This window comes from Anolis sagrei, chromosome 2, assembly GCF_037176765.1.
Source record: "Anolis sagrei isolate rAnoSag1 chromosome 2, rAnoSag1.mat, whole genome shotgun sequence".
Taxonomy (NCBI): Eukaryota; Metazoa; Chordata; class Lepidosauria; order Squamata; family Dactyloidae; genus Anolis; species Anolis sagrei.
Genome location: NC_090022.1, coordinates 270,161,044 through 271,167,675, shown reverse-complemented (window position 1 = coordinate 271,167,675; position 1,006,632 = coordinate 270,161,044). Strand labels below are relative to the sequence as shown.

At 39.9% G+C, this 1,006,632-nt stretch overlaps 3 protein-coding genes and 1 pseudogene across 12 annotated transcripts; 1 reads left to right on the top strand and 3 right to left on the bottom strand.

The window, feature by feature from the left end:
* Positions 1–33,075: 33,075 nt before the first annotated feature.
* Positions 33,076–839,242, bottom strand: PDE4D (phosphodiesterase 4D). 8 transcript variants are annotated; one of them, XM_060761516.2, is made up of 17 exons: positions 838,997–839,242; positions 729,583–729,692; positions 639,608–639,843; positions 177,129–177,320; positions 169,329–169,365; positions 167,146–167,219; positions 164,378–164,427; positions 91,912–92,024; positions 51,135–51,228; positions 45,583–45,755; positions 45,171–45,269; positions 44,914–45,078; positions 43,418–43,517; positions 40,881–41,035; positions 40,272–40,394; positions 39,451–39,633; positions 33,076–38,725 (listed from the first exon to the last, which is right to left on the bottom strand). In XM_060761516.2, the coding sequence occupies exons 2-17, from the start codon at positions 729,619–729,621 to the stop codon at positions 38,303–38,305; spliced, it is 2,256 nt and encodes a 751-aa protein (XP_060617499.2). In that variant the 5' UTR covers positions 729,622–729,692; positions 838,997–839,242; the 3' UTR covers positions 33,076–38,302. The 8 variants fall into 8 exon arrangements, with proteins under 8 accessions (XP_060617499.2, XP_060617498.2, XP_060617501.2 ...); XM_060761515.2 differs by lacking the exons at positions 639,608–639,843; positions 729,583–729,692; positions 838,997–839,242 and adding an exon at positions 574,205–574,653; XM_060761518.2 differs by lacking the exons at positions 639,608–639,843; positions 729,583–729,692; positions 838,997–839,242 and adding an exon at positions 484,084–484,553.
* LOC132765370 (N-acetylgalactosamine-6-sulfatase pseudogene) lies at positions 820,730–821,580 on the top strand (annotated as a pseudogene).
* Positions 839,243–868,600: 29,358 nt separating the features above from the next.
* Positions 868,601–900,703, bottom strand: DEPDC1B (DEP domain containing 1B). 2 transcript variants are annotated; one of them, XM_060761525.2, is made up of 11 exons: positions 900,589–900,703; positions 896,998–897,263; positions 887,640–887,775; positions 886,027–886,154; positions 883,973–884,103; positions 882,529–882,576; positions 880,301–880,441; positions 878,732–878,898; positions 877,252–877,428; positions 875,922–876,110; positions 868,601–872,231 (listed from the first exon to the last, which is right to left on the bottom strand). In XM_060761525.2, exons 1-11 carry the CDS (start codon positions 900,661–900,663, stop codon positions 872,070–872,072), a joined length of 1,620 nt encoding a protein of 539 aa, XP_060617508.2. In that variant the 5' UTR covers positions 900,664–900,703; the 3' UTR covers positions 868,601–872,069. The 2 variants fall into 2 exon arrangements, with proteins under 2 accessions (XP_060617508.2, XP_060617507.2); XM_060761524.2 differs by having other exon boundaries at positions 875,922–876,107.
* Positions 900,704–905,424: 4,721 nt separating this feature from the next.
* Positions 905,425–974,299, bottom strand: ELOVL7 (ELOVL fatty acid elongase 7). 2 transcript variants are annotated; one of them, XM_060761527.2, is made up of 8 exons: positions 974,195–974,299; positions 926,813–926,909; positions 924,386–924,576; positions 920,403–920,483; positions 919,548–919,604; positions 917,657–917,762; positions 907,835–907,971; positions 905,425–906,183 (listed from the first exon to the last, which is right to left on the bottom strand). In XM_060761527.2, the coding sequence occupies exons 2-8, from the start codon at positions 926,874–926,876 to the stop codon at positions 905,962–905,964; spliced, it is 858 nt and encodes a 285-aa protein (XP_060617510.1). In that variant the 5' UTR covers positions 926,877–926,909; positions 974,195–974,299; the 3' UTR covers positions 905,425–905,961. The 2 variants fall into 2 exon arrangements, with proteins under 2 accessions (XP_060617510.1, XP_060617511.1); XM_060761528.2 differs by lacking the exon at positions 974,195–974,299 and adding an exon at positions 970,974–971,415.
* Positions 974,300–1,006,632: the final 32,333 nt, after the last annotated feature.

Sequence of the window (1,006,632 nt, the reverse complement as noted above, 5' to 3'; positions counted from 1 at the left end):
GATTTTGGGACCAGGCTTTCGGGCAATAAACATAAAGCAGCACTTTGACTGGAAATGGATTGGCAAGATGATATGTATGAGGATATGGTTTTACGGTTCTATCAGTGGGTTTGTGGACTGAGTATTGTTTTAATGACTGTTATGATAATTTGGTTATAATTGCCATTGTTTTAACTCTGTATGTATTTATAGTTTTATACTGTGTTATTGATTGTGGCATCAAATTGCTGCCTTTGTTAGCCACTCTGAGTCCTCCTCCGCCCCCCCCCCCCCAAGCTGGGCGTTGAGAAGGGCAGGGTAAAAATGTTGTAAATAAATAAATAATAAATAATTGAGCTGTGCAGTTAGTTAATTTCATTTTTTAAAGAATGCAAATGGGAGGAAAGAAACAACTTTGGGATTTTTAGCCAGTGTTCTTCTCTGTTTATCTATTGGAAGTGGCAATACCAAGAGAGTGGGAACAGGCAGCAGCAGAGAGAACAAACACACAAAACATGCCCCCAATTCAGATCACTGACCCCAAGGTCACTGCAGAAGCAGCTTCACATTACTGTGTGGCTGAAATATCTTTGGAAGACTGGTTACACAGACATTGATTAACTCTAAAACAGAATTTGCCCATTTTCAGAACTACTGATTCAACATGACTTGAAGATGGGTTTGCAGTATATTTACAATGGCATCATGCAGAAGTATTTCTTTTTTTCATTTGTAGCTAAAGAGTCCCCAACATGGTTTAAAAGCCTCGTGTGATAATGACCTGAGACTACCAAATTCACAAATCTACCAGTAGCCATGGTGGCTGCATAAAAATTGTACTAAAAAGATAATTTTACAGCTCTGTCTTACATTTTAGTCCCATCATCTGCAACCAGACATACTGGAGCAGTGGTTCTCATCCTGTGTGTCCCCGGGTGTTTTGGCCTACGGCTCCCAGAAATCCCAGCCAGTTACCAGCTATTAGGATTTCTGGGAGTTGATGGCCAAAACATCTGGGGACCCACGGGTTGGATACCATTGTACAAGAGTTTGGTCCATCTATATGTGATGCATACATTCTTCCTAAGCTAATTCCTCAGTGAAGAACACTGCAAAAGACCCCAGACTCACATAGTCAAAGCACAAGGACTTTGGTCTCACCCCCTCCTCTGCTGATCATGCCACCCAGTGCAGTTCCCACCTCCTGCATCTCTCAGCGACATCACTGCCTGCTTAAAATATTTGGGGATGTATTTTCTATGTTTTGTTTTTAATGGACAATTTAGGCCTATTAGCTTTTAGGCCTACAGCAGTGAATCTCAGTCTTTGGTCATCTAAGTGTTTTGGGTTTTAGTTCCCAGAATTCATTACAATTGCCCAAGCTGACTAGGGCTTTTTGGGAATTGAAGCTCCAAACACCTGGAGGATCAATGGTTTGAAAAAACAGTCCTAGAGGAAATGAAAAGTGCTAGAGTTGGAATTGACTTCTAAACGAAGGGAGCACTTGCCATAAAAATAGTCATAATAACCTTCTGGTAATGCATCCTCATCATGACTAGTACAAGATTTCATGCTTTCCATGACAACCATGGTCCTGTCTCAATATTTGCCCCTGTACCTGTAGCTGGCCACACTCTTGATTTTATTTTTCTAATCGGTATGGTAGTGATCTTGCGGTTGAGGCATTTGGAAGAACCCCAGTGTTAGGAATAGATGGCTACTTGATAGAGTTTAAATTTACTTGATAGAGTTTAGGTTTGCTGGGACTCCTAAACTCTGCAAGGGTGATAGACCCATTAAAATAATCTGCCCTAGAGACTAATAGATGCAGAAGTGTTCCTGATTGCTCTGGGGGATTTTCCAGCTGTGAGAGTTGGTGATTCTGTTGCTACCTGGTTGATCTTTGGAATAGGAAAATGATCCTGGGTAACTGACACAGTTCCTCCTGAGTGTACTTTACCCTAGTTTGTGTGTTCTCATTAATAATTTTGCCATCTTGACCACACACCAATGTTGCTTAGCTACATGTGTCCCAGTTTTTATCTGAGAAATATTTGGAAGCTATGATACTTAGAAACATATTTAGAAACAGCATCTATCATAGAAACAATTTTAGCCACACAGTCATAAACACAGTCATAAATCTAGCAAAATGGCTATATGAGTAGTTGTCACCTATATGTAGGGTGAGTATTACACAACTTTGCCTCCACCAACCCAAAGAAGACAAAATGCATCATTGAAAGTATTAAAAATGACATGGAATTGAATATATATATATATATATATATATATATATATATATTCAATGTTGTCAGGTACACATAGAAATAATTACAGTGTGAGTATCCCCACACAGGACCAGAAGTATTTTGGATTTGGAATATAGATATGTAATGTATTCACAATTACATACTTAATGACATATCTTGGAGATGGGATGCAAATTTTTAATACAAACTCATTTATATTTCACATATAACCTTATTGTCCAAAGGGAATTGTATACAATATTTTTTAATAATAATGAAACAAAGCTTGTGTACATTGAATCATCAGAAAACAAAGGTATCATTATTCCAACCTACCCATGTTGACAATTTCAGATTTTGGAGTATGATCGACATTTCTGTAGGGGATACATTTCCAAACATACTATGGAAACGGGAAACTGTGGGAATAGTAAAGCTTATTCAATGATTTCAGGCAGAAGTTACCACAGAGTCACCTTGTATGACCTAGAAAATTCACAAATAGGTATCCTCTCTAAGAATTTCCTAGGTCCTCCTATAAGACTTTTTGACAGCTTGTGGTGGAAGCATGGCATGCAATCAAAGAACTTAAAGAATTTAAAGAAGAAACATATTTTGTTGGATGTGGGTAGGTGAAACCACAAATACTGGTCTGAGGGGTACAGGGGTTGTACTGTATTTCATATTTTGGATTTCTGGATAGGGATGCTCAATCTGTACTACGGTATAAACATAAGGCATCATATTTTAGTGAGGAGGGCCAAAAGATATAGCTGATGTCTCTCACACAGCTTTGATATCTGCAAATTGTTCAAATTTGTGAGAGATTAAAGCAAGGGTAAGGTTGTGTTTCTACTTCTCAAAAAATCCAAAGCCTCAAAAGCCTGACACTTCTGCCACCAAAGGGGAAAGCGGGCTAGTCACATGTCCAACACCCTCAAGGAGTCCTTATCAGAAAAAGAGAAGTGGGAAGGAACACAACTCTACCTGTACGAGACCTCTGTCAAAAGTAGACATCACAGATGCGTCTGCACTCCACCTCACCAATGGTATTATGTGGCAGGCATTCTGCAAACCGCCACAAAGGTTGAGAGTGGAGTGACTGCCTGTTTCTAGCTCAGAGAAAATGGAAAATTTTCTCAGGTGTAGGGAGAGATACGAGTATTTCCCCACCCTTCCTGACTACTTTGTTAAAAAATCAGAAAGTGTGCTGTCAGTCAGAGAAGCATCTGGAATATCCACTTTCTGCAGGGATCTTGTATAAGCTGAGAAGACTTCCCCTTCCTTGGAGGCTTTTAACCAGAGGTTGGATGACCATCTGTCAGGGGTACTTTGAATGCGATTTTCCTGCTCTTGGCAGGGGATTGGACTGGATGGCCCATAAAGTCTCTTCCAACTCTATGATTCTGTGATTCTTTTCTTCCTCCTGATAGGGCTCCTTGAGAAAAACACCCACTGGGTGCTGGACATGTACCTAGCCCTCTTTCCCCTCTATCTCCCATTCACTACATAAATGCAGATACAGGTATTCCCAAATACAAAAAAAATGCACAAATATGAAAACATCTGGTCCAAAGCATTTTAGATAGGGGAGAGTCAACCTGCAATACATTAAACAGTGTGTGTCAACTCATGCCATCTGTCTTAAGACATTTTAATGCCTGAGAAAGAGCAGCAAGTATCTGTCTCCTATTCATGTCCAGATGAGAACTTTCAGAAATCTCGATCAACCTCTGGACACAACAGACAGTACACAAAGTCAGCCAAGTTATTTTGGAAGAAAGTCTCCAAAGTAGTTCTCCTTAACCCTAAACATAATAATAAATTAGTAGCTAAGAATGTGCAACTTTTTTTGTTTACCAAAAAGAATTGCTGCCTGAAACCGCTGCTTCATAGCAGAGCCAGGCCCTCAAATAAACAAAAGAAAACTGTGTTCCCCCCCCCCTCCTTTTTAGTATTTAACTGATTTAGTATTCAACCAAGCTGCTCATGATTTAAAATAGATTTCAGTTGGTTGTCAGGAAATTGTCCTGCAACTAGTCAAGTATGGTAAAATCAAAAGAGAAGGCCACGTGGAGCACGTGCCACTTCAGAGGCACTTGTCACCAATCCCACCAAGGGAACACATGTTTTGGCAGCCTGTTGTCTCAGTGGCGGCGTGGGGGGGGGGGGCACTATTCTTAATAATGATTTTTGGGAACTTTCTCTCTAACCCTTCTTCTCTCTCTCTCTCTGTCTCTGCCCAAACATGCTCGATCTCGTTGTTTTTAAGAGTGTGAATCACTCCAATCTTCTATGCCCTCCGTTTCCTCTCACTTGTTAATTCACACTTTCTCTTTTGTGTATAACAGGCTAGCAAGAACCTCAATTTTAAACAGGCACTTATGATTCACCTGGTGCTCAGGAAAGCATTCCAAATACACTTCCCTCTGCACATTAAAAAGAACCCTGACTCCACAAAATGCCTCTGAATCATTTTCCCCCCCAAATTGTCCTCAGATACAAAGAAACTGCTCTGAGTTCTTAGAACTAAAACTGTGACTTTGACTCAATCAACCCTGTTTTTGAGATTCTTCTAAATTTTGTTCAAACTGCACCATTTCAAATTTTGGACTATTTCAAAATTCCAGATAAAGAATGCTCAACATCTATCCATTTTAAGAGCAAAAATGAAAATCACTTATTTCAAAATGTGCAGTCTTATTTTGAAACAACTTTTTCCCATCCAACCCTTTCGGTTTGTCTAAATCCTAACTCTTGAAAGGTGTCTTCAAGGACTTGCTATCTCCCATCATAAAGTTCTTTATATATAAACTAAATGTAAACAGGTCTGTGGTTCACAGAGAGGACTGATTTCTGTGTAAAGTATACTTTCCAACTGTTCCAATTCCACAGGGGCAGCCCCAATTAATCCTGCCATTTTACATTTTCAACTGCATTCAAAATGCCCAAATATTTCTCTCCTCCTACCATTTCACTCTCTTTGCCCTCAGCTTAGGTCAATGGCTTCAAACTGAGTTCAATTTGCAAAGCTAGTTTGCATTCGATTATCACAGCAGGAAAGGAGAAGAGGAAGTAACAGAATCTTGCTCTTCCCTGTAGGCTCAGACAAAAGCACACTGCTGCATCCTCTCCTAGCCTGGGTACTTTTAATAACTTTTGTTATCCTGACAGCATTCTAATGCTGTTTAGTAGGCCTGGGTAACAATGCAAAAATTTGTTTCTAAAATCGATTTGTAATTGGGGTGTTTTTTTGTTTTGATATTTAAAATAATTACAAAATTTTCCAAAAAAAAGTTCGGTATTTACGAAATTTCGTAAATATTTACAAAACATTTTGTAAAGATGGCGCCCTTTTTTTCCAATATTTTTTAAATATTTCTTAAATTTAATTATTAATTTAGTAGAATAGGGAGGAGAAATTATTATTGAGGGAAGGCAGGCACTCACTCTGGCGGGCCCTCTCGCTCGCCGCTCGCTCGCCGCTCGCCCTCTCGCTCGCCCTCTCGCCCTCTCGCTAGGATGGGTTCCTTCCAGGAGGGGCTCTTTTTCCCAGGCTGCCAAACTACAACTCCCAGGATGCTACAGCATTGAGCCAATGTGGTGCCAAACCTCATCCAGGCTGCAGTGTAGATGGCTGCAGGATGGAGGGGTTTCCTGCCTCGAATTGAGAGAGAGAGAGAGGGAGAAAGAGAAGAGGAGGCAAGTGAGCCTTCTTTGGAAGAGAGCTCAGAACCCCCCTGCGAAAGGTGAGAGAGAGAGAAAGAAGAGAAAAGGAAAGAAAGAGAAGGAGACCTCCCTCTCGCCCTCCCTCTCGCCCTCTCGCTCGCCCTCTCACTCGCCCTCTCACTCGCCCTCTCGCTCGCCGCTCGCCCTCTCGCTCGCCGCTCACCCTCTCGCTCGCCGCTCGCCCTCTCACTCGCCCTCTCGCTCGCCGCTCGCCCGCCCTCTCGCTCGCTTGCTCAGCCGGCGCCGAGAGAGGAGAGCTCCCAGCAAGCCAGGCGGCCATCTTACGTATTTCCGAAATGGACGGAATTACAAAATTTTTTGGCGCCTGCCGTTTCGATATTTAAAAACACTTCCAGGTTTAAAAATAAGTTTTGTAATCGTTTTGTAATTCAAAAATTAACGAATTTTTTAACGAATTACGAATTAACGAAACGAATTGCCCAGCCCTACTGTTTAGCCATGTGTGTCCTGGTTTTTATCTATGAAATGTTGGAAGATACAATAAAGTAGAAAACATGTAAATGTGGACGAAGGAGAATGAAGGTATAAATCTTTACAAACAAAAAAAAAGGCTCCAAATTTTACAGTTTGCAGTTAGCAAGTGAAATAATAAAACAAAACAGACCAAGTCCTAATATGGCAACAAATCAAAATTAGACAGTTGTATCCAAAGTGGTTACTAAACTGTAACAGGTTAGGGATCATTAACAGATTATTTCCTGGCTTTGGGGGGGGGGGGGGGGGAGAGACTAGTAATCTTTTTACAAGTGTCCCAACAGCAGTACAGCATGGCACAGCACCAAATAATTAAGAGTGCTCCAAGCAAAAACAGGACCAATGCAATACAATTACAGTATAGCAGTGTTGTGTGATAAGCTCCTATGGGTCTTCTCAGTGCAAAGCCAAAATATCACAAAGAAGTGGTTGTCATCTGATGCAGAATTATTGCTTCTGAGAACCGCAAACTCCAAACTACCCCCAGTGAGTTATAGTCCAAAACAAAACTTTTCCAAACTCTCATTTAATTCCACAGTATACAAGATGTTGACCTATATCGCTGAAGTAAACGAATGTTTATCTCAATTTCTCCAGTGGTGCGCAGCACATGTTTTGACTACAGATTCCACAATCCCTGACAGTGAGCCAAGTTAGCTGAAGCAGAAGGGAGACACAGAGTTCATTATCTGGAAGCTAGCTGAACTTCCTCCACTCCAGTAGAAAAATGCCTGGCTACCAGTTTGCCTCTCCTTCCAACAATCTGTTTCCTTGCCTGCACCTTGCCTTTTGATGTATGAAGTACATTGGGTCTTGTGTGTGTGTCCATATGGGCAATGCATTGGATGAACCTGGAGGCACCCATCACCCAGCTGGCTCTATCAATCAGACTTAGCTCCAGCTGTGATTAGTGCACCACTTAAGCTTGCTTAATATGTTTCAGGCATCAGTTGATGATGCAGCTGGGAGAAGCAATAGGGTTTCCCATTCACAGTGACATACAAACACTAGAAAATCAGGAACAAAATCTCAGAGTTATTTTGACAGGGCTATTGGAGAAAGTGTGATGAATACACAGCTTGGGGAAGTGACCTATTGAGACTACGACCCCACAAATTCCCCAGACATTGACCATGTCAGCTGAGGGATTTCAGAAGGAGGACTCCAGAAAAGGTAACTTTCCCAGTCTCAGGGGGCAATAATGTAGTCCTCGAATTCACCTCAGGGCAACCTTTTCAAACACAGTGCCATTCAGACAGTGGTGACCAATGGTCTCTATGTTGATAGCATATTGAATATCTTCAGGGGTTTAGCCTGATTGTTAAAGGGGTTATCCAAAGCCAAACCTATTTGAGAGCTTGTTTCAACATCTTAGTTAGCTTCTTTAAAGCTCATACTAACACCTGAAGCAGTTTCTGTAGCATATTGATATGGAAGATACCATTAGTTCCAGAATTATTTGGATTTCAACTAATATCATCCCCTATCCTTGGTGATATCAGCTGAGACTCCTCCCTCCTTATGCTTCCTCATACTCTATGAATACTCCTACTCCAACCTTGAGGTTCTCTTCCCTGTTCATTTCCTTCTAGTCTTTATCATTCTTTAAATAGTATTTTGTGTTTTAGCCTTTTAATATACTCCTGTATATCTAGGTTTAGCCTAGATTCTAATGATTTTAATGTATGATACTTTTATGAGACTGTACCCGACTGTCCTTATGTTGGTCTATGTAATAAAGATGTGCTTGTTCAACTGAGACTCACAGGAGTTATAGCGGAGGAAGTTTGTCCCAAGAAGTTCCATTTCCCACATGAGAGACCCTTATTTGAGATCTCTCAGCTCTGGAAAATGTTCTTTGTAGCAAGAGGAGCCTTTCACAGCCAAAGGGTAAACCAAAGGGTATTGGACTCATCGCTGAGTCCAATACCCTTTGTTGCAGTGATGGCCAGGGGGACTTTTGCACAATTAAAACTTGTGCACCAGCTGCGCCCATACCTTGGGAAGTCAGACTTGGCCACAGGGTCCATGCTCTCGTTACATCCAGGATAGACTACTGCAATACACTCTACTTGAGGTTGTCTTTGAAGATGGCTTGGAAGCTTCAAATAGTCCAACGAGAGGCAGCCAAGTTAATAACTGGGACGGCATACAGGGAGCACACAACTCCCATGTTACGTCAGCTCCACTGGCTGCCTGTTTGCTACCAGGCACAATTCAAAGTGCTGGCTTTGGCCTATAAAGCCCTAAGCCACCCTGACCCAGTTTACATGTTTGAACGCATCTCCCTGTACAAACCACTGCAGAAACTAAGATCTTCTGGGGAGGCCCTGCTCTCGGTCCCGCCACCATCACAGGCACATTTGGCAGGGATGAGAGACAGGGCCTTCTCAGTGATTGGCACCTGGTTATGTAACTCCCTTCCTGGCAATATTAGATCAGCCCCCTCCCCCGTGCCCTTCAGAAGGATGGTGAAGACCTGGCTGTGGGACCAAGCCTTTGGGGCAGTGCAATGAGGCAAAATGGTGTCCTGAGATGGTTTTTCAGCAACTTTTAATGTCAATATAAGTGATTTTAATATTTGTATATATTTATGGCTTTGTGTCCTGGCACTGAATGCTTGCCATATATATGTTGTGCTCTGCCTTGAGTCCCCTGCGGGGTGAGAAGGGCGGAATATAAATGTTTTAAATAAATAAATAAAATATTGGATTTTATTGACTGATGTTTTATCATGGTTTCAACTTTTTATGTATTCCTGATCAAAGGATTTTATGACTGGTCTTGTTAGCCATTTTGGGTCCATGTTGCGGAGAAAGGCAAGGTAGAAATATCCTAAATACATAATCAATAAACCTGCTTCAGGTGTTGTTAGTACTTTCAGAAAAAGGCAGACAAAGGCATGTGTCAGTCACCATTGCAAGGGGAGACAATTGGGCATTGCCCCGGTGACGCAGTGGGTTAAACCGCTGAGCTGCTAAACTTGTTCACTGAAAGGTCGCAGGTTCGAATCTGGATAGTGGTGTGAGCTTCTGCTGTCAGCCCTGGCTTCGGTCAACCTAGCAGTTAAAAACATGCAAATGTGAGTAGATCAATAGGTACCATTCCAGTGGGAAGATAACGGCGCTCCTTGCAGTCATGCCAGCCCCATGACCTTGGATTGTGTCTATGGACAATGCTGGCTCTTCAGCTTAGAAATGGAGATGAGCACCAACCCCCAGAGTCGGACATGACTGGACTTAATGTCAGGGGAAAACCTTTACTTTTTACCCTCAAGTAACAAAATGTTGTTGGTCAGATCGGGACTTTGTCTGTGAGGCCAAAGAATCAAATACATGACTTTAGATCAGGATGAATAAAGAGTGGGCCACACACTGCAAACAACTCTCATGGCTCCAATATGTGACCCCGCAGCTCTCCCAGCTCCAACACACATGGCTGGAAATGAAACGGAAGGGAAATGATATGAGGCATACTGAGACAGGTCTCTAGGGGGACAGGTGGTGGTGTAATGGCTGTTGTGCCCCTTTATGTTGTTTCCAACTTATGGCAACCCTAAGGCAATCTTATCATGGAGTATTTTCCCCAAAAATGTGTTCAAAGGGGGTTTGCAATGATCTGCTTTCCAGGTTCAGAGAGTATAACTTCCCCAAAGTCACCCAATGGGTTACCATCACTGAGCACAGATTCAAATCCTGCTCTTCCAGAATTCTAGCCCATTCCAGCCAGTACAGTGCATTGGGTGGCCACATTGGGAGATGCAGGGGTGGAAAAAGACCCACTTCTTCCACCATTGCTTACCTCTACTCTAACTCTATGGAATTTCCTAGTGCAAGTGGTTCAGCTTTGTTTGAGATCATTTTGAAGTCCATGAAAATTCTTTATCTTTTCATCTCTTAGGAAGACACTTACTTAACTAGTGGCTTTAGCATGTTGCACCTTGTTACGCATGCTGGACTAGCAAAAACATTTGCATCATATTCTCATACCCCACAGAGATACATCCCTATTCCCACTAGGCCCTTACCTCCTGAGCCTTCTCCCTCTCACACCAAAAAAAGGCTTACTGCAAGCCACAACAAGAAAAGGTTTTGTAACATCTTTAAGACATACATTTTATTTGGTCTAAGCCCATGACATTGCAAAGTGGCTGCAGTCCATAAAACCTGGTGCCAAATGCAGTTAATTAGTCTTTACGTTGCAACATCACTGACTGTAGTTTTTTTGTTGCAAAGGGCTATTTTTGGAAAGCATATTAAAGCAAACTAATTCCCAGCAGTCCTAGGGCCCTTCCAGACAGGGCGTATATCCCAGGATCTGATCCCAGATTTTCTGCTTTAAACTGGATTATATGAGTCCACACTGCCAAATAATCTGGGATAAACAGAAAACCTGGGATCAGATCCTGGGATGTAGGGCCTGTTTGGAAAGGCCCCTGATGGCTGTGCAGTAGCAATCAAAATACAGACCACATTTTATAATGGATATGATAGTGTCTGGCTTCAAGTTTCTTTAAAAAATTGTAATAGTAAAATTATACTTGTAGTTGAACTGAAACAGCGTAGCATGAAGCAAAGGAAACAGGCATCATCGACGCAAGGCATGCAGGTCCTGTACAGTGTAAGGCTATGCTACATACATTAACTAAACAAGTGTTTGTTTCAAAGAAAGTCATATCATTGTCCATGGTGATTTACTCCTTAATCAGTGGGCATAGCATTATGGTCTTTAGCTCCTCTCTTACCTTAAATCCCAGTCATTCGACTGATAGCTCTCAAATAACCCAATTTTTACCTTTGAGCAAGCTATTTCCTGGATACATCTATAATTAGTAATTTTATTTGTGTACATAATGTTCTGAATTTTGTTCAGGCAGTTATTAGTGTTAGGTATTGGGAGGGACTGATTTCCAGATTCTTGGCAAAATTGGTAGTTATTAACATAATTCCAACATAATTTGTAGCAGATCTATTTTTTATGACTGTGTTACTGGCTCAGTGGCAACTGAAACACTGTGTGGTGTTAGACTTGAAGCTACCCCTTTCTTCTCCCTTTCTATGCAAGAATATTCCTGAAACAAGACCGTCACAATTGCCAATCTTCCATCAGCAAGCAAAGGCATTTTTTACTCCAATAGATTTTTTTGAAAATGTTGCCAAATTATTAATGTAGCTATGATGATATAACTCTGTCCCAAAACCTATTTTTGCAAACTGGCAGTGAGAGTCAGAGTGGTGGAGTTGTGTGAGTATTTCAGTTGTAGTTGTGTGGACTACACTTCTGGAGTCCAGAATTTAATTCCTGCCTGGCCATGGGAACCCATTGTATGACTTTGGACAATTTATATATGCTCAGCTCCAGAAAATTCCATGAGAGATTTGCTTTGAGAGTCACCACAAGTTATAAAAAATTTCAAGGCACCACCACCAGCACAATTATGTGTCTTGATGAATGCATGTATAAGGGTACAAGAGATCAATACAGGCAGTCCCAAGTTACAAACAATATAGGTTCTATAGATTTGTTTTTAAGTAGAATTTGTATGAATGTTGGAACAGGTACACTTTTAGTGTAACTCCAACCATATATCTTGCTTGTTGTTGTTTAGTCATTCAGTTTCTTCCGACGCTTTGTGACCTCATGGACCAGCCCACACCAGAGTTCCAGGTCAGCCATCACCAACTCCAGCTCTTTCAAGGTCAAGCCAGTCACTTCAAGGATACCATCCATTCATCTTGCCCTTGGTCGGCCCCTTTTCCTTTTTCCTTCAGTTTTCCCCAGCATCATTAGCTTCTCCAAGCTTTTCTGTCTTCTCATGATGTGGCCAAAGTACTTCATCTTTGCCAACTATATCTTTACCATATTATTATGTGTGGGTGTGTGCATGGTTGGAGTGGCACTAAAAATGTACCTGTTCCAACTTTAATACAAATTAAACTTAAAAACAAATCTACAGACCCTATCTTGTTGGGGACTGCCTGTTCTGATCTTCAGTCCCCTTACACATGTTTTCATCAAGACACATGATTGTTTATTTATTTTATTTTATTTAAAACATTTATATTCTGCCCTTCTCACCCTGAAGGGAACTCAGGGCAGAGCATAGCATATATACAGCAAACATTCAATGCCGGGACAAGAATTCATATACGCTTACATAAACATTAAAAACATTTATCTCAATATTAAAATACACCATTTTAAACCATCTTGTGGTGGTGGTGATGTGCCTTCAATTCTTTTACAACTTGTGGTGACTCCCAAAGCAAATCTCTCATGGAATTTTCTAGGGCTGAGCATGTATAAATTGTCCCAGGTCACCCAAACTCCTCTCTCTCTCTCTCTCTCTCTTTAAAGTTTTGGATAGCATAGGGAAGGGTTAACACCACTGCGGTGTTTGTTTGGCTGTCTGTGTCCTTGTTCAAAAGATTTCACCTCACTTTCTGTCCCTTTGATAATAGGATTTTGAATATTTTGCCTGCTGTGGAAACAAGAATTGGTGAATAATCTTCAGCGGAGACACCTTTTCCCATGATAACTCTTTCAGGGGTAAATTTCCTTTCTAATGGGTAGATTTATCTCACTTCTTGTTGCCTTACCCCTATTCTTACCCCTAGTCATTTGCAAGTTGGATGTTTGTAACTTGGGGATTTCCTATATGCAACTGCAGGGTGGTGTACAATAACTGGAACGGCCTTCTTGTGCCAGCATTGAATGAAAAACACTTCATTCAAGGCCCTGCCAGGCTGCAAAGAAGGGGTTTGGGTGTGACATTCAGTCATTTGCAATTAAAAATATGAGTCCCTAGCAGTCACAGCATTGTAGGTCCACCGTCATCAATCTCATCAATCCCGAACAGGATGCTAACAAAAATGTGTTCCAAGAAAGAGCTTTCCATAGGATGCTGTACTGCTTTTATTTGTGCTAGCTAATATACTGTATCAGCTACTAAATTAAGTATACCTAATTCTATGACTACTGAACACAGATGAGTAAATCTAAGTAATTGTTTTGTATTCATGATCCTTAGCTAATCATAATTCTGGCACTATGATCATAGTTGTAATCCCTGTCCCAACCTATTTCACTGCCATCAGCTGCATGGGGAGAAGAAGGGCCATGATTGAAGCCTGTGTGAATAAAGTTTCCATTAGGTTTAAGGAGCTCTTCACCTGGCCCTTTTGGGCCGTGCTGTTGCGCCGGCTAACTCAGGTGAAAGGGAAGGTACATGGGGTGGCTTGTGGCACCCCGCGCACTCTCCCTCCTCCCCTCATCGTATGGTGGGGACGGGAGAGAGTGCTTTGCTACCCTGTCCCTCCTCCATCTGATGACAGAAAGGATGGCAATGCACATTGTCTCGCCGCCATTTCTGCCATCACATGGCAAAAAGGGGAGGAAAGTGCAGATAGTCCTATCGGAGCTACCCCAAATACATTTTACATTTTCCATAGTCGTGGAGGTACTTCCCCCCAACTTTGGGAGGCAAGTGGGCAGTGCTTACTGTGCATTGTGTGATGGTGCACGACTGGCCTTATCCTTGCCACAAAGCAAAGCAGCAAAAAAGGGGCAAACATGCCCCATGTGTTAAGTCAGGCCAGGAGAGCCTGTTAAGCTGTTAACTAAGGTGATACAGAACAATGGCTACTTCTCCCCCGTCAGTCTATTCTTTTCTTAATGACTTGGTAGGATAGTGATAGAATTGACTGGGTGTTATATGGCTGAGTATAGTGTAAATCCACATGCAAAACTGTTACATAATTTGGTGTCCAAAGATCTTAAAACTTGGCAATAGGAAAAGTCCTCAAAAACCCAACCAGCACCCTCCAAGTAATACCTAACAAAACATATTTTAAAAATGAATTCATTTAAAAAAAAAACACTGCAGATGGAATAACAAACTACTAGAATCAGGATTGGGGGCTACATAACTATAGTGCTGCTTCTGAGGGCGCATCCAGACAGCACCCAAAATGTGCACCTTTCCACATTTTCACACGGGGCATCCAAACAACTCCCCACATAAAAACGAATTCCTTTGGGACAAAGCAGGAAAACCCTGCTTTGTCCAAAATTAATTAACCCCATTAGATCTAGGTCTTCCTGAAAAGCCCAATTCTAATGGGATATGGGCCCTGTATGGACAGTCCTGATATCCACCCATCTTGCACCTTCTTGAATCCTGGAGCCCAGAGATGCGAGATGGTCCCCTCACCCTTCCCAAAACCCACCAGAAAAGCCTTAAAAAGAGAGATTAACTTACCCAGCCACCATTAGGCCTCGCAGCACACTTCCTGAAATGTACAAATTATGTGCGAGGCAGCAAGGAGGGGGGGCCAAATTCCTCCTGCCTCCTCCAACCTCTTAGCACGTAATTGGTACATCCAGGAAATGTGATTATACATTAACTACTATGGTTCCTATAGAATACTGGGATTTGCAGTTCAAGGATTTGTATTTAAAATTCTTGCCCAGAGAAATCTAGTGTCTCACAAAATTACAAACCCAGGACTCTACAGGATTTATCAATGGTAGTGAAAATTGAATTATGCTGTTATACTTGTGTGGTATGTAAAGACCCTTAAACTGTGGTCCCTAGCCCTGTGTTTCAGTGCATTCTGGGAAACGTTCAATCCACCTTGAGCATTGTCAGATTCTGAAGTTGTTGCTGTTCTTTTAAACTGTTTTTGCTGTCATCCAAGAAAAAGGAAGGAGGGAATTGTTTTTCATTAATTTTTCTTTTCCAAAAACTTTAATCCCCCTCCAAGAATTCCACCATAAGCATGGGTAGGTTATTCCGCTCTTGAAGCCTTCTTTGCCTGCCTTTGTCATCAAAGACAACACAAAAAGATTGCACCATTTCCCTTCAAACAGCCCCACCATTAATTATTAATGAGTCTCAAAATGTGCTTTAGCTTGAAGACAACACAAACGATGGAAGAATGAGTCACCAACATTATTGTGCAGCCATTCCGACAAGCTGTTAGTGCTTTCGAATTGATTGTCTATATTTACAATGACCTGCAATTTAAACCCAGTTGCTGGTGCATGGATTTCTTTTACCTCTTTAAAGTAAGTGCACGAGGCAGTGTCCTGAATTTTGGACGGTTCAAAGTCAAACATAATGATTTGCACATGGGTCACCTAGCAGGAGTTTGAAGAACAATCTTCATGACCTCACATGCACAGGTCACAAAACACATAGGTATTATTCTTATATGGTGGATTGCTCTAGCTGCTTCCATTAGTTCATATATTATTTTCTTACCTTTGTCGATTCACATTTTATGTCATTTCAGACAATCAGTTTGACTGAGGCAATGTCTTACCCCAAATATAATGTACTAATAATATACTAAATATAATGTATAATATAATTGCAAACTCAGGATGAAGTCTTGAAGAGTTACATCTTTCAAAGTGGACTTGCTTATGTGGGAATTAGAATTGGGTAGTTCTGTAATGTCTGGATCCAGTAGAGGCTCCTTAAAAGGCACTCTGGTCTCCATTTCTCTATGTTCCATTTCTCCATGTTGACTCACAGAGTCCCACTGGAAGTTGCCTTGCATCATGTCATGGATTTTGTGGGACTCCGTTTCGGCAGCACAAAGAAATGGGGAGAAGAGGCAGAGAAGACTCCGTCTGATGAGGCCATCAGACTCTAGTTGTGTTGGTGTGGCAGAGGAATTTTCTTCCTGCCTTACACAATGCCCCAAACTTCCTGACAATGCACTGTCCTCCTGCATGTTACAACTATCACCCCATTGCTGATGTCCCCTTTTTGGGAAAGATATTTGAGCATATGGTGGCTAGACAACTTTATATGTTCTTGGAAGAAACAGATTTTGGCCAAAATACAACATTTGACTGACAACCTACTCTGGGTGAAATACAGAGTTGATACTTCTGGACTTTGAGTGCTTTTTAATTCCTCTGATCATGGGATCTTACTAAACTGGTGCTATTGGATGGTGTAGAAAGTTCAGTTTTCTCATAGTTCCACTCATATCTCTAGGGTTGGGGATTCCCCAATGAGGCTATTGTAATACACTATCCATGAAGCTGCCTCAAAGATTATTTTGAAAATGCAGTTAATCCAGGAATCTGCCGAAGACACCTTTGTACCCCAACTTTGGGGGCAATATGTTACGGGAGAACATGGGGGAGAACCTTTTCAGCTGCGGTACCCTGGTTGTGGAATGTTACCTTTAAAGGCCTGGATGGTGCCAAAGGTGATGTATTTCTGTTCCTAACTAAAACATAGCTTTTTATTAAAACCTTTGGGAACTAATGCATTTCAAGCCTACATGTATATGTGCCTTCATGTCAACTGTCAACTTATGTTGACCCCATTAATTTCATAGGGTTTTCTTATGCCAAGAATACTAAGAGGAGGTTTTGCCAGTTCCGTCTTCTGAAATACGTCCTACAGCATCTGGTATTTGTTGGCAGTCTCCCATCCAAGTACTAACTAGGCCAGCTTCCAAAGGACCTGGTGCCTTTAGGGGATGTGATTTTAACTCATTGTAGTTTTTAAAGTAGCTTTAGTTGTTGCTATGTTCAATATGTTTTTTACCTTGTCCAAATTGTTTATCATTTTAATCTAAAAAGGTTTGTAACTGTTTATATTTAAAACACTATATCTGACATTTTGTGATAAAAGGAAGGATAGAAATACAACAATTTTTGCCATACTCTAATCAAATGTTTCCTTTTCCGTTTGTGAAATGTTGAAAGGTATGCCTTCACTCTTGTTTGTCAAAAAGTCCTGGCACTTTGCTTTTGTGAATCCTGGTTCCTCTTCCGTTCTGATTCCCAGAGATGAAATTACATTTGCTTTCCCAGGCAATTTACTTAAACAGGAACCTTTCAGAAAGTAGCGGAATTTTCCAATTAATATACATTGGATGAAGCTAGTTATCTAATTTGTAATACAAACATCTCTATTTTTTTCATCCACTGACAACACATGAAGTGCTTTGGAGAAATGCATTTAATATGAGCCAGCAGTGGTTCATCTGGAGGGAAGGATGGTCAGAAATTCTATGAGCAGCAGCCATTCTTCAAGGAAATTTGTTCAGTGGTCCTGCCTTAAGCTCAAAACTGGCAGAAATCCCAGGAACAAAAGCAGAGAAGTCAGTTGAGATGAAGTCTTAGGATTGAAGGAAACTGAAGACAAGATACCCCCCAAAAAGCCAGAAAAGTAATAGAACTTGTCCCAACCAAATAAGAGCAACTGCTATCACCATGTTTCAAAGCTAGGTTCAGAAAACAGATTTTTGTGGATGGAGATGTTGGTAATGTAGAAATGATGGTATACCTCCTGCATTTATATTAGCAACATAGTCAAGCAAATTTCTATAGGTCTGATGTAAAAAAAATGAAAGCAACATATCCTTGAAGTGTTGTCAAAGGCTTTCATGTCCAGAATCACTAGGTTGCTGTGAGTTTTCCAGGCTGTATGGCTATGTTCCAGAAGTATTCTCTCCTGACATTTCGCCCACATCTATAACAGGCATCCTCAGAGGTTGAGAGGTCTGTTGGACACTATGCAAGTGAGGTTTACATATCTGTGGAATGTCCAGGGTGGGAGAAAGAACTCTTGTCTGGTTGAGGATGCAGACAAGAGTTCTTTCTCCCACCCTGGACATTCTACAGATATGTAAACCTCACTTGCCAACATACCTCACAACCTCTGAGGATGCCTGCCATAGATGTAGGCAAAACATCAGGGGAGAATGCTTCTGGAACATGGCCATACAGCCCGGGAAACTCAAAACAACCTAAATCTTTTAGGTTTCACTTGGTTGTATTTGAGGTTCCTCTCTATTATATTTGTTGTTACTATGTGTCTTCAAGTCTTTTCCAGCTCATGGCAACGGTAAGGTGACCCTATTGAGGGGTTTTCTTGGCAAGATTTGTTTGGAATGGATTTCCCCTTGCCTGCCTCTCAGGTGCAGAGAGTGTGATTTGCATAAGGTTACCAAGCTGGTCTCCATGGCTGATTGGGAATTCAAACCTTGCTTTCCTGAACCATACTTCAGTGCTCAAACAACTACAACATGCTGGCTGTATTATATTTTTTCATGGGAATTGGAAATTTTTGGCATGATTTTTTCTATACATATCTTTTCAAGGAAGTGATGCAACAATAGAGCCCTTGGAAAAGTTGCTTTTTTGAACCTCAGCTCCCAAAATCTCTCAGCAGAAATCCTCTAGAACTTGAAATCCATCTTTGCTGTGGTAGTTTTTTAAATCAGGAGATCTTGGTATAGATCGTCCAGGTCATGCGTAGTTTTGTTGAGGGCTGAGGTGCAAAATTAAGTCATTGTTCCTCTCAAAATAAAAATTCTACCCCTTCTCCTGAAATTTCCAGCCTTTCTCCAAATGTCTGACATTGTGGTTATAACCAAAAAGCATTGGAAGAGCAGGGAAAGTTTAGGCATGCAGAGAAAAGGAACAGGCAAAGACACAAAGCAAACATGAACACAACAAATAAACAGGTTCTTGCTCACTGAATGGGGGCATTTATTTTCCCTTTCCCATAATTACACCCCCACCTTAACCTTACAATTATTTATTTATCATATCAGAAGCAAACCGAGGGTACAGCATTATTTTACAATATTACATCTGGCCTAGCCATAGGTTTTTAAACGCCATTGTGTTACTGTTAATGTTTGCTGTTTATTTTTTGTTTATGAGTTTTATCTTATTGTTATGTATTACTGTTGTTATTGTTTTTACTGATGTACTGTGGGCTCGGCCTCATGTAAGCCGCACCGAGTCCCTTGTGAGATGGTAGCGGGGTATAAATAAAGTATTATTATTATTATTATTATTATTATTATTATTATTACTGTTGTAATGTATTTTTAAAATGCAAAGTTTTTTTAAAAACTCGGCATTATATTAAATGTCCTTTGACCAGTAGCTGGCCACTTGGAGTGCCTCTGGTGTCACTGCAAGAAGATCCTCAATTGTGCACGTGGCAAGGCTCAGGCTGCATCGTAATAAGTGGTCTGTGGTTTGCTCTTCTCCACATTTGCATGTTGTGGACTCCACTTTGTAGCCTCATTTCTTAAGGTTGACTCTTCATCTCATGGCGCCAGAGTGCAGTCTGTTCAGTGTCTTCCAAGTTGCCCAGTCTTCTGTGTGTCCAGGAGGGAGTCTCACTGAAACACATCCAGGCATCCCCTGGACAACGCCTTTGTAGACAGCAGATTCTCTCACACCAGAAGCAACTTGCAGCATGGAAACAAGCAAACCTTACAATTATTCACTGGATTGGACATGGGCTTCAAATGCAGAGTTCTCCCTTGTGTTTCCACTGTATCTCTGTGTATGTTTTATGGAGATAGGCAGAAGTCCTATTTGATAGGGACATTCCCATTTCCACCCCACACCTATAAGAATGTTCATTTCTGTTTCACCCACAACATGCACATACATACACATATATATTGCTGATAAAAACCAAGCTATAGCATGTGTCAGTGTTCCGTTATTCCATACAGAGAGGCCTATGCCCTTTTAACATGCAAAGGGCAGGTTGCTTATTATAAGAAGCCTGTACAATTTGTCCCATAGCTTCCTAATGTCTCCTACCAATGATTGTCATGCCCAAAATTTCTGATGTTATAATAGTCCTCCCCCAGCATCTACCCAGCCAGCAAAAAAACCCCAGAAATTATGCCAGACCTTCTGCAGGGATAACAAGAACACCATTCTAAAGATCTTGTTAGGTTTGCAATGGCTACGCACAGTTCTGGGTGTCAGCCAACCCATTAGAGCAGCCAGAAAGAGAAGATAGTAACTTTTCGCTTTGCCAGCGGGGGCAATTACTCCATGGAAATGACTGCTGGTAGCATCACTTCATTACTATTATTAGCTCTTGCAGTTCCATGTTTATGTATGAATTAGAAAGCAGTCAAAAAAGCCCCAGCCCTTTGATTATCAGGATGTTTGAAACTAGAGGTTAGCAGTGATTCACTTCTTCCTGTGCAGCATCCATTAGATTAACCTCGCCCCAAGGTTTGGCTTCTTATATATATATATATATATATCTCCCTCTCCCCCTCGTTCCATGTAACTTCAGCAAAGATTTCTAACTGAACCCCAGGTTTTGTCTTTCATTTCAATCTGGTCATTCAGGCTGATTATTCTCTTGAGATATCTCTGAAATCGCCATTTTACTCCCATGTTGTGTGCACACATTTACTTCCCATTGGCTCAGAGATGATGATCATACAATCTTCCAGATGCTTTTGGATTGCAAGTCGCAGCAAGTGCACACATGCTGGGAAGGGATGCTGGGAGTTCAACAGAGAGCAGCACCATTCCCATCCCCGATTCACCTGCTCAGCCTGATCTCACCAATGTTTCTTTGCTGATGCTGCCTCACTGATGAGAAAGTCTGTGAAAACATCATACAGCTACAGAAAATGAAATGGCACCTGTGTATATGCAAATTAAGATGTACCAAATCAGTGCATCTTATTCACATTTGCATCTTATTTGCATGATGGTTTCCCTGGAGCTTTGCCACCTAGAACAGATTTCTGAGACCTAAATTTCCAGAAGTTATTATCAACTTAATAGGTAAAGGAATGAAGTCTGCTGAAGGGGCTCTTCTCTGTGAGAAAATAATCATTCTTTTTAATCTGTGTGGAGGTTGGTACTCCCATCTTCCCTTTGCACTCATCAACCTTCATGGACTTACTGTAGAGCTGCCCTACCACCATTCCTAGCCATTCCTTGCCCAGTGAGAGTACTAGCAGATCTGATAAGCATTTATCTGTGCCCTTGTAGCCAGACTTGAAATGATTATATCATCCACTGATACCTCCAGAGGATCCCAACATGCCTCAATGGATAATATAAGCATTTCACATATAGGCTTCTCTGATCCCCAATTGATCTCCATAGGCATGGGTTGATGTAGAGTGGGTGGGCTGCAGTGACTCTATAGTAGGTCAAAGTAGGTCAGAGAGAGTAGTGGAGGATCTGATAATCACTTGGCTCTGTTCCTGTAGTCCAGTGGTTCTCAACCTGTGGGTCCCCAGAAGTTTTGGCCTTAAACTCCCAGAAATCCTAACAGCTGGTAAACTGGCTGGGATTTCTTGGAGTTGTGGGCCAATACACCTGGGAACCCACAGGTTGAGAACCACTGCTGTAGTCAGACATGAAATGATTTCATTATCCACTGATGTTTTCAGAGGACTCCAGCAGAGCTCAACATATGCTCCAGTTGTTTCATGCCTGGCTACAAGACCATAGCCAGATGCTTCTCTGAACCCCAACTAACTTCCCAAGACATGGAATGATGCTGGGTGGGTGAGCTGCAGTGACTCTACAGTAGGTCCAAGAGTTAGTTGTAGCACAGTTTTTCAGGCAGAATTACTACACTATACTGAACCTTGCAGGCTTGAGGCCACTGCATGAGAGGACAAGGGGAATGGCTTTCTCCTTTATTGCACCTCAGTTGCTGAATACCGTTCCCATGGAGGTCCAATTGGTACCCTGGTTTCTTTGCAGTAGCAATCCAAGATTCAGCTTTTTATAAAAGCTTTTGGGCTGATTTTATTTTCCATGTACTTGTGCATGGCATTTGATTATCACCGACACTTAAGCTATTTTAATGTTGTTCTCATGTTTATTCCTCTTCAATCTATTTTATTGAGTGACACCTGTTTTAAATTGGGGTTGGGTTTTTTTTCTCTGTATGCTTCCTTGAAACTCCACAATAAGGGGTTAGAGAGAAATATTTTAAGGAATTGGTTCAATAAGTAGTAGTCCTGATCATTTTCCCTGGCCAACATGTGGATTCACATATACATATGGATGATGATGATGATGATGATTATGATGATGATGAGATGACTCATAGTTTAGCAAATTTGCAGGGCAAATAATGGAATTGTGTTTTGGTGGTGGAGCAACAAATAATATTCTTTTCCCAAGGATAGAATGCATAGAGTTGGGCCTAGATTTAGAAATGTGCAAATAGACAGGTTAAAACAGAAAGAGGGAGAGTTTTTCCCAAATCAGATAGAGTCACCACTTATGAGACAGATGAAATGGAAGACAGATCTTCTATCCATTCCATAAGCTTGAGTTTTAGTGACCCATAAAATCAATGCAATTTGCCTGAGTGTTGATTAATCATTCCACAATTTATTCAGTGAATCTATGCTAGTATCTATGCTTGATAGCATCCAAGCCTAGTTGGACACCACTTTAAGTGGTATGAGTCAATGGTATGGGATCATGGAAGTTTGGTGAGGCAACAGCACAATTTGGAAGAGAAGCCTACAACTCTCATGATTCTATTGCATTGAGCCATGGCAGTTAACATGATGTCAAATTACATTCATTCTACAGCTTAGAGGCACTCTTAGTTTTCTGCTTCCCGACAGAAAATAATACGGTTGTAATTAATGAAATAACTAGCATGATAATCAAAATTAACTGTCTGAGATGACTGACCATTCTCTGTAATGACAGGGCTAACCTTGAAGAAGCTTGAGGTGGGGTGGCTTGGGGAGTGTTCTAACAGACTGGAATCTCAGAGTGACGCCAAACCTGAGACAATCTCCAACTTCCTGGAAACTTAAACAGAATAGAAAGGAATCAGAAATTGATGACTGCCAGAAGAATACAACAAAATCCAGACTCCATACCCAGTGCTACTTTTGTTACTTCAATCAAAAAAGTCCCAAAAATATCACACTAGCTTTTAAAACCAGACTGGGGTCTTTATCATATAGAAATCATGGGGCCAGCATGGGGGGAAGCAATGTGGCGACACTTCCCCACTTGTGATGGGAAATGTTGTTGCTGGCAAGGCGGAGAGGGACACAGGGCTGAGGTACCTCATCAATGTGATGAGGTCCTAAATAACATTTCTTGGCTAGACTCTTTAAGCTCACTGTAAACGAGAGCCAGATACATTAGGTGAAGGAGGCCTGTTTTATTGTTGATGGGATCCAAGGTGGAGAATGTTTCCACCCCAGCTCTTTCAAGGTCAAGACAATCACTTCAAGGATAACATCCATCCATCTTACCCTTGGTTGGGCCCTCTTCCTTTCTCCTTCCATGTTCCCCAGCATCACTATCTTCTCCAAACTAGCTGGTCTTATAATTATGTGGCCAAAGTATTTCATCTTTGCCTCTACTATCATTCCCTCCAGTGAGCAGTCGGGCATTTTTTCCTGGAGTATGGATTGGTTGGATCTTCTTGCAGTCCAAGGCACTCTCAGAGTTTTCTCCACCACAGTTCAAAACATCTCTCTTTCTTCACTCAGCCTTCCTTATGGTCTAGCTCTAGCTCTTGCAGCTATAGGTTAATATGGGTTATTAATGTTTCTTCCAGCCTTTGATTCATCAAGCCCTGCATGTCTCATGATGTGTTCTGTATACAAGTTGAATAGGTTGGGTGAGAGTATACAATCCTGCCATACTCCTTTCCCAGTCTTGAACCAGTCTGTTGTTCCGTGGCCTGTTCATGCTGCTGCTACTTGGTTGTTACACAGATTCTTCAGGAAAAAAGACAAGGTGACTTGGTATCCCCATATTATCAAGAACTTGCCACAATTTATTATGATCCACACAGTCAAAGGCTTTAGAATAGTCAGTAAAACAGAAATAGATGTTTTATATTAAAATAAATAAATATTGAAATAGTTGGAGCAGTTACAGATCTCTAGAGTTATGGATCTGTAACTACCATAAAAAGCATGGCCCAACTTACCGGCCCAGGGATGTTGTGGCGCAGGGCGTCCCCCGCCTCCATTCTCGCCTCAGGGGGGTTTCTCCTTCCCAGGAGCCCCCTTGGCTGGTGGGAAAGTTTCCCGCCGGCCAGCCAGGCAACCAATGGCCATCTGGCCACGCCCCCGCCACTGACGAGGTCAGCGCTGGCCTCTCCCTCCTCTCGGGCAGCCTATTTAGCTCTGGAGCAGGCATCGTGCCTGCATCACTGACCCATCTCACCCACCCTGCATGTTGTTTGGGTTGTGGTTTACAATTAGCTTATTTTGTTAGTTCGTCACGGTTAACATGTTCTTACTTATTTGTTTTGTGCTTCTCATTGCAACTCCATGGTGGCATTTGGCATGGGCCCTGGATCAGGCTTGGTATCCCCCCCTAGTGGTAGGGGGGAATGGCTGGTGGTCCCAGGGGTGCCAAGTTTTACGTTGGCCCGGTATTGTGTCAGTGGCATCCTAGCGTGTTTGCGGTATCGGACAGCAGTGGGCTGCCCGATACTGATTGTTACCCCAAAAAACACCTTGTGAGCGTTTTTCTTGGATGGGCTGCGGGAGGTGTATCGCCCTTGCACATGCAAAGAAATTCAATAAATATATGAGAAGAAAAGTGATAATGTGAGCATTTTATTGAGCTCACATATAACATTGGTGCTGTTATTTTGCTAATAAACTTATTTCAAATTCTGACAGTCTGCTAACTGAGAGACCTCTGTGAGCCCTGGTAATCAACTCCCCTGCCCAGATCTTGTAAACATTTACATTGAATCAATCTACCTATGTGGTAAAGCAACTACAGGTTGCTTTAGAGTCTCTGCCAGTGGTCTCTTACAAGACGTATTTGTATTTCTAATATGTCCTATCTCTAATGGAGATTAAGAAGTGTGTGTGGGGAGGGAGGTGTATGCCCTCCATCATTCTCTTGTGCTATCTCCCCCATTCAGAGAGTGTTCATTGAATTATGCTACCCATGTAGGTCAGCCCTTTCAAGGACGAGAAAAGGAAGCAGCAGCATATTTCCTCCTATTCATAAAATGACTTGCCCTCCATTTCCCATTAAGGAAAGAGAATGTGCCCTTCGGCTGGGTTTGAGACTGTCTTGACATTTACTCAGGAGTTCGAAAATGGATAGATTCCTTATAGCCCTTCCCCACAATTGCTTGCATGGATGAGTCCTTATAAAAAGCAATCCGCACCTTCCTAATATGCCTCGATCTACGTCAATTTGCTTCAATGGAGAGGCAGCATTTGGAGAGAAGGCAGAAAACAGAATCCTTGGATTCATTCATTTTGCACATCAGATTGTTCTACTTTCATAAAAGAAGTTTCATTCATACATGGCAAAGGCACGTGAATGAAGTGCATTTCTGCCAACTCTCATTTAAGCCAGGAACAAAAACGGCTAAGGATGACGCTGATACAAAGTGACACAGAGTTAGCAATGCCACGCATCTCAATTTGACAATAAAACATGTGCTGGTTGCTTGCTTTTATGTTGAATGACTTCTAAGTCCCTTGAGTGTGTATGTGGAGTAAACAGGAGAAGGTTGCAGAAGGAAAGTAAGCACGTGCCTGTCAAGGTGCCCCCTCTTCTCTAACCTGGCAACAGCCTTTGCTTTTCTTTTCCCTCCCTCTTCCTGCTAACACGTGTGGAAATAATAGGGCAATGCAATGTGTTTGAGCTTGAGCTTAAAATAGATCCGTTCAGAAAAAATAAAGCCTCTTGGCTAGAGAATCCTTTGGTATTTCTGAATAAAACATTTTGCTGCTTTCAACTCACAACCTAAAGAAGGGAAAAAATTAACCCTTCCATGGCACATGCCAAAGCAAATTATCAAAGCATGAAAGCGAGCCCAAGTGAAGCCATTCATATATTCCATACCAGGTGCAAAAGGATAATGTCTGTTGTTTTACCACAGAAATGTTACTCTTTTAAACTCCATCTGCAGGAATTCAGCAGCAAGTATAGCCACTAGTCTTTTCCTTTGGGGCCTTAGCCCCGCTAAAGGGGAGGGGGCACCATTGATAGAACTTGAAACAGTATTTTTGATGACAACACTGTGGCCAGTGATCATGCTGGCTGTGGGATTCCAGGAGTTGTAACCTTTCCAAATAGATGTAGATTGGAGGAGGGCAAATCTTCAAGAAGGGAAAAAGGATGACCCAAACAATTACTGTCTGGTCAGCTTCATGTTGATACCAGGCAAGATTCTGAAAAAGATCATTAAGGAAGTGGTCTGCAAACACTTAGGAATGAATGCAGTCATTGCTAATAGTCAACATGAATTTGTCAAACACAAGTCATGCCAGGGTCATCTGACCTCCCCCCCCCCCCCCAATAGTTACAAGCTGTGTAGATGCAGGAAATGCCATGGATGTAGCATATCTGTATTTCAATAAGGCCTTCAACAAGGTCCCCCATGACCTTCTGGCAAACAAACTAGTCAAATGTGGGCTAGGCAAAACTACGGTTAGGTGGGTCTGTAATTGGTTAATTGAACGAACCTAGAAGGCGATCACCAATGCCTCCTTTTCATCCTGGAATGAAGTGACAAAGGATTCCATCCTGGGCCCAGTTCTCTTCAACATCATCATCATCATCATCATCATCATCATCATTATTGCGATTGAGTTGCACACTGGGTAGATACAGGGAATGCCATGGATGTAGTGTTCTGGATTTCAGTAAGGCCTTTGAGAAGGTTGCCCATGACCTTCTGGCAAACAAACTAGTCAAATGTGGGCTAGGCAAAACTACGGTTAGGTGGATCTGTAATTGGTTAAATTAACGAACCCAGGGGGTGCTCACCAATGCTTCCTCTTCATCCTGGAAGGGATTAGTGGAGTGCCATAAGCAGGGTTCTGTCCTGGGCCTGGGCCTGGTCAACATCTTTATTAATGACTGAGATGAAGGGTGAGAAGGCATGATCATCAAGTTTCCAGACAACACTAAGTTGGGAGGAATAGCCAATAGCCCAGAAGATAGGAGCAGAATTCAAAACAATCTGAGCAGATTAGAGAGATGGGTCAAAACTAACACAATGAAGTTCAACAAGGAGAAATGCAAGATACTCAACTTAGGCAGAAAAAATGAAATTCAAAGATACAGAATGTGGGACACATGGCTCGAGAGCAGTGCGTGTGAAAAAGATCTTGGAGTCCTCATGGACAACAATATCATGCGGCAGCCAAAAAAGCCAATGGGATTTTGGCCTGCATAAATAGGAGTCTAGTGCCTAGATCCAGGGAAGTCATGATACCCCTCTATTCCGCCTTGGTCAGATCACACCTGGAATCACACTGTGTCCAATTCTGGGCACCACAATTGAAGGGAGATGTTGACAAGCTGGAATGTGTTCAGAGGAAGGCAACTAAAATGATCAAGGGTCTGGAAAACAAGCCCTATGAGGAGCTGCTTAAAGAGCTGGGCATGTTTAGCCTGCAAAAGAGAAAGCTGAGATGAGACATGATGGCCATGTATAAACATGTGACGGGGAGTCATGGGGAAGAGGGAGCAGGCTTGTTTTCTGCTGCCCTGGAGACTAGGGTGCGAAACAATGGGCTCAAACTACAAGAAAGGAGATTCCACCTGAACACTAGGAAGAACTTCCGAACTGTGAGAGCTGTTCAGCAGTGGAAGTCTCTGCCCCGGGGTATGTTGGAGCCTCCTTCTTTGGAGGCTTTTAAGCAGAGGCTGGATGGCCATCTGTCGGGGGTGCTTTGAACGCAATTTTCCTGCATCTTGATAGGGGGTTGGACTAGATGGCCCACAAGGTCTCTTCCAACTCTGTGATTCTATGCAGTAGAGCAGCATTTCAGCTTTAGTTTTAATCTTACTTATACATACATGTGTATCTTCTTTAATATATATATATATTCCATTTTTCTATGTTTTTTCTTGACTTTGGTTGGAAATTGCTGTGCTTGTTAAAATCAATCAATAGTTAAACAGCCATTAGACTTGTACAACAACAGCTCAGCAGCCTATGAGTCCAAGATAGAATCTTCTGAGGCAAGTAAGGACTGCATGAATAATACAAGATGCAAGAACCTTATCTTGGGAAATCCTTCAAATAGGTTTAATGTTCCTTTGCTTCAACCAATTTTTCTGTCACCAGGAATACCTGTGGAATGAGTATAAACATGATATTTTAAATTATATTCCTGTGAAATGAATTTAACTAGGGGATGATGTTGCTGGATCCCGTGAGCTTTTACTTTTGCAAAAAGATTTGTTCTCCAAGTTTAGAAGGATAGATATTCATCATTTATTATTCAATGGTCAGAATATTTTGCAGCTTCAGCTATGGATGAATGTATATTTTATAGATATCAACTTCATGAAAATATATTTTTAGAAATACGGTCAGCTTATCTCACTGTGTATGTCTATTTCTTATTCATATCCTGTGTACTTCCCCTCAATCCCTCTTCTTTCTCTCATTCTTTTCTGTTTTTTTTCCCCTTATAATCCTAATTTAGAAACTCAGTAAAAACAGATATTTCAAGGAGTGAAGGGGAACATGCCAAAAGATAGTATCATAGGACAGAAGATCATGATGATCTATTGAAAACTTGAGAGATGGCGCAGGATAACAGGAAAGCTAACTATGGCCTCATGAAACAAGAATTTAACAAGATCCAAACAATGAATGTTGGCCTAAATTTTAATTTTACTCCAAACTAAAGCAGAGCTGTTGAATCATTGTTAACAATGAATGAAAATCAATTGGTTTTAATTATGGATCTGATCTAAATGGGATCTACCAAAAAAGTTCAGGTCATTGTTTTCAGGCATTCAAGTTGGAATTCATTGATAAAGAATCTGTGGATATGGAGGGCTAACTGCATTCTGCTTCTTTTATCCAATAGAAGCTGTCACAATAAAGTGAACATCACTTCTTAGGACAGAAACTGCTTCTACTCAGTCTTTGTACTCTAAGTGCTGACTATGTGGACAACAAGTTAAACATGAGCCAATGATGTCATGCAGCAGCTAAAACAGCCAATGGGATTTTGGCCTGCATAAATAGCAGTGTAGTGTCTAGATCCAGGGAAGTCATGCTACCCCTCTATTCTGCCTTGGTCAGACCACAACTGGAATAGTTTGTCCAATTCTGGGCACCTCAATTGAAGGGAGATGTAACCGAGCTGGAATGTGTCCAGAGGAGGGCAACTAAAATGGAGAACAAGCCCTATGAGGGGCTGCTTAAAGAGCTGGGCATGTTTAACCTGCAAAAGAGAAGGCTGAGAGGAGACATGAGGACCATGTATAAATATGTGAGGGGAAGTCACAGGGAGGAGGGAGCAAACTTGTTTTCTGCTGCCCTGGGAACTAGGATGCGGAACAATGGCTTCAAACTTCAAGAAAGGTGATTCCACCTGAACGTTAGGAAGAATTTCCTGACTATGAGAGCTGTTCAGCAGTGGAACTCTCTACCCTGGAGTTTGGTGGTGCTTTGTATGCAATTTTCCTGCTTCTTGACAGGGGGTTGGACTGGGTGGCCCGCGAGGTCTCTTTTAACTCTATGATTCTATGTGGTCACAGATCCCTCAGTGCATTGTACTTCTATTTGTAGAGATACACTGATGCTTGAGTGAACCTGCAAATGTATGAGCCCAATGTCCTTTCCTCCTTCCAATCCTTTCCACTGGATTCAATGACAGGTATCTTTTCAAATTTCCACACACATATGACACACCTTTCCCTCAGTCAGGGCCAGCCCAACTATTGTGCAGGCTGTAGATGTCACTCTTATACTATACTAGCTGTGCCCTGCCACGCGTTGCTGTGGCCTTTAGTAGGAGTTTTGAAGTCTCTGCCTGGCCTCTCTTCCTTCCTTCCCTCGCTCTCTTTCCCTCTCTCTCTCTCACACACTCCTTCCTTTCCCCTCTTTCTCTCTTTCCCCCTTTCTCTCTCTCACACTCCGTCCTTTCCCCTCTGTCTCTCTCTCTCTCCCTCTTTCTCTCTCTCTCACTCCTTCCTTTCCCCTTTTTCTCTCTCTTTCCCTCTTTCTCTCTCTCTCACTCCTTCCTTTCCCCTCTTTCTCTCTCTCTTTCCCTCTTTCTCTCTCACACTCCTTCCTTTCCCCTCTTTCTCTCTCTCTTTTCCTCTTTCTCTCTCTCACACTCCTTCCTTTCCCCTCTTTCTCTCTCTCTTTCCCTCTTTCTCTCTCTCACACTCCTTCCTTTCCCCTCTTTCTCTCTCTCTTTCCCTCTTTCTCTCTCTCTCACACTCCTTCCTTTCCCCTCTTTCTCTCTCTCTTTCCCTCTTTCTCTCTCTCTCACACTCCTTCCTTTCCCCTCTTTCCCTCTCTCTTTCTGTCTATGGCATCCCTCCTTCCTCCCCCTTCTTTATGCTTGTGTGTAAACTTGAGTATTTTGGCCATAGTTGGCCGTAGGGGTTCAGTGTGGCATGTTTGCCCTAATTCTGTCATTGGTGGGGTTCACGATGCTCTTTGAGTGTTGGTGAACTGTGAATTCCAGTGACTACAACTCCCAAATGTCAAGGTCTATTTTCCCCAAACTTCATCTGTGTTCATATTTGGGCGTATTGAATGCTTATGCTAAGTTTGGTCCGGATCCATCATTGTTTGAGTCCACAGTGCTGTCTGGATGTAGGTGAACTACAACTCCCAAACTCAAGGTCAATGCCCTCCAATCTTTTCCAGTGCTTTCTGTTGGTCATGGGAGTTCTGTGTGCCAAGTTTGGTTCATTTCCATCATTGGTGGAGTCCAGAATGCTCTTTGATTGTAGGTGAACTGTAAATCCCAGGAACTACATCTCGCAAATGACAAAATCATAATTGTTTGAGTGATGGTCACTCCTTCTGTTGTGAGACGTTGTGTTGTGTTGTGGAGCCTCCCCTTCCTCTCCCCCCCCCCCGCCTTTCCCTTCCCTTCCCTTCCCAGCACTCGCCTCTTTTGCTGTTCTTCCGTCGTCCCTCCCTCTGGCCGGAGTTGTCCAAAAAGGCAAGAAGGAAGCGGGCGGCAGGGGCGCGGCTTAGGCAACAGAGGCTTTGTGCGGGGCCTAGCTTTGCACGAAGCCTCTCTCGCCTAGAGGGGAGGGGAGGAAGAAGGAGGGGGAGGAGGTGAGATTGGGGAAGAAGAAGGAGGAGGTAAGAAGGAGAAGGGAGGGGTGGTGAGTTAGCGGCGTGTGTGTTTGTGTGGAAGGCAGGGGGGTTTGTTACCGGCGTTTGGTTGTGTTGCGGAGAAGGGAGGGGGTGTGCGTTAGCGGCGTGTGTGTTTGTGTGTTGCAGGGAAGGGAGGGGTGGTGAGTTAGCAGCATGTGTGATTGTGTGGAAGGCAGGGGGGTTTGTTACCGGCGTTTGGTTGTGTTGCGGGGAAGGGATGGTGTGTGTGTTAGCGGCGTGTGTGTTTGTGTGTTGCAGGGAAGGCAGGGGGGTTTGTTACCGCCGTTTGGTTGTGTTGCGGGGAAGGGAGGGGGTGTGTGTTAGGGGCGTGTGTGTTTGTGTGTTGCAGGGAAGGGAGGGGTGGTGAGTTAGCGGCGTGTGTGTTTGTGTAGAAGGCAGGGGGATTTGTTACCGGCGTTTGGTTGGGTTGCGGGGAAGGGAGGAGGTGTGCGTTAGCGGCGTGTGTGTTTGTGAGTTGCGGGGAAGGGAGGTGTGGTGAGTTAGCGGGGGGAGGGGTTGTTACCGGCGTTTGGTTGTGTTGCGGGGAAGGGAGGGGGCGTGTTTTACCAGAGCTGCGTTGGAGGAGGGAAGGAGTGTTTCAGGGCCGGAAGGGGTGGGAGGAAGTTGCGATGCGTGTGTGTGTGTTTGTGGCGGCGACGTGTTCGTGCTGGGCGAGGGAGGGAGGGAAGTGCCGTTCGGCCGTTCGGCCATGTGTGCGCGCGCGCTGGGGACTTTGCGGCAGTGCGCATGCTCAGTTGTTTTGCCACTTTGTGAGTGTGTTGTTGTGTTGTTTGTAATTGTGAGTGGATTAGTTTGTACCGAGTGGGTTGTCCTAGGGCCATGGCAATTTTGGTGCAGTTTCGTTGGGGGGGTTTAGAGTTTACCTGTCCGGTTGAACCAACCTAACAGATTTATATATATAGATATTGTACTACAGTAGAAGCATATGGCTTGCCATTTTTGTTGCATTAAAATTATGCATGTTGTATTAAAATGTATGCATAGGGAAGTTTACTGTTTGTGGAACAGATGATAACTCGGAGCATTTCAGAGGGAGGAAGCTTTGTTGCTTCTTTTCAGTCCTGCAAAAAGATGGAAAAAGTTGCTTTTCAAAACCAGAACTCCCAGCAGCCATGATGGAAGGGAATTCTGGTGGTCCAAAATCTGAACTTTCCCCAAGCCATGATTTTGAAGCTGTGAATGGATAGAATGGTTGGGAGTTTAGTTCTAATTTATACGGTTCAGTAATAATCCTTCTTGGGATTCTCTATGCAGCTAATTATAATGATGTGTAGATACTTTGGTCTGTGCTATCAAAATCAAATTGCTCTTGTGAATATTTGACTGGTTGGATCACATTCTAGGTTTTATGAATTTTTTTCCTTAGTTCTTCTACAGGTGGAAGTGCAACTTTTAGTATAGTGTTTGATTAATGAGTACTTTATGTAATCAGCCTCTGTATCCTTTTCAAATTTCAATCTACTTTGGTGGCCATTCATGGCAGAAATGGAGATAGTTTGCCCTTCCTTGTTTTTCTTCTTCTAAATTTGTCTGAGCTTTCTGCCTTATACCATGAGGTATGAAGGTGCTTGTTATTTGAAGCTATATTTTTTTTTTGGTTTCAGATGAATTCACAGTGACATCGGTTTTAGACACAATTGTAAAATCCAACTTCTACTTCCAATTAATATACCCTAAAAATAAATCTTATGACTGACAGATGCTTAGTAGTGTATGATAAATTTATTTGCAAAAAAGATGGTCAAGTACAGTATCTAGGCAGAATCAACCCATGCTTTTTATTTCCATTGCATATAAAAATTTCATATGAAGGTATTTGACATACAGTACTATCCCATAGGCTGTAAGAGAGGCTAAGAAACCATTGAATTATTTGCAATGTTCACACAAGTAGCCACTCTAAAGACATACCCAAAGGAAACAAAACCAAACTGAAAACAACAAAAATATTGTTCAGTAATTCAGTTGTTATAGTGTCCCTTTTATACTGTTTAAAACAAAAGCAATCGTATTCCTTTGGGCCAGGGCTGCTAAAATCTACAGTTTGTGTCAAGAAGGAGGCTCTGTTTTTTCCTTGAAAAAGAATCTCTCCTTTCACTGAACAGTCACATGCTACAAGGGCTGGGCATAAGTGGAATGGCAATGAGGTATCCAGACTTTGAAATTATAGTCAGGAACAGCAGCAAGACATGTGTCCAGAACACTGCGAATTTCCGCCCAAAAAGGGGAGGGGGTGACTAAGAAAGACTGGTAGTGCTTACAAGATCTGAAGGGTTACAATCACTCTACATTTATGATACACATATCTACAGATACAGTTATACAGAAGCATGCTTTGGCTTCTTGAAATGCTTAAAATTAGTGTTGGAGGGAAAACAGGTTGTGTTTTATTACACAATATAAACTGTGGCCTGATCGAGAGACCTGCTATAGTAGCAACAATGGACACCATCAGTCCCTCCTGCCCTGCAACTTGCTCCTTGAAATAAACAAGAAACTTGCCTGTTTCATTAAGGTTGGAAAGTGGGAGTTGAAATTGAGTAGTGGCCATCATTAGTAGTTGTGTTTTTATTTGGGTTTGATTTTAAGAAAGCAAAATATAGAGCGATCCCTGAAGAGGCAATGAAGAAAAGCAAACAGGGCAGCGTGTATACACAAGTATGTTAGAATTAGGGCTTTTAGTGGGATCATAAATAGAAGCCCAATGAATAGGGAGCTAATAATTTGGAGTCAAGACCTGAAGTCTCTTAAAAACACAAAAAGGTGGTGGAGATATGCCCAGCCCATGTTCCACAACGACCTTTCTTTCTAATGCAGCAAAACAGAAGAAAATATTGTTTAAAGTTAAGGCACAGCCCTGGGACCAAAGACCTGCAGCTTTTAATTTAATATATCTATGTATTTTATAATTTTTCTCAACTCTTCCATAAACAAGCTCTAAGGTGATATAGGATATATTACAGGAGGAGGGGGGAAAATGTACAAGGGGAATATGTATACACAATATTAATTCTCTCACCAAGAGTTTCCAAATATAGCAACACCACCCTAGCTAGGACGATGTTATAATAAGAACTTATAATTTACAAGTAACATTACAGTATATACATTACAATAAATACATGGTTGTAAACAGAGACAAACAAGACTTATTACAAGTAAGGTCATTTGGTGAGAAAAATATGCATGGCACGAATAAAAAAATAAATAAATGCATTTTAAAAGAATTGTCAAAGTGTCCTTTAAAATTCATTCCATTCTCAAGTTGTTGTTTTTTTTTAAAAAAAAAACATTTTGAATGTGATTTGTTCTCCCTATAATGTCTGATAGCAATTTGGGAGGGTGGGGGACTGACATAAAACCAGAAATTAAAAGGAAACAGACACAGAATTACTGCGAACAGTAACTTGCAAGCTAAAGTGTGGATGAAAATTCAGGCTCCTCTCTTTCTCTCCCTTACTCCCTGCTCCTCTTCTCTATACTGTAACCAATTCACTGCATTTTTCTTATGGCAAAACACACATACAAAATATGTGAAATCACTTTACAACAGTAATATTTTTTTAAAAGCAGTGTGCAGTGCTAAAGCACACTTTGGCAATAAGGAAAAAAAAGAAAGAGAAGATTGTACAGTGCATTCGATCCCTGGCTCTAAAAATGATATTTTCTACCATGTGATTGTCCATATGTATGGGTGCATTTTACACAATATGGTTGTATTTTCCTCACATCTACTACTTCATAAGTGTGCACCTCAACCAGATCCAGCTATTAGAAAATACCTCCTTAAAATGAAGCATCAGGGAAATCCCATTAAAATGCAAAATTATTCACCTGACTGCAACAACATGTGAGATCTCTTATAATAGATCCTTCCCTACAAATACCTCTTGCTGGCTGAAGCTAGGAGCACCCCACGTCATACAATTAACTTTTGGCACCCATAAAATACCCTTCTAGGTCCATACTGATTTTTGGAATTGATATTGCTTTTTGTCATTTAAGATTCCAGGCACTCTTGGGGACTGAACAAATGTTGAAGCAGGGAGGGGGAGGACAGGAACATGGTCAAACAGTTTCATTCAATTCCCCAGTTAGTATTTTGTTTTGTTTTTCAACAAAAGCCAGTAAAAATTAAGAAGAAAATTGGACATATTAAAATATATATATTCACTCTTCCAATTTCCAATCTAGCCGGAGCTTCCAATGGGATTCAGGCCAAAGGGTTGGCTACAGAATAAAAGGGTCAGGTTGCAGCGCCTTTAAAATCAAAAGGTCAACTTAATTTCCTTGACTGATATACTTAAAACTTGAATAATGTTGTCTGGATCCTAATCAATTTATTGACCTAATCACACTAGAGAATGAAACCACTTTAAATCTTGTTTCTGCCTCCTGCAGAATTCTGGGGTTTGTAGTTTAGGGAAGAGCCTTTAACAGCCTCACTAAATTATAAACCCCAGAATTCTGCAGGAGGCAGAAACAAGATTTAAAGTGGACTCATTCTCTTCATTGCCTTCAATGTGGCCTCATCACTCAGCTAAGTGACTAAGACTCAGAATATGTGCAACAAGGGCATTACATATGTAGAAACACTACTGTATGCACATAGACAACAAGTAAATATCAAAGTATGTAAAATTATTTTTTGGAATAATTAGAATCTGTAGCTAGCATGATCCTGGAGGGAATCTGGGAGTTGTACCACTCCAAAATTAACTTTTTTTCTTGACTTATCAATTTGGAAAATACCCCAAATTGATAAGTCAAGAGATGCATGGTGTACAGTCATGGATCTGTCAAAACTGCAACCATGGCATAGATCAGATGAGGTTATTTTTTTGCATCTGATGACTGCCATTGTGGACAGGTTTCCCATGCATTTTATTAGCTGCATGCTAAGGCCATTAAGACAATCCATGCTAAACCATTCTTAATTCATTAAAATCATTAGCTTTTATGGCATACAGACTGCAGCCTATGCTTTGTTGTACAAATGCGTTATCTTCAACATTTCTCTTCCAACTCTGTAATTCTACCTCAGTTTTACAAGGCAATCTATTTTGCACCCTTCATTGTTCAATAGTCAATATAACTTCATAACAGGGCAGCATATAATTTGGGGTGGGAAAACACCCTAAAAATCCAATCACCAAACAGTCAAATGGCTGCCAGATGTTTAAAATTTTCTCTAAAATAATCTTGCTGTAATAAAGATCAAAAGCAATTCCGATAAACCTAATTTAGCTAAACTGGTCTCCTGCTCAAATCTTACAAAAAAGGACACCTACTAAGGAGTCAGCCCCTCTGAAGGGAGTGGCACTTAACTGTGTGTAAAGAGGAGAAAGAGTGTTGTGAGGATGACAAAATGGAACTGGGATATTGGGAGAAATGGCCCAGACTATTTTTAACAAAACACAACAAAAAATTCCATTGCACATCATTTGAAGATACTCATCTTAATTCCTGTTCAAGTGTAGCTTGTTATCTGTTATCTGTTATCACAACAGTCTGTATGGCCTCATGCTAACTTTTTTTACACTGTCAGTCATTGGGGCAGATCATGTACAACCCAAAACAGCCTTATGGAAATTATTATATTTGCACTTATAGAGAGTGAGTCATGGTCATAGTGGCCTGCAAATTACAGCTGTAGTAAAAGTATCCCACCAACTTTTAAGAGTGACTCTATCATTTTGTCATCTTTCTTCCACCCTCTAGAACTCATTCAGTCTACTGCAGAGAACATGGTGCTCACTTTTCAAGGCTCCAGCAATCCACAAGTGGGTTTCGATCATGTTTGAAACAACTGCTACTCTAGTGGTCCACTATATTTTAGAAAAGAGGGGAATTTCAGTTTGAGCACAGTAAAGCCTAAATCAATAAAGGCTAGGTCTGAAGGACGAAGTCATCTAGAAGGACAATGATATATTGCTGCTCTTAGAAAAGTTTAGGGTGGGGTGGGGAGCCAAAAATGAATGTTGATAAAGTTGTTTCTGAAACACACAAGGATCAGGAGGGATGGACTTGAAAACAACAATTTAGTTTGAACTGGTCTACAAAAACAATAATTTCTGAATGAACTGCTATAAAATCTAAGTGCAAACAAATATAAAATTCAATTTATCCAGTGTAGCATATATTTGTACTAAGAACTTGCAAGTTACTCTTTGGGTGGGGAGGGGGAGAAGACAAACCAGTGGCAGATGAATTTCTGAGGGTGCTGCATTCTTTTAAATATAATACCTCAATACATTTAATAATAAAAGTAAACTCTACAAAAAGATTTCCATTTTACATATTATACAAAATGCAGATGTCAGTGCAACCCACTGAGCTACACTTTTTTCAGTCGTGTGTCAGGAAGACTTGAAATTTAGAAAATTATGCGATTTCCACAGCTTTATCTTCCTACTGGTAACAGATTCATGTTGTGTCCCATTCTCTGAGTGCATTTTCCCCCCACTAGAAATCTTGATTCACTTGCTGGCCATTTTCTGTAGATTCTGATGATGTATGCTACAAATTGCCTCTCTCATGAAAATTAAAATCCAATACAAAATACACACACACACACACACACACACGCACACACACTAGCTTTGGACCAGTTTTTACTCCTTTTGAAAAACATCTTGGAGTAGACACACACTCTGATCGTATCTGCCAAGTTGAACTCTTATTAAACTGTTCTTTGCAGGTGTTTTCCTTTGCTCTCTGATGCCATGGAGATGAACAATTCTGGCTACAATATTCCTGAGTGCCAAACTGAATAATCAAGTCAGTTTTTGATCAACAAACATCTCTGGCAGATGACAGTGAGGCGTGACCATGGTTGTGCCGTGTGACATGCACTTGGGAAACCATTTTTCAATTTTTAAAAAGAGAGAAAGTGAGAGAAAAGATCAAAGGGAGTCACAGAGCCATCATACTGTTACGTATCAGGAGAATGTTCTTCTTGCACACAATGTTCTGTTTGGCTCTGCTCCTCCTCTTCCTCCTCCTCCACTTCCCCTCCCACTTGTTCATCAAGTGGAATTTCAGTGGATTCTGAGTCTTGGGTGCAAAGAGTTTTGGAGTCACTGCAGCTGGTATCTTCTTCCACTTGACTTCCACTATCCTTTTCTGTGTCTGATTCACCATCTTCCTCCAGTGTTAGTTCAAACTGGAATTTGTCTGTTTGGCCCTGTCTACCCTCCTCTTGGTCATCTGGAGCAGGAGAAGGACTCTGGGGGATTGTGCTCTGATACCATTCACGATTGTCCTCCAATGTGTCCAAGATGTCCTGGGCATCTGGGTGTACAAGGTCTGCCCATGTCTCCCAGAGAGGATGAACAATGTAGTCTATAAAGCCCACCTGTGACAATAAAAATTAGAGGAGGTGTTATTGCAAATGATGCATGAATTCATTTTGCAAATGTATCTATTACCAAACAGATGTGTTCTGAAATCTTTCCTTGGGTAAACAATACCTAGTTTCACCCCACCACCATCATGAATGTATTCCTCCACTCCATAAGATGACAAAAGGAAAAATTAACTATCAGTCCCATTTAGAGGAGATCGACTGAACAAATGAAGAAAGCATTAATTTACTAAGTTCTCACTGATGGATCTACTTTAGATGGAATCAGCAACTAAAATGAACAAGAGGTCAAGCGGAACTGCAGAGAGTGAACTCTGCTCACAACACCTGAGGAGTGATACTGGCATTTGCCCTCAATGAATTCTACCAAAGAGTCTAACAAAAAAATACTTGAAACCTCAGATGTCTCTAAGATTCAGTGCATTATTAAGGAAAATTCCTCCCATCTTCCCTACATCACAAGCAGTCACAGAGGAAAGGTGGGAATTCCCCTTATGTTTGCCAACCAGAATAAAATATATTTGCTAGTATTGAGTTGGCGACTATATCAATGGATCTTACATCATTGTAAAGAAAGCTATTGATTTGCCTTCCGAAATATAATTTCATTTATTTATATTGCAATGGTTCAGAACTCGAGTTTGTATCTTCCTTTCATTTTCATGCAACAGACTTATTAACTAATCTATCAGACCACTCTGCATTAAATAGATTACCTGTGATTTTTCTACTGATGCGTTGTGCTTATCACACATGGGACTTATCTCCATGCCCCTCTCTCTTTCTCGATCTCCCTGTCGGAAGAACTCTTCCATTATTCTATCTGTCCACTGGCGATACAGCTGGAGTGGCTTCGTTGGATTGCTTAGATCTGCACAGTGTACCATATTTTGTAGAACCTAACACAGACAAGAGGGAGCAAAATCTACTTTGAGAACTTGTTGTCTTCTTCTGTTGGAAACAAATGGCTTTTTCCATTTACACATTTGGCGGGCGTGAAAACAGAATCACAAATATACATGGAGTGTAAGGTTTATTCTGAACAGTAAAGTGATGGTGTGCTATGTGTTTTTCACACTGACATTAATAGCCTCCTAGTTATCTCACATCTGTAGCTTCTGCCTCTCCTAAAAGGCCAAAAATGTTGTAAGTGCAAGACAAATCTGCTTGAAAGAAATGTGAGAGTTCATCAGAAAACATCACCTGGATGTTCTCAAGTATCGGAAAGTAATCCAATGACTGACAATATGCAATGCTAAATGCAAAACACAGCTAACAGGCAAAAATGATACTTAGGAGATATGATTACTGCCAGTAGAAATGGCTACCAATTCAGACCTCAAAACATACAGGTCTATTGAAATCTGCATGAATGAATAGACAGAATCAGTGGCCCAAAACTAACTGCTGACCCCAAACAGGGTAAACTCACTGGATTAAATCAATATTAATGTAAATTACATTGATTCAATGAATCTACTCCAGTTGGAAATTTCAATTGAATCCAGGCTTATGCTTACAGCAAAGAGCATCTTACCTGAATCCTGTCTGAATAATTATCAAGAAGTAGAACTCCAGAGCTAGTCACTTTTTTGGTTTCAACCATCGTTTTCAAATCGGCTAATAGATTCATATGCTTAGACATATCTGTTGCTAGCACCTTGAAGAAGGAGAGAAAGGGACAGATTGTTAAAACTATCTACAGCCTGAATTTAGTATGAATTGATATGGATTTTCACCTAACATAACAAAGAACATTGTCCTAGCAAAGAGACTCTGTAGAGACCTCAACTACATAAATGATATGAATCAAAAGGGACAAGATCTAGGAATAACCACTCTGTTGAGGACATATGCTCATGATGGCAGACATGGCTCATGGAGCAACACATTTTTTAAAAGAGAAGGTGAAACGCATAACAAGTTCATGTGGTATGAAATTACTCTGAGCTACTAGATAGATAAGCTGCTAAGAATCTATCCAATTAATTAAAAAGGAAGAGATGAACTGCTTTTTTGTTACGTGTTGCTTGGGGTTTAAAATGCTATGCAATCAATCATGAAAATATTTATCTGTAACTGATCTTTGCAGAGTTAAGCTGCACACAATGTGGAAATAGAAGAATAAACTCAAATAGCAACTCACAATGTCGATAACCATCTTTCTCAATGATTGCCTCTGCTTTTTTGTCAAATTCTGGAAAATGTCACAGTTCTCCTCCTGCAATAACTTGAAGCCCACAGCTAAATGATGGTTTTCCAGGACCGATGAATCATTGTACATCAAGGCAAGTTCAGAGTCTGCAGGACAGTTGAAGGGAACAGTGTTAAGAAATTCTGCACTCCCTTCCCGCTTCACATCTTTAAGGCCTCTAAAACATTCAATTTACAAACTGAAATAGTTGGAATAACACAGTGCATCTCTTCAGCAGCCTTGGGCACATGTCCCTTTCTGTGGTATGACAGCTGGCATGTGTCAAATGGGAAGAACACAGAACAAAACAAGGCTTTGACATATCCAGAAACATTTTGCTGCACTATTCTCCAGAAGAAAAGGGTTTTGCAGTATTGGAAGAGCAAGACGACGACATCAGATCAGCTAATGAAACTTGATCACCAGCTAATCTTGCAACAAAAATTTCCCTTCCATATTTCCGATGATTAGTGAATCTGCAAACCACCTTCCTTCCATCAGAAAACATGCTGGTGCACGTATACCATGTCAAAAGGAGCAGAGGTCTTCCTCTCTCCATTTATGGCAATTACATGTTTGTAAAGTTTTGGAGCCAAGTGCATAAATGGCCAACTTGTTTCTTTATTGTAGTTTCAGGGAAATACACTGTGATTAGTTCCTTGTAAATCTTATGTTAGACATCTTTTCACTGGAGTTTCTCACTTTCACAGTTATATGAGTATTTTTATGTAGACCTTCCAGGCAACATTTAGACACAGCCTGAGCCTTTGGACAAAAGCCTACTCTTGTACCATGTTGTGCGTGCGTCCCTTTCCTTATGTCGCCTGTCCCCAAAGGTAATTCCTAGTTTACCACTGCTTACTGCTGCCAAGAACTGCAAGAGCAAAGGTATTTACTATCCAAATGCAAATCTCCACAAAGAAGAGTATGTGTTTATCTCAAGTCTGTACACAGCCAAGAAATCAAGTAGAGCTCATGTACGGCATCTTGGAACAGCCACAGAAAAAAACACAAAACAGTTGCCTTGCGTTTACTTAGGCTTCCTTAATGAGGCACTTGGAGAAAAACATACAGCTGGAGTTCATTCCCACAAACTGGTCTACATGCTCTGGGATGAAATGCTATTTGTCGTTTGCTGACCTTAATTTCTATTTATTATACTTTCCACATCCCAAAGCTAGTTGTGCATCTGTCTGGTCCACTGACTGTCCTTTTATTTAATTTTTTTAAGTTCAGCCATAAAATCCCTGCGGCTCATCAGGACTGCAGAAGCTCTACTCCTTCAATTTATTCTGCTGCAGTCTCACTCTCCTGTACCAAACACGTGAGCCAGCAAATCCTCTCTTGCTTCCCCCCCCCTCCAAAGGCACAGCTTCATAGAAGAGAAACAAGACGTTCTTTGTCAATGAAACCCCTTTTATTTAATAATCATATCTGACAGATTTAATCATCAAAACAATACAAAAATATCTTCTTAGAAAAGCAACCTCCCACATGGAAGGACTAAAATATAACATCCTTAAGTTGTAGTCTTTTGTATTTTTCAATGTTATTTTAAAAGAAGGAATAAGAGGGTTTTAAAAAAAACTATTAATCCTTATATACACAGAAATAGATTGGAATATGGCATAGCATTCAGGCTGAAGCCATTTCATTTTTAAGAGTCAGATTTGGAAGTGTTATTTTATATAAGGATATTTTGTGAGTTTTGACATCTTATCACTGGCTCAATGGGATGCTACGATTCTCTAGGTTGGTATGTTTATGTGACTGTTAAGGGTGTGTTTAGGCAGTGGCCAGTGCAAACTGCAGAATGGAAGCTTCACATGGTCCAAATGCTCCACCACTTGGGAAAAGAATTCCTGCATATAGAAAACTACCATGTTAAGGTGAAAGTGACACTAACACTCTTCTCTTGGTCATACGAGCTTTATATGTGCATGGATATCTTTCTTTTTAAATAGAAAAGCCTTCAGCCATGTAAGCTGTATGAGGGTGCATTTACCCTGCAGTTTGATACTACTTTTACTGCCATGTTCCAATGCTATAACATTCTGGGATTTGCGGTTTGGTGAGACTCCTTGGCAAAGAGTCTCACCAAACTTTGGCATTGAACCATGGCAACTAAAGTGGTGTCAAACTGTCTTAATTCTACAGTTTAGTAGATGCACTCTTTGTTATGATTTTCATTTTAATTGTCTGCTCACAGCCTGCACCACAGACCACATTATTTAGCAATGTAAAACAAACCAACAAACCTACAGTAAATAATGATTTAAACTGAAGTGAGGGTGAGCAGAAAACCCTTCAGCTGCCTTATCCAAAGTGTGAGCTGACACCTATCCTCAACGGCAACAGAAAGCAGGAAGAAGATGACTAAAACTAAATAGATGTAGAGGGAACTGAAGAAATTACTCTATTGTTTTCTGCAGACAGAACTCCAAGTACACAGTGGGCTCTCAGTGTTGCTAGAAATAAACCACACTTACTTGTGTTGATAAGGAATTGGTTTGAAACCCCAGGGTGATCAACATCATGTATTGCACTGGCAAAAATAGCAGCCAGAATCTCCAGGTCTGTGAAAACCGCCTGAGTGAAAGAGGAGGGAAACATTGGAATGAATGACAGGCTGAAAGAGATTACAAGAAGAACACTTTTTAATGAAAGGGAAGTGCATCAACTCCCTTGTTGAAGTACTTAATACAGACATACCTATATTTACCTCTCCCTCTTAAAGCGATGATTAAAGCCCAAGATTACAAAAGATTCGGTTCGATATCTTTATTCAGACCAAGCAAAATGCCATTAAAGTGAACTTTCTTCTTTGGAACACAGATGTTTGCACACTTTCTGGCATTTCATAAAAATAATGTATAACTATAGTTTCTGTTTCTTCTCAAGAATCAAAACAGTTACCTTTGGGAGAATCTTTATGGTATTGACTTACCATATATTTTGAATTTTTTAATAACTTTTATTCCTCAAATCAAGCTCAATTACAGGGAATGAACTTTAGGAAGCTTAGTTAAAAGCCAGGAATAAAACTATTCTATAAAATGAAAGTATTCCTTTATCTACAAATTCAAAATCTGAACTTCACACAGAAGCCAAAACTTTACCATCAACTTTAGAAATATATGCTCTTATTAGTAACCAAATGTTGTCACATAATTCTATAAGGAAACCTGGCCATGAATAGTCTCACATCCATTTTCAGAGCTTAAGTAAAGTGCTTACTAACAAGACTAAAATACAATTCAATCTGTCATTTACTTATTTTAGGCAGACATTTATTTCTGCCTTTTAAAGTGCAGATAAGACAGTTTAAGTTTTATACAGTTTAAACTGGACTTCTCGTATTCAGCTACAGTATTGCTGGGTTGCTGTGAGTTTTCCATGCTGTATGGCCATGTTCCAGAAGCATTCTTTTCTGACATTTCGCCCACATCTATGGCAGGCATTCTCAGAGGTTGCCTGCCATAGATGTGGGCGAATCATCAGGAGATAATGTTTCTGGAACATGGCCATACAGCCCGGAAAACTCACAGCAACCCATTGATTTCGGACATGAAAGCCTTCAACAATACAGTATTTCTATTTTTTTAAAAAAATACTGTATCACTGCAAATTATCTAGAGTGACTCTAATGCTCACTTTGCTATTGTTGATACACAAATTCTATTCAAAATAAAATGTAGCTTTGTTACTTTTTGAGTTTTTCTAATTGGTATAAACATGACTACTAAGGAAACTAATCAAATAAAAATCAAGTTAAGAAGTGGAAAATGGGCACTTTCTTTTTTCTATACTGGAGTAAAAATGAAAAAGAGAAACACAACAATGACTGTACATTAGTAGCTTGTGCATCATAGACATAAATATACCTTTTACACCTCATATCTAAAATATGAACACCAATTGTATGGTTGTGTGCTTTATGCTACAAGTTTGCATTTCTGTTTTCCCTGCCATACTGTGGACTTACCTCCAAAGCTGGGGTTGACAGCAGCACATGTGTAGACTGTACAACATCTGCAGCATGTATGTTGTTATGATATGCCACATCCGCATGATAATGGTCTTCCAGTGTCATCAAATAAGTTATTAACATGTCTGGTTGAATTTTAAATGTTTTCAATAACTCCCGTTCCTGAAATTAAAGAGGGGGAGGGAAAGCATCCTTAAAATTCAATCAAGAGTACAGAAAAGCAAAAATGAAAAGCTGCCTCTTATTAAACCTACCTGGAAAATGGTGTACATGATGACTGTCAAAGGTCGATTCCCAGAAAATTCAGCAATTTTAAACACCTGGAGGCCCCATTTATTGACATCTTCTAGTTCCTGATATGAAATCAAACAGAAAGAGAATTAATCACTGTATTTTCCAAGAAGTATTATGCAGAACAACAACACTGCATGGTGGCTATCTAAACTCATTCATATTAATCTCCTCAGAAATTAATTTTGAGACTTTACATGGGAAGAAAATCTCTTCCTTCAAAAGATAACTATTAAGAGTAGTTACTCATTTTACTCCACAAATGCAGTTTCAGCAACTACTATACTAGAAAGCTATTAATATGATCTAACACCATTTCATGACATTCTGCTAAGTTATAGATAAAAAGCTGGCCGACAGAGGCGTGGCTCCTACCTTGGCTAGAATATCTTCTTGGTCAGTTTTGACTCCAAATTTGGGGATGCTGGAATTGGTTAAGCTGGAGCTGTGCATCAATTTCTTTACCCCACTGATCTGAGACATGGGCCGTTTCTTCTTTTCTTTCTCTTTCTGTGTTGGGGATGGAATTTCCACTTCATGCTGTTTGTCTTTAAAAAAAAGGAATGAAAATCTATAATATTTTGTACATTAGACATATCCTGGGGAGAAAATCAGTATCAAATAAAGCACAGCCTTTCCCAAAACATCCCTCAAATTAATCTGCAACTTAAAAGAAGGAACAGGATGACCAAAAGTCACTGGCTAGATAAAAATCTAGCTTCAAACTTACACCCAACCACCCATTTTCCATGGCTTTAAACAAATAACTCACTTTGAATTTATATTTACATTTATATACTTATAGTGATTTCCACATCGTTTTTATCAAAACAAAACATTATGAACATTATGAATGAAAGAGTTAAGAAGCCACTAACTGTTAAACCTGTGCATGGATTTGAACCCAGAGACTCCCAATCCCCAAATCCAATCTATCATTGTCTTCCCTTCCCCTGATCTGCTATCACTGTCTCTGCACTAACGCTGTATCTGAAACGAGGTGGTGAGAATATTTGAAACCATTAAAGATTGTGTTTCAGGCATTCATTCTAAACATTTGGCTCTTATGCTGAAAGGAATAGAATAGAAAAAGGCTATATGACTTTTCTTTTCCCAGAAATGGATTTTGCTTTAGAAGATGGACAGCGAACTAGCATTTGTGTTGTTGCAGTGTGACAGAATTAGGATAGTTGCTGAATAAATTTAATTTGATGTCTTTAATAGAAATAAGAAACAAGACTTGGTCACATGCAGAAAAACATGCATTTTACTACCACAAAAATGAAAAGAAATTTCACATGATATGCAGCAATGGCTCAGATTTATATATGAGTCACAATTTTACTATATATTACTTTCTCAAACAAATTTGAGAACCACTCCTGTCTCAAACAATTCTAAACAGGAAAAATGCAGTGAATGAATAATTTAATTTCCCCTCTTTTCAGGTAAAAGATAGGGACAGAGTATGACAAATTATCAATATCCAAAAGTGTTTCAATGAGCCTTTCAATATGCAGCATGTGAGAATGGATTGTTCTCCTAAAAAATGTGAACAACAGCTGACATAATTATTTTATGGAGAGTACAGTTTGAAGAAAGACAAATGTGTTTACATGCTTTTAAAAACATATTTTACAAGCAAGAATTCCTAACTCATTCTCCATTTCTTGCACAACAGAATGGTTTATAACCAGACAGCTGCATAGTATTTTAATCTAGAAATGGGAGTCTGAGAAGAAAGGGTGGCACTGATCACAAGGTGTGCAGGAAAAACACTCAGAGGCTACAATGTACACTTTTACAGAATTCTACTGATAAGTCTGCATGGAAAACTTATCAGTATAGCCAGAATCCAAGTATATTCTATAGCTGCAGAGGCAAAAGGGAAAGAATTCAAAAGATGCCATGCTGGCATTCAGAAAGAAACTGATCATATGCCAAATTAAGACAGATTGACAGTCATAGGTGATTGGAATGGAAAAACTGGAAACAAAAGCAGAACTAGGAGAATTTGGCTTACCATCAAGAAACAGAGCAAGAGAGAGGCTTATCAAATGTATTGAGGCCAACATGCAAAGATATATTTTAGCATTTTTGAGCCTGAGAGAAAGAAGTTGGTTGTATGAGGCTAAATAAGTCTACTTCATCAAATGCATTGACAAAAGCTTATGCCACTAACTTCTTTACAGTCTCAAAGGTGCTGCAAGATTTCTTTGCATACTGATCCAAACTAAATTGGCTATGTCTTTGAATTCTACCACTACGAGGCCAACATTTTTCAGGCAACTGAACTGCCAATTGTATATGTGGGACATTAAAAGACTGACAATACAGAAGTCAGATAGGCCAGTAATTCTCAAACACTGATTTTTCAGCTCACAAAAGCCCAGCCAGTTTGGTCAAAGGTCAGAGACAGTAGGAACCAAAGTCAAAAAGGTTCTGGGGGCTCAAGGTTTAAGAATCAGTGAAATAGAATACATAACTTGAAGGAGAAGATAGAGAAGCTCCATATTCTACAACAATAATTCAAGCAGCAGATTATGGTATAGATCATAACTTACTAACATCAAAAATCAAGAGTAAAGTGGAGGAAGAACATTAAAACAATCACAGTGCAAAAAAATTCATCTAAACAACATTTTTTTCCACAGTGTGTAAAATATATTTCCTCTAATATATTCAGGTTTGTCTTTACAGATACTGGCATGCATTCTCTCGAGCCTTTTAAAAGATACACAGTCAACATGGGTAAGTCATTACTCATGTAATGGTTCTCTTAATTCACCTTCTGCAACCCAGAGAAATCAGGATGCAGATCAAGAAGACTTAAGAAGAGTACGGGTACACTTATTTGTACACTGTAATGGAAGAAAAGGAAGGTAAAGAGGGTGAGGGGGTGGCTCTTCTTCCCTCCTCGCTACAGTGTTCCCCCGCTACATAAAAATTTTATATGTATATTTTAAAACCCACGAACCAGTGAATCTGCGGTAAGTGAACCGCGAAGTAGTGAGGGAACCCTGTTTATTGATTTTAAGGGGCATGCTGTAATATTTCAGCTATAACTTTATTCAATTTTTTTCTCCCAAAACAGACTAGTACATACTGGCAACAGCAAAGAATCTAGATCAGATCACTGCAAAAAAGTGAAAATGTCACCAACTTTTTGCCAAAGGCATTCAAACCCTCCTATTCCTTTCTTGCTTCTCTCTGATCACCAATTAAGGAATACTGGGAGGATGGGGAAAGCACTTGAACTGAAGAAAACCAACAGAAGCTGAAGCATAATGACTCATATGTGTCCCTTGATGTTTATGGCTTCAGTCATATGCACAAAGTTTAGAACCATCAAAAGGGAGGATTCTTAAGTAGAGCTGTCAGATGAACTGAAGCGAAAGGAAGAGTCTGTCTGGAAGATTTTAGATAGGACATGGAATTCCAAGGGATTTCCTAAGGTTTTGTTCAAAACAAGCAGCTAACATGCTCAGTGCTGTGTGCATTTCTCAACTCTGCAAGTTTTCTGCCCTTGCTTTTCCATGCACGACATTATTTCTTTGAAAAGGACTACATTGTCATTTGGTCCTATTACATTCCACTTTCAAGCAGACTGTGTGGAAAGCTGGGAAATGAAAGAAAGATGATTAAGAATTCTTTTGTTTAGGTTGTGAAGATCAGCAATTGCAACATAATGCTGTGCAAGAGATTATTAAGGTGAAAGAAAAGCAAATTTTCAGAAGGCTCCAAAAGTCAACATTCAAGATGTTGGGGAAGAGGTGGGTTGTGGTTCTGTTCTTTGCATGACTGCACCACTGCAGAAGGAATGAAAGGAGTTCTTTGTTTAGCACCTGCCATCAAACCACTACCACTACACCTGCTTTCAGAAAACTCACATGTCAGACAATATCTAGCTTTTAGTATGGTGGCAGTGCCTATAGAATAGGTCAAATTATGGGTTAACAGTGAATACATTCCCTTAGGGCTTGTTTTTCCCCCTCTATGAACAAGGGAGAGATATAAACTCTCATTTTCTTTAGTGAGTTGGAGCGAAGCAATTCTTTTAAATGGGTCACCTCTGCAAGCAATCTTATCTGGGCCTTTCCTCCTTCCCCATAAAATTTCTGAAACTAGGCTGGACCTCCCTTGCCAGGATTCATGAAGATGTGAATCAAATAGAAAATGAAAAGATTTTTTTTTAATCTGAGAGGCACCTAGATGAAGTAGTAAAAGAAAAACTATAGCATGAACAAGACATATACTCGAGCCATCAAGGGTTATATTAACACAAGAGGATAGGAAAAGTACTAGCCCCATTCCTTCTGACTCTTAACTAACATGGAAAACAACAAACCAGAGAGTCTCCTGTATCTATATGCAAGTCAGAACCTTGGAAAGCCAGGCTTAGAAACTGCACAGAGGGCCATCACGTGTAGAATACACTATTGGCTTTGGTGTAGTAGTACTTTATATTAACAACAAAGAGGAGGGGGGCAGGTCTAGTGGACTCTCATATTCATCTATTTTAAAACCCAATGTGTGTAATGTTTGAATGTGGCTTGACACAATACTAAGATTCTCTTCAATCTACTCTTACATTCTCAGTAGCCCCTGACAGAATTCAAACTCACCAACTGTGTCCCAGGTAGCACAGCAATGCGTAAGATCAAGACAAAGGGGGGCAAGTAATGGCTCTAGAGCAGTTTGCTTTCTGTATCAACACTTTGGTCAACACTACCAAGAGACAAGTACTTCAATGTGTCTTTACATGGTACAATGATGCCATTGAAGTGGGTTATGCTGCCAGCTAGAAGGACAGCAATAAATCCACTAGGAGGTGCTGAATCAGCTCTCTGTAAGATCCTGGATCAAATTCACTTTCCTTTGGAGGGAGGTAGTATAAGCATTAATTTGTACTCTCACAATATTATAACACAATTGGATGCTCATGCACCATTTAACAGGTAAGGTATGCCTAATTAGCAGCAATGGTACAAATTATCTGCAGGATCAAGCAAGGAATTGTATTTCTCTTTAGGTTATCCCCATTACTCCAAATTATAAGTATCCTGAAATGTATGTGTTTATATGAGGTTCTTGGTGCAATACTTCAGTCTAGTGCAAATGGATGAGTTGGCAGCTATGTTATGTACGAGTGTTCAAAAACAACTCTATCACTGTGTTTATACAGCCAGGATTTTGCCAGATGTGGCAGCATTTCCCATTTAGTAAACACAAGCAAGCATTTTACAACTTTAGAAACTGTTGTAGAATTATCAACAAATAAGCATAACATTATCTGCCTAAAGATTTTGGTAAATTAAATACTACACATGTTAATAAGGAGCAAACTACATAAGGTTCAGTGGGACTTGAATCAACACCTCATTCTAGTATGTAAATTGGGTTATTGCAACATTAGAAATGTCACTTGCACTTAAATGCTGAAAATAGAGGGACTGATCAGTATGGTATTAGGATCCTTACAGGATAAGATAAGCTCTAAAAATGAGCATTAGCAACAAAACCTCAAACAATCCAACTCTTTCAGAGACCACAATAATTGGCATGCCCTGGATTTTTTTCTTTTGTTTTTAGAGATCTGCTATATTTTAAGGCTATATTATATTAAATTCAAGAACAGATCTGGGCCTCCACCTCAGATAAAACAAACTCTTCCATAACCAGGCCGATCTGTTTATGGCAGCATCACACAAAATGCATGCACATGCTCATACAACATTCACTGAAAACACGTATTATATTTTGTTTAACTAATAATGATGTATATGTAGATGCAGGGAATATATTACAAACCAAATTATATGGAAAGAGATGTATTGCTCTAACCTTTCCATATAGATCTAATGGACAGAGATGAAAAACATAGGAAAAAGCATAAAGAATACTTGTTTTCACTATCATATGCTTACCTAAAAATGTGTTGGATATATATTCAGAGACCTGATTGCCCGATCGGCTCATTTCAGATAAGTGGGTTAGCTCTCGATTGAGCATTCTTTTGAACTGTAAAGAGAAGAAAAACATTATGTCAATAGCTGTGAAATGCACACCTTTATCTAAGAGTAGTTTTTAAAATAGCCATAACTCTTCAGCTTAATGGTATGATGATGAGTAAAACAGGATTTTCAAGGAAAATATCAAAAGAGTCGCACAATTTTATATAAATGCATCAGAACACATCATAGGCATGACTATAAATCACTTTCGCTGTTCTCATCAAATTAACTGAATCACTGAGATGTTTGTTATACTGAATATACCCCACATCCTACCTTTGTTCTACAAAGGGAACAACAATTTTTTTGAGTTCGCAGAATTTCCAACCATGTTTCTTATTTTCATATAATCATACAAGTCATCACCTAAATTGGAAAAGTTCAACCCACCTGAACAATTCCAAGCATCTTGTAGGAAGGCATACATAAAAGGTCGACAGTTCTCATGTACTCACTAACAGTACCATCTATGTATCTAAATTCAGCCACAACATTTAGAAAAGATACTTTAAAAACAATCCAGCTGCCATGGGGGCCCGAGCACTCGTGGATGTGGCCTTTTCACAAAATAATGAATGTGTACAGACCAGCCAATACCATATGTTTGAATTGGATAATGAAACTGAAGATGGAATCAGTTATTCCAATTATTAACTGACAGTATACTTTCTTTCAATTGATATTGCTATGATGTTCTGCCTATCTAATATGTACATAATTCTTGATTATAGTACTCTGAACCATATGTAGTTATGTAATTTTGAAGACTTCCAAGACAGTTCCCAAAAGACAGCTGGGAGAGCATGCATGCATCCTGCAGGTTAAACTCTACCCATCTCTGCCTTGAACTACAGTATGCTGGGAGGGCAAAATAACATTTTAAAACCTAGTTGCATTTCTGGAAGTGCAGTTCTTGTTTGACCAATTATGTGCATTTGCATGTAGATGTGTTTTTACCATTGAGCAACCACATTTCAGTGGTAGCAGGGCCCACAAAAAGACACATGCAAGATTTGTATTTGAAGACCCTCTTTTACACCTGTTTCAAGGCCACGGGATGTTCTTTTTTTGTGCCAGTTATTTTGATCTGAAACTGTGGCACCAATAGTTCTGGTTATCTTATGAAAGGGGAGAAGGCAATAAGGCCAGCAACCCTATTACTGCCTGAAAAACACAAAGGAACCTCAGGTAAAACACTATGATTGACGAAGCATATTTAGAAGAATGTAAGATCAGAAAGGCCCAAGAAAAATGAAAGAAAGCTTGCTATAAAAATGTATATTTTGAATTAGCAAGCAAAAGAAAAAATCAGACTCCATTTTCATGCCACCAAATTCCATCTGGCTCTTAAGGAATGATATCCCATGTGGCAATACACACATACATACACAAGCATGATTTTTTTTTTTTGTAAAAGGCTTAAAAGAGGTCTTGTTTCAATCAGGTTTTAGATGCAAAGTTTGCACTGGACAACAAACCCAGATAACATGAATATCAAAGTGAATTTAAAAGTGATTTAAGCCTTTTCTGGGGAAAGATGAAGAGGTAAAAATTACTTAAAGTGAAGAAAGTTGCATTAAACATGTTGTCTCATCTTACTGCTACCTGCTACATTTGTCTGCCAACCATTTCCCACACACATTGTTACAACAAACCAGTTTATGAGCACCAAAGCATTTGGAAAGCCGTATGGTTTTCATTCCTATCATAGATGTTTGTAACATTTAACTAAATATGCTTCCCCTAACCCTGGAGTAGGTCTTCCAGTATGCCAATGGGTAGGAGTGCCCTTACAACTAGCCCTAGCAAGAAACATGCATGTGCTAATCCTCAGCTGGAAAAGTTTTGAAAGTATGAGAAAAAAAACCAGCATCATACCACATCCAATCTCATCTCATTTTGAAAGCTAAATATGGCCAGGCCAAATTAGGAAAGACCCCAAGTGAATACGTGGATCCCAAAGAACACCAGGATTTGGGGGCAGAAATTGCTTGATGGTCGTCCTAACCACAACTGTTGTATCTCAACTATTATAAAACCAATACTGTGACAACACAGGGACAACACAGATTTTTGCAAAGACCCTCCCCATTTGCTGCAGTACATGTCCTTCTGAGACTGTTACATAATACAAGTTTTAAAACTTGATCAAGCATCACTGCTCTAGTGACCTGAATACCAGGATTCTGGATTGGGAAGCAGAAGATCTCAAATCTTCAAGCTAGTCTTTAGTTGAAAAGAAGGTTGTTTTTAAGCTCTCTTGTTAATGCTAGTCTTTTCAAGAATTACTCTTGGCACTAGGAGACAATTGCTACTGATGTGATTCTGTTCCATATAGTCATGGTAGGGACCAATGTGCTCTCTTTCCAACTCTATGGATTCTAAGGTAGATCTCTATGACATCTCTATGACCTCATGTCTGCCATCTTTCTACCCTGATCTGCTTGTCTCATGGTGGAACTGCCATTCTCTACACAAAGAAAAAGGAGAAGGGATAGATATAATATGATCTGCATGTAAATATACACTTGCTGAACTAAACATACCTCTATTTGCAAGTTCAGGTTTTTTTTTCTTTCTCAATTCTTGTCAATTTCTCACAGTTCCTTCCCAGTATTGCTTTGTTGGAGAGCTAGTGTGGAACAGTGGGAGACCAGGGTCTGAATACCCTAGTATAGAAGCTCACTAGGTGACCTTGGACAAATTATTCTCTTTTAGCTTTAGTAGGAAGCAATGTCTAACCACCACTGGACCTATCTTGTTAAGAAAATCCTATTCTTTAAGGTCTACATATGTTGGAAATAATTTGATTGTACACAGCAACAGCCCTGTTTAATATTGACAAAGTTGTAAAAAGAATGGGGATGGCATAAATGCCATATGCTTGGCTTCACTGAATCATAAGATGCAGGGAAAGGGTGCCATAAATGAACAATAGAAATGGAGAAAGAAGAGAGAAAACAAAACCTAGATAGGATACCCTCATACCAACCCCAGTATTCAAGGAATACTAAACAGCACAATCAACAGAACATTATGTATACTTGAACACAATCCTGTGCATACTTAATCTGAACCCAGTCTCTCTGAGATTTAAAAGTAATATGCAAAGAACAGGATTGTTTGCTTACTAATTTATTAACATCTTGCCTTGATCCCAAATGGGATTTGCGCAGTTAAAAGGAGGATAAATCTGTTTCATGAAGGATAAGACTACGAACGGCCACCAGTCATGACAGTGATATATCACCTTCAGCTTCAGATGCTGCATGCCTCTGAATATCAATAGCTGGGAAAAGTTAGCAAGATGGATGACTTGAGTGCTACTGTGTTCTCCTTTTGCTTTTGAGCTTCATATTGCATCTGGTTGGTCACTGTCAGAACCAAAAGCTGGGTTGCTTTGGGTCCCATACTGGGAAAAAAGTAAGATACTTCAATTAATATAATAAGTAGGATTTTAGTCTGATCCAGCATTGTTCTTTATAATTTTCATCTGCTTCAGCAGTACTTTAAAAATGTGGGATCTCCTTCACAGTGGCATGACTAGAGGTGTGTGGGAAGTGCAGGATGTACTGGGTGACTCCATCAGAGGGTGTGATTCCAAAATTACTATCCTGCCCAGAGAGGACAAACTCCATTGCTCTGATGGAGTCATGCATTGCAGTCCATATTTCCCACACTTCTTACTTGAGGTGGCCAGAGTGGACAATGGGGCCTCTCTTCCTGTTTTCACCATAGCACCTGGCTGACTCATGGTGGAGCTGCTGCTGAGGTGGGGGGAACAGTAGGCTCCCCATAGCAGAGTCTGGGACTATCTGAGTTCTTGGTCATTCCCTGCACTGGGTGAAGCCAACACTAATGACACTACAGTTTTTTCACCTTGTTTACTCCATTAACAACCCGAGGTGTGCAAACTTCCTGATCATCCATAGACCTGTCATTGTGTAGTGTCTTAGCCAGCCACTAGTACATGCATGTAAGAAAGGAATACACTACCAATAAAATTTGCACGAATACTGCAATATATTTTCTTTGGATTTTTTAAAATAAGGGACCTTTAAGTAAAAGATAAGGTTTGAAGTGTTATTTTTAATATTATGTGTTTTAGAAAAAACAGGTGTATCAAAATGTCTAATTCACACCAAGTCAATCAATTTAGAAATGGGAGTTTTCAGCCTTGAAAAATACTGATTTCAGGAGCAGATCTTGCAGGGGAGAATATTTTAAATTTGAATGTAGAAAGAGATTTTATCTCTCCTGATGTAAATATATTGTTTTTTCTGAATGTGATACTAACAATAGGGAAACTGACAGTTGCCACAAAAAGGACCCGCTTTCCTTCACAACAGTCATGAAACTAACATACTAATATGCTTGTATACTACTGAAAACATTTATTTTCATCTCTTTTGTCAAAGCTCTTATTACACATGCTAAAACCTCATTAGTAATATGTATATAAACACAATGATCTACATAAACGATTCTCTCACACAGCATCCTACTTGTTGGCTACCATTCCCAATTATTTCCTATACTTTCTGTGGCCCTCCACCTGGTGTTGACGTTTGTAAAGCCATGCTTTGCCATCCCTTCCATAACAAAGTTGCATAGGTTACACCATAGAAGTGATAATCTTCTGAGGTTTGTGGGAAAGGAAAGTGTTTGCCTGTCACCATCCCACAAACAGATTCTGTTGACTTTGCACCTCTAAGCAGCTCAGAACACCATACATATGCATGCCCCCTTTCAGTGGCCAGCCTAAGATACTGAATTTGCCCAAAGCCTCTACTGGCCTTCAAAGAAGAACATTCCTCTCTACTTGACACCATAATGTCTCTTCCTACCACTTCTTAGAATTAGTTTATGTTGCTAGCCCTCTGTTGATACACAAGATGTGCAGATTGCTGAATGGGGCTTTTCCCATAGGACATCTTTTGGCATGTAAGAACTATACACAGAATCAATGCATGGGAGACTCTTTCTGCATGATGGGTGTACCCTATTGATACAGGGATATTAACAGATGCTTTGAGTCTCATTTAAGAGAGGAACGTACTATGGAAAGTACCATCGACAAAGATGTATTCCTTAAACTAGCCTGGAAGCAAAATTCCTTTAGTAACTGAACCAGAACAAAGCTAGAGTTACTTTGGAGGTGACTAAATCAAACAGCATGTGAAATCAAGCAGGCATATGAGAAAATTGGTTCTTAAAGGAGAGTTGACTGAAATTCTTTAAAACCTATTAAGTCATTGTAGTATCTTCTTTGACAATTAAATGGTTGACAACATAAGTTGCTTATCTCCAATAAATCTGCATCAATTTAAAGCCAATATTAAACAAACAAAATTGTTTATTTTGTCATTGAAGACAATTATATTGAGCAATTTGGATGCAAATGGACCAACATAAGATGATCAAAATAATTATTCTGAATACTTATAGCTTGATTAAGTATTATTTAGGGCAGTGCATGTATATGATGGACCGATTATTTAAATAAACAGATGTATAATTAATAACTGGCCAAGAGTGGGGAGGAGGGAAGTAGAACAGAGTTTGCTCCAGGCTCACTAAGCACTGGATGCTCCAGCATATCATTCAGAATAACCAGAGAGGCACTAATCTGATTTTATTTTACAAAAGCCTTATAAATCAATTTTGATTTCTGCCAAATTTGCCTTAGAAAGCACACTACTACTTGGCTAGATGACCATTAACAGCCACTCATTATTTTTGAAAAGGCATTAAATTAATATTAGCTGTGTGCCACACAGAGGAAAACATTTTTATTTAAAAAACGAATGTATGAACTGAAATCATAAATGCATGCTTCTTTCAGTCAATATCCTTGCATATCATTTCACTAAACTCTCCTTTCTCAAATAACTACAGCATTACAATCAAAGCTTGAACTTCTCCAAAGAGCTACTAACTTTACTATAGGAACATTTAACCACAAAATAGGCAGCGTATCTTCTACCTCATGCTAGTTACACATTAACATTATTTTAATATAACAATACAGCCCTTGGTGCACAAGATAACAAATCAGTGCAAATTACTGGCACAATGTTGACATCTGTCTCTGCAATTATACTTGCTCTTAATTAATAGCTGCATGAATAATAATACACAATTTAAAAGGGGAAAAAACCCACAACATTCCTACCTTGATGTAGCCCCAAGACACTGATAGTAAATAGTTTGCTTCGGGCATTTTTGATTTTTCTGTAGTATTATCAATTTAAAAACAGAATCTTTCAGTCCTTTGGCTCTTACTGAGGTACAGTGAGGAAAAAGGATGCTGGAGTCTTTGTTTGAATTTTGTTTCTTAGTTGTGCTGATCTACAGCGTCCCTGCAATTAGGTACACAAAAGAATGTCTAATTGGTACTCCAGTTGCTGGGGGTCTCCGGATTATGTAAGAGCCATTTGCAAAATTCCAAAATGCTGTAGAATTCAAGGAGTTGGTTCAAAAGACATACTGCAGGAGATGAAAAGAAATCTAAAGAGCGAGCTGATATCTGCATATTTCCAGAACACCACGACTTGATGAATTATGGATGTCAAGATGTTCAGCTGCTGGAAAATACTTGTTCTATCAACAGCCTACCAAATAAGGATCTGCAAGGGGGCTACAACCAGTGCCGAGGAATCCCTCCCATAAACTTCTGATTCGAGCCAATCACATTCCAGCCGAAAATGTATAAAAGCAGAAGAGAAGGCTGTGACATGTGTGTGCTAGTTTCTGATTGGACAGCATGGGAAAATCTCTTGGGAACAGGGTAGTTTTCTTCTTTTGTGCTCACTGCCATTTAATAATAGCTCCCCTGCAGCATTACTTCAATGGAGACGTGATTAATTAGCTTAACTTTTTCTATGTGTCAGTGGCATTTCCTAGCTCGCTGAGAGTAGCTCACTGAATCCATTCAGACAGAAGTTGATATTTTGTTCAGGCTAAATGCTATTGGTTTAGAGCCTTCCTGTGCTTTTACGAATAAAATGTTATCTATCTATCTATCTATCATTCATACATACATATACATACACACACACACACACACACACACACACATATATACATACATTCCAGTATATATATATATTCCATATATATATATATATATATACACACACACACACACACACACACACACACATTCCAGTAAAATAAAAAACCTTACAAAAATCAGCAAATTCTTAAGTGAAACTCTTCAACTACATTTTATGCAGATAGCCTCAGTTCAAATGGTAATAAATGACTAGAATAGGTATACACAGCCTTTGGTCAGCTCAGTAACAGACAGAAAAAACATATAGTATGTCAACAGAAATTAGGAAGGAATGCCTATGTGTATTGGTTGGTATATACTATTTAATATCATGTCTATACATATACACCAGGTACTCATACAAAGAGCACTATGAACAAAGAACCTGTAGTCAATGAAAACGTTCCTGTGGCACTGCAGCTTTCCCTCTTTGCGTCATAATGAACAGAATCAATTTACAAAGGGATTGCCATGTTAGTGTGCTGCAGCAAACATGACAGAGAATCTTGTGGCGCCTTAAAAGACCAGCACCTTTATTGTGCTATATATTTTTGACAGGATTGGATCTCACTTCTTCAAATGCATGACGCATTAACTTCAGCATCATTCATTGATAATGTCAAACAGAGAATTTCTTCATCTAATATGGTCTTCAGAGTCAAAACATCAGAAACAAAATGTCTAAAAGCAAATATTATTTTTTTTCTTATGGTGGTCCACAATATGCAAGACATAAATTTAGGAAAATTGAATTGATTTTGCACCCAAATACTTGGTGCCTGTATCAGACATTTTTTAAACCACTCCAAGGACTTTGGATGTGTCAACAGAGTAACTACCTGACATACAAAGGCAAGCTTGCCCTTTTATTCACTAAACCACATTCTAGAAACTGGGAATGAAAGACTGCATCCCACCTAACGCCAATCCCATATAGTAAGAGTTGAGCCAAGAATGTCTGTTTAAGCTAGGAATGTCCAATTTATACCCTGCACCCATAGAAAGTGCTGGAACTGATTTTTAAAAAGGTTTAAATGTGCAGGTTCATACAGCATAAATATCATCACCTAGTATTCAAAAGAGGATGATGATTCTAAGGGTATCAAAATATCTTGCACAATTGTCTCAAAAGCTTGTATAAACTATAGGTTTAAGTGAGGTGGTTCACATGTAAGACCAAGGCATGGTATGGCATCATATAAGTAAGCATTAGACTCACATACCGTCCCCTCCCTTAATATGCTGATTCAGTTACTTCCTCTTTCATACAAAATGTAATTTCTTGTTATAGCCTAACAAACCACGTTTTGAGCTTGCTCTCCATACCAGGATTGCAAACCAGTTTGAAATAATTTGCTGGCTTGGATAATAGCAAGCACTATATGGTTTGTAGTATTGCTACTGAAAATGGTGGTCACTGGAGCAGTGCTGATCCCCCAGACATTGGTTTCCTATTCCTAGTGAGTTTCCAGGAATGAAATAAACACCTGTAACCATACTGAGCCAAGTGCCTCTTAATAGTCTGAGAAATACTGGTTTATACTAATAGTCTGAGAAATACTGGTTTATACTATGGGGGAGTTTTCAAGAAGTGTTTAACCTTGGTTTCATCTTTTGTTTGAACTAAAATAATCAAAACCATTGCGGGGGGAGGGGGGGTCATTCTACATAATAAAAGTGGTCATCTCTTTTAATCATCATAATTATACTCTTTTTCTCCAACCATCTTTCCACTCAGGAAACAAAATTATTAATTTAACTCCTGCTCCAAACAACATTGCCAACCCAAATAATCTTCTGTTTACTCTAGGTCTCCCTGAACACACTCCATTGATATGAAGCTGTCCTAGAAGACTAGCACTGTATGAAGGATTAAGATAGCAGGAAAAGATAGTTATAGTAAAACAAAAGAGTACTGCAAGTTCTTAAGCACTAACGAAAATAGACAACAGAGTTGGTGTATATACCACAAGCAACCACTTTCAGGCCATTGTAAAAACTGTACTCCATTTCAATTTCTTTCCACATAGTTACTCTTGCCTCAGTTCCTAAAACTATGTAAACTATGTATTGGGTGTCAGATTTGTATACATGCATCAAAACTTTTATGTTTCTATTAAATTCGGTCCAAAAGGACAGAGTGCCATAACACACTGACCAAAGCACTAATGTGGCTAATACATAAATTCAGAGTTTTTCATCCACAACTTAATATTGTATCTCTGAAAAAGATTCAACATTGTCAGCGAGGCAGCAAGCTATTACTCTGAAAATTCTCTTCAGTTTTGGATAGGTGTATGTACAAAAGGAAGATAAAGCACTGAGACTCTATAATTTTAAGAACAGTCAAATTATTTCTGAATGTTAAAAATATTGTATTTACTCAAGTCTAGTGCTCTAACAAATGTAATGCACACCACATTTTTGAAAACTCTGAAACTAAAAAAAAAGGATTTGCTCGTGAATTTAATGTGCCTAATGGTGCAAGCAAGGTAGCATCAGAGAGGCAGGTGGCGGAACAGCCAACATGCAAAGGGAAGCCATGCCCTTCTGTTGACTGCCTGCCTGACCAGCATCTCACCCTCTGGCACCCACTCGCCTCCCTCCATTGACTGCCTTCTCCTCCTCTTGGGCTCAGGTGGAGGCAGCTGCTTCCCCAGCTCCAATCCTGAGGCAATGGGGAAGCAAATTTTGGATATGTAATTTAGTCAAAAAGGTATGCATTAGACTCAAGTAAACATGGTACTGTACTTCTTATAAGTAGTGACTCCAACAGTGAGAAACGCCCATTCCACATGCAAATTCATTTCCCTAATGTTGTGAGATAGAGTTTGAACACATGGGGGTTCCAAGAATAAAACAATGAAGGGACAACTCAATTAGTTCCAAAAATGAGCAGACAAGGGTGGTAGTTCATTCTCTTCAGAGAAGTTTTTCTGTGACTTTGACCTAGATCCTGCACACAAGACTTGAAAATAAGGCAGTGTTTAGTCCTTTAAAAAAATCTCAAGATTTCTTTTACAAGCTCTATTGGTTCTAGTTGAAACAATTCAACTGCTTAAGAGTTAGATTCTGAATCCTTTGAAGGAGAATGGATTTAGTGGAAATTTGTTATGAAAGCACATTCAAAATTGTTTACTTTCATTAGGAGTACAACTTGCATAATATATTGAAATTCACTAATGCTTATTCTCATACCCTTAAGTAGGAAATCTGGTGACCACTTGGTGTTTTGGAACGTAATTCCCACAGTCCCAGCTATTTCCCCAGTGGTTTGGGATTAATGCAGTTGCAGTCCTGAACAACTAGTTGCCCCAAGGAGGTTATTTCTTCTCTAATGAACAATATGAATCAGATGACAGAAATGACAAAACATGATGGGCAAAGGGAAGGTTGATGAAAAGGCACATAAAATCTGGTATTTCATTAAGGACTGAATAAATTAGTTTCATGTAGCAAAGCAAGGGAATCCTGCAAAGGAAAGAGTCCATGTTGTTTACTTCATGCACGTTATGTTTATTTCTTAGATGCAAATATTTTGTTGATTAAATTATCTGAATTATTCACATATGCTACAGTCCTATGCCATACACAGTTGACTAAGAGTGGGATTTAACACTCAGTAGATATGTTTATGATGCCAGTGACAAAAGTATTTTTTGTCAAACTTAAAACACAATAATGACAACAACCCTAAACACACACATTACTAAGAAAAGGACAGCTCTGCAGAAGAAACGTCTTAGTAACATATGAGGGAACTATGTTAGAATACATTTTTGAAAATAGTTAAGTACATGTGTTGAATAATTGGCTGCTTTTAAGTTTCAGTCTCTGGTTTCAAGCTGTGTTCTATGAAATCTTTAATGTTCTTGGGATATTTCAATGACAACAACAACAATAATAGTAGACAAAATGTACTTATCCTAAATTACAACTTGCATCCATGAGCCAACTTTTCCTGTACCAAAGTCAGATCTCAGGACCATGTAACTCAGTTTTTTAAACACATGCTGTTGATCCCTACTTGGTTATGATCTGATGTGGTGGTAATCTCTTTGAAAACTTCTAAACAGTTAAGCCAACTACAGATTTTGCTCACAGAAGAATTTTTTTCCTGGTAAAATATTTTACAAATCAGTGAGATATATAAGGGGGGGGGGGGAGACAGATATCATTGATTTGTGTATGTAGTCAGCATTACCTCATGGTCCACTAGAACTTGAACATGGAGTCATGTTGGAGGACCTACACATTCCTAGAGATGTGTTCTCTCTGGTTTTTGATTCACAGGTTTTCACTTTCATGGGAGGCCTGTGCCCTAATCCTAATTAATGTTTTTCCTAGAAAACATGCTTCTGGAACATTCCTGTTTAAAACAGCTTATCAGTGAACATCATGATATGAAAATGTTTATCTGAAGAAAGAGCAGTTTTAGAGCATTCTGCTCTCATGTGAGCATGCTTACAGAAAGAATGGGACAGAGAAGACAAAACATATATTGACTTGTAGCCATTGAACTAGCAATGCAACACAACCTATCTAAGGTTACTCAAAATTAAGCACCACTAGGTTTAATGAGACTGACTTTTAATATCATCATGTATATAGGATTGAGCCTCAATTGCTCTTGTGGACGAAGATTTCAGAACACTTCCATTTCATTTTGTTTGTACTTACTGCCCTCTAGTGATGCACAATGATAGTTCAAAGTAGTTTTCTAAAAGGTCTTGTTGCACAGTCAACCATTTAACAAGAGTTGTTTTCTGCATTTAAAATGTTATGTTTCATACTTCCCAACAAGCAGGCATGAAACTGCTAGAACCGCTTACAATTAAGGGATAATTCTTCCTGCATGCTGAAAACTAATGGGTACAGTCATGTTTCTCCTCCCACAGAAAGAAAGAACAATTTGCAGAAGCCAAAGACAGAGAAGACTTACTTCACTTCACCATATCCTTTTTCTATTAACACGCTTTTCAGTGGTTTGTTTTATAAACTATGACCAAGAGATAGGTTGTCAATGTCTTATTTTGCTGAACTCTTAGATATTACATCAGTTAGGAAAATAGATCTACCATCATGAAAGGATATTTGATAGCCAGCATAACCATTAATGTCCCTAGCTTACTAACAAGAGCTATGGTCCCCAAGCAACCATTATTAACAAACCCAAAAATCTAAAAGACCTTTTCCAACCACCTCTAGTTCAAATGTAACAGAGAAGCTTGGTTAATTTTGAAGCTGAACTGGAAGTCTTCAATCTGTTATTTATGCGTGCAAAAGAATGAAAACTGGGAAGCCATGGGGTCCGAATGTCTCAGACATTATATCTTAATTTTAGGCTAAGATTTCATGTCTGAGTGAGACTTTGCCTAATGGGCTATCACTATGTATACTTAGGATTAATGTATGACTTTATTTCTTGTGAATGGCAAAAAGATGAAACCTCTGAGAAGGTATGACATAAGTATTGAGTTTGACTTATTGCTTAGTTATCAGAATATTTTCTCTAGGTGAGTACTTAGCCCTCTTTCATTTGTTGAAGTAGATGCTGACATTGACATGTAATGAGGGAAGAGATTTTCTTCTTCTCTTCCAAGGGTAATTTGGAACCCCATTGTAAGTGGAACAAAAAGTAGGCACCTGAAACAAGGGTGTGCTTATATATGGTTTTATAAACTGTCTTTAAACTAATTTTCCAAGTACTTCAACACTGTAGGACTAATCCAGTTTCCATAGCATTGACCCATGGCCATTAAAGTAGTGTCAAGCTGCATTAATTTGACAGTGCAGATGCACCCTGAATGTTTATTACTGAACCAAAGTCCACCTTTCGGTCTGTGTGTGCACACACACTATCAGGAATAAGCAAAGTATGACTGAATTTGATAGACCTTTTGAGTTATTTTTAAATTAGGATTATCAATGAGAATCACAACAAACATGCAAAACTAGACATAAAAAGTTTAAACATTCTTTTAAAAAGCAATGACAAGAAAATATAAAATAGAAGCTATAGAATTAAATGAGAAAACTTAGCGTTTTCACTCAGCCATCCATTTACTATACTATCCTGCAAATTACAAACACATTATAAAGTGATATCACAATATCACCAGAGGGAGGAATAAAAATCCAAACAACACCACAAGAGGGCTACAACTCATCAGGCATTTTTATTTTTATTTTTGGGGCAGGCTTCTACTTCCAGAACATTGTTAGTAAAGCTTTAAAAGGCAAAACATGCAGTTTTTTACAAGGTATTTAACAGATGCCAGGATGATTTGTTATATGGTACTTTTCAGAATTAACAATCATGAAAATAACGTTTCCTGGCTTTCTGCCTGTAACCATTTCTCAGCCCTTCTAATTTAATATCAATAAAGTCAGACTCTAAGAACAATGGTACTTTTTGTGGGTACTACAGAAAAGCTCAGGTCATTTAGGTTCAAAAAAACAGACTCTAAATGTTAAGTGGTAATACTTTTTGTTCAGTTGCTAAAATATCACTAACCATCTGATTCTTAAACTAGCTTAGATCAAACCAAAATGTGGCAGAATACAAATTCTGAAATCAAGAAATGGATTAGTCAGAAACTAATGTATGGATTATTCAATGACATAACCTTGCATGAAATAATGTGACAAGGGCAAATTTGGTTGAGTATGATCTAAGTGATAATTTTCGGATTAAAATAACTCTTCATGCTTTCTTTTTAAAATGATAGACACAATGAGTGTCAAAGAAGATCTTTTATATTGCTCAAAACATGACTTGGAGGCACAGAATATATCCACCATTAGTGTAATTAAGCAGGTCTTGATATGTTTGGAGAGCTTCTTGGAAGATACGCTCCTTTGAGTTCAATGGAAGACTGTTCTGTATAGCCGCCACTTGGGAGGATAGGTGGAGTACAAAATATAATAAATAATGTAAAAACTATTGCTTAAGTCAGTGAGGACTGAATCCTGCAATACTAGAGGTAGGCTATAGGTTTTGCAGCAAGAATGCTTTTCATCATAAGAATGAATGGCAACTATAAATTTGTGAAAGAGAAAATGAATACAGTAGAGTCTTGCTTATCCAACCATTGCTCATCCAACATCCTGTATTATCCAATGAACTCTACTTCCCACCTGGATCCACAGTTGTTTCAATACACTGTGATGTTTCGGTGCCAAATTTGTAAATAGAGTAATTACTACATAATATTACCATGCACTGAACTGCTTTTTGTCAATTTGTTGTAAAACATGATATTTTTGTGCTTAATTTGTAAAATCATAATGTAATTTGATGTTTAATAGGCTTTTCTTTAATCTCTCCTTATTATCCAACATTTTCTCTTATCCAACGTTCTGCTGGCCCATTTATGTTGAATAAGTGAGACTCTACTGTATGTGCACTCAGGAATATTATGGATATAAAGGTTAAAGCTGGGCCTTGCTCCATTCATTTGAAAATCAAATTTGAAAATCAAAAGTGTTTCCATCGACAACTGACTCTACTGTTTGTTTCTTGACCACACACTCTTGCATCCTGCTATTTCTGCAAATAAGCCATCTTTTCTTCTCATCAACTCCATAAATTAGATTTAATTTGGGAAATAGGGACTCTTGCTAAAGTTGCCCAATGGAATTCATTGTGTAGCATTACACTTAGTTTTACCCATTCAAACACAACAATCTAGCCATTGTATAGTACTGAGTAATTTCTAAAATGGTTCTCATATTTGGAAAAGATACATATATTTTACTTTAAAGTTTCATCCACTCTCTTTCAGGGCTGAATTTTGCAAGAGTAACTTTTATCAATGAAGAGATGCGTCACTCCATTCGGAAGAGATACCACTGGACAAAACAAAATTAAGATAGCAATGCAAGCCTATGCAAGCACTTTTATCAAAGGAAGTAAAATGAACTTAAATAAAATGGAAAGATAGGGAAAGGTCACCATGTTAAAAACACAGCAAAAACTAGAAATGTGAGGAGCAGCTTCTTGAAGCCAGGGCATTTAGGGTCAAGAACTGAGAGCTGCTGATGGTGTTAGTCCTGAGGCAATATGTAGAAGCAAGTGAAGAGAAACAGAAGTAGCCTGTGTGGAATGAGTGACGTTAAACCTTGACAGGAGAATGCTAACAGTCTCAAAAGCGATTCCTAAAACATGTAGACAGATTTGAAAAAAGCAGTGTCTATTCTATAGTAAGATCAGGAAAAGATGCAAACAAACACAAAAGAGAAATTCTTGAACAACATTGTAATAGTCTCTCTTGCAAATAAATCAATAAATACAAAAGGTGTATGTTTAAGAACAGGGAACTGGAAAACTCCTTTCTCATTATGGGGACAGTGGCCAAATTATCGCTGCTGTTTAGTTGCCTCGTCCACAGTACTGGCTGCACTCAGATACCAAAAACTGAGTGCAGCCAGTACTTTAAAAAAGCAAAATCTAGACCATTTTAGTGGGAAGTCGCTGATCATTTTTGCTTGAATTATGACCCAGCATCATAGTTTGAAGGCAGCAAGACAGGAACAATGATTTCCCCTTGATAGAAACAAAAATAAGCCAACAATATAAAACCAGCATAATATTGCCATGCCCCACACACTTAGGAGACACCTCTATTTTGTCAAGTGAACACAATGCATTAACATTTGCATTGCTTTCTCCATATTTAAAGTTTCTATAAAAGAACTAAAGAATAGGAACACATCTACTTTGTTAACTGTATTAAAACTTCAATACAGGGACAAAAACCTTCTTCCACTGAAATTTCTGAACGCATTACGGAGTTTTCTTGGAAGGATTTAGTCATAGGTTTGCCCTTGCCTTCCTCTGAAGCTGAGAGTGTGAGTTGCCCAAGGTCACTCAGTGCACTTCTATAGCCAAGCAGAGATTCAAAACCTGGTCTTGAGTAAGCAGTTCACCACTCAATCAACTATTCTGTGCTGGTCACAAAGTGATGACCTTGTTGCAGTCAATCACTGACAAGATAAATTAGCAAAGACATATGAATATTTCATGATCTCAGCACCATAGAAAAACATAGCCCATGTTTCACATTGAAAAAGACTCTTCTTTTAAGGAGGCAATTACAAAACTTTGAGAAGCATCCTCAGTGCAAATTCCAGCAGTCTAAATAGCCCCCGGTGGCACAATGGGTTAAACCCTTGTGCCGGCAGGACTGCTGACCGACAACTCAGCAGTTCAAATCCAGGGAGATTGGGTTGCGCTCCCTTTGTCACCTCCAGCTTCCGATGTGGGGACATGAGAGAAACCTTTCACAAAGTTGGTAAAACATCAAACATCCGGGCATCCCCTGGGCAACGTCCTTGCAGACAGCCTATTCTCTCACCCAGAAGCGACTTGCAGTTTTTCAGGATGCTCCTGACATGAAAAAATAGCAACATTTGCCAGAAGAAAAGCAATTTAAATACAAAATTATTGTGGACTGCTTTTTTAAAAAAAATCATAGGGCATGTTCCCATTTCATGTGTATGTGAAGGCTGGGTAACTGGGTTCTGAACTTGATACCACAGATGAATGTCCATGTCTTGCCAATACTTCTCCCTTCCCTTTCCAATAAACTCCAAACTTGAAATGGAGACAGACATGAAATGGAGCTATTTGATGTTGCTTTCGCCTCCAGCAGAAGCCTCATGACATCATGGACAATACTTTAGTAGAAATGTCATTCATTTCCATGACTTGTGAACAGTTGGACACTTTTCTTGGTGTTACTAACGCTCAGCAATAACAACAGGCTTTCTTGCTTTGTTTTTGAAACCACTGGCCTCAGGATCTTATCTAAAAGGTGGAGACAAGGAATTGTGCTTTCCCAAATAAGGAATATACGAATATCCTTCCAGTTTCTTTGTTTGGGATAGTACAATTCTTTGTCTCAACAAATTAGAAATCCACTAAAAGGAGAGTGAATTTGCAAAAAATATTTATATTTTCATTATGTAAATATTTTGGCAAAATAAATGTGTATTTTTCATGCTTAAACTTTCCAGCTTCCTTGGAATAATTTACCTATTGTATCTAGCATAGTAAACACAATACATATTCTGCCATGAATATGTAGCATACTTCTACAAGTAGTGTGTACTATTACTACTAATCTGGTTGAAAACAGACATGTGATAAATGAGTGATGGAAGATCGGTGATCAATGTTGCAGTACCGGGATACTGTATACCTCCTAATCACCAAGGCAACAATGGTTTTTTTATTTTTTAAAAAAACCAAATGTAACTTTTTTTGTAGCTATCACTACAATCATTAGGTGGGAATGTTAAAAATTGTACTTGAAGACAAAAGATGAGCCTACTCCATTAGACAAAATACTTTGGCACTTGCTTCATATAGTGGGGATCCAAAAGTAACTAGTTTCTTACACCATGGAGATCTTAATACATGGGATTCTTAAGAAGTTTCACATCCATACACCAATGAAACCCAGACCTGTTTAGCTTCCATGAAATTTCAATATCATGCATGAGATTAACAATACTCTTAAATAGCATATCTCCTATTAACATTCTACAGTGAAACTTTGATTCCAGAACCTTCCATGGATACCAAACTCTCAAATCACATTAAATACAATGGCATACCAAAATGATGTTCCTAATATAAAATGGCAAAATAAAGATTTGCTTTTTTAGGTTGGCTTAAAAAAAACCCAAAGATGATGGGATCTGTTCCATGGATGGAGAGTTCTGACTGTATAAGTATGAATTACCATAAACGAAATAAATAATTCAAGTGTACTTAAATCTCAGGAAAGAAAAAAAAATGTAGAATTTATAGCAGGCATGCAATGAAGCTGCAGGATTGCGCTCTCCTCCCCCTAACTTGCCCCTCCAATTTGGGAAAGTATTCCTGCTAAATTCTTTTTGTGTCACTTTTTTTTAGCCACCGCTGCATACAGCAGTGCTAGGTAACGGAGCTAACAAAAAACAAACAAACTCAGTAGGGCCCCAGCATGTACATGCCAGAGCAAAAGCCTATAAATCACCCTGAGTAGATATCAGGATTTCAAAGGCACATTGCAAGCTGGTTCACATAGACTTGTTGATTCAAGCTTCAGTTGCTATTAAAGCATGACTATCATACCCCTTCCTGCAAAGGGTAACTGGATGGTATTACATACTATTCCTGCGCAAGAACAGTGTTGGCATACCCCAAATACTTATTCTATTTTGTATACAGAATATATACTTAATGCAATTTTAAATTTCATTTGTGCAAAATATTTGACCAGTATTAAAAAGTTTTGTAATATTGCTTTGGTCTTGTATTAGAGTCTGGTCTTTTTATGTAACATATTCAATATAAAAAGTGAGTCAAGTACCTCAACCTTTACATAAATAAGAAACAAGGCGCTACCATTTCTTCAGTGACATAAATATTCTAGAAATACAACTATATACATAGAATCATAGAATCAAAGAGCTGGAAGAGACCTCATGGGCCATCCAGTCCAACCCCCTGCCAAGAAGCAAGAATGTTGCATTCAAATCACCCCTGACAGATTGCCATCCAGCCTCTGTTTAAAAGCTTCCAAAGAAGGAGCCTCCACCACACTCTGGGGCAGAGAGTTCCACTGCTGAACTACTGCTGTCTACTTAGAAGTAAATCCTATATAATTCAACAGAGCCTACTTGTAGGTAAGTGTGTACAGCATTGTTGCCAAAGTTTCCAAAGCAAAAAAAGTGTTTCAAATCATAGATGTTGGACTAATACCTTTTTATCTCCTTCACATCAAATAGTCACATTTAATGCATCAAAAATAGCAATGCTATAATAAATGTAACTCTTGTGCATCTTTGTTTGCAAACATGCTCATATTCGACATAACTATTGGGTCCAATATTGGTCTGTACTCAGAAAAAGTCAGGACATCAATTTCTCAAATAAATAAACTAACTATACTGCCCCGGGCCTCTCTTGCTAACAGTTAATGGGACAATAATGTGCATTGCTACTATAAGAATCTATGTTAAACCCAGTAAAAAAGGATGAACAAGGAAGTTGTTGAAACATTACAGCCTTTTCAAGAATTAAGACAAAGGTTTTTTAGTTTTAATTTATTTCAAGTTTGTCTTTCTTCCATCCTGGAATCCATTGGGAACCACAAAATGGCTACATCATGTGATCACAAATGCAAAACTAACATTCAGTGCTGGACTTTTTTCTGACCACATGGACTCCACCGGATGATCATTGCTCTGCAAAAAGGGGTCGTGCTTTTTTGGTCTACACAAAACTACATGCTAAAGTTGTTTGACCAGCATCAAGCACTAAAGAGATAAAAGAAATGCATGGAAGAACATGATTCATCCTAACTTTGGTAATACTGAGTCTAATCCAGAATTCAAAAATAATGCATGCAAAAAGCTCCGAGTGTTCAAAAGCACTAAGATGAAACACTTGTATGATTCCTTCTGTTTATGATGTTCAGGTTGTGAACTTATAGAGCCAGAACGGCACTATCCACTGACGACATGGAAAAAGGAAGAGTTTTGAGGGAATTGTGAGGTTCATGATGTTTCTTTTTGAAAGGAAAAAAGTGGGTGAGACTGTTCCCCAAACAACCTGTGGTCACAGAATACCAGCTGATGAAATATTCATTTGCTGAGAGAGTTGGGATGGAGGAATGGAAAACTAGTGGGGAGGCATAATGGAAAGTCTGGAATGCTGAAAAACAGCAGTGCACACTGGTGAAATGGTTATACATTTTTACTATGTTAATTAGAACTTATAGTACTACTGGTAGTTCTCAGTTCATAAGAGCCTTTTAAAGGAGAATAGGGAGTCCCCACTGGACATCCAGATATTTGGACCTCAGCTTTCAGCAGTTCTACCCACAATGACCACTGGAAAAGATTCTGGAAGCTGTAGATCAACAGCTGTCTCATAAAAGTTCACTTTAGTCAAAGTCTGACTACTCAAAGAGCATAGGAAGAAATGTTATTTTTGGACAACTATATATATATCCTATCTACAGTGCCAATGGCCAAATTGGCTTGGGATTGTAGAAGATGTGGTCCACATCTGTATCCTATACATTAAGAGGAGAGGACTAATGGGTAAGTGGAGAGAACTAAGTAATTCAGAAAAGAAATATAAAAGGACCAAAAAAACATAGTGACATTTCTACACAAATCTCAACTGCATCCAGAAGAAATGGCCGTAAGAGGTTGCAGTTAACCTGTAACCATACAATCTTCCTAGTTTTGTTGTAATAGCTTCATATCTGCAGGTGATAATGGAGAGTCTTATTGTTAGTCTTACTGAATATATTTCAGTGAATGTTAACAAATCTGCTGATGTATTCTATTTCAGCAATGTCATACTAGAATCTTTCTTTCAAGTTTGTTCTTGCCGAAATGTGGTGACTTTCAGGTCAGCAACCGAGTGTCCTGGGGGATTGTAAATGTTCTCACACTCAGTTCTGAACACTGATGTGTTTCGGTGAGGGATCTGTGTGCACTTATACTTCCTCATCACAACTGACCTCTTTGTCCTACACAGAGAAAAGGGCAATGCTGGCAGGTGACATCTCATACCACATCTGAAGATGAGTTGGCAAATGTAAGTTTGCTGCAGCTTTGCCCAATATGGCAAATGTACTGGCCTATGTACTCAGCTAGCACTGATATGATTGTGTTGGCTGGGAATAACAGAAGCTGTAGTACACTTCTGGAGTGCATCATAGTGGTAAGACTGCACCAATACTAAGATGTCAGAAGGGAAATATGGCCAATGCCAATATTTTGCTGTCTTCTATAGGTATCAGTTTATATTCATAAGTGATTTACAGCCCAGCCTGGACCACACTATTTAATTTACAAAGTCTTATAACTCATCCCCTAATTTTTAAAGGTTACTCATTAGCAATACTGTGGACTACCACAAAGAGATATATGCAGGTTAACATGCAGTTTCTAATAAAATGTCCCAGATCCATTCAAGTAACTTTATCATTGGAGTTCGTCCTTCATCGTGATACACGCTGCTGCCTGCTATCAGTGCCCTTCTCCTCTGTGCTTGAGCGGGTGGAAAGGAATGTAGTAAGCTTTGCAAATGAATGGACAGACACAAATCTAGAATTCTGCAATAATACCAGAGTCTCCCAGGATGTTCTGCCACTGACCCCAAAATCTCCATTCTTCAGTACAAACTCAAATATTCTATTCAAATGCTCCAGTCTAAAATCAATGGATTACATTTGATTCTAATCATGTCGTTTCAATGGGGATTACAGATTCCACTTCCACCACAGATATGGAAATTAGCATAGCAAGGTTGAATGACTGTGTTTTCAGCTGTCATCATAATGTTTATCTATTACACATTTGCACAGATGTGTCACAATCTCTAGCATTTCGGGCCTTTAGATGTCCCCATTTGTCTCTCTCCAACTCCACAATCTTCTGTCCCTTCTATATGTAATGTACATGTACACATATATCTTCACAATAAGGATATTGCTTTGTGCATATCGCAAAAAGCTTCACTGTAAATGAATTAATCTGTAGACTGCAAAAAAGCTAAGTCCTAAATGTGCTCAATCTATTCTTGTTCAACTTCAGCAAAAAGACATGAGAATTGCTCATACTAGCAGCTTTAGTAGGAGGCACTCCCTGCTAATCAACAGGACTTATGTTGCTTTTTGCTAAATTACTACCATTTAAAAACAAATCATATTCAGATATCAAAGTTTAGGGATCAAGAGGGAGAATGAGAATAATTTAGGATGTTGGAAAGACAGTTACAAGCACATGCACATATTGTTTTGAACTGAGGAAACTAGCAGAGTAAATAGTGGTGGTAGCAAAAGGAAATAATGTTTTGATTGAACAACCTTCAAGTATATTAAATCAGAAGTAAATCTTAACTCTTATTTAAGTGAGCATAGGACTGCAACCTGATGTGAAAGGAGGCAGCTTGCAAAATCTTCAGTATTTCCTAATTAGAAAATAGAAGACAAAATCGTAAGATCCAGATATATATAGATAGCTACAACCCAACACTTTCAATAATAATAATAAAATAAATCAAGAAGAAACAAATTTTTGCTTGCCTTTTACATCTACACTGTCTCTCCATACTAGAAAATGGATAAAGGTGTGGCATACAATGTGGAACATATCTGCCAAATTGAAATGGAGGATTTACAAAGAAAAACCCACTAAAAAGTCTTCTCCAACAGTTGACTTTTCTTAAAAAATTAACAATCACAATTTAGTTGTCTTTATCTTTATGCAACTTTTGCTCAGTTGTGAAACTACAAATCAGAAGAAAATAAAATGTTGCTGGAGATGTGTCCTAATGCCACGGTGTACATCACTAGATATAACCTCTTGTTTTTTTCCATCTTGTATTAATATATAATATGTATATGTGTTTTAATGTCACCTTTTGGTTTATAGTAATCCCATTAATTTTATATGGTTTTCTTAGGCAAGGAGTATTCAAATGTGGTTTTGCCAGTTCCTTCCTCTGAAATATAGCCTATAGCATTGGATATAAGTTATCGGTTTCCCATCCAAGAACTAACTAGGGCTGTTTCTGCTTATTTTCCAGGACCAGACATATCTGGTGCCTTCAGGATATTTATATAGAAAGGTAAAGCCTCCTCCTGTAGTAGCTGATATCTTCTGGGATATTTGGGTGAAGGGAAATCAGATGTGTCAAATCGCGATGGCTTGTCAGTTCCATGGAGCATAGCTGTATTAGTCTGTTGCAGTGAAAACAAAAAGATCTGTAGCATCTGAAAGGCTAACTCCTTTTATTTGGCATACACTTACGTGGACTACAGCTGCTGCAAAATGTTAAAGGCGTAAAGAGTGGACAAACATTCAAAGCAAACTCATTTTAATGACTAAGAATAGGGCCGTCGTTGGCAAGAACCAAGTCATAATTGAATCCAAACAGTGTGTCATATTAAAATGAGTCAGAGGGGAAAACAAACAAATAAATGAAAAAAATCATATTCTGCTTCGGTTTCCTTCATTAATATTTCTAATGGTTCAAGGTAAAAGCTTAGGATTGAATTTGATACACACAAACACTATTATTAGCAGCGGTAAACTCCATATCTAGAGCACATTTCTTTAGGCTGCATCAAGCGACAAATTCATACTGGACAATTTTATGGACAGTGACACAAAGAATAGAAGTTTTACACATAATAAGGACAAAAGATAGGAGAAATGATATTTATTTATAAAGACTTTAAAATGGATTTGTTGCAACGAGGGGGAAAATCTTATAATAAATAGTCCTGAGGTTTGAAAGTAGCTGTTGTATCCCTTTAAGTCATTTCTGAATTATAGCAACCCTAAGGAAAACTTCTGACAAATTTATTTTGCAAGATTTTGGGGGGAAGAAGTTAGCCATTGCCTTCTTTTGAGGCTGAGAGAATGTAAAACCAGACTAGTTGAATTACTGGTAGCTAACAGCATTTGGTAAAACTCTTAAAAATATTAACAGTGGAAATAAGATTTCAAACAGAAACTGAAATTTAACCACAGAAACGAGTGGGCAATTTTTATTAGTAAAGTATTTTCCTATATTAATTTATACAGCAGGCCAACATCCATTCATCCAGAGTTTCTCCTTCTTGGATTGATGATGCAGTGGGAAGGAAAGCTGAACGTGGCACTGGAGTTCTGTGTTATGTCAACTTCGAAGAGTACTGTCAAGACACTTCAAATGACTTTTTTGACTAAACCTTTTGTATGGACCACAAAATGAAGGTAGGTAAAAAACCTCTACATTCTGTGCAAGATAGGATTTCTTCTGATCTTTCAAAAATGAATGAAGGATTAGGAGCATGCAGTTGTATCTCAGTGTTAATATTGTAAGACAACATTCAACTAATTAAGTAGTTCTGTTGTGAAACAGTCACTATTTACAACACTCAAACTGCTTTTAAAAAATCTGCATGTTGACAATTATTTGCATAGATGTTTGCCTCTGTAAATAGCCATTTTGTTCATCCTCCTTCCATTGCATAAGGATCATACTACAGTATTAGTCAAGTGCAAGTAATATTTAAAATAGTAATTGCCCTGAAAGGCCTGCTCAACCCTTTTCCATATTTTCCTATGCTTTCAGTTCCATGTTCCTCCTAATTTTCTGTCTAATTGCTTTTTGAGACTGTACAACAATACAGCTTAAGAGGTCCAATCTTTGTAACATTATTTCTACTCTTATGTACTCTTATTTTAAACTATATGCCTTGCTGCAGGCCTTTCCACTTTTACAATACAATTCCAGCACTTCTTGCTTGATTCCACTTTAAACGTTGCGGGGGGAGGGTGTCAGATAAAACCACCACCTTTGGGTTGCACCTACACAATACTGAAAAGGAGGTGTCATAATTCCAGAATTTATAAGAGACCATGCCACTAATTCTATGTAAGGAAACTAACACAAATCATATAGCTATTTGGTGCCATTCGCAAACATTGTAGTAACAATGATGCTAAGAAGAATACAGCTAACTCCATTAAATATCCAACAAAGGAAGACACACCCACAAAACCAATCCGTGGATTTGTTCAGCAGGCATCTACTCTCCATCACCTCCATGTGAAGAGAATGCATCTTTGTAGTACAGAAACCGGAGAGCAGCAAAAGAAAAGCACCAATTTCCTCTATAAATCCTCCAAGAGAACTACTAAAAGGGAGAAACAGAATAGCAAGCATTCCACTATCCAGCTTTTATACCTGCCAGTGATTTTCTAGCTATGCTTCAAACAGAAAAAAATCCCCAAATCCTAACCTTTCCATTGAAAAAAAGAGCCCCCATCTCCAGCGGTGACGGCAAATAACAGAGCCTTATAGACGGGAAAGATGCAACTTCCACAAGACTAACTCATTCTGCCCCAGGAGTAGGGTACTCTCATTCGCATATTTATATACAAAGTAGCTTTCTGTGTCTATTGAATGATTCAAGATTTCACAATTTAATGAGAGGGTTTCCTCTCACTTGTGGATGTATGCAAGCAGGCACGAACAGGGATGCTTTATTCAAGTCATATTGCAACAATCAGTTCTCCAAACATTGGGGGGGATCAAAAACCTGCATAACTTGAGACATAATCTAACTCAGTTATAAAAATACTCATATAAATGGGTGTGTGTACGCACTATAGCTTTCCTCTACTTGTAACCACCATATAGTCTGAGTTTTATAACCACACAACTGTTCCTATTACTGATTTCTCTGCAAGATCTGTAAAGAGCTCCAGCTGTGTAGATGGGAAAGCATGTAAACAAGGGGAAAATATTACATAGTTCTTTTTAGCTATCTTTCCTAATATTATTCCATCCTGGAGAGAGTTCTCCATGTGCTCATAATTCTCAGTAGCGGAGACACTTTTCAATGCAGTGATTTCAGCTGGGAAGTGGGGGATAGTGGAAAAAATCAGGATTTGTTCTGGCCAGACCCAGAGATTCCCAGCACATGCATCAGACAGTATCGTTTTACGCAGTGCAATAGCATCTTTCAAAGAACTTCCAATAACCAGCCATTTCAAATTTAACTGCTGTAAATCTAATTCCTCTCTAAGCCATACACATGTATTTGCTAATTTAAATTACAAGAGAGAGAGAGAATGAGAAATAACTGGATTGTTATCAAATATTACATTCAACCTTACCTGGATCCAAAATTCAGGTGCAAAAAACTTTGGCCATACTTCATAATGCAAGGAACTCACAGTCATCTTACTCAAGATTTGTATCCTCTCCGTTTTAATGACTAAGCATCCAAAGAAACAGACTCTTAGTAGTCAGACAAGCGTTTTTTAGAAGTAAGTGCACTATCATTCTCCAAGAAAACTTTGAGGTGCACTTATAAGGGGAAAATCACTTCAAATAAACCACTTTAAATGCCCTAAAAGTTGATATTAAAAATGCTGCTTTTTTTGCAAGCAGTCTCCTACAGACAAGATTCTCTAATGAAATCTCTAGTGTACAGATAGAAGCCGCGTCTGAATCCCTGTCAGGTACTTTCTGGCTCCTTGCAGAGAGCTATACTAGCCTGCATATTCTCCAAAATGGCAACCTCATCTCTCCTTGTTGCTATGGACACGCCATACGTCAGACCTGCACTTTTTTCCCTCAGACCTGTTTGTTTATGACAGGCTTAGGTGCTTCCTATTATGGTGCCTGCATCAGCACAGCATGCTATTCGCCAGTAATGAGAGCCCGTGGCAGCCACTGAGGTGATCAGCATTCAGCAGAGGACAGAGATGCTGAGGAATTTGAGCATGCTCTCTACAACTCTGCATAGAATGGCAATTTCAAGAAAGGGTAAGCAGCATACAAATCACAGAGCAGCCCTGGTTTCCCCGGGTGCAGTTTATTATGACTGATGTGTATATGTGTCCATGGGGGGCTGCATTCTCAATGCAAGCAAGCTGGTAAAAATAAAATCCTGGAAAGGGACTGCTGTAAGCAGCAAAACAAATGGACCTCCTCAAGTTTAACACAATCTGATGCTATCCCAGCTCTTCCAAATCAGCTGTGGAACATCAAGCTGATGACAGCAGCAAGAAGAACCCCCTTATAGTCTCACAACAGCAAGTGACTCTTGTTTCTGAACTTTAGGAAATATATTGCTTTTCCTGTGGCAGCAGCAGAGTCTGTTTTGCTTCTCCCGAGAACTTGATGGGAGGCTCCTTTCAGGGACAAGGGAGACATAATCCAGAAGGAAGACATGACAAGTCTCCAAGAGTTCCTGGCCGCCAACACTCCCAATTCAACTAAGACAACATCCACTTAGTCCAGTCACCTTGCCAAATGACCTCACTTGCTTAGAAGAGACCAGGCGTAGCTCACGCTGATGTATCTGGGACCGCTCACTATAAATTTAGAGATAACACAAATAATGGCCTTTCCAGTTTCCAGACAGCTCCAGCCATGAAATTTTTTAGCAGAAACAGAGGCTATTACATCACTGACCATGCTGACATCCATCGGGATGGAGCCAATGCTTCCAATTATGAAGCAACCACAGAATCAACAGACATCTACACATCTGTCAGCACCCTGATAAAAAGAATGAATAGAAACACTCAAGTCGAAACAAAACTCTTATTTTTCCCCAAAGTGTTTTTTTTAAATTTATTACACAATGTAGCTGAAAGAAGAACTAAGTTAGAGGGCCCAGTGTACACCAGTGGCAAATGCTTGAAAGGTTATGAAACAGGAATGTCTTTGGCCTGCCAGATTTTTTTACTAGTACTTCCCAAATCCCTCATTGTTGGTCATGCTAAGTGGGACTGCTAGGAATTTCAGATCAAAACATTTGAGAGACCAATGCTCTCTTTACTTCTGTTCCAGTGAACATGTTCCCAGTGTTCCTATGGCTATATATGCTTCTTTATAGGTATTTAACAACAATGGTATATTAACCCACATAAATGTTTAAACTAGTCTGTTAGTGGCTCATAAAACATTAGATGGAATGGATTCAAAGTACAGGCAGTCCCCGAGTTAGAAACATCCGACTTGCAAGTGATTCATAGTTAAGAATGGAGGGTAAGACAATAGGAAGTGAGAGAAATCTACCCCTTGGAAGGGAAATTTGCTCCTGGAAGAATTATCATGGGGGAAAGGTGTCTCCATTGAAGCTTTAACACTAATCCTTGTTTCCATAACGAGCCAATTATTTCAAACTCAAATTATCACAAGGACAGAAACTGAGGTGAAATCTTTTGAACACCACAGGGGTGTTAAGCCTTCCCTATGCTATCCAACCATCTCCCCCCCCCCCCTCTCTATCTCTATCTCTATCTCTATCTCTATCTCTATCTCTATCTCTATCTCTATCTCTATCTCTATCTCTTGCTGGGGTTACACTTAAAAATGTACCAGTTCTGACGTACAAACAAATTCAACTTAATAACAAACCTACAAAACCAATCTTGTTCATAACTTGGGGACTGCCTGTACAGGAAAAGAGATTCCACATAAATATTAGGAAAAGCTTCTTGACACTAGGAGTTGCTCAACAGTGGAAAAGGATGACTAAGAGTTTGATGGCATCTCCTTCTCTGGAGGTTTTTTTTTTAAACTGGAGGGTTATCTGTTGTGGGCACCTTGTTTATTTGCATAGCAGAATAGGATTAGTTTGGATAGATCTTGGTGGATTCTTCCAACTCTATGACTATATGATTTTATGAAAATTGTTAGTAGTCATGCTTCTAGATTGCAGCCTGGCTAGAACTAGCCAAAAGTAAAATGGAGGTTAGACAATGATTTGCTCTATTATTTCCTTGGAAGGATGAGGCCAGGAGGTAAAGTTGAGTCACATCCTAGATGCATTCTAACAATCATTTGTACTAACTCCTCATGAATCTGGATCAGAAATGGGGATCTCAGATCTTGACCCCAAAATTGTCTCATAGAAAACTGCACACACATGAGAATTACAGAAACATTACAGAAACATTTCAAATTTCAAAGTTACAATATTGTGAGAAGCCAATCAAGGCAGTCTTTCTTTCTTTCTTTCTTTCTTTCTTTCTTTCTATGCAATTCTTAACATGCATCCACACAACACTAGTATCCTATAAAAAGACATTTGAATTCGTTTGAAAGGAATGTGTAGGGGACTCACACAATTACAGAATTCTTCCATTGCAGCTCATCTTAAGACTGATTCAAATGTTATGGACCAAATGGCATTCAGATTGGTCTTTTTAAAACAAGAGAATAATAGAAGGAGGTCAGTCACCGATTCAAACTTCACCCAACAAATTCTTTGATTTCACATCAGAAAAAATGAAATATGTGTCTGCAAAAGTCGCATAACTAAAAATGTTTTGGTTTAGGTAGGATATGGAGTGGAAACACTGTGATGGTGTGAGGAACATCATGAACTTATTATCAGAATGGTAACAATGGAAAGGGAGATAGGACAAACTGTCTTTCATTGATACAACCATTAAAATGGGAAGAGAAAGCCCTTTAATTTAATACAGGACCAAGCAAAGAATAGATTAGGATGGGATGTACACTGGTAGATCTCTGGGCAATTGGCTGTAGGAGAGCTGGAATGATTTCAGCTTCCCAAAGGTTTGTCAACACCAAAACAAACAAATTCTTCCATTTTAGCAAGTATGTATTCAAAGGCACAGCTTGTTCTATAATTTTATATCTGCTTTCCTAAGACACTGCTCTCATGCTCTAGGCCAGTTGATAACTTTAAACTTCTCATGGAAAACAAAGTAGATCACATAAACCTACTCTGATCAAAGAATTTTCTCTCAGACAACTAGTTAGTTCCTCAATATTTGGGAGATTAAAATTAAATGTAACACTATTCACTTATAAGACCATAGCAGGGGATGAAAGGTGATAAAGAGTAGACGATGATTTAGGTGATGCTGTTCTTTGCACATCCCTGCTCTCAATGGAGAGGTTTTGTTGTTGTTGTTATGTGCTTTCAGGTCATTTTGATTTTATGGCAACTGTAAAGCCATCATGGGGGTTTCTGGGGCTGAGTGTGTGTGATTCACCCAAGGGTTTCAGGTCTGAGTGGGAAATTTAACACTGGTCTCCTGTATCATAGTCCATCACTCAAACCAATACACTATGCTGGCTGGCTCAATGGAGAGGTACTGAAATGATTCCTCTTTCTCTATAATAACACTCTCCAGCAAATATGACAAAGAGATTACAGGGATTGTATGCTCAACAAATTCAGGGGGTGCTAGGAAGTGCCATCATCATAGCTGACTACAGGCATGGGGTTGCATTCTTCTGTTTGTACAATCTCTAGTCTGAGAATTAGGGGGCAACAATCTCACTTAGAGATGGTGCAAGAAAAAAATGGACTCATGTTCCCAGCAAGAAAACTTTCATCTCCAGTGTACATCTGCAACTGCCACACAATACCCATTGATACTGCCATATAAAGCAGCTTGAAATTTAATACTATATGTTCAGTGTGGTCTCACATAATGCAGTTCAATGCAGTTAAACCGCATTATAGAAGTCTACATCAGCCATATAATGCAGTTTAAACTGCATTATGTGGCAGCATAGATAGGGTCAAAGACACTAAAGTTGGGGAAGTGGTATTGTTTTCAGGCACTAGGGGTTAGTTCCACGCATTAAGATTTTCATTCAGGAAATTAACAATCACAAGTACTTTCCATGAATAAAATCACAGAGCATATTGACATCTACCTGCAAATACTGGGCATTCTAAGATTTTCAGAATCACTTAGCATGTATGTGACAGATGCTTCGATACATGCAACATTTCCTCCCTATTTTGTAATTACAAAAGTATTCTCGTGAGTGAAAGCTGGTTAGTGGTTTGTCTTCCAGAAAGGCAGATTTACTTAGAGAGTTTCATGCCAGCAGTTATGGGTACTGGCTTAGCTCAGATATATCAAAGCATTTCCTTTATTTTTACTGTATTTGGGATATTAAAATGAAAAAACAATTTATCAATTCATAAGACCATAGAGGAAAATACAGGGAAAAGATTCAAATTAGACAAATGTATGGATGTGAGACTCTTTTCAGAAGCAGTTTCTGACAAGTTCCCTAAACACAGAAGCAGTGAACAACTATTGCCCAGCCGTAAGTCAGGGAGCTTAGCTCAGATCTATGGAGAACTTTTCCAATGTGAATCAACACCATCAAATTTCCTCTTCCTGCATCAACTCTCTGACGGAGTCCATTCCACTCCCTTGGCAACGCTTTCGCAGAAATGACAGTTCTGCCTTTGTTTGCCAGACTCCTTGTTCACAAGCTTTTTCTCAATAAAGTGTGAAGTACTCCCTTCTCTGCACTTTTACTTCTGCAGAAGCTGTGTGCAAGCAAAATCTAAGAAACAAGTATGGTTTTTGCACAGGAAAAGAAAAAAACATCTGTAGCAAGTTGCTTTTTGCACCCTATCCTTGAATCTGCAAGTCCGTTCTAGAGGGGAGAATGATGCGTACCCATCCCACCCACGCTCATCTCCATGGTTACTCAAGTGGAAGCCTTGTGTGCTCCCGCACTACCTAGAGCAAGTACGGTTCAAACATGAGGCACTCCTTCTCCCTTGTAGAACAAAGACTCAAGATCCTTCTATCTCATGCCAGCGGCACAAAAGGAAGGTGGTGCGTAGGTGGAGAAAAGTATTACTTAATTAATATGTTAAATATAATCTTTTGGGCACACATGAAAAAATATTTAACTACACTTCTTTGCTCAACCCTTTCCTGCAAGCTATGAATAATTTCTAGACCAAAGTACGGCATGGATTCAGGATTGTTGTCATGTGATCCTAAAGACCCATCTTACGCTGATGTTATTTCCGTTGCATTTCCTTTACATTCACAAAACACGGCTCACTTATCTGATAGAGCACAGCAAAAGGACAGCACAAGAAAGGTACAGCTTACTCCAGACCAACCTGAGCAATTCAAGTCAATTAAATTTTTCAGTGACTCAAGTGAATGAGTCAGGTTCTGCAGAAAAGAGCCGAAACTGACACAGGCTGGATGACCAATCTCATTGGGAAAAAATTACCATTCACTACAAAGCTAGAGCCAGATGCTTAACTAAACACTCTTTCCAAATCACTGTCACACTTAAACATCTGTGCCCCTGCAAAAGACAGCCCATTCTTGATATATAGGTTTTAAGATGCAAAAGGGAGAGGGGAATGGATCAAGTTTCTATGAGTAAGTGTATCATATGGATTCTAGTAAAAACTGGACTGAAATTATGCTAGTTCATCTATCAAAATTCATTGCATTTTGGTAAATGGGGAAAAAACACCTCCATATACTAAGGTAGAAAAATAGGTCTTTCTAAACTATAAAGGACCCCAAATCAAAGAAGATTAAACTAGCCATTTCAGCACATCCTGGGCTGAATCCAATCCCTGCTCATGCTCCAAATATTTTTTACTTGCACTTGAATACAATATGGTGACAATATTCAAAGGATATACAGGTACACCTTAACAAACTAATTGTGATCCTGGGCATTAGGTTTTTAACAGGAAATGTTGGTACCAGAAATTGAAATGACATAAAAGAACTCCTACACGACAGGTGGCTGTGGGGGGGGGGGGGGGGGCGTTCAAGTATTTACACCCTAGCACACAAAACTACAATAGAATTTACTGGATTCCCATTGTTGCCCAACTTGAGCTTTTATCACCCTATTTATTGCAGATCAGGCATGGGCAAACTTTGCCCCTCCATGTGTTTTGGACTTCAACTCCCACAATTTCTAGCAGCCTACCAGCTGTCATAAATTGTGAGAGTTGAAGTCCAAAATACCTGGAGGGCCAAAGTTTCCCCTTGCCAGTTGTAGACAATACATATTGATGCAATTTAATATCAACATTCTGTGTTTACAAACCCACTTCACAATTTCCCCAAACCCAACATTGCTACAAAATCTTATAGCTAGGCAAAGAAAAAAGAGTGCTGGAGAGTGTAAAATAAATAAATAAAAAGGATCTTCTTCAACAGAGGTGCCTGCATACCTCTTAGATACACTTTGGATTTAAAATTATTGTGTACTTTCAGAAACACAAGGTTTAGTTACTAGATGTTACACAAGATAATAGGCTGCAGATATTACGGGACCGATTATCAGCTTTCTGGTCTTGAGATAGTCAACAGACCATCCGGCTGCTTTCGAGTTGGCTGTTAAAATGTAACACATTGGTTGATATATAAATCCTTTTAAATGAGATGTGACAGCCTTACTTTTACTGTTTATCTGAAAACTCATTGCTCTACTATACAATTGCAGTGGTAGCCTGCAATGATGAGCACAAATGCATCACAGTGCTGGACTTTACACAGCACTAGTTACAACTGAGATAAATGTGTTGCTTCAAACAACTTCTGCAAGGCAACTATTGAGAACCAATGTGAAGTGACTTGTCTCAGGAACCAGGGCCATCAAATGGTGAGTCTCCACCATGAGGCATTCTTAGCTGCATTTGGTGGCAGCAATCTAAAAATTATCATAAAGAGAAGGGGCAATCTGTACAGTTGGCTCTTAGAAATGGAAAAAATCCTCTACCACCTCCACTTCTGGAACTATGCCATAAACAAATCTTACAACTAAAACAAGAAGGAATTCCCCAGGTACAGTGCTTCTCCCCCAATGCAACTCTCCCCAGATCCTTTGAGTCAGTGCTATAAGCATTATGTGGTCAGCAGAAACTGGTGGTTATGTTTTATTTCACATTTATATTTGCATTTTCTGTCTAGCATTCCCAAATTGCATTACGAGTGTGATGTAAGAATGAGGCAATCAGAGACTTTCAGACAGGGTGTGTGCATGTGCGTATGTGTATAAGGAGGGAGCTCTTGATCCCTTCTGATCTGACCTGAAATCCCTCCATAAAGGAGATTTAGCCACGCCCCATAAAAGTCACATTGTAAGTTGCAAGGCAGCCAGAACACACTTCTCACCATGTGTGCCTGTGTGCAGGGAGAACGTATTTTATGTTCCTATATGCCATCCTTCTCTGGTTTTGGTGTGTGTCTGATTTTTTACCTTCCTTTTTATCCCAGTATTGCTACCATGTTTCAGAGTGTAAAGTTTTGCTTGAGTTTGTTGTGATTAAAAATAACAGCAAAGGGCAGAGAAGTGGAATTCCCTTTTATTTGCTCTTATTAATGATGTCTTCATGCCAGTGAACCTTAACTGCCTAGGTCCCCAGATTTCACCCCATCTTTCCTTGTAATACAGTCTGTGTGTCTTTTCAAGGCAACTGTCAACTTATTGCAATCCTATGAATTTCATAGTGTTTTTTCAAGCAAGAAATACTCAGAGGGGTTTTATCAGTTTCTTCCTCTAAAATATAGCCTATGGCGAGTAGTATTTCTTGGAAGACACTCATCCAAATACTAACCAGGGCTGACCCTGCTTAACATCTGAGATCATACAGGACCTGGGCCTTTAGGGTATTTAAGCGCTCTATAATAAATAACATGCCTAGATTTGCTACTTGGACTTAGTGGTGTGTACCTACTATAGTTACAACTATACAGGCATAAGCTAATAGCCACACAGTGGTTTGAGAAGGCTGTGAACTTTTGTATTAGTAAATAAATGTTTATCTTGAGACAGTTAAGTCTGAGTAAAGCCAAAGTATTCCGACAGATGTGTTCCCCTAACTTGCATGCCCTATGAGAATCCAAATATGGAAAGATGCCTGCAAAAATACTAACATGCAAGATACTAGGTTGCTGTGAGTTTTCTGGGCTGTATGTCCTTGTTCCAGAAGCATTCTCTCCTTACTTTTGTCCACAACTACAGCAGGCATCCTCAGAGGTTGTGAGGTCTGGTGGAAACTAGGCAAGTGAGGTCTATATATCTGCGGCATGTCCAGAGTGGAACAAATAACTCTTATCTGTTTGAGGTAAGTGTGAATGCTGCAAGTGACCACCTTGATTAGCACTGAATAGCCTTGCAGCTTCAAAGCCTGGCTGCATCCCTCCTCTCTTTTAGAAAGAAGCTCAAAACATGGTTTTGGGACCAGACATTTGGACAGTAGGTTTGGCAGTATTCACAATGTTTGAACTTTGACAAGAAAAGACTTTGTACTGAGTCGCTGGTCGCTAAATCAGATCTGGATCTGACTACTTGATGAATAATAATGTTTTAATGTGTTTAAATCTAATGTTTTATTGTTTGAATAATGTTGTAATGTATTTTGTATGTTGTCGGCATCAGATTGCTGCCGTTGTAAGCCGCCTTGAGTTCCCCTTCAGGGGTTGAGAAGGATGGGGTAGAAATGTTGGAAATAAATAAATAAATAAGTGGGATTTCTGGGAGTACAAAACACCTGGAGGGTCAAAGTTTGCCCATGCCTGATTTACACTGACCACTAAGCACCACATTACACTAGAGCAGGCATCTTCAAACTGTGGCCTTCCAGCCTCCAACTCCCAGAAGGCCTAACCATTTTGTTCAATTATCAGGAATTCTGGGAGTTAGAGGCCCAAACAACAGAAGGGCCACAGTTTGGGGATGCCTGGTGTTGAGCATCTATCCCAGGCATGGGCAAATTTGGACTTCAACTCCCACAATTCCTAACTGCATGGAGGGCCAAAGTTTGCCCATGCCTGCTCTAAACTCTTAGGTACACATATGTAGTATTTTAAAACCCTGAAGTCCCTCCCTCAAGTACGTTCTTATTCTAACACTACGTAGAAGTAGACACGGTTGCACATCTTCTGCACACATTTTATTCTGAGATATCTAAAAGTAGTTTGGAAAACTGGAAGTGAATCAGAATTATCCTATATGAGCGGACCAATTGGTCATACCTTACTTCTGTTTTCTGCAAGCTCCTTTTGTTGGTGTTGCTGAGGTAGAAGTAGCTTTAGGAGACAACAACAAAATCCTCACCTACGAAATGCTACTCAATTATGTGTATCTGATTAAATTATACGTATGTTCAGAAGATAAAGTTCTTAGGAGGGCAGTATTCCTTATCAGCATAATGCTAGCTTGCTACACTAGAGCAAACTCCATTTTTTGTGTGGCTGTGTTTTACAAATCAAAGGCATTCATATTATTTTTGAATGTATTTCATTTAAGCACATGATTTATGCACATATATACCCACATATGCACATATTCAACAAACTAAGCTCTGAATGATGTTCTCTCATGAATAGACAATGCTTGCTTTTATTTTGAACGAAAGGGGAAGCAACCTGAAGGCACACATACACACACCTTTGTCCCCTAAAGTTACTTTTCAGAGACTTTAGGGGACAAAGGTGTGTGTATGTGTTACTTTTCAGAGACTTTATAACACTGACTTCCCAATAAGGAAGGGAGGTATGCAAGAAGATTTCTTTTTTTTCTGTGTAGATTTTGAAAAATGCTAAATCTATAAATCAGACTTCTTCAGGACTGGCATCCAAAAACTGGTGCAGTGTGCCCAAGATCAGCCATCAAGGAGATTCAAATATATAAGAACCATATAGGAACAAGTTGTTGAATATGGGGTTTTGTTAGAATTTGGGCTGCAGCCTCAAAACATATTTCTTAATGAGTAAATTCTAACTATTTCTAACATATGATTGCATTGCATCAAGTGACTGACACACTGCTTGTAATCAGCAATAAAGACATTCAAATATCCTCACTCCCATTTTATGGATAACATAGAACCAATTATTGTATGTCTGCAGTGCACATTTTCAGTGCTGATGTAAGAGAGTGCATCATTCTCGCTGACCTTCAGAGTGGCTATGGCAACTCAGCCATTGTACAACTCATAAGGGAAACCTTGGCTGTATGATCCTAATTCTACAGTAAAAGGAGGAACAGAACGCTTAAGAAGAATTCCTTCCCTAGTATCTACTACTGGCTGTTTCTCAACTACTGAACACATGCAAAATTCAATACACCTTTGCAAATGCTTTTGTAGATACAGGAAAAAGTGTAATGAACAATGTACTACTGCTAAATAATTTTGTTCAAGGAAATTAATTGCTAATATTTAAAGTACATTTTAGTTAATTAAAACAGAAGACAGTAAGAAAAGGGAAAAAAACAACATATTACAGTTGGATAGATCCCATAGCCCTGAATTTGCAAGACCTAAGCAGAATGACTTGGAAATCTCATCCATAGGTCTCCTTTACATTCAAGTTGCTTTGATGGCAATTAACAACAACAACAACAACAACGTGCTTTTTAGTTTCCAAAGAAGTATGCATTTGAAAAGAAATAATCTATGAACCAACATCCTCATTTGTAGCACCATACACATATCATATAACATGTGAATTAAGTTCAATAGGTCGATGAAGTAGTTCTCAGTAGAACATTTAAATCAGGCATGGGCAAACTTCTGCCCTCCAGGTGTTGTGGACTTCAACAACAGTCTACCAGCTATTAGGAATTGTAGAAGTTGAAGTCCATAACACCTTGAGGGCAGAAGTTTGCCCATGCCTGATTTAAAAGGAACATGAAATACACATTTTTGATGATTGGAGGGCAGAGAATCAAACAAGCCCTTACTATGAACAAATGAGGCTACTTCTCAGACATTTTAGTTTGGAATTTTCTTTTTCTTTCCCAAGTAATTAAGTTCAGCCATCAATGTCTGGAGGCTTTGTATCCATATTTTAAGTGTTTTCCTAGAAATCTAAAGTGGGGAATGTTACAATTATATAAGTACAAAACATATGTGTTGAGCTGGGACTTGCTGCAACAACATACTGAAAGGACTCTGTGGCAAATCCCGGGTCATACTTTTGAAATGTGTGGAACTGCCTTTTGTGTGCACTTAGCATATAGCTAAGATATTGAAAGCTTCTGCTGTACTTTAGTGAAACCAGATCCACAAGTAAATTGCCCAAGGTCACTAAAAAGAAACAATAAACCCAGACATTGTTGTTCTGTGTCTAGGAGTCAGTCTAACATACAGTTGCCCTAAGGCAGTGTTTCTCAACCTGAGGGTTCCCGGGCATTTTGACCTATAACTCCCAGAAATCCCAGCCAGTTACCAACTGTTGGGATTTCTGGGAGTTGAAAGACAAAACATATGGGAACCCACAGGTTGAGAGAACCACTGCCCTAAGGTGAACCTATCATGGTTTTCGGCTGCAAAGTGTAACTTGTTCAAGGTTAACCAATGGGTTTCTATGACCAAACTGGGATTTGAACCCTGCGTCCTAGTGCAACACTCTTAACTACTACACCAACACAGGCTCTGACACCAGGACTACATAATCTTAAAATAGTATGCTGTTAACAAAAAAAATATGCTATCTCTTCAAAAACTTCTCTCACCTACTGCAAAGGATGTGAAAGAAAGCATTGACTGATTCAGTGTCTCCAGCACCTTGGTCCCTCTGTTATTAGTTACTCTGGTCTCTTTGAAGTGTGTCATATAAATCAACTCAAGTAAACAAAATAAATATGCTCCAGAGGCTTGTAACTAAAATACTGGTCACTTGTCTTACTATTTTCACAGACAACTCTTCAAGTAGAGATGATAAATTGAGAAAGCTGACAGAGAATACTAGAAGCAGCTAACTGAAAAATGGCAATAATAATAATAATAATAATAATAATAATAATAATAATAATAATCCACAAATATATGACAGTGTGCTATTCTAAATTTACTTTATCAGAACTGAGTTTTGCTTGCAGCCTAAAAAGAGGTGTGAGATAGGTCTTGGTCCTTGTACTGTAGTGTGGTAGTAGTAAACTTTATTACGGTTGATGACCAGATCATAAGTGCTGTAGTGTGTAGTGATTATGTTGTATATCATTTTTCTCTGTGTGTTCTTAGAAAGTGATGAAAATGCAAACTAGTTACTCATGAGTAAGTCCATTTAAATCAACAGAATTTATCAAATCAGTGTGCACAGCTTCTCATCTCATCTGCAAGGGCTAGTATCTCCTACTCTGTCTTTTTTCTACTTGTACACTTATATGAAAGGAACACTTTCTACTACACATAAGGTCTTTCTTGCATCTTTCTGTTCTGTTTATCATAGCATACCCACAACTCCTACACTTTAAAGTTATCATAGCATAACCACAACTCCTACTCTTTAAAATCAAAAATGCCTTGAGTAATTTGTTGAATGCAACTGTTGCTCCCAAACACCATCTTTGGTCATCTTCTTTTTAAATGACAGCACTTTGGTGAACAATTTAAGTTTTTTAGGTAGTTATGAAGGTTTGAACCCTGAAGTATATCACTTCCTTTAAACTTCCAACATATCTATGATGACTTGTGGATCTTGGATATTTGAACAATAGCAGGCCCTTGGTATCCACTAACACTTAGTTCCAGAACTCCTGTGGATTCCAAAATCTCTGGGCTGTTGAGTCCCTTAGATAAAATGGCAAAATTAAGGTTTGTTTATGAAGCTTTAAAAAATGTATTCTCAAACTGTTGATGGTTGAATCCATGGCTGCAGCATCCGTGAATACAGAGGGCCAACGGTATTTTTTAAAGTCTTTACCCCTTCCTCATTCATGCTCAACTACAATGTTACAAAAAGGAATTGTAATTTTTAGACTCTCTCTCTCTCCAAAGTTTTAGAATTCTGCGCAGAAGTGAAATCTTTATGGAAATTCATCAGAAGTTGCCTCAAAACAAATATTCCAAAGAGCTCACAAATGCTCACAGGCACAGACATAAAATAAGAATTGTACTTTCAGGCAGATACACTTCATTTTTTAAAGGGAATGGAGTCCCACCATTGAGAGGAACGCCTTAGGATGGTAACCAAAAGAAAGTTTCTCTGGGCCACTTCAATACCTCAACACTACAATGCTTGGATTGCTGTGAGTTTTTCGGGCTGTATGGCCACGTTCCAGAAGCATTCTCTCCTGACATTTTGCCCACATCTATGGCAGGCATCCTCATTGTTTGAAAGGTCTGTTGGAAACTCTACCATGTCAGGCTGCACAAAGAAGCCATTGAAATCCACAAGCATGTGGACATTTTCAACAGAAAGGCGGAAAGCATGAAAATAAACAAAATTTGACTATCACTATTAAAGAACTCTACAATCAGGACAGTAAAAAAAAAAAGAGCAACACTCTCAAAACAGGGGAGTTCTAGACAACAATATATCAGGGTCAGCCTCCCAACAAAAGATTCCCTGAAGCAGCAACCAGCCAGGCTTTAAAGCTGCAAGGCCATTCAATGCTAATCAAAGTGGCCAATTACAACATTCACACTTGCCTCAAGCAAACCAGAGTTCTGCCTCCCACCCTAGACAGTGAGACATATATAAACCTTATTTGTCTAGTTTCCAACAGACTCCACAACCTCTGAGGATGCCTGCCATAGATGTAGGTGAAACATTAGGAGAGAATGCTTCTGGAACATGGCCATAGAGTTTCGAAAACTCACAGCAACCCAGTGATTCTGGCCATGAAAGCCTCCAACAGCACTACAACGCCTGCATGCACATGTCCACCTTCTTTTCTTAAATAGCCACAATCCATCCAACACACATGCATGTTTTAAATGGGTAAACATGATATACAAAAGCTGTAACCTTCCATGCACTTTCCTCAGAAAGTACCTGGTTAAAGGATTGTTGTAAGTTTTTTGGACTGTATGGCCATGTTCCAGAAGCATTCTCTCCTGATGTTGCCTGCCCAAAATGACTTTGGGTGTATTATATTTACCCCATAGAATGAATGCAGTTTGACAACACGTTACCTGCTGTGGCTCAAGACTAACAAAGGTGTAGTTTTACAGGGATTTCGCCTTCTCTGTCAAATAAGACCAAACTCCAGATGCTAGGATTCCACAGCACGGAGCTAAGACAGCTAAAGGAGTGTCAAACCATATTCATGGTACAGTGTAGAGCGGGCATGGACCAACTTGGGTCCGCTATGGGTTTGGGACTTCAACTCCCACCATTCCTAACAGCCTCAGGCCCTTTCCTTTTCCCCCTCAGCCGCTTAAGCGGCTGAGGGGGAAAAGGAAGGGGCCTGAGGCTGTTAGGAATGGTGGGAGTTGAAGTCTCAAACTCCTGGAGGGCCCAAGTTGACCCATGCCTTGGTTTAGAAGCTCAGGAAGGTGGTGTGTGTTTGTGTGCAAAGGGTGTGCTGGGTCCTACCTTGTTGGAGGCCATTTCGCTGACGGAGTGTCGGGTCTGCAGGGTCTCCAGCTGGTCGAGGCACCAGTCCAGCTCCTCCAGGGTCTCGCTGGCCAGCTTTTGGTAGGCCTCCTCTGCGAAGAGATAGGGAAAGGCGTACTCAGTCCGGAGGCGCTTGACGGGGCTGCTACCAGGGTCCATCCTGCCAAAGCCGGCCATGGCGGGAAGGGGATGGTGCTGCCCAGTGCCCACACATGAGGGCTGCTCCTTCATATTGCGAAGCCCCCCAAAGCACTTGTCACTCCGAGGAGACCCCCGGGGCCTCCAGCCTTGTCCTGGAGACAGAGAGAGCCGTCCTTTGGGGCTGCTTCTCCGGACAAGGAGCTGCAGGAGACAGCCACCCCGTCTCCTCCTCTTCTCCTCTCCTCCCTCCTCCTCCAGGACCCAATGAATCAGAGCAGCGAGTGTTGAGGCGGCCGCTGCGTTTCCTGTTTGCTCAACTTCGCCTGGCTTTGCGCCGCGACTCTGAAGGCAACGAGGCGCTGAAGGGAAAGCCCAGCCTTCCCAAAGAGGAGGAGGAGGAGGTTGGAGGGAGAGGCAGATGCACCACCCAGGCCCCGCCTCTCTCCTCCACGCGCTGCTCTTCTTCTTGGCTCCCTTTCTACCGATGAGAGGCAGCCCTCAAGGCTGGGCTCCTTGGCTTCTCCTGCTCTCCCTCATCCCACTCCAAAGTCCTTTTTTGGGGAGCGGGGGAGTACGTGAGGAAGATGAAAATAAATCCCCCGCGTCTTCACACTTTTCTCATAGCCTTCTCTTTACTACTAACTACTAGTTCAGGCATGGGCAAACTTTCTAATATGGGAGGAGCAGGGTGGGCGATTCTCCCCAAGTCCCCTCGGTGCCCATTCCTCCCCTTCCTCTTCTCTTTCGGGAGCAGAAAGTGAAGGAAAGACGTTTGGATCCCAAAAGGGTTGGTCTTGGGACCTCATCTCTCTAGACCAGTGGTTCTCAACCTGTGGGTCTCCAGATGTTTTAGCCTTCAACTCCTAGAAATCCTAACAGCTGGGATTTCTGGGAGTTGTAGGCCAAAACACCTGGGGGACCCACAGGTTGAGAACCACTGCTCTAGACTCTAGAGCAGGGGTCCTCAAACTAAGGCCCGAGGGCTGGATAAGGCCCTCCAAGGTAATTTACCCAGCCTTCACTCAGGGTCAACCTAAGTCTGAAACGACTTGAAAGCACACAGCAACAACATAAAATCATAGAGTTGGAAGAGACATCATGGGCCATCCAGTCCAACCCCCTGCCAAGAAGCAGGAATATTGCCAACCAGCCTCTGTTTAAAAGCTTCCAAAGAAGGAGCCTCTACACACTCCGGGGCAGAGAGTTCCACGGCTGAACGGCACTCACAGTCAGGAAGTTCTTCCTCATGTTCAAGTGGAATCTCCTTTCTTGCAGTTTGAAGCCATTGTGGTGGATACTCCTTTTTTGGAGGCTTTTAAAGATGCTGGATGGCCATCTGTCAGGGGTGCTTTGAATGTGCCTTTCCTGCTTCTTGGCAAGGGGTTGGACTGGGTGGCCCACGGGGTCTCTTCCAATTCTAGGATTCTATCAGATGTTTACACTACAATTTTTAACAATAGCAAAATGACAGCTATGAAGTAGCAAGGAAAATGATTTTATAGACAGGAAAAGTTTGGATCCCAAAAGGGTTGGTCTTGGGACCTCATCTCACAAGACTCTAGAACAGGGGTCCTCAAACTAAGGCCGAAGGGCCGGATACAGTCCTCCAAGGTAATTTACCCGGCCCTCACTCAGGGTTTACCTAAGTCTGAAATGACTTGAAAGCAAACAACAACAGCAGCAGCAGCAACAACAATCCTCCCATCAGTCAAAAGCAGGCCCGCACTTCCCATTGAAATACTAATAAGTTTATATTTGTTAAAATTGTTCTTCATTTTAATTATTGTATTGTTTTTAAGTGTTTTTTGCCCTACAAATAAGGTATGTGCAGTGTGCATAGGAATTCAGTCATGTTTTTTTTTTTCAAATTATAATCCAGCCCTCCAATAGTTTGAGGGACTGTGACCTGTCCCTCTGTTTAAATAGTTTGAGGACCCCTGCCTTCAATCAATCTACAGATATGTTTGCAGGAACACCTCAGAAGCTGGTATTGCACCACCTAACATCCGTTGGGAAGTAGCAACAAATAATGAAGGGACCAAGGCAGTGACATCTCCGGCTTGTTTGGATATCAGCCACCACGTCAACAATTTAAATCAAGAAATAGTTTTCTAAGATCTACAGAGACACTCACTGGAACACCTCAGCAAGCTAGAATTCAAAAGTGGCAGGCTAAAACCAGGAACCTCAACCAATGGCTGATACCAGATAGGAGGCTCCCCCGCCCTCGGGTCGCCAAGAAGACTGGGTGACCTGGAAGGCGCTGAACAGACCTTAATACAGTGGTTCCCAACTTTTGTTTGACCAGGGACCACTCTCCAACATTAGTACCAAAAGGGTTACAAATCGGTTTTTGGTCAACTTTAGATTCGGTTCAGAAAATATCATTGGATAGACTACATCAGCTCTAGTTTCTGATACAGAACATGGTCAACGACAGAGAAGGAGTGGCAGGCAGTGAGAAAGGAGAGGAAATAAAATAAATAAAATAATATAAAATAAATAAAGAGGAAGGAAGCTCATGGGCCAGATGTTCATCCTCATGGCCCACAGATTAGGAAACCACTTCCTTAAGAAATGGGACTACAAAGTGGAGTCCATGACATGCAAGTGCGAAGAAGAGCAAACCACAGACCACCTCCTACAATGCAACCTGAGCCCTGCCACATGCACAATGGAGGACCTTCTCACAGCGACACCAGAGGCACTCCAAGTGGTCAGCTTCTGGCCAAAGGACATTTAACATAATGCCAAGGTGTTTTAAACATTGTTTGTGTTTTAAAATGCATTTTAACTGTATCCTTAACTTGCTTCTGACACAATAAATAAATATCTGCAACTGTAACACAACTAGGCTCTGAGGGAAAACTCCATCACTTTCAGTCCTTTGATGGAGTTTAAGAAAAGGCTTTCATGGAATTACTGGGTTGCTGTGAATCTTCCAAGCTGTATGGCCATGTTCCAGAAGCATTCACTCCTGATGTTTTCCTCACATCTATGGCAGGCATCCCCAGAGGTTGTGAGGTCTGTTAGAAACTAGGCCAGTGAGGTTTATATATCTGTGGAATGTCCAGGGTGGGAGAGAGAACTTTTATCTGCTTGAAGCAAGTGTGAATGTTTCAGTTGGCTACCTTGATTAGCACTGAATAGCCTTGCAGCTTCAAAGCCTGGCTGTTTGCTGCTTGGTGGGAGAAGGAGCTCTTGTCTGTTTGAATGTTGCCATGCCACCTTGATTAGCATTGAATAGCCTTGCAGCTTCAAGGCCTGGCTGATTCCTACCGGGGGGGGGGGTCATTTATTTGGAGGTGTTAGCTGGCCCGGATTGTCTCCTGTTTGGAATCCCCCCCCCTTTTTTAATATTCTTCTTTATTTACTGTCCTGATTTTAGAGTTTTTAAATAGTGGTAGCCAGATTTTGTTCATTTACATGGTTTCTTCCTTTCTGTTGAAATAGTCCACAGTAAATAAAGAGCAACACTCAATGGCCTTGAGTATTTTTCCAAGTAATGTTGCAGTTGGCCACCTTGATTAGCATTGCAAAGCCTGGATGCTTCCTGCCTGGCGGAATCCTTTGTTGGGAGGTGTTAGCTGCCCCTGATTGATTCCTGTCTGGAATTCCCCTGCTTTCTGAGTACTGCTGTTTTTATTCACTCTCCTGATTTTAGGGGTTTTAATACTGGTAGTCAGGTTTTATTCATTTTCATGTTTTTCCCCCTTTCTGTTGAAATTGGCACAGTAAAGAGCAACACTCGGATAGCCCCATCATGCTTGAGCATTTTTCCACTCTAGTCCACTATAAATGCTGGGGCTGCCTCCTGCAGAATTCTGGGACTTGTAATTTAGGGAGGCCAAGGACTTCTCTGGGTGAGCAGTTTAAAGGCCCCTCCCTAAATTACAAACCCCAGAATTCTGCAGGAGGCAGTCACAGCATTTAAATTGGATGAAAGTGGGAAAATGCTTAAGTGTGATGAGGCCCTCAAAAAGCAGGGGAATTCCAGACAAGAATCAATCATGGTGAGCTAACACCTCCCAACAAATGATTCCTGTGAGCCAGTGAGGTTTATATATCTGTGGAATGTCCAGGGTGGGAGAGAGAACTCTTATCTGCTTGAAGCAAGTGTGAATGTTTCAGTTGGCCACCTTGATTAGCACTGAATAGCCTTGCAGCTTCAAAGCCTGGCTGTTTGCTGCTTGGTGGGAGAAGGAGCTCTTGTCTGTTTGAATGTTGCCATTGGCCACCTTGATTAGCATTGAATAGCCTTGCAGCTTCAAGGCCTGGCTGATTCCACCCTGGGCATTCCAGAGATATATAAACCTCACTTGTTTTCTGCTTCCTTGGAGACTAGGATGCGAAACAATGGCTTCAAACTACAAGAAAGGAGATTCCATCTGAACATGAGGAAGAACTTCCTGACGGTGAGAGCGGTTCAGCAGTGGAACTCTCTGCCCCAGAGTGTGGTGGAGGCTCCTTCTTTGGAAGCTTTTAAACAGAGGATGGATGGCCATCTGTCAGGGGTGATTTGAATGCAATATTCCTGCTTCTTGGCAGGGGGTTGGACTGGATAGCCCATGAGGTCTCTTCCAACTCTATGATTCTATGATTCCAATAGACCACTCAACCTATGAGGAATACTGCCATAGATGTAGGCGAAAGGTCAGGAGAGAATGCTTCTGAAACATGGCCATACAGCCCGGGAGGCTCTCAGCAACCCAGAAACCAAGCCTCTGCGCCTCCCCTCTACACCCGTTTCTTCTTCATGCCTCCCCCCTTTCTACTACAGCCTGAAGCGCTGCCCCTTTTGAAATCCCCCCTTTTTTTCTTTCCAACGTGGAGCGTGGTGTTTGTGACTGCGGGGGAAGGAAAGGAAAGCCCGCGGGGAAAGAGACGGGAGAAAGGGAAAACTCGGAGTGGAGTTGGCGCGCCTCCTTCTCACAGGAGCTGCTCCTCTTCCTCCTTCTCTTCAGTGTATATATAGGTCAGGCATGGGCAAAGTTGGGCTCTGCAGGTGTTTTGGACTTCAACTCCCACCATTCCTGGTCTCAGACCCCTTCCTTTTCCCCCTCAGCCGCTTAAGCTTAAGCGGCTGAGGGGGAAAAGGAAAGGGTCTGAGACCAGGAATGGTGGGAGTTGAAGTCCAAAACACCTGCAGAGCCCAACTTTGCCCATGCATGGTATAGGTGAGGCAAACCTCTCTTCTCATTTCTTGAGTTGTTTCGCCTCCACTATTGAAGCCTTTAATACTGTCGAGTGTATACATTTGGGGGAGTGCGAAATAATATAGGGTGTGTACATTGGAAGGGGGCCCCCGTTGAGGCCACTGGGGAGGGGGAGGGCCGTGACGTGGGCAGGTAATCCCCCTCTTTCCCCTCCTCCTTTCTCTTCAGACAGTCAGCGCCTTATATAATCGCCAGGGGAGCTTGCTCGCCCAGCCCCGCGTGATCTTTGCTACCCAGGGCCCCGAGGAGCAACAACAACAACAACAACAACAACAACAACAACAAGATTAAGGCTTCCTCGTCATTCCCTCGAGGGGCCTGAGCCTGGCGCCTGGCATGCAAGGTGGCCTGGATGCTCTGAAGGGAGGGAGCCAAAGGCAAAGGCATTCGTGGTGACGCCTGTCTAGGCTGGAGGGACATTTCCATGGGGGAGACCCTGGAGAAGAAGCTGGACTCCAGTTCCCATCAGTAAAGAAGAGAAGGCTGAGAGGAGACATGATAGCCATGTATAAATATGTGAGAGGAAGTCAAAGGGAGGAGGAAGCAAACTTGTTTTCTGCTTTCCTGGAGACTAGGACAATTTCTTTTTCTCGTGTCAGGAGCGACTTGAGAAACTGCAAGTCGCTTCTGGTGTGAGAGAATTGGCCGTCTGCAAGGACATTGCCCAGGGGACAACCAGATGATTTGATGTTTTTATCATCGTTTGTGGGAGGCTTGAGGAGCTGGAGCTGATAGAGGGAGCTCATCCGCCTCTCCCCGGATTCGAACCTGTGACCTGTTGGTCTTCAGTCCTGCCGGCACAGGGGTTTAACCCACTGCACCACCGGGGGCTCCACTAGGGGTTCCACTAGGACACTGAACAATGGCTTCAAACTACAAGAAAGGAGATTCCACCTGAACATTAGGAAAAACTTCCTGACTGCAAGAGCTGTTCAGCAGTGGAACTCTCTGCCACAGAGTGTGGTAGAGGCTCCTTCTTTGGAAGCTTTTCAACAGAGGCTGGATGGCCATCTGTCGGGGGTGTTTTGAATGCAATTTTCCTGCTTCTTGGCAGGGAGTTGGACTGGATGGCCCATGAGGTCTCTTCCATTTCTATGACACCAAAGTTAATGGTGAGGGTCAATGGGGTTGTGTCTACAAAATCTGGAAGGCTGCTGGTTCTAGACCAGTGTTTCTCAACCTTCCTAATGCTGCGACCCCTTAATACTGTTCCTCATGTTGTGGTGACCCCCAACTATAAAATTATTTTCGTTGCTACTTCATAACTGTCACTTTGCTATTGTTAAAATTGTAATGTAAATATCTGATAGCATCCTAGAGTTGGAAGAGACCTCGCGGGCCATCCAGTCCAACCCCTTGCCAAGAAGCAGAAAAATCACATTCAAAGCACCCCTGACAGATGGCCATCCAGCATCGGTTCAAAAGCCTAAAAAAAAAGGAGTCTCCACCACACTCCAGGGCAGAGTTCCACTGCTGAACAGCTCTCTGATATGCAGAATGTATTTTCATTCATGGACCAAATTTGGCACAAATATCCGATACGCTCAAATTTGAATACTGGTGCAGCTGGGGGGAGGGGGATTGATTTTGTCATTTGGGGGTTGTAGTTGCTGGGATTTATAGTTCACCTACAGTCAAAGAGCAATCTCAACTCCACCAGCGATGGAATTGAACCAAACTTGGCACCCAGAACTGCCATGAGCAATATAAACTACAGGAAGGATTTGGTGGGTATTGGCCTTGAGTTTTTGAGTTGTAGCTCGCCCACATCCAGACAACATTGTAGACTCAAACAATGATGGATCTGGACCAAAATTGGCACAAATACTCAATATGCCCAAATGTGAGCACTGGTCGAATTTGAGGAAAACCGACCTTGACGTTTGGGAGTTGTAGTTGCTGGGATTTATTGTTCAACAACAATCAAAGAGCATTCTGAACCCCACCAACGATAGAATTGGGCCACACTTCCCACACAGATCCCCCATGGCTTGAAGGGACTAGCTGTTGTGAGCCTCTCTCCACCCTCTCCTGCCATATGTAAGCAGCTTTGAGCCCCCCTTGGGGTAGAGAAAGGTGGGGCATAAATAGGGTAAATAAATAAATTATACTCTGTCAAGGGGGCCATGATGGAGCCCTTGGGCAACCAATTCAGTACACAAGAAAGAAAACAAGCTTGGAAATCTTACTCTTTTTTTTTTTAAAGAGCACATTTCCAAGAGACATCTTGGAGATTTGGGGAGCTGTCAGCCAAAGTATCATAAAGGCACCACATCCTGCCTAATCTTTGTAGCTAAGCAAAGCCAGCCCTGGTTAGTACCTTAGATGGCTTACTCCCACCGAATACAGCGGGCCCTTAATGTCCACTGGCATTTGCTTTCAGGACCTCTGCACTGGGGATGTTCAAGTCCCATTATATACACTGGCATAGTAAAATGGTGTCCCTTATATACAATAGCAAATCAAGGTGTGCCTTTTGGAATTAGTTTTTGAATATTTTCAAACTCTGGATTATGGAATCTGTGGATGCAGAATCTAGATATGGCAACCCAATTCCATAAGGTACTATAGGCTATATTTCAGAGGAACGAACCGACAAAACAACCAAGTATTTCCGGCCAGTGAAATTCATAAGGTCACTATAAGTCAGTGGGTGACTTCAAGGTGCAGACACCACCCTAATTTTTCTAATTTCTGCAGATAATGCATTCACAAGACACCATGGGCCCACTGCTGGCCCATGAGAAGACCATGCCCACTGTCTCCAGTCCAAACCCTGCCCTCTTAGGCAGGAAGTCATGTTCATCCACACATCATGTCTGACAGAATACCACTTAAGACGTTTTGAACATTGGAAGAAGCATGCTGAGAGCTTTCCTCTGCATGGAGTGTGATATGTACATATGGATGATTGACCACGGACTGAAAGATGAAATGTACCAAATGATAAACTGGATAGGCTTGACAACCTGTGAGTGCTTTTTCCGTTACAAAGCCCAACGTATTTCAGCCTATTGAGAAAAAGCCTTTCAGGGGCATTCAACAGAAATCTCTGGAACTGTAGACAACACTCTCCAACAGCTTGAATGATTAAGTATTAGAGGCACAAGGGAGCTCACCTATCTTTTATTTCCCACTTATATGCACACTTTTCATACTCTTTACTTTGACAATCTATTATTGCACCAGTAAAAAAGGAGGGAGCAAACAATGCTCTTAGATGGTTTGCTGTGAGTTTTCTGGGCTGAGATGGACAAGATTGCTTTAGGGTGCACTTCAGCCCTGCCCACCCTTTAGTACCTCCTATGCAGGTCTTTCCCAAGTTGCTGCCATACAGATGTTTTGAGTTATAACTCCATCATCGCTGACCATTGGCAAAGCCAGCTGGGACCATTGGATGTATGCCAAGTAAGTGGTCAAAGGCCTCATGGGATTTCAAAGACCAAGATTTAATACATATTATTTGTACTCCAGAAAGAACTATGGGACCTCCATGCTATGTATGCAACCCTGCAATTAGCTCCATTACGGACCTGCAGGGTGTGCCTACGCTGTAGAATTAATGCAGTCTTGTACTACTTTAACTGCCATGGCTCAATGCTATTGAATTATGGGAGTTGTAGGTCTTTAGCCTTCTCTGTTAAAGTATGTTGATACCTCTATGCCCAGAGCGGGAAACAGCTATCTCAACACAAGAAGAATGGCTGATGAAGATGGGTGAATTAGCTGAGATGGACAAACTGACAATGTTGATCAAGGGACATCCTTAACTAATTTTAAGAAAGACTGGGACTTGTTTATAATTTTCTTACAGGACAAATTTTAATTATTGGTTTTCTGATTTAGAAGAGTGGGTATATAGGCAATAAGTGTGAAGCTTGTAGACTTGCTCTCATTGTTACATGTTTTGTATGTGTTTAATAGTTTCATACATGTTTAATAGCTATGAATCATCTTTGAGTTTAAGATGCTTGGGGGAGGCCCTGCTCTTGGTCCCGCCTCCTTCACAGGCATGATTAGCAGAGACAAGAGACAGGGCCTTTTCAGTGGTGCCCCTCAGCTGTGGAATTCCCTCCCCAGGGATATTAGATTAGCCCCCTCCCTCCTGACCTTCCGTAAGGGAGTGAAAACGGGGTTCTGTGATCAAGCCTTTGGAGAACTTGTGCAACAGATAGATATGGAATGATGTGCAATGACTATTGGAACAGCCCAGATTATGCTTGAGGATTATGTGATTCATTGTAAAGATATTATCTTAAATGTTTTTAATTGTTTTAATATATTTTATAATTCTATTTAAATGTTTATTTTAATTGTACATTGTTTTATGGCATCGAATAGTTGCCTATGTGTAAGCCACCTTGAGTCCCCTCCAGGGTGGAGAAAGGTAGAGTCAAAATGTCATAAATCAGGGGTCCCCAAATTAAGGCCCATGGCCTGGATGTGGCCCTCCAAGGTTATTTACCCGCTCCCACTCTAAACTTTAGTCTTAAGATTGCCGTAAACCAGAAAGGATTTGAAGACACACAACAACAACAATCTACGATTACTTAAGGATCTTGCTTTTATAGAACTACATTTTAATATGTGTATTTGTAGTATTTTTTCCAAAGTGTTTTAATTATTTTGTAGCCCACTTCAAGCTACAAGGAGAGGCAGGTAAGAAAAAACATTGTTATTATTATTATTATTATTATTATTATTATTATTATTATTATTATTAATCAGCCAAAAGCAGGCCCACACTTCCCACTGAAATACTGGTACATTTATGTTGGTTACTATTGTTTTTAATTTTAAATATTTGATTGCTCTTTCATTGTTTTTGCACTATGAATAAGATATGTGCAGTGTGCATATGAATTTGTTGATTCCCCCCCCCCTAAATTATAGTCCAGCCCCCCAATAGTTTGAGGGACCTTGATCTGGCTCTTGACTTAAAAATTTGAGGACCCCTGTCATAAATAAATAAATAAATGTACAAGTTTGGTGGTTGCCTTAGATATCGTTTTGTTAGTAATTCTAGTCTAGTTTTATATACCAAAAAAACTATTTTGGGTTGTGGGGTGTTTGTTTTTTTTGTATTGTTCTTGTTTTCTGTCACTATTTTTATGTTTATCTCTCTGTATGTTTGTACTTTTGTATTTCTCTCCTTCTGAATAAAAAATATTGTTAAAAAAGAATGCTGGTGCCTCTCCAAACTACAAATTCCATAATATGGCAGTTAAAAATTGTGTCAATCTGCATTAATTTTCCAGTGTAGATGCACTCTAAGAAGCACGATAGGACGTTTATGGAAGTACTGGCTGCCCAACACTCCTTCTCGTCCATAATTTGTAACTTCGCTGATCAAATCACAGTTAAACCAGATTGTGCTCTATGTTCTTCTTCTTTTCTGATGCCCTTATCATTATTAATTATGTTTAATACAGCAAAAGAGTTTGTCCTCTTTGAATACAGTCCATTCAAAGATAAATGCTTTAAGTCTTTGTTGGACCTCAACAGCTGAGGGAGCATGACGGACTAATGCATAACTCTGGTTGAATCGTGTCTATAATCTCTTTTGGCCTCATCTCAACTCAACTCCTGAAGGGAAGGCTATATTATTCTCACATGTCAGAGAGGGAACTGAGGTCACCCAGTTGCATCTGTAGTGGAGGTATGATGGTTTGGATGCAGCTTTCATCTCTCTCTATTTCACTCTGTCCACCAGAGACCACACTGACTTTCTTTAAAAGCTTATTCCGTATTTGCTTTAGCTAACTTATCATACATCCTGAGAATTACACTGAATATTTACACAGTCAATTTCAATGCAATGCATATAAGTCAGTCTGGCCAAAGATTCATCAAGAAAGGCATTTCCAAATATTGCAGTATGTTTACTTTCAACCAAATCCCCAATGGAAGGTCTGTGAATGACGTGTTCATCACAGAGTTTGCTTTTGGAGACACGGCAGGAGCGGGGGCAGAATCTCTTCCAATTTTTTTTTTTACCTTCGAGACTCAAGATCAACTAGATTTTATTTGCTCCAGAGGCCCTCTGCTTTCCCAAATAGGTCTGGCCTCTGGGAAATGAAGGAGCAAAAGATAGCAGACCTGACTGAGTCTTAGCCAGCTTTCCCAAGGCCTGAGATCTCGATCTTATACTAGGAGTTAAAAAATACAGAGGGATCATAAAAAGTGTGTCTGATACCCTACCAGAGTTTTTCTTCCTTTCTGAACCTGGTGCCCTCCACTTTGGTTGGGGATAATGATCCCTTTCCAGCAATATTCGATCAACCCCCTCCCTCCTGACCTTCGGAAAGAGAGTGAAAATGTGGCTCTGAGATCAAGCCTTCAGAGAAGAACCATAGTGCAATAGATCATCTGGAATTATGTGTAATGACTACTGGATTATGACTGCGGATATCGTCGTTTTATAGTGACTGTAATGTTTTTAAAATGTTTTAATGTATTTCAATTTTGATCTTAATTTTAATGTAAATGCTTATTTTAATTGTATATTGTTGTTAAGGCATTGAATTATTGCCTGTCTGTAAGCCGCCTTGAGTCCCATTCAGGATAAAGGTGGGATATAAATATAGTAAATAAATAAATAATGACCATCATAGTTTGATACATCTGGAGTCTTCCAAGTTGGGTAAAACTTATGCATAATGTATCTTCTCTTCAGCACTGCCTACTTACCACCACCCCTTGATATTTGGCTTTTGCAACAGGGTTCCTATCTATTTGCTGAACAAGCGTTGGCAAACTTTATTTTGGAAATAACCAGTTGCTCGGGAGGAAGAGAAAAGTTTCCATCATTCTCTGCTTCTACAAAGATGTTTCTTATAAGTGACTTTTAAAAACTGTCTGAAATTAAGCTAATTTTAAAATTATGAGAATGAAGACTGAACACACCAAAGTTCACAAGAACTACTTAAATACTTTATTATGACAGAAAAATATGCTAGATAGGTAGGTTGGCCATAGAAACATAGGGCAACATTGTCCTATGTTGCTGTTGTTTTTGTTGTTGTGTTCCTTTAAGTCATTTTCAACTTCTTTATTTATTTAAAATATTTATATTCCACCTTTCTTACCCCGAAGGGGACTCAGGGTGGAGCACAACATACAAACAGAAAACATTCAAAACATACTAGATTATACACATACGAAAACGTTAAAATCACTTATCTTGACGTTAAAATCCTCTGTTTAAAACTGTCTCAAACATCCATATCGAATCTGATTATCGTAATAAGAGTTCCTATGGTTGCCTCATTGCACAGTCCAAAAGGTTTGATCCTATAGCCAAGATTTTATCACCCTTCTAAAGGACAGGTGCCATAGTGGGTTAAACCACTGAGCTGCTGAACCTGCTGACTGAAAGGTTGCAGGTTCGAATCCAGGGAGTGGCGTGAACTCCCGCTGTTATCCCCAGCTTCTGCCAACCTAGCAGTTTGAAAACATGCAAATGTGAGTAGATCAATAGGCGGGAAGGTAACGGTGCTCCATGCAGTCATGCTGGCCACATGACCTTGGAGGTGTCTATGGACAACGCCGGCTCTTTGGCTTAGAAATGGAGATGAGCACCAACCCCCACAGTCCGACATGACTGGACTTAAATGTCAGGGGAAAACCTTTACCTAAAGGACAGGAGGGAGGGGGCTGATCTAATCTCGTTAGGAAGGGAGTTCTATAGCCAAGGGGCAATCACTGAGAAGGCCCTTATGAAGACAAGAAGGCACTGGTTCTCAACCTGAGTCCTCAGGTGATTTGGCCTTCAGCTCCCAGAAATCCTAAGAGCTGATAAACTGGCTGGGATTTTTGGGAGTTGTAGGCCAAAACACCCAGGGACCCACAGTCTGAGAACCACTGCACTAGGGCAACCTCTTTGCAGGGTTTTCTTGGCAATTCTTGTCAGAATCAAATCACTGGTCCACATTGTTGACTCTGATCCCCAATAGATCTACAGTGTTTCAGTCCAGATTCAATTTAAGGTCAATTTGGAGATGTTAAGGACTCAGCTTGGGACCTAATGCATGCAAAGGATATGCTCTACTATTGAGTTATGGTCCGCTTTCCATAGAGAAATAGGATCTCAAACCGAGCCCAGGCCAACAACAGCAGATCCATGAATCAAGAAACTTCCATTTTACTTCCTAACTTTATGACGCCTTTATCTTTAAAAAACAACAACAAAAAACCAGAAATAGGGGGTGCATGCCAGAAGTGCCCTCGTGTCCTTTCAGAGACCTTTGAGATATTTTTAGTGGAGATATGCAGTCTGTAGCCTGCTCTCTATCCACATCATCATAAGTAATCCCATAGACTCAAATCAATCATTTCAGCTACAATGGTTGAAATGTTTGAATGTGGTGTAGGTTTTTATTCTCCTCCACACTCAGTACTACACAAGACTGGGAGTGGGAGTAAAGTCATGGTATGGAAGAGTAGGTGTTGGCACTGGAAAACACCCTTTCTAAAATTGCCTTCATGACATTTAATGCGATCACCAAAAAAATTAGGCCACTTTTAAGGAATGTTCAGCACTGGCTAGCTGCCATAGCATATTAATGCACATTTATGTTGGGTTTATACATGTCTGAACTACACAATCCACACATAACATCCAAGGGAATGCCTCAGTCCACATGAACAATAAATGCTTGTCCATTTACAAAAGGGCTGACAAGTTTTGCAGAAAACACACTCTTATACTTTTTTCATATGGAAAAGCTCAGTGCTTGGACTGAAATGTCTTAATGGAATGCTATGGTGTGAATGGCCAAACTCTCACTGTTTTATTACATCTCTGGTATCTGGCAGCTCCAACAAAATTCCACTATAGAAAAGTACCCTTGGAATATTTTACCAAGTGCAATCAATTGGTCAATCAATGTGTCCTATAGTATTCAAAACTGGAACTTTCCTGTATTTGCATATAAAAAAAATAATCTGTGGTGTTTTTAGAACAAAATATATCACAATGTGGTTGCTATCAATTTCCCCTCAATGTTTTGATGAATTAACAGGTTACACTGTAGAATTCATGCAATCTAATACAATTTTAATTGTCCTGCATCAGTGTATAGAAAGATAGGAGTTGTGGTTTGTTGAGGCACCAGCACTCTTAGACAAAGAAGGCTAAAGGCCTTTTAAATCTACTACTCCACTAATTCCATAACATTGAACTACGACAGTTAAAGTGGTGCAAAACTGCATTTATTCTACAGTGTAAATGCACCCCAGTGTACATAAACTTATAGAATATGATGATGGAGTCCTGGGTTGCTAGAACAGACTAGGGTGGGGCGGGGTGGACATTTCATTTTAAAACATTCCTACAAAATAGCAATAACAGCCCTCTACAAGTAAAATATTGGCACGTGGAAAATGGGCAGAGCTAATGTTGTTCACTTGTAGGAGCTAGACCTTTAACTTGCAAGGAGATTATAACATGGAATAGAATTAAAAACTCAGAAATATCACAATGCACATGGTATCATTCTTCTCTTTCATGTGCAGATCGGATTTCTTTTTTTTAAAGCTTTAGGTTCCTTCCAGACAGGCCCTATATCCCAGGATCTGATCCCAGATTTTCTGTTTATCCCAGATTATCTGGCAATGTGGACTCATATAATCCAGTTTAAATGAGGGCCCTTAGTTGCTCTCTAACTACATGCAAGCACTAAATGACATTACTTCCATGGCATCAAAAATAAAATAAAGATCACTTTGATACAGATATTGGAACACATTGCATTTGGACATATGGCAACACACTCACTCTGACCAACAGTAAAGGGTCTATGGATGCCATCAGACTTTTTTTCCCCCTTTGGTGAAATAAGTCATGTTTACATATAACTACAAAACATTGTTATGGGTGGATCATTTGGTGCAAAAATTTGGTCATTCAAGAGATTAAAAAGTAATTAAAAATCTTTGGTTACAAATGACAACACTCTTTATACTCAAGTAACAAATTCTGAGTAATGATTTAGAAGAGAGAGGTGGGGAGGGGGGTAAAACTAGCTTTTGCACATCCTTAGCTTTTGCAATAAATTATCCAACATCTACACTGATCTGATTCTATACCTATAGACAAAACTAAAAAAGTGATTAACCAGATTAACTTGAGGAGAAATTCCAATGGGGAATTTAGAGCAAATTAAATGGTCATTAGTGCCTATGGCAGGTCAAATGGCAATTACTTTCAAGTCATTGAAACTGGACCTAACTGAGCATGATGCTGCTTATCGTGAGGCATGGTAGTACTTATTCCATCTCCCAGAGAACATGTTCTAGTGCTTTTGGAAGAGAACAGGCTGGCTGAGAAGTGAATCCATCTCTTCGTAATCTCTTCAGGTGTGGGCCATTCTTCATGTGGGGAAGGACAGGCATTGAGGGCAGACAAGCCATTGGGGGAATTAGGAGTCTGCAAAAACCTAGCATAGCTTAAATCTTGTTCTGCAGATGCTCTGGAAGGACAGCTAATTATGCCGTTATAGCCATTAAGTGCTACGTTGATAAAAAAAATGCATGAGGAGCTTGGAACAAATTTTGGGTATATCAATTATTCTGTCTATCTGTCGTCTTTATCCCCATGTTCATTTTCTATTGGCCATAACAGCCTTCTAAAGGAATGTATCATTTTATGAAAATGAAATTGGAAATACATCATTTCACAAAATGCTCAATGCACCCTCTCCCTCAGTCATTTCAAGTAGCAACGTACAGAATGTTCCAAAAATGTAAAAACACTTTAACGGATAACAGTAGTTAATGGTGATTATCTGAAGGCTCAATAAATATATTTATATCAAAGAATAAATGTCATAATTATGATTTATTCCATCTTAAATTGCAATTTTATATAAGGTGTTCAAATTGGCCATGCTGTGCAGTAGTGCATTGCTCGCGTTCTCAAAGCACAGAGTTTGAACCTCCCACAAAAATTCCTTTTGTAATTTTGCAACACTTCTCGATTATTGTAATCCTTAATCCTATTAAGGGTGTGTTCCTTTTTTAAAAGGAAAAAAGAAATTCCAGGAACTACTGCAGTTTAGCTAAAAGGTTCGTGTAATGTACACAGATTTATTAAAAATTGTTCTAACACCTGCAAAAAAAACCCCGACCCTGTCTTTAAACATATCTTTGTTTTGCAGAGAAGGAGGCAGAAATAAAAGAATAATAGAATCATCAAATCACAGAGTTGCAAGAGACCTTGTGGGCCATCCAGTCCAACTCCCTGCCAAAAAGGAGGAAAATTAAATTCAAAAACCCCCCAACAGATGGCCATCCAGCCTCTGTTTAAAAGCTTCCAAAGAGGGAGCCTCCACCAGAGCCTCCAGGGGCAGAGAGTTCCACTGCTGAACAGCTCTCACAGTTCTTCCTAATGTCCCTGTGGAATCTCCTTTCCTGTAGTTTGAAGCCACTGTCACATGACCTAGTCTCCAGCACAACATAAAACAAGCTTGCTCCCTTCTCCCTATGACTTGCCTTCACATATTTATACATGGCCATCATGTCTCCGCTCAGTCTTCTCTTCTGCATGCTAAACATGTCCAGCTCTTTAAGCTGCTCCTCATAGGGCTTGTTCTTCAAACCTTTGATCATTTTAGTTGCCCTCTTCTGCACACATTCCAGCTTGTCAACTTCTCCCTTCAATTGTGGTGCCCAGAGTTGGACACTGAATTAATGCGGGAAACTCACAGTTTCTCAATGCAGCATGTGAGAATGAGACAAGTAAGTATTTAGATTCTTAGGATGGTAAGTCAAAAGCCACTTCCATAGTACTATTAATACTATATTGTGAAGCTATTCCATTTTCTGCTCCTTAACAGATTTTTCCATAGTAAGAAAATGAGATGGAAGAAGCATTGGGAAAATATGAGTATGTTATGAATTAAAGGTGGATTAATCTGCTGCTTCCATAAAATTTAACAAGAGAAACAGGGCGCTAGGAAGATAAAAATCTTAAATGGAACTCTCTAGTGAAGTCCCTAGTACTTGTAGAAGTTTACATTCCCCTCATTATGACAATTTAGGCATCAACCAGACACATATGACAAGTTTTTAAGACATGGGGAGGTGGTACATTAGTTTTTGATGGTAGAGATGTGATCTGTGAATGATTTAAATAGTTTCATTGTGCATTGTGTTATATGTTAAATTGTTCGCCCTATCCTGCCCCAGTTTCTCTGTAAAGAGGAGCAAGATACAAATATAGGACAGCTGCAGCAGCAACATATGAGAACATGGTGCAAATGAGTATTAGGCACGGAGACTATTTTTTATGCAAGAGACCTAGTTCTGAATGTTCTAGCAGGGAAACAACCAAATTTCAGCCTGCTAGGCTGGGTCCTAAAAAGCTGAAAACACACAGGAAAAATCCAGTCAATTTTTTCCAAAGTAAGAGGAAGCTGGAGGGTGTAGAGATAACTGTCAGTGCAGATAGCGCTTAAAGAGTAAAGTGTGGTTTGGGCAGAACTTCGAATAGACAGCTGGATATTAAAATAACAATGAAAGAGTTTCTTTTCTAAGCTATGAAAGAGGTCCCTTTCCTCCCTGCTTGACTTGATTTTGAGTGATCTGTTTATAAACACAGATATATGAGGCTCCTTCTTGCTTTGACATTCACTGCTTCAAGCTCCATCCAGATTTCACTATGTCAAACCAGACCACCAAGTCCTGGCAGTTGCTATTGTCTGTGAATCAGAAGGAAGCTGATTTGGGCATGCAATGATCTGTCAGGTTTCCTTGACATGTCACCTTAAGTTTTGCAAGGCCTCAAGAGAACGTGTTGAAACAGCCCTTCTGTTGTTCAGAAGAAAATGTAATAGCCTCAAGGGCAAAGACAGGAGAAGCTGGAGATGGCTTCCTTGTGTAAGACTTGCCACACTCCCTGGGCTTATTGTTTTATACAGCTGAAGGACATGGTTTTGCAAAGATGTACGTGGGGCAAAGCATGGGTTCCACCAGACTGTACAGAGACAGAAACAGAAATGGCATCGTAAATGGTATCTTTTCTAGTAAACTTAAAATCAGCTAAGAACAAAAGTGACCTGCAAAAAAATTGTAACTGTCTGGAATGCTCCTATTCAGGATTCCAGCCAGGTCACCACAGAGAAAACACCCTGGGTTTTCCTCTCTTTTTTATAACAGACATAATGTTCTTGATGGTTGCGCCTGCTATCTAAAATTTTGGCTTTATTAGAGGCATGGTCTTATTTTGAACAATAGCATTGGGGACAGGGGTAGTGCACACGTTGTAGCTGTTCTTATGTGCCGTTAAATTGACCCCAATCAATGGGAACTCTATTCTTTTCTCTTTTTTGCAAGATTTATTTTTAAACTTTCCTAATGCCGTGACCCCTTAATACAGTTCCTCATGTTGTGGTGACCCCCAACCATAAAATTATTTTTGTTGATATTTCATAACTGTAATTGTGCTACTGTTATGAATTGTAATCCAAATATCTGATATTCAGGATGTATTTTCATTCACTGGACCAAATTGGGCACAAATACCTGATATGCCAAAATTTGAATACTGGTGAGATTGGAGGGGACTGATTATGTCAGTTGTAGTTACTGGGATTTATAATTAATCTACAATCAAAGAGCATTCTGAACTCCACCAACCATGGAATTGAACCAAATTTGGCACATAGAACTCCCATGACCAACAGAAAATACTGGAAGGGTTTGGTGGGCATTGACTTTGAGTTTTGGAGTTGTAGTTCACCCACATCCAGAGAACACTGGACTCAAACAATGATAGAGCTGGACCAATCTTGTCATGAATACTCAATATGCCCAAATGTGAACACTGGTGGAGTCTGGGGAGAATAGACTTTGACATTTGGGAGTTTTGGTTGCTGGACTTTATAGTTCACCTACAATCATAGAGCATTCTGAACCCCACCAATGATAGAATTGAGCCACACTTCCCACACAGAACCCCTATGCCTTGAAGGTCCTGGCTGGCACAAGCCTCCCTCTAGCCTCGCACATTCTCCCTTGCCCACACGTGCACACCACGCTGCCATGCGCCCAGCATGCCTGCTCCCCCCCCCCTTCTTGGAGTCTCAGAAACTGCCCTCCCTTTGGCTGAGAGGCCAACTAATCACAGTGGTGGAGGGCTTTTTGTGGAAGGATTTGCCATCTGTTTCCAAAAAGAAAGAGGACAGGTGGAGAGATCTTCAGCCTTCTCTGCCAAAGAGGTTCCCAAGACTATCAGAAATATATGTTTTGTGATGGGCTTTGACAACTCCTCTGAAACCCTCTTGCAGCCCACCCCCAGGGGTCCTGACCCCCAGGTTCAGAAATGCTGATTTATTTGGAGGAGGCTTATCACTTCTCCATAGTTTTTAATTTGTTTTAATTTGCTTTATGCATTGTATTGTTGTATTGTGTTTTGAGGCCTTGGCCTATGTAAGCCGCATCGGGTCCTTCGGGAGATGCTAGCGGGGTACAAATAAAGTAATAATAATAATAATAACAATAATAATAATAGTTCTTAGTTCTTATTTTCGGGGGGGGGGGCATCACACTGGAGGACCTGGAGATTCCTTGAGAGCTAGTTTCTTCTTTAATAAAACTTTTTTGTGGTTTTTCCACTTCCACAGGGATCCTATGCCTCTAACTCCAGACAATGCGAAGGGCTGACTGTAGATGGTTGTGGTGGGGCTGATGACTGTACAGGTCTACTGGAAAACTCTCTAGGCATGAGGCATTCTTCATGTGGCCACATCTGGAACAGTAGTTGTTCAGGGAGGTGGCCCATTGGATAGGATGCTGTGCTTTCAAAACATATATTAATGTCTCTGCTGAGCCCATTTGTATGTCTCCCATCACCCCATCACCCACTGACTTCTTGTACCACATTTGTCCAAGTAGTGATTTCCAGCAGTCTTGTCATCAGTCCCTCTCATGCCTTCCTGTTTCTGCCTGGTCAGTCCTGAGTCATCATTCTGAGGTTTTTGTTTCATGTCATATATTCCTATGCAATGGTTTGGGGTCATTCTGACATTTTGTGGGTGTAGCTAACCAGACTTAGGACTTCAAAGCGGGGGCTGATTTTAAGAACTGGGGAAATATATATATATTCAGTGGGTACAACATCTTCATGTCACTTGTAGCTTTAAGCACAGTCTTCAGGGCATGGCTAGCAATACAATTTATCTGCAAGACTGGTAGAAGCAATATCATAATAGCATACCTTATTTTTGTACAAATTCTGAGCCACCCAGGTAATGTAGACTAGCAATCATACATGGCGATTCAACATGATGCACAATTCACATCCTGGTCTTATTAAAATTTTTAAAAGATATAATTAAGTAGTTGATAAGCCACAAACCATGGCTGCCAGTCTATAATTGGCTGGGAAGTCACAGGTTGTGTGGACGTGCCAAAACTTTTCCTATTCACTCCTCTATAGTGCAAGGTAAGTTCACTCATTCAAACCGTTTGGATGCAGAGCTTTGAATAAACCTCTGAGGATATCTGCCATAGATGCAGATGAAATGTCAGGAGATAATACTACTGGAACAGGGCCATACAGCCCAAAAAAAACTCACGGCAACCCAAAAATAATGTTATTGGCTTTACTAATCTTGATGGGGTTTTTTTTCACGTTTATTGGGGGGTTTTCTTTTCAGTCTTCATAATCCAATACAACTAAAGAGCTTTAGGTGTTTTTCTACAATTGAAGACTTGTAAATTTTGTTTGGAAATGTTTTCTCATTAAACTGTGCTGTTCATATATCATACATGATCATTTTATGCCAAACCAAGTTATAAATAATGCATTTTATACTCCTAAAGTAACAGAATGATTTTCAATATGTAAAGGATGCCAACATAGCATTCTTTACACATTTCAGGGTTTTCCTCCAACTTTTCATCGGACTTCTGCATCTCTAGTTACTACATACGTTTCAAAGTGAGTGAAGGAGAAAATAAATTAATGTCACACTATGGAAAATAAGAACCTTCTGTCTGTATTGACAAAAGTTTGTTCTGTGAATAGAGAAATGCACATGGTAGGAAGGAAACAGAGAAAACAGATCAGCTGCTATCAAAATGCCTTCCAAACAACATAGTAGTAAGCTATTAAGGTGGGATATCAGCAAGCAGCCTACAAATTTTGTATAGCCTTGATTTTACATGTAAGTCAAGGGGATTTCTGCTTCGTTTGTTTTCTAATAGTGAAGTGGTTACACTTATGGTAAAATGCTGTGAGTCAGTTCCTTATAACCTTTTTTCCAAGCCAATGTGATCATTTGTGTGGTTATGCTGCACGCCATGTTCAAGCATTGACACTTTATGTTCAAGATAAGAAACTCGGGCTTGCTTTAAGGATGCCACACTCTGATTACTCAGATATTTAATCTGGACTGGTGGCTTGCACTGCTTCTGAGTCAACATGTTGGTTTTGCCACACTTCCTTGTCCTGTTACCTCAAGAAAGAAGCCTTGAGGTTAATAAATGTTGAGATGGCACCACAGGTTTCAGTTAACAGCTAGCTAATAAAAAGGTTGAAAAAGGGCCAGCTGGGGAAAGTTTGTTTTACATGACAGGTAAATCTCTGACCCACGTCATACAACAAAACCACAACAGAAATCAACCTGCTCTTCCATGACTCAGGAATAAAACTTAAGAAATCCCCTCTCTGCTTTCCCGAAAACCAAACTTTGGTTCTTTCACAATAAGAAATAGCCTGACTATGTCTTAGAGGGCAGGAAGGAAGCAAAACCATGCTCGGTTCCTTTGTAATTTCTGATAAAGAACTAGAACTTTCCTACAAGCATGTGTCAGCTACTATGTTGTGATTCTCATATGTCATTTTACATCAGGCAAAGCTGCTCAAAGGTCCATGTCGCATAAACAAGTTACTGGATTTTGCAGACTGACCTGGATGAGTTGATGATTTCAACTAAGTATCACATACAAGTTGTGCTTCAGGTTAAAGGTTACTGAAGGATTGTGTTCTCTCTCAACTTCTCTCTCACATTGGGAAGAATATTAAGGCTTCTAATAAAGTTTGTTAGACTGCAGCTTTGCATCTGTATGCATCATGCACGGAAAGATCTTCTGATGGTCTAACCTGAAGGACTTCTTGAACTCTTGGTAGGCTGCTTTTGAAAGTCCCTAACAGAACGGACACTGACCCTCCATTCCTGTCAGTATTTATTTAGTATCTCATTAGGCAATAAAATGAACCCATTATTCAAAAACAACTGGGATAAATTAAAATGGAAATTTGGTAACAAAAAGGGGGGAATTAATGGCTAAAGAGTCAGTACATTCTGTATTTCACAGCTCTCTCTACCCAAAGCACAATTAATACAAAACTGCTTCTTGTTTTTCATTAGCTTCCCATGGTTGGGGAGTGATAAGGTTGTCACATATTTCAGACCATTGACTCAAGAGTAGCTCCAGTAGAATGAATTAGGATAAGGAGCTTTTGACAAACAGATGTCCCAATTGCATTGTAGCTTCCGAGTTATTTCCAAAGTGTAGCCCACTAGTTTATACCTCCACAACAAGTGTATTTCAGTGAGCATTCACTTGAGTTTAGGTAAAACTTAAATATTGTTTTTCATATTATATTTGGATAACTGTGTGTTTTAGATTTTTTTAAAAAAAATTAAATGATGAAGATCATTTCCTGGAATTGAGATAACTTAGAAACCACAGCGAGTGCAGAATGGAACAAGATATCTGGCTGTTGTATCATATACGTAGATTACAAATTAGACTGGTCTTAAATGAGCTGTACTGACTACCAGTTTACTACAGGTATGGATTCAAGTTGCTGCTTGAATATGAAGTGCCTTTAACAGCTTGGGACTTCAGTAATCGAAACAGCACTTTTCCCTATCAATATCTGCAAGACTACTAAAGTCTTCTACTGGAGTCCTGGCTTTTACAAGGAAAAAAAGTTTTACCTCATTGCTGCACAAAACAAAAAATCCAACTAATTAAGAAAAATATTTTGTTAAAAATAACATGTTAACATCCAAACTTTGATATTTATCATTCAGCAATTGACTCATGGTGCTACCCTAGTTGGGGCTTGGTCTTAGGCTTGGATATTTTAAGAGTCAAATGGCTATAAATGAATATTAAGAAGAAAAAGGTCACCAAAAGGTGATTTAAACAACCTTCTTTTTGACAGCAGTTTAATATACTGTTCTGTTTGATCAATTGTTAAATATAAGCTCACACCCACGTTCCTGCTTGAGATCATTCTCCCTCAGAAGCAGCACAGAATTAAACCCAGTATACAATATCCTTTTCCCTCATTTACAGAGGTACTGTGAATTCATGGAAATGTTCCATGCCACCCATGTAAGAAATAATCTGGACAATTTATTTCCTGTATAATGACTGTTTTGGGGACTGCATAAGGTAAATACAATTGTCAAAAGCGCCTGTGTCAAAAGGTCTGTACGTGCATGTGTTAGAGTTAAACTACAATGCCTTCATACATTTTATCTAGGATCTAGGAAGCAGTTCATTTTCTGTATGCCAGGTAGTAAAATAAATAGGAGTTGTCACATTAATTTTTACTTTCACCTTTTTAATAAAAATTGCTCTGTAAAGTTATACCAACTCAGCACATAAAAGTCAAATGTGATTGTATTCCCGAAGGCCAGCATTCCCCATCCTGATGCTTCCCAAAGAGTTTGAACAATTCTATCCTTGCTGAATCGGGGAGAGCGTGGATGAGCTCCCTCTATCAGCTACAGCTCCTCATGTGGGGACATGAGAGAAGGTGGTTTTTCCAGTTCCTTCCTGTGAAATGTAGCCTACATAATCTCATATGCCTTAATAACTCCCTATTTAAACACTAACCAGGCCTGACCCTCCTTAGCTTCCATTGTCAAAGCAAACTTGGCACAGTCAGGTTGTTTGGACTTCTTTACCACCACCAATTCTCTCTTTTTTTCCTTGCTGCAGAAAATCAATTAAGGAGAAATTAATTGTTGATATGGAGAGCCCTCGTACTAATTGAAATAGTTTAGTTTTTTGTTTTTCTCATATTCTTATAGTTTGAAGTGTTTGTGACCCCCCCCCCCTGCAAATCACAATCAGCCCATTTTTGATTGGTCACAGCAGTTACAATTAATAATATAGGAATGCAGTATCAAACGCTAAAGGTAGGGAACTGATGATTCCAACGAGAACATTGACTTGTGGAAATAATTAAAACTTCCCCATTAGCAGAGATAAAACAGCCACATTACTTCACTAAGAAATGTTGGAAATCAGCAAAGTGATTATAACATAATACACTCTCTTAACCTCTTTTGACAGAAAGCAATGGAATCAATCCAATCCAACCTTTATCTTAATAGACTTTGTGCACAACGGCACTGTGCCGTGTTCTCTGAACCACCATGTAGCATAAATAGCATTTGCACCTGAGCAATGGCTACTCATTTGTACTTTTTGTCTCCAGTTGGCACACGGAGAACACAGGGAGGGAGCTGGTCCGAGCCCCAGCTGGACACAGAATTGAGAGGTGTTATTAGGTTAATTTTAGACTTTGAAATCAATAGTTTAGAGGACAAATCTCTTTAGCCTGTATGATTTCTACTCACTTCAAATATCCGGTAAACTAGCCCAACTATGCTTGGGTGTGTGTGGGTGTCTTCCTCCTCACTGGGTTGAATCACATCCCAGATGAAGCCCCAAAAGTAGTGATATAACATCACTGAAGCAGCAAATGAAATATTTTTCTTCACCAGGGTTACACATTTTGGAGATACTTTAATATATTGTTGTAACAGGGGCCACAGCGGCGCAACAGGTTAAAGTGCTGAACTGCAAAACTTGCTGACCAGAAGGTTAACAGTTTGAATTCACAGGACGGGGTGAGTTCCTGCAATTAGCCCCAGTTCCTGTCAACCTAGTAGTTCGAAAACATGCAAATGTGAGGAGGTCAATAGGTATCGCCTTGGCGGGAAGGTAAACAGTGCTCAATGCAGTCATGCCAGCCACATGACCTAGGAGGTGTCTACGGACAACACAGCTCTTTGGCTTGGAAATGGAGATGAGCACCACCCCCAGAGCAGGGGATGAAGGAGAAGCCTTTGCCTTTGTCTGTGTATCTGTATTTCATTGTTTTGAGACATTGAATGTTTGCCTTGTGTCTGTATATACTGGAATCCATCCTGAGTCCCCATGGAGAGACAGGGCAGAATACAAATAAAGTGTATTTGTATTCCCCACATCTGTGGCAGGCATCCTCAGAGGTTGTGGGTCTGTTGGAAACTAGGCAAGTGAGGTTTATTTATCTGTGGAATATCCAGGGTGGGAGAAAAAACTATTGTCTGTTTGACTGTGAATGTTGCAGTTGGCCACTTTGATAAGTGTTGCTGAAACTGGCCACATGCTTGTGGATTTCAATGGCTTCTCTGTGAAGTCTAACATGGTGCTTGTTAGAGTGGTCCAGCATTTCTGTGTTCTGAAATACTATGCTGTGTCCAATGAGGGCAGTTTCAACAGAAGGGAGGAAACCATGAAAATGAGCAAAATCTGGCTACCAGTATCAAAAACTCTTAAAATCAGGACATTAATTAAAGAACAACACTCAAAAATCAGGGGAATTCCAGACAGGAGTCAATCAGGGCCAGCTAACAGCTCTCAAGAAAGGATTCTCCCAGGCAAGAAGCAGCCAGGCTTTGAAGCTGCAAGGTCATTCATGTGAATCAAGGTGGCCAACTGCAATATTCACACTTGCCTCAAAGATACAATAGTTCTTTTCCCCACGCTGGACATTCCACAGATATATAAACCTCACTTGCTTAATTTCCAAAAGACCTCTGAGGATTCCTGCCATCGATGTGGGCAAAACGTCAGAAATAATGCTTCTGGAACATGACCATACAGCCCAGAAAACTGACAGCAACCCAATACTTTAAAGAAAAATTAAAACAATATCATTTTAGCAGAAGTGTTACATTAAATTAAGTTTGTCTTTATTTTTCTTTATTTTCTTTTTATTACTGTATTTCAATGTTAACAGCAAGTCAATAGAGCGTATATGGTATACTATATTAGAATTAGCTAGGCCTATTTTTAATAGTGACTTTCAAGCAACCAGACACTACATTTATCTGGCATTCATCAATCCCCATGAGTGCCTATTAACTGAGAGTCTACTATAATTGGTAATTGTATAGTAGTTCAGAGAATAAAGGTTTTCTTTTTAAACAAAGTTACCTTTTAAAGTGAAGGCACTGGCTCAGCTCCATCCCTAGATGCATACCTAGAATTAAGGGATGAGCGTCCTCATCTGCACTGGGAAACATCTTCCCAATGCCACAGAACCTGAATGAAGATCCCCACATGGATGCATTCTGCACGCTGAGATGAATACAAATTTGCTTTTCCATCAAAGGTATAAATGGGGTGGTGGCTCTCCTATTTGGGCGCTAACTATATCCAAACACATTCTCTCCTGATGTTTCGCCTGCATCTATGGCAAGCAATAGATGCATCTATGCAGGCGAAACGTCAGGAGAGAATGCCTCTAGAACATGGCCATATAGCCCGAAAAAACCTACAACAACCCAGTGATTCCAGCCATGAAAGCCTTCGACAATATATCCAAACATCTGCATAGCTTCAGAAGAGCTCCTGTGCCACCATGGCTTGAATCCATATCATTTCAAATTAGCGCTCTCTTATTTGTTCTAATTGAAGGCAAAACTTTGTTAAAGGATGAGCCTACAAGTAATTTGTTAAAAATAAATTTGTTAACAGTAATTTAGGGGTTTTTTAAAGCAGCAATGCTAAAGTCCTTTATTTCAATCTCTATAATGGTATTAATTGGTGAATTACTAAGGGCTATTTCATGTTATTTTAAGAAGTTGTTTCAGGATAGGTTTTTGTGTGGATTGGGGGAGAGGGTCCTGTTTGAATAATATGAGTAACTATGGTTGAGTTTAAATAATTTGAATTTGCATTTGAACTTAAACGTAACACATTACTAAGGCATTGCTAATTAATCATGCAACAACTATTTTTTATTATTCTCATGCAAATTATTCAAGCCAACAAATTAATTTTTGAATCAACATTTTCATGTAATGACAGTGTATCCAAGCATAGGATAAAAATGATTTTTGTGCAGTTTGGCAAGTGTTGACCACTGAGTTGATTCACAAAGGCAGATGAGAGTTTCAATGAAGAGGAATTTGTTAAATAAATAAATTACACACATCATATTATATACCATCAAACCTCTACAGTAGAATGTGGTTTTATAGACAATATGTTCATGTTTCTTGTTAAATGAGTAACAGGCTATAGCTGCAGATGATGCAAGTGCATTGGGGGGGGGGGGGGCATTTTCCTGGTGTCAAAGGGTGCACCTACACTACACAATAAATCCAGTTTGACATCACTTCAATGGCCTTTGCTTTGCTTAGTGCTATGGAATCATAGTAATTGTAGGTTAACCAAGTCTTTAGCCTTCTCTGCTAAAGAATGCTGGTGTCTCACTCTACTACAAATCCCAGCATCCCATATCTGTGCCATGGCAATCATAGTAGTATCAAACTGCATTAATTCTACAGCATAGTTGCACCCAGAGATCCAAGGAGACTCAGCCTTGGCTGCAATCCTGTTATTGCAAGGAAAACTGTAGGACATCAGAGAGGTATCATAGAAACCCTTCCCCCTTTTTGTAGATAATCCCTGTGCAGTTCGTACATCACTAAAAAAAGGGCTGTTTCAACCTTTCAGAATAAGAAATAATATCTATGTATGAACTGAAACAATCAAGAGAAAGGGGTAGTCTGGACTCTTTGTTGGCCATGTTAAAACCCACAAATCAGTGATTCTCCCCAGCTTTAAAGAGGAAGCGTTATGGGGAGTCACTGATGGCAAAACCCAACATGAACATAATATACTGGCATTATATAAAAGCAGTATGATTCATATTTCATATGTTACCAGCTTCTATCAGAATACTAGTTTTGGACTTGTATCCTATTTGAGATAAAACATTTATTTGTTTATTTATTTTTCACATTTATATCCCATCCTTCTGACCCCAAAGGGGACTCAAGGCAGCTCACAACAAAGGCACAATTCGATGCCTTGAGTACATATAAAAGTAAAACAACATATACTTTAAAATCACATAATTAAAACATATCACTTAAAAAAATTACTGTATATACTCGAGAATAAGCCTAGTTTTTCAGACCCCTTTTTAGTCTGAAAAAGCTCCCCTCGGCCTATACTCGAGTCAATTTTTACTGTTATTATTCCATTTCTGTTATTTTACTACTACTAGTACTACTACTACTACTACTATTATTACATTTATTATCTTATTCTCTTTATTATTATTGGAAGGATATGTAAGCACATTTATATTGAAGAAGGTTAGAATAATGGTTTCATCAGAGTTGGACATTCTTATCTTAATTTAGTTTTATGTAAAGATTCAAAAACATTTTACCTACTGATGCCTCAATTAATGTAACTTTATTGGTATCTATTTTTTATTTTGAAATTTACCAGTAACTGCTGCATTTCCCATTCTCGGCTTATACTAGAGTCAGTTTTTTGTGGTAAAATTAGGTGCCGCAGCTTTTTTTTCGGGTTGGCTTATACTCGAGTATATATGGTATTTAAAATCACACAGTCCGAAAACACATGCCAGGAGCCATTCTAATTGTCATTTGCATTGTTCATTATTGCACTGAGAAATCGTTGTTACACTGGAAATCAATATACAAATGCTTGGTCCTACAATCAAGATTCAATTTTCTTCCTGAAGTTCAGGAGGGAGGTGGCTGATCTAATTTCTCTGGAAAGGGAGATCCATAGCTGAGGGGCCACCACTGAGAAGGCCCTATCTCTCATCCCTAATTTGGGATCGAAATTAGGGCCTCCCTCAATGATCTCAACCTCCGAGACGGTTCATAGGGGGAGACACGTTCAGATGGGTAAGTTGGACCAGAACTGTTTAGGGCTGTATAGGCTAAAGCCAGCACTTTGAATTGTGCTTGGTAGCAGACTTGCAGCTAGTGGAGCTGGTGCAACAGGGGAGTTGTGTACTCTATTGAATATACATTGGGTTGACTGCAATCTTGAACATTCTAAGGGAGCAAATTTTACTAACTGGGATATATTGCTGAGTAGGCATGCATTAGACTGCAGTGCAAGACTGCAGATGTAAGCTTGCTTATCTAGAAGTAATGCCACTTGAAATTAAAGAACTTGCTTTAATGTAAAGAGAGAGAGAGAGAGAGCCTGACTGTCTATCTTCTTAAGCACAGATATGGGCCATCAAATTTATTTGCTAAATGTGAGAGAGATGAATATAAAGCGTGGTGTTGTTTTACAAATAGCAGTTGAGGCGGCCACTTTGGTTCCGTTCAACATCCTCTGTTTTTCTCATTATTTCTGGCAGCTTATTAGCAATGATTCAACTTTGGCAAAATATTGTGTCTGATATCATTTCAAACCATCCCCTATCTAGTGTTCCCATGTGGCTGTAACCCTGGCTACAAACAGAAAAACATTTATTTTATCACCACTTTCCACCTCCCAGCAATATGGAAAACCCACTGTACTGTAGGATATTATGTAATGCGATTAAAAGGCTCATGTTTTTGGACCACGCTTTGCCAAAGGAAAACAACTATCATAAAAAAAGAGTTCCTCGAGAAAAGAAGGATGTAAGAGTTTACATTACGAACCATATCTATCTATACACATAATAAAAGTGAAAAAATGTGTATGTGGCAGAGGTGTCCACTTACACAGACAGCCTCCTACCTTCACAAGTAGGCTATAGTTCCTAGGTCTGAGAAGCCTCCAAAGGCACTCCCTCAACTGACATTGTAGGTTATAGCGAGTGCCATGAACATGTAGACCATAATGTCCTCCCCAAACACTATACTGCCCACCACCTAAGGAATGCTTTCATTCGGGGACAATTTTCAATAACTCAAAGGAAATTCTGAGTAATTTTTTTTTATCATTGAGGGCTACATATTGTCCCAGATAATATTTCATGGATGTGTGTGTATGTAGCCAAGTTCACTACTGTCAAGGGGCAATAATCCTTTTTTTATTTAGTAATATGTTGCATTTTATTCCAGTTGCACTTCAACTAACTCAAGAAACATTACGGCTCTTTGGCTCTTCTTCTTCTCTTAACAAGAGAGGATGCGTAGTCTGTATCTCACATTCAGTTCTATGGATCAAGGGAAGCTAGGAACTGGATTTCACAAATCTCATTAAAACACAAAAAATCACACCACTTTCCAATACTGTCACCTATTTATGATATTACCTTCTCCCCTTGGCCCCTCTTATCTGCTATTTCAGTATTGTGGAATTGTAATAAGTTGGGGGAAAGATGCCAACTTCATTCAATTCAAGGAACGTGGCTCTGGGCGCTTTCTCAGGAAAGAAAGAGCTCAGTAACAGACAACTCTGAGAGCATCATTCCCAGAGATGTGGAAGTGATTAGTTGCTCATCTGTTTGACTGTTCTCCAGCCTCAGAGTGCAGCTGTCCCAAGTTTTTCACAAGGAAACTGTGTGACTGACACCTCCTCCATCATCCAGACACAGACATCCTCATCCGTTAACAATTGTTTCCCCATTGTTCAAGCCAAATTGGACGTCATACGTGATAGTGAGCTGTTGCCACTTTACATCCCCTCTCTCTTTCTTTCTTATAAAGTCTAATGCACTTGCAAAACAACAACTGATGTGACATGATGACACTGTACATCATTTTGCCTTTTTTTCATGTCATTGGCTGGGGAGGGGATGCATAGGGAAAGAACATTAAGTAATCTCTTTCTCTGGTCAAAACAATGGGGGGAAAAGAGTGCAGAGGCTAGAGGTGCATTTATACAGTAGGAATAATGTAGTTTGACACTGCTTTAACTGCCACAGCTCAATGCTAGAATCATGGCAGTTTTATATAACGTCCTTAGCCTTTTCTGCAAAGAGTTCTGGTGCCTCGCCAAACTACAACTCCAGGGATTTCATAGCATTGAGCCATAGCAGTTAAAATGGTGTCAAAGTGCATTAGTTCTATCATATAGATGCACCCATGGACTTCTACTGAGATAAAAAAAATATATTAGGGGCCCTTCCACACAACCATATAACCCAGAATATCAAAGCAGAAAATCCCACAATATCTGCTTTGAACTGGGTTATCTGAGGGCCCTTCCAGACAGGCCCTATATCCCAGGATCTGGTCCCAGATTTTCTGCTTTAAACTGAATTATATGAGGCTGTACTGATGTGAGAGCTGGATCATAAGGAAGGCTGAGCAAAGGAAGATAGACACTTTTAAACTGTGGTCTTGGAGGAAAATTTGGGGAGTGCCTTGGACCGCAAGAAGATCCAACCAGTCCATACGCCAGAAATAAAGCCTGACTGCTCACTGGAGGGAAAGATATTAGAGGCAAAGTACTCTGGCCACATAATGAGAAGACAGGAAAGCTTGGAGAAGACAATGATGCTGGGGAAAATGAAAGGATTATCATGGAGTGGAGTTGTAATATATGTGCAGTTTATTCTTGAAAAAGATGTAGAAGCACAAGCATCAAATATTAAACCTTAAGACATGTGGACATTTCAGATGAATGCTTTACTGCATCTGGAATATCTTCCTACCACACAATATGAAAACAGGGGACCCTTTGTATCTTCTGGAGTTTGGTTCCTGGGCCACCCCCGTGGATACCAAAACCCCATTATTTACAAATGTGCCATTATATACAAAGGTGTAGTAAAATTGAATCCCTGATATAAAATGGCAAAATCATGGTTTTTATTTTTATTTTGGGGGATCCATAGATATATTGGACAGGCTGTAATAATTTCTTAGAAAACATTAAGTTAATCTGTAAGTCATGTCCTTAATTTTTGTGTGTCAGAAGGAATCTCCTTTCTGTTTAGTCTTGACAGCAGCGGCAACAACAACAACAACAAATTATCTGAAATCTGGGAGGACATGTCAATCCAGGACACAGAGATATGTGTAGTGAAAGGAACTCAGGGAAACTTCCCCCTAATCTAAAGAACTGTAAACTCTTAACTATTGGCCTCCTCCTTACATGGAATCCAATCTGTTTCATAAACACACACAAAGCCAACCAACAGGAAACTCAGTGTGCCACTGCAGGCAAGTAAAATGCTTTGAACTATGGGCAATATGCACACCCAAATTACATACTGCGATGTTCACAATATTTGAGCTGTTCCACAATGCAGAAGCCAATTATTCTTGGCAAGAACACCTAGCGTGCTTTCCAGCTTACCATCCCTCACATGTGGAACTGTGCCACATCAAACGAACCAAGTCATAAATTCCATAAATCCCTTGCAGATGAAAGCCAAGGGAAAAGGGGGGATGGAGGCCTTGTGGTGAACAGAGCTTTTAGGATAAACAGGCTGTCATTCATCTGCTCAGAGAGGTGTTATCACTGGGACAGGGAAAAAGAGGTGGCTAAATGGCCAGTCCAGGTTTCGCTGTGGACCATCATCAGGGAAGAAGGATTCAAGATGGAATTTAATAAGCAAAAGACCAGGACTTTCTTGAAGAAATTATGTGACACATAAAAAGAAGACATGGATCTCTTACTTTTTACAGTCTGCCCAGAGTACAGAATATTGTTGTCTGCAGATATTCTAAACAACAACATGTGTATTATGCCCTCAAAAATATCGTAGCTCAAGGGGTAGGCTATGACTTCGTTGGGTTTCTGGGCAGAAGCAACTCAATCTAAGAAGTTATGGAGGAGCAAGGATTTTCCTGATGTTGTGTGTCTTCAAATCCTGTCTGACTTATGGAAACCCTAAGGTGAACCTATCAGGGTTTTCTTGGCAAAATTTGTTCAAAGGAGGTTTGTCGTGACCCTCCTCTGCAACGGAGAGATTGTGATTTACTCATGGCTGCCCAATACATTTTCATGGGTGTGTGGGGATTTGAATGCTGGTTTCTTAATGTCATAATCAAATAGTCAAACCACTAAACCATGCTGGCTCTCCTCATAAACTAGCCCTCCATAAATTTATTTCCCCATGGAACTCTTGATTATTTCTCAGGGAGTTCAGACATAGCAGGATAACATTGGGTAACTTACCGACAGAGGTTCTTAGAAACACATTTTATAATTTTCCTTGCTTCTGAATGTAGCTTAGAGTATTTGCTAGATTGAATAAGCAACACCAATTGAGGAAACTAACTCTCCACTCTTATTCTTCCTAGTCCTATTACTATATTTAAATTACTTTAAAAAATTATTTCCCAACACTGAAAAATGGCCCTTGCATTCAAGATCTGCCAAGCGCTTGAGTTGACTACATTGCCCTACCAACATTCATGTTTCAAATTAAAGAATACGAGAAGAATAGCTTTGGATTAGAAAAGAACGAACCTATTTTATATTCATTGTTAGCCTGTTGACACTGACCAAAACCTCTGGATACATCATGAATGCAGTCTTCATGACGCACAGTGATTTATAATGAGTATCCCGGTTTTTGGGGCTTTGCCCTGCTTTAGGCAAGGTTGGGGGGTATTGAGCACAGAACCTGGGACTTTTTGCAATGCAAAGGGTGTGATTTGCTGCCAAGCTACAGGTATTCATTCTGGCAGCTTCCAACTGTGTGTTTTTGTCCAACTTGTATCTGCTGTCGCTGGTGTCTATTTGATTATTGGCCTTTGCTCTACTTCCTGCAAGTTCTGCTTCTCAATGGAATAAAACACTGCTTGAAGGGCCATCCAGCCTACATTTGGTATCAAGATACATGAGGTGGGAAATATGGGGTTGTTGACTCACAAAAGACTTAGGCCCCTTCCCCACAGCTGAATAAAATCCCACATTTTCTGCTTTGAACTGGAATATGTGGCAATGTGGCCAGTTCAAAGCGGATATTGTGGGATTTTCTGCCTTAATATTCAGGGTTATATGGCTGTATGGAAGGGCTCTTAGATTAGAAGGTCACTTGGTCACAATGTATTCCACTATAGTGGAGCTCTCCTTTTGAAGTCACAGTAACTATTTCTGCACTTATAAATTAGCATATAGATATTATGCAAATCTGTATCCTTTCCTTGTCCTAGTTTCTTGGTGAGTCATTTTCTTGCTGTCTTTTCCCTTTTTTATTAATGTATAATTGGCCACCCGTTTACTTCTTGACCACAGACATTGCTTTAGCAAATGCTCAAGGAACAGGGAAACAGGACATCTGCAAGATACTGTTAGACTGCAGCTCTCATCATCCATAGCTATCCCAGTCATTAGTGAGTGATGGTGGAAATTATAGTTCAGCAACATCTAGGGGCCCACATATTTCCCATTTGTGAATAATAATTCTGCAACCACTGGTTTCAGCTCCAAAGCAGCAAAGGGTATTTATTCTTGGGTTGCAGTGAAGTATTTATTGTTTCCAAGTGAAATACTACTTAGAAGAGGAACACTGGAAGGAAATATTACATTATAACCAACTGCATTTTATGATTCTGCAGGAGAATTTGCAAACCACTTGTAACAAACAGTTTTCCCTGACATTAAGTCCAGTTGTGTCCAAATCTGGGGGATGGTGCTCCATTTCTCCATTTCTAAGCCGAAGACACCTCCAAGGTCTTGTGGCCAGCATGACTGCATGAAGCACCGTTACCTTCCCACCAGAGCAGTACCCATTGATCTACTCACATTTGCATGTTTTGAACTGCTAGGTTGCAGGAGCTGGGGCTATAAGCAGGAGCTCACGCTGCTCCCCAAATTTGAACCTGCAACCTTTTGGTTAGCAAGTTTAGCAGCTCAGCGGTTTAACCCACTGCGCCAAGGGGGCTCCACAAAATACTAATATGAGCCAAAAATTGTTATGATTGTTGTATACTATATGCAACTTCCAGGATTAAAGCCAGCATTCCTCTGCATTGCTCATTTATGCAGACCATCTGCATTGCTCATTTATGCTGCTGAGTTCATGTTCTGTTAGTAGACCTGTCCTATGTAGATATCTGGTTGGCCACTGTAAGTAACAGAACATTGAACTAGAGAAACCTTTAATCTGATCATCATGTCTTTTTTATGTTCGCAGATTCCACTGATAATAATAATGTTAGTATCAGTTACTATCGTCTAATCTAGTACATATTCTTACTAAACCTCCCTTGGGCAAAGTACTCAACGTAGTTTAGTGGAACAAGATGTCTTTTTCATATGGTAAGATCTGTGGCAAGGTGTTGTACCCATACACTTCAACCTATCAAATTCGGCATGAATAATCTCAATTAACCCTGTCACCCCATTTTTTCAGATGCTTTTCAAATATTCTAGTTTTACTCTCCTCCTTTGACTTTCCCTTTTTGTCCCCAGATTATTTCTATTGCTGCAAATTGAGTTGAATGTACAGAAGTAGTTTGTGCTCAATTACCAGAGGGGAGAAGTGAGGAAAGGTGGAATTTTGCCCTTCTCAATTTTGCTCAGGCAAAAGCAAACTGCCACAGCATCTCCTTATCCTGCTTTATTTGTAACTTTTGCCATCTTCACCACATTCTCAAGTTGTTTGACTCTGGGGGTTGGTGTTCATTTCCATCTCAAAAAGCCAGCATTGTCTGTAGACACCTCCAAGGTCATGTGGCCAGCATGTTTTTGAACTGCTAGGTTGGCAGAAGCTGAGACTAAACAGCAGGAGCTCCTCGGATTTGAACCTGTGACCTTTTGGTCAGCAAGTTCAGCAGCTCAGCAGTTTAACCCACTGTGCCACCGGGGGCTCAAATTAAGATCTAAAAGACTGGATAGGATGGGATTGGGCAGGCTAGTATATATCTTCATGTGTACTTTCTGAAATGATTCTAATTAAGGATTACTTTATGACATGGTAAAATGAATTTTATTCATTTTGTATATTAAAAACCTGCATACTGAAAGTGCATCTGCTATCTTCTCCTGAACAGTTTTGCTAGTAGTGATTGGGAAAGGTACATGGATGGGAGGGAAAGTTAATGCTTTGTATTCATGTATTTGCAACCACTTTTAACCTGGAAAACAGCCCACTTCCCAAATGACCCCCATCCCAGCCATATGGGGTCACTGACATCTTTGTGATGACAGCACCCACTACACCCCCCCCCCCCCTCTTTTCAGCCCTATCTGCATGTTAGCAACCACAGGATGAAGACTGGTATGCTTAACAGCATAGATTCAAAATAAATGTAGATGTATAGAGGTGGCCCCACTCATTCATCTGTTCATGTATAGCCTCACTTTATGATTACATCTCTTTGTACATGCCTATCATCAGTATCACAGAATTGATGCAAGTGCTGAAGTGGCACTACTATAGCTATAAATGCTGTTGCCAATCCCTTGAGTCTCTCTTCCTTTAGTATATCACCCAGTATACCCACCTGTCAAAAGAGAGACAAGAACAGTGCTTCTCGCCCTTCCTAATGCCGCAACCCCTTAATGCACTTCCTCATGTTGTGCTGACCCCCAACAATAACATTATGTTTGTTGCTACTTCATAACTGTAATTTTGTTACTGTTATTAATCATAATGTAAATATCTGATATGCAGGATGTATTTTTGATTACTGGATCGAATTTGTCACAGATACCCGGTATGCCCAAATTAGAATACTGGTCGGCTTGGGGGGAATTGATTTTGTCATTTGGGAGTTGAAGTTGCTGGGATTTATAGTTAACCTACAATCAGAAAGCACCCTGAACTCCACCAATGGTGGAATTCAACCAAACTTGGTGCACAGAACTCCCATGACCAACAGAAAATACTGGAAGGGTCTGTTTGACATTGACCTTGAGTTTTGGAGTTGTAGTTCACCTACATCCAGAGAACACTGTGAACTCAAGTAATGATGGAGCTGGACCAAACTTGGCACAGATACTCAATATCCCCAAATGGGAAACTGGTGGAGTTTGGGGAAAACAGACCTTGACATTTGGGACTTGTAGTTGCTGGGATTTATAGTTCACTTACAATCAAAGTGCATTCTGAACCCCATCAACATTAAAATTTGGCCAGTCTTCCCACACAGAACCCCCATGACTAACAGGAAATCCTGTATTTTCCGATGGTCTTTAGCGACCCCTTTGACATCCCCTCGCAACCCCCTCCCCCCCAGGGGCACCAAACCCCAGGTTGAGAAATGCTGGACTAAAGCTTGATGCTCAAATTCTCTTTGGATGAAAACTGTTATTTCGATTAAGCAGAATAGGGAGCAGGCAGTTTGAAAATGCTACTTTGGGACTACAACTCTGAAAATTCCCTAGCTCTCCTGCCGATTTGAACATTCACTGGTTAACAAGTAATGAGAGCAACTCTTCCCATCTTGTATAGGCTATATTGGGGCACATGGATAAATAGTTTCTGCTAGTACAAGACAGTTTATTATGTGATCTATGGAGACTTCATGGACATTGTAGGCCCCATTTATGGAAACTATTGCTGCACCAATATGGCACACAGATGTATTTGGGTCAGGTCAACTCATGAGAGGCGTCTGTGTTATTTCTTCTTGAAAATCAGAACACTGGGCTTCGTGGCAAATATAATATTAATGTACTAAAACGGAGCTGGTTTTATGACTTTTTAAATAAAGGAAGTGCACTTCTTAAAAATGTCAACATGTTTAAATTTTTCAAGTAAATTAATGTGTTTTAACCCTGTCAAAACATCAAACCCACACTTTGAAGCCACTTCAGAATGCTAACAAACCTTATACACAATAGTTTTTGTCATATCCTCCCTAGCGAGAATCCATTACCAATTCCAGGCACATCCTATTTATTATTACTGGAAAACTGGTTTTAATGCAGGAATGTTTTTATTTAATCCACACTGAATACTGTGAAACATCTTTCATTTTGTAGGACCTGAACATGCTAGATTTCACTGAGGTTTACAATGAAAATGCCATCCTCATTTCATGCCAAATTTCAATATTGCATAATATTGTGAAAAACTATCTATCAGTGTACATTATCTCTCTCTATAATTTGCAGCACTTATGGCAATAATGCACTGCAATACAAAGGCAGAACAACAATACTCCCTGGATCCCTTTAAATGCATCAGACTTGCTTCTGAGTAGTCACATGTCATATTGAACTTTGTTGTTGTTGTGTGGATTCAAGTTGTTTTGGATCAATGGCAGTCCTAAGGTAGGATTTTCTTATAACATTTTGTTCAGATGAGTTTGCCATCACTTTCTTCTAAAGGGCTGAGAGGGTGTGACTTGCCCAATGGCACCCAGTGGGTTTCATGGCCAAGTGGGGATTTAAAGCATGGTCTCCAAAATTACAGTTAGTGCTCAAACCACTAAACCACATTGGTTCAGCTGGGCAGCAATTCTAAGCAAACCTAGATGTCTCACTGAAATCACTGATGGAGTTTACCTCTGAGTAGCAGTTTTGTAAAGTTGTCTCTCCACATTTGTGGAGTCGATTATTTGTAGATTTGATAAAAAAACTATTAAAAATATTCTCTCTAGGAATCTCTGTGTCCTCCAGTGTGGCCAACCTCTTCCAGTTTTGCTAGAGAACCTATAGATTTAAACAGAGAACACCTTTCTAGGGTCCCATCTACAATGTCATATAAAATCCAGATTATCTGCATTGAACTGGATTATATGGCAGCATAGACTCATATAATACAGTTCAATGCAGATAATCTGGATTTTATATGGCAGTGTAGATGGGGTCTTGGAAACTCTAAGTCCTCTGATGTGGTTCTATGACAGCTCCCAGGAGAAATTGATGTCTGCTAGAAGACCTAGAAATTCCTAGAGATATTTCTCTTAAATAAAAAAGTAATACATTTATGGGTTTTCACTTTCATGGGGATTCTGTGCCCAGCAAATATGGAGGGCTCACTATACTGTTTTCTGCAATCCCAGGCACATTTACCAATGTGTAAATCTCACTGAACTCAGTGGAGTTTGAAAAGGTAAAGATTTCCCCTTGACATTAAGTCTAGTTATGTCCGACTCTGGGGGGTAGTGCTCATCTCCATTTCTAAAATGAAGAGCTGGTGTTGTCCATAGACACCTCCAAAGTCATGTGGCCGGCATGACTGCATGGAGTGCTGTTACTTTCCCACCAGAGCGGTACCTATTGATCTACCCACATTTGCATCCTTTCAAACTGCTAGGTTAGCAGAAGCTGGGACGAACAGCAAGAACTCACCCCGCTCCCTGGATTCAAACCGCCATCTTTTGGCAAGCAAGTTAAGCAGCTCAGTGGTTTAACCTGCTGCGCCACTGGGGGTTCCTCAGTGGAGTTTACCTCTGAGTAAATATGGACGTTTTCCCCGACAACACATTTTATGGTTTTGTAATTTAATTTTTAGCAACTACAATGCAGACTGAGAGGTTTCAATAACAATTATAATCTCTGCAGAGGTTAGCCCTGCGCCATTACCTAAATGCTACATTGATTCTTTGGCAACTCCGTAAAAAATACAGGCAGCTGCCTTCACTGAACAAGTGCAAACCTGTGCAGGCAAGAGAACATTAGGGAGAGTAAAACGTTTGCCAAAAGTTGCAAGAGGCCAGGTAATAAAAGAACCAACAACTGTCCTATTGTTAGAGCATGTTTATGAGCTTAACTCAAACATGAGTTCGGGTTTTGAGAAATGGCACTGAGCACTCAAAGCATAGCAGACAGGACTCTGGTTAATGCTAACACTGAGGGGATAATACATTCGGCACACGGTCAACAAATGTCAGGAAAAGGGAAACTAGACAGAGGGCTGAAAGGAGAAAGATGCCATTAGGAAGGTATGAGGTCAGAATAAAAAGGCAGAAAGACCCAAACTAAACAGGAAGTGACCCAGACGGATGAGGGACGGTTCCAGATGGTAATGTCTTTGGGAAATCTGGGATGAAAACAATCCGACTGGAGCTTTACGGCTCACTCCTGTCACCTTCCTAGCTTTCCTGACATTTGGGGAGCATATGTTTGCATAAACTTAATTGTATCGTATCGTATATATAAATAAAGCATTGTTGTTGTTGTTGTTAGGTGTGTAGAGAGTTGCAGAGGGACAAAAACAAACACAGTCCTAGATGACATTCCCAATCATGCCATTTTCGCAGAACTATCTTAAGAGACACTGCTATTTTTATGGCTTATGTTGTTATTATTATGTAGAAACTTGTAATATTGTGCCATGTAGGTAGGTTAGACTGAAAGATAATGACTGGCAAAGGGCCGGGAATGATGGAAAGAAGCTTTAATCACCTCAAGCTGCAAGGAGAGGCAGGTAACAAAGTTATTACTATTATTAGTCTAATAATATCAGGCAGGTCAAATGCTGCCAACTCTTGTTGTTAAAAAGTCCTTTTTAAGGCCTTGATTGTATATGTGCAATGATATCTAACAAAAAGTATAATTAAGGACTGCATTATTGTGTCCATGGTCTGACCTGTTTGCATGTGGTTAAGTGGCACCTTATGGCACTACTAGCTTTGAGCATTATCATTTGCTGGTCTGCTGACCTTACATGTAAGCTTCTGGAACAATAGACATTTATACACATTTATAGCAGTTTGCCAGGGCTGTTTCCTCTGGAATCCTGGGATTTGTAGTTTGGTGAGCAGCTTGGGCTTTTCTACCTGAATGCTCTAATGCTATGGCTAGTTATAGAGTGCTGGTAAATACTATGTACCCCACCAAATCAGAAATCCCAACATTGAATTAGATTGAATCAAGACAGCTGAAGTAGTGTTAAACTGCTGTAATTACAAAGTGTGTTGTTACAGCCCATGTTTTCTGCAGAGCAATATAGAACATGTCAGGCAGGCCTGTGTAAAGTGGCCTTGTCTTATGCAAAGGAGATCTTTCATAAGAACTCAGGGAACTGATGGGATTTCAAATCTCATATGAACTTTCCAATTTACAAAAATCTCAGAGGCAGTTTTTTTTTTTTTTTTGTTAATGTGCCAGAAGCAACTTGAGAATATACTGCGAGTCATTTCTGGTGTGAGAGAAATGGCCGTCTGCAAGGACATTGCCCAGGGGACATCTGGATGTGTTACCATCCTGTGTGAGGTTTTTCTCATGTCCCTGCATGGGAAGCTGGGCTGACATAACTGGGGCTTCTCTCATGTCCCCACATGGGAAGCTGGGGCTCACCCCATCTCGTGGATTTGAACCACTCACCTTCGGGTCTTCAGGTCAGAAGTTCAGCTGACACAAGGGTTTAACCCATTGCACCACTTTAGATGCCTCTAGAGGCAGCCTAACCTCCATAAAAGGCAAACTTGACAATAGCAAGGAGGAATAATGACCCAGACCCCAGGATTTGGAATATTTATCGATTTAAAGTATTTCTATATCACATCCCTGCCCACAAGGTCTTTATATAAGGCATATGCATGTGCCCCCTGGGCCCCTTGGTGGCACAGCGGGTTAAACCGCTGAGCTGCTGAACTTGCTGACTGAAAGGTTGGCGGTTCGAATCCGGGGAGTGGGGTGAGCTCCTGATGTTAGCTCCAGCTTCTGCCAACCTAACAGTTTGAAAACTTGCAAGTGTGAGTAGATCAATAGGTACCGCTTCTGGGGAAGGTAACGGCACTCCATGCAATCATGCCGGCCACATGACCTTGGAGGCGTCTACGGACCATGCTGGCTCTTCGGCTTATTTATTTATTTATTTATTTACGACATTTATATGCCGCCCTTCTCACCCCGAAGGGGACTCAGAGCGGCTTACAAGGTATATATACATACAATATATTATTAACATAGTACAATATCAGTTTTAAATATTGCTATATTGCACTATATCAATTATACTGTAATATTAGAAATGGAGATGAACACCCCCCACCTCCACCACACACACACAGTTGGACACAACTAGACTTAATGTCAGGGGCAACCTTTACCTTTCCTATGCATGTGCCACCTATTCATGATGAATTTTGTAGGGTTTTCATAGGGAATGAATAATTGGGCCAGTTTGCTATTACTATCCACCCAAGCACAGCATACAGTACCTGGTATTCTCATCCAAGTATCCAATCTCCAAATTCAGGTATGATCTAGTGCAGGTATGGGCAAGCTTGGGACCTCCGGGTGTTCTGAACTTCAACTCCCACAATTCCTAACAGCCTCAGGCCCCCTTTAGGCTTAAGTGGCTGAGGGTGAAAAGGAAAGGGACTGAGTCTGTTAGGAATTGTGGGAGTTGAAGTCCAAAATATCCGGAGGGACCATGCCTCATCTAGTGTCTTTTGGATGTTTAGGATGTAAGGTGTGATATAAGATTGGGGACATCTTTCATCACCCTGATTCAAAACCCATGCAAAATGGCAAGTGTGAGAGTTGTATCATTCAGATCACATCATTCTGTTTTCTAATGCACTCTGTACATGTTCTCACTGAACTGTAACTAGCTTCATCCACAACCTTATCCACAGTAGCACAGGCTCATTGCCTCCTAGAATCGAGAGCAAGAAGAGAACACAAGGACTATCCAGTCCTACTTGCTGCACTCTTGACAGATGGCCACCCAGCTCTGCTTAAAAACCACCAGAAAAGGAGACACCACCACAACATTTTATTTATTTATTTATTTGTTTGTTTGTTTGTTTGTTTATTTTAATAGCCATAGATGCCATTGTTAGCTATTTTAATATTTAAATTAGACGCTATTTTAACAGCCATAAATATTTTGTGTTGTGCTGGTCAGAATCCTAGTTTCCTAGGGGTGGTGGAAGAAATAATCTTAGCCAAACTATTCCTTCCTTCGGAGACAGGGCTGAGTCAACAGCTTTTCCCTCCAGTTTACATTTTGGGGAGGGAGGGAGGGGGAAAGAGGCTGGATTTTTTCAAATGTGTTTTGCTCTGGGGCTAAAGAAGCTCCTAGCAGCACCAACTCAGGAGGGAGGCTGGACTGGTTTTCCTGTTGTGCATGGAAAGGCACACTATTTCCTGTTGTGCATGCTAGATCACACTAGAGAATGAATCCACTTTAAATCTGCTTTCTGCTTCCTGCAGAATTCTGGGGTTTGTAGTTTAGTGAGGCTGTTCAAGGCTCTTCCCTAAACTACAAACCTCAAAACTCTGAAGGAGGCAGAAACCAGATTTCCTCTCTTTCTCTCACATCAATACTACCTAACCCATAATCCCCTATCTAACCCCATAATCCTGGCCCCAACGATGCAGCTCCTTCCTAGACTGGGCCTGGGGACCCCAAGGGCCCCCACAACCCACTGTGTGTTTCCCCAAGACCCCAGGGAACCACCAGGACCCCTGGGACTCCCATGTGTGCGACTCCCTTCCCAGGTTTTCCTTACTATTGACTTATATTTTCCTTCCCCCATGGGTGATGCGGGGGAGATCAAGGCCCCTAAGGACCCGGATCTGTATGTCTGCTCCTAACCTAACCTGTGGGGACCAGGCCTCCAGAATTGGGTACCCCTGCAACCACAGCCCTTCATGTGAGTTTATGTGAATGATCTTGTTTATGCTTTGTATCACTATATGAAATTATTGGAGAAGTCGCCAACTGAAGTCTTGCGGTGACCTTTGCCCGCCTTTCTTTGTCCTGGGAAGATTTGCCAACATCTTGCCAGACTTCATTTGCATTTGAATGGATCCGACAGCATTGCATACAACTTGAGGCAATGCAAAGGATAACAGGAGCTGGATGGTCCACCTTCCTGTGTCACTGCTTGGACAATATACGAAGTTTGCCATCCCAGCATGAGGTTTTCAGTCAAGGGATAATAATGCCACTGTCTTTGGTACGGCCTTTGCTATTCCCAGCCATTGGACATTTCTGTGGACAATATTTTCTGTTGGAGTCTGCAAGGAAGTCTGGTGGTTAGGCCACTGGGCTTGATCAGGAACAAGGGACAATAAAGGTTTTGGGAGACCCATTAGGGTAATTGTGCCCACATCTCAGGAATACTTATTCCCACCATCAGTCATCATTTCATCCAGGAGCCCCCGGTGGCGCAGTGCATTAACTCCTTGTGCTGGCAGGACTGAAGACAGGTCGCAGGTTCGAATCTGAGTAGAGGCGGATAAGCACCCTCTATCAACTCCAGCTCCTCATGCAGTGACATGAGAGAAGCCTCCCACAAGGATGATAAAAACATCAAATCATCCGGGCGTCCCCTGGGCAACGTCCTTGCAGACGGCCAACTCTCTCACACCAGAAGCGACTTGCAGTTTCTCAAGTCACTCCTGACATGACAAAAAAAATTTCATCCATTGTTCTAAGACCTGTCAGCCCCTCTCCAACCGCTGGACAGGGAAATTTACATCGAAGGCAAGAGGCACTCTCCCATTGGTCAGGGCGTGCCGGACTCCTGCCTCCACAGGGCGACCTCATTGACATCATCCAGGCTTGACCAACCACAGCCAAGCCAGGTCGAGCTGCAGGCAGTGGGAATTTTGAAAAGAGCATAAAAGTGCCTGTTTTACTGTGTTTTGTATCTGTTTATTTTTGGGTGGATTACTGAAAGCTGGCATTACTTTCAGCTGAAATTAAATAAATACCTCGGTGGCTCCCGCTTCTTTCTTTCTTTCTTTCTTTTTTTTTTGGTCATGTCAGGAGCGGCTTGAGAAACTGCAAGTCGCTTTTCGTGTGAGAGAATTGGCCATCTGCAAGGACGTTGTCCCGGGGACGCTCGGATGATTTGATGTTTTTATCATCCTTGTGGGAGGCTTCTCTCATGTCCCCGCATGAAGAGCTGGAGCTGATAGAGGGAGCTCATCCGCCTCTCCCCGGATTCGAACCTGTGACCTGTTGGTCTTCAGTCCTGCCAGCACAGGGGTTTAACCCATTCCACCACTGGGGGCTTCCTGGCTCACCAAGGCTTCTGCTTCATCTTGGAGAGATTTATTCTGGAATATTGTCTTCTTTTTCTCACCAGGCAAAAGCCAGAGATTTGGATCTCACCAACCACTGCCGTTCTAAATTGCTCAGTAACATTACTATGGCTCAATGCTAGGAAACCACGAAAGCTGTGGTTTTACAAAGGTCTTCTCTGCCAAAGGGTTCTGTGCCCCATCAAACTGGAGCCCCCGGTGCCACAATGGGTTAAACCAGGGGTCCTCAAACTAAGGCCCAGGGGCCGGATATGGCCCTCCAAGGTCATTTACCCGGCCCTCGCTCAGGGTCAACCTAAGTCTGAAGTGACTTGAAAGCATACAACAACAACAACAACAACAATCCTATCTGATCAGCCAAAAGCAGTCCCACACTTCCCATTGAAATACTAATGAGTCTATATTTGTTAAAATTGTTCTTCATTTTAATTATTGTATTGTTTTAAAGTGTTTTTTACACTACAAATAAGATATGTGCAGTGTGCATAGGAATTCATTCATGTTTTTTTCAAATTATAATCTGGCCCTCCAACAATTTAAGGGACTGTGACTTGGCCCTCTGTTGAAAAAGTTTGTGGACCCCTGGGTTAAACCCTTGTGCCAGCAGGACTGAAGACTGACAGGTCGTAGGTTTGAATCTGGGGAGTGTGGATGAGCTCCCTCTGTCAGCTCCAGCTCCCCATGTGGGGACATGAGAGACGCCTCCCAAAAAAGGATGGTAAAACATCAAACATCTGGGCGTTCCCTGGGCAATGTCCTTGCAGACGGCCAATTCTCTCACACCAGAAACAACTTGCAGTTTCTCAAGTTGAAGGAGATATGATAGCCATGTATAAATATGTGAGAGGAAGCCCCAGGGAGGAGGGAGCAAGCTTGTTTTCTGCTTCCTTGGAGACTAGGACACAATGGAACAATGGCTTCAAACTACAAGAGAGGAGATTCCATCTGAACACGAGGAAGAACTGACTGTGAGAGCTGTTCAGCAGTGGAACTCTCTGCCCTGGAGTGTGATGGAGGCTCCTTCTTTGGAGGCTTTTAAACAGGGGCTGGATGGCCATCTGTCAGGGGTGCTTTGAATGCAATATTCCTGCTTCTTGGCAGGGGGTTGGACTGGATAGCCCATAAGGTCTCTTCCAACTCTATGATTCTATGAGAGTGTGGATGAGTTCCCTCTATCAGCTCCAGCTCCCTATGTGGGGACATGAGAGACGCCTCCCAAAAAAGGATGGTAAAACATCAAACATCTGGGCATTCCCTGGGCAATGTCCTTGCAGGCGGCCAATTCTCTCACACCAGAAGCAACTTGCAGTTTCTCAAGTTGCTCCTAACATGAAAAAAAAACCCTACAAATCCCAGGATTTGATAGGAGTGAGCCAGTGGCAGTTCACAATGTTTTGCATCTGCTATGCACCCAAAAGTCTGTCCTGATGTTCATCCACACTGCAGTTGGGCCCCACTTCAGAGCTATGAAATCCTGGGAGTTGTAGTTTGACCATTCTATCAAACTACACATCCCAGGATTTGATAGCATTGAGCCAGTGGCAGTTCACAGTGTTTTGCATCTGCTATGCACCCAAAAGTCTGTCCTGATGTTCATCCACACTGCAGTTGGGCCCCACTTCAGTGCTATGAAATCCTGGGAGTTGTAGTTTGACCATTCTATCAAACTACACATCCCAGGATTTGATAGCATTGAGCCAGTGGCAGTTCACAGTGTTTTGCATCTGCTATGCACCCAAAAGTCTGTCCTGATGTTCATCCACACTGCAGTTGGGCCCCACTTCAGTGCTATGAAATCCTAGGAGTTGTAGTTTGACCAATGCTTGGTGCTTCACCATTCTACAGACTCTAGGATGCTCAATGAGGTGTCAAAGCGTGGAGCCCCCCTTTTATAGCCTTCCAGCCCCTATTTGGGTGACTCTGGAGCACTTTAATCTCCCCCTCCCCTCCTCCTCATCGCTGGGGTTTCATTTGCAGGAAATGCAGGCGGCGAAGGCAGCTGGCTGGAGCCGTCTCTTCCCCGCCGGCTCCTCCCTCCCTCCTTTCCCCCGCTCTTTCTTTCTCTTTCTCTGTCTCTGTTTCTCTCTCTCTCTCTCTTTGCTGGCGGGCCTTCCTCGCCTTGCCTTGGCGCGGTCTGCAGGGCCGGGGTGCCGCTCTCCCTGCTGATGCCTCTGCTGACGTCAATGGCATTCTTATCGTGCTTCGCGCGGCAGCAGAAACCAGCCCAGCGAGGCTCGCTCACAACACTCCCGGCGGCTCTCGAGCAAACACGGGCTGGAGTTCTTCTTGCTGCGGACGGGGGCGGAGCGTTCTACAGTGTGTAGATCAGGCATGGGCCAACTTGGGCTCTCCAGGTGTTTTGGACTCCAACTCCCACCATTCCTAACAGCCTCAGGCCCTTTCCTTTCCCCCCTCAGCCGCTTAAGCGGCTGAGGGGGGAAAGGAAAGGGCCTGAGGCTGTTAGGAATGGTGGGAGTTGGAGTCCAAAACACCTGGAGAGCCCAAGTTGGCCCATCCCTGATGTAGATGCACTCTTAAGCCACTGAGGGGGGAAAGGAAGGGGCCTGAGGTTGTTAGGAATGGTGAGAGTTGGAGTCCAAAGCACTGCCTGGTGTAGATGCACCCTTAGTGAATCAAATACATATGCAGGTAGTACCTGGCAAATGTCTGCATAGATCTTTCACTTTAAGATTTAGGCACATGCAGAAACACACCCTAGAAAAGGCTTTGTAGTGGATTTACCCCCAACTTACATAACAGCCCCCACTCCCCTGCCTTCCTAATACCCTCCTGCATCATACTGATCTGTCTTCTGGGTGCAGAGAAAAGAGGGAAAGCTCTTATCCGTCAGTTGAGGTCATTATGTAGATATTGTTTGACTGCAACTCCTAGCATTCCTCACCATTGTCTACCCTGGCTAGAGTTGCTGGGAACTGGAAATCCGCATTCTGCTGAACCCTGGTCTAAGTGATATTCTTTTCTGGTGTCCAGCTATGAAGACCCCATCTACACTGGTCATTTAATGCAGTTCAAAGCTATCTCCAAACTGTGGCGGCCAGACCACATACTCCCACAAAAGCATGTTCAATGCACATTTGTGTTTTGTGTAATCACATTCTGGGCTTCAAAATAGTTTCAGGATTTCCTATGTAATCATTTGCACAGTGGATTGAACCCTTGTGACAGCAGGACTGCTGATCAAAAGGTTGGGTTTGAATCCGGGGAGCGTGGTGAGCTTCTGTCTGCCGGCTCCAGCTTCCCATGCAGGGACATAAGAGAAGCCTCCCACAGAATGGTAAAACATTCGGGCGTCAACTGGGTGACATCTTTCCAGACAACTAATTCTCTTACACCAGAAGCAACTTGCAGTTTTTCAAGTCACTCCTGCCACAGAAAAAAATTATATTCTCTATGTAATTGTCTTTTTTGCACAGTGAAAGTACTTTCTTCAATATGGGTCTGAAACTAAATGGTCAGTGCAGATGGGGTCTAGCAGAGGTTAAGAAGTTGCATCTCTAGCAAATATTGCAGCACACAGCAAAATACCTGTGCCAGTCTGCATCATAGGGCCTTCCAGTTACAGTTAGATTGCTAGTCCCATCAGTTCTAGCTAGCATAGCCAATAGTGAGGGATGCTGGGAATTCAAAAAAACGTCTGGAGAGTCATGATCCCTGCCTCCAACCAATTCCTAATGAAGCAAGAACAGACTTGGTGAATTAATTGTGGAATGCCAAGTCAACACTTAACATAAATCCCACAGTGTGTATCTACACCAGGCGTGGGCAAACTTGGCCCTCCAGGTGTTTTGGAGGCTGTTAGGAATTGTGGGAGTTGAAGTCCAAAACACCTGGAGGGCCCAGTTTGCCCATGCCTGATCTACACTGTAGAATTAATGCAGTTTGACACCATTTGAATTGCCACGGCTCTATGGGATTTGTAGTTTTACAGGGTCTGGAGCCTTCTCTAATAAATAGTACTGATGCCTCACCATGCTACTCCTCCCATGGTTCTACAGCATTGAGCCATTGTAGGTAAAGTGATGTTAAACTGCATTAATTCTACATTGTAGATGCACCCATAGATGAGATGGGTTTAGTGTAGTTGTGAGTAAAAAGGACATGCACAAGTAACATAAAAAGAGGAGGAAGAAGAAAGCGCCTGGCCTAAATTTTCAGGTTTTCTGAATGCTGCAGTGGCACAGTTGATGGTTAAGGTTGGGTGGGAGTTAGAGAACATCTCAAAAGTGGAAGAACAGCCTCAGAAAACGAGTACAGCCACTAGGTCAAGGCCATTGATATACCGAGAGGAAGATATGACGCGGAACTGCAGTGTCTGCAACAGCGCAGACAAAGAGGACAAAGCTGCCATGAGGCTTTGCAACATTAGCTTCCCGTTGTGTAGCTTGGGTTTAGAAAGGGAAATGTGACAAAATGTCAAGGGTTTTTAATTTTTTTATATATATAAAAAACTGATTGAAAAAGCTCATCAGCTCAGGAGATGGCGATTTTTTTTCTTACGCTGAATACACTAGGTGCATTATGCAAACCCTATATATTTTCATCCATGTCAGCTCTGACGCAAGTCCTATTAAGCTGTCCCAGAGGAAGCCCTGCTGATTTTACTACAGTATACCCTCTTGCAAAGAAAGGAAAGAAAGAAAAGGTCAATTGTATATAGAGAAGCAGAGCTGCCAAGAGCAGGTTTGGGTTGCAATAAAAAGAAAGGTAGGCACCCCATCTGTTTGCCAGCGGGAAATCTGCGTGCTGAGCTGCTGGGAGTGATTATGGCTGCACCTACACCAGGCAGGGGCAAGCTTGGGCCCTCCAGGTGTTTTGGACTGCAACTCCCACCATTCCTAGCAGCCTCAGTCCCTTTCCTTTCCCCCCTCAACCGCTTAAGATGGGAATTCCAACCCAACAATTTCTGGAAGAGGATGACTAGATTACACATAGCACAAGTTCTAGCAAGGATCTCGTTTTCTTCCTTCATTTAGACTAAATTTGATTCAATACTCTCACTGTTTTCTCTAACCATATGGATGACTTACAAAATTATTCCCCATGTAACAGATAGCTCACTCTAGAATCAGGAACTGATTGAATGCAGCTGCCTTGTGTTGATCCCATGTGTCATTTCGGAGGCTTTTGCCATGTTGTTCTTTTCTGTAATGAGACTCATCTGAGAAGCAGTTCATGCCTAGCGGTACACACTGAGAGCCAATGTATACAATCAGTTTGCTCTGGCGACAACATGACAAAGATGCTATCTGTTCCATCCAAACACCGTCTTGCGATGTGTGTGGTGGCAGCAGTGGGACAGGGGACTTGGTTGGTTTATGGGGATTTTGAATAGTCTCCTCTGGCAATGTGTCAAAACTCCTGATCAAAATGGCTGAGTGAATTGGCTGCTAGATTCCCAATTAAAGGCGTACTGCTATCAGTGAGAGTGTGTGAAGTTATCATCCCACTAAGGAGTTACATGAAATTCTCAAATTAGGATGGCTGGCTGTGAAAGATGACTAGGCTCCTCTTCTATTAGTTGTGCAGATGTGGACAACTGTGTATGACTGTGTACTTGCAGAAATGACAATTTTCTAACAAAATATGAAATATTTCTGACATTAAACTAGAACCTTGATCTGTTTTGTATCTCACCATTTAGTTTGAAATGTTTTTTAAAGAGAGTTCCCTTGCCTTTCAACAAAAATGAGAAAGAATCACTGTATCTATTTTAACAAATCGATTGATTGGCTAATCAATGTGTATTAGATGGCTCTAATGATATGTCTTAGATGTAACACCTTTGTCAGCCATTTTTAATGTATTTGAGGTGTTTTCACCTCTCTGGAGGCACTGAACAGCTCCACTGGCTTCCAATAAGTTCCTGGTCCCGATACAAAGTGCAGGTTATCATATATATAGCCCTAAAGCCAGCACATAATTTAAGATCATCCGAGGAGGCTCTTTTCTTGCTTCCACCGCCTGCACAAGCTCGGTTGGTGGGGACGAGAGAAAGGTCCTTCTCTGTGGTGTCCCCTCAACTCTGGAACTCCTCCCCAGAGAAATCAGACAAGCTCCCACTCTCTCCATTTTCCACAAGGAATTAAAAACTTGGTTGTTCCATTGTGCCTTTGATTAGGAAGTTCACCTCAGAATTTCCCAACCTATCCAGCTCCAGCACTTTAACATGGTCCTTTTTTGCACTTCTAACACTTTAATAGCCTAAGGACATTTGCCTCCTAGCCCAGTCCTCCGATTGTCGCACTTTCCCTGGCTATACTTAGGATTCATTGGACTTAGTAATTTTGAACCGAACCCAGCACTTTATTTGCTCAGCCGTGATAGCTTTTTAATCATTTTTATAATGTTGTCTAATTTTATGTCTATTGATGTTGCTTGTTTTTTATGCTTATTTTAACCTGTTTTGTTGGGCATGTCCCTTTGTAAGCTGCCCTGGGTCCCTTCGGGGAGATGGAGGAGGGATATAAAAATAAAGTTATTATTTTTATTATTATTGAATGTTTGCCTTTTTACGTGCAAACCACTTTGAGTCCCTCCAGGGAGAGAGGGTGGTCTAGAAATAAATTATTATTATTATTATTATTATTATTTTATTTTATTTTATTTTATTTTATTTTATTTTATTTTTTATTTTACTGACACAAAACACAGTATGACACAGCAAATGATATCTATGCTGGATTTTGTATGTATGCTGGATTTCATATCACAAAATCCTAAGTCAAATATTATTATTATTATTATTATTATTATTATTATTATTATTCATGCTCTGCATCCAAATTAATGGTTTTAATGGGGACAGCCCCCACGTAGATGGCAAATGCATTATTTCCCTTAAAATGTGGTATTCACACCCTGCAGAAGATGAACCGGTGGTTCTTCTGCTCGTTCTCTTGAGCTTTGGTTTTACTGCATCAATGTTCTGTCCTGATGCTACCACTTTCTGTCTGTCTGTCTCCCTATTTTTAGAATGACATTTAGAATCTGCTTACTCAAGCCGGCTTTCAATATTTGAATGATCTACTGTCTGTAATTGGGTATTATGATTTTATGAGATGGTTCATAATACTGTTTGTAATTATTAACATTCTGCATAGTCAGTTTTTCGTGGATTAGTGAACTTCTCGGAATATACTTGAATGAGATCTAGGAAGTATTTTAATAACTTGGGGGATATATCTAAAAGGATGTTTGCAAATCATAGAACGCTTCAGAAGCCCATGTTCTATGTTACCTTGTTAACTTAGAAATATGAGATGGACTAGAAAATGGATGTTCTTTTCCATAATAGGATTTATGGGCTGCATCAAAAGGAGCATAGTGTCTAGATCGAGGGAAGTCATGGTGCCTCTCTGTTCTGCTTTTGTCAAACCTCACATGGAATACTGTGTCCATTTCTATTTATTTATTTACTTCTTTTTTATACCGCGTTTTTCAGCCCTTAGCAGGCGACTCAATGCGGTTTCTAGGCACCACAACTAAAGGGAGATGTCAATAAGCTGGAATACATCCAGAGGAGGGAGACTAAAATGATCAAAGGTCTGAAGACCATGCACTATGAGGAGCAGCTGAAAGAGCAGCATATTTTCACCTACAGAAGAGAAGGTTGAAATGAGACATGATAGCCATGTATAAATATGTGAAAGGATGTCATAAGGAAGAGGGAGCAGCCTTGTTTTCTGCTGCCGTGGAAACTAGAACTCGGAGCAATGGATTCAAATGACTGGATAGGAGATTCCACCTGAACTTCCTGACTGAAAGAACTGTTCAGCAGTGGAACTCTCTGCCATGGAGTGTGGTAGAAGCTTCTTATTTTAAACACATGCTGGATGGCCCTTTGTCAGGTGTATTTTGATTGTGCTTTTCCTGCATGGCAGAACATTGGACTAGATGGCCCATGCTGTCTCTTCTAACCCTATGATGCTATGATTTCCACTCTGCTTTGGTAGGTAATATTCATTCTTTACATTTGTTTTCTAAATCATTGTTCATATCTAATTTACATATGGGTGATGTGTATCCCTCCAGATGTTGTGGGACTGCATTTCCCATCTCTAATAAACACACTTGGAGGGCCACACTTTGCCCATTCCTTGGATCACTACTCAGGAAACTGACCTCTTGAACACAGTGAAGTTCACTTCCATGTTTCAGTGCAAAATATCCTAGAAAGTCCAATGAACATGTTCAGTTGAGGCCAAGAAGTGTATAATACATGAGATGTAATATGGCGCAATGGATTCATTATCGAACTTGAGATCTGGATCCAAATTCCCACTTCACCATAATGTTCTCTGGACAGGCTTGGGCCATGTAACATATCTCAACCTACTGCAAATGGCTGGTGGAAACAGCCATTTGAGCTTTAGGAAATACAGGTAGAATAATGCTGTAACTAAAGCTCACCAATTTTATTGTGTAAACCTACACTCTGAATAAATCCAAATGAACTCAATTGAACTTTCTTATAGCTTAGTTTCTTTTGCATTGTGAAATGCAGCTAGTGGATTTAGAATAGAATATTATTTTCCTTTCACATTTTATCTCCATATCTCTCTCAGATATATATACACATATATAGTTCATGTTGGACAGTTTTGTTCAGGAAAATCATCTGATTTCTTCAGCAATGCTCTGCTATTGCCTAACATCTGTAATTAGCTGGCACTTAATTCTCAAAGTTCACAAAACAGAGAAAAGCAAGATTGCTAAACAAATTATAGCAGGCTGTCAGTGTTTGTCGGAAAACACCACATGTTCACAAAAAGGATACTCCATCTGGAAAATCTTAAACTTGGTTTTGCTGACTCATTACTGCCAGCAGCTCATTAGTTTATGATGCTGGAAGGACAGAGACGCAAAATGTCAAATGTCCACAGCAGGTATGAACAGGGCAAGGAGATGTGACTTGTGGGGCTGTTAGCCACTGCCAGGCTAGCTGGAAGGTTTGGAGAACATACAAAGTGGATGCACGCATAGGTAGACCACTGGGCCATGTGGCTCAGTTACTGTCTATTGGTAGCAATTCTCCATGGTTCAGACAAGAGTCTTTACTAACTCTGCTTTATCTCTGGGATTCTGTGGTTACCTCTCATTCAAGAACTAACCAGTGGTGAATCTATACTGTAGAATTACTACAGTTTGACACCACTAACCGACATGGCTTAATTCTGTAGAATAATGGGAGTTGTAGTTTTACAAGGTCTTTAGCTTTCTCTTTCAAAGAGTGCTGGTGCTTTACCAAACTACATATTCCAGGATTGCATAGAATGGAGCCATGGCAGTTTAAACGATGTCAAACTGCATCAAGATGTACCCTGAGTCATGGCTTCTTCTGAACACGCCCCATCAGATGATATTTGGGACTTTGGGAGACTTTCACACTGCAAAATTATAGTGCTTTAATTCCATGTTAGTTGCCTAGACTGAATCCTGTGGAATACTGGCATTCGTAGTTTGGTGAGGTACCTCAGTTCTTTGGCTGAGAATTCGAATTGCCTCTCTCTAAACCGCAAACCAGGTCCCCTGGTGGCACGGTGGGTTAAACCGCTGAGCTGTTGAATTTGCAGACTAAAAGGTTGGAGGTTCGAATCTGGGGAGTGGAGTGAGCTCCCACTGTTAGGCCCAGGTTCTGCCAACCTAGCAGTTTGAAAACATGCAAATGTAAGTAGATCAATAGGTATCGCCTCGACAGGAAGGTAACAGCACTCCATGCAGTCATGCCAGCCACATGACCTTGGAGGTATCTATGGACAACACCCACTCTTTGGATAGAAATGGAGATGAGCACCACTCCCCAGAGTTGGACACGACTAGACTTAATGTCAGGGGAAACCTTTACCTTTACCTTAAACTACAAATCTCAAAATTCTGTACAGTGTTATTGTGGCAGTTAAAGTGGAATCCTAACATAGTTGTGTAGTATAAAATGGCTCTTTTGGTGTTAACTGACTTCAAGGGGTTATAAGCTGCCTCATGCCTTAAGACACATTCAGAAGAAATACTCACCAAGTAGCAATGATGCTTCGTGTCTCTTTTGAAATAACCAAGAGCCTCCATGTGTAACTTGGCAAGTGAAGTCCTAGAATTTCCTGTAAAATGGCTGTAAATATTCATCACCTCCAATGCTTTCACAACAAGCTGTTTCATTCATTCCTTTCACCTGAATTTTAAAACTTCTTTAGCTGCAGTTTGTCTTGACCTAGGCTATGAGTGACCTTGGGTCCCATGAAAAAGAAAAGTAAGATATGACTAAAATAGAAGTAAAATATAATTAAATAAATTCTGAATATATGGTTCATATACTTTGAAGATAAAGAATTTCAAGATTAAAAAGGTAAAGGTTTTCCCTGACATTAAGTCCAGTTGTGTCCAACTCTGGGGGTTGGTGCTCATCTACATTTGTAAGCTGAAGAGTCGGTGTTGTCCATAGACACCTCCAAGGCCATGTGGCTGGCATGATTGCATGGAGCGCCGTTACTACATTTCAAGTAATTTCAAAGATTACTAAAAGAAATAGAAGACAGGGGAAGGAGAGGAGGAAAAACCCACTGCTATCCACTGCACAAAAAAAGTTATTTTTAAAACCCACTGGCCATACTGATGGCCAAAGGACCCTGAGAGCTACACTTCAAAAAGGGTAACCTATATAAGCTTTGCAAAAACAGGGTGACTGCCTCTTGCTAGTAAATGGAAAGCTGGAGAGATTGTGGCAAAGATTGTGGCAGTGCTCTAGAAAACAGAAATAAAAAGTCCCATTGCAGCATCTGAGCAAACCCCATCTGGAACCTTTTACTCATCAAAGCGAACAGCCCAGAATATTACACACAGTTCCACCATCAAAGGCCCTGCTCAGTAACATGATAGATACAGTTCTGAGTCTGGCCAGTGGCACTGCCCACTCCCTTGTGTCCTCACACGACCTTCTCTGAATCTCCAACAAATACATGAGAGAAAGAAGTCAGGCGGTACGTTCCTCTCTTTCTCAACAAACTAGTCAAGATTTCCCTCATCTGGGTTCAGCCGCCTTTCCCTAAAAGCAGTACTAGGACAGCTTCCCGGCTCCGCCGCTGGACCCTTTCCCGGTTGGATGTCTCTCCCTGTGTGTCAGACCTTTCCACGCCCCATGAATAATGTTTGGTCAGGCTGGGCAACTTGGTTATGTCAAACTGTTTTTGGGAGAATTCCCCCTTCATTTATTTTGGCACATGCCACATTGAGCCTTGTTGCTTCCCAACCTCCAGACATCGTCTCCGCAGTCCTCCTGATGAAAACTAATTTACTCAGTAGCTCCTGCTACAAAGTTAATAGGCTAACGTAAGGGGCTTAGGAGAAGGGGAATTTTAACAAGCTGGTCAAACCCAGTAGTCACTTGTACAGTTTGACCTCAGAGTTATTTCCTGTTTCCCAAATACAGCGAGAGGTTTGCTGCTCACTTGGCAATTTAAAAAAAAGTCCACACAGAGGTATTTCTATAATGGTCATCAGGGCAGACAAATGAAAGCATTTCTTCCAGCCACAGCAAAATATGTGATTACCACTAGCTTAGATGATTATAGTTTTCCTGTCCCAAGATGGAGCATTTGAGTCCCACAAAACGCACTTTGTGGCCCACCCACCATGCCGGCAAAAGGATTCTGGGGGATATATTCCACAAAAAGGAACTTTTCCAAGGTTTGGTGTGAGGAGGAGGATCTGTTTTTTCACAGCTCTCCTGAAAAGGATAATTTGACAAAACCTCTGCTGCCACATTGGGTAGAAGGGTAACTGCATACTCATGCAAACTCAGCTTCCTCCAGCATATTTTCCAGACTATCACTCCCATCAGGCATAGCCAACTATGTTTATGATGGGATCTATTGTCCAGAAAAAAATACATGTCCAAAGTGACTGTAGTACACTGGGGGATTGGTGAGCCAGTGTGTAGATGCAAAATGAATCCTTTTAGATTAAATCCATATATTTAAGAATTAGATTTTTAAAACCAATATCCTTACAAATCTAGTGCACAGCTGGAAGACACGTTGGACAATAGGGTGTACATATGGCAAGGGTTGGGAATGGCAGTATTGCCCACCAAATAAAATTTTCTCTCATTCTCCAAATTGCTATCATTGTGGTTGCTGAAAACGTCACTTGAGCATTTGTAGCTACAGCTGGGGAATCAAAGAACAGGGGCAGGCCAAGTGACCAAGGGATCATGAAGACAGCAAATAAAAGATTTCTAGGCCTGAACAATAGTCAACATTTCAGTCTGTGAAGTGATCAAAATGTGGGGACTGAAGGAAACATTTATGCAGAATCCTTATCTGAGGGCAGTGCCTTCATTTTACCTTCTTTGAAACAATGTCCCTATTGGATTGCAAGTCTCATCAGTCCTAGCCAGGACAACCAATGGGACTAACCCTTCTTCTAAGTCATCTAAGGACTTAGATGAAGGGTTAGAAGGCATGATCATCAAGTATTCAGACAGCACCAAATTGGGAGGGATTGCTAATACCCCAGAGGACAGGAGCAGAATTCAAAATGATCTTAGATTACAGAGATGGTAGTGTGAAAAACTATGTGTGATAAAGATCTTGGAGTCCTTGTGGACAACAAGTTAAATATGAACCAACAATGTCATGCGGCGGCAAAAAAAAGCCAATGGGATTTTGCCCTGCATAAACTGGAGTCTAGTGTCTAGATCTAGGGAAGTCATGCTATTCTGCCTTGGTCACACCTGGAATACTGTGACCAATTCTGGACACCGCAATTGAAGGGAGATGTTGACAAGCTGGAATGTGTCCAGAGAAGGGTGACTAAAATGATCAACGTTCTGGAGAACCAGCCCTATGAAGGATGGCTTAAAGACCTGGACATGTTTAGCCTGAAGAAGAGGAGGCTGAGAGGAGACGTGATAGCCATGTATAAATATGTGAGGAGAAGTCATAGGGAGGGGGGAGCAGGCTTGTTTCCTGCTGTCCGGGAGACCAGGACGTAGAATAATGGCTTCAAAGTATAGGAAAGGACATCCCACCTGAACATGAGGAAGACCTTCCTGTGAGAGCTGTTCAGCAGTGGAAATCTCTGCCCCGGAGTGTGGTGGAGGCTCCTTCTTTGGAAGTTTTTAAACAGAGGCTGGATGGCCATCTTCTGGGGGTGGTTTGAATGCAATGTTCCTGCTTCTTGGCAGGAGGTTGCACTGGATAGCCCATGAGGTCTCTTCCAACTCTATAATTCTATGAAGGGATTTGGGGATGTACAGTCACACAGCATCTGGAAGGCGCACTGCCCATTGAATGGGTTCACAGACATCTTACAAAACAGTTTTCATTTGCAGTTTTTGAAATGATGCCAAGTTGGGACAATAACAGAATACTCAGGCCCTCTAGTAAACCTTCAACTTTTCGATTTTCTATCAATCGCACACAATTTCTCAGGTAGCAGCCATGCTTGCTGCCTCTAAACCATCCTTTGCTCTCTGCTGCCCTCTCGTGCATTTTTAGGTCAATGTCCTCACTGCACGTTGAATAAAACAGACAACCAAGGAGGGCAAAGGAAAAAGAGCACCACAAACCACAGCAAAATAACAATTTTCCTTGCAAAATTAATCTCTACAATAGCATAGTTGTTCTAAAGTTTATACAAATGACACACCTGGAGACAGTAAATGCAAAGACAGACCTCTAAAAGCCACTTCTAGATAAGCCCCCTTCACAAAAAGCTTACAATATGAAGTTGGACTATTAGGAAGAGAACACAGGTAGGGGAAATATGGGAAAGCAAGGGTTCAAAAGTAATATCTGTGAGCCAATGAAGCTGCTATTATTATTTGGCCTGTGTCAAATGCTGACAAAATAGAGCACATGAATGTCCTAGATCCCTCATGGATTGATAAAGTAATAAGAGCTTCATTACTTCTATCTCCCCTCTGAGCAATGACACACATTTTCAAGATAGCCAGCATAACCACAGAAGATCAGAATTATATATTTTATAAAAAGAGAGAAACACCAGTTGACAAATGCAGCAAGGGAGGTTTTCAACATTCAATAGCTGCATTCCATTATTCCAGGCAGAATGGTTTGCAGATGCAAACATGTTGTAAGTCTAGTATCTGTGGTTGTGAAATTCTTACAGAAATAACACCATAGAGATGATTTTGTTAACTGGGTTGCTGTGAGTTTTATGGGCTGTATGGTCATGCTCCAGAAGCACACAAAGTTTGAGGATGCCTGCCATAGATGTGGGTGAAACGTCAGGAGAGAATGTTTCTGGAACATAGTCATACAGCCCGGAAAATTCACAGCAACCCAGCAATTCCAGCCATGAAAGCCTTCAACAACACTTTTGTTAACTGTTTCCAAAATAAAACTGGCTGTGCAATCTTATTCTCTCTCTCTCTCTCTCTCTCTCTCTCTCTCACACACACACACACACACTTTTAATATAGATATCAAATGGCTGTGGAAGAGCACATGGTGAAAGACAGCATATTCAATTTGGAAATGAGGAAAGACGGGCATACAATGAATGATTGTATATTCAATTGCAGCACCAGCTGTGATCAACTTGTGCCTGGATTTTGTCTCTAACCATGAAGATCAATGGATGTCTATGATCCACTGCCTCTAGGAAGCCTATATAACAGCTTCCTTCAACTTGCCACCCTCCAAATGTCTTAGGCAACAACTCCCATCCTCTTTGTCCCACTTGCTTGCTTATCAAGACGCCAGATTAGAGAAAGCCAATGCAAACCATGATGCCCTGAGCTATCTGAGATGGGTGATAACGGAGGACCTTGTTGGGCAATGGTTCTGCATTTACATGACAGGTTGCCAGATTTTTTTCCCCCAGGTGACAGTTAAAATGCAAGATTTCTCATTGTCTCAAGTCATCTTCATAATAGCTGTATACAACTGAAAGCTATCTGGTGTGCAGAGCCATTAATATGATCATCATCTTTGATTTTATTTTTATTGTATCCAAGAGCAATGATTCAGTCTTCGACATAACAAATGAACTTACTTATCACTCAGATGTGAAAGCTTTCTTGGTGTGGATGAGCTTACATTCCCATTATGACATTCTAGGTGTACAGTTAACATCACGATGCTGCAGACCAAGATTAGACCAGGAGACTATCTAGTCCTGCATCCTTTCCCAACTATTGCTAACGAGAAGCCTGTAAAGAAGCCTTTTGTTCCTCTGTTACTAAGCACACTCCCTCTGAAGATCAGATTCGACTTTGCTGTCATGGCTAGTACTCTGGGTTTAGCAAAACTATAACTGGATTAACTTTTGTAAACAGCTTTATAGAATCATAGAATCAAAGAGTTGGAAGAGACCTCATGGGCCATCCAGTACAACCCCCTGCCAAGAAGCAGGAATATTGCATTCAAATCATCCCTAACAGATGGCCATCCAGCCTCTGTTTAAAAGCTTCCAAAGAAGGAACCTCCACCACACTCCGGGGCAGAGAGTTCCACTGCTGAACGGCTCTCACAGTCAGTAAGTTCTTCCTCATGTTCAGATGGAATCTCATTTATAAAAGCAGCAATGCCTGTAAGGCCTTTGCCCCATTTACATTGATAGGCAAAAATCAAGTATGTTCTGCAGGACAGGATCTGTATTCAGTCACCTACACTAAGACAATTGTTTACACAAAGTGGTGCAAAAATACATTCTACTCTGTGCTGCCTGCTTACAAGAACTATTTTCCAAGCTTGAGCAAGGCTAGACTACTGTGGCCTTCTAGATGTTTTTGGACCCATAATCTCTTACTATTTACTCTACTAGCTAGGACAGATGGGAGTTGTAGGCCAAATATCACAGTTGCCTAATCCTAAAATGCATCGCCTGGCCCCTTGATCTGAATAGCTTTCACAAAAATACAATCGACCAATGAGAGCTCAGTTGCATTTGCCTTTGGCCAAACTTAAGTGTTGGTGATGACCATCCTACAACAGGAGTGAATAATCTGTAGGCATCCAAATAATCTGTGAATAACAGATTATGAACAACATGAGTGAATAATCTGTAGGCATCCAAATCTTGATCATAATTGACTCCCATCTATCTCAGCCCAGCTGGTTTCCACCATTAGACAGAGTGAGGTAGTTGCCTCAGGCAGCAGTTGCTGGATAATGCAGAGAGGGTGGCAGCAACAGCCCTTTGGCTGTTCTTTCTGTCAGAGGACAGAGTTGTTTATTCTTCCATATAATCTGACCTGCACATGTAGGTCCTCTGGGAAACATTTCTTTCAGTCAGCCAAAACTAGGCTGACTGTTACCCAGAAGACATTTTCTTCAGCTACTGCCAGAAGATATTTGTCAGCTTGAGATGCTGTGTGAGTTTAAAATCAGTTTAAAAGTGTTTAAATCCACTCTTTTCTGGCAGACCTATCCAGATTACTATTAAATGGTGGGTTTTAAAGCATTTATTGGTGGTTTTTGATATGCATTGGCTTTATATGCTCCTTTAATTAATGCTTCCATGAATGGAATGGGAGTGGAAATATCCTTTTGCTTTTCATCTCAGCAAAAGGTATTGGGATGTACTTGAGCCCCAACCGTCATGGCCAGTGGTTGGGAATCCAAAAACACCAGAATGGCTATATATTCAAATCACCATCTCTAGGGTCTGCTTATGTTAGGAAATCCTTCTTAAAACTCTCTCTGATCAACATTGTGAGATGGTACTGCTGTTGAATAGAAGCTTTCACTATATCAATGATTGATTGGAAAATTCTGAGAGCTGTAGCCCCAATAAGACCATGTTTTGAAGTTCTGGCCATGGGGCCATGCCTTCTCCCATGCTGTGAAATATTCTGCCAACAGAAGAATATCTGGACCATTCCTCTGTGCTTAAAACATGAGGTACCTTATGTTGATTGGTTTGGGCCAGGAGATGTCAATTCTGCTGGGATTTAGATTCATATTTTCCTTTGTTTTCTTAAAATGAAGCTGCATTTTGTTCTTCTGAGGGATTTAAAGATGTTTGTATTGTTATTTCTAGTGTCAATTTTACAAATTTAAAATCCACAAGTAGAATGTGAAATAGCGGAACAATAATTACGCAACTACACAACAGAACTCAGTGTGCAAAGACGATTGAAGCCAAAACTGCCAATTATATTGTTTTAATGTGAAATAACAAATAGCTCAACTAAACATGATCCCAGTTAGGAATATATAAAATTGCAGGTCTAATTGGGACAGTGCAATAAAATTGGGACAGTGCAATAAAGCAGCGATAGGACTCTTTACCAGGCCAATTTAGATTTGAGAAAGATGACCAAGACGGTTTAAAATGGCGTATTTTAATATTGTGATAAATGCTTTTTAATGTTTATGTATGCTTATATGAATTCTTGTCCTGGCACTGAATGTTTGCCGTATATATGCTGTGCTCCACCCTGACTCCCCTTCAGGGTGAGAAGGGCGGAATATAAATGTTTTAAATCTATATAAATAAAAATGTAATTTTCGTTTGTGGGATTAGCATAATTCAAAAACCACTGGACAAATTGACACCAAATTTGGACATAATACAGTTATCAGGCCAACGAGTGACCATCACTCATAGAAACAATGAAAAACACAGCAAAAGAGACTTAAAAAGTAAAAGAAATGCATTGCAAAACATGCACAAAAACACATATATATACACAAACACACACATATACACATATACACAAATATATATATACACACAAAGCACATATACACAGACTGGGCCACAGCTACGCATGGCAGGGGACAGCTAGTAAATAAATAAAAACATCTTTTTAAGCCTTAGTACAGGATGGTATTATTGGACTAATTCTCAATAGCTACAATGATCCCAGATGATGGGAACTGTATTCAAGATCACCTGGTGAGCCACAGGTTATTCTTCCCTGCCTAAAAACATTTACTTCCTTGCAAATAATGGCCAAGATCCATCCAAATCAAAGCACTTCAGAACCCCATTGGTTTGACAGAAGAGCCAAGCTAGTGTTTAAATCTCTCCCATTGAAAATCAATGAGGCTTAAAAGTGCTTAACTTTGGCTGGACTGTGCCCAATGTTTATTATATAGCAAAGGCTTTATTTAATAAGCATGCTCCAGTGCACCTAGAGTATGACTCACTGGAAGGGAAAATACCTTTTTGGCTGGAGAACAAAGGAGAGAAACTGGTAAGATTTTAAAGAAGATACATAGTCAGCAAACGCTCTGCACGGCAGAATAAATAGGGATTGGCCATGCAAACAACATCTTTCTTGGAATCTCAGGTAGAGTTTCTTGTAAATAAGATTTATAATGACACCTCAAAAGATGGCTTGTGTACTTTACTGATTTTCACCTGCATTATACAGATATGGGGACAATAGGCAGACCTGCATGGCTAGTGCACCATTCAAATGGAGATCATACCTTTGGATATACCAAAACATAATGTTTGGCATTTTTGATGGAGCCATTCACAGATTTTAACCAGGATTTCTAAAGGCTTTCCATAGCAGGCTAATCCCATACAAGTATCCCATGGAGTGGTTTTCAACATTACATCACTTCTAGTGTACTAAAATGCAACAGAATCATAGAATCATAGAGTTGGAAGAGACCTCATGAGCCATCCAGTCCAACCTCCTGCCAAGAAGCAGGAAATAGCATTCAAAGCACCCCTGACAGATGGCCATCCAGCCTCTGTTTAAAAGCCTCCAAAGAAGGAGCCTTCACCACATTCTGGGGCAGAGAGTTCCATTGCTGAACAGCTCTCATAGTTAGGAAGCTCTTCCTCATGTCCAGATGGAATCTCCTTTCCCGTAGTTTGAAGCTATTGTTCTGTGTCCTAGTCTCCAGGGAAGCAGAAAACAAGCTTTCTTCCTCCTCCCTATGACTTCCCCTCACATATTTATACATGGCCATGTCTCCTCTCAGGAATACAAGGAGGAACAAGTCTCACCTACCCTACAGTTGCCCACCTCTATTGTTGTGCATTTGAGGCAGTACAGTGTTACACGGCTCTCAAGTAGGAAATTTTAAACACCTTGGTGAACTACAAAGCCCAGGCTTCATTAAGACAAATTGTGACAGTTCTAAAGTTCCACATTGCTATAACTCTTCAATGTAGCTACACTTATCGTTCTCGCCTACACAATAGTATGTGCAGTTGGGGCCACATAGCATCTGTTTCAATTTGTTTAATTTTCTTAACATTAATTTAAGATATCAATTATAGGGCAATATAAAAATGCAATAATTAAAAACACACAATTAACTTGTTCACTAAGTGAAAAATGAACTGCCCTAAATTTAATCATCAATCCTAACTTGAACAGCCCCAGTGAATCTAAGCAATTTTCCTAAGTTGGACTTGGGATACAATTTTATTCTTGAAGGAAGCAACGAGTAATATTAGCAATGTTCTTCCCACTGTGAGATAAGTTTTTGAGAACTGATTTCAAAGACAACTGAAAGTTCAGGACTTATTCTGTGCAAAATTTGCATGTGGGTTTTTGTATGCAGAGGAAAGCCATTTTTGCACAGAAAAAAGTATTTCTGCACAGAAAATGCTGTTTCCAGTGCAGGACATGCTGTAGCTACAGAGTTATTCTGCACACAATTTGTACATTTGTTTCTTCTGCCTAATAATGCTTCTGTACAAAAATGCTGTTTTTTTGCACAAAACCCATGTGCAAATTTTGTGCAGAATAAGTTTTGAACCGTGAAGATTCTCATTAGTTCAAATCTTTCCTCATTGCACTATTCTGACACTCAAAAATATGTTTTGAAACATGTTTTAAAAAAGTATTAATAAGCTTTCCAATCCTAGTAGTGATTTACAAGTTGTACTGGGATTAACTGCTAGGCCATGGTGTTCCCATCACAGATCTCCCAGTATTTTGACTAGTTTATCTCTTGATTTTCCATGAACATCAACACCACCAGACAAAGAAAACTCTGTGAGGAATCGAATATACAATTCTGTTATGAACAAAACAGTCCAACGCCTTGGATAGCTGTGCTGTCTTCAATTATCTACAGAAGAAAGGAGCTGAACTGTCTTTGCCCTCTGGTAGCAAATACCAGCCCCTTCTGGTCCTGGCAAAGGATCATCTTCATTTGTGCCATCTTGGACTGGCTTAAATAAAAATCTCACCTATACAGCTGGCTAACAAATCTGTTTCTCTTTTCTGGAGCCTTGCTCTGCGTGAATGGAGCAATAAACCGGGAACCTCCTAGTAGCAACAGAGACAAACAGACAACATTTCAAATGTCTCTGGAAAGACTGCATAGAAGGAAAGCTGGCGCCAAATTTCTTAATGGATGTTAAAGAAGCAAGGCAGTGTGCAGGGAAACCTCTATCATCTGTTTTGCTTTGGCACCACATCTTCATATAAAGTTGCTTTGCCGCTATTACCAGGATGTCATGTGCCTCGGGCAGAGATTCTGTGCTTGTGCCACAATGTCTGTTGTTATGGCAATGCTCATAATATCAAATACAGCATTAGGCATAGGGATGGGCAAACCAGTGCAGGCAATGTACCAACCTAACTGAACCTCTGATCCATTGCAAGCCATTGAACTGGCTCTGCATTTCTTCAGCCAGCTGGAGCCAAACTATCCAGGCACCAATGAACACCCGTTAATTTGAAGTCTAGGCCTGAAAAAACTAGCAAGATTTTTTAATGGAAAAGATGCCACAAGTCATTGAATTCCACACACTAATTTCAGAAGAAAAGATATTTATCTTTCTTTAATGTTTATACTAGGATGTTTAAATTTTATGTATGTCTTATGTTTAATGGTTTTAATTGATTTTAAGTTAATAGTTCTATGTAGTAATTAGTTATTATTACTTCATTGTGTACTGTATGTTGACATTGCATTTTTGCCATTAGTTTGTTGTAAACCTTGAGTGCTCCAGGGATGAGAAAGGCAGTATATAAATACAGTAAATAAACAAACAAACAAATAAATAAAAGATGTGATCAGAGTTATTTTATCTCTTTCTTTCAATTCGATCTTCAGTCTTTGGTTTCTTAGACGGCAGCCCTATCCATGCTTGTGTGGAAATAAATACTCTAATAAACACAACAGAGCTTCTTCCTATATTGCACTTTTCAGTCTGCAAAATGTTTACTAGGTTTGATGTAACTATTTAAAATAACCTTTATAAAACAGGTCCCTATGGCCACATCTACACTGCCAATATAATGCAGATTGAACTTCATTATATGTTCAGTTTAGACATATATAATCCAGTTTGATGCTGTTAAACTGCATTTTAGAGTCTACACTTACCATACAATGCAGATCAATCTGAATTATAATTGCACTGTAGATAGGGCCTATGTTACTTCTAGACACTAAAGCAAATTTTCCCAACTTCAAGTCTTCTCATTGATAAATCCTATCCACCAATCCCAATTGGCCATGATAGCTATTAACAACTGGTAGTTGTGGTCCAGAATATTTGAAGGAAATTCAGCTGGGGGAGGTTAATTTAAGGTTGACATTTAGTTTAATCGAAGAACAGGTAACCTCAGAAGCTATTGTCTTTTAGCACTTGAACAGTAAAAGGTAAAGGTAAAGGTTTCCCCTTGACACTAAGTCTAGTCATGTCCGACTCTGGGAGGTGGTGCTCATCTCAATTTCTAAACTGAAAAGCTGCCGTTGTCTATAGACACCTTCAAGGTCATGTGGCCAGCATGATTGCAGGAGTGCCGTTACCTTCCCACCAGGGTGATACCTATTAATCTACTCACATTTGCATGTTTTTGAACTGTTAGGTTGGCAAAAGCTTTCAGTCAGCAACTTCAGCAGCTCAGTAGTTTAACCTGCACTGTCACCAGGGGTTTTGAATTGTAGTTACTGTTAAAAGGGAAAATACTGAAAAACAACCATACCATTCCATATATGTGAGTATGTCTGTGTGTATCAGAGACAGGATTGAATATATATTTGCTGATGTTATTACGTGCCTTCAGGTCAATTTCATTTTATGGTAAACTTTTGTGTGTCCATGTGCCTTCAGGTATTTTTATTTATCGTGTCAGGGGCAGACCAGACAGTTGCATTGCATTTTTAACTAACAAACAAACAAAAAACACAAAATTTGCAAGCTTGGTAGTTGATTAAATGTCCTTTGACTAGTAGCTGGCCACTTGGAGTGCCTCTGGTGTTGCTGCAAGAAGGTCCTCCATTGTGGATGTGGCAGGGCTCAGGTTGCATTGCAGCATGTGGTCTGTAGTTTGCTCTTCTCCACACTCGCATGTCGTGGATTCCACTTTGTAGCCCCATTTCTTAAGGTTGGCTCTGCATCTTGTGGTGCCAGAGCGCAGTCTGTTCAGCGCCTTCCAAGTCACCCAGTTTTCTGTGTGCGCAGGGGGGAGTCTCTCATTTGGTATCAGCCATTGGTTGAGGTTCTGGGTTTGAGCCTGCCACTTTTGGACTCTCGCTTGCTGAGGTGTTCCAGCGAGTGTCTCTGTAGATCTTCGAAAACTATTTCTTGGTTTAAGCCATGGACGTGCTGGCTGATATCCAAACAGGGGATGAGCTGGAGATGTCACTGCCTTGGTCCTTTCACTATTGATTGCTACTTCCTGGCAGATGTCAGGTGGTGCAATACCGGCTAAACAGTGTAATTTCTCCAGTGGTGTAGGGTGCAGACACCCTGTGATAATGCGGCATGTTTCATTAAGTGCCACATCTACTGTTTTAATGTGGTGAGATGTGTTCCACACTGGGCATGCATACTCAGCAGCAGAGTAGCATAGCACAAGGGCAGATGTCTTTACTGTGACTGGTTGTGATCCCCAGGTTGGGCCAGTCAGTTTTCGTATGATATTATTTCTAGCGCCCACTTTTTGCTTGATGTTCAGGCAGTGCTTCTTGTAGGTCAGGGCATGGTCCAGAGTGACTCCCAGGTATTTGGGTGTGCTACAATGCTCCAGTGGGATTCCTTCAGGGCACTTGTAGATTTATAGTGACCCCATGAATTTCATAGGATTCTCTTGGGCAAGGGACATTCAGAGCTGGTTTTGCCAGTTTCTTTCTCTGAAACATAGCTTACAGCACCTGGTATTTGTTGAAGGTCTCCCATCCAGTTACTGACCCTACCACAAGGTTTTCTCAACAAGATTTATTCAGAGCAAGTTTGCAATTGCTTTCTTCTAGGGCTAAGAGAGTGCCTTGCTCAAGGTCACCCTGTAGGTTTCCATGTCTGAGCAGGGATTCAAATCCTGATCTCCTAGAGTTCTAGTCTGACACTCAAACCACTATATCATGCTGGCTCTCAAGATATAAATCATACATCAATGCTTTGAATGTACATCAAAAAAAGCTGTTTAGTGAGTGGGTGGTAAAGTCTGCTAATGTTTCTGTTGACACAGAACCGTATGTTGCCTTGGGTACGCCCAGGTTAAGATGATCCAAAGTTGCTTCCAGACACCACAAGCCATTATTCTCCTGATTTTGTGTTAGTAAATATGGAACAGAAGCAGTTTCTATTATGTTTCTATGTTCCTGAAGGCAGCTGTATCACTAGCCTTTCTACCAATGACTTCTATTATAAGTTTTTTTTATAAAGGTTTACTCCTTGTTACACTCCCTTTTCACAGTGCTCTCAGATTTCTGGTAGGTCTGAAATCTGACTGTGCGAGCCAAAACAGACAGTGATGCCCTCCAAAAGGAAAGATGAGGCAAAAGACTACTCAAGACTGGGGAGAATGGAGTATTGCAGCTTTCAAAAACATGCTTGTAGTCGATAATGTTTAGGAGATAGTATTAAAAACAAATAGAAAAGTTTTATTGGTCCTATAACTTGAAGTATAGACTGCTAGGGATCAGAGATGACCCCCCCCCCCCCACCTCGAGAATTATCTTTTAGCCTTGCCTGTATTAACAAGACTTGTTAGCTCATCTGTACCAACTTTTACATCATATCATATAAAACGCTAACTACAGACAGGGCATCTTTAACAGTTACTCATAACCATAAACCCGAGGGATGTTTATGATATCAGCTACCAGACCATTCCCAGTCCTGATCTGCAGAATTTTCAGCAATTAACATTCCTAAAAACTGAGGGCAGATGGAGTTAGCAATTGTATGCTTTACTGTGTTTTACTCAAAGAAAGAAAAATGAACTGTACGGTAAATTGAGGGGACCCAACTTGCTTCATGATTTACAAAGTAGACAATGAGTTATGGCCACTTTTTCTCTGCATGTCCATGGTGGCTGTAGGAGCAGAGAGGATTCACAAGCCTTCCAGATGGCAATGCTTCATTTGATGCTGTGTTGGTGTCTGGGGGTTTAGCTAGACCCGTCGCAAACTAGGCTCCTGTGGGAGCAAACCTTGCCAGCACGTCCCTGACGTCATGAGACTCCGCCTCTCGCCCCGCCCCTTTCTCAGCCTCTTTCTCCGTGCCAGAGTGGTTTTTCCTTTGCTAGGGCAGCATTGCGAGCATACTCTCTCAGTTGGCAGAATTCAACTGAGAGAATACGCTGGCAATGCTGCCCTAGCAAAGGAAAAACCACTCTGGCATGGAGAAAGGGGCGGAGAAAGGGGCGGGGAGAGAGGCGCAGTCTCATGATGTCAGGGACGTGCTGGCAAGGTTTGCTCCCGCAGGAGCCTAGTTTGCGGCGGCTCTTAGACTGTTTAAGTTGTTACCACTCCAGATTTGGCATCCTTCTCATCTTGCACTCAAAACGGGAGTACCTTGAGCACAAGTCCAATTACTGGCTTGCAGTAGTGGGAACGAGTGGACAGCATGGAGAAGGTGGCAAACAGCAGTGTTACCACAGCAAAAAATGGGTGGTTGGCATTTGAGTTACTACCAGGACTTAAAGGGAGTGGGCTAGCATCATAAGGATGGAGTATTGAAGCCTGCAAGCAGGTCATCAAGTTCCCAATTGGCATCCAGAAGCTTAACAGGCCTTGTTCAGGAGGGGAAACTTTGAGACCTTCTGAAGCCTGTAGAGATCTGTTGTGTCAATTCTTCTAAGAAATACCACAAGGGTCATTTTGTTGGACCTACCACCATCCTCATTAGAAGATGACAAATGGCTAGTTTAGTACACTACTGTAACATTTCACAGACTTTGAAAGGAGGCAAGGCTGACCAATTAAACAGGAGTTTCAATGATTGATAATTATTGGGTTGATAAACTGCCATGAAAATGACATGACTGCCAGGGTTGATCATATCATTAGGTAGAGTAAAGTAGCTAGGTCTGAAAGCACATTTTTGTGTCATAAATAAGGTAGTGAACTGTTTGCAATTAATCCATTATTATCAAGTTGGATACAGGCTTTGAGTAAACCTATGCAATTCAATGGAACTGAAGTTAGTGTATATGATTTAAGTATGAATCCATTATCATCATAGGCAATAAATTGTAGACGAGTATGATTGAAGCATGAATCCATTGTAGTTTAATACCAGAGAAGGAAGAGCTGTTTGGGATTATCTGCTATAGATATCAACATTACCTTATTTTTAAGCATCTAGATGTGTAGAAATTGTGGTATTTGCTGGTCTTCAGAACACAAAATATCTTGGGTCAACCCTGTGGATTACCCTAATTTTCATTACTTTATAACATAAAAGTCTAACATGAATGCAGTTTTCAAATGAAGCTTGTATTCAACACTGATTCTTTCTGGGAGAATAATGTAAAGGGGCTGGCTCTGAGGATGCCAGCCATAGATGCAGGTGAAACGTCAGGAGATAATGCTTCTAGAACAGTGGTTCTCAACCTGGGGTCCCCTGATGCTTTTGGCCTTCAACTCCCAGAAATCCTAACAGCTAGTAAACTGGCTGGGATTTCTGGGAGTTGTAGGCCAAAAACAGTTGGGGACCCCAGGTTGAGAAGCACTGTTCTAGAACATGGTCATACAGCCCAGAAAACTCACAGAAACCTAGTGATTCCAGCCATAAAAGCCTACAGTAACACATTCTCAGGTGATACTTTCTTCACAAATGCCCTGATTTGACTGACAATCTCTCATGAAAGACAAAGAAACTGTGACATACATATGGAGATCTCCAACCCATAACAGTCTTTCTACCCAATTGAAGGGGGCAATTAAGCCACTGTGTGCTTTTTGTGGAACATCTTTCTCCACTGAAAAACCACAGCAAAGTCCTGTTATATAGCAGCTCCATAGGACAGGCATACATGGAGTTTTGCATTATTTACCTATTCTATATTTATACCATCTTACTTCTATGATGAAATGAGTCACTAATACTGATTTCCAAATGCATTACAGTTCCTATAGCCACATCACGAAGAAGAGCCCAAATATGTTTACATCGAGTTGTTCAACATCACTAAGCCAGTTCCATCAAGCTCTGGACTTTTATATGGTAAATTGGTCCATTAAACTTCCCCGTGCAAGACCAGGCAACACCCAAACTGTTTTGCATTACAACAGGTATAGTTCACAAGAACACACTGTTGCTCTGAAAATTGTTCTACGTGCCAGCACTGACAACCATGCCGAGAAGAGACAGTGAGGCCTACAGCATGACCCCTGCTAGTCCAAAAATCAAAAGCTTTTGATCTTGGGAGTCTTGGCTCTACTACCATACATAAAGGAATTCTGAGTATTTCTTCTGTTCAGGTACTGATCAGACCCATTTGTCTTCTGATCAGATGCTAAGTGTTAGCAGGGGTATATATGTTTAGAAGTACATTTTAAAAAAATCTCAACTCACAACTTCCCTGCAGTGTTCAACTTAGCAGGATACTGGATAGATGTCCCCCCCCCCCCCGGCCTGTTATCAGAGCTTAGATCAGTTACAATGGCAACTGGCCAGGGAATGGGCTTTAGAGGACCTACTGCTGCTGGCAAGGGGCTGGTGGAACCCCTCTGCCAATCTCAGCAGCCAGACTGAAAATGAGCAAAGTAGATCAGCTGTATAAGAGCTTTACTGCTGGTATGATTTGGATTTGTTGTGAATGCTAAGGGGCATTCTTGAAATGCATCAAGGTGTTCCTTGGCACAGTTTCATTCTAGCATACCGTAGATATCACGGAGGTGGAAATTACAACATTAAATTTGATGGATCCTTTGAAGTGAAATGTAAGTTCAAGATGTGCACATATATTTTACCATGTAATTAATAACATTACACAGACCTTGGTGTATTTTCATTCCAATGATATCTCATCAAAACAGTGTGGCATTATTAAAAAGTCTTACCCGTTATGGTTGCTTTGTTGATGGATGGTTGGTTACACATGGGTGATCGTCTGACAAAACAATAAAAAAAGAGTAAAAAACTTAGATACTGGCAGAAAGGAATTTGCATTTACATAGTTGTTGTGGGAGGGCATGCATCTTTAAGGAGTAAACAAAAAACAACCAAAGGCAAAACTAATGGATTCTAGGTTATTTATTTATTTATTTGGGGTTCTTTTACCCCGCCCTTCTCACCCCGAAGGGGACCCAGGGCGGCTTACACAGTAAAGGCAACAATTAGATGCCAGCATCACAACAATCATCACAACTTACAGTAAAATTTCACAGTTACTAACAGTTTCATGCATTATTCCAGTAAAAATCAATAAAATCAATAAAATCAATACAAACCTAAATTCCTCCCTTACATTGTCAGTGTTTGCTGTCTCATAGATCCGCTTTTAATACCATTTTGTCCATCCTGCTGGTCTTTAATTGCCTGGTTGCCCAAAGGCCTGGTCCCACAACCAAGTTTTCACCCTCCTCCTGAAGGAGAGGAGGGATGGTGATGCTCTGATTTCCCCGGGGAGTGAGTTCCACAGGTGAGGGGCCACCACTGAGAAGGCCCTGCTCCTCGTCCCCACCAGCCTCACTTGTGAGAGTGGTGGGGTCGAGAGAAGGACCTCCCCAGATGATCTCAAGCTCCGAGGTGGGACGTAGCGGGAGATACGTTTGGACAGATACACTGGACCGGAACCGTACAGGGTTTTATAGGTCAAGACCAGCACCTGGTGTATTTGTCAGGAAGTTTGGTAACAGGTTGGATCTGTAGTACACTGTTTTAACAGTTTCTTCACTTTATGCTCCCTCAGTAGCAATCAGGCATGTAGCCGGGGGGGGGGGGGGGGGGGGGGCTCGGGGGGCTTCAGCCCTCCCCCCCCCCAAATTTTCATGGTGGTTCGCAAAAAGGCCTTATTGGTGCATTATTTAAACTGTTATGTTTATTCATATCATGATCTGATCACCATACTCAATATATCCCATATGCATGGGGGTATTGGGGTAATGATACAAAAGGTTTGCTAGGCTAGACCCTCTTTCACTCAGACTCAGCCCCCCCCCCCCCGAAACTCAGCCCCCCGAAACCCCCCTGAAAAAAATTCAGCCCCCCCCCCCCCGAAACGAAATCCTGGCTATGGGCCTGATTTCACCATATGTGGTGATCTTGTAAAAAAAAAAAAGACCCAGAAATATGGGACTCATATATATATGCTAGAAAATATTAAAATTAAAATTTAACCAGAATTCTTTTGGTTGGGGATGCCAGGTGATCAACTAGAAAAGAAAAATGAAAGATTACTCTTATACAGGAATTCCCCTACAAACGTAAGTTAAGAATGGGTCTGTGACAACAGGAAGTGAGAGAAATCTACCCCTAGGAAGAGAAATTCACTCCTGAAAGAGTTATCATGGAGTTAATGTGTATCAACTGAAGCTTTATCACCAATCCATGATTCCACAACAAGCCATTTTTTTCCAAAATTCAATTATCACAGGGGTAGAAAGTGAGGTGAAATCCTCTGAACAGGATCACAGAAAGCAAAACAAACATCACAGGGGTGTTCCTTATGCTTTCCAATGCTAAAATTACATATTTTTGGCTGGAGTTACACTTAAAAATGTACCTGCTCCAACTTATAAATAAATTAAACTTAAAAACAAACCTACAAAATCTTGTTCGTAACTTGGGGACTCCTGTATATTATTACAACAGCAAGAATCATCTATGCCCATAGCTGAAAAGAACCAGAAGACCGGCTAATGAAAATATGTGAATTAGTTGAGATGGACAAATTGACAATATTGATTAAGGAGAAACCTCTGACTAAATTCAAGAAATACTGGGACATATTTATTACTTTTATACAGCAAAAATGGAGACAATCTCCAGTGTTTGAAGATGGTTCGCAATTCTGGATGTTCATGGGGATGGGGTGGGTGTGTTGGCACATATTGGGATGTCTTTTTGAAAAACAAGATGAAAAACAGGAGTGATGGGTAACTTCAAGGGCCATGAATGTGGAGCTCAAAACAGCATGTAATCCTCACAACCTCTGAGGATGCCTGCCACAGATGCAGACAAAATGTCAGGAGAGAGTGCTTCTGGAACATGGCCATACAGCCTGGAAAACTCACAAAAACTCAGTGATTCCAGCCATGAAAGCCTTCAACAATGCATGTAATCCACTGGCTGCACTCCTGAATTAGCGGTACTGTTTCATTTCCACTCTCCTTGACAATTTTAATTACGTCCTGACATTATGTGATTGGACATTTCCCATTCCGCTTGCAAAAACATTATATGATGGAGAAGGGGGGGGGGGGAGAATGACACCAAGCACATAGTATCTGTTGACACAGACATTGCTGCCACAAATATGGAAGAAAGGAGGGGAGGAATGAAACATGTTACTACTACATATTTAATATCACTTGCAATGTTGGCTTAAGTGAAGCAAGGTTACCATGAACTGGATTGTTTCAATGATTGCCAACTTTTATTCCAAACATAATGATGGCTGCCAGCTCATTAAAAGTAACATTTCAGGTCATCTTATAACAGGACCTATGGTTGGACTACATATTCTGGACCACAATCTCCAACAGCAATGCAGTCCTACACATTCAGAGGGCATGAGGTCAGAGATGAGTCATGTACACACGATACCACAGAGATATTAAAAAAATGTTTTGCAGAAGGGGAGAAAATTGAAAAAGGCCACACTTACTTGCTGGGTGCTCGATCCTGAAGATTGGTTAATGCAGCAAAATTATTCCGTACAGTACGTAAGCTGGCCAGCACCTGTAGCAAATAAAGATGAAGATGCTTCATTCCCTGGATCTTCAGGTATGTTGCCTGTTTCCCTCTGTTCCATTTGGACATAAACAGAAACCTTTCAAAACAGACTAGTAAACTTTCCAGGATTATTGTGGTGTCCAAAGCCTTTGACCGTTCTTTGACAATGCAGCTTTTGTAAATGCGGGGAAAGGAGTTTTGCCACTTTCTTTCTTACCAAAGAAAGCATTATTCAAAGAAGAGGGAAATTTCTTACAAAACATTCTTTGTCTTTCTCTGAAATAATTGAGCTTTGAAAAGAACAGGCCCTTGGTGTGCAGTACCCTTTGCATCACAATCATCACAAAAAGAACTTTTCACTTTTGACATCCCATCAACATAAAAGTCATTATCAAATAAATTCATGTGACCCCTGTTCATGGGCGCCAGACAAACATATGTCTGTGTAAACAGTTGTGGGGGCACACCTTAAAGTATTTACAATGGAATGGTTATTACCTTATTCACATGATTGCAGCAGTGACAGAAATGGAAGCATACACCCAAGTAGACTAACAACATGTTCAACTCGAGCAGTTGATGATAACCTAAATGGGGATGTCTAGTGGAACACAGGCCCCCTGCTTTCACAACCCTTAGTTAGGAGCTGAACTTAGAAAAAAAGTGCTAGTGGTTATGCTAGCTGGGAGATGCTGGCTTCAGTCTGAAACAGCAACTTTCTCAAATACTGCTTAGAGGCAGGGCTGTAGCCAAGCTTGGGGGGGGGGGGGGTAGGGTTCCAAACCCCCTCCCGAAATTTTTCAGGTTAAGAAAAAAAACCTGGTTTACTCATGAATTTTGAATACTTAACCAAATCCTCCTGCTAAGTCTATGAGAAGCAAAAATTAAACAAGTCTCTCCAGAATTGCAAGCACTATCTCAAGCAAATTCACAGTCATTACTTGCAGAAATTGCTGATATAGTGGAAGCAACCAAGTTTGCCCACCCACAACTAGTAGGCGAAGACATGGGAGGGATTTGAAGCCCCCCCCCCATGAAGGAGATGAGAAAATTGATTTAATTAAGTCTATATAAAATATAGACTGAACTATACTATTTAAATGATTTTGTGTTATGGAACTACTTTTCATGATTTGCTAAAAAAATTCAAACCCCCCTCCCCATTTTTTTCTGGCTACAGTCCTGCTTAGAGGTATATTGGCACTGGCAACAACACAACTAACCATGTGTCAAAAGTAGTCCATGATACGGCAGCCTGATATTCAATACATAAACACATTGGAAAATTATATATCCTTAGGGCAAGGGTGGAGCAGAAGGGGAGGAATTGTATTTCCTGGATAAATAGGCTGCAAAACCCTCTTCCTTCTATTTGACACTTCAAATGACTGTTTTTCAAAACCAGAAGTGTACTTCTGATCATTTCTCAGTTTTTTGCCCTTTGACAGTTGCTGTTTAGCAAGGCCTAAATACCCTAGATGCACCAGATCCTATATGATTGTGGAAGCTAAGCAGGACCAGCCCTAGTACTTGATTGAGAGTCCACCAATGAATGCCAGGTGTTTGTAAGCTATATTTCAGAGGAAGGAACTGGTAAAACCACATTTGCGTATTCAGGCACCAAATGGTCCTAGAGGCAGAGAATTGCTTCCTGGTCCTCCTGCAGTTTTCTTGCCTTAGGGTGAGACACTTAACGTCACTCTGTCTCCTGCCCATCCTGAAAGGGAGGATCCAGAGATAGGTGTCTGATATCTTTTCCTTCCTCCTAGGTCTCAATGCTTCATTGACTGTACACGATAGAGATGGGAACCTATGCCCTTTCTGTGTTGTTGAATTATAACTCTCTCCAAGATAAATGAGTATAGAAACTGGGGCTGGATGACAGTATCTTAGATAAGGCTGTGCCAGTTCAAAGTGTTCTGATCCATATGAGTAATAGTGGGGGCAGTTCAATTTCACAATAGTATTTCCATGAAATTAATTCATAAATTCAACAATAGTTTTGGGATAAACAAAAAAAGGTGGCTTTTTCAAACACCTGGCTGGGTATCACCTGAAAACATTGTCTACTTCCTTCAATACTTCTATGCAACACAACATCTCATGGGTACCTACCTGAGCAAATGGTGTCACAATCAAGTCATCTCCATGTCTGAAAAATAGAATAGGATGGAAAAGCATTATTAGATGTGGCAGGAGACTCTCTTCTGCAACAAGTGATGCTTTCACAATCCAACCCACTAGCTCAGAAATGAGAACCTTTTGTGAACTCCATTAGTTACTTCATCATCCTGAATTAATTCTAGCTGACCTATCATGATACTAAAGCATAATATAACTATAGTCCAGTCACTTGTTGATTGGCAAACCTCATGACTTCAGCTATGCTTATTTAGGTTGGTACACAGCTGTAATGATCAGAGACTGAGTGAGGCCATTACAGCTCTTGTTGTCTTGGGCTTAAATTCACTGGAATCTCATTGCTTTGGCATTAACCAGGCATGCCCTGAAACTTGGTAGCACCCATAATTACTTTTTTATTGAAGAGGCCTGCTCATTTAGATTTTGAAAGTGATTTGCATTGAGTGTTACTAACGGAATAACAATTTGTGAGGATTGGACAAGCTAGTCACTGCAGATGACAGGGAAGTGTTTCATACACTAATAAAAACCCAGTCAAAGTTTTCAAGTGACTCAGATGTCCGCGTACGTGTTGCTGAGTGTATACTGTTGCTGCAGCAACTGTACCTACATCATACTGTGACGTCAGAGGAAAGGCTTAGAGCGCTAAGTCTTGGCGGGTGAGGAAAAAGAGCAAGGCGATCACCATTGCTACCACCAGATACCTATTCTGTTGTGACCCAAAGTATTTATTACCCTCTTAGGAAAAAAAAACCCCAGAGTCATGTAAAAGTTAACACATGGTTATACACCTTACCTTTTAATATTTTGCATTAAGTCACCAGGGAATTGAATACAGTATGCCCCTTTTATCTATGGGGGATACATTCATAGAACATGGATATTATTAAACCCTGTCGAAATGAAGAATTTCTCATCGAAGAATAATGTAGTAACATTGGAAGACCTAGATCATGCCTAGAGAGGTCATATTTTGTTGGATGTGGATCAATGAAATTGTGGACACCAGTCCCATGGCTGTGGGGGTCTTACAGTATTAAGTAGAACACGGAAGAGCTGGCATAACATAATGTCTTATCCTGGAACAGGACAAGGTACCATATAGCTCTGTCATATTGGATAAAGCTATCTGTCCTCTCTCATCTTCCAAACTTTCACATACAGGCACAGGCATCCTCTTCCAACATTGCCTCACAGGAGATGAGGAAAAAAGGAGCATGCAGGGGCATCCAGCTCTGTTCTTGTTGCCTATACCTATGCACCACATCCCTCCATTTTCAACTGGTGAGACAGTCATGTTAGGAGGCTGGAAGGTAAGAAAGCACATGTACATGTGTCCTTCCTGGCAGAGCTTTATGGTATCTTGTCTTGTTTCGTGACCTGTTCAGAATCAAAGCATCCTGAATCTCACCTGGTAATCTTATCATCTGTGTGTGTGTTTGTGTGTAAAATCACCACGTGGCATAAAAGGTAATGGCTAAACCAACCATTACAATACAGAGAGTTTGACAGTAATGAATAACAAGTGAGAAAGTACCTGGGGTTTGAAGGCACTGATGTTACCAGAATGTAACAACACTGACTTCAAAAGTAATGTTAACAAGTTGGAATGAAATTTTATTGGTTAAACACAGGAGCAGGCAACTTTCAAGTGTTGGATTTAGGTCCCTTAAGGTCCTCCAGAACTTTTGGGAATGCCACCTACATCCACCATACCCCATTTTCCTCCTGCTTCCTTAAGATTAAACATGGCAGTCTCTTATTTATGCACCAATATTTTATACAGTGATATCTTGACTTAAAAGAATTTAATTCATTCTATGACTGAGCTCTTATCGCAAAGCAAAATTTCCCCTTGAAATACTATTAATCCTTTCCACCTCCCAAACCTTCCCATGTTACATGTTTTTAAATGAAAAATGTACTTTATACATAAGTGCTGTATAAATGCACATTATTTAATTTATTTACTATATTTGTATACCGCCTTTCTCAGCCAGTGGCGATTCAATGGAACAATCAAAAAAGAAAAATCAACTTTTATTTATTTATTTATTTATTATTTATTTAGAGCTTTTACAACCCGATCTTCTCAACCTCTGAAGAGGAAAGAAGCAAAAGGGTAGAAGCAAAACTTTATGGCAAGGAAGCACATTTGAAACAACAAAATGTATGTTGACCAGTGTAACAGCAAAGCAAAATCTGCACATGGGAAAAAAAAAAGAAAAATCAACTTTAAAATGGTAAAAGCACAAAGTTGTGGTAAAAAAGCACAAAGCCACAAAATAAAGAGGCAGAAGCATTATTTTTTTTCATACAGTATTCATTCCAGCCTCCCTCCCTTCCTTTCTCTCTCTCTCTCTCTTCATGAAACCAAACATACCAGAAATAAAAACCACACAAAATCAACTAAAAAAATAAAGTTCCTCAAAGTGGACAAGAGCAAAGCAGACTTCAATCTCCCAAAGTGGAAAAACGCATGAGGTATGGAGGCTACTCCCTTGAATCCCTAAAGTCCCATACTTCTTGCACTAGCGCTCCCTCTTGTGCTAGTGCTTTCTCTGGTACTAGCTCTTAAATTAAAATACCACTCTTATCTCAAAGCAAAAATGACCTGAGCTCTTAAATCTCTTTTAAGTTGGGATGTTCTAAATAGAGGTTCCACTATATTTAAAATACAGAACCAATGAGCACCCTATTTCCCCCCTTTTCAAGCAGTATTATAGATCACAGATTAACTTTTCAGAACATTGGACAATGTAATGTCACACATTTATATCTAGATAGCAGCAGGAAGGAAAGTCATGTGGTTCTAAACATAGAAAAGGCTGTTAACCTTCAAGGATATAGCAGAAGAAAAACAATAACAAAGAACCTCCCTGACATGCGCACAAAAATGAGTCCAACAGAACTGGTGTTTTTCCATTAATAGGTTTATAAATGCCTCTGTTTAGAAGACCCAAATATGAAAAGAAATGTGCCAAAACAATGTATGTTAAGATTCTATGATGTGGAAAAGATGAATTTTGCTGTATATCTGCATGATTTTATGGAAGCAACTCTTTTTTGAGTTATGTGAAACTTCCACCTCAGACAGTGGAACAAGACAGGCAGTAATTGTATGAAACGGCTAGGAATATTCCAACAAAAAGTAATCCCACTGGAGACATGTGGGACTGAGATAACAGCCTTTGTTCTTCCATCTTGTGATAAATGGGGGGATTTACACCTTCACTGGGCTTGGTTTTCACTGGTACTACATCATTCCAAGTCTTGCCAAAAAAAGTGCATATGGTGAGTGAGGAGGAGGAGAACAGAAGGGAGGAGACCAAGGAGGCAAAAAGCAGGGGTGAAGCAGAAGACAGAAAACTATGGAACTGTCTTACAATAAGTCATGTTGCCTTATCCCATCTAGCTTGGTCTACTCTGGTTCAGGAGTGGTTTCCCAGTATCTCACAGAGAAGTGTCACTTGAAATGCTAGTGGTTAACACTTCTGCATATGAAACTGTGCTCTGTTGCTAGGTTTTACTTTCAGGTAATGTGAGAATGGGACTAGATAGAGAGATAAGAGTCCCCAATTAGCAGGATCAAAATGATTAGATTACCTTGGAAAATTTAAAGAAACAAAGGAAATTTGAGTAGCCTGGAATAGTTTCATTGTTGCACTGTAAATGAAGATCAGGCTTGTCCATACGAAAAATAATTACCATCTCATTTCTATATAAAATATATGAGTTTGCTCTTGGTGTGTGCCAGTTATTTGTTTTCCCTTCATGGTAAACCTAAAGTGAACCCGCCACAGGTTTTTCTTGGCAAGATTTATTTGAGTGTGGGGGTGATCCTTAGTCTTTCTCTATGGATACTAAGTATTCCAAAATGTGTATCTATTAGCAAATAGGAGGATATGTAAGGTTTCTGGAACTTGATATAATTATCTGTTCTCTTTTATGGTGGTGCATTACATGGCTACCCTATAAACCAGTGGTTCTCAAGCTGTGGGTCCCCAGATGTTTTGGCCTTCAACTCCCAGAAATCCTAACAGCTGGTAAACTGGCTGGGGTCTCTGGGAGTTGTAGGCCAAAACATCTGGGGACCCACAGGTTGAGAACCACTGCGATAAACCTTATAGCAGAAGGTTTATGAGAGCCTTGTTGCAAGATCATAATCTGATCAAAAGCAAATCCATGTATATGATTAGGATCTGATTCACACTCATCGGACAGTGCAGCCTAATAGATGTAGTCAACAGCAATTTATAGACTCACACCTATGAAATAAATAAGTCATAGTGTAATCTAAAATTAGTATCAACAGAATCTCTAAACCACCAGTGGAGAAACGGACAGAAATAAAACAGAAGTTTCTTTTGATACAGGGTCAAGACAGAAAGAAAAAAATCAGTAAGCAAAGAAAAGACACTATAAAACAAAGGTAAAGGTAAAGTTTGGAAGCCAAGGTAGAGGCACAGGTGAGCTTCACACAGCCTTATTGACCGAGGAGTTCAATGCCAACCATGACAGAAACAGAAAATGAAAAGATTTTTGAAAAATTCTGTGCATGATGTGTCAGTTCAAGACATCATTCAGAAAAGAAATTGATTTTCTGAAGGGCTGTGGTGTCTAATCTTGCAATATCTGTGGACAGTCTTGCCACAAGACAGATATGACTATATTTATGTATTTATGTATTTATTTATGTATTTATTTATTTATTTATTTTTCAGTATTGCCCAAACTGTGGCATTCTCTGGGCAGTAGTTATAATAATACTGATGTTATAACTATTAGAACAAGAAACAAATTTAAGTAGACATAAACTATGTAAGAACAGCAGGAGAAGACAGGGTACAATCTGTACAGAGATATAAAAAGCAGTCAAACTTTTAAAAATAAATACAAACAGGCACTTATTAATTTAGTCCAGTTTGCTCCAGGCAAATGACCATGCTCCTTCCAACAGTACTTTAGGCATCCATTCATTTATCCATGGGTTCTTAAAGTAGACCCGTGTAATTAGGATTCCCATTATGTGGGGAATGAACACCTTTTAAAATGTCACAACTAAACATGCTAAAATGAAGCTGGCAAACACATTTCTTCCACAATATATTGCGAGTATGCATGTGTGGAGTCCCTGGTGGTGCAACGGGTGAAACCACTGAGCAGCTAAACTCACTGACCAAAAGGTTGGCGGTTCAAATCTGAGAGTGGGGTGAGCTCCCACTGTTAAGCCCAGGTTCTGCCAACATAGCAGTTCAAAAACATGCAATTGTGAGTAGATCAATAGGTACCATTTCTGCAGGAAGGTTACAGCGCTCCATGCAGTCATGCTGATCACAAGACCTTGGAGGTGTCTATGGAAAATGCCAGGTCTTTGGTTTAGAAATGGAGATGAGCCCCACCCTCCAGAGTCGGACATGACTGGACTTAATGTCAAAGGGAAACCTTTACCTTTACTATGCATGCACACCATTCATTTGAGCACCACTTCAGTTGTGGTTCACACTGCAATATGGGCTATATAACTTGATCTGCATTTTCCCATGGCAAGTATTTAGAGCTGAATTGGCTCCAGACCATTGGTTTCTGATCTCCAAGTTAACTGTTCCAAGTAAGATTATGGCTTGTATCTTGATCTCTCTATGAAGAAGACCATATCTCAGAGGAAAAAGGTTTTCTTTGAGGTCCCTCTGACAATGCTTGCCACACTGAAGGGAAAGTTTTCTTGACGTTAAAGCATTTACTTTATGCCATTTCTACTCATTATAATTTAGCAGGATAATTAACATAATATCTCATTTTAATGAATAATTGTCCATACAGGAACAGAAACCTAGTCACTGGAATGGGAAGGAAATATTTAAAAGAAAACTGCAGATGCCCTTTTCTGCCACCACATTAGCAAAATAAACGAAAGTAAGTTGTAGCTTTGTTGCTGTTTCCCAATTATTTTTATTTCTGCATGTTTTAAATTGCCCTTTTGAAAAAGTGTGCACAATTCAGCATGCTTGGATCTGTAACCTTTTGAATCAAGATAGGATTTTCTCCACTTTTACATTGAGAACACTAGAGGGAGAAGTAGATTTCATGCATGATTGCATAAGCGATAAAGTGCCTAATATTTTTCAAAGACTACATGCAAAAGGTCTGCTAATCAGAGGAAAAATGTAACATCTCTCGATTAAGTAGGATCATTGACTGGAGCAGCCCTACCACTAAGCAGAGAGAGGAAGCAACCACAGACAGTTAGCTCTGGCATGGCATGAAATGGCAACACATTGATATAAATGTATGTATAGGCATTATTCTTACTATATTTTTAGCACTAAGGATGGGGCACCTCCTTGTAGGATTTTTTTTTTTAAAAAAATCATGTTCTAAAATAAGTTGGTTAGCTTTTGAGTACTGTGCATAAGGTGCTCTGTTTCAGGCAGAAGTTTTGGTTTACTTCCTCTTTGCAGCTTAAACCCCAATGGAAACACATATCAAAATCACCCCATAGATTCTATGGGGTATTGGGGACAATTTCTAGGGAAATAAAATTACATAAAGATTTGTTGTTATTTGCTATCAGGCTGTCTGACTTACAACAATATGATGGAGAGATCACCAAAAATCCTAATCATTAACTGGCCTGCTCAGCTCTTGCAAACCCAGGGCTGTGACTTGCTGTGACCAGTAATGAGATCTTCCTTCTTCCCCACTGTCTTCTACTTTACTGAGCATTATTGTCTTTTTGAATGAGTCTTAGTCTTCTTCTGATCACAGTCTCCATTTGTTTTATAAATGACAGAGTAAAAGCATTTGAAAAATGGAGAGTGCAGGCTACTGACTGGAGCTAGCTACAGGGGGTCCACGATGCCCCTATTAAAGCAGCTCCACTGGCTGCTGATAAGTTTCCAGTCCCAATGCAAAGTGCAGGTTATCAACTATAAAGCCCTAAATGGCTCAGGTCCTGCCTATCTTCGTGGCAGCACACCCCCCCCCCCTTTCCATGAACCAGTATAGGTTCTAAGATCTGCCAGGGAGGCTCTCGTTCCCACCATCAAAAGCACGGTTGGTGGGAATGAGGGAGAGGGCCTTCTCAGTGGTCCCCTCTCCAGCTTTGGAACACCCTCCCCAGGAAGAGGCCCCCCACACTGTCCTCCTTTTGTAAGGATTTGAAGACATGGCTTTTCAAACAAGCTTTAGAGAATGCTTACTCTCTAGTTCTTCTGCACAGTAGTCGCACATCCTTGCACTTTATCCTATGCCCTCTTTCCACTGTAGCAGCTTACACTTATTCCATTCCTATTGGTTACAGCTTGACCATGTTTACAGCAGCTTTCCGCCACTAGTTGATGCCCTCAATTTTATGAAGTTTGAGTTGATGTTTTATATGCATATGAGTTTTATTTCATTGTATTTTATATTGTGCTTCATCTTTATGTTTATTCTTAGGCACTTTGTGGCATCTGTAAGCCATCCTGAGTTCTTTTAGGGAGATGGTGGCGGGATATAAGAATAAAGTTATTATTATTATTTATTTTCCTGAGCACCCCTCCCCCCACCACTTACACCCCATAGCCTCTCATATATAAACTGTTCACTAGGATTCAATCAACAAACATTCATGCTGCAATTTACATGTAGGCTACCATTTCAGCACAGTCTCTGTGGGCAACGACTCACTGAAATGTAGTAATAGGATTAAGCTGTAATTCTGAATTTTGGCTGAATTTTGGCTTATTAGTTCCAATCACCAAATGACCAGGGATTGCACAGAATACTTACATATCACTAGCGATGGAGGAGTTCCTAGACATGGACTTTGGAGAGAGGTCATAGTCACTATCAGACCGATAGAGGAAGGACTCTCGGCGTTGACTGTGAACAAAGTTAGCCTGTAGAATAAGCCCTGATCCAGGGCTTGTCATGGGATCCAAGGGACTCCGTCCCGATGAGGTGCCATTGTCTACGTCAAAACTGTAACAGAAGAAGAATGAAAAAAACATCAGTGCTATGGTACAGAACCAACAGTCTCATGAGCAACAAATTTAGGCCATTTCTCACTATCAAAGCACTCCAGTACCATTACAATTGCCATGGCTCTATCCTATGGAACCATGGTTTTGTGATTTATTTACAGTTATGTTCTGTAGAGTCATAGTGCTTCAAGGATCTTATTGGTGAGAGCCACAACAAACTGCCATAAGTTTGTGTTGTGAAAGAGGTAATACTTATCACCCAAACCTCTTTGACTGATTCTGTCTTCTTCCTACTGGGTCAAACCACAACTACTCAGCTAGTTAAGGGCTGGTAGCACTAGTGTTATGGTAGAAAAGCCCAAAATAATTGCAAAGAGACAAAAAAAGAAACCCACCAGAAGCATTATTGCCATCAGATTCCATTATATATCAGTGTTTCTTAGCTGTTTTGGACATTCTTTACAAATCTGATGAAAGGCATGGGCCACCTCCCTAGGAAAATGCATATAAGCACAGATAACAGGAAATAAATCAAAGGGGGGAAATCCAAAGTTTTTTTGTGCCTTGGTCACAGAGTGTTCTGATGCCTATCCATGCTTAGGAGTCCATGGATTACAGGTTAAGATCCCCTGCTTTAAATGAAATTTTTTTTATTAAATTTACAGCAGGACCGATTCATTTATGTGATGGTAAAGTATACCTTTATTTTATTTGTTTTACAAGTATTTATATCTTGTTTTTCCTCCAAATGGAAGAAAAAATGTCACTCTCTCCATTTGTATCCTCATACAATCCTGGAAAGTAGGTTAGCCTGGGAAACAGATCATGACAGAAGCTTTATGGCCCAGTAAGAATATGGTCCAGTGGGGATTAGAACCTGGCATATCTGGGTCCTATTTCAGAACATCAACCCACTGATCCTGGGTTTCTTTTGTTTTTCTTTACATGCTTGCAGGGGTAGTCCAATGTGCCTCCCAGAGATTTTAGACTAGAAACAACTCAAATAACCAGTTTCGAGGAAGATTTCTTTCTTTTCTTTTTTAAAAAATCACTGTCATGCATCTTTCAAAACTGAAACAAGAATTTGGAAAAAAATGAGATTGTGGCAGTAGTGGTAAATTTGCTTTCTTGTGAGGAGATCAATCCGTTCTACTTAATATCCAATCCATGCCGGCTGACACCCACATGGGTATTCCCTTTTCTTGAAAGTTTCTTCTTTGCTTCCTCTTTTGCAGGGTGTTTGCAATTATATGGTTTGCAGCACACAAACCACAGAAATGAATAGTGAATTCAAATAGCTTCCTGTGTGGTGTTCAGCCAATCCCTTTCCATTCCCAGGTTTCCTGGGCAAATAAACACAACATTGCTTTCTGGCACTTTCCCCGTCTTTCCCTGAATTTTGTATCTCTCTGTGACTTTTCAGTACAAATACTCAACACAACATAAACCAAATAATCAAAATCATGCTTATTCCAAAATCGAAACATGCAAGTATTATGCTTTGTTTTCTAAGGAAAGCTGCTTTTGAGCCTGGCTCAAAAGGAAAGATGAAAAAACACAAATTATATTAAACTGGATGTAAATATGTGTATTTATATCTTCGATCCAATGGTAGTCAAACCTTCACATGCATACTGTTGGCCTCTGATCAACTTCAGACCAATACAACTTTTGTCATAGCATTGCAAATACTAAAATACATTATTTTTATATCACTGTGCCAAACCTCAAATTCTTCATTAAAAAAACAGTCTGAAAGTAGAAGAGATGCACAGTTGCATTTCATGGAGCCCATTAATACTATACAATTATTGCACCATAGTTCAATTTCAAGTGACATGGTTTCACTACCATGGAAGCTAATGTGGAATCATAAAATTATCATTGTGTTTGTTCATAGTTATTCGGGAGCCCCGCAAAAATTGTTCCTGGAACATCTGTAATTTGCTATTCATGGTCAGGTCTTTGTATTGCAGTATGCCACTATGGTCACTAGATGGGAGTCTAAAACAACAAGGTAACCAACTTCCAAAATATAAATTACCATTTGTTTGAAATTTTGTTTGAAAAATGTTGATTCATAGGATCTGGCCATAAAAGTGAAAATGTCAAGCTTCCAGGAGGGTAGACAATGAAACCAAAGGGTTGTCAGTTCATAGTAACCATATATTACAGTTTACATTGGTGTTGAACTGATGTCAAACTTGCAGAATCTGTTTTGGTTTTTCTATCCAGTTTTTTTTTTGTAAGTTAAGGCCAAGTACAAAAGGTGATTTAGAAACAGTGGCAGATGAACAGTGAGAATAAGGGAACAGGATGTTGACTTCATCACAATTGTCCCAAGAACTGAGCCCATTGTCTTTTAAATTTTTTAAAATAAAACAATGTTCCTGTTTCCACACACGCCTTCTTGCAAGATGCCTTCTTCATTTCACCTGCCGTATTTGGGGGAAGAAAAGTTGCCGCCATTGTTAAACCATTGAGCATGCAGTTGGGGAATCCTTATCTACACTTTCCCCATAACTGAGGAATCCTTATCTACACTTTCCCTTCCCAAACTCAGGGAAAAATTGTCTCTCTGGAAATTTGCTAGGTTCTCCATATTATTATTTTAATATGCTTTCTTCAGAAGTCACTCTCAAAAATCTAGCAGTTTCCCAGAAGGGATACCTCTTTACTAATTTCCAGACCCTCCAGGGCAACTCTATGATATGACTGGATCTGGTCAGGTAATTTAATGATATTTGATCATATCCATAATTTCAGGTGTGAGAAGTTACCCAGTTCAGGTAACTCGGGTCTGGTAAGTAATGTATTCCTCATTGGATATCTTACTGTACTTCAGATTACCCATAGATTAAACCGCACCAAATAAATCTTATCTACCTTTTCTTTCCATCTCTAGTTTATAATGCTAGCCTTACTCATCAATAAGCAAGGGGGAAAAATACTCAAAGTTTCTGTTATTTACATGGAGTAAAACAGATAGAAAATTGAGAGTAGGTATGATTCAAGGATCAGTTAATTTATCACTGTCCAGTGACTAAGTACAACTGTTTTCAACCAGGCTCTTCCCTCCTGTTCTGGACTGCAACTCACAAATATTAGGAAATATGGCCATGTTCTATAGGCGTTCTCTCCTGACGTTTTGCCTGCATCTATGGCAAGCATCCTCAGAGGTTGTGAGGTCTGTTTAGAGCTGATAACCTTAGCAAGCCTAGCCATAAACTGAAGTAGACAAAAACAACAACACCCTGGACATTCCACAAATATATAAACTCATTTTTTCTACTTCCCAACAGACCTTACAACCTCTGAGGATGCCTGCCATAGATGCAGGCAAAACGTCAGGAGAGAATGCCTCTAGAACATGGCCATATAGCCTGAAAAAACCTACAAAAACCCAGTGATTCCAGCCATGAAAGCCTTCGACAATACAATATTAGGAAAACAGCAGCAAGCTTCCATGTCAAAGTAGCAATGAATCTAGTCCCAGTTAAAATCCAAATATTGAAAGAGTCTATCGGAGGCACTGAGCCTATTTTGAGGATGGCATTCAGCACCCTGGATAGTTCCATTAAAGTCTGAACTAAAACCTGGATAGCACTGACATGAAAATCCCCCAAAACCACTCTACAATAATTGTATTCAAACTAACCAAAAGGACAACATGAATGTGAAGGCTGATTTATACAAAGTTGTTGCTTTCTTTTTTATTAGCAGTTTAAAGAGGGTAGGACAGGAAGAGGCAAAATGACTAGCAGAATATGATCATTGTTTATATAGTAATTCAGTTACAAATTGGGTGTTGTGTGAAGATGCTTTCCTTTAATTCTTTAAAGCTGTTGAATTGAGTCATATCTAATCTATTGAACTCAACAATGTATATAATGAAACAGTCCTGGGTGCATTCTGGTTTTGTAGCTCAGAGTTCTACCTCAAACAACTTTATACACACTTCTCACAAAAACATACAGTGGCAGCAATTGAGCAGTAAAAGATTATGACATACGAACTAACCGATAAGGAGCAAATTTCTGAACTACATATGTCCCACTTGTTCTTTGTATCCTATCAGAATAAGATGTCAAGATGTTTTGAATCATGGCTCAGAATGGTACATGATTACTTAACGTGAAATCACTAGGAACTTACAACACTTTCCTTATGGTTGTTTTCTGACTTTTCTCCTGCAATACTCTGTCACAAGAGGAAATATTCTTGCCTTACTCAATCCTCACTTGTACTCTCTTTAACATTACTTTGCGCAAGCATATGATAGACTGAGCAAAGACAATATTCTACATAGGTCATAAATTACACCATTCCCTCTCTCTCCTAGACAACTCATCACCACTAAATCACAACAAATAAGATGTCCTAGCCCAGATATGCTATATGTCAAAACAATGTGAAGAATAATCAGCAAAGCACGAAGCTTTTAAAGTTTGCTCTTTCAAACTTCATTTACATTTTGAAAATCTTCATGTAAGATGGTTGCCGCTTAGAAAAATAATATCAAATGCATGCAGAGCTTGGTTAGCTTGGCTAACCTTTTAATTGAAGAGTAAATCTATATTACACAGCAATATCAGTGAAGACTCTGTCTCATCTTAGAAGCTAAGCAGAGTCAGCTTTAGTTAGTACTTGGATGAGAAACTGCCAATGACTACTAGATGCTGTAGGTTTTATTTCAAAGGAGGGAACTGGCAAAACCAACCCTTGCCTAAAAAATCTTTATGAAATTCATGCAGTGACTAAAAGTCACAGGAGACTTGAAGCCAGTTCCTGAGATACAAATATCAGACTTACAAATGACTCATAGTTAAGAACGAGGGTGAGACAAAAATGAGAGAAATCTACCTCTAGGAAAGGAAGATCATTCCTGAAAGAGTTATCATGGGAAAAAAGTCTCTCAGCTGAAGCTTTATCACCAATCCTTGTTTCTACAACAAGCCAAACTTTTCAAAATCCAATTATCACAGGCACAGAAAGTGAGATGAAATCTTCTGAACAGGGGCACAGACAGCCTTCTACATGCTATCCAAAGCTTGCATATTTATATGTACATGTAGATGTATATATATACATATCTGCAGTTATTCTTAAAAATGTACCAGTTCTGACTTAAAAACAAAATTAAACTTAAGAACAAATCTACAGAACCTATCTGATTCATAACTTGGGGACAACCTATACACACAGTGCCATATTAAATGCCATGGCTCTATTTTGTAAAACACCGAGACCAGGCTAGGGGGTGCTGGGCCTCCCCTGAAATAATCAGGTAACAATTATCACAAACACCATTTTTTACATTCACTTTAGTAGGGTCTTACATAATTTCCCCTTTCCTTGATTTTATCTTGGAAATGACTAAAAGGGCCATACTCAGTTCCTTTCCTTCCCTTCCTAAACCAGACATACCCAGCTCCCTCGGTACTCTCTTTTCTGTGTCAAACAGCTCCCTAAGTTATTTCTCATTGAACTTGGTCTCCAGACCTTTAATCACCTTGATCTAACTTCTCTGCACACCTTCCAGCACCCTGACCATGCAGCCTGACCAAAGCAGATTAGGTGGCACTATTACTTTTCTTAATCTGGATACCATACATTCATTGATGCAACCTAGAATAGCATAGACTTTTTTGGCTTCTACATCACACTGTTGATTCAGTTTGTGGTTTAGTATAATTCCCAGATCCTTTACACATTTACTGCTTTCAACTATGTGTCACAGATTTTATATTTGTTTGTTTCATTTTCTGTTTATCTCCTCTGGAATATAAACCACCCACACCCCCGACCCAATCTGGCCTAACCTGTAAATTTGATAGGTGTATTTTCTATTTGATTAATCGCATCTCCCCTTAAAGACCAACTCAGAAAGCGGCCATCGGAGGAGGCCCTGCTCTCTGTCCCACCCTCAACTCAAGCACGGCTGGTAGGAACAAGAGAAAGGGCCTTCTTCATTTACAGATCAATTTAATTGTAACATTGCTCAACTATACTTAATCTGCTAGTTTGCAAGAATATCATGGGGGGGGGGGGGTGCTTTATCAATGACCTAAATAAAATCAAACTACACTACGCATATCTACAATACCAAACTTATAACTCAGAAAGGAGATAAGATTAGTTTGGCATGCCTTGTTTTTGGGAAACCCATACTAGCTCTCAGCAATAATAGCATTCCTTTGTAAGTGCACACACAGGCTACCTATTTATTTATCTGTTATAGAGCCTTTTCTAGTATCAAACTAGTATCCTAGTATCAAAGTAGATGTCAAACTGACTGGTCAGTAGTTGATGAGATCCCCCCTTTGTCTTTTCTGACTATGAGGATAACATTTACTCTCTTTAGCACTTATTATTGTGTCACCATTTTCACAGTAATCTCATTAGTAACTGATTTGGTTGTTTGGTTGTATTATTATTATTATTATTATTATTATTATTATTATTATTTCTTCTGATTTTTTACTGCACAAAATTCATAATAACTCATGTGCCAAGCTTGACTTAAAGTCCTGCTACAAGATTTTGGGATTTGTAGTGTGGTTATATATATATATATATATATATATATATATATATATATATATAATTCCCTATACTACTATAGCCCTCAAGCTCTAAATAAGCCATCAGACTATAAATCCCAAGAAAGGGTATCAATATTCTATATCTGTGGAGTGCACTCTTGTTGTTGTTTTTTCAGTTGGTTAGATGGGCTTGTTGTTCATGAGTTAATTTTTGTCTGCTCTCAAATGTTCTTGGAATAGAAAAAAAAGAAAGAAAGGCCAAAAAAAAAAAAGAAGAAGAAGAAGAAGAAAAGGAAAGAATATTTACTCATTCTTTCATAGGGTGCATTTGCTTATATAAAGCTTGCACCATTTACATGATCCTAATGCATGCCCTGCCCCTGGGGTGTACTCAACTTTCCCAGGCTTCCCTGTGAAGGGAAGAGAAGGAGGGGGTTCGTCTTTTTGTGAATTGCATCTTGCACATTAAAACAGTTGGGCCATCTGAGGAAAAACTCAGACAATTTCAGTAAAACCAAGTAAAGGGTTATAAGCTAATTAAGAACTGAAAACTGGCTCAGACTGAACTGTAGACCACCCAGGAAGAAAAAGAGATCATGAACCAGAAAATACTTTGTCAGTTATTTCAAGGGGGGGGGGGGGGGGGGGAGTGATGAATAGCAGAATGGGATGATTGTCTCACAATCTAGCCCTACTCTGAGCAGGAAAGCATAGATCTTTTCAATATCTTTAGTGATATTTTCTCTCCCTATTATATCCAGCTAAGAGTTTCAAGATGAGTGATATGTATCATAATATATATATTTGTACCAGTTTTTTATCATCAGTATTTATTTTTCCATCTTTTCTTTCTTAATAAGGTAGTACTCTAAATTAACAAGAGTAGCATCACTGCATGAGAATATACATTCAGAAAGAAAGATGAAAAAGAGCATACTTTATATATGGTATGTCAGTCATTACCTCTTTTTTTAGAGTCCAGGCAAACATAAACAAAGTTATTTTTCTTAGATTACAATTCCCAGATTCCCCAAAAAACAACAAAAACAAAACACATACAGCTCGATAGCTGTACATGTGAAAAAGATCTTGAAGTCCTTGTGGACAACAAGTTAAACATGAGCCAACAATGTCATGCGGTGGCAAAAGAAGCCAATGGGATTTTGACCTGCATCAATAGGAGTATAGTGTCTAGATCCAGGGAAGTCTTGCTGTCCCTCTATTCTGCCTTGGTCAGACCACACCTGGAATCACACAGTGTCCAATTCTGGGCACTGCAATATAAGGGGGATGTTGACAAGCTACAATGTGTCCAGAGGAGGGCGACTAAAATGATCAAGGGTCTGGAGAACAAGCTCTATGAGGTGCAGCATAAAGAGTTGGGCATGTTTAGCCTGAAGAAGAGAAGGCTGAGAAGAAACATGATGGCCATGTATTAATATGTGAGGGGAAGGAATAGGGAGGAGGGAGCAAGCTTTTTTCAGCTCCCCTGGAGACTATTATTTATTCATTTATTTCCAGCATTCTACCCCGTCCTTTTCAACCCCCGGAGGGGGACTCAGGACAGCTTACCCTTGGCAACAATTTGATGCCATAACATATAAACAGACACAACAATATAACAATTTAAAACAATAGATAAAACATTAATTAAAACAATTAAAAAGCATTATTGTCAGCCATATAACCATTCCAGTCCAATTCCACTAGGACGAGGAACAATGGCTTCAAACTACCGGAAAGGATGTTCCACCTGAACATTAGGAAGAATTTCCTGACTGTGAGAGCTGTTTAGCAATGGAACTCTCTGCCCCAGAGTATGGTACAGGCTTCTTCTTTGGAGGCTTTTAAGCAGAGCCTGCATGGTTACCTGTCAGGGGTGCTTTGAATGCAATTTTCCTGTAATTGGCAGGGGTTTGGACTGGATGGCTCATGAGGTCTTTTCCAATTCTATGATTCTATGTAAAAAAAAAAAACAATCCAACATTCTCCAAATCTCACACATATAAAACATGCCACCCTTCACCCATTCTCTGGTTACACATACATCCCTCCTAGATTAGTAAAATGTTATTCTGTATTCTTGATCACTTCACAAGTGAAATTCAGGAGATGTGGTGCCAAACAACATCAGAGTATGGTCAAGATGGAAAAGTTATTAATGAAGAATAACAATCTGCTAACAACTGAAAATCGCTAGCTGATTCTCTATATGGCCTACCAATTTCCAGAACCTGATAGCTCTTCCTGAAATAGTCTTTCTGTGTTGCCAGAAGACTACAGTGAAGGCTTAGGTACAGCCTTATTCTGGAAACTTAAACCCAGCCAAGATATCGTCTTCATGCAAACCACAGCCTCAAAATTAATAACAGAAAGGTGATGGGTTCATCTTGACAGGCTGCCAGTGATGAAATATCTTGAGACTTTGTACTCATAATATCTAAAAGATTGGGGCAGATAACCTTAATAGAAAGACTTTGAAGTAGTTCTGTCATGGAATCAAATCACTGGGATATGTGTATGTGTGTGCGTGTGTGTGTGTGTGGGGGGGGGGGGGAGGGTTCAGTTCTTGTTCAGGTTTATAACTATTTTTAAAGGTCACTGTTCACATCTGATTCAGATACTAGCTTAGCAAAGTGGTTTCAAACCAGTGCAAATATCCTGAACTTTATTTGAACTGATTTTGACGCAATTTTTGTAGATTAGTATGACAAAACTTTACAATTTCAAAGCAACTTCAGCAAAAGAACTATAGCACTAGCTATATAGCTTTGAAAAGGTTATTCATTATTTTCATATGGCAGTAGGATACATTTAAGACTATTCACATCCCATGAGCTTTCAATCAGACTTCTCCACCAGGAGGACAGAACCTATTTCAGTCATTAACAATATTGGTTCAGTTTTTTTTCTTTGTGTCTGGAACAACTTGAGAAACTGCAAGAATTGGCAGTCTGCAAGGACGTTGCCCAGGAGTGGCCCAAATGTTTTACCATCCTGTGGAAGGCTTCTCTCACATCCTCACATGAGAAGCTGGAGCTGACAGATGGGAGCCCACTCTGCTCCCCAGATTCAAACCACTGACCTTTCAGTCAACAGACCTGCCAGCACAAGGGTTTAACCCATTGTACTAGGAGGGGGCCCTTGTCCCAATTTAGATATAATAATAATAAACCTGACTTTGGGGGGAAATTTGTTTTTTAACTGTCATCATGTCAACTTCAACTTATGATGACCCAAAATCATGCTGGTGTTAACAGCCCTGCTCAGGTCTTGCAGACTCAGGGCGATGGCTTCATTGGTTGAATCTATCCATCTGTAATACAGTTTTTCCTCTTTTTCTACTGCCTTCTATCTTGCCAGGTATTACACAGCCCAACCAAAAGAAAAACTTTTCCTGGTGTGGGTTGTTGTAGGTTTTTTCAGGCTATATGGCCATGGTCTAGAGGCATTCTCTCCTTACATTTCGCCTGCATCTATGGCAAGCATCCTCAGAGGTAGTGAGGTCTGTTGGAACTAGGAAAAAGGGTTTATATATCTGTGGAATGATCAGGGTGGGACAAAGGACTCTTGTCTGCTGGAGCTAGGTGTGAATGTTTCAACTGACCACATGCTCAAATATACATCTTGTAGAACATGGGAAGAAATTGAGCAGGAGTAGTGGTCCATTTCCCCCATCCATTCATCCAACTGTACCAGCATACCAGAAACGACCTAATGTTGCATCCAGTCCCCAATTTGATTAATTTTCTGAGAATTTATTTTTTCCTTTGCATTTTCTTTGTGTGTAGGGAAGAATTGAATGGAAGCAGACTACCACATTTGTGGGTGGTCTGAAGGACTTTGATTTGGTTTGCAAGCAAAAAGTTCCCTAAAATCACCACAAAAGAATTATTTGAGGCTGGTGTGGGTGCTTTTGGGGACATACTTAAGGGTTTCAATAGCAGCCTGTGCCCCATAGCTCACACTTTGTCCATTGCTGTTTTGGAACAATGGCTTTCAGATGGTGGCACAAGATATTTTAAAACTCTGTGAAAATATCTGGCCACTAATTATGCTTCCTTATCCTCTGCAAACTGAAGCCCAGAGGACTTAAGAACCGGGGCCGCTGTTACGCAATGAGTTAAACTGCTGAATTTTCTGACTGGAAAGTTGTCGGTTCAGATCTGCAAGGTGGGGTGAGTTCCCACTGTTAGCCCAAACTCCTGCCAACCTACCAGTTCGAAAACGTGCAAATGTGAGTAGATCAATAGGTGCCACTTTGGCAGGAAGGTGAATGGTACTCCATATAGTCATGCCGTCCACATGACCTAAGTATATATGGACAATGCAGGCTCTTCGGCTTAGAAATTGAGATGATCATCACCCCCCAGAGCCAAAGATGAAAGGGGAAGCCTTTACCTTTATCTGTGTTTCATTGTTTCGAGCCATTGAATGTTTGCTTTGTCTCTGTATATGCTGGAATCCGCCCTGAATCCCTTCGGGGAGATAGGGCGGAATACAAATGAAGTGCTCTAGAAACCCATCAAATGTATTTCCCTCTTTAAACCAGTTCTTCTTTTGTCAGTCAAAAAACTCACATTCAATTTAACCAAGAGTTTCTGAGTTATATAATTGAATTTGAACTAATTTATGGGTAGAGAGGCAGATTAAAAAAAAATCTTCCTCTAAAAATACTGCAGTTCAGGGACACCAAATTCACTGGAATATGGCCATAAAAAACAAAATAGTTCTTCAAATAGTTATTAGAACCACAAGATGTAGCAATAACCATCATCACAGGCAAGTTTTGAAAAGGGCTTGCTCCAAATATTTTCCTTCATGTACAAAAGAACAAGATGGTGCCCCTCAAAACATATGCAGCGGTTGACTGAATTGACCATTGAATCTTACTACTAGTTAAGAAGTAAAGACAAGCTGTGGTACTCTTCAAAGCTGGAATTAGCTATGGAACGTCATACTGCATATGGCATCTGCTACCTGAGTCAAATGTCTAATAGTAGGGCCAGCCCTGGTTTTAAAATAACATTTGATAAAAAAAAATTCACAAACTGATCCTCCATCAACATTAGGTCTAGTTTTGAAATGGAAATTCCATATCTAAAATTAAGTATCACGTCAGGAGGTGCTTCATTTTTTTCAGAGTCTGTTAAAATGTTGGTTACTAGCATTCAACACATCAGTCATCTATAATTTTCTAAAAATATAATTTTAATGACAATTTAAAAAGTGATGGTGTAGCAAAGGCTTTGGCCAGAATTCTGGATGACGAGATATATCTCACATGTGCAAGTGTAATAGATCTCCTGTCTCTATGCTGCACCTTATCTCTGTTGCAATCCTATTCCCAATATGGCCATTTATCACTGTGAAGTGTTGGGGAACAGTGGAGAAACATCCAGGTATTTTCTTATAGCCTGCTGCATAGAAGTGACATCATCCTGGGGGACTTCCAAAGAATCCCTAAGGTATCTTAGAGGGTGGCTATCACTGTATATGAAATTGAAAAGAAAATAGCTGGACACGTCTCTGCCGGTTCTTGTTAACTGGGGCCATATTACCTGGGAGGGAAACATTTGGATTGTTGCACAGTAGGTGCAGAAGTCCATTTCTGAATTCCATTTCTGTAACTCGCTATTTCTGTGCAATGACAGAAATAGCGAGTTACAGTATTATAAGTGGGACCTGTCATATTGTAACTCACTGATAGGATACCAACCATAGTATGAGTTTAAGGATTTTGTGTGTTGATGTGAGGCACAGCTTCCAGTAAGCATGGTAAGTGCTATGATTGAACGGCAACCAGGAAATCACATGGAATATGCATAACTGCTTGGCTGCTTTCATACCCTCCAGCATGTCACAGATGAAACCCAGGATGTGCATGGCCAAGCAATGTCAGAATGTAGTCAAGTTTGCAAAAATGAATAATGAGGACGAACAAACCAAGCTAGGAGAAGCCACAGTATTTAGGCTTTCTCTGAGCAATCCTACTGGGAAGGACAAGATTCGGCTTCCTTCTCTTCTCAATATTGAGTCACCAATAATTTTCTAAAAATATAATTTCAATAACAACAAAAAAGTGATTGTGTAGCATCACCTGCATGCTTTGCTTGCTTAGAGAGGTGCTCAGCTGGCTGTTAGAACTTCATTATCTTTGAGATCTAGCTAAAATTCTTGTATTTTTTTCTTTCACTTTCAGTAAGATGAGATATGATCAAAGGACTCGGGGAATGATCAATGTGCTTCTGGACTTTGCTTTGATGAATTATTGTTTGTTTGTCTGAATCTGTGCAGCTTGAAGTCATAACCAGATTCTTCTAATTGATAAATGAGTCATATTCATGACCGCTTCAGAAGTTCCACATTCACACACAGTTTACTTTGAGATGTTCCTTTGTCTTGAACGAAGAGGACAGTTTGTACTTCACGTTCAAGGATGGAATAATGAATCAGTTTCACTTTTTTCCACACTTCAGTATTTTAAATGCCATGTTATTTTCATGCAAAATTACACAATTTCTGATTTTTGGGAAAAAAATTCTAGAAAACAAACATATTTTCCATTTGCACCAGCTAACCGTATTAGGCAACTGGCAAAACTTGCTTTAAATGACCCTATGAAAAACCCACTGGGTTGCCTTATTTCAACAGGTAACTTGAAGGCACACAGACATCCTTAGTATACAGAGAGTGTTGTTGTATTCATCTACCATGTAGATATGGTATATGCAGGAGGCAATATGAAAGCATTCCCACTTAATGAAAATCCTCCCCCCACTCAGATTTTTTTTTTCAGCTTTCAAATTTCTAGTACTGTAGATAGTGAGCTGCACCTAGACCATTCAGATTTGCTATGTTCGCAATCCTTTGGTAACTTTGCCTGCTCCTTTCCTTTGGAAGCCAATATTGTATTTTTCATATGTTCAACTGAAATTTGAGGTTACCGTAATGCTAGAAATTTGGAGACTGAAGGAAAATTTCATTTGGGGAGGGCAAAAGTCTTATATGGAGGGAAATGTCCTCATACCCCCATAGCTATACTCTGCAGAGCGATGCTAAGGATGAAAAGCCACTCAAAAAGAAGACATAGCAATCCTAATTCAGCACTAGTAAGGGTGATTATAAAGGAGTCTGGAGCAAAACATCATCTATCATCACCACCATTATCATCGTCATCGCCACTACTACTATCACTATGGTTTAATACATTCCAAAAGTAGTCATGCAAACTATTAAAAAAAACTAGTATTATATAACACTTACTAAGATAACACAACATAGATGCATTAAACATCACAATTCCCCTCCCAATACAATTACATATATACGACTTCCCAAGCCAAAAACACAAATGCAAATAGTAATGACTACCTTATTTGTGCATGGTATATATTAGTCTTCCAGCCATTTTCCTTTGCCAAATATTTTAGTATTCAAAACCTCGAAGTATAATATATCCTTTCTTATAACTTGAAAATGGTTACCAGTTCTTCACAAATTTATTTATTGATTTCTCTAAGTACTGCATATTTCCAATGTTTAAAACAATTTGAGTATGCAATCATCTATTTATAAGTATCTCCTCTTTTTTTCAGTTTTGTGCATACAACATTCTGGCCGGAACAGAACTAGCAAGAAGGGAAAGTTAGAAAATGAGAGAATTACCAATCTGCAGTCCATTTTTTGAACTAGTTATTCCTTGTGTTTTCTTTTAGGGTTTCAAGTTCTGGTTAGAGAACAAGGGTGCATGTACACTGCTGTTTCAATGCAGTTTGACACCACTTGAATTGTCATGGATCCATGCTATGGAATCATGAAAACTGTAGTTTGGTGAGGCACCAGCACTCTTTGGTAGAGAAAGCGGAGAACTCTGTAAAACTAAGAGCCATGGCATTTAAAATGATGTCACACTACATGTATTCTATAATATAGGTGCATCCCAAGGAATTTAGAATCAATTTTAATTAATAACAATTGTGGTTCAGGACTGGATTGATTCTCCGATCTCTGCTATGGAAAAGAAATCAAAATGTCAGGTTCTGCAGTTGCTTGGACAAAAGATCCTACTGACAATCCAGAGCTCTCTCCCTCTCGACTGCTTAACCTCATTTCTTGCTGCGTATGTTAAAGCTTGACTTTTAAACTACAATAATGTATTGAATGGACAGATGTTCTTTTGAATGTTCTTTTCATTAGTAAGTGCATGTGGCTTTATCTTGATGAATATGCTTGCTGTAAATTTGTACTGGCGGATGGGACCAAGAACAGCCCAGTCTAAGAATAATTGGAAACATGATTTTAGTGGTTTGAGCATCAGCAGTTAATTACTGCACCGTATTATATTTACCCACTAAACTTGATTTGCTGTGCATGTCAAAAACCTTTAATATAACACAGAGCAGCTTTCAGAAAGCTTAACTACAACCATGCAGTAAAATATTAACTTCTTTCCAGTGATTTGTATAAATCAAATCCAGGGAATAGCCATTTTGTGGCAGTAAAATCAACCAAAAGTAGAGGGCACATTCAAGCAGGGCTGAGAACTGTGTATCCTGTAAGATTTGTTGGACAGCAACTCCAAAGAGCCTTGGGCACCATACATAGGCAGTTCCTATCTCAATGTTAAGTTCCCATTGCTGCTTTAAAATCTAACAGGTTACTATGGCACATATTTTGGGGAACTGAATTGTAGCTCACTTCATCAGATGCATGGGCTATTCCTGCATTTGGCACATCTGTATACATATATTTCAGATGCAATTGGAAAGAAATGGAAAAGATAGGAATGTTAATTATTTTGAAAGTGGCCATTTAAGAAACTATTGGCTATCTATCATGTGGTTTAGCTTACCTACTTTGCCGGGCGACTCCTGAATAACTGTAAAAAAGTTTTTAGGATTGGAAGAAAGAGGGCTTTCTGGGAAACTAGTGCTACGTTGTGTTTATATAAGAAACTGTTGATGGGAAGCAATGTTGTGCGTAACTTTTGCCCTTCTATTCCCTCTGGTACTTCTGATTACAATCTTGTCTATATGAGTTCATGTAGAGATTAAATTCCTACTTGGCTCAGACAAATTTATTTATTTATTTATTTGAAACATTTGTACCCTTTCCTTTCTCCTTTCTCGACCTCCAAAAAGGGTCTCAGGTTTGAGAACAATTGGATGCTAAACCATTGGATGCTAAACCATTGGATGCTAAAACAATAAAACACATAATAAAATACAATCCATACATAAAAATTATATAAATATAAATATAAATTAAAATCAGTTCGCCAAGTTAAAACATCATCCAAATCCATCCAAAATTGCAGTCCAGTAAAATCTCATCATTGCCAGTAAAAACAGACTAATCTGTAAATGCTTCACATTTGTGCTGTTATTTGTCATCAAGTCAATTTCAATTTATGCCAACCCTATGAATGAGAGCTCCTTTAGAACAGTGGTGATCAACTGTTCTGCACAGGTTTTGTGAACACAGAACTATAGCTTCCTTGTTTGAATTAATACGCCCATAATATAGTCTTTTTCAATTACCGAACACAACTATCTTTTCCAATGAGTCACATCTTCCCATAATACGTCCAGTCACAACAGCCTGAATTTAGTCATCTTGTCTTCTAGGAAGAATTCATTACCATACATTGGTTTACATATCCTCAGACATCCTTGTCACCACTAACAACTCTTTGCTAAATGGCTATTCTTAACATCATAAACGTTTGTACCATTTGCATTTCCATTTTCCTTCATCGCTCACCAGTCTAAGCAAAAGCAAAAATATGCGTTAACCAAAGGAATACATCATGCTCCTAATGATATGGGCTACAAAGCAAAGTAGTTAGTCATTAAGGTGTCCCCTATTTTTGTTGCTCCTAAATAGTCCAACCTTAAGGATATGTACTCAGAAAAAAAACTCCTTAAGTGTGATGACCTTTGTTTTGTATTAAGATTGCAGACATAAATAAGGAAACCACAGGCTGAGAAACTTGCAACAGTTTTTGCTAATAATATCACCAGCCAGCTTGGGGTGGGGAGAATAAAAGGCATTTATCAATTACTAAACAAAGGTAACAAATTTAGTAGTCAAAGCTACCATATTTCCTTGGCCTTTAATAAACTGAAGATGATATAAAAGCAGATCTTGGTGAATCTGTGCCTAAAATAATTTATTGCCTAAAATAATGATTCATACTTACTGGATAACCTACGACCTACTAGATACATCTGGGTTAAATGGTCTTGAAGCTATTTCAATGCAGTCCAAGAGTGTCCCTGGAGTCCTCTGGCCATCCTCCCAGAGCCTTATTGGTGACGTCGTATTTCTGACCACATGGCTTGGCACACTGGTGTGACATTAATCAGTAATGTGACATCACCAACAAGCCTCTGAAACAGAGCTGCTTGCTGGCAGAGAAGCCGCAGTATATTCACTGTTTATGTGGACAGTGGATCCAGCCCAATCCAGCCATTCATTCCTTCAAAACTGTGAGATCATCCAGGAGTGTTTTGGAAGCTCTGGACCAAATTCCATGTTCTGCTGACCCACATTAAGAGCTGGATGCAGTAGTTCTACTGCCAATCCCACCATGTGTTGTGTGGATTCCCCATAGCTGCTGATTGGAGCCCACTTTATTTTCTCCATAGAGACATGGCCATAGAGGTAAAATGGTGATTTGATATTCCTTCTTTAAAAGTATGTAGGAAACCACTGCACAGATCTTCTGTAAATGATATTTTAACATAGTCCACATATATTATAAGAGAATGTGGCTCATGGATGAAGCAGAACTTTATGTGGTCAAGTCTCAAAAGTAAATCTTTAAAGAGTACGACCTTGTTACAATGGAATGCTGAGCACAGCTGGAAATAGTTATTTTTGGAACTACAACACCAGGATCTAATTGAGCTTCCATTGGGATATCTTTCATGTTAAATTTATCCATGGACCAGATGTTACCGTTGTTTCCTGAAGAGATCACTTCATTTAGCCAATGAGGGTACATGTGCCATTATTCAGGACAGAGTCAGAGTCAGAGTCAGATCTTAGAAAGTTATATACAATTGGGATGAACTTGTAGAAAGGCAACTTTTTTTGCCTTCTTTTATTGCATTTGCTCCCAGTTGCCTCAGTGGATTTCTTTTGGGTGTGGGAAGGGAGGAAAATCTTGAGTGTTATGTCTCCAGAAATCCTCTCTCTCTAATATGTCATATCTTGGAATAAGTGGATTTGAGTTTGCAACGTTTTACAAAATGTCAGCAAAAGTGACAGAAGAACTGAGATTCTCTAAGGGCCCTTCCAGACAGGTACTATATCTCAGGATTGGATCCCAGGTTTTCTGTTTATCCCAGATTATCTGGCAGTATGGAGTCATACAATCTAGTTTAAAGCAAAAAACATGGGATCAGATCCTAGGATATAGGGCCTGTCTGGAAGGGCCCTCCCTAAGGCAGTTACCCATAGGTGCTTAGGCTTCTAACTTTATTTGTGTGAGGTTATCCTTAAGTATACTATGCTACATGGGCCCTTTTCTATCTCTCCAAACCCTGGCAGAATCCTGTTTTTCAAACTGTGGAAGTATGCTGCATATCACCAATGTCTACTTTATTGTCTCTTACTGATTGCTTAGGAAACCACATTCCCTTCAATTGTCCAATCTGAATAATCTTTGTTGTCCCAATTTTTGGCTGCTCTTATAATGTCCCAGTTTTTCTCCTCCCATTACCTTCCTTTGCCTTCACCTTACTTCATTTGCTTCAAGTTGTGTTCAAAGTGCCGAAGCAGGTCTCACTTTTCAGCAGGAGAAGTGAAGGCCAGGGGATGAATCTTGTCTTTCCCAGTTGGCTGAGGCAAAGCCGGGAAGTTATTGAGCCATGGAAGTTAAAATGGTGTCAAACTGTAGTAATTCTACAGTGCAGATGCACTCCATTACACACCTCAGTATTTGAAGTTTTAAGCCCTCGAAATACACTATAAAGATGGATCCATGCCTGACCTAGAAGATATATATGCTGAAGAGAGAACGTTTTTAGTACTAACTCTCTTATATTTATGGATCTTGTTGAATATCAGAAGCTAAACCTGTAGACTTTTGTCAGTAGGGTTGGATATCTTTTAAAAATATATTCCTCTTTAAAGTAATGATATCTTGATGCGATGTTACTCTTTAGCAAGCAGCTCTCAAAAACGTATGGCTAATTTGCTGTATTATTGTGGATTTATTATTCTAATTTTAAAAGTATACAAATAAGTATACAAACAAATAGTGGACCTGAATATGAACACACAATTGAAAATATTAGAAGTGGAATCTAGATTTAAATTCTTGTACAATATAGTATATACAATCAGATAAACAATGCCACATTTTGTAATTTTTTTTTCACTTGATTTTTTCCCAACAGATTGGCAGGGTCAAAATCATTCTGTTTCTTTCAGAACTTGTAAAGGTTTTTGTTTTTTGGGAGCACCATGCCCTCCAATATTTCACAATTAGGGGATTTGTGTGATAAGGAATATCAGAATGTGCTTAAGATGACAAATGTTATGAATGAGGAAGAATCCACAAGCTAGGTTTCTAAGCTTCCATGATTTCCTAGCCTCTTTTCCCATTTGGTGATGATCAACCAAAAGCTGACAATCAGAATATTGCAAGGTTTTTGTAAACAAAACAAAATAAAACAAACAAATGATGGTGAAAAGACTAATGTAGCAGAATGCTTTTATGTTACATCAATCAAAATGAATCAATATACGTTTGCTCAGTCTTTAGGCAGTTGTAGAAATACAGAGAATTATTAGCATGCTTTGAGACATTTCACTTCTTCTAGTTCATTATGATTCCTTCAGGCAGCATCTCCAAATGAAATGGATTATTCATTTATACTTCATTTACTTGAAACTACATATGTATTGCATGTTGGTAAACAAATTAGTGCAGATTTTTTAAAAAAAAAATAACAATACTGAACATGTAATACCATGATCCAATATGACATTTGTGATTGCTTGAACATGCAAAAAAAAAAAGTTTCTAAAAAACCCAGGACTGAATGTTCCTGTACTGGCTTCTCATTACTTTTGATCATGAACAAGATAAAGAACACTGTGTTTAAAATATAACCAGACTTTCTTCTGATTAAGAATTAATCTTTAAAGAAGAAATAGGAAACAAAAAATTAACCACTTCTTAGGTTAAGATCCAACAGAAAGACCAATCCTGTCACAAAACCTATGTGGAATGACTGAATGACTGACTGAATAAATACAAAAACTGCATTTCACATATAATAAAAGTGAAACAAACCCATAGTCACCCCAGCAGCTTGGTACCAGTACACAGATTTCCTGCTGGTGAACAGATGTCCAAGGTCACCCAGTGTGCTTCCATAGCCAAGGAAGGATTATGAACCCTGATCTCCCAACATCAGAATCCAACAGTCCAACCATTACACCACATGGCTACCTACTACGAATATAGTATTATTTAAAATCTGCTCTAAGCAGATCAATGGCTGAAGAGAGGGTGTATGGGAAACAGCATGAATAGAAGAAGTGTCCACATTAGTAGCTGGCATTCTTGGGAACCAACTGCCATCCAACTGCCATCAGAGAGCCCACAGACTATCTCATTGTGAACCAGAGCAAAGTTTCAGCTATGTTGATTTAGATGCAATCCATCACTGTAAGAGCACACATCCACCCATCCAATGCCACTTTCCCCTCTTTTCTCACTCTCACAACTCCCAATCTGAATACATACATCAAATTTTGAAATAAGGATGTTGCAGGAATCAGACCTTCTCCATTCCACTGATAGGAGAGGCTAATTAGAAAATAGTTTCCTGAAGAATAAATACCTTTAGACTTAACCTGTCTTATAGGGCCTGTTCACAATACATCCTATATTGGGCTACAATTTGGGCCAAGATTGATGTGGGCATCCAGATGACATCCAGGGACCTCTGGCCCCAAATATGGGGTAAAACCAATTAATCGTTTTTTATCCTGCATTAGGAAAAGTCAATGAATGCTTAGGAGTTTTCCTGAAACTGCAGAGCCACCCAGTACTTTGGGATTGGTGTGAACCAGTTCTACTGTTCACATGGGCCAGTGCCACCATCTCATTTTCCCCATGGGAGGAAAAAGAGAGGGCATTTCACTTTGTCATTCTTTGTCACTGCAGCAATGGTCATGGAGCTCCAAAGAGCTCCTGACTATCAATAGACACCTCAGCTGATGTCAGCAAAAGTGTCTGCATGATTTGGAGAAAAGAGAGGGATTGCCTGTCTCCTTTCTACCTACCCTTTCCAAGCTGCCTGGATGGCATTGCTGAAGTCAGCATAAGTGCCTAGGGACAGCCATGAGCCCTCTAGAGCTCTGTGAATAGAGCTCTGAGGTGACAAACAGTGGCAAAAGTAAGGGTGACTATCCAGTGGAACCAACCTCTGCTCTGTTCCAACTGTGGTTCAGGAATGGAGAACTTTAACAGAACCTTGACAGAATCCTGGGCTGATCTGAAGCCAAATGCTTTAGACCAGTCCTAGATTTTGTGGCCTGATAGGCCCTTAATCAAAACTTGAAGTTGCACACATTATATTTAGGAAAATATCTGTCTTGAATATTCTGTCCATGTTATCCTGCAGTGAGAGCCAAATCAATGCAATTGTGGTAATTCAAATATTGAATTTTATCACAGTGAGGCTTCATTGAAAGAAGGGTTAAGTCAATGCAATTTTGTCAGATTGAATTTGCATTGTAAAAGAGTGATGCATTAAAATAACTTCATTTTGTATGTTGTTTCTGAGGCAATTTATTTTAAGACAATCACTTCATTTCAAAGTAAAACAATCTTCTCTTAAATAGTATTCTCTAGAATCTAGATACTGTGGGGCTGAAATAGCCATTATCCCTAACTGGTTGTGGATTTATAGGCATTGTAGTCCAACACATCAGGACAGCAGCAGTTTGAGGAAGTCTGGATTAAAGCACAGCATATGCTTTACAGATGTTTGGATTTGTTTGCTTCGTACCTAGGTCATTCTGGTCTTTGGCTAAAAGAATAAAATGGATTGGCTGAAGGCAGCACTGGGCTAGATGCCATGTTCAAACACACACTTAACTCTGAATTAACTGTGTGGTCCTGGTCAAGTTACAATGTCATAACCTAAGTCCTAGAATCCCTGCTGCCAAAGAAGATAATAATTTGAAATCCCCATCATAAAGCACAGGCAAGGGAAGAACTAGCAAATATTCAAGATAATTTAATCTCAAGTACTAGCAACAAATGGTACCTTTATACAAGTTGCTGTCATTGACTGTAATAACAAGAAAACAGATTTCAGTGCAACAAGAAAGCACGAAAACTCTTTTGGATAAGGACAGGGGTTCACATAGTCTAATTTTAGATTACCGCAACACGCTCTACGTGGGGTTGCCTTTGAAGACTGTTTGGGAGCTCCAGTTGGTTCAGAGAGCAGCAGCCAGGTTGCTCACTGGAGTGGTGCTCAGGGAGCATACAACTCCCCTATTGTCGCAACTCAGGGTAGCTTCGCCTTGCTCAAGACACCACCACACACCAAGGCTGTAGGTTTTGTAGTTTATTGAGAAAAAGCAAAATCAAAACAGAGTAATAAAGATGCAAAAGTTCAATAGGCAAAACAGAGTCTTAAATGCAATGGCAAATTTCTCAAGATCCAAAGGCAAATAACATGAGGCATAAGCCCTTAGCAATGGTCAAACAAGAGTCCATGGTAGACAGGTAAAATCAGGATCAAAATCCAAGTCTCAAAGAAGCCAGGAGCGTTCCACAAAAGCCAAGGTAATTCCACAGAAGTTAACAGGGAAAGAGCAACATTGGACTGACAAGAAATGCCTGTCGACTACATCATTTCCTTGGCATGAAAGCATTGCGTTGACCTTTGGTTTCACGCTTGCTGGCCAGATGTGTACTTCTGCAAATTCTTAATTGTAAATGATCCTGTCTACTCATTGATTCACTATTATCTTCAAGGCTAAACAACTCATTATCTTGGCCCAGCTGGGCCTAACCACTCTGGGAACCGAAAGGAGTCTCCACCTGCACTTGTGGAGTTTCACTATCTCTATCAAAAGGCACATTCCTTTCCCCAGGGAACAGGCTTGCTGTTTCTTCTTCAGAAGCCACACTATCAGCCCCGTCTGGAACATATACAGGAATCTGTAACCCATCAGCCTCCTCGTCATCCTGCAGAAAGTCAGGCTCAGAAGGCCCAGCAGGCCCAGAAGGCCCAAACAATTCAGTCTCAGACTGAGCCACAACACCTATTGTGTCAGCTCCACTGGCTGCCAGTCTGCTATTGAGCACAATTCAAAGTGCTGGAATTAGCCTATAAAGCCCTAAACGGTTCAGGCCCAGGCTACTCATGAACCAGCTCGGAGATTAAAATCATCTAGGGAGGCCCTGTTCTTGGTCCCGTCTGCCTCACAAGTACGGCTGCCAGGGACGAAAGACAGGACCTTCTCAGTGGTGGCCATTTGGTTGTGGAACTCCCTTCCTAGCAACATCTAATCAGCCCCCTTCCTACTAGCCTTCAGGAAGAGAGTCAAAACTTGGATCTGTGAGCAGGCTTTTGAAAATTAGGGCAATGCAGTATGCCGAATATAGAATTATGGGACACTATGTATGTGCCATTGTAAGCTGCCTTGAGTCCCCCTGCCGGGGTAGAGAAAGGTGGGGTATAAATATGGCAAATAAATACATAAATTTTAGAAAACTGTTTTTTCCTGTTGAAATACATGTTTGTTCAGAAGTAGATGAGCCTATCCCCTTTCCTTTTTCTACTACCTTTCTTCTTGGAGATGGGAAATGAGTTGCTGAAAAGTAATACATTACCCCAATTCAAATATTCTTTTTTTTTTAAGTAATCATTTCTACCATGGCACTATGGCACTTCTAGATTATATGCTGAGTATATCATATGGAAGCTTGGATTAGATCCAGAAAAAGGACAAATGAAAATTGGAGAACATCAACTGTGCAAGATATGCAGATAATATTAGTACTATCAGAAAACTGCAAGACGTGGAATGACTACTGAGGAAACTCCAGGAATAAAGTGGAAAAACAAGGTCTGAGCTAAATACCGAGAAAGCAAAAATAACGAGCATAGTTAATTTACATAACTTTAAACTAGGTGATGAATACATTGAAACTGCTGAAGACTTTCTGTACCTTGATTCAGCTATAAATCAAAACAGACACTGGTCAAAACATCAGATGGATTAGGATTTGTAGTGGCAGCTATGAAAGAACTACATAAGATCCTTAAGGGCACTTTGACTTCAACTAGAACTTTTTATTTAAAAAAATAAATGCAGACATAAATATGATGCCTGAGCCTTGTTGATTGTAATATTAGAAATGGGAAGGCATTTCAACAATTAACAGAAGTTGAAATTTGTTTCATGTGTATTCCTGATAACTAGAAAATTCTTAATGAGAAACTGCAATGCAAAATTCAATTTGTAGCTCTCCTTCTCTTTCAGCCCAGTCGTGCTAGGGTTACAGATGGACAGGGAAACTCATTCTACAATACATCATTTCCTTATTACTCATCACTGACATTTGCTAGGAAGAATGTATTTCACCCAGCTGCAAAACTATGGTTACGCACTGACACGTATCTGTATCTGTATCATTATTGTCTAAAAAACAAACACAATCATACAAATGAGCAGTGACACAAACAGCAAAAATTATTTGTGACTCCAGGGAAATCGTAACCTAAAAGTAATGGAAAGAGAATCCTTCTTCTCATGATAGCAAAGTACAGCTTTTATTCACTTAGAAGCTTTGCCAAGTTGTTTGGAAACAAAGATGTCCTTTTATTGAAAGGCTGTACTATTGTACTGGTATCATAACTCAGCTCATCTTTACCATGTAATCCCAAAAAAGAACTGAACAGGTTTTCAAACCCACAGTTTAGACCAGGGGTCCTCAAACTAAGGCCCGGGGGCCGGATACGGCCCTCCAAGGTCATTTACCCGGCCCTTGCTCAGGGTCAACCTAAGCCTGAAATGACTTGACAGCACACAACAACAACAATCCTATATCATCAGCCAAAAGCAGGCCCACACTTCCCACTGAAATACTAATAAGTTTATATTTGTTAAAATTGCTCTTCATTTTAAGTGTTTTTTTTGCATTACAAATAAGGCATGTGCAATGTGCATAGGAATTAATTTTTTTTCAAATTATAATCCGGTCCTCCAACAGTTTGGGGGACTGTGACCTGGCCCTCCGTTTAAAAAGTTTGAGGACCCCTGGTTTAGACACTTAAATTAGGTAGAAATCCAGTCTTTCACATAAACTGCTGTCCACAAGGGTTGTGCCAAAAGCCACAGCCCTGGAAATTTAATAATTATTTTCAAAAAATGTCCTAATTTTGGAAAACGTTCAATTTTCCAATCACCATAGTAAGAAATGATATCTAGGAAAACCCTATTGGCTACTTTTAATTTGGTCTCTTAATATTCTCAAAGAAATGCTGCATTTTTAATCTCTATTTGGAGTTTTCAATGATTTAAAGAGACATATTACTTTTCATTTGAACTTTCTGAATTATTCAGTTAAAAACATTTACCACTTACAATGTCTTCCGTCATAGGTTCCTATGAAAAGACAAAAGGTAACTTAACCAATAACAGTAAATGCTCCTGGTTCATTCTAGCAACTGGCAAGCTGAGCTGAAAGACTCAGGCCACGCATTTAGGTCTAGGGCAACCTTACTTGACCTGGCGTGCTTCAGATCTATTGGACTATGACACTCATCAGGCTGGATGATGATGGGAATTATAGTCCAATATATCTTGAACTCTGGATGTTGGGGAAGACTGCTTTAGGATACCTCCATACTTGTTATGGCATTCTTATTGTTTTTAAAAAGGGCTCTCAAGCTGCTTTTTGTTATTCTCCAATCTAAAGGTCATTTCTTCACCATTTATATCTAAGAGTGGCTAAAGGTCAGTCCTCCAGGTATTCCTGAACTTCAAATCCCATCAGCCTCGGCCACAAAGCTTATGGTCAGGGATGATGGGAGTCCAACAATATCTAAATGTCCATTCGTAAGCTATCAATGGCTTACAATATAAAAACATTAGAGCTTGAAAAAATGCAATGATGTTTGCAAGATTCTAGGGTATGCAATCTATTTCTCCCAAATTTTGGAAATCTTCTAGTTGGAATGGAGTGAGGCAGTTTTCTAAACATGTATCAGCCTGTACTGGAGGAATGCAGAGAGCTATGCATAAACCTGCCTACGTGTACACCCATGGTTCCCAACCTTTGGGCCTCCAGGGGTTTTGGAGTTCAACTCTCAGAAATCTCAGCCAGTTTACTAGCTGTTAGGAACTGCGGGAGCTGACGTCCAAAACACCTGAAGGCCCAAAGGTTGGGAATCACTCGTGTACACACATATACATACATAGCTTTGGGTTCCATATGGAATAAAAGTGGGACTAAAAGATAGATAAATAGATAGATAGATAGATAGATAGATAGACAGACAGACAGACAGACAGAGAGATGGATGGATGGATGGATATTTTCATATCAGAAAAGAGGTGCAATCAAGATAATCTGATACATACACTTAAACTGTATATTAATGACCTCATCACACTAGAAAATGGATCCACTTTAAATCCAGTTTCTGCCTCTTGAAGAATTATGGGGTTTGTAGTTTTGTGACGCACAGTTGAAAGGTACCTCCTTAAACTACAAGCCCTAGAATTCTGCAAGAGGCAGAAACTCAATTTAAAGTGGATCCATACTCTAGTGTGATGAAGTCCATGCACAAGCCACAATATAATTTCAGGTTTTCTAATGGTTGGCGTTCATTACTTAAGGTATTACCGATTTACCATCTGACCCTAATAAGTATCTTGGATAGTGGTTTGTGGAATTCATGCAGCCCTTCAAATGTTGCTGAAGAGCAATTCCCAGAAGTTCTCATTATTGGTTATACTGGGAGTTGCAAAACAAAAATGTCTGAAGAGCTGTGTGAACTCCACTCCTGTTTTACATGATCAGCCTGCAGACAGGGATTGACTATATTTAGGTATTTGAGGAAGAAAAGGAGCAGGATTTGTTTACTTATTTATTTATTTACAGTATTTATATATTGCTTTTCTCACCCCTAGGGGGACTCAAAGCGGTTGAGGATGAGGAGTTAGAATTGATCTTGCAGTAGTCATAAAACAAGAATGTGTCCGGTGTGCACTATAGAGTCTTTGTGGCCCCAGGGGTTTTCTTAAAAAGTAATTTTGCCCCCAAATGACATTTAGGAGGCTATCTGGATGCATTTATCACTTGATAGGTTACGCTGGGCCATTTTACAACCAGGAGAAATGTTTATTAAAAATGAAGAATCGACAGGGGGTCAATTCCTATTCTAAAGAAGGCATCTTCTGAGTTTGAAAGGCCCCAGGTAGTCACAGAAATGATGGAAGAGTGAAAAACATTTGATGTTAAATCTCTTTAATGTCTTTAGTATTATAACTCCCAGAACCGTCCAGTGTCAATGCTGGCTGGGAGGTTTAGGGAGATGAAGTAACTTTCCAAATGTTGTGTAGGACCTAGGCATTGTTATTGGTGACACAAATGCTTGGCCACAGTACATGCATGGTACAGAATAACATCGCTCCATGAAGCCAACAATATACAGCTATGACTGAAGCCACAAATTAACCATTCTGCTGTGCAGAAATTTGCCCAAAGATGGGAAACAGCAATAACTCTGGAGCATGGTCTGCATCAACATTTTGGAAAATTTCCCTCCAGTCCCAAAAGGTTTACACAAACACTTGCAGAAACAATGATGTCAAGAAATGATAAAAAAATACTTTATGACCTCAGACCATCAAAATCATTAGCAATAACAAGGAGACAAAATAATCTTTTATAAAATAAATATCGCCTTGGAAGGCCAATTGTTCAAAAAGTGCCTGGATATAATGACTGAATCTAGATATTAAGTCATAAAACACTAAGATCTTGTTGACAAAATACAACCATCTGGTATATGCAACATCGTAAACTGTAAAAGTCATTACATGGTTTTTCAGAGATTCATTTGTCTTTCCTTAAAAGACATTTTCCTAGGAGCCCCTGCTGTTGATTCTCTCGGCAAATGAGCAAAGGTAATTGAAAGAGAACTAAAATTGTTTTAGGGCTGCAATCCTATAGCCACAGAGAGGGCAACTTGGGATCTACAGGATGCTTCACATCTCCCTTTGTGAGGGTAGAGAAAGATAGAGCTGCAGATGAGGACAGCTGTCCTTGGATGCCCTTCCCATTTACTGTGGATATAACTCTGGTCTTTTCTTGTCTGAAGTGTCAAAACTGTTACAGGAAAAAAGAGTTTCTTGAGGATGGATTGGGGAAAACTGGAATGTCCCGGTGAAATAAAACACGGGACTATTATTTTAATGGTTGTATAAAAAAGGAAATATCAGCAAGAATAGTTTGCCATTGAACCAGTTAACAAACAATACTCACTGAAATTCCCTCTTCTCCATGTTCATTAAAGCAATGTTTTTCAATCTGGGGATTGGGACCCCGGGGGGGGGGGGGGGGGGTGTCGCAAGGGATTGCCAAAGACCATCAGAAAGCATATATTTCTGATGGTGTTAGAAATCACTTTGCCAACAAAAGTTGAAGATCTCTCTGCCTGTCCTTCTCTTCCTTTTTGGAAACAGATGGCGAATCCTCCCACCAAAAGCCCTCCATTGCTGTGATTGGCATGTCTCTCAGCCAAGGGGAGGGCTGTTTCTGAGGCTCCAAGCGGGGAGGGGAGAGCAGGTGTGCCCAGAGCATGGCAATGTGGTGTGCATGTAAGAGCGAGGGAGAGTGTGCAGGCAGGAGGGAGGCTCGCGCCAGCGAGTCCCTTCAAGAGGTCTGGAGAATCAGCCCTATAAGGAGCGGTTTAAAGGGCTGGGCATGTTTAGCCTGAAGAAGAGAAGGCTGAGAGAAGATATGATAGCCATGTATAAATATGTGAGAGGTAGTCATAGGGAGGAGGAAGCAAGCTTGTCTCTGCTGCCCTGGAGACTAGGATGTGGAACAATGGCTTCAAACTACAAGAAAGGAAATTATCTGAACATTAGGAAGAATTTCCTGACTGTGAGAGCCGTTCAGCAGTGGAACTCTCTGCCCCGGAGTGTGGTGGAGGCTCCTTCTTTGGAAACTTTTAAACAGAGGCTGGATGGCCATCTGTCGGGGATGTTTGAATGCAATTTTCCTGCTTCTTGGCAGGTGTTTGGATGGCCCATGAGGTCTCTTCCAACTATGATTCTATGATTCTAAGACACGGGAGTTCTGTCATAGGTGGGGTTCAGAATGCCCTTTGACTGTAGGTGAACTATAAATCCCTGCAACTACAACTCCCCAAATGTCAAGGTCTATTTTCCCCAAGCTCCACCAGTGTTCATATTTGGGCATATTGAGTATTTGTGCCAAGTTTGGCCCAGTGAATGAAAATACATCCTGCATATCACATATTTACATTACAATTCACAACAGTAGCAAAATTAGAGTTATGAAGTAGCAATGAAAATAATGAGGAACTATATTAAAGGGTTGCAGCGTTAGGAAGGTTGATAAATACTGCATTAAAAGGACAGGATCCTTGCCTCGTACAGCTTTTCACACCACTCCTTTATGCCTTCTTCCACCATTTGAAATTTGCTCCAGTCCATCTCATGAGAATAACTGATCATTGATGCTTTCTGTAGCAGGCTTGCAACATTTGCATTTTAACAGCATCACTTAAATTTTTTTTCATTAATAGCATCATTACTGACATCGGTACCCCACCCCTTACTTTATGTTTGGTTCGACTAACTTTTTTAAAAAAAAAATAGTCCAAATTGTGCTACAATGTTACAAAAATACAATGGTACAATGTTCTATAATGTCATGATGATATAACCGGGGGGGGGGGGGGGGGCAGAATAATGGATTAATTGGGTTTTAGACTACAAAAGGCATCTTCCCCTGTCTGAGTACCAGAAGTAGCCTGCAGTTTCTCTGCCAGAGATTTCCTTGAGAATTCTTGAGGGAAAGATAACTGGTCACACCCTTATCATGCCCACTAATTGATCTTTCACAGAAAAAAAGCACTATGGAATACCCACATTTGAACTAGTTAATTAATTCTTATGGGAAAAGCAGTCATTAACAGATTATTTCCAGTTTTGGAAAAAGGCACATTTTGAATGGCCCTGAAAAACAATAATGCCTGGAGAGAAATGTCATTCTATGATAAGGTTGAGGCAACAGACAAACTAATGTATTTCTATGACAGTATAATACCATGATATAACAATGCCCTTAGTCCAACAGGCAATCTAAAGGAGAATAAATGTAGAACTTGGAGCTGGTGCACCATTTCCCTCACATTCTTTGGGACATAGTTGCCTGATAGTGAGTCAACCCCTTGGTCCATCTAGCTCTATCCTGGAAGCTAGATGGCTTGCACCAGTTCTCCGGGGCTTCAGGCAGGATCCTTCCTAAGCCTACCAAGAAATTTCTTGAATTCTATGGTAGTCCCTCATTCAAGTACTAACAGGTGTAGAGTGGAGTGGAGTCTCTATCTCTGGAGATTTTTAAATGAAAGTTGGATTGTCATTTGTCAGGAGTGCTTTGATTGTGTATTCCTGCATGGTATGAGGTTGAACTGGGCAGCCCTTGCGGTTTCTTCCAAATCTATGATTCTATGATTACAACTGCAGAGCCAACTTGAGGTGCATCTACACTGTAGAATTAATACAGTTTGACACCACTTCAACTGCCATGCTCATGAGAGTTGTAGTTTCTTTAGTCCTTAGTCCAAGGTCTTTAGTCTTTAGTCCTTTAGTCCAAGGTCTTTAGTCCTCTCTGACAAAGGGCACAGGTGCCTCACCCGACTATAACTTCTGTGATCCCATAGCATTAAGTCATGCAGTTAAAATTGTATCAAACTGCAACAATTCTATAGTATAGATGCAGCCTGAATAGGGTTTCATTCAACTACTCACCCACTATAGCCAAAGATTATAGCAGGTCTACACAACCTGTGGCCTCCAGGTGTTTTGGAGCTCCCAGAATTACTGCCCATTGGACAAGCTGACAAGAAGCTTCTGGGAGTTGCAGTCCCAAACACCGGGAAGGTAGTACAGGCCTGGATTATTGGCTATGAGATCCAGCCTAGTAGTAAGAAGCACATCCATTAAAAATATTATTCTCCAAGTTTCCATGTCAGTTTAGATATGGAAGCTTCAGTGCCTTCTATGAACAGACCACTGCATTCACTGCTACAATGAGTTGTATGTGTATAGTAAAGGTAAAGATATGTATAAATGTCTTAAATAAATTGAAAAGTGTTAGCTGAAAGAGCATTGCACACCCCAAAAAAAGTTTCATAAAGGTAGCAGGTACCAGATTTATCTCTATTTTTAGAGACGTAGTAAATGAACTGAAATCTGTGCCTTGAGGACAACATGAAAAGGTTTGAGTTGTAAATCCAAAGTTGAGCAAAACCTGATGTACTGGGATGTATTGTTTATTATACATGTGAAGGGGTTTATGCTTAGTTATCTTGGCTGTGTTCCCGAGAAACACAGATAGCTCCAGCAGGCCTTTTTGGCTTCTCAAACACAACATGGCAGGTAACTTTTGAACCAATGGAAAGTTTCACAAGTGAACCATAGATGAAAGAAGACACAACATTTTCAGTGTAGTCAAAGCAGTCCAGTATATTTTGTATGTTTGGGGAGCATGTGGTTATGAGTAGCAAATATTTCTTCAGACGTAACATACCATAATCACTTTATGATAACTCTATTCACCTTGAGATTTAGTACTAAACACTACTGCATGCATGTACAAAAAAAAAAGAATCTACTCCACTGAAGAAGGTCTGGATGGAGTAATATTATGGAAACTACTACTACTGCTACTACTACTATATTGGGGGAAATTAGTAACTAAAATAAGTAAAATAAATACTATTCTTCAGTCCTTTTCAATGATAATTATGTCATTACGTCTGCCGTGTAAGTGTTATGCAGAATTTGAAAATGTTACTTTTTGGAGCACAATTTCCAGAATCCTGCTAACACCCATAGAAAATAGTAACTTTTCCGGGCACTAATATCATATCATCAGTCAGGACAACAAGAGAGATACGTAGCCTTTTCCTGTTAGGGAAATGGAATACGGCATACAAGTTAACAATGTAGATAAGTTCCTGGACATCACTTCTTTTACAGGAAATATAGTTCTAGGTGTAGAAATACCTTATTTCTTCAACTCAGATGCCATCAATTGTGTTGGCAGTACTAAAATTGTATATGTCAGCATATAAATAAAAAAGCTTCTGCAATTCTAAGGTACATCCCATTTTTAGATATGCTAATATTGGAGGAAAAGTGCATCTTAGAACTGAAGAAATACAGTAGCATGAAAATAGAGTTAAGTCCCTAAATCTAAAACTCCCCAAATTTATTTCAATATGTTTTGGGAAACCTTCTTCCCAAAACTAACAACAGAAACAAATGAAATGATACAACCAGGGCAGGTAAATTTTGCTTACAATTTGAACCTTTTAGAAGGTTTCTTCCAAAATCCCATTCTTTCCCAGATCAGGCTTTATTGCATTGTTTACTACAGACATATTGCTAAAGCCCAAAGTGTATTTCTACAGCACTTCAATATCTGTCCAATGCTGATGCTACTAAAAACTTCCAGGTAGAGGATGAACTGGAAAGGAGGGCTGGGCAGTCATAAATGGTCTTAATAAATAGGAGCTCCACTCTCATCATATTGACTGCTGGAACCATCACTGATTGTAGCGAATCTGGCGGTGTCTGTCTTGGGGTGTGGGGAACCTGTCACCCCATGCCCCACATTGCCTGACTTACTGGAAACCCCATCCCATGGGGGGAAGCGTCCACAGTCAGGCTTTGCCCCATTGTTGCCAATGCAAGATGGTAAGCCTCCTGTGTCGCCATGGTGGCGGCATATGAAGGTTCATCTGTAATTTAGCCATGGAACCCCGCCAGAAGTAGCTGTACATCATGAGATGGGAGCCGGTGAGCTCGTGCCAAAACTACAGCTGAACTAGCATATGCTGCTGGAATTAGCTCCGTCTGATAAAATCGTAGGTCTCTATAAATTTGTTGCATAAGTTCTACTACAGAAGAATGTATCCAAAATGACTGGAATAAGAAGTGATTTGGATATGTACATAATGAGGGGTTTTTTGTTTGTTTGTTTGTGGTTTTTTTTGGAGATAGGATCCAGGGCTAAACACAACATTTATTAGGGTTTAATAACCACCTTACACATAGACCAGTGGTTCCCAACCTTTTTATTTTTTACTAGGTACCACTTGACAAGGGACCTCTTTGACCAGAGACCACTCTACATCTTTAGTACCAAAAGTGTTACAAATCAGTTTTTGGTCAACTTTAGATTCAGTCTGGTTATTTGGGGTGCACATTCAGAAAATTGTATTGGATAGACCACATGAGTTCTAGTTTCTGATACAGAACATATGCCATCCAGTAGTCACCATCTGCTCGGCAACAGAAAACCATATTTAATAATCTAGAGCTATGTGGTAGTAGTAATCTTTCATGGGTAATTAGCCTCTCTCTTCCCAACATCCCTGGTATAGTAATGGTGAGGCCGTGAACCATATTTTCATTCTTGCGGACCACTGGTGGTACACAAACCATATGTTGGGAACCGCTGACATAGACTGAAGGTAACTTCATGCAATATTTTAACAGTTTTGTACATGAAAAAAAGTGTGTGAAAACTGATCCAAATGTGTTGCTATTGCAACCAACCATGTGGAGAAGTTCAGATTTTGGTATTGTAGATTTTGGAATTCCAGATAAGGGATTTTCAACCTGTAGTAGAAAACTTATGCAGGTGATCTTCATAATGTTTAAAAGCCTTTTTTCTAATCCATAGGTTCATGATAGGGTTTGTATAAGTTCACCTGCTATAGCTACATTTAACATGGGTTGGCGGGGACGAGAGACAGGGCGTTCTCAGTGGTGGCCACCCGTCTATGGAAGACACTCCCCAGTAAAATCAGGGCAATGCCCTCTCTCTTTTCCTTTAGAAAAAAAGGTCTAATCATGGCTTTGGGACCAAGCATTTGAGCAGCTAACTGAACAGTAACCGCAATGACTCATGGAAATGGATAATAAATAGACCTCAGACTGGAACTTTGGACTCTGAGTTAGATTTGAGATTGGGCTTGGCTATGTTTTAATATTTTAAAGTTCTAACATTTTAATGTATATTTATAATCAATTGTCTGTTTAATGTTAATTTGCTTTGTATTGTGACTGTTATTGTTGACATCTACTGGCCACCCTGATTCCTCCCTCATGGGGCTGAGAACGACAGGATATAAATGTTTGAAATAAATAATAAATAAATTGTGCTCATATAGATCTGTAACAAGTCTGTAAATATACTGGATTATGTCCCCTTCCCTATGTATTAACATTGCTAGGAATATATATTGGGCAAAGGAATATATCATTCCAGAAGAAGATTTCTTCAGATGAATAATTCAGTAATCACATCGACCTAGTCTTAGCATGAAGTACATATTCATGACAGAATAGAAGTTCAGAAACTGCCATCACCAACTTAGGAAATGTCATCCATTAGGATTCACAGTTAATCAGAGAAGGTTCTGAATTGATTTCTTTACATGTGTAGGTTTCCTACGTCATAATTTCAGCACTGAGTGTTCTTTTGTGTTCAGTGCTTTTTACTTCACTGAACATACCTACTATTAAAAGCCTGTCTCTACATGGTGTGTGTAAGACAGAGAGGCAGGATGGAAGTTATCCGGCCACACAAGAGGCAATCCCTTAAGGGCCTTGGTTCCATTTAGCATTTAGAAAGTGCAATTTTCTCTTCCCCTGCACTATGTATCCTTCTTGGGCTTTTTAAAATTTTTACACTACTTCAATCTGACTATTTCAAAAATTAATATACCAGCAAAAGGAAAGTGACTAACACGGTCCTCCTCTTTTGAAAAATGTATGATACAGATTTTCAAGTAGAAGTATTAGAGGCAAGAATGTGGCAAATTCACTTATTAATGTGAGCTATGGCTATTCTTGTCCTTTTGTCATAATGTCATGCACTACACATGTAGCAGAGCAAGATGAGACCAGGAATGAAGAAATCCTTGCTGGTGGAATGGATGATTCAATTATTTTAGACTGTCAGAGGAAATACAACATGGTTGGATGTACTTATGCATTAAACTCTTTTGGCAGGTAGTGTCACACACTGTAAAGCACTAGAAATGGAAGTCTGGGTTGTCATATAGTTAATATTTGGGAAGATCATCTCTGCCTTTTAAATAATTCATTTTTTTCCTAAACTCATTTCTTACCTACCTTATCATACTCTTCAATGGCTTACTATCATGAATAATACAGATGAGGAATTATTACAGGTTGAGTATCCCTTATCTGGAATTCCAAACTTGGAAAGGCACCAAAATTCAAAACTATCCACGTGAGTGACTGAGATAGTGACACCTTTACTTTTTGATGGTTCAATGTACACAAAATCATCTAAAATATTGTCCATAAAATTATCTTCAGGTTATATGCACAAAACCTGGACCTCTCAGCAGCCCTCGATACCATCGATCACGGTATCCTTCTGGGGCACCTCATGGACATGGGGCTTGGGGGCACTGCTCTGCAGTGGCTCCGATCCTTCCTTGAGGGACGGTCCCAGAAGGTGTTATTGGGTGACACCTGTTCGGCCCCACAACCGTTGTTGTGTGGAGTCCCATGGGGTTCAATCCTGTCCCCGATGTTATTTAACATCTACATGAAGCCGCTGGGGGAAGATCATTCAGAGTTTCGGAATGAGATGTTATCTCTACGCAGATGATGTCCAAATCTGTCACTCCTTCCCACCTGTAACCAAGGAGGCTGTCCAGACCTTGAATCGATGCTTGACTGCTGTGTCGGACTGGATGAGAGCTAACCAATTGAAATTGAATCCAGACAAGACAGAGGTCCTATTGGTCAGTCGTAAGGCCGAACAGGGCATAGGGTTACAGCCTGTGTTAGATGGGATTACACTCCCCCTGAAGACACAGGTTCATAGTTTGGGAGTGATCCTGGACTCATCGCTGAGCCTGGAATCCCAGGTCTCGGCGGTGGCCGGGAGAGCTTTTGCACAATTAAAACTTGTGCGCCAGCTGTGCCCGTACCTTGGGAAGTCGAATCTGGCCACGGTAGTCCATAAAATAAATGAATTTTATGTTTACATGTGGGTCCCCTCACCAAGATATCTCATGATGTACATGCCAGTATTTTAAAACAAAACAAAACAAAACATGAAATGCAAACACTTCTGGAAGAAAGCATTTTGGATAAAACATACTCAGCTTGCATTTTAGCAAAAGTTGGGATACTCCTCCAGTGTTCCACCAATGTAAAGCAGCTCGTGGTTTCCCTTGCTGGCTTCCTTTTTTCCCTTAGATAAACAAATCAAACATCTGCAGGAGTCTACCATATACTATGCAGCTACAGACAAGTCTACATAGGGACTACCAAACATAGCACCCAAACATGAATCAAAGAACATGAAAGGCACTTCAATCAGAGATGTCAGCAATAGCAAAGCACTTGGTGAACCAACCTGGACATAGCATATTATTTGAGAACACAGAAATGCTGGACCACTCTAACAACTACCATGCCAGGCTACACAGAGAAGCCATTGAAATCCACAAGCATGTGGACAATTTCAAGAGAAAGGAAGAAACCATGAAAATGGACAAAATCTGGCTCCCGGTATTAAAAAACTCTAAAATCTTAATAGTAAATAAAGAACAACACTCAAAAACAGGAATTCAATACAAGAAACAATCAGGACCAGCGAATCACCTCCCAACAAAGGATTCCTCCAGGCACTAAGAAGCCAGAACTTGAAACTGCTCGGCCATTAAATGCTAATCAAAATGGCCAATTGCAACATTTACACTTACCTCCAACAGACAAGAGTTCTTTCTCCAACCCTGGACATTCCACAGTTATACAGTATAAACCCCATTTTCCTAGTTTCCAACAGACCTCAGAGGATCCCTGCCATAGAGGCAGGTGACATGTCAAGAGAGAATGCTTCGGGAACATGGCCATACAACTCGAAAAACTCACAACAATCCAGTGATTCCGGCCATGAAAGCCGTCAACAATACAAAATGAAACATCATTTCTAGGCCCTGCTTGAAGTCTTACATTATTCAAATTTGTAAAAAAGGTTCTTCATATGATCCTTACAATTACCGTATTGTCCTATCAGCTTGCTTTCTATAGTTGTGAAGGTGTAGCCAGTTCACTATATTTACAATTCTGCGGTCATGAATTCTACCATTGACCACTTGAAAATAAATACACACGCGCGCACACATGCACACACATATATAAACCGAAATCATTTTTTAAAAAAAATGTTTATTTTATATAAGGGGCACCATTTTAATCCACCATTGTATATAATGAGACCTGAGCATCAATTGATTTTGGTATCCATGGAAGTCCTGGACTCAAAATCTAATAGATACCAAGGACTCACTGCATATACCAGCTTTTCAGAACTCATATTTAAAGCATAAATCTGTGATAATGATATTCCATGGGAAGGAAAGATCTGTTTTAAAGCACTCAGCTTCCTTGATTCCTGCTTGCTTTTGGCCCATTTAGCACATAAATATTCTGTGCTAAAAAGAGATGAACATTTTTACAGCTTTTATTGATTTAAAATCTACTTTCGGCTCTATATCTATGGAGTTAGTCAGAACAATATTCTAACAATAGAAGGCTTTTATTTCTGATTCAGTTGTTGTATCATAATGCATTTGCCGTGTTTGTGGATGTAATCTATGACATTTTAGTAACAGGATAAGTCTCCTCTCAAGGTGTTAGAGAATTGTCTTGCTCCAATTTTATTTCATTTATATACATTGCCTGCTCTCTGCTTTGAAGACATTACCATCATACCCATCTGACCCTGGTTTTACCAAGTCCTCACTCTTCATGCCGACTATGCTGTTTTGATTTCTCAGAATCATTTGGGTTTCAATACATTACTGAGTGGTTTTCACATGTAATTTTAGAAACCTTCAAATTATCACTTAATTAAAATATAAACACTACCCCCCCCCCATCCCCATCCCCAACTGAGGTCACATACCTCTAGCCTATATGGAATTACAGAATGATTAACTAGATTCATATAACTACCTTGGTATGTGGTTTCCTGAAAATGTAAGCTAAACAGTACAGGAAAAAAGTATCCCAAGACTGAAGCAAAACAAAACGTAAAAGTACTAACACTCCTTTTTGTGAACCAAGGATAGAAAATTTCTTCTAGCAGAGATCTACGTTTTTAAAGGTAACAATGTTTCTCAGACTTTCAGACATCAATCTGGTTTTGTTATTATGAGACTTTTCCTGAAACAACTCAGTCTCCCTGCACTCTCTCCAAGGTCAAAATTCAAAGGTCCCAGATGCATTTCTGGAATCACTCTTAATATGGCGGCCAGTCTAAATTCCTTTAAATGCTTGGCAGAGATACTTTCTATCCATTTTTGGTTACATTACCTCCTTCCATGCACTCCTAATCTGCTGGTTTCATCAGACTTCTCTGAGCACCTTGAATAAAAGCTGTATGCAAGATTTATTGCCATTTATTCGTTATCTCTAAACTTTGAAAGTTTCAATTTGACTGCCAGATGTTATTGAACTTTGTCTGAATCTACACTGCCATATATCCAGTTCAAAAGTAGACAATCTGAATTCAGAAATTGGATTCTATGGCAGTGTAGATGGGGCCAAAGATAACCAAAAGCTCAAAGGGACCACAGGGACCTCTGAAGCCCTATGTACACTGCCATATAATCCAGTTTCAGAATGCAGATTAACTGCACTGAAGTTGATTATATGGGAGTATATTTATTTACAGTATTCATTTACAGTATTTATATCCCACCCTTCACACTCCAAAGGGGACTCAGGAAGGATCACAGAAAACATATACATTGGAGGTTGTGCTCGATTCTGACAGTGTGTGTATATGTGTGTGTGCTGTCATTCCATCCACCATGCGGAAGAGTCCAGTTCACAGACTTCCTCCTTTATATCGAATAGTCAGCATTTTTCTGGTATTTCTTTATGGTGCCATTAAAATACCTCCCCACATTAAGCGGTACCTATTTATCTACTCATATCTGTTTTCGAACTGCTAGGTGGGCAGTAAGCTGGACTGAAAGTCGGGCGTTCACTCCCAACCTGGGCTTTGAACTGCCAACCTTTTGATTGGCAAGATTTATTGCAGCTGATGGTTAACCTGCTGTGCTAAAGCCTGGTCCTCATATAATCCAATTTAACGTGGTTCAATCTGCATTATATGAGTCTACACTGACTCTTATAATGCAGTTCAAACTGGATTATATGGCAATAAACATGGGGCCTCGGTTTTATCATGCCTCCTGTATAAAGACATGCTGCACCTAGAATGATTAAAATATACAAAGCTTTCTTGTCTAAATTCAGTTTTCTTCCCTTCAGTATGCAAGGTAGTAGATATAACACAACACAAAATAACAATGCTGGCCCAGTAACAACACTGAGGTAGAATCTGTCTTGCCCATTATTTTTTCTACTGCAATTATTATCAACCAGCTAGAAAAGATAATATATCCTATTATACAGTCCTTCCCTGGCCATTCTCTGAATTCTTACGATTATTTTAATGCAGGGTTTTACTAAGTTAGTCACTAAGCAAGTGGCTAAATTTTCTGTACCTGGCTGCAATTACTAGACTACTTAATGATTGCTTAATGTTCTGTTGCATATAATGCCACATACTTTCACTGATTTTGCAATCCTGAGATAGCACTGAAAAATGGGAACCTTCCATCTGGATTTTGTAGAATTACAACCTACTCTCTGTTGTTTGATTTCAGGTCCTTTCAAGTCATCTCCAACTTACGGTGATCTTAAGGCAAAACCTATAATGGAAGCTTTCTTGGCAAGATTTACTCAGAGGAGGTATGAGGATGAGAGAGTATGACTTGCCAAAGTCATTCTGCGGGTCTCTAGGATTGATTGGTCGTTCAAATCCCAGTTTTTCAGTCTTAGAATAACATCCAACCACTACACCAGGGATGGGCAACTGTGGGAGGCTGTGGGTGTGTGTGTGTGTGGGGAGGGGGGGTGAACTTAGCCCACAAGGAAATTTTAGAGAGGAGCACATCCAACAAAGACCCAGTGATCTGCTCCTAAACATCCTCTTAGGAACGTGCTGGCATTCTCACCATGGTCTGGGTCCTTCCTGCACCTTTACAGGCCTTTCCTTTTTAAAAGATTGCAAAAATTTGTTTTGACACCTAGATGTTAAAGGGAGCTACAAACATGCGAGAAATACCACCTACATTTTCGAGTGATCATTTTGGGGTGGCATGGAGCAATATTTTTAATCCCTTGGGACCTTGGTGTGTGTGTGTGTGTGGGGGGGGGGGCTCATGTAGTCTGTGGGCTGCACTTTGCCAATGACTGTATCTATACCATGCTGACTTTTCTATCTACTTTATAATTTCAGCATTTGATTGTATCCTTCTGTTGTCTGTGTAGATCGGGCCAAAAATAGACAAAGAACATAAGACGTTGACCTTTTAAGCCCTCCATGGTTAAGAATAGATGGGAGAATCACCTGTCTCCATAGGTACTGATTCATACATTAACATCTTCAGTGAAAAACACGTCCCTGCCAGCTGAGGTAAGGCAACAAACTACAGAGATTTGGGTGGGGGGGGGGGGGCGGGATTCCAATGCAAAATGCTCTATTCAAGGAGGTTTTCATAGAACTTAGAATCCTTTTTGCTTTCCAGGTTTTTGAGATGCAGTTTTTAATCCTGCTGTTTAATCCTGACTTTATAATTAATTGTCTCAGGGAGTCGAACCAAAGCCCAACTAAAAACAGAATCATTTACCATTCCCATCCCATCATGCCAGTAGTGGAAATATGTAGTTGTAACCAAAAAAAGACTAAGGACCTCTTCACAAGGCCCTTTTGGACTGTGCTGTTGCACCAGCAATTGCTAGCAAAAAGGAGGGTGCTTGGGGCAGCTTATGATGCCCCGTAGGCCCTCGCTCCTTCCTCATCTTTTGGCAACCTTTCCCTCCCCTCATCAGATAGTAAAAAGGGTGGCAACACGTGTTGTCCTGTTGCCAACACAGAGAGATTTATAACATCATCATCAACAACAACAACACTTTATTTATATTTTGCCCTTCTCACTCCAAAGGGGATTCAGGACAGATCACAGTACACATACACAACAAACATTGAATGCCGCTTTGTATAGACAATACACAGACAGACAAAACAGAAGGAGATGGTTTGTTTTGACTCAGTGTCCAGCTGTTTTGGTGCCATGGAAGGCTGGGCTCAAGTCCAGCCACAGGGGGTGCTGTCGCTCCATCCTCTATGACAAAGAGCCATCAAGAGTTCGCCTTTCTTTTGGTTGCCCAGCATTTTCTGATCTTTCTAAAACACCTCCCCTGCTTTTAGTGCTACCTAATTTCTCTAATTACAGCTAAATCTGTTTTCAAATTGCTTATGTAAACAGTGAGCTAGGCTGACAGTCAGCAGCTCACATCGATCAGGGGCTGCAAACTTGCAACCTTTTGGTTGATAGATCTTATAACTGCTGGTGATTTACCAGCTGTGCTAAACCTCCAGCCCATTTGGGGAGGAAAGTGCAGGCAGCTTCATCAGAGCTACCTAAACAACACTTTCCTCCCTGTGGTGGACGATAAAGTGCCTTTCGGCACTTCACCTCCATTTTGAGAGGAAGGTGGGCAGGGCCTGCCATGTGTCATGCAATAAAGTGCCAAAATGGGGTCAAAGACAATTCAACTTCCAAAGCTGCAGGCCATTCAATTTTTGAAAAGCAGATGGAGAGGACCTTCGACTTCACAGCCATTTCATCCCACTTTTGCCCTGCTTGATTCCTCTTTAATTTGTTTAATTCAAGGAAATTGTGCAGTTCTGTAGGTTATTCCTGGCATTGTTATGGATTTCCTTTGTTTTATAAGCATTTCCTTATTGTTAGAAAGACTTCCGATATAGTTTTGGCAAAAGTTTTTGCTTCATATCTTCAGTTACAGTCATAAACATACTACCTACGCCACTCTCTTACAATGAGAAAGAAAAGGGCTGGAGATTGCAAATTTGGTCTTTATTATGTTACTTACATATAATGTTTTGGGATATAAGGATATTAATGTGTACTCGAAACCTGGAAGTTCAGTACATGCCTTCGTTACCTGAAGTCATGTAGTTACCAAGGTATGCAATGGCAGACTTTCATGAAAACTACTCAAATCTCAAAATTGCACAGTTTTTCCAGTTCGAAGTGGGGCATGGCCAATGAGAGGTAATGCATGTGAGGAGTTGCCTATAAGCTTGTGCACTAAGCAGAAAGCACCATTTGCATTTTGAAAGTGCTTTCAGGTGGATTGTGTGATAAGAAAAGGAGCTATCCAGACATGCTCCTGTTTTCTACAGGATGAGTTTGCAATGCCAAAACATGCTTTTAGAACATCTTGCAGTAATCTTCTAACTCTTCCAAGTTCCGGCTCTCCCACTTCCACAGAAGCCTAACATACAGAATTCTAAAATGAGGACCTATCACTTTTCAGGATAAGGACTTAATTATAAAATTATAAAGCCCCAGACAAATACCCAGTGTGGCAGAAAACTCAGTGATCTCAACTGAAATGAATGATGAGGCTGAGAGGATTTTTAAAAGATTTCATTTGTTTCAGCTTATTATTTTTATGCACTCGGAAATGGCCACTTTAAAAGTTAGCCACAAAAGGCCTGCTTTAAAACAGATTTTAATTAAATATTATTGGTTAATGTTTGCTACAAATGTATCATTAGGCATTTAGTTATTTTTATTTCATGCATTTTCGGAATACCCATGGGATATAGCTGAAATACATGACAAATTGGATGCTTCAGCTTGCGCTATCCTGTGAACTGGAAGTATTCCTCAGTTCAAAAAGTGCACTGAACCAATTACAGCATCTCGATTGGCTTTGAATCAGCACCAAACGAGTATAACTTCAGTCATGGTTGCACCTGAACTCTAACCCAAGATAAACAAGTAGAGATGTAACGTTCTAACTAAAGGCTGCAACTCTATCTATCTACATTGGTGCCATCCCCATTTGGCTCTGCTGGCCCATGTGCCACAGCATTTGGCCCACTTTGCCAACACCATGATGCTCCTTGAACACAATCCTCTATTTTACAAAGTTGCTGTGATAGCAACCGTCTTGACTTTTCAATGTTCATCTTTAATTCAGAAGGTCATTGTCTGTAAAATTGCTTCTGCTTCTCACAAATAATTCAGAAAGGAGCAGACACACTGGTGTCGGGCTCAATAAATCTATGAGCACAAGAGAGGCTAGATGTCTATGCAGTCATCACTGAAGTCCTTTTCAAGACTGAACAGGCATTTCCCCTCCCCTTTTGCCCACATGTTGTATATGTATTGAGCCAAGACTAAGAAAAATCATATAATAAAAGAACTTGCAACAAATACTACAGTATCCACTTGGAGGAGGAAATAGCTTTGGCATTATGGCCATATTATGAGGCAACCACTTCAACCAGTGGCCTGTGGGAGCTTGCAAGGGTCAAACTACATTGATGTATATTCTATCTCCTTTTTAAATTAAAAAAAAAACATTGGGAGGAATCTTGACTGTTACAATGGTTTACAGAGATAAACTTGTCTTGTCCTCCTGAATTCCCAAAAGTTGCATCTGATAAAGAATGCTTATTGATTAAAAATATATTGGAATGAGTGACATATTATCTACTCTCACTAATAATGGGGTGGGATTTATTATTATTATTATTATTATTATTATTATTATTACTATTATTATTATTACCATTATTACAATTATTATTATTTTCTACCCAGCCTTTCTCCCCATGGGGACTTAAGTCGTCTCACAATTACAGGGCAAAACGCAATAGATTAAAAAACCACAAATACAAAAATTAAAAACAATTAAGCAACAATTAAATATTGTGTCATGAATAAGTTAAAACATAATTAAATTACAATAAAAATACTTGTACAATTAAAATTTTATATTTAAAATGTAATAACATCCCCAAGTCCTAATTTTTGTACACAGTTTTTGCGCATGTGACAAATTTAACCTAAGATTTAATATGATCTTAACAGAAGCAGTTTCAACATAATCCACTGGAGTGTGTTCTTCCACAAGTTTCATTGAAATCAATGGGAACTACACAAGAACAAAGCATTCCATTTACCTAGTGTAATGTAGTGGTTACAGTGTTGGAACAGTCTTTGTAAGAACCAAATTCAAATCTTCATGGCACCCTTTTTTTTTGTCGTGTCAGGAACGACTTGAGAAACTGCAAGTCGCTTCTGGTGTGAGAGAATTGGCCGCCTGCAAGGACGTTGCCCAGGGGACGCCCGGATGATTTGATGTTTTTATCATCCTTGTGGGAGGCTGACAGAGGGAGCTCATCCACCTCTCCCCGGATTCGAACCTGCGACCTGTCAGTCTTCAGTCCTGCCAGCACAGGGGTTTAACCCACTGCGCCACTGGGGGCTCCATGGTCAACAACAAGCTAGTTTCCTTTCTCAGCTTGATCTACTTCACAGTTCCTTGTGAAGCTACGGTAGAGGGGAGGACCAAGAAAGTCTCCTTGAGTTCCTTGGAAAAAAGGAGGGATGCCAAGCAAAAATAAAAAATAAAAATTCTAGGGCTGGAAAAAAATGTAAAACTTTTTGGATCAGAACCCAATTCATGATTTTGGCTGCAAGTGATAAACATCTGAATAAGTCTACGACTAGAATACTTGAGTACACTTTCAGCTATGGTTCTCAACAGAAATGTTTGTACAAAAATCAGGACATAGCCCCAAATTTTTGGGACATTCTCTGAAGAGATGCTCACTTTTTGTTAACTGTCTCATAGCATTACATAAAGATGGGAGCTATGATATTGCATTGGAGACATGGCACAAGACACCGATACGATAGTTTCCTATCTAACTCACTAAACCCCATATTTTGTCAACTGCACCCTTTCCCCCGAGCCCAGCAAAACACCCAGAGCTGCAAGGACTTGCACCCAAGCACTGATTAAGGAGCGCTTCTTACTTGGCGCTCAGCAGCAGGTCCTGGCAGCCTGGATGCATAGGCCCAAAGCGCCCTGAGCAAAGGTCCTGCACCTGAGGGCCAAGTAAGGAGTGCTCCTTACTCACCACTCGGGTGCAGGTCCTGGGAGGCCCGAGCATGTAGGCCCAAAGTGCACAGGCCTGCTAGGGCCTGTCCCCAAGCACCAAGCAAGGAGTACTCCTTACTCAGTGCTCGGCTGCAGGCCCTGGCAGGCCCAAGCACATAGGCCCAAAGCACCCAGGCCTGCCAGGGCCTGCAACTGAGTGCAGATTAAGCAGCACTGCCTACTCAGCTCTCAGGTGCAGACCCTGCCAGACCCGGGCGTGACAACTGATCGGAAAAGCAGGCTTGGAGCCAGTACCCGCTCCTGCCTGCCTTTTGTGTTTTTGTTCCAGGAAGGGCCTTCCCATTCTGTGCCATCCAAATGGATGGAACAATATGAAAACAGGAATCAAATAAATAATACAGATACTGGGCCCATGACTATTAAAGATAGCTTTCCATGATTAACAAGACAGCGTCTATGAATGAGTTGATGTCTCTGATTAAAATGGAAAGAAAAGCCATATATTTCCATCATACACTACATCTCAAATACCTTTATCTCAGGGTTATGCATAATTTGCAAAGATTTCAAAAAATCTACAAAAGTTATAAAAGAAAAGAAGACCACAAACAACAAGTAGGAAGCATCAGCAAAGATAACAGAAGAAAACTCATTCTTCCCATGACCTTTACTATATCGTTCATCAGTGCGGTGCCCTCTGTAAATGTTGAACTACAATTTCTGCCATTTGCAAATGGCAGAAGTTGTAGTACAACATACCTGGTGGGTGCAGGTTAAGGAAGAGTGTTTTATCAGATACAACTTTGACTGCTTTCCCCTGTCATTTTCCCTGAAATCATCATTGTCAAACTACTTTAACACTATTTGTTCAACTCATTAGCAATTTTACAGCCTATATTACCTTTTATAAACTGTACTTCCTCACAACCCCAACCTTTCACTTTGTGTGTGTGTTGTTGTTCATGCGTTCAGTCGTCTCCGACTCTTCGTGACCTCATGGACCAGCCCACGCCAGAGCTCCCTGTCGGCTGTCACCACCCCCAACTCCTTCAAGGTGTAAGTGTGTGTAAGTGTAATAAAATACTGGACCAGTATTTCTTGAAATGAAAATGAAACTATAAATGGAAATAAATAACAAACGATACACTGTATTACAGTTGACCCTTGGTATCCACTGGGTTTGGTTCCAGGAACCCAAGGAGTATACCCTGTGAATACCCAAATCCATTGTATACAATAACTTAGTAAAACAATGTAGCTTGTATTAAATGGTGAAATTTTCAAGCCATGGGTACTGGAATTCTTGGAAGCAGAATCTGTTGATACAGAGGGCTGACTGTAGAATAAAGTAAGTCAAAAACATTTAGCTTTAAAATTATGGAAAGAGCTGATGAAACTTCCCACTGCAACCCCAAATTTGAAATGACAGCTCCTAATGTCCATAATATCAAATCGGTTTAAGTAATTTCTGTTCTATAACCACAACAAATGCTACAGCTGTCTTTACATGAGACCCAAGCTGTATGAGCAGTAGTCAATTTATATAAAAATAGATTAGTTTGCCTTCTCTACTTCACAGTTTCTCCACACACATCAGGAACTAAGCTAGCAATTCCAGCTTATTGTTAAGTGAAATTAAATAAAAGAACGTGGTATCAGACAATCAGATGCCTTCTTTGGTAAGGAATGTAGTAACATCAGGCCAGCCAGATTTATTCTGCAATCCTATATATTTTTACCTGGAAATAATAATTTACTAGAGTGAAGTTTTTTTCTGAGTGAATCTGCACCAGATTGAGCTGTTCATCCATTCAAATGCCTCTACTAATTGACTCATGTTTTAGCTACTTAATTGGCGTAGCCCGATTTTATCCAGTGGGACTGAGATAGAAAAGGATACTTTAAATTTCAAACACTATTGGTTAGCAATTCTTACTTCCCAATATCTCAAAGTCCAACCTTCTAAATAATTCTGGGCATACAATGATGTCAACAGGAATTGTTTGCTGGACTAAATCTCTTGGCCATGGAGGCCAGGGCTGATGGGAGCTGCAATCCACCAACAAATGGCAATCCAAAGATTCCTCATCAATGTATGATACCAATGGGCGCTACAAACTAATATAACAGTTTATTAGCTTGATCCAGATCACACCTTGGATGTAACACACTACAAAGTAAGATCTTACATGGAATTAACTCATTTTAGTGGTTATCACAACCAATGCAGTCCTCCAACACCTTCCTATAACATTATTTTTGGAAATTCTTCCAAGAATAAGAACACGGAATTTGCTTGTATCTGATGGAGTAAGGTCTACAAAAGTCTGTGCTACCTATTTCTCTCACTTAAAGATGCTACACAGTCCCGTTGTATCATAGTCATTCTATCTTCATTCTAACTGACGTTGACTTCATATTTGATATGTACCATTTATTATTTGGAAAAAAGAGAAACAAAATGGAAGCCACATTGGACCAGACTTCTCCAGAGGGTGGTGGGCTTTGGAGATCTGTAAACTGAGGTGGGATGCCCATCTCTCAGGAGGACTTTGGTTGTGTAAGTATTCCAATCTGGGAAAGGGATGGAGTGCATGGTCCTTATGATCTGAATGGCTACAGGCACAGAGGAAGAAGATTCTCAGCACATGATGTAGACTGTTATATGAATGAATAAATAAATAAATAAATAAACAAATAAAATACTGTGCTGTGGCATTTCAGTCATCAAGTACTTTCTTTTCAGAGGCCCAGTTGGCACCAATACTGATGTTATTATGATGCCAAGCCAAAATACACCTTTGTATTAAAACTTTTGGTTATTTTGTACAATTTGCACATCCTATTTTAAATTGTATTGCTTTTGTATTACCTTAAGTGACAAATGATTGAATGTCTTTTTCATCTTTAAAAATACAGTTTTTCATTCCTGCTGAGATCTTCAGATATAAATATTTTAATTAATGAATACAATAAACAAAATGAGGTCATCTGATGAATCTTCACCATGTAGGCCTAGGGGCTTTTCCAGACAGGCCCTATATCCCAGGATCCGATCCCAGGTTTTCTGCTTTAAACTGGAATATATGAGTACGCAGTGCCAGACAATCTTGGATAAATAGAAAACCTGGGAACAAATCTGGGGATATAGGTTCTGTCTGGAAGGGTCCTAGGATTGTGGTGGGATTGAAAGAAAGCCCCCCTCCCTCTCAAAACCTAGGGCCTTTCCACACAGCCCTATATCCCAGAATATCAAGGCAGAAAATCCTACATTATCTGAGTGTGGACACTAGGCCTGGGTAACAACGGAAAAATTTGTTTCTAAAATCGATTCTTTTTTGGGGTTTTTTGCGTTTCGATATTTAAAAGAATTCCGAAATTTTTCTTTTAAAAAGTTCGATATTTACGAAATTTCGTAAATGTTAAAAAAATTACGAAACATTAACGAAACAAATACGAAACAATAACGAATCGATTCGTTAATGGCGGACGCGACCGCGCAATACGCTAAAAAACCTCCAAATGGGACAGGGGGAACTTTTGAAGCTTCCCTCTCCCTCTGTTGTTGACTGTTGGTGTGATATTATTTTTTTTTCACTAATTAAACAAAAAACAACGATAAAACTTGCCCCAGACATGCGGAAATAATAATGAAACGACCTCAAACCGATAACAAAACGAATACATAACGAATCCGAAGCATTTACGAAACTAATTAAAAAATTTGTTTTGTTTTTAAGTTGCTCCAGAATGGTTCGTTATTGCTTCGTTATAAAAAAAATAACGAATTTTTAACGAATTATGAATTAACGAAACGAAACCGCCCAGCCCTAGTGGACACAGATAACCCAGTTCAAAGCAGATATTGTGGGATTTCCTGCCTTGATATTCTGGGATATAGGGCTGTGTGGAAGGGCCCCTACATAATTCCATCTGAGAGAAAGCGCATTTCAGACAGTCTTTAAATTTCTTTACGGTTTGGGAATTGGCTGCCTTAGGGACCATCTCCTCCTATATATGCCTACAAATTCAAAAGGAATTCCACTTGGTGATGGTCACTGGTTACCAGAGACAAGCCTTCTGTGTTTTGGCATCACATTCACAGAAAGCTCCCCTCAGGAAAAAATTCTTGGCACCTATTTTCATGACTTTTCAGAGCCAGACGAAGATCTCACCTCTACCCCTGACCTTTTAAAAACTTCACTGCATAGTATTTGGCCTGAATTTGCTACTCTGTTTTATTTTGTTATGCCTAACCTTTGCAATTTCAATTTGCTTTTGTTATTTCTATTTGGCTGTCCTGGGAGAGTAAGAGTGGAATGAACAATTCCAAATGAAAAAAGTGAAAAGCTCTGTCACTTATACAATAGGATTGCCGTTGTCACTTAAAGCATTTACCACCTCAACTATGTGCTGCTGATGCACATTGCTAGCACTCTGGCCTTTTTCATCATCTTCCTCCATGAAACACTACCAGCATCTGAGCTGAGGGGCAGTAACAGGAGTGAGGAGGTAGAATAGCACCCTCCATTTCCTTTGGGCCACCTTGAGGGTTGGGTTCCAGAAAGCGACAACATGTGAATAGGCAGTGATGTGAACAGGAAGGAGGAGGTGGAGTCACTCTGGGGCACATTCATACCATACAACTGTCTTAGGCAGTATCCCAATATCCTATGGGATCTTGGACTTGTAGTTTGTAGAATCTCAGGTCTCCATAGGATATTGCCTTGCAGTTAAAGCAGGATCATAGCATTATTGCCATGTAGTGTTAAAGGACTCTTGGTTGGGAGGCCCATTAGGCATTTTCCCCAAGCCCCTTCCATCCCCAGCAAAAGCAAGAACTTCCTCTTTAGAAGGAAAACAAAGCTGGTAGACTTGACATCAAGGAAGAGGTCAGGAAACAAGATAACTCAAAGGCAGATGAAAGAATATGGATAACCTGAATGTATTTAACTCAGCAAAGTCTAATGACATTCATTTAATGATCCTAGAGGACTTAGGCAGGTACATCTCAGAAGAAAAAACAGCCCAACACAGTGATCGGACATTCTACATGATTGTTGGGGTGCATCAAATGTTTGGTCCATCTTAAAGGAAAGGAAAGACAGCAACCTCCAAATTAGTCTATATCTCCACTAAAGATACAACTGCTGTAAAGCTAGGAAGGGCAAAAAAAGTTTAAGAAGGAGGCCAAAAGTTCAAAATGATCTCAAACTAGAAATCTGGCAAATAGTACCGCATGAAATTCAGCAGGGAAAAATGTAAAAATATTTTTTAAGTGCCAGAAACTTTGATGGTCAATAACCACCCCTGTAGTAATAAAATAATAGGCCAGTGATATTTCATTAACAGGGGCATTATTAGCAAGACTGAAAAAAAAGAGAGTTCTACTTCAGACACTTTGGAGATCTTCTAAATCAGCTCAAAATATCAGCAGACCAAGGTCTTGGATCTCAAGTTACTCATGAATCAAGAATATGATCTGCTCTAAAGAAGAGGCCTGCAGATTGAATTTAACCTTTAGTAGCTGAATCCTCCATTGGTGCCTTGCAATTAAGTTTTCTGGGAAGAGGGATGGCTCATTTCAGAAGAACTGGGATGGGATGCTATACTTTGGTTTCAAGTAATTTTCAACTTAAAGTGACCCTAAGGTGATTCTATCATGGGATTTTCTTGGCAAGATTTGTTAAGAGGGGCTTGTCTTTACCCTCCACTGGCCTAAGGTTGCCCAGTGGTTTCCATGGGTGATCAGGAGTTCAAATCAGGTCTCCAACAATATAGTCTAATGCTCAAACCACTACATCACACTGGGTCACAATGCGGAAAATATACTACATATTTTAAGTAAGCAGCCTTCTATAGAACAGAAGCAGGGAATCTGTGTCCTTTAGATATTTTTGGAATCCAGTGTCCACCAATGAATTAAATGACCAAGACATTTGGAGTTATAGTACTTATCTGGAAATCGTAGGCCCCTCATCTTCAAAAGATGTCCTAGTAGAAAACCTTACAATTTTTCACATACAAATCACTTTCAAACAAAGTTCTATCCTTTGTTAAGAAAAGCATATTGCACATGATGTACTGCAGCATAGCATAGTGTCTTATACATAGATGAAAGGTAGGTGTTAGAAATGATCTAATTCTGACATTGGTTATGCTGACTAGATATAATAAGAACTGGAGTATTTGGAAATCACAGTATTGAGGAAGATAGACCTGCTTCATAATTTAGTCAATATTCCTACTGTTACCAACTATACAAAATGAATCAAGAATCACTATCATAATGAGAAGTGTGTAACATGGATATTATTTAGGTATTGTATCTGTGTTAATGCATTAGCTAAATATCCATGTTGCACATTAAGCAGAACTTGACGTCTGCAAAGTATTTTTCATTCCTTATTAAAACAATGGCAATTGCAAGCTGAGTGCTGCAGCTTCATCCATGACCAGGACTTGGAATCATGTTCATATTGATTAAAGCATAGCTTTTTATCCAATTAATAAAATTGCACATTCCAACTAATTGGAAATGGAATCAAGTGATATTATCTACAATTCAATCTTCCACTTTTTACATAGCTGCTTGTTTTCAAGTTCAGCATGCAACCGAAATACAATTTCTAATACAAAACAGAAGATAATATGAGTTTCTCCCAAAGGAAGCCCATAAACAATTGCATGCTGAAAATATGAAGTAATAGCAGAAATTGCAATTTTTTCTCCTTTAGCAAGGAACCAATATCTTACATTTGTAAGATCCAGTTTAGCAGATATATCAATTATAATTTAATTTTATTCTCAATCAACAAGGAATTCTTTAAACACAGTTGCCAAAACAATTAGAGAGCCCCAAATACATTCCACATAGTGCAAAATCCCTCTGGTTTTAATAAAAGTATATCCTTAAAAAAGCTCTTCTGCTCTAATCAATTGGACTTATAAAAGTATTTCAGTCTAGTTGGATCACTTCCATCTTTCTCCATAACTACAAGCATCTCAGAGTTAGGAAATGAACTTTCAAGCTATGTTCACATGGTTCCTGGTGAGAAAGGGATGAAAAGCAAGGATTTTCCTTATTATTGCTCCATCGCCTAATTTTCCAAACTTGCTTTTTATGAATGAGGCACTTCTGGGGCATACACTGATCAGAAAACTGTATGTATAAAATAACAATGTTTACAAGATCCTAATCCAAATATCTTCCAGAAATCTTCATTCTGAATACAGACAATTTTCATGTTTGCAACCTACAATGGCATAAGCTTAGAGTTTACAATATCATGAAACAAAAACCTGGATTTATAAAGTACTGGAAGAGTAAGAATGAAGATGGAGAGAGAGAGATGTTGCTGTGATATCCAAAGAAACGACATCTATTTGGATGTATGTCAAATGGAAAGAGAGGACATATGGACCTGTTTACCACACACATCAGAAGCTCAGGTCCCCCAAGAAGTGTCTTTGTGGCCCATGTGCATGCATATATCACTCCCTGCTACTGTTGAGGGGAAGGAAGGAAGATATGTGGGAAGGATATTTCCCAGCCTGCCAAACTACTGTTTGGTGAGTTATACAGTACACCAAGATAATTCACTAGCTGAAGTACAAGACAAGATGGAATCACTTTCAGTCCACATATATTAGCTAATTGAATTGTGGCATCACTTCCAAATGACAACAGTGATACTTGACTATCACAGGCCAATCTAGGGGTACAAGAACATATATGTCTGTGACCATAACAAATTGCCAACAGACAACTTGCCATTTTTTAAAATACCAGAATATTTTATTTTAGAAAAGTTTGGCAATGTTTTCACTTGCAAAAGAAATGCTTACATTACAGCATGCTCACTTTATAAAGGGTGGCGAGATTGCAACAAAGGAAAACAGGCAATCATTTCCCACAGATCTCAATTATTTTGCAAACTTCTATCTACCAGACAAAATTATTTTTATTAATGTGCCCTACATCACAGTGCACTTATAACTGTCTGTAACACAGCTTCTTGGCTCATCAGTCACTAAACTGTGCAAAAAAGTAAAACTAAGAATTGTGCAATATTGTCTTGTTTGGGAAGAGGATTTAAAAAAAGCTTTAAGAAATAAAATAAATGGGGGAGAGGCACGCTTTTTGTTTTATTTGAAATTGTCAGAAAGCTTAAAGATACAGAACTGGCCTGGCCTGCGTATGTAGCAGAATGAAAGCATCTCATGACGTCAGTTGGGGTTTTGCCTGAATAAGGACTGACGACTGCAGTGTTTGGTCTATGTTTCTGAAAGAGTTGGCCCTTTGTGCTTTTATATTGGAGAGCTGGCAAAAGTTTACTGTGAGATTAGCAACCGTGTCATCAACGCTTCTTCACAACGTCATGTCAGATGCATGAAGCATCTAAACATTTAATGACTTGCTGTAATCTCAGAGTTTGGGAAGGGTTTTTTTTTTAAAAAAAAAAATACAACTCTTAGAATCCCCTAGACAGCATGGCTATTGGAGGATGGGGAGGTGTAGTCCAAAGAATAAAGGCTAACATTTCCAAGTTCTGATCCTAAATCCAATGGTTAGTTTCAGCTAAGTTAGGCACTTTCAATCAATGGAACATATATGTAAGCATTGACTTACCAATTTTAAAATTATTTAGTAGTCGAAACAGTTCAATCTAGGCCCACAGATGGCTGGATGGTCATCTGTCGGGGGTGCTTTGAATGCAATTTTCCTGCATCTTGGCAGGAGGTTGGACTGGATGACCCATGAAGTCTCTTCTAACTCTATGATTCTATGATTCTAAGTGAACATACTGTGTGTGTGTGTGTGTTGCATTCTGCAAATTAGAATTAAAATGGTTTCCTAGGTATATCAGCCTACAATAATTGGTTCAACTTGATCAATTTTGGAACTGTAATCCAGAACAGTAACTTTTCGAAGTCCAGTGTAATTTAATATCAGCCAAAGAAAGTACTGCGTGACTTTGGGCAGGAAAGTTCTCTCAGCCTCAGAAGAAGGCAAAGACAAACTCTTCTCTGAAGAAATCTTGCCAGAAAAACCCTGTGGTAAGTTTGCCTTAGAGTCACTATAAATCACAAACAACTGGAAGGCATACAATGAACAATTGTAATCATAACTGCTGTGGGCCTCTGAATGCTCTTAATTACATTGTTATGGATTTCATTAAGTTATCTTAACATTGCTGAGCCCTTCATGGCTATATCAAATAACTGATGGTCTCACCCTTGTATAAAATCCATATCTACCATAAGGAAACTAGGGAACAAATACTTGGATACAGTGATAAAAACTTTACATGTTATAAAAGGAATTGGAGCAAAATTGCAGCAAAAGAGGAGCAAAGCACAATATTTTAGTATAATGCAATGACAGGTTTTGTTTCCTTCTCTGTGTGATCCATGATGTAAGCAAAAGTGATAGAATGTCAGAACATCTATATGTAAACGAGGATGTGGCCAAAGGGCATAGGTAGCACCAGAGGTGCCTTCCCCAGAGAGATGCCCTGCAAATCCTCACAATTCATGGAAACAACATAAATAGGAAACTTACCAGGAAACTCATTATATGTGTTTTAATCAGAAATAACTTCCATTTTGATAAATGAGTATAGGATTTCACCTCAAAAAGAATAAAGTGATGCTTTCCTAATTATTCTTAACCTCCTGCTGTATTGTTTTCTAAATATAATCGCCCAGGTAAATACATTATTATTTTCCATTGAGGACATTTCTGGGGGAAAGAATAAAGCTAGAAGAGAATGTCTTGGCCAACGCATCTACATGATGGAAGTGGAATTAAAATTGGAGTCTTTCTGAACCACAAGACAGCGTCTTATTGCATTGCCCTATTAAAAAGTAAGTTTGAATATGTTCAATGAAGTTTATCGAGTGACTCCAGGATTGCATACAAATGAGTAAATGCAGGACTGAGGCATAGATGCATACAATTGTGCTGTCAACCTCTATCTTTACTACACTATCATTGATAGTACCAGTAACTCATACTTCATAGGGAGAAATGAAGGACCACATGGTTGGAAAGGAAGAAAACAGACTATATGGTATTTTCCCTTAATTTCTAAAGGGAAAGTATGTAAAAGAAAGGTTAAACTGCTCCATCATTTGTTTATAAGATCTGTCATCACTTGATTTATTAAAGGCAGGGGAAAGGGCAAAACTTTATATCACTTTCTACATGCACATACCCATTAGAAATTTTGCCTCTCCGTTCAAAATAACAAGACAGAAAGTTTTTCGATACAGCAGCAGCAGCAGCTATTCCCATTTTACTTAAGAAAACAAAATAATGATATGTTCCCATGCAAATATTGTACATAGAAGAAAAAACAAATTCCTATTTTCAAGTTATGTTTGCATCTAAATCACTAGGATCAGCAGGTACAATTTATTAAAAGAGGATGAAACTAAAGCACAGATCACAGGCAGAGCTAAGGTAAGAATGGAATGAGGAAACAACAACCACATTACCAAGTTATGTCTGCAGTTCTTAAGGAGCTGGTCGACCGGGACCTTGGCTTCATAATAATACTCATCTTGTAAAGAAAATCCCAAGACTTTTTAGCAGTGAAACTTCAGCTCTCCTCACACCATTTCTGCCGCACATATTCCACTTGCAAAGGAGGCTTGCTTGAAAAAGGCAAGCACTGGGGGAAGCATCTTCCTTAAACCACCAAAGCTCTTTCAGTCCTAAACTCCAGTTCTTTGCCTCTCCCTCCCAGCTTTTACGCTAGCTGGGTTTGGAAGTGACAGTGCTTTTCTCTTCTGCCTTGCATTGCCGGGGGAGGGACTGTATTTTGAATCCATTCTCCATCTAGGTCACATGGGAAACAAGGCAGCTGAAAGAGCCTCTTGATCGTCACCCCCACTCCCCCCCCCCCCCCTTACAATCCTATAATAACAGGTTTAAAGGTTAGAGACACGTTCTACAACTGTCGATAGGCTGTAAAGGGAAAGTATGAAGATGAGCCGTAAGAGTGCCAGGAGGTATCCAGGGAAGCTTCACTTTCAGAGGTATGGGGGTAAACAGAAAAGAGTGGGGCTTTATGACCTCTTGTTTCAAGGCTATATGCCTGCCTGAGAACAAAATTACTCACTTTTGTTTTCATTCTCTACACTGCGGATCACTTGCTCTCATTCTACAGTGTTCACAAAAGGAAACCAGATGCTTAATTGAAAAAAATAAAACCCTCAACTGCAGAGAGTGCTGGGCACCATTTGCTAGAGAGCACCTTAAAATACCATGGCAGGTTTAAAAGAAAAGATTACAATGCATTGTTGTTGTTACCTCTCTCTCACTCTCTCTTTCTCACACACATATTTATCCTACACCTTTGGTATATTTTAGATTATACATTTTCATAGACCCTATTTCCAAACATGTAGATTGTAGTAAAAAAAAAACAAAAAAAACACCCATGGGTGAGCTTGGTGTGCACTGTTAAGTTTATGTACATGTTTTTTTAAAAGAATCCTGACATACAGTAAAATTAATTTTGTTTTGCGGACTTTACGAAGTTACATTTATTTCCACAAAAGTTGCAAAATATGCCTCAGGTTCCACTAATATGCCTGGCCAATTATTCCACATGCAAAATCCATGCATTAAAAAAACCCTAAAAAACTATACTCTGTTTCAAATATTTGGACCAAGGCCAGTATATCAAGTTGGCGAAAGAGCTAAAACAGACATTTTTGTGTGACTATGTTTAGATGATATGGACTGATTTGTGCAGAGAGAGAGATATTTTTAAATGCAGTGCTGTGACTCTGCTTTGGAATGTGCTCTTAGCAGAAAGGCAACTCCACTGTCGGCAAGTGACTACTTGCTACGGAACTGTTCTTTTATGCAATAGCTCAAGAGCAGTAGATTATACATTACAATGTATTGAGTAAGCAGTCAGTTTGGAGAGTGGATTTCCTAAATATGTGGATTTTTTAAAAAACAAAACAAAAACAAGCACACTGAGAGTTTCACCCTTTTCTGGACAGGTGCCTATGGATCTAATTTGGCATTAGCCAAGGTTTACCCATTGTTACTTGACAAGCCCCCAAACATGCCGTGTGGTCTGTACCTTCTGTTCATTGACAGGAATCATCCTGCCTGTCCTCCAGGCTTGTGCCCATCATCTGAATGCAAATTGCTCCAGAGTAGCAGAAAGAATTTTAATGAGGCATCATGCCACACATTCCCTTCATCGGGCTTCCAAGCTTTTATCTTCCTAATATGTTTAGTAGCAGATGCTTAGGGATTTTCAAGGGGATCCTAGCTTGTTAGCTGAAGGGTTTCCAAGAGGGCAAGGCCAAAAACAGCATGTTAAACATAGGGTAGCCAAGTGGTTCTGCCAACAGAATAATCTACAAATTCAACTAGATCTACTGCAGAAGATGCATTATCAGGTCTCCCCATATTTGGGGTGATTTTATTTGAGGGATGACATTCTATATTTCCCCCCAGAAATCATTTATCTTATCAAAACCATCCTTCCAAATTTGCCTTCCTGATCAGAATTGTTACCTCAGCTTCCAGAGGCAAACACATGGGATCTACAAATAGTCTCCATGTTTAATGAACAGTGGCCATGGTGATTGAGAGTTTCTGAGTCATTTAACAAAGTAACTTCTCCAAGTCCTGTGATGGCTGTATGAAACTTCCAGGCAGTGGGTTTCTTTTGGCCTCTCTAAGTGACATCTAGGAGCCCCCGGTAGTGCAGTGGGTTAAAGCACTGAGCTGCTGAGCTTGTTGACCGAAAGGTCACAGGTTTGATTCCGGGGAGCGGCATGAGCTTCCACTGTCAGCCCTAGCTACTGCCAACCTAGCAGTTTGAAAACATGCAAATGTGAGTAGATCAAAAGGTACTGCTCCGGTGGGAAGGTAACAGTGTTCCATGCAGTCATGCCAGCCACATGACCTTGGAGGTGTCTATGGACAATGCCGGCTCTTCGGCTTAGAAATAGAGATGAGCACCACATCCCAGAGTCAGACATGACTGGACTTAATGTCAGGGGACAACCTTTACTGTTATCTTAAGTGGCATCTAGACAATATTTGTGCTAAACAGTATGGATGACTAGATGGGCCTTTGGTATGATCCAGTGGGGTTTTATGTTCTTATATGCAGAACAATCTGATGACTTCATAGTAGACAGAAATAAATCTCTGGTTCAGAGGATAGTTTCTTAATCACTATTCTTGTCTTGCTCGAGACTAGAATGGTAGAGTAACTCTAGTGGATCAGGCCTTTTCATAGCAGAAGATCAGGACCAGTAATATGTCAGTAAGAAGTCCAAACACAGATATGCAGAAACTCAAATATTTAAACATCAGAATCTTCCCTACAAGGCAAAATTTGGCTGGCAGAACAGTGAAGAATGGATTAAATCCCTTCCAGCACTAAAGTGTGATTTTGGAACACATGTGGTATGTTTGTGTTGAAAAATACATTTAAACAAATGGTCCAAAGAATTTATAAACCTCCCTTGTTAATTATGGATAATTAACAGACGTTACTCACCCCTCTCTCTGTTATTTGTACTGATGCCAATGTTGACCTTTTGCAGCATAGCAAAACCTTTTCAAGACCATTTTTCCTCCTCTTGCAGCACTGCAGTATCTTTCATTTTAACTCATGAAAGCTTATTTTAAAACCATTTTAAAACAATTCTGAAGATCACGACAGTTTTTTGGACACCTACTTGCAAAATCTGGTTTGCTTCATAAAAGTTTCCAAGATCCATACCATTTAAAATAAACAGAACAGCAAGCATTAAAAATAGGATTTGCTGCAGCAGAGAGTGGGAAAACACCTTTTTTCCTTGCTGGTGTTATAGTTTTGTGTTGACAGCACTCTGTGATAATCATAGCAAAAACCAGGCCTGTAGCTTTCTTGTCCTTTCCAACAACCATGGAAGGAAAATATTTGCAGTGCGTTGTTTCAGATGGTAACCTTACATAGCCATTCTCAGCACAATAGAACTGTATTTATGTGTTATTGCTTTTTCCTAAAGAGAAAAATTAGGGGAAAAATGACTATCAATTTGAAAAAAAATTAACAAATAATGGCTTGCATCTTGATGATAACCAAGGATGCACAAGGATGAAATCCAATGTACACTTGCATAGAACTGTTTATGGGTGCTGTATAGGCTGATAATCTCCTCCTTGTTCTGCAACTTCCAAAGACTCCCCTGGATTTACCATTATGATAGCCCCATTCCTTATGGGCACTTAGTGGCCCATGTGCTGCTAGAGGATTTGAAGAGGTATTTGGGTAGGTCCTCATTGCCAGATGCTGTACGACTGCATTTTCCATTGGGACCTCTGGAGCAGTGGTGTCAAACATGTGGCTCTCCTAGTGTTTTGGACTTCACCTTCCAGAATTTCTGGCCATTGGACAAACTGGTTAGGACTTCTGTGATTTCCAGCATCTGGAGAGCCATAAGTTTGGCACCTCTGCTCTAAGAGATCCCTCTGAATCTGAGAGGATGATGCCAGTGTCTGTATCTTGCTATGGAGACATAGTCAGGTGGTTCTTCAATCCATTCTATGGTATATATGTTGTACTTTTATACTGTACTACTCCCTGAAATACAGGATATTGACTATTGTGTGAATAGTCTGTAGGCACCTTTGGGGGAGGCATGTTGCTTAAAGAATTCTGTACAATCCAGGCATAAATTGAAGGCCATGGTTGCAAAATTTACTGTATGATTCTGTTCGTATCTCATGTTAGGAGTGAAAAGCACATGGTTCTTTAGATATTGTAAGGCTACAAGCCCCAGCTCTTAACAGTAGTTAACCATACTGGGTACTACATTCCAACAACATTTTGAATACTCTATCATCTCCATTGCTGTCCAATATAAATCAACAAAGAACACAATTCCATACATATCTGTTCAGAGGAGCAAGTCGCTTCTGGTGTGAGAGAATTGACTGTCTGCAAGGACGTTGCCCAGGGAACGCCTGGATGATTTTGATGTTTTTATCATCCTTGTGGGAGGCTTTTCTCATGTCCCCGCATGAGGAGCTGGAGCTGATAGAGGGAACTCATCCACCTCTCCCCGGATTCAAACCTGCGACCTGTCGGTCTTCAGTCCTGCCGGCACAGGGATTTAACCCACTGCGCCACTGGGGGCTCCTTACATGTAGCTGAGAATCCATCGCAATAATACAGTGGGAATTGCTTCTGAGTAGATATGCTGTTAGTTAATTTGTTGGATTAATATTTCAAAACAGTTTGACTAAACATGTCCTCAATTAGGACTCTTTTTAAAAAGAACACAACAAAATTAATGATATAATGGTTGACAACCATGTTCTTCAATGACGGCCTCCTCTTCTTTCTCACACAGGATGGACTGTCTTTCTATTGAAGTACATCTCAACAATGTAAATATCAAAAATAAAACAAAGCCTACTGTTATCCTTCTCTAATCTTTAAATATTTTAAAAATAAACAAAGATACCAGGCACTGAGCATGCATCTTTCCATATACAAGTCATGTGCTTCTCAAATGGACCTTCTTCCCATTGCATGTCTCTGCATAGATACAAGGCCTCCTTTCTTCAACATAGGCCAAGTCCTTCCAACTGACAAAGGTGCTAAAAATTGTAACATGTAATACAGTCAGGGGCGACTCAACCCATTATGCAAAGTAAGCATTTGCAGTATAGTTGATTTTGCCCAGGAGCGCTCTTGGGGTGCTCTTAGGGGAAAATAGACCTTGACATATGAGAGTTGTAGTTACTGGGATGTATAGTTCACCAACAATCAAAGAGCATTTTGAACTCCACCAATGATGGAATTGAACCAAATATGGCACACAAAACTCCCACGATGAACAGAAAATATATATCAGTGATTGGTTGGGGGGGCAGGGGGCACCAAAATACTGTTTGCTTACAGTTGAAAATTACCTAGGGCCGCCTCTGAACACAATATGTCCACTTTACAGACAATTCATATTTATTGTTTCAGTAACTCACACAACAAAATACCTGCTCCCTAAAAGTGTTTGTAGTTTCTCTAGGTTCTTCAGTGCAATTCTGTGGTACATTTCTGGCCCAGGTATAGTCAAAATATTGGTTTCACACATTTTCATGTCACAGGGAGGTGTATGTATCCCCCATGCATATGGGGGTTTGCATTGTCGGTGAAATAGTTGCATTAGATAGACAATGAGGTTGCATTACTACCTACCCTCTATGGTCTCCCACATGTCTGCACAATCTGTTCCTGAGAGCAGAAAAACTGTTTGGAGCAGACTCCAGAAAGGCACAAGGGGGTTTATAGAGGATGTAAAAAAGCATTTTTTTAAAAAAGACTTGTTGCTTGAGTAGAAGACTGCTCATCTTACGTTTTTATTCAATATACCAAGCAGCTGCTTAATTGCAACCAGAGCTTGAATGTGTTGAGACTAGATCCCAACTGTCAATATCCTCTAGCCAACATGTTTAGTGACCACTCCAGGAACTTCTGGAAATCAAGACTCCAAAAATGGAAACTTTGTAGTGTTTCAAGAATCAGATATGCTTTTTCAGATATAACTGCTCAGCAGCTAATAGGTGACACAGAAGATCCAAGAAGTCTGCTTAACTTGGCTGATAAGATGTTCTCTGTCACTCAGAAGTATGGAAAGACTCAAAACATCTAAGGCTACATAAGTAAAGGCTGGGTCACACATGCAGACTGTACCTGGACCTTTGGCTTCCATTGTAGTACCGCACATCTAAATACTCCCTCATGTCTAGTCATTATGCAAAGAAGAAAAAACTTGGAAGATTGTACCTTTGCCCCTTGAATATGTCACTCTTGGCCTTCCTAATCAGAAGGTGCAACAAACACTGAAACCGATTTTCTGTTCTATTATTATTCGGTCAACATGACAGGTTTTTGTTTCAAATACGTTTCTCTAATTAGGAAAGTAATTTGAGCAAAGACTTTAAATTTAATTTTGGTAAGTAATGAATAGCTTTTTAGGTATAAAACACCATTCCCCCAACCTGTTGCCTCCAAGATGGTGATAATATAAACTGTAGTACAAAACATCTGGAAGGGCGCAGATAAGAAAACCCTGCCATAAAGGATCATAGATATCAACAGACATGGGATGCTACCATTTGCTAAAAAGAAATTGTGCCAGTTCTTTCTCAGTGAAACAAATGAAGCCCACATTCATTTGTTCTTGTTGACCTCCAAACCACCCTATTATCATCAACCCTGCAAACTCAGAGCCATGGTTTCCTTGAAATTGACTATGCATGAGAAATGGTTATATGAAGGATTTTCCCTAAAATCATATTGATATGATCTGGTCAGATTCCGAATTATATCCTTTGACAACTTTTATTACATCTCTTCTCACTATTAATGCCACCAATTTCTTCTTAGTTATCAATCTCCTGGGTAAACCTTAGTATCATTATTTGACGTAAATGTCCAATTTCTGTCCATTTTAGCTCACTCCCTCCAAGAATTGTAACATTTGTACATTCCATGTATTGTCTTTCTCTGTCTAGCTGCCTCTAATTCATGTTTCTCATATTCTAAGTTCCTATAATATGTGTTGTGCAGCTTTGGACTTTCATTTGTCTCTGAGCACATCAACATCTGAATGTCCTTTTGGCTTCAGTTCAGTCATGTCATTAGCCACAGTGCTATTCATAGTCATCCTCTGGTGTACACCATTAGCAAATTTAGTGCCATCTGACGTAGGCATGTCATTTTCCAACACTATTACTTATTTCATTGTGGATTGTCTCACAATAGGATTTTAATTGTAAAAGACATTGAAAAGAGTTCACTGTGCCTTTTTCCACACAGTACAAGTGTTAGCTATAGTGTCATTACCACTGTCTCTAAGAGATCCGACATTCATCTCACTATCCACTACTGCTTCTACACATTCATATTATTCCTCATTTGCATTGGAAACACTTCCATTGATTGAGTCATTTCAGGCCATATAAGATTTTAAAAATCTTATATGGCCTGAAAGTCTCACATGGAGTCTCACATAATTTTAGCAAGCATGTAAGCAAGCAAAAGATATAACAAAATTAAAATACAAGATAAAATAAATACCAGATAAAATCATAAACATGGAAGATAACGTTATCTACCTGTTAAAAGCAGCAAAACAGAGGCAAATCAACTAGCTTTCTGATACACTTTGCTAAGGCATAAATGAATCTTTAACCATTGAAACTTAGTAAGACTTCAGAAGGTGAGAAGAATACGTTGCCTTGCAGAATGCCTAATTTCACAGTTACAATCATCTAGTCACATCCTTTTGTAGGTACTGTACACTGTTGTGTCATCTACCTTAAATTTTCTTCACTCTCAGTCAACAATCTGGAACTAGGGAAGAAATAGTAATAATTTTTTCTTGAAAGAAGGAACTGATAATTTTATCAATGTTCTTCTTAGTGCAAGAAAGTCTTCAAAAGCCATGAAGTGTTCAGTTATTGTTCACAGTTAGTATACTATGTGCAGAATTTGCACATGGTTGACTTGCTCAAAAGCAGGATCTTTGCTACAGGAAATAGCATTTTGAATAAACAGAATAATACATATGTTCACAAACACAGTTTTCTGTACAGAAAATACTGTTTCTTCTGCAGAAAATGCTCTTTTCTGGCCAAAACAAACATATATCAATTTTATGCAGAAAAAAAATCTAAATATAGCTTTCTTTCACATAAAGCACTGCTTTCTCTGAAAGACAAATGAACATGCAGAGTAAGTTTTTTACAAACCTAGATTATGTTCTTCCTGAGTACCTGATACTTGAAAAACATACTTTGAATATACTTCCCATCCCGATCCAGAGTCAAAGGAAATTATTCTAGCTCATCACACCAGTTCTGAGATGTGCTTCTCCACCCCCCATCCCCCAATAAATTGGTACATTTTTAATCTTCTTAAAACTTTGTTGACATTGAATATTTTGAAGCATTGCCCATCAATCAGGTCATTCTTAAGATGGCATGTCTTAATAACACATACACACACCACACACACACAGAACTCTGCAGTGCTTCTTCTCAAGCACTGGAGCTGAATTTTACCTTGCTGACTTCCTAATCCATTCATGTAGTCTTCCCTAAAAGGAGGTATTGAAGGTGCTGACCCTATTTTGAGGATGAGGTTAAGCATCTTGAATAGCTCCTCTAAAGTTTTGGGCATGTGCACCACTCCACTGACAATATATAACAGGATACATGTATGTAAGGAACCATTCAGTGGATGAATTTGAGTGTTATCTTTAATCAGAAAGTCACTTTGTCTAACTGGTAAAAATAAACCCACTGAATCAGTAACTCAGGGTGATATCTGAGGGTCTCTTTCTGTGGGATGATAAATAACAGAATGAGACATCAAAGTTCTCTCAGTATCTACACAGAGGCCAGATGAAGTGTCTAGAAGTGCAACTCACAAGTGGATGACAGGGAATGAGCAAGGAAGGGGAGATAATATTTTGAGATATTTTGGTGCTATGATATCTTGCTTTCATATAAACCAAATTATTGCAAAGCAAGAATAATTGCTAACACTGGAAACTGCATTTCATTTCTTTGTTAAACAAATTCAAGTCAGCTGTCAACAAAATGTTCTTCACATGGCTATGAGAGTCCACTTCAGCTGGTTGGACGTCTGATACCAATATCCAGTAGGGGAACACCCATCTATTTTGAAAGCAAATAAATAAATGAATTGAAGTGCTATAGAGTCATCTAGAAAAAGCTGAGGATTCTTGAAGAGGTAAAACAGGCTTAAATGGCTGAGAAAGTAACTTGGACTTTCAAAAATTATATGCATGGAAAAGAAAGAAAAGGAAGAAGAATTGACAAGGATTTCCTCTGGTCTTGTAATAGCTCTCTCCTATCTGTATGTTGATGAAATACAGTTTGGGTTTCAATACTGTATGTCAACAAGATTTCTCCAGGCTCTTCCAGCAACAAGTTTATAAAGTGGTCAGATATTGGGTGACAGTCTGATTGTCACATGAAGAAATCATGCCATCTCACAGGGCTTCCAAAAACTACTTGGCTTGCAATTTCAGTGGCTGATTTGATGGCAGTTTAGTAGAGGATGTCTTGAATAAAAAGAAGTAAAATGGCTGTTACGTGGTTCAGAGACCACATAGTGCTCATTCCTAGCATAAATGGTAAAAGTAAACACATGCAGCAATTGAGTGGAAGGGGGTGTTTTTTCTTATATCTTGTGTATAGAAATTTCATTTCATTGACCTGATTCACTCACTTAAATAAATATTTCAAATGTATAGCACCTGCTGGTAGGCTTGATATGGAAGGTGAATTCTGATGGGCCTGACAGTCAATTTTCTGGGATCCTCTGGTCTTAACAGAAAACTTTAATTTATTTTTATTTATGGCCCACCTTTCCCCTGAAGGTAAAGAGAAGAAAGACAGAAGTTGATGTTAAACAATCTAGACACGGAAACGACTGGGAATATAAATATTACTGAAGTTTTGTTAGACAATATTTTAGTTCAGGAATTTGTCATTATGTGGATGAAAGTGCCCTTGTTACTTTCTGTCACATCTCAGAGGAGACCATGACCTATTTCTACTTTCAAGCTAATGATAATTTGTAGTTATATTCCAGTGTGTCAAACCAAATAGCAAGGTATGGCTTTTTGAACCATCCAGCGAGTTTCAGCTTGCCACAGAGCAGAAGCAGTCATTTCAAGTATTTACTGTAAGTTCATGGTTTGAAGCTCCTTATCTCAGACACTACAAATTATGCTTTTTTGATAAATCTTATAGTGACAGTGTCATAACTAATTGATCCAAGGGCTCTCCAACCGGTTTGGACTGATGGACATATCTGGGGCTTTTTAAATTTGGGATGGTGTCACAAAATGGTTGTCATTGGTTGTGGGGGGGGGGGGGGTCACTTATTCACTCAATGGATGCTATGATGAACATGGGCAGTCAGAAAACATCCATTTCTTAAAAGGCAAAGTGGCAAAGTTAATAATATAGCAACTTGCAAAGTAACAAGGAAGAGGTCAGATCTGAGAAATTATTGGATCATGTTTAGCTATGATCTCCTGATGTAACTTCTACATTCCCAAATCATTGACCATTACTGAAGTTGATGGGAATTTTAGTCCAAAATACTAGAGGGAGGTACCAAGTTTCCAGTTTCTGTTGTAGACAACACTGGGTTGGGTGGAAAAAGTAGCCTAACACAAACAAACTCTTTTCTGCAAACAAAGAGTAGGGTGGCAACCAAAGTCAAATAAATTGACAGATAAAAAAGTATAATCACCAACATTTGGGAGGATCAATCTGCAGTGCAGTCGCAAGCTCTGGAAACATGACTTTCTCACAGCTATATATATTAACTACCATGAAACATAATGACTATTTATCAGGACAGCTGATGCAAATATCTTCAGATAATTTCCTGCTCAAAGAGCAAGTCTTGGTATGCAGTTGAAAATCTTATTTCTTACTTTATCTCCCTAACTTAGCTCACATTTGTCTCATGCTTTGAAAAGAAAACGGCAATTTTTATCAATGGAATGGCCCAAGGGACATCCAAAATGTCCTTAGAATCCAAAGCAAAGGTAAAGGGAAATAGGATTTGCATTGAGTTACAATGCCGGAAGATCAAATGAGTAAATAAAAGTGTATGGCATTGCATTGCCAAGGAAACAGATAATCAATGTCAGGAAAAACAAGGCCTCCGCTATTATTCTGTTCTGTCCTTAAGATTTACTGATTTACAAAGGGGACTATACTCAAAAGTAATAGCCCTGCATTGAGTCCTCACACTCTGTATAATACAGTACAATTTATCCCATTTTGACATCACTGTTACAGTGTGCACTTCTCTATTCCTGCAGGATCAGGATGAGTTAAAGTAGTGGAAGGAAGACACTGGGATTCTTTATACAGGGGTTTCAACCTTCATAGAAGTATTTCATTATCAGGAGCTGAGAAACTACCCTGAGTCCCCAAGGGGAGATGGGGCAGGATATAAATAAGGTCTGATTGAGTGTGATTGGTATGTTTTCATAAGTTCCAAATATGACTTTTCCAGTTGCAAAATATTTATTCAGTCCATTAGTACCACTTAAAATCTACTGGATCTCTTGTCCCACAACTGCCCCCTCTCCAAGGTTGGTGGGAGATGTGTAAGGTGTCTTGCAGACACAACTGCTGTGATGTCATTTCTGAAATATTATCCTTAGCATAGTGCCAGAACTGCAAAAATGTCTGATACCTTTGAGTTCAGTTATGTCACAATGCCAGTGTAATGAGAGGTTAAGGTGGGAGAAGATACTATTTGCTCCTTTTGGGGTATACTATTTTTTCAAATATTTCTGTGTGAGGATGGTGCTGAAATGCTTTGTTTTCTTCCATGCCTCAATTGCATCATAAAGAAAATGTAAGAGGGAAAAGGTAAAGGTAAAAGTTTCCCCTGACATTAAGTCTAGTTGAGTCCGACTCTGGGAGGTGGTGGTCATCTCCACTTCTAAGCCAAAAACTGGTGTTATCCGTAGACATCTTCAAGGTCATGTGCCTGGCATGACTGCGTGGAGCGCCATTACCTTCCAACCGAAGCAGAACCTATTGATCTACTCACATTTGAATGTTTACTAACTGTTAGGTTGGCAGAAGCTGGGGCTAAAAGCAGGAGCTCACCCCGCTCCTTGAATTTGAACTGCCAATCTTTCAGTCAGCAAGTTCAACAACTCAGCGATTTAACCCACTGCACCACTGTGAAAATTTAAGAGGGAAAAAAGAGACGCTATTTCACAATTATAACCCTCCCTAGCACCAGGTCTTGTCTGACCTTGGAAGCCAAGAAGGATCAGCCAGATTAGTATTTGTATAGCAGACTATCAATGAATACCTGGTACTGGAGGCAATGTTTCAGAGGAAGGAACTAACGAAAGCCCCTCTGAATACTTCTTACCTTTAAAATTAATGGGAACACCATAAAGCAACAAATGACTTGAAAGCACATTCACAAAACTTACTGGTGAAAGAGACAGGTGTCTGAGGGCCATTCTACACACATGCCAAGTGGATTGAACCAATCCAGTTTCACTACAGTGTTTCTACACAAATACACCAGGAACCATTTTGAGGCTGGGATAGTAGCCACAATATCAGTTGATTGTGGATTGCAACCAAACCCAGGATTTTTTTTTCTCAATGTGTTTATTGAGATGCATTGATGTTCATTGCTATATCCATTTGGTATCAACACTGGACTTTGGCAGAGCACCGAAAATCAGAACAAAGGCCGGGAAAGTGAGAATCCCCATAGGAGTAATGTCATTTCTTTCCAGGGGAGCTACTGTTTACCTTCTAACCAGCTGAGTTTTGACATTTTAACAGTGCATCCTGAGAAGCGCACTACATTTTTTGGTCTCAGATTCAGGCCCTGCATGGGGCTTTGGTCCACTGCAGCATGTTATCTGTCTTGATCCCAACTCCCTGGTGAGTTTTTTTAAACATGCTGTGTCAGGCACCAGGAGTGTATGTTTTGTGGACACTCCACCCCCAACTGGCTTCAAAATGAGTTATAATGTTTGTTTAGAACTGCCCATAGACTGGAACAAAGTGCAATATAAGCTGAAATCATGCCAGAAGAATGAGACTGTATATTATTGTTGTTCTACACTGCATATTTTATGATGTTTTATACTTATTATCAATGTACAGTGTTCCCTTGCTACTTCGCGGTTCACTTTTTGTAGACTTGCTGTTACACAGGTTTTTGCCTCCTGGCAATGATGGAGTGTGGAAGGGGGTTTCACCTTCCCCCTCAGGAAAGAGGCAGCCAATCATAAAAGAGAGAGAGAGAGAGAGAGGAGTATGTAAATCTCGGCCTTATAGCCCCTTCCTTATAGCTAGCACACAAAAAAATGTGCGGTGCCTTTAAATCTCTCCTCTCTTCTGCCTCACTCTTGGAATGTTTTATATATATATATATATAGAGAGAGAGAGAGAGAGAGAGAGAGCGTCCCTACTTTGCGGATTTTCACTTTTCACGGGTGGTCCTGGAATGTAACACCCATGATAAGTGAGGGAACACTGTATATGGATTGTCGTTTACATGATTTTAATATGTTGTAAGTCGCTTTGGGTCCCGTGAGGTAGAAAAGCGGGATAAAAAGATATCATTATCATCATCATCATCATCACTACTACTACTACTACTATAATTATTGTCTCTCCCTTTTGGGGCTTGTTGTTTTTTAAAGAAATATCTGGATAAGGATTGGAAAAGGCCATCAAAACATTATCTTTCTGTTGTGCCAGAATGACATAATGCTAGCATAAGTTAGTGTAAGTGGTAAGAGAAACTAGAACGCACTTACCCACTATGCATAGAAACACTAAAGAAGGAAAAACATGTGAACAAAGAGGCAGCAAGTGAACTATGTATGCCCTCAAATGAAAAAAAGTGTCAGAAAAGATGGAAGCAAATACTACTTCAATCAGAAAACACACACAAACACCCTTTGTGAAAAATATAATGGAAACTTAGAATGTAGAAGCAGGAGTATTATACCCAAATTCTATTTACAAAATTTTAAAAAATGGGGCACACATCATGAGGGGCAATTTTGAAGGAGGGCTACTTGGAGTGACTGGAATAATATTAGGTGTGTTCTCAACTTTAAAAAAATGTTTGTTTTTTTTTTTTAAAAAAAATCTTTCTGATCACCACTTTTGCCTTTGGATAAATGGCAAAAGGTTGTTAAAAATTGTTTTTAAAATATAATATTTTATTCATTTTTTTTGCTCAAAAGGGGACTCTGGGTGTTGTAATGCTAAAAACAGCTCTCCAAGCTCTGTGCAACTTTAAAGTGAAGGTGTACTGTGCTCTACCAGGGTCTTCTGTCTAATACCTCACTGCCCATGTCACATCCTTGCCCTTTAAAAAGACAGAGGAGGAGTGTGAAGGGCAATGTGCTGTTTTTTCACTCTTCTAGGAGAAAACAAAAACAAAGACTCAGGAAAAAAGAACCAGTGCTGCATGGTGCTCTTGGAGGATGTGCTGTAAAAACACAAATGAAGGAAGCATCACAATTCCACACTCAACATCTCATTTTAGAAACAGAATAAGCTTCAATTTGTTTGTGATGACATCAGGTTTTCCAGACACTCATAGTCTTTTCAGTTGTTTTTGGCACCCCTAACAGTTTCCTTTGTGGTAACTTTCTTTATCTAGCTGTATCTTCTCTCTCTGTCCCACTTTTTTTTTAGGTCAAAGTGAAATAAAATGAAATTCCTAGGCTACAGAATTATGCACGTCAACCACATGCGCAACTGGTAAATCAGCTCAGCCTTTCATCACTTTGCAATGGAAAATTACATTTACATTTCAGCCAAAATTTATCAGAAAACTTTGTATTTTCCTGGAAAAAAAGACTGAGATTTTTTTTATCATTCTTTAAAAAAGAAAGTAATGTTGTAGAAAAACATATATTCTTCATCAATTGTGAAGGTGAGAGGACACATTTCCCCAACACACACACAAACTCATTACTCACAAACACGATGGAGAGTTTTGAAAGGCCATGTCTGAACCCACCTTGTTCCTTTCTCTACTGCAACTTTTCCAGTGATTATGGAATCCAGTAAATTATTACAATTATGACATCCCCCTCCACCCCCACCCCCAAAATCTATCCAGATCCTAAATAGGTCATCCATCAAGATATAAAGAACATCTGAAAATGCATTTGTCATTGGTGTTAAAAGATATTTCAACATACCCAGAAACCCCATTGCAAACATTCTGTTATCCTCTGTGAGCTTTCCTTCTTACACAAGAGCAAAGAGACCAACACCCCCAACTGTTTGCACTTTATTTTGTGCAAAATACAAAATACATTTTTGCAAAAAGGAAAAAAGACACAAAGACATTTTCACATTGAAGTTCAAAACCATAAAAAATTATCATAAAACATGTGCTAAAAGTTAATTTTAGCCAGTGAGGAAATAACTTTTGAATTCTTTTGTCCAAGCATGTAAAATTTATATCCCTTTGGATCAATATCACTTTGCATTTGAAAAAAATCTTCACACAGAGAGTTGAGTAGTCAAGACTGTATTAACTTTTTAATGCTTTCACATTTCTGCTTTTTAATTGGAATGGAAAACAGTTGCTAAGGGACCAAACTGAATTAGAATAGTAATCTTTTAAATAGTGGTCAAAATGCATCTGATGCCCTTTAAGCCCTTTGCCATCCCACCACCATAATAAGATACCAGACAACAGTGTAGATTGAAATATGGACAACTTTTATTTAAAACCTTACCTGAATTAACTTTTTGTCATTTGGAACATTTCCAAATCCCAAAAAAGGCATGAACCTGGTGTGTGTTTTAAGCCGAGGTAGTGGCCCTCACTGACCTACCCCTCAGCTAAGCTGGGTGAAACATCTGGGTCCCCAGATATAGTAAACTTTAACGTCTCCAGGGTGACTGCTCAGAAAACATACAAAAAATTCTGTTCCAAGTCAAAGGGATTTTGGGGAGCCAGAACTCTCCCTGTTTCAAGGCCATTTCTGTTTGCCCTCATCTGGTTACATAAACACAGGAGAGGGTTTCCATTCCTGGTCCACACCACAAAGAGGTGCCTTATGTGTACACCCAATGTAAACTTTTGCCTGCTTTCTGTGGTCTATTTAAAGCCCCCCACTCCCAATTTGCCCTTGTAAACAGTATAAAGTAGGTGAAAAAAAAAACCCAGAACATGGGGGGGGGGAATTGCTGTGCGGTCCCAATAGATGACCAATATATTATAGTGTTAATGGGTGGGAAGGCGGGTCAACGAAAAGCTCAAAGTGAGCTAGGAGGGGCAAGCTGCTCCCTAAGGTAGCCTTGCCCCCTTGGAAATAGTTCCGGTGGACTACTTCTAACAGGGCTAGTCTTGCCTCAATGGGCTTGGCAAAAGGCTTCCCTATGCCAGCTGCGCTTGCTTGGATATCAAATCAATCCCTTTCCAATGCCAGAGAAACCCCTTTCCAATGCCAGAGATACAGCTTAATGGTGTAACATTAGAAAATGTTGACCATTTCCGCTACATTGGCAGCCACCTCTCTACCAAAGTCAACATCGACACCGAAATACAACACCGCCTGAGCTCTGTGAGCGCAGCATTTTTCCGAATGAAGCAGAGAGTGTTTGAGGACCGGGACATCCGTAGGGATACCAAGGTGCTGGTTTATAAAGCTATTGTCCTCCCAACCCTGCTATATGCCTGCGAGACGTGGACTGTCTACAGACGTCACATACAACCCCTGGAACGATTCCATCAGCGCTGCCTCCAAAAAATCCTGCAAATCTCTTGGGAAGACAGGTGGACAAATGTCAGCGTGCTGGAAGAAGCAAAGACCACCAGCATTGAAGTGATGGTCCTCCACCATCAACTCCGCTGGACCAGCCATGTTGTCCGGATGCCCGACCACCGTCTCCCAAAGCAGTTGCTCTACTCCGAACTCAATAATGGAAATCAGAATGTTGGTGGACAGGAAAAGAGATTTAAAGATGGACTCAAAGCCAACCTTAAAATCTCTGGCATAGACACTGAGAACTGGGAAGCCCTGGCACTTGAGCGCTCCAGCTAGAGGTCAGCTGTGACCAGCAGTGCTGCAGAATTTGAAGAGGCACGAATGGAGGGTGAAAGAGAGAAACGTGCCAAGAGGAAGGCACATCAAGCCAACCCCGACCGGTACTGCCTTCCGCCTGGAAACCAATGCCCTCACTGCGGAAGAAGATGCAGGTCAAGAATAGGGCTCCACAGCCACCTACACACTCACAAGAATTCTGATCCTGGAAGACTATCCTACTCGGCCAACGAGGGATCTCCTAAGTAAAGTAAGGATATCAAATTGCCAAGATGGACAGCTCTCCCAGTTTCACTCTCTCCCACATTCGACATCTCAAAAATCTCAAGCTCACATAAAAGAACACATGTGTATTGCTCTCCTATTTGTCTCTGTCTGGAAGAAGTGGGGGAGAAAGCAAAGTTTACAATGCATATATATATATTGTTAATATGTACAACTGTTCCAAACATGGAGCTCTTTTACATGCACAAATCAAGATTTAAACTATTCAGCTGCAATTCTCATCTCTTGCTTTCAATCAAGGGATCTCAACTTCACTGCTCTAGGGATGTGTGCCTGGCTTTAGGGACCTCTGATGAATGAAAACAGTTCTGTGGACTAGAGGTCTCAAAGACAAAAAAATCTGCAGAATATGGACTAAGAAGAAAGTATATGAAAACATCTGTTACCATATAACTTCACTGTTGTCATAGGAACTCATATATGGCTATGAGTAAGAGAAACATGTTTTAATCCCACACTCAAGGCCCTTGAAAAATAAATGCAGATGACTACAGTCATGTCAGCATTTTGTAAACCACTGCTTTGACATATAAACTTCAATAAAAAGAAACCTTCCAAGATGGACTCACACCAAGGAATACAAGTCTAAAGAATTCAATAACATCGCACTGTTATGGTTGGATTCTTCCAGCAAGTCATATAATTGAAGCGGAACGCAGGTTAATCACAACTGAATCTCAATGAGATTTATGGGCAATCCTGTACAAAAATCCTCAGATTTAAATCCCACAAAGATCAGTTTAGCTTACTTCCAGTCAAGCAGGTAAAAACTTGGAGCTTTAGGCACATTTCCAGTGATTGCAAAAGGACTCGAGTGGCATATATATATTTTTCTTAGTTTGTGCTTGAGAGAAGGGATAGCCAAGATGTACAGTACACTAAAACTATTGTTATATTACTGGGTGGATCAGCTATAATATCCGGGTTTGGGCCAGATTTAAGAGCAACAACAAAATGAATCCTCCTTCTTCATATATATCACCTACTCCAAAGGTAATATATATACTTAAAATCCTGAAATGGCATTATACATTCAAAAAATTGAGTATTAACATACTGTCACTCTAAAAACTACAGTCCAGTACAGAACTGGGTGCACTTGTCCATTGTTTAAGCTTTGCATTTAAGCTGAGAGAGCGCCTCTAAAAAGCTCCAAGTAGAAAAACATTATATATCTCACAGAATATCCTCTAACTGGGGAGTCCAGGACTTAAGAGTCCAAAAAGGAATGTTTCCAACTTTAGAAAAAAGTTATATATGTTTGTCAACTTAAAATGCTGTACAATTGTATATGTATTGTAGAACTTTGAAAGTGATTCAATAAAGGCAGGGAAGATGGCATTTTGGAAAGGCAGCTGATGCTTGGTGAGTTCTTCTTTGAACTTTTGTTTTGCCACCCTGCTATTTACAATAGTCGATACAACATGAAATACACAGGGAAAATTTAACCAGCAACCATCTCACAGCCCATGAGAACCATACTTACATAAAAGGTTTACGACAGCTGACTCAGAACAATATGACCTGACATACCCCACTTCTATCTTTCATCATACGAACTTACACTATGGTTTGAATGTGATGTCAATTCTTCCCCTGAGGGTCTGTATTCAAATGCAGAGCTCTTTCTTAGTGGCTGACAGCTCTTTCCGCTTTCCTTAATCAAAACACTGTGATCTTGCATCTACGTATTTTTCTGCTAAGGGAATGCCATAAAGTCTGAATACCAGTTCACTAGTTCGCAGCTAATGATATTGGCTAGGATCCAATTGGCTACTTCAGCTAAATTCCACTGCTTCCAACAGAAATGGTCACCCTCTGGCCTTTTGCTGTTCACCGTGCATCCTGTAAACTTGCTTCGGAGGGCATGAAAACCTTCTGCAACAGGTTTTTAGGATGCTGGGGGCTGCACAGGAGAGCAGTATTCCCATTTTGGGCAAAAGAAAGAAAATAACTCTTTAGTACCCAACCAGATCCTGGCCACAATTGTTATGGCAATTACTTGGATATATTTTTTCCTACATGAGTCAACATACATTTTGGAGTGGGGGTGGGAGGGTTGGATTTGTCAAGTTAATTACATTTCTGGAGCAGAAAAGTATACACTTTCACTCCTTGAGGGTTTGTGTCCTTCAAAAGTTTACAAATTAAAATTGGAGCAAAAATGTAACCAAGCAAAAATGGAGTGTGGTCAAGATGGTGAACATCATACAGACATGCAAATTTGAGGATCAACATTTTAATGTATGCTAATTTACAGGAATATGATGTTCCAAAATGGCCTTGCTTCTCAAATAATAATTCTACTGTCCAAAGACTTTTTTCTTCAGATTTTTAGCATTGTAGTAACCTAAAACAATTGTTCATATATTTGTTGAATTTCTGCTCTACATTTCTTTCAGGATGGGCCTCATGGCAGTCAAACTGTAGAAATACAATTTAGAAATTCACCAAGAAGAGAAAGGCAAATTTCCTATGCAAATGTAAATGTCAGAGTTCTAAGTATGAACAATTCTAATTGTTTCGGCATGCAAGAAATGCACAGAATTAAAAACTTCATGGGGAGGGGAGAATTTGTATTTGATGGAGTAACATTATCATTTTGCTCTCTTGTCACTACACTGAACTGCAGAATCCCCCAGTCCACAAAGCCACTTGCCATATTTTCTAGATCCTATAATCGAAATAGCCAGATTATGAAACTCTGAAAAGACTACATTGGAGACCAGTCATGTATGGTCACCCTGTGTGTTTGGGTGACACTCTTGATTTGAAATATTGGGAAGAATGACCACCACCTCAAAAAAAGTCAAAATCAAAAAATTTCAAAACTATGCTGAAGTGCTGTGCATTTTTACAGATTTTACCAACTAAAATAGCAGATGAAGCTTCAGGACGAAAACACCCTTTAAAGGATTCAGTCCACAGATTGACTGATTCAACAGATTATTCTTTCAATGCATTATCTATAATATCAGATTATTTATATAATCTAAAGATTTAATAGATTATAAATAATTATCAGTCTTGCAATTAAATAAAGAGGAGCCTATGATTTAAACATGCTTGATTATTCATCCATTTATTCTCTGTGGTTTCTCTGACAGTTTACCAAGTAAAATCAAAAAGCCAGTCTTTACAACAATTGCAGGTAACAAGCACCATATGAAATGAGGCAATTCTTCTTTTCTAATGCAGAAGGGAATGTCTCTTGTAATATAATGCCATCTCAGGGTACATGCACACATGAGCTAAATCCAAAGTTACTTAGCAACAATCAGTGTTTGACATATGCAAGTTCAACCAATAGAACAGCTGAAAAACTAATTAAAACCAAAATGATTAATCAGCTAAAGCACTAGGCAAGCATGATAATAACTGGAAGCAGGGATGAGAGACAGGAATGTCCATTCCATCTCTTATGTTCAGACCGAAGCTTGGAAAAGTCAATCATATTCATGCTGGCTGGCGGATTCTGGAAACTACTATCCCAATAATAGCTTTTCCAGATTTTCAATCTAGTAAACAACAAACTCAAATGCAAGATTCTTCACAATGGGAAGTTCAGCACATCCTGGCCATCTGCTCACAAAGGAAACAGCCTCTCTTCTGATCACCCTGGTCAAGAGTAAAGGGTACAAGGCACATATCTCCTTGTTACCCCCTACTCCAAAAATTTCATTTTTGCCAATTTCATACTGCTTAAAATTTCTTTAACCAAATGACAAGCCCATTATTTTCCTATGATAAGGAGACAACAACTTAAATATCCACAGGGAAGGGAAGGCACAGTACTTAAAACTGCCAGGAAGAAAGTCATTGCTTCCCACCACAAATGGCATGTCTGCTATTTATGCCTGGGGAATTGTTCAGATCTTATTTCTGTCCTCTCCACTTTGCAAAAAGAAAAGAAAAGTTATTTACTGAAGTTGAGGAGAGCATTACTAGAGTAAGGGCCCTGAGAACATAACCCTGGCTAGGTTACAAATCCAGACAGAAGTAGCAGTCAACAGCAACCCAAGGTAACGAGTCCTAATCACAATTTCATTTTCGAGACAGACACATCCAACATATTGCAAACCATCTAGAATTTAAAAATATTAGTGGATCTTTCATTTTTCAGGAAAATAATAATAATAATAATAATAATAATAATAATAAAAACTTTATATTTATACCCCGCCTCCATCTCCCTGAATGGACTCGGGTGGCTCACAAAGGGACATGCCCAATAGTACAGGTTAAAACAAGCATTAAAAAAACAGCCAACAGCAAAAAATCAATAAAACATAATCAGACAACATCATAAAAACAACATCATGGCTGTACAACAAATGATGAGTTTGGGCTCATGATTCCTAAGTGCAATGATTCCTACATAGAGCTGATGGAAAGTGCGGCAATCCAAGGGCTGGGCTAGGAGGCTAATGCCCTTAAACCGTTAGTGTTAAAAGTGCTGAAAGGAGCCAAGCTAGAGTGCAGGAGCTTAGATAAGATCAGGAAAAATTCTCCAGTAAGCCGCCTAATAAAAGGCACAACCGAACAACCAAGTTTTTAATTCCTTGCAGAAAACGGACAGAGTGGGGATAGAGTTCCAGAGCCGGAGGGCCACCAAAGAGAAGGCCCTTTCTCTCGTCCCCACTAACCATGCTTGTGATGGTGGTGGGAGTGAGAGAAGAGCCTTAGAGTACGTACTGGTTCGTAGGAGAAGAGACGATCACAAAGATAGGCAGGTCCTGAACCTTTGGAAACTAGTTATGTTGACCATTGCCAGATGTCACTCCCAGCAATTCCATTAGGATAGGTGCTTTTTGAAAGTTTTCAGAATACAACTGAACTCTTTTTGACCCAAAATGCTGCCAAAAGCCCTTTTTCAGTAAGTGCAAGAGCGGGTCTTTTTTAAAAAATGGAAGTGAACAGGAAGTTGAACAGGACTCCTGACAACTCCTTCCTGTAAAAAAAAAAAACAGACCTCCACTGGTCTCAAAACAGTTTATAGACGTGTAGACATATAGCAAACATGGTCTCGTGCATTTTTTATAGGGTGAAAGGTTCAACTGGGGTGTAACTTTCAAGTTCCCCTGGAAAGTCCTCCATTCCAACAGTTGTTCATCCTGGCCTAAAACAAGGGTTCAAAATATGATTCTATGATTCTATGAAATGCACAGATGAAACCTGGTAGGAAATGTCATTTGCACATCATTGCACATCATTTGTCCCATGCTTTTATACTGTACAGAATTGTGTGTGTATATGGGAAGAAAGCATTAACAGGTACAGCAGGTTTGTTTCTATTTGTTGAAGCAGACTTCACTTTCATTGAGTCAGAAGCATAGAATGAAGGATCTCTGCCATTATGGAGGGCAAACGTGATTCTCAAGCAAAGCAGAAGGCAAGCACAGTTCTCAACTTTTGAAATGTAAATAATCCATTACTTAATAGTACATCTGAAGAGGGAGCTACACTTTAATAGCAAGTCATATACTTTGGATGTATAAAGAGCCACTGGGGTATAGTTAATTCCCTGTTCACTCATATTGCTTTGTGGATGAGTTATAGGGCAGCCACTATCTTTCAGTCTAATTAAAGGGGTGGTAATTAGCAGCAGATAAAGATGCACTACTTAAACATCAAGTGCAGCTTAAAAAGAGGAACAATGTATTTATTTGTATTTGTTTGGATATCTCACCTTTCCCTTGACACTGGAGCACAAAGCAATTTGCAACAAGATGGGCCGAAGAGTTACTAATAAAAACAAAAGCTATAATACTAAAATAAATCCAATATTACAATATAATTAAATTAAAACCAATGGCTGATACCAAATGAGAGACTCCCCCCTGGGCACACAGAAAACTGGGCGACTTGGAAGGCGCTGAACAGACTGCGCTCTGGCACCATGAGATGCAGAGCCAATCTTAAGAAATGGGGCTACAAAGTGGAATCCTCGACATGCGAGTGTGGAGAAGAGCAAACCACTGACCACCTGCTGCAATGCAACCTGAGCCTTGCTACATGCACAATGGAGGACCTTCTTGCAGCAACACTGGAAGCACTCCAAGTGGCCAGATATTGGTCAAAGGACATTTAACCAACTACCAAACTCACAAGTTTTGTATTTGTCTGTTTGTTTGCTTTGTTCTGTTAGAAATGTAATATAATGGATTGGTTGCTCTGACACGACAAATAAATAAATAAATTAAAAGCAATGCAAATATTGTTTTCAAATGGTTTTATAAAATAGAGGAAATATTTCTGATGTTTTGGGCACAGAGGTTATTTTTTTTTGTATTTCCTTTTATAATTAACAGATATGAAAAAGCCACCCTATTTCTACATCAGAGAAAATGGGAACACATCTAAGAAGCAATTAAAAAGGAATAGGACATACACTTATCAGGTTTGAATGAGAAGTTGTTTAGTTACAGTTTACTAGCCAGGGGGCTCTCTTTCTCTAGAGATGGAAATATTTGTTTATTTTGATGTTGGATACAAGAAGAAAAGAATTCAAAAACTTTTCTTCCTTTGAGATTTAGAAATGTCAGAAATTGTTTGCACATTTTCAAATGCATTTCAGTATTTTTAGCACATTTTTGTTGTGTAAAAAGAGTGTGTGCTTTTTGGCAAGCCTTTTTTTGCTTGAGTTGGCAGTTTTGATGGGGTGTCTTGATGTGTCAAGACACTCATACTCACTAAGTCTGAATATCATTGTAAGTATTCTTCAGAGCTTTATGTGTTAAGTGTGTATGCATGCATGATTGTGAAATGCATGCTTTGAGCACTTGTTACCTATAGTAAACTGTGTCCAATGGGAAAAGCAGCAGATCTCAATGTGAGCAAGCAGCAGGCAGAACGTGGTTGCAACCAGATGTACTTTTCCCAGATGAGCCTCAATTGCCCGTCTTTCAGCTGTAATTTGAACCTGATCTCTCTGGTGGTTCACACTGTAATATAGGTGTCTGGCAGCCGCATGAACGGATGGATGTGTTTTGAAACTGAACTCCAGTCATAACATGCTCCATTTGGCTAATATGACAGAATAAGTAAATGCACCATCTGTGCCATATTAAATAATGTGCCTAAACATCAACAATTAGTAATATTTTGCCACATTTAGATGAGACAAATGTAGGTAACAAACCCACTGAGCTCAGAAAGCCTTTCCCCACCTCAAAATTGGCTTGAAGATTTTGAGTATATTTCAATGAAAGTAGAGCTTCTACTTGAGTACAGTATAGTCTCGCTTGTCCAACCTTCGCTCATCCAATGTTCTGTATTATCCAGCACAGTCTGCCTCCCTCCCAGATCTACAGCAGTTTTAATACATTGTGATGTTTTGGTGCTAAATTTGTAAATACAGTAATTACTACTTAACATCACTGAACTGCTTTTTCTATTGATTTGTTGTAAAACAGGATGTTTTGGTGCTTAATTTGTAAAATCATAATGTAATTTGATGTTTAATAGGCTTTTTCCTTAATCCTTCCTTAATATCCAACATTTTCGTTTATCCAGTGTTCTGCTGGTCTGTTTATGTTGGATAAGCGAGGCTCTACTGTAATTTCTATGACTGTAATATGTACTGTGACACAGTTATTGGACTTTCATCTGAACTGGAAAATATTTTTTGGAATATAACTTCACTGCAGTGTAGTATTTTGAGCGTTGGACTATGATTTTGGAGACTAAGTTCAAATCCCTGTTCCGCAATGGCAAACCACTGGATTAATTTTGGGAAGTCACATTCTTTCAGCTTCAAAAAAAGGCAATAAAACTCCATGCCATAAGTTAGAAATGACTTGAAGCCATGCAACAAGAACATCAATAACCAGAATTGCTCCACCAGCATGGCATTACATCTAAAATCAGGTTGGATAAAGAGGGGAGAGGAAAGAGATGTCTTAGGACTAGCACCTCTAACTTAGAATTGCAAACAGTGAGTTACTCCGATTCTCTGAACCAATATAGAGATGCTGGAATATGCAAGTACAGTATAGGATTCCAATTTTAAGTATTATTTTTTAAAACATTCACAATTGATAATCAAACATCAGTAGAGCATTGTGACTAACTCTATAGACCAGTTTTACCATACATTTCCTAGAAATTAAGTGGCTGTATTCTAACAGAGTACATGCTGAACTCATGTCAACATGTTTGCCTGGTGTATTGGGTATCACATCTGATGTTTGTTCTATTTCTAGCCCTTGTAGGATTGCTTATACATTATTGAAGTGAAAGCCATAGACAGAACCTTCACATTTAAAGGTGACATCCTTGCAGGAAGAAGGCTGCAGTTCACATTTTTAAAGCAGTTTTGCCCTTACCTGCCAACCTCTAAATATGTTGGGAAAAACCTCCTATTATTCCCAGACAAATTTAGCCATTTGAAGTTGCTGAGATGGTGGAAGCTGTGGTCCAACAGATCTAGGCTGGGTGGGGAAGGACTTGTCCAGAAAAAGGGGGAAAGGCCCTAGATGTATTGAGGCTTTGCAGCTCATTTTGTTTTGATTTTACATATAAATACATGCTTCTTCATCCACATTTTCTCTTGAAAATACCCAAATCACTTCCCTTTTTATACTTTCTCCTCTCCCTTCTACTGATCACCCAGGCAACATTTCAGAAAGTAACTTTCACTAATTTCCACTAAGTACTTTTAAATTATTATTCTGGAGTTATAGTCAAAATATTAAAATCCTTTAGTGATAGTATACTACTTAAACATTGTGATTATTTTATTTTTATTGCTAGCATTACTCTCTCCTTTGCTGATCTCTGTTGAATTTGCTGCCCTAGAAACAGTCACACTGCTTCTTTGTGGAGGGGATATTGTGTTTATTTCTCCTCTTCCAACTAAATCAAAAGTACAAGAACTGGGAATTTAGGGGTTTTCCAGTCTGTTTGATTGAACCCTAAAATATCCGCTAATTAAACCTAATATTGTAAAGTCAGAGATCCAAGGGCAAAATAATTACAATCCCTTCCTGGGGTTCATTTTGCACTAGCCACAAAGATTTAATTGTAAAGAACATCTCTGTAGATCTTAGAAAGCTATTTCTTGGTTTAAGGTATTGGAGTGCTGACCGATAGGATGTGCCGGAGATGTCCATGCCCTGGTCCTTTCATTAGAGGCTGCTACTTCCCGGCAGATATCAGGTTGTGCAATACCAACGAAACAGTATAATTTCTCTGGTGATGTGGGGCATAGACATCCTGTGATAATGTGGCATGTCTCATTAAGAGCCACATCCACAGTTTTAGCATGGTGAGATGTGTTCCCTGCTGGGCATGCACATTCAGCAACAGAGTAGCAAAGCACAAAGGCAGATGTCTTCATTGTATCTGGTTGTGATGCCCAGGTTGTGCCAACATGATATTATTTCTAGCACCCACTAGAAATAATATCTCATGGGGGACAGGAGAGAAGCCTTCTCGCAGCATCGTAACACATCCAGGCCTCTCCTGGGCACTGTCTTTGTAGACGGCTTATTCTCTCACACCAGAAGCTACTTGCATCATCTTTATCCCATAATAAGACAAACAGAAGGGGCTACACATTTGGGGCCATTAACACACTTTCTGTCAGCCTCCCCCTTTCACCTGTGTCACTCTATATCCAATTTGGCCCAACAAGCTCTTTCAGTTGTAACCCAAGTAGTGTGAACAGAGAATGGTAACAACCATTACATTTTCTAGTCTCCTCGTTTGGGAGGATATTTTAAGTCAAATTCATGTTTTCATTGGGTTTCTGAAAGGACAATCTGCACACTACTTTTCAGCTCAATTTTTCATCTTTATCCTCTTGTTTTTATTTATTTTTATTATTCAAGCAGAGCAAGGAAGTTGTTTTCTTATGGTCCTCTTACTGCAGACACTTGTCAATGCTCTGTCTATAGTTGCTCTCTTAAAATGGAACAGTCCTTGCTTTTCACAAAGGCGCAATGTCATTCATCTTTGGGTTCTACACTTACGTTAAAACAGAAGTTTCAAAATTGTCTGTTTATCTTCATTTCTATGCAGATACAAAGAAGAAGAAGAAGAAGAAGAAGAAGAAGAAGAAGAAGAGGAGGAGGAGGAGGAGGAGGAGGAGGAGGAGGAGGAGGAGGAGGAGGAGGAGGAGGAGGAGAGAGGGAAGATCATTTAGATGCCATGTCACTGTGCTGTTTTGGAGAGACAAAGAATATACCCACTGTATTGTCAAAGGCAGTCAGAATCACATAGGGTGTTGTGTGGGTCTGTACAGCTGTGTTCTAGCAACATTTTCTCCTGAAGTTTCATCTGCACATCTGGCTGGCATCTTAAGAGGAATATGTCACTGGTTTACACACTTCCCTGGAATTAATGAGCCCTCTGAAAATGTTCCAATTTTTACTGAATTAAAGAAATGAAGACTGGAAGCATATGAATTTCACCCTGCTTTGGTCTCACTCTTATCTCTTCTGTACATGTGAGGAGTGAAGATGAAGCCTTCCATTAACTGTGCAGGGATAGTGATAGCATTTCCCAAGGCCTGCAGTATAAATAGCCATTGCTGTAGCTCTTGGCTCCTTCAGGTTTTCCAGACTATGGTTAAATAAAATATTTACCTATTCCTGAAGCTCTAGAAAAAATACACCCTTTAGGTAGGTTTCAAGGTAATATTACAATTGCTAATATTTCAAAATGTTTTTCAGAATCAAAAGAATTCCAGTCATTTTTGGTTTTGCTTTTCCTCTTCTTTTTGGCATTTTGGGCAACCTGTGCAGTCTCAGAGAGTCCGAGGAACAGAATCTCTCTGAAACTACAGCAATTGTTCACACCAATATACTTTATCCAAGTGATTTGGAATCCAGGAGTACCAGTATTCCAAATTTAATGAAGAGCCTCCACAGCTATCCATGGAGGTTCTCCATCACAGTGAAGCACATTGATAGAGTGACATAAAAGGGTGGTAATGCTAGTACGTTCAAGCAAAACAAAATGGTATGTCTAAAGATAGGTGAAGGCTCCTTCTTCATTGATTTGCATAGCTATAGATTGCATAGTTACATCTGAAGAGGTTGGTTTAAGATATGTTGCTGCTTTAGAGAAGAAGATGATAATACCTCAGCCATTCCATGTCTTGAAGCAAGCTAGACTAATATTGAGTTTTAGTTCTGTACTAGTAAAAGGACAATGTCCTCCATTAAAGCAGGACTGGAGGGTTGCTGGAGAACATGTATTTCATGCACAGTTTTGTCTTCCAAAACACAGAAATGGCCAGGGAACTCGAGAAGAAAGACACATGTGATGTTCCTACCACCTTCTCCACATATGCCATCTGAAATAGTTCCCTCATATATTTAATGATAGGGCTAGCTCCATGGTTTAGTTCTGGTGATGTGAAGTCTCATTATTTAACTAGAAAAAGAATTTGCCTATGGGTCCACAACAGGGTGAGAAGGGCACGGTATAAATATGGTAAATAAATAAATAAATTATTATAATGCATCAAAAATTGTCAGCAAGGGCAAGAGTATTTTTTTACACTTTTATATTTTTATACAGATTTTAACTGCTTAATGTGTTATTTATGAGGCCTGACAGATTAGATGTTTTAGCCAATGTTGTTTTATTTGTGTATTTTACATCTATTTATTTGTCACTGTACATATCACCGAATGTTTGCCATTTTGTTTTTGGGAGCTGCATTGGGTCCCAAAAACAAAACCCACCCTCTCCCTTGGGGAGAGGGGGTGGGTTTTGTTTTTGTCTTGGGGAGAGAGGGTGGGTTAAAAATAAAGTTTTATCTATTATTATTATTGAATGGAAGCAAGGACAAAAGGACATTTATCGGACCACCCAATTTTGTGTACAGAAATATTCTATTTTGTTCAAAATGTATTTTTTTACAAAACGTTTTTTGACTTGAATTGTATCAGCACAAAGACTTTCATGAAGCTTTTGCATGAGAAATCCTGACATCTGAAAATTCAGCATTAAAATTCAAAAAGTTTTTTTCATAGACAGTATCAAGAGAAAATCCTGAAAATGTTCATTCTTGAGTGTAAGAACAAAATAAGGAAATATATCTTGAGTAGCACTTTCTATGAGAGTAAATCCAACAGTATTTCTATTTAGAAAAGAGTGAATTAAATGGATAGGACTCACTCTTTGAACTAACTTAAGCCCCATTGATTTCTATCGGTTTCCTCTTGGTTATGATTAGTTCATATTCGAATTTCAAAAACTACGTTTTATGCAAACCGTCAAAAGGGATGGAGAAAACAATGCATGAAAGAGAATAAGAGGCATGTCACCAAAGCATAATGTCCAGATCAAGAATCTATATATTGTTTCTTCCAATTGATGATAAATAATGTTTGCCTAAATATAAAGTTCTTGCACTTTGAAAATTTTGATCCTTACATATTTATTACTTTCTACATTTGTAACCCGCCCTTCTCACCCCAAGGGGGTACTCCGGGCGGCCTGTTAAAATTACCAACTCCAGTGAAACTCATTCCTTAACATTCTAATATTGCTGAATTCTTGCATATATTCCCTATACAAATATATATGTTTGGGGAAAAGCCAAGCAACGCCAAGATTAATGTTCGAAGATAGTCATAATTCCTAACACCTTGCAAAGTTTGGTTTTAGGTTCAATATAAGAATCGAAATTTTCACCTCTCACCAACCAATTCCCTAGAAACACACACAAAAACCCTTTTTTCTTTCATCTAACTCACACATTTATTTCCGAGTAACCCAATACCCTGAAGCTGAAAAGGAGAACAGCTCTGAGAGTTTGGAAGCAACTATTGTGATGTGTTCTTTTTTAGAAGATTATGGACACTGACACTGTCACCAGTAATTTCAGTGAGGTGGAAAGAACTGACAACTAACAACTGACGAAGGCAGTATTCTTGAGTTACAGTGAAACAAAAGCACACCAGTCTTCTATCATAGTTTAAGGCAGTGGTTCTTAACCTGTGGGTCCCCAGATGTGTTGGCTTCTATCTCCCAGAGATCCCAACAGCTGGTAAACTGGCTGGGATTTCTGGGAGTGGTAGGTCAAAACACCTGGGGACCTACAGGTTGAGAAACACTGGTTTAAGGATTATTACCAAAAAGAGGGAGAAAGAAACATGTTAAAATGGATATCAAGTTTTATTATAGTTCCCATTTCTACATACCTCTTTCAACCACAAATATGAGTGAGAAATAAAAGTCAACCTATTTGTTGTTAATCAATTTGTTGTTTTGCTAAATACAAAACTATCTTCATTTTTAACTATATTTCCCTTCAAGAATCCTGGGAGTGCTGGCCATATTTACTGAAAGATTTTTGGAGTTGTGCTCCAAGAAGGAAATAATCCACACTCTGAAAATTCAACACTGTCTTATAAAGAATGGGACAGTGGGGGGGGGGGATTACCTCATGTCTTGCTTCACCTGCTGCACCCCTTTCCTCATCCCACGGGGGGTGGGGGGTGGGTAGTGTTACTGCCTAGCTTCCCATTTTTCTCAATGAAGCAGAGGAAGCCTCCCATATACCTAGGAAAGCCTCCTAGCAGGCTGCCAGGACACTTTTAAACATCCCATTTAGATTACTGCAACACTCTCTACATGGGGTTGCCTCTGAAGACTGCCCGGAAGCTTCAATTAGTCCAACGTGCGGCAGCCAGACTACTAACGGGAGCGGGGTACAGGGAGCATACTACTCCTCTGTTGCGCCAGCTCCACTGGCTGCCAGTCAGCTTCCGAGCACAATTCAAAGTGCTGGTCTTAACCTATAAAGCCCTAAACAACTCCGGCCCAATTTACCTGTCTGAACATATCCTCCCCTATGAACCATCAAGATTGCTAAGATCGTCTAAAGGGCCCCTGCTCTCGATCCCACCAGCCTCATAGGCGCAGCTGGTGGGGACAAGAGACAGAGCCTTCTCAGTGGTGGCCTCTCGACTCTGGAACTCCCTTCCACTGGAGATCAGAACTGCCCCTTCTATCTTAACGTTCAGGAAACAGGTGAAAACTTGGCTTTGGGGATTGGCATTCGACGAATGAGCCATGATCCTGTGATATGGGTGGATGATGATAAATAATGATTTTTGATGACGACTGACCACTGTAATTATATGATTGTATTTTGCTATTTTAATGTTTTAGTGTGATTTAGAATATGATGTTTTAATGACTGTCTGTAATATTGATGTTGGAAACCAGCCTGAGTCCCTCAAATGGAGGTGAGAAGACCGGTATACAAAACTGCTAAATAAATAAATAAATAAATAAATTCCTCTATGGAAGCCCATCAGAAGTTGCCTTACATTATCTGATGGCATCCAGTGGGCTCCGTGGCAGTGTGCTAAGATACTTCCTACTCTCCATGTGATGAGATGGTAGGATTGCTCCTCTTTCCTCAATTAATTCTTCATTCAAGAAGAATATGATGGAGGTAAATATTAGTCTTTATGGAATGAGGACTCCCTGTTTTGTTTGCTGTGTGATGGCTTCTACATGACATCTAACTAACATGTTTGAATATACAGGCAGTCCCCAAGTTATGAACAAGATAGGTTATGTAGGTTTGTTCTTAAGTTGAATTTGTATTTAAGTCAGAACAGGTACATTTTTAAGCCAAATGTATAGAGAGATTAACTTTTGATCACATAGAGTTTAACTCTCTAGTGGTGTCAGTTTTGCTGCTTGTGTCCCAATTCAGAATATTTCGCCTTACTTTCTATTCCTGTAATAATTGGATTTTGAAAAATGTGACTTGTTGTGGAAACAAGGATTAGTGATAAAACTTCAGTGGAGACACCTTTTCCTCAGGATATCTCTTCCAAGAGTGATTTCCCTTCCTAGGGGTAGATTGCTCTTGCTTCCTGTTGTCTCACCCCTATTCCTAACTATGAGTCATTTATAAGTCAGATGTTTGTAATTCATGGACTGCCTGTATGTATCAAAGGGGTGGCAGTGGAGGAATTTTGGTAGTCACGAGATTCTTTGTTGTCTCCCTCACTATTCAAATGGATAATTGATGCTGTAACAGCTGAAAGCACCAGCTCTGATCTACCAAAGCCTAATTATGCAGTAATCTGCACACAATATATATTTTATGTGTAGTACATATGTGTAGGAGACAATGCTAGAGCACTTTATCCCTGCTGGATGGGTTGAATATCCATTCTTCTAAACACACCTGAACTGACATAATTTAATAATCTCGAATAATTAACATGACAGTGGAAAGTCTGTCAAGAATTATGAAAATCAGCATCCCAACTTTGCATGACTAGGGGAACATCTACACTGACCATTTGCCATGAAGGGGGTCCAGATCAGCTTCATAGTGGAATAATGTGAAGTAAGGCCAGATCAATGTGGTCTTGACCCATGATAACAAATATCATGGGGTACTGCAAATTCCGGCCTATGGAAACAGTTGGGCCTCTCCGAAGACGGACGTGGCCACAAATGTTTACATGGCAATCCTGGTGGTTTCCTTGCATGACGTGAGTCCTGATGATAGGTCTTTGCCTGCAATGACATGGGGTACTCAGAGAAGGAAATGGTGAGAGGAAGGGGTGATAAAGAACAACCAATTTTATAGGCAAAACGGATGGTGAACTTCTACTGACAGAATTGTGTGATCCTATGGAAATGGGCCCCTTCATCCATGCTTCAGACCCCAATGTATTCCAAGGATCAGCTTGGGGAGAGGGGCTTCGAAATCCTCAGAAGTTGTTTTTGGAGAGATGGTTGAGAGATGATTGGCTGGAGGAACAACATTCCAATGCTACTTGCAGAGCAGTGTCAGATTTTACCCTGTCTATAATTCTGCTAAGAATTCTCTTTCCTAAGGTAATAGTAAGCATTAAAAGAATCAAGAACATTGTACAGGTTGAACACCCATTGTCTAAAACACTTGGGACCAAAGATGTTTTGGATTTTGGATTTTTTCCCCCAGATTTTAGAATATCTGCATTTGCATATATGTATGTAGTGATAGATTTTGGGGGAAAAGACACAAATATAATAAAAAAATAGCTGAGATAGCCTGAAGGTAATTTTATACAATATTTTAAATTACATATTTTTGTGCATGAAACAAAGTGTATATACATTGAGACATTAGAAAGTACACGCATTGCTATCTCAGCTACCCATGTAGACAATTTTGAGTGTTTCAGATTTAGGAATTTGGGACAAGGGGTGCTCAACAAGTACTGTTTCTTACAAACTATGCCAGCTGTCTTCGGTCAAATTAACTCTATCACAAAATTTTGGCATCAATGAATGTTCATGTTCACCAAAAGTATAATACATGATGGATAAATTATGTTTCCAATTCGATATTTTAGTTGCAATTCTCTCCTCACTTTTCTGGAAAGAAATCATTTTGAAGAGAAAAAAATTAGCTTGCTAAGTCATTAATACATTTGCACAGTAAGTTCAATTGGATGAATATATAGTGCGGAGCTGGCTGTTGCCTAGAAAGAAATTGTGCAATCCTATGCTTGCTGACTTCTGAATTTAAAGGGATTTACTTCCAGATAAATGTGTATAGGATTGTGTCCATGTAGTGCAGTTCTAGACATTTTGCTGAGTAGTAAGCCCCACTGAATTAAATGAGAAATGCTCCCTGCTACTTGAATATTCAATAAGTTTTTGTATTTTCTAATACAGATTAATCCTATTCCAAAATTCCAAAATTTGAAATATTCTAAAGTCCCAAATTATCAACATGGATGGTTGAGATAATGATGTTTTTGCTTTCTGGTGGTTAACTGTACATTAACTTTGTTTCACGCACAAAATGATTTAAATTGTTGTATAAAATGACCTCTAGGGTATGTCCTATATGAAACATAAATTATTTTATATTTATCAACCAATGAAGTATGGATACAATCAAATCTTTTTTATGGGGTTCATGATTGGTGTTTCTACTCATACGTAAGCCTCAATGAATTTAATGGAATTTACTACCAAGGTATACGAATACAAGATTCCAATCTTGGCAGTAGTAGCTAAGAATTATGTTTCATATAATGTCTCGTGTTTCATGACATTTAAAACGAACAAAGCCGACTCGGAGGCTACTGCCAGCATGTTTCTCAACAAATATTCATTAATTAAAGAATTTATCTGTTTGTTCTCATTGGAAACATATATATAATATGCATTTGTTTTATTTACTTTGATGTGTAAGGCACAGAGACGTAAAAGAATATTATTGCTTACACATGCTCCCAAGTCACGTAGCTTTCATTAAGACGCTTGGAAGTCAGCATTTGTGACTGTAATATAAGACAAAGGTCAATGCTATTTGCATAGTCAGAGTGGCATCAAATTTAGTTACTACTATACAGCAATTAACATAGAATGCTGCATTTCCAAAACTTCAGCCGCTTGACTAACAACTATTAAAAATGTTAATTTCTGTTTTTAAAAGTCCATCCAACCTTCAGTTTTAAAATGTTAAGTCAAGTGAGATATACTTATGTCAAACTAATCTTCTAAACTTCTTGTTAAGCTGCTTATTCAGAACTGGCTAGCAGTGGAAAGACAACATGCAAAAGTGCATTGTGTAAAGTATTTTCCATTGTAAACACAACCCTCCCCAGCTTTTCTTCTACACAAGGCAGGCCTTTAGACAAAACTATAGATAGTCTGGATTGTCAACATCCACCCAAACCAGGCAGGCACAATTCTGATACCTGTATGACTTCAATAAAAGGAATCTCCTCTTGTTCCTTGGAGACAAACGAGCGGGGACTGACGTTCCCAGGGGGTCCCGGACAAAGGCCATTTACAAGCTGGGAGCAATCCCGGATTGCTTGGCGAGGCACTGCAACAGAGTCAGAGGGGTGCCTCGTAGTAATCATAAAAGCACTTGTAGCTGTCTAATGGAATGTGCTTTCCTCGGGCTGTGCTTTGGCAGCACTGAAGCTGGCTGCCAGCGCAAGGTAGAAAGGATAACCAGGATTTCCTGAGTGTGACGCATGCCCCAAGCAAGAACACTGCCTGCGTTCAGGGGCCTTATCTCATTATTAAAGTGAGAAACTCTCATGGCAAAGCTGTTTATAAATATAGCCCTGATTAAGAGAAAGAGCCAGAGAGAGAGAAACCACAAGGGCTGCATTGCTGAGAAGGGCACAGGAGAAACACGCTGAAATAGTTAACGTCTAACTTATTCTTTGCTACTAACAAATTTTGCTTTCAATAAGGATATATGGATGTACTTTTGGTTGAAATCAAACAAAGCAAGATGAAACATGCAGTTATCCATGGCCTCTTTTTTGTTTCAGGACCAACTTGAGAAACTGCAAGTCACTTCTGATGTAAGAGAATTAACTGTCTGCAAGGACGTTGCCCAGGGAATGACCAGATGTTTTGATGTTTTACCATCCTTGTGGGAGGCTTTTCTCATGTCCCCACATGGAGAGTTGGAGTTCACAGAGGGAGCTCATCCACGCTCTCCCTGGATTTGAACCTCCAACCTGTCAGTTTTTTAGTCCCGCCAGCACAACGGTTTAACCCATTTCACCACTGGGAGTTCCATGGAAAATATTCATTCTCTCACTCTCACTCTCAATATCTCTCCCCCCCCCCCCCCCATATCCTATCTTCCCTCCAAGGAACATATAGGTCTTCCTAGTTTTAATGCACAGCAAATTAGTGAAGAAGCTCATGGTGACACTGGTGACCAATGAAATTCATGGCTGTGGAGATTTGAATCCAGGTCTCTGAAGTCCCTGTTTTTACACTCTTAACAAGGAGCAGATATTGGATAACCTGTTTACCCCTGAGAAAACCCCTATGAGTAGCACATGCTGTGTAGGGCATAAGCTGGTAGGCATAGGATGCTGTCTTCTATTTTTTCCTTGTGCGGGAAACATGCATATATTTCCTCTCAATTTCTCTCTTATCTCTCCCTCCATAATAAATACACACAGAGACACACACAAATACACTCACAAACACATTGCAGGTAATATCTGCTTACCTAACACTCTCTGTCTCCTCCTCCTCCTCTTTCTCTTCCATGCACACATGTATACTCACTCAAAGACACAGCTACAAATACACATTCTGCTCAATATCTATTCCCCCACCCCATCCCTTCCACTCACTAAAACCCTTCTCACCAGGTTGGAAAGAAGAGAAAATCACTGCAGGTTAAGTATCCCTTCTCTGGAATGCCTAAACTCAAAATATGGATATCTGAGATAGTGTCACGTTTGTTTTTTGTTGGTTCAATGTATGCAAACTTCTTTCAAACACATAATTATTAAACTATTGTATATAAAATTAACTTTAGACTATATGTAGAAAGTATTTGAAAAATATATTAATTTTGTATTTAGAATTTGGTGGCATATCCAAGACAAATACAGTTATTCAAAAGTTTGAAAAAAAATTCAAAATTCCAAACCAAGCATTTCAGATAAGGCATATTCAATCTGCATATCATCCTGCCACAATCCACATATTTTCCTAGACTATAAAGAACTGGAATATTCTTTCCACTGCATCCTGCTATCACCTACAGTTTGTCCCTCAAATTGGGCAAGGTGGGATAGAATGACCACAACTCCCTTTAGGGAAACAAAAGGCTCCATTTTAGGGTTGAAAAACAGCAGAGGTGAGAATACTTCTTCATCTTCTTCTTCTTCTTCTTCTTCTTCTTCTTGTCCTCCTCCTCCTCCTCCTCCTCCCTCCCTCTCTCTCTCTCTCGGCCACAATTGTGGCAGTTTATAATATACTTTATACTAAATTAACATAATTATCCTCAACAAAGGCATGGAATCATGAAAGTGCATGTTCACCTCACTGCACACTTTAAATTGTAGGTGTGGTGGAACAGCTTCATGTATTATCCTAATGGTCAACCCACATACAAATGACTCCCAGATGATGACTGAGGGAGATACCTATTAGAATTTATGTCTCTATCCACCTAAGTTTTGTTTCTCCCCTCCAGTTTTGGAGGAGCATTCAATTACGTAAGTAAGCAGATTTTTGTTCCAGTGGGGCGTAATGATTAGTGAGGCATCAGCCACTCTGGGAGAGAGTGTCTCATACAAGTGGATTATTTTCAGACCTTTTGGCAGCTTTTCCATCCAGAAGGCCTTGCGCCTTTCTCTTATTACAGTGAATGACTTTGACAACTCCACTCAGCTTACTGCAAAGCGAGGCACAAGAAGAACTCCTTTTGCAGGTGACTGAGCTCCGGTACACTTTAAAGGCCCAGAGTACATTTTCAGAGGCAAGGTCTGACTAGCTGGAATTAGGCTGGAGGAGGACATATTGCAGCAGTTGTGAATGGAGGCACTGTAAAACTACAAAGACAAATCGATTCTTAAAATATATATTTTTAAAAATCCTTTCAGGAAGCAAAAACATACCCAACTTCTCTGATAAGGTTTGTCTATCTCAGGTATGGGCAAAATGAGTGCGGCCCCTTCCTTCCTTCTCTCTTTCCTTCCTTCCTCCCTCCCTCCCTTCTCTCCCTCTTTCTCCCTTCCTCCTTCTTTCCTTCCCTCTTTCTTTAGAAAGGCATCTCCAGACTCTAAATAAAGGACCCAAAACAATATTTTCTTGGTATACCTGCCTTATACTCGATAGTTAATGTTCTGACAAAAATGAGCTTCCCTTAATTTACTGTTTCCATTGCTTTAAAATTAAAAATTCTACCACTCATCAATTTCCTTTAATTTAATGAGTACATACATCTTCCCATCTCAAAGCTGTGCACCTGTACTTTGCAGGAAGAGAATGCTGCAGGTTAGGATAATAATTGTTGAACATTATTTTATGGTATTTCATTGCAACACAGACTCCAAACAATTGTGTTCCTAATTGCAAAGCAATCTTTTTGTTCTCTAGAGGAACCACTTACCACCAAACATCATAATATAAATTTCACTGATTTACATATTTTCATAAAATGCTACTGAAAAGGAACAAACTGAATATGAATGCTTTTTTGTTCAAACGACAGTGACTATTATAATTTCTAGATCAACTATCACAAGTCCAATCTGGAGCATGTATTTGTTTCCAAAATTAATCTCTCAAACTTCTCTAAACAATAGTAACCTTCATGGCTTTAAACAAAGTTAATTTCATCTTTTTACACAGTGGCAATTGTTTACCCATCGTACTCCAATTTGTACTTAAACCAATTAGCACAACCAGTCTCACTGAGATTAAAGAAAGAAGCTTATTACAATTAGGATTATTATGTAAGAAATCTAAGTGTTGGCTTGAAATAATAAAAATGCTTACCTAGAGCAATATGCACTGAAATCAATGGGAACTCTGAAGTAGTAAATGCTTAAGGTTGGAAACTGGGTTCAGCTATGCTTACTCCTATGGTCCATGGTACTCAGTTGCAGCATTCCAAATATTCATGCCATATAATTGATAAATGTATGGATAAATTGTGTGAGAGAATGAGAGGCACACCTGTCTTTATCGGAAATTCCATAACCAATTGGAATTAACTGCACCATAACCTTATTGAAAAGTTAAAAATGATATCACATCTGTTTGGCAAATGTGAATCTCCATGAACAGAGAAACCACCTTTTGAAAACCACTAGTCAAGAAAAGCATGACCTTGTTAGAAGTCAACTCTTTGAACAAATAATATTCATAAGCATTCATGCAATGGCACACAGATAACTCAGCTGTTAAACTGAGGAACCATGTCTTTAAATTGCCAAGAATAAAGACATGCCACTACAAAAAATATATTGGTTAGCATTGGATGGTTGTTTCTTTGAAGATTAAATTTGCAGTTGCAATTGCTCAAAAAGATACAAACTCCCTTGAAACCTCTTAGTTAAAATATGCACTCAAGAGACAAAGCAAAGAAGTCTTCTTTAAAAATAACATCTCAGATTTCCTAGCAAACTTCTTGTATATATTCAACAAACCCGTCCATAGTCTTTAAGTATAGTTGTACTCAATGAAGTCCATAAGTCATATTTCTCTACTAAAGTCCAAATGGTAATATGCACCCACTTCCACTGAGGTTTAAAAGCATACTCTATAAGAAAAATGTAGTTCTGTGTCTGAAGCCCCACCCACACCAAAGAGGTACAGTCAAACTGGCAAACCAAATTGTACATACAATATAGGTTAACAATTCTACACATTTACAAACAGTAGAGTCTTGGAAGGTTGCTATTTCCAAGATTCTTTATGTTCCTTAACGTTATATTCAATACTCTCACCTTCCACACACAAAAACATTCTTTTAATTTACAATGTTGTACATTTATTGCTGTACAGTAAGAAATCTGTCCCTGCTCCTGTAAAATATGCTTTCAATGATCAAATTTCTGGTAGACACTGAAAATTAGTCACACTTAGAATTTTTAAAGGGCATCTGGAAGTCAATTAAAAAGATCACAAACTCCCAGCTTTTGTTCCTGTTTTTTCCTCTTTTCTTTAGAAGATCCATACACACTTTGTTCATCCCTGAATATTTTCTAATAGCTCCCTGTACAATTTTTATACCATCTCTCCAAATTGGTTTATTTTAGCCCAATATCAACTTGAAAAGAACAGGAACAAAATCAGAGACCTTTCAACCAGTTTGGATGCACTCATATTTGCTGTGTTTGCTTTGCTTTGGTTACTTTGTTGGCCCCTGTTCTTTCAGTGCCTAAACTGTATTTTTTAAAGTTCAGCTTAACTTTCCATCTACTGTAATGCTAGAAATTTAGGAACTGAAATAAAATGCTGTGAAGGGGCAGAAAACCATTTGAGGGCACTGCCCTCATTTTGCCCTCCTGTAGGTGCATCTCTTCCCTTCTTGTCCTTTGTAGTCCTGAACTTTCATAGTAGAATAGCAATGTGTCCCATTGAGCTACAGGGATTGGGGGGGGGGGGGGGTCACTAGAAATCAGACAGAGAGCTTTGCACCATTTGCCCCAGATTCCTGAGTTTAGCAATCCCTTTTACAATAAGATGACACATGTTGCAATGTTACATAGATTCTGTAACAGTCTGCAAAATTATACTGGATTATACAGAAAGATCCAGGGTGGTGGGAAGGGGGGCATTAAATATTAAGATTATGAACTTTCCTTCCAATTGTGCAAGATTCGTTTTTTTCATTTACTAGCTATAAAAAAAATAGCAAAATGTTGCAACTGATCTATGTTGATGAAAGACAAGAAGCTGTGTACAAATGGGAATAACTTTATGCCTTACATATGAAAGAAAACATTTATATTTGCTTTCGGTTAAAAAGCAAAATCTGGAATTAAAAAGAAAAACCTCTGATACCAAAGTTTCTTCTTTATCCCAAGTAATGGACGTCTGCACATCTACTAATAATTCCTGTAATCTCAATATCTTTTTGTTTCCTGTCACTGTTCCTAGTTTTTGTGCCATCTTGCCTGATGAAGAACCCTGGAAAACTTGGAAGTTTTCACATACTTATAGCATTTTAGTTGGTCCTAATAAATATACTGACTAAACGTGTTTATAAAGAACAGAGATGGAGAACAGAGGTGAAGGGTTTCATTTACATTTTGCCATATAGTAAGATCCTTGCCTCATTAAAAAAAACTTGTGTAATTCAACAACATCTATTTCTGTTTTATTGACTATTCTAAAGCCTTTGACTGTGCGGATCATAATAAATTGTGGCAAGTTCTTAGTGATATGGGCATACTAAATCACTTTGCCTCTCTCCTGAGGAATCTGTATAAGGACCAAGTAGCAACAGTAAGAACAGACCATGGAATAACAGACTGGTTCAAAATTGGGAAAGGCGTATGACAGGGTTGTATACTCTCCCCCAACCTATTCAATTTGTATGCAGAACACATCATGTGATGTGTAGGGCTTGACAAATGCAAGGCTGGGGTGAAAATTGCTGGAAGAAACATTAACAACCTTAGATATGCAGATGACACCACTTTGATGGCCGAAAGTGAGGAGGAGCTAAGGAGCCTTCTAATTAAGGTGAAAGAAGAAAGCGCAAAAGCTGGGTTGCAGTTAAACATCAAAAAACAAAGATTATGGCAACAACAATGATTGACAATTGGGAAATTGAGGGAGAAAACGTGGAGGCCGTGACAGACTTTGTATTTCTAGGTGCAAAGATTACTGCAGATGCAGACTTACTTCTTGGGGGGAGAGCAATGACCAATCTCAATAAAATAGTGAAGAGTAGAGACATCACACTGGCAACGAAGATCCGCATAGTTAAAGCAATGTTATTCATTCACCATTGTCACCTACGGATGTGAGAGCTGGATCATAGGGAAGGATGAGCAAAGGAAGACAGATGCTTTTGAACTATGGTGCTGGAGGAAAATTCTGAGAGTGCCTTGGTCATTGAGAAGATCCAACCAGTCCATACCTCAGGAAATAAAGCCTGACTGCTCATTGGAGGGAAGGATAGTAGAGGCCAAGTTGAAGTACTTTGGCCACATCATGAGGAGACAGGAAAGCTTAGAGAAGACAATTATGCTGGGGAAAATGGAAGGAAAAAGGAAGAGGGGCTGACCAAGGGCAAGATGGATGGATTGCATCGTTGAAGTGACAGGCTTGACTCTAAAGTAGCTGGGGGAGGTGACGGCCAACAGGGAGCTCTGGTGTGGGCTGGTCCATGAGGTCACGAAGAGTCGGAAACGACTAAACGAATGAGCAACAACAACAAGAATTCAACTACGTGATCAAATTTAGTCCATCTGACATTTCTAAACTTCTTGGACTCTGGTTATGGGATTATTGCTTCAGAAAACCTCACAGTGCCTATTGTTTAATGTGGGAGAATCAAAATTAAATATGAGGAAAGATGGGAAATGATGCTTTTAAAGCAAACTGAAATATATTTCTCCCAGTCATCTGTTTAGTTGAAACTATACCAGTATTTCTCTTGCGTATGCTTACTTGGCTCTATCCCATTAAAACAACAACAACCAGACATACTCTCATGCAAACAACTTTTAAAACTGAATAATAACTAGAGGAATAACTCTTTCATTGCTGTACTAGAACTGCTGTATATTAATGTGGTTTCTCTCTAGTTCTAAGCACAAGCAATAGTTCCAGTGCCCAATCAGTAGTTTCAAGAATAAGAAAAGCAGGAAAGCTGCTCTTTCTTACTTCCAAAATGAGAAATGACTAAGGTTACTCTTGCCTTTATTTAGATTATTTAAAATAATCAATTTAAGGGCATTCTTATAGGATTTCTTTTGAAATAGATCTTTAAACAGGATTAGACAGCCTCCTGCTGTTGGGTCACAAGTCCAATCTGCCCCAGCCACCATGGCCATTGAGCCAGGGAATATGGGAGCTGCAGGCTAGCTACACTGCTTACCCAGTACCACAGGTCAGTGGTTCCCAAACTTTGGTACTTTGGATATTATGGACTTCGGTTGTCAGTAATCCCACCCATCATAATTTGTTTGAATTCTGGAACTGAGGTTCAAAATACCTGGCAGACCAAATCACTGCCATAGCTACCATGAGTCCTGCTTTTGACATCAAAAGTGAGATATAAATAAAATTCCCAGCACCAAGAACAACAACCCACACCTGTAGAGTCTGAGCCTCTCTCTTTCTCTTTTAAAATATTTAAACCTTCAATATTCATGGCTAATAACACAAATCTATTTAGTTGTTTTCCTCAATGGAAAGACCCAATAAGGAAAGAGCATAGAGTGATGCCTTATATTAATTTAGACCACTATTTTAAGGTACGCATGGGAGGTCTGATGCTATAACTAAGGGCTCTTCTACACAGCTATATAACCCAGAATATCAAGGCAGAAAATCCCACAATATCTGGTTTGAACTGGGTTATCTAAGTCCACACTGCCATATATTCCAGTTCAAAGCAGATAATGTGGGATTTTATTTAGCTGTGTGGAAGGGGCCAAAAATTCAAGCAGTTGCTGAAGCTGCAGCATTTTTGCAAGTTCCCCAAGACTAGCATTTGTCTAGCAAGATAAAATTAACAAAAGTCTTCCCCAACATAAAGAAAGACCAGTGGCTAACTTTTCCCTGCCACGTGCTTTCCATATTCTACACTTAAAGAAATCAGCACCAAGTGCCTGACTAAAATTGACTGTGTGTGACATAAAAGAATTATATTTACAATTCTTTTTGGCATCCGTTTAATTTGAAACTTATATTTGAATCTCCTTAAAACATTACAGAAAAACATTATGGGAAGGCAGCATGTCCTCTTGACTGAATCCACTTTGAAAATGTTATCCCCAAGCATATCAAAGTGCCTGCTAATCATTTGCACATGTTCTTTGGTTTCATCTAAAATTAGGTTTCCTCAGTGGTTTCTGAGATGTCACTTGTCCTTGGAAGATCACCATCGGTTAAACATAAAGAAGAAAAAGAGCATTGTTATGTGAAGTTATTCACACAGCATGAAGAATGACAATTTTTGTCCCGAGATATTTTCTACATCAGGAATGGGCAGAAGGTAGATCAGGGTGTACTAAACACATGGTTATCATTTGCTGAAGATACTATTGTGGTTAAACATTACATGAAGAGTGGAAAAACTGTGCTTTTCCCAAGCATAGTCAAACTACACCTCTCATCTGTCCCAGCCAGTACAATCAATCAACGGAGAGGAATTATGTGAGCTACAGTGCAAAGCCATCAGCAGGACCACACCCCTACAGTCATCAGATGAAAAACTGGAGAGAACTCCTATACCTTTAATAGTAGTGTAGAAAAGGAAATTTCCCCACTTACTTCTCCGCTAACCCTTGCACTCTGGCAATCGGATGTCTCAAAAGACCTTTCCCATATGTTCAATTAGCAGAATGAATCTCAACCTGTGAGTCCCCAGATGTTTTGGCCTTCAACTACCAGAAATCCTAACAGCTGGTAAACTGGCTGGGATCTCTGGGAGCTGTAGGACAAAACACCTGGGGACCAGGCATGAAGCCCCCCAAGCCCCCCTCCTGAAATTCTCATGGTGGTTCGCTATAAGGCCTTACTGGTACATTATTTAAACTGTTATGTTTATTCATATCATGATCTGATCACCATGCTCAATATATCCCATATGCATGGGGGATTGGGGTAATGATACAAAAGGTTTGCTAGGGTAGACCCTCTTTCACTCGGACTCAGCTCCCCCCCCCCCCGAACCAAACTCAGCCCCCCCCCCCAAAAAAAACCCCAAAATCCTGGCTACGGGCCTGCCAGGGACCCACAGGTTGAGAACTACTGAAATGTATCATCAAGTAAAAATTACAGGAAGTCTCAGTGTTTATCCAAATTAGCTCTAAAAACAAAACAATGTGTCCAACAGTGCATATTTTCAATGCACAACATATATTGCATTCAACATTTCAGAAAAATAAATATCTAATAATGAAAGGGCAAAATCATAGTATCCTACCTGTCTGATGCCACAAGTGAAATAAAAATGTTTTCAACTTACCTGCAAAGAAAAAGAAATATGTTATTGTTTTATTTCAAATGGAAATCTTGCTGGAGTAGCTGGCATAAAAAATTTAAATGCGCTGCCATTTAATCATTCTGTACCTTGAAACAAAATGCTATAATTTTGTGGAACTGAAAATGTAAAAACAAACAAACATTGTATTATTTACTTGAGCTCCTAAATACCTGAATGGCAGCAGATCCTGTCTGATTTTAGAAGCCAAGTAGGGTCAGTCCTGGTTAATAGTTTAATGGGAGACTGTCAGTGAATGCCAGGTGCTGTAGACTATATTTCAGAGGAAGGAACTGATAAAATCATTTCTGGGTAGTTCTTGGCTAAGAAAACCCTATGGAATTCATGAAGTCTCCCCAAGCTGACAGGCTCCTTGAAGGTACATGCACATACATTATTTACTTATTTGCTAAGGCTAGTATACACCCCAAAGTTGATGACAATAGTAGACACAATATTATGAAACACTTCTGTATCAAATTTCATAAGACTGTGTTTACTATGTATTTCCCACTGAGTTCAGTAGGGTTGACTTTTATACTTTGGAGTAACAATATCATTGAAATACATAAATACATCTCAATAAATCAAAGGGCTTGAATCAAAATAATGGGTCTCTGTCTCACAATGTGTGTTCATCGGGGGCCATTAGGGGATATAAATAAGAAATCTATTATCCATTCTGAAAGAAAGGAACTTCAAAGGGAGATTTTAGTGTAACCCAACCAAATTAGAACTCAATAATGACTTCAGTCATATCATCTGTGGCTTGAAACAATAGATGTTTGTCCTACAGGAAAAGTGTATACATCTATCTCTCTATGATTCTTCTCTTCTCTCAATGTAGGGGAGCACAGCAGTTTCCAACACAACAAAAATAGTTCCAGTGAAGACACAAGGAATCATACATATTATAATACCATATAAAATTGACCACTTCATTGATATTAAAACACTAATTATTACACATCCCAACACTTTTTAAACTTCCCATCATAACAAGAAGTTAGTTGCCAAAGTTCTACTAGAACTGAAAAGTCTTTTCCTGTGTGTGAAAAGACAACAGGGAGAGAGATTGGCTAGCCTTCTTTGAAATGCAGAACTACTCTTCATCCATAATCTGGTACAGCTATTGAGAAGATCCTCTCTTATATGTCCACCAAATGTAACTTTTATCAGTGGTAGGATTGGGAGAAGAAATTCACCTGCAGATCTAAAAACCTGAGCAAACTTAAATGGTAATATTTCACATATATTACACATATTTCAACTTTGAACTGTTTGTCACAGTTGAATTTTTCAACTGCTACTGAACTTACTGACCAAAAGGTTGGTGGTTTGAATCTGGGAAGCAGGGTGAGCTCCTGCTGTTAGCCCCAGCTTCTGCCAACCTAGCAGTTCGAAAACATGCAAATGTGAGTAGATCAATAGGTACTGCTTTGGCGGGAAGGTAATGGCACTCCATGCAGTCATGCTGACCACATGACCTTGGATGTGTCTACAGCCAATGCTGACTCTTAGGCTTTAGAAATGGAGATGAGCACCACCTCTCAGAGTCGGACACAACGAGACTTAATGTCAAGGGGAAACCTTTACCTTTAATATTGCATGCATCTGATGAAGTAGACTCTCACCCATGAAGGCTTATGCTAGAATAAACTGGATTATCTGTACAATCCCTTTTTCTCATAACATTCTGTTTCCCAACTGTTTACCATCTGGGCATTTGAAAACAGAAAAGCTTTAAGTAAATAGGAAGGCTATTTAGAACTTTTAGGATACAGAACAAGCAGCATGAATTCTGTGCAGAAGACAACATGGCTGCTGTTGTGCATTTGTTGGTAAATTACCCTAGACTACTTGATTTGTGCACATATATAAGAGAATGAAAATGGTTCAGGAACATTAGTAATGATGGTAACTCTATGACTGATTGACTCCTACAAAAGGGGAATACTTGCAAAAGGAACTGAATGGGGGATCAGAGTTAGAGTTTTCTTTTTGATAGGGTCCTGATATAGTCTCTATATTAAGAGTCAATGTAGTGCAGTTGCTAGATTTGAGCAAGAGGAGTGGGGAGTCTTGTATTCAAACTGCCAGGAACCATAAAGCTTTTTCAACAACCTTCAGGAAATCATTCATTCTAAACTTGACCTGTTTCAAAGCCAGGTTTTCATGAAGTTATAAACAGAAGAAAAAACCATGTATTTTTGCCTTGAGGTTGTTAAAAAATTGGTGAGAAGTAAGCATAACAATCTCACAAGGCACTTGCATACAAAAACAATGCTTTCTTCTCTTCTCTAAAAAAATTATTAAAATATTTTAAATTAAAACATTAAGGCATTTATTTGAATACTTTTTGTTGTGTTGTAGGGCTAGTTCACATTTCTCATTCGCTAAATAGAATCTCTGCCATTTTGCACTCATTTGTTCTCTAACTAGAGAGATGTGTAGGTAAACTGTGGGAAGTGTAAATGAATGTGTGTTACCCCTTTTTCCTGTGATGGTGATGGAGAATCAACTGTTGTGTAGTACCGTTCTCCACTAGATGTCCCCGTTTCTTGTGCAATGCTTTATTGGATATAGAAGATGAATGAAGATTAAGCAGCTGAGTAAGCCTAGCATCCAGTTTTCTTAGTCAATGGAGATGAGGAAAATATAGTATGATAATTTCCTTTCAAAATTGATTTTTTAAATAAAAAAATCCCTGTTAAAAATGAATACATTTGTCAGTAAATCCATGTTGAAACTAAGCCAAAATAAATTTTTCATCCATTGTGCTGGTCGAATTCAATAGATCTACCTATTCTTAGCAAGGAATGTTGTGCCTGGGTTGTTGTAGGTTTTTCGGTCTATACGGCCATGTATCTAGAAGCATTCTCTCCTGATGTTTCACCTGCCTCTGTGGTAGGCAGGCTCAGAGGTCTGTTGGAAATTAGGAAAATTGGGTTTATATATCTGTGGAAAATCCAAGGTGGGAGAAATAACTCTTGTTGGAGCTAGATGTGAATGATTCAAATGGCCACATTGATTAGCATTTGATGGCCTGACAGTTTTAGATGTGACTTGTTACTATCTGGGAAAATCCTTTGTTGAGAAGTGATTAGGTGTCCCTGATTCTTTCTTGTCTGGAGTTCCCCTGTGCTTGAATCTTGTTCTTTATTTACTGTTATAATTTTAGAGTTTTTTAAAAATGCCAGTAGCCAGATGTTGTTGTGCTTATCTAATATTTGGCTATTAAGATGAGAAATCCTAAAAAAAAAAAGAGGGTGCAACTATAATTCAAGAACAACATAATTAAACACACATCCAAACCCAAACTTTTTAAATAGTTAAACAGTCTGCACCAGGGTTGTTGGTTGATGATTGCTTTTATATTTTGTTATAATGCTGGTTTTATTCTGTGTTATGCTGTTCTTTATGCATTTTAATGTTTTATATTTTAACTATATTGATCAGGCTCATCCCCATGTAAGCCACCTGAGTCCCTTCGGGGAGATGAAGGTGGAGTACAAAAATAAAGTTATTATGATATTATTATTATTATTATTATTATTATTATTATTATTATTATTGAAAGCATACTGGGTTTTGGTCTTTAATTGAGCTATAAACAATGCTGAATGTAGCCTCAAAACTGGTCTAGAAGATTGGACAGCAACTTTAAAATGTAAAGTGAAACCCAGAGTGGATCCAGAATGGTCACAGGCCTGAACTGAGACTTTTAATTGTGTCAGTTTATCCCACATTCATTTTAAAATAAATTCTTTCCATCCCTGCTAGAAAGATAGTATGAATATGGATAAATTCTTACTGAAAGTGAAAGGAAATGAAATTATACCCCTTTGCTACTTGTCAAAGAAGGCCTGTGCTTAGTGTATTTTGGCACCTTCACTTATGAGGATGCATTAACTTTTAAAATGCAGCAGTGTGGCATTCTAGCCCTCAAGGATTCCCACAGCAGTTTATTGTAAGCTAAAAATCAAAACACCATTCCAAATAAAATGGAGTCATAAAATTGAGTTATACCATAAATCATTCCATGAGAATTCAAACAGGACCAGAAATCAATGCACCCAAGCGATGCTCAGCAGTTCAAATACTGAAAGACAGCTTTTCCCCCAGATGTTGAGAAGGAAATTGGCCAGACAAATATCCCTTCAAAGGGAATTTGACAGTGAGAAAGCCCTCGGACAAGTTCTTACAGGAGAGAGGAAAGGGCTGCAACATATGATCAACCATGACAAGGGTGGGGGGGGGGGGGGGAGAGAGAATCATAAAGTTGGAAGAGACCACAGGAGCCAATTAGCATACCTTCTGCTATACAGGAATAGAAAACGAAAATGAAACTCCCCCAAAGGTGATGCAATATTGGTTTGAATATGTTTAAAAACAAGGAGCCCATCAACCTTGTAGAGATTATCTTCTTCTTGACTCAGAATCACACCTCTGTTACAGGAGTCTGTAAAGATTCAACAGATCTGGCACTAGTGAAGGACAAGACTATTGGCTCCAAAAAAATTTAGTAAATTAGGAACCTTTTTTGCCAGTGGGATTTCCTGGCTCCCCGGCTGTTTCCCCTCCTTTAAGACACACAGATTTTTTTTAAAAAAAAAAAATCAAAAGATATAAAAATAAAATATAGAAGTGTGAGTTTCTCTGGAACTGAAATTATCAGCACATGCCTAATGGCCTTTACATGGTTTTATATAACAGTCACATAACTTACATTTCTGTGTTCCCAGCCCACAAAAATGTTAATGATTAACTCTTGTGAAAGCAGCATGATGGAAAGCCATTGACTGATATAATACATGAGACAGCTTTTGCATATGGAAAGGTTCAAACATCAGCACTCATGTTCATTTATTATTTAGAGAAATGGGGGACCAAGGATAGGAGATATTTTTGGAATATAGTTTCTCAAGGAGCACTTCTTCAAAGCATTTGTGGTAGTCCCCCCACCCATTTGTTTAGGGTTGATAGAAGCTGAAATCCAAGAACATCATAAGAATTAGCTCTTCACTACTCCTGCTTTTGTTGAGATTTTAGGATTTTTAATACAGTATTTAATATATTATCCTAATCTAAAGAGTAGACCCAGTTAAAGGTCATTGTGTCAGTGGGATTTACATAAATGCTGATGAGCTATTCAGTGATAGAAACTGAATTTAGGTTCACCATCCATAACAATTCAAACCCAGGTAGTCTAAGTCAAACTATACACATCATATAGCAATATAGTATTTTTACATAATGTCAATCCCACTCCAAACTCCCAAAATGTACAAGGACTAATAGAAGATTAAAACAGTGGATGCTAAAACAGTGGATGTGACTCTTAATGAGGCATGCCACATTATCACAGGATGTCTACACCCTACACCACTGGAGAAATTATATTGTTTAGCCAGTACTGAACCACCTGACCTCCACTGGGAAGTAGCAGCCAATAACAAAAGGACCAAGGCAGTGGCATCTTCAACCCATCCCCTGTTCAGATACCAAACAGCACGCCAATGCCTTAAATCAAGAAGTAGTTTTCTAAGATCTACAGAGATACTTGTAGAAACCCCCATCTGCAAGCAAGAGTCCAAAAGTGGCAGGCAGAACTTCAGCCCATGGCTAATACTGAATGAGAGACTCTCCAGTGCACAAAGAAGACTGGGCAACTTGAAAGGTGCTGAGAAGACTGCGCTCTGGCACCATGAGGTGCACAGCCAACCTTAAGAAATGGGGTCACAAAGTGGAGTCCACAAAATGCAAGTGCGGAGAAGAGTAAACCACATGCCACCTATTACAATGTAGTCTGAGCCCTGCCATATGCATAATGAAGGACCTTCTTACAGCAACACCAGAGGCATTCCAAGTGGACCACTATTGGTCAAAGAACATTTAGTATAATGCCAAGTTTTTAAACTTTGTGGGTTTTTAAAATACATTACAACTGTACCCTCAGTTTGCTTCTGATACGATAAATAAATTAATAGAAGATTATCCTGAACAAAATCTTTGTAAAGAGCTGCTTAATACTTTGCTTGAAAGAAATCTGTCTGCTCAAAAATCCTTTCCTCTGAAGTTGTTTCATTATTGAAGGCACCCAACTCACGATGGTGAATTCACTCTAGGTTTCATCCTAAAATTTGAAAGGAAGTATCCAAGGTGCTCAACCTGTTTTGGGGAAAAGGTCTGGCACCTTGACTAGCTTTCAAAAATCCAAAGAAAAAGAATCACATAATTATATGTAACATATAGGTGGCAGGCTCAAAACCAAAAGCTTTTAGGCTTTTATTAATTCTAAACAGAAATTACACCGTGCTCTGCTTTGGATAGCTGCCTTATTTGATCTTGTACATTTCAAAGCTGTCTCTTAATGCCCATTTATAAATGCTTGTTAGAGCAATGTCTTAATTAGTTAGTAAATGCTTTGGAGAAGGTTTTTTAAGCAGGGCTATTTGGTTTTAATAAAGAGTGACTGCACAGTAAAATCAGGTTTACATAGGGTTGCCCAGAGCTGCTGGGGTGAGGGTTAGAAAACTATGTTATATTGAGAGAGTACCGTATTTGTCTGGTTCAGAGCTTGGAATAGTGACATTGTGTGGGCTGTGAGATTCACAGCCCAGGAGAATTAGGAAATGTAGTCTGATGGGCTAAAGATGCTCTGAAAAAAATGCCTTTTGGTCTACAATTGTCTCAGGATAGATACATTAAATCTACCCTTCTTTAGGTTCTACAACCAAATTGGACATTTCTTGACTCTTCCCCAAAATATTACTTCTAACCTTGGTTTTTCTAGGTATTTCTTTTGATTTGTTTCATAACTGTAATGCTATTTAAACACTGGAGGCTTTGTATTTAATAATGGCAATGTAATAAGCATACAATTGCAAGGCTTATCCAATGGCCAACATCTGTTGCTCTGTAGCTGGTCCTTAATATTTGCTTTTTGCAAGACATTTGTTGGTTAAGTCTTAAGATCCAATAACCATGGGCTAATGGCTGTTTGTCTAAGCTGCTATTGAGAATTAATGAGATGTTAAGGAAATATACAATCCTATTCTGTGCTTACAATTCATGTATCTTGCAATTTATCACAGCTTTGGCCGGTTTCAGTTTGGGGTGAGGCTGGCTAAAACTGTTAGTATCTCTCTAGTAATTTATTAACATATGCCACAGTTCATACCTGTAGGCTAGGTGAGTTTAGAGTGTTTATTGTTCATATTTTCTACTTTGGCAATTGAATAAAGAACAACTACAACCACAGAACATGTTGACTCACTTAAACAGACTTATTGGAGAAACATATATTTTAAAATAGCTCTTTAAAAGTGAATGTGGTTTGATCTCATATAGGCATCTTGGAACAGACAAAGTAAGCAGTCTTGCTGGATGATAAAGACTAACAGATCTTATGTGGCATACACCTACTTTGATCACAATGAATTATACCAATTGAAACTGCTTTGTCTTTAATGTGCCACTCAACTCATTGTTTTTGTTTGGTATTACCAACTAACTACTATTCCCATGCATCAAATGGTTTCTTATTGTTGTTTTTACCAAACAGGGAGTCCATACTCTCTGTTTTATAAAAACAATAATAAGAAAACATGTGATGCTTGGGAATAGTAGTTAGTAATACCAAAAAACCAAACCAAAACAAAAAAAAAACCCAAGGAGTTGGGAGGCACAGTAGACTTGGTTCAAGCAATCCAGGCATTAAAATGATCTTTTAAATAAATTCCTACCTCAAAGCTACCTATTATTTACCTACCTACCTACCTACCTATCTACTTGTTCACAGATTTTGGTATCCATGGGAAAGCGGGGAACCAAATCCTAGCACATACGCAGTCTCATATATACAAAGGGATATTGTAGCATCTTGGAGACTAATACAATAAAGTTGGCAGCATACATAAGCTTTAGTATCAACTTTGTTCTCTCAATCACTGTCTGAAATACTACAAGATTCCTCTGCATGCTGATATTCCAGACCAACATGGTTATATCTTAGATATATACTTTCAGCTATTTCTGCCTCTTTCAATAAAATTTCCACATAATCCCCTCTTTTAATGGACTATTTTTTTCTAATAATCAAATCAAACACTTTTGAAGTCCTTTTCTCCCCCCCCCCCCCTTTTTTTTTGGTCAAAAATCTATAAGGGGTTTCCGGTTTTTTCAAAATGTCTCCACTGACCAGTCTCTTATCTAATAATAAATTAATTTCTGCTCAATTGATCAATTCATCATGTAGATACATCTGGATTCCAACATATGTTTTTGGGGCGGGGGGGGGGGGTGAATATAGACGTATTTACATCAAACTGAGTGCCTGTCTGTCAACATAATCTAAAATTTCACTGAACTTTTAAGAACCATCTATCTGAATGCCAAAAGGCCAATCCAATAGTAAGAATAACACCTCACTTTGGTTCAAGTTTACAAGGCTACTCAGAAGGAACAAAGGACTGCATGTAGCAATAAAGTAATGTTTCTTTCCTCAACTATGCCATCATCAATCCAAGAAGAGCTCCCAGTCCACATATTAAATTGACAGAAGTGCAATAAAAACTGTAATGGTATTTTCTCTTTATACCAAAAGAAAAGACATCATTTTTCTAAATGTTGGCTAGTGGAGGAAAACTATCATTTAAACACTAGAGTATCATAAGAAATTACAGTTTAGAGAAGTCAACCTTCCAACGGATAGAAATTTATTCATTGATCCTGCAAAAAGGGAGAGAGGTTGTTATAATTTTAAGAGGACTAATTTCTATTTCCAAAGCACCAAATAATGCTTTTACTGGAAGAAATGTGTTTATCTGCTATTGGTAAATCTTTTATTAAAAAAAACCAAACAAACAGGAAACAATCTAGGGCCCTTGCATCAGAAAAAGGGTGAGCTCCATTTTTTCTTGGTCCATTTCCAAACTTTGAATGATGTTTGTTTGCTTTCAGTTCCCATTTGTAAAAAATTTCTATCCCTCAAAACATGTTTTCTTCAACAAAGCTCATCCTAGTGCATACAGGAAGTATGTTGGCCCCCATTTATTATTTCTTTCTATTTTTAGAGGCACTAAAGCACAGCTAATCACTACACCATGGTTTGGTTCTCGGCTGCTACCAACAGGCTATTAGTATTGATTCATTTCCATAGATACCATTTTGACAAGACAACGAGAAGGTTGATGGCATGAAATTATTCTGTATGCAAGGTCTTTCTGCTCCAAGTCTAGTGCTATTAGCCAGTGGTTCCTGATTATAAAAACGGTTTTGAAAAAAGAAGAGATATTACTGTGTTCAAGTCTCAAAGGTTCCAGGTACACTTTGTGCCTCTACATCAGTTACTGTCATTAGTGTGTGGCATCCTTGGTCACATGGCTTCCCACTAGTGACATCTGTCCTGGCTTCACATTTAAACAATGAAATGAAAAGCCAGTTCCAAGTATGAAGCAATACCATGTGAGAAACACAGTTCTCAGAGTCCCTGTGTGTGTTCATTACGCACAAAATTGTAATTAATTTCACCTGACATTACATATTTTATCAGTTTGCTCTTCATGGAAGTATACTATTTTCTGAAATGCACTGGGTGATTTCTGCTAAACAGAAACAATCCCTTTGAGAAGAATATTCCTCTTGTAGTACTGTATTATTACTGTTGTGTGCCGACAAGTCTTTACTGCTTTTGTGATGTTTTATACTGTTTAATGTTTTTAATCTATATCATGTTTTATGTATACTGATTTGTTGGAAACCACCTTTAGTCACCGATTGGCTGAGAAAGGCCGTATACAAATACAGTAAATAAATAAAATAAATAAATGCAAGTCATTTCTGACCTATGGAAGCCCTATGAGTTTCATGGGGTTTTATTGAAAAGATTTGTTCAGAGAGTTTGTCTTTGCCTTCTCCTGAAACTGTGAGATGTCAGCCAGTAGGTTTTCATGGCTGAGTAGATATTCGAGTTGTGTTGTCTGGAATGGTAGTTTAATGTCCAAACCACTGCATCATGCTAGCTTTCAGCTGGCATTGCTTCAGGAGGTATAAATGGCAGACTCAACACCAAGATAAATGTTTATGGTGTCCATTACAGCTGCCAGGCAGATCTGCCAGAGGCCTCATCAAACTTACAGCGGATCCTGACTAATATTGTCCCAGGTATTGTTCTGCTTGATCCACAGTTTCACTGGTTTCAAATTCTTGCCAAAAAGTATAAACCTTCTAAGACAGTGTTTCCCAACCTATGGTCTATGCACCACCAGTGGTCTGCAAGAACTAAAATATGGTCTGTGGCCACACCGTTACTACACTGTTGCAACAAGAGCGACTGTTCTCATGAAACCCTCTGATAGTGTGAGGCAAGGGGATGTTGGGAGTGGAGAGGCTGACTACCCATGAAAAGCTCCACAAGCCTCCTGAGTGCTGCTTCTCCTCCTCCATCCCTCTCAGTGGAGCCATTCCATGTGATGACTGGAAGTGGGGGTGCTTTAGTGTTTACATTTTTAGGCCTCTTCCTGGAGTTATTTGGGGTACTGATTCAGAAAATTGCACTTGATAGACCACATCAGCTCTAGATTATTAATATGATTTTCTGTGGGCGAGCAGATGGCAACTACTGGGTAATATGTTCTGCAGCAGAAACTAGAGCTGTTGTGGTGTATCCAATGCAATTTTCTGAATCAGCGGATCCTGACAATATTAGTCAGGATCCGCTGTAAGTTTGATGAGGCCTCTTGCAGATCTGCCTGGCAGCTGTAATGGACACCATAAACATTTATCTTGGTGTTGAGTCTGCCATTTATACCTCCTGAAGCAATCCCAAATAACCAAACCAAATCTAAAGTTGACCAAAAACTGATTTGTAACCCTTTCGATACTACTGTTGGAGAGTGGTCCCTGCTTAGAATGGTCCCTGGTCAAAAAAAGGTTGGGAACCACTGTTCTAAGACTTGTGAGATAAAATAGAACTTGGCCTCTTTCATGCATGATTCCACTTTACCTACCATGGTTCCATCCTATAGAAGCCTGGGATTTGCAGCATGGAGAGGAGTATTTAGCATTCTTAGCCAGACAGCTTTAGTATCTCATCAAATTTCGTGTCCCAAAATTCCATGGGATGCAGCCATGGCTAGAACCGAAGAGTGCAAATGGGACTGTTATCTTTGAAATGTGTCCATGTTAGAGGTTCTGTACTCATAAGGTGTTTTAAAATGCAAATGGCTAAACTATAGATAACTGTAAAATATACAAAATGTTTTAGTCAAAAGAGAAAATGTCTACAAAAGGCCTAAGATTGGAAGAATACATAAATATTGTAAATAGAAAAGACATACTTCAAGTATGCATGAATTTTCATGAAGAACAAAAATACATCTTGCAAAATGATAGGAATTAAAAGTGGAAACAGGAATACAGGTAAGCTTCAGAGAAATATGATGCTGCAAACGAGTGTTTTTCCAGGTACACAGACCAGTCACATTTTTTTTTTTAAAAATGACATTGTGACATTGCAAGATTAGCAGTGATGGGAAAGAGAGAGAAGGAGGCAAAACATTATATTGAGACTGATGAACACATACACGTTATTAATTGACCTGATATTCATTCTATGAATGGTTTTAAATTGAAACACCACTCATACACTTAGTTTTCAAAATAAAGAAAAAACCTTAAAGTCTAAAATCCTAAAGGAATCAAATCTGGACACATTACAAAAACCAGTAGTCATTTTTCGAATAATACCCTTTGAAAGTTCTGGCATGCACTATTAGTCCTGTGATCTCATCCTTTTTAAGAAACACTATATAAAACAGCAAAACCAAGATTGATACTGAAAACAACACACTCAGGCCCCTTCCACGCAGCTGAATAAAATCCCACATTTTCTGCTTTGTACTGGGATATATGGCAGTGTGGACTCAGATAACCCAGTTCAAAGCAGATATTGTGGAATTTTCTGCCTTGATATTCCAGGTTATATGGCTATATGGAAGGGCCCTCTGTAGAACTATAGGAACTCAGGCCTTTCCCAACCATATTTTTTTTTAAAGGGAAGGACTAGTCTCACCACAAAATTTCCGATACATCTTAAGCATGCCAGACAAGAGACAAAATGCATAATCGGTGAACTTGGTGCTAAGACAGTCAGTAAAACAGAAGCAGGTCTAGAAGCTAGCTAGTGTCTATCATTTCACCTATGTTCTTTGCATAGGACCAGTTCCATCATCTTTGCCATTTCCACATTTCCATGGTCATGTATTCCCCATTTCTGTGTATGACTGAAAGCTAGCTAGACACTGAAGAACACTGATAGGAAGAAAATCAACTTATTTGAAATTTACAGATATCATCGATCATTAAAAAGACAAATGAATGTTATAAAAGTTCACTTTCTCTCAATCTGATCATTCACATGTTTGTTACCAAAAGTGACCTTTTCATAAGCCAGCAGTTAATGGAATCTGAATTGGTCGAGAATACCCACAGAAATGACCCCAATGTCATGGAGGCATGAAATCATTAAAAAGATCAGCTCAGTAGTCAGGATGTTGTCTAATTTAAATGTACAGCTTTTTGTATTTACTTAACCAAAAATATATATGACTAAATAAAATGAATGAAGAAGTGCTTTTTTATTTTACAAAAAATTGGAAATGGACAGAAATAAAAACATACAACAGTCATTAAACCCAATAAGTATATTCTGGAAATACTTGGCTGAAAAGTACTGAACTGCAACTGCAAGTATTCATCATCATTGGCTTTGATGGCCAAGACTGCTGGGAACTGAAGTTCATCAGTATCTAAAAGGCTACAGGATTCTCATCACAGGTCTAAAAGCTAGGGAGGGCTTTTGCATTTATGCCCTCCTCGAGAACCAGAGCTTCAAAAATTACTTTTTTGAGGCTGTAAATACCAGAGCCTACCCTGCCATGTGGCTATTGGCTGGAGGATTCTGGGAATGGCAGTCCAAATGTTAAGTTTGACAAACTGGGGCTGCCTTGGTGCATCTGTCTAGCCAATTTTAAGAATAAAGGGGTCGGTGGGTTGGATGCTTTAATATATATCTTTTATGGAACTGCATTTAATATGTATGTTTGTAGAATTTTTATAGTATCCATGTGTTTTTGACTGTGCTGTGACCTGCCTCAAGCCATGGGAAGAGGTGGGTAAGAAATAAAATTATTATTTTACTGACACAAAAACACAGTATGACACAGCAAACAAGATATATATGCTGGATTTTGTATCACAAAATCACAAGTCAAACATTTCCCCAGTGTTTAGTACTGTGTGGTGTATTTTTGAATGATGTGCGCAGGTGGCCTTTTGCAGTTGATAGATCGTGATTTTGTCAATGTTTATTGCTTCTAAATGCAGGCTGAGGTCTTTTGGCACGGCACCCAGTGTGCCAATTACCACTGGGACCACCTGTAATGGTTTATGCCAGAGCCTTTGCAGTTCAATTTTGAAGTAGTGATAACGACTGAGTTTTTCCTGTTGTTTTTCGTCAATTTGACTGCCACCTGGTATAGCAACATCAATAATGCAATTTTTTTTTCTTTTCTAGAATTGTGATGTCTGGTGTATTGTGTTCCAAACTTTTGTCAGTCTGGATTCGAAAAGTATTATTATTATCAGCTGCTAGATTTTTGGCCTCTTTTTATCTGAAACAGCAAATTCCATCCCCACCTCCAACAAAAAAAATAAATAAAATACAGACTGCAAGCTGCAGGTATCCACATAATGGAACCATGGGAGTTAATGTGAAAGCATAGTGCTATAATTACGTAATGTGAATAGGCCCTAAGAAGTCCACCAAGGAGAATGGCTACCCAATACCTCAAATCTGAGGGAAATGTCATTCACTCATGCAGACTGGATCTCCTTCCCTCCATGTAAAGTACCGTGTATACTTGAATACAAGTCGAGTTTTTCAGCCTTTTTTTGGGGGGGGGGGGGGCTGAAAAAGCCTCCCTCGGCTTATACTCAAGCCAAGCTGGGCAGCAGAGCCTGAAGGCAAGTATCTGAGGCCGGCTGGCCTTTGCCTCCATGGGGAGCAGGCCGGAGGAGGAAGAGAGATGGCGGCAGAAAAGCCTGCAGGCCAGGCTCCAAAGTTGCCACCATGCTATTACTGCTGCCCCACCTCCTCTCCTCAGCCAGCTGGCTAGAAAGAGGAGGTGGAGGACTAGTGGCACCAGTGGCAATGGAGTCCACAAGAGAGGCTCCGGTCCCACCGCCACTTGTCCCCCTCCCTTCGGCCAAGTGGCCAGGGAGGAGGAGAATGCCGAAGATGAGCAGTGGTGACAGCAGAGCCTGCAAGTGAGGCTCCGGTGCCCCCACCACCATGGCTGCTACTGACGATTCTCCCTCTCCCCTCGGCCAGCTGACCAGGAAGGAGGAGGAGGTGAAGAATGAGTAGTGGTGGCAGTTGCGGAGCCAGCAGCAAGGCTCCGGTGCCCCCACCACTGCTGCTACAGCTGCTCCTCCCTCTCCTTTTGGCCAGCTGACCAGGAAGGAGGAGGAGTGGTGGTGGCAGAGCCTGCAAGCATGGCTCCAGTGCTGTTGCCACAGCCACTATTGCCAGTAAAAGGCCCAGAACATGCTGCTCACTGGCACAGCCACTTCCCATGCTTGCCTGTTGCCACAGCTTCAGTGAAGTAAGCACTCCTGTCTCCAGGAAACCCAAAACCCTGCTGTCCATCTTGCAGTCTGTTAATGGCCATTCTGTGAACCTTCTAATTATTATTATTATTATTATTATTGCATCTATTATTTTACTCTATTTATTATTGTTATTTCATTTATTATTTTGCTCTGTTATTATTACATTTATTTATTATTATTGTTATTATTACATTTATGTTTTACCCCATTTATTATTATTAGCATATGTATTATTTTTCTCTATTTATTGTTATTATCATATTTATTATTCTACCCTATTTATTATTAGTAGAATTACATTAATTTACTCTATCATTTATTGTTATTATTACATTTATTATTTTACTCTATTTATTTATTATTAGTAGTATTGCATTTATTATTTTACTGTATCATTGTTGTTATTATTTTACTCTATTTATTTCTATTGGTATTACATTTATTATTACATTTATTATTTTGCCCTTTATTATGATTGGAAGATACATAAGCACACTTACATTGAAGAAGACTAGAATAGTGGTTTAATCAGAGCTGGACAGTCTTATCTTAAATTATGTAAATATTCAAAAACATTTAACCTACTGATACCTCAATTAATGTAATTTTATTGGTATACATTTTTATTTTTATTTTTTGAAATTTGCCAGTAGCTGCTGCATTTCCCACCCTCGGCTTATACCCGAGTCAGTAAGTTTTCCCAGTTTTATTAGTAAAATGAGGTGCTTCGGCTTACATTCGGGTCGACTTATACTTGGGGTAGATTTGTGGGATTGATATTTTTCTTACAATAGTGTCAAAAGCATGACTAAACAACAATTGCGAACATGAAATTGTTACCTAGATTTACTCATCTATAACAGTTTCATATTCACAACCACTAGTGATTATTATGACTCTATTGCCATGTTCATTAAGTTAATCATTAAATTAAGTTAATGATCATTACGTATACTTAACTAAACAGCTGATATAGAATCCTAGTCATTCTCTCTTCCCCAGGAGAGTTCAATTTCATATTAAAGCAATGGCTTTTCTGCATGTAACAAACTCACTGGACATTTTTAAAAAAGAGTTGATTCTGAATTTTGATACCTACCAACAGAATAACAATGGAGTCTTATTTTTAAACTCCTACAAAAGTCCAAGAATAAATAACTCAACCTAGTGTTTAAGAAATCATAGGTTTTCATGCATGGGTGTGTGTTGAGAGAAAACAATAACAACAGAAAGTAAGTAGGCAAATGTGTGAAAAACTATGGGAACACTGAGCTCCTGAAACGTCTATAGCAGGCTGGTGTTTATAAGGTGCTACAGAAGCATTTTAGTGCTGTACTTGGGTAGTTGAACCAAATATCTCACACATACTATAACAGCAATAAAGTTAGAGTATTCCAAACAATGTTGAACCCTGGTGTTTTGAGCTCTGACATGGTGTGCACCTTATATATATTTGATGCAAGACTGCAAATTGTATTTTTACACTTATGGGCAGTTTTATATTTTTTTGGCTCATTTCTAAAATCATTTGATTTGAACCCTCCCCCGTGTCAATTATAGTGTAAGCTGCCAGAGAGCAAAGGCCTCTCCATGTTGCTTATACAATTCTATAAGAAAAGATGATGTATCCTTTGTACATTAATTGTGCAACAGCAATAGCAGCAACAACAACAATAACTTTATTCTTGTACCCTGCCTCCACCTCCCTGAAGGGACGCGGGGTGGCCTATATATGCCACAAAGTACCTAAAACAAAACAAAATAAGCACACAGTACAATAAAATAAAGTAAAACTATAGCATATAAAAGAACAATTTAAAACTCGGAACAACACCCAATGACCTATGGTGACAACTACCATAAGACATGGCCAAACTGCAAACAAGACAAGCTATTGGGATAGTGCAAACTGTAGCTAAGGGCATGGGATGAAAGTGCAGTGCTGAATATTTAATAACAACATTTTTTTTATCAGAATAAGATTTCATTTTTTCCCCAAAATCCTACTGAAAATTACTTTTATTTGAAAAATGGTTTTTCCAGCAACATATGAGAAGCATAAGCCTAAAGCCCTTTGAGGGAAGCTCAACTGACTGGACAGCTCTTTGGATCTGGGCAACTGACCTTCCAATTTAAAACATAACTTTGGTATTGCTTTCCCCTGAAAATGTTGACTTGTGTGAACAAAGGATGAGAACAATGACTGGGCACTATATTTGGCTTTAACCGTTTCTCCAGTTACTGATGCATCCATCCCATTCGAGTCAATAGAATTTACTCATGACTGCTTTGTCTCCCTTCTCATTCATCGTTTTACACACTAATCATCAACAAGCATTCAAAGCAAATTAAGTGTGGCTTCTTCAGACACCTTAAATACAATAATTATTTCTCAATCCTGTGTTTCAAGTCCAAATAAGTGGCAATGGCAACTGTGACTGTTCCCTTCACAAAACACATTCAAAATAATTCAAAACACTAAAGACCAGAAAGCAACACACTGTTTGCAATGGGAAGGGTTACTGAAAATAACAGAAGAGGAAAGAGAAACCAAGTTACCGTCTCCTTTGCTGCTTAATATCAATGGGTTTGTTAATAGCATAGGGTGATCCGTGAATGAAGGCGCTTCGGAATCTAGCCACTTTCTCCAGAGTCAAGTGTTCACAGCTGGATGGCAAACTCATTTTATCCGGGTGCAAGCTGTAAAAAGCTAATAGCAGAAAGGGAACATTCCTAGGAGATCTGGAAACAAAAGAGCTGGCTAAATGGATCCAACTCCAATGGGATTTGCACTGCTCTGCTAACTAGAAAAAGAGGAGAGGGTCCCTGCCTCTTCAGCTGCTGCCTTCACCCTGATGGACTGGCAGCAGCTTAGATCCCTTCAAAGTCAGGCGTACAAGCTGAGAGCAGGGAAACGATACAATGGCAAGCCTTCCAGAGCTCATTTCCACTCCCCCACCTCTCCACTTCCAACAGACGTTGAGCACAGCTTGATCGGCTGTGAATTCAGTCTCTCCAAAAGTCACTCCTGCAATTACAAAGCAACAAGAGGTGGCTGGGATGGACTATTTATACTGCCGATTGCAGATGACGCTCTCTCCAGTGAGAGAGAGATTACTTATTTAAATCCACTGAAACTTTTTTTTTCTTGGAAAACTCTCTTCAGGTGTATTTTGCAAATAGATTAGTCAGTGTATATATGGCCCTTATAGCATAAAGTAAGCCTAAGACATAAAATATGACGATACTTCATATGTCTTTAATGATAAACTATTTTCATTCATCTGAGTCTATATGTTTGTGAAGCCACATAGCTTCATTTTTTTTACTTCTTCTTTTCCGCCTCCTCCTCCTTTTTCCTTGTTAACCACACATCCAAGCAGAAAGCAGAACCAAACAAAAAGCATGGTCAATAGTGAATTCCCACAAGAAGGTTTATACAGTGCAGATACCATGGAAAGATGTTGCACAGAGATCTAACACAATACTTTAGGGTATTCATTCATGCTTAGCATAAATATTCACATCTATATTCTGTATTCTTTTATGACTAAATATGGAATATATTGAAACATCATTGTTTTAAAACTGTGCTTAAGGAGTTAGTGTCAACTGGTGTGCTTTAAATGGGAAAGAGGTCTGAAGTGGAGTGCCAAAGAGTTCTGTACGGACGCCAACATTCTTCAATATTTTCATCAATGATTTACATCAGAGTTTTTCAAACTGTATGTTGGAACACACTAGTGTGTCACCTGTAGTCCCTAGGTGTGTCACATGAAAAGTGCTCCCCCCCCCCCACGGCCCACATGAAGGAAGACTGGTGCTGTTCAAGTCTGATACTGTTATAACTTATAAGTTGCACAACTTGTTCATTGAGTTGGAATAATTGCCACTAAAATTGTCAAGTTTCTAATTAGGAACCTCATCAGATGAGGCTCGGGAAGCATCCAGTGATGGATGAGCATGCTGCCCATTCCACTATGTCACTGGATTTCTGGTGGAGGCCCTGCCCGCAACTGGAGTGGAAGTGTCATATGAAGCTTCGCTCCCAACATGGGAGTCTGCCAGTATTGTACTGGCTCCAATGGAGCCAGCATGGATCCTCACCACTCAGGCAATGCTTCCCACGTGTGATGGGGAAAGCATCACCGCAAGGGAGTGGCGCATGGGGCAGTGGATTCGCGCCATTCCCCTCTGGAGCAGCTATAGAGAAAACTACACAAGAATCAACTATAGCACACAAGTATAAACACAAGTATAAAGTAGAGACATCACACTGGCAACCAAGATCCGCATAGTAAAAGCAATGGTATTCCCCATAGTCACCTATGGATGTGAGAGCTGGACCATAGGGGAAGGCTGAACGAAGGAAGATAGATGTTTTTGAACTGTGGTGTTGGAGGAAAGTTCTGAGAGTGCCTTGGACTGCGAGAAGATCTAACCAGTCCATACTTCAGGAAATAAAGCCCGACTGCTAATTGGAGGGAAGGATATTAGAGACAAAGTTGAAGTACATCGGCCACATAATGAGGAGATGGGAATCATAGAATCATAGAATCATAAAATCATAGAGTTGGAAGAGACTTCATGGGCCATCCAGGCCCAAACCCCTGCCAAGAAGCAGGAATATTGCATTCAAAGCACCCCTGACAGATGGCCAAATAGCCTCTGTTTAAAAACCTCCAAAGAAGGAGCCTCCACCACACTCCGGGGCAGAGAGTTCCACTGCTGAATGGCTCTCACAGTCAGGAAGTTCTTCCTCATGTTCAGATGCAATCTCCTTTCTTGTAGTTTGAAGCCATTGTTCCACGTCCTGGTCTTCAGGGAAGCAGAAAACAAGCTTGCTCCCTCCTCCCTGTGACTTCCTCTCACATATTTATAAATGGCTATCATATCTCCTCTCAGCCTTCTCTTCTTCAGGCTAAACATGCCCAGCTCCTTAAGCCGCTCCTCATAGGGCTTGTTCTCCAGAACTTTGGTCATTTTAGTCCCCATCCTCTGGACACATTCCAGCTTGTCAACATCTCTCTTCTATTGTGGTGCCCAGAATTGGATACAATATTCCAGGTGTGGTCTAACCAAGGCAGACTAGAGGGGTAGCATGACTTCCCTGGACCTAGACACTATGTTCCTATTGATGCAGGCCAAAATCCCATTGGCTTTTTTTGCTGCCACATCACATTGTTGGCTCATGTTTAACTTGTTGTCCACGAGGACTCCAAGATGTTTTTCACACGTACTGCTCTCGAGCCAAGTGTCCCCCATTGTATATCTTTGCATTTTGTTTTTTCTGCCTAAGTGGAGTATCTTCCATTTGTCCCCGTTGAACTTCATTTTGTTAGTTTTGGCCCATCTCTCTAATCTGTCAAGATTGTCTTTAATCCGGCTCCTGTCCTCTGGAGTATTGGCTATCCCTCCCAATTTGGTGTAATCTGCAAACTTGATGATTGTGTCTTCTAGTTTGGAGTTTGGAGAAGTTTGGAGAAGACAATTATGCTGGGGAAAATGGAAGGAAAAGGAAAGAGGGGCCGACCAAGGGCAAGATGGGTGGATGGTATCCTTGATGTGCTGGCTTGACTCTGAAGAAGATGGGGGTGGTGACAGCCAACAGGGAGCTCTGGCGTGGGCTGGTCCATGAGGTCACGAAGAGTCAGAAGCGACTGAACGAATAAACAACAACATAAAGGAAACATTCCAAACTTCATTTATACAGCGAAGATTATATGAAATGTATATATAAGTTATCACACACACACACAACTTATAAGGGGTTGGTTTGACTAGTTTGCCAGAAAAACCGAAGTACCATGTCATGAAAGGATGTATATCTAAAAAGTGTGTCACCAACATGAAAGTTCTGATTTAGATGATGGGATTTAGAGAAACCTTATCGGAATTGCAGATGATACAAAACTTGGAGGGGTAACTAACAATCCCTTCAATACAGATGGTGTTTGGTTTTTCTTGAAGATACAAGAGACGGACTGGAAAACACACAGACAGCAATTTTAGACCTGTGGCTAGTTTTCCATTTCGGCAAGAAGCTTCTGCTTGTAATTGCTAGTCAACTTCAAAAACTTTTAGACTATCCTGTCTGCACATCTGTCTTCATACTTTTTTCTCTTTCAACACAAAGTCTGTTCTGAAGAAAGTATTTGTAGATTTTATTTTGTGGGGAAGGCAATTACAATGACCCATATTAATGAACGTTGTGTGTGTGTGTGTGTGTGTATCAGTGCTTCTTTATTATGTTTAACTCTTGTGTTTGTTCATGCTCAATTCTGATTTTTTTTTAAAAAAATGAACTTTCAAACAAAATTTCCAAATGCATTTTGTAAAAATGCTTGATGCCTTATGGTTCCCCTGTAAGGTTTCTTTTGTTTGTTGTGTTTTCATTCAGTTCCTTCTGACTCTTTGTGACCTCATGGACCAGTCCTTGCCAGAGCTCCTTGTCGGCCGTCACCACCCCCAGCTCCTTCAGAGTCAAGCCAATCACTTCAAGGATGCCATCCATCCATCTTGCCCTTGGTTGGCCTCTCTTCCTTTTTCCTTCCATTTTCCCCAGCATCGTTGTCTTCTCTAAGCTTTCCTTTCTTCTCATGATGTGAACAAAGTACTTTATCTTTGCCTCTAATATCCTTTCCTCCAAAGAGCAGTCGAGCTTTATTTCCTGAAGTATGGACTTGTTGGATCTTGCGATCCAAGGCACTCTCAGAATTTTCCTCCAATACCACAGTTCAAAAGCGTCTTTCTTCCTTTTCTATTTCTTTGTTATTCCATACATGAAGCAGAATGTGTCTCTCATCATTTTTTTAAACAGATAATTTTGGATGACCTTAAAGGATAATGTTCTAACTTTAATAGCTAAGGTAAAGCAGCTATTTAAAAAAATACTGTGCAAAAGGTGGACAGAGTAGGATTCACTACTGTTTAGCCATTTCAATAAGGGATGGCTACCTGGGCAGGATTGTGAACACATGTTCTGACTTGTTTAGCAAAGTACTGTTAAGCCTAGTATGAATAAGATATGGTGCTCTTTGCGATGGAAAATCTGAAGAGGGATTGCAAATTCAGGTCTTCCAGCACACTAGAGAATTACTGAATTTATCCCCAGTGTGTAACAGTGTTTGGGAAATAAGGGGAAAGGCTATGACACTAAGATGAATTTCTGGGCAGCCTGAAACCCTTTTTTCCAGAAATAAAAGCTATTTCTAATGATTTTTTTTTGTTTTGCTCTGTTTTGCAGGATATCTTGCTACAGTAAAATGAGACCTGCTTGGAAGTGAGAGGCTGTAAGTAAGTATCTTATCTATAATATTATTTTCTGGGTAAAATAATGTGGCATTATTCATTTTTAAAAGTAGCATTTCAGTTGTTCATCAGTATGTTTTTCAGTGTGATGTGCAACATTTATTAATTACACCCTACAATTCCTACTGAAATGCTGCTTTTGTGGAGTAATTTGGGGATTTTCTATGGCTAGTGTTGTCTGGGGAGTGGGGTGGGGAGTGACCAGGCAACTTTTCATATAGTATAGAACAAGCAGCACCAGCATGCTTCCTAAAACTCTAAAACAAAATTTAACTTGGAGGGGGATTGTGTAATGACCGAGGGCTGTAAAAAGCTGTCTTTGTGAGATGGTTGCTGTGCATTGGGTAGTGGAAGCAATAACATAACCAATACTTATGATTGCCCTTGCTCTCCAAGAATTTATCTAATTTTATTTTCAAGCTGTCTAATTAGCATCAATCACAAACCTTTATAGAAGTGAATTCATTTGTGCCATTTATATACATTTACATCTTATTTTATTTTTCTCATTTGGGTAAGAGGTTTTTAGAAATAAGCCTTCTTGTCTCTAGTAGCTTAGCTGACTTTCCTTATTAGCCACATTGGCACCCATCTGGATTTTTTCCAAACTTTTCTTAAACTACAGTAACCTCATAGGGGATATGTTCCATGACCTCCTAAAGATGTCTGAAACCACAGCTTATAGTAAACTTTATATTTTGATTATATTTAATCTGGAAGTATGTTATAGAATTGCACTAGAAGAACCAGAAAGACCTGCAGCCAGTTAGTGGGGGATTATTTTTTTTTTGGAGCCTGGGTAATTGAAACTATGGATATTGAATACATGAATAATAGGCTTTTACTGTTTATTCTAGCTGAACTTTAGTTTTGAGTAACCCAAAAGGCATCTGGAGAAATATAACTTTCTTGACTTTGACTTTCAACTTCCACTTTAACAATTTTCTCCTCATCTTCTAAAACAAGCATGAGGTCCCAAAAGTTATTTATTTATTTATTTCCAATATTTCTATCCCACCTTTCTTAGTTTGAAGGCGACTCAAGGCGGCTTACAAATTGGCATCAATTCGATGCCATAGCAGTCCATAGTGTACAATGAAAAACAATAAAACAACATTATAAAATTCATACAAAACCATTAAAATTATATAAAAACCAATGTCTTCCAGTTAACCTCATTTTCCAGTATCTATTACACTGCATTTTCAAAGGTTTGTTTAAAGAGCCAGATTTTTACTTTTTTTTCCAGAAGGTCAGGAGGGAGGGGGCCGATCTAATATCCCTAGGGAGGGAATTCCACCGCCGAGGGGCCACCACCAAGAAGGTCCTGTCTCTCATCCCCGCTGAATATGCCTACGAAGAAGGTGAGATTGAGAGCAGGGCCTCCCCAGATGATCTTAAATTTCTAGATGGTTCATAAGGAGAGACGTTTGGACAGGCAAGCTGGGCTGGAACCATTTAGGGCTTTATAGGCTAAAGCAAGCACTTTGAATTTCCCCCAGATACAGACCAATATTTCCCTCAATTGCAAAAAATAATAATGGAGAGAATGGCAAGTTAAACCCAAAAGTCACCAAGAGGTACCAACAGGTGGTTCTGATATAAAGCAAAGCAACTTGGTTTGTGTGTGTGTGTTGTAAATTTTTTCAGAAAGAGCTTGCCTTTGCTTTCATTTGGCACTGAGAGAATTTGACTTGCTCAAGGTCACCCAGTAAATTTCCATGGCCTAGTGGGTATTCGAACCCTCAAATCTAGAGTTGTAGTCCAATGCTCAAACCACTACACCACACTGGCTCTTTAATCTCAACCACAGTGGACCAACTGAATCTATGAGGACTTCATAAATATTTATGTAAAGTCTGTGGTTTCAACTGATTGTCCTAATTGAACTAACCTCTGGATATAAGCCATGATATTGCTCATAGCATCATATAGCTGAAACATTGGTTGACTGTGGGAGGACATGTGATGCAGTACATTTATTGCACATCTAGGAAGATGGGCCTCGGTTGTATCTTGGTCCCTCATCTACACAGATTCCTCATGTCAATATAGATTTAAACATAGTCATGCAAAGCCAAGCCATGCAAAGCTCATAGTGACTTGGTTAACTGAATGCTCTATTCGTTTTGAACAGCAAAAGCTCTTAGTGGAGTAATATGCACTTGATCCCATAAATTAGCTATTTCCCAACAAATTAGAAGTGTGTTATTCTTTGCAAAGATAGTGCCAACAGGTGTGCCAGTAAAAATTTCTGATCAACTTTTTATTATGTGCTCTGATTAACAAGGGAAGGAATATTTATGTAGAATACTGTGAAAGGAAAGGCATTTATTAAATGATTTGAATTGAATTATAACTAGATGATTAAAGACCTTGCGTTTTACACCTAATATGGATCTGGTGTTCTGATGTTCATCTTCTATCTTTATCTTTAATGAAGAAACTGGTCTAAGGATTACAGCTTGGGTATAGAGAATATAGCCTGGATTCTTTCTTTACTTTTGAACATTCTTTTAAATTAAAGGAAAAAAATGACAACTGCAAATGTGACACAACTAAAAATTTTGGACAATATCATCGCCTTAGGAAAAATGATCATGAACTCAATTTTGACCCAAGGCTGCCACTGTGCATAAGGTTACCCATTAAAATACATGCGTAGCATATTGGTGCAGCTCCATAGCAGAACAATTGTGATTATTCATTTTCCTTGGTGAATATAATGTGTGAATATCAGCTGTTGTTCCTAAGTTTAGAATAACTAAGTTGTAGCACAAATGTTGCTTACTGCATAAACAAAATAAAGACATTTTAGAAATGTTAGGTCAGCAAAACCTATTGTTAAGATATATCAATTTCAGACCACATGGTGTATCAACTGTTGAAAATTAAATTTGCATTTTCTGTGGAGACTGGCTGCCTTGTTTTTAAATATACATGCTATCCAGTTATTAATGTAATATCACCTTCCATGGATTTACTTCCTAATTTAGGATAATATTGATATGCATGGAAACAGAATATGTATATGTCTTTTTACACATTACTCACCTCGTCTATATTCAAAATTAACAATTAATGGCTAAAAGATATTTTCTCCTATTACTTCTCTGCCATCAGCCATTTAGTTACCAGGAAGATTAGTAAAAAGAGAAACTGATTTCCACCAATAAAGTACTATTTTAAAAAAAAGTTTGATTCATTGCTAACTGTCCATTAAAACAGAGAAAACAGAGAATTTCAAAATGATAATCTTAACAATTCATGCCTAATTAGATTTACTCAGAAGTAAGACCTATTGGATTAGATGAAACAAACTCTTAAGTAAATACAGAAAATTAGAAACAATTGTTGCAATCCTATGGCCACTTCGATGTATAATTGTTCTTAATTGCCATCAAGTTGACTGTGACTTATAGTGAACCAATTAATAAGAGAACTCCAAATCATCCTACCATCAACAGCCATGCGTAGGTCTTGCAAATTCAGGGCCATGGCTCCCTTGATGGAGTCTATACTTCTGTAATACAATTTTCCTCTTTTTCTACTTCCTTCTATCTTACCAAACATCTTTTCTAATGAACGATATCTTCTTATGTTATGTCCAATGTACAATGTCCTCAGTTTAGTCACCTTGATTTCTAGGGACACTTCAGACTTGATCCCCCCCCCCCAGGAAATGTTTATTTGTCCTTTTAACACCCCACATTATCTGTAGAACTGACATCACATTTCAAATAAGTTGGTTTTCTTCCTACCGGCTTTTGTCATTGTTCGGTTTTTACAAAAGTACATAGAAATTGGGAATACGATGGCATAAATCCTTCCTTTATTATTGAATGATATATATGTACACTTCAGGGCCCTGTCTAGTTCCTTCACTGCTGACCTTCCAAGTGCTAGGGCACATCTATACTGACCACTTAGTTTGGAATGGGCCTGGATCACTCAGTGGTGGCCAAATCCCACAAGGAGCTGATCCAGGGCAGCATAGAGCAAGGACACTTTAACTAAAGTTGGAGGACAGTCCAAATTCTGATCCAGAATTCAGAATATTCCCTGACTTTGGGCCCATCTGAACAGTTTCGCCAGTTCCAAAATTACACTTACCATCTCTTCCTGTCCAGCTGTTCACCCATAGGCCCAAGGCTGGCACTTCCATGAACTGAATACTTTACTTCAGGTGGTAGGAGGGTGAGAGATGGTGACTCACTTCCCTCCCACCTGCTGGGTGGACCAATGCTGCTCCTCCAAAGAACCTCACCCACATTTTGGCACCTCTGGCAATTGTTGGTGATGTTCCATGGAACATCTGCCAGTCTTATTCAGGACATCAGGTGAGGATGGCTGAGCAGGCTCTGCCCCTTGCCACTCCTCTGTATAAGCTCCTGGCTACTCCCCAAATGTAGCAAATAACAACATCCAACAGTAGACATGCAGGCTCTCAAGAAAGCATGCCAGCTGATTTGGTGCTACAATTATGCCGTGATAGTGAAATGATCACTACACAGCTTTCCTAAACATGCCAGGCCCCAAATGTCCCTGCTGGACATTGAGGCTACTTATGTGATGTTAGTTTGAGACCATTTCTATGTTCTCCTTCCCTCTGAGATGACAACAGTGTGCATGCGTTTAAAGAATAGCCCATCATGAGAGCAAACTACAGATACCTACAGCTCAGTTGGAGCTGCTCCAACTGTTCTCGATAATCAATCAGCCATTATAGAAGAGAGCTGCAAATGCAGTTCAGACACAGAAATAAACATTTGTACTCCTTCAAGGTGGAGGCATTCTTTGCTAGCTTTAACACTTTGTTTTGAGTCCTCTGTCACAGAGAAATGGAATCCAGCTTTTCTTCAGCACATCCCTATCTGACTGACACTTTATGCTTCTGGACTTTGGCTTACAAATGAGACTGGGACTTATTGGCTCTATGGGGTAATTTATAGCACTATGCTGCAGTAGCAGTCTTATGAACATGCATCTACAACTTCCTGCTCAAATGAAGGACCTCTACAGGAAAGGCATATGGATTGAAACACACAATAAAGTAAGCTTGGTTCAGTCATCTATCAAAACCGAGGACAGAAAGGAGGGGGAAAAGAGAGGAGGGGACAAGAGACGGAACTGCGAGAGAGACGAAAGGGGATAGAAGAGAAAGAGAAAAGAAAAGAAACCAAGAGGGAGGGGAGAGCGGAGAGGAGCCAACGGAAGTGAACAGAACAAAACCGGAAATAAGAATGACGAGATAGAAAGAAAGAGGAGGAGTTACATCGAGCAGCGAAATAGGCGGAGACCTGAAAGAAGAAACGGAAGAAAGATACCTCAGGAAAGGCAAGAGAGACAAGGAGCCAGGAGTAGGAAAGGGAAGAGAAGAGTGGAAAAGAACCGGACAGAGTGGAGAAGAGAGGAGAAGAACGAAACGGAAGAAAAGAAGGTACAGGCAAGGATTCAAGGGAATAAAGGATCAGTGTGGGAGAAAGGACTTTAGATTAACTGCCACTAAATCATTAGAATTAGATTAGAAAGACCATTTTGACATCATTGAATGAATTAAGGACAGTAATTTTGAAGGAACAGAATTAGAGAGACTTGGATGGACTGTGAACATACTAGAGTAACTAGACCATATAAGGCCGGGGATACAAAAAGTAGTGTCAATTATTGTGTTAATTACTGTTAATTACTGTAATAGAGACAACAGCGTGTTAAAGTAAAACAATATATAGATAAAGGAGATTTTTAGAGATGTTAATGTGAAATATACATGTAATAGATGCTATATAGATAGATGCTACATGGATATTTATTATATACTTATTAACTATATACCCAGACCTTGGAATTACTTCTGACTTTTTTTTAGATAAGAGTGCAATAATTATTAAATAGACAGGTGTACATAATTGATTGATGTATATAATTGATAACTGTAGGCCTTGAATGTATTAGTGGATGAACTGTTACTGTAGAATTAAGATAAGAGTGCAATAATTAATAACTGTAGGTCTTGAATGTGTTAGTGGATGAATTGTTACTGGAGAATTAAGATAAGAGTGCAATAATTAATAACTGTATGTCTTGAAGGTATTAGTGGATGAATTGTTACTGGAGAATTAAGATAAGAGTGTAATAATTAATAACTGGGCGAGTGCATATAATTGAATAATCTAAAAGTTAAGTTAATATATAATATACAAAGAGTAAAGATACAGTGAAATTAAATGATCCGAAATATTAGAAAATATAAAATAGAGCAATAAGAAAGAACTAGAGAAGATTAATTTGAGGACATTTCCGTCATAAAGTTTACACTATTAGTCTGGATAAGAAGAGGACATCAGAAGGACATTAGAAGGGTAACGAATTGATATAAGAAGGAAGACTTGTGATTATACTACTATACTACTATAAATTGATCATAAACTTATTAGAGAAAAAGACAGTCATCTAAGATTAGGAACAGAGAATATTGGGAGTATAAGATACAGATAGATTATAGAACATAGCAAGCCCAGTACATATAGACACTAGGATACAACACGTCAATTTAGGGAGTATATAAAAATAAACCTAGCGAGGAGAGAAAACAACTTAAATAAAATATTTCTGGCCCTACAAAAAGAATGTCTGCACAAAAAGGGAAAATGGAAAAAGAAAGAGATAAAGATAAGGGAGAAAAAAAAGGAGCAGGTACAGCCAGAAAAGACTCGCTTCCAGAAGAACTAAGTCTGAGAGACTTACTGAAAGAAATATGGAAAATACAAGAGAGTCAGGCGGCGCAAAGCGAAAACATCAAGAAAGAAATGCAGGAAATGGGAAAGAAATTAAAAGAAGAAATGCAGACAACAATTAAAGAAGAAATGAGAGGAATGAAGGAGGAAATAGGAATATTGAAACAAGAAAATAAGGAACTACAGAATGAAAACAAAGTCATCAAAAACCAACAAGAAGGAATGAGGAAAAAAATCCAAAATCTGGAAGATACTGTAAAAAAAATGCAGAATCAACAAGATGCTATAGAAGCTATACAAGTTAAAGAAAAAGAAAACCAACTGAGATTCCGTAATATAATAGAAGAAGACAAAGAAGATATAAGAGAGATTGCTGTAGACATAATAACCTGCATACTTAAAAAAGGGAAAGGGGAAATAGAGGCAGAAATAGACAGGGTCTTCAGGATCCAAACAAGCTATTCCAAAAGACACAATACCCCGAAAGACGTGATTGTAGGATTTGTAAGAAAAGTAACTAGAGACGAAGTGTTAAAGGAGAACGCGAAGTCCCCAACGATGTATAAAGGGAGTAGGATTGCAATATTGAAAGAATACCCTCTGACCATAATAGAAAGAAGAAGGAAATACCACTTCCTGACAAACGAATTGAAAAAAAGAAACGTTAGGTTTAAGTGGGAAAGAACAGAGGGAATAATGGTAACGTGGAAAGGGACAAAATATTGGTTGACATCAGAAATGAAGGCAAAAGAATTCTGGGAAAGGCTAGTTAAAGAAGAAAGAGGAGGAGGGCGAAAAGAGACAGAAGAAGAGGAACAGGAAAAAAGCAGGAAAAGACCAAGAGAAAAATCACCGACCCTTAATGACGACGCTTCCAGTATGAACGAAATGGATATGACACCAAGGATAAAAACACAAGAAGAACAAAATGGAGGAAGTTAAGATATACTCGAACAACATAAATGGGCTAAACTCCCCAAAGAAGAGAAAACAAATATGGCAAAGACTTAAAAAAGGTAGATATGATATAATATCATTGCAAGAAACCCATATCTCGAGTAAGCATATTACATATCTAGAACACAAAGCTTTGGGGAAGATGTACTACGCATCTGGTCCAAAGAAAAAAAAGGGGGTAGTGACGTACATTAACGATAAAATGACATCTGTCTTAGCCTTCAGAGACATGGAAGGAAGAATGTTAGGGGTTAAAATTGAGATGGGTAATAAAATTGTATTGCTATGTAACATATATGCTCCTAATGAATCTAAGAGTAACTTTGTTGATAAATTGAGAAAAAAGATCGAAGAACAAGTCTATGATGAGTTATTGATTATGGGAGACTTTAATGGGGTGTTGGATGAATTGAAGGATAAGTCTACGGGAACCCCTAAGACAAAACAAAAGATCACAGGGGGATTACCAGTGAGATTTAGAGATCTAAAAGAGGATCTAGGTCTACAGGACATATGGAGGTTCCAACATGGAAATGAAAGAGATTTTACATTTTTCTCGAGTAGGCATAAAACATGGACACGTATTGATATGATTTGGGGATCCAAAACGATACTAAATAAAGTCACCAAATCCCAAATTCTACCAATGTTAAATTCAGATCATGCCCCATTATTAATAACAATACGGGAAGAAGAGGAAGGACAAAGAACATTCAGATGGAGACTTAATGACAATATATTAAAAGACCCCAAAGAACAGGAAAAAAATAAACATTTACTACAAGAATTCTTCCAGTTCAACACAGAAAAAGATACATCAATAAATATAATTTGGGATGCCAGCAAAGCATACATAAGAGGCCACCTAATTGAACAGGGAGCAAGATTAAAAAAACTAAGAAATATGGAACAACACAGATTAGAAAAAGAGATAATAAACTGGGAAACAAGCAAAAAAGAACCCACAAGATAAGAAGGTACAACACCAACTGGAATTACTAAGAAAACAAATGAATACATTACAGATAGAGGAAATAGAAAAGAAACTCAAATTTGTCAGACAGGATAAATTCGAAAACGCCAATAAGGTGGGAAAGTGGCTGGCACGAAAAGTGGCAATTAAAAAACAAGCCAGACATATAGCGAAAATTGAAGACAAAGGGAAACATTACTACAAGACCGGAGAAATAATTAAACAATTCGAGAAATACTACAAGACACTTTATGAAAAAGACAATATTTCAAAAGAAAAGATAACGGAATACTTAGGAAAGATGAAGATTGAGAGATTATCAGAAGAGCAGAGAGAAAGGCTAAATAACAAAATCACACAGGAAGAAATAAAGAAAGCAATAAAGAAGATGTCGATAAATAAGGCCCCAGGACCAGACGGCCTTACGGCAAAATACTACAAGACATTCCAAGACATTCTTATAATACCGATACAGAAAGTGATGAATAAAGCTATGGAAGAAGCAACCATCCCAGAATCATGGAAAGAAGCCGTAATAACCATTATACACAAAGACAATACAGATGGTACTCAGCTAAAAAACTATAGGCCAATTTCACTGACTAATGTCGATTACAAAATATTTTCCAGCATATTGGCGGACAGATTGAAAGAGCTACTAAGGACAAGAATAGAAGATGACCAAGTCGGATTCCTCCCGAAACGCCAGTTAAGAGACAACTTGAGAATGCTAATGAACATCAGCGAATATTATGAAAAAAACACCCATAAAGAGGTCGCCATGATGTTTCTTGACGCGGAAAAGGCGTTTGATAGGGTAAGCTGGAGTTTCATCAAGGCGACGCTAAAAGAAATGGACATAGGCTACCAATACACAAATGCAATAAAATCAATATATTCAAAACAAACAGCAAAGATTGCAATAAATGGTCAAATTTCCAATAACATACCAATACAGAAAGGAACTAGACAGGGCTGTCCATTGTCTCCGCTATTATTTATCTTGACCTTGGAAATATTATTAATCAACATAAGGGAAAATAACGATCTATCAGGACTAAAGATAAAGAACTACTCATATAAAATTCGGGCCTATGCAGATGACATGGTCTGCATTGTGGAAAATCCCATAGATAGAATAAATAAATGGCTGATGGAAATCGAAAAATTTGGGGAGGTTGCGGGCCTAAAAATAAATAAAGATAAAACACAAATCATCACTAAGAATATGAATAAGAAGAAGCAGGAAGAACTAGAGAAAACAGCAGGAATGAAAGTAGTTGACAAGACAAAGTACCTGGGAATAATATTTACAGCTAAGAACACACAGCTGATAAAGAATAATTATGAAAAAAGATGGGTAGAAATTAAAACAAAAATGAAGAAGTGGGAACATCTAAACCTATCATTGCTTGGGAGAATATCAGTTGTTAAGATGAATATACTACCAGAAGTCCTGTTCTTATTCCAAACCCTTCCAATAGTAAGATCAAAAACAATGATAAAAAAATGGCACAAAGACATAGGAAAGTTTATATGGCAGGGAAAAAAACATAGGATAAGCTTTGTTAATCTAACGGACGACAGAAATAGAGGGGGACTTGCCCTGCCCAACCTTCAACTCTATTATGAGTCGGCTGCCTTGGACTGGATAAAAGAATGGACAACACTGGAGAAGAAGAAATTACTAACCCTGGAAGGGTTTGATTTAGCCCAGGGTTGGCATGGATATCTTTGGAGGGGCAGGGCAGAAAAGGAGAGAAACTTTAAGAACCATGTGATAAGATCTGGATTAATCCAAGTATGGAATAGGTACAAGGATAGATTATATATAAGAACACCACTATGGTTCTCACCCAATGAGGCCAACCATATTAAAGAAATACCCCGAGATAAATGGCTAGTATACAAACAACTACTGAAAATAAACACACAGGGAGCGACACTTAAGTCACTGGAAGAACTAAGGATACTGGATCCAACTATTTCATGGTATCATTACTTCCAAATTAGGGAAAACTTCAACATAGATAAAAAAATAGGCTTTGAAATAAAGGAGGGATTCTGGGACAAGATGATAAAAATAGACACAAAAAGGATAAGTAGGATTTACAAACAACTACTAATATGGAATACGGAAACAGAACAGGTAAAAAGCAACATGGTGCAGTGGGCTAGAGATGTAGAGAGACCAATATCCATGGCAGAGTGGGAGAAAATATGGCGGAAAAAGCTGAAGTACTCGTATGCAGCAGAAATAAAGGAAAACTGGTACAAGTTATTCTATAGATGGCACTTAACACCAGAAGTATTAGCAAAGATCAACAAAGGAAAAACAGGAGAAAAATGTTGGAAATGCGGGGAAAAAACGGGGAATTTCATCCACATGTGGTGGAAGTGCAAGAAAGTTAAAGAATACTGGCGCCGAATAGGAAAACAAATAGAGACCATCTTACAGACAAAAATTAAATTAAAACCAGAGACCTTCTTATTAGGTATAACAGACAGTAAGATGGAGGAAAATGTAGATAAACTTTTCTTTTACATGACAACAGCGGCAAGAACAATTCTGGCCAGAGTATGGAAAACGAAAGAGATACCCACCAAGGAACAATGGGAACTGAAAGTCATGGATATTCTAAATATGGATAGGCTCACTGAAAGATTGGCACAAAACGATAAGAACTACCAAAAAACGGACTGGACAAAATTTATAGATTATATCAAAAAAGAAAATAAAGAGATCCATATTAGTGACTTTTAAGAGATTCTCAAAGGTAAATTCAAAAAGAAAACGGAGACTCAAAAAGATAAGAAAGAAAGGAAGAGAGAAAAGAAAACAACCAAATGAAAGAAAAGAAAAATATAGATATTTATAGAGAATATCAAAATCAACAAGTATAAAAGAGAGGTTATGCAACTTTGGGGGGATCTGGAAGTCTATATGTGTTACTGTTGTTTCATGTTTCATGTTTTTTGTCTGTCTGAAGGTGAGGGTGGTCAGGGCTTGTCGGATTATTTAATGTATTCCTTCTTGTATGTCGGTTTGTTGGTTTTTTTTCCCCTCCCTCTTTTTCCTCTGTCTGGATACACTGTATACTGTTTAATGTTCCTTAGATGTTTGTAATTGTCTCTTTTTTAAAAGAAATATCAATAAAAAACTATTTAAAAAAAACCGAGGATGTAGGTAAGAAATAGATATAGATGCTGGAAGAGATTTACAGATAGTATGGACCACCAAAAAGACACGTAATTGGATCATAGAGCAAATGGTACCACGGTGTGTCCTGAACTTAACCTGCATAGATTTCAATTTATTTATTATTTCATTTTTTATCTCACCACACAATTGTATTATCAATGTGTTAAGCAAATATGACTCACTCTCCTTTTTCCAGATTCAATCTATGCAAGACCCAAATCACATCTATCCTCCAGGTTACAATTAATTCTGTATCATTTGAGTTTTCATCTTCCACTAATGAAACAAAGTCGAGTTCTTACCCAGACTTCTTCAATGACTTTTCAGAGATTTCTTTACAACAAAATCCTAACCTACTGACATGTCATCTCATAGCGTCTATGAATTCTTGGTTATTGCTTGAGTTTATACATTCTTCTTCTGCTTACCAGCAAGTAAAGCTTCTGTACACTGAGAAAATAATTTTCATAAGCTATAAGTACATATTTGAATGATTGAGATAATACTATGCAAATAAGCTATTGATGATACTTGCCTATCAGTAATTTATATTGTCCAGAAATATGATAAAGAAGGAAAGCCTTATTGCCTAGTACTTGCCTAATGCTATACAAATATTTGCAATTTATCTGGCACTACAAATATCAGAAAGGTGTTGCGAAGAATAAGCAAAAGGGACTTGTGTAATCCCAAGCAAAGAAGCTATCATTTTGATCTACAGAACAGCTGCTATGAGGCTCACATTTACCTTAAATACCAGGCATTTAATTCAAAGTATGAAATATTTCACTTCAGTCCATCCTGCCACATCTGTGGGAAATACGTTGCAGTCATGCATTTGGATTAAATCACTGGCAAATTATTGTATATACTGGTGGGCTCTCCAAAATGCTTATTAATTGTATAATTCTTCCCTGTTAGAGTTGGGTTTGTAACTTGTGATTTTAGGATAGGTTACAAATACAAGATAAAACAAAAATCAATCACAATAAAATGTAGCCTATAAGTACAACAGAAGGCCAACATCACATAGAGTTTTTTAAAGTGGTCATTGGGAAAGGAGCTGAGCCCAGAACAGTTACTTTATTCCCTAAGAGATGCATTGCTAATTTATTTTATTTGAGATTTCACTGCATTTCCACCCCGGATGACCAGCGAAGAGGGACAGGGATAAAGAATGAAGGTTGTCATCCTTACTTGCTCCAGAAGCTTGTCCACATCAACAGTACTCACAAACTGAAATTGATCCAGTGTAATCTCACTCGCAGAGTTGCTGGACACCTAGTTGTTGACTTCTGCTCCAATGACAAAATCTAAGTCAGCTCTTATGCGAAACATTTTATCTGCAAAATGGTTGTTAAAGGCATAGGAATGGATTTGGAGGGAATGGCAGCTGAGTTTAGCCTCTCACTACTCTGAACAGCTCAGCTGGACATGAATCCGCAGATGCCATCCATGCAGAGGAGAAAGATTTCTTCACTGCAAGTATTGCTACCTTATAGGAGCAAGGACATCCTCTATATCATGTCTTGTGGCATAAAAGTCAGGTTTTCCACTAGCTGTGCTCTAATCATTGTCGTTCCCATTTCATTTCCCTGAGGATCTCTGTATACCAGGGATCCTGATTTGTAACAGTTCAGACAGGACATTTGGGAGCAATTATGTCAATAGACCTGGTTAGATTTTGATTCAATTTATTGATCAGGGACTCAACAGAATTGTCAGTGATGCTAGTCAAAGAATCCTCTAAGGGTTCCATTAGCTTCCGAGGGCAGACCATTTTAATAGGGCCCTCACCTCTGCAGGGACTGGTTGTAGTTGTGATACTAGCCCTGACCAGAAAGTGATCAGTCCGTGACAACTTGGAGACACTGGTTACCTCTGCCCACAGAATAACAGTCACATGAGGAGACTGAAAAATATCAGATGAAAATAGTGTGGAAGTTCATAGGGTTTTTTTTCTTCCAGCACTGCAACCCTGAGGGGGAAAGGAAGGAATTCACACCTCAGAAATTGACATTCCCTCTCCTGACTCACTTGGCAGCACTGGAGAATTTCAGCAAAAACCCCAGAGGATGGGTTTTCCTCCACATCTGAAATGAGTCACAGAATTTTAGGTTCAAGTCAGGCTCAGGTAGAGTGCTCTCAATATCTGTGGATACTGATTTTGGAAGCATTGATCCAAAAAATTAGCATTCTGCATATCTTATAGTTTCAGGAACACAGCAGCTGTTTTTACCACACAATCTGTCTTCATGTCAAGAGTGATTTGAAGGAAATGCACTCAAGAAAATTCTTGGTACCTCACATCTGAAGACAGTAGCACATATGCCCTCTCCTAGGGGGATTTCTAGATAGTGCATTTTCTTATAACTAACAAAAATAGTGGTTTGTATACACATTGTTTCTCTTCCCTGCAAAATTAAGCACTGTTCAGATGTCTCATTGATATACAATGTGATTCCCTCTCTTCCTTTTTTATGCATATTAGTAGGACACAACAGGGGAGATTCTGAGAAGTATAGATTATTCTATTTAGAAAAATATAAAACCACTCATCTGTATATAGTCTTCATTAGTGTAGAACAGTAGCTTACACAATTACAACAACAAAAACAAAGTATTATAATGCCCTCTGTAGGCTGATTACAAACATCACATTTTTTTCTTACATTCATAAATACAGACATAAATATTTAGACACACACACAGTACAATGAAAACTATTCTGATTTGCTGGATAGAAAAATAGTCAATACTATAAACTTTTTTCTCTCAGAAAGATCAACAAAGCTATGGATGCTTTGTTGATTTTGATGTATATACTGACTGTCTTAATTGTTATAATTGCTGTTTACATGTTTTATCCATTGTTATGTTTATGCTGGCATCGAATTGTGCCTTTGTAAGCCACCCTGAGTCCCCCCTCGGGGGTTGAGAAGGGCGGGGTAGAAATGCGCGAAATAAATAAATAAATAAATAAAAATGCTGTGACTACATTAACAGAGCAATGTTGATATAATCATAGCATTGGAAGAAACAAAAAAAAACTATCTACTGTAATACTGTGCCAAGCAAGAATGCACAACCAAAAAATTCTTAACATATGGCCATCAAGCCTCTGCTTAAAAACCTCCAGAGAAGAAGACTCCACCATGCTCCGAGGTAGCATATTCCACTGCTGTTCCTTGTAATGTTTAGGTGGGAACTTTTTCCTGTAATTTCAATCCATTGCTCTGTGTTCTAGTCTCCAGAGCAGCAGAAAACAAGCTTGCCCCCACCTCAATAAACATCCTTTCAAATACTTAAACATGGCTATCATGTTTCCTCGCAGCCTTCTTTTCTCCAAGCTAAATATACATAGCTCTCTCAGCTGTTCTTCCTAGGGCTTGCATTGACCAGCTCTTACCATTTGAATGTTCTTCCTAATATGCAGGTGAAATATCTTTTCCTGCAGTTTGAATCCCTTGCTCCATGTCCTATTTGTAATTTAGTGAGATCCCAGTAATATTTGGCAGAGAATACTAGAAATTCTGTAAAACTACTACTCCCATGACTCCATAAAATTGAACCATGGCAGTTAAAATGATGCCATACTGCATTAATTCTTCAGTGTGAATGCACCCCTAGTTTCTAAAGCAGCAGAAAACAAGCCTGCCCCATCGACAATATGACATCCTTTCAAATATTTAAACATGACTATCCTGTCCCCTCTTAACCCTCTTTTTGCTAAACTAAACATATCCAGCTCCCTTAGCTGTTCCTCATAGAACTTGGTTTCCAAAGCTTTGATAATTTTGGTTGCCCTTCTCTGGACATGTTTTAGCTCCTCTTGAATTGTGGTGTCCAGAACTGGACAAAGTATATTGGATGAGGTCCGATCAAAGCAGAATGGAATGGGATTATGACTTCCCTTGATCTAGACACAATACTTCTATTGATGCAAGCTAAAACCAAAATTGGTTTTTTTTTAGCTGCTGCATCACACTGTTGATTCATGTTGAGTCTCTGAGTCCTAGATTCCTTTTACTGTCAAGACAGATGTCACCCATCCTAAATCTATGCATTTCATTTTGAGAGTATTTATTTATTTATTGCCAGTGTACTATCTTACATTTCTCCCTGTTGAATATCATTTTGTTAGTTTTGATCCAGCTCTCTAATCTGTCGAGGTCATGTTGGATTCTAATGCTGTCTTCTGGAATATTAGCTATCCCTCCCAATTTGATGTCATCTGCAGATTTGGGAAGCATGCCTTCTTTTTCATCACCCAAGTCATTAATAAAGGTGTCTAATAGCACTGGGCCCAGGACAGAAACCTGTGGCACCCCACTGGTCACTTCTCTCTAGCATGAGGAGGAGTCTTTGTGTTTAGCCAGTCAACCAATACCCAATCCACCTTAAAGTAGCATTGTCTAGCCTACATTTTAATAGCTTGTTTGCAAGAATATCATGAGAAGTTGTGTATGTTTGCCAAAGGCCTTATTCAAACCAAAATACACTATATCCACAGCACTTTTGACATCTACCAAGCTGTAACTCTATTGAAAACCTGATAAGATTAGTCTGGCATGACTTATTTTTGAGAAATCCATGTTAACTCTAAGCGAGAATTCCTAGGTGCTCATAGACTGCTGATTTAATGATCTGCTCTAGTATCTTTTCTGGTATTGATGTCAGGTTGACTGGGCAGTAATTGTTTGGATCCTCTTTTTAAAGGCAAATACATTTGTCCTTTTCAGTTTGCTGGTACTTCTCCTCTTTTCAGGAATTCCCAAAGGTTACTGCCAGTGGCTCTGTGAATATGTCTACCATTTTTAATGCTGTTGGATGTAGTGCATCTGGTCTTGGAGATCTGAGTTCATCTAGACATTTTAGGTATTCCTCTTTACTTATTCTGTGCTGAATTTCCCTTACTACATTATCTGCTCCATTTCCCCCAGGTTGAGCACAATTTGAGGCATTAATTAGAAAAGGAACCGAAAAGCAAACTCTTGTTATCCTCCTCCTACATGAATCTATAGTAGGGACACATTATGAATAGTGAGTAAGCTCTCGCCCCTTCACTTTGAATAAGGACACTGTAATGCCAGAAAAAGTACAGACCGAGTAACTGAAATGATCAAAAAGACAAGAGCAGCTTTCCTCTGAGGATTGTAATGTTTAGCGCTGTTAAGCTTATAACAAGATGAATTAAAGAGAAGATATGCTAGTGATGTATAAAGTTATGCATGTCATGGGAAACTGGATAGGAAAAGCCTTTCTTTCTGTATTTTATAACACAAGAACCCAGCTCATCCATTGTAGAAGAATGGAGGGGAATTCAGGATGGATAAAAGGAAGTACATTTTCACACCAGGGTTGTTAAAACCTCTGAATTTGCCACTGAAATATATACATGTGTTCAACTAACTTAAACACCTTTACAAAGCATGACCAACAGGGGTTAAAGCCGTCAAGAGCTCTTGATAACGATGGCTATTTCTATTAATGTCAAGGGAGAGTGTCTGTAAATGTCAGTTTTTGAAGAACATATGAGCAACTCCCTTCTATTTTTTATTCATGTTCCGCTGATGGGCTTGCTATTGGCAACTGGGTAAATACTATGCAAATTGAATGCTGTGCTGGATAACTCTTTAATTGAACCAGCAGGGCTTTTCTGACATTCCTGATACTATTTTCCTACAAGTTCAGAAGCACTGCTTAACCACCAAGTAGGACCAGTCTAAAACAACAGAAGTTCCTACCTGATCGTTCAATACTTCCACTCTTAACACTACATGGCTTAGAAATCTATAGGTTAGGGTAACAGTTTTCCCATGATATTAAGTCTAGTCATGTCTGACTCTGGAGGGTGGTGCTCATCTCCATTTCTAAGCTGAAGAGCTGGTGTTGTCGGCAGAAACCTCCAAGGTCATGTGGTCGGCATGACTGCATGGAGCAACATTACCTTCCTGCTGGAGCGGTACCCACTCATCTACTCACATTTGCATGTTTTCAAACTGCTAGGTTGGCAGAAGCTGGGGTAACAGCGGGAGCTCACACCACTCCCTGGATTTGAACTTGCAGCCTTTCAGTGAGCAAGTTCAGCAACTCAGCACTTTAACCCACTGTGCCATCAGGCGCTCCCAAAAAACTATATAGTTTTATAAAAATATGAGTATTAGTTCTCATAAAAGTCAAAACAATGACTTAAACAGCATGTGGTTAAATCTATTCTAAGATTACCTTTCATCTTACCCATGAAAATGCTATTATTAGACATCATAAATGTTTTTCTTACTCTTCCCTATTTTTGTCAGTTATATATCACAACATTCTATGACTCCTTAAATTACATTTGTTTTAAACCTCTTTCTTTTCAGTTTGATACAGATTATAAACTTATAGACACACAGCAACAGAAAATGTATGGCTGCTCTTTAAAATAGCTGTTCCATGTTAGCTGTGTGATTCTGGGAGCCATAATTTAAAATACTCACTTTTCCATACTGGGTCATAGTATCTCTGTATACAAAGCAGAAATAATATAACAGCTATGCTGCCATATTGCATGTTGTTCATGCTCAGTTTGGACAAGATCCTGTAAAAACTGATTAGATACTCCAAATCATTTCTGAAACAACAGTAATCTCATCTTTCAATGCTAATTCCTTAACCTAGACTCCCAGGCCTGCACAACCCAAAGCTCTCCAGTTGATTAGAACTCCAATTCTCAGAAGCTCTGACCAGCTTGTCCAATAGTCAGGGATTCTGGGAGCTGAAGTCCAAAATACCTGGAGGGCATCAGGTTGAACTAGACTCTGTAATGGATCAATAAGACAGACTTTCTATTCCTCCATAGGCAAGGAGCAGTTCCATACAGACTAGATCCTAACCACAAAAGACTTCCAATATAAATTGATACAAGCTGGAAATGCAATAAAAAGTTTAAAGATATTTCATCTTGATCAGCACTCCAGTTGGCCATCTTACTGCACTGACTCATCTCTTTCACTACATTATCTGATGTTCAGACGCTCTCCACTCTATTTGGGGTTTGTCTCCAAGTTTCTTTAAAAAATGTATCAACCATGCAATCTTCCTGCCTCTATTTTTTAGTGACACTGATTGTCTACAGTCCTGATGGCAACACCACACCCCGACTTTGCTATTTGAAGGGTGAGATAATGGGGTAGGGAGTCGTCAAGATTGTGGGTGGCAGAACTGATCTCTGCAGTGGTATTTCCACCAGGCATTCAGTTCCAGCCTCAGGCTTTGGCAGTCCCTTCTAGTTTTGATCTCACAGTCATTGGCGACCCATTCCTTTGCCCTCTTTCAGGAATTTCCAGTCACTTCTCATCACGAGCCCAGCGTCTCTGTTTTGATCAGCAGCTTCTTAACATTTCTCTCAGCAGGTACGCGGTTCTTAGTCACATAACACTTGCCAATCAAGGCTCATAATAAGCCAAGACACAAAAGAGTTTCCCCCTGTGAATTGCACACAGTGACAGACAGCAATATTTGCATGCATACACAACAAAGTCCATCTATATTAAGCCTGTTAAATGTAATCAACATAAAGGCTAGATTGGCTTCTGAATACTCAGAAAAAAACTTTGGATAGACTGAGGAAATCAGGTCAGCATGATATTCACTATTAGGAATGACTAGATATGTATGAGGCCACCAGAACTGGATATATTTTCTAATTCTGGTGGTCTCATACTGCAGAGTGTATTCAAGAGTTTGAAAAGGGTTGGAACTTGAAAAAATAATGAACATACGTTCTTGGGGAAAGGATCGGGACATTTAAGCTCAGTGATATAGCCATTATTGAAAGCTTAGAGACATTCCTTTTAAATGATTTTATCTCCCAGAATCTGCACTCAATGTAGGAACTAGACGGCAGAGCAGAAACTTTTTTCATGCCTTTTTGACTAGCATATGGTTAGCTTTAAAACAGGTCAGAGAAATCCATGCTGGAAGATAGGTCTTTAGTAATTGCATTTTCAGTCAATATATTTCTGATTGCCAGGTGCTGAGGAAAGCTACTAGGGAATTGGAAGAACATTTGTATGTGCATGCTTATCGCTTTGCAACCATAACACTATGTAACAAAATGTGAAGAAAAAAAATCTGTTCCTGTTTAATTGTGCAGTACTTACTCTAGAAACTTCATATTTGTGGTTGCCACAAAACTGGTTGAGACTCTATGAGATATTCATAGAAAAACTATAGCAAAATGTGTTGCAGGATGTCCCACAAAGATAAAGTGTTTGCAGTTTAATAAACTTTTTCCATATTTTTTATGAAAGAAACAATTAGGAAATGACATTCATAATCCAGGAACAAAAATTGTGTTACATAGTGTAAAAAGTGAAGGATTGCATGGGGAATGGTTATCGTGCCATTTCTGCTCAAAACATTATTTCAGTTGGGATATGTATCTTATGGTCATAGTATCCAGTAGTACACACTATGTATTCATCTGCAAATATTCCACCAAGCAACAGATACATCTAACTCAGTGCCAAATGAAACTTGGTGGTAGAAAAGTTTTCAGAAAATGACTTCCATCCTTTCTAATATTTTCTGTTTATAATGTTTAGCTGTCAGAAGTTGGCCTTTTTTTAAAAAAAAAATCTGATTCCACGACTCATTCAGTTCTGGGGTACATCTTGACAGTAATGGGGGGTATGTATAGGCAACATCCATATTAAAGGACACCAGGCCCGTAGCCAGGATTTCGTTTCGGGGGGGGGGGGCTTCGAGGGGGGGCTGAGTTTCGGGGGGGGGGGGGCTGAGTCTGAGTGAAAGAGGGTCTAGCCTAGCAAACCTTTTGTATCATTACCCCAATACCCCCATGCATATGGGATATATTGAGTATGGTGATCAGATCACGATATGAATAAACATAACAGTTTAAATAATGCACCAGTAAGGCCTTTTCGCGAGCCACCATGAGAATTTGGGGGGGGGGGGTGAAGCCCCCCCAGCCCCCCCCCCCCGCTACATGCCCGAAGGACACAACACAATATTTCTGTACACAGTTCATAAAATAGTTTTTTTAATAACTTTAAGATCAGGAAGGACCCATTTTGAAAGCTACAGCCTCATTAGAATATTGAATATTTTTCATTTATTGGGAAGGCATCAGTGTGAGATGCTGAACAATATCCACAATTCTCTTATAAAGAAAGAGCAACTTATATTTTTTAAAAAATAGAAAAAGAATGGAACTACATTTACAGTTCCAGGCAGTAGTATACAGAAATAGGTATATATCAGCAGTAAAATCCGAAAAGCAATATAATACAGGCAAGGCAGGAGACCCTGGGAATAATAAAACTAACTGGCTTTACAGATATGCACATATATACATAGCTGCCATGGGAATGGAATAAGGCAATACAACATTAGAAAGAATACAACTGGACAATTGCTTAAGAGCTATTAGCTGCATAGAATCTGGAGAAATGAAAACAACAGTCACTAGTCAGCTGCCATTAGGGTTTCTAGGTGTCCCATTTTGTGCAGTATCTTCCATATTTGGGGCTAGAGCATTTGATACTAAAGGTCATTTGGTAAATAAGGCCTTCTGAGATTGTGGTTCATGTAGCAGAATCTTTCTTTCTCCTCTATGGATGGCAGGGTACAGCAGCCCAAATTGTGCCTCATGGGCTACTTTCTCAGTCAACACTAGAGCTGAGAGAAGGAAGCATAGGTGCCCCCCACACTCACAACAGATAGCTCATCATCTTAGACCAATTGTTCCAGGGTTCATATGCTGTGAATGCAGCAACATCTGTTCCTCTCAAAAGTAGATGCTAGATGTATAATACACTGATCATGAAGCTCTTGGTACACAGCAAAATTATCTCAGTCAGGGCTCCATCTATCATGCAAGTGTGGCTAGCAGCTAAGGCTTCCAGAGTGAAATCAAGAGAAGGATTCTTTATCTTTAACAGTTGTGTAGAACATACAATTTAAGTGAGTATTGATTGTCCCTCAAACAGATACAAACCAACACTTGCTGAAATTCCCATTTCTATACAATAATTAAAGGTACAGAAACCATCTCCAATTTTCACTCTGTCAACCCCAGTCAACATCTGCTCTTCCTACTCCTAACTCTACTGGAGATGGAGGGAATACATGAGGCAGGCTAATGTAATGTGTGCACCTCTCCCAGAGGCCTATAGAAGGTCTGTCTCTCCTAAGATGTGGAGTGGACTTGATATAACATGTCTTCAACTTGTTAGGCAATAGAAAGGGTTGTCCCATGTTGGTGTCAAGAAAAATCTGGCCACCCTAGCTGCCTCTGCTGTCACCTTTCAAAACCCTGAACCGCATTCCTCTAAGCATTCCTGTTATGCTCCCTGCCTTCAACAGTTAAGAAAAGGGATAGTAAAATAGGGGGAGGAATTTTGTTCAGCACACTTTTGTGAATGACCGTTATGAAAGTTTAGGCAGCTGAAATTATGCTGTAAAGTCATCATTATTTTTAGGCCTATTTGAGGAACCATATTTTCCTCCAGCTGTTTATCAGATATGCTTCACTAAGAAGCTCTGTAATGGCAGACAAGTTTCCCTAAAAGCAGAGCTGATACAAGACATTTTGCTGTCTGAGGCAGCAAATCAATGAACATGATATAGAAATGCAATAATTTGAAAACAGGTAATCTTCCCAAGCACTTTTCCTCATCCCTGATGGCAAAGTTGCAATGGGAACATATTAAATATCTAAGTATTTGTTATCCTTTTATAGAGCCCCCAGTGACACAGTGGGTAAAGCGCTGAGCTGCTGAACTTGCTGACTGAAAGACTGGTGGTTCAAACCTGGGGAGTGGGGTGAGCTTCTGCCATTAGCCCAGCTTCTGCCAACCTAGCAGTTTGAAAACATGCAAATGTGAGTAGTACTGCTCCAGCAGGAAGGTAATGACACTCCATGCAGTCATGCCAGCCACATGACCTTGGAGGCGTCTATGGAGAATTCTGGCTCTTCAGCTTAGAAATGGAGATGAGCACCACCCCCCAGAGTCAGACACGTCTATACTTAATGTCAAGGGGAAACCTTGCCATTAAGTTTACCTTTACCTTTACCTCTACTATCCTTTTATAACTTAAATGTGCTGCTTCAAGTAGTCACCTTGGGGCAAGGCTGGCCTTCCCTACCTGTGAACACCCATCTTCCTATGCAAAGTGCAACTATACACTGGATATTAACACTTAGTTCATATAGGAAGAAATCTGATCCAACAAGTTTGTCTAGTATCATAGATTAATATTAATGGAAAGAAATGCTCCCCAGCATTTTCTGAAACACACATAAAGGGTTTGGGGGTCTTCTCCACAAAAGATGTGGAAGATGACCCTGAAGAATAGAAAATGTTGAAGTCGGTGTTGAGCACATCTTAGACTAAAAATGCACAGCGAGATGTTTCTGGAACCTTCGGGGCACCTTATATCCAATAACGTTTTGTTTCCAAACCATTTCCTTTCATCCTTCTCTTTTGACAAAGAAGGAAAGGGTGCTTCCATGATTAATAGCCAATTGGTTCTTTCAGAGCAGAGTCAGGAGCACCTGCTTTTCTTGTGGGCAGTCAAGAGGCAGAAGTTAATGTATCATGTAAGTCAACTATATTTTATATTTCCACACAACAAACTCTGACAAACAAATGTTCTGATACCAATTTTCATAAATAAACAAGGACATCCTGACAATAATTTGAAATCCTTACCTGAGTAGACAATAAAATCTTTCACTCATTTGGTTGCTTTTATATACTTTTGTTAAAAATACAGTTCAGGCAAGTCATGTATTCTCTGTCATCTTAAAGAAGAGGAATGAAGAATGAAGTACTTACCTATAAAAAAAAGAGAGAGAAAGAATTATAAAAACGTGAAACATTGGGCTTAATTCAAATTTCATACACAGGATCTTTATGAGCACATTTATCAGTTTGTTTCCCAAATTACTCTTCCAATAAGCTCAGAATTCAGACCACAGAAATTAAGAGCTGCCTGGAGACTGGATGCAGCTTCCTCTACAAAAAATAGCCAAATCCACTTGTATTACAGTTTCAAAAACAGGACAATAATGGATTGCAAAAAAGGTTAGGCAAGTAAATATATTTCTCTAGAACATTAACATAACATATCATGAAAGTAATATGTGGAATTCTTAATTCTTGATTATCACAAATGCACCAACAAAATATACCAGGTCATAGAATTATAGAATCATAAGAGTTGGAAGAGACCTCGTGGGCCATCCAGTCCAACCCCCTGCCAAGAAGCAGGAAAATTACATCCAAACCAACCCCAACAGATGTCCATCCAGCCTTTGCTTAAAAGCCTCCAAAGAAGAAGCCTTCACCACACTCCTGGGCAAAGAGTTCAACTGATGAACAGCTCTCATAGTCAGGAAGTTCTTCCTCATTTTCAGGTGGCATCTCCTTTCCTGTAGTTTGAAGCCATTGTTCCTGTAGTTTGAAGCCATTGATCCTAGTCTCCAGAGCAATAGAAAACAAGCTTGCTCCCTCCTCCCTATGACTTCTCCTCACATATTTATACATGACCATCATGTCTCCTCTAAGCCTTCCCTTCTGAAGGCTAAACATGCCTAGCTCTTTAAGTCACTTCTAATATGGCTTGTTCTCCAGACCCTTGATCATTTTGGTCGCCCTCCTCTGGACACATTACAGCTTGTCAATGTTTCCCTTCAACTGTGGTGCCCAGAATTGGACACAGTATTCCAGGTGTGGTCTGACCAAGGCAGAATAGAGGGGTAGCATGACACTATACTCCTATTTATGCAGGCCAATGTCCCATTGGCTTTTTTTGGCCAACGCATGAGATTGCTGGCTCATGCTTAACTTGTTGTCCACAAGGACTCCAAGATCTTTTTCACATGTACTGCTGTTGAGCCAGGCATCCCCCATTCTGTATATTTGCATTTAATTTTTTTTCTGCCTTAAAGTGTTCAATCACTTTAAGGAATCCTCCTTCAGAATTATGCATTCATTTAAAAAAACAACAACGAATCATCCATACTTTGTTTTGCACATGACTGCTGTTATCCTCATATCTTTTCATACTGTTTTCATGTGCAATACTTAACTTTTATTTCAATTAAATATTTGCAAATGTTAATCATTTGTACCAATACAATTTTGTCAATTATTGATGTTCATATTTTATCTTATTCGGAGATTCCTAATAGGGTATTTAAGGAATTTTTCAAAGGGGTTCAATTTTCTTGACTTCTTTACTTGTTATAAATTTGGCTACAGTGAGTGGGTTACATTTTCATTAAAATGCATTTGTTATTTAAAAAACCCCTCTAGCTTAGAGTTCAGACCCAGTAGACATTTCATTGTCATTTATCTGCACAGATATAATATGAAAACATACAATGTGACCCTAATGCACGTAGTCAAGGGGGTATCTTTGTAGCAAGCAAGCTGTCTGGTAACAGCACCTCCTGAGCTGCTGACAATTGATGGGGATGGGGAACATGCTGATGGGTTGTTGTAGGTTTTTTGGGGCTATATGGCCATGTTCTAGAAGCATTCTCTCCTCAGGAGAGAATGCTTCTAGAACATGGCCATATAGCCCGAAAAATCTACAACAACCCAGTGATTCCAGCCATGGAAGCCTTTGACAAAATGTGCTGATGGCTGTGCTGCAGACATTGCAAGACTCCCAGCGGAGGACAAATCTTGCAAGTCTTCTGGGGTCCCAATATTAGCTTGTGAGATATTTATGGCCTTGTCACACCACTCTTTTATGCCATGGTATTCTGTTTGGAATCCACTCCAGACAGTCTCATGATGGAAACTAAAACATACATTTCTACTTGAGTCCTTGCCAGAGAAAATCCCATGAAATTTATAGGTCAACAGGTGACTTGAACACATACACACAGAATGTGTGGGACTACAATTCCCATTAGATCAGTGCTTCGGAGGTTAATATGATGTCTAGCCTAGAAGGTCTGGATGGGACCCTGCTGGAGAAGACCACTTTAGGCTATTCTCTATGAAGCAACAGTAAAAAAAAAACCTGTCTAAAGTTGCACATCTCTTGTGGTGTTTTCTCTATAACACCTGAGTATTCTCTAAGATCTGTTGCACATTCATTACATGGATACATAAACTGACATTGTTTTTATGATAAGTTGATTCATAATTAAAACACTGAGCATTTATACCATTACAGTGATAGATGCTATCTGGAACATATTAGCAAGCACTCAGGCAAAGTAGATTAAACTTAATTTCCTCCCATGAGTATTCATATAAAGAAAAGCTTGAGCAACTCAAACAGGAAAAAAAAACAAGCCCAAAGGAAAGAAGTGGCAAAGTGACATATCTAAATAAGATTGCAAACCTACATGTTTATGTACAGAAGTAATCCTCCTTAAGTTCAAAGGGATTCACTTTGAGGTGAATCGTATTTGGGGTTTCCGTGTGGATAACATGTTCTAGAGTGTTGAAATATGACTACTGATTTGCTTATCAATGCATTTCTGTTATGGTGTTTCTATTCCATCTTTTCCTGCCTGCCCAAGAAATTATAGGCTATGGCTGAGATCCTGCATTTAATGTAATGCTCAGACTGTACAGTTGTGCTGTGTTTCCATGCAGAATCAGGGCTTCTTGTGTGTATTGTCCCCCAGTAGCTATTTAGTGGCCGAGGGAGGGCTCGGTACACTTGGAAGGTATTTAGCTGCATATCTGCAGTGAAGAAGAAAAAAAACCTGCTTTCCTTCCCAGATCTATGTGTATACAGAACACATGCAAGTGAGACAGCTGTTCTTTTTACCCTGCTGCAATCTGAGTCTGCCTGGGTGCCCTATGCTGTTTCCCAGCCACTAAATGTCTCTTCCCACCCATTCATTTGCAAAGAGAACACACCTACTCTTTGAAACATCCTTGAGCAGGAGGAAACACAGCACAAGGGGATACTAATGTCTGAGACTGTGAAAGTGGGCACTGATACTGCCAGTCTAAAGGTTTACAATCTTAGAGTGTTATACCTATGGTGCATGTTGGGGTGGAGAGATGACCAACTCATAGGAGTCTAGATGTGGTTGGGCTCCATCTCTAATAATTTGCAAAGCTATGAGTTGTCCACCTCTGATGTAAAAGTGAGCATGCCCATATTCCTCATCAGCCACCATATTCACCAGGTTAGCCATGGACCTAGACTACCAAGAAAGGCAACCTAGCCAGGCCAGAGCTGTCTTTTTGCCAAGCCAGAGCTGAAAGATTGCAATCCTGCCAAATTCTGCTCTGGCAGATGCCTTTGGCATGCCTGCTGTGCAAAGCATAGCACAAGATCACTCTACTGTGTTCCTGCTTCACTACACAACTGCAAATCCTGTTTGACAATAGTGTAATGAATATCCACATCACCAGCAATTATGCCTCTTATCACAGTGCCTATAAAATCGATTCCCTCATCTCCTCTTATTCTCATTTGCTTTGCTTCCAAAGGGCTCTTTTGCTCTCTCTTTGATATCGTTCCCAAAATTTACGCCATTTGCCATGCCATTCCTTCAACATGCCACGCTTTCCTCTTTATCCAGCCAGCTGTATCTTCTCTTTTACACCACAGACTCCGAACTCCCTCCTTGACAAAACCATGCCTTTTAAACCATTCTTGTCTGCTGCCTGCAAATCTCCCTTGCTCTATCCTTCCAGACTGTTCTATGTACCTTAGGTTTGACATTTTTAAGACCCCTGCTCTGGGGAATGAATCATTTCAACATTCAGCACAGCTGTGCTATAGTAATAGTGCTACTAAAAGGAGGTCTCATTGAACAATTTCTCTCTCACACACATACAGGTTGCCAGATGTTTAATGGCTTTCTTTGTTTAAGACTCCCACAAAATTCATTAAAATGTCAAGGGTCTCTCTTATTTCACAAAAGAAGAACTCTGTGCCATGTGTTTAGTTGGGCATAATCTGCATCTGACAAACTGTACTCCAGTCCATGAAAATTTATTACACAAAAAAGGCATTCTCAGAGTAATTGCCCTTGGCACTATCTATCAAAGGACACTGAGTTGCTATTCCAGACAAGACAAAGGTCAGATGGCAGATCAGGGAATAGGGATTAAGCCTGTGCTTAATCCCCCCTGAAGACACAGGTCTGCAGTTTAGGGGTCCTTCTGGACTCAGCATTGAATCCGGAGGCCCAGATATCTGCATTGGGTAGGAGGGCCTCTGCACAATTAAAACTTGAGCACCAATTGCACCCATTCCTTGAGAAGCCAGTCTGGCCACTGTGGTACATCACATCCGGATTACTGTAACACACCCTATGTGGGGCTGCCTCTGAAGAGTGCTGAGAAACTTCAGCTGGTCCAAAGAACTGCAGTCAGGTTGCTCACTGTGGATGGCTACAGAGAGCAGACAACTCCACTGGCTGCCAGTTTGTTTCTGGGCACAATTCAAAGTGCTGATTATGACCTTTAAAGCCTTTGACAGTTCAGGTCCAGGATATTTGGCTGACTGCATCCCCTTGTATGAACCTGCCTGGGGCCCGAGATCTTCAGGGGAGGCCCTTCTCTTGGTTCCACCTCCATCTCAGGCTCAGTTGGTGGGAACAAGAGAGTGGGCCTTCCTTTTCAGTGGCTGCTCCTCAACTCTGGAACTCCCTGCCCAGGGAAGCCAGAATGGCAGACTTCCTTTTTGCTCAGCTAGAACCTAATAGAGGTTGGTGCTCAAGTTTTAAAGCCACTTTAGAGATAAAAACCAAATATTCCCCTCAGCGCAGCTCACTTTGACATTAATCTCTCTGTCAGGAGACTCAGGGAAGCATAGCAAATCTCTAAAACTTTAGGCAGTTCCCAAAGAGCTGGTAATACTGGCCAGATAATTTCTCTTTTGTAACAGACAAATATGACAATATATTTGGAATCAAAAGACAACATAATGTCTCTCTTTTAAAAATATTGACCTGGCTACACTTATTCTTTATAATGCCACTTTGTATCAAATTTGCATGGAACAAGCTTAGCTTATTAAATACTTCTGTTCTGCAAATTTATTTGCTTATCTCTCTGTGTTTTAATGAGGGCCTCAAACATGCCTGTTTCTACATCACTGCTACAGCATTTGCCACCTCAAGAAATCCCTCTGTCATGAGCCACCTCACTGCAGTCTGCAAAGCTTCTCATTTTATCACTGCTGGGTCCAGCAGTTTCCTTTACAAATGAAGCATGCTGGGCATCTCACATACAACCAAATGGTTTACTGCCACCTGCTGTGAGATAAAAATGTCTGTCTGAATTCAGTCAAGCAGCTCCATTTGAAGGACACAGAGATATGTTCTGGGCTCCTCACTCCACTAATAACTTCTACTTGCTGTTTTATCTATTGCCTGAATGTTTAAGATTTTTTTTTTAAAAAAAAACCATGGAAGCTATTTTGTACACAGTCAAAACCATTAAGGAATAGGACATACAAGGGTAACAATATGTCTATAGAACAGCCATTTTCAAACTGTTGCCCTCCAGATGTTTATGCCGTTACCCTCCCAATTATCACCAGATAGAATGCCTACTGACCGCATTGTACTACAATACACCTGGTGATTTAGGGAGGCCACTGCAGAACACAAACACCCAAGAGAAAGAGAAAGCGTGAAAGGGTAGCCTGATATTTACCAAAAGCAAAATGAGTCATCTTAAGGTGTTGTGGTGCTTCTCTTCCCATAAAGCTTCTTTCTGTGATCAGTTAACACATTTCTACCTTTACGAGCAAAATGTCACTGTGTCATGGGACTTGTGTTGCACCTCTACTAATGGACCTTGGTAAATGTCATCCTGCAGGGATCAGAAGATCTCTTCTTCTTATGAATTATCCAATCTCTAAGGAAAGCACCATTTAAAGAGACATGATACTTGGGCTGCTCTGCAGCTTTTTAGAGAAAAGGTTCCTAGACACTTTGTCATCTCACATTTCCTTCCAGACATCAATGTTGAATCTTGCCATTTTGTTCAATGCATTGTGTCCATGTTGAAATACTTCTTGTACAAACTAATACAATCAATATCAAGACTTTTGCTTCCTTGAGTCCAGTGCTGGATTTAAGAGAAACGAGGTTCTGTGCTATTTGAGTGATAAGACCCCTTACGTGGGCCCTGAAGGAGGTAGGCCCAAGAGGCCAACACTGCCTGCTTTGTGGCACACTCCACTCCCATACACTATCAACTCTATCAATACACCCAAACTTCTCCTCTGTATGTGTGTGTACAGCATTCCAAGCAGCATTAAAACCCTGGATTTAACTTTCCCACATTGCCCGATGTACTGTTACTCCATAGCATTGTGAGAAAAGTATTCAGTGCTGTTGGGAACAATACCCCAACATTCAGGTTTGTCTTTCAGAACCCAGAGATCAGTGTTTGGACAACAGGCCATGTTGATTGAGGCCTTTAGAGAACTGCAGTCCACAGAGAACATTTTTGAAGGACTGATATAGCCTCAGGTGGGGGTCCCATTACAAGATACTTAGGTCTTGTTAGCCTTGCAAACAGAAACCGGTTTCGCCCTTTTTAGTAAAATGATCTTGTTTCTGCAATGCTCAGAAAGACACCTCAAATTCAAATGAGCACGGATAGCCAAAGTGACAGTTTTCAAAACATCTGGGAATCAGAATCAAGTTGGATGAGACCACAGATACCACCCAGTCCAATCCCTTCCATGCCGAAATAAACAAAGCCTTCTTGTCAGATGGCCATGCAGCTTCTGCTTTAAAGAAAACTGCAGAAACAGAGACTATATCACACCCAGAGGCAGCATATTCCACAGCAATTACCATCAGGAAATTCCTCCTAATGTTTAGGTGGAATCCATTGCTTTGTGTCCTAGTCTCTGGAGAAGGTGAAAATAAGTGTACCCCATCTTTAATATGACATCCTTTAAAATACTTAAACTTTGCTTCCATCTCACCTCTTAACTTCATATCAGGATAAAGTTATCTCAAGATGGAAGAATTCTAACAAATGTAGTCAGATGCATGTGTTTAGCTAAATATTTAACAGATTATATGCTTCAAGACTACATCATGGATAGATAGAAAAAAGTAAATATATCAATTGATACTCCAGGGGGGAATGGGGAAAGCTGTCACCAGACTAGTATCTTTACAATTCAGCAAACAATGAACGATAAAGGAAATGTATGACTGTTCCCAAAGAGAGTGTGGTGAACTGGAGAGGGAGCTGGGAGGGAGAAAATAGTGGAAAAGGGATGGAAACAAGTAGGAGATGAGGGAGATTACTTAGGGGGGGGGGGGGGATCTCTTTTTTTGTTAAAAAAAATTTGAGGAATTTTATCTTCTAACTTTTTGAGGAATATTATCTTCTAACTTTCCTCATGAGGAAAAATTGTTATGTCTTACTCTACTTGTTGGACACAAATATTTTTTAAAAAAAATATCAAAGTGTTACCTCCCATTGGGTGCTAGCACATTATACATTTATAAAGCCTGGTATTTTTCTAAGAGCCTTGGATATGGCAGTTTCTTAAAGCTTGGTTCTGCAGACAAGTGGCTTCTGGTTATTCACTGGCCAGCCACTCACCAGAAGTGCTCATGGCTCCTCTTCATTAGACTACCATTACTCTTTTTCTTTTAGGAAAGCAAGGGGGATTGATAAGTGTGTGTTATGGAGTACGTCTAAACCCAACAGCATATTAGTGACCATTTGTACATGTCTGAAGTTCCCTCTCTTTCCTGCCTTTAGGAATGCTCCAAAATTTGCTCCAGGAGGTTTCCTTCAAGACTAAGTTTTGATGCACGGGATGCTGGAGAAGACATGAGGTTGATATCTGCAACATTAATGGAACAATGGGTCTGCTGTGTATTTTAGTGAATTTCAAATTGATATAGTGTTTATTAGGTGACTCCTTTAATTTTTTACTGTCCCACTGACATCGGAGACACCAACCTCCACTGGGTGCAAAGTGGCATTGGTTCTGGAAACACTCATTCAACATTCAAGGCCATGCTTGTTAAGATCACAATATGGAGGGGATCTATTTTCTGTCTCTGAGCTGTGTATTGAGAAATGAAATACATATTGAATTTCTTGTCTCTTGCTTGAATGCTGTCAGAAAACAAAATGAATCCAATTGTGAATGGCAAATAATAAAAAAGGTAAAAAGAGCCCAGCTGTGTCTGGGAATATTTTATTATACAAACACATATGCAATCACAGCAGCTGTAAGATGAAGGCATATCTGAAGGGTCATGCAGCTGAATAAGGCTAGATCATAACAATTACACCAATACACTTCTAAAATATTTGCTGTTCAAACTCTTGTCGGGTGGAACTGGGTTCAAGGGAAACCAGGCTCAAAGCTCAATTTCCACTCTATAGGCCATCTTTTCATCTGCTAAAAGAAATACTTTTTTTGCAGGTGAACGGATTATATGTTTAGTGGGAAAGAGTTTCTGCACAAGTTCACAGAGGAACATGTACTGATATGAGACTGGATCTTGTTTGTGATATGAGACTGGATCTTGTTTGTGATCGAGGCATTGTATGAATGTTGTGTGTTTGCTATTGTGTATGCTGTGTTTTAATTGTTATTGTTGTGGTAATTAATATTGTGTAAACCGCATTGAGTCACCTAATTTAGGTTGAGAAACGCGGTATAGAAATAAAGCAAATAAATAAATAAATAATAAATAAACTGAGAGCACATGCAATGGAGCACATCCAAAGAAATGAGGAAGCATTTATAAAGATAAAGCTGGGAATTAAATACTGCCACTGTCATGAACAATAAGGTTAGGAACATCTTTATTGAAAGAGTTCTTTGACAGAGGAATACATTGCCTTTGAGGGCTGTAGGCTCTCCATTTTGAAGATCTTTTGGACAGATACTGTGTCTTTCTGGATTGATATAGCTGCATATACCTGCATGGCAGGGGTTGAATTAGATTGCCCTTATGGCCCCTTCCAATTCTTAAGATTCTTTCATTCAAAACTCAAACATTCTAAAATGCAGAAGGTATAAACAATAAAAATGTTATTGCTATCAATAACCATTTACCGAATTGTCACTGATTATTTATTTATCATGTCAGGGACAGACCAAACAGTTGCATTGCATTTTTTAACAAAACAAACAAACAAAACACAAAGTTTGCAAGCTTGGCAGTTGATTAAATGTCCTTTGACTAGTATCTGGCCACTTGCAGTGCCTCTGGTGTTGCTGCAAGAAGGTCCTCCATTGTGCATGTAGCAGGACTCAGGTTGCATTGCAGCAGGTGGTCTGTAGTTTGCTCTTCTCCACACTCGCATGTCATGGATTCTACTTTATTTATTTATTTATTTATTTCCATCACTTTTACCCCGCCCTTCTCACCCCCAAGGGGGGACTCAGGGTGGCTTACAGAGGAAGGCACAATTCGATGCCTTTATCACATATACATATATATATAAAAGCAATTAAAACAGTTACAAATTTGAAATTAAATCATCAATACAAAACAGTGCAATAAACAGTAGTAGGCTAATCCTGAGCTCAGCATTCGGAGTTCCGTAAATCCATTCCGTCTCGACAAATTCCAGCTCATCATCAAATCTTTCTTTAACTGCCAGAATGTCCAAATGCCTGGTCCCATATCCAGGTTTTCAACTTTTTCCTAAATGAAAGAAGGGACGTTGCCGATCTAATCTCCCCGGGGAGTGAATTCCACATTTATAGCCCCATTTCTTAAGGTTGGCTCTGCATCTCATGGTGCCAGAGCGCAGTCCGTTCAGTGCCTTCCAAGTTGCCCAGTTTTCTGTGTGCCCAGGAGGGAGTCTCTCATTTGGTATCAGCCATTGATTGAAGTTCTGGGTTTGAGCCTGCCACTTTTGGACTCTCGCTTGCTGAGGTGTTCCAGCAAGTATCTCTGTAGATCTTAGAAAACTATTTATTGATTTAAGTCATTGATGTGCTGGTTGATATCCAAACAGGGTATGAGCTGCCTTGGTCGTTTCACTATTGGTTGCTACTTCCTGGCAGATGTCAGGTGGTGCAATACTGGCTAAACAGTGTAATTTCTCCAGTGGTGTAGGGTGCAGACACCCCGTGATAATGTGGCATGTTTCATTAATAGCCACATCTACTGTTTTAGCATGGTGAGATGTGTTCCACATTGGGCATGCGTACTCAGCAGCAGAGTAGCATAGCGCAAGGGCAGATGTCTTCACTGTGTCTGGTTGTGATCCCCAGGTTGTGCCAGTCAGCTTTCGCATGATATTGTTTCTAGTGCCCACTTTTTGCTTGATATTCAGGCAGTGTCACTGATGACAGCATAGATATCCTGGCATTTCTTACATGCAGAGCAAGAGGAATATTTGGATACACCCACATAAAACAAACTAAAGAGGAAAACTCAAGTAGGGCACATATTGATTTTAAAAGCCTACACTGTACTACATTTATTGGAGAATCTAACTGCTGCTAGAAAGGCAAAAGAGAGAAAATCAGCCATGAAACAAACACAGCTGGAATGAAAGGTCACAGTCATACTCCTAGGAGACATTAACAATTGCAAAATTACTGTATGTATATAGTACATAAAATGCTGCTGAAAATTGAACTAATAAGTTGCTTTGCAGTTTCTGCACAAGTATATTGAGAAGACACCAAGATCAACTTTATGTTCTAATAAAGCTCCAGTTGTGTTCTAGGTATTGCAGAGGACATGGAATGCCTTTTAAAAGAGATACCTCTTGTGGGGAAGGAAGATCAATATGACCTTAGAAATTGCTTGTAATTTTGGAAAGTACTTGAAAAATTGAATTAGAAGCATGGCAAGCATTCTTTATCTCCCGACTACAGTGCTTGAAGACTGAAGCATTAAAAATAGCCTTTCTTCAAAAATGCAGTATTCTTTCACTGATCCTCTCCATCTATAGCAAACGGCAAAGCCTAATTCATTTCCTTAATAACCTAATGCTACAATTTTAAGGACTTCCATCCAGATTTGTATCACTGTTGTGATATTTTGTGGAGCTGACATTCTGCACTGCAGTTACAGATTCACAAATCAGAGATTGGGATCCATTACAGTTCCATATTCAGTAAATCTACATAATCTTATTATAAGACCATGTACATGAACACACCCAGCCCAATGGTACCACCAGCGGATTCATTAGGCAAAGGTGAACAGTTTGCCTGCTGATCAGAATGCAAAGAAGATTTTTTTTCTTGCTCTTTCCCACCAGCAACGGAGGCGACAATCATTAGAAGCAGGACTCAGGCTGTTTTTGTACGGTTCCCTGCCATTCATCTAAGGCAGGACTCCAGGCTGGGCCTGCAAATCCCAGAAGCCCTAGCCAGCTGTTGCAATGACTAGGAATTCAGAGAGCTAAAGTCCAAAACACCTGGAGGGTCACAGGTTGTGCAGACCTAATCCAAGGGATAAAATGATAGAATTCTAATTAGGACTATCCCTGCAATATTAGGACACCTGGAAGGTATGAGTTGTGTTTCTCAGTTGGATACAGAATCTGGCTTAACCCAGCACTACAGCCACTACACAACACTGCCTCTTGTTAGAGCCAGGTCTCATTGGGGCACAGCAAGTTTAGAACATGAAATGTCAGGAAGACAACATGTTTTTATTTCTCACCCAACATCATCAAGTTTAGGCAGCAATTCCTCCTTTGTCCTATGTAGGAAGGCATGCTTACATTTATCATTGCTTGGAATTACAGCAAAAGAACCAAGAGACCCGTGTCCAGAGGAAATTGGCACAGAAGGCCAGCCACAGGAGGTGTGGTGATGTCTCACATCTCCAAAAGAAATTACAGAGTTGGCTGTGGCTGTAGCAGCTTCTATGGTCTACACTGGGCTCCTCTCTAAGTGTCTACAGTTTCTCACATGCACACTCCCTTCCATACTTCTTTGAACAGTATGGCCAGTGAGTGAGCAAACAGTGCCACTCACGAGAAAGTCACAAGCAATGTTATCCCACGGGCAGGAGGGAAGGGGTAAGAAGGAGTGGAAAGAAGGGGTGGGGGAGAGAGAGAGTCCCTAATAGTGGGGACACAATGATCCTTGACAATATCCTTTCCAGGGATGGCCAGTCATCTGACAGCATTTCCCTGCTTTCCTCTGCTTCCTGTTGCTGTCTTCTATCAGGAGTGGTGATGTGGGGGGGGGGGGGGGCACCCAATTTCTGAAAATGGACTTTATATATAAACTACAGTCACCAATAGTGTTCAAATTACATTCAAATGCTATATTCACCCGTCTAGTGCACCACTGAATCTAATGTGCACCTCAATTTTGAGGTGAACATTACAAAAACAAAGCCATGACAGGGGACATTCCTTCTTTCCTTGAGTGAAGCTGCCAACCTCTGCTTGATGGAAGGGTGGCACTTCTCCTTTCCTTTCAGCTGAGAGGCCAGGAGGAGCATCACCCTCCATCAAGCCAAGGATATCAAACCCACCAGCCTCCACTTGGCAGAGGGGCATGGCTTCCCAACTGGCCTCATTCATGACCTGAATGAGGCCAGTTGGGAAGCCACGACTCTTCCATTAGGCCTACGCTGACGAGTTTGCTAGCTTTAGACTAACAAGTGACACAATTAGGTTACATTAAATGTAATGTGCACCTCACTTTTGGCTAAGCAATTAAGTAAAAAAAAGGTGTGCATTACATTTTAGTAAACACAGTATGAAGAACTGTGATCTATTCTAACAGTAGTTAGTTTAAAAAAACAACCAGGATATCAAACTGAGATTGGTTCCTTCTTTGTTTTAACCACACTTAGAACAAACTATGGCTTCCTGCAATTTGAGGTAATTAATGTTTTGGTTTATGGTAATTTTATACTAGCATTTTCTTGGCAAGATTTATTAAATGAGATAGATCACTGCCTTCCTTTTGGCCCGAGAAGGGGTTTTAACTTTAGACTATATCGCAGTGATGTAGGTTAACAAACTGTCACACATATTTCTTGTGTTTTATTCAAAGCACTAGAAAGAATTCTACACCAGAACCAAAAATGCCTTCAGAAACAGAAAAAAAGCATGGATTTTTTTCAGTGGCATTTTGGATAGTCCAAATAAATGTCCACCTGTGTATTTTATTGTACTCGTGGACAAATATAGTTACTTCTGCTTCTTTCCTTTTAAAATATATATAATCTGCTATATTTCCAGTTCCCTGCAATAGTCCTATATTTCCTATCTGATTGAGAGTGCAAAGTAATTGGGAGGTTGCAGTATGCTATTGTTTCGTTGATTCATTATTGTTGTATTTTTACTCTTGGGTATTAGGATGGATAAGAAGAAGGATAATGGTTGGATTTTGTGCCTCAGGCTCCAAATTAATTTGATGAATCCTGAATATTGTGCACATTGTGTGTGTGTGTCATGGGGGGGGGGGGGGGATAAAACATTAATTGCCCTGACTCAGAATACAAAATACTTTGAAACAACTGTGTTGCTATAGTGAGAGAGTTTATACACAAGGACCTGACTTTTTTGTTTGGCTGAAAACTATCAGAAAAGTAGGAAGAGTTAGAGATTGCGTCTACTATTCCCCAGAGCATCATCAAAATCATTATTGTCAGCATTATCATAATTTTCATTTCAAGCATGGGAGACTAAGCAATAGATGAATGTTATATAGCAAAGGTAGTGCTGATTTGCTTTTGAAAGATAATATATGTATAATCTTGTCTTTCTATGTGTTATTTTTTCACAAGGTTTCTGCCTCACTGCCTTGCTAACGAATCTTTAGCAAATCATACGCTGTCATGCACATGAAGAAAAGTTCAGCAAACAGAAAAGGCAATTTGATGGATAAGGTGGAAAGGTGATCTCATATTTTTAACCTTTTTGGATTGACACTCTCTTTTCCCAGGATGATAACACGAGTTACATAATTTAGATGTATTTGAACATTTAGATTGGCCAATTTAATGTGGTTTCTAAAACATTAAATACTTGAATAATATTATACAGTGTGACCAGGAGATATTTGACTTTGGGTGCATCTTCCCTGTAGAATGAATGCAGTTTGATGCCACTTTAACTGCCACAACTCAGTGTTATGGAATCGTATGATTTTAATTTGGTGAGGCCCCACTCTTTGACAGAGAAAGCCACAGCTCTAATGATTTTATAACATTTTTTCGTGTCCAGAGTGACTTGAGAAACTGCAAGTCGCTTCTGGTGTGAAAGAATTGGCCGTCTGCAAGGACTTTGCCCAGGGAATGCCCGGATGTTTGATGTTTACCATCCTTGTGGTAGGCTTCTCTCATGTCCCTGAATGGGGAGCTAGAGCTGACAAAGGGAGCTCAATCCACTCTCCCCGGATTCAAACCGCTGACTTGTCAGTCTTCAGTCCTGCTGGCACAAAGGTTTAGTCCTTCCACCACCGGGGGCTCCATTGAGTCATGGCAGTTAAAGTGGTGTCAAATTGCATGCATTCTACAGTGTAGATGCACCCTTTGTACAATAGAAATGTGTTTATCTATAATGCTTCTGAATTATCTTCCCCACTAGAATTTTTAACATGAATTGTGAGGTGAAACAAAAAAGCACATATCTCCTCATCACTTGTTTACATAGCCTTTTAAAAGTAAAAGCACTGATTGGCACTTTCTCCTAGTTTATAAGCTGAAGACTGGAGGTGGCACTACATTGAATTATTTCTTCTTTCTTACCTTTTAGTACTTTGTACTGGCTGGTAAGTTAACCTGTCAACTGCTTTTGAGACCTGTATGTATACCCATATGTGTACCTTCAAGTCACCTTTCAACTCTAAAGACCCCATGAATTTCATAAGATTTTCTTAGGCAAGGTGTACTTATAGGTAGTCTTGCCAGTTTCTTCAAGCTACAGCACATAGGATTCTTGGGCAATTTCCCATCCAACTACTAACAAGGGCTGACCATGCTCAACTTCCAATGTGGTGCAAAAATAGGTTAATGGGGTAAACTGATATAAAAATTAATAATATTAATAACATGTCATGTTTATCTATTAAATAACTGTAAGGCACTGCTAGACTTTTCCAAACCCATTTTAATAGATGTGCCAGATTCAATTCCAATCAAACCCCACCCAGCATAACTAATTATATTTCTTTCAACAAATGAAGTAGAAAAAACAACACCAGTGCTACTAATATTATATTCCAAGATATATCATGCAATAGATTCAGAAATGTCCTAAATAATTAATACTTCATTGTTGTAGTGCTCTTTTGACTTGAGTCTTCTATGAAAGCTCATACCTTAAAATTAATTTACTGCTAGTTTGCTATAGAAAAGAGAGAGAAATGGATTTTGAATATCTGGTGATATAGGTAAGAGAAAATCCTAATTACTCATCTAATCTTGGAAGCAGAACAAAGTATAGCTCCCAGTAACTAGCCACAAAAGATCTATTCCACCAGGGAATGCCAGGTGTTGTAGACTATGTTCTATGTAATATCTATATAAGGAAATCTTATTAGATTCTTTAGGTCACATTAAGACGACAGACAACTATGCACATACACAGTTGTACATAGCTAAGAGAACATACACCATGGGAAGGAACGATCAAGTAACTGAGAATATTATGGCCAGCATACTATTAGGTCAGATTCAGTCTATTAATTAGCCCTCCAAATAATTCACTGCTTGTGAAATGGCCCAAAGCAAATGCCAACATACTGGGCACTCACAAAAACTAATGGGCATGTCAAAGCTGGTATTTATTCTCAATACATTAGATTATGTAGTGCTAACTGAACATGGTATTTCTGGGAGAGGCACTATTTTCTTCTCATAAAAGAGTGTGATCTCAAAGGTCATGGAATGGATTCAACACTTAAGAAAACATGGCTTCACAAGGAATAAAATACAGTCATGTTTTTCCTGTGACTCTAAGCCCGAACTTGGCCTGACAAGATTAAGAGCACATGCACATTCATTGTCAGTTGAATTTGTGAGGAATTTGTGAGGAAGCTGGCTTTTAGGTTGCCTCAGGCATTCCCAGAGCTGTGGCATTGATTTATATCAAATGTTGGTAACAAGGGATGTCAGCAATTTTATTCTCCTGGGTTCTGCAAGGATTCACTCTTTTAAAACTATCTCCAAATACCACAGAAATACTGTCAGCCCTCCACATTGGTGGACTTGGCTTTACAGATTTGATTAAAATGTTCTCCCTATGAATCTCTAGGTCCTCCAGTGCATTCTTTAGGTGTGACTGCATGGTCCTTCAGAGGACCTAGAGAACACATTTCTATGAAACTCTAGGTCCTCCAATGCAATGCTATGGTCAGTATCCAGCAAAAGTTGACTATAGAGTCAACTATAGGGCAGAAGTTGAATATAGAGTCAACTTCTGGGGTCCTGTGTTCCTAAGCTCTATGTATCTGGAGGGTTGGCTGTAAATAGAATATACTCCTCCTCCTCCTCTTCCTCATCATCATCATCAAAAACAATTACTTGTGGCTGAGTATGACTGACTTCCAGAAGTAGTCTTGACAATGGATCCAAAATACACTTTATTTATATTCCACTAAATTTCCCCGGAGGGACTTAGGGCGGATTACAATACACATATGACACAAACATTCAATGCCTTTTACACAGAGACATACAACACAGACAATGGTAAAGGCCCCTTTTTGGAGGTGATGCTTACATCCAGCCATGGGGAGGTGCTCTTGTTCAATTTTTCAACGCCAAGGAGCCTGTTGTCCATAGATGTCTCCCATTGTGTTGCCAGCATGTCTGCATATATACCCTTTTACCTTCACACTGAGGCGGTACCTATTGTTTTATTTGCATTGCTTGCTTTCTGGTTGGCAGAAGCTAAAGCTGACAGTCAGGAGCTCACCCCAACTCACGACCTCTAACTGCCAACCTTCTGGTCAGCAGCTTTCCTGGACTGGCATGGCCTATCAAATGAGGACATCAATTTCCAGATGGAAGTTGGTCCCAACAAAGGCTTGCTTGACGCGTCTTCCTCTTGACACATTTCTCCTATTTAATACTAGTATGATGGGTATTAATTAGTATATTTCTCAGTTTAAACCATTTCTATCTTCCATACTGCAATCCTTTTGACACAGTAACCATGACCATCAATGAAAACATGCACATAACTAGTAAGTTTTCCAAGAGCAAAGAAAGTAAAAACATTCTATGCTTATATGTGTGTGTGTGGGGGGGGGGGGGGGGCTCTGAATGGGAACAACTATTAAGAAAGCGTGGTTATATGATGCAACATGTGGTCTCTTTTCTTTTAAGTAAAATACATTTATTTGGTGTGGATTTTTAGGCCCTGTGTAAATTTATTGTTTCAATAATGTTAAGAAGAAATGATCCATGTAGTAATGATGTTTCACTTTCACAACACAGTTTTCACATTTTGTTTTTAATACTTGGTTATATCCAGAATATTAATTGTAGCACCACAATATTGTCAGAGGTTATTATCCGTTTACTAGGTCATCATTTTCTGTTCCTGTCATCTGACATATTGTGCTTTTAAACTGTAAATGTGGGCACTTTTTTTAGAGATTCTATGCCTTCAGTTTATGGTGATTCTAGAATGAACTTATCATGGGGTTTTCTTGGCAAGCTTTGTTTGGAGGGATGCCTCTGCATTCCTCTGAGACCGAGAGAGTGGGACTTGTCCAAGGTCAATCAGTACCCGAGACAGAGATTTGAACCCTAATCTCCAGAGTCATAGTCCAATATTCAAACCACTACACCACACTTGTTTCCTTATAGGCATGATTACTCCCTAGTAGGAATCTTCAAGACTACAGTATAATGACCACATATTGCTTTAGATCAGTGGTTCTCAACCTTCCTAATGCCATGACCCCTTAATACAGTTTGTCATGTTGTGGTGATCCCCAACCATAAAATTATTTTCATTGCTACTTCCTAACTGTAATTTTGCTCCTGTTATGAATCATAATGTAAATATCTAATATGCAATATGTATTTTGTATTGTCGAAGGCTTTCATGGCTGGAATCACTAGGTTCTTGTGGGTTTTTTCGGGCTATAGAGCCATGTTCTAGAGGCATTTCTCCTGACGTTTCGCCTGCATCTATGGCAAGCATCCTCAGAGGTAGAGGTCTGTTGGAATTAGGACAATGGGTTTATATATATCTGTGGAATGGCTGGGGTGGGGCAAGGAGCTCTTCCCTGCTGCAGTTAGGTGTGAATGTTCAGCTGATCACCTTCATTAGCATTTGAAGGCCTGCCTGCGCCTGGGAAAATCTGTTGCTGGGAGGTGTTAATCTGTGCCTGGTTTTTTCCTCTCTGTTGTTTAGCTGTTATAATTTTAGAGTTTTTTAATACTGGTAGCCAGATTTTGTTCATTTGTATGTATTTTCATTCTCTGGATCAAATTTGGCACAAATACCCGATATGCCCAAATTTGAATACTGGTAGGGTTGGGGGGATTGATTTTGTCATTTGGGAGTTGTAGTTGCTGGGATTTATAGTTCATCTACAATTAAAGAGCATTCTGAACTTCACTAATGATGGAATTGAACCGAACTTGGCACACAGAACTCCCACAACCATCAGAAAATAGTGGAAGGGTTTGGTGGGCATTGACTGTGGGATTTGGAGTTGTTGTTGACCTACATCCAGAGAGAACTGTGGACTCAAACAATGATTGATCTGGGCCAAATCTGGCATGAATACTCAATATGTCCAAATGTGAACACTGGTGGATGTTGTGGAAAATAGACTTTGACATTTGGGAGTTGTAGTTGCTTGGATTTATAGTTCACCTACAATCAAAGAGCATTCTGAACCCCACCAATGATAGAACTTGGGCCAGATGTCCCACAGAGAACCCCCACGACCAACAGAAAATACTGTGTGTTCTGATTATCTTTGGCAACCCCTCTGAAACCCCCCATGTGACCCCCATAGGGGTCCCGACCTCCAGCTTGAGAAATGCTGCTTTAGAGCAAGAGAATAAAAGTTAAAGTTCTTTTAAAAAATATGGAGACCCATTTGCAAAATCAATTGCCTAACTTTCTACACTGATGTGGGGAACACACACACACTTTGATTTAACAAATGATGAGACAGATGCCACCTCTGACTACCTCACCGCAATAGTTGCCAAGGAAACCATATTCTACTGCTCTCTTTTTCCTTGCCTTTTCTTTCTGATTTCCTTTTCACTATCTCAGCATCCTTTCCAGCTTGAGAGGAAAAGAGCGAGAGGCGGGAACTACATTTCCACCGGTGGCTGACAGATAAGGAAAACATGATGTCTTCGAACGCCCGTACAAAATATTGCAGCATTCCAATTATAAAACAAATCAGCAAGATTTCTTGCCATGAGGGAGCCTGGAAATCACAATCTGCCATTTTCCATTCAACCTATATTGTTCAGTGAATGAGGCAGACCAAAATCTCCATATGAGATGATGAATAGCATGGTTATATCCATTATTTCTATGTGGAAGGTTGTACTTATCCCACACAAAAGGACTGTAGATGCCTGAACACTATCATTAACTGTTTGTAATCTCATACAATGTTAATTCAGATTTTTTTTTTAAAAAAAAGCACAGATGCACTTGGTTGAGGTGAGGGAGGCTGATAATAAAATTGAATGAATTCTGGAAGGCAGCTGTTAGGTTTGCCAGAGTAAAAAATTGGAGATGGCTCCTATACTTTTAATGGTTGGATAGAAGGGGGCATTTCAACAGAAACAACCAAAGTTTATTGCTATTCCTTCTTCTACGTCACCATTAACAGTATAGCAGCTGTCTCCAGCTTTCACTCTGGCAACTCTACTTGATCTAGTATAGTCAGGAATTTATTACATTTGGATCAAATGGTGCTCCAAGGGAGATTAGGATTGATTACTCTGGAGAGAATATTTGCTTTAAAATACAGGGTTTAAAATAATAATAATAACCAGAGTGATCTTGTTTGCTGTGGACTCATCTTGTTGTGTTTCAAACAACAACAACAACAACAACAACAACACTTTCTTTATATTCCATCCCGAAGGGGACTCGGGGCAGCCCACAGTATACATACACATCAAACATTCAATGCTGCTTTGTATAGGCAATACACAGGCAGAACAGAAAGGACATGTGTTGTTTTGACTTGATGTCCCATTGTTTTGGTGCCATGGAAGATGAGTCCAGCCACAGGGGGTGCTGTCACTCCATTTTCTATGACCAAGAACCATCAGGACTTCCTCCTTCCTTTTGGTGGCCCAGCATTTTCTGATCTTCTTTCTTTATGGCATCGTAAAACACCACCCCCACTTTTAGCGGTACCTATTTCTCTAATTACAACTAAAGCTGCTTAGGTAAAAAGTGTGCAGGGCTGACAGTCGGTAGCTCACTCCAACTTGGGGCGTGAGCTACCGACAGATCTTATAGTTGACAGACCTTATAGTTGCTGGTGATTTACCAGCTGTACTAAACCTCTGGCTCTGTTTCTAAACTTTGAACCAATCCAAAATAATTGTTTCTCATGAAATAGGACACATGGGCTTATCCCAACCCTAGAGGTGCTTTTTGCTCAGAGTAGAAGGCAAAAGTCAGTTTGAATTACTGTGAGTTTAAGTGTCATATAGGTCCCCCTTGATGGCACAGTGGGTTAAACCACTGAGCTGCTGAACTTGCTGACCAAAAGGTTGGTGGTTCTAATCTGGGGAGGGATTGAGCTCCCACTATTAGGCTCAGCTTCTGCCAACCTAGCAGAAAACATGCAAATGTGAGTAGATCAATAGGTACCGCTTCTGTGGTGCTCCATGCAGTCATGCTGACCACATGACCTTGGAGATGTCTACGGACAACAGCGGCTCTTCAGCTTAGAAATGGAGATGAGCATCACCCCCTGCCCCAGAGTCACCCAGAGACACAACTAGACTTAATGTCAGGGGAAACCTTTACCTTTACTTTACCTAAGTGTCATAAATTGGTTTTTTTAAAGTATACAGCCTTGAGAATTAAGAAATGGTATACTAAGATCTTAGTTATTTTAAAATAAGAAAACCCTTTAAAATATGTGTTAGCCATTTTTAATGTAGTGTATTTAAACTGCTTTTTGGGGTATATGTTTTAATGTTTATTCATGTTTTAGTTTACTGCCCTATTGGATTATTGATGTTTTGTTTTCATTTCAATGTTTAATTCTTTTATTATAAGTTTACTGTTATTATTGTGCACTATCCTGTATTGTTTTTGATGTGTTTGTACCTACTTAGGCATTGAATGTTTGCTTTTTGTGTGTGCAAACCACCCTGAGTCCCTTTGGGGAGATAGGGCAGTCTAGAAATAAAAAGTTTTATTATTCTATTATAATAGCAAGGATTCCTGTATTAAACAATGGCCCTGACTCAAAATATATTCAGTAGCATTTGCCACTTGGATGTTAGCTAACCTCAGCCAACCTATGAAAGGTGACAGAGGAGGATTCAAGCCCTTCCATTAGAGTTTCCTACGTACTGCTCTCCCATATCAAGTCCAATCCAGTCCCATTCCCTCAGATGTTTTGAAAGAAAGAATCATACAATGATTTGGCAGCAATCCACACTCTGAAAATTGAATTCAAACATTAAAATGTGTTAGAAATCAGAAGTTTAAAAGTTATTATTTGTCTTTCTAACACACAGGGAAATATGAAATGTGCAGCATTGATGTCTGTGTCTGGGCTTACAGCCAGCCAACTCAAAACAAGAGATAAGAAAGCAAACCCAGCTGGACTCTGATGACGTATTACATTCCAGCATGGCTGAAAAGGGAAAAACAAAGACAATATTAATTTCTCCAAGAGAGCAACTGCCGTATAAGGTGGGCAGGAAACCAAGGCAGGAAGCCAGACAACTCAATATTGACCTCCCAACACAGCTCAATTTAGGGAGCAACGATTCCATTCCCTAACTGGACAAGAACCAGTTAAATAATAATCTGTAGCAGCTATAAAAGCTGGGAGATTGGAGAGGTAAAAGACTGAATTAATTTGTGAAGTTAAAGACATTGCAAAATATATGAAATCTATAGAATAAGCAATACAACATTAAATACTGCCAAATACTGAAATTGCTCTGAATGAAATAATAATAATAATAATAACAAAAACTTTATTTATATTCTGCCCTATCTCTCCAGGGGGACTCAGGGTAGATTCCAACATACAAAAAGACAAACATCCAATGCCATTGATATTGCTCAGGAGATGCAATAGAACAGTGTTTCTAAAACTCTGCTTCCTCCAGGTGTTTTAGACTTCAGCTCCCAGCAATCCCAGCCAGCTTACCACTTGTTCGAAATTGTGGAATCCGAAGTCCAAAACATCTGGAGGAGCAGAGTTTGAGAACACTGCAATAGACCATGTCTAATGCCCATGTACCACAATTGATGTTTGGTGCCATCTGAATGAGATATACTTACTATAAAAAATATACACAGATTATGCAGTGCCTATAGAAGCAATGTGCCTAGACTGAGTATTGTCTACATAGATAATATGTCTGGAGTGAAATATCTATATGATATGATGAACCATGATAAGGACTGTATAACGGCACAAGCTAACTGCTTCACTTAATAAGTGTATAAAAGAGATGATGTTCCATATTTTTTCTTCTGATGTGCAGATTTCCAAAAAGGAGAATTATTTATTATTTATTTATTTATGGCATTTGTAGTCCATCTTTCTCAGCCGTACAGTGACTCAAGGCAGCCTATAGAAATTGGCAGAATTTGATGCCATATATTTAAAAACATTCAACATAAGCCTATAAAAACCATATAAACCATAAGAACCATTAAAACATATAATCGCCAGTGTCATCCTGTTAAAAACATTGTCCAACAGCATTGTCTAGTCCAGTGGTTCTCAACCTGGGTCTCCAGATGTTTTTGGCCTACAACTCCCAGAAATCCTAACAGCTGATAAACTGGCTGAGATTTCTGGGAGTTGTAGGCCAAAAACATCTGGGGACTCTAGGTTGAGAACCATTGGTCTAGTCATTTCGTGTTCATTCTTCGTATTTCATAATTATTTATTCCGCTATATTTCCAAAAACTTGATCAAAAAGCCAAGTTTTTACTCTTTTTCTGAAGGTCAAGAGGGAGGGGGCCAATCTAATATCCCAAGGGAGGGAGTTCTACAGCCGAGGGGCCACCACTGAGAAGGCCCTGTGTCTCGTCCCTGCCAAACGTACTTGCGAGGAAGGTGGGACCGAGAGCAGGACTTCCCCAGACGATCTTAGATTCCTAAGTGGTTCATAAGGAGAGATACGTTCAGATAGGTAAGCCGGGCCAGAACTTCTTTAGGGAATGTCAATGTTGATCTTCCTACTAGGCCAAGGCTATTATGACAGTTTGTGGAACGGAACCAGTCCATAAGCAATCAGATGCTGTTTTTGGACGGCTCCAAGGAAGGAAGGAAGGAAGGAAGGAAGGAAGGAAGGAAGGAAGGAAGGAAGGCAATTGGCACAAATATGGGGCAAAACTCTACTACATTGAGAGAGAAATTCCATGGCTAAAGAAGCATTGAACTCAACAATACTGGCCAAACCTGAAAGTAACTCTAACTGGATATAGTTTGTATACAGGTTGGGCATCCTTCCTTTGGAATTCCCATATCCAAAATACTCCAAAATCTGAAATGTCCACAGGGGTGACTGAGCTAGTGATATATTTTGTTTCTGATGGTTCCATATACACAACCTTGGTTTCGTACACAAAATGATTAAACATTGCAAATAAAATTACCTTCAGGCTATGTGTTTTAAGATGTATGAAACATACATGAATTTTATGTTTAGATATCTCATTATGGATGTATACAAGTATTTCAAAATCCAAAATATTCCTTGTCCCAAGCATTACTCAACCTGGACTGGTGTGTACAAAAGAAAGATCCTTTGATCCTCCCATGCAGAAAGGGGTGGGAGAACCATATCGGTTTCATGAGGGCAAATGATGTGATAAATTTATGCCTACATGGCCTACTGAGATTTTAGGGAGACTGCTCCGTGTAAATGAGATTTTGAATATAAATTGATTTTTAATCGAAAGCAATTTTAAACTGGATATTAAAATTGTTTTTAATCTGTTTTAAACAATGTTTGACATTTCCCAAAGTACATCAGGGAGCACTGGAATACAGAATGAAATAATAATGAAACCAACAAGCCTCTACTGATAGGATTTTGACCAATAAGCCTCTAATTGTAAAAAGATTCTGGATTTCCTGTAGTGCAATCCTAACTATATCTATCAAGTTTTAAACCCCATTGTGTTCAATAAGTTTTACTCTCCAATTTTACTCTTAATTGGCTTAAATGGATGCATCACTCTTGCCAGGTTACTGAGTTAGTAAAAATACACCCCTAGTAATCATTTTTCTGAAGCACAATAAGTGAAGTCTGAACTCACAATGATTACAATGAAGACCTCACAATAATTTCGTATCAAAAGGAAGAAAAAAAAACCTACAATATCATGATCATTCAGTGTTTAGAGGAAAATGGGCTAAACATAGCTAGAGGGATTAAGTATTTGTTACTAAAATTAGGGTGCATCCACACGGTAGAAACAATGTAGTTTGACATCATTCAAACTATTATTTATTGTATCAGGAGCGAACGAAACAGTTGTATTGTATTTAAAAAAAACTTCAAAGTTTGCAAACTTTGCATTCTATTAAATGTCCTTTGACCAGTAGCTGGCCACTTAGAGTGCCTCTGGTGCTGCTATAAGAAGGCCCTCCATTGTGCATGTGGCAGGGCCTAGGTTGCATTGTAATAGATAGTCTGTGGTTTGCTCTTCTCCACACTTGCATGTTGAGGACTCCACTTTGTAGCCCCATTTCTTAAGGTTGACTCTTCATCTCGTGGTGCCAGAGCTTAGTCTGTTCAGCGCCTTCCAAGTTGCCCAGTTTTCTGTTTGTCCAGGAGGGAGTCTCTCATTTAGTATCAGCCACTGATTGTGGTTCTGGGTTTTTAGCACTTTTGGACTCTCACTTGCTGAGGTGTTCCAGCGAGTGTCTCTGTAGATCTTAGAAAACTATTTATTGAATTAATTCATTGGCAAACTGCCATGGCTCTATGCTATGGAATCCTGGGAACTATAGTTTGGTGAGACACCAACACTCTTTGGCAGAGAAGGCTAAAGACCTTGTTAAACTACAACTCCTGTGATTCCATGGAATTGAGCCATGACAGTTAAAGTGTTGTCAAACTGAATTGATTCTACACTGTAGATGCACCCACAGTCAAGCAGACATCCTAGAAGAGATAGAAATTATTTTAAATGTCTTTTGTACTATTTAGGATAACACTAATCTAATAAAGATAAAAGAATTTGATCTAAGATTCCTAGTATCCCAATATAATAGTTTTTTTCGGAGGGGAATACATTGTTCTAGAAGCATACTTATTAAGGAGAAGCTTCTAGTTCCTCATCACTATTCATGTAATGGGCTCATTAATCCCACCCAGAAACATGTTTTATGTTCCTCCAGTGCTGATGGATTAGCTAATCCAGCCCATGCATTTGGAAGGCATAGCCTGCTAATGCTTAGAATTAATCATAGTGACGTGGCCCTGACCAACTCAGCCAAGGGCATTCTAAAGCCTTTCATCCCATTGTGTTCAATTTTGCTGAACAGATTGCATTTCAGGAATGCTGGCAAAACCACCCAGAGAATTTCTGGTGACTTTATAAGATCAGCAACTCCTTTAAAAAAAATCCAAAATTTCAACACTGCTATTCAGCGGCACAGTTCTAAGAGAAGCAAATATTTCTTTGTTGATGGTATGTTGACTTTTCCTGATACATAATATACCAGGGGCTTTACAAATTAGAATACATTGACTATTAATTTTATAATACAACCTGAGATTTTTAAAGATATAACCATAGTAATCAGGGATATCCAGGGGTATATCTGTCTTTCTCTTATAACCATTCAAAGTGAAATCTTAGGCTGTAACAGGAAGACATGCTACCCCTCTATTCTGCCTTGGTCAGACCACACCCGGAATAATGTGTCCAATTCTCCAATTGAAGGGAGATGTTGACAAACTGGAATGTGTCCAGAGGAGGGTGACTAAAATGATCAAGGATCTGGAGAACAAACCCTATGAGGAGCGGCTTAAAGAGCTGGGCATGTTTAGCCTTCAGAAGAGAAGGTTGAGAGGAGACATGATAGCCATGTATAAATATGTGAGGGGAAGTCAAAGGGAGGAGGAAGCAAGCTTGTTTTCTGCTGCCCCCGAGACTAGGATGTGGAACAATGGCTTCAAACGACAGGAAAGGAGATTCCACCTGAACATTAGGAAGAACTTGAGAGCTGTTCAACAGTGCAACTCTCTGCCCCGGAGTGTGATGGAGGCTTCTTCTTTGGAGGCTTTTAAACAGAGGCTGGATGGCTATCTGTTGGGAGTGCATTGAATAAGATTTTCCTGCTTCTTGGTGAGGGGTTGGACTGGATGGCCCATGAGGTCTCTTCCAATTCAATAATTCTATGAACACCCATTTCTGATGTGTGGTATGGGAAAAAAGCCCTTCCTATGACCTCATCATATGCAGAGAGAGAAGAGTCTTCTCCCACTTCTCTCTGGGGCTGGCACAGAGTCCCCTAGAGCCCATCACCTGATGCAGGGCTACTTCCAGTGGGACTCCATGGGGCTCCATGCCAGCAGTGAGTGGGGGCAAAGAGGGGTAGAACAAAACAAGTGGCGGTGAAGCGGAAGCAGGGGCAGACAGAGAAACATTGTGGGAAGGGAGACTGCAGACCCTAACAGTAGAGAACACAGCATGATAGTTCCCTCTGCTGCCCCACAATTTCTGCCGCTGTCCCCCAGTTTACAAATGGCTGTCTGAAAAGATCCCTGGTTTACTTGTCAATGATTCAGAAGCATTGTTGCAATCCAGCAACTTCAGGTGGACCACAAGATTCCAGCTCCAGATTCATGTGGTCACCTTTGAATTTATGTAAATTGGCACCCACAGAAACACTCAGAAACAGTTTTAATAATTGCAGAGGAATTTCTAAAGTGGTTTTGGATAAATAACTGATCATGACAACTCAGGACTAGACCCATCACACTGAAAAGATAGCTGCCTGCAGGAGCAGGTTTAGGGTGGCTGCTAACTTTTAGTTAATTAATTTGTTGACATATTTCTACTGCTGGGGTTAATGAGAATTTCTTATGGAAATGAATCTCAAATTATATCATATAGGAGGCCAGCAATCCCCCACCCTTGTGCCAGGGACTAGTACTTTATTTGTGCTCATTTGCTAAAATTGTTCTTTCTTTCCTGGAAACTCTTCAGGGACTAGTAACCACTAGTTCAAGGACCAGCACCAGTCCATGGGCACCACTTTTGAGTAGCACTGATTAGTTTGCCCTGACAATTATGCAACCTGATTTGGTTTGGAAGGAATGGGAGCTCATTTGAAGCTCCCTCTTTGGTAGCAAAATGCTTTGGGGCAGAGCTATGGGAAATGCTTTTGAGAGTGGACTTCATCTCACCGTTTCATCCCCCTAACATTTCCTTCTGCATGGAGATCAGGTTGGATGCATGCAGCTCACAGTAGCTCTCTAAACTAAGCCTCTCATTTTCCTTTAGTTGGAACATGAGGCACACCAGCATGCAGTATTATTTCCTTGCTGTTTTCTCATCACAGGTAAGATAGCAAGATGCCAGCTGTTCCCTCCAGATAACCAAGGGGTCATTCTACACACTGGCTTGTTTTCATAACATCAAATATTGAAAAATGTTGATTGACAGCATAGCTTGAATTACAGAGGGTTTTTTGGATGTAAATATTAACAAATTAGCAGCTGTGACAATACTGTAAGAAATCCAATCCCACCCCCTCTCATTTTCATACATCTGTAAACACATCCTTGTCTGGTTTTGGAACACTGTGATCCATACACACTAGAGATCGGAGGTACTTGCAATGTTGTATCTTATCCCCGAGATAACGTGCTTTGAAAACAATCAGAAGTTGCACCTTTTTCATCAGGTACCATTACAACAAACTGTAATTCAGCCTTAGCCCGATGCCCTCCAGATGTACTGAACAGTCACTCCCATCTTCCAAGGCTAGGTATTGTTGATCTGATATTATCAAATAATGAGAAAGGATAACCCACAATAATGCAGAAAACATTTTCATACATTATATTTTTACTGGTGGGTTACATAGCTAAGTTTTGTGCTTGTATTTATGGTGTATCATATATTTGCACAGCAAAGTAATAAGCCAGCTTCTCGATCCAGTCTATTCCTTCTGCGTGCTTAAGGCAAGGTTCATTTCATTTTTTAAAAACACACACGATTCACAATTTGCTCTTGTGTGCCTCTGTAATGTCACTACAATATATATGCTAAAGCTAGGAGGGAGGTTGGAGAGGGTATTGGCACATTATGGGAAAACATTTATTTGGAAGGACTTGTTTTGAAAAGTTAGGTGGATTCTGTTTCCATTATGCTCCAGGCTGCACCAATTGCACTCGCAGCAAAATTCTCTTCTAAAATAGTAAATAAGACACACACAAAAACCCCACAACACAAAGCACAGACGTCACCTTCCTGCGTCATCACAAAGCTCGCTGATTAGGCAGCAGGCATTTTCAGCCTTCTGTTTATACACCAAGATATTCCAGTGAGACTGATGAAAAGCAGCTCACTGAGCTGAGAGATGAGATAGGGGAATGTCCCGTTATGCAATTAATTAAATATACTGGCTAAGGGAATCCTATACAATGTATGTATTTGTGTGTGCCCATGAAAAAACAAATCTCTAAGACAGCTTTAACTGGATTAGTAATAAAGCTTGGGAATTTATTTTGATAACTTCTGGATTTCTCCAGCTAGCATGGTCAGTTGACATACTGTTTAGGAGAGCCCAAGAAACATAGTTTGTGATTTTTTTTGGTTTGAAAATATGATTGCATTCAACGACATAATAACTAATAGCTATCACTGGACTATGCATAGTCTTTATAGATTACCCAGTCAAATTACCACTATTTCCTTGATGTTGAACTGATACTGACTAGCAGTGGGTTTATATAAGGCCATGCAAGTAGTCCACAACCAAAATTTCCCAGATCAACAATGATCTTTGCATGGTTCTGGTGCCCTGGTTTCAAGACCAGTTCTTTCCCAGTACCACAAGACCTCAGGATCTTTAATACAAACCTATCTGTAAACAGCATCCTCTGAGAAATCCTCTGAGAAATCCAAAGAGTGCCTTCCCCCATGTAAATATGCTCAAAAGCATGGATCAAGGACTGAATGGTCAGACAACAAACTCAATCATAGAAGAAGAAGAAACATGAAACAGAGTTAAGAACTTCAGCACTTTTGATGTCCCATGTCATTGTCATGACAACAGAAAAAAGTGGTAGAGCTAGGATATCACAAAGTTTGCAAGCTTAGTAGTTGATTAAATGTCCTTTGACCAGTAGCTGGCCACTTGGAGTGCCTCTGGTGTTGCTACAAGAAGGTCCTCCATTGGGCATGTGGCAGGGCTCAGGTTCCATCGCAGCAGGTGGTCTGTGGTTTGCTCTTCTCCACACTCACATGTCATGGATTCCACTTTGTAGCCCCATTTCTTAAGGTTGGCTCTGCATCTCATGGTGCCAGAGCACCGTCTATTCAGCGCCTTCCAAGTTGCCCAGTTTTCTGTGTGCCCGGGGGGAGTCTCTTATTTGGTATCAGCCATTGGTTGAGGTTCTGGGTTTGAGCCTGCCATTTTTGGACTCTCGCTTGCTGAGGTGTTCCAGCGAGTGTTTCTGTAGATCTTAGAAAATTATTTCTTGATTTAAGTCACTGACATGCTGGCTGATATCCAAACTGGGGAGGGGGTGGTGGTGGTGGTAACATATATTTTTGTTTGTTTGATTGTTTGTTTGTTTGTTTGTTAAAAATGCAATGTAACTGTTTGGTCTGCCCCTGACATGATAAATAAATAACCCCCCCCCCCCCCCACAAACACACACACAGACACATACACACCAGACCTCCAACGAAAGTCCATGGAGGATAGAATAAATGTATTGCACAAGCAACAATGCTTGTACAGTTTTCCATTGCCTGTATGCTACCACATTTAATGGTGGCAGAACACCCACAGTCTTTTCCGCTCTCATTTCTTTCTGAGTTTCCCTTCATACGGACAAAGGCCAACAGCCAACTGTTCACAGACCACTCTTGACTCTTCTACCTCATGGGCAGGCAACATTTGGAGATGAAGAGCACTCCAAACCAAGGTTCCCTTCAAACCCACTCCAAGGGACACAGCCTATGGCACCGCACTTCTGAACTTCATGCCACAGCAGTTCCACAATTTCCTTCTTTAATTTTCAAGTTAAAATAAGATACATGGTATACACATTGCCTTGTTTTTCAGCCAATCCACAACATAGGACAGGGAAAGCTTTGTGTGAATTTTGCTGGCATATCTAGCTATGGGAACTTAAAAAGCAGGAGGGGCTGCATGTGGCCAATGGGACATATTTCCTAGATTCTGTTGTTTTATTTCTGCTGCTACCTGCTGCCAGCAAAATCACTTCCTGGACTCATCGGGATTTTTCCATTTTTCCTTTCCCGCATCCTTCCTCCTGCCAGCAAGCTGGTCCTGAGCAGAAGAAGAAAATGGATCTGAGGAGATGTGAAATCCATTCCATTTGCTACTACAGAACATAAACATACTGCCTGAGGTGAAAAGAGTCTAAGGACAGCTATTGTCAGGAGCAATGCCACTGTGTTGTATGCAAAAAGACTGGTCACTTCCTGGCTTCACTAGGTAGTAGGTGTACTGTGCAGTACTTCGCCTGGACAGTACTCCTAACCCAAACCCATGCTGCTAGTTAGCCTAGAACTGGACTGAGGTGAGCAACTGTGAGAGGGATGCATTCGGCCCCCAGGCAATTTCGGAGAGCTATACAAATTGCTCCTACAAAACAAGTCTGTGTTCTGCCCCTCAAATGCTCTCAAAGGCCCTCTGAGAGATATCATTTTAGTCCTGATAGGCCTTACTGTCAGTTTCTAAAATGCACCAGGGAAACCCATAATATTGTCAAAATTGTCTCCTTGCTCTGTAGAGACCATTAGGGAGCAAAATCTTGCTCCCTGGGGTGCCCTGGGAGCAAAAATAAATTGCCACTAATACAGTGTAATAGATGTCTTGGATTTATGTGTAACAATCATTGGAATGGCCCGACCTTGATTGTGAATAATGTGATTTTATAGCTGTAAGTGATATTGTTTATGTTTTAATTGCTTTTAACCTTGTTTAGATTTTTAACTAAATGTTATTTAATTGTTTAATATTTTAAAGCATTGAATTTTGCCTCTGCTACAAGCTGCCTTGAGTCCCCTTTGGGGTCGAGAAGGGCGGGATATAAATATAGTAAATAAATAAATAAATAAATAAATAAATAAATAAATAAATATGGCCCTAAGGCAGTATTCAGCCTGCAGACTGTACTTTTCCCACCTGTGAAGTAGAATACAATGAACTAGTTGAACCACAGTTTGTGATAGTTTTCTATGTTCTTATGAGACCTTAGAGAGCCACATGCCATAGTAGGAGTGACCTTTGTCAGATTTAAGAGGGCTTTGTCAATCATTAATCCATACACTAATTAGATAGTATGTATCTTGTCTGTAGGATAGATAGTGACCAGAGTTGCCAGACTGAAACTCAGAAAGGTGGTTTGCTACTTTTATAGTTGTGTAGAACAGGGAATTTTAGTGGGTGATGTTTGTTACACAGCCATTTTGAATTCTAAAAAATTGTTAAAGGTATAGCATTTAACTCTGCCAACTCTATGAAGCACATAGAGGTCTTCTCAATTGTGTTGTAATTATGTTGAACCAAGAAGTTGTGTGGTTGATTGGTCAAGATCTAGGATTTCCATCTGAATCCAAAATCAACAGGAGGGCATGTACAAGGGCCATTTGAATTCAAGGACAAGGCAATGCTCTGACTGGCTTGGATGTCTCTCACAGAGTGGATCTTTGAAGTCACTTCCAGGAGCTATTGTGTGTTCACTGCCTGACATATCTAGGGAGACAGTTAGGGTCACACCAAAAAGCTTGGGCCACACCAACAGAGCTGCAAATGTGCCAAACCCCTCCAGTCTTGCAAGAACAACCAACAGTGGCACCTTATTTGTGGAATGGTCTCTCCTCAGATGTCTGATCATGGGTATCAACTCTGCTTTCTTTCCAGTGGCAAACCAAACCATGGCTTTTTATTAATGCCTTTGGGAACTAATTTATTTCAAAGTTTATATGTGTGTGGTTTTAAATTGCTGTAGCCTTTAAAGTGGTTTTAACTGTTGCTATGTTTACCATGTTTTTATGCTGCTTAAATTATCCATGCTTTTAATCTGGAAGTGCTTCTAATAATTTCTACTTAACATTGCCCTGAGACAGATTTGTTTAGTGGTTTTATTTGTATTTTAATGTTTATATGTGTTATGTTTTAATTCACACTTTGATATACTTTTTAGTGTTAGCCACTTTGAGTCTCATTTCATAGAGAAAAGGAAGGGTATAACTATATAATAATCATCATTATCCCATGATAAGGATTACAACAGAAGGGTCTTGGTAAAATGAATTATGCAAGAAAATCAACGAGGCCACCCTGGGCCAGGCTTGGCCTGGGTTACTCCTAGCATGCTCTCTCTCTTCTTCTCCCTCCCCCCTTCTCTCTCACACATGTCTGATGTTCTCCTTTCTCATATTCTATCTCAGAGTTTGTGTGATTTTGCCACATCTTCAGCTTGGCCCACCTAGACTACCAAGACAGACAAGGCTACAATTCTAGCCTTCTTAGTAATTGTTTCTTTTAAATCTTTCCTCAGCATAATACAGCTTCCATTGGCTAACAGAGATAGGGAAAAGCAATTCCTGTTATGATCTCAGAGCTTGGAAAAGCTACTTTTTAGTGACAAGGTCAAGAATTTAGCATGACAACTGACTAGAGCATGTGACTGAACAATATTTCCAAGTCCTGTGTTGTCTCCTAGGGCTGGGCGGTTTCGTTTTGTTAATTCGTAATTCGTTAATAATTCGTTAATTTTTTCAATTACAAAACAATAACGAACCATTCTGGAGCAATTATTAAAAAAACGAATTTTCAAAAACGTTTTGTAAATGCTTCATATTTTGATATTGTATTCGTTTCGTTATTGTTTTGAGGTCGTTTCGTTATTATTTCCGCATGTCTGGGCCAGTTTTATGGTTTAATTAGTGAAAAAAAATTATAATATCACACCAACAGTCAACAACAGAGGGAGAGGGAAGCTTCAGAAGGTTTTGGAGGTTTTTTAGCGTATTTCGCGGTCGCGTCCGCCATTAACGAATCGATTCGTTATTGTTTCGGAAATCGATTCGTTAATTTTTTACCATTTACGAAATTTCGTAAATATCAAACTTTTTAAAAGGAAAATTTTGTAATTATTTTAAATATCGAAACAAAAAAAAAACCCCAAATACAAATCGATTTTAGAAACAAATTTTTCCGTTGTTACCCAGGCCTATTGTCTCCAATCAGTGAATGGAAATGATGGTGCTTCCCAGTATTTGAACGATTTCCATTAGCTTCATGGATCTGGCTCAATTCTCCTTCCTCTTTCTCCTCACTTCCTTTCTTACCATGATACTGCCAAAGTTGTACAGGGTTGCAGGAGAAGGGAAAATTAGCCTCTAAAATGGACACCTACCTTCATTTTCAAGGGGTGTTTTACGGCTAGTGTAATTTTTCAATTTCTAGGGCCTCATCACATTCAGTCTCCAAATGCAGACCACAACAGGGAGATTCGTCAGGCAGTGTGTCCAATCTGGCAGGCAACGGGAAAATCCATCATCTGCACCCCGCATTACCCGCATTGATGCCTCTCCCATCATGCAGGGGAAAGTGTCACTGCATGACTTCTCCTTGTCCCACTGTAGGCAACAAGAACACAGGAAGCCTCCTGTGTTCTCATTGCTCTCTCTTGTGGCACTTCCACCAGAGTTTGAGGATAGAGCCCTGTCTGAAGTAGCTCTAGGTTGGTTTATGTGAATTGTCAGGCTCCATGTCTGAACTATGGTGAAACTGTCGCATGATGGGTGAATTTACCCATTCGATGAGGTTGAAAGTCTAGTCATACGAACTCTGGGGGGATTGTAGTTTCCTATTATGCTGCAGTTTTATATTTTACATATGCATGCATGCCTATATATTCACACACTCAAAAGACACTTCTGTTACCAACATCATCACATGAAAAATGAAGGCAGAGTATATTCCTTAAACTTATATCAATAAAAATGTATCTCAAAGTGTATGTAGTAGTCTTTGAAAAATATATTCTATTTTTACTTGTGTTTGTGCCCCTTTCCTGTTCTTTTTCCAACTTCCTTCCCTCCATTTTTCAATTAATTGTCCTTGCTCAAAAATGTGCTTTCTTAGACAATTATTTGGCAGCCGTTTATCTCCCTCCATTCATCTCTCTCATTTAAATTCATAATCTGTTTTGTATTGCATTTTAAGTCTAAAATATGAACATGGCATTTAAGAATATTTTCTATAATCTATGTGGGCTTACTTCTGAGTAAGCAGGATTCAGTGGATTATACTCTCATGTAAGACAGCATACTACAATTTCATATCATATTCCCTTGTTTGTTTTTCTCACAGCTAGTTCTGGTTCTTTTAAAGAATGAAGTTTCACAGATGCAAAAGAAACTCTGGCTCATAAAATCCATCAAGACAGTATATTGGAAGAGAAACAAGAGACACACTACTTTGGGACAGACCTGTTTGAAGACATCTTCTCTTTGAAAGACTGTCCAGTTCAAGTCCAGTTTGAAGATCAAAAATAGTAAGGAGAGGAGCCAATGGGAAATTATTTTGGAAACTGTGGTCCATAAATGTGACTTGTCCAAATATGATGTCTTTAAGCTAGGATTCTATCTTTTGAAAACATCTGGTTGCCTGCTTCATTCCTGACAATTCTGCACACACGTCTACTGTTACTGCAGGGCAAAGTATATGGCACACTGATGGCATGTGGCTCCTAGACCTCCATGTTTGTGGCCTCTGAAGTTCTCCAAACCCACAATTCTCCCAATATTTTCAAAAAGTCAGGAATTATTGACACTTTAATTCCAAAATCACACAGAAAGGCCTTCCTAAATTGTGAGAATATACAAAAATATCCCCATTTCACCTCATAGACACTTTGGGATGTTATACTATCTCAAAATACCTCTATTGTTCTATACAGTCACTTTCAAAATGTCATTTCCTATCACCAGGAAAACAAATATTTGGGACTGCTGTGAGGCATCCAGCCTAGGGGACAGCTTGACAACTTTTCTCATGATGTTGGCCACCCCTGTCTTGAATTGAACTGCTGTATGGACCAACTTGTTTTTACCAAACAGAGTAGGGAGCAGGTAGACAACTCCAGTTTTTTTCCCTTCTTGTCTTTTCTGGGTGTGGATCTTATCTTTAGTTCCTTTCTCCATTCCTTAAGGTCATTTCCTACTTCTGCTTCTCTCAATTAAAGAAAGGAAAGTAGCAGACAGAAATCAGAACTGCATGATTAGAAGTCCATTTAAGGACATATCTGTAACCAAGCACAGATTTGTTTGTTTCTCCTGCCCCATAGCTTTCCCAAAACAATAAAACAATACAAAAGTCAGTATCTTATTAGGAGCAGCAGACGCTCCTGTTTTTCAGCCATAAACCCAAGGTATTACCCAGTTTTTTCAGACATACGTTCAGGTTATTTTTGGACTTCAGATCTCAACCACTCACCACTCCAGCCAATACTGACAATGAGAATTCTGGATTTTTGGAGGGGAGGAAAAAACTTCTCAGTTTGTGTTCCAACTTTGTACCCCTCCCTATCCCTTTAATTCCTGCTGTCTTCTTCAGATACTCTGATGAGTACTACAAAAGTGAATGAAAGAAGCACACAACTTACTAGATTTCAGTGGAGGCACTGAAGGCCAGTATAGTTTGCCTGGCAAGTAACAATTATCTCAACGACAGCAACATTATGCTGCTTGACTTTTGCATATCTACTTTGTTCTTGGCCTCCTCCCAGATCCCTCATATTTTGGCAAAGGCTCATACGCAGTTTAGATGAACCAAATGTCAGGAAAACAAGCCCTGTGAAATTAGAAGTGAGTCTATATGGAGTTCAAAGGGGATATTATAGTAACAGTGGCAAAGGACAACCACCTGCCTAACCCTGCATTCCCTTTGGTGACAACATTCTTCCTGGCATATGCTCCAGCAACATTATTAGCACTACTTACTGAAAGAAGAACAGGAAATTGCTTTTCTTACGCCTACCCCTGCCTGACATGCTGTTCCATGATGCCTTCTGTAGGCGTGTGCCGGATCCCAATAATATCAAGGAAAACCCATTAGATTATTAGTCTTTAAAAAACCCCAAATGTTTCATAACAGCAGCATGATGGTTTGGAACATAAAGCAAACAGAAGAGGTGTTTTCCTAATATACAAATCCATGGAGATTCCTCCCAAATTCTCACCTGTATTGAAAAACCTCTGGCAAAGAAGATAATTTTTAATAAAATCTTTTTATGCTTATCCAACCCCTTCTTTTCCTCTAGCTGTCTTGCTGGAAGTTATTTAGTAGCATCAGCACTGGGAGTCTAGTGAATGAAAGCTTTTCACAGACTTTTGGTGTCATGTTGCAGTGATATGTATGCAATAAAAATACAGCTTAAAATGGGGAAGAATGGGATTGTACTCTAGGCTAGTCCTACTATAGCCAATTATAGGGTTATGTGCATCCCTATAATTGGCAAGATAAAGAACAGCAGATTCAAGAAACTCTCGTGGGGCATGTTTGAATAGCAAACAAGGGGAAAGGGGGAGATAGTAGATAAATCTGTGTGGAAGTGATTCAAGTTATCTCTTGGTTTATGGTGAGCCCATGAATTTTATCAAGTCTAGGCAAGGAATATTCAGGGGTGGTTTGCCACTTCTTTCCTCTGAAATTGGCTATAGCACCTGGCATTTGTTAGCAGACTTAGTTGGGGCATCTAAAGGTGACAGATCCTATCTAATTTAGGAATTTAAAATCATCTGGGGAGGCCCTGCTCTCAATCCCGCCTTCCTCGCAAGCACATCTGGTGGGGACGAGAGACAGGGCCTTCTCAGTGGTGGCCCCTCAGCTGTGGAACTCCCTCCCTAGGGATATTAGATCAGCCCCTTCCCTCCTGACCTTTAAAAAAAGAGTAAAAACTTTGCTTTTTGAACAAACATTTGGAAATGCAGCAGAATAAAGATTTTAACAGGACGACACTGGTGATGATATGTTTTTAATGGTTTTAATGGTTTATATGTTTTTTATAATATTAGGTTGAATGTTTTTAACTGTACTTTATGAATGTATGGCATTCTACTAATTTCTGTAAGCTGCCTTGAGTCACCGTAAGGCTGAGAAAGGCAGGCTACAAATGTTGTAAATAAAGAAATAATCCTGAAAGCAAAGCAAGGCCAACTCTGGTTAGTACTGGAGACTCTGGTTAGTCCTGGAGAATAATAGGTGCCTCTGTTATTCATATTCTATTACATAAAATTAATACCAGAAACACATCTTCTTCATTAACTGAGGCATACCCGCAACCATGCAGTGTGAAAGCACCTCATCCCATATGACCCAGAATTATTCAGAACCATGTCCAGGCTGTGGAGTTCTCTATCAAAGAAGGCTAGTGTGCTCCAGTCATCTTTCCATTTTGGCAATTCTATTGTATTGCTGTAGAAAGGAGTCCATTTTTGTCTTCAGAGAAAGATGCCTGTTTCAATCAAGAGCCACCACTTCAAGCAACTTGGAGTGCCTTGAGGTTCCCGAAGCCTCCCATTGCCCATCACTCTCCTGCCCTCAGAGTTTCCAACAATGGCCAGATTTATAGGTCTTGCGACCACAGATGCCGCCTGAATCTGTGGCTACTAGGATGTACCTAGACCACTCAGTTATAACAATTTGATGACATTTTAACTGTTATAGGCTCAATCTTAAGCAGTGGCTCCCAACCTTTTTTTGACCAGTGACTACTTGACCAGGCACCCCTTTGACATGAGACCACTCTCCAACATTAGTACCAAAAGGATTATGAATTGGTTTTTGGTCAACTTTAGATTCGGTTTGGTTATTTGGGGTGCTGATTCAGAAAATTGCATTGCATAGACCACATCAGCTCTAGTTTCTGAGACAGAACATATGCCATCCAGTGCTGCTGCCTGTTCACCCACAGAACACCATATTTAATAATCTAGAGCTGATGTGGTCTATCCAATTTTCTGAATCAACATCCCAAATAACATCAGGAACATGCCAAAAATGAAGACACCAAAGCAACTCAGCTTTCAGGCACCACATGGAACAGCTCCACTCAGGGGGAGGGAGGAAGAGGAGAAGAAGCAGTCAGGAGGCTTGCTGTCACACCTTTGGCGGGTAGTCACCTTCTCCCTTCACAACATCCCCTTTGCCTCAGCACTATAAAAGGGTTGCTCTCATTGCAGCAGTGTAGTAATGATGAGGCCATGGAACATATTTTAGTTCTTGGGGACCATTGGTGGTTCACAGACCACAGGTTGGGAACCACTGATCTAAAGAAACCAGGTTTGATAGTTTGGAGATGTACACACAATTCTCTGTTAATGAATGTACGTGCTCTCTTCTGAACTACAATACTAGAACTCTCTGGCAGATATTTCTAAATAATTCATCAAACCACACATCCCAGGATTCACAGGATGGAGCCATAGAACTTAAAACGGTATCAAAACTATCCCTGTATAAACTATACCACTGTTTCCTAATTTATTTCAGCATCAGATTTTCCATTCTCTTCTGTTTCTCCTTGTAACTCACTCCTCGTTCACTCTGTCTCCTTTAATCATCATTTCTCTACATCATCCCTACCCCTCTTTGTGTAATACCAGGCTCATCAGTTCTGTCTCCTTCTTCCCACCTTCTCCCTATGAGACATCATTAGTTTCCATGGCTGCTGCCAGTGCTTTCCAGCTGATAGCTTTTTCTAACACTAAATTCTTACCTTCTCTCCAAACCAGTGGTCACACTTGCCAATGCACTCGTTTTGGAATATCACGTGTGTTGTTTTCCCACAAATGCATGAAAAAGTGGTTTAGTGGAGTAATCTCAGATTGAGGGAAAGCTACTTTTTCAGCTACAGTTTCCCAGCCAAACTCCCCTGCTGGCGGGAGATTCTGGGAGTTGTTCAAGTTGTCTATGCAATGCTTGTCAGGCCTTCTGTTTCCGTTCCTTCATCCTTGCAACATGTCTTGATCATTTTCACACCTCCAATATCACAAAGCACAGCTTAGTTCGATATACCATCTCTCTACAAATAAGAGCTCAGTTCAATGCAATAGACTACCAGGCCTCAAAGCAGAGCTCAGTTCAACACAAATTTCCACTGGCAAGTCAGGCATTGGCTCCATGTAACACTTCCCTAGGCTTTCAATAATCTCCTAACTTCAAGTAGAGGTAATAACATAAGAGTATGCAAGCTGGATGTGGATCCTCCTTCATACATACACATACACTCCATATCTGGTCCACAAATAAGAGATTCCCTAGTGTTTATATGAGAGCTCCTAAAATGGGCCATTTTCAAAGACATTATAGGTAAGGAGGACTAGGTGGATCTGAGCAGGTAAGGCTCTCTCTTACATTATTAAACATCCAACTGCAGAGGGAGCTCTAAGACAAGTTGTTCTATGTAAAAGGAAGCTGAAAATGAGCCATAATTGACCTTCAGTCAGAGTTGACAGTGACGGAAGGGCAAGGAGAACAGGAAAACTGGAAACAATATGGAAGTGTATTGGAAACAATAAAGACATTTATAAACAAACTCAAAGTATGAGTGAGGTAAGAGTGGAAAGTCTGACACACTACATGGCAAAAAAATGTAGTCAAGATTATAAAATTCAACCTCATGCCAAACAGAAAAAAAAAATGCAGAAGAATTTCACCAAGTCCTGAAGAGTTGCTTCCATAGATATGTTTTGGGCATGTGCATATGCAATTTGAGATTTCCAAAACAAAACCAAATATGCCAATAATCAGCTGCTTACAGAAACAAACTTCATATATGAAAATTGAGAAGGAGACCCTAGATCTATGTATTAAGGACAAGATGGAAGAAAGCATTAAAATAAAATTAGAACAGGGTCAGTTCTACCATTGGGCAGACTAAGGAAACTGCATCAGTTAGCAGATGCTAATGGATAACAGCAACAGCCTCCTCCTGTCATTACCCTGACTATCTATCCATCATCCATCCACCCCAGGAATGATGGAAAATGCAGTTCCATGCAAACTGTTATAGTGATATATTCAACTGCCAATATCTATATTTCTATATATGAAGGGAGTGCTGTCTTGTCTTTGGCTTGAGGCAGCAAAGTGTCTGGGTTCTAGCAGGAACATTGCATGCACAGAATCAAACCTATGAGATGCAAGTCAATTCATTCTCTGTTTATTACTAGTAACATGTTACAGTAATTTGTGTCTTGGATTAGTTATACTTGGAGAGAACAGGGTTTGAATCCTCCCTCAGTTATGGATACCCTACTGGGTGACTTTGGACAAGGCACACTCTCTCAGCCTTAGATAACAACCAGGGTAAACTTTCTCTGAATAGATATTGCCAAGAAAATCCAAAGTCAGGGTCACCACAAGTCAGAGTCAACTGGAGGGCACAAAATAACATATGAGAAACCAGTCAAAGATAATGATCAAACACTACAGTTTAGATTTATTCAGCCAACAGCAGAAAAAAGGTCATCTTCTTCAAACAGGCATGCCAGATGGGCCACATCAACAGATTAAATTCGTACTGTCCTACGTAAAGCTATTATTGGAGAAAAAACATCACTACAGGATGGAGCAGCAAATTCAAAAATAAAAGCACCTGCTTATCCACCTCTTGCCATCTACTTCAAGATGTTGCTATCTTTCATCCTGTAGCTATCTTTCATTCTAACCAGGGCTTTTCTCTTTGACGTCATTCAGTAAATGATGAAGTGCAATCTCATTTCAGGAGAGAGAGAGGGAGGCGAAACAGGAGGAGAAGAGGCAAGCTGATATTAACTATTTAGGAGTTTGCACACTGCCGGATCGCTGCCATGCACTGTTAATGTTCAACACTGTTTTTTAAAAAATCTTAAGACCATTTGAAAATCATTAATACTGACAGCTGCAATTGGATGGCTATATTCCTCTACCAGGAATAGCAAAGTATAGATTCTCCAAAGTTCTGAGCCTTAAAAAGAGTGTGTGGCAGCTTGCTGTTACGATATATCTAACCAATGAACCTCAATGAAAACAAAGAAGTAAACCTCAAAGAAACATGGCCCTAGGTTAGAGATTAATTCTGTGCAAAACTTAATACCGCCACACCGCAATATGTTTTCCACAATAAATAAATAAACAAATAAAACAAAGCAAAACGGGTAAGATCCTTTCTTAACCAGAGAAGGTTCAATCTAGTACCTCTTGCATGCAAAGCACATTCTGTACCATATGGTCCACTGCTGAAAATTTCAAATGTGCCATATTTTAATTCCTCACATTTGTTGTAAATTACAAAATGCCACAGAGAATATAGGTAATATTTTCCATTATTTGTGATTCCTTTTCTTTAGTTTCCATCTGTGCTTATAAGCCACATCCACTTTTTCCAGCTACCTACGCAATATTGGTTAACAACCCATGCATCTAGTCCTCTTTGCTGTTCTTTGGAAAAGAATCCAGATGTTTCAGAAACTAATATCTTACATAGGAAAAATTACATTCATAAAGGGAACTGAAAGCCTAAGATCATTTTGATAAGCAAGCTATTATGAAGTCAATGTATGGAGCCCAAAGGGGAAAAAAAACATTATAGAACAATGGAACTGAATATTATTTTGACTTTTTACTGCTCCAGCAAAATCTGTAAGTTGAATGACATCTATATAAATAAAAATGTAATGTTTGTTTGTGGGATTGACATAACTCAAAAACCACTGGGCAAATTGACACCAAATTTGGACACAATACACCTATCGGGCCAACGAGTGACTATCACTCATAAAAACATTGGAAAACACAGCAGAAGAGGCTTAAAAGCCAAAAAACAAAAATTAAATTGCAATGCATGCACAAAACTACACACACACACACACACACATATATATGCAAACACACATATACACAAATATACACACACACACATATACACACAAAACACATATACACAGACTGGGCCACAGCAATGCGTGACAGGGGACGGCTAGTAATATATAAATAATCTCACAGTTCAGAGTCCATCACAAGCCTTGTTTCATTAAGTCTCACAACACCCTTGTGATAAAATCAATTACAGCATATTTGACGTACGAGAGTCTGAAGGTTACTAAAGGCTATTCACACATGCACTACTGCCTCTAGGATTTTACCACACTGACATATTTTTATATTGGCCTGTTTTACTCCTTGGTGTCCGGATGCCGAGTTTTCACTGAGTTTATTCCAAACGTTAAGGAGGCTATTCAAGGTTCTGAATTTTATTGGGTTGCATTCATTGCCTTGAATATGTCTTTGAAAGTTGAGACAAAAATCTGGAACAGATTCTCCATCCCACTGACATGAAAGCCATCAGCTGCCATTGCATTTGCAGGAGTGGAAGTGATATGTACAGGTTGTGTGTGTAGAACAGCTAAATAAGACTTCAAAACTCTTAAGTTAATCTTTTTTTGGTCTAAAATTCCATGTTGTTTCTGGTTATCTCTCTTCCCTTGTGTTTTCCTTTGAGATGAGATAAGAAAGGTTCTTAGGAAGGAAGGAGAAAGGAGAGATGAGATGAAACAATCAAGGAGATGATGAATAAACGAACACCACTTTCCTCAAGGAGATGCGGAAGAAAGCACTTTTTAAAACTCAGTCTTTAATGCTGGCTGCCTTCACCCTACTGAAGGGCAGTAGTTTAACTTAAGTGAGTTCAGACCAGATTAAACTCCACCCAACTCAGAATGACTCCCCAGCTCTTGCTTCACTCTAGCCAACAGAAGAGACCACCTCCCTCTTGAGAGTTTAGACCAGGGGTCCCCAAACTAAGGCCCGGGGGCCAGATACGGCCCTCTAAGGTCATTTACCCGGTCAACCTAAGTCTGAAATGACTTGAAAGCACACAACAACAACAACAACAACAACAACAACAACAACAACACTATCTCATCAGCCAAAAGCAGGCCTACACTTCCCATTGAAATAATAAGTTTATATTTGTTAAAATTGTTCTTCATTTTAATTATTGTATTGCTTTAAAATGTTTTTGCACTACAAATAAGATATGTGCACTGTGCATAGGAATTCATTTGTGCTCTTTTAAAATTATAATCTGGCCCTCCAACAGTTTGAGGGACTATGACCTGGCCCTCTGTTTAAAAAGTTTGAGGACCCCTGGTTTAGACACTACAAGAAACGTGAAGGCATTACTGAGAATACCAGAAAACACTGTGGGAGGGCACATTCCCTTTTACAGTTCCAAGTTTGCAAAAGAAAGAAGAAATAGATCCTTTATTTCCTCATCAATGGGAGTTTCAATCTACACGTAACACATCTGGCCCTATTACAAAACAAATGTTTAATGTTTAATAAGGAAACAGTGGCTGTAATCCTAAACACACTTAACAGGGGAATAAATCTCGCTGGAATTAATGAAACCTGCTGCCATGCAAATGTGTTTAGGATGGCGGCCAATATTTGTAACAATAAACCAAAGCATCATTTGTTTACTGTCTGTCACGTACTTATCAAGGTCCTGCATCTCTTCAGTAATTTCCAGTGTCATAGTTGCCCATTCTGTCCTCAGATGTGTGCTGCAAGCTACTGCTAATGTCAACAGGAGCTGCTAGCACTATTGTGACCCACATACATTGTTGGCATGTTTTTTTGGTTTTTTTGAAAAGGCATTCTATTGTCCTTGTAAATGCAGAATCATCAGAGAATGGATCAAATTAAGCCATTCTGAACACTACTGCTAGAATAAAAAGGTCAATAGGATAAAAACATACATTCTGTCTAGTCATAGGCATCTGATCACGTCCAGTTTAAAATTCTATACTACAATTATAATTTTTCAAATAAAAAAAAACCTCAAGGGAATTCTTGTCTGAGGCTCATTCATAGTACACAATTGTAACATTACAATTCCAGTTTAATTGCCAAGTTTCGGTCCTGTGGAATCCTGGGATTTTGCAGTTTAGGAAAACTACAAAACCCATAGTTTCCTAGGCAGGTGAAGTTGAAAAATAGTGCTGTAACTGTGCAGTGTGAATGGACCCTTGATGGGTTCTCAACCCAAACTGCAACTCAAGCATTTATTTCCACTATCTCAAAGCCCCCGTAACCAATTCAACATAGGCACAATGTGGCATTGTCATTTGCACAGCTTTAAGTAACTGTCCCTAATTTAGCAACTTCTTTTGGTTTTTAAAAGGAGGACCAAAGAAATTTTTACAATAAGATCATTGTTATTTTTCAGTTCTTGTGGGTTTTTTCGGGCTATATGGCCATGTTCTAGAGGCATTTCTCCTGACGTTTCGCCTGCATCTATGGCAGGCATCCTCAGAGGGGATGCCATAGATGCAGGCGAAACGTCAGGAGAAATGCCTCTAGAACATGGCCATATAGCCCGAAAAAACCCACAAGAACTGAGTGATTCCGGCCATGAAAGCCTTCGACAATACATTGTTATTTTTTTTTTTGGCCCCTGGGGTCCTTTTTGACTCCAGCCAATTGTATTTGTATTAGGGTTTATAACTATTCTGGGGGTGGGGATTAAGTGAACCACAAAGCTGTGAAACAGATGTAGCATGTTCTTTTTATCACTAAATTGGCCTCATTTGGGAGAAACAGACTTTTTCCATTAGAGCATACTTGAATTCTTACTGAAAATGTCAAAGAAGGTTTGTTAAAGTATCATCAGAACCCACAATGGACTAAAATTCTATCTGGGGTCAGAAGGATTTGTCCCTTCCCTCCTGTTCTGGGTCTAGTAACCTCCCTGCCCCAAGGTGTATAAGAGTTTATTATAACATGTACAGATAAGTTTTATGGATAGGGAGGAGGCATCTGGGGGTGTAAAGGAAAAGCCAGCTAATGTTCACGTTCACCGCAAGCTAAAGTATGAAGTGACACACCAACAACAGCTGTGGACTTTAGTTAAATGTCGATAAACATATTTTGCATAAAATGTTACTTTGACCAAGAAAAGGTCAGGCTTCCACATGTTGCTATGCCACATGCAGTTCTGCTTAGGACAGGACAGATACACATGTGTTGCGGCTTCCAGAACTATGTGTCAGAAGACAAAACATGGATTCTCAACCTGTGGGTCCCCAGATGTTTTGGCCTTCAACTCCCAGAAAGCCTAACAGTTGGTAAACTGGCTGGGATTTCTGGGAGTTGTAGGCCAAAATACCTGGTGACCCACAGGTTAAGAGCCACTGCTCTACATCTGCCCAGATCATTTTAGTCTCCTTCCTTCTGCCCCAACAAATGTTGGGGAATGAGAAAGAGAATGTGCATATGTGTATGACCACAGGCACACACACACGTACACAGGCATGTGCACAACCTCCTGTAAACATTACATTAATCAGTTTAAATCCTCCTTTTCTTCTAAAAACAGCTACTTTCTCCTGACTTCCAGCTTCTGCTTAAAGCAATCAGTGCAGTGATTGATGCTTGCAGGTCAATTTGTGTCTTCATTCTGTGGACTGTAATAATGAGCAAAAGAGAGATGATGAAAGTCGAGCAAAAAGGTCAAAATGGATGGTTCTGCTTCTCAAACCATCCCTATTCTCATAATGATACTTTAGCAAGGGCTTCTCATCATCTGGAAAGAACCCTTCTAAGTGGAGGACTTCTCAGTGTAAGGCACACTGATTTGGCATACCCGCCACTTGCAAATCACACAGAAGCTATCTTGTCTTCTAGACCTGAAGGCAGATTGGGATCATGCTGCAGCACAGTTCAGACATTAGAAGGGGGAAGATAAGATTCCATCACAATTCAAGGTGTTGAATCTGTAGGCAGGTAGAGAGACAGACAGGCAAACACACATTGGGAGGGATGATTTCACAGTTCAGACATCCTTTTTCATACTTATTTTTATTATTTTAAGTAATAAAATTTAATAAAACTCATTGCACTTCAATGCATTATCGGCATAGTCATATATATATATATGGTGAAGAGGTTCTAAACCTGTGAATCCCCAGGTGTTTTGGCCTACAACTCCCAGAAATCCCAGCCAGTTTACCAGCTGATGGGAGTTGAAGGCCAAAACATATGGGGACCCACCAGTTGAGAACCACTGGCATAGAGGGTTTTTTCTTCCTTCAGAATAAATTAATAAACTCAGGATCATTCAGTAAAGAAGAAGAATCAGAATTTGCAAAGGGAGGCTATTCACACAGTACAGCAGTGGTGTACTGTGTGGACCTTGGTCACATACGTTTCTTGGGTCCCAATTTTGTGGTCCGTAAGCACCCCTGCAATTTTCACAAAGGATTATCAATACATCCCCAGAATCTCTTCAAAGTGCAATATTTCACCAATTTTGACTCAAAGCCACACAAAAAGCCCCAAAATATGCAAGGATATACAAAAACCAAGCACCCCTTGTGACTCTGTTTTTTTAGAGTTCCTCTCAAAATGGTGACAGGAAGTGGTGTGATGTTATTTCTGGTCATCATTTTGAGGGGTACAGCTCATGGGGATACAAGGGAGATTGATCTCTGTCTCCTATGCAGATGTCCACTGTTGCAGTGCACAGTTAAATTCCAGAATTTGCTTCTGCAAAAGAGTAATGATTTCTACCAGCTTGAATATCTTCAGAATATCTACCAACTTGAATATCTAGAAAGGCCCACAGAGAATTCTATTTGTCACAATGACTATACACTATTTCCAGTGTCAGAGACAAAATGCCTATGGAGATGAGCTACAGCTACATAGGGTAATAGCAACTTGAAAGGGCTAATGTCTTCATGTCCTACTTGTGGGATCTTTCACAGTCATCTGGTTGCCTGTTGTGTAAACTCAAGGTTGGACCAGATAGGTTTGGTCTAGTAAAGCTCTTCTCATGCTCTTGTAAACAAATAAATAAGAAGATCTCTACTGGATCAACTAATTCATAAAGGAACTTATTGTCCACCTTTTAGAACATAGTCCTCACAAATTGGAGATAATAAATGGAACACGGTCCTTGAAGCATTAAATATTGAAGCAGTATTAGTAACACAGAACATTGCTAAAGAAAGACAGTCCACAAAGTGTGAATGAATGCATATATTAGGCCTGGGTAACAACGGAAAAATTTGTTTCTAAAATCGATTCGTTTTTTGGGGGTTTTTGCGTTTCGTTATTTAAAATAATTACAAAATGTTCCTTTTAAAAAGTTCGATATTTACGAAATTTCGTAAATGTGAAAAAAATTACAAAACATTAACGAATCGATTTCCGAAACAATAACAAATCGATTCGTTAATGGCGGACGCGACCGCGAAATACGCTAAAAAACCTCCAAAAACTTCTGAAGCTTCCCTCTCCCTCTGTTGTTGACTGTTGGTGTGATATTATAATTTTTTTTCACTAATTAAACAAAAAACTTGCCCCAGACATGCGGAAATAATAACGAAACGACCTCAGAACAATAACGAAACGAATACAATAACAAAATACGAAGCATTTACAAAACAAGTTTAAAAATTCGTTTTTTTAAAATATTGCTCCAGAATGGTTCGTTATCGTTTTGTAATTACAAAAATTAACGAATTATTAACGAATTACGAATTAACGAAACGAAACTGCCCAGCCCTAGCATATATGTCTGAAATCTTGCACTAAAGGCCCTCACATAACTCTACAGGACAGACGAGACAGATGGCCCTGTCTCTCTTATATATTCTCTTGTTAGATACAGCTGGGAGAAGACTGGATGTTTAAAAAAGCTATAAGGGGTCTTAACTGCAGGTTGTTTTTCTCCGAACGCATCTCCTCCTATGAACCAACTAGGACATTAAGATCATCTGGGGAGGCCCTGCTCTCGGTCCTGCCTGCATCACAGGCGCGCCTGGCGGGGACGAGAGACAGGGCCTTCTCAGTGGTGGCCACTCGGTTGTGGAACGCCCTTCCTACAGATATCAGATTGGTCCCCTCCCTGTTGGCGTTTCAGAGGAAAAGTGAAGACCTGGCTGTTCGAACAAACATTCGATTAAGCAGTGTAATTGAAACCAGGAATACGGAATAATGGATGATGAGATTGGATTCTGATTTTACTGATGAGACACTAATGATTGTTATATTGATGTTTAATCGTTGATGATGCTACTGTTTTTAACTGTCCCATATTTGTTTTGTGATGTTTCTGCATTGAATTTTGCTGTTGTTAACCACCTTGAGTCACCTGAGGGCTGAGAAAAGAGGTATATAAATGAAGTAAATAAATAAACAAACAAACTCAAACATTTTTAATATCTGTTTTAGCTATACATTATGCCATATTGATGTCAGCACACCATCAGATCCACATTATCCAAGAATAGGACTTTATGGGCTAAATCACACATATATTAGTCACCATAAAAGATTTGCTTTTCTTTCCATCTCACCTCTACTTTTTTATTTGAATAATGCAATAGAATAGAGCATGACTACCTGATGGGGATGATGGGAATTGCAGTCTAGTCCCAGGCTCTCTGACATGTACAGATGTCCCATTTATCAGTTACTACAGAGGGGATATCCAGTTCCTATGGTGAGGAAATCATCTGCTGCTCCTCCTTTCCCAAAGCTAAAGGAATGTTGGCTTCAGAAAGGAATAGCTGAAAAACTTATCATTTCTGATTGCCTAACCACTTAGGATGCTCATGAAATCAAAATGAACTCTCATCACTGTCTCTTCCTTGTCAAGGACTCTTTCAGACTGCAACACACATTATGAATCTGCTATGTTTCATCCTATTCAATCTTAGGACTTGCCATTTAGCAAGAGATATAGTCCCTCTACATTTGCAGGTTTGACTTCTGCAGATTTCATTATTCACAGGTTTTGATTGAAATATTATTTCTAGGAATTTCTAAGTCTTTCAATGTGATCGTATGATCAACTTCTTTGAGTCATTCTGGAAAGCTTTCTAGAGAGAGCAAGTCTCTAAGAATCTCTTGGTCCTCCAGTGCAGTTCTGTGTTCAGATTCCAGTGGAAGTTGACCATTGAGCCATGTTGAAAGACCTAGAAATTCATAGAGAGGTGTTTTCACTGATGAAAAACAAAAGCCATTTCTTTCTTTGCAGTTCTTAATTTTCACGGGGGACCTGTTGCCCAACTCCAAAGAATGTGGAGGACTGATTATACTTAGAATTCCAGGATTTGATTCTGCAAAGGATTAATGATTTCTATCAACTTGGATTTCTACCAACTAGTAGATTTTCCTGACTCACCAAACCACAAATCCCAAGCTTCCATAGGATAGGGTGATGTTATGGCAGTTAAAAGCGGGCAATAGTGTAATAAGTGTGTAGTTTGAAGGGATCTGAGCAACACGGGATAGAAAAACAAGGGAACAGAAACAAAGAAATCAGGAACTGGGGGATGCATACTTCAGTTCTCATGAATCTCATGTTTCTATGTGTATAAATCCCCACAAATCTTACCAAGTAGAAGTTATTTATATCCTCTTTTCCTCCTAGTTAGCATAATAGTGATATAAAAGTAAACCAGATCTTGTTTCTTGAGTGAATCCTGAATACGAGCAAGGTTTTCAGTAATTAATATTCTGCAGCACATTTTTTAATCAATGCCAGATGAGGCATTCTGAATCATATAATATGCCAGGCACTTGTCATATTTTTGAAGTAATGAATTAGGCGAAATGAATTGGTACTGCAAATCATGTCGTTCAGTCTACTGTTGATACAGCAACCTCTGTCGCAGGCAAGAAAACCTGCCAATCAATCTCTGTCCTTCATCTGCCAGGAGTTACTGCCTTATGCGTCTCTCAATTGAGATAATATTTACGCCCTTCATCTGTATCTAAAATACAACTGACAATTTAATAGATTTTTTTGTTTACAATGCCAAATGCTATGATGGAGGGAAGGGGGGAATCTATTAAAATAAATGCTGGTGACCTCCACAGAATTGCTGTTATACACTGAGCATCACTTTTGATGCAAACATAGTCATAAGGTTTGAGCTTAATGTTTAACATAAAACAAACTATTGGTCTTATGCCATGAGATTACATATTGTATGTATGCAGTATATAGATCAACCACTGTGGGGCCATCTACACAGACCATTAATATAGTTTCAAATAAGTATTGAAGAAAGTGGTTTCACTGAGTAGATAATTACATAGGAAAATCTGGAACCAGTTTGAGACCCAATTGTTATTACACAAACCAGAGCACTGATGTGAATGGAGGATTTTTGTTCATGTGCTTCTGTGGGCTTTTGTCTGGCTAACTGCAAACTGCATTAAATGGTCCTTAGTCCCCTTTATGATTGAGACCATATAAATATATACCAAATATAATATAGTTTACAGTTTAATTCAACACAGACTTTTATAACAATGAAAAAAACAATATTTTGATTTTCTACTCACATTACCAAACTCAAAGACAGGGCTAGCCCTACCATTAAGCAGGGTGAGTTCATGAGGCAGAGGCAAAGGGCAGCAATAGGAGCCTTGGGACTACTATTCTGGGATTCTTCTCTACCAAGGAATGTGTCTTAGGTTTCCAGCATTAAGTTGACCCTCAGATGTAGTGGAAGATACTTTCATTTCCATTGCCAAAGTTTTATGGGACAGCCAGTCCATCTGGCTCCTGCACATAGCTTGTGAAAGCGGTGTCATTTTGCCTTAGACTCCAAAATATGTTAAGACATCCCTCTCAGAGATATTGTGCACCAAATATGTAGATCATCAGGTGGACTTAGCACATCAGTACAAACCAAGAAAATTCTACATGGACATTGGTAAACCTGAAGTAATGTTCCCCAGTGTAACTCTTCACTGTTATGAATGGATTGAAGATCTGCCTGGAAGGGATTCTGGAAGTTGCAGTAAAGGAAAAGTATATAGTCCCTCTAGGCTAGGGGTCTTCAAACAGAGGGTCAGGTCACAGTCCCTAAAACTGTTGGAGGGCTGGATTATAATTTGAAAAAAAAATGAATGAATTCCTATACACACTGCACATATCTTACTTGTAGTGCAAAAAAACCCCACTTTAAAACAATACAATAATTAAAATGAAGAACTGTTTTAACAAATATAAACTTATTGGTATTACAATGGGAAGTGTGGGCCTGCTTTTGGCTGATGAGATATAATTGTTGTTATTGTGTGCTTTCAAGTCATTTCAGACTTAGGTTGGCCTGAGCGAGGGCTGGGTAAATGACCTTGGAGGGCCGTATGTGGCCCTCGGGCCTTAGTTTGAGAACTCTTGTTCTAGGCCTTCACACCTTGATTTGCAGCAAGGATGAACTTCTTAATATCCTTCAGAATCCAGAGCTTGGGATGTTTCCAAACTCTGCATCAGATCAAGAACAAGAATGAACCCCATCTCATCCAAACACTAAATTGGTGATGCTATATGTAGACCAGAGGCCATAACATAACACTGGAGTGAGGTCACTGCTATGTATGCACTTTATGATGGCAAACTGGGAAATCTATGCATTAGAACTTGATTCACACATATGATCTCTTCTGGAATGTAAACATCAAACAACACATTATCATAGAATCATAGAGTTGGAAGAGACCTCATGGGCCATCCAGTGCAACCCCATGCCAAGAAACACGAAAATCTCATTATACTCATTGCATCCTTTGAACTGGCCACACCTCTTTCTTAACATAAAGGAGACACATAGGCAAGGTCTACATTGGGGCCATGATACGGATAATGTAGAGTTCGCACTTTCCTCCTGCATTGTTTCTCTTAACCATCACTATCTATTTACCTTCAAAAGTTGCAAATAGTATCACATTTAGAAGCAAAGAGCAGCTTCAGAGAATAATACTAAAAGGAAAACGGCACAGGGAAATATTAGCTCATTCCCCTACATCTCAATCCCAGTTTGTTATTGAATCCCTGATATTATTTAAAACATGATATCATCTGGCCTTACATTAATTTTATGGGGCCCTAAAAATGGAATGGGATGAATACAAGAGGGCTAAATATCAAATCTTAGTAGAGAGTGCCTATTTAAATTAATGCATCCATTAGTTTAAGTTCACTGATGTCACTGGATTTACTCCAGTAAGACTGAATTTAGCCCATGTTGGTCAATACCCAGAACGCAGGCATTGGTTATATTGGCAAGATATATTTATTTCTACACCATCTTTGTGAATTAAAACAGGAGCACTGCTGTACTGCAAATTAGTCACAACAGGAAGAAAAATTCTGGGAATACATTTTCAAGTTGTCAGCCAAGCTGAATTCAAAAAGTCAAAATCCCTGATGCTATATTTATATACAAAAATTAACTTTATATCTAATCTCTTTTTATTAAAGATTATTCAAATAGAAGGGAAATTCATTAGCGTCTTTATCTCTTCCCATAATTGTCACTGTTGCCAGTATTGTGTTGCAAACCCTTTAAGACAGGAAGTCTGTAATTTGCTTTTCTCTGTGTAAACTGACAGAGTAGGGCAGAATTAACAAGTGTGAATGATTCAAATCCTCTCCAGTGTGTCCTGTTGGTTGTCTACTTTCTTATGCAGGAGTTGCCTTGTAGAAATAAGTGTGTCCAAAATATTGACCATGCAATGCCACTACAATATACCCAAATCATTTCAGTATCTATATGTGAATGAGAGAGGAGGATGTTAAGTTGACTCTCCTTTCAAGGGTGCCAGGACCTTTGGGAAAGTGTGATCTAATGCAGGAGAAATTAGATAAATGCAGAACTAATTCTCCCTTTTCATTTGTTTGACCCCAATCCAAGTTACGCAATTTATATCTGAAGAAAGCAAGTTTCGTGTTACCAGAGCAGAATATAATTGTCTCATTGCATGACCCTTACACGAGGAAAAGCAGGTTGTGAGATTACACAGCTTAGCTAATGAACCAATTCAGCTATGCTGACGTCAGTTCACTTCTTACCAAGCACTATGCATTCCAGGTTGGTATGTGTGTGTGTTGCTCTTCAGAACAGTATATCTAATGCAAGCAGCATTCTAGTTTTCTATGACTTTATGAAACAGAGGCCTTTTGCTTTGCCATGCCATTTTTCATTCAGCGTTTCAATTTTGAAAAGCTAACAGCATCTCAGCTACTATGAGATCTTAAGGAAACTGGCATGGGCCTTATTGGAGGTGAGTGAAAAAGGTATGAGTCATCCGTTGAAAGGGAGATATTTTCCTTTCTATTTTCAGATCAGGCTGAGCCAAAGAGGCTTGAAACCAGAGACAAAACCCCAGACCAGACTAGTGACTGTGACTCAGCAGGAGGAAGGTATTGCCTGAGCCCCACATTCCTCTTCTCTTGTCCTTTCCTCTTCTCATCCAGAGACACCCTGTGGACATGGAAGGCACCAGGCACCACAAGCTTCCAGTCTGACCAATCAAAAGGCACTTTTTTCTGTGAAAGTGTGTGTGTGTGTGTGTGTGTGTAAAGAATAAAGAAACAAAGCAGAACATTGGGGGGGGGGGGGAGGAGTTGGCTGCAAAATGAAAGTGAGCTCATTTTTTCCAAATGGAAATGCAGGTATGTATTTACTTAACATCCCACCTTATCTCCCCACATGGCAGCTTTCAACAAAGTCAAAATATATGTGAAATCCTATTAATGCAACTGTTCAAGAACAGTTAAATAAACACATTTATAAAAGTTTAAGCATAGTTGGGAAAATAAAAATAACAGTATATCCCGTTAAAATACCACAGTGCCACATTGAATTAAGAGCCAAAGGACAGCCTAAATAAAAAAAGTCTTTGCCATGAAAATAGCTTAGTTCCATGACAAAAAGGCCCTGCCGGAATGGCCTACATGTTCCCAGTTTCCTTGGGATCCTCTTATTCAGCCAACATTTTATTCTGTTCCCTTCTTCCAGGGTAGGTATTCTACTGTACTTTGCCAGCACATTTGTACTTCCAAACAGACTCTCCTACTCTGATGTCAGAAATGTGACATTGTGGTACTATAAATCTCACAATCTTCCAAGCAGCATCAATAGCAATGCTAGTTGGAAAGATACAGTAAAGACTAATCTAAAAAAAATAACATTTCCAAGATCTGCTTCTGCCCTTGAGCTGCATGATCTTTCCTAATCACCATTGGTTCTCAACCTGTGGGTCCCCAGGTGTTTTGGCCTACAACTCCAAGAAATCTCAGCCAGTTTACCAACTGGGAGTTGAAGGCCAAAACATCTGGGGATCCACAGGTTTAGAACCACACAGAGTGGTTCTAAACCTGTCATCAGATTGTCTTCTCCCTAACTCCTTTATGCTTCTTCTCATAATGTCATCTCTCTGACAATCCCGTTGTTCTTTCCTTACTTTTGGGACCCCTTTGATTTAACTATCTACTTCATGCACACACAGCTCATTCATCTCACTAACATTGTGCAGACAGAACTATTAAGAAGCTGAAAGCATGATGTTGCCAATTTGCAAGTTATGCTACTGCAAACACCTATGTTAGCCAAAAGGACAAAGCTCGCAACCATGTAATAAGAAACCAAAACAGCAAATGTTGCTGAAAGCTGCTCTTGTGAAAGTGCCTAGTTTATATTTCCAAAACAGCGGTATACAAAGCAAATTTCTTTTAGTCTTTCAACTTCACTTCCACTGAACCAAAGCACATGTGGTATTGGGAGATCCAATACAAATTTTCCTCGAACCTGAAAAAAACAGAGCTATATGGGGATTCTCATTTTGCCCGAGGCCAGCAGGTACTCCTATATCAATTTACCAAATTAAACTATTCATCCCTCAAAGGTACAAAATATCTTGACATTAAACATGGCCCAATTTGCAGCTATTCAGGTGAATACAGCACAGCTGGGCCTCTGTATGATTAAAGTTAGAGTAAGTACCTGGATCTCCTCTATAGCCAGGGATGAGGACGCATACAAGGATATATTATGTGGGTGTCCTTTTGCTTTCCCTTTGGCAGGTATCATATTAGCATCCTCAGCAAGGGGATTCCTGGAGATTTGGATTTGGGTCATAGCATGAAAGGAAGAGGTTTGGATTACCTTTGCCCTCCAAATTGGCTCCAACCCAAATAAACCTCTTATTGGTTTTTTTGTTTTGTTTTGTTTTTTTGAAAAAATAAATTACTTTTGGAATCTCAATTTTGCAGCAATGGTTTGGCTCTCCTTCTCCTCTGCTTTCCCACATGGCTTACTTCTTTAATCCTAGGATGTGAGAGTTGAAAGGGATCTTGAGGGTCATCTAGCCCAAGTACCTGATCAAATCAGAATCTGTGGAATACGATTCAGTTATACTATCCCTGACAGATTATTAGAAATTATTTTAAAATGATTCTTGCATGTCAGGAAGCGCTGACAATAGCAGTCCTGGAATAATGGGAATTTTCACAGTTTGAAACTCATTCTAATGCAAAATTTACAAATGTTTTCTGGGTAATAAAACCATATGCAAATTTTGCACAGTATAAAGTCTCAACAAAAGCATTTTTGTGCATTTTCCTATTTCTTGTGTTTTCTAAATACCCAAAAATGTGTATATTTTTGCTTGAACCTTTTATTGTAGTGATCATTAAAGACATCATGGAAAGTCAGCTTATATGTGCTTTAAGTTAATAAAAGAACAACATACAATTGTATACACATGCACATGTTTGTAAATATGCAAATACTGTGTTTATGTATCTCTCTCTTCAGATATAATCTATAGAGTAAAGAAGCATTATCTTTGTTTGAATAGTCCTGTTTGCACAAAGAAAACTGTGGTAACTTTTGCTTTGTTATTGTACTACTGGCTTACCCCATGATTCTTTCTTGAAAGCTAAACTTTGTGCTAAGTAGCTATTGCTGCCCGCAGCCACGGTCGTAAAACAGAATCTAAGGATATACTTAGCTATTACAAAGCCAAGTATTGGCAGCACTTTTAAAGTGCTGACGCAGTGAGTGTAAAGAGAAAAGCCACAGCACTGTAACAAAGCACATGCTTTCCATGTGCAACGTCTCAAGTTCAATCCCTAGTATATTCAATTAAAGGTTCTCAGGCTGGAAAAGATATCTGCTAGTGATCTGGGAGAGGTCACTCAGGGCAACACAGAGCTAGGTGGACCTCAGCCCGACCTCAGTCCTGATGTAGTCCTTAGAATAGGCCTTTCAACAGTGCCACAGTTCTGCTCTAACCAACATCCCTTGTAGTTTCTCCTTTTAATTCATTAACAAGCCCTCAAGAGAAAAATGACTGTTCTGGTATTTTTAGCATCAACTGCTCCACAATTCCCCACATGCACACACAAGCACTCACCCTGAGTACACTCATCTGTAGCAATCAGTTTCACTGTAATAGCAGAAGCCTAAAAGCCTTTTGCTTACACCAAAGAAGCCTATGCAATTGTTTTCACATTCCATTCATTACTATGGGCCCTTATACACTGACCACTAATATAGTCCCAATCTGGCATTTAGGATGCTGGACATGTCCTGCATGGTAGCCAGATAGAGACTATCTGAACTGCCTTGGAGGGCACTCTGGGGCCATCCATGTCTGTGTCATGGCTGATCCTACCCATGATGCATCAACTTTGTGAGCACCAGCTTGCTAAGGAAGCTGGAAGGGAGGGGGGGAGCCCTCTTCTGCACTCCTATCCCACTGGGAGTATTCTGATTGATATCAGCCACAGCATCTGAGAACACGGTAAGTGGTTGTCACAGCTGGAGACAGCCACAAGATGGGAGAAGGGAATGATTGGGAACTGCCATCCTACATCTTTGGGCCATCTGAACCCAAAGAATGTGGGATGGCACTGAAGACAGTTGCATCTGGCTCCAGTTAGGAAGCTTCCCAACTGTTTTCATTCCATCTAGCTCAGTGGAAAGCCCGATTCAGGATTTGGATTTTCCCCAAATTAGCTTAATCTGAGGCAAGGACGTATTAAGCCTGTCTTGCCCTGGGTTCAGCTGGATCAGCTCCATGAAGAATTTAGTGACGTTGGGGCTGAGGCAATGAAACACTAGCCTAAGTGGCCACTGTAAATGAGCCCTATCTCTAAAGAGATGAGTAGATGTGTGCAAAGGACAGAAAAAAAGAGCAGAACAGATTATCAGGAAATTGATAGGAACTAAAGTCCAGCATCTGGAAGGTCATTTCCTCAGCCATAATATAGTCAAAATATGGAGGGTATTCTCTTGATTTAGAAAGACACTCCAAGTTGCATCTCTTCCTAACATGAACTTTTAAAAATCTTGGATGTAATAAAATATGTGCCTGAACCATCTGGTGTCCCTCAAATATTCCTGGCCTAGGTTGGCTTGTACTGGATGCACTACGACTATACTTTGGCCACATACTGAGAATACAGGAAAGCTTGGAGAAGATAATGATGCTGGGGGAAATTGAAGCAAAAAAGGAAGAGGGGCCGACCAAGGGCAAGATGGATGGTAGCCTTGAAGTTACTGGCTTGACCTTGAAGGAGCTGGGGGTGGACCACGGCCAACAGGAAGCTCTGGAATGGACTGGTTCATGAGGTCACAAAGAGTTGGAAGTGACTGAATGGATAAACAACAACAAAACCACTATGTAAATAGCAAAGGAATTTGTTGAATCTTAGAGATTAAGGAGGGGGGTTTGTCATAAGCTCCATAAGTAAACAACAGCCCACTTCATCAGATACAGATACGTCTATCAAAGCATGTTATCAGTACTGTAACATTTTGAATGCTCTTCATTTGATTCATATCAAATCCTGGTATGACAAAAATGGATCATGAGGGCTTTATAAAAATCTTTACGAGAAAAGTTATATAAATGTCAAGGTTAAAGAAGGTGAAAGCATGGACAGTATAATGTTCTCATAGAACAGGTGCCCCATCAGTTGCCTAGTTGATGAAACCAGTAGGACTGGAGGAAAAGAAACAAAATCCAGCACATCACGGTCTTATGATAGTATCAAAAGCACCAATTGAAGAGAGATGCAGCTGCTTGGTTTTAGAGGCTATAAGGGAATAGGCAGATGTAGTAAATTATGTATGTTGAGGTTATTGATATATAACGGCTTTGTGCAACAGATAATGCCTTAGATTGAATAGGAAGAAAGTAGGGATTTACAGTCTGTTGCTGTAAGGCAGTGGTTCTCTCCCTGTGAGTCCCCAGATGTTTTGGCCTCCCACTCCAAGAAATCCTAACAGTGGTAAACTGGCTGGGATTTCTGGGAGTTGTAAGCCAAAACACCTGGGGACCCACAGGTTGAGAACCACTGCTATAAGAGCTCAGAGCAAATTATAGCTATAGCTGAAAGAATGGTTACCAACATGAATCATAAACACACAAAAGGATGTACCTCATATAAACATGTTTATCGATGTATAAACTGAGGAAAGGTTTTGTAGCCAAAATTATGGATTTTGAAATGACCCATGAATAAGTTGAAGGGCATTCCACGGATAGGGGAAACACCAATGCCAATCTGAGGATCAGCTGCCCTTGGCCTGCCCTGCCATTTCTTCACCCAGGCATTCACAAAGGCCAGAAATGGTGCCACAGAAGAAAGAGCAGAGGGAGTCCATGTTTGGTGAACTAAGCTCTTGTCTTTTGTCACTCTACTCAGAGAAGGGCATACTATTTCCTGAAGTAATAGAACAAAGATTAGCTCCTAGCAATATATTGTGTGGTGTGGTTGTTACATGTTGGACTAGAGCTGGAGAGACCTGGGTTCAAGTTTCAACTCAGTCATGAAACTCACAGTGTCTTCTCGGTATGAGTAATTATATACCCACCTGGCTTAGCCTCACAGGACTGCTGTGAGAATAAAAATTAAGAGAAAAACCATGTATTAGAGGAAAAGGGGGCTAGAAATGTAACGTATAAATTTAAAATGATACTAATCATAAACTACTTTCATATAGTTATACCCCAGTTTACATTGTGGTGGTGTAATAAGTTAAACCCGTGTGCCGGCTGAACTGCTGACCTGAAGGTTGGGTTGCTAACTTGATTGTTGCCAGTTCAAATCTGGGAGACATGGTGAGCTCCCGTCTGTCAGCTCTAGCTTGCAGGGACATGAGAGAAGCCTCCCAGCAGGATGGTAACACATTCGGGCATCCCCTGGGCAACGTCTCTGTAGACAGCCAATCCTCTCACAGCAGAAGCAACTTGCATTATGTTCTCAAGTCACTTCTGACATGATAAAAAAGCATACCACTGCTAGTTAAATTTACCTGCATGTCAAAGTTAAGCACACAAATGACTAAGTCTTAATATTTTCAATGCAACTTCAAAAAGGTACTAATAAAAATGCACATCTTCATGCATATGCATATGATTGCTAAGCATGAATGTCAAAGAAAACCATAGCAATAATCTTAGCTGAGTTACTATGCTACCCATATTAAGGCTGGAGAATTTGCATAGAAATCTATCCCAAAAACCTCAGTACGCATTTTTCTATTCACTGGGGTATTCAGGAATAAAATATTCTGTACCAATTTCTGCCTCTTGTTCCTCTCTCCGAAGTGGAAAGGAACTCTGACGCCCTTCTTCAATGACAGATGATGACTCAAACCTGTCATGGAATTAGGCATAGGAACATAATCAAAGTCTCTTTTGGTATCAAGAATGGCTCTTCAACAATAAATATTAGTGTCACTAATGCAAATTATAATGACAAGAGCATCACTGATCTCAACTTGTGAGCAATGGAAAAGTGAAGATCATGTACCCATTGCATTGTGAGTGATTAGCATTGCAAGATTACTTGGCCCTAAAAAATAGCAATACAGAAATATTCACCTTTCCAAAATTAAAGAATACTATTTTACTGCTAGGTTAAAATGTTAACCATAATACTCAACTATGTCTTCTTTAATTTTTTTAGCATTTTACTACTGGTGCAATCCAAATCCTTCATAGATGGACTAGTTCACAACACAATACAAACACCCCACTGACACTCCCTGCCCCACAAAGACTCAAGGGATATTTCCCTTGCAAAGGGCTTTTGGGAGGAAAAAAAATACATTGTGAGCTGAATTCGTGTTCAGCCACACACTTTTCTCTTCACCTCCATGTTCCTTTGTTTTCAAACCCATCAGTAAATACCAGTGTGGAATAATGAACTAAAGGATACAACAACCCACAGAACTTGCATTACTGAACACTTTCACAGGACCAAAAATTCCCATGCAACATTTCCTTCTTGTTATCAGTAGCCAGTTATATGACAACAATGGAAAATTGGCAATATACTAGGTATTGCATGGTATGCAAAGATCTGAGACATAGCATTATTTGAGAGTTTGAAATTTGAGAAATTAAAAAGACATGGACAATATTATGGAAACATTTATTTTCACTTGGTATGGATGAATTTCGGACAATGCTTTCAACTATTATCAAAATTATTATCAAGTGATGTCATTGATTGTTCTACAATATTACCTTTAAGAATGGAATTTTTTCTCTCTCTTATAAATAATAATAATAATAATAATAATAATAATAATCAACATTATTTATACTCCGCCACCATCTCCCCAATGAGGATTTGGGGTGGCTGACATGAGGCCGAGCCCAGACATAATACAACAAAATAATATGCAAAACAATAAAAAATAAATACAACAAATACATAATACATCAAAATAAAATAAACAATGCAAAAACATAATAAAACATAATAAAACTCTATATCTAAAGAGAGGGGGGAGGGAGGGGGAATCATAGAATTGGAAGAGACCTCGTGGGCCATCCAGTCTAACCCTCTGCCAAGAAGCAGGAAAATCACATATATGATGTTTGCATGAGGTTTTTTTGTATGCAAGTTATTTCTGCAAATGCATTTTCTTTAAAATAGCAGTGTAGAATAAAAAAGAAAGTGGAACGAGACGTTCACACTGTGAAAAAACAATCCCCTGGAGTGTTAGGAGAAATCAATTTGAGAGAAGATAACTGGAATTCCTTTGGAGTGCAATACATTGCTATCAGTTTCTATCATGGTAAATTCTTTACCATGGTTTCTATGGTATTTCTTTACAGTTTACAGGTTTCCACTGGAATGTGTAACTATATCTTTAGAAAGTAAGCTCTTTACCTAAATTAAGATGTCCAAAGACGTACTCGGCAATGTGCATGTACCATATAAATAGAGCTTAATAAGCCTGCCATCTAGAGATATGGGATATTACAATTCTATTGGAATGAATAAATACAGGCCTAACTTTACAAGAGGTTGGGAAACTGCAAAGCAAAAATAGGTTACAGTTTATCGCTATGACATTAACATATCAAGCCAAATATTTGTTGCCAGAATAAACAAATGAGTCACCCAACCAGGCAAGCCAGCAATATGCTGACTACTTATTTGTAGGAGTGTTGATTGAAATGTACTAATCTGAATACTGTAACACTCTTTTCTATCGGAAAAACAGAGCCCTAGATAGTAGCGGTGAATTTGTTTTCCATTCTAGAGCCAAAACTATCCCCTCTAAACAGAAAGTTGAAACTTCATTGAGTACTCAAAGATAGAAGTTTGTAAAAAATACAAGTTCACATAAAAATTGGGAAGAGTTACTTTGGAGATTAAATTTTCCAGAATCCCACAGTCAACATGGTCAGGAGCCATGCTAGCTGAGGGATTCTGGGAACTGGTAAATTTGATTCTACTTCACACTACAGCATTACTTTTAAAAGAGTGGTGAAAGTTAGGAATACCTGAGTTAGAGATTTTCTGAAACTGGTGTTGTAAAAAGACCCTAGTTGTTTGCCTGCCAACATTTCACACATAAAAATGGGCACATGTGTGGACATTGGTGTGCAGTCAAGATGGCACACATAATAATACAGAACATAAAAGCTAAGAGATCCTACAGAAGTTTACTTTTGCCTGAACCTACTGGGAAGGGCAAGACTGCACTTCATTATTTCCCTCTTCCAGGGATCAAGTGAATGCAAACTAATTTGCACTTTGAACTCAGTGTATAATAACTGAAATAAGCTGAGGACAAAGAGAAAGAGAAATCTGGACATTTTGAAAGTAGTTGAAAAAGTGGGACAACAGAGGATTAATCAGGACAGCCTCTGCAAATTGGAAAGTTTGAAGGGCTGTAATTTTAACATTGTGCCTTTAATAATGTTGGCCTTTTAAAAAACTATATGGAATTATCATACAGGAAACAAAATGGACCTTAAATTTAGCTTCCAAGAAATATATCTTTGCTGTTCACCCTGAAGGTGGACTAAATCTGGAGCAGTGGTGAACAAACTTCTTTTTAATGTCATGTGCTTTAAAAAAAGTCACCCACCCACCTGAACAAACTGCTTCGCAAGATGGTCCTTAAGTTGGAGAGTGTTACATAACCAAAACAAGCCTCTATTTGCTTTCTAGAAGCACACATTTTTGGTATAAGGAGAAGGGGTAGAGACTTGCATGTACAGATCTCAGGTCCAGGCAGAGCAACCTCACTGACAAACGTCTCCGTCATCACTTCCCCAAATTGATTCTGAAGTGAATTTCCATCAGGGTGATCTCAAACATATGTTCGCAGATGTAAGCTTCATTTTGTTTAAAAGGGCTTACTTCAAAGACAATTAACATGGGATTACAGCCTCTGCTGGCAGAGCAAAGGGTTAAATCAACAACAACAAAGTGCTGAACATGGAAACGTGACTTTTTTTGAATACCAAGGTAGAATTTTTCAGTAAATGTATTTATTTATTATTTACAACATTTCTACCCTGCCTTTCTCCACCTTACACTTAGGCAACTATTTGATGCCTTCAAAAAATGCAATGAAAAACATTTACATAGAATTATAAAATACATTTAAACATGTACAAACAATGCCTTCACTGTTAACCGCATTATCCAAAGTCATAGTCTGAGTCATTCCAATAGTCATTGCACATAATTCCATATTTATCTATTTCACAAGATCTCCAAAGGCTTGATCAAAAATCCACATTTTTACTTTCTTACGGAAGGTCAGGAGGGAGGGGGCTGATCTAATATCCCTAGGGAGGAAATTCCACAGCCGAGAGGCCACCACTAAGAAGGCCTGTCTCTCTTCCCCACCAGTTGCACCTGCGAAGGAAGTGGGATCGAGAGCAGGGCCTCCCCAGATGATATTAAGCTCTAAGGTGGTTTATAGAGAGAGATCTGTTCACACAGGTAAGCTGGGCCATAAATGTTTAGGGCTTTGTAGGCTAAAGCCAGCACTTTGCTCAGTAGCAGACTGGCAGCCAGTGGAGGTGGCATAACAGGGGAGTTGTGTGCTCCCTGTAAACCGCTCCAGTGAGAAACCTGGCTGCTGCCCATTGGACCATTTGAATGTACAGACACCTGAATCATTTCAGTATCTCTATGTGAAAGGGGGGGGGGAGTGTATGCTTCCTGTACCCTGCTACATTGAGCAATCCGGTTGCTCCCTGTTGGACCATTTGAAGCTTCCGAATAGTCTTCAAAGGCAACCCCACGTAGAGTGGGTTGCAGTAGTCTATTTGGGATGTAACCAGAGCATGGAATACTGTGACTACCATGTACAAAACCTGTTCAATTTTCCAAGACTTACTGCAATTCAGGATGTATCTGTATGTGTCCCCTATTCACTTATAGCAATCAATGGATTTCATAGGCGTTTCTTAGGTGTGGAATACTCAAAAGTAGTTTTACCAGTTCCTTCCTCTGAAATATAACCTAAATCAGCTGACATTCCATGGTATTTTCCTGTCCAAATAGCATCCAGGTCTTCACCCTACTTCATTCCCAAGAATGAATGATTCAGAACTTATTCAGTTCAAAATTTATACATAATTATTTTGTGCAGAAAATAGCACATTCTGTGCCAAAAATTAGCATTTTCTGTATTTTCTTATTTTCCTCATATAGATTTCTCAGGACTTGAGAAACAGTTCTGAACATTTAAAACTACTTTCATATATTATTTCCATTTCTAGGGATTGTTAGCTGGTTTGTGATCTAAGTTTGCATTTGTTGCCGAAAGGGAAAGATTTATAAAAAAAAAAAATAGCCCAGAAATTCTGAGAAAATGTTTTACTTTTATTTAGTTGATGTTGAAAAAATAGGCAATTCAGGAAAAAGTGAACAAGAAAAGAATCCGCTTATCTCAAAATGCTGGCTATTATTTTATGCTTCAATGCACACAGAAAAGGTGCTTTACTGCATTTGAGCAGTGACCTTTTGAAACAGCGCCCAAAGCAGATGAAGATGACCGTTCAGCCTAAGGATTACCTTTACTGTTTACCAACTCTTTTTGAAAATACCGCCTGCAAATGCCTTTAGTCAGCCTGCCCTGGGTTTTATTAAACCGTGGCAAACAGGTGTCTATGCACTGTAGACCACAAAACAATAAATTTGTCGTCACAGCTCTGAACATTTATTTGTTGGGCCACAGTTACCAGAAACAACCACCCACTAAACCAACACTTATATAATTTTCATTGATTCTGCAGGCCTCATCTAAATGGGATAAATAACTTGATTTTGGCTTGGGGTGAAGATCACAGAACCATCCAGATAGTTTGTGGAATATAACTCCCAGAATTCCTTGTCTTTAGCTTTGCTGGCTCAGACTGCTTGGAATTACAGCCCTTAAAACACCTGGAAAGCTGCAAAATCCCCATCCTTAATTTAAGTGATTCACAGGCTCATCCACAAGGTTACACAACTGTTTTAAATTCACTGCATCACAACTTAGATGAAGGAAGAACAGTGAGCCTTTTGAATCAGAAGAGAAAAATCCATAGTCAGGTATTCTTAGCTATGTTATCAGATAATTAGGTTGAACCAAGAACCAATCTCTAGCTCCAGGCCCGTAGCCAGGATTTTGATTCAAGGGGGGGGGGGCTGAGTTTGATTTGGGGGGGGGGGTAGTCTGAGAGAAAGAGGGTCTACCCTAGCAAACCTTTTGTATCATTACTCCAATATCCCCATGCATATGGAATATACTGAGCATGGTGATCAGATCATGATATGAATAAACGTAACAGTTGAAATAATGTACCAGTAAGGCCTTCTCGCAGACCACCGTGAGAATTGGGGGGGGGGGGCTGAAGCCCCTCAAGCTCAGGGTGCATCTGCACTCTAGAATTAGTGAAGTTTGACTGCCTTGGCTGAGTGCCATGGCATCATGGGAATGGCAGTTTTACAATTTCCATGACCCCATAGTCTCACTTTCTGTACTAAAGAATGCTGGTGCCTCACCAAACAAAACACCTATAATTGAGCCATGAAAAGTTAATCTGGTATCAAACTTGGTTAATTCTATAGTGTAGATGCACCCTTAGTGAAAAATATTCTATATTACTTACAAAAGGTCTATATTATGCCATAACTAACTAGAAACATTTATGTATCTACAAACAAACAAGGATTGATATCAGAACCCAGGAAAAATACTCCTTGGACTGCCACCTCTAGACTCCCTTCGAGATTCTTCCTGGGGATTCCTAATTCTTCTTCCCATCCCCCCAGTGATTCTAAGAGCTATAGTCTGAAAGGAAACTTTTTACAAGCTCTTCTCTATTATCCATTGTAAGATTTTGAATCAATATTCTCTTCAAAGACTCTGCAGTTCATTAGATCATCCCTCTCAATGTGTGGTTAAAAAAACCCACTTTCCTGCACTTTGAACCCACTACCTTTTGTCCTACTGTCTGTAGCAATTCTTTCATGTGTCACTGCACCCCTCCTTTAAAAAAAATCAGTGTTCAGCTGTTGACAAAGCAGTGCAAAGTAGACCTTTACAAATTATCATGTCTTGGACACTCCATTTTTGCTAATTACAAGGTTTTTCCCCATTCTGACTCACTGCTGACTCATGTTCCACTCAATTTAGTGTCCACTGTAAGTTATCCTTCAGTCCTTTACCATTAGTCTAAATATTAATTCTCCTATCTGGACATTTATTCTACTGTTTTCCCCAACTTTGTGTCATGACTTGCATTTATTGTTGCTGGGTTATAGCTTTCCCTACAGACAAGACAAAAGATATTTTCACAAGCATTTGAGGACTGCGATTTGAATGCAGTTTCTCCAGGTATCTTGGCATCTGTAAGTTTGGAAATGAGGTTTTTTCTGACTATGAAGAAATACATAGAATGATACTAAATCAATGATAAATGTTCAAAGGTATACATTTCTGATTAATAGTTGCAGTCTTCTAATCCTATATCATTTCACATCATCCTTTTTAGCCAATCCTATTTGGTAGAGTACATTACAAATATGCCTGGCAAAATGAACATCAAGTGAAACCACAGTCAAATGCTAATAATACGTGATGTGTGTGTTGTATGTGCCTTCAAGTCACCCATTGACATATGGTGACCCCATGAATTTCACTGGGTTTAACCTAAAGCAAGGATAGTTTTGCCAGTTCCTTCCTCTGAAATACAGCCTACAATACCTAGTATTCATTAACACTCCTACTGGATTATTCAATGTCTGTTTTGGCTAGGACAATCCTAATTAATCCACAGTTGCCCCCCTTTTCATCTGTTTCTAAAATGTCCAAGTTTTTCTCTCCTCCTCTCACATATCTCTTTATCTTCAGTTTACTTCAGGTATGGGCAAACCCAGGCCTTTCCAACCAGCCTTTCATCCTTCCTTCCCTCTCTCCCTCTTTCTCCTTCCTTCCCTTTTGGCTTTCCTTCTCTCTTTCCTCCCTTCCATCCAACCATCCTTCTCTCCCTCCCTTCCTTCCTTCATTCTCTTTTTACTTCCTTCCTCCTTCCTTCCTTCCCTCCCCTCTTTCCTTCCTTCCCTTTTCTCTTTCCTTCCTTCCCCCTTTCCATCTTTCTCCTTCCATCCTTCCCTTCCTCCCTTTCATCCTTCCTTCCTTCTCTCTTTCCTTCCTCCTCCGCTTCATTCCTTCCATCACTGGGCAGCCAGTCCTCCTAGGAGTGCTAGCATGCGGCCCCCAAGATAGAAAGATTGCCCATGCCTGATTTACTTCATATTGCAAACTGAGTTGACTTTACAAAAATAGTTTGTGCACAATTAACTCAGCAAGAGAGAGAGGATTAAGCTCTTCCCAATAGGCTCAGCAAAAGCAAACTGTGGCAGCCTCTCCAAGCTTATGTGTTCTTTCTTATTAATAACTTTTGCCATCTTGACTACATTCTTATATTGCTTGGTCACACTAGTTTTTATCTATTAAATGTTGGAGGATATCTTTATCCTGCTGGATAGAAACTAGGACCTTATTGTACGCATATTGGAAACAATTACAGGAAGTCCGTAAAAATGATCGTAACCTATTTCAGTGAATAAGTAGATTTTAGTAGTTATTTCAGTGAATAAGTAGATTTTGTTCAAAGTCATAATGGGACCACCTTGCCTTTTTCCAAATAATGTCTGGTATAAACTCTTTAGTTTTAGCACTAGGTGAGCCCTGCTTTTCATTTATATAGCCTAATGTATGGTCAAGACTAACTCAGGTCTACAGCAAACTGTAATCTAAAAGTTAAAACGGGAGTGTTTCACAGACTGCTGCAAGACGTTTTACTGCCTGAAGCAAAACAAGATACGTCATTTGTCCTCCCAAAAGTAAGACTCAAACTGAGCCATGTTATTTGGTTGCAGATGGTAGAAAGTCCCTCAAGCATCTCTTCTTATCTCTATCAGTAAAAATAAAATATCATGTGAACAGCAAATGAAACAGCAATGTGATACCCTTTCATGAAACTCAAGCTATGGAAAGTTATCTTGTTGTGGACTGTGGCTCTCAGAGTGTAGCTGGGAGAGTGATGCTAGCTAGATAATTTTGGGAGCTGCAGTACAATAAAAGAACTCTTGTATGCTCAAGCTCAAATTTGAAACATGAGGGAGCTGCCTCTTCCTTCTAGCATTCGATGTGCACTTTAGATATGGGCCCTCCAAGTTGGGATCCCAAACTTGAGCCTCTAATGGAGCAGGAGAAAGGGCCAGGTAGGGACAGAAAACTAGTATTTCTATCTGCCTGGGACAATTACAGCTAGATATCTTCTTCTGCCTGTCAGTCAAAAAGGCTGATGATGAAAGTTCCTATTCCACTTTCTGTCTAAAGAGGCTTTTGTCATCTGAGTTAGGCTTGCAATGTCAGCAGCATCCCATTTGCTAAGATTAAAGGGTCAAAATTGGAGACCAGGCATGAGTCCTTCTGTTATAGAGATGGTGCAGGTAAGGATTAGGGGGTGCTGCTTTGTAAACTGACTGTGAAAATGAGCAGGGAATTAATTCCCCAGAACTTGGGCAGAACACAGCTAACTGAAGCCTGAAAAGCAGCATTTTGGTGGGAAGGTAAAGCCTCTCTAGAATGATCTGCTGAAAGAGATTCAACAACTGGAGACAATGTTTGGATTTGAAAACAGTACTAAAGACTCTTCCAACAGGTTTATCCAGATTACTTTAAAATGATGGGTTTTAAAGGAAGAACTGATCGGTTTCTACATGGACTGGTTTTATAGGCTTTTTAAACTGGTGTTACATTACGGTAGTTTAACCTGTTGCTGTTTCCCCCTTGATCCATATTGTGAGGTGGACAACTAAATATCAGGGCAGGTGGCAAAATATAACCAGGAAACAACCTTGCTAGAGCTTTTCCTGCAGCGCACATGGCACCTGGAGAGGGATTTTTTGCCGGATCCTATACTGCTGTGAAGGCTTATGAAAGGTTTTCTCCCAAATGCTACACAACAGTTTCCAGTAGCTGTACAATGAGAAGGTTAACTAGTTACAGTGCTGCCATTCTGTACATTGCCCAAGTGGCACAACTAGCCCAAGTGCAGGCCCCATAAGGTCTCATGCTGATCCAGAGAGCAGTGGTTCCATCTGAGAACACATGCCCAAGCTCTGAAGCCATCTCATATTCAAAAACCAAGGGGGTTTCTTCCTTCAATGAAATTTATCCCTGTGATTTATCTGTTTACCTGGAGATCCAGAGAACCAGAGATTTTTCTGGAAATTTTAGCCAATTCCCTAAGACCTGGCAACCCTAATTGTAGTCATCAACTTGATTTGGCTAGGTCTTAGGGCTTCTTCACATGTCCACTTTGGGATATTATTGTCAAACCATGTAAATGTAATTACTGACAACAACCAAACACAAATCAAGAGACAGAGATGAATTACCTGTCTACCTACACATTAAGGTGTTTATGTAATCCTTAAAGCAGGTAAGATACCATTGGAAGCAGAACATCCAAGAAGCCCTATCACCCTTATTGGGAACAAAAGTACAACATTGAAAAAATAATTTAAGAGATTATTGTCCATTCATAATCCACAAGACCTGAGGCCTCCACCTCACTTCACGTAATGACAGGGTTAGTCCTTTGTTTTCATAGAATCATAGGATTAGAAGAGACCTTGTGGGCCATCCAGTCCAGCCCCCTATCAAGAAGCGGGAAAATCACATTCAAAGCACCCCCAACATATAGCCATCCAGTCTCTGTTTAAAAGCCTCCAAAGAAGGAGCCTCCACCACAGTCTGGGGCAGAGAGTTCCAATGCTGAACAGCTCTGGAACTGTTTTAGGATCTATTTTACAAATATCGAAAACTCACTATGTCATCTCTCCTTGCTCTATATTGAAGCTCCTCTTCATCTTCTATTTAATGGCACATATTACATCTTCTAGAATCTCATATTTGGACCATTGTTTAATGATAAAGCCCAAGTATGGTGCCTCAATTCCCATCATTTATTCTGGAGACATGTACTCCCACAAAGCAAGTAAAACGCTTCTGGGTTTTGCCCAGCCCACAAATCAACATGGAAATGTGAGTTAAAATCACTGAGTTCATAGAATTAGAAGAGACCTCATGGGCCATCCAGTCCAACCGTCCTGCCAAGAAGCAGGAAAACCACATTCAAAGCACCCCCGATAGATGGCCATCCAGTCTCTGCTTAGAGGCCTCCAAAGAAGGAGCCTCCACCACATTTGCCCATTTGTTGACAAGTAGATGTGTGACATTAAAGTAGCACAAACACCAGTCACAGTATAAATCACAACCCCCATATTTAACCAAATGCAAAAAGCTCCTTCCTTCAGTTTTCTTTGCTTCCCTTGGCCTCTCACAGTCAAACTTTGATTATGATAAATTGAAAGTTTTAACTGGACGAGAAGGGAAAATAAATCTCAAATGGAAAAGAGACACTAAAATATGATAATTATTATGATTGGATCACTGACCACATATTTTTCCTCTATGTAGCAGATGGAAAAAAGAAAATTCCTAGGAAAAGAAGTACCATAAGGATGAGGGTGGGCATGCTCACTGAACAAGAATGGAAATTTTGGATTGTTGCAATTATCTGTAAGATTTCAAGGCTGCTACCCAATGCCTTTAATGTACTGCTTCGGGGCTGAGGCAAGCACTACTAAAGACAAGAAGCATCAATTAATAAAGCTTTTAACCAAACACCACATTAACTGGGTCACTTGAAAAAAAGTTATCTTGCAGTTACTGCATAATAATCTAATAACAGATGTATTAAAATAACTCAAAGTGTCTTCTATAGGTCTCTTTTAACCATATAAGAGAAATTTGCAATTTCTGGGAATGCATAGGTATGGCAAGATCCACTTGCAAGAATGACTAGGATATTTTTTTTTGGGGGGGGGGAGTGGTAGAAAAGGCTTGCCCTCAGAAATGTCCCTCTGTCAAACATATTTGAATAAGCAAATGTGTCTAGTTTCTGGAGCATACTGTTTAACAACCATGCAAGCAAACCATTTCCTTATATAACAAAACAGAGAAGGCTATATTATGTCCCATTGCAAGGATTGTATAATGGGACAAAAATAATAACAATCAAATATGCAAATAATCTAAACCATTCCTTGCTAAAGCTTCAAAGGAAAGATTCTTGTGTATTTCTCAGAGAAAGCATTAATTCTTTGGCATATCCTGGCAAAAGGGGGTGGGGCAGAAGGGAGGAGGAGAGACGGGCATCTGCTTTTGAGAAAAGGGAGAAAAACAGTATTTTTGTTCGAACGCTTATTAAATGAGCAGAGACTCAGGTAAGAAATCACTGAACACAAGAGTGAATATGAATGAGTTGAAAATAAAGTTATATTTTTCTTAAAGTCAGCCAAATCAATGCCAGGCAACATGAACAAAGGGGGAAAGGATATGTGGTTTCATCATTATGATGTTCTCCTTCCCATCCTCCCTTCCCCATGACATCATTAAAAAATTCTGACAGGTTCTCCTTGTGTTGAAAAAATTGCATTACATTCCAACATGGATTTTTGTTTTATGTTGTTTTGCATGCACCTTGATTACGGTTCCTCCTTGCATCACCGACACCTTGTAAAGCTAAAAAAAGCAGTTGTCACAACAAGTACAGCAAACAACAGCACTGGGACACTTGCTACTAAAGTGTGCGGCAGTTACTCACCATATCCATGAATGCCTCCTAAATGGAAAATTGTTCACATGCATCATGTTCATGGTTCTATCAGCATCAGTCTTTTCTTTGTCTGAAGGCCTGGTCTGTTATGGTATGCATAGGTACATTCCACAACAACTGCAGCTTTAGTTTGTGTTATGTGCTATTGCAAAAAAACAGTATATTCCACATATGAGAGAATTTCCAGGATTTGAGGACAGAATTTCCTGAAGGTTTTTAGCTATGTGTCCATCCATTAATGCAATTTGCTTGTAATTCTTTCAGAAGAATACAAAAAAAAATCAGAAAAAATAACCATGTATCTTTAACAACTTATCCTAAATGAAGGCAATGGTTCCTCTCGATAAATTCCAGGTTTAAATTAAAGCATCTTCATATGCAGCATTTGAAACAGTAGGAAGAGGTTAGTCAAGAGTGAATTTTTTGCCACCTGTGCTAGATCAGTTTCTAAGAAGAAATACAAAACTTCGCATTGTTTTGCCATGTTGGCCTTTAGAAACAATAAATATTGCTTTTTCTTCCTTCTTAAACACATATTCAGCAGTGGTCGGTTGAAGTCTCTCTACTTCCTTTCCAAGGAAGAAGGAATAAAGAATGGAGTATAATCCAACACAAAGAAAACTTTTCATCTGCCACAGTACTTCTTATGTTCACTACATCATAGGAGAGAACCATAGGAAATCTGTTTTCCTGCTCCATAAGATAAGACCATTCTGGCATACCTTTATGAAATCAAAGTGTTACCATGATTCAAATCTCAGTTCCTTTTCAATTCCATAACAAAACTGGTCTTTTACCTGCAAAAAAAACCCCCCACTCCTAACCCCTCCAAAAAGCCCCAACAATTCTGCAATCCTGTTCCTGTGAAGGGTCAGTCCCATTCAAACATCTTGGGATTACTTCTGAGAAAACCTCCTTTGGATCTTGTAATAAGTAATCGATTCATTTGCTGCAGAGCCTTTGTTGGATTCTTTCCCTTGAAAACTAGATATTAGACCCTGTATGAAAACCTTATTTGTGTCTCCATGTCTGGTTGGGAAAAAAGAGAATTGAAAGTCCCACGAAATCTAAGAATTCCTTCCTTGAAGTCTCCCTCCTCCTTTCCCTCCTTTCTTTTGTTCCCAGGAAGATTGAGCTCTTATTACTTCTGAACGTCTGGTGACATCCTTGGACAGGCAGATTCTGAAATTTGAGCTGAGCCAGTTCTCTCACCCATCGCAATATTGCAGGCAAGCAAGGTCTTCTTTCCAGTGATGGGAATTCCAAGGCACCCTTCAGAAACCTTTGTCTTCTTCTGTCTTTTCCCCTCTCCTTTCATAGGCTCAGGACACTTGCAGGCTAGTCTGTGGCACTATAATTGTGCAGCAGAATTAGCTCCCGGCTGCAGTGAATGCTGCCCGAAAGAGGATGTACTAGCGTCAAAGGGGCCCTCTAGGTGGGTTCTTCAGCCTGGCACAGCGTATCCTCCAGTGCTTTTCCAGCTGACAGCCAGACAGAAAGGAGAGGTGTTTCATTAAAGAGAGAGAGGGTGCAGAATCCAGCAAATCCTTCTTCTCCCTCTTTTAAAATTCTTTCTAAAACATAGATGAATAAGCATGCATATACACATGGAAAGTGACGCACATCGGAAGCCAAATATTTTATCTCCCTCTTTCTGCCTGTAAGATTTGCGTGGATATTTTTGAAATCACCTTATGTCTGACCTTCCTGGTTGCTTTTGCTTTGTGTTCTGAACAATTAATACCCAGAGGGGTGGAGCGGAGTCAGGGGCGGAGGGTGGCTGGAGAGATTTGATTTTTGTTTGAAATGCCAAGGTCTGCACTGATAGAAGTGGTTTCTGGATCAGGCTGTGAATGAACATGGAGTGCACTCTTCAGACAGGAAATCCTGTGCCGTGAAAGTCAGCGACAAGGAACAACAGCACCATAAACTGATTCCTTAACCTCCAGCCTTTACTAATAAGGAGTGCCCAAGATAAGGGACGTTTGCAAAGCAGTGACATTCCTCCGGTACTTCCTTTTTCCTTAAGACTGCTCTCCTCACTGCTTATCGCTGCCGCCCTCTGCGAACCCTCTCATGAGCCCCAGCACTGTTGTCATTCTGTTACAAGAACCTGATAGTAAACTATTCATCTAATAGGATACTGGGGGATGAGATCGCCTTTGTTGAGAGTTCAGGGACAAAGCAGCTGCCTCCGATTTGAATGCAGTCTGGCTTGATCTAGGCATTCACCTGTTTAAAATATTGTTCCTCCACCCACACCCCCTGAGTGCCACCCACAAAGCTGTTGTGTTGTGAAGGTACAAAGGGGGTGTGACGACATGGTTATTGCAAGCAAGTCATGATGCTCGAAGTTGCCTTCATTTCCCCCCATCCCAATATATAGCATAGAAAAGGGTGTGCATACTTGACAATTCAGAAACATGGTTTTCTTTCTTTTCTATTAATTAGTTTTTTTCTTGTTATTTGATGGACTGCTCGTCTTATGTACATAAATCCTGTAAATATCAAATGTACTATTACCACATGTACATGAGTTAACTAAATGATTGATTTTTGAAAAAGATTTTAAAAATAAAAACCAAATCAGAATATATATACAACAATGGAAATAACAGCAACAGCAGTAACAATTGTAGTTAGAAAGAGGAAAGAGGGGGAGGAAAATCAGCAATATAACTCAGGTTGAAAGCAATGTGTTTCAGCTGCATTTCTCATTTGGAGCTTGGCTGTCAAAGTTTCAAAGTCCAGTCAAAGCAAAACAAATGAAAGGGCTACAGAAGCCGGGTTCTTTGCTGTTTCCATTTGCTGCCTGCATTATCACTCTAACACAGTTGGTAAAGACTATGACTCATCTTGCTGTAGAATGTCTTCCATGCTGGGGATGCGACACAAATCATTCTTTTTTTTAAAAAAAAAAATCTATTCCTTACTGAAATGCTGAGCTCACCTAAAAGCATTAGCTTGCTCGGTGCTGTACAGCAGAACTGGTCCATAGGCATTTCTTTTTTGCATGTAGCAAAGCAGTAAAATCTTTTCTTCCTCCAAGTCAAAGGTGCATAATGCTCAAGCCCAGCCAAGCCAGTTTTGGCACGAGGGGAAGACTATTTCATAAGTAGTTCTCTCTCCGAGTTCAAATACACCAATAAGACATTAGGTAATTAACTATATTTGCTGCCTTCCCATGACACTCAAAATCATCCAGAAGAGGAATCTGACTCAACCTAACTGTATGGCCTCACTTGTAGAGCGTATAGGAGTTTCTGTCCAATATATTGTACAAAGTAAACATTGACCTGTAAAACACATAACGAGCTTTGACATGCAAATTGTTTGGACTACAACTCCAAATACTTGCTGAAAGTGTTCCGTAAGCAACAGATCAACAAAAAGTGCTCTTTATGAACTATGATTTTTTTTTTAAAAAACAACCTACTTTAGAACTGGAAACGCTTTCCAATCTTAGAAATATCTCAAGAGGTGCATTTCAGGAGTTGATGGAGCGAAAGTGAAACAAGCCAGGGTCACCTATTATTTTTACACACTTTAAATTACCTCTGGCCAAAAAAATGACACAGAATAGGATGCCAGCCTAACTAGAAATACATGCCAGCAATACTTTCATTACACCAACTAGAAGACCACCCCAACCACCAAAAATATGCCAGTTTTCAGTGCTCACTGGCTTTTTCATGAAAGATGTCGCAGAAGTTTTTGGCTTCATATGAGCAGGGACATAAAAGATATTTCAAAGATAGAGATGTCATGGCTGCAGTTGAGAACTGAAGTGTTACAGACTTCTTTTACTGCCTTTCATCCAGTCATTCTCTGTCTCTCTCTCCCAATCTCCCTCCTGAAACCTATAACTCCAACAAAGTATTTCTGCATGATCTTTGCTTGGAGAAGCAACTAGTAAGCCTCAAAAGCTATCAAACTTTTTTGGTTGTTGTGTTTGGATGGTTGGACAATTGCATCGTTTGCATTTCACCAATGTTGATTTTAGGGAGCCCCCAGTGGCATAGTGGGTTAAGCTGCTGAGCTGCTGAACTTGCTAACTGAAAGGTTGGCAGTTTGAATCCTGGGACCAGAGTGAGCTCCTGCTGTTAGCCCCAGATTCTGCTAACCTAGCAGTTCAAAAACACACAAATGTGAGTAGATTAATAGGTACTACTCTGGAGAGAAGGTAACATGCAGTTATGCCGGCTACATGATCTTGGAGGTGTCTACAGACACCAGCTCTTCAGCTGAGAAAAGGAGATGAGTACCACCCCCCAGAGTTGGATATGACTAGATTTAATCTCAAGAGGAAACCTTTACCTTTTTAAGTGTTGATTTTGGATTTTAGATTTTCTTTGATGGTCAACATAGCCACCTCTGCATTCTGTCTACTTAGCAATGCGTTTCAGAAAGCTTAACAGAAACAAAGCCTGAAAAACATGAGGTGAAAAATAGAACTCAAGCTTGTTGTCATTTGCCTGTCTTCTCACAAGGAAGTGCTATCACCATTCAGGATATCAGAAACCCCTGAGGCAGGAGAAGCCCCTCCCCATTCACACAGCAATAGCAGAGACCTATGTAGACACTGTCATTGCTGCTGTTGTGTGCTTTCAGGTTGTTTTCAGCTTACAGAGACTCTCAGGCCACCCTATTTTGGTATTTTCTGGGGCCAAGAGTGTGTGACTTGCCCAAGGTCATCCAGTGGGTTCCACAGCCAATTGGGAAATTAAATCCTGATCTCCAGAGTTGTATTCTAATGCTCAAATCACAACATTGCACTGGCTTTTTATGTGTTCCTATCAAGCCATAAATCCTATTGTCTCTCAAAAAAGTACATCTCCTCTGCATCACAATCAATCACATCAGAAGTGAGTTGCAGTTTCGACTGTGAAGCCAAAAATGATTATAAACTTATCCACCTTCTTTAGCATAAATGTGGGTAGTGTTGCCTAGGGATGATATAGGGCCCCAAGACACCACTTCTGTGGCCCTAGAATCCCACCATCAGTTTTTAAAAAGACTGTAAACCAAAATGATTTTCAGACTTGGCATGATTTTCAAATAATGTTTGCACCAGACAAGGTTTCCAATTGCAAACCGGAGACGCCTACTATACTTTTATTGATTGCATAGAAGGGAATTTCAGCAGATGCTGCTTATTTCCTGGTTCCATGATAAGCGGCACTTGCTGAAATTCCCTTTCTTTACAACCATTAAAGGTATAGTAGATACCTCCAGTTTTCACTGTGGCAACTGTATCCACAGGCTACACAGAAATCTCCTCAAATGTGTGAAAAACACATGAAAACCCTCACAGCCACTACAGAGCTTTGTAGTACCTCACTGTTTTCTTCTAAAGTCTCTCAAAATGGCAATAGGAAATGACATGAATCACTTCCTATCACCATTTTTAAGACTTTAGAGGAAAGGGGATATTTGGGCTTGCTGTGATGGGTGTGTTTAGGGGGAATTTGGGGGTATTAGCATTGGCTCAAAAGTAGTTTTTTTCCCTTGCTCCTTAGTTCAACACCATTTTAGAAACCACTCAAAATCCAGATTATGCACTTGCAATTAAACAGCAAACGTGGCTGACAAAGTGAGGCTGAAGAGATCTTCACATTAACCAAATGGATCACTATGAGATCAAGGGAAGTCATAGTTCCACTCTATTCAGCTTTGGTCAGATCTCATCTGGATGTGTCCAGTTGTGAGCACCACAATTCAAGAAGGCCTTTACCAAGCTATAAAGGGGTAAGCTTGTTTTCTGCTGCTTGGGAGACTAGGACACAGAGCAATACATTCAAATTGCAGGAAAAAAGATTCCTAAACATTAGGAAGAACATTCCAACACATCAGGAGTGGACTATGCAGCCTTGGGGCATGGTGAAGTCTCCTTCTCTGGAGTTCTTTAAGAAGAGGCTGGATAGTCATCTGTTGGGGGCACTTTGATTCAGTATTCTTGCATGACAGGGGGTTGGACTAGATGGCCCTTGTGGTCTCTGCCAACTCCTGAATTCTGGTTCTATGAAGCTGCACCAGAGCTGCAGGGTTAAATAAAGAGCTCTGTTGCAATTCCAGCTCCTTTTACACTGCCCAGGATCTGATCCCAGATTATCTGTTTATCCCGGATGATATGGCAGTGGAGACTCATATAATTCAGTTCAAAGCCTATATTATGGGATCAGATCCTGGAATATAGGGGAGTGTAGATCCAGCCCTATGAAATCATCAGGCTGCAAAGGGCAGCAAATGATTATTCATTTCATTTGTTTGTATTACATTTTTACTGCCAAGGCTGGGAATGGGTGACTTTGGGGCTTCCCGCTTCCAGTACTTTGCACCATGGACTTGGTGGGTGAGATTCCTCTGGTGTTTGGCTAAAGCACATTTTGTGCTGGTCCTGCAAGAAAAAAACAACAAAGAGCAACAGGAAAGGCCAAAGGATTCTGGAGGGATGGAATCCAAGCACTTCCCAAAAGGTCACCCACAGGCAACAGAAGCCAACATCACAGGGAAGTATATTCCAAGTGTCAAAACAACAAACACACAGAGGGAGATTGAGGCAAGACAAGGGAAGGAATCAAAAGTAAAATTGTTCTGGTGGCAGAAAGGGGTCATAATGCTAAACATGGGATGCCTCGTGGGCCAGATATTCCTCATCTCTCCCCTGAAGGGACGTGCTTGTCCATACATGTCCTTTAACACTGGATTTGATAACAGCAATGTAATTTAATGCCTGCAGGAAAACAGCCACATGTATCAACAGATCTAAGAAAGTTACTTATAAGTAATTACTCCTATTACTTGTTACAGTGTTTGAAAAAGCATGCTGTTGCTGTTTCCCCATCCAGGAGCTTAAGGAGGTAACTCATTGCATTAGTTGTTGCCTTACACATTCCCCTTCTAATATTTTCCACTGCTTTTAAAGAGAAAATGTCTAAGGTTTAATGAAAATGACATAAAATGTGAAAAAATGCTTCTAAAATGATTCAGCAGTGACTTCTGAATTTTAACTAGAAATCACAAAATATTAACACAATTAAAATAACAAGAGTCTATTTGATACATTACTTTTGAAATGTGGGTTTGATGAATCCTTGTTCCTACTTCAAGTAAATAGTTCTGGTTAACTATATTACTTGTAACTATATTACTTGTAACTTCCAATCTCTGCTTGTTAGATAAGAGAAATGAGGCTTTCACTTGACTGTCAGATTCAACTCATATATAGCTGAAGACTCTTCTGTGTTGATCTGTTCTAGTGTGAATCCAAATGATATGCTTTGTTGGTGGTTTTTGCTCTTTTTTTGGCTCATTGAATTCTGTTAGGGGTTGGGTTGCTGTATGGCCATGTTCTAGAAGCATTCTCTCCTGACATTTCACCTGCATCTATGGCAGGCATCCTCAGAGTTTGTGAGGTCTTTTAGAGGCTGCTTTTAGCAATTTTTAAATCTGCACTTGAAGTTTTCCAAAGTGTTTTTAACAACAACAACAACAGGGGCATGGTTTGCTGTGCTGGTCCTATCGGGACACACTTTCTCATCTCTAGTTCTTAAAACCCTTTTCTTTTTAGATTTAAGAGTTATAGTGCTTTTTTAACATAAGAAGGTGGAGACTAGAAGGGAACATATTGTACTAGTCTGTGTCAGAATTAAAATGAAACCTACTTGAATGTGGGAATAAAATGTTGCAGCTGCTGCAAGGAATTGCCAGGAAATGCAATCATTCGTATATTTAAACACACACAAGAATAGAGCAACAAAAGCCATAACCTCCTCGTGTATTCTTGAGCAAACATTAAAAGTAGAAAGGGAATAAAATGAGGGTATTATTCACCCTGAGAACTGTTTTACCGAATTGTATACAGCTCTGTAAATACAGTGGGTCCTTGGTATCTGCTACGGTTTGGTTCCAGGACCACCATAGATAATGAAATCCAAGGATGCCCAAGTCCCATTATGTACAATGGCACAGCCAAATGGTGTCCTTCATAAAGAATGATAAAATCAAAAATATTTTCAAGTAATTGGTGGTTGAAGCTTTGGAAACAGAATCCATGGATATGAAGAACTGAATGTAAAACAAATAATAGTGCTTTATAACCACAAGTCCCCTTTCCAAAATATTCACTATATCTGATCCAGAAGCACTCCAGCTAAGCATTTTATCTTCCCATTATCTGCCCACCCAGGCTAGGTAAGACACTAGTCACATTTATGTCATAGCTTTTCGTAAACTGTGCTTTTTTATATAAAACGAGGCTACCTTCATAAGTTTCATTGGCTAAATTTATTAAAATCAACATGATTTACTACAGGAAAAAAATTTTGTAGGCATTTGTAAGAAAAATACCCCCCCCCCCATAGAGCAGCAGGTTAAACAGCTGAGATGCTGAACTTGCTGACCGAAAGGTTGGTGGTTCGAATCTGGGGAGTGGGATGAGCTCCCCCTGTTAGCCCAACCTAACAGTTCGAAAACATGCAAATGTGAGTAGATCAATAGGTGCCACTTCGGCAGAATCTATACATCAGCAAGAACTTTATTGAGCCAATAAAAATGCACAAAATACATCATGCAAGCGTTCAAAGCTCTGCTAGCTTCTTCAGCAAGCATAGGTATTAAAACCCATAGGCAAGAAGAAAGAAGTGATGATGAGACCTACATTTTGTAGAGATGTTGCTTTTGCTGTTCTCAGATAAGAGGGTAAAAAGGGATCCTTTTGCTTAGGAATTCCAAGATCTTCTGAAGATCTGAGCTTGTGAGCAGAAATCTTAATCTATAGTTTTCACTGGAGGCAGTTTACATGCTCAGCTGAAATGTTTCATGTGATTCACATGCATGTCTTGGTCTGCTCCAAGATGTTTTCTCTTCTCTTCTATACTAACTTCAAGACACATTTTCCCCCTAACTCTCTGTATGTGTGTTAGAGATAGAGAAGGAATTGGGGGAGGGAGACTGCGGATAAGATAGACAGACAGAAAGATGGATAGACAAGCAACCAATATGGGTGGCTTCATAATGCTTGTTACGAATGTTTCCAAAAGTATAGCTATATCAGCCAGTTGCAATTTAAACAACAACTTGTGACACTACAGACAAACAAAGGGATTGTTACATCATGGCCTATAGTTTCTTCTGATAGATATTCCTCTGAAAATTTATTCATAGGTTATGTGATCTTTAAGATAACGCTAGATTCTGTTGTTTTCTCTTTAAATGATTCCTTGTCCTTGCTTTCAAACCAAGGCTGTGATGTGGCACTCTCGGCTTAGTAGAAAATGCCCCTTAAAGCATTGAATTGTCAGAGCCCAATCAATAGAAAGAATTGCCATGTTTTTGAGGGTGGCTGGGACTCAGAAAAATAAAAATCACTTTTCTAAACTTTCGTAAACACTGAGTCTCAGAATCCCACAACCAGCATGGTTCTTTTAATACAGTCACTTGAGATAAGTTACTTAACTGGAATGTAACCAATATAGGGGCTGCTGTGGTACAGCGGGTTAAACAGCTAAGCTGCTGAACTTGCTGACCAGAAGATCTGTGGATTGAATTCAGGGGATGGGATGAGATCCAGTTGTTAGCTCCAGCTTCTGCCAACCAAGCAGTTTGGAAACATGAAAATGTGAGCAGATCAATAGGTAACACTTCAGCACGAAGGTAAAGGTGCTCCACACAGTTTTGCCGGCCACATGACCTTGGAGGCATCCATAGACAATGCCAGCTCTTTGGCGTAGAAATGTAGATAAGCACCACCTCCCAGAGTCAGACTCAACTAGACTCAATGTCAAGGGGGGAAACCTTTACCTTTAACAAAAATATGGTGATGCCATTGGTGATGTTGGAAGTTGTGGTGTTCAATAGTTGTTTGACTTTTGAGCCATTGAATTCATTAAATGGAGAGATTGCTTTGGCTTAGGAGGACTGATTGATTTTTTTTAAACACTAACACTGTAATTCACAAAATAATATACTCCATTCAAAGAAAGAAGACAGGAAGAAGAAAAGAAGAGAAAAGGGGAAAAGAAAAGACACAGGAGGGGTTCCGACTCCCAATTCTAATGGTAATTTAAGAAATATATACACAAATACATACACACAATATTACAAATACAACTAAATAATCCGACCAATTACCAATAAACATAACATGTTTAGATTTCTTATTGCTCCGAAAGTCAATAAACGGTTCCCAGTATGTTGTTGAAGGCTTTCATGGCCACAATCACTGGTTGCTGTGAGTTTTCTGGGCAGTATGACCATGTTCCAGAAGCATTCTCTCCTGACATTTCACCCACATCTATGGCAAGCATCCTCAGAGGTTGAGAGGTCTGTTGGAAACTAGGCAACTGAAGATGATATATCTGTGGAATGTCCAGAGTGGGAGAAAGTACTCTTGTCTGCTTTAGGCACATGTGACTGTTGCAATTGGCCACACTGATTAGTATTTAATGGCCTTGAAGCAATTGTAACCTTCACGGAGGCCTCAAGCAGACAAGAGTTCTTTCTCCCACCCTGAATATGCCACAGATATATTAATCTCCCTTGCCTAGTTTCCAACAGACCTCACAACCTCTGAGGATGCCTGCCATAGATGTGGGCAAAACATCAGGAGAGAATGCTTCTGGAACATGGCCATACAGCCCGGAAAACTCACAGCAACCTGGTTCCCAGCCTTTCTGAAATGTTCCACCGCCTTTTCTTTCAGTATGTTAATTTGGGTCAGCCCATCAGACTCAGTAATTAATTTTTCCATTTTTGGTGCTTCAGTCCATCTCTAAATTTAAGCAAATAATATTTTTTGCTGCTGTTGTCATATTTGGAAACTTTGGATTAGGTGGATTGGAGGAAAAGCCTATCAACAAATATTGTTTAGGATAGCAGCTATGCAATATTTTTAGTGTCAAGGTCAGTATTCCTCTAAATCAGGCCTGACAACCTGTGGCCCTCCAGGTGTTTTGGACTTCAGCTATCAGAGTTCCTGACCATTGGGCAAGCTGGCTAGGTCATCTGGCAATTAAAAGCCCAAACACCTGGAAGGGCACAGGTTGTACAGGCCTGTTCTAAACACACGAGGCTTGCCTGGCATCTACTCTTTCAGCACCAATGTGTTGCATTGGAATGTAATTTTTTAACTTTAAAATCTTTTGAGGTTTCAGATTTTTAGTGTTCAGGACTATTATATTCTGGTGTCGCTTTGGGTTTCATTTTCTATTGCTGTGTTTATAGCTTCATTGTTTTATATTTCTCTATATATTAACATTGTTTTTATACTGATTTATACTGAGGTGATCAGAAAACCTTACCCTGTGTAGTGCCATATAAATACTAGTCCAGCCATCTACGTATCCATCCATTATGTGATCTACATATTCCAAATGCAGGAATACCACGTCCAGAAGAAATAAGGCTTTGAGACCATTAACACATCACATATTTTTGTGTTAGGTAATACAGTCAGGCAGAAGAAAGCATTACCGTTCTTTATCCCCAAAATATTTATTTCTCACAGTGTTTCTCACTCATTTATATAGACAAAGGACATTCCCATAAATAACATGAAAGAACCTGACACGTTCATAAATAGCTCACACTTTCATAAATAGTGTGAAAGAAGTTCAGACCCATCTAACAAGAATCCCTATCATTTTATATTTTTGAACAGAGTGTTAGGTAGGATACCAACACTGAGTCACAAACACAGAATCTATTGAAGGATGACACATACTGGCATGCCCCAGTATTCATTATCTTTGATATAATAATTTCCACCAAACAAACTAAATATCTGTCACTGGGGAGGGGGGATATTCATCAGTCTTGCCCAATGAAACGATAAAAGGCAGATGCTGGGGATGCTGGGAGTTGTAGACCAATAGACTGAGGTGGAGTTGACCTAGATGTTTGAATCACCTGAAAAGGTACTTTTCACAATGGGAATGTAAAATCTTTGGCTCGAGTATTTGGGGCCAATCTAGCAAATAAATCCCTATTGCACCTGAAGGGCACTTTCTTCTAATTTGGATAACTCCTTTCTTCCCATGCAGTATGCATTAAATGTTTGCTTTCCCCTATAGAGCAGGGATTAAGATATTATTGTTAATATTTCATTAGATGTTGTCAAACAATAAACTACAGTAAGGTCAGAAATGAAAACAATGAAAAAATGTGTGATTCTACCAAAAATGTATTATTATTATTATTATTATTATTATTATTATTATTATTATTTGATACACAACAAGATTAGTAAACAGTAAATAAGATCACAACGCTGGCTTTTGTAATGGATCAGGTGTTGGACACTTCCCAAGTGCCTAGGACAATGTGATGTATTGGCAAATTATGTGTGAGATGAGAGTAGGGTGGCCTTTTGCAGTTGACAGATGGTGTTTTGTCGATAGTTTTCAAGTGGTGGCCAAGGTCTTTAGGCACTGCACCCAGTGTGCCAATCATCACTGGGACCACCTTTACTGGCTTGTGCCAGACTTTGCAATTCAATCTTTAAATCCGTATTATTATTATTATTATTATTATTATTATTATTACTATTATTATTGTTGTTGTTGTTATTGTTATTTTGTATCCTGCTTTTATCTCAGTAATTGAGGCACAAAGCAGCTCATACCATTAAAAATACAATTTAAAATTTGTCTCAGAATCATTACTATGCAACTGTCATATTCGAGGTATTGTCCAAACACCTTTCCAAAGATCTGAGGTCCCTTCTACACTGCCATATAAAATCCAGATTACCTGCTTTGAACTGGATTATTTTTGTAGACTCAGATAATCCAGTTCAAAGCAGATAATGTGGATTATCATCTTTGATAATCTGGACTATATGGCAGTGTAGAAGTGGCCTGAATCTTCTAATGGAGGTTTTTTTGTGTGTGTGTGCAGGGTTGTACTTGTGTTTGACATATTGATGAGGGGAACCAATTTTTGGGGAACAACACACAGCTTCAATGTCCTTTCAGCCTTCTGATGTCAGAAAGGTTTTCCACTGGTCATATAACCAAGAGCTTTTACCATCCATTTTTGATATATCTATTTTTCTGACAGTTTCAATTGAGAAGTTTTTTTATAAAAAATAATATCAATGGCAGGTACTATTTATGTATTATTTTAAGCATGCTTTTCTTTAATGGTGATCTATTTGGTTTTGCAAGGAGGTAAACTCCAAATTTTAGACATTTTTCCAGGATCTCCATTTGCAGGTCAGAATCCCATCCTACACTATGAAGGAGATACCTCCCAAAGGATTCTTCTGTTATCCATTTATATAATTAATCTGATTGTTCTTTATTGGATAGGTCTGACATGTGTTCAAATAAAGTTAGGAAATGTGAAACTTCTCCAAAATGAATTAAATGTGATATAAAGGTGATGATTTGTTGTAACTGAACCCAACTGAGTGTTAGGCTGTGAGTCAATTTTAAGCCTAACACTAATGATTTAAAGAAACAGTCCAATTAAAAATACAAGTTTAAGGATCATGTGATTAACTGCTAATATACTGCTTTATATGTTTTTAAACTGTTTTAATTTATTTTATAACTCTATTTATATATAGTATCTGTACTTTTTACATATCCTATGGCTTCGTATGGTGGCCTACTTTTAAGCTGCCTTGAGTCCCCTCCAAGGTAGAGAAAGACAGGGTAGAAATGCCATAAATAAATACATAAATAAATAAATATTAGTTATTTAAATACTATTAAGCCAATCATACTTAAAAAAGCCACCAGATTAAAAGCAATTTAAAAGCAGATTGGGGGGAGGGGAGTACAGAGCACATGGATATTAAAATCCCCTTCCTCGGTAACCAGTCAGTTGCTGAAGGCCTTTGTGAAAAAAAGGTCTTGGTCCACAATTAGAAGGTGGCAGGGAGGATACCAGTTTAGTATCCCCTGGAAGATGGTTCTACAACATGGAAGCAACTGCCATTAGTGATCTTTCTCATATATTCACCACATGTACCAGTGAAGAGATTGGGAGCAGGACCTCCTCAAAATATCCTAAAACTTAGACACTCTTAGGCAGGAAAACATGGGCTTTCAGATAGCTTAAATCCAATTGCTATAAGTGATTTATAAATTTAGTATAATTTTAGCAAATTCACCCTAATCTTTCTATTCATAAAGCTCCTTCCAGATCTTCTATCATAACTACAAGCATCTTTTACAATTTGTTAGAATGCTTCACAAGGCCTTTTTCTAAATGTGGTCTCAGAGTTGCAGATCCTTCTTTTGTTCAAGCAAACTAATGCAGGTCATAGATCAACCTTGTGAATAAGCCGAGGGGATGTTTGAGGGGGAAAAATGGATTTTGATATGACCTGTGGAGAAGTCAAGGGTAATGTCACAAAGAGAGGAAAGCATCAAAGCACCAGTGCCAACTCAGGAGGCTAGCCACCATCAGCCATTGCTGCTATTTCCCTATCCTGGCACTCAAAACGACCAGAAGTAGTGTTGCAGCAGACAGAATCGAGGGGTTGGTTGGGCTTTGGAGCCCCCGGTGGCACAGTGGATTAACCCACTGAGCTGCTGAATTTGCTGATCGAAAGATCACAGGTTTGAATTTGGGGAGCAGCGTAAGCTCCCGCTGTTAGGCCAGCTTCTGCCTATTTGGCGGTTCAAAAATATGCAAATGTGAATAGATCAATAGGTACCACTCTGGTGGGAAGGTAACGGTGGTCCATGCAGTCATGCTGGCCACATGACCTTGAAGGTATCTACAGACAATGCCAACTCTTTGGCTTAGAAATGGAGATGAGCACCAACCCCCAGAGTCAGACACGACTGGACTTAATGTCAGGGGGAAACCTTTAACCTTAATTCCTTTAGGTTCTCACAGGATGGACTGTATTCTCACCTTTGCCAGAAAAAGAGGTGGTTTCTTTTTTATAAGAATTAAGATACAATGCTTATATTGACAGCATTTTTGAGTAGATATTATGAATACAATTTCTAGACTTCTGCATTAGTATATATACAGTATCAATTGATCACACTGTAACAGCAACACTTTGCTGACTTGTATTCAACTTGTTATTCTCAGCAAAGGATTGATTCTCTTGGGTGATTCCAGATGGAAGATGTTTTTGCCTGACTCAGTTTTCTCCATCACTACCAGACCCAGAGGAGCTGCAATAATCCTGGTACTGACTTTTAGTTGTTTAGTAGCAAACTAGCAAATTAGTAAGTACTACACACATAACAGAGAGTACACAAGCTGCTTCACTCCAATTAATTGTATGATGAGCTCTGAATGGAATTCACTTCCGAGGATCAACCAATGACATTTGGTAGCCTGTTGTGACAGATAAGATGGCTCTCCTTCCCCACTTCATATTTATTCACTAACTGGAATGCCAATTGAATACAAGAAATGAAAGAGTGTTTTTACCACACCTAGGGGCATATACCAATTTGGAAAAATAGATAAGACATGTGCCATGTGCAGCTAGGTCCTCCAATGCAGAGGAAAGCAAGGGGACCCAGGAATAATCAATGGACTGATATTACTGCTTCCTGAATATCTTCCACATGGAGCACATTCTCTAATCATAGAGTTGACCCTGCTAAATCAACATGCCACAGTCGAGTTGAACTCTGTTCTTCCATCTTCTTAACTTGGTCACTACATTAAATATTTCCTTTTCACAAAAGATAAAATAGAAAGAGGATGTGTGAAGGAATTCAACAGCACATTTGAGAGTAAGTGATTTGAACATGAGATTTCCTGGATATAATTGTGGATTGATAGTCATGATTGCTTATGTTAAAATAAACCATTTTGTTGCTAAGGAACTGCTGCCTTCCTTCATCCTTTATCCCCCCCCCCCCCCAAATTTAAGGTGAATCAGGCTGACAACAACTCTTTCTTGGAAAAACCATTATGAAAAGAGCTTCAACACCTGCCTCAGCATACACGTAGTAATGGTTTAGTGGCTCATCCTTTATGTACTATTAGAGATTGACTTAACAAATCATTTGAAGTGAGATTAATGGCCTCTTGTGTCCTGTTTCCCCTTACTTATTATCAGAAACAAACTCCATACTCTCACTAATACCCTTATATTACAATAACTAGTTAATCTGGCAGATACTTCACCAGCAAATAGATGTTGTAGATCCTGCATATTGGAGATTTCAATATTGCTGAGTTAATGTTTAAAAGCAATAACCGATACACAACTTTCGATGAGCAGTGTACCAGGGCTACCACTTTATGCTTCTGTAGGAGATGAACAAAGGCATTACATAGGGGAAGGAAAGAATCACAGCATGGTTCACAGTCTTATTTTATCACATAATAAAATGACAAAAATATAATACCACTGCTGGCTCATAACCTCCACATTGCTCTTTTCTGTGCACAACTTTTAGGTCCAATACACACAACTTCCTGGGGAGAGAGAGAGCAAAAGGTAAGCAGATGATTCTGACCTGTCACATCATTGTTGCCAAATCTTTCAGGCTCAGGGTGCAATCTTATGCATGAGGGATGGGCCCATCTTTTTTTTTTATTTCGTCCCACAGCTCAAAAATGGACATTGCCATTTACCACTGAAATCAAGTGTACTATCATCAAGGAGAAATTAAAACAAATGCACTAGAGACAACTGGAAGTCAAGGTCATAGTCAATGTTGTTCCTTTCAATATAATACCAACCCTCAATATAATAATCAAGATCATAATAATAAAAATCAAAATACATATTCAAAGTTCATTTATATATTATTGTGCATTTAATAACAGGAGAGGTAGGATAAGGTTTATCTTAATGATGTACTCTGTGCAACTGTAGCTGAATCTTAAGATATTGCACTCAATGACATGAACAGGGGCTGCCCCTCATAATATCACAATGGACCATTTATGGGTCTCAGGTTTGAGATATCAAGGCTTAAGACAGTTCAGACCTGGTGACCTTGCTCTTTAACTATGTTCTTGAGCTAGCAACCACACAGGTTGCTTTCAATGGGGAAGTGCTTAAAATGAAAAGATCTGCCACACCAAAATCTCTGATAAGGGCTGTTAACCCAGAATACAGAAAGCAACCAGGACTCAGGAATGGGTAGATCCAAACATTTCTCCTTTCCACATGACCTACTTACCTGACTTTTTAGCAAACCAGTATTGAAGCTTTCGCACAATGCTATGTGCGTCCTACTGCCTCCTACCCTCAATTAACCTATCTTCTGTTATTTAGGGGCAAAACCAACAATGCTCCTGTTACCTATCATATACATCTGATATTTTCTGGCATACCAGCACTGAAGTTACATTGGGGACATGGTTATCCTCCTCTTCCCCTTTCCACTTCATTCACAACTTCCAAACTGTTTATTTTAGAATTTATGGTAATCTTTGGCTTTTTAAAAATTAACCATGGTTGGAATTGTCATTCTCTCGCCACCTTCCACTTTCTTCCTTTATCCTTCACTAACTTCAATTGCTACAACATGGAAAAGTACAATTAAGTCAGCAGAAGGGAAAGAAAAGGAGGTACGGAAGCTTGCCCTTCCCAGTAGGCTCAGGCAACATCAAAGCGTTTATTTGTTCTTCTTCATTAATTACATTTGTCATTCTGACCACACTTTGATGCTGTTTGATCACATATACCCTGTTTTTCATCTGTGAAATTGTGGAGGGTATGACAAATCCACATTGGCTTTGTTTTTGGAGAGTTGGGAGCTTAAAAAAGGGTCACATGTCTTTTCTAAGGGCAAAATTAATGCTTCTGGGACTATCTGGGAAAATAAATTGGCCTCTACTATCTAAAAAGATAATTTTCCAGCATGAGTGGCCCACATTGGGCATGGAGTTCACAAGAATGGGCAGAGCTTCATGTGACATTTTGCCCACCCTTGCTATAGTTAATCCGGAGAGCAGATCCTATATTGAATGGGGTGATTTCCAACATACCTTCCAACACTATATTTTTGTCTTCTGTAAGTGGCCAAGAACTGTTCTTAAACATGAACACATGTATGATTGGTACTTACTACTCTTTTTTGTTTTGAATTTCTAATAAGTTAATATTTTGCAATATTCCATCTGCACCCTATTTATAAGAAACATAGTTATATTTCTGCCTAGGAGTCTGTTTCTAAATGTTTTTAGTGCAATATGATATTATTCTTGTTGCAGAGGAAATTTACCCTTTCCAAGAGTGACTCAATAGAAACAAGATGAACTGCTCACATAGCAGGACTACATTTAAGGGTTATATGGCTCTTTCAGAACCATTATCTATCAATGTGGTTTACATGCACACATTAACACCAAAGTGGCATCCATATTTAAAAGCAACAACCATTAAGTAAATGGGTCAGTGAGACTGGTTAAAGAGAAAATCTTGATGTGCCAATATCCCAAAAGAGCTACTTTAGCTGTGCTTGCATATAAGGCCACTGGGATTCATCAAGACCACTCTTTGAAATTATTCCACTGGGATTTTTTAATCAATTAAATGTTGCACTAATCATGATTTTCTGCAATAACCCTGGATGAAATCCAAAAAGTTAACACTGCAACCATGGCTTTGCTTGCCAAGTTAAACATTCTCCAAGGAGCACATATGCATAGTGAGATCTGTCTGATACTATTCGTTCAGTTATTTGTCATCTGTATCTCTCCTTTCTTTCAATAAGAAGAAAACAGGATACATGATTCTTCATTTCTTCACATTATTCTCAGAATAGCTCTGCAAGTTTGGCAAGCCTGAAAGTGCCTGGTCCAATCATCCAATGAGTTTCCTAGATCTTCGTGATTGCATCTCCCCCTATGAACCAGTGCGGGTTCTAAGATCATCTGAGGAGCCCTCCTCTCACTGCTACCTCGGTCACATGCACGGTTGGTGGGGACGAGGGAGAGGCCCTTCTTGGTGGTGGCCCTCCAATTTTGGAATTCCCTCCACAGGGAGATTAGGCAAGCCCTCACACTGTCCTCCTTTCATAGGGAACTAAAAACCAGGATGTTCCAGCAAGCTTTTGAGAATTACTAGTCCCTAGGACCAGTCCAGAGTTGCTAGATAGTACTCTGTTGTGCACTTCATCCACTCCCCCAGTCCTATGACACATTGTTTACACTATCCCTCACCCAGCCTTTTTTATAGTTGATCGCGTCTATTTTAGTACTCTTGACCATTAATATTGTTGAACCTCACCTGATGGAGCCCCAATGAAATTGGTTTTATATTTTAATTTTAGTGTATTTTACCAGATTTTGTATTTTAATTAAATATTTTTTGCTATTTTGTTTATCAAGTTATAGCTGATTGTTCTATATTGTCTAATGTGCCTTGTCTTGGTATAAATTGTTTGTATGGTCTTCCTTTTGGCATTGAATGCTTTCCATATTCACTGGAAACCACACTGAGTCCCTTCAGGGAGATAGGGTGGTCTATAAATAAAGCATCATCATCATCATCATCATCATTATATCTCTCCTGATGAACCATCTTGGAGCTAAAGATAATCTGAGGAGGCCCTGCTCTCAGTCCCACCTCCTTCGTAGACTGGTGGGGATGAGAAACAGGGCCTTCTCAGTGATGGCCCCTTGGTTGTGGAATTCCTTCCCTAGGAATATTAGTTCAGCCCCCTCCCTCTAGACCTTCCATAAGAAAGTAAAAATATTGCTTTTTGATCAAGCCTTTGAAGATCCTATGCAATAGATAAAATTGGAATTCTGTGCTATGGCTATTGGAATGGTCCAGACTATCACTTTGGATAATGTGGCTAACAGTGAAGGCATTGTTTTATATGTTTAAATTTTAAAGTATTTAATAATTCTATTTACATGATTATTTTAACTTACATTGTTTGGAAGGCATCAAATAGTTGCCTAATTGTAAGCCACCTTGAGTCACCTCCAGGGTGAAGAAAGGCGGGGTACAAGTGTTGTAAATAAATTATTATTATTATTATTATTATTATTATTATTATTTGAAACACAACAAGATGAGTCCACAGCAGATACTCTGCTGGCTGTTGAATTGGATCACACGTTGGACACTTCCCAAGTGTCTAGGACCGTGTGATGTATCGGCGAATAATGCATGCAGATCCTAGTAAGGTGGCCTTCTGCAGCTGGCAGATGGTAATTTTGTCAGCGCCGATTGTGTTTAAGTGCAGGCCAAGGTCTTTAGGCACTGCACCCAGTGTGCTGATCACCACTGGGACCACCTTTACTGGTTTGTGCCAGAGTCTTTGCAGTTCAATTTTTAAATCCTAATATCGTGTCAGCTTTTCCAGTTGTTTCTCTGCAATCCTGCTGTCACCTGGGATTGCGACATCAACGATCCATACTTTGTTTTTTTAACACGATTGTGAGGTCAGGAGTATTATGCTCCAAAACTCTGTCTGTCTGAATCCAGAAGTCCCAGATTATTATTATTATTATTATTATTATTATTATTCCTAGTTCACTCTAGATTGGCACTTGGGTCTCCCAGGTCTTCTTCTGACTATTATATTACACTGCAAGGAGAGAACACGCAGAGTCTTGGAACAAGTCTTAGCCTTAGATATAGTTTGTTCAGTGGTTAGAACTGTTCAACAGTAGAATATGTAGCTTTGGAATATGGTGCAGTCTCATTCTCTGGAGGTTTTTAAACAGAGACCTGATGGCCATTTGTCAGAGTGTTTTCATTGTGTGTTCCTGCATGGCAATGGGTAGGAGTGGATGGCCCTTGGGGTCTCTTTCAACTCTATGATTCTATTATTCTAATTCTAGGCCACTGTTAATGCACCTGACAATTCACAGCCTCACTTCAAACACATTGGGTTACTGCAAGTCTTTAACCTTGCTGAAGGAAAACAAATCATAGCTCTGTGTTATGTCTGCATGAAGCTAATCTCACTGAAAGTGTCAGATATTGAGGCGTTGTGGTTTGATTTCAAAGAATGTAGAGATGTAAAAGATCTTTCAAGCTTATCAAGCCACCCTCTCTCTGCCAATGAATCATTCTTCTTTTAGTACATTTACTCATGATTTATTCAGAATAGTTTTAAATTAGCTAAGACTCCCTTGGGCAGTTAGTCTACAGCCTTATTTCTCGTGTTAATATATAATCCAATAGATAGTAACAAAGATACCTTTTAAACTACTTGGATTGATTCTTATCTATGAGTTTTTTCCTTTTTTCTCTGACTTCTCACTAGATTAACACACCTCCAAAAATCCTTTCAGAAGTTAAAACACAAGCAAAAGACTATCTCTGAGTTTACTGTTTCTTCTGTCCTAATAATGCTTATTCAGATGTATGTTATAAAGGTTACATTAAATGTGCTTGGAATTGAAGTTAAAACTGCAACCCCATTAGTAGTTCCAATTAGAATAAACCCACAGAACAAATTATTGAAGTGTGAATGAAGCCACATGGAATCACAGTATTTCCATTCATCTACTTGTATTGGGAATACTTTCAGACAGTAGACTACAATTCTAAATCCAATCCTTTAGGAGCAATCTCTATTGGACATAATGAGACTTTGAGTTTGTCATCAAGCTGACTTCAACTTGTGGTGATTTCTTGAATGAGAGATTTCCAAGAGACCATCTCAGATCCGAGACCCTGTTCAGATCTTTTAACCCAGGATTGTGCTTTCCTTCATTTAACCAATTCACTAGTAATGCCTTCTTCTTTACCAAGCATTATTGTCTATTTCTGTGAGTTGCATCTTCTCATGGTATGTCCAAAGTATGAAGGCCTCACTTTAATTATCTTCATTGTTAGTGAGAGTTCGACTTCAATTTGCTTTAAGATCAATTCGTTCGTCCTTTTTAGCAGTCTATGGTATCCACAGAACTCTTCTTCAGCACCACACTTCAGTTGTATGACTTGCTTCAGAATAAACAAGGATAAGACTGAGCTGCCTCTCTCTCTCTTTTTTAATAGTATTAAATTCTGTAAGCATTTTAGCAAAAATGTTTGTTTTAAAGGCAGGACCAGAGGGATTGCCCTGAGCTAAAAAAATACAGAGATCTTTGCATATACTCAATATCAGTTTATTGATAATAAGTGAAGATGACAAATGTGCTGCACTAAAAGAATTCAAATTCAGAACATGTTCCCATCTTATTAATAGTCTTGTCTTTCAAAATATTGGAATGCTTGCAAAATTGCTGAATGCCACAAATCAAGGTTCTGAAACGTAATACGTATATAGCAGGCAAACTTTCTAACTTGGGGGCCGCATGGTAGGCTGGAGTAGGATGAGAAGGCCCGGGAGGGAGGGGGTTCTCTCCAAGCCCCTTTCCTCTTCTCTTTCAGAGGCAGAAAGTGAAATAAGGACAGGAAACATTTGGATCACCAAACAGTTGGTCTTGGTCAGGATGAGATGGTGGCTGGGAGAGAAAATGTGTATTCATTAGACCTCGTATTGCCTACTCCTGATATGGAATCCTAGAGTTGGAAGAGACCCCCAAGGGCCTTCCAATCCTATCCCCTGCCATGCAGGAAGGCACAATCAAAGCACTCCCAATAGACTGCCTCTGTGGAAAAGCCTCCAGAGAAGGAGACTCCACCACACTCCCAGGCAGCCTATGCCACTCTCCAACAGCTCTTACTCTCAAGAAGTTCTTCCTAATATTTTCAGTCGAATCCTTTCCCCTGCCATTTGAAACCATTGCTCCCTTGAGCCCTGGTCTCTAGAGCAGCAGAAAGTCAGTTTCCCCACTCATCCACAATGGGACACCCTTTGAAATTTTGAAACATAGTTCTCATGTTCCCTCTCTACCTTCTCTTTTCCCAGCTAAACATCTACCAGGAGGAAAGGGTGAAGGAAAAACAGAAGGGAGGGAGGGAGGGAGGGAGGAAGAAAGGGGGAAGAGAAGGAGGGAAGGAAGGGAGAGAGGAATGGAGGGAGGGAGGAAAGACAAGGAAGGGAGGGAGGGAGTGTGAAGGAGGGAGGAAAGAGGGAAGGAAGGACATAAGAACAGAGGGGAAAGAACGAGGAAAGGAGAATGAGGGAGGTAAGGAAGAAAATGTGGAAGGGAAGAAAGGGAGTGAGGGGAGGAAAGAAAAGGAAGGAGGGAGAAAGAGGGAGAGAGGGAAGCAGGGAGGGAGTAGGAAAGGAAGGAAGGACAAAAGCGTGGGAGGAAATGAAGGATGGAAGGAGAAAGAGGGAAGTAAGGAAGAGAGGGAGGGAAGGAGGAAGGAAAGAGAGAGAAAGGAAGGATAGAGAGGAGGGCCTGAGAAAAGAGCCCAAAGGGCCGCATCCGCCCCCCGGGCCTGGGTTTGCCCATACCTGGTATATAGGCTGATCCTAATGACCTTTTGAATGAAAACAAAACAGAAAGCGAAATGAAACTGGACAATATGTGATATGTTTCTGAACAAAAATATTTTGGCAGCAAAAAGAAGAAAAAAATGCTTAAAATCTTTTGTTAATCTCTGCTATGAGGCAGCAATATAATGTCAGCTGTTTATAAAGTTAATGCAGTTCTCCAATAAAGCAGGCCAAAACCGTTTCTGAGAGACTGGAAGGCATAATCATTCTTTTCCAGTTCCTCTAATGTTGCAATTATAAGCCATAATAATAAGCAAGAATGGTTCATATTATACGGAAAAAGAAACCACAAGGGTTATGATAGAGTACTGCAAATATTGTATCTCATGTAATGCAGCTGAAAATGGAAGAAGCATTCAGGCGAAAGAAGGCTGTGAAGAGAAGAACTAATGACTCTCAACTGGTCCATGGCAACATTTAGTCTGAATTGTAATGGATTATCTCCTTAGCTGGATGGAGTGTTACGTAAATGGCTTCCTTCCTAGGAGTCCTCTTGATCAGCACTTGGAAAATTTAGCCTTGTAGCCTTTGTGACACTGGGAATTCCAGCCCCCTAAAGTAACTTCTCCTATTTTTGCACTCAATGGAATTTAAAGTGCCTCTCAGTCCTGCCAAATACATAATATATTGCTCCCTGCAATTATGTGGTTTGGAGATGAAGGATGAAGTTGAAAAAAGATGGACTATAAAATGTACAGGCATTAATGTTTAATTGAAATGGGCTGCCTAATACACCATATGCACTTGCTTTAATTATTTATGTACAGAAAACCCACATGAAAGATATCATTCCCCTAACCCCCATCTTGCAAACCACTCTTCATTAACGAATGCAGAATAGAAGAATTTCCTTTTAAAAAAAAAAAATATCGCCGGCTTGCCAGAGAACAAAACATGTACAAAGCAGAAAGAGATTTTCTTTCCTTTTCTCTTAATTTCAAGTATTTTGCAATGGGGTTTCAAGAAGTTCAAGAGAAATGAGTTATCAAACAGACTCCTAATGGTGATTATGCCATAGCCATTACTTCTATGAAGCAGCCAATTGTTAATCATTTTAGGCTACAGCGTTACACTGGATCAGGGGCAGCCGAAGGCATTTTGCAACTTGCTCCTCCCATCTCACACACAGAACAAGAGCTGTGATGGCGCATTAGGTTAAACCCTTGTGCCAGCTGAACTGCTGATTTGGCGGTTTGAATCTGTGAGATGGGGTGAGCTCCCATCTGTCAGCTCCAGCTTCCCATGCAGGGACATGAGAGTAGCCTCCCACAGGCATCCCCTGGGCAACGACTCTGCAGAGGGCCAATTCTCCCACACCAGAAGCAATTTGCAATTTCTCAAGTCACTTCTGACATGATAAAAAAAAAAAAACCTTATAGAACAAACCATACTTTGACACTGACAATGGAACCGTATATTCTACTGAAACCTGATAGTGGGAGAGTATCTTAAAGGGTTCAAGACATACTATTCTAGAATATACCATTCTATATTTCAACAAAGGGCAATGGCCAGAATCTGTAGCTGCTACTTCCCCTGTACCAGCAAGGATCTAATATCGGAAGAATCTTAGGATTGCCTCCCCTCCCCATTTGCAGATTTTATTTTTACAGATTTGATTGCCTATGCATTTGATTAAAATATTATCTCTAGGAATATCTAGGTTTTAGCCTTGTGCGAAAGAAAACCTAGTCAGCTTCTGCAGATGTCATGCTGGAAGACCTAGAGATTACTAGAGAGAACACCTCTCTTGAGGAATCTTTAAGGGAACTTCCAGATGGGCTCTATATCCCAGGATCTGATCCCAGGTTTTCCGTTTATCCCAGATTATCTGGCAGTGCGGACTCATATAATCCAGTTTAAAGCAGAAAACCTGGGATCAGATCCTGGGATATAGGACCTGTCTAGAAGGGCCTTAAGTCCTACAGTATGATACAGCAGAAGGTGATCATACAGTCAAGATGTAGTAACTAGATATTCTTAAAGAGGTATTCTCCCAGGTAAAAGACAAAAGCAATATATTTTGCAGTTTTTCACTTCTGTGGGAGTCCTGCGCCCCAGTGAATATTGAATGCTGACTGTAGCATGTATTTATGTTTACCAGCATGCACCTCAGCGCATGCTGGCTCATTCACAGGCAAATAAATGAGGTTAAGATGGGTGAAGTGTAACCCCCTCCCATCATACTTTCTAGTTTGAGACAGACAGACAGTTGTTGCACTGAGATGGGAGCCAGCAGTGGTTGGGTGCAGGTGACATAAAAAGCAAAGAGAGGATGTATCTTGATGGAAAAAACAAGGTTCCATGCTCAAGGAGTTTTATGATTCCTGCAAAAATTAAATAGAAGGAAGAAGTCCAATTGTTCTTGTAGAGACACTGACTAATATCCTTTCTACACACTTACAACTCCAATGGAATAATGAGTTGATTGTTAAACACTTAATGAGATTTATTAAATGAATGTGAGTCAAATATTTCCAACCTACAAAGCGTTTATTGCTTTCCCTTTAATCTAAAGCACTCTGACCAGAACCAAGCATGTGACAATTTAAATAATAAACCAGGCTTGTTTTCCAATTACAGTCCATGTTAACATGATGGACTTTTATAAAGGGCATCGTTTGAAGGCCAGGAACAAAACGTGGCATCTTTAGTGACGGCAGTAAAAATTCTGATGGACTTGAGATGTAATTGACACAAGCACTTACTCTGAGCAACAAACCAAGAAGCCCTTTGTGATTTTCTAGATAGTTCAAAACTGCATTATATCATAAGTGTAGGCTCATACAATGCAATCAAACTACATTATATGAGTCTGCACTGACCATATAATGCAGATTCAAACTGCATTATATGGCTTTGTAAAAGAGGTCTTAGACTACATTAATGCAGTTTGACACCACTTTTATCAGTCATGACTCAAAGCTATAGAAACATAGGAGTTGTAGTTTATAAGATGTTTAGCCTTCTCAGCCAAAGATTGTTGGTGCCTCACCAAACTGCGAATCCCAGGATTCCACAGAACTCAACAGTGGCAGTCTCAAACTGCATTGACTACAATATAAATTCACAATTAGAAGCACGATCACATCACTACTTTTTTTTTTTAAAAAAAGCGAACTCATGTTCAGTTTATCAGCTTAGACCCAGGTAATATTGCGCCCACCTGAGTTTCACTGCTACCTCCCACCCCTCATGTTGTATAAGAAACCCATCTTGAAACCAAGGAAGAGTTTGATAAGCACTTTGTCATAGGTTAAAGTAGGTTGGCAGAAGCCTACTTTAGAGAGGAGCATCGGTGGAGAAAACAGGAATTGTTAGAATTCAATAAAATTATTTACCAGAGAATAACATCTATTCAAATAATGCCTATATACATTTACATACATACATTTATATACATAACAACATTATGTGGATGCTCAATCCCATTGTATACAGTGGCATAGTGAAATGGTGCCCCTTATGGTAAGATCAAGATTTGCTTGCTTTTCAGATTTTATTTTGGAAAATCTTCAAGCCCTGGATGGTTGCATCCATGAATGCAGAATCTGTGGATATATCAGGACCAAATGTATATACAGGAGAGTACTGTTAAAGGCTTCTCCTGAGAAAGTCAAATAGGGTCACACTGAATATAGAAGGTAATGAATCCAAACAAACCCATTTGTTTGTTTGGGAATGATGGCAGCACTTGGAAGAGGTAATTTTAGTATTTACCTGACTTGTCATTTTTCATATTAGTTATTCTGGAGGGGAAGTGTGGTTAGAGGATGGCATAAAAAGTGTGGATAAAGAATGAATAAAAGAAACAGTGAAATTAGGAATTGACTACAGAGACAGGCATAATTATCTATTTAATAGATGACAATGTTAATTGTATATTAGAGCATTGCTTCTTAAACTGTGGGTCCCCTTAGCTCAATGTTGGGGTCACTAAAAATTGCAGTAATTCAAAGTTTCCGATTGCCACCTAGACATTTACATGGATCTGTTACCAACAACATGCAGTGTTTACAGTGAATTCTAGAAAATGCTTCGCCTGTACTTCATAAAAAAGAAAAACAGCCTGTTTAGCAAGCCCGTGCTGCTTTATCAGGAAATATTTGATTTTTATAACTGTTTTATATACCTATACACCTGTGACCATGAAAGCATTTATTGGGTGGAAAGGAGTCATGTGGAACAGTGGGGAGAAGAACCCCGGAACTCAGACCTACAGCCCTGACCTTGGACTACAATGCCCAGAACCCCGTAGCAAATATGGCTCCCATATCTTGATGGTATTATTCAATACATAAATAAAAAATAGATCTGCTATGAATGGCAGGCTCTCAGGGACAGAACTGTAGTGATTTGCAACTTCTGTAGTGTTTCGCTACACCCAAATACAAAGGCTTCTTGCATAATGTAAGAAATACATTAATAAATCAAACTCCTCCTAATCCAGAATTTGACAAATACAAAATGGCATTTAGGCACAACATTCATTGTGCAACTGATCAACGATCACAAGGAGATTTTGTTAATACTAAAAGAAATTCATGAAAATCCCTGTGTAGAGATTTGCATTCCCAGGCTAGAAACAGAGGGAAAATGTTACGGATTACATATTTCTTCAAGTCAATAGTGCAGTAGTATTACGTAAGTTTAAACAGAGTTCAAAATATGGAAGACATATAATGGTTTTGTGTTTAGGGCTCGTGTTTTTTTTAATGGATTACTGTGCGGAGTAATCATGTGACAGAACTCAGCGGGCCACATCACTACTCCAAGGATTAGGAGGGTCATCCCATGTCACTGCAGTCACCATTTTGGTGTCCAAGAAGTATCATCATTTCTGCTTTGGAGTTGTTGGAGAGTCTATGCTTCTTTAATTGAATGCCCAATTGCTTTTTCAGAGGAGGCACATCTTCCTTAGGGTCCTGGCGTTTTATGGTTGCCTTTTACCACATGACCAAAAAACCCACAGCCATTTTTCATGGCTATAGCAACCTAAAAGTTTGGCTCATGTAAGATCTATTCTCCATTAGCCATAAATGAATAGATATGTATCCCTTTCAGGGAAATCCACGTCTTTTCAAATATTTGAAAAATGAGGGTCTAATGAGTGCCGAGAAATAGTTGTTTACAAGTTCCCTCACACCACTCGGCGCCCGGCAAATTGTTCAGACGGCCCTCCCCATCCCTCCCACCCCATTAGGGTCCCAACTGTCTCGTCATGACAGTATTTCAATATCCTCAGCTTTTTACTGAAGAGACTGTGGAATGTCTTGAGATATAGCAGTTTCTTGGCTTCAGTACAGACTTTATATGATATTCAGTTCCGTAGGCCAATTTAGTTCAGGTTGAGGAGAAAAAGTAACAATGATTTTGGCTGTCATTTTCGTATACACTTTTAGACTCTCAGTTTTGAAGAAAAGCTTTCAGTGTGAATTTATTAATGTCCCTTTGGTTGCGCACACAGCACAGAGACAAAAGGGAACCTTGTACTATTGCATTATAGTTTTCACTAGAGGCAAGTCATTATTGTTATACAATTAAAAGGTTTTGATTTTAGGGCTGGGATGCAGATGACCCCAAAGACCTTCCCTGTGACCCTTTGGCCCTCTCCAGGTCTCAATGAACCCCCCAGACCAATGTTTTTTTAAAAAAAATGCAGAGATGAGGGGGAAAGTATTTATTTAAATTCAGCTATAGGGAAAGCTTTTAAAAAGGCCAGAATAACAACAAAAAAATCCCCCAAACAAAACAGAGATCGCCTTCAAATCTTCCAGGTCTGAAAAAAATGGATGGTGCAACCCACAAGGTTCTTAAATGTTAACGGGACATAGTGTATCCATGGCCACATGTCTCCTACGGTTATCTGTTCCATATATGATGTCTGGCCATACCAGCAGTGCTAAGCCAAGCCATTATGTTACCTGAAATACAGGATGATGATACCTCACCCCCTTCAGTTTTACATACAGAAGCCAACTGGGTTGGCTGTTGAAAGGTATTTCAATGCTAGCAGCACAAAATCCCATATTTGGAGGGAGCAAGCTAATGGAAAAAAGGGAAGACCTTGTAGTACACATAGCTCTGTTCTGCCTCTCCCTGATCCTGGGCCTCTGATGCCTGCAAGTGACCATCTCTCTGTGTCGTTGCATAGAGAATAGCAATGTGTATCAAGATTACCAATTCTGCAACATCAATTCAAAATTGAAATATGAATGAAAATCTGAGTACATGACTTCAATAGACAGGAGAAAGTCATTTCTTTTAATGACCCTTATATTGTAATTAAGGGCCCCCTGGTGGTGCAGCAGGTTAAACCGCTGAGCTGCTGAACTTGTTGACTGAAAGGTTGGCGGTTCTAATCTGGGGACCAGGGTGAGCTTCCACTGTTAGTCCCAGCTTCTGCCAGCCTAGCAGTTTGAAAACATGCAAATGTGAGTAGAAAAATAAGTACCACTTATGCGGGAAAGTAACGGTGCTCCATGCAGTCATGCTGGCCACATGCCCTTTGAGGTGTCTAAGGACAATGCTGGCTCTTCAGCTTAGAAATGGAGATGAGCACCACCCCCCAGAGTTGGACACAACTAGACTTAATGTCAGAGGAAACCTTGACCTTTACCTTTTTATTGAGGATTACTGGTGGCTATGAATCTTGATTGCTCTATATTGGCACTTGTATGACTGGCTGTGTAGCTCTGAATGCCACTTCTGGTAAATAGAAGCAGGGAAATACTAATGTGCTCACAACATTATTGACCATTGTCCAAATCCAATTATTACTCCCAGTTAGACCAAACCAACCAAATCTGGTGGTAATGGAACAGCTTACATTTTCTTAAGTTGTACTGATCTGCTGATTCAGTGGGATGAACACCTTTACCTTTATATTGGAATTATTTATATTTTTAGATGACGATATCATAAGTAAAACAAAGTCAGATTTAATGTGTTGTTGAAGGCTTTCATGGCCGGTATCACTGGGTTGCTGTAAGTTTTTTGGGCTGTATAGCCATGTTTCAGAAGCATTCTCTTCTGATGTTTCACTTGCATCTATGGCAGGCATCCTCACAGGTTGTGAGGTCTCACAATATCTGAGGATGCTTGCCATAGAGGCAGGAGAAACATCAGGAGAGAATGCTTCTGGAACATGGCCTTACAGCCCGAAAAATTTACAGAAACCCAAAGTCAGAGTTGTTTTTTAAATGATACATTAGGCGTGTTTGGGGGATTGTTTACTTTCTTTTTTACCCTTTTTTGTATTACACAAAAAAACAGAAATAAGATTTTTTAAAAAAATAAATAAATAAGACACTCTTCTCTATTCCTTTTTCGATAAGCTGGCATATCTGCTTCACTATTACCCTCTTATGATAGCATTTGAAGAATGAAACCAGACCTCCACACTGAAACTTGCCCAATTAAATTTCAAACTGAACAGCCTCTTCTTCTTCGAAGTTTTAACATCTTGTGTCAGATATGACCTCAATGCCCTAAGAATCTTTTATGATATTGGTAACTCTGGGCATCAAAACACTTAACTTTTGACAAGTGAGCTACTATCAGATCTCAGGAGAATTCTCTTCAAAAACAGAGCAGCAGCTACCGCTAGTTGCTGTGTTCCTTCAGAGTAGTGGGTCCACACTTTTCTTTGCAGGTGCTAAGCATCCTGCAAGATATGATTTCCCACCAAATTTTCTTGGTGCGTATTAGGCCGTGGGTTGAGAGCATGCTACCCATGGACACTATGGCTGGATCTACACTGCCAAATAATCCAGTATCTGAGCCCAGACTATTTGCTTTGAACTAAATTATATGAATCTGCATGACTATATAATCCAGTTCAGAGGAGATAATCTGTATGGCAGTGTAGATGGGGTCTATGTCACCTTATTTCAATGGGCGTTAGGTTTACTTTAAAGTTGCAATAAATTTGTTCCCAATCTGAGCTTCTAAACAAATCTGATGTATAGTTTGCCCCTTCCAGTTTGTCTGATATACGCACAAAAGGCCTACTGATTGGCTGTTTGGTTAGTTGGTTGATAGCCAATTGGCTACCTTTGCAACTTCTAAAGACATCAAATCTAATTATTACTATTAATAATATTAATTTCAGTCCTGAAGCTTCTATATCTAAAGAAGTAGACTTAAAGTCATCACATTTATTTTTCAGAGGGCTGGCCCCACCAACATTAGATAAAGCAATTTAACTTGCCTTCGACTAGTGCATTTTGCCTCTTCCTATATTTGAATGTGTTTCCAGAGCTGACATGTATGAAGAGTTTTTTAGGGACTGAATTGCACTCATCTATCAGGGAGTTCTGAGCTGCTGAACTTGCTGACTGAAAGGTCAGCGGCTCGAATCTGGGGAGTGTGGGTGAACTCCCACTGTTTGCCTCAGCTTCTGCCAGTTTGAAAACATGCAAATGTGAGTAGATCAATAGGTACCACTTCAGCAGGAAGGTGATGGCACTCCATGCAGTCACGCTGGCCACATGACCTTGGAGGTGTCTATGGACAACGCCGGCTTTTCGGCTTAGAAGTGGGGATAAACATCACCCCCCAGAGTTGGACATGACTAGACTTAATGTCAAGGGGAAACCTTTACCTTTACTTTATAACAGGGCAGCCTCATACTAGAAGGAGGAAAATTATGTCCTGGGTGTGTGCATACTTCCCAGGAGGCGATTATACTACATTAGATACTAAAGGCTTGTGTGGATTTGGCAGAAGAGGGGCACCCAATAAAGTTCATTATTAGACCAACTGATCATTTAGACTTTTTGCTCCAATTACCTTTTTTTTTCTCCTGCTATAGAATAAAACCCAGTGCACATCTGCAGGAACACTTAATAAATTGGCTTGTTAATCACCAGCCTTTATTGGAAAAGTAACCCGGTTCCTTTATTACTCAGCAAATCTATTCCCAGCCACTACATTTAACTTCTCATGAAGCCACCATAATTTATGCTAATAGAAGGATTTCTTTGTTTAAACTAACTCTTATATATGCCTATTAAGCTAAATAGGAGGTGGTGGGGGAGACTAATCTTGTAGAGAAAGTTACTAGGTTTTTTGCCAGACTTGATTTTTTTTTTGGAGCTCAAAGAAAGCTGATGACAACAAATGCTTCCAGCAGAAACAGCTGTCATGTCATCAAATATCGGATCTTGGATCTCACTAGCTTCCTGTGCCATAAGTTGCCAGGTTCAGTTTTAAAAGCTGCAGCCAAGTATTGGATCTTTTTATTCTGATTGCTTCCTGAACAATGAAGTGCATAGCCTAGATTTTGGAGGCTTTGGCAGGCACTGTCTCTTTGTGCTCCATTTTAATTGAAAAGACAAACATAGGGGGTCTCAAACTGACAGCTGGCACAAAGTTTGGTGTCCTATGGATCTTGTGATTCATTGTCAAAAACTAGTGTTTCAAACTTTCCATGCATTTCTGACAAAATCAACAAAGAGCCTTCTAATATCTTAAAGATTAAGGTTTTGGTTTGATATTAACTTTCCTGGATTTTGGCCTGCTTTTTCAGAAAAGTGTGGAAGAACATGATGAAAGTAATACAAATCACAAAGAAAAGGAAAGTAGCTAGTGATGGCCTATGGCTCTAGAATAACCAGCTCATACTTCAATCATGGCTGCTACTAGAAAAGAGCCTCCGGTGGCACAGTGGGTTAAAGCACTGAGCTGCTGAACTTGCTGACCAAAAGGTTGCAGGTTCTAATCTGGGGAGCGGCGTGAGCTCCTGCTGTTAGCTCCAGCTTCTGCCAACCCAGCAGTTTGAAAACATGCAAATGTGAGTAGATCAATAGGGACCACTCCAGCTGCCCACATGGCCTTGGAGGTATCTGTGGACAATGCCGGCTCTTCGGCTTAGAAATGGAGATGAGCACCAACCCCCAGAGTCGGACACAATTGGACTTAATGTCAGTGTAAAACCTTTACCAGTTATGACATGATTTCCTCTCAGCTGAGAATATCCCTGCTCTTTTGAATGATTTGCACATCAGTTATAGAAGGATGTATACTTGCAGTAAAGGAATGGAAGGGACGGAGAGGAGACTAGGGTTTTTTTTTCATTTGCCCTGTTTAACCTACTGTGATATTCCCCAGTTAAGACTGCAGATTGTTAACTAGGGCATATCATAGTAAATTAAGCAGGGCACGGTAGGTTAGCCTCAGTTAACAATGCAGATGTCTTTCTGCCATCACTTTGTTAATAGAAATGTTGGTTCTAGAGGCAGAAAAAACATGGAGAGAATATGGACAGGCTACTGCAGTTTTATACAACCCCCCCCCCCAAAAAAAAAACCAAAAAGGGGAAATTCATCATATTTGAGGAAACTTTTAACTAACAATTGCACATGAGAAATGAGACAACCAAGTCAGGTTCCTAAGGAAACAAATACATTTGAACCATCACTCAAAGTTTTCTTTCATACTGCATCCAGATATCCCCCCCCCCCCTTATGATTTCAATTTTGGTGGCCACATTTGTACATCTAGACATTTTAAAATGCTGGAGGGAGTTGGTTACTGGTTAGGCAGGAGTATCTGCTCTTTCTGTGTTGCTGTTCAAAAAATGCTAATTGAGAAATTCTGGGTTTAGCTGCTGTTAACCTTGCCTGATATAAGCAGATACACTCAGCTGCAGTAGGACTGGTAGAGCAGAGCCTCATTCTCTCCTAATTCAAACTTTATTGTTTATATAGTTTTTTATAGGCTTCCTTTACTGTGCCCCAATGCTGTTAAAAGGTGTCCAGCTAGATCAGTGGGTTTTTTTTACTAGGGACCACTTTGACCAGGGACCATTTTGACCAGGGACCACTTTGACCAGGGACCACTCTCCAACATTAGTACCAAAAAGGTTACAAATCAGATTTTGGTCAACTTTAGATTCGGTTTGTTTATTTGGGGTTCTAATTCAGAAAATTGCACTGGACAGACTACATCAACTGTAGTCCCTGATTAAGAACATATTCCATCAAGTAGTCGCCATCTGCTCACCCACAGCAAAACATATTTAATAATCTAGAGCTGATATGGTCTATACAAGGGGGCGGGGCTGGTCAGCGAGAGGGAAGGGGTGCCAAGTGGCATGAAAGGAGTGGAAATAAAGAAAATAAAGAGAAAGGAGACTCACAGACCACATTTTCATCCCTGTGGTCCACTAGTGGTCCATGGCCTACAGGTTAAGAACCTCTGAGCTAGATAAAGGATGAAGGACAAAGGGAGAAATGGGTGCAAAAGGACCTTCTTTTTCTGTACTAAAGTATGTCTGTATTGAGGTTTAACCTGTTTTACATGACTTCTCCTCCACTATCTTCTTTTTTTCTTGAGGAAGGAAGCAGTTTGGCATGCATAAGTGGTAGAGTGGAGTGTAGCTAAAACGCACAAGGCTCTACATCTGAGACTCAGCCATGGATCAGAGTTAACTAAGATATTTTGCAGATTAAAGCCAGATAGAACATCCATTACATGGAATCCATCTGGTATTGAAGCTCAGTTCTGCTCCTGCTCTTGCAAGACCTCAGAGTTGCAGCCTAGCAGATTAGGCATCTGAATGGAATGAATGCAAGAACAACTCCAGCCTCAAACAACTTGCTACACACATCTCCTTCCTCAGTGTTGGCCTCTTGAGGCAGATGCCTCATTTGCCTAATAGCTGGGCCAACTCTGCCTTGGAGTTACGTATTATAGGCTTAGTCTTCAACCAATCAGCTATTAAGACACGAGAAGAAACACTCCCTCAGGATGAAGGAAGTTTTCCAAAATGGGTTTCATAAGCATATAAATTAAATAGAGCCAAAAAGGAAAAAAAGAGCAAACCCTAGTGTCATAGACCTTGAATTTCAAATCAGGAAGGATGACGCACAGCAGTTTCCATTGATCCATTGTGTTTAAAATGTTAATTCACAGCTAGTGAGGCATTTTACCTTGATGTATAGCAAAACAAGGTCCTGAAGACTTTTCACATTAATTTATTAATAGATAACAGGTTCCATCTACAGTTAAGAGCTGGCATGAATTCAGGTGCACTCAAGCATCAGATTGTGATGTTTCGCTGGCTGAGCTATTCTGACAGCCCCTACCTTTGGCCACTGCAGAGAGCAATGAAGGCTTTAATCATCTCTTTAACCTGGTTTTACTCAGGTTCCACATTTTAAAAAAAGATTTTGCCCCATCTTTCCTTCAACAAAAAGTAAGCTTCTTAAAAAATGCACAGGAATGCAATCCTTGTGAAAATTCCAACTTCATCATACAATAAGATGTTAAGATAAATGTATATTTCTTGAGGGTAACTCTTTTTTCTTTTCCCAAACAGGGATTCCTCAGAGGTATGTGCCTCAGCAAAAAACTTTGCAAATTAAGGGTGCATCTACACTGCAGAAGTAATGCAGTTTAACACCACTTTAACACCCATGGTTCAATGCTGTGAGATCCTGGGAGTTGTACTTTAGCGAAGCACCAGCACTCTTTGGCAGAGAAGGCTAAAGACTTTGTAAAACTATAGCTTCCGTGGCTCCATAGCATTGAGCCATGGCAGCTAAGGTAGTGTCAATTAATTCTACAGTGAAGAAATCTGTGTAGGGCTCCTCCACAGAATATCCAGGCAGAAAATCCCAAATTATCTGCTTTGAACTGGAATTTATTGATTTATTTATTTACAGGATTTTTATTTTCTGCCCTTCTCACCCCACAGGAGACTCAGGGTGGATTACAATGCATATATACATGCCAAACATTCAATGCCATTAGACATACAACATATACAGATAGACAGAGAGGCAATTTAACATTCCAGCTTTTTCCAGCTTGATTCCGGCCACCGGGGGAGCTGCCACTTCACTGTCCACTTGTGACACCGAATCCTTGATGGAGGACTTCCTCATTCTTACGTACGCTGCTGGAAGGTTTTGTAGTGTCGTAAATTAGTTAAATTAGCCTCCCTGCATAAATAGGTACCTAAATTTCCTACTTGACTGCAACTGTCTTTCAGGCTGCATAGATCAACAGCAAGCTAGACTGTTAATGGTCGGGAGCTCACTCCGACCCGGGCTGGCTTCAAACTCATGACCTCTCAGTCAGTAGTGATTTAATGCAGCTAGCTACTAACTAGCTGCGCCACAGCCCGGTCCTTCATGACAGTGTGAACTCAGAAAACCCAGTTCAAAGCAGATATATTTCCAGTGCCCAATAACAGACAAGCATGATAAAGGATACATAGGTTGGTTAGAATAATTACATGATATGACACAAGAAGCCCCTCTGCAATCAGTGCACTCAATACTACTGAATTAACAAATCTAACATATGCAAAATTCGTATCCATGTAACAGTGACTCTGCCAGAAGTATTCCTCACTAGCTACCTCTAGAGATCCATAGGAGGTAGTACTATGGATCTCTAGCATTTGGAGCATTTGGAGGGATGATATCAGTGCCTATCACTGTGTGTGATAGCCGTGGATTCTTGAACCATGCATCTGCCTCTAGCAAAATAAAATATCCAGTTGTGTTTTCCTGTTTACTCCTGCTTCCATGTATTTCCCTTTCCTCTTTTGTTTTCCTTGCATCAAAATTTCTGGGTAGGGATCAATCCTCTTGTTCTTGTTAAAGTGTCATATGCAATGAAGATTGCTAACTACTCTGGGTAGATTCTGGTTAGGCACACAGGAACATATGGTTCATTTTATGAAAGCCAGTTTGCGATGCCACTTTCTGTACAGTTTTGGAACCTTCTCTCTGTTTGACACTAGACTCATTTCCTCACTTGTCCATTATAACCGGTACAGCATCTGCTGGTTCATTTACTTTTTTGAGATGATGAAATCTTTCCAGAAGATGGCAAATGCTTGGCCCAGGCATTCCAGCAAACATGCTGACAATAAGCAGCAGATTCTTATACCATCTACACACAAAAAACAATTTGAATATCAAATGTTGATTATTATTCATTTGGGGAGTTAGGAAACTGCACTTAGATGAGGACTAGCTTTTCTCACACACACATGCATGCACACGCACTGATTCCACTGGTATGTCACTGTTGCACCAGAAAGTTAAATTGATTTTTGGTTTGTTGATATTGTTAGGAATGCTACTAAGAGTTTTGAGACATTTGGTTAAACTTAGTATGAAAAATCACCTGCAAATTCAGTAGGAACTGGAAAGGTTTAGGGAGCTTCTGGGAGACTTGGGTCTCATGAAGTACATGGGTCACATCTTCCCCACTCCATTTTAAATAGGGGCCAGAGGGGGATTGGCCGAGTGGGTAACGGTGGTGGTTAATGCCTCCCTTCGGGAAGGCAAGATTCCAGCGAGCCTAAAACAGGCTGTTGTAAAGCCGCTGTTGAAGAAACCATCACTCGACCCCACTAAATTGGACAACTTTCGGCCTGTTTCCAATCTTCCCTTCTTGGGCAAAGTCATGGAAAGCGTGGTGGCCTCACAACTCCAGGTATTCTTGAGAGACACGGATATTCTGGATCCGGCACAGTCTGGTTTCAGACCGGGACATGGTACCGAGACGGTCTTGGTCGCCTTAGTGGATGATCTGCGCCGGGAGCTAGACAGGGGGAGTGTGTCCCTGTTGGTGCTCCTGGACCTCTCAGCGGCCTTCGATACCGTCGACCACGGTATTCTTCTGGGGCGCCTTGCAGAGATGGGACTTGGGGGCACTGCTTTGCAGTGGCTCCGGTCATTTCTGGAGGGTCGTACTCAGAAGGTGTTGCTGGGGGACTCCTGTTCAGCGCCACAGCCGTTGATCTGTGGCGTTCCTCAGGGTTCCATCTTGTCCCCCTTGCTGTTTAACATCTACATGAAGCCGCTGGGTGAGATCATCCGGAGTTTCGGGGTGCGGTGTCACCTGTACGCAGATGATGTCCAACTCTGTCACTCCTTCCCACCTGCTACTAAGGAGGCCGTCGAAGTCCTGAACCGGTGCCTGGCCGCTGTAATGGTCTGGATGAGGGCGAACAAACTGAAATTAAATCCAGACAAGACAGAGGTACTCCTGGTCAGTCGCAAGGCCGAACAGGGTATAGGGTTACAGCCTGTGCTGGACGGGGTCGCACTCCCCTTGAAGGCACAGGTTCGCAGCTTGGGTGTGACCCTGGACTCATCGCTGAGCCTGGAGCCCCAGGTTTCAGCGGTGACCAGGGGAGCATTTGCACAGCTTCGGCTCGTGCGCCAGCTGCGCCCGTATCTTGGGAAGTCTGACTTGGCCACGGTGGTACACGCTTTGGTCACATCCCGCCTCGACTACTGCAACGCTCTCTACGTGGGGCTGCCCTTGAAGACGGCCCGGAAGCTTCAGCTAGTTCAGCGCGCGGCAGCCATGTTGTTAACAGGGGCTGGACGCAGAGAGCATACAACGCCTCTGCTGTCCCAGCTCCACTGGCTGCCGATTTGCTACCGGGCCCAATTTAAGGTGCTGGTGTTATCCTACAAAGCCCTAAACGGTTCCGGCCCAAAATACCTTGCAGACCGCATCTCGGCCTACGAGCCCACGAGGGCCTTGAGATCATCCGGGGAGGCCCTTCTCTCGGTCCCGCCTGCCTCACAGGCACGTTTGGCGGGGACGAGGGAACGGGCCTTCTCGGTGGTGGCCCCCCGGCTGTGGAACACTCTCCCTGCCGAAGTTAGACAGGCGCCCTCCTTGATGGCCTTTCGCAGGAGCCTAAAAACATGGCTCTTTGAACAGGCCTTCAACTGAGGATAGTTAAATGGACAATGGAATGAACTAGGACTACGAATTTCGGCTATGACCCCAGGACTTGACGAAGCGGATTTTTTAGTATAAGTGTATGTTATGTGGTATCCGTCTGGTTTGTATCGTCTTTATTTACTGTATACTGTCTTCTTGTTGTTATTGTTCACCGCCCCGAGTCGCCTCCGGGCTGAGAGGGGCGGTCAATAAATGCAAGTAATAAATAAATAAATAAATAAATAAATAAATACAGAGGGCTCTACACCACCCACGTTAAACACTTTCAAGCTATATTGGTTTTAGTGGGAGATATTTGGGTACTCGCCTATCAATAAGAATGGGAATTGTCTGGGTTAAATAATGTTGGAACATACCAATAGTATGTGAAATCTAAAGTAACACTCAGCAAAATCTGTGGGCACCCAACTTCCATCCCCAATTCCTTATGTCCATGTACCATATTATGATACATCTGCCCTTGCGCTTTGCTGCTCTGCTGCTTAGTATGCATGCCCGGTGCAGAACACATCTCACCACTCTAAAACAGGAGATGTGGCTCTTAATGAGACATGCCTCATTATCACAGGATGTCTATGCCCTACACCACTGGAGAAATTATATTGTTTAGCCAGTATTGCACTACCTGACATCCACCAAGAAGTAGCAGCCACTAATGAAAGGACCAAGGCAGTGACATCTCCGGCCCATCCCGTTTGGATATCAGCCAGCATAACAATGCCTTAAATCATGAAATAGTTTTCTAAGATCTACAGAGATATTCGCAAGAACACCTCAACAAGCTTTAGTCCAAAAGTGGCAAACTAAAACCCAGAACCTCAAACCATGGCTGATACCGAATGAGAGACTCCCCCCCTCCCCCCGGGCACACAGAAGACTGAGCAACTTGGAAGGCATTGAACAGACTACACTCTGGCACCACAAGATGCAGAGCTAACCTTAAGAAATGGGGCCACAAAGTAGAGTCCACAACATGCGAATGTGGAGGAGAGCAAACCACAGACCACCTATTACAATGCAGCCTGGGCCCTGTCACCTGCACAATGGAGGACTTTCTTGTAGCAACACCAGAGGCACTCCAAGTGACCACATACTGGTCAAAGGACATTTAATATAGTGCTAAGTTTTAAAACTGTGTTTAAAAAAATACATTTCAACTGTACCCTCGGTTTGCTTCTGGTACGATAAATAATAAATACAATACATTGAAAGCCACCTTATATTAGAAGCAGGCCTGTAGCCAGGGGGTGGGGGGTGGGTTAGGGGTTCAACCCCCCCCCCCCCCCGAATTTTTTCAGGTTAAAATAACCTGGTTTACTCATGAATTTAAACTGGTTAACCAAATACCCATGCTAAGTAAATGGTAGGTAAGGTAGTCCCCTGACTTTAAGTCCAGTCATGTCTGACTCTGGGGTGTGGTGCTCATCTCCATTTCTAAGCCGAAGAGCCAGCGCTGTCCGTAGACACCTCCAAGGTCATGTGGCCGGCATGACTGCATGGAGTGCCGTTACCTTCCCGCCGGAGCGGTACCTATTGATCTACTCACATTTGCATGTTTTCGAACTGCTAGGTTGGCAGAAGCTAGGGCTGACAGCGGAAGCTCACGCCGCTCCCCGGAATCGAACCTGCGACCTTTCGATTGACAAGCTCAGCAGCTCAGTGCTTTAACCCACTGAGCCACCGGGGGCTCCAAGTAAATGAGACGCAAAAAATTAAGAGTCCCTCCAGAACTGCAAGCACTATCTCAAGCAAATATTGACAATTTATTCACACTGTCATTACTTGCAGCAATAGCTGATATAGCGAAGCAACCAAGGTAGAGAGGGTGTTGAATGCTCTCATTAAGGAGGCCAGACTTGGTGGAGGTGGTTGACAGGGGTGGAGCTGCAGGCTATTGAAGGCTGCTCTGCCCCCTGCTGTGCCCTTTGCTTCAGCGTGACCCTAACCCCCCCCCCCCCCCCCATTTTCATCCCTCCCTGAAATTTTTTTCTGGCTACGGCCCTGATTAGAAGGGCATGTTATAATTCTAGAAAACATTTATCACTTTGGTTTTTCCAGCACTTTATTTGCTCAACCATGGTATTGCTTTTAATTATTTTATAATGTTTGATTTTATGGTTATTGGTTTGATATTGCTTGTTTTTCGATACTTATTTTAACCTGTTTTGTTGGGCATGTCCCTTTGCAAGCCACCCTGAGTCCTTTCGGGGAGATAGAAGCAGGATATAAAAATAAAGCTATTATTATTATTATTATTATTATTTTATTATTATTATTATTATCCCACAGAAGCATTTGCGTAGATCTCAAAGTGAAAAGACCTCAGCCAACCTATAACATAAGCTTTTTGTCACCCAATAGTTACCTCACCCTCTCCCAACACAAATGGCAAGGATGAGAATCATGAGATCTTAATTATCATAGGTGACCACTGACTATGCTAGACAGGTCTATTGGGAATTGTAGCGAAACAATATTTAGAACATCCCATGATTACTATCCCAATACATAACATTGAGTCTGTGATTGTAAACATCACAAGGAATAACTTTGTCTGCCATGTGAGTATCACATCACCTTTGAAGTTGTTGCTTTTGCTCTTGTGTGCCTTCAAGTCATTTCTGACCTACAGTAGCCCTAGAGCGAATCTATCACAAGATTTTCTTGGCAAGATTTGCTCAGAAAATGTTTGCCATCTATTGTTCTCTGAGGCTGAGGATGTAACTTGTTCAAGGTCACCAAGTGGGTTTCAAAGCTAAGCGGGGATTCAAACCATGCTCCCCAGAGTCATAGTGCAACATTCAAACCACTACACCATGCTGTCAATTAGTCAGGCCCAACAACATATACATATTATATACACATACTCGACCCTTTCATGTGCCATTCCAGTGCTCTAACCACCACATCTCATTGAGTCATTTGAAGTCTCTAGAGACCTGTCACAGAATGATTTTTGTTTTACAAGACATGCAGGTAAAGTGCTTGAAATTTCCATACTTTAGAAAAATGAAAAACTTCTTCCTCATCATTTACACTTTAAGATTGCACCATGGCTTTCCAATATAAACAGCATTGCAAAAATCTCACAACAAATGCTATTTTAGACTGTAAGTCACTCGGAGCACCTTGGTGGAGAGCGACTAATTAAGAAATAAAGTGAAGTGAAGTGAAGTTTAAAAAGTGTAAGATGTTTGAGAAAATTAAAGAATTTATACGCATAATTGGCTGAAAGGTGGGTGGGTACATCACTCCCCAAAATTAGGACAAATTAATAAAAAGATGCAAACCAATTGTTGGAAATGTGATTCACAGGAAGGCTCATTCTACCACATGTAGTGGACGTGTAGGAAAGCCAAAAAGATGCTGGAACAAAATCCATGAGGAAACCCCCCAAAAATAAATAAATCATTTCAAATATGCCTGGAAACATATCTATTAGGACTAGCAAAGGTAGATTTTAACAAAAATGATGAGACACCACTAATGTACATAACAACAGCGGCAAGGATAATTTATGCAAGGATGAGGAGATTAAAAGAAATACCAAAAGCACAAGATTGGTTGTTAAAATTACTAGAAATTAGAAACATGGACCAATTGACTGTTTAAAAGGAGAAATCAAGAATTGGGTTGAGCAGAAACAGACTGGAACCCAGTGAAAGATTATTTAAGGTCTGCCATTCAAATCCATGAGATGGAGTGAGTTTCCATCTGTCAGCTCCAGCTTCCCATCCGGGGACATGAGAGAAGCCTCCCACAGGATAGTAACACATCTGGGCATCTCCTAGTCAATGTGTCTGCAGACGGCCAATCCTCTCACATCAGAAGCAAACTCATGTTAGTCTTCTCAATTTCATCTACCTTAGAGAATAAAGTGAGGATGGAAATGCTCTATTTACTCAGCCTTGACCTTACTGCACAAAGATACAATAAACATATAATTAATAAACCAGTAACAACAATGTCCATTTATATAGCTTCAAAGCACATATGTGTGCCTCAGGCTTATTTATTTTAAAAATCATTAATTAATGTTAGCATATTAAAATCATCCAATAGCTCGCAATGCCATCTTGAGCCAGTAAGTGGCAGACCTTTACTAAACATAAAAGACAAAACTGGTGGCAAGTTTAGAAGAGTCAAGCCCCTTCTACACTGCCATATAAAATCCAGATTATCTGCTTTGAAATGGATTATTTGGCAGTGTAGATTTATATAATCCAGTTCATAGCAGATAATATAGGTCCTTTCCATACTGCCCCATATCCCAGGATTTGATCCCAGATTACAGTAGAGTCGTGCTTATCCAATCTTCGCTCATCCAACATTCTGTATTATCCACCACAGTCTGCCTCCCGCCCGGATGCACAGCTGTTTCAATACAGTAATTACTACATTAATGTGTACTGAACTGCTTTTTCTGTCTATTTGTTGGAAAACATGATGGTTTGGTGCTTAATTTGTAAAATCATAATGAAATTTGATGTTTAATAGACTTTTCCTTAATCCCTCCTTATTATCCAACATTTTCACATATCCAACACTCTGCCAGCCCGTTTATGTTGGATAAGCAAGATTCTACTGTATCTACTTTAAACTGGATTATACAAGTCTCCACTGTCAGATAATCTGGGATAAACATATTATCTGGGATCAGACCCTGGGATACAGGGTGGTGTGGAAGGGGCCATAGATAATTTGCTTTGATAATCTGGATTATAGGGCCTCAGTTATTCATAAGGTTCTAGGTGAGGCAACTGCACGTCCTCCTTTTGTCTTGCACCCCATCTACTGCAGTTTAAAACTGTAGTTCAATGCAATTCAGACAGAGCTGATGCTAACAAACCAATGTTTGTACACAGCTTTATATCAGTCCTTGTTTTGAGGAGGATGGATTACTAAGAATATTGAGATTTTATACAGCACCAAATATAATGAAAGCAAGAAAGAAGCATCCGGATCTTTATACATTCATAATTTTTAAATAAAATGTTAATTAAGTCTCTCAGGTAATGGGGTCACAGGATTTTTATATTATAGCTAACAACATGAACCCTGGAGCAGCCCGGTTATGCTTAGTGATTGTTGATTTGTACACAAGAGCACACACTATGGACAAAAATGTTTGAGGAGAAAATCATATCACAGCCATGTAGCTCATAATTATTAGCAGATCATTACTCTTGAAACTGTTTGCTGAATGAATTACAAACATGAATGTATGTTTAGAGAAGATGACCTCATTGCAAAAACAGACCCCAAAATTACAACGAAAGACAGTTTTATTTCAGAAACAACCAATCTGTCTTTTGCTTTTTGAACTCATGGTGGTGCTAGAATCCATGTCATGCCAATATTGATTAGAAATGACTCCTCGGATTTTTTTTTCTCTGAACAGCATCTCTGCAAACTTCAAATCTGTCTTCTTTTTCTTTTACTCCAGCCAGGGTAGCATTTTAAAAATAAATTGAATTAAGGGAACTTTGATACATTGAGTCAATGTTATTTTTCAAGAGTTGTAAGTTGACACCTTACCTAACAGTAATGTAGCTGGTTTGGCAGTAGACTCCAGTCATCAGAGCTAAGCAGGGGAGCCAAAATACTCCTTTACCTTTGGAATATGGCTGGAGTAAGTACCAGTTACTATGACCCAACCTACACTGGCCTTTTAATGCAGTGGCATTCAAACAACAAATTCCCACAAAAACCTGCAAAATAAAGCCCTTAATGTGCACCAGTGGTTTGTGATCTGTGCAATCACCATCTGGGCCTCAAACCGGTTCCAGGATTTCCTATGTAAACAACTGGAAAGCAAAACTGCTTTCTTCAAAACCAGTTCGAAACTGCATTAAATGGTCAGTGACAATGGAGCCCATATTTCTTCCCGATAAGTAGTGGATTGGGGTGAGGGATTAGAATTGGAGAATTACACTGGTCCCTTTAGGGCAGTTTTCCCCCAACCTTTTTATTTTAAACAGGGACCACTTGACCAGGGACAACTCTCCAACATTAGTACCAAAAGGGTTACAAATTAGTTTTTGGTCAACTTGAGATTTGGTTTGGTTAGTTGGGGTGCTGATTCAGAAAATTGCATTGGATAGACCACATCAGCTCTTAGTTTCTGATACAGAACATATCCCATCCAGTAGTCACCATCTGCTTGCCCACAGAAAACCATATTTAATCATCTAGAGCTGATGTGGCAGTAGTAATCTTTCGTGGGTAGTCAGCCTCTCCCCTCCGGACATCCTTGTTGCCTCAGCACTATAAGAGGGTTTCATGAGACCAGTCATTCTCATTGCCCCCGATGGCACAATAGGTTAAACTCTTGTGCTGGCAGGACTGCTGACCGAAAGGTCGGCGGTTCAAATCCAGGGAGTGGGTTGGGCTCCTGTCTGTCAGCTCCACCTTCCCATAGGGGGACATGAGAGAAGCCTCCCACTAGATAGTAACACATCCAGGTGTGCCTGGACAACATCCTTGAAGACAGCCAATAATCTCACATCAAAAGGGACTTGCAGTTTCTCAAGTCATGCCTGACACACACAAAAAAATCAAGTTGAATTGTTTAAAAATTATTTTTGTTGAGTGCATCCTGCCCTGCGATCTTCAGGTACAGGATGGAATATTTATATAAATTAATAATGTTCATTTGAAAATGCCACAGAGGCTCTTCTCTGTATGCTCCCAAATGCAGAAGGAAAGTTAAGCAATTACGTGCTCAGCCCTTCCTTCTCCATCTCCCATCCCCAAAGCAAAACACACTGACATCCTACAGTGCTACATTTCAGATTGGTTCCAGAGATACAGCTTCCCCAGCCATGTTATATAAACCTAAAAATGTCAAACAACCATCAGCACAGAACAGTTTTGCATCTAGAGCGGAGCTTCACATCTGCTTAAGGGGGAGGGGGGTTTCCTGCTTGCAAGTCAGTGTTTTAAATATTTATGGCTCTCCTTCCTGTTCTTTTGATCCTTTGTTGCTGCTTAGCTGGAATTGTAACAGCTTCAGGATAAGAAAAATAAGGGGAAAAAATATAAAACTACAGCCAAGCAAAGAGTTTTTTAAATGTTCAAAACAGAGTAAAAAAATTGATTAAAACAATCCTGGGTTTATTTTATGACCATTATATATAAACTGAACTATAAACATGGGATTTTTCAAAACAAACTGCCCAACTTGCACAATTATAATACTGTTTATTATGGCCTTGCTGATATTGATTACAATGGGTTAAACCCTTGTATCGGCAGGACTGCTGACCAAAAGGTCAGCGGTTGGAATCCAGAGAGCAGGGTGAGCTCTCGTCTGTCAGCTCCAGTTTCCCATGCGGGCCAGTTTCCCATGAGAGAAGCCTCCCCCACAGGATGGTAAAACATCTGTGCACCCCCTGGGCAATGTCCTTGCAGACGGCCAATTCTCTCACACCAGAAGCGACTTGTAGTTTCTCAAGTCGCTCCTGACACAAAAAAATTGGGATTTTAAAAGATTTCATTTATTATGCCTACACAAACCAATTTTCCTCCAAAACGTTCAGTGTTATGCAATGTTAAGCTCAATATAATTTTCGTTGGCCATGTGTCTTGGGGGGGGGGGGGGATAAGCTGATATGGATTGGAAAGGACGTCTGATTGGATGCACACTGAACATTGTTTTCTCTGTACAAGCATCTCAGGACACACTTCTTTATCCTGCCCTTAAGGCCCTAAAATTGGCTACCATTTTCATCATTGTTACCTGACTAATTCTCACTTTCCTTTCCCTGTGATTCAAAGAATTCTATTTTCCAAAGAGGAAGAGAGGCAAGGGATATATGGAAAGTAGCATTGCTTTCATTTACTCTTCTTATGGTTTTTCCAATTCTGAGAGAGCAACCAAACATGCAGAACCAACCAGCAAAAAGAAGGGGTTGTAGGAAAAGAGCATTCCAAAAGTTGATAGTAGACCTGTAGTGATTTGTGGGCCTTGACAGCATCCATGAATACTAATTCCTAATGTCAGTAATGGCTTTTTATAAATGAAACTAATGTCAAATTTATAGGAGAATGTTTGTGGAAAGTTGGCTCTCTGGGTAAAGTATAGCTGAGTAGGCACATGGGTTGACGCCAACCATGATCTCCATTTCCTATTCTTGGCTTTGTTCCCCCCCCCTCCCCCATTCTCTTGGCTCCTGTGTTTTGGGGGAGGTGGTCCTTTGATTTGAGCTAAAAAACCAACCTTTGCCTGAACAACGGCAAACTTTAGCCCAGGTTGTTGAAGGAGTGGGATGTTGTAGAGAATAATTCAAATTAGACTGGTGTCATAGGGTGACTGAAATATATCCCAAGGTGATAGTGAAGCAAAAGTTTATATAGTCTCAAAGTCCTGAGCCACCTGAATTTTGGGACCCTTCCAGACAGGCCCTATATCCCAGGATCTGGTCCCAGGTTTTCTTTTTATTCCAGACTATTTGGCGGACTTAAACCATCCAGGTTAAATCAGAAAACCTGGGATCAGATCCTGGGATAAAGGGCCTGTCTGGAAGGGCCCTTGGAGACAAGAATTTAAATCGCCGCTCAGCCATAGAAAGTCATACTCTCTCAACCTCAGATGAATACAATTTATGATAACTTTAGCATTACTACAAGTTGGAAATAATTTGGAAGCGCACAACAACAAAGTCCAAACTGAAATTTCTTCAGAAGTAAGGCAGCCCACTTGGATTAATAATCTCTTTGGGTTTGCTACTCTTAAAATGTTCAGAAATGTCAGTTGGCCCAGACTGCTATGACAAGGTGACTCGTCCAACGAGGGATCGCCTAAGTAAGTAAGTAAGTAAGGTGGATTATAGGAAACATGGGACCATCTTGCTATGACAGCTACTTTGGCAACTTGGCTGTTTCCAAATATAATTCAAATTGTTGGTAATGGTTTATAAAACTTTATATTATTTCGGATTAGACTGCTTGAAAGATGGTGTTGTCTGTCTTCAACTTGCCTGGGTTATCAGATCTAGGAGCCAGGCCCTTAGTTTAGCCTCATTATTAATGAATTTTCAAATTTTGAACGACCTATGTAAGGTGATACAGACCTTTCAGCTTGAGACAATGGACATTCTTCCATCTTTTTGGCTCCTATTATATTCCATCCTACTCCTACAGAAGTTAAAGCAATTGTATTTCCCATCGTAACCTATGGATGTGAGAGCTTGACCTTAAGGAAGGCTGAACAAAGGAAAATAGACGCTTTTGAACTGTGGTGTTGGAGGAAAATTTGACAGTGCCTTGGACCGCAAGAAGATCAAACCAGTCCATACTCCAACTGCAAACTGGAGGGAAAGATATTAGAGGCAAATATGAAGTATTTTGGCCACATCATGAGAAGACAGGAAAGCTTGGAGAAGACAATAATGCTGGGAAAAATGGAAGGAAAAGGGAAGAGGGGCAGATCAAGGACAAGATGGATGCCTGGCTTGACTTTGAAGGAACTGGGCGTGGCCACGGCCGACAGAGAGCTCTGGTGTGGGTTGGTCCATGAGATCACGAAGAGTTTGAAGCGACTGAATGAATAAACATCAACAACCTACAGTCACTACTCTGTTCAGTATCTGAGAATGTATGGAATTTCATACTAGAACAAAAATCAGTCTTTGAGGTATTACGACTCTCCTTCTTGTCTCCCCGTCTTCCTTTCTTATGTTGCTAAAATAAAAATCAGTCTTAAGGTTGCAAAAGCTTAATGCTGCTACTTTTTTGGAAACTCCATTTGGAATCCATTCTCTTATTCTCCAACCGTTCCCTATGAAGCAGGCTCTTGCCATGTAGGTTAGTCTCAATTTGTATCACGGGTTCAGGAATGCAGCTCTGACGTAAACCTGATCCTGTCTACAGCTCTCTTTTTGTTGTTCTAGTGCTAGCAGGCAAATACATTTTTATTCTGAGGGGCTTTGTCAGTTAAGCTAGTTTATTGCTCAAGGCATTATGAACTGGCTGAGTGCCATTTGTTTCATTTTATTCCTCTGTCTCTAATCTGTTTACTTGCATGTTTTAATTGAGATTTAGTTTTTTTATTTGTATTTTAATTGTTAGCTTCTCTGGAAGTCATGTTTGGCAGAAAATAACTACAATATAAAAGTTTAATGAATAATAATAAAGAATATCTTCTTGCCTGTGAATTAATGTTTATAGCAACATAGAAAAGCTCATAAAATTTGTTTTGTACACTCCTGAATTTAGAAAATATATAAGCATCAGTGTTAATATTTGCATGCCACATCATCATTCCAGTCATAAGAATATATGTATGTTTAAGGGGAAATTATTTGGCACCAAATCTTTCAATTCTTCTTTTAAAGATATATAAGAAGTATTGCATTCACACAAGCGAGTGTGTTTAGACATTTGCCACCCTATAAATAACATTGCATTTTCATTTTGCTTTCCAAAAAGAAAACTGGAGTACTTCTTTTTTTTCTTCACAGAAGTTCTGTGAGGTAATTTTTAGCCAAGTGATTGTGGTTTCTCACAACTATCCTGCACTTGAATTCTTACTGTCTGCATGGGGATCTGAACCTGAATTTACAACTTGCAAACATCATGAAAGTAGTCTGCTTATAACTGCTTCAATTACGGTCTAAAAATAGGTACTTTCCAAAGGACTCCAAATTGTATTATGGAGAAGAAAGATGACATCTAGTGATCTGAGAGGAAATCACAGTTTTCTATTTGTAGAGGAAAGAAAATGAAAATATTCAATGGAACTCAGTATAGAACATCTTTTCCAGTCAGAATAAATGTTTCAAGAGGTTGTGGTGTTTATTGCTGTTAATTCTATTTGTTTTGTTTTGTTTTGTTTGGGAGTTAGCAGGAAAGTGATATTTTGTTGTCCTGCACTGATTTCCTCACAATTCTCAATAGCTGCAATATTTTTTTAATTCCATTCTCAAGTTGCTTTCTTTTTATTTCTGGAATGTGGTAAATCATGACATTGAAATGCTACATTTGCACTGTAAAACTAAGCAAAATACAGGTTGAGCAACACGTATCCAAAAATGCTTGGGACCAGAAGTGTTTTGGGTAGTGGTTTTGTTTTCAGATTTTGGAATAAGTTTCACATACACTTTATATACATTGTTTGTACAATGTTTTAACAACAGTGTACATGAACCATCATGTACACAGGTGTCACTATTTGAACCACACGTGGACACTTTTCGATTTTGGAGTATATGGGAATGGTGAATAAGAGATGCTCAGCCTGCATTTTTAAAATCCAGAGAGGAAAAGGATTATCCCTGTAAATTTACAACCATCTCAACAAACCCCTTCCTGGTTGGTTGGTTGGGTTTTAGAAGAGCCCTGGTAGAGATCCCAGAAAATGCTACCAACAGCCCCCTCCATTCCAGAACACACACTGACATGGATGAATTGGATGCTGAGATGGAAACAACCAGCAAAACCTGGCAAAACCCATAAGGATATATTGTGAGAACACCAACATGTTGATATTGTCCTGGGACGAGCCTAGCATCTCAGGATGTCTAAAAGATGAGATTTTTCTATGAAATAGGTCAGCACAATTCAACCATTTGTGCTGCCTTCTTTAGTGGCTCATAAAATATGAGTGCACAGTAATTCTTGACAAGGCATAAATTAACTGTATTATCTTCTCGTAGGGTTGAAGCATCTCAATTGAGAATGAGGTGTTCTTTTATGCAAACACTTTATGCCTATGTGGTTTGTCTATGTACAGTTTTTTGTTGAATTATCTAACAACATAATCACAAAATATGTGCCACGAGTTTAAAAAATGGAAAATACATACTTTGTTAATACACTCTAATGTTGGGTGTGGTCAGAGAATTTCTTATCTAAAGAGAATTAATCCGACCAGAACACAGATATAGTGATAGATACACAGATAGAGGACAAGATCCTACACCATTGGTTACAACACATACCTACTTGGTGTGATAGTAATGGTTTTGATGCAGATTGGACATCTCATGCAGTTTCCCATTATCTACTGCAATGACCCCAAAAGATGTAACTATGTCTCCCCTCCTCTTCTGATAATCCAAATGTTGCACATCATTACAAATCTCCTTTGCATACATGTTAATCAACTTACATTGACATAAATGCCTAACAGGATGTCCATCGCAAATTTTGTGTAGAAGGGGAGTGAGGAAGCCAGGAGGTCTGTTTCTTAAGGTTTTTTTTTTTTAAAACCATAATAACTAATCATTTGATACTCACTGTCATTCTAATGAAATCTACCTTTTGGGGTGTAACAATCAGGAAAGAAGGAAGCAGATTATACACACCTCTGACTAAAGCACATATTTATAATCTGACAGCTCACTTCTTTCCAGCCCCTTTCTACATTGCCATATAAAATCCAGATCATCTGCTTTAAACTGGATTATATGACAGTGTAGACTCGTATAATCCAGTCCAAATCAGATAACGTGGATTATCTGATTTGATAATCTGGATTATATGGCAATGTAGAAGGGCTCTATGAGGCAGTCAACTGTACAGTCCCTTGCCAAAAGTCTGAAGCAACTAAATGAGGGAATAGAGGAATTTTAAAATTTATTTACAGGAATCAAGGGTACAAACTGTGAGGGTATGTTATCCAGAGAGAGTTACTAGCAACAATAATGTCTCACAAATGTTCAGAGAGAGATGGTTTTCAAGAAAAAAATAGACAAATTACTGGAGGTTGGTGCAGAGGGTTTAAACCACTGAGCTGCTGAATTTGCTGACCAAAAAGTTGGCAGTTCAAATCTGGGGAGCGGGGTGAGCTCCCGCTGTTACCCCAGCTTCTGCCAACCTAGCAGTCTGAAAATATGCAAATGTGAGATCAATAGGAACCGCTTCTGTGGGAAGGTAATCGCGCTCCATGCAGTCATGCTGGCCACATCACCTTGGAGGTATCTATGGACAAGACCAACTCTTTGGTTTGGAAATGAAGATGAGCATCACCCCAAGAGTCAGACACAACTAGACTTAATGTCAGGGGAAACCTTTACTTTTATCTGTTTATGGAAGACAAGACTACTAATAGCTATTAATCTTGACTGCTATATATTGGCCCTTGTATGACTGGCTGTGTAGCTCTGAATGCCACTTCTGGTAAACAGAAGCTGGGAAATACTAATGTGCTCATGATGTTATTGGTCATTGGGCAAACAGAGGTCCAAATCCAATCATTACTCGCAGTTAGAATAAACCAACTGAATCTGATGGAAACTGGTAATTGAATATCTAACATTTTCTTAAGTTGTACTGATTCAGTGATTCAATGGGATGAGAAATTGGATTTGGACCAGGATATTGGAGCAGATAAAACTTCCCCATCCCCTATGAATACGAGGGTTGAATGAAAAGTAATGCCTCCACCTTCATTACTTGGGTTTGGATGGGGATATTTTAGTAAATCAAACGCAGAAATAATCCTTAGAATGTGCTCTTTAACTACCACTATTCACTTTTCCACATAATCACCAGATAACTGGATACATATCTGCTAACAAGTTTTCTGAAGCGGTCACAGAAGAAGTTTCCACAACCAGCCTCTCACAGTTCTCTCAACGTCTTCATCAGAAGCATAATGATGTCCCCACAGATTTTCTTTCATTATTGGGAACAGATGGAAGTCAGATGGTGCTAAATCTGGACTGTATGGAGGATGCTGTATGGCAGTGAGATCCAGTCTCTGAAGTTTCAAGTCTGTGCACTTTCATTTCAGGTGTCAGCATCCTGTGTACCCATCGTGCACAGATCTTCCAATGCCAAGCAAAGCAATAATGTGACCCACATGTTCTTATGAAATGCCGATTATGCTTAAAATTTCTCTCTGAGTGATACAACGATCATCCTGAATCAATCTCTCAATGTTTTGCTTGTGAAATTCGGTGGTTGCTGTCACAAGATGTCCAACTCTTTGTTTGTTGCGCAACTCAGATATTCCCACCTCAACATATTTAAACTTTTTCGCCCAACAACACACTCACATCAACACAACCACCATAAACAGCTTGCCTCCTCTGATGAATCTCCTTTGGGATGACACCTTCTGCTGTCAAGAATTCAATGACTGCATATTGTTTAAGTCACATTGACCGGCCATCTGTGAAGGGTTCCATACTTCGCACTTTAACAACACAACCATTCAATGCTAAGGCCAAAAAGGAACTATAGAGGAGAGTCTACTGAACAAGCCAGTACCTGCCGCATACCAGTACTGCCATCTGTTGAGGAGTTATGAAGGTGGAGGCATTACTTTTCATTCAACCCTCATAGATGAGAAGAAACAAGATGGGAGAATATGGAGTGGGGAACTCAAAGATTGATAATGGACTCAATGCATTTTACGTCTCTCTTTGGTAAAAGAAAGAAGATTATTTGTTCATCTTTTAAACAGTTAGATCAGTGGTTTCTCAGAAAAATGTAAGTGGACTAGAAACGTACGGAGCCAATCAATTAACCACTATACCTCTCCAAGATACTCTCACCAGCACCATTAACCTGCCTTAATACAAACATTGTGCTTCAAAGAACTGAAATCCCCTTGTCTGAATATACAAATGGATAGGTCACCAAAGTTTGTCCAACCTTCTCTGCCAAGCTAGATATGAATTAGGAAGGAAAGAAAGCTCTTTTGTCACCTATGACAAAGCAGAACACAAACAACATATTATCAGAATAGGAAGTCTGAACTTCCCTTTAAAATCAGAAAAATTGTGAAACAGCAAAGGGTCTGTCCATCCTCAAAGCAGATATATAAACACAACAGCTTTTACTATGAAGAGTGAGAACTACAAGAGGATCTGTGAATATTAAAGCTGAGATTTCTTCAAAGAGAATGAAGTTACTAATTATAGCTTCATCTGATACATATAATTAGAGATCACTTTATACAGTACGGGAAATTTCAGTCCTTTCTGATCTCCGGCTATTCATGTAGCATAATGTCACATCATTCAGATAATAGTAATCACGCAGATGTTTCTAAAAAAATTACCCTGATTATACCCCAAAAAAAGATTATTCAAGCTTTTTCAATAACAGCTCATAAAAGATCCAAATGGGATTTATCGTCCAGCCATCTGAAAGACTGGAGGTTTTCTCAAAGTGAAAAGTATTGCATTTGTATCATTGCCATAAAATGCAATGCGAACCACAACTACCAGTATATGCACTCACTTGATTAAATGCATGTTCACATTCATGAACTTTCAACTTCAGCAGCATGCTTTTGATGATACTTTCCAATTTTTTTGCAGAATACCAAGGAAATTGCTTAAAGATCAAGGTGGCAGAAATTACTGCTCAGCAGAAAGATCCGTTCAGCTCAAACACTTACCCCCAATGTATTGTTCATAATGGTACTTACCTACAAAACAAAGAAAGAAAGAAAGATGTGTAAGTGATAGCAAACAAGTAAAACAAACATGTACTACAACAGATGCAAATGTGTTATTCCAAATTATACAGGGCATTCAATTTAAAATTTTAATCACACAATTAAGAATGTAGGGTGACTAAAGGCTCGGTTCTGTGCACTGTCATTCAGACTTAAGTCCCACTGAATTCACTGATGGGGAAAAATTTAAATGAACATAAGTATAGATGAAGGTCACTGTCATCATTTCTAAATAAATAGGGATACAAAGTGGAGAGGGTGAGGGTTCAAGATTGGTAGACAGATCATTATGAATTTTGTATATTTGTATATATGTTATGCAAAGCAATAATGATGATAAAATAATACAACTATCACAGTGAATAATGTGACAATCAAGAAGGTAATGACAAAAGAATAACAACATTGAAACATAACAACATTGCTTAAAACCTACAAAGAATAAAAACTACAAAAGATATATTTAAGATCCTATTAAACCAATGCAAACACTATAACTAGACCACTTCTAATCAGTATTTTATTAGGGGGTTCAAATACACAGAAACCTAAGTAATCCTGATCCTAGGTTCCTGAAGCCCCCACAACTTTAAGAGAGGCTCAAGCTTTGTTCCCCCAAACATTTAAGGATTTACATAGTAAACTGATATCTAGATCTTTTCTCAATTTCTGCCTAACAATTTCTGCAGAAATCAAAAAATTAATAGTATATCTAAATCTCCTGATGATGATTTACAGTTGCCTTCCATATCCACAGATTCTGAAGCCATGGCTTACGATTTTCAAAAAATATCCCAAAAACAAACCTTGATTTTGCCATTTTATAAGGATACAATTTTATCACTGTAAGTACTGAGCTTGAACATCTGGATTTAGGTACCCACAGAGAGTCCGGAATCCAAACCCCAGTGACTATCAAGATCCATTGAACATTTTTTCTAATATATATTTTTGTACATAATTTTCTTAAAAACTGAACATACTTTTTTGACTGTAGAATTCCATCATATTAGAAAAGTTTCTTAAAGTTAAGGTCTGCTTTCATTTTATCATAAATTTTATCATAAATCAAGTATGCATGCCATCCATATTTTAAATCTTTCATTTTTTAGAGAAATCCATTCTCCATATCCAGTCTGCTGCATCATAATATTGTCCCATATTTTGTAATACCATTGCATTTCTCTTTTTCAAGTCTTGCATATTTTTATTTTACTGCTAGGCTTTTTTTATTTTTCCAAATGAATTTTGTCATTTTTTTTATTCTAGACTTTAAAAATGGCTCCTTAAACATCATTGATATTGTTTGAAATAAACTTAGGGCATTACTATCATTTTGATTGTCGATATTCTTCCCACTACAGACAAATTTAATTTATTCCATCTTTGCAAATCTTATTGTATCTCTTTCCATACTTTTCATGGTTGTTTTTAAATAAGTCCAAATTGTTGTTTGTCAAGTGAATTCCCAAATATCCCTCTTGCATCAGTCTCTTGATTTTTCTTGCTCATATTGTAAATTGTATTTAAATGTAAGTTTTTCTTATGGAATGTAACCTGGGAAGTTCGATTCTGATGTCGGTTTTGATGGATTACATTGTCTTCATGTCAAAAATGTTGATTAAACATCCACAATGTCAAAACTTGGTCGCTTCTATTATGTTGGCTATTGCTGCAATTGCAATGTAATTTGAAAGAAAGGTAGATAATGATAGTGTGAGTAAATTATGAAAAATTCATTGAGATTTGGTTAACTATTTAATTTCATGAGTAAACTAGTTTTTTTAACCTGATTTCTTTTTAACGGGGAAGTGTTGAACTCATAATCCTTCTCCCACCTCCACTCCCACCCCGCCCTCCTGGCTACGGGCTTGCTGTTAGGGTAGTGGGAGCTTTGGTCTAAAATAATAAACTCCCACAGTATATAAGTACATATATGATATGAAAACAAGACTGTCTCCCTCTTCTTCCTTCTCAAGCTTTTTTACCACCCACACACTTGCCACTATCAAAAACCTCTGGCTATGTGTTGCTCCCTCCTACACTCTTAGATTACAAGCACAAGAGGAGGGGTTTGCATACAAAAGGCTTTTATTCCTCATGCATCTATATCAAATAATAACATTCAATTGTTCAGAGTGAACTGCTGATATTATGCCAAACTGATGGCATGCTTTGTACTCCTAAAGTGGGTTGCTGCTGTGTAAAGGTGTCTGAGGTCTTTTGTTATATAAAGTGATGTACTTCATATTCAACATCTACAGCAAACTGACTCTAGCATTTCTATTTCTTAGTGGCAAATCATTATTTCCATCAATTTCTTTCACTCATATACATATATGGATACATGTGTATGTACACATATAGACACATGCACACGCTCAGACACACATATTCATACTCACTCCTATACAGACACAGGCTGTTTTGCAATGGCCTCTCATTGATTCAGGCTTTATTTCTCTTGTCACACCCATTAGGCAAGAGATTAAACTTTAGTGCCCTCATCTTCTTCCACCCTCCCATCCCCATGTGTACATGGACATGAACCAGACTGAAAAAAAACCCCATGGTTTTCTATACATGAGTTCAACCTATGGTATCTATTTATTCATCACCACAACCCAGAAAATGCATCACCAAAAAGAAAGAACCCACTGAGAACATCAATTCACATAAGGCCTTCTGTGTTAGCTCATCTAGGCCACCTACACTTTAGTCTGCTTGGCTTCTTGTACATCTTCTGTAAACAACAGTGAGTTATAGGCTCTACAGTCCTGATTATGCATTTGAGAATTATTGTATTGGTGAAATCAAGGTCTTGAACAATTTGCCAATTCTGTCAGCTGGAAATTCCCCGCTGCCCCCAGGGGGTATCCAGATGTCTATAAGATTGTATTGTTGAAGGCTTTTATGGCCAGAATCACTGGGTTGTTGTAGGTTTTTCAGGCTATATGGCCATGTTTTAGAAGCATTCTCTCCTGGCGTTTCACCTGCATCTATGGGAGGCATCCTCAGAGGTTGTGAGGTCTGTTGGAAACTAGGAAAATTGGGGATGTGGAATCTGTGGAATGTCTTTGGTTGAGGGGTGATTTGCTGTTCCTGATTGTTTCTTGTCTGGAGTTCCCCCATTTTTAAGTGTTGTTCTTTATTTACTGCTATAATTTTAGAGCTTTTTAATACTGGTAGCCAGATTTTGTTCATTTTCATGGTTTCTTCCTTTCTGTTGAAATTGTCCACATGATTGTGGATTTCAATGGCTTCTCTGACATGGTAGTTGTTAGAGTGGTCTAGCTTTTCTGCGTTCTCAAATAATATGCTATGTCCAGGTTGGTTCATCAGATGCTCTGCCATGGCTGACTTCTCTGCCTGAAGTAGTCTGCAGTACCTTTCATGTTCCTTGATTCGTGTTTGGGCAATGCTGCATTTGGTGGTCCCTATGTAGACTTCTCCACAACTGCACGGTATACAGTAGACTCCTGCAGAGGTGTGAGAACACAGAAATGCTGGACTACTCTAACAACTACTATGTCAGGCTAGATGGAGTACTTCATGAGTCCCCCACCTCTATAGGGTGAATGTCTTCCTTTCCAATCAAACTTCACAAGGATGTGATCAGACCATAACAATTCCAGACTCTGTATCTCGTCTTTCTCTCTAAATGTGTGTGTGTGTTCAGAAGATTTCACCTCACTTTCTGTCCCTGTGATAATTGTATTGTGAAAAATGTGGCTTACTATGGAAACAAGGATTGGTGATAAAGCTTCAGTTGAAACACCTTTTCCTCATGCTAAATCTTTCAAGACTGATAACTAATAATGGGCATAGCCAATGGTCAAGGATGCTGGTATCTGGAATCCAGCACTATCTAGAGGTCCTTGAGTTGCAGCCTTAGTAAGATGGGGAAATATTAATGAAATGTATCATCTGTACTGGGAAGGGAGACATTTTTGAATCAGTATGCTAAGGCACAATACTCCATTGTAAAGGCCCTATGGTGAATTTCAGTTAATTGTTACTTCATTTTCCAACAAGATTCCATACATCCCTTTCATCTTGGTATAAACACAGTTGCCTGAACTTTAGCTGGGCCTTGTCAGCTGTTTGTAGAAATTCCACCTTTAGCCTGCCGGCATTTTTCCATTTTAGCAGCCAAATAAACACTATAGTTCTTCATAGCAACCACAAGACTAAGATGTTATTTTCATTTGTGCTCCAATAGCAGCTGTCCAGAGCATGCCTAAAATTATCTGTTCTCATTATAAGTAGTTTTTGAAGAGAGAGGGGATGGCATTTCCTATTATCTGTGAACCATAGTTGTATAGAATGTGCTCCTGTCCAAGTTTTTGGATCCCATATTGGAAAAAAGTTTTAAAAACATGTATCGTAATAATGATTTTAGCAGGAAGAAAATGAGCAAATGAGCAAATATTTCCATGGTTTTCTTTCTCTTTTTTCTAATGCCTGTATCACAGATCTAAATAAGCATATAGACATATACAGTCATAAAGGCGCAGCTGAACAAAATCTGTGCTATAGAACTATAATTATAGAAAATTAGGTATTACGTCCCTTAATTATTTGCTACATGTTCTATAATATTGCAGAGTGTGAGATACTGCAGGAATTGAGAACAGATTCTAGATTTCTGACTGCAGTTCTGATCACCCATCTCTTTTGGGGTGGTGGTGCTCATCTCCATTTCTAAATACGAAGAGCCAGGGTTGTCCGTAGACACCTCCAAAGTTATGTGGCCAGCATGACTACATGGAGCATTGTTACCTTCCCACAGAAGCGGTACCTATTGATCTACTCATATTTACATGTTTTCAAATTGCTAGGTTGGCAGAAGCTAGGGCTGTCCCCGCTTACCGAATTCGAACTGCTAACCTTTCCGTCAGTAAGTTCAGCAGCTCAGCAGTTTAACCCGCTGCACCACCAAGTATAGACATAGGCTGATGGAAATTGTAACCCAACAATCTCTAGAGGGTATGCATGGGTATATCTACCTGAAGTTTTACCCCTTTGTAGACCTCCTCTGGTGAAGAAAGAACATCTCATTGCCACACCATAGCGACAGCTGTTTCAACTTACAGACCATTGGACTGGGTGTTCAACAATGTCACACACACAAAAATGAAACTCACACATTGCTTTTTATATAACTATCAGGAATGCGCATTTCAGAAAAGAAATATATAATATGTTCCAGTTTTGAAGCTAGCTCATTCAAAAATATCTAATTAACTAACCAGTTGACTCTAGTGGCCCTACAGTACTTAGCAACCATAGTGTGCCATTTTGATTCCCTATCACATACTTTAATAGAATCAAAGTCAGTAGAGTATGGAAAAATGTATGTATTTCTGAAGTTTCTTTCCATTTCTGTTGAACACAGTAATACTTTCAGACTGGCTGATTGAATCCAATTTGATTTTGCTCTCCACACCCCCAGCCATTTCCTTTCCAATTAATGGTACAACAGAAATATGACATTTTCCTTGGCCATATTTGATTCACACGTTTAATTATGTGTTGTAAGCTGTCTCCTGCGCCAGCATCTGCTTGCGCCATTCCTTTTCCTTTCCGGTTTTCTAATATGGCGCAGACCCTGTTACAGTTCCAATTAACACTTTTCTTCTCAAAGAAACCTATTTAACACATGAATAGGTGATGCTAATAAAAAGTCTGCCAAATACTGGCTTTAGATTATGCTAGATACAGCAGTTCAAGGGAAGTGCAGTTTATTTCATATACACCTAAAGCATTTTGTTGTGCGTACATCTTAATTCAATTGCAGCAAAATTATCACATCCTGTCTTTTTGTTCCATGTGAGAGATTTTCACTCAAGAGATTACACATGGCTAGATGTTGCTTATGATGAAAATGTTTAGCATTAACAAAAGGAAAACAAGAGAATGATTTTTTTCCTGAAGTGACATCAGAAAATTATATTTCTTTATCCCTTTTGAGTCCCTTTGGGGAGATAGGTATATAAATAAAGTTTTATTATTTTATTATTATTCATTAAATGAAAATTGAAGTTGTTGTCTTTAACATTTTTTATGAACAGTAAGGTTATTTATAACTTGCAGTAAGCCATGACATAGTTTTCTGAAATCCTGGGTTATGCAAGTGAATGAACCAACCTATGTTTACTTGACCCAGCCACAAATAATAATCTGAAACCATGGGTCTTTTCTGAATTATAAACTATGATTTATTTAAATTATGGGCTTTTGTATTCACAAACCCAGAACTGTGTCTAATCACTGATTTCTCCCACAAATATCCACCATGAAACAGAAGCAAACAAAAGTATGGATGGGAATAAATCAAAATTGGGAAAACAATCCAGTTTGTTCTGTTATTTGCCATACATTTCATGACTTCAACAGCAAACCATAGGTCAATAGAAACTATTCCCACAGTTTTGTTAAAAATCCTAAAACTACAAAAGAATATAGTGTTCCCTCACTTATCACGGGTGTTATGTTCTAGAACCACCCATGATAAGTGAAAATACGCAAATTAGGGGCACTATATATGTACTGCCTCAGCACGCATGAGGTGTTGGACCACTCCCTCCTAGGAGTGGCTCCACCCACTCCTCTCTCCCCCTCCCCCCTCTCTTTCACTCACTCAATCTCTTTGCCTTCTCTTTCCTCTCCTCTTCCTCCCTCCCTTCCTCTCTCCCTCCCCCCTCCCACTGCACACCCCACTGGCTCCTCCTCATGTGCCTGGCTCCCCCTCCCCTCCTCCTTCCCCGCTCACGCATGCCTTCTTCACTTTCCACTGGCTGCGCCAGGAAACATGGCATCAGAGGGGATGATTTTAACCAATCACAACCACCAGATCCACATGGGGGTCCTCACAGGTACTGCGTATATTTTTCAAATTGATTTTTTTTAAAATCCGCGAAACAGTGAGTCCGCAAAAAGCGAACTGCAAAGTAGCAAGGGAACACTGTACTCTGAATTTCTTTGTTAAATGTAATAATTCTAATACTTAATACTTAGCACATTTGCAAAGGAATGTATAGATAAAATTAGCCACAAAGTTCATTTGTATTTCTATATAGAGTTAAGCAAACTAATACCTGCTTTTATAATATTAAAAAACACATTCAGTAGTGAGTATATTTGCATCATAACAATACAGAATAATTATATTGCTTCCAAGATTTTTTGCAGCTGGTGTTTATGTAGCCAAAACCTAATAGAAGCCACTTAAAACATGTTTTCAGATGTTCTATGCAGCAGCTGCAAAATATTGCATTCACTTGTCCCTGTACTTCAGTGCCAGTCCAAGCAATTTTGCCTTCTGAGGTAGAGAAGCAACTAGCACAACCTGCTCATGTAAAGGAACATAATGCTTAAAGCCAGTCAAGCTATTCTGCAATCTCATAAGGATATCTCCCACTTCATAACAGTAAATATACAGTAAGAAAGAATTAAATAAGAATACGCAGCTTTTTTGTGACACCAAAATTTACTTCCAGAGACAACAGCCTCACTCTTCCTAAAGGTTGGGCTCGCCCTGCTGAACTATAACCAAGCTGCCAAGAAAGGAACCTTTCTATGCATAAAGGTTCTCCTTTCAGTGGGGAAAATTGCAAAGCATGACTACTAAACAGTGGGGGAAATTGTTAGTGATCACAACAACCAAAGGGAGGAGGTGATGCATATTTTAGCACTCAAAGGCCCAAGGGCAAGGAATACAAAGAGGTCCCTAAACTCTAATTTGCCTACTTTCCATCATTTCACAGATAAAATCTGATACATGTTTGGCCAAGAAACATCAGAGTGTAGTCAATCTGCCAATGGTTACTAGTAAAGAAAGACACACAAACTTTGAAAAGTTACAGGAGTTTACTTTTGCTTGAGTCTACTGGGAAGGGTAACCCTTTCCTTGCTTCTCCCTCTAGTCAGTCGAGTGCAAACTATTTGTTTAGTCAGGACTCTTCCAGACAGACTTTTAACCTGGGACCTGTCTCGGGTTTACCTGAGGCATCCAAATGATGCCTATGGTAAACCCAGATTAATCCAGAGTAAACTGGGATTTCCCAATTTACTCTGGATTAATTAGATACCTGGAAAGATCCAGGCCTTAACGTAAAGTCTGGATCTTTCAGGTGTGGCCCCTATGGAGATTGACTCCCAGGATTGCTTTTGTGATCCCAGTCTTTTGGAAATCCCTCCTCCCAATGCATCATTTTGATGCACTGGGAGCTCTGGGTGGAGAGGCCTGTGCATGCTGCCAGGCCCCTTAGGCAAGTTTAGAGGGAAATGGGGGGATGGATGCCACCCTGGACAACCTCTGGTTAACCTGAGAGGGCATGTGGCTACCCCCCCCCCCCCCCGCCCCAGGGAAAGTGAAGAGTTTGGGGTGGGGGTGGGGACTGAATCCTAAGAGGAACTGGGATTGAATATCCCAGTTCCTCCCAGGATTTAGTCTTGTGTAGAAGGGACCTTCATTTTCAGCCACTTAAGTAAACTAAGCACAAAGAGTAGGAGGTGGAGAAAGAAACTAGGACATTTTAAAGACAGCTGAAAAGGTCGAATGATATAGAATTAGTTGGGGCTGTCACTGCAAAATCAGGACAGTTGTAGAATATAATTCCTTTGGTTGTTACCAAGGGGCAATGTTCCTTTCAATACAATGGTAGCCACACCAGCACAATTATATAAATCCAGCAGTTTGTAAAATGGGTTTATCATACAGTATATTATTTTGTGAGTGGGGGATAACTTCAAAATATAAGTTTGGGTTTACAATATTTGTTTTATTAAATCTTCCAGAATCCTGTTTCTAACAAGGTTTGGAAGGGAGAAAAATCTTGCTGCTGTCAAAGAAAAATTGATTTCTGCTTGTGGCTTCAGCACAGTGCAAATGGATATCTGCTCAAATCTATTACTGTAGTTAAATGTTGTCTAGGGATTGAGAGAATATTTTTAAAAATCAGAAGTAAGAAAAAATGAATTGTGTCTTGGGAAAGTATACTGTAAAACAAAGATGGTAGAAAAAACATGTTTCCAAAGTAGTAGTAAGCCATGATAAAGGACATTTTGGATGGAGGAGAATTTTCACAGTTCAGGATTTATCCTGCATTGAATACATCTTGAGCTACAAATACTCTTCAAAAGCCACACACAAACAGAAAATTAGGCTTGCAATAATGAAATGCATTAAGGTTATATCCCTAGTGTTGTCTATATGAACTAGGAGAAACCTGGTATATTCTGCGGGTCTGTCCCAGGTAGGCCTAACATTTCAATTTAGTACATGTACTTTAAAATGAACAACTTTGTCTGTATTAAGAAGGAAAGAATATACATAATTCCTGGAGAAAAAATGTGGAATTATTGATTCATAAACCTAGGACATTAAAGTCATCTTCAACCACTTGTCATATGGAAGGATTCAGCAAATTCAAAACAGAATAGTCGGTATCCCAGCAACAGTGTTCAACAAGGCCAGTTATTATGAACAAGTAGCAACTGGCACAAATGAAATCGAGGGTGGCAGGAAATGCAGGTGGGACTCCTTCCGCCCACCGAAATTATTATCCTATGTTTCACTGAATAAACTCCAGCAAAATAAGCAAGAAATTATAGATCATGTCCAAAAGACTAAAATGTTCTCAGTTTTGCTTGAAACTTGCCTTTTACATTATTATTTCAACGTTGGTGAATTGACAGAGGTAAGCCACCTTTGTCAAGCACTGCAGGTAAAGGTGAGTTACCAAACATTATCATTATGCGCAATTTCCAAACATTATTACAAAGAATTTAAGAGCTATGCCCTTTATACATCATTTCCTTTTAATTCAGAACAGTAAGAAATTTCTGGAGAGCCAGCATGGTGCAGTGATTTCACTGTTGAACTAGGACTCTGAGGGACCTGCGTTTGAGCTGCTGCTTGACCCAAGGATACGACTTGGGCAAGTCATATCCTCTAAGTTTAAGAAGGCAGCATCAAATCTCCCATTATCCCCAGTCTGCATAGCGGATAATCAAAAATGATGAGAGCTGTCATTCAGTAACATCTGGAGACCAACACTCAGTAAAAACTAAAGAATACTGACTGACCACTATTTAAAAAATATATAGTTGGCCCTCTGTATCCATGAGTTATCCGTGTTCATAACTTCAACTTCCCTTTGAAGGCAACCATAAGGCAGATGTGGTCCTCTGTGAAAATGAGTTTGACACTTCTGCTGCCTCTATGCCTTACACTGATCAAGTAAGGTGGTAGAGGACTCACTATCTGAGGCTTCATGGCCATAGAGTGTTTGGGGGTTTTTTTTTTCCAACTCCCCTGCCATGAAGTGCCCATCCCTCCATCAGTTTCACCGTGTGATGTGATTTACACTTACACACACAGAGCCTATTTCGGAGTTGCTTATTCCAGTTCAAGGCCTTCAGTGTGTGTTCCTGCAAGTATTTGCACTGTGTCATTTAAACACCACATTTTCAAAACGCCTTCAATCCACATGTATAGATGTGCTTGGATTGGACAGCCCCTCCCTTCCAAATGAAAATGCCTGGAAATAGAGAACTATTCTTTGTAAAATAGGGCACAAGTAATGGGTTGTCATAGTACATGGGGACAAAAGAAAATATATGAAATGCAACAAACAATGTACTTCATATGTGAGAGATAACCACTTTATCATGGAGCAACAGGAAACAGTCATAGTAAATGGCCCTTAGGATTCCATTCTGATCTACCAAAAGTTATGAATTTACGGGTCAAATATTTTATTGCCTCAGAAAAAGCTCTCTCTGTAGACAAAAGTTTTCATTTATATATATTTTTTTCTTTCCAGGTCATTTATAACCTCAATTTTTTACCAAATATGCTTAAAAGTTTTAGATCAAAACAACAGCTATATTTTGGTGCAATTTTGCATGAGACTTATGAGTCACTGTTCCACATGTTAAATAAATAATTTGGTGTTACACTCATCAAAAAAACCTATTCATCAGTCAATTATTCCTTGACAGCTAAAGAAAAAAAGTACTGTTTTAAAAGAGAAAAGAGCATTCATTAAAATTTCAAGAACAGAGCACTGAGCCATTAATGAGCTGCTCTATGCAACAGAACTTATTTCTCAAGATTTCGCACTAGAATATTTAAAACCAAAACAAACAAGACGAGATATGACTTTCTGTATGCCAGAATTTCAATTCATTTATTATAGGTTTAGGTGCACATGTAATAAATAATAAAAGAAAGTTATTCTTTTGTCAATGGAAGTCCTATCCCTCTCACACAACCGTGGAGGAGCCCATCCAGTCAATGAACATCTGATCCAGATTAGGGAGATCTGGCTTCCTATTCCCAGATGAACCATTAAACTTTCCGGCTGATATTGGGCCAATTATTATTAGCTAAGCTAACTTGTTTAGCATTTTGAGAATACAGTGGGGAAAGCAGCAAACATTATTGTACAGTAAAACAGTAGAATAAACATATATTGGCCAAAAAATAATGTATAAATAAACAAACCAAAGGCCAAGTGTAATGTCATATCATCATGACATCTCTATGGAGTCCTGAAAGCCTCTCTGGTACAACTATTTAAACAGCCAGGTAGACCCTGTGTATGTATATGTGCCTGCAAGTAACCTGTTGACTTCTGGTGAGATCATTAGTTTCTTAGGCAAGGAACACTCAGAAGTGGGTTTAGCAGTCCCTTCTGCTGAAATGTACCCTACAGCATCTGGTATTCATTGGTGATTTCCCATTAAAGACTTAACCAGGGCTGACCCTACTTATCATCCAACATCACATAGGATCTCATGGAAAATGCTGGAAGCTGGCAGAATTGGCAAGGATGTGTTGGAAGACTGAAATCTATATATCATATAGCCTGGCCTGCAAACAAGTTAGCTTTCTGTTTTCAGATGCAATAGAAGATATGTTCTTCTATCGTGTAAATTACGGTTTCATCAGCTTTTGTGTAGCCCATGAGAGAAAGTCCTAGCCTTACCATAAAAGAGGCCATGGAATCTCTAGACCCATCCCCAACAATAAAGCAGAGGGAAGGGTAACCCCTAGCCAGTAGGTGTATGCAAAGCTTTGAACCATTGTTTCATAATTCAGAAATGCATATGATTTGTTAATATGAATCTCCAAATTATTAATGGAAAAGGGACCCTCCAAAACTTTTGGAGAGATTCGTAAAGAATAGTTGATTTAGAGTTAGGCTGGCACTGCTGGCAGTGGCTCTTGCTTCCTGACTCAAGTGGTCTTGCCGCTGCCTCCTCCCTCCTCTATCGGTGGTTTCTCCTGGAGCCAAGGCTTTCCCTCTGAGGTAAAAATCGGTGCAGCCGAGGCAACAAGCATGAATGGATGGTTCTGTGAGGTGAAATGATGGTTGGTGGGAGGAGGGAGGGAGGCCTAGTAGCCCCTTCCTCCTCACTATCAGCCCCCCTCAAACTTGTATTATCTAAATTCCCACTTTCTCCTCAAACTTTATAGCCCTTACCTTCCCCTCAGTTCTCTTAAAACTGCAGCCCATTTCTTCTGGCATGAGCAGAATTCTGAGAAATGTAGTTTGGGAAGTCTAGATTATTGTTTAGATTCTTGTCCCCTGCTCCTGAATATTTGTTGTTTTATATTGATTTAATTCATTTTTATTTTATGTCTTTAACAGCTGTGTATGGTGCTTTACAAAATGTTTCAGAGAGGCAATGGGGATCAGATGTGTTACTCAAATGAAGAAAGGGAGGGAGAAAACTTGAATTTGTAAGTTGGATGAAGTAATTTGGCCACATAATGAGAAGACAGGAAAGCTTGTAGAAGATAATGATGCTGGAGAAAATGGAAGGAAAAGCGAAAAGGGGCTGACCAAGGGCAAGATGGATGGATATTATCCTTAAAGTGACTGGCTTGACCTTGAAGGAGATGGGGGTGGCCACGGCCGACAGGGAGCTCTGGGGTGAGCTTGTCCATGAGATCACGAAGTCGGAAGTAACTGAACAAATGAACAACAACAAAAGTTGGACTCAAGGTGAGAACTTTTACAATCTCACCTTTACTCAGTTTAGTCTCTGACGATCTCTGAAGAAGAAGAAGAAGAAGAAGAAGAAGAAGAAGAAGAAGAAGAAGAAGACGACAGAGGATAGGGAATGTTGCTTTGCTTCACAACACAAGGCAAGTGAATTCTTGTTTAACAGAAGAATATTTTTCACTGAAAGCTTATTCTTGTTACTAATTCATTCAGAACTATCTTTATATCATCTTTCATCATATTCTCAAAGAGGTTTACAAATAAGAAAAAAATAAAAGTACAAACATTAAAGTAGGCTAAACCCCACAAATTTATAATAACAGTATAGGTTTTTCAACAGGATTAAAGCTGGATCTAAACAGCTTGTGGTGAAGTTGGGAGGAGATCTCTGCCTGGAACTGAAAGGATAAGCAAAATTTATTGCACGTGCCATATAAATATACATGGAATTATTATAAGGATAAAAGAAGAAGAAACCAAAGACTGACAAACACATTTGTTAAAAATGAATATCAAAATGAACAAGCCACAACACATAGGTTGAGATAATCCTCTTAACAAATCCTCCTCCAATTAAACCTCTATTTAAATTGTTCCAATTTTCCACCAGCAGGTAATCTGACTATCCACTTCATGTTTGCATAGTGTTGGCATTAGCAATAACCTGTATAAATATAGCACTACCAGTAAGAAGACACTTCAGTGTAGCTTCCTATTCAAAGCTTGACAAGGAGGTTTGTTGTCCACAACATGGGCAAGAATTTGAATGAGAGAAGAAAAAGTCTATCTCTGAAAGTGACAGTTCACTCAGTACTAATGCTATAATTTGGGTAGGGCTCTTTACACAAATCCATTTGGGAATCTTAGGGAATAAATAATAAATTCTAAATAAATGGCTTTGTGTTTCATGTCTATCCAGTGGTCTTCTCTATCCAATGGTCTTCTCGGTTTTAAGAGTATTGAACTTTTCTCAGGAAAAAAGACAAATTCTGATTCATGGATGACCTGGTGGAGTGGAGGATTTTGCACCATTAAAAAGACAGAATCTCTGATTCTGATTTCACTTGGCAACCCTAATTATGGCCAGGGATTTGCAGTGCTTGCAGTGCTTAACAAGTAATTTGTTATAATAATTTGCTGCAATGTATATAAACTAATTCATTGCATTGAACTTCCTGCTACTTTTAAAAAAACTGAGCCTGAAATGTTTGTGGATTCTTGTCAAAATTCCATTTGAAATAACTTTTTAAGTATCTTGAGATTGTTACTTGCTATGCCGTTAATGAACAACATTATGTCTATTCCTCTTATTATTTTGGAAGGTAACTTCTTGTATTTTTATTTTTAAAACATTGTAAATAACATGTAGCATTTTGTAACATCTGTCTGACACTTTATCAACAAAATGTGTAGGAAAGGGGAGTGCTGACCACGAAGTCAAAAATGAGGGGGGGGGGGGGGGAGAAGGATTTAAACAATCGAACAACTTGACATAAAGCCAAATGAATTCACTACCAAGAAGAAACAAAATTCCACTGAATAGATTTCTAAACACGTACGGCTGTCATTTCAATACTAGCAGTGTACTTTGCACTTTACCATGTGGCTCTTTCACCTACGAAATGGGCCCTGCTCCAATTTAATCCAAATGTTGATGTTGAAGGAAACAAAAGAAGGGAAGCATTATGTCAAATTCAAAAAAGGAAAAGCTGAAACCTTACACAATACCACAGGAAGGGATTTCAGGCATACGAAGAATCAGGAAGAGAAATCCAAAATAAGAACTCAATTATTTAGACAACTTCTCAGTGGTTATAAGAGTATTCCCCAAAATTGTGTCAAGCTTTTCCATTTTATTTGATAGGCAAAGGTGAACATTAATAGATATCTTAATTCAGTTCTTTAATTTTTTAGCTAGCCTAGTAAATACTGTGATCCCATGCAGTATTGAAATTGTGCATTATTAGAAAGACTTAGAGCTTGAGAAAGGTGATTTTGGGGCAAGTCCCAGAATCCCCCAGCTACTCACTTGCCATACTGGTTGAGTGATTATAGGAAACATAAGACTTCCAATCATGGAGATCTTTCCCATTCGATGTCCAAAACAGAAATGGCAGCCACCTCCATAATGAAAAGTCTGTAGTCATGAGACTCTGCCCACGCATAGTTGCTAATGAGATGCATACAGATTTTACTATTACACACAAAAACAGTGCTTCAGGGAATATTGATGGAATGGGGCAAACATCATGTGATGGGACCCATCTGAAATCATTCTCAAACAGTCTCGGAACTGTAACATGTACACCATGTTTCATTGTATTTGACTAGTGAAATTCAAAATGTAATGTTAAAAACCTACTATAAAAAAATCACTTCAGAAGCAGAAAACATAGGTCAGGTAATGTCACATTTCTTGGTGTATCATGAGTTTCAAATTCAAATGCTCCCATTGTTTCACCATGCCATCTACAGTTGGCAAAATGAAATGAAAGAGAACTTGTTTCTAATGGATGAGCCGAGGAAGAAAGAATGCTGTTATGTACCATCAAGTTGGTTTTAGTTTATCATCACCCTATGGAAGACTTCCAAGGGAAACTGTAACATGGTTGCCCTATGAAACTATTCCCAAAAATACAACGTACAGCCTAGTATAAATACATGCCAACAGGATGCATGATGGTGGGCAACATGTGGTCCAAAGAATGTTGGATTACTGTACTTCCCATCAGCCCTGATCGTTTTGTCACTAGTCAGAGATAACAGAACTTGGCAGTCCAGTTGAGTACATATTGGAATCCCACAAATGAATACAGGACACCATTCCCCACATGAAGTGTCTATTAGCCAGACGTTTCCCATGGCTGGCCCAGCTAATTCTAGGGTAATATCCCTTCTGCTGAAAATGCTTTAATTCGGGCAGTCTGCTTAATTTAAAATGAAAAATATTCTTACTGGCTTTGAGAAATGGAAAAGCCATTTTGAAGATACTAAGCCTAAAGAATGTCTAAGCAATTTATGATTTTTTTCATTCATAAAAGAAATTAGAGATGTAAATAATGTAGAAGGAGAAATAACTTTGCTGTGCTCGATGGAGAAAGGGCAAAGAAGTAAATTAGTTTATTTCTTTTCCATTCCCTGTCTTTGGGGACTCTAGCATATGATTAAGATAACATAAAGGACTGGTTTCCTTTTTTGTCACTTTGTAATTGACAAATGGGTAACTGCTTTGATAGAGCCTATACCTTTTTGAAAAATGTGAGTTGCTCACAGCCTGCCTGTCCAGATGAACACTAAATCTAAAAATACACTCACAAAGATTTTCCTTTGAATTCAAGACGGAAAAAATATTGGGTAAGGGAGCATACAATTGAAGTGGTAATGTCCTAAACTCCAGACTTTACAGTTGGACAAATGTCCAAAGCATAACGAAGAAGTCCTCCCAGAAGATTTTTGTAAACATTTCTAGTAATTAAAGAACAGTACTCCACATTTGCTGGGGTTAGAAGTATACAACCCTCGTGAAGGTGGAAAAAAACACAAATAAAATGTAATTAGTTTTTACGTGAGAGAACATCTCTCTAGCCCCCCCCCCCCCCCCAACTGTCCTTATATCCCAGGATCTGATCCCAGATTATCTGCTTATCCCAGATTACATGGCAGTGGAGACTCATATAATCCAGTTCAAAGCAGATAACCTGAGATCAGATCCTGGATAAAAGGACCATGTAGAAGGGGCCTAGGAATTTCTAGATTAGCATTTCTCAACCTGCGGGTCGAGACCCCTGGCGGGGGGGGGGGGTATAACAAGGGGATGTCAGAGGAGTCACCAAGGACCACCAGAATACACTATTTCGTTGTGAGGATTCTGTGTGGGAAGCTTGGCCCAATTCTATTGTTGGTGGGGTTCAGAATGATCTTTGACTGTAGGCTAACTATAAATCCCAGCAACTACAACTCCCAAAATCAATTCCGCCCCCCCCCCCCCCCCCCATCCCACCAGTATTCAAATTTTGGTGTATTGGGTATTTATGCCAAATTTGGTTCAGTGAATACATCCTGCATATCAGATATTTGCATTATGATTCATAACAGTAGCAACATTAGAGTTAGGAAGTAGCAACAAAATAATTTTATGGTTGGGGGTCACCACAACATGAAGAACTGTATTAAAGGGTTGCAGCATTAGGAAGGTTGAGAAACACTGCTCTGGAGCAGTAATATCCCCTCCTCCAAAGTAAATATTTCAAACTCTGTTTTAATCATTAAAAGTGTATTACCATCCTTCAAATCTCTACCAATAAATACATCAGCAGCTACTAGAGAAGGAATTAAATGTAAATACCGTATGTAATAAATCTGCCAGCAGCAGCCATTCCATGTGGGAAGGGGTAATTACGGAGTTCTCAGCTGTCCCTTTTCCTTATATGAATTTTGGTATTCAAGACAGTACATATCTCCAGTGAAAAGGGGTAACAGCTACAATAGAGCAAGATGGGGAAGATATGGAAGGCAAGTGAGTTTTATCAGCTCCAGGTCCAGTTTTAAGAGGGCTTTGGCTAGAGCACCTTCTCCCAAACTCTCTGCTACACTAGAATACCTCCTCAGACATACTGGGCACCTGTGTTAGATGGCTGGATCTGGAAGTCGCATTCAAATTTCCCACTGTTCCTCAGATTTAACACCACTCTGGAACATTATGGGGAGTTTAAATGGAAAGCTGCCTTCTGGACCAAGCAACTACTCTGAAGAGGAACATCATGAGGGAAATTGAAAATGCTGTCTTTTAAAGAACTTTGTTTCCAGTAATTATCCAGTACATGGCCAGCATGCTGGAGTGGTACAACCTTTGGAATATAACTCTGGAGACCAGGATTTGAATCCACGCTCAGCTACAGAAACTCACTGGGGCCCATCCAGACAAAGCCCATATCCTGGGACCTCTCGTATTTTTACTAGAGGTGTCAAAACGACATCTCAAGTATAAGAGGATGAATTTGACACAAAGAGGGAAAACTCTGCTTTATCCCAAATTAATTTGATAGCCCATTAGACCCTCGCCTTCCTGAAAATCATGGGTCTAATGGGCTATGGGTCCTATGGGGACAGCCCACAGATAGTTCCATGACACCTGGAGTCCAAAGATGCAAGATTGTTATTTATTATTATTATTTATTATTATTATTATTTATTATTATTTACTGCACTTGTAGACCGCCGTTCTCAGCCCTAGGGCAACTCACGGCGGTGTACAACATGTAAAAGCAGGTACAATTTACAACATAAGCAATATCACAACAACATTAAACAACATCACTATCAATAATACAATTACACTAAATCATTCGCGACGTCTCATTGTTGAATCACAATCCAATTCTCGTTATCCATGTTCCGTTCTAATTGTCATTGCCAGTTATTGCAGTTATTGTTCCCATACCCCCTCCCAAAAGAAACCCTAAAAAGAAAAAGAAAGCTTACTGGGAGCCATTAGACATCTCTTCAGGCCTATTGGAACATACCAATGACACACAAGAAGACAGAGGGAGTCAGGAGCGATTTGCCGCCTTTGTCTCCTTGTGCATCATTGATACGTTCCATCAGGGTGAAGGGAGGCCTAATGGCACCTGGTAAGTTTTATTTTTATTTGTAAGGGTTTCGTGGGGTGGAGATGCCCCATGGTAGCATGGAAGTGCAATGGGGACAATCTACATAAAAGCTCATTTTTCCCTCCGGGATGTGTGGACTCGAATGTGTTTTAGAGCGGGCTTTCTTAATCTGCTCTGAAGCAGGTTAAATATATGTCTGGAAGCACCCTGAGTGATCCTGGCCTCAGAAGAAGGCAAGGCAAAAACCCCTCTGGAGAAATCTTGTCAATAAAATTATGTGGTAAGTTCAACTTACAGTCAGAGATGACTACACAACATAGTCATGTATGTTGTGCAGTCGGAGATGACTACACAACATACAGTTTGCTTCAGAGTTTGCAGGGCACTGTGTAATATTATTGGGCTTTTTGGCTCAGTGCATGTGGCCACCATCACAATCAATCTGGGGCCGGTTTGAAACATAATACTCTAGACTGGCCCCAGTTGAAATGCCTAGTATAAAAGAGGCCATAGCCCTGTCAGTTCAGAATATCAGTAGGCAAACGGATCTTGTAGCACCTTAGAAACTGGGGGGGGGGGGGGGGGGGATGGTAGCCTAAACTTTCATAGACTAAGGGCGGTTCTACATGGACACATTATCTTAGGGTTGATGCAGAGTGGGGTAGTTTATACCATTGGCCCTCAGGCAGCTGCAGAGGCAAGAGGGAGTCCTTACCACCAGCCCAAAGGCCACTACAGAGGTGAGAAGGAGTCATAATTAACCCCCTCCTGTTCTCGTCATAGTTCATCAGGCACAATATGGCTACTATCCATTGCTGGGCAACTGGAGTGACAGCCACTGCGGCAATGCAGGAGAGGGGAGAGGAAGAGGAGGAATTGCCCTCTCCTTTTCTCCCTCAATTCTCAAAGAACCAGAGTTGGAAGAGACCACATGGACCATCCAGTCCCTGAGATGCACAAAAAGCACAAGCAAAGCACCCCTGACAGATGGCCATTCTGCCTCTGTTTAAAAACCTCCACACACCAAGGTAAAGAGTTCCACTGCTAAATAGCTCTTACAATCAGGAAGTTCTCCCTAATGTTCAGGTGGAATCTCCTTTGCTGTAATTTGAACCCATTGTTCTGAGTCCTAGTCTCCAAAGCAGCAGAAAATAAGCCTGCTCCCTCCTCCCTGTGACATCCTTTCATATATTTACACATGTTTATCATGTCTCCTCTCAACCTTCTCTTCTGCAGACTAAACATACCCAATTCTTTCAGCTGCTCCTCATAGGGTATGGTCTCCTGACCTTTGATTATTTTAGTTGCCCTTCTCTGGACACCTTCCAGCTTGCCAATATCATTCTTGAATTGTGGTGTCCAGAATTGGACACAGTATTCTAGGTGAGGTCTGACCAAAGCAGAATAGAGGAGAACCATGACTTCCCTTGATCTAAACACTGTTCTTCTTTTGATGCAGCCCAAAATCCCATTGGCCTTTTAAGCTGCTGCATCACATTGATGGCTCATGTTCAACTTATTGTCTACTAAGACTCCAAGATCTTTTTTCACATGTACTGTTGTCAAGCCTGGGGTCATTCATCCTATATCTGTGCATTTAATTTTTCTGCCCAAGTGTAGTATCCTACATTTCTCCTTGTTGAGATTAATTTTTTTTAAAAAAATGGCCCAGATCTCTAATCTGTTAAGGTCATTTTGAATTCTTATCCTGCCTTCTGGAGTATTAGCAACTTTGTGTCACCTGCAAACTTGATAAGCATGTCCTCTAAACCTTTGTCCAAGTCATTAGGAAAGATGTTAAACAACACCGGATGTAGGAGAGAACCCTGCAGCACCTCACTAGTAACTTCTTTCCAGGATGAAGCGGAACCATTTGTGAGCACCCTTTGGGTTTGGTCACCGGAGCAATTACAAATCTACCTAACAGTAGTATTGTCTACATCACATTTTATTAGTTTGTTTGCAATAAGATCATGGGAGACCTTGTGAAATGCCTTGCTGAAATCAATATATGCTACATCCACAGCATTCTTTGCATCTACCAAGCTTGTAACTCTATTTGGCCTTGGGCCCTTGCCAATGCTACTCCTGGCAATGAGTGATGGACACTAGTCATGTTGCGTCTGCTGGCTGCCACTATAAAAAGAACCTGGAGGGGGATGGTGAGTACCATCCCATGTCCCCGGACCACCTTAGCCTGGGGAATATGGGATAGCCATGTAAACATTTGCTGCCATTTCCATGTCAGGATCTGTCTGCTTAAATGACCCAAAGCCAGAGTTTGCCCTGGATTCACAAGAAATTTTGGAGCAACCTGCAATATTTTTAAATCCTGTTCAAAGCTGTTTTAAATGGTCTTGGCTGACCATCATGCAGCCACTATGGTGCTGATTACCCCACAGACACCGACACACTTTAGTAAAAGGGCTATGCCTGCACTCTCAGATGAAAGCACACACCTTACCTAAAAAAGCTTATGCTAACAACTATATTCTCAGATTTAATCTCTAAGGTCCCTCTACATCTGAAATACAGTTTTGTTTCATACACACACACACACAAATAATCAAAATTCTAGCTCATTTCACCTAGCTACAATATGTGGAATTAATTACTTCCAAACTCTGATCAGAACAAATGCCTTGATGAGTTGGAACCCTGGCGTCTGCCCAAAGATGCCACATACCACAGATTGAGTTTCCATTCCACTGGGCGTTTCAAGCTAGCTCTTCTGTGCCAATGCAGGTTGACTATGATTTTTTGGCTGTTAAAACAAACATATTGACTCAACAGTGTTATAACTGCTGAAAACTTCCATCCTTTCTACAGCATTCTGAAAGCATAACTGGAAAGTAGATTCACTATGAAATAATCTGAGGATCAGGTACTGTGATAGTGTGAACAAAAAAAATCTGACAAAGTGGTCTGAAGTCCCCAAAAGCCTATGCCAATTAAACTGTTTTAGTCTTTAAGGTGCTACACGACTCCTGGAAGGCTTTTTAAAAAACTGGTAAAAAATTCACTGAAAACTATTTTATTTTAATATGAATTATAATCTGCATATCTTTCTAAGTAAGTGAAAGTAAAGAATGCCCATAGAGCATATGGCAGAACCAGCAAATGCCTTTAGTTCACAGCTTATTTGATAAATTCCATTAAGCTAGTTGCATTCCTAAGTATGAAATGTCACACCCTAATAGCAACTTTTTTGTTTGGAGGCACTTATCATCTTGAGTAAATGCAAGAGCATTTACAATGGGTGGGGATGTGGGCTGATACTAGAAATTGAAATAATACATTTAGCTGAATGTCGTTTTCTTGAGTTCTCAGCAGCAAACCTATTGTGTATAATCCAAAATAGAAAACCTGGGAACTAAATTGTCCTCACATGTATACATGCATGCATACAATAACACCACTGTGAGTGTGTAGGCGCCAGTACTTATATGCACTCCATAGTCTTCTGCATGTTTCCCAAAATAAATCCTTAATTTAGATTCACTTGCTATATTCAGTATATTGATTAGAGGTCCTGTGGCCAGTAATCCAAACCTGTATTTTCTTGATCATATTTGCCTCACACAAAATATTTGCCATTGGAAATACTTATCAGTATTCCTTAGTATGATGCTTGGATGGTTAGAAGCTGTATGATTCACACTTAGCTGAGCTTAAACTTCCACAAATAAAACTTACTTTGGCTGGAATTCTATGCATATCTATTCTAATGTAAGGACAGATCAAAAATTGAAAAGTTACTTTTTAAAACTAATCATAGATCTAAGATTTACAACACTAATTAGCTGCAATTATATCTGTACAATAATTTTCCCCAATTTTGCAAATGTAACTAAAATAATTAAGTATGAGCTATTCTTTAAAACACATTTACATCTCATTTCTGTAATTACTACTTTTGTTTCCAAGATTCAGGAGATATACTGGAAATTCCAGGACATTTCAGGTTTTCCCTCCTACTTTTCTGAGTTCTTTTGTTGCTACCAGCAGAGTATTTTATATATCTTACTTTCCAGCCTGTCAGCCTTCTCCTTTTCACTTCCTTCACCTCTTCCCTATATGTTGGATCTCCACATATCCACATGTGTCCAAAAGAGTGGATGAGAGAGAAAAAGAAGATGGAGACAATTTTTTTTTTTGCAAAACTGCTGGGGTTGGGGCATAAGAGATGGTGGAAAGAGAAAAAGGGGATTGGAGAAAGAATCATTTGGATTCAATTTAAGATGCCAGAAGATTCTTTTGTTGCATGCAGAGTGGAGGTGATCCCATTCAGCAGGAGAACAAGGAGGAGTATACAATGTGTTTTATTTCTATGCATAGATATGGGAACAAGCAGTCCAAAGGGACATTAAAGGTAGCTGATGATTGGCCTTACTTGCCAGTTTGGACAAACCCTCAAATTCTGAAAAAGCAATGATTTTCAGATGGAAGAGCAATGATTGCCAAGAATTCAGGCTTACTTGTCTAGCAGTAGCCAGAGTTGAATAGGGACAACATTTGATACCTGCCTGCTACCAGTGGGTGAACTGAATGGGACCCTGCAGGGCAGTAGAATATAATTTTGTGACTAGAGCACAAAGACTTGAAATAAAACATGAAAGTCATGTCTAGCAGCAAGAAGAGTAGAAAGGCATTTATTCACTTATCAATAAGAGTATCACTTTATATATTCAGAGAAATATATAGTGATGTTTCATGCCTCATAAGAAAGTCTGACAAAATTCAGAGATAGTTCGACTGCAGACCCATGGCCTTGGTTTTACCTGGAACCTTCAGCTGCTTATGGGGCTTCCTTTAAAGACAGTGGGGTCCGCCCATGTTTCTCTATGGACCAGCTGATTAGTTAGATTGTAGTATGGGAAACAATACTCAAGGGGCACAGCTTAGTGTCAAAGGGCAAGAAGTACAAACCACGAATCTCCTGAGCTTTTTCTACAGAAATGGTGAGGCGTTGAGTGCCTGTGATGTGATGACAATACTTAGCACATAGGTTCATACAGTGGAGGAACTGTTCATGCTCAGCATACTGAGTGAATCTTTCCTTTCAACTTGACAGAATTGGTGACAGGGTAGAAATGGGGGTTGGGAAGATGGCACTAGGCAGCCCTTATAAGCTAGTCGCCTAAAAATAATGCTTCTGTTAAGATGTTATCACACGAGGCTCTAAAAACAAGTTCTGATATTGCAAACCCTTCTTGCTCAAGACTGAAACATACTTGGATAGCCACGGGTCTTATGACATCAATCTATTCTATAAATGATTTTTGAAAACTCTAATAGTCTAATAGCAGCTATGGCAACACACAGGTCTACACATACACAGCCTGAAACACCTGAGTTACTTCTAGTAAAAATGAGAAAATATTACAAATCCAAACAGGTATTCTAGATGCACTATGTAGATACATACCCATGTATAAGTTCAGAAATTTTAGTCAAAAAATCAACCCCCAAAGTTTGGGATGATTTATCCACCAGTCAGTGTGAGTACTGTACCCTAACTCTTATCAGAAAAGGAACCATCGTGTTCTCTGAGTAGAGTAGCAAAAAGAAGGAGCTTAGTTTCTCCTGGGTGAATCTAAAAGAACCACCAACCCTCTCTACTATCTTTGTTATCATGTCACTTCTGGCCTTTTTGAATGTCTGGGTAGATAAGAGGCAGCTGCTTGTGATAGCTGGCTCCCTACTGGTGCTCTCCCCTCTCAGCAAAATGACCCTCAACAAATCCATGGGTCATAACATATTGCCCTGGGCACCATTCATTCATGGGAATTGATAGAAATATCAGTCTTCTGCATCCTGATCAACAAGATAACAGAGGCCTGTTTCTTGTAGCAACAGCTACCCAGTAGATTAGTATTCAGAGTATTTAGAATCTCTATGAATTCCCTACACTAATGCATAGAGATTGTGACAAAGAAATCAGTTAAGAATGCATAATTCCTATATATTCATGAATTCTAGCTCTAAACATAACATCACTATAAATCTATAAATGATAAATCTTGTAATTTATTTCTAAATCAATAAAGAGATGAATAAGGAGTGTAACAATGTGGTTTTGCCATTTTTGGTAATGGTGGCAATTGCCAACTCAAGAGAGTCAGCACAATGTTTTTACTGTATCATCTCATGTCAGTCGCTCAGTGTCACGGGATTAAGCATTGCACGGATGTGACAACTGTTGTCCTGATCATCTAGCATCTTGCTCAATTAGTTCTCAAACACATTGTTACTTCAATCTAGGATCGATTTCAGTAAGAACCAAAGAATGGCAAATGTTTGAGGATATTTATATGTTAGACAATAGTTAATCTCTATTATCACCATCAAAGAGCAGTCAGCAAAATAACAAGAATTGCTAATAAGACAAGATGTAAAGTGACTTATACAAAGGCAAATTTAGCCATTCATGAACAAAACAACAGGCAACAAAATGATTCTAATTTCCCTAACTGAGCCCTCATTTTTCTTGCAACAAAAAAAGAACAATTTTGAGGCCAGTTCAGATAAACAGTAGGATCCATAGAATTTTCTTTCTCTGCCAGGACATAGAGTAATTAATTCTTGCCTGAAATAAAGATAAACATGGCAATAAAACAGAGTGTGCTTTGGTAAGCCAGCTCATGTTGTGTAGCCAGACTTTCGAGAAGATTTCACAAGACATCAACCACGACAAACCCATTTTGTAAGTCACAACTGCAGCCACCATGTGCCAAACTGAAGTTATTGTGCGTCATCTATCATATTCAGAGGGATTCCCAACAATAGAAAACTTTATATGCCAGTAAGCTTCCCATATGTTAACTCAGATCTGAATTAGTCACTTAGGCAACTCATCAAAACTTCTTAATGCTTTAAAGCTGTGACATAAAATGAAAACATAAAGCAAAAGGAAGGGGAGCATAAGCATGATTAAAAGCAAACAAACAAATGGGAAGGAATACACAATATTTGAGGGCCAGCACTGGACTTTGACTCTGGAGACCATAGTTGCCCATGGAGCTATGGAAACCCATCTTGGGGAAGTCACACTCACTCAGCTTCAGAAACTGCCATGATAGGGTTGCCTTAGGTCACCATAAGTCAGAAATGACTTGAAGGCATACCAGGTAAAGCCCAGTCTAGCCTAAAAAATCTGTGTTGTTGGTTTTTTTAAAATAATATTTCACAACACCAAACAAATCATTCCAGTCTTCCCATCTTACCCTATGTCCCCTTGTTTTTATCCTTGCATTTGGCCCAGCCAACTACCTTTTTTCCTTATCCTTAATTTTCATCTTTATTCCCAGTGTTCTTATCCCATTGTGTTGTTTCATTTTATCATTGTATTTATTGCTTTTACTGCTTGTATTTTATTTTGTTATTATTTGTTGTATGTATTTATATTGCTTACTGTTTTGTTCAACTTGGCCTCATGTTAGCTGCCCTGAGTCCCTGAAGGGAGATGGTGGTGGGATATACCTAAAGTTTAATAATAATAATAATAATAATAATAATAATAGTCAAATATCATATTACATGAAGTTTATCCAGGTTCTCAGTTCAATGGGAGCAGTGGATAATCATACAGAGCTCCAGCATGGAAAAGAAACATCACAAAATGCTATTAGAGTCCAAAAGCATAAAGGGAGTAGAAAATAAAAGGAGAGATCACATTCACTGAAACAGAAGCAAGATGAAGGGAAATAAAATAATTATTACTGTCACAGAAATATCTTGATAAATATTTTTGATAGTTCCCCATGACAGAGCTTCAGCACTCAGAAGGAATTGTTATGGCAAAGAGAAATCAACACAGTAAATATCATAATAACCATATAACATTTAATGGTGCTGTCATCTGGACTATTATGTACCATTTTGGCAACACTCTCTCAAAATAGAATACATTGCATCTGGGAAAGATTTTTTTAGTAATGACTAAGTCGGTCATTATGAATTTTCTCTGGTCTGACAGTGATAGTCAATCATATAAATGAGCTAAAAAGAAATCCAAAAAAATTCTGGAGAAATGGCAGGGTTCATGGTCATAAAGACCTGCAAGATTTTCATGAATTTTAAAATGCCAAAGACTTGGATTGATATACTATTACATGCCTCTTCTTTAATCAGATTCCTCTGCAGTTTTTGACTGGCCACAGCAGTGAACTGATTGTTAGATAGCATAGATCAGGGTAATTTTTCCTGTCCCCACTGAGTATAGCACTTTATTCTGGCCCTCATATGATCTACCTCAACATGTTTTATGACAGTATTTCCTGCCCAATCTACTGGTACGTCGCATTTTTCTTGCGCTCCTGTAAAATGTATCGCACTCATTGAATTTGTACCTCAGCGATTCTTCTTTTCCAGCCATACTGCTCTTATGTTGTGTATAATTATGTTGTATTGCTTTTATCTGATGTTTTAATTGGAAAGTGTTTTACTTTTGTGTTTTAATTGTTTTTTGGGCTTGTCCCTTGTAAGCCGCCCTGAGTCCCCAAGGGGAGATGGTTGGCGGGGTATAAAAATAAAGTTGTCGTTATTATTGTTATTATTATTATTATTATTAGATAATTAATTAGGATTGTTGTTGTTGTGTCAAGTCATTTCAGACTTAGGGCTACCCAAAGTCTACAGTTTAGGACAGGGGTTGGTTAAATGACCATGGAGGGCTGCACCTGGCCTGCGGGTCTTAGTTTGGTGACCCCTGGCATAGACCAATTGCATAATTCAATAAGACAGTATTTGTGGTATAAAATGAAGAAGACAACCAATTCCAACTGCTATGTTATAGAGCTTATTGCATTTCAACACTCAGATCCTAACATTTTGGCTACATGTGTATTGCAGGCATAAGACAAAACTGGGGGGGGGGGGGGAGAGATAGAAGCTTCTATATTGGCGTCAATGGCCCACACTGCAAGTGACATAAACTGCAGCTTGTCTGGAAAATAGAGAGGACAGAGATCCTAGACATTTGTGGCTGACAAAATTGTGAACTCACTTTCTGACCATAGATCCATATGAAACCCAAAGAGGTATTGTTAATGCAGAAAAGACTTGGGGAAGCAACAAGTAAAGTAAAGACTTTCTGTATATATTTCAGATTTCAATATTAATGTCAAAAATACCTAGCATTATTTTACATAGGATTTGTGCTACATTAGAATAACAAAGACAAATATTACTTAAGTAAAATAAACATTAAATATTGCAGTAACTTGGAGGGGGATTGAACCCAGTTCAGTTCTTGTTTGCTTCCATGTGGTTTACACTAGCACTGTGGCTTGGAACAAACTATAGTATCATAATGTGAAATAAATAATTCTCATTGATAGTCTGTGGCTTGCAGACCTACAGAACTGCAGTCTAGATGTTACAGTATTCCCACTATTGCATGTGTCATTGGATTTTTGCTCCTCTGTTTTAATAAGAAGCCACTGAAGGATGTTTGTCTGTTTGTGTAAGCTACTTCATTTTTGGGGGGTGGGGGAGATTCCACTACAAAAGAGTAGCACGTAAATGTCATTAACCAACCCTTTCAATCAGAATGTCATTTTCATTTCCATTTTTTAAAAAAGAAAATCAGAGGTCATTGAAAACATAATAAATAGACCAAGATTCTATGGACATAATAAACAGACCAAGATGTAAACACCAAGATGTAAACACCATACTACTAGCAGAAAATAGCAAAGACTTTGTACAATTATTGAAGAGAATATCAAGGAAGAAAGTGCAAAGGCAGGTTTAAAGCTGACCATTAAGAATACAAAAATAATGACCACAGATGGTTCACATAACTGTAAAGTAAATGAGGAACATATTGAAATAGTTCAAGATTGTCCAAAACTTGGTCAATCATTAATCAGAATAGAGAATGTAGTCAAGAAATCAGGAGAAGACTAGGTCTGGAAGGCTAGCTATGAGGGAACTCAACAAGATCTTTGTGTGTAAAAATATACAGACAGTCTCCAAGTTACAAACATCTGCCTTACAAATGACTCACTGTTAAGAACAGAGCTGAGACAAACAGCAAGAGAAATCTACCCCTCAGAAAGAAAAGTAACTCCTGGAAGAGTTAGTATGCTAGGAAACGGTTTCTCGACTGAAGCTTCGTCACCTATCCTTGTTTCCACAACAAGCCAAAAGGTTCAAAATCCAATTCTCTCAGGGACAGAAAAGTGAGGTAAAATCTTCTAAACAGGGGCACAAACAACAAAGCAAACACCACAGGGGTGTTAACCCTTCTCTATGCTATCCACACACACACACAATTTATCTGCTCCTAGTTGCATATAATTGAACTTAAGAACAAACCTACAAAACCACCTTGTTTGTAACTTGGGGACTGCCTGTAACACTGAATGTTAAAGTTAGAAATTGCCATGACATTTTATTTCCCATTTTTATGTATGATTATGAAACCTGGGGAGTGAAGAAAATGGATAGGAAGAAAATCAACTCATTTGAAATGTGATGCTGGAGAAGAGTTCTGCAGATACTGTGGACTGCTAAAAAAACCCCCAATAAATGGGTCCTAGAGCAATCTAGCCTGAACTCTCCCTAGAAGCCAAGATTATTAAATGGAGATTGTCGTACTTTTGCCATATAATAAGAAAGCATGACTCACAAGAAAGAGCAAGATAGAAAGAAGTAGGAAAACATGAAAGAAGCAATAGCCCTCAAACTGCAAGACTTGAGCAAGTCTGTTGATAATAGTTTGACTTGTAAGTATCCCATTTTTGAGATCACTGTAAGTCAAAGTTGACTTTATTATGGCAGTTAGCAACAACTTATATACTGCCATCATTAATCCTGGATCCTGCAGTTGTGTATCTGGTTACACAGCAGGTAAAACTGATTTGAACTCACCAATCACACAATGGATAATTAGTTCCACACCCACCATATGAAAAAATGAAAATGAAAGATGGCATGTGTTAACACAATGAATGGCTGTACAAAGGAATACACTTTACACTCTAAGAAAGTGCAGCTTCAAAATTATCATTATGTTAATATAGTGCTCCAACAGGATCACAAACACAATATATCACACATTGATGTCAACTTCATATGTGCACACACACTGACAGTGTCAATTTTATTGTTTATTTGATCAGTCACTTCTGACTCTATGTGATCTTTTGTACAAGCCCACGCTTCCTGTCAGCCATCGCCACTCCCAGCTCTTTCAAGGCTGAGACAGTCACTTCAAGGATAACATCCATCCATCTTGCCCTTGGTCCGTCCCTCTTTCTTTTTCCTTCCATTTCCCCAGCATCATTATCTTCTCATTATGTGGCCAAAGTACTTCATCTTTACCTTTAATATCCTTCCCTCCAGTGAGCAGTCAGGCTTTATTTCCTGGAGTATAGACTGGTTTTATCTTCTTGAGTCCAAGGCACTCTCAGAATTTTCCTGCAACACCACAGTTCAAAAGCATTTATCTTCCTTCGCTCAGCCTTCCTTATGGTCTAGCTCTTGCATCCATGGGTTATTAGAAGGAATACCAATGCTTTAACTATGCGGACCTTCATTGCCAGTGTGATGTCAATACCACAATATAAACTGAGTATCAAACCTAATAGGTCCTTTACATATCTCCTTTTAGACTCAGCACAGAAATAATTCTTGAAATACGATGCAGGCATGATTGATGCTTGAGTGTTTCCATTATAACCAATTCTCATGGAATTCTCAAAAAATATATTTCAAAAGGTAGTTGAAGCAGTAAAACTATGAGCAGTTTCATCAGGACAACATATTACATGATGAATGTATTTATTCTAAAAGCTTAGATTTCTCCTATTTACCAGAGAAGAAAAGCTAATAAAAATATCACCATTACTGAAACAGTAACTCCCACAAAATATTCATACATCATCAGCCATAAAACCCCAAATGCATGAACCACCACTACCAGCAGCAACAAATGATCTACTCACATTTGCATGCTAGGTTGGCAGAAGCTGGAGCTGACAGCGGAAGCTCACACCGATTCCCTTAGCATACTGTTACAAGATTGTCTCTGTCCAGAAAAGGCCATAGTGATGCATCAGTGGAAGTTGGTAAGAAGCACTTCAAGTCCATTTGGGTCTCCAGTGATGGGTACGGAAGAAAGAGTACTTCCAAGCTTTCCACTTGCTTATTCAGGGGAAGTGAAACCTATCTGGGACACACTGTTTATCTAGTCCCCATACCCAAGAACCACCAAGACATATTTCCTCTGTCTTATCAGGATTCAGCTTCAGTTTATTAGTCCTCATTCAGCCCATTACACATCTAGGCACTGGTACAGTATTTGTACATCCCAACCAATTCTAATGATGAGAAATGGGGCAAACCAATGACACTCAACTCAAGAGCCTAATGCAATCACTAAGCAACTTCATATAGATACTGAAGAGCACAAAGGACAGGATAGACCTTGGCATCCCACATCTTAATAGCTGTGGTGCTGAACAGGAATCTTTCAGTGCTGCTTTTTGGAACTGGATCTATAGATGGGACCAGAACCACTGTGGAAAAGTGCCTCCTACTCTCACCCCACAGAGTCAGTTCATCAAGATACCATGATTAAGGCTGTCAAAATCTGCTTAGAGATCCAGGAAAATCAATAAGACTGTTTTTCCCTTGAAATCAATAATCAATCAGAGGAACTATGGCTGTTTCAGTAACATAAATGCCACTTTTTCTGACCATAGGTCTATATCCTGCTCAAAATGTTGTTACTTAGCTATTACTAGTGGCAAGGTGTTCAGAGGGAAACATTGGCTTCTGTTCTAGGTTTGTTTCATATCAGTCCTCAAATGTCCTAGAATGAGATAGTGCTTGTGGCATAAACATTTCTCTTTATTATATCTGCATCACTTTCAGAAGTGTGCTTTTAAAACATCTATCTTCTTTACATTTTGTCTGCCTTCTCTAGAGGATGACTACTTTTTGACATGGAGCAGCACTGAACTGGCTGCAAATTGGGATTCAACTGAGAGTTAATTCATGATGTTTTTCAATGCTGTTTCCAACAAAGGAAAACAACAGTCAGTAAAACAAATGATTAAAGAACTTGTCATAAATAAAAAAATTAAAGCAGAAGCAGTCATATAGAGTCACAATGTCCATTACATGGAGTCACAATGCCCATTCAGTCAGCAAAAACCTTTCAGAAGAAGCTTTTCTATCTTAGCACTTGAGTTAGAGAAGTAAAAAATCATTTAGATGATCACATTAATATTATATAATACCTGAGAAACTTTGTGGTGGGGATAGGATTGGGGAAAGGCACAACCATGGGGAACTAATTGTCTTTGCCTCTCTCTGGTGAGGGAAGGGCCATATTATCTTCCTACATCAGTGGTTCTCAACCTGGGGTCCCCAGATGTTTTTGGCCTACAGCTCCCAGAAATCCCAGCTAGTTTACCAGCTATTAGGATTTCTGGGAGTTGAAGACCAAAAACATCTGGGGACACCAGGTTGAGCACCACTGTCCTACATCATACAGGCCTATAAAACCAAATGGTATAACATTGTTTCCCTTCTATTGCTAAAGGAAACTTCATTACAGATTCTTTCTTAGATAATTTGGTGGTTAATTTGGTGATGGTGATGAAGCTGGGGACATTACAAAGGGGGGGGGGGGTTATGTGCAGCTCATAGGTTAAGTGTTGCCTGTCTCTGATCTAATCCGGCACACCAATAAGTTCTTAATATCAAAAGAAATTCATCTCAGACACTGGTGACAAGGACTAGAATTCTCCTTTCCACACAGAATCCTATATAACAAGTAACTTCTTGTTTTAATAGAATTAATGCTTTCCTATCAAAGCGGAAACCAGCACAATTACTTGGCATATAGATAGCCACTCCCCTCCCACCAAGATCTAGGATTTTGTACCTGCATATACCTTATGCTTTTCATGCAGCAGCTGACATATGAAAAACAATAGAACTTAAGGATGATGGCTACATGCATTTAGTCAGCCACAGGCCTATAACCAACACAGTGTCATTTCATGTGGACTTATCACAGTAGCTATGAATGTGTACAGTTAGCATTGAGTTTTAGGGAGATGTAAAGCAAAGTCCTGGAGCCAAACAAAGGACAGAGCAAAATAGAGAATAAAACCAAAAAGAAGAAGAAGGCATCTTTGCCCAAAGATGAACTTGGGTTGATTGAGGAAAACCAATTAAGATGAGTATTTATGTATTTATTTTTACATTTATTCCCTGCTTTTTATTAGTTCAGTGATAAATACATGATCCTCCTCCAACTTTACTTTGCAAAACTGACCCTGCTGAGAAAAAGAATGTCTGGCTCAAGCTCATTGAGCAAGATTCATGGTGCTGTGAACACCTGAAGCACATGCTGGATCCCTCCTCTAACTTGTCTAGTTTCAGACGTATTTCCTGGTGACTAATGGACAGGATATGGACAGTGCTGCAGGTTCCCATTCACAGCAGTAAAAGAGCCAAGAGCTCTTGTTCCTTAGTCCTTTTTTCAATATAGAACTAATCTTACATGCTTGCTCTCCAAGTTACGTATGATTTCCTATTGAGTGCCTGTCAGTTTTAAAAAGCTAAATTTAAATTTATGGATGGGATGCTGTAGTTCATATGATTCATTTAAGTACCTATTTACTCTGAGCTTTTACAATTGCTCTCCTCTCTCCATCCAAATTAAATTTTCTTTCTGGACACACAGTCTCAGGTATCAAGCAATATGTTCCTGCTGGACACATGATAAGGCACTCTGTAGACAGGGGTAGGAAGAGTGCAGACCTATGGCCACATGTGCCCTATCCTTCTAAACGCCCCAGATAATCCTTTTTTGTCCCCACTACCCTATAAACTGCATCTCCTGGAAACCTCCAAAGCACAAATGCAACTTTTAAATAGGATGCAAAGTTTGCCTGTACTGCTAAACAACACAATGGAATTGATATTAATACAAAATATTGTAATATATATAAAACACACAATTCAATCAACATAAAGCAGAACAAAAGCTGTCAAAACCATCATTTCTAAAGCTAGTGAACTACTGTATTCTTACAGGTACTTGTAAGCAATTGACTGATTGTAAAAGAGACAACTGTAACAACCTGAGAGGGTACTAGCACTGCACAGCAAGAGAAAATGCAACATCTGATTGTACATATACAAACACAACCTAATTCTGTAATTACAATACATGCCATAAGTTCTTCTATTAACAAAAATAGGTAATTTCTTTCTTCCCTCCCACAGCAATTATTTAAATACAAGGATATATATACATTGTTCCCTTCCAATTCCTTGCAACAACTTTTGAGGTAGAGGCAAACCTAATAATATTCTCAATCAGATATAATAAATCCTTTTACTGTTATTTGTACACAACCATCATGCTAATGGCATCATGGCGAGAGCTCTACTTCATTCTAACGCTGATAAGAATAATCAGGTAAATATTTTATTTCAGTTATTGTTACTTAAGCTGAACCTAGCAAAAAGACTAGTGGGAAGGGGAGGAAATGAAACAGTCGATGTCATTTTCTGTTTGTTATCTGAAACAACAACTTACTTTCTCTGTTTGTTATCTGGAGTCACATTCATTTTTATCCATTCCATATGAAAAGTAGCTTTCATAAAGTAAGAACTAGACCTGGATGCCTAATAGCTTTGCCTTCTTACAAAGCTACATAGCCTTTCATTTCTCTATTGCAAGCTGAACTGCAGCTCTTAGGAATTCTGCATGCAAAAACTCAAACTGCATTCAAAACAGGCAGTTTACAATTGATTTCTTACCAGGTATGTGCCACAGTAAACCGCCGCTGTTTTGGTATGTTGCTATTCAAAAGCATCCTGCGCAAAAGCCTTGGAGAATTTCTAGGAGAAATGACTGGTGATAACTTAGGAGAAATAGAGGAAGATTTTCTCGATGCCTTGGGTTTTTCGTGCTGCAACAGGTTTTCCCTCAAGGTCTTCACAAGATCCTCATTGAGCCATGGGTTTTGACAATGCGAATTATCCACTTCAGGTACAGCCAAGGTGTCTGGGCTTGCTGTTTGTTGAGCCATGTTTCCAAAGCAACTTATATATCAACCAGGTTTTTACAACGCAACCCGATATTTGTCTTGGCAGCTTTGAAGGGGTGAATGGAGGGGAGAGAATGGATTTCCTTCCCTCCTTCAGTTCCGAAGAACTGTGCCGAGCTTTGACTCTGATTCAGCCTAGTCAGCTCGCAGCATGGTGTTGTTGCCTTCCCTCAGAGTGCCTCTGTGCAGATAAGGAACCACAAGGGGAGGGGGAAAGGGGGAAAAGCCAAGCTAACTCCTCCACTGAACATATGAGGCATTGCCACTCCTCTGACAGCCCACTCTGCCTTGCACCATTCCTGCCTGCCGGCTATCCTTGTGAAGGAAAGACAGAGGGAAAGGGCTGGTGGCGTTGGGGCTGCAAGTCCGGTGACAGAGCAACAAGGCGACCTGTCAAACTGCTGGAACTAATGCACTGCAGCTGCTGGAGTGACTCCTGATTATGTGTACACATAAAAGGTGCCGGGAGAAGGACGGATTAAACATTGCCGGGTGCGTTTTGTTTGACTACCCTTTTCCTTTCTGTTTATTTCTCATTCTGAAAGGAGGGGTTGCAAATGTCAGGCATACCCTTCTTTTTTCATTGCTCCTCCCTCTGGAGCACAAACTACAAGCCGTGCTATATATAATTTAAACAAATTGTTCCTAACAAAAAAGACTCTGTATTTAATTTTAATTTATACAATGTGTCACATGTTTACTATACTAACCAAAAGAAGTATATTTTCCTTTTAAAAACCTTTTATTTTCCATATGCATAACATAACTGTAACACTAACAGTAAGGAGCTGCATTTTATATTTGTGGCACACTGATATTCTAACTACTATATGAGTTGTTATACATTGTGTTCTTACTAGTACTTGTCTTTCTCGCTGAAAAGTCTTATATCCTGTTAGTTTCTTCCCACAGTCCAACTCCTTTTTTGTGCTAGTTTCTTCCTGGTGTTCATCTCAAATGGTCTGAAATTAATATGACCCATACTATTTCTGGGCTTAAAATATCTCTCCAGGAGGACACATGCAAGTCTGAAGTAGTTCCAAAGTCTTCATTTTCATTGATCAATTAAATATGCTAGAATCATGTTTGTCAAAAGCTACCTGTTTTCACTGTTTTGTTTCGTTCACATCAAGATAATACAGAACTATCTGAAAATACTAAGGTTTGATCATTCTTTTCCACTGAGAAGCTATTTCTGTCTTTGCCCCCAATATTAATAATACAATGTACAGTTTGTGTTGCAGCTTACAATTATCTCCTGCAAATACAGATAACAACAACAGCTTACCACAGAATATAATTAACTGATTAGTTCTTAGTGAGATTAGATGAAGTACTTCCTTCCAAAATGTTTGATCTGCTTGTACTCTAACCACAAATGTAAGTTCTTCAGAGGCAGTTTTGCCATACAGAAGTCAAAGGAACCAAGAAATGGGCTGGGTTTTTGGTGGATGGGTGCCACAGAGAACAATGGGGTGGGAAAGAGGGGGAGAGAAGAGAGAACACAAAGAATTTCTGCAAAGAAACCCGCAGGGCAGAAAACAACTAATGGTGAGGGATTTGAAGCTACTTTCCAAAAAAATCCAATAGGATTTTGGCATACATCATTAGGAGTATAGTGTCTAGATCCAGGGAAGTCATGCTACCCCTCTATTCTGCCTTGGTTAGACCACACCTGGAATATTGTGTCCAATTCTGGGCACCACAATTCAAGAGAGATTGACAAACTGGAATGTGTCCAGAGGAGGGTCTGTAGAACAAACCCTGTGAGGAGCAGTTTAAAGAGCTGGCCATGTTAGCCTGAAGAAGAGAAGGCTGAAAGGAGACATGATATCCATGTATAAATATGTGAGAAGAAGTCACAGGGAGGAGAGAGCAAGCTTGTTTTCTGCTTCCCTGGAGAGTAGGATGCGTAACAATGACTTCAAACTACAAGAAAGGAGATTCCATCTAAACATTAAGAAGAACTTCCTGACTGTGAGAGCTGTTCAGCAGAGGAACTCTCTGTCCCGGAGTGTGGTGGAGGCTGCTTCTTTGGAAGCTTTTAAACAGGGGCTGGATGGCCATCTGTCCAAGGTGCTTTGAATGTAATTTTCCTGCTTCTTGGCAGGGGGTTGGACTGGATGGCCCATGAGGTCTCTTCCAACTCTATGATTCTTTGATTCTATGATGCCAAAGTTAGTGGCGAGGGTTGATGGGGGTTGTGTCTACAAAATCAGGAAGGCTGCTGATTCTAGCAGTGGAACTCTCTGCCCCAGAGTGTGGTGGAGGCTCCCACTTTGGAAGCTTTTAAACAGAGGCTGGATAACCATCTGTCAGGGGTGATTTGAATGCAATATTTCGGCTTCTTGGCAGGGGGTTGGACTGGATGGCCCATGAGGTCTCTTCCAACTCTAAGATTCTATGATTCTAAGGGTTAAAATCATGTTTTGCAAATTGTGGCTGAATAGTACACATTGCCATCAATCTAGCAGGTGACTGCCAGAGGAGAGAAGACAGAATTGTTCAGCTTGGTAGAAGTATAAAACATAAGTTAAGTGAGAAAGGAGATAGAATGGTAGTATGTCAGGGATGAGTTAAACCTATTTTGAGCTTTATGTGGAGAGAAAGAAAATGAGGCTTTTTAGCTTAGTCTCTGAATCAGCAATTTCTATCTAAATTGGGGAGGTTGAGTCACAATAGCTACAAAGTCAGAGAGTATATTTGCTTAGAAGCCATGGCAAAGAATCGAATGGTTTCCACAAAAGAATTAGATCAATAGAAGATGATATCTGTAATCTCCAGGTGATAATGTTGAACTCTAGCTCAATTCACAACCATTGTGGTAGACTTCATCTTCGGTCTTCTTAAATGGGAATGTCCAGGCTAAACATCAGACAATTTTTAGTTTATACAGAAGTCAGGGAAAGGAAATATAATTTTGTTTCAGAACAGGCTTATTTTGGCTGCCAGGTTTTGAAGCCTGGGATTATAGTTGTGGAGTATAGACTATAACAGGTCTTATATAGAAAAAGGTCTTATATAGCATTCACTGTTTCAAGAAGTAACAGTTGTGGGGTAAAAATGCTATAAATAAATAAATCCAGGTTTACATAGCTTTAAAAGAGGGTTAGACAATATTGGGGAGGGTAATGGTATATAATGGTGGCTGGGAACATTTGTTCATCCAGATATTTTGACTCCAGCTCCCACGGTCCTTCACCATTGGCCATACTTGGGGTGGGGGCTGATGGGAGGTATAGGCCAAACACCTGGAGGGCCACAGGTCGTCCTGCCTCAGAGTTAGGGTGTTATATTGGAAATTGGGGGAGTCCAGGTTCTAGACTCCAATGAGCACTGGAAATCACTGGGTGACTTTAAGCCAATCTCTATCTCATCTTCTCAATCTCAATGTCTCACCTTTTCTGTATTCCTTCAGGTCTGTTATGAGGTTAAAACACTGGGAAGGAGAAAGCCATATATGTCATTTTGAGCTTATCAGAAGAAAGATGGAATATATAAAAAATACAAAATAAGCAATACATTATGCTAACTGAATGAGACATGTATGTTACTGAATTCTAGTTTGGTGCACCCATGGAAAATTGTCACTACCTTCAAGTCATATCTATGAGTTTTCTAGAGTTGTCTGATTACTATTCTGGCAGAATAAAGACCTAATTTATCATCTGATTCAGCAGGGCTCATTTTATGTTCATCCACGGACTATGGGCAAAACTTGAAAACATTACTTGTTCCCAAAATTCTCCAACCAGCACTGTTATTGATCATGATGGCTGGAGTAGAGTAGTCTGGGAGTTTTGGGCCGAAGGTTTAGCACAGCTGGTAAATCACCAGCAACTATAAGACCTTTCAACCAAAAGGTTGTAAGTTCGAAGCCCTGGCTTAGTGTGAGCAACAGACTGTCAGCTGTACTCACTGTTTACTTAAGCAGTTTGAAAACAGCTGTAATTAGAGAAAATAGGTACTACTAAAAGTAGGAGGAGGTGTTTTACAACACCATAAAAGAAAGAAGATCAGAAAATGCTGGGCGACCAAATGGAAGGAGGAAGTCCTAACAGCTCTTCGTCATAGAGGATGGAGTGACAGAAACCCCTGTGGCTGGATTCGAGCCTAACCTTCCACGGCACCAAAACAGCTGGATGCAGTTCAAACAAACCACCTCCTTCTGTTCTGTCTGTCTGTGTATACCTCTGAGGATGCTTGCCATAGATGCAGGCGAAACGTTAGGAGAAATGCCTCTAGAACATGGCTCTATAGCCCGAAAAAACCCCACAAGAACCTAGTGATTCCAGCCATGAAAGCCTTCGACAATACATTGTCTGTGTATTGTCTATACAAAGCGGCACTGAATATTTGCTGTGTATGTATACTGTGATTTGCCCTGAGTCCCCTCCGGGGTTCGAAGAGCGGAATATAAATAAAGTATTGTTGCTATTGTTATTATAATTATGTAAAAATAATGTTTCCTCCTAGTTCTGTCAATGAGGCAGTGATGCAATGTACTGGGATTTTTTTAATACAACAAGGGAGGCTTGGACTAAATCATACTAGATTTTCCACATTAAAATATTTTGTGCCTACTGTACCCTCCCCATACAAAACAAAATAGTCTTGCTGCAGTTCAAAAACAACATAAAAGCCAGGATGCGAAGTGCAGCCGTCTAATTAGATATTGCTAATTCCAAGCTGGTGGCTTCCTGTTACCATTAACTATTTCTTAAATCGTACAATTATTGTTTTAAAATGGCTCAAAGTAATTAAGTTAGTGTAATCACATGTCTCCTGCTCTTTAAGACTGTTATTAGATCTCCTCCTGAATAAGAGATCCATCTTTGCTCAAAGCAATTAAAGAAAGGGCAACCTTCAACTAAATCATTCCTTTTTGTCTGGATGGGAAAATATATTTTTGGTAAAGGAGTCTGAATAAAACTCCAAAGGGAGACTTTGTACACATGGTTTTCATTTTCAGATGCAGGCATACACAACAATGAAGTCACAGATGTTATAAATGTAAATCACAGCCCATATAAACATATCATTGTATCAGTAAAAAGCCTTATTCATTACTGCTAGTGGCAACATTTATATAGAATAGTAGCTGTCCCCTGCCACACGCTGCTGTGGCCCAGGCTGGTGACCTGGAAAATAAAGTAATGAGAAAGTGTTGGTTTCTAATATATGGCCATAAGGCAGCATTTCTCAATCTGGGGGTCAGGACCCCTGGGGGTCACGAGGGGGTGTGAGAAGGGTTACCAAAGACCATGAGAAAACAGTACTGTATTTTCTGTTGGTCATGGGGGTTCTGTGTGGGAAGTTTGGCCCAATTCTATCGTTGGTGAGGTTCAGAATGCTCTTTGATTGTAGGTGAACTATAAATCCCAATAACTACAACTCCCAAATGTCAAGCTCTAGTCCCCCAAACTCCATCTGTGTTCACATTTGGCCATATGGAGTATTCGTGCAAAGTCTGGTATAGATCCTTCATTGTTTGAGTCCACAGTGTTGTCTGGATGTAAGTGAACTCAAGGTCAATGCCCACCAAACTCTTCTAGTGGTCATGGGAGTTCTGTGTGCCAGGTTTGGTTCAATTCCATCATTGGTGGAGTTCAGAATGCTCTTTGATTGTATGTTAACTATAAATCCCAGCAAATACAACTCCCAAATGACAAAATCATTTTTTTTTGTCACTCCTTGGGTTAGTAGGTGTCTTGTGGCCAAATTTGGTGGCAATTCATTCAGCAGATTTTGAGTTATGATGTCACTCAAATTGAACAGAGTATATATATATAGAGAGAGAGAGAGGGAGGGAGGGAGAGAGGGAGGAATGTTCATGAAAAAGGGTTGCATTTGCTATGGATCTCCTGGCATTGAATCTAGTTTGGTTCTTGGTTGGCTAAGCATGTTTCCAGAACAAACAAAAGGATGAGGACACACAAAGTAGTTTTGCAAAGTAGAACAATTATTGGAGTACTCTTTCTCTGCATCCCCCAATGCACCCCAAATCAAGTGGTTTTTTAAAATTCTGTGGCACTATCTTTGGGATGATACTGAAGACTGCAACAGGGAAAGAAGCCAAGGATGTTCTGCTGAGCAAGTGGGCCTCTTCTAGTGTGATGACAAAAGCAGACTAAACATCTTTTATTTCAATTGGGAAGAATGTGAGGGACAATGGGCATTAAAAGATACTTCGCTGAGACTGGATTGTGCTTATTGCTACAGCTGTTGCTGCAACAGCAAGTGGGACTTCTATCAAGAACTTTCTTAAAGAAGTGTTTCTATTTCCCATTCGCAAATAGCAAAGCCATGCCAGCTTCAAGGACTGCAAAATAATAGAAACTACCAAGGTTACTGACACAGTGTTTTCCACTCTTCTCATGGACCCACCCAGGCCTGGCATTGTGGAGACTGTCCTCATTGGGTTATTTGTTTCTCAAATAAGTGCATATTTCCCTCTTGCTTCCCAACAATCCTATTTTGACTCTATTTCTTTTGCAACCTGTCAATTAAGGATGATTATTACTTTTTCATCCCAGTAAGACTTTTTGGAGCCCCCAGTGGTGCAGTGGGTTAAACCGTTGAGCTGCTGAACTTGCTGACTTAAAAGTAGGTAGTTAGAATCCAGGGAGCGGGTTTAGCTCCCACTGTTAGGTCCTGCTTCTGCAAACCTAGCAGTTTGAAAACATGCAAATGTGGTTAGATCAATAGATACCGCTCCGGGGGGGGGGGGGGGGGAGGTAACAGTGCTCCACACAGTCATGCCAGTCACATGACCTTGGAGGTGTCTACGGATAATGCCAGCTCTTCAGCTTAGAAATAGAGATGAGCAGCACCCCCCAGTCAGACACAATTAGACTTAATATCAAGGGGAAACCTTTACCTTTATTAGGACTTTTTAATTCCCTAATGGTTAATCCATATGCTCAAATCCATATGCCCAAAAGGTTATACAGGGCACTAGCCCTTGGGGGAAAAAAAATTCTGGATCATATCTCCCAGAATTTTGCAGCCAGCGTGGCCAGCAGTAATACTGACTAAACATTTATGGGAGCTACAATAAAAGTAACTACTTGGGCTTTTCCAGATGCTTTTAATAAATATAGATGTCAATGCTTATTATATTGCGTTAGTTGCACAGATGAACAACAGTCACATCATCACCTAGGTCGGAATTTCTCAAACTCCTTTGGATGTTTTGGACCCCAGCTCCCACAATTTCTGACAGCTGCTAAATTGGCTGAAGTCAAAACACCCAGAGGAGCACAGTTTGAGAAACATTGATCTAGGGAATTCAGTGAACCAAAGGAACCATAGATGCCAGCTTTCCACACTCCCCATCCACTTTAGTTAGCACAATGTCCATCAGCTCCAGATAGCCTATAAAGCTCTAAACAGTTCTTGTCTGGAGATTAAGATTGTCCTGGGTGGCTCTGCTCTCAGTCCTGCCTCCTTCGCAGGTGTGACTGGTGGGAACAAGAGACAGGGCCTTCTCAGTGGTGGCCCCTTGACTGTGGAATTCCCTCCCTAGTAATATTAGATCAGCCCCCTCCCTCCTGACCTTCAGAAAGAGAGTGAAAACGTGGCTTTGGGATCAAGCCTTCGGATAGTAATTGTAGTGCAATAGATTGCTATGGAATTATGTTCAATAACTATTGGAATGGCCTGGATTATGATTGCAGATAGCGTGGTTTTTAATAGTGAATGTAATGTTTTAAAATGTTTCAATGTATTTTAATTTTAATGTTTGTTTTAATTGTACATTGTTTTAAAGGCATTGAATAGTTGCCTATGTGTAAAGCTGCCTTGAGTCTCCTTTGAGGTTGAGAAGGGTGAGACATAAATATAATAAATAAATAAATAAATAAATAGCCAATGGTCATGTTTGAGACATTGTTGCCTAAAACAGATATGACCCACAAATTGCTTCCATCGATGAATACGTTTTTAAACAAGTATGGCCTTAAATAATTTGCCTTTTATTTAAACCTATCCTTTTGGCAGTTTCTATATTGTACAGACTATGGCTACATATTTAAAATCATGCCAACATAGAAATACATGAGGCTTTATTAATTCTAGGTCAAAGTTTGCCCAGTAAAGTATTATTACTGTACACTAAAAGGATCCTGTGTAAATAGATATTGAAATATATTTCCTCATTAGGTTTAAAAGGATATCTTTACAAAATATGCAAATAAGCTTTTGAATTGAGACGGAGACCTCATAATTTCCTCTAATCTTCAAGCCAAGGAAAATATAGGAATAGATGAAAAAACTCAATTGATTTATGTTATAATTAAAAAATATCTTGTCATTTTTACTGGGGTCTTAAAAAGTCAGTGATTGAACATTTTCATCTAAAGTTATTCCATGTTATATTCATTTATTTATTTTTTGGATGGGACAAGTCTGTGATCTTGATGTGTGTATGTCAGAATGTTTGGCCTAAAATAATTAATCACTGTTGATCTGACATTATAAAATCTGTGGTACACATAACCCTTATCTACAACTATTTTTATCAGTGCTGAAAATGTTATAGAAGGCTATTTAACAACTAAGTTCAATTCACTTCTGGGCACTGAGGCTTCTGAGCTACAGATCTAAGCCCTGTGTCCACCCTAAAAGGAAGTGAAAGTTTAACTTGATTTTCAAGTAGTTCTAGCATTGCATAATCAGCACACAGCAATTTAAACAAAGAATGTTTACCTTAGGCTCTAAAAAAATCTTTGCAATGTGATTTGCGTAAGCAACGTTTTCTTATTCTGCTGTTATATATTCTTTGCAAGCCAAACACACCATGCAATGAAAATAGCTTTCATTCATTGTTCCCCAAGCTAGCCTTTAACATCCTTGCTTTCTTCTAAGACAACAATTCTGTTAGACCCTAATTCCTCAAATCGCAGCAGAATAATCAATGGTTAAGAATGATTGGAGTTATAGTTGAACGGCTATCCCATCCCCCATGATCATTGTGTCCTCCTCTAAAGGAAAACATGGCTAAATGTCATGAGCAGATCATCCCAGTAGATACAAAACAAACACTTCACATTTATATTCAAAGCCACCACACCTCCAAAGCCATAAACATTTGTGCTGGTTCACAGGATCAATTTTTGCTCCAGTTCCTACTTCAGAACTGCTTCTGCATACGTATTAACTTGGAGAAAGCATCATGCACATTTCAAGTACTTGGAACAGACATTTTCAGGGATTGTCATAATTTCAGCAATACTGATAAGCAAGACCACATAAAACCTTTCTCTTTGTACTGATTTGCATGGTACTTTCCCCAGACAACTGCAGACAAGCATGTTTCTAGCTGGTTATGTATGTGTATGTCCATACATGTATAGTATTTTTGAAAGGTTGAACTAAATCCAATCAGATTTAATCCCAGATAATGGAATAGGGAGAAAGCGTGCTATCATGATGTGAGCATGGGATTGTGACTCTAGATAACAGGGTTTGAATCTTTGCTCAGCCATGGAAACACATTGGGTGACCTTGGGCAAGTCACCTTTGGCAAAATACATTCACTGAGCCTTAGAAAGCAGAGGCAAATCCTTCTGAACAAATCTTGACAAGAAAACCTAAGAAAAGTACAATAAGGCTCCATCTACACTGTCATACAATCCAGTTTCAAAATGTGGATTAACTGCACTGAATTAGATGGCAATATAGGCTTATATAATCCAGTTCAATGTGGTTCAGTTTGCATTATGAGTCTACACTGATCACTATAATGCAGTTCAAACTGGATTATACAGCAATGTAGATGGGGCCTTTGTGTCGCCATAAACTGGAAGTCACTTCAAGGTACAGAATAAATGAATGCACAATCTCTTGAAGGTAGACTAAAAGCCGAAATCTACTCATAATTTCTACTCCATCCTGTGTGCATGTGGAGGGTTGCCCTTACCACTAGACAAGAGTGAGGCAGATGCTTCAATTGCTAGATGGTAGGAACAGCAATGAAACATTGGGAGGCAGAGCTTTGAGTACTATCCTGCTTATCCTGAATGCTATCCTCCTTATCCAAACATCCTGTCCTCAGCTGAAATAATTTTCCATTATTACTTAAGGTGTCTTTTGCATGTAAAAGAGGAAATAGGCACCATTTAACATTCTGATGGCACATAATGTTTTTTGATGTTTTTTAATGTTTTATCATCCTTGTGGGAGGCTTCTCTCATGTCCCTGCATGGAGAGCTGGAGCTGACAGAGGGAGCTCATCTGAACTGTTGGTCCCACATCCGATCCGCAGAACAAAGCCCTGGATACTATACTGATACCTCTTCTGTTTAGATTAACAAAGGGTAAAGCCTAGGAGTCCTCAGGGTTGAAATATTTCCCAGGTCAAAAGTTTTTTCAGACTATTTTTTCCAACCTTTTATATCAAGGACACAGGACGTTTCTGTAGCTCAACTTGACTACATAGCTGAACCACATGATGTTCTCATAGGGCAGCTAACATCTGACTGTGTTGCAAGAAGGTATAAATCCATCAGATGAAATGTTCTATGAATGTGTAAACTTTAACTCAACCCTTTCATCCTTCTTTGCGAGCTTAATTCCTTATCATTTGTTTAGATGTAGATTTAAGTAGTTGGGTTTCTGTCTCTAAATGCATAAACTAATTTAACTAGTCAAATAGTTTGATTATAAAAGGTTTTTTTTTTACAAAATGTACATTCTTTGATGAGGCATAGTACTACACTTTTTCTGGACAGCAACAAAAAGGCTGGGTGTTTGGGGAGTTTTTTCGTGTCAGGAGCAACTTGAGAAACTGCAAGTCGCTTCTGGTGTGAGAGAATTAGCTATCTGCAAGGACATTGCCCCAGTGATGCCTGGATGTTTTTTGATGTTTTATCATCCTTGTGGGAGGCTTCCCTCATGTCCCCACATGGAGAGCTAGAGCTGACAGAGGGAGCTCATCTGAACTGTTGGTCATCAGTCCTGCCGGCACAAGGGTGGATGACTGGTAGTTTTATAACTGTTGTCAAAATATATTATACAAGTCGTGGAACAAGTGAAGTAGCAGTCCTTAATGTAGGAACATATCAATCATGAACATCATCCACTATGTAGAAACTTTAATCTTTTCTGCAATTATATTACAAAAGTGCTTTCCCCCCCCCCCCCCCATTGTATTAGCTAGCAAAGAGCATCTCATGTCCATTTCCATGTTTGGTGCAAGATGTGCAGATCTGATTAATCTGTAAAAACTACCACAATTGAGCCAGGTAATTTAATGTCAAGGGGGAAACCTTTACCTGTACTAACATGTTACAGGAGTCCCCGGTGGCACAATGGGTTAAACCCCTGTGCCAGCAGGACTGAAGACTAACAGGTGGTAGGTTCGAATCCAGGGAGAGTGCGGATGAGCTCCCTCTATCAGCTCCAGCTCCTCATGTGGGGACATGAGAGAAGCCTCCTACAAAAATGGTAAAAAAATCAAAACATCCAGGTGTCCCCTGGGCAATGTCCTTGCAGACAGCCAATTATCTTACACCAGAAGCGACTTGCAGTTTCTCAAGTCGCTCCTGACATGACAAAAAGCAAACAAACAAACATGTTACAATCCAGATCCTATTTTAGGTGTTCAGAGCAGAGTTCCCAGATATTTCAAAAGTTCTTCCCAAATTAGGCATGCTATTTGTGAGGTTATACAACTTGTAGTCCAAAAATGTAACTTTCCAAGTTGTGATCCACAGGCATCCATTTCAGTCAAAAACATCTGGCAATTTCCTGCTAGCATTTATGGACTATATTTTGCTATCTTTTCTACAATGTTCCCATAGCTTTGCATTTTCCCTGCTTTTGGAATGCATAACATAGAACAGAGGTCCAATTACATTACTCCACCACCAACAAAGGCCCAGAGATAAGAATCACTTAAGCAATACATTCCCACTTGTCTTCAAACTCTTCACTATTTACTATGTATAAGAAATTGTAGTAAATTTGACCTCAAAAACCTGGTTTTACTTAGCCACAGGTCCCATAACATTTATCAAAAAAGAATACATGAAGAACCTAAAAGAAACACTAAAGCCCTTCTGCAGAGTTGCTTCTGGAATCGGCAAGAAAATGTTAGTGGTAGCCAAAATAGAGTTGGTTGTTTCCCTCCCCATGGAATAACATTCAATTTATCAATTCATTATACCAAAATCAGTAATTTCAATCCCTAAACCTGCATTATTTATGCATGAACTCAATTAGTAAGGTAAAATCAGTTGGTTGTCTCAAGTATGGTACAATCCACGAATTAATTGCTGATTAATTAGCACAAATGTCTCTTAAACAAAATACTACAAAATACAGATTGATCAACTTTAACACATTCAAGCTGCAAAATTATTATTTATCTATGTAAAGAGCTTGACGAATCCAAGGCTGGAGTTAAAATTGCTGGAAGAAACATTAACAACCTTAGATATGCAGATGATACCACTTTGATGGCCGAAAGTGAGGAGGAACTGAGAAGCCTTCTAACCAAGGTGAAAGAAGAAAGTGCAAAATCTGGGCTGCTGTTAAACATAAAAAACCCCAAGATTATGGCAACAAGACTGATTGATATCTGGCAAATAGAGGGAGAAAATATGGAGGAAGTGACAGACTTTGTATTTCTAGGGGCAAAGATTACTGCAGATGCAGACTGCAGCCAGGACATCAGAAGACAGTTACTTCTTGGGAGGAGAGCAATGACCAATCTCGATAAACCAGTAAAGAGTAGAGACATCACACTGCCAACGAAGATCTGTATAATCAAAGCAACAGTATTCCCCATAGTAACCTATGGGTGTGGGAGCTGGACCATTAGAAAGGCTGAGCGAAGGAAGATAGATGCTTTTGAACTGTGGTGCTACAGGAAAATTGTGAGAGTGCCTTGGACTGCGAGAAGATCCAACCAGTCTATACTTCAGGAAATAAAGCTTGACTGCTCATTGGAGGGAAGGATATTACAGGCACAGATGAAGTACTTTGGCTACATCATGAGAAGACAGGAAAGCTTAGAGAATACAATGATGCTGGAGAAAATGGAAGGAAAAAGAAAGAGGGGCTGACCAAGGATGGCTGGATGGTATCCTTGAAGTGACTGGCTTGACCCTGAAGGAGCTGGGGTGGTGACGGCTGACAGGGAAGCTCTGGCATTGGCTGGTCCATGAGGTCAAGAAGAGTTGGAAGTGACCGAACAAATAAACAACAATATGAAGAGCAATATTAAACAAATGGAAATAAAACTCACCAGACAAATATAATAAAAACAAAGGCACTTTGCTTTAAGGATTTTCCTTACATGTAAAGAAGATCACAAAGTCTTTATCTGATTTTTAAGGGATAGTCTTTTATAAAAAGGACATCTAAATGGAACATCTTAACCAATCAGAAATGGAATGGATTTTCACCAATTCCCAGATGTGGTCAAAATTACAGTTCCTGATCCAATGGGTATTACAATAAATTGAGGAAGAGCTAGAAAGCCTTGAGTTCAGTAGAGGAAGGCTACATTATAAATGTAACTAAACAAGTAAAAACAAAAAATGTATCTGTGTAAAATGTTTGATGTGAAGCAATCTTTTAAGTATGTATATTTATGTGTACAGTGGTAATATTTATAACCTTTTTAACAATCCCACCCAGTCATGAACCTACAATTCCTAGCATGGTCAATAGCCATGCTCAATGGTAGAGTCTGAGAGTTGTAATCCAAATAATGTGATATCTCTAAGCTCTGGGATGCTCATAATTATTCCCCTGTTATTCTAAAATGAGCATCTAAGGCCCTTCCATACAGCTGAATAAAATCCCACCTTTTCTGCTTTGAAATGGAATATACAGAAGTGTGGATTCATATAACCCAGTTCAAAGCAGATATTGTGGGATTTTTTGCCTTGATATTCTGGGTTACATGGCTGTGTGGAGGGCTCTAAGACTGGGGAAAAATGGCTTCCTTCAAGCTCACTAGTGAGACAATGGTAAATGTAAAAGTCGAACCAGCGGTTTCCAGATTCAGTGTCTTGTTCTATATCAAAGCACTTAAACTGCTTGCAAACCTAGCCAGGGTCTTAAATCAGATGTTTATCAGTCATTTTCATGAACAGCTCTATTTTTAGACTTAACATTTCCAAACTGCTCTTTGGAAAGGGTATTAGCATGAAGGTCCCATTTTTCTCAGGCACAAAAATACGGCTCTGTTTTCATTTTTGAAAAAGATCAAAAGACCTCAACATATCATATGTATATTTATTATTTATAGATTATAAATATGCATCAAATGTTTTCTGATTTCTGAAAACATCTCTGAAGTATACTATTTTGAGCAGAAACTCAGGTGCCCTGACTTGCATTATTAACTTTTATTTACAACTATTTCATTGTAAAAGGATGAAGAATGATAAAACCACATGAGTATCATTCATCTGCTCATCTTCTCATCCATACACCCTTCCTTCCTTCCTGCTTTCCTGATTCAGGGCAAATATTTTCCAAACATGAGTTCATAACAGAGTGAAAAAGGCTAAATTAGTAAGCAAGCCTACTTTCCAGATACAGATGATAACTTTGACATGCTTTTTTTTAAAAAAAAATCTTCTGTATTTTCTGAGTGTCAATCTTAAGAGACCCTTCTAGTTTCTCAGCCTTATAATTACAGCTCAGCTAATCATCACCAAAGGCTTCATCTCCACAAGCATCTTCTCACAAATTGTTTAGTAAATTTCAAAGTTTGCATGGATGACAACCTCATGAATGAACAAGGGATGCTGTGTTAACTGACTTCTTGTCTATTCCAAAACATATAAAGTAGAGCTAGTGGAGGGAGGGGGGATTGTTCTGTTTATAACATAGTATATGAGGTAGAGCAAAGAAACTCATCTGTCTCACCTGAGAGTTGCCTGAAGCACTTATTGATCCATCTAGGTCTGATGCTGGACCTAAGCCAGTCTAGGGAACCAAGGAAGTGCTGACTGGTGAGGTGTGAAAAGGGAATGTTTTGCTTCCCTCCTCATTAGTTCTTACTTGTCTGAAGCCTCCATACAATACATGGGGTACACACATCATGCTTCCAAGAATCTGTAGGTTCTGCTTTCAGAACATCATATTTCTTCGTTCCACCTGATTTTATCCTATACATGTAGAGTACAGCCCACGTGAAACCCTGAAGTTTACCTGCCTCATGAACTGCTACCAGATGGTATTGGGACCCTGTCAAGGAAAAAAGGAGCCGGGGGGGGGGGGGGGGAGAGGAGAGAGAATGGCACCTTCCAGGAGCTGAGATTCTGACCTGAAACAAAAGCACCTCTTGCACCTTGTTTTGGGCCAAATTCACTTATTCAAAAAACAGAAAGAGATGTTCAGATATATGTGAAATAGGTATGATGTCTGGACCTGACTGCTACATACTAATAGTGAACTTATTCTTTAAGTATAGTTTCTTATTCAGTCAAAATGGTACAGAACCCCAATTAAACTAAAACACATAACTAAATCAACCACAAAATTGTGTTGGCACAGATGTAGAAAAATTGGCTCCTATACACATATGTGGTGGGAATGTGACAGAGTCCAAAAAATTTATAATAAGGTAAAGAAGGAAATGGAAGAATTAATAGGGCATAAACTGGTTTTGAATAAAAAAGATTTTTTCACCCAGAAATTAAACAAGAACAAAACCATCAAAGATTAGCGGGAAATTATAAAATGCATGATAGTTGCCGCCCAAACAACTGTGGCCTTGGAGTGGAAAGACCATTGAAAGTGGGAAGTTAAAAATGGTATTGTTACCTAGCAGACTTTATGCTCCAGGACTACATCTGGAGCATAAAGTAAGAAGAGCCAAATATACATCATGCCAAATCAAGAAAAATTGGGTTCAGAAATAGAGAAGATGGATAGCTAAGGTTGAAAGGAAAGATATAAAATGCTGAACCATTCTCTTTCTACAATTGTTCAATTAAAATAATATCTGAATGAGGGAGAGGGAGAGGGGAGGGGTGTGTGTGTAAAATCGATAGACACAAGTGGGAGATAAAGGTGGAATAGGTATGGATAAGAACACTAAGAAAATAATATTTGATATGCATTCTGAAATGGTGATAGATTGTGATATTATTCTACCTGTGTCAGCAATAAAAACATAATGTTATGGATGCCCACATTTTAGAAGCTTAAAAAAACTAGTAAAGTCTCAGAGAACAGATACCACACAAAACTTGTTGCTGCTGTAATTGTTGTAGCTGTAAATCTGTAGATTCAAGGTAGGAAAAAAAATCTAATTGCCCACTATGAAATTGTACTGAAGACACGCTGTACTTGATCCTTGAGTTTTGCTTCCTTGCACAGAAAGGATTTATAAAGCCTATTGCGTAATAGCTTCATGTAAGAATGGGGTGCAGTGCTGCAGAGTAGTTAGAAGCAAACAAAAGAGAGAAAAGCTCTCTAGTGAGTCATTGAACTGAGCTTCTCAGTGGACAACAAAACAAGGTGAGCAGGAGACAATGGAAGCATACCAAGCAAACCACAACATCCGGGGATTCAAGGCTGAGTTCAAACTGAACCCCATTCATCGATACAAGTCATTTTACTTTGAAGAAGGGGGGTGGCAGAGTTCAAAACGTTGCTGAAAGCCAACTTGCACAAGCCAAATAAAACAAAAGAACCATCTCCTCATTTCCAAACACAGTATGAGTCATCGCTAAACTTTGAACGTACACATGCAGAGCAGCAACCATGGAAATAATGCATTTTCCTGTATGGCACAAGACAAGTCAACAGCTGCCTGTCTTTTTCAAGGTTTTTTTTTAACCCATGCCATTCAAGTGGGTGTTCTGCAGGCTGTTCTGCAAATCATATTTTTCCATCTACAAAGAAAATCACGACTTGGAGGACAGTTCAACAGTCAATAGGAAAGCTATTGTCATTTTGAACAGAAAACAAACATGCTTCACTAGCTGAAAGGTCCATCTCAAAAGTAGATTTTTTAAAGAACATCTGATGAAATCTACATCAGAAATTAGGGGACATCTCAAAGGTGTCATGCTGGCTCAAGGATTTGTGGAGTTGTAATCCAAAATGTAACTCTTCTAGGGATCATATGTTAGAAGTGGTGGAGCTGAAGAGAGGAATGCAAGGGGGTGGCAGAAATGGCCAGCTCTCTCATTATCCTTTTCTGTTCTCCCCCTTCTTCCCCACCTGCTATTAGGAAAGGCACCAGCCAGCCATGCAGATACCTGAATTAATTTCAATGGTTCTTCCTCCAGCCTTGCACTATCGAGTTGAAGATACCAATCTCCAGCCCACATCCACCTCATTTTGGTCAGCATCTTCCTATCATGCTAGTCTCAGCTGAATGATGGATGTAGAGTTCTTTTTATGCATGAATCATAGACTCAAAGGAACAGAAAGGAGCTCATGGGCCATCAAGCCCAACTCACTGCTCATGGCAGAATCCCCACCTAAAGCATCTGCAGCAGATAGCTGTCCGGGCTTTTTGTTTTGTTTTGTTTTTTACAGACGGAGAGAAATGGAGAGCCTACCCACTCCCTAGGTGATTGGTCCTTGTCATGCCCCATTAAGACCCTCACTGTTTGCCCCTAGTTAAGCCCTTTTTAGTTGGAGGAATTAATATTTTATGTACAGTCAGTCTAGACAGCCTCTTTGCATTTGAAGCCTCAGTGCCCTGCTCCTTTAAGAATCCCTTCGAGGTGGAGCCTCTGGCAAGGAACATCTAGTTCTTGGAAGAATAAGCCTTTTTGTGACTGCAAGGTGAAGAGAGAGGAAGGCTGGAAGGTCTATAAATAGAATGTATATCCTGAGCTGTATTCAAGTCCAATCGGAGCTGAATTCAAGTCCATTCAGGGTTAAATATTGAGATGATCTTAGAGACAGTTGAACACCATACAAGAAAGAGACAAAAAGAAGAAATAAAGACCTAAGAGCCTCAGTTCAGCTACAACTGTATCAATCTCTCAAAAGACTTTACCCCTCCCCATAAAGATTTTGTAGTGAGACTCAGGAGGAGAGAAAATCTAAAATTCTTGTCAATTGTTATTAAATTCCTGTTTGATTCAACTATTTAGTCTCCAGTCTGTTCCCTGCACAGCCAGTGCATCTTCCAAGTAGTTAAGACAGTGTGGGGGCAGAACAGTCCTGTTGCCAAACTGCTTTCACTATCAAGATGCTTCTTCTAATATTCAATTGAAAGTTACTCTCCTGTAACTTCAAATCATTAGACCTGGCCCTATCATCTGGGGCAGTGGGAAACAAGTCTGTCTGCTCTCTCTGTGATAGCCCTTGAGAGTAGGCGCGTATCATTCCTGAGTATTTTCTTCAAGCTAAACATGCCCATTTTCTTCAACCTTTCCTCATATGTTTTGTTCTCCATACCTCTTATCATCCCTTGTTGCCCTTCCATAGACCTGCTCCAACTTGTCTATATCCTTCTTTAAATGAGGTACCCAGAATTTAACACAGTACTCCTGCTTATGCCTGATCAGCACAGAGTATAGTGGGACTATTATCTCCCTCAACTCGGCATCTATGCTTCTATTAATGCAGAATAAGATGGTATTTTCCTCCTTTGCTACAGCACACACTGATGACTCAAGTTCAACTAACATGTTCATCCCAATACCTTTTTGCATGTAATACTGCTGACCTGTGTACCCTTCAACCTATATGTGCATATTTGGATTTGTGGCCTTAACGTGGAATTCTGCATTTGCTTTCTTGCATGTAATACCACTTAGAGGACCTTTTGTTAATAATACTAATACCCAAAGAGACATTAAGCTGAGACAAGGTTAATATGACTAATGATTGGGCGGGGGGGGGGGGGGGGGTTCAAATGGTGTCATCAGGCAGTCTTCTTTGGACAGGATCTGGGTGTCTAATATTTCCAAGGCAAATGAATGCTGAGGTGATATTTCTTATGGAAATTAGTTTTAGAGAAATTAATTGGTTGTGTTTCTTACTAGGTATTTCCTTAACCAGACAGTTGTGAGCTCATAGCATTATAGTCTTGTTATATTGGCCAGAAACACTAAACTAACCTGCTTTTTTTCACTCTCGATCTCAAGTTGCTTGTCTCACCCTGCCTTCTGCATAGACAGAGTTACCTTAACTTCCTCTTGTCTCCATTTACTATGAACTTCACAATTGGTTGCAACTCCTTTTATCTTCCTGGCATTCAATCCATCAGTCCATATTGACATCACCCCTTTTAGGATCAAACAGGCCACCTATCCTTTTTACTAGTCTAAATAAACATATTAAAACTGAATTAAACCATATATGTGGTGTTATGCCTTAGAAGGGAAATACTGAAGGTGAATCCAGATGTTTTACCCAAGGTGTCGAAAAGCCAGGCATATGATCATCTTCTTTGGTGGAATTAAAGTGCTCAGGATAACATTTAAACTGACTTAAAAAGTTTAATTTAAAATTCTACAGCTTTACTATTGGGCATTTTGTGATAAAACACTTCTCATGCCAGCAATCAAAAGGGATTGTGAACTTATTCTGATTTTTTCTCATTCAAGGTTATTCCCTGAATGACAAAAAAATTCCATTGCTTCACCCATTGAGAGAAGTAATCGAATATGTCATTATCTAAACTCTTGTAAAATTCTGTGGATGAGGCAGAGAGGGCATGATAAAACTGGAAGTGCCTGATCATTTTCTATTTAAATGACTGTAATTACTTCTTAATTTGCATCTCCAAATAGACATTAACATATGCAAACTGCTATCCAATATCTGTTCCTACTATTTGTTGTGGAAAGCTACACTTTTCCTGATTCTATGTAGTCTCTCATTTTTTTTTTCAAAAATGCCTTTTTGAAAGAAGAAGAATCTTCCATATGCAACGCAGATGCTGCAGTTCCTAAGGGTGGTACATTTCAGTGCTTTTGCAGCCATCTGCTCGCAATGTTGACTGTGACATTAGCTGCAGGGTGTCCAATCGTCTCACTTTCCTCCCAATTTGGCTTTTGTTTCCAGTTGTACTCAACAAAAGACCCAATATGTACTACCCTTATAAACTATGCTATTTGAGGGGGATTTTTTTAACAGTATAAGGAAAATATTGCAGAGTTTAGAATGAGAGTAACAAGAAGCAAGTAAATTGCAGAGAATGGTGCTATAGAAATTACTCAAATCAACCATATCTCAATTAGAGCCCTCTGAAAGTATCTTGAGCCAGCTCCACCATTGGCGGAGATGAAGAGAGATAGGGTTTCCTCAGTTATTATGTCCAGACCTTGGAATGCTATCCCCAGCAAAGTTTGTCTGTTTACTTTCTGGTGCCAGATGTCAATCCGAGATCTTTAGATTTGGTTGTAATGTGGGTTTATTGCAAAATTATGATTTGCTTGACGTTTATTGTTTTATTGACAGTTATTTTTATTACTCCTGCTGATCTTATAGAAGTGGCTCTCGGGCACTGGGTGACAGAAGAAGAAAAAGGGTAAAATGCCATCTGCTCAAACACAGTGACCTATTTCTCTTTCTCTTTTCTATTTCCTATTTCTCTTTTCTATACATTATTAAATATTTGGTGCTATTTATCAGACAATAAAACTTTGTAGTTATGGATCAACATTACTGTTTTGTTACTATTAGTATTATGTTTATGTTCCACCTTTCCTCCAAATTATTTTAAGACATCGCACAGGGTCCTCCTCTCCTCACCTCAGCTTTATGAGATAGATGAAGCTGAAAGATAATGACAAGTAAGGATCTGAATCTGAATCTTCCCATTCTAACCATTATGCCACAAAGTCTTGCATTTTTCAGATACTAGCAGATGCCTACACTTTCAGCAGCACTGAATGGCTGACATCCATAATGTTCAGGATCATCTCAAGTTCTTAGTTTTCTGGAAGAAAACCTATGTACAGCTCACTGGCACACTGAATAGATTTTCCTGTTTGGAAATTAGGATGCAAATCTTAGCTAAAGCAGCTATTCCCAAATCAAGGGGTGCATCTACACTGCAGAAATGATGTGGTCTGACACTCTTTAACTGCTATAGCTCACCAATGTGATGAGGTACCAGCAATCTTTGGCAGAGATAGTTTAAATACCATGTAAAACTACAACTCCCTTGATTCCACAGCATTGAGCCACGGCAGTTGAAGTGATGTCAAACCACATTCTACAATGTAGATGCATCCAAAGTGAAATGAAGGGATTATTTGTATTTTTATTAGTTACTTTATTTCTACTCCACCTTTCTTACAATGGGGATCCAAGGCAGCTCATTATTACATGACACAACCCAATACATTTAAAAAATGGCAAATGCAAAAATTAAAAACAATTAAAACAATTAAGTATTGTGTCGTGGATATATGTTAAAACACACTTAAGAAACTATAAAACTCTTGTACAATTAAACTTGCATTTAAAACTAAATATTCTCCCCAACTCCCCCCACAACTTCCCCAGCAGCATGCCCCTTATCCTTCTACAAATGCCTGCTGGCACAGAAAGGTCTTGACCTGCTTGCAGAAGGCCAGTAGAGATGGGGCCACCTTGGTCTCTCTTGTGAAGAAGTTCCACAGTCTGGGAGCAGCCATCGAAAAGAGCCTCTCCCTTGTTCCCACCAAATGCGCATGAGTAAGTGGTGGGGCAGAAAGAAGGCCCTCCCCATTAGATTGTAGTTCTCTGCAAGGTTTATAGAAAGAGAAACAGTTCTTCAGATAACCTGGACTGGAGTCATATAGGGGTTTGTAGGTCAAAACCAGCACTCTGAATTGTGCTTGTAAACATATTGGCAGCCAATGGAGCTGTCACAACAGAACAGTTGTACAGTCCCTGTAGCCAGCCCAGTTTAATGAGCCAGGAAGGGCACAGGTTTAGAGCACATGTGGTGGCTCCCACCTTTCCCAAGGACCCTATCCACATCATCTGGCTGCACAAATTGAAAAGTATCCATCAACACTGAACAGGCAGGAGTCAGGGTTATATCCACCAGAGCTGTACCAACAGTATGCTTTTTCATGGGTGGATTATCTTTTGGGCCAGTTTGTATTATCCTAACCACCCGCAGCAGCTCTCCTGGTTTGTTTTGTGCTGCAGCAATAGTGTTGGCATGAAATGCTCTTTTTGCTGCCTTTATTTCTCCACCATAGGCCTTAGCATAGATCTTAGCCTGTTTCCGGTTGGAATCACTCCGAGTTTTCTTCCACTTTCACTCTAGTCCCTGTCTCGTGTGTTTCATTGTTGCCAGTTCCTTCGTAAACCAAGAGGATGGTTTAGCTCCAGTTTGTGAGAAGGGATGCTTCGGAACAATTGTGTCTACTGCCCATGTCATTTCCCCATCCAGAGATTGGCCAGAGCTTCAACAGGATCACTTGCCAGGGTAGTGGAAAAATCCCTAAGAGCCATCAAGAATTCATCTGGCTCCATAAACCTCCTGGGGTGGACCATCTTAATTGGGCCTCCACCACATCTCACTTGAGGAAACAGGAACATTAAACTAGTTTACTTGCTTCTATCCAGAAAAAAGATGAAAAACAGAGTGAAAGTTATTCTCTTGTGCCATACCAACTGTGAAAGAAGTGGGATACTAACAATATCTGCCCTGTAATTCTGAAAACTGCAGTCCAAAAATTTAACTTTTCCAGATTCTGTAAACTGAAATTGGCACCCACTATGTAGAACTAGTCTCTTTTATCAGGAAGAGAAAATATGGGTTGGCAAAGACTAGTTGTAAGTCAGTACTCATGCTCAATTGTTTTCATAGGACAGCTTGTATTAAGTTTGTATCTCTTGGAACACCACTTTATGGGCAGTGTCCTACAAACAGAGGGCGATTACTCCTTCAGCTTAGGTTTGCCTTACCAGCTGAGACTTCAAATCGCTAATACAATAGGGTTCCTTCTGTTTGCCAAATCCTACCTGTTTCAGCAAGCAGGTTTCCAGGTGGAATATCAGTTACGTTTGATGATAGGTCTGGGGAGGGAATACGTGAGACCAGTTACAGCTGCCTTGTCTCCTGCTACACTGGGTGGTTGAAATGATGTATTATCAGTTGTGTATTTCTGATTAATCAAACCAATCTGGCATTAGAGTGATAGTTCAGAAAGTACACAATGAAACATTTACAGGACATCTCATAGTATACAGAGGTAAAAATACTAATGATATCAGCAAATTTATTCACAAATTAGTACAACTATTAAGTGGAAGAAACATGTAATGGTACTGCCAAAGAAGTGTACCTATAGAAGATTTACCCAATAGTATCCAACTCAAATGGCAAAACAAAGCCCCAGCTATATCAGATACAGAAGAATAAATAAAGAATCCTTGGACATAACCCTAAAAGGGAAAATGATATTTAAAATGGAGCACAAATAAAGAATACCTGTGTACATGTTGTGAATTAATTGATAATGTGTCTGAAAAAGAAGCGGCTACTCAGAAGATGCAATTACTGTTTTCTGCCTTTCTCTTTTGTTTTTACTTCTTCTGTAACTGACCTGTATCTGACTGTTTTGTTTTATGTCTGTTTTATAAATCTGTACATTGAATTACAGCTTGTCCTGAGTGGTCCCTTCAACTCTGTCATTCTTTGTGTATAATGTTTCTAGCAGATAGACTGAGATCAAATTTGGAGATATGTCCTATAGATAGTCCACCCAAGGTTTCCTTCTTGGGTTTGGGAAAGTAAGGGCAAAACCCCTTTTTCCCAGCTCCAGCAGACCTCTGAAGATGCTTGCCATAGATGCAGGCGAAACGTCAGGAGAAATGCCTCTAGAACATGGCCATATAGCCCGAAAAAACCCACAAGAACTAAGGGCAATGGGTTTGCAGCCCTGGGTAAACAATAAACTGTAGAACAGTAAAGGCTGTTCTAAGATTTGTGTAAATTTAAATTGTTACTTGGATGACTCTTATATATTTAAATACAGCTATGTGTTCTCCATTTGTACCATTTGTGGAATGATAGATTTAGCTGCATGACATATAGTTTGACAAAGAAAATCTCAACTAACTTTTGTGGGGGAAAACAAGTCCAAATACTCCCTCTAGTTGTCAGTTAGAATAAAGGAAACTTCAATGTTTTACATTCCATTCATATAGCAACTGTACTCTGTTGAGACAGCAGAACAGAGATGGCAGTCACCACTGAAATGAAAGCAGTGAAATAATTCCTGTCCAGACAACAGTTATGAAACCTTTGAATCAAGGTGGGAATCATGTGGCATTTCAGATGTTGCTGGACTGCAACTCCCAGAACCTCTTGTTAGGGCTGCTGGGAACTGTAGTTCATTATAATTATAATCTGGCCCTCCAACAGTTTGAGGGACTGTGACCTGGCCCTCTGTTTAAAAAGTTTGAGGACTCCTGGCCTAATGTATTTATCATACATTCTCCAACCTTTTTTCAAACATCATTCTTGAAAAGCTCAGGGCTTTGGCCATGCAACAACAGATGTTAAGACATGCTACAACTAATGTTTGAAATGGGATTTCCCTTAGCAACCTCTGAATATCAGCAATCACAGTGTATATGTTCTTAAGCTAATCAAACAAAGCTGCAGTGAAGCACAGTAATGTGTTAGCTGGCAATTTTCCAATCCAGACACCAGCCAAAAGGCGTTTATTGCACAATGCTAGGAGCTAGGAAACCAGGCAGCTTGGATGGAATGCAAGCAATACTGTGTTTCTGCAATGTTATGACCTGTCCTAATGTGCTGTGGAGCTGACACTGCACAAACCTCCTGGGTGGGCACAACAGAGCAGATTAGTAATGCTCTGTTGGAGGAACTCCAAGCGCCGCTCTATGTACTGTATCCGTCTATGTGGCATTAGCACATAGGAAAGAGACAAGCAACTGTACTTTAGTACAATGATGTTATGTAAATATCTAAATATTTTCATATTTGAATTATGTTCTAGCACTAGGGTTGCAATCAGGTGAGAAGGAGAATGAGTGAATTAGAAGACACAGTGTTTCTATTTCTGATCATCCATGGAACAGACTAGATCTGCAGACTGGACCTCCTCCAATCTTTATGTTCAGGGATTTCTTTCTGGAAGGACAATAATTGCTGCTACCCCCATTACCTAGGAGCCCCCGGTGGTGCAGTGGGTTAAAGCACTGAGCTGCTGAGCTTGTTGATCGAAAGGTTGCAGGTTCGATTCCGGGGAGAGGCATGAGCTTCCGCTGTCAGCCCTAGCTTCTGCCAACCTAGCAGTTCGAAAACATGCAAATGTGAGTAGATTAATAGGTACTGCTTCGGCGGGAAGGTAACGGCGCTCCATGCAGTCATGCCGGCCACATGACCTTGGAGGTGTCTATGGACAATGCTGGCTCTTCGGCTTAGAAATGGAGATGAGCACCACACCCCAGAGTCAGACATGACTGGACTTAATGTCAGGGGACTACCTTTACCTTTACTACCCCCATTACCTAAGCTATGGTTGTAAGTGCCAAGATGTCAGACATTTGGATGCTGGACATACGACTGAATACCATTCAGATGGCAGCAGTTAAAATACACAATTCAGTCATATTTGGTTACCAACTATCTTCAAAGCAAGAAAATGAAACTGCATTGCTTGTTTCATGCTTTGAAAATACAGTACAAACTCCTTATCAATAGGGAATACATTCCTGAACTTACAGTGGGAACAGCAAACTATGGCTAATAGTGAATTCTACTGAAAGGAACAACAAAATTATCTTTCAGGAGCGCTTTAGTTGAATATTTCTGTGCAACAGAGGGTTGGTCCTTAGACGTGGTTCCTTTCAAATTTAGGTGACAAAATTTCATTCTATTACAGGCAGTTCCCAAGTTACAAACAAGGTAGGTTCTGTACATTTGTTCTTAAGCTGAATTTGTTTGTAAGTTGGAACAGGTACATTTTTAAGAGTAACTCCAGCCATATATATATATATATATATATATATATATATATATATATATATATTGTAGCTTTGGATAGTATAGGGAAGGGTTAATACCTCTTTGGTATTTCCTTTGCTGTCTATGCAGAAGATTTCACCTTACTTTCTGTCCCTGTGATAATTGAATTTTGAAAAAAAATGGCTTGTTATGGTAACAAAGATTTCTGAAAAAGCTTCTGCTGAGACAACTTTTCCTCATGATAACTCTTTCAGGAGTGAATTTCCCGTCCTAGGGGCAGATTTCTCTCACTTCCTGTTGTCTCACCCCTGTTCGTAACTATGAGTAGTTTGTAAGTCCAGTGTTTGTAAGTTGGAGATTAAATGTTTGTAAGTTCTGTCTTAAATGAATAAGTAACACAGGAAAGAAAACTGTGACTGCATTTTTTCCCTGCTGTAATAAGATTAGGAGACAGTTGCACCTCACTGTTCAGTCTGTGATATCTACAGTTAGGGCTGAGAAAGACCAATGCCTAAAACCCCAATCCATGTAGAGATTGCTGAGCAAGATGGACACATTGATCCAATTCCTTATAAGGCAACATTACTGTTTTCCTGGCTTCAGATTTCTAAAGTGCTGTCAGACCGCTGACAAAGCAAACTTGTTTTCTATTGCTGTGGATTTTGCTGTTTTTTGTTTAAATCTCTAAGGGCTGCCTTGGGTCCCTTTTTGGGAGAAAGACAGGAGACAAAGAAAATAAAAGAAAATGTCAACCAATGAAATTGAATACCAAATAAAAGGGTTTCAACTAAACACTAAGAAAAATGTTCTAGCGGTACACACTGTTTCACTGTGGAATTGATGGGCTTGATAGGTGCTTTCTTTCTTTTTTCTTTCTCTCTATAGTTATCCAACTTTTCTGCCCAAAACAATACACAACGAGGTTAAAAACATTCCTTAAAAAGCAGCTTTTAATTTTTTTTTAGGGGAGGAAAATGACAAAAGCCTTAGAACATAACAGGGATGCAGAAGATGTGAATTTTCTGCACTAGGTCGGCTTAGCCTAGATTGACCATTGAAGGAAGTTTGTAATTTGATTTTCCTTTAGTGGACAGTGAGGAAAAGAAAATGTGTCATTGTAGCATTTGCTTTTAACCAACAGCAGAGGGCACTCCATCCCAAAAAATCATACTGATCAGAACAGAGTCTAGTTAGATTCTTAAATCAAGATATGTAATCTATATATGTGAATCACAAGAACAAAAACTGTAATTACATATCTCAAATGTAAAAAGTATTTGTAGACACAAGTGGCATATATGTTCTGATACGTGAATCACATGGAGGGATTTTTTTTACCATGACTGCTATAATGCTCTGATCCCAAGGAAGTGGAGTAAAGTTGAGCAAGGGGTAAGTTATAGTGAAGTCCACTGTGACCTACATACTGATGTAATTTCAGCTGCTTCAATAAATGTCATTATATATTTATTTCAAAACATGAACAGCCTGCCTTTTTCTCCAAAGAGTTCCAGACTACTGGAGAAAAAAAACTTTATCCATTAAAAAAAATCGGATGTGTAATTGTGTAAAGGAAACCCATTCATCTTTGATGCATGCTTATTGTGACCCCAATGGCATGAAAACTTCACAATTCAGATCTTGGAAAAGTAACTTTAATGTTGCCTACAGGATTTTGGAGTAGTGATCCAACAAGTAACTTTTCCAAAGCTCTGCCCAATCCATTTCCTATTCTAGCCCCTCTTCAACAGTTTCATTGGCAGGAAATACATTTACATGCAGCCTCCACCATAGACTTAAAGCTTCCAATGGCTAATGCAACTGGGTCATGTGAGGTTGCAGATGCAAGTGCCCTGGACCAGTTTGTGACGCTAACAAAAGTTGGTACTACAGAGCAACCAACAAAAGTTCTGGACAAATAACCTACTCATTCCTGAAAATCAGCCCTGCTGATTGAGTTTGAACAGAGCAATAGTCCAAAATCAGGAGCTCCCAGTGGTGCAGTGGGTTAAACCCTTGTTCCGGCAGGACTGAAGACTGACAAGATTGGAGGTTCAAATCTGGGGAGAGTGTGGATGAGCTCCCTCTATCAACTCCAGCTCTCCATGCAGGGACATGAGAGAAGCCTCCCACAAAAGTGGTAAAATATCAAAACACCCGGGCATTCCCTAGGCAATGTCCTTGCAGACGACCAATTCTCTCACACCAGAAGCGACTTACAGTTTCTCAAGTCGCTCCTGACATGACCAAACAAAAAAGTCTGAAATCACTGGAAGAACAGCTCTCAGGAGAAAGCTGCAATACAGAATAACAGAAATCTTGTACACCATTTCTGACCTCTAATCCAGTCATGTTTATTAAGCATACAACATTAAGGACTGTACATTTTTCTATAGTGTTTTCTGAAAGATATAGCCAACTCAAATATTGTAGGACAAATTGACCTAGGATCAAAACAGGAAGCAAAAGAGTGACTGATTGAATTTTGCAAGGCCAAATTCATAATAAACAAATTCTTCAAGCAACAGCAGAGGCAACTATATATATATTGACATCATCTGAGGAGTAATATGGAAATCAACTAGACTACATAGGAAGCAGAAGATGGAAGCAGAAACCCAATTCTTTCTGAAAAAACAAAACCAGGACAATATTATGGCATGAACCATGAACTGCTGATATCAAAAATTAGTATTATGCTAAAGAAGAACATTAAACCAACTATCATCCTAAAATACAATCTGAAGAAAGTAATCACATAATTTTAAAGGAATTGCAGTAACTACGGGAACATTGTACTGATTTCCCAAGTAAGCAAAGTGATACTCAAAATTGTACAACACAGATTTTTACCATGTATCAAACAAGAAATAACAGACATCCAGGTTGGGTTCAGGGAAAGAAGATGTACCGAGGATCATATTGCTGATTACAAGCATATATTGGATAATGGATACATCAAAGAAGTTATGCAATGACAAAGCTGCTGGAGAAGAACTGAAATGTATTTTGCATTGAGAGAAACCTCCCACAAGGATGATAAAACAACAAAACATCCTGACGCCCCAGGCAACATCCTTGCAGATGATGTTCTCTCACACCCGAAGCAACTTGTGGTTTCTCAAGTCGCTCCTGACACACACACAAAAAAAACCAAAAACCTGCAGACCAATAATGGTAAGAGTCATATTCATACTTTCAAGAATTTAAGATCCAGCAACTGGAATGTAGACACACACACATACCCACTATTTTCAAATCAAATGCAAGTGATTATTTCCTTAGGCAATAATAGAGAGCTAGATGGCCAAAAACCTCTTATTAGAGCATCCCCTTCTTCCTGCCACTCAGTCCATCATTAAGCCTGCTATAGATAAAGCAAAGCACAAGGATTAGGCAAGGTCTCTGGAGACTTGCTGGACATCTTATTCTCCACAATAAACATCCTTAGTCATTTCTCATAGTAAAGGAAGAATGATGATAGACTAGGACAAGACTAGCTATAAACACTTTGCTCCCTGAATCAACAGCAGGTGGCACTGCTACTCCACTCACTCACCAAGAAACGCAGTGACCAAAGCAAGACACTCATTTGGCACTTGGGGCAGAAAATAACCTTTACTCTTCCTGGAGGTAGATCTATAATAATAGTCATGCCAATAAAAATTGCCCAGTTCATTTGTGACCATTTCAGGTGGTTCATTCAAGTCTGCCCAAAGACAAGGCCTGTGAAGACAAAAAGGCTATGCATCTCTGCATATTATTATTATTATTATTATTATTATTATTATTATTATTATTATTATTATGTATACCCCACTTTTTCTCTTCCAAAGGGGACTCAATTATTGTGCTGATAATAAGAACCTAACAGAAGAGTGTTCTGGTTCCATCAATGAATGGAAATTCACTTCTAGGGGTTTGTACAGCAGCAGGTCGTAATAGAGAATATCTCCATCAACAGATGCTCAAAATGTGTGTGTGTGCACACTTACAAGTTGCTTGTTGATTTATTGTCATCCCATAAATTCTATAGGATTTTCTAAGGAATACACAGAGGTGGTTTTGCCAGTTCCTCTCTCTGAAAAATAGTGTAAAGTACCTGGAATGCTTTGGTAATTTCTCCTCAGGTATTAACCAGGGCTGAGTGTATACTAGTTCAAAATAAAATGGTATTTTTGGGGTCAAAACTGGGGAAGTGGGCAGGTTCTATACGAGTCTTTATTTATGAGCCAGTTGTTTATATCCAGACTAAAAGAAGAAGCTTCTGGAAATTCTCAGGATTGTGATCCAAAATATGTGAATAGGAGAGAAAACAGAAGGACAGATCTATGACATATGGATGGGAAGACAGAGGCAGGACTCTTCCTACTAACACTGACTGCCCCATAATTTTAGGTGTTTGTCCAAACTATGAACACAACTTATTTGTGTATAATCTCTGGAATAGGTCCTGCATTATCTAGGGGCATAAATCTTCAGTTATTTTTCTCTCTTGCAAGAGCATAAATAATAAATTTGGGGTGGGGTGGAGGCTTGGACTTCTGATCTATTGACATGGGTTTTTTCTTGTTGAGATTCAGTCTGCTGCTTCTAATGAGCACATGAAAGTCAGAAGGCAGATCTAGCAGGCCACAATCAGCCTAAAGGCCTTTAAAAATAACATTCATTTATGCCACAATGCTAAAGCACAAGATAATATATACATATTGTATTGCTCTTGCCAGACATTGCAAACTCCTCAATAAATTTTTAATGACTTGCACATGAATGTGTAAGAAAGGAAAAAGAAAGGGAGAGAGAGGTTTCTCCAATCAGCATCAAATATGCCCTGTTAAGCACCAAGATATAATTAAGGGAAATCTTTCTGTGAAAAGGTCACATCAATTTTCCAAATGTACCACAGTCCCTGTGCCTTCCAAGTGCTGCATAGTTAGCAGAGTGGCTGTCTGCTGGGTAACTCAAATCTCCACCCACCCATGTTCCAGTTTTCCTGATCTTCTCCTCATCTCAGGATTATATTGTTATTATGTGCATTAGTCTATTTGCAGAATGAGATAATGGTGGAATGGGAGTCTGACTGCAGGGGGAAAAATAACCAATCTCCCTTGAAAGACAAAACAGATCTTCAAGCAATCCAACCAAGCACGGCTGCAGGGTAGTTTAACAAAGTGAACCCAAAGATAAATAGAGGCTTTGGGGAAAGAACTGTAAATCAATGGAGAATCACATGCCTTGCAGAAAGAATTCCTGCAGGGGCTTTTTTACACAGCTATATAACCCCAAATATCAAGGCAGGAAATCCCACACTATCTGCTTTGAACTGGAATATATGCAAGTGTGGACTCAGATAAGCCAGTTCAAAGCAAATATTGTGGGATTTCATAGAATCATAGAGTTGGAAGAGACCTCATGGGCCATCCAGTCCAACCTCCTGCCAAGAAGCAGGAATATTGCATTCAAAGTACCCCTGACAGATGGCCATTCAGCCTCTGTTTAAAAGCTCCCAAAGAGGGAGCCTCCAACACACTCAGGGGCAGAGAGTTCCACTGCTGAACGGCTCTCACAGTCAGGAAGTTCTTCCTCAGTCAGGGAGTTCTTTCCTGCTTTGATATTCTGGGTTATATGGCTATGTGGAAGAGCCCTAAGTTCCGTTCTTAGCATCTCCAGGTAATGAATTCTGCTCCAAATCCTGGAAAGCGGTTATTGGTCAATGCACTGGGAAAGCCAGACCAATTGTCTCAGACTGCTGCTGCTCCTGCCACAGGGGTCCTGAATCCTTCCATCCAGCTTGGCTGCCCTGGACTACTTGTGAGTAGGAGAAGCCCCAGGCCCTTTCCAACTGGGTGCGACTCAGCAATCCTCCAAGGAGGGAGTGACTATAAAGCTGTGTTGCACCTGCCTTGGCCTAGTCTCAGACTGCTCCTGCTCCTGCCACAGGGGTCCTGAATCCTTCCATCCAGCTTGGCTGCTCTGGACTACTTGTGAGTAGGAGAAGCCCCAGGCCCTTTCCAACTGGGTGCGACTCAGCAATCCTCCAAGGAGGGAGTGACTATAAAGCCGTGTTGCACCTGCCTTGGCCTAGTCTCAGACTGCTGCTGCTCCTGCCACAGGGGTCCTGAATCCTTCCATCCAGCTTGGCTGCCCTGGACTACTTGCGAGTAGGAGAAGCCCCAGGCCCTTTCCAACTGGGTGCGACTCAGCAATCCTCCAAGGAGGGAGGGACTATAAAGCTGTGTTGCACCTGCCTTGGCCTAGTCTCAGACTGCTGCTGCTCCTGCCACAGGGGTCCTGAATCCTTCCATCCAGCTTGGCTGCCCTGGACTACTTGTGAGTAGGAGAAGCCCCAGGCCCTTTCCAACTGGGTGCGACTCAGCAATCCTCCAAGGAGGGAGTGACTATAAAGCCGTGTTGCACCTGCCTTGGCCTAGTCTCAGACTGCTGCTGCTCCTGCCACAGGGGTCCTGAATCCTTCCATCCAGCTTGGCTGCTCTGGACTACTTGTGAGTAGGAGAAGCCCCAGGCCCTTTCCAACTGGGTGCGACTCAGCAATCCTCCAAGGAGGGAGTGACTATAAAGCCGTGTTGCACCTGCCTTGGCCTAGTCTCAGACTGCTGCTGCTCCTGCCACAGGGGTCCTGAATCCTTCCATCCAGCTTGGCTGCCCTGGACTACTTGCGAGTAGGAGAAGCCCCAGGCCCTTTCCAACTGGGTGCGACTCAGCAATCCTCCAAGGAGGGAGGGACTATAAAGCTGTGTTGCACCTGCCTTGGCCTAGTCTCAGACTGCTGCTGCTCCTGCCACAGGGGTCCTGAATCCTTCCATCCAGCTTGGCTGCCCTGGACTACTTGCGAGTAGGAGAAGCCCCAGGCCCTTTCCAACTGGGTGCGACTCAGCAATCCTCCAAGGAGGGAGTGACTATAAAGCCGTGTTGCACCTGCCTTGGCCTAGTCTCAGACTGCTGCTGCTCCTGCCACAGGGGTCCTGAATCCTTCCATCCAGCTTGGCTGCCCTGGACTACTTGCGAGTAGGAGAAGCCCCAGGCCCTTTCCAACTGGGTGCGACTCAGCAATCCTCCAAGGAGGGAGGGACTATAAAGCTGTGTTGCACCTGCCTTGGCCTAGTCTCAGACTGCTGCTGCTCCTGCCACAGGGGTCCTGAATCCTTCCATCCAGCTTGGCTGCCCTGGACTACTTTCCATCGGGCCTTCTTACCAACGCGCCAGCTTTTCCATCTGCTGAGCTATTCATAGCTAAAGGATACCACCACATTGAGACTATAAGTCCATCGCTGGTTGGCTGGAATCATTTTTGGACATAGCTGCTGTTATAGAGTTTCCATCAGCCGCCTCTCTGTGTTGACCACCTCCGGAGGACCATCCGCTATCTCTACATCAGTCGTCGATAGTTTACATCTGAATCATAGCATTTTTGCCAACTGCCAATCTCTTTAATTACTGTGTTTACATATTGCGAACATTGCACGTTACAGTTCCTTTCTACCTTTGCTGCTAATGTGGTAATAAGAGCATAATATAGCACCTTAAGGCGCCTGCCTCTGTTGCCAACCGTCTTTGCACTTTACCCCTTCCCCGATCCCTCCTGCCGCACTTTAGTAGTATTGAGGGCCAGTTTTTGAGTTTCTGTTGCACTTTAAGATCCTGCACCTTATGAATCGCCCTAGTGGCTCGTAGCCGTGGAGCTACTACCGTTGCACTTTAAGATTCTAGCACTTTAGGTACCATCATACTTTCGCGGCTGAACGTTTACCACTTGTATCACTGCCATCTACTGAAGTGTACTGCTTTCACCCATGTGGTCCCCCACCCTTCTATGTATACTGTCCCTGATATTATTGACTGGTGAAAGGGGCAGGGGAGGAAGTGGGCTGGAGCCTGTGAAGAACAATGAGGAGGGGAGGGGGGATAAAGAAGACCAAAGCAACTGGCAAGAAAAAACGCCAACATTCCAAACAGCTGGTGAACCGGAGACTAAGACCTTGGTCATGAACTGCGGCACGGAGGAGGGGAGGTGTTCCACTAGCCGAGGGGCCCCCATAGAGGTCGTGGTGGGAAGGAGGAGATGCGGGAAAAGGAGACCTCAAATTCGGCTAAATTCGGCTAAATTCGGACCATTTATCCACATTAACAATTCCAAATCGGTCTCCTAAGGTAAATTGGTGTAACCAGGTGAGCGGACCCTCTGGACTGAAGGTGGTGCTGTTGAACGCCAGATCTGTCAATGGAAAAACGACCTGGATCCAGGACCTAATCCTGGACGAGCGGGCAGATCTGGCGTGCATCACGGAGACCTGGCTGGATGAAGCTGGAGGAGTAAATCTGACCCAGCTCTGTCATCCAGGCTTCTCCGTGCAGCACCAACCGAGATCCGGAGGGCGGGGAGGCGGGGTCGCAGTGGTCTATAGAGATTCCATCCATCTGACCAGGTGTCCCATCCCGCAGACCACAAATTTTGAATGCGTCTACCTGAGGGTGGGTGACCGGAACAGAATAGGGATTCTGCTAGTGTACCGTCCACCTCGCTGCACTACAGTCTCCCTACCTGAGCTAGCGGGGGTGGTCTCGAGCCTGGCGTTGGACTCTCAACAGCTCCTTGTGCTGGGAGACTTCTTTTTTTTTGTTAAATAATTTTTATTACGATTTTTGATTTCTGTACATCAATAAGGTGTTGATCATTGACATAACACTGATATCTTAAAAGCTGGGGTGGGGGGGGTTAGGGGGGAGGGGAAGGGGATTTGGAAGGCCCTGTTTACTATGGTCGAAGGATGGAAAAGGGGGGAGGGGGAGGGATGGGGAGACCCTTGTCTAATAAGAGTAGGGGAAGGAGGGGAGTGCATGTGATGGGGAGGTGGGACGTGGAGTGGGTTAGTATTTCTTAATCTACTTTATGTACTCATTAGTTCCCCCCTCAGTTAGTTGGTGAGTGTGTTGTCGTCTTTGCTTGTCTTTTATGTTCTAATATCTTGAGTCATCTGGTTCCTCTTGTGATCTTAGTTTTCTTCAATATATCTTCTTATTGGAGACCAGTCGGTTTTGTGTTCTTTCGTAGGATATTTTGTTCTGACGTGTTGTGTGAGGGTATCCATGTTCATTATGTCCATCAGCTTGAGTCTCCAGTCTTCTAGTTTGGGGGTTTCCTCGTTCTTCCATTTACTTGCTAGAACTAGCCTTGCTGCGGTAGCCATATGGAATAGTAGTCTGTCTTTATTTTTATCCATTTCAAAGTCCAGTATTCCCAGTAGGTAGTATTCCGCTTTCTTTTCGATTTGTATATCCAGTATTTTGGTTGTTTCTCTGTGGATCTCCGCCCAGAATTTTTTGGATTTCTCGCACGTCCACCAGAGGTGTATAAATGTTCCCTTCTTCTCTTTACATTTCCAGCACTTTTCGTCAACATTTTTGTAGAACTTAGCTAGTTTGTTTGGTGTTAAATACCATTGGAACATCATCTTTATCCAGTTCTCCTTTAAACTATAGGAGTTAGTCCATTTTAGTTTCATCTTCCATATTTTTGTCCATTCCGCTTTTTCAATTTGTCGGCTTGCTTGTCCACTTTTCTATATAACCGTCAATGCTATTTCCGCCCGTTTTCCAACTCAATAGGGTTTTATACATCTTTGTAATTCCTTTGTTTGCCGTTGTCAGTATCTTTTCCCATTGATTCCCCTTGTCATCAAAGCCTATCTTTTTGTCTTTGTTGAATATCTCGGTTATTTGTCTGTGTTGAAACCATGTAATTTCACTATAGGTTGCTCTTATTTCTTCTAATGTTTTGAGTTTGTATCCATCTCTTTCCTTCTTTAAGATATCTTTATACCTGGGCCATGTTTCCCAGCCTAGCTCTCGTCTTTGGATTGCCTCCAACGGAGAAATCCATAGGGGGGTCTTTTGGTAGAGTTTATTTTTATATTTTTCCCAAATTATGATGAGCGATGACCGTACGAAGTGGTTGCCGAAGTTTTTTTCTATTTTCTTCTTATTGTACCATAGGTACGAGTGCCATCCACTGCGTAGGTCGTGTCCTTCTAGTGCCAAACTTTTTGGATTGTTGATATTCGCCCAATCCCTTAGCCAGAGCAGTCCGCATGCGTCGTGGTAAGATTGAAGGTCTGGTAGTCCCAAGCCGCCTTGTTCCTTGTTTTCGATCATGCTGGTATATTTTATTCTTGGTTTTTTTCCCCGCCATATGAATTTAGAGATTTCTTTGTTCCAATTTTTTATTGTTTGGGTGTTCCTGATTATTGGGATGACTTGGAACAAGAAGAGAAGTTTCGGTAAAATTACCATTTTAATGGCCGAGATTCTTCCCAATATGGAGAGATTGAGGTGTTTCCAATTCATTAAGTCTTTCAGGATTTCTTGCCATTTTGTGTCGTAATTATTTTTAAGTAAATGTGAATTTTTTGCCGTAAGAGTGATGCCTAGGTATTTTATTTTTTCTGTTGTTTGTATCCCGCTACTTTCTTCCAGTATTTTTTGTCTCTCTTTAGAGATGTTTTTTGTCAGCCATTTTGTTTTCTTTTTGTTTATAATTAGTCCTGCTAGTGTGCCGAATTCTTCAATTGTCTTTAGCCAGAGCTCCGAATTTTCTATGGGATCTTCAATTATACACAGAATATCGTCCGCGTAAGCTCTCATCTTGTAGGAATGTTTTCTTATTTTAGCTCCTTTTAGTCTATTGTCATTTCTTATATTATTTAATAGTATTTCCAGGGACATTATGAAGAGTAGGGGCGATAGTGGGCACCCTTGTCGCGTTCCTCTTGAGATCTGTATGTTTTCTGTGGTGCTTCCATTTATGCTAATTTTGGCTTCTTGTCTGTTATATATTGACTCAATTGTGTTGATGAAATAATATCCCATATCTAATTCTTTAAGTAGGGCTTGAAAGAACTCCCAGTTTATTCGGTCGAATGCTTTTTCCGCGTCTAGCGAGAGTAGTGCGCATTCTTTACCTATATTTTTTTCATAGTATTCAATTATGTTGACGACCGTTCTTATGTTGTCTTTAATTTGGCGGTGCGGAAGAAAGCCTGCCTGTTCTTCTTGTATCCAGTCTTTGAGGAATTCCTTTAAACGTTCAGCAATTATGCTTGCGTATATTTTGTAGTCCACGTTAAGCAGTGAAATCGGGCGGTAGTTCTTTACATCTGTGTTGTCTGTGCCTTCTTTATGTATCATTATAATTTTTGCTTGCTGCCACGAACTTGGGATCTTTTTGGATTCTCGTGCTTGATTCATGAGTTTTTTCAGTTTGGGTAGTAATTCTTTCTCAAATGTTTTGTAATACAGCTTGTGCTGGGAGACTTCAATATCCATGCCGAGGCGACCCTCACAGGTGCGGCTCAGGACTTCATGTCTGCCATGGCAACCATGGGGCTGTCCCAACAAATATCTGGCCCCACCCACTGCGCTGGACACACATTGGACCTGGTTTTCTGCCAGGGATGGGAACAGGGTGGCGGTGTGGAGGAGTTGTCCATCTCTCCGTTGCCATGGACCGACCACTTCCTGATCAGATTTAGGCTCACTGCGCCCCCTAACCTCTGCAAAGGTGGAGGACCCATTAAGATGGTCTGCCCCAGGAGGCTTATGGATCCGAATGGATTCCTGACGGCTCTTGGGGATTTTCCCGCCACCTCGGTAGGTGACCATGTCGAAGCCTTGGTCGCTCTCTGGAATGGGGAGATGGCCAGGGCTATTGACATGATTGCTCCGGAACGTCCACTCTCAAGTAGCCGAGCTAAACCAGCCCCTTGGTTTACTGAGGAGCTGGCAGTGATGAAGCGAAGGAAGAGGGAACTAGAGAGCGTGTGGCGCTCGGATCCGAGCGAGTCAAATCGAGCACGGTTTGTGTCCTTTCTTAGGGCATATGCCGCGGCAATAAAGGCCGCAAAGAAAACCTTCTTTGCGGCCACTATTGCGTCTGCAAAAAACCGTCCGGCGGAGTTGTTTCGGATTGTCAGAGGTCTTTTAACTCCCGCCACCTCAGGCGGGAGCCCTGACAATTCGGTCACGCGCTGTGAAGCATTTGCTCGGTTCTTTGCAGACAAAGTCGCCTTGATCCGTTCTGAGCTGGGCGCCGCGTTAAATGCAGTCTCCGAGGATGTAACAAGAGCACCTGCTTGTCCTATTTTGATGGATTCTTTTCAGTTTGTGAAACCTGAGGATGTGGACAAGATACTTGGAGGAATGAGGCCCACCACGTCCATCCTAGACCCCTGCCCATCCTGGCTTCTAAGGGAGGCCAGAGGGGGATTGGCTGAGTGGGTAACAGTGGTGGTGAATGCCTCCCTTCGGGAAGGCAAGATTCCAGTGAGCCTAAAACAGGCTATTATAAAGCCGCTGTTGAAGAAACCATCACTGGACCCCACTAAATTGGACAACTTTCGGCCTGTTTCCAATCTCCCCTTTTTGGGCAAAGTCATGGAAAGCGTGGTGGCCTCACAACTCCAGGTATTCTTGAGAGACACGGATTATCTGGATCCGGCACAGTCTGGTTTCAGACCGGGACATGGTACCGAGACGGTCTTGGTCGCCTTAGTGGATGATCTGCGCCGGGAGCTAGACAGGGGGAGTGTGTCCCTGTTGGTGCTCCTGGACCTCTCAGAGGCCTTCGTTACCGTCGACCACGGTATCCTTCTGGGGCGCCTTGTGGAAATGGGCCTTGGGGGCATTGCTTTGCAGTGGCTCCAGTCATTCCTGGAGGGCCGCACCCAGAAGGTGTTATTGGGGGACTCCTGTTCTACACCACAACCTTTGACTTGTGGGGTTCCACAGGGTTCCATACTGTCCCCCATGCTGTTTAATATCTACATGAAGCCGCTGGGTGAGATCATCCGGAGTTTCGGGGTGCGGTGTCATCTGTACGCAGATGATGTCCAACTCTGTCACTCCTTCCCACCTGCTACTAAGGAGGCTGTCGAGGTCCTGAACCGGTGCCTGGCCGCTGTAACGGTCTGGATGAGGGCGAACAAACTGAAATTAAATCCAGACAAGACAGAGGTACTCCTGGTCAGTTGCAAGGCCGAACGGGGTATAGGGTTACAGCCTGTGCTGGATGGGGTCGCACTCCCCTTGAAGGCGCAGGTTCGCAGCTTGGGTGTGACCCTGGACTCATCGTTGAGCCTGGATCCCCAGGTGTCAGCGGTGACCAGGGGAGCATTTGCACAGCTCAGGCTCCTGTGCCAGCTGCGCCCGTATCTCGGGAAGTCTGACTTGGCCACGGTGGTACACGCTCTGGTCACATCCCGCCTTGACTACTGCAACGCTCTCTACGTGGGGCTGCCCTTGAAGACGGCCCGGAAGCTTCAGCTGGTTCAGCGCGCGGCAGCCATGTTACTAACTGGAGCGGGTGGCAGGGAGCATACAACGCCCTTGTTGTCCCAGCTCCATTGGCTGCCGATTTGCTACCGGACCCAATTTAAGGTGCTGGTTTTGGCCTACAAAGCCCTAAACGGTTCCGGCCCAAAATACCTTTCGGACCGCATCTTGGCCTACGAGCCCACGAGGACCTTAAGATCGTCTGGGGAGGCCCTTCTCTCGATCCCGCCTGCCTCACAGGCACGTTTGGCGGGGACGAGGGAGAGGGCCTTCTCGGTGGTGGCCCCCCGGCTGTGGAACACTCTCCCTGCAGACATCAGACAGGCGCCCTCCCTCATGTCCTTCCGAAAAAGCCTCAAGACATGGCTGTTCGAGAAGGCATTTAATTAAGTGCTATAACAATGTGGTAAAGATGACTGGAATGGAACAAGGAATATGAGATTGGTTATGATTCCACTATGAGACGAAGCGGATTTTTAGTGTAGTTTTTGTAATTGTTATGTAGTTTATATGTTGTTGTAATTGCCTCTTTGTAAATTGTCTTTTATATGTGTGTACACCGCCATGAGTCGCCCTAAAGGGCTGAGAATGGCGGTTAATAAATGCATCAAATAAATAAATAAATAAATTGTCTGGCTCAGTTTAAGACATTTTCCCATGTCCCAATGATCTACTTGTTACAGGGTAGTAACTATTTCAGGAGGTGAAGGCAAATTTCTGTGCTTCTGCCCACCTGGAAAAGTGCATTGACACAATCTAGCTAATCTGACAGTCACTAGAAATCACTTCTGATTTTGTTTTACTTTTATTTTTTTCATTATTGATAGCTATTTGTTTAAATGTGGGGGTAGTTTGAGGGTTAAAGAAAGACCAATTGGAATATTTTAGTATTTGATATGGCAGTTTGGCAGACTTCTTACTTTCTTTCACCTTTTTCTTTCTCAACCCAGTCCATAACATGCATGTAAAATGGATACACAATCTGTTGCTTCTGTGAAATTTTAGACTACAACCTCTTCAAACCTCAGAAAGCATGACCAATAGTCACAGATTATGGAAACTGTAGTTCAGAATATTTGGCTGGCACCTAGGTGCCTACCTCAGGAGAAAACGTTTTGAATGGTGTCATAGAATAATAGAATCATAGAGTTGGAACAGACCTCGTCAGCCATCCAATCCAGCCCCCTGGCAAGAAGCAGGAAAATCGCATTCAAAGCACCCCCGATAGATGGCCATGTCAAGTCTAAAGTGTGAGTACAGTCATTAAGTAACTTTCGCCCAACTTAAAAAGAAAGAATGGAAGAGAAGATTCACCACAAAATTAACAAGAAATCTGACCATTATACAAAGTTCATTGAGTTCTATAGATGCATCCCAAATCACATTGAGATGATGGACCAATGGGCAAGCAAGCTTTGTTCTAGGCGTAATGTAGATCAATGATGGTTCATTGCAAATGCAACCCACAGAGGCCCTGACTTAGAAAGCTTCTACTGACAGGACCATCTTCATGATATAGTGGTTTGATCTTAAAACTATGGGCCCCTCCACATGTTACTGCTGTATTTTTACTGTGCTTGTTAGCACTTCTGCTTGCTGCATTAAAATAATGTATCCAGCTTCATTTTATTTTACTGTTTAATTCTTAACTTGCCTTTGTCCTGAAACAAGGCTTTGGGTACTACATTCCTTGGGTTAAGTAGGTACCCAAGAATGTTACTTGCTGCTCTGCCTCAGGTAGAAAATTACACATCCATTGAATCAAACAAGATCCCGCTCATTCAATGAGTAAACTCCACTTGTCATTAGTAACTGGTTCAGGGCACTGCAGCTGGATCTAGAAATACCCACATATTCAAGAATGAACTGCTTTAGGACTGCCACGATTAAGTCCAGAAGCAACCCTGGAGCCCTTTGGCATCCAGATGTACAGAAGGCCGAAGGACATCCTCAGCATCTTCCTTGCAGACGATTGTTAGCAATGTAGCTTCTCCTGGTAATGTATTGAGGAACCCTGTTGTGCCCTCACCAGAAATGACACCACCAACAAGCCTCTGCGAGAGATCTGCTTGTGGCCAGAGAAACAGTGGTGTATCTTAGGGGAGTAGGGAGACTGGATTGGGTTAGAGTGAGTTATCCAGCCTGATTCAGTTGTCTACATGTCCAACACATCATGATCACTCTGGAGATTCCTGGAAAATCCAAGCTCATGCCCATTTCCCCTTGTGTCAAACTTAGGCTTGGGAACATGGAACACAATCATACACAGGTACAACAAGAAGTATTTCCCATTGTATTCAATAAAATGTACACCTGAGTAAGATTATTCAGAACTATAATCTCAGAAATAAACCCTCACTGAATGCAAAGTAATGTATCCCCAAATGACAGAGCAAAAGGTTGCAGTTTTAACATTGACTAACTTTAGATAATTACAATTGATATGCTTATTCTGCCATTGGATAATTTTATGCAATTCACAATACATGAATTTCAAGAGACATTCCCATAAACTGAGAACCATTGCCATTAAAAACACAGTCCTACTTCATTTATAAAATAATTAAAATTGTTTCAGATGATCCTATCTTCAGCCAACGGGAAAATAAAAATTCTTGATTGCATTCTGAATGACATTGCCAATTTTTTGGCATCTCAAAATACCATGGGGTATTAAGTTCACTAAAAACTACTAAATAAAAAGAAAGAATTAAAAGCCATTTTTAAAATGTTTGTGTATTTAATTAGGCAACCTTTAGTCTTAAATAACACCACTCTTGACCAAACTTAATGGCAGTATCTCAGATGTGGGTTTTCAATCTGGAATGAATTTAGATTTCTGGCCATTTTAAAACCACAAGATGTGGCAAGCACACTTTTGGGAAGCATTCCTGCCCATATGCCATTCTGAAGCAAGTTGTATGAGATTCAATAAGCCTGGCAGCTGGAGCTTGTAAGAAGATGAGGAGCAGCCAGGTGCTGGTGGACACAGGACTTGGATGCTTACTAATGCAGCGTGACACTTCTTTTGCCTTCTCCTGATCAGATATGCCAGCACTTAGATTCGGATACCTGCCCTCAAAAAACCAGTGCAAAGTGTGATAGTCAATTCATTAAAAGCCCGATACAATAGGAAATTTTATCTGCATAAGGAAGGACAAAGACTTCTGAAGTAATAAACACCTGTTAGGAAACATCTTTGGCACCTAAATTTCCTGCCCAGTCATATTAAAGCAGAAACAGGAGGGAAAAATTCAGCCCTGCCATCACTGTAACAAAAAAAAGGTAAACTGTACACAACTCTGCAACTATCAAACACACCAGCACTCAGCAACTTTTCTTACACTTTTTTTTTAAAGAAGTGCCTTTCATCTCCTTTTTACTATGCTGTTACAGTTTCCTTGCCCCCCAGAGTCAAGTTTTAACTGGGTTTGGGATTTGATAGAGAAAACACCTTCAAAAAATACTTTAAATACCCAAAAAACACCAGATGTCATTTGATATTGAAAGAACCAGCTCTGGTTAAAACTTGGATGACAGATTGCCAGCCTTTTGCTATTTGTTGACAATGTATATTTCAGAAGAAGACACTGGAAAAACTATCTCTAAATATTCCTTGCCTAAGTAAACACTATGAAATTGATGGGGGTCACCATAGGTTGGCAGGTGACTTGAAGGCATATAAACACAGAGACATGTATTTCCAGATTTCAAACCAACGAACACAGCCAGTCCTCCACATTTGCTGGGGTTAGGGGCACATGATCCCCATAGAAATGAAAAAGCAGAAATAAAGAAATTGTCATTTTTAAACCTGAGAAAACACTTCTCTTGGAATTTCTAAGTTTTCTAATGACTCTATGGTCAACTTCCCCCTGAAATCTGACTGGAAGTTGAACATAAAATTTCACTGGAAGATCCAGAGATTTCCACATTAGTGTTCTCACTAGAATCTTTTCTAGCATGACTGGAGGAAGCAATCTATAGGGCCACAATTAATTAAAACTGTGAATAATCAATTCCACAAAAGTCAAAGGTACAAATGTTTTGATCTGTATTTTTATAGCACACTTTCCCTTTCCAAAACAAAAGCTCAGGCCTCTTCTAGTCAATAGGACAAACTTGTCCCTCTTAAAAGATAAACGATTGTTAGCATCCCTGACGGTGATTGTGGCGAGGAGATGATAACAGGTTCAAAGAGCAAAATTGACCCTTCCTTACAACCCATCCACACACTTCTACAGAACTCATGAGCCCATCAGCCAGGTTCCTCTTGAGTCAGAGATCCTCAAAAGCAAACTCCCAAAGGCAGCAACCTCAAAAACATATTCACCAGTGAAACCAGCACCCTTTACACTGCTCTTTGCCTGCATAAACAGGAAAAGTAGAGATGATTCTAAAGGCAACAAGTGCTTTATTGTTCAAGAAAGAACTTGAGCACTCCTACGTACTTGGAGTTATCCAAGGTCCTGAATTTCAGGTCTGATCCAACCTACTTATTGTCTAACTAAGCCAACTAATCTCGGATGTCTGCCATACATAGTGGGTTCCCACTCAAAATTCAGTTCACAGGGTAATGAAATTCCAATTCCAATTCCAATAAAATGTTGCACCTGCATGTCCAGACTTGAACCATACTTTAATGGGTGAAAACAGAACAATAGCAGGCAACTAGAGGAGTTGGGATTTGCATTAATCGAGAAGCCTCAATCCCATCTCTCAGTTTTTGGATGGACAATTCTTTTATTTCATCTCTACACAGTAATATATGTTTTGATTACATCCCAGATGGATTACTGTAACACTCCTCACATGAGGTGCTTCCGAATTGGAAATTTTAACATATTTAAAATACCAGATTACTAACTGCAGTTGGTTATAGGTAAAGGTAAAAAGTTAAAGGTTCTCCCCTGACATTAAGTCCAGTCATGTCCAACTCTGGGGGTTGGCGCTCATCTCCATTTCTAGGCCGAAGAGCCAGCATTGTCTGTAGACACCTCCAAGCTCATGTGGCCAGCATGACTTCATGGCACTATTATAGGAAGCATATAGTTCCACTACTGAAACAGATACCCCTCTATTTTGCCTTGGTCAAACCACACCTGGAAAACTGTGTCTAATTCTGGGCACCGCAATTTAAGGGAGATGTTGACAAGCAAGAATGTGTCCAGATAAGGGCGATTAAAATGATCAAGGGTCTGGAGAACAAGCTATATTAGGAGCAGCTTAAAGAGCTGGGCATGTTTAGCCTGAAGAAGAGAAAGCTGCAAGGAGACATGATAGCCATGTATAAATATGTGAGGGGAAGTCATAGGGAAAAGGAAGCAGGCTTGTTTTCTGTTGCCCTGGAGACTAGGCCACCAACTACAGGAAAGGAGATTCCACCTGAACATTAGGAAGAACTTCCTGTGAGAGCAGTTCAGCAGTGGAACTCTACCCTGAAGTGTTGTGGAGGCTCCTTCTTTGGAGGCTTTTAAACAGAGGTTGGATGGCCATCTGCCGGGGGGTGATTTGAATGCGATTTTCCTGCTTCTTGGCAGGGGGTTGGACTAGATGGCCCACAAGGTCTCTTTCAACTCTCTGATTCAAAGGCTACTGATCTGTTTCATGGCACAATTCAAAGTGCTCTTTTTTCTTACAGTGACATATATGTCTGAGGTCCAGACTATCTGAAAGACTAGACTATGTCAAGCCTGTTTGAAGATACATCTACACTCTAAAATTATGTCTGGGATTTGCAGTTTGGTGAGCAGCACTCTCTGGTAGCAAAAGCTGAAGACCTCATAAACCTATAACTTCCATGATTCCATAGTGTTGATCCATGGCACCTTCATATACTATCATACAATTCAGGCTAGATGATAATAGCATTCTCTCACCCAAAGCTGAGGGACCTTTGATGTGAAATATTTGTTTCATGCTAGTTGCCAGCTTGCAATGCAGACAAAGAATGTACACAGTATAATTAATGCAGTTTGACACCATTTTAATTGCCATGGCTCAACACTATGGAGTCATGGGAGTTCTACAATCTTTGGGGAAGAAGGGCTTTCCTCCCATCCCTTCATTCCTGGGGTGACACAAGCGAGAGACATCCTAGTGGCTGCTCCTAGGCTTTGGAACCCCCTCCCAAGGGAAATTCCAATCTGTTTTCTGTTTGCTAGCAGGCAAAGCCCTTTTAAAACAAAAACAAGCCTCCAGCCTCTGCTGACCAGGGTTGAATTATAAAACTGTATTACGTGTGTTGTTACAATATGCACTGAGTTTTTAAAATGTTATAATTATTTTGATGTTTCCAAAAGATATTTAACTGAATATATTATTTAATGATTGTTCAAACGTCTGTACTTAATATTGTTTTAAGTACCCTTTTAAAATCCATACTATAAGTGACTTTGAATCCCATTTAGGAAGAAAGCCAAGCATAAAACAAACAAATCTCCAAAATGGCCAGTAGACCCTGTGAGGATGCTACTAGCCATGTCATTGTATTTTGGGGACATTTTGCCACCTCAACAGTGCTGTGTATGGCAGGACTTTGCTACCTGTTTGGGAAAAAGTTTTGACTTTTTTAAAGGACACACCCTACAGACATAACTTCAAAATGAAGCAAAATGACCAGTAGCACCCTGATGGCTTTTGGGAGTGCTAGTGGCTATTTTTGAGGGAGAACAAAAATCTCAAAGAGTTAGAGACATTCTTTAGGATTACAAAAATAGCCTTGTGAACTTGTATTCTTTACTCTCACAAGACAGCATCCCAAAGGGTAGTGTCTTTTTCACTACTTATACAATTATATTAGATTTCGAAAAATTCATTCTTTTCTTTTACAAAATGAAATAATGGCATAAACCAAGCACAAACAAGTGACTTTATTGTCTGATGTGAGAAAGAAGCAATTCCACAGAAAGTTATGACATGTTTAATTCCAGAAGCAAACAAATCAATGTTTAACCAAGAAAGATTTAATCATTTTTAAAGAAAAAAACTAGAAGAAGGCAGAGGAGGACAATTTTGACCGGCAGAGTTTAATTTCTGGGAATCACTCTAAATCTTCAAGTAATGCCCTGATTATGAGTTTTGAAGATGTTAATAAGACTTTAGCATGACCTGGCAAAATCCAGCTTGCTCAGAATCTAAAAGTCCTACCAATCTACAAAAACATATATACCCCAGCTAAGAGCAAAAGAACAATCTGACCTTTTGGGAAAAAATAAATAACTCCAAGATGTTCAGGTTGCCTCATTTATCAGCCAAGTGAACTGTGGAGTATGGAGCAAAAACTGTGCCAAGAGGGGCCAGAAACATAAATGCTCTACATACCGTTTTCTGCTGTAGTATCAAGAAAGGACAAAATCAAACCAACCAAAGGAGGACAAAACAAAATAAAGCCACAATTCATAATTCTAAAGTCTCCTTTTTTAAAATGCTGAAGGAGTTCATAGAGACATTATATCTAAGATGGTTTTGCTGCTGGTGCAATGAGTTCTGCTGAATATACCATATATACTCAAGTATAAGCCAACTTGAATATAAGCCAAAGCACCTAATTTTACTACAGAAAACTGGGAAAATGAATTGGCTCAAGTATAAGACAATAGTGGGAAATGCAGCGGTTAATGGTAAATTTCAAAATAAAAATAGATGACAATAAAATTGTTTTAATTGAGGCATCAGTAGGTTAAATGTTTTTGAATATTTACATAAAACTGTAATTTAAGGTAAGACTGCCCAACTCTGATTAAACCATTAGTCTAAAGTTCTTCACTGCAAATGTGTTTATGTATTCCTCCAATAATAATAATAATAAAGAGAGTAAAATAATAAATGTAATAATAATAGAGTAAAATAATGAAAATGTAATAACAGTAATAATAGAGTAAAATAATAAATGTAATAATAAAGTACAATAACAAAAGTAATAATAATAGAGTAAAATGATAAATGTAATAATAATAATAATAATAATAATAATAATAATAATAAATAGAGTAAAATAATAAATGTAATCAAAATAAAACTAACAGAGTAAAATAATAAATAACCTTGACTCAAGTATAAGGTGAGGGGGACCTTTTCAGCCTAAAAAGGGCTGAAAAATTTGACTTATACTCGAGTATCTACAGTACTTTTTTAATAAAACCATTTTTTTCTGTTTCCAGAAGATCATAGCCAACTGCATCGAGATATTCCTATAAATTCATTGGGAGATTTTTTTTAATCCCTGATGAAAGAGAATGTAACAGCATGTTGAGTTGGATAAATCCCTTAATGCTTTCTCTTAAGATTCTTCACACAGAAATTTTTACAACCAGTTCGTACAATATGATTTTAGTTTGTAAATACAAAAAGTGCTAATTATCCATGGGGAAAATGCAGCCAGGCCTGGCGAGATTACTTCTGGCTATATCTATGATCAACCAGTAAATATATTGGGATTGTTTTTAACAGTGGATACCTCAAGACAGCTATGATTTCTTACATATGGACATAAACATGTCTTCTATGCTTTATCCTTTGAGGCATTAGTGGTCACAGATATCCTTCATTTTTCCTGAGGTTCAGACTACTTATTCCGATCTTGACTATCATTATAAACAATATGATGACATTCATAAGTAAGTTGAGCAATACATTTTTTAAAAAAAGCAGTCTCTTCTAAAGACCATAGCTCAGCAGTGCTCTCTCAAATGCATATTAAAACCTATCGTTTTTCAAGGAGTCTGGTTTTGCATGCTAAGAAGCAACATTGGCCCTTGTTAATTAAAGAGAACTAATCCCTGGCAATCAAAACATGTTCACTTCACATTCGGTCTGCTTGATATATTCCAGATAATGATCTCACCCCCTCTTTTTTCAACACAGTGGGAATAAACTGCAAAAACAATTTAAGAGTGCAAAATATACAGAGAACAAGTAATCTGGCACCAAAATCTTCTCATTCTGGGGACAGCAAGCTTCAAGGAAAAGAGGCTGCATGATCTAGACTTTAAAGTCATTTATAAGAAATGGAAGAATAGATGCATATTTCCCTTACCAAAACACTTTGCAAGTGAGATGTATGTCTGCATGCTCTCCAGGCATAAGTTAAACTGTGGCTCATCTAGTCCTCTCCCTGGGGAAGGGACAAAGGGGATTCATCACTTAGGAGTGTATCTACAGTCTAACTGATATGGCTAAATGTTATGGAACCGTGGGAGCGGTAGTTTGGTGAGGGACCGTAACTCTTTGACTATTTAATCTGGAGTGAAACTAGCATATGAAGAAGCAATTTCAATGTACAGATGCAAGTCCTGCAACTGGTTCAAGGCCCAGATGGTGACTGCACAGACTGCAGAAGCTGGCCACAAAACAGTTCCAGGATCCATAGGTTCCACTGCTTAACACCCAAAGAGAATGTATTTCCCATCCCCTAACTCCTCTGCCAGAGAGTGTATGGGGGCCACTTAGATCTGCATTTTGAGGAGTTGATTTCACCATGTGTCTTCTTCTGTACAATGTGCCCCCACATACTTTGTTTCTCTAGGGGGTATCTACTCCAGCCTGCCAGAACCTGACTGGTGACTGTCACCTAAAGGACCTTTTCATCAGCTGCCCCCAGACTGTAGAACAACCTGCCAGATGACCTCCAACAGCTAAATTTCTTACCCACCTCTTCTCGTGGCTTGAGGCAAGTTACAATATAGCTATAAACACATAATCATCAATTGTCACTTAAATTCCGACAATTGATGATTATGTGTTTATAGCTATGTTGTAACTTGCCTCAAGCACAGGAAAAGGTGGGTAAGAAATGAAACTATCACTACCACCATCATCATCATCATCATCATCATCATCATGGGTAAATGACCTTGGAAAGCTATATCTGGATAATGGGTCAGTGTAGATCTACCCTTAAACTTCTCAGGCATAGAACAATACTGCCTTACAAAATAACAAACCCCATGATTTCATTGAATGCAATGTATATGCTGTTGCTTCAAATATCTGTCTCCTAATACTAGCTATTGTACAGATTTCACACAGAGCCATGAAGGATTTAGGAGGGTGGGAGATGACATTAATTCTGTGAATCTGAAAATCCTGGCACTTCAACCTTGATAGTCTTGATTCCACTATTACATCATTTTTCAGGTGTCAGTTTTTTTCCTCCTAACCATTCCTGGGAAACATTATCTTTTGAACTGGCTTCTCAAGAGACAGGCAAGATTGAGCATCTCTTAAGTTTGCAGCTCCTTCCTCATTCAGACTAGCCCTGCCTTCATTGAGGTCCTGTTTCCGAGACACACACACACACCTCACATATGCATATTTTTAGATCAGCACAATCTCTTGTTTTGCCAAGTGTGAGTCATTTTTGAAAAATAAAACAAACACAAAACCCTTCAGTAATTTCTACTTAGGAATTCAAAAATACAGTAACCACTATAACATCAGAATTGAGCTTTTTACAGCTGGAAAGGAGGGGCTGTGTGGCAGATTATACGGGCAGTGCAGGGAGAAAACAATGAATCTGGATGTAAAAAAACATGGCCTGGGGAAAGTGATGTCTTTCCATTATGTTTCCCTCTCATTTTTCTTTTCTTTTCCTGGGAAGCATTACTACAGATCAGTTCTCTGGAACTAGGTCACTAGGCTATAACTAGAACAGTCTGTTTGCTTTCAAGCCAAAGCAAAATAGCGATGTGCTTTGTTTGCATCCTTTGTCTGCATCATTCCAAAACACTTTATGGGTAGCCTGCATGTGAACCTCGCCCATCATTTTGCTTGAGATTTAATGTTCTTGTGGACAAATTTATTTAGATTACTATCAGAGGGTGAGCCTCAGGCAAAATGTGAACTTGTACAATTTTTTGCTGGGATGACTACACTCAGGCTACTGCTTTAGTATATTCACTGAACTGAAATGGAAGAAGGGGAGAAATCCTGATGTTTTCAGAGCTAGGGGTAAACACAAGCAACATAAACTACGGCTTTGGCCCTCACATTATGAAGGGACTATAAATATTTAAGACCATAGCACTTCAAATATTTCATATGTGTTAAGTATAATATACTTAAGTATGTTACTTATCAGGCTCCATATACATCATATAACTGAGATTCTTCCTCATCTTAATGTGTCCCTGCTGTTTGCCCATTGAACTCCATATTACCTACATCTATCAGGAAAAACTGGGTTAATTTTCCATCAAGTTGCTTCTGTTTTTTTGCAGCAGGCAATATGACTGATTGGGATTTTGGCTGTGCCTAACTGGCTTCAATCCTGCTTTGGGGAGAAAGGGGAAATAAAAATCCAAATAAATAAATAAATGCACACAATTTTCTATTGAACTATGGTCTTTTCTCTGAAAAACTGTTTTCAAAGAAGGCAGGCAGGGATGGGGAAAAGAATATTTCATCACTGCCCAAAACAACCATATAGATCAGTGGTTTTGAACCTGGGGTCCCCAGATGTTTTTGGCCTACAATTCCCAGAAATACTAACAGCTGGTAAACTGGCTGGGATATCTGGGAGTTGTAGGCCAAAAACATCTGGGGACCCAAGGTTGAGAAGCACTGATATAGAGCAAGGCTAGCCCAAGATAACTTGCTGTCACAGGCAAAGCATCAAATTCAATCCCTAAAGTGCTTAGTACTCAAATTATATTGGCACATAAAGAAGAAAATCCCACAAGTCTCTTTCTCTCAATTTCCAACAATATAATCACTAACAAGCCAATCCCGTTTCGTGATAGCTGAATCTGCATGCATAGTTTTTCCATTCCTTCACATTCAAATGTACATCCATGGAAACAAACACAAGATAAAAGAAGAGAAATATTAGATTTGTATGTGCACTTGAATGTACATTGTCCTCAGTTTGAAATCAGAAGAGAATTGCTGCAGAAAGAGTGAACTTTTCCACCATATATGAAATGTGAGGAAGATAGTGACAGAAAGCCACAGAACTTGTAAGTTAATTTCTGGTCTCTCTCCTTGCGTGTAGAAGCCACACGTGTTAACAATGCTAACAGTTTCATTTGATTGTGTGAACTACTTGGGAAAAGACAGAACTAGGAATATTACAGTCCTTCTTTGAACTAGAATTTACAGAATACATATTCCTATCCATCATAACTATGCTGGGGATTAACAGTATAATATAATGGTTGCTTTAGGGCAGGGGTCCCCAAACTACGGCCCGCGGGCCGGATCTGGCCCCCCGAGGGCATCTATCCAGCCCGCGGCCTGTGGAGAAGGGTGAGAGGCGGGCGAAGGGGGGGAGGTACTGGGCAAAGCGGCTTGGACCTACTTTGCCCGTTGCCTCTGTGGGCCCAGCCTCTCCTCCCTCGGGGAGGCATCCTGGATGCCTCTCAGAGGAAGGAGAGGGGGTGGGGGAGGCGACGGGCAAAGCGGCTTGGGCCTGCTTTGCCCGTCGCCTCCGTGGGCCCAGCCTCTCCTCCCTCAGGGAGGCATCCTGGATGCCTCTCGGAGGAAGGAGAGGGGGTGGGGAGGCGACGGGCAAAGCGGCTTGGGCCTGCTTTGCCCGTCGCCTCCGTGGGCCCAGCCTCTCCTCCCTTGAGGAGGCATCCTGGATGCCTCCCGGAGGAAGGAGAGGGGGTGGGGGAGGCGACGGGCAAAGCGGCTTGGGCCTGCTTTGCCCGTCGCCTCCGTGGGCCCAGCCTCTCCTCCCTTTGGGAGGCATCCTGGATGCATCCCGGAGGCAGGAGAAGGGTGGGGGGGGGGCTTAAATCCAGTCATGTCCGACTCTGGGACTCTGCTGCTCATCTCCATTTCTAAGCCGAAGAGCCGGTGTTGTCCATAGACACCTCCAAGGTCATGTGGCCGGCATGACTGCATGGAGCGCCATTACCTTCCTGCCGGAGCGGTATCTATTGATCTACTCACATTTGCATGTTTTCAAACTGCTAGGTTTATATTTATTCTAAACTGCTAAGTTTATATTTGTTAAAATAGTTCTTCATTTTAATTATTGTATTATTTAAAGTGCTTTTTGCACTACAAATAATATATTTGAGGTGTGGATAGGAATTCATTCATGTTTTTTTTTTCAAATTATAATCCGGCCCTCCAACAGTTTGAGGGACTGTGACCCGGCCCTATGTTCAAAAAGTTTGGGGACCCCTGCTTTAGGGGCTCAGGTAGGAATTTGTTCCCTCCTACACTAAAAAGACTAGGAGGGTTTTCTGCCTACCCTATTGTGTTGCCTGGGGCAAATTGGATGATGGTATGGTCTTAAATAGGTATAATCGGAAAGCAGCTAGGAAAGTTACAATTTGGTGCACACCCAGGGCACCCTTCTTTGGGGTGAAGGCCATTAGTGCAAACCATCACTCATTGTTCAATTAGCTGAGGTGAGGATAAAAGACAAATGGCCTTGAAATGGGAAGAGTCTGACCTCAAAATCTTTGGGGAAGATTTCTCCATACATTTCCCTTTAAGGTTGCCTGGGTTAGTTCAGCAGGGGACCCAGGTGTTGTGCCCTAAGGAACCGAGAGGTAAGCCGGGAAGGGATGCTACCTCGGCTGTTCTCACACCTAGTTCAAGTCACCTTAGAAAGATTTACAGTTTAACTAGGCAACAGTTAATAAAAGTTGCCCATATTTCAAACCATATATGTTGTGTGGTCTCGTTATTTTGGAGATTGGCAGGCAAAATGCCATCCCCCCCCCCAAAAAAAAAACCCAAATTAGAAGCTGACTAAATTGGTAGTTGAATTTTACCTCAATACTGGCTTCTTTTCTCTTCCCCGAGGTTAAGTTGGCTAGCTCAGCGTACAGGATACAGCTGCAACATACAGCTCTGTCCAATAACACTTTGCCTACACTCCTTTTTGACTATGACCAACAGCCTGAGGAGGCCACTTCATCCTGACTAATACTAGGACTGCCAATGAATAGCAGGTGCCGTTGGCAAAATTCAAAGAGAGGCAATGACAAACCAAAACAATAAGGCACAATGGATCAGGACTACCAACAGACTTGGTTAGCTGAAACCCTTGTTTATAACCATCTTCACATTAACTTAGCATGTGTGTACCTTCAATTCAATTTATGGCAATCCCATAGGATTTCCATAGGATTTTCTTGGACAAGGAATACTCAAGAGGTGATTTTGCCAGTTACTTCCTCTGAAATACTAGTATTATTATAATCTTCAACAGATCCACTATGCCCATTGTCTGCAATCTGAATCAGAACCGCAACAGATATCCAACCATTTCTACACCCCTTTAGGATCTCAGCCACTTCACCTCAGTCAGTCAGTCAGTCAGTCATGGAAGTCTATATTTATTTATTTATTTATTTACAGTTCTTATATTCCGCTCTTCTCACCCCGCAGGGGACTCAGGGCGGATTACAGTAAACACATATATGGCAAACATTCAATGCCAGTTTGACAAACAATGTTTAATAGCCTTACAAATGCTGCTGGAGTCTGGCTCCCCTCAGACCCAGCCAAGATAGCTAGTTGTGAGGGATAAGAGGGTTTATGGTTCAATGAAGGGCTGTACTACTGGTGTAAAGGAAAGGGAAATGGCATTGACTTGCAGTATAAAGATAAACTTTCAGGTGAACAACCTTCCCTGAATTCATGCATTGGAACCACTGAATTCTTCAATGATTCCAGTGATATTTCCAAGGTATATTGACCCTTCATCCTGGTATTCATATCTGACTATATTTGCTTTCCCCGCTCCCTTCACAAACTTCAGTTAGATACTCAAAATCATATCACATCCCTCTTGAACATTGATAAAACAAGGTTTTAGAAACTGCTGGCTCTGTGCACAACGTGGACAGTTTTTACGCAAACATTTAAAGCCACCAGCCAGTTTTGACAGCAGGTCTCTGGCACTTCCTCTTTATTTGAAACAGATTGCATGATTTTAAAAAACAGAAACTACCCATAGGAATTAATCACTTTATTGTTACAATAAAATCCAGCAGCAGCATCACGCTTTTCGGTTGTTTTGTTTATTTGCTCACAAATGGGGCAGGAATGGGGAGAAGAGACAGAGAGAAAAGAACAGCATCCTGCAGAGCTGTTCTCAAATCACTCCAGCCTTTTATCCAGGAGTTTACTGAAGCATTTGGTATCCTTTCCACTAGTTATGCAGAGGTAAATGTCAGTAAGAGGTTATTATGGAGAAATATTCAAAGGCTGGAATTCACATTATGTGATGAAATGCATCAAAGGTATATGTACTTTAGACCACAGGTGAAAGGTAAGAATGAATTGCCTTGGAAATGTTACTTTTTGGGTTATATTTCTTAGAATATCACTGGATATGCTATTGGAAGTTTATGAGAACTGTAGCCTGCAAAAATAATTTTTTTCAAGCTCAGATATTACCTTATAGTCGGACAATTAATATTTCTACCAAGTACTGTGATCCTCAATGTTTTCTAACGTCAAACTCTCTAGACATTACAGCTCCCATTGTCCCCAGTCAGGATGCTAGCAGTGACTCTAGTCCAACCCATCTAGAGGTCATCTAGGTAGTCCATCTTCTATCTGAAATGGCAGCAGTTTCTCAGCTATTCGGAGAGAAGTCTCTGGGCCCTTCCACACAGCCCTATATCCCAGAATATCAAGGCAGAAAATCCTACAATATCTGCTTTGAACTGGGTTATCTGAGTTAACTCAGATAATGTGGGATTTTCTGCCTTGGTATTCTGGGATATAGAGCTGTGTATATAAGGGCCCTGTCTCAGACCTAAATAACACTGCAAGGAATGGAATAAAATAAATTGTAAAAATATTTGCAGTATTGATTTCTTTGGTTTTCAATGTAAATCTGCTTACTGTGTATGTTGTGAGTGTGGAGTCGGGGCATTATAGTTCAGTGGTAGGACACTTGTTTTGCATCTAAAGGTTCCCAAGCACCAAGTGCAAATCACTTTGTAATTTATTTTCTTCCATTACTGATCTAGTAGCTGTTTGAGCAGGGACCTACCATTGGGACCTACATTAAGTCAATTTATTTTCCCCCTTTGTTTCCATCAAGATAACAGAATAATAAAAATCCTGTTCCGCTTCTAGTTAAAACTGTAGCCAACTGTGAGTAAAATTAACAAAACTGGTAACAGATGACAAATACTGAATATGGCAATGCAGAATTTGTATAGTGGGCATTTCCTAAAATTTCCAAATATGATATGCCTCTGTCTGCAGTACACTGAAAGCTGTCCTGAAGTCCCAGGGCTTGACTTGACATATGAGGCTCTTCTACTGTAAAAGTTAATGATTATTCTTAGTGATAAACAAACAAGAGAGTAGGCAGAGCTCTCTGGGTTTAATTGAAGGGTTTTTCTTGCCTGAGCAGCCCTAAGTCAATTAGCTTTGATGACAAGGAAATGAAACTGGGACATGGAAACACAAAGTTCACAAAACAGAATAAATCAAAAATTAATCCCATTGCCAATCCAAACTTGCCATCGCAAGTGCAGAGATATATTTATTTCCTAAATATTCTCTAGCAGTGCTACTTGGGAAATAATTGATATTCAGCTATAGCTATTTACACCTCCCACTTTTTCAATAGTAGACAGTAACTAGCAGCTGACAGGACACAGTGGTCACTACTGAGTAATATCTGACAACCTGCAATTAGTATTTGACAGTTGGCAGAGTTCAAAAATGAAGCTTTAATGTATTTCTACATTCCCAGTTTTATCTTAGATCAGTCCTAACACTTGGAAATGTTAAATTTTGATGTATTTATTCATATACTTATTAAAATACTTGTATCCAACCCTATATCATAAGATTTAAGGGCGGCATACAAGTAATATTGACAAAGTCTGGATTTCTGCATTGGAGATGCATGTAGTAACTGTCATTGTCTCATATTGGGTATATTCTAAGAGAAAGCCTGTTTCTCTTAGGCTTTGTAGGGAACAACTAGATGGGTGGATGGTTCAGTTGATAAATGTTACCAAGGTCCTCCCCAACCTAGTCCAAAACATCTGAGGAACACTAGATTGGGGATACCTGACAAAACAAGCTACAGGACACTTGTTTTCCGAATTTCTAATAATCTTGACTTTCATACAGATGTATTATCCTTTTTCTCATTTCACTTGGGATTAAAAGAATCAGCTTTTTTGTGCACATTTACTTCATGAAGAAGTTAGAGCTTGACATGTGTAGACTCAGGCAGCTGCAACAAGCTCCAAAAGTCAAAATCAGAGAAAATAGAGGTTTCTTTTTGGACTACAGTGATAGAATCCTCCAGCCAACATAGCCACTGCTAGACTCTGCATGGCACTCTCGATCATCATACATAACACAAATCTCTGAGGGTGGGCAGTTATTGAAGAACAACACGTTACTCCAGCAGGCAGTAGCAATTTTGAATAGAAAGCAAGCTGGCGCTCACTTTTGTTTCCATTCACAGCATCACTGCTACCCACCCAGGCGACAGCACTACTGCTACTACCCCGTCAGGATCCACTAACAGGATAATGATGGCCCTATGGATAGTAGTTTGTTGGTGGTAAAGTGCCAGGGCAAGGGTGAGCAGAAGTTTTCAAGGGCATAATAAGCAGCATGCACAATGAACCATGAAATTCTGGTGCTGGCTCTCAAATACGAAACCGCAATCAAGAGAATATGGAGCAAAAAATATTTTTCTGGCCACCACACATGCAAAATATAAGTTTTCCAGAGAATAATCAAAATTATTCTTTACCTCACTAGCAGAATATGCAACATGAAATCTGAGACATCAGACCATCATTGAGGAAAATGAGTTAGTTGGGAGTCTTGTTTTCTCTTTTTCTTGCCAATGGACTATGAAAATTCTTCCTCAAAGCCAAGGCCATAGAGAAGGGCCTGGAGCTTGTAAAAAAAAAAAAACCCTTTCTGGGCCACAGCTGCTTGATTTCTCCAGTCACCATGACCCACTAGGACAGTAGTTCTCAACCCATAGTGCCCAAGTGTTTTGGCCCATAACTCCCAGAAATCCCAGCCAGTTTACCAGCTGTATTGTCGAAGGCTTTCATGGCTGGAATCACTGGGTTGCTGTAGGTTTTCAGGCTATATGGCCATGTTCTAGAGGCATTCTCTCCTAATGCCCCTGCTGAGGAGAGAATTCCTCTAGAACATGGCCATAAAGCCCGAAAAAACCTACAACAACCCAGTTTACCAGCTGTTAGGATTTCTGGGCGTTGAAGGCCAAAACATCTGGGGACCCACAGGTTGAGAACCACTGCACTAGAACAATGGAGGAGGAGAACACATTTTGTCCTGGGCTTGCCCAAAACACAAGCCAGGCCTGCACAAGCTCTAGTACATTGGGGGCAGCTATCACAATAGGATCATAGATATGCCTGCCCACAGATTTGAGTGGTACTTGAACTTTGCTGTTATTGGCTAATATAAATACAAAAAAGCTTTCCAGTATTGCTTCCAATTAATTATTCTTGTTTTGTCATCAAAGGGCTTACTGAATTATTTACTGTATATGTTCATACTCTATAAATTAATGGATATGGTACTTGATTTGTTACCTCCATTCTCACAAGCATGGGTTGCTTGCTATACAAACAAGCAATAAAAGGCAACACATTAAAACAAAAGGTTACAATATGTTACCCTTCAGAGTATAGTTGTATGAGATATTTCTTTTCATGGGTATGGGGGCGGCCTTCGCCTATAAAACTGTGCAAGCCGTCCTATTTCAAAGTTGCTGGATAAATACTCAATCTAATTAGGAAGATATGAGCATTTCCCCAAATGGTTAATACCAGAAAACATGTTCAGAAGATAGAACACTTTGTTCATAAAATGATGAGATTCAATAGACTCTTCCAGAGGGAGCTGAGTTTTCCGTAATTATGTTACTGACATTAGTAAAGTCCATTTTTTTACTCTCTACAATGTACAGGGCCATCCTTCTCACTAGACAGAGCGAGGGAGTCACATCAGGGAGAAGATCCTGGGTGTAAAGCTATCCAATTTCATCTGAGTGTCAACAAGCTATCTTGCCCTGATCTTTGTAATCTAATTGCTGCCACACTCAAGTCGAAACTGTCCTATCCCCATGATTAAGTAAAATGAGCTGCTGATCTGATAGGTTTCTATTGGTGTGGAATGAGACTGTCATCACCTTTACATCAGACACAAAAAATGTATTTCCCCATACATTGACAGCCATTTCTACTATTAGTTCATACTACTGCACCATGCTGAGGTTCAGATTATTCAATGGACTATATCTCCCCATATGAGCGCAGGACTACTTAGAAGGCATCCTCCTTTCATTGGTAGGTCTGGTGAGAATGCAAAATGGATCCTTCTAGGGCACCTTCCACAAAGCTGAATAAAATCCCACATTGTCTGCTTGAACTGGGATATATCGCGGTGTGGACTCAGATAACCCAGTTAAAAGCAGATATTGTGGGATTTTCTGCCTTGATATTCTGAATAATGCTTTGTTTTGGTAGAATTTTTAAAAATACTGTATTGTACTGATTACTGTAATTGTATGTTTCAAGTTGGTTTTAATGTTAACAAAGGGTTAAGTCCAATTTAATGTTGCCCTGTTGTAGCTTTTAATTATAATGGATTTTTTAATTTGTGAGACAGTTTGAGACACAGTTCGACAGAAAAATATACTACTAACACACATCTGGTCACCTTCACATTCACCTCTTATTTCTCTAGCAAGGTACATTAAAATAAATCAAATGGCAGGGTTTAATAAAGGAAGAGAGCAGGGATAAAAATGATTCTGGATCAAGCAGAGGTTTCTGTTTGATTTTTTTGAACTACACCAAGACATGCGTTTGCAACTCCAACCACCCAAGTAATACCATAATTTTGTTGCTTAGACAATTGAATTTTAATATTTCACTCAAAGGCAATTTTATAATATGAATTGGGCACCTGGCTCAATTTTCAAAGAAAGGTGGTTCTAAGACTCTAAAAATAAAGTCATTTAATTTTAGGAAGTGACATTATATCAAATGGACATGCAACTCTGGGAAAAGATAAAAATGGTACTGTCAGAATTCGAGTGAAATGCACCATGCCTAAACACCAGTGGTATCTCCAATCCATACCCCCCCCCCCCTTCCCCAACCACAAATCTCTGCCTTAGCAACTAATCAACCTTGATTTCAGTTTTAAAAGTGCTTGCCAATAAGCATACAAACATATTCATTACTTCCTTTTAGAATCTGTAACTGAAATCAATTTACAGTGGCTGTATTGTTACATCTTTCATCAGAACTGAAATCACAAATGATTTCCACTCAGGAAGTCTAGGGGCCCTTCCACACAGCCATATATCTCAGAATATCAAGGCAGGAAATGCCACATTATCTGAGTGTGGACTCAGATAGCCCAGTTCAAAACCAATACTGTGGGATTTTCTGCCTTGATATTCTGGGATATAGGGCTGTGTGGAAGGGCCCTTGGAGGTATGAAGTAAATACAAAGATGTAAAGTAACTCTTGTATTTACATGCCTTAGATTGAACTCCCCCTAGGAGATATGATACGTTTTGCCATCATTCTCAAATAACTTACATAAGTTCTAAGAAATGCTCTTTTTAAATCTTAACTCTTAACTCATCCAAATGTTATTGTACTGAACAATGTGCAGGGGCAGGAAGAACATGAGGTCCCACAATCTAGTTCTGTTCAGATCAGTTAACAGCTTAGGGTTGCAAAGCTATGTGTGTATGTGTCGATGAGTTCTTCAGCACTGGTACAGTGGTACATTTTGAAGTCTCCATGATCCCCATAACAAAGCCAGATCCACAGAATTCAAAAGGCAGCTATTACATCGATCCACTTTCCTTCAAAGCCAACAAGTTTTAGCTGTTTCTCGTCAGAGATTTCTTGATGAAATATGTTGGAATTAGAGAAGCAATGTAAAACAGTGATAGAAGGGTAGTAGAAAAGGACACCTCCAGTGCCAAAGGAAGCTTTCCTGCCAGCTGTTGAGTTTTGGGAGCTGATCGGATAAATCTTGATGGACATGACTTCCAACAACATTGTTTCACCTGTATACATAGCAATTGAAGTCAATATACTTCTGACGTTATGTGATGGGCTTTCTGAGCAAGCCCATGCCCAGCCCCTGCCCTCTCCAACCCTGACATGCCCATTATAGTCCAGTTCTGGTTATAAAGACTGGTTCTATTGAAATGATGTTTTTACACTTTACTGTTTTAATTGTTTAATTAGTTGTTATATGTTCAGTGTGTTTTTAAGTGTGTTTCATTGGTTAATTTGTTATTATTGGGCTTGGTTCCGCTTGTAAGCCGCCCCGAGTCCCTTCAGGGAGATGATGGCAGGATATAAAAATAAAGTTGTTGTTGTTGTTGTTATATTATTATTTGAAACACAGTAAGATGACTCCACAGCAGACATTCTGCTAGCTGTTGTATTGGATCATACGTCGGACACTTACCAAGTGTCTAGGTCTGTGTGATGTATCGGTGAATAATGTGTGCAGATCCCAGTAAGGTGGCCTTCTGCAGCTGGCTGATGGTAACTGTGTCAGTGCCGATTGTGTTTAAGTGCAGGCCAAGGTCTTTAGGCACTGCACCCAGTGTGATGATCACCACTGGGACCACCTTGACTGGCTTGTGTCAGAGTCTTTATTATTATTATTATTATTATTATTATTATTATTATTATTATTGATAACTTACATTGGGGCATTTATACTGGTCAACGCATAGAATGATGTTTGTAAAACCAATAACCCCTACTTGCCCATTTAAAGAAAAATACTATTCTGAAATACTTTGCGGTACAACAGGGGTAGCTTTGAAATGCTTATTTTGTTATTAAAAGGTATTCCCTGTCCACCCACAGCTACTGTGCGAATAGCTTATCTCAGAGAAAGCAAGAAAGTCTGAGTGGGTGTCAGATTACATCATTTCCAACAATTCAGACATTTTCATGTTTTGATTCTGGGATCTCTGACTCTGCACATAGTAAGCCAAAGAAACTGTTCATAATATACTATTTTTCTAATGCTTCAGACTGTGCTGAATTAAAGGTGAAGATCTTGCCACTACACACCCCAACTCCACCTGTGGAGTGTCGCACAAAACCTCACAAAATGTAGTTTTGAAGTAACAGTGATCAACATCAGGATTCAGAGTCACCATTTGCCACCTTAAATCTCAGCCCAGGAGAAAGTTGGTATAAATAATACACTAAAACGGAAATGCATAGGGAGCTAAATAGAGAAAGTGGTTACCCTTCCTATCACCAGATGTATGCCTAGTTAGAATCAGCATGAGAGTTACAAGTAGAAGATAAAGATGTGAACACGACCAAGACAAATCCGCAATAAAAACCCTTGGTTGAAAATGTTTCAGGTTTATTACGAAAAGATTCTCTGCCACCAGATTTTTTTTCTGTGTCCGGAGTGACTTGAAAAACTGCAAGTCGCTTCTGGTGTGAGAGAATTGGCCATCTGCAAAGATGTTGACAAGGGGGCAGTCCAGATGTTGTTGTTTTTTTTATATATTTTACCATCCTTGTGGGAGGTTTCTCTCCTGTCCCTGCATGGGGAGCTGTAGCTGATAGAGGGAGCTCATCTGCACTCTCCTTGGATTTGAACCTGTGATCTGTCGGTCTTCAGTCCTGCTGGCACATTGCACCACCGGGGGCTCCTGCCACCAGATGCTATTGTAGCTCCTCTCTGTATTCACCTTCCTACAGCACAACCCACTCTCCCACCCACAGTTCAATATGAGTTATGCTGGTTGCACTAGGGCTGGGTAGGAATTTTTTCCTTCCTCAGAGAGGAGGGGTTTATTTTGTCTACTTCATCTTGAAGCTGCTGGGAGTAAGGAATATAAATAGTTGGGGGTTGTATAAATAGATGTCACTGGCAGGAAGTGGGGGGAGAGTTTAGATCGGCGTACACCTTGGCATCCCTCCATAATGGGGGGAGGGGGAATTTTGAGTTTATCTCTGTAGGCTCTATGGTTAGGGGGTTCCCAAAAATATCTTCCTTAGGGCTTCCCTTGGGGGGTTTGTCTCTCTCCCATTGAGCTTTATGCTCCAGGGGATGGGGGGAGGTTTCCAGGGGTGGCCCTCCAGTAATGATGGGCTGGAATAGCAAACCATCAATGTGGAGTGCCCCTGGGGTCAGGTGTTTTGCCCAGTGGTTGGCTTGGCAAGGGTCCCAAAAGATACCTGGCCTCACACCATTACCCATGTCGCAGTGCTCCCCCCACAATTAGTCAATTAGCTCAATTACTAGTTTCTAATTAGATCAATAAATGGCCCATTTATTTTTCCAAATCTTGTGTCTGGAGTCTTTATTTCGTGGTGGGGATTCAATATTACGAGAAGGTTCTCTGCCACCAGATGCTATTGTAGGATGTCAGCTACGGGCAGTCCCCCACCTTCTGTATGATTAAGAAACAAAGTGTGTTCCTCACCTCAACCACACAGAAACTCCAAGCTACTGCAGCCCACAGGTGATGTCTTATAATGTATGCCCAACCTTGCCATTAATTTCAGCAGTCAATGTGATGGTTCTCTAAAGAAAGCCCAAGGAATTATCTTTTGGAAGTTGCTTTCAGAATTTGATTCATTCATTTTGTACTATCATACTATACAAAACTAAATGCCTGACCCGACCCAATACAGTATGGAAGGGCAGTGGAGAAAAACAACATCGAAGCATTCTTTGCAGTTGCAATGAAAAGCTGTTTCGCTATTTGATGTTAAAAGCAATGATGATTTGAAACTGGACGGTCCTATCTTGCACAAGGAATCTCTTGTATTCAAGAGATGACAGAAACCTTTTTCTAATTAAGAGGGAGAAAAAAGGCAAGCTTCCTGTCCTGCCCTATCTTTACAATAGCTGAAGTAATGAATGGTAATCACTTGTTGGATGTTGAAATGAGAGCTCTTACTTAGATTGTTCCATACATATTTCTCAGAAATTCAAAGTTATTGTTCTTCAGCAGGACTGATGAGAGAAAAGAGCATACAATTAGCCAAAGAAAGTTTATCTAGTCATTTCAAAATCTGGAAACTGTAAAAAGAAAATTTTAATAGACCAATTCTTGTATGCCTACTCAGTCCATTGCATTCAATGGTTTGATTTCCAGGCAACTGCATATAGACTTGCGACCTCAATCTAATATCGTATAATATCATCTATAGAAGGCATGGTCAAACTTCAGTCCTCCAGGTGTTTTGGATTTCAACTCTGGCTGTTAGAAATTGTGGGAGTTTGAAAAGTCCAAAACACCTGGAGGACGGGAGTTGGGCCATGCCTGATTTATAGTATGTTTTCACTTCGTTTATATTGCACACAGAAGCCACCTTCAGTGTAGTGTTCTTGAGTTTGAATGAATTACTTTTCTATTTACTTCCAAAATCCAACTATATGAGTTATTTTAGGAGTAATGATTTCTACCATTATAGTGCTATCATTCCACTTTGACAGGCATAGTTCCATTCCATGGATTCCTGGGATTTGTAGTTGGTGAGGCACCCTGGCTGAGAACACCAAACTGCCCATCAAAAGATTCCATGCAATGGAACAATGGCAGTTGAGAAGTGGAATGATGGTGCTATGATTGTGTAGTACCAATGGGTCACAGAACACAAGAGCATGGACTAGCCCTTGTCCTATTGTTAGTCTTAGGCCCTGCTGATAATCAAAAACTATTGCTAGTTACATAAATGTTGACCCGCCATTCCCAACAACTGATTCAGTAGATAGCTCCCTCTTTGCTGTTATTTAATAGATAACTGAAAACACATAAGTTCTGAGATGGTTTTAGGAAAGGACTGAAAGGACTTTTTTAGTTTATCTAGTTTTATCTTTTGTCTTCTATGGATTTGTTTAAATGATTTGAATTCTATGAGTAGTTCAATTGCATTTTAGCAATAAAGATTTGTCTATTTTAACTTCTGCTTTTTAAAATGTTTTCAACTGTTTTTTCAAAAATAATTTTGTAAATTGTCTTGAATCCTTTTGAGGACTAGGAAAATAGATGATGATGATGACGATGACGACAGAATTCAGATGTGCACACTGCTTAAATAGTTCCTATTACTCTCTCTTAATATAAATAAAAACTATACTTTTTGTAGCAGTTGCAGCCAGTTTCCCTCCATGTGATATTGTGAGTGATATAATTTTCTCTAGATACAGGGCAATAACGCAATAAGAACAGAACTGATATAACCATAGTGTGTGTGTGTGTGTAAACATAGTAGAACTTAATAGATACACAAAGGATTCGGTTGTAAATATTTGCGGGGAAATTCCCAAACAAAACAGTACTTAGTCATCCATTTGAGATGCCCAGGAAGAAAAAGCAATTTAAGGTGTTTACCTCAGTATTACAAAATAAAAGCAACTAGTTAAAGGTGAGTTTTCACCAAATTACTTATTTTCAAGGACCAAATAATTCCTCTTGGGGCTTTAAAAGTCAGACAGATTTATGATATAAACAGCTGCCTGTTAAATGGTAGATTGATGTTATATTTTCCCTGCACATATGTATTTTGCTTGTGTCCTACAGCTATGATCTGTTTTAAAATGGTTGGTAGGGGGATTTTTGTTGTTGTTGTTTCCGCATCAGGAGCGACTTGAAAAACTGCAAGTTGTTCCTGGTGTGAGAGGACGTTGCCCAGGGGACGCCTGGATATTTGATGTTTTATCATCCTTGTGGGTGGCTTCTCTCATGTCCGCACATAGGGGGCTGGAGCTGACAGAGGGAGCTCATCTGCACTCTCCCCAGGTTCGAACCTCTGACCTGTCAGTCTTCAGTCCTGCTGGCCCAAGGGTTTAATCCATTGTGCCACAGGGGGCTCCTATAGATGATAGTGATGATATAATTATAATGAAATAAAATAGCATTCCTCCATTTTTATCAAGTTCAAAATATAAAGAAAGTGTGAGTTCCGTACTTTAAAGAAAACATTGCTCTTTATGGAACTGAAAACTGAAGCTTCAGATGTTATCTGTGTAAACTGAGAGAGATTCTGAAGTCGTAACACAAGATGATCCATCTCAGTACCATATGTGCTTGTAAAACGATGGCAAAACATTCAAATGGGAATGAGATTCAAATGTAATGCACCATTTCAAACAGGCTTCCATTCTTGGGAAAATAAAAAAGAGCATTGGAGAAGCCATAAGATGTTGTCTGAAAGAGACAACAAAATCAAATGAAAAACCCAATCTTCTTTCAGTGCAATACTATGTGTGATGAGACATTTCAACAGGCCCAATGCTTGATCCAGGTTCAGGTTTCTTAGAAGGTAGTCAGTGTAAGCCTAGAACATGTCTAATACAAAAGGAATATTTATACAGGTAATCCCCGAGTTACAAACATCCAACTTACAAATTACTCATAATTAATAGATAAAGGTAAAGGTTTTCCCCTGTCATTAAGTCCAGTCATGTCTGACTCTGGGGGGTTGGTGTTCATCTCCATTTATAAGCTGAAGAGCAAGAGTTGCCCATAGACACCTCCAAGGTCATGTGGCCGGCATGACTGTATGAAACGCTGTTACCTTCCCACCAGAGCAGTACCTATCGATCTACTCACATTTGCATGATTTCGATCTACTAGGTTGGCAGAAGCTGGGGCTAACAGCGGGAGCTCACGCCACTCCCCGGATTCAAACCTACAAACTTGCAGTAAGCAAATTCAGCAGCTCAGTGCTTTAAGCCACTGTGCCACTGGGAGCTCCATAATTAATAAAGAGGCAAAACTACAGGAAGTGTGAGAAATCCGCCCCTTGGAACGGAAATTCACTCCTGAAAGAGTTATTATCTTGGGGGGAAAGTGTCTCAACTGAAGCTTCCTCACCAATCCTTGTTTCCACAAAAAGTCAACTTTTTCAAAATCCAATTACTATAGAGACAAAAAGTGGGGTGAAATCTTCTGAGCAGGGGCACAGACAGCAAAACAAACACCCCGGGGGCAGGCATGTAGCTGGGGGGGGGGGCCTGAGGGGCTTCAGCCCCCCCCCCCTCGAAATTCTCATGGTGGTTCGCGAAAAGGCCTTACTGGTGCATTATTTAAACTGTTATGTTTATTCATATCATGATCTGATCACCATACTCAATATATCCCATATGCATGGGGGTATTGGGGTAATGATACAAAAGGTTTGCTAGGGTAGACCCTCTTTCATTCAGACTCAGCCCTCCCCAAAACTCAGCCCCCCCAAACTCCCCCCCGAAAAAAATTCAACCCCCCCCCCCCCCCCCGAAATGAAATCCTGGCTACGGGCCTGCCCGGGGGTGTTAACTCTTTCCTATGATATCCAATGTGAGTATCTGGCTAGAGTTACAATAAAAATGTACCTGTTCCAACTTACAAAAAAATCACCTCAAGAAAAAACTTACAGAACTGATCTTTTTTGTACCTTGGGAACTGCCTGTACATTTATATAGGACGAGAATAGGGAGACATCCGCACATGCCAGAAACTGTGATTCAGATCTTGAGTTGGGTTCTCTGTATCAGTGCCACCATGGACTGCACGGCCAGCCATCAAGCCACCTCAGGGACTGGAAGGTGTCCGTGTTGCACTTCCCCAATCTGGCCTAGTGGCTGAATGGCATCTGAATGGCCCAGAGGCACAGGACATGTAATTGGGACTGCTGAACACTTCCACTTGTAATAACTGTAGCCAGAATGATCTTTTGCCTCTCCCTTCTATGATTAATTTGTCTTTCTGGCTCATTTTGTTCCAGGTGCCATTTTAGTTCCCACTGGGCACTGCAAAGCCTAGAGCAAAGTACATGCCATCCCCTATTCCAAGCTTGCCTGAGATCAGGCAAAAAGTGGGATGGGAGTATAAACAGCCATAACCACTTCCCAATTAGGAAGTGGAACAAAAGTTTACATTGGTCCGAAACATGAATAAGCTCAAGAGCTTCACTAAGTGGCCTTCTCCTATGTTATGGATATACTCCTGAACCAACTCATTTGGTCTGTGTTGATGTGCCCTGAAATGGAAAATCACAGTATTAGCTCCCCTGTTGCAACTCATAGCACAATTAGATTTCCTGCCCAAAAAGAGTAATCTCTTTTCTCCTATTACACTCATTTCCACTTATTGTTGTGTGTATTCAACTTATATCCCATGATCATCCAGTATGTAGGATTGCATTGCTGTTGGGAAAGAGTCTGACAACCTCATCAGATAGGCCACCAGAATCGCCACGCATCTTAGCAAATCCAGCAGTCCCCATTGGGATATATGGGGAACCCATTACCCCATGCCCTGCATTGCCTGACTCACCCAAATCCCCATTCCATGGGAGGGAGCATCACCCACCCAGCTTCTCCGCATTGACTTCTATTGCCACCATGGCAGCATGGTTCGCCTATACTGGATCACCTATACTTTTACAACAGAGTCCCGTTGCTACTCTGTAGCTACTCTACATCATGGGATGAGAGCGAGTGGGCTCCGTCATAAATGTATAGGGAACTGGAACTGGAGCAAGCCGCCGAAAAGTGTTTCCACTATTAAAGACTAATTCCCTGTTATACACAGACTTCTTTTACTTCCTTTCCCAACTTTCTAAACCTCCAATCCACCATTTACGTCAGCCTTCCTCAAGCTACTGCCCTCAGGTTGCACTGAATAACAACTTAAATAATGGAGACTGGAAGTCACCACATTAGGGAGTGGGAGATGTAGGTCTATAGCATATTGAATTATACATCTGTAGGCCTTCCCAGCTACCCCTAAAACACATCACTATACTGGATGTCAACCTGTTCTCTAGCAGATATTATCTAAATGCATCCACACTGAGTTTGTTTTGCAAAAACCTTAAGAGGTGTGTAGTTGACTTCAACTCATCTTGGTGCCATTCCTAAAGTTAGGATCCATTGTGGGCTACACTCTATTTCTGCTGACACACAAAAATGTTGACAATCAAAGCTTGATATGTCAGACATAGCTGGTTTGGTTCCTTTTTCATTTTTTGCAGTGTTTTTTTTTTTTGCTCAAAAAATCATGTGAGGCTCCATGTCTCTTGGTATAGATAGATATCATTATCTCTAGAAGGAGCCCTCGGTAGCACAATGGACTAAACTCTTGTGCTGGCAGGACTGAAGACCAACAGGTCACAGGTTCAAATCAGGGGAGAGTGCAGATGAGCTTCCTTTGTAGTTCCAGCTCTCCATGTGGGGACATGAGAGAAGCCTCCCACAAGGATGGTGTAAAACATCAAAACATCCAGGTGTCCTTGCAGACAACCAACTCTCTCACACCAGAAGCAACTTGCAGTTTCTCAAGTCTCTCCTGACATGAAAAAATATATCTCTAGAAGGTATTCCTCATTGTTTTCTTTTTTAAAAAAAATCTAAAAAGCATTCTGAGATGGAGCAACCTTCCAGGGCCTGCAAAACCAGGTGAGGGGTACATATAGCCTATGAGTTGTGCATTGCCCATTCTGAGAATTCAAGAATTCAAAACAGCTAGAAGAGATCCTGTGGGATCATCTTCCCCAAACCCTCTCTCATAATGATGTGTTTCTTTCTTACATCTGCTCCAGTTTTACAGTGAACCACTGAGCGATAGAAACTCATTAAAGAAATGAGACCTAGATTTATGGATTTCACTTGTGATTCACTTAGCACATTTACATCGAAGTCGTCATTGACTGGAAATGATGAATGATGGCAAGGCCTTGGGCGGTAAACAGTAAAAATCAGTTTATTAGATGGTTCCTGTTTGACTAAATAGTAAAGTTGTTATTCAGAGTGGAACTATGAGCAAGAACTTTCTCAAAAAAAGAGGATAATTCTGACCGATACTTATTTGCATATACACACAGTGGTCTAATGAATTGGATCCAGATTTATCCATACATAGAGCAGATCTATTGAAATCAAAGTGACTTAACTGAGTCATGAAGCTTAAATTAGTTGTGACTAATGTGTCTCCTAGTGGTTTCAACAGTTCTATTCTATTTAGCTGTAATAATGGATGGATCCAACCCATTAATACACCATGGAGCTGTGTCTGTTTTACTTCTGTGTGCATCAATAGACTACTTACAAATTATCTAACACACATGGAATAAATCATATATTGTGTTTTAAAAGACATAAAAGTCCTTTACCATAAAGTCATAGAACATTTGTTAGAATGTTTCTTCATTTCATAACGTTCCTCCAAGAGAAAATCAAATGTTCACTAAATTAAAGTTCCATGTCAAAAATAGGTTCATCTAATCTCCATGTCAGTGGCTGAACCAATTACTGTTTTGAACTACAACTCCCCAGACTCCAAGTCAGTATGACTATGGCTATGCTGGTTTATGAACTCGAAGAACTGTCATCCAAAAACATGATGTCTCTCAATCTATGAATCTGTTTCATTCTCTATTCTGGTCTCACAAACACTGCTTTCACATAAAGGAGCCCCATATTGCTTGCACAGTTATTTCAGTGGCACCCCTTATGCAAGCTGACAGATGCACATGGGGGCTAATCTACTCTAGTTATTCTGTATTTTCTCTGACATGAAAGCATTCTATCTTTCCGCATGAGGGCCAATTTTTAAAAAATCCCGAGAAAATTCCTTTTTTATAATCTATTGATCTGTCTACCAACTATAAACCCTGCATAGCTGGAGTAATTGCTTTATGTGCACAAACACACAGTGGGAACTGTTAGGCATTGCTCAGTAGAATAGACACAAAAGTCAACGATAGACACTACTGTGGATGAATGAGACACCCAACATGAATAAATGAGATAAAGGTGCACATCAGTTCACAAGTGCATCTGGCAATTTTTTTGAGGTTCATAGCATTTGAATACATATTCTCACCTGCTTGAAACAAATGCAGAATCAGAAAACTCAAAGGGAATCCAAGAGTCATCTAATCAGTTTCTGCCAGTGTAAGAAGTCACACCTAAAGCATCTCAGAGAGATAATAATTCAATCCCTTAAAAACTTCAAGGGAAAGAGAGTCTGCTATTTGAATGCTGGTAACTATCACGTACACTATTATCTCTTTTTACTCTACATATAACTAGCTGTATGAAATGTTTTCTTCTGCCTAGGTATTCCCAAATGGAATTATTGAGATTCAAATCTGAAATTAAAAACAAATTATGTGAATTGGTCACAGATACACGATGTAGGTGGAATGTTTAAAGGCTTTTCTGTCCTCACATGACTAATGATCTCTCTTTCTCACTCATAGAGATATGAACCAACTGATTTTTCCAAGAAATTCCAAGAAAATCTAAGTGCATGTTTGAGCGATGTTGCTGAGTTTGTGTATGATTATAATCATGAGTCAACATGATTCCTATCCATGAAAAACCAACAAGAATACTATTTCAGTTGTTTCCATTACATCTTGCAAAATTATAATCCTTTATTATCCATATCATAGAAGCATTGTTCAGAAGATCAATCCTAAAAGAGGAAAATAGACTGGATTCAACTAGTAACACCTTGTTAGGCTTGTAATTAGACTTAGGAAACAGGATTTGTTCCCTGCCAATGTTTTCAAAATGGTTTGGTTTAGCTATACATTCAATTCTGACTCTTTTCTTTTCAAAACACAACTTGGAATTTTTAAATTACTTATATTGTTAAAAGTAGTGCTTCCACAAGTGTTCAAAACAGGGTTGAGGTTATGGTTTCAATGCAAGGCTTGTAAATGCAGTTTGCAGCTATACAAATTTCAATAGGGATACCTCAGTTAACAAAGTAGATGTGTTCTTGGGGATTACCTCTTTAACAAAATATTAGGTGCCAGAGGCTGAAACAACTTGGAAATAAGTTCCCACACTACAAAAAATATCATTTCAAAATGTTTCAACAATCTTCTCCCTCCCAAATAATAATAATAATAATATGTGCATGTGAATAATAAAATCTGGTCAGTTAAGCCTTCATAAATAAACAAAAAGATTTTGACTCTTCTAGAGACTACTTGAAGTATTTTCCGAAATACATTCAGGATTTATTTTTTGTGTCAAGAAATCTCATTTTTCATATGATCTCCATTTTTCAGACTAAACTTACAGTTTTGTACTTTTTTAACATGCTGAAGAAACCTGTAGCAGTCTTATTGGTTATCCCCTTTCCTTTCTATTTTGGGATTCATATATAAACAGCAAGAGATTTTTCAGGAAAGTACTGTTTATGTTGTCTGCTATGGACAAAGTAACATACAGCTTCAGTTGGATCAGTTAAAGGAGAATCCCATTCTTTCTATCTCAGACTTTATTGATTTGCTGCTGCAACAAGACTCTGCATTATATGTGTATAAGCTAACTATATAATGTACTGTAGAGTTTCACTTATCTAACGTTCTGTATTATCCAATGCAGTCTGCCTCCCATCCGGATCCACAGCTGTTTCAATACATTGTGATGTTTTGGTGCTAAATTTGTAAACACAGTAATTACTCCATAACATTACTGTGTATTGAACTTCTTTTTCTGTTGATTTGCTGTAAAACTTGTTTTGGTGCTTAATTTGTAAAATCATAATGAAATTTGATGTTTAATAGGCTTTTCCTTAATCCCTCCTTATTATCCAACATTTTTGCTTATCCAACGTTCTGCCGGCCCATTTATGTTGGATAAGCAAGATTCTACTGTAGTTTGAAACTATTATATAGCAGTGTAGATCCAGCCTCTGTTTTTCCAGACCTCCTTCATTATCTAACCAACAGAGCATTTTTGACAAGGATCATTGGTGTCAGAAATGTTGTTTACTGAGGCATTCCTGTACTTTTTTGCTAAACTTTATCATTCTTATTTGACTTACATGCTCTAAGCAACTGTGGTTGATGTTAATGTATCATTATTGATGGTATCACCTGTAACCACCCGCTCTGATGCCAATGGGAGATAAATTTTGAATGCTGCTGTTTTGACAATCTCTTCCTCTTTCTTGAATTTTTGCTTTTTCCTTGTAGCTGGCATATAATTCCCACTACTTCCAAGTTTATAGCCTGAGGTTTGGGTATGTAAATGTACAAAGCAGGTCCAGGGAGTGCGGCTGCATCTGTGAACAACCCCTATAGCTAGAATTCTTATTTTAGTTTTCAGCCCAAAGATATATCTCTTTCTCTCCCTGTCTTTGTGAATGGCACACTATTCACATATGCAATTGAAGCTTGATCCATAATGCTTAATGGTAACATCTGCATCTGCTGTCTGTGACATCCCTGTGATCTGTTCCATGACATCTCTAATGGGATTGTCCCTAGATCTCACGGCTGGGGAGAACCCTGACCTGTCAGCCCTACTGTTATGGTTGCTGCAATAGTAAGAATGCTATGATTGTCATTAGTGCCTACGGGAATCCAGGATTGCTGCTAGGTTTTCTTGCAAAAGCCATTGTCTATAGCAACACACACAGTTGCATGACTTTGTAAATGAACTTTCTTCTGCCACCATAGAGCGGTCTCAGGAAAATGACAAGACCCACCATCACCAACACTATTGGAGTGATGACTCAAGTGATTGGCTGATTGAATTGTTTTTCAGCATTTACAATCAGTCCCTATATTGGGAGAAATTGGAGATAAAAATAAAGAAAATGAAAGAAAATCAATCAAGCAGACACCATTCACAACTTGATTTGAAAAGCAACAAGTCGAGGGCAGGGGGAAAAGCCACCTGACACTTATTGTTCTGTCGTCCATTGCATTGACACTATGGAGGCAACTCCATATAGAAATACATTTTAATATGTGCATTTTATATAATGTTTATGATTATTATGTTTTTAGCTATGTTGTAACCTACCTCGAGCCACAAGAAGTGGGTAAGAAATAAAATTATTATTATTATTATCTGCCCCAGAGTTTAAATATGAGGGGGGCTTCACATCTGAATGATCACCTCCCATCCATCTTCCTCCCCACACTTCACAGTGAAGCAGTGCAGCCTGGAGAGCCAGCCATACACAAATAAAACTGAATTTTCTGTAAATCTGTGGGGTAAAAAGGCAAGGTGTTGTTGTTTTTTTAATAGATTAAAGCCCAAAGAGTTCCACGCCAAGTGAATTGTCAAAATTTGCTTGTGTCCCCTACGAGATGAGCACAACTGTTTAGTCCATGAAGGCATGTCCATAAGCCTAATAGAGAGGGAGGGAATCACAAAACAAATTCTACTGGAGACAGTAAGTTTATTTTAGCTTCAAAATAATTTCCACAGCTTGCACTAAAAGGAAAATATTTTTGTACAGATCTTGCCTTCAATTTGCACATCCTGGGTAAACCAAAACATACAATATGCAAATCCTCGGCAAGAACTGTGCAAAGTTTTGACCACTGTGCTATTCTTCGTGGTTAGTGTTTCCTATTCTCAGGAAACCCAATGTTTTGATTGCAAAATGAAAAATGGTAAAGATTATCTCCATCCTTAGGTGGCAGGGGCATTTGTTGTAGCAGCATAATCAAGATGGTTACAGCCCCAGGCTGTGCTTAAAATAACAGCTCAACTCAACCACACTCAGATACTCTTTTGTTACTATTGCATTTACATCTCTCCTTTATTCTTCCAAGGACCCTCACAAGGCTATTTGGTGCCACCATTCCTCTTCATTACATATTCAGAGCAAGCCAGTGGAAAAGATTAGTGCAAGACTTGCGCTGATTTATTTCATGGCTTTGCAGAGAAACCTAGAATGTTGATTTCACAAATCTCAATACAGCATTTGTCCATTCACCACAAGGAAGGTGTTTCTAATGAGCACTTTGTCCCAAAATGCTCTGTCTTTTTAAAAAAGGCATGGAGAATGAAGTATGAAAAATTCTAAATATGGTAATTATTTTAACCGTATTGTGGTATTTTATACAATGTGCAAACTTAATACAAAATTAAAATTAATTAATTAAAAAGTGGCACTACTATTGTGGCGACCTACCAAGGGAAGGATGACAGCAAAATGGGCAAGACTGGGAATTATGGATGGGTAGAAACAAGGTTAGTTCTACCTTTAAGTTGGGCAAATCCACCATCCTGGGCATCAGATATGTCAAAAAATATATAACTGTACAAGCCACAACATTTGCCCATGTCCTCTCAGTAACCTTACATTGGAGGACACTGCACTATCAATGATGCTGAAATATTTTTCAACAATAAGTCAACTCATTTTCTACTTTAATAAAGTAGAGGTGAAGTGCCATCTTGCCCTTTGGTTCAGGTAGTAAAATATTCTGGAATATCTCAATAGGAAGGAATGAAGTTGAGTGAGTGGGGAAGAAGTAGAAAATGAATTCTCCTCCATCTCAGAAAAAAATATATAAGTCAAAGGACTGTAAAGCTCAGCCCTTCTGTCTGAGACAAAGAATTGCACCAAAGGGTGCAATACCGAGCCAGGAAATGAAAATTGAACGACATCACTATCCTGCCTGTGAACTCAGCTGTCTATAACCAGTCAGGCAACTATCACAGCCATTTCAGGGCACACCTACTTTTCATTAAGACTTTGCTCCCAGGGACTGTTTCAGTATCTGTAATCTTGAAAATCTTCTGCAAATATAATTCATGAACAACCTACGAACTAAAAGAGTTTTATTAATGAAAAGAAATTGAAGTCTATTACTTAACAATCATGGGTGTTACTCCATTATTACCTCTCACTCTGGAAATAATACATTAAAATTAACTCATTGCCCCATTAGTTAACATTTTCAACAACGATTTTCAGATTCATTATTTAGTCATTAAATGCCATCAATGACACTTTTGAGTAATAACCAATGTTTCAATTTATGATTGCCAATTTGTAATACTTTTCCATTTTAAATTATTTTGTATTTAAAGATTTAGTGAACAGAAGAATTAACAAATTAAGCTTGACATTAAACAGAAAATAAACTAAGATTCTCAGTAACTTGTGAGTCTGACAAAGGATTTTAAAAAGCACTTGTGGAGCCACAGTTTGGGACATGTCATTTATTTCAGAATCTGAATGCGAACAATTGATAAATACAAGATAAATAACAAAACAGTTGGCAGGCAATTAGCTGATCAGATAGTTTACCTACTTGGCTTTTTTTCAGGAGGGATCCCACAGTTACAGATTTCACTTCTAAAAAACTGTGTGGTTAAGTCATGACCAGTCTTTTGAAATTTAAGATATTTTCAATCTTCGTTTGAACTTCTGCAAATTACTTTATACCATTCATTTTAAGGCTGCGTGTATTTTTAAAGAAAGACATTTGTATTGTGTTTTATCCTACACACTTATTGTATGTAGGCTCTGCCTTTTAGTCCAGAAATCTTTTAATTAATGAAGGAATAAATAATGCATAACAGTATCAGGACTGGCATGAGAGCTATTCTGATTGAGTGGTTTGGGTGTTGGACGGAAACTTTGGAGACTGGGTTCAAATGCCTGATCAGGTATAGAAACCCACTGGTGATACTGAATAAGTCACACTTTCTCAGCCTCAGAGGAAGTCCATGCCAATTACAAATCTTGCCAAGGAACCCCTGTAGAAAGATTGTTTTAGAGTTGCCACATATCGGAAATTATTTGAAGGCACACAATTGCAATCAGGATTTGTAAAATCACAGAAAGGATTTATGAATGAAGAAAGCCATTCTGTAATAAAATCACACCTTTCTTGGCATTGTGTAGCCATAGCACCAGCCATATGTATGACACACACCCCATGCCTTATGTGCCACAAAGGTGTTAATCTAAAGCTATATAGGAGCCCCAAGTGGCGCAGTGTGTTAAACCCTTGTGCCGGCAGGACTGAAAACCAACAGGCTGCAGGTTCGAATCCAGGGAGAGCGTGGATGAGCTCCCTCTATCAGCTCCAGCTCCTCATGCAGGGACATGAGAGAAGCCTCCCACAAGAATGATAAAACATCCGGGAGTCCCCTGGGCAACGTCCTTGCAGGTGGCCAATTCTCTCACACCAGAAGCGACTTGCAGTTTCTCAAGTCTCTCCTGACACAACAACAAAAAAATTCTAAAGCTTACACTCACCGGTGGGCTGGGTCTAAAAATACTGGTTGCCAGGAGACGAAGGGGAGTGGGACATCCACAACAAAAAGATGATTAACTTTTCAACCTATTGTCTAATGTTTAAAGAGGCCTTTGTCTCTGGTCAAGCTAACAACTTGGATAATATGCCACTGCTCACACTATAAGAAGACATAGATGGAAAATATGGTCCTTCACAAGTTACTGGGCTGCAAATCTCAAGACCTTTCAGAAATGGTCATGACAACTAGGGCAGGTGAGAACTGCCTTCCAACCACATCTGAACAGCCACAAGTTGTCCAGATCTGCTAAAAGCACTAACAAGTTCTATTACCAACTTCTGATGAATGCTTCAAGGTAGTCAAAAAGGTTTGGAAATGTGAAAAGATCAAGAGGCTTGACCTGGATAAAACTGGCTAGAAGTGGTTTATAACTCTGTTTCTGTTGAACTATTGAATTCTCCTGAGGATGTGGCTATGGCCATTGTCAATATGTCTACTTTACACTTTTGGATGCATTTCTATGTGGAATTAGGTTGCCCTAAACTTCATAGGACTTATTTCTGGAAAAAATACATATCCATGGCTAGGTCACAAAACTATATCCAAACCACAAAGAGAATCAAGAGTTTTCTGTATTGGTATCAGAAATTATTAAATTATCGTCCTCCCTACTGTCAGCGCAGAAAATCTGTAACTGAAGAAATGTATACTGCTCTGATAGCACATTCACATTCTGGAATGCCAGAATAAGAGTTCTCTCATCTGTTCCTTTACCTTGATGGTTCTTAATTTAGCATAAAGAGATAGCACTTTTGAGACTAACAGAGAAAAGTATAATTCTAAGACAACATTTTATGGATTCCATCCCTCTAGATGCTAAATGTTTATATATTTTATGCTGAGGTGGTGTAATATGGCAGTGTCTTTGAATACTAAGCAATATTTAGGATTATGTAAACCAAGAGTGGGGATACTCTACGACTATCAAGGGATCACAGAAAAATAAAAAATGAGGGAAACAATATATGGAAGAAATATATAAAAGATATGACAGAGTCATTCAAGCAAAAACCATATGAAGATGAACTTCCAATTTTAGAAAGTGAAGTGGAAGCTGCACTCAGACCACTTGGGAGAAATAAATCACCAGGAAAATATGGAAAATATGCTTCAAGCTACAGAGACAGAATCTAGCCTAATTCTAACTAGAGTTCTAACAGTCGACAAGTATGGAAAACAATAGTATAGCCCAGATAGCAAATATTCAATAGTTATTCCAATGCACAAGAAAAAGAGCACCAGGAATTGCCATTTTCCATGCAAGCACAGTGATGCTTAAAATTCTACAATAAAGACATTTACCAAATGTGAAGTAAGAAACAACAAACATCAAAGCTTCGTCAGGAAAAGAAAGCGGTATTGGAAATCATAATACAATCATATTTTGCATAATGGTGCACATGAATAAATTTTAAAAGAAAATCAGATTAAGTTTTATAGGTTACAGTAAAAACTTTTGATTCTACAGACCTTTAAGAACTAGGTATACCACCACATTTGATTGTCCTGATGCATAACCTGTACTCAGGACAAGAGGTTACCTTCAGGATAAAATACAAATAGAGTTGTTCTCAATAGGCAAGGGGTTAGACAGGGCTGCATTTCATCATCATATATGTTTCACTCATATTTTGAACATCATAAGCAAAGGAGAAATAGACTAGGAGGTAGGAGACATAAATACTGGAAGAAGACCCATCAGTGATTTACGATAGGCAGGTGACATGATATTACTAGCAGAAACTAACGGAAATTTGGAATTATTACTTGAATAGTCAAGGAAAAGGGACAAGGTATGTTCACAGTTGAACACTAAGAAAACAAAAATAATGATGAGAAGATTATTTTGATAACTTTAAGGTAAACTATGAAGGTCCTGAAATAATTCAAGATTTTCTGTAGCTTGGCTAAGTAATTAATCAGAATGAAGACTTCAGACAAGAAATCAGAAGTTCAGGACTTGGAAGGACAGTATGAAAACACTAGATAAGATCCTGAAATGGAATAATATATCCCAGAATACGAAAGTTAATGGGTAGCTGTGAGTTTTCCAGGCAATATAGCCATATTCCTGAAGCATTCTCTCCTGATGTTTTGCCCACATCTATGGCAGGCATCCTCAGAGGTTGTGAGAATCTCACAACTTCTGAGAAGGCCTGCCACAGACATGGGCAAAACGTCAGGAGAGAATGCTTCTGGCACATGGCCAGCCTGTCTGGAAAACTCACAGAAACTCAGTGATTCCAGCCATTAAAGCCTTTGACAATACTAAAATTAGGATTGTGAATGCCTTCATATTTCCCATTTCTGGACAATGAAGAAAACTGAAAGGAAGAAAATAAATCCTATGAAACATGGTGCTGGAGAAGCATTCTAAAGATACAGCTGAATGCTAAAACAACAAATAAAAGAGTAATCAAGAAAAGCAAGCCTAAGCTCTTCCACATACAAAACTCACTGCCCTTCTGTCCACCTCAACATCATCTCAACAGCTGCAAAAAAAAAAACACACACACACACACAAAGCAGTAATCCAAGGCATAGCTCAAGGCAGTACTTCTAATATTCCACGTGATATTCCAGTTTTCACATTCATCAAAGCTGTACTTCTCTCCATATAAAAATAACTATATTTTAGTAATAGTGCAAAAAATAGATTAGCCTTGTTATGATACATTTGCAATATAATATAAAGAAAAATGAATTGCTCTTTACCTTCTGAGAAAAATGAACTACTTGTAAGCAATTAGATATTTGTAGTATGTTACATCTAAGCTTAGGTAGAGATGAATCAAAGAGACAGCATCAATTTCCATGGCAAAATGAGACAACAATTCTGTTCCAGGATTCAAAGTGTTATCCAAAGTATTGTACTGAATGCAGTTGGGGGATAGAGTTCAACAGTGCCTGTGAAATCCAGGCTCAAACCCAGAGCAAACTTAACACCCAGGGATACAGAAGAACTTACCACCACTGCAGAGAGCAAAAAAAAAGAAAAACAATTTGAAAAAAATAAGACTAATAAACAGAAGCAAACCTAGAATTGCCATGACTCCATTTAGTTAACGCTAATAATGTGGGTGGGATTCTATACCATTAAGAAACACACCATTTTATTTTTCAGTCAAATTGTCTTAAAATTAGGGGTCCTTGCTCAGGTAAAATGACAATTTAAAATAACTTATCAAATAGGGCTTGAATTATTCCACAAATCTCCAATTCGAGCAAGAGGAAATTCAAAATTCAAATGCATATTATTTTGCTTGGTTTTAAAACATGTGAAACTGTGTAAACTGCAGCCAAACTTATTTTCAAGCATGAAACAACACTGAAGTTTTGCACATAGAATTTTTAGTCCAATCTTACTGTCTGATTTTTACCCCACTATTTCTCCAAGGACCTAATTCACACCCTTGCTGGCCTTTGACCATAATGAACTTTCATATCCAAGTAGATGCTGTTATATCCCATTTTTCCTCTGATTAAACTAACAGCTGAGAGATAGTGATAGTGAGAGATAATGAATGCACTTTGTAAGTGAGTGGAGACTGCACTCTAAGTCTCCCTGAAGTGAGTGTAAGTGAGTGGAAACTGCACTCTAGATCTCCTTTTAAAAACACAGTGGGGATTGTAACCAACAAAAACCTTATCATAGGAGTGAGCAATATTCATCCATGCATTTTTCCTATATTTGCAGTCCACTGTCCATGACTGCATTTTTGACCCAAAGCAAAGACTACATATTTCATTTTCAAGAAAACTCATGCTCCTGAAATCCCATCAGAAGTGCAATTTTGTTTAAAAGATACACTCCCTCTATGCCTCATGTTATACCGTGGTATACCGTATATGTTTGAGTATAAGCCGAAGGTGGGAAATGCAGCAGCTACTGGTAAATTTCAAAATAAAAATAGGTACCAATAAAATTACATTAACTGAGGGATCAGTAGAGTAAAATAAATATAATATTAACAATAAGTAGAGAAAAATAATAAATGTAGTAATAATAATAAACAGAGTAAAATAATAAATGTAATAATAACAAGAATAATAACAGAGTAAAATAATAAATAACCTTGACTTGAGTCAAGGGGGGGGGGGTTGAGTCAAGGGGGGGTTCAGCCAAAAAAGGGCTGAAAAACTTGGCTTATACTAGAGTATATATGGTATTAATGAAAGACATATCTGATGCTCCATTGGCATGCAACAAAAGGAGGTGAACAAAACCAGGAAGACGGTCCCAGGAGAATGAAATTGGCCTCCAGATGCAATGGCCCCCAGCCATGTGTTGAGATATCTAGATATCTCAAGGTGAAGTTCCATTCATAGAACACTCTTGCATAGAAGTATGAATTCTGTTCAGCCTATGTCCCTCTCTAGCCCTTCCAACCCTTCCATCTCCCTGAATCTGTTGTGGGAAGGTTGGGCTGGAATAAAATCAGAATTGGTGAGCTATAGCACAGGGAGAATGATCCATGACCTTCTCATTCTCTTCTGAAAAAGGAAGGACTTCTCTTGATGAATGGGATGAAATAGCCAGTGTTCAAATTACCCAAAGGAAGAAAAGATCTTGCCTTTGTAGCTCCTGTTTTGATAAGGCTATGGTGAGACATCATCATTGAGGATCAGGACTCAAGCCTTGTGCATTCCTTTAAGCCCATTCCCTCCATTTTCACTCAATGCTTTTAAATCCTGAAAATAGTCTCTCCCAATATAGGATGCACACAGCTCTAAGCCTGTTCGATCAAAGGCTAAGTTGCACTGATACGTTTTACAATCCACATGAGGCACATACAAATTGAACTTCCACTTTAGCCACTTAGGTTTCACGAGTGAGAAAATAATAGACATGAAGAGATTAATCTACTTGTTCAAGACAGTGTCACTGAAGCAGAAGCAGAAAGAGACCCATATTCCTTTATTCCCATTTTAGTAAGTAATAACCAATGGGCTAGGTTTCCCTCTCTAACATTACTATATGCTTGACTTCAGGCCATCACGGATCTTGACACTAAGAGTATTTCCTCAGTTAAGAAATTCTGCTTAATCAAAAAGAATCCTTACAAAATGAACAAGGCTCAGAACATTACAAAAAGATCTCTGGATATGTAATTTCAGTCGTTGTAACTTAACATTCCTCTATGTTTTGACCATACAGTAGAGTCTCAGTTATCCAACATAAACAGGCCGGCAGAACATTGGATACGCAAAAATGTTGGAGGAATTAAGGAAAAGCCTATTAAACCTCAAATTACATTATGATTTTACAAATTAAGCATGTTAAGTCTTGGCACTGCCTTCTCCTCTCCTCTGCTTTAGTTCCCCCTGTTTATAGGCCTTTCCAATAGTGTAAATAACTTCCTCTGTATTAGTTTTTGGGTAGAGCTTAAACACCCCTCAGAGTCTCAGTTGGTCTAGTCCAGTGGTTCTCAACCTGGGATCCCCAGATGTTTTTGGCCTACAACTCCCAGAAATCCCAGCCAGTTTACCAGCTGTTAAGATTTCTGGGTGTTGAAGGCCAAAAACATCTGGGGACTCCAGGTTGAGAACCACTGGTCTAGTCCTTTTCCCTGCACAGAGCTCTTTGCTGGACTTCTCCTTCTTTTCTACCTTAGAGCTATATTGGCTTTGATACTGTCTGGAATCCTAGCCTAGCAGTCCAAACAGGCATTCTTAGCACTTTCTCTTGCTGTTGCATTTATCAGTATTTTATACCATCAGTCCAAAGGACAATAGAAGCTTTTGGCCAGCCAAGCTTCACAGGAAAGAAGATTAAGGCAGTTTATAACCATTGCTTTGGCACCAGAGGCAAAAGAGACTTTCAAAGACCCTAGAAAGAGGCCTGCAACCAGCAAGTTCTCCTTTTGTAATGTATTGTTTTAAGTTATTGTAAGATAGTCCCAGGTGGAGTTAACCCTTTAGTCACCTTGTTTTAGTAAACTCATTTGGTTATCTTTTCACCTTGTCTGCTAAGGATCTTAATCTTAACAGAAGGTATTAGATAGCCCCTGAGTAAAGCCAGACACTACAGTTCGCCCAAGGGCTTGGGCGTGCCATCACAACCAAAACATCATGTTTTACAACAAATCAACAGAAAAAGCAGTTCAATACATGGTAACGTTATGTAGTAATTACTGTATTTATGAATTTAGCACCAAAATATCGCAATGTATTGAAACAGCTGTGGATCCGAGTGCGAGGCAGACTGCACTGGATAATACAAAGTGTTGGGTGAGCGAAGATTGGATCAACGAGACTCTACTATACATCTAAATCCATTACTGTTAAATTTTCTTTGGATTTCAACAGCTTTCAATATCCATATTTATTGAGAGCAGTTTTGTACAGGAATGAACACTCTGCAGATGAAATATAGACCAAAATGTGTACTTCTCTAGACTTAGCCTGCAATTGTTTGTTTTACAAGCTTTTCCACTCTTTGCATAGGAAAAAAAACTAACTCTGCTACCTCTCTAACCCAGTCCTTACACCGTACCTAGCTTTTCTGATCATTCAGGTGTGTCTGTTTTATATGCATGTTTGTTTTCTAACACCTCTTTCTGATATTCACATTTGAATAGTTGGGTTCACACTTCTAAAATGTGTAGGAGGGCCCTATTTATCCACATCAACCAAGCTTTCTAGTACTTCTCTATGTGTACTAAAGCTTTCATTATTTGAGTCTTTAAAGCTTCACTGATCACTCATTTGTTTCTAGGAACAATTCAAAGTCTTGTGGCTAGAACCTTTAAAAGCACAGTTTAAAAACCTTACACCTCCTATATGAGCCTGCATACACATTGATATCTTTGGGAGAGGCCATTCCCTCCATCTTATTGTCTTCTGAGGCATGGGCTATAAAGACAACAAACAAAATTTCTCAGTATCTGCTCCCAGATACTGAAAACTCTTGTTTGTGGTAGTCAGATTGGTCTTCTGATTTTTCTACTAACAGGCCAATGCCTCTTAATTTGGGCAGGCCTTTGGCAACTGATATAACTTAATGCAAAATGAGCTCTGGAGTGAACATGTGTTTTTAACATGTGCTTTAAATATTCATGATTTTAGTCATTTCTTTTTCGTTGTATTTGTTTTGTTTTAAGTTACTCTGAGGTAATTATGGGGGAAAAATGATGTCGTTACTCTTTTCCGAACAGATCTGAAACACCCTTTTTACTTTGTTTAATCATTTGTCCTAAAGAGTGCAATTGGTTTAAAAACAGTGAGGTGTCTTTTTTTAAAATGCTAAACTTCTTAAAAGTTTGCTAGTTAAGATTTTTAGGTGAGGCATATCTCTGGAGCCTCTGACGGCACAATGGGTTAAACCCTTGTGCCAGCAGGACCGCTGACCGAAATGTCAATGGTTTGAATCCAGGGAACAGGGTGAGCTCCCATCTGTCAGCTCCACCTTCTCATGCAAAGACATGAGAGAAGCCTCCCACAGGATAGTAAAACATCCAGGTGTTTTACTATCCTTCCAGACGGCCAATTCTCTCACGCTGGAAGCCACTTGCAGTTTATCAAGTTGCTCCTGACATGAAAAAAAAACTCAGTTGATGAAGGAAAGGTATTCCTACAGGCTAATTATTCAACAGAAATGTTGGTTCCAGAGGAGGAAGTAACATGGAAAGAATAGAGATAGGTTCCTGTGTGACAAAGGGGGAAAAACACTTCAATGTGTTTCAGTACATTTTCTAATTCTCAGCTAACAATACACACATGTGAAACGAAACAACCAGATCAGATAAGCCTTGAATAAGTCATTCACAAAAATTGGAACTTTCCAAAGACCATTTGAAAGCTTATTCCAAACAGGGATTCAAGGATGACATTTTTAAAAAGCCTTCATTCTTATTATGATTTGCATAATGTTGGTCAATAATATAGATCTAAAAAACTTTAATGTGTTATGATTAGCTGGTGAGGGAGGCTTATCATCTTTCATGTTATGCTTACTCAGTAAGGGATCCTGGAAGGCACTGCTGTGTAACTTGACTATTGTAAAATAGGGCACTTGGCTGCAATCGATCAGCTTAGAGCAAAATACTATTGGGTTGTCAAAGGCTTTCATGGCCAAAATCACTGGGTTGCTGAGTTTTCCAGGCTGTATGGCCATGTTCCAGAAGACTTCTTTCCTGATGTTTTGCCCACATCTACGGCAGGCATCCTCAGAAGTTGTGAGGTCTGTTGGAAACTAGGCAAGTGGGGTTTATATATCTGTGGAATGTCCAGGATAGGAGAAAGAACTCTTGTCTGTTTGAGGCAAAAGCATGTGAACAATTTAAACAAAAAGGAGAAAACCATGAAAATGAACAACACTATAAGAACGAACAGTATTTTTTTAAAAAATTCAAAATCAGGACAGTAAATAAAGAGCAACACCTAAAAAGCAGGGGAATTCCAGACAGGAAACAATCAGGGCCAGCGAATGCCTCCAGGCTGGAAGCAGCCAGGCTTTGAAGCTACAAGGCTATTCAATGCTGATCAAGCTGGCCAACTGAAACATTCACACTTGCCTCAAACAGATAAGAGTTCTTTCTCCCACCCTGGACATTCCACAAATATATGAACCTCACTTGTCTAGTTTCCAACAGACCTCACAACCTCTGAGGATGCCTGCCATAGATGTGGGCAAAACATCAGGAGAGAATGCTTCCGGAACATGGCCATACAGCCTGGAAAACTTAACAGCAACCCAAAATCCCATTCTTTCTTAGCTCAAGTTTTATTGAATTGCTGAGAGCAGACTCATGTCTACACTGCTGGACAGGTATAAAAAGACTTTGTAAAAAGGAGCTTCATTTTCAGAAGCTTTATTACCTGAGGTATGTCTATATGCTATCTGAGGAAAGATTAAACAAGGCTCTATAAAGCAAGCCATTCATAGCATATTTCAAAATGTCCCTTTGCTGGTAACAAATCTGAGAAATCAAATATCCCCTCTGTCTTACGTTCATTTTTAAAATGTCTCAGCCTGAAGAAAAGCTGTGTATTATTTTTAGATGATCATGGATATGTTGTGTGTGGGTTTTCACATTTGGAAATGTCACTTCAGAAGAATTTTCCCTTTTGTATCATGGCACAATACTCTGCATATAACTTCTTGAACAACATATATGTCTACAGTAACATCACTGACAATGGAGTTGCAAAGTAAGGTGAAGTTTATTATTCACTGATTGGATCACAAGCATTTTTAGCATATCTCAAGACCTAGCTGAAAAGAAACTGATGAATGGATCCAAAGTTAGTTATGCTTAGAAACTCACTAAAATCAGGTAGATTAGAACAGTGTTTCTCAACCTGGGGGTTGGGACCCCTGGGGGGGGGTCATGAGGGGGCTTCAGTTGGGTCGCCAAAGACCATCAGAAAACACATATTTCTGATGGTCTTAGGAATCCCTTTGGCATAGTTGTTTGGGTTCACAATGCTCTCTGGATGTAAGTGAACTAGAGCTCCCCTAAATCACTGTCAATTCATCCCAAATCCCCCCAGTCTATTGATCATGGGGGTCTCTGTGTGGGAATTTTGGCCCAATTCTATTGTTGGTGGAGTTCAGAAGGCTCTTTGATTGTAGGTGAACTATATATCCCAGCAACTACAACTCCCAAATATCAAGTTCTATTTTCCCCAGACTCCACCAGTGTTCACATTTGGACATATTGAGTTTAACAGTAGCAAAATTACAGTTATGAAGTAGCAATGAAACGAATGTTATGGTTGGGGGTCACCACAATATGAGGAACTGTATGAAGGGGTCACAGCATTCGGAAGGTTGAGAATCACTGGATTAGAAAGAACCAAGAGGGCAATCTAATATAATCGCATGGATGAATAAAACTTGCGTATGATTTTCCCTTCTTTCTATATTAGTATGTTTCTTTTTTTAAGTATCAAATAGTCTGTAACTTTCAACCAGTCAGCTTCCTTTATCGGGCTAAATATGTTAATCTGTTCATATTTCTAATATCTGCGCTTTTCTCCATCCAATCTTCTACTTCTGGCATCTCTTCCTTTTTCCAAATCTTTGCATAGAAAATTCTTGCTGTCGTATTTAGTAAAAATAATAGTTTGTCTGTATTTTTATCTAACTTCTGATCTGTTATACCAGGCAGGAATATTTCCAGTTTCAGAGGGATTTTTATATTTAACATTCTTTGTAATGTGGTTTGTATTTTTTTTCAATATATCTTCGACTTCTCACAAGATTACCACATGTGGAAATATGATCCTTCCATTTCCCCACATTTCCAACACTTTGTATTTATATTTTATAGCATTTTCCTAATTTCTGTGGGATCATAAACCACCTATGTGACATCTTAATCCAATCTTCCTTTAATTCAATTGCATACGTGTATTTCATTTTCTGTTTCCAAATTTCTTTCCACTTACTGAACTAGTGTATGTAATGTAAATGTATTTCTCTTGAAAGCACTGCCTTGTAAGCATTTTACTAGCAATCTACCTTGTCTCCAAAAGATTTGAAACCCACACAATTAATATTCTAACAAAGGTTGTTTCAGCCTTATTTTACACTTATTTTCCATCAAGCAGCATGAGAGCCACAAAAAAGCACAAAATCATGACAGTGATGTGTACATGAAATTACAGTTGGGCAAGGGAATAATAAATCATGATAGTAGTTATTAATAACTATGAGACTGCACTAGCTATTGATTAATATATTTATGATTGCTAACGATATTAGCAATTTAGCAACCCAAATATTAGCTGTTATTCATAATAACTGCAAGGACTTTGTATCACTGAATGTCTCATCTTTCAGTCAGCAAGCAGCATTGTAGAAAAAAGAGAGCACAAGAGCGGTTTGGAGTGCTGCTTGCCTCTTTACTACAGGGGCAGAATGACACCATCACGGACAAGGTCATGTCATAGAGATATGTGTCATGTAATGCAATTTGAAATGTGATGTCTGCTATGCAATATATAGGATGCTAGATGAGTGCATTAACCCAGACGACAAATAAATCAAAGCAACTGCCCAAGTGAAAAAAATGTCTGCCACGGCCTCCTTCTTCACAACATCCAGACTTCAAAATGACCCTCTTCTGCTGCAAAGGACGTCTTTTTAAAAATCATACATAAAACTATCATTTCCTGCCTGGAGCAGCTCTCTGCTGATTGCGAAAGGAAGTTGTTCTCCCAGAGAGTGATGATGTCACTCTATGATCCTCCAGCCACTCCGTGCCAGCAAAGACACAACTTACAGCTCAGCTGACAGGGAGCAAAAGAATAACCTGCTTTCCTTCTGTCTCCCTCATGTTTGTTCCTACAGACCAAGTCATTGCATCTCACCAGGGGCCAGTTACTACACCACTTGCCCACCAAGCTCATGTTAACACTATTTGGGATCATAGCAAGTGCTCCTCCTCTCCTGGGTTTTAAATACCAAAGACTGTGTGTACTATAGTAGGAGCAGTTGTTGTCATAGTAGTAGTAGTAGTAGTAGTAGTGTATGTGTGTATGTGTGTGCGTATCTATCTATCTATCCACATAGAGATACACACATATGTAACTTTATCAAAATGTTTTCAGAGGTAATTATACACACACACACCTGGTAAAGGTAAAGATTTTCCCCTGACATTGAGTCCAGTCATGTTGGTGCTCATCTCCATTTCTAAGCTGAAGAGCCGACCAAGGTCATGTGGCCAGCATGACTTCAAGGAGCGCTGTTACCTTCCCACCAGAGCGGTACCTATTGATCTACTCACATTTGCATGTTTTCGAACTGCTAGGTTGACAGAAGCTGGGGCTGACAGCAGAAGCTCATGCTGCTCCCCAGATTCAAACCTGTGACCTTTCGGTCAACAAGTTTAGCAGCTCAGCGGTTTAACCCAATATATATCACCACACACAGTGTCTTGGCAAGGGACCCATCACTGCTTCTCAATTCTCCCTCTTCACTCCCTCTGATAGATAGATAAATAGAGAGAGAGAGAGAGATATGAGAGAAGCAGGGGGAGTGAAGAAGTAGAATGTTGGCTTAGCTGCCCCACCAAGAAACTCTGCTAAACCTGTAAACCTGTGCTAAGCCAGCTAATACCTCCCAACAATGGATTCCCCCAGGCACCAACCAGCTGCAAGGCCATTAAATGCTAATCAAGGAGGCCATTTGCAACATTCACACTTGCCTCAAGCAGACAAGAGTTCTTTCTTCCACCCTGGACATTCTACAGGTATACATATAAACCTCCCTTGCCTAGTTTCCAACAGACCCCTCAACCTCTGAGCATGCCTGGTGAGAATGCTTCTGGAACATGGCCATCCAGCCTGGAAAACTCACAGCAACCCTGTACGATATACTTTGAAATGTTAGGGGATGAGGAATAAAAGTGTCCCTCCACTGTCAGATTCCATCACCACCTGTATGGTTTCTGCTTTGTTTTGTCTTTTGAAGGTACACCTTTCTGAACTTGCAGCACATAGTTCCTTAGTTTCTTCTTCCTGCCTTGGATCTCCTTCCATTTCACTCCCCCTTCAGACTGAGCCTAGTGCTGACCATAAAGTCCAAGCAGGATAGTACAACTATAAGGCCAAATCAGGCTAAAGGTTTGAGATCCTCACCTGACCTGAACCTGGTGGACTCACGACTCTGCTCCCCTCTCTCATCCATCCTACTGGTTGAGAATATCTGGACTCAGATCATGACTTTGTTCCCCTCTCTCATCCATCTTATTCTAGTTTTGGATTTCAGAATGTTGTTATGTATGTAATGTCTTGGAAGTGAGACCTGAGTCTAAACATGAAATTCATTATATGTCTGGTGTACAACTTTATACACAAAGCGCAATAATGCTATGTAAGGAGCAGTCTGTGTACATCAGGCATGGGCCAATTTGGGTCCTCTGGGTGTTTTCTAACAGCCACAGACTGAGGGGGGAAAGGAAAAGGCCTGAGGCTGTTAGGAATGGTGGGAGTTGAAGTCCAAAACACCTGGAGGGAGGGCCCAAGTTGGGTCATACATTGTGTACGTTGAACCATCAAGAGGCAAAGGTGTCCAATCCCTGTCTCTGGCACCCAAGTCATAGAATTGGAAAAGGCCATAAGGGCCATCCAGTCCAACCTCATTCCACCACAATTAAAACACTCTTAACAGATGGCCACCCAGCCTCTGCTACAAATCCTTCAGAGAAGTAGACTCCACAATGGGTTGCTGTAAGTTTTTTGGGCTATATGGCCATGTTCCAGAAGCATTCTTTCCTGATGTTTCGCCTGCATCTATGGAGGCGAAAGCAAGGATCATAGATGCATACGAAACGTCAGGAGAGAATGCTTCTGGAATATTGCCACACAGCCCGAAAAACTTACAACAACCCAGTGATTCGGGCATGAAAGCCTTCGACAAGACTCCACAATGTTTTGTATTGGGAGGAGAAGGGCTGAGTCTCCTTGCGCCTGACCCTGAAGCCCTCCTCCTTCCACTGGGACCCTTGAGCGGCCTCTCCCCGGCTTCCTTTCCGAAGCCTTGAAGCCCGGGGAGAGCGGCGTGGGTGGGCGCCCCTGCCTTGCTTCCTTCCTTCCCCTCCCGCCTACCTACCGTCGGTATCCCTGGAAGGAGGAGGGCCACGACATCCGCGACTTCTTCAGCCCGGGCCGGTGCCCGGTCTCCAGGGCGAAGGAGGCGCGGTCCATGGCGCGGCAGGCCAGGTAGCGCTCCGTGTCCGAGAAGCCCCGGTGCCGCACCCGCGCCCCCACCGCCCCGCGTGCCCGGGAGGAAACCGGCGGCGAAGCGGGAGGCGGCGGCGGCGGCGGAGGGGGCGGGGAGGGAGGCGGCGGTGGAGGAGGAGGAGGAGGAGAAGGGGTGGCGGGGGGCCCCTGCTGGTGGGCCAGGAAGTGGGGCTGCGTCCGGAGCAGGAGGCGGCAGCGGTGCTCGTGGCGCCAGAGGTGCTTCGGCGCGGGGAGGCTCCCCGCCCCGCTCCCCGCCGCCGCCGCTGCTTCCGCCAGCCTGGGGCCGTTCTCCTCCGCCTCCATGCCGGGCAAAGGGCGGGCGGGCCGGCGGGCGGAGGGCGTCTGCTCCCTCTCCGTCTCCGTCTCCCGCCGCTCTGCTTCCTCACCGCAGCCCGAAAATCCCGAAGGAAGGAAGGAAAGAAAGAAAGAGCTCCTCGTCGTCCTCGTGGTGGTGGTGGTGGTGGTGGTGGAGGCTCCTCGTCAACCCGCTCCGTTGACTCTCTCTGTGTGTGATGGTGTGTGTGTTTCTCTCTCTCCTTTCCTCCGCCTTTAAGGCGGGCCAGGCCCCTCGGATTCCGCCTCGGCTGGAGCCCAAAGGGAAAGCGTGCTCCTGAAAAAGTTGGACAGCTCCTCGCCCAAGGAGCCCCGCGGGAGGGAGGGAGGGAGGGAGGGAAGGAGGGAGGGCGGGCAAGAGAAGGACTCCTCCCTCAGCTGGGCTCGAGGAGGAAGAGGAAGAAGAAGAGGAGGAAGAAGCGGAGGAGAAGGAGGAAGAAGAGGAAGAAGAAGAGAAGGAGGAGGGGGAGGAAGGAGGAGGAAGAAGAAGAGGAAGAGAAGGAGGAGAAAGGAGGAAAAAGGAGGAAAAAGGAAGAAGGAGGTAGAGGAAGAAAAGGAAAAGGAGGAGAAGAAGGAGGAGGAAGAAGTAAGGAAGGGGATGAAGAGAAGGAAGGAGGAAAAAGGAGGAAAAGGAAGACGGAGGTAGAGCAAGAAAAGGAAAAGGAAAAGGAAGAGGAGGAGGAGGAAGAAGTAAGGAGGAGGATGAAGAGAAGGAAGGAGGAGGAAGAGGAAGGAGGAAGTTTGGGAAGAGGAAAAGGAAAGAGAGGAAGGAGGAGGAAGAAGATGAAGAATGAGGAAGAGGAAAGAGACTGTGAAAGAGGAAGAAGGGGAAGAGGAGGAGGCGTCTTTTCCCGGCTTCGTGGAGGGCAGAGGAACGGGGAGTTGCCTCCGAAGGTGGCCAAGACCAGCCAGGAGGAAGTTGGGGAAGAGGAAAAGGAAGAAGAGGAGGAGGAATAGGATTAAGAATGAGGAAGAGGAAAGAGACTGTGAAAGAGGAAGAAGAGAAGGAGGAAGAGGAGGAGGCGTCGTTTCCCGGCTTCGTGGAGGGCAGAGGAACGGGGAGTTGCCTCCGAGGGTGACCAAGACCAGCCAGTCCCCGCAGGGAGAGCGGGCCAACGAAGAAGCCAAGCAGGGAAAGACGGTCCCCTAGGCTAGAAGGAGGCAAGCTTCGTCTCGGGCAGAAGAGGCTGGAACCGCATGGCTCTCGGGGTCCCTTCCAAGACTGGCGGTCGGGGCGGAGGGAGGTGGAGGCGACTTAAAGAGCGAGGAAAGAAGGGGAGGCGAGGGAAGGAAAACGGACGGACGGACGGGGCAAACGGAAAGCTGGGGCGGCTTCGGAGGGGAATCTTTCCGTGTCCCGGCGGAGCTCCCCCTCCTCGGCCTCTCCCTGGCTGTCCCCTCCGGCATCCCGCAGGTGCCACGGCGGGAGGACTCCGCCTTCTGAGCCACGGCTCCCTCCCTTCCCAGGCACGCAGGCGCCCTCCCCTCCCTCCGGACTGACAGCTGTTGAGCCTCGGCTGCAGGCGGCAAAGTGGCCCAAAGTCGGTGAGGCAGAGAGAGGGGAGGAAGTCGCACTCGGCGATAAAAGGAAAGCCTCCCTCCGCTCCTCACTGGTGTCTTGGAGGGAATTGCGCGACGGGGACCCGGGGGAGGGGGCTCTCTTTCTGCGGTGTCTCCGAGGAGGACAGGCTCGCCACCGAGCTGCATTGTCCCCAGGGCTGCTTCAGCTACCGCGCTCAAAGGCTTCTTCACCCAGGCGTGCTCTTTCTTTCTTTCCTCCCTCTTTCTCCCAGGAAAATCCCGGGGCGAAGGGAGCCCTTCCAGCCATGCCTGGGCCCTGCTCTCTCTCCCCTTGAAGGCGTCTGTGGAGGCTGAAGGATGGGAGACAGGGGAGAGTTAGGAAAACACGCCTTCCCCCTCCTCAAAAAAAAAAAAAGGATGCTTTGGAGGGTTTGTTTGGATTTATGTCCCACGTTTCTCCCAAAATGGGACAGAAACTAGTGGATTTCATCTCAAGAAGTATCCTCCTGTTTTAAAAGGAACCTGATTGAATGAACTAAAACGAATAACATAGAAAGGAATGTAGCCATTGCTAATAGTCAACACGGATTTATCAAAAACAAGTCATGCCAGACTAATCTGATCTCTTTTTTTTTCCAATAGAGTTACAAGCTCGGTAGATGCACCCTGGATGGAGATTATCTGGATTCCAGGAAGGCCTTCCACAAGGTCCCCTATGACCACCTGGCAAACAAACTAGTCCAACGTGGACTAGACAAAACTAGTTAGATGGATCTGTAATTGGTTAAGCAAACGAACCCAGAGAGTGCTCACTAATGCCTCCTCTTCATCATGGAAAGAAGTGAGGAGTGGAGTGTCATAGGCAGGGTTCAGTCCTGGGCCCGGTCCTGTTCAACATCTTTATTAATGACTTAGATGAAGGACTAGAAGGCATGATCATCAAGTTTGCAGATGACACCAAATTGGGAGGGATAGCCAATACTCCAGAGGACAGGAGCAGAATTCAAAACTATCTGAACAGATTAGAGAGATGGGCTAAAGCTAACAAAATGAAGTTCAACAGGGATAAATGCAAGATACAGTACTCCAGTTAGGCAGGAAAAAAATGAACTGCAAAGATACAGAATGGGGAGGGGGTGATGCCTGGCTTGACAGCAGTACTTGTAAAAAAAGATCTTTGGAAAACAAGTTAAACATGAGCCAACAGTGTCATGTGGTGGCTTAAAAAGCCAATGGGATTTTGGCCTGCATAAAGAGGAGTATGAGGTCACAAAGAGTCTGAAGCGAATGAACAAATAAACAGCAATAGTGTCTAGATTCAGGGAAATTGTGCTACCCCTCTATTCTGCCTTGGTTCAGGCTCGTAGCCAGGATTTTGTTTCGGGGGGAGCTGAGTTTGATTCGGGGGAGGGGGGGCTGAGTCTGAGTGAAAGAGGGTCTACCCTAGCAAACCTTTTGTATCGTTACCCCAATACCCCCATGCATATGGGATATATTGAGCATGGTGATCAGATCATGATATGAATAAACATAACAGTTTAAACAATGTACCAGTAAGGCCTTCTCGCGGACCACCATGAGAATTTCAGCCCCCCAAGCCCCCCAAGCCCCCCTCCCCCCTGACTACATGCCTGCCTTGGTTAGACCACACACAATACTGTGTCCAACTCTGGGCACTGCAATTGAAGGGAGACGTTGACAAGCTGGAATGTGTCCAGAGGACAATGACTAAAATGATCAAGGGTCTGGAGAACAAGCCCTATGAGGAGTGGCTTAAAGAGCTGGGCATGTTTGGCCTGCAAAACAGAAGGCTGAGAGGAGACATGGTGAAGGGAAGTCATAGGGAGGAGGAAGCAGGCCTGCTTTCTGCTGCCCTGGAGACTATGACGCAGGAGAATCGGTCCAAACTACAGGAAAGGAGATTCCATCTGAACATTGGGAAGAACTTCCTCACTGTGAGAGCTGGTCAGCAGTGGAACTCTCTGCCCTGGAGTGTGGTGGAGACTCCTTTGAAGGCTTTTAAGAAGAGGCTGGCTGGCCATGTGTTGGAGTGCTTTGAGTGTGATTTTCCTGTGTCTTGGCAGAGGGTTGGACTAGATGGCCCATGAGGTCTCTTCCAACTCTATGATTCGATGATTCTAGTAATGATAAGAATGATTCTATGAAAGGAGAGTAGAGTGCTCTGTCCACTTTTGTCTTTTGGAGATTTAATTATTAATGGTTTTGTTCTCTCTGGCAATCTCTAGGTCCTGCAGTGCAACTCAATGTCCAACTTATTTTGGTCATGCTGGGAGCCCTAGAAATTTCTATGGAGAATGCCTCTCTAGGAATCTCTAGGTCTTATGATGAAGATGTTAACTATAGGATCTTGGCTGTTTTACAAGAGCTAGAAAACCCTTGGGAGAAGTTCTTGCAGGTGAAAAAAATAGCGATTTTTAATTGACATGGTCCTGTGCTTCTAACCCCAGTGAAGGTAGAGGGCTGGATCTTCTGTTATTTAGAAAGAGCAAGTGAAACAACTGCTTCCTCTCTGTGTTTTGGAAGAGAAAGGCCACCCCCCTGTTAGGAGATCAGGCAGCAGATGCTGAGGAGGAGCAATCCCTGACTGTTCCCATATTTCAAATGGCAGAGATTTGACTTTCAAAGGGCCTGAAGCTTAAAGTGAACAAACCCTGCAAATAAAACCCTATAATAAAGCCACCAGAGCTGGAGAACAACTTGGAAAACACTCAGCAAGGTTTGCTCCCTCCTTCTGCCGAGTTTCAGTGAAGGATACTATCCTATCACCACTGTCAGTCAAGACAAGGTCAGTAATGGGAACTGTGCACCAGCAGTGATCACAGCATATATTATTCAACTAGAGGCTATAGGAAGAAGCATACACAAACCCATCATCCTTTTAAAATTGTTTAATTATTTTCTTAATTTAAAAACCTCTGTGATGTAATATCTATAGCCTCCGGTGGCACAGCAGGTTAAACCATGGAGCTGCTGAACTTGCTGTCCAAAAGATCGGTGGTTCAAATCCAGGGAGAGGGATGAGTTCCTGCTGTTAGGCCCAGTTTCTGCCAACCTAGCAGTTCAAAAACATGCATATGTTTGTAGATCAATAGGTACCGCTCTGGTGGAAAAGTAACAGTGCTCTATGCAGTCCTTCACATGAGCTTGGAGGCATCTACAGACAATGTTGGCTCTTTGGCTTAGAAATGGAGATGAGCACCATCCCCAGAGTGGGACACAACTAAATTATTATAACTTTTATTTGTACCCCGCTAGCATCTCCCAAGGGATTCGATGCGGCTTACAATAGGCCGGAGCCCAACACAATACAACAACACAATACATAGCAAATAAAACAGTTAAAGCAGAAAAACAATAACAATAGCAATACAACAGGACATTATTAATAACTGAGCCGGCCGGAGTGGGGTACAGGGTTAAAAGTGCTGAAGTGTCGGAGGGATATGGGATTAAGATATAAGTGCAGTGTGAGGGGAAGGTGATCTTGAGTCTACTAAAGTGCTTCTGGGCTTTGGTAGTGGGGTTCCTAATCTGAGAAGGCACGTTGGAACAGCCAAGTTGTCAAGGGGAACTAAATGTCAAGGGGAAGCCTTTACCTTTTAATGTAATATCAAATAGGGACATTTGAGTAAGAATTCAAATCTTGCTTATTGGTGTACCTCTACTGAAACATGTAATTTGGCCTCAAGTTAAGGAGTCCATTCAAATCAGCAATGGGCTCCTCAAACCAATTGAAACCAGGTTACTCTCTTCTTTAGTTGAATCCCATAGTTATTGTTCCTAGATCCAGGATCTAGGATCCATCATTGCTTAAATATACCAGGCTGTGTTGACCTGTGGATACTACGATATGGTGAGAGTTTCCTTCCCTTCCTCTCCTCCCTCATGCAAAACTATCAGTGACCAGCCAGAGTCACTTCAAAAAACAAAGCAATGGATGCTCAGAAGCCTCCTCGGTTTTTTAAAAAGGAAGTATCTCATGCTCTGTTTCAAAAGTTAAAGATGATTTCAGGACGTCACCAGAAATAGACTGGAATAGGAGTCATGGCATTTGGATATTCAAAATAAACAACAAAAACACAAAGCAATTTCCACAGGAACCTCTCCCACCAAATCCCATCTGGATGAACCCAAGTGACTGCATTTTGCATGCAAAAAAATGTTTGCACAACACACTGCAGCTTCATGCAAAGTGCAAAACAAAAATGTTGGGTTTAGTGCATTCCCACTATTACTCTTACTTAGCAAACTTCAAAGCACTATTCAGGCTAGTGGGAGGTAGAAGACAAAGAGCAAAAAGTGAAAAGGAAAATTCTCAATTGACTTTGATGCTAACTTTCCATTTGAAATATTGCTTGCACCTCTGGGTACACAATTCTGATTTCTCCTCCAAAGAGATGTAAGAGAAGTGGAAAAGCAACAGAAGAGACTGCTCCAAATTTGGTCAAGGCTCTCATGTTCTGCCTCAATAGCTCAAGGAGCCAGAGGTGGAGGAAAACAAAAGACATGTAGTTAGAATTCAAAAGGCAGAGAAAGCAAGGCTGTGAGCAAGCAAAAAACCACAAACTCTCTTCACAGATTATATGTGCTATCAATAATGAATGAATCGCAAATGGCTTGAATGGGAAATGTATTTCACAATTTAATCTAAGGGTTAATGGCTAAGTGTCTCATAGATCAAAATAGATTAAGTTATCATTGTTCCACAATGACCGTGCCACACTCAAGCTATCAGTCACAACACAGAAAGCAAAGAGAGCTGAAAGGTTTGTACCTACAAATAAACTACTGGATTATTTTCCCTTAGAAGATAATATCCTCTTGTATCACTTCTGAATAAGTCCCTGCTTATGAGGAGTAGGATATAGCCTGCTGTACAAAAAAATAGAAGCAGCAAAAAGGTGGATTCATAAATTAGAACACCAGGTTTGCCTCTTTCATTCAGTTTCATCCCATGACATTGTACCATAGGAACAAAGGGAACTGTAAGGAAAAGGCACGCAAGATGGAAGAACCATTGACTGGGTTGGAGGAGAGACTACTAACTTTTTCTGTAGCTGTTTGTCAATCCCTGGAATCTTGGAGGAAGAAATCATTTTATAGAGGGGCTTTGTGAGGAAATTGGAAGGCCTGTCACATTTCCTATATATGATTGGTGATGGTTCTACTGCTTTGAACTGAAGCATCTGAACTGCGTTGTTTTCTGAAGATTGAGGAGAGGTATACCTGTAACAACAGCTTCCTAGCTGCCCTGCTAGAAGAAAGATGTCAACTGCTTGAGTCTCACATGTTTACAATGAACTTATCAGGGAGAGTAAGATTTTTGATAGAGCAGAAGAGACTCTTTTGGAAAAGCAATCCACACTCCAGGGAAGACAGTTGCCAAATAGAGGAGGCTGACACCTGAGAGAATGTGTCACACAGATGAAAAATGATCAGGAACCATGTTTTGCATTTGGAGCTTCAAAATCAATTTCAAGCTTTCAGTGATCATTGATAACAAAGCAAATGGATAGAGACAACAGTATCAGTTGTCAGAGAGCATGGAGCTGGCCTTGAAGAGCTCTTTGGGTGGATTTCTGCCAGATCCTAGAGGGAAAAAGACATTTGGTAGTTGGCTAATTCCTGAGAGGAACAAAACAGTGGCATGCAGTTCTGACAAGATGTTTGGAAAGGTATAGTGTTTTCTGGGGTGAAAATCCATGATGTAACAGTATCAAAAACTCATCAAGTTCATCAACCATTATCCTTTCCTTTTAATCCACATCAAAACAAATGGAGTTGCAAGATAATAGGCTTCAACATATTGCAAAGGACTATGAAACTCTGAGTAAGAAGCTGACAGACCTTGGACCACATACTGTTATTTCATCATTCCTTCTTATTGAAATACATCATAAAGAAGAGGAGAAAGTGGAAAGTGAAGTGGTGCCATTGGAGGGAAATAGGCTTCTTGGACTATACTCTGCACTTTCACAAAGAAGGACTTCTGATAAAGAGTTGGATTGGACACATCAGTTAGTAAGAACAAGTTAGTAAGTTGTTAGGAATCTCACTTGCAGACTTGATTAGGTGGACTCTAAACTGAATTACAGAGAATTCCAGAGAAAAGAGGGCATTAAATACTGCAAACAATGGTCTCAATGATAAAGGGGCAACAACAGAAGAATCCACAAATGGGGGTGGGAAGCTGGATATAATAATCCATGATTTTAAAAATCTCTTCATTAATGCACAGAGAATGGGAAATAAATAACGTGAACTTAAGATCTTAGCATTGGAAGGCAAATATGATTTAATAGGCATTACTAAGCTCTGATGTAATGGATCACATAATTAGAATGTAGAATCATAACAATGGCAAAAACATCGAGCCCAGCCACCTTCTATTCAGGTACACACAATCAAAGCACTCCTGATAGATGGCCATATAGCCTCTATTTAAAAGCATCCAATGAAGGGGACTCCACCACATTCTGAGGCAGTATTTTACCAGCAGGATGTTCTTACTAATAGTCATAAAGATTTTTTTTCCTGCTCATAGTCTCTAGAGCAGCAGAAAACAAACCTCCATCCTTTATATGACATCCTTTCCAATAATTACCCATGGCAATCATGTCCTCTTAACCTTCTTCATACTACACACTCTCAGCTCCTTAACACACTCCTCATAGAGGTTGACTTTTACATGTTTAATCATTTTGATTGTCCTCCTCTGGACATGTTCTAGCATGTCAACTTATTTCCTGAACTATGTGCCCATAATTGGACACAGTATTCCAGGTGTGGTCTGATGAAAGCAGACTAGTGATCCTTTTGATACTATGACTTTCCTTGATCTAGGCACTGTGCTACTATTGATGAAACCTAGAATTGCATTGGCTTTTTAGCTGTATCATACCTCTAACCCATCTTCAAATTGTGGTCTACAAAGGCTCCTTAGATCCCTTTCACACATATTGCTATCAAGCCAGGTGTCATCCATCCTACATCTATGCTTTTTATTTTTAATAATTATAATAAGTATCATTATTAGTATTATTCACCTAATTGTAGTAATTTACATTTCTCTGTGTTAAAATTAATTTAAATTATTTTTGTTACTTTTGGTCCAGCTCTCTAATCTGTTAATGTCATTTTGAATTCTGATTCTTTCCTCTGGGTTATTAGCTTCCCCTTCTAATTTGGTATCATCTGCAAATTTGATAGGCAAGCCATCCATTCCATCATCCAAGTCATCAATAAAAATGTTGAATAGCTCTGGGATTAGGAACCCAATGCAGTTGTATAAACTATTTTTAAAAAATAGATAAAACATAGCAATAACATATATACCTATGAGAAGGTATTAAAGTGAAAGCATAGATAATGGGTTGAGACAATCTGGTTTAGATGGAATGGGTATTCATGGTATAATACACTCAAAGTTAATGTTGATTTTAAAAATCATTTTGTGAGATGTGCTCTCTTGAGAATATGGAATAGATACAAACCCAGGCTGTGCCCAAGAATGCCTTCATGAGTCTCAGCACAACAAAAAGCTTTTTATAGAAAAGAAACAACAGTCAAATACAGATTGCTAATATATGTTGAGTGATGTCAGAGAAAATACAACATTAAATCAAGAGAACTGCTAGAAACAGAGGGATATACGTACTTTTCAATGCTTTTCTTATTTAATATTATGAGAAAGATTTAACATAGATAAAAAGTTGTAGAAGAGAACATTTCCAAGCTCACGAACTTTTCCCTCCACCTTGATTTTTCTTTCTTTTTCTTTTTTACATCCTAAAAGTGGGAAATGGCCTCATGAAAGTAGCAACCAAACCTTTCCACCAAAGTAGGAATGAAATATCTTGCAAAACCATATTCAGTTCCTTTTTACAATAAAGCCCACTGAATATTTATTGAAAACCTCAAGCTTGCTAGCTTAATGAATTTTGGGATTGTAATTTTCAGATTTCTCACTTTATCAGACTTACAGCAGCAACTTCCTTCTCCAATAGTGGAAATTAAATTCCCAATATAATAACTCCATAAATCCATCCACCAAACACATGCATTAATAAACAGAAGAAAGCAAGATCTTTTGATCACAGATATCTGATATAAAAATAAAATATGTAACTACATGTGTAAACCCTATATCGTGGCAAGATAATTCAGGCTTTCAATATTGACATGTATATTTAAATAGAGCAGAGGTTTTCAAACTGTGTTCCAGAGAGCCCTTGCCATGCTGCATCCCCGCCTCCTCCTCTTTCATCTTCCTGAAAAACGCAGGTAAATTAAAGTTTTGAGCTGCTAGAAACAGCAGCAGCATCCATTTCTCCTCACACCTCCCTTGCTACCCAGACTCTTTTTCTCGCTGCTCAAATTATGATTTCGAAAGTCAACACCAGAAATATGCTTGTGGCTTTACAGCCTATACAAGCACACAAGTCACGCTGCAATACTATATTCAGTTATTTTGAACTCAGTGAGACCTAATTCTGAGCCAAATTATGCAAGATCACACAGACCAATTCTAGTCACATGTACTTGGAAATATGTACAGTTGAATTGGATGGGTTTCATTATCTAATAAGTATTCATAGGAATGCAAAGGCAGTTGTTTTTCCTCAAGCCACCTACATTGATTTAGACCACAGTGACAAAAAGTGGAGGGAGGGGCCAGAGTACACATCCAATTGCCGCCATTTTCCCTAGCCTATCCTTCTCCTCCAGAGTTTGTAAAAGGTTGTTTTCGTAAATAAAGTTCTCAAAATCCCTTAGTCTGTATGGCCACTAGCAATAATGGCCAGGAAATTCTAGAGCTGTCATACAAGAACTACCATTTATACTCTTGTATAAACCAACCCGAATATAAGCCGAGGCACCTAATTTTACCACAAAAAACTTGGAAAATGTCTTGACTTGAGTCTAAGCCAAGGGTGCGAAATACAGCAGCTACTGGTAAATTTCAAAATAAAAATAGATACTAATACATGACATTAATTGAGGCATCAGTAGGTTAAATTGTTTGAATATTTACATAAAACTGTAATTTAAGATAAGACTGTCCAACTCTGATTAAACCATTATTCTAACCTTCTTCAATGCAAATCTGCTTATGTATCCTTCCAATAATGATAAAGAGAGTAAAATAATAAATGTAATAAAAATAATAGAGTAAAATAATGGAAATGTAATAATAACAGTAATAATAGAATAAAATAATAAATGTAATAATAATAATGGAGTAAAATAGTAAATGTACTAAAGCAATAGAGTAAAATAATAAATGTAATAATAATAATACTAATAATAATCAGAGAAAAATAATACATGTAATAATAATAGAGTAAAATAATAAATAACTGACTCGAGTAAAAGCCGAGGCGAGCTTTTTCAGCCTAAAAAGGGGCCTGAAAAACTAGGCATATATTCAAGTATATACAGTACTTTTTTCCAAATGCTGCATTCTCAAAAGGACATTTGCCCTATTCACGTAAACCTTGAGAACACTCATAATGTTTCCCTATTGTTACAAACAGGCTGTGATGTATAGAGCCCTATACAACCTGGGATCACACTATTTGAAAGATCACATTCTCCGTGTCAATACAAATATAAAAAAATAAACAAATAATCATTGCAGCCCAATTCATGAAACCCATAAATCTGCTGCCAGAGAGATCACCTCATTCTCCCTAATATCTGGGCTGGCTCTTTCTGCCAAAATCACTCTTTTGTCTTCCAGCTGGTAGAACCTGAAATCTGGATTTTTTTAAAAAAATGAATACCTGCCTTCAAGTCACTTAAGACCCTAAGGCAAACCTATCACAGGGTTTTAATGGCAGAATTTGTCCATAGGGGGTTTGCTTTTACCTTCCTTGTGGAAAATTACCACTTCATTCACAACAATCTAGTAGGAGAAATCAATCAAACCATTTAAAAATCTTTCTGCAAAGACTGCTTGAGAGGTAAATTCATACAGGTAGTGCTTTAAAATAAGCCCAATTCAGTTAGTTCTGCCCCTTCCCTTGTAATACGATTTCCATGCTGCTTTGTTATAAAAAGAGGCTAGAAGACTAGACTCGGGTAGGAATGGAAAATCAATTCACTTCTAATAAATTCAATTTCTTCTTGAACACTGCATTAAGACAATGACATTCTTTATATTAACATTGCATTATTATTCAGCACTTTAACCAAGCTTCAGTCTGCAGTAAACCTGCTAGCAAAACTCAGTTTTAATATGTTCACTCACTTTGAATGTTCTAATATGAACTGGAGATGCAAATCATCCAGTTTGAGATTAGAGTGCAAATCAGTGGTAAGCATTTAATAAAGAGGACTTTTGACATAGTCAAGTGGATCATTTCAGAAAAGATACAGCCTTATAGGACAGCTTTTATTAAATCAAAACTTGCAGAATGTGAATGAATCATAAATAGAACTCTGAACACTTTTGTTTAATAAAACTGTATGAATAATGAAAATTTTGCACCAAGAATTGATGCCTATGATTGTCTAGACCAGTGTTTCTCAGCCTTCCTAATGCCCCAAAACCCTTAATGCAGTTCCTCGTGTTGTGGTGACCCCAAACCATAGAATTATTTTTGTTGCTACTTCATAACTGTAATTCTGCTGCTGTTATGAATCGTTAATGTAAATATTTGATATGCAGGATGTATTTTCATTCACTGGACCACATTCGGCACAAATCCCCAATACGCCCAATTTTGAATACTGGTGGGGTTGGGGGGAAGATTGATTTTGCCATTTGGGGGTTGTAGTTGCTGGGATTTCTAGTTCACCTAAAATCAAAGAGCATTCTGAACTCCACCAACAATGGAATTGAACCAAACTTGGCACACAGAATTCCCATGACCAACAGAAAATACAGGAAGTGTTTGGTGGGCATTGACCTTGGGTTCTGGAGTTGTAGTTCACCTACATCCAGAGAGCACTGTGAACTCAAACAATGATGAATCTGGACCAAACTTGGCACAGATATGCAATATGCCCAAATGTTAACACTGGTGGAGTTTGGGGAAGATAGACCTTGACATTTGGAAGTTGTAGTTGCTGGGATTGATAGTTCACCTACAATCAAAGAGCATTTTGAACTCCACCAACAATGGAATTGAACCAAACTTGGCACACAGAACCCCCATGACAAACATAAAATACTGTGTTTTCTGATGGTCTTTTGTGACCCCTCTGACACTCCCTCATGACCCCCCCCCCCCCGGGGTTCCGTCCCCCAGGTTGAGAAACACTGGTCTAGACAATTATTTGAATCAAGCACAATTTCCTATTATACTGAAATCATACACACATATACTTGGAACTTTTGGCCACACTACACCATTATAATACAATTATTCTACCTTTACTGCCATAGCAACACAGTATGGGATTTGAGGATTTTCAATTTAGGAAGCACGTTTAGAATTCTCTGCCTCATCAAACTACAAACTCCAGGATTCCATGAAATGTTATCATAGCAATTAAAGGAGAATAATAATAATGGCCTTGTATCTTCAAAGCCTGGCTGGTTGCTGCCTGGGGATCCTTTATTGGGAGGTGTTAGCTGGCCTTGATTGATTCTTGCCTGGATTTCCCCTGTTTTTTGCCATTAAATGTTAATCAAGGTTATTGATTGCAACATTCACATATACCTCAAGCAGACAAGAGTTCTTTCTCCCACCCTGGACATTCCACGGATATAAAAATCTCACTTGCCTACTTTCCAATAGACCTCACACCTCTGAGGATGTGTGCCATAGATGTGGGTAAAACGTCAAGAGTGAATGCTTCTGGAACATGGCCACACAACTCCGAAAACTCACAGCAACCCAGTGATTCTGACCATTTATTTATTTTGTATCAAGAGCATTGCATAAATTAGTATAAAACTGATAAAAATAGAAGGACCACAGGCGGCTAAATCTCTTTTGAGCAAACACCGGCAACAGCAATGGCATTGTCTGTAGCCTCCAACAATTCTTCCTCTGTACATGAGGCAGGGCGTAGTGGACAAGGATACAGATGTGGAGTTGTCTGCTCTGCTCCACAGTCAAGCCTTCAACAACACATCTTTTATGCAGCTGTTACTAACAGTGCTATGTGTATTTTGAAGAAGAATGAAACAGGGTGACAGGAAGAAACGTGCCAAGAAGACCATTGATGTGATCGCCTTCCACTTGGAAATCTATGTCCTCAATGTGAAAGACTATGTGGACCCAGAACAGATCTTCTCAGTCATTTACAATCCCACTGCCCAGACTCTACCTTTGGAAGACTACTATACTCGACCATGAGTGATTGCCTATGATAATGCCTATTATAACAGTTTTTATGCCAACATAAAGCCACAATAGGATTCTGGAGATAGTTAGTGGCCAGGATCCAGTTCCAACAGTTGCTGTTGTCACTCATAGCTCATCTGGATCATATTTATGGATGGAATGACATCACCCATTTTAATTTATTTAATAGCATCATATAGTCCCAAAGCAGTGTTACTCTGGAGTGCTGTGGGAATGACAAAATGACAGGGTATGTCCAGACACAGGTACTGCCCCTTGGTCCATAGCAAGGGAAAGGGAACAGGAAAAGAGGAATCACACCAGAAGTTACCCTTCTACACTATTCCCCAAACCTGGTTATATACTATACTCATTGTTGTCTCATGACTTGAATACTTATTTTTAAAAACCTTTCCTGTTATATACTCTAAAAATAATCCTCTGTTTTATCGGTTGGAAAAATAACTTGTTACATCTTGGTGCACTTCTCATTGCTTTGTTGTTGTTTGATACTTGCTGGGGAGAACAGGATTTTATTTTATTCATCTCATCGGTACTGTTCATGGAAGCAAAGATGAAGATGTGTTAGGCTGCACATTTGCTTATGGAGCAATAGATACATGAAGTGTACATTGCACATTGCTCTCATGAGAATGAATGTGGGATGACAGGCAAGGTAGATCAAATAGCTGTGAAAATTGGTCAGTGTCAAATAGAAAAAAAGACTGTGATGACAGAAATAGCAGTTGTCAAAAAACACACAAAAGATGTGCTTCCTGCAAAATGGTTTGAATTCCACTCTCTGAAGGGTCATAAAAATAGCTGACAGGAAGGGGTGTCTACATTTCTTTGTTGAATAATTAGAGCCCCAGATGGCTGTCCTTCTTAATTGTAGTGTTGATGGAAAATTGTCTTGGATTAATTTGCACTTTCAAATCTGTCTTTCAGAGGCAATAGACAAAAATCAAGAAAGCTGAGATTCTGTTGATGTTTCTAATTTTAGGAGGATTGTAGCCATGTTTCTTTGCTGCTGCTGCTGCTTCTGCCCCACCTTGATATCATTACAAATTTACTCCCTAACCATCTATACTATGATTTAAAGTAAATAGGACAAATGTCAGAGATTGGAGAACCCTGGGATGGGAGCAAAAACAAAGTAATTTTTGTTCATATTTGGAATTATTTTGTTATGTTCACGAGTGTAGATTCCTCATTTTACCAACTTTCTTACCTCATCTTACCAGTTTCCTTTCAGCCCACCTAAATTTTGGATGAATGGATTTTGCCTTCTTCTGCAGCATCTGACACCATAAAATGTGTGGGGATTTGGAGAGGCATGTGTCAGCAGCTGATTGACAGCATGCAGGGAGCCAGAATTCTGATTGGCTACTGTCTCTGGCTTCCTGCTGGGACAAACAGTTTTAACTGCCACTTTCACCTTGGAGAGTGAAGAGAGTGCTGACTGGAAACAGCTAAGAAGGAATGGCTGCCAACTCTCTGATGACTGGTGATTTCTAAAGTATGAAGCATGTTTTTAAAGACTGTTTAAAGGGACTGTTTATTCCCTCTATTCTTTGTGTGAATTCAGATATGTTGTACATATTGTTGCCCTGTTTGATCTTTTAAATGGAAGTAAAGATACTGTTACTTGTTACACAAGCCGAAGTGACACTTTATTATACTGCAGGGCTTATTTGGGTTCAGAAACTGTGATAAAGCTTCTATTTATTTATATCTACTCCCACCACAAAATGCACATGTGTGTGGGTATTCATGTACATTTCAGGGTGAAAAACTGCTTCCTGTGAAAAAAAATCCACCCCATCTTGTCTAGAATATACTTTGAGGCGACAAGACCATTTGCCTTTTTATGGCTTTTATTTTCAGAAGTGAGTGAAAGCATGAGGGACTTGGGGTGACATCTTAATTTCAATTCTCCTGAAAGATGAAAGAATTGATGATGATGATGATGATAATTCTTACTTGCCTCTTCACAGAGTCTGAGATAAGAAGTAAAATATAATTATATATGCCTATAAAATCACTGGAACATACTAGAAAGACATTATATTGCCAGTTGGCTCAACAGCTCCTGGACAATGGATCTCAGAGAAAATCTGTTCTGCCAAATCAAACTTTCTAAAGGATTAATTAGTGCCAGTAGTTTGTTAATATTTGGCATTCTCTTGTTATGTTCATGAGTGTCGATTCCTAATCTTACCAACTTCCTTTCAGCTCACCTAAAGACAAGCTCAATCAATAAATTGCAAAATTTCTAATGATTTTTTACAAGCAGACCTGTCTCATGTATAAAATGATCTGACAGTTCATAATCTAAAGTTTTAATCAGTTATTAGGAGTTGTGGTGGTGCAATGGGTTAAACCCTTGTGCCGACTGAACTGCTGACCTGAAAGTTGGCGGTTTGATTCTGTGAGATGGGGTAACCTCCCATCTGTCAGCTCCAGCTTCCCATGCAGGGACATGAGAGAAGCCTCCCACAGGATGGTAACACATCTGGGCATCCCCTGGGCAACGTCTCTGCAGACAGCCAATTCTCTTACACCAGAAGCAACTTGCAGTTTCTCAAGTTGCTTCTGACACGATAAAAATTAGTTATTCATAATACATAATAGAGGCAAAGATGAAGTAATTTGGCTACATCATGATAAGAAAGGAAAGCTTGGAGAAGACAATTATGCTGGGGAAAATGGAAGGAAAAAGGAAGAGGGGCCGACCAAGGGCAAGATGAATGGATGGCACCCTTGAAGTGACTGGATTGACCTTGAAGGAGCTGGGGGTGATGACGGCTGACAGGGAGGTCTGGCGTGAACTGGTCCATGAGGTCACAAAGAGTCAGAAACAACTGAACGAATGAACAACAACAACAATACATTTTCACTCGATAATATACAACATCCCTCTAGTCACCCTTTGTCCACAAATAACCCCATTCTTTTGTTTGTTAATAGTAAGTTCCATTCAGCTAACATAAATGGGACTCCCTGATGGTTGTTTGTGGCATCTGTGTCTTTTATTTCAAGGTCAGATCTGTGTACATCTGAATGTGCATATGAAGACTGTTCTCAGTCTTGCACAATGACTCTAAAACTTCAATTGTCCAGATGTTTTGGACCAACTCCCAGATGTCTCAGTCAGCATGGCTAATAGCCAAAAAAATGGAGTTTACATCTGTTAGATATGGAAGAACAGAGTTCAAGAACAACTGGTATAGAAAAGAGAAATTCCTGTTGTCACACATGCTTGGTGTCTTCTACAATGTTGCAAAATATGACAAGATGAGGAATGAGAAGAATTAAAAGACCTTTGTACTGTGGCTTGAAAACTATGCTTATAATGTAATCTTTTATGCGGGTTACACAAACAAATGTGTTCCATAATGAGGATTAGCATAGTCAGGGGTTCTGAATATTAACACTAATCTAACTCCACTTCTGTTGTGCAATTTTCTTCTGTTGTAGATTCATATTAAAAGTGCATTTATTCGAGATCTAAATTGGAAACTTTATAATGCTTGCTTCTGCTTGCAATAAAACTTCTGTTCTAATATTTGCGTATTTGCTCAAGTACTCATTAAAACATATTATAGCATTATGCACTAATGATCTAATGCTGTTCCTAGCCAACCCTCATCGCTTCCCTATATTTATACATATAGTACTCTGAAAGGATCCTGCAATTTTTTTCTTGGAAATGTTTCTTAATAGGCCCATGTGGTCTTACATTTCAACAGCAATTTGCAGAAATAGTAATAAATACATTATAATAAAACATAAAATCAGAAGAACTCTCTGTCTGGCTCTCATTTTCTACCATTTATGTATGCCAGTGATTTTAGTATCGAGGAGTTTGACAAACTCTTCTTCTGCTAACTGGCTACCTTAATTGTCCGTGCAAAATCATGATGGCTTGAACTGATAAGCTGTCTACTTATTGGAGTCAGGTGCAGAGAGCAAAGTGATGCCTGCTATATAAATTGAAGATAAGCCAACTGGGAATATAAAGAACTCTGCGTCTTGATTTGTTTACCGGGAGTGTTGAATGAAGGTTAAGCAGTTAGCATAAGATGAGCAATTCAAAATTTCAAAAAAGCGTTTTACCACATGAGCTACAGGGATGGGCGGCTAAGTGGTGAGTTTGAGAAGCTGAAACAATATGCAGCAGATCTAAGTCAAGGATAATCTTCCTAGATGACAATGCAAGCAAAACACTAGCAAAATAGAAATGGCATACCTCCTGATAAATCTAGGACATCATCCACTTATTTTTATTTTATTTTAACATATACATGTCATTGACCTGCAAAAAATGGCTTTCATAGCAGATTCAATAAATTACAATACCAAATTGTAGAAATCACAAAAAAAGACAAACACACAAAAACAAACAAAAAACCAGAAACAGCAAGAAAAATCATGTCAGAATTACTTGGTCTTTCAAATCTTTTCTAATACAAGAAGCAGTTAAATGTATGTGCTTTTGAAAAGGCACAATGAACTAGCACCTGTTACTCTCCTTCTTACTCCCCTGCCAACCTCTGGCTGTTATCATAGACTATTTTCCCCTTTCATTTTTTGCCCTTTTCAACTATTTTGTCCTCTTCCAGCTCTCTATGGTTGCCTTGTATTCAAGCCTTCATGGCCATGATTTTGTTATCGAACCACAATTACTCCCCCCACCCCCCATGATTTATAGTTCACCAAGAGCTCACAATTAAATATGTGATTTCTGCCTTTTTTATTTAAAAAAAGCCTTTTCTGGAAGTCGGGGGTTGCACAGGTTCAAGGCTTCAGAAAATCAAGAACAATCCCAGCAGCAATTGTACCCCCATATCTAACCCTTTAATAAATTGCATCTACTTTATGATTTTGTGTATCTTTCAACTGTGTACTGCATCTATTTCTTGAATATGAAATGTATATAAACTGCTTCTTAGGGGGACATGAGAGAAGCCTCCTCGCAGGATTGCAAGACATCCGGGCATCCCCTGGGCAACGTCTTCATAGACGGCTGATTCTCTCGCTCCAGAAGCTTCTTGGCAGGGGGTTGGACTGGATGGCCCATGAGGTCTCTTCCAACTCTTTGATGTTCTATAGGTCCTTGGACTTCATTAATTTGCACACAAATCAGCACTTAGCTACAGCCCATTTAGGAGCCAGGTCAAAGACCGATGTGTAAAAAAAATCCATAAGGAGCCTTCCTTCCTTAACAACACACATCCTGCCTCAATCCAAAGTTTTTATTGGAGCACTAACTCAATTGAGCACCTTAAGAAGGTTGGGAGGAATCCTCTGGAATGAGCAGGACCAGCCCTATTATTAAGATGAACAAAGCAGCTACCTGAGATGACAGCTCTCTGGAGCCAGAGGGCACAGAGAAGCAGAAAATTGTTGGAAGATAATAATGATGATGGTGGTGGTGGTGATATTTATCTGTATCCCAGCTTTTTCATAAATTTGGAGCAGAAAGAGGCTTACAAGTTCAAAAGAATAGCACAGTTAAAAACACACAAAAATGCACATTAAAACAGACTTTAACTATTCATAGTATTAAAAAGTACAAGCCTCAAGTTAAAAGAATCAAATGCAATTAAGATTAAAAGAAGTAAAAAATAATGTATCTTAAAACAATACAGCACTTCTTAGGCTCTGCTTTAAAAACTTTTTTAAAGATGTCAGAATAAAAAGGACATCATGGAAAATGATGGAAGAACATCATGAAGGAGCCAATTCTGACATTCAGAGGGGAGTTCCAGAATATATGGGCAGCAAAAGAGAAGGCCCTCTCTTACGTCCCCACCAACCATGACTGTGACAATCATGAGACTGAAGGATGGATTTTTTTCTGAGGATCACAGAGCCCATACAGCCTCACAAGGGGTGATATGGTCTGCCTTATAGCCTAGTTGTCATTTATTTATTAGATTAAACATTTGTTAATTGTGGAATGGAATATTGTCTCCCAAAATACACAGTAACATATTAGTCGTATATTCACAGGATTTTCTTGACAAGATGTGTGGTGAGAGGAAGCCATAACAACTCATGGCCTCTTACCATCAAGCTGGTCATAAGACAGAATTGCATGTTTGCCATCAAATCTGGCATGTTTCTCCAAAGGCAACCCGTTGAAGTAAGGCTCAATAGCTCAATAGCCAGCTTCCAGAAATGCAACAAGGAGGCATTGTGCCATTTGCCTGACACATTTTTGGGGGAATAGTGTGATTCTGTGGGCGGTTGAGTCCAAATCATTTAGTTTTTTGGGTCAAGACCATCACTTTGAATTGGGCTTGGAAGTTATACCCATAACATGAAAATTAGTCAATGACTAGAAACAAATCTTTTCAAAAAAACACAAAGCTAGGATGGGCTCTAGTCAAAGCAGCACCAGCTGTAGGTGGTTAGAATTAGTAGGCACAAGCTCTCTCTGCCAGCAGCAATCTCCTTCTGCCAGAACAAATGCTCTTCTACCAGCAAACACTATTTCTGCCAAGTGATCTCAGGGATGTGATGACACAGGGATCTGTTGGCATAACTGCTCTGCTGAATGACATTTGGTAACAGAAGAATAAAAAGGGGAAACTGGGTAGAAGCAAAGTGATATTAGATCCAAATCTCCATCCCTAATGATGCATTCATAATGTCAGCACAAATTTAGGCCAAATTAAAGGTAAGTCTTCCAACATGTGTAGACAGTGGCAGGTTTTGGATTCTGTATAGTTTCTGTAGTGTTAGTTCAACTGGTCCCTGAAAATCTTGGCCAGTCAGGTTTGCACTTTAGTGGTTCGCGTTAGCCAAGAAAAAGAAATATTTCACTCCTATCAAGGCAGCCGTGAAAACCTATCAAGGAAATGGCTTTTCTTTAAGAAGGAAACTCTGACACCATTTTGCAGCCTTGTGTCTGTAAGTTTAAAGTAAACAAATTTACCTTTACCAGTGTGAAATACTAACCCATTTTCAAAAATAGAGTGGATAATTCTAATTTACATTATAAATCTTTAATTAGTTTTCTGTCTTTCCAGTTATGAAAAAATCCAACGTAATTTCCAGAAGCAGAAAAACGTTTCCTTAGGATTCAGAATTTATCTCCCACATAGTTGTTAGTTAAAATGGTTGAACTGTTGAACTTTTGTGAGTAATGACTAGAAGTACAGAATCTAAAACTTTTTGATATATAGTAATGAAAGCTTTTTATGACTAACTAACTGTAGAAACCGCTTCAGTAATCCATATGTTTGTCACTGTCAGGACTGAGATGGCATTTGTAAGGAAGTAGGACTTTAGGCATCAGACCCTAGGAACTTGCTAATTTCACTCCTGTATCCAGCCCAAAGGGTGGAGGGAGTGCATCTCCAGATGGCTAACAATAAAATACAAATTAAAAACAAATGGTTTATTTTTAACATTAACTAAAAATTAGCAACACAATAATAAATAATATTTTATTTTTTGGCCTTGTGCCTTTCTACTCTGCTGCTGAGTACACATGCCCAGTGTGGAACGCATCTTACCACACAAAACAATGGATGTGGCTCTTAATGAGACATGCCGTATTATCACAGGATGTCTACTCCCTACACCACTGAAGAAATTATACTGTTTAGCCAGTATTGCACCACCTGACATCCGCCGGGAAGTAGCAGCCAATAATGAAAGGACCAAGGCAGTGACATCTGCGACCCATCCTCTGTTTGGATAGCAGCCAGCACACCAACGCCTTCAATCAAGAAATAGTTTTCTAAGATCTACAGAGATATGCACAATAACACCTCAGCAAACGAAAGTCCAAAGGTGGCAGGCAAAAATCCAGAACCTCAAACCATGGCTGATACCCAATGAGAGACTTCTCCCTGGGCACACAGAAGACTGGGTGACTTGGAAGGCGCTGAACAGACTATGCTCTGGCACCACGAGATGCAGAGCCAACCTTAAGAAATGGGGCCACAAAGTGGAGTCCACAACATGTGAGTGGGGAGAAGAGCAAACTACAGCCCACCTATTACAATGCAGCCTGAGCCCTGCCACATGCACAATGGAGGACCTTCTTATTGTAACACCAGAGGCACCCTAAGTGGCCACTGATCAAAGGACGTTTAATATGTCAAGTTTTAAACTTTGTTTTTTCTTTAAAAACATTACAATTGTACCCTTGGTTTGATTCTGATATGATAAATATAAAATATATAATTAAAAATACATCCAATTTACTTTTTTTTTTCCAGAAGACCAACATGCAAGTCCAATACCTGTATGAATAAAGACACCTTTCCCTGCTGATGGAAGAGCCTATCTTTCTTCAGCAGAAAGTTTTAGAATATTGCATTCTGTTAATACCTGTTTTGCCAAAGGTGGTTTAACTCATTTATGGATGGGAAAGGTTAAAGGTATGTTAAAATTAAGTTGCTTGTAATTGTAGCCTAAGGTTCTCAATAAAGATTCTCTGAGGAATTATAGGTTTACTTTCATGTGGAGGAAATGGCAGGCAAGTCACAGCCTCTCCTGTAACTGTATTGCTATTTGTGCAAGAACCTTTTAGTGACAGTTCTAAAGCCTATATTGATTCTTCCCATTGATCAGAAGATAAACAAGGTCGTTAGCCACCCAAAAGAGCTCTCTTGGGTAAAATTATGAATTGAAAAATTATATATTTTCCACAATCACAGCTTTCAAATACTCTATCTTTAGTCTGAATTTTCTTTCCCTGGAAAATATGGGAAGCTCATTTGACACTTTTCACTGAGAGAGGAGGCCTAAAAGCAATGGCATCAGCTACTTCTCTATTTTATAGGTAAACTAGAGCTTTACAGCTGAGGCTATAAGAACACTATTAGAAAACTATCAAGATCTATGAGCCTTCTTGGGCACCCAATCTTGAATCCTCTCACTTCCTTGCAGAGGCTTATATCCTAGGACAGTGTTTCTCAAACTGTGCTCCTCCAGGTGTTTTGAACTTCAGCTCCCAGAAATTCTAGTTTGCCTGCTGTTAGGAATTGTAGGAGCTGGTGTCCAAAACTTCTGGAGGAGCACAGTTTGAGAACCATAGAAAATTCCTTTAACTGGAGATACCTCAACACCCAATATGGAATACTAGATACAAAGTGTGTTCTGATGTGTGAGTATTCCAATATGTGAGTAAAGCAAAGTTGTAGTTTGACAAACACCCATCCTGATGAGGTGGCCTCAGTATTTATGTGACCCCAGTAAACAGGAGGGGAAAACAGTAATATTTGCAAAAATGGTATTGCGGGTTCCAAGTGGGATGTGGGTCATCCTTTTCAGGATTTCCTTGAAATGCACTAACATGGTGGTTTCCAACCTTTGGTCCTCCAGGTGTTTTGAACCACAGCTTTCAGAATTCCTGATGGTTGACCAAGATAGCCAGGACTTCTGGGAATTGAAATCTAAAACATCAAAAGGACCAAAGCCTGGGAATTATTGCTCCAACAGGATCCTACCCCCCCCCCCCCCCCCGGGTGCATATATATGTTCACTTCAAATTGGAACACTTTGGGGTGGAGTAATTGTTCAGAGGGATGAAACACTGCAACTCCACTTGCCTGACCCTCTCATCTGAAGGAGGGAGTGATGTACTCTCCCAATTCCATGCTGCAAGATCTCAGAATACAAGAATCAAGTATTTGGATGTATGCTGTTCTTCAACTCACTGACTTGACAATCATCTAGCTCTGCCTTTCTTATTTGATTAAGTTAGCTTTACAATTAAGTTGTTTACTTCTCCTCTTTAGTACAATCAGGAGCAATTCATTTGTAAGCACCTTGATGTGGGGCAAAAGTGCTAATGGTGAATTTCCCCAAGTGCAAGGATACAATACAGAGCAACACATCACAACTATATGTTTGCACATATCATAGTTTATAGTGCTATACTTATCATGTTCTGTCTTCACATTCCATCCTAAACACTTCTTTCCTCTCTTCATTTTTTACCATATGCCCATATGATTGGTTTGAAAAACAGCTGAATATGGTAAACAGATTTTAAAAACTTCAGAGAGTTGCCAATGACCATGTATCAAGTCTTTGGATACTCAACACTGAAGATACGGAGAACCAAGAAGGGAAAGGAACCACCCTAAAATTTGGTACAAAGGAAACCATGAAAATAAGAGAAGATTGTTCTCAGGTTGGATTGCAGGTTTCTTAATAAGCTGGAATTCTTTATTAAAGGGAAATTTGAGTATTTATTGCCAGAGATAACAAGCTGCAAAGGGTTTAAAGTGCTTTGCCTCATTCTTGAACACTATAAAAAGAATGAACTTCATAAAGTATAGGGGATATCAATCTCTCCATCATTAATTTCAATTATCTTTTGACAAAACTGTGTCAAACAGTAAACAATCAAAATACCACATTGTTAAGGAAGTGTATTATTTGAATCAATGTATTATCACTCATTCAGTGTAAGCAACAAAATGAATTAACCTCCCTACCCCCAACCACTTTTCACTGCCTTGTTTTACTTGCATGTTTAAATGAGAGAAGGAATAAAATCCTGGAAAAAGATTAAGTGGCAATCAAATACAAAGGAAATCAAAGTTTCATTTTCATCTTTTCTGATTAATTGGACAACACAGCGATATCAACACACACATTTATTACTTTGGAATTTTCACTGTACCCATGCCCACATGCTTTAGGCCAGCAGTTCTCAAACTTTGCTCTGGGGAGCCCCTGGGGTTCCACTAGAGGTGCTTAGGGGATCTGCAGATGCCCCACCTTCTCTGGTGTATCTGCTATTATTACTATTACTATTACAAAGGGTGGATGGCCAACTGTTGAGGTGCTTTGATTGTGTTTTTCCTGCACTGCAGAAGGGGGTTAGACTGAATGGCACCAGGAGTCTTCTACTGAAATACTGTTAAGTTTATGTTGGTTAAATTGTTCTTCATTTGAAGTGACTGGATTGACCTTGAAGGAGCTGGGGGTGGTAACGGCCGACAGGGAGCTCTGATGTGGGCTGGTCCATGAGGTCATGAAGAGTTGGAAATGAGATGATAGTCCATATTCATTTCATGTCCCTGGATCCCTCAGGAGTCACACGTACTGCCTAGAATTCCACTCTATTCCCAAAAAAGCCCTCAGCCAAAACCAAAGATACACATCCACTGTGGACTTGTAAAGCCAGATTGGGTTTTGCTATCAAACAGTGCAGGACAGTCCTGCAACCTCTTTAAAAAGTGAATTGCCGGCATTAGGGTTGCATATGGCTCCAGAGTTACCCTTTGAACACCATAATGATACCATAATGAAAGAGTTTTTTTGCTAAAGTACATTTCAAAATCAATGCCATCAAAGCATCCAATTAAGTCAATCTATAGTTTATTATCAAAAATCACACCTGTCCATACGTTTTGCTGCTTTCAACAAATTACAAGAACATTTGGCTCTTTCTGGATTAGTCTCCAATCTTTTCTTTCATCCCACACTGAAAAGTCTCATTCACTTTTTGTACTCAAGGTTATCCCCCTAGATACCAGCTAAAGCCTTCTTGTAAATCCTGTTCCAACTAAGTCTCTTATCCAGAGACTCATTCTTCTGCCTTCCTCTGAATTACATTCAATGAAAGGTAACAATGTTGCAAAGTAATGAAAAAATGTACTAATGGGACCATCCTCTAAATTAAATTATGTTTTTTTCCCTCATCAAAACACTGAAAGGATAGGTTGTTGTAATTAGAAGGAGGAGGTGGCGGAATCTTCTTAAAATGGGTGTCTGAATAGAGAGGCATTTGTCTTTCTTTGTGGGACTTCAACCTGGGGAATTACACCATTCCCCAGGTTGGGAAAACGTAGCCTATATCATGAAGAGGGGCCAGTGCTGAAGGAGAAAAATATGTTTCCATTGCATGCTCTCCTGCTGCTGCTAGCAAAAGACTCCAACAGTGATGCATTGCACAACTGTGCTGTAGTCAGAGCAAAATCAGACAAAAAAAATCACAGCAGGAAGCTATAACTATACAATGCTTTAAGATTCGGCACCACACGCCCACTTATTAAAAATCAAACATGTTCATCACACAGAATGAACACAAATACACCACAAAACACCTAACGGAACAATTTGTCGGTATCCACGTTCTGTAGAATTTATTAGTTCTATTAAGCAGTCACCACTTTCATTAAGCATCAACACAATCTCTCTTTTCTCAAACATTGAGATGGAGTGCCGCTGAATTAAGTTTTGTGTGTTTATCAGAGACAAAGCCACAGATTAACTGTCCAGACAGTTTAATAAACATAAAAGGCCATGGGTTTGTGACATTTCTTATCTTTCCATTTTAAAACCACTTAGTCTTCTCTTATCAAACTTTGCTATGATTTTTCCAGCTCAACAATCCCCTATTATGGGATGAACAATTTGTTTCCCTGGGCAGAAGGTCAAGGTCTGTTAGTGCTCTGTGCAAGTTTGCAAGCATTTAGAGCCTTTCAAGGAATATATATGAGGTGATGTTAAGTAGTGAGGAAGTTCAGAACCAAACAGTTTAAAGATAAGAAGATATGTTCCACCTGCAATCTTAAATTATGTTGGTTTTATCAACTAGAAATGGAAAGAATATTAAAACATTTGGAAAATGATGAGAATAATATTTTTAATATCAGAATTGTTGAATAACATGTTTCTTCTTCTTGAAGAGAAGAAACCAGGAAGGTGAGAACCTTCACAATTTGGGGATCCTTCTGCACAAAATTCACATGTGGGAAGGTTTTCCATGTGCAGAAAACAGCATTTTCAGGGCAGAAAATAATACTTTTGTCCAAATCTATTATTTTCTGCATACAAAAAAACTGCTTTCTGCACAAAAATATCATATGCATAATAGGTTAAAACTTGAGATAATCTTTAAAAATTGCACTTTTTCACAGCTGGAAGAAAATTGCAAAAAATAATTATTACTCCCCTCAAGAATGAAATCAGGGAACAATTACTTTGCCAGAAACAATGCATGAAGGGGGAAATGCATCACTCCTACCTCTCCCATCTATTTCAGTCACCCGGTACAGAAGGAGAATAAGTCTGAACAAGACAGTGAAAAGGCTGAGGTATCTCGGGTCCTGCTTCAGGAGAAAGATGGCATAGTACAATCATAAAATCACAGAGTTGGAAGAGACAACAAGGACAATCAGATCCAGGTAAAACACAATCAAAGCATACGTGACAGATGGCCATCTAGACTCTGTTTAAAAACCTCAGGAAAAAGAATCTTCACCACATTTCAAGGCAACATATTCCACTGTCTAACAGATCTTGTTGTTTATTCATTCAGTTACTGCCGACTCTTCGTGACCTCATGGCCCAGTCCACCCCAGGGCTCCCTGTCGGCTGACAACATCCCCAGTTTCTTCAAGGTCAAGCCAGTCATTTCAAGGATACCATCCATCTTGCCCTTGGTTGGACCTCTTCCTTTTTCCTTCCATTTTCCCCAGCATCATTATCTTCTCCAAGCTTTCCTGACTTCTCATTTAGATCTAACAGACCTTACTATCAGGAAAAAATTCTCAATGTTTAGGTAGAATCTCTTTTCCAGTAGTTTGGATTCAGTAGTTTGGGTCCATTGCTCTGTGTCCTAATCTGCAGAGGCAGAAAACAAATATTGTGCCCCCAAATATTTAAACATGGCTGTCATGTCCCCTCCTAAGTTCTCTCTCTCTCCAGACTAAACATACCCATCTCCTATGCTGTTCTTCACAGGGCTTGTCTTCTGGGCCTTTTGCCATTTTAGTCGCCCTTCTCTTGACACTCTGCTGTCAAATCAAAAGCTGACATGCATCAAAATTATGGCTGAATACTTCTTGTCAAGATACTACAGGAAAAGGTATTTGGTCTTTTAACCCAAAGCTTCTTGTGAGCTCATTATGTTAGCCAGGTGAAGTGTTCACCTGGCATCCAGGAGGAAAGAGAGAGCAGTGGGGCAAATCTCTCACCCTGCACAATAGCATCGCTATTGCGGGGATGCCCCATGCTGGTTTCACTGGAGCCAGCACAACATGGGAAGTCTCCCAAGTTGAGAGGGAAGCATTGTATAGCACTTTCCCACCAGTTGGAGAGCTTTCACAGTAAGCTCCCTTGCATCGTCTGATGGGCAATGAGCCCATCAGTCCTCTAGCTGGAGTGGAAGCATCCTACAATACTCCCACTGCAGCTAGAGGACTGATGGGCTCACTGCCCATCAGATGATGCAAGGAGCTTCCTGTGAAAGCCCCTCCAAGGTAAGCGTAATGAGGTGGATCTATCTAATTTGTTGGGGACCAGCACAATATTTGTTCCTGCTGGCTACAACTCTTTCTTTCCTGGAAACCTCATGATGACCACCAGTCACAAATCATCCCTCTGAATATCACTATACTAAGTAATGGGGGCAGGAGAGGCATGAACACAAAGAAATGCTAACCAATTAAAATGTTCCTGAACGATGAAAGTTAGTATGAGCTATTATAATGATGTTATTTTTGGCAATGATTTGGATCTGGACTTCAGTTTCCTGAACAGCAGGTCTTCTAATACAGCATGCCAGCTCACCTTTGAAATCAGTTATTTTGGAAGCTGCTTCTGATATAACACAGAGTTTGCTATTCTAAAGAGGGGAAAACTCATAAAGGCCACTGAGTACACAGAAACACTTGGACACATCTAAAGTAACTCTCTGGATTGTGGCCAGGGGACACCGTTTTCTTCTTTAATATGCCACAGCATAAGATCAAGCATGTTATGCAAGCAAACATTAAATACAATTATTGCTGATTAGTTATACTTTAGCATAGAAGATGCTCACGTTTAAATAAACAATTTGATTTGCAGTAGCACCATGTATTACACAAAATATCAATTTCTGGCCTTTTTGTAGAATATGGTTTTGTAGAATATGATTTTTCATGTCTAATCTTGAACTCTATTTTTATTAATTGAAATTAGTTATATCAATAGCTTCCAGCTGAGGTAGAATCAGACAAAGAGATACAGAGATGTCTAGAGAAATGTAATCTCTAGTTTCCGGTATGATTTTGGTGAAACTTCCAGAGGAAGCCTTCTTGTGAATGAGCTTGAGTAACAAGTGTGTCTACGGTATATGTTGCTCTGGTAAATTGGTAGGGGCCCCAGTGGCACAGCGGGTAAAACCTCTGAACTGCTGAACTTGCTGACCAAAAGATTGGTAGTTCAAATACGAGGAGCTGAGTGAGCTCCCACTGTTAGGTCCAGCTTCTCGCAACCTAGTAGTTTGAAAACATGCAAATGTGAGTAGGTCAATAGGTACTGCTTCTTTGGGAAGGTAACGAAACTCCATGCAGTCATGCTGGCTACATGACCTTGGAAGTGTCTACGGACAACGCCAGCTCTTTGGCTTAGAAATAGAGATGAGCATCATCCCCCAAAGTTGGATACAACTAGACTTAATGTCAGGGGAAACCTTTACCTTTACCTTTTCTAATACATAATATTACAGCTATAAGTTACATTAAAGCAAAAAAAACCCAACAACAACAACTTCAGCATCTGAGATATTACTGGACTGTAATGTATTGCTTCTGGATTCTCCAATTGTTGGCTAGGTGTGAGGAAAGCTATAGTCCATAACATCTGCAGGGCTATAAACCACCCAGTTTTCCATTAAAAAGGTATGTCTGCAAGTTGAGCATATGCTGATACACATATCAAGAACATTATAGTATCTAAATTGTGATTTAAATATATTAGTTCATTGGTCCATGTCATAGTTATCATACGCATTCACTCAGCTGGCCCAGCAGTACTATTAGACAAAATGAAATTATTGCTTCAAGTACTAATTGTTCTGGGGCCAGGAGCACACCTTTCCTTGCTGCTGCTCCTGATTTCCCCAGTATTCTCATCTACCAGTGAATGGAACTATAAAGTAAACCCTTCACATTCACTGGGTTTAGGGGCACAAGACCCTTGCGAAAGTGAAAAACTTAAAATAAAATGTTTCTTTTTGTATGTGTTTTGTTTTACCTGAAAGAACATTTTCTAGACCCACCATAGAAACACACTGAAAGACCTAGAGATTCCTAGAGATAACATTTTAATCAAATCTATGAATAATCAAATCCACAAAAGTCAAATATGCAAATATAGAGGACCAACTTTTGATGCTCGAAGTCTGACCAGGACTCCTAAAGTACTATAGAGGATGCTATCCTATTTACTACCAGTCCAAATAGCTCCTTTGAAAGGCATGAGGATGGGGCACCAATTTGTCCTTTTCACAAGCAGCAGAATACCTTGGACCTGCCCAAACATGCAAACACACCAAGAGTGTGGAATATTTTTAAGTAATTAGTTATGTAATGTTATCATTATAGATTTTAAGAATAATTATTGCTTTTCTTATTTCTCAAAACTTATCGTTCATTTAAAATGCTACAAGCCATCTGTAAGGCCACTCTGAGTCCCTTTTGGAGTGAGAAGAGTGGGGTATAAATGCGGTAAACAAATAAATATGATACAAAATGCACCATCCTCCCACTCACATCTTCACTCCCTCAATATCAAAAACACTATAGAAAGGAAGCAACATGAGACACACAACACTTGCAGCATGTAACATCCCCCACCCCCGCCCAATATTTTGCAAGACCACACTTCCATGTGAGTCAAAGTAACAAGTTACAGTTATACCACAAATCAAGTAATGCATCCCTCAAGTCAAAATTCTAATGGAACTGAGTTATGGCTTAATTGTTGCACTATTTAATTATTCACAAGTCATTTGTAACTAGTTACTTGCACATTCTGGCCACACTATTTGTGTGATACTCCACCATCAGAACCAGGCTTGGTGTTGCTTTCCGTGTAAATGTGTGTTATTAGAGAAGATGATAAGAAAGAGGCGTGCTCTTCTTTAGACACCGCAGGTGTGGTGGGCATAGGGAGTTCATAAAAAGCTTCCAAGAACATTTAAGATAAATGTCAAGTGACTCAGCATTAGTTCCTGAATGCAAGCTTATGCAGACGTAAATCCCACTGAGTTCAGTCAGACACATGCTGTATCTACTGATTTCAGCCTTAATGGTTAGGGACTTTGATCCAAGGATTGGGAATATCAGGTCAGAAATCCAAGTGCATAGGAACAGGGAGAAGGACTTTCCCTCTTTCGGAGAATGAGCCTGCAAATTAGCCTGTAGAAGTAGTGGTGGTGAGAAGCTCTCATACCAAGGTTGGTGAATCTGCTACAGGTTTTTGAAAGGAGCTATTATGGTGCTAAAACTATTTTGGATGTAGGGTTTAGCATCATAAATTGTTCTTTTGATTCCGGGACAAAAAGCCTTACAGAGATGGAAATAGATTATTGCAACACATTCTACATGGGGTTGCCTTTGAAGACTGTTCGGAAACCCCAACTAGTCCAACAGGCGGCATCCAGATTACTCACTGGAGTGACATACAGGTAGCACCCCCCCCCCCCCCCGGTGTGTCAGCTCCACTGGCTACTGGTCCACTTTCAAGCACAATTCAAAGTGCTGGTCTTGGTCTATAAAGCCCTATACAGTTCCAGCCCAGTTTACTCATCCAAACATATCTCCCTCTACGTCCCACCTCGGAATTTAAGATCGTCTGGGGAGGCCCATCTCTCAATCCTGCCTTCTTTGCAAACACATTTGGTGGGGCCGAGAGACAGGGCCTTCTCAGTGGTGGCCCCCTGCCTGTGGAACTAGGCAGTGAAATTAGGTCACTCCATCCATCCTTTACTTTAGGAGAAGCTCAAAACATGATTTGGGGACCAGACATTTGGGTAACAGGCTTGACAGCAATCACAATGTTTTAAAACGGACAATGGACAGGCTTTGGACTGGGTCATTGGTCGCTGAATCAAACTCGGATATGGCAATATGGTTGATAATAATGTTTTAAATGGATTTTAAACTAATGTTTTTATCTACTCTGTTATGTCATGTTGTATTGTGGCATCAAATTGTTGCTGTTATAATCTGCCCTGAGTCCCCCTTTGGGGTTGAGAAGGACAGGGTACAAATGTTTGAAATCAATCAATAAATAAATCAGCCATCATCTGTCACTACATAGAATTCAACAGCCAGTTTTGTCATCTCTGGTATGAAAATTGATCAAATTGCTTTTCAGAAAATGACAGCCATCCTTGTGCCTCTTTTAAAGCCATCCAGTTATTGCTGACTGGGTGTTATGCTAAGAAGTGGGTTCCTTTTGCCTATGCTCAACTTCCCACTCATTAAAAAAATAACCACAGTGATTTTTCACATGCTGAGAGAAGTAGAAAAAAATGGTGGTGATGTGGCTGTTATATATGTGTGTTTGTGTGTGTATACACACACAAGGATGGGTCAAAAGGTAATGCCTCCATGGCTCTCACTTTTATTTCTTTCACAGCTACTGTACTATCTATGCATGATATGATAGAGGTAACCTTACTCTACTGATATAGTCTCTTCTTTTTCCAATTGACTGATTAGAACCATGAATCTAAAAGAAAGAGTCATCATTTAATTTTTGGCAAAAGGAGGTTGTGCCCTAAGGAAACCCATAATCACTTGAAGAATTCTTATGATTAGGTTCCTGCTGACTTTTAACTGTTTGGACATCTGAAAGACAACCTAGGTGGTTTCAGATTCAATGACTTGAATTATATTAAAATAGCTGGGTTAAACAATGCCACACATGTGTACAAATTGATAGTGACTATGTTGAATGGGAGTCTTGTGTAGAGGATAGTTCAGACTATGATCTGTAGCAACTTCAGCTGTTATATGTTCATTCATAACGGTTTTATGACACAGGAGACAAAACATTTTGACACACCCTTGTGTGTTTGTGTGTCTGTACATATACATATATAGCAGAAAGAGATGTCTCAGTAAAAAGTTGGCATTAATTATTTATGGGTTTAATAAGATACAGAATAGGAGATTAGAGCAGATCTGTTCTGATGAATATTTCAACTATGTGTATCAAGGGAAAAACTTCAAATAAATGGGATGTCACCTGGCTGAAGGCAGGATCTATCACCTCTTGCTCAAAAGGCTGGCACTGCAGATCAGCATTTGTCTGGTCAGGCAAAGGAAAGTAAGCACAAGCATTTGGCAGAGTTTGAGTCTAGAACATCTGGAGGCATGTCTCTGGAGGCAAGCTGTGTGTATTTCTTTCCTACCACACTGTAGTTCAAACACCTTTTTGCAGAAACTGTGATTCCTCTTGTGTTGTTCAGGTGCAGGAAACATGCAGAGTGATTTTTCAATGGCCTTTATAATGAAATCTACCAAGAAGAAACATTCCCAAGGAGCCTGGTTTATTTTCTTGAATAGGATTAGAGTCTAAATGTGTTGGGAAAGTTGGATATAGTTCAGGGGGGAAAGTACTGAAAAACTGTATTATGCATGGAGGAAAATAAGGTAGAAAATTCTATCACTCAAGCAGAATTCTGCTCTTGTGATGTTAAATTTGCCCCATCCCTTTTGCTCCATTGTTTTAAATTATTTTTTAAAATACACTCAGTCAAACTGATGCAAGATGACAGAAAGAAGCTGATAGAAAGAAACATTTGCAATCTAATTCCACTAAAGAAGGAATGGGAAACTTGGTGCTTTCCAGAAGTTTTAGATGACAATTAAGGGTCTTAACCTGGAGATGGAGGTGTGTCAATCAGTTCTGGATGGAACTACACTCCCCCTGAAAGATTGTGTTCACAGCTTGGGAGTGCTCCTAGATCCATCTCTTCAAATGTCAGTCCAGGAAGATCAATGGTCAGGAGTGCTTACTACCAGTTTCAGCTGATATGCCACCTGCTCCCTTCCTAGATTTGAAAGACCTAAAGATGGTAGTGCATGCAGTGGTAACCTCAAAGTTGGACTTCTGCAGTGCATTTTACATTGGGCTACCTCTTTATCTTTGGCCGTGGTGGTACATGCCTTGACTACATCACAGTTGGGCTACTGTGAGAGACAGGGCCTTCTCAGTGGTGGCCCCTTGGCTATGGAACACCCTCCCTAGAGAAATTTGATCTGCTCCCTCCCTCTTAACATTTTGGAGGCAAGTTAAAACATGGCTGTTCAAGCAAGCGTTTACAAATGCAGAGCAGTTAATATAGGAAATCGAACGATTTGACAATGGAACTGGACAATGCTTGATAATAATGAGACGCTAATGATGTTGTTTTTATTGCTTTTGTGGTGTTTTATATTGTTTAATGTTTTAATCTGTATTATGTTTTTATATGTACTGATTTTTTGGAAACAGTCTTGAGTCGCTGATTGGCTGAGAAAGGCGGTATACAAATACAGTAAATAAATAAATAAATAAATAAATAAATAAAGCTCTATGTGGGGTTCCCTTTGAAAAGTGCTCAGAAACTTCTGTTGGTCCAAAGGGCAACCATCAGACTGCTAACTAGTGTTGATTACAGGGCACATACAACTCCTCTGTTGCAACAGTTCCACTGGCTGTCAAAACATTTCTGGGCACTATTCAAAGTTCTGGTTTTGACCTACAAAGCCCTCTACAGCTCTGATCCGGGTTATCTGAAGAGCCATATCTCTTTCAATGAACATTTTAGACAACTACACTCTACTGGGGAGGACCTTTTCTCTGTCGCACTACCCACTCAAGCATGTTTGCTGGAAACACAGGAGAGGGCCCTTTCAGTGGCTGCTCCCAGACTGTGAAACTCCTTTCTTTTAAAAAAGAAGAAGAAAAAAGAAAAAGAGGATGACCCCATCCCTTCTTGCCTTCCACAAGCAAGTCAAAACCTTTCTGTGCCAGCAGACATTTGGAGAAGAATGAAGGGGAAGTGTGGGTAGGACTCTTGGGGGTGGGGGGGATAGGTTCTAAAGGCTATTTTAAGTGTATTTATTATATTTAGTCTGTTTTCCACTTTAATCCACATTGTATTATTTGTTTTTTAACTTTTTAAACTATGATCAAAGTGTAGGATTGTTAGCCCCCTTGAGTTCCCATGGGGAGAAAGGTGGGGTATAATTTTTTTATAATAAAGCCAAAATCTCAAATTAGTTCAAAACATGGGAGACAGATTAGTTACAGGAACATCCAACAGTAAACATATCACACTTATACTACTCATTCCACTGGTTGTCAATTAGTGGAGTCCCCTTAGGGATGAGATAGAGTGGAGTAAAAATGCAGCCAATAACTAACTAAATAAATAGTTTCCTAGCAAAGTATGAAGGTTTGGTTTTGACTTTTAAAACCTCATGTCATTTGGGTCCAGGTTACCTACAGGATTGCCTTCTCCCATACAATCTGCCCAAGACTCTTAGGTCTTCTGGGGGATGGCTACTCCATCCATCCAGAAGCTGCAAGGCAACTATAACCCAGAGGACCTTTTCATTGGCTGCCCCAAGACTGTGGAAATATTAGCCAGAAGAAATCCAATACCTAAATCAGCTGTCAGAATTTAAGACACATATTAATACCTATCTCTTCCAGTAGATCTACCCAGTCAATTTTAACTTGTGAATTTTAACCTGCATTTTATCAGTAACTCTTAAGCTGCATTTTATCTGCATGCATTTGTTATATCTATTTTAAATGTGTGGCATCACATGCAATATAAGGTGGACAACTCCACTTCACTGGCATCTTATGCAAGAATGCAAAATCAAATTGTATTAGACACAGATGCTACCAGACATATAATCAAACACAAAAATACTTGAACACAGCTTGGAAAACAGCCTGGTGAATTTTAGGAGTGGTAGTCAAACAAGTAAATTTTCCATGCTGGAAGGATGTTGGTAATTCACTACACAAAATAATCTGGACTCAGATCTATGAACGCATCAGAATTTATAAAACACTGTCATTTCCAACATGATGGGTTTAAATGATAGTTTTCCTCCAAAAGATAAGAGAAGCTTTGAAGGTGGAACATTCTCCAAGAATACAGAATGGAAGGAAAGGGCAAATATTCCCTTCCCTGTCTGCCCCACTCCAATAATTATCAACTCCTTGAGCAGATGCTATTTCCATTTTTAAGGGGTATGTTAAATGCAACCTTGTATTTGGTGTCATGCCTGATTGATTGCCAGCTGCCAGAATATCAAATGATTAAATAAACCATTACGAGACAGCTTCACATATTTATATTCAGAAAAATACATCTAGCTACTAGTTCCTATTGAATATTTATCCCTACTTGAGAACAAGCAGTCAATTTAGTAAACTATAGTCATAAACCAAATCAAACAATTAAGTAAAGTTAACTCATTGCATAAATGAAATCTAAATATATATTGCATTATCACTTGACAGCTGATTGAGGTCTTTTTTGACATCACACAATGAAAACATTTTGATACCGATTCATTGACCCTGACTCTATCCTCTGGAGTCTTTGTACAATTCTCTGGAAAAGAGCTTTAATGCCCCATTAATGCAAGATTCCATATGATAGAGTTGTATCATAGTATTATAACTCATTCAAAGAGGCTATTGGATCCCGTTTTGCGTTTAGGCCATGGCAGGGATCATAAGCCTGAGTTCACATATAGCCTTTAAGGAGGGCAGATACGGCCTTTGGGATCTCAGTGACTATCCCGAAGACCATGGGGACATTTTGGCTGGAGGAAAAAAAGCCATTTTTCAGCTAGTAAACAATTTGAAAAAAATTCTTATGCTGCTTCCACATTTTGGGAACTCCCTAATAAAACAATAAAACTAAAACTAGAAAAAATAATAATAAGCTCTATTATTCTTTCTTTCTCTTTCTTTTTTTACAGCATTTATTTTCTGCCCTTCTCACCCAAAAGAGACTCAGAGCAGATCACAGAACTCATACATGGCAAACATTCAATGCCATTGAGCAGACAAGACAGATAACAGATAGAGGTATTATGTCAGCATTGATGTCCTGGAGGTTGTGCTTTATTCCGGGCATAGGGGATGCTGTCACTACAAGAAGTAGTTGGAAGATGTATTGTCGAAGGCTTTCATGGCTGGAATCACTGGATTGTTGTAGGTTTTTCGGACTGTACGGCCATATTCTAGAAGCATTCTCTCCTGACATTTCACCTGTATCTCTGGCAGGCATCCTCAGAGGTAGTGAGGTAGTTGGAAGTATCACAGCATCACTCCAAATGGTGGCAATAGTAATACAACAACAATATAACACTTTATTTATATTCTGCCCCTCTTCCCATGGGGTCTCAGAGCAGATTACAGTGTAAACAGATACCAGCAAACATTCAGTGCCTTGTTACATTACAATAAGACACACAAACAAAAGCAAAGGCTTCTCCTTTCATTTCCAGATTTGGAGGTGGTACTCATCTCTGTCTCTGGGGGAGGTGCTGTTCTCAATTTCCAAGCTGAGGACCCTGCGTTGTCACCTTCTGGTTGTGTGACTGGCATGGCTGCTTGGAACGTCTTATGCATTTCCCGCCAAAGCAGTACCTATTTATCTATTCACATTTGCATGTTTATACCAAACTGTTAGGTTGGCAGGACCTAGGGCTAACAGGAGCTCATTGCATTCTGAGGTTTCTAACTGCCATCCTTCAGGTCAGCAGTTCAGCAGCACAAGGATTTAACCCATTGTACCACCAAGGCTCCTTTTAGAGCTAGAAAAGAACCCAAAATGTTAGTGTGCCCTCCCACTAGACTCCAGTTTACCATCCCTCATTTAGGTCCACATTGTATTTTTTTGATAATGCGTTATTTATAATGGTTTGGTTCAGTGCAATTATATTTCTGAAGAAGTTTAAATAAGGTAGAAATTTGTTTTGAACTCCAAGTAAAATCTATTCAGACTAATTCAGGGAAAGAGCAGAAGAAGGATAAGTAAACAAGTAAAACTTTGTTTCTATTTTACCCTATCTCCCCATGGGGCCTCAGGATGTTTCACAGCATAATACGCAAACATTGAATGCCATAAAAATACAATACATTATCAAAATTCCAGTGGACAATACAGCAGTTCAACAATAATGCAAATCACAAGAAAAACAACAATAACAAATTAAAAACAATATCAATAAAACAGGATTAAAATCTATTTCCAAATTACATTCTTATTTCATAAGACCGGATCTTTAACCATTCACATCACAGTGACTAGGCAGGTTCTAATGAGGAGAGGCAATTGGTCAGGTAGTCTGGACCCAAACAATTTAGGGTGTTAAAGGTAATGATTGGCACTTTAGATGTTGCACGGTAACAAACTGGGAGCCAGTGGAGCTGCCATAGCATGGGAGTTGTTCTCTCCCTGTACGGTGCTCCCATTAGTAACCTGGCTACTGATTTCTGCACCAGCTGAAGCTTCCGAGCACTCTTTAAAGGCAGCCCCATGTAAGAAGAGAAGGAGAATTCACTATAACTGCTTTTTACTTTGGTGCCATTTAATATTTATAGTGCCTAAGCATAAATGACTTATTCTTCACAAGGAAAATGGTGTGACAGGGACTTCTACAAGATTAATTGAAAGTTGCCCTTTGCAAAATGGGAGCAAGAACCCATTTGTTATCCACTGTTAGCTTAAGGCACAGGTAGAAGGTTCACTTTTATTGGAGGCAAACTCCATTTTGGTTATTATATTTATGCACACTTTAATTAAACAAAAATGTTGGCCTTTTAAACTAGCTTGAGATGAGGCTGGCAAAATATAAAGCATGCCCTTAAATCTACAGGTGAAGGCACAATTTTGAAAAAAAATATTTTCAAAATCCAGGTTGTCTTTTTGGAGGTGATCTCGCGGCAGTTTTTGAAAACAAGAGGAATGTTAGCAGGCTATATTGTTTTTGTGAGAGATAAATCGGAGTCATTTAGAACCTCTCTTCATATGATAAAATCAAATCCATGGAAGCTTATAATTTTTGGCACACAATAGAGCTGACAAATATTTTTAAATAATGACACAAATAGGAATGAAAAATGTATATGTTTGTCCATATAAAAATATGGACAAACATTGGAAGAAACTTTTCACATCCTAAATATTTTTTTAAGTATTTGTCATGAGATCTTGTCTTGTTGCAGAACATGCCAACTACTTCCAACATGCCTTTTGTGGCATTGCTATACAATTCACTGCTACCTTGAAAGCCATGCTCTTCATAATCAGATTTTATAATATATTCTGCCAATTCTGGTTTGGTCAACAAGCAGGCACATAGCCAGAAAAAAATGGGGGGGGGGGGGGGAAGGGGTTGATACAATTTTTTTAAGCCAGTGGCTCTCAATCTGTGGCCTGTGGACCACTAGTGGTCTCTAAGAACAGAAATATGGTCCGTGGCCTCACCATTATCACACTGTTGCCTCAAAACCATGCAACAATGAGAGCGACTGGTCTCACAAAATGCTCTTATAACGCTGAGGCAAATAATTAGAGTAAGTCCATAACACAAAATAATTTAAATTATATGACTCATTCTATATTTTATGTAGACTTAATAAAATCAAATTTCTATTTTAGATACAAAATTTCAAGTTTCTAAAAAACCCTGAAAATGACTCTTAATTGGTAACTTGGTTCCAAAACAATACCACAACACCTGTTTGAAACTTGGTCACTTCCACTATGCCAGCTACTGCTGCTATTGCTATGTAAATTGGCAGAAATGTAGGCAATGATAGTATGAATAAATTATTAAAGTTTGGTTGATATAATGCTTGCAGTTGTGGAGGAACTCTGTTTTTTGTTTTTCATAGACTTAGCATGGGGATTTGGTTAACCAGTTAAAATTCACAAGTAATCCCACCCTCCTCCAAGCTATGGGCTTATTTATATGAACCAGAAGAAAGAGAATGAATTTTAAACTGGAATGTTTATGTGAAATAGATTAAAGGCTGTTTGCTGTAAGTTTGCATTATGAGGCCTTAATAATTTTGCCACAAGTGCCTATGTTAGCACTCTTTTTTCCCCTCACAATATAGCCATTTCTTCTCTCTGGATTTTACTTGAAATATTTTTCATAAAATGGTTTGCCACTGATAGATATTTTAATACAACACTTTATTAGAAATTGTTTACTTTAAAAAGTTAGTCATGTTTAACGTGATAATATAAATTTGTTTTTCAAAGCCAAATTCTATCATCTAAATGCTGTAATGCTTCTCAACTCTCGGATATGATGGCCTTGAAAGAAAGCTAAGAAACAGATTGAGTCAATAAGTATAAATGGTGCTTTACAGAGAGTGAAAGGGAAGTTCCCTGCCCTGGCGAACATAGCACTCTAAAATTCAACCAGAGGGAATCAAAAGAGGAAAGTAGTGGGAAGTTGTAGCAGAAATAATCTTTTTTGCTTTCTTTTGAATTTCTCTCCCACCCTATATCACAAATTCTCAGAGCAGTGTACAATAGGCTTGGGTAACCATGGAAAAAATTCATTCTAAACTCTTTTTGTTTTTAGGGGGCCCTTGCGTTTCGTTTTTTTTTAATAATTCCAAAATTTTCCTTTTAAAAATTTCAAAATATACGAAATTTTGTATAATTACGAATCAATTCGTTAATGGCGGATGCGATTGCGCAATATGCTAAAAAAAACCTCCAAATGGGACAGGGGGAACTTCTGAAGCTTCCCTCTCCCTCTGTTGTTGACTGTTGGTGTGATAAAACAAACAACAACTATAAAACTTGCACCAGACATGCTAAATCCCCCCCCCCCATTCTTCACATAATTAAACAGATAAACAAAATGCAAACAAGCTAGAGCTCTCCTCAAAGACAAACAAATGGCAAGCTCTTCCCTGCTTCCTTTCCCCTTCAAACAGTTTAAACAAACACCCAGTTCTCCCAGGTTCCTACCCCACTCAGAGACGGTATAATTAACATAGAACTCTCCCTTCTCCTTTTTGTCTTGGAGGTTATGCAGCTTTTTTTTAAATAAAAAAAAAGCACAATTTTTCCTCACATAATAGTCACACACCCCATTTTCCAACAAAAGGGGCTTAAAAAGTGCAATTATTACATGATGAAATACAGTTAGCATCTTATAATAAGTTAAAACAATAAAATAATATATTATCACAATCATTTAATATTCATCATCAATTCATTTATTTCTCTCAGAAATAGTACTCAAGGTGGCTAACAGCCTATTTAAATACAGATTAAAGACTATATTAAATTGATAAAATATAAAAATAATATATTTGAAAAGCAATTAAATGCTTTAAGATAAAGGATTAAACATGAAAACCATTGCAAATAATCAACAGATTATACAAACCACAGATGACACAACACCTAACTGAAAGCCCATCTTGTTCAGTTTCAAAAACTGGGTCTTTTCAATTCATCACAAAAAGAGAGCAAAGACAGAGACATCCTGGCCTCCCAAAGAAGGAAATTCCATGCACTTGGAGCAACCCCTGAGATGGCCCAACTCCCTTGTTCCCATCCAAAAAAGTCTGAGAAGGTGGTGAGTCAGAAAAAAAAATGGGCTCTTCATATGATCCTTAAATAACCTGGACCCAGGCCATGTAGTAATTTTTCACCAGCACTTTGTTTTGTGTTCAAAATGGACTCAACAGCCAGTGGAACTGTTGCAACAATGGAATTGTGTGATTTCTGTAGCCAGGCCCAAATAGCACCCTGGCTTTAACTCTGATCCAGCTGAAGTTTCTGAACATTTTTACAATAATTCCAATAGCATGTGTTACTTTTTCAGGAATAGATGCATTTGGTGTACTGGTATTAACTATGCAAATATACTATTGGTCATCACTGAAGTATGGGTCTCTGGGCTTGGAGTTGACTGCAAACTTTCATCTTCTATTCCTATATGTTTTTTGATTGACCAGGAAATTACCTGCTTTAAGCTTCAGTTTATTCACAGTCATCTAGTCAATTGCAGGTGTTTGGCACTGATTTAGCATGAGAGGAGCTTCCTTGAAATCAGGTGAAAAGAAGTAAGAGAGTTGGATATCAGCAACATACTGATGATGATGCTCAGCTCAAAACTCCGGCCAACCTCCACCAGCAATTTCATGCAGATGTTAAATAGCATAGAGGACAAGACTGAACACTGATGACCAATAATCAAGTAGTCAGTATAGAATCTTCCAGTACCATCCTCTGAAAGCACCACTTCAGGAAAGAATGGAGCAACTGCAAAACACCACCTCTAAGCCCTATGCCAGCAAAATGACCCAGAAGCATTTTATGATTGATGGTATGAGAATCTTCTGAGAGTTCCAATGGAAGCAACAGTTTCTAGCATACACCAGGGTGACCAAAGCTGTTCCTATCCCACAAGCAGACCTTGTCTATAGTTATCCAGCATAGTAAGATTCAGGTGAGTTTTTAAAAAATTACCTTACAGCAATCTCCTTTGGATGAATTGGCACTCTGCTTTGTTGTAAAGAGACTTTGATCATTTAGGTTACCCATTCAGCCATCCTTATTTGGTCTGTTTAATAAACCAAAAAGAGCAAGGCTCTAGTACACATTTGGTGGCACTCACCTTTGCAGGGATCCTATCTGCATCCTTGAACTACACAACAGACTAAATCATTCTGTGTGTGTATATACACACACACAGAACACCATCACCTTCTCTAGCAGACTTCAATGCATTAGGAAGGCATATATATAGGAAGAGATCCTTCTTCAATTATCAAAATTCAAAGCCATAGAAAATTTGAAATGTTATCACAATTACTTTGAATTCAGGCCAGATGCATATGGACTGCAAGAGCAATTCTTCCGTGACTGGCATTCTATGATGTCTGTATGGTATTTGAGACACTGCATTCTGCAGCGTCCAAGGCATCTTGACCTGGTTTTCTGTTAGGGTTGGGAAGATAGTGGCGGTGTGGAGGAGCTGTCCATCGCTCCTTTGTCATGGACCGACCACCACCTGATCAGGTTTAGACTTTCCGCAACTCCTAACCTTCGCAGGGGTGGTGGACCCACTAGGATGGTCCGCCCCAGGAGGCTTATGGATCCAGATGGATTCCTGACGGCTCTTGGGGATTTTCCCGCTACCTTGGTAGGTGATTCTGTCGATGCTCTGGTCGCTCATTGGAATAGTGAGCTGACTAGGGCAATAGACATGATCGCTCCGGAGCGCCCCCTCCTAAGCAACCGAGCTAAACCATCCCCTTGGTTCACCGAGGAGTTGGCAGCAAGGAAGCGAATGAAGAGGTGGCTAGAGAGCGTGTGGCGGAAAGAGCCTAACGAGTCAAACCGAACACGCCTATGCCTTTATTTAAGGGCATATGGCGTGGCAATAGAGGCTGCTCAAAAGTCTTTCTATTCAGCCAATATTGCGTCCGCAAAGAACCGTCTGGCAGAGCTGTTTCGAGTAGTCAGAGGGTTGTTGAATCCCACCTCGAGTGGGTCTCCTGACGACTCGGCAGCGTACTGTGAAGCTTTTGCTCAGTACTTTACGGACAAAGTCGCTTTGATCCGTTCGGGCTTTGACACCATATTAACGGCAGTCTCTGAGGATGTAACACGAGCACCTGCTTGTCCAATTTTGATGGATTCGTTTCAATCTGTTCAACTCGAGGATGTCGACAGGATTCTTGGGGAAGCGAGGCCAACCACATGCATCCTAGACCCCTGCCCATCCTGGCTGGTAAAGGAAGCCAGAGGGGGTTTGGCAGAGTGGGTAAAGGTGGTGGTTAATGCCTCCCTTCGGGAAGGCATCATTCCAGCCAGCTTAAAACAAGCTGTTATAAAACCGCTGTTGAAAAAACCATCACTGGACCCCACTCAATTCGTCAACTATCGGCCAGTATCCAATCTCCCCTATTTGGGCAAAGTCCTGGAACGTGTGGTGGCCTCGCAACTCCAGGAGTTCCTGGTAGACACGGATTATCTAGATCCTGCGCAGTCTGGTTTTAGGCCGGGGCATGGTACGGAGACAGTCTTGGTCGCCTTAGTGGATGATCTGCGCAGGGAACTGGACAGGGGGAGTGTGTCCCTGTTGGTTCTGCTGGACCTCTCTTCGGCCTTCGATACCGTCGATCACGGTATCCTTCTGGGACGTCTCACGGGAATGGGCCTTGGGGGTACTGCTCTGCAGTGGCTCCAGTCCTTTCTCGAGGGGCGTTCCCAGATGGTGTCATTAGGGGACACCTGCTCAACTCCGCGGCCGTTGTACTGTGGGGTCCCGCAGGGCTCTGTACTGTCCCCTATGTTATTCAACATATACATGAAGCCGTTGGGAGAGATCATCCGGAGTTTCGGGGTACAGTGTCACCTGTACGCAGATGATGTCCAACTCTGTCACTCCTTTCCACCTGCTACTAAGGAGTCTGTTGAAGTCCTGAACCGGTGCTTGGCCGCTGTAACGGACTGGATGAGGGACAACAGATTGAAACTAAATCCAGACAAGACAGAGGTACTCCTGGTCAGTCGAAAGGCCGAACAGGGTATAGGGTTACAGCCTGTGCTGGGCGGAGTTACACTCCCCCTGAAGGCACATGTTCGCAGCTTGGGAGTGACCCTGGACTCATCGCTGAGCCTGGAACCCCAGGTCTCGGCGGTGGTCAGGGGAGCTTTTGCACAATTAAAACTCGTGCGCCAGCTGCGCCCGTACCTTGGGAAGTCTGACTTGGCCACGGTAGTCCATGCTCTGGTTACATCCCGTTTAGACTACTGCAACGCTCTCTACGTGGGGTTGCCTCTGAAGACTGCCCGGAAGCTTCAATCAGTCCAACACGTGGCAGCCAGATTGTTAACAGGAGCAGGGTACAGAGACCACACGACCCCTCTGTTACGCCAGCTCCACTGGCTGCCGATCAGCTTCCGGGCACAATTCAAAGTGCTGGTGTTGACCTATAAAGCCCTAAACGGCTCTGGCCCAGTTTACCTGTCCGAACGGATTCTCCCCTATGAGCCATCAAGACTACTAAGATCTTCTGGGGGGGGCCCTGCTCTCGGTCCCACCACCCTCACAATCACGGTTGGTGGGGACGAGAGACAGGGCCTTCTCGGTGGTGGCTCCCCGGCTTTGGAACTCCCTCCCACTAGAGGTTAGATCTGCCCCCTCCCTCCTGACGTTCAGGAAATCGTTAAAAACATGGCTCTGGAATGCGGCATTCAAAGACTGAACCTGGAACCTTCCCTGTGATGGATTATGATGAACTGCGACTATGAATATGATTATGACCATGACTGGATTGACGATTTGGCGTAGGAAACTGTAAGGATGTAATGATGAGGTTTTTATTGTACTGAGTTGTACTATTTTAATATGTAATGAGTTGTATTTGCTGTTTTATCTGATTGTATTTGATATGTACTGTAAACCGACCTGAGTCCCTCGTTGAGGTTGAGAAGGCCGGTATAGAAATCCTCTAAATAAATAAATAAATCCATGCTGAGCACATTAAAGTAGTTTAATTGGGCAGTGGGTAGTGCATGAATTACCATGGCCAGTAGCTTCCTGTCTCTATCTAGGAAAGAACTGAGCTAGAGCAGCAGTTGTACCTGGCACTTTGAGCTACACAGTCCACTTGGGCCTCTAGCGATGGATCCAGCAGGACACTCAAGCTGTGCACCTGCTCCCTTAGTGGAAGTGAAATCCAATACAGGATAAGCTGTTTACCCAGTTCCATGGCCTAAGAATGACAAATCCATAGTGTCTCCAACTTATCAGGATTTGGTTTCTGTGTATTAGCCTTCAACTAGTCCATTATAGGATCAACAGCTGTACAGGCTCAGCTGAATTTCAAAACTAGAGGAAATTGAGCTGAGTGTCATCAGTATACTGAGGGCATTCGACTCCAAAAACCCTTAATGACCTTACACAGCAGTTTCCAATAGACACTGATATCACTTGTGAGTTTACATTGTTTGATAAAAAGATGGTGAGTCTGGATGATCCAAGGGGTTCCCCATTTAGAAAGGAAAGCACAGAAGTGAAAGTGGTTTTCTCAATCTGTCAGGGCAATTAGGAAAGCACAGAGATTTATGAGCAAAGAAGATTGGATGGACCCTGATAAGACATTTCTTTCACATGAATTAGTAAAAGACTTCTGTCTGGTTCAAACCAGCATCCCTACCTTTCTCACACTTTTATGTTAATTTCTTGATGAATATGCATAAAAAAATTATGTTCAATGATGTAATACTGATTGTCAAAGCCAATCAACAGACCTTTTATGTAAATACACAAGGTTAAACATTCCTGTTCATATCACTGTACCTTAGGAAAAAATGCCAACTTAGAAACTTTTTTCAAGAGCTTCTTTTTTCCATTCTGCAGAATATTTTAAATTTTTGAGAATGTCTGACATTACCCACATGCTAAGTGCCTGGCCCCCAAAAAAGGTTTTTCTGAGAAGGTGGTAGTTCCTATGAGGGCCTATTCATTTTGGAATAATGAGATAGGGTTTTTCTTGAAACTGCTGCTAACGGCATTTTAGGAAATGGATGTCACAAACGCATGCAAGTGCATGACAAATTTAGTAAGGTTAAAAAATATTTTTAACTTCTGCAGTACTCCCTCTTCCTCCCCTTCGCCTTCCCACTTCAGTTGTTCTAATTGTAATTTCCTGTTGCTAATTCCAGTGTTCTTTGTCGTTTGAGTATTACTCATCTGGAAGACTGCCTCAAATGAACCATACCATAAATTGAGCATCAGAAGCCATACACTGATATTACACACAAAACTTAAACAAAAAGTTAAGCAGATACAGAATTTTCAAAATGAGTAGATATTTTTCGTATTTCTGGTTCTGCCACTAAGCTTGATGTGATGCTGCTTCTCACAGCTGCAGAAAGACAGAAGTGCAGAACGTGTGTTTGGGGCCATAACAAAATGTACTACAAATGAATTCAAAGGGAAAACTGTTTTCTGGGTTTGTGTCTTTGCAGCTCAGCAGGATAGCATCTGCTCTGAAAATAAGTGGGAAGTCAGACGAGTATAGTGTGGAAAGTTAAAGATCAGGGAGCCTTGCCATTTCATTTATTTTTAAGCTCCAAGGGCCATTCCTAGTCACATCTGTCTCTTCAACAGCTTCATGTGGATTTGAGTCCCCCTACCCCACCTCTCAGTCTTTTTGGCAGTGATTGAACTCAGTGACTCAATAAGAAAATGGAAAGCCGAACAGAAAAATATGACAATCACCTGGAATATTTTGCTGCTGGCAATTTCTTTCTAACATTGTTGACATCGTATCGGCCCAATGGCTAAAATAAAAGAAAATTATTGCTTTTAGGGAGGGAGACTGTAGAACTCAAGAAGCGAAACCAAGTTGCCCAATGATAATCTTCAAATGGTTAGCAAAGGTGGGAATAAGATTCTTAAAGCCTTATCCCTTTCTAAAAATGTTGTACCTACCTTGTCATTTGCATGGACACATTTTGTTTGAAAGGCTGATTTATTACAGAAAACTGGAACTGTGTAATTTTCAGTCAATCCAATCATCAGTAAAAGAGCTATGATTAGCAATTTGTTTGAGGAACTTCTCCTTAAGAGGTATGAATACAGAAATTTCATATTTATTTTAGATGACTTTAAACTCCCTCAACAGGACTTTGGAACTTTATAATATCAGAGAAACCAAATGGACTTAAGTTACAGCAGGGTGGGTTTTGGATGAACATTTGTATTTGCAACAACGTTGTAGATATTAGGAACTGTTTTGCAGGGGAACCAGTTACCTAGAAAGTTGATGGAGGTCATGTGTGTTTTTTTATTCTTTTCAGTTAAAGTAGCTTTTAAATAAATTGAATAAATTTAAATAATAAGCAGGTCAAAAATGAACACTTTTAAGCATGTGCAAAAATAAGTACCAGGTTAAAAAAATCAGATACAAAGCAACAGATCAATAGTGAACCCAGAGGTTTAGAAACACACCCGAGAGTAATATTAATATAATGTGCTCTTACCTTGCACTAAAAGCTATTGCTGCAAGCATTTACTGGCTAGTTTCTGTGACATAATTAAAAAGATATGAAACACATATATAAAACCTCAGATCACTTTTGCTTCCCTTTGTAAACTTGTGCATCTATCTATAGATTTAGAAAATTACTCTGATAATGATTTACCCATTACATCTGCATAGAGTTCATACAAATACCTCCACTATCAGAGGAAGTACTATCCACTACTAGTTGCTAGGGAACATGATTGGGAGGGTGCAATTTGCTTATATTTGTGAGCCTCCGATGAGTAACCGGTTGGCCACTAAATAGAGCCCTTTGGTCTGATCCAGCAGGACTCTTCATATGAAGACTTTTAATTAAAGGCATTATGAAATTCATACATTACAAAAAGGGCAATTTCATTTGAGCACTAAGATTATTGCAAGAACAGGCACTGATGGAACATAGATTTTGTTGTAAAAATCCAAAACCATACTTTGGAATATGATTTTGCATTCATGTCAGTTGCTACCCTTGAGCACGACACAGTATGTAAGATGTGTTGTACTTGTTTACAACTGATTATTTGTCTGCTTTGAATATATATTTAATGTGATGACATGGTATCTTCAAAAGTGCACTCTCTGAGAATTCTTTCCTAAAGATTTATTTGTTCATTTTGGTAAACATGAATTATTTGTTGGATATTCATACACATATGTTTGTGTCTTTCTTGCTCCCTTCTTCCCAATTTAATGATAATTATTATTGTGCTAGATTTCTTCCCCCCCCCCCACCTCCATCCAATCAATTTGGAGTACAGAAGAATCAATAGTACTCTTCCATCTTTGGGGTTGGGAAGAGCAATGGAGGCTGCTAGCTCCCATGGCAGTGAGAAGGAGAATTCTAAAATACACTGAGGCTCTACACGAGATGGAAGTGCTTCTGGTCAGTAGGCAAACCAATCAGTCAGTTCTGGATAGGGTTGTTGTCCCTCTGAAAGGTCAGGTTTGTAGCTTGGGGTGCTCTTGAATTCAGCGCACTCCTGAAAAACCAGATTGCTGCAGTGGCTAGGAGCATCCTTCCTCAACTTCACTTGATATATCAGCTGTGACCTGGCAAGCTCAAACCCAGAACCTCAACCAATGGCTGATACCAAATGAGAGACTCCCCTCTGGGCACACAGAGGACTGGGCGACTTGGAAGGCGCTGAACCGACTGCGCTCTGACACCACGAGATGCAGAGCCAACCTTCAGAAATGGGGCTACAAAGTAGAATCCTCGACATGCGAGTGTGGAGAAGAGCAAACCACTGACCACCTGCTGCAATGCAACCTGAGCCCTGCCACATGCACAATGGAGGACCTTCTTGCAGCAACACCAGAAGCACTCCAAGTGGCCAGATACTGGTCAAAGGACATTTAATCTACTACCAAACTCACAAATTTTGTATTTTGTATGTTTGTTTGCTTTGTTCTGTTAGAAATGTAATATAATTGACTGGTTGCCCTGACACGACAAATAAATAAAGTTGTGACCTTCTTGAGGAAAGCAGATCTGATGGCAGTTACCTCTTAATTAGACTACTGTAATGCACTCTATGTGGGACTGCCCTTGAAAACCGAAGGAAGTACAAAATGCAGCATCCAGACTGGTATCAGGTATACATTTTAGAAACCATATAACATTGGTCTTGCAAGACCTAAACTGGGTTTTCAAAGTGTTTATCTACGAAGTACTAAATTACCTGGGCCCAAGATATCAGAAAAATCACCTCCTCCCATATAAGCCTGTCATAAATGTGAGGTCTTCTGAGGAGACCTTGATTTGTGTCTCAACTCCTCATGAAATTAGATTGGCAATGCCTTGACTGTGGGACTCCCTACCCAAGGAAGTTAGACTGGTGAGGGCAAACAAGTTGCCTTCTCAGTGGCTGATTCTAGTCTCTGGAAGTACCTTCCTGTTGTACTTCCAATGAGAGGCTAAAAGCTTTGTATTCAGGAAAGCTTTTAAAGAAGAAAAAAATTAAGAATGAGCAGAGGGTTTTTAAAATGGTGTTTCCACTTTTTGACAGTTTAAACTTGTTTAATGAAATTTTAGCTGACTTGTTTTAATAATTCTGTATTTCATTCAATTTTTATTTTGTAGGTTAATTTTTTTTCAATTGTGAGCACTTTGTGTCTTGAGGGAAAAGTGAGGGGAGGGGAGGGGGGCAGAAGACACATAAGTAGCAGCTTTGGGTGAGCAACCAAACAGTACTGTTCCACACGGCAGTCAGTGTTTGAAATTGCTGTTTGAACTGTTTCAAAACAAGACTTTAATATTGTTTTTAGACTGCTTTCATGGAGTTTTAAAGGATAAATTAATGTGTTTTAAACTGTTTGTAATGTTTTAATTGGTTTTTAATGGTCCATCTCCTTATGACCTCTTGTGGTCTGAAAGGCAATACAGAAATACTTTAAATCAGTGGTTCCCAATCTATTGCCTGCAAGAACTAAAACATGGTCCACAGCCTCACCGTTACTATACCGTTGCAACAAGAGCAATTGGTCTCGCAAAACCCTCTTATAGTGCTAAGGCTTATTAAATATGGTTTTCTGTGGGTGAGCAGATGGTGACTACTGGATGGCATATGTTCTGTATCAGAAAATAGAGCTGGCATGGTCTATCCAATGCAGTTTTCTGAATCAGAACCTCATATAACCAAACCAAAACTAAAGTTGACCAAAAACTGTTTTGTAACCCCTTTGATACTAATGTTGGAGAGTGGTCAACGTGGTCCATAATCAAATGATCCCTGGTCAAAAAAATGTTGGGAACCACTGCTTTAAATAAATAGATAATAAAACAAAACTTAAATGTATCCTGTAAGTTGCCTTGGGTTCTATACTGGGAACTCAAGGCATATCCTTTCTGGGAGACAGAAAGGACGTCTTTCATAAGAGCTTTGATTCAAGAAACTGAGGGTTTATTGGGATATTTTTCCTTACTTTATGTGCATTCCAATTATTCATACAGTTTCCATTTCCAAGATAAACAAGTAACCCAGAACTGGCATTATCCTATTAAACTTTAGTAAAAGGAAGGGGGTGGGAGCAGAAATTGTTTGCAGCATTATTTCTGTGGGTTTTGTAGAATGTAGTTACTTGGTATCTGAGATTAAGTAGGAATTTTGTGACAAGTTATTTGAAATCTCTGTGTTTAGTCTGACTCAATTAAGATTCACACAGCATTCAGGCAGAAGTATTATTTTTCATAACAGGATATATTTCCCTGTCAAGCATACAATATGTATAATAGGTTTCAGTACTTGGATACAACTGGCTGTCTTGTTTTGTACTTTCATTCATCTGTCTAGTGTAATGAATCCCAGCTGTCTAGATTTAAGGATCTGGGAATAAAAGGCTGACCATGGGCAAGTCACACTCTCAACCAGACTAGTATCAAGTATGCATTTTAGAAACCATGTAACACCGGTCCTGCAAGACCAGGCCCGTAGCCAGGATTTCGATATGGGGGGGAGTGAGTTTGTTTCGGGGGGGGGGGGGCTGAGTCTGAGTGAAAGAGGGTCTACCCTAGCAAACCTTTTGTATCATTACCCCAATACCCCCATGTATATGGGATATATTGAGTATGGTGATCAGATCATGATATGAATAAACATAACAGTTTAACTAATGCACCAGTAAGGCCTTTTCGTGAACCACCATGAGAATTTCAGGGGGGGGGGGGGGCTGAAGCCCCTGAAGCCCCCCCCCCCCCCCCCGGCTACATGCCTGTGCAAGACCTATAGAGGACAAATAACTCTTCCCAAGAAAGACCTCTGATAAGTTTGTCTTGGGGTTGCATAACTTGGAAACAACTTAAAGACACACACACAACAACAACAACAGGAAGAAAGTTTTTAGGATTTTTAAGATACTGGAAATAGATTCATAATGGTGAGCCATATCCTTGCATATATTATTTGGCAGTAGGAAGTTTGGGGTTTGGTGCTGTGTTGAAAGCTCTTTGTAGAACTTTTTAACTTAAAAGTGAGAAGTGAAGTGGACATATAATAAAAGTGGTCCTATTTGTTCATCCTTATGTGCCAGAATTAAATATGTTAATCCCCAGTAGTCACACATTGTTGGAGAATTCACACAGAACTAGATACATAACATCACCTGAACAATTCTAAATCATTTCTATATATTTGTACATTTTTAACCAAAAAGAAATCTAGGAAAATATATAAATCCTTTCAAATTAATTTATTTATCTATTTGTGTCACTGGAGTATCTTTGGGTGTGCTTGGTGTTTTCAGTGGCAATTCATTGGTATTGGGACAAAAAATAAAAATAAACTCAAAAGTATAAAAGAACACCATAAATGATATGCTCTCCTTTAGGGTTTGTTCTAAGGTAGTACACAAGAAGCCAAAGGGCAGGTTCAAATAAATGTTTCTATCCAATCCACCTGGTGTATGCTACTTTGCATGACTGTACAGTGCATCATAAAACTTAACAGAAACAACCTCACTGTGGCATTGCCTAAAGATACCTTGGTGGTGTACCTGAAGTGAAACTGACTTGTGGACAAGTCTGTAGCCAAAAAAGTGGTTTTACTGGTTCAACCCACCACCTCTGGAAATGTTTCAAATTAAAAAAGAAACCTGGTTTACTCGTGAATTTTAACTGGTTAACCAAATCCCCATGCTAAGTCTATAAGAAGCAAACATTAAAGTTCCTCCAGAACTGCAAGCACTATATCAACCTAATTTTGATAATTTATTCACACTGCAATAGCCAACACAGTGGAAGTGACCAAGTTTTGACATCGTGGATGTGTAATCAACACATGTTCTCATAATGTAATCCATCGAAAATGACATCAGAATCAGATTCCCCAGGTTAAACTCCATGCGGAAAAATTAAGTTTAAATAAAACTTATGATATTTCCAGGTATACAGCAAATATGAAAATTTATGCTTGCTTTACAAGATTATATTTTAATTTATTCTAAACTATCAAGTAGTTTTTGAATAACTAGGTGCCAGATTAAAAGTATTTTATGTAGTTTCTAAAAAATGTAGTAATATGTGTAGTCATAGATCTTGATTTTCCAATTGAAAGTGAAAATATAAGTATAAGACACCTTTCAAAATGCTGTTATCATTGATGCTAATCAATTTTTTTCATGAAATCTGAACACAATTATGGATTTTATTATGTAGTTTCATTTGTTATTTATCCCATGTAACTACCTTTAATTGTTTTTTAAATATTATTTTATTTAAACTCCTGAAAGTAGTCATGTCACTGCTTTCTTGCTTTTCACCCTTTCAGAGCTCTCTCTTACATACGTCTTCTTGCTCCTCCCACTGGGGTATAAAATGAAGGGATGAAAGCAGATGCTGGTTACTCCAAACACAGCTGTCTTACTGTGCAAGTGCCTGCTATTTATTATTTATTATATTTATTATTTATTTAAAAGTTTTATATACCGACCTTCTCACCTCTCTTGAGGGACTCAGACCGGTTTCCAACCATAATATCACATACAGTTAAAACCATAATAATTCATTTTACACTAAAACATTAAAACAGTAATTACATTCAAAAACTACAATGGTCAGTCGTCACACTAACTCGTTGTTCATTATCCATCATGCTAGCTTGAGTTGCCGTTCTGAGACTTAAAGCCCTGTTAGCTGCTGTTAGTGTTTCTTTCCAAAAGATGCCTAAGCATCCATCAAAGCAACGGAATGTTTTTGAGTTCATGGTAAAAAAGAAAAGGCCAAATATTGAAAACCAAGAAGGTATCAAGTTGAGAACCATTACAGGTGTTTTAGAACTTGAAACTTTGTAACTAAAATAGAAATTTCATTTAATTAAATATATAATGACTCATTGAATTTAAATTATTTTGTAGGATGGACCAACTCTTTGTGGTTTGCTAAAAAAAATTAAAAATGTATCAACTCCCCTCCCCCGATTTTATTTTATTTATTTATTGCTATGGGCTTTCATATAAGTAAATAATATTAGAGACAGCCAGAGGCACAGAAGCACAAATCTTTCATTAGCACCATATGTCCAATACCCCCACCCACCCACCACCTGCCCCCTTATCTTGAAGATCTCTCTCTCTCACTTATGATTACAGATTTGTGCTCCGTTGTTCTCCTGGTGTGTTGGACTGCATCTGTCACAATCACTTCATCAGCTAAAAGGGGAACCAGCTTCAAAGCCCTGCTCAGCAATGGAGCTCATGAGGTGGCCTTGGGCCAGTCAGTAACTCAGCAGTACCTATCAGCATGAGATACTGACTGGCCCAAAGCCACTTCATGAGCTCCAGTGCAAAAGAATTCTGGCAACTTGTGATGAGAAAAGAACTATGGAACTCACTAGAAATAGAAAGATACGTGTAAATATATTTAAAGTGGTTTTTAAAAATGTTTCTTAAGTGTCAGGAAACCTTACAAGGCAAAACCTGATAAGAATATTCAGAGTTCTTCACATTATTAGCACATGGTTCTTTACACCAAAATCTTAATTTTTGTATAGAAAACAGTATTTTCTATACATAAAATTTTATCCACAGGGATATTACTTTCTATAGAGAACAAACGATTTCTTGTGCAGAAAATTCCATTTATTTAAAAAGGTGCATATTTTCTAATGATTTTCTACACAGAAAAGTGTTAATGCACAAAATTTAATTTGCAAATTTTAATGCTTAACTGTAAATACAGTTGAAATTTGAGATTTTTTTTGGAAGAAAATAGCTAACTATCACTCATTGGTTCCTTCAAGAATGAAGCAGATCCTTAGTAGATTACACTATGTTCCTGCATTATGAATGTTATTTCCTAATTCATTCTATCATTAAAACATGAAAAACGTTTATTAAACTACAAAAACCTTTTTGCAGAAGGTCTTGCAGCACATTTTGCTATAGTTTTTCAATGAATATCTTGAGTCTCAACCGAATCAATGTAGTTTGTGGCAGCCACAAAAATGCAGTTTCTAGAGTATAGCAACTACTTTCAAGTGCAGGTATCTCAGAGTTAAACACGAATAACACTTTCAAATGAAGAACTGATTTTTTTCTTCAAATTTTGTTACATAGACCTAGAGATGTCTCCTGACACTGATTAGAGGAAAAAAATGGAGGTATATATATATAATAAGTACATAAAAGGTACATGGGATTCCTTGATATATGTGAAAATATGCATATGGTGGAAATCTTTATTTCTCATGCAACAGATCAGGGATATAGGCAGCCATATCTATAAATATAAGGAGGTCAAGGATAGGACAATGGGATGTGAGTCCCACCAGCACACTCCAATAAATGCAAGAACGTGATATTTTCCTTGCACCTTTTTGGTTGGGAGAGGGGAGATTAAAATTTTCAATGAAAGGTGGATTTCTCTTCTCAGTATGGGTAACTATGGCATTCCACCTGCAATAATCTACTGACTTTGGCTGTGCTGGTTAAGACTGAGATGCATTGTAGACTACAAACATTAAAAGTCATATCTAATCCTCAACATGGTCATACAGCAAAATCAGGAATAAATCACTGATCAGCTTAATTCACATTCATAGTCTTTAGATGAGGCCTCATTTGGGTCTTTATATTTATAGTAAAATATTTCTATCCCACCTTCTGTCTAAAGATCCTGAGGTATTAAAACTAAATCTAATTTAAAATATGGAAACCAATAACATTGATTTCAAAAAATTAGAAACACATTAAACAAATTAACAAATTAACAAGGCAGATTAAAACTGGCAAAAGAGAAAGGAAATTAGGCTTAGCTCATAGAGCAAAAATGGGCATTAACCTCACCAGCATTCACCAAACACCTAGTTTGTGGGATTATTTGAGTTATGTACTCAATTATTTCATGGTTAACCTGTTAGATTTAACTGTTATGGAGCTGATCATAACCTGGAGCATCTGTGTTGATTTTTCTCACACATTGGTTTCTCAGTCTCTCTCCTATCTCAAGACATTTTGTTTGTAAAGTTCAGTAGCCTGGGTTAATCTCTTCTTTTCCATTTTTGATTAATTGTTAAATTGATTTGTAATCCATTCGTTGTGCCCAAATCTCTAGGTACTGAAATATATTCTTTCCTCATTCCTTCCCTAATTGGTCCAAGTACCTACTAGGCATCTGTTTCCCATTCTCAGTGTGATTAATGTGCCTTTAGTTCTTCTCTGCATTTTTTAGACTATACTTTTCTGTTACATTCACAAGCATATTTATTTTAACCACGAGGCACATCTATTTTATAGTTTGCTGTGTATTGTCAAACATGTTAATATTCTCTAAAACAGAAGTGGGAATTGTGTGGCCTTCCAGATGCTAAATTTCAGCTGCCATCATTTCTGGTCATTGCTTCTGTTGGCTAAGTCTATATAGGGACTTGAAACAGATGCCCAACAACATCTGGAGACCCACATATTTCCTGACCATGATCTAATAGCTATAGGAAGGTTCCCTCAAATGGGGCTAGCATCGTTCAAGTAAAAACTATAGAGAGAACACATGTTTCTTTAATGGTTATGCAAGAGTGAATTTCAGCAGGTGTTGATCATTATGTGGTTGCATGAAGACAAGACTTGCTGAAATTCCCATCATTAAAGATGCAGGGGCCCCTCCAGTTTTCAATATGGCAAGACTGAGCGTACAGGTCTTTAAATTTTATCTTTTTCTTTTGGGGAAAAATTAAATTTTGAGGAAGTCTAGCATGTGAAGTGAGAGTACTTTAACAGCCTAACTGCCCACTGCTGGCCATAGCAACACCTGCACAGCGCCATAGCAACATCTCTTCGGCCCTGCTGCCTTACAACTCCTGGGCAAGATGCCTCCATGGCCCCACAGCCTCTCAGTGAGAGTACTTCAACGGCTTAACTGCCTGCTGCCGGCCATAGCAACACCTGCATGTAAATGTAGTAAATAAATAAAAATTACTGAAGTTACCTGTTTGCAATTAAGCAGAATTAATCCTTTTTGGGACCTATCTCAGTTTCCAATTTTATGCAGATATGGGAGAAAAAGCAAAAAGATGTTATAGCCTTTTTGTTTTCCCAGTGCATATCAGTGAAGGAATTCCCAGATTTCCAAAGATTGCTTTGGATTTTTTGCCCAAATCAAGAATGGATTCTAGGTACCACTGGAACTGATGTTGTCCAGAGTAGTAACTTCTAGTGTCATGCACATGGAAACCCTTTCTTTATCTAGTTGAGATTTCGGGATCCCAGTTTACCTTTAGGAGATCCGATCTCCAAGCATCCTGATCTACCCACCTAGTTCTGCATCAAGTCCATCTGAAAGATGACAAAAAATTATAGACAATATTATAGTGTCACCCAATGTGGTCTGTACCTACTACACCCCAGCTAATGATGTCACTGTGGAATTCAAACTGCCAACTCAGTTTCTGGAGGAGTTGTACATAGCCCCAGTCAAAACTGTATCTACCCCTTTAAAATATAAAACAATACAGCATGTTTTCTCTCTTTTCTTACTCCAGGTAATAACTGGATGCTTAGAGTAGCCTTTGAAGAGTACATTAGCTCAGCAGGAGACAGACAGTACCAGAGATTGCTCTTGTTTAAAACATTTTGCTTATCTACAAATGCACTAAGTTGGGAAGGGAATCATATTCATATGAGTGCAGGAAGGAATAGAAGAACACCAAGCTCCCAAACATCCAGCCAACCTAGCAGCTTAAAAAAAATTAACTTCTTCTCCAAGCTCCTTTATCAACTAAGTCCAAAACCAACATGAAGTTTTCATTCATTCCTCTCTGCCAACAAGTCTGTGGCTGCTTTCCAGGTGACTAACTGGCAATCAAAACTGACTGAAGGGATTCAGTTTGGATGGAATTGGCCTCTTCCTCAACCCACGCTGCTGCCTCTTACACAGGGGGAGACAACACAGTTTTCAGAGAGAAAGACGAATTGGCTAAGCTAGTATGGTATTTCAAATTAGAATATATTTTGAAGCTTCAGCACACACACTGTGTTATATTTCTTTTATCTATGTGTGTATACACACACACACACAAGAATGAACTTGTAACAAGATGGGCAAATCAAATATAGCATGCATAACAATTCAGGAGCATAATGTATTTCACATTTTGGTTACTCAGTTGAAATCTTGATTATCTTCAAAAGAAAAAGAAAAAATATGACTGTAAGGTAGCAAAGAAATTCTGATGAGCATAGAAAGCTCATCAATCCTGAGTGAACTGTACGTTTCTAGTGGATTTGAGATATGCTTATGTTTTGAACTTTTTCAAATGAAGTCTACTGCTTGTTTGTTTATTTTATCCCAGAAAACAAAAAGCTATCCCAGAAAATATTAAACAACACACTTTAGCAGTAGAAATCAGCAGTAACAAACAGTCACAGCAGCAATACATTTAGTAATACCGAACTAAGCCAGGTATAAATTTAGAAGCGAGACAGGATGGTGTAATGGAAACCCACTGGGTCCCCTTGGGCAAGTCACACACTCTCAACTTCAGAGGTAAGCAAAAACAAACTTCCTTGCGATGAATCTTATCCACAAACCCACACAATAGGTTTGTGTTGGGGTTGCCAGAGATTGAAGGTTCAAAACAACACATAATTTAAAAACTTACAGGGGTCTGTCTGATCAGGAGCTCGAACACAATCACATACAAATAAAGCACAGAATTTACTCCTAACTGTACTGAAAGGCTTAGGACAAAAGTAGAATCATATATTCAACCAAATATTTATTGGACTGCAATGCTCATCATCCATTACTAATTAGGACTTTGGAGTTGCTATCCAAGAAGTTGCCCTTCACTGGCCTAAAGGTGTAAAGATAACAGTTCTACCAGAGACATTTCACTTGGCAGAACATTTCCAAGATGCAGAGAATGTTTTTGGCCTGCAACACACAGAATCCCCATGTCAACTTAAGTACAAAGTGACATAACTATGGGCTTCTTCTGTATGCATATGCTGCCATTTTGGAGTAATGTCACAGAGAGAACTAAGAAACATTAATATTTCTGAATGATAACTCCCAGAATCCCCCAGTCAAATAGTAACATCATTAAGCTCTAGTGAGGATATCACAAAATGACATCCTATTAATGTTGCCTGTGTTTCTCTTACTGTATTTAACATTTGGGTTATTTTTGCGTTTGGTGATCCTTTTAATGTTAGCTGCTTTTGTAACATTTTAGAATTTTGGATACAAAGGGCCAATGATAAAAGACATAAATCTAGGTTTGTATTTGAATCACAGAAATCATCTTATTGATTGGTATCTAGATTTAAAACAAACTCTAGTTAGGCTTATAATGCATCACCCCTCACCAATACAGGAACAAGTTTATGCAAGTGTTTTCTCCACATCTTACTTGTTTCCAAACATACTTTCAACTTCTCCTGTTGTTTCAGCTAACATCTCATTATCGAGACATTTCACATCAGATTAAATCAATCACACTGTGCTTGAAGAGAAAGATCAGAGTAAACACTAGCCTTAGTTCCGTGCCAAAGAAAAAACTTTGGAGGCAACCTGATAGCACGCAGTCTCTGCTTTTGTCCTCCTTTTTTTAAAAAAAAAAGCATTCAAAGTAAATTAAAGCATGGCAGTTTTATTAATATGCCTTGCCACACATTTTTTTTTAAATTCAGACAGCAATGAATTTACAAGATAACAGCTGCTTGAGGATTGGAAATGAGTTGAAGAAGAATGGGTTTTATTTGTTTACTATCTTCAGCATTTCACGTTTGTGCAATTCAAATTTTATCACTGTCATGAGTGAAATGGTTGCCTCCAGTTTTATGTGCTATATAAAGGGCTACCCTTGAAGACTTAGCAACTATTTGTGTGAAAAAGTGAAATAAAATGAAATATGGCTACCATTGTGCTAAGGCTGCATCTACATTGTAGAATAATTGCAGTTTAATTGCCATGGCATTTTAACTGCCATGGCTTAATGCAATAGAATTATGAGAAATGTAGTTTTACGATGTTCCCAGCCTTCCTGCCCAAAGAGTGCTGGTGTCTCACCAAACCACAACACCCAGCATTCCATACTACTACTGATTAAAGTAGTATCAAACTGCATTACTTCTACAGTGTAGATGCAACATAAATTAAGGAGTAGCAAAGGGACGCCCACATGATATTGGCTTGCAACACCCAGCATTTGATCTTGCTCATCTTGTTCTTAAAGGAACCAGTAAGTGATTTGAACAATTGTTTCCTTGTGGTGAAGAAATATTGAAAAACTGCCATTTGTAGCTCAGGACTTATTATGTGCTAAATTTGTATGGGTTATTATGTGCAAACACTACCAATACAAGACATGCTTTTCCTCTGTAGAAATTATGTACCTGGGATCTTATTTTGTAGGGCAGTCTGAAACTGAACACTCATTTATTTCTACTAGTATTATGTAATTCTTTACTGTTTTTTGAAGCAAGCAATAAATAATTTCAGTAATTTTCTCTTCACTATGATTTTCCCCCACCATGCAGTTTTTGAAGTCAATTTGCAGTTTGGGATTTATTCTATGCAAAATTCTCATAAAGTTGCCACAACCATTTTTTTTAAATGGTAAAACAACTTTTTTTTTAGTATTGAGAAACCTTGGCAAAAAACATAATAATCCTGGACTGACAACAATTTCAACTCCCTTTTTATTTTTGCAGAAAATAAGATTTATGTGAAGAAATATTTTTTGTGCAAAAAATGTTATTTGCTGTACAAAAAAACCAGGTGCTAATTTTGTGCAGAACGAGTCCCAACTGCAGTATTTTCTTTGAAAGAAACAAAAACATTATGCGCAGAAATATTGTTTCCACAGGGAAAAAAAACCTTTATAGAAAAAGCTGGTGTTCATGTAAAACATATGCAAATTTTGCACAGAATAAGTTTTTTAATGTAAAGCTTTTGTCAGTCCAGAATTTGTCTTGTCAATGTCACTCAACACTCAAAAACATATTTTCCATCATTAAAAACATACAGTTCTTGTGGGTTTTTTCGGGCTATATGGCCATGTTCTAGAGGCATCTCTCCTGACATTTCGCCTGCATCTATGGCAAGCATCCTCAGAGGTGAGGTCTGCTGGAACTGGGGAAAAAGGGGTTTATATATCTGTGAAATGACCAGGGTGAGGCAAAGCCCTTTGTGCATTAAAGAGGGCAGAAAAATGGCCATAAGAAACCTATCCTGTTCTTCAAAGGGCTATTTTTTTATACTATCATTAGGTATAGTGGCAGGCGTCACAACTTCATAGGATTTCTGCTCATTGCCAAAAGTCATATGTGTCATATACAGTTAGATGAAAAATTCCATTAGGGAGAACTATCACAAACCAGATCATATTCTATCCCACATACTGTGTACTCATTGTAATGGATTTTTTTAAAAAAAAAAATCCAATGAGTCCCTTAGTATTTCAAGTTTCTAACACAACTTTTCACCCAAGCATTAGGTTTTCTTTTACAACATCAAAGAGACAAAGTTCTTTGTAGCCTTCAAAGCCCGCAAATTTCCAAACAGTATATGGATTTTTCAGAACTCCTGAGATGATGGTCAAATAGAGAATTTCAGATTATAGATACACATTTGTACCATGGAGGATATCTGTCTCTGCATCTCAAATATATACTGTATGCCTGTGTTTCCTTCCAAAGGCCAAGAAAACCTGAATCTGCTGGAGAGATGTTAAAATCTAATGTTCTACAGTAAGAATGAAACCTATTAGATTTTGAAGAGAGATCTGTGCAATTTTTGTTGGTATGCTGATTTTAAAATGTTGCCATGTAATAATATACACTGGGTTGCCTCCTCCTTCTCTGCTATAAACATCTCCCAGAAATCAAGGCTAAACTGAAAGAGTTTGAATATAGAGTATACAGGATTTTTAATGGTTAAGGAAGGCCCCTTCAACACTGCCATATAATCCAGATTATCAAAGCATATATCTATCCACATTATCTGCTTTGAACTGGATTATATGATGCTACACTGCTATATAATTCAATTCAAAGCAGATAATATGGATTTTATACGACAGTGTAGAAGGGGTCTAAGATTTCCTACTATAATAGTGTAAGATAGAACTGGAATATCAGCCCTCAAATATCCTTTCAGGAGGAACATGAAGCTAGGAACCCAAGGTTATTGTTTGTTTTCCTTCCTGCTTAGTGAGGCAAGCAGACAACAAATAATAACTTTGTCCAAAGGAGTTACCAAGCACTATGCTGTTTTCAGTCCAACATACTAACAGTTTATTTCAAGAACCAATGGTTTAAAGAACTTTGGAGCTACTTAAATAAAAACAATATGTGGATGAACATTTGTCTAACACTTATATATTAATTCTTTTCTAATGTTTATGTGACCCGCAGAATGGAGATACAGTTACAGTATTACTAGAATAGCATTTGTATGCAGAACACGTCATGCAATATGCGGGGCTTGACAAATGCAAGGCTGGGGTTAAAATTGCTGGAAGGAACCTTAACAACCTTAGATATGCAGATGATACCACTTTGATGGCCAAAAGTGAGGAGGAGCTGAGGAGTCTTCCAATCAAGGTGAAAGAAGAAAGTGCAAAAGCTGGGTTGCAGTTAAACATAAAAAAACACAATTCTGGCAACCGGACTGATTGATAACTGGCAAATAGAGGGAGAAAACGTGGAGGCTGTGACAGACTTTGTATTTCTAGGCGCAAAGATTATGGCAGACAGGAAATCAGAAGACACTTACTTCTTGGGAGGAGAGCAATGACCTCCCAAGAAGGAGAACCGCAATTTATATATTTTATTGATATTTTTAATTTGTTCTGGTTTTAATATTCTGTAAACTGCCTTGAGTCATAATATTGGAGGAAAGGTAAGATATAAATGAACAGAAAAACCACTTAATAAAAAAATCTTAATAAAATAGCAAAAAATAGAGGCAGCACACTGGCAACGAAGATCTGCATAGTTAAAGCAATGGAATTCCCCATAGTAACCTATGGATATGAGAGCTGGACCATAAGGAAGACTGTGTGAAGGAAGATAGATGCTTTTGAACTGTGGAGTTGGAAGAAAATTCAGAGAGTGTCTTGAACCGCAAAAAGATCCAACCAGTCCATACTTCAGGAAATAGAGCCCGACTGCTCATTGGAGGGAAGGATATTAGAGGCAAAGATGAAGTACTTTGGCCACATCATGAGAAGACAGGAAAACTTAGAGAAGACAATTATGCTGGGCAAAATGGAAGGAAAGGGGATGACCAAGGGCAAGATGGATGGATGGTATCCTTGAAGTAACTGGCTCGACTCTGAAGGATCTGCGGGTGGTGACGGCCGACAAGGAACTCTGGCATGGACTGGTCCATGAGGTCACAAAGAGTCGGAAGTGACTGAACGAATAAACAACAAAAAGCATATCAAAACAATACAGGCCATAGGTAATATGTCAGCGATTGTCAAAATGGAGTTAACCAGGTTGATTACAACAGCTGAAGTTGTAATTATTATTTTAAGTCAATACATCCACTATCCCAGCACACAATGGTGCATAGGAGTACTGAGCATCAGCTTGTCCACTATTAACACAACATACTCTGTTGAAGCATTTCAGTTTTATGCTACCTTTCCTCACATACTTTTCTATAGCTAAAGCAAGCACCAAGACATCCATCAGGGCACCAAAATATGTCACTAAAAGTATGACGTTTTATTTGGCATTTTCAGTGCTATATTGATCGGTGGATGTAGCTGTCTCATATGTAATGCATGAGACCAAGTCTCTTAGATAAGTATTTTCAAATTTAAATTCGCTCATGCATGTCATGGTTTTCAGGAATCTTCAGGTACGATGGATAAGTTTACTCTGCGGAATTGGCATTCCCCTCTTTCCTCATCCCAAATTACCAAGACTAGGAAGCATGTAAGCCATTAAGAAGTTCAGAAAGGATGCTGCCAGTGCTGCTCCAAATGTCACAAACACTTCCTTGATTTATAAGACCATCTGAAACCACAACTACTCACACCTGAACCTATAAACCCATCTGTGCACATTCAGAAGAAGACCTATAAGCCTCTCTAAACACCTTTGCAGATGCATACGAAAAGCTTGGCCTGTCATTGAACATCGAGAAAAGCAAAGTGCTCTTCCAGCAGTCACCAGCCAATCCCTCTCCAATGCCAGAAATACAGCTTAATGGTGTAACATTAGAAAATGTTGACCATTTCCACTACCTTGACAGCCACCTCTCCACAAAAGTCAACATTGACACTGAAATTCAACACCGCCTGAGCTCTGCAAGTGCAGCATTTTTCTGAATGAAGCAGAGTGTGTTTGAGGACTGGGAAATCCATAGGGATACCAAGGTGCCTGTTTATAAAGCTATTGTCCTCCCAACCCTGCTATATGTCTGCAAAACATGGACTATCTACAGATGTCACATGCAACTCCTGGAACTATTGCATCAGCAATGCCTCTGAAAAATCCTGCAAATCTCTTGGGAAGACAAGTGGACAAGTGTCAGCATGCTGGAAGAAGCAAAGATCACTAGCATTGAAGTGATGCTCCTCCACCATCAACTCCACTGGAACAGCTACATTGTCAGAAGGTCCGATCACCATCTCCCAAAGCAGTTACTCTACTCCAAACTCAAGAACGGAAAACAGAATGTTAGAGGACAAGAAAAGAGATTTAAAGATTGGCTCAAAGCCAACCTTAAAAACTGTAGAATAGACACCGAGAACTGGGAAGCTCTGGCCCTTGAGCACTCTAGCTGGAGGTCAGCTGAGACCAACAGTGCTATAGAGTTTGCAGAGGCATGAATGGAGGGTGAAAAAGAGAAATGTGCCAAGAGGAATGCACGTCAAGCCAACCCCAACTGCTTTCTACCTGGAAACCATTGTTTTCACTGAAGGAGAACATGCAGGTCAAGAATAGGGCTCCACAGTCACCTATGTACCCACCGCTGGGACACCACACTTGGAGGACAATCTTACTCGAACAATGAGGGATCGCCCAAGTAAGTTTTATATATATATATATATATATATATATATATATATATATATATATAGCTGCTTCCACTTCCACTACCATCAAAGCACCAGAACCAACTCACTAGTTCCATTAATCTGATATTGCAACACCTTCTGCCTGAGCTGCCACTTTTTTCTTCACTTAAGGGTCAAATGTTTTAATCACAACCTCCAGGATATCAGATGCTCTTGATAGTCATACAGAATGAAGGAAGCAGGTGCCAAATCAATGCTTACCTTGAAGATTCTGCAGCAGTAATAGCAATTAGTGGGAGAGTTCTCAGTGAAAGGCTGGTGGGCCTTGATATGGACTCTGTCTCCCCCTTTCTGTCCCAATCGGCTTGCTCCAGTTGCCTGAATGCCAAGGGGGGAAGCTGGAGATTACGGCAAGAGAGTCTCCTAACACGATACTGTTCCATTCCCTGGAGAGCCCCCTCCTCTTCATTATGAGGGTATAATATTTCTTCTGATACCTACAGCAACATAAAGAATGAGATATATTGGTTAGGCATTTCCTATAAATTCATTGCTAAATTGCACCAATTATTCTTGGTATGACCTTATATTTTATTTAAAAAGTATTAAAATGCAATTTAATTAAATCATTAGTGGGTGAGGCAGGAAAGACTTCCGTTATTTTGTTCCATTTAACAATTCTGGTTAGAGCAGCATCATGTACCCATCCACTCCATTATCACCAACTCCAAAATATGCTGCACCAAGGAACCAAAGAGAATTTCATGGCTCCACTTGAGTCTTCATCAAAGAAACAATCAAGTTCAGGGGGAAATGACTATAGGGATATAGTTATTAAAAGGAAGGCTCACAAAGATTGGTTTTCCTTCTATATATTGTTTATTTGCTTTTTTCAAAACAACATTTATATATTTTATTGATATTTTTAATTTGTTCTGGTTTTAATATTCTGTAAGGTGCCTTGAGTCATAATATTGGAGGAAAGGTAAGATATAAATGAACAGAAAAACCACAACAACAACGTACATTAACATGTATATAGACAAATTCTAAAAAAAATACTGGTTGTCTTATAAGTAAGAAATAAACAGAAACAACTAGACAGTCACAAATGCATGGAATTACTGGAGAAATTAATCATAGATGACTTTATATGTAGATATGTAGATATATCCAATATGTTTTGATTGAGCTGTTTTCTACAATGGTAGCAAGAAAGAAGAAATCAGCAACAGGTTGAGTATTTTTTTCATCAAAAACACTTGGGGCTAGAAGTGTTTGTTTTTCTATTTTAATTTTTTTTTTGGAATAGCTATATTTGCATATGCATACATAAGTAGGTATCTTTGAAATGGGACCATTATTATGAATAAACTACTTTGATTGCTTTCAGAATGGGACACCAGACCAGTGACATCACTAGGATAGTTGCTACCCAATACCATGTAGCTCACGGTATACGAAATGTCCCTCTGTATCAGAATTTGTAGTGTAGTAAAATATCAAAAAAGTGTCATTTAAAAGACCAGCAACTATTAAAAAAATTAACTTCAGGATCAAAACAATATAACAACAACAAAAACAACAACAATGCATGTTTCTAAGGTGTGCAGACAAAGCCACATGATTTGAAGTGTCATCGTATTTGGATGATAAAGACAACACTGGCAAGGCCACACGTGTATCAGAAGTTACAAAAGATCCAGTAACAGAGATTTAGCCTACTGGGTTCATTAATGCAGGATCTGAAGTTGGTCTTCTGGAAAATATTGGTTCTATCTAACTAGACTTATGCTGAATTATTGCACCAAAATTGTATAGACAATCATTTAGATGTCACTGTCTTGTATGGTGTCACTGGTTCAATTATCTTGCACTCCACTAGTGACACTTCTGTTCCAAACAGAATCCAGACAAGAGGCAAGGAACCTTCATTCCTCAGTCTAAAGAGATAGGGATGGGGGAAAACTCTTGGTTCACAATCCTAGAAGTGGCTGTGCTTCTCTTGAAAGATCATAAACATTATTTCTAGTGGGGGGGAAACCCTGGTTGCAATTATGACAAGGTATGACTTTTTCTGCTCAAAGTGATGTGCCAGCTGTGGTCATATTTGTAAGTGTCAGACTCATTCATAGTTCCCCACACCCCAGTGTTCTAAAATGTGCTCAAACTAAACAGTAACAACATTAATAATGATGCAGAAGATGGTAAAAACAACAAAAGTGGCAACAAAAACAGTCACATTCATCATTCACAACAAATATCTAGCTTAACCTTAAGGAAATGTGAAAATAATTTGAGTCAGGAGGATGTTGGGCAGGCTGCAATAAATCAAAAATGCTGATTAGGAGAGGGCAAGCTGGAAACAGTGAATTTCTGTCATTGAAAACGAAGTTCAATTATCCTTCTCTTGCATTTTTAGCATACTGCAGAAAAGGCTATTTAATCATAGCTAGAGTATGCAAAGACCAGTCCAATATGTATGTTCAGAGAAAGCTTCTTTACAGTTGTTAACTAAAAATATTCCTAGAATCAACAGAATGAGCTAAAAGCAATTCAGAATAATGCACACACGTCTCCACAGATTATATTGCCCATAACCATAACTCACCTACGTACTATTTATTTTAGCAGCACTCAGATAAGTAAATGGGTCATGAATGACAGCGTACATTAAGGTGCCTAATGGCAAAGGTAGGTGGCTTGTTTTTCACAAGTAACAGAAATATGAATATCTTTTTCTAAGGTATGTATAACCCCTTCAGTTCCGCAAGGGCTGTGAAGACATATGCTTAAAAAAATCATCAAAATCAGCGTTTGGAGTGAAATTCACGGTATCCTTGGGGAATCATTGCATCTGTTATATTCTAAGGTCAACATTTCCCAATAGGAGACTGGGAATCAACCAATGGTTTTTGCTCATTTCAGCATTTGGTACACATTGGTTTGTTACAGAAGCAAGTTGAATTCTTTGAACATTAACATTTTCCTTCTTAAGTAAAGTAATAAAAATCAATCTTAGGTTAAAGATTCCAGTTCTGTAGATTTGATTGAACATATACATTAAACATCGAAATCATATTTTTCTATTTACTTTTATATTTCTGTGGAAAAACTGTCACCTCCAGAAGCCCTGTCGCATTTTATTAATAATATTGCATTCCAAATTTCACTTTTCTGTATTTTCAGGCTGGATTTCTAACCAAACAAATTCTGATCTACTGTCTTCAGCTCTTTAACAGAATCGCTCTGCACTGTGATTTTAACCCTGATGTCAAATATCAGAAAATTGTTCCCATCCATCAGATGCTGTTTTTTGAATATACTTTTTATTTCCTTGATCTTTTTATGTAAACTGAAATTGTCATAGATTTGTACATTTTTATCTTTGCACATTTTTTTTTGCTTTCCTGATCTTTTTTTGGAAAATATGTTATTTTCTCTCGTTTACTTTTTAAAATTTATATTTCTTTCTTTAATTTTTTTATCATATTTACTAATATTTCAGTTAGTTTAAAACAAATAGTATTTATATCCTAGCTAAACAAATGTGTTAATTTCCTTGATATCTTCACCAATATCTTCCACAACAGCTATTTACAACTGTATGTATATAACAACAGCTATATAATATATAATTAAATCACCTAATTGTTTAGTTTCTATGTGTTCCTGCATTTATATCCAAGCTAAATAAATGTGTTAGTTTCCTTGATATCTTGATATCTTTACCAATATCTTCCACAACAGCTTTTTACAACTGTGTGTATATAACAACAGCTATATAATATATAACTAAATCACCTAATTGTTTAGTTTCTATGTGTTCCTGTTTTAACTTTCTTGTTTATTTTTTATTTGAGGCAAATTGCTGCAACAAGAGGATTAAAATCTGCGATTAGCCATGTTAGCCTGGTATATTGTATGCAAAGATATCTTGTAAAACAAAATTGCTAGAATAAGCTTTCATAGACTAATCCCAATTCCTCGTGTAAGGTTGGTCTATGAAAGCTTATGCTTAGGCTGTATCTACACCAGCCACTTAATCCAATGCTTTTCTGAGCATTATGCTCCTGACAAATCCCAGATCAACCATGGTGATGGCCACATGCTCTGGGATGAAATCTCTCCAAACCATGTTAGTGCCCAGCTAGTCCAGACTGGCTGAAATCTATTGGCCCCACTGACCCGTCCCCTAGAACCAATATGTCACTGCTACTGTTCCTTAGTGGTTATGGAGTTCTCAGCAAAAGACTGACCATCATGACCATGTCTGCTGAGGTCATAACAGGATGCACATACAATGAGCATGAAGGGGGCATCCTGTTATGTCCTCGGCAGATTGATTGTGACAGCCAGGCTCTCACAGGGAGCACTGTGGTCAGTGAGGAGTGGCTGCAACAACACAAGAAAAATCCATCTCCTTCCCTGCTTTGAAATGCATGGGAAGGGTGATGGTGGTGAACAATTGATCTGGCATAAATTGACTAAATTCAGTTGTTCAAGATGCTATAAACCACAAGGCTACTCCAGAGTTTTCTACAAAGTCCTCAATATCTCCTGACATATTGCAAAGAAATGTTGGAAAAGAACTAAAAATTCTGACTTCTTACCAGATGTCACCATGTAACATGAAGTCTGCCAGCTTTGGGAGGAATGTAGGGTTTGCTTTGTTTGTTTGTTTATGTGTTTGTTTGTGTATATATATAGCCTTGGTTCTCTTAGGGCCCTTCCATATAGCCATATAACCCAGGATATCAAGGCAGATAATCCACAAAATCAACTTTGAACTGGGTTATCTGAATCCACACTGCCATATAACCCAGTTCAAAGCAGATAATGTGGGATTTTCTACAGTTGTGTGGACAATTCCTTAAACAATTCCTAAGGTGCTACAAGATCTCTTTGCAAATTAAATTTAAGTTAGCTCTAGGATATGTTTTCATTGATGTAACATTATTTTGATACCTCTGATTAACTAAAATATAATCTATTTAATTTCTTTCAATATATTTACTGTGTCATTATTGTAAATAAACAACACCCCACACATCCTATTCCCACATTTTGAGCATTAAGCCGCACTGACTGCAGCCACAGACACAAATGGGGCTGAAAGCCATGGGGCCCACAGCAAAAGAATATGCTAAAAAGAGATGACTCTCTTGGTCCTTGAACTGTGAATGGCACAAGTTAATTTGGTGTTAAATTATGTGCCAACTATATTTTTCCTCAATGACTCAATCCATATCCAATTTTACTGGAGCTGCCCTATCAACTGCCCAATGATTCAAGCAGTCTTGCTCGGGGAATGGGGGGGGGGGGAGGCTGCAACATGCAGGCCTAAGCCAATGCACTATGTCAACTCAATTACCTGTAAATTTTGCCCATGATGATGATTTGTAGCCAGTGTCGTGCGTTTTCAAAAATGGAGACTGGCTGCTTGATTTTCCTGGAACCTATACAACTATTTTAGGAGGCAGATTCCCCTCCCCTCCCAAACCCCATCATCCTTTTTGGACCCCAAAATCCTAACAGCACCTCCATGACACACATTAGAATACTATGTATTCCTAACCTAAGCCTAAAACAGCTCCCCTCCCTTAGTATTAATCCTAGGAAAGTGGTAGATTAAAGTCACATTTTCCTAGGCAGAGTATCACGTTTCATCTTTTTTAACTGGCACAGCTGGTGTTAACGTCTGTGAATTGGTTTGCTGGCAACAAGGTAGAAGTGATGTTTGCTTACATAAATTTCCCACTGAGTTGTTTTTCTCTTTGTTTCACATTACCATCATGGCTAAGGGAAGACTACCATCAGCCTTGAAATTTTAGAATCAAAACCTGTCACCTAGGAATAGCCCCTATGGATTATTAAGGCAGGGTAGGAATTGTCAGAAGGGAGGGTAGAAGAAGGAAGAGTGGGAGAGAAAAGGATAAAAGAGTCAAGTGCCTAAGCAAAGCAGAAGAACATGCCCTCCAACTGTTCTAATTTTGCAGAGATGTTTCTGGTTAATCCTTTGAAAGCGTTAACGTTAAAGCTTCAATGCATGTTTTTAAAAAAGTAGGAACCACTCACAAAAATAAACTCCTACATGACATTTGGGTTGGACTAGATTACTCTTGTGGTCTCTTCCAATTCTATGATTCTATGACAAAAATGAAATGAGAATGTTCCCCTACCCAAAAGAAGAAGAAAAGACAAAAAACAGGAAATCCCAATTCAGCAAAGATTTATTTGAAAATAATCAGTATACATGGTGACAATATTCCATATTAAACTAGTCTTGGGTAAAGTTGTAACCAAATTTATCTGTAAATAAAAACAATTCAAGATTTAATATAATACAAAAAATGTAATATTAAATTAAAATGATAATAACAGAAATGGCAGAGAGAAAATAGAAAACGATAACCAGCACACACAAACTAGAATCCAAAGCGGATTGTCGATATGAGCATCTCAATGACAGCCTAACAAATAGGACTTCTCTAGATGAGATCTCAAAAGCAGCTCCTAGAAAACAACACAGCTGCTCGCCCCCACATCCCACCAAACCTCATCAGACAGGGAAACAAACATGGCAGGCAATAAATCAAGAGTACAGGCATTAAGATGCAATGCACACTCTATTGCACAAAGTATAACACGAGAACTTTTAGATAATCAGCTGAGGGATTTAGTGAGACAGAATTTCGTGAAGAACACAAGTGTAGAATCTGACAACATCACAATCCATCTCAGCAAGCATTCCGGTTTATATGGATCACACAGCTCAGTCTCTCTTTCTTTATTTTCAAATAAATGTGCAGGGGCAATCATCATTAGATAAAGGAAAAGAAATGAAGCCCTTTTGCAGCGACATTTGCTTTTCTTTATTTTAGTAGCAAAATGACACATCTGTTCTTTATTTTTAATTATCCTAATGTTTTTCAGCAGGAGTGGGCAGTCTGTGGGCCTACATTTCCCATCACTTCTGACTACTGACTATTCTGAGTGGGGATGATAAAAGTTAGACCCAAACATCTGAGGGTGTCATGCTTCAGCCCTAGGTTACAGATCAGTTGCTGGTCTGTAAGAGATTCAGATCACTGGTAGCTTTGTTTTGTAAGCCTTTGAACACTTATTTTATCAGAAAAGAAGGGTGGCATCACAGTGATAGAAAACATACAATGCATATTGAGGGAACACAGTTTCAGTCTCTGATATTCTTCACTGAAAAAGTGCTAGTTGATGGTACAAAGGATCTCAGACTGAGGAACTCATCACATTAAGGTCAATAAGCTGAGAAGCGATGAGGGGATTCATCATGTGGTGTGGTGAATTCGTGGGCAGCAGGGAGAAAGCATTGTCCTCTTTCCCCATCACATGGGGGAAAACATTGCCATCCAGCTTTCCCCCATTCTTCAGAATAAGAACACAGGAAGCTTCCCATATTCTCTGGGAAGCATCCTAGCATGCTGCCAGGTTGCTTCCTCTACAAAGCCCCACCGGAAGTAGGCTTACATTGTTTGATGGCATCCAGTGGGCTCTGTTGAGGAAGTGTCCTGGAGGTGTCCTAGGACACTTCCCTTTCTTCGTGTGATGAAGTGGCGAGTCAAAGGCAAATGCTGCCAACCACAGAAGCACATCGTACTAAACCAGAAGGACTCTGTCACTTTTCTGTCTACCTAGAAGACAATAGCGATATTGCTACAACATCATCAAAAACATTTAAAGAGAATCTAATGTTCTGAAATCAGAAGTATGATTTGCACTTTAATGAGCACCACTCATTACTAAAAGTAAGGACCTTTTTATATGAAAAGCAACCACCTTGCTTCCCAATAAAGCACAGCTGAGGAACCACACATTTCAGTGGGGACATTTTGTTGCCTGCACCAGAACAGCAAATAGGCCCTACCATCAAGGCTTTCACAATATTCACAGCTGGCCAAATTACTTGGCACATGAGACAAAAATGCCTACAAATACTGTTCTCTATCTCTGCCAGTAAGACAAATAATAACTGTTTAAATGATTAACAATTTGCTTTCATGATTCCCAGAACTGCTGCCAAAAGTACTCTCATTCTGTCTAATGGTAGGGCCAGCCCTGCGTTTGGCACAAACTGATATAGCTCCTTCCCAAGCCCCCATTTCCCACTTTGTACAAAGAGCAATATACAACTGGGAAGAAGGCTGGTCCTTTATCCATGCACTTTCCTCATCCAGATGTTATTGAAACACCATCAGAATAAACCACAGGGAAGATTCTTCAATCCTACAATGATAACACGTGGTCAGGATGTGGACTGTTCCCTAGTGAACATGTGAAATAACTCCTAGAAGTGTACTTTGGAGTTATCATTCAGATGATAAATTCAACAGAACTACTTATAGCCAGCCATTAATCTGTGTTTGTGCACTCATGTATGAAAGTTATTGGTTACTACAACTATCAGCAAGAGATGGTGCTTTTGAACTTCCACATGACAAACACTCAGGCCCATGGCATACATCCAATCAGTAACATGTGTTGTCATTTGAGGTACCAGTGTATTAGCTTCAAGGCCATTCCAAGACAGTTTGCTTCCTGAGACTAAAAAAGGAATTCACCTCCCCAATCTACTGTCACAGTATCAAAAGCCAAACAAGTTATGGTGATACATGAAGAAGAAAATACCACAACTATGTTTCCACACTCCCAAAAGTGCAATAACAAATTAAAATAATGAAGAACTGGCTGAAAATCATGAACTGGTTGGGCTTTCATGACCCTTGAAACCCATTGCCTGAGGAATTCTCTTTCCTCTGTCTAATGGCAGGGCAGGATCTGATTAGTAGCACCACCCATGGCTTTCCATTTGTGTAAAATGCTACCCACTCCCTGCAGTAGCAGCAACAACCATCATGCTGTTCTGTTCTCCCATGAAAACAGGAATAGATGAAAATTGCTGCACTTCTGCTGGGAGTAGTTTCACACAAACAGCTTGTCACTTAAAATGCAATTCTATGAGTGAGAAACTAAGAGGCAGCCAGGGTGTTGATGGCCTAAGTATGACTCAGGTCCCAGTGGGAACTTGCTTCTCAACAGTACCATGGATACTCTACTTCTTTTAGGGTCACTTGCTTAAATTACACAGCACATTAACTGGATAAAGAGTGATGATGCATTCCTGACTGCAATGAAAAAAAAAAAGAAAAATACTTTAAGCACATCTTCCCCAATCAGTTTTCAACCCATCAAGATATAAGAAAAGTTTCCAGATATTTTAACTACATAGAAGGTTTACTCCACTGTTGATCCCCTGGCAATGGCAAACTAAAATCATAATACACTTTTATATAAAAATGGACATGTTAATATAATAGATCTTGAACATGCAGACTCCTATATCTCTATTCCAATCCATTGTTACCATGGTTTGAATCGGAAACAAGGATGAAGCTTTTGATTTTTTTAAAAACTGGCAAGTTTGTCATTCTTATAAAAGTATGCTCCCAAGGAAGTATTTTATGCCATGCGCCCCTGAAAATAGATAACCAATAAAAGCACCAGAATTCCAAGGGCTAATAGGCTGGATTGGGAAGAGTATTGTGTTCCCAGTTCCTCCCAGTTAACAAAGATTGCTCTTTTCTAGAGCTTTAGGACTACAGCCCCCAGAATCTAGAATCTACTTTCCCACTTGCCACTGGTATTGTTATTGGGCTTACTATTGGTCATGCTTTTTGTTGAATTCAGAGAGTTGTAGTCAATTGCTTCCGATTTCTACTTTTTTCTACCTGATGAAAGAGGGAGGGAGATAAAAAAAGCACTCTCTTCTTTCCCATTTGATCACACAGGGAACTCAAAGGAAGGAGCAATTTTTATGAGGATCATTTGGGAAAGGGATAGATGCAAGGAATTGTAATCCTTACCAGGAAAATAAGCATGTGTGCATGAGCATATAGTTCTCGGCAGTCCCAAAGCTTGTGCATTCCTCTCTCAGAGGAACCAGCTGAAACTAATGCAATGTGCTCCAGCAAATTATTATTATTATTATTATTATTATTATTATTATTATTATTCTGCAACAAAAACACAGTATGATTTTTTTTCATGTCAGGAGCTACTTGAGAAACTGCAAGTTGCTTCTGGTGTGAGAGAATTGGCCATCTGGAAGGACGTTGCCCATTTCATAGATGAAAAGGAACATAAGAGTTCAGTCACAAAAGCTAGGCAAAGCTGCAGTAGCTTGTTCTTCCCAGAGTCTACAGGGAAAGCCATACTTCCATCCCATTCTGTCCTCTCCCCACCTGAATTAATTTTTGAATTTAGTTTGCAGCAATATAAGTAAGTTAAGGAAAAGGGGAGGGAGAAGTGGGAGAAAGAGAAAGTTCAGCATTTAAAAAAGTAGTTGAAAAAAACCCATGAGGATAAAAAATAGGGCTCCAAAGTCACCTATGGACCCACCACCGGGACACTACACTTGGAGGACCCTCATACTTGGACAATGAGGGATCACCTAAGTAAGTAGGTATAGAGGTCAGCTTAATCTATCTATATCTATACATACAATAAAACTGAAAATGTGTATATGTGTGTATGTAGAGGGGTTGTCCCTTTACACAGACAGCCTCCCATCTCCACAAACAGGCTATAGTTCCAAGTGCTGAGAAGTCTCCAAAGGCACTCCCTCAACTGACATTTCAGGTTATAGTGAGCACCATTAACATGTAGCCCAACTCCTGCTAATGTCCTTTGCAAACATCAACCACCCAAGGAATGCTTTCATCCAGGGACCATTTCATCCTAGATCTGTTTTTTTCTCTCCAGAATGAACATCCCAAGGTTCCTTTGTCTCTCCAAATTTGCATGACCCACCCACTGCCTCTAACTTAACTCTTTCCTACCCATTCCTATGGCATTCAGCAAACAGGAACTGATCAGCAACTGAATAAGAGGTTTGGGAAGAATTCACCATGATTTAGAGGAGTAGTGCTGCATCCAGAGAGTAGTGTGAACCCAACGAACAACGGATCTGAACCATACTTGGGACACAGACCCAACATGGCCAACTGTGCATATAGATCCGGTTTGGGGGTGATTGTCCTTGACTCTGGAAGTGGTAGTTCACCCTTATCCAGAGAGCACTGAACCTGGATGAATATGGATCTGGACCAAACCTAGCACAAGGACCCAATATGGCCATCTGTGCATACAGGCGAGGTTTGTGGGTTAATGACCTCTGATCTGGAGTTGTAGTTTACCCTTATCCAGAGAGCACTGAGCGCAGCCGATGTCGGATCTGAACCAAACCTGGCACACACCCAACATGGCCAACTTTGAATAATGGTGGGGTTTGGGTTGACTGGCCCATGATTTTGGGAACTGCAGTTCACCCACATCCTTATGCATTTTCTAATGGGAGCATTAATAAAAACAACAGGAAAGACTGGCTTTTTTAAAAAAAGAAATAGAGCTACAAATTACCAAACTGATATTACCTAACATCCCAAAACAAAAAGGGCTTTTTACAAATAACCCGGGCCAACATAACATACCAGAGGGATTTGGGAGGGAAATGATCCACCTGCGTAGGAGTTGTAGTTCACCCACATGTAGAAATATCCCAAAAGAAACAATGCCTTTCTCAACCCGGGAATCGCTGGATCCCCAAGATGGTACATAAATAAAAGAGACACATTTTCAATGTTTTCTTCCCTATCTGTTCACAGGTGCAATTCTAAGATGTTCAATTCTAAGATGGACAGGTGCTCGCCTTAGAGTAACAGATGCCTGGTAGCTAGAATGGCATTGATTGAAAACTGAAAGCTATGGAGCCATCTAAAGAGAACTCAAGTCAGGACAGATAAGTAAGGCTCAAACTGATGAACAGTATGAAGACACTTTAACCCAAGGGACAAAAGAGGTTGATTGAATAACTACCAAGTCAAGAAAACAGAATGCAGTCAATCAGTGTGTGTAACTTCACTAGACTGGGATTGTTTAATTTTAACACTCAAGTTCATTCTGCGTGCCAAAGCTCAACTTATGTGCTATTTTAAATTTTTATCAGTGTTGCTGAAGTTACCCCAGTTTTACTTAATATTCTCCTGCTCCATTATTAAGAGAAATTAAAAGCCATAGCTGCTTATTTGCTGCCTTCAGATCTTTCTCACTTATGCACACTTTGATCATCTTCTCTTAATTAGTCTTGTTAAAAAGATAAACCACACTGTGTCTTGTGAATTCTTTCATGTTCCAGATCACTCACGCTTTTCTTAATGCCTTGCAATAACCTTCCTCTGATTCTTTAATAGCTTTTTATTACAAGATGAGATAAATATTCACAAAGCATTCCTAAAAACTAGATTTACACACTGGCATAAAAGGGTATAGTTGTTTAACCAGCTAGAGATAGACTTAATCACCACTAAAATATCTATTTCTTCATGTATTTTAAATCAAACATCTAAATTATTATATTTTATAATAATATAATATAGATATATAATAATATAATATAATATATATTATATTATATTATTATATATCTATATAATATAATATAATATAATATATACTTAATTATAGTTTTATTTACTGTTATTTTATCTATAGAGAGAGAGCATCAATGCACAGAGTGAATGCATTGACTCAGGCAGCAAATGCTAGAGGGCACAGCAATGCATTAAACAAGATCTAGCTTTTGGTTCAACCATTGCTTCTTCACCCATGAAATCGCCTGTCCTGGAAGTAAAGCATGTTTCTGCTTATTTTACCTGGTTGTGTGCATTTTAACCAGCTTTTTAAAATGTTCACGTATTTTCAGTCTTTCAGCTTTTATTTCTCTTCACTGACCAGTTCAGGATCTTTGTTAAGTGAATCAGATCAAAACAAGAGTTTCACCTCAGCTTTGTCCCTTTTCTCCCAGTGCTCTTTATTTCTAGAATCTGAAGTCTGCTTCTGCCTTGTTTTCACATCTCATTGACCACTTAATGCATTTTGAACCTAAATTCAAACTGCAGTGGCTAGTCAATGAACACTCACAAATGCATGCAATAGAATGCCCTTTATGCGCCTCAGTACATTGTGAGGTCACAATCTTGAACTCAAACTGGTTCCAGTATTTCCTGTGTAATAATCTGCAGAGAAACCACCTTTTTCAATACCATTTTGAAACTGCATTAAACGGTCAGTGTAGATGGGACCGATGTTTTCTAAAGCTTTTGGAATTCCAGTTTAAGTTAGTATAATTGTGTATATTTTGATGTTGCACATTTGTTAGTTTGCTTGGTATTGTATTCTGCTGGGCTTTGTGTGTGTATGTGGATGGCTTGATGTACAATTGTGTTTTACTGGTTTTATACCTGTGGTACTACTGCTATATTGCTGGCAGTTTCTTTTAGTGTTTTATTTTGTGAGATGCCATGTACACTGATGGCACTGCATAAAGCAATAATAATGGTGAGCACATTTTCTTTCTCAGATAAACTCTGTGAGCCACACAAATGTATGAATACTAAAACATTTTTTTCACAACAAGAAACCTCTGTGTGTAAAGATATTGCTTTCATTAAGGCCCCATCTGTACTGCCATATGGAGCCCCAGGTGGCACAGTGGGTTAAACTGATGAACCGGTGAACTTGCTGACCAAAAGGTTGCAGGTTTGAATCCGGGGAGTGGCTTAAGCTCCTGCTATTAGCCCCAGCTTCTTCCAACCTAGCAGTTGAAAATGTGAGAAGATCAATAGGTATTGCTCCTGCAGCAAGGTAATGATGCTCCATGCAGTCATGCCAGCCACATGACCTTGGAGGTGTCTATGGACAACGCCAGCTCTTCAGCTTAAAAATGGAGATGAGCACCAACCCCCAGAGTCAAACACAGCTAGACTTAATGTCAAGGGAAACCCTTTATCTTTACCTACACGGCCATATAATGCAATTTCAAACTGCATTATATGGCAATGTAGAAGGGACCCAAGAATGTTGAGGTGAGGCCAATGCAATTTATTTCCCTTTCCAAGTCAGAAAACAGGAAGAAAATCCATGCATAGCACTTGGGACCTCATCAGATGCAAGTTTCCTCCCATTTCCACATACTTTTAAGACATTTCAGGAATGAAACGCCATGGAGCCCTTCACACACTGGAAATCCATTGCATTTTATTGTAGAAGTGTAGAGAAACGGGGGGGGGGGGCACAGTAGACAAAAAGAAATCATCTTCTGATGTGACTGGAAATGGGAGAAAGCGGGGAGAAACTCGTGGAATGGGATCTGTCAGATTTGCCTGTGTCATTTCAGTTCAATAACATGGAGCAACAGGCATTCCTATGGCAAGCAGCAATAATCCAATTCTTGTCCCGAGTAAAAAATCAATTTTACTAGAAGAAATTATGCAATTGAAAGACCCACTGTGATATAGCTGTATTTTCTCCCTCGGTACTATGATGTGCTTTCACAAAAGTGCTATTGTAAACTTTTTATTTTTTAAACTTATTTTTAACCAGTAAAATTTGCCCAAGGATAGGATTTCTCCTCTTCTGTCTTTCAATTGCCACCCTGAAGAGAAGGCAGAGGATCTCTGTGGCCATGACTGGTAATAATAACTACAGAAGGTAAAATGAATAATCTGCAGATTTTCTGGTCCCTGGTGGTTGGAGCATTCTGAAATTCCTCCTTTAAAGTACTATGAGGTTTTGGAGTTCCATGATTTCCTGCTTCTTGGTAGGAGGTTGAACTGGATGGCCCACGAGGTCTGTTCGAACTCTACAATTCTATGATTTTGAAGATGTCCCCATTAAAAAAAAAAAGAATACATAGTGGGCAGGGACTGCACTTGCCTGTGTGATGTTTCTGAACGTGGGACATAACAAGGGAAAGGCTGGATAATATATGCATCTGATGGGAATCTAAAACAAAATGATCTGTTTTTAAATTAAACACCACAATACACCGTACTAAGAAGACCCCATTTTTCACAGCTCATCTGATGAGTTTCCTAGTGTCAAGCCAGGAAGTGGGATTTCAGAATGACAAGCAGAATCAAAGAAAGTCACAGTGACAGAGGGACAGTTTGCCCTCAAACATCTATAGAAAGGAGTTAGCCTCAGGCTAAAGCAACTGGGTGAGAATGAACTGCCAAGCAAGCAGATGCTCCAGCAAAAAAAAAAAAAAAAAAAAGAATAAAATCTGACTTCCTCTAAAAGTAATGTCACCTGTTTGAGAAAATGTGGAGCTTTGACTATAAAGAAAGGTTTCAAAAAGCACAGAAGGGTACTAGTGCTGATTTTAAAGTGATCAGAGAGCATAAGCCCCTCATATCTATTTTATGGCTTGGCAATCTATCTATGCCTCTCAAAGGTTTATATCTGTATGTCCAGCATCAAATTAGATGCTAATTTCATGGTTTGTTGTTGTTGCTTTGGAAAATGTGCCTCTTTGTGTGGTGAAAGGTATATGTTATAGTACATGGCTAGTGCATGTGCTTCATTTTTCCATTGGTCAACAGAAAATCAATTTAGACTTAAGAGATATTCTATGTATTGTCAAAGACTTTCACGGATGGGATCACTGGGGTGTTGTGAGGTTTCTGGCCTGTATGGTCATGTTGTAGCAGCATTTTCTCCTGACATTTCGCCTGTATCGGTGGCTGGCATCAGATGCCCATCATGCTCGTAACTTGGGGACTGCCTGTATTCTGAATCAAGGAAGAATTTAGAAGCTACAGTGTTATTAAGCTCTTAGGAATCACAAAAGCCCATTAAATCAGTGCACTCTGCTCCTTTCATTGACTAACTTTCTCTATCTGTTAACAATCAGAAAAGCAAGAGAAAGGTTCGACATAAATATTATTTTTACATGGTAGTAGTTTTGCGAGTTTCTATTATGATTAAATGACTCCTGTTTCATGCTTGGCTAAAATATATTTGCAACATTTTTCTATGATTTGCTATATATTGTATGCCGTTGCTGGGTAGATTTTCCAAAACTGCTATGAATGGTAAGAGTGATTGCGTACGATATTGCTCACATTCAGTGCTGACATCTGGACTGGCAGGCAACATGGTGTTAAATAAACTACTGTCTTCAACCCACTGTGCCTCCACTTTTGAACCTAAAACTGGGCAATCTTCCCTTCAACAGACAGCAAAATCATGTAGGGGTATTGAACAAAAGAGCATTGGATATAGGAGCTGGAGGTAGGAATTTTCCTACCATTTAGGTAACAGAAGACAGCCAACAGAAGACAGCAGGTTTAGGATGCAACCAAAGAGCAAACTGGTAGACAAAAGTAGTAATAATAAATACATCATAGTAGCATTTGCATGTGCTACTATCAAGTGTAGAGAAGTATTCATGAGTGCACCCCCCCCCCTTTATGTACTAAAATAATTTGGCTGGCATTAGAAACTGTGAATCTCATCTTGTGTGGGTGAAAGGTGTCATTTGTGACTCTGACACATACAGCAAAATGTGTGGTCTTTGCCTGTTTAGAAGTGGAGTGTGCAAAGAACAGGGTCTCTGAAATAAAAATTGCAAGGCAGAACAAGATTGCTTTTGGATCCGGGAGGTGGATTGGGGAGGAGGGGGCTTCAAAACCTTAAATCCTCAATTAAATCAGTCTTTTTTCAACAAAAAAATCTGTAGAAAAACATAGTTTTGATAATATAGTAACGAAATAGACATCTTTTAGTATCAGAAATACATGGGCCCCTCTTTGACATTCTGGGTTCCAAACCAATGTTTGGTTGAACCCCTTCTTATAGGCCGCTGTGGAAGAGAATGAAGAAACTGGGATTTGTCATTTGACAGTTCAGTGATTCCCAACCTTTGATCCTCCTGGTGTTTTGGATTTCAGCTCCCACAATTCCTAACAGCTGGTAAGCTGGCTGGAACTTCTGGGAGTTGAAGTCCAAAACACCTGGAGGACCAAAGGTTGAGAAACACTGTAGCTGGAAGGGACTCTTCTAGTGCAGTGGTTCTCAACCTGTGGGCCCCCAGATGTTTTGGACTTTAGCTCCCATAAATCCTAACAGCTGGTAAACAGGTTGGGATTTCTGGGAGTTGTAAGCGAAATGACCTAGGGACCTACAGGTTGAGAACCACTGTCCAAGTGGTCTTGGAAGAGCAACTGAAGTCATGATCTGGAAAGGCAAATTTCTGTAGCTGAAAAAAGGTACACTCTGGAATGTCATGCTTTCACTCATTGTAAAACTAGTGGTATTGAGTAAAATGACTAGCTTTGCATTTTTTTTTCATTCAAACACACAACTCTGATCCCAATGGAATTGACTCAGTCTTAATTTACATCGCAAATCAAATAATTCAACACAATGTAAATTAACATTCACTTGTAAGCTTCTCTGGAAAGAGTGCTTTTTAACTAGGGTGCCAACAGTGAAAAGGCCCTACTTCTTCCACAAAAATGGCAGCTCTCTTACAGACCAAGTCTCAAATTTAGTTTCAGGTAAATTCTTGGGCTGTCATTCTCAGGGGTAAAGGAGTAGGAACCATAGATATGTGACCTCATCTGATGTAATCTGCAGCATGCGCTGGTTCTCCGTCCCTTTTACCATGGAGTCAGCCAGCTCTCATCCCATGACGCATTGCAACTTCCAGCAGGCTTATGTGATAAAAGGGAAGGTAAAGTGGCCGATGAAATCTGTTTTGGAGGAATCAGTTTCACTGTGCAGATGATTAGATAGCCATGCCTGGAACTGGTTTGAGACCAGGAAGATGATTACATTTACCATGGAATCTGCCCTCAAACCACTGTGCTTTTTTCCCATTTCCAGCTGAGATACACAACAACACATGGGGCATTTGGGGTGAAAAGAAATTGAAAGTGACAGTTAGGAGGTAGTGAATCAATTACCCTCTTCAGGGGGTCACTTAGCCCCTGCTGCCCAGTTTTCCTTTTAGGGATTGTTTGGCAGTTCCCATTCTGGATTCTATAATGAGCTTCAGCAGGGTTGGGTGTCTACGATGCTCTCTGCATTTTGCAGAGCCAATTTCATCCTGTATTTGGGAGATATTAGGATCTGATGCAGCACATTATAGAGCTTGTTTTGGTCTTCCCTGTGACTTTTAAAATAACACTATATTCTGTATTACAGTGTGCAATGACAGCATGCGTTTTGTGGCCCCTGCATTTTCAGTTCATCTTGGAGCTGCATTAAATGGTCAGTGTAGATGTGCCCTAAAATAGTGGGGGGGGGGGGGGAGAGAGAGAGATTCCATTTTAATTCCCTGCTGTTAGTTTGAAGAACCAGCTATTTGTACCCCAAACGATTCTGGCTCAGAGATCCTGAGAGCTGTGGTGAATAGAATACATATTTTCAAGCTCTGCCTAAAATGGAACAGGGACACTCTTATTCTTCCCTGTGCAATTAATGCCTATATTTGTTCTCCCAACTTTTTCCTGACAACCAACTTGTAATGCGAAACAATGTCTGGGTCTTTGTTCTAGAAATATGTTTTCTGTCATTCTGCATCCAATTCCAGTGTGATTTCATCATTTTGACTCATTTAATTCAAAATGAAATTGTGCATTGATCTGTGCCAAGCAGATCACCTAAGTAGGCTTTCAGCACCTGCAATGAAAGTAGGCAGCATTAATCCCTCATTTGTACAATTGTTCATATTTCTGTCTTGCCCCTAGTCATATACTGAAAAGCAACACTTGATATTTATTGTGAAGCACGCACACATACTCTCGTACATAGGAACTTTAGACAACGTGCCATACTTAAAATAAGGAATATACCTTAATAAGGAAAATATACCTGTACCAGAAATTATAATGCTTCAATAAAAGTTTGCTTTGTAAAAAAAAAAATAAGGAATAGCACTGAGCTACAAAGTTAAGGAATTAAGAAACATTCACATGATGTAAATATGGAAGTTTTGAGGAAAACCAAGGAAGAAACTGCAAAATTAATGACCACACATAATGAAGAATACAATCAAGAAAGACCAAGATCTGGATGGGCAACTATGGAGGAACTAGACAAAATCCTTAACACTGAATAACAATGGCAGGATTACCCATCATAATTTCCTTAAAAAGAGTCTGAACCTTCTGATGATGTTTTAGCTGGAGCAGGATCTCAATAGTCCATGGAATCCTTTCCAACTTTGGATAATTTATGAGTCTTAGATTATATAACATGGGACAAAACATGAAAATGTATGGTAAAGTTGTAGAAGTTCGAAAAAGATAAATATTACATTACACTAGAGTTAGATAGACTGAAATCACAGCTGACCACATTTAAATGTGACCAGGAGTGCCTTTGCATAATTAAAACTTGTGTGCTAACTCCACCTGTACCTTTAGATGCCAGATCTGGCCAATGTAGTTCAGGCCTTAATCACATCCTGTTTGGATTACTGGAATGCACGCTACATGGGGTTGCCTTTAAAGATAGTTCAAAAGCTTCAATTGGTACAGCGATTTGCAGCCAGACTTTTAACTGGGGTCCGCATAGGGAGAGAACCACTCCCACATTGCAGCAGCTCCACTGACTGACAATTCACTTCCGGGCTAAATGCAAAGTGCTAGGCATTACCTTTAAAGCCCTAAATAGTTTGGGCCCAGACTATCTAACACCACATTTCCTTATACAAGCCTGTCTGGGCTCTTCAATTGGCTGGGGAGGCCCTGCTCTTGGACCTACCCCCATTTCAAGCATGTCTGGTGGGAACAAGAGAGGGGCCCTTTTCGGTGGTTGCCCCACCTGTGGAATGCCCTCCCCAAGAAGATCAAAATGGCCCTCTCCTTATTCTCCTTTAAGAAACAACTTAAAACTTTTTAATGCTCCCAAGCATACAATGAGGAGGAGGAATAAATCTTAGGGAACGGATTAACCGGAATGGAAATGGAACGGATATGATATTCTTTCTAGGCTGGCCTGTAATGGTTATTATTTAATATAATTGCTTATTTTAATTTAGTGTATAATGTTTAGTATTGTTTTTTGATTAATTTTTATGTTTTTTTTTGTTTTATATAAGCATTGAATGTTTGCCTGTTGAGATAGGGCAGGATACAAATAAAGTTTTTTTAAAAAAATATTATAGACACAATAAAAAAGGTGTGTCCCTCAGTATGCAAAACCAATGCAGGGCTGTTAAGAATGTGCCTTAGCCATTTCTCATTCATAGGCTCACCATAACTTGAAACCAACTTGATAACATATGACAATAATAACAACAAGCCATAGATACGTAGCAATGTAAATCCTGTCTTGATTGATTTTACGCAGTACACAGGAAATTTCATTCTTTCCTTCAGACACCATCTGACATCCTTTTTTATGGTTTAAGTTTGGGAATGTTGTAAATGGTTTATACCCATTTCGGTAAAATGTGCAGCAACACAAAATGCAATAACAGCTGTCTTGTAGTAAAAGTAATAGCACTGGGTGGATTGTTTGTGGCTTTGGAATGCATTTGTCTGTCCTATTGTACTTGCCATGTGATAAGCTTGTAAAAAGAAAAAAAGTTTCCATTGCAGATAAAAAAGATCTTATGCAAATTATATTTTGTTTGAATTATGAGAGCCACAACAATATATTTTGACATCCTGGTCTTGTGCTAGAGATGAGATCACTTGGGGAGTTCTTAAATGCTTATAATACAGTCTCATAGTGCAGAGATTACCCAACTATGTGCATTCAGTATTATATCCCAAGTAATTTCCAGGGATGTTGAAGAGAACACAAAGAGGTTTCTCTACCTACAATTAGAAACGCTGAAAAAGAAGGTTCTCAAATGTATGAAAAGAGGCTTTCTAATACCCATCTGGTTAACCCCCAATAACAGCGCCATCAGATCTTTTCATTCGAAATTCCTCCACAAACTATATGGTGCCCCCAACTGTGTCCCGTATGCAGTTCTTTGTCTTGAATCTGGGCAATATTCTATTGAGGCTACTATCTGGCTAATCGTCATTAAATTTTGGCTATCTATACACTATCAAAGTCCCAGAGACTCTCTGACTCAACTCACCTTGAGCGAACTCCACCACTCCAAATGGTGCTCAACTGTCCTAGCAAAGATCGGGGAATTGGGCTACGACAGCGATTTCCTGACCCTACTATCTTTTCCCGAGATTTTTACCCTCATCAAAAGGAGGCTGCTAGATAGGGACCACAACCAATTGTTGAGCTTGGCAAACAAATCCTGCTCACCTATCAACTTGGCAATTCCATTCACACAGGGAAACCCAGCCTTTTACATCACAGAGCTCACCAACCCCTCTTACAGAAGAGCCTACATGCTGGCTAGATTTAACATCATGCCATCGCCGCTCCATAGAGGAAGACTCAATGGCCTCCCGAGTGACAAGAGGGTCTGCCTCTGCAGCACAGGTCAGCTAGACTCCATACCGCATATTCTCCTGCACTGTCCACTCTACCAGGAGCTAAGATCCAGTCTGCTAACACAAGTTTTAGACTCACTGAAGAACCGCAGCGATTCTGACAAAGTGATTTTGCTTTTAAATTGCCAGGACTTTGGCTGCTGCCTTTCAGTGGCAAGATTCCTGAATGAAGTCTGCAAACTGAATGTGTAGCAAACGAGAAGCCCTTTTTTATTATGTGTACTATTTTTTATACTCTCTGCCATGTTATGCCAATAAAGGCTTATTGTATTGTAATACCCATGGGGATTCTTTCACAGATTATATCCTTGCATTTTTATGTGCTTAGATAATATTCAAATGGCCCCGGAGCATAAGATATCAGGATGCAGATGGGGAGGGGCGATTTGTATATTTTAAAATGGTTTTGTCTATTTTTGGCCATATTTATGACTCACTTTTCTTATCAAAATTGGAATTCAGCATTTCCATGTTTAAAAAAAGAAAGAAAGTAATCTCTGGCATATTTTCTTCACATAATAGCTTACTAAGTGCAGGAGCCCCCGGTGGTGCAGTGGGTTAAAGCACTGAGCTGCTGAGCTTGTTGATCGAAAGGTTGCAGGTTCGATTCCGGGGAGCGGCGTGAGCTTCCGCTGTCAGCCCTAGCTTCTGCCAACCTAGCAGTTCGAAAACATGCAAATGTGAGTAGACCAATAGGTACCGTTCCGGCGGGAAGGTAACGGCGCTCCATGCAGTCATGCCGGCCACATGATCTTGGAGGTGTCTATGGACAACGCTGGCTCTTCGGCTTAGAAATGGAGATGAGCACCACACCCCAGAGTCAGACATGACTGGACTTAATGTCAGGGGACTACCTTTACCTTAAGTGCAGGTATCAAACTCCTGAATCTCCGAAAATATTTTGAATTAAATATATTGAATTACTGGGTTCTTGTGGGTTTTTTGGGGCTATAGGGCCATGTTCTAGAGGCATTTCTCCTGACGTTTCGCCTGCATCTATGGCAAGCATCCTCAGAGGTAGTGAGGTCTGTTGGAATTAGGACAATGGGTTTATATATCTGTGGAATGGCTGGGGTGGGTTAGATTGAGTTTTTTATTTTCCTGTTTTTTTCATGCCTCCTCACCCGTTCTTTAAAAAAAATATCTTTATTAGAACTTTCCATACAAGTGTGTAAAAAGGGGGATGGGGAAGGTATAGGTTAGTTGGGGAGGGTTAAGGGTGAAAATGGAATAGGTTGGGATAATTAAGACTAGGGGGGCGGGGACTTAAAAATAAAACCAAGAAAAAAGAGAGGAAGATGAGAAATGAAAGAGAGAAAAAAGAAAAGAAAAAATAGAAAATACTGTCTGTATGTTGACTTCCACCTTCGTCTTCCCTGGGTCATTATTTTTTTGTTGTTTTAGATCGTTTACTAATTATAAAATTGGTTACTTCTCTTTTTGTGTCTTCCTCAGCCATTCTTCAGTGCATCCCTTTCACAAAAATCATGTGGCAATGCCCTAGATAAGGAGAGAAAGCAACGTAGTCACAGCCTATGATGTAGTCTCTAAAGAGCAAGGGAAAATGAGCTGTGTCTTGCTCACAAGTTGCTGTAGTTCTGCATCAATGCTTGAAATTTATAGTAAACTCCATCCGCTTATTGGTATATTTTTGGTATATTTTTAGTATAGTTTGAAGTGGGCACCTTTGCAAATAAACAGGAGTTTGACTGCCAGCCACAAAAAAGGGCTTCATAAAAGCCGACTCTACCATCCTTTCCAGATTAACAATGTTGGCAGGTAACTGTACAAAACATCAAATGTCCACCTCTTCCAATGAAGCATGGCAATGTGACTTGGCAATGAAATTTTAATACTGGAAATCCTGAGAACTAGGATTTAATACTGGAAACCCCACACATTTAACTTAGATTTAATTCATAAATCAACATCCCCCCCCCCCCCCCGCTCCCCGCTAGCTTCTAGTTTGTTCAGCCTTGAATCTATACTATTCAGTCCCATGAGCAACTATGATTTGGAGGATAAATAACTATGTGGATTGCAAGACCTTGACATTCAGAATACAATAAATGCATCTTTATATATTATTATAAATACATTTCAAAGATGTTTGCCTTTCACCTTGATAGTATACATGTTTGATTGGAAGTTGAATTGTTCTGAGTTCCGTGAGGTGTGATCCCAAATCATTGACTAAAAGAATGGAGCTTTATGATGCAGAAATACAGGGCAAGTATGTTAAAAACAGAAATATCGTACATACTCGAGTATAAGCCGATCTGAATATAAGCCGAGACACCTAATTTTACCACAAAAAACTGAGAAAACTTATTGATTGGAGTATAAGCCAAGGGTGGGAAATGCAGCAGCTGCTGGTAAATTTCAAAATAAAAATAGATACCTATAAAATTACATTAATTGAGACATCAGTAGGTTAAATGATTCTGAAGATTTACCGTATTTAAAAGAAAAACAGTAAACTAGCTCTTTAAGTGGAAAAGTAAGGTCAACAAGAGACAGGGTCTTCTCTGTGGTGGCCCCTCGGCTGTGGAACTCCCTGCCTAGGGATATTAGATCAGTCCCCTCCCTCCTGACCTTTCGTAAGAGAGTGAAAACCTGGCTCTTCGAGCAGGCATTTGGAACCCCGGAATAGTCAAGCTTGAGATGGAGAATGACCCAGGAATGGCCAAGATGATGAAACGGATGAGGATTGGAATGAGAGGATATAGCTCTTTTTAAACTGTTATTGCACTGTCAAGCTTGAGATGGAGAATGACCCAGGAATGGCCAAGACGATGAAATGGATGAGGATTGGAATGAGAGGATATAGCTCTTTTTAAACTGTTATTGCACTGTCTTTTTTATCTAAATGCACTTAATTGTTTTTGCTTTTGTATTGTATTGATGGCATCGAATTGTGTCAATATGTAGACCGCCCTGAGTCGCCTGCGGGCTGATATGGGCAGGATATAATTGATGTAAATAAATAATAAATAAATAAACAAAAACAATATGGTTATCACAATAACTTTATAATAATAAGAATAAGAATAATAAAACCTTTTTGTATCCCACTCTATCTCCCAATGGGAACTCAGGCAGGCTTCCAACATAGTAACAAGCAAACATTCAATGTCTATATAAGCAATGCAAAGCTAGCTATAGATCTATAATTATATATACTAATTTCACATATGCATTCCCTCCTGCAATGTTTGCAAGCTTCATATATCTACATTCATATATCTATCTAGACATCTCTCTCTATATAAATAATTATGTCTATATAGGATTTGTAGAGACTTGCAAACATGTGAGGGGAAAATTCGTATAAAAAATAATGTAGATATAGACATACAGGTACATGGAAATCTCTAGATATCTATATTTAGATAGGATTTGCAAAGATCTGCAGACATATGAGGGGAAAGCTTCTACTGGAACAAAAATGCACATATAAAGCTAATACATTTAAGGTAACAGTTTTCCCCTGACATTAGTGTCCAGCAGTGTCTGACTCTGGGGTGTGGTGCTCATCTCCATTTCTAAGTCGAAGAGCCAGCATTGTCCATATACACCAAAAAGCCAGAAATTTGATGGGTTTGAAAGACAGCCATACAAACAAGGAGGACATGTAATATATCTCCCTCCTTCCCTCCCTTTTGACTGGAAAAGAAGACACACTGTCAAAAGAGGCAAAGAGGAGAAAGAAATATATCATATATTGTAAGCAATCGCCTCCAGGCTCCACTGCCTGGGTTTGACCTTGACCCCATTATAAGCCAAAGGAGGCTTTTTCAGCTCAAAAAGAAAGGGTCTGGAAAAGCTCAGCTTGTCTTCGAGTATAGAGAACAAGCCCTATGAGGAGCGGCTTAAGGAGCTGGGCCTGTTTAGCCTGAAGAAGAGAAGGCTGAGAGGAGATATGATAGCCATGTATAAATATGTGAGAGGAAGCCACAGGGAGGAGGGAGCAAGCTTCCTTTCTGCTTCCCTGGAGACTAGGACGTGAAACAATGGCTTCAAACTACAAGAGAGGAGATTCCATCTGAACATGAGGAAGAACTTCCTGACTGTGAGAGCCGTTCAGCAGTGGAACTCTCTGCCCCGGAGTGTGGTGGAGGATCCTTCTTTGGAAGCTTTTAAACAGAGGCTGGATGGCCATCTGTCAGGGGTGATTTGAATGCAATATTCCTGCTTCTTGACAGGGGGTTGGACTGGATGGCCTGTGAGGTTTTTTCCAACTCTTTGATTCTATGATTCTACATAGTTGCTGGTGGACATGAAGTCTAGTGTTGTTGTTGTACTTGCTCTACTATGGTAATGTGCAAACGGGATTGGAAATTTCAGATCAGAGCTGGTCCTACTATTAGGCAGGTTGTGATGTCCATCTCAGGAGGCAAATTGTGCAGTCAGCAATGGTAGCTTCTCCAACCATTCCTTCTGAGCATCCTGGCCATTATTTATTTTTTATGAAGAATCCTACTGTGTGTGCTGCATAGTTTGTTCTGCAACACCCCCCCCCCCCTCCTCTTAATATAGCCCTGGCCTTCAGTTCTGATGGAAAACTTTATACAATATTCAGGGTTAATTGTCAGAGCAATTGGCTTGGAACAGAAGGGCTGCCACCTGACCTTTGTATCAGACAGCAAGATCCTTGAGCCATCACTGTTCCAAGGACCCTTTCAGGTTACCTATTTATAGCACAATGATTTCACTAGGACTCCTAAGCAGGAACATGGTGTTTGTTGAGGCACTAAAGCAGGGTCCTCGAACTTTTAAAGCCAAGGGCCAGTTGGGGGTCAGATTATAGTTTGAAAAAAAAATGATGCACACTACACACACTGCACATATCTTATTTGTAGTGCAAAAAATAAAAAAGAGCAAAACAATATTTAAAATGATGAACAATCTTAACCAACATAAACTTACTAGTATTTCAATTAGAAGTGTGGGCCAGAAAAAGAATATTAAAAAATCACCCAAATATGGAAAAATAACAGTTGTTTTTTCACAACCCCCCTTTTACTCCATTAGAAAAGCAAGAGGCTGTACCAACTCTCCTGTGCAAAACCAAAACATAAATGAGGGTGGTCAAAGATCTACTTCTTCTTTTATATGTTAAGCTGTTTTATCCTGAAAAATGGGGATGATATTATGCCACCTTTAGAGGGTGAATCATAGTGTTTGAAAGATTACAAGGATATCTATCTTTTAAAAAATCATTGATAGTTTTCCAGAGGAAGGGACTCTGCCAGAGTACAGAGAAAAGTCCTTAGGGACCATACAAGACCATACAATTTCCAGTGCTACAGTAAAGATATTGCCCAACTGTGAGTGTTATCTTTTCCTTTTAAAAAATCAATTTATATCTCACTTTTTCTCTTCCCAGAATACAATCAGTGTTTGCTGGTTTTTTGTGTCATTGGGGTGATGAATTCAACAGAAGTTTTATTATGAGCCCCAATTGAACTATCCAAAGTCCTGGCAATGGTTTCAGTACTTTGGTCAGCTCCTTTCAACCTGGTTTGCTTTTACCTCTCCTCTGGCATGAAAGCCACCAGCCAACACCAATTATGAGATGAATGGTTTGAAAACCCAATCTGAGTAAGATGATAATTCATTATATGTTAAGGTTCATCAGCTCAGAATCATGGAACTAGGTATCCTTAGCTTTCACATAAAGAAAATGTGAATACAAATAGAAAAGGCAAGTATTAAATAAATTTCAGCCATGGCAAGTGTAAGGAAATCTAATGAAAACATTGACTTCATTTTTAATAAAAACAATAATAATGAAGGAGCACCGAGGCCAGGTAACTGAAAGAATGAGTGCACAGGAATGCAGATTGCCACGTCTGAGGCTGAGGAACATATGCAAAACTGAAGATGACTGGATAATTTCTGTTTAAGAACACTAAAGCACTCTGCTAAAGAAATTGAAAGCCCAAAGATCAAGCATTTTAATGAGATTGCAACAATTCCTTCAGACAGTGCTCCAGTAAGAGAAAAATTGCTAATAATCTTCTTTGAGGGGAGGGATGAATGAACAATATCCAGGAAACCAGAGTTGTAAAACTCTTCAGAACTGGTGGCATGGCTTCTTAATAAAATTTGAGGATTAAAATAATTTAGGACTTAACAGTAAATGGGAAACTTTTTTGAAATCATGATGAAAGACAAGCTGGCTTCTTTCAAATCCAACAGCATAATGCTTGATTTGTTTTATTTGTCATTTGAGCAAAACAGTACATGCAATTATCCCATCCAACTAGCCGCACATGTTGTTGACATAAATATGGATATCTTTAAGTAAATTGCAGAAGTTTTCTCAGCCATAACAGGATAATGTCTTAATTTTGCAGATATTGCATATGAATTTGCACAAGCTATTTATTAACAGAATTACTAGCAACAGTATATAACTTATACTTAGCAGTTCCTAAAATACATTTCAGAGGATATCTGAAAGCTAATAATCACAATCCAACTCCTCCCAGAATATGAGCTACCAATGTGATGTAGCCCTTGATCTGCCTGTTTAAAATTAATGTTTTTTAGTATGATTATGTATTTAATTGCTTTTTAAAACAAACTGTACTATCTGTAATTTCAACTCTTTTTCATTTTAATTCAAACTGTGAGCTACCTAGGATTCCATAATGGGAGAGAGCTAGGCTATAAAGGGAAAGAAATAAACATTTTGTTCCAACATAGGAAAAATACTCTTTCAACACTTTTATGATGAATCCATTTTTTCAAGCATGACCTTGGAGAACAAGCCTTGTGCATAGCATGAAGCAAAAAAGCCACTTTCTTGAAAGCAGAGCTCACTGTTTTAACACTTCAGAAGCAACTATTTCCTTAGCAAAGTTCTGTACAGTTTTCATGATTTAGCTGCCATTATTATTGTCCTGGTGTTTGTGGTAATTACCTTGGCTTATGAACCCTGTTAATTGTCATTTTTTGCATTCTGTTTCACTCTAATCTCAATCCCAGTTATGTTGTACACAACACTTGTATACATTCGGTATCCCGTATCTGATATGCCTGGGATCAGAAGTGTTTTGAATTTTGGATTGTTTTGGATTTTGGAATACCAGTATTCGCTTATCTATGTACATGATGAGATATCTTGGAGATGAAACCCAAGTCTAGACACAGAATTCATTTATGTTTCATACACAACATGTATACCATGAAGGTATGCTTATTGATGATTTTGTAATGATTTTGTGTATGTAACAACCCACAGTGTAACTCCTAGTTCCTTAATTCTATTGATATTTATTTGATTCTAGAACTATATTGAAAATTTCAGCATTCACAACTAATGTCAAAATCTGACCCAAGATTGTAACATGTAGTTGGGAATTAAAATAAAAAATAAAAATTGCAACCAAATCTCCTTTGAGTGAGTTGTTAACTCACTTAATATACAACCCACAGTGTAACTTCTAGTTCCTTAATTCTATTTACTTGATTCTAGAACTGTATTGAAAATTTCAGCATTCAGCACTAATTTTTATTTTTATTCCCAACTACATTAGATTTTAACATGTAGTTGGGAATTAAAATAAAAAATAAAAATTGCAACCAAATCTCCTTTGAGTGGGTTGATAACCTCACTTAATATATGGTTCACTAAATGATACTGTAAGTCAGCTACTACATACTCTTCAAATATTTATTGTCAGGCATTCCTGCTTGGATTGGCATGCCAGCTGTCAGGTTTTGTCATATCCTGACAACTTCTGCAGGTCAGCTGTAAAATATTGACTAAGTAGCAACAATGTCAGCTTTTTTTTCATTGGTGTTGGGCTGCTTCTGTGTGTCAGCTTCCCAGTCCTGAAAAATGAAAAGTGATACTGAGGAAAAACTTTGAATGTCAAAAGACTAAGAGGGGACTGTAAATCATTAGTAAATCCACACAATCTTGACCATCAACATTCTCAGAGGAAATTTATTCCACAAACTACTTGAATTTACAACCTGCTCCACTCCAGCTGCATGAAAAAAATGAATGAAAAAGTCAGTGTTATGAGTCAGTGTGGAGTCATGGTTAGAGCATGGCAACCAAAATGTGGCCCTCTCTGCAACCAGAACTAGCAGGCCAAGAGCGAAAGATTCTGGGAGATGTGGGGATTGTGGAGGCTCAGGTTTACATACCCACTGAGCGAGGAGACTCAAGGGGTGGGCTTGCACCAAGTCACTCTTTCTGTCGCCAAGACTTCCTCACAAGATTGCTATCAGGATAAAACAGGGAAGAGAAAAATCATTTTTATTGTCCTGAGTCCATGTGGAATATAAACGTAACTTGGAAATTTTATTCCTAGCATGTTTACTGACTTCATTACTCAAGATGTGTTCCTATATATATGTGAAATAAAGGTGAAGGTTTCCCTTGACATTAAGTCTAGTCATGTCTGACTCTGGGGGTGGTGCTCATCTCCATTTCTAAGCCAAAGAGCCAGTGTTGTCCATAGATGCTTCCTATGTCATGTGACCAGTATGACTGCATGGAGTGCCATTACCTTACTCACATTTGCATGTTTTCGAACTGCTAGGTTGGCAGAAGCTGGGCCTAAGGGAGAGCTCATCCCACTCCCCGGATTTGAACCACCAACCTTTTGGTCAGCAAGTCCAGCAGCTTGGTGGTTTATTATTGCTTGTATTGTTGTATTTGGGCTCAGCCTCATGTAAGCCGCACCGAGTCCCTTGGGGAGATGGTAACGGGGTACAAATAAAGTGTTGTTGTTGTTGTTATTATTATTATTATTATTATTATTATTAAGCCACAGCACTACCTGGGGCTATATGTGTGTGTGGAAAGAGGAGGAGGAGGAGAGGGGGATGATATTTATTTATATCCCACCTTTTCATTATTCCAAAATGTAAGGCTGCTAAAAATGCATGAAACAAAAGATAAAATACAATTAAAATATTAATAAAATTACAAGCAGTTAAGAGCATTTAAAAAAAATGAATAAGACTATATTAAGGCTCTTTCCCCATTGAGTTCATTACCCCCCCCCCCCAAAAAAACAGTCAGATGAAACAGAAGATTATCAATAATCTTTAATAAAATAATATTGGAGACAAATATCAGTTGCCAAATAAGACTTTCTCTCATTGTTGTTGTTGTTCATTCGTTCAGTCGTCTCCGACTCTTCGTGACCTCATGGACCAGCCTACGCCAGAGCTCCCTGTTGGCCGTCACCACCCCCAGCTCCTTCAAGGTCAGTCCAGTCACTTCAAGGATGCCATCCATCCATCTTGCCCTTGGTCGGCCCCTCTTCCTTTTTCCTTCCACTTTCCCCAGCATAATTGTCTTCTCTAGGCTTTCCTGTCTCCTCATGATGTGGCCAAAGTACTTCAACTTTGTCTATAGTATCCTTCCCTCCAGTGAGCAGTTGGGCTTTATTTCCTGGAGGATGGACTGGTTGGATCTTCTCGCAGTCCAAGGCACTCTCAGCACTTTCCTCCAACACCACAGTTCAAAAGCATCGATCTTCCTTCGCTCAGCCTTCCCTAAGATCCAGCTCTCACATCCGTAGGTTACTACAGGGAATACCATGGCTTTGACTTTCTCTCGTGTTCCCAACAAAATACAGTGGCTTAATTCAGTGAAATGCACCCACTTTAACAAAGGGACCAACAGCATACCCACCAATATTTCACAGATAAAAACCAGGATGCAACTAGCTAGGAAAAATCAGGATGTGTTCAAGTTACCAGTGAGAAAAAGCACACAAACTAGGAGAGACTGCATCAGTTTGCCTTTCCTTGACTCCACTGGGAGGAGCCAGTCTTCTTCTCTCCCTCTATTGAGTTATGGAGTCCAAACTACTTTTACACTTTGAGCTAAGTTTGCATCAACTGAAGTAGGCAGAGAACAAAGGAATAAAGAAAAGAAATTGGAACATATTAAAAACAGCTGGGAAAGTGAACTGTCATAAGACTAAATGGGATTCTCCCAGCCAAATTGGGACTGTTGGAGGTCATATAACAGTAGGCAGGGAGAAAAGGAGGTGCATACATTGAGATGAGAAGATGCAAGGTGGACTGAGTATTATTGATCAAGCTGTGGTCCTTCAAGTGGAAGCCTTAATGGATATATAGTGAAAAAGCTTCAGGAGAATCTCTAAAAGGTAAAGATTGCTAAAGCTGGAGCCAACAGACTATTAGAAAGATCTCAGCATCTTATCCCTTTCCAAGTCATAATTCTTTATATGAAACATGAAGCAAGGATCAGCCACCTCCTGACTAAGGTGTTTTTGTTTTCTAGGTAATTATATTTTTATGAACTAAATACAGAAATTTTCCTATTAGACTTCCAGACTAAAGAGAGCACAGAGTCTGACAGCTAATTTCAGACAGGAGCGAGAATCATGTAGCCTCCAAATGTTATATTGTAAGTCCCAACAGCTCTATCATTAGCTAATGGCGAGGAAAGATGGGAACTGCAGTCCTACAACACCCAGAGGGTTTGATGTTTTTTACTCTGTTTCCAAGCCAGTAATCATTTCCATCCCCTGGCAGCATCAAAACCAAATGCTATGTCTTGTTTTCTGTGTTTATTCTCCAGAGATTTCAGTATAACAAGAAGTTCATTCTCATAGCTGGAAAGATTTTTGCCTCTTCAGTAAAGACAGATCTGATCATTAAAACTTTATTTGATGATTTAGTAGTTTATGGTGTCCTCATTGATTCTACCATCTCCTTGCACAAGGAGAAATACTAATCTATAAACTTGGAAGCTGCAGTGTCATGTTTTCCCTTTCTATTCCCCCAGTGCTCAAATCTGATTTAGGAAGTGCTGAACAGTCTGATTTAACTATAGAGGAAACTAGGCTTAATTGTTTAATTTCGCTTGGTAGAAAACTTGATGTTCTAAAAAACAATTGAGGGGCACCTAATTCAACTAGTTGTTACTTTACTAAGAAATGGACTGATTTGTAAGTACTGGCTGGATTTTAAACAGATATAATTTGAGGCCAACCTACTGAAATAAACAACAGGTTTAAATTTGTTACATTCTTTTCCTCCAAAATAACAGGAGTAGTTGATAAGACAATACAACAGTTAATCAATTAATACAATATGACCAGACACATAATACCCCCTTTCTTCAGGGATTCCTCGATGACACTGATTTTCTAGATTGCTTGCAGTCTGGCTTTAGGCCTGGGCACAGTACCAAGACGGCTTTGGTCGCCTTGGTGGATGACCGCCGCAGGGAACTGGACAGGGGGAGTGTGGCCCTGCTGGTTCTCTTGGATATCTCAGCGGCTTTCGATACCATCGACCATGGTATCCTCCTGGGGAGACTTGCTGGGATGGGACTCGGGGGCATGGTTTTACTGTGGCTCTGGTCCTTCCTGGAGGGTCGTTCCCAGTTGGTGAAGCTGGAGGACACCTGCTCAGACCCCTGGCCATTGACTTGTGGGGTCCCGCAAGGTTCTATTCTGTCCCCCATGCTATTTAACATCTACATGAAACCGCTGAGAGGAATCAAGTTTTCCCACAAGGGGAAAAGGCTTTCCCAAGGAAGCCCCTCAGATACTGGACCAGTGCCTGGCTGCTGTGATGACCTGGATGAGGAAGAACAAGCTGAGGATCAATCCTGACAAGACAGAGGTCCTCCAGGTCAGTCGCTCGTCTGACCGGGGTATTAGGTGGCAACCTGTGCTGGATGGGGTTACACTCCCCCTGAAGTCACAGGTCCATAGTTTGGGGTTCCTCCTGGACTCAGCGCTGATGCTTGATGCGCAGGTGTCGGTGTTGGCCAGGAGGGCCTTCGCACAACTAAAACTCATGAGCCAACTGCGACCTTACCTCATGAAGTCTGACTTGACCATGGTGGTCCATGCCTTAGTTACCTCTAGACTGGACTACTGTAATGCACTCTACATGGGGCTACCCTTGAAGACGGCCCGGAAACTACCACTTGTCCAACGTTCAGCAGCCAGATTAATAACTGGGGCTAGTTTAAGGAGCTCCACTGGCTGCCGTTTATTTTCTGGTCCCAATTCAAGGTGCAGGTTATCACCTATAAAGCCCTAAATGGTTTGGGACCGCCTACCTTTGTGACCGTATCTCCCTCCATGAACCAACTCAGGCCCTCCAATCTTCTGGGGAGGCCCTTCTTTTGCCCCTGCCAGTTTCTCAAGCTCGCCTTGTAAGTACAAGGTAGAGAGCTTTTTCCTCTGTGGCCCCCCGACTCTGGAACTCACTACCTGAGAGATTAGGAAAGCCCCTACTCTAGAAACCTTTAAAAGGAACCTTAAACCCTGGCTCTTCCGCTGCACTATTGGTGAGTAGGTATACAACTTCACACTATTGCTCAGCCTCAACATTCTGTCATTGGAGTCCCCCCCCCCCCTTGTGGGAAAGCTTGATTCCACAACCTCTGCTATAATGAGCCCTCCTCCTCAAATAACCAGCTCCTTCGTTATCTCACTCGAGTTTTAATTAGTTTAATTTAATTTTTTTAAAAATTTTACATGTAGCCCGCCCATTGTCACTGTGATTGTGTTTATTGTAATTTTATACCATTATGTTTTCACATGTTTTATGTAACTACGATGTTGTTGTTTACTGTCTGCATTTTCAGGTTGCGTTTTCAGTTTTATGTTGCTGTAATTTGTGTTTGGGCTTGGCCTCATGTATTATTATTATTATTATTATTTTCTTAAAAACACCCTAATTAATTCTGAATGTTTGCAGCACAGATAAAACCACTCTTCACAAACTTTATCCTGGGTAGATATGCAACAAAGACAGAATAGCTGGAAGTTTAAGAGTAGATGGAGAAACAAGGAATCATATTCACATCCTATCTCCCTCTAGATGTTGTACTTACTGCCCTTCCCTTGCTGATTGTGATAATGTACATACTTGTCTTTAAAATAGGAAGTTTCAAGCTTGTTTAGTGTTAGGCAGAATGAGATTTTAATGAGAACAGAAATATTCTAGATGATGTTGATACACTCAAGACACTAATGACTCAGGCAATTTTAAGGTTTCCATGGAAAAATATGGAATTGGTTGCTTTTATGGTATTTAATTACAAGCTTCTGAACCATTAGCTCATAAACATCTCCATAATTCATCCGCCTGTACCTATGAAAGTCTTTACAGCTTTCCTCTTCCTTTACAAAACATTCTCAAACAGCAACAGAGAATAACAGGGATGTGAAAACCTATAATTTTGCCTCAATCCCATGTGCATTTTTCCCATGTCAAATTGTGAGATATTAGGTTTTTTAAACTACACAAGGAATTTTTATGCATTTTTCACTTCCAGTTTCTATAAAATATGTCCATTGTTCTGCGCCTATTGCCAACAATGTAAATACAGTGTTCCCTCACTTATCATGGATGTTATGTTCCAGGACCACCTGTGATAAGTGAAAATCAGCAAAGTAGGGGTGCTCCTGTTTCCCCCTCCCCTCACGTGGAAAAGGAAGCAAGCCCTCCTCCTCCTCTTTTTCCCCCTCCCCCTCCCCTGCTCACTCTGGGAAGGAAGGAAAGGAAGCAAGTCCTCCTCCTCCTCCTTTTCCCCCTCCCCTTTCCTGCTTGCTCAGGAAAGAAAGGAAAGGAAGCAAGCTCTCCTCCTATTCTCCCTTCTCCTTCCCCACTTGCTCAGGAAAGGAAGGAAAGGAAGCAAGCCCTCCTCCTCCTTTTCCCCCTCCTCCTTCCCCGCAAAACAGCGAGCCCACGAAAAGTGAACAGCAAAGTAGCAAGGGAACACCATATTTGGAATTGCATGCATTTTAGCCCTTTCCATTTATTTTATGAATGAGCTGGCATATCAAACATTTCTGCAAGTCTCAAAAATGCACAGATTTCTGTGGGAAGGATTTCTGACAAAAGGCATCAATGAGTTTTAGGAGCTTCAAATAGATAAATTTACAGGTAATTTTGAAGCCATGCCCCCCCCCCCCCCCCCAGGCAATTCACCAACATATTTCAACACTGAGGGTTTTGCACAGTTGCTTCTTATTTCAGCTACAAGGGTTATGAATAGTTGGTTCTAGATACCACAGAGTTAGGAATTCTGTGCCTTCTATTTTAAATCCCAAAAGCCAGGGCAATGCCCATCCCTGTGACCTCATGAGGATTATGGCATATGGGATGAGGCTTCACTTCTTTGTCATCCGCAAAGTCCAAGTTGGATTTACCTCAAAAACAACATCTGCTAGATTTGCTATTCATAATAGGATTGAGGAAAAACCAGCCACAATGTCATGTCTTGACTGAAGTGCATCCCTATGAGCTTTTCTTCTAATTCCAGGACACAAAGAGAGGTAGACATGAGTTGTTTTCCTAATAACTGAACTGCTTTTAATGTAAAATTGTAGGGCCCAAAATAAGCATGACGCTTACACAGACATTACTGAAGAATTATCTAAGATATCAGTGACAAGAAAAATCTGGAATTATTCTTCCATGTACCATTTCCATGTCAAGGTACATACAATATCATTTTCAGAAGCCAGCTGGTGAACACAGAAATTGACTTGATCTCATATCTTATCCTCACTCACTTCTCCTTTCTTTTTTCCATTCCTCTTGCTCCCCGCAAATTAATCAGACATTAACAACTCCAGGTGGGGTACTCTTGTGCTAGCTTTCAGAAAAGGAAAGATAACATCACTTCCCCTTTTTTGTGCTCTGTTGCCTTTGGCATACTCATTGTTGTCAGAAGATTCAGGACAAATGAAAGGAAGTACTATTCAGAGCACATGATCAATATGTGGAACTCACTACCACAAGGAATGGTACTATCTTTTTAGGTCATGTAGGTTCAAAAGAGAATCAGATTAACTCATGACAGGCCAGTCTTCTGGAAGCAGCTATGACTATAATTGCCATGACAAGTTCTCACAACAATAGAGCAAGCATGAAAGACTCATGTCTTTTTTGATCTTCCTTGTGGCCCCAACTAACAAGCTTTATCTTCTGTGCCAGAATTTTCTTAGGCAAGGAATACTCAAAAGTGGTAATAACAAGGGCTTAGCTTCCAAGAACAGGTAGGATCTGGTGCCTTTGGGCTATTTAGACCCTATTACTGCAATATGATTTATTGGTGGTAAATGCAAAAAAGATGCTTTTATGCAGAAAAGAATTCCAGTCCTTTTGCTGATGAATTCTCGTATCTCTTCACAGACAATAGTAGAACCAGGTTCTTCTACAATTAGTTCTCTTCAGTCAGTGATCCCATTCAGTCCCTATTACTGGCTAAATTGGGCCCTGGCCTGCCCTCTCCAGATTGTGGAGTGGACTTCCACATCTGAATGAGGATTAGGGATTGAAATTCACTGTTCCAAAGTCATAGTCAAACACTCAAAACACTGTGTAATATTGGCTCATAAGCAGAATTTGGTGCCCTCTATACATCAGCATTTGGGGATTTCTGAATGTCCTCTAGACCAGAATCCATATTCAAAGGGTAAATACCTAGACAAAAATGTCTTGCCCTGCAAATCCATTACTCAAAACTCTTATTCTCTCTCTGTCTTTCATGCACACACAGATATGTGTGCACTTGAAAAACAAACAAGAAAATCCATTTATTTTCATATCTGTTCCAATTGCTTTTATATCTCTTAGAAGCCTTCAGGCATCAGACTACGGCTCTGTTCATCATTAGTATTTACAAAATAAACTGAAAAATAGTAAAAGATAAAACAAATACAACAGGAGAAGATGCCGCTAATGCCCTCTGACTATCTTCAAGTGTTTGCCATCTATCTGCATCTGGGGAAAATGAACAGAGAGAACAGAAGCTTGGCTAGCACAGAAGGCGAGGAAGAGGCTTGGGTGGGAGTGCTGGAGGAGGCAGGATAAAGTGAGCGCATGGCTGTGGGGTTCTACATCATCAGCCCTGGAAAGGCTTTTGGAAGATTTGGTTGGGTAAAGGCTGTTGCATCTCTAGTAGTAAGGCTATTTGTTTAAAGGATTAGGAGGACGTTTGCTTGTTTGCACCATAGTTAGTGCTCTATTATGTTTTGATTAGTTTGTATTTATTGGGTTAAGGCTGATTGCCGCACCACCACCACAAATGAAGGGGCCCCACACATGATTGGGTTAACTAAGGGCAACTTTTATTATTGTTACCTAATTAGAAATTAATATATCTACCTCCCAATACCATAACTGAGAATAACTTTCCTGACCATGAATTTGGCAGTGATCTTGATCTTGACTTGGCCATGAACTTGGTGAAGGCAAACTTGTTCCCATAATTATTAATGTCCAACTTCTAAATCCTAGGCCACTCAAAGTTCCCTCTCCCCTCCCCCCACCCTCAATGGGGCCCAGTTTCAGTTGCTGGACTATCCAAATGGGTGCCTTGGGTGTGCATCAAATTCAATTTCCCTCCTGCTTACAGGTATGCCTATTTAATTCCCTACCCTCCCAATTTTCCCTTGTGCAACAGTACAGGGTAGGTGAACCACTCCCCCCCCCCCCCACCCACACACACAAGGAGAAGGGGGCGACCAAATCCATTATACTGTTAGTGGACGAGAGTGTCGGGTTTTGCCATCCTCAAAGGAACTGAAGGGGGCGGCAAACTTGCCAGGCTCCGCCCCCTCCAAAAGGACTTCCGGAGGGACTACTTTTGGGCATGCCTCTTGGGCAGCAGGGGTGGCAAGAACCTCTTTCATCCCAGCTCCGCCGGGGCAAGAAATTCCATTGTGTGGGGAAATTGAATGGAGGTGCGCTTGTAGGTTCATTGGTGTTCTGTTGTTCAACTGTGTGTTCTTCCAGTGATGGCTATACCCATTAGGGCTCCTAGGATAGAGAGCAGGGCAGCTAAGTAGGCACAGATAAATTTAATTCATTTGGAAAGGAAAGTTGGCATAATCAGTAAGTAAAGTGTCTAGAATATGGTGATGATTTCAAGGCAGAGGTGGGCCTTCCCACCCCACAAAGATGGAGGTCACCTTACAGTAAAACAAAGCAGCATCCAGTAACTTCATAACACAAAGCTTATGAGGAACAACTGTGTGCATCTGGCTAAGTGGAAACTACATATGCTTCAAGGAAATACAACACAGTTCCTTATGAGTGTTCCTGACCACAGAGGTGCTATGACTCAAAGTCTGAGAGCACCAGCAGCACATTGCTGCATATAGTTACAGGTGCTCAGCAATCCCATTGGGTGAAACAGTAGGCTGAAGCTTCATAGTGCCTTTTTGTTCAAGTATGTGGCTTTTTGTTGGGGACAAAATGTACCCTTTTCACTCATCCCACTGCCAGAGACCTGGAGAAGAGAGTGGGATGAAGGTGGAACAATTGCAGCTCTCGCAGCTCATGCTGTTAGATAAGACATTTTGATAAGGCAATTTTGAAAAGTCATAAAGATGGGGCAACTTTTTATCACGAATAGGGCTTGAGTAATAAGAACACCTGGAGCCTATCTCATTTATTGTAACACTTTCAGGGCATTTTCTCTTGTTCTACTAGAACACTTGTAATTGGTAAATGCTGAAGTTGGGGGGGAAAAGGAATGGATGAATCTATCCAATTTTGGTGTGGCCCAGTTGTTTTGTTTTTTAATTTTTCAAACCACATATCTACTTCATCCTGTTTCTGCATTGTGTGTGATATTTTTCACCTATTTACACTGACAGTCCCCTCCCCCCCCTCCCCCCCCTCCCCCCCCCCCCCCCCCCCCCCGCACCTACCAGGAGAAGACTTCACAAGGCCTGAAACCTCCTTCCCTCCACCCATCCCTTGGAAGAACAGAAAGAGAGCTTTGGGTGGGTGAGGGGTTTCTCCTTCAAGACCCCTCTTTTGGATCTTCTGTTGAAAGAAGAGAGGCAAAGGCCTCAAGCCTTCATGGAAGGCTTCCTTCATTATGTTGAGAGAGAAATGGGGGGCAGGAAGGAGTCCAGATGGGGGAAGGCATGAAATGCCTGCAGGTTTACACAGGCATGGGAAAATGTGTGTCTCTCAGGAAGAACTGGATCTCCAAGGGTGAGACAATATGGGCATTTCTGATCACCTGCAGATGTGGAGTGGCATTACAGTAACAGTGAATTCCTATCTTACTTTCCAAACTTATATCCCATAAGCACTTTGATCTTCAAAAGTAGGGAACAACCACAGTAACTATAAGCACCATAGTGACTATGGCATTCCATTCAGTTTCTGTCCTTCACAAGATATTTCATTTTAGTTTGATTTAGTAGGGAGGGGTGTGGTGTCAATATTTGCATATGAACTACTTTTGATCTTGCAGATGCTAGAGACAGTGTCCTCCCCCTGCCACTGGGCGAATGACCTTTAAACAAATCCTTTCGGTAGCAGAACACTGCTCACATCAGCAATCTCGCAAGATTAATTGTAAAGGCTGATTAGATACACAAGTTTTGTAACTCTTCCATTATTCTAACAATGAATAATTTAATATTGTTCCAACAAAACATCACACGCAATCAAGTTAAATGCAGAAGAGGATGGGGAAAAGCAACTGTTTCATTCTTTGATTGCAAATGATTGAGAAACATGAAAAGGTTCTTCCATTTGGAGAGAAAAGACAAAAAATGTGGACTTTCTCTTCCAACACATGTTTAGAACATCCAAAACTGAGCTTGTGTAAAGCCTGCACAAAGGAACAACCTGTGGTGAAAGAGCACATACAATTCCACATGCAATAATATCTGTGAGCCCAGCTTCTATGAGAAAAAGAAACCCATTTAAGAATGATCTATGCCGCATCAGACTAGTAGCCTGTCTTTATGTTCACAGCAAATGCCAAAGGACACCAGCAGGGCATAACTGCAATTGCACCCTTGATCTCATGATCCCCAGGAATTGGTAGACAAATGCAGATGGGGTAAGAGTCATGATTGGCATCCTTCTGAATCTGTAACTTTCCACCACAATTGTGTAAAGATGCTATATACTTGCATACTTACTATTATTCTGTTCTGCATTGGAAGAAATGGATTTATATCCACAAAAGTTGTAAAAACCAGTTAGTTTTAAAGGTGCTGCCACATCTCTGTTTCTTTTTTCCTTTGATGCAAGAAACTAACATGGTGACTTTCAAAACTGCCCCATGGATGTGAGGGTTTCCCATGCCCATTATAACCCTTTGTTGGATACTGACCAAGAAATCAGATGGCTCAAATTCATCAAAGAAGCAGCGACAGCCAAGACCAGTCTTTCCAAGTAAGCATTGCTGCCAGCTCCTTGTAGTTAAAATCACAGGTTGTTTACAAAGAGCTCTCTAAAAAATCTTAATCTTAGCCTCTGGAACAGCAAATTCCCAGTTAGCAGTTTCATTTGTTTTCTTGGCATAACACATGTATTATTAGTGCCAGAGATAATATAAATCACTTTTCACCTGTCAGTTACACCCACCTTTAAAACGTTAATGATCTGTTATCATCTATCAATCTATTTTACTTACAATTAAAAGCGTCTCATCATATTTCACTTGATTCCTCCAAATACTTGCTCAGTTTAATATTCACCATTAAAAAGCAATGTTTCAGTCTTGGTTCCTCCTTCTTTTTCTCCTTCAGTCTCATTTTTCCTCTCTCTTATTGTTAACTTAAGGATGCATCTCATATGGGACATCTGTAGGGATACCAAGGTGCTTGTTTATAAAGTTATTGTCTTTCCAACCCTGCTATATGTCTGCGAGACGTGGACTATCTACAGACGTCACATGCAACTCCTGGAACGATTCCATCAGCACTGCCTCAGAAAAATCCCGCAAATCTCTTGGGAAGAGAAGCAGACAAATGTCACTGTGCTGGAAGAAGCAAAGACCACCAGCATTGAAGCGATGCTCCTCTGCCATCAACTCCACAAGACCGGCCACGTTGTCCAAATGCCCAACCACCATCTACCAAAGCAGTTGCTCTACTCCAAACTCAAGAACAGAAAATGGAAAGTTGGAGGACAGAAAGATATTTAAAGAAGGGTTCAAAGCCAACCTTAAAAACTCTGGCATAGACACTGAGAACTGGGAAGCCCTGGCCCTTGAGCGCCCCAACTGGACGTCAGCTGCAACCAGTAGTGCTGTAGAATTTGAAGAGGCACAAATGGAGGACGAAAGAGAGAAACGTGTCAAGAGGAAGGCACGTCAAGCCAACCTCAACTAGGACCGCTTTCCACCTGGAAACCAATGCTCTCACTACAGGAGAAAATGCAGGTCAAGAATAGTGCTTCACAGTCACCTACATATCCACCGCCATCTTGGAAGACAATTCTACTCGGACAATGAGGAATCACCTAAGTAAGTAAGTAAGCATTTCATATGCATGTTTTTGGACCATCACAGCAAAAGTACTCCAGAGGGAATTTTTGTATTGCTTTCAGCCTAAAAGCTTTCCAATAAAACGAGTTCATATGTTCAGATGTCAGTCATCAAGTATAACGAAAGTGCAAAGAAATCAATAACCATCTGTCTTGTATCTGCACAGACTTTGGAAAAATTACAATTTTGGAGAGCAACTCCCAAGATCCCATATCCCATAGCAGAGATGGGGAACTGAGAGATGCTCTTCAAAACACTAACTTTTCCAAGCTTTGTGTCTCCATGACATTCAATCACATTCCAATGGTTTTCCCATCAGTAATAATAATAATAATAATAATAATAATAATAATAGTAACACTTTATTTATACCCCACTACCATCTCCCCCAGGGGATTCGGTGCGGCTTACATGAGGCCGAGCCCAAAATACAACAATACAAGCAATAACAATAACAATACAAGCAATTTAAAAACAACAAAACAATAAAACAATAACATAAGCATTATCAATAGGACAATACACTTCAAAATCTATGGGTAGGCCAAATGTAATTAAAATTGGTAACTGCCCACTATATCAACAGCTCGCTCACACAAACAGTGTAATATATAGGCTAGGTCCAACCCAACACACTTTTGCTAGTAGAGGGCAAAAACATTTGGGATTTTCTTCCAGCTATCTTTAAAATGTAGAATAGAGGGATATTACCTAACTGAATTGAGCATACCAAAGTGGTACTGAAAGCAGTACTTTATTTCAAGTAGTAGTAATAAACTGTGAAATTCATGGGGTCACTATAAATTAAACAACAGGTGTCAGGGCCATATTTCAGAAGAAAGAACTGCTGAAATTCTTTGCCTAAGACTACCCTATGAAATTCATGGGGTCACCACAAATTGACAGGTGACTTGAAGACACATGTGCCCCCAATGAGACAGAATCCCCCACTCAAGGCAAATTTAAGCTTGCAAGATAAACTCAGGGGCACTCATAGAGCTGTCTTTCAAGAGAGAATGGCTATGGTGTGTGTGCCTAAGCAGGTTACCTAACTCTACCTGATAGTAAGGCTGGAAGGCAACCACAGCAAACTGTCATAACTCTTTCTGCCTATGAGGATTTCAGAGCCCTTGACCACTTCTGAAGCTGCATTCCTTATAAAGTTATTTGTGTAGCCCCACTAGTTAAAATGCCCTGAAACTCCATCTTGGTCATTGGTGCTCATGTGTTCAATGGAATTCATTAAAGTGGGTGTACAAACTTAGGGTTCATTAAGAAAAACAAAGATATGAATCTGCAATATGAGTATGAAAGGATCATAATTATGAGCAGATATATATATATGACAAATGTCAGTTCTGCAAAAGACAAACTAAATGAAATTCAAGGTGATATGAGTGTTAATTCTGACACATTCAAAATTGTGTAGGCATAAGAGGTAGCGGTTGCTAAATGAATAACGTGCAATATCCAGGAGTCTATGAACATTATGTAAGCAACATTATATATGTATAACAATAATGACAGCAATTGATATGTGGTTGGAGTGTTGATAAAATGCACTACCTTATAGCCAAACTGCAATCTTGATAGAGGATACACTGACTGTGGAATAAAAAATGCTTCACCATCCTAGTTCATTTATTGTAGAAAACAACTGATCTAAGAAAAATATTTATTTCTGTTAGAGAAGAACCACAGAAACACTGGCAGTAATAAAACATGGGGAAAAGATAGTTGCACTAGATCTGATTAAAACTAGAGTGATAAATACAAACAAGGCAACTGAAATGGATTTAATATATCAGGACATTTATTTTTATAGCATTCTACGGGGCTAGATCAGAACAAGAACTGGGGAAAAGATCTGCCATGATGAGTACATTAGTGTATCGAGTCCTATGTTAGTTTTGTTATAAGGGAATAAAAGTAAGTCAATATCCGATATTAATGAAATGTGGAACAAATCCTGTGAAAATAGATCAAGTGATGGAGGAGGAAAGAAATACATTCATAGACTGGGCAAAAAATAAACTCATAGGCACCTCTATGAGTAAACAATGTTATATTCACTGATCTTAGTAAAGGTAAAGGTTTCCCCTGTCATTAAGTCTAGTCGAGTCCAACTCTGGGGGGTGGTGCTCATCTCCATTTCTAAGTCTAAGAGCCGGCGTTGTCTGTAGACGCCTCCTGGGTCAGGTGGCCGACATGAGTGCATGGAGCAATATTATCTTCCTACCAGAGCGGTACCTATTGAATTATTCACATTTGCATGTTTTCAAATTGCTAGGTTGGCAGAAGCTGAAGCCAATAGCAGGAGCTCCCGCTGCTCCCCCTATTTGAACTGCTGACCATTCAGTCAGCAAGTTCAGCAGCTCAGTGGTTTTCACATGTATAACTCATTACACTTATCTTTAAGAAAAGCCAGAAGCTTATGAAACTTTCAAGTATAGCTTTCCTTGTGACCAGAAGAGTTAAGTTATGCATTGACATGCTTGTTAGTAATGCACCATGAAAATATAGTCTGACAGCTAATATGGTATTAACAAAAGCATTTTCCCCATTTGCAAATTAAAGTCCAGGCATAGCACATGTTAAAAATAACCAAGCAGTATTCCAGACAGAGGAAGCTGAACTGATGCAGAATATACAGCAGCTGGCCTTTTATAATTTAATGTGCCATTTTGAACAAAAAACGTATGGTTGTACAATGCCACCCATTACATGAGAGCTTTGGAAGGACTTCCAGAAAGACCTGTGCTTTAATTCACAGGGATCTAAGCTCTAAAATGTTACATTTTGGATGTTAACACCCAGAATCCCAAACCAGCAAGCTGACGGGAGCTTAGAGGTTCTTTGATATGTTCTGAGCACCACAATTATGAAATGATATTGACAAGCTGGAAGTATGTCTAGGGGAAGATGATAAAATCATGAAAGATATAAAAGCCAACCTCTGTGTGGAGCAGTTTAGGGAGCTGGGTATGTTTAGCTTAAAAACAGAGTGTTAAGAACCAACATGATAGCCATGAAAGGATGTCGTACTGAAAATGGAGCAGGCTTGTTTTCAGCTGCTCTAGAGAATAGAATACAAATCAATGAATTGTTAGAAAAACTTCCTGATGGCAATTTCAGCAGTAGAATATGTTGCCTCACAGTGTGGTTGAGTCTTCTTCTATGGAGGTCTTCAAATAGAGACTGGATGGTCATCAGTTGGAGTAATTTATTGTGTGCTCCTGCATGGCGAGAGGTTGGGCTGGATGATCCTTGTAGTTCTTTCCATCACTTCTCTGCCCTGGATAAATCACTCTGGTCTCCCATTTAACTTCTAGCTATGATTCTATGAGATTCTGTGAGCTGTAGTCAAAAATGTAACTATTCTGAGATGTACATTGTGATCTTGGCCTTTTGTGCCTGATAGAATTATTCATTTTTTATTCTTTTCTATTCTAGCTTTCAGTGCAGATTAAAAACAATACAAGGAAAAGAACAATGTGCAAAATACTGAATATCCCAATATGTACTCTATAAATAATGCTTGTATATAAACATTAGCTTTTAAACAGTCTTTTAATCACAGTTAAGGTGGGCCATAATAGCCAAATTATGCTTTAAAAGATTTATCTTCTTGTTCAACTGAGAAAGCCCGATTTTCATTAGCACAAGGATTCATGGATCATGGCTATTCCTCTCTTATTTTAGACAAAGTGAAAACATGGGAACAAAAAATATTCCCCCTTGTGTACACATTCTGCTTCAGGTATCATAATGCTACTCTTTGAAGATTGTATTAAGTGATAAATATCCTTGAGATTTTGAGCTTGGCCAAGCATGAAGAAACCACTACCACATAAGATCAGCTGGTTTAAGCTATTGATTGCTTGGATTTTAAAAACAATTCAGAAATGCTTTAACTTTGCAAAAAAAAAAGTGCTGTGGTAGGTAGCTTCCATTGCCACTTGTATCCTTAAAAAGTGTAAGAGAGGGCTGGAGTGGCCCCTCCATGACTGAATCACAGGAGAAAGAGAAGGTGAGGAGGCCTCCCTCAAAGGGATACTGCCAAGGGTTGCAGCAGCTCCCTCACTCCCTTCCTTCAGTTTGCCTGCATCCTGAATGGAGTCTTCTCTCTCTTGCTCCCCCTTCCTCATCCTGTACCTCATGGTCTCCATTATGTGGGCCCTGTCCTTTCTTCCTCATAATTTTATGGTTGGAGGTCACCACCACAGCATGAGGAACTGTATTAAAGGGTGACAGGTTAAGAGCCACTGCTCTAGGAAGAAGGGAGGGGAAGCTACTCCCTCAAGATTGTATTAAAAAGCCAACATGGTGTCCTCCAGGTATGTTGCATTAAAACTTCCACATTTTCTAATGACTAACTATAATGGCTGGTTTGATATAAGTTTTAGGCCAAAATAACTGGAGAACACCATGTTGGAGAAAACTATATTAAATAGTTTTAAGAGATGTCTGAATGAAGCTCAACCTCCCAGAAAGGGAGGTGGGCAGCATTAAAACATCAGGTCCAATTTCTTGTTTCACAATGGGTCAAATGCCTAACATCATTTTGAAGCTTATTTGGTAATGAAGATGGGCTTTGACACTTAGTTCATTGATCTACGCTATGTTACTTCTGGGCAGAAGACTATCTCATGTTCAAACCTGAATAGGACAGCACCAAAATGGGATCACCTGATTTCATGGGTTAGGAGGATCTGGCCAGTTTTGCACGTGTCCAAGCTTGAGCAGCCTACAGTTCTTTCTCAATATGACTTACCCCAGTATGCAAGAACCCCAGAACTGTGTCTGATTTGAAGTGTTTCTTAGCTAGAGACAGGAGTTGCTAGTTTTTCCATACGGTTCTGAGCCCTTTCTAGCTGGTATGGCTACCTGGTTATGAGGCGGCCAGAAAATGTAACTTTTAAAGCTCTGTTCCCAGCTCAAACCCAATGTATTTATCCTAACTGTGCATCCTCAAGTAGTGATTGAGTTATGATGACTCTAAGATTCATTCAGAAGGGGCTACCATTGCAATCTTATAAGGCTGAGAGAAGTGATTTTCCCAGGGTTATCCACTGGGTTTTCATATTCAAGAGGGGAACCCTGGTCTCCTGGAATCCTAAAACAACTCTGAAACCACTGTATTATGCTGGATCCCAACACAATACTAAATTTGCCCATGGGAATACAAATAAGTGAGTGCAAAGCAAATTTGTGTATGCATCATCTGTGACTTTGAGAAGTAAACATTTGTGACAGCATCACATGCAGTGCACATGCATAAGCAGAACAGACACTGTTTTGCTTTGAAGTGTTAAAACCTCTTGCAATGTAGGGCAAACCTAGAGTCATTCACAGTTTACCATCAGAATTAATAGAGTCTATAAAAAGCAACCGTTTGTCAGTCGTGATATCTTTCCAATAATGCTGCCTTACAAAAGAAAGCAATGAGAATAATCCATTCAAGATAATTGAAGCATTTATTTAAACGGTGAAGCAGGGATGAAATGTCAATATTTTAGCTGGGAGTAAGTTTTTTTTGTGAAAGATGGCCGAAGGAGCTCAATCAATGAAATATAGATTCTTGTCCCCTGAAGTATACTGTTACATTTTTAGTACATTACGAAGAAGTTGCAGGTATTAAAATTCAGATCCTCTCTGATACAGTAAATGGGGTGAAAGGATGGGTTGTAGATTTATCTTCTGTATCTACTACTGCATTGGCACAAGTTATTTCAGCACCCAGCAAGCTATAAATTAAAAAGAAAACTACTCTTTTATCTGAATCTGACAACTCACATATATATCCTTTCCAATTCTTAAATTTCTTGGTCTGAATCCCTCGGTTTTAAACCAGATAAGTGCTAAGTTAAAAATGGTACTTTTTTTTTTTCTCTTGAGAGGATCCTCAACACATTTAGGATGCCAAAAGAACAGGAAAATACAATTATGTCCCTATTTCTATTCAGAATAACATCTATTTAATTTGACCAAAGCAGATTAATGAGCATTTTGATTCAGTTTGATTTCAGAGAATTTCCCAAAAGTTGTGTATTTTGTCATGCTTGAAGTGCGAGAAACTGAGGTTTAAACAAATCATTTCTTTCTTTCCAAAATTAGGGAAAGGGTGGGTGGGGAATATTCTTTTCAGACTTGTTTGTTCTTTTCACTTTATTTTGAACTATTTTGAACTATTTTTATATAAAAATATATATAATAGGCTGTCACTCATGGCAGAGTATAATTGTCTTCCAAGGGCAAAGACTTGGAAACCTACTCTGGATCCACATGATCTTTCACAGAGAAGACATACATTTCCAGATGGAAGGTGGTCCTTACAAGGGTTTGCTTGATGCTCCTTCCTCTTGGCACATTTCTCTCTTTTTCCCTGTATTCATTTAGTTATGTATATTAATATTATTATGATATATTGATGGAACACTTTCCTACATTTCCCATGATGAAATACTAATAAAAATATAAATCAAAAATTAACCCACGTTGACAATAAATATTTTGGCGGGATAGATTAGCATTAGGATTACAGTAGAGTCCCTCTTATCCAACATAAACGGGCCAGCAGAACACTGGATAAGCAAAAATGTTGGATAATAAAGAAGGATTAAGGAAAAATCCTATTAAACGACAAATTACATAATGATTTTACAAATTAAGCACCAAAACATCATGTTTTACAACAAATCAACAGAAGAAGCAGTTCAATACATAGTAATGTTATGTAGTAATTACTGTATTTATGAATTTAGCACCAAAACATTGCAATGTATTGAAACAGCTGTGCATCTAGGCGGGAGGCAAACTATGCTGGATAACACAGAATGTTGGATGAGCGAAGGTTGGATAAGTGAGACTCTACTGTATTTCTGGCTAGTTCGTTGATATAATGGTCAACATGAAAACCAAATCAAACTATTATAATATTAAAACCTTTTAAAATATGCTCCAAAAGAAAATGCAGATAGCTGCTAGCAACTCAATAAATTATAAAACAACATAAGTAAACAAGACATAATAAGAAATGTCAAGACATAATATAATCCACATTATTACTAACATATTAAATCCTTAAAATCTCATTTGACATCTCTAAAATTAGGCTAAAATTGTTGAGATGGTGAACAGCAATTTAGCAGGGTAGATGCTAGCAGCTAGGTAAAGGTGCATATAGATGTACTTAATCCTCCTTCTCTGAAGTCATGGTCCACAAGACTATAAATAAAAGAGTATATGAATCATTTAGTTTGCTGTCATCACCAGGAGACAAAAACAGAAGAACTGCCTAGGACTGAACAGAGAGTGGCACACATGGAGAAACAGTGGTGAGTCTGGAAGGGAGAAGATCTCAAGGATTATTTAAAAAGCAAATGAAAGACCCTTCCTCCATCCCAAGAGCCACTGCCCTGGCTTTCGAGGAAGAAACCCTACCTGGTGGATTGAATCCCCTTCTTTACTGCCATTGCTTTTTCTTTCTCTGTTGCATCTTACTTGAATTGTAAGCTAAAGGGCAGATAACTGATTTGTAAGCCACTCAAAGAGCCTTTTTATTCCACTGAAGAGTGGGATATACATATTCAAAAGAAAGAATATCAGTACACTGGCAAAGACTGCCAAACTACTTGTTAATGAAGTCTCCTCTGAATTTGAGCATATATTGCTGAAATGAAAAGGTTTAGGTCACAGAGATAGAGCCTGCAGACCACATTCTGCTTCAGAAAACTCTCAGGTGAATATATTCCAGTGGTTTGGCCAGATGTAGAGGTAAGCTAGTGATCCAAGCAGGAGAGGCACCTCACCCATAGTGAATAATTGGTCATTGGTGATGTGGAGAATACAAAGCTGGGAATATACAAAAGAATAGTATTCTGGTGAAGTGGGGGGGGGTGGACATTCGGGGAGCTCTAGAGGTCTACCTTGGCACTCTTTGGCAGTCAGTGTGGTTTCACTAATCTTTGGTAGAGGGGGACAAAATCCATGGGCCACATGCTCTCTTCCTAAACTGTTTTTATCATCTCTTTTTCACCAAGAGTCTCCTGTATCTCTAGAGCAGTGGTTCTCAACCTGGAGTCCCCAGATGTTTTTGGCCTACAACTCCCAGAAATCCTGGCCAGTTTACCAGCTGCTAGGATTTCTGGGAGTTGAAGGCCAAAAACATCTGGGGACCCCAGGTTGAGAACCACTGCTCTAGAGCCAAGGAGTAGCTATGTTTGCATTGGAAATAAGTGAGACATATCAGAAAACTGAAATATATCTGTATCCCATTGAGTGGTTTAGGTTGTTGTTGTTAACTGACATCATGAGAACCTCAATTTATGGTAACTCTATTGATGGGAGACCTTCAAATCACCCTGCCATCAACGCCCTTGCTCAGGTCTTGTAGACTTAGGGCTGTGTCTTCCTTAATTGAATCTATCCATCTGGAATATGGTCTTCCTCTTTTCCTTTTGACTTCTAACTTTTAAAATTATTGTCTTTTCATGATATGACCAAAATATGACCGTCCCAGTGTAGTCATTTTGACTTTTAGGGAGTGTTCAGGTCTGATTTGCTCTATGATCTATTTGTCTTTTTGAAAATTCTTTTTAAATCGTCAATTTAATATTTCCCTATGCAACCATAGCATCTCAAATTATGAATGACGGTTGAAGCCAATGCATATGCAATAGTTATTCATTAAGGTCAGCTAAAAATATATATGTTAATCTGAAAGATTTTTAAAACCATGGGTGTTGGTACCATTTTGACTTTTAAAAGAAGTCGCCCAAGGTAACAGGATATCCAATACAAAATGTATAGCTAATAAGTGAAAACAACACATTTGAAAAACTTGCTTGGTTGAGACACTTTGGTAGTTACAGGAATACCTAATTTGATGCTACAGTTCCCCTGAAAGCCTTGTAAGCAACATTCACAGTGAGAATGCTCTTGTGTGCTTTTTGCTCAAATGAATTCATTAAAAAGAAATTAAACGGAAAGTACAGCTTGGTTCTGAAAAGTGACTGCTAGAAAGGCCTCCACAGGGTTCCACTTTTATTCTCTTCCAATGATTTTAGTATCTCTTTAACATGAAAGCACATTCAACACAAACATGAGCATGCACATGAGGGCATCTAAGAACTATAGCAAAGTAAGTTTGGGAAATGCCATTCAAAATGTGCACTTTGTCAGTAGCTTACATTTGTAAGATAATTTGCTCAGTCTAAGGCTGGATCTGCACTGCCATATAAAATCCAGATTATCTGCTTTGAACTTGATTATATGACAGCATAGACTCGTATAACCCAGTTCAAAGCAGATAACATGGATCATCTACTTTTATAATCTGGATTATATGGCAGTGTAAAAGAGCCCTAAGTTTTTCTTATTCTCTCTAACAATTCCAAGATATGTCAGACCAGTTCTCTTCTCTTCCTCTCTGTCTTTTATTACTTTTAGAGTCATAGTTCTACAGTGCATTACTGTTATCAGCATAATGGTACTTTTGAATTATAATATTATAACTCTAAGGGGGAAATTCATGCCCTAGTTTTTATTTTAAATCCTTTGGAAAATCCCCAAATGCAGATCCAAGAAATGCAAAGGGAACAAGTGGTGACAACAACCAGAAAAAACCAAGTTTTATCACAAGAATTTAGTCAACTTGGGGGAGCTCCCAGATCAAAAGAATAACTTTGCAAGTCAAAGTAATTGTGATTTTCATCTATAAAAACTGTGAAGACTGTGTGAACAGCAGCTTATATGTTGTCCCCACACACCTTTCCCCAATTTATGAAAGCTTTTAACTTAAATAGTACACATGGTTTCTTGATCGAAAACTGTAGACAGCTCCTGTACCTTTAATATTTGTGTGGAAGAATACATTTCTGCAAGCGCTTCTGGTCACACAACAAATAACAAACGACACCTGTTGAAATCTGCTTCTTTACACCAGTGGTTCTCAAACTGTGCTCCGTGGAGCCTTAAGTCGTCCCGTTCCCCCCCCCCCCCGCTCCGCCCTGATTATGAAGCATGCAGGCTGGCAAGCCCCACAGTACGCATGGCCTCAAAAGTCCCGCTGCTGCCGTGCGTCGCCACCATGACTTAGCAGGCCTCACTTGCATGGCAAAATGGGGTTTCTATTATTATTATTATTATTATTATTATTATTATTATTATTATTATTATTACAAAAGCCAGATGGCCAACTATTGGGTTTCTTTTAGTGTGTTTTTCCTGCATGGCAAAAAGGGGTTGGACTGGATGGCCTCTGGAGTTTCTGCTATTATTATTATTAATCATTATTACAAAAGCCAGGGGCCAACTGCTGGGATGCTCTGATTGCATTTCTCTGAATGGCAAAAGCGGTCTAGACTGGATGGCCCTGGGGTTTTCCACTGAAATACTGTTAAGTTTATATTGGTTAAAATTATTCATCATTTTAAATATTGTAATTTGAAATTATTTTTATACTGTGTGAATTAGTTTACTCAAATGTTTTCCATCCATCTGCCACTGACCCAGCTCATGTCTGATAGATACACACACACACACACAGACACATTATATATAATGTAATATATAATATATAAACATTTATTGGAGCTCCGTGAGAAACTTTTGCTACAAAAATGGCTGCATGGCTGGAAAAGTTTGAGAACCCCTGCCTTACACTATCATTAAAGGTGCAGAACCAGTTCTCACATTTCACACTGACAACCCTAATAGTGCAATCAAACTAAAAGTAGAGTACAGAATGAGAGAAAGCCAATAAGAAAAAACAAAACAAAATGGAGTGCCACTTCCCCAGAAGTCACAAATTGCTCCCCTGTGCACACTTCACACTGTAATTGTTTTATGTTTTAAAAAACCACTTTCAGGGGGAGAAAACCCCAGAAGTGGTCCTGAAGGTTCATGTTTGGTTTTGTAATAACGGGCAGGGTGGCCAATGGAGTAGAGTGAATATCAAAATAATAAACATCAAAAACTAAGGTTAACAGTGAAACCTGTTGAAATAAAGGACTTCGGGAATTACACGGGAGTACCTAAGAAATGTCTATGGAGAAAATATTTTGTCTGACTGGATAAATGAAACATTGGGTACCAGAGATACAGGGGTCATAATGTGCCATATTATTTCTAAATACTTGGAAAAAAATAAGGGAATATACTTGTGTGGTGTGTCCTTTCAATGAATCTGAGAAAACCAGGGCCAAATGTTTATATGGCAGTGGCCTTTTTCTCATTATATTTTATATCAGAAACAAATCATAAGATATTATTGTGAGGCTAAACCTGAAAGACAAAAACATTTCCTACTACTAGATAATAATCATTGGGAGATACACTGATTCATTCTCTCTTATAAAAGCTGTATCTTTTCTTTGAAGCAAATTCAGCTGTGAGATTATCAGGCACAATTTCTTTCAGAAGATCTCATTTGTTAGAGAAAACAGATAATGATGACAGCCTTCTCATTGGCACAGTTCACTATATTTTTCTGTTTCACAGAGAATAAAATCAAAGAAGGGCCCTACATCTTGCTCAGTGGACAGCCGAGTGTCTTGCAAGCCTAAATATGGCACAAGCATTCCAAGCAGTTTAGTACCACAGCCCAGCACAAAAAGTGGCAAAGAAAGCCAAAGATTGGTCAACTTCTATGGTCACTGCTCACTCCAAAAGGCAAGATCTTTTGGGATGCAGAAAACTGAATTCTAACCTCCAAATTTACCCAATCTATCAAACAGACTTGACTATTCCCTATACCAGGGCTTTCTAAATTGTGTGTCATGCACACAAACATAAGAAGAAACGACAAAAATCTTGGAAATGTATATTATCTTACAAATCATATATTTTAAATTATATAAGTGAAAGGTTTTCATGAGATATGTATTTTATTATTAAAATTTATATGTGTGCATCACTCTGGTTTGCTAGTAAAACTAAGTTACTGTGCCTCAAAATGATGCATGTCTAAAACGTGTGTCATCAACTTCAAATGTCTGGAAAGCTCTGCCCTAAACTCTAATAATAAAAAATAATATTTTTATTCTTATATCTCGCCACCATCTCCCCGAAGGGACTCAGGGCGGCTTTCATGGAAACCAAGCCCAGCAAAAATAGAAGAAATATCACAATTAAAATAAATTGCATTTCAATAATTAAAACAATAAAACAGAACAATGGACATCATAAAAACATAAGAACAACAATAACCATCAACCGGTAGCTGAGAACGATGGGCATGTTGAGATCTAGGAGGATGGGGCAAGGGTTACTACAATGCAGCTGTAAGGGTGGGTTGGGTAATAAAGTGCTACAAAGCCAGACAATAAGTTTGGACTGGGGGGCCTAGTCAATAGATGAACCAATTATTCAAATTCACATTGAAACATCCAAGTTTTCAGGTCTTTACTGAAGTTGGGCAGGGTGGGCGCTAATCTAATCTACCTAGGAAGAGAGTTCCAGAGCTAGGGGGCCACCATCAAGAAGGCCCTCTCACTCATCCCCACCAACCATACTTGTGATGGAGGCAGGAGAAAGAGAAGGGCCTCCCTAGCAGATCTTAAAGCCCGCACACATCCATAGGGGAAGATGTGATTGCGAAGATAGGCAGGACCCAAACCGTTTAGGGCTTTATAGGTGATAACCTGCAACTTGAATTGGGACCATAAACTCTGCCACCAATAAAGTCCAGAATAGGCAACAGATAGAAGAACTTCATTGGTTCTGCAAGAAACCTTAGAGCACTACATTCCCTTGGCACAACCCCATCAAAATATTTATGAATTTATTATATTTCCTTTCTCCCAAGCTCCCAGCATAGGATACAAGGGGGGTGAAATCAAACAGAATCCAGTCACAATGTGGATCATTTCTCTTTCTGGCATTTTTGCAAAGTTTTTGCAAATCTCAGGTCATTTTATAAACAGGAAAGAGTGTTTTCATAACAAGAAGAACCCCTAAACTACTTCCTATTGTCTAAAAGGCTTCTCCTTGACTTAATATGGCCCAGAACTACCCAAAATTCATTCTGAAGTGTCCAAGTTGTTGCTGAGAGCCTAGATCGGCACAGAAGCAAAATTCAAAGGTTCATTTTGTAGTGGCATTATCTTAATATTGATTTCAAAGTGTTTAATTTTCATGTTAAAATTAATGCCTCCTCCATTCCTGATTTCCAAAAATTACTACAAAAGTGGTTGCCATAAGATTATTTGATTATCTAAAATTACAAGATGTACAGCCTGCAATAATTATTGAGAGCTAAAGGTGACAGTAATGCTTCATATTACTGTGATCCATGTAGAAATTAGCATTTTATTGAAAATTAGAGCAGCTGAGGCATTCCGACAAGTTTATAGTAGCCAGGTTCTCCCTCTCAGTGAGCTTTCCTTCACCTCTCTCTCTGTGATAAAACACATTTCTCCTATGCCTCAAGCTATTGTGCTTACTAGATTTGTGTGTTTGATTTGGAAATACCCTTGATTCGGATCTAGTGCGGATGTTTAGCACTTTTGAAGCAAGTTTCGACACACTTGCTGCCCCCCCCCTCCCCAAATATTAAGAATTTGAATCAAAACAAGCCTTTGATTCTTAATCTTAAGATATGTTTGGATGTAGCCATGACAGAGCTAAAATTCACATGCCTCTCCAGCCAATCAGGGCTGATGGAGGAGAGATGGGGAGGCAAAGGCAGAGATTGCTGTTGTTTTTTTAAAAAAACTTTGAAAATTCCCAAAACATCAGTGGATGAGTGAAACATTATGAATCTTGATAGGCAAAGAGTGAAAAGGGTGTTCTACCATTGGAGCAAGTTTCACCCCAATTGCTTTAAAAATTAGGGAAATAGAAGCCCGTGAAGTGTCCCTGTTTATAGTAATTTAAGCCATATGCCTGTGCGAAACTATATTTCCCAGAATGCACTAGGCTACACCTTTAGAGTCAATCTAAAATTCACAGGGCAACCAAGCCCCGCCGAGAAGCAAAGTCAAACCTGTTGGCATGTCTCTCCACCAATGAGGGAGGGAGGGGCGGTGGAGATTCCTCCTGTATTTTTTTTTAAAAAATGTTGTTTTTAAAAACTTTGAAAATTTGCCAATATCTTTGGATAAGTTAGACGTTCTGAACACGGTGGTGTGTTCTTCCACTGTAGCAAGTTTCATCAGGATAGCTCAAAAAATGAGGGAGACAGAAGCCACTCAAACTTCCCCACTGACAGTAATGTTTCCCTTAATGTGCATGCATGACTGCCATTAACAAGGTACTTACAAAGATTCAGAAGTTTCATAAAGTTTAGAAATTTTTACCTCCAAAATTCAGAAAGGCTTTAGAAATGAAGCACCAGCGCCTCCTACTTTTGAACACAGTTTAGAACCTTTTTTTTTTTTTTGGAGGATCACACATACCTAATGCTTATCCTTTCACTGAGGTTAATACTCAATATGATTTGCTGCCAAGCATATTAGGAAGGCCTAAGATTAATGATATCTCAGAACCCATAGAAGGTGGGGAATCCTGAACACTTTAAAGTTTAGAGATTTATGGGAGATATAGAACAATAATGAACGTAGTGGGAAACTTTAAAAGGTTCCTCCACCACCACACCCTTCTAAAATATTTAAAGGATACACAATGCTCTTAGGCCAGCATGTCATACTTTCTTTCTTACCCTTTCTTGTGCTTTGATTAGTTATGTTTCCTATTGAAGCCCCAAACAATTTAGCCCCCACTCTTGCACTGAGACAGAAAAGTTATTTGTTTGTTTTATTCTTCCTTTGCTACATTGTTATTGTTTCTGAAATTTCTACCCCCTGTTTTTCTGAAATTGGGACTCAAAGCAGCTCACAAGAATTTAAAAGGACATTGTTAAAAATCCACAACATAGAAAAGATAAAACATGATTAAACAATTAAAAAATCAGGTTAAAACATAAGTCAACAAAACACAGACACATGTTGGTGCACACAGCACAGCAGTAAACAACATCCAGCACTTAGGGCTAAATCCTGCAATTTGAATTCATTACTCTGTGTCCTAGTATCCAGAGCAGTAGTGTAACATCCTTTCAAATATTTAAACATCGCTATCATGTCCCCTCTCTGCCTTCTTTTCTGCAGGCGAAATATACACAGCTACCTAAGCTGCGTCTCATAGGGCTTGGCTTTCAGACTTTTTAACAGTTTGGTTGCCATCTGAAGGAAAGACAAGTTTGTCTACTGTATGGTTGTTGACTTTTCTGTATGATCTTAACTACATCCAGGGGCGGCTCAACCCATTACGCAAAGTAAGCATTTGCGGTATACTTGATTTTGCCCAGGGGCGCTCTTGAGGTGCTCTGGGGGGAAAATAGACCTTGACATATACGAGTTGTAGTTACTGGGATGTATAGTTCACCTACAATCAAAGAGCTTTCTGAACTCCACCAATGATGGAATTGAACCAAATATGGCACACAGAACTCCCACGATGAACAGAAAATATATATCAGTGATTGGTTGGGGAGGGGGGCACCAAAATGCTGTTTGCTTACCGTTGAAAATTACCTAGGGCCACCTCTGACTACATCTTCATAATTTGGTACTGTTCCATTATCCAGGCAGAGGCCAAAAGGGGGCGCTAGACAGAGAAAGTTCATGGGGGGGGATTTGAAGGAGGAAAACAATTTCCTCCGTTTTTGCTGGTTATTCCCTCCTCCCCTTCTCATAAATGAAAATTGTTACCAAGACAGCAACATGGGTAGGGGAAATAACAGGAAAACAGGAAAAAATCGTTTTACTTTTTTGTCCCGTCCCTGTCCCCCGTGTCCCCCCCCCCTCCTCATGTAAAATGGACTATCCTTCTCTTTCTAGTGCCCTCTTTTGGCCTCCACCCAGATAATGGAACAATACCCATATTTTATTGTTTTTGCCCTTTTGCATGATCTTATCAGATTGGTTTGCTGACTATTTGAAGGATAATACAGTCTGACAGGTGATTTAAAAATCTACCAAAGAACATATAAGTACTCCCTATGTTTCATATTTTGTTAACCACCACCACTGTTGTACTAACAATGTAATTCTGCTTATTTTTTATTATTGCTGTGTCCCTTCATCATGATCCCAACATACGGTGACCTTATCTTAGGGTTTTCTTGGCAGAACTTATTCAGAGGAGACTTGCAATAAATTACTGAGCTCTGAAATTCTTTATCTGGCTTTACCTCCTTCAGCTCATACCTTCTGGGTACTAAACATCTGCCCCTCTAGTTGGTGTAAAACACTACCCACATCACTCTTCATCATTGGTCATGTTGACAGGGACTGGTATAATCTGAAGATCTTGATTTCATAATTTCAAGTTCCTAAGACTTGAGCTATGCCTGTTCTGTTGAACCTTGGATCATTTCTATACATTCAGATGGAGTAAATTCTCCCCATCTGGCGCATACTGCATATAGTTTCATAGTTAGACTTTAGAAAAATCAGCTTTTTGATTTAAAAAAGGTTCATAATTCAGTTGAGAAATACTTGCATTTTTAGTAAATACATATTGGTCTGCTTTTAAAATAAACTTTGGAGATACATACTTCAAATGCAAGGGCATATAGTCTTGTCTCTCCAGGTTTCAAACTGGCATGATACATGGAAATAAATAGCCTTAACTGATGTTAGCATTATTTTTAAAAGTCATTGGAGATAGGGAAATAACAGATGTTCATGAATTAGAGGTGTAATGCTTCCATAATACCATTCTCAAAGGAAGCAACTACTAATTTTAACAGACTTTTTGAAGACTTTCCATCTGTGAGAAAGTCTTCAAAAACTCTGTATGGATCTTTCTCTCTTGCCTTGAATGTCTTCAGGTCCGTAAAGAGCTTCAAAAATAGTTTTCAAAGACAATTTTTCATTTGGGCTTATTCTGTGCAAAATTCACACCTGGTATTTTTGTGCAAAAAAAAAATAATAGGACAATATTTCTCATTTGTGAAGGGAATGTTTTTTCTTACCTAGAAAATGCTGTTTCTGAGCAAAACATCCTGGGAAAATTTTGTGTAGAATAAGTCCCAAAGTGCAATGATTCTCAACAACCTTGGGATTTTTTTTCCCTTCAGGTTTGCTCTATAGCCAAAAAACGCATTTTTCAACCATTTCTTTGAATATTTTTGAATATAGTCAGTCTTCAATGGACACTAAATCCACATATTGAATTTATATAAGGAATACCATTGTATATAGTGTGACTCGAGCATCCACCAATTACAGTATCCATAACAAAGAATACTAAATCAAAACCCAGTGAATACAATAGCTCAATATATCCTTCCTCTCCCTGCCTTGAATATCTTCAGATCCATACAGAGAATTCTAAACAGTCCCATTGAAATCAAGTCAATGGGGCAAGTGTGAAATTCTTTGTTGTTGCTGGGATTCCAAGCTCTGACCTTTCCTTCCCCCCTCCCTGCTTTCCTAATAGAATACTGACAGAAAACATTTACAGGAAAATTTCTTGGCAGTTTCTACACAAAGTTTATGTCTTCAGGTTACAAGATTTGCTATTTTTTTTGAATGCTTAAACATTCATGACAAACACCAAGACTGTCAACATTATCATTCTAAGAGGCTTCTTAGCCTTGAGCTTTCTGACAAGGACATTTATTTTTCTACCAGCCATGCTACAAACAAACATCCATTCTGATCACAAAAATCTGGCTTGCTATCAAGTGGGGGCTCACAATTCATTTCTTCTGTACTGCCCGGCAGCTGCTATCTTAACGTCAACAGGTTCCATTAAAATAAGATAGAAATGGCACTTTAGAGATTTTGACTGTATAAGTAAATCAGCGGTTTTCAACCTTTCATCCTCCTGGTGTTTTGGACTTCAGCTTCTGGCTTAACTGGTAAACTGGCTGGGATTTCTGGGAGTTGATGTCCAAAGGTTGAGAACCACTAATTTATTCAATGTCATGATAAAGTTTATCTGCTCTGCATTTACTTTGTCTTATTCCTAACCCACCCAACACCATTCAATGCATACCACACACGGTCACACCCAAATCCCATTATATAGTATCATTTTGAGAAATAGTTCTAGCTAAAATTATATTCTAATAGCAATATTAGAATCTGTCTTATACTGATCCATTTCACCATTTAGCTGAAGTCATCTACCCACAATGGCCTTCTGGGATTATAGGCAGGTTTTCCACCAGACATATCCGGAATATGGAAATTTTGCTCATGTTGTCCTTATACTCAGGAATGAAGGATTTAAAAATGTTTCACTTCCAATGCTCACAGGCAATATTGTATGAGATTTTGCACATTTTTCAATTATCTTGTGGGGGGGGGGGGTGCACACAACTGCTTTTTTTGTGAAAAAAGATTATGTTCACACAAAAATCAATTTATTTCCTGCAAAATAAAAAAAAATCCTAATGGTTGACCATTTTCTCAATGTGATGTCTCAATGTGTTCACACATACACACATCCCTTCAATTTCCATGTATTTTAATTTAGCTAATTTGGATATTCCAGTGATTAAACATGGAAAATGTTGCATGCAGATCACTCATCTATAAGAATCAGCTAGAAATTAGCTAGAAATCAACTGTTCCAAACTGGAACAGTTGAATGTACAGCATACTAAATCCAAATGAACATGCAACAATCTTATGAGTTAAACTTTTTTTTACTATTGTCTGTTACTTACAAAGGCAGTAAATTTGCTCAGCAATTGACAGCAATTGTTAATATCTATTTTCAGAAATTTCCAATAAGCTTTGTCATTTTTCCTATCATACTAAACAGCACATTATGTGTTCCAAATGAGGGTCCATATATGTGCACATACTACCCAAGATTCAAACTAGGCATGTGTTTAGCATGTAATCAGAAGAGACATTACTTCAGGTGATGAAAGTCATTTGATTGTCACAGTATGTGTCTGTCCTCAACTATGTATCCTGCACTTAGCATGCTTTGTATTGTGATTAGTCACAGGAAGGTAAACACATAATTATTTTGAAATTCTGATTATTGAAACACAGATCTCAGAAGAAAGCCAGTTGTGAGGGGACAATATTAACCACAGTGAAAATGCATTAACCTCTAGCTTGCCCCTGAGAGTAAGTTCCATTAAAATCTATGGTATTTGTCTCTGAAAAGATCTATTGAACATTGTACTACAAATTTATAGAGTTGTTTCCATATAACTGAAAAAAAGCATTCAAATAAAATTCAAATTATCTGAAGCACACATTTTCTTTCTATCACAGGCTGTGAAGTTATAAATACAGAATTTATTCATTTATTTATTTTATTTACTGTATTTCACCTTGCCCTTCTCAACCCCATAGGGGACTCAAGGCGGCTTACTTATATAGACAACAATTAGATGCCATATAGCACACACAATAAAAACATAAGCATCAAAGCAATCATTAAAACATAATAACACCTTAAAACCAATTATTTAAACAAACCAATAATACAAACAAAATCACAGTGATGTTTGCTGAAATTTCATACAGGGATTGCTAAGGTATCTTATGTAGTTTACTGAGCCCTCATGCATAATTATTTGAATGCGATTTTCCTGCTTCTTGGCAGGGGGTTGGACTGGATGGCCCACGAGGTCTCTTCCAACTCAATTATTCAATGATTCTATGATTCTATTTGGGTGAAGGGGTCTTTTTTTCTCAAAAGTAGAAAATGGCCCCCACCCGACTCTCTACTAAACCTTTGTTAACTCAGAAACCATGCTCATAAATTTCCTTTGGAGCTTGATGTGTATTCCATTTGTTCCAATTCTATAAGATTGCTGAAGGAAAGAGGTGTGGTAGATACTCCTGTGGTCTACTTGCTCTGAATAAACCAAATTAAGATGTGTGGGCCTGCTACATTATCACATGAAACTTTAAGAATGCTTCTCATTTGAGTTACTGTCTAGAAAAGTTAATGAGCTAACTGAGCCATCAAGTAGTAATTATATTGATACAATTGTCTCATACTGGTTCGTGCATCTATATCTGGTTGCTGGCACTGACAAATAACTGTTTGATGACATCAATAGAAGAATGAAAATCACCAATCATTCTGTCATCTTCCTCCAAACGGAGTAGATGTGTTGGCAGAGGATGAAAAATAGAAAGTGGACTGCCATTCTTTTAGTGCATGATTTGTAGTTTATCCTCCTTTTCCAACTGGTAGTATATTTTTGATGAGACACAGAAATGCCTTGAGTCTTGGACAAGGGATTCCAGCATGAATGTATGAGCTTTCATAGACTGAATAATGAGGCTGTTTTACTCGGCACTCGTAGCAACATACAAAATCTATGTTTTGGAACATTTTGTTTCCTTCCTTCAAATTTATTTCTTCTTATTCTTCCAGAGTGATACAGGTATTATTCTTACAAGAGTTATATGCACCATTATACAAAAGAAACCCATTTCCTGCAAATTACTCTCAACTTTAATGTCTTGAAAATGTGGTACAGTGAATAATAGTTTAGAGGGGGGAGAACCAACTAGATTATACTCATATAGCAAATATAGGTGACTGCTCTGAACTGCCGTGATGCAAAAGTCTGGATTAGATAATACTTCTTTCAACTAGCATACTACTAGGACTTCCTTCAAGATCACCTGGTGTGCATGCTGGCATGTCCAATATTGGAATCACAGTAGACTTCTTCACCCCTAACTTTGGAATGGAAGAAAAGAGGCTGAAATAGTTGTTTGAACTTCACCTGACAAGATCTGACAGATGATCGTGAACTACAACTCCCATCAGATCTAGCCAGTATAGCACATGATGGGGAATGAGATTTACACATTTCACCAACATCTGAACATGATTCCACCTCTAGAATACACTGGTAGAATGGCTTATGGGTATTCAGGATGTGTACATTTCTTTGCTCTTCTTGTTCACTATATGATTTTTCCAAGAAACAAAGTAAATAATTTACCAGAAATGTGCTTCTTTTATATAATGGAGTACAAATATTACTTCTATAATACTGTAAAGATGGCCATGCTGGCTGGGGAATTCTTGGAGCTATAACCTGAACAACTAATTTTCCCAAGCTTTGAGGAAGCTATGAAGTTGGTACAGGTCAATCCATATAACAGAGTTTAGACTAAGCATAAAAAGGAGAAAGGACACCTGGGGGGGAAGGAACATAGCAGATGTTTTTTTAAAAAAAAATACCATGAGGCTTTGTGGATAAAAACCCTCTTTTTAAATTATTCAAATGGCTCAGAAAGAATTGATATGCATGCAAAAGATTCCACATTTAATCACGGTAGTATTCAGTTTAGATTCAAAGTCTTAAAGGTGCTACTACATGCCTTATTTCTCCTTACCTTCCTCCTTTTTAGTCTGAGAGACTAACACTGCTTTTTTTTTTACTAAGTAAGTAATTCTTCACTGATTTCATTCTCAACAGAAGCACTGAGCAGTTTCCACGTTTTTTTCTTCCTAGTGCTCTAAAATGTTTGAAAAATTTGCAGTTTTCAAAGATTCTTTGCATGCTGAGACTTATTCAGCACAGAATTCATGCATAGCATTTTTGCACAGAAAACTACATTTTCTGTGCAGCCAAAAAAAGCATTTTCTACACAGGAATATTTGTTTTTGTGCATAAAATATTGTTTCCTGCAAAGAAAATATCTAGCTGGAGTTTTAGTCTGTACAAAACTGAAATCTGCAGGAAATAATACTGTTTGCTCTTTTCTATTGAGAAAATGCAGTTTTCCATGCAAATATGTGCACAGAATAACATCTTAACTGTGAATATTCCCATCATCTTGAAAATTTATTCTTGAAAAATGTAAGTATTTTTTACCATTTTGTTGAATATGTTAAAATATCCTCTCCATTCCTTCTCCGGAAGAGCTGAAGGTATGAAGTCACTGCTAGCACATGCGTGTAGCCACGTCAACTTATGTTGATGACTCCATGGATTTTATAATGTTTTCTTCAGCAAGGAAGAATACTGAGATATGTGTTTTTCAGCCCCTCCCTCTCGCATATAACCCATAATACCAGATATTCATTTATGGTCTCTCTTCCAGGTATGAACGAGGTTTGATCCTACTCGTCTTACAAGATCAGAGGGGATCTGGTATCTTGGAGCTATTTAGGACATAAAATGTGGCAGATTGCTAGGAGTGTGTAATTTTGTAAAACACTGTGATATGTTTGGTGCCTGGGTTTTGGTCCAGTCCCCCCAATCCATTTTTGGGAGCCTCCCAAATTTGGGTGGGCAAGATTTCATTTTTTGATCTAGCAGACAAAAGATCTGTTTTCAATCCGGGAAGATCCGGCCCATTGATGGCAATGGGAGACCTTCCAAGGCTCCTCTTTTTGTCATTTTTAAGGCATCAGAATTAAGAAGCCACCCTTTCTGGGATTGTTTGCCCTCAACACCCTTTCAATGAAGCTGAGATAAGGCACCCTTTTTAAACATTTATTTCAGTGGGAGCCACACCACCCGAAGGAACATTAATCATTGTTTAAAAAAACATAAATTACCTCCTCATTTTATTGTGTCTTTACAAATGGCAAGATACCTTTACCCCACATTTGAAGCTTGCATTGTTGTGTGAAGGGCACCATCGGTTGTAGTTTTTTAAGTGTGTGGAAATGTTTATTTATTGCTATATGAGTCAAAACGCAAAGCAAGCCATGCAGAGCTGAGAGTGGCACTGAGAATTTAAATCACCAGTGGTCTGGAGCATGATCTGTCTCTCTCAGAAGCCTGCTCACAACAGAAAAATGGAGGCTCATCTTGGCTAAAAGACACATCATGGCTTTCTTGTGTTCTGATTGCTCAACAGGCAGGGCTCACAGGGAAACCTCGTGTGAACACACGGCTGCCTCTCTGCACTCCATGTGTAGATGAATCAAACTGTAAGTGGCCATTGTCAGTAGCTGCATGGTCTGTTGCAGCCAAAAATAAAATGGCTGTTATAGCTGTCCGAAAGTGCCGAATCAGCCAGAGACCATTTTGAAAAATGGATCCGTGCACAGCCCTACAAATCACACATTTTAGTCATAAACAAATGCCTAATTGCTCAAGTAACAGAGTTGGAAAGTAAAAGAAAGAGAAGCCCAGAGCAGAGGAGGAATAGGGAGGAAGGGGGCATGAGGAGAGGCCAAAGTTAAACCAGATTTTTAAAGTCAACTTAACAAGACAGGCAATTTGGAAACTTTCTCACCAATAAATCTTCATTGCTTCCAATGATTTATCTTTCTTATTATTTTGATACCTAGAGAAAAAGGTTTTGTTTTTTTTCTTATCCCATCTTTTTCCTAAATCCTGAAATCAAATTGGGGTGAGGGGATTAATGTGTTTTGTAAGGGTCCCCTCTCTCACCACAGTTTTAGCCTGTGATGAAATTCTTTTTTCTTTAGGATCAGATAAATGTGTCTAAAACTACGAGTTTTAGGCAACCCTGAACTAAGACCTTTAAGTTCAGTGGGACTTGCTCTCAGACAATGGTGACTAGGGTTGATGCCTGAGACAATGTAACATGATAAGTGATGTTGCATTACTTATCCAACCTTCGCTCATCCAACAGTCTAACTCCCGCCTGGATCCACAGCTGTTTCAATACATTGCAATATTTTGGTGCTAAATTTGAAAATACAGTAATTTCTACATAGTGTTACCATGTATTGAACTGCTTTTGATGTCAATTTGTTGTAAAACAAGATGTTTGGGTGCTTAATTTGTAAAATCATAACTTAATTTTACATTTCATAGACTTTTTCCTTAATCCCTCCTTATTATCTAACATTTTCACTTATCCAACGTTCTGCCAGCCCGTTTATGTTGGATAAGCGAGACTCTACTGTACATAGATGAATAGAGGAACAATAACTATTCTGTGTAAGATAATGAGTCTCCACAGACCACATTAGGCCCATGAACTCCTGTTTTAAGGCAACCCTGAACCGTAATTTAGAACAATGCCAAACTATGCATACACAAGAACATATAAATGGCAACAAGTATAAAAGGATTAGTTTATAGGATTAATCAATGGACACATAAACTCTACTCCCAGCTACTTGAAAATTATGACTGTATTCACTTAATGGGAGCACCTCAGGACTTAATTGAAAGAAATATGTCATTTTACTCATTTTCATTATTTGTACATGTTCCAAGCTAAACTGAAAGTCAGAAAAGAAATGTCTGCATTATGTCTTCAAAAACTAATTTTAAAGAAGTCTTACTTGTAAATTGAATAGTCAAGTTCAGTCATGCATTCGGTCTTACAACTTAATCTGGTCTTTTTAAGCAAGTAAGAATTATTACTTTTCTACAGCAGAATATGGGTTATCTCCATTGAGATCTCAAAAAAAGCTTTTAATTTGGGGCTAGCTTTTAATGAGTTGCTGAACATTTGCAGTTGCTGAATAAAAATGATCAAAAGTTTTCCCATTAAAAGAAATATATGCATGAATTAGGTTCTCAGTTTGTACACAATGACACAAGCAAACTGGAGACCTGATTTTGTAAGCTGATCACTAGCTCTGAGCACACAGATCCCACAGATAAATTGGGTACTTAAAATTAAAAAATCTAATATTTATGACACAAAACTGGCTAAATGATTGAATAAAAGAAGCCATTACTCATTCTAAACACCTAGAATATAGAAGAGCAGGTAAGCACTCCTGAATAATTAGTTATGTTTTATTCAATGCTCTATATTCTTCAGGGACAGCCAATGCAACCCTGAAACAGTGTGCACCAATTCAGAGTGGTAGAGCACACGTTTTGCATGACAAAAGTTCTAGGTTCAACCCCCATCTAAAGGATTCTGGATAGTAAACTCAGGAACGGCTGCTATAGAGCTGTCCCTATTGCTTGAATTAGGCAATTGACCGGGAACTCATGTAGTGAGTAACTTTCTGCCACTATCCCACCCCACTTGTAACGTACCATATTTTCTGGTATACTACATTATTTTTCACCCTGAAAAATCCTCTCAGAAGTCAGGGGTTGTCTAATATGCTGGGTATAAAATTTATTATATTAAATATTTTGGAAGGGATGAGTAAATGTTGCTTAAAGAGTGGGTGGGCAAGGGTGCCAAGCAAAAGCCTCAAGTCTTCCTGGTGGCTTCTCCTCCTCCTCCTCCTCTCCGTCGCCCAGTGGCTCCCTCACGTCGCCTCTTCCTCCTCTTCCACCGAGGTGGGCATGGAGTGGAGGAGCCCCTCAGGGAGACTGATGCCAGACAGAGGGAGCCAAGCCAAGCCGTGCTGGAGGGGTGCAGCAGCTGCTGCTGCTTCAGGTACCCTGCTCCAGCAGGAGGAAGGAAAGGAAGGAAGGAAGGAAGGAAGGAAGGAAGGAAGGAAGGAAGGAAGGAAGGGAAGGAAGGAAGGAAGGAAAGAAGGAAGGAAGGAAGGAAGGAAGGAAGGAAGGAAGGAAGGAAGGAAAGAGAGAGGGAGGGAGGAGGGAGGGAGAGGAGTAGAGTGGTGAGAGGGAGGGTGTGGGGAGGAGGAGTGGCAAGCTGGATTGCCATGAAGACTTCTGGGTTGTTCTCGCCGCCACCGCCACCACCACAGGCCTATGCTGGCTTTCCCTCACCATGAACCTCCAGCAGAAGACTACTCTCAAGCTACTACAAAAAGAGGAGTGGACTTATATGGCAAGTATATCCTAAACACTCGATTTTAGATGGAAAAGTTGGGGGTTGTCTTATACCCCCAGTCATCTACTATGCTGGAAAATACAGTAAGTTCTTTATTTGTAGCAAAATAGAAGAAGCATGCTATAGTCTAATCAATAAGAAAGTATCTAGGAAGTAAGTGGGCAGTTATTTGGTGTCATTGCTTTGCCTAAGGCACATGACCAGAAAGTTGCTGCCTTTTTATGTGCTGCAAGAGGCAGGCAATTTCATATTGCTTATTTAATCACCAATGTGGCTTTGTACATAGCCATCTAGTGACCACTGCAGACACTACCTAGCTAGAGGAAAACAACTGTTATATACACAATACAGGCTGAGTGTCCCTTAATTCAGAAACCTGAAATATTCCAAATATAGAAACTTTTTGCTATCCGCTACCCACTTGCAGCTTTGGGGAAAGGGGGCTAGTCGCATGTCTAGTGCTGGCCACAGGCTGATTTGCAGCAAGTGCCAAGGAAATGGGCCATGAGAATGAGCATGAAGCAACCCCATTGAGCCTCACCTGCACACAGCCCAGAGAGAATGAATGCACTCTGTTCCCAATTATTTTGTTAAAGGGTACAAAGTGTACTGACAGCCTGAAAAGCATCCAGGACATCTGCTTTTTGCAAGTGCCTTGAGTAAGCTACATCCTCCACCTTTCTCCCTCTTGTCTTTTCCCCATCAGATTTCTGGAAATAGTTGCGTGAAGACACCAGGAGAGAGGGGTCCGTAGGCCCTCTTCCTTACTCACTATGTATATGCAAATACAGATATTCCAAAATCTGGAATAAAAATCAAAAATTCAAAAAGCTTTTGGTCCCCAGCATTTTAGATGAATCTCAACTTGTAAGTGTTTATAGATTGAGTTTAGCCTCAATTGATTCATGTACCTGGTAAATTCATATGACTTCATAGTGCCTCAAAGCCAGAGAACAGACCACACAAAGCACCCAGGATAGGATTTGATGTTATCGCTACAACTATTTTACTCCCCTCAACAGAATTTACTGAAGTCTGTCACACTTTCAAATAAAGCCCATGTTTACCTCATAATGACCACTCACAAAACAATGCATGCTAAATTCAAAATACACAATGGGGGAAAATATCATGCAACAACACAGAAACATATCATCATCCAGGTGGACTACAACATGAGAAAAAAAAACAACTGCCAGATGTATTATCTAGTTTGATTCCTCACCTTCAACCAATCTTCATACTTTTCTGTCTTTCTCATCATGAGTGATGTCAAGAGTAAGCTATACTATTACTAGATGATTTCTCATGGCAGAATATGATTGTCTCCCAATGGTAAACATCACAGTAAGAGTAAGAGTGGGACCTAAAGAGGGCACAGAAACTGAATAGAAAGCCAGGCAAATTAGTAGAGAAAATGGCAAATAAGGAAACAAAGTGTTGTCGAAGGCTTTCATGGCTGGAATCACTGGGTTGCTGTGAGTTTTCTGGGCTGTATGGCCATGTTCCAGAAGCATTCTCTCCTGACGTTTCACTCACATCTATGACAGGCATCCTCAAAGGTTGTGAGGTATATTGGAAACCAAGCAAGGGAGGCTTATATATCTGTGGAAGGTCCAGAGTGAAAGTAAGAACTCTTGTCAAGTGGGAATGTTGAAATTAATCACCTTGATTAGCATTGCAAAGCCTTGTAGCTTCAGGGCCTGACTGAAGCACAATTAAAGCCATGGCAGACTGTGCAAATAGAATCTGCGAACCTCACCTCCTCCAAGATGAAGTGAACCATCTAAACAGGGCTTTACAGGCCAATGGATACTCTACCACAGACATCAGAAGAGCTACAAGGACAAGGACAAGCCATGAGAGTAAGGATATAGATCCACCCAGAAGAAAAGTGTTCTTACCATACATCAAGGGAATCACTGACCACACAGGGAAGCTGATGAAGAAACACAACTTACAAACTATCTACAGACACTTGAAGAAAATCCAAGAAATGCTACGTTTAGCAAACGACAAGAGGGATCCTCTCACCTCTGCAGGAGTCTACTGTATACCATGCAGCTGTGGACAAGTCTACATAGGGACCATCAAACACAGCAATGCTCAAATATGAATCAGGGAACATGAAAGGACTGCAGACTACCTCAACCAGCGAGGTCAGCCATAGCAGAGCACCTGATGAATCAACCTGGACATAGCATATTACTGGAAATGCTGGACCACTCTAACATCCACCATGTCAGACTACACAGAGAAACCACTGAAATCTACAAGCATGTGGACTATTTCAACAGAAAGGAGGAAACCATGAAACTGACCAAAATCTTGCTACCAGTATTTTAAAAACTCTAAAATTAGGACAGAACAACACTCTGAAAACAGGGGAAATCCAGACATGAAGCAATCATTGGCCAGATAACACCTCCCAACAAAGGATTCCCCCAGGCAGCAATCAACCAGGCCTTGAAGCTGCAAGGCTTTGCAATTCTAATCAAGAGGATTAATTGCAACAGTCACACATGCTTCCAACAGATGAGAATTCTTTCTCCCACCCTGGAGCTTCCACAGATATATAAACCTCCCTTCCTTAGTTTCCAATATACCTCACAACCTCTGAGGGTGCCTGCCATATATGTGGGTGAAATGTCAGGAGAGAATACTTCTGGAACATGGCCATACAGCCTGGAAAACTCATAGCAACCCAAGGATAAACTTGTGAGTCCTGGCTCCTCTCTGATTATTTTGTTCACTCTGTTTTAATATAAAAACTTTCAATGTCAGAAAATTATAGCTTCCATAGCAGGATGGGACTCTTTGAGAATACACATTTCCCCTCAAATTAGTGGGAAAGCTGATATACACAAGCTAGAGAAAGTGTTGGTTCTTGAACAAAACCATGGGCTTCCACTTTTTGGCAAAAATGAGCATTTTAGATTTAACATAGTTAATTTCCAGTCTATTAGCATTCCTCAGTAATTAGCATCAATTTCACAGATTCTGGGGAAAGATGGTAAGAGAAAATTATTGTGCTTGCATCCTGCTGCAGACTTCCAGAAACATTTGGTTTTCTACTATAAAAAACATAATGCTGGACTAGACCGTTTTAAAGCAGATCCAGCAAAGCTCTTCCTATAGTCTTACAAATGGTCCTTGTTTTATAAAATTTACAATCTAATTAAAAGTGAATGGAAAATAAAGAAGAAAGTGATGGAAAATTCAAGGGATGAAAATGAACAAATCAAGAACACCATCATGGGCTTTGATTTAATTTGGAAAGGGACTGATTGTGGGATCTATGGCAGATCAATCTCTTGGTGCTGCAAGTCGGTTGAAAACCGTGCATGCTTGGAGCAACACACTGTGTCCCAATTAAACTTGTCAATCTCACCTCTTCCTTTGATATCTTAAGTTACCAATCAGGCAGCGAGATTCAAAAATTTTCTTTTCTCCATACAAACTTTCTTTTCTCCAGTCCTCCTTTCATGAAATGGCTAATGTGCCCCCTCCTGTCCAACTACCTTTTCTTTTCTTTTTCCTTTTCTTTTGGAGAGCACATTTTGGTAGAAAAGAAATGACAAATAATTTGGAGACTGTCTGCTTCATCTTTGTTTTAACTCAAAACTCACCCTCTTACATCTTTATATGCAAAGACTCCTTTGCTTAGTTTCATTCCCCTTTTCCGAGACAGCCTTTGCAATGTGATCTCTGTTTCTCTCAGCATGCATTGTATAATGTTGAACTAGCCACCTGCTGGCAGATCAATGATATGAAATGTTCTGCCCTTGAATATGAGGAGTTGGACATTAAATAATAATATTTGCAAAGCTCATGCAGGGAAAGGAAAATCAGGTCAGTGTTTGTTAGCTTCTGCTGAGTTTTTAACTGATCGTGTAGCATAACTCAAGGATACTACAACAACATGGGATCTGATCAGTGGTCCATTCATGCCCACATCCCATTTCTTCACAGTGGTAGTAAGTGGCTTGTGGGGAGCTGGTACAAGTGCTACCATAAGAAGAAGAAGAAGAAGAAGAAGAAGAAGAAGAAGAAGAAGAAGAAGAAGAAGCCAGAATTGAAAAGTCGACAACAAATCCCAAATAGAGACTCTGCAAGGAAACAGGTGAAACAATAGATCACATCCTCAGCTGCTGCAAGAAGATCTCGCAGACAGACTACAAGCAGAGGCACAACACCGTTGCTCAGATGATCCATTGGAACTTGTGCCACAAATACCATTTGTCTGTGATAAAGAACTGGTGGGATCACAAGCCAGAAAAAGTTATAGAGAATGAACATGCCAAACTCCTCTGGGACTTCCGGATTCAGACAGAGTTTTGGAGCATAATACTCCTGACCTCACAATCGTGTTAAAAAACAAAGTATGGATTGTTGATGTCGCAATCCCAGGTGACAGCAGGATTGCAGAGAAAGAACTGGAAAAGCTGACATGATATGAGGATTTAAAAATCAAACTGCAAAGACTCTGGCACAAACCAGTAAAGGTGGTCCCAGTGGTGATCGGCACACTGGGTGCAGTGCCTAAAAACCTTGGCCTGCGCTTAAACACAATCGGCGCTGACAAAATTACCATCTGCCAGATGCAGAAGGCCACCTTACTGGTATCTGTACACATTATTCGCTGATACATCACACACTCCTAGACACTTGGGAAGTGTCCGATGTGTGATCCAATTCAACAGCCAGCAGAGTGTCTGCTGTGGACTCATCTTGTTGTGTTTCAAATAATAATAATAACAACAACAACAACAATAATAAACTTTATTTATACCCTGCCACCATCTCCCCCAACAGGGACTTGGGGCGGCTTACAATGAGGCCAAGCCCGAACAACAAATTACAACAAAATAAAACCAAAACCACAATAATAATAATAATAATAATAATAAGAAGAAGAAGAAGAAGAAGAAGAAGAAGAAGAAATACTTCTGGCATTATAAACTGGATACAGGCAAAGCGGGACAATTTGGACAAAAAAACCAAGGAAACTCATGACCATTCATAATTCACTGCATCCTCGCAGTGATGTTGACCAGCTTTATCTGCCTAGAAAATCTGATGGCAGAGGACTTTTACAAGTAAAACAAGCAGTCAAAGAAGAAAAACATGCCCTGGCAGAATATGTAAAGGAAAGCCAAGAGCCTGGCTCTTGGAAACTTCAGAAACTTCTCAAAAGCACAAACAAATCAGTATAAGAAAACTGCACTACAAACCTGCAAAGGTAGTAGAAAATGAACAGGCAAAAATACTGTGGGACTTTCAAATCCAGACTGACCAAGTTTTGGAACACAATACACCAGACATCACCATTGTGGAAAAGAAAAAAGTTTGGATTATTGATGTCGGCATACCAGGTGACAGTCGCATACAGGAAAAACAAAAGGAAAAATCAGCTGTTATCAGGACCCAGGGGCGGCTTGTCCATTACGCGAAGTAAGCGGTCGCAGAACACTTTTTTTTGCCAGGGGCACTGAGGCGCCTCTGTAAATGCCCCTCGACCGCCACTTGAGGAGTGCCCCCTCAGCTCCCAACAGCCCTAGCAGTCCGGGGTGAGCCTCAGCTTTCTTGCCTCGCTGCCAGGTGATCCTCTTCCCAAAGGGGCTGGGCCCTTGAGCCTCGCCTAGCCCCTCTCGTTCCTGCTCCACCCAGCCACCCGGTGTGCGAGCAGAGCCGGCACTCAATCATTCTCCGCATTCGATCCCTTCCCCATGACCGGCTCCCTTTCCCAATCCCCTGGCGCTCCACCCGACTCCTCTCCCCAATCCGCAGGTGGGCCAAGGGGCGGAGCCTCCACTCCTGGCCCGCTTTGGGTCCAGAGGTGTGTCTGAAGACCCCAGCGTGCACACCAAAAGTCGCCTCTTCTCCTGACTTTCTCTTCTGCCATTGAGACCAAGAGAGAGAGAGCCCCTCCGGCTGGAGGTATCTCCCACCTCTGCTCCCTCCTTTGTTTTTGCGCCTACCTTCAGGAAAGGTGGGCATCTCCACCTCTGTCTCTCTATCTCTCAACTGCAAAAGCCCACCTTACTTGGATCTGCGTGCATCATTCAAAAATACATCGCACAGTACTAGACGCTTGGGAAGTGTTCGACTTGTGATTTTGTGATTCGAAATCCAGCATATATATCTCATTTGCTGTGACATACTGTGTTTTTGTGTCAGCAAAACAACAACAACAACGGAATGTGTCCAGAGGAGGGCAACTAAAATGATGAAGGTCTGGAGAACAAGCCCTATGAGGAGCAGCTTAAAGAGCTGGGCCTGTTTAGCCTGAAGAAGAGAAGGCTGAGAGGAGACATGATAGCCATGTATAAATATGTGAGAGGAAGTCATAGGGAGGAAGGAGCAAGCTTGTTTTCTGCTGCCCTGGAGACTAGGACACAGAACAATGGGTTCAAACTACAAGAAAGGAGATTCCACTTGAACATTAGGAAGAATTTCCTGACTGTGATCTTCAACAGTAGATCTCCCTGCCCTGGAGTATGGTGGAAACTCCTTCTTTGGAGGCTTTTAAACAGAGGCTGGATGGCCATCTGTCAGGGGTGCCTTGAATGCAATTTTCCTGTTTCTTGCCAGGGGGTTGGACTGGAGGGACCATGAGGTATCTTCCAACTCTATGATTCTATGACTTTATTTATATTCCACTCTTCTCACCCCGAAGGGGACTCAGGGTAGATCACAATACACATACACAGCAAACATTCAATGCCGTTTTGCATAGACAATACACAGACAGACAGAACAAAAGGAGGCATGTTGTTGTTTCATCTCAATGTGCAGCTTTTTGGTGCCATGGAAAGTTGGGCTCAAATCTAGCCACAGGGGATGCTGTCACTTCATCCTCTATAATGAAGACTTAGACTTCCTCCTTCCTTTTGGTCGCCCAGCATTTTCTGATCTTCTTTCTTTATGGCATCGTAAAACATCTTCCACTTTTAGCAGTCCCTATTTTCTCTAATTACAGCTGGGCTGACCGTCGGCAACTTACGCCGACCTGGGGCTTCAAACTTTCAACCTTTCAGTTGATAGATCTTATAACTGCTTATTTATTTATGTTCCTGCACTTTAATTCTACCCACTCCCCATTAACTTTTGACACTTATGGCGAGATATATTTCCTCTAGATCAATATATCTGAATTTTTGCACTTTCCCCGGCTCTTCTTAGGAATTTCACTGCATTTAACCTGAGCCAGGTCCCACTACAATTCTGCTTCAGCCATGATATGGTTTTATGATGATTGTATGTTTAGGATGTTATTTGTTGTAACTGCATTGTGTTTTTATTTGTTTGATATTAATGCTGTTGTTTTATCTGTGATTTGGGCTTGTCCCCATGTAAGCCGCTCTGAGTCCCTTTGGAGAGGTGGTGGCAGGGTATAAAAATAAAGTTATTATTATTATTATTATTATTATTATTATTATTATTGCTGGTGACTTACCAGCTGTGCTAAACCCCTGGCCCTTTAGGCAAAGGAGGCAGTCACCATGACAGACTCATGTTGGGAGGTGGCAGCAAGATGATAGAGTAGAAAGATGGATACATAGCCTGCCCTGTAGTCTTAAAATAGCCTGTTTAGGTGCATTAGTCATGTTAGCTTAGTTATTCAAGCCCTCTTTCAAGTGTGAACAGGAATTCAGTCTTGTTGCCAGTGTTGAAGGAAGAAGCAGCTGTTTTTCTGTTCAGCTTTTTTGGATTTTGCAAAGTATGTTAGGTCAATGCTTGGGGAATCCAGAAGTAGGCTATCCTTGAAACTTTCACCTTATCTTACTATTGCCTCTCAAAAATTCTGAACTCAGAAGTGTACTCTTTCTCAAATGAAAAACCCATTGAGCTATTCTGGAACTATCCTCCATGAATAACCTCTTAGTCACAGCTCAATCAGTAGACAATATGTCAGCCTGTGGTGTGGAAGATTACTGTGATGGAAACAATTGTGAAGCAATTGTTTCCATTCTCAATTGCCTCCCATCACTTTCATAAGCTTGCAGTGAGATCTTAATATTACTGCATTGTTTTCAAACCACTGTAATGTATTCTGTTTTATAAATATTCTAAATGCTTCAATCTATTCTTATAGAACAGAAGGGATGAAAGCAACCAAAATAATAAAATGCAAAACTCCAAATCCAGTTCTGCCATAGACTGATATTGACATATTTAGGTATTGGCAAAATGGTTGTAGATTCCTTTTCATCAACATGAAATTTATCAGAATTTTTTAAGACCTTTTAGAGATCATAAACTTTTAGAGAAGAGCCAAAAACCCAAGAGGTCTGTCCCTTCAGACCTCATGAATACAGTATGGATTCCTTGCATCAATGTCCATTTTTGTACAATTATGTATAGTTCTGATCCTTATCAAAGTTATGTCCCTGGTTCCTTGCTTTCTTTGTATGAAAGGCCTGCATTAATTCCTACTGTCTGTTACCTATTTCAAACCAGCTATCTTAACTTTTGTCTAGTAAATAAAGATTAATAAATCTATCCACTTTGCTCAATTTCTACTTTTTCTAGCTTTGAAAGTTTGTTTTCTACCATTTCTACAGTCATTTATAATTAAAACAAAGCCATACAAGACTTTGTACGTGTTTCTGTGTAAGGTTCTAAGAAGCATTGCTCTGGAAATAACTAATCCCCAACTTTTCTTCCTTTTCTATTCTTTCCTTTTCTTGTCCTGATGATGTTTTTCAGAAATATATTGATCTTCATAAAGCTCATGTTTTTATTATGAATCTCAATTTAGCTGGTGCCTTACCATCATCATAGTCTTCAGAAGATAAAATATAAATTTGACAATGGAATTCTGTTATGTATTTGCTAAGAATTAAGCTTGATTGTATTTATTCACATGCTTCAGATGCTGAAAAAATTATTATATTTCTTGAGATCAGTAACTTGATAACTATTTGTTTTTAAATTGTTCCATAATTTATCATTGTGAACTTTACTAGGTTTTTAATGCTATACATCACCTTGGCCCCTGCACTGGGAGGAAGGTGGTATATCAAAAGATGAAATTAAATATATAGAAGGGGTTGAATTACTTGCCTTTAGAAAAGCCCCGTTACCAAAGCATTTTGTCTAATCAACATAAGTAAAAAAGAAGTCCTGTTTACACACAACACTAACATTAAGGTCAGAAACTAGCAGACATCTAGTAGTAGTACTAGTAGATGTTTACTAGCCCGATTAGGCTTTCTTCTCTGCTCTTCACTTCTCCATGTTTGGTTGCACGTTTGCTTCTGGTGTGAGAGAATCAGTCGTCGATAAAAACATTGCCCAGGGGATACTAGGATGTATTGCAATCCTGTGGGGAGGCTTCTCTCATGTCCCTCCTGGGCACCCAGAAGATTGGGTGGCTTGGAAGGTGCTGAACAGACTGTGCTCTGGCACCACGAGATGCAGAGCAAACATTACGAAATGGGGCCACAAAGTGGAGTTCACGACATGTGAGTGTGGAGAAGAGCAAACCAGAAACCCCCTATTACAATGCAGTCTGAGCCCTGCCACATGCACAATGGAGGACCTTCTTACAGCAACACCAGAGGTACTCCAAGTGGTCAGCTACTGGTCAAAGGACATTTGGTATAATGCCAAGTTTTTTAACTTTGTGTTTTCTAAATACATTACAACTGTACCCTTGGTTCGCTTCTGACACAATAAATAAAAATAAAAATTCTCCATGTCCCCATTAAAAAAACACCTGTTATAAGAAGTTTCTCATCCTTGGAAGCTTTGGAAGTCATCTGGGAGATGCGGAAATCTCACCTCATTCTCTCAGTGGAATGAGAGCACTGGGTCTCTCTCCTTGTGGGTTAATGTGCCTACACAATGGGAAATTCTCAGGTTTTGTCATCCAAGAAAATATAGATTGAGACTCATCACACTTTAACAGAGGTTTATCCATTATTATTCAGATTTTCCATAGCTACACAGTCTGGAGAACCTGAGAAGGCAGATCAAAATGAGTCCCTGTAGACTGGTGAAAAAGAAAGACTGTAGAGGAAATCGAAGACTAGCATTGTGCTATTATTTTGGCTAAAGAGAAGAGCAAGTCTAATACAGAGCTGAAGAGAGAGATGAGTCAAAGATATTTTGATATATGTGATAGAAAATCCCTCAAGCATCTTCTTCCTTTCTTCAGCAGAATAAATACATCAACCTATTAAATAATGAACCATTTGTTGCCCTTTTGTGGTTCTACACTGAATCTGTATAGTATATATTGGCACATGGAGAATTACTCATTCACCCTGCTTTTGCAACCCTTGTTCTTTATAACTATGTAGTATAACTGAAACAAGACACTCAATGTTGAACTGAATTCACAATATGCAATACATATGCATTAGCACATACAATGACATTATATGTGAAAGTCCACTTCTACATCCTTGAACTGAAGGCCAATGTTCTGCATTCGGTAAAAATATACAACCACTTTTATAGGGTAACTTACATATGTGTAAGATATCGATAATTTTCTGGTCCAAATCTCCCACCTCAGCTGGTAACTTAACTCTTCCTAATGGTAATGCTGCTTACTAGGCAAGGCTTTGTATTAGAAAGTTACACATGCCCTCCAGTTTTCCAATTTTGCAGATACCGTTTTGATTCATCTTCTTGTCATCTGACTTTTTGGATGCTTTTAAAATGTTCCGGTTTTTCTAGCCTCTTTTCATTTCCTCCCTTTGTTCTCGGCTTATTTAAACCACTACCAGCAATTTGCATTCAATTAAATTCAACAGATGGAAGAAGACAGAAGGGAAGAGAAATCTTGCCCTCCCAGCAGGCTCAGGACAAAAAAAAAAACCCCACATGCTTTAGTGCCTTCCAGTCTGTGTGTTTTTCTTTGTTAATATCTTTTATTATCTTGACCACACGGATGTTGCTTGGCCACACATGACTTTGTTTCCCCTTGTGCAATGTTGGAGGGCACACAGACAAGATTCATGGTTTATCAAGCATATTAAAGGCTCTGTGCTGGTCTCCCTCAATCTCTGTGTAGGAGGAATAAAACACTCATTTTTATGAAACAGGTGAGAAATGGAACATCATCACTCAGACTGTATTATATTTTGCAGAGTTGAAAGCAAAAAGAGCACCCCAGGCAGAGACACATAGCCTGAGGGTACTGGGAGGTATAAAAGGCCCGGTATTCTTTTGAACAATACATTATAGGAAGAAATTTATTCCCCAAACATGGCAGACATACATCAATTAAAACATCCAATCCTAATATTTGCATAGTAGACTTGTCATGATAATTTAAAAGATTTATTAAAAGTCAAACAGAGTGTATATACTAGGCATTGGAAAAATAAGACCTTGGGCTAGATGCGGCCCCCTGGGTGCTTGCCTCAGGTCCTCCTCTTTTTCCCTGTCCTCTCAGGACCTGCCTCATCCTTAGGCAGAAAGGATGGGGGAGAAAGGCACGCAGCACCTGAGAGCCCACTGGAGCTCTCTCAGCCACCATATGTCTTGTCCTCCTTCTAGCATAAGGATGATGTGAGGAGCCCCGTCCTTATGCCAAGAGGACAGCCTGAGGAAAGCATGTAGTGGCTAAGAGCCCTCCGGAGTGCTCTTGGCCGTCGCCAAGAGCACTCCTCCTGGCACAATGCCAAGAGGACAGCCCAAAGATCAGGGGAGGAGGATCAGGGAGGAGGATCAGAGCAGTCGCTGCATGTTTCCTTTTCCTCCCAACATAAGGATGGGGTGAGCGGACTTGTCCTTATGCAGGACAACCTGAGGATGACTTGGGCCCTACCTCACCCCCTTCCAGCCCCGCCCTCTCCCAGGGACTTCCCCTCCCTGGCCCCTCCCTCCTGGCCCGGCCTACTTGGCCAGGCCCACAATGTGGCCCCAAGGCAAAAACGTTTGCCCATGCCTGGTATATACTCTGTATGCTATAGATATCGGCATGCATCTTTCACTTATTTAGTATCTTGGGAGATGATGGCAGGGTATAAATAAAGTATTATTATTATTATTATTATTATTATTATTATTATTATTATTACTTTGTACATATCACTAATGCATTATACAAAGTGCTTGGACGCCCCCTGGAAAGGGGGAAATATTAGTTGTTTGACCCAGAAACAACAACAGTTGAAGTTCAAAGGCACAACTCATATCTCATTTGGTTTTATGCAAGATATTCCATAATTATTATTCACATCACATTATTCACACCTCTTTTACTTCTTCCAACGGAATAAGAACAATGTTTCTTCATTTGTCATTTCTCCCATTTGCAAAGAGGCAAAGTTGAAGGCAAAGTTGAAGTACTTTGGCCACATCATGAGAAGAAAGGAAAGCTTAGAGAAGACAATTATGCTTGGGAAAATGGAAGGAAAAAGGAAGAGAGGCCAACCAAAGGCAAGATTGGATTGACCTTGAAGGAACTAGGGGTGGTGACAGCCAACAGGGAGCTCTGGCGTGGGCTGGTCCATGAGGTCACAAAGAGTCGGAAATGACTGAACAAATAAACAACAACAATCAATTTGCACAGTAAAATCTTAGCATAACAGTCAGTATAACACAGAAGTTAGAATATTGATGGGTTGGGGTTCTAGTCCTTGTGAATCACAGAATTTACTGGGAGACTTTGGGTGAGTCACACTCTCATTGGCACACCTCTCCAACTTGTTTCAATGCGGACGAAGGGAAAACAAAAGCCATAAACACTGCTTTTGAGCTCACTAGAAGGAAAGATGTAAACATTACTACGGTAATACAGTGTGTTCAACAATATTAATTTTTCCAGCTTGATATAGAAATAGACACATTCAATCTTGTTAAAGTCAATAGGCTTAAACATGGCTAGGTCTGTACAATGTTAACTTCTTTGCAACAGTTGTAAATTCCTTTGAATTGTTGATGCAAATTATATTAATAAGACAACAGTTCACCTGATTCATTACAATCACTGCATGATGTTTCCAGACATTAGTTAATTGGTTCCAATATTCCAAAGCACACAAGCAGCCACCTGAGTATCATGTTATAAGACACAGCAGGAGACCAATGGGTTATCTGGGGCCAAAACTATAGAATGTCAAAAGATAAAAATGTGATCAAGCCCATGCTGTGAAGTTATTATTTTGAATGATATGTATATTTTTAAGAAAAATGTGGTTAGAATTTAGATGACAGTATAATATTCTTAATATTTTAGAATAATTGTTTTGCACTTCAGGGGGCTAAAAGTACTCAGAAAAGGTCATTTTCAAGATTGGATCGCCACTTAATCAATGAGGATGAATCCATACCCATGGTTATCAATAGAGCTGTTGGCTTCCATTCAGAATTTCTTTGCCAGGGTATCATACATATTGTGGGACAGAGGCTAGCCTCAAAATTCTCTGAAGACATTTCCTTCTCTTTTTACCATCTGCTCAATCATGCTAAGACTTATTGTTCTTCCTTATTTCAAGAGTTCTGCTAGGACTTCCTTTTTTACATCCTCATTTTTTCACACCATTTGGTTCCCACTTCACAGATTGCTATAAGAATATGTTCCCTGGCAGCTGGAACACATGGTCCTAGATATTCAATAGTCACTCTCTGCAAGCGGTAAGACTTCTTTAATTCTACTTTCTTTTAATTTAATAATTGATTCTTTGCTAATCTCTTTTCTATGTAACATATGGGTAGATTCAAATTATCCATTGTGTGATTTGATTTGAAATGTTTTTTAAGGGAACTTTTGATTTTCTCTAGAAACTTCATTTCCCATTGTATTACTCTAAACCAGTGGTTCCCAACTTGTGGGTCCCCAAGTGTTTTAGTCTACAACTCCCAAAAATTCCAGCCAGTTTACCAGCTGTTAGGATTCCAGGGAGTTGAAGACCAAAACATCTGGGGACCCACAGGTTGAGAAGTACGGTATTACTCTAAACCAGTTGTTCCCAACCTTTGGTCTTCTAGTTGTTTTTTCCCAAAAAATCCTGACCAGCTTATCAGTTGTTAGAAATTGTGGGAACTGAAGTCCAAAACACCTGGAGGACCAAAGGTCGGGAACCACTGATATAAATTGTTCCAAGATCATCACGTGTTCAATATATAGCAGGGGTGGGCAACTTGTGGCCCTCCAAATGTTGACAGACTAGTTCCCATTATTCTTGTTATTTTTGTGTGCTAAATTATAGTTACCCTGAACCTACCAGGGGGTTTCTTGGCAAGGTTAGTTCAGAAGGAGTTTGCCATGTCTTTCTTCTGAGGCTAACAACGAGTGATTGCCCAAAATCATCCAGTGAGTTTCCATGGCCAAGCAAAGACTTGAAGCCTAGTCTGCAGAGTCCTAGGCCAATGCTCTAACCATTGCACCTTTCTGGTTCTCAGTCCTATCACATTACTCAGACATTACTCTTACTGCTGAGGTCATAAAATAATCTCCTATTGCTCTTTTCCATTCTTGAGTCTCAAAAGAAAATGTTCTGGTTTTAATTGAAAATTAACTTTTAAGATCCTCTGTGCCTAAGTGAATATCTGAATCCAGAACTTTGTCACTTTTTCACCATTTAGCAATGATACATTGTTTTATAAAAAAAATCTTTAAGATGTAGCATAATGTCAATTTAAACATTTTTACATGAGTTCATTTTATATGCAGTCTTCACTGTCAATTTTTAATAAAGGTTTGTACATTTTACCAATTGCATGTTCATTGTCTGTGCACGATTGCCATTCATAGTCAGATTTATTTTGTTCATGGTGGTTTTTATCCAATAACTGTAAATGTTTCTTCTTAATATGACATGTCCCACCATTCCCAGTCAGTAAAGGCAAGTGAAATGTTGCCCTCTCAGAATTACCTCCTCCTGCATCATCACGATTCAACAAATGTAATTAGACATGTGTCAACATCACAATTATTTGAAATATCGATTTAAAAAAGATTGTTACTAAAGTGCAAATTAGTAGAATCTCCAGGGAAACCTTTGAGGGATTGCAAAGGTATTCTTCACCTTAAAAATAATTATCCCAAAGTATGCAGTTGCTCCCAACAATGTATTCCAATTGCTATATGAATTTAAACAAAAATAGTTTTGCTTTTAATACATGTAAAAATCTTTAAGCCAGCTCACAAAACTATTCATTTACATGTAAGCACTAGTGACTCATTTGCCATCTATATGTCCACAATTGTAGGTTGAAATTTCATTGTGAACTAGGCAGCCTACAGATATTTTTGACACTTTTTTCAAGGCCTCTAAGCACAAGAATGGCAGGCTAAATATAGTGGTGTTCTCAGATCAGGACTGTTCCAAGCCCTGTGATTTCATGTGGAAATACAAGACCAAAGAACAAGTCCTGGTGATGGCATGGTTTGGGTCATGGTGATGTTAGAAAAGGCAGTCTCAGGCAATGGCATCAAGTAAGAAACCTTAAAAATCTTCCATTTCTGAAGTATGCCATTCAGGTTTAGCAATGATCAGGAGTGAGTATATTTGTACAATTAAAGCTAGTGCTCCATACTGTGGTTCTCAACTGTGGGTCCTCAGGTGTTTTGGCCTACAACTCCCAGAAATCCAAACCAGTTTGCCAGCTCTTAGGATTTCTGGGAGATGAAGGCCAAAACATCTGGAGACCCACAGGTTGAGAAGCACTGGTTCCATATGTACCCTCTCTCCTGGAGATGTCAGTTCTAACCATAGTAACACATGACTTGGTTACATCCTGTTTGCATTACTGTATTTCTGTTTATATTGGGATTCCTTTGAAAAGTGCTCAGAAAATTCAGTTGTCTAAGAAGCCGCAGCCAGATTGCTAACTGGGGCTGGCTATAGGGAGCACACAACTGGCTGCCTGTTTCTTTTTCTTGGCTCACTTCAATATGCTGCTGATGACATAAAATCCTCTACAACATGGATCCAGGCTACTTGGAAGACTTTATCTCCCTTAATGGGCTCATTAGAGCTCTATGAATTTCTGGAGAAGCATTTCTTTCTGTCCCACCACCTTCTCGGGCTTATTTGGCACACCAATAAGGAAAGAGGAGAAGAGAGGCCTTCTCGGTGGCTCCTCCGAGTCTTTCGAACTCCCTGCCGAGGAAAGACAAATTGGCTCCCTACTTGTACCCCTCCTGTCAGCAACTGAAAACATTTTGAAATGAATAGGGTAGGCTTTTTAATGATGTGCTATGCAGAATTTAACTATATGGGCAGTTTTGTTTAAAATTACTTTAGACAGTAAATTTAGACAGCTCAGCTGCAAATAAGAAATTATCTTATGCCTCACCTGCCCTCCCCCATCGGAATCAAAAGTGCTTGAAGTCTACATTTCTAATATCTGTTTATGCCAAAATGTCCTGATTACTGATTTTGTTGAAACAGGTGTTTGATTTCTTGGATTCTTTCTTTTTATAATGGTAATGAAAAAAATTGCTTCAGAGAGGGCATAGATTTCAAAGGAATAGGTCTCTGATGCAGACAGACTCAGCATCAGAAATGGGTGCATTTGGGGAAAACACACATAGAATTTATCAATCACTGAAAAATATTAACATGGCATAATGTGTGAGCGTGCTATTTCCCTCATAAAGTGGTGTGAACTATCTAAAGTCTTTTGAAGAAGCAGGATGGCAAATTTAATAATGATGATGACGATGATAATAATAAGCAGAAGCTAAATGCTAGGTATATGAAAGCCTTCAGAATAATGAGACATTCAAGTGTAGAGAATATGTGTGTTCAATTCAGTTCTAATGCTGGGCAAGGTTGAAGGGAACTATAGTAATTTTCTGTAATTTTAAATTGCTTTACAAATTGTATCTGTGAGGCTTCTGCCCCTTGTTGCATCCTTTTTCCCTAGCGGAAGCAAGTTTCTATCTAAATATCTATTGCCACCATAAGTGAAGACTTCCACAAATCTCACTTCTATCAACAAAAATGAAAGCTAGATGTCCTGTAGGACCTCCTAGATGTCCTCAAAATTTCCTGTGAAAAACATAATACAATCCCCACTGGACTCAATTCTCCCTCTCCTCTGCTGTCACTACAGACACTACTCCTGAATTCAGTTCTTATATACAGTTCCCAAAGGCCACACAGATATGAGACATAAAACTAGTACTTTATATACAGAAGATTAACATAACAAAACAAAGTAATAATACATTTAAAGCAAATATTTCACTCTCTCACCAGCTTCTTGTCAGATTATTTCTGCTATTCCATACATGAAAGACCAAATTAACTTAATATAAAAAACAACATTTTCTACCCAAAAAATCCACGACATTTCAGCATCCCACAAAAATTCCAAGCAGCCTCCCTTCTACAATAAGCTTATGAAGAATTCAGCACCCTGGATAGTTCCAATCACTCAGTTTTGAGTAATTAAACCATGTCTCAATGATAATCAAATTCCTTCAGTATTCTTGTTTAGCTGCACCAAAGTCCACTGGCTCCCATCCCATGACATTGAACTACTTCCGGTGGGGCTTCATTGTAAAACTGTTGAGAAAGCAGTGCATGCCGCCACTGAGGCAACATGTTCAATGGCAATCAATGGGTGAAAGCTGGGGGGGGTGAAACTCCCCCCCACCCCAGAATGGGGCAACAAGTGAGTCGGGCGATGTGGGACATGGGCAGTGGGTAACCCCCACCAGGCACCACTTGATTCGCCATGATGTGTGGTGATTCTGGCAACTCATCTAAAGTCCTTAATCATCTGTAGAGGCTTTGAAAGAAGTCAAGGCTATGGAGAAAGACAGCCACTGATGTTATGTGCACCAGTTGTCAAGCTACTGTTTTCTGAAGTCTGGAATTCAGTCTGAGAAGGATGACAAGTCTTTTAAATCTTAAAAGGCATAAAAATGAGAGGACATAGAAAAAGAAGTGTTGTCATCAGCTATGGGCTGCTGAACAAAATGTATAAATCCGTGATCCAATCAAGCAAGAAAAAGAAAATACTAACTCTACATAATAAAAATGAAGTGGAAATGTTTTATATGCAGGTACTTCATCTTGTATCTCTTCAACATTCTTTGAAAAATCTCTGTGCATCTGCTATGATATAACTGAACATTTCCTTCCATTTTTATTTACTTCTTTTGGACTTCGCAATTAATCACTTGACAGTTAACAAACCAGTCTGCAACTTTCTCTCCTAGCACATGCTCCTACTTTTTTCCATTTGTTTACTTTGCAGCATGAAGTCATTTATCTTTTGAGGGCCTGTTTTTCGCTGATGTTTCCCCTCCTTCCACTCTTTTCCTGCACAAAAACTTTAAATATATTTCCATTGTACAAAAGAATTGATTCCCACATCTGATTATTTTCTTCCACTGTAATCGGGATAGGAGACAAGAAGAAAATAAATAGATGTTTAACTTGTAATACATCTTAAAGTCCTTCTTTTACATTGGCATTTCAAGACCAAAGCCACATCTACATTGGCCACATAATCTGGGAACGGTTTGGAGCATTATTCCACAGAGCTCATGGGCCATCACTTGCCACATCTACTGAAATCAGAAGTGGAATGAGTGTGCACATGATCACCTTCTTCCTGATGTCACAGGCATCTCATTCTGATTTTAGTAGATGCAGATGCCATAGCTAGGCACTTTCAGAGAACTCCTTGGCTGGTGACATGGAGGTGACCCATCCCCTATCCTGTGCTGATATGCACAGGGAAAGGGTCATAGTGGTAGCATGCATCTTGACAAATATGGGCCAAAGTAGACCTGATCCACAAATTCCTAGGATATTCCAGAGTTTCCTGTAAACTCCAGAGTATTTACTCCCTGACTTTTTTTAGTGGAGGGCAAAGTCGGGTTAAAGGCAAAAACACATTGTTGTACTGTTCTACTATCCAGGTGGATTTCAAAAGGGGGCTTAGAGAAGGATAGTCCATTTTATTGGGGGTTGGGGGGAGGGGTTAAAGGAGTAAAACAATTTCACCCTTTTTTTGTGTTACGCCTTCCACCCATGTAACTGTCATGGAAACAATGCTCTTTTATGACATGGGAAATGTGTGTGTGTAAAGGTGGATTTCCAACAAATGGTTTTCCTCCTTCAACTCCAGCCCATAAAATGGACTATCCTTCTCTGTTTGGACCCTTTTTTGGAGTTCACCTGGATAATGCAACAGTACCTGCATTGTGAAGACTGACAGCACTGGATTCAAAGTGAGTACAGTTTTTTTAAAAAAAAATTGCATAGGTAAGCCCCAAGAGAATAATAGAATACTCCTCATATCATGTGGTGGAGATGTGTATCTTAGACTATTTCACCCATAAGCACTGAAACCAACTGAGTATCTGTTTTTCTGTTTATCTCGATGTGCAAATGAAAGAAAAAGGCAGCAGTAACACGGAAAATGAGTGTTCTGGGCAAAATAGATTTTATATTTGCATTACAAATTGCACAAGGACCTTTGCTTCCCAACAGAACCATGCATTTTAAGAAATATAGGATTGTTGTCAGAATGGAGAGAGGCAAAGAAGGTAAGAGGGAGGAAAAGAGAAATGTTTGGAGTTCTCTTTCCCCCTTCCTTCCTTCCTTCCTTCCTTCTTCTATATTGTATTTATACCTTGCTTTTCTCTCAAGAAGGGATTCAAGGTAATACAAGTATCATTTTATCACCTTGAATTTATCAAATTTTATCACCTTCAAATTTATCAAAAATATTTAATGATGGATATATTGACAATGTACTCTATCTTTGGGTTTAGAATGTATTTCATCTACTATTGAACATTGCTATGACTTGCAGCTGAGGCTGATTCAAGGCATATTGCTGCAACAGGCAAAAGTATCTTACTTTGATATTGGTAAAGGAATAAGGTAGCAGGGCATTTTTCCTGCTCCAGATTCTACTAAGGAAAATGTCTCAAGTTTGCTCCATAGTAGAGCTGGCCCTACAATTAATTGTATAGAGTTAATTTTATGAAATTTTCATTTAATATTTAGTTTAAACTCCTTGTGTAACACATCTTCCACTGATGCCAACTTCCTCTCCTTCCTCCCTCCCTTCCTCCCTCCCTCCCTCATACGCTCACATCAACTTTTTATGGAAACATACAAATATGGTGGTGTCACATCCTAAGTTCAGCTACTTATATTGTTGTGCATAGAAATCACACAAAAGTATAGTGGCTAAGATGAAGCATTCGTGTGCAGTGGCCCATGGTATGAATGCAGAGCATCCACATCACACTTCCATTAGCTACCCTGACAAAAATGGGATTTCAATCTCTATCTAACCGGCATATTTTCAAACGCACTCTTCTACTGAACAGTGTGAGATCATTTTTGCATAATTCTACATGGTGAGAAAGCAGGTGCTAAGCTCTAAAACACCTTTCATTTCTGCTTCCATGTGAAGGCAGCAAAGAATAGAACAGATCAACAGAACCAATGGCTTCAGTTAGCTTTGATGTGCACAGCTCTGGGCATAGCATAGAGACTGAACAGACACCTGCAGAGACCTTTTCTGTTGAGAATAATGTATGGGCAGTGACATTTTGAAGCCCATGAAACCAGAGACGCACTGTAGATAAAGGTGAAATCCTAGAACTATAGCATCACCACCCCGCAAGCTAGTAAAGATTGTGATTATGAAGAATATTTAAAAAAAATAAAAGCCTTGTGCATGACACAAGGCAAATATTATTGTCTTAATCTCCCTTAACATTAATTAGCACTGAATTTACAGGTCATCTTTTGACAACAAAATAATTGTTGTAATGACATTGGAAACTGAACACAAAACCAATGCAAACAGATTAAGTGGTTAGGCTTTTCTGTTATCTGCGACGAAAGATATCATTAATCTCTCTGGAAATACCAAAAAGGTGTTCTTTGTCAAATACTAACATGACAAAATGAGTGCTGTTAGTAAAAAAGAAATGTCTCTTGAAAAGTAATTTGGATTAGAAAGAGTGTTAATCCTAGAGGCATGAACTACCAAAGGCTTCATAAAATCAGACTCAAAGATAATCAAGAAAACTATACATGAAAGAGTAAAATGATATCTGCTAATTTCAGTGGGATGGCCAGCTGTAGAGTATGGGACTAATTTTCTGCCTAGGAAGCTTCCAGGGACTGCATGGATTGCCCCAAGGCCAGAAATCTACTCCTTTTTTGAAAAATTCTTGAACATGTCCTGGCTCACTATGAGAAATCCAACACAATAATTCAGAACTGGATGGGCCCCTGGCTTCACATATTGGGATCTGCTTAGGATATAGGTAGTCAAGGACATAGTTGACAAAGACACTTTATATAATAAGACCCTGCCTTAATCAGAGGGAATAGATGCCAAGGAAAACCAGAGAAGTGGCACAGGAAGATCCAATATCTTTCATAAAGATGTAGATAGGAGATGCTGATTAATTAGCCACTTGGCACGCCAAGTCAAGCAGTCAAGAAGGAGGACATTCTTACATACAACTGTTCAGTAAACTGATACATACTCTTGATTTGGATTTCTGAATCCTGGATTGGTGTGTTTCTTCTCACCACTTTAGGCTTTGTTGAACATACCTATTGGCTTCTTGAAATTTATTTTAGAAAAATCACACACACACACACATACCTCCTTTCTGGTAAACTGTACAAAGGTAAAACATGGACTGTGGGTGAATCTCGGAGGTCCCTTGGGCACAGTTGATGGCACTGCCAGGCTGGGCTGATGGCCCTATACTACAAGAGTCTGACTTCCTCAGTAGTTGCCACCCCTAGACACAGGACAAAATTATACTGGTGGCTGAATTGCTAATCCAAGACATGTTCGCAAGTGATAGATCAGCTACTTTTACAGACAGAAAAGATGTGGTCCAAGTAGGCCGGCCTTACACTTTGCCCTTAGCATATACTTGGAGTAATTGTCTTTTTTTCAGGGGATGGTGCCAGAGTGATGGTAGTCCTCCAAAATTTATTATGGTGTTAATGGAAGCCCCTAACTTTTCTCCAATCTGCTATCCTTGTAGTGCATTGAAAGTAGAGCTCCACCATCCTCCTATAAGTGGTACAAAGTGCCAGGGAGACCACATGATATGGCATGAACCCCCATAAATTACCTAGGGGAAAGAAAACTATTTTTGTCAATGGTGGTGGGAGATGTGCTCCAAAAACAGTAACTTTTTGAAGGGTTGTACAAATAGGTAATGGTTTATTGTGTAACCCAAACATAGCAGTAACAATCTGAATCTGTGTTTAAAACCATGTCATAAACTATAATAATGACCACATAATTAAGTGAAGCACCCTTTTAAAAAAAAGCTTCCTCATTTTAAAAGCTTCCTCATTTTACTCCAAACCATTGCACCTATTTATTATATTTGGCAGACTGCATCCACTGAGAAGAGATTTGTACGAGCATGAATTTCATCTAACTCTTTCAAAATGAAAAGGTTATAGATATTTATTCTTGCTCTGTTTCTAATAAACAGGGATGAAATCTAAAACATTGGGAAATGATGCAAGATTCTACATTAGATACAAAGAAAAGCTCAGTGTTGATTTAAGGCACTGAGCCAGCATGGGTTCCTATCAAAAGGAATAAGATACGATCTGAAGTGACTGTTTTTTGTTCTGCCCAGATGTAATACCAATTTTTGGATTTTATAATACAGTATACACATTAAATCCAATACACATCTTTTCAGAATTTACAGTCTATAAATGTAATGTTTTACAAAGCGAAGCATCTTACACATGTCCATATACAGATCAACAGAAAATGCCAGAGAATTATATTATATTCCATGCATTACTAAAAGTAATTCTTCCTTTACACAGAAAAGCACAGAAAGAAATAACTTTTTTTAGTTTGTAGATATCCTGCTGATGACAGACAATAAAGCTTGCACAAATACTTTTAAACGTTGTATCATTTAGCACACATAAAACTTGTGAAAAATGTGAATACTTGCATTGATAAAAGCAGCAGATTACAAAACCATTTACTTACACTTTTACTCCTGATATGTAATGTGCTATTGCTGTTCATGATGCTGCTGTTACTGATCTGCTCCAGGTTTTATAGGTAGATATTGCAGCTCTCGCCCATTCAAATGCCACCTGATGATAAGAAAGCATTTATTACATTTCAAAATACACCATGATGGTTGCAACATCTGTTGTGATATATCTGTTGCCTGTGTTATAGTGCAATCTCATGTACATCTTCTCAGAGGTAAATCCCACTGATGCATTATGTTTGTTTACAAAAGGCTTTTAAAACAGCTTATCACATAGTTATTGCAAATAGCATCCTTATAAAAACTTTATAATATTCATGGGGCAGCTATAAGGCATCACGTGACTTGAAAGCATACATGCACACACAGGATGGTGTCATCTGCTTATCTTTAAATTGCTGATGTTCCTACAGTTTTCATGCCTCCTTCCTTAGATCCTAATCCATCTTTGTATATGATAAGTTCAGCATACAAATTAAACTGGTAGAGTTATAAAATGTAGCTTTCCCTAAACCCCTTGATAATTGGAAACCATTCAGTTTTTCTCTATTCCATCCTTATAGTAGTAAGGTTACACATTAGGATAATCAAATCAAGGGTGACTCTGGCTTTGAATGACTTTTTCTTAATGTCATTGTTAAATTGTGCATAGTTTCTGCTCCAAACCAGCTCATCAGTGTCATTTATTACTTGTTATTGAAAGAACAATGGTTGACATCCTGTTCAACTTTATTGGCTCATAAGCCAGATTCACAGTCCCGTAACTTTTGAGATATGCATTAATAGTTGTAAACAATAAAAAATACTGCCCCACTCGAAACTAACTTCTTAAGGCAGGCAAAGCCTCCACCAAAGGGCCTCTAAAGCATTGCACTGAGGTCTCATCTACACTGACCATTGAATGTAGTTTCAAATCAGTACTGAAGAACGTGGTTTCTCTGTGCAAATGATTACAAAGGAAATCCTGAACCAGTTTGAGGATCGGGTGGTGATTACACAAACCACAGAGCTCTGACACACATTAAGGGCTTTCTTTCACATTTTTGTGGGAATTCATCTGACTGCCACAGTCTGAAACTAGCTACAAACTGCATGAAATGGTCAGGGTCAATGAGGCCTCAGAAATGGTGACTGCAACACTCTTCTGGTTGTGGGATTGTGGTGAGACAAGCAGCTTCAGCAGGCCTTTACCTGGAAGAACTTGCATCTTGATCTGCAGCATCATAGGACCCTCCCACACAGCCATATAACCCAGAATATCAAGGCATAATAACCCACAATATCTGCTTTGAAATGGAATATCTGAGTCCACACTGCCATATATCCCAGTTCAAAGCAGATAATGTGGGGTTTTATTCAGTTGTGTGGAAGGGGCCTCAGAAACCCTTCTGTTGGGGCACTGCCTGACCTAAGAGCTAGGTTTTCAAGGGATGGCATCTGCAGAAATAGACAAAGACAGGATCTCAGCCACCATGTCTAAAATTATTTCTTCTAATATGTTTGGAAAAAACAAATTGAGCACACAGAAAAAATCCCCACAACTGACCCTTCAAAAAACTATGATTTCGGAGTAAAGAGTTACTTCCTATGCTTTTAAAAAACCAATAATGTTATGATAGTTTTGCTACTTAAAAAAAGGACCGCACCCTTTTCTTATCACTATCACTTCCCATATAACATTTACAGGTGACAACATAGTGCTGATGTTACTTGCAATGTGTATACCAACCAATAACAAGCTACAAGAGTAAAGGTAAAGATCCACCCAGAGGAAAAGTGTTCTTGCCATACATCAAGGGAACCACTGACCGCATTGGGAAGCTGATGAAGAAACATAACATACAAACTATCTTTCTCTCAACCTGGACTTTAAACAGATATAGAAACCCAATTTTCCTAGTTTCCAACAGACCTCACAACCTCTGAGGATGCCTGCCACAGAATCACACAAAACATCAGGACAGAATGCTTCTAGAACATGGCCATACATACCAAAAAACCTACAACAACCCACTGTATACCAACCCTGTATACCGGATGCATGGCCCAACATGTTCACACAAAATCCTATGCTTTATAAAGTTGCAATAACCAAAAAATGCATGAACTCCATTCTTTGAAAGCCTGGGATGAAATTTGAGAGTGGATATAGATCAAGAGAGTTGCACTGAAGCCAGGAAAATATTTATTTCCCATTCAGATTCGTGATTACTGGGCTCTAGTGTTGGCCAGATTTGACATCTGAGTAGCCCTCGGAGATACAGCCAAAGACTCATCCAAGCCAAACATCTCAATTAATTTAAAAGGTACACAGGCAATCAAAAATGGCAGATTGTGCATTGCTGAATAATTCATTGACATCTTATGTCTGCCTTTTGAGGTTACAGGGATGATATCCATTTCCAAATGTCCATCTGAAAACACAGTATTTTTTCAGCAGCTAGTGGAGAGCAGGAGGAACGCTCTGATTGAAATTGTATGGCATCCATTGTCTGTCTGACTCATCCATTGACCAGGATTTGAGAGCAGCCAATATTTGCCTTTGTCTAATCTCAGTTGGAAACACTGTTTACAGATTGTTGATTTCTCTAGCATATTGGAAGTACAAAGAAAGGAAGTGGTCTGGATCAGAGCATTCCTCCCTGTTAAACATTGCACTTGTGAAAAGTCTGGACCATAACAGTAGCAACGCATTTAAAGAAAGAAACAAGACCGCCAGGAGCCATGGTGGGCTCTATCAATAAGACTGCATGCTGTCAATCACAGACTATTAGCAGTAGGCATTAGTACCAGAATTGGGGACTGAATTATCTTAACATAAAAACTGCTCACTGGCCTTGCTACTGGGGCTTAATTAACTGAGAAGTTGCATAGTGCAGAGGAGAGTATGCCCATCCTAAGCTTGCCCTCATCAGCATGTTGGAAGACCAAAATATGCTTGCTTTGCTTTTTGAATGTTGCTATTTTCAGATGTCGTTTATTATTTTGCAGAGAAACTGACCTGCTTGTCTTATGCAGACAACAGAAGGACAAGTGATGATATAACAAATAAACCCAGTGGATGTGTTTAGGTTTCATTATAGCATTACCTTAATACAAGGATAAGGAATGTGTGACTTTTCAGATTAGAGCTTAGAAATATATTTATGATACCAAGTGCATGTTTGAAGCAGGCTGTCTACTATGATTAAGGAACAATAGTTATAGGAAATAAACTATAAACTTTTATGATAGGAACTCTATTTAAAATATGCAAGTTTTCTAAGATACAAGCACAAGAAAAAAACATGCTGAATTTAACTGGGGTTTTTGTGAAGTGACATTAATGTTGGTTGTTATTGTCGTATGTTATTGTTCCAGCAATTTTTGTATTTTATGTGTTTATACCTTTGAATGCTTTGTAAGCTGCCCCGAGTCCCTCTGGGAGATGGTGGTGAGGTATAAATAAAGATGATGATGATGATGATGATGATGATTATTATTATTATTATTATTAAGAGGATTAAAATAGACTGTATTTGTGGAGCAGTGAAAGAGCAAAAGAGAAGGAGGAGAGAAGAGACAGTGTAATGTCTAAGAATATCAGTCCAAGGTGCATATATACTGCAGATTTAATGCACTGGCACCAATTTAACTGCCAATGATTCAATAATATGGAACCATGGGAGTTTGTAGTTTCACAAGTTCACTAGCATTCTTTGGCTTAGTGCTCCTTAATCTACAATTCCAAGAATTCCATACAATGGTGCCATGACAATTAAAGTAGTGTCAAGCTCCGGAACACAGTTCCGGAACACAGTTCCGTTATTGATATTTTGACGAATCGGTAAACCCCACCTCCTCCAAGGTGAACTGAACCACCTAAACTGGGCTTTGCAGGCCAATGGATACTCCACCACAGACATCAGCTGCAAGATCAAGAACAAGCTACAAGAGTAAATACAAAGATCCACCCAGAGAAAAGGTGTTCTTACCATACATCAGGGGAACCACAGACCACACAGGGAAGCTGATGAAGAAACACAACCTACAAACTATCTACAGACCCACTAAGAAAATCCAGCAAATGCAATGTTCAGGACAAGAACGATCCTCTCACCTCTGCAGGAGTCTACCAAATACCATGCAGCTGTGGACAAGTCTACATAGGGACCACCAAATGCAGCATTGCCCAAACACAAATCAAGGAACATGAAAGGCACTGCAGACTGATTCAACCTGAGAAGTCAGTCATAGCAGACCATCTGATAAGCCAACCTGGACACAGCATATTATTTGAGAACACAGAAATGCTGGACTACTCTGACAACAACCATGTCAGACAACATAGAGAAGCCATTGAAAGCATCTGGACAATTTCAACAGAAAGGAGAAAACCATGAAAATAAACAAAATCTGGCTACCAGTTTTAAAAAGTCTAAAATCAGGACAGTAATTAAAGAGCAACACTCAAAAAGCAGGGGAATTCCAGACAAGAATCCATCTGGACCAGCTAACTCCTCCAAACAGAGAATCCCCCAGGCAGTAATCAGCCAGGCCGTGAAGCTGCAAGGCAATTAGATGCTAATCAAGGTGGCCAATTGCAACATTCACTCTTGTCTCAAGCAGACAAGAGTTCTTTCTCCCACCCTGGACATTATTCCACAGATATATAAACCTCACTTGCCTGCCATAGATGTGGGCAAAAGGTCAGGAGACGATGCTTCTGGAACATGGCCATACAGCTCGGAAAACACACAGCAACCTAGTGATTCCGGCCCTGAAAGCCTTTGACAACACAACAGTTCTGCCCTTCCTCCAAAATCCTCTTAACTGCAAATAGTTGTAAATTCTCAGACCATTTTTTGAACTTATGATCAATTCAGCCTCCTCTCACTGAACAGAGGTGTGGCCACTCATGTTCTAGTTAAATATAAACACTTCAGAACTTTTGAAGTAGTTTGGTAATAACCAGATACCAAACTACTTCAAATTCTACTATACAGTATTTAATTCTTCCTTTGTGTGGTTCATTTTGTAGATAAGCTTCTCATTTCATGCTAAACCCTACACTATGTCTAGCCAATATCACAAAGTAAATCTTTTAAGAACTTTCCAATATTGCATTGCAACAGGTCTAACAGACACCAGCAATTATTCCCTTTGTTTTGAAGATTTTAATTATGCCCTTCAAAGAGAAAGAATTGGATCAAATTGAATTACAATACTTTTCTAGTGTGCTATTTTTTCAGTCACTTGAAACCAAAGCTCTGCTCCAGATGTTACTGGACTACAAATCCCAGCATCCCTGATCATGCTGTAGGTGTTATTGGGCTGGGACCCAATTGTGGTGATTGTGAGCCTGGGAGATCGTGCATTTCCCTCTTTAGCCTTAGTTGACTAAGAGACATAACTGACATTTAGCTGTGTTACTTCTGCATCAGTTAGTTATTCTTTCTTCAAATCTTATCCTCTGCTATATGAGATCGGACAAGTTGTTCCCATTGACAGTGGCCCATCCTTAATTTCCTATCTATAAAAAGTGGGGTTAATATTGACATGCCATACATTTATTAGAATATAACTAAGAAAAATGCTACACAGATGTGTAATAGCTGGTGATGTAGTATAATGCATTTAATTTAGTGCAACAAATCCATATATATGAACATACATCTTTATAAATAGATGAAGAGTCTGTGAGACACAATGGTTTTCCATGCTGAATTTGTAGACACTCTTGCCATCTCAAATCTTTAAAAGGCAATGGAGAGAAAAATGAATACCCCACCCATCTTAGCCTGGGAGGTTCCTGCTCCCCACTCTTATAATGACGTGTGTGCATACATACATAGCTGAGAAATATGCTATTCTAGGCAGGTTCCTGAAAGTGTTTGCTCCAGAGAAATCTCTTGCTTTATATTCTTGTCACATTCAGATGATTGTCAAGGTCAAATTGCTAATCCGAGCTCAGGGACTATCAAGGCACCAGCATTTCTATGCCAAAGAGGTAATGCACTGCATTTTATGGTTTAAAAAATAAATAGTGCACATTATGCATTTAAATTATGCCTCTCTCTCAGCAAGAAAAAGAAGTTCATGGTCTTTCCTTTTTAAAAAATCAGTTGCAGCAATTGGAAGCGGCCACGAAGGAAACCAGCTGCTTGCATGCTTCGGAAACTAAGCATGAAATTGGCTGCCTATTATGAAGAGAGACCAGGCTGAAGGTAGGGAGGGGGGATGCTTTTATCATCTTCCTTTAGGATAAACTTTTTTTGACAACTGAATTGTATCAGACCTCCCCCTCCCTTCAAAATCCCCACAAATCTGTATTCTCTGTTCAAGTGTTGCTGATGGTTTCCTAGGGCAAAAGGGCCACCTGTTATCTCGCCAGTGCCTTCTGATTCCACAGGAGATGTAATTCAGTTTTAAGATGTGTTTACAATCTCTCGGTAGTTAATTTGTTCCCTTTTTATCTAGCTGTAAAAGAAAAAAAGTTATGCAATATAAAGTGCAGTTTATAACGTTATGTTTTCCTAACCATCTTAAGAGGTGGGGCATGTTTTGCAATATATTATAGGATGGATTTGCCTTGTGAAGAGAGAGCTCAACCTCTCTAGGGTTTTTGAATATCCAAGGTAGTATTTCTCAAACTGTGCTCCTCCAGTTGTTTTGGACTTCAGCTCCTACTTTTCCTAACAGCTGGTAAGATGGCAGGGATTTCTGGAAGCTGAAGTTCAAAACACCTGGAGGACCACAGTTTGAGAAACACACTGCTCTAAGGAGCATGGATAATATGGTGAATTCCAGAACTAGCAACTAGAAGTAATCATACCTAAATTAGAACTTTGCCTCACAAAAGAAAAAGAAAAAAGAGTCTTCCAGTGGAAGTACTTTATCTTTGAATGTGGAGATGAACAAGTTGTGGAGCTTGTTTCCAAAAGGTTCCAGTCTTGAAAAAGCAAGACCTTTGCAGCATCATGTTTTGACCATGATGGCCAAAGTCTGCACAGCATTTCGCAGCCAAGAAGAACAAGACTAAATTGATGGTGATCAGGAAAGGTTGTTGATTTAGGGTAAAGTTGAGGAGCAGTCCATCACAAATGACTCATGCACAGGGTTAATAGAATAAAAGCTGGAAAGGACTCCCATACTTTTAATGGTTGCATAGTAGAGGACACTCCAGGTGTTGTTTGTAATTTGGTTGTGTTACAAGCAGCACTTGCTGACATCCCCTCTAGTAAACAACCATTTAAGGTACACGATCCCTTCCTAGTTTTCATCATGACATTTGAAATCCGCCAAGAAATAGCAGCCAATAGTGAAAGGAGGAAGGCAGAGACATCTCCAGCCCATCCCCTGTCCAGAGATCAGCCAGCACACCAATGCCTTAAATCAAGAAATAGTTTTCTAAGGTCTACAGGGACACTCTCAGGAACTCCTCAGCAAGCGAGAGTCCAATAGTGGCAGGCTAAAACCCAGAACCTCAATCCATGACTGATACCAAATGAGAGACTGCCTCCTGGGCACACAGAAACTGAGCAACTTGGAAGGTGCTGAATGGACTCTGCTCTGGCACCACGAGATGCAGAGCTAACCCTAAGAAATGGAGCCACAAAGTGGAGTCCACAACATGCAAGTGTGGACAAGAGCAAACCACAGACCACCTATTACAATGCAGTCTGTGCCCTGCCATTATAGCTGTACCCTTGGTTTGCTCCCAATTGAACGATTCTTAGGTCCAAAGGCTATACATGATGGGGTGCAACAGTCCTATAGCAACACCATAGGCACTTCAAGTGGCCAGCTACTGGTCAAAGGACATTTAATATAATGCCAAGTTTTTTAACTTTGTGTGTTTTTTAAATACATTACAGCTGTAGACTTGGTTCACTCCTGATACGATAAATATCAGTTCAGTTCCCGTCACTTAAGAGAAATATTGAACTGATGTAAGAACTCTTGGTCTCAGAATCCAATCTAAAAATTGTATATTTTCAAATATGCAGAGGTCATACACAGAACAGGAAACTAAAACTGTTCTATACTATGCCATTCATTTTGATAAGCTCCTGCCATTTCTAGGATCAAATGTCTGAACTGCTCAGACTTTCTGCTATTTTGTGAGTTAAAAAAAAGGTTCATTTAGCATTCAAATACCATTTACAATAATGTTTACAGATGATACCAATAACAAAATTGTAAGGTTAATGAGTGGTATTTATTTATTCATTTGATATTCAGTATTTAAGCTAATCCCTGGAAGCTACTTACAACATCCATATGAATATACATGAATCACTTAAAAAACAAGCTGTGGGATATTGACTGAGGTTTAAGTGATGCAACAACTACTAGACCACACTAGCAGAACTGGAGTGGGCAGCATGCAGTCTCACAGACATACACTCTTAACCTGTTTTGCAGCCTTCTCTATTCACCCACTGAATTGCTATATGAACCCATTTCAGCAATGAGAGGATGGCAGCAAGCTCTTCCATACTTCCATATAAGTTTATGGCGAGCAAGGACTATTTTGAAGTCAAACCGTGCTTCCCTCCTGAAAACATGATTTCCCTTCAGAACAAACCTTATGTTTCTCCTGTATTTTGTTTTAAAGTAGAAGTAGAGGTGACATTAAAGGCAGTCCCTGAGTTACAAATATCCAACTTACAAACAACTCATAGTTAAGAACAGGGGTGAGACAACAGGAAGTGAGAGAAATATATCCCCGGGGTGTGGAGGGTGGATTCACTCCTGAAAGAGTTAGGGAAAAGGTGTCTCCACTGAAGCTTTATCAGCAATCCTTGTTTCCATAACAAGCATTTTTTTTAAAAAAATCCATTTATCACAGGGACAGAACATGAGATGAAATCTGGTAAAGGAGACCAAAGGGGGTTTGGTAGAGTGGGTAAAGGTGGTGGTTAATGCCTCTTTACAGGAAGACAAGATTCCAGCCAGCTTAAAAGAAGCTGTTATAAAACCACTGTTGAAGAAACTATCACTGGACCCCACTCAATTACTCAAGTATCGTCCAGTTTCCAATCTCCCCTATTTGGGCAAAGTCATGGAACATGTGGTAGCCTTGCAACTCAAGGTGTTATTGGAAGACACTGATTATCTAGATCTGACACCCTGTAAAGATGAGGTCACGAAGAGTCAGAGACGACTGAACGAATGAACAACAACAACAAAGATGAACTTTGAACAGGGACACATATAGCAAAACAAACACCACAGGGGTATTAACTATGCTATGTTATCCAAAGCTAAAGAATATATCTTATGTATTTATTTGAAACATTTACATTCAACTCTACCCACCTTGCAAGGGACTCAGGGCAGAGCACAACATATATACAACAAACATTCAATGCCGGTACATAAAAATATAAATATGCACAAACATTAAAATTACTTGTATCCAGGGCCATAGCCAGAAAAAAAATTCAGAGGGGGGGGTTGAAAATTTCGGCGGGGGGGATTGAAACCTGCCTCCTAGCTCATGCTGAAGCAAAGAGCACAGCAGGGGGCAGAGCAGCCTTCAATAGCCTGCAGCTCCGCTCCTGTCAACCACCTCCACCAAGTCTGGCCTCCTTAATGAGAGCATTCAACACCCACCCACCCACCCACCCAAACTTGGTTGCTTCGCTACATCGGCTATTGCTGCAAGTAATGACAGTGTAAATAAATTGTCAATGTTTGCTTGAGATAGTGCTTGCAGTTCTGGAGGGACTTGATTTTTTTGCATCTCATAGACTTAGCATGGGGATTTGGTTAACCAGTTAAAATTCATGAGTAAACCAGTTTTTTTAAAACCTGAAAAATTTCAGGAGGGGGGGTTGAACCCCTAACCCCCCCCCCCCCCCCCCCCCGCTTGTATCCACTTTTAAAACCAGTTGCTTAAAAAACATTTCAGGATACCATTCTATTATTGCCTCATTGCACTGCTTGGTCCCACAGCCAGGTCATCACCCTCCTTCTGAAGGACAGGAGGGAGGGGGTGATCTAACAATTATTGGAGGGAGTTACACTTTTAAAATGCCCCCGTTCCAACCTACAAACAAATTTAGCTTAAGAAAAAACCTACAGAAGCTATCTTGTTTGTAACTGCCAGTACTTTTGCACCAAAATTCAACAGAAGTTGGGAGTGCAGCAATGAAGACTTGATGTAAGCTCCACATTATTTGGGAGAGTTCATAACCAGCACAAGATGATCATTTGTTGCTATAGGGGCCAGTTCTCCTATCTGGGGATATATAGAGTATCTACAAAAAGAGCCTCTGATTCGTGTTCAGAATGGCCCCATCTGTGCTTAAGCAGGTTATTAAAAAGTTAAAGCACTACAGCCTGCTCTTATTGTTTGTCTTGACAGGACTACAACTTTAGGAAGCCATGACCTGAGCAGAAACAAATGAGAAGTCCACTCTGATGAGCTTTTTATTCTGCTTTTGATGGCTTGGTGTCATAAGCAATTTTATCCACATGTGCATTGATGACACAAGAAAGACAGACGCAGACCAATTACATTTTCTCTTCTATTCCCTTCGCATCCCATTAAAACATGGCTTTCTCTTTCTTGTCTGATAAACACATTATCTTACATCTTTTGCTGTAGCATCAATAAACACATTTTGGCTTGTTTTACTCATATATACATCAAACTGACATGAAAACACTGTTAAATATATGATAGGCACCCACAGTATTCAGAACTCTGGATTAGACTGGAGATTTTTTACAATAGCGTTGGAAGTTGAGTAAAGTCAGTATGCTTATTAAAGTACTATTAAATTTGTAACTAAAATCAAGATCAATCCTGTCATTAAAAAATGAGACAACTATCTTAACATAATTTAGATTTTATGGTAGGGCAGCACATGGTTAGATACTGATTTAGTTACTGCTGGTCTAAATCCAATTGTTACTCCCCAATGGAGTAGATCCACTGAATTATTTGAATTTACATAAGTGTTAACTTGCCCACGTCTCAATGAAACAATTGACATATTCTAGTTCAGACTAACAACTGGATTTAGGCCATTATATTTTACCTCAATAGATGGGCAGACATCTTTTGGGGTTTGCAACCCCATGTGCCAAAATAATCTGCCTGATATTGTGTACCATGAACCTCGTTTTGAATTAAGGAACATCTTTTGCTCTATACTTCAGTCAAATGTCTTGCTCCAACCTTACATGGAACTGGTTCAGTAATGTAGCTTTTCAGAAGCATTTTTAATCAAATTCTTCTCTATTGCCCTAAGTCAAATGAGAACTAGTAACTTGTTTATTTATTTTAGAAATTTCTATATATGGCATCTAATTATGCCAACTTGTACACTGCCCTGAGTCTCCTTCGGGCTGATATGGGTGGGATAGAAATGATGTAAATAAATAAATTCTATATCGCCTTTCTTCAGCTGACTCAAGGTGTTTTACAATAGCATTAAAACATACAATATAGCATAGACCATTAATAGACTGGGCTGTGGCACAGCTAGTTAGTAGCCAGCTGCATTAAATCACCACTGATCGAGAGGTCATGAGTTGAAAGCCAGTCTGGGTTGGAGTAAGCTCCTGACCATTAATAGTCTAGCTTGCTGTTCAACTATGCAACCCGAAAGACAGTTGCATCTGTCAAGTAGGAAATTTAGGTACTGCTTTATGTGGGGAGGCTAATTTAACTAATTTATGACACCATAAAACCTTCCAGCAGCGTGCACAAGAATGAGGAAGTACTCCATCAAAGGACCTGGTGTCACAAGTGGATGGTGAAGTGGCAGCTCCCCCTGTGGCCAGAATGGAGCATATCCTCATAAAGCCAGAAAAGCTGGAATGTTAAATTGCCTCTGTGTCTGTCTATATATGTTGTGTGTCTAAATGGCATTTAATGATTGCCATGTATATGTACATTGTAATCTGCCCTGAGTCCCCTGTAGAGTGAGAAGGGCGGAATATAAATATCATAAATAAATAGGTAACATAATCTTCCTTGAAGGACTTAGGGCCCTTCCACACAGCCATATAACCCAGAATATCAAGACAGATAATCCACAATATCTGCTTTGAACTGGGTTATGTGAGACCACGCTGCCAGATAACCCAGTTCAATCTGGAATTTATACAGGTATGTGGAAAGGGCCTTACATTTCATAAAGAAAACTAAAATATATCATGTTAGTTTTATATATTTCATAAGCAGTTGGAAATATTTTTTAAAATAGCAACATAAATATTTAATTTTGTGTGAAACATGCAGCAAATAGCACTTGTTAGAAGGAAACGTTGAAACCAATTCAAAGGTTTACTTGGAAAATATTTTTATTGGAATAATTGGATATATGACATCTCAATATGATACATTTTACTTACAGATCTCAAGTTTAAGAAAACAAGAAAGCAGGGATTTTTTTAACATATTGATCTCTTTTTTTGTTAAAAGAATTTAATATCCAAGTACTGTAGTCCCCAAATGTCTTGATTTGGCAGGGACATTCCTGAGTAATTTTCTGTAGTCCCACCTTTTCAGTTTCTTTTAAAATGACTCAGTTTCTCCCTCCTCTTCCCACTTTGTCTTCAGCTTACTTCAGTTACTGAATACTGAGTGCAGGAGGCAAAGAGTAAGAGAGGCAAAAACCTTGTCCTTTGCAGTAGGTTAAGGCAAAAACAAATTGCTGCAGCCTCTCCTACCTTGTGTGATCTGCCTCATTAAGAACTACAGTAGAGTCTCGCTTATCCAACACAAACGGGCTGGCAGACTGTTGGATAAGCAAACGTGTTGGATAATAAGGAAGGGTAAAGGAAAATCCTATTAAACATCAAATTATGTTATGATTTTACAAATTAAGCACCAAAACATCATGTTTTACAACAAATCGATAGAAAAAGCAGTTCAATACACAGTAACATTATGTAGTAATACTGTATTTACGAATTTAGCAACAAAACAGAGAAGGATTTTTTTCTTTCTCCCACCCTGGACATTGTTTCAGAGGGAGGCAGACTATGTTGGATAATACAGAAGGTTGGATGAGCGAAGATTGGATAAGCGAGACTTTACTGTATTGCCATTTTGAGCACAATCTGATATTGTTGTTTGGCCACATAGGTCCCAGTCTCATCTGAGAAAGACTGGAGGATATGCTTTGCAAAAAAAGTCACAATTGCAAGCCAGCCTTGGAAAAACATCAGTATCTTGAAGTTCTTGTGATGAGCCACAAATTGCATTACTACCATTTTAAAAAAATGACACATTGCCATGAAAAGGGCAGGAAAGGAAGAGGTACAGGCATGCTGTGTGCGGAAGACCAATGCTGCATTTACATATTTTTATTACAGATTATTCCTATTCTGCACTAGCAGTTTGGTAAAATTAGCAAGAAATTTAATTTCATGCTGTTTTACTGCATTTGCTATTGGGATCTTGAGAGCCGGTAATGAGAAGCATCTTGTGTTTGGAACTGAGGATATGAGCATCCAAGTAATAATGTTTTTAAATGGTTGAGGGGGGAGAACAATTTAAACATTGTTCTCTCAAAAGGCAAGTGCTCAGACAATTTACTCTCTGCACAGCCAGAGCAGTCGTCTGGCAGAGGGAACTATATTTGACTAATTTGCTTTCTTTTAGGTTTACTTTCATTTCCTGCTTTCTTTCAAGAAAAGCTCTCCAAATAATTTAAGGAAGGGCATAGAGCTTGGTGTTGGTTTCTGTACATGGGTAAAGGACAGATATGAAGACTACAGATCATCAGCCAACCAGATCAGGTGAAAAAGGACATGGATTACGGTGTATTCTAAAAATAGTTGGTGCTGATATCGTGCAACATTTCTGGTGCACTATAAAGTTTATGGTTGAAGCAGGATTACTTGCAATTCCCTAGTAAGGTAAAAGTAAATATTATTGCTTTATTATTATTTATTTGCTTTATTTTTATACCGCATTTTTCAACCTAAATCGGCGACATTCAGGTATAAGAAGAGAGCCCTCCGTGGTGCAGTGGGTTAAACTACTGAGCTGCTGAACTTGCTGACCAAAAGGTTGCAGGTTCGAATCCAGGGAGCGGTGTGAGCTCCCACTGTTAGCCCCAGCTTCTGCCAACCTAGCAGTTCGAAGACATAATTAATGTGAGTAGATCAATAGGTACCACTCCAGTGGGAATGTAACAGTGCTCCATGTAGTCATGCCAGCCATATGACCTTGGAGGTGTCTATGGACAACGCCGGCTCTTCAACTTAGAAATGGAGAAGAGCACCAAACCCCAGAGTCAGACACAACTGGACATAATATCATAGGAAAACCTTTACCTACTATATAGTGGGGAAACCTTTACCTACTATAGGAATTAGCTTTTCCTATTCAAAGATAGGAAAACTAATTCCTGAACAAAAGGAGTTAACCTGTATTTGGTTACAAAAGCTGCTGAAGCCAGATCTCAAGTATGGATGCCATGTATGTGTGCATTGTAATCCACCCTGAGTCCCCTGCAGGGCGAGAAGGGCAGAATATAAATACTGTAAATAATTAAATAAATAACACCCCAACACCCCCCAAACTATTCATTCATAGCTCTCCAAAATCCTACTCAATTTCTCCCCTTAGCAGACAGTCAAATCTGTCTTATAGCTTATCCCTTTCTCCATTTTTCTTCCCATTTCCAGTCCATCCCTTCCCTATCTTTCTGCAATCTTGTCTCTATATCTGTTGCAGCTTTCTCAAAATGCCTTCTGCCAGAGAAAAGCCTCAGTTTTGCATCCCTTCTCCCCCAGGATTGCTCAGCAACTCTCTTCATAGAACTAAACTCACTTCAGGGTCCAGGCTTTGTCTAAAGGCACAGCCTAGTTCACCCATATTGCCTTTCCACAGAGGAGTGGAAAAATGAAGACATTGCTGCCCTCCAAATTCTGCCTTCTAATGAAACTTTTCCTCAGTCCTCAAATGTCTAGCATTACAAAATGTGAGACACTGAAATCATTCACACCTAAAAGTTTATATATGCTATGTTTGCTTTCCATAGACAACCTTGTCTGCTCCTTTTCTTTGGATGCCTTAACTATGTTTCTAAATGCTCAATGAAATTTACGTTTTTTAAATGCCAGAAATTTGGGAACTGAAGGATAATCTTGTTAGAAATGCAGAATGCTTACTGGGGGGCAACATATCAAAACAACACTCCTGCCTTCCCATCTGCTCATCCCTTGTGTCTTCATTGATATCCTTGGATGCCTGCTAAATGAGAGAGCAATTTTAAAATGTAAACATTAAACAACACAACTTCCCTCTACCAGAGATGACACGTTGGGGCCCAGCATTCTTCAGTGCAACTGGCATAGCTTTGGATTGCAAATACCAGTGTCACATAATGAAGAGAAACACCCGGCTGCCAAAACTTGTATCTCAAGCCGTTGCTTCAGGGTGTTCTCACCCATACTAAGTGGGAAGCAATTGACAGCAAACATAATTAGTTTCCTTCTCCAGAAACAAAAGCAAAAAAAACCCAGTGCTCAAACACAGTCGAAAATGAAGAAGAAGAACATATTTTGCAGTCATATGCCAGTCTTCTCTCTGGGATAGCCAGGTCAGAATTATGCATTCCAAAGGTAACCTTATTGCAAACCTCTATGAGATATAAGAGAGTTCACAGAAACTGATATATCAGGTGGGTTTGCACGACATTATTAGGTACTCGCCAACATTTCACAGATGAAAACCAGGTCACATTTCAGTGTGGTCAAGATGGCAATAGTAGTTATACTCTGTAACATGATTTTTGTCCCTGGGTTATAAATGTCATTTCCTAATTGGTTCTATCATAAAAACATGGAAAAGGTTTATTAAACTGCAAAAACTTTGTTTTTGTGGGACATCCTGCAGCACATTATGCTATAGTTTTTCAATGAATATCTCATGTCTCAACTAATTCAACGTAGGGTTGTTTTAGGTTTTTCGGGCTGTATGGCCATGAAATATTCTCTCCTGACATTCACCTGCATCTATGGCAGGCATCCTCGGAGGTAGTGAGGTCTGTTGGAAACTAGGAAAATTGGGTTTATATATCTGAGAAAAGTCCAGGGTGGGAGAAAGAACTCTTGTCTGGTGGAGCCAGGTGTGAATGTTTTAATTAGCCACCTTGATTAGCATTTGATGGCCTGACAGTTTTTAGGTGTGGCTTATTACTGCCTGAGGGAATCCTTTGTTGAGAGGTGATTTGCTGTCCCTGATTGTTTCTTGTCTGGAGTTCCACTGTGTTGTTTTCTCTGTGTAGCCTGACATGGTAGTTGTTTGAATGGCCCAGAATTTCTGTGAACTCCAGACAAGAAATAATCAGGGTCAGCTAATCACCCTTCAACAAACGATACCCCCAAATAGTAACAAGCAGTAACTTTACACCTGACTGCAACAGATATATGAACCCAATTTTCCTAGTTTCCAACAGACCTCACAACTTCTGAGGATGCCTGACATAGATGCAGGCCAAATGTCAAGTGAGAATACTTCTAGAACATGGCCATACAGCCCGAAAAACTTACAACAACCCAGTGATTCCAGCCATGAAAGCCTTCAACAACACACTTCAGCATAGTTTGTGGCAGCCACAAAGCGAAGTTTCTGGAGTATAACAACTACTTTTAAAGTAAGTACTGCACAACTAAACAAGAATAACACTTTCAAACCAGAACAATTTTCCCAATTTTGTTATCAATAAGGAAGAACACACATGGTCCGTGAGGCTGCAGCAATTTGCTTTTCCTGACCCTACTGGGAAGGATAAGATTCCACATCTCCTCCACTCTTTCCTCCACCCTACTGAAGCAATGGAGTGAAAAAATTTGCACTTTGAGGCAGATCTGCAGCAATTGAAGCAAGCTGAAGACAAGAATGGGGAAGAAAATTGGGATATTTTGAAAGCAGCTGAAAAGTGCCTATACCTTCCAAATGGGGACAGTTGGAGGGAATACCATTAATTGTTCTACATCTGCCATCATTCCACTTAGAAATAGCAGTCAACACATTTCTACATATAAATAGTGGAGCACGGTAGCAGGCTACTATATCCTCAGAGCTTTTTGCTACTTAATCATATTGTCAAACCCATCCAATAGGGAGACAAGGTCCTGGAGGTAAGGCTAAACACACAAGGCACAATGTAATAGCGAGCAGGACCTTACTCAAACCAGAGGCAGAACCTGTCCAAAAGTATTTATGGGGTTATGCTCAATCATTAATCTTTCCTGCTTTCAAGAAACATTGACTTCTTTGCTTGTATTGCTAATTTCTCTGGTGGCATGGCTTTAGAAGGAATTAAGAATGTCTGAGTTACCAGAAGCTCTGGGTTATCAATTTTACTATCCCTCACCAATGGTTCTTCTAGCTAGGGCTGATGGGGGTTGTAATCTAGGAACATCTAGTGAACCACACATTCCCCAATCCTGCCCCAGAGCCCTACATATTCTTCAAGATGTTTAGATATACTTCTCTACAAAGCAGCTCCTGAATAACAGAGAGAATATTGAAATGATCCTATGTTGCTAGGTCTTGATTCTGAGGTTTTCCCATCAAATCAGCATTAGGCTAGGGAGCCGAGAGCATAGTCAAGGGCCCTTTGTTTGGCATCGTGCTGATAGAGGTCAAATCATTTCAATATCCTCTAACCCACATAAGTGAATGTTGTTGTGTGCCTTCAATTTGTTTCGGACCCATGGCAACCATAACAGGAATCTAGCACTGGGGGGGGGGGGTTGCAAAAAGAGGCTTAGGATCGTCTTCCTCTGAGGCTGAAAGTATGTGACTTGTCCAATATCACCTATGGGTTTCATGGCCAAGCAGGTTTTCAAAGCCTGATCTCCAGAGGCATACTTTAATGCTGAAACCCATATAACATGATGTTTGCTTGATGGTAAGTGGCTCTTGATACTAAGTGACTTAAGAGTAAATGCTTTTGTTGTGATCAGAGAATATTTTAATGATAGAAAAAAAATAATTCAGCTTACAGCTAAAGGACTAAGAGATCGCCATCCCTTAGACTAAATAATACTCCCATTCTCAACCATCTGCCTCAAACTTTAACCTACATTTCCATGTACATTTGTATGTTTATTTACATAAGAGTATTTATCCTGTCCTTTGGTCAAAAGAAGACTTCCAGAGTGACTTCTAAATCATTGATTTGTCAGTTGGCAGATGGAATAGAAGACCCTCACACGAGCTGTCAAGACAAAGGTGTAATTTATCTGTGACTGGCTGTTCTTCTCTCCCTCAAAGACCGCAGCAGTAGCATAGAAAAAAGGGCCAAGGCAGCATGTAAATGTTTGCAGCATCTCATACTTCCATATCAAAAATTATATGCAAAGAAAAGCTGTCACACCGATGTGAGGAAAGGAAGGAAAAAGCCTGTTGGTGGAGAAGATCCAGTGCTTCTCAATCTTTGGTCCTCCAGGTATTTTGGACTTCAGCTCCCACAATTCCTAACAGTTGGTAAGTTGGCTGGGATTTCTGGGAGTTGAAGTCCAAAGCATCTGAAGGACCAAAGGTTGAGAACCACTGCAAGAGATGGCCAACAGTGGGAGGGGCCACTCCAGTGAGGACTTTCTCTTTCATGTGAAGTGAAGGTCCTTCTGGTGTGTTTTAGGACAGCTGGTTATGAAGAGGCTCCTGCAAAGTTTCAAAAAGTAATTGAAAAAGCAAACACAGTCAGCTATTTGGTAGAAGTAGGCACTAGGGTATTCACCCTAGAGCAGTGCTACTCAAATTGGTGGTAGTTGGACAATTGCTGGTCCTTAAGCCACTGGCTACCAGTCCCCAACAAGTGTTTAGGAAAGAGATAAACAATTACAGCCAATGGGCACAAACGGTCATGTTTGAAAACATCTGGACTATCTAGAACAGTGATTCTCAACCTGTGGTGTTTTGGCCTACAATTCCCAGAAATCCCAGTCAGTTTACCAGCTGTAAGGATTTCTGGGAGCTGAAGGCCAAAACATCTGGGGACCTACAGGTTGAGAACCACTGATGATAGAAGTGAAGGACTCTCAGCATTGTACCACTCTGGTATTCCACAGTTGGCAGAGTTAATGGAGGACTTGGGGCTAACTCTTTTGGACATTCACATGCAAGATGCCTACAGGAGCATTTTTCCCGTTAATTATATAAATAGATGCAATCCCAGAAATATTCCTTAGTACTGTCCTTATCTTTTGTTTGCTTCCAATGTAAGGTACATGATTCCTAATTCAGAAGTGCAAAAAGGGAAACCAAAGAAACAGGAGGGAAAATTTACTTCCAGGTGAAATGGAATCATTAGGGATAATTTGCCATGTAATTACTAAGCTATTCAAAATCAAGTTTTGAATAATTGAAAAGACTATTTAGGAGGCAACATGAAATACAGTCATTATTTACACATGGTAAACTTAGAGGCTACAATTCAAAATGAGATAACTATGTTGCATATCCTAAGAATGCAATTAGAAATTGTTAATTTTGGAGTCCCATTTGGTCATATCAACTCATCCTGGAAATAGTTCTCCACGGAATTCTTCTGGCATAGTTATGTGGTCATAAAGCAATTAGGTATAGGTCATTGTTGAAATTCCAGCTCCTGCACGCACTACCCCAAGAACCATTAAGGCATGAAAGAATTGCATCATTCCTAGTTTAGTGCCAATTAAAAATCATTTAAAAGGTAATTTGGTCTGCAATGAAGAAAAATAAGGACACTCCTAAAGAGTATCAGCATATTGGTAACTTGTCAAGCAAGTGTTGTATAAATGGGAGAATTGGCAGTGGGGAAAAATCCTGGGAAATAACAGTCATAAGACAGCTAGGTTCTTTTCCTCTCTCGTCCTTGGAGACATGACATTCTAAAACTGCGTTTTAGAAATTCTAATTTAAGAACGGAGATTGAAATGACAACTTTGCATGTGACCACAATAAAATAAGACTCCGGACAAGGAAAGTGGTGTCATCAGAATATTTTAACGTATAAGCCAATTAAAATAGTTGTTCTTTATTATAATTTGTGCATCTCATGCTTGTGGGATTTGATTGCCACATCATTCTCCTTCCAGCAAGAGAGAAGAAATTTCCAATTATTTGCATTCAAAATCCTGCCAGGATGACGCGGGGAACAGAATGCATTTTCTCATCAACCAAACAATGTGTGACATCCATTTGAGGTTACAATATGGACAACATGTCATGTAAAACAGTTAACATGACAAAGGTCTTAGGGAAGAATTGAGATGATACATCAGCAAACATTTACTTCTCCATGTATGACATGCACACTCCATTAAGTCTAAAGTGGGATAAGGGATTACAAGTAGCAGAGTAGCAGGGAAACTGGATGTTTGCTTAACCTTTGATCCATGCTCCAGGCATTCTTTCGCACTTCACAATAACACCACCTTAACAGTTCAGGAAGTGTCCTGTAGAACTCTGGAGTTTGTAGTTTGGTGCTCTCTACAAAATCCTATCATAGCACTATAGCATTGAAGTGTGAAAGGGCTGGAGATTGTTTTTGTGTGCAATCAAACTTTTTTCAGTCTCTAGCCCAGCAGAGATGCAGAAATGGAGAAGCATTTGTAGATGACAATTGCTGGATACTTAATTCACTTTGATGGTGTCAAAAGATGCAACATGTTTTTTCTAGGTGCACAGTGAGAAACTGAAGTGCAGTACAGGCTTTAACCAGTATGGAGCTTAAGACAGGAATATCAAAAATATATAAAGGTTATTCTAAAAATAAAGATCCCCTTTTCTTACGTGAACCTGACTGTCCTTTAAAATCAATTCCAAAAGACTTGCTTGGGCAGCCCATACCCTCCAATTATCCCAAATTGGCAGGAATAGTCCCAGTTAATGCTATGTCGCCCTTCTTTTTCAGCTGCTTTTACAATTTCCCAGTTTGCCTCTCCTCCTATCCCTCTCCCAAACAAACCCCTTTCTTCTAGCTTTCTTCAATTGCTGCAAATTGAGTTCAAAGTGCAAAAGTAGTTTACATTCAATTAATCCATGAGGACAGGGGAATAATCTTGCCCTTCCCAGTGAGCTCAGGCAAAAACAGAGTTCTATAACCTCTACTAGCTAATGTTAACCTCTACTAGCTAATCTTACTTATTAATAACTTTCACCATCATGGCTACACTTTGATGCTTCTTGGCCACATATTCCAGGTTTCATATGTGAGATTTTGGAGGGTATGCTGTTCTGGGTGAATATCACTACACTATGTTACATGAGTTTTGCTTCTGGGTTATAAATATCATTTCCTAATTGATTTTTATCATAAATACATGTTTATTTTAAAAGTTTATTAAACTACAAAAACTTTGTTTTTGAGGGACATCCTACAACACATTTTGCTATAGTTTTTCAATGAATATCTCATAGAGTCCCGAACAATTCAACATAGTTTCCGGAGTATAACAACTACTTCCAAAATAAGTACCACACAATTAAACAGGAATAATACTTTCAAACAGGAACAAAAAAATTTCCCCAAATTTTGTTACATGGTGTGGGAGCACTTTAGCTACCCATTGGATTGATCTCCCCACATTGTCCTCCAAAACCTACCTGTTTAGACATACCCTACTTCTGTTCATGCCCAGTGTTTTAAAAAATTCAATTGACTATATCTGGCCCTGCCCACAGTGTTTTAAATTTCTTGTGTGTTGTTGTTTTATTAATGTATTTGTTGGGCTTGGCCACATGTAAACTGCCCCAAGTCCCCCTGGGGAGATGGTGGCGGGGTATAATGATGATGATGATGATGATTATTATTATTATTATTAAAAAAGTTTCACATATGTCCTAATACTGATTTACAAAAGAATGTTGTTTTCCAAAATCAGACTGCTGGATTGTTTCCTCAACCACCTTTTGGCATTCTGGGTAGTACTCATACTCATCAACATTTGAAAGATAAAAATTGGGATGGGTGACCAAACTACATCACAGTTTGGTCAGAATGACAAAAGTTGTTATATCGTAATTAATTATATAGCACCATCAAATGTACATGATGCTTTACAGTAGAATAACAGAAAACAGTGGGTTTTAGCCAATGACATACAGTCCAAAATATAACTGTATACACATGCACACAAAGAGGAAAGTAAAGTAAAATGCAAAACTGTAATAGAATTGCAAAACAAATCATCCTTTTAATTTTTTTTTTAAAAAAAACACCACAAAGCAATATAATACAAAGCAAACTGACTAAAATACGTAATCAAAATATGCAAGATTACAACTCAACACCAAACTAAAATGTCAAAAGTTTTGGAAACTGAAAAGAATTTAACTAAGATTTCAAAACAATGAGGGAAGGAGCAATCCACAAATACCTAGGGAGGTAATTCTGAAAGCAGGGGGCATCGAGTGAAAAAGAATGAAGTCAAGCCAAGGAAGAGAATACCATTGGTTTGGTGAGAAGCCAAGAATTCTTTCAAGCAGGTCAGCAGAAAGAAAGTACTAAAGTGCAAAGATACAAAATGGGTGATGCCTGGTTCGACAACAGTCCATGTAAAAAAGATCTTGGAGTCTTCGTGGACAACAAGTTAACCTGCAGCCAACAATGTGGTGCAGAGGCGAAAAAAGCCAATGGGATTTTGGGCTGCATCAAAAAGAGTATAGTGTCTAGATCAGTGGTTCTTAACCTGTAGGCTGCGGACCACCAGTGAGCTGCGAGGATGAAAATCTGGTCCCTGCTCAAAGTGGTTCCTGGTTAAGTGGTCCCTGGTCAAAAAAAGGTTGGGAACCACTGGTCGAGATCAAGGGAAGTCATGGTGCTACTGAGTCAGTGGTGGGCCAAACTGGTTAATGGGAGGTGATGCGGGCCACATGTAATTCTTTAAGTGGGTAAGAAAGATGTTGATTGTTGGTAAAGGAGTTTAAAATCTGACAACAAAGGGAGAATGGGAAGGATGTTGACCATTGGGATAAAGTTTTAAAATCTGACACAAGGAGAGAGTCTTTGTGATGGGAAGGTGGTAAATAAAGTGAGGGATCGCACTTTTATCAGAATCTGGAAGAACAGTGGAGGAACAGCAGAAGAAGTGGAGAGACAAGGCTGAAGTATTTCAGCCTCAGCTATGACCTCACAATTAAGCACACACCAACTTAACAGGAAACACATATATTGCATACCTCAGGGAGGAATAAATGGAACAACGATGGCCATGTGGCCTAAAATAATGCAAAGAATTGGTTGACCACTCCTTTCCACCAAGGTGAGTTCACTAGGGGAAAATGTGTGGGCAGTCATGGTGATCTCACCACAGTGTGTAATGTGTGGCATGGACTAGGTCAATCTGGAATAGGCAAATGCAGTGCAAAAACAATTGTTTTGCACAGAAAAGTGCTCAATAATTCAACCTCAGTTCATGAAGAGAATCCAGCAAAAGAGCCTGATCAACTCAGAGAGATCAAGGAAAATCAAGTCTGAATTAAACTTTTTGACATATAGGCCTAAAAGAAATATCTGAAATCTTTGTAAGCGTTGTCTCTGTAGAGTGTAAAGGACAAAGTCCAATTGAAAAGGACCCACTACATAAATACAAAAAGGAAAGTCAAGACAATGTTCAAAACCAGCCAATTTCAAGGCATTTCAGAGGAAAGGCAACCATGAAACAAGGCATTATTAGGAAGGGGTAGCAGATCAATTGAAGGCTTCTTAAGAATGAAGAAACAGTAGAGTGTTTAAACTCAGAAGAAAATGATCTAGTAGAGAGAAATAGATTAATCATATGTCAAAGGGAAGGAAAAGTGGCAAGGGTATAGGTGAGAAGGACAAGGTTCATGAGAGCAAGTAGAAGTATTTAAAAAAACTTCATCATTTTGGATATTTCATTCAACAAGACTGGAGAGGAAGTGGAAAGTGCAGAAAAATTGATGATTGGTCTGCTGGTAATGAGGAAGGTTCAGGAGCAGCAAGATCAGAATGGATAGTTTCAATGTTAGCATTAAGGAAAGTTGTGAAATCACCCACAAAGAAAGATGGAGGTAGTGTGGGAAGTAAAAGCTTTAAAAGAGAATTAACAATATAAAAGAGATGCTGTGAATACTGTGTGTTAGCATAAATCAATGGAGAGTATTCCTGGTTGTTCGAAGAGATAGCACAAGAGAAAGAAGAAAGAATGTATTTATCATTAATGTAGTCTAGTCTGCCTACTCCCTAGCCTTCCTCCAGAAATGTTCAGCTGCACGCAAGCAGGAACAAAGATAATGAATAAAAAGAGCAAGCCAAGGTTAAGGTTTGGTGGCAAAGATCATATATGTTGACAAAGGGGCAAAACTATCAAGAATTGAAGATAAAGCTGAGTAAAGAAATAGCTGAATCCAAGAAAGCAACAGAATTAAAGAAAGGCAGAGAAGATACCAGCAGTTGTGAAAAGATCTCTGAATAAACAGAATGGAAGTTTTCAAAGAAGCAGGAACAGAACACCAAAGAAGTGGATATGAACAAGTGCAAAAGCAACCAGATAGTGCTTGGACAAAAGAAATTCACTAACTAAAAAGCAAGAGACAGAACAATTCTTAATAAAAAAACCCAAAAGAAGTATGTAGGTGAATCAAAACAAAGCTTGAGTCCATGAGAGGGCAATAAAGAAAGAAAATGTAAGACATCAGGGTCTTTGGAATCATCCACATGACTATCAAAACCACCCATTATAGGAGTGAGATTATCATCTGAGAGAAAGTCAAGTCAGAATCAAAATCAGAAATAAAAGAAGAAAATAGACAAGGGAACAGCAAATAACTGCAATCTGCTAGGACAGAAGTGAAAAGAATCTCAGAGCATGAGCCTCAAAAGAAGAGAAACAATGGTGGGTGGAAAGGACAAAAGCTGAAACTGGCACCAGCAAGATAATAGAAATGCTACCTCACCCTTCCTCACTTCATGGAGACTTGTATGAGAAAAGAGGAGTCTTCCAAAAGAGAGGGCAGAATGGGTACACATCCAAGTTTCAGTGTGAACAAGAAGGTGAAAGGTCTGGAGAGAAATAAATCCTGAACAGTGACAATGTTTAGAAGCTATTGAGTAACAGTTCAATGAGGAGCAAGAATGGAGAAGCTGGGAAGAAGGAAGGCAACAGATAAGTTTCAGATTTGAAAAAAGAAGCAGAAACTGAAGTCATAACAAAGAAAAGAGAAAGAGAACTTTAAGAATGAGTTATTATTGAAAGGATAAATGTTACCAAAAAAAAGAAAACAAGTAACAAACAAAAGTAAATCAATGAGGAAGAATAAATACATAAGCCAAGAGAGGCTGCAGCAGTTTGCTTTCCTCCGAGTCTATAGGGAAGGGCAAGATTGTGTCCATTACTCTCCTCTTTCACTGCTGAGTGGATTTTGCAGTTTGAATTCCATTTACAGAAATTAAAGTATAGTATATGCTCATATACAAGTCCCAAAACTGGGTCGACTGATCCATGACTCAATGTAAATGCTGTACTTTAACTCTTACATATATAAAAAAAGAACCACTCTGATAGAGAGGTGGAAGGTGAAAGATTTGTTCATTTCAGAAGAACCTAAAACAAACACTGATTTCTTCTACTCTCTTGGTGTTCCTTTGAAGGGAAGTGTAACCATTTTCCCCATAAAGCCAGAAGTGATGCCATGCCAAAAAGCAGAGTTGGTGCTTCTTTCAGTTCTCCTTTCCCCATGAGTAGGATGCCGCTATCGACCTTGTCACATGGCCGCAAGAGTTGCTCTACTTTGCCGGGGTTCATGGGAAACCCAGTGCCCCACACCCTGCATCACCCAGTGCCTCTTACAGCAGATCCCATGGTGGGGAAGTAGCAACATGAGAAGCCTCCTGTGTTGTTGTGGCAGTGGCATGAGCAGACTCTGCCCTCCTTCACATATGGAACCACACTGATGTCATATGATGGGAGCTGTTGGGCTCCATGGGTGACCTGGGCTAAACCGGCACATGCCTCCGAATTTAGCTCTTTGTGATGAGGTAATATGGCATTGTGTCTCTGTATGTATGTGGTAAAAAGAGATATGCACACAGTCCCTTATTACACAAGTAGAAGAAAGACAGCACAGATTCAGAGCTAAGGAAGCAGCATCTTTTGAAAAAGAAGACTTTGAAGGTGGCTAGCATAACCCCTTGAGCTACCGGCTGCAAATTAGCAGAGATCATTCACATAGGAGGGATCATGTCTCAAATGTTCATGCCCTTCCATTAAAAAGCTGGAAAGTTATACCACTTTCATTCTTTTCCAGGGAGCATCAACTGGAGACCCAACAGTCTACATTTCTGAAACTCAATTTGGATTCAGAATCCAAATGGGTAAGATTTGGTCTGAACTACTGTAAGTCAAATTGAGCTCAGAGGACCTTTTCACAGTTCTGCTTCATACCTTTTCTTTGTATTTCCACACCAGGCTAGTAAAAGTCTATCTGTGAGAATAATATTTCACAGGGAAAAAAATTGATAGCTTTTTGCTTTGTTGCCGTACAGATCATTTTTGTTGTTGTATTCGGGCATTGAATGTCTGCCTTTTATGTTCAGAATCCGCCCTGAGTCCCTTTGGGGAGATAGAGCAGAATATAAATAAAGTTTTATTATTGTTATTATTATTTTGTGAAAAATAGTATTTTTTTATCTGCCCAGACTGCAGATTTAAGCAGGCCCAATCTGGAATGCAGTTAGCCCTCCTGAAATTTCAACTTCTACAGGCAGTGATGGCTGAGGGGATTTAAAGAGTAATCTTTAAAAATAATGTTTACATGCTTTGACCCCAATTAACTAAACATAATGTTTGTGTTCTGAAAGAACATGACTCTACCACAAAATATTGGGGTTAAATGACTGGGGGAAATGATCACTGAAAGCTCTAAGTTTAATGGAAGCACAGCAATTGAATGCTGGATTCAAGTGATCTTTCTTTGGTCCATTTCAGTCGAGCTTTTATTGTGCCATTACACTAGTGCAAAGACAGATTGAAAAGCTCTGTGCAGCCAAAACAACTAGGTTCCAGAAATATTTGCTATCTAGAAGTCTTTATTTATTTCTGTTTGTGTTAGACAGCATACCCTCAGATACTGGAAAAGGCAAAATCCGATTGCTCCTGTTCTCTCCCCGTGTTGAGTTAATGGGGCACATGCTACCTTTGCACTTCAAATTCAGTTTGCGAGTAACAAGTAAACTGAGGACAAAGATGGAATGTTAGGGAATGGGAAATAAACTGAGGCCTTTTAAAAGCAGCTGAAACATTAGGATGGCAGAAGATTAATCAAAGCTGTTTCATCAAATTGGAGAATTGGAGAGTATAATCAAAGCTGTCTCATCAAATTGGAGAGTTGGAGAGTATACCACCCCACATGGTAAAAGGAGTGATGGGCTTTGGAACAGGATGGCAGGAGTTCTAGATTGCAGTAATTAAATCAAGTGTTCCTGGTGCCTTCTTATAAGCAGCACTTTTCTCTCTTACATGGCTAAGGGCTGACTTGCTCTTAATTTTTGTTAATTAAAATGCTCTAGTATAAATACAATTGAAAGTGGGGGCCTTAGGGATATTTTATCTAAAGAGTTGAATGTTAACAATGTAGAAAATGCAGCAAAACTCCCACAGTGAACTGTATTGGTGGTTCTGCAAGCAAAACAAGAAGAATATTATTATGTACTAGATGTTCCTTGGAAGAGAAGGAAGGCTTACCAAGTGTCTCATCAGCCAGACCACAGGACATGTGCTATCTAGATTTACTATTTTTCTCCACGATAAGGTAATTGCATCCCTTTAATATTCAGAATTTTGAAAAGTTACCTTCTTGTGACCCCATCCCACACTAAATTTCCCCCATTTTCTTATAGTTTTTGAATACTGACCTAAATAAATCCCACGGAGGTTTTCCTACAATGCACAGCCACTGTGCATGCAAATCTGGCACGCCAGCATGCAAAGATAGAGAGAAAAGTCAATTTTCAGGAGCCAGGTGTTGCCCTGATTCCTGATTGAAGATAGCAGCAGGAAGGAGAGAAAATTTGGAAGAGGATGGGGAAATGTCATGGGATGGCTGGTCATCCCCAAAGATGGGCCTTGCCAGGGAAAGTTGCACCCACCCTATTAAGGAAGCTTTCCCTCACTTTATTAATTATTATTTATTTATCACATTGTACCTCGCCCTTCGCACTCCAAAGGGGACTTAGAGTGGTCTTACAACAGGCAACAATTTGATGCCATACACATAAAATAAACAAATATAATTAAAATTCAAGCAGTTAAAACATCAATTAAAATCACATAATCCAAATCATAATCCAGGGCCATTCCATTTGTCAATCACATTCATTCCTAGTCACTTATTGCACTGCTCCAATTACTGGTCAAAGACTTGGCCCCAAAGCCACATCTTAAAGTAAGAAGAGAGGGGGCTGATCTAATTTAGCTAGGAGGGAGTTCAAAAGGTGAGGGGGCATCAGTTGCGCCTGTGAAGGAGGTGGGACTGAGAGCAGGGCCTCCCTGGATGATCTTAGCCTCTGAGATGGATCATAGAGCATTCAGACCGGTAAGCTGGGCCAGAACCGTTTAGAGCATTATAGGCTAAAGCCAGCACTTTGAATTGTGCTCAGTAGCAGACTGGCAGCCAGTGGAGCTGACGTAACAGGGGGATTGTATGCTCCCTGTACATCACTCCAATGAGGAATCTTGCTGTCACCCATTGGACCACTTCAAGCTTCCAAACAGCCTAGACATGGAAGGAGATGATCCACTGCCCATTTCCTACTATGTGTTTTTCAGACAATGTGTGTGAATATGGGCCTCATGACAAAAACCAGTTGAAGCATCTTGTTTCACCTGACATCATGGTGAAAGGAGAGTTGGAGTGGGCAAATCCATCACCCCGTACGCAGCTCTCTCTTGGCGACATTTTCCTCATCAAATGGGGGTAGCATCTCCCTCCTGGGGAGGACTTCCCGTATTGTGGGGAAAACCTCTGGTGATGCTTTCACCCTGGTTGTGGGCAGGACCTTCGCCAAATTCACATGACATCGTGTAATAGCCCATGTTGGACTCCATCCAGAAGCCTGGGTGAAAGCATCCTAGGACACTAAATCCCCTCCATCTGATGAAGTACTGTGTTCCATATCCTACACATTTCAACAAGGTAAGCAAGTGAGTTATAATGTTTTAAAGGTTGTTAAAAAACAAGTAGTGAAACATGGTAACATTAGAATGATCGCTATCTCATAGTCTAATCCATGCCCATCTCATATGTAGCTGTCCTCCTGATTGTCAAGCTCTGTCTATAAGTTTCCTCAACAACACCAGATTTGTTTGGGACACTCAACAACACCAGATTTCCTCAACAACACCAGATTTGTTTGGGATTTATTTGGGATTTGTTTGGGATAATTACTTATGGAGTAGTCCCGACCCCCAGGTTGAGAAACTACTTAGGTCAGAGTTTCTCAACCTGGGGGTTGGGACCCCTGTGGGGCCACGAGGAAGTGTCAGAAGGGTCACCAAAGTCCATCCAAAAACACAGTATTTTCTGTTGGTTTGGGGGGCTCAGTGTGGGAAGTTTGGCCCAATTCTATCATTTGTGAGGTTTAGAATTATTTTTGATTGTAGGTGAACTATAAATCCCAGCAACTACAACTCTTAAATGTCAAAGTGTAATTTCCTCAAACTCCACCAGTGTTCACATTTGGGCATATTGAGTATTTGTGCCCAGTTTGGTCCCGATCCATCATTGTTTGAGTCCACAGTGCTCTCTGGATGTAAGTGAACAACAACTCCAAAACTCAAAGACAATGCCCACCAAACTCTTCCAGTATTTTCTGTTGGTCATATGAGTTCTGTGTGCCAAGTTTGGTTCAATTCCATTGGTGGTGGACTATAAATCTCAGCAACTACCACTCCCAAATGACAAAATCAATCTGCTCCAACCCCACCAGTGTTCAAATTTGGACATATCGGGTATTGTGCCAAATTTGGTCCAGTGAATGAGAATACATCCTGCATTCTCATTCATTACCATTCATAACAGTCACAAAATTACAGTTATGAAGTAACAATGACAATAATTTTATGGTTGGTGGTCACCACAACATGAGGAACTGTATTAAGGGGTCACGGCATTAGGAAGGTTGAGAACCACGAACTTAGGTAATATCTAATTCTACTACAAAACAAAAAGGAAGAATGCTGGAATTATGAGCTTTATCAAGCCCAGAATCGCCACATAAAAATACAGTGATTGGAGTGCCCCTGGAAAAATGTTTCCTGGGATTAAAAAACATACGTGTCAATCACTCAGTTCCCACATGCTCTCAAGTGTATTTTGACAGAAAGAAAGCCCAGACCATGTCTCCCCTGCACCTCACCCATCCATCCAAACCTTGGATTTCACATGAAGTTTCAGAAGGGAACCAGCTCTGATTCAAATACCTTCAAAGGAAAACCACTGATCTATATTAATGCAGATTGACATCAGTTTAACTGCCATGACTCAGTGCAGGTTCATGATTTGGTTAGGCACCAACACACTTTGGGAGAGAAGGCTAAAGATGTTGTAAAATGACAACTCCTGTGATAGCTCTGAACTATAACAATTAAAGTAGAGTCAAATCACATCAATTCTACAGTACAGATGCTTTGCAAGAGGTTTTTTGTTCCTAGATTTGAAACGGATTTGAAGCCAAACAACAAATGGAAAAATACCCACAAATATAAAACTTCCACAGGAAAGAATAACCTTGTCTAGACCTTCTTTCCCCGATTTGTGAAGATTTCCCTCTCTAAAAATGAGGAAGCTGTTGTAAATGATGTGTCATACTCATGGATTAAAGTGGCACAACCTATTTGACCACAGAAAGATTACAACTCCATATTTTTCAGCAATTGAATCCAACAAGAGCTTGGGAAAGGTTTTAATGCATTGAGGATTAGAGAACTCTAGGAACAGGAATGTTTCCAAAAAGTAAATGTTTCCAAGCTTTGACCCCTGAAAATGAACAAACATAAGAAGAGTTTGAAACCTCCTGGCCAAAACAGACGCATCATCTATGAAAGCACATAAAACATCATGTAAATTTACATGTATTGATTGTGTCTGGATCGATTCTCTTAAAGGAGGCAGAAATCAAGTGGGGTATTTTTTTAAATCACACCTTGTTTAGTTCTTTTCAGGCCGCCTGCTGCTTTCTCAATAGGAAATAATTAAATCCAGAAGATTTTATGGCATTAACCTAATGAGTTGTTGTAATCCTGTTCAAAACATATCACTCTTCCGTTCAGAAATAGTGAGACATTTGCTTTCAGAATGGTTTAAAGGCACAGTTCTCTGCGTAAATCTCCCAACTCATCTGAAAGGAAGTGACTCTGTTGCACCCAGATGACACTGACTTTTGACTCCCCCATCATTCACTCCTCTGGGAACTCACTTTACTCACAGCTGTGCTAATAGAATACATTGTAAAAGCCAATCAAAAATGTGCAAATGTGGGAAATGCTGTGTTACAAGTAACAGTTACAGGCAGTTCCCAAAGTTTTGAACAACATGGGTTCCATAGGTTCGTTTGTCAGTTGTATTAAAATCACTACTGACTGAGAGATCATGAGTTCAAAGCCAGCCCGGTCGGACTGAGCTTGCTGTCGATCTTTGCAGCCTGAAAGATAGTTGCATCTGTCAAGTAGGAAATTTAGGTACTGCTTATGCGGGGAGGGTAACGTAACTAATTTACGACTCCATAAAGCTCTCCAGCAGCATGCAAAAGAATGAGGAAGCACTCCATTGGTGTCACAAGTGGATGGTGAAGTGACCACTCCCTGGCCAGAATTCAAAACACATGTTATTGTAAAGAGGCCACCAATTTGTAAAGATGGTATCTAGTTTGTAATGATGCCATCAATTTGTAAAAGTTTGTAAAGGAGCCACCACTTTGTAAGGACTTATTAAATTGATAACACAACTAATAGCTTGTAATATTGATTTGTGCTTTCTTCAATGTGTAGCATGGCTTAACTTGAAAGTATTTGTAACAGAGACTTGGCTTTAGAAGAAACTAACAAGTTTATTGAAGTATAAGAAGAAGCTTGATAGTTTCAATGTTTCTTAACACTTAGAAGCACATATCTTCAGAGGTTACATTTAATAAATTTCAGAAAACAACTCTTGAAAGTACTATTCCTTCCATTATACAGGTTTTAACCTTATTTTCCTTTAAAATGTGTTTCTTTCTTTAATAGATTATTTCAGGTACAAGCTTATTCTTTCCTTATGTTATTTCTGTTGCAGTAAAGATTCTTATTAGGGTTCTCTCCCCCTTTTGCTCATACACTGACTAATAATATAAATAAGTCAACTCAACCTATCTAAACTACACAGGCTAAAAGCCAAAACCTTCCTGATTCTTAACACAGTAGAATCAGCCTTTCACTGTAGTTCTTAGACTACAGACTACCTTACTGGTTCTCAACACACTACAGAACCAGCCTTCCCTGTAGTTCACTGACTACAGACTACCTTACTGGTTCTCAACACACAACAGAACCTGCCTTCCCTGTAGTTCACTGACTACAAACTAACTGTTTTAAAATGGCTGCCCTGCCAAGTGGCAGTTGGCTCCACCCCTTTTTCCATGGCAACTCAGCTCAGAGTGAGCTAAGCTGGCTACCATCCCCCAATAATGCTAGTTTAAATACTTACCCTTTTAAACACCTATGTATTATTATACATATCTGTAGATTAAAATTCACACTTCACCACAGTGATTCACCCTGAGTTCCCTGTGGGATTGAGAAGGGCAGAATATAAATACTGTAAATAAATAAATAAATAAATAATAAAAATGTTTGTAAGACGGAACAGGTACATTTTAAAGTATAACTTCAGCCATATATATATATAGAGAGAGAGAGAGAGCGCACTTTAGGTAGCAAAGGGAAGGGTTAATAGTACACCTCTGTGGTGTTCGTTTTGCTCACTTTCTGTCCCTGTGATAATTGGATTTTGAAAAATTTGGCTTGTTGTGAAAACAAGGATTGGTGATAAAGCTTCAGTTTCCCCATGATAACTCTTTCAGAAGTGAATTCAGAAGTAGATTTCTCCCACTTCATGTAGTCTCACCCCACTTCTAAACTGTAAATCATTTGTAAGTTGGATGTTTGAGACTTGGGGACTGCCTGTAATTAGAAGATGGTTCTTCTTTTTTTTTTGTCATTAAGGCATAATTAAATTAGATTTCATAAGTGAATTCTGGGAACAGAATAAGTGGGAACCATGTTTTAAAAGTTACTTTTTCAGAGCATCAAAAGAAACTTTTTAAAGCAGTTCATGTGATTTTTTATACATTTTATACTATCCTTTTATGTATCTCAAATGTTATCAAAATAAGTAATTAAGTTGTGAAACCCAGCATGATTTTTTTTAGTTTTGGACTATGGTGGATCTTTACTGATCACTTATTCCAGGGCTGATCATAGAATCGTAGGACCTTATCTCATGTATACGCATAGGGACGGGGGTGGGGGGTTAACATCATGAAATGATAGCATTTAGTCCATTAGCATTATAAATTGAAATGTTCTGTTATTTATTACTTATCACATGTCTTCAGAATTTGCTTGTTTCTCTGTTGCTAACCATTTTTATCCTTATCCTGCAGTCCGACCTGTCCCGTTTAAAAAAAAATTCGAAAGATTACATTAAAGGACCAGAAATTTAGTGATCTAACAAAATTGAGGTATTTCTTCTTTGAAAATTATATTTTAAAAAATTACTGAAAATGATCGAGCAGCCGCATTACAGCTGCCTTTTGGAGCTGCCTTCCTACTAAGTTAGACTGCCATCCTCTTTGCTATCTTTCTACGGGCAGGAAAAGAAGTCTATCCCAGTGGCGGAACCAGGTTTGCAACAACTATGCTAGACTTTTGGATAGACAGTATGTTCCAACCAGACTCGCTGCCCAATATCATCATATTCATATCAATGCAGATTATTCTGACGGTTCCCATTCCATGTGTTTTTTGAAGTTTAGCAATTGAATATTACTCATCTAAGGCTCCTGAGACAATTTTTGATTGTCTTCTCCTAGTTAATCCTTCTGCATGAGTGCATTGCCCCCAGAATTCCTGGCCATTGGACAAGCTGGTTTGGACTAATGGGAATTGGAGTCCCAAATAACTGGAGGGCCACAAGTTTGACGGTGAGGTGGATCTGTAATTGGTTAAGTGGACGAACACAGAGAGTGCTCACTAATGCTTCCTCTTCATCTTGGAAAGAAGTGACAAGTGGAGTGCCGCAGGGTTCCGTCCTGGGCCCGGTCCTGTTCAACATCTTTATTAACGACTTAGATGAAGGGCTAGAAGGCATGATCATCAAGTTTGCAGACGACACCAAATTGGGAGGGATAGCGAATAGTCCAGAGGACAGGAGCAGAATTCAAAACGATCTTGACAGATTAGAGAGATGGGCCAAAACTAACAAAATGAAGTTCAACAGTGACAAATGCAAGATACTCCACTTTGGCAGAAAAAATGAAATGCAAAGATACAGAATGGGTGACGCCTGGCTCGAGAGCAGTACGTGTGAAAAAGATCTTGGAGTCCTCGTGGACAACAAGTTAAACATGAGCCAACAATGTGATGTGGCGGCAAAAAAAGCCAATGGGATTTTGGCCTGCATCAATAGGAGCATAGTGTCTAGATCTAAGGAAGTAATGCTACCCCTCTATTCTGCTTTGGTTAGACCACATCTGGAATATTGTGTCCAATTCTGGGCACCACAATTCAAGAGAGATATTGACAAGCTGGAATGTGTCCAGAGGAGGGTGACTAAAATGATCAAGGGTCTGGAGAACAAGCCCTATGAGGAGCGGCTTAGGGAACTGGGCATGTTTAGCCTGAAGAAGAGAAGGCTGAGAGATGATATGATAGCCATGTATAAATATGTGAGAGGAAGCCACAGGGAGGAGGGAGCAAGCTTGTTTTCTGCTTCCTTGGAGACTAGGACGCGGAACAATGGCTTCAAACTACAAGAGAGGAGATTCCATCTGAACATTAGGAAGAACTTCCTGACTGTGAGAGCCGTTCAGCAGTGGAACTCTCTGCCCCGGAGTGTGGTGAAGGCTCCTTCTTTGGAAGCTTTTAAGCAGAGACTGGATGGCCATTTGTCAGGGGTGATTTGAATGCAATATTCCTGCTTCTTGGCAGGGGGTTGGACTGGATGGCCCATGAGGTCTCTTCCTACTCTTTGATTCTATGATTCTATGATTCTACCTCTGAGGTTCTACAGTACAGAATTAATGCATTTTGACAGCTCTTTAATTATTATGACTCAATGTTATAGAATCCTGGGGTTTCAGTGCTCTTTGGCAAGGAAGGCTAAAGACTGTAGAATCTCAGAGGTAGGAAGGCTAAAGACTGTAGAATCTCAGAGGTGTCAAACTAGACCTAGTTTTTTCATTCCTTTTCACTTTTTTCTTTTATTCTATTTGTTATGTAGCATGGGGATTGATGACTTTGTATATTTTTATTATTTCACTCTATTAAAAGTATTTCCCTTCCTCCAAAAAAGAAAAAAAAAAACAACCCCCTGGTGCCCAATTATGAAGTCCTGCCAAGGGCAATATTGTTTTGCTGTGCAGTTCCATGGAGCTGTCTTCCTGTGCCTTTCAAATTCTTCCCTTAGCATCTTTGTGTCATCATCCCCTACTGCATTTGTCCTTCTGCGTTTTTCAAGAAGACTAGATAGTCTACTCAAGTGCATAGTCCACTATAACACCAGCACCCTTGGGCACAATTTGCACTAGGAAATATATTTACTGCCATTCCAAAACTGGTACTTCAGAATTTTTAAAAATGTGTCTTGGCTTCTTGTAAATGTTTTCCAGAAACCATAATTCTTGCAAGGTTGTATTTAGGCTATTGACTGCACACATTGTTATTTCTGAATGAGTACATGCATGCATACAGACCACTTAATAAGGGCAATTTTTGAAGTTTTCTCTAACAAGATCAGAGATAAAGATATTATGTGTGGCTGTGGTCTGAAATCAGGGCATTCTGGCCTCCAGCTCATTTGAAACTGGCTCACAACAGATCGTGTAATTATGTCACAGGGAGGAAAGCAACGATGACAACAAATAAAACTTAATTAACTGATTTTGGTTTCCACAACAACTATATCTGCAGGAATACAATCGTTTAAAAACTCTTCCAGGACTAAGGTGCCTTTTTTCAAACTCTGCTGCAAAAATGGATTATATACTTATCAGTTTTCTCTGCACTCTTTACCATTCGATTTGTCCCCCTTTTGTAGCCACAGATCAAGATGGGGAAAAAGTATCACTAAAGCACATGGGGGGAAAAAACAGTACTTCTTAAGCTATGTGATGTTTTCCCTCAATATAAATACCCTGAAGGCACCAGATCCTGTCTGATATTGGCAGATTTTTTGAAGTGTGGCTTAATGAAAGCATGGGTATTGGATTCATGGATAAGAGGGTCATACTGTAGCAAACGAAGAAGACCAGAGGGACTTACTCACAGGAGATGTTGCCACAGATGTGTAATTTGTCCAGTCCTGGCTCTAAACTAGAGAAACTATCCTCTTGGTTGTATTTATATGGCAGAAAGTTATTTGGGGTTGGTTACATACCCTTTTAATGATGGCTATAAGTCTTCCTTGGTATTACCTTCTCCCCAGTGGCTACCAGGGTTTCTGTATTCTAATTGGATTATGATGCTTGAGGACACAGTATTCTTGCAAACAGAGGGCACTTCAAACATAATAGGGGCACCAGCCTGAGTTCCATGTTTGTCTCTAAGCACCCACACTGTGCCAAGCACTGTAACAACCATCCAGGAGTGTTCTGTGACTTGCAAGGAGCTGCAGGAGAGAAATCCACCAAATAGGTTTCATAGGAGATTAGAAAAAGGGACTGGCAATTTGAAAAGGCAGTGCCAGAGACACAGAGAGCAATCACAATAGGAGACACATTCTCATTACCCACCACTTAACAAAGAAAGAGGGAAACTTTATATTAGAGTTCCTGGTGAAGACACTGACTTGTTTTCCTGGTAGTACTATTATTTTGATTACTGTTGGCTATCACTTGCCAGTTGTAGCACTGACTGACGTTCAATTAGAATGTTTATTGTTTCATTCATTCATTTTTCAAAAATAAAATGTAAACATATAGGCAGAACATGTTGATGCAAAAACCTGTCTTATCAGAATTCAATAGGGTGCTAGAACAGCCTTAGATTAAATCAGTTCAAACTCCACAAGGGAGAAGAAAAGAAGACTTTAAAGATCTGTGCAGTTAATGAGGATGTATACAGTTTAGAGAACTGTATAGAGAACTGGTCGGATCTACCTCTTCAGAATGCAAACACACAATTCCCTTGTTGAAAGAGTTCCACTGTTGCTGATCTGATTCTGAGCACAGTTCAAAATGCTGATTGTGACCTTAAAAACCCTTTATGTCTGACTCACTTCTCAGGTGAAGGACTGCATTTCCCTTTCTGAGCCTCCCTGTGTTTTGAGGTCTTCTGGGGAGGTTCTTCTTTCTTCCCCATAACCCTGACAGGCATATCTGGTGGGAACACAGGACAGCCTTCTGGGTGGATGGTCCCAAGTTTTGGAACTGCCTTCCTACTAAGATAGACTGCCATCCTCTTTGCTATCTTTCTACGGGCAAGAAAAGAGGTCTATCACAGTGGCGGAACCAGGTATGCAACAACTATGCTAGACTTTTGGATAGACAGTATGTTCCAACATTGTTTCTGTGTGACTCCCAGAAAATCTCCGAGTCCCCCCTTGTGGGGCGAAGGGTGGGATAAAAGTGTATGAAATAAATAAATAAGATCTGGACACCCACAGATACAAGAAAATAAGTGTGCCAAAGTGTCCTTAATTGTTATCTTCTAATGTGCAGTTTAAATTTCTCCCATCATGGCTCATAGAAAAACCTGTACTCTCAGTCTCTGTGCCTGTTACAACCAACCGACTTAATGACCTCTCTGTATATTCGGGCTTTGGGTCTTCTTCTTTCACCTTTCCTTGAGAAGAGCTGAAAAGAAGATCAGCACAGCAATTCAATAGTGCTAGTTATGCATTTTTAGAGTTGACACTAGAGAAATGATTCATGGACATAGCTGAAGCTTAAGTTACAAAATATGACTCAAGAACAATGATTTCCAAGGCTGCTACCCACCTTCCAAGATGTTAATTGGGCATCGATATTTTTAATCCTCAGATAATCTGGTCAAAATTCAGAGGTGCTGACAGTTGAAGTCCAACAACTTCTGAGACTCAAGCTTAGGAACTAAGTACTATAGGTATGAATTGGTTGGACAATGTGAACATATGCCCCAGGAAACATGTTTGTCTCTAAGCACCATTGTGCCAAGCTGAAAGTCAGAATACATCTGTGTGTATTTTATACCAGTATGGAATATATCTCACCAAGTTAAAACAGTGGATGTGGCTCTTAATGAAAGATGCCGCATTATCACAGGATGTCTACACCCTACACCACTGGAGAAATTACACTGTTTAGTCGGTATTATACCACCTGGCATCTGTTGGGAAGTAGCAGCCTGTAATGCAAGTACCAAAGCATTGACATCTCCAGCCCATCCTCTGTTCGGACATCAGCCAGCAAGCCAATGACTTAAATCAAGAAATCGCTTCCAGAGATCTACAGAGATACTTGCAAGAACACCTCAGCAACGAGAGTCCAAAAGTGGCAAAATCCAGAACCCCAAGTAGTGGCTGATATCATATGAGAGACTCCCTCCTGGGCATACAGAAGACTGGCCAACTTCGAAGGCGCTGAACAGACTGCACTCTGGCACCACGGGATGCAGAGATAACCTTTAAAAATGAGGGTATAAAGCAGAGTCCACAACATGTGAGTGTGTGGAAGAGCAAACCACAGATCACCTACTACAATGCAGCCTGAGTCATGCTGCATACACAATAAAGGTCCTTCTTACAGCAACACCAGAGGCACTCCAAGTGGCCAAGTTTTTAACTTTGTTTGTGGTTTTTCTTTACATTATAACTATATTCTCAATTCGCTTCTGACACGATAAATAAATAATACTGTGCTGCAGTGTAACAAGCACCCATTGTTTCAACCTATTGCTTCTCACCCTCTAAAGTTGGTTTCGAGAAGCATAGGCAGCATGTCCAATGAGATTTGCAGTTAAGAGAAGGGGTGTTTAGAATTCCCAGCCAGAGAGATCTAATGTCTCCCTCAACTACAAACCCTAGAATTCCATAGCAATTAAAATGGAATCACTGAGGTGATTCCATTTTATTTTGGAGTGGAAAGACCCCTAGCTTTAGATGTTTTATTTGAGACATTGATTTCCTGCATGAAAAGCCTACTTTTTAGTGTTCTGTTCTCAGACTCCAGCAGTAAGATAGGGATTCTGTGATATGTGTAGTCAAGCAAGTTAAGTCTTGAAGCTCTGATTAAATCTATCAGCTTTTAAAAGACGCTAACTGAATAAAAACTTAAATATGCAGTGCCATGCATTTTAACACCTCTGGGCAGAAATACCTGACACTAGAACAAAAATAAGGATATCATCAGCAAATAAAAGATCAGGAAGTGCATTATTCCTAGGTTGTTGTTGTTTTTTTTTTTACAACCCCATTGTAGTCTGCAACTGCAGAAGTGTTTAGATGCTGAGAAAGAGCTTATAATGGGAATTTTATCTCAAGTCACAGATGCTGCACTATTATAATGCACTCTCTTTTCAACCATGACATGAAATCACTCAGCACTGGAAAACCTGCCTTCTATTCATTCTTTCCACCCCTCCAGAAACTAATAATGGATTTTTTTCCTGACCCAAAAGATACCATTTATTGTTCTTTATTGCCATTTTGCACAATTCAGGCAAATAGTCAAAGTTACCTAAGCTACTGAACCTGCATTAAAGTGAAGCGTCTCAGGCAAGATAGATCCTGGATCAGTAAAGAAACTGGATTAAAATAAGTGACATTTGGTCAGTTACAAGTACAGTTGGAGTGTAAGCAATTAGTTTTCATGGGCGTTAAACTGAAACAACACTGGTAGAATGACAACAAAATAAACATAATGCAGCATCATTTGGTCAAACTCCTTTGTACTGCCATGGCTGAAATGGTAGAATATATACTGTGTGTTTGTGCATTTTCCATTTTTTCTGTTATTTAGATGAAGTGAATATTATATCTTTGCTGTGTGAATGATTGTACCATTTAGTAACAACACCCATATATTCCCAAATATTGTATACAGAAATTAAGGTATGTGTATGTGTGTTAGAGAGAGAGAGAGTGGAGGGAGAAAGGAGGAAGTATGGTTGCTCTTTGGCTGGTGAAGTCTTGGGAGAGAAATTACCAGCTTTAAGAGGGCCAATCTGCCCTTCTACCAGAAATTGACCATATAATAGTTCTGGAAAATCTAAATATGTTCTCTCAGGTTAAAATTAGCAATTTTGTTATTGAGGTTCCCCCTTTTGCAGGGGTGGGTATATTGCACCTAACCCCAGAGAATGTGGAAGGCTGACTGTGGCATTTTTGTTTCATTTTTGGTTGCATTGGATTTTTCTACCAAATAAAAACAATGAAATGAAATAAAATAATTATGGTAATTGATATATATATATATATATATATATATATATATATATATATATATATATATCACACACAGTAGAGTCTCGCTTATCCAACATAAACAGGCTGGCAGAATGTTGGATACGCAAAAATGTTGGATAATAAGGAGGGATTAAAGAAAAGCCTGTCAAATGACATTATGATTTTACAAATTAAACATGAAAACATCATGTTTTACATCAAATTGACAGAAAAAGCAATTCAATGCACAGTAATGTTATGTAGTAATTACTGTATGTATGAATTTTGCACCAAAACATTGCAATGTTTTGAAATAGCTGCGGATCTGGGCAGAAGGCAGACTGTGTTGGATAATACAGATTGTTGTCTGAGTGAAGGTTGTGTAAGTGAGACTGTACTCTGTGTGTGTGTGTATGAGTATTGCTTTATACTTCAGGGCATGTTCACCTTCTCATTTGCAAGATATTTTCAAACATTTACCAAAGTATTATTGTTGTTACCAGATTATTTGTTGTAGCCATGTGCCTTCAAGCCAACACTGACTTACAGCAATCCCATCATAGGGCTTCCTTAGCAAGATTTATTCAAAGTTGGTTTGCTACTATATTCCTCTGAAGATGAACAAGTTTGACATGCCCAAGGTCACCTAGTGATTCTCCATGGTTAAACATGGATCTGAACTCTGGTTTCCCCATGTCGTGACCCAACGCTATACCAAGCTGACCTCTTTTGCTATAATGACAGCAACAATAAAATCCCTGTTAGGATGTCTCTCTATTTCCCCAGTCTTCCATTCTTTGCCATCAGGAGCACCCACAATTTGCCCACTACAAGGGCAGCACATTTTGATTCTTTCTCAGCATGATCAGAACCACAAACCTCAGCTCCTGATATAGCAGAGTATACCTTATATGCTCTTTTGACAAGAGCTTGATATTATTCTGTTGTTATTTTTTAAATGATTTCTATGATACTGGAGGATGATGAAGGAAGGAGGCAAGTATTTCTAGATTTTCCTCTACAAGCCTTTGCTCATTTCATACAGGTGCTGCTTGTTCATTCCAGCAACTTGAACCCCAAGGTCAGAACTGAAATGAGACAGTATATTTTGAAATAAGCACATCTGCTACCTGGTGAACTTTAAAAACTCTTAAAGCTTCTGCAGACATGAGCAATAATTTCCTTTTCCTTGATAAGACCTGATCACTGCAAGTATTGGTATTAGGAAACACAATTCAGCTCAAATATAGCATTGTATAACAACACTTTGACTTTTGCACATCTTGAAATGTGTGCACTTTACATTTCTATTTAGAGAGAAAAGGAAGACTTTCACACAGGTTAAAGAACAAACAGTCATATCCTAGGAAAGGTGAAATTAGAAAACATCTGGATCAAGTAATTTCCTCTATCTGTTCCATAGAAGCAGTGTCAGACTATCCAGTATATGGCTTCCAATATTGTTTGCGGTCTAAATTCACCTTTCACTCATACTCTTTTCTCCAAGGTATAACCCATACTTTATTATATTTTTAAGTCTGGCTATTTATTTTGACTTGATGACTCAGACATAACAAACATGAAGCACTAGTTGGATTGCTTTGTAATAAAACTGGCGATCAAGTGCATTAAAAAAAATCTTATTAACTGTACAACAGATGCTTCCATTTTTATATTGCTCCATATATATTAGCCAAATAATTCCTGTCATTGACAGATCATTTCCCCTGAAATTTATTCCTGGAGCACATTTTAACACTTGTATTCTCATAAGCCATGACAAATTTAATTTTCTCTTTCAGAACCTTTTTAATCTAACTAATCATTATGATATGATTATGCAGTATTTTTTATTAAATCTGTATTGTTGATGTAATGAAAACCTTAATGTTTCATGGTCCCATAATACACCTAAAAGTAAATTGATCTTTAATTACAGATGTGGATTTGGACTTCTCAAAGACAAGACAGGTGTGTTGCCTTCCATTATTATAATCAGAAATGGGAAAGGCAGTGAGTATTATTGCATATGCTTAGGAAATGCTCCAATAGGTTGTTTTCAAACATAACAGCAAAGAAATAGAAATGAAATGAAATAATAATTCTAGAATGGTCCATAACAATTTTGATTTGGACAAGATAAGACATGTCTTGTTTGGATAGTTGTTTTGGATTGGTGAATACCTTCTATAATTTGGTTGGGTTTTGTAAGGTACTTCCCTCCATAGATCTTGCCAGGGTTAGACCTGATTGGATGATTTCTTTACCTGCTGTGTATCTTTTATTTTATTTATTGCATTATTGCATATTGGGGGACTCAGCATGGGAAAAATTCAATGTTGCACATACATATAAAAGCAATACATAACGTAATTAAATCAATAACATAAAAATATGAATTAAAACCATTAAAACTATACAAAGAAACATCATAGCATGAACATAAAACATATTAAGTCAAAATGAATGTCTACCACATATTTTACTTTACAGTAGTGTAAACCATTTGTATTCTTTTTATTAAAAATTCAATGTTAGGTCTAAGGACTTTTTTTTGCCATGTCAGAAGCAACTTGAGAAACTGTAAGTCACTTCTGGTGTGAGAGAATTGGCCGTCTGCAAGGACGTTGTCCAGGGGATGCCCGGATGTTTTGATGTTTTACCATCCTTGTGGGAGGCTTCTCTCATGTCCCTGCATGGGGAGCTGGAGCTGACAGAGGGAGCTCATCCACACTCTCCCTGGATTCAAACCTATGACCTGTCGGTCTTCAGTCCTGCTGGCACAAGGGTTTAACTCACTGCGCCACCGGGGGCTCCTGTCTAAGGACTGAATACTTTTTTTTGGATCCAAAGTCCATAACTCCATGAGAATTATAGAGTGTGGCAGTCAGTATCATATACACAGGGACAATAAGGCTGGATTAAAAGGAGGACGGTTTGCGATTTCAGTTATAATGCTTAATCGCTAAGCAAATGCTTCCTAAATTGGAGAATAAACAATTGTATCTCTCAGTTCAGGATGGCAAATCGCTCCACAGGTTTTTTGGGGGTCCCCCTCCCTCCTCCAGATCTTTTAGATCTTTGACAAAGAACTGCACTGACTCATCGTGAATGTGCTTCTTCAAATAAGGGTGAATGAAATAAGAATAGTAAGGCATTTGTCTTCCTGCAGTGTTGAAGCCGAATTAGAATAATGAGACAACCCACATAATCCAGTCTTAGAAAGAAGATAAAACTTCCTCTATATTGAATGAGACGATTGTTCCCTTTAGCCCAAAGCTGTCTACCATGATCAACAATGACCTTCCACATTCTTACGGGGGAAGAACGTCATTGCAGTAGTACCCATGGTGTTCAAGACAAAAGTTAGAATTTCTTGGATGCCAAACAAGTGTTCCGAGAATGAGCCTAATAAGTCTCACAGCATTTATTTTAGTGACATTTTTCCCTGGAGGATATGCAACTAAGATACAAAGTGGACCACAAAGATAACAGAGGGATTAGAGATTGCTGCCACACACATTTAATTCATCTTTCACCATCTTTTGTTCTATGTGTGCCAAGTTCTGTGATCATTTTGTTCTGCATCATTAAGCTACTTATTTGACTTTCTGGATTTGTTTAGCTTCTCAGCAACGTCTTTGAGTGGGTGACAAAACAAACAAAACCAACATTAAAAACACAGTAAAGCCACTCATATTGAACACTAAGGTGTATCTACATCAGGGAATTATAGTGTGGATGCCCCAAGTTATGAGTAAGATAGGTTCTGTAGGTTAGTTCTCAAGCTGAATTTGTATGTAAATCGGAGCAGGTACATTTGTTAAATGTAACTCCAGCCAAATATATGCATATATTTAGTTCTTGATAGCATAGGGAAGGGTGTTTGCTTTGCTGTCTGTGCCTGTTCAGAAGATTCACATCACTTTCTGTCCCTGTAATTGTTGGATTTTGGGGGGAATTTGACTTGTCATGGAAACAAGGATTGATGATAAAGTGGAGATACCTTCCCCCCATGATAACTCTTTCAGCAGTGAACTTCCCTTCCTAGGGATAGATTTCTCTCACTTTCTGTTGTCTCACCTCCATTCCTAACTATGAGTCATTTGTAAGTCATATGTTTGTAACTTGGGGGTTGTCTGTAAGGCAGTTTGACACCACTTTAATTGCCATGGCTCAATGCTGTGCAATCATATGAGTGGTAGTCTTACAAGGCTTTAGCCTTCTCTGCCAAGGAGAGGAGGAGCCACACTACACTTCAAACCCCAGGATTGCATAGCATTGAGCCATGGCAGTTAAAGTGATAGCAAATTGCATTAATTCTACAGTGCAGACCCAAGATATGACTTACCTAAGGGACCTGGCCTAACAATAGAGTTGTTATCAGGCACCGAGAAGATCCAAATAATGCTGGCCAATAACCCCGTCCAGGAATGCTGCTCCCTAGTTTGGTGCCAGCACTAAAGTACCTTCTCCTTGAGGGAGACTTTATTCACCTCTTTTCACTTCTCAAGGGATACTTGGAGCAGAATCTCTATAGAAGACTTTACTGTTTTCAATGGTTACACGTGGGGGAAGGTAGAGGTGATCTCATTAGACTATTTCATCCATGTAAATAAGGATGAATAATTTCTATAGTTTTCTTCAAGTTTAAGAGAAAACAGACATGTGCATACAATTCTCATCTGGTATTCACTCACCCCAAAGTGTTTCTGCAAAGAAAGTCATTCTGCAAAGAAATGCATGCATTTTATGAGGGCAATTTGTGAATTTTTGTTTTTTAAAAAATGTTTCCAAATGAGCATGGGCACTTTCCACAAAAATTGCCATTTTCTATGCAAAAAAAAAACTCTCACAAAAAACCTAGGAATTCTACACAATAAAAATATTGCATAACAAAAACCTTATGCTGAAAATGACAACATTGTGGAATACTTTTGTTGTACAAGATTTTTGTTGTATAAGATTTCTGTGTGTTGGTGTTCTTTTCCACATAGAAAATAGCATTTTTTTCTGTGTGAAAAACCTTTTTTTTTTTTTTTTTTTTTTTGCAAAACATTTGCCAAAAATTGTGGTTATTACTAGACTTGATCTTAGCCAAGTGTTTTACTGGCTTTTCCCATAAGAATTTTTGTGTCAGATTTTGTTGTGCAAGATTGCTGTTTTTTAATATATAAAATCCCATTCTTGCACACACAAAAACATATGTGGCTTTTTGAAAACAATGTTTTTTGCATGCACAATTCTCACAGCCAGATTTTCTATGCAGAATAATTGCCTGAAATATTTTGAGATGTGCAAATGAAAAGTATGCAAGATTCTTGCTACCATATTATTCTTCTTGATTGGGTTTTCTGAGTGTCAGGAAACTGATTATTTTCAGCTAGGAAATGAACAACAGTGAGGAGAAGGTAGCCTTTGTAATAATGTGGTCCCAAGCCATTTAGGATTTTAAAACCAACACTTTAAGTTGGATCCAGAAAACTTCTAGGACTACTGCAGCTGCCAAATAACAGGCATAATGTACTCAAACTGAACTGTATTATGATCATAGCAAATATTTGTTTACTCAGCAAAGTTTATTATTATAAACTTTCTTCACTAACTAGATTAAAATACACATGCCAATTTTTACTTTGGAAACATACAATGTCAAGTGCTCCTTCTGATTTGTATTGGTTCTGACTTCTGCAATTCAGGAAGCCCAGGCAGGCACTTAGTGTGACCTTGCAGGATGACTGGTGAAAGTGGATGCCTTGCCCTGTCTAAAGGAAGGGCTGTTAATAAATAATCTATGTCACCATCAAGGACAACTTGTTCAAGAGATCTGGATACTGAGAGGATATAAAGGTATATTGCTAAAGAAAGAAACCTCGAAAGCATGGGAAAGAAGCTGGCTTTCTTATGCTGCTCTATCTTTCTTTGCAATTATTTTGCTCTTACTATTTTCCGTCCATCTGATGCAAACAAATAAACCCTCTTTCAAAGTATTTTCACAGTTTAGCCAAGAAACTTGCTTAAATAGTAATGCCAGTGAAATGTAATATTCAAGACAGAAACGTTTGGCCGGGGCCCTTCCAACAGCCCTATATCCCAGAATATCAAGGCAGAGAATCCCACGTTATCTGAGTGTGGACTCAAATAACCCAGTTCAAAGCAGGTATTGTGGGGTTTTCTGCCTTGATATTCTGGGATATAAGACTGTGTGGAAGGGCCCCCTGTGTTGGGGATAATGGAAATGAGGTGGGAATTAAATATCCCTCAATTTCAGTTAAAAACAGTATGGTGAAGGGCAGTGGTTCTCAACCTGGGGTCCCCAGATGTTTTTGGCCTACAACTCCCAGAAATCCCAGCTAGTTTACAAGTTGTTAGGATTTCTGGGAGTTGTAGGCCAAAAATATCTGGGGACCCCAGGTTGAGAACCACTGATGTAGGGTATTGAACTAGGACTTTAGAAGACCATCATCGAATCAAGACTCTGGCATGGAAACCCAGCTGGTAACCTAGGGCCCTTCCACACAGCCCTATATCCCAGAATATCGTCGGAAAATCCCACAATATCTGCTTTGAACTTGGTTATCTGAGCCCCTTCTCAGATAATGTAGGATTTTCTGCCTCAATATTCTGGGATATAGGGCCATGTGGAAGGGCCCCTAGAGTAAACTGCACTTCTTCCATTTAAGGGCCCTTCCTCACAGCCATATAACCCAGAATATCAAGGCAGAAAATCCCACGTTATCGACTTTAACTGGGTTATCTGAGTCCACGCTGCCAAATATTCCAGTTCAAAGCAGATAATGTGGGATTTTATTCAACTGTGTGGAAGGGGCCCCAGAGAAAGGCAATGGTAAACCTCTGAATAAATTTTGCCAAGAAATCTCTACCATATCAGCTTGAAGACACATGACATAATTAAATGTTATCAAGCCAAAGTACCCTGAAAGCAACAATCCTGTTCAATCTGAGAAGCGAAGATGGTCATGCCTGATTAGAATCTGGAAAGAAAACTTGGGGAATAGCAGGTGCTATAGGCTGTATTCTGACAAAGATAATGGCAAACCTCCATTCTACAAATCTTGCCAAGAAAAATCTATGATAAGATCTCCATTATCTGAAGTTGACTTGAAGGCACAGAACAACCATTGTGTCTATTTATTTGTTAAATATTTCACATGTCTCCTGAAATTGGAACTGAAGGTCACTCACAACAAAATTAAATCAGACACAGATTTTAAAAAAATACAAGTAAAAGTTCACAACAGATTTTCATATTAAAACTATGAAACATTGTAAAGCACTGTTGACTTTAAAATATGTGGGTTTGTTTTTTAAGCCTACCATCAATAAGGAAGGTTCTTGCCTCAACTGGAAGTCAATTGTGAAAAGTCTGCCAATGGAAAGCAATACCATAGAAGTTACTCCAGGATCACATTAAGAAAAGGAGTTTCAGATCTATCTATCATCTATCTATCTATCTATCTATCTATCTATCTATCTATCTAGTACAGGCATGGGCAAACTTCAGTCCTCCATGTGTTTTGGACTTCAACTCCCACCATTCTGGATTGTGGGAGTTGAAGTCTAAAACACCTGTAGGGCCAAGGTTTGCCCATGCCTGATTTAGGGTATAATTAGTAGGAGCAACCGCTAAGGAAGGTCTCTCTTGTGCACATATGACCCACAATCCACAAGGACCCAATCCTGCTGAAATATAGCATCTACTTTGAGCGCTCTAACTGGAGGTCAGCTGTGACCAGCAGTACTGCAGAATTCAAAGAATTATAAAAGGAGGACAAAAGAGAAAGGGGGGTCAATGCCAAGAGAAAGTGGGGTCAATCCAACCCTGACCGGGACCACCTTTCATCTGGAATCCAATGTGCTCACTGTGAGAGAACATGCGGATCAAGAATAGGGTTCCAGAGCCACCTATGAACCCACCACCAAGACACTATACTTGGAGGACCATCATTCTTGGGCTACAGGGAATCGCAGAAGAAGAAGAAGAAGAAGAAGAAGAAGAAGAAGAAGAAGAAGAAGAAGAAGAAGAAGAAGAAGAAGAAGAAGAAGAGGAGGAGGAGGAGGAGGAGGAAGAGGAAGAGGTCATATATTTTATATTACATGTAATGTTACTAATAATATTACAATATAATGGCATAGTACAATATAGTAATATATAATACTGATATTGTACTATGCTAATAATATAATATATTGTGTGTTTGTGTGTGTATATCTTGTAAGTGGCTCTGAGTCCCCTTCAGGGTAAGAAGAGTAGCATATAAATGTCGTAAATAAATTAATAATAATAAATAACTCCTACTGAAATATAGAATCTGCCACTAACTTTTAGTAGCTACCAGTCTTGCTGCTAAAGTTCAGCAATGAGTGTTCTATACTGTTCTCTTAGAAGCAACAATGTACAAAATGTTGGTCACGTGCCATAGAGTCCCAAAAACCAGTAGAGCAGAGTTGAGTGTTTCCTCCTGTTCTAGAATGAAATGCTGCAAAGGATGATCTTTTTTAGAAATATGTCATCAGGAACAACAAATTGAGGTGCAGAGGGTACATACTGAGTCTGTCTGTCCCTTATAGACATACTTATTTTGAAGAAAATTGAAAGGGAAATAAATGAGACTTACCTCTATGCAGGCAAAAGAGAGCAGTAGGATTATTATACTTTTTGTCCAGCCTTACTAATTCAATTGCCATTTAAGGAGGAAAAAATTGCACAGATGAGGGTTGAATTGTTCTTGTTTTTTGTATAAAACAGCTATAAATTCAGGGGGGTCATAAAAGTACGGAATGATATAAACTTAGGTTGATTATCCGTTGCCCTCATAACAAAATACCAAAGCAGTGAAGAATGATTTAAAAACTGGACTTAGTTCCTCCAATATGAATCAAACAGAGAGTTTTCTAGTTCGTTATCACTTTCAAGGGATTTGTCATGCAATACTATAAAAAAGAAGAAGAAGCATAACATCTTTGGGACGCTTATGTGGAAATGCGATGAGAAAAAAGACTCAGCAATGTGTTTTAAACCAGAAGTTTTCCACATCTGTCATTGTTTGCTTATGATGATTTGCAAGCAGAGCATTAAAAATCTGATTAATTGTATGTATGTAATAATTTTTTTAGAAATAGAAACAAATTAGAAAAGTATGCTAACCTGTCTTTGGACAGATGGAGAGGCAGATGATGGAATTTGGCTCTGATCAAGAAATTGACAGCTCAATCTACAAACTGGAATGGTATAGCACTGAATGGAAATGTTTCCTGTGTCCAGTCAATTTATTCAGTGCAGTCAGCCTTCCATGTCATTGGATTCTATATCTACAAATTCAATATTCAAAATATTCCAAAAGGAGGCCATATTAATCTGCTACTTTAAACTACCAATTATTATGATAGCTGTCACTTAAAATGGCCCTTATATAAGCTTTTGAGTTTTGAAAAGGGAAGCATGACCAGCAAAAGAAGGATGTGTGGCTTGTGAGGACATGGGAACCAGAATTCCTGAAGCTGCTCCTAGACTTTGGGCCTTCTTCTTGAAGGAGGTTCAATTTTGTCCCTACTCTGCTGTCCTTTTGCCAGCAGGTTTACCCTCGTGATCATAACCAAACAAAATCGGTATTGTGGTTCTGTGGCTCTCTAGGGTCCCATCTACACTACCATTATAATTTATATTGAACTGGATTAAACAGAGTCATATCATCCAATTCAGTGCAGTTCAGTCTGCATTCTATGACAGTATAGATGTGACCCAAGTCATTTCTGACTTATGGCTAACCTATCACAAGATTTTCTTGGTAAGACTTGCCTTCCTTTGAACATGGAAAAATGTGATCACTGTTATAGTAAGTCGTAGCAGGATCAAGTGTGTGTGTGTTAAAGAAAAACCTTATGACGTTAATTATTATGTGCAGCTGGTAATGTAGGTGAGCCAGCATGTTTGGGACACACCTGGTGGGATATAACTGTATGGATTGTAGAATACAGTTTGGAGAAGTAACATGCTGCTCTGAAGGAAATGCAATATGCTGCAATGCTCTAACAGTGATGCTCTTTGCTGTGGTGGAATAGCTATTTACTCAAGGTTTATGTTTTGCTCTCTCATTTGACTGAAGATGAAGAAGCCTTATTCTGTGTTACTTACAAGGAGTATGTAGGTTTGTTGCACTGTTTGATTTTGTATGCAACACTGCAAGTTTATGTTTTGCCTCTGCTGATAAGAGTAAAGTTTTTCTGTTCCTTTTCCCTCTTGCCTGTGAGTCTTTTTCATTAGGACCCAGCTAAAATCCACTTCTGCGCAACAATCCATGACCAAGGAAACAAACTCTGGTCTCTAATGCTCAGACCACTACACTTTGGACCCTTCCACGCAGCCATACAACGCAGGCTATCGAGGCAGATAATCCACAATATCTGCTTTGAACTAGGTTATCTGAGTCCACACTGCCATATATTCCACTTCAATGTGGTTTGTATACAGCTGTGTGGAAGGGGCCTATGCTAGATCATCCAGGGTAGACTAATATGCAATTAGATGTCATTTTAGATGTTTTGTTTTCATTTATATTGTAAACTGTTTTGAATCAATGAGAGAAAAATGGAATATAAATCAAATAATAAATTAATAAAATAAAATTATGAAATCTTTAATCATTTAAGGTCAGGTAGACTTTCTACACCAGACTGTCACTGCCACCACCTCCTCTTCTCCAGAGCAGGTGAGAAACATATGCTCCTTGTCTGGCTGATTTCTGCTAAAGCTCCTTGGGGGTCTGTGTCATTGTTTTGTTCCACTTCCTCCACCTTTTGGCAGCTGCCTCTTGCTTTTACCACAACAGGTATTTAATTGGATTACAGCTCAGCTCAGATCTCTGGAGTTCTATAGCATGGTAACCAATAGGTCTCTCCTTTGGTTTTCTTTTTTGTTCTATAGCTTAAGCTGACTTTCTCCTTCTGGACTGACTGGAACTAAAAAGCATTCACCAGCTGGCTTGTGATATTTCAAAGAATTTGTCATAGTAGCTGACAAATGACTTTGTGGCTTGCACAAGGCCATTTTGGAGGAAAAGAAAGAAGAAGAAGGTGCACGGGGAGTCAGACTCTTCACAGACAGAAAATCCTTCAAGCAAAAGCTATGGGGATTTCTGTGTCAAAATATTTTCCCATTAATTGGCAGTGCTGTAAATATGAAAGTCCTGGGAGCATCATAGTTGAATAGTAAACAACAGGAAACTGCCAAGTTAAAAATGACTGCAGTCTCCCTGAGCCTAGAAACAATGATGGAAGGAGGAGAAATGTGGGTCCATAAATTGATCTTCCATCTCTGCTAGTATAAAATGAAAGGCTCACATCCAGCATCCTAATGAGGAATCCATCCACACCGCAGAACTATACTGCTATGATTTCACTTTGACTTGGAACTTCATCCCACAGAACAAGTCAAGTGTTTGGGAAAGTAGGTTTTCCATAAAGTTTCAGTATACTCCATTTTGAAATTAAATGGAAGATTTTCTTACCTCCATCACACCTAATCCTTCTCTCTGCTTTAAGATTTAGCCATTTGATTTGCCACCACACAGTAAAGACTTGTTTCCCCCACTGTTGCTTCCCCATTTTCTTTCCTTTCTTTCTTTTTGTAACTTCTCTCTTTGTATCTTGGGAGTTTACACCCCCCCCCCAAAAAAAAAACAACTACATACATAGAAGGGTTATTCTTGCGTTATTACAGAAGAGAGACGGGAAATGAAGCTTTACCTCTCTTAAGTCTCTCTTTGCTATCCTTTTGATAGGCAAAAGCAACATAGCATGAGTTTCAGAGAAGCAAGTGTCCAAAAGGACTTTTATGACCCGACACAGGAAGAGTGAGGGATGTTGAAAGAGCTTGCTAAGGTTACAGAAACACGAAGCACAAGATTTGCATGCTTGCCATTGTCTCCTGAATGTTTTGAATACCTTGTTTGCTATACCTCCTCAGTCCCAAAATGGTAATGGTGGTAGAAAAGAATTGATTCTGCCCATCTCGGATCCTTCCTCCACAACATCATCATTGTTTTTACAAATGGGCAAGGGGGGATTCCCATCATATGTTAAGTTGGGTGTTTTTACATATCTCTATGCCAGGAACTGAGGAATAAGTCACTTGCCAATTGACTCAGGAATCGTGGGGAAAATCTCACATTTTAGAAACAGCAAGATAACTCTGCCCCACATTTGAAGCTCATTTTGTATGAAGGGCACCATTGGTGGCAGTTTTTTAAGTGTGTAGAAACACTTATTTCATTGTGTGTGATGAAGTCATTGCATCCTATAAAATTTTGACATTTGTACTTTGGCGAAGCACTGGAGCATTCTAGCTCATAATTCAAAACACTGCTTCCTATATTGAAAATCCTAGTAACATGGCAGTTAAAGTAGAATTGTAGTACTATGTAATTCTGTCATAGAAATGGTCCACTGGACTCTTCACTATTTGTACTGATATAGCTTTGGGGAAGGGCAACAAAGATGACCTTGCCTGTCAATAAAGAAGTCTGCTCCCATCCCAATAATATTTTACTTTAGTTACAAAATTTCTCCTGTTTCCATGGGACAAATATTCTAGGAGTTCACTTCAGCAGGGCAATAATGAACCCGATTGAACAAACTGGCCAAAACATACCATATAGCTGTACTGGAGGACCAATAAATAGATAGGAGGGACATCTCTCTAGACGTTCCTAGCTTCTCTAAAGCAGTTCTATAAGAAGCTTGTGGCAGAATCATACCATAAAATCAACTGAAGGACCAAGAAAATGCCTAAGAAGACATGCAGTACAACTCCCATATCTATAGGAAATACATTCCCAGACTTCACACGGATACGCAGAATTGTGGATAATAGGAAAGCCTATTATTTTCAATGAGGTGAGCAACAGAAGTACTGAGAAGAGGGTTTTGCCTGTACAGGAGGCCATAAGGGAATAAATGAACAAGCAAAACTGCAGATATTGGTGCAGCCAACATGGGAGTCATACTGTATTATGTCAGATATGAGCAAATGAAACTTTGGGCTTTGGTCTTGTGGGTATGGGTCATAATGTGTGTGTATGTGTGCACACAGTATGTTCAAACACTTGCACATAATTATAAACTTCATTTCTTTCATTTCATTTTTAAACAGACAATGATATGTTCTTCAATGTTATTTATTTAAAACCAAGAACAGAGCTGCAAGCACATTCAGAAAGCCAATCCATTATACATCTACTCCAAATAGAGCAGGTCATTTAGTTCTGGAGTTCAGAATAAATTGATTTCTCAAGCCTCCTTTGCCAGCTATGCCAGAGAACATTTTAGTTACATGACAAAGGGTAACATGCCTGACTGGTCTTCTTTCTGTCTTGTAACCCTTCTGTCTTCTTCAGGACACCATTTTCTGCTTCTTTGACCAGAGAAAATCCAGACATGTTTAAACAATCTTTTTGCAGAAAATAAAATAAAAAATGAGTATTATCTGCAAAAACAGTTTGAAGGTTTAACATGAAAAAAGCCTAAAGCCACTGATGAGTACAATGTTGTAATAATAATAATAATAATAATAATAATAATAATAATAATCTTTGTATTATTGAAGGCTTTCATGGCTGGAATCACTGGGTTGTTGTAGGTTTTTTCGGGCTATATGGCCATGTTCTAGAGGCATTCTCTCCTGATGTTTCGCCTGCATCTATGGCAAGCATCCTCAGAGGTAGTGACGTCTGTTGGAACTAGAAATATATAAATCCTTTTTCCTAGTTCCAACAGACCTCACTACCTCTGAGGATGCTTGCCATAGATGCAGGTGAAACATCAGGAGAGAATGCCTCTAGAACATGGCCATATAGTCCAAAAAAATCTACAACCACCCAATAATAATCTTTACCATCTACCATCTCCCCAAAGGGGACTCGTGGTAGCTAAAATGAGGCCAAGCCCAAAGATACAATACAGCAAAATAAAATACAAAATGCAGACAACAAAAATTACATCAGAATAAAATACATACAGTAGCAAAATAAAAATAAATAAAGCAAATTGACATAATATAAAATTGAACACTATGGGCAGGCAAATGGACGAGGTAAAATGATAAAACCCTGGATGAGGTAGGAATAAAAAAAGTGTGATTGAGAGGAACCCAAAAAGGATGAACAACAGAGGGGTTAGGTTTTCAGTTTAGGACAGGGGGAAGTGCATCATAGGGACAACACCATAGATGGAACAAACAGAAATGGGATAAATGGTCACATTATGTAACATTTCACATATTTCTAGATGTAATCTTTATCTTTCAGGACAATCTTATTTAGCATTCTGCAAGTGCCATGGACAACTGCTAGGCTTAACTGGAACAGACCCATTGAATCCACTGCTGAAGGCCACCAATTTCAATGGCTTTCCTCTTGATGGAAACTAGTATTGCATTTGAGACTTAGATCATCCCTCATCACTGGAGATGCTGGCTGGACCAGACATAGGTTAACATTTCAGTCATCTGGAGGTTGGAGAAGGGTCTTCTTGAGAAAAAATGTAGAACAGAAAAGACTGTTGAGAGATGTCATTTTTCTTTGCCATGTAATTCATTTATGAATTAATGACAATACTTTCATTTCATTGGTTACTAGGATGGAATTTACACATTCACACTAATTTAAGAATTAATTTAAGAATTCCAATGTGAGCTGGACACTTCTTATGTGCCCTGAGCATTCTTATTCTGCTGCAGTGTCCAGGTGCACGTTGGTGAATATCTCAATGCGCATCAATGGCAATTGTGCATCAAGCCATGGTCACTCCACCAGTGAAGGCTGCTCATACATTGCAATGTCATGATAGGTGAATAAAGATGTTGTAGAACTACTCAGTTCACCTTTGTGCATGTGTATGGCCATTTACAAAGATATCAATTCCAAATAGAATGCCAGCCCTGGGAAATAAAAAGCCATGCTCTATCCTTCACCAAAAAAAAATGGTTAGCAAGGGAAATCAATACAGCAAGTACTGCAAACCTAACACTGCCAGCTTTCCTGAAAAGCTTTGGTTTGGAACAAGCAATAATTGCTAACATGAAAATCTGACACCTCCAGTAGTGTATCCTCAACGAACAAGAAATTTCATTTGCTCTGAAGCAACATCTGTATGGGGGGCTTTTTTATCACCCATTTTGGCTTAGTGTTTATGGAGAGCATCAAATGAAGCTTGGGGTGGGGGGTCAACTTAGGTAATGTAAAGCCTTCAGCAAAAAAAATCAGAAAAAAATGTTCATCTTGGCACTTTTTGCACCATCCTTCCATGTCCTGAGCCACCTTCTGCTAGTACAGCTCTCTGCTAGTATTTGCCAGAGAGGAATAAGAACAGGCATTTGTTCAGCAGTGAAGCTACATTTGGAAATTAAAATGGCTTTATAAATGCTCCTGCTATCCAGCTGATCATTAATGTTCCTATTTTATTAGTTTGATTATTATTGACATTACTTTATTTGAATTTCCTTAGGATATTATTTTAAAATTTTACTATACACACCTGCCTCTTAGCCTATATTGAAAGTGATTCAAAACAACTAACATTATGAATACAATATTGTAAGCAAGTTAGTGTATGCTATAGTATAGTGAAATAGTTCCACAGGTTGGGCTTCACTAGTACACTCTCAACAGACACACCAACTGCGAATGCCAGAAGATCAGAAATATCCCCAAACCAGACACAGACTGACAACATTACCCATTGAGAACCAGTAGGGTCTTCCAGAGATCTCAGCAGATAATGTGATCATTCTGCATCTGGTTACATGGCCTTAGACCAGTTTTTCAACAATCCAACCTTTCTTCACCAGCCACTGAGTAACTGTGCAGGCTGAATTAGGGGAGTTGGTAATTACAGAGGGTAGAAGAGAGTGCCAATCCACACAATAGCAGGATATAGTATCAAGTGGACTTATACCAGCATAGGTCCCTATAACAACCAATGTTTGAACCATTAGGTGCATGTTTGTTCAAGAATAATTCATATTATGGAGCTTATTCCTAAATATATGCATGTGATTATAACCCCAGTCATATCAGGACATACCAACATCAAGCTTTACTTGAGGCCTTTCATTATCAAGAGTAGGAAGTAATACCTTCTAAACTACAAATAGTAGGCAAAGATACAAAACTGCTGGAAAATGGAGGCATATCAACTAAAATGGAAGTAGACCATAATTATTACCAGAAAATTGATCTCTGCAAGGCAGATATCCAAATGCAGGAAAGACAGAGATAGCAAGGACAGAAGATAGTGAGGAGGGGCAAGTAGACAAAAGTTGAAACTTGAGTAGGCTCAGAAACCTGAAGAGCATCTATAAAGCATAGTAAGGGAAGGCATGGCAGACTCTGATGCTCTTATAGGCAGTCTGAGTCACCCGATGAGAAGGAAGACGAGGGTTGAGCCAAGTACAGCTAGAAGGCAGAGTGAGTCACTCAGCTCAGACAGCAGATGCTGAGCAACAGGGAGCAGAAGACAGAGTGCTATGTTTCACACAATTTGCCCTCTGCTCCTAAACTAGTCTAGACTACTCAGGATATGCCAGTAAAGAACACCATCCACCATCAGTGCTGAAATCCCAATATTTATTTCTGTCTTTCACAGGCACCATGTTACCCTTTTTTCTCAGGGAGCAAAATGTTTTGGAGCAGGCCTGAAACTGAGCACCAATGCTACAGGGCCTACTGTAGGTGTTTTTAGTATGTGGGTTAAGTATAAAAGGCAAAGGTTTCCCTTTGACATTAAGTCTAGTTGTGTCCGACCCTAGGGGGTGATGCTGATCTCCATTTCTAAGCTGAAGAGCCGGCATTGTCTGCACACCCCTAGGTCATGTGGCCAGCATGACTGAATGGAGCACCATTACTTTCCCACCAAGGCAGTGCCTATTGATCTACTAAAATTTTGCATATTTTCAAACTGCTAGGTTGGCAGAAGCTGGGGTTAACAGTGGGAGCTCACCCCAGCCCCCGGATTCAAACTGCTGACCTTTCGGTTAGCAAGTTCAGCAGCTCAGTGGTTTAACCCAATTTGCCACCGCGGCCTGAGGTTAAGTATACCTTATACAAATATATATGCAAATACAAGTATTCCAAAAACTGAAACAATCAAAAATCCAATTTTTTTTGGATTTTGGGTTGTTTCAGTTTTTGGAATACTTGTATTCACATATATACACATCATGAGTATCTCAGAAATGGAACCCGAAATTCCTTGGTGTTTCATATACACGTTATACATATAGCTTAAAAGTAACTTCGCACAATCTTTTCAATAACTGTGTGCATGGCAGTTCAAGTGGTGTCAAACAGCATTAATTCTGCAGTACAGAAGCGCTCTCAGTCATGTCGCGATAGACAGCAGACAACATCCTTTTGAAACTCAGATATGTCCCTTCCTAATAAAAATGGTCTCTGATACCGATATTTGATTCCCAGCACCAACTTCAGCAACAGCACCAGTAGCCACGCAGGGGACAAAATCACACATCAGAATTCCTTTTCTCAATATAAGTGCTGTCTTTTACTCACTCTTACTCATAGGGTAGTCAGTTCTCCAGCAAGCAAGGGCACTTCCATGCCTGCTGTATGCAATGTACATGTCTCTCAAACAACACACATACACATCCCATCAGCCTTGAACCATCTGGCACCAAGACATATTCTTATTTTAATATTCATAGCCTGCTTCTCTTCCGTTTCCAGCGAAACAAGCAGCTAGCAGCCAGTGTACTGTTTGCCACTGAAAAAACTTAAACAAGCACATCACGTATGTTAGAACTTTTTTCCAGTTCTAAATCCTGCCCTTCAAGGGTGGGAGGAGTAAAACCGCCTTTACTATAGCTACTAAAGCACAGAATATACAACTGCATAATAGGTTTCCCTTTTAGGTACTCCTTACTCATTCTCATTAGACTCAAGGCAGAAACACATCATTAGTAGATAGTAAATCAAAGCAGTCATACTCTAAAAATATCATGCTATTGATTCACTGCATATGATTATGACATTTCAAAACACTTCTTTGTGTCCATCTTAACCTCCATTTCAGGGAAATTTAAGCATCTCTATAATATTATACAAGCCCATGTTTATGACAGGTGTATGATGTGGGCAGGAAAAAAAACTGGTCTTAAACCAGTGAGTTCGAATTTAGTCCAAAATGCAATCCTTCCAGCCTCCCCACATCTGATACTACATGCATACCCAGCCTTTGATTTGCGTCTTATTCTGTGTTAAATTAATATTTGGTTGTTTTGCACTGAAAACAGCATTTTCTGTGCATTAAGCAAATTGTTTGGATCACATGCTAGAAAGTACTAGTAAACAGAATTACATCCAAACATGTGTAGGAATGTTTAAAAGCTAGTTTGGCAAGTGAACAGGACACTTTGCTTTTCTCTCCCCATTTTATGCTGTAGATTGTATGTAAATATCAAAACGCACAGCTGGGTTTTTAGATGAGCTACCACTTAGGACAAAGACTCAAAATAGGTTCTATTTAGTCGACCTCTAACATACACCCTATTCTCTGTCACACACACTCTCTCTTACTCTTCCGGCTGAATGTAGATACAGACTGAACAGGAACATTGTCAGAGCTCTTCTCCAATATTACCTAATCAGGTTTTTTTGCTCAGCATTAATGAAATGCCTTGGAAGATATGGAGCATGCTTTTGTTCATTTCCTAGTCATCTACACAATAAAAGCTTCCCAATACAATAGACAGAGCAGAGAGCCTTTGTGAAACACCAAGAGGCCACATGCAACTCACAAGCTCAACACAGAAAGAAACAACAAAGCTAATTCTGAAGGCAGCCCATCCCTAGGGAAGAAACTGAAGGATCGCTTTCCCAATTCCAGCTTTATAATGTGACATTACAATGCACTGAAAAATGGAAATAAATAAATAAATCAGGGCTCATAATGTGTCCTCTAACCAGTTTCAATCTACATAATTTATCAGCCCTGGAATGAAATGATTTGTTTTTGGCATCATGCATTTTATTGTCTCCTGTAACCTTTATAAAAAAAAATAGTTGGGCATCCACAGCCTTTCAGAAGTTGAGCAGCTATCTATCCCATCACCATTTGACAGGCTATCTGGGGATGAAGGGAATTATAACCCACCAATATTGAGGGGTATGGGTTTTCCAAACTTTAGGCACGTTACCTATTCAACTTGTTTGCAGAACACATAATGCAACATGTGAGACTTGACCAATCCAAGGCTGGAGTTAAAATTGCTGGATGAAACATTAACAACCTTAAATATGCAGATGATACCATTTTGATGGCTGAAACCGAGAAGGAGCTGGGGAGCCTAATAACCAAGGTGAAAGAAGGAAGTGCAAAAGCTAGGTTGCAATTAAACATTTTAAAAAACCAAGATTATGGCAACTAAACTGATTGATAACTGGCTAATAGAGAGAGAAAATGTGGAGGCAGTGACAGACTTTGTATTTCTAGGAGTGAAGATTACTGCAGACGCAGACTGCAGCCAGGAAATCGGAAGACATTTACTTCTTGGGAAAAGAACAATGACCAATCTTGATAAAACAGTGAAGAGCAGAGACATCACACTGGCATCAAAGATCCACATAGTTAAAGCAATGGTATTCCCCATAGTTACCTATGAATGCGAGAGCTGGTCCATAAGGAAGACTGAGTGAAGGAAGATAGACGCTTTTTAACTGTGGTGTTGGAGGAAACTTCTGAGAGTCCCTTGGACTGCGAGAAGATCAAACTAGTCCATACTCCAGGAAATAATGGCCAACTGCTCACTGGAGGGAAGGATATTAGAGGCAAAGGTAAAGCAGTTTGGCCCCGTAATGAGAAGACAGGATACCCTGGAGAAGACAATGATGCGTGGGAAAATGGAAGGAAAAAGGAAGAGGGGCCAATCAAGGGCAAGATGGATGGATAGTATCCTTGAAGTGACTGGCTTGACCTTGAAGGAGCTGGGGGTGGCAACTGCCGACAGGGAGCTCTGGTGTGGGCTGGTCCATGAGGTCATGAAGCATCGGAAACAAATGAACAAATAAACAACAAAAAAGATACTTTGTAAATAATACTGCTTCTTCTCTGTATTAACATTTAGGCCAATTTGCCTGAACGACAAAATGGCATAAGGGAGTCTGGCTGAATCTGACTCCCTTGCAAATTAAAACAGAAGACGAAACCCTTGATCCTCAAAAAAATTGATCTAGAACTCCCATAACCTTTTACCATTTGTGATAGTGTTTGGGGCTTCTGGGAGCTGATATCTGTGTATGGAAATCAGCAGTTTTATACACACGAATTTGACCAAAATGAAGTCCAGAATGGTGAAGATTCTTGTCAGTCCAGGATTCTTCTAATCAGATTTTTTTCAAAACTGAAAAACATTTTTAAACCTTTTAAAGGGTATTTTTAAATATTACTTCCATCCCTTTAAGGCCTAAATTAATCCTCTGCCATCCCACTTTTTCAACTGCCTTTGCCATGCCCCAGTTTCTCTCTCCTCTTCCCACTTTTGCCCTTGGTTCTCAACTTCTTTCAATTCCTTCAAATTTTCAGAGTGTGATAGTAGTTTGCACTGCATTAATTCAGCAGGGGAAAGGAGAGAAAGGAGCAAAATCTTCTACTTTCCTGTGGACTCAAGCAAAAACAAATTGCTGCACTCCTTCCTAACTTGTGTGTTCTTCCTCGTTAATAAGTTCTGCCATTTTGACAACCATATGATATTGTTTGATCACACGTGTCCCAGTTTTTGTCTCTGAAATATTGGAAGCTACAAAACTGTTTCAGCTCATCCTGTATCTTCCCATGATAAAACAGCACCAATGTTATCTGTATTAGCTGTGCAGCCTAAGAGTACAGAAGGGAGCGGAGGAAAAAGAGGACGGGGAGGAAACTGAGAACAGCATGCCCTTCTGTTTGTACTGATGCAATGCACTGAATTGATATCAACTCGATGACACTGCCAAATAAAATTGTCCATTGTCTTTTGCCAAATTTTCAGCTCGGTGTAATTAAACTAACAATAGCTAAAGAAAGATATAAGCAAATGTGACCTTTGTTTTTATAGCACAAATCCTTGCCAGGCATTATGAGTTTTCTTTTACCTTGCTTGAGTTTTCAATTACCTTGCTTGACCCTTAGTATCAAAGGGTCATAATTAAGCTTGGAAATGTTATTAATTTCATCAAGTCTAATTTGATGATGAAATGCCTTGCAGGCTTTTGTAGCTGAACTGAACCACAATTCAAATTTTATTTTCATACCTCCTTTCCTTTAGGTGCAACATATCCCTTTCAAAAGGTCATGGGGAAGTAGGCTTTCTTTTTACAGAAATTGCGTGTGGGTTTTTAAAGTTCCAAAGTGATGTGTTTAAGACTTTGAATTATATGCTGTAAATTCATGCAGTGGCCACAAGTCAACAAACAACTTGAAAGTGTGTACACACACTTCAGATAACCAATATTCTCCTGAGATACACAAATAGACATGTTTTCATACATTCCATAAATGCTAGGTGTATGTTTCTATTCTGATGAGGAATTTCATTTTCTTCTGCCTAGAATGTCTAGTTCAGGCATGGGCCAACTTCGCCCCTCTAAGTGTTTTGGACTTCAACTCCCACAATTCCTCACAGCCTCAGGTCCCTTCCTTTTCCCCCTCAGCTGCTTAAGCGGCTGAGGGGGAAAAGGAAGGGACCCGAGGCTGTTGGGAGTTGTGGGAGTTGAAGTCCAAAACACTTAGAGGGGCGAAGTTGACCCATGCCTAGTCTACTTACATCTCCCACTCCATCTTTGCTCCATCCTTACACACATGCAGATCTAATACCATATACCTTTTGTGCACTATATTTCAGGATGCATTTGAAAAAGTCTATATAACAAAAAAAGTTCTGTGAAAACTGTGCAATTCTGATTGCTTAATTAACACAATGTTCCAGGAATAGCCCTCCCTTTCTGAATCACAGCCTTGTCAGGATGTGATTCGTCAGCTCTCTGGACACTTACCAGGGTGAAAATGCATTTGTCCTTCTCTCTATTTTTAACAGCTTGAAAAAAGAAAGGGCTACATATAGATCCAATTCCATTATTGTTATTAGCAGGGTTTAGGTTATTACATGGAAAATGAGAGCACTGCTGCAAATTGATGGTTTATGATAATCCAGAAAAAGGACATGCAGGAAAACATAATTGATTGATTCTAGCACTAGCTCCCAGCCTCCCGCATCATTAGCTATGTTGGTTGAATCTGCTATGACTTTTTTAAAAAATCCACAAATTGCCCATCCACGGATTAGAAACATGTTCAAGCAAGATTTGCTATTACAAAATTAGTTCTCTGTGATTTAATGAGTAACTTATTTATTATTTATTTCCAACACTTCCACCCCGTCCTTCTCAACCCCTGAAGGGGGACTCAGGGTAGCTCACAATGGCAGCAATTTGATGGTGACAGCATTCAACAGATTACGTACAACATTATACAAAAGATAAAACATTAGATTAAAATATATTTGGTAAACTTTTGGAATAACTAGAGGTTGGAAGCATTACTTTTTTTGTCTATATGTTTTGAGTTGGTTGTCAGGGCAACCCCATGGATTTCATAGGGTTTTCTAAGGCAAAGAATACTCAGAGGTGGTTTTGCAAGTTCCTTCTCCAGAAATACAGCTTGGCATTCATTGGTAATATCCCATCCAAGTATTAACAAGGGCTGATGCTGCTTAGCTGCCAAGGCCAGATGGGATCTAGCCCCATATATAAATTATATATGACTAAAATATCGAGTTATTGTGGCTGCTTTCTTGTGAGATCCATTCCTTCCCTGTTGACATAATGGTATTGTCCTGTTTGAATTCCTTCTCTTATAACATTTGTGTTAGGATTAAGGTGAACAGTAAGTTATCCCAGTAGACTCAGAAAGTATGAAAGGACATAGCACAGTGCTGGGGAGTGGGTGAAGTTCCACTGCTGTTGTGTGCCCTCAAGTTGATGTTGACTTATGACAACCCTATCATATGGTTTTCTTGGGGAAAAAATTCACCAGTTCACAACTCCCTTCCTTTGAGACTGAGCGACTGATTTGCACCAGATCACCAGTGGGTATCCATTCAAACCCTTGTCAGTCAAAGTCTAAGCCCAACATTCAAACCACTACAACGTTCACTGGAGGAAAGGATATTAGAAGCAAAGATGAATATAATAAATAAATAAATAAATAAATAAATAAATAAATAAAAACTTAATTTGTATTCCACCCTATCTCCCCAAAGGGACTCAGGGCAGACTGCAACATAACAATGGCAAACATTCAATGCCTACATAAAACACATGATACTAACATAAAATCCCAAGAAACCCCCACATATAAAAGCAGCATCAAAACCTAACATGAAATTTAAAACCTAATACCAGTAAATTAAACCTGGCATCAATAAATTAAGCGACACACAGACAGATAAAATATTATAATAACATAAATCTAAACAAAACATACACATTAGTGTACAGCAGCCAGCAAGGGCTCACAAAACGGTGCAGGCTAGTCATGTAGTCAAATGAAGTCATTGGGCTAGTGTGAACCAAGAAGCCCAAAGACAAATATTTCTCAACCAGAGGCCCAGCAATGATCTCTCAACCATCTAATCCTCCTCCTCTCCATATGCTAGTGACCAAAAGTAGGTCTTCAGGTGTTTTTTAAAGGAGAGAGGGAGGGGCAGCTTTATTTCTTTAGAGAGGGAGTTCCAGAGGTGGGGGGTGACCACAGAGAAGGCCCTGTCTCTTGTTCCTACCAGCCATGCTTGGGATGGGGGTGGAACCAAGAGCAGGGCCCCCTCTGATGACCGTAGTGCCCGGGCAAGCTTGGAGAAGATAATGACAATGGGGAAAAGGAAAGGAAAAAGGAAGAGGGCCCAACCAAGGGTAAGATGGAGGGATGATATCCTTGAAGTGACTGGCTTGACTTTGAAGGAGCTGGGGGTAGCCATAGCTGACAGGGAGCTCTGGCTTGGGCTGGTCTTTGAGGTCATGAAGCGTCAGATGCGAATAAACAACAACAACAAAACATACAAAGAGCTTTCAAAGTCTCTTTCAACTACACCCTTGGACTAACAGATAACAACTAGTCAATGCCTTCTCCCACTTTGTAAGAAAGAAAACAATTCTACTAATTAGCATTACCTCCCCCCACACCCTCCTGACACTATTAAGGGGCAGCCTGTGTTTCTTTTCATTGGTCTTAACTAATTTTATTCCAGGATAAAACTTCCAGGACTTATTTGCGTCAAACAGATTGGCTACACAACAGCTCAACCGTGTGGCTGACCTGAAAACGACAGGCACACATTCACTTGGGGAAACTGGCAGTCCCTCTCTCATGAATCAATGGCAAATCACTTTCACATAAGCAGTCTGTACTGTTATTGAGTATGTAAATCACAAAATACAGATGGAAGAGGATTTCCGTTTATTTTGAAGAAGAATTTACCAAAATTCCCAATTTCTTCATTTTCAAGATGGAAAGGGCTATTTATTTTTTAAAAAAACAAAGTTGGAGAAACTAAGGGCACATCTACAATGTAGAATTAATACATGTTTTGGATTGACTACAATATTTTGTTATATGACGGTACCACAAATTTTATATTAAAAGAATTTAGCTTTTGAAGCAAGCAGTATGAAAAGATAGCAGAAACTGTACTTAGTATTCGGTGTTCAATTGGTCATGCAAGCTGTTTTATTTTTGAAGATTAGGAAGAAATTGAGTACTTGATGCACTTTGTTTTTTAAAGGGTGTCTTCTGAAGATGCCAGCCACAGACGCAAGTGAAACATCAGGAGAAAATGCTGCTAGAACACAGCCATGTAACCCAGAAACCACAGAACACCCCAGTGATTCTAGCTGTGAAAGCCTTTGACAATGTCCATATTAATAGAAGACGAGGTCATACCCTTGGACAAGGAAAATAATTGGGTGGCAGAGCACCTGCTTTTTAGGCAAAAGGTTTCTAGTTCAATTTTGAACATCTCCAGGTAGGATTGGGAAGAACGCATGTCCAAAACCTCAGAAAACTGTTATACATTGCTGTAGACCCATGTTTCTCAACCTGGGGGTTGGGACCTCTGAGGGGTCATGAGGGTGTGTCACAGGGGTCACTAAAATCCATCAGAAAACACAGTATTTAATCATGGTGGTTCTGTGTGCCAAGTTTGGTTCAATTCCATCGTTGATGGAGTTCAGAATGCTCTTTGATTGTAGGTTAACGATAAATCCCAACTATTTATTTATTTCTTTAACACATTTGTATACCACCTTTCTCAGCCCAGAGGCAACTCAGGGTGGTTCATAGCCAGGTTTTAAACTTTTTATGGAATGTCAGAAGGGAGGAGCCGATCCTATATCCATGGGAAGGGCTTTCCACAGACAAGGGGCCACCGTTGAGAAGGCCCTGTCTCTTGTCCCATCCAACCGCATCTGCAAAGGAAGCGAGACCGAGAGGAGGGCCTCCCCAGAAGATCTTAAGAGTCCTAGATGGTTCATAAGGAGATATACATTTGGACAGGTAAGCTGGGCGGGAACAGTTTAGGGCTTTATAGGCTAAAGCCAGCACTTTGAATTGTGCCCTGTAGCAAACTGGCAGCCAGTGGAGCTGGCGTAAGAGAGGAGTTGTGTGCTCCCTGGGCGCTGCTCCCATTAGCAACTACAACTCCCAAATGACAGATCAATCCCACCAGTATTCTGATTTGGGCGTATTGGGTATTTGTGCCAAATTTGGTCCAGTGAATTAAAATACAACCTGCATATCAGATATTTACATTACGATTCATATCAGTAGCAAAATTACAGTTATGAAGTAGTAAGGAAAATAATTTTACGGTTGGGGGTCACCACAACATGAGGAACTGTATTAAGGAATCGTGGCATTAGGAAGATTGGGAACCACTGCTGTAGACCCACTACATGCTATTCTTAAGGCTTAGCTTGATGGACCAACGGCAGTGTTCAGCAACTTGGTAAGAGTCTGGTGTAGAGACCTGGTTTATCTATGCCTCCTATTACTTCCAGTGAAACAGGAAGCTATTGCACATAGAATCACAGAATCAAAGAGTTGGAAGAGACCTCATGGGCCATCCAATGAAAGGAAAAAGGAATATTGCATTCAAAGCACCCCTGATAGATTGCCATCCAGCCTCTGTTTAAAAGCTTCCAAAGAAGGAGCCTCCACCACACTCCGGGGCAGAGAGTTCCACTGCTGAACGGCTCTCACAGTCAGGAAGTTCTTCCTCATGTTCAGATGGAATCTCTTTTCTTGTAGTTTGAAGCCATTTTTCCGCGTCCTAGTCTCCAGGGAAGCAGAAAACAAGCTTGCTCCCTCCTCCCTGTGGCTTCCTCTCACATATTTATACATGGCTATCATATCACATTTAGCATTCAAATCTGTACCAGCCTAGGAACTGGTTAAAAAATGTTTTAAAAAATCAATTAAATTGGCCCACCTTTTAAAGAATAGAAGAGAGGAAATTATATCTGGCACTGGATGAAACAAAACTCTGTTATTTGCAATGTGAAACATGAGCTGTGTGCTTCATATATCTCCCACAAGGGGAGTAGAAAATCTGATCAAAATCCATTGCTTTTAGAGGAGAATTAAGCACATATTGAGCTCTTTTCCACTTGAATTATTGGGATCTGTCCCTGTATTATAGTTTTATCATACAGAAGTAGTTCATCAACAATTCTTATGGCCTAATACAGAATTCCAAAATGGTGAAATATACATTATTTTAAAAGAAGAAGAAGAAGAAAAGGAGGAGGCCTCTTAGACAAATTCCCACATTTACCACACAACTTCACAGTGTTACTTTACCCTTGAAAGCACATAATCTCTAAGCTTTAGCTGTTTTTGGACTTTGTAATTGGTTAATACATTAAGTACCCTGAAAAATTAATCTGCCAGCTGATCAGTAGTCAACATTTGAGACAGAGTTTTAAATAAGTTATCATTTTGATTTAAAGCCATCTGACACAAATTTATTTTTTTTAATGTTGCCAAAATAGATTTTTATGTAATGGCAAAAAAAATACAGAATACTTACCCAGATTCTGCTTGCTCTCGCACTCTCTCTCTCTCATATGAACACAGCTTGGGAACTCTTCAAAATGTGTGTGGTTTCACAAAGTTCCTGGCATTTAGTAGTGTCAACATAAGATTGATACAAGTTCTGCATGGTACGTAAGTGGGCAGGGATCCATACCCCAACACAGTAAGTCACATCTTATCTTTGGATTAGAGTCATGTAAACAGTATCCAGTTTGACGGGATTCATAAGAAAACCAGGACTTGTTTGCAGTTAGGGATGGGAGAACTTTCTAGTGCTTTAAGGAAGCCATAATAAAAGATAAATATATTGGCAAGCCACAAAGCAAAACACTTTAATTTCCACAACAATGCATACTGGTATCTAGCTTATTTGAAGTCCACTGAACTAGGAAATGCAATTGAGTACACGTGCAGCATTGCAAAAATGTGATATGCAGCCCTCCACATTCTAGAGGTCTAGCCTAGCAGATACTTGTGGACAAACCTTCACATGACCATCTTCTAGGACAACCAGGGTGTGTTCAAGCTCTGGATGTTTTATGGCCCACAAGATGTTTCAACCTTTCCCCAATTCTGTTTTAACTATACTGGCCCGACTATTACGGCCCTTTTGTTTGTTTTACTGTTTCTTTAGAAAGTCAGAATAAAACAAATTTATAACACAGTGTCATTCCCAGTTGTGAGTAACTCTATTACTCATTTCCACCACAAATCAAAGAAACCTCCCGTGTCCTGAACCAGTGCTTGACAGCTGTGACAAACTGGATGAGGGCTAACAAAGTGAAACTTAGCCCAGAGCTCCTTCTGGTCAGTTGTAAAGCTGATTGGGGTATAGGGTGGCAACCTGTGCTCGATGGGGTTACACTCCTCCTGAGGACACAGGTCCACAGTCTGGGGGTCCTCCTGGACTCAGTGCTGATGCTTGAAGCTCAGGTTTTGGTGGTGGCCAGGAGGATCTTCACACAATACTTATGTACCAGCTGTGGTCCACATCTCAGTTACATCCCATATGGATTATTGCAATGCACTCTATGTAGGGATGCCACTGAAGATGGTCTGGAAGCTTCAATTGGTACAAAGATCAGCAGCCAGGCTGCTTACAGCCCTTACATACAACCCTTCTCTTAAAATAGCTCCACTGGCTGCCAATTTGCTACCAGGCCCAATTCAAAGTGCAAGTTATTACCTATAAAGCTCTATACAGCTCAGGTCCTGCCTATTTATGTGACCCCCATCAATCCCTATGAAACTGCCCAAACTTTAAGATTAGCTGGGGAGGCCCTCTTCTTGATCCCACCTCCCTCACAAGTCAGTGGGGACGAAGGAGAGGGTTGGCCCCCTGACTCTGGAATGCTCTCCACAAGTAAATAAGACAAGCACCCACCTTGCTAACCTTTAGGAATGAGCTAAAGATTTAAGCAAGCCTTTGAGAATGGCTAGACTTTATTGACAGGACTTGGAATGACCATGAGATCCTTAATCATAACTCCTGGATAGTTCAATAATAGGAATGGCTGGCTTAAACGGTGATAAATAATTACATTGTTTTTACAGGACAAATAGCTTTTAATCTCTTATTTATTCATACTTCATGGTATTTTAAATTGTACTAAATGATAATTGTTTTTGTTTTTGTTGTTTATCATGTATTGCTAATATTTCTGCATTTTTGCTTGTTGTAAGCCATCCCGAGTCCCTTCAGGGAGAGGGGGCGGGGTATAAATAAAATTTATTATTATTGTTATTATTATCATCATTATTATTATTCTTGTTGTTGCTACTGGGAGTATAAACCAGAACACAAGAATTTTCCCTGCAGCAGTTCAATGAACCGCATACTAGTTAAATGCAACATGGAAAGATCCACATGGCAGACATCTGAGAACAAGACTGGATTTTGGCTTTAACCTCTTAGGATTTATACCCTAGCTCATCAAAAGGCACAAGAAACAAGTCATGAGTTTTCACCAAGGAATAATTATTCTGCACTGGAGACACTATACCTATGGATATACTTTGTGCCCTTCACCCAACCTATATGAGCTCATTCATTTGTTAACCAAAGCTACAGCTGTCATAATACCATCTAGGAAGGGAAAACATGTTATTATAAGATGGAAGTTTTCTAAGCATAAAATGAACAAGATTGTCAGGGCCTTATCAGTATTACAAAGAAGTCTACACACAATGTAACACCTTGTGGTTTAAGGAAATGATCCATCTCAACTTCGTGCAATTGCAATACTATTTGACTGCCCAGGAAAATTGAATGCAGTAGCTAGCTACAGTACATTTAGGTTGTCCTTCCATATCAGTGTTAAGAAAATATGTTCCTATGAAGTAGGAAAATTGTGGGCTAGGACCTATCTGTTAGGGAAATAAGAAGGTAGGTGTGTGAACTGCAGTGGAAAGAGGAAGTAATTTTAAAATTGCCTTCTAGCATCACTGACTTAACCACAATTAGGATTCTTTCTCAAACACACACACACAGATACCAATCCAATACAATATGTATTCCTCCAAGATGGCATATAATATTCATCATGTGTATGATATATTCTGCTGGAGAGCTGGCACCTTGCAGCCAAGTGAACATTTTTGAGCACCTGATTAAGACCTACAATATCAAAATATATCACTGAATATTAAAGTTAGTATAGCCCATGCTACTGTATTTCCAATTTCAGTGTACAGGCAGTCTTCGAGTTACAAACATCTGATTTACAAATGACTAATAGTTACAAATGGGGATGGGACAACAGGAAGTGAGAGAAATCTACTCCTCGGAAGGGAAATTCACTCCTGAAAGAGTTATCATGGGAGAAAGGTATCTCTATTGAAGCTTTATCATCAATCCTTGTTTCCACAAGCCAATTTTTTCAAAATCCAGTTATCACAGGGACAGAAGGTGGGGTGATGTCTTCTGAACTGGGGCACAGACAGAAAACAAACATCACAAGTAATGTTAACTGTTCCCCATGCTATCCAAAGTGTCTGTGTGTGTGTGTTTATATTTGAGTGGAGCTAAACTTTAAAATGTACCTGTTCTGGCTTACAAACAAACTAAAGAACAAACCTACAGAACCCATCTTGTTCATAACTTGGGGATTACCTGTATAGTTGCAAAAGCTGGACAGTGAAGAAAGCTAATAAAAATTGGCTCAGTTGAAACATGGCAGTGGAGAAGAGTTTGGCGAATACTGTGGACCACTAAAGAGACAAATAAATGAATACTAGAGCAAACTGAGCTTGATGTTTTTTAAGAAGGCAAGATGACTAAACTGAGGTTGTGGTACTTTGGCCATATCATGAGACAGAATGACTCAATAGGAAAAAAAATACTATCTGGAGGATAGTAGGAAAAGAGGAAAACCACTTTTCAGGTGGATAGACTGAAGATTGGGTGACTTGGAGGTCTCTCATTCATAGGGTCACCATAAGTCAAAGTCAACTCGAATGCAGCTAACAGTGAACAACAAAAGACCTACACTCCTAAAGCAGTCCCATTCTCGAAGCCATTATCCCTCTGATCCTGCTGAGGTTTTTCTTTGCTGCTGATAGCTGTTCTTTCTCACCTTCCAAGCATGCAAGGAGCTACAAGAGGACACAGACCAATTTGCATGATTCTTCTGGTTAGCAACTCAGAAAGTAAGAAGTGGAAAAAGAATAGGTAGTAAAGATTGATGTGAAAAGAGTGGATCACTTTCTGCAAGGGGGATCATTGGAAGCATCTTGTGCCAGCACCCCTTACCCCAAAAATTCTGAGTCTGACACCAGAAGAAACATTTTCGAGAACACCTGACACAGATGAAATGGTAACAGAAGAGCGCATTTAGATACCAATTTTGCGTGTCTTCAAAGTGGGAAACTTCACAGTCTTAGGAGTTAAATAGGAAAACTGTCATTACTTGTGATGCTTTTTCACAGTGAAGGAGGGGTGGCTTTGTATTGCTGTGTGGCCTTGTTAGTGCTGTCATTCGCTGCTGCTTTTCAGTAACACAGCAAACACAACACCCTAGCAAAGGTGATAAAGCCAATCTGGAGGTACATTTTATTGCCATCCTTCCTAGGAGCAGTAAGCTTAAAGATCTAGAATGAGTTATACATTCAGGCACTCCTTTCTACTTGTCTCTCTTTCTAGGAAGTAAGAATGCAGCTAAATTATTAATTAAGATAAATGTGTTAATGATAAAAATCAGTTTTGGGGGCATGGTCCATTCTGAGGAGTGCAGCAATTTTGGACAGTCTGGGTCCTCCACAAACATTACCACCATACCTATCAGTGCTATTTCAACCAGTGTTTGTCATTTCAAGGTGAGTGTCCATGTTGCTTGGGGTGGAGCTCCCTCAAAACACAATTTTTGGGCTATGTTATGGCTTGTGATGAAGTCCCTCTGAAAGCCAGATTATTAAAACATGTAGTTGAACCATGCATTGCTTGTAAGTTTTTCCACTGTTTCCTAACCAATCCTTTCACTTGCCTTTTATTTTTCCCTTTCCTGTTGCAGCAACACAACAGAATGGGAGCAACATAGCAAATAGTTATGGAACAACTCAGCAAAGAGTTGTTTCTGTGGTTACCACATCTGCTTCCAGGACTGACTAGTGGCTTCCATATGAATGCAGATTCCATTCTGGTTTTTGTTCAAACTCCAAAGGAGCTGTCCAAGATCATGACCCCTACATCAAAATAAATCTGGATACCCTCCAAAGGGTTTAATGTTAAAACATGTTTGAAATTGGCAATGGAATGACACCAGCATATTTACCTACTAGGTCTCTGTGAGGAGAATATTCCATAGCCAAGGTGCCAGCCACAGCATAGAAGACAATTTTTCAGGTCCTATCACACTATATTGCCTCCACCAGTGCAACGCTGAGCCACCTAGTTGGTGCCACCACCAGCCATGGCCCACTTCTTGGGGAATTTTCCAGGTTTTCCATAGATTTCTAGGTTACCAACTAACAACACTAACTTACTGAAACTTGCATAGCTGCAGAAATTGTTTTCTAAATTGCATAGTGTTTGAACAACTCAGAAAGCATTCTCAAACAATCACAGATGAGGGAAATGATACCAATAAGTTACATATAATGTAGAAGAATCTGAAACTTTGTGTTTATTTCTCAAACAAGTAGCAGGTGCTGGCTCACAAATGTGTGGCAAAACAAAGAGACATGAACACTAAACAGAACAAACTGAAAACTGTTTCTCTTTAGAGGAATTATGTGTTGCTCTAGTGTTGGAATATGAAACACCAAAACAGTAGTTCTGAAATGCATTGGGACACTGAAAAGACGGAGTGGCAGGCTTTCTGTAATCTCATAATAATCACAACACCTGGTGAAATGAAATGCAGTTTGGCCTCCAAGATGGAAATGAAGAATAGAAGGAACTACGACTTCTGGAATATATGGTGACTGCAAGATGAATGAGATTTCCCACATATTCAGGGTTTCTTTGAGCCTGGCCTTGAGGCTGGCTTGGGCAGTTCAGTACCCCTTCAGCCTCTCCTAAATTGCATAGTGGGTTGTTGTGTGTTTCCCAGGGAGTATGGCCATGTTCCAGAAGCATTCTCTCCTGACGTTTCTCTCCTAGCATTCTTGAAAATCTACCAAATATGAGAGAGATGTGAACAAGGAACTCCTCATTGTTGAACTGCTTGGTCAGCTGAGGAATGCCACTTGGCCTAAATCAAAGTATGAAAGCTGAGCAAAACACCAGTCGTTTACATACCCTTCAATCGTTCAGATAAAAATTGAACATTAGAATATGGTCAATGTGGTAAATGTTATTGCTGAAGAAGAATACACAAATTGAAGGGAGTTTCGGCCGTTTTCTATGGCTTGGGTCTAATGGAAAAGGCAAGCGTATCTGCCCCTCCTTTCTGTATGTATGTATTTAACAGTGCTAGGATGCAGTGACAGCATTTAAAAGATTACAGGCATCATAAATACATTTAATTTATCTTGTACAGAAATTGTGTAAATGTATGGTGATCATTCATTGTGCTGAATTTAGGACAGCTTCTCATTTTATGGGAATGGATACAGAATTTTGACATTGTAAGTGCACCATTCAACTGTCATAAACAAAAAAATATTTGTGCCATTTATTTGCATTTCCTGCTTCTCCTGAACTATATTTTCCATACTGATTTGCATTACTGCTCTTTTAACTTCACCGGGATGAATTTCCTGGAGATTTAATATCAATTACCACACTTCTACAAGCCATCATGATGCACCAACAAACCAAAAGATCAAACTTAAGCTAATCATGGCTGATATAGTAGAGCCAGGGAACTGTGGCCCACATGATATTTTGGCCCACAGCTCCCATCAGCTTTAAAATAGCCAATGATGTGGCTCATGAGCATCACAAACTATACATCCCTGTTCAGCAGTTCCTTAAGGATTTCATTTTCACAGAGGGATGGGTGCATATATAGGGGCATATAGGGCTTTTCAAAGGCTTATTTAAATAAATGACCCGTCAGGTGTTCCAAGCTTTGCTTAATGAAAGGAGAGCTAAAAACAACCATGGTACTTCTTGCACCCTTTATCAGTGGCAGTTTCTCTGTATTGGTCAGTATTATATTGCAATGGTTCATTTACAAATCTGCCTCAGTATAGTAATAGAGTAATCAGTTACTGGTGCCTTATCAAATGCTTTTAAAAGGCTAGTTTAATACTAGTTTTTGCATGATTTCAAAATGTTTGCAATTGATTATGTTTATTTGTGCTGTTACAATTGTTTGTTCCAGTGCCCTGTTTCCAGCACAGCATGTGTTTATTTTTTTTTCCTTTACTGCACATGTCAGTTTTATGTTTGAACAAACCAAAACTGCAACCCAAAAGGGAGGATGTGATTTTAAGGGAGGACTATTATACAATGAGATAACACATATGTTAAATATATGTGTTATACATATTTATATTACCCTGATGTATATCACTTCACACCAGCAGTAAGTGAAGCACAGCTGCGACAAGGCTGTTTTATGGTCCTTGAGCCTTGCAGGCTCCCTGGAGCATTCTTTATTTTTTACAAATGAGGTGGCATACAAATGAGAGTCGAGTGCAACTGTTTCCCTTTTAAATAATCTTGCAGGCAGGTTAGAGCAGTGGATTGCACTTTGAACATTTGAAAAACTGGGGATTTAAAAAAACCCCACAGGGAATAAGGAGGAAACACATCTCCATCTGCCCAGTGGATGGCAGCTTTTATTTTGGAAAAAGCCCAATGTGTTTCAGTCTCTATATATTTCAATGGCCTTTAGAATCACATTAAAACAGTCATCCATTGAGCACTTGGAGACATGTCTCCTTTTTTTCTTTTTTGACAGTGGAATCTATTGACACTTTCCAGTTTTCGTGTCCTTTGTTTTTTGGTTTCCAAAATTCAGCTGTAAAATTTGGGAGATGGGGGTATTTGTGCAACTTGTGCAGTTCCTGGAAGTCTCCAGGTGTTTATGCTTACAGTTACAGGGAATGGTATGTGCTACTTTGATCTTAATCTGGAGGACAAAATTCTCACTCAAAATATACTTTCCATTGTTTCTGATATCGTGACTGGATTTCCATGCTATCTGTTTTTGGTATAGCTAAAAATAGGGAAGAGCCATCAGATTTCTATTAGCTCTTATATTGATATGTCCAACTACTAAACAATGAAATGACCTTGGTAGCCAGGCTCAAAATATGTTTGTATTAAAATCACTGTGTGAAAATACGACAGAAACAGGAACAAAAAAAAAACCCAAGCACATAACACATTCTGCATATTACATCTAAACCAAAGATATCCATTCTAGCCATGTACAAAAATTCTGGCATCTGTATTAGATTAAAAAAAACATTATTAGGGTCACCAAAAAAGTACAAGCTTTCCAGATTAGGTGAATAACCTTATTAGGCCAAGCAAAAAAGAACACATTTTCTAATCCAGTAAGTTGTTACCGAAACAGCTTCTTTACATCTAATGAGGTGATGGAGGATCTAAGGTGATTGTAAAGTCACGGCAAATGCATAGACATATGGTATTATCTTCATCCCACTTCTCTGAGGTTGAAAAGTTTCCCATTTTTATTCTCTTTCACGGTTACAGGCTAATGACATATTGTAATTTTTTTGTATTTACAAATATATAGGCTAAACATGGGTGGAATTGTCACACTACTAGACAATAATAGCATTATAGTGTTATTGTATTATTGGACTTTAACTTCCATGATGGCATCCTATAGAATTCTGGAGATTGCCCTTCTGTAAACTGTAAATAAGAGGAAATACTACCCAAATAGTTTGAGTGGAACTGCAGTGCCATTTCCAATGGCTTAAGCATGAGAATCTGGAAGAACAGAATTCAAATCCCTGCTTGGCCATGGAAAGATCAAGTCTCACTCTCTTTCTACTTCAGAGAAAGTCAATGGTAAACCTCATCTGAACAAATCTGGTCAAGGAAACCCATGGTTTCAGAAATGACTTGAAGACACCCAATTACATGAAGTAGCCATCCCCTGCCATGCGTTGCTGTGGCCCACCTGGGGGTTCTGTGTGGGAGGTTTGGCCCAATTCTATCGTTGGTGGGGTTCGGAATGCTCTGTGATTGTAGGTGAACTATAAATCCCAGCAAACACAACTCCCAAATGTCAAATTTCTATTTTCCCCAAACTCCACCAGTGTTCACATTTGGGCATATTAAGATTTCGTGTAGAGTTTGGTCCAGATCCATCATTATTTGAGTCCACAGTGATCTCTGGATGTAGGTGAACTACAACTCCAAAACCAAAGGACACTGCCCACCAAACCCTTCTAGTATTTTCTGTTGGTCATGGGAGAACCGTGCGCCAAGTTTGGTTCAATTCCATCGTTGGTGGGGTTCAGAATGCTCTGTGATTGTAGGTGAACTATAAATCCCAGCAACTACAACTCCCAAACGACAAAATCATTTTTTCGAGTGAAGGACATACATTGGGTTGTTAGGTGCATTGTGTCCAAATTTGGTGTCAATTCGTCCAGTGGTTTTTGAGTCCTGTTAATCCCACAAACGAACATTACATTTTTATTTATATAGATTATGCAGTGTGAAAGAGCTGTAGACAGAGCTAGGGAAGGGGCAGCCAACCTTCCAAATTTCTATTGGCTTCCAGAGCCCCAAACACTTTCCATCTATCTTTTGAAATCTCTGTGTTTTTTCTGAAGTCAAACCACAGACTATATCTCACCCTACCGTCAGACAAAATGATGCTTCAAGACAGTATTTTGGGTGCTATCATGCAGACTGTTAGGTGGTAGTGATGGGAATGTACAGAATGCTTGCCAGTTTTCCTCTCAGCAGCACCCCATTGAGCATTGTGATTTTTAAAAATAGATGTGGTCCCTTCAATCACTGCAGTAACCAAACAACATGTGCAAGTACTTCTGAATTTATGATGGACTGATGATTATTAATAATTGCAGCACTTTTTTGTTCAGATTGATGGTGCTATTAATACATCTGCAGCAGGACAGAGCTAGCACCTATTAATGAGCAAGTACAAACCTCTGTGGCTGAGTATACCAATTAACATTTCTACATTTCCCCTTTTTACTGAGTTTGGAAGTAAAAGTGATTAAAAGAAAATTCCTCTTGGAACATTGCTTCGGGAACTCGTTTGTTGGCAGCCTGGCCATGTGGGGCTATTCATTTTCCATTTAAAGCTTAAAATTAAAATTAGAGGTACCATAACTTGGTACTTATGTGCTGCTTGTTAAAGAAGGTGCAACGTTCATGAGAAAGCATTATAATTTTAAACTAAGACTAAATTGCTATAGGGTTTTGGACAATGTTTCAAAACTTGCTTTTGTATTTTTGCTTCCCTGATCAGTCCAGTTGCTTCCTCTTCCTTGTTTCTAGAATCAATTTATGCTGTGGCTCAGCAAAGATTTCTCTGCTACCAAACAATTTGTGCTGGGGAAACAATCCATTAGCTTTGGAGGGGAACAGTATCTTTCCCACCAGCCAGGCTCCTGCCTCTCCCTCCATCCATCTCACTCCCTCCTGAGACAAGGTACTCTGTCATTTCAGCAGCTTTTTCAGTGATCAACACTCAGGTAGGACTGAGCTGAAATTTATTCTCATCCCATCCCAAAAGCTAAAAACACTGCTTTCCTGGATCCCCCAAAACTGTGGGGTAATTTCATCCCTTTCTCACATAGGAATATTAATTGAACTGGCTTTCAACAATGCCACTCTGGATAGGGAAAAGAATGTGATATGTAAAGGTGGATATGACCTAATATATTGAAATATTATCATAAGAAGAAAAAACCCTGACTGCGGCTCCTTTCCCTCCTTTCCCTTACCACAGCGTTTCTCAACCTCTACATTTCCCTGGGGGTCAGGACCCCTGTGGAGTCACCAAAGACCATCAGAAAACAGTATTTTGTGGGACGTTTGGCCCAATTTTATCATTGGTGAGGTTCAGAATGCTGTTTGATTATAGGTAAACTATAAATCCCAGCAACTACAATTCCCAAATGTCAAGCCCTATTTTTCCCAAATTACACCAGTGTTCACATTTGGGCTTATTGAGTATTTGTGTCAAATTCGGCCCACATCAATTATTGTCTGAGTCCACAGTTCTCTCTAGATGTAGGTGAACTACAACCCTAAAACCCAAGGTCAATACCCACCCCTTCCAGGATTTGGTCATGGGAGTTCTGTGTGCCAAGTTTGGTTCAATTCCATTGTTGGTGGAGTTCAGGATGCTCTTTGCTTGTAAGTTGACTATAAATTCCAGCAACTACAACTCCCAAATGACAAAATCAATCCCCTCCAACCCCACCAGTATTCAAATTTGGGCACATTGGGTATTTATGCCAAATTTGGTCCAGTGAATGAAAATGCATACTGCATATCAGATATTTACATTAGGTATACTTTCCAGGACTTTGTATTGATAAGTGAAACTGCAGGGAATAATGAACCCTATTGAACAAATGATGTCTAATGGAGACATACCACAGAGTTGCCCACAGGACCTAGAAAATGCCTAGAGAGGGCAACATTGTCACGCCTGGTATGACATATGGGGGGGGGGAGCTTACTGTATTAGTATTATGTACTAAATTCTATTAATTATTGTTAGCCTTGGCTAGAGCAGAGGACTAAATCAACTGGATTTATTTCTCAACTATTTGTTCAGTGGGTCTACTCTATTTGGAGTGAATTAACAAAATTCACAATGACCAGCCTGCCAGTCCTTAGCTCCTCCTCCACAAACTCTAGAAACAGTTTTGGAATCTATGGCAACAGGAACAGCTGGGCCAGATCATCTAAGGACCTCATCACGTTACAAAATTTCAGTGTCCTAGGATGCTTCCAGGATGCTTGGAGGACAGAACCTGCCAGAGCCCATCAGACAACAGAGAACGCTATCCAGAGAACAGAGGAGGCTTCCCGTGTACTCAATAACAACAATGGGGCAACTGCAAGGGAGGTAAGGGGGTGATGTGGGCGATGTACGGCATGGGGCAACAACAAGTTCCCCTGCTGTCTGCCAGATTCACCACTATGCCTGGCAAATTCCTCCATTTTGCCCACTCTTTGAACTTCAATGTGATGAGGTCATTAGAGACAGTAAAATCAGTGTGGACAATAGTTACAGCACAGCACAGGACTGGGAGTTAGAGGACACATATTCAATTCATCACAAAAAGCCTTGAATCTCGCTGAGCAATCTTGAAATGGTTATATACAAGCTATTCTGTTTAACAGAAGGAGAAGATCTGGGTCTACTACATGAACTCTATATGTAACCAATCGCGCTAATTTACTGTCTTCAATGGATAATATACATTTTTGCTGTAATTATAACAGACCGTTTTTGCTGTTTGGTTGGTTGGTTAGGTTTTTTCCCCCTAGTCTTTGTGTTGCACTTGTAACCTTAATAAATATTATTTTAAAAATTAACAAAGGATATTTTCCATTTTCCCAAACTTTGAAAATTTACATGACCACTATGTTGTTTAATATTTGATAAAAACATCCACACCTCCCCAATTTGTTGAGTCAAAATGAAGTTGAGAATTTCTGGAGGTTCTTTGCATTCAGCTATAAATTCAAGGCAAGGGTGCAGGAAGAGTATAGGACCCAATACTTTTCCAAACATGACTAAGGATATCCCACAATAGTTTGTCCCTGTTGCATCTGATGGGACAAAATTGGTAAATGGTACATACTCCAACCCTGTTGCCTTAGTAACCATGATCTGTTGGTCGATCCAATAGTAGACAAATCAGCCTCCAACAGAACTGCCTCAGGCTCAGATCAATTATCAAAAGCCAACTAGATTTTCCTTTCCATTCCACACAGTTAATTCTTCCATCGCTGACACAGTCAAAGTTTCCTTTGCTAGTTATTTTCGCAGAGAACTGGTAGCATTTGTTAAATCCTGGACACCTCAGTCAAGCCTATGGCACCACATAGGCTTTGCTGAAATACCCATGATTTAATAAATGCTATCCGTTCTTGATTAAAATAACTGCCTTGCTGCAATTCTATGATGCAAATTTTTGTTCTTTTGATGCTATGATTAGGTTTTCAAAAATAAACTGAGTAACAGCAAGAAGTTTAAAATGCTATATTTTGCACAGAAAAAAATCATTTGTGGATGGATTACATCAAGACCTAGTTTGCACTTGTTTAGTTGAGCAAAGCCAAGGCTCACAGGGTCAATGTGTCAGGGCTTCCTTATTAGCAGAGATAGTAACATTATTTGCCACTTCCTTGGAATTCCCTCTTTTTTCTAAGCTTCACTAAAATTCTCTTCACAGCTGGAAAAAATGATTTCCCAATTAATTAGAATATTTTTTTCAAACTAAAGTAATTGAGCTAACACCATTGCTATGCAAGATACCTACAGTTAGTTTGACCTTGAATAGACAGTTGGAATCCTTCAGAGTTACAGAAGGTTTGTTCTTGAAGGAACAGAAGACTAACAGAAGTCAGAGATTACATTGTATGAACACAGCTTCCTGGATAGTTTAGGGGGTGTTGGTATTTTCCTCCTTGCGTGACATGTCTATGTACAACCTTGCCAGGTGTCCCAGATTTTAAGGGACAGTCCCTTATTTATATCAAATGCCCTGTGTCCTGGGCCAGGACATCAATTGTCCCTTATTTCTGCTGGCTGGCAGGTGGAATCACCCTCTTTGTGGGGCTGGAGGTCCCCAGAATCATATTTTTCACTGCGAGGGGCAGAAGAGGAGTTCAGGTTGGGGGGGAGGAATGAGGGCCTCCCTTCCCACTTGCAAAAGCCTCTGATACAACTGTAACTCCTTACCTGCCCCCCAGAACCGCTTCAGACGTCCTGGTCGCAGGCCATGAAGGGAATTAAAGGTCAGAACTAGTCAATGAATCTGAACTTCACCTTGTCAAATTCTAGATTCTCAAATCCACTTCTCTAATTTACATATTATGCAAATTATTTAATAATGCTTGTTCTGATTTGCATTTTATTTTATTGTACCCCTTATTTTCGCTTTCAGCACCTGGCAACCCTATCTATGAGACTGTTATGATGAATGCCTGGACTTCAAAATTTATCATTGTACTGCCCCCGGTGGCGCAGTGGGTTAAAGCGCTGAGCTACTGAGCTTGTTGATTGAAAGGTCGCAGGTTCGATTCTGGGGAGCGGCGTGAGCTTCCGCTGTCAGCCCTAGCTTCTGCCAACCTAGCAGTTCGAAAACATGCAAATGTGAGTAGATCCATAGGTACCGCTCCGGTGGGAAGGTAACGGCGCTCCATGCAGTCATGCTGGCCACATGACCTTGGAGGTGTCTACGGACAACGCTGGCTCTTCGGCTTAGAAATGGAGATGAGCACCACACCCCAGAGTCAGACATGACTGGACTTAATATCAGGGGACTACCTACCTACCTACCTACTATAAGTAGACTATATGCAGAAGTACCTAGAAACAGAAGATTTTTCTACCACAGCACATTGAGTTCTGCCTTCATCTCTCAGCCTTGGAATGAGCAGTAAGGGGCATTGTTATGATGAAAAATGCTTGTTCAGGTATTATAACAATATACACATCATATCCATTGTTGCTTTGATTGCATAAATTTTGGAAAATGGGTCAATGCACAAAAGTAGTAGTAGTAGTAATAATAATAATAATAATCATAATAATGCTGCAAGAAAATTGCACAAACGGACTACAAACAGAGGCACAACTCTGTGGCCGAAATGATTCATTGGAACTTATTTCACAAGTACCACCTGCCAGTAGTAAAGAACTGATGGGATCATAAACCTGTAAAAGTAGCAAAAAATGAACAGGCAAAAATACTGTGAGACTTTTGAATCCAGACTGACAAAGTTTTGGAACACAATACACCAGACATCACAATTGTGGAAAAGAAAAAAGTTTGGCTTATTGATGTTGCCATACCAGGTGACAGTCGCGTTGAGGAAAAACAACAGGAAAAACTCAGCCGTTATTAGGACCTCAAAATCAAACTGCAAAGGCTCCAGCATAAACCAGTAAAGATGGTCCCAGTGGTCATCAGCACACTGGGTGCTATACCAAAAGATCTCAGCCAGCATTTGGAAACAATAAACATTGACAAAAATCACGTTCTGTCAACTGCAAAAGGCTACCTTACTTGGATCTGCGTGCATCATTCGAAAATACATCACACAGACCTAGACACTTGGGAAGTGTTCGATTTGTGATTTTGTGATATGAAATCCAGCATATAGATGTCATTTGTTGTGTCATACTGCGGTTTTGTGTCAGTAAAATAGTAATAATAATAATAATAATAATAATAATAAATAACAACAACAATAACAACCAACAACTTTCTTTTTGTACCCCATCTCCCCAAAGGCATAAACAAGGCATAAAATAAACACACAATACAATACAAAATAAAACTAAAAGCAAATAAAACAAAGTTTAAGCTCAAAAACAGTGTCCCTAACCTATGATGAGAACTGTCGTAAAACATATCCAACTGCAAACAGGAGCAGGGAATAGGATAGTGCAAATTTTAGCTAATGAACTACAGCATGAGATAAAAGTGCAGTGCTGTGGCATTAAATTGCAGACCATTGGGACTAGACATTCTCAAAGGCTTGTCCAAACATCCAAGTCTTCAATTCCTTCCAGAAGGAGGACAATGTGGGGGCCCGCCTGATCTCGCTAGGGAGGGTGTTCCAAAGCCAGAGGCAACCACAGAGAAGGCCCTCTCCCTCATTCCCACCAACTGCACAGATCTTAATGGTCATGCAGGAACATAGGGGGGCATGAGGTCACAAAGATAGGCAGGGCCCAAGCTGTTTAGGGCTTTGTAGGTGATGACCTGAACTTTGAATTGGGACCAGAAACTTATTGGCAACCAGTGAAGCTGTTTTAATAGGGGCATTGTCCACTCCCTATAATTAGCTCCAGTTAGCAACCTGGCTGCCAATCCTGGATGCAGTTTCCAGACCATCTTCAAAGGCAGCCTCATTGCAGTAATCCAACCTGGATGTAACTAAGGCGTGGACCACCATGGCCAAGTCAGGCTTCTCGAGGTATGGTCACAGGGACATACTAAGGGCAGAACCAAAATTCTCTCTTCTTTCCTTTTCACCTCTTATTGAACATCAGAACGTATGTTGCTTATGGCCAGAAAGATACTTTCCACATAGTTAGTTTTGTGCAATAAACTAATGTTGTAAAAAAGAATTTAAAAGCAAGATGTAACAAAGGTTCTCAAGTACAGTCAGCCCTCCACATCCCCCGATGAAAGTGAAAAATGTGTGTTTTTAACTCAAGAGAACACTTTTCTAGGAATGTTTAAGTCTTCCAGCATGACTCTATGGCCCACTAGTAGTTGACATAAAATTGTACTAGAGGTTTCTAGAGAGAACATTTGTAATCAAATCTTTAAATAATCAAATCCACGAAAGTCAAAACCATGTATGTGGAGAAACAACTGTAATGGCACATGCCTTGTCGAGCAGAAATGCACTCCCTTGGGCTGCTAGGCATGTCATGAGTTCCTCTCTCCAAGCAACATGTCATTTGCCTTTGAAAAAAAAGAAAATTGATCTATATATCCTATTTGCAAGTAGTAAATGCTGTACCTTTGTGGCAGGAAAAACAAGTACCTTGCCTGAAAAAAGAAATGTCTGTCCTCAATTTTTCAGGTTTAAATACCACTGAGTAGAGTTTGCAGACTTCTTTCCGGTGCATTTAAATCTTGAGTAGGTTTGAATGTAAATAAAAGCACTATAGGCAGTCCCCAAATTATGAACAAGATAGGTTCTGTAGGTTTGTTGTAAAGTTGAATTTGATTGTTTGTCAGAACAGGTACATTTTTAAAATGTAATTCCAGCCAAAAAGACATATTCTTTAGCTTTGGATAGCATAGAATAGCTAACATCCTTGTGGTGTTTGTTTTGCTGTCTGTGCCCCTGTTCAGGAGATTTCACCTCACTTTCTGTCCCTGTGATAACTGGGTTTTGAAAAAATCGGCTTGTTGTGGAAACAAGGACTGGGGATAAAGCTTCAGTAGAGATACCTGTTCCCCATGAGAACTCTTTCTGGAAGGAGTGAATTTCCCTTCCAAGGGGCAGATTTTTCTCACTCTTGTTGTCTCACTCTTGTTCTTAACTGTGAGTCATTTCTAAGTTGGATGTTTGTAACTCGGGGACTGCCTGTACTTACAGGTGGGAGAGGAGACCAAATTGAAAATATAGAATAAAAAAGTATCTGACAGTGTTTTTATTACACTGAAAAGAAACAGTTGCTCAGCACTCCTTTGGCCAGAGCTCCAAACATTCCTTTTTAGAGAAATAGATATAATAACATGCTGTAGCAATCCCTACCTGATGGGATCCAGAGCATCATCTTACTACTTCTCAGTTGTAGTGGTTTCAGCAAGTCATAATTATTTATTTTATTTAAAGTATTTATATCCCACTATTCAGCTAGAAAGACTCTCAAAATGGCTTATGAATTATTAGTTTGACAGTTCCTGGCCCTTTGGCTTACAGTTTAAATAAAATACTGCACAGGCCTTGGCAGAATGGAGCTGTGCCTGCCTCTTTTTCTCTCCCCTCCAAGGCCAAGGCAGGGGCAGCTGGCAAGGAGGGAAGGCCTTTTATCTGCTTCTGGGCCTAGGCATCATCCCACTGGTGATCAGTTTTGGTGGCTGCAGCATAACATTATACCTATTCATTTGGAAACTTCTTTGTCCTTGGTCAACTGCAACACTTTTGTAAACCAAAATTAACATTTATGCTGAATCATCCAAATTAATGTGTGTTAGCTTTTTTCTATTTAAAGCTGAAAGCTTAGAGAGTAAGGAAATCTCACCAGTATTTTATTTTTGTGTCTGGCCATCTTGACACGATGAGAAAGTCCATCAAGCATTCTGGAATCCTCTCAAGAGATCTGGCTTCTATCATAAGAACAAGGCACTAAGTTTTCCTCCTTTATATTTTGCAATTTGGGCAAAGCATGCTTGAGACAAAACTAGAGGGTTTTGTGAAGGTATTTCATCCAATTCACCAATACCCCAATATGTTCTGTCATTCCAGGGCTTACTTGTAACCCTCCTTCACTCTTGTACCCATTCTAACAGGTACGACCTTGGCAGCTGGCAGTTCATTTTCCTCCCCACATTATGAAAAGCCTGAAAGGATGATCAACCCCTTTTCCCAGCATCATCAGGTGTAAGCACTTCCTATTATCCATTATTATAAACCATATGCAAAAGTATAGAAGGCATGTGCAAAGCAAGCAAGGCAGTGCCTACTCTGGCACTAATAGAATAATACAATTGTTGAAAAAAGAAGAGAAGCTGCTCTATCAGCTTCCTGAAAATCCCGTATTTATGTGAATCTAAGACACACCTTTTTGACCATACCAAAATTGGAGTGCACATTACATTTGCTTAATATGGTAAAGTGTGGGTGAGCAGGTCAAGCACAGGTGAAACAGCAGGAGCGTGCCAGTCTCCCTGCCTGCCCCAAGTCACCATGGCTTCGTCCTCCTCCTCTGCTCACCTGGCCCCACCACCTCACCAGAACCAGGGCCACCCCCACCAGCTCCACATCGCCTTGGCCCTCCTGGGCTGGCACAGACAGGGAGGGGATAGCACCCATCAGGCAGGGCCCAGTTGAGGCTGGTGAAAGGAAGGGGGTTCACCAGCAGCAGAAGGAGGTGGCCTTGGCTCTGGTGAGTGGAGTCAAGGGGGGCGGGCCTTGTGAGCGGAGGAGGAGGAGACATATGCTCCCACTGCCTCTCCTATGCACACATCTTGGGGCACAAGGCATCTTGAAGCAGGTGAAAACTGAGGCCCTGAGGTGTGTCTCAGGAGGCAAAAGAGCAGAGCAGGGCCGGCTCTGCTCTTTTTGCCTCTGCTCTCCGTCTTCCTACCAGGGATGGGTGGACCCACACTCTGTGGAATTCTGGAACCAGTTCAAGGCCACCTTCTGTAGATAATGTAATCACAATCCTGGCCTCAAACCTGTGCCAGAAATAGCAGTATAATGATCCACACAGTCACACAAGTTTCTATCAAACCAATTCTGAACCAACCTAGGTGGTCAATGAGGATGAGCTCATAGGGTGTCATGGAAGGGCATAAAGTTATTGATTACATCATCTTTGTTGTATTTCTGTTAACAAGGGTGTGGAAAAGTGCTTGTGGGATTTATTACTTTTTGTACCAAAATGATGAGGATGGGCTTGGATAAGATGCAAATTTCTTGGGAGAATAGGACCCATTTGTTTTTCTCTTGACCATGGCCCTTTGTCTCTTGAACTGTTTCCATCCTGCCTAGTCCTCATACAATTTTTGCAGCATTAACAATTGGGATCATGCTGAGAGCTGAAGTCAACTAGTCTTCTAAATCATCTTTTGGTTGTCATTTCTTTCCTTAGAAACACTCTGGTGAATCTTCAAAATAAGAAGCTCAAGTCTGAATTATGTGCAGACAGAGACTGGTAGTCTATTTATTTCAGACATTAATATTCCAGTATAAATGTACAAAGTACTCAGTGACCTTAGTTGATTCTGACTCATCAAAACAAACAGACTCTGCTTTATATTCAAATGTTCGTCATTCATTGTCTGTTAATCTTCCTTTTGGCCTTCATCTTCCCATGCCTCGTGGCACTTTCTGCCTTTTGCAATGTATCCACAATCCATGAGATTGCGATATGGATGCTTAGTGCCAACTAAGACTAAGAATTCATTCAAAGACACTCTATTTCCCAAACATATCTACTGTTTGCGGTGCACCACTGGTATAAGAGTGATAAAATCATAAAAGCAGGAGACTTTCTGAACCTGATTTCCCTCACATTCACAATGTCTTATTCTGCCAGCATCCACACTTTCATTTTCACTTGGCAATTAAGGCAAGCTTTCTCAAAAGCTCGTATCACTACACCAAGACTTCTAGGCTTCTTGGCAACCTTTAGTAAACTTCAACTTGTCTGAAATCTCCAAATACAAGCACAGCTATTACGTTTTATATGTTTGCTAAGAGAAAAATAGCAGTATAATGGCAGTGCATTAAGCCAATGCAGTAGCCAGGAAAAGTGAGAAATAGTCTTACAGGAAACCTAGAATAAATATTATGCCACATGAAAATTATCCAAGTTATTGCAATGATTTGTAACTTTTGCTCACTTCCTATTCTTTACTTTTAGAAAACTCATATAATAGATGCTCATTACTACAGACAACCCACCAGTAGGCTAAGTAATGCCAAATCACAGGTTTCAGACCTCCATAACCAAAATGGTATTTTTAAAAGGACAGTAAGAATTACTGAGCATTACAAAATCACTGATGCTGTTTGTCTTTACAATTCAGTAAAAGGTAGTCATTGTGGTGCCTGTCTGAAACTATCATTTTATGATGTTCTGTACAAAGCCTTGCAGTAGTTATCTTGCTTTGTATTGCATTAGGTTTCTCATAGTAAAAAAAAAAGTTTGATCTCAGAATTATCCTTGTCAAAATAAATCCTTATATAACCATTCCTCAGTAGACAACTGTGTTATGACACTTTCCCCCTTGGTCTTTGGCTTGCTTCAGCTGCTGCAAATTGAACTCAAAATTACAAACGTGGTTTACACTCAATTAACAAAAGGGGAAACAGACAAGGGGACAGAATCCCACCCTTCCAGTGGTCTCAAGCAATAGTGAACTGCTGTAGCATATCTTAGCTTGTGTGTTCTTCCTCATTAATAACCTTGACCATGTTGACCACATCTGCATAATATTGGAAAGTATGGCAATAAAATTGCTAGATCAGAAGCACTTAATGCCCTATGATTTCAGAGCTCAACTCCCGAAACCAATATATAATGCTTCATTTAGTTTGAGAAGAGAAGAAAGGATGAGCGAGGGAACATGTGGAGAATCTATAGCTGCCATTCCAAAGCAGTCAGCAGCAGTGAATGACACGTTGATCATATATGTACAGAATGGATGTTTTCTTTTTCCCAGACATTATTCCATGCCCTGAAAACCGGGGAAGGACCTGGGAACCCTGAAGTGGACTGGTGTTATGCACAGACTATGGGGCAGCCATACACATGTTTGTGAGCAATTCAGGTATAGAATGCAGCAGCTAGGGTGCTCATTGAAACATGGTTACTGTCATGCTCATTTTACAGGAACTGCACTAGTTACTGATGGCTGTCTGGGCTCAATTCAAAGAGTTGTTACTTATTAATCCCTAAATGGATTGAGACCAGGATTATGTAAAGAACCATCTACCAAACTACCTTGCCCATAACATAGTATCTGATGGAGAGATCACCTTCTATATTATGGAAATCTGTTTCAGGGAGGAGGGGCAACTGCCATTTGGTGAAAACTGGGGATCTAGGCAAACTTTTAATTACTCTGGTTTTTATTTTGATTCCAATACTTCTGTGTTGTTCTTTCTGCTGTATCTTTCTTGTTTTGTGGCTTTTACATGTTGTCATTTTGGATATTATTTGCTACTCTGTGCTATTTTACAATGAAAAGGTGAGATATGGATATTCCTCAGCGATTATGCTGTCTGAACAAGCTCTATACCACTAGCTTCATTTACCGATATACATATCATGTGCTAAATCTTACTCATCCCAAGTTTCAGAATTATCCAAAGTTTTGTGGTGACCTCAGGCCAATATGAAATTGGTTAAATCATAAGAACCCATTTGAAATGCTTTGGATTCAACAGGAATATTCAGATGAATCTCCAACCACTTTTAGAGTTATGTCCAGATTTTATTTCATTTAAAATGTTACAATTTGTCTCTACCCAGGCCAGAAAACAATATACTGAGTTTTGTGCTGTCAAATTTTTGTACACTGAAAACAAAGAGATGTGTGTTGATTAAACTTTTAAATAGAGAAAAAATGAATGCATCTATAGCATGATCAAATGTTTGTTCATGGTGGAGCAAGGACTGTTAAGTGTTTTGTTGCTATTCACGCCCCCTTTCCCCGCACTCCCCAAGATGACTGTGTACTCTTGAACCATTTGAATCCATGCCAAAGACATGGGAAAAATGAAAAAAGAGGCATTCATTTGTCAACAGACAGTAAATATCACTGCTGATGGAAATGACCTTTAAAAACCTGTTCTCTATTAATACAGTTAATTAAAAGAAACTATCCAAAGAGCTCAGAGGTTCTCATTCTTATTTGCTCTGCTCTTTCCTGGCTCACTTCAGCAGTCATTGTGGGTGGCTTTGTTTATTTTGTATATGTCATCCTTTTTGCAGACTTTAGGGCTCATGGTCGATCTGTGAAAGCAGTCACATTCAAGGTTTGGCGCCAGAGTTTTACAGGATTCACGCAACGCATCCTGTTCTTTGACTGAGAGAATACCTCTCTCCCAAATCAATGGCAAGTATACTTTTCCAGGGAAAGATCCATGTTTTCTACAACCAGGGAGTTGGAGTGAGATGGAAGGAAAACTTGTGTGTTGTGTAAAACATGTAACAGAGTTTGTCAGGTAGCTGGGATTTGGAATTTGAAAACAAACATCTGGCGAGTGGGACATACCAATGAGGTAAGATAACGTTTATACAATATCCCAAGAGGAGATACCTGAAGCTTAGTTATACCTGAAGGGGAAGCAAACCTCTGGAAGGAGACACCATTATCCCAGTGGAGATGTATATAAGCAAGGCTTGTAAAATGTGTGCAGCAGCATTCTGGATTAATTGTCAGCTTGAAAACTCTCCTGGGATTCAAGAACATACTGGTCAAAAATGTTTCTTCTATTTTCAAGTGTATGTTATAGAGATGGTCATTGGGCAATCTGAAAATGTTTGAAATGAGAAGCACTACTTCAAGAAGTAGCAACCTAGTACACACTGATGTGGCCATATTTACTCCTTCACAACTACAATAACATAGCTCAATCTTTTCCCAGATATCTTAGCACAAACAACGGTACACTGGTTTGTGGTTTGAAGGTTTGACACTCAGAGTTTGAAGCACTGTCATTTTCATTTTATTAGCCAGAACAATTATATCATCTTCCAAGTGCTCAGATTTCTGTGCTCCCCTCTGAACCATCCTGGCAACAATATATTGTTATGAACTATCCCAGTTGTATTTAAAGCACTGGGCACCATATGTGATGATTTTTTGCTTTCATTTTCAACAAGAAGAAAAAACTTAACTTATGCATTGCTATCACACTGTTTATATAGTATAGTAGAATATACTATGTAAACACTAGATAAATTGAATCTGCAGGAAGAAAGATAGTAGCGTCCTTTATTTTCCAGTAAAATACATTTTCCAGCCAAAAATCGAACTATCCACTTAGATCTCAGATTTTTAAAAGATATAGATGAATATAGATATAGGATGAGGTCACATTAAAAGAGGTGTGATAAAACAAATTGTCATTGAAATGCATCCTTTAGTGTAAGTATGTTGGGGTGACTTAGATGTGTTTGGGCACCCTTCCAACTCCAGATGTGGCCCAGATGGCGGACGAAGGGGTATACTTCCCAGATTGCACTTTTTACACTATCAACTTACACTTTTATCCTTCCAGAGCAACATTTCTAAGATGTCATCTGTTAAAAGCTAGCCTTCAGGAATGGCTTCCATAGCACAAATAACCATGCAAGAAATGCCTGTATCCTCTCCGCTCTTTGCCCAGGATTGTGATCCTCAGTTATGAGCTGCTTCTTCCAGAAAGTTGGAGGGAGCAAGTTATACCACTTAAAATATAAAAATGGTATTACAAAGATTTAAAAATCGAGCACAAGACAGGAAACACTACTTAATTCAGGTATTTTTTTTTTCAGGAAGTCCTTGATTTCCTTGATTAATCCATAGATAACTAGGCAATAGCTGATCTTTCTTGAATGGGCAGTCAATGCCCTCATGCACCTGTGTATGCTTCCAGGGAGTTCTGGGGGACTAGCCAATGAGGGTGTCATAGGGATTCATTATGAGAAATTGATAACAGCATTGGGAAGAGCCAGCATGGGAAGATCACCCACAAAAGCTGTTTCCAAGTGAGACCACTTTTGTGTTTTCATATCAACAATGGTGTAGCTCTTGTGTCAACTCCTGAACAAGCAGGGATCAATTACCCTTTCCTCTGTGGCAAGCAGACTACCTTGGAAGATGGCTTGAGAGTCAGCACTTGCCTGGTTGCTAGGACATATACCTGCTGGGCAGGTGAATTATCGGCTGGCTAGAATGATGGATCTCTTTACTACCAACCTCATGCTGACAGAACCACCACCTCCCAATGTTAGAAGGACTGATGCCATTGACCTTTTGCCTGTCATTCTGCAAGGCAAGTAAATTGATGGGTGAATATTTTATTACCATGGTGAATTTGGTTTTATAAAGCTCATTACTCAACCTGGAACAATTTCTGAGAGCAATTCAGATTCAGGACAGAAGATCTCCAGAGTAACCACCTATGATTAAGAGAAACACTTCAACACTTCTCCTGCTGATCCTGCCAAGAAAAGACCTTGGAGAAAAAATTCCCAATCAGCTTATCAAATGTCAGTGCCAAGCTATAACAGGAATATTCGCCCCAGTTATCAAGCAGCACAAGAGGACGGTGCTTGCTGGACAGGCTCAGCCAAACATCTGTGACACAGTGGTCACAAATTCGGCTACCCCAGGCTGAGAGAAAATTGGGAAGTATTTCGACCATCCTGACCTTGATCCCAAGAAGCACTTTTGGTTTCAATGAGATGTTACTGCCTATCAGCGGGAGAGTTCCAGTTGCTGCTGCTCCATCTAATGGTCAGACTTTGTCATGAAGAAGAGCTTGGTGGAAAGAGGAGCAAAACAACATCTTTTATCTAAAGCGGTTTGGCTCCTCTTTTCCTCTGGGTTCTAGCAATAGTCTTTTGCAAACTTACGCTTCTTGAGAGGGGCAGGATGAAGACACAGTGACCTGACTTTAGTTCAAATATCAAAGCTGTAAAATATGCTCCCTAGTCAACAAACAGCAATGAAAAAGAGATGGATTACCCTTCAAGGAGCATTTTCCCTGCCCAATCTCTGTTTTACCCCTCAATAGAGTTAGAAAAAGTTCTGCTTGAAATTTTGGAGGCCCATGGATAGTCAGTGCTTGGACCAGAGTTGAAAATTGTGCAGCCCTCTAGATTTTGTTGGACTGCAAACCCTTGCAGTCCTAGCCAGCACTGCCAATGGTGATGGATGCTAGATGTTGGAGGTTCCCCAAAACTTGGAAACTATGCAATTCCACCTTCTTGTACAGACAATAGCATGCTAAATAGACCAAGAATCTACCATGATTTATGACAGTTTCCTAGCTTTACTACATAAAAAGGATTACACGCATTGTAATTGCGCTTGACTTCCTGGCAGTTGTGTTACTACAAAATATGCCAGCTCCCAGTCACACAACAGATTGTATCCTTTATATAACATTTTGTTCCTAATGCTTTGAAAGTCTTCTGATATTGATCTGAGATCCTAATATCCCCATAAGCTTGAAATTAGAGCTCCCCATTGCTCTGAAAAGCTGGGATAAATCCTTTAAAAATGCTTAGACTAATCCAAGTTTAAAGAGGCCAAGGCTTTTTTCCTCCTCAGAAGATCTGCAGTGGGAGTGAAAACATAATATTTTCAGAAATCTCTTTTATAGAAAGAAAAGAAACTTGGATCGTTTTTCTCTATTTTTGCCCTAAAGCCCACTGTCTCAAAACCGTATTTGGCAGACATTTATAATTCCTGTGTGTGTACTTACACTAAATCAATTTATTGCTCATTTCGAATGCCTAGTAAACAATTCAATTTCTACCTGGCAATTCAATGACTCATGTGCTAACAAGGGTAATATCAATCCGCATTTCTGTAGACCAAGGACTGGAATCACACAGCACTCCGTGGCTTTAGCCACACCACATCGTTATAGCATTTTAACTGTCAAGGCTCCATTCTATGGAACTCTGCTTTTTGTAGTTTGGCAGGGTACTTAGCATCTACCGTAGCAAGAAACACTACAGTCCCTTTTACATTATACAAAGGGTGCCAAAAATGTATACACATTTTAAGAAAGGAAAAATCATGTCAACATTGTATTACTCAATATATATTAATAACAAATGATGAATACAAGTCGCTTCTGCAATTATCGAGCTGCTTAAAGCAGTTAACGTAAGCATTCAAAAACTTCTCATTATGGCAAACTGCTGCATTGAACAAAATGTCTACCTGTATTCCTATTTCAATTACTTTCTGGAGTACGGGCAGTCCCTGAGCCACAAACATGCAACTTACAAGTGATTCATAGTTAAGAATGAGGGTGAGACAACAGGAAGTGACAGAAATCTACCCCTTGAGAAGGAAATTCATTCCCGAAGAAGTTATCATGGGGAAAAGGTGTCTCCACTGAAGTTTTCTCACCAATCCTTGTTTCCACAACAAGCCAAATTTTTCAAAATCCAATTATCACAGGAACAAAAAGTGAGGTGAAATCTTCTGAACAGGGGCACAGACAGCAAAACAAACACCCATGCTATCCAAAGTTAGCTAGCTAGCCAGATATATCTATATCTAATCTAGATAGATAGATAGATAGATAGATAGAGATAGAGATATGGAGTTACACTTTAAAATGTACCTGTTCTGACTTTACATACAAATTCAACTTCCAAACAAACTTACAGAACCTATCTTGTTTGTAACTTGGGATAGTTACAAACTGTACTGGCCTGTACTGCCAGTATAACTAGTTTTCTATGGTAGACCATATCCTTTAAGGTCTTCCCACAGGTTGAAGTCAGGGATGTGGGGAAAATTCAACTAGACATCTTCATCCTATCCATTGTCCTGGTAAATTCTCATCAAGATAATCCCTCACATCATGGTAAAACCACTCATAATACTGCACTCTTCAATCAGGGTCATCTTTATTCAATGCATGTAATAATTTGGGGGTGAAGATTCTCCATTTTGCTGTTTTACAAATGTTTCATATGCTTGTTCAGCTAACTCCTGTCTTGTGTGCACATTGTTTGATCAACTCCTGTAGTGAATGTCTAAACCTGTGGTTCTCAATCTGTGGGTCCCCAGGTGTTTTTGACCTACAACTCCCAGAAATCCCAGCCAGTTTACTAGCTGTTAGGATTTCTGGGAGTTGAAAGCCAAAACATCTGGGAGTTGAGAACCACTGGTCTAAACTGCTCCAACAGTGTAGCAGAAGAAGCAGGACTTATTACTGTGCGAGGCCTTCTGAAACTGTGTGAGCACATCACACACAATACCATGTATCTCAGACTTATCACAAGCGCATGCAATTGTTAGGCATGTTGGAGGTCCTGTTGGACACTCATACCTCTGTTGTCGCAGCACTTCCATATTGTTCTCAAATTTCAAGCACCACTTCAAAATGGTCTTAGGTTCCTAGAATGACAACCCTGCTTCCACCATTTTCTTTTACTGTACTGTCTCATAGTGATGCTAGCATTCATTTGATTTATGCCATCTTTCAAGCAAATGTGATGCTACACATTGCTACCACAATTCAATTCGACTGTGAAAAGTAATACATAGATAACATCTCTTAAAATAACATTTCCTAAGATTTGTAGCTAAGGGAGGATATTTCCCAGTCAGCCAGCTCTTGCATCTGACCAGACTGCAACCCCCAATATTCAGCAGGATGTAATCATGGCAGTTAAAATGGAATATTGCTATAACAATGCAGTATGAAAAAGCTCTAGAACAGTGAGAAATTCAACGATCTTTTAAGATTCCACAGGATATCAAACTGTTGTGTTGTGTAACTGTGCAATGTAGATATTGTTGCCCAGATGTTAGAGAGTAACCTATAGCATTCCTTGCCTATACTAGCCATAGCTGAAAAGATAAGTAAACAGCTGGAGGGGTTTTATTTATTTTTTAAGGAAACTTCAAAACTGAGGTGGTTTCCAGTAGAAGTTTGCAGTGCAACTACACATATATCTACTCAGAACTAAGGCCCATGAAGTTTAGTGGGCTTTGCTTGCAGATAACTATGGAGAAGATTGCAGACTTTCTGCTGTCGCATGTGTATTTTAAAAGGTATTCCGAACATTTCACTCTGTCCTATCAACGGATGTGTGAAACTCTTTCATCATGTTACATGACCAGATTACAAATATTACAGATATATAAGTCCTTTTAAAAAAGCACACAAAAATTCCTTTGTGTATGGCATGAAACACAATTAAGGACTGTTGTACCAGTCTCGGCCCACTATAACACAATTAACTGTGACTACAACACATTACATGAACTATTTCAATTGACAGCCTTACAACACTTGTGTAAAATGTCATCTTGTAAACAGCCTAGGCAATCAATTAGTTTTTTTTCTGCCAATTAGACATGGCTAAGAATTAGGAGACCCATTGTGCTTCTCTGCAGAATGTATACACCAAACCACACTGGGGAAGGAGAAAGAGGAGGAGGAAATGAAGAAAACAACATATACATGTGATCGCTGAACCGTGCCATGGTCTGGAACATCACAGGATGAGCCATCCATTAATGTAATGTTCCAAGTTCCAGTTTGAGTGACGACTACACATTATATATTAAATATTAGACAAAGATGAAAAGACTAGATGTCTAAAACACTGTTATGTTTTTTAAAAAAAATAAAATGATGTTCAGAACAAAATGAAATTCTGGTTTATAATCCATGCTCTGCATTCACTGGGACACTGAAGGTAGTAAAAACATGAGTACAAAAAGCACAAAAATCTGTGTGGAGGGGACCACTTCTCAAGGAATCCATAGGCCCCTTAGTGCACCCCTATGGCAGAAGCCAATTACAGAGTCACTTTGGAGGACCTAGTGGTTTCTAGAGATTATATATGAATCAAATCTGCTCATACTCAAAACCACAAAAGTGAAACCCACAAATGTGAAGGCCTGATTGGATTCATGTTTTAACAATGGGTGTAGCAGTTGTGGAAACTCCACACACATCTCAAGTTGTAGTATCTCATCCCACCTGCCTCATAATTTTACCAATACCTATGAAATACTTTTTTAGAAATAAACTCACAATCTAGACAGCAATGGGTTCACAAATTCCTTTAAGGCAGAGAAAGGGAAAGAAGCTAAAGACCTAAAAGGAGGAAAGACAAGGGAGGGAAAGAGTGAAAGTAGAAAAAAAGGGACAGGCAGAGAATGACAAAAAGGGTTGCGGGGAAAGAAGATGACAAGTGTAACCAGGAAAACTGAGGATGAGGAAGAAAGAGGAGGGGAGGAAAGACACATTCATTCAGCAGTTGGAGGGCAGGAAAGGGAGAGACAGAGAGACATTAGGAAGCATAGGAGAAGGGAGAAAGAGGATGAAAGAAACAACAAAAGAGAAGTAAAACCAAGCATTTAAAAAAGAAATCAAGTACCTAAAGATTTGATGGGGAAAATTGAACTATTTGATGATGCAATTGAATAATGGCTTAATATGGAGACATTTGTGATAATGTTTAAGGCTTGTACAGTTTTATAATTTTATATTGTATGATAATGCTTTTAATAGTTTTTATGACTGTTATACTTTTAATTGCGATGACTTTGGAGGCACTGAATCATTGCCACTTGTAAACAGCTCTGAGTCGCCTCTGGGTTGAGAGGGGCAGTATATAAATATGGTAAATAATAAATAAATAAATAAAGCCATTTATAACTACTTGGCTTTTCTTTTGCTGAGAGTGACACATGTCATGGACTGAAAAGGAAGCTGCATTGTGGCTCTAACCAGATAAGAAAAATCACAAAGCAGCCATACTATAGTATTTCTTCCAAAAGTTATTGCTTTAGGCCAGGGGTCCTCATACTAAGGCCCGAGGGCTGGATATGGCCCTCCAAAGTCGTTTACCAGGCCCTTGCCCAGGGTCAACCTAAATCTGAAACAACTTGAAAGCACATAACAACAATAACAACAACAATCTTATCAGCCAAAAGCAGGCCCACACAACTATTGAAATACTAATAAGTTTATATTTGTTAAAATTGGTCTTCATTTTAATTATTGTTTTGTTTTAAAGTGTTTTTTGCACTACAAATAAGATATGTGCAGTGTGCATAGGAATTCATTCGGGGTTTGTTTGTTTTTTTCAAATTATAATCTGGCCCTCCAACAGTTTGAGGAATTGTGACCTGGCCCTCTGTTTAAAAAGTTTTAGGACCTCTGCTTTAGGCTCTCTGTGACTACATCTAAAAATATTCCAAAATATCTTCAACAATGCTCAGAATACTAGAAATGTTTAATATAAAGACTATGTATTCAGGATTTATATGGGATTTATATTAACCCCACCATGGCATTTTCTTTCTGTTGTGGTGGGACTGAGTGTTTCTGTAAGACAAGAGGCTATGCTGATGGTAACAGTGCTGCTGGTAGCATCCTCCATGTCAACAGGCTTTTGCTAAGAAGCCATACTAAATATCAACAGCTGATGATCCTTTCAATCTGAATCCAGTTGCAACATTAGCCACAGCACGACTCATAGACTAAATGTGCCAAACAGCTACTGGGCAGCAGCAGTAGTGGGGTGGGTGGGGTGACATTGGCAGAGGTTGTCTCAAAGACAAGAGCCATGGGACCATAGCTAACGTGTTAGTACTGTGCAGAAAGAGGAACAATAAACTCTTTTTGAATGCCTTGTACCATGAAAACCATATGACACTACAATCCAAAATGAAAGAAGAGATACTGCCAGAAGATGTCATTCCCAGGTCAGAAGGCACTCAATAAGCTACTGCAGTACAACAGAGGACAACTATGAGTAGGGTTGTGGCTAATGACGCAACTGGATTCAGTCCAAAAGGACATTCAATTGCTGACATGCTCAAAACCGAAATAAAACTCTGAAGCTTCACAAAACATATTAAAGGAATAAAGCCTAAAGAGTCCTTAGAAGCCAAGATGACTGTAACTGAGACATAGTTTGGACATATCATGAGAAGAAGATATGTCTAACTAAAATAGACAGTAATGCTTGGTACGATCAAAAGTAATGGGAAAAGAGGAAAACCACATAGAGATGAATAGACTTACCGAAGCCTGAGAGAGTCTTGGATCACACCATCATCTCATTGGCTCTCATCATGGTAGTATATTTATTGCACCCTTCATGAAACATCCAGCCAACTTCTTCTATATCAGCACAAGAGGGCTTAAGGTGAATCCAGAAATAGCTTCACCAGCACTATGTCATAAAATATGACAAAACAATTTCTTGGTACCATAAATTGTTTACATCAAAGCAAGGAAAACACAGCCAGCTTTTTTCTGGCAGCACAACAAATGTCTTGAGAGAATATACTCCCCAAACAAGGAAAGAAAACTAAAATAGGTAACCCCGCAGTGTGGAAAAAATGTCACCCTGTCCGAGCAGTTCTGAAAAAGAGATCAACTAGGCTGGCCAAAACAAATGCAAAAAGAAGCAAAATAAAAATTGAAGAACAAGGTCTGCTGACTTGGCTGAAAGGCCGATTGTGCCTTACACCTGCAGATAAAGAGTGGAACCAAACGGAAACCCATAAGATAGATTAAAGTTTGTTTTCATTCTGAAGCCAAGGTCTGACTTTTATGAAACACTTTTGGGTTCATTTCACCACTGCAGAGTTATTTAAAACATGTGTATGCAACTCTGTCATTTGACAAACCACATCACATCAGGAAAAGTGAAAGATGTAATAATAAATTGGGAAAATACATCAAAATTTGCTTCCTTTTTACAAAAAGGGAAAAATAATTATGGGCAAATTCAAGCAAGGTAGATCATTGGTCAAAACCAGCTTAGATAGGATGGACATTACAGAGGAACTGCTCCCTTTAAAGGTGTGCTCATTTCAAAAAGAACTGACTAGATCTGGCCTAAGTCTGACTTAAGGATGAACCATAAAAAAAGAGAACAACCACCATCTTAACTTGCTTCTCACCATATGACAGACTGAGCAATCAACCAAGTTAAAGGTAAAGGTCAAGGTTTTCCCCTGACATTAAGTCCACTCCTATCCGAATCTGGGGGTTGATGCTCATCTCTGTTTCTAAGCAGAAGAGCCAGCGTTGTCCATAGACACCTCCAAGGTCATGTGGCCACAGGCATGACTGTATGGAGTGCTGTTACCTTCCCACTGGAGTGGTACCTATTGATCTACTCACATTTGCATGTTTTTGAACTGCTAGGTTGGCAGAAGCTAGGGCTAACAATGGGAGCTCACGCCGCTCCCTGGATTCGAAACAGTGACCTTTTGGTCAGCAAATTCAGCAGCTGAGTGCTTTAACCCACTGCACCACTGGGGGCTCCATCAACCAAGTTACCTGCATACATTTCCCAACGGTATGGAGTCCTGCCTTTTTATTTAAATCAACCAATTCTTTCTAAATGTACAATTACAGATATAAATCCATCCATGTGGGGTTTTATATTAGTTTTTTTCATTTTACACTAATCCAACAAACAGTACACAGCAGCATAATTCAAGGGGAAAAATAAAGAAAAAAGCGCACGAAAACTGAAAATGTTACTTCTCTGTAGGTATATCTAGTATGGAATTCTTTATTGTTTATCAACCCTCTTGTTTTCTGAATCGTATTTCTTCTCTCATTGATCTCATTGTCATTACAACTATATGTGTTTTATTTTAGAAAAAGATAGTGTTGGAAGAGTAATTTAACCAGTGAACCTGTTAGTTTTGTATCTATTTTTTATAAATGGATACAATATTATCCAAAATGTACGATACATCCTGGTTTATCTTATTAGTTTAACAGTAGGTGTTCACTTTTCCATTAAAGCAACATAATTTTTTGCAGTTTTCCAACTACATGTAATTTCCTGCCTTGCTGCTATTGGTATCATATTTATAAGCTCTTTGTTTTAAAAATGTCCATTATCCTTCATAAAGACTGAAAATGATAATAGCTTTACACTAAAAGCCACTTTCTCTCCTACCATTTACATAATTAAATTAATCACCTCCAATCAAAACTGCTTCTGTATTGTCCATGAAAATGGGTATCTGTGCCTTTAAATAAGATGTGTATTTTCTTTCCTTTCCTTTACTTTCCACCTGTGTCATCTATTCAGGTGACACAGGTGGATGGTCTGCACACATTTTTTTTAAAAAGTTCTCAGTTTCCATTAATAAATTCAACTCCCATTAGCCTTACAGAGAAATGCAATGCAAGATGCCAAAGATCATCAAGTTGGGAGTATGTGAACGTCAGAGTCCAGAATAAACATACATGATAGAAAAATGCCACTCCAAGGAATTATTAAAGTTGATGGAACTCCTGTGATTTCCATGTGATATGCACTAATGAATCTCAAGTGGTCCTCTTCCTGCTACTTTCTGATGGTTAGCAAAACCTTCTTCATTCTCATAAGTCCATCTGCCTTTGGTTTGCCTGGTAGACAATGTTGTTGCTGTGGGGTTTTTTTTCCCTTAACACTGTTTTTAACGTCTCCTCTGGCCTCTGCTGTCTTTTATCTGCAATGTTATTCAGTGTAAGCAATCTTCTGAACCACAGCATGGTATAATTGTTCAAGTGTTGGACTAGGACACTGGGGAGACCAAGGTTTGGATCCCCTCTCAACCACAGAAACGTCCTGGGTGATCTAGGGCAAGGCACACACCGCAACAGCCTCAGAGGGAGGTAAGGGCAAACTCATAAGTTAGAAGTTACTTGAAGGCACACAACAACAACAACAACAACAACAACAACAACAACAACAACAACAGGCTGATTACCTTGAGTAATAAAAATGCAATATAAATGAATTTTATTTCCAAATTTCTACTAGAAGCCTGCTGTTTAATACTTTGTAGGTGATCTAAGAATTGAGTATTCTAATACTTAGGTTGCGTGTGGCTTCATGAGCACAATTCCTCACCTTCTCGCCATCTAACATTTCCACCTTCTCACCACCTAACAGTTGTTGAGACCCTAGAGAGGCCTCTGCTGTTACTATGTACTAGCTGAAAGGGGAGAGAGATCAAAACAATTCTCACTATATAGAAGGACCAGCTCAATTGGTTGGAAGCAAAGAGATGAGGTCACTCTCTCAAATGGAGCAGACTCACTTGGAAAGTACCAGATGCAGGGCTTTTTCTATTTCTGCCCCTGCCTTATGGAATTCCTTGCCTCCCTATATGAGAGCTATGTGTGACTTAGGGCCTTTTACTCTAGCATTTAAGACCTGGCTTTTCACTAGAGCATTTGATCTATGTTAATCATTAATTTCTGTATGTATGTATTTTTATCTTTTACAATTTAACTTGCAAATCACCTAGAGCATCTCAGATGGAGGGCAATTAATAAGTAATTAATGATGGCGATGATGATGATGATGATGATGATGATGATGATGATGATGATGATGATGATGGAGTCCAGTTGGAAACTGCATAGGACTGAGCCTAGGGATGGGGGGCAGGTGAGAGAACCCAATGGCCACCTAGGAGGCAGGACTCACAGCAAAGCAAAAGGAATGACTGGATCACCAGCCAGGCATGCCTCCTCTGACTGCCACGGAGCCCTGAAGTTGCCACTACCATCAAGTTCCTCCAGCCCTTTTTGTACAGGTGGGTTTATGTGCACGATTCTAATGTGCCATCAAATCTAACGCACACCTCAATTTTGGCAATGTAATTTAGCCAAAAAGATGAGCATTAGAATCGAGTAAATATGGTACCTCACTTCTCAGATCAATTTAAATAACTGACCTTTAATTTGTTCCTCTTGACAGTCTTGAGAGATTCCTCGATGATCTTAAATATCTTCCTGAGTTTCATACTGAGACTGATCATGCTTATCACCCTCCCTGGCACCGCGTCTTCACATATATAACTACTGTATGTTGTACCATCCTGAATGTGAAATGCCCTTCCCCGGGAGCACTGAATGAGAGCAAAATTGGTTTCCTTCCAGCATCAAGTTAAAATGTAGCTTCATAAGAAAGGCTTTGTAGCCTATTGATTTCCACCCTATTTATTTATTTATTTATTTATTTAAATATAGATTTCCACCCTAATCTGAACACATACACAGCTTTAATTTTTAAATCTTTATAGAGTATTTAGCTGAATTTAATTATTTTAAACTTTTGCAAATGATTTTATTTTAAACCCCCTTCCCCCAGAGATCTTATAATTAATTGCTAGTGACATTCCTGCAATCATGTAGTCCTTTCCAGCAGTGCTACTAGGTGGTCTTCTCTTTTAGTAAGGAATGCGGACAATTAATACAACCAGTCTTACACAGAGTGGACAACTGAAAACTCAAAAGTTGTTCTGAACCCTGTACAAAAACCTCACAGCAAAATATTTTAAAAATTACTTTTCTGGAATGTGTAACTGGATATAAAACTGGCCTGATTTTTCTCATTCCCCTTACAGACATATCAAAGGGGAGGGGAAATACTTTTAATAACAACCATCTTATGAGTAAGAACAACATATTTTGACTGAATGACAGAATTGCTATAATAATTTACTAGTAAACCAAAAAATAAACATTGCCCTCGGACAATGAACATTCCCAAGATTCACTAAATTATTGGGCCTTTCAAACAGAGCTTACTAACACCATAAGCTGCAGCGTGTAAGTTATATCATGCAAAACTGCAGGCTAGGGATCAAACAGAATCTGCAGAGGAACAGCTTGTGTATCTGTGTGTCCATTCAATTCAGGAATCGAACAGCATCGGTACAGAGGTCACAGTATAATGCAAAGGATTTGATCCAGCTCCCCACCCCCTCCACAATATTGATTATCACACACACTTTGATTCTAAACAGTTGTGTACTTTTGATAAAGCTAATTGATTTCCTAAACAGATGATACTTTGTGTAGACTTCCTTGGCATGTCCAAGCCTCACACATTTTTAAAAACAGCTTTTAGGGATTTGTACAGTACAGCCAGGAAGTCCATTGCCTTTCAGAAGTTGTTAGGATTAATTAATTAAATTAATTAATTAAAACTTTATTTGTATTCTGCCCTATTTCCCCAAGGGGACTCAGGGTGGATTCCAACATACAATGGCAAACATTCATAATAATAAATAATAAATTCAATGCCTACATAAAACAAACACTGACATAATATCCCAGGAAAACCCCACATATGAAAATAACCTTAAACCCTAACATCAAATTCAAGCCTCACATCAGTAAATTAAACCTAACATCAATAAATTAAACTACACATAATCAGACAAAATTATATAATAACATAAACTGTAAACAAAACATCCACATTCATTTCCAACAGCCGGCAAAGGTTCACAAAACAGTGTAGGTTGGTTGTGTACTCAAATGAGGTCATTGGGCTGGCTTCATTGGACTATAGCTCCTAGAAACCTTAGCCTGCCCTGCATAGCTAATTAGTCTCCAATGCCCTCCCTGGCGGGACTGTCCCTCTTTGTTTCCATTACTTTAGCAAGTGACAACTTGGTGGCTCTTGCGATTCCAACAGACCCCAAATACAAGGGTTATCCGGAAAATAAGATTACAAGGCACGTAGCTCTCGCAGGGAAATTTCTCGAGGGAAGTTGGTATCACTGCCATGGAGAGGGAAGCCAGTACAAGTGCACAAGCAGTGCCAGTCATCAGTATCTCATCGACAAGTGTGGTAGACCTTCACATGTTGATGGACTCAACCTGATAGAAACAGGTTATTCTTAGAGTATACTGTATATCAAGCAGCTTCACAATGCACAGAATTTCACATACCATAGAATGTCTGATTATTTAAAAATTGCCCCATTTTAACATATGCTGCAGTACTCATACTAGTACATGAATGAGCATGAGTTGCCTGTGTGGCACGTCATTATGAACATTTTGGTGGAAAGGGGCTTCTGCTATTACAAATGCCAATACTGTTTAGGACCACTAGGAATGTCATTGGCACCAATAACCGTTTCCCCCACTTCCATGACAGAGTGAGGCTTTTCCCCAGGAAATGGGGAATGTTTTGCTCCCCATTCATTACCCAGAAATCTAGACCTTTTCAAGGGACCAGGTTTTGGCTTAAAGGAAAACTTTGCATGATAATGGTATGCACACTTCAAACACATCATTTGTTTTAGTCCTGGCCGTTGTCTTGGGGCCCTTCTACACAGTCCTATATCCCAGAATATCAAGGCAGAAAATCCCACATTATCTGAGTGTGGATTCAGATAATCCAGTTCAAAGCAGATATTGTGGGATTTTTTGCTTTGATCTTCTAGGATATAGGGCTGTGTGGATCGTACAACACCTCTGCAACCACCTCCGAGATCCATTCATTCTCCAGAATTATAGCACTACAGACAGCCCTCTACATTTGCTAGAATTAAGGGTACAGGACCCTCATGCAAGTGGGAAAAAAGTAAAGAGCTATTTTTTTTAACCTGAGAGAATAGCTCTCCAGGAATATCTAGGGTCCCATCTACACTGTCATATAATCCAGATTATCAAAGCAGGTAATCCACATTATCTGATTTGAACTGGGTTATATACATCTACACTGTCATATATTTCACTTCAAAGCAGATAATCTGGATTTTACATGGCACTGTAGAAGGGGCCTCGGTCTTCCAGCATGATTTTATGAGTAACTTTCACTGTAAACTGATTCTAGAATCACACTGGAAAACCTAGAGACTCCTAGAGAAATGTTCAGTCTAGAAATCTCCAGGTCCTCTGGCATTACTAAAGGATGTTGACCACAAAGTCACAGTGGGAAACCGAGAGATTCCTAGAGATAACATCTTAAATCAAATCCGCAAAAGTCAAAACCACAATTATGGAGGGATGACTGCATGTTCCACATTAACTGTAACATCCCATGCAATCTTGGAGCTCCAAATCCCATAGGACTGAGCCATGACACTTAAAGTGGAATCATAGTACTTTAGCAGAACAATATGGACAGACCCTGGCATGTGCCCCAACCAGAAGAAGTCATGTTATTTGGATGCACAAGAGCAGCACAACAAACACTGCCCTGTGTAAATGGACTGGATATTGCAGTACTGGTTTCCAAGAAAGATTTGCAAAAACTAATGTAGGAGGACTGAAATACAGCAGGGTTCATGTCACTAACAGTGTAGACAAGCCAAGCAATTACAATGATGTATGTCTCTCTGATTCATAGAGCATTTTGATACTATCTGCTCATTTCACTGCCTTAACAGACATTCTAAAGGCAAAATTATAGACACAATTATGTTGGTTATGTTCGTTATCTTGGAGGAATGCAGAACACTTTGTATATATCGTAGCTTGTGTAATAAAAACTGGATTACAAGTGCCACTCTCTCGTTCGCTTTCCGATACGTTCATACTAGGACCTGGCCTACAAGTTGTATCTCATAAAAGAAAGAACTAAAAGTAGCACTTTGAAAACAAACTGTGTGCAAAGCTATAGATGTGTATATGTGATCCTTCTGTATCACACTGGGAACGTTGTTTAGATGATCGAGGACACTGTTCACAAATCTTACCGGGTCACAGACTTTTAAAACAGGAAAACACAAAAAACAGGAAAAAAATAAAACTTTAAAAATCATCATATCATACACATTAAATCTAAACTTTCATCTGTACTGTTACTGCATCTATAAATTTGAGAATAAGTTAATGGATTTGCTGGGGGAGCAGAAATAAAGGCTAGTTAAGACTGTGAAAGCTGTTCAGCAGCGGAACTCTCTGCCCTGGAGTGTGGTGGAGGCTCCTTCTTTGGAGGCTTTTAAACAGTGGCTGTCAGGGATGCTTTGAATGTGATTTTTCTGCTTCTTGGCAGGGGGTTAGACTGGGTGGCCCACAAGGTCTCTTTCAGCTCTATGATTCTATGATTCAATGCCTAAACTTCAGATATGGGCAAAATGCAGCATCCATATACAGCTTCCACAAAAAAAAAAAAAAACTATTTAGAGTCATTTGACCTCATCTCCCTGGACCATCACATTTCTGGCGAAAGAAAAAGAGAGAGAGAATGGCTTCTTGCAAAAGCTTTCCAGAGAAGCAGTTCACTTTTTGAATAGCTTGTGCCATTTGATGTTTTAGAAATACTCATTTTTCAAATCTAGCAGCAGATTTTTTTTTTTGTCATTGGTTTTGGAAATAATGGGTTGGAGGAAGCATTTGGGGCAGTCTACATGGTCTTTGGAACAGTGCCTCTCAAAGTAGTGGTCTGTGGGCTTGTGGCAGTCACCAAGCCATTGGCTACCAGTAAATTTTGTGTGTGTGTGTGAGAGAGAGAGAGAGAAGTGACTTGAGAAATTGCAAGTCGCTTCTTGTGTGAGAGAATTGGCTGTCTGCAAGGACGTTGCCCAGAGGATGCCTGGATGTTTTATCATCCTGTAGGAGGCTTTTCTCATGTCCCCACATGGGAAGCCGGAGCTGACAGATGGGAGCTCACCTTGCTCCCCAGATTTGAATCTCTAACCTTTCGGTCAGCAGTTCTGGTGGCATAAGGGTTTAACCCATTGCGCCACTGGGGACTCCTAGCTGGTTACATAAGAAATGACCTCACAGGTAAATAGACTCTAACTTACTATCAAAAATAGCATCTGTTATCATATGTATATTGAATCAAAGAGCACCTTTGTCTTCTGATAAGACAACATAGGAAAGATAGCAATCAAATCCAAAAATATACTTTCATCTTGTGGTATATAGCATATATTCCCAGAAACACATTATGTTTCCTGGGTAGGAAACTGACCAATTCATTTATTTCATATCCAAACTTATTAAGTGTTTCCTATAAGTTTTTGAATACAGCTCCCAGAATCCTTGACCATAGGCCAGGCCTATGAAAGCTTCAATGAAAAAAAGAAACAATTGTGCCCAATGGGCACCAACTTAGCGGCAATCCCTGGCCCATTGGAAAACTAGAACAGTAAATCCTCCACCTCAGAAGCATTGTCCTAGAAGAGTCTAGGCACAAAAAAACTGGGCTCTGGGCTGCCTGGATTATGCCATGTTTCCCTGCATTATACTGTATTTTTAAAATATACATATTGGATACACATAGAATTCTTCTCAGAAAGCAACATACATGTACATTTTTTTCTAAACTACACATAAAAGAAGTTGGGTTGTTTTTGGAAAGTAATTCCCACAAAGTATTATAAATAGTGAATGTCTCTATGTTTATTTCTGGGGGGGAAAGGTTTATTAGAACATCACAATTGAGGAAATTAATGAAGCCCAACAGCCTTTTCTGTAAGAAGAGCAAAACACTGTCGGCCTTATTCACTGTTTGAAAGAGAAGCTGGGTTTTCTGAAAGCATTTTAAAATTTGAACAATATTGGGCCAGTGTGGGATTGTCTGGGATAATTCAACCAGACTGCAGGGCAATCTTGATCCTCATGTATAAAAACAGGGTGTATTTAATCTCTCCAGAGTCACTTTGACTGTCAAATCCACACAGCATTACATGCCACAATTCTACAGCATTGCCATGATTATATACAAAATTCCCAGTGTGTGTGTGTGTATTAAAAAAGAAACAGCTGGATCAAGATAAAAATCACAACCAGGTTATTGCTTTTTGCCACTTAGCTTTTTGGACCAGCCAATGATTATGTGTTTTTCCAATCAACCATAATGCATCAAACCAGAAATAACGTATTTTAGTTATCAATTATTCAGACCTTTTCAGGAGAGCATAACATTTCTCACTCAGGTCTGGACATACAGAAAGGTAGAGTTTACCCCTAACTCACTGCTCTGGCATTTCCTTAAGATTTAGTATATGTGCTTTGGACATATACTAGACATGCAACCTAGTATGTGTGCTAATGACTGTAATCTTATATTGGAATTTCTAGATAGCATTTTTCATGCCTTTTAAAAAGTTTATTCTAGGCATTATTACCATATATACTCGAGTATAAACCGACCCAAATATAAGCCGAGGCACCTAATTCTATCACAAAAAACTGGGAAAACATATTGACTCGAGTACAAGCCAAGGGTGGGAAATGCAGCATCTACTGGTAAATTTCAAAATAAAAATAGATATCAATAAAATTACATTAATTGAGGCATCCAGAGGTTAAATGGTTTTTGAATATTTACATAAAATTGTAATTTAAGATAAGACTGTCCAATTCTGATTAAATGGTTATTCTAATCTCCTTCAGTGTAAATGTGCTTACGTATACTTCCAATAATCACCATAGTTTATTTTAATTATACATTTTTGGGGAAATGCTGTGTGTATATGAATAAGGAAAAGTTGGAAAGACTGGTGCTGAGAGAGGAGGAGGAGGAGGAAGTGTGTGCTTCATGAGAGAGGAGGAGAGGAAGGAGATCTGGGTTGCTGTGCAGAGAGATGAGAGTCCTGGCAGGAAGGCGTGGGCCTGAAAGAAGCCCTTCTTTCAGCCCCACATCTTCCTGCCAGGACCCTCACTCAAGTATAAGCTGAGGACTGAAAAAGAGCTGAAAAACTAGGTTTATACTCAAGTGTATGCAGTACATTATGTTTACTGTAATCTCTGTATTTGATTCCATACAGAAGTTAAGAGGAACCAATTCAGTTGAGGAACCAATTCATAACAGGTGTCAATACTATGCAAGGTTACTCAAAAGTAAAACAGCCAAGTTTCAAGATTGCTTCTGGCATTAATAAAGAAAATCTCAAGTAGAATTCTATCATACACATGTTGATTCAAACTTCACTAAACCAACTGAAGACTATGCATAAAAAGAAAAAGTTTGGGGTTGTTTTTCAAAGAATTTGATATCATATGTAGTAATCTATCCCTCCCCCCACTCCCCACCCCAAACAATCTCATTCAATATTGCCTAAAGAACAAATGCATGCTGTCCTTTTGACGTGAAAAAGCAGCAGTGTAGAAAATGTGCAATTAGAGTAATCTCCCATCTTTTATAGCAAGAGGAGACAACACACACAGAACACTATTGTGGGGGGTACATTCAAATAAATATATGCCGGCAGGTTCACCCCCCTCAGACTACTAAGTGCCATGCTAATTCACAAAGACCACACAGTCCCAGAGCCACTGAAGGAGCCTCTAATGTTGACATGGCAATTGCCGCGCCGATGAGCTCCCCCGTTCACAGTGTGTAATTAACCCACAAAGTTTTTGAAAAGTCAGAGTTACTCACCGAGTCTTTCTGGAGATACAACAGCCAGCTGCTTATGACAGGAAATTCCAAAGCAACATCATGCACGACGCAGAACAAACAGGCATAGAGTCAGGAACAGACAGGCCCCCGGGATTACAGCAGTCCCAGGACTCGTGCTAGTACATGCTGAGCCATAATTTATGAAACGGAGCTCGGTTGATCAGCCAATCGGTTCACTTCCCTGTAACAAGTCTAACTGGCCCTGAAGACTAGAAAGCACTGCAACAGAATAACATACCATACGTGCACACACAAAAAGATATTCCCTACGCTAAGCTGCTTAGATTGGAATTGGTTTCTGAGGTGGGTGGGTGGGTGGCAAGGGATGAAATCACAGCTTGATTTGGTTTCAAACTGGGTAACAGGTGACGTCCTTTGATACAGTGAAATGATTGAAGGCAGAGCTCCAGATTTGATTTTTAATCACATGCGCAATGTGCAAGCAACGGTCACAGTAACCTTGTGCCCTCTTCCCTCCAGGAATATTCAGCTCTCTCTCCCTTTTTCCCATGCTATTCCTCACTGCCCACCAAATTCACATCTCATTTGACTGCTTCAACAGACAGTTCGGCAACTTTGAAAAAAGAATATCGCCGCATTGTATGGCTTGCACTTTTGATCACAGTGTTTTCTAAGAGAAGGGGGGCAAATGAAAATCTACTGACAAGCAGGAACATTTTGCATTCCTATCGAAGGCTCTAGCAACTTAACCAGAACATGGTTCTTTGTATCAGAATGAATTTGCAAGAGACCGGCTCAAACCTGCTGGCTCATTATAGCAGATCTTTTGGGGGAAATGGACTAAAATTTCAAGTATCCCCAGATCAACTAACAAGATAACTAGGGAGTTCTTGTAACTGTGATCTATAAAAGTAACATTTCAGCTCTACAATCATTTCATTACTCAGTGCTAAGTCATAAAGAGCTCAACGTATTAAAAGAATTCATTGAAACCTTGGGCATGACATCTGAGGTGATGTGAAGCAATATAAGAATTCTGTCAGGGTTGAAGACGTAAGGTGGGTTGACACTTATGAGTTAATAAAGAACAAAATTATGGTTTAGCAAGAGATCTTTTAAGTGCTACCTCTTTTTGTGTAGAAAAATAGGTAATCCAAAAAGGCCCATGGTGGGAGGATGGGCACTTCCACTGGTCCAGAGCTTAATTTTATTTCTCAAAGGAGCCCCTGGTGGTGCAATGGGTTAAGCCAGGGGTCCCCAAACTAAGGCCCAGGGGTCGGATACGGCCCTCCAAGGTTATTTACCTGGCCCTCACTCAGGGTCAACCTAAGTATGAAACTACTTGAAAGCAAACAACAACAACAACAACAACAACAACAACAACAACAACAATGTATTGTCGAAGGCTTCCATGGCTGGAATCATGGGGTTGTTGTAGGTTTTTCGGGCTATATGGCCATGTTATAGAAGCATTCTCTCCTGACATTTTGCCTGCATCTATTTGCCTGCATCATTCTCAGGGGTTCTGACAACCTCACAGCCTCTGAGGATGCCTGCCACAGATGCAGGCGAAATGTCAGGAGAGAATGCTTCTAGAACATGACCATATAGCCCCCAAAACCTTCAACAACAACAATCCTATCTCATCAGCCAAAAGCAGGCTCACACTTCTAACAAGTTTATATTTGTTAAAATTGTTCTTCATTTCAATTATTGTACTGTTTAAGTGTGTTTTGCACTACAAATGAGATATGTGCAGTGTGCATAGAAATTCATTCATTTTTTTTCCAAATATAATCTGGCCCTCCAGCAGTTTGAGGGACTGTGACCTGGCCCTCACTTTAAAAAGTTTGAGGGACCCCTGAGTTAAGCCCTTGTGCCAGCAGGACTGCTGACTGAAAGGTCAGCAATTTGAATCTGGGGAGTGGGGTCAACTCCCTTTAATCAGTTCCAGCTTCTCATGCGGGGGCATGAGAGAAGCCTCCCATAGGATGGTAAAACATCTGGGTGTCCCCTGGTCAAAGTCCTTACAGACAGCCAGTTCTTCACACCAGAAGTGATTTGCAGTTTCTCAAGTTGCTCCTGAGACAAAAAAAAAACCATGGGTTGCCAAAAATGCCAAAATGGAAAACAAGAAAATATTGGGTTGGAGCTGTGTTCAAGGGTGAGCAATTGGTTGTACTCCAACACATCAGGATATCATTTGTAATTCCTACTGTCTTCCAATTAGTAGTCATTTTGGCTTCTAGTAAAGTCCTGGTTTAATTTTCCCTCACATTCACCTGACTTGGGTAGTCTATGATACCTGCAGACGTCTCCTCCAGCTTTTCTCTCTTGCCCAACTTTAGTAATCAGAATATGGTCTAGAGCAGGTATGGGCAAACTTGGGCCCTCCGGGTGTTTTGAATTTCAACTCTCACAATTCCTAGGAATTGTGTGAGTTGAAATCCAAAACACCCAGAGGGCCCAAGTTTGCCCATACCTGGTCTATAGCTCAAGGTTGTTCTGACTGGTATTTAAAAGTAAATCTTTATGCCTGAGGATCTTATCTAATTCCTTTAGAGCTGCCCTTTCAGGTTTTAGCCTTTCTGTGATTTTACTGGGCTTCATGGAGCTAATAAGACAGTTACAGGGACACAAAATATTTCACAGAAAAGTGATAGCTGCAGAAAAAAAACAGTTGGAACACGTTGTTAAACCATCACTACTGGATTTTGAAAATATTTTGACATATTTGCAAACAACGACTTATAGAACTAATTCACAGAATCACTTTTAAAATGTCAACTTACCCAACTATCCACTGTTTAGCAAAGGTAAGTGCTTCTCTCTCCTTAGTTAGCCATTTGTTTCTTTCTAGACATTTCCCTCTTTCTGTAGCATTAAATAAATGTCTTGTCCTGGAGCAATGGTTCTCAACCTTCCTAATGCCGCAACCCCTTAATACAGTTCCTCATGTTGTGGTGACCCCCCCCCCCCCCCGCCATAAAATTATTTTTGTTGCTACTTCATAACTGTAAGTTTGCTACTATTGTGAATTATAATGTAAATATCTGATATGCAGGATGTATTTTCATTCACTGGACCAAATAGGGCACAAATACCTGATATACTCGAATTTGAATACTGACGGGGTTGGGGAGGTATGATTTTATCATTTGGGAGTTGTGGTTGCTGGGATTTATAGTTCACCTATAATCAAAGAGCATTCTGGACTCCTCCAATGATGGAATTGAATCAAACTTGGTACATAGAACTCCCATGACCAACAGAAAATACTGAAAGGGTTTGGTGGGCATTGACCCTGAGTTTTGGAGTTGTAGTTCACCTACATCCAGAGAGCACTGTGGACTCAAACAATGGTGGATCTGGACCAAACGTGGCACGAATACTCAATATGCCCAAACATGAACAATGGTGGAGTTTGTGGAAAATAGACCTTGGGAGTTGTAGTTACTGGGATTTATAGTGCATTTACAATCAAAGAGCATTCTGAACCCCAGTATTGATGGAATTGGGCCAGACTTCCCACACAAAACCCCCAAGACCAACAGAAAATACTGTGTTTTCTGGTAGTCTTTGATGACCCCTCTGACACCCCCTCATGACCCCCCCAGGGGTCCCAACCCCCAGGTTGAGAAACACTGTCCTAGAGGCACCTTTTGCATAGAACACACTTTCTCCCCTCTGTAGACTGCTTGAGTCAACCCTGTTATCTGGATTATTAGAGGATACACATTTCCATTAGATAAACTAATCTATCGTAACATCTGGGTGTGGGAGAGTAGGCTTAACAGCGAGGTCTGGATAATGCAGGCTCTGGGTCTTCCCACATCCCTGCAATTTCATATTTGCTAAATGAGATATGCATGAAATATTATCTGTCTGCAATTTTCTCCAAAGTGTAGCTGTCTCATACTATTTCCCCCCAGTCTGGTATTCTCTGGAAATAGATCACAGTTCCCACCATCCCCAACCAGCTGGCTGAAATAACTGGAAGGTACTAGATTGGAGGGCAAATAAAAATAAGCACCCCATTCTGGTCTGGAGATCCTTGATTGATCCAACATATTGAACAGGCATTTCCCAAGTGTAAGTAAAGAGAATTTTCCCAAAATGTCTCCCATATGGCCAAAAGAAGGCGTTATTTTTTTTTATCAAGACTCCATTTTGCCATTGTCTTCTGTAGCTACATCCTTTCTTGGACACTGGTAAAGTCTTTCCCAATTAGGGGTACAGAATAGATTGTGTAATACCCGTACCTTTCCCTTCCAACACTTTGTCCTTCTTTCACCACCAAGATCTGCTGGTTGAAATTACTACATAATTCTGCCTTAAGAAAAGCCAATTCATTGGTGGGAAGTAATGATAAATGTGTGTTGAGCCTAAACTCCTTAACACCATTCCTCCTGCTTCATGTTTCTGCATCAGCCCCCATTCCCTTTGTTCAAGGATTATAGTTTATTAATTTGGGGGGGGGGTTTAATTCATCTATTACACCAGCCTACTACCCGGGGGGAAAAAACACCCAAAAGCCAGAATTAATATGCTTTTCTGACACCTCTTCACTAAGGAATCAAGCTGAATCAAAAGCAAGATTCAACAGGGGACTTGAAGCCCCAATAGCAAAGACTGCTAATTCAACATCATAATTGATACATTAATATTAGCATGCTACTACTATTGAAAGTGGGAACTATAACCAGCTTACTCATCAGGAGGATTTGGCCATGTTGAAAAGTGCTCACAGCAAAATATCAGAAATGTTTAAAATTTGAGCTACAATTCCTGCTGTTTAAATGCTTCTGAGACCTGCAGTGTTTAAAAGTGGCATTTCATTATGGAGAAAAATATCAACACATATATTACATAATTCCATAGCCTATAAGAACAGCACCTATTCTTGTAGATGAAAAGGGGGGATTGTCCCCAGATGCATTTTGGAAGAACCTTTCACTAGATCTCTGGAAGCTTCAAAACATTTTTGTTTACTTCCACAAAGTTTACCTGACCTGGTTGTCTCATTTCACATATACATAGTTTAACTTTTCATTAAAAGTTAGCTGAAACATGTTGAGATTATTTTCTTTCTTGGCACAGTGGGTTAAACCGCTGAGCTGCCGAACTTGTTGACCAAAAGGTTGGCAGTTCAAATCCAGAGAGTGGGGTGAGCTCCCACTGTTAGTTCAGCTTCTGCCAACCTAGCAGTTTGAAAACATGCAAATGTGAGTAGATCAATAGGTATCGCTTCTGTGGGAAGGTAATGGCACTCCATGCAGTCATGCTGGCCCCATGACCTTGGAGGTGTCTATGGACAATGCCGGCTCTTCAGCTTAGAAATGGAGATAAGCACCTAGAGTAGGACACATAGAACCATAGAATTGGAAGAGACTTCATGGGCCATCCAGTCCAACCCCCTGCCAAGAAGCAGGAATACTGCATTCAAAGCACCCCTGACAGATGGCCATCTAGCCTCTGTTTAAAAACCTCCAAAGAAGGAGCCTCCACCACACTCAGAGACAGAGAGTTCCACTGTTGAACGGCTCTCACAATTAGACTAAATGTAAGGGAAAACCTTTACCTTTAATGTAAGAATCTATCTTGGTTTTTTGCTTCTGCTAGTCTGTTAGTTTTGCTTCTGCTACCAAATTTCCTAATAAAGAAATATTGCCAAGGAACACATATACTTCAATGCATGTAATGTATACAAATAGCAGTGCCATACAGCTTCCCAGAATGGGCAAAATTGTTACCAAGGGACCTGCATACAATAATAATCAGCTTAATCAACTTTCTGGACAATTCATTACAAATGGGCAACTCTCAAGTATTTCCTTGAGTCTATCTTTAAACAGAGCTGAAACGGGTTACTTTTGGGACTATAGCTCTCATCATACCCCAGCAAGGATATTTACTAATCAAGAATGCCTTCAAATAGCAGGACTGTCTTCCATATCTAAGATACATGGGCTCCCTCCCTACTCCCCCAAGTGTCACGTGCAGGCAAACTCCAACTCAGGAAATAAAATCTCTCTCAAACTCTAGAAACTTTATTTAAGAAAATAGAGTTGATCACAGTAAAATTTATGTTAGGTCTGAGGTTAACTGCACAGTACATTTAACTGCGAGAGTCCAAAAGTGGCAGGCCCAAACCCAGCACCTCAATTCATGGGTGATACCAGATGAGAGACTCCCCCCTGGGCACTCAGAAGACTGGGCGACTTGGAAGGCGCTGAACAGATTGCGCTCTGGCACCACGAGATGCAGAGCCAATCTTAAGAAATGGGGCTACAGGGTGGAATCCTCGGCATGCGAGTGCGGAGAAGAACAAACCACTGACCACCTGCTGCAATGCACCCTGAGCCCTGCCACATGCACGATGGAGGACCTTCTTGCAGCAACCCCAGAGGCACTCCAAGTGGCCAGATACTGGTCAAAGGACATTTAACCAAATACCAAATTTACAAAATCTGTGTGGTTTTTTTTTCTTTTTCTTTTTCTTTTTAATCTCTGTGTTTGTTTTGCTCTGTTAGAATTGTAATACAATGGTTGCTGATGACACGATAAATAAATTTATAGGTAAAGCAATTCAAATATTCTGCAAGCTTGCACCCCATTTGTCAATAAGCAACACCAGTTTCCTCTCATGCAGGTTTTTCCTTCATTGGTCCATTAATCCAAAAGCATCTCAGATACCTCACTTTCTCCTTTTACACCAGTATCTCACAAGAATGACCTTGTAGCTTATTGGTAGCTCTAAACTCCCTTTGCAGCTGAAGTCCATTAATCTAGTAGAAGATAAACAAGTTGAAGATATTAAGAGACAGTGGCATCCCCCAACAGCCCTGACATGCAAGCAAATACCAGCATAGTTAAAGCAAGATAATAACCATCATCCAGTGCTGTTCAACATATCTTCAAGATAAGATTCCTTCAAGCAGGAGGGATGCATTCTGTACCGTAATGCACAATGCATGGGTTCCCTAAGTCCCCAGGGTCTGAAATATTTTAACTGCTCCAGGGGGCATTCAAGGCTCAAACTGGCTCTGTTCCTTAAAAAGTTCATAATTAAGGCTGTATAACACAGAGATGTTCCAGCTGTACCTGTTTTCCTGCTCCTAGTAAATCACTATCTTCTTTCCCCATTACAGGGCTATGTGGGAGTGTTTCATAGATGGCTTTTGGAAATTATCATCTGCACATATGCAGGCTAGAAAGTATCCATCTTCCTTCAATCCCTCGAATAGCAAATCAGGCTGTTGCAGCTCTTTGCTACAATTAGCACAACCAGATCCATGGTGAGATTAAACAAACATTCAGTCAACGATTCCTATGTCTTTTTTCCCCAAAAAAACCAAAACAAAACACTGAAGGTCAACATGCTTGAGCTAGTAACTACTGCAGGACAGGGGTTTCCAGTGAAACAGAAGAGCATAATGAACATTCAAGCATGCAATGTCAAAGTCTAAGACTTCGCAAAAAACAAATCTGCCTGCCAGCTAACTACACACAAAATAGCTAGATTTGATGTAAAACAAGGTGCAATCAATCACAAAACTATCATTCACCCAGGAATCCCTGAGTGAAACTCCATTGGGTAAGAAGTCTCCAGGTAACTTTAGCTGCTAATAGGTCTAAAAGATGCTACATTCTAGGAATATAAATCTTCATAACAGGCAATAATAATACCATTTTCTTCTCACTGTAAGAACATTTTTGAAAGCTATGGTTTGTTGGGAACGAGATAATGACCAGGCGGGAGGCAGGGTGTAGAGGTGAATGATGATGACCTTTTATTGTTGTCTAAGCAATGCTTATATAGGTTTTGGTGCTCTTCAGCAAAGTCTGTATAGCAACAGTGGAGGATTATATAACTGCCAAGCGATTGGTTAGACTCTTAAGGGTGAGGTAATCTACAGGTGAGGTCAGCTACAGGCGATGTCATCCTTCCTGTCTTCAAGGGTAATGTCCATACATGGTCAGTGGGGTAGGAACAGTGTATGTATCTGGAGAGTATGGCCTGTCTTTAGTCCTATGTCATGATGTCCTGTATACTTGGCCAAAATGGTGTGAAGCATTAGTGTCAGGGGTCTGAAATCCGCCATGTCCATATAGAGGTATGGCGTGCCAATCCCTCTGTGGTACATAGCCATTTCTGTACCTCTGTATTGGGGACACAATGGTGTCTCTCTTGCATAAGGGACATAATAATGTCATCACTCCTTTACATCACTCCTTCATCTCCCCCTTTTTTGTTTTTTTAACAATTTGTACGTATAAAGGACATCATGTTTAGGAGAGGCTTGTAGGGGCCGTGGCTGGTAAAGCTGCCACAGGGATGAGATGTATTGAATGTGGCAGCATATGATTAAACAGCCAGTCAATAGTAAAGCAATTTGAATTGTTTTTTGTAGTCGACAGGAAGTCAGGTCATGTATTAGGATATCACTTTGAGGTGGAGGGGAAAGGTCAGCAGAGCGTGAGGCTAGCAAGAAGCTTACAACAATGGGCAAATGTAGCAGTAGCAGATTATTATATAGCCATCAATAGCTGTGTAGAGTAAACAAATTGGATAATAAAAGTTTTACCAAGCAGGTACAGAGTTTTGCTTAAAATGTTAAGCTAAGTCATTAAAAAACAACATGCATAAGTATTTTGTTGAAATTATTTGTGAGATTTGAAACAATATATAGAATAGACTGGAAGGTGAATGGGATTTTGAAGGCCTTGGTGTCACGTCATATTTCCAGAGACAAATGTAGTGAGCAGGAATCCAAAGCGCTTGATTTAAGAAGTAAAGTTCATAGGTTTATGACAGTTGAAGCAGGAACTCTTGGTTCTTGGCAGGGGGTTGGACTGGATGGCCCATGAGGTCTCCTTTAACTCCTTGGCTCTAGGCGATGAGGGGGGCTGGGCCTTTTCACTCCGGATCTGGCAACCTGCATTAAAGGAGTAGAAGGGGGTAGGGAGAGGGAAATGCTTCTGGATCCTGGTAACGAAAGAAGAATCAGATAAAATTAAATTTAAATGATTAATGGTAAATAACACGTATAGGAAGGTCATTGGAAAGTGAAACCCAAAAACGAGCAGGAAAGAGGAAGGGGGTGACTCCCCCTTTTGTTTTGTGTGTGAGAAAAAGCAGATGGTTTGCTGAGGTATGATTTGAACACTCAGCAATTGTGTTTGGTGTGGCCATCGTATGGAATGTTAAAGATGTGTAGGAAGAGTAGAATGTTGTAAGCGTAGCGCTGTAATAAGAGGGTTTGGTGGTAGTTTTTATTGTAGGAGGGACCCTCATGAATGTAAAGGTATAAAGAAAGTGGTTGATGTTGAAATGACTGTTGTAGTTAGGAGTTTATTAATTGTGATATCTCATTGAGGATGGGGTGTTTATGAAATATCTGTTGATTGTATGTAGATAGTCTGTAAGTCTGTCATGAGTATATAGGGATGGCTTGGAGACAGAAAACTGTCTATGATGAAGAGATCAGATTAACTGAACATCTTTAAAAAAACTGAGTGTGTTAAACCCAGGTCAATAATGGGAAGCCATGGTTAACCTTTAGTATTAGGATGGTATGGATGTAAAATTTTTGGAACTGATGTAGAGTCATAAAAGGAAAAAAGCAGTTTTAGAATCTTTAAGGTTAAGGTAATAATGTGGGTGGAGTTTAGGAAAAATAGACTCGATCAAGGCAGAAAATGTTGTATTAAAATCTTTAGGGAATGTATTTTGAGCAATGTTATGAGTAAGTGGTTTTAATCTGTTGAAATATATGTGGATGAGTGAGGCAATGAGCAACAATAAAGCTGTTGGAAAACTTTAGTGATTGTGTAATGAGAAAGGGATGATAGGTTTTGTAGTTTGAGGATGAAAAGGCATGACTCATAGGGTTGTGTTTTGTCGTAGAGGAAGGATTGTGGGAGCTATTAATCAATCAATCAATGATTTATTATGGTCTTTGACCAGCATAGTATAGAGTGGGCATCGGTGTGTGAGGAAGGGAATTGTAGTTTTTAAGTATTAGGCATGAAAGCAGAATGAAAGCATATTTAAAGACATCTTATAATATCATATAAAAGAGACAAATTAAAAGCATAAAATAGAGTAATTAAGCATAAATCAAAAGGTAAACAATCATGAATCAAAAAAGTCATTTTAAAAGACAAAAGAAAGGGAGGAGGCATTGGTGTGTGTGTGTGTGTGCGTGTGTTTAGATCTCAAAGCCTGGCCGTTCCTGGGACGGCTAGCTCTCTCCTGTGGAATGTACGGCCCCCCCGATTTGGGCAGCGTGTCTGTCGGCTTGGAAAGGGGAGAGACTCTGATGGATTTTAGTGTGTAAGGTAGATATGATGTGTGAATAAAGCAATAAATGTCTGGTTTTGAGTATTGTTTTATTAATTTTTAAATGTGGGTAACGAATAGGGGTGTGTGTCTGTCTGTAAGAAGTGAGTGTTGATTTTATTGTGGAAAATCAATGACAGAATGTTTAAATCTAGTGAAAGCTGAGATTAGACTTTTAAAATGTTGATTGTAGTGTGTTGTAGTGTGATAGGAAAGGAAGAAGAACATCAAAAGAAAATAAACAAGGCTATGATTTGTAGACTTAATAAACTCAATCTTAGAATGAATTAAGCGAGAATGTTTAAAGTGTAATAACATAGCAAGATATGTTATCATGTAAGCATGTTTTGTCAACCAATGTTTTGTAAGAAGTGTGTTTTGGTGAAGCCGATTTATCTGTAAGTATCAGATGAAAGGCATGGAAACCAAGCATGTAATTGTTTAGGTGTGATTAAAATTTAGGAAGAAGTGTGAGTTGAATATAGGGTAATTTGAGTCTTATATATAATTGACCCTTTAAAATGAAAGGGACAAGAAGTTTTGTGTGTCAAGTTTGATTTAATGTTATTGTTGGTGGAGTTTAGAATGTGTTTGAGTTGTGAACTATAGATTTTAAGAAGCACAACTCTTGATTATGAAATCAACACCAACTTTGTCAGTATTTAAATTGTTGTGTATGGGTATGTGTATCAAACTTGATCAAGCAAATGAAAGTCTGTTTTGTATGTAAGACATTTTTATCACAATTTATGACAGTAGGAAACTTATAATTATGAAACAATAACAATGAGTAAAAATTATAGCTATGAAATAGCAATAACAATGAAAACAATCTCAAACAATCTCTCAGTTGAGGGTTAGTATAACATAAAGAACTATCTTAAAGAGTTGTAGTGGCTTTTATTATCTTTTATAATTAATCAATATTGTTTAGCATTAAAGGAGATGAAATTTGACAATTTTTAGAGGACTGTGTATTGTCTATCTTTATCAAAGATAAAACTTTGAAAGCTTTTTTATCAAAACACTCTTTTAAAAAGAATGAGGATTCTCTATATTGATCTCTGATTTTAGATTATTTATGTGATATAACCCTGGAACTTCTGATTAAACAGAAGTTTATTTTGAAAACCATTTTTTAAGAAATTTAATGATAGTATATACGGGAGCTTTATGTTTTGTTGAATGGAAATGTTTTAATGTTGTCTTTTGGAGAGAGGGGTTGTTAAACTGTCTCATCAATGATGTATTAATCTGTGACCTGACAGAGGTCTATCCAGACGTGGTATGGGCACTGTTTATTTATGTGACACCCTCTGTAGAGGCATGCGTTTTTTCAGACTCAAAATCTGGGAGGTGAATTATGATATTGATGATTGTTTGATGATCAATGGATTGTTTAACCCCACATGTTTCGGGGTCAAATGACATTATGGGAAGCTCTGGTCGGCCAGCTGCTTTAATGAATGTGCCGGAGCCATAAATTAGGTCTGGAATCATGGCTGTTGTGTTTTGAATGTGCTCAGTCGAGGATACAGCTTCCTCGAATCCTGTCATGTCATGAAGGGTTTTTCGGCCCCCAGCATTTTGAATGGTCTGAGGAATCATGTCTCTCAGTGGCTGGGGCTGTAAAAACTTCTCAAGACTTGGCTGTTTATTTTCAAGAGAAGTAGAGGGGAGATTTGGATCGGCGGGGGATGATTCAAAAGCAAAGACACATGAAGGCAGGATAGGGAGGGCTAGCTGTGGACATTCTGTCTCTAGTGGGGTAAAAAGAGGATTTATGATCTGAGTTGGAAGAGGCTGACTCGCGGCCGGAGCCACGGGTGGGCAATTATCTGTCACTCCCAAGAGAGTGATTGTTTCACAACATTGCTTCCACAGGGACAATTGTTGAATTGTCCCCTGGGGTTTTTCATGAAAGGTTTGACCAATTCTGATCCAATCTGATGGGATCAATGAACCTCCTTCTGGGTACCATAAACAATGATACCTAATTTCTCCAAGTAAATCTTCTACCTGGCCCTGATTTACTTCAAAATACCCTGCCTGTTTTAACAACCTGTACAGTTCTTGTGCATGCCGCAGCTGCGAAACTGAAATACTTAATCCCATAACTTACGATTTGTGGGAGTGAGAAAACTCACTGAAGGGTGCGCACCTTGTAGCTATTCCAGCGGTAAGCATGGGATGCCTGGATCTTATCACGTCGTCGGTCACCAGATGTTGGGAACGAGATAATGACCAGGCGGGAGGCAGGGTGTAGAGGTGAATGATGATGACCTTTTATTGCTGTCTAAGCAATGCTTATATAGGTTTTGGTGCTCTTCAGCAAAGTCTGTATAGCAACAGTGGAGGATTATATAACTGCCAAGCGATTGGTTAGACTCTTAAGGGTGAGGTAATCTACAGGTGAGGTCAGCTACAGGCGATGTCATCCTTCCTGTCTTCAAGGGTAATGTCCATACATGGTCAGTGGGGTAGGAACAGTGTATGTATCTGGAGAGTATGGCCTGTCTTTAGTCCTATGTCATGATGTCCTGTATACTTGGCCAAAATGGTGTGAAGCATTAGTGTCAGGGGTCTGAAATCCGCCATGTCCATATAGAGGTATGGCGTGCCAATCCCTCTGTGGTACATAGCCATTTCTGTACCTCTGTATTGGGGACACAATGGTGTCTCTCTTGCATAAGGGACATAATAATGTCATCACTCCTTTACATCACTCCTTCAATGGTTTTCAAAGACGCCCCACCCCCATTTTTTGTTACAGAACACAAGTTTTGTGGTTAGATATGGGTCCCATATCCAAGATATCTCATTATGTATATGCAAATATTACAAAATATGGGGGGGAAATCCAAAATACAGAACATTTCTTGTCCCAAGCATAAAAACATGTGAGTTTTTATACTTTGAACTAATTCTGCAGCAATTGAAAGAACTGAGGACTAAATGGGAGGAAGATTTTATTTCAGATTTTGTAATACTTGCATATACATAATTTATTTAGCATGCCAGAAGCATGTCAAGGATACAGTTAAAATGCATTTAAAAACACAAAGTTTTAAAAACTTGGTGTTTTGCTAAATGCCCTTTGATCAGAAGCTGGCTACTTGGAGTGCCTCTGGCATTGCTGTGAGAGGGTCCTTCATTGTGCATGTGGCAGGGCTCAGGTTGCATTGTAATAGGTAGTCTTTGGTTTGCTCTTCTCCACACTCAAATGTCATGGACTCCACTTTGTGGCCCTATTTCTTAAGGTTAGCTCTGCATCTCATGGTGCCAGAGTGCAGGTTTTTCAGCACCTTCCAGGTCGCCCAATCTTCTGTGTGCCCAAGAGGGAGTTTCTCATCTGGTCTCAGTCACTGATTATGGTGCTGGGTTTTTGCCTACCACGTTTGAATTCTTGCTTGCTGAAGTGTTCCTGTGAGTATCTCTATTGATCTTAGGAAGCTGTTTCTTGATTAAGCTGTTGGCATGCTGGCTGGTATCTGAACAGAGGATGGGCCGGAGATGTCACTGTCTTGGTCCTTTCATTATTGGCTGCTACTTCCCGACAGATGTCAGGTGGTGCAATAACAGCTAAACAGTGTAATTTATCCAGTGGTGTGGGGCACAGACATCCTGTGATAATGCAGCATTCACTGTTTTAGCATGGTGTAATTTATTCCACACTAAGCGTATTCAGTAGCAGAGCACATGGACAGGTGTCTTCACTGTGTCTGGTTGTGATCCCCAAGTTGTGCCAGTCAGCTTTTGTATGATATTATTTCTAGCACCCACTTTTTGCTTGATATTCAAGCAGTGCTTCTTACAAGTCAGAGCACATAATGAGATATCTTAGAGATGGGAACCAAGAAAGGGCAGAACCCTGCCCTTTCTTGTAAGTCAGACAAGCTGTGATAGCCTCTCCTAGTGATGTGTTCTTCATTAATAGCTTTTTTTATCTTGACCACGTTTGGCCCAGTTTTTATCTATGAAATGTTGGAGGATATGCATGCATTTAGTGTGCATGCAGCAATCAGTCTTAGATACTAAGTGCTGGGGTGGCAGCTGGCATGATGCCACTCTTCATCCATTCTGTCCAACCAAGCAATGCTGAGCAGCAAAATTAAGTTCTCAACTTACAATAACTAGCCTGCCATTGTAAGCTCTCTATGGCTTCGTGTGTTCCACAAGACCTGATTTCTTGCAGAAACCTTGCATTCTTATAATAGTTCTCTCATATTAAGCTTGCTCCAAATGCATGCAACCAGGCACAAGAGGGTCACAAAATAGGTGAGATGCTGCATATCTGGTGGTGCAATAAATGTGCTGTTAAGTGTGTTGCAAAATATAAGATCCATTTTGTTTAACTTCTAAAAGAACCCCTTGATGCTTCTATGCACCAATACTGATTTATTAGGTACTTCTACTGTTTGCAAAATCTAAAACAGTCAAGCCTGAAATGAACATAAGAAAGAAGTTTAACTGACGCATGAAACACTCAGTCAAACCAGTTGTGTAAAATTCCATCAGCTCTCCTTTCCAAGTGTGTCGAATTGGCCAAATACAACAACCTTTACCAATGAGACCATGACATCTAAGATGATGCATGACAAAGAGACAAGCTGTGCTCAGAACAGAAGAACTGTTTAACATTTGCCCATCTGACCTAAAGAAAACACCACACAAATCTCTGACATGAGCCTCAGATTACTTAGAAGACTGTTCATTTGGATTTTGATACAGTTTTGTTCCATGCAAGAATAAGACAACCGTTGAACTAATTGCAACATTACACAGAACAATAGCAAAGTGTTTTGCAGCCCAGCCAAAAAAGTATAAATAAACTTGTTAAAATCCAATATATTATGGAGCTTTGAACAAATAATATACAATAGTCTGATCACAAGCATGTAGTAAAACAAAATCTCAGTTGTTCATTTTCCCCAATCTGCTCCATATCCTCTAAAATTACAAATAAAAGCAATTATAGTGAGTTAAAAACTTGTCGGATCTGCTGCTTACCTGAAATACTTGCTTCTAAAGGATTCCTTCTGTGAAAGACTTATGAGTGGAAGTTGTTTACAGCCTTTCTGTCAAATGTTTAGTCTCCAGTACTTCAGATTGTTGGAATGAGGCACAGAATGGCTGCAATCATTAAGGAAAACGGACACAGGTGCCTTCTGACTCCGAGAGTGCAAAAACTTTCAAGAAAATGAACAGGAAGAAGCGGGCTGACCTTGTTGAGCCAGCTTTGGCAAGTCTGCCAAGGAAGGGAGATTCACCAGTTGTTCAAGAGACTACTGGTTCAGTGTGAACAGTTAAGTTCTGCACTCTGAAATCCTCTTGATTTGCAGCCTCGGTCTTATATCTTCTCATTCATCTTGTTGAGTAAGAGACCAAGGAATGTGTTTCTATGTACCTATGTTAACTATATGCTTAAGTGATCTGGCATAGAAATTATAGTGCTAGAAAAGCCTAAACTTTAAATGGAAGCAGCTGGAGGATTCGGCCATAATCTTCTGGTAAATATGAGCCAAACTCTTTCCCATATTAGAAAGCAATGCTGGATACTGTATTATCAAAGGCTTGCATGGTCGGAATCACTGAGTTGTTGTTGGTATTTCGAGCTATATGGCCATGTTCTAGAAGCATTCTCTCCTGACATTTCACCTGCATCTATGGCAGGCATCCTCAGAGGTTGTGAGGTCTGTTGGAACCTAGGAAAATTGGGTTTATATATCTGTGGGATGTCCAGGGTGGAAGAAAGAACTCTTGTCTGTTGGAGCTAGGTGCGGCTGTTTCAATTGGCCACCTTGATTAGCATCTGATGGCCTGACAGTTTTTAGGTGTGGCTTGTTACTGCCTTTGTTGAGAGGTAACTAGCTGTCCCTGTTTCTTGTCTGGAGTTCCCTCATTTTTGAGTGTTTTTTTTTTAAAAATACTGGTAGCCAGATTTTGTTCATTTTCATGGTTTCCTCCTTTCTGTTTAAATTGTCCACGTTCTTGTAGATTTCAATGGCTTCTCTGTGTGGCCTGACATGGTAGTTGTTGGAGTGGTCCAGCATTTCTGTGTTCTCAAATAATATGCTGTGTCCAGGCTGGTTCATCAGGTGATCTGCTATGGCTGACTTCTCTGGTTGAAGTAGTCTGTAGTGCCTTTCATGTTCCTTGATTCGTGTTTGGGCAGTGCTGCATTTGGTGGTCCCTATGTCGACTTGTCCACAGCTGCATGGTATACAGTAGACTCCTGCAGAGGTGAGAGGATCCCTCTTGTCTTTTGCTGAACGTAGCATTTGTTAGATTTTCTTAGTGGGTCTGTAGTTTGTAGGTTGTATTTTCTCATCAGTTTTCCTATGTGGTCAGTGGTTTCCTTGATGTATGGCAAGAACACTTTTTCTCTGGGTGGATCTGGCTGGATACTGTAAGTATTGGTGTGGGAATGCATATATACAGGAAATAATAATAGTAATAATAATAGTAATATTCCACCCTATCTTCCCGAGGGGAAAAAGAACACACTGTAGTTCTTAAAGAGCCAGGACCATTTTTTTGGTCCAGCCTCAAAAGGGAAATTAAGGTAATTTTTAAAATAAAAATACTCTACATATTTAGGAGGCTACTAATGTTATGCTCTGACAGGCCAAGCTTCTGACCATAGGAATGTCAGCTCCTTCTCTTTGATCTATGCAGACTGGATAACACTGAAGATCAACTCAAACTGAACCTCAGGTGGCTGAGGCATGATCAATGTTCACCAAGAACTAGACCTTCCTTGTCATTGTGCCATCTTCCCCAGGAAGATCTCCTTGGCCTCATCACTGTTCCTGTTTCACCATGTATCTGAATTCCAGCTGTTTTAACATGTCTGGCTTTGTTGACAATTTGGAACTGCTCTTAAAAATGGATTTAAAATCTCAATTAGCTGAAAGAGCTAGATCACTTACAGGTATGTGGACTGCACTGTGATATTTCCCAAACTCTGGTCTCCTTCCAAGTGTTTTGAACTTCAGCCTTCAGAATCCTTGATCATTGGCTGAAGCAGTTGAGGCTTCCAGGAGTTGAAACCCAAAACACCTGGAGGACTAAAGTTTGCAAATAACTGTCTTAAAGCAATAGCTCTAGCTTATGCTTCATTTCCAGATTAAGAGGCCAGTCACGCTACCTTGCAACTAAAACGGAACCTCAGATGGCCGAGGCTATTGTGAGGAGGCAACCATGGAAAGGGTTTCACCAGTGGATGAAAGGAGATAGATAGCTAGATAGATGCTCTTCCTAAGAAGCTTTGCCTCACATCATATTTTTAGAACAAATAAAAACTGTTTCACTCATGTAAGTTATGCTTAATAATTTCTATTGAACATTATTTGGAGGTCAATGGAAAAGATGAGACCATGCTTTGTTCACTCACATGGTGTGGAGGGTCCCAACAGCATTGCCATACATCTGTAAACAGTCAAGGATTTCTTAGCAATTGTGGTAAATTTGACTCCTAAAGAGGTGAAAGTATAGTGAGTAGAGCAGCAGCAGAAACCTGGCAAGTGTGTAACTTTATTGTTATTTCAGTTTTCTCCTGCTGGGTAAATGCTTCCTTTTGCTGCAACTGCTAATCTGATTGTACCCTAATTATAATATCCCTGTTCCTTAATGTTTCTGGGTGATTAATTGATTGTTCATACTGTGAACCAGTGTGCAATCAGGCTTCAAACAAAAAAGGGCTTCAGTACAGTGTAGTTGTGCTAGAAAAATGCAACTATTGAAGAATATGGACTTCATCCAAAAACTTGCCAGACTGAAGGTTGCAAGGCAGAATGAGTGGCATTTCTTTCTTCTTTACTGTTCCACATTTTCTCCTTAAGGTTTCCCTTCTGTTGAAATCAACTGAAAGGAAATCATGTGCACCAGCTCCAAGCCTGGTATACTTTTTGCCCCATGTTGGCTTGAGGATCTGGCAGGACTGTTGATCCTATAGATCTGAAGCCTTGCCTAAGCCTTACACAAGATAATCTGCAATATTCCCATTTTTAAGTCTCTACCAATGTTGCAGCTCTAGTGCTGGAGAGGCAAAGTCTGCAGATATTTCTCATATCTCTTCCCACTGGTGTGTGTGTGTGTGTGTACCAATCCATGAGCTCTGGGATCTCCTTCTATAGATATTCAATAAACTGAGAATTCTATAGATACTCTGGACTGACAAAAAGACAAATGGATCTATGAGTAAACTGTCTCTAGATGCCAAAATGATTCAGTAGAGTATAATACTTTGGATATATATCAAGGCAAACTAATTCATTAGAAAATATATTTTTCTAAGGCTTTTTTCTAAAAACTTAAAGTAGTAGAAGAACATTACAAGGAGACAGATTCAAGCAACAAACCACAGGGTTGAGTTGGCAAGACCTGTGCAAGGCTGACCAAGTCTTCTGGTTTTTAAGTTGAAGCAGACTTAATGGTCAAAAATTCCAGAAATCCCAAATTGAATGTGTATGCTGTGAGCATATTAAATGAACCAGGATTGAAAGCTTGCATCAGAGTGTTCTACACTGAATGTAAAGAAATTTACTTGAGAGTAAGTACATTTATCAGGCTGCCAGTGGAGAATTACAGATGCCTTTTTAAGCACAGAGAATGCACAGCTGGAGAGAAAGCTATGCCACATAAGCTCCTTTACTGTCTTATGCTGAGAGGAGGGAACAATGTCTGGAAAGGATTATACAACTGTAAAGGGTGGGGAGGGGAGAAGGCTTTTGACCTCTGTGCAGAGGGGACACCGCATCATGTGCTGAAAGTCAAGGCATCGTGCCAAGTAGAGAAGAGGTGGGACTCTGGGAATCCCAGCTGCCTCAGAAATATGGAGAATTGCTGTCCAGCAACATCTGGAAGACCATGGGATTCCCTCCCCCAGTAAATCAGATGCTATGTATCAGTTCTGTGCAAGATGAGGAAAATAACAGTCAGCTGAGAGCCCTCTCTTTGTGTTTTTGCTCCTACCACTGCCTAATTTAATAAAGTCCAACCCCTGTATCTATGGGGCTGGGATCCACAGTTTCATTTATACATGCCCTGCAACTGAAAGTCCTTCTATTCAATAGGGTTCGTGGTACTATTCAATTATCCGGGCAGATGCCAAAATGGAGCAAAAGACAGAGAAGGATAGACCATTTTACAGGGAAGTGGAGGAGGGTTGAAGGAGTGAACCCATTTCCCTCTGTTTTCCTGTTGTTCTGCCCACCCAGGTTGCTGTTGTGGAAACAACCCTCATTTATGAAATGGGAAGTGGGGAGGGGGAATAACTAGCGAAAATGGGGGAAATGGTTTCCCTCCTTCAACTCCCCCCGCCCCTTAAAATTGACTAGCCTTCTCTGGCATCCCCTTTTGGCCTCTGCCCAGATAATAGGACAGTACCAGGTTTGCTATTATCTGTGGTTCCACATATCCACACGAATTTCAGAATGTATCCCACATGAATACGGGGGTTGTACTATATTTTTATTCTGGTAAGTACAGTGGATCTAGAGCTTGGCACTCTATTCTGCTTTTGTCAGACCTCACCTGGAATATTGTGTCCAATTCTGGGCACCACAATTCAAGAAGGATGCTGACAAGCTGGAACGTGTCCAAAGGAGAACAACAATGGTAAAATGCTTGGAAGCCAAGCCCAAATGGGAGCAGCTAATGGAGCTGGTTATGTATAGTTTAGAGAAGAAAAGACTAGAGCCATTTTTACATATTTAAAGAATATCACCTTAAGAAGGGGTAAGCTTGTTTCTGCTACTTTAAAGACTAGGATGTGAAGTTATTGACCCAAAATGTAGAAAAAGAGGTTCTATCTAAACGTTAGGAAGAACTTTGGCAGTGGAATATGCTTCTTTGGAGTGTGGTGGAGTCTCTTTCTCTGGAGTCTTTTAAACAGGCTGGATGGCCATCGGCCAAGAGTCCTTTGATTGTGTGTTCCTGCATGGCAAGGGCTTGGATTGGATCTCCTTTGTGTTCTCTTCCAACACTATGATTCTATGATTCTATCATACAGAGTGTGGGTGTGGAGAGGAAACTTTTGCTACCTGTTCCGCCTTTCAGTGTTCCAAGAAGCATAGTGAAAATTCAGACATATAAGAGGGTCTCTTCTTCATGCCACTCACAAGTGGAAATGACAATGGAAGAGGTGGGCTGGCATGCTCCCCTTCTCTGTGGGCCCTTCCAGACAGGCCCTATATCCCAGGATTTGAACCCAGATTTTCTGTTTATCCCAGATTATCTGGCAGTGGGACTTACATAATGCAGTTTAAAGCAGAAAACCTGGGAGCAGATCCTGGGATATAGGGCCTGTCTGGAAGGGCCCTGTGTACAATGGAAACAGGAAGCTATTACCTGAATGGAACTACTTGTAATCACTGTCAGTTTTTTACCTGAATAGACTGCACCTTTTTTTTCCCTTTCAGGATATAAGTTCAATCAAGAAAACAAAGTAAAGGTTCTAGCCAATTGACCTTCAAATGTTTACATTTCATTATACTAATCCTAGTCCTGAAACAAGATAAACTCTTGCATATTTTTTATTTTTTTAACATTTGTTTCCATGACATATGTCATTGAATTCAGTGGCTAGTTTGTTTAAATTAAATTGGAGTTGGGATGGGGGAGAGACTGAGTCAATAGGCACATTGTCCAATGTTCTGATGTGTATACCATCACCTTTAAATTCTGAATATATTCCCATCTCACTTGCCAATGTCAACAGATTTAGACTCCCATGAAGAGCTATTGCTTTGGGAAAGTGCCATAGCTCAGTTGGAGGGCATATGTTTTCCATGCAAATGGGTTTGATTTGTGTCATCTTCAAGTGCAGCTGGCAAACCCTGAAGAATTTCTGCCACTCAGTGAAAATCAAGATGGGCAAGGAACCAAAGCAAGAGAGATGTACTTTGCCTACTACAATTTCAGAATCCCTCCACCAGGCATGGTTAGGTCCAGTCAGAATCTTCGTTATTTGGAATAAAGACGGAAAAATTACCTTTTTGAAGCGATTTTGAACTTTTTAAAGAAATCGGAAGTCCACTTGCCCTTCTGAAGCTAGTCTTGCCAATTTTTTTTCCAACTCAGAAAGTGAGTCGGAAATGATTCAGCTTTTACCCTGCTTCTGGTCCCTGGCCTTGGTTCACGCCAGAGAAGCCAGTTTTAAACCAGAGAAGCGTGAATTTCCTCCCGCTTTCTTTTCCCTGCTTCTGGCTCAAGCCAAAGAAGCCAGTTTTAAACCAGAGAAGGGTGAATTTCCTCCCGTTTGCTTTCCCCCTCTTCTGGCTCAAGCCAGAGAAGCCGGTTATTACCCAGAGAAGGGTGAATTTCCTCCCGTTCACTTTTCCCTGCTTCTGGCTCAAGCCAGAGAAGCCAGTTTTAAACTGGAGAAGGAAGGAATTTCCTCCGCTTCTTTTTCCCCACTCCTGGAGTAAAACAACTACTTTCAAAGTAAAGACCATCCAATGAAACAAGAAACAACACTTTCAAACAGTTAATGAAAGGATTCAGAAGTCTTGGAAGTTTCAAAAAGTTTTGAACATTTTTTCTGTGAAAATCAGAATTGACTTTAGAATCGAACCACCAGTGCCGCCTACATCCGAAACGAGTTTTGAAGCTTTTTTATTATTATTATTAAACTGGCTGCATTGGCAGTATGATTCTGGAAGTTTTCATCCTAGAAGATAGCTTTTCTATGTTCTACAAGGAACATGTTCTACAAGAAACAAGGAATAATGAGGATCTCTTCCCATGTATAAGCAAGGGCTTTAGACTGATTGGCTGAGGACATGTTTCATATGTTATCTGAGAAACCGTTAGATATGGTCAAAGAAGCATGGTGAAACTGATTTAAAGTTTTCTTTATCACCTCTTAGTCCACTATGTATTCCAAGGCAACTGACAGCAAAGGCTGGATTTACACTGCCCTATATTCCAGGATCTGATCTCAGATTATCTTCTTTGAACTGGAGTATATGAGTTTACACTGCCAGATAATCTGGAATTGGTTCCTGGGATATAGGATAGTGTAGATTGAGCCAGAGGGGAAAAAATTATTTAAAAATAGATCAAACCCATTTTAAAAAGCATTTACTTCAAAGCCACTGTTTACTTCAAAGCCACCAAATTAGAACAAGCCCCAAATCCAACTCCCAAACTAGTTCTAATCCTCAAACACCACACAAAACAATACAGTCTTGGTCATCTGCTAGAATAACCACAAGGATGGAATACCACAAGTGAGTTACTAACTCTAGATAAAATCCTGTCACAGCATTAGTTTCTTGTGCCAGAGACACAAAAGATCTTTGTTGGTTCTCTGCTGTAGATCTCAAATTCCAAACATCACATGGGGGCAGAGAATCTTTCTTATATGACCCTAATCCATTTAGAGCTTAGTAGGTCAAACCTCAAACTGAACTCAGAAACAAATCGGAAGCCAATGAATATGATTCAAGATTGGCGAAATGTGGTTGCCAGAGAGCACACCAGAAAACAGTCTGGCTACCACATTCAGAATTCAATTCAGCTTCCAAACACTTTGAAGTCAATATGAAGCACAGCACATTTTAGTAGTCTAACTGGTAGGCATTTAAAGCATGAGCTACTGTATACCTACCTTCCCTAGGAAATGGTAGCAGTGAACCTGCCAAAGGTATGCAAAGGCATTCCTAGCTACAGAGTCCATATGGTTTTCCAGGAACATTGCTTAGTCCGTAAATAACCTTGCACACTCTTATTATTTTATTCATATTTTTCCTTGCCCCCCAAAATTGGGTCTCAAGGTTGCTATCTAAAAGAGGCTAGATAGCCAGGAGCTCACCTCGACCTGGGCTTAAACTGCTAGCTCGGTCCTTTAAAGTTTATTGACATAAATTATATTAGCTAATTATTAGCTAATTTTAAGATGTGTTGAAAGAATAATATACGTTGTGTATATTTTTCTTTAATGGTTTAATATTAATAAACATTCTTGCTTTGACATTAATGTGTTAGCACTAAAATGAACATTCATGTGCTGTGAAGACTGCTTTTTTACCACATTGATTCATTACAAATTGATCTATTACAGGTTTGTGCATTGTGAACCCCTCCTGATAAAGGCTAGGACTGACAGGTGTTGCTGTCTAACATAATCTAGATGATTACACAATTCCTACCTTTGGTCTATTGTTAACAAAAAAAAGGGAGGTGGGAAGACACGGATAGCATCAAAAGCTATATTTTTATGATGGCCATTTTTCTTGCTGTTTATTTTTGAACCTTCTTCCACTCTTACTTGTCTGTAATGAATCTGTTTGCAAAAGTATACAGCAAAGATGGGGTATCAGATAAATAAAAATGAAACAAATGTTTGTTCCTATCGTGAGATTAATGTCAAGGCTGGAAATGGGGGGAAAGAAACACAGAGCTGATCAAACCCATAGTTTAATAAAATAACAGAATGGGGAGTATTTGTCCTTCCATCGCTGTCGGACTGTTAAAAAGACAGCTGTGATGCTCAGAATTAGATTCAACTGGCAACCCTACATCTTAATAATCTGCGATCAGGCTCACCTCAAAAGTGGACCTCCGTGCCAACTTCTTTGCTGCTATTTCAGCCTGCCCAGATTGCCTCTTTAAATTGCCTAGAGAGACAATTACATCCATATGAATCTGAACCAATACACAGTAGTTGTGCATTGCTGTCATCTGAACAATGACCTTGTTTTTATAAGGATCTAGGTACTTGGGTAAAAGACAAAACAAAACCCTTCTTATCCTAATGAGCTGGATGGCATAAGGGAAGGACAGAAAGGTCAAAAGCATATCTGCTAATAAGACAAACAAAGATATTTGCATGCTCAGCATCAATACAAAATGAAGTACAGTACACCTTCTTCTAATAACTATAGAGAGCATTCATAATGTGAACATATGTCCAGACAGAGCTGGTCTAAAATTGATTTTGCTTGTGCAACCACAGGAAATGGAGAAATTATTTTGCATTATAACCGCTAAATTAATGTAAAACAGGCAAGCCGACTGGTTGGTAGGGCAGAGGGCACACAAAGCCTGCCATCCCATGATACAAGAGATACATGAGATATCTGCACACTTTGTACGTATTTATGCATGCTTTTCCTCTCTTTTTCTCCTGCCACATTAATACCTGTTGGTCTGGAGCCAGAAACTATTGTTATTATTTGCTCTTTTTGTAAAATGCTTAATGTGATCATGCAAATCTATACATAAAATAAAAACGAGGGTATGTATTGACACTGACTTAGTATGTATCGACACTGTAGAATTAATGCAGTTCAACAATACTTGAACTGCCATGGGTCAATATAGTTTGGTGATGCCCCAGCACTTTGACAGAGAAGGCTACAGACCTTGCAGAGCTACAATTCCCACGATTTCATAGCATGGAGCAATGGCAGTTAAAGTGGTGTCAAACCACATTAATTCTGCAGTGCAGAGGCACCCTTAGTCCGGATGCAGATCTTGAATAGTGGAGATTACTTAAATCACAGGGTCATGCAAAACTTTATTAAAATAGAGCAACAAGGACAATGTTTTAAAATAACCTTCTCTGTCACCTATGACCTACTGTTGGAATGCTTCCACGTTCATTTTGCTATATCTCCTATGCAGTTCATTCTAGTACGCTCAAAAGCAACTGTGCTACTATCAAAACACCACACAGAAGCAGAACATCTGCTAGTTTGCCTGAAAAGTTTATTGTTTTGGTGAGATCTATTTTTGGCATAGTATTATTTCTGTCTTAAATACAGACATTTTAAAAAATCTGAACACTGATCATTAGCACTCAGTAGTTAAATGAGCCCCTGGTGGCGCATTAGGTTAAACCCTTGTGCAGGAACTGCTGATCGAAAGGTTGGCAGTTTGAATCCGGGGAGGGGGTGAGCTTCCACTGTTAGCCCAGCTTGTCAACCTAGCAGTTTGAAAACATGCAAATGTGAGTAGATCAATAGGTACCACTCCGGAGGGAAGGTAACAGCGCTCCATGCAGTCAAGCCGGCCACATGACCTTGGAGGTGTCTACAGACAACGGCAGCTCTTCAGATTAGAAATGGCGAGGAGCACCCCCCCCCCCCCCAAGTCAGACACAAATAGACTTAATGTCAAATAGAAACCTTTACCGTTACCTAGTTAAAAAGCTCCCTCCAGTTCTTAACTTTTAAATATCATAATAGATCAGGGCATGAGAAGGTATCAATCCTTCTCCAAATCTGCATATGTTGGGACTACGTTTTTATCACCCTCACTCAGCTTCCTCATGATGATGCGAATTAAAATCTAGTATTTCTAGAGGGTACTATGATGGAGAAGGCTGAGCACAACGTCACCTCTGTGTAATATCTCTCCATCTCAAAGAGACTGTGCAGGCTCCTTTCTTAAACAATCATGAGACTGACCTCTGGTGGAAAGAACCTGAATGGCTTTATCTTGCATCAGAATTCCATCCAATAAACCCCAAATACTTTAAAAAAGTATTTTCTGTCCTGTCATGCAGGTTTGGTCAAATGTATTCCAGGATAGAAAAACTAGTGTTATATGGGGAGATATGCAATAAAGGAAATCACTAGTGTTTGCAGATCATAGAATCATAGAGTTGGAAGAGACCTTGTGGACCATCCAGTCCAAGCCCCTTCCAAGAAGCAGGAAAATCATATTCAAAGCGCCCCTGACAGATGGCCATCCAGCCTCTGCTTAAAAGCCTCCAAAGAAGGAGCTTCCACCACAGTCTGGGGCAGAGAGTTCCACTGCTGAACAACTCTCAGTCAGGAAGCTCTTCCTAATGTTCAGGTGGAATCTCCTTTCCTGTAGTTTGAAGCCATTGTTCCACATCCTAGTCTCCAGGGCACCAGAAAACTAGCTTGCTCCCTCCTTCCTATGACTTCCCCTTACATATTTATACATGGCCATCATGTCTCCTCTCATCCTTCTCTTCTGAAGATCAGTTGTATCATCTGATAGCTTTTTTTCATGCATCAGTATTACAGCTAGCCAACCAATGGGATTTTATACTAAATCATGATGACATTGACCACCAGGATCTCCAAAAATTCCAGGGCAGTGCTAGGCATACCTAGAAATAAACAAAAAAAATCAAAATGTAAAACCATGGGAAGTAGTGAAAGAGCTGTTTTGGGAGTTTCTTTTTCATGTTTCTAAAAAATTAATCCATTCCTGATCTCATGATACTGACTTAAGCAAGCCAGGAACAAAAGACATCTCGTGCTGCTTTCATACAATCCTCCCCGTACGCTCAGGTCCACTGGAGACATTTATTTCAACCGGCCAATACTAGACCTGCAACTGTCCTCCAGAGGACCTTTTCATCAACTGCTCCTAGGCTGTAGAATGGCCTACTAGAAGAGATTCAACAGCTAAACATGATGTTTGGATGTAGAAAGCATGAAAAACCCATCTCTTCTGACAGGCCCAAACAGTTGGTTTTAACCTATTAATTTGTGATTGGGTGTGTTTTAATTTTAAGTTTATTTAATTTGTTTTGTTTTTGGTTGTATTTTGCATTTTAATTTTATGTTGTGCCATGCCTTGAGGCTTAGGGAAAGGCAGGTAAAATGTATTGCTGTTAATCCTTTTGGTTTCACAAAAGGTGCCCTTCACAAAGGTACACTGTTCTGTGAGCCCAAATGCTTTAGTGCCATTTCTTTTACTGGATCATCCAATGCAAGTCTGCTTTGAAATTATGACTGCCTATTCTGGGATTCCCAGCATCTGAGGAGTCTTCTATCTCTTACATCAAGGCTACCCATGGGGAACAACCGGAGCTAAGCTTTCTAGTAGCATGTAGAAATGACTTCAGAGCCACCAACAGCTTAGGCATGATACCCCAAGGCCCTTCCACACAGCCATATAACCCAGAATATATCTAGGCACAAAATCCCACAATATCTGCTTTGAACTGGGTTATCTGAGTCCACACTGCCATATATTCCAGTTCAAAGCAGTTCATGTGAGATTTTATTCATCTGTGTGGAAGGGGCCCCAGATCCCTCAAATATAATTTATCTATTTACAACATTTCTACCCTGCCTTTCTCACATCAGTAGGGACTCAAGGTGGCTTTACATACATGCAACGATTCGGTGCCCTAAAACACAATGTACACTAAAATAAATATCAAAATAGAATTTAAAAGTACATTTAAAACAATTAAAACATTTTAAAACAATACATTCAGAGTTAATCCATGAGTGTAATCCAGGTTGTTCCAATAGTCTATCTATTGCACAAGTTCTCTAAAAGCTTGTTCACAAAGCCACGTTTTCACTCTCTTGTGGAAGATCAGGCGGGAGGGGGTTGATCTAATATCCCCAGGGAGGGAATTCCAGTCAAGGGGCTACAACTGAGAAGGCCCTGTCTGTCATCTCTGCCAATCGAGCCTGTGAGGGAGGTAGGACCGAGAACAGGGCTTCCCCAGATGATCTTAAACTTCGAGGTGGTTCATAGAGGGAGATACGTTCAGACAGATAAGCTGGGCCAGAACCATTTAGGGATTTATAGGCTAAAGCCAGCACTTTGAATTGTGCTTGGTAGCAGATTGGCAGCCAGCCAGGTTGTACACCACTCCAGTGAGCAATCTGGCCGCCACCCATTGGACCATTTGTACTTCCAAACTGTCTTCAACGGCAGCCCCACATAGAGCACGTTGCAGTAGTCTATTCAGGATGTAACCAGAGCATGGACTACCATGGCCAAGTCTGACTTCTCAAGGTATGGGTGCAACTGGCGCACAAGTTTTAATTTTAAAATATGCCTCCCTTACACCCCAATATGCACCAGCCTTGCTCTCACCTGTTCTGCCATGTACACCAGTATCAGAGTGATGGAGTTTTATCTTGTCCACACATCTTCCAGATGATGATGCACTGAGAACGTATGAACAGCCTTGCTGGATGCAATGCCTATTTGTTCCACCATTCTATTCGCACAGTGGCCAATCTAGCAGCTACCTATGAAAAGGCTGCCAACAGAATATGGGTGCAATTATAAAGCAGGCATGGGAATCATGTGGCCATTTTTGTACTGCAACTCCCACCATTCCTCACCCACTGGCTTTGCTGTATGGGGTTGACTGGACAACACATAGAGAGCCACATGACTCGAACTCCTAGCATAAATTTTAGAAGCTTTTAATCAACATATATGCATGAGTGGAAAACTTTTTAGGCTTCAGGGTTCTTCATTCCGTGAAGTACCTAGCATAACCTGCTGTTGCTCAACCTGCAGGGGAGAACTTTAGACAGCCATTACTATCAGTGATGCCACTTTGCCCTGGGTGACCTTTTTCATCTTTCTGAGCGGTCATACAAAGCAGGTCTCGATTGACAGCAGGTTGTCTCCTGGATCTCCTCCCTACCCATGATGAAATACAAATGAAATACAGAAGCATTCTGCCTCCGAAACAGGAGTTGCTACATAGCCATACCAGCCATGGGCCCGAAATTTGTCCCATTCATTTCATTCGAGTTTCCGTTTTGTTCGGTCCATTCAGATGGCCCTCCTGAAACGAAAATCCAATCGATACAAAAGGCAGATAAGCCTGCTTTTCAGATCGATTGTGTGAGGCCTGGCATGGCCTGCAGCTGAGTAAGGAGTGCTCCTTACTTGGTGCTCGGCTGGAGCGCTCCAGCTGGAGGTCAGCTGTGACCAGCAGTGCTGTAGAATTTGAAGAGGCACGAATGGAGGGCGAAAGAGAGAAACGTGCCAAGAGGAAGGTGCATCAAGCCAACCCCGACTGGGACCGCCTTCCATCTGGAACCCAATGCCCTCATTGCGGGAGAAGATGCAGATCAAGAATAGGGCTCCACAGTCACCTACGGACTCACCGCCAGCACACTGATCCTGGAAGACTATCCTACTCGGGACAACGAGGGATCGCCTAAGTTATCCAATCACTTTTCAAAGCCATATAAGTATCCAACCTTAATTGTATCTTGTGACAGTCAACTCACAGCTTAGTTTTGTATGGTGTTATCTCTCAATCTCCCATGAATCCATCGCAAATTGATGATTTCAAGTCCTGACATTGTGAGACAGAGAACACAAACTTCTCCATATCTACTTTTTTTCACACAAGACATTACTTTATACACCTCCATTATGGTGTCACAATCTGAGACTCTGGAGATCAAGGTTAGAATCACGACTCAGCCAGGGGTGACCTTGGGCAAGTGACACACTTTTAGCCATAAAGGAAGGCAAGGTCAAACCTTCATGAAGAAAACAATCCAATACAAAGATTAAAATATCATAGCTTTATTTCTTGAAATGTTTTAGAAGTGCAGTAGATTTGGGTTCATTCAAAATGTATGTTTGCAGTACAAAATTCATTATGTACATCAGAAAGACGTGCCCTGTCCTTCAGTAAGGGTGCATCACAAACCCCTCAACTTCCCTCCTTTCCCCGAAGTTACCTTTAGAAGTTGTGAATTCAGTCTGAAAAATCAATGTTCGGCCATGAAGTTGACTGGATGACCTACAGCCAATGATTCTCTTTCAGATTAAGTTAGTTTACAGAGTTGTTTGAGCTCAAATAAAGACATATTAAGGATAAATAGTAATATAGGTCATTCCTAGTTTATACTCCTAACACACAATGTGTAGCTATTATTATACTTGCATGTTTATAGTCCAAACCAGGAAGAGCTCATGACTTTCAATTAGTCAATCAAATCAACCATGTCAAACACAACATTCTCCATAGTACTGGATGCTTGGTGGAGAATGAAGAATAGGCACATGTTGGGTTCTATGAAACGGAAGTACAAACTAGAACAGGGACTCCGTGTATTTTGGTCTTCAGCTCTCAGGCAATGTGACACAGCATGGTAAGCAGTAAGAAACAATTGTACAAGCCTTCCATGCGTGATGTAATGCTGAACAAAGTAATGAAGGTAAGTATTCAAGAAAGTGAAAAATAACGCAAACTTATGAAATAATGATTTTTTCCCCTTTGTAGAGCCAACAGACAAGACATTTTCCCACAATCAGTCTTGTGCTGCATAAGCAAGATCCTACCATGTACTAGAACAGGGCTTCTTAAACTTTTTCACTTGTGACTCGTTTTGACCTGAGAAATGTTTAAGTGACCCCTGGTATATAAGTAAATGAAATAGGTATAAAAATAAAACACTTATGGATACCAAATCAGCATTTGCAAGGCTTGCTAAACAGGCTGATTTTCCTTTTTTATGAAGTATAGCTAAAACATCTTCTGCAGAGTCCACTGTAAACACTGCACACTGTGTAAATGTCTAAAGCAGCCACAAGGTGATATCCATAAAACATTTACTGTTGAGCTAAAGCAGTGGTTCCCAATCTGTGGTTCGTGGACCACTAGTGGTCCGCAAGAACGAAGATATGGCTTGCGGCCTCACCATTACTACACCGTTGCCTCGAAACCAAGTGGCAATGAGAGCGACTGGTCTTGTGAAACCCTTTTATAGCACAAAGGCAACAGGGCTGTCAGGAGGGTTTTTTGGCTGCCTACCCAAAAAAGTTACTACTACCACATCAGCTCTAGATAATCAAATATGGTTTTCTGTGCATGAGCAGATGGCAACTACTGGATGGCATAAGTTCTGTATCAGAAACTAGAGCAGATGTGGTCTATCTAATGCAATTTTCTGAATCAACACCCCAAATAACCAAATTGAATCTAAAGTTGACCAAAAATTCATTTGTAACCCTTTTGGTACTAATGTTGGAGAGTGGTCCCTGGTCAAAGTGGTCCCTGGTCAAAAAAAGGTTGGATACCACTGAGCTAAAGGGATCCCTTTTGATGTCAGGACCTACAGTTTAGGAAGCAGTGCACTAGTAAGCCCTTTTCAGAAATCAGTATTCTCACATAAACATGTGACCCAGTGTTGAAAATCAGTAGTTTGACATTTCGTTAACTATTTGATCTGCAGTTAACCAGCAGACCAATATTCCAGTATTTCAGGTTCATTCATATGCATTTTACACCCTTGAGAAATCCAATAACATATACATACAAAGTTCATTCTTCCTGTAAGAAACACATTTACCACATCTTGAAATGGCAATCTCTACTCACTTTGCCCACAGGCAGCCTTTTTTACCCCCTTCTCACAAGCTGTGATTAAACTAGGGGGTCCTTAATTAACCAATATTTAAAAAGAAACACAAACAAAGACAGCTAAATTCACAGTTAAGAAATACTCTTATTACAAGCAAACAAAATAATGCAAATGGATGATGGTCCACATTAAGCTAACTGTCCAACTGTGAAATTTGGATTCCCTGCCCCCACATCCTTTCCCATTTGGTACAAATGGAAGAAACTATAGCCAGGATTCAATATCAGCCTGGCAGAATGGAACTGTCGACCAGTTTATCTCCATCCCATACCTTTTCCATCCCAATGCAACCAACTCTTTCCATGTTGAAAAGCACTCCTATATCCAGTTCCATGGCTGAAAGTATAGAGAAAGTGTCGTTTTCCAACATCTAAGAGAATTATGACTTTTCTCACCTGTGGAGAGCCCCAAAGTGGAAAAGTTCAGTTGCACTATGCAAAATGACTTTAAAAGCACACACTGGGAGGATTATGTCTATAGAAGTAGTTCTCAGTCTTTGGTCTTTTGGACTTCAAAATTCTGGGGTTTCTGGGAGTTGAAGTTCAAAACACCTGGAAGATTAAAATTTGATATGCACTGACCTATCCCCCATTTACACTGACCATTTAATGCAGTTTGAAGCCAGCTTCAAACTGCAGCAGCCAAACAATAAACTCCCACAAATTTGTGCTAAAGAAAGCCCATCATATGCATCAGTGTGGTTAGTTATTTAGGCCTCAAACTGGTTCCAGAATTTCCTTTGTAATAATGTGTACAGTGGAACTACCTCCTTCAGTACCGATTTGAAACTGCATTAAATGTCCAGTGTAGATGTGCCCCTAGGAATCCCAACTGTGTTTACCAGTTTTGGAACAAGCCGAGATCATCAAATCATGGCTTAAAAACTTAGTTTGTTCTGAAACTGCTCAGGTTTAGAATAAACTAGAAACTGCTTAGAAAGATCCTGGATTTACTGTGATTTGTGCACACAAAAAAAGATACTTTGAAATACCTCTTCTTATTAATCTCAGATATGAGAATTCAAAACCAGGTCATTGTTAGATAACTTTTACTGTCCAGTTTTTTTTAAAAGCACAAGTCATATGTAGTTATACTTACATATAACCTATTGAAATCAATGGTACCATAATTAAGACCAACTCATCCCAGATTCCAGTATCTCTGCTCTAAGTATGACTAGGCGTACATCTACACTGTAGAATTAATGCAGTTTGACACCTGTTTAAAAGTCATGGTTCAATACTATGGATCCTGAGACTTGTAGTTAGTGAGGCACCAGCAATCCTTGACATAAAAAGTTAAAGATTTTCCAAAAATTACAACTCTCATGATTCCATAGCATTGCACCATGTTAGTTAAAGTGGTGTCAAGCTACATTAGTTCTTTGATGTAGAATGAAATCACATAATAACATCATAGATTTACTCTAAGTCTCAATGTATCCAAATACTGACGCACCCTAAGTCTGAATCTAACCTAATACTGATAATGGCTCAGCAGAGCAATTTGTTGTTCCAGTTCTTTTTCATTGTTAAAGTGTGTTCAGTAGTTAACAAAATTCCAGCCATTTTGAAATCTGACCATTAGTGGAAGTAGCATATTCACAGTCCTACATCCGGAAGCTTCTTGTTCTATTAAATGGCTGGAAAGGTTTTTTTAATGCCCATAGCAACAGCAGTGGTTTCTGTTTACTTTTTTCTGGAAACAGAGCTGCTTCACTTTCAGGAGTAGGAAATCGCTCCTTGTATACATCGGGGTAGGATTTCTGAAACTAGAAGGAAAAAGCACAGATTCAATTATTTGACCCATTTTAACTGTGACTTGTTCATTAAAGCAGATATTATCAATATGTGCTCACAAGGGGGGAAATCTCCTTGTTTTGTCAAATCCTGACACACACTACTTCAGTTCCAAGACAGAAGCACACACTACTTACGGTTTGTTTTTTGTTTTTGTTTTTTGGTTTCTGTAATCTCCAGAAATACAATTATATAAACAAAACGAATCCTGATTTTTTAACTTAAGAGGAATGTAATAACATTGTTGCAGCCTGTCAAAGGAATTCTTCATTTTTTTACTAGCCCCAAGTTTAACTCAAAAAAAGACTGAACCTAAGCCATGGGAGGAGTGAACAAGAATCTCCTGCTTTTCAATTACTCGTTCTTTTGACATTATGGTTTCAACAGATCTAAATCATAACCATACCATACTTTGAAGCCCTGGTCTGCTTCTTCTCATCTCTGCACATTAAACATACTGAGTTTTTTCTTTCTATTAGATATGCTGTTTTTCCTCTCTGCCAACTCTGTACCACCTAGTTTTTTAGCATTTGCAAGCTTAAAAAAACATGAGTTCTGCTTTTTGCCCATTTTTACTTTTTGACATCATCCTGGTGTCTAACCAAATGCAAAACTTCTGCTAGCCAAATCTACTTTTATGTGTATAGAGCCCTTATATTACAATTAAAAGTCCCTCTCAATAGTTCTGAGCAATTGTGATTTGGAGTTTAAAAATTCTTTCATAAATCTGTAAAATAACAGATCTAATAACTTTTTTGACAGAACAATGGAAATCAGTGGAAATGATGGGTGGTGTCTTTTTTTCCATCACTAGAAGCTTATTCCAAAGTGATGGAAAACTGTCCAAAGTGAGTTTCAGGGAGGTCTGAGGACTGAGGGAATCTGTCATTAAACCAACACTGTGTCGTAAGCCATTACTTAGAAATCCAGTATATATTTAGTCTAAGTCCCCATTGACATTGCCATATAATCCAGTTTCTGAATCCAAATTATCTTCTTTGAATTGGATTATATGACAGGTTAAGTTCATATACAGGCAGTTCCCAAGTTATGAACAAAGATAGGTTCTGTAGGTTTGTTTTTAAATGGAATTTGTATGTAAGTTGGAACAGACAGATTTTTAAAGTGTATCTTCAGCCCTATCAATCAATCTATCTATAGCATAGGGAAGGGTTAACACCCTTGGGGTGTTTGCTTTATTGTCTGTGCCCCTGTTCAGAAAATTTCACCTAACTTTCTGTCAATTGAATAATTGAATTTTGAAAAATCTGGCTTGTGGTGGAAACTAGGATTGGTGAGAAAGCTTCTGGGGAGACACCTTTTTCCCATGATAACTCTTTCAGGAGGAACAATGGCTTCAAACTACAAGAAAGGAGATTCCATCTGAACATGAGGAAGAACTTCCTGACTGTTAGAGCTGTTCAGCAGTGGAACTCTCTGCCCCGGAGTGTGGTGGAGGCTCCTTCTTTGGAAGCTTTTAAACAGAGGCTGGATGGCCATCTGTCAGGGGTGATTTGAATGCAATATTCCTGCTTCTTGGCAGGGGGTTGGACTGGATGGCCCATGAGGTCTCTTCCAACTGATTCTATGAAATTTCCCTCCCGAGGGGTAGATTTCTGTCACTTCTTGTTGTCTCACCCCCATTATTAACTATGAGTCATTTGTAAGTCGGATGTTTGTAACTCGGGGACTGCCTGTACTTCAGGAAGAAATTGAATAGAGACCAAGTTCCCTGCCCCTCCTGCCTTGAGTCCTCCTTTTGCCTCCTCAAAACCTGCAGACCTTCTAGTGCTGGATTTTGAGCTGCAAAAAAATGTTGCAGAATAAAATTAGATTTAACCTCTAACAACAGAAAATAGGTTAAAATATTAAGAAATATGAGAAGCATTTTTCCCATCACAAGTATCTGCCTTGCTGCTGATCTTACTCACAAAATGTTCAGCCCCAGAAAAGTGGAAGGAAAGCTACCCATTGTAAATGTAGTTTTTGCAAGAGGCACAGCTTAGCTTATTTTTCTAGTGTCAAGAACTTGAGAAACTGCAAGTCACTTCTGATGTGAGAGAATTGGCTGTCTGCAAGGACGTTGCCCAGGGGGCGCCCTGATGTTTGATGTTTTACTATCCTTGTGGGAGGCTTCTCTCATGTCCCTGCATCGGGAGCTGGAGCTGACAGAGAGAGCTTACCCAGATCTGAACCGCCAACCTGTTGGTCAGCAGTCCTGACAGCACAAGGATTTAACCCATTCTGCCAATGGGGGCTCCATAGCTTAGCTGTCTGCCATGATTTCAAGCACAGCTCAATATCTACCCACAATCTTAATTAGGTTAAACTGCTGGCAAATCCAAAATTGTTTAATATGTAACCAGAAGGTCTGCAGTGCTGGTTAGGTATTATTTTCTTGTTTACTTCCATACCTATAGACAGTGAACACATCTAGGGGAAAGAAAGGGCCCGCCTCCTCCAATAGACATCACTCTCAATGGTTTCAGGTGTTACTGACCAGAATGTTAGACCACCGACAATTCTGATTCTATCCAAGAACTTAAGAATCAGAGAGATATAATTGGATAATATGGCACACTATTGTTATTATTTCCTCAGTGTTTTTTATCCTTCAAAACCTCAAGGTATATTTTTAAAAATTACAAATAATAAAAATGAGGCCAATTTATAACATAAAATAACATTTGCCCCAAAGGGGGAAATATGTTCTTTGCATTTTCGAAGGCTGGAATCACTGGGTTGTTGTAGGTTTTTTGGGGCTATATGGCCATGTTCTAGAGGCATTTTCTCCTGACGGATGCTTGCCATAGATGCAGGCGAGACATCAGGAGAGAATGCCTCTAGAACATGACCATATAGCCCGAAAAAACCTACAACAACCCTATGTTCTTTGCATTAGAACATCAGCACTGACAGCCATGTATTGCAGCCTGAGGTGCACTTTGCCTCTGGGAAGTCCATAATGGCTGAGTTCCTGGTCACATCAATTGAGATTGAAGGCCAGGTTTTCCACCCCTGCTAGTCTGTAAATGTATTGTCCTAGAAACATTATGCTCTTTAGTAGCACCCTGTTCTGGGGAAATATGTATTCACCCTCTCCCAACACAGCACATTCCAGTGCTTAAGGTATTTCAGACACATTGAGTTGGAAGAGACCTTGTGGGCCATCCATTCCAACCTCCTGCCAGGGAGCAGGAAAATCATATTCAAAGCACTCCCAACAGATGGCCATCCAGCCTCTATTTAGAAGTCTCCAAAGAAGGAGCTTCCACCACACTCCGGGCAGAGAGTTCCACTGCTGAACAGCTCTCACTGTTAGGAAATTCTTCTTAATGTTCAGATGGAATCTCCTTTCTTGTAGTTTGAAGCCATTATTCCATGTCCTAGTCTTCAGGGCAGCAGAAAACAAACCCGCTCCCACCTCCCAGTGGATGTGGAGGCCCAGGAAAGTTTTTTATGAGTCCCTAGCATTAAAATTCACAAAGACTAACCCAAAAGCAAATTTCACAGAAACAAAATTTAAAATCTTGGGGAAGGGAAAGAGAGACTAGAAGATAGTAATTTTTTAAGTGGCATGTATTCACATACACTGGAAAACAACAAATCCTTGTTAAGATTGAGGAGTGAACTTTACTAAGATATGTGACTATTTCCTTTACCTTTTTCAACCTTTTCTTCTTCTCTTTGCGGGACATTTCTGTATTTGTCGCAATTTTTTCTAACAAGCCTGCCAGTGGCTCCTGACAGCCGTTTATTCTTTGATGTTCAAATTCATCGGTGCTGATTTGGTGACAAAATGATGGAACAGGCAAAGTTGTATCAGTATCAGCTCCAGGATACTTGATCTGCTTTAAACAAATGGGAAGATATTTTTAACAGAAAGGTCAGATGTTTGTATTTTGACATTCATGGTCTGTACTTCAGCCTATTCATGGATAAAAATGATATGAACAGAGAAGAGAAGAAGCAAATTTGGGGATTTTACTTTTTTGGTGGTAGCTCCATCCTGGTGCAATTGTCTCCTGACATAACTGAAGCATCATATTAGGACAGCAAGCCTGCTTCCTTGCCTTCCACCCCCAAAGTTTGGTAGCCTTACAGAAATAAAACTTTGATAAGAGGAAATTTTCAACTTCACCTCCAAGATTTATTTAAGTAAACCCAGATGGGGGTGGGAGGGAGGTGGGAAGAGGGTGGGAAAGGTGGGTTTAAAGGGGTAAATAATCGAGATATACGGCAAAGGGTAGCACAATTGGAACCTGTATCCTAGCCATTAAAAGTTGTAAACAGTTTTTGATATTTTTTTTTAAGATGGCTAAGGTTTGTATTGTATTATTGTGTTATCTGTATTAAAAATTAATAAAAAATAATTTTAAAAAAACAGACAGGGCAGGGTTGTAGCACAGGTAGTTAATTACCATCTAATCATCAGCTCCAATAGATCACTGCCTAAAAGTTCAACGCAAGAGTTGGATTGAGCACCCGACTGTTAAACCTAGCTTACAGTCCACCAGTCCACCTAAGCAGTTCAAAAACAGCTGAGCTGTGAGTAGAGAAATTAAAGCGGGGAGGTATTTTATGACACCATTTAAAAAATGCCAGCGGTCAAAAAGCAAGGAGGAAATACGATCGAATGACTCAGCATCATAGTGATGAAGCAACAGCTCCCCCCTGTGGCCAGAATCAAGTATAACCTCCAGGCACCAAAGTGGAAATGCCAAAAATACCTTTATCTATCTGTCTGTAAGACTAGAAAATGGCATTAAATGTTTGCCATGTATGTGTGCATTGTGATCTGCCATGAGTCCCCTTTGAGGTGAGAAGGGCAGAATATAAATACTGTAAATAAATAAATAAATAAATAAATAAAGTGATTAATCAAATTTAGCAACACTGAACTAATTATCTGTTTATTTCCTGTAAAAGATATTCTTTAGTTTTAAGCAGGATCCTGCGCTGAGAAAAAAAATGTTGCCTTGCAACTCCCACCTGAACCCTTTGAAGATGAGCTACATGTTCCTCTACTGAAGTTTTCAAAGCAGGAGAAGCATTTAGGATCTCGTGATAATTGTCCATTAAGAACGACACCAGTTTAGCAGCTAGTAATTCATCCAAGTCAACTTCATCCTCAGAACATAGGATACAGCGAGAAAAAGCTTGAACCATCTGAAAGAGATAAGAATCAAAGAACGGAAGTGGTGGTTTTCACAGCATACCATATATCATCATTCTTATTTATTACTGTTCAATAAGAGAGGATGAGATTTAAGTCTTAGTTAGGTTTTCTGCCCCTAAAAGCCCACTAACTCACACAAATAACTTCATATCTGGAATGGAAAATACCTTTGGGTTTCTTTTTAATGAATGTGAAAGAAACTGGAAAATTCATCCATACAGTTCCAGAGCAATTAATGCTTAACTCTTAAAAATCCGGTTTGTGTGCCTGCTTATTTAGTTAAGATAAATATTGAATTGGGGTTGCCACTTCTTTCTTTCCCTAAGACATCCCCAGTTTTTAAATATCTATATCAGGGGTCCTCAAACTAATGCTCAAGGGCTGAATACGGCCCTCCAAGGTCATTTACCTGGCCCTCACTCAGGGTCAACATAAGTCTGAAATGACTTGAAAGCACACAACAACAACAACAACAACAACAACAACAACAACAATCCTATCTCATCAGCCAAAAGCAGGCCCACACTTCTCACTGAAATATTAATAAGCTTATATTGGTTTAAATTGATCTTCATTTTAATTATTGTATTGTTTTTAAGTGTTTTTTGCACTACAAATAAAATATGTGCAGTGTGCAAAGGAATTCATTCATGTTTTTTTTTTCAAATTATAATCCGGCCCTCCAACAGTTTGAGGGACTGTGACCTGGCCCTCTATTTAAAAAAGTTTGAGGACCGCTGATCTATATGGACGGTCAATATAACCCGCTTCTCTTCATGAACTGCCCAATAAATTTCAGTTCATTCTTTCAGAGTGCACCAAGTACAATATAGGTGCTTCGCAAGACCGACTGTCAGTTATGTCTCCTATATGTCTCTAGCCAAATGAACATGACAACCTGCATTTTACAATTTCAAGTAAAATCACAAGGTTGCAATCTGAGTAACAGTGGAATTTCCTGATGAAGGGTAAGGGATGCTTAAGACCAACTCTCATCTATCTGAAGCAGGCTCCATATCAGATAATGGAGGGAGATTAAAGGAATGTAGAAGGGGAGTGGGTGAGCTGCCAGTTCTTGATTACTTTTTTCAAGGAAATCAAAATATGTGTTGTCAGTTTCCAGCTTGCAGTGAAAGTGAGAAAGTGCAGGCAGAGTGAGACTAGACATCTTTCCCGGCCACATCCTCTTAAATACAATGCTGCAGATTTTTGGAAATGAGTCTCATCTTGCAATGGACAAGTCTTCTCCAAATCAATTCCACAAGCCTTGTCATCTCCAGCCCACATACGCACCAGTGTTCTCGTCCCAACTGTATCAGAGAGTGGTGGCAGATCCTTATTTGAGCTGATCCTGGCCATCATAGTCATCAACAGCTGCAGCTTTTGGCGATTAGGTGGTGGCAAAAGAAGGCAGCAAATCTGGAGTGCTTCAATAGCCAATCTCTCCTTCTGCAAGAGTCCTGGTCAAAACATAAGACTTACATTCAACTACCAGAATCAGTCACATTCTTTAGCTTCATCTAGATGCATGTGCTACTGATCTCTTAATCAATTACAAGATTAGTCGAATATTTATATTCCTCTTCCTGTAACATATTTTTTTCGTGTCAGGAGCAACTTGAGAAATTGCAAGTCACTTCTGGTGTGAGATAATTGGCTGTCTGCAAGGACGTTGCCCAAGGGGACGCTCGGATGTTTCCCATCCTGTGGAAGGCTTCTCTCATGTCCCCACGTGGGAAGCTGGAACTGACAGACAGGAGCTCACCCCGCTCCCCAAATTTGAACCACTGACCTTTTAGTCAGCAGTCCCGCCAACACAAGGATTCAACCCACTACACTACCGGGAGCTCCCCTGTAACAATTGATGTCCTGTCATATGAGTATCATAGCACCAATCATGATTTGTGCTGATCAGGTTTATGCACCTTAGTAATCAAGTTCTGAGCTGATTTGCAATCTATGGTTAAGAAGGAATCCTAGCTCCTATTGACCATAGCCAGGTTGGTTCATCAGATGCTCTGCTATACTTGACTTCTCTGGTTGACTTAGTCTGCAGTGCCTTTCATGTTCCTTGATTCGTGCTTGGGCACTGTGTTTGGTGTAGACTTGTCCACAGCAGGAGAATTCTAGACAAGAAACAATCAGGGCCAGCTAACACTTCCAAATAAAGGATTCCCCCAGGCAGCAATCAGCCAGGCTTTCAAGCTGCAAAGCCCTTAAATGTTAATCAAGGGGGTCAACTGCAACATTCACACTTGCCTCAAGCAGACAAGAGTTTTTTCTCCCATCCTGGACATTTGACAGATATATATACCTCACTTGTCTAATTTCCAACAGACCCCTCAACCTCCTAGGATGCCTGCCATAGATGTGGGCAAAACGTCAGGAGAGAATGCTTCTGGAACATGTCCATACAGCCCGGAAAACTCTGGCCATGACTCCGGCCATGAAAGTTTTGACAACACATTAAAATACATCGATATATAGTACAATAAAAGAAGTGGCTTGTGTCACAAGCTCTATCTTCATCTGCAATGAATAAATAAGACAGGTTTCTGGTGCCTTATGCCTCCTTTATAGGAAGAATTTCTGTTGTTTCAGGATCCTAAAGTGAGGGAGAATGTGCCAACTGTTCTTTTTCTTAACAGGTTCACACTGGCTCAACCTATTTGCTTATTTGCTATTTCCAGCACAAGAACTCTCAGAACATTTGATTCTTGATGGAACAGTTTTCAATTCTGAGAGAAGCGTAAGGACATTGTGAAAAGTCCACCTAAGGCTGAAGCCATTCAGGTTTCTCAGTATGGTTTACTGCAGTCGATGGCCTCTTGGTGGACCCTGTGCTGGAGACACACAACTTACCCAATACACTAACAAAGATATCAAAGAACTGGAAAGTGAGAAGGGGCTCTTTGATGTGGCTGTAGAAATCCGCTATAGTTCTGAAGACATCTCTTTCAAACCCTGAGTAAGTTGGCTGTTTCAAATCTGGACACCTGGGCCCTAAGGAAGATGAGGGAGAGAGAAAAGAAGTCAATATTTATTTGACTTTAGCAAATTGCAGAAATATGGCCAATCCCCTTTCCAGACAAAAAAAACTGAAGTGACTTTGAAGAAAGAAGGAACTAACTAACTCACAACACATAAAAATAGTTTTATGTGTCTAGGACAATATGGGAAAGCAATAGCCCAGAATAACTTATTTCTATCAACCAGTTCTAAAGCAGGAACTGGTTGATAGACAATAAGTTATTGTCTTCAACTATGAAAGAATTTCAGTGGCACAGGTTCCTTATTTGCATGTTATTTCAGAATTTAAAACAGGACCTTAAGTAGTTCTTATATAGGTGCTGAAAATTATCTAAACTGGATGAAAGCACGGGGCACCCCAGTTACTACTGGGTTACAACTTCCATCAGTCCTGGTCAACATAGTCCATCATGAGGAATCAGGGAAAGTGATCCAATAACATGGGGTGAGTGGGCAAATATTTATTTATTTATTTCTCGCAAATTTGTCCACTGCCCTTCTCACCCCTTATTTACTCAACCAACAATTTCTAGGCAGGTTCATTTGGTTCATTCTTCCAAAACTCAGAAATTTCAAAAATCTGAAGTTAGCTGAGAGCAGGATCCTTCTCATGCCCAAGACAGTTCCATTTACAATAACCAGGGATGAAAAGCCTTTGTTTTCTACCATTGCTCAGCTAGGGCTGTTGCAAAATAGACAAGATCTCAAGGGAAGGAGGAGAAATATTGGCCCTACCACTGATGAGGTTCACGGGTGATCAATGACTGCCAATACTCCCGCCATAGTGCAAGATATCTCATTTGAGAAGGTCATAGAATCAAGAAATTAATGCACACTGTCCATTCCATGTCGACCATCTTCCATAGTCAACAAACCAAGAACACTAGTTTTCTTGTCTGGGCAGAAACCCAGAACAAGAGGCATAGTACCTATCTGATAACTCAAGGGCTGCCATCTCTGAACTACAGTCATGCAAAGTTAGACATATTTTGGGTTGTTATAGGTTTTTCGGGCTGTATGTCCATGTTCTAAAAACATTCTCTCCTGACGTTTCGCCTGCATCTGTGGCAAGCATCCTCACAACCTCTGAGGATGCCTGCCACAGATGCAGGCGAAACATAAGAACATGTCCCAAAAAACCTACAACAACCCAGTGATTCCGACCATGAAACCCTTCGACAATGCAAGACATATTTTACTCATACAATGATCAATGAGACCATGGTGACAGGCTAGAAGGGAGTGGCACATCAGATATAGATAGAAAGCTGAAACAGCATCTTATCCCATGATAAGAGACATGATACCCATGTATAAATATGTGAGGGGAAGTCACAGGGAGGAAGGAGCAGTCTTATTCTCCACTGCCCTGAAGACTAGGATGTGGAAGAATAGCTTCAAGCTACAGGAAAGGAGATTCCAGCTGAACATTAGGAAGAACTTCTTAACTGTGAGAGCTGTTCATCAGTGGAACAACTCTGCCCCAAAGTATGATGGAGGCTCCTTCTTTGGAGGCTTTTAAACAGAAGCTGGATGGCCATCTTTCGGAGGTGCTTTGAATGTGATTTTCCTGCTTCTTGACAGGGGGCTGGACTGGATGGCCCAAGAGGTCTCTTCCAACTCTATGGTTTATGACTCACTGCTCGGCAGCTCCCTTGTATGTCTTGATCTTTGCCTCACCAGACAACTACCTTGGTAATCTGAGCTGGCAGAAACAGCTTACTGTAGACCAGAGTTTCTCAAATTGTGCTCCTCTTGATATTTTAGACTTTAGCTCTTACAATTCCTAACACCTCCTAAACTGGCTGGCATTTGTAGGAGCTGAAGCCCAAAACACCCAGAGGAGCACAGTTTGAGAAACACTGCTGGAGACTAACATCCTTCCAAAAGACTTTGACCTTCAAATGTTACAGAGTAGAGGCAGGGGGACCATACTACAGTGCCTCTTACATCATAGAGCGGAACACTTGTGTTGAGTAACAGGTTTGTCCTAGTGAAATTAATTAAAAAAAAAAACAGAAAGAGAGAAAAATCTTCACTTCTGTCAAACTAATACTTACAATTTGCCAGGCACTTCATTGCTGACAGAACCCAATGAGGCAGCTCCTCTGCAGCATTGAAAGGGGATGAGATTTTATTGAAACAGATAAATGCATTAGTTTCTTATACAAAACAAAGAAATGAGTACAAACTCAGAGTGATTAGCTATGCAGCAGAAATTATCAGAATATATCACCAAGAATAATGTACTTTAGAAAAGTATTTATTTGTTTATTTACTATATTTCTGCCACGCTCTTCTCACCCCAAAGGGGTCTCAAGGCAGTTTACAGATATAGCAAAATGCAATGCCACATTACAAATTTAAATAAAGAAACACATTGAGTAATAAAAACAGATACGAGGGTCAACCAGAAAGTAAGGTTACAAAGCATGTAGCTCTCGTGAGGAATTTTCATGGGGCAAGTTGGTATCACTACAGTGGAGTGGAAAATCTGCGGAAATGAATGAGCAGTGCCAGTCGTCAGTAGCTCATCGACTGGAGTTGTGGTGAAGGTTAGAGATGAGTGCCCTCATTCTGTTTCTCTCTATCTGTCTCCTTCATGACAATGCACGTCCGCACACTGCTCATGCAATACAAGAGTTGTTGATTTCATTTGTTTGGGATGTTTTAAGCCACCCCTCTAACAGCTCTGATCTCACATCCAGTGACTATAATCTGTTCACTAAATTGAAGAACACTTGGTTGGAAAACACTTTTCCGACAACGATGAAGTGAAAATCGAAGTGATGAACTGATTGAAAAAGTCGGTGGGACACTTCAATGGCAAAGACATCAAAAACACGTCACACTGATGACTGTATGTATTGAACTAAATGGTAATTATGTGAAAAAATAATGTATTAACCTATGCTATAATCAATGTAAGTTTTATTAAAATATATTCATTAAAAAATCTTGTAACCTTACTTTCTGGATATCCCTTGTATATACAATTAAAACAGATTAAAAACATAGTGCCTAGACCTGCAGTTGTTGTTAGTGCTGCATTCCATATTGCACATAAAAGTACACAATATATCAGGAGTGTCCATATGTGTACCCTCCAAATAATTTGGGACAATAACTCCTGTCAGTGCTACCAAGCATAGACAATGACAAGGGATTATAAGAATTGGAGGCTAACCATTTCTAAAAAACCATGCACTCTCATCCCAGTAAAATACTTTCATTTTTTAACACCCAAAACTCAAGTGGCCTTCTGAGATGTTAACAACCTCATAGAAGAGGAAATTTTACCAAGTGCAGCTGAAATTCAACCCTACACCTAGTTTATCCAGCCCATTTTTAAATCTGTCACAGAACCAGACCATTACAAAATATTGTTTTTCTTTACTTTAACATGAGTATAGCTCATAAAAAAATGTTTGCTAGCTATGCACACACATATCACAAAATGATCATGTCAGCAAACAGATTCTGGAAAAGCAGGCGAGCACTTACTTGATTTATCTTCTAAAATCACAACCCCCTGTTTGTTGACATTATACACATTCTGAATTATATGCTTGGGATTCACAAGTTTAGTATCCAGCATGTCGTTGAGAGAATCCACGCCTAATGTTTTCTGCAAGCTGAGTAAAATACAGAAAAAAGGTTGAGCACACTAGCAGAGCAGCTGAAAAAGAATGACAACCTACAATTACTGGAATACCTGAATTTTAACACAAATGCTTTTCATCAGAATCCACCTTCAAGCTTACTGTACTAACAGAAAAAGAGCAGCTTGCTTTGGAAAACAAACTCATCAAACACAGAGACTATGCATTTCAGATTATGAAGTATCATTACACATAGTAACATTGCATAGTCTGAAATCGAGAATGGAAAAATACAGAAGAAATCCTGTAAGGCTTTTGTTTGTAAAATTACACACTTCAACTCTCTCAGTGGGAAAGAGCACACTATAGCCCTCAGGCCACAACAGCTACCAAGGTGATAAAAACCAGTATTCCATAGCACAGTGGTGTATCAACTCCAAAGATATAAAAAACACAATGGTCCATCTGTCCGATCCTCTTTTACAGCATATAATCAAGACAGTGCAAGGTTTATATAGTGTCCCCTAGGGCCATGAGTTGGATGAGAACTCTTAAACTTGGAGAACAATCAGTCACTTGCAAGTAAAGCCTACATTTATTTATTTATTTATTTGCAGTATTTCTATGCCGCCTTTCTCAGCCCGAAGGCAACTCAAGGCGGCTTACAGATTGGCAGCAATTCAATGCAGTGACGGTCATAAACACAATTAAAAACATTTAACATACATTATAAAACCATGTAAAAATCATTAAAAAAACATATAAAATCAAGTAGTCATCAGTAACTTCCTGTTAATTCAATTTCCAAAAGCATTGTCTATGTTGTTCCATGTTCACTCTTTCCTGGTTCCATATTAATCTATTACACTGCGGTACCAAAAGCTTGTTCAGAGACCCAGATTTTTTTAATGTCAGGAGGGAGGAGGCTGATCTAATATCCCTACGGAGGGAGTTCCATAGCCAAGGGGCCACCACTGAGAAGGCCCTGTCTCTCGTCCCCGCCAGCCGCACTTGCGATGGAGACGGGATCGAGAGCAGGGCCTTCCCAGAATAACTTAAGTTCCTAGATTGTTCATAAGGAGAGATACATTCAGACATTGTCATCCTCTTTTTCCAGTTTCAGGTCTCCATTCGATCAGGTCTGTGAAAAAGGAGAGGTTTTGACCCTCAATGGCAAGTTGAGCAGTCTCTTTGTGGTGCAGAGGAACCAAACTCCTTGGAGTCCTTCAGAACCTGACAGCTGTTCTGGAGATCAGGAAAGCTGGCCTAATGGTGACCCTTGAGACTAGGAACCAAGCACCTAGGAAGAGTCTTATTCTGGGTCCTATCTTGAATTTCCTCTCCCAAGCCCTGGGTCTTTATCTCTTTGGAGTCTGAAGAATTGCCAAACAAACTCTGTCTTTGGCTCTGGTTGCTCACCTCAGTGGTATTTCCAGTGGAAAGTGAAGGCAGACATCTGTGAACATCTGGAGATAGGCTGCTTCCTCAGCTTGTGAGAAGCAGAGAGCCTGACGCCCCTGATCACATGCCCCATTACAGCTTTCTCCCCTTAAGACACACACACACAGAATATCCAAACACTTCTCACCACATAATGGATAAACTGTCCCCAAATGCAAATTTAAGACTTTGTTTTGATCACATTACTACGTTTTCTTTCCAATAAATTTGTCAAAGTTAGTAATAACAATAAAAGGCGGACATTCCCATATAACAGAACAACAAATACACTGCTGGTGCATCAGAAAATGCATGGTTTATGTATATTACTGGATTGTAAAAAGATGACCTTGCAAATCAGAGGGCACAAGTCAATAAGAAGATTATGTAGACACAGAGCTCAGTTTATAGATTTACTAACCAATGATTTCAGATGTTTACTGCTGAGCTAGGGTTTTTTTGTCAAATCACTGTATATTACTGTGATAAGAGGAAGGGCTAATGCAATATACTTACTGTGACAATGTCATGGATTTCCATATCTTTTCCAGATTTGCTTCTGTTAATTGTCGCCGATGGATGAGTTTGCATGATGGTACTTCCCCAATTGCTATACTGTGACGTTTGAACCACATTTCTGAACTCTAAAGCAGAAGAGGAAAATTAACAAGTCTTATTTTCAATGGCAGTGCTTTCAATAAATAATAATAATAATAATAATAATAATAATGTTTATTTGTATCTCTATCTCTCCTAGGGCAATTTCTACATAGGTAAAGCATTCAATTGCCAACACTGAACGTATAGAGTAGCTATTATAAAATATAACACTATTAAAATAATCATCTACATTTAAAAACCAGTCCCAAAACTATTGCCTTGTGCAAAATTAAACTACTAGAATTTCAAAGTGGGCCAGGGCTAGTGCAATGAAGTAACATAGGGCTGAGGGAGTGGGTAAAGGGCTAGGTTTTGACTTTTGCAGTAACAACCCTGATCAAAAGAGGATGAGCTGCAATTTCAGTTCCATTAACCAGGGGATCAAATATGTGAAGAAGTACTTCTCTTTCTGAGCCTCCAGTGGCAAAGCAGGTTAAACAGGTGAACTGCTAAACTTGCTGACTAAAAGGTCAGCAGTTCAAATCTTGGAAGCAGGGTGAGCTCCCGCTGTTAGCTCCAGCTTCTGCCAACCTAACAGTTCGAATACGAGCCAAAAAGTGAGTAGATCAATAGATATCGCTTCTGCAGGAAGGTAACGGTTGTGTTGTGGTTTCTCAGGTGTGGAATACTCTTACTATGAAGGTCTGACTGGACACAATGTCTCAATTGTTGAGTACAACAACATCCACAAAACAGTGGCACTTCTATTGAAGTGAACAAGCAGTGCCAGTTGTCAGTAGCTCATTGACTGGCATTGTGGTGAAGGTTAGAGAAGAGCGTTCTCATTCCGTTTCCCTCCAAGTTTCCCTCCAAGTTTGCGCTGTAATACGCTATCTAAATGCTAAGGGCATGAACGCAGTTGCAATTCATGGTGTAATCATTTTAGTTTACGGAGAGAACGTAATGTCAAGACAACATGTGACAAAATGGGTACAGAATATATTATGAGACCATGAAGAAACTTCGCAGAGCCATACAAAACAAACGTCATGGGCTGCTGACAGTGGGAGTCTGTCTCCATGACAATGCACGTTCGCACATCGCTGATACAACACAAGAGTTGTTGGCTTCATTTGGTTGGGATATTTTAAGCCACCCCTCTCACAGCCCCGATCTCACACCCAGTGACTATCATCTGTTCACTAAATTGAAGAAACACATTGGTGGAAAACACTTTTCTGCCGGCGAGGAAGTGAAAATTGAAGTGACAAACTGGACATAAGAGGCGGAGGGAAGCTTCTATGACACAGGCATTATAAACACGTCCCACAGATGACAAAATGTATTGAACTGAATTGTGATTATGTAGAAAAATTAATGTAATACCTATGCTACAATCCATGTAAGTTTTATTAAAATATATTCATTGTTTGTATTTTAAAAAAAATCTTGTAACCTTATTTTCCGGATAACCCTTGTACTTCTGAACAAGAGTGCAAAGAAGATGGTGTTAGAAGTGGAAATCTTACCAACACAATAGGCTTTACTGGGATGTGGTCTCTGAAAGTATCCCTTTCAAGATCATCCCAGTTTGGAAACTTCACAATTTCTTTTCCATAAGGAGATCGCTTAGGATATGGCTTCAGTGGTGAGAACGGAGGAAACCTAAAAATTAAGAAAAGCACAAAAAACATGAGAGACAGCATGCTTTAAAATGGGGCTCTTCAACCTTTGAAGCTGTGGGCCATTTCACAGTCCCTCAGGCTGTTGGAGGCAAGACTGTAGTTTGAAAAAAACATGAATGAATTCCTTTGCACACTGCACACATATTATTTGTAGTGCAAAAAAATATATGAAAGAACAATACAATATTTAAAATGAAGAACAATTTTAACCAACATAAACCTACTAATATTTCAATGGAATGTGTGGGCCTGCTTTTAGCAGATGAAAGTGTCAAGTTAATGAGGATTGTTGTTGTTGTTCATCTTAAAGTTATTTCAGACTTAGCTTTACCCTAAGTCTAAAGTTAATGGTGGGGGGGGGGCACATCCGACCTGAGGGCCTTCATTTGGGGACCCTTGCTTTAAAATCAACATAAAACTCATCTTGTTAACATTGTGAAATGCCATAATCCATTGATGTGCATGCTTGCACACAACAAACTCTTGATCCAATGGGCCAGATTTGTCAAAATGGTTTATTTCTACAGCTGGGATGGTTTATGCAGAGGATTAAAAAGTACATATTTATTTATTTACTTTATTTATACCTTGCTTTTCTCAACCCCGGAGGGGGACTCAAGGCAGCATACATAGGTATATTGGAAGCAATATCCACACAAGGAAATGGGATGGAAAGTCAGAAACTAACAACTCTTCTACATAATTAGTTAATGATTAGTAATTAGGCAAAGGTTTCCCCTTGACATTAAGTGTTATTGAGTTTGACTTCGGGGCTGGAGCTCATCTCCATTTCTCAGCCGATGAGATGGTGTTGTCCTTAGACACAACCTAGGTAATGTGGCCAGCATGACTGCATGGAGCGCCATTACCTTCCTGCTGAAGCGGTACCTATTGATCTACTTACATTTGCATGTTTTTGAATTGCTAGGTTGGCAGAAGTTGGGGAGCTCACCCTGTCCCGCAGATTCGAACTGCTGACCTGTTAGTCAGCAAGTTCTGCAGCTTAGCAGTTTAACCCAATGTACCACCATGGCACCAATTAGCAATTAAAATGGATATATTGATTAGTAATTAATGTATCAATTTTATTAATGGAATAAGCAAAGTATTTTCTCACCCCTCAGGGTGAGAAAAGCAGTATATAAATGCTGTAAATAAAGGTACTTGCAGACTAATATCTTAGCTTTTTATTTGTGCAAGTGATTGAAGAAGATTATACTTTCACTGTATGAAAACCTGTTGCCCTTCATATGGTTTGAACAACAACTCTTTTATCACACATACTCCCTTCTCTTACATCAGTTTCATTCATAGCACCATTATGTGGCTTTTACTTGTTTTTCTTTGTCTTTAGAACGCAGGAAGGATTAAAAATGCTTCAAAAGTAAATGAGATGATGTTTAGATTTCATGCATCTCTAAATGCCGTATTTTTTTTAAATTACCATATATTCTCGAGCATAAGCCGACCTGAATATAAGACAAGGCACCTGATTTTTCTACAAAAACCTGAGGGAACGGATTGACTCGAGTATAAACTGAAGGTGGGAAATGCAGCAGCTAATGGTAAATTTCAAAATAAAAATAGGTGCCAATAAAATTGCATTAATTGAGGCATCAGTAGGTTAAATGTTTTTGAATATTTACACAAAATTGCCCAACTATGATTAAACCATTACTCTAACCTTCTTCAATGTAAATGTGTTTACGTATCCCTCCAATAATAATAACAAAGAGAGTAAAATAATAAATGTAATAATAATAATAATAATAATAATAATAATAATAAAAGAATGGAAATGTAATAACAGTAATAGAGTAAAATAATAAATGTAATAATGATAATAACAATAGACTAAAATGATAAATGTAATACAAATAATAAAAATAAAGTAAAATAATAATTGTAATAATAATAACAACAATAGAGTAAAATGATAAATATAATACAAATAATAAAAAATAGAGTAAAATAATAAATAACTTTGACTTGAGTATAAGCCGAGGGGGTGTTTTTCAGCCTGAAAAAGGCCTGAAAAACTAGACATATACTTGAGTATATACAGTAATATATGTATTTCAAATGTGTACCCCATCCAATCAGGTTTCAAAAAATGGTGCTCTAATTCAATGATCCACGAGAGGGTGCTCAAAAGATGTTTAACAAAAGATGCTTTCATTAGTAAGACAGACCTTCCAAATCACAACCTTAGTATGACACATTCATCACTAGCAAGCATATTTCAAGAAATTAATTCAGTCCAGCCATACATAATTTTAGCTTTTGTCTTTTAATAAAAACTGTTGAAATGATGTTAAAAGATGGAGTGGTGACTTCTGAAAAAGAAATCACCCTACTTTTCATTAACAAGGGAAAATGAATGAGAGCTTGAAGCCTGTCTTACTTATAATCCACCGTAATGTTGACCATTCCTATTTTTGCAAGTTACTGCTATAGAAAGATGGGGAAAAGATTTAAGGGTTAAGTGGGAGAAAACTCACACCAACGCACATTTTTCCCTTCATTACATCAGAACTTCAGTGTCCGTTCCTGCCTTCCTTCCTTCCTTTGGTGACAGTACGTGTTGCCCTTTGTTTCACCCCACCTGCCTGTTATGCATTCGTAGCCCTTGCCATTGTGTTGGTTTCATAAGCAAGTTCCTATAAGTAGAAAGACTAATCTTTTCCAGTATCCTGTCTTCAGTCAACGCTTAGCCAGACAAACTCCCAGATGTCCAGGCTTTTCTTCTGCCAGGAAAACAGAGACTTTCCAGCTTGCTGAGTAGCAGAGTTTAATTGACTGCAACCTTGTCAATAAATCCACTCTACGTCTCTTTGTTGTCAGAGTTGTTTGAAGCTGTGCAGGTGCTAGACCGTACCTGGATGCTATAATAGGCTAGCTGAAAGTCAGTGAACTGAATCCTTGTGGTTCTCAGGCCCAGAAACAGGGTAAGTGGTATGTCTTGACTCAGATACAGTCCACTTAAGGGTATTTATTTATTTGTAGTATTTATATTCTACCCTTCTCACCCTGTAGGGGACTCAAGGCGGATTACAATGCACATATACATGGCAAACATTCAATGCCATAGACATACAACATATAGAGACAGACACAGAGGCAATTTAACATTCCAGCTTTCCGGCTTCATGATTCAATGCTTGATTCTGGCCATAGGGGGAGCTGTCACTTCACCGTTCATTTGTAACACTGAGTCCTTGATGGAGTACTTCCTCATTCTTATGCACACTCCTGGAAGGTTTTTATGGTGTCGTAAATTAGTTAAAATAGCCTCCCCGCATAAAGCGGTACCTAAATTTCCTACTTGACAGGTGCAACTGTCTTTCGGGCTGCAAAGGTCAACAGTAAACTAGACTGTTAATGGTTGGGAGCTCACTCCGACCCACGCTGGCTTCTAACTCATGACCTCTTGGTCAGTAGTGATTTAATGCAGCTGGCTACTAACTAGCTGCGCCACAGCCCAAAAACAGGCATGCAATTGGGAGAATTCTTAGGTCCTTCTTTGTCACTGGAGAACCAAATAGGTTTCATGGGTCCGAGAGCTTGGCACCATTTTCAACTGCAGCTATAGTCTTTCAAGGGTGGAAATAGCCAATACAGAATTAACTACACCACAGAACTTTGCTTCTCATGTCATCTGAAAACGAAGTGTTCTGGCTTGTTTCTATACTCTATGGTTGCTTTCTCTGGGTTATGGTTCCAAGCGGACAATGAATAAGTGGAGGTCACACCATAAAATGGCTTATCATTATGTGTTACTAATTTGTTTTATGAAAGAGGAAATCTAAATGTAGTAGAACCTCCAGGGAAAATGATAGCCATGAGAACTTCACATTTCCTTTTCCTGGGTGAAAAGTCTTCTATTTCGTATTCTGAACCAGTGCTGTACCTGAACTGCAGGTTCAAGAAAAGACTCATATTTTTTAGCATCTTCTAGGAGAGCTACAAAATTTCTGCCCTGTGGACTGGGCAGACTTGATATGATAATTGAAAAGGTATAGAAACTTGTCTGGAGTTGAGAAATAATTAAATCGCTTAAATAAAAATCAGTTCCTTTTTACTGGTTTGCTGTGGATTTTTCCTGTTTTCTTAGTGTTGTTCTTTATTTACTTTTTAACAATAAGGAGGAAACCATAAAAATGATTGAAATCTGGCTACCAGTATTTTTAAAACTCTAAAATCAGGACAATAAATAAAGAACAACACTCAGAAAACAGGAGAATTCCAGACAGGAAAAAATCAGGGCCAGCTAACACCTCCTAGCAAAGGGTTCCCCCAGGCAGGAAGCAGCCAGGCTTTGAAGCTGTGAGGCTATGCAGTGCTAATCACGGTGGCCAATTGCAACATTCACACTTGCCTCAAGCAGACAAGAGTTCTTTCTCCCACCCTGTAATCATTCTACAGATATATAAACCTCATTTGTCTAGTTTCCAACAGACCTCACAACCTCTGAGGATGCCTGCCATAGATGTAGGAGAAACGTCAGGAGAGAATGCTTCTGGAACATGGCCATACAGCCCGGAAAACTCACAGCAACCCTGTGATTCTGGCCATGAAAGCCTTCGACAACACTGTTCCTTTTTAAATAAAACAGCTGGATTGTTTTTAAAAAAGAAGTATTCTTAATTATTAACCCAAATGAATTAAATTATTTTCACTGCAATAATGTACTTTAGAGAAAAATCAGTTCAAAAAGCAGAAGGCCATAAACAAGCAATGACTTCCCAATCTCACTGATCGTTTCTGAGGGGGGAGAAAAGGAATGAGTGGGAAGGACAAGATTGGTTCTGGATGGAGGGAAATTTTCAGTGTTCGGATTGAGACACAACTGGGCCCCCTTCATGCCATGTATGCCAGAAAAACTGCATGCCGCAAATTTACATGATGCATAGGACTACATTAAATGCATAAAGTTTTAGGCATACAAAGACGACAAGATAGGAACTGGAGTCAAGATGAGACCAGATAGCAGTAACAACAAGACACACCCTGACAGCAGCCAAAATGCAGGAACCCACCCATGCCAGACCAGTTTCGACAATCTTTTCCTTACCTCCCTCCAAGATCTTGCCACATTATTTTAAACATCTGATACCGACAAGTCTGTTCATATCTGGAAATGCTACCTTGTCTGGCTAGTTTAATTAAAGATTCTTACATTGCTCTTTTTGCATTTAGTACTAGTATTGATACAACATGTTACTATCATACGGTATACGCTAAAACAACTAAAGCATTTAAGGTTGAAAAACCTTTAAAAGATGTTTTTATTTCAGAGAGTGTTTATTATTCAATTCAGGTTAAGCATCCCTTATCTAAAATATTTGGAATCAGATATGTCTTGAATTTCAGATCCCCCCCCCTAAATATTTTGGAATATTTGCATATACATAGTGACATATCTTGAAGATGGACCCCAAATCTAAACCTGAAATCCATTTATGTTCTATATACGAGTGATGCACATAGCCTGAAGGTAATTTTAGACACAACATTTACTATTTTTTTTGCATGAAAAATTCTGTACATTAAACCATCTGAAAGTAAAAATGTCTCTATCTCAGCCACCCATGTGGATGATTTTGGGCCATTTCAAATTTCAGATTAGCAGAGAAGGGATAACTCGTATTTAAAGACTGACTTTTGAGTTTTCAAATTTAGAAAAACTCAGGTTGCCATCTCAGGCTGGGATTGGGCTGAGAACAATTAAGGACAAAATGTATCCTGATACGACCCTAAGTGTATATGAGATAGTAAACAAAACAAAGTATGTTTCAATATCTCATTGTACTATTGTAATAGTGTCTGAAGGGAGCCCTCTGTGGTGTAGTGGCTTAAACTGAGCTTGTTGACTGAAAGGTCACAGGTTCAATGGAAAACGGTGTGAGCTTCTGCTGTCAGTCCCTGCTTCTGCCAACCTAGCAGTTCAAAAACACACAAATGTGAGTAGATAACAGCACTCAATGCAGTCATGCCGGCCACATGACCTTGGAGGTGTCTTATGGACAATGCTGGCTCTTCGGCTTAGAAATGGAGATGAGCACCAACCCCTAGTGTCCGACACGACTGGACTTAATGTCAGGGGAAAACCTTTACCTTAATAGTGTTTGAAAAAGCATTTGATGAATTCAGTACTATTACTTTTATGTAACAACAAAATGTCATGTTTGGGCTCCCAATCCTTAAAAAAGAAGGATCCTCCAGTCTCCCTAGACTGCTTTTTCTAGCCAAAATATCCACTGAGTTGCTGAACTTGTTGGCCAAAAGGTCGGCGGTTTGAATCTGGAGAGCAGGGTGAGCTCCCACTGTTAGCCCCAGCTTCTGCCAACCTAGCAGTTCGAAAACATGCAAATGTGAGTATTTATTTATTATTTATTTGTGATATATCTATCCTGCCTTTCTGAAGCCCGAAGGCGACTCAAGGCGGCTTACAAATTGGCAGCAATTCGATGCCATAACAATCCACAATATACAATTAAAACATTAAAACAACATTATAAAATCCATACAAAAACCATTAAAACATAATAACCAATGTCTTCTTGCTAGTAGATCAATATCTGCCGCTTCTGCTTAGAAATGACAATGAACATCACCCCCCAGAGTCACACACGACTGGACTTAATTTCAGGGGAAACCTTTACCTTTACTTTATGTGAATGAATTGACGCTCTTGAGAGCCTCTAGAAGTGCCAGTTCACCTTTTAATTAGGCTTCAGCCACCTTCTCAACCAACCTAACAGAGACCCTCCTCTTCTCCTCCCCCCCCAAAAAACCCTGGTGTTTTAAAACCAAGTGTTTTAGATCCTATTGTAGCCTATTACTCAAGACAGTACAGTACGCCCCCCATTTCCACAGGAGCAGTGTCCACAGTTTCATTTATCCACATCTGACAGGTCCGGGAACATATCACATGGAATTTTAAATAGCAGTTTGACTGCAAAAAAAAAACAAAACAAAAAACAACTTGTCATCTACTCCTTAACATGATGAGGAGAGAGAAAAGAAACCACACATAAAAACACCAGGAGAAAACTAAGGGAGGGGGAGAGAACAGTGACAGAAGGTGCGGCTATGTAATAACTCACTCTCCTTTTTCCCACAACTTTGTGCCAGGGAAAACAATCTTCGTAGCGAGGCAACTCCCCTGTACATGGAAAGAGTGAAAACTCATCTTTCCGTCAATATCTGGTTGGCGCATTCTTGATGTCTTCTGGAAGCATTTGCCCAATGTTCATTGAATCACAGAGCTGGAAGAGACCGTATGGGCCATCTAGTCCAACCCCCTGCCATGCAGGAAAAGTCCCCCCAACAGATAGAATCATAGAATCATAGAGTTGGAAGAGACCTCATGGGCCATCCAGTCCAACCTCCTGCCAAGAAGCGGGAAAATTGCTTTCAAACACTTTGTAACTTGGGAGTTCATAGAATCATTGCTAAGGGCTATCCAGTCCAACTCCATTCTGCCCTGTAGGTAGACCCACACAAAGCACTTGATTAGCATTTGATGGCCTGGCAGTGCCTGGGGGAATCTTTTGTTGAGAGGTCCCTATGTAGACTTGTCCACAGCTGCATGGACCACTCTAACAACCACCATGTCAGACTACACAGAGAAGCCATTGAAATCCACAAGCATGTGGACAATTTCAACAGACAAATGGCCATCTGTCAGGGGTGATTTGAATGCAATATTCCTGCTTCTTGGCAGGGGGTTGGACTGGATGGCCCATGAGGTCTCTTCCAACTCTTTGATTCTATGATTCTATGAAAGGAGGACGCCATAAAAATGAACAAAATCTGGCTACCAGTATTTAAAAACTCAGTATTTAAAAATAACAACAGCAAAACAACAGAGATGAAACAATCAAGGACATCTAATCACCTCTCAACAAAAGATTGCCCCAGGCACTGCCAGGCCATCAAATGCTAATGAAGATGGTCAGTTGAAACATTCACACCTAGCTCCAACAGACAAGAGTTCTTTGTCCCACCCTGGTCATTCCACAGATATATAAACCCATTTTCCTAGTTCCGACAGACCTCACTGCCTCTGAGGATGATTGCCATAGATGCAGGCGAAACGTCAGGAGAGAATGCCTCTAGAACATGGCCACAAAACCCCACAAAACCTACAACAACCCAAAAACACATCTGACCAAGGTTATCTCTTCCATAGGAGGCTTTTCTTTATAGTAAAATAATATGGTTAGACTATTTACAAAAACAAAGTTTCTATAACACAAATAAAGTTCTTTACACTTCCTTCGTTGCTTCCACATTGGACTTCTTTCTTATGCTTTGCTCTCAAAAAATTATGGAAATTACACAGGAGCTTCACATAGTAGCTTTACACACAGCTGAACACACAAGGCCTTTAACCTAGGGCTTCTTTCAATGAAGCTTCTCGCACCAGGCCTTCTCATAGACTAAGGCGTACCTCACACTGTGAGGCCTACCTCACACAGAGGCTTCCCTCACAGACTAAGGCCTACCTCACTGTGAGGCCTACATCACACAGACGTTTCTCTCACAGACTAAGGCCTACCTCACACTGTGAGGCCTACATCACACAGAAGTTTCTCTCACAGACTAAGACCTACCTCACACTGTGAGGCCTACATCACACAGAGGCTTCTCTCACAGACTAAGGCCTACTTCACACTGTGAGGCCTTCTCACAGACTGAGACCTTTCTCCCACTGAGGCTTACCTCAGACTGACAGCTACTAAGCTACAGGAACACCTGCTAATATTGAACTGCAGCTTTTGCTGAGTCATTGCATTCATTTAACCCTTTCAGCGCTTGACTTGAATTTTTGTAATCAAAAATACCTAGTTAATTTTTAGTATTTCTAACAGTTATTACTTTCCCCGCTATAGCAAAAAAAGCTGCCCATTCATGGCCATCCAGCCTGTGTTTAGAAGCCTCCAAAGCTGGAACTTCCACCATATTCCAAAGCAGAGAGTTTCATTATTGAACAGATCTTATGGTCAGGAAGTTCTTCCTAATGTTCAGGTGGAAGCTCCTTTCCGCTTAAGCGACTGAGGGGAAAAGGGAAGGGCCTGAGGCTATTGGGAATTGTGGTACCTGAAGTCCAAAACACCTGGAGGGCCCAAGTTTGCCCATGCCCAAACTATATCCAGATTTCAGCCTCCCCAAATCCTATTAATCAGGAATTTACCTATATAATTGACCATTGTCTTCAAAATCCTCTTTGCCCCATCTTCCTTTGATATCTTCAATAACGTGATTCTTCAGGAACTTCTTCAGAAGTTGAACCGTCTGTATTCGGGTGACTTCTGGACCAAAATTTTGGTTGTGCCTCAATAGTCTGTGCAACCAATCTACGGCTTCTGATGCAGCAAAGCAGCGCTCATAGATTTTGAAGTGACAGCGGTGCCTCCGTAACGGCATTCCTTCTCGAAAGAGTTCGATGGTCTGGTTCCACTGAAGCATGGGAGGAAAAAAAAGAGATAAAAGCGTTATATATTTACATAACATTACATTTCCATTTCATGTTAGAACTAGAATTGACCTGTAGAACCAATGGAGCTTCCAAAAGTGCTGTTGACCAGAAAATGATGCTTGTCATACATCCTCATGAGGCAACAAAAACAGGTTGAGCATCCCTTACCTGAAATATTCCAAAATCCAAAGCTGTCCATATGGGAGGCTGAGATAGTGATGTCTTTGCTTTCTGATGGTTCGATGTACACCAACTTTGTTTCATGCACAAAATTATTAAAGTATTATATAAAGTTACCTTCAGGCTATTTGTGTAAGGTGCGCAACAAGATGAGTCCACAGCAAACAAGATCACTTTGCTGCCTGTTATATTGGATCACACATCAAACACTTCCCAAGTGTCTAGGACTGTGTGATGTATTGGCAAATAATGTGTGCAGATTCCAGTAAGGTGGCCTTTTGCAGCTGACAGAGAGTAATTTTGTCAGCACCTATTGTGTTTAAGTGCAGGCCAAGGTCTTTAGGCACTGCACCCAGTGTGCCGATTACCACTGGGACCACCTTGACTGGCTTGTGCCAGTTCGATCTTTCAATCCTCATATCGTGTCAGCTTTTCCAGTTGTTTCTCTTCAATCCTGCTGTCACCTGGGATTGCAACACCAACAATCCACACTCTATTATTATTATTATTATTATTATTATTATTATTATTATTATTATGTGCAGATATTCCAAAATCCAAAACACATCTGGTCCCAAGCATTATGGATAAGAGATACTCTCAACCTGTGCTGCTCATGTTGAGTGAAAGGCAACCAAACAGGATTTTAAGAAATTTATTCATTTATTGTATCAGAAGCGAACCAAGGCTACAGTTGTAATGTATTTAAAAACAAAGTTTAAGACCTTGGCATTCTATTAAATGCCCTTTGACCAGAAGCTGGCCACTTGGAATGCCCCTGGTGTTGCTATAAGAAGGTCCTCCATTGTGCATGTGGCAGGGCTCGGACTGCATTGTAATAGGTGTTTTGCTCTTCTCCGCACTCTCATGTCGCAGACTCCACTCTGTGGCCCCATTTTGTTAAGGTCGGCTTTACATCTCGTGGTGCCAGAGCGCAGTCTGTTCAGCGCCTTCCAGGTTGCTCGGTCTTCTGTGAGCCCAGGAGGGAGTCTCTCATTCGGTATCAGCCATGACTTTAAGTTCTGGGTTTTTGCCTGCCACTTTTGGACTCTCACTTGCTGAGATGTTCCTTTGAGTGTCTCTATAGATCTTAGAAAACTATTTCTTGATTTAAGGTGTTTTAAGAAAGAAATCCTTAGCCAAGCCAATGCATTCACTAGCTGGCAATTTCACTATGTTTGCCTCCAGCTTTCCAGTATCCACAGCTGTACCTTTGGAATACAATTCCCAAAAGCCACGTTAGCAGTGTAATTTTTGTTTTGCACTGAGTTTCTCAGCTACCTTCAGCCAGTTTGGACAAATTACCCTTTTAGACTCCAGTTCCCAGCATCTCTCATCTATATAAATAAAAATGTAATGTTCGTTTGTGGGATTAAAAGAACTCAAAAAGCACTGGACAAATTGACACCAAATTTGGACACAAGACACCTAACAACCCAATGTATGTCCTTCACTTAAAAAAAAATGATTTTGTCATTTGGGAGTTGTAGTTACTGGGATTTATAGTTCACCTACAATCAAGGAGCATTCTGAACCTCACCAACAATAGAATTGAACCAAACTTGGCACACAGTTCTCCCATTACCAACAGAAAATGCTGGAAGGCAGTGCCCTTTGGTTTTGGAGTTGTAGTTCACCTACATCCAGAGAGCACTGTGGATTCAAACAATGATGGATCTGGACCAAACTCTACATGAATACTCAATATGCCCAAATGTGAACACTGGTGGAGTTTGGGGAAAATAGGATCTTGACATTTGGGAGTTGTAGTTGCTGGAATTTGTAGTTCACCTACAATCACAGAGTATTTATGTTGTCGTTTACTGTTGTGTTGGGCCTCGGCCTCTTGTAAGCCGCACCAAGTCCTTTGGGAGATGTTAGCAGGGTATAAATAAAGGTCTATTATTATTATTATTATTATTATTATTATTTATTATTATGAACCCCACCAACAATAGAATTGGGCCAAACATCCCACACAGAACCCCCATGACCACCAGAGTGGGCCACAGCAACGCGTGGCAGGGGACGGCTAGTCAGGGCATAAAAATGTAACATTTGTTTGTGGGATTAACATAACTCAAAAACCACTGGACGAATTGACACCAAATTTGGACACAAGACACCTCTCAGGCCAACGAGTGACCATCACTCATAAAAACACTGAAAAACACAGCAGAAGAGGCTTTAAAAGCCAAAAAAATAAATAAATAAATTACAATGTATGCACAAAACCACATATATACACATATACACAAATATATACACACACATACGCACAAATATATATACACAGAACACATACACACAGACTGGGCCACGGCAATGCGTGACAGGGGACGGCTAGTATATAAATAAAATAATAAGCAGCTTGGACAAGTTACTTCTTGGATTACAGTTACCATTATGCTGGCTGAGGGATGCTGGGAACAGTAAATCCAAATAATAATAATAATAATAATAATAATAATAATAGTAATAATAATAATAAATAAAATAAATAATAAATAATAAAATAATAAAAAATAACTTGGGAAGTGTCTGACGTGTGATCCCATTCAACAGCCAGCAGAGTGTCTGTTGTGAACTTAACTTGTTGTGTTTCTAATAATAATAATAATAATGTGCCTAAGCTGCGACTTTACTATAATATACACACACATATATATATATACTATATATATACACACACAAAACACATATACACAGACTGGGCCACTGCAACGTGTGGCGGGGGACGGCTAGTAAATAAATACAATAATAAGCAGCTTGGACAAGTTACTTCTTGGACTACAGTTCCCATCATGGTGGCTGAGGGATGCTGGGCACAGTAAATCCAAATAATAATAATAATAAATAAAATATAATAAATAATAAAATAATAAAAAATAACTTGGGAAGTGTCAGACGTGTGATCCAATTCAACAGCCAGTAGAGTGTCTGCTGTGAACTCAACTTGTTATGTTTCAAATGATAATAATAATAATAATAATAATAATAATAATGTGCCCAAGCTGCGACTTTACTCTCTGAAGGTGCATCCACAATGTTGAATTAATGTCGCTTGACGCCCCTTTAACTCCGTGCTATGGGATTTGTAGTTTAGATAGTCCGCCCTTGACTTACCAGGCGGGTGGCCCGGAAAGGCCCAGGCCCCACCAGCCGGGGCTCCATCGCTCGCCAGGAGAGTAACACGCTCATAGGCTCGGCTGCATGGAGGCCGGCAGGCAGCACCTGCAGAGGCTTCCCAGGAGTTTGAATCAGACTCCCGCGGTTGCCGATTGGATGGAATAGTCATGACGTAGCGTCCTGGAGGCAACCGATTGGAGGAGGCAGCCATGAGGGACGCCCCCGGTTCTTTCCTTGGAACCTCATTCAAAAAAACACACCTTCGCCTCCTGCGTCTTGCTCGAACGTGATTGGTCGCCAGGAGCGAAACTCCGAGCGGACGTCATCGCTCTTATTTACATACCTGCAGGCAGCGTGGCGAAGCGGTTGCATTACTGACTTGCGGCTCGGGAGGACGGGGTTCGAATCCCGGTCTGTCACGAAACCTAGTGGATGGTCCTGGAGAAGTCACACTCTCTCAGCCTCAGAGTCAGCTTTCGTATGATATTGTTTCTAGCACCCACTTTTTGCCTGCCTGAACATCAAGCAAAAAGTGGGTGCTAGAAACAATATCATACGAAAGCTGACTGGCACAACCTGGGGATCACAACCAGACACAGTGAAGACATCTGCCCTTGCGCTGTGCTACTCCACTGCTGAGTACGCATGCCCAGTGTGGAACACATCTCACCATGCTAAAACAGTGGATGTGGCTCTTAATGAGACATGCCGCATCATCACGGGGTGTCTGTGCCCTACACCACTGGAGAAATTACACTGCTTAGCCGGTATTGCACCACCTGACATCCGCCGGGAAGTAGCAGCCAATAGTGAAAGGACCAAGGCAGAGACATCTCCAACTCATCCCCTGTTTGGGTATCAGCCAGCACATCGACTTAAATTCCCAAAATAAATAGTTTTCTAAGATCTACAGAGACACTCACTGGAACGCCTCAGCAAGCGAAAGTCCAAAAGTGGCAGGCTCAAACCCAGAAGCTCAACCAATGGCTGATACCAAATGAGAGACTCCCCCCTGGGCACACAGAGGACTGGGCGACTTGGAAGGCGCTGAACAGACTGCGCTCTGGCACCACAAGATGCAGAGCCAACCTTCAGAAGTGGGGCTACAAAGTGGAATCCTAGACATGCAAGTGTGGAGAAGAGCAAACCACAGACCACCTGCTGCAATGCAACCTGAGCCCTGCCACATGCACAATGGAGGACCTTCTTATAGCAACACCAGAGGCACTCCAAGTGGCCAGATACTGGTCAAAGTCATTTAATGAACTACCAAACTCACAAATTTTGTATTTGTCTGTTTGTTTGCTTTGTTCTGTTAGAAATGTAATATAATTTGACTGGTTGTCCTGACACCACAAATAAATAAGCCTCAGAGGAAAGGCGAACAACGTGATTTCCTTTGGAATCAAATCAAAAGGGAGGCTACAAGGACAAGTGGCTTCTCTTTTCCTAGTCTACATAATGTGGTGGAGGCTCCTTCTTTGGAGGCTTTTAAACAGAGGCTGTATGGCTATCTGTCAGGGGTGCTTTGAATGCGATTTTCCTGCTTCTTGGCAAGGGGTTGGACTGGATGGTCCACGATATCTCTTCCAACTCAATGATTCTATAATTCTGTAATGTTAGGGTCAGCCTTGAAACAGCCTTATCTTAAATGAGACTATTGTCTTACCCAGCTTCTATTGGACTGTTTCCCAGCATTACTTGGTGATGCCAGAACTAACTGAGCCTGAAAGCATGTGCTCTTCCACTACGTTTGGACTCTCTGCCAAGCCATTCTCAAGGACTGGTTCAGAGCCAGGAAACACTAAGAAGGAATCCCAGGGGGAGCCTCTGTTTTGCTTTGAAAAGCATTTTAACTAAACCGCAGTAAGTGGAAATGTTTTCCTAGAGATCGAGCCAAAAGAACTTGCTGTATTTTCCGGTTCCAATTCAAGGTGCAGGTTCTTACCTACAAAGCCCTAAACGGTTTGGGACCCACCTATCTGCGTGACCGCATTTCCCTTTACGAGCCTACACGATCCCTTCGATCTTCCAGAGAGGCCCTTCTCTCACTCCCACCACCTTCACAAGTGCAACTTGTGAGGATGAGGGAGAGGGCCTTCTCTGCGGTGGCCCCTCAGCTCCCCAGACATATTAGGCAAGCCTCCACCCTGGCAGTCTTTAGTAAGAGTCTGAAAACTTGGCTGTTCCAGTGTGCCTTCAATGAATGAATGAACAATAATCCCTGACTTGACCAAACCCTGCATAAAATGCCCTCGGAAGCACTTTATTTTACCTGTTAGTGCAATTAAACCCTACTTTGTCCCTCTGATCCTCTGTCCAGATACATTACATTGCTCTCTGACTCAGTGTTTTTAAACTTTTAATTTCTGTAACCCACTGTTGCCCACTGTGACCAATTTTCTGTGTTCAAATGTTGTGATTTTATATTGTCTGATGTGTTTATTTATACTGTTTCTTGTATTTTATTTTATTTCCTTATGTGTATATTTGCATTGTTGTATTGCTGGGCTTGGCCTCATGCTTAAGCAGATGAGGGGGAAAAGGAAAGGGTCTGAGGCTGTTAGGAATGATGGGGGTTGAAGACCAAAACACCCAGAGGGCCCAAGTTTGCCCATGCCTGGGATACAGGGACCATAGTGCACAATACACAAAGCTACTTTCCAAATCATATCTGGAAGGATCCAAAATTTCAAAACTAATTTGAAAATGATAGCTATACTTTTTTTTCTTCCTACTCTGAAGACAAGGACATGGAGAGCAACTGATTGAAACGAAAAGAAATGAGATTACATCTAAACATAAGGGAGAACTTTCTGATAGTAAGAGTCGTTTGGCAGTGGAGGATACTGCCTGCGAGTGTGGCGGAAGCTCCTTCTGTGTAGATGTTGAAGCTGATGCTGGATGGCCATCTGTCGGGAGTGCTTTGTGTAGGTCTACCTACAGGGCAGAATGGAGTTGGACTGGATGGCCCTTGGCAATGATTCTATGAACTCCCAAATTACAAAGTGTTTGAATGCAATTTTCCTGCTTCTTGGCAGGGGGTTGGACTGGATAGGCATAGACAGAAAGAAGAGAAATGTCTGCCAGGGGTTCTGTGGGCAATTTGCAACAGATTTCCCCAACTTCCTAATCCAACAAGAGCACACATAACAAAATTAAAATCCCCTATACTAAATTAGGGAACCCTTTTTATGCATTTATTCTAACTATATGATTTCTCCTCAGTTTTGCTTCACTTGACCCCGGTTCCTTATTTGACATCTATCAATCAGAGATTCAAGTTGACAAAACAAACAAACAGCATGTCTTCCAAGCCTGAAATCTGCCATCCTTTTCTTAAGAGCTAATACATTTATTACAGCACAAACTTGGGTACTGGGCGTTGCTCGGGTTATTAGAAGTCATTTTTTTATTTTACAAAATGCATAAGGTTGTGGGTGTATAACTCACATCATGCCAGGTTAACCCCAAGAAACTCCATCAGTAAAGTGTGTCATGTTGGGCAAGTTTGCTCATCATCAGCTTCAGGATTAATTACAACTCCCACCATGGTGGGTCAGTCCCGTTAAATCCCTCCAGCACATTCAGTTGGTGTGCCAAGTACGTTCAGTTCTGTGTGCCAAATTAGGTCCAGGTCCATCATTGATGGGGTTCAGGCTGCTCTTTGATTACAGGTGAACTTTAAATCCCAGTACCTACAACTAATGAATGTCAAGGTCAATTCCACCCCAAATCCACCAGTTTTGGGCATATTGTGTATATATATGCCAAATCTGGTGCAGATCCATCACTGCCCTCCTGCATTTTTTGTTGGCCACGGGGATTCTGTGCGCTAAGTTAGGTCCAGGGCCATCACTGCTGGGGTCCAGAGTGCTCTTTGATTGCTGGTGAACTATAAATCTCAGTACCTACAATGACTATAAATCAAGGTGAATTCCCCCGAAACCTCTTCAGTATTTTTCTTTGGTCATGGGAGTTCTGTGTGCCAAATGTGGTTCAGATCCACTGTCAATAGGGGTCACAATGTTCTGACCTGATGCAGGGTGAACTCCAACTTCTATCATGTGGGGTCAGTCCCCCAAACTCCTCCAGTATGTTTAGTTGCTGCTCAGTTCTGCTCAGTTTGTTATGCAGACAGAGTTGAAAAGGGTTAAGGAAGAGGCAGTGGGTGGGATCATGCAAATGACAATGTTTTGTATAATGCTTTTTGTATAATGGATTGTGAATTGTTTTTATAATGTGTTTTGAATTTTGTTCTTCCTATGTTGTACACCGCTGTGAGTCGCCCCCGGGCTGAGAACAGCGGTATATAAGCAAAGTAAATAAAATTAAATAAATAAATAAATTCTACACCAATGGAGAGAGTAAGAAACACTGAGATGTCTGTGGTGGAGGATAAACAGAAAATCTAGGGTGAAATTGTCCCCAAATGAAAGCCTTCACTTGGGTGGAGGGCAGTGTGGTGTTTGTGGAGGACATTGGCAGGGATCATGGATATGTTCATGGCTCTCGCTATAACCTGAAATGTCATTGGAGGCAGTGCTTTTGGTGGCTCCTCAGCACTGTGGGTTAAAACTGTTTGTGGAAGCGGGAGCCTGTTTGTGGAAGTGGGCACCCCAGCCACAGACATACATATTTTCCCTTTTATTATGTGTATAGATAGGTTTTGGAAGACATGAGTTCATCAGATGCTAATGGCACAGATCGGATGACTTATGTGTGAGGATGTCAGTATTTATAGTCCGGACAAGAGTAGGAGAATAATATTACAGCTTCACACTACTTTATATTCCACAGCACTTTAAAATTCCACAAAATAATTTTTCAGACTTAAGAATCACAATCTTTAATATGGTACAGTTTTGTATAAAACACATTAATGTTTACAGTAGATGTACGTATTAACAATCAGTTTTACAGGCCATAAATCGTTTTATGGAATTGTATTCCTGTTCAGTTAAAAGTTGCCTAAAGGCATAATAACTTGCAGTGCTTCTTAAAATAAATGTATCCGTCAGTGCTCAAAGTATTTTTGTATACTTATCAGATACACTTCATTTCCACAATGAATCTTTGAGTGCATCTCTAGAAGTGCCACAAAGTATTAATTGCGGTGATACATAGAGAAAAATATTCTAATATGTACATTACTGACGAAAATTGCAAGCCACTGAATATTAATCAGTAGGTTTACTCTCCCTCCTGCATCAAGATTAAATTTCAAATAATTTATAGTAAAAATACAAGGGCTTTTTATTGGTTTGTTTTGGAAAGCCGTATACAAAATGTCCAGTGTGTTGTGCCAAATGTCTTGATTGTCAAGTAGTGCAAGTCAAAACATTCATTCCACGTTTGCGGCAGAGTGCTTCATTCAGCTTTGTTTTTGCTGATGCCATTGCTCACGCCGTTTGTCAAATGCTTCGGTGGTCTCTGGCCTTTAGTGTAAGCATGGTACCAAAAATGTAGAAATAGGATTAAAAACAAAAAGCCATACAGCCAGATGATGAACATGAAGATTGGGTACTGATACGGGCAATTTTCCATGAAGTAGATTTGTTCTATATGGACAGTCACCAAAATAAACTGGACCTAGAACAGAAGAGTGTGAGAAATCATTTTTAGGTAAGGCGTGAAGGGAGCATTGGATGAGTTAGAGTTTAGGAGAGATGATTTCTTTAATAATACACCAAATGTAAAGGTGGTTCTGTAAAAGTGGAGCATTTTATCCTTGGCAATAAGACATGCACACACTCCAAATGATTCACCTACTGAAACTAGTATTCATTTTACTTAATTTGAATCCCAAATGCTGAGATTTACATGCACACACAAACATACCAGTCCTTTCCCCCTAAAGATAACAAAATTAATTAAGAATAATATTGGGTTGTTGTAGGTTTTTTCGGGCTATATGGCCATGGTCTAGAGGCATTCTCTCCTGACATTCACCTGCATCTATGGCAAGCATCCTCAGAAGTAGTGAGGTCACCTCACTACCACTGAGGATGCTTGCCATAGATGCAGGCGAAACGTCAGGAGAGATGCTTGCCATAGATGCAGGCGAAACATCAGGAGAGAATGCCTCTAGACCATGGCCATATAGCCCGAAAAAACCTACAACAACCCAATATTATTCTTAATTAATTTTGTTATCGAAAAAACCTACAACAACCCAGTGATTCCGGCCATGAAAGCCTTCAACAATACAAAGAATAATATTTCATTTCTTTTTTTGAGTTTTAATTGTTTTATTGTGTCTGTAAGAAATAGAACAAACTATCAGAAAAGAAAAGGGGGGGGGGGGAGAAAAATGGAGGGAGGGACCATTTTGGGTCTCATTAGGGAGAAAAGTGGGATAGAAATAATAATAATAATAATAATTATTATTATTATTATTATTATTATTATTAAAAAGAAAAATGTACAAAAAAATAAACAGGTTTACAAAACAATATACAGCAAACACTCATTAAACTTTTGGAAAATTGATATTAGCTCTACAGTTATTGTACCTTAGCATACCCTTATCCCTCTAGCCCCACACCCATGAACCCAACACCCATGACCTCTGACACCCATCAATATGGATCACATAACTAACCAGTAACTACCAATATGTCCTCTCTCCCTAAATCTCCTTTGTGGCAGTCATCAAATCTACCTTTGTCTTCTTTCCCAGATACCCAAGTGCCAGCCTCCATTTGTTTTCAAACTCTCCATTATTTCCTCCTCTTCTACCATCTGTCAGCTTGGCCATTTGGATATAATCTAGTAATTAATATCTCCAATCTTTAACAATGGGACAGCTTTGTTTTGTCCCTTTTTGAATTGCTATAATATTTGATATTTGGTCCTTTATTTCCAGTTTGGCCCTTTGTCTTCAGTAGATAGCTCCTATGGCCTTTCTAAATAATAATATTTCTAAAATAACAAGGCAAATTTTTAAATACTTGAAGGGATGGAAGTAAGGCCAGAACAGAAACTGAACTATTTAATCTTCATGCATAGAAATATTTCTAAGCATGGCATGTTGGATTCATGTCCTTCCTCCCGTAAGAGCTAATGCCACTTGGGGTGGATTTACCCTGACTCATTATACCAGAGTTGATCCAGTGTGTCACACTGGTTTGTGCTGGTTATGACACCTGATAGATTGCACATCTACCATATGTAGAATTGAGAGACTTTAATTTCCATCCAAATATATTTTTCCAATTTCATTTTTTGAAAAATTACTCACCAGTTGTATGGTGGTCATATGCTTTTTCCACCACAAGTATTTATGATAGGCTGGTCCCAGTGAGCATATTCCATAATAGGTGTACATGATAATGTGAACAATGCAGTTTAGCATACCATGAAAGGTACCTAAGCCACCTGCAAAGAGAGAGAGAGGGAGAGGACACAAAAGTAAGTCTACATTATCCATGCAATCATCCAATCCCATGTACATTAAAAAAAAATCAGAGCAGCAAGAACAAATATGACAGGAGATGCTGGTATCTGTAACTGAAGTGCATGTATTTTTATTTATAAAAATGCTCAAATGTCATTTATTTTGTCATTTTAATGCAAAGACACAGTGATATTTCAAAGTCTCATTTTTCACAGTACAGTCTCGCTTATTCAACAAAAACAGGCCAGCAGAATGTCGGATAATTGAAAATGTCGGATAATAGAGAGTTTCTTACTGTTACCTATCCGATGTGGCGCCAGACCCTTAGAATACTAACAACAGGGACTCAAAGGGTTAAGGCAAGGCAATGTCTCAGGGCTAGAGCGGCCCAGCAGGAAGTGCCCAGATGTGGAAGAGGAGCATGGAAATCACAGAGGGAAGGAGGGTGGACACTTTCACTTCCGGTCCTGCCTCCTTCCCCCCTTTTCTCCCTCCTCCTCCTCCTCCTCATCTTGCCTCTTTCACTTAGTGACAATGGGGAGAGAGTTGGGGGCACTCCTTTAATTGAAGAGGAAATGCTGGAGGAAAGGGGGGGGGTGTTGGATAAGAGCGTTGGATATGACGAAATGTCGGATAAGCAAATGTCGGATAAGTGAGATTCTACTGTATAGTAATTGTGCACTCTAATATTATTAACCCTAAAGATTTTTTTTAAATTACAGGAAGGTATTTGTCTTCCAAACCATACAATTACCACAGCTAACAGTCAACCTCCAAAGCTTTCAAAGAGCCCCACTGCAGATCCAATAAAATGCCACAACAGCCTCTTTAAAAAATAAACTGAGTGGTAGTAGAGTCAATAAGCAACCAGAAAAACCCAAGGAGGTTTTTTTAAAACAAGAATTTATGGTTCTTAAGAAAAATCTGGAGGAGCCCTTTGAAACTTTAAAACGCGATTACTGTACTCATCATCTAAGGATGATCAAGGATGCAATTTTGTCTTTCCAGTAACCCTTGGCCCCAATAAGAATGAAAGACAGTGACTTGTTCAAGGTCACCCGCTGAGTTTCATAGCCTAATGAATATTGAACTGGAGTTTCCCCGAGTCCTATACTTTAACCACTTTTTGTGTGCACAATGCATAGTAAACAAAACCAGCTGGAAGGATAACAGAGGGAATGGAGAAGAAACAGCACTAAGGGATAACTTAGGAATTTTATCTGAAGCCAACAGACCATCGCTGTGGATAATTAACTGTAGCAAATTGATACAATTTGTACACTTTCAGACACTGTAAATCTTAATCAACATTTATCCTGTTTTGGAGTCTTATCATTCTGAAATTACTTTGGATGTAAACATCTGACTTTAAAAACCTTTTGACAAAGGTCTCAGAATAGAGTCAGGCATTTTTAGCATGCTATTTTTAAGAATTCTTCATTTTCGGATTCTCTTCACAGTCAACTCATTTTCAAGTCAAATGAAGTCCAATTCTAAGTGTTGCCCAACTTGTTTACACTAACTTTAAGAGTCAGAAATTTCAAAGCACTCAGGATTTCTCATTTCTGGACAGCGCTTAAAACAGACAGGTTAGTTTTACTGTATGCCACCCTGATATCTTTAGATAAAGACTGAAATAGAAATGCTTAAATATAAAACATGTGGTCATACATTACATTGGCATTTTCAATGAAGGACAAAAGTTAGCCTGGTGAAGATGTAAAGCTGAGAACTGGCTTAGATTCTCACTTCTCAGCTTAATAAACAAAGATACCAATAAGCTTTTATTCTTGCCTATAGTCTCTTCATGGCTCAAGCAATCCTCCAATTAAGATAACTTTCTCTTTTATCTGAACAGGAAGACGATGGCTAATGAAAGGCTTGCTAATTTGATGGCTCACGAGTGAGGTTTTTGTTTCTGCATGCTCACAGAAGGGATATATGCAGAGGGAAAAAGTTCATTGGCACCTTGGTTTATTAAACCAATAAATGATTGTCCAAATGTGGCAATGTTGATATTTCACTAAAACATTACATTCTGGTTTTGGTGGGGTTGGAGAGATACATTTAGACATAGGACTAAAAAAAATGCAAAATGGTCTTTAAAGCAGCAATAAAAATTAAAATTCTATGTACAGGCAGTCCCCGAGTTGCAAACGTCCGATTTACAAATGACTCATAGTTAAGAACGGGGGTGAAACAACAGGAACAGCGGTATATAAGCAAAGTAAATAAATAAGTCTACCCCTCGGAAGGGAAATTCACTCCTCGAAGCATTATCATGGGGAAAAGGTGTCTCCACTGAAGCTTTCTCTCCGATCCTTGTTTCCACAACAAACCAAATGTTTTGAAATCCAATGATCACAGGGACAGAAAGACCAGGGGCACATACAGCAAGACATATGCCTCAATGGTATTAACCCTTCCCTATGCTATCAAAGGCTATATATATTTAGCTGGAGTTACACCTCAAAAATATACCTGTTCCGACTTACACACAAATTCAACTTAAAAACAAACCTAAAGAACCTATCTTGTTCGTAACTTGAACAAGATAGGGAACTGCCTGTACATGTCCCTGACATGAACCCAGAAAAGTATTTATTGTATGACTGCCCATACTGCACACTTGCCCTGTATTACAGATCTACAACTAGATCATGGATGGTTGCCATGGGACCATAATTTCATGGCAACAGTTTAATTCGTTTTATTTTCCACAATGGCGCCAACAGAATAGACAGAATGTTGCACTACAGAGAAATTGTGTTTAAAGAGAAATACTTATGGATAACTCTTTGAAATCACTCTGTACTTTTGGGGGGACTTGAAGGTTTTCATCTGTTCTGCAATAATTGCTTGACTCAGACTCAGAGCACATCAAAAGTCTCAGCTAAGCATATTCAAAGGCCCCTTCCACACAGCCGAATAAAATCCCACATTTTCTGCTTTGAACTGGAATATATGGCAGATCAAAACAGATATGGTGGGATTTTCTACCTTGATATTCTGGGTTATATGTCTGTGTGGAAGGGCCCAAAGTTCAGTATCGGAATTCAGCTTTCCCTCACACAACATTGTTTAATTAATATGCAACGGGTTTTATAGCTTCTTAAATAACTGAGAGAACAAGGTTAATAGCATAAGCTTTTGTAGATTAAGTCTATTTTCTCACTAGTGGGGGGTGGAGGGGGTGTCCAAGGGGGTTGCCAAAGACCATTAGAAAACACAGTCTTTTCTTTTGGTTATGGGGGTTTTGTGTGGGAAATTTGGCCCAATTTTCTCATTTGTGGGGTTCAGAACACTTTTTGATTGCAGGTGTGAACTATAAATCCCAGCAACTACAACTCCCAAATGTCAAGGTCTATTTTCCTCAAAAACCACCAGTGTTGTCATTTGGACATATTGAGTATTCGTGTCAAGTTTGGTCCAGATCCATCACTATCTGAGTCCACAGTGCTGTCTGGATGTAGGTGAACTACAACTCCAAAACTCAAGGTCAATGCCCACCAATCCCTTCCAGTATTTTCTGTTAGCCATGGCAGTTCTGTGTGCCAAGATTGGTTCATTTCCATTGTTGGTGGAGTTCAGAATGCTCTTTGGATGTACGTGAACTATAAATCCCAGCAACTACAACTCCCAAATGACAAAATCAATCCCTCCAACCTCACCAGTATTCAAATTTGGGCATATTGGCTATTTGTACCAAATTTGGTCTAGTGAATGAAAATACATCCTATATATCAGATATGGACATTGCGATACATAACAGTAGCAACATTACAGTTATGAAAGTAGCAGCAAAAATAATTCTATGGTTGGGGGTCACCACAACATGAGGAACTGTGTTAAGGGGTCGTGCCATTAGGAAGTTTGAGAACCACTGTCCTAGTTGGTCTCCAAAGCGCTATAAGATTCCTTTGCATACCAACACGGCCATGTCTTTGAATTCTAGTCCCAAGGAAAGCACAAGATTTTAAGTACTTCTGCTTAAATTAAGAAATCAGGAACCAGTAAAACAACTACATTAAGCCAAAACGTAAGTCCGATGGGGCATGATAAGCAACTATGCTTTAAGAATTTGAACGGAGCTAGTTTAACAGGGTAATGCAAACTACTCAAGCAGAAAATCCTGCTAGATAAAATCTTACACAGCAATGGGGTGTCTCAGTCAGTGTCTCCATCCCGGTTTTGGCTGTGACTTGAACTGGGATCTTGCCATCTCCACACCCACTCACCCCACAGAGCACACCTTGGCATCAACTCTCCCAAGCCATTCCCTATTTCTGATGCATGACTTGATGGGAAGAAAAACCAAAGGAAATGGTATTCCATTCTATCATTTCAGAATAATAAGCAGATTACGCAACACTAAACATGTGTCATGCTGTTTTCAGTTCTCCTCTTAGCCAAACGCTTATTAGCAAGCACTTGCCACATTTTGCCTGAAGCCTGCCAAAGCCAGGGAGCCAAAACAATACACGTCTTCCAGTGGAAAATTCGCTCCTATAAAATTACTTGCTGCTGAGTGCACAGAAATGAGCGGTCCTCATGGTGATAGTGCCTAATTAAAAGTTATGTTTTGTGGCTCAGGTGAACAGTTAATTGCATTTGCTTCTATCTTGAACTTTTAAAAGGGGAGAAGTAAAAAATGGCAAGAGAATACTAAGGTTCTTCAAAAAAGCAGTTAGTTGTACAGGCCATATGGAAAACTTCAAATTCCATACTGCTTTCATTGGGCCAGCCAAAAAGGCACAGAAAAATATGCAAGCTTTAAAGATTGCCAAATCATTTCATCTGCCAAGAAGTTAAAGGGGAAGGAAAAAATCAAGAAAGAGGGAATGAAACAACTCTTTCTATTCCATGTCAAGACAAAATCTTGTACCCGTATTTCTGCCTTCTTGATTAACCTAATGAAATTATTAGCCAAGCATGCATTTTTGAAAAGTTCTTGTGTTTTTAAAACAGCTAAAAGTACATTAAGCAATTTAAAATAAATTAGCTTCAGAAGGCTAATTAATAATTAATTAGATGAGATGGATAAACTGATTGTGCTGATCAAGGAGAAATCCTTGAGTAACTTTTAAGAAAGTCCAGAACTTATTTTTCACTTTCCTGCAGCAAAGATGGTGGGAAACTATTGGATGTAAAAAAAAAACTTCTGAAAATGTACTGATGCACCTTAGCGTATGGAGAGGAGCAGGATGACTACACCCTAAATCAACTGCATTGGAACGCTGGCTAACTTATTTGTATCTTATGGCTGTTACGGTACTTTTAAAAAATAACTATGATAGGCACTTTTTAGGTATCTTACTGCTTGATCTCTCAGGGTATATGTCTGTGAATGTTTAATTATGTTACTAGTGTAATTATGTTTTTTATCTTGAGTATGTCCTCATTTTAATGTTAATTCCCCTCCTTTGTTTAATGTTTAATGTTGTTATTTTGTATTATTTTGTATTTGTGTGTTTCTATTTTGAATTGAATTATAGCATTGTGTGTGCGTAAACCACTCCGAGTCCCCTTGGGAGTCTATAGATAAAGTATTATTATTATTAGTTGTGAATTAGTGTTATTAAAAGCAGATGTATTGATATATAGTGTTCTTTAAAGGGGGTAGGAAAGCAAGGAGCTAAAGGCAGTAAACAATGAGTATGAGGTTAATAGATTAATCCAAGTAATTGTCTGTCATATGTATTTATATGTTTAGGTATGTTTTATGCTAGGAGGATTGTCTTGGATCCTATATGCCAGTGGTTCTCAACCTGTGGGTTTCCACGTGTTTTGGCCTACAACTCCCAGAAAGCTCAGCCAGTTTGCCAGCTGTTAGGATTTCTGGGAGTTGAAGGCCAAAACATCTGGGGACCTACAGGTTGAGAACCACTGCTATATGCTATAAACATAGTTTTTTGTATTTTTGTGATTCCTTTACCCCTTTTATTTCTGAATAAAAATTAACTTAAAAAAGAGAGCTAATGGAAAACATGGGCAATCTCACTTCAAAAGTCTTCAATTTCTGTCTAAAGCGAATTTATCAGGAACTTCATCAGTGACTCACAACAAACATTTGGGCCAACACTACTGATTAATATCATTAGCCTCATAATTTTTAAAAGCCAAACAATAGGGCTACAAATGCTCAGCACAAGTCAAGTATTAAGTGGGGTGTCATATTTTGTAACTATTTCCACAGGTAATGAGATTGTTTAGAATACAATGGAAAGAGGTGGCAGCACAATGGAGTAAACCATAATCCCATGATGATCAACACCACCCACAAGGATATTTGGTGCTAGAGCACCTGCCTTGCTTAAGCAGAGTAACTCCCAGGGCTTAAAGGACTTTTGCTCTTGTGGTGGTTCAATTAATACTGGGGTGGGGAGGTGACAGGTGTGCAAAAACACACATCATTATATGTATTGGAGCCCCTGGTGGCGCAATGGGTTACACTCTTGTGCCAGCAGGACTGAAGAGGTTGGAGGTTTGAATCCGGGGAGAGTGCGGATGAGCTCCCTCTGTGAGCTCCAGCTCCCCATGCGGAGACATGAGAGAAACCTCTCACAAGGATGGTAAAATATCCAAACATCTGGGCATCCCCTGGGCAACATCCTTGCAGACGGCCAATTCTCTCACACCAGAAGTGACTTGCAGTTTCTCAAGTCACGTCTGACATGAAAAATATATATATATATATTAGTAGAATCATAGAATCAAAGAGTTGGAAGAGACCTCATGGGCCATCCAGTCCAACCCCCTGCCAAGAAGCAGGAATATTGCATTTAAATCACCCCTGACAAATGGCCATCCAGCCTCTGCTTAAAAGCTTCCAAAGAAGGAGCCTCCACCACACTCCGGGGCAGAGAGTTCCACTGCTGAACGGCTCTCACAGTCAGGAAGTTCTTCCTCATGTTCAGATGGAATCTCCTTTCTTGGAGTTTGAAGCCATTGTTCCGTGTCCTAGTCTCCAGGGAAGCAGAAAACAAGTTGCTCCCTCCTCCCTGTGACTTCCTCTCACATATTTATACATGGCTATCATATCTCCTCTCAGCCTTCTCTTCTTCAGGCTAAACATGCCCAGTTCCCTAAGCCGCTCCTCATAGGGCTTGTTCTCCAGACCCTTGATCATTTTAGTCGCCCTCCTCTGGACACATTCCAGCTTGTCAATATCTCTCTTGAATTGTGGTGCCCAGAATTGGACACAATATTCCAGGTGTGGTCTAACCAAAGCGGAATAGAGGGGTAGCATTACTTCCCTAGATATAGACACTATGCTTTCCAAAAATTATATACATTAGTAGAACACATTTTCTATTCTAATATTGGATAATCATCAATGTTACCTCTTCTCTTTAGTCAGCCTGGCAGAGAAAATGCCAGAAAATGCCAGAAAGAATTATTGCTATATTTACCCAAACAGATGCCGTTCCCTCTCTCCATTACAACTGACATAAAAGCTTAGATAACACTGGCAAGCACACATTTTGGTGCCTCAAATGTTAGACTCGTTGCTGAATATATTTGACCTTCGGATTCCATAAATGGCACCAGTTTTCCCCTAACAACTCTAGGTTTTGAGGTTGTTCAGAAGATGAGCCATCTACCAGTCATCATTTGCTCATCTATAGAAAATCATGACAACCATATTGAAGGAGTGTAAGGGAGTCAGTGGGCCCTGCCCTTGGTCTGGAGACAGTATACTTCCTTAATCCCGAGAGAAACCAACTGTGAATCAAGGCTTGTTGATGAGTGTCAGCTGGGTGATTTGGAGGCTGGGTGTGAAGGTGGGGCTGGGGGAAGATAAAAGGAAAAGATGCGGAGAGGGGTGAGAGAGACCAGAGTTCGTTGGATCTTTCTGTGATGCAACAACAATAAAAGACTGTTGTGAGTACTTTAACAGCTTGTCGGCTTCTGCTTGAAGACTACTATCTTGTGTTTATCATACTCACAGCAGAGGAAAAGCCTTTTAATCATGCATCCCAAAGCTTATGCTGTGCCTCTGCCAAAAGAAGAGGAAAAACCTCCCACACATATCTAAGAAACTACAACTGATTGAGGTCTGGGTTATTTTAGGTTTTTTTCAGGCTATATAGCTATGTTATAGAAGCATTTTCTCCTGACATTTTGCCTCACAACCTCTGAGGATGCCTGCCATAGATGCAGGCGAAATGTCAGGAGAGAAAGCTTCTAGAACATGGCCATATAACCTGAAAACAACTCAGTAATTCCAGCCATAAAAGCCTTCAACAATACATACAGCTGATGTCGTCTATCCAATGCAATTTTTTGAATCAGCATCCCAAATAACTCCAGGAACAAACCTAAAAACCAAGGCACTTAAGAATCCACGTGATTTATCTGTAACTCAATTTTTACACTGATTATTTGTTTTAATTTTAGCTGCATTACATATTCGATCATTGCTTCCTACTACCAATCACAATAAAAGCATACTTTGAACCTAACTCAGCCCAAGGCAAAATTGGTAGCGGCAAGGTAGACGATGAAGTGCCAATTTCAACTTCTTATCAAAACAAGTATATTTACAAATTGTCCTTAAGATCTCAGTTGTACGCACCAGTAAAACCTTATTCTCTTCTGTCTGACACCATACATACATACATACATACATACAGTCTTAAGATATATATTTTTTGTCGTGTCAGGAGTGACTCCTGGTGTGAGAGAATTGGCCGTCTGCAAGGACATTGCCCAGGGGACACCTGGATGATTTGATGTTTTTATCATCCTTGTGGGAGGCTTCTCTCATGTCCCCGCATGAGGAGCTGGAGCTGATAGAGGGAGCTCATCCACCTCTTCTCAGATTTGAACCTGCGACCTGTCTCAAAAAATGGTGGATCTGGACCAAACTTGGAAAGAATACTCAATATGCCCAAATGCGAACACTGGTGGAGTTTGGGGAAATTAGACTTTGACATTTGGGAGTTGTAGTTGCTGGGATTTATAGTTCACCTACAATCAAAGAGCCCCTTGAACCCCGCCAACAATAGAATTGGGCCAAACTTCCCACACAAAACTTCCATGCCTTGCCTCCCTCCAGCCTTGCCTGCTTTCCCTTGCCCACACATGTGCACCATGCTGCCATGCACCAAGCATGCCTACTCCCCCCTCCCCACTTGAAACAGCACTCCCATTGGCTGAGAGGCCAACCAATCGCAGTAGAGGAGAGTTTTGGTGGGAGGATTCACTGTCTGTTTCCAAAAAGGAAGAGAAGGACAGGCAGAGAGATCTTCAGGTTTCCCTGCCAAAGGGATTCTAAGACCCATCAGAAATATATGTTTTCTGATGGTCTTTGGTGACCCCTCTAAAAAACCCTCGTGACCCCCCCCCCCCCAGGGGTCCCAACCCCCAGGCTTAGAAACACTGTTCTAAAATGAAATAATTTAAATGAATGAGAAATCTTAACTCATTTAATAATGCTGTAGAATATATTACTGATATTTGCAGTTTTAAAAAGAAACATGATTGACACTAAAAAGCAATGCATCCTTCCTTCACCAACGGATCTATCTTGGTAGATAGGACTGCAAGGGTAAGATAAATGCACAGAAAATAAAATAAAATAAAATAAAAAGAATCTCGACCCCTTGAACACTATTTTCTTTTCAAACAAAGTCTCAGTGTAGAATGCGAATGTTTAAATACCTGGAGCAAATTTGACTCCAAACCACCAGGTCCAGGGCATAATTGAGTGATGGAAGACATGAAGGAATGTAACTTGGGCATTCTTCTTCCGGAGGACAAAGAAGACCTGAAATCATTGAAAAAGAGCTTACTGCAAAGTCATGTAACATGATAACTGTACAAATAGCAACGAACGCATACTATAATGTATTGAAGATCTCACTATATCTCTGTGTTTATTTTAAGATACAATCAGGCTGCACGATATGTGGCTAAGAGTCTATAAAACCATCACAAACTGCCACAAGCCAGTCAAATTAATTAGACAGTAATATGAGGAAATGTTGCTTAAAGAGAGGTGTAAATATTCACATGTTTTGCCAAGAGAATGGGGCTGTACTCTTGTTTTTTGTTTTGTTCCAAGTCATTCCTCATCTATTTCAGGCACACATGTTGAAGTGTAATGTTTCAAAGGATGCTTTGACATCTTGGTGGTTGTCAAGGGTGCGTCCAATATGATGTGAGTAAACCTACTATTTTTAAAGGGCCTACGCCCTTCTGCTCCTTATCTCTCCACCTTTCTCCTCCTTATCTCACCACCTACAAGTCTCCAATCATATGGAGCAGGTTCTGTAGTCCATCTGATAGAAAGGGAAAGCTACTCTGTCAACAGGAAGCTATGCTGCCACTGTATTTCATCACTGGAGATTAACAACCCGGATTTAAGAACGGCTTGACAATCAGGAATATACATAGGCCTATTACTTCACAGGATGTCCCAAAGTCTCCATACATAGGAAAAATTAACAACATTACATTTTTAATATGTTATTGAATGTTTTGTAAATACAGTTTCACATTTTCCCTATATATGGTGACTTTTGGGACACTCTATAGATTAATGGTTCTCAACCTGCGGGTCTCCAGATGTTTTGGCCTTCAGCTCCCAGAAATCCTAACAGTTGGTAAACTGGCTGGGATTTCTGGGAGTTATAGTTAAAACCACTTCTGTAGATCATAAACATAAAATGTCAATGTTATCAATTACATATTTCACTGATGTCATAAATGAGAGAAAGAAAATAGAAAAGTAAAGGTCACAGGTTTGAATCTGGGGAGCGGCATGAGCTCCCACTGTCAGCCCTAGATTCTGCCAACCTATTAGTTCAAAAACATGCAAATGTGAGTAGATCAATAGGTACTGCTCTGGTGGGAAGGTAACAGCACTTCGTGCAGTCATGCTGGCCACATGACCTTGGAGTTGTCTATGGACAACGCCAGCTCTTCGGCTTAGAAATGGAGATGAGCACCACACCCCAGAGTCGGACACGACTGGACTTAACGTCAAGGGAAAACCTTTACCTTTACTTTTTGTAAGGTACAGGTAAAGGTTTCCCTTGCTATTAAGTCTAGTCATGTCCAACTCTGGGAGTGGTGCTCATATCCATTTATGCTGGCGTTGTGCGTAGACATCTCCAAGGTCATGTGGCCAGCATGACTGCATGGAGCCCCGTTACCTTCCTGCAGAAGTGGTACCTATTGATCCCAGAAATGGTACCTATTGATCTACTCATATTTGCATGTTTTCGAACTGCTAGGTTGACAGAAGTTGGGGCTAACAGCGGGAGCTCACCCCACTCCCCAGGTTCGAACCACCAACCTTTTGGTCAACAGCTCAGTGGTTTAACCCACTGAGCCACTGGGGAGCCCTAATAAAAAAGTAAAAGCATCTAAATTTCTCCAACTGATAGCACCCTGTGAAGGTAATATGTATAACCATTGTTTTCTGGAGGAGAATATATGTGTTTATGTGTAGCAATGAATGCATACTTATATCTATACATACACTCTATACTATTGTGCTCCTTCTTGTTTATTAAATTCTATTTAATCCAATTCTATTGGTACTTACAGTGTCTAGCAATTCAATAAATTTGGAAAAATAATACAGCCAGCAGGCACGAACCATCTGCAGAAAACACAAATGTTAATGCAAAGCAAAATGTAAACATATCAAAACAAACCTTTGTTAAACCTCATGAAGACTGCCAATCTGCAGTACTTGAAGAAGAGCTTAAAAACATCTCGCCACTATCCATCAGACTGGAGGAAATGCAATGCAGGAAAGCATCTACAGGGAAATGGAAAAAGGGCCTTATATCTGCTTTCTAAACAGCTGGACACCGTTTCACAGGCAGCTTTTTAAAACTTCCCTGAGTTTGCAGTGCACTGTTTGAGACAAGGGAAAATCAGATCTTTCCTCCATTAACATCAAGAGTCACTTGATTGGCACCCATGCCTCTCATGTACAACATACAACATCCACACACATTTAAATGATGGTCACAAATAGTCAGGCAGGCACTATAGTGAGGAACTAAAAGGCAACACTTTTGTGCCTTTGTGGGCCCTAAAATGGCCAATAGGACTCTGACAAGGCTTGGAACAGGGCTGCTAACTACTTTGTCAGGTAGGTTCTACTTCCTTTTCACCTTCTATAGGTCTGTAAACACAATTCTTCTAAATTGGAGACTGGTTATTAATTACACATCACTATAAGAGGTAAAGGCACTTTAAAAGATGATAAAGTGACCAATAGAAGCCACTCACCCCCATCATTTGGAGGGTACAATAGTTTGGGTGGGGGTAAAAATGTTTGCATACCCACATTTTGCTGAGTAGAGGCTCACTCTTGGAGGAGCAAATAAGGTAGAATAACCATACTGCAAGAGTTTAATGTACAATGACAATTCATTGCATTACTTACTCTTAGAGCCATAGGTGATCGGGAGTAATCAACTAAGTCACAGCGGTATGAATAGCCTGTAGCCCAGCCAGACATAAGAAACTGCAGGAAGAGGAAAGTGGGAAGAAGTGAATGATTTTGAAAAACCACACTGTCAATTTATGTAGGTACACATTAGGACTAGAAATGTCTATAGTACAGTCATTAGTCAGTGGAGCATGTTTTCATCAGCAGCCATTGCTCTTTGGCAATGGAGCTCTGTGAGAATTTTATGAATGTTGGGGAGCTCGTCCCTCCAAAAAACACAGAGATAACATCTACATTTTCCTCATATAGACTAGTCTGGAATGAAAAAATGCAGTTAATGCTTGAAAAAACTAAGTTTGTACTTTAAAATAGGAGAAAGTCAAGCAATAGGAAGAAAATCTAAAGAAATCCTATTTTTACAGCCAGTTCACAGACCTCTGTGGCCCTTCCATGGACTTGATTGATAAGCCTTGATCAACAGAATGAGCAAATGTAAACTCAGGAAAAATTATTTTTATTTACACTTTATTTTTATCCTGTCTTCCACCTGTGATAGCAGACATGGGCAAACTTTCTAACTTGGGGGCCGCATAGCGGGACAGAGTGGGGTGGGAATTCTCCCCGAGTCCCCTCTCTGCCCCCCCCCTTCTCTTCTCTTTTAGAGGCAGAAAGTGAAGGAAAGACGGGAAACATTTGGATCACAAAAGGGTTGATCTAGCTCAGGATGAGATGGTGGGTGGGAAAGAAAAAGTGACCCTGTATTGCCTACTCCTGATACATCACCCTAGAATCCTAGAGCTGGAAGAGGCCCCCAAGAGCCATCCAGTCCAACCCCTTGCCGTGCAAGAAGGCACATTCAAAGCACTCCCGATAGACAGCCTCTGCTGAAAAGCCTCCATTACACTCTGAAGCAGCCTATGCCACTCTCCAACATCTCTTACTCTCAGGAAGTTCTTCCTAATCTTTTCAGTCGAATCTCCTTCCCTGCCATTTGAAACCATTGCTCCCTTGTGCCCTGGTCTCTAGAGCAGTAGAAAGTCAGTTTTCCCCTTCCTCAATGGGACACCCTTGAAAATCTTGAAACATGGTTCTCATGTTCCCTCTCTACCTTCTCTTCTCCCAGATAAACATCTCCCAGGAGGAAAGGAGGAATGAAAAAGAGAAGGGAGGGAGGAAGAAAGAAAAGGATGGATGGAAGGAAGGAATGAAAGACAAAAGGGTGGAAAGGAAGAGAAGAGAGAGGGAGAAAGAGGGAGAGAAAGAAGAAGGAAAGAGAGAAGGAAGGAAGGATAGGTTGGTGAGAGAAAGGAGGGCCTGACAAAAGAGTCCAAGGAGCTGCACCTGGGCCTGGGTTTGACCATGTCTGCGATATAGGGACACATGGCAGCTATCTTCTCTCTCCACTGTAACTGACCCCTGAAAGCCCAAAACTGCTCTTGAAGGTTAAGAAAGCCTTAATTTAGACCTGGTTTTCAAACAGCAGCAAGGAAGGGAAGACATTTCAGCATATTTATTAGCGTTAGGTCATTATGAGGATACCAAGCTAGAGGAAGTATATTGAAAGCACACAATACATTTTGGGTACTCTTCACTTAGAGCTACAAAAAAGCCTCAACAAACTAGGCTGGAATCCAAATTATTCAACAATGGAGACTTTAACAGACAATTATGGGTCTAAATTACCCTCCAGTTTGTGCAACTATTAGCTGAAATACTCAAACCCTTAGTGACATTTGCATTATTAGCAAATAGGGTTTACTTATCGTGCAATACAGATGGAAATCCATGCACCTTAATCGAAGGCCACAGACCTTGCAAGATGAATCTGGTTGTAACTACAGGCTTATGAAAAGCCCACTTGGCATGACAACACAGACATTTCTTCCAGGCAATTAAACAACAAAGCTACATATTGGAAATGAGGCTACTTTAATTTTTCCTAATCTGACCACACATAATTAAAGAGGAGCACAAGTGTTAATTAAGAAGGCTTTCATAAGCTCTTGCAGCTTGTAACAATTGTAGGCTGTTGCAAGGCTTATTGCAGTCAGACAATACTGAAAACCCTACAGAAGATTGCCAAAATGATATATTAGAGGTTATGCCAAACATCACAGAAGAAAATAATAGGTGAGATAGCAGATTAAGTACAGAAAAAACAAAAGTGAAGGCAAAGGTCAGGTTATTATCTTCCTTTACAATTGTATACAAAACAACAAAACCTAAATAATAGAAAGGAACTTCCACTGTCACTGCAACAAAATATTTATATCCATTCAAACAAATTCAAGTTCATTTCCTGAGATCTCCAAACAGAACTGAGAAAGTGCCAAAACCAGAAGAATCACTGTCAGACAATGTTTGGGTGGGATTGCACTGTTCACAGGCTTCATATGGCCTGACAAGTTATTTTTAAGGCTCCAAAGCTCACCATCTTTAAATTGTAGAGCTAAAACAAGGTACTCTTCCTTCAACCTTGGTTTAGCTCAAAGCCAATTCTTTGAGAAATTGGAAGTAATGGGAATTGCTCTTTGAATCTTTGTGGCTGCCACTCATGGTGCATCAAGTAGAACCATGGAATAATATAACTTAAAAGATTGATGCTAGGAAGCCACACTTACCCCTAAATAATTTCAGAGTGCAAATAAATAAATTGTGCAACCTCCTATGAAGGCATGCATAGAGATCTAAGTGTTCCCACACTAAAGGTTGAATTGAGCAGGATACAGAGTAAGTCATTTTACTGCATTCTCACTCTGTGCTTCTGAAGCCTCTTCCATATAGCTGAATAAAACCCCACATTATCTGCTTTGAACTGGAATATATGGTAGTGTGGACTCAGTTAACCCAATTCAAAGCAGATATTGTGGGATTTTCTGCATTGATATTCTGTATTATATGGCTGTGTGGAAGGGCCCTGAGAAATGTGGAGAAATATACAAAGAAGATGGATGAATTCTTCCTAATTACTTTGCTCCTCTTTATGATGGTATGTGCCATGTTGTGAAGTATGCATAAACATAGCCACTAGGCATCTTTTCCCTACTGAATAGTATTTATAGTATGCATTAGTTGTTATTTGTACTATCAATCTTACTGGCCACAGAACCAGGAGGTGACAACGTAGTCTCCTTGGCTTGAAAATGCAGAAAGCACCTCTACAGAGCCAGAGATGAGCACTGCCCCCAGAAGCCGAAAATGAAAGGAGAAGCCTCTGCCTTTGTTTGTGTCTCTCATTGTATATGATTGTAAAGGCAATAAATTTTTGCCTATGTATGTAAATGCTGTAAGCCGGTCTGAGTCCCCTAGGGGAGAAGGGCGGAATATAAAGTTTGTTGTTGTTGTTGTTGTTTCACATTGTAATATGGCCCATGGACCAGCCCTCTACTTAAAAAGGTTGAGGACCCTGGAATAGGCATTTAGGATTCTTAGCTACAGTGCTCTAGTTCCTTCCAAAACTACAAACATCAAAAGCACATACGAGACAGCTATAACTAAAGTGGAATCACGATGCAGTAATTGTGTAGCTGTTAAGATAAAATATATTGTTTTAAAATAATTGTCCTACTCTTCTGGCTTTGATGCCAGCCATCACTGGAATGTGGCTTCCCAAAACCTGGCTAAGTACAGATGCATGTATTCCTGAGCTTTGCTAAAGGAAAACGTACTCGAGCATTTTGAGCAAGAAGGGTATCTAACCCTTTGCTTCTCAGATATTTTAGATTTAAGCTCTCAGAACCCCAAGTATCATGGTGAATGGCAAACAATGTGGGAACTCTAGTTCAAAACAAGTTCCCCACTTCTGCCATTCAATCCATATGAGGATGTAAAAAATGGTTCGCAGAGTCACATAAGCCCCTGGGTTCAATGAACTTATCTTCAATGAACTCATGAACCAGGAGGAAATAAAATGAGAAATAAATGTATGCAAAGCAAAACACCTAATGACTTATTAACCTACTTCTAACAGTACTTACTTCATAAGTCATATAAATTGAAAGAGCCACTACACCGAAGTTGTAGAAAACCATTATTTGCCTCAAATCAAATGGCTTTCTGTTCTCCATGAACTTTGGTCCAAGATGAGTGACAAAATAGATATAGGCGCCAATAATTACAGTCTGTGGCAAAGGCGAAGACATGAGTGGGTAGCCATCAACTCGCGGATCTGGAAAGGGATTAAAAAGAGGTTTGTCAAGGTTTTCTAGTTCTGAACCACTTATCAAAGACATTTTGTTATTTTATATAATAAATGGGCTGCATATTGCCTGATGATGTCACAGGTGCATTAATTGCTTGCCTCAGCTACTTTTGCAGGTTGCAAAAGCAACATATTCTACCATGGTAAAACAGCAAAACCTGTAATTCACAACCCTGAATCAGATTCCCATTCCCATTTTATTACTTCTTTTCATAATAACTCTTTAAATGGAAACTATGCAGTTTTGAAAGATTTTTTGTTGCTATTTTATAATTATATTGGTAAACCAAGAAGACTGACTAGCACAAAATCATGCAGTAAACCTCATGACTGAGTGGGAGATTCAAAACCCAGGGTTGCTTTGACAATGTGGAATTATCACAGTTTGACATCACTTTAACTGCCATGGCTCAATACTATGGAATCATTGGAGCTATAGTTTGGCGAGGCATTAGCACTCCTTGGCAGAGAAGGCTAAAGATCTTGGAAAACTACAAGTCCTGTGGTTCTATAGCACTGAGCAATGACAGTTGAAATGATGTCAAACTGCATTAATTCTGCAGTAGATGTTTCCAAAGTTTTCCAGATCCATTTCCAATCTATAACAGCTACACCATGCTCACATTATTCTGCTTAGCCTTTTGCTTCAAGATCTTATGTGGTGGGTCATGATTAAGATGACTTATATCATCTGTCCACAGCTAATGCTCCCAAGTATTCTGGACCTGGCGCTGAACCTGGAGTCCTAGGTTCATCTGCAGTGGCTGGGAGGGCCTTTGCACAATTAAAACTTGAGTGACCATTGGACCCGTTCCGAGAAGCCAAATCTGGTGATGGTGGTACATGCCTTAGTTACATCCCGTCTGAATTACTGTATGTAGGGCTGCCTCTGAAGAGTGCTCGGAGACTTCAGCTGGTTCAGAGAGCTGCATCCAGGTTGCCAACTGGGGCTGGCTACAAGGAGTGGACAACCCCCCTGTTGCAGCAACTCCATTGGCCACAATTCAAAATGTTAGTTATGACCTTTAAAGCCCTAGACAGCTCAGGTCCACGCAAACCTGCCTGGGCCCTGAGATCTTCAGAAGAGGCCCTTCTCTCAGTCCCACCTCCATCTCAAGCAAAATTGGTGGGAATGAGAGAGAGGGCCTTCGCGGTGGCTGCCCCTCAACTCTGGAACTCCCTTTTCCCCAAGGAAGCTACAATGCCCCCATCCCTGCAATACTTCCGGCAGCAGGCTAAAACCTTTTTTATTCAGACAGGCTTTTAAAGATGAAGGATTTCACAAACAAGTCAGGGGTTGCTGTGGTTTTTAACTTTGAATATATTTTAAATGATTTTAACTATTTTTTTTAATACCAATGATATTGAATTCTGTTTTAATTTTCCATATTTGAACATTTTAAATTGTATTGAAATGCTTTTAATGTAAGCTGTTTTGAGACTCACTGTGGAGAGAAAAAGTGGGGTATAGATAAACATCATGATTAATAATAATAATAATAATAATAATAATAAAGTCCTAGACACTTGGGTAGGGTCCAACGTGTGATCCTATAGAACAGCCAACATAGTGATCTTGTTTGGTGTGTACTAATCATGTTGTCTTTCAAATAATAATAACAATCAAAATTCTCTTATTTGTATACATTATGCTGAGTTGCTAAATGTAGATAGAAATGGTGTTGATGCATAATTCATCTGCTAACATTCTTTTCTGTATTTCCAGCAAAACTGCAAAGTACAGGGTGGGTTTGTTAGTTTTCAAACTCTTGTTGGCAACACAGACTTATGTATTAATACTTTAAATATTTCAAATTATATCCTTTGTTGAGATACAAATATGCATTGCAAATTGTAAAAGAAGTAAACTGACAAAACATGTTTTGCTGTTCAGGACGTACTAGTAAGTGTAGCTACACCAGCTTATTTTGATGTAATTCATTACAACCTAATGTTTATGGCAATCTATTGTTCATTTTGTATTGTGTGCTTAAGATTTTCCCAGTAGCACCCAAATGGGTTCCACACATGAAATGTTACCTTCTTATTATCCTCACACCAATCCAAACAAGCTTTAGTGTCCCTCAGTCCGCTACAACAGAGAGATCTGCAGTTCAATTTTATGTAAGCATGTTAATGCACTTCTCCATACAGGGAAAGAATTGCCATTTGCAGACATTACCAGGGATCAAGGAAGACTCACCGGCATTTTTAATCCATTCATCGTAAAGTGATGCAGCTTTCAAAGTCAGATTGTTAAGTGCCATTTTCACAGTGCTAAGTAGGATTTAGGATTCTTCCTGAAATAAAAATAAACAGAATACAACATTAAAATCTGCAAAGGAGAGAGGATGTAGTGATATTCTCAAAATTGTCAGAGTAATCATTACATGGAAGCAAGTTAGCTGTAGAGCCCTAGATTATCATTATGGTTTGCAAATGTTTACTGATCATATTTTCTATTCCATGCAGTTCATCACAAGTTATGAAATGCTGCCACATTTATATTTTCATCTTTGTATGCCTTGGAATGCAAACATCAAAACCAGAACAGACTTGCCCAGATATAAGCCCTGCTCAAATAAGTGGTTCTATCCCAGGCATGGGCAAACTTTGGCCCTCCAGGTGTTTTTGATTTCAACTCCCAGAAATCCCAGTTAGTTTATCGGTTGTTAGGAATTGTGGGAATTGAAGTCCAAAACACCTGGAGGGCCAAAGTTTGCCCATGCCTGCCTATCCCTACTTAGTGTGCCCAAAGTTCACAACTGAAGTTTAAAGGATCTTGTTCTTTCCATGGCAGGCTAACATACCAGAAGAAAAATTCTAGGGGCATAAAGAGTACATGTGGAAATAAACATATTGCATCTATGCTAAAAATCATTCCACTGGTTGCCAGCTACTTTTCAGGCAAAGTACTGTACAAAGTGTTGGCTATAATCTTTAAAGCCCTACATGATTTCGATCCAGCTTATCTATGGGACCGTCTTCTCCCGTATAATCTGCCCCATACAGTGAAGTCCTCTGTGAGATGTTTACATCAACCAGCCAGAACACAACTGGCAACCATCACCCTGAGGACCTTTTCATTAGTGCACCAAGACTGTGGAATGGCCTGCTGAAAAAGATTTGACAGCTAAATGAGTTGTCAAAATTTAAGACACAATTAAAGACTTATCTCTTCTGACAGGCCTACCCAGTCAACCTTACAACTATGAATTATACATTTCCAGTTTATTAGTACTGCTGCTTAATATTTGTTATATGTTTTATTATATATGTTAATGATATCCTGTTTTATCTATGTTTTTAGCTATGTTGTACCCCATCTTGAGTCATTAGGAAAGGCATGTAACAAATACAATTTATTGTTATTGTTCTTATATAGGCAAGATTATGCCCAGCTTATTTATTTATTCATTGTTTAGTTGGTTGGTTGGTTGGTTGCACGCTGCAAGTCACTTCTGGTATGAGAGAATCAGCTGTCTACAAAGACATTGGCCAGGGAACGCCCGGATGTGTTACAATCATGTGGGGAGGCTTCTCTCATGTTTCCACATACATCTCTCCACGTTAAAACAGCGGATGTGGCTCTTAATGAGACATTCCGCATTAACACACCCAACACCACTGGATAAAATATACTGTTTAGCTGGTAATGCACCACCTGACATCCGTCAGGAAGTAGCAGCCTGTAATGAAAGGACCAAGGCATTGATGTCTCCATCCCATCCTCTGGATATCAGCCAGCATGCCAACGACTTAAATCAAGAAATAGCTTCCTAAGATCTACTGAGATACTCGCAGGAACACCTCAGCAAGCAAGAGTCCAAAAGTGGCAGGCTAAAACCCAGAACCTCGATCAGTGGCTGATACTAAATCAGAGACTCCCTCCTGGGCACACAGAAGATTAGGCAACCTGGAATACGCTGAACAGGCTGTGATCTGGCACCACGAGATGCAGAGTTAACCTTAAGAAATGGGGCTACAAAGTGGCGTCCGCGGAGAAGAGCAAACCACAGACCACTGATTACAAGGCAACCTGAGTCCTGCCACATGAATAATGGAGGACCTTCTCACAGCGACACCAGAGGCACTCCCAAGTAGCCAGCTTCTGGTCAAAGGACATTTAGCATAATGCCAAGTTTTTAAACTTTGTGTTTTTAAATACATTGTAACTGTACCCTTCATTTACTTCTGACATGATAAAATTTATTTATTTATTTATTTATTTATTATATTTTTATTCTGCTCTCTCTCGCCCCAAAGGGAACTCAGAACTGCTTACTTAGATGAAGCTTCAAGACAGTGAAAGGCATAAAGCAGAATTCACAACGTAGTAACCAAATAAAGGGATGATAATTGACCTGCTTCCTAAGAAGAAACTTTCTTGCAAAACAAGCAACAATGTTTGGAGCCACACCTGATCACTCAGTCAAATGTCTCCGAGGGCTCATCCCTCAATAACAACTATTTTGGCTACAAATCAGTCATAAAATTAGATTACCTCAACTGTACATTTGGCTCTGACAAATACAATTGGCACCCCTCCCAAAATCTCTTATAATTGTAAAGATTTGCCTAGCATGGTTGAGAATCACTCCACACTGGGAATACAATAACTATCTCTCTGATAGCTAGAGTTAGTTGGCTTCATTGTAACACGCATAAAATCTAGACAAGATACAAATCAGCCTTCTTGATGGTAGCAGAGTCATACAATCATAGAATCACAGAATCATCGGGTTGGAAGAGCCCTCATGGGCCATCCAGTCCAACCCCCTGCCTAGATATAGGAATATTGCATTCAAAGCACCCCTGACAGATGGCCATCCAGCCTCTGTTTAAAAGCTTCCAAAGAAGGAGCCTCCACCACACTCCGGGGCAGAGAGTTCCACTGCTGAACGGCTCTCACAGTCAGGAGGTTCTTCCTAATAGTTTGAGCTGCTCAGGGCTGTCCAAGGTGTAGTATCTCAACCATCACCAACATTACTGTAAATGAAAGCTTGTCATGCGACTGCTTCAGAAGAAAAGGCATGAGCTTCCACTCTTAACAGAAGCAGAATTAATTACTGCATTGCTACTTTTGTCATGTTTCCTTGTTACCTAGTTTTTCCCAAACTCTGGTCTTCCAGTTCCCATAATCCTTGATCTTTGGACAATGCAGTGGAGGTCTCCTGGTTATGGAGTCCAAGTACCTGGAAGACTAGAGTTTTAGAAACACTGCTCTAACACAAGGTTTCTGAACTCTGGACCCTCCCAATGTTTTGGACTTCAGCTATATCTTCTGGTAGTATATTCCTGCATGGCATGGGTTGGATGAGATGGATACTTGTAGAATTCTCTGCCAACATAGTCAAGAATCAGTGTTTAGGGGGTTAAACCTCAAAGCATTTGGCATCCAAAGGTTGCAAAACTGTTCTAAGAAACCATATCGCATATAAACTGGCTCTAGCCCTGTTTCCAAACTCCTTTCATGTCTAAATGAATTATGCAAAGGATGTATTGCTGGGACTCTTACTATTGCCAGGTAACAGCTCCAGAAACACTAACAGGATTGCTTGTTTGAACACATCCCAAGCAGCAAATCCACCCTCACAGATGGAAAGTTACTGCAGAAAGTGGAAGATGTGATGCTTTCCATAAGATGTGTTAATTTCACTTCAGGGTGTCTCTAAATGTTGGGCTCTTCTAGTGTCATTCTTCTTTCTAGGGCCCTATTTGTTAAAGGTTTTATTAACGTGTCTCCCTCTAGCTTTAATTCTCTGTGGCATCTTCACCACCACCATCATTATTGCAACTTCACATTGTAATTATACATTTGTTCTTCTGTTTACACAACACTTTAACATAAAGGATTTTGAGAAACAAACAATCTATTCCTCCAGGTCACTGTGAGTTTTCCAGACTGTATTGCCATGTTCCAGAAGCATTCTCTCCTGGTGTTTTGCCCACATCTATGGCAGGCATCCTCAGAGGATGTGAAGTTTAGATGTGAGTGAAACGTCAGGAGAGAACATGGCCATACAGCCTGGAAAACTCAGAGCAACCCAGTGATTCCGGCCATAAAAACCTTCGACGATCTATTCCTCCACTTAAAAATACTAAAGGATTAATATTATATTTTATATCTTACTTTAGAAAGTTTCTTTGAGAAGTAATCTTCCGAAACTCAGGATTCTGCATGGTTTTAATAACACCAATACAAGCATACCTCAAATAACAAAGCTCCTTTTAATACTTGCTCAGTTCCCTTTTTCTGCCTTGTCCTCAATGTGTTTTAGCAATTGACAGTAAAAGGGCTGGGTAAAGAACACAGACATGGTATTAAGTGGCAGCTGCATGTCTGCAGTAAACAACCAAAAAAAATTCTGATCTGGGAAAGAATGGGATGCTACTCTAGCCAATCCTACTGTAGCTCCATGTGTGCTTGGCTATAACAGGCAAGATAAACAGCACCTGCCTCCATATTACTTTACTTTGCTTTTTGTTTTCATTCATGTACTTAATAGTTCCTTCTGTTTCTTGATGGTATTTTTCACTGTATGATACTGAGTTTACTTCCTGACCTTTGTTTTGATCCAGGATTGTAATCAAACTAACAAATGGCCTGACCTTCCTAAACTCTACCCACATGGCCCCACTTCCCAGATTCTTCCTAGCTTTGGGGGGGGGGGGGCAGCTGGCCAGCCTGTTTGTCCAGGCTTCCAACACCCACAGTAAAAAAACAAACAAACTCTAAAGTAATGTTTTCCATCAGTTGACTTGTCCTGCTAATTTTGCTTCCAGTTTAATACAATGAGCTTCCCAAAACAGCACTTTCAGTGCAAATTCCCTCAGCTGCCGAGCCAGCAAGGACAAATTTTAATGGAGGGTTTTAAAACAAATCTGTGATGTGGCAAGAACTGGTCAAGCCATTTATAAGAAGGAAAATTTGTCCGTTACATCAAATCGTGGCTCTTCTTTCTGTAATTAATGAGCATCACAACTTCACAGCTCCTTGTTCTGTGATTATTTGCTATAATTAAGATGGCATGGTGAGCAGCTTTTATATAGCAATTTCAAGTGTTCAGAAGTATGCTGCTTCTCAGGAACATCCAAACCCACTGTGCAATTCAGCATGTTTTGGAATAACTTGGAAACAGGGAGTTAAGCATGCAGATTTCTACAAGTAAGAATTTACCCTTGGGGTGAGAAGTTATTTCAGATCTTTCCTCATTCTTTCACTGGACCCAAAACATTCTGGCTTTTGCAGGAAGTAGTAACTCCTTCAGACAGAAATTATTGGCTCCAATTATGTACACCTTAATTTGAATGGGGACAACATTTCATCATTTAAGACAGTGTCCCTCCTCTTTTAAAAAAAAATCAATCTTTATTCATTATTTCACTTAACAAATGTTAGTAGTGCTTTGAGAATTGGACTGTGGCTCTACAGACCAAGGTTTGGATCCCCATTTTGTCATGAAATCTCACCAGGTCAACTTGTGCAAGTCACACTCTCTCAATCTCAGAGGAAAATAATTGCAAATCCCCTATGAATAAATCTAGCCAAGGACACACTGTGTCAGGATCTTCTTAGAGTTGCCATAATTCAGACATTACTTGAAGCCATACAACAACAATTATGAAATGTGTTGTTGTTGCTCATTTGTTCAGTTGTTTCCGACTCTTCGTGACGTCATGGACCAGCCCACGCCAGAGCTCCCTGTCAGCCGTCACCACCCCCAACTCCTTCAAGTTCAATCCAGTCACTTCAAGGATGCCATCCATCCATCTTGCCCTTGAAATTATGAGATATATATATATATATATATAATGCAAGTTTATGCATGCATGTTATGAAACATGAATGTATATATGTTGCATATAATTCAAAAGCTGGCTTGGTATCCAAATGGTCTTTCAGTAGTCTTGGTATAGGCATTTTGCTTATTTTATCTCTTCCCTCTGCTATCCCATTGTATTGCGTCTATTAAATTGTAAATCATTATTCTAACTGAACTGTATTGAGTAGATTAGCAGTAAAATGGTATTAATGTAGCATCTACGTAATACATGCAGCTATATTTGTTCTATCTAATCAAATTAACTTCTGGCACAAAAGAAAAGGGTTTTGTTTCATTCCTCTAATTGTCCTCATAGTAATAAAGTTAGCTCTTGTGATGAAAAAAAAACCCAACTATGGCAGAATATATTTTGCCAATCCGTTATGCCCAAGGGATGATTGTAGAAATGACCCAAAGGGACAGAGACTAGGACCGTTGTTTACTGAGGGAAAGACATAGTGTGCAACTCTTCATGGAGGAAAACATGTATACCCAGACCTATGCTTCACATGATAGCTGGGCAGACATATAAAACATGATAGCCATTCATGCTCACTCCTTCTTAAAGGTGTATGTATGTGCCTTTGCATGCATCTCACCACTGAAAAGCAATGGCCAAAATGTATGAAATGTTCTCCATTGTTATCAGACTGTAACTATCAAAGCAGATATGGCACAGAATAACTGATAACAGTTCTATGACAGTAATGCACTACTAAACTTAATGGGCAACCTTGGTTCTCTCTCATTCTTATCTATCTCAAAGTGTTCATGTAAGGATAAACTGGGGCACAGCATAAATGTACAATACTTCAGGCTAACGGAAGGAAGCCAGATTAACAGATAAAATAGATTAGGGGATATCATGTTACTACTCAATCATCTATTCAGAAAAAATCCTACTGTATTCATTGTGCCTTATTTCTGAACAGACATGCATACAACTGTATAGAAATGCAGCCTGACAGTGCTGACTAACTTGGGAACAAGTTGTAGTGAATTCAATGGGGTTTATTCCTAGGAAAGTGGATATAAATTTGCAGCCCAAAGACTGACTCTTTGAGCTAAGTTCTACAACACTGGACTTGTTTAACCTCAGTGCAGTTTTGAAAAGAACCTGCCTTTTCTTGGCAGCTCAGCAGCCATAAATTGGCTGTACAATTAAGCTGGGCACAAACTTCACTAAGTGACTGAAAAGAACTGGTGAGGAATAAGAAAATCACTCTGTAAACAAGACAGGAACATCTTACCATCTTGAGCATTCATAAAGCCATTAGGCTTTGAAGTTTTATTTTATTTTCAATTAGATGTTTTTAAAAGCAGGCTCAGCTATCTTACCCCGGGCTGAGAGCAACACAAACAGAGTTGTGCTAAAGTCAGTTCTGGAAAACAAAATCAACTTTTCCTACTTCCAGATAAATGCCAAAGAAACAAGGCAGTTTCTCCACTTCTCTCCACTCCCCCCCCCCCCCCCACCAAACACCCAGTTTTAGTCACACAGCTAATGGCAAAAATGAGCAATGCCAATTTTTGCAAAGCAAACGGTAGCCAAACTAAAATGAAAAGAGGCAATTGCCTAGCAACACTCAAACATTTCTTCCCAGAAAGAAAGAAAGCAAACTTTGAAACTGTGTCAGCAGAAGAAAGAAAACCAGCCATGAGTTTAACAAGTCCTTTAAAGACTGCAGATAATCCACGTAATTGACCCCTTCCCCAAATGCCAAAGCACCTTTGGTTGCATGGATAGTGTCTCTGGGATGATTTCGGTCATGCTCCTTTAAAAAAAATCTAATTTACAATCCAAATATATGTACTACAAACCAGATAATTTCCTAGGGATTTTCATAAGAAAAATCAGAATTTCCCTAGAATTCATTACAGCAGAGGCAGCTATATCTCAAACAAGTCACACAAACCATACATACAGGAACTTAGTAATAGACAGGAAGGAAATCAGGATGGCAATTGGCTCCTGATACATATTTACACAACTATCCCCTATTTGTGCTGAAGTGTGTACAGCTTCTGAATACTAAAGTAGTCTAAAGCAGGGCAACTAAGATGATCAAGGGTCTGGAGAACAAGCCCTATGAGGAGCGGTTTCAAGAGCTGGGCATGTTTAGCCTGAAGAAGAGAAGGCTGAGAGGAGACATGATAGCCATGTATAAATACATGAGAGGAAGTCATAAGGATGAGGGAGCAAGCTTGTTTTCTGCTGCCCTAGAGACTAGGACACGGAACAATGGCTTCAAACTACAAGAAAGGAGATTCCATCTGAATATTAGGAAGAACTTCCTGAACTGTGAGAGCTGTTCAGCAGTGAAACTCTCTGCCCTGGAGCGTGGTGGAGGCTCCTTCTTTGGAGGCTGGATGGCCATCAGTTGAGGGTGCTTTGAATACAATTTTCCTGCTTCCTGGCAGGGGGTTGGACTGGATAGCCCAAGAGGTCTCTTCCAACTCTATGATTCTATTATTCTTCCTTGATGGGGTGCCGTCCAACATCCTGGACTTTGGTGGTGGTCTAGTGTACCTTCAAGTTGTTTCCAACTTACGGCAGTCTTAAGGCAGACCTATCACTGGGTTTTCTTGGCAAAAATTGTTCTTGGCAAGATTTGTATATGTGTTTTGCCAGTTTGCCTTTGCCTTCCTCCAAGGCTGAACCACTGGTTTTCCATTGTCAAACAAGGATTTAAGCCCTGGTCTTCAAGATCCTAGTCCAATACTCAATGACCATTCCCTGCTATGGTTCTTATAATTCATAACTCAAATAGCTAGTTGAGGGTTATCAGAGTGAACATTCAGCACGGATTCATAAATGCTGCTCTTCAGCCTTTCATCCTGCAACAGAAAGCTTGAAAGTATGGACTTCAAATAAAATATTTCTTACTAAGCATTAAAATTATGAACAAGGATTCCAATAATTACTTTTTCACATTTCAGCATTACTGCTTGAATTTCCAATTTTGACATCACAAGGCATTATCTATTATGCTACAACCGCTATGCCACAAGAACTATCAGACTTTTGTAGGGGAAAACAAACTAGATAGCAGTGGCAAAAATGGGGCTTTTCACACAGCACAAACGTTCAAGAGCAAATCAAGCCTGCAGTCTCATTAGAAGCTAAAATTACTACTGTGCGGTTATTATACTTTGGACATCATAATATAACATGAATCATTAGACAAGGCAATGATATTTAGTAAAGCTTAAGGCAATAGAAAAAGAAGGCAGCTGTACCATAAGTAGATTGACTCAACCAGAAAGCCACAGCCCTGAGTCTGCAAGGCCTGAGCAGGGCAGTTAATACATCTCTGACTTAGAGGTTTCTCATTCATTAGGTCACTATAACCTAAAACTGACTTGGCAGCACATAACAACTCCGTTACTTTCTCTTTAGTGTTGCGACTGACAATTCAGGACATCCCTTAAGTGCTCTCTAGTCCCCAAAATTTCAGAAAATGGAGCTGAAACCACACTGAGCTGCATAAACAAACATTACAACTTCTTAAAATATCTGGATCTGAACACAGAAAAGAAATAATTCTGACAAATTCAGCTAACAATACAGATTGTCTGCAATCCTAAAATCTGACGGTTTTTACACACTACCAGAGCGGACAATGCAACTTACAAATTATAAAAGGGCAAGTTTATAACCTAAGGAGCATGTAGTCATAAACAACAAAGAAAGGAAAGACAAATGCAAGAAAGCGTGAGCAGGTGAAGAATATGTGGTTCAATCAGCATGTAAGAAAACCTACAAATGACAAAGTACAGGAAGTGACCTGGGAGTGAATGGGAATTAAGGAATTTGGATTTTGAGGAAGTATCTGTAAAGGCAAAAGAAATCATATCATATAGGTGAGCCAAGTATTTCTTGAGGAATCTGGAAATCCCTGGATGGTGATCCTGTTTCTAGATCAGCTCTTTACTTATGAAAACTAATGAGGATTTGGGTATCTCTATAAAGTAGGGAGCAATAAGAAAGCAACTAGATTCAGCTATTTTTAAAAGTATGTATACTCTGTCACTTTAAAAACTGACAGCAAAGATTAAGCTCTCACATCATCAACTATGACCTCTGGACCTCTGATGATTCAGACAGGGAAGGTATGAAGCATTTCAAGGAATGGAAAGGGTGGCAATTGTTCAGGAAGAGTGGAAAAATGTAGTATTCTGAAATGGCTCATATAAAAGTTATGTGCAGTAATACACCTATTTTTCACATATGTACAAAAATTAAGTAATAATTTCAAAACTTATACCTCTAGCAAAAAGTGGAAATTTCTGAAATTGCCAAGTCAGCCTTTTAATATTAAAAAATTAGATCTGTCTAAATGTTTTTGAGACTCCGAATTTCACAGTCAAGTCCCTCTCTATCCATGACACCACACAGATTTTCTCTCTCTTGTGCACAGTATAGATTAGTTACAGAACAACTTCCAGATCCACCAGAATCAAAGAACCATGAGTACCATTCCAGAACCAATCTGCAAATTCTACACAGAAGCCATATTGAACCAACCCACCAAAAATGTAGGCATCTCCTCCCAAGCAGCAGCTATCTGTGTGTTTATTAAAAAGTTGGCAGCCGATACTAAATTTCAGGCTTTCATAAGCCAATGCTACTCAAAATGGTAGTCTGTGGTGCTTGTCCTTGAGCTACTGACTGCCAATACACAACAAGTCTCCACAAAAGAAACAGCTGCATTCAATGGACACAAATCTAGTGCCAATTCTAAACATAATGGGAAAGAAACTGCCAATTCCTCACATCAGATAACTTAAGAATCAAGTAAGTTCACGGAGCAACTGATGCCAAATTCAGCTGGTCCTCCAAGAAAATAATGATGCTAAACTTCCCTCTCACACTGCTAGTGATTCTTAGAACAGTCTTTGCATTAATTATTATTATTATTCTCTGCTATAGTTAAAACAAACCGCAATAATCAGGAATATGATTAATTATAGTAATCTTCTATCTGTATGGTATCTTACAGAAATGTTGGACAGAAGTCTTTTGGTAATATATTCCAGTATGTTGCAAAAGGGCAGTGACTTTGCTCAGCTATACAACAGCAACCAGAGGGTGTGAGTGTGTATCTGCCTTGAATGGGCACTAACTGGCCACAGAGTGCCTGGGATGCACAGGTGAGAACAAGGGAGAGATGGAGTGCCTGGGATGCCCTGGGGGGTACAGACTGTCATAGTGCTGCTCATATCCGGCCTCCATCTCTCCCTTGTATTCATCTAAAAGGCTTCTGCTAGCATGTAAGAACAGAATATTGGACTAGATTAGACATACCTTTCATTGGAAGCCCTACAATTAGGTGGAACAAGGTAACAGTGGAACATGAGCTCCCTGTAGATGTTTTCCTTCTTATCAGTGTTAAAGCAAGGTGCAAGAGCTGTTGTGAATTGTTTTATTTATATCCTGCCTTTTTCCAGTTTATAATTCAAGGTGGCTTAAATATGGCTAAAAGAAATACATAAAAGGTTTAAAAGCAATAAAACTACCATACAATTAAAAACAGTTAAACAAAATTTTTAAAACCACATGCACACACACAAATGTCCAGCACATTATAAATGGCCCTTTCCCCCTGAAACAACTCATTAGCACAGGCATGGGCAAACTTTGGCCCTCCGGGTGTTTTGGACTTCATCTCTCACAATTCCTAATAGCCTTAGACCCCTTCCGGATGGCCAAAGTTTGCCCATGCTTGCATTAGCATGTTCAGATTTTGGACATAGAATAGGAAGATGAATGCCACCACGTCTGCTGTCTAAACCAGCAAAGTGTCTTGGGCTGACTCAGGATATCACATTCATCTAGTGCAGAGGTGGAGTGTGTATGACTGTTGGACCACAGCTCTCAACATGTCTTTCTATAGACCAGTGGTTCTCAACCTGGGGTCCCCAGATGTTTTTGGCCTACAACTCCCGGAAATCCCAGCCAGTTTATCAGCTGTTAGGATTTCTGGGAGTTGAAGGCAAAACACATCTGGGGACCCCAGGTTGAGAACCACTGCTATAGACTATGCTGGCTAGGTCTTCTGTGGAAACTAAAGTCCAACAATATTTAATGAGATGAATGATTCGTATCCCAGATCTAATAATAGAATCGAATCCTCAGTCGAGGCTTCTGGGACTCCCAAAGAATTGACAACTTTTTCAAATAGGTTAGTCTCTCAATATCACTTTTCCATTCAATTAACTATTTTTTTAAAAAAAATCACTCCATTTCCAGATGTTACCCCTCATCCTTCCTCTTTGGATGATGAGATTGGACATGAAAGTCCAGAAGAATGGGTTCCAGGTGAGTCAAATGCTGACAGGAAGTCCACTAGTAGAGCAAGTACAACAACAACACTAGACTTCATGTCCACCAGCAACTATGTAGAATCATAGAATCAAAGAGTTGGAAGAGACCTCATGGGCCATCCAGTCCAACCCCCTGCCAAGAAGCAGGAATATTGCATGAGAAATGGTTGAAATGAAACCACAATTAATTAGCAACGGTTTAGCTTCTCTTTATCATAGGTTGTTGGATAGGTTGTTGGGTAATCCTAACTACAGCAGACTTGTTCAGTCAACTGTTGAAGATGGAATCTTACACAAATCCCAGTGATTCAAAGGGTCTACTCTAGTCATAATGAACAAAAGGATTTAAGCAATACCATGTGGTATTCCTTGCCAATGTATCATTCATTTACCAAGCTTCAGAGATGTGACTGATTGTGAGATAAACACACAGGCTTAATTTGTAAGTCTGTATGTCTCTGCAAGTCTCTGAGAAACCCTATTTAAAATGTATTCACTAGGACATGTGGCCTTTCAAGTTTAAACCTGGGAAAACAAGGTGCAAGTTTGAAATATGCTAATAGAAAACTAGTATCCAATCAGCTAGCACTTCTGTTGGAAATCTTGCAGGCCTGCACCTCCTCTACCGCCCACACACAACAAACCTCAAAAACTTGTACCATCTGTGAGTATAGACAGTCATGTTGTTATGCCAGTTAGTCAGGGCTTTCCACTTCCCATTTAAACAACAGAATACCCAACTTATCTTTACTGGACTCTCCCATCCATCCCCTGAGCAGATTCTTTTCATACTCTGCACTTTGAAGCAAGAGATGTTCCCAAATGATGTCTGGCTAGGTGAACATTACATTATAGGTGGGCATTTTTTTAGGAGAAAGGTTTGGGTAAAGCAGAAGCAAGAGCAAAAGCTTGGGCCATCAACAACCCCTGCAGCAGGAAGATGTGTAGCAAGTTGAATTTGCAACCCAAATGGGTTGCAAATTCATTCTAGTTCTAGTTGCTCATTCTAGTTGCATAGGTCAATAGCCTGTGCTGAAAGTTTTGCATTAACAATTCATTTTCCACGAGCAGTCACCTGCAGGGTTCACAGAGCAATTCAATAATCAGCCCATGAAACAAGTATTTAATGCTCTGCCACATATATGGAGTGAGCTTTTTTTTTTTGTAATCTTTAATAAATGAGCCCCATACAAGCAGAAGTGGATGGAGATCCACTTTTAAAGAACTTCTAATAAAAGTTACACAGTGCAATGGGACAAAATCAATGCCATTTCTGGAGGATTTCAGGAGAAGTAATTAATCCACCTTTAGGTCCACAAAGACCCCTTCTACACTGCAATATAATCCAAATTATCTGCTTTGAACTGGATTATATGAGTCTACACTGCCAGATAATACTTTTTTTATATGGCAGTGTAGAAGGAGCCAAAAAGGAAGATCCAAGCAACTCAACAATTGATTTCAGGAGTTGTAAGCACTGTTGGAGTCAGACTTTGGTCACCCTTACTTTAGGATATCAGTTTATTTGTTCTGTACTCCCTCCTTCCTGGTCCTTTTTGCAGTAGTGCAATACAATACATCAGGGACTCTTTTAGATACCCAATTATTCCACTTTAATTGATATAGCTGCATTCTATAGAATCTCTGGGTTTGTCATTGCTAGAGTCAACCTGCTATAGTGGCCTGAGTGCTGGACTATGACTTAGGGAGACGAGGGTTTGAATCCCCAGTCTGCCATTGAAACCCACTAGGTCACTGCGGACAAGTCACATCATCTCAGCTTCAGATGAAAGCAACGTTCTAAACACATCTTGCAAAAAAAATATATCCCATGACAGGGTTGTCTTAGGATCCCTGTAAGTTGGAAACATCTTGGAAGCAAACAAGAATGAGCACTTTGATGCAGAATTCTTAATGCCTTTCCCTAAATTATAAATCTAAGTAGGTCTAAGTGTTTTTTTATTGATATTGATTTGGTTTTATATTTAAATTAACTGTTTTGAATGTATTTTATGTCTTTGACTGTAAACTACCCTGAGTTGCCTGTGGGCTGAAGGGGCAGTATATAAATGTAGTAAATAAATAAATAAATAAATGGAAGCATAGGCTTAGAATTAGGTAGTGTTTAAGGAGTTCAAGCTCTCTGTGGATAAATAAAGTTATATCTGAAAAGAAAACCTACTCTTTGGGGGGGGGGGGGCACAATTAAAATTCAATTCACAACCCAAAGAAATGGTACAAAACTTACTGCCTAAAGCAAGGTGAATAAGAATACAACCCAAGTCTCCAGAAGCAGAGGAGGATAAAAGAGGGTTTCTTTTCCTTACACACAAAATTGAACTTAATAATTACCCACTTTGACTAGAAAATCCCCAGAGCTTCCTTCAGGTTATCAGAAAAAAAGGGAAGTTCAGTTAAGGGAAAGAAGGAGAAATACTGTTATAAAGTTGCTCAACATTTTGCAAATGAGGTTTTAGAGTCAATCCCATCACCTAGCAACATGCGTAACAAGTATAAAAGATCGTGAGCAATGTATTATTTGCTTTAAACTTTAAAAAAGCCATCACATACTTGCACTTATTGTTGACATTTATACGTGTGGTTTTTATGACAGGGAAACCTACACTGATATGAATCCAATACACATACAGATGAATTAGAGTCTTTTCATTCTTTAGTGTGTGTTACGGCAATTTTTTAAAGAACAGTTTCAGCCTTGGAATACTGTGTCCAATTCCGGGCACCGCAATTGAAGGGAGATGTTGACAAGCTGGAATGTGTCCAGAGAAGGGCGACTAAAATGATCAAGGGTGTAATGAATTGAGTATGGAATACAAGAGTATTGAAGGCATTGATGTATTCTAAGAAAACCAATAAAATATATTTTAAAAATGATCAAGGGTCTCGAGAACAAGCCCTATGAGGAGCGGCTTAAAGAGCTGGGCATGTTTAGCTTTCAGAAGAAAAGGCTGAGAGGAGACATGATAACTATGTATAAATATGTGAGGGGAGGTCATAGGGAGGAGGGAACGAGCTTGTTTCCTGCTGCCTGGAGAATAGGACGTGGAACAGTGGCTTCAAACTACAGGAAAGCACATTCCCCTGAACATTAGGAAGAATTTCCTAATGGTGAGAGCTGTTCAGCAGTGGACCACTCTGTCCTGGAGTGTGATGGAGGCTCCTTCTTTGGAGGCTTTTAAACAGAGGCTGGATGGCCATCTGTCAGGGGTGTGCTGTATGCTATTTTCTGCTTCTTGGCAGGGGTTGGACTGGATGGCTCTCGAGGTCTCTTCCAACTCTATGATCCTATGATTCTTTGTATATACATGCTGGTGACATTGTACCACCAGCTCTTTAAAAGGTATCATAATATGAGGAACATAGAGGGGAAAAAACTACAGAATTAGGCATCCCGGTGTAGCTGTCACTGGACTGCAATACAGAGATGCTTCTCTGGGTTTACAATATGGCTATGTTCTTGGACATAGGATGTGAATTTAGACTGACGCAAATAGGGGACCACTTCCATTGGGAACCAATAGGAGACCAGAGGACACATTTCAACAGAGCTGACATAGCCACAAACTTAGTGATTTCACTCAACTTACCACTAAGACATTACAAATAGACTACAAAGCAACAGCTCTCACTCTTTCCAAAGAAGAGAAATATCTCTTACCAGTGATAAGACAACGAATGCTCACTCTCACCTAAGCAAGCAGATGAAACCCCTTCCAGGAACACATAAATCCCAAGGGGATTTACACTGTAGAATTAATGCAGTCTGACACCACTTTAACTGCCATGACTCAGTGCTACGGTATCAGGGGAGTTGTAGTTTGGTGAGGCCCCATAACTCTTTAGTAGGATTAGACTCAAGAACATTTCAAACTATAAACCTCAAAATTCAATTTCATTGAGCCATAGCAGTTAGTGATATCAAACTGCATTAATTCTACAGTGTAGATGCGCCTTTAGATTCCCAGTCCTTCATTCCGTTCATATACACCCTCCTAAGCAGGCAGAGGAAAGCCCTTAGTCTTGAGACAAGATTCCAGTTTCTTTTTCTTCCCTTCATATACACACACTTCTAAGCAGGCAAGGGAAACACGCGCACCGATGGAGTGTCAGTGACATGCCAAAATACAAGATCCAAATAATCTGGTACACATAGATAAGAAAGTTTACAGAGAGATATAAGGACAATATAGAAACTATCTCAGAGTAAAAAGCTTTTCCAATGAAACCAGACTTCTCATTCAGGTATTTTAATATACGCAGCCAGTAAATGCCTATATATATAAATAAATGGGTAAGTACAGACAGATCCCTTCTTAGCACCCAAAGTTCTCCCTCCTGCTTTTTTTCCATCTTACTGATTCAGCCCTCTTCTTATGCACCTAAGATTGATTCTTCTTCCCTGAGATAGTTTTTTAAAATAACAATAATAAAAATAAAAATCCCCTTCTTATAGCCATGTGAGAATAGCGATCCTACAAAATGGCTGTGCCACAATTTCAATTTTGCATAGGGAGGAGACTTTTATAGTTGTTCTGTTTCTTATGTTCATTTCTGACTTAGCCATTACTGGGGATCACAACCAGATACAGTGAAGACATCTGTCCTTGCGCTGTGCTACTCTGCTGCTGAGTATGCATGCCCAGTGTGTAACACATCTCACCACACTAAAACAGTGGATGTGGCTCTTAATGAGACATGCCGCATTATCACTGGGTGTCTGCACCCTACACCACTGGAGAAATTACATTGCTTAGCCGGTATTGCACCACCTGACATCCGCCGGGAAGTAGCAGCCAATAGTGAAAGGACCAAGGCAGAGACAGCTTCAGCTCATCCCCTGTTTGGGTATCAGCCAGCACTTCAGCGACTTAAATCTAGAAATAGTTTTCTAAGATCTACAGAGACACTCGCTGGAACACCTCAGCAAGCGAGAGTCTAAAAGTGGCAGGCTCAAACCCAGAACCTCAACCAATGGCTGATACCAAATGAGAGACTCCCCCGCTGGGCACACAGAGGACTGGGCGACTTGGAAGGTGCTGAACAGACTGCGCTCTGGCACCACGAGATGCAGAGCCAACCTTCAGAAATGGGGCTACAAAGTGGAATCCTCGACATGCGAGTGTAGAGAGGAGCAAACCACTGACCACCTGCTGCAATGCAACCTGAGCCCTGCCACATGCACAATGGAGGACCTTCTTGCAGCAACACCAAAAGCACTCCAAGTGGCCAGATACTGGTCAAAGGACATTTAATCAACTACCAAACTCACAAATTTTGTATTTTGTCTGTTTGTTTGCTTTGTTCTGTTAGAAATGTAATATAATTTGACTGGTTGTCCTGACACGACAAATAAATCTGACTTAGCACCATCCTAACATGAACAAGCCCCTGGTTGGGCAGCAGGTTAAACTGAGCTGCTGAACTCGCTGACTGAAAGGTTGGTGGTTCAAATCCGGGGAGTGAGGTGAGCTCCCGCTGTTAGTCCAGCTTCTGCCAACCTAGCAGTTCAAAAACATGCAAATGAGAGTAGATCAATAGGTGCCCCCTTGGTAGGAAGGTAACGGCGCTTCATGCAGTCATGCTGGTCACATGACCTTGGTGGTGTTTATGAACAATGCCTCCTCTTCAGCTTAGAAATGGAGATAAGCAACACCCCCAGAGTCAGACATGACTAGGCTTAATGTCAAGGGGAAACCTTTAACCATACCTTTTTAATATGAGCCTATAATGGGGTTTTCTTAGCAAGATTTTTCAAGAGGAGGTTTTGCTATTGTTCCCTTGAGGGTGGGAAAGTGTGACTTAGCCAAGGTGATCCAATGGGTTTCCTTGGCTGTGCGGTATTTGGGTCTGGTCTCCTGAGTCCTGGTTCAATTGCACAATAGCTAACCCATCAAACTGGCTCTCATTTAGAGATTATAGTACACTAGTGCAATTAAAAGTGCTCCCTACAAAAAGGGTGGACAGGATGTTAGATGTTTTGGACTTCATCCCTCATCATTCCTTGCCAGTATGGGTAATAATAAAGAATGACGACAGGAACATCCAAAACAACAATACCAAATACAATATGATCCTAGTATCTATGCAACTAGTGTTGCTTTTTTATTTACCCACAAAACATGCCCTCTCTGGGCATTCTCTAGGTCCTCCAGCAAGATCCTATGGTAATCTCAGGCCAGAAGCCCTTTATTTCAATAGAGTTTGCTATTACCCACAGTTTTGTTTATCTATACCAGTGATTCCCAACGTTTGGTCTTCCATGTGTTTTTGGACCTCAGCTCCCAGAAATCCCAGCCATTTTATCAGCTGTTAGGAATTAAAGTCCAAAACACTTGGAGGACCAAAGTTTGGGGACCACTTATTTACACAGAGCCAGATAATGCAGATACAGGGGGTCATACTGCACACTTCACCCCAGAGCAGCAACAATCGGTTCAGTTGCTCCCTCTCAAACTACCCTCGAGCCCAATCTTTGCATGTTGTAGCCTCATGTTGCGCTCACTTGCATGCATCCACTTGTATTTTTTGCTGCAGAAAGCATCAACATGATAATACCATCATAACATGGTGGGGAAATGCCCCTAAGCCTAGGACAGTATCCAATAAAGCCCACAAGAGAAAAGGAAAACAAGTCTCAATTTGCTGGCAAATTCTAATTGGCTGAAAAGACTCAAACAACACATTTCAGTCCGATAAGGAAACAGGAAACAATAGTTATTTGCATAGAACAGGTGTGACTTTAAAGAATACCATCTCTATGCAGTGAGGTTATAGAATTAACTAGAGACAGGCATCAGAGGGCTTCCTGGTACAGATTGCCTTTGTACAGTTAAAGCTTATGCACCAACTGCGACCGTTCCTGGAGAAATCAGACCTGGCCACTATGGTATATGCACTGGTTACATCCCATTTGGACTACTGTAGTTCATACAGAGGACAGCAGCCAGACTTCTGTCAGGAGCTGAACTTAGAGAACATACCACCTCTCTACTGAGACAACTCCACTAGTTGCCAAAATGTTTTCGGGCCCAATTCAAGGTGCTGGTTTTAACCTATATAGGCCTACACGGCTTTGGCCAAGGCTACTTGAGACATCGTGTCCCCTTATACAAACCTAGCAGACAGCTTTGGTCCAGTAGGGAGACCTTGGTATCGACCAGACACCTTCTGGAACGCACTTTAAGAGGACCGGGGAAGGCTCATTTACGCTATGGAATATACTGCCTGAAGCGTTAAGGTAGGCTCCTTCTTTAATGGCATTTCAGAAGGGTATGAAGACATTCCTTTTTGAGAAAGCATTTAATTAAGCCAAACAAGTGGTAGTGGAAGCTCTGGTTTTTATTCTGTTGTAACCATCTTGGCTCAGTGCTTGGAGAAAGGCTGGGTATAAATTTCTCAAAATAAATAAATAAATAAAGTATTTATCATGTCAGAAGCGAGTTAAATAAATACATTTCAGGAACCACTTCCCAAATTATAAATTACTGTTATCAGTTGTGCAATATGGGTTCACTTTTAGTCAAGTTTCTGGAACAGCCTCATTTATAACACATTTCAGTTTTTGTGCTGAAAAGGCAAACACTCTCAAGTGACAGGATCTCACTAAAAAAGGAAATATATTTGATTTTAAAATCAGAACCTTGGCCTTCACATCCTCTATGTGTTTTTCTCATTCCTATAAAGACATCAAGAGGTTTCGGAGATTCCCATTTGCTTCAGCACAGACACATCCACAAAATCCTTGTACATGATTGATTTGTTCTAATATCTTCCTTCTTACAAGATCTACAAATCTTTGCCTCCAGTCATAGGGTTGCAAGTAAATGGTATTGTCTTGCTCAAAAATGTCTGTATACATGCTTTATGTAAGTATGCCCCTGCTGCCAGAAAATGATAAAAAGTAACATTATTTTTACCATTCATAATATCTGCATGGATGCACTTATGTGCTATCCTTTGGATTATTTGTACAGTTCCCTGAAGAGGACCTTAAAACATCTACAGTAGTGGTTCTCAACCTGTGGGTCCCCAGGTGTTTTGGCCTACAACTCCCAGAAATCCCAGCCAATTTTCCAGCTGTTAGGATTTCTGGGAGTTGAAGGCCAAAACATCTGGGGACCCCAGGTTGAGAACCACTACAGGCTGAAACACACAGGGCTTTTAAACCTGATTCTCATCACTTTTCAGCATCTTTTTTATGGTGGACATACCATCATAGGAAAACACCAAGAATACCTGAAACAAAGCACTATGTCAGTGTATAAACCTTCCCTAGCCACAGAGATAGGTTACACCAATCATGGGCAAATTTCAGCCCTTCAGGAGTTTTGGACTTCAGGTAGGCTGTTAGGAATTGTGGGAGTCCAAAACTCCTGGAGGGTCAAAGTTTGCCCATGTCTAGATTACACTAGCAATATAGACATCTGCGTTCATATTAGTTTCATCTGGACTCCAACCTCCATATTTGCGTATCTGGGAGGGGTGGATAAATAGAAATAGATAAGGTGTCCCCACCTTTAATAGTTATGTAGCAGATGGAATTTCAATTGGTGCAGCCTGTCACTTAGAATCATAGGGTTGGAAGAGACCACAAGAGCCATGCAGTAGACCTCTGCTTAAAAACCTCGAGAATCCAGCCTCTGCTTAAAAACCTCCAGAAAAGGAGACTCCATCACTCTCTGAGGCAGTATATTCTGCCATCAAACAACTCCTTGCATCAGGAAGTTCTTCCCGGTGATTCCGGCCATGAAAGCCTTTGACAACACAGTTTTTCCAAATCTTTAGGTGAAATCTCCCCCCCCCCCCTGCTATTTGAATCCATTGCTCCATGTTCTAGTCTCCAAAGCACCAGAAACAAGCTTGCCCCCTCCTAAATGTGGCATTCTTTCAAATATTGAACCATAGCTATCATGTCTCCTCTCAGCCAAATATACCTGGTTCCCTAAGCTGTTCCTCATAGTGCTTCACTGCCAGACCTTTGATCATTCTGGCACTCTTCTCTGGACACCTTCCAGCTTGTCAACATCCTTTTTGAATTGTGGTACCCAGAGCTGGACACAGCACATGAGCATGTGTGCAAATTGGGTACCTCTCCAGATGTTACAGCATTATAAACACCAACAGCACTCCCCTTTCATAGCCAAAGCTAAGGCATATGGGGGTCTACTTGGTTCTTACCCCATGCAAGACATGGAGGTGCTTATTACAGGTTGTTTGTTTCATTCTGCCAGATATTGGTAGATTCCCTTAGGAATCTGCCTAAATTTTGAGATCTCTGGGATCTCACCCACAGAAGCACCTTTGAGGAGGAATCAAGAAAGTAGCTTTCTTGGTGGCCATTCCCAGGCTCTGGAACTCCTTACGAAGGAAGACCAGGTGTAGCAAGCATGACAAATGTCTTCCTCCACACAGCAGAGTTTAAGAAGCCTCTCCTTTTTGCAGCTGGCCACAGTAGTTATAGATTACTATGGGGATGGAAAGGAGTACTTTACGCAATACTTTCCCAACTTGCTACATGCTGTCAAAACCAGCAAATACTTTTCACAATGCATGTGTGGAGAAACCCTGCAGCTTTTTTCCTCCATGAATCAGAGTGGGTGTATGAATGGACAGTAATGAGAAACAACTTGGCATATACAGAGCAAAGGTAATTGTGTTGACTTTATGACATGAGAGAAGCTTCCCACAGGATAGTAAAACATCTGGCCGTCCTCTGGGCAACGTCCTTGCAGAGGGCCAATTCTCTTACACCAGAAGTGACTTGCAGTTTCTCAAGTCACTCCTGACATGAAAAAAATATGAAAAGATCTTAAATCTGTATCAAGTAGATACCTGATTATAGATTACAGATTTCCTTAAACCTTCAAGTGAAACATGGGATGAAACTGCAGACATTCAAATCAAGGACTGGAATACTTTCCAGATGGCTTAATATTGTTTCCATATCTGCTGTTATAAAAACTTTCCCTCTGCTTCAAGTTTCCATGTCCTAAAGAACCTGGGTGATTTTCTTACAAGCGCCTTTCTATGCCAGTTTCAATAGCTGTTCTTCTGTTTTGGGACACAATTCAAAGTGCAGGTTATGACCTGTAAATCCCTGTATGGCTTAGGTCCAGGTTGTGTAGCAGATTGTGTCTCCCCATATAAGTCTAGACCCTTTTCTCAGTTCGATCACGGGCATGACTGATAGGGACACAATACTGAGCCCAGAAAGACCTTCCTAGAGAGATTAGCATGAACTCCCTCCCTGCTTGACTTCACTTCACATAGGGTTTTAAAAAATTCTTAATGAACTTACTTATTTTTCAATAATGAGTTTTTAAGATGCTACAGTCACATTTTAATTAATCATGACATTTTAATTATATATTTTGAAGTATTTTAGTGTTATCAATAGTTAGATTTCATTTTGATGTTTAGCTTTTGTATATTTTAACTATATTTGATTTAGCCACATTTGTAAACCACACTGAAAAGCAGGGTACTAACACTAGACGTAGTGATGGTGCATATTCATTAACAACTGGATTTTATATTTCAAACAACAGAGGATCAAACATCTTTCTTTTCATCAGTCCTTCAGAAAGCTACAGGTGTAACCTGAAAGTATCTCTGGATCAGCACCTTTGGGGACTAATTTGAATGCCCGATGCCATCTCTTACATGGACCCTTAAGACACCACTTTGCCTTCATTCACTCTTCTCCCTCACACATTTTTAGTTTGCTTTTTCCACCCTATTTTGTAGAGTTCTATAGAATTCAAAACGGAACACACTATTTTGACCTACAGTTGTCTGCAATAAGTATCCCCTTAATACAGATTTCATGCCTTTTTATAAAGTCAGCACAGCTACCTTTGCTCTGTATATGCCAAATTGTTTCTCATTACTATCCACTGATTCACTCACTCTGATTCATGCGAGGTTCTGGTTAGCTACTCCTTCAAACTGTCAACAAACTGTAAACCAAGAACAACCCCTAGTTTGCTGCTCTGGCTTCTAAAGAGAGCAACGATCCACGAGACCCAACATAGACCCAATATTTCCCAGTCTACACAAAATATAGGTTTCTCTTATCTTTCTTCCTCCATGTGCTTATAAGAAGCCTGCTTGTTCAATGCAAAGTGTGCACTGGAAAAATACCATTTCGGTGCTCACATGGAATAGTGAGAGAGAAAGAGTTATATATAGATAAGGTTCACGAAAGCTTCGGCATATCTGCGTATGCATTTACTGATACTACATAAACACACAGAACTCAAGCTATTTAAACAGAAATAGTTTTCTTCCACTAACAGGCAATTGCTCAATAGAACTTCTTATCAGCTTCCTCAATTACTTAAGTGCAAACTGTTCTCTCCCTTTCTCTCGCTCTCTCTCATACACATACGCGCACACACACACTCATAAATGGGGGACTACTACCAACAGTATATATAACAACCAGTTTCTATTTACCAAGTGAAGGAATGAGAAGCTATTGCCTCCAAGAACTCATTTAATGTGCTAAAAATAATACAGCTAGCTATGTGGTTCTACTTGCAGGGGAAGAAATTTCTTAACCAGTTTCAAGTATTAATCAACAGGATGCACAGTTGTGTCTGTATCTATTCGCAAATGGAAGCAAACCTCACCTTGTTTTGCAATAGGAAATGTGGAAGCCTTGCTTTTGTTGTTCCATACCTTCCAAGTTGTTTTTGACTTACAGCAGCCTTAGGCAAACATATAATGAGGTTTTCTTGATAAGATTCATTCAGAGGGGATGTTGTCTTTGCCATCCTCTGAGGCTGAGAGAGTGAGACCAAGATCACCCAATGGGTTTCCATGGCCGAGCAGGGTTTCAACCCTGGTTTCCAGAGCCATAGTCCAATGCTCAACTACTACATCCCATCGGCTCTCATGGAAGCTACATTTTATATCAAAACCCTGATCAGACATGCAATCTTGAACCTGACTATCAAATTATCCAACAAGATGCTGAAACTGAACCATGTGTCACTACAAATCTAAAGCGGAAGGATGTCTGAAAGAAAGATTACACAATTATTTGTGATTGACAAATGCCGAAATGATTACAAAATATGCTTCTCACAACCTCTGAATTGGAGATCAATTTAAAGATGGAATTTAAAGTATCTACTATCCATTGTCCTCCCTTTGCCAGCAAACTAAGTGGGTCTTTAACTCAGGCAGATGTAACCAAGCTCTGTAAATATTGAAGCCAACAAACCTGCAGAATCCATCTTGTTCATAACTTGGGGACTGCCTGTACAGTGCTTCTTAATCTATCCAATCACAAGGACTACCAAATCTTTTTCCCCCCAATGTGCCAAGGACTGGCACAATATTTGGGCCCAATGCCCAGCAAACCTGCTGGTGACCAGCATTCAATAATTCACAGATCAGCACTGGTCTGTATTCCAAGAAAATATGTTTTCAACCCCGCATTACAGTGAACACACATGCTGACCTCTGATGAATATTAGTGACAATATTTATGTATTTGTTTTCTAAATGAGGAGAGAATGTCTCTGAAACGTGACCATACAGCCTGGAAAACTCACAGCAACCCATTAAATGTATACTGCCATTTCTATCATTTTGGACTGTCTCAGCGAAATATTTTTATGGTAAAAAAACATCCAGAAGTGGTTTAAAAGGTGCCTCATTCTACACAGTAATATTGTAAAAAGAGTTAGCTAGAACACCATTGTCATTCTGTCTGACTAGATTCTTTGTTTATAATGCTACTGCTGTCCGGTAGCTTTCTATACATGAGTGGGAAAGCTGAATAGTGAACAAAGAGGAAAATAACCAACTAATCTATTATAGGGATACCATAGACTGCCCAAAAGATAAACAATTGGGTGCTGTTGAAAAATTACCAAATTGAGGCTTTCATATTTTGAACATGTCATGAAACAACATGACTCATGAGAAAACAAAATAATAATAAAATGGGATACAGCAAGAAAAGATAATAGATTCAGTTGAGAAAGCTACTACCCAAGTTTGCGAGATCTAAGCAGGGCAGTTGATGAGCAAAGCTCTTGGAAGTCTCTCCTTCATAGTTTACCTATAAAGGAGAGTCAATGCCATTAACTAAGGTCCCTTCCACATAACCGAATCAATTCCCATATTTTCTGCTTTGAACTGGAATATATGGCAGTGTGGACTCAGAGAACCCAGTTCAAAGCAGATCTTGTGGGATTTTCTGCCTTGATATTCTGGGTTATATGGCTATGTGGAAGGGCCCTAACTTTCCAGGGAGAGGAATACATCCTTAGCTGGTAGCTAACATCAAAATAAAACTTACTCTCTGTTCGGTCATTTGCAAAATTCCCATGTTACGCCATTAATATGTTTGAAAATAAAATATCAGTATTAACTCCAGTACTATACCAAAGCCAACAAGTGGGAATCCTCATTCATTATTCCTCTGACTCATAATATGTGTTGATATTCTAACTGTTTGCAATTGAAGAGATTGCACACAGCAATGATTTTAACATTATGGGCAAACTATTAAAACACAACACAAATCTGAGAAATAGGATCCAACAGGACAAATTAGGATCCATACGAAAATAACATGGAAAAAGTTTCTGCCAACTCTCTGAGAACATTCGCATCAATAACAAACTAGGAAAGGATAAGAAAAGGATAAGAAAGACACTAGTAAAACGTTTCATCCATATTTATTTACTAAATAAACAACAGAGTTTCCCAAGCTACGTATGTCACATAGAATGAGAGGTTTTTCAAGATTTCTTCACATGGAAAAATTCCATCAACAGCTATATTTCCCTTAAAGATCTTTCCACTTCTTACTGCAAAACTTCAAAGCCTATGGTAATATCCACCTGACTTCTGCATGCTCTACAATATGTCCCATAACCTTCTGCAATGCCCAAAGTTTCCATAACAGCCCCATGTGGCTGATGATTTGAAACAAAGGAAGAATGTTTGGAACTTAATCGGTATTCATGTAACATTATGTAGCCATTTTAGAAATGATTCCTAACTGTATCTGAATAACTGATTGTCATGAACATTACCATTAATGTGCATCAAGCTTAGAGCTAGATTCCTTTCCATCTTTTAATGAAAGAGTGTGGTTAGAACTACACACAAAGAAAGAAGGCATCTTTTCACAGCTCAATATAGGTCTATATCAATTTCTCAAACTGATCAAAGCAGGAGAAGTAATACTTTTAGATCAGACTGTATGGAAAGCATTGAATAAGAACTAGGATCTGCAAAATGCTTGACATCCTCACAAACTAGATGGGACAGCGTTAATATGTTGGTTGGCTAGTCAGTGCAAAACCTACAACACAGGTAATGGCACACCTCTATTCTGCTTTGGTTAGACCACACCTGGAACAATGTGTCCTAATTCTGGGTACCACAATTTATGAGAGAAATTGACAAGCTGGAACATGTCCAGCAGACAGCAACATGGTCTGGGGATCATGAATCCCTATGAGAAGTGGCTTAAAGATCTAGGCATGTTTAGCCTGCAGAGAAGGATGTGAGGTGATATGATAGCCATGTATAAATATGTGAAAAGATGTCATAAGGAAGAGAGAGCAGGCTTGTTTTAGGTGCCCTGGAGACTAGGATTTTAGAGCAATGGGTTCAAATTCTATGAAAGGAGATTCCACCAGAACATTAGGAAGCACTTACTGACTGTAAGGGCTATTCAGCAGTGGAATTCACTACCTCAAGAGTTTGGAGGAAGCTCTTCTTTGGAGGCTCTTAAACAGAGGCTCGATGGCTACCCATCGAGGTGCTTTGATCTTGCTTTTCCTGCATATCGGGGGTTGGACTATATGGTCCGTGTGGTCCCTTCCAATCCTAGGGTTCTATGATTCTAAGTTTATTAATTAACTTAGTTCAGTAGAGGTTAGGAAATCAGGGTGCAGATCGTGTTCTGGCTTTTACTCAAACCTCACGCCACAGCCTGTTGCACACTTTGAATAAAAGCAGCCAGAAGTAGAACTTGAAATAACTGGCAGTTGCCACACATGAAACCACTGCCTTCTCTATGCTTTTCTAATTTGAAGGGTATAATTTAGGATGTGTAGGATTGTTGCAGTTGTTAAATACTACATTTCTTGTATGTCTACAGTAAACCACCAACAGGTTGATAGATCTGCCCACCCCAATCTAGCTCAGCAGAGAGGCAGTGTTAGGACTTTCCCAAGAAAAATCTTCAAAAACCTCCATAGGCTAACCAGTGGCGTCATTAAAGAGATGGAGAGGGTAAAGGCCACACTGGGTTGCATCATCAGAGAGATGGCACCAGCCCTGGTCATACCACTGTTGGCTTCCCCCGTCTCACTGTATTGTTTTCCAACAACCGCTGGATAGATGACTTCCCTTCAGGTCATCCCCTTTTTGATATGAGTATAGGTACACACAGAGAAGGAGACTCTTTCTCAAACTCCTTCTTTCTTCTTGGTTCATATTCTCTTCTGACAGGAGTGAGGGGTATTCTAGAGGGATGTGCGATTGGAAGGGATAGAGGGAGAAGTGCTCCGCTGGGCATGTCTGGGTGGTATTTCTTCGGGGCTGGAGATTTAAACATCAAACTGCAAATGTCAATGGAGCACTCTGAAAAGAGGCAAAATATCATTGCGAAGATATAAATAGAGGCTACATATCACCTGGAATGGCCCCTGCTGCTATACAAGTTTAAAGCAGTGGAATGACTTGAAGAAGAAAAAACACTGGCCCTGCAATGAGCAGTTTTTGGGCTTCAAGTACTACATTCCTTTACCAATTGCCATTCTGGCTATGGCTGACAGCAGTCCCCAGACCCGTCTTAATCCAACATGCAACTGAAAAAAAATCCAGCCAACACATTTTGGAGAATAACAGCAATCAGAGATGGAGGCAACCTAGAATCCAAACCAGTTAAAAAGCACAAGTTGAAAAGACCTCCCTAAAAAAAAACGTTGATTTTGCCATTTTATATAAGGGGTACCACTTTCCTACACCACAGTATATGATAAGGCACAAGCATCCACTGATTTTGGTATTCATGGGAATCCTGGAAGCAAATTCCAACAGATACTCAGGGTTCACTGTAATATTTTATGGCAGTCATATATCCGAATTGGACAGAGTACGTACTTAATTTTTGGCTGTTTTTCCAACTGTTAAGAACATTTATAAAAAGTATTAATTATAAAGGAGCCCCCAGTGGAACAATAGGTTAAACCCTTGTGCCAGCAGGACTGCTGAACAAAAGGGTGGTTCGAATCCGGGAGTGGGGTGAGGTCCCGTCTGTCAGCTCCAGCTTCTCATGTGGAGCCATGAGAGAAGCCTCCCACAGAATAGTAAAACATCCAGGCCTCCCCTAGGCAACATCCTTGCAGATGGCCAATTCTCTCACACCAGAAGCGACTTGCTGTTTCTCAAGTCTCTCCTGACACACACATCCATCACACAAATGTGCTAACCATATGAACAAATTCCCACTAGACGGAGGAAGAGTCAACAAAACTTAATAACCTAAATAATTTATAATCCTGAGTGTTCCTAAACTCCCCATGAGCTAAACTTTGAAATACTTAGCCTCTTAGGACAAGAAATTCTATCAGACTTGGCAAAGGCACCTCTGTACAACATCCATTTACAGTGCAACAGTTCAGTTCACATTGTTAGAAGTGCTTTTTTGGCACAGCCTGAGACATTTAGCCAATAGTGCTGAACTGTTTTAATTTTCAATTACAAAAATCTTCTGAAGATATGAGCAGAATTGATAGTTCCATTCATTTGGCACCTTGCTATTACCATTAGACTGGCTTGGGTCCACCAGTGAATTGCATAATGACACAATCCCTTACCTAATGGCACACCAAAGGCACATAAGTGTCTGTATAAATCAGAGAATGCCAACTACAACCAACAGAATTCAGATGACACAATGTTGGCATTTTTATTCTGAACACCAAAATTTGAGGTCAGGTGATTGATCCCAGTGTAGAAGGGGCCTAGGTTTTCCAGTGACATTCTATACAATGCTCCCAGGCTAAATACAGTCAAATTGGCCTTTCGTAAAAAACTTAAATCTTGTTTTTGTAGCAATTTGAATGACAATGATTTTATGCGACTGGCAATGGACTGGCCTTTGACCATGATTTTTGAACTGGCAGAACTTTTAAATGAATGTTTATAACTGTTTTTAACTGCTGTTTAGTTTATGATTGTTTATTTTAAATTGTGTTCGGCATCTAATGATTGCTTGTTGTAAAGTTGCATTGTGTCCCTCTCCGGGGGTGAGAAGGGCGGGGAATTTATTATTTATTTATTTATTTATTTATTTATTTATTAATGCGCTTGTATACCGCTAATATCTCAGCCTAAATCGGCGACTCATTGCGGTTTACAACACTTAAAAAACAACAATATTCAGTTTAAAAGCATAAAACACATATACAATACAAATTATTGGGCCACCAATAACCATCCAATGCATCTCGTAACTGAAGTCGCAATCCAAATTCATCGTCCATGATTACCAGTCCTTTAGTCATAAATAAATAAATTAATATAATATAAAGTTTTCAATTATTCAGTTTCATGCATTCATGAAGCATCTTGGAACATATGCCCCATGGACACGAAGGTTGTACTATGAACAAAAGCAAGCAAAGCAAAAAAAGGCTCAAGCCCAGATAATCTCCTTTTAACACCAGCTACAGATTTGATCTCCGCTTTCATGCAGAGTCTAAAAAGCTGCACCCACACAAGTTTTGGGCTAAGAAGCAGCAGGACAAGGTATGCTAGTACTCCTCCACACATAGTATGGAAGGGAGAGTTGAGTGTGAAGCAATTTTTCCTTCCTATTTACAAAGACGTTCATTACGAAAAAAGAACAGAACAGCAAGCTTAGGTCTAAGATGTTAATGTTACACAGTTTGAACATTTTTAAAGGCTTGGGTTGAGAGACGAGTCTCACCCCAAGCCTTACACGCCCACCATCACTAAAACTTGCAAACATTCAGAAGGCTACACCTTTGGAAGAAACATTCCAAATCCCTCCCCTAAATCCACACCTTTTCACAAGGCAAGAGACCTGCAATCTTCCACAGAAACCCTTATAGCAGTGTTTCTCAACCTTCCTAATGACACAAACCCTCATGTTATGGTGACCCCCAACGATAACATTATTTTCATTGCTACTTCATAACTGTCATTTTGCTACTGTTATGAATTGTAATATAAATATCTGATATGCAGGATGCTGGATGTATTTTCATTCACTGGACCAAATTTGGCACAAATACCCAATTTGTGCCAAATTTGGTCCAGTGAATGAAAATACATCCAGCAAATACATCCGGGGGGGGGGGGGGGGGGGGGTATTGCTTTTATTTTAATTGCTTGTTTTGTTGTTGTTATTGCTTGTATTGTTGTGTTTGGGCTCGGCCTCATGTAAGCCGCACCGAGTCCCTTGGGGAGATGGTAGCGGGGTACAAATAAAGTGTTATTATTATTATTACTACTATTATTATTATTATTATTTTATCATTGGGAGTCGTAGTTGCTGGGATTTATAGTTAACTTACAATTGAAAAGCATTCTAAATTCCACCAACAATGGAATTGAACCAAACTTGGCACACAGAATGCCCACAACCAATAGAAAATACTAGAAGGCTTTGGTGAGCATTGACTTTGAGTACTGGAATTGTAGTTCACCTACATTCAGAGTGCACAGTTGACTCAAATAATGATAGATCTGGACCAAACTTGGCACAAATACTCTAAAATGTCTAAACGTGAACACTGGTGGAGTTTGGGAATTGTAGTTGCTGGGATTTCTAGTTCACCTACAATCAAAAAAGCCCACCTGAAGTCCACCAACGACATAATTGGGCCAAATTTCCCACACAAAACCCCCATGCCTTGAAGGAACTCACTGGTGTGAGCCTCCCTCCAGTCTCACATGCTCTCCCTCACCTGCACATCTGCACCATGCTGCCATGTACCAAGCATGCCAGCTCTCCCTTCCCTGCTCAGAGTCTCAGAAACAGCCCTCTCCTTGGCTGAGAGGCCAGCTAATCACAGGGAGAAGGGCTTTTGGTGGGAGGATTCGCCATCTATTTCCAAAAAAGGAAGAGATGGACAGGCGGAGAGACCTTCAGCCTTCTGAGGATCTTTGGCAACCCCTCTGAAACCCCCTCATGACCCCCCCCCCCGGATCCTGACCTCCAGGTTGAGAAACACTGCCTTATAGGATATGCCTTGATGCTGGAAGTACAGTTAGTTCTTATAGTAAGTAAGTAAGTAAATAAATAAATAAATATTTATATCCCGCTTTTCTCAGCCCACAGGCAACTCAAAGCGGTTTACAGTAGCAAAATTCAGTGCTCAAAACATCATAAAACAATTGAAGCAATTAAAAACAAGGCATAATCTACAATTATTACCAAGTCAATAAAACATAACTCATTAGCATCTCTTAGTTAAAATCAAGATCCAGTCTCACCAGCCAATCGTTCCATATTCCTATGTTTGTTACACTGCATTTTCAAACAACCAGGTATTCACTTTCCTCCGAAATACAACCAAAGAAGGGGCCAATCTAATGTCGCTAAGAAGGGCGTTCCATAGTTCTTCTATTACATGTATGCATATATGACAGCCATACTGTACACTTCTTATACAGGAGATATGGAAACAATTGCTTCAGCTGCACAAACACATAGAAGAAATATATATTTGTTCTATCTATTTGTTCTTTGAGTGCCATAGGAGCCACAGGAGCAAGGACAAATGGACCTTGCAGTAGGATAGTTAGGGGTGCAGGGGAGCTGTCTTATTTTAAGTCATTGCTTATCAGAGATCCAGAGTGTGGGACCCCCATTCCAATCAATATCTATACATTTTTGTTTATAAGTATCTTTTTGGACAGAACCGAATAGCTAACTTGTAACCCTGCGGATACTCCTAGATTCTAACTTCCTTCTGCTCTCGTCAATGGTGAGGGATGATGGGAGATGCAGTATTACAACCTCCCCCCATCCCCAAACAAGGTATCTACCTGTGCCTGTTTGTCAAGAGTTTCCCAATCAAACCTTGGATGATGTGAAGACATCAATTCTGCTCCAGTTCCCACTCTACTACTGAGTCAATTGAGTACTGATCCTGAGTTTGTAGTAGGAGCAAGTTAACTAAATAGGAAAAAAATACCTCAGCTGAGAGTTCTAATATGCAGGAATGACGACATGGTGTATCCTCATTCCTAATCAAAGATATCTAAGCAGTTTCCTGTTTTTCCGACTGCCCCGCAGAACAGGCAGTTTAACTTATTACTATTAATGTGAGCCTGACACGCCACATACATTGTGGGAATGGAATGAACCAGAAAACTCCTCTGCATTCTGCCCCCACCTGCATTCCCACAGCAGGCGCCTCACTGCCTTTATGACATATGAGGCTTCTTCATACTAAGTCAGATCACTGGCACAGCTAGCCTAGCAATGTCCAATGACTCTCAGTGGTTCACCAGCATCCCAGTCAAAGGTATTACTATCCCAGATGTTTCTAAACTAAAAATAATGGATTATCTTGCATATATCAAGTCAATAATATGTGGCTTATACACACCAAAATCTGTTGTGTTTTTATTCTGCCCAGTAACAACATGCACAATAAGGTAATGCTAAAAATACTTAAACAATAGATATGCAAATAAATAAGCACATGAAACAGACCCCCATATTTATTTATTTACTACTTCATTTCTACCCTGCCTTTCTTGACCCTGGAGGGGACTCAAGATGGCTTACAAATCCGGCAAAAATGAAATGCCGCACAGGTAAACAATAAAACACATCTCATCAAAATATGAGCCCCCAGTGGCGCAGTGGGTTAAACCCCTGAAGGCCGACAGGTCGCAGGTTTGAATCTGGGGAGAGGAAGATGAACTCCGTCTATCTGCTCCAACTCCATGCGGGGACATGAGAGAAGCCTCCCACAAGGATGGCAAAACATCAAAACATCCGGGCGTCCCGTGGGCAACGTCCTTGCAGACGGCCAATTCTCTCACACCAGAAGCGACTTGCAGTTTCTCAAGTCACTTCTGACATGACCAAAAAAAATCAAAATATAAAAAATCTAAACATATAAGCAATTAAAACACATATCAATCAATCAATCAAACAGATTAAAACCATATAAAATGCCGAGTCATGATCTCATATCCATAAACGTTTTACAAAATCCATGTTCCATTATTCAAGCTGTTAAAAGTCTTATTCTGTAGTTTCCTATTCACCAAACACCTGCATAAAAAGCTAGGTCTAATTTTTTCCCCTAAAAACCAGGAGGGATGGGGCCTGCCTGATGTTACTGGGGAGGGTGGTGGAGGTTCTTTCTTTGGAGGCATTTAAGCATAGGCTGGGTGGCTAACTGTTGGGGGAGCTTTGAATGTGAGTTTCCTGTTTCTTGGCAGGGGTTTGGACTGGATGGCCCATGAGGTCTCTTTCAACTCTATGATTCTATGAGGGAATTCCACAGCTGAGGGGCCACCACTGAGAAGGCCCTGTCTCTCATCCCCAACCAATCATGCTTGCAAAGAGGTTGGGACAGAGAGCATGGTCTCTCCAGCTGATCTTAAAGCACTTGTAGGCTCATAGAGGGAGATGCATTTGGACAAGTAAGTTGGACCAGAAACATTTAGGGCTTTATAGGCCAAGGCCAGCACTTTGAATTGGGCTCAGTAGCAGACTTGCAGCCAGTGAAACTGACGTAACAGAGGAGTAGTAGGCTCCCCAGTTAGAAATATGGCTGCCGCTAACTGAAGCTTCTGGGTCATCTTCAAGGGCAACCCCACATAAAGCGTGTTGCAGTAATCTATATGAGATGTAATAAGAGCATGGACCACCATGGCCAGGTCTGACTTCCCAAGGTATGGGCGCAACAGGCACACAAATTTTAATTGTGCAAAAGTTCCTCTGGCCACTGCTGAAACCTGAGGTTCCAGACTCAGCCATTAAGTCCAGGATTACTCCCAAGCTGTGAACCTGTGTCTTCAGGGGGAGTATTTGCAAGGGATACATTCTTGCACTTCACTTGGATACACAATACCAAGAATAAAAGCAAACCTAATAATAAATAAATGAAGGACCTCTGACCCAAAAAGACTACACAGTCTTGCCGGAGGACCTAGATAAAACCTAGAGAGGGCACATTTTGCCAAATGTTGGTAAGTGAAACAACAGATACGTGCCTTATACATATGGAGTCACACTATACAGAAAAATAGGCACTTCGATTTACAGATTGGGAGCCAGTACAGTTGTTCTGAGAGTATTAGACACTACTTTGGCAACTCTACCTTCCACTAACTGACTGTTTCCAAAAGTGATAGCTCCATGTACCACATACTGCAGTAACCAACCAGAAAGTTACCGAAGTACAAAAACATTGGTTTACAGGTTCTCCCAACAGTTTTTCACCTTGTCTCAAAGCAGTAAACTTGCAATTGCCACACAACCTCCCGCTGAGGCATTGGCAAAACACAGAGCTGTTTCAATCTGACGCCAACAGCATACATATTTACTCACCCTGCTTGCTTAAATCCAGGACCCACCCAAACCCTGTGGATACCAAAATCCAAGTGCCATTACATACAATGATGTAGTAAAATTGTGTCCCTTATAGAAAGTGTCATACAAGTTTAGTATCTATGAGTCCATTATGAAGACCTTGCTGTCAAATATTTGGCTAGGATTTTATCCCTTACAAGGCAATGGCACCAGATTGCTAATATATATCTTCCTCTGGATTGCACAAGTAGTTGAGAAATATATATTCTCGTTTAGTCAGAGGCAAGCCCCACTTATTTCAATATGACTTACTTCTGAGTGGGCTTCTAACTAAAAGAGCCTGTAAGCTCTCTTTGTGTGATTCATGCTATATTTAGATATTGCCAATACAGGAGAATGTACTTACTAATGGTTTAATCACCCCTCAAACTATTAGGCAACAAGATATGTATTCTCTTGGTGTAGCAGTCTAAGTGCTGGACTAGGATTCTGGGAGACCAGGACCTGGATCCCCATTTAGCCATGGAAACCCACTGGGAGACCTTGGGCAAGTCACAATCTCTTAACTTAAGAGCAGTGGTTCTCAAAACATCTGGAGACCTGTGGGTCTCCAGATGTTTTGGCCTTCAACTTCCAGAAATCCTAACAGTTGGTAAACTGCCTGGGATTTCTGGGAGTTGTAGACCAAAATACCTGGGGACCCACACGTTGAGAACCACTGGCATCCCAGGAAAACCTAAAATAAGCAACAGTCCCCTTACTCTTTCCACCATGTTTCTACTTCTGATGTTTTTGAATGCCCAAATGGGAAAGTAGGAGGAGCAGCATTGATACTTTCTACTCTCCATGGAATGGCCCTCCACAAATTCACTGGTCACATAAAAATGCTTAATTTTGGCCCCAAATGTGCACTTGACTTATACAAAATGTTGACTTATACTTGTACATGAGTATATGCAGCAATTGAAGATTCTCAACAGCCTTCTAGGAAAGCCCCCAACAATAGAGATAACCAGGAAAACTGTTTGAAACACAAGAGAAATAGAAATACCAATGATGCTTTGCTTGGCCAGGACTATTAGGTCTGGGTAAATGTTTCAGTCTCTTGACTGCATACACCCCAAGCTCTGTCACAGCTCAGATGAAATTATTTGGCGTAAATATTCACAACAAATAATCTCCACCCTACTTAAGCCAAGATCCAACATGTTTTCAGTGTCATGTAAATATACCACCAGCACATAATTATGCTGAGTCCCATAGTTGTACAATGTATTGAGTTCACTCATTGCCCAACCACTGTTTAGCTTCCCACACACCAAATAAAAAAGCGAGACTAAGGCCTGGGTGTGGCATACAGAATGGATGGGTGCAATGGGGACATCATTTATGCAGCCTCTAAGAAAGTGCAAATCCCGACACCAGTTATTCTCAACCTGTGGGTCCCCAGGGGTTTTGGCCTACAACTCGCAGACATCCCAGCCAGTTTACCAGCTGTTAGGATTTGTGGAAGTTGAAACATCTAGGGGCCACAGGTTGAGAACCACTGCCCTACACAATAATTTTCAGTCTACTCTAGTGTCCCAAGAAGGATCTTGGCATTAAGATCAGTGATGTGCTCAACATCACTGCAACTCATAGGGGGAGATCATGCATCCTTCCAATACCCGCTTGATGGCATCTAGCAGCATCTCTCAATATTATATATTAGGCCTGTCGGTTTTGTTTCGTTAATTCGTTTTTCGTTTTTTAATCGTTATTTTTTGAATATCCGACGCGATATCAAAACATATTTTTAAACCCGGAAGGGTTTAAAAATATCGAAGCAGCAGCCCCATGTATTTTACGAGCTTCAGCTCGTGTCGTTAATGGCATGGAGGCTGCTGCTGAGTGGTGCTGCAGTGCTGGAGCCTGGGAGCCAATCCGGCGCTCCCAAGAACCCCAGCAGTGCACCGTGGCAGAAGCCGGATGGCGCGCGGAGGCCGCTTGTGAGCGCGCGCGCGCGCCATCCAATGGGCTCCGGCTCCTGCGCCCCCCTCCTCCTCCTCCTCCTTCTCCCAGCTGTGTTGCAGGAAGTGCAGCTGGGAGGAGGAGGAGGGGGGGGGCGCAGAAGCCGGAGGCCGCTTGGATGGCGCGCGCGCTTACAAGCGGCCTCCGCGCGCCATCCGGCTCCGGTTCCTGCGCCCCCCCTCCTCCTCCTCCTCCTCCCAGGAGGAGGAGGAGGGGGGGCGCAGGAACCGGAGCCGGATGGCGCGCGGAGGCCGCTTGTAAGCGCGCGCCATCCAAGCGGCCTCCGCGCGCCATCCGGCTCCGGTTCCTGCGCCCCCCCCTCCTCCTCCTCCTCCTCCCAGGAGGAGGAGGAGGGGGGGCGCAGGAACCGGAGCCGGATGGCGCGCGGAGGCCGCTTGTGAGCGCGCGCGCGCCAGCTGGGAGGAGGAGGAGGAGGAGGGGGGGCGCAGGAGCCGGAGCCCATTGGATGGCGCGCGCGCGCTCACAAGCGGCCTCCGCGCGCCATCCGGCTTGTGTGACTTTTCAGGGCTGTATATGACCATGTTCCAGAAGCATTCTCTCCTGACATTTTGCCCACATCTATGGCAGGCATCCTCAGAGGTCTGTTGGAAACTAGGCAAATGGTGAGTTATATATCATCTCTAATACTATGGAATGTCCAGGGTGGGAGAAAGCCATTGGTGACCATTACTGCAACATTCACACTTAGCCTGTTTGATCAAGAAAAAATTTTTTTCTAAAATGTTTTGTAAATATTTACGAAAATTCGTAAATAACAAAACATTTTTTTTGGTAAGTTTTGTAAATATTTTTAATATCGAAACAAAAAAACACCCCAATTAAGAATCGAATTTAGAAACAATTTTTTTCTTGATCAAACAGGCCTATTATATATGCCAACTAAGATGACTGCGACCTGCAGTTCAGCGATATTTAGAGAACAACATGATTCATCTCCATCTCCCCTGCCTCCCAAGAACTAATCCTTGTCTAAAGTGCTAAGGAAAGACAATACAAGAACATTTCAAATGTCTCATTTCTAGCCCTGTGATGACAATCCAAGACGACACCCATCACTCATAGGGCAACCTGATACCATTTTTCTTCAATGTTTGGATTTAAAATAACCACTTTGTGTCAGAAAAGATAAAGTCTTCATCTAGTCCAGCCCACTGCCTAAATGAGTCTTGAAGAATCTCACACATTTCTATGAATTTAACAGTCCAATGCAAAACACAAAATCTACATACCAGATAAAGAGAGTAAATCTATCCATTTGCTTATGTACCATGCCACAAAGCCATAGGTAGTCCTGTTTTTTCCCCCTATTCTTTTGATCCAGGGTGGTTGCGTGAAGAAAGCTACCTTCCCAGTCCAAAAAATAGTAATTCACCAAAATCTGCAACTTTCACCTTACATTACTCAGTGCAAATATCCCCATAGTCCAGTGGTTCTCAACCTGTGGGTTCTCAGATGTTTTGGCCTTCAACTCCCAGAAATCCTAACATCTGGCAATCTGGCTGGGATTTCTGGGAGTTGTAGGCCAAAACACCTGGGGATCCACAGGTTGAGAACCACTGCCTTAGTCCATTACATTGTCACATGTCTACATCACATAGCTCCAAGATTGTGACTCCTATAATTCATCACCATTGCCAATGTGATGTGAGATGCAACACCCAGAGGGACACACAGTGTTCCAACCCTAACCTGGGGCCTCTTCCCTTTTCAATTGTGCACCTGCACATATAAAACATAAATATAATGAAAAATACATATTTGATACTAGTAAATTCAAAACATCTAGAGTGGCCATTATTCCTTGCGGCAAAGCTGGCATTGTTGATAAAGAACGAGTTTGATATTCCCTTTTCTACCTACTATATTAATAAAAACAACAACAACAACAGAAACTTTATTGTATTATCGAAGACTTTTATGGTCGGAATCACTGGGTTGCTGTGAGTTTTCAGGGCTATATGGCAATGTTCCAGAAGCATTCTCTCTTGACATTTCACCTGCATCTATGGCAGGCATCCTCAGAGGTTGTGATGTCTGTTGGAAACTAGGAAAATGGACCACTCTAACAACTAGCATGTCTGACTACACACAGAGAAGCCATTGAAATCCACAAGCAAGTAGACAATTTCAACAAAAAGGAAGAAACCATGAAAATGAACACAATCTGGCTACCAGTATTTTTTAAAAAAATCTAAAATCATAACAGCAAATAAAGAACAACACTCAAACACAGGGGGATTCCTGACAGGAAACAATCAGGTCCAGCTAATGACCTGCGAACAAAGGATTTTCCCAGGCAGTAAGAAGTCAGACCTTGAAACTGCTAGGCCAATAAATGCTAATCAAGGTAGCCAATTGAAACATTCACACCTACCTCAAATAGACAAGAGTTCTTTCTCCCACCCTGGTCATTCCACAGATATACAAACCCCATTTTCCTAGTTTCCAACAGACCTCACAACCTCTGAGGATGCCTGCCATAGATGCAGGCGAAACTTCATGAGAGAATGCTTCTGGAACATGGCAATACAGTCCGAAAAACTCACAATAACCCAATAAGTTTATTCTTATATCCCTCCATCATCTCCCCGAAGGGACTTGGGACAATTTACAGATGGCACAAAGTGCCTAAAAACAAACATAAAAGTGAGCACAATCTAAAATACAATAAAATAAAACCCATGCACATATAAAAATATCAACTCAGACTTAATCAAGCTGTGATCCTCTAACCGTGGAGGGATTGTAAACACTGGAATAAAATAAGTGCCAGTTGCAGTAATGGAGAGAGGGCATGGCATGAAGTGCAAGGTGTGTGACTATAGCTATATCTTAATAGAGATATTTCTCAGGTTGAAACAATCTGCTTCTGCTATTTGCTTCATAGCTGGAAGTTTGAACAAAGCTTTTAGGATCCACAGACTATTGCTGGGCAAGTAAGGAGAGCTAAAGGGAAAGTACAGGCAGTCTGCGAGTTACAAACATCTGACTTACAAATGACTTATAGTTACGAATGCGGGTGAGACATTCACTAGGAAGAGAAATTCACCCCTGAGAAGTTATCATGGGGGAAAGGGGTCTCCACTGAAACTTTATCAACAACCTTTGTTTCCACAACAAACCAAATTTTTCAAAATCCAATTATAACATGGACAGAAAGTGAGGTGAAATCCTCTGAACAGGGAAAGGCACAGACAACTAAAGAAACATCACTGGGGTGTTAACCCTTGCCTATGTTATCCAAAGCTATATTTGGCTGGAATCACACTTTAAAAATGTACTTGTTTCAACTTACAAACAAATTCAACTTAAGAACAAACCTACAGAACCTATCTTGTTCCTAATTTGGGGACTGCCAGTAGTTTGAAAATTTAAAGATGACCTGCCCATGAAAAAAGGAAACATTCAGGTTGGACTTTGAAAATGCCAGGCACCATCTGCTTTATGGCAGGACCAAGGTGTGGTGGGGTAAAAAAAAAGAAGAAAGCAGCTGATCAAACAGGACTCTGTAGACCATTTTATTATTCTTGTTATAATTAACTAATTTGATTCATGCTCCTAGGCATTCAGCAAGGTTCACAGCCTGCCCAATGGCTATCAGGAAACAGTGCGTGTTAAACATCAGGAGAATATTTCTAAGCTTGTCTCATTGATAAGTACTCCGCACTAGTCATTCAACTTGTCAGGCCATATGAGTTAATATTAAATAGGTAAAAGGTTCTAAACCTTCCCTTAATCACAATGAGTAATGGGTGGGATTTCAAGAAGGAGAGGAAATTTAACCCTAGGTGGAAGAGGAACTGCTGAAACAGTACAGCAGGAAAGCTAAACGTTGTTTTAGAATAGGCATGGGCAAACTTGGACCATCCAGGTGTTTTGGACTTCAACTCCCACCATTCCTAACAGCCTCAGGCCCTTTCCTTTCCCCCCTCAGCCACTCCTTGCCATGAAGGTCTTGCTAAAGGACTCCTGAAAGATGCCCATCCAACACAGTTAGAAGACCTTCAAAGGTGGAGAGTCCTCCACCCCCAGAGCCAGTTGACTCCACTGTGAAACAATTATTTTATTACAGTGGTTCTCAACCTTTCTAATGCCACAACCCCTCAATACAGTTCTTCATGTTGTGGTGACCCCCAACCATAACATTTTTTTTTTGCTGCTTCATAACTCTAATTTTACTACTGTTATGAAATGTAAAGTAAATATCTGATATGCAGAATATATTTTTATTCACTAGACCAAAATTGACACAAATACCCAATATGCCCAAATTTGGTGGGGTTGGGGGGAGGGGGATTGATTTTGTCATTTGGTAGTTGTAGTTACAATCAATAACAGAATCATAGAGTTGGAAGAGACCCCATGGGCCATCCATAATGCTGAAAAGCATTATGAGCATTATGAACTCCACCAACGATAGAACGGAACCAATCTTGGAATACAGAACTCCCATCACCAACAGAAAATACTGGAAGGGTTTGGTGGGCATTGACCTTGAGTTTTGGAGTTGTAGTTCACCTACATTCAAACCATGTAGAATCAAACCATGATGGATCTGGACTCAACTTGGAACGAATACGCAATGTGTCCAAATGTGAACACTGGTGGAGTCTGGAGGAAATGGACTTTGACATTTGGGAGTTGTAGTTGCTGGGATTTATAATTCACCTACAATCAAAGAGTATTCTGAACCCCACTGAGAGAATTGGGCCAAACATCCCACACAGAACCCCCATGACCAACAGAAAATACTGGAGGGACTTGGGATGAATTGACAGTGATTTAGGGGATATACAGTTCACCTACATCCGGAGAGCACTATGAACCCAAATGACTATGTCAAAGGGAATACTAAAACCATCAGAAATATGCACTTTCTGATGGTCTTTGGTGGCTCCTCTGAAGCCCCGTTGTGACCACCCAGATGTTCCGACTTCAAGGTTGAGAAACACTGCCTTAAGATATTTCAAGATGACGATATTGTTATTCTCAGCCTTGCCTTCCCCAAAGATACCCAACTTCATAAGTCATCCTTCCTCAGGCTTGATTCACAGACCCTTGATTATCTTGGTCACCCCTTCCCTGCACTCATTCCAGCTTCTTAAAAGCACTGTATGTGAAAGTGATCTAAAAGAGCAGAGGTGAAATGTAAGTCACCACAATGATGAAGTGACTAAAAAGTTGTGAGGCTCAGAACAGGACACTTTCAAGGTGAGGTCTGATCAAAGCAGAACAGATGGGCACTACACTATATATTGTTTGCGAACACAGAAATGCTGGAACACTCTAACAACTACCATGTCAGACTACACAGAAAAGCCATTGAAATCTACAAGCACGTGGACAATGTCAACAGAAAGGAGAAAACTATGAAAATCTGGCTATCAGTATTAAAAAAAACCCTCTAAAATCAGGACAGTAAATAAAGAACAGCACCCAAAAAGCAGGGGAATTCCAGACAGGAATTAATCACTGTCAGCTATCACACACACATACCCCACCTGCAGCAAAGAATCCCCCCAGGCAGCATCCAGCCTGGCTTTGAAGCTGCAAATGCTAATCAAGGTGGCCAATTGCAACATTCACACTTGCCTCAAGAGTTCTTTCTCCCACCCTGGACATTCCAGAGATATATAAACCTCATTTGCCTCGTCTCCAACAGACCCCTCAACCTCTGAGGATGCCAGAGATGTGGGTGAAACGTCAGGAGATAATGCTTCTGGAATGTGGTCATACAGCCTGGAAAACTCACAGCAACCCAGTTGAGTTGTCCCTCCACATTAGCAGTTTTGAATTTGGAGGATCTGATTAGATCAGTGATTCATAGCCCGTGGGTCCCCAGATGTTTTGGCCTTCAACTCCCAGAAATCCTAACAGCTGATAAACTAACTGCGATTTATGGTAGTTGTAGGCCAAAATACCTGGGGACCCACAGGTTGAGAAACACTGGATTAGATCCTCCAATGCAACTCTATTGTCAGTTTCCTCTAGATGTGCTAGGGAACCTAGCAATTTCTAGAGAGAACACCTTTAGGAATCTCTAAGCTCTTCAGTGTTCAGTTTCCAGCAGATGACTATAAAGTTGTGCTGAAAAATGAACATACAACCGTCAAAACATGGCAATTAACGTTTGTTTTAGTTTTTGTGGTGATCCTATGCCCTCAATCCCAGTAAATGTGGATGGCCGACTGCATTTATTCCCTTCCTTGCTATGGATACTAAACACCTGTTGACATTGGCTAGAATTGCCCTGGCTTTTGTTTGGTCACTATGTCATACTGTTGACGTAGAGTTATAAAATAAGTTCTGCAGCTCTAGATTATTAAATAGAGTTTTCTGTGGATGAGCAGATGGCGACTACTGGATAGCATATGATAGCATATCAGAAACTAGAGCTGATGTGGTCTATCCAATGCAATTTTTGGAATCAGTATCCCCAAAAAACCAAACCAAATCTAGTTGATTAAAAACTGATTCCTAAACATTTTGGTACTAATGTTGGAAAGTGGTCCCTCAGCAAGTGGCCCCTGGTCAAGGTGGTCTCTGGTCAAGGTGGCCCCTGGACAAGATGTTCTCTGGTCAAAGTGGCCCCTGGTCAAGGTGTTCCCTGGTCAAGGCGGCGCCTGGTCAAGGCGACCCCTGGTCAAAGTGGTTCCCTGTTAAGGTGGCCACTGGTCAAAGTGGTCCTTGGTCAAGTTGGCCCCTGGCCAAGGTGTCCACTTGTCAAGGCAGTCCCTGGTCAAGTACTCCCCAGTCAAAGTGGTTCCTGGTCAAGGTGGCCCCTGGCCACTTCGACCAGTGAACATCTTGTCCAGGGGCCACCTTGACCAGAGACTACCTGGTCAAGTACTCCCTGGTCAAAGTGGTTCCTGGTCAAGGCGGTCCTTGGTCAAGATGGCCCCTGGTCAAGGTGGTCCCTGGTCAAGGGTGTCCCTGGTCAAGTACTCCCCAATCAAAGTGGTCCCTGGTTAAGGTGGCCACTAGTCAAAGTGGTCCCTGGTCAAAGTGGTCCTTGGTCAAGTTGGCCCCTGGTCAAGGTGGACCCTGGTCAAGTACTCCCTGGTCAAAGTGGTCCTGGTCAAGGTGGCCACTGGTAAAAAAAAGTTGGGAACCACTGGCCTATAGCTTAGAAACCACCCCGAGTCCCTTTGGGGAATATAGGGTGGTGTACAAATAAAGTTTTATTATTATTGACTCATCTTTCACCTGTGGCTTAGTTTTAGAGCTTTTTCACACTTTGTTTTCAGGTGAGGTGCCTCCCATCCTAATTTTCCTATCTAAATATGACTTATAGACCAAGCAGAGGCCAACTTGGGCCTTCCCCCCCGCCCCCTTAAGCGGCTGAGGGGGAAAAGGAAGGGGCCCGAGGCTCTTAGGAATGGTGGGCGTTGGAGACCAAAACACCTGGAGGGAAGGCCCAAGTTGGCCCAGACCTGGTCTAACCTCTTGCCTTTCCCTAAGAAAGGGAAAAGGGGAGTTGAGAGGTAGATAGACTTCTCGAGTTCTTTATGAATCGATGGGGAGCTTCAATGGAGAGGCCAGGCCAGACCCAAGGGTCCCCACCCAGGCCCGCCCGCTTCCCCCGTCCTCACCCCTTTCCGCTCTGAGAAATCCCCCGCCTGGGATGCCGGCTGGCTCCGTTCCCAGCAGATAAGATCTCAGGCTCCCTCTCCTCCTCCTCCGAGGGCCCGGCACACAACGCAGGCTCCTCCTCCTCCTCCTCTTCGGTGTCAACTTGTTTTGGCAAGTTCCGACTCCGCTCGGGACATGGCGAGAACAGCCCCGGGGGGCGGCGAGGCTGGGGCGGCGAAAGGAGCAAGCAGAGCAAGAAGGGCAAGAGCAGGCGCTCCGTCTTCCATGAAACCAGGAGGACCCCAAAGCACCTGAGCGTCGAATGACGGGCGCTTCCTCTATTTAGGGGCGGACAATCAAGAAGAGAAGGAGCCCCTTTTGTAGGTCAGGAGCTGGAGGAGGAGGAAGAGGAGGAAGAGGAGGAGGAAGAAGGGCCAACGCCGCCTTCGCTGCTCTTCTTTTAATCCGATCAGGGCGCACAGCCAAGCAAGCGCGCGCGCGCACGCCCGAGGATGCCCCGTCTGCGCACGCGCGCGGCGCCTCCTCCTCGCCTCCCAAAGGGGAGCCCAGAGCACCCCGGGGGCATTGGCAGAAAGGGGGGGGGGATAAGTGAGGGGGCACAACTGTCCCCACGAGAGCGAGAAGGAGCGAAAAAGTAGGAGAGGACACCACACCAGTTCTGTTTGGTAAGATCTCCAAACTCTAAAATCAGGAAAGTAAATAAAGAGAAAGACTCCAAAAATGCAGGGGATTTCCAGACAAGGATCAATCAGGGCCAGCTAACACCTCCCAACAAAGGATTTCCCCCAGGCAGCAACCAGCCAGGCCTTGAAGCTGCAGGGCCAGCTAACACATCCCAACAAAGGATTCCCCTAGACAACAACCACCCAGGTCTTGAAACTGCAGGCAACAATCAGGGCAAGCTAATACCTCCCAACAAAGGATTCCCCCAGGCAGCAACCCACCAGGCCTTGAAGCTGCAGGCAACAATCAGGGCCAGCTAACACCTCCCAACAAAGGATTCCCCCAGACAGCAACCTGCCAGGCCTTGAACCTGCAGGCAACAATTAGGGCCAGCTAATGCCTCCCAACAAAGGATTCCCCCAGACAGCAACCCACCAGGCCTTGAAGCTGCAGGCAGCAATCAGGGTCAGCTAACACCTCCCAACAAAGGCTTCCCCCAGATAGCAACCCGCCAGGCCTTGAAACTGCAGGCAACAATGAGGGCCAGTTAACACCTCCCAACAAAGGATTCCCACAGGCAGCAACCAGCTAGGCCTTGAAGCTGCAGGCAACAATCAGAGCCAGCTAACACCTCCCAACAAAGGATTCCCCCAGGCAGCAACTTACCAGGCCTTGAAGGTGCAGGCAACAATCAGGACCAGCTAACACCTCCTAACAAAGGACCCCCACGCAGCAAGCAGACAAGCCATTCAATGCTAATCAAGGTGGCCAATTGCAACATTCACACCTCCCTCAAGGAGACAAGAGTTCTTTCCCTCACCATTATTTCAAAGATATATAAGCGTCACTTGCCTAGTTTCCAACAGACCTCACAACCTCTGAGGATGCCTCCCATAAAGTGGATGAAAGTGGAAAAATGCTCAAGTGTAATGAGGTCCTCTAAAAGCAGGGGAATTCCAGACAAGAACCATTCAGGGCCAGTTAATCCCCTCCCAACATAGGATTCCCCCGGCAGTAAGAAGCCAGACCTTGAAACTGTCAGGCCATTAAATGCAAATCAAGGTAGCAAATTGCAACATTCACATTTGCCTCGAGCAGACAAGAGTTTTTTCTCCTACCCTAGACATTCCACAGATATAACCCCCCCCCCCCTTGCCTAGTTTCCAACAGACCTCACAACCTCTGAGGATGCCTGCCATAAATGCAGGTGAAACGTCAGGGGCGAATGCTTTTGGAACATGGCCATACAGTTCAGAAAAACTCACAGCAACCTAGACAAGAGTTCTTTCTCTCACCTTGATCATTCCTCTGATATATATATATAAACGTCACTTGTCTAGTTTCCAACAGACCCCACAACCTCTGAGGATGCCTGCCATAGATGTAGACGAAAGGTCAGGAGAGAATGCTTCTGGTACATAGCCATACAGCCCAGAAGACTCACAGCAACCCAGATCCACTTGCCTAGTTTCCAAAAGAACCCACAACCTGTGAGGATGCCTGCCATAGATGTAGGCGAAAGATCAGGAGAGAATGCTTCTGGAACATCACCATACAGTCCGGAAGACTCACAGAAATCCAGATCTACTTCCCTAGTTTCCAACAGACCTCACAACTTCTAGGGTTTCTGCCATAGATGTGAGCGAAACGTCAGGAGAGAATGCTTCTGGAACATCGCCATACAGCCTGTAATACCCACAGAAACCCCAGATCCACTTGCCTAGTGAACCCCACAACCTCTCAGGGTGCCTGTCATAGATGTGGGCGAAAGGTCAGGAGAGAATGCTTCTGGAACACAGCCCGGAAGACTCACAGCAACCCAGATCTCCAAAAGTTTGCCACAAAGCGCATCTCCAATCAAGACCGGGGGGGGGGGGGCATCCCGGAGCCGGTTTGGAGCGAGTCCCGGATGGGGCATCCTGACCACCAAGCACGGAAAGGCTTGCTTTTCCTTGGCAGACCGTTGCCTAGTGAGCAGCCGCCGCCACAAAGCCTGAAGCCGGCTTGGAATCGCATTAAAGGATGAGTGCGGAGAGGGGCCCTTCCTCGGGGATGAAGGCGGCAGGAGAGCAGCGGCAGCCTGTCTTCCTGCTTCATCACACTCGAGAACGAACCCACTTGAAATCCGGCTTCTGCCTTCCGCAGAATTGTGGGGTTTGTAGTTCAGCGAGGCTGTCCAAGGCTCCTCCCTGAACTACAAAACCCAGAGGCAGCAACCGGATTGAAAATGGATTCATTCTCGAGTGTGATCAATAGTTTCTCCGCTGCCCTGTTTACAAGTGGGATGACTGGCTTCCCGATGATGTCAGAGCTGAAGGCAGGCTTGTGGGTCTCTCCCATTTGCTACTGGGCACCAACTATTCCCACACCCCACCCCCGAACCCCCCAAAGCCCCTTCCTGCCTTGCTGTCTCCCCCCGGGAAAGAGGGCAGGCAGAGCACGCCCGCGCGCGAAGGGGAGCCTAAAGCACCTGCTGTGAACCTGTCAAAGGGAAAAGGAAGGGGAGTCCGGGCGGGTAAGAGGCCCACTGACTGGGGGAGGGCGGGGGCTGGCTCACCGTGTCCGACCGAGGAGCGCGGGGTCGAGGCTTCCGCGCCGCCGGGTCCCGCGAGTGCGCCGAGAAAAGGCCGCGGCTCCGGGGTGTTCCCCGCGTGGCGCCTCCCGGCCCCGCCCTCTCTCCCCGAGGAGCCGCCCCTGGGATCCGCCTCGCCCCCACGTGACCCCCACGGGCAAGGAGCCGGGGAGGGGAGGGGGAGAGCCCAGTGACCCATCTGCTCTGGGACTTTGGGAGGGGACAGAGGAGCGCCCACACACTTGAGCTGAGAAAGCTGCCGGCCTTGGAAAACTACCGCTTCCCGGATCCCAAAGCGATGTCGAGCTGTATTGAGACTACTATAGAGTATGTGTTGTTCATTCAGTCAGTCACTTCCGACTCTTCGTGACCTCATGGACCAGTCCACGCCAGAACTCCCTCTCGGCCGTAACCACCCCCAGCTCCTTCAAGGTCAATCCAGTCACTTCAAGGATGCCATCCATCCATCTTGCCCTTGGTCGGACCCTCTTCCTTTTACCTTCCATTTTCCCCAGCATAATTGTCTTCTCTAAGCTTTCCTTTCTTCATCTTTGTCTCTACTATCCTTCCCTCCAATGAGCAGTCGGGCTTTGTTTCCTGAAGTATGGACTGGTTGGATCTTCTCGCGGTCCAAGCAGGCATGTAGGGGGGGGGGGGGGGGGAGAGGGGCTTGAGGGGCTTCAGCCCCCCCCCCCCAAATTCTCATGGTGGTTCGCGAAAAGGCCTTACTGGTGCATTATTTAAACTGTTATGTTTATTCATATCATGATCTGATCACCCTACTCAATATATCCCATATGCATGGGGGTATTGGGGTAATGATACAAAAGGTTTGCTAGGGTAGACCCTCTTTCACTCAGACTCAGCCCCCCCCCCCCCGAAACTCACCCCCCTTAACCCCCCCTGAAAAAAATTCACCCCCCCCCCCCCGAAACGAAATCCTGGCTACGGCCTGGGTCCAAGGCACTCTCAGAACTTTCCTCCAACACCACTTCCTTCACTCAGCCTTCCTTCCACTCAGGTGGGAAGGTAACAGTACTCTCTGCAGTCAAGCTGACCACATGGCCAGGCCCATAGCCAGGATTTCGATTGGGGGGGGGGGGCTGAGTCTGAGTGAAAGAGGGTTTGACCTAGCAAACTTTTTTTATCATTACCCCAATACCCCCATGCATATGGGATATATTGAGTATGGTGATCAGATCATGATATGAATAAACATAACAGTTTAAATAATGCACCAGTAAGGCCTTTTCACGAACCACCATGAGAATTTCGGGGGGGGGGGCTGAAGCCCCTCAAGCCCCCCTCCCCGGCTACATGCCTGCACATGGCCTTGGGGGTGTCTATGGACAACGCCGGCTCTTCGGCTTAGAAATGGAGATGAGCACCAACCCCCAGAGTCGGACACGACTGGACTTAATGTCAGAGGGAAACCAGCTTACCTGTCTGAACCTATCTCTCCTTATGAACCATCTAGGAAGTTAAGATCATTTGAGGAGGCCCTGCTCTCAGTCCCGCCTGCTTCGCAAGTGCAATTGGCAGAGACAGAGGACAAAACCTTCTCAGTGGTGGCCCCTCGCCTATGGAATTCCCAGGGATATTAGATCAGCTCCCTCCTTACTGGGCTTAATGTCAGAAGAAAAACCAGCTTACCTGTCCGAACGTATCTCTCCTTGTGAACCATCTAGGAGCTTAAGATCGTCTGAGGAGGCCCTGCTCTCAATCCCACCTGCTTTGCAAGTGTGATTGGCAGAGATGAAGGACAGGACCTTCTCAGTGGTGGCCCCTTGCCTATGGAATTCCCTCCCCAGGGATATTAGATTGGCCCCCTCCATCCTGACTTTCCTGAAAAAAATTAAGACCTGGCTCTTTGAGCAAGCTTTTGAGAATTCAGCAGAATAGATAACATGAAACTATGAATGATGAACATGGAATGGCCAGATGATGTTACTGAAAAACAATTTTAACAAGATGATGTCGGTGACTACTTGTTTTAATACTTTTTATATATGTTTTTATATTGTTATTTTCACTGTTTTTAATCACACTTTTATGAAAGCATGGCATCGAATTGTGCCAATCTGTAACCTGCTTTGAGTTGCCATGTGGTTGAGAAAGGAGGGCTATAAATGTCGTAAATAAATAATAAATAAATTCACCTTTACCTATAAGGTTGTGAAATATGGACAAACATCACTTCTGGAAGCATTCCATCATTGCTGCCAATCTCTTGGGAAGACAGAGAAATGCTGACATGGGATAGGGAAAATGAACAATATACTGAGTAGCATTTGGTGGACGCTGATACTAAAAGACAAGGGAGTTATGGATGGATAGGAGTTTTTCAAGAGTGAAATACTCAAGGTGCAATTGCAAACAATGTCAACAAAGAGAAAAAATAGGACAAGTGCAAAGAAGTTAGAATGGATGTCCAAAGAACTTCTAACTGTGCTAAGACTCAAAAGAGGCATGCACAAGATGTGGAAAAAAGGAGAAATCACCAAAGAAGAATTCAAACCAATAGCCAACTCCTGAAGGGAAAAGGTTCGCAAGGCTAAAGCACAAAATGAACTCAGGTTTGCCAGGGACATTAAAAACAATCAAAAGGGCTTCTTTGCTTACGGCAATAGAAAAAGGACGAACAAGGAGGTGATAGGGCCTATGCGAGTAGAAATGGGGCAATGATGACAGGGGATAGGGAAAAGGCAGAACTGCTTAATGCCTTCTTTGCCTCAGTCTTCTCACAAAAAGAAAGCCATCCTCAACCTCAGCAAGATGGAATGGATGAAGGAATAGGGGAAATTCAACCCCAAATTGGGAAATAAGTCATCCAGAAATGCTGGCCACTCTAAACGAGTTCAAGTCCCCAGGGCCAGATTAACTACATCCAAAAGTATTGATGGAACTAGCGGAAGTTATTTCGGAACCATTGGCAATCGTCTTTGAGAGTTCTTGGAGAACGGGAGAAGTCCCAGCAGATTGGAGGAGGGCCAATGTGGTTCCTATCTTCAAGAAGGGGGAAAACGACGACCAAGCAATTACCGTCCAGTCAGCCTCACGTCAATACCAGGCAAGATAATGGAAAAGATAATTAAGGAAGCAGTCTGCAAACACTTAGAAAAGGATGCTGTCATAGTGAATAGTCAACATGGTTTTATCAACAGCAAGTCATGCCAGACTAATCTGATCTCTTTTTTTGATAGAGTTACAAGCTGGGTAGATGCCATGGATGAAGCGTATCTGGATTTCAATTAGGCCTTCGACAAGGTCCCCCATGACCTTCTGGCAAACAAACTAGTCCAATGTGGGCTAGGCAAAACTACAGTGAGGTGGATCTGTAATTGGTTAAGTGGACGAACCCAGAGGGTGCTCACCAATGCTTCCTCCTCATCTTGGAAAGAAGTGACGAGCGGAGTGCCGCAGGGTTCCGTCCTGGGCCCGGTCCTGTTCAACATCTTTATTAATGACTTAGATGAAGGGCTAGAAAGCAGGATCATCAAGTTGGCAGACAACACCAAATTGGGAGGAATAGCCAATACTCCAGAATACAGGAGCAGAATTCAAAATGATCTGAACAGATTAGAGAGATGATTAGCCAAAACTAACAAAATGAAGCTCAACAAGGATAAATGCAGGATATTCCACTTAGGCAGAAAAAAATGAAATGCAAAGATGCAGAATTGGGGATGCTTGGGGATTTCGGAGTCTTCATGGACAGGAACATAAACATGAGCCAACAATTTGATGCAGCAGCTAAAAAAGTCAATGGGATTTTGGCCTGCATCAATAGTATAGTGTCTAGATCCAGGGAGGTCATGCTACCCCTCTAGTCCGCCTTATTTGGCCACACCTGGGATAACACTGTGTCCAATTTTGGGCACCACAATTGAAGGGAGATGTTGACAAGCTGGAATGTGTCCAGAGGAGGGCGACTAAAATGAGCAAGGGTCTGGAGAACAAGCTCTATGAAGAGCGGCTTAAAGAGCTGGTCATGTTTAGCCTGAAGAAGAGAAGGCTGAGAGGAGACATGATGGCCATGTATAAATATGTGAGGGGAAGTAATAGGGAGGAGAGTGCAAGCTTCCTTTCTGCTGCCCTGGAGAAAGTGGAACAATGTAATGGAACAATGGCTTCAAACTACAGGAAAAGAGATTCCACCTGAACATTAGAAGGAACTTCCCAACTGAGAGAGCTGTTCAACAGTGGAACTCTCTTCCCCAGAGTGTGGTGGAGGATCCTTCTCTGGAGGCTTTTAAGCAGAGGCTGGTGCTTTGAATGTGATTTTCCTTCTTTTCCTGCTTTTCAGCAGGGGTTGGACTGAATGGCCCACAAGGTCTCTTCCAGCTCTATGATTCTATGTAATGAAATGGCTGGATGAATTTATGAGATATAGATAGATAGATAGATAGATAGATAGATAGATAGATAGATAGATAGATAGATAGATATAGATATAGATACAGATATATAGATATTATTTGCATTTATATGGTGACCGTATCACCCTGAAGGGGACTCAGAGCAGCTTACAAGATATATATACATACAATATATTATATTATTAGCACAGTACAATATCAGTATTATATATTACTATATTTACTATATCATTATATTGTAATATTATTAGTAATATTACATGTAATATAGAATATATAATTATAATACAATATTATAATTATTAGTATTATATTGTCGAAGGCTTTCATGGCTGGAATCACTCAGTTCTTGTGGGTTTTTTCGGGCTATATGGCCACCTTGATTAGCATACAATGGGCTGACATATTATTTGAGAACAGAAAAATGCTTGACCACTCTCACAACCACCATGTCAGACTACACAGAGAAGCCATTGAAATCCACAAACGTGGACAATTTCAACAGAAAGGAAGAAACCATCAAAATGAACAAAATCTGGCTACCAGTATTAAAAAATTCTAAAATTGCAACAGCAAAAACAGCAGGGAGAAAAACAGGCAGGGACATCTAATCACCTTTCAAGAAGAGTTTGTTCCAGGCACAGTCAGCCCATTGTATGCTAATCAAGGTGGCCAGTAGAAAGACTCACACCCAGCCCAACTTACAAAAGCCCTTTGTCTCACCCTGGTCTTTCCACAGATATATAAACCCCTTTTTTCCCAGCTCCAGCAGACCTCACCTCTGAGGATGCTTGCCATAGATGCAGGCGAAACGTCAGGAGAAATGCCTCTAGAACATGGCCATATAGCCCGAAAAAACCCACAAGAACTGAGATTAGTATTATAGTTATTATATTATAATATTATAAATATTCTATGTATATATTATATGAATATGTAGATAAAATATATTATATTATATTATATTATATTATATTATATTATTAGCATAGCACAGAAGACAAGGTGGAACTCTGCCCCCCCCCCCCCCCGCCCGCGCTCACTCTGTTGAAATACATCAATTAGCATAACAAGTTCTGACCTCCCCTCATTTATTTTATGCACACCAGTATTTCTCAACCTTCCTAATGCAGTCCCTCATATTGTTGTGATCCCCAACCATAAAATTATTTATGTTTCTACTTCACAACTGTAATTTTGCTACTGTAATGAAATGTAATGTAAATATCCGATATGCAGGATGTATTTTTATTCACTGGACCAAATTTGGCGCAGATACCCAATATGCCTAAATTTGAATACTGGTGCGGTTGGGGGAGGGGTTGATTTGTCATTTGGAAGTTGTTGTTGATGGGATTTATAGTTCACCTACAATCAAAGAGCATTCTGAACTCCACCAACCATGGAATTGAACCAAACTTGGCACACAGAACTCCCATAATCAACAAAAAATACTGGAAGGGTTTGGTGGGCATTGACCTTGAGTTTCGGAGTTGTAGTTCATCTTCATCCAGAGAGCACTGTGGACTCAAGCAATGATTGATCTGGACCAAACTTGGCACAGATGCTCAATATGTCCAAATGTGCACACTGGTGGAGTTTGGGGAAAACAGACCTTGACATTTGGGAATTGTAGTTACTGGGATTTATAGTTCACTTACAATCAAAGAGCATTCTGAACCCCACCAATGATAGAATTGGGCCAAACTTCCCATACAGAACTCCCATGACAAACAGAAAATACTATATTTTCCAATGGTCTTTGGCGACCCCTCTGAAACCCCCCTCGTGATCCCCCAGGGGTCCTGACCCCCAGTTGAGAAACACTGCGGTACTACTCCTCCATGTGAGCAAAGTGAAATATTGAGGAAATAACTGGAGGAAAGAAATGTCAGCTCTCCAAAAAAAGAAAAGAAAAAAAAAGAGAGGCACTAGCGAGCATGTTTTAACCTTTGTTGGAAAATGGAGTGTACCAAAGGATTACTGGAAAAAAGTATGCTCACTTGCTGCCTCTTACATGTAAAGTCTTCTTAGTTCATATTGTGTGCAAGTGTTCTTGTGAGATACAGGCTGAATATCCCTTATCCAAAATGCTTGGGACTAGAAGTGTTCTGTATTATAGATTTTTTGGATTTTAGAAAATTTTCAGGTCCATAACAACATAACTTGGGGATGGTTCTGTGGAAGGGTCACATGTCTAAACACAAAATTAATTTTAAGTTTCATATGACCTTATAGACATGGCCTAAAGGTAATTGTATGCATAATATCTTTAATTACCTTATGCATGAAACAAAAATTTGCAATTCTGAACCACCAGAAAGTAGAGGTGTCACTATCTCAGCCATTCACTTGGAAAATTTTGAATTTTGGAGGATTCTGGAATTCTGCTTTATGAATCGTCAAGCTGTATAACTATTATTCACATTATTAATCGCACATTTGGAAACAGCACACTTGTTGCAGTCAATGTCTTCTCCCTACCTAAGTAAATCCTGCACAAATCTAATTATTCCACTTGGTGCATCACCATTATTCCTAGGCTGTGGTCATCTGGGTGGTGGTAGACCTCAGTTCTCATTATCCCCAGTCATTAGCCATATTGGTTGAGCCATAATCCACAGCTTCCTCAATCTTATCCACATGAAAACATAGCTGTATGACATTCCTATGTGCAGGCTAAGCAATTATTATCATATTGCACAGAATCAAGCACCCAACTTTCTTGAGGCATTTAAAGTCTACTCCATAAGAGAAATAATGTGACGTAAAAGTCAGACTCTTTGGTACTCTGAACTGGTTTGTCTCTTTCTTCACAACATAATCCCAGGTTAAAGTCACCACCCTGCTAATGGCAAATCTTTTAAGAATTAAGGAAGTGTGTAGGATTAAAATAATGACAACTGGAAAAGCTTTTTGTGGGTGGAGATGCCACTGAAGATCATCTAGCCTTTTGTTTGATTCTCTGTAGAAACAAGATAAATATTCCTTTGCTCTGGTGCAAGGTTATCATTGACATCACAGCCAAAATAACTCCTTATATATAATCTCCAGCACTCAGAAAAGTATGCCTTATAGGTCACTCTATAGGGGAAAAGCTATTATAAGAAGACACCATGAGGCCTGCACCATTGCAACATCACAACTTTACATGCTTATCACTTTTGCTGCCATGGCTGCCTGCACTACCTTTCTTGGTATCTCAGGTCAATAAAGGTAATTAATGCTATGATCAGCTGAAATTATATGTTGTTATACCATAATGGTTCAGAAGCATAGGGAGAAATATATTTATCAAATTAATCTTAAGATACAAATAGCAATCTACTACAAAAGCAATTAGAGACTCGTAGGTGGGATTTGTGTTGTAAGGGTGGGTCACTGGTATTACAATACACGTGCGAAATAGCCTTTTATTATAAATTGTACTTCAGCCAATATCAGATGTTCTTTATACATCTAATAATATTATTTATGATAGAAGAATGAAGAAATGGGTTATAAAAGGATTAAGAAGTCAACAAGATTGTTTGGAGATAATAGCAAAACAAGTAGGCACACTACCATTGCAAAGAAATGAAATGTCATGACAGTAGATGTAGGTTTAGAAATCCTAAAAAAAGAAAAAGAAGGACCAGTGGATTAAACATGCCCTAGATATTTAGCATTGCATCTTAGAGAGAATAGCTCTGTTATTATTGTTGCAAAAAGACAAATAATCTTGTTGCTGTTTATTCATTCAGTCACTCATGGACAAGCCCACGCTAGAGCTCCCTGTCAGCCGTGTCCACCCCCAGTTCCTTAGAGGTCAAGCCAGTCACTTCAAGGATACCATCCATCCATCTTGTCCTTGGTCAGCCCTCTTCCTTTTTCTTTCCATTTTCCCCAGCATCATTATCTTCTCCAAGCTTTTCTGTCTTCTTATTATGTGGCCAAAGTACTTCATCTTTGGGTTGTTATAGGTTTTTTCGGGCTATATGACCATGTTCTAGAGGCATTCTGTCCTGACGTTTCGCCTGCATCTTTGGCAAGCATCCTGAGAGGTAGTGAGGCCTCACTTCTGGAACTCACTACTTCTGAGGATGCTTGCCATAGATGCAGGCAAAATGTCAGGACAGAATGTCTCTAGAACATGGCCATATAGCCTGAAAAAACCTACAACAACCCAGTGATTCCAGCCATGAAAGCCTTCGACAATACTTCATCTTTGCCTCTAATATTCTTCTCTACAGTTAGCTGTCGGGCTTTATTTCCTGGAGTATGGACTGGTCTGATCTTTTCATGGTCCAAGGCACTCTCAGAATTTCCCCCCAACACCAGAGTTCAAAAGCATCCATCTTCCTTCACTCAGCCTTCCTTATGGTCCAGCTCTCACATCCATAAGTTACTATGGGGAATACCATTGCTTTAACTATGTGGTCATTTGTTCTCAGTTTGACGTCTCTACTCTTAACAATGTTATCGAGATTGGTCATTGCTCTCCTTCCAAGAAGGAAATTATTTCCTGGCTGCAATCTGCGTCCACAGTAATATATGTGCCTAGAAATACAAAGTCTGTCACTGCCTCCGTGTTTTCTCCCTCTATTTGCCAGTTATCAATCAGTCCGGTTGCCAGAATCTTGGGGGGTATGTTTAACTGCAACCCAGCTTTTGCACTTTCTTATTTCACCTCTTGTTACAAAGTAATACCTTTCAGATAAGGCTTCTCAGCTCCTCTTCACTTTCAGCTATCAAAGTGGTATCATCTGCGTATCTAAGGTTGTTAATGTTTCTTCCAGCAATTTTGTCTCCAGCCTTAGAGTCATCTTATAGTATTTTAAAGATGAACAGATTTTTTCTTCCTTTTGTAGACCATATCCAAATTATTAGGGACACAGAGTGTTATCAACTATGTTTATGTGTATCTGTATGTTTTATAGAGAAAGGGCATCTTGGACATAAAAAAGGAAATATTAAAGTGATATAGGAAACCTCTATAGAACAATGGCCATGCACAACAACAGTGATTTGTGATACGAGTTATCCCAGTAGCAGTAGTCCAAATGTAGTTAACACGTGCATCAAAATTGGAAAGAACTGTGTCTCACCAAGCCCAAATGTAAACACATCTGAAGAAAGAGCCACATTGGGTTAGACCAAAAAGCCATCTAGTCCAACCTATATATATATATATATATATATATATATATATATATATATGTCCAAGGGAGGCTTATCAGTGAGACACAAGTCTATGTTCATCCTCTGCATTGTATTCCCTAGTAAGTGCTATATAAAGTCATGCGGTCCCTCATGAGAGCCAGTGATTTGAGCACCGGATTAGGACTGTGGAGGAAGGGGGCTCAAATCCCCATTTAGCCATGGAAACCCACTGGGTAAACTTGGGCAAGTAACACTCTCAGGAAAGGAAAGCCCACTGACTCTCTGGAGAAATGAATATCTTTTAACTTTGTCTCTGGTGGTTCGGGAAGTCTGCCACCTAGAAATGGCAATGCAAGGTGAATTAAAATTAATCACTATCTTATTAAAGGCAAAATAACCCTAAAGTGCATACCCCTTAGTATCCATGCCATGTTTCACATGTGTGTGATTTCATGGAGCTCAAGATAATGATGTAGACAGATGCGCAGAGGTTACATTTTATTTTATTGATATATAAGAGCCATCAGAAGAATGCTACACTTTTCCCTTGAAATCCCCTTGTTACAAAGTAATACCTTTCAGATGGTGCATAAATTACAGTGACTGTTTACAATAATGTCTTCATAATATTGCAATAATGGCTTTGGAACACAGAGTTTCAGATAAGACATTAATGAGTATCTAGGGCAGCATGTTTCCTTTCACCTTTATCATAGAAATCAATATCTGGATTTCAAATATGTTCCCCTCAAGTTGCTCATTTCAACAAGGAAAATATAACTTTCATATACTTGAAAGGTCTCTTTGTAACAGAAATAGCAAGTGGTGCAATAAATTAGGTTGCTTATGTTCCAAATGAATGTTTTGATTTGATCAGTGATAAGAATTTTCTGCCAAGAAAAGCAGAACTAGACAGGTTGGGACCAATGTATTCTTGCAGGAAACTCTCTGGTATAAGCTGTCGTCAGAATAGCAGCATGATCATCAAGCTAGTTACAAATCATACTTTATACACTTTCCAGAGCAATTTCTGTCTAGAATTGAAATATCGGATTTTTATCTTTTTCACTTGTGATTAACATCAACAATAAAAAGGCAGATTTTAGAAAGTAAGCACACAATTAGAAAAATTCACAAACATCATAAGCATAAGATTAATTTTCTCCCTTCACATGTGTTATATTTCAGCAACAGGATGAGCAATTATATGCATTGACGATAAGCCTCATTGTATTCATTGGGGTTTACTGTGTACATAAGGATTACAGCCTTAAGTACTGAAACCCAATTGAAACACTCTATTATTTTTTTTAAAAAAATCTTTACTGAGTTTTAGCGAGGAAAGTGATATGAAATGGATTGTTGTAGATTTTTGGGTTATATGGCCATATTCTAGAAGCATTCTCTCCTGACGTTTCGCCTGCATCTGTTGCAGGCATTCTCAGAGGTTGTGAGAGGTTTTTTTTACATACAGAATCTTTGCACATTCAGAGAACAATGTGAAAATGCACATTAAGCAGTTAGAGAACATATTCTGCACTATATATGTACCTTATGCCTGCCCATTACAATATTTGATGGCTCCCAAAGCCTAATGTAAGCTGGAGATGTAATCATGTGTTTCACCAATTGCACCCTAAAAGCACAAGTTATCTGGACGTTGAACAGCTTCTACCAAACACTAAACTGAAGTGCAAGAGTCTCAGTTCATGAGGATGTCTCCCCCAACATGCTACATAGAAGGAACATCTTATGTTCACCAAAAAGGTGAGAGAAGAAGAGTTAAGTAATGAGTCGTACAAGTTGTTCATAAATTTATTAATTACAGGTGAGGAAATAAAAAATGTAATAAACATAAATCTGGAAGAGCTTCCACTTTAGATGGATTTACCCATCAGTTCTTTAAAACCTTTGCTAAGACATTGCTTCCACATCTTAAGTTCCTTTACAATTCTAATTGACACAGATTGACACACTTGTCTCTCTAAGCTTTGCACAGAATCTGAAAAAGTAGAACATAACATACCTTATTACCATTCCAAAGCCAGAACGAAATGTTCAGTAGCACAGGTCTCTTCTTACCCAGTGTGCCAAAAACCCTGTCTGCAATCCTAACAACACACATCAACAAATCTATTATTTAGTATGTATCTACAGATCAGAGAGTCTTGTTTTGTTAACTGGCAATTAGCCAGTGCAATCAGAGGACTATTGAATGCCAACAAATCAAACCTAGTCATTATTTATTCCCTGTATGTAACAAAAGCCTTTGATCATGAAAATTGAATTATTGACATTCATATTTCGGATTACTAAATTATATAGGGATTGGCCCATTCTCCCCATACAAATGCATTTCCGCATTCAAGAAAATGGCTTGAAAAACACTCATTGCCTCTGGAAGGGTTATGAAAATTATGATCCACATATAGTTTACATATCAGAAAGTAGCTCATGAGAACCAAATAATAAAAAAAACGCACTAACTACTTGTCAGAATATTCAGATTACAGAGTCCCCTACTTTTCTTGATATTTACAATACACAATTGATGGACAGAGTCACTAATACTAGTATCAACATGTCTAGAAAAAGTGATAATATTAATGGACTAAAGTCATACAACTTGATTGAGAGAAGATGGACTTTGAGATTGTTGGAGAACCTGATCCATAACCTTATAGCAATCAAAGATGAGAGGTAGGAATTGGTTTATATCATTTGCCATTGTTTTCTTCCCCCAAGAAAAATACTGAAGTTTTAGGAAGGTAAGTTGAGTTTAAGATGATGCTCTATAGGGCTTTTATATAATATGTATGTTACCCCTCAGGACTGGCAAATGTTTTAATGAACATACATCACTGACTCCCAAGAACTGCATTGGCTTTCAATTTGCTTAAAGCTCAGTTCAGATGCTGGTGTTGATCTAAAAAAAAAACAGCACTGCAAATAACAAAACTGAATCTAAAGTTAACCAAAAACTGATTTGTAACCTTTATGGTACTAGTGTTGGAGAGTGGTCCCTGGTTAAGTTGTCCCTGGTCAAAAAAGTTTGGGAACCACTGGTCTAGTGCATCACCTCAACCTTAACGTCTCCCTACCTGTCCATTACCCCTTGCTGTCCATGTCTGTTTATTACTTCACAAGGATAGCACCACTCCAAAATGTAAATTGTTTTCATGAGACTTCCCCATTTTATGACTTTGCTTCTGAGTGAGTTTCCAATTCAAAAGAATTATAAATTACTTTTGTATTTCCCAAATATATAGACACTGTGCCTTCAAACACATCAAATATATATATATATATATATATATGTATGTATGTATGTATGTATGTATGTATGTATGTATTGTAAGTTGCCAGCATTTTCATTTTTTGAGTATATTCTGCAAAAGGGAGGTGTACTTATGAGTGCCAATCCTGGTTTTTGGTTTCAGGAGCTTGCATAAACTGAACCATTTGCAAAACAGCCTTTTCCCTAAAGGGACAAGGGCTGAATGTTTTTAGAAAAGGGTTGCCCATGTCTGGTCCATTCTCCTCCCAGATGAGCCAGAATACAATGACCTTAATTCTGTGGCATAAATTAGGAAGGCAATTTTGAAGAAAGGGTTCTCCCTTCACTTTGCTCTTCCTTGCAGAGCATCTGGAGATAATGGGATTCATGAGGTTTAAATTGGCCTTGGTAAGGTGGATGGCGTTCACGTGGGAAGTGTTTTAGGCTTTCAGTACCAGAGCAACATATAACCTCATCAGGTGGGCTGTCAGAATTGCCATACATCATGGCAAATCCAGCAGTGCCCACTGAAGGGGCCGCGGGGAACTCATTGCCCCATGCTCCGCATTGCCCAACTCACTCATTGCCCCATTCCATAGGGGGAAGCATTGGTTGCCTGGCTTCCCTTCGTTAACTTCTATTCAACATGGAAAGCCTCCTGCATTGTCACCATGGTGGTATGTGCTGGTTCACCTATACTTTTGTGACAGAGCCTCACCGGAAATTGCTCCACGTCATGGGATTAGAGTCAATGGGTGAACTGGTGCATGCTACCGAAAAGTACCGCTTGCGATGAGATCCATAGTTTCATCTGTTGTTGTTGTTGTTGTTGCTGCTGCTGCTGCTGCTGCTGTAACAACAACAACAACAACAACAACAACAATTTTATTTTTATACCCTGGCTTCATCTCCCCAAAGGGACTCGGGGCAGCTTACATGGGGCCAAGCCCAGTAACACGGAGTTAAAACATAGCCTATAGAATCATAGAATCATAGAATCAAAGAGTTGGAAGAGACCTCATCGGCCATCCAGTCCAACCCCCTGCCAAGAAGCAGGAATATTGCATTCAAATCACCCCTGACAGATGGCCATCCAGCCTCTGTTTAAAAGCTTCCAAAGAAGGAGCCTCCACCACACTCCGGGGCAGAGAGTTCCACTGCTGAACGGCTCTCACAGTCAGGAAGTTCTTCCTCATGTTCAGATGGAATCTCCTTTCTTGTAGTTTGAAGCCATTGTTCCGCGTCCTAGTCTCCAGGGAAGCAGAAAACAAGCTTGCTCCCTCCTCCCTGTGGCTTCCTCTCACATATTTATACATGGCTATCATATCCCCTCTCAGCCTTCTCTTCTTCAGGCTAAACATGCCCAGCTCCTTAAGCCGCTCCTCATAGGGCTTGTTCTCCAGACCTTTTATCATTTTAGTCGCTCTCCTCTGGACACAGAGCCTGAGCTCGTTTTGTGCTTTAGCCTTGCGGACCTTTTCCCTACAGCTGTTGGCTATTTGTTTGAATTCTTCTTTGGTGATTTCTCCCTTTTTCCAGTTCTTGTGCATGTCTCTTTTGTGTCTCAGCACAGTTAGAAGTTCTTTGGACATCCATTCTGGCTTCTTTGCACTTGTCCTATTTTTTCTTTTTGTTGGCACTGTTTGCAACTGCGCCTTGAGTATTTCACTCTTGAGAAACTCCCATCCATCCGTAACTCCCTTGTCTTTTAGTATCTGTATCCATGGAATGCTGCTCAGTGTTTCCTTCATTTTTTGGAAATCAGCTCTCCTAAAGTCCAAAATGCGGGTTTGACTTGTCTTAGTTTCGGCCTTTCTTTGTACCTCAAATTGCAGGAGCACATGGTCACTTGCCCCTAAGGATCCTACCACTTCAACCTCATCGATCAGGTCCTCCACATTTGTTAGGATGAGATCAAGAGTAGCCAATCCCCTTGTTGCCTCTTCTACCTTCTGGGCCATGAAATTGTCTGCAAGGCAAGCGAGGAATTTGTTGGACTTTGTACTCTTGGCCGAGTTTGTTTTCCAGCAAATATCGGGATAGTTGAAATCGCCCATGACTACTACATCTCTTCTCTGTGCCTGTTTGGTCAACTGTTGGCAGAAGACTTCATCAAGTTCTTCCTCCTGGCTTGGAGGTCTGTAGTAGACTCCTACAACAAGATCTTTTTGAGTCCCAGTTCCCTTGATTCTTATCCAGATGCTTTCAAGCTGGTTTCCCGGTTTGCTGTCATGCATTTCTTCTGCAGCATAAGAGTTTTTGACATATAAGGCTACTCCTCCTCCTCTCCCCTTTGTTCGGTTTCTGTGAAAGAGGTTATAGCCCTCGATGTCTACATTCCAGCGATAGGAGTCATCCCACCAGGTTTCATTGATGCCTATGATATCATATGTGTGGTGTTGTGCTAAAAGTTGGAGTTCGTCGTGTTTATTTCCCATGCTCTGTGCATTAGTGTAAAGACATGTGAGCCCCTGAGATCTTCCCCTGAGCTGTTTAATTGGGATTATTGTGCTTTCGGTACCCCTGAGCTGTTTAATTGGGATTATTGTGCTTTCGGTACTTATACTATATAAAGTATAACAGTAATATAAAACAATATAAAACAACATTATAATAAAACAATAAAACAACCGTCATAAGCAACAACCAAAGACATACAGGTTAGAAAAAAAGGCTAATCAGTAAGTTGCATAGATCGTGTTGCAATATAAAGATAGAGCAGATTATAACAGGGTCATTATGTCTTTAAAACGTGCAGCAGCAAGGGTCAGGGACATAGTCTATTTAGGCCATGAATTAGAGCCAACAGTCAAGGGAGTTGTTCAATCAAATGCACGACAGAACATCCACATCTTTGGTTCGTTACGAAGCATGGATAGGGAGGGTGCTGGCCTGATTTCCCTGAGGAGGGAGTTCCAGAGCCGAGGGGTCACCACCAAGAAGGCTCTCTCTCTCATTCCCACCAACTGCACCTGAGACGGAGGTGGGAGCGAGAGAAGAGCCTCCTCAGAAGATCTGAGAGATTGTGTGAGTTCGTACGGGAAGATGCGGTCATGCAGATAGGCAGGTCCTGAACCATTTAGGGCTTAATGGTGATAACCTGCACCTTGAATTGGGACCGGAAGATGATTGGCAGCCAGTGGAGCTGTTTAAACAGGAGGGTTGACTGCTCCCTGTATCTTGCTCTAGTTAGTAACCTGACCTGATCTTTGCACCAGTTGCAGCTTCCAGGTTGTCTTCAGGGGCAGCCCCATGAAGAGTGCATTACAATAGTCCAATCTTGAGGTAACTAAGGCATGGACCACCAAAGCCAAGTCAGACTTCTTGAGGTACACTCGCAGCTAGCGCACAAACTTTAACTGTGCAAAAGTCCTTCCAGCCACCGCTGACACCTGAGCATCAAAGATCAGCGCTAAGTCCAGGAGGACCTCCAGACTGTGGACCAGTGTCTTTAGGAGGAGTGTAACCCCGTCCAACAGAGGTTGCCACCCTATACAGGCGAAGCGACTGACTTGGAGGACCTTTGTCTTGTCTGGATTTAGCTTCAGCTAGTTGGCCCTCATCCAGCCCATCACAGCAGCCAGACATTGGTTCAGTTTGCTAACTTGAAAAATCCAATAAATCATCAGTCACTTGAGTGAGAGTAGGCGTGTTGGTTAGCAAACTTAACTGGTTTCAATTTCTTAGGTCCAAAACTGGAATAATGATCTTTTCCCACTGGAAATTCCTGTCTTCAGGCGGGTCTGTTTCATGACATTATTTTTAGAATACAATGACTAGTTGGACCAAAGTATTTGATGTGTGCTTTTCCATTGGGCGGGAGATAGTCACCAAATGAGGTTTTCAATTAGTTTTGTTGGAAGTCTTTTTAAAGCTTTGTAGGGAGGAGAGAGAAAGAAAGAGGATGAGAGAAAAGAAGAAGAAGAAGAAAGTTTTGAAATCTGTAAGAGGAAGTATTGTAAATTGAAACACTTTAGAATTCTGAGGGAGAATTTAAATATAATTATATTAAAAATTAAAATTGAGTACCAATTTCACTAGAAAAAAAGTTCATTGCCCTTAATTTTATTTACAACTGAAACATTTGTCTACATAGGCTGTGAGAGGAGACCTATAATTAGGGCTTCAAGTCAAAACAATGTGGCTTTTGAAAACTATGGGATGGTTCACTTTCTTAAACAAACTTGTCCCTCTATTCATGGCTTTAACTGTATTTTGTTTTAACTCATATTTATTACCCACATGCTTGGGTTATTTGAAAAAGGCATTGTTTGTTTTTGGATGTAAGGTAATATCAGTTAGGTAATTTGTAATGGTATATATTAGAAAAAAAGACAGTCTTTCCTTTTGTTTTTATGAATACTCCCATTAGAAAATGCATAAGGATGTGGGTGAACTACAATCTCCAAAATCATGGGTTAATCCTCCCCAAACCCCACCAATATTCAAAGTAGTCCATGTTGGGTCTCTGTGCCAAGTTTGGTCCAGATCCATCATTGGTGGGGGTTGCATTGGTCTCTAGAAGTGGGTGAAGGTACTTCACATCCCATCATCTATGGTCCATCCTCTGTGTTCCTGTCCTGCTCATATATATAAGGTACATTTGCAATTTGAAGTCAACTTGCAGAAGTTGGGAACAACATGGGAATGTAGGAGGAGGCGAAAGTAATGACAGAAGCAATCAGTCAGGACTTTCTCCATCAAATGAGGACAGCAGGAAGATATGCTGATAATATTTTAATTATATGCGAACAAAGGTACACAGAGTCAAGCTATATCTAGAAAATGGGTCCACATATGTTCCCTGTATGCTGCCCCAGTTATTAACCTGGCTGCCTCTTGTTGGACTATTTGAAGCTGGTCAGTCAGTCGCAAGGCCGAACGGGATATAGGGTTACAGCCTGTGCTGGACGGGGTCGCACTCCCCTTGAAGGCGCAGGTTCGCAGCTTGGGTGTGACCCTGGACTCATCGTTGAGCCTGGACCCCCAGGTTTCAGCGGTGACCAGGGGAGCATTTGCACAGCTCAGGCTCGTGCGCCAGCTGCGCCCGTATCTCGGGAAGTCTGACTTGGCCACGGTGGTACATGCTCTTGTCACATCCCGCCTGGATTACTGCAACGCTCTCTACGTGGGGCTGCCCTTAAAGACGGCCCGGAAGCTTCAGCTGGTTCAGCGCGCGGCAGCCATGCTACTAACTGGAGCGGGTGGCAGGGAGCACACAACGCCCTTGTTGTCCCAGCTCCACTGGCTGCCGATTTGCTACCGGACCCAATTTAAGGTGCTGGTTTTGGCCTACAAAGCCCTAAACGGTTCCGGCCCAAAATACCTTTCTGACCGCATCTTGGCCTACGAGCCCACGAGGACCTTCAGATCGTCTGGGGAGGCCCTTCTCTCGATCCCGCCGGCATCACAGGCACGGCTGGCGGGGACGAGGGAGAGGGCCTTCTCGGTGGTGGCCCCCCGGCTGTGGAACACTCTCCCCGCATACATCAGACAGGCACCCTCCCTCATGTCCTTTCGAAAAAGCCTTAAGACATGGCTGTTCGAGAGGGCATTTAACTAAGTGCTAAACAACAAAGCTACATGGTAATGAGAACTGGAATGGAACAAGGAATATGAGACTGGCTATGATTCTACTAAGAGACGAAGCGGATTTTTAGTGTAGTCTGTAAATTGTTGTGTTGTTATATGTCGTTGAAACTGGCTTTTGTAATTGTCTGTTATGTGTACTGTACACCGCCATGAGTCGCCCTTATGGGCTGAGAATGGCGGTTAATAAGTGCATCAAATAAATAAATAAATAAATAAATTGAAGCTTCCAAGCAATCTTCAAAGGCAACCCCATGTACAGTGCATTGCAGTAGTCTATCCTGGATGTAACGAGAGCGTGGACCATTGTGAACACATCTGACATCCATTTAAAATTTGATTTTAAAGATGTTTTGCAGAACCCTAGGGTTCTGCAGAACACAGTTTGGGAACTACTGGGTTATTTAGAATACACAAGGTAAGTCATGTGCAACCCAGTTATGTCTTCCTTTACTGCCATCTCCCAACATCCACTGCCTGAGGTGGCTGTCTTTCTCTGCTTAATAGCAGGGCTAGTTCAGATCATGGCTTTCAAATCAATTTTAGCATGGTAGTTTATATATCATGGTGATTTACATACTATATATACAAGAGGAATGATTTAAAATGCCATTTGAGTGAGTTGCGACCTTTTCACACTACAAAATTCTAATTTTTACGATACTGCCATGGAAACATCCTATGGAATCCTGTGTTTCAAAGTTAGAAGACATGCAAGAGCTCTCTTGCCAAGAATTCTAAAGAATACTTCCTAAATTTAAAAAATCCCAGAATTCTACAGGTGAAAATGAATCAAAGCACTGTAACTATGCAGTGCAAGAAAGTCCATAATCCCAATTATTTATTTTATTTATTTATTTCGGATATTTGTACCCCAGTTCATAGTTCTTATACCTAAAGTGGTATTTGGATGATATTTTTCCTTCAGTGAATATCTGATATTTGAAGTAAATCTGAATGGGAGGGGAAAAAACACTGCATGGAAATGGAAAAGGTATTTTAGCTTACTTGTCCGAGCGTATCTACCCCTACGTCCCACCTCAAAACTTACGATCTTCCAGGGAGGCCCTGCTCTCGATCTCACCTTCGTCGCAAACTCGCTTGGTGGGGATGAGAGACAGGGCCTTCTCTGCGGTGGCCCCCCACCGGTGGAACTCACTCCCCAGCGAAATTAGGTCAACTGATTCCTTCCCTTCATGAAAAAGTTGAAGACATGGCTATGGGACCAGGCCTTCGGATAGAAGGCTGACAATAAAAATGACAACAATGCTATGGAAAATGGACAGGCTTCAGATTAGGTTGTTGATCATAGAACTCGGACTAAGACATGGCCAACTAATGCAATTTGCACTATTTTAAATGTTTTTAATCTAATTTTAATGTTTTACTTATTATGTAAATGTTGTTTTATCTGTTTGTATATGGGGGGCATCAAATTGTTGACAGCTATAAGCTGCCCTGAGTCCCCCTTCGGGAATAGAGAAGGGCAGGGTACAAATATTTGAAATAAATAAATAAATTTAAAATGTATGCAAGCAAGGAAGATTTAGGGTGCATCTACACCAGGGATGAGCAAACTTTCTAACTTGGGGGGCCGCAAGCTAGCACTCCCTGCTAGGAGGATTGGCTGCTTTGTGATGGAAGGAAGGAAGGAATGAAGGAACCAGGGAAGGAAGGAAGGAAGGAAGGAGGAGAAATGAAAGAGAGAAGAAAGGGAAGGATGAAAGTGTAGAAGGAAATGGAGGGAGAAAGTGGGAGAGAGGGAAGGAGGGAGAAAAAAGAGAAGGAAGGAAAGAGAAAAGGGAAGGAAGGGAAGAAGGAAGGAAAAAGGGAAGGAAGAAAGGGAGAGAAGGATGGAAGGAAAGGAAGGATAAAGGAAAGAAAGAAGGAGGGAAGGGTGGAAGGAAAGGATGGAAGGAGAAAGAGGAGAGGTAAGGAGGAAGGAAAGAGGGAAGGAAGGAAAGACAAAACAAAAGAAAGAAAGGATGAATGGGAAGGAGGAAGGAAAAAGAGAAGGGAGGGAGGGAGGAAGAGAAGGATGGAAGAAAGTAAGGGGAGGATAAAGGAAAAAGAAGGAAGGAAAGACAAAAGGGGAGGAAGGAAGGAAGGAAGGAGAAAGAAGGAGAAAGGGAAGGAAGGACCAAAGGGTGGAAGGGAAGGAAGGAGGGAGAAAGAGGGAGGGAGGGAAGGAGAGAAGGAGTAAGGAAAGAGGAAGGAAGGAAGGACAAAAGGATAGAATGTAAGGAGAAAGAGAGAGAGAAGGAGTAAGGAAAGTGAGATGGAAGGATAGGATGGAGAGAGAAAGAGAAGAGCCTCTGGCTCCTAGGGTTAAAAACAATCAGGGCTGACAAAATTACCATTTGTCTGCTGTAAAAGGCTACCCTACTCGAATCTCCACACATTATTCACAATACATCACATAGTCCTAGACACTTGGGAAGTGACCGACATGTGATCAAATACAAAACCCAGCATAGTGATCTTGTTTGCTATGTACTAATCTTGTTGTGAATCTGATAATAATAATAATTTTATTTGTTACCTGCCTCTTTTCATGACTTGAGGAGGGATAAAACATGATTAAAACAAACAGATAAAATATACTATTAAAATGCATATATTAAAAACACACAACAAAATATTTTATTTATTATTTATTTACTGTATTTATAGACCACCTTTCTCACTCCTGGAGGGACTCAAAGTGGTTTACAACATTTGTTGCTGTTTATTAATTCAGTCACTGCCAACTCTTCGTGACATCATGGACCAGCCCACACCAGAGCTCCCTGTCGGCTGTCACCACCCCCAGCTCCTTGACCATCTTCCGACCTTGGAGTCCCATCTTCCGATAGCATACAGACATATCTCTTGTAGTGATCATTTAGTTTTCATGGCAAGAGTACTGGGGTGGGTTGCCATTACCTCCCCCAGGGATCGTGTTTGGTCTGACCTCTCTGCCATGACCATCCCGTCTTGGGTGTCCCTTCACGGTTTCACTCGTGGCATCATTGAGGTGCTCAAGCTCCAGCGCCGCTACAAGGCAGCGATCCTTTGCTGGAGGTTTAAACATACGAGTGGCAAAAATTCAATGCCAACATAGAGTACGCAAAGAAATCATAATAACTAATTATTACATATTTAACTATGAACTTAAAAACAATTAAAACCATGAAACATAAGACATACATACAATTTAACGTTCAGGCAAAGCATTAAATCAACCTGGTATAAACATTAAAAACCCCAAGCAATCTGTTACCGTTATAGTTACATTCTACAAAGTAGTGAAGTGTTACATTTTCACTATTTTTAAAGCTATAAGATGACATACAGTGTGTGAAAAGACACTTTCCTCCCATCGACCTTGTTGCCTCACCACCCACAGCAAGGCAGAAGACAGCGGTGCATGCCAGCACTTGAATCACACTGTATTTCTCCTCTTTAATGAGGCCACATCCCCAGAAGTATGAAAGTAGAGCACAGAGGGGGGAAATTACAATTCCTAGTGGTAATCACAAAAATTCCATAGTTTTACTATAATAGCTTTCATAACACAAAACTTGGCTTTATAATTACCAATTCCATCTCTTGTGAAAGAGAACAACATATAAATTAGGCATACAAAGAGTATGTAGGCGTCAGGTTAGGTGCACGAGCAAGTGAACCCCTGGTTACATCAGCTCAGCTACAGTGAAGAATAAGAACCAGGTGATAAAATAGATTTGCAGAGACATGTTTGGGAGGCCTCACCCTGTAGAAAGATCAGAATCTTTCTGAGTTTGGTGTTCACTGAAGAATTGTTTGGAAACACGGCATGCTGCAATCAGAAGACATCTTTGAGGACTTCAGAAATGCAGCTATTGCTACTTGCCAGTCTAGAATTGGTTGCAAAACTATTTAAAAGAATTTGGGACTCATCTCATCCATTGTCAGTGTAGAAATGAGGGTTTAATTAAGGGTTTGGTTGCTCTAACAACTACTTTGCATGAATAAATGAATGCATTACCCTGAAAGTTACACAGACCCCCAGAATGATATCTAGGGATCTGAAGCCCAATCTTGCCTTGGCTATTATCAATGTTAATCATGTAAACACCAAAGGAGAAGGATGTTCGTGGAAATGTTGCCATGAGGAAATCATTTTTTCTATAAACAAAACGTGCCTATTTGACGTTTGCTAAAGCACACATAGCTATTTCTCCAAGATTCCTAGAATGATGTTCTTTGGACATGTAAGTTTGAGGTAGAACTTTTCAGCCTGAATAAGAAACGTATGTCAGATGAAAAACAAATACCGAGTTTAACAGAACATCATGCCAGCCACTAAATATGGTAGGAATGTGACACCTTTAGCAGCATTTCTCAACATGGGGGTTGGGACTCCTGGGGAGGGGGTTGCAAGGGGATGTTAGAAGGTTCGTCAAAGACCATCAGAAAACACAGCATTTTCTGTTGGTCATGGGGGTTGGCGGGGTTCTGAATGCTCTTTGATCGTAGGTGAATCCTAGCAACTTCAGCTTCCAAACATCAAGATCTACTTCTCCCAAACTTTAACAAATTTGGTTTTCAGGCAATTTGGAGCATAAATATTGCAGAGCAACTGTAATCTTCTCCAGCCCAACTGTAATCTTCACTGCAATCATTCTCCCCCCCCCCCCCCCCGAGCCTTAAACTGCAATTCTGATGGGATATTCTTATCTACATATAGTACAACTCCTCTTTTTTTATCATCACCAGAAGAATACTATTCTTTCCTTAATTTATTATGTGCAAGATAAGTTACGTGTTTCTAGGTAATGTGCATTTCCTGGAGGGCCACCACATTGTATTTACCTTTCAAGATTTGATCAAAAATTATTTATTTTTTGTTTGGGGAGTTAAGACCATTCACATTATTTGAGTAACTATTTATTTGTTGTGTAAAATCACTCATTGTTTACATCTAATTCTTCTTCCGGGTTGTCTATATCCTCTCCTTCTTTGCAATATTCATTGGTTAGTAGTATATCTGTAGTTCCTCCTTCTTCCTCTGGAGAGTGGAATCTGTGTCTTTTTGGTTTCTTCCCTTTCACTGGAGATTGTTGTGGGGACTTGGATTCTATGTCTTTCATCAATCTTTTATGAAACTCCTTTACCTTCTCCTCCAATGTTAGCCAAAATGTTTCTCCTCAGTATGTGGCCATAATCCCCTCATATTTCTCCCATCTATATTTTATGTGTAGTTTCTTAAATTCATCCGTCAAGAAGAAATATTTTTTTTCACCTATTGAGAGTTGAAATTCTTTAAGGATGACAATTTTAGAATCCTTTTAGTAAATTGGTTTTAAATTGTTTTGTTTTAGTACTTCGTCTCGGATCTTTTTCCTAACAAACTGAACAATAATACCTTGTGCTACTTTGCTGTTTTTTGTTGTTGTTGTTGTTGGGTTTTTTTTGCGTAGCTAGTTTGGATTCTGTAGACTTGATCCACTTCTGCTTATGACTCTTGTTCAGTAAAGTGTAATAGTTTTGCTACCAGCTGCACCACAATCTGATGGATATTTTTCTTTGCCTCGTCTTGAACATTTCTAAATCTTAGTTCATATTCTAATTCACCTTGTTGCAGTCTCTCTTGAGTTTTCCCCAATCTTGCATTCTTATTATCCAAACTTTCCACCTTTTTTTGAATTTTAATTTGAGATTTTTCTATCTTTAAGTTGTCTGATCTTAAGTCCTTTATGTCATTTAGAGTTCTAGTTAATTCATCCTTCATGAGTCCTATTTCTTCTTTCAATTCTTCTTTGATTTCCAGCATTTCTTCCTGTATTACTTTATGTTGTGTATCATGTTTCACTGCCATTAGTTGTCATTCTTTTTGTAGATTATCTTGTTTTTCAGATATTTTCTGTATTTCTCACATATATTTCATATTAATTTCTTCTGCTAGGGATGCTCTTTGTGCTAGGCCTTCATAATCCTTTAATGCTTTCCCCAACTTTAATCTTGTAGTTGCCATATTTTTTTAGCCCTTGTCCTTGTCCCATATTATTTTCTTTTCTTTTCTTTTATTTGATATTTTGTGCTCTCTAGTTTTCCAATCCAATTTTCCTTATTATCTTTGTGCTCTTCTTGCTCTCATTTGACTTTCTGTCAGTCTTTCCTAAATCCAATTCTATCTTTCCAGCTTCTCTTCCTTCCCTTCTCTTGTTAATCACTTCAGTCTTTTTTCTCTTCTTTATTGTCCTTTCTTGTGCAGTTTTCTTGTTGTTGTTGTTGTTGTTGTCCTCGTTGTCTTATCACTTTCCTATCATTTGCCTCATCCTCCTCGTCTTCTCACACACCGCTGGCTGCTCATGCTCCTCCTCCGTCTTCTAGCCTTCTGGCATTCCTGCCAGTTTCCCTTATTCCTTGATCAGCTCATCCTTTATAAAGGCTGGGTCTACACTGCCATATAATCCAGATTATAAAAGCAGACAATCTGGATTTTATATGGCAGTGTAAATAAGGCCTGAGTAGAGACATCCCACTGATAACAAAGATCTGCATATTTAAAGCAACAGTATTCCCTGTAGTAACCTATGGAGGTGAGAGCTGGATCATAAGGAAGGCTGAGTGAAGGAAGATAGATGCTTTTGAACTGTGGTGTTGGAGGAAAATTCTGAGAGTGCCTTGGACCTCAAGAAGATCAAACCAGTCTATACTCCAGGAAATAAAGCCTGACTGCTCACTGGAGGGAAGGTTATGAAAGGCAAAGATGAAGTACTTTAGCCACATAATGAGAAGACAGGAAAGCTTGGAGAAGACAATTATGCTGGGAAGGAAAAAGGAAGGAAAGAAAAAGGAAGGAAAAAGGAAGAGGGGCCGACCAGGTTTCATGAATGACTTTTCAATGACTTTAAAGCATAGGTTCTTTTATTGCAATTACTAGTGTGAGAGGGTACATCAGATTACAGAAAAACATTTAGACATAGAATGACATTGGACATACAGACATATAAATTCTATGCAACTATATTGGATTTACAATTACATGGCTAACAAATAAACAAAGGGGAATTACATTTTCACTCAACATTCACACCACATGTACACGCATTCATCCTCAGGCATTCAAATATTACCATATCATTTTCTCCCTCCTTGGAGAAGCACCTGTTAGGCCAGACCCTGATTTCCTGCAGCCTGCCAATGCATAGTTCCTAAACTGCCATAACACCAATACTTCTTCCCTAAGAACAATGCCAAGGACCAGATCTCTGTTTTCCATACAGCAGAACCTGACTCCCTGCACAAAATCTAAGACTCCAAAAGTACACTTCTTCCTCTTCCCTTGAGAAAGAAGCCCCAAAGTGACCAGACTGCTCCTGTGCAAATCTGCCACTATCCATAGGTACACTATCTTTCTCCTTTCCATGGAGCAGAACAGACTCCTCAGGTCTGCCCCACTTTGAGCATTATTAGATTGAGTCTTTTATAAGAATATTCTGCTGATGTAGTCCCAAAGTTTTAAATGAATGATAGACTTCTTCCATCCTGGATCCATCTCAATTTCCTGGCCAGATATTGATCTTCTTGATTGGTGTTGATCTTATGTTGATTTCCTTCTTAACATTGTAAACATTTCTGTTATGACTGTCCCAATTCTTATCAGAGTTTAGCAACTCTTAAATATAGTCCAGCAAGCAGGTAGTTAGTCATTGCAGGCCTTAATATTATACTGGTGTCCCCAAAATTATTAACTCCACTCAAACAACTTCCATTCTTCCATTCATTCCCACACATCATTATTAAATCCACATGTATCAAATCTGCACATTTAATTTCTTATTACACAAGGACAAGATGGATGGATGTTATCCTTGAAGTGACTGACTTGACCTTGAAGTAGTTGGAGGTGGTGACGGCCAACAGAGAGATCTGGTGTGGGCTAGTCCAGGAGGTCATTAAAAGTCTGAAGCAATTGAAAGAATAAGCAATAAAAATATGGCAGTGTGGACTCATATATAAATAATGTGAATTCTTTGCTTTTATAATTTAGATTATATGGCAGTGCAAAAGGGACTTTAGTCACAGATATGATGTAATGTAGTTACACCTTTGTTATGGGTAAAATAAACAAATACAAGTATTTAATTCTTTGCAAATAGTTATTTATCCAGCATCTACCAATCTCTATGGGTGGCAGTTACCTGAGGTTTTTTTTTTTTTTGGTCGTGTCAGGAGTGACTTGAGAAACTGCAAGTCGCTTCTGGTGTGAGAGAATTGGTTGTCTGCAAGGATGTTGCCCAGGGGACGCCCGGATGATTTTGATGTTTTTATCATCCTTGTGGGAGGTTTTTCTCATGTCCCCGCATGAGGAGCTGGAGCTGATAGAGGGAGCTCATCCGCCTCTCCCCAGATTCGAACCTGCGACCTGTTGGTCTTTAGTCCTGCTGGCACAGGGGTTCAACCCACTGCGCCACCGGGGACTCTGCAGTTACTTGAGTGTTTCCTGTATATGCTTAAATACTGTCTACAAAGCATGAACTCACAGAGGTCTCCTATTAGAAGGAAACATGTTTGGCTTGGGATGTGTGTGAAAAGAGTTGTTTCTCATTTACTACGACAAGTGGAAGGTCACTAGGCTTGGTGACCTTCTATGTGTGCCTAGAAAGGTTGAATGAGTTTAGTGAAAGTAGGCATTTCAGATTTGAAAAGGAAAAAGGCCAACTTGCTACACCAAAATGGTATATATGAGATCAGCACTCCAAATTATCACAGTGATCATTTCCATCTTCAAAGCAGAAATTTTAAAGTATCAAGGGATGTACCTATGATTATTTGTACGGTATTTTTTATCTTTTAAAGAGACACATTCCTTTCCAGTTCCCAGTTATCAGGACTGGGTAGCAGTGGAGGCTAATTGCTGTAGGAAGAGGACACAGCTGAGAGTTACAATTTGCTATTGCAGCAGAAGGCAAAGCACAGAATGGGTAGAATGTTAGGAATCCCAGCCCACATGATGACCGTGGACTACTGGAATCAGCAATTTCTACCCTTGCAGTAAATAGACAAAGCGCTTCATTGCATGCTAATCCCAGGTCTGCCTGCTTCGGAGGCCAAACAGCCAAAGGGCATCCTGAGACAGTTCTCACACACAAAAAACATACCACAACTGTAACAACTAAGAATGTGCTACATTCAGGGGCAACCCAAAGTCTGCAAGCAGAGTTGAACCACTCCTTGCAAACAATAGAACTCAGAAATGTAGTTTCTGGTTGCCTGAGAGTTACTTTTTAAAAATAGGCATAACACTCCATTGAATTGATATTAATATTAAAATACAGCAATTAAAAACAAATAAGGACTAAGTGGTTGATACTGGATAAATGTAGTTTCTGGTTGTCTGAGAGTTACTTTTTTAAAAATAGGCATAACACTCTATTGAATTGATATTAATATTAAAATACGGTAATTAAAAGCAAATAAGGACTAAATGCAATGCATCTATATAAATAAAAATGCAATGTTCATTTGTGGGATTAACAGAACTCAAAAACCACTGGACAAATTGACACCAAATTTGGACACAATACACCTATCAGGCCAATGTATGTCCTTCACTCAAAAAGTTGATTTTGTCACTTGGGAGTTGTAGTTGCTGGGATTTATAGTTCACCTACAATCAAAGAACATTCTGAACTCCGCCAATGATGGAATTGAACCAATCTTGGGACACAGAACTCCCATGGTCAACAGAAAACATTACAAGAGTTTGGTGGGCATTGACGTTGAGTTTGGGAGTTGTAGTTCACCTACATCCAGATATCACTGTGGACTCAAACAATGATGGATCTGGACCAAACTCTGCACAAATACTCAATATGCCCAAAAGTGAACACTGGTGGAGTTTGGAGAAAATAGAATCTTGACATTTGGGAGTTGTAATTGCTGGGATTTATAGTTCACTTACAATCACAGAGCATTCTGAACCCCACCCATGACAGAATTGGGCCAAACCTTCCACACAGAACCCCCATGTGGACCACAGCAATGTAGGCCATCCAGCCCAACCCCCACCAAAAAGCAGGAAAATTGCATTCAAAGCACCCCTGACAGATGACCATCCAGCTTCTATTTAAAAACCTCCAAAGAAGGAGCCTCCACCACACTCCGAGGCAGAGAGTTCCACTACTGAACAGCTGTCACAGTTAGGAAGTTCTTTCTCATGTTCAGGTGGAATCTCCTTTCCTGTAGTTTGAAGTCATTGTTCCGTGTCCTAGTCTCCAGAGCAGCAGAAAACAACTTTGCTCCCCCCTCTCTATGACTTCCCTCACATATTTATACATGGCCCTCATCATGTCTCCTCTCAGCCTTCTCTTCTTCAGGCTAATCATGGCCAGCTCCTTAAGCTGCTCCTCATAGGGCTTGTTCTCCAGACCCTTGATCATTTGAGTCACACTCCACTGGACACATTCCAGCTTGTCAACATCTCCCTTCAATTGTAGTGCCCAGAATTGGACATAGTGTGATTTAAGGTGTGGTCTGACCAAGGCAGAATAGAGGGGCAGCATGACTTCCCCAGATCTAGACACTATACTATTGATGCAGGCCAAATTCCCATTGGCTTGTTTTGCCTCTACATGGCATTGTTGGCTCTTGTTCACTTTCCTGTCCATGAGGACTCCAAGATCTTTTTCACACGTACTGCTGTCGAGCCAGGTGTCCCCCATTCGGTATCTTTGCATTTCCTTTTTTCTGCCTAAGTGGAGTTCCTTGCACTGGGGGTGAGAAGGGCAGGTTACAAATGCAGGAAATAAACAAATTTGTCACTGGTGAACTTCATTTTGTTAGTTTTGGCCCATCTCTCTAATCTGTTCAGATCGTTTTGAATTCTGCTTCTGTCTTCTGGGGTATTTGCTATCCCTCCCAATTTGGTGTTGTCTGCAAACTTGATGATCATGCCTTCTAACCCTTCATACAGTTTTATTATGTTATAAAAACAGTATGCATTATTTATTTAACCTTTTTTTGCCTATTTGAAACTTCTGGTTGCTTGAGCTCTGGTTAACTGAGAGTCTACTGTAATAGAAAACTGTAAGACGTTTTCACATACAAAATGTAGGAAGTCAGAAAGATCAAGGATAATAAGAGATATGGATTCAAAATACATAAGGAAAGCTTGAGAGAGATGTTTAGATTGGTAACAACAAAATGGAGAAGCTACGTGATTGCGCTCTTGAAATACCTCTCCAATTTGCTGAGTGTTAGACCTGCTTTGAGATGCTCTGACCCTTCCTGTCATTAGGAAATTACCCAAATCCTCCCATAACTATGTCATTACAAATTGAATCAGATTGATCTGCTTAGGAATGGCAATTTAAAGCTTGGGAAGATAAAGCAATATTAATTAGCTGTTGAGAAAACTAAGGCACACCCTGTGTTAATTCTAAGGTATGAAAGTGTTTGTATTTTGCATATAACTGGAAAACAATGGTTCCAAGTCTAGCGTGTACTCATTCTGTGCATCCCCTTTGGAAGAACTTGTGTTCTCTGTGTATCCAATGTGTTTTCATATCCTCCCCCCCCCCCCCATGACACATCATATAAAGTGAGGGTGAAAACACTCAGAGATCAGGTTGTTTGTGGAGTGATAGACAAGCAGTCAATATTTGCTTGGCTCAGTCTTTTCAGATGTTCTGATGCAATTCAAATAATAAATATTAAATGCAAATGTGTAAAGAAGCAGAAATGACTTTCCATCTATTTTGCTTAAAAAACCCATTAATTATGTTCACTGGGTGTATTCAAATGTATTCATTGCTGCTAAATCATTTTTGCTGTGCCTTCACTCTTCCCAAACCAACACGTGTTTGAGTCTGGTAACATTCAATTCTCTTGATTTCTTACATCCTTGGAGGCAGCAGGAGCATCAGGTGAAGAAAAGTGGGAAATATTTGCAACTGAATTCAATGCTCCATTATAGTAATTTATAAATGTGTTGTCAAAGGCTTTCATGATTGGAATTACTGGGTTGCTGTGAGGTTTTTGGGCTGTATGGCCATGTTCCAGAAGAATGAATGTAGCTTGGCACCACAGCAACTGCCATGTCCCAATGCTGTGGAATCGCGGGAGTCGTAGTTTTACAAAGTTTTCAGCATTCTCTGCCAAAAATGCGGATGTCTCACCAAGAATCTATAGCATTGAACTATGGCAGTTAAAGTGTTGTCAAACTGCATTCATTTTACAGTGTAGATGCACCCTTTGACGTAAGGATAGGGGATAGAGACTGAAGACTTAGGTTTGCAGCTTGGGAACCCCAGGTCTCGGTGGTGGCCAGGGGAGCTTTTTCACAGTTAAAACTTGTGCACCAGCTGTGCCTGTACCTTGGGAAGTCTGATCTGGCCACAGTGGCCCACACTCTTTTTACATCCCAAATAGATTACTGCAACAGACTCTACGTGGGGTTGCCTTTGAATACTGTTTGGAAACTCCAACTAGTCCAACGGGCGGCAGCCAGATTAATCACCGGAGCGTCATACAGGGAACATACCACCCCTCTGTTATGTCAGCTCCACTGGCTGCAGGAGCACTTCCGAGCACAATTCAAAGAGCTGGTCTTGGCCTATAAAGCCCTATATGGTTCCAGCCCAGTGTACCTGTCCAAATGTATCTCCCTCTACATCCTGCCTTGGAATTTAAGATTGTCCGGGGGAGGCCCTGTTTTCAGTCCTGCCTTCTTGGCAAGCACGTTTGGCAGGGACAAGGGACAGGGCCTTCTTGGTGGTGGCCCTCCGGTTGTGGAATGCTCTCCTTAGTGAAACTAGTTTGGCTTCATCTCTCCTCTCTTTTAGAAAGAAGCTCAAAACTTGGTTTTGGGACCAGCCATTTGGACAGTAGGTTTGGCAGTATTCACAATGTTTGAACTCTGACAAAGACAGGCTTTGGACTGAGTCATCGGTCACTCAATTAGATCTGGATCCGGCTACTTGATGAACAATAATAATGTTTTAATGTATTTTAATCTAATGCTTTATTTCTTGAATAATGTTGTTGTACTGTATTTTGTATGTTGTCGGCATCGAATTGCCGGCATTGTAAGCCACCCTGAGTTCCCCTTCAGGGGTTGAGAAGGATGGGGTAGAAATGTTGTAAATAATGTTGCTTTCATTTTGTATTTTATTATGCTGATCTTTGGGCTTGGCCTCATGTTAGTGCCCCGAGTCCTCTTCAGGGAGATGGTAGCCGGGTATAAATAAAGATGATGATGATGATTATTATAAATAAATAATAGAGAAAAAGCAACAGCAGGATCCTAACACTGGAGCTTGTCTTGTGGAAGTGCTATCGAAATACACAAGAGTGCTACTCTGCACTCATTACAGCCGCAACAGCAGTGTTGAGCACACTGTTTTTACTGCTTTTCCCACAGAAAAGGGTCATGCCCTGTGGAGGTGCAAAAAGTGCCAACCCTGCACTTGTTTCTATGCTAGCTCAACGCCCCCCCCCCCCCCACACTTTTTTTACATTGGCTTTTTCATTATATTTGCTTATATTTATTGCTGTTATATGTTTTAAATGTCTTTTTTTTCTCCATTACAGTACACACTGACTTGGTTGTATGCATTCTTGCAGAGCAGTTGAAAATAAGTGACTCACAGAATCACAAAGTTGGAAGAGATCCCAAGGGACATACAATCCAATCCCCTGCCATACAGGAACACACAATCAAAGTACTCCTGACAGATGGTCATCTTACCTCTGCTTAATTAAAAACCTCCAGAGATGGAGACTCCACTACACTCCAAGGCAGCATATTTCACTGTCAAAATAAGTTTAATCATTGTGAAGTTCTTCCCAATGTTTAGGTGGAATCTTTTTTCCTGCCATTTGAATCCATTGTTTCATGCTCTAAGCACCAGCAAACCTGCCCCCTCCTCAATGTGACATCCTTTGAAAAATGGCTATCATGTCCTGTCTCGGCCTTCTTTCCTCTAAGCTAAACATACTCAATTCCCTTAATGAATGAATTATAATGCTAAATGAAATAATTGTCTGCCCAAAGAAAGGTTTCA

Bases quoted from the DNA above. Each gene is read 5' to 3' on its own strand.
- PDE4D (XM_060761515.2), bottom strand. From the start codon at position 574,638: ATGGAGGCGGAGGAGAACGGCCCCAGGCTGGCGGAAGCAGCGGCGGCG. The intron at 177,321-574,204 runs GTAGGTAGGCGG...CTTCTGTTACAG, and splicing joins TCCTTCCAGGGATACCGACG to TTTTGACGTAGACAATGGCA. The intron at 41,036-43,417 runs GTAAGTGTGGTT...ACTGTCCTGCAG, and splicing joins CCAATTCCTTATCAACACAA to ACTCTGAACTTGCCTTGATG.
- DEPDC1B (XM_060761525.2), bottom strand. From the start codon at position 900,663: ATGAGCGTGTTACTCTCCTGGCGAGCGATGGAGCCCCGGCTGGTGGGG. The intron at 878,899-880,300 runs GTAAGTTGTGTG...TGTTTTGACCAG, and splicing joins TATCTTTGTTAGTGTATTGG to GACTCTTGCAGAAGGAGAGA. The intron at 877,429-878,731 runs GTGCGTATGTGG...TATCTCTTTCAG, and splicing joins CAGTTGGGACGAGAACACTG to ATGGTTCAAGCTTTTTCTCG.
- ELOVL7 (XM_060761527.2), bottom strand. From the start codon at position 926,876: ATGGCACTTAACAATCTGACTTTGAAAGCTGCATCACTTTACGATGAA. The intron at 917,763-919,547 runs GTAAGTACCAAT...CAATGATTTCAG, and splicing joins TTATTGAATTGCTAGACACT to GTCTTCTTTGTCCTCCGGAA. The intron at 907,972-917,656 runs GTATTTAAACAT...CTCTCTTTGCAG, and splicing joins TGGAGTCAAATTTGCTCCAG to GTGGCTTAGGTACCTTTCAT.